Genomic DNA, 927,039 nt, shown 5'->3' on the forward strand with positions numbered 1-927,039 from the left:
GACATATGTGGTGCCCCTGCACCAGCTTGTCTGTTCTTAAAGGTGTTTTAAAAAAAAAAAAACAAAACAAAACAAAACAAAACTGGAAACAGACAGATGTAGCTTGTTCCTTTCATCTTGTTCACGATGCTGCAGGAACACCTGCAGGAGGACAGGTCTCTGCAAAAATCCTTGACTTCCATTCAGATGGCTTGAGACTAAGCCTGAGGATTCAGCAAGCCTATCTGCAAAGGTTCCTGGGTTCTTCTGCACACCCTGCCTTTCAACCTGGAGAAACTTGCAGAATAACCCACTGGATAGTCTCAGGCACAGAGCATCACCACACCTTATGTGCCCGTGATGTCTGTAACATGTACACATTGCTCCACATGTGTGTTGAGGACCTGCTATGTGCCACTTGGCCTCAAGGTCTGCAGGCTGACTCCTGGTTCCTCCTAACTCCTCACTGCACAGGCTGCTTCTGTTATCTGCCCTGTATCCACTTAGCCATAGCTCCGAGAGCAGAGACCCCCGACAGCCAGGGAGGGCTGTAAGGCCTCTGACCATCCCCATATTTCTTCTTCTGGCTTCAGATCAAGTGGCTCATTACCTAGTGGGGAAAACCAACATGGAAGCCACCAGGGTGAATCTATCCCTTAGGACAGAGAGAAGAGGCATATTTGTAAGGAAAGCCCAGGCAACGTGGGGGAGGGTTCCCGGTTCTTAGCCTGACCCTGGGCCCCTTAGAATTCCACAGCTCCATACATACCATCAAAGACCATTTGCCTCGTACTTTATTTCATTAGCAAGGTTGATGGAAGAGCAGTGACACAATTTGTGACTTTGTGTGACAACTGCCTCTTTCCCTTAACCTTATGTTTTCCAGGCCAGAGCTTGTGCTGTGTAAAAAGCCACCCCAAAACTTAATGGCCTAGAAACAACCATGTTTCATTGAGCCCATGCTTCTGTGGGTTGGCTGGATGGTTCTTCTGGTTCTGGTTGGCTCAGCTAATCACTGCTTGGTTCGCACAAGCATCTGGTCAGCTGGTGAGTAAGCTTGTGGTTGGCAGTTCTAAGATGTCCTTGGTCAGACTTAGGGCAGCCAGTAGGCTGTTGGCCAGGGTGATGAGGGTGACTGGGCCACATGGCTTGTGTCATGCAGCAGCCCAGCCCTGGCGTCCTCACAACAAAAAAGTGAAGCCAAATATACATTTCAAGTCTCTGCCTGTAGCATGTTTTCCACTGTCCCATTGGCTAAAGTAAGTCTCATGGCCAAGGTCATAGTCAATGTGGGAGGGCACCACCTAAGAGCTTGAATGCCAGGAGAGGAAGAGTTTGTGGCCATTTTTGCATCCACCACAGTTGTTGTTTTGTTGCACACAGCTATTTAGTACAACATTATTTATGATGGCAAATAATAAAAGGAGGGAACATATCCAAAAATGGTAGACAGGGAAAGTGTATTAGTCATCCATTGCTGTGTAACAAATTACTCCCAAACTTAGCAACTTAAAACAGTAGCATGGCTTATAGCATGATGTCTGTGCTATCTGACCATGGCTTATTTGGGTCCTCTAAATGAGAAAGACAGCTCTCAGATGGCATCTGAGGCTGAGGTTTTCTCTGAAGGTTTAACTGAGAAAGGATTTGTGTCCAAGCTCACTCATGTAGGTGTTGCAGGAATCAGTTCCTTGCAGGCTTTTGGACAAAGGGTCTCAGTCCTTCTTAGGTTTTTGGTCAGAGCCTATTCTCAGTTTATTGCGTTATGGGCTTCTCTGTGTCTCAACTCGCATCATCATGATGAACAAGCAGAGCAAATGCAAGAAAGTTTGAGGAGTCTTTTGTCACCTTATCACAGAACTGACTTATTAGGTTTTCTGTATTCTATTCATTAGAAGCCAAGGGCTGGATCCAGCCCACACTCAAGGTGAAGGAATTACATAAGAGTGGGAATACAAGGGGGCAGAGATTTGGGAGAATCTGTACCTGAAGCTACCTACCACAATAAGTAAATTACTACACATTTTTAGAATCCAGTACTATGCATCTATTGAATTTTTTACAGTAATTACACAGGGCACGGTGTTGTCATCATGAGCAATGAAGAGTCTCAGTGACTTGTGATTCAATATCAAGTATTCTAAAATATGTTGAACTGGAGCTCCAGGGAAGATGAGAAAAATGTTAGATAAAGAAAAATATTTGGGGAGTTCCCGCCATGGTGCAGTGGTTAACAAATCCGACTAGGAACCATGAGCTTGCGGGCTCAGTCCCTGCCCTTGCTCAGTGGGTTAAGGATCTGGCGTTGCCATGAGCTGTGGTGTAGGTTGCAGACGCGGCTCGGATCCCACGTTGCTGTGGCTGTGGCATAGGCCAGCAGCTACAGCTCCGATTCGACCCCTAGCTTGGGAACCTCCATATGCCACAGGAGCTGCTCAAGAAAAGGCAAAAAGACAAAAAAAAAAGGAAAAAAAGAAAAATATTTGACAATGGCTGAGAATTTTCCAAATTAACTCAAAAAATATGTCTCAGATACAAAAGGTCAATGATCTTTCAGTAGGATAAAATGAAAGAATGCTGTACCAATGAATATTATAATTGTTGGAAACCAGTGATAAAAAGAGAAATCTTAGAAGAAACCAGAGAGAAAAAGATTCTGAGAAACAAAGAATGACAGTTTACCTCTTATCAAAAATATTGAAAGTCAGAAGACAATGGAATAGTCCCTTTTAAATACTTGGTGGGGGAGGAAATTATCAGCCTAAAATTATATATCCAGTGAAAAATACTAATAAAAATGGAACTTCATAAAGTAAACTGAAGACATTTTAAGATAAACAAAATTAAGACACTCATCACCAGTTGACCTGTTACACAAGAAATGAAGGCATTTCTTCAAGCTAAAGAGAACTAATAAAAGAGTAGTTCATTTATTAATTTTCTTAAGCAACATTTAATTATTAGGAGAAGCCTATAACATTGTATTGTGGAGTTTCAATATATGTAGTCGTAAAATATATATCAACAAAGCAAGAAGGGTGGTAGGGTAATTATTGGAAGTATAACTAACTACTAAAGCCAATAAAAAGGTTTAGAAATTTTAAAAAAGGATAAAAAATGAAATACTAAAAATGTTCAGTGTGTCTAAGAGTAGAGAAAAAGAAACAATGAGAAAATAGAAAAGTAGTGTGATGGTAAGACTTAAACCCCACAATATTAAAAATAATATTAAATGCTGTTAAAATGAGACTAGAACATGAATACCATACTATACACTGTCTGCAAGAAAGACTATTTAAATACAAGGACACAGATAAGATAAATGCAAAAGGATGATAAAGACATATAAAAACAGTAAGAATGAGAACAGTAATGCAGCTGTCTTGTAATCCCAAAATGACGGCAATATAAAATATTTCTAAAGATAAAGAGAAATATTTTCTACTGACAAAGGGTTAACTCGTTAAGAACACATACTGTGTGAATGTGCACATAACAGATCCTCAACATATGTAAGGCAAAAATAGACAAACTAGTGGGAGAAACAGACCAGCTTAAACTTATAACTGAAGATAGTAGTTGATAGAACAAGTAGACCAAAAAAATAAGAAAAAGGAATACTTGAATATCACCAATCAATTTAACCTAACTGAGCTGCTTAAAACACTACATTCAAGATCAAAACGCATATTTATTTCAAATGTAGATGGAAAATTCACCAAAATAGACCATCTGTTGAGAGATTAAAGATGACTCAATAAATATTATACATTGAAATACAGGGTAATTTTGGGACTACAGTAAAATTAAATTATTAGAATTAAATTAAAAACTAACAAATATAACATATAATCCACTGTATTAGGAAATTTAAAAATCATCTAAATTTGCCATGGATCAAAATAAAAATCACAATGTAAATTATAAAATATTTAAAAAGGAATAATAATGAAACCATAAAGTTTCAAAATTTGGGGGATATGGAGTTCCCGTTGTGGTTCAGTGGAAATGAATCCACCTAGTGTCCATGAGGGTGCGGGTTCGATCCCTGACCTCGATCAGTGGGTTAAAAATCCAGTGTTGCCATGAACTATGGTGTAGGTCGCAGACATGGCTCGGATCCAGCATTGCTGTGACCGTGATGGAGGAGGCAGCTGTAGCTCTGATTTGATCCCTTGCCTAGGAATCTCCATATGCTTCGGGTGCATCCCTAAAAAGACAAATAAATTAATTAATTAAATAAAACAAAATTTATGGGATACAACTAAAGCAGCACTTGAGGTAATGTTATAGCCTTATTAGCTTATTTATTACTATTTATTATTATTATTAGCTTATTATTTTCTAACAGAAAAAATGAAATGTTTAAAATCAAAGGTGTAATTTCTAGCTGAAAGGGCTAGAAAAAGGACAAATTAAATAAAAAATAAATAGAAGTCAGGAAATTATGATATCAAAGGAAATCAGTAGATTTTTCTTTTTCTTTTTCTTTTTTCTTTTTTTTTTTTTCTTTTTTTGGCTACTCCTGCAGCATGCAGAAAGCTCCCAGGGCCAGGGATCGAACCCAAGCCACAGCAATAACAATGCCAAATCCTTAAATGCTAGCTACTATGGAACACCAGTAGATCATTTCTTTGGAATGATAGCTAAAACTGCTAGGCTCCTAGAAAAAGAGATTAAAGAATAAACAAACAGAAATGACCAATATCAGAAATGAGACATTATTATAGATCCTACAGATATTATAAGAAGGATATTTTTTGAAAATGTGGATGAAATGGAAAAATATTTGAAACATGGAATTATCCAAGTACATCCAAGAAAGGGAGAAAATACAATTAGTCTCATATCTGTTTAAAAAATTGCATTCACCATTAAAAATCTTGCCACAAAGAAAGTTCCATAACCAGATGGCTTTACTAGTAAGTTCTCTCAGATATTTATAGAGTAAATAATACCATATTTTCATAAAGAAGAGGAAGAGGGAACATTTCCCATATTATTTTATAAAATCAATATAATCCTCATACCACAATCAGAGGACACTATGAGAAAAGAACAGTAAAGACCTATATCCTTTGTCAACATAAATGATAAAATTTTACAAAGTATTGTAAAATTTAATCTAACAATAAATTACAAATATAACACATCTCAAACAAGTAATATTATCCCCCTAATGTAGGGCTGGTTTCACATTTGGGACTCGTTTATAATCTACCACATTAGAAAATAAGCAGAAATATTATACAAGCATCTAATAGATCCAGAGTGAAAACATTTGCTAAAATTCAACATCACCACCCCCCCCTTTTTTCTTTTTTTGTCTTTTTGCCATTTCTTGGGCTGCTCCCACAGCATATGGAGGTTCCCAGGCTAGGGGTCGAATCGGAGCTGTAGCCGCCGGCCTCAGTCACAGCAACTCGGGATCCGAGCCGCGTCTGCAACCTACACCATAGGTCATGGCAATGCCGGATCCTCAACCCAGTGAGCAAGGGCAGGGATCGAACCCACAAGCTCAGGGTTCCTAATCGGATTCACTAACCACTGAGCCACAACGGGAGCTCTAACACCACCCCTTTTCAGCAAAACTTCCTCAGTCTGATAATGGGGTGCTAGCAAAAAGTCATAGCGAAAAACGTACTTAATGGTGAACACCTCCTAGATTTCCAGCTAAGATTAGGAAGACGGCAAGAACGTTTGCTGTCATTATCCTAGAAGTCCGAGCCAATTCAATAAGGCAAAGGAAAACAGAAAAGGCATAATCAGTGGAAACCAGGTAATAACAGGTGGCATATTCACAGATAACATGGTCATAGAGAAAATCCTAAGAAAATTACCAAAAACATGCTACCTGAACTAAGCGAATTAGTAACGTCACAACATATAAGGTGAAGACACAAAATAGCATTGTATTTCTACATATTAACAATTTAAAAATTAGATTACATAATTTTAAAATAGCATTAAAAGGATATAAAATAATTAAGAGATAAATTTAAAGACGTTCAAGAAATTACCCTAAAATCTACATATAATCACTGAGAAAAATTTTTAAATCTGTGTAACCAGAGAACTACATCTACTTTTTGTTTTTGTTTTTTGTGGGGTGTGTGTGTGTGTGTTTTATAGCTGTACCCAGGCATATGGAAATTCCAGGGCCAGAAATCGAATCCAAGCTGCAGCTGCAGCTGCAGCAATGCCGGATTCTTTAACCCACTGCACCAGGCTGGGGATGGATCCTGTACTTCGGCATCAACCCAAGCCACCACAGTCAGATTCTTAACCCGCTGTACCACAGCGGGAACTCCCTACATCTACTTCTGGGATTGAAATTCTCAATTCCTTCAGGATGTCAATTCTGGCCAAATTGACCTTTTCATTCAATTCCATGCCAAACAAAATCTAAGAATCCAAATTGCAAAACTGATTCAAAAAATTATATAAAAATACATCTAGTAGAGCCAAAGCAATTTTGAGAAAGAAGAACAAAGGCTTTCAAGACTTGTTATAAAACAATAGTAACACTGTGGTTTTTGTATAAGGAAAAGCAAAAAAAAAAATCAATAAAACAAAATAAAGAGTCTAGAAATAGATTCACATCTATAGAGTCAAGAGATGTTTACTCTATTGACAAGAGTAATTCAACAGGGAAAACATCTTTTTTTGGCCACACCCATGGCATATGGAAGTTCCGAGGCCAGGAATGGAATACGAGCAACAACTGTGACCGATGCCACGGCTGTGGCAACACAAGGTCCTTAACCCACTTGCCACAGTGGGAACTCCACGGAAACCGTCTTTTTAACAAAATGTTCTGAAACATCTCAAAGTCTGCATGAAAAATGATGATCTTTAATGCCTATCTGACACCACTGACAATAATTAATTCAGTGTAAACTGTAGACTTAAATCTAAAAACTTGAAACTATAAAGATCCCACCAGAAGAGATCGGAGAATATCTTCATGACCTCAGAGCAGGCAAAGATGCTTTAGTGAGAACCCAAAAGCATTAAATAGAAAAAAATAAATAAATTTAACTCCATCAAGGAGTTCCCGTCGGGGCTCAGCAGTTAACAAACCTAACTAGCATCCATGAGGACGCGGGTTCGATCCCTGGTCTCACTCAGTGGGTTAAGGATTCGGTGTTGCTGTGAGCCGTGGTGTAGGTCACAGATGCAGCTCAGATCCTGTGTTGCTGTGGCTGTGGGCAGGCTGGTGGCTACCTAGCTTGGGAACCTCCATATATGCCTCGGATGTGGCCCTAAAAGACAAAAAGACAAATAAATAAATAAAAATAATTTAACTGCATCAAAATTAAAAATTGCTCATCAATAAATACTGATAAATGAACATGCAAGCCAAAGACAAGGAGAAAGATGGCAAATGACTTGGATTTCGAATATACACAGAAATCCTACAATGCAATAAGAAGAAGACACCCCAGTACTCTCCAGCAAAAGAAAGAGATAGGAATGGACAGTATGCAAATACCAAAGGGCTCAACATTATTAATCATTGGGGACATGTATACTAAAACCTGAATGAGATGCCACTTCAAATTTTTTTTTTTTTTTTGTCTTTTTGCTATTTCTTGGGCCGCTCCCGCGGCATATGGAGGTTCCCAGGCTAGGGGTCTAATCGGAGCTGTAGCTGCCAGCCTACGCCAGAGCCACAGCAACGCGGGATCCGAGCCACGTCTGCAACCTACACCACAGCTCACGGCAACGCCGGATCGCTAACCCACTGAGCAAGGGCAGGGACCGAACCCACAACCTCATGGTTCCTAGTCGGATTCGTTAACCACTGCGCCACGACGGGAACTCCGCCACTTCAAATTTTAAAATGGTTTAAATTAGAAAGAATGGCTACACCACACACTGTTGAGGCTGCAAAACACCCGGAACCCTCATACACTGAGGAGGGTGAAGAGCACCATCGGCTGTGATGAGTAAAGTGCTAAAGCTTCTTTGGAAACCAGTTTGGCAACTTCTTAAAAAATTGCACATACATGGGAGTTCCCGTCGCGGCTCAGCAGAAACAAATCTGACTAGCATCCATGAGGACGCAGGTTCGATCCCTGGCCTCACTCCGTGGGTCAAGGACCCGGCGTTGCCATGAGCTGTGGTGTAGGTCACAGACACAGCTCGGATCTGGCATTGCTGTGGCTGTGGTGGAGGCCAGCGGCTACAGCTCCGATTCGACCCCTAGCCTGGGAACCTCCATATGCCTCAGGTGCAACCCTAAAAAGACAATAAATAAAACAAAATAAAATAAAATAAAATAACACATACACCCACCCCATAGCCCAAAATTCCATTCCTTGTTATTTACCTAAGAGAAATTAAGATGTGTATCTACCTGAAGACTTGTACAAGAATGTCAAGAGCAGGAGGAAGGGAGGGAGGCAGAAAGGAGAAGAAAGGAAGGAAGGAAAAGCAAGCGAGGGAAGGAGGAAGCCAAGACAAGACCCAGCTGTCCACCAACAACAGAAGAGATAAACTGTGTACACACAATACAACCATACACCCCTCGCAACAAACCAATAAGCTATGAATATGTACAACAATGCGGAAGTATCTCAAAGGCATTTCTTCTGAACAAAAGAATGTGTACCGCAGGATTCCACCTTGAGAAACAGGTCAATCTAATAATCTACGGCAATAGAAGTCAGAACTACAGTTGTCTCTGGAGAAAGAGCAGCAAGAACTTACCAGGTAGGGTGGTGAAGGGACTCTCCGGAGTGTATAAATGTTCTATGTTTTCACATGGCTGTGGATGCGCACATTTTTCAAAACCCTTTGAACTTCTAAGCATTTCACTCTTTAATTGATGTGTTAATGACACACCCATACAATTTTAAAATCTTAGCAGATACCCCGGTCTGGTTTTTGGCGAACTCTGCCTCATTAGGTGCAGTCCTCAAAATGAACCCCCACAAGACCTCACAATCTCATTTTGTATCTGCTAACCTGCCAGGAGTATGAAATGGCAAACTCCAGTCTACTGTAATTCCACATGCGTTTTTTTCCCCTCCAACCGTATCCCCCCTGCACCTGCACCACTGCACCATAGAAAAAGAATAGATAAGACACCTGATGGAATCTCACCCAAATTTATTACTGAAGCTTGTTCCCAGGTGAATGGCAGGACCACTTCTCTTTCCTAGGCAGGCAGACACAACAGTCAAAATACCTCTTTCTGAGGAGCATAAAGACGCCTCTGATTTGAAAGTTTATTAAGTTTTCATTAAATTTTGATTTAACGTCTGTAAGTGCTAGCTGGTTCATACACTTGTTATCACAAATGCTAAAACCATTCAACATATTTGGTCAGCAAAATTCCCTCCCATCCTTCTCCCAAACCCAGTCAAAATTCTCTTTGGAGTCTCAAAAACTCCACGGCCCCTGGGCAGAGAAATCTCTAAGCAGAGAGTTATAAATGTCTCAGGAAACTCACTATCCCTTCAGGTCTGAGGTTTCACAGTTTCCTACATCCCATTCATCTTCCTGACTGTGAAAATATAAAAAATTCTTGGAGTGAAAGGAAGCTGGAAAGTCAGGTTGGGTTTGGATCAGTAACATTAAGTTTCTCTTTGAAACAAGTTCTCCAATCAAGCTAATCCCTAATTTTAAAAGACTGGAGAGGTTAATTTCTATATTGTTCAGCAAGAAAAGTAGCATGCAACCAATGATTTCTGCTTGCATTAGAATTTCAGTAAAAACATCTTTTTTTTTTTTCTTTTTTCTTTTTATGGCTGCGCATGAGGTACATGGAAGTTCCCAGGCTAGGGGTCAAATGGAAGCTGCAGCTGCCAGCCCTACACTGCAGCTCACGGCAATGCTGGCTCCTTAACCCACTGAGCAAAGCCAGGCATTGAGCCCAAATCCTCATGGATACTTGTCGAGTTCTTAACCCACTGAGCCACAACAAGAATTCCTGTTGCCTCTTATTCTTAAAGGACAAACACGTAGGTAGCACACATCAATCTATCTTTTTAGACCCAGAAGTTGCACTCCCTTCAAACTCCAGAATGAATTGCTTGCAAATCATTCATTTCACAGTAAAACGGACATGAAGAGATGGTCATAAGGAGAAATCATTACGTTCTCTTAGGTAAGTCCTTTGTGTCTTTACCGCCATCTCCTGAGGACCTGTTAGCCTTCATCAATCCTTGCTCCTTGGAAAGAAATTAAGGTCCAACAGATAGGACCTAAAGGAGAGAATTCCAGAGACTGACAAACATACTCCTTACTATCTCCTTCTCAGACTCACCCCAAACCCAGCTGCTTATCTGATGCGGTGGGGAGAGAAGATCCCCTTAGACGTGCGATGAAAGGGTGTCGCAGTATCCAGGAGATCTAGTTACCTGTTCCAACTCAACCACTGTGACACCACCAGGAATACATCCTTCACTCTCATTCGCCCTCTTTTCCCTGATAATCTTTGGTTGGGGACTCTAGAGTCACTTTGCGTAAAGATTCCTAAAGATATAAACCAACCAAGAGGGTCCACCTTAACAACCCCCCACCACCGCAAACTTAGCTGTCACTCTTTCCATCTTGTATGTCATATAATCACATGTGCTGTGGGTTGTGTGTACGGTGTGTCTGAGTCATATGTGTTGTGTTTGTGCATTGTGTGTATTATGGGGGTGTGTGTGGGAAGCGGGTCTGTGTTGGGCAGGCTGTGATACGGGGGGGGGGGGTGTTGTGTGCAGGAGTGGCTCTGGGTTGGGCTGGAGCCTGTGCGGGCAGCTGAGCCGGCTGATGGGGATGGTACTGTAGCCATTTCAGATTTATCCCCTCTTTATAGCAAAAGAGATGGAGTCCGGGTACCAAACTGGTGTATATTTTCCTTTTAAACTAAATGTAAACATTTAAAAGGAAGTTTATTTAACAAAATATGTAAAGTGGATAATCCTTTCGGAGGAAGTTTGGGAAAGCCTGTGCTAGAGGAACGTCGAATGCTCTTCTTATTCATCAGATAAAAATTCTGAGCCTTTCTTCTGGAAATATAAGACCCATGACAGGAATTTACCATTGATATTAATAAATAGTTGATGGAGTTCACGTTGTGGCGCAGCGGTTAACAAATCCGACTGGGAACCATGGGGTTGTGGGTTTGATCCCTGGCCTTGCTCAGTGGATTAAGGATCTGGCATTGCCATGAGCTGTGGTGTAGGTTGCAGGTGCAGCTCAGATCTGGTGTGGCAGCTCAGATCTGTGGTTGTGGCGTAGGCCGGCGGCTACAGCTCCAATTCGACCCCTAGCCTGGGAACCTCCATATGCCATGGTGCGGCCCTAGAAAAGAAGAAATAAATTAAAATTAAATAAATAAATAAACTAGTTAAGACAGAATTCAGGAGGCCAAGCTCTCCCACCCTCTGACCAGCCAGTCTGGAACTGGATCGCCCTCTCACCTCCCGGCTGGCAGGACTCAGGTGGGATCAGGGCAGGAAGCGGCACAGTCAAGGCCCCAGCCCCAACCCTAAGTGGCATCTCCTGGTGCCTTTCTTTCTGGGTGAAATGACACTTCCTAGGATAGAGCGCCTGTGGCCACCTGGTTTTGGCCTCTTTACTCTCTTCACCTCCTCAGGCAGAATGAAGGTAAGGTTCAAGAACCCGCATGAGCCTTGACCCCAGTGTGAGGCCGGGTGCCCTGTGACTGAGTGTCCTGTGGCTCTGGGCTACAACAGGCCATGGAGATGCCCTCCTGGAGCCTCCTTAGACGTCAGTGACTGTCACTAGCAAGACCCCAGGGCAAAGATTTTACATGGTGTCTGGTAGTGGGCCCCTTGCTTTGACTGACATTCACGAATTCCCAGGAACAAACCGGTGCCTTAAGCGCTGGGGGTGGAGGGGGATGGGGGTGGGGGATATGACCACTGTGCCAAACCAGGGGCCCTGGGTGCGTCTCAGGAACACGGAGCAGGTAGCAGCTTGTGGTATCTGGGGAGCCGGCTCAGGTGGGTTCACCTTGGAATTTCTGATGCTTTCATAACCCTTCCCTAGTGTCATGAAGGCTGTTGGTGAGGGAAGGGAGCCTTAAAGCCAAGGGCTCTGATCCCACCCCTCTGACACTGAGACCTCTCAAGAGGGGTGTGGCCTCCCCGCCCCCACCTCCCCCACCCCCCACCCCGCCCTGGCGCCCCCAAAAGCAGCTCCCCACGGGGGCTCGGGCTCTGCAGAGCCCAGGGCTGGCCACACCTTTCCAGGCCGAGAGCCATTTCTCTCCGAGACAGGCAGGGAACATAATGAATGAACAAGACCTTAAGGAAAAAAAGAGCGCCAACCATATTTTTCTTTCTTTCGAGATAAAAATAATATGCTTGCACGTCAGACTCTCCCATGACAGAGCTCGTGTCCAGGAGCAAAATGAGAAAATAGCAACCTCCTCTTGCTAATGGGAACATAACCAGCCTCTCTGACAACCCAGGAGCCCCCGAAATCCCTCCCGCGTGCAGCTCGGCAGGGAGACCTTCGAGAAGTCTAGAGGAAAGTCTTGCTCTTGCTTCCTTTTAGCCCCTCCTCGTTAAGTACGGCCCAGAAAAGATCTGTAAAAATTAACCTAAAGCTTAATGGTTTATGTAAGAATGCCTTCATAAAAATAGGTTGGCAAGGTTATTGAACTGTACAATTAAACCCCTCCCACTCAATACCTTTCGGTCTCATTTCTGTCGGAAGCTTATTCAGCAAACCAAAATGCCAATGCTCTCCTTCAATTTCCACTTCTTTGAACCTGCTAATTTACGAATGAGAAAGGATTTATTTGTGTTATTAGCTGCCTGTAACCTCTTCTTGAAAACGGAGCTTTAAATACTGAAATCCTGAGATGCCCTGAGATCCACCAAATACCTGAAGAATGACTTTGATTTTTTTCTGCGAGCTGTGTTTGATTTACATCAATTAGGGCCTCCACATAAGGTATCATATAACAGGAAGGCTAATAACCCAGAAATAACCTCATTAAAAAAGACAGCATATCGGTCTAAACAGAATGAACTCTAAGCAGAAAAATTAGTGACCTGGAAAGTAGCAGGAAGAGGTAATGGCGGTACCAAGAAAAAATACATTCCCGTTAGCAAGTCAAAGGAGAAAGCACCGACCATAAAGTAAAAATACAATAGGAGCAGGAGCAGGACACTTTTTTTTTTTTAATGTTTTTAATCTGTTCAAATCTTGGAACATGCAATTTATACGCCCCCAGTCAAAAATCGATCTGAAATCATGCGTGTATTCCTCGCCGCCTCAAACGTGAGACTGTACACCCAGCCTGTCCATGTGTCAGGTGTATGGGAGCATCTCCGTGCCCCGCGGGTTCTGGGGCTCTGAGTTTTCCCACCATCGTGAACACCGTTGCGGATTGGCAAGCCTCTCTTTGGCCAATACCCACCCGATCATAATTCACGCGAGTTTTTTTTTTTTCCTTGTTTTTTTTTTCTTTCACACTGAGCTCTGTCTTGTGGCACAAACCATCAAGAAAACCAAATTCTCCCCTCCTCTCCAAGTCTACTTCCAGGGCTCTCCTCTGGATTCCCACACATGGGAATTTTATAAAACAAAGTTTGTCAAGAGAATAACTGTTTCCATGAAGATTCACATGTGGTTTGGCTAATTTAAAAAAAAGAAAGAAAAGAAAAAGAAAAGGAATGTTTGCATATACATAGTTTTGTTTTTTGTTTGTTTGGTTGGTTGGTTGGTTTGGGTTTGTGTGTGTCTGTGTGTGTGTGGCCACACCTGCACATATGGAAGCTCCTGGGCTAGGAGTCAAATCAGAGCTGCAGCTGCTGACCTACACTGCAGCCACCGCAACACCAGATCTGAGCTGAATCTGTGATCTATGCCACAACTTGAAGCAACACTGGATCTTTAACCTGCTCAGCGAAGCCAGGGATGGAACCCACATCCTCAGAGGCAATGTTGGGTCCTTAACCTGATGAGCCACAATGGGAACTCCATAGGTTATTTTTAATGGCAAGAAGACATACTGAATGGGAGAACATATTTGCAAATGATATGACCAATAAGGGATTAATATCCAACATATATAAAAAGCTCATACAAATCCACATCAACAAAAAAACAATAAAAAATGGCCAGAAGAACTGAATAGGCATTTTTCCAAAGAGGAAAGTCATATGGCTAACAGGTACATGAAAAGAATGCTCAACATCAGCCAATCATCAGGGAAATGAAAATCAAAACCACAATGAGGGAGTTCCCTGGTGGCTCAGTGAGTTACCAGCCTTGTCACCGCTATGGCTCTGGTTCCTGCTGTGGCGCCCGATTGATCCCTGGCCTAGGAATTTCCCCGTGCTGTGGGCACAGCCAAAGTAAGCAAGCAAACAAACCAAAAAACCACAATATGATATCACCTCATCCTGTTAGTAAGGCTTTAATCAAAAAAAAACAAAAATAATAAATGCTGATGAGGATGTGCAGAAAAGGAAATCAACTGTCTCTTACACTGTTGGTGGGACTGCACATAGGTGGCAGTCCCTGTGGAAAATAGCATGGAGATTTCTCTGAAAAACTAAAATAGAAATACCATAGGACCCAGCAATTCTGCTCCAGGGTATATAACCAAAAAACACCCCAACACATTAACTTGAAAAGATACATGTACCTAAGTGTTCATAGCAGCATTATTTATAATTGCCAAGATATGAAAGCAACCTAACTGTCTGTCAACAGATGAAGAGATAAAGAAGATGTGGTACCTATGCACAATGGAATACCACTCAGCCATAGAAAAGAACAAAATGTTGCCACTTGCTGCAAGAAAGCAACCTAAGTGTCTGTCAACAGATGAATAAAAATAAATAAATAAAAAATAATAAAATATAGGAGTTCCCTCTGTGGTGCAGTGGTTAACGAATCCGACTAAGAACCACGAGGTTGCGGGTTCGATCCCTGCCCTTGCTCAGTGGGTTAATGATCTGGCGTTGCCATGAGCTGTGGTGTAGGTTGCAGATGCGGCTCGGATCCCGCGTTGCTGTGGCTCTGGCGTAGGCTGGCAGCTACAGCTCCGATTAGACCCCTAGCCTGGGAACCTCCATATGCCGTGGGAGTGGCCCAAGAAATGGCAAAAAAAGACCAAAAAAAATTTTTTTAATTAAAAAAAAAACAGATGAATAGATAAAGAAGATGAGGTACATATGCACAATGGAATACTACTCAGCCACAGAAATGAACAAAATTTTGCCATTTGCCGCAACATGGATGGATATAAAGGGCGTTACGCTCAGTGAAATAAGTCAGACAAAGAAGAGTAAACTCTATGATATCACTTACAGGTGGAGTATAAAAATACAACAAACTAGTGAGGATAACAAAAAAGAAGCAGATCATAGCTATAGAGAACAAATTAGTGGTTACCAGTAGGGAGAGGGAATAGGGGAGGGGCAATATAGAAAGAGATACAAACTATTAGGCACAAGGATATCTGGTACAACACGGGGACTATAGCCAATATTTTATAATAACTGTAAATGGATTATAACCTTTAAATGAGAATCACTGCCTTGCATACTTTGTATCTTATAAATATGGTACAGCAACTATACGTCGATTTTTTTAAAAAGATGAAAGAAGACATGTTGTGAGCCACACAGGAAGTCTAGTCACTTATGATGGAGCAGGATAATGTGAGAAAAAAGAATGTATACATGTATGTGTAACTGGACCACCATGCTGTACAGTAGGGGAAAAAAAAATGTATTGGGGAAATAACAATCGATTACAATTAAAAAAAAAAAAAAAGAAGAAGACATGGAAGAAAGAAGACATTCATGTTGGCCTTGAACCCTGGATGTTCAGAGTGACTGGCTCTCCATGGGAGACCCACAAAACTAGATTCAAGTGGTGCCCCATTCCTGAGGTAGCAGAGTGATGCCTACACAAAGAAATAGAACTAAGCTTGAAATGGATATGTGTTTGTCTACAGCCGATTAAGGCTGGGGTTGTAATCGAGTCAGTGGAAACATCTTGGTTCTCTCTTGCGCAAATGTTCCATTGACTATCCCTGGGTGGGTAAAGCCACCAAACAGAAACCTCTTCTCCAGAGACCCTTGCCTTTGGAGGAATTCCTCAGCAGCAGGAGACACAGAACCCTCAGCCATTTCTCTGCCTAGGAAGAGCAGGATCAGAGCCCTGGGAGGCCCAGGGTTGAGGGCTGAGGCCTCGGCCCCAAATGACCCACACTGAGGCTAATGGAGCTTCAGGGCTTGGGGGCCAAACGAGGGCTTCCCCTGGTCATTTAGTTTGTGTCATCCCTCTCCCATGGGATGCATCAGCACGTGGGTGCCTCAGAGTGCTGAGTACTGGCCTCCCTAGAAAAAGACCTAAGCTGGGGTGGAGTGTGAAGGCCAATGAGGAAAAATGGGAGCAGATGACTGTGAAGAAGTCTGGCGGGACATCTGGTCCTTCCTGCACCCCATGAAATCACACATGCAGATGGACCGGTGACCATGGGGCATGTGGCCTGGACCATTAGGTCAACACACCGATCCTGGCTTCAAGCCCACAATCCCCTTCTTCTCCTGCAAGAACCCTCTGATCTGGCTGGCCTGCCTCTCCCCGAGCAAGCCAAGCTCAGCCCTGCCTTCTCACCTCACACCCCTTCTTGGCCCAACCAACTCCACCCAGAGCCCTCCTTCATCCCCTCCTATCTTCAGGGACACAGCCTCATAGTGCCAGGTCCCCTCCCTCCAGGATGACTCTCTATCATGTCTCCTGGCCTACTCTAGAATCCCACAATCCCTCACCCCTTAACTCTTCACAAATGGTGAGTAAAGCAAATGCTGCTTCCCTAGGACAGGGGTCACAGACTTGGGGTTCTTGCATGGTCTGGACAGGGAGTTCTGTGCAGGGGACCAGGTGAGGACACTGTCAATGGGGGCACTAAAGTGGGCAGCTGTTGCTGCATTGGACCAGGGCTACCAAGAGCGCTCTTTTATATGGAGTTCCCATTGTGGTGCAATGGTGATGGATCTGACTAGTATCCATGGGGATGCAGGTTTGACCCCTGGCCCTGCTCAGTGGGTTAAGGATCCCACGTTGCTGTGGCTGTGGTGTAGGCCTGCATCTGCTGCTCTGATTCCACTCCTAGTCTGGGAACTTCCATATGCTGCAGGTGCAGCCCTAAAATGAAACATCTATTTCTAAATCTATATATATATAGATATAGATATATCATATATTTATATCTATATATATATAAGTCAGAAATTAGGATTTTTGTGTTACATCTCCTGAGGTTGGCAACCAATCCCACAGCAGTTTTCAGCATCAGTTGGCCAATTAGAGTCTACTGCTAGCCCAAGAAGCCCTTGACCTATAGGCTGTGTGCTCCCTCCCAGGAGATGGAGGGTAGATCCCTGGGGGCAGCAGGCACCCATCCCCCTCCTACCACACACCTGCTGTGGCCTGGGGTGGGGAAGATGTCACAGGCTAGGGGGCCGGGCCACCCTGCTCCACGTCTCCCAGGGGGAGACCAGGCTTCCTCCCCACCCTCCTGCCCACTGCAGGAGGAGACATCTTGGCTTTCCTCACAGCATCATTAATGCAAAGAAAACAACCATAAAGTGTTTCATTTGACTCCACGATGATTGCCAGAAGAGCTAAGAGCTTCTTAAGCAGATTCTTTCCAAGCCATTTGGGCCCCCTTCTATAAATAAAGCTTTAGACAATTTCGGAAAAGCATATTTATTTATCTGATAGATCATAACGGTTCCTGCGGTGCCTTGAGCTCTGTGTTGTGATCTCAGAGCACTTAGCTCCCTTTCACTTAGTTAGGCCTCTTTCTGGGCAGCAAAAATGGCATTAACCCCTTGGAGGAGCAGGCGCCTGACCTGACGGGGTCCTCCGAGCCCGCGGACCTCACTCCAATCCAAGCCCGTTAACACGAAGGCGGCAGCAGATGCCAAGGGAAAATTATTAATAAGCAGAGGCTGGATGACTCCAAGCCAGAAAAAAAAAAAAAATTCTAAAGGGGCTAACGGCTAAAGGAAATGGGCAGAAAAAGAGAGGAGGATATGTTTGGGCTCTCAAAACAGCAGGAAGAAAAAAAAAAGAGAAAAAGGAAAGAGATGGAGACAGGTGATTATAAAGGAAACAGTTCTTTCCCTCTTGGGTTTCACTTGCCTTGATTTCTGGCCCAGGCATCACAGCTTTAGTTGGTACAAATTGTGAGGGTAGGGGCTGTCTTGGCCTTGATGTTTGGGGACTAGAAAATCTTCGTTATCCGGGGCTGACCTGTGGGTGGCAGGATGCTTTGCAGCCTCCCCAACCTCGGCCTGCTCGATGCTGGGAGCAGCCCCTTCTCCTGGCATAAGAACCAAATTGTCTGCAAACCTTGACAGAGGTCCCCTTGAGGAACAGAATCACCCCAGGTGGAGAACCACTGGATTAAACATAGAGATGAACTTGACAATCAGTGCAGAAGAACCATCCTGGGTTCAAGTCCCAGCTCCATCACTTTTAGGGAGACCTTGGTCAAATGATTTCCCAGCTGGGTCTCACTATTTTTTCATCAGTAAAGTAGGATGATAACTACCAGGCCAACTGCCTAAGTGCTCTCAGAGTTAAAATATCCTTCCTATCGCATCCTTAGCACAAAGTTTGCCACACACTAAGACATCCAACATCTCATTATTATTGTGATATTTATCATCAGCATATGCAAAAGGGTCTCTGTCCCAACTCAAGACACATGTTTCGGTCTCTCTAACTAGTCCTCTTCTATCACAAGAAGCTTTTGCTGTGTGGTCAGTGATTACTTATAACAATCACCCCCAATAAAATGTTATATGCCATGAAGGTCTGCCACGCATGCATAAAGGATCTTAAGCCACCGGTCTTAGTCAGGGTTGGTTGTAAGCAACTAGAATCCCCTCTTAAACAGAAAAGGAAGGCCCTAGATGGCTGTGGGGCAGCTGCAGGCTCTGGAATCTATAAGGAAGGCTGTGAAACCAAGCTCAGGGAAGGGCAGAACCACGGCAAACCTGGGGGCTCAGCAGCAAGGGCTCATCCAGGCTCCTGTCTGGGCACAGCCTCTGGGAACCACCTGTTCCCACCTTTTCTTTTTTTCTGTCCTTGCACCACTCTATTAGAGATTCAAAGTCCCAGGAGAGAATGTCACTGACCAGGGGCCACAAGCTCAGCCCCGGCAAGTGGGATGCAGGGTGCTTTGGGTGGCAGGCCTACAAAGGCTGTTCCCAGTGCAGGGAGGGGAAGGATCCTTTTCTAAAAGGAGATTGCTGGAGTTCACACTGTGGCACAGTGGGTTAAGAATCCCACTGTAGCAGCTCCGGTCACTGTGGAGGCTCGGGTTGTATCCCTTCCCTGCACAATGGGTTAAACGATCCAGCACTGTTGCACAGGTGGCAAGTACGGCTTGGTTTTTGTTTTGTTTTGGTTTTGGTTTTGCATTTTAGGGTCACACCCACAGCACAGAGAAGTTCCCAGAATCAGAGCTACAGTTGCTGGCCTGCACCACAGCCACAAGAACGCAGGATCCAAGCTGTATCTGTGACCCACACCACAGCTCACGGCAATGCCAGATCCTTAACCCACTGAGCGAGGCCAGGGACAGAACCCGCAACCTCATGGTTCCTAGTCAGATTCGTTTCCGCTGCACCACAATGGGAACTCTGTGGCTTGGTTTTGATTAACTTTTTTCCTACAGATATTGAGATGTTTCAGAACTTTTGTGTTAAAAAGACTATTTCCTTGTTGAATTACTCTCGTGCCTTGTCAAACATCTATTGACGCTATAGATACAGATCTGTTTCTAGACTTTTTATTTTGTTTTATTGACCTTTTTGCTTTTCCTTATACAAAAAACACAGTGTTACTATTATTTTGTAACAAGTCTTAAACGCCTTTGTTCATCTCAAAATTGCTTTGGCTCTACGAGATGTACTTTTATATAAATTTTAGAATCAGTTCTACAATTTGGATTCTTAGATTTTGTTTGGCATGGAGTTGAATGAAAAGCTCAGTTTGGCAAGACTTGACATCTTGCGGGTAAATTGAGAATTTCAATCCCAGAAGTAGATGTAGGGAGTTCCCGCTGTGGCACAGTGGGTTAAGAATCTGACTGTAGCAGCTCGGGTCACTGTGGAGGTGCAGGTTCAATCCCCAGCCTGGCACCCTGGGTGAAATGGTCCAGCGTAGGTCGAAGCTGCAGCTTGGATTCAATCCCCAGCCTAGGAACTGATGTGCCCATAACGAAAAAAAAAAATTAAATTAAATTAAAAATAAATAAAAGGAAAGGAAATTGGAGTATCATTACTCCCAAAAAAGCCACAAGGATACAATGGATGAAATCAATAAATGTTCACCATGGTCTGTACCCTAAACTGCACCCATCTGCCCTTGCCAGGTTCCTTTAGCCCAGAAAGCAGAAAGAGCCTCACTGGATCAGGATTCACTTTATCACGACTTCCCAAATAATGCCCCATCCTTTAGGCGGGTCTGACAACCTAACACACAGAGGAGGTCACTGTTCGAGAAGGTGGTGAATGGGTGATAAGGCTTTCGTTTCCTCCAGAAGGTGGAGGCACTTTATTCTCCAGCCAGCAGCACTGCCCAGCAACATTCCAGAATCGTGCTCTGAGGTCTGCACCCTCTCTGGGTGGGCACTTCCTCACCCCACCCCGCCCCAGAGGGACAAAAATCCAGCCTCTTCAACAGCCAGCCTTCCCCACCCTCACTCCATCCCCATATGTGTTTGATTCTTCAAACATGAAGATAAGCTAGATGCAACCACATCTGGATGTAAATCCCTGGAGCTAATTAATGGAGAGCGTCCTTTATTAAATAAGCCCACGGAGAAGCACAGGAGTGAACACAGCCTCCACAGAGTTGAAGCTGGAAGCTGAGCCAAGCGAGAGGGAGGGCAGGCAGGTTTGAAGCTATTGATTTGTCAAGATGCGAAACCCAACCTGAGAGGCATCCTTTCTGCTGAGGTTACCGTTTCTGCCGGAAGATACTCTTGGCACTAAAGCATGGCATGAAAGCTTCCCTTAGATGGCAGGATAAGGGAAATGTTAGACACGCAGAGAGAGCCACTTGGCACCCGAGATTTATTAATATTTTAAGTGGGGAAGGCATGCGTTCCAGGGCTGACTCATTGCTTGCCGAGGAAGAATCCAGGTAAACACATCCACGGCATGGTTGGAAACAAAAGCCTCACCTCTGCATCTTGTTCCTTCATCAGATAACAATGATGAGCTAATTACTCAGATATCAGCGTTATCTTTCAGGCAAAAGGATGAAAGGGCTTAACTCTGCATCTGTGGTTTCTCCATCCGAACATCCTTGGGGACAACTCTTAAGTCATAATTTTATTAATGACACACAGAGGATGGGATCAATTTTTCCGTAGACTCAGAACTTGGCAGTGAAGAGATCAGACAGAAAAGTGCAAGCAAAAAAAGAAAAGAAAAGAAGTCGACCTGGGACGCAGAGTTCTCCACATGGAGCTTTTTCTACTTAGAGGCATCAGAAAAAGAAACAAAAATAAAATAAACCAAAAGGTCAGAGGTCATTTCGTGGGCAGATTCCAGCTCCAGGAGTCCCTGTGATTTGTTCAAAGGAAGCCATCCTTTCCCCATGCCCCTTGCAGTGATGGCTCGCCCCGCTCGAACCCGCCACATGAGTCAGTCCAGCGATAAGAACAAAAGTCCCTTAAGGCTACCGCTTCCGACCCCACCAGTTACTTGAGATTAGTCATGACAACCAAAAGGAAAAGCATCCATCCAAACTTCAATAATCACAGCCAAAAGGAGTGAAAACCCGGGCACAAAATCCGTCAGTTTAAGAGTCAGTTTAAAAGCCTTGCCTTTTTTTTTTTTTTTTAAACCGACTTTTTTTTTTTTTTTTAAATCTGAACAGCAGAACCATTTAAGATCCTTGAGGGCCTTCACAGACGATCAACTGCCAGACTGCCAGCTGGAAAAAAAGGTGCCTTAATAAGAATAATATATTAAAGAGAACAACTGACACTCTATTTCATAAGGAGACTTTCAATTCCATACATACATCCCAATTGCATTTTATAGCTTGGTCTGGACTGTATGCCTGGGGTCCCTGAGGCACCACCCCTGCCCCCCAGGCATTTCTTCCCCCTGATCTCTCTCTGAAGCTTTCTACCTCCTGGAAAGCCTGGATCCTGGAAGCCTCTTCCAGGAAGACCTCCCTCCCCACCGCCCCCTCCCCTCTAGTTTTCCCCTTTGTAGTCTGTTGTTCTCCCCTGAGATGCCCCGCCCTGGAAATAGCATCTTTCATGACTCCCTTCCCTGTCTACCCACTCAGGGCGCACACCTGCTTCCCCCACCAGGCTGCAGGCTCCGGGGTGCTGGGGCTCTGAGGACTTCATCGCCACCCAGCACTGGGTCCAGGAGAGCTGCATTCCAGGGACAGGTGAGTGAATTAGGATGCAGAGCGGGAGAGCCCTCAGGCCACGATGATCAGGCATCTTTTAGAAAAAGAGGTACCAGCTACCTTCAGGTGTTATTCCAGCAGGCCAGCGGCGGGGGACGCTGTGTGAGAAGGTCTGGAAACTCCAGCCTGGGCAGCTGAGCAAGATGCTCCATGCACAGGTCTGGGCCACTTTGCAGGGTCCTGTGTGGGTTTCCCCTGGGACAGATGGTGGATTCAGAACTAACTGTGGAGTTGGGAGTTCCCGTCATGGCTCAGCAGTCATGAATCCAACTAGTAGCCATGAGGACACGAGTTTGATCCCTGGCCTCGTCCAGTGGGTTAAGGATCCGGTGTTGCCATGAGCTGTGGTGTAGGTCGCAGACATGGCTCGGATCCCAGGTTGCAGTGGCTGTGGCTTAGGCTAGCAGCTGTAGCTCTGATTCAACCCCCAGCCTGGGAACTTCCATATTTTCCATATGCTGTGGGTGGTGCCATAAAAGGCCAAAACAAACAAACAAAAACAACAACAACAAATTAACTAACTGACTGCAGGATCAATGTTCCCCGATCGTTTCCTGACATCCAAGCCAGCAGATTCTCTCTTTCTCAGCACGTGACCTGGGAGCTGTAAATGACTTCTACTAACTCAGATGCTCTCACTCCCCAGAGTCCTCTTCAGTGGGACCTGGGTGCATAGAGGAGAGAGAAATCAGTTCCACTGCAGAGCTAGAGAATGGCAGTCAGGGAAGGCTTCACAGAGGAGGGAGACAGCTTGTCTGCACTCCGATCTCACAGCACGGGTGCCCAAGGCCACAAAGGCTGCCTACCTGTACAGAGTGTGTGCCCACTTCCTGCCATGCACATGCACTTCGTCACTCGTACCTGACACTTACCATGTGATAGAAGTGCCAAAGAAAAAGGTGCTTGGGAAAAAAAAAAAAAAAAAAAAGAGCTAGCCTGACTTGGCATTCTCTCTGGAGAGCCAGTGCTTTTGTGAGTCATCCCCTCGCCAGCTCCCCAGAATCCTGGCCACACCCTGCAGCCTTAAGAGCGGCCCTCCCTCATTTGTTTACAGCATCTGAGGGGCCCTGGCAGGCATCTGCATCTGCAGCGCCTGGAAGAGGTGAATAAAGTACAATAAAATGAAAGGGGGGGGTTCCGATAAGAAGAAATGAAACCCGAGGCGGTGCAAAGGCAGGAAAGCAAGAACACAAGGCTTTTCTTATAAGGAAAGAAAAGACGTTCCCTGGGGTGTTTGGGAATGGTGAGGCGTCCACCAGGGCCACCAGAAAGGAAAGAAGGTACACTGGTGGGAAGGGGAGAGTCTGATTATAAATAGAGGCAGGATGGGACCAGCGGATAACTGACCTTGGCCCCAAAGTATCGTTCTCACTCCATCTTGGCAAATGTTGTCATATCTGCATACCATCTGTTCCAAAGTGTACTTTTAAAAATTTGCCTAACTTCAAAAAAAAAAATAATCTATCTGCATCCTGAGCATTAAGCGCTATCGAATTCATGTGCTAGTTACAAGTCTTCTGATAAGCATTAAAATAAAAATATTATCCCCAAACATCTGTCTGCGAACCACCTCAAAGCACTTAACCTCCTGATCTTGCCACCCAGGTTCCACGTTGGGAATCACTCCGTAGTCTCTCTCTTGTCAAAAAGTAAGACCCCGACAAAGACTTCCCCTCGAATGAACCCACATGATAATACTCTTCACCCAAGTGGGTTGAGGAAAGGAGTCCATGCATGTAAACATTTAGCACAGAGCCTGGAACTTTTTGTAAATCCTCAATATGGGTGAGCTGTCATTATACTTAGTATTTATTATTGCAGCCACTGGATAGAGCACTTTCCCAAACAGCTCCTTCTTCAAAGCTCTCCTTCAATCCTCACTCTTCTTGTCTTTTACCCAGTGGTGCAGCCTCCTCCTAGGAAGAGGCCATTGGATCCACCCTCTCTTTTGCATCATCTCTATTCGCCTCATTCCCAGCGTCCAGCATCAGCCTCCAGCAAACTGCATCCATCCAATGGGCCAAGCTCACCTTTCTGTTCCTCTGGTCTGGAACAGCCAGTATTTCCCCACTTCCTGGCCACTCTAAACCAAGTTCTCTGAAAGACTCTCAAGTCCAGCTTTATCTGGCCTCACCCAGTCTTGCCCTCTGTGTGTCCTAATGTTCCCCAGCACACTTTCCTCCTGGGTCAGATCTTTCTACCACTCCCCAAACGGGTATGCGCAGACCACCTCTGTATATTCCCCATTGCTCCCCCAACGCCCTGCCTGAAAGTCCCCTTCATTTTTACATGACTAAGTCCTCCTCTTCAAGGAGCACATCTGAGTCCTAGTGTTGCCTTTAGTGCCCAGGGAGCTGGCAGGAGACCAAGATTTATTTCTTCTCCAGGCCCTGTTATGGGGAAAAGGTCCAGCTAAGCCAATCACTGTCTTTGGGAGGCCTCATTGGTCCAAGTGGATCAGGTGAACCAATCAAAATCCTTCTTGAGGCCACAGTAATTGGTCCAAGCGAGTGAGCGGAACCAATGAGAGTCATTCCGGGGGGGGGGGGGAACCAATCAGAGTCTGACTGGAGTTGGTGGGGAAAGCTTCTTTCTGCTGAGAAGGCAAGGTTAGATACCTGGGAGGAGGTCCCAGCCTTCTGGGGAGGCTGATGCTCAGGGATACAGGCCAGAGAGGTGAAGAGAAAAACGGAGAGTTGCTGTGTGGCTCAGCGGGTTAAGGATCTTGCTGTCACCACCATGGCCTGGGGCGCTGCTGTGGCACAGTTTAGATCGCTGGCACCGGACATTCTGCTTGCCATGGGCGTGGCCAAAACCAAAACAGAACAGAAAGTCCTGGAGGTCCCTGGTGGTCTAGCAGTTAAGTGCTCTGCATTGTTACTCCTGTGGCTTCCCTGGCCCCAGAGTTTTGGTGACATGCTGGGAGATGGCAAAAATAAATAAATAAAAATAAAAAATAAAGTCCTGAGAGCGTGGAGTCTCTGGTTTCAAATGCCCTTCCCTATGATTTAACATGAAAATACCTCCTGAATCCATTCAGTGAATAGCCATCCTGCATTTGTTTAAAGCTACCCAGGGTTGGTTTATATTTTTAGAAGTAAAGGAAGCCCATAGCCTGTGCTCCACAGCCCAGTTTTGATTAAGAGTGTATATTTTTTGCTTTTACTTGTGCACATATATGAGTCATCTCTCCCATAGGGGGAAAAAAATCGTGTCTCATGCGGCCCTCCCTTGGCTTTCGTCACTTAGCACAATCTCTGGCACAAGTTAGATACTCCCTAAATACTTAGGCCCATAGAGGATGTTACAATGGGCTTGTAGGTCCTGTTGCAAACAGGAAAATTCTAGATCCTCTGGTCACAGATGTACAAGAACTGAGTCTCAGAGAATTATGATTTTTCTCCGTAAAGGTTGCTAAAAACAAAAGCCCATTTATCTGCTTGCTGAAGACATTTAATCAATTTACATGAGGGATTTCAAAATTAGTCAGACTGTAATGAACTATGAAATACTGATTAATGCATTTTTGCAATGTTTGATTAGAAACTTCACATGTATGCAAGCACATTCTCACCATTATAGCATTTCTGTGTTAAAATGTTGTTCCTTACAAGCGTCGGAATAGATACTCTGAAATGCAGAGCTGAAGTGTCTTTCTGGTGAACGGTATGTAAACAGGCTTTCTACCAGGAAGTGTTTCTTGATGCTAAAGAGATAGTTCACTTGCAGAGGGTGGAGAGAAATAGCCCGTGGGATAGCTTCAGTATGGAGCTAGTTATTAGCTATTAAATTATTTGGGAGTTCTCCAGGAAGCACGAGAAATGAAGGCAGCCCTTCTCCCTCCCCAGCCCTCCACTAACAACCAAGCCTGACTCCAAAAGACAAACCAATCCTCATTTTATGAAGGCAGGAAGGGGCACAATTTTCTAATTCTTTGGCTGGAATTTGAGTGTTGTGCTTCCAGCCAAAATGTTTATTAGGCTCCTTCCCAGGACCAGGGAATTAGCTGACTATGAGTCAGAAAGTTTTGAAAATACCCTTGAATGTATATAGAGGCCATGGTTTTAACCCTCTAAGGAAACCTCCAAAAACTTTTGTGGAGTTCCCCTGCGGCTCAGCAGATTAAGGACCCGTCTTTGTCACTGCTGTGGCTCAGGTCCCTGTGGCTGGGTTTGATCCCGGGTCCAGGAACTTCCACATGCCATAGGCATGCCCTCCCACCAAAAACAAAAACAAAAACAAAAACAGAAACAGACTTTGAGGTCCATGAGTTTCATGTTGAAAGCGAGTCTCTTGTACGTACTATGATGTCCTTTCTCCTGGCAAGATCAACTGACTCAAAATCTGGGGTGAAGCCAGAATCATGAAAAGGAAAAGATGTTGAGCAGCAAGAGTCCAAAATCAATGAGAGTATGATCTTCCCAGTTTCAGTTACATAAAACAAATCCCACATGCAGAAAACATCGAAAGTGGTGAACTGCCACACACAGATACACGTGTTAAAATTGAGCTCCTCGGGCATGTGGAGACCGATTGGCACAGTCGGTTTCTAAGAGTACAAACATGCTGAACATGGCCCCAGCCACGAGATGATCTGACCAAGGCTGGTTTGGAAGGGTGCTCCAGGGGACGTCCCATGGCCACAGAGCATGCTGACTCCACAACGGAAATATACAAACACGGTCACCCCGAAAAGAGGAAGCGGTCACGTGAGCGAGCCCGCGCACGTGAGTGAGCACAGTGAAAGGAACGTACTTCATGATTATCACGAGTGCAAGCAATTATCTCGCGTTTAGATTTTCAGCCTCCCTTAGAATTTTAAAAATCATTATTTTGCAGGATCGCCCATTATTCTGATTCATTAGCGAGGCATACTTATTAGGATCTTAAAATAACCAGGATGCTGGACATGTAAAAACATGTTTCTTGCTGTCATGACAACTAAATAACAACAATAATGCTCACATCCGAATGACTACAGGGAACAAAGTTATTGTGCCTGAATATAGATAAGTTAATTATGGAATCATCAAAAGCACAACAGCTCTGTCAATGCAAAGATGATTCTAAAATAATCAATAACGACCATCGTGTTTGGTAATTGGCTATTTGTTTCCAATATGGGATCTACATTTGGTCTGCATGGAGATGCAGCAGGCTCTTTAGCCAGTAGAAGAAAGAAAAAAAAGGAAAATCTTTCAGTTTAGGGTTGGTGGTTGTCAGTAGCAACAAATAATGGAAAATTGCCATCTGGCTTCTTTTTTTAAATGAGATTTGAATAATCAATTTAATAATGGATAGAGCACTTGCTTACAGAAATAATCCATTGTCATCGCTGGGGAGGAAAAAGAAAAAAACTTGGGCACAGAAGACAAAGCTCTGCAGTAGGACTCTAAGGTAAACAAACAAACATCTACATACACACCACGATTTTTATTTTCACTGCTGACTTTACATAAACTAGAGGATATCTCTTCCTTCTACATGCTTAGCTTTTCACATTCAGTGTGTAATAATCAGGACCAAATCTACAGAGCAATCGGCTTGTCATAGGCATTCACCTCTACTGATGGTTCATGGAGGAGACACACACAAATGGTAGATTCTTTTAATATAGTCTTCCCCCCTCATCATGTGACATAGAATGGGAGAGGCCTTATTTCAGCAGAACAAGGGAAATCAGAGTGCATCTGGCCCTTGGGTGTGTGTGTGTGTGTGTGTGTGTGTTTCTCTAAGACACCGGAAAAAAAAAAAAAAAGACTATATAGAAATAGAGAAAAAGAGAAGAGGGTGACACCAAGGATCAGGGTGACTCATTCGTTTACACGATAAAAATGAAAATAGCAGGGAAAGGTATTCTTACCCCACGCAAAGCAAAAAAGATGACATCGGAATATTAGACTTGTGTCATGTCATTATATGCTTTTTCTAAAAAAAAAAAAAAAAAGAAATATGCACATACAGTATCCCACTGGCCTCAAAGGAACCTTGAATCTTTTACTAGAAAATTCACCCTGTGGTTTGAAGGAGAAAGAAGGGATGAATTCCAGGCCTCATCACTTTTTGGAAAAGCACCATTCGGGGTCCACATAGCAGCATCTAGGGGTCGACTGACACATCTGACTATGAGGCATGGGCTTCTCACCACCTGCATTGCTTGAAAACTTGAGGATGTGGAATAGCTTTGTCCTGTTGAGTCCATGCTGCTGGCTGTTCTTTCCTCGGAATTCCTGGTCCACTCGGGAAAGTTCCCTTTTCCTCCTGCATTGCTCTTTCTCCTTGGACTATGTCATTCCATTATTTCCCCTTGAGGTTCAGATTCTGTGCCTCTTTTCTCACAAGAGTCTCATCACTGTTTGCCTCTCCCCCTCCCCCAGACCAATCTACCTCTTATTTATTCCCCTGGGACTTCCAAAGACTTGGCCCCTCCCTGGATCTGGGTCTCATTCATTCCCTTCCTTCATCAGGGAAGTACAGCTGGTTTACTCTCATCCCAGAAATCCCCTCTGGGACCCAAGCTTGCACCAAGGTTACTGGCACACTTCCTTGACCCAAGGCACCACCTCTCCCCATGCTCACATTGGGCCACAAGGCATCTTAATTTTTTTGTCTTTTTAGGGCTGCACCCACAGCATATGAAGGTTCCCAGGCTAGGGGTCCAATCGGAGCTGGAGCCGCCAGTCTACGCCACAGTCCCAGCAACATCAGATCCAAGCTGTGTCTGAGACCTACACCACAGCTCACGGCAGTGCCGGATCCTTAACCCCCTAAACACAATCAGGGACTGAACCTGCGTCCTCAAGGATGCTAATCAGATTCGTTTCCACTGAGCCACGACGGGAACTCCGCAAGGCATTTTGAAGGCCTCAGATCTGACTCATCTCCTCTGTACGTCTATGCCGCACACCACCATTCAGGTCCTCTTTCCAGCTGGGTCTTGTCCATCCCCCATTTGGAGCCCCACAGCGATGGCACACATCCCCCCCTCCCACTTCCCCAGAGTCCCATCCTACTTCCTGGAAAGAACAGAGGCATCAGGCTTAATGTCTTCCACTCTCCCCCAGCTACCTGTGTCCTGGATTCTGTCCAGGTGTTCCATCTCTACCTGAGTTTCTGCTGTAAAGTGAAAGCCTTGGGAAAATTTCAGGCACATTTTTATTTTCTCTTCATCACTGATGAGTCCGTCCAAGCAGAAGCTCCCATCCTCAAGAAAGACAGACTAAATCCCCTACCCTTGTATTCCATCCCCTCTTTCATGCCTTCTCCACATCTGTAAACATCCCCTCATCTCAGCAGTCCTTCCCACTGGCTCCTTCTCCTGACTCCTGGCAGGCTCAGATTAACCCTGTCTGGAAAAGGAATCAAAATCCCCTTGACTCAGCATGCTGGATGTCCAACAACCCACTGGATCCTCAGCACAGGGCTCCAGGAGTTCACATCCCCGCCCTGCCCCCAGAACCTGAGAGCTCAGAGGGCAGGTGCCTTCGTCTGCTAGGGCTGCCATAACAAAATACACCAACTGGGTGCCTTAAACAACAGGTATGTATTTTCTCACAGATCTAGAATCTGGAAGTTTAAGATCAAGGTGTTGGCAGGGTTGGTTTCTCCTGAGGCTTCTCTCCTCGGTTTGCAAAGACCATCTTCTCCCCTTGTCCTCAGTGGCCTTTCCTCCATGTGCACGCATCCTGGTGTCTCTTTGTGTGTCCAGATTTCCTCCTTTGATAAGGAGACCCATCATATTGGACTAGAGCCCATGCTAGTGGCCTTGTTTTAACATAATTATGTCTTTAAAGCCCTTTCTTCAAATACAGCCATGTTCTGAGATGCTGAGGAGTTAGGGCTTCACTGTGTGAATTTGGGGAGGACAGAATCCAGCCCATTCTCACAGGTAGATCTTCCAGTGAGGAGAGGAAAGCGGTGAGTCCTGGGGAGCCCAGGCAGATTGGGGAGGAAAGAGAAGGAGACTGGGTCCCAAAAGCCAAGATTGGAGGGTCTGAGCAAGGGCAGCCAAGCTCTAGAAACCACTGCTATGGGCCAGACCAGCTGGGTGAAAGCAGAGAGGAAATCCTGAAGCCCAGCAATCAGATGGTCCCTGGGGCCTTTGCGAAACAGCGTCAGCAGTCCTGGGCATTGAAGCTGGATTACCGTGGTTTCAGCAGCTAACGGGAGGTAGGAAAGCAGAGGCCAAGCACACATAGAGTCCTGGGTTATCAAAAAGAAAGAGGCCAGTGGAGAAGGCCAGGTTGAGGATACTAAGAGTTGGGGTGAGGGAAGATAATTGTTCCAGAAAAAAACAAAATAGAAAGCCAAATTAATATTGTCCCTTCAATTCATATACTCTGGGTCCAAAAACCAAAAACATTAGTATAGAGAAAAACTGTTAGAAGTTGCACCAGGTTTATTATAATGACCACTGTGATAATAATACTTCTCAGAGATTCAGTGAACATGTTACAATTATCATTTCATGAAAGTACCATCTCTGCCTGGATTTGTGCTGTGACACAGAAGACAGGAATACCCCCAAACACATTTGTACACCCTCCTCATCATGAATGGAGTCCATTCAAGCCACCACTTCTACTGAACTATGTGACTTAGGACAACCGAAATCTAAGCAGGCCTCTGTACTTGAAGGGTGCTCATGGTTCTTTCCAAATTCAAGGTGCTATCTCACTGTCACTTCCCTGCTCCATGCACAGCTGGTGCTGCCCAGTCTTAGTGGGCTCCCAGGAAACAGTTAAACCTAGGAGCCATATTTACCAATGAATTCAGCCTTGAAGTGTGAACTGCTTTGCTAGGTGTCTGAACTGGGATATCAATTGCTAACAGGTCTAACAAATTAAGTAATCTTCCATAAGAAGATGACGCCTACAAGCGTAGGATATTAGCCATGGCCTCAAAGGGGAATGTCTTTATGCTCTACTCACATCAGGCAAGAAAGCCCTGATTAAAGGAGTAGGCATTCATGAATGTTGGCGGTCCCTTCTATATTTCAAAAGGGATCTTCTCTCTCGGTTCCTCCAGCTTAGAGCAGCTGCTTATACATTGGTAGACCCATCAACCCTGCAGTGATGAACAGGTTGAGAGGGCTTTGCTGGAGGTAAGGTCTGAATATGGCTTCTATTTGGTGGTTTTATATGAGGGCATGGTCAACTCTCGACTCTTGGTTCCATCTACCTCTTTTGAAAATCTAAAACCTGCTCTGCCTGGAGCAGCAAAGGCATTCCCTGAGGATGGGGTGGTGACCAGCACCTCTTCTCAAAAAGACAATTTTGCAGGAAAGAAGGGCACAAGCATGCTGTGATTTGGCAAGGAGAGGGTGATTGACTCAAGATGGGATGATAAAGATCAATTGCCATGGCTTGGAGTTATGACACCAACAAAGTTACAATGACATTAGCACAAAGAGAGAGACACAAATCCATTACAAAGATACAATCAAATATTCAAAAAAGCCTGGCATGCTCATTACTTATTCATGCTAATACAAGTATATTAAGAAATCTAAACAGTGTTAGCGCTCAATCACTCACAAACCAAATGAGGTTTTGCATTTATCAGATCCCAGTCATCAGGGCCCAGTATAGCTGTACAAAGGTGGTAATGTGACATAACTGGAGATATTTATATCAGCCTACATGGACTGAGAGATACACTAGGATTTATTAAACTGAGTAATGCCGTCACATTCAGCAGAGCAATAAAAGAAATAACTGCGCAGAAGTCATTTCCCCAGACAATAAGATTTACCTTTGCAATCTCTTAAAGATGTTGTATCTGTTTTCAAAGGGTCGCTGGCAGCATTTCCGACCTTAATAAACTATTTACAGATTAATTTTTTCAACAAAGGATGGGGTGCCCAAAAGTAGGTTCCATCTTTGAGGGCAAATGACAGAGGAGTCCCAGCCTTTCTTTTCCTGAGGACTCTATGCACAGCCAAGCATCTTCCATTTTCTCAGGGATTGCTGTCTTGTATTAAGTGAAATGAGATCACTTTCCAATAAAGAGAAGTCCCATTCAGGACACTGAGGGACAACCCCCCTAGTGCTCAAGCACATGGATTTGGGGGAGCCTAAGAGGACATTTAATAAGACACCTGAGTTTACAGTAATGGGTGCAGCATGAAACACAATGGAATATTCTTGAAAATGGATTGAGCTTCAACATGGTTGAGCTTCAACAAGGTTTATCAAGAGTTTTGCTCTCCTGCTGCTTCTAGAAGGTTTCTGCCATCCTGGCGTCTGAGATAATCCTCTCTTCCTGCATCTTCTCTGCCTGCCTTGGTGGCTTCTGCTTCCCAGGCCCTTAGTGTGGATGTCACCTTTCTATTCTTGACCTTGACTCCATGTCTTCACTCTTCACTCTCCTTGGCTGATCTCATCTGTGGCGCACAGCTTCCAGGCACTGGTAATTCTCAAAATTACATCTTTGTGCCAAACCTCTCCCCAGAATCTCAAGGCTTCCTACCTGATTGCTCATCATGGCTCACTACCAGGCAGCCAGGCCACATGCAGTCCTCAGCATCTCTTTTGATTCTTTTTCACCCAATAGACAGTTAGTCACCTGTGAAGCCTCTCCATCCCCTCCATCTGTCCTCCTGAAAGTGTCCCACAGCAGCTCCTCAGCAGCTTTCTTATCCATTGCTCCCATCCCATCCCATTTCTCGCACTACCGGGATGGTCTTTCTAAAATGTATCTTGGATCTTGTCACTGTCCCTGCCAAAACGGCTGTGAATGGCCTGCAGAGTAAAGTCCAAATCCTTTTCCCATGCTCTCAGGAAGCATGTGCTCTCATTGACATTTAGGCATTTGCAGGAAGCCTATGTGCAACTGCACTGTGAGACACTCCATCCCGCCCAGTGAGCCATGCACCTGAATTCTACTTGCTTGCTCATGTGACCAATGCTTGGACAGCCTTCTTTCTCCCTCCTTCATTGTCCAGCTCAAAAGCAATTTGGGGAGGAACAACCCTAATCAGCCATCCCTCTACCTGGGTTCATCAGGCCCCATGCCCTCCTCTTGACACCTCCCAGTGAGATGTTTTTGTGACTCCTGCTGAGTTCCATGACAAGCTGCTAAATGCCTGGCTTCTGGCACAATGCCCCCATTATTCCAGAAGGCCACACCTGGCCTAATTCCTAGCCTCCAGCAGATGCTACCTTATTCGTTGCAAAAATGTCTCCTTTTCTTCCATTTCTCCACTTCACAATGGCCAGCATCAGGACCAAACATCTAATAAGGTCATGCCTGGTGTCAGACAAAAGAGAGAACTCTTTCTCAATAATCCATGTCATAATCAATATAGGTCATCTGAAGAGCAATATGGTACTGTCCTAATCACTCCAAAAGACATGACAAGGACAACCTGCTGCTCTCCCTGGCAGTTCCAAGTCTAACTGGCCTGTCCTAAGAAGTGATTTCAAGGGACATAAAGATCAGCATGTACTAGCATGGTTCAGTGGAAAGCCACCTGCTGGAGTAAATGTTTGGGCACGTGGGTCAGAATACTGATTGAACTCTACCAGGTGTGTGTCCTTGATCTCTGGCTTCAGTATCCTCACCTGAACATGTCTTCCAGGAGAGAACACTAGCATCAACCTCATAGGTGTTGTTAGAAAGTAAGTGCCATGTGGGCTGGGACAGTATCTCCCTCATTCACTGGAGTATCCCCAATACCTGGAATTTAGTGGGCACTCAACACATATTCAGGAAGGAAGGAATCAGAGAAGGAGAAGATAGAGAACACTACAATGGAAATAAAGAAATCTGGAGGGAGACATGACTGCTAAGGTGAACCCTAAAAGAAGTTTGAAATATAATGGGAGTTTTGTCTTTTTGCTTCCTCACTCAAAGAAACCAACACTTGTTCCATATTCTAGTTCATAGACTGGCTAGGGTTTTAGGAACTCAAAGTTTTCCCTTCTGTCTCTTCATCCTCTACAGAGGATGGTCCTTTTACATTCCCAAGGGGGCAGCTTTCACTTTTCTCTACCAGCGTCATCAGCGATAACTTCTCCTTCCCTAACACATTTATCAAGTTCTTCTACACTCCACATCCCTCTTTGAAGCAGTGCACTCCTCTTCTCATGAGAAAAAGCTCTGGATGCCCTGTATCTGGGCTGACATCAGCTAATTCAGACAAGTGCATTAGAGACCATTGTCTATTAGGATAGAAGGCCACAAACCAGAAACCAACAGAATGATGTCCACTCGAGATTTTTCTGGACCTGATTTTTTACCTTCTCATTCACCTAATATTTAATGAATGTCGTTGAATGACATAGAAATTGCCTCTGTTTATGGAACTCATAATGTTTCTAAGCAAAACATCAATCAAGCCTTCTGCTTAAATAAATAAAAGAAATAAAACCAGGCTGTAAAGTCTGTCTCAAATGCTACTTCCCTGGAAAAACACTTCTTGCATCTCTTTCAAAGGAAAATTATAGACCAGCCCAGGATGAATATTGTCATCTAATGAATCAAAGGACAGGATCACTGTCGTTCTCTGTTATCAATACTCCAGCACAGGTCTTACAATGCATTCCCCAATGGACAGGAGAGCCTCTGTTCTCTGAAGCCTTAAGATAATCTACTCTCTCCATCTATTCTTCTTCTTTCTGGCATCATCAAATTTTGCAACATAAGATGCTGTTCCCCAGTATCTTGAATTTCATCAGACAACCCCAAATTGACTGAGCATCTTCCCAACCATAGAAGTTAAAATGAAACTTTTTTTAAACTAAGATCACACTTTTGACTTACTTATATTTTTAAACATAATACCTCTTTGGGAGAATGGGGTAAAAACTTATTTAAAGACATGAAAGTTGATAATTTTCCAAACCTGTGGAAAGATTTAGACTTATAAGATCATGAAGCTAGTAGCTTTCCCCAAAATTGCAAAACAAAAAGATCTTCTCCAAGACACATTATAATACAACAGCCTAAAATCAAAGACAAAGAATTTTAAAAGCAGCAAGAGAAAAAAAAATTATCTCATGCAAGGGAAGCTCCATAAGGGTATCAGTAAACTCCTAGCAGAGACCTTGGAGGCCAGGAGAGAATAGAATGATTTAATCAAAGTGCTGAAAGATTAAAACTGCAAACCAAGAAAATTGTACCCAGCAAAACTGTCCTTCAGAAATGAAGGTGAGATAGACTTTCCCTGATAAACAAAAGCTGAGGAAATTCATCACTGCTAAACATGCCTTATAAGAAATGATTAAAGGAGGAGTTCCCATTGTGGCACAGCAGAAACAAATCCAACTAGTATCCATAAAGATGTGGGTTTGATCCCTGGTCTTACTCAGTGGGTTGGGGATCTGGCATTGTCATGAGCTGTGGTATAGGTCGCAGATGTGGCCCAGACCCCATGTTGCTGTGGCTGTGGCACAGGCTGGCAGTTACAGCTCCAATTTGACCCCTAGCATGGGAACTTCCATATGCTGCAGGTGTGGCCCTAAAAAAAGAAAAAAAAATGCTTAAAGGAGTTCATCAGGATGAAATGAAAGGACACTAATTAGCAACATGAAAATATATAACACACTGAGAAAGGTAAACTTGAGTCACAATTCTGAGTACTCTAATACTGTAATATTAGTAGGTGGTATATTACCTACTTAACCCAACTATAAAGATTAAAGGGCAAAAGTATTGAAAATGGCCATAGCTACAAAAATGTGTTAATGGATACACAGTAGAAAGAGGTGTAAATTATGGGATGAAAGTTTGATTCAACACATGCAAATCACTCAATGAGATCTACTACATTAATAGAATGAGAGCAAAATCATACAATTGCCTCAGTAGATGCAGAAAAAAGCATCTGAAGAATAAAATCCTTTCATGGTAAAAAACATTCAATACATTGGATATAGAAGGAAAATATTTCAATACAATAAAGGCCAGATATGACAAGCCAAATCATACGCAATGGAGAAAGATTGAAAACTTGTCCTTCAAGATCAAAAATGAGAAAAAGATATCTACTCTCTCCACTCCCATTTGACATGGTGCTGGAAGTCCCAGCCAGAGAATGAGTCAAGAAAAATAAAAAGGCACCCAAATTGGCAGGAAAAAGTAAAACAGTCTTTGTTTGCAGATGATATATTCTTATATAGAAAACCCTAAAGACTCTACCAAAAAAAACTATTAGAACTAATGAACAAACTTAGTAAAGTTACAGACTACAAGATCAACTAACAACAAAAGAAAAAAGAAAATAATTTCACTCACAATAGCATCAAAAGCAATGATGTACCTAGGAATAAATGTAATCAAAGTGGTAAGATTCCTTACACTGAAAATTACAAAATGTTGATTTAAAAAATTTAAGAAGACACAAACAATAGGAAAGATATTCCATGTTCATGGATCAGAAGAATTAATATAGTTAAAATGTCCAAATGACCCTGAGTCATGTATAGACTCAAAGCAACCTTTATCAAAATGCTCGACAAGAGAACCTAGAGTACTAGCCGAGGAAAGGAGAGTCTCTTTCATATATGGTGCTGAGAAAATTAGATTACCACATGCAGAAAAATGCAGTTGAATCCCAACTTTACACCATTCACATAAATCAATTCAAAATGAATTAAATACTTAAACATAAGAACTAGATCCAGGGAGTTACTGTTGTGGCTCAGCGGGTGAGGGAACCAATGTTGTTTCTGTGAGGTTGTGGGTTTGATCTCTGGCCTTACTCAATGGGTTGAGGACACAGTGTTCCCACAAGCTGAGGCATAGTTTGCAATGCAGCTTGGATCAAGTGTTGTGGTGATTGTGGCATAGGCCTCAGCTGCAGCTCTTATTCTACTCCTATCATGGGAACTTTCATGTGCCACAGGTGCAGCCACAAAAAGAAAAAAGGGGAAAAAAAAACTAGAACCATAAAACTCCTAGAGGAAAACAGAGGGGTAAGCCTTCTTGACATTGGTCTTGGCAACAATTTATTGGACATGACACCAAAAGCACAAGCAACAGAAGCAAAAATTAATAAATGAGACTATATCAAACTAAACAGCTTCTGGACAGCAAAAGGATAACAAAATAAAATGTCAACATATGGAATGGGAGAAAATATTTGCAATACATCTGATAAGGGGTTAATATCCAAAATATATTTAAAAAACTCACACAACTCAATAGCAAAAAAAGAAAAGAAAAGAAAAAAAATGGGCAGAAGAACTGAATAAACATTTTTCCAAAGAAAACATTCAAATGGCCAACAGGTAGATGAAAAAGTGCTCAACTCACACATCATTAGAGATATGCAAATGAAAACCACTGTGAGGTATTACTTCACACCTGTTAGAACGGTTAGTATCAAAACAGCAAGAGATAACCAGTATTGTGAGGATGTGGAGAAAGGAAACCCTAGTACCTTGCTGGTGGGACTGTTAATGTAAATTCTTTTCTATGTGGAAAACGGTATAGAGTTTCCTCAAAAAAAAAAAAATAGAACCACCATGTGACACCGCACCCCTGTTATATGTATATATCCAAAGGAAATGGAAACAGGATCTCAGAGATACATGCATCCCCCTTATTCACAATAGCCAATATATGAAAACAACTTAAATGCCTTTCAACCAATGAGTGCATAAAGAAGGTGTGATTTTTATCTATCTATATAATATATGTGATCTATGTATATATGATCTATTTATATATATGATATATTATGATCTATGTGACTTACATATACATACATATGTATGTATACATGTATATTCTTCAACCATGGTAAAGACGGAAATCCTTCCATTTGCATGAGCATGGATGAAACTTGAGGGCCTTATGCTAAGAGAAATAACTCAAAGAAAGACACATTATGATATCACTCATATGCAGAACCTAAAAAAGCCAAACTCATAGAACCAGACTAGAGTGGTGGTCACCAGGGGCTAAGGGGGTGGGGGGATGGGGAGACGTTGGTCAAACATTCACTTGTGGCTCCATCACACACATACCCTCTTTCCATTCCCTACCCACTAATAACATATCATAAATTTGATTAGGTCAATATTTGGTGTCATGCTATTATGACCATGTAAATGCCATTCACATCTGAGCTGTGCATAAATCATCATTACATTTTCTTTCTTGAAAAATCTTTTGTTTCCTAGGAGGCCATCATTTTCTTTGTGTGTAGGTGTTCATTTGTTTTCCTGGTTTTCCATGCACTTTTCATGAAATGACCTCAAGGTTTTCCTCAATTTCCTAAAATCATTTCTCAAGAGATTCAAATGCTTCACAAATTGTGTTTCCTAAAGAAGTGCTTCCCCCATGCCTGGTACATTAGCTCCTTCCTGGGTTGGATCTCTTGCCTCCTGTATCCAAGTCTTTCTGTTTCTTGGTTCCCTCCCACTTTTTTGGTAGAGCACTTCTTCTTGTAGATTTCTGACAAGCAGGAAGCAAATTATTTGAGACCTCGTATGTCTGAAAATGTTTTTCTTCTGTGTTCATCCTTGATTGATAGTTTGACTGGGTAGAAAATTCCAAGATGGATGTCATTTTCCTTGAGAATTTTGAAGGCAGTGTTGTTGATGAGAAGACGATTTTTCTCTCCCCTCCTTGTAGATTATTTTTTTCCATATTCATCATTAATAAATTTCGCAGTGATAGGTTGTCCTGTGGGTCTATGTTCACACACCGAACTGGTCTTTCCATCTGGGAACTGGTGCACTCCTGTCAGGGAGCTTTTCTTGAATCACATCCTCAACGACTTCCTCCTTTCCATTTTCTCCAGTCTCTTCTAGGAACTCCTATTATTTAGATCTAGATGATTCCTAGAGCATCCCTCTAAGATTTTTTTCCTCCTTTATATCCTATTTTCCATCTCTTGTTTTTTGTTTGTTTGTTTGTTTTTCTTTTTAGGGCCACACCCGTGGCATATGGAGGTTCCCAGGCTAGAGGTCTAATCAGAGTTGTAGCCACCGGCCTACACCAGAGCCACAGCAACTCGGGATCCGAGCCATGTCTGCGACCTACACCACAGCTTGTGGCAACATGGGATCCTTAACCCACTAACCCACTGAGCAAGGCCAGGAATCAAACCTGCATCCTCATGGATGCTACTCAGATTTGTTTCCACTGAGCCGCAAGAGGAACTCCCATCTCTTGGGTTTTTTGCCCTGCTTTTTGAATGATTCCCTCAAATATATCCTCCAGCTGCCTGAAATCAAGGAGGAATCAAGAGATATGATAGCCTTTTAAACAGACTCAACTAATTCTGGAGCCTCTGGGGGTATCCAGCTTTCCTGGCTGGCTTAGAAATTGGTACTCTTACTCCTCCAAGCACTTTACAACTCTCGTCTGTTTTTTCCCACCTTCCAAAACTCTGTTGTTACAATCGCACCACGTATTCCTCTTATCCACCTGCCTTTAAACATACCCTTTCCTGGGAATTCTCTGGTAGTTTGGTGGTTAGGACTCAGCCCTTTCACCTCTGCAGCCAAGGTCAATACCTGGTCTGAAAACTGAGAGGCTACCTCAAGCTGCTGCATACCTTAGCCAAAAAAAAAAACTGAAACGGAAAACAAAACAAAACATTTCTGTCCTTTCCGCGTGGTTGCAGGAGGTAGACCCCAAACCCCATTTCACATTACTCACAAAAGGCCGACAACACTATATACACTGCAAAGTTTTTTTTTCCAGTTAATCCTGGTTTTTTGCCTCTATGTATGGCATGCTCTTAGGTGGAGTGGTTTAGTGGAGGTTGTTTGTTTAAATTAAATTAAATATTTTATTTATTTCTTTTCTGGCTGCACCCACAGCATGTGGAAGTTCTCAAGCCAGGGATCAAGCCCACACCACAACTGTAACCAGATCCACAACAGTGACAATGATAGGTCCTTAATCCACTGGGCCACCAGGGAACTCCTGTTTGTTTTTTTGTATAAACAAATCTGTGGCTCTATCTACTGAGTTTGAAATCTTATATGAGAAGCCCACAGGATCATGCTAGTTAGTCACCACTCTTTGAGGGATTTGGGCACCTTCTGCCCGATAGTTGTTCTTGATAAAGAAAATCACAACTCTGAACACCCTCTCCCATCCCTTCCCTGAGAAGCTTTACCCAACCAGGTGGCAAGCCCTTGGTAATCCTCAGATTTACAGTTGACCTGTGTGCTTCCTCCTCCCCCGTCACAAGTGCACTTACCCAGGCAGGATGCCTGTCCAGTCCTCACCAAGAAAGCACCCATCCCCAAGTCACCCCATGTTCCTACCTCTTGGGGCAACATTCCCTGTCCACCCCCTGCCCCAAGAGTACTTCATTAGCCAGGGTACTGAAGGCCATGTCCACACTGGCCACAGCTCCTCGGAGGAGCAAAGCTGGCTCCAGACAGACTCAGACAGGGCTTGGCTTGATGCCATTTGTGAGCAGTGACTGATAAATCCAGAGCTTTAGATCAGATAAAACTTTGATGAATGGTTTCTCAGTGTGCTGGTAGCAATACCTACTCCTGTCTACTCTGAGCCACCTGCTGCAATCAGCTTTGTTTTGTTTAATCAACAGCGCAGGCAACAGTGCTTGAAAGCCATCACGCCAGTGAGAGATGGCAGAGATAGGCTGTGGCTGAAGGGTACCGAGGAGCGGAAAAGTACAAAAACTCACAGCCCTGCTGAGAAACGCCAGGGCCTGGCCAACACGCGCCTCCTCCTCCATCTTGGCTAGGTCAATAGGAGCAAAGGTGGCATTGAACAGTGTGAACCAGAGGTCCCTGGGCCTGGGCACAAATGCTGAGAATCACCAGAGCCATCCCTCAGCGGGGCACCCCTCACCTGGCTTTGGTCCACCTATACCTGGAGTAAGTGACACCGCAGCCCCAGCTCCATCATGTTGGTGAAAGCACAAGCCTGCCTTCATCTCATCCCCCAAAGTCGGGCCCACGCATCACCCACCTAGGCTCCCCGGCCCCTCCCTGCATCAGAATCTCCCAAAGAAAGAAGTTATGTTGGCCAAACAGAAAAACAAGCGATTTTTGCACATTCACTGGGGAAAAGCATCTGCAAAGCTAAAAAGTTCCCTGGAAATGCAGGTGCAGGATTCAGTCCTACCCAAGCCCCCTGACCATATTGGGCAGTTTTGCATGCCCAGTGGTGCCTTGTTTATAACTTCAGACCTGTCCCCGCCCCCACAGACCAGGAATCTTGTCCCATCATCCCTTGCGAACTTCCATGGGAACGAAGGACACAGTTTTCCCAGGAGGGAGGCTATTTGGGGAGGTGAGCCACTGCTCCATCTGACCAGCGTCCCTGGCAGGGGAGCAAACTCCTACAGACCCAACATCCTGAGCCTTGGAAATTCTCTAAATCTGTTACTTCCTCTGTGAAAGGGTGGGGGAGTGGCTCAGGCTTGAGAGAGAGCAAAATCTGCTTTTAAGGCCTCGCTCTGCCATTGATGTGCTGTGCAACTCTGGGCCAGTTAATATACTTCTCTGATCTTGATTCTTTATCTGTAAAATAGAGATTTTCATCTCCAGGTGTATTCATTCACTTAAACTTTCAGGAAATATTCAACTCTTCTTGAGCTCTAGAGAGTATTCTGGGTGCTGGCCTTGGTGGGGAATAAATGTCTGAACTATGTAGGGTGTGGGGCAGCATAAAAGGGTTAAGGCTATAATGGCTATTGTTCCTTTCATTGATGCTAATGAGTTTTGTCCAGAGAAACAATTGGAATTAAAGCATGTTTGGGTACTTTATAAATATGAATCTCTCCACACACACCAGCAAGTGTGACTTCGTCTAAGGGTCAAACTCTAAGAGAAGGCTGACTTGTGACCCTGGACCTCTCTCAGTGTCACAGAGGCCACGGGCTCCTGCCATGTCTCCTGTCTGACTACACGAAGCATCCATGCCCTGAACAGGCAGAGGGTGATGGCAACCTTTCTCTCCCTCCCAGTCCCAAGGTGCCTCTTTGGCCTTGCACTTCTCAGCCCACTGCAACTTGAAGCATAAATACCAGGATTTAAAATTATACAATACCTGGGAGTTCCCATCGTGGCTCAGTGGTTAACAAATCCGACTAGGAACCATGAGGTTGCGGGTTCTATCCCTGGCCCCACTCAGTGGGTTAAGGATCTGGCATTGCCCTGAGACGTGGTGTAGGCCAGAGGCTACAGCTCCGATTCAACCCCTAGCCTGGGAACTTCCATGTGCTGTGGGTATGGCCCTAGAAAAGACAAAAAAAAAAAAAAAAAAAATTATACGATACCAGAGTTCCCATCGTGGCTCAGCGGTCACGAACCTGACTAGCATCCATGAGGACGTGGGTTCGATCCCTGGCCCCACTCAGTGGGTTATGGATCCAGCATTGCCATAGTGTAGGTCACAGATGTGGCTCAGATCCTGCATTGCTCGGATTCAACCCCTAGCCTGGGAAAGTCCATATGCCACACATGTGGCACTAAAAAGAGAGTAATTAATTGATTAATTAATTAAAATGATATAATATTAAAAAATAAAATTTTATATATATATATGTATTTGTATGTATGTGTACATGTGTAGATAGGTGATAGATAATCGAGAGATATGTCCATTGCTCGCCTACTGACAGCGAAGGCTCTTTAAGGCGCCACCCCCAGGCCCAGGGGGGATGTGCTCTACAAAACTGAAGGGAACCAATCTTGTCCTCAGCAGCCACAGAGGGATGGGAAAAGGGGAGGAAGGGGAGGGTCCATCGGTACTGCTATTTTTCACCCCAGCAGGCCCTCGAGCTATCCTAGTCACATCCTGAGAAGCGCCACAGCAAAATCAAGGTTGTGCCAGGGTTCAGAGGGCAAGAAACTTAAATGGTTGGTTTTCTCTTCGGGGGAGACGCACCCAGCTTGAGCCTCTACACGTGCGTGGCAAATGGCTGGGGCCAGAAAGGCAGCATGAGCTGGAGAGAAGGAGCCTGTGTTCGGAGAGAAGGAGCCTGTGTTCGGGCAGAAGGTCAGAGGTCAGTTCATGCCAGGACCCAGGGCAACTCCAACGCTTATCCCTGTTGGCTCCTGTGGGAGTGACCAGCAAGGCACTGTGCTCTGCCCTCCCGCCCCAGCAGCACGGTTGTCCAATACCCTTCCCGTGCCCACCAAGCCAGCCACAGACACATCTGGGGGACTCCCAGGCACTGAAGCCTCCACTGAAGGAACCCGACCCTCACCCCGCCCCCCATCACAAAGGTAAAATCCGGATGGAAACCCAAAGATCCATTTTTGTGCTTAATTTCCACTGATTAAAAAAATATGTAAATGGCAATGATGTTGACACGATGAAGCCATTATGGTCTATTGTGCAATTATTTCTTTGCTAGTTCATGACGGCTCAATTGGAGGCATAATGGACTATTACGCCATGACATCTTTGCTGAGCTTTCTTGCTTATTTTCCTCTTTTCCTTAATTTTCTTTCCTTCATCTTTCCTCCTTTAAAAAAAGGGGGAGAGAATTTTTCATTTGCAGATCATTGACTTTTTAATGTCAGATTATTTACTCAATAGTCAATAACGATGCCTTTGGATTCATTATGGGCTATCGTGTAAATAGCTAATTGCATTAATTACAGCCTTTTTACAAATGTTTAGTTTGCAGCTCATCACACCCATGGACTGTGTAATTGCTGCTAGCGGGGCTGATGGGCAGGCACAAGCCCTGGGTGTCTGCTTGGTGACAGGGAGACGTCTGTTGCTTTTGTTCCAACCTGACCAAGTTATAATCACTAACCATATCTGTGTGTGTGTGTGTGTGTGTGTGTGTGTGTGTGTGTGTGTGCAAGTGTGCATGTGTGTGTGTTTGTGTGTGCATGTGTGAGGAGGGGAGCCATGAGTGTGTGTGTGTGGATTAACTCACTCCACATTTATAAAGATGAGGAGGGATTATTCTTACACAGTTGAAAAATTTTGCTTTGAAAAACATGATGCCAATTTATAGAAGACTTTGTCCATTTTTTTGTGACTTGGAAATACCAGGATGCTACGACGAAGTACGTTCCATGAGGCATTTCCCTTTTGCAGACTGCAGGTGGTTATCTTGAAGACAGACTCAGACCCTGGGCATGTACAGAGCAGATCTCCCAGGAACTGGGCGGCTGACTCATGAGATGCATTGTCTCTTTGTAAACAGGGCTTTGTGCTTGCAAACCAAAATTCCCATGGGCACAGAGCCTTTTTGGAAGCCATCTTAATCTCTTCCCCGTGCCGTGTTTTGCATGTACATTTGAGGTAAATGAGGCACAAGATTGACCAGGGCTGCCCTGAGTCAGCTGGGGTTCAAGGGTAGCTTCCTGGGTCAACGTGACAATGCCTTGCTCTTGATGATTTTTGTTTCTCTCTAAGCTCCTTTATTACCTACCTGGTCTCTGAGACTCAGACCCGCTGAAGCCATTTCCTTCATTGTCCCATATGGTTTCCACTTTTTTTTTTTTTTTTTTTGTCTTACTCTTCCTCGGGACCACTTCACACACCTCCCTGCCTGGGCTAGACAGTCCGTGACTAAGGTGTCAGCCACAGTGGATTGCCTTGCATGTCAGAAGTTCATCAGGACATTCGGAACTGGAAAACAAAAGCCATGGTCACTCTGCAAAGACCACTGATGACACCTACTAGTGAGCAGATTGCATCAGAATCTTGAGTCAGGAGACACAAAAGCTTTGCTCTGCCCTAAGCTAGCTAGACTATCCTCCACAACGAAAGCCAGCCTCACAGTCTGTCGAGTGCCAGGTTCACCTGCACATGAATGCCTAGCAAATGCCCATCCAGTCAAAACCTGCCCACCGTGGAACCCACAAAAGAACCACAACCCATCTCGATGTCACTGAATCCCAAGAGAGCATTCACCAATCAAACAAACACTAGCTCGTGCCCATTGCGATATACACCTTCCAAATCGCACTTAACTGGATATCACTAAGAAGAGTTCAAGGTTAACAGACTTCCTGAACATGCCCCCCCAAATTATTACTGCACCTGCATATTTTTTAAAGGTGGTGTTGAGATTTACATAAGAAGTCAACTTTTGGGTTAGATACCAAAGACCAACAGTGATTCTTTCCTGCTTCCCCCTTCCTTCTGTGTCCACATCAATTTTTCTTTCTTTCCCATCTGGGAAGAAGAGCTTAGCCCAGAGACACCCAACCCTCACACGGATTCTGCTATGCACCAGAGCAGACAACCACAGGCAGATATAATATATACACACTACAGTATAAAAGATTTAATTAGCGAGAACCTACTGCATAGCACAGGGGAATCTACTCAATAGTTTGTAATAATCTATATGGGAAAAATGAATGGATAAAATTATATGTATGACCAATTTACTTTGCTATACACCCAAAACCAATACAACATGGTAAGTCAACTGTACTCTATACTCCCAATAAAATTAAAATTTTTTTATGTTTAAAAAAGAAATTTCAAAAAGTCAAAAATGCAAGGGTTAGGGAGGTTATCTTCTAAATAACTAGAAAATGTAATTGCCCAGAGACACCAGCCTGCAAACCTCTTAGAAGAGTAAAGCTTTTTCAAGGATGCAGGAAAAATGGCTCAGATCTTCTCTAGCGGGAGGCATGTGCAGAAATGGTCCCTTCCACTTGCTCAGTGGTGACAAAACCCTCGAGGTCCTCGGGGCTTTGTAGTTCCAGCTTCTAGAATTTGGGCTGGTGGGCTGCTGGAATGCTACACAACACCTCCCGCTATCCACATGCATATTCCCCCATGTCCAGAATGCTTCCTCTTCTGTCTGATAGCTTTTCTGATATTAATGGGAAGTAACCATTCTCAAATACTTTTAAGGGCAAAAGAAAATAAATATATCCAGACCAAAGAGAAAATAGACAAGGGACATGCTTAGATGAGATTATGACATTTATCATTCAACTGAGAACAGAGTCTGAAGCCATAACATCATAAAGGGCATTACACATTATATGGTTCCGTGTTTTAAACTTGAGGGATAAAGGACACATCTCACCTATCTGCAAACTTTGAGCGCTCAAGTCTATTCAGAGGGGTCCCCTAAAATTTGGAGATTTGGAGAAAAGAGTATCCATGAGAACTTGCTAACTAAAAAGTTCATTGCACTCCTGAGTCTTTGTTGTAAGTGTAAGAAATAAGTGTCAAGGCGGTTTAAGGTTCTTTTAAAAAACGGTTTATCAAAACATGCTCCGAGGGCCTCTTGGGGCCAAGTACAAAAATGTCCTGGGTCTCAGGAGCCCTGGGAGGTAGGGCATTTGGGAGCCTAACCCTCCCATCACCACTCCCTCTGCTCACTGTTGCCCTTTCCCCACTCTGTCAGGGTGGGGGCCAAGGCTGCTAGATATTCCCACATTTCCATGGCTCGAGAGAAACTAACGTGTCTCCCTACATGCCAAATCCAAAAACATCTCCATTGTCGAGTGTCCACCACAGGACCTATCAGCTTTACAGTCATTAGAATCAGAGCTCCCTTTGTGGCTCAGTAGGTTAAGAACCTGACACAGTGTCCGTGTGGATGTGGGTTCCATCCCTGGCCTCATTCAGTGGGTTAAGGATCTGGTGTTGCCACAAGCTGTGGTGTAGGTCAAAGATGCAGCTCTGACCCAGGGATCCCATGGCTATGGCATAGGCCTGCAGCTGCAGCTCCAATTCCACCCCTAGCCCAGGAACTTCCATATGCTATGGATGTAAGCATGAAAAGAAAATTAAAAAAAAAAAAAAAAAAAAGAATCAGAGCTGACCACCAGCACCATCTAAATGTAGTGCAGGAGTTCCCGTCATGGCACAGTGGTTAACAAATCTGACTAGAAACCATGAGGTTGTGGGTTCGACCCCTGGCCTTGCTCAGTGGGTTGGGGATCTGGCATTGCCGTGAGTTGTGGTGTGGGTCACAGACACGGCTCAGATCCCATGTTGCCATGGCTCTGGTGTAGGCAGGCAGCTATAGCTCCGGCTGGACCCCTAGCCTGGGAACCTCCATATGCCACGGGAAGTGGCCCTAGGAAAGGCAAAAAGACAAAAAAAAATTAATTTAAAAAAATGTAGTGCAAGGGAAAGAATGGAGCACATTCTAAAAGAAGGGGCAGGAGTGGGATAAGCAGAGAAAAAAAAAAAAGAGCATTACCTGCACAAGGGCAGGACTTCCACTGCCGTGTTTATCATGACCATTTATCCATTTTCAATTATCCATCACTGGGTACCATGTGTGAGCAGTAATAGGGACCCCCCCCAGACCATCTGAAACCTTTGTCAAGCCCTTGCACATGGATCAGTGGAGGGAAATATGACATGACCGCAGACCTCCTGGACGTTGGGGTCTCCGGGTAGAGAAAGATATTCCCACCAAGCACTGCTAGGAACAAAATGGATTTAACTGGCAAGCTTTGTGGTTCAATTGGTGGTAGCAGCCAAGTGAGCCTGGTCAGAGGGCTGAAAGTTTGCAGCTGCTGTGAAAGGGATTTGTATACGCAGCTCTCAGAGCAGGGGCCAAGGGGCAGTCAGAGGTGGGGGTAATATCTGCCTGCAGGTCACCTGCCAGGGAATCTGCCTCCCAAGGCGGACTCCCCCTGAAATCTCTGATGAAAAGGTAAAGGTACCGTCCCATCACAAACCTTCTGGCAAGTGTGTATCATGCTAGTTCCCCTGAGACGGAAGAGTCCTTATATAAGGTCCCAGGGACACGGGTTAGTCTGGACGTGGCATTTGGAGAGCCTCAGGGAAGCAAATATTTATGTCCAAAGACATCGCCTGCGGACTCCTGAGGTTTCCAACCATCCACAGATTTGCCCCGGGTGCATAGCCTCAGCCAAATGTCGGGACATCGAAATGGCTGCTTTGTGAATTTCATCTTCGCCTTGCACGCACCTGCCAGGTGTGCTGGGAGACACGTGGGGGCCTCACTTGAAGAAAACTCAAAATTAATCCATCGGCGACAAGTGCGGAAGGGACTGATGGAGGACAATTCATGCCATAAATAATTCATTTCAGAGCATTCTGTAGTATCAAGACCCCATGAAGCTTTTTAAATAAGAACCCATCAGCAGAAGTTATTTCTTATACAAAGCTTCAGGAATATGCAAAACACACCATACAGTCAGAGTATTTAGAAGTCTAGGAAGATCGGAGCTGGCAAGGACCATAGGGCTATCCCAGTATCATGTGTATAGGAATGTCCTGGTATCATGAGTAGAGCAGAGTATAAGATAGTATAATATAGTATATGTATACTGCCACGTGTCTAGTATAGTACATTATATGTACAGAATATGTATAGTATCATGTGTATGATATAGGAATATCCTGGTATCGTGTATAGTATAGTATAATACAGTATATGCATAGTATCATGTGTCTAGTATAATATAATATAGTATATGCATACTATCACTTGTCTAGTATAGTACATGCATAGAATATGTATAGTATCATGTATATAGTACAGGAATGTCCTGGTAATACGTGTATAGTATAGCATAACGTGTATAGTATAGGAATACGCTAGAATCATATGTGACACTTGTCCTAAAGACCCCATGTGCCTTTCCAGACATCCTCCTTCCACAGGCTGGGGCAGACCCCATAAGCACAGTGCTGGAGGTCCACCAATCACACTCTGAGAAACCCCACACCCACTCATTAGGAACCAAAAGCTACAGTGATTCCCAGTGTGGGATATGCAGGCCGGGCAGGACTAGAACCCAGGGCTCTGACACCCAAAACCCTGCCTCTAGCTCAGTGATGGTTTTCCTATAATGCCTAGATGATTCATGGCTTCAACAACCAGAATATTTTATCTCGCACTCTGATAAGCTACAAATATTTCCCAGAGGCTGGGGCAAATAGAAATAAGATAGAAGATAAGGACTTTTTATAAATTGAAAGAGAATCCCCCAGTCTCATATTAATCCACATAACTTTAAAGACAACTGCTTTTACTTGGTTTTGTTGGTTTGTTTGTTTTATTTGAAACAGTAGGATGAACGCAAATGATGCAGAAGAAAATCAAATGAAATCCCAGGTCATCCTCCAAAAAAAAAAGAACACCGAGGAAACTTTTAATGCAGATGATCCTGGAACAATTTAATAGCTAAGTGATCCATGATTTTTCTTAACAAATACCCTCATTGAGAGAGAGAGGGAAGCTAAGAAATATCTTTGGATTCAATGCCATTTCTTTTTCTTTTACTTAATTTTGCAGGTATCTCAGCATGATCTGAATAAATTATGCTGACAATACCATAATATAAATGATAAATCATCAACACAGTTTTAGTGATATATTGCATGAAATGTAAATAATAACCAGGACTGCTAATTGGCTGGCTTCTTAGGAACAAAGCTGCAGCCATGTGACTCCCCCAGTCCGGGGGCTCAGTCATTAAGCATTTCTGCTGGTAAGCTGTTTCTGCTGGTCTGGACAGGAAAGCACAGCCTCCCAGACAAACCTTTGTGCGGAAGTTCTATCGGCCTGAGAGCGAGAGCAAGGCAAACGGCAGGCGCTGTTTCTTTGTCCCTCCAGAGTGCCAGTGGGCTGAGACATCACCCTGCTTCTCCGAACAAATTATGTCCCCCTGGCAGAAGCAACAAGACTTAACAAGGAAAACCTCTTCACGTCAGTCAAGTTGCCGAATCTTTCCAAAAAACTCTTCTGAGTCATTTTGGTTTCTTTTTTTTTTCTTTTGCTTTGATAACGATTTGATTACAACTTCATTTGACCAGAAACATAAGCTGTTTCTATGTGCTTCTTATTTTGAAAACACCTTGTTAGCATTCATCATATGTTTATGCAGCTTAAAAATATATTTTGTTTCATTTTCCCAAACAAATCCTTCTGCTTTCTGACAGGGTTGAGTTTCTTATCTGCAGTTTTCCTGCTGTGTCAAACAATGTCTTGGGGAAAATAACCCGGTGTACGGTGGGCACATTCATTCACTCAACTGAGGATGCCAGGCATGGGTCCGGGTCCTGGGGAGAGACAGAGTGAATGCCACGTAGAGTTCCCATGCTCAGGGTCTTCATTCTAGTCGGGGGTGGGCAGAGAATGAAGAGTGATGAGCAAATTGACCTGAGATCGTGTTGGGTAAACAAGGCAGGGCAATGGGATAGAGAGCGGCAGGTATGATGGGTGGGGAGAGGATGCCTCCATGAAGAGATGACACTTGAGTTGGACCTGGGGAACCAGAAGGAGCCAACATGTAAAGATCTAGGGAATGGGAGTTGCTATTGTGGTACAGCGGAAACAAAACCGACTAGTATCCAAGAGGACACAGGGTCCATCCCTGGCCTTCCTCAGTGGGTTAAGGATCCAGCATTGCCGTGAGCTGTGGTGTAGTTCAAAGATGAGGCTCAGATTCCACGTTGCCATGGCTGTGATGCAGGCTGGCCGCCGTAGCTCTGATTCGACCCCTAGTCTGGGAACTTTCCTATTTGCACCTGCAGCCCTAAAAAGCAAAAAAAATAAAAAAGATCTAGGGAATGGACATTCTGGCCAGAGGGACCAGCATAGGGAAAGGCCCTGAGGCTGAAGCAGTGTATTGAGGGTGAGGAAGGGGAAAAGAGAGAAAGAGAGGAAACAGGGAGGCAGCAGTGGGAGAATCAGCTCATCTGTGCAGGATAGATTCTACCCAGGGACCATGTGGGGCTCCTACCTTCTCCCACACCCTGGGGCCTTGCACAAGCTTCCACTCCCAAGCTCCCATTTTGCAAGGCACCTTCTATCAGCAGGGCTGCCTTCCTGACCCTGTGTTCTCCTAGCTCCTGGTGCTTAGGACTAGAATTCATTCCCTCTCCAAACTTGACAGCTTACTAATTAGGGCCCCTCTGCTCAGAGTTTGGCCAGCCCACTGCAAGTGTGATCCAGCCCCAAATGGGTCCTGGATGCCACCACGTGGGACCGACCCTGGAGGGTAGTTATGGGGTTCATGGTCACTTTGGTACTCAGACTCTAAGGAATCCAGCTAAGGCTGCCCCCCTCAAAATCAAGGGCTGATACTCTGTTCCTAACGACACACGTGCCCTGGCCTGATGCCCCTTGTTCATCAGTTGGCGAATCCTGGCAACTCACCGTATCTAGGGATATGAGAATGTAACAGGTGAAGTCTTGTGACCCCTGGAAGTGGAGACATCAATGCATTCTCTGGATATTTCCCTTAAGGGGCTTCCCATGGAGGGCTACCCTCTTAAAGAAAGCTCTGAAGCGTAAGGAACGGTCCCCAAATGTTGCTTCCACAGATGGGCCTTGGTTCCTTCCAAGGGTGAACTCGGATACTGCTCGGCACCCCTATGGAGCCGACCAACAGCTGGTTAAGGGTGGATTTTACTGTCAAAAATGATCAGCACAGGGACTGGAGCCAAACAGAAGTGCTGCGGTATTTAGCAACTCCCTTCTTGCCGCTGTCATTTCTGGCCTCCCCACCCCACCGTCATCAAAACCATTTATGGAGCACTCCATCTGCATAGAGCTCCAATTTAGGCCTGGGACAGAGTGAGTTAAGCAGACCAAAGGTCCCCATCACAGAGGTGAGGATCCAGCAGGGATAGACGGTAATAAAATAGATGAGCTAGTTAAGGCAGGCACAAAGCCAAAAGGCAAAGTTACAACGTATTTGCATGAAATGCAAGTAGAAGGGTCAGAAGACTCTAGTGGGAACAAGAAACAGAGAGAGAGAGCCTCATGTGAATTGAGAACAATTTTGCAGTTCTTCCATTTGGATCCCAAAGACTCCCTTCTCCAATGGAAAGGCATATCCATTGCATTAAAAGACAAAAGATGACCACTTTGATTTAATTTTGATGTTTAAAACTTAGGCAAAGGAGCCAAGAAAAAGGACAGTCCCTTCAATAAATGGTGCTGGGAAAACTATACATCCCCCTGCAAAAATGAAACTGGATTCCTACTATTTTATGCCATACATGAAGAGTAACTCAAATGGATTAGACTTGAATGTAAGACCTGAAACTGGAGTTCCCGTCATGGTGCAGCTACAGCTCCGACTGGACCCCTAGCCTGGGAACCTCCACATACCATGGGTATGGCTCTAGAAATACAAAAAGAAAAAAAAAAAGACCTGAAGTTATAGAACTCTACAAAGAAAACTCTTAAAAGAAAAAAGAAACATAGGCAGTATTCTTCTTGGTATCATTCTTGGGGATGAAACAAATCCGACTAGGAACCATGAAGTTGCTGGTTCAATCCCTGGCCTTTCTCAGTGAGTTAAGGATCCAGCGTTGTTGTGAGCTGTGGTGTAGGTTGCCGATGTGGCTCCAATCTGGTATTGCTGTGGCTGATACATCTGATGAGGGATTAAGATATGAAATATACAAAAAAATTCCTACAACTCAATAGCAAAAAAATCCAATACAAAAAATGAAATCTTGCCATTTGCAACAACATGGATGGATATTAAACATATTATGTTCAATGAGATAAGTGAGGCATAAAAAGATAAACAGCATATGATCTAACTTATATATGGAATCTAAAAAGCAGAACAAAACCAAATGAAAGGAGACTCATAATATAGAGGACAAATGGGTGGTTGCCACAGTAGGGTGGGAGTGAGCAAAATAGGTGAATGAGATTAAAAGTTACAAACCTCCAATTATAAAATAAATAAGCCACAGTAATGTTATATACAGCAAAAGGAATGTGGTCAATAATACTGTATGGGGACAGATGGTTAGTAAACTTATTGTGGTGATCATTTCATAATGTATGCAAATGTCAAATACGCAGTGCACCTGAAAGTAACATAATATAGCATGTCAACTACATTTTAATTTTTTAAAAATGGTTAGAAGAACTGAATAGAAATTTTCCCAAAAAACACACAGATGGTCAACAAGTACATGAGGAGTTCCCATCATGGCTCAACAGTAATGAACCTGAATAGTATCCATGAGGACACAGGTTCCATCCCTGGTCTTGCTCAGTGAGTTAAGGATCTGGCATTGCTGTAGGCTATGGTGTAGGTCACAGATGCAGCTCAGATCCCACATTGCTGTGGCTGTGGTGTAGGCTGGTGGCTATAGCTCCAATTCAACCCCTAGCCTGGGAACTTTCATAGGCCAAGGGTACAGCCCTAAAAAGACCAAAAAAAAAAAAAAGTACATGAAAAGATGCTCATCATCACTAATCATCAGGGAAACATAAACCAAAACCACAATGACATATCAACTCACATCTGTTAGAATGGCTATCATCAAAAAGACAAGAAATAAGAGAAAAAGGAATCCTTGTGTCCGGTTGGTGGGAATGTAAATTGCTGCAACTTTTATGGAACACAATATGGAGGCTCCTCAAAAAATTAAAAATAGACGTGCCATTTGATCCAGAAATTCCACTTCTGGGTATTTATCCCCCCAAAATGGAAACAAAAAGATATATGCTTCCCCATCTTCATTTTCAAGATATGGAAGCAGCATAAGTGTTTATTGATGAATGAACAGATAAAGAAAATGTGGCATATATATATATAGAGAGAGAGAGAGAAAGAGAATTTAAAAAAAAAAAAAGCTCTTATATATACAGAGAAAAGACTGGTAATTGCCAGAGGCAGGGGTTGAGGGATGGAAAAAATGGGTGAAATGGGTGAAGGGGGTGGAAGAAGTTTAAATTTTGAGTTATGAAATAAGTCTTGGGGATGTAACATATAGCATGGTGACTATAGGTAATAATACAGTGTTGCATATTTAAAGTTACTAAGAAAGTAAATCTTAGAAATTCTCCTCATAAGAAAAAATAGTTGTAACACTTTATGGTGACAAATGTTAACTAGACTTTTTGTGGTAATCATTTCCCAGTACAAATCAATATTGAGTCATGTTATATACCTGAAACTAGCGTGTTATATGTCAATTATACCTCAATTTTAAAATATATACCAGATTTCCAGTTCAGCCAAAAGATGCATAGACCCACTTTCACTTTTCCCTGCCCTTGTCCTCTAAATACAAAGAAATGCCAGGGAAATTATTCAACAGACATAAAATAGTGATAAAAGAGCTCCAAAAATTGGAAGTAAGAGGTGGAATGTCCCAGAATCACAGAACTTGAATGATGACATGGTGAGTTTCCCCCATTTTCTTTCCATATTCGATATACTCCTAGACTAGGTTTCAGAAAAGCCTGCAACCTGCTCCCTAACATAATGGTCAAAATCTATAAGATACAATCTAAATCCACGCCTCATACCAAGAACTAGGCAAACCATAATTTGAATGAAGAAAAATAATCAACTGATGCTAATACCAACATGAATGAGATGCTTAATTTATCTGAAAACAATTTTAGAATGACCATTTTAAAAATGCTTCAACACAATCAATTACAAATTATCATGAAGCAAGTGAAAAGATAGAAAATTCAAGCAAAGAAACAAGTTATAAAAAAAGAACCAGATGGAACTTATAGAAATAAAATATATGATAACAAAAATATAAAATCCACTGGTGGGCTCAATGGTATGCTGGTGATGACAAAAGATAGAAGCTAAACTTGAAGACAAATTAATAAAATGTATTCATTTAGAACAACAGAGAAATCTGAGGGTTTGGGATAGAAATGCTGTAAAATTTGGTTGGGATGATTGTTGTACACCTATAAATGTAATAAAATTCATTAAATAATTTAAAAAAGAACAGGAGTTCCCATTGTGGCACAGTGGAAATGAATCCGATTAGGAACCATGCGGTTTGGGGTTTGAGCCCTGGCCTCACTCAGTGGGCTAAGGATCCAGCATTGCCATGGGCTGTGGTGTAGGTTACAGATGCTACTCAGATCTGGCATTGCTGTGGCTCTGGCGTAGGCCGGCAGCTGTAGCTCCGATTAGACCCCTAGCCTGGGAACTTCCATATGCCGTGGGTGTGGCCCTAAAAAGCCAAAAGACAAAAAAAATAAATAAAATAAAATAAAAATAAGCACAACAGATAAAAAATTAACAGAGCCTTAGGGATTCTGTGGGACAGTAACAAAAGACCTAACTTTCATATTGTCAGAGTTTCAGGAAGAAAAGAAAGAGATAATGGAACTGAAAAGCTATTCAAAGAAATAAAAGCTGAATACTTCCCAAACGTGATAGAATACATAAATCTTCGGATTCATGAAGCTGAGAAAATCTCAAATAGGGACAAATCCAAAGAAATCCACACCAAGACACAGAGCATATCAAGATCCTGAAAACTAAAGACAAGAAAAATAACCTTAAAAGTGGCAGAGGAAAATGATACACTACCTGTAAATAAATCCCAATTTGAATGACTGTGGATACCCATCTAAAATTATACAGGCACAATAGTTTTCAAATGCAAGAAGGGAAGAACTTGGATCTTATATCTGGCAAAATTACCCTTCATACATAAGGAAGGAGTAAAGACATATTTGGACAAGTAAAAACTAAGAGAATTCACCTACCCTTGAGAATGGCTGAAGGAAGCTCTCCAGACAGAAAGAAAAAGATAATAGAAGAAAGCTGGGACCTTCAGAAAGGAAAGAAAAACAATGGAATGGGTAAAATCAGAAGTAAACGGAATAGATAATTCTTTACCTCATGAGTTTCCTTATGGTTGAAGCAAAAGTTGTAACACCATCTAATGTGGTACTCAGTGTATATAAAGGAATTATTTTAAACAATTATATTTTACAACTGGGAAAAGTAAAGGAACCCAAAGGGAAATAAGACTGTTACCCTACACTCGAAGTGGTAAAACATATATGTGGTGAGTTTACAAAAACCACTAAGAAAATTACACAAAATGATATACTCAATAACAATATAAACAAATAAAAATGGGAGTTCCCATTGTGGCTCAGTGATAACAAACCTGACTAATATCCATGAGGACACGGGTTCAATCCCTGGCCCCATTCAGTGGGTTAAGAATCTGGCATCGCCATGAGCTGCAGCACAGGTAGGATGCAGACTCTGCTCAGATCTGGTGTTGCTGTGGCTGTGGCATAGGTCGGCAGCTGCAGCTTTGATTTGACTCCTAGCCTGGGAACTTCCATATGCAGCCCTAAAAAAAAATAAATAAATAAATAAACTTTATAAAAATGTTCATGGGAAAGTAACAAAAAAGAAAAGGGGAGGGGAGGGAGAAGAAAGGAAGATGTGGCTCTGCTGATGCCATGGACAAAAAGCAATAAAACATGGACCAAAGCAAACAAAACTCTTTAGAACAAAGAGGGACAGAACATAATGATAAATGAATCAATTCACAAGAAGATCTAGCAACCCTAAGTGCACATGCACTAACAGAGTATCAAATACATGAAACAAAAACTGGTAGAGCTGAAAGGAAGCAGATAAATCCACTATTACACTTCAATACCACTATTGGCAATTGATAGAACTACTAGGCAGTAAATCAGCAAGGATATAGGAGAACGGACCAACTGACATTATCTGACATTTATAGAACTTCCCCCAGAAAACATATTCCTTTCAAGTATTCTTTGTTTACCAAGATAAACCATATCCAGAGCCATAAAACAAATCTCAACAAATTTAAAAGAATTGAAATCATGCAGACTATGTCCTCCAACTATAAAAGAATTAAGCTAAAAGTTAATAAAAACAGAAAAACTCCGAACATTTGGAAGTTAAAAGAACTCACTTCTAAATAATCCATGAGTCAAAGAGGAAGTCTCACTGAAAATTAAAAATGCATAGACTATAATGAAAATAGTAGCAGACCAGTATCAAAATTTGGAAGAAGCTAAAGTAGTGTTAAGAGGGAAAGTTATATTAGCAAATACTTATGTTAGAAAAGAAAAAAAAATTTCAATAAACAAGCTAAGTCCAAACCTCAAGAAACAAGAAAGATATGAACAAATAAACATAAAGCAAGTAGAAGGAAGGAAATAGTAAAGAAAAATCAGAAATCGATTAAACGAAAACATTGTAAATCAACTATAATAAAATTTTTAAATCCAGTAAATGATACAAGAAAATGTAGAAGATGAATGAAACAAAAACCTAGTTCTTTTTTTAAAAATCAATAAAATTAATAAGCCTCTAGCCAGACAAAGAAAAAAAGAGAGAAGATACAAATTACCAATATCAGAAATGAATAGGGCTCATCACTACTGATCCTCGAACAGTAAAAGAATAATCAAGAAATACTCTGAACCACTCTATGGCCATAAATTTGATAACTCAGATGATTTAGATAACTTTCTTCAAAGACATAAATTGCCAAAACTCACACATGGAGAAACAGATACTGTGGATAAGCATACGTGTAATAAAGTAATTGGATCAACAATTAACCTTCAAAAAAGAAAGCATCAGATCCAGATGGGTTCATTGGTGAATTCTATCAAAACATTTACAGTAGAAATGTTCTAGAAAATAGAAGCAGAAAGAATTCTATTAGGTCAGCATAGTGTTTGGCCAAATTACAACACCCAGTTAAAATGAAAACTTTCAGCTAACCAGAGTCTTCCTCAATATGATAAAGAACATCTACCAAAAAAACAGCATCAAGTATGTTAAACAAGTATGTTAGCATCATACTTAAAGGTGAGAAACTGGATGCTTATCTTTTCTTTTTTCTTATTTCTTTATTGATTTATTTATTTTTGCTTTTTAGGGCCACACCTTGCAGCGTATGGAAGTTCCGGGTCAAAGCAGAGCTGAAGCTGCCAGCCTATGCCACAACCACAGCAATGTGGGATCTGAGATGCGTCTGTGACCTACACCACAACTCATGGCAACACTAGATCCTTAACCCACTGAGTGAAGCCAGGGATGGAATCCACACCTTCGTGGATACCAGGTGAATTCGTAACCTGCTGTGGCTCAGCAGGAACTCCTGAATGCTTTTCTTTTGACTGGGAAGTTCTATCTAGTGCAAAAATTAAAAAAATAAGAAGGAAATAACATGTTTAAGATTGAAAAAAAAACTATCTTTGTTCACAGATGGCATGATTATGTAAAAAATCCCCCCAAAATTGACTAACAATCTCCTGGAACTAATAAGGTATACAAATTCACACAGGATACAAAGTTAACATACAAAGGCCACTTGCTTCCTTGTTACCAGCAATAAATAATGGGAATTTGAGTTTTTAAATGCGATTTGCAATAGCACCCAAAAGATTAAATACTTAGGTATAAATTTAGTAAAATATAGAGGGGATCTATATGCATAAAACTACAAAAATGATGAAAGAAATCAAAGATCTAAACAATGGAAGAACGTTTAATGTTCATGAGTTGGAAGACGTTGTTAAGTGTCAGCTCTTCCCAGCTTGGTTCAGTGTAATCCCAACCAAGACTGCAGGAAGCTGTTTTATAGATATAGACAAATTGGTTCTACAGTCTGTCTAGAAAGGCACAATACCTGCAACAGTCAACACAACACTGAACAATAACAAAGTTAGAAGACATACTACCTGATTTCAAGACGTCTTAGGAAGCTACTGAAATCAAGTTAGCATGGTGTTGGTAAAAGAATAGATATATCAATAAATGATACAGACTTAAGGGTCCAGAAATAGATGCCCGCAAATATAGCCAATGGATTTTTGACCAAAAAAAAAAAAGCTAAAACAACTCAATGGACAAAAATACTCTTTTCCACAAATGGAACTGAATCAACTAGACACTTATAGACCTGAAAAAAAAAGGAATCTAAACAAACACCTTAGCATTTTCACCACAATTACCTCAAAAAGGAACATAGACCAAAAGAAAAACTATAAAACTTCTAGAAGAAAATACTGGATAAAATCTTGTCTGTTTTGAGTTTGGCAATGATTGATTAAATACAATAACTAAAGCATGATGCAAAAATGAAGAAAAAATTGGTATGTACGACTTTATTCCAATTTAAAACTTCTGCTCTGTAAAAGACACTGTTAAGAGAATAAAAAGATGAGCCATAGACTGAAAGAAAATATTTGCAAAACACATATCTCATAAAGAAATCATATCTGAAATTTTAAAAACTCTTAAACCTCAACAATAAGAGAACAAACAACTCAGAGTTCCCTGGTGGCTCAGAGGGTTAAGGATCTGGTTTTGCCAGCGCTGTGGGGCAGTTTGATCCCGGGCCTGGGAACTTCTGCATGCTGTGGGTGCAACCAAAAAATAAATAAATAAGAAAAGACAACAAAAAACTCAATTTTAAAATGGACAAAAGACCTGAACAGATGACTCATAAAAGAATACAAATAAGAATATAAAGTAGTGCTCAACATCAGTTATCATTAGGGAATTGCGCATTAAAGCAAAACGAGATACCACTTATTAGAATACCTATTAGAATAACTTTAAAAAATTACAACACCAAAAGCTAATGAGGATGCAGAACAGGAACTCTCATTTATTGCTAATGGGAAGGCAAAATGGTACAGCCACCTTGGAAAATAATTTGGCAGTTTCATACAAAGCAAAACCTGGTCTTGGTGTATAATCCAGCAGTTACACGCCTAGGAATCTATTCAACTGATGTGAAAACTTATATCCAAGGGAGTTCCCATTGTGGCTCAGTGGAAACAAATCCAACGAGTATCCATGAGGATGCGAGTTTGATCCCTGCCCTCTCCCAGGGGGTTAAGGACCCAGCATTGCTGTGAGCTATAGTGTAGGTCACAGAGGCGGCTCAGATCTGGCATTGCTGTGGCTGTGGCTGTGGCATAGGCCAGCAGCTGTAGCTCTGATTCGACCCCTAGTCTGGGAACTTCAACATGCCACGAGTCTGGCCCTTTAAAAAAAAGAAAAATGAAGAGCTTACACACCATTTCCTCTTAAAAAATAGGCCTTATAGAATTTTTTTGGAGAGAGAAATTTAATGGAGTGTTAGTTTTGGACAAAGTTGTTTAAATCATGAGTCACTGACGGGATGACTTAACCTTGCTAAGGTGCAAACCTGGTCTCTCTAACTTAAAAATATAGGTAACATATATTTGTCCCCAGAACCATTTAAACACCCAGTACATGCTACTAGATATTATTTGACATCTATTTATTTTCATACCTTGATTTCTTTCAATTTGATGCCATGATTATGACTTTAATGTATAATTCAAACTTCATTAGAGAGTTGCTTTCAAGTTTGAATACCAAGTTTATACTATCCACCATACACAGGGGATTTTAGCCACACCAATTTTAAAGCCATTTAAAGTTGACTTAATGTTTAAAAAAAAAAAAAAAAGTAGACTTACAAACGTACATCCACCAAAAATAGTGGATAAAGCTTATAGTGGCTTGTAATTATTACCCCAAACTCAAAGCAACCAAGAAGTCCCTCAATATATGAATGGGTAAACAAATCGTGGTACATTCACAGGAGACTACTGATATACATGATGATGGAATAAATAAATAGGGAGAAAAGACAAAACTCCTGTGCAGAGGAATTCCAAATAATGTAAGTAAATACTCTACCCCCAATTCCTTAAATGTAGACAGTGCATAATGACCTCCTTCTGACAAGTACAGTATGATGGGGGTGGGAAATAAGGGACTTTGTAACGGAGAAACCTCACACATTATCTCAACCAGGTAATAAAGGTCAATATCAACAATGATAATTCAGGATGATAGCATGTACCCTTGACACATGATAAAAAAATGGCACTTCACCTCTGTGATCTTCCCTGCCCACCCCCCTGCCAAAACCACTCTGGTTATGATAAAATCTATATAGTCTCATCATAATAGAAACATAAGACAAATTCCAAAAGAATATGTTAAAAACAATTAAAGAAGACAGTTTAGGCGACACAAACTCATGAAGCAGACCGTCTCCATTCCCAAGGGTCTGAAGAAAAATAGGGCATAAAACCGGAAGTTTTTATAGGATAAAGAATAAGGAACAAGGAAGAGAAAAGGAGAAAATGAAGAACTAACAAGGAACTGAGAATATATGCCACAGTGGACTTGGATTTTGGAATTGGCTGACTAGTTACTCTACACTTATGGTGGAGCCAAACATTGACAGGAATACGAAAGCTAAGTTTTAGTTTGCTGACTCATCACTGCAGGCAGAAGAGGTTCTATCCCGAGCCTAGAAATTTTATTTCACCAAGGCATACTCTACAAAATCCTTGATGTACACCCCTGCAGACGGTCAAATTCATCAAAAACAAGAAACGCCTGAGAAACTATCACACCCAAGAGGAACCTAAAGCGAGATGATGACTACGTGGAAGAGACTCTGAGATGGGATGCTGGAGCAGAACAAGGACGTGAGCAACTCTGAAGGAAGTGGGGGCTTTCATTAGTAATATTGTATCAAGAGCAATTCATGTAACAGAACCCACACCGAGTTGCTGTCCTATCATGGAAAAGTGAAAATGAATCCCACTAGGAACTAGGTTGCAGGTTGGATCCCTGGCCTCACTCAGTGGGTTAAGGATATGGCATTGCTGTGGCTGTGATGTAGGCCAGCGGCTGTAGCTCCGATTTGACCCTTAGCCTGGGAACCTCCATAGGCCACAGATGCAGCTCTAAAAAGCAAAAGAAAAAAAAAGAAAGAAACAATTCTATGGTAAGATGCTAACTATAGGGAAACACTGGGTGGGGGAAATATGGCAACTCAGTACTGCCATCTTAATTTTTCAGGAAATCTAAAACTGTTCTAAAAAGTAAACTCCATTTCTGAAAAATTATTCACTTCCAATGTTCCGAACTTTCTGATCTATTTTCCTTTGACTCAGGGTCAAAGCTCAACAGCCTTGCAGATCTCATCTCATTGTCTTGTGATCATACCAAGCAAATACTTTCCAGCCATCCTGCTGCTCTTGCTGTTTGCTCCCCACTTCCACTCTCCATTCAGCCTCTCACAGTCTCCCACAGCCTCCTGTTTCTTCTGTTCATTATCCTATTCCTCAGTTCTCTATTAGCATCCAGAACATAGGATCTGCTCACTGGTTGGATGGATCAATGGATGGATGGATGAATGAACATGACAGTCCCAATATCAGACCAATGATAATTGCTTTATGACCTGACAGAGGCTAAGCTCACTGCCATTGTCTACTGATGGGTTCCAAAGATTCACAAAAGAATCAAAAGGACCAGCCACTGTTTCATTTTATTGATAACATATGGTATGATTTTTTTTAATTGCTGCTCAAGCAAAAATATACCCATGATCTACAAGTGCTACTTACCTCTATTTATATTATCTCTTATTCCTAGACCTTATCCTGACTTCCAGAAACTTCTTATTTTAATGGTCTGATCACTTCAGTCCAAAGCTAAACTATTTCAGTAAACAACAAGGCATCTGAATGATGCCCATTAGCTAGAATTTCCAGTGTCAGTGAACTTGTTTCCTTTCTAGACAACGTCACCTGGAATTAAAAAGGACGACATTTCAGAGCTACCTGACAATGAGGAAAAGAAAGTTTATAATAATTCACAGGATATTGCTTGACCTCCAGGAGCTTACAATAAGGAAGAGAGACATTGACAGATAGAACATCCAGATAATTGAACAAAACCACTGTGCAGACATAGGTTAAGCATGTCTCATATCTAAACCAACATAAAGCCCAATATTTAATAAATTACCTGTAGTAAGTTAAGCTTCCTTAAAATTTTATAATCTCTCAGGCAGCAAACATCAGTTTCCATTAGACATTTGTGTTATAGCCTATACAGAGGTGTGTATGAGAAACATAATTAAGCAATTCCTGCCTCCTTCACAGGATTTTGGAGTTCTAATTTTCTTTCTTTTGAATAATCTCAGGAGAGATCATTTTGTATACAAAACAAAAGATCTAGGGAAAATAAAGAAAATGTGAGCCACTGTTACTATGCACACACTGAATGAAAATTCAGTTAGTTTCTTGAAATTCAGGCAATCAAATACAAAAGAAAACTTTGCACAATAATGGTCTAGTTTAGAACATTTATACTTCAAACCTCACTATTGCATGCCAAAACATCTGACCATTACATCAGAATTACCCTGCAATAATTCTAACTCTAAAGGAGGCAAACAGGAAGGAAAAAAAAAACCCACATAGAATACTTCGCAGATTTATTTAAATATATGTAGTTACATATATATCGTTATTTATATATATAGTATATATACAATATATACTATATATAGTTATTTATATATAATAATATATAGTCATTTACATATTATATATTTTATATATATATAGTTATTTACATGCCTTTTATTGTCTCCTGTATATGGGGAACCATCATGGATATCCGACAAGATTTTCTGATACAAATAAATGCAAAAATTAGTTTGAAACTAAGGCTTAGGTAAACTTTGTTTAAATTTCTGTATCTTATGTTTATTATTATGCCACTGCATCCACAACATAGGGAGACTACTTCATACAGGGAACTTCTTTCATGTTTTGGGTGGGGGTTTTGGGGTTTGGTTTTTTTTTTTTTTTTGGCTGTGCCCACAGCATGTGGAAGTTCCCGGGACAGGAATCAAACCCACACCACAGCAGTGACCTGAGCCACTTCAGTGACAATGCCAGATCCTTAACCAGCTGTGCCACAAAGTAACCCCATAGAACTTCTGGATGCCAGTGCAGTATCATGAGCTATTAATAAATAAAATCTATTCATTATTAGCTTTTGACCCTCAGAGACCAAGGAGCATTGCAAAGTTAATCTTTTAATCCCAAAGTAGAACGCCATGGCCAAGTGGCACATTCCCATTAGAACATCTATGTGACGGGAAGAATGGAACTCTTCCCTACGTCACTGTAGATGCAGGTTAATACCTGTCAATGGATATATTTCCCAATGACCATTCCCCTTGGAAGGAGTCATGGTTAACGAACATGATGTAATCAGCAACCTCTTAATAATTTTTATTTTTTCAATGAATCTCAGGCTATGAAACACTGGGTTTCAAAGCAAAATAAAAACAACGAATTTATCACTCTTTGTATAAGCAAAATAACAATCAATGCATTTATCACTCATTATAAAATTGGTAATTACAATTTTGTAATAAAATTGTGGTCACTGATCAGACATGCAGATCATCCTGAGATGACCACCCTTAGCTGAAGTGATATACTTCAAGATAAGGACCCGATACTTGATAGTTTCTTTATCCTTCAGATACCTCTCTTAAGAAAATTTATTACCTTCTATTAAAAATTTTAAATAGTTGGAAAATCCCCATTCTTATTTCAAAGACTTCTGTGAATTCAGGGATCCCAGGTCAGAAAATACCAGCTTAGAAGACGTATTTCAGGCAAGGAATTAAGAACTGAAGCTGTCTTTCAGAAGGGCTCATATGTTCCAGGGAATATTGATGAGTAATGATTCATTTGGGGATATAACTATGTAGAGCTATTAGTTATTACGAAAAGGGTTATTTATGGTAGTTGATGGCAAAGAGGATGAAGTTGTCCCCAAATATTACTAATGTATCATTCAATCCCAGAAGACGATGAAGCAATATTTATAAAATTCTGAAAGAAAAAAAAAAGAAATAAAAATTGCCTTTCAGGCGTTCATAAACAGCCTCCTTAAAAACAGCACGTCAGTGTATTTGAACAAATTTTGCTAGGAATTTTAGGAGAAAACTCAGGTACAATAACAAAAGAGAGAAGTAGCGGCCCAAATATCTGCCACCTCATCTTTCTTGCAGTTTTCAATCACCTAAAATTCAATCTCAGATGGATGGTGGACACAAATGCTACTTACAAAGATAAATGGAATTGATTTAGTGACCTTTTCTCACCTATAGGTCCAGCTCCTAAATGTTTACAACATGACATCACAGTCATTGTTCCAACTGACAAGAAATTAATGTTCACAGGGTATTGCAGAGTTTTAAGAAGTTCCTCCTTGGATTCTGATGTGGTAGCTTATAGCATATCAATTTTCCACTGATCTAGAAAATCTAGATAAAATGCAATAAGAAATACCTGCTTAATCAGAGAGCACATGAAGCAATCAGGATTCTTCAGTAATTCTGGGGAAAAGGGAGAGCCATAAAAGCGAGCCCAAAATTCCACTTACTAATTCTCACCTTGAACCATTTACCAATTCTAGGCTACAAAGCACAAGAGCATAAGCAGCCAGAATTTAATTTCTTCTTATTTCACAAGACTGAGTAGACAAAAACTGGAATTCAGAACTGCCACTGTAACTACACGTAAATGACAAAATTCCCTGCAACTGACATGTGCTTGGCACACTGCACCCATTTTCTCTGATCCCAAATCTTTGGAAGGCTAGATTCCCTGAGGACAAGAGGATGTAGGAGAAAAGCTGAGGGACGCTTTTGATAATCTTACCACACCGAAAACATAAAAATTAAAGTTGAAAACTATCCAGTGAGGCAGGGCTCTGGTAAATATCACCCAAAGATTCTGTATTATTTCAGAAAGTATGTCTTTCGTACAATAAAAACTTATAAAGTACAAAAAGGAAAAAAGACCAAGGAAGGAAAAGGATCTAAATAGAAACATTCTCATAGGTTTAGGAATTTCTAAGTAACTATGATCAGCATGTGCAAGGAACTAGACAAAATAAAGTTCTCCCAAGAGAACTTTAAAATATATTTTTATAATTATAAAATCCTTATTAAAATTTCTATAAAAATTATTTTATAAGAATTATATGTTTAAATTATTTAAAATATATTTGTGGAGTTCCCGTCATGGCTCAGTGGTTAACGGCTAGTAACCATGAGGTTGCGGGTTCAATCCCTGGCCTCACTCAGCGGGCTAAGGATCTGGTATTGCCATGAGCTGTGGTGTAGGTCACAGACACAACTCAGATCCCACTTTGCTGTGGCTGTGATGTAGGCTGGCAGCAATAGCTCTGATTCAACCCCTAGCCTGGGAACCTCCATATGCCAAGTGTACAGCCCTAAAAAAAAAAAAAAAAATACAAAAAAAAAACCCTAAAATATATTTCTAAAATAAAGTGTAAACTTTAGATAAAATTTAATAACTATTATTAAGGACTCAAAAGAAGTATTTAATAACAAATTGAATACTGCTAAAGAGAGAATAAGTGAACTGGAAAGTAGAACAGTAGACAATAAGCAAAAGCAAACATATAGAGAAAAATGTATAGAAAATATAGAATGAGGAGTTCCCATCATGGCTCAGCAGAAATGAATCTGACTAGCATCCATGAGGATGCAGGTACGATCCCCAGCATTGCTCAGTGGGTTAAGAATCTGGTGTTGCTATGAGGTTTGGTGTTGGTCACAGACACAGCTCGGATCCCATGTTGCCATGTCTTGGTGTAGGCCAGCAGCTACAACTCCAATTCAACCCCTAGCCTGGGAACTTTCATATGCCTTGAGTGCAGCCCTAAAAAAAAGAAAAAAAGAGAAAGAAAGAAAGAAAGAAAGAAAGAAAGAAAGAAAGAAAGAAAGAAAGAAAGAAAGGAAGAGAAGGAAGAAAGAAGCAAAGAAAGAAAGACAGACAGACATGTATATTTAAAAAATGAAACGAAAGGAACGAATAGAAAAGAGTGAAAAGGCTTAATAGACCTATCATTGAATACAATGAAAGGAATAAAGAAGGTAAGAAGGTAAGGAGCAAGAACAGTATTTGAAGAGATAATGGTCAAGAATAATTTGAGGAAATAATTTACCAAGATAATAGCAATAACTCATAAGAAGATATCCAAACAAGATTCAAGAATCTCTGCAAATCATAGCCATGATAATTATAAAGAAAATGTCACCTCAGAATATCAGCGTTCAACTGATAGTCACAAAGGAAAAGTCTTAAAAGTATCCAGAGAAAAGAAATCTTAACTTAAAAGGAGCAAAGGCTGCACTGACAACTAACTCTATAGAAAAATGATGGACAGGTGGAGAAAATGGAAATGTCAGGAAATATCTATCAACCTAGAATTATATAGTCATTGAAAATATTCTTTAAAGTGCAGGTGGCTTCCATTTATGACCAAGATGGAGTAATAAGAACTGAATTCACTCTCCTGCCTTAAAAATTTTGTAAAGTGGAAAAATTGTACGAAACTATGGCTTTCTGGCAACACAAGACAGTAACCCCAAAGTGAATTTTAAAAAATGAGGCAACCCCTACGATGGCTTGAGGTTACTTTCTTGAGAGTTCCCAGACTATGCTGCAACAAGAAGAAGAATCCAAACAGAGCCTGGTAAGCCCTCCAGGTTAAAAAGACAAAATTTTGAGTTTCAGAAAGCCAAAGAAGCTAGAATGTACAGGAAAGACTTCTGCATAAGAGAGATCTTGAGATCTGTAAAGGCGTCCCCTCAATTCTTCAAGTCAATATTGACCAGTACATTTGTGTGAAGAAATTATCCCAAACCAGGGTAAAACCAAAGGGACAGATGCAAAAATTGTCAAAGGTCACACATGCCTAGAAACAATTCACATCACAACAGACAGAGGAGAGACACTTCATAACACACAGGATGTTGGGTTGAGTCCTCAGAAGACTACTGCCTCAATATGGAGGCTATAGTAGCTTCAGACGAAAGGCTGCTCCTTCCCTGTCTTACAAAATTTAAGTGCAAAGATACCAAAACAGCTATTATAAATATTCCATAAATATTTAGTCCAATAAAGTAAAAGAACAAATGAGTATGGGGAGGAGAGATGTGGGAGATATTTTACTAAGGGCCCAAATAGAACATTTAGAGATAGAGGATACCAAGTGTGAGATTAAAAACATACAGGGGCGATTAGCAGCAGAATAGACTGAAGAAAATGTTTCTGTGTTACTGTCCAAAATGTAACACAGAAAAATTAAAAAGACTGAAAAAATAAACATTGTTATGTAGGAAAATATTAAGTGGACTAACACTGGAGTCCTCAAAAGAAAGAAGGCATAGCACTGTGGCGTACATAACATATGCATGAGTCAAATATATTATGACAATGGCAAAAAGACTGAGACAGGGAGAAATGGAAGGGATTGTAAAGGTCTTTACCATATGAAAAGTGGTATAATATCACTGCAGTCAGACTGTGATAAGTGACAGATATACACCGTAAACCCGAAAGTAGCCACTAAAATAAAACAACAAAAAGTAACAGCCAATAGTCCAAGAAAGGATATGAAATGGAATATAATACATCGTCTTTTACTCTAGATTGAAGAAGAAAAAGCAAGGAAAGTTAAGAAAGAACAGATGGGACTAATAGAAGAAAATTATCTAGATGGTAACTTTCAACATAACTGCATTAATAATCACATTAATCATAAATGGTCTAAACTTCCAATTAGAAGATGGAGATTGTCAGACGGGATTTAAAAAATAAAACAACACTCAACTACATTGTGTCCTAAAGAATCTTTCCCGAAATTCAAGACACAAAACGAGCTGAGAGTTAAACAGCCAAAGGAAATTAGAAATTATTTTGAACTGAACAAAAAATGAAAAATATGGCATACTGAAATTTGTGGGGTACAAATAAAACAGCGCTCAGAGGGAAGTTTTCAGCATTAAATGTGTGTACATAAAAGAAAAAAATGTTAGCAATTAATAACCTAAGCTTCTAAGGAACTAGAAAAAAAGATGAGCAAATAAGATCCGAGGCAAGTAGAAGAAATAATAATTGCAGACATCAATGAATTTAAAAATAAGACAATAAGAGAAAATTAATGGAACCAAACCTGGCTCTTTGAAAATATCAATAAAAACCATAAACCTCTCACTAGATGTACTAAGACAGAGACATAGAAAGAGAGAGGAACATACCACCTACATCAGGAACAAGGGGATATCCCTAAAGACCCTGCTGAAATTAAAAGCATAAACTGAGAAGCGCCTATGTCTTAATCCACAAGGAGCTTGTCAATGGTTTAGATTCCCAGGCCTTACCCCAGCCACAGTGTTTCAGAACCTCATGGCTGATACGGTAGAACATGCTAGGAGTTTGCCTTTTTGCAGACTGATGTATCAGCTAACCGAAGTCAAGTGGCGCCTAAGGTTCATTGCCTTAGAGTAGGGAGGGCTAGTCTCCAAGCTTTATGACTAAGCAAGAAAAAAAAAAAAAAAAAAAAAAAAAAGAGGAGGCTGTGCTCCACTAATTCATGTGAATCTCAATCTGTGCTCTCTAGAAATAACTTGCCAGGCACTTGGTAAGGGGCAAACGATGTAAGGAGCAATGACGCTCACACGTCAAGATTCCCTCCACTATTTCTTCATGTGACACATATGTTGAGGGTTAAGATCAAATAGGTGGTGGGACATTTCCACGTGCATATCCCAAAGAAATAAAAAACTAACATCCTCTGCAAGTACTACGATGATACATTCCCACAATAACTGTCCCTAGGAGATCTGGGGGGTTCTGCCTGGTTTCTAGGTTTCTAGCTGTAACGCCCACACTTTTCTCACCTACCTAGAAAATAATTGAACTCAAGAGGCTAGAATAATATTATGCTAGGGATAAATGCAAATTTACTTGATATCTTTTAAAGGAAATCACTCACAAACCTATTTGACTCTCATTAGTAACCAGTGATTCTCAAGACTCCAAAAACAATGACACACTGGTTGATGATACCACCACGGCTATAAGCTCACAGCAGCCAGACTCTGGCCTATTTATTATGAAAAGAAGGCTATTCTCCAATCATAACCAACTCCCCAAACCCCAGGGTTTCCCACCAACCTGGGCAGTCCAGAGTACTGGCAGGCTACAGCCTATTACATACTGTTTAAATAAAGATTTGCAAGGAAAATAAATTCACGGCAACATTCATTATTGATCATTCTCAAAACTGTCTGGAGAATTCCCCCAGAGGGCTTCAGAAAGAAATTAAACATTGTTTTCCTGAGTTGTTTCCTGCTGTTTTTCCACTTCATTGGTTTTGCTCCCATAATTATGTGCGTTCCTATAGCCACATAATGTTTTAATATTGCTGAATTATTTCATACAACTTCTGGATCATATGTCAACAGTTTGGGTGTGAATAACTAGGATAATGTTATAATCATTATCATCATCATCATGAGAAGGTATCCTTCATGTCTCCTTTTCACAATATCTCTTAACTCTTTAGTTTCTTTTAATCCAACCTGGCCCTGCTCCATCAAAATCTTCACATAACCAGCTCCAAATCAGTGTCTCATTTCTCATCTCACCTCACTACCATTAAACATTGCCTCTTCTTTAAACTCTTTTCCTTTTGTTTTTCCTACTGTTGATCTCTCCTGCTTCTCTTCCTATTTTTCTGACCTCATAGGTCCTTGCCATCATTTTCAAGAGTTCTGAAAGTTTGGCATTTCTCAAAGTTCTAATCATAGTTTTCTCATATCATTCCAAACCTTTTTCTGAGCCTCTCATGTCCTTGCATGGTTTAAAATATCTTCATCAACCTATACATCTACAATTTAGACCTTTGACACAGGAGTCAAGGTGTTATGTCCCTGTATCCCAATTTATTTTTCCAATTTAGTTTCCTGCTACCCTCTCATATATGCTCTGTTCTAAACTGATTAATCTAATTAGTTAATGTTCAGCCCACATTCCAGATTTTTTCCTATATAGCTCTGACTTTCTAGCCCTTCTGCTTAAAGTGCTTCAACAGATCATAACCAGTCATATATTTAAAATGGCAAACAGCCCATTATCAAGTTTTATTCAAGGAAAGTAAGGAGGGTTCAACATTAGAAAATATAATAACACAATTTAGAAAATCAAACAGGCCAAAGGAAATAACATTATTATAATAGTTAAGGAAAAGATATTTTATAAAATTCAACTGTCATTCCTGATTTTTTAATTGCACAGAATGTTAAAAATAAAATCCTAACTCTTTTACATGAGAAAGAAAGAAAGAAAGAAAGAAAGAAAGAAAGAAAGAAAGAAAGAAAGAAAGAAAGAAAGAAACCAATGCTTTCTCAAATCAACCATCACCCATTATACCGTAAGGGGAACTCTTTACAAGGATGCCTGTTTTCACTACCTTTATTTAACATTTTTCTGAAAGTTCTATCCAAAGCAATAAGATAAGAAAAAGATATTAAAATATAAATTTAGGAAAGGAGAAGGAAAAGGGGTCATTATTTACATATTTTATGAATGTTTACTAAAAAAGAAAACTATTTGAGCTAACAATAAACTTAAGGGAGGTGGCCAAACAATAAACATTAAAATATTAATCACCTTCTAAAAGTAAAGCAATGAACCATTAGAAAATACAGCACACCTCATACATTACAAATCAACAATATTTCAATTTTTTAAAAGAGAAAATATAACCAATAGTATACCCAAAATGACAGTTAGAGTTATAAGAAAATTCCAACATAAACATTATATATATACATATATATTTATATATATATACACACACACACACACACACACACACACACATATCCCATATCCTCAGGCTATAAATATATTCATAACCTGACTATTTCTATAATTATTTACCTAAATTAGTATAATTTTTAATTTAAAATTGCAATAAATAGTCAAGGAGTTTCACAAATAATTTTACAAGTAGGTAGTCCTTTCTGATGAGAATAATTATTAAACAATTAAATTTAACTGCTTTAAGTTGGATGCCAGATTTTAAAAGAATGAATTATATACTTTACAAGAGTGAATATATGACATACTAATTATATCTCAATAAAACTTTTAAAATTAAAGAAAAAATGTCATGCCTTTAAAGAGACCTGATCCTCACATGGGATTATGTTTACCCATATACAGTTCTTGAATGTATCTGTGCAGAAACACAGACATAGATACACACAGTTAGTTACATGAATCAAAACAACACAGCTTCCAAGCTTAGTACTGCAAATAATGAGGAGGATCTCAACTTGCATACAACACCTCAATGTCCCTGATGGAATCACTTTTCAACTACTTATGCATTTTCATCACACACGTCCACAAACCATGATCATTCAAATGGGAAGTTTACACAGAATTACTAGTTTTCATCCTGCTAGTGCATCACACTTCTCTTGAACAAACAAGGATGCAAAGGCTCTGAGAAGATAAGGGATGTTTCTAAGTTCACAGAAACAGCAGTGTCCAGATCGGGGGCTTTGAACCCAGGTCCCTAGATTGCATGCCAAGATGCCCAGGGCCCAGAGTTGGAGCTTCCCACCTTCTTCCCAGAGTAAAGCCAGCCTGGCAAGTCTCCCTCACATGCCCTGGTTCCAGGATCTGAGCCCCTCACCTCCCAAGAGTATCAGTTACTATGGTGGAGGGAAGGACTGTGCTATTGGCATTATGCGGCTTCCAGCTGTGTTTAGCAAAGACGCCCCAAGGGTGAGAATTAACTGGGAAGCATCCCCACCTCTCCAAAGGCCCACTGAACCAGAACCTCGAAAGCAAGAAGGGGCACCTGGGTTCTGAAGACCTTCGCAGGCGCTGCTAATGAGGCAAGTTTTAGCAACACTGCGTGGTTCCTTGGAGTCTGACAGTCACGCAATTAGCATTATCGCCATAGAATCCACGACTTTTAAAGTTTCATGGAAATCCAAACGACAGAGAAATTTAGCAAAGCATCTTGGAGCAGGATTCCATTTCCAGTCATTCCTTGTAGAGAGTGTGAGCACCTGAGACATGACCTTATTGATAAACAACGGTAATCAAATGTCAAAAGGGTAACTTAGAGGGGGCTTATGTCTAATTAACAAAGATTTGAAACAATAACCAGCATTGGTCAGGGCTCGGGAAATGGCTACTCTGAAGGGAGAAAATAATTTATATCAACTTTCTGCTGTGACTCCATCCTTCCTTATTTAGGAATGAATCCTTAGGAATGATTGCGCATGTGCAGAAATGAATTTTCAAGCCCTTCTAATGCTCCAGTGTGTACAGTGGCTGCAAGCTATACGCAAAACCAAGGGTCCAACAGCAAAGGATGGGGGGGTGGCTAAACTACTGGGTGAATTAATACAAGAAAACGCTGTGTAGGGTGTTCCCATCGTGCCTCAGCAGAAACAAATCTGAGTAACATCCACAAGGATGCAGGTTTGATCCCTGGCCTCGCACAGTAGGTCAAGGATCCGGCGTTGCCGTGAGCTGTGGTGTAGGTCGCAGATGCGGCTCCGATCTTGCATTGCTGTGGCTGTGGTGTAGGCCAGCTGTTACAACGCTAATTCAGCCCCTGGCCTAGGAACCTCCATAAGGCATGGGTGCAGCCCTAAAAAGAAAAGACAAACGAAAAAGAAAAGAAAACACCGTGTAACTATTTTTGTTAGTGTGAATCTGTGTTCAAGAAACTATACATAAGGTAAAATTGAGAAAAAAAAGTTGCAAACAACATATATGTGAGCCCTTTTGTTTTACACAATAATTACATATATAATATATTGCACGTTTTATATATATTATGTATAAATATTATATATATATATAATTTTCTTCATGGAAACAAAGATTCCAATGGATGAAAAACCACATTCCTAACAATGGTAATAGCAGTTATCTCTGGATTTTATTTTTCTTCTCTCTCTCCTTCTTTCTTTTTTCTTTGCTTTGCTTTTCTCTTTTGCTTGCATATACTGTCTAATGTTTCCAGGATTATTTTTATATTTATAACCTCAATGCGTGTAGATCCTGGGAGCTTCCCAAGGATCTTCCGCAGCTCGCAGGGAAGAAGGCGCTGACCAGCAGGCAGGCTCGGGAGCAAAGTGAAGAGGCACAGACGACTGGGCGCGTTGGCCTGGGCTGCTCCTGGTCTCCTCCCCGGCTTCCTGCTCAGAGAGAGGCGAGGCTGGCTCAGGCCCCGACGGTGACGCTGATGACGGCGACAGGGAGGTGTGCGAAGCCGGGCGCGAGCTGTGCCAGCTCTTGCTAATCCTCTGCAGTATGGTTCGCTGCTAATTTGTCATGGCACATATTTGCCTTATGTCTAATTAGCATCAAATTGCAAACTGCTATTTGCTAACAATTTGTTGCATCAATCTGCTTGAAAATCTATAGTTTAGAATTGGATTGCAACTTACCCTGTCTATCAAAATTCTAGTTCACACATACACAAAATAACTTCCCCTTCCCGCCAAAAACGTCGCAATGTTTGCAGTGGCACAAAAGGAGAGTGATGTAATTTTTTTTTCTTTTTTTTTTTCAAAGGAAGACGAATAACCATGGGGTGTCTCATTTGGAATGCCCTGGCTTTGATTTCGATGGGCCTGGGAAGATGGCTGGAAGGGCACTCATGAGAACACTCGTCCAGGCCTTTCTTCCAGATTCTTCAAGAAATTCAAGGAGTTCCCTGGTGGCTCAGTGGGTTAAGAATCCAGCATTGGCACTACTGTGGCTTAATCCCCTGGGGAACTTCTGCATGCCATGCACACAGCCAAAAAAAAAAAGCGGGGGGAAATTTAAGACACATAGAAGGACCATAGGACCATAACGCCAGGATTTGAGTCCCAGAAAGAGGATTCTCAGGTGAGATTGTGCAAAGGAAGAAGCAGAGTTCTTTCAAGTCCACGCCTCCAATCAGTCCCGCTCAGGGATACAGCCTCATCCCAGCGCTTTACAGCATCAGCCCATTTAATACCAGCAGACACCCAAGGAAGCTGAGGTGAATATTTTCCTTATTTACAAATGATGAGCCTGAGACTGAGTGGCTAAACATCACATGTAGAGCGAGTGGCAACACACGAATTAAGAGCCATCCAGTGACAGTTCATGACCTAGTTGACATTTTTTTCTTTTTCTTTTTTTTTTTATGGCTATATATGGAAGTTCCTGGGGCCAGGGTTTGAATCCAAGCCACCGCTGCAACCTACGCCACGGCTGCAGCAATGCTGGATCCTTAACCCACTGTGCCACAGCAGGAACTCTTCTGGTTGACATTCTTCATAGCAAAAATTGGCAGTAGGAATAAATGAGGATGCTAAAAACTATGAAATGAAATATCACATTCAAATATTTAATAATATCTGAAATAGTATATTTCAAAAATTATTTTGAATAAAAACATAATGTAATAAAAAGGAAATGCTGTCTCATCATTGCATTTCCATCGGTAGTTTGGCCGGACAGAGGTGAAACATCGATGTTGGATGTTGGAGGTTCTGGCTTGGAACATGCCCCGTGTACAGGCTGAGGACTCAGGCCTTCAGACTCTCCTGGCTTCTCGTGGTCTCAAAGCCACCTCTGGTGGTCCAACTAGAATGGCGGAATCAGGACAAACTTGCTGGCAGGTGGAATAATACCTATGGAGTTCAAGTACACTCAAAAGGGACATTGGGGTGGGGAATGCCCTCTTCTCTGGTTCCTGGTGGGAAAAAGCAGAAGCCACAGCACAGGGAAGCCACAGCCCCCCCGCAGAGCACAGGCACGGTAGCTGGGACCGTCCCAGACCAGGAGGCAATTCGCTACAAATGTTCCACCGGTTAAAACCCCAGAAGTGGCTCAGAGGCATGAGGCTCTCATGGTGTGTCACACCAGCTTCCCTCGGCCTCCCTGAAGAACTGGCTTGCTTTGAAAAATAAACTACACCCTACACAGTGTGGAGATTTCTCAAATCATTAAAAATAGTGCCACCATGCCATCCAGCAATCCCACTTCTGGGTAGACATCCAAAGGAACTGAAAACAGGATTTCAAAGAGCTATCTGCCCCTCATCCCACAACGTTTCACTGCAGCATTATTCTCAACAGCTGAGATAGCAGAACAACCTAAGTATTCATCAGAAGATAAGTGAATAAGGAAAAGCTGAGATATACATTCCGTCGTGTGTATACACGTACGCACACACTCACACATATACACACGATGGAACACTACTGAGCCATGAAAAAGAAGGAACTCTTGTCCTATGCACAAATTGGGATGAACCTCGAGGGCATTATGCTCAGTGAAATAAGTCAGACAGAGAAAGAAACACCCTCTATGATCTCAGTTATATGTGTATGTGGGATCCAAAAACACTGCACTTGGAGAAACAGAGAGGAGAGTGGTTACCAGGGACTGGAGGGATGGTGGGAGAAATGGGCAGAGGGAGGCTGGCTAAAGAGTTTAATAAGATTAAAGGGTTATAAGATTAACAAGTTCTGGGGATCTGATGTACATTATAACTAAGACTGTATTCACTATGGGAAAATGACTAAGATAGTAGATCTTTCTTTTACATTTTTTGTGTATTAAAGTATAGTTGATTTGCAATGTTGTGCCAATTTCTGCAATATGGCCGAGTGGCCCATTCATACATACATATATATAGGTTCCCTTTCTTGTATTATCTTTCACCATGGTCTATCCCAGAAAACTGGATATAGTACACTGTCCTCAAGGAAAGTAGATCTTAAATGTTCTTCTCCCCCCAAAGAAATGACAATTCACGTGATGTGATGAAGATGTTAGCTAAGGCTATGGTGGCAATCACTTTGCAATATATCAAGTTATCAAATTAACACACTGCACACTTTAACTTACACAATATAATAAGTTAGCTGTATTTCAGTAAATCTGGGGCGGAACCCTCTATGCTGACATTTTAAATAATAACAATGAATTATCATGATAGATAACAGTTACTGATATCACTATAAATAGAAAAAGTCTCTACTTTTGTAGCTTCTCCTTGGAATTTCCTGGGGATGGAGAGGAAAGATTATCTAAGAGGACCTTCAAAGAAGGAGCTAAGGAAAGCATAAAGATCCCTGGACAACTGACAAATGACCTTTCTCGTTCCGTACCCATGATCCCCACAAAGGCAGGTGAGAGTAATTAGTTTGATGTGCAGGATTGACTCCCCTTCAAGAAATCCTTTGGGGGTCACATCCAGATGGCATGACCTGTGATAAGTGCTGGGACGGGAAAGGAGCAAGGAGACCCAAGCCACCGCAGAGCACAAGGATGCAGAGGAACAAGGCACATGGCTCCACCAGGCAATGAAGCCAGTTCCTGGTGAGGACAAAGTGGTGACAATACATCTATCTGCATCAGAGGAGGGTTCCTGGGAGAAAAGATGCCTGAGTGGAAACATGAAGACCAGGGGCAAGGATGAGAGGACCCTTCCAGAAAGACAAAGGAGCAGGTACAAAAGCTCCAGAGGTCAATGTGTAGCTGGAGCTTCCCAGGGAACTGAAGCAGCTCTGAATGGCAGAGGGCAGCCACCTGCAAGGTCATGGGTGAGTCCAGGGTTCCTGAGCATCCTTCTGCCATTTGGAGAGGCCCTTTCCAAAAAGCAGAGTCTTGCAATGCCTACAGAAAAAGCCCTTTTCCATTCTTCCTTGAGAATAAATTTGCAGCCTTCTCTCTGTGGCTCTCATAGAAGGAGTCAGGCAAAGGGAAGGAAGATGCGGAGATGATTCACCCAGACACAGATAGCAAGGAGCTTGCTTCACATGTGCTCCTGGAATGACTCTTTCACTTAATAAGACATCAAATGAGTGTTTGCCTCCTGCTGGGATTCAAATAGAAAGGATGCTACCAGCTGCTACAGGGATGCACATTTCTCTATATTTGGATTGCAAGGAGTCCAGACGCTGCACAGGTTTGCAAATGATGCAGGTGCACTACCATTGAAAACCAAAAGGAGCCCAGGAAAAACAAGCAATCCCCAACCACCTCTAGGAGGGAGGAGGACGGACCTCCATGGGAAAGAACCGAGCTTGGGGATTGCACTCAAATCCACTCAAGCAAGACTTCAACGTCCCCCGCTCCTTGCATGTAGTGGAATACCTAATGCTGTCAGGATCCTCAGGATCTAGAAGAACAGGCAGGGAACTTGCTGTCATTGTGGTGGGCAAGGAGGACAGTCAGACCAAGAGGTGTTCAGAGGCCAGAGACAGTGGTCTTGCCCAGGACACAAAGGCCACCCTCTCTCAATCTGCTGTGTAAATGTCTAGATCATAAGCCCTTCCTGGTTGGCATACCAGAGGACCTGCCATCTTCCAAGACATGGCCCCACTGGCAAGGATGGCATCCTGGAAGGCAAAGCCACTATGTCCTTTAATCAAAGCCTAAAAAATCTCTTAGGATTTGGTTGAAATCAGATATCCAAAAAAAAAAAAAAAAAAAGCATGCTTTAGAAGCCAGAAGTACAGGTCTTTCCATCCCCCGATGGCTCCTAGAAACTACTGCATGTCCCCATCCCCCACTGGTGCCACTTCCTTTTGGGGGGGGGGTTACTTCCTGTACCTGTGCATTCTTTCTGCCTACAAGTGGAAGGTGGGAGCAGCAATAGGTGTGCTCATGCCACCAACTGTCCATAGAAATCTTGCAGCCTTCATGGAAGGGGCAACCTCAATGGTGGACATGAACCTACCCCTTGCAGAAGCAGCCCCCTCCAGCCACCCATGGCATGCCCCATCCCCCGCCAGACCCCCTCTGCATCTCCCTCCTGCCTGTGCATCCCACCAACTTTTAACCTTTCGAGGAGCTCAGAGGCCTCGCTGGGCCTTCCATGCAGCTGCTGTCAAAATGTTGGGCAGCCAACTATAAACTTTATTTTGATGTCTTGCTTTTCGGGAATAATTACTCAGTACCTCAAATGTTAGCCTATTTACTGCTTGTGCAAAAAGATGACAATAAAATCAATGTTGCACAATTCCCCAAAGTCCATCAAAGTCTTTTGCAATGTTAATGGATCAGTGGGTCTAAGAGGTGTGAGCTCATGCTGGCCTGAGCCGATGGACGCCCGGCTCCGGCAGAGGACGTCTTTTTTCTCATCGGTCTGTTAACTGCCGTCTGCCAAATTCATTCATTCTGAGAAGCTGGCTCCGTCCCTGGTCCCTGGGATGAGTGAATGGATGGAATGGGGGCAGGATGGGGAGAGGAGGTTCACTGATACATGAAATCACAAACCCTGTGAGCTGGCCAGCACTTAGAAGGATGGACAGGTCCAACTCCATTATCTCCAGGCAAGGACACATTATCTCCAGAGACGGGGAGTGGTCCACCCAGGGTCCCACAGTTAAGACGTTATGAAGGCAGATCCAGAACCACATTTTACAGTTCCTGGTCTGAAATTCCATCCACCACGCTGCTCTAAGAGCAGAACAATTGGTCTTTTCCCCCTTGTGGCATTCCCTCTTAGGACACAGACACGGCTAGAGCAAAGTGACACCTTCAGCCAGGAAGGCAAGCTGTGCCCGGTCATGTGGCTAGCACCAGCACCAGCACCAGCAAGGCCTGGACGAACAGAGAAGCTTGAGAAGTCTCCGTTACATTGTCCGTGGTGGGCAGTCGGTGTGGGCCAGCAAAGAAAAGGTTCTGAGAAGTCTCGTGATAAGTGATAAGCATCATATTAACTTTGCTTGCCCAGCATTTCTAGCGGGTCCCTGAACCAGGCACTTGGATGGGAGGGGAGGTGCAAAGAATTCCTTCAGCCTGTTCACAGCATCGCAGGGAGGTTGATGGCAGCAGAAAGGCAGGAACAGGGGTGGCAAAGGCTGGATAGAGCAAAGCCAGGTGAGAATAAAGGACAGGAAGAGATTGAGGCAAACAGACTGTGCTGTGTTGTTGCAACCCCCGCATGGCCCCGGGGCAGCCGGGGCTGTGTTACCCGGGCACTGGTGGGGAGGGGAAGGGGCAAACGGGGCTGGATGGAAACCAGGAGAGGGGCACAAAGAAAGCCTAAAGAGATGTAAAAATAGATGTGGCAGAGTAGTCCCCCCAGTCTGTCTGGTGTAAGGTCGTTTCTGACGGGGCATCAAGGCACAGTGCAAAGCCAAGGATGATACACAAAAGCCCACTGGGGAGGACAAGCCTCACTGTGGCACTGGTGCCCTGGCCTGTCTGAGTGGTCCCTTCAGGGTCAGCTCCGTGTCCCTCTGCGCCTGCAGAGGCTTGACCTGCCCCTGGCACAACCACACTCATCACTGGGACTACTCCGTGGGGTGGCCAGTCTGCCCCGTAGGATGGCTCTGGGCAAACAAAATGCACCCTCTCTGGCTACTAAATTCCTACCAGAGGCCAGTCCCTTGGGAAGAGGGACCTTCCGGGCTCTTGCTGAGGTGACATTATGCTCCGTTTTTCTCCCAGCAATGTGCGGACTCTTGGAGCCTCATGAAGGGAAGGGGCTGATGACTTCCAGGCCACAGCCACGACGTTCCCCAGATCTTTTCGCCCCCGAAGTCTACCCACCACTTTCCTACCCGTTCATGTTGGCTTGTGAGGTTTTCCTGCAGCGCTTCCCTAAGCTCGGGGGCGAGGAGGGGGGAACGCTCCCTGGGGACATGTAATTCTGCATCTAAGAAATAACTGCTGCATCACTCATTCTTAGAGAAATACAAGTCAAAACCACGATGAGGTACCACCTTACACCAGCCAGAATGGCCATCATCCAAAAGTCTACAAACAAGAAGTGCTGGAGAGGGTGTGGAGAAAAAGGAACCCTATTACACTGTGGGTGGAATTGTAAATTGGTACAACCACTGTGGAAAACAGTATGGAGAGTCCTCAGAAAACTAAACATAGAACTACCATTTGATCCAGCAATCCCACTCCTGGGCATCTATCCAGAGAAAACCACGACTTGCAAAGACACATGTACTCCAATGTTCATTGCAGCACTCTTTTCAATAGCCAAGACATGGAAACAACCTAAATGCCCATCGACAGAGGAGTGGATCAAGAAGCTGTGGTACATACACACAATGGAATATTACTCAGCCATTAAAAGGAACGAAATACCAACATTTTTAGCAACATGGATGGACCTAGAAATTATCATGCTAAGTGAAGTCAGCCATACAATGAGACACCAACATCAGATGCTTTCACTGACATGTGGAATCTGAAAAAAGGACAGACTGAACTTCTTTGCAGAACAGACGCTGACTCACAGACATTGAAAAACTTATGGTCTCCGGAGGAGACAGTTTGGGGGGCGGGGGGATGTGCTTGAGTTATGGGATGGAAATCCTATGAAATTGGATTGTTATATCATTACACAACTATTAAAAAAAAAAAAAGAGCTACAGCTGATGGCCTATGCCTCAGCCACAGCAACGCCGGATCTGAGGCATGTCTGCAACCTATACCAAAGCTCACAATAATGCCAGATCCTTAACCCACTCAGCGGGGCTGGGTATCGAACCCAGATCCTCATGGATCCTAGTTGGGTACATTAACTGCTGAGCCAGGAATGGAACTCCAGTTTCCTATTTCTTTGATGTCGAGTTGGCAGATGCAAGTTTACCTAAATAATATTCCATTCTAGAGTAGACTACTCCACTTCATAAAAATTATTATTTCTTGTTTGGTAATATAAATATGAATGACTAATAAATTTTTCTCTGAAAAAAAAAGAAGTAACTGCTGAACCCTACCATTTATTTTCTGTCCCCCAAACAAATGTCTGTGAATGCAAATGTCCCCCAGTGCTAGGCTTTTTGGCAGTTTTTGGAGGGATCTGTCACCATGCCCGCACCCTGGATCCCTTCTCTTCTACGCGGAAAAACGTAACTGATGGTGTTCCCTTGTGGCACCGCAGGTTAAGGATATAGCGGTATCACTGCTGTGGCTCAGGTTCAATCCCTGGCCTGGGAGGTTCCGCATGCCATGGGCACAGCCAAGAAAACCCCAAAAACAAAAAACTCGGCAGAATCAGGGAGGCAAGGTTTCCTATCAGAGAAGTCACTTTCCTTTCCTCTGTGGTGTAGACGTATTTAGGTGTTCACTGATCCCGCCCCGGGTGGATCACCCCCCTGCTGCCTTCTCCCAGCTCACCAGTGGGGTCCTGAAACCTACTGGGCTCTAGAAAGTCATCAGGGTCCTCCAGTCCCCAGGCCACGTGGGGACCTGCTATACCCCTGGACCAAGATGCTCCCATTTCCCACCTGAATTCCTTCAAAGCTCCCAGATAAGCAGAAACTGATCCCAGTGACTTGTTGCAGACCCATCTGTGAACATGAAGCCCCAGCACCTGCAGGCAGCCACACGGGAACTCATCCCTCCCCCCCTCCCTCCTCACGTGTAATTGGATGAGAGAAGCCCACTGGGAAAAAGCCAAGACAGAGCCCACAGCACCAACAGGGGAGAGACTTGAGTTAGATGATGAAAATGGACCTAACCTAGAGGTGAGGAATGAGAGATGAGATAGAAAAGTAGAAGAGAAAAGGGGAAATATGTACCCTGGCGAGAGAGAGAGAGAGAGAGAGAGAGAGAGAGAGAGAGAGAGAGGGAGGGAGGGAGGGAGAGAGAGGAGAGAGGATTTTTCCATGTCTCCTGAAGTGGGTACCAGACACGATCTGGGCATCCATCACCAGGCACAGGACGGAGGAACTCTGACCCCTTCCCTAGGACCAGCGGCGATGTTTTTCCAGCGATTCCACAGGAGTCAAAAACCCAACAAAGCGCATCGCGGGCCACTGTAAAGGGAGCATGCCGCTCGTGTCTGTGACCACTGTATGCAAAGCTTGGCATTAGTCACAGCCAGGCCGGCTGTGACAGGCCCGAAGTGAGGGAGATTAATGCGAGGCTGGGGCACTTTATTATTGTCATTCTGTTCTTTCAGACTCTGCCTCTGACTTTCAATTTTGCTCCAGAATTAATTGTCTGCTCCCTGCAGTATGACTGATGGAGAAGGATACACGTAGCCCAGGCACCTGGCTCTGGCCTTGACAGTCTGAGGCCCGGCGCAGGATGTATTGTGTGCGGTCAGAGCAGGGGACAGACGGGCATCTCTCAAAGACCGAGGCCATGCCACACCTGCCTTCAATCAGCGGTGACCGCAGATCCTCCTTTGCTAAGCATCGTCTTCCCTGGCAGAGGCCCACGCGGCTCTTAAGGACCCTCCCTGGAACCCAGAGCTTGTTGGTTGGAGTCCTCCGGCCTCAGCTCTGTGATTTTCCTCCTTTCTCTGGTTCCGGCAGTAAATCAGGGGCACAGCCTCTGTGGTCCCAGCCCTCCCAGACGTCAGCGATTTTGCGAGCGTGTTATATACAGCATCTCTGATGGTAGGAAACGCAAGGCTGGTACCATTCTCTGGCCGGAGTCGAAGAGTCACCTCCCCCCTCCTCCTCATTACCCACTTCTGCTTCATCTTCTCCTATCTCAAAATTATCATTGTATTTTTTTAAATGTAAGCCAGAAAGTCTCCCTTAATAACCAACTCCTGAAAGAAATCTCCAACAAAATAGCCATGTTCTCTGCTTTAGAAAGAGTTGAGGGAGTTCCCGTTGTGGCTCCGCGGTAACAAATCTCACCAGCATCCATGAGGACGCACGTTGGATCCCTGGACTCCCTCAGTGGGTTAAGGATCTGGCGTTGCCATGAGCTGTGGTGAAGGTCACAGATTCGGTTCAGATCCCGCTATGGCTGTGGCTGTGGTGTAGGCTGGCAGCTACAGCTGACTCCACCCCTAGCCTGGGACCCTCCATATGCCTCAGGTGAGACCCCAAAAAAGACAAAAAATAAAGTTGAGAGGCCAAGAAATGGTTGTCGAATGGATGGATTTAGTATACAAAGGCTTGCAAGGGAAAATGAATGAATGAAAAATAAATGGGATTGTCATGATAAATAAATCCTTCCTTGTCATCTTTCAAGTCAAGTTCAGATGCCATGCATCGTTCTAGACCTCAGCCAGCCTCACTCCCACCGCACACGCATTCGTGAAAATTGAGGAAGAATTCCTTTTTTTCCTTTGCTTTGTAAATGGAGCCCCACTTTAGATGGTTAAGAACTTTGGGGGGGCGGGAGAAAAAAAGTTTTTGCGGAATACACTTATCAACCTGAACTTCCATGCTCTGGCCTGAGGGCTTGTCATTCAGATTCTTTTCCAACGTGAGGTTTAGATGGTAACAATTTCAACACACAAGAGGCACGGTTTTCCTGCCCCCCCCCCACAAAGGGTTTCTTAACAGGAACATCTCACCTTTCCAAGGCACCTCTCCCCCCTCAAGTGGCTAAGACTGACACTTGGAAAAACCAACCAATCATGGAAATGGCAAGTGTTGATGAGCTAAGAACCAGTTCCAAGTCTGGCTTCCTGGAGAACTTTCAGGAGTTCCTTCTAAATACGCTGCCTGTAACCTGCAATAAATTATGCCAGCTTTAACTCATCGGGTACTTTCATGCGATTACGGTATTATGTTAAAGGGTACAGAAATATATAATACGCTCAACTGTCTCTCCAGTTGATACCAGAGGGAAAATTACCACCACTCAGTGAAGAAGATCCAACCTCATTACATTAATGATTTATCACAATGGGAAAATGTGAAAAGTAACTAGTTGCTTTTATGAAAAGAGGCAGCTTTTCCCACTGGCGACTCCTGCAGGCTCTCACGGAAGAATTTCGAAGGGGCTCCCCGACGGCTAAGCCGTCCCACCCCCTTCCAAGGCTCCCTCTGAAACCGTCAAGAGAAGGTGTGTAGGCAAAACGTTTGGAATATCCTTCAAACTTGACATTAAGTATTCAAATGTTACTTAAGCAAAGTGTGAGCAATTAAATTAATCAATCTTCCCAGCCATGTACAGAACAGATGTTCAATAAATCCTCTTTGCTTACGGTGAGGGGGGAGCGTCCACTTTTATCTGTCCTTCAGCGATGACACCGTTCAGGCGTCCTCTGCCGGCCTCCTGGGCCACCGGGAGGTGCTTCTGGGGCGCTTGCCTTTATTATAAATAACAACAGGCACCTGGACTACCTGTGCTACCTGGGAGCCTCAAGTTTAATGATCCTTCCGACGCTCCGCTCCTGATCCAGGAGCGGAGCTGATGGGAATGGCAATGGAGTGACGGCTGGCAGTGACGGATGGCTCCTGGCCACCCAGCGCTGCTGACAAGCGGTGAGGATGGGCCAGCGTTGCAGAAAAGGGCAGGAGAGATGTATTCACTTGACTTTCAGAGTTTCTCCAGAAAAAGATGCCAACCAGCCCAAACTACCCAGACTCCCTACGAGGATGCAAACGCCAGCTCTGCTACAGGAGGCTGGTTTGCTCACAGTCCTAGACAAAAGGGCGAAGCCAGTCGGAAGCCATGGGTTGGGTGAGGCGAGAACACCAGATGCCCAGGAAGCGGAAGCCCTGGTCTCTTTGCATGAACAGTTCTCGGGGAGTAACTGCATCCCTGAGCTGGGGGGTGGGCATTAAGGGAGCAATGCTCACCCCTACCTGCATGCGATCATGCAGTCTCCCCATCACATCGCCCAGGCCCTACACAGCCCTCCTGGCCTCCGCTCAGCTTGCAGAGGCTACACACTTCCAATTTCCCATATAATTAAATCCACCAAGGGCCAAATCACCAAAGGCAGCAAGACTCAACCTGCCCTCCAGCTACGCCTATTGCCCTAAAGGAAGAGTGGGGGATCCCAAAGCAGGGACAGGCACTCCTCGGGCCCCCGCCCCAGAGTGCCACCCCCAGAGCAGGCCATTCCCCAGGCTGGAGCTTCTGACCACGACCCACTGCAGCCCACAAGGCCACTGACATTCACAAGCGGCGGCTACAATCCCTGCCCTCCAGATATATAACTTCAACCTTTTGGAGGTTGCCTTTTCCATATATGGACTTTATCCACATTTTAATGAGGCTTTAAAATCTCCAAGATTAAGCTGGTATTTTATGTAGAACTGCCTGCTTTTTATGATATCCTGACATGTTGTACAACATTTGGCGACTATATTGATCCTTATAAATTCAGCATCTCCATATATTCCTGAAAAGTACCTTTTCTCCCCATTCGGGCCACAAGATGATCCAGGCACACATTTCCCTGAGTGGAGACAATAAAACTGCAATTGTCATGGTTCTGAGCGTACACACTTGTCTCAGTGTTTTCAAATTAAACCCCTTCTACCATCTGCTTGCAACCTCCTCGGCGAGGCAATGACAGTGCTTTCCAGGTATCTGATACCACCCGTGCCCCTGTTTCTCCTTCAGGTGAGCCTGTGATAAATCCTGAGGGGCTCAGTGGGACTTCCACCCCCCTGGGACATGATACATCTTCATGCCCTCGTGTTTGCCTGGCCACAGAGACCCACCTCCCCGTGTTTCTTGGTGCCAGCTCTTGCTTTTAATCTGAAACAAATGATTGTGGTGGGGGGGGGCATGATCACCTTGGCGAAACATCAGGAGTATATAAAAAAAAAAAGAAGAAGAAGAAGAAGAAGAAAGGGTCTATGGGCAAATTCATCTTTGGCTGCTACAATCAATCTCTCACCTAAAGAAATACACAATAACTAGGCGGGAAAGAGCCAAGATTTATGACTTAGAAACACCTCCACTGACCAGCATAGACCTAGTCTTCTTGGCTCCCTCCCTAGCCGAATGGCTCTCTCTAACACTTACAATGATAAACTGTCTCTCCCTACTGTTTTACAAGTACATTAGCTTTATTTAATGAGATCTCAGAGTAATTTAACAGATGTATATAGGACATCAGACGAGGAAAACTCTTGCTACTTAGATACTTTTGCCAAGGTATTCTAGGACAGCTAATCTGAGGTGGAGCTGCATCGTCTGTGAGCAAAGGATTATTCACAATTTCCAAAGGCTTTTAACCATGATTTTAATAGAAATATTATATTATAATCAACTGGGAGAGAGCCACTTGCACGTTCGTGTGCATGCCGCCCATCCACAGCCAGGATAAATGGGCTTTCTGCAATCGCGGGACTCGCTTACATATTGAATTGTCAGGAAGAATGTCACTGTCAGAAATTAATAAATTTGTAACGAGAAAAAAGTCTCCCGTTCACTCAGCTCCCAGAAGGAGTAAGAGGATACCTGGGCACGAGGGCAGAGGAGAAAAGGAAGGCGAGGAAGACTTTTCGAGAGGGAGGCAGGGCTGCCGGCTCTCTGCCAAGGACAGGCTCTCCTGGCGGGTCCGGGGGGTGGGGGGGCGGTCAAGGCTGGGTGTCCTTGCCCCCCGCCATCAGAGCCTGGCATGCTGACCAGGACCTCTGCTGCCTGACCAGCTCCCTTTTCCTGTCCCTGACATTCCTTCCCACTCTGTTCTCCGGTGGCTGTAATGGAGAAATGACAATGGTATTAGCTTTTTAAAAATTGCTTTAATAAACTGCCAATTAATAACTGAGAAGAGGAAGCCACGGAAAATTACCTGGTCGTGCTTAAAATCAAATTAAAAGGGGGAGGGGTACTCTGAGATAAGCCACATGGGAAAAGCATCTGCAAAGAAGGGATGTGTGTACATATGTAACTGAATGGTTTGTTGTAGCGCAGAAATTAACACAACCTTGTAAATCACCCAGATGTCAATACAACTTTTAAAAAGGGACAAAAAGTAAAGGGGAGGGGGACTTTTTTCTCCCCCTTTCTCCAAAAGCAGGAGGACTGGAGGGGGCTCTCACACTGCCAGGTTGCAATTTTCTGAACCACACCCTCCTGAGACAAAACCTGTCCTGCCTGGAACTACATACTCTTCTGCGATACAATTTACTCAGCTTTGAAGTGGAATATCATCCTAGGTTTGGTCAATGATTGCAACAAAATACACTGAAAAAAGAAAAAAAAAAGAACAACAACAACAACAACAACAAAAAAAAACAGCAACTCAAATTTCCCAGTGGTGATTATACTAGTTCTAATCTTGTTTGCAGCTTTTTTTTTTTTTTTTAAACAAAAATGGTCTTACTCAACGACTGGTTGCTTTTTGTTGAAACGTTTCTTTCTTTTCCAAATCCTCTCAAGTCTGCAACAGCCTCCAACTGCTATTGACAATTCTGCAAAACTGTTCCATGGCCCTCTCCCCGGAGGCTGAAATAGTCCCTCCGAGATGGAATGTGTCTCAGAGCGCTTTTATAGGGGTCCCCTCTGAAAGCACGACACGTGACAGCAGGTAGGTGTGGATTAAAGCCTGTGCTGTGTCAGCTCAAGGTAAACATATTTAATGGCATTCTGCACAATGTAGGGTATGTTATCTGGTGCTAATGGCGCCTTATGAATAATTTAGGAAATCCAGTGCAGTCTCTTTAAAATATAACAGTCACAGTGAGCATAAACACTCAGTCAAAGGAAAGGTTATGAAATGAGTGGTGACCATACGAAGCTGCAGCAAGACGTCACAAGGCACCAGCTCACGTTGGAGGTGAGGGGCTGGGAAGGGAAGAGGAAGAGGGAGGGATGGGGGGCGGGGCGAGCCAAGGGCCAGGGCAGCACCCGTCGGGGCAAGAACAAATCTGTGGCGTGAAATTTCATTTCTTGAGAGCTATACATCAAGGTGTATTTGTTTAATGAGGTTGGCACTGGAAAGATGTATAGAACATGTCAGACAGCCGGTACCGATGCGTAGTGGGAGAAAGATACCATCTCCGACTCTGACCACTCACTTAGTCTTCCGGGCGCCTTCTCTATCTGGTGGTTCTTTGGGGAATAATAAATGAGAGGGCAGAAAGGAACAAGGAGCCAAATAATGAAAAAAAACACACATACAAAAGCAAAATCCCAACATTGGAGAGCCACGGAGAGCTGGATTTACTGACCTCACAACTACCTAATCAAGAGAAAGGTGGAACCGAGGAAACTTTTTCTAAGCGGGGCGATCTTAAATAACTAGGAGGCCTGTGAAATTTACAGCACTTTTAAGATATGCAAATTGAATGCAAGGTATAGACATAAGGGTAATTAATTGTAAATCTAAGAATAATGTTTCTTTGTCAGGCTGTCTCCATGTTGTGGAATACATTCTAATGCGCCTTAACTTGGAATACTTTTTAAAGGCTGGTCTAATTAGAAGATGTTCAGAATTTCAAAATACCAGTTATTCTTATCATTTAATTTAGCGGCTCTAACATCTAATAACGGGATTTCCTGATTGCATGAAACTCTGTTAATCGCTCAAGGTTCAAGCCCTTGTTTGCGAGTCCAGAGAGTCAGGATCGGTGTGCAGCGCGAAGGTGACCGGGAGAAGCCCCTCCCGCAGGTCCCGACCGGGCGCCGGGCTTGGAGGTGTCCGAGGAGCCCGCCGCAGTCCCCGCGTTGCCTCCCCTCAGCATTTGGCACTGGCTTCTGGCTCTTGTGCTGGTTTTCTTAGGTTGCTGGGAACAATTTGCATGCCGAAGGCTTAGCTCTCTCCTACCTGCTGATGAAAACCTCTCACGTCTCGTTAATGAAACTGGTGGGCAGATTCTGTGTATAATGGAGTCTTGGAAGTGGGAGTTTCCACGTGAAAGAGGAGAAGCCTTCAAATCAAGAGAAACGGACACCGGGCTCTCACCAAGAAAGCTCCGCTTTTCACCAAGAAAGCACTTGGAAGGAAGTGGGCAGGGGGGAGGGCGTTAGCAAGGAGGGGTGAGGGGCAGAGGGAAAGCTGCTGGATCTTCTGTCCACCCCCAAGTGTCCAGCTCAAACTAGTGACCACTGAACGGAGGAGACATGGGCTGCCTTTTTGTCTGAGGTTGAAAAATAAGAGAACTCTCTGGAATCCTATCTCCTGTTCCTCAGAAAAAGTTCGACAAAGAGTGGGCAAGCAACTGCCCGAGGTCTGGGTGGGGGGAATACAGGTGCAGGACTGGCCCCAGGAGCCTGCTCTGAGGGGTGAGCCCTCCTCTGGGATGAGGGGTCCAGGCTGGCATTCTCTTTCCGAGTGCCCAGCCCTTGGACGGCTGCATCTCTTGCTGCCATGACAACACCGGGACAATCTCACACACTGGGCTTTCACCTGGTCCCTGGACACGCAACAGCAGCTCTGGGCTGAGGACTCCTAAATTGAAACCCCCAGCCCAGACCTTCCCAGGGTGTACAGCTCACAGCTTCAGTGACATCTGCTTTCAATGACCAATGGGCATTTCTAACAGGCCATGTTCCAAATAGAGCCCCCCTGCCTGGAAGGCTCTGTTCCCACCCCAGAGAACTCTCAGGCTTAGAGTCATGACTCCATGCCACTTTCTCTGATCATTCTAGAGAAACCTACACAATTTACATTTGTTTCAATTAGTCTTTTATTTTATGTCATTTGTGTATCCACTAAGCAATGCTGGGAGGAAGTGGGGAGGGCTGAGGCGCTCTCTGCCAGGCCCACTGCTCAGCCTGCTGTCTCTGGCCTTTTGTCTGCCAAGAGCTGATCTCAATAGATAGCTCATAAACATCATGGTATGGCTACAAGCAGAAAGTGGTGTGGTCTGTGCCTCCTCCTGGGGCCTCACCACACTTCTGTAGCCAATCCCGTGCTGCTGGGTGGCAGAAAGAGCATCCTGGACTATTGTGGTCACCTCCGAGCATCTCACAGAGAAACAAGCTGGACCAGAAAAGGATTGGGAGAATAGCAAGGACTCTGGAAATAAGTCTTCCGAGGCTTGGTTTAAGGGGCTAAAATTGTAGAGCCTAGAAGGGAAAGATGACTGAGTCGAATTGTGGCAATAGTTTGAAAAGCAGTATGGATGGTGGGAGAGGGATTACAATTGCTCTGTAGAGTAGATTGAGTAGATTTTGTTTGTTTGTTTTTTGTCTTTTTAGGGCCACACCTGCGGCATATGGAGGTTCCCAGGCTAGGGACTGAATCGAAGCTGTAACCTCCAGCCTACCCCACAGCCACAGCAGCACAGGATCCAAGCCGCGCCTGCGACCTACACCATAGCTCACGGCAACACCAGATCCTTAACCCACTGAGCCAAGTCAGAGATCGAACCTGTGTCCTCATGGAAGATTGCGTAGATTTGACGACGCCATATAGTTCATTCTCATTAACCACCTACTTTATTTTTAAATTTTATTTTTATTGAAGCATAGTTGATTTATAGTATTGTGTCAATTTCTGCTGTACATCCTAGTAACCCAGTCATACATACATATATCTATATCTATATCCTTTTTCTCACACTATCTCCCATCATGTTCAATTGTTTGTAATAACCTATATGAGAAAAAGGAATACATATATTTACAGGTATGACTGATTCACTTTTTCGTACACCTGAAGCTCATATAACATCATAAGTCAAACATATTCTAATAAAATTAACTTTTAAAAAAAGCAAGAAATTGCTCTGTAGAGCTGCAGAGAGCTCACTTAGGGCATGGCAGTGAGGAGGCAGTGTAGACGGTAGAAAGAACTGGGCCCCTGAGCAAAACAGCAACACCACCTGCTACCTTGTGGGATCCTGGGCAGTGACTCCACTTGGCTTGACTCAGCTCAATCCCCCGAGGAGAGGATTTAGTGAAATGCTTGTAATGTACCTCCCTGGCCATTAAATGTTCAAGAGAGATGTTTAGGAAAGCAAACACGCCCCCCCACGCCTTATATTTGTAGGAAATAGTGAGATTAACTGTGCACTATCTTGACTTAGTCCTTCACCAGTTCATACTGTAATTCTAGTCCCTAGCAAAGTTGAACTGCCAGCTTTCTCCTCGCTCTGATTCACTAAGAGACTCTTTTCCATGTCCTAAAGCATCATCACCCTGTCACTCTCGGCCTTGGTCACTCGGAGTCTGCTCAGCCCTGGGCTCTGATTCCGATAAATGAGCATCTCCCCAGACATGCATCCCAGCTCCTAAAGGTCTCAATATTTGCGCTGTAGGAACAACTCTTGGAGGCCAAGGAATCAAAGTTTCCCTCCTCACAAAATACTGTTAGGAAAACAAAAAGGTGGAGTTCCCGTTGTGGCTCAGTGGCTTAAGAACCCAACTAGTATCCATGAGGATGCGGGTTTGATCCCTCACCTTGCTCATGGGTTAAGGATCTGGCGTTGCCACAACTGCAGTGTAGATTGCAGATGTTGCTTGGTTCTGGTGTTTCTGTGGGCTGTCATGTAGACTAGCAGCTGCAACTCTGACTCGACTCTTAGCCAGAGAACATCCACACGTCACAGGTGTGGCCCTAAAAAGGAAAGAGAAGGAAGGAAGGGAGGAGGGAAGGAAGAAAGGGAGAAAGAAAACAAAAAGGCAAGTCAAAACCTCGGGGGAAAAATATGTATGGTTCATACCTATGACAAAGGACTTGATTCCATAAGAGGTAAAGAATTCCTAGAAATCAATAATAAAAAAAAAATCAAACAATCCTAGGTACGAAATGGACCAAAAATCTTGGAATAGATACTTCACCAAAAAGATACAGGAAGGAGTTCCCGTTGTGAGCTGTGTGACCTTAAGCAAGTTCCTTAACCTCTCTGTGCCCCAGTTATCTCAGCTCCAGTATGAGTCCAGTCAAAGGGTCCGCCTCTCAAGGTTGCTGTTAGAAGTAAACGATACAGTAGAAGTAAAGGGCTTAGCACTAACTCGATAGGTGTCTGGTACAACTCACACATGTTAGCTCTTATTATTCTATGAAAAAGAGTGTGGGGAAGTCAGAGGTTTAGCAGGAGATGGAGGGAAAGGAGGAGTAAAAAGATAGAAAGAAATCGAATTCAAGAAAAAGACCAAGGTGAGAGTGAAAGGAAGGTCTGAGAGGAGGTCGAAAACAGAAGAAGAATGAACCCAAATTACACTTTTCTGCCTACAGCTTGCCCAGGCATTCCCCACAGCCTGCTGAGCATAATTTGGACTTGGTTATTTAAAGGGCTCTGGGATAATACAGCGGGAAGACAAGTCTGCACTGTAACTCACACAATTTATCACACAGGGAAGAGCCACTAATCTTTTTAGGAAACAAGGTATTCACAGTTATTTAAGGCTAATATTTATGCATCACCACACATGGTGAGCACGACCCAATCTCCATCCTTACACGGCCAAGATCTGGGAAGGTCTTTAGCAGCAACGTTCCATATTTTAAGCCCCTTAGAGAAGACTCGCCCCATCGTCTGAACGGGCTCTGTTATTAACTGCATCCACACACCAGATATATTCATGTGCACCGCTAATTAAAAGAGCAGATTTCCTGAGGTGGGTGAAGGCTGTGCTGCACTGGGTGGATACACTTGTGTGAATTTCTTCCCGGCCAAAGCCGCAGTGTGGCTCTGCAAAGTGTAATCAATTATTCAAACGCAGCACCTTCAGGACATGCATAAATATAGTCCTGGCACAGTCCAGCTGGTCCACTTCAAAAATCTACCCTTTGTGGAGTTCCCGTCGTGGTGCAGCAGAAACGAGTCTGACTAGGAACCATGAGGTTGCTGGTTTGATCCCTGACCTCACTCAGTGGGTTAAGGATCTGGCGTTGCTGTGAGCTGTGGTGTAGGTCACAGATGTGGCTCAGATCTGCTGCTGCTGTGGCTGTGGTGTAGGCCAGCAGCTGTAACTCCAATTCGACCCCTAGCCTGGGAACCTCCATATGCATGATGCGGCCCTAAAAAGCAAACAAACAAACTACACTTTGCAAGGTGCCAGGGACAGAAGCATGGATGCCACAGTGTGAGTGACCCCCCCACCCCACAATGACTAGAAAATCCCCGGCCCCACCCATCCCATTAAGGACCCCATCTCAACCACATTTGGCCAGAAGGTCGGGTCTACACTGTTGGTAGATTTTTCTGCACGATCGCCTTCCAGGCACTGCCCAGCTGCCTCCACACACCCTGGGAAGGCCCTTTCCTTGTCTCTCTCCCTCTTCTCTTTTCCATCTTTTGTCCCTGAGGGGACTCCACTGTGTTTCTTCTCTGGGAACCGGGACCGCTAAGCCAGCAGAATGCAGAGCCGCGGGCACAGGAAGCACAAATTCTCTAAGGGGCATCATGACAGTGCTGGTAGCAGGACGTGCCTGCTTCCACCTTGGTTCCTGGGCACATGGATCATTTTATCTGTGGAGTAAATATGATCATGTGTGAGGACAAAACATCCAAGAGACATCTTTATGTCAAAATCTCTTTCTCAGAGTTCCCGCTGTGGTTCACCAGGTTAAGAACCTGACATAGTGCCCGTGAGGATGCGGGTTAGATCCCTAGCCTTGCTCAGTGGGTTAAGTTCACAGATGCGGCTCAGATCTGGCATTGCTGTGGCTGTGGTGGAGGCTGGCAACAGTAGTTCTGTCTGATCCGACCCCTAGCCTGGGAACTTCCATACAGGTAAGGCCCTAAAAATAAAAAGAAAAGAAATAAAAATATGCCAATAGGTCCTTCCCACCGCAAACTTTATTGAGCACCTACTGCATGCAAGCATCAGGCCAGGCACCATGGGGAAGCAGGGGCACCATGTGACAGAGAGACTCATGCTCCTGAGTCTGAATCCTGGCAACAATGAGCTGGATGGAATGTGATAATGTCTGAGTCTTGGTGAATTTTTCTGTTCAATGGAGAAGACCAACCTCAACAAGCTGTTATGAGAAGCCACTAGAACACAACTCCCTAGAAATTTTCCAAGTAGTTAAAAAGCTTTCCGTAGGCTCAAGCTGGCTACTGAGAGCAAGCCCAGATGTTTGTCTGTGCTTCCAAGAAAACATCTAGAAGGGGAAGTAAGACACTGAACAATTAAGGAAAATACAAGGTTAAAAAGTGATCCAGAACCAGGGAGTTCCCTGGTGGTCCAGCAGGTTAAGGATCCAGTGTCATCGCTGTTGTGACTCAGGTTGCTGCTGTGGTGTGAGCTCGATCCCTGGCCTGATTGATCCCTTCCACATGCCATGGATGAGGCAAAAAAGAAAGTGAGCCAGAACCCATAAAAGGACAAAGAAAAGAATTCTAGAATTCTACCTTTGCCAGGGACAGAGGAGGCAAGTTTTACGGCTGAGAAGCATGAGGTATAATCAGTATTTAATCAGTATTTCTATATTCTGGGAAAAGGACATTGTGGGGGGCAGTGAGGGTAGGGGGTAGGTTGGGGACATACCATAAAGTTGGGATGTTAGACTGTAGACAGCCTTTCTCAAACTTCTGTCATTTATACACCATCCCATTATTTTCGCCAAATCTGTGTGTTCCCTATCATATTACCATTAGCTTCCTTCACTTTTTTACATTTCACTCACGTTTACTTACGGTCTTAGCAACAATAATTGGCCAAGGTGCAAGTTGACTCTGCTAGGTAATTCCCTAACACATGATAAAATTTCTTTCTAACTATAAAAACTGTTCATTTTCACCTAAAAATCTCTTGGGTATGACCACTGGGTTTCGCGGTGAAGGGTTTTGTGGAGAAGGGTGATACAGTGAGAATGGCCACTTCTTGGGTAGCCCATCTTTGACACACGTTAGGAAGACCTCTCAATTGTTCAGGTGTCCCCTAAGCTGGGGACAGAGGTATAGGAATGGGGGGGGCGCCTCAAGGATCATATGGTTGGAAAAGGGATACCCAGAGCCAGGCGAGCTGTGTGATGTGTGGGGCCAGGGAGAGGAAGGAGCCCACTGGTACATCAGAGTTTCTAAATATAGAACTACCATAGGATCCAGCAATCCCACTCCTGGGCATCTATCCCTAGAAACCATAATTCGAAAGGATACATGCACCCCAGTCAGACAGTGAAAGACAAACATCATGTGTTATCACGTATATGTGAAATCTTAAAAAAGGATTCAAATGAACTTATTTGCCAAACAGAAAGAGACTCCCAGACTCTGAAAAAGTTATGGTCAGCAAAGGGGACAGGCAGAGAGAAGGGATGGACTCCGAGTTTGGGACTGGCAAGAGCACACTGAGGTATATGAAATGACTGGCCAGTGGGGACCTGCTGTAAAGCACAGGGAACTCTACCCAATTTCCGTGATCACTATGTGGGAAAAAAGTCTAAGAAAGAATGGATATATGTATGTTTATGGCTGGGTCACCTTGTACAGCAGAAATTATCACAACCTTATAACACAGCTATATTTCAATAAAACTTTAAAAAAGAAAGAAAGAAAAGATGCGTGCACCCCTATGTTATAACAGCACCATTCACAATAGCCAAGACATGGAAACAACTAAAGTTTCATCAACAGATGTATGGATCAAGAAGACGTGGTGCATATATACAATGGAATACTACTCAATGGAGTATTACTCAGCCATAAAAAAGAATGAACCAATGCCACTTGCAGCAACATGGAAGCACCTAGAGATTCTTATACTAAGTGAAGTAAGTCAGAGGACAAATATCATATGATATCACTTATATGTGGAATCTCGTTAAAAAAAAGGATATAAATGAAATTATTTACAAAACAGATTAAGACCCACAAATGTCAAAATAAAACATGGTTACCAAAGGGGAAATGTGGGCTGGAGGAATGAATTGGGAGGTTGAGAGTGACATATACCTGCTATTATATGCAAAATAGATAAGTAACAAGGACCTACTTATAGCACAGGGAAATCTACTCAATGCTCTGGAATAACCTATATGGGAAAAGAATCTGAAGGGGAATATGTGTGTGTGTAACTGATTCACTTTGCTGTACACCTGAAACTAACACAACATTGTAAATCAACTTGTAAATCAACTATACACCAATAAAATTTAAATACACATGCACACATATATATATGTATATATGTATATGTATACATATGTACTGGAAGTAGGGGAAAAAAATTAAAAAGAGTACATACACTAGAGTTTTAAAACCCAGATGCTAAAACCCCTTGAAATCCAGAAAATTCCTTCAGTTTTCATGGAGTGACTGAGAAGATGGACTTAACATAAAATTTTTTTTTTAATTTTATGGTTGCATACAAATTAACTTTAACTTTATGGCCATACACACAGCACATGGAGTTCCCCAGCCAGGGATTGAATTTGAGCCACAGTTTCAACCTATTCTGCAGCTATGTCAACACCAGATCCTTAACCCACTACACCAGGCAGGGATCGAACCCATGCCTCTGCAGTGACTTGAGCCACTGCAGTCGGAGTCTGCAGTGTGCAACATTGGGAACTCCAACATAAATTAACTCTCAACCTGAAATTAACATAAATTCTGGAAGTTCCCGTCATGGCGCAGTGGTTAACGAATCCGACTAGGAACCATGAGGTTGCGGGTTCGGTCCCTGCCCTTGCTCAGTGGGTTAACGATCCGGCGTTGCCGTGAGCTGTGGTGTAGGTTGCAGACGCGGCTCGGATCCCGTGTTGCTGTGGCTCTGGCGTAGGCCGGTGGCTACAGCTCCGATTCAACCCCTAGCCTGGGAACCTCCATATGCCGCGGGAGCGGCCCAAGAACCAAGAGATAGCAACAATAACAACAACAAAAAGACAAAAGACAAAAGACAAAAAAAAAAAAAAAAACATAAATTCTGGGCCACTACTTTGGGAAAACAAGCGTAAATGAATAGGGTAATTTACATATAAAAGTTTAAAAATATCTGAGGGAAACAGGCTTCTGAGACACCATGTTTTTTTTTTTTTTCACTCACTCATTTATAGGGCATCACCCCATTGGAAAATCATTTGCGAGATATATTAAGATATCACAGGAGTTCCCATTGTGGCACAGCAGAAACAAATCCAACTAGTATCCATGAGGATGAGGGTTCAATCCCTGGCCTCGCTCAGTGAGTCAGGGATCTGGTGTTGCTGTGAGCTGTGGTACAGGTTGCAGATGCAGCTCGAATCTGGTGCTGCTGTGGTTGTGGCATAGGCTGGCAGCTGCAGCTCCGATTCAACCCCTAGCCTGGGAACTTCCCTATGCTGCAGGTTCTACCCTGAAAGGCATAAAAAGAAAAAAAAAAAGATATCACAGATAAATGGTCTAAGAACAGGACAAACAAGTTACAAAAAAGGAAGTCCAACTGGCCAAGAAAATATGAATACTAAGACTTACCAAGAAAAATGTCAAACAGAACAAACACATTACTGTTGTCAACTATCAAATGAGCAAGTTTTATGACTTGTCAATCATTCGGTGCTTCATCAGACATTTCCGCCCTCTCTTCCATTAGGACACACTTCCTGGCTCCATGTGGGTGGGGCCATGTGGCTGGTTTGGGCCAATAGGTTATGAGCAGAAGGGACACTGGTCACTTCTGAGCCAGATCACTGAGTGGGAGATGCCCAGACCTCTCTCTCCATCCCTAACGGTGATCAAGCCATATTCCACAGGGCACCTGCTCAGTCAGTGGTCCCAGAGGACACCTGGAGCAGAGCCTAGCTGACACACGGTGGACATGGAGCATGGGCAAGAAGTAAACTTGGGGGAGTTCCCATTGTGGCTCCGCAGTAACGAACTAGCATCCATGAGGATGCAGATTCGATCCCTGATCTCATGCAGTGGGTTAAGGATCCGGTGTTACTGTGAGCTGTGGTGCAGGTCACAGAAGCGGCTCGGATCTGGTGTTGCTGTGGCTGTGGTGTAGGCCAGCAGCTGCAGTTCTGATTGAACCCCTACCCTGGGAACCTCCCAAATGCCACAGATGCAGCCCTAAAAAGAAAAAAAAAAGGACACTTAAGTTGTCACAAGTCATTGAAGACTGGGGATTGTCAATAATCTTACCAATGGATTCACTGATAATACTCAGTGCTGAGAAGGGAAAGAGACAACAGAAACGCAATGCAAATTCCTCTAACGCATTTAAAAAAGAATTATCCCTTCTGACTCAATAATTCCACTTATGGGAGTACATCCAAGAATAAAAATAAAAAACATAATATGAGAAAAAGCTTTAGATTCAAAATATAGACAAATGGCCAAAAGCATGGCTTTTGTCAAACTGACATCTGTTTCAATTCTGGCACTGCCTCCTTGCCAGTTACGTAACCTTGGGAGATTTATTTAACCGTCTAAACCTTTGTTTCTTGATCTGTATGATGGGGGAGTTAATATTTCCTTGCCGCACAGGGTTACTCAAGAATAAATTATATTCTAAAGGTACAGACTTTAACAAGAAACCAAGTATACAGTAAGTAACACACATCTGTGAGACAAACAAACATATACAAATATTACTTTGTTCATTATAGCAGGGAAAAATTGGATACAACCAAATGAGTAACCAAAAAGGAACAATAAAGAATAATAAGCCCACAAAATGGATAATGATACAATTAGGAGAAAATGTTTATGATAATATTAATTCAAAAAGATTAAGACAAAATTGATTACACAATATAATCAAAATTATGGATAACTAATGAGTAAGAAAAAAATCACGAAAGGAAATACACCAGGATATCATAGTGAGTTTTGTATGGAAAGTGGAATTATTGAAGATTGTTTTCTTGTTTTCCAAATTTCCTAAATTAAGGCATAAAAGCAGGCTCTAAAAGCAGGCTTCTCTAATCTTGAATCTCAGCCCCTAACTCTTAAGCTGTATGACACTGGACAAGTTACATAACCTCTCTGGACAGGCTTGCTTACCTGAGAAATGGACACATAGGCCCATCTCACAGTGTTCTTCGAAGCAAATTAGAAGACCTTTTAAAGTTATAAGTATAATGCCTGGAACATAGTAAACAGCCAGTAAATATTATCTACTTTTATTGCAATTATTACTGGATATTCCTTTTATAATGTAGAAAAGAACAATATGTTAAAATCTAAGATAAAGCCTTTCATAGCAGAAGACTGCCTGTGCCCCTTCCCCTGGGAAGTTCATTATCCAGGGCAGACACAAGGCCATGGACAAACAGGTCAGGGCTACAGCACAAAGTACACACAGGTCACCCCTCGGGTTAAGAGGAAAGAGATGGCCAAAATATGTCCCAAGAAAGGCACTTGGCTTGGAGCTGCCACCTCCCCAAGGTCAGGGCCAGCATGTCAGGAGCAGGCAGCGCTCTCTCCCCGACAGCTGCCCCTGCAGCAGCTGGCTTACCCCCATGATGGATGGGAATTACAGCCATTTCAAGAGACGAACAGAAGGCAGGCCGGGTCCTGGGAAGCTATAACAATAGTAGTAAAGTTCTAAGGAGACCAAAGGGTCCCCACAACCACATACTTCCCTCAGCCGTGGCTGCAGTAATTATGACAGTGGCAGCTGGGCAGCTCAGGGACATGACTGGAATAGGCCAAGGCATGGGCATATGGTGCAGCTGGTGGGCAAGGCCCGCCAGCCCCTCCCTCCCTGGCTGCTCAAGTTCAGCCCACATCCTCCAGGCGGTCAAGAAGCGGTGGAAGAGCTCGCCAGAGTACTGAGGGTGCAGGGCCCGAGGAGGGCTGGACCTCAGGGCTCCCTGGGGCCAGACACACAGTGGAAACTCCACAACTGTCAGCTCCATCTAAAATGGCAGGGACGTGCTCCAGAAGTCACCCCTGCCTGGTGTGTTCTAACTCCCAGGACCTATCAGAACACGCCCCAGTCCTCCCTCCAGGGACCTGATCTCTAGGCTCCGCCTCCCTGAGAAACTACCCTGAATACTCTGTAGTCAGACCGAATTAATCAATCATCGCGCTTCTACAACCCTTCTCTGAAAGCACATCTATTTGAGCCCAGCACTTTCACAGATGTGTCTCCCCTCTAAGCTTCTTGCGAGGAGAGGCTGGGTCTCTCTCACTTTAAGTTCAATCACTTCTCCAATTGCTGGCTCAATAAATTGAGTGCCAGCAAGAGTCTGGGACCACACTAGGTGCCAGCTAAGCTAGACACGCCATCCCAGAACCGAGGGGTCTAAGACAGAGACGACCACATGGGAAACGTAGTTGGTTTAGGGCAAGGGGAAAGTGCTAGAACATGTAGTAGAGAGACCAGTCGAGGCTTAAGAAATCAAGGAAGACTTCCTGTAGGAAGTGTGTGCAGATGTGAAAGAAGTTAAAAATTAATTGTCTGTAGGGAGGGGAGAGGTGGTCCAGGAAGAAAGAATCAGAGAGCAGGAGAGGTGAGCCTTGAAGAATGGAGGGCTTTGCAGGATTTTTTTTTAAATAAACTTTATTGGCGTATAGTTGACTTGGAAAGTTGTGTTAGATTCAGGTGTACAGCAAAGGGAATCAGTTACACATAGGCATATATCTGTTCTTTTTAGATTCTTTTCCCATATGGGTTATTACACAGTATTGAGTAGATTACCCTGTGCTCTACAACAGGTCCTTGTTACCTATTTTATATGCAATAGGGTGTACATGTCAATCTTAGAGGCAACTGGGAAGCCACTGAAGGCTTTGAGCTGGAGACTGAAGCACAGCAGGACTGGAGTCGGGACACAGGGGTTGGGTGTGCCGAGGCTTTGCGTGGGCCCTGGGGCACATGGTTGCTCTGTTGACCTAAATTAAGGGAAGTAGGAGGAAAATGGGTAGTTGTCCTGGTGGCACCTTCCAGGGTGTTCCTGAGCCTATTACCCCAAACACGTGTTCAGCCCTGCAGGTGCCTGTTTTGGGCACCAATCCCCCGGACAGCTTTCAAAGAGAATCCATGGCCTACAGAAATCTTGCACCTTCCTCGCCCACTGCAGTAGCAACACACCGTGCAGAAAGGGATGAGTCAGGGTCCATGCCTCCCATCCAGGAGCCAGGAGCAGATCACTGGGATGGCAGGGAAGGTAGGGCTGTAAGGCGTGGCAGGGAGCACAGACACTGAATCCCAGTGCAGAGCACTGCAGATCTGGGGAGCTGGACCAGATGCTCCACGGAGAGCTTTCTGGCTCCATCTGTGGGTCTATATTTAATCCCTAATCTATTGCTAAGCATTCAGGGTGCTGTCACTCAAGCCCTGTGTTTATACAGCTAAATGCCTCTGCTCCTATTGACACAATGCCAATAAGGACTAATGTATTGGGCCCTCCCCCACCAAGCACGTCATGTATCCCAGACTGATTAAGCTTCCCGACCCTCTTCAACACTGGATGGCTGCATGGCTTCCCCTCCTGTGGCTGTTGAGTGTCATCTCTGTTAATCAAAGACTTACATAGCAAGTCCTAAATACATGACCCAAATCTCAGCTCGCCAGTTCCCAGGAGTCTTCTAAAAATTGAAAAGGAATATTTACTAGTGGGATTTTCATCTTGGCTGCTTACAAAATTTCTACCTGCTCATTATAGAAAATGTTGAAACACACACACACAGAAAAAAAAAAAAATCAAAATTGCCCATGACCCCTGCATTCAGACATAAACACTGATAACTTTTAAATGCATAGGCAGATTTTTTCTGGGTGTGTGTGTGTGTGTGTGTGTGTGTGTGTATGCTTTAACTGTAAAGTCCACTTCATCTAACAGACTGGAACTAAGTTCATGACAATACATTGTTTTCTACAATATCACTCACATAATTTTCTACCCTGTAGAGGTCCTATAGTTTTATCAGTCTTCTGTTTTGCCCAATTTCATGGTAGCTATTCGAATCAATAGTGTCATGGACATCCTGGAAATAAAACCTTAAAGGTGGTTTCATTAGATTTCATTAGAATAAACATACGGATGAAACACACTTATCAAAGAAAATTTTCTTTTTCAATGCTTTGGTTATACACTGCAAAATCACACTTCAGAAATGTATCATTTTCATCTTCCGCCAACAGAATAATCCCTTTGATATGGCAACAGTTAGAACTATCACTTAAAAGAAACATCATTCTCTCCATCATAATCATCACCACCATGGTCATGTTACAAAGAATTAATCCTCATCTAGAATTTTCCATGTTCCTGGCACTGAGCTAGAAGCATTACATATATCATTTCTCTTAATCTAGTGAGGTTGAACTTTTCTTCCTACATTCATCAGCCACTGTGATTCTTCATTATGAAATTTCCTGCTAATTTTCTTTGCACATTTTCTCTTAGATGGTTGTCATTTAATCATTGACTTGTAAGTGCTCTCATATAATAATGCTACTAAATGCTTTTGTTGCCAAGATATTTTCTTCCAGTTTGTGGTCTAATATTTAATTCTGTTGATGATCATTTTGACATAAAGAATTTTGTGAGTTTTTAGTAGTCAAACCCATCAGTTTTTTAGGGACTCTGCCTTTATATATACTCTTAGAAAGTATTTGCACACCATGGCATCAAATAAATATTCATGTATTTTTCTTAAAATCTTTCTACGATTTCAGATTTCATACTTAAATATTTTATTAATCTGATATTTTTTAGTGCTGGTTGTGCTGCAAAGATCTTTTTTTTTTTTTCACATGGACAGCAAATTGACCCAATTTGACTTACTGAATTCCTTCATCTTTTCCCCACTGATTAGAAATGTCACATTTATCTTATATGAAATTCATATTTACATGGGCCTGCTTCTGCTCTTTGTGCTGCTTCATTGATTTCTCTGTCTGTTCCTACAATGAAACCAACCAGGCTGCTTGAATACACAGTAGCGCCCCCTTATTCACAGTTTTGCTTTCTGCAGGTCCAGTTACCTGCGGCCAGCTGTTGTCTGAAAATAGTAAGTGAAAGACTCTGCAAATAAATAATTCATAAGTTTTCAACTGCATGCTGTTCTGAGTCCTGTGATGTAATCTCACGCTCTCCTCCATTCTGACTAGAACGTGAATCAGCCCTTGGTCCAGAATATCCCGCCCAACAGTCACTTAGTAGCCAGCTCCACTATCAGATCAACTCCTTGGTATCTCTGTGCTTGTGTTCAAGCAACCTTCAGTTTCCATAATAACGGCCCCACAGTGCAAGAGTGGTCATGCTGGCAATTTGGAGACTCCAAAGAGAAGAAGTAAAATACTTCATTTAAATGAAAAGGCGGAAGTTTGAATTAATAAGGAAAGAGGGAAAAAAAAGTTTGCTGAAGTTCATAAGATCTACGGTAAGAATGAATCTTCTGGAGTTCCTGTCGTGGCGCAGTGGAAACAAATCCCACTAGGAACCACGAGGTGTTGAGTTCGATCCCTAGGCGCAGTGGAAACAAATCCCACTAGGAACCACGAGGTGTTGGGTTCGATCCTTAGCCCCTGCTCGGTGGGGTTAAGGATCCAGCGTTGCCATGAGCTGGTCGTAGATGCGGCTTGGATCCAGCATTGCTGTGGCTCTGGTGTAGGCCAGCAGCTATAGCTCAGATTAGACCCCTAGCCGGAGAACCTCCATATGCCCACATGAGATCCTAAAAAGGAAAAAAAAAAAAAAAAAAGAATGAATCTTCTATCCATAAAATTGTGAAGGCAGAAAAAGAATTTCATGCAAGTTTTGCTGCCATACCTCAAACTGCAAAGTTAATGGCCACAGGGCAGGGTAAGTGCTTAGTTAAGGTGAGAAAGGCATTCAATTTGTACAAGACATTTTTTTTTTTTTTTGTCTTTTCGCCTTTTCTAGGGCCGCTCCCACGGCATATGGAGGTTCCCAGGCTAGGGGTCTAATCGGAGCTGCAGCCACCAGCCTACGCCAGAGACACAGCAATGCGGGATCCAAGCTGCGTCTGCGACCTACACCACAGCTCATAGCAATGCCGGATCCTTAACCCACTGAGCGAGGCCAGGGATTGAACCAACAACCTCATGGTTCCTCATTGGATTCGTTAACCACCGAGCCACGACAGGAACTCCTGTACAAGATGGTTTTTGAGAGAAAAAAGACCACATTCACTTGACTCTTGTTACAGTATATTGTTATAACTGTTCTATTTTATTAATTATTGTTAGGAATATCTTACTGAGCCTAGTTTATAAATTCAACTTTATCATAGGTAACTATGTATAGGAAAACTATGGTATATTTGTGGTTTGGTACTATCCACGATTTCAGGCACCCCCTGGGAACCTTGGGACATATCCTCATGGGTAAGTGGGGACCACCGTACACCCGGTTACAGGCACATCACTGCATGATACTTACTCAGCCTTGCACATCCTTCCACATCCTTTAACTTTTTTCCAAAGTATTCGTGGCAATTCTGAAGTTCCAAGTTAATTTCATTGTAACTTCATAAAGCACTGCTCCCTCGAAAGTCCCTCTGCGATTTTGATTTGGATATTCATTAAACCTTTCCATCCCATAGAGACAATTGATAACCTTATATTTCTTTTTTATTTGGATTCAGTACCAGAGCACAATTTTCCGTCTGAAGCTCTTATTCTTTTTTTTTTCTTTTGTTTTTTGTCTTTTTAGGGCCACACCCATGGCTTTATGGAGGTTCCCAGGCTAGAGATCCAATGGAAGCTGTAGCCACCAGCCTACTACGCCACAGCCACAGCAATGCAGGATCTGAGCTGCGTCTGTGACCTATACCACAGCTGGCGGCAACTCGGGATCCTTAACCCACTGAGCGAGGCCAGGGATTGAACACGTGTCCTCACGGATGCTAGTCGGGTTCGCTCACCGCTGAGCCATGACGGGAACTCCCAGCCCTTATTCTTTTTTCATAGCATTTCTACACATTTCTTGTGAACTTTATCCTAGACATTTATGTTTGCATTGCTACTGTGAATGGTATTTTTTAATATCATTATACTACTGGCATGTAGAAAAACTATAACTTTTTATTGATGTGTTTACTTTGACCAAACTTTATTTCTGGATTCACTAAACAGTGTAATAATTTTTCAGTGTATTCCCTTGGGTTCTCCTGCTACATAATTCTATCACACATAAATGACAGTAACTGTGTCATCTATTTTTAGACAATCATTCCTCATATTTTTTTATTCTTGTTTTATTCCATTGGCCATAATTTAAAGAACTGTGTTAAATGCGGCAGGAATTGTGAGAACTATTATTTAAATAGAAATGCCTCTAGTATTTCATCCTAAAATGTGATTCACCTGTTGTTTAAGAGTGAAACCATCTTTCATGATAAAGAAAGTTTAATTTCTAATTATACTCATAGATACTAAGTTTTGGATTTTGTTTCTTGGGAATGGGTGTTGAATTTTATTATAAATCATTTCAATAGGAAATGTATGTAAATTTACTCTATTAATATATTTAAATACTTAGTTGTCCTTGAATCTCTTAACGGAAAAAACATATTTAGCCAAAGAATATTATTCTTTTATCATCCTTTACTTCATATTTTCATATTATGTTCAAAAGTGAGTTAACTTTTTAAACCGTCTTTGCCCAGCTGTGATATTAGAGTTACCATAGCGTCTTAAAATAAATTTGGCAGTGTATTTAGGGGTTACTATGATCTAAAACTGTTTATATAAAAAACACACTTCTGATAAAAGTATCTTGTGTTTTCTCTTGGTTAGAAGAAAAGTTTTGATAATTTTTAAACATTTCTATGTTATTTATTTGTACAAGAGTTTAATAGCCTTGGGATGTTTTTGTAATAAAGTTTTTTCTTTAAAAACATTCAATTCTTAAACACAGTTGTATCTTATTTATTGTAAAAATAATGTTTTTTAAAGATCTGATTACTCTCATACTCTCTGTATTCTGTTACATGCCATATTCTTGAAGCTTATTCTATGCATAATAGTACCTCCTACTCCCCATCCCTTTCTTGCCCCACTAACCATTAGTTTGTTCTCTATATGTGTGAATCTATTTTCTTTTTTCTTATATTCACTATTTTGTTGTATATTTTTTTATTCCACATATAAGCGATATCATACAGTATTTGTATTTCTCTATCTGGCTTATTTCACTTAGCATAATACCTTCCAAGTCCATCCATAATGTTACAGATGACAAAATTTCATTCTTTCTTATGGCTGAGTAGCATTCCATATTTTCTTTCTTTTTTTTTTTTTTTTTTTTTTTTTTTTTGTCTTTTTAGGGCTGCACCCATGGTATATGGAGGTTCCCAGGCTAGGGGTTGAATCAGAGCTTGTAGCTGCTGACCTACACCACAGCCACAGCAACACAGGATCCAAGCCATGTCTGTGACCTACACCACAGCTCATGGCAACGCCAGGTCCTTAACCCACTGAGCAAAGCCAGGGATCAAACCTGCGTCCTTATGGATCCTAGTCGGGTTCGTTCATCACTGAGTCACAATGGGAACTCCCCACATTTTCTTATCCATTCATCTTGATGGACACTTAGGTTGCTTCCAGATCTTAGCAATTGGGAATAATATTACTACGAACATTGGGGTGTATGTGTCATCTCAAATAAAATGACCATACTACAATCTATAGATTCAATGCAATCCCTATCAAAATACCAATGGTATTTTTCACAGAGCTAAAACAAATAATTTTAAAACTGTTATGGGAACCCAAAAGACCCAGAACAGTCAAAACAATTGTGAGAGAGAAGAAGAGAGCTGGAGGGTCTGCCTCCCTGACTTCACACTATACTTCAAGGCTACAGGAAGCAAAACAGTATGATACTTGCACAAAACAGACACATAGATCAATGGAACAGAATAGAGAGCCCAGAAATGAATCCATGTACCTATGATCAATTAAACTATGACAAAAGAGACGAGACTGGAAAAGACAATCTCTTTAATAAGTGGTGCAGGGAAAACTGGGCAGCTACATGTAAAAGAAAGAAATTAGAACTTCTTTAACTCTATGCACAAAAATAAACTCAAAATGGGTTAAAGACTTAAATGTAGGACTGAAAACCATAAAAATCCTGGAAGAAAACATAGGTGGAACACTCTTTGGCATCAATTATAGCAATACTTTTTTGGATCTGTCTCTTAAGGCAAAGGAAATAAAAGCAAAAATAAACAACGGGACCTAATTAAACTTAAAAGATCTTGCACAGCTTTTGCACCACAAAATGAAAAGACAACCTACCGAATGGGAGAAAATATTTACAAATGATATGCCTGATAGGGGATTAATAGCCAAAACATATACACAGCTCATATAACTCAGTATCAAAAACAATAGCAATCAGATTTGAAAATGAGCAGAAGACCTGAAAAGATCTGTTTCCAAAGAGGAAATTCAGATGGCCAAAAGGCCCATGAAAGTATGTTCTACATCACTAATCATCAAGGAAATGCAAATCAAAACCACAATGAGCTCTCACCTCACAACTGTCAGAATGATTATCTTCAAAAAAAACAAAAATAGCAAATGCTGGAGAGGCTGTGGAGGAAAAGGGAATCCTTGTCCACTGTTAGTGGAGGGGTAAACTGATGCAATCATTGTGGAAAACAGTATGGAGGTTTCTCCAAAAACTAAAAGTGCAACTACCATATAGCAATTCCACATCTTGGTAAATATCCTTAAAAAAAAAAAACAGGGAGTTCCCGTCGTGGCGCAGTGGTTAACGAATCCAACTAGGAACCATGAGGTTGCGGGTTCGATCCCTGGCCTTGCTCAGTGGGTTAACGATCCAGCGTTGCTGTGAGCTGTGGTGTAGGTCGCAGACGCGGCTCGGATCCCGAGTTGCTGTGGCCCTGGCATAGGCTGGTGGTTACAGCTCCGATTTAACCCCTAACCTGGGAACCTCCCATATGCTGCGGGAGCGGCCCAAGAAATGGCAAAAAGACAAAAAACAAACAAACAAAATAAATAAATAAATAAATAAATTTACTGGATCTTAAGTGAGAACCAAAGCTGCAAAAAAAATTAAAAAAAAAAAAACAAAAAACCTCTAATCCTCTGCCTTTAACATCTAATGAACAAAAATCAAACAAGATAGGACGGACTGAGACAATTCAACCCAACTTGCTTATGCCCTTTGTCCATTTTTGCATTTTAATGTTTTCTTTTTCTTATTGATTAAAAATCCTTAAATAGTAATTTGATTGAACTATTATTGCATATTATGAAATTTTTCTTGTCACTTATGTTTTAAGTGAAATTTGCTGTATATTTATAAAAATTTAGGTAGTCAAACCTATCAATCTACTCCACAAGCAACACTATGAGCTTTCTCACCCAAGTTTCAGCTCAGTATCATTTTCATTCAATTGTTTCAGCCAAAGACACGCTAAACGTCTGGTGGTTTCTTGGAAGTTGAGTCTGTTCGTTAATACGTGTTGAATTAACATGGCACAACATGTAACCTTTTTTTTTTTTTTAAAGAATCATGAGAATATGTCTGCAATTTTTTACATAGATATAGAATTTTAAAATCAACGTTGTCATTTTTTTTTCTTTTTTTCGGGCCACGTCTGCTATATATGGACGTTTCCAGGCTAGGAGGTCAAATTGAAGCTGCCGCTGCCAGCCTACTCCACAGCTCACAACAAAGCTGGATCCTTAGCAAGGCCAGAGAACAAACCCGCATCCCCATGGATACTTGTCAGTTCATTTCCACTAAGAAACCACCAGATGGGAGTTCCCGTCGTGGCGCAGTGGTTAACGAATCCGACTAGGAACCATGAGGTTGCGGGTTCGGTCCCTGCCCTTGCTCAGTGGGTTAATGATCTGGTGTTGCCGTGAGCTGTGGTGTGGGCTGCAGACGCGGCTCGGATCCCGAGTTGCTGTGGCTCTGGCGTAGGCCGGTGGCTACAGCTCCGATTCAACCCCTAGCCTGGGAACCTCCATATGCCGCGGGAGCGGCCCAAGAAATAGCAACAACAACAACAACAACAAAAGACAAAAAGACAAAAAAAGACAAAAAAAAAAAAAAAAAACCACCAGATGTTTAGCGTGTCTTTGGCTGAAACGATTGAATGAAAACTTAAAATAATACATAGCAGTGTTCGTGAGAATTACCTGTTCTTCTGAGGACAGGCTTAAAAATCTGTTCATGCCTTCAAAAGTTAGTACTTAAATTCGGAAAGGTCTGTGTTGTTCTTTCAAGGGTTTGCTCACTGGATTCATTAAGAATCCAGAAACAGGACATCGCCAATAGTGCTTAAAATGAAATATGTGGATAAATAAAATGTGTTAATATATATGAATATTTTGAGGTCTGCTGAATGACATAGACTATGTTACATTAGCTACAGCTAATACACCGAGATTTTTTTAGATACTCCACTCACTTATGAACTTGGACCTCATATTCAATGTCATTGGTCTCACTTTGTGTTTCTGGAAAGAGCACCCCTTTGGTATTTGTCACTTAATAATGCAAGTCAATATAATGCATACTCTGACCCCTCCTCGTTCAAAGGGTTGCTTTTATCCTTCCACTTTATTTTTTTCAGCTAGACTTTATTTTGTCAATTTCAAAAAGAAGTACGGAGGGGAGCGATGGGGAAGGAAGGAATTACACTCATCGTGACTGGCATTATTTAACGTTGAAAATCATTTAGGGGAGCAGCCCTCCCTTTCCTCCGTTCCTAATGTGGGCGTCCCCAAAACTCACGTGCTTTCTTCCTTTGGTTTTCTTTGCGGTCTCCACACACTTGTTGGATTTTATATGCTAATGTCCATCACCCCAGCTGACATCCATGCGCCAGGAAGGCAGGATCTCTCTCCTGCTTATCACTGTAATTTTAGGGCCAGCCATGGCAGGCGGACCCAACAAATATTTCCTCACCAGATGCCTGATGCTCATCAGTTATGAGTTGATTCTCTTAGGTTTTTCAAGTGTATCCACACATCACCTGCAAATCCTCATGTGTAGACCTCTATCTACTTTTGGACTTGGAGCTCATGGCATTCTCCCATCTCTGGGACTGCCTCACCATTTTATAATTATACTCAATAATAGCAGCAACTGAGCACAGAGTTAAAGAAACGTTGTAGTCTCTCACCTGATGCTACCTGTCATTTGCAGTAGACATGTTTATTAATCGTGTTCAGAAAGGATACGTGTTATCTGCTTTACGGAGAAAATCCAGGAGGAGCCTTTTACATTTTGTTCCTGTTAAATAATAGTAGTGCTAGAAGGCACCTTTGTCTTGTTGCTCCTCTTATTGTAAATGTTTTGATTGTTTTGCCATTAAGCGCAACGTCAGCTATTGTTTTTGACACGTATATTTATTTGCACTGTGCTAACGAGAATGCTCTTTATTTCATCGATGTTCCTTGAAGGTTGAAAAGAAAGGAGAGCACCTGGGCCTACACCGATTTGAGGTGTTTCTTTACTAAAGTTTTAAATTCACACGACAATTACCTGTCGGTTTAGCTTTTCTTTTTTTTTTTAATCAAGGTTAATCTTCGTATTTCCTGGTAAAATGATCCATTTCATTCAAGTTGTCATGGAGTTTTCATATCAGAATCGTACAGAGTAGTCTATGCTATCGTAGAGTTCTCTGTTTGGGGTTCTTTTCCTTTCTCCTTGTTAATATTGCGCTTTAGTATTTTTTTTTCTCATTTAGGCTTTCTGGAAGTAGTTATTTTACTACATTTCAATCTAGCTTTTAGTCTGTCTGGTTCCTAATGCATCAGATTTCAGCTTTTGTTATTATTAATGTTATCTTCTATTCTACCTGGGTTTAATTTTTTTTTTGGATAACTATTAGCTTTATTTTTTTTAATTTTATTAGAGTTGATCTACAATGTTGCACCAATTTCTGCTGGAGAACATAGTGACCCAGTCACACATACATACATACACATTCTTTTTCTCATTCTTTCTTCCAGCAGGTTCAATCCCAAGAGACTAGATAGAGTTCCCTGTGCTGTACAGTAGGACCTCACTGCTTATCCATTCAGTTTGGGTTCGTTCGATGCAAACTATTGCATTTAATGTGTTACTTCTTAATCAACTTTTTGAGGAATCCTTAACTTATTTTCCTTTTGGTTTTGTTGGATTTCCCCCCCCCCCCCCCAGTGGCTGCACCTGCAACATATGTAAGTTCCCAAGCCAGGGATAGAAGCTGAGCCACAGAGGTAGCAATGTCAGATCCTTTAATCCACTGTGCTGGGCAGGGGATCGAATCTGGACCTCTGAAGTGACCTGAGGTGCTGCCGTCAGATTCTTAACCCACTGAGTCACAGCAGAAACTCCATTTGATTCTTAACAGGTAAAGAATACGATTTTTTTTTTCCTCCTCAGTGCAGTACTAAGAGGAAGGTATTTTGTAATTGCAGTTTTATCTCCAGCCCAAGGGTTATGTTTTGTTTTGCTTTGTTTCTGAAGTATCACTGTTTTGAATTCTAAATGGCTAGAGAGAGGGAGCATTTTTCTTCTGCTATCAATACTTTTTTTTTTTTTTGGCTTTTTTAGGGCTGCACCCACAGCATATTGAGGTTTCCAGGCTAGGGGCTGAATCAGAGCTGTAGCTGCCAGCCTACATCACAGCCACAGCAACGTGGGATCTGAGCCGAGTCTGCAACCTGCACCACAGCTCATGGCAATGCTGGATCCTTAACGCACTGAGCAAGGCCAGGGATCAAACCTACTACCTCATGGATGCTAATCAGATTCGTTTCTGCTGAGCCACGATGGGAACTCCTCAATACTATGTTTTAAATGGCCAAAGAATGTAACTGGTGGTATATCTACTTCTTAAAATCTACTGACATTTTGGTGGCCTAATTTGTGTTCAATGAGAAAAGAACAGGCTCCTCCGCAGAGGTCAAGGCATTGGTGTGGACTTCAAAGTCCAGCTGAGTATCTCCTGGGTTTGCTTGTGGGTCAAGGACTGAGAAAGGCACAATAGACTCCATCTTTACAAGTGTGTTTTGCTCATTTCTCCCTATGCCTTTATGTGATTTAGTACTTTGCAATTTTGTGAATAATCTTCCATGACAGTTCCTTTTTTTTTTTTTTTTTTGGCTCTGGCCACAGCATGTGGATGTTCCCAGCCAGGGATAGAACCTGTGACAACACTGGATCCTTAACCCCTAGGCTAACCAGAGAACTCTGTTACCCACCTGTTTTGAACTGTGACTTATGTCACTCTGGGAGTCCTTACACCCATTTTCTAAACTTTTTTTAAAGTTAAGACTTCATTCTTTTAAAGCAGTTTTAGAATCCTAGCAAAGTTGAGGGGACTATGCAGAAATTGCCCATCTACCCTCTGCTTCCACACATGCGTTACCAACATCCTCCACCAAAGTGGTGGATTTGTTACAAATGAAAAACCTACATTGCCACATAAGAACCATCCAAACACCATAGTTGACACCATGGTTCACTTTTTATGTTGTATGTTCTATGGACCTGGACAAATGCGTAATGGCATATATCCATTGCTATGGCATCACGCAGATATTTTCACTGCCCTAAGAATCCTCTGTGCTCCTCCCAGTTACCTCTGTCCTTCCTAATCCCTGGCCCTCACCGATCTTTTTTTTTTTTTTTTTGTCTTTTTAGGGCCCAACCAGCGGCATATGGAGGTTCCCAGGCCAGGGGTCGAATCAGAGCTGTAGCCACCGGCCTATAACACAGCCACAGCAACACCAGATCCGAGCCACGCCTGTGACCTACACCATAGCTCACAGCAACACCAGATACCACAGCTCACAGCAACACCAGATCCTTAACCCACTGAGTGAGGCCAGGGATCGAACCCAAAACCTCATGGTTCCAAGTCGGATTCACTTCCCCTGCGCCATGATGGGAACTCCAGTCACTGATCTTTTAACCCTCTCCATAGTTTGCCTTTTCCAGAATGTCACAATGTTGGACTAATGCAGAATGTAGCCTTTCAAGATGGGCTTCTTTCACTTAGTAATATGCATGTAACATTTCCTCTATATTTTTACATGGCTTGATAGCTTATTTCTTTTTAGCACAGAATAATATTCCACTGTCTGCATGTACCACAGTTTATTCATTCACCTACTGGGGTGAGTTATTTTGAAAAATAATACAAATGAATCTATGTACAAAACAGAAAGAGACTCACAGACATAGAAAACAAACCGATGGTCACCAAATGCGAAAGGGGGGGATACATTAGGAATATGGGAGTCACAGGTAGAAACTCGACATAAAACTAGATAAGCAATAAGGATTTACTGCCTAACACAGGGAACAATATTTAATATCTTATAATAGCTTATATTGGAAAATAATCTGGGAAAAGTATATATATATATATATATATGTATGTATATATATAACTGAATCACTTTGCTGTAAATCAACTACAATTTTTTAAAAGATTAAAAAAAAAAGTTTGTCCTTCAGAGGGACCATTATAAAAATGAAAAATCAAGTCACAGACAGGAGAAAATTGTGCAAAACAGTATCTGAGAAAGGAAGCGTATCCAAAATATGTAAAGAAACTATATGGTGCAACAAAAAAACAAAAATGGGAAAAAGATTTGATTGCTATTTCACAAAAGAAGATGTACAGATGGCAAATAAGCATGTGAAAAGATGCTAACATTATTCATCTTTAGGGAAATGCTAACTAAAACTACAGCGAGACATCATTAAACACCTATTAGAATGACTTTTAAAAAATAGAAAAAAAAAAAAAAAAAGAAGAGAGAGAGATTTCTCTTGTGGCACAGCTGGTAAAGTATCCAGTGTTGTCACTGCAGCAGGGGGTTTGATCCCTGGCCCAGGAACTTCCATGTGCCATGGGCATGGCCAAAAAATTTAAAAATATATGAAGTGCTGCCAACAGTTTAAAGCAATTGGAATCCGCATGCATTGCCGATGGCAATACAAAATGGTACAGACACTTTGGAAAACAGTCTCTTAAACATACACTTACTATATGATGCAGCTAGTCCTCTCTGAGGTATTTACTCAAGAGAAATAAAACCCTTAATTCACACAAAACCTAGTACACAAATGTTTAGAGGGCTCTATTTTTGGTATCCAAAAGCTGGAAAACACCTGAATGGCCCCCTCTAGGGAGCAGATAAACACAGTATGCTACATTCATAAATGGAATACTATACAGCACTAAAAAGGAATGCACTGCTCACACACTAAACAATAACTATGAATCCCAAAAACATATGTTAAAGAAAGAAGCCACAAAAGACTACATATTGTGTGATTCTATATTCATGAAATTCTAGTAAAGAAAAAGGAGTGGGGGGGCTGCAAAGGGGCATCAGAGAGCTTTTGTTGGGTGACAGAAAAGTTTTGAATCTGACCATGCATATATGAAACATCAGTTCTAAATTAAATATGGAGACTCTGATTATATGTAAATTGACTTCAATAAAGCTAATTTTCTAAAAGGGTGTTAAGTCCTTAAACCAACTTCTACTTGAAGTAGATGGTTCCACTGAATATGGAATTTCCAGTCAAATTGTTTTTTCTCCTTCAAACACTGAGAGCATCATCTTCCAGGATCCAGGGTGGCTTAACGAAAACACGAACAACAGCCTGATTCTTTCCTATGAGGTGAGGTTTTCCTCTTTCTTTGTATTTTTATGATAATGCTATTAACAAGCCCTTACTGAGAGTTTATAGTCTTCCAAATCCTGGGCTACATACCATATTCCCAGTGCCTTGGAATTTCTCAGTGATAAATCCAGTTACGATGTCTTTTTCATTACTGTTCGGAGAACGCAGAGAACTATTTCAATATAAAGACTACTCTCCTTTGGGGGAAGTTTCTTCTCTTGCTTCCTGTCCATTTTTTTCTGTCTCAGCATCTTCTGTTCTTTGCTATTAGTACTTCCAATAATAGGGCTGAGACCTCTTGAGAATTGGTCCTTTATTTCTCCTCTTATCTTATACTTTTCTCTCTTTCTACAATTTGTATTGCTTCTTTTATTTTTGCAATCATGTTTTTAATCTCTAAGACAGGTGGGGCGAGATGGAAAGGGGGTTTGGGATTGGCGTATGCACACTGAGGTATATAGACTAGTTGGCCAATGGGGACCTGCTGTATAACACAGAGACCTCTACCCAGTATTTTGTGAGATTGTGGGGAAAGACTCTGAAAGAGAATGGATACGTGTACATATACAACTGAGTCACTTTGTTGTACAGCAGGCATTTTCACGACATTGTAAATCCACCATACGTCAATAAAACTTTTAAAAATGAAACAAAATAAATGGAAGACGATTTGTAAAATCACAAATCTCCCCAAAGTGTTCTATAAATTTGCCGTGATACCAGTCAAAACAAAACCCAAGCATGATTCTGTGTGTGAACGTACAAGCGGATTCTTAAATTTTTATGAACATTCAAATGGCCAAGGCAACTGTAAAGAAGAAAAACAAAGCGAAAGGACTCACACTACCGGCTCTGAAGATTTACTATAAAACTGTAATAAATAAGATTGTGTGATATTGATGCAAGGAAAGACCAAAAACTCAATGGAATAGAATAAAGAGTCCAGAAGGCACACAATGTTTAGTCATTTAATTTATGAAAATTGACTCTGTCATGCAGTCCTTTCAATAAATAATGTTGGGTCAATTGAATATCCATACAAGAAAAAGTTCATCTTGACTGCTTCTCGCACCTTATACAAAAATTGATTCCCGGTGCACTGCAGCTCTAAATGTAAAATGTTAAACAACAGAACTTAGAGAGAAAAACGTCTTATAGCTGCATGAAGTACACAAAGATTCCTAAACAGGACACAAAAAAAGAGAGTAAAAAGGCCAACCAGAGCAGTGTAGAAGGAAAATACACACACACACACACACAATTTCCGGAAGAATTCTTATTAAAAGATATAACTCCCACAAATTGACAAGAAAAAAAGATTTTCAAATAGAAAAATAAAAATAGGAAGAGATCCTTCACCAAAGAGAATCTCAAAATGGTCAATAATCATAGGAAAATGTGTCCAGCTAGTTATCACAGAAATGAAAACTAACGCTACGATTCCGTGCCCTACCCATCCGAATGGTTAAAATGACAAGGATGGAAAATAACAATGGATATGGAACAAATGGAACACTCGTGCAGGTCGCTTGGTGGTGTACAAACCATCTGGAAAACTGGCAGTATCCACTAATCGTGAATATGCATGCACCTTTGGCCCCAATTTCCACTTCTAAGTCCATACTCACCCCAAATGCATACTATTTTTTTTGACAAACACCATGCGTTACGATATCTATGGTAGTGCCATTGATGGCCTTGAAGACATTTCCTGTGTTTGAGTAATATCAATGGCACTACCATAAGGAGACCGTTTGGGGGTGGGGGGATGCGCTGGGGTTGTGGGTTGGAAAGCCTATAAAATTAGATTGTGATGATCATTGTACAACTATAAATGTAATAAGTTCATTGAGCCATAAAAAATAAAATAAAATATAAATACATAAGAAACAAACCAAAAAAAAAAAAAAAGAAAGAAAAAGAAAAAAAAAAGGGTAAAAGTGATCAATAAATTGCAACACAATCACACACCAGGATGCCAACAGTAAGGAAAAGAGATGACCTACAACCAGGCTTTCTGAGTAAACCTCGGGAACATAATTTTGAAAGACGGAGCCAAAAGAACAAATGCGTATATAGCATGTGACTCCAAGGAGTAAGTAAAAGTCTAGAGAGTGATAACCCCTGAGGGCGTGACAGGAACCGGCAGGGAGCAAGAGGAATCCTCTGAGGTCTAGCCATTTGGGTGGTTGTTGCACCACATTTTCCGTGTGCAAAAATTCACTCCGCTGCACACACACGTTTCTGCAGGTATATGTCAATGAAGGTAAACAAACACCAAAAACTGAAAAAGAAAAAAAAAAAAAAAAAAAAAAGACAACCAATCCACCTTTATTTTTACAGCGGTCGGTACCTCTTGGTTACAGGAGAGTTAATATCGCTTCCTGGCACTCTTTGTAGTTTTATTAATACAATGAGAAGTACTTAGGCCCAAACGCTTGTTGTCATTTTTAGCAATCGTTAAATCATTATGCTTTGAGGATTCTTTGAATTTTGTGTTATAGCTCCAGCTAAAATGTACCACAAATATATACATTTAATTGGAAAGAAATGAAAGAGAGGTGAAAAAGGCAGTAGAAAAGAGCCTTGACCCAAAGGGCTGGTAAATAAAGGTAAATAAAAGCGACACGCCTTTAGCTAGACTCACCAAGAATAAGAGAGAGTGGGGACTCAGATAAGTAAAATCAGAACATCAGAAATGAAAGAGGGAATGTTACAACTGATACCACAGAAATACAAAGATCATAAGAGACTACTGGGAACAAGTACACATCAACAAACTGCACAACCTAGAAGAAATGGATCAATTCCTAGAAACATAGAGCTAACCAAGACTGAATTATAATGAAATAGAAAACTGGAAGGGACTAATTATGAGTGAGGAGATTGGTCATCAAAAACCTCCCAACAAACAAAAGTCCAGGTCCAAATGGCTTCGCTTCCCCAATCTCCCCCTAAAAAAGAAAGGGAACTCTTCCGAACTCCTTGCATGAGGCTAGAATTACCTTGATTAACAACACAACAAAAACCAAAGATCCACAATAAAATCACACGTGCGTGCATGTGTGTGTGTGTGTGTGATAAACATATACCACACCTCCTTTATCTATTCATCTGTTGATAAACATCTGTTGTTTCTTTATCTTCTGTTGCAAATAGGGCTGCTATGTATATTGGGGTGCAAATTATAGTTTTATGCAGATACATGCCCAGGAGTGGGATTGCTGGATAATATAGTAATTCTATTTTTCAGTTGTTTGAGGAACCTCCATACTGTTTTCCATAGTGGCTGCACCAGCTTACATTCCCATAAAAGGTGACGTCTTGACTGAACTCAAAGACTGTTTCTTTTCTTTTCTTTTCCTCTATGCCATTTTCTGCTAGAATCGATAGCATATGCGATTGACTCTCCTGGACTGAACTCCCAGATTTGCCTCCTTGTGGTCCTCTCAATCATTTTCAGCTCTTTATTCCTTTCCTAAGAAACTGCTTTCTCACCCACAGATTTGGGAATAAAGCCTAGAATGGGATTCTCGGTCTTGGCACAGGTATCCTCACGCGCCCTCCACGGCATTCACTGAGCTCTCCCCCTGGGCCGGGCTCTGTTCTACGCCCTGCAGGGATCACTTCTATGGATCCGGACTCCAACCTGTCAGGCTGGGATTGTGTGATTAACTCCGTTTTACAGAGGATGAACCTGAGGTACCAAGTAGTGACGTAATTTGCCCCACCACACGAATAATTACTAGTGAGCTGGGAATCCAACTCCAATCTCCTTCTCCGACTCTCTGTGCTGCTGGGGGCCTGAGGGACCCCAGCCTCCCCACCTCTCAGCCTCATGGCGCCCCCTCCCAGGTGGGATCCCACTCATCTCCATCCAGGTAAATTGCTCATGTGCATGCAGCCATCTGTGGACAGGTTCTCCACTTGGTCTGTTGCTTCTTGCTCTATATTTCATAGAATTTTCCTCAAAATGTTGTCACATGGCCGCCACCTTTCCTGGTCTCCAACATGAACACAGGTTTCCCCTGTATGTACATGCCTTTGGCTATTTCAAGGGAAACCTCCTGCTAAATGCACATTTGAAGAGTTTTGGGGGTTTTATCTTTATCAGAATAAAGAGCTCCAGTTTCTTGCGGCACCAAGGGTTATTAAGGACCCAGTGTTGTCCCTCCAGCAGCTGGGGTCACTGCTGTGGCACAGGTTCGATCCCTGGCCCGGGAACTTCCACATGCTGTGGGCATGGCCAGAATAAAGTGCAACCTCCAATTATTTCATCTCCCTGGCCAAGACCCTTCTGGGACTACCCCGCTTCTAGGGACAACGTGAAACCCCTTAACTTAGAAATCAGTTCCTCTGCCAACAAGCCCAGCCTGACTTTTCAATCATCCATCACATGTCCCTCTTTTGATCATCCTCATTCTGGGAAGAAATGGACCCACAGCGGCACGCTCCCTGGCCTCGGGCCTTGACACCTGTTGCCATGTGGGATGCCCCTTCTCTCATGCCATCCCCGCTCCTTCTCCAGATGTCCCACAGGCATTTTGCTTCTTCACTTCCCCGTGACCACCTCACAGTCAGGGTCCCTGCAGGAAACAGAGGGCAGGCTCCAGGGAGGGTTCTCCAGGGAGGGCTTATCTACAAAGGGGCACATTACAGCCTAAGAAGTGACTGTAGGAGAAGATCATGGGACGGTGTAGGAATCAATGTCTGGACCCAAAAGAAGGGGAGAGGGAGAGGTTTCTGGCGCCTGAAAAGAGAATCTCACAGGGGTTCCCACTGTGGCTCAGCGGGAACAAATCCAACAAGTATCCATGAGGACTCAGGTCTAATCCCTGGCCTCACTCAATGGGTTAAGGATCCACTGTTGCTAGGAGCTGGTAGGTCACAGACGCAGCTCAGATCTGGCGTTGCTGCGGCTGTGGTGTAGGCCGGCAACTGCAGCTCCGATTTGACTCCTAGCCTGGGAGCTTCATATGCCGCGGAGGAGGCCCTAAAAAGACAAAAAAAAAAAACCCAAACCAAAAACAAAAGAACCTCACATTGTCTTGAGAATCGCAGAACTTCAGGGAGCAGGGAGGTTCAATACTCCAGCCCCTTAAATATTCTGACCTCAGAGTCCCCTCCTGCCTCCTGCCAGACCTGCCCTCTGTTGAGACCCAACCAGAATCAGGATGACCAGGGACCCCTTGAAAAATGCCTATGCCCTCACCTCCTGAGGCTGAGACCAGGGCAGAGGGGAAGCGTGAATGTGGGTGGGCGCAGGGAGTCGGCTGCTGACTCTGTGACTTCCATTCCTAAGAGGCTCCTGTGTCTCACCTTCCCCACCAGCTCAGGGGTGGGTGCCATCTCTCTGCATCTCTATACCTGTGTCTAATGGCGGTAAACATGCATCCTGGGCTCCATGAACTCGATGAGGGAGGAAGCAATGCTGGCACAACCCACTCGCTTGCTTTGTTATCCCAGAAGTGGGAAAGGTTGGCCTGGGCCGTCTCCACGCCCCTCTCAGTGACCAGCAGCATTGATGCAGGGATTTCAGGGGGCCACAGTCAGATGTCTTTCAACACCGCCCTGGTCATCTCAGCTATCAAGCCCAGAGCCTGGCATCATGGGCACTGCATTCCAAGAGGTCTAGCCCAGCCTACGGCATCCTTACCTCGCACCGTGAACACCAGCCACCAGCAACTCACTTGGGTTATTCTCTTATTCATTCGTTACTTCCTGTATTCACTCACTTGGTAAGCATTAATTAAGCACCTATTGTGTATAGCAAGGGTTTCAAACCTACGTGTCTGTGCCTATCGGGGCCAGGCTGAGAAGGTAAGAAAAGCAGCCGCCCTGTATAAGGAATTAGAGAGCGGTAACCCTTTAAAGAGGGCAGCTCACCTGGAGTAGCTAAAATAGCTGCTCTGCCGAAATGCACACCCAGTCCTGCTCTCTCTTCCTCTTCCTTTCTTTTTGCTTTTCCCAAAGAAGACAGACTTCCAACTTGAAGTCTTTTGAAATATGGGCAGCTCATTCCACGTACCAAATTTGTTTGTTTTCTGATTGTTCCCCTGTGGGAAACGAGGGACCAGGTACCATGACACATGGGAGCACCTAGTCCCCACAAGTAAGTCTAAGACAAAACGGGGGCAGGGGAGGATCTAAAAAGAGAGAGAGCGATTATACCCTGAGAAAACATTCTTCACACTGCTGGTTGTCGTGGTCTGTACGTGGGCTGGAAAAAGAATTTGCAGACTCATAGTGGGGTGAAAAGAGAGGTGAGTTTCTTGAGATAAGAGATGCTACTAGTGCAGCAGAATGACTTCCTGAGGATCAGGGAGAGCTGACCCTGCACACATGGTCGTATCTGTTTTTATAGCCCAGAGACAAAGACGAAAGAGAAGAGGTCTTGCCTTACACCTGCGGACCCACTGATTGGTTGGGGAAAGAGGGATCTTTCCATACACTTGCTGGTTGGTTGGGGGGGGCACAAATGGCCGCTATAGGAGTGGGGTGAGGAGTGAGGCACATGCCTTTCCTAGTAGGGGGCAGGAAGGAGTCGGCCAGGTGACTCAAGGGGGAAGGGGCTCAAGAACTTCGGAGCAGTTACAGTGAGACAGGTGGGATAATAAGGGTCTGGTAATTCTCATCTCAGCTGGAGGGTCTGAGTTTGATCTTCTTGGAGAAGCCTTGAAGTTCCACACTGGTGACAAATCTCCCCAAGACCAAGCCCCACCCTATGCAGCCTTGGCCCCACTGTGTCCCCAACTTGGAAGCCTGACTTTGGAAACACAGCACAAGAGCCTTTGTGATTTTGATCAGAATGACCTCAATCTGGGACCGCCACCGTCTTTCCCAAGACCCAGAAATCCCTCTCCCAAAGGGCAAAAGAAAACCATTGTTTCTTCAGGCTCCCTCCTCCTTAATTTCTCAGATTCTTTTAGATGACTGCCAAGCCCAAATGAGAAGTTATTCTGGTATAATAATTCTCGACTTTGATCTGGACCCACCCAAGCCATGTTTCAGAATTTCAGGGCAGAACCACCTGAGTCACAAGCCATCAAATGAATGTGAGCCTTGGCTTTAAAACGACAACAACAACAACAAAGCTTTTGCAATAACCTGATGTCAAGAGTAGAAATAAGCTTTTCCCCAGAATTAACCATTTGTCATAAACACTTCAAATCACATTTTCCAAAGTTCTCATTGTGGTGTAGCAGGTTAAGAGCCTGACACAGTGTCCATGAGGGAGCGGGTTCCATCCCTGGCCTCTCTCGGTGGGTTAAGGATCCGACATTGCCAAAGCTGCAGTGTACTTTGCAGAGGTGGCTTGGATCCTGTGTTGTGGTGGCTGTGGCGTAGACTGGCAGCTCCAGCTCCAATTCAACCCCTAGTCTGGGAAACGTCCATAGGCCACAGGGGTATCTGTAAAAAGGAAAAAAAAAAAAAAATGACATTTTCTCTGACGTTCCTTTTTTCCTTATGAAGAGCACGGTTTCACAGCTGGGAGTGAAGGCACTACTGTTGCTGCCCTTTGAGCAACTAACTGATCACAGTCTGGCCTCCACACAGATAACCTTGGAGCTCACTGTTGGTCCCACCACTCCAGGTCTATAATTTCAGTGGGCATTCCACGTGGCCTAGGGCAAGGTCTGCAAGGCTTGCTGCCTTAAGCCCCCTGCTGGCCTGGGGTGATTATACATCTTGTCACACCTGCTGGACCACTTGGCAGATTGAAGCAAGCATCAGTGCACCAGGAAAACGAGCATTCATCTTGACTGCCCCAGGCCAGGTGTCATCCATAGTGTGGTATCTTTCTGCCAAGCTGGTGGAGACCTCTTCTCTCAGGGTCACTCTGCAGGGCATGATGAGTCATGGGTGGGCCAGCAGAGGTCTCAGGGACCCTCACTGCAAGAACAGGGTAATTGCAAAGTCATGGAGCCAGGGCCTGGGAGCCCCATACATGGGAAGGACCCTCTTCAGGCTCCCTGACATTCTTCTCCTGACCAGTTGCCCTGCAACCCACTTGTACAGCAATATTCGTGGTCTCTGTCCCTCTGTCTCTCACTCGCACTTTTTAACATTAACACGATGAAGTATAGGCTAATCTTTTGGGTTTTTTGTTTGTTTGTTTGTTTTAGGGCCTCACCCGAGGCATATGGAGGTTCCCAGGCTAGAGGTCCAATCCCTGGCCTATGCTACAGCCACAGCCACATGGGATCCAAGCCAAGTCTGCAACCTTCACCACAGTTCAGGGCAATGCTGGATCCTAACGCACTGAGCAAGGCCAGGGATCAAACCTGCATCCTCACGGATGCTAGACAGATTCATTTCCACGGTGCCACGATGGGAATTCCTAGCCTTTTCTTTTTTAGGGCCATATCTGAGTCATATGGAAGTTCCCAGGCTAGGAACTGAATCAGAGCTACAGCTGCCAGCCATAGCCACAGCCACAGCAACACAGGATCTGAGCCACATCTGCAACTTACACAGCAGCTTGCAGTAATGTCAGATCCTTAACCCACTGAGCGAGGCCAGGGCTCGAACCCACGTGCTCATGGACACTCGTCAGGTTGGTAACCCGCTGAGCCACAGCAGGAACTCCTAGACTAGTCTTTTGGGAAGTTTCCATGTCAACAAATAATCTGGGCAAGGAGGGGACTGCAGAATTCTTACCCAGCTAAGCAAGACAGCTCCCCATATGGGCCACTCTCCTGAGGCCCCTGGCCAGGAATGCCTGGATCCATTTTGCTTATTTTGGGGCGATTCTCAGTATATACAATGTTCAAATACACACGGAATAGTAACACTATTATTCATGTCATAACAGATGCTAAGGATACTGCCTATCATGCGTTAAGCACCATCCTGGACAAGCATCATATTAGGCACTTATTTATAACACTCTCCGATCCTTATAATCCTATAGAAAAGACATATTTATCTCTGTCCTTCAGAAGGGGACACTGAGGCTCAGAGAGGTTAATGGTCTTCCTCAAGGTCACACAGCTGGGCTCAGCGCTGGCAGTGACATCCCCCAGGATCTGCCAAAAGGGGATAAATCCCAAGCCACAGCTTTGCCTTAAAAAATAAGTTTGTGTCTTAAGCAGCCTTGCAAATCACTAACACTAATGGTCAGAGTTACATCGGAAACCAGTAAACAGGATTATGTCACTCTTCCCTAAACCCTGGGGAACAAGATGGCAAAAATGAGTGTACCCCGGAGTTCCCATCGTGGCTCAGGGGAAACAAGTCTGACTAGCATCCATGAGGATGTGGGTTCGATCTCTGGCCTCACTTAGTGAGTTGAGGATCCTGAGTTGCCATGAGCTGTGGTGGAGGTCTCAGACGTGGCTTGGATCCTGCATTGCTGTGGCTGTTGTGCAGGCAGCTGTAGCTCCGATTCGACCCATAGCCTGGGAACCGCCACATGCCATGGATGCAGCCCTAAGAAAGGATTAAAAAAAAAAATGAATGAGCCCTAAAGACAGTAGCATTTTTATTCTGCCATCACAGGAGTGGACACTTAAATATGTCCCGGTTATTCACCGAGACATCCCTGGCTACTTTCTAAATGTAAAAATAAGAAATCTAGCACAGGACACAATATCGTCAGCACATTTAAACTGGGATAATAATGACAGTTGCATCTGCTGCATATTCCAGCATGTTGGCAAGGTGCAGGTGCCCTGCTCCGACCCTCTGCTGACATTGTACCTGAGAGCTAGCTAGCCACGTGTCTGGGTCACAACTGCGGAGCCCCAAAAGGAACGGTCCCCAGGGCACCAGAGGCTGGAAAGAACCAGTGCCTCAGAGAAGAATCTGGGTGAGAATTCCTAGCAGGATTTTCTTTATCTCCTTTCTCTTCCTTCTCTGCTGAACAAGGGGGTCCTATGGGGTGTTTATGGCTGATGCTTTCTGCCTAACGTGCTCCCATGTCTTAGAAATGCAGGGGTTTGAAAGATCAGCGACAGTGAACCTAGGGCCGCATCAAGTGACCCCTGGTGTGACTCCACATGGATGGTCCCTCCTTCCACGCCGAGCACAAAGGGTGCTTAAAACTTTAATGAATTGAACTCTATGAGTAAGGGATGTTAATCATTTTAATTACCCAGCAGCTTGAAATCAGATATAACAGTCCAATAATGTATCTTTAAACGAACACCACCCTGCCCTATAAAAAAAATCCCTTCCAAACCCATTCTAATAATTTCTATTTATCTTTTCTGACGTTAACTGGTATCCAGCCCAGCCGGCCAACAGACAGCCTTCCCCTCGCGTTCAGTTTCAAGGCACTGCCGTCTAGTTTTTCAGTATCATTAGCATCCCCCTGGTGGGCAGGGAGCAAGGCGGTGGCACCGGTCACACTTCACTGCTTTATCTCAGATGACAAAGAGGGATGATGTGCTTCAGTCCGGGCCAGCCTGGCAGAGGAGAAGGTGGCCTCAGAGATCTCCCCCTGCTGCCGAGAAACACCAAAGGGCCCCTCCGTGTGACTCACTAACAGCATGAAGGGGCAGACAAATAGATTTCTCTCTATATTTATAACCAGCATCATTCTTCCTTCCAGGGCGTTCAGTGCAGGTAGCTGTTTTATATGAAATGAACAATCTTTATAGACGTACCAGAGCCATAACAAGCCTGATTTTCAGCGAAGCCGAGGTATATAACTCTTACCGAATTGTCAGGCTACTTGCTCAACAAATCAAGCCTAACTTATGATGTTTGCAGTGTAATTTTTATTCCTGTTTGACTAGCCAACTACCCGGTGGTAATAGGACGTTAGAAAGGGCAGTGGCGATGTTTGCGCATACCGTGATGGATAGGCCGGCTCGGCATTTTTCATTTATATCTCCCGATTCCAAATCAGTTAAGTTTAGGAAAAATGAAACAAAGTGGCAAGAAAAATGTTTGCAGATTGCAGACCCGGCGCTCCCGCAGATCTGAGTTCAGCCCACATCTGCCGGGATTGTCTGGAAACATTAAGATATCTAAATGGAAATCAATACTCTATGTGCCAGGCATTTACTACCAGGAACAAGCATCAAGAGACTTGAGCTAATCAGACTTCCAGCCCGTGCCTCCGCCATAGACTCAACCCCAGGGGTGTCCTAATTGCCCAGACTACTCATAGAAGAGTTAAATTTATAACCGAGAGACACGTCTTGTTTTTCTTACCGCTCATCATCGAGGAGCGGGAAGGCTCACCTGTGAGGTGGGTGCCAGATGTACGGGGGGGAGGCCCCGGGCACGGGACGATGGCACCTCACCTGTCAGGGGAGAGGGGAGACGGATTTACCATCAGCCGTAAAACCAGTCAGCCTTACTTACAGCTCCGGGTGGGAGAGCCTCTGCTCCAGCTCGTACCCGAGCCACCTGAGTCCTCACTTACAGCCTCTCCATTTAACCCCTGGAACACGAAAGGAGAGGGGGCCGAGCAGCCACAAGCCCCCCCACCCTGCCCGCTTGAATCCCCACCCTGGATTTTTTCTCCTCGCTTCAGGAACCAGTGGCTCAGGAAAGCGAGGAGCAGCAGGGATGCGCCGCATAGATGCCTCTGGTTTTTTCTCCCCTGAGTTCCACTCTCGGCTTTTGTCCCTTGGAACTTCCACAGAGGAGCTAAATATCACTTGGTGACGAGGCTCTCCCGAATATACGGTACAAACAAGTCACCAATATTATTCACGCTCCCGCAAACGACGGAGTCACACAATAGCGATTGGACGAGCCCGCACGATACTGCTGCACAACCATAATGTATCAGAGGACTGGATTCCTAATATTTGCATTCTAGATGCCAACTGTGAGCATATTTTGTACTCTCTTCAACAAATTACACCCAAATATGCAAAATGTTTATAAGGCTCCATCTTCTATTTTTGGCTCCGGTATATTTGCAACTTAATAGTCCTTCAGAGATTTGTTTGTCTCCTCGGGAGAAAAGGGAAAGTGGAAAGTGCAAAAAAAAAAAGAGAGAGAGAGAGAATGAGAGAGAGGGAGGGAGAAGGAAAAAAGGCACTGAAGATGCTTTGTTCGCGCAACAAGTCGAGGGCTGCAAGTTTTTTGTAAAAGAGGAGAGGCAGCTGTCCCCCGGGACCTTCTTCAACGAGAAATTTAATAACATTATTTGGATTCTTTGTGCCCTGGATTTCAGATGTATTTTTAATGTGTGTGTCTTAAAACAAAACAACCATTGTCAAATGCTGTATTCTCTTCTCAGCAGTTTAAATGGTTTCCTAGACAGCACAATTCTGGGAGCGTCGAAAGGGCTGAGATCAATGAAAGTTTGTGCCTCGCATCCTGTGGCTTCCCAAGAATGCTCCTCCCTCACCAGGGAAGGTTTGTCAGTTCTCTTCCCAGGAAAAGGTATCTCTGGTCCTTGTGATGTGAACACTGACAGTCTCTCGCCTCCTGGGGCATTGTCACTGCTTCCACAACTGGGCTCAAGGAAAGAGGTTTCTTGTCTCCAGAGCAGTGAGAGGACCACCCCTGACCACCCAATGCCTGTGTAGCATTAGGGCTGACATTCTGGAGCAAGAAGCCAAGATGCGGGCATTGAAAATAAATCTGCACTGGGGAGGGCAACAGTTTCTAGCTGATGGCTTACACAACCAAGTCTGAAACTTTTCAAACAAGCTTCTCAATTGGAAAAGCTGTGAAAGGAAGCAAGAAGAAAGTAAGAAAGAGAAAGCAAGAAAGAAAAAGAAAGAAAGAAAGAGGAAGGAAGGACAAAGGAGGAGGGAAGAAAAGAAAGGGAAAGAGGAAGGAAGGAAGAAAAGGTTATCTCACAATTCTAGGAATTAGGCCTCACGCTGTGGTTCTCTTAAACGGACCACCCTTTCCTAATAAGACTGACGCATCAGCCAAATTTATTATTCAGCCAAAAATTATCAAGTCAGAGGAAGAGACATTTAAATGAACAAATCCACAGTCTCTGCCAGCCTCCACCTAAACAAACAGGAAGAAAGCCGAACGCCTCCCAAGGCTCGGTGCTCCCAGGGGCCCTGAGATGTATTTCTACGTTGGTTACACCGATGGCCAGACGAGTGGGCAAAAGCGCTCAGTGGGTCACAGACTCCAGAAGAGGCAAAGCAACATCCTTCAAAGGGAGCGACAAGCAGGCAGTGATTCTCAGAACATGCCAGGCTTGCAGGCTGGCAGCCCCACCTCCCTGAACGCTGTGCTGCTGGGCACCAAGCCCTGGGTCAGAGATCAGAGGCACCCAGACCCCAATCTGCCTAAGGCCAAAGGCCAACAGCTCCCCACCCCCAGGGCAGAAGGACTCCACACGTGCTCATCAGCCACATGGAGCCTGTTCAGAGAGCAGGTTAGATGGGCCAGGCCTGACTTAAGATAGAAGGTTGGGAGCAACACTGCTCCACCCCAGGACCCCTCCACCGTCCTGCCCTGACCTGCTCCTGTGGCCAGCTTCCTCATGCACAGGGGCCTCTGTGCAATACCCTGAGTGGTGGAGAAAGTTCCTGGGTCTCAGCAGAGACAGAGGAGCCAGGTAGGGCCACCAGCCCAGAAAAGTCTATGGTGAAAGTCTGGCAAACCTGCTTATGGACTGTTCAGCACGAGCCGGGGCCATCCTTGCCGCTGTGCATGTGTTTAATCCTTACCAGTGCCCTGTGAGGGGGTTTCAGGGGATCTCCCAGGGGAGATCTCAGTGCTCAGAACAGTCAGCAGGGAGTCCATGCTGTGAGCTGCTGAAGAGGGTGTCTGGGTGCCCTGGGATAAAGGCCATCACAAGGAGGTGAGATGACAGAGGATGTAAGATGCAAATCAGACTGCCGTTACATTTATAGAACAATGATGATGATAATAATAATAATATAAGAAATCCATGCTAAATGAAAAGCTTTAGAACTCCCTGGATGCCCAGGGAGTTCCCACTGCAGCTCAGCAGGTTAAGAATCTACCATTGTCTCTATGGTTGCAAAGATTCCATCCCCAGATCCACACAATGGCTGAAGGATCCTGTGTTGCTGGGGCTGTGGCATAGGTCTCAGCTGCAGCTCGGATTCCATCCCTGGACCAGAAACTTCCATACACCAGGAGTGCGGCCATAAAATAAAAATAAATAGATAAGGTAGTTCCCATTGCAGTTCAGTGGGTTACGAACACAACTAGCATCCACGAGGATGTGGGTTTGATCCCTGGCCTCGCTCGGTGGGTTAAGGATCCCACATTGCTGTGAGCTGTGGTGTAGGAAGCAGACGTGGCTCCGATCTGGCGTTGCTGTGGCTGTGGCGTAGGCTGGTGGCTACAGCTCGGATTCAACGCTTAGCCTGGGAACTTCCATATGCAGCAGGAGCAGCTCTAAAAATAAATAAATAAATAAATAAATAAATAAATAAATAAATAAATAATTTTTAAAAATGGATGTCCAGCCAGAGCAGTGCTTTATTAATGCGCTTCAATAGAGAAGGAAGCTCCTGTGGAAATGCAGCTGGAATGGCTATAAGATGATCATCAGAGGGGTCCAGCGTTTGTTTTCACTGGGCTTTGCCCCCCAACCCCACCCCCACCCCCTACCCCAGACGGACACTGGAGAAAGTCACCGTATTCAAGCACCAAGACTCTGGCTTCATTTATCCAGGTTTGGAAAGCCTGTGATCTCACTGTCACACCTCCTGGAGAGAAAACCAGAAGGCCAGGCACTCCCACAGCCTGCTGCCCGGCGGCCCCGCCCCCTCCTGGACCGGCTGTGCCCCTCGAGCGCCACCACTGGCCCCAGCACAGTAGAACCTGCTCGGCTCCCCTTCCCACAAGACACCGGGGAGCCACAGCCCCTTCCCTTGCCTGGTGGCTCCGGAGGGAAGGGCCAAGAGAGCAGGGGACAGAGCGGGTGTTCATCCCGTGCACTGAGTCAGGAGGAGGATATGGCTTGTTGAATCCTAATAAATCAGAGCGTCCCCGGGAGGGTGAAGCAACGGGGGACAGCTTTGCCGAGCTGCACACTGACCCAAGGCGGAGCTCGCAGAGAAGTGATGTCCTCCTCCGCGGACTCCTGGAGAGCCGCTCCGCATTTCTTCTGACAAATGAGAAGCGCCCTGAATGCAACCATTCCTCAGAAAATAGGCCTGAGGTAGCAGTGGCGCGAGCTGCCGTTATCTTGCTGCATAAAAAGACCATTTAAGCGGGGCAGCCTTTAGAACCCCGCCTTTGGAACGCCAGAGGTAGCATTTCTGAAAAATTGCCCCCTCGACTGCCACCTAAGCCAGGCACTTCCCCAGGGAGCAGCCTCATTTACAACCTAGATGACTTTAGTCAAAGGCAAGGCATTGTTTGTCTTTGGTCTCATCCAGCGTTTCCTGCCCGCCTCTCCCCTACCCCCAACCCCAGGTTCCCCCCCCTCCCCCGCCTCTGGCCCGCCTCACCTCCTCTGGCCAAGCCACGTGAGAAGCTACAGGGTGGCCACCACCAGCTCCATCTCATCCAGCATCTCTTGCCCTATTAGGGCAGCCCAGGCTCTAACCATCCTCACCCAACACCAGAGCCATTTCCAAGCGGATCCTGCGACCACGACACCCCGAAGCTGAAACAATCCATCGGCGCCAAGCCGTTGGAAAAGTTGGCATGCAAAGATCACAACCTGTCACGACGTTCCCCAGAGGCGCACTACCTCTTTCCAAACTATCTCTAATTAGATCTACAAATCTTTGTTGAAGACAGCTGACTTTATTGTGTTTGTAAAGAGGAAAATGTTTTAAATAGGTTACGGCTCCCGGGACTGAGACCCCCCCCCCACGAGGGTAAGGTCATTTGGAAACGTTAATAAAAGTTTTCATAAAATACCATGGCACTCAAAGAGTGATGTTGATAGTAAAAAGAACTATAAAAGTATAATTTCTGCCAGGGTCCACATGCAGTTTTTCTGCGTTAAGGTATTTGCCCAGTTCTTCATGTAACGGGGGTTATGGCTCTTGCAGCTGTTTTGACGGCCACGCTGGGGTTCCATCCTCATTAGTCAGAGCTGCAGTTCTTTCCAGGCTTCACCAGTTATGTTAGAAACTGTCCCATGAAGCCCAATCTCAAAGGACCCTGAGTGTTGGGCTAATATGCTAGCTCTCAACCTAGGGGTGATCAACCTGCTGGGGGCAAGGCTCCCCTCACACCCTGGGAAAGAGAGATGTGAACGAGGTGGGGCCCCCTGGGGCCTCAGCCACCATGTTGAGGGGTTCCTGGGCCAGTCCATGGGAACAGGCCAAAAGGGAAGTGTTCAGGTATTTCCTTTCCAATGAGTTCCTTGATTTTTTTTTTTCCCTCCTGCCCTGGGCATATGGAGTTTCCGGGCCAGGGATCAGATCTGAGCCACACTTGCAAGCTACACCTCAGCTGCGGCAATGCAAAATTATTCGTTTAATCCACTGTGCCAGGCTGGGGATCAAACCTGCATCCTGGCGCTGCAGAGACAATGCTGATCCCATTGCACCACAGCAAAAACTCCCTGAGCGCCTTGATTTTTGTTTGCGTGTCTTTAAAGTGTTCTTGAAGTAGAGTAGATTTACAGTGTTGTGATAATTCCTGCTGTACAACAAAGTGATTCAGTTATCCATGTACACACATCCTTTCTCTTTCAGATTCTGTTCCCACAGAGATGATCACACAATATCGGGTAGAGTTCTCTGTGCTCTAGAGCAGGTCCCCGCTGGCCTCAGTGTGCATATGGCCATCCAAACCCTCAGTCCATCCCTCCCACCCCCACAGACTTTAAAAAACTTACGGTAACCAAAGGAGAGAGGTGGGGGCGCCTTGACTCAAAGTGAACCAGCCCAAAAGAAATGTCTCAGAAGCATATTCTAGGTGATGGGATTGCTCATGAGACCCATTCATCCTATCTATTTGCCAGACCCCACTGGCTGAAATCAACCCTGATGCTTCTGCTAAGGACACTTGGACATGTGGGGTCCTCAGGACTAAGATTGGGGACCAAACTCCCTGCAGGCACTCAGTGAAGAAGGCAAGGGAAAACTAAGAAATACTAGGATTTGGGATCACAGATTGGGACAAGGAGCAGAAAGTACCAGAATCTCACAATGAACTGGCCATGTCGCCTTCAGCAAGAGGATTCCCTTCTCAGTTCTGTCCAGAGTTTTATGTCCAAATACTACAGGGCATCGTTGTCGTGGATGGCAGGAGACATACTCCAACCCTCTCCAGCCCCTTAGCCTCCCACACGGCCACAGAATGTTCACTTGGGACCCGGGAGACTGGCCGCTTCCCCATCTTTCTGGATCTGTTGTTCGATATAAACTTCAGACCCTGAGCTCTTCGGGATCCTGTTATGCACAAAGCCTGGCTCTGACTAAGCAAAACCTTTTGCTCTGAGTTCTAGAACTTGCTTTGAAAGTTTCGAAAGGATTGCTTCCCATGTCCTTTGGTTTTGCCTTGGCAAGTTTTCCTGGAACCGGGGTGGTCAGATGCCTCAACTGGAGGGAGGACTGGCAGGGGGCAGCCAGGGAAACCGGTAATGAAAGGAGGGAGGGGAATGACCTTGGTTAAAGTCTCAGAATTTTACTCCACAGCGCCCCCTAGTTCTGGACGGGACACCACTGACTCCATTTACAACTTGATTCAATGCCTCCTCCCTCACAGGACAACCCCATCAATCTCTATTCTTCCCCTTACTCTGCTCTATTTTTCCATCTTAGCACCTGTTTCTCTGAGATATTACAATATGGTCTTCTTTGCTTATTATTCCTGCCCCATCCCCAGCATTAGAATGGAAGCTCCATGAGAGAAAGGACTTGGTCTTGTTTACTGCAGGTTCTCAGTACCTAGAATGACCTGGCACATAGCTGTGGTTCGATTAATACTTGTGAACAAACAAGCGAATGAATGAATCATGTGAACTGAACATTGTTGACTTCCGGGCTCTCACGAGGCAAAGAGGCTACTCAATGCTGATGCTTGCCACCAAAGGACACCTCCTGCATCCTATGTCTGGGGGGAAGAGTCCAAACTCAAACTCAGAAGCTATTTGCAAACACGGTAATGTTGCAGCAAGGCCCTGGGCAACCCATCCAAAGTCCTGTTGAGGCAGCTTTTTGCTGTGCCCATTCTGTCAAATTCCAGATTCAAGACTGATCTCAAAAACCAACCAACCAACCAGTATAAAGAGACATTGATAGTGGGCAGAAGACCTAAATAGACATGTCTCCAAAGAAGACCCACAGATGACCAGCAGGCACAAGAAAAAAGCTCGACATCACTAATTAGTGGGGAAATGCAAATCAAGACGACAAGGGGGTACCACCTCACACCGGTCAGAATGGCCATCATTAAAAAGTCTACAAATAAATGCTAGAGAGGGTGCGGAGAAAAGGGAACCCTCCCACACTGGTGTGAATGTAAATTGGTACAACTAATACAGAAAACAGTATGGAGATTCCTCAGAAAACTAAATCTAGAACTACCACATGATCCAGCAATGCCCCTCCTGGGCATATACTGGGACAAAACTACAATTCAAAAAATACATGCACCCCTATGTTCACTGCAGCACTATTCACAATAGCCAAGACATGGAAACAACCTAAATGTCCATCGGCAGAGGATTGGATAAGCAGATGCGGTACATACACACAACAGAATCCTACTCAGCCATAAAAAGAATGAAATGAGGCCATTTGCAGCAACATGGATGCAACTAGAGATGCTCATACTAAGTGAAGTAAGTCAGAAGGAGAAAGACAAATACCATAGGATATCATTTCTATGTGGCATCTAAAATAGGGCACAAATGAACCCATCTACAAAATGGAAACAGACTTACAGACACAGAAGACAGACTTGTGGTTGCCAAGGGAGAGGGGGGAGGAAGTGGGGTGGACGAGGAGTTTGGAGTTAGTAGGTGCAAACCATTACATTTAGAATGGAGAAGCCATGAGATCCAACCTCCAGCACAGGAAACTTTATCCAATCACTTGTGATAGACCATGATAGAAGGTAATATGAGCAAAGAATGCATACACATGCATTAGTGGGTCACTATGCTGTAAGGCAGAAATTGGCGCAACATTATAAATCAACCATACCTTAATAACAAATAAAAAAAATAAATTTCCAAGAGACAGTGGTGGGAATGAGGAACGAACGGAGCTTCCCCAGAGAAAATCCCTCAAGGCAGCAATAAGCTCAGTGTGTTCAATCAGACTGGATGCACATCTAGGAGGACGGCTTCTGAAGATATTCCAAAAGGACTTCAAGGTCAGAGATTAGACTCAAAGTTTCCTCATGACTTTTCAAGGTTACAGTCGGTGGCAGACAGAATAACAGTTCCCGAAAAGGTCCAGACCTGAAGCCCGCAATCTATGAATGTGGTTACTTACATAGAAAAAGGGACTCTGCAGATGTGATGAAGGCTGCAAACTCTGGAGATGCAGGTAGATTGTCCTTGATGGTCCAGGGGAGCCCACACGAACTATTCGATTTCTTGGGGTTGCAGGAGAAGCAGCAGCCCCTTTCCTGGCTTTGACCTGGAGAGAAAGACATGAAGACGAGAGAAGTGTCAGAGACGCCACTCTGGTGTCTTTGAAGATGAGGATCATGAGCCAAGGCGCGAGGGCAGCCTCTAGAAGTGGGAAAAATGCAAGGAAATGAGTCTTTCCTAGAGCCTCCAAAAGTTCCGTCAGACTCGTGATCAACAGAACCGCAAGATAATAAATTTGCATCAGGTAAGCCACTGCGTCTGAGGTACTTTGGTACAGGAGCAATAGAAAACTAATACTTATGATTTCCTACTCGAATAAAAGAAAAATTGTGGGTCAGGAAACCTGAGTTCCGAGTTATTCCCCCTTTGACTGCCAACATGAAATAAATGAATTCCAATGAGGGTTTCCTACCCCAAGCTGAACAAATAAACAAGATGCCAGGGAGAACACAACACCTTCAGAAGGAATTCTCTGACCCAAGAGAGTTCGTAGTTAGTCCATTTAAATCCTGGAAAGTATTTGCTACTCTACTTAAATTAAAAATTTCAGAACCAGAAGGTGAATGCTTTTTTCTCCTATTTAGATTGAAGAGATTTGGGTGAGTCCTCTGAGTTCACAGCTGTCACAGTCACATGTGTCATTAGACCCAGCATCAAGGTGGGGACGAGGCTGGAGAACTCATCTCATTAATTCCTCTGCAGGAAGCGGTCCTCATATTTCTTAAGGTAAGGGAAGAAGACTTCCTTGAGAGTTGGAGGAAGGCAATACTTACAAAAATCAGCCAATTTCCAGGCCACTTTTACTGGTGAAATGTATTCTCTCTCTTTTTTTTTTTTTTTTTTTTTTTTTTTTTTTTTTTTGTCTTTTTGCTATTTCTTGGGCCGCTCCCACGGCATATGGAGGTTCCCAGGCTAGGGGTCGAATCGGAGCTGTAGCCACCGGCCTACACCAGAGCCACAGCAATGCGGGATCTGAGCCGCGTCTGCAACCTACACCACAGCTCACGGCAACGCCGGATCGCTAACCCACTGAGCAAGGGCAGGGACCGAACCCGCAACCTCATGGTTCCTAGTCGGATTCGTTAACCACTGCGCCATGATGGGAACTCCTTTTTTTTAAGCTTTATTGAAGTTTAGTTGATTTACAAGGTAGTGATCATTTCTGCTGTCCAACAAAATGATTCAGTGATCCATATCCACCCATCTCTTCTCTTCCAGATTCTTTTCCCACATAGATGATCACAGTATATTGGGGAGAGTTCCCTGTGCTACACAGCAGGCAATCTTAACTCCCAACCAAGAGGTTTTAACATGTTCATTTTGGAGCCATGGCAAATATTCCAACACATCGAGTTGAAAAAGGAATAACTTACCCCATGACGCACCCTGCGTACCACATCCTTATGCTATTTAATACCATGCTTCGGTCCCACACCCTGGGAAACCTCAAGCCACTCCATCAAACGCTGAGCCACCTCAGACTGAGACCCATATCAGATTCAGCCCCGTTTCGTCCGTCTCTCCATCTTCTATGTTCACCATCCCTGTTTCCCACCCAGCAAACTGACCTGAGTGTGCACACTCGGGGGCCAGATAAACAATGAAATCTTGGCCCAAATCCAGCACGGACTCAGGTCCACCTGGTGGCCATCGCCAAGTGCCTAAAATGTATAATAGAAACGGATATCCTTGGTCATTGGTAAATTTCTAAATTGGTTCCCGGGACCTTCAGGTGACAATGATCACAGGGCAGACAGCCAAATGGAAGTCTCTGCGACTGCTCCTGCACCAGCCAACAGAGACAGTGTGCATATGATCCAAGGGCGGCGGCCTCTGTCATATCTCATTGAAACCACCCAACATTCTGCCACAAAATTCAGAGAGATCCTGAAGGCTGACAATGGACAATCTTGGTAAGGGACATGCAACGCCCGAGGGTGGGAGATCAGCCCAAAGAAAGTTCGGAGACCTGCAAAACTGAGGAAGATTTTAGGGGTCCAAAGATACACCAGAACTTCTTTATAGCTTTTAAATAAACTTTAAATTTTTAAATAAACTTTAAAATTTAAAGCTTTTACATAAGCTTTAAGAAGATGCTCCCTGGTGGTCTAGTGGTCAGGATTCGGCGCTCTCACGCCGTGGCCTGGGTTCGATTCCTGGTAAGGGAAGCCTTTCTTCTAGGTGGCTCCGTGGCACAATGGATAGCGCACTGGACTTCTAAATAAGCTTTGAGAAGACCCCTTTGGCACTACAGCCCCATGCAGTGATGACCTTGAAAGACAACAGGGAAGAAACATCTTCCAGTAGCCTGAACACCAGGCAATCAACCTGGTGATTCACACTGTATGGAAAAATAAGTGGCCTGACATCAGAATAGATAGGGAATCCTGGGCAGCAGCAAATGGCTTGGCTGCTTGTTCAAGAGTCTGGAAGGAAAATAATGGGGATACTGGAGACAAAAAGGCCAGGGAAAGAGTATAGACGTGGATCTGCATGAGGGGATCTACCCGCGGGTATAATGATCTTTGTATCACGTGACAATGCCCACCAGGAAGCACGGCAGACGTGCTAATGACTCGGCCACATAATATAGCCAGCTTCTGTCGTTGCCCATTGTGCTGGGACAACGGTCTCACGAATGGAGGGAGGGACATAGTAGCACAAAGTTTATGCATGGGGCCAGTACTACAGGATCCTATTTCTAAGCACAATCTAGCTGATCTGACTGTCCAATGTCCAACTTGCCAGTGACAGAGACCAACTGTTGAGTCCCTAACATGACCTCATACCCCAAGAATGCTGCCATCTACTTGGGGGCAACTCGATTACATTGAACCTGCTTCCATCCTGGAAAAGGCAGTGATTTGTCTTGACTAGAATTGAGACATATTCTGGATATGAGTTTGCCTTTCCTGCCTGAGTTTGATATTAGCTAGCCCTACTCCCAAGGGTTTAGACCAAAACTGGATTTCACAGAAAGCTGTATTGTACCAAGGAACCCACTTTTTAACACAGAAGGTGTGACAGTAGGGTTATGAGCATGAGGTCCCCTGATGCTCTCACTCCCCACACCACAAAGGAAGTGCCCTGCCTGATAGCACAATAGAACAACCCTTTGAAAATACAACTCAGGCCCCGACTTGGAGTTGACACCCCGAAAAAATGGCATATCCCTCTCCAGGTTTCAGTACACACCCTAAAGCAATGAAAATTATATGATTCTCTGTCCCTGATCAGTTGAGGACATAGGCTCAGAAAGCAGATATAGAGCTAGGAGTGGCCCCACTTACCACGCCTCCCACTGACCCACTTGGGGAGTTTGTGCTTGTGTTCCTACACATCCAGAGGTTCTAAGTCCCAGACTGAGAACTCCTGCACCAGCAGACTTGGCAAGAATCCTGTTACACTTTTTAGCTACCGCTGTCACCTGTTCCTTTGGGGCTCCTATGTTAAGAGTCTAGTGTAAAAAAAAAAGGGGGGGGGAAGAGATAGGGTTATCGTTATATGATGGGAGCAGCCAGCTGATCTACTGGGACATCTCTTGCCCCTGGCGCCCTCACTTGAAAACAGAAAGATGAATGAGTAACCAGGGCTAGAAAAAGACGTGGTGACCAGAGGGCTCTTCTCTTTAGAGAGGAGGGTCTGATCACTGGATGTGTCCCTCTGACCAAGAGCAGTGCAAGCCAAGGATAAGAAGAATGGCTAGTGGAGGGCAGAGATGAGAGCAGATGTGGCCGGAGACCAGCTTCAGTGGTGAGGACCCACTAACTCTTCTTAGAAGTCTCCTCTGGGAGAAGAAAAACCCAAGGATCCTGGAAGAGCTGTTCACAATTTTATTATACGAAACAAGAAGATCTACATTGAGAAAGGGCTGGACTGTCCTGGGCGGTATGTGCTACTCATCCCAGCCCCTGAGACTATAAGTATCTGGGAAGCATCCTCAGCTGAAGAGAATAGCCTTATCCCAGCTCATACCCCTCCTCAGAGGAAGCCCAATCCATGGACTGGTTGATGAGATGGGGGTAGGTACAAGGCCCCAACCTCTTGCCTCAATGTGGGACATCTCTGCAGAGGTATTCCAACTCCAGGATGCTCCATAGGATGTGCTGAGGCCTCTGAGGCATATAATCAGGGAGGAAAGGCAAACTTCATGGTTAAACGTCTCCCTCTGCCCAATCTTGCACTCCTTACGCTTTGCAGGTGTTTTCCCTAAGAGCATCCCCGCCCCCAATGAATGTTCTGCACACAAATCTCTGAGCATCTGTTTCCCGGGAAACTTGGCTTATGATAAATGCTTCTTTTCAAAGGCAGATCTGTTTGTGTTACCACGTGTTCATACACGTGCATAACGTCTCCTTACTCCCTGTTCCACTGGGGACAAAGACCACATTTTTACCCTGGCCCATAAGATCCGGTTTGGTCTGGCACCCACCAATCCATTCCTGCAGATCCTCTGTGCACACCTCTGCCTTTTGCTCTTTTCCAGCTTCACTGATCTTCCTTGCAGTCCTTAAGTTAAGACACATGCTTTCTTTTGCCCCAGAGACTTTGTACACACTGACTCCTCTGCATAAGATCTGTGAGTTCCCTTCTGAGATCCTTTACCCACAGCAGGTAAAGGATCCAGCATTGTCACTGCAGTGGCTTGGGTCACTGCTGTGGCTCAGGTTTGATTCCTGGCCCAGGAATTTCCACATGCTGCAGACGCAGCAAAACAAAACAAAATAAAGGCTTCTGTTCTACTCACCCTTCAACCTCCAGACCAGTGTCCTCTCTGGAGGAGCCCTTGACCTTCCAGACGTGATCGGATTATTCTGTCTTCTGGGCTCCTAGCACTAGGTACTCCTTCTTTATAACACTTAATAATTTGAATTATATATTTGTATCATTATTTAATTAATGTTTATTTTCTGCTCACCATGACAGCTCCAGCACCTGATTCCAGTGCCCAACTCATAGATGACAATAGATATTTGTTAAATTAAGAGGCTAATTCCTTCTTAAACTGGATTCAAACCCCTCCCATCCATAAATCGTCTTTTTCGCTGTAGCATGTCTTTTGTAGGTATTTTCCCCGTCTGGTGACTTAAGTGACAGTCACAGGACCTAGCACACAGTAGGGGCTCGGTACACGATACCTGCATTGACATCTTACATTGTTAATACATGTGGGTTTTTTTTTTTTTTTTTCCTGTTAGACAGTGAGCGCCTTGAAAGAAGGCGTTGCCTCTTGTCTGAACTTCAAGCGAAGAGCTTGGCGAATGTTTATTGAATTAAATCCTCAGGAAGTGTGAATGTAAACATCTGGCTATTTTGAAATGTGGAGATGCTCGGGTTTTTATTTCTTCCAGACAGTCTGTATCACACAGACACACACGCTGCTAACATAGGGTGTCAGAGGTCAGAGGCTGCTGATCAGTTCATATTTACGCTTCCCGATCCGTGCTTAGAAAGCCTCCCTCTGAGGGGAATGCGCCCCTGGGGTTCGCCACTCTTGCCAAGTGAAATGTTTCAGAAAGGTCTCGGGTCCCGTGGACACGGCGGCGCACCCCATAACAGAACCCACAGACCCAAAGGCTTCCCGGGCTGAGCTGAATGCAGGGAGAGGGTCCACAGCGAGTTAGCACCAGACGCCACCATGCAGGATCTGTGTTCGGTGTTGCTGGATATTCTGATTTTTTCCAAAGAATCCAGACCTGGATTTGTAGTGAATCCTCCCCATGTTATGGTTGTCCTCAGTTTGTTAAAAAAGGACAGAAAAAGAAAACAAAAATGAGGTTGTGATATCCAAACAAAATGTGACCACCCAAGAACCAAGCTCACGGGCTTGCAGGGACCCTCCGTTGGAAGTCAGCATGCAAAGCTTCCTCAACCTCCCTGAAAGACCAGGCGGGGCCCCAAGAATGTCCATGACTCAGAAATGAGTCAATTAGGCCACATGCTCCACTTCTCCTATCCCAGGTGTCCTGAATCCCACTGTGTACCTGGCAATTCTCTCGCCCCCAAACAAATCATTTTCACTGACAATTTGAAGCCAGCAACCGGAAAGGTATTTTGCCAGAATTTCCATTTCTTTCAAGACTGGGGGGGAACCAAGCACCGTGCTCTCTTTTACATCTTACCACATGCTTACTACCCGTATATGACATGTCCTTACTACATGGACATCTTACTACATGTATATGACAAATTCTTTTAGTTTATTTTTTGTCTTTTGAGGGCCGCACCTATGGCATATGGAGGTTCCCAGACCAGGGGTCTAATCGGAGCTGTAGCCACCGGCCTACACCACAGCCACAGCAATGCCAGATCCGAGCCACGTATGCCACCTACACCACAGCTCATGGCAACACTGGATCCTTAACCTGCTGAGCAAGGCCAGGGATCGAACCTGCAACCTCATGGTTCTTAGTCGGATTCATTTCCAATGTGCCACCATGGGAACTCCTGTATATGACAAACTCTTTGTTCATATAATCACACCCTGAGATCCGAATTTTTGTCTAGTTGCCCAAGCCCAAGCCGGGGGACCTGCCTGACCTCCGGAAGCCTTGATCACCTCCTCTGCTGATCACAGGTTTGAAAGTGACAGTTGTTACCTTCAGATGAGCTTCTGGAGCAAAGTGCTTCTCTACAGAGCATCCTGGCCAAGGACGAGGCTGCAGTCTACCACGTTCGGAAAGCGAGCTTGGAGGCGGGCACCCGCAATCTCAGAAGTCCCCAGGTCCATACAGGACCCGAACACATTGCAAGGGGGCCTTTTAGAAGCCCTGTGCAAAGAGCTGGGGGAAATACACGGCGGCTGCCGGAGTCGTCCTGCACCTGCTCTGGGTTAGAAGCTGCTGTTTTCCGGTGGAATCTAACCCCCTTCTCCCGCACCAGCCCCAGTCACCGCCGCTTGGTAGCCGGCAAAGCCCAGCCACGGGTCATGGAAACTCACCTCCAGTTACTTTACACGGATTCAGGAAACAGGTCCCCAAAGAAGCAGAGGCGGAAAACTACAGGAAATGTGCACACATTCACCATGAAATACCCACCCAAAGGACAAACTCGGTAATCCCACCAATGATGTTCCAAACCCGTGATGGCTAGCAGCCGACAAATACCCGCAGACCTCAATCCATTTTTATTGTATTCAGGCTGCAGTGTTGTATTTCCTGCCTCCCCTTAGCACCACACATACAGTGTACTTGAAAACAAAAATCTATAATATTGATCCCGCAATGTCACCACAATTATTCTTTTGAAACAGCCATTGAAAACAAATTACATCTGCACTGCCTTTTCATCCGCCCGCTGTGAGTGAGCAATGCTCACGGTGGCCTCCAGCACCCTGGCGTTAGCACTGTGTCACCGCCGACAGGACAGCCCGGGGGGAAAGCAGATGGGGGAGGGGGGCAGGGGGCGAGGATGGAAACCAGATCAAAGGGCTGTTTTAAGAGGGCACCGGGGTCTGCCCAGCCCAGCCTCAGTGGCGTCCGGGTGGGGTTTGGACCCCGTGTGGCTGCCATCTCGGCGAGTCGGAGAAATTCTAGGTCTGCAGACGGCGTGGCTACTGGCGTCCAGGGACGCCTCCCAGCTCAGTAAACCAAATGCTGTGTTGGACAGATTAAACAGACAAAGATAGAACTACAGCTTCATGTTCAGATACTCAGTTTAAAAATCGAATGACAACAAAGATTCTTTGAAGCAATGCGGTCTTCACCTGATGGCACGTAATTCGACTGACCCATGGCAGTATCTTGGATAGAGCGGTGGGATTTTAAAGCAGCAGAGATGCCCACAGTGCCAGCTCTCTCTACCGCAACAGACCCTTAGATGACCTTCCTGAAGAAGGCTGGTTGTCCTCTTTCCCAGAAGGTTGCATTCCAGCAGCTCCAGAGGTAGCCGAGACAGCGGTGTCACTCACCATCCGGCCATGGAGCTGAGACCTGGTACCTACGTGGAGTCCCAGCCCCCTGTAAGATCAGGAGCCCACCCCCACCCCGACTCCCTAATGCCCCAGGAATGTCTGCTCTTGGGCACCTGCCTGTTTGGTTTTGATTGTCATCCTTAGAGAAATTCTCCCTGCACTGTAATTAAATTCCATGCCACCGAGCGGTGGGCAAAGGGAAATTCTTTTGTTAAGGTTTGACCACACAAGTCACCGTGGTGGCTCTTGCAGGCGGGAAGTGATAACTTTGGAACATTAAAAAAAAAAAAAAAACCAATAGCCTTGTTGACATGGACATGGGAACCTAACCCCTGAAGCCTCCTGGTATGACGCATCGATTTTCCTGTCCGTGTACAGTTCTAAAGCCATCCATTCTGCATGGTCAGGACTCAAAGGGCCAGAGAGAGGAAAAAAATCTGTTCTCTCTGCTGTACCTCCAGGCAAAGTTGAGAAATAAATTCTACATTTCGAGAGATGATTTGTTCGAGCCGTGTTTAAGAGAAGATGATTGCATTAAAAGGGGGAAAAATATTTTGTTCCCCTGACCCCCGGAACCTGCAGCCGCTGATCCTCATGCAAAACTCCTGACACTCTAGACGTGGCCTAGAGGAGATGAAAAGCAAGGGCGGGGTGGAGGACCCAGGAATTGGGGAGCTTATTTATTATTCTCCAAATAATCTTGCCGAGCTGCCCGAAAATTGCTCAAATAATCCTGTCAGCCCACCTGTCATGCCGCCGATCCCTCTGCCACTGTTATTTTGCGAGAGCTGCTGCTCCTTCTCGGTGGAGGGCTCCTCGTGAAATTGCGACACTCCCCTGCCTGCTTTCTGAGCGTCTTTTCCACAGGTGAAACAGGCCAGACTGATTCACCCTTCAGGGCCAACCTGAGGGTCATTGTCACACTGTCTCTGACCCACTGTCCCTGCCTGCAATGGAGCCACTGGCAGCCAAGCAGCAAAGGGCTCCCTGCTGGCCTCCCAGCCCCTTCTCCCACACTCCTGGGCTTCCTGGGGTCCTCATTCTAAAATGCCTTTTGGTCCCCCAAATCCCTTTCCCCCAACCCCCACGCCACAACTTCGGGTGACGGAGCATGAGGCCAGGCTTTGGGGAGACGCGCTGAGACACTGCAGGGGACTCCGTGTGCCACCGGCCTCCCACGTTCAGTACTTTTTGAGTGTTTAGCTATGTTAGTTCCAAATAAAAAACGCATTGGTGGCAGTCAGGAGGCAGAGCCCAGAGAAGTGGAAGACGAGTGTTTGAGCTGCAAATTTGCAGGGCCGTTTTGCAAAGTAAGACATACATCATTTCCTGGTGCAGAGGAATAGTGAGCCATCTCAGGGAAGCCAAAAAAAAAAAAAAAAGGAAAGACCAAAATCATGCAATTTTCCTGACCTAGACAGAAAGAAGGACGGGAGGAATCCAGAAATAGAAAATGCTAAATGTTCTTACAAGGCTTGTCTACATAAACACAGACCCCACAGAACCCAGGCGGATGCAATGTGAAGGGAGCAGCAGGCATGCCCACCCCGTCACACACCCCTTCCTACCAGAGGATTCCATCTGGCTAGACCTACAGAGGTAGTCTTAAATTAGGTTGGTGTGAACGTGTTTGTCTATTTATTATTAAAATACTTACTGCTCTGCCTTTTGGAGTCGATGGACAGATGATTTAGGAGTGGAAATAGACTAGAAACAAAATTAATGCAAATAATGTGTGGATTTTTTTTTTTTAGCTTGATTAGCCAAGCCAATGGAAAATTCTAGAAAACGTATACAATTATTTTAACTGTCACAGGCTGGCAATTGTAATTGACATGATTTGTACGAGATGCAGTGTAATAACTGAATATATTAAAAAAAAATCTCCTGCCTTGATTACCAGGAGAACATTACTAGTGCCACAATATTATTAACAACACAATTATCGTGCCATCCCCAGGATACGCTTTTAGCACTTCAATGCATTAGTGAACCTTTGCTAACGAAGAAAAAATTAAAGTACAGCAAATTTCAAAGCACCAGTTGTACCCAATATCATTAAAAATTTATAAAACTTCCCCCGAACATGACAAGTGTTTGGTTTAAATGAAGATCAGCCACAAGGAGAAAGCAGAAATCTTGTTCCCCTTTGTCTCCTTCCTCACCCGATCCCTCTGCCTCTCCCTCTTTCTCTCTCTCTCCCAGACCTCCCCCAACCAGGCACCACCTCAATCCAGCTGAAATATGTAACCATTACAGAGTGACAGCTTGACACACAATGACCCGTCAGAACATTCATCTCGCAATGTTTTATTTTAGTGAGGAGCCCAACTGCAGAAAAAATAAGCAAGTTGTTTCAAGGCTTGGAAGGAGATCAAACATTTCTGGCATCCCCACTTACCAGACCTTTGATTTACAATGGACTTGTCAGAGGCCGATTAGACAGTGTGTGCTTAAAAACCTACAGAGGCTCCTCCACGGCCCCCAGCCCACCGCCATGTCCCCCATGGAGAGCATCTCTTTGTTTCCGGAACCAGCAAGCCCGGCTGAAGCCCAGAACTTTGCACCCTGGCCAAAGGGCCAGGCAGCCTGTGAAAGGCGAGCCGGCTCCAATTAAATCCCTTTTGCCCAAGTGCAAAAAGAGAGAGAGAGAGAGAAGGGAGCAAGCAGAGTTCCAGCCTCTTTACCTCTTCCTTCCAAGTCAAAAGTTATCATCTTCTCCCCAGGGAAAAAAAAAAAAAAAGATACCCAGCAATTGCTACCACCAGTGAGCTTTCTCAACCTTATTCAAATGGAAACACTCAGCTTTAAAAAAAAAAAAAAAAAAATGAGTTGGACCCAAAGTGCAGGTGTTTAAAATATGTTCGTGGTATTACGATTTTTGCTAGTAATTACAACTATGAAAATGGCTGGAAATATATTGTTTCAATTTGTATGGAGAACAATCGCAGAGAGAGAGAGAGAGAGAGAGAGAGCGTAGGATCTGTGCCTGGCATTGGAATGTGTAATTCCTTAACCCTATATGGCGGCACAGGCCTCGCTGGAGCAAATTATGAATACACGTGTTGGGAGAGCTTGAGTAGTAAATTTGGGTTTTGTGCATCCGTAACAATGCAATCTGACATGTGTGATTTATGGAATATTAAGTTAATACAGTATTATGAAATTAGCTTAATGTACTAAAGCTGTAATTTTAAAGTGAAAAACAATGGGACTAGACATAAACAATATCAACATTAGCATTTCCTGAAAGCTGAAACCAGTTCACTCAAAACATGTCTGGAGAGTCACAGAGGCATCTCGCCTCGAAGGGGCCCAAGTCTCAGGAAAGCTGCAGACCCCAGGGCAATAGTCTGCTCCAATAGGCCCACTGCTCGCCATCGCCCCAGAGCAGGATACACCAGCCACAGGCCCCAAGCACAAAGCCCACCCCCAGCCCTCAGGGAATCACCAGGAATGACCCAGAGCGCTTCCAACCAGAGGAACCTCAGGCCAAGGTCAAAGGGCCTCCTCGTACTGTGTGATTCACCCTGCAGTATCTTTGAAATACAATCTGGAGAGAGAGGGCTGGCAAGCCAGAGGCAGCCCTGGAAACTTCGGGGCTTGGGCCTGGAATGAATGAGACTCTGAGGCCAAGAGAGTCTTGGCTCAAAAGAGCAAATCCAGCTGCATGGTCTGAGAGGGGCAGGCTACCAAAGCAGCAAAGCCTTGTGATAAAGGGACTAAGAGGACTTCGGGTTACAGCAGGACAAGGCTTCCCCGAGCCAGCTCACGACCCTGGGGAGGTGGTGACTGGGTGAGGGGTGAGTTCCTCCAAAGCTTCCTGAGTGGATGGACTGGGGCCAGATGAAGGTTCCCATCATCCCCGAGCCTCCCCCATTTACACGATCTCCTGTGCACCTAAGCAGCAAACCCTGGGCTGGAGGATCAGCCCCTCTCACCGCGTGGCTAACTAAAATCCCATGTTCTGCAAGGAAAGGGAGGAAACCGCTTACAAAATACGACCATGGCTTTCTTTGCTTTCAGCTCTGATGGCCGGAAGCTGCGTGAACGAATGTGAATGTCTGCAATCACGACGTGGGTCTTTAGGACACTTTGCTTCCCTGGCCCAAGCATGTCACTCATTGGAGGGTATTGGGATAGTAACCCAGACAAAATGTAACCCAGACAAGCCTTGAAGAAATAGACTTAAAGAACTGTACCTGGGGAGTTCCCTTCGTGGCTCCGAGGTTAATGAACCTGACTGGGAACCATGAGGCTGCGGGTTCGATCCCTGGCCTCGCTCAGTGGGTGAAGGATTCAGCATTGCCGTGAGCTGTGGTGTAGGTCACAGACACAGCTCGGATCCTGCGTTGCTGTGGCTGTGGTGTAGGCTGGCAGCTGTAGCTCCAATTCGACCCCTAGCCTGGGAACTTCCATGTGCCTCGCGTGTGGCCCTAAAAAGCAAAACAAAACAAAACAAAACAAAACTGTACCTGGATAAATTGGAGCATAAAGGGTCTGCTCAGCACAGGTCCTCAGTGGCCCAAGATGTGACATTAATATGGTCTTAATATCCTGCAGGAGCAGTGAGGACCCATGTTGGTTCCTGCCATTTGGATGAATATGAAAGCTATTTGATAAAGGACAGGATTCCAAGGACCCACGCCCAGATCCCCGTACCATAGGAGGCCATGGCATATTAAATGCCCCACGGACTGCCTTGGAAGAGACACACCAAATTCCACGGTGCTCCCCTGTGCAAAGGCCCAGCCCCTGTACATGCTTATAAACACTGAGAGGACGGTAAATGCGTATGCGTGCAGTTTTTTACGCCGCTTTCTTTGTAAGATTCCTTATATATGGCTTAATGGGGTAATCGGGATTATTTCATTTATCTAACATGTCACAGTGTCTTCATATTCCCGTAGTAAAAGTAAAAGCACTCTCCTTAAAATAAATGAAAAGTATATGTCAAAGTTAGAGATGAAACAGTTGCCGAGTCCATGCTGGAGAAAAATCAATTCGCAAATCTCGCGGAGAGGTTTCGGGCCTCCTCTGTCTTGCAAAGGCATCTGGCTGTTTTCTGTTGGTTTGTTGGCTTTTATTTTCAAGATGCCCCGCATTTATTACAGGAGCCAGAGAACCCAGAGCTGAAAGCCAATACTAATGTTTTAATTCCATCAAGTATGCTTCAATTCTCATTTTGCATGTTGCATTAGGAACTCAGACTCAGTCAATACCTCCCAGCGTCAGTACTGCGGTCAGGCACGGGGGCTTCACCTAAGCTGACAAACGCATATGCCCAGAAGCACAGGATAAACGGGCTCGGACAAGAGAACCTGCTCACCGCTCTTCCCTTCGCCAAAGAGCAAATATACCGGGCACGTTGCACCACACATTTATAGAAAGAGAAGGAGCACCATACACGTGGTTCCTAGTATGAGTGTCTTTGGACAGACTCACCTTTTTTTCCTCCGAAATTATTATTATCCAGGAATAACCCAACTGCCCACAGGTGCTCCACCCCAGCAGCAGAGCCAACCAGACACGACCGTTTACTGGCTCCCACCTGCACCCGCACTTGTGCCTCTCCCTGAGTGAACTGTCTTTCTCCCTGCTCGGCACAGAGGAAGGATAAGGTGGGCAGCTTGCTTGATTCTCCAAGGCAAACATGTCACCAATTTTAAACATGTAAAATAAGTAGATGCTTCACGCTCAGACTGTTGTTTGTGGTCACCTACTCGAACCAAGAAATTGTCCATCACTGTAACCTTTTTTGTCCCTGAATTATAAATCAAAAGAGTTTAACTAGAGAAGAGGAGAGAAGGAACAAGCCCTGACGGCAAGGGTCAGGGTTAAAAGTTTTCTAAATTCAAAGTCCAACCACTTAAAAAAAGAAAATTACACCAACAGTGAAAACAATACACAATGCATGAAAAGTAGGTGTGTGTGTGTGTGTGTGTGTGTGTGTGTGTGTGCGTGTGAGAAACAGATGGGCATCCTAAATTCCTTCTATTCTAATAAAAACTTTCAAAATAAAGTCAGAATGCATGCCTTGATCTCTAAAAAGCAGTGTTTCATGAACTTCAAGACCAGCCCTCTGCTTCCGGCCTCCAGACACCCCTCACTAATCCTTCTGGAAGAGTTAATAATTCAACTCCAGAGCTGACAGGTGTATAGATGACAATTCTTTCTTAGAGCTGCCCCTCAATTGGGAGTAACAGGAGTCTGCAGGTTTACCTCTCCTCTGAACAGCAGAGCCACATCGGGGACTCAGACAGGAAATGCAAGCAGAAGAAAAAGACCCTAAAATAGGTGAAACGTCCCCAGACCTGGCCATCGGCTCTTTCCAGCCGGCAGGTACAGGGACCCCCTTTCTTGCCCCACTTAGCAAATTATGTATAAACAAATTACCTTCCTGGGCCGTTCCCTCTGAATTACTCCTTGGTCTCCGAGTGGTTTTTCCATCAGGACAAACCTTTTCTTTTCCCTTATGCACCAGCAAACATACTGATACAATTTAAAGGTCATGTTCTTTTCAAACTGACAGACCCTCCAAAGTTTTGACGAGAGGCCCTCCCAGCCTCACACCCTACAGGCGGAAAGGAATTAAGTAAAGCATCACTTGCTGGAAGGTCAATCATGTGAACTGATTAGAAAATGCATCGGCGGAGAGGGGGTGCCGTGGCAACGTGATAGCGGCTCTTCTCCAAAGGAGATGTCACACCGCCAGGCAGAAGAGCCCCCGACGCCGGGGTGGGGGGGACCACGCGAGGGCCAATGAAGATGTAATTACCGTCCCGCAAGAAGCCGCTCCTTTTCCAAATCCCCCGTGAACGCCACTTAATTAGTCTCACCTTTTTATTCACAGACAGTCAAACTTCACCCCAAACCCCAAGACGGAATTAACGGCGCCTCCTCCGAGAAGGACGTTTACCTGGTTACGGAGGGAACGCTGATGGGGTGGACGCTGCATAAATGCATTGTGTGCAGACACTGATAGGCTCGTTTGCAGTTGTGTTTGTGTTATCGAGGGACAGGCAGTTCATGATTCCCCCCCCCTTTTTTTCAATCTGTCTCTGGAACCAAAAGGGGAGTGATGGAAAGGGTGCTGCATTGTCCACCACGTCAGCAGATGCTGTGCTCTGGGAACTCAACCAGGACATGGAACATGCTTCTGTATTGTTATTGTTGTTGTTATTTGACTTTTTTGCTTTAATGACTTTGTCCTTCAACCAAATCCTGGTAAGTTGCACTGAGACACAATGGTGCTTGACGGGCACAGGTCAAGAGGTTCTGATGTTCTCTGTCCTAAGTTGTGTGCCCATGATGATGTCATCTGTCACAGAGGAGGGTGACTTTAGGTGTCTTTCACACACTCCCAACCCAGCTGCAGCCTCCCTGCCAAGGCCCTTTCTTGGCCTCTCCCTCCTGCCTGCCCCCCCTCCTCCCTCCTTGCTGTCCCCCTCCCCCTGCCCATCCCTCCCCCCACCAACCCTCCTGATTTATCTGAGGGTCTCTCTCTTCAACAGGGGCTCTCTGCACCTCCAGATTTCAGGGAAAAAACAGCCCCACCTCCAAACGTTTATCCACCAAGAACTGCAAGAATTAAGCTCAAGAAAAAAAAAAATTGTTGTGTTGTGATCGCACACACATCCTCAAAGGCAGCCCCAAGCTTGTTAAATTTTTATTGGAATGCCTTGGCTTTGAAGCTTCCCTCCTGGTTTAATTGACTGCTGAACACAAGTCCACAGCCTCGGATGCCCCTCTCATGGGCGGCTGGGGCTGTCATCCTGGAATTCAGTCATCAAATAGTTTTCCTTGTCACTCTTCTTTCCTCAACCTCAAGTCTTTCCAAAACAAAGTGTCCCCTTCCCCTCCCTGCCCCTGACTCAAACTGGTGGCCGTTTCCTCCAGCTGTCCACACCCCTCTTTTCAGACCCACCCTCCCAGACTCCTTCCTGCATGCCCCGTGGCCAGTGTGTACTGTGGCTGTGTGTCTGTCTGCCCTGCGGGACCCAGAGAACTCCCCAGATCAGAAGGTCACCAAAGTCATAGTCAAGACATACATACCAGTGCCGTCACTATGAGAAGCCCGCTCAGAAATTATAAGAAAAAAAAAGCAGTCATGTTCTAATGAAGGCTACACTGCCGGTTCTCAGAATGTGACACTCAACATCTCCTGTCATCCCTTTGCAAAATCTTATGGCAGGGATAATTCAGTGTGGATCAAAGAGTTGATCAACATCTATGGATCAACTTTCACAGTCAAACACTCCAGGTATTGGCTGGAAATGCAAAAATAAGATATAGCCCTGCTGTCAAGGCTCTCTCAGTCTGATCAAGAGACATTAACTGGGGGTTCCTGTTGTGGCTCAGCGGTAATGAACCCACCTGGTATCCATGAGGATGCAGGTTTGATCCCTGGCCTCGCTCAGTGGGTTAAGGATTCGGCATTGCCATGAGCTGCGATGTAGGTTGAGGACTTGGCTGGGATCCTGCCTTGCTGTGGCTGTGGTGAAGGCCTGCAGCTGTAGGTCCCATTCAACCCCTAGCCTGGGACCTTCTATATGCCGCAGACAGGGCCCTAAAAAGACATAAGAAAAAAAGAAAAAAAAAAAAAAAAAAAGGAGCAAGGCATTAACGGTGTGGCATTCGGGAAGTGCCGCAGGTTGGCAGAAGCCGAGAAGGAGCACATGAGGATGGAGAGCAAAGGAGACAACGATTTTTCGCTGATTTTTTTCCATATTTTCATCTGGTCTCTTTTCGAAATGACCCACGTCTGATTGCTGCACCAGAAACAGACTCCAAAGGACACTGAGACGTGTGCTAGGACGGGCACAATCCAACCCTCTCTGACGTCCCCATGTAAGAGGGGCCTGACCTTAAAGTAGATGAAGGGGGCACCTGCGGTCCTTGCTGAACCCATCGTCCTCATTTCTGGAAGAATCTCTAGGATCGCCGGCTGCTCACAATTGCCAGAAACCCAGTGAGTCCAAGACCCTGAAATGGCTGGGCAATTTCCCTCACTTAAAAGTTTTGTTCCTAGAAGCAGCCGGAGGGTGATTTACAAATGTTTCAAATATCTTTGTTCAAAGGCGAGGCCCACTTCCTCCTCTGGGGGGTTGACCCTTCTCTTCTCTCTGCAGACCTCAGGCCTGTGCTCCTGCCACCTGCAACGCAGAGCTGGTGGCAACCTCCTGGCTCCCCCTGGGGCCAGGAAAGGGCTCTCTGTCACCGGGGCCGCGGGACACTGGCCAGCTTGCCCCAAAGGGACATTACAGGCGACAAACCCAGACGGGGGGGAGGGGGGGTTCCTAGGTTTTAACTTTTTACCACACTTTGATTATCAACAACTGCCTTTGAAAATACTTTTCATGGAACTTCTATTTAGCTGTTTTCATGACAGAAGAACCCTCTGTGCTACAGCTGAGCCGCCGCTAAGCTTTTAAGGCAAAACTTTTGGGGCTGGGTCTATAGGAAACATTGAAAAGACACCAGATTGTTGTATTTCCAATAGTGTGTGTGCCCAACAACGACAGCCTCATGTGTGAAGGTCTGATGGGTACAAGGCCTGCTTCAGCCAAGAAGAATGCACGGGGTTGACCCAGCCTTGAAAGAGGCTTCATTGAGTGGGCAACCCTGAGGAAGCATCTGGGAGAGACAGTGGCCCCAGATGGGACACATGGCTCAGCCCAGCGCTGTGCACTGGGCCCCTCACCCCGAGAGTCTGAGCACGCGCCCCAAAAATGCAAGGCTGGGGTTCTGCCGTCAGAAACCCATCGTTCTGGTGCTTTGGGTTAAACTCTGCCCCTTTTCTTCAAGGATACAGCAGCATGAAGCTGGATATTTTCCTCTCCTGTGCAAAAGCAATAAAAGCCGCCAGCCTGGGCTGTGTATCCTTGCCCGTGCCGTTAACAAGACACATTCTTTTTTGTTCACGGCAAGTAGTGTAAGTTGCTGTCTTATGTCACAATTTCTGACAAGCGCTCGAGCACAAAAACAGTATCTTGGCACCAAGAAAATGACCATCACTTAAAAAGATGAAACTCCCAAGGACGCCAAAAGGGTGAGATTTCACGAGAGATATGCACTCAAAAGCCAGCCCCTCCCCTGTCCCAGAACCATCCCAACGAAGCATGTCAGAACTGGCCTGGCTTATCAAACAGGCCCCGTTCAAAGCAACCCCTCCACCCGGGGTTGACATGCAACAATTCCACACCCCTCGCGCCCCGAGCCCGCGGCTTCCTGACTGGCAAAGCCAGACTGAGCACAGCCCCGGTCCTCCTCCCACTGGTTATAATTTGTTCAATTGCATTTTGCTCCTGCATCCCTGAGAAGATGGAAGTCTCAGTTCAGGGTGTCACTCACATCAGCATGTATCACAAAAGCCTCCTGCATCTGGACTACCTTTAAGACAGAACATGTGGATGGGGGAGAAAAAAAAAAAAAAAACAAAACAATGGCTTTGAATTTCATTACCTGAAATTCGAATTTTTTAAAAATACAGATTAGTTGAAGTAAATATGGCATCTATGAACATATCTATCTTGAAGAGGCATAATAAGAAAATGTCTGAAAACTGTGGCTTTTTTTATTTTTCATTGAAGTATAGTTGATGTACAGTGCTGTGCCAGCAAAGTGGCTCAGTCACACACACACACACACACATATATATATACACATTCCTTTTCTTATATTATCTTCCGTCATGGATATTTCCCTGTGCTGTACACCGGGACCTCATGGCTTATCCATTCTAAATGTAATAGTTTGCATCTACTGACCCCACACCCCCAGCCCATCCCACACCCCACTCCCCCCTGGCAACTGCAAGTTTGTTCTTTCTTTGAGTCTGTTTCTGTTGTGTCGATAGGTTCATTTGTGCCATAGTTGAGGTTCCACATATAAGTGATATCATACGGTATCTGTCCTTCTCTTTCTGACTTAAGTCCACTTCATATGAGAATCTCTAGCTGTATCCATGTTGCTGCAAATGGCATTATTTCATTCTTTTTATGGCTGAGTAGGATTCCATTGTGTTATGTACCACATCTTCTTAATCCATTTATCTACAGATGGGCATTTAGGTTGTTTCCATGTCGTGGCTATTTTAAATAGTGCTGTGCAATGGACGTTGGGGTGCATGTATCTTTTTGAGTAGTAGTTTTTTCCTAATATATGCCCAGGAGTGGGATGGCTGGATCATAGGGTAGTCTTATATTTAGTTTTCTGAGGAACCTCCACACTGTTGAAAACTATAGGTTTTTTAAATGAGAGAGTGAACATCAGCCTAAAACCCAGGCAGGACTCTTTTACCATAGTTGCCATAAGAATACAAGGAGAAGCAAACGCAGTACCTGTAACGAGAGCACGCGAAAAATCAGCACCTCCAGCACGTGACCCAGCAGGCCCTTGGACTGGGAGAGGGAGGGGTGAGCATGACAGCCGCTGGGTCCCCCTTTGCTATCCCTCCCCCCCGATGGAGCTCCCTGATGGCACTCAGCCCTTGAGCCTACAAAGGGAACACTAATTTGAAAGTCAAAGTCCTTTTTGCAACAGAACTGACATTCCCAGATAAAGTTCAGACTTAATATACTGAGTCTCCGCGATATTGTACATTGACAGGATAAGCTGTCTTTAATATTTCTGCGTTTAAAATTACCAACAACTGTTCAAGTTTAGATCGCAGCATGTTTTGCTCCGGGGGAGCGGTACCCAAGTTAGATAAAGTTCAAGTCTCCTCTCCAGAGGCTCATGATGTGCATGCAGCGTGGTAAAGAGGCAGGGCTGTCACCCAGCCACGCCTACTAATCCAGAGCTCCGGGGCCATCCATCCAGGCTACTCTCTTCACTCCACCATGACATGTAACTCTGGACCAAGGTCTCTCTCCACCAGTGATGCCCAGCGCAGTGCACACCTGCATCCTCTGGCCTTTCATACCCAGAGCCAGATGGAAGCAGGGCACATGGGCTGGCACACCTCATCCACCCACACACAATCTGAAGTCCCAGATTCCTGGAGAATAGGTCCCTGCCTTCCTGCTTGTGTCCCAGGGCCCTGGCCAGGTTACATACACCCATCGGACCCGCAGAGATGGGCTGAGCTCCAGGATTGCGAGTCAGGGACTTCTCCTGCCCTGCTCCCGCAGGGGAACACATACTGTCCCCTACAACCAACAGAGCCGTCTTCCAACCCAGCACAGGCTCTGTGCTGCTTAAAGAATGAAAGTGAGGGAGTTCCCATCGTGGCTCAGTGGTTAACGCATCCGACTAGGAACCAAGAAGTTGCGGGTTCGATCCCTGGCCTTGCTCGGTGGGTTAAGGATCCAGCAGCGTTGCCGTCAGCTGTGGTGTAGGTTGCAGACACGGCTCGGATCCCATGTTGCTGTGGCTCTGGAGTAGGCAGGCAGCTACAGCTCTGATTCAACCCCTAGCCTGGGAACCTCCATATGCCGCGGGGAAGCAGTCTGAGAAATGGCAAAAAGACAAAAAAAAAAAAAAAAAAAAAAAAAAAAAAGAATGAAAGTGAGCCTCCATTAAGTAGGGAAAGAGGGGAGGGTTTCCAGCTGGCCCTTCCCCAGGGAGCAAGAGCTGATGGCCTCGGCTGGCTTCCCTAAGAGGAAGGGGAGAGAAACCCGCCTGAATGACCCAGGAAAGCTAGAAATGGCAGGAGAATATGTGCCTGGAGAAAGAACATTCCTGAAGGCTGCAGACAGGAGGATGGGAAAGGTGGCCGGGCAGGGAGACAGGTGTGTATGTGTGTCTGTGTCTTTCAACTAGGCAGTTCAATATCAGGTTATTTTATTTGACAAATAAAACTAAACTGCATATTTATGGACTAATGATGTGAGCTATTGCTCTTTTATTCACATCCACTGCTGTTTAAAGACCGACTGTAAATATTCCTGGGACTTTTTGCAACTTTGTGTGGCTTAGGTAGGCGGCCCCAAACATGGCCTTGCAGCTCTAATGACAAGGACCCTGCCTCAAGGTCAAGGTCACGCCTCACCTCCTTAAGAAAAGCCAGGCACTGATGAAGAAAGTCTCCTCTCAAAGGCCACAGAACCATGTTTTCAGCAATGAGTCAGAGCCAGCTGGAGGATGCTGGGCCCTGGTCCTAAGAGTCAGCCATCACGAGGAGTTGGCTGCCTGGGCAGGGAGAGGATGGGCGCATCCATCCCACGCCCAAAGCTGAGACACAGGCTGATGGACGCCCACCCCGAGTGAGGGCAGTTTGTCCGCTCTTGGTCCGGTATGAGTTAAGAGCCCACAGTTAGAACTATAACGTGTTCTCTGCCATTGGATTTCAATGCACCTGCTACCAAAACTCAGAGTGGGAGAAGGAGGCCACTCAGGGAGAACACAGATCTCTTTGTCTCTCAAGGGAGAAAAGAGCTATAACAGAGAGAACAGGTTAGGGATGGGAGGATTCCCTCTGGGTCCATGCATCCTGCCCAGAGGATACTGAGCTGGTGGGAGTGCGCACAGGAGAAGGCTGACCCTGGAACCAAGCAGAGGCAGGTTGGGCACCAGGATGTAAGGCTCTCAGATTTCACAGGGACTGAGTTGGCACCTCCCAGTTCTCATTAAGAGCCAGGTGGTCAAAGCGGTCCATGTGCTTAAGGGCTCTGGCAGAATAAATGCCTCGTGGTAAATCCACATGCCACCTCTCGATGGGCTGGAGCTGAGCTTGTCCACTGCACAGGCTTGGGGACGAGGAGCGGGTCACACAGGGAAAGTCCCAGCCAGACCTTGTCTCATGAAGGGCACCAGGTACATGGGAGTGGCTGTCACGGAAACACAACTTGTGGCCCCTCTGCGGGACGTGTCACAGTGGAGAGATGGCCCAGGCCGGCCATCATCCAAACAGAAGCCCCATCCTACAGAAATCTCATCCTAGAGAAATCCCACCTCAAACCAGTGGCTCAGCTTTGGGCCATTCAGAGGGCTCCACAAAGCATTAACCTACCAGAAGCTGCTTCCATGAACAGCCCCTGCTCAAGGGCTAATGGATTTATATGGTCCCTGCTGAGAGAGACACACCCTTGGCTGTTCTAATGACAGTTCTGGTTTCTGCAGCCCCACTGACTGATCCTCAAAGACGCTGTGCCCACAGCCTCTCCCTTCGCTCCCTCACTTCTGCAGCAGCTCACTTAAGGCTAAAAATAACTGGCTGCTCCCCAGGGTCCCTCACCCAGGGGTGCTCCAGGAGGGGACGCAGGAGACTCACTCTGGCCTCATCTCCCAGGGCTGAGACTGATTTCTAAAGGAGGCACCTGAGGAGTTCCCATCATGGCACAGCGGAAACAAATCCAATTAGGAATAATGAGGTTGCAGGTTCCATCCCTGGCCTCGCTCAGTGGGTTAAGGATCCCTCGTTGCCGTGAGCTGTGGTGTAGGTTGCAGATGCGGCTTGGATCTGGCGTTGCTGTGACTCGGGCGTAGGCCAGCAGCGACAACTCTGATTCGACCCCTAGCCTGGGAACCTCCATAGGCTGTGGGTGTGGCTGTCAAAGGACAAAAAGACAAAAATAAATAAATTAATTGATAAAATAAAGGAGGCACCTGCTGGCGTGCCAGGCTCCGGATACTGCAGAGCACACAGATGAACATGACCTGGCCCAGGGATTGGAAACAAGTCAGCAAAACCACAGCTGTGCTGCAGACAGGGTGTGCGTGTCCAAGGGGGGGTCATGGGGGAGAGAGAAATGGGTCCTGGGGGGATGGGGGGAGCATCTCAGATGAGTAAGATTTCCACCTTCCCAGGAAGAGGGCAGCACAAGCGGAGTTGCAGGGACCACAGAATGTACACTCCTTGGGCCTCTGAGCAGGGCTGGGCTGAGAATAAGACCCACACACTGGCTCCTCTCACCCCAGGACCTTTGCACAACCATTAGCTCCAGAGACAAGAGCTACACTGCCCAGTTCTGGCTGCCTCCCAGACTCATCTCTAACCACGGGCCTCTGTGTTGCCTAAGCTTCTGTCACACCAGTTCCTCTCACCCCAGGACCTTTGCACTTGACTTTTCCAGATCAAGAAGGTTCTTTTGCATTCCCCTGGTTGCCTCTCTTGGGTGTTCAGCTCTCCAGGCCTAAATAGAGCAGACCCCCATATTCGCCTGAGGTATTTTCTCCACAGCACTTCCTACTCTCTGAAGATAACCCATCTATTTGCTTATTTCTTCATCATCGGCTCCCTCAAAGTCTGTTACATCCACGAACGCAGGCAACTTGTCTGTTTTGTCCACTGTCTTTGGAGGCTGGGACAGTGTCTGCTAACAGGAAGCTGTCAAGAGCTAAAGAACAACCTTGGCCTCTTTCTCCTCTGGGCACTGGTCAGAGATCACAAATCTGGGGTCGTCCATCCTTTCGAGAAGTTTGTGGAACAGCATGAGAAACGTAGCTCTGGCAGCTGGGAACCGGCCCACGCAAAGCCAACAGCCTCTGTGCAGAGCACACTGGTCACTTTCCACCTGGGGATGGTCAGGGCCACAGAAGCCCCCAGACCTACACAGGGTCGCTGAGACCCTGGGGCTAGGCAGGCGATGGAGGGAATGAGGACATTTGCACTCACTCCATGACAAGTTCAGGCATTGCTAATGGGGTCTTGGCGCCAGGCCTCCAGGCACCAGATCCTTTTGGAAGACAGGCTTGAGAAGGAGCCGTGCACTGCCAGTGCAGCTCCTCCCAGAGCAGGATGTAGCGGCCCTCAGCCAAGGCCAAGACGCACTGCGGCATCAACCCTGGGGCACATCGGCAGTGCTGGCTCTCGGCATGGCTGGGCTCAGACTCACAGCCCCATCAGAACTGGCACACACCCCACATCAAGGGATGGATTTCTGGGGCCCATGAGAGCTTCCGGCAAGACTCTGGAACATGGGGCCCTTTCAGAAGAGAAGGCGTTCAGGACACCAAGGACATAAGAGGGAAACCACAGTCCGTGTTTAAGCCATCGAGGACCCAGGAGGCCAGGAGAGAGGGCGGCTTGTGAGTGAGGAGGGAGCCTGGGGTCACCTGTGGAGGAGTCTGCAGCTCTGCAAAGCATCTGTTGGGGGAAGACCCTGCAAATCCTTGCACCTGTCAGATGCCCCAGATCTTTGAGTTCAAGTTCAACCACTTAATAGCATTTTTCTTTCAAGGTTGGGCAAATGATACAACGGCTCTCAGTGACCTACCAGCCTAGGCTGAAAATACTGAGGCTGTCACCACCTATGGCTGTCACAACCTAGATCTGTGGGTTGTTAGAGAACTAAGCAAGGTCACCGTGCACCCCCCTCAGGTGTCCCTCTGGTCCCTCCTCTCAGCTTGTGTTCAACACTATCGACGCTGCTCCCTGCCAACACCCCACTGCCTCTCTTCTGGTGCCGCATCCACGGAACCCAGGGTCTGATGGGCGAGCCCAGCTGGACACATCCTGCCCTGGCTCAAGGTTGAGGACCCCCGGGTCACCCACTCTGCCCTCTGACCTGGTGCCCTCTCACCACCATTGCTACATGTTCCCCCTCTCTCTGCACTGCTAACCTGTTGGGACTCTTTACCCATTTCTTCCGCCTCCAGAGAATGGATAATGGAACCTAGGAAAGTTTGCATCATGTCATTGCTGTGCTGTGGCATAGACCAACTCCTGCAGCTCCAATTCACCTCTTAGACTGGCAACTTCCATATGCCGCAGGTGCAGCCCTTAAAAAAAAAAAAAAAAGTTCCCTTCATGGCTCAGCGGTTAACGAACTGGACTAGGATTCATGAGGACGTAGGTTCAATCCCTGGCCTTGCTCAGTGGGTTAAGGATTCCGTGTTGCCGTGAGCTGTGGTGTAGGTCACAGACACGGCTCGGATCCCATGTTGCTGTGGCTGTGGTATAGGCTCGAGGCTGTAGCTCCGATTCAACACCTAGCCTGGGAAGCTCCATATGCCTCGGGTGTAGCCTTAAAAAGCAAAACAAACAAACAAACAAAAACCGGCATCCTGAGAAGCTGATATCCAGGGCCTCAGAACATCAGAGGCCACAGAACATCAGAGTTTGGGACCACACAAGGACACAGAAGATTCCCATTCACCAGTCTTTGTGCAGTTGCTCCTCCCCTAAAAGGAATCTGAAACAGGACACCGGCCATAGAAAGAACATTCCAGAACCATGATTATCCAAGTCTCATTGGACTGAAGGGAGTAGGGTGGAGCAGGAAGGCAGGGCCCTCCCAAGGATCCTTTGTATTTGCAAGAGAGAAACTCTGGCGGGGCAGATCGCAGGCCAGCAAGGGGCCGGGCTCAGGAAGCTAGGGCTTTCCCTGAGGAAGCAGAAGATGAAGCGTTTGTGTTTTGTTTGAATTGATAATGATGTCAGTTTCAGTTATGGGCTCATTACAACAAACCTGGGACGTATTAACGGCTCTTTAATTGAATTTGGAAATAAGGAGGGTTTTGAACGGCCTCGTGGATGCACGGCCCCCACAGTGACGACCGTCCATGCTGAGCAGAGGTAGAACGCAGCGCCCCCCAACGACGGCTCGCATCTCTTCTCTCCCCCACCTCACCCCCCCACCCCTGGTCCCCAGGCAAGCACTGGGAGGCCACCTGTACCATTCCCGAGCCTGTAGGGTGGGGACTATTGAAAAAGATGAGACTGGAGGGCATTCCCAGAGAGTGAAAGCCAGTCCGGGAGATGCAATGTTTTTGTTTTCGTTTTTTACTTTTTAGGGCTGCACATCCAGCATAGGGAGGTTCCCAGGCTAGGGGTCGAATCAGAGCTGCAGCTGCCAGCCTACACCACAGCCACAGCAATGCTGGATATAAGCTGCATCTGCGGTCTACACCGCAACTTGCAGCAACACCGGACCCTTAACCCACTGAGTGAGGCCAGGGATCAAACCCACATCTTCATGGATACTAGTCGGGTTCTTAGCCCACTGAGCCACAAGAGGAACTCTGAGATGTCATGTTGTATTTTTCATTCCAACAACAGAAAAGGAAATGCTGACTGTCCAGCCCTGAGCAGACCACCCCCGCCGCCCCCGCCCCGGGAGCTCTCCAGGGCCTGGGGCAGCCCGAATGGTACACAGCGACAGCCTTCCCCACAACCTCTCTGATTCCAGCCGAGGACCTGACACAGAAAATCGGGACAACCATTGGTAGGATGAAGCAGTGAAGGAATGACACAGCACACCTGTGGGCTTCTCCTTTCTTCCCCTCCCTTCTGCTTCCCCGCTTGATCTGCTTCCTCCACCACACGCTCTCCTAGGCAGCCCCTTCTGGAACATCTTTGTTAATTACCTAGACTGTGTGCTTCTTTATTGACGCCATCCCTCTAAAACCACACACAAATACAAAGACCTCCACATACATACAAATACACACATATGTGAATCATGCCCATACATACGCCACATCTGGGGATAAGGGAGAGACCATCACCAGAGTTTGCAAAATAAAAATACAGACATCAGTTAAATTTGAATTTCAAATCAACATGCCTTTTTTTTTTTTTTTTTTTTTTTGTCTTTTTAGTGCAGCATATGGAAGGTCCCAGGCTAGGGGTCGAATCAGAGCTAGAGCTGCCAGACTATGCCACAGCCACAGCCACGCGGCATCCGAGACGTATCCGCAAACCATACCACAGCTCACGGCAACACCGATCCTTAACCCGCTGAGCAAGGCCAGGGTTCAAACATGCATCCTCCTGGATACTAGTCAGATTCATTTCCACTGCGCCACAACAGGAACTCCAGCAGCACATCATTTTTAACTGTTTTGAATTATTTCTCACTTTCTGAAATTCAAATGTATTAAGCATCCTGTATTTTATCTGGCACCCCTGGGGAGAAGTATGGTTTTATTCTTTTGTCAATCTGATCATAGGATCCACACCCTCTCCTCTCTTCAGATCCACGGATAGCTCGCCAAAGCAAGAGGTCTTTGCCCAGAGCCTTCCTTTTAATGGATGCATAGTATTCCACTGTCTGGCTCGTCCTCAATTACCTCCCTGTGTCACTGCTGAGTAAATTTCCGCTCTCAACCAAAGAAAGATCAGACATGATTGGCTCTGTCCTGCCTCCCTAAATTAGCTGTCACAGCAAAGTCAGACCAGAAATCCACGGCAGGAGAGCCCATTGCTCAGAACAGCCAGCCACAGAGACCCTATGGCTACCCCGGGGGCTGTGGGTGGGAAGAAAGGACAAAGGAACCTCAAAATACCCGCCCCTGTTCAACAAAGACCAGAACAATGGAGACACTCAAACGCCTGCCTCCGCCTTGACGCTGGAGACACATTCGAATGCAGAAATCTGGACCCACTCATTTGCCAAAACCCACACCAGCATAATTATGCGCAGTGCTCCCCCCGCCCCCGCCACGTCCCCGTTTCATCGGTCATATCTTTAACTTCATCCTCGTTGCTGAAAACACGAAAATAAAAAACACACAGCAGCCCGGCTGACATTACAGCTACAGCCTAAGCCTCATTTTACCAAGCATTTAACTCCCTCTAAGGACCCCGCGCGGAGACACGGGCACGTTGATGGGAGCTGTACAAAGGTCAGTGGTTTGGAGGCTTTCTCCGACAATTTGCCAGGATTTTGGCATTTGTAAGCATCCATAGGACAGCTCTCTAGCAAGCTGACCTTGACAGCGAATGGGATAAATAAACCTTCAATTTACCCCCTCCAGCTCTCCGCGAGCCCAGCCGGTCCCCACGGAGCCTTCACCTGCCCATAACGTTCAACTGCCTGCAACTTTCAACTGACGAACATCCAACAGCTCCGCGGCCCAGTGACAAACACCATCTAACAGATAAGGCTTCTGAAAAGTCAAAGCCAATCCTGCTTCCATTGAAAATTTAATGCCGGCTCCATCTTTGCCCATCATTCTTCTGACTGTTGCACGAGTCCCGAGAGGCCCTTGAAGCTAAAGCACTGCTCCATAACAGGTAATGACGTGGCATTTAATGATACTGTCCAAAGAGATCCCCGTCTTTGGGAAGTAATGTGCACTCATGTACCAGATAAGCACCGCCAAACGCACTGAGCCGCCGTATCTCTCACGGCCCTGTCACCAGATACGATGTGACACATCCCCGGCCACGGTACCTGCCGTTCCTCCTCCTCCGACCCCTCGCGGTTTCAGGGCAGAGCTCCCAAGCTTCAGGGGTGGGGAGGGGGGTGTTCAGGCCAAAGGTAGGAGGGAAACCTGCCCGTAATTAAGTATTCACAGCCTCTTTAATACTTCAGTGCTCTTGGAGTCACGACTAAAATTTGCATTATACCTCATTGAAAAATGTCCTTAATCGACTCTGACATGTTTTATTGGAGGCAGAAAAAATGTTTCAGGATGATAGATAAGGTTAAAAATGTTACTACTCTGATCATTTACTCTAGTGCCTGGCAAAACAAAAAAAACAAAAAAACTCCAAAGCCAAAAAACCATTTACATCATACATTGGATACAACAGAGAGGGAAACAAAAAAGCCTTATCTGACAGTCCCTTTTAGCTGATGGGACAAAGTGCACGTTTTCAATTTTCTGACAAAGTTGTGCTGTTTATGCAGATAAGGGGAAGAGAACTGTAACGCTGTGGCGGCAGCATAACACGTGGCCCAGGACCGTGGCTTCCCCTTAAAGAGCCCCAGGCCACGGTCAGCGCAGCGCAACTAACAAAACATCATCCCTTCAGGCTTCCGGCCAGATCACAAGGCCGCTGAGGGTTTCCACACAGCCCCAGAGCCCCGCTGGGATGTGCCATGTGACATACCCACGAGGCCAAAGAGGCCTCCCCTCCCCAACACTTGCCCCAAGAAGCCACAGTGGGGACCAGGGAACCCTGCCAATAAACAGGCCTTTTAGAAGCTGGATTTTTAGGGAGACCTGGAGTCTTGCTGATGTCTCTGCACTTGGCTGGTCCTGGTGACCCCAGAGGTGGGAAGCTAAGCTCCCGAAGCTCTACATACCCCTCTGTGCGATGGGTCTCATGCAGTTGAACCTGAGTACATCCTGGGACGTCACCGACATGCCTGTCACCTTTTCCCAGATGTTCACCCCGTCACCACGTCCTTCCAGATGTCACCCATGCGTTCCCCTAAGCAGACTTGCCATCCTCCCGTTACAGGGGCTGAGATCTTGGGCGCAGCTCAGAGGTGATGAACCTGAGTCCTAACCAAGTCGGCTGGGGGCAAATCTTGGGTCTGAGGCTAAACAGCCACCTGATCTCAGGCCAGTGACTGGCTCTCCGTTGTGCTTCATTCAGAGAAGAGGGTGGCCGTGGCTGAAGTGACTATCGGCCAAGCACAGTTGCTCTGCCTTGGTGACAGGGGCTGGCAGTGCTTGGTGTAGGCAGAATTTGCACCCCAACTCTAGCCAGCGAGGGCAGATTCAGCCTAGCAGACTGGCTGCTCAGACACACGTTCACTGGTATTTTCTAAAAGTAAGCCCCTCTCCGGCCAGTCACAGACAGGATTGTTTTCCAAATAGACTCCAGCCCTGAGGGATTGAAGTTCATTATAAAACCCAGCAGACCCTCACCTGCTCAACCCACATCTGAGGAAAAGCATCTCAGCATCAGGTTTTCTCAATCAAGGTCACGGGGGTCAGATAAAGCCAGGGACTCCACAAGAAAATGGTTACAGAGCAAACAGTGTGATTAAGAAGCCAGCAGCTGCGAAGGTGAGAGGGAACAACGCAAAAACTAAAAGTGTGCTTCTTTCCAAGTCCATGGTCCTGGGCCGCCACTGGAGACCTTCATCCTTGAACCACGTGCAGTCCAGGGTCACACTGTTGCGTAGGCCTTGCAGACGTATTTGCTTTGCCTTGTACTTAGTTTGTGGTGTTGGTTGTTGTTTGCTTTGTTTTGTGTTTTAGGGCTGCACCTGCAGCAGATGGAAGTTCCCATGCTGGGGGTTGAATGAGAGCTGCAGCTGCTGGCCTACACCACAGCCACAGCAACACCACATCCTCAATCCACTGAACAAGGCCAGGGATCGAACCCACGTCCTCATGGAGTCTAGTCAGGTTCGTTACTGTTGAGCTACGACGGGAATGCCTGCCTTGTACTTGTTTGTCTTTTTTTTCTTTATGTCTTTTTGCCATTTCTTGGGCCGCTCCCACGGCATATGGAGGTTCCCAGGCTAGGGGTCAAAGAATCGGAGCTATAGCCACTGGCCTACGCCAGAGCCACAGCAACGCAGGATCAGAGCCGTGTCTGCAACCTACACCACAGCTCACGGCAATGCCGGATAGTTGACCCACTGAGCAAGGCCAGGAATCGAACCCGCAACCTCATGGTTCCTAGTCAGAGTCGTTAACCACTGAGCCATGATGGGAACTCCGTATCTTTAATGCTGAGTTAGGTGTTGTGCCAGAGCCTTCCCTGACCACAAGGCACAAGCTCAGAAGGCAGCATTTCCATACACTTGATGGCAATCATACCTCTTAGGGGTGGAAGTGCTGACTTGTAGTAACCAGCATTTATAACCAGTAACATTAAAAAAAATTAGGCAATTCAGGAGTTCTCATAGCAGCGCAGTGGAAACAAATCAGACTAGGAATGGTGAGGTTGCAGGTTCGATCCCTGGCCTCACTCAGTGAGTTAAGGATCTGGCATTGCCGTGAGCTGTGGTGAAGGTTGCAGACACGGCTCAGGTACGGAGTTGCAATGGCTCTGATGTGGCTGTGATGTGGGCCAGCAGCTATAGCTCTGATTGGACCCCTAGTCTGGGAATTTCCATATACCCCAGGTGTGGCTCTAAAAAGCAAAAAAAAAAAAAAAAAAAAAAAAACTCCTATAAATCTCTTTATGGCACCATCACTACACAAAGGGATTTTGTTTATTCAAAGTGTTGATTTTTTTTTTTTTTTTTTTTTACTTTTTAGGGCTGTACCTGTGGCATATGAAAGTTCCCGAGCTAAGGGATGAATAGGAAATGCAGCTGCTGGCCTGCGCCAAAAGCTATAACACTAGGTCTGAGCTGCATCTGCAACAGCTTGTGGCAACGCCAGATCCTTAACCCACTAATCAAGGCCAGGGATTGAACCAGCATCCTCATGGATACTATGTCAGGTTCTTAACCCACTGAGCCACAACAGGAACTCAGGTGTTGATATTTTTAAAGGAAATCCTCTCAAATATAACTCAGTGTTTTTTCATTGTATTTCGAGATTCCCTCATTTTACATTTTTTAGTAATTTTTTATTCAATTTTGTTTGGGGCCTCTGCCCCTGACCCAGTAGCTGGCCACCTCTAGCCAGAGCCCAAAGCTTGGGTTCTGGAGTTCAGCTCTGCCTTTACCTGTAGGTGCTGAGCACTCCCTGTGCCTCATTGTTCTCATCTGTGAAATGGGTATAATAAATCCAGCATCCACCTGGGTTTAAATGAGCCAATACATGTAAACTACCATTCACAGACCCAGGTACCTACATAGCACTCCTGAATGTCAGTGACTCGCCCTGGGCAGGAACTGGGCCTGGGAAATGGTGCCAGAAATAGGCTGTGGGCAGAGGTGTTTGGATGTGCAGGCAGGGGAGAGTCCCAAGAGTCTTCTGTGCAAGGGAGACCTCACGGGGGCCACGTTTAGGGGAAAACAGTCCTGGGGGGAGATTAGGTCACAGTGATCCGGGAGAGCTGGCTCTGAGACAGGAGGCCCAGCCCAGCCTGGCTGGCAGTGAGCAGAGCTCCGGATGAGAAGCAGATGAGATGGGGGTCACTGGCCCGCCCCAGCCATCACCCAGGGCTTCCTCTGCCATGCCCCCAGCCCCTCCCTCCCCACAATCTCAGCCACAGAGGCCTGCCTCTGACACGGCTTTGTTTTGTTTCAGAAATAGGGTAATAACATGTGTCTTTCTGGTTATTAATTTTCTGACTTTTTTTTGCTTATTTATCTAAATGGAAGATGTTTTATTTCCCAACCAGCTGCTATATGAAGTGTGAGAAGCAACTGAAAACCCGGTTCTGCGTGTGGCTGAAACCCTATCAGTTGAGTTTGAAAGAAACATCTTTCCCCCTTGCTGGAAAGAAAAGAAAAAAAAAGAAGAAAGAAGCCTTAGGAGTTCCCTTCATAGCTCAGCAGTTAATGAACCTGATTAGGATCCATGAGGATGCAAGTTCGATCCCCGGCCTCGCTCACTGGGTTAAGGATCTGGCGCTGCTGTGAGCTGTGGTGTAGGTCGCAGACATGGCTTGGATCTGGCATTGCTGTGGCTGTGGCATAGGCCAGCAGCTGCAGCTCCGATTCAACCCCTAGCCTGGGAATCTCCAGATGCTGCATATGCAGCCCTAAAAAAAAGGCAAAAAGAAAAAGAAGCCTTAGATGATGTCTTGTCCATTTGCTGCATTACTCAGGTAAGTGCCTACTTGAGTCACACTCTCAGGCTGAGCCCCCCACCCCAGTTCTTGCCCCATGCTGACCAGGAGCAGATGCTACAACAACATCTGGGCATATTCAACTCCACCCACCCTCTAGCCCTGCTGCTCCACATGCCCTGTCCCCACGACTCATCGGATGTCATCCAGTCTCTCTTCACTGCTGGCCACAGTCGGCTTTTGAAAAGGCTTCAGGGGTTCTCTCTGAGGTCATAGAGAACCAGACAAGCTGTTTAGGGGCAGAGACATGAAGACAAGAGGAAAGACAGCTTCATTCCACAAAGAGTTATTTGAGCACCTGCTGTGTACAGGGAGCAGCGTGCTAAAATCGCTGGAGAGCTTGGGGTTGGTAGGTGGAGACTGTTAACATTTAGAACAGATGTGTGATGGATGGAGCCCTGTCGGGCAGCACAGGGAACTGCATCCGGCCTCTTGGGTAAGAAACCTGCTGGAAAATGAAAAAAATGGGTCACTTTGCTGTACACCAGAAACCAAAGGAACATTATAAATCAACTATGCGTTAATAAAAATAGAAAGAAAAAAAGAGAGAAAGAGAGGGAGGGAGGAAAGGAAGGAAGAGAGAAAGAAAGAGGAAGGAAGGAAGGAAGAAGGAAGGAAGGAAGAAAGAAAGAAAGAAAGAAAGAAAGAAAGAAAGAAAGAAAGAAAGAAAGAAAGAAAGAAAAAGAGAGAGAGAGAGAGAGAGAGGGAGGGAGGGAGGGAGGGAGAGAGAGAGAGAGAGAGAGAGAGAGAGAGAATCGGTGGAAAAGTTTCCATCGTGGCTCAGCAGCAACGAACCTGACTAGTATCCATGAGGATGCAGGTTCGATCCCTGGACTCACTCAGCAGGTTAAGGATCCGGTGTTGCCATGAGCTGTGGTGTAGTTTGCAGACTCGGCTCAGATCCAGTGTTGCTGTGGCTGTGGTGTAGGCTGGCAGCTACAGCTCCAATTCAACCCCTAGCCTGGGAACTTTTTTTTTTTTTAATTGCTGGAGATACAGCAGTGAGCAAACAAGCTCACAGCTCAAGTTCTGGCATCTGTGACAGGCAATAAGCAAGAGTGTATGTGAGTAAGCCTGTCCCTTCAGTTGGTGATAAGTGCCATGCAGGGACAAAGCAGGTGATGTGACAGAGTGACCAGGGGGTGGGGAAGTATGCTGGGATCTCTCCAGACCTAAGAAGCCCAGAAGACACCTCTGGGGAGGTGAGGGACAAGGGGCAGAAGAGCTGGAAGGAAGCACCCAGGCAGAAGGAAGAGCCAGGCAGGTTGGTGCGTGACAGGCCAGGGGACGGAGAGATGGCCAGCATCCCAGTGCTGAGTGAGAGAAGGGGCCAGTGACACAAGCTGAGGCCAGAACCAAAGGCCAGGCCAGAGCAGGTTGGGCCTGACACATATGTGGAAGGGGTCGGGTTTTATTCCAGGGCAACGGGGAACCACCAGAAGATTTTCCCCAGCTCTTGGCAAAATCAAGCTTGGTACCCACTGCCCATCCTCAGGGCTCCCGCCAGCAGGCCAAGCCCTGCCCAACAACTCCAGCGCCACTGGGGCCCGCCCCCACCCCCAAGCCCCACAGCCTTGAGTCCAAAAGTGCCCTTCACCACCACTTAGGGCTCAGGGAACTCTAGAGCCCTAAGTCCGTCTGGGGGGTCCTCTTGTGATATGCTTGGGAAGCAGAGCATCTTTTAAATCCCAACGCAGAGAAAGTCACGCCTGCTGCAGGCCCTCATTCAGGACCCAAATGCGACTTCCGGTTACATCCGTATCTATTAGGAATCCCACCCCAGGGTCTCTCTCCCCGAGCTCGCAGGCAGCTGGGACCCCACAGCTGGCTAGGACACACACGACACCCCATGGTTGGGCAGTGCTCCCATGCGTTCCTGGCTGGCTGTCATCCATTCATCCACTTACTCATTCTACACACATCCTGTATCGAATATCTGCTTGCAACAGGCCCTGTGCCTGGTATGGGGACAGTAATGACCAGCAAAGTGCCCCTGACCATGTAAACGGTCTATTGCTGCAAAACAAATGACCACCAACAGAGCCGAGTAAATTCATTTGTGTCCTTTTTTTAGATTCCACATATAAGTGATATCATAAGATGTTTGTCTTTCACTGCCGAATTTCACTTGGTATGACAATTTCTAGGTCCATCCATGTTGCTGCAAATGGTGTTAATTCATGCTTTTGTATGGCTGAGCAATATTCCATTGTGTATAGGTATCACATCTTCTCGAACTTATTTGCAGAACGGAAGCAGACTCATAGAGTTTGAAACACTTAGGGTTTACCAACAGGGACAGGGTGGGGGGAGGCAGGGACAGACTGGGGATGGGGAATTAGCGTGTGTCCACTAAGGTATATGGAATGACAGGCCAACGGGGACCTGCTGTATGGCACAGAGACTCCTACCCAATGTTCTATAGTCATCTACGTGGAAAAAGAAACTGAAAGGGAAGGGACGTGTGTACATGTATAATTAAATCACTCTTTTTGTACAGCAGAAATGATCACAATCTAATAAATCAACTATATGTCAATAAAACGTTTAAAAATAAAAATAAATGTTTAAACAGCAGAGCAGAATAAAGCAATGCCCATTTATGATCTCACCGTTTCTGTGGGAAAGAGGCATGGCTCAGCTCTGTCCTCTGCTCAGAGATTCAACAGCCACGATCAAGGTGTTGCCAGGTCTGTGATCTCCCTGGAGTCTGGCATCCTCTCCCAGGCTTGCTGGGTGTTGGCAGAACCTAGTTCCTTGCAGTTGTGGGACGGAGGCCCTCAGCAACCAGAGGCCACCACGGATCTCTGCCACATGGCCTCCTCCACATGACACCAGTTTGGTTCCTGGAGACTGACAGGAGAGCATTTCTGACTTCCTGTCAAGTATCTGACTTCCAGACCCGCTTTTCAATGGATCCCCTGATGAGGTCAGGCCCACCGAGGTGAACTCAAAGTCAACTGATGTGGGTCCTTAAGCGTGGCATCCCTTCCCCTTTGCCACGCCCCACATCCTCATCACAAATCTCACCCACACCTAAGGGTAGGGGGTGATGCAGGGCGTGCACACCAGGGAACAGGAACCTCGATCTCCTACCACACTGCTCTGTGGCATGTCCAGTCCAGCCAAGAGGGTGAGCCTCGGTGTGCGATTAGAGAGGTGGTGAGCAGGGAAGGCGACTACAGGAGGGCCTGGGTGAGTGCCGTGCCCGCCGCCGCCTGCTCCAGGAGTGCCGCGCAGCCTCTCTCTGCTCACACACGCGCCTCACACATTCTATGACAACTGGCAGTGGCTTATTCATCATTTCAGACTGCAAGTTTCTGTTTTCTCAGACACCCACTTTAATACCCTGACATTTCTGTGGAGCCGTAACATTCTGTCAATTGTTTACATCTCCTTCTCGCACGGATCGCCTTTTCTGTTGAATTCTTGGCCCTTTCCAATCCTGGGGTGCGATGCTTGCCAAGAGGTTCAGAGGCACTCTCCTCACTGTCCACCCCACTGGGTTTCTAATAACGTGTGCCCCCTCCCCCAGGTCAATCATCCCCCAAGTCACTCGCAGCCTGGGCTCCCATCTCAGGACAGACGCTGCCTAAGAGAAGACAGCTCACCTACGAACAAAGTCCTTCTCTGCCCATTGCAAGAGGCCTCTTTCCAGATCCTGCAGGTGGACAAAATTGTCCCCATGCTTTTTACCTGTCTTTCCACCTGCCCCACGTCTGTCCCATCAGGAGGATGTGCTGTCCATGCTCTGGCCGCCCCCCTGGGCCACCAGGCTGGACCACCACCACTATGACCTCTCCCCAGCCACACAAGCACTCGCTAACCTGGGTTCCCACTTGCTGCCTTTCCATCACCAGCCTCTTCTCCACATTGCGACAGGAGTGGTCTTCTGAAAACCAGGGGCATCACACTGCCCTTCGGAAACCCCTTTAGGGAACTCTCACTGTACGAAGGATGCAAAGCAACTTCCCTCTGTGGTCCACAAGGCTGGGCCAGACTTATCACTGCTTACCTCCTGCACCCTTCTCAAGCCTTCCCACATCCCAGCTTCTGGCCTCACAGGTTTTCTTTCAGCTTTTCTGGTTCTTTCCACAGCAGGGTATACAGGCATGTGCTGTTCTCTCCCACCTATGGATAAAAGGTTAAATCTTACAATTAAATGGTGTTGTGGGGGTTCCCATTGTGGTTCAGCAGGGAAGGGACCCGACACTGTCTCTGTGAGAATGTGGGTTCCATCCCTGGCCTCACTCAGTTGGGTTAAGGACCCAGTGTAGCAGTAAGCTGCAGCACAGGTCACAGATGTGTCTTGGATCCAGTGTTGCTGTGTCTGTGGCACAGGTCCCAACTGTAACTCCAATTCGACCCCTGGCCCAAAATGTTCCATATGCCATGGGTACAGCCATAAAAAGAAAAAAAAAAAGTGGTGTTGTGATAAACAGACAACTGTTTGGAAATAAAGAGCAACATGCAGCCTGTATGGCTCCTACCTACCCTGCAAGGCTGGACTTAAACACCAATTTCTCAACTAGAACTCCCCCAACAACATCAGCCAAAACAGGCTCCCTCTGCCATTCTCCACTATGTTTGCTTGTTTGCTTCATAACACCCGTTATAGTTTTCAATTATTTTATTCATTTTCTCATTTACTTTTTTTCAGAATGCAAATTCCAGCAGGGCAGGCTGCTGTTCACCATGGCTTTCCTGGTAACCATGTCGCCTGGCACACAGTACAAGCTCAAAGAACCTTGTATCAGATGAAAAGAATGAATGGTTGAATGAATGAATGCGAGCTTACTCTGTGGTGTGAAAAACATAAGTCAACTGTACCACCTGAAACGTAAGAGGGCAGAAGGGAAGATCTGATGACACTTTATAGTGGAAGCCATTCTAAAGGTTCCATAATTAGAACAGCAGCATTTCCAATGAAAAGGGGATACAAAACAAATCAATGGAATAGAATAGAAGGTCCGCTGAGTTAGCAAACATATCCCTCAGATATTCCAACAGTTGCTTTTCAAAACAGCAGGAAAAGAAAAGAGTATTCAAAAGTTGGTCCGGGAGTTCCTGTCATGGCTCAGTGGAAACGAAGCTGACTACTATGCATGAGGATGCAGGTTCGATCCCTGGTCTTGGTCAGTGGGTTAAGGATCCAGCATTGCTGTGAGCTGTGGTGTAGGTGGCAGACTCAGCTTAGATCCTGTGTTGCTATGGCCAGTGGCTACAGCTCTGATTCGACCCCTAGCCTCGGAACCTCTGTATGCCTCAGGTGTGGCCCTAAAAAGACAAAAAAAAAAAAAAAAAAGTTGGTCTGGAACAACTAGCTAACAATAAGAAGAAAACAATAAGCAGAGTCCAACTTTATTACAAGGAAATAAATGAATTTGGAGCATAGTCCTTTCATTTGAAGGGAAAGTTAAACCATCATATTACAGAATAGTTTCTGTTCATTAGAATATAATCTTGGAATGAAATATGACACACTAAAGAAAACACTGATATATTCGACCATGTAAAAATGAAAAAGCCAAACGTGAAAACAATTACTTCCAGCCACAAAGGAGAAAACAAGGAACAAGACTTCTAGCCATAAAGGAGAAAAAAGATCCACAACTGTTCTCCCTATGAAACAACTAAAAACCAGACAAAACTGTCAAAACCCAAAACTTTCAGGACTTCAGAAATGGAGGAAAGGCAAACAATAAATTGGAAGTGCTTATTCATGAACAACTGGTAGAACTTTGAATAAGAACAGTGGGGGTCAATGGATCTCTCCCTATGGCTGCCCTCATCTGCCTCTTCAGCTCAGTTAGCACCGAGGTTTTGTCACAGCAAAGTTGGCTGTGAAAAATATCATTTTCATTGCCAAAGGGGGTTGACCTGTCTTGAAGTGGAGGACAAATCTGTACCCAATGGTGCTGTCAGTAAAAACTAAAAAAAATCAGAAGAAAATTAATGGGGGGAAACCCACAGCAGTGTTAGTGTGAAGTCGTAGTGCCACTTGGGTGAGTGGTGGAATAGCCAGAAATATAATGGCAAGATCCCCAAAGAGCTAAATAAGTTATCCACACACCCTTGGCTGCCTGGAGAACCTCTGGCATGTGCAGGTAAGAGGCAAGAGAGCCTGGAAGAAACTAAAACTAAACCCTGAGGCAAAGCTGCCTCAACTCTTCAGAAGTAACTCTTAGGAAATCAGACTGAAAAAAACAAAAATAAGAATTTAAAAAACTAAGCAGACATATCAACAGCCACACACCCTTCGAAGACAGATTCTACAGACTGAGCACAGGCAAGTTATTAAAGAAAAAAACCCTCAGGGGGACAACCACAAACCCATAGTTGCTAAGATACATTTTTTCTAATGTCCGGGTTTCAACAAAAAATCGCAAGACATGGAAAAAAACAGAAAAGCATGACCTATACTTAGGGATAAAAAGGATCAGTATAAGCTGATGCTGAGTGGGCCCAGATGTGGTTTTGGACTTAACAGACAGAGACTTCAAAGCAGCTATTATAATAAAATTGTTCAAAGAATTAAAACACTATGTTTAAAGAATTAAAGGGAAAAAAAAACTCTTGCTTCACAATATATACAAATATTAACTCAAAATGGGCCAGCAACATAAAAATAAGAGCTAACACTCTTAGAATAAAACACAGGGGCAAAGCTTAATAATCTTGGACTTGGCAATAAATTCTCAGATAGGACACCAAAGCATGAGCAAGAAAAGAAAATATAAATAAATTGCATTTTATCAAAATTAAAAACTTTCATGCATCAAAAGAGAGTGTTAAAGTAAAAAACAAAAAAAACCCTCCAAAATGGGAGAAAATATTTTCAAACCATATATATAATAATATTCTACAAAAACAATAACCACAACAAAAAACAATTGAGTTCCCGTTATGGCTCAGTGGTTAGTGGGTCCGACTGGGAACCATGAGGTTGTGATTTGATCCCTGGCCTCGCTCAGTGCCTTATGGATCCAGTGTTGCTGTGAGCTGTGGTGTAGGTCACAGATGTGGCTCGATCCCACATTGCTGTGGCTGTGGCATAGGCCGGCAGCTACAGCTCCGATTAGACCCCTAGCCTGGGAACCTCTATATGCTGTGAGAGCAGCCCTAGAAAAGACAAAAAATTAAAATAAAATAAAACAACATTCTATCATTCAGAATATATAAAGAACCCCTCACAACACAACAATAAAAAGATGAACACCCAATTTAAAAATGGGCAAAGTACTTAAATAGATCTTTCCCAAAGAAGATACACAAATAGCCACGTGTATGAAAAGATGCTCAACAAAACTGGTCCTTAGGGAAATGCAAATCAAAACCACAATGAGGTAACACTTCACATTTCACATGGAAAATAGTAAGAAGTGGATAGGATATGGAGAAACTGGAAACTTCGAATGCTGGTGGGAATGTAATAATGAGCAGCAACTGTGGGAAACAGTTTTGTGAGTCTTCAAAAAGCTAAATATAGAATTAGCATATGACCCAGCATTTTCCACTCTTAGGGATATGCTCCAAAGAATTGAAAATGGGTCTGCAGGAGTTCCTGTTGTGGCGCGGTGGAAACGAATCCAACTAGGAACCATGAGGCTGCAGGTCCAATCCCTGGCCTTGCTCAGTGGGTTAAGGATCCAGTGTCGCTGTGAGCTGTGGTGTAAGTTGCAGATGCAGCTCGGATCCCGCATTGCTGTGGCTCTGGCATAGGCTGGCAGCTGTAGCTCCAATTGGACCCCTAGCCTGGGAACCTCCATAGGCCACAGGAGAGGCCCTGAAAAGCAAAAAAAAAGAAAAAAGAAAGAAAGAAAGAAAAGGAAAATGGGTCTGCAAACAAAAACATGTATACGCATGGTCATAGAAATTATATTCACAATAACAAAGAGAACTATCCCAAACTGTTCACCAATAGATGATTGGATAAATAAATTATGAAATATAGATGCAATGAAATATTATTCAGCAATAACAATGAAGTATTGATACATGCTATAATGTGGATGAACCTCAAAAATATTGTGTTTAGTGAAAGAAGCCAGACAGAAAATATTGTATGATTCTATTTATGTAAAATATCCAGAAAAGGTAAACTAATGGAGAAATAACACAGATTGGTTGGTGCTGGGGCAGGGGTAAAGGTGAATGGGAAACAACTCTTTAATGGGTATAAAGTTTCTTTCTGGATATGATGAAAATGTTCTAGAACAACACTGTGAGTTTACTAAAAAACACTGATTTTTACACTTCAAAATAGTTGGTTAATTTCTCATCAATAAAAAATTTTAAGAATTAAATGAAAATACAATGACAGTTATTCAAGTCAAGAACCAAAATAGAGAAATAAAAACTAAAAAAAAGACCTATGTGAAAAATGAAAATTCTGGAGTAAACAATACAATAATCAAAATGAATATTAAATAGATGAGCTCAATATCATACCTGAAAGGGCAGAATTAAAAAAAATCAGTAAACTTGGAATTCCCATTGTGGTGCAGTGGAAACGAATCCGACTAGGAACCATGAAGTTATGGGTTTGATCCCTGGCCTTGCTCAGTGGGTTAAGGATCTGGTGTTGCTGTGAGCCATGGGGTAGGTCACAGACACGGCTCAGATCTGGCATTGCTGTGGCTGTGGTATACGCCAGCAGGTGTAGCTCCAGTTAGACCCCTGGCCTGGGAACCTCCATGTGCCACAGGTGCCACCCTAAAAAAAGGCAAAAAAAAAAAAATCAGTAAACTTGAAGATAGAAAAGTAGAACCTACCCAACACAAAGAACAGAGAAAAAATTTTAATAAACAGAGACAAATATTTGTCGGAAACATCAAGTATGCCAACACACACATATGGTGAGATTTTCTGAAAAGAGAGTGCAAGATGCGGGAGGGGGGGAAGAGTATTCAAAGAAATAATAGCCAAAAGGTATCAAATTTGATGAGAAAGCATAATTTACTGATGCAAGAAGCTCAGACACAACATAGGATAAGTATATTGCACTTAGCCTATGAAAAACCAAAGACAAGCAAAAATTCTGGAAAGCGGCAAGGGTAAAATAACTCAGCATGTACAGAGGAGTAACCATATGATTAACAGCTGACTCTGTATCAAAAACAGTGAAGCCCAAACGACAGTGGAATGACATATTCAAAGCGCTAAAGAAAAAACGTAAAACTGTTAACCAAGAATTCTATAACCAGCAAAAAAAATTCTTTAAAAATGAAAGGAGAATACAGTCCTAGATAAACACTAAGAAAATTTATTGGTAGCTGACCTGCCTTATGAGAAATACGACAGGACATTCTTCAGGATGAAAGGATATGAGACCTGATAGTAACTCAATCCCACAGGAGGACATGCAGAGGCCAGAAATAGTAAATAGGTAGGTAAATATAGAATGTATATATAAAATATAGGTTTTATATATACAATATATAGAGAGAGTATATATAAAATATAGTTTTTTTCTTTTTTCTTATCTTAATTTCTTCCAAAAGCATAAGACTGAAGAGAGTAATTATAAAATTGCGTTATTGGGTTTAAAACACATATAATATATATGATAATAATATCATAAAGGAGGGAGAGGAAATGGAGCTATATGGAAGTGAAGTGGCTAAATTTTACTTGAATTACCTGAGTGTCAATATGAAACAGTGATACATCAATGTATTTCAAAGCCACAGAGCATAAAACCCACAGAACCCATTTAAACCCATAGAAAAAAATTACACTGTTTAAAAAAATAGGGAAATAAAAATGGCATACTAAAAATGCTTATTTAATACAAGAGAAGGCAGTAAAGAAGGAATAGAAAAAATTTTAAAGCTATGAGACATATTGAAAATTCATATCAAAAGGGTGGATATAAATCTAACGAAACCAATTATCAAATTAATGTGAAAGGACAAAACATTCTCAACAAAAGGCAGAGATTATCTGACTGGGTTGTGTTTTTTAAGTAAGATTCAATTATATTTTATCTACCAGAGCTCTAGACTCAAAGATACAAACAAATCAAAGTAAAAAGATGCAAAAATATACAACACACAAACATTAACAATAAGAAAGCCGAAATGGCTGCATTAGCATCATGTAAAATCACTTTTAAGATGAATTTTTTTATAGAGAAAAAGAAAGATTTCTTAATGATAAGAGGTTTAATATGTCAAGAAGATATATAAGTTATAAATAAATGTGAATCTAATAAGGGAGCCCCCAAATAAAAAAAGAAAAACCTGAAAGAACTGAAAGAAGAAATAGATGACTCAATAATTACAGTTGGAGATTTCAATAATTCATTCTAAATAATAGAGTAACTGGACAGGAAATCAGTAAAGATATAAACCACCTGAACAGCACTATCAACCCTACTGACCTGACATCAATTGTAGTTCTATATACCAGCAATAAACAATCCAAAAATAAAATTAAGAAAGCACTGCCATTCACAATAGTATCAAAGCAAATATTTGGGATTAGAGAAAACAGTACAAAATATCTGCACGGAAACTGTAAAACGACAACTACAAAACTTGTACACTGAAGGAGTTCCCGTCGTGGCTCAGCGGCGAACGAATCTGACTAGCATCCCATGAGGACGCAGGTTCAATCCCTGGCCTTGCTCGGTGGGTTAAGGATCTGGTGTTGCCGTGAGCTGTGGTGTAGGTTACCGACTCAGCTCAGATCCCACATGGCTCTGGCTGTGGCTGTGGCGTAGGCTGGCAGCTACAGCTCCAATTCAGCCCCTAGCCATGGGGGTGGCCCTAAAAAGACCAAAAAAAAAAAAAAAAAACTTGTACACTGGAAACAAGAAATCATAACATGGAACAACATGCATTGAAATTGGTATCATTATGTTAAAATGATAGAAGCCAGACACAAAGACTACATATTACATACAATTCAATTTACAAGAACTTTATAAAAAAATGCAAATCTATAATCATACAAACATAGCACGTCAGTGACAGTCTGGGAACTGATTGCAAAGAGTCATGAGGCAACATTTAGGGGACGGAAATGTTCTAAAACTGGATTGTGATCCTTACTACCCAACTCTTGTCCATTAACTAAACTTCATCGACTTGTACACTTACAATTGCTAGATGCTACAGCATATAAATTATACCCCAAGCTGTTAAAAAGTTAAAAATATTGTGACACGCTTCTGCTAAGGATGGGATAGATTATTTGATCTGCCCTCCCTCATGACAACTAGAGCAAAAGTAGATAACATTAAAAATTAAAAACAAGCAAAGGAAACACAAAGCTAACAAATCAATGAAGAATCACTAAGTCATGATCAACGGAAAATGGAAGCCCAGGGAGGCTTAGCATTTGGGGATGCTGGTTTTTTCTTTAACCTGAGAAAGAATATCAGTTTCAGAGGAGGTGACTAACCCATGCTTTTAGCAGCATCACAGAGAAATCGAGGATTGTTATCCAGGACTCAGAAAGGTAGGAAAGAGGAACCGGTTCTCCAAGATGCAGCACTGAAAAGTTTGCTTTCGAAATCAATGATACATCAAGAAAAAGAAATTAAAAACATGAGTTAGAAAGGAAATGAAAAGTTGTGGATTTAGAAAATCCAAAAGAATCTATCAATTAGTAAAAGGAATAAGTGAGGTTAGCAACCAAGCTAAATTCAAGTTCAGCACATAAAAAATATTTGCTTTTTGGAGTGCCCGCTACTGTGCAGTGGGTTAAGAATTCAACAACAGTAGCTCGGGTCACTGTGGAGGCATGAATTCAATTCTCAGCACAGCAGAGTGAGTTAAAGGACCTGGTGTTGCCCGCCTGGTGTAGGTCACAGCTGAGGCTCCTGGCCCATGAACCTCCATATGCCATGCGTGTGGCCATAAAAATAAAAATAATAATAATAATAATATTTGCTTTTTTATTTACCAGTCACAAACACAAAACAAAGAAACACCATTTACAACAAATGGCAATAAAAGTATGTATCAAATAGCCTGTAATAAACTTAACAGAAAGGTGAAGAGCACTACATCAAAAAATTACAATTCCTTATTAATAAAAATTTAAAAGAAAGGCTCTATCCCCTTCTTTTAATGGATTAAAAATGCAATTTCATAGAAATGTCAATTCCCTCCAAAATTATCCATCCATCATGACCCCAATAAAAATTCCAAAAGTTTTCTTTTTTTTTTTCCTAGAAGCTCGATAAACTGGTTGTATTAGTTTTCTGTTGCTATGAAACAAGTTACCATAAACTTAGACGCCTTAAGGCAGACACACTTGATAGCTCGCATTATCTGTGACTCAGGAATCCAGGCACAACTTAGCTGGGTCTGCTTGGAGTCTCAGAAGATTACAATGGAGGTGTTGGTCAGGCTGTGTTCTCATCTGGAGATCAGAGCTCTCTGCCAAGCTCACATGATTGCTGGTGGAATTTGGTCCCTGCTGCTGGAGGACTGAGGCCTCAGCTCCTAGAGGCTGCCTACAGTCTCTGCCATGTGGCCTTCTCCATAGTCACTCTATGTCCTAGACGCTTGCTTCTTCAAGGCCAGTAGGACAGTCTCTACTTGATGCTGGCTAGACTGGATATATATACATAGATAGACAGAGATACAGATATCTGATGGGAAGTCACCCATCATCACCTCTGCCATATTTTATCGACCAGAAGCAAACCACAGGTCTTGCCCACAGTCAAGGAAAGGGAGGTAGACAAAGATGTGAACAGCACAAGGCAGCCTCACAGGGGCCATCGCAGAATTCTGCCTATCATCCTAATCCTAAAATGCATTTGAAAATGTAAATAGGGAGTTCTTGTTGTGGCTCAGCAGGTTGAGAGCCCAACAGTGCCTCTGTGAGGATGCGGGTTCCATCCCTGGCCTCACGCGGTGGGTTAAGGATCCAGCATTGCTGCAAGCTGTAGCATAGATCACAGATGCAGCTCGGATCCAGTGTTGCCATGGCTGTGATACAGGCTTGCCGCTGCAGTTCCAATTCAACCCCTAGCCAGAAAACTTCAATATGCCACAGTGTAGCCTTAAAAAGAAAAGAAAAAAAAATTTTTTAAAGAAGATGCAAATAGCCAAGATAGTCTTGAAAAAGGAAAGAAAGAAGAACTTGCTCTATCAGATACCAAGATGTTATTATAAAGCTGCAGGAACCAAGACAGTACAGCACTGGTTCCAGGACAGATAAAATGATCAACAGAACAGGATAAAAAGCATAGACATACAAGCATGCATTTGGAAATATTTGCTTTATGGGAGTGAGGAAGAATGGTTCTTCAAAGTTATAAGGAAAAGGCAAACCAACAAGCAGATACATATTAGGGAAAAATATTGACCCCTACCTCACACAATACACAAAATCAATTCCTGGAGGATAATCAGTCTGGATGTACAAGGCAAACTAATAAAACTGCTGGAAAATAACACAGAAAAGAATCTTTATGACTCAAGGTAGATTTTGTTTCATTAAAACTAACAACTTCTGTTCATCAAAAGACACCAAGAGAAGAGTGGAAAAAAAAAAAAAAACACAAAAAAACAGGCCATAGGGTATTATCTGGGATACATAAAATTAACAAAGAACCCTTCAGCAAAACCATAGAGTGGTGAGAAAATACAGGGAAGCCAGAATAGACCAATAGCTGAAAGAGATGACAGGCACTTACAGAAAAGGATATCCACATGGCCAAGAAACACATGAAAAAACATTCAACCTCATTAATCACCTAGGAACTGTTAGTTATAACCACAGTGCACACACCTGAAGGGCTGAAATTAAAAAATTAACACCAGCAGGTGCTGGTGAAGAAGCAGAGCAATGGGAACGCTTAGACACCCTAAACCAAAGTTGAACTCACACCTGCCTTAGCACAAGTGTAGCCAAATACCCCAAAGAAATACACATGCAGTTGTACCAAGACACAAGAATATTCGTGACCGCATTATCCATGGCACCCCAAACTGGAAATTACCTAAATGCCCATGAACACAATGATGGAAATATACATCGTGATACAGCCCTAAAATGGAAATCTGCAGTGCAATGAAAAGCAAGGAACTAGACCTACAGGCAACAAACATAAAAGAACCCAGTACATGGTCTCACAACAAAGCTCAAAAAACCAACACTAAGCTAGAGTGGTTCAGGATACACACATAATGCATAAGTGGGAAACCATAAAGCAAAGCCAGGACTTGCATACCTTATAACTTAAGGTAGCGTTTTGCTTTGCTTTCCTTTGCTTTCCTTCACTTTCCTTTGCTTTGCTTTGAGGCTGCAGAAGACAGGGTCACAATTGGAAGGAGCAAAGAGAGGGCCACGGGCTTGGATGTGGTCACATGGGTGTTCGCGTGGGATTATCATGGAGCTACATGTTTCTGTTTTGTGCATTTTCTACCCGTGTGTTATATTTCACAATAAAAAGTTGTAAGAGCCTTAAATAAAAATTTGGAGTTCTCGTTGTGGCTCAGCAGGTTAAGAACCTGGCACAGTGCCCATGATGCAGGTTCAATCCCTGGCCTCAAGCAGTGGGTTCGGGAACCAGCATTGCCGCTAGCTGTGGCACAGGCTGCAGATGCAGTTGGGATCTGGCGTCACTGTGGCTGTGGTGTAGGCCAGCAGCTGCAGCTCCAATTCGACCCCTAGCCTGGAAACCTCCACGTGTCACAGGTGCAGCCCTAAAAAAAAAAGAAAAGAAATTATCGTATATATATGATAAAAACTGTATGTCTTCAATAATCAGTTTTCACAATCCAAATTGGCAAGCAATTGTCCAACAGAAAAAAAACAGGAACTTCAAAAACTAAAAGTGCAGGTGTTCAATAAATACTTTTTAATAGTCAATCTCAGAAATCAAAGAAAGTTAAATTATACAGTAGACATGTCCAACAATAAAGGAATTTCCATGCAATAGGCAGCTATTAACCATTTAAAATAATGTTTTAAATCATATTTTTGACACAAAATCATAGTCATGACATCGTAAGTGGATAATATAAATATAAATAATATTAAGCTATTTGAATATTGGGAGGGAAAGCTTTTGATATATTAAGTGAAAATTCCATGGTATAAAACTGAACATAAATTGTGATCCATTTTTAAAAAGAAATCTATATTTGGGGTATGTATTTATGTCTCCGCATAAGAAACAATGGGATGATATATTTTCAAAAGGTTGAGATCTCATCTCTGAGTGCTGAGATTAGAGATGATTTGAATTTGATCATTTTCTTTAGAGGTGTGTTCTAAATTTTTCACAAGGAGCGATGAATATGGAGGAAAAAAAGAATGCTGGGTTTTTAATGAAAGTCCAAGAAGCATAAAGCATCTGGAGAGTGAAGCTGTGGACATGGCGGGCAGGCAAGGTGCTCCTTATCCCCCACTCATTTAGCCCATGTTGACAGGGATGACTTTTTTGGGTAATAAATAAAATAGATCAACACCTAAACTATCTAAAATAAAATAAAATAGAGCAACACCTAAACTAGCTCACAGCGGTGAGATGTTTCTTTGTCCAAATCACGGTGCTCAGGTGAGCAATAAACACGAAAACTTGGATGGAGCCCACCAGCCCACGCAGCAGAAAGCCAGTCGGGAGCAAGTTTCCATGGATGAAAATGTGTGCCTGCCTGGGGTGGGATCCGCACACGCGGTAGCTAAAACTCCAGACCACTTAAAATAAACATGGAGGCTGAAAATAAGTAAAATCTCCAGGTATTTTGCGGTCGTCGTTACTTTTTAACCACTGGTGGGTGATTTTTTCTTTGAATTCTGTGTCACTGTGAGTGCCAGGACATGAACAGAGACTGCTGTCCAAGCCACAGAAGAGGTGCAGTGGAAATGAATCGGACTAGGAACCATGAAGTTGCAGGTTCGGTCCCTGCCCTCACTCAGTGGGTTAAGGATCCGGTGTTGCCGTAAGCTGTGGTTTAGGTCGCAGACACAGCTCAGATCCTGCGTTGCTGTGGCTGTGGTGTAGGCTGGCAGCTGTAGCTCTGATTCAACCCCAGCTTGGGAACTTCCACATGCCATGGGTGCGGCCCTAAAAAGACCAAAAATAAATAAATACATAAATACATAAATACATAAATAAATAAAATTGTGGGGTAATGAAATTAAGAAAAAAAGTGCAAGGACACAGCTCAAGTGGCCAACACATTAGCACACCTCCCAGGTGACAGCTGCACACACACACATACAACCGACCCTCTCAGGCAGGGTTAATAAGGGCCTTTGCTTAATTCCTTCTCTCCACAACGCTCTGTAATTATTACGCCCAAAGGTGAGTCAAGATTACAGCAACTCTTTCCGTCCCTCTTTCCTGACGGGCAGTATCAGCTGCACCCCCAGGATGCCTTACACACAGAAGCCAAGAACAGGAAGCCATGGTGGCTCAGAACAGAAGCCTTACACGGGAAGCCATAGTGGCTCAGTGAGTTAAGAACCCTACGATGTCTCTGGGAGGATGTGGGTTCAATCCCTGCCCTCACTCAGTGGGTTAAGGATCCAGGATTGCTGTGACTGTGGCATAGGTCGCAACTGCAGCTCCAATTGGACCCCTGGCAGGGGAACTTCCATATGCCGCAGATGCAGCCATAAAAAGAAAAAAAAAAAAAAAGATGCTCGTTACTGCATCATTCTGCAAAACTCACTGGAAAGAGCAGATTCCAAAAACCTTCTAGGTAAAGGATCCCAGACTCAGCATCACTCTGTCCACCAGACACTGTCTTTTAAGGAAACACAAACAGCGAGTCACTAGATGGGGGGTAGGGGGAATCCAAAGACCAGAAACCACATTGCTCCTGTTTGTCCCTGCTTTCTTTCTGTTCTAAACTCAGAACTCACATTTTTTAGAAAATGGAAAATAGTCTCTGATGGCTGGGCTTTTCCAGGCTAATGGTCACACAGCCAGAGCACGTGCCATTAAGGAAAAGGGGGACTGGGACTCGGGGTGGCTCAGCCACTTACAGAGGGAGAAGGCTCAGGACAATCGCCCACCCATTCCGATGTGGACCCAGGTACCACATCGGCAAACATCTCAGCATGAGCTGTGGCGATGCCTCCCCTGCAGCCTCGTGCATCTGGTGTGGACCCAGTCCTGGGTCTGACAATCATCCTTTTCATTCAGCAGCAGTGAAGTGCTCTTGCTGCCCTGACAATACTCTCCTGTGCGTCAAAGAAAGTGAATAATAATGAAAGGGCCCTTTGGACAATATCCTTCTGTCTGAGGAATCATTTACTCAAATAATCTAATTTGTAAAAACCTCTTCACTACCTTCCTGCCCAGGTTCCATTTTCTTTTGCATATATTTTCACCACTCAGCTAATGATGGATAGAGGGAATTAATACATGGTTGATTGCATCTCATAAAGGCACTTGGATGGATTTAAGATCACGAGCAGCTTTTTTTCTTCCTGGCACCTCACAACGTCATGTGTTCTCTGAACATATGTGTTAAGATGCACGCGGATATTAAAAGCTGTAGTCTATACAGCCTAATAAAAAGGATACCACATCAAAGGCCAGAAGGAACACCTAACCTGTGCTATAATCATTTAAGAGATTAAACGAATGTGGTGTAAGGTGGTGCCACCCAACTGTCTTCACTCACTACCTCTATTCATGAAGGTGAAGCCGAACAGCACAGAAAGATGGCAGGACTGTGGTGTCCGCGACAACACGATATCCATTCAGCAGCATGTGTTGTCATCACTTGCCCTGGCTGTTCCTGAAAATATGAATGAATGCATGCAGTGATGAAAGGCAGTATATCTCCGGTGGCTTCTAGGAGGAACATGTTATCAGGGACAGGCTGTCGTACTTTTCCTAAGTCAACCGTTCAACCTTGGATCCCGAGCCTCTTAAGTAAAACTTGGGGTTTCAGGCCGATGTAAAAATGAGCTGGGACTGCCCGTTTGGAGGCAGAAGAGTGTGGTGGCTCAGGCTCTGCTCCAGACCTTCCCAGACCTGACTCAGGCTGTACTGTGCCCTTGTGTGACCCTGGGCAAAGTATTTGACTTCTACAAGTCCTGCTTCCTTTTGTGTGACAGGGACTCAGGACCCTTGTTTTCTAGGATCCTTGTAAAGATTGAAAGAGCTGGTCTGTGCAAATTTGCACATTGTCTTTTAAATAGTAAATGATCAACAGATATTAAGTGTCATTATGAAGGCAAAGAATAAATTCTAAGTGAGCTTAAACCATTCCCCAAAGTAAAACAAACAGTTCTACTCCATGGAACAATCAGGATGTTAGCAGGTATTCCCTAGGAGGAATAAAAAAAAATTCCTGGTCAGTTAGGGAGGTAAATAAAGCTGACCTGGTTTCTACTTGCATATGACCTTAATGATGAGCTAAATAAGACTACAAAAGAAAAGTCCAGGAGTTCCCGTCGTGGCTCAGTGGTTAACGAATCCAACTAGGAACCATGAGGTTGTGGGTTCGATCCCTGGCCTTGCTCAGTGGGTTAAGGATCTGGCATTGCCATGAGCGGTAGTGTAGGTTGCAGATGCAGCTCGGATCTGGCGTTGCTGTGGCTCTGGCGTAGGCCAGTGGCTACAGCTCCGATTAGACCCCTAGCCTGGGAACCTCCATATGCCATGGGTGTATCCCTAGAAAAGACAAAAACAAAAAAAAAGAAAAGTCCAGCACATTCAAGAAACTTGTAGAGATGGACTCATGTCAAGCGCTTTAGCAGGAAGATGCCCAGAATCTTCCTCCACCTCCAAACTCTTAAGGAACAGTCGCAAAGTGCAGGGTTCTGCTTAAATGAAGAAACAGACTCAAAACGGAAGCGTTGGTGGAAGGGAAAATATCTTCAAAGATTGTTAAGGATGTCAAGTGAGGAATGGAAATGATGAAAACTTGACATTTGTTTTTACTCTCTCAAGGGGAGCATGATTTGGAAGGAAATGGTAGCCAGTGATGATTTTTTTTAAGCTGTGGATTTTCCCATATGGTTCTACAACTAAGTGTCATTTCCTAAGCAGAATCCTCGTGTGCACTGCTGACGCTCAGGAAACCTCCCCCAAAACCCTCAACAGGAACCCCAGGGACTGGGTCTTTGGTACAATAACAAACCTCTTCCTCCGCCCTCAGGTCTTAAACATCTTCCCGTTCGTCGTGTGTGAAAATCCTGCAACTCTGGCCAGCTTCTGTGACAGGCAAAAGGAAAACATTTTGACCCCACGAACCAGCTTCACTTTCTCCAGGAAATGGTTTCTCACCAAAAACGATCAAACCCAACCTGACCACCGCAGGAGATGCAGAATAACCTCTGGCCATTCCGAAACCCACTTAAACACTTTCAAAGCAGGAAAGCACACATGCCTAAAGGCTCGCACTTAAAAGCAGGTATATTCTGGAGTTCTCTTGTGGAGCAGCAGGATAAGGATGTGATGTTGTCATCGCTGTGGCTTGGGTCACTGCTATGGTATAGGTTCAACCCCTGGCCCGGGAACTTCCACCTACAGCGGGTGCAGCCAAACATTAAAAATAAATAAATAAATAAGAATAAAAGCATATTCCCGACAGTCTAAAAAATGCTTTGTAACAATAATGGCTTTGTACTTAATGGTTTTATTAAGTACATGGGTGAGATAACTATTTTATGGGAGCCAACTGGCTTGTTTTAAAGCATGGGTCTCCTCATCTAACAGAACTGCCTTGAGCCTTGCATTGTATATATATATATATATATATTATATATATATATACGATGGAATACTACTCAACCATAAAAAAGAACAAAACAATACCATTTGCAGCAACATGGATGCAACTAGAGATTCTCATACTAAATGAAGTCAGAAAGAGAATGACAAATACCATATGATATCACTTATATGTGGAATCTAAACCATGGCACAAATGAACCTATCGACACAACAGAAACAGACTCATAGTCATAGAGAACAGACTTGTGGTTGCCGGGGGGCGGGGGGTCGTGGGATGGACTGGGAGTTTGGGATGAGTCGATGCAAACTATTACATTTAGAATGGATAAGCCATGAGGTCCTGCTGATAGCATGGGAACTATGTCCAATCCCCTGGGATAGACCATGATGGACGATAGTATGAGAAAAAGAATATATAAATATATATATATATAGTATATATATATACATATATATGTATATGTATATATATATGACTGGCTCACTATGGTGTACAGCTAAAATTGACACAACATTGTAGATCAATTATACTTTTAAAAAGAAATAAAGGAATAATTGTTTTAAAAACGCCTCTAAAAATTAAAAAAAAAAAATGCAATGAGCCCTAACTGTGATTATACCATGCTACTCTCATTCATTTATATTGAAACAGGTTCTCTTTCTTTTAAGACTATACGGGAGAGCAAAAGTAGATGCAGGAAGATGCGCTTCCTGTGTGAGCCATCCCGGCCAATGTTCTCTGAGATTCCCCCCAGTTCACCTAAGTCAGAGTCAAAGACGTGCCTAGAATGATATTGTACTTGAGCCCCTTACACACCAGGAAGCTAAGACAATCGTTCCGACCCTGAATCCGTACACACAATAAGGGCAAATCCTGGATGAGCAGAAAAGGCAACAGCCCCAACTTCCAGTGTTTCCCTGGATGAAGCCAGTAAGATTTAAGGAGGCCTTTTCTCTCACAAAGAAACGCGTCTTCCTGGAGAAGGAGCCGTGCAGCCGATTAAGACATTTCCCAAGCATTTGCTAACCTACTTACAAGCATCATTGCTCCCTTGGGCCTTGGGACCCTTCCACCTTCCTGAACGGAGGAGCTGAATAGGTAAATGGGTTATATCAGGCCAGGAAATCAATGTGTATACTGTGTTCGCAGCCACCGATGAGCATGTCGAAGCCATTTTATTATAGCTCTAGGAGCCGTATTGATCCAGCTGTAACTACTCGGAGGTGCCTGGCAACCCAATGAGGCTGCATCCTTCTGTCCATCCAGTCGCCTCTCCCCGCCTCTCCCAGTAGTGCTTAGAGAGTAAGTGTTTGCAGATTGGATTAATTTAATGTTTGCTTAATCAAAACTGACTGCCCTGGAACTTAAATGCTATTAATTACTAAGAGAATCCAGAACTAATCCTCCAGCACTGCGAGGCCAGGGAGAACAGCGGCTCTACGGAGAGAGGGGCGCTCTTAAGGAGATTCTGGGTGTCCTTCTTTCCAGGTGTTCGTTTTGTTTCCTCCTCCACTTCCACCCTCCACCGCCACCCCCCACACACCGTTTCCACAGCCACTCCCCGCCCCCCCATAACCTTCCAGAAAAGACCTGCAGCTTTTGTCGCTCTTCTTTATGATACAAAGGGTGGGTGCCTTGCCCCAGCTTCTGATGTCAGGCCATTTTCATCATGCGCTTCTCCAGCCCACTCTCGTCAAAGAGCACCCAGTGCACTCGGCATTGGTCTCGTTAGTGATGGAGAGGGCACTTTCCCGGAGCACCGAGAGCTCCTCAAAGACGGCTGTCTCATCCACCTGTCACCACCCCAGTACCTACACACACAGTGGGCATGCAGAGGCATTTTGCTGAATTTAATTTGGGTGAAGAGACAACCCCCCCATATTTACAAAGCCCTCATCTTTGCTGACACATCTCTGGGGACAGTGTCTCAGAGGTTTCAGTTCAACTGGTACCTCCATCAAATCTTCCATCTACCCTGCCCTGGGAAAGATGAGAAAGTAACCTTGAGACTAAGATCTAATGCTTATTATTTTTTTGGCCATACCCACAGCATGCAGAAGTTCCCAGGCCAGGGATCAAACCCAAGCCACAGAAGTAACCCAAGCCACAGCAGTGACAACACTAGGTCCTTTAACCGCGAGGCCACCAGGGAACTCCCCTAATGCTTATTTTGATCATGGATTAAATGCCATCACAGGAGAAATGGGAGAGGATGTGTCTGCCTCTAAGTCCACTGCACTGCTTTGTAAAATGATAACCATGTACCACAAAACACACAGCTGGCAGAGAGCTAGTGCAAACGAGGAAGGATGCTGCTAACACCCAGAATGTGCGCTTTCCCCCAGCAATACCAGAAGCTTTAAATAAAACTGCTATGCTTGGACTTCCTGTTGTGGCTCAGAGGTTAACAAACCCAACTAGTATCCATGAGGACTCGGGTTTGATCCCTGACCTCGCTCACTGGGTTAAGGATCCTGCGTTGCTGTGAGCTGTGGTGTAGATTTCAGATGTGGCTCAAATCTGGTGTTGCCGTGGCTGTGGTGTAGGTCGGCAGCTACAGATCTGATCCAACCCCTAGCCTGGAAACCTCCATATGCCACAAGTGCAGCCCCAAAAAGACAAAAAAAAAAAAATGCTATGCTTCTGTAGTTTGGCCCCAAGCACAGACTCTGCCTCTGGAGCACCTCCCCATGAGCAATGAGTGCTCCTACCATCCACGCCATCTGTGTGTGGGGAGAAAGTCCCCACCCCACTGAAAACAATATTCCTCTGGCTCAGAGGCTGCCACCCTCCTTCTTTGAAAGAGAAGCCCTCCTACCCAGGAATGCATCTCAGCCGGCAGCAGACCAGGGCAGAGCTTGCAGTAATTATTACAGGGGTCTCAAATGCAAATGCCTACAGTGAAGCGGCAGGTAGAGTCAACGACCAAAGCAAATAGGGTGAATGTCCGCGCAGAGGGGTGAGGTCCGCAGCAAATTACTGAGCACGTGCTCCTCCGTGAGCTTTTGCAGGATGGTTCCCTGCAGTACCCGGGCTTAGTCTGAACAAATCTTACTCCTGCAAACATCACCCAAATGTGAGATGCTGGCAATGAATTCAATCTTTTTTTTCTTTTTTGGCTACCCCGTGGCATATGGCGTTCCCAGGCCAGGGATCAGATCTGAGCCACAGTGGTGGCAACGCCAGATCCTTTAACCCATTGTGCCAGGCTGGGGATGGAACCTGCATCCTGTTGTGCCACAGAGGGAACCCCACCAGTTCAATTTTTTAAAACCTACATATGTCATTCAAGTAAGGTCTATAGTTCATTAATAGTATGTGCCAACATCAATTCCTAGTTTGAGAATCACATAAGATATGGTCAAGGGTGGAATCTGCAAAGGATCCATCCACAGGAAATCTCTGCGGTATTATTACAGCTTATGGTGAGTCTTAAATTCCTTCAAAACAAAAAGTTAAACCCCCAGAGAGAGAGCGCAGGGCAGACTGCCTACCTCAACCAGCCCTGGGTTTTCTCTCTCAAGTGTGTTAACGACCTCTGACCAAGTCCAATAGGCTAGCGGCAGCCATGCCTCACAGTCTGGGTGGGAGGAGAACCCAGAGGTCTGAGGGGAGGCCCACTTATGGTCAGTTCAGCTGCTGACCTCTTCACTGAACCTGCTCCCTGGAGGCAGCACCTGCTCTATATTGAAATCACGGAACACCTGCCCAGGCAGCCTTCCCCAGATTTTTGAAATCAAGTCACCCTGGCACCACACAACACCTACTCATTCATATGCATCTTGCACAAATATTCATCTTGCTTGATGAATAGAGCGCCAGACTTACAATTCAGCCACGGCATGGTAAATTACACTGGCCAGATTAACGGTATAAAGAACATGTCTCAAAACAATGATTTCACTTCAAGTTAAGGAGGAACAAGTGCCCTTTCTTTCATTTCTAAATTACATTTTCAATCATAAATATTGAAAATTATGTTTCTGATCACTGCTGTCACCTTGTGAGTAGTGGCACATGTGCCCCACGGACACATGGGTTTTTACAAAAGGAAAACAAGGGCCCATGGAACACCCAAAACACTTGGATTTTTAAAGGACGTTTTCCCCCAGCCTACAAGATTATAAAAAGATGGCACCCTTTGGAGCTGGTGGAGGCAGAGAATGGCGGTCCTGTAGGCACACCAGTCATTAAACATGGGAAATTATTACTCTGGGTGCTTTTTACCACCTCTTTTGTATGAGCTAGTTCAAGTGTTTCACGGGTAAGTAGGGTATAGCCATTACCCCAGAGAGGCAGGCAGGCAAACAGCCTACCTTCTGCATGGTAGATCTCTAAAACATCTAAGCTTTCAGCAAAAGCATTTATTGATGTAAAGCGAGGGCTAGCAAGCTCACCTTCCTCTCAAATAACAACAACGGCCAAAGCTGTAAGGATGGAGAGAGCCTTCCAAGGAAAAAGGAATGGACTATTCCGAGAGCGGAAGGGAAGAATCAGAGCAGAAAGGAAGGATGGAAGAGCTGCTGCTGGGGAAAAAAAAAAAAAAATGACAAGGGAACAGTTTGAAAGACTAGAGATGCTAAGTTAGTTTAGTTGCAGGTGCTCAGAAATTAACAGCAAAGTAAAGAGTTTGCCTGCAAAGAAGAAACTAAGTACCCACTTCAAACAATGAATTTTGTCCTCCAGGACATGCACCCTGGTGTCAGCAGGTATAGCCAGCACAAAGTCTAAGTCCTCTATGGATCCACATATGGGGCAGGTGTGTGGAGGAGTCCTCAATAGAACCTCTCAGTCTCTCTACCCAACTCAGTCGCATCAAGGGTGCACTGGCCACGCCACTTGTGCTGGACCCCGCTAAACCACGGCAAGTTAGGCCACGGCAAAGTTGCACATGGACTACGTCCTATTCTAAAGACTTGGCCTGGAGTTCCCATTGTGGTTCAGTGGGTTAAGGACCTGACTTTGTATCCATGAGGATGTGGGATCGATCCCTAGCCTCACTCAATGGGCTAAGGATCTGGTATTGCTGCGAGCTGTGGTGCAGATCGCAGATGGGGCTGGGATCGCTGTTGCTGTGGCTGTGATGTAGGCCAGCAGCTGCAGCTCCGATTCAACCCCTAGTCTGGGAACTTCCATATGCTGCAGGTTGTGGCCCTAAAAAGCAAAAAGAGAAAAATAAAGACATAGCCTGTAACACATTCCTGGCCACCCTGCATTGCAGAACCCCCATCACCACGAAATGTACACTCTTATCATTTTTGAAGGAGAAAGTTTTTTTGAAGATAACGTTTTATAGACCCTAACACGGGAGTCTTTGTATGTGGGTCAGGGCCCCATCATATTCCTTGGCACTTACCCTTCTAGTACATATGCCAAGGGCGTTCTGCTACAAGCACATGCCAGGGAGTTAATGCCAATGGCAGGTAGGAATTGGTGAATTAATCTCCCATCCACCTCTCCACTCAGCTGAAACACCGCTGAGGCTTGTTTGAATACCCTCCCAGAATTCCCAGCTGATTGAGCCTCAACTGCCCAGAGCAGAAATATTTTTTACACCCCAGTATCCTCTTTCTTCACTTCCCCCCAGGGCAGATGGGATAAGGACATAAAGACTTCCTTTATGAGTCAGGGTTCTCAGAGAAACAGAACCACTAGGATGTGTGTGCATACACAGATCCATCTTAAGGAGGTGGCTCACGCTATCATGAGGTGGCTCAAGTTCAAAATCTGCAGGGCAGACTGGCAGGCTGGAGACCCAGGGAAGAGCCAATGCTGCTGTTCAAGTTCAAAGGCCATTTCCTGGCAGCATCCCTCTTACTTGGGACGGGGGTAGGGGAGGGAGGCGGTCAGTCTTTCTCCTGTGCAGGTCTTCAACTGATTGAACGAGGTCCATCCACAATCCCAGTAGGCTTTCACACCTATTCTCTGCTTTACTCTGAGTCCACCAGTTAAATGCTAATCTCATTCGAAAACCACTCTCGCAATCATCCAGAATAATGTTTGACCAAATATCTGGGCATGGTAGCCCAGCCAAGTGGATACATAAAACTCACTACACACCTCCCTTCCTCAGCCCTTCCCACCAATGAGTCCTCAGTCCACCACTCAAATAAACACCCTGTGAATCCTACAGAGGGGTGGGTTTCCAGGGGAGCCCAATGTGAAGACATTGTGTCTTTGGCCAGCCCTGATTTAGAAAATAAATACAAGTTTATACATTTCCACTCCTCTTTCAAAAGCCCAGTGGCCCCTGAAGAAGCTTGGCCCACAGTCTGGGAACCACCTTATCACAGGGGCTGGATTTTAATGCCTAGAAAGGCCCATGCATATAAGCACAGATGTTTCCAGAGACATTGATCAGAATTTTAGAAAGACTGCAGCGTTCTTTTTTCTTTCTTTCTTTCTTTCTTTTTTCCTTGAATCTTGGCAATACCAGATTCAAGCTGCATCTGCAACCTACTGCCGCAGCTTGTGGGAATGCCGGACCCTTAACCCGCTAGGCGAGGCCCGGGATTGAACCCGTATCCTCATGGGAGCCACCACGGGAAATCCTACAGCGTTCTTCAAAGTGATGCCCAGATTAGAACAGGGCTGTCTAAGAAGTCCCTCTCCAGTTCGGCGCATGCCCACCCCCCAGTGAGCTAGCACCCCCCCCCACCCCCGCTGCCCCCACCCAGTGGGTAAAGACCCTCCTCCGAATTGCATCCCAGTGCAGGGAGGCAGCCACGCTTCTCTTTCCAAACCATGCCTTTCTCCAAAGGCTTAGAATATATGCACAAAAGAAAAGATGTTTTTTGACATTCCTAAAAATGCATGATCATATCCTGTGTGGCAAGACGAGACCCAGTGACTCACTGAAGTCATAATCACTGCAAATTGCGGTATTGTTGTCTTCGAATGAAAACTGCCAGAGGACTGGTGCGTCGTGGGCTCAAGAACCCTAGGCAGTCATTTGCCGCATCACGAGACCCAGATCATCTGAAGGAGGAGATCATCTCCTCCTCTTCGGATTTCATTAGCAGAGATCAGGTTAATAAAAAGTTTAAAAGTTGACTGCCTTCCCCCCCGAGATTTATCTAGACCTCCTCCGAAGGGATGAGCCGGGAGTGGCAGCCGACACTCATTTCTCCAGAGCTCACTCTGTCATCTCCCTCTGTGGTCCCCGAAGTCTGCCAATTAAAAGCCTCCTGGATGACATTCCCCTGCCGAAGTTATGCACACATAAATCATGGTAATAAGAGAAGATTGTTGTGTTAACCTTCGTCGTGTAACCCTTTTCCTTTGGTGAGAAGTATGGAAAACATTCATCCTTTCTGGCACAAAGGCAGCAACTTCCCAGCAGATGCCTGGGAGACTCGGCTGGGATGCGGGCCCCTTCCTTGTGGTTACAGAGGCGGTGCCTCGTGCACCAGCAGGCATTACTCAAGTCGAAACCCAGGGCCACGAGGCCATAAACCGGGTGGCATGACGTCAGAGACAGGATGCTCTGAAATAAATGGGGAGTTGGTTCTATCCAGAGGAACATTTTTCCATGTTTAACCAAGCAGAGCTGGAGCTACTACAGAGCACACAGCCTCAAAGGTCAGTTCTTAAGGAGACGGGTTCTGGAGAGCTGAGCCGTGGGCTTTCTGCCGCCGTGGAAGTCACCGCCCACCCCACCCCCCTTCCAAGGTGACTGGGGTTTCGCTGTCAGAATGAGGCGCTGGTGTGCAGCAACTGTGAATTCCACTTTCATGTGAAAGATGACATCCTTGGGGGAGCCCCTGGGAGCAGGTAACCACAGCAGTCATGGACCCAAGATCAAGGTGGCCACCCCTGCAGGGTCACCCGCACTGCACATCTTCATGGCCTGCCCCCCCCCCCCGAGATTCCCTGGAGAGTCGGCTTGGAAAATAAAAAAAAAAAAAAAAACAAGAGAATTCTTCATCAACTACAGCATAAATATTAATGATGTTTTAATTACTCTATCTACACATTCACTTTAGAAGCTGGTATTCATTGAAAGATTCGAATAATGAAAGTTGAGGCATGATCGGGCTGCTTCTCTCTATAATGGTGCCTTCATTTTATTAGCTCTCCTAAGTCTGGGGTGTCCCCAGCTTCTGTCTAGGGTACCCCGCCACCTGGATGCAGCCTCTCCTCCTGAGGCTGCCTCATTTTGGCTGTCCCAGTAGGGGCACCAGCCTGAGTCAAACGCCCCCCTCTCTCATCCCTAAAGGGCTGACTCTCAGAGCTGTCACCCAAGCCTGTCTGCCTGTATGGGGCAGGTTTACAGCTTAAAAAATTCCTGGTTCTCATGATGGAAAATAGTATTTTTAAAAAGAAGGTATATATATATGTAGGACTGAGTCACTTTGCTGTACAGCAGAAATTGGCACAACATTGTAAATCAACTATAACAAAAAAAAATCTGGTTCTTTCCTCTCAAATCCTGTATTTCTAAAGGAATTCAATTTGTCTTAGATATGAAATAAAAGTGTGTGTGTTAAAAGGGTTGGTGGGGAAGGGACAGAACAGAATTTCCCTTTTCACTATCTCACGGTCAGAGAGAAAGTTCCCTCTAGTTTTGTAAGCGAGCAGGGCCCTGTGGGGCTCCTGGGCACACAAACCTTTCTGGGTCCTCCATGTCTTGTTTTTAGGGAATAAGCCTCAGCTTCCATGACCTTCCCTGAGTTCCAAAGAGCAGCTGCTCATCAGGGAAGGGAGGAGATGCAGACACCAGGGAAGAGCTGTCAAGAGACAACGGTGCAGCTTTGGGGCAGGGTCGTGGTTCCTCCTCAAAGAATATACATCACAATATCTTTGAGCCCTTCTGCAGAACCAACCTTCCCCCACAAAAAAAAAATGGAAAAACTACTTGATGCATCATTCTTTGCTCTGGGATGAAGGAGGACCACCAGAACCAAGTCCTGGGCCGCTAAACACCAGCTTTGAAAAACAATGCAAGCTTGCCTCTACCTTGATCCTTATCTGCAGCCCTATTTTCAACCCCCAAACTAGAAAATCACCTCCTAATCCCTTCCAAAGGGGGCATGGTCTTTAAGGCATTAGCCTACTGTGGTTCCCCTTTGCCTGGCAAAACGTAAAGCCATCTTTTTCTCCTCCACTCGAAACTCCGTCTCTGAGTTTCTATTCGACAACAGTGGACAGAGGCCGAGTTTCGGCACCCGTTTGTGCTAGAGCAATCCACACGTTCTGTAAACTGTCCCCAAATAATCCTGGTTCCACTGAATTCTTTGCACCTAGCTATGCTGTCATCCCCTTCTCTTATCTCCTGTTATTTTTTCCCCTTCGAAATGTGAAGGAGTGTGAGGCTTTTCTTTTTAACCTGGGGTGGCCAACCTTCCTGGTTTACCTGAAATGAAGGGTTTCCGGGGTGTAGGACTTTCAGCGCTAAAACCAAGTCCCAGGCCGACAGCCAAGTTGGTCGCCTCCATTAAGCAAACATTTAAGTCTAGCGTGAACGTAGCGACACATGACAAATTAAACACCTTTGCACCGTTGTGTCGTGGCAGACAGGGCAGCCGGTTCACCAGGGCGTGGAAAATGGGTCCCACTTGGGAATCTGAGCAGAGGTGAGTGGATGTCCACTGAGAAGACATCCACCTTGTGCAGAAAGACCGAGGCTTTCAGAGGCTGCTGCATGGATGCCAAGGCCGGACACGATGAGGGCTTGGGCGAGGAGAATGAACGCAGTGGGCAGGGAACAGACCCTCCTCCACGGAGGTCTGGCAAGTGGTTCCCATCCACAGGCTTTCCCAGGTCAGCCCAGTCCCCATCAGACACACGCAGTGATGTGGAGTGGTGACCTCTCCCCAGCCTGTGTTGCCTGAGCACGGTCCCAATCCAGTCTTGCTTTTTTTTTTTTTTTTCCTTTTTAGGGCCAACTTGCAGCATACGGAGGTTCCCCGGCTTGGGATCCAATCGGAGCTGTAGCCCTCAGCCTACACCACAGCCACAGCAAGTCGGGATCCAAGCTGAGTCTTGGGACCTACACCACAGCTCCCAGCAACACCAGATCCCCGACCCACTGAGCAAGGCCAGGGATCAAATCTAGATCCTCATGGACACTAGTCAGATTTGCTTCCACTGCGCCACAACAGGATCTCCCAGTCTTGCTATGTTTAGTGAAATCATATTAGAGCAATTGAGTTCCTGATGTGGCTTAGTGGGTTAAGAACCCGACATGGTCTCTGTGAGGATGCGGGTTCAATCCCTGACCTCACTCAGTGGGTTAAGGATCCGGCATTGCCACAGATGTGGCTCAGATCTGGTGTTGCCGTGGCTGTGGCGGAGGCTGGCAGCTGCAGTTCTGATTTGACCCCTGGCCCAGGAACTTCCATATGCTGCAAATGCAACCATAAAAAATAAAAATAATTTTTTTAAAAGAGTATAGAACCAGTATACCTGGGCTGTTATAGACCAGAAAAAAATCAGTTTGGGGATTTGTCACCTCAAGAGCCCTGAGACTCAGGACACCTGCAATCTTTCAGACCCCAGCGTATCACCAGCACCTTCACACTGATCCAATGGGCTTGCGGCACGGACATGGGCCATAAGATTGGCCACATTCTGTTCGCCGGGGCTTTCAAGGGAGCCTGAGACGCCTGCGCAAGGCACTATGCGTGCGAGCTGGACTTGGACGTTCTGGGTGCAATCCCTGTTGGGTTTTTCCTTTATGCTTTATGTTGATGTTAGCTGGACACCTGAATTCTTCCATGAATCCCAGCTCCAAACTAGACTTGTCATAGTTTGAAGGGTTGGGCTGGAAGATGGAGGACAAGATTAGTAACAAGGAGGCAGAGGAGACACCACGGAGCGCCCCCTACGGCCAGGCGCGTTGCTGTGCTCTTCTCTCATCACAGCCAGAGGAAAGTGCCATTTCTGTGGACCTGGTTTTTCTATTGTTCAGGCTAAGACATCACCTCCCATAAGCCTCGCACTGATTTCACCATCGTTTTTTTTTTTTTTTTGGTTTTGGTTTTGGTTTTTTCCTTTTTAAAGTTTTATTCAAGTATAATTGATTTACAAGATTGTGATCCAGTTACACATTCACGTACACACATCCCTTCTCTTGCAGATTCTTTTCCCACAGAGTGGATCACAGAATATTGGGTAGAGTTCCCTGTGCTATTCAGCAGGTCCCTGTTGGCCAATCATTCTATATACCTCAGTGTGCACGTGGTTACCAAAGGGGACAGCTGTGGGGCGGGGAAAGACTGGGAGCTGGGGATTGGCCTGTACCGTCATTTTACACGAGGATGCTGCAGGTGCAGAAGGATGCTGTTCCAGCAAGTGGGAGACCCGGCTGCTTTTCTCAGGTCTAATTCCAGAGACAGTGCTCTCACCCACGACCCTTAAGTGCCTTTCTTTTTTTTAGGGGTGCATCCGCAGCATATGGAGATTCCCAGATTAGGGGTCAAATTGAAATTGGAGCTACACCTGCCAGCCTGCACCACAGCCACAGCAACACCAGATCCAAGCCACATCTACAACCTACACCACAACTCACGGCAATGCCAGATCCCCAACCCATGGAGCAAGGCCAGGGATCGAACCCGCATCCTCATGGCTACAAGTCGGATTCGTTTCTGCTGAGCCATGAGGGGAACTCCTTAAATGCCCATCCTTGACCCAATTCCCCAATCTTTTGATCCTCTCCCTACACCCCCCCCCAAACTACAAGGTGCTAGAGATAGAGGATAAGGAAACAGGACTGACCTGATGTACCCAAGAAAGAGTCACATCCAGATGGCCACATGGACCGGGGGACAATGTGGGCTGACTGCCCTGCCCTAGGCAGCTGCACCTTGACCTTGTGACAGCAAGTTCAGTCTCATGGACCCTGAGGGCATACGGACCCTCTTGGCAGAAGTGGGCAGAGCTCCCCGAGGAGACACATGTCCCATGAGAGGAAGTACCCACATGGAGGGGCAGAGGGTGATCCCTGGGAAAACACACCGTCACCTCTTTTCTCTGCCCCAGGGCACCACAGCTGATGACCAAAGCCTCAAAGCCCGCGAGGCCTCCCCTGAGGGAGGTCAACACAAAAGCTGTCTTCTCCTTACCCTCGAAGTTTCTCTCACAGTTTGGACCTTGCCTGTTCAGTCTTGGAAATATCTCAAATATGCATATACTGTGTTCTGAAGTGCTTCCACGGACACTATGTATTAGTCACTTTGATCTAATTCATCACGCGGAAAAATCTCCAGCAAGTACCCAGTGTCCTTTCGTGGTGGGGGGGGGCGGTCAAGATAATAAAAGTCCGCCTACACCCCCTTTCCCACAGCCCCAGCTGTTGGTGCTACAGGATTCAAAAATGTAATTAAAAGAAGACTGTCAATTTCACTAACCGTTGTCAAAAGGGTGCGTCACCCCCTGGAGGAGAGGCGTGCTCCAGTCAATTTCCCCATCCGTGCCAAAGTTTCAGAGAGACCCTTCACTTTATAAATCAACTCACAGCTTAGAACATCCTGGCAGCCCCTTCAAGGAACCGAAGGGAATGACAGAGAAAGAGAGGATAACCATCATAGCTTGACTGGATACAGGTGTTTGCGTTTACAGACGAACCGCAAACGCCTGGATCTTTGACAGGCGTTGATGCTATCAGCGAATCGCAGCTATTATTGGCTCCGGTCGCCAAGGGCTGGGGGGCCTCCCCCTTAGCAACATCTCTGAGGCTGATAACATTTGGCTGAACTTTTCAGATCTTAACCTCCCTTCTGACTTTCTGCAGTCAAACCCGCCTAAACTGATCAGAAGAAGAGACACGCAGTGGGAAGACAAGTAAAATATTATTGACTGGACTGTTTCATGTCTATTAGGAAGAAAGAGCAGAGAGCGGAGGGAGAACCTTACAGCTTGACAGGCTTCAAGATAATCAGGGGAGGAATCAGGGCTGCACAGTAACCCTCTGTGAAGTTGGAAAGCACGGGCTTACGAGAGGTCATTGTTCTGCGAGGAGGAAACAAACGGGGTGCTGGGCCAACAAAGCCAAGATTGCATTCCCCCTCAGGACCCCATTCCTCTTCTGTAGCCCCGCCCCCCACCCCGATCCTACAACTGAGCACAGGATGGAAATCAGAGAGCCGGGTGGTTCCGGAAGAGGTCTCATCCCAAAGGTTTTGGCTTCTGGCCTCAGGCACCTCCCTGCACCTTTGTTCAAGGCAGAGGTGGGACCGCACTTTCAAGCAGTGCTGCCCTTGAAGAATTTGGCCTTGGGAGATGGTGTTGTCTGTGTGCATTTCTCTTCCCTGCTCCTTGCCCATCGGGGCTAGGACTGACTTCCTTGCCTCTCCAAGTTCAAGTCTTTGGCAACTGGTGTATGTGTGCTTTTTGGGGGGGGGGGGGGACGGTGGCTAGAAGGGCTCTGCTTGCTCTGCATGACCCTGAGCTGGGTCATTTGATAGAACACATGCTCCCCACCAAAAAGGACAATCCCCCACTTGATAACCTCATACAAGGTCAAGCTTGCCATCCTAAGCAGGGACAGAGGTCTTAGATCCTGAACAATGAGGCCATGCCCTGCACGGCCCTCTCTCCTCCCCAGCCCCACACCCACTGAGACTCACCCCTTGCTTTTGTCAGGTAAGAGCACTAGAAAACCAACACAAAGGCCTCAGAAACACTACCTGGCGTTCCCCACTGTCCTGTGGGTCTGATTCACCACCAAGCCATCTCTCCTGGGGTGACAGGGTGCATGTTTCCCCTGACATGTTTCCACTTTGCATTTCAGCAGCATCAATCTGTACAAACAGTTCACTTCTGGTTGGTCTCAAAGCACCATCCTCGTATTCAGGGAAACAGCTGCTGCCCCTGGAACCATGTGACTTCATCAACTGGAGCTCGGGCCCTGCAGGAGGAGTAGTCAGGGTGACATTTTAGCAAAACCCCAGGACAGGGAGACAGAATCAGGATGGCTACACTAGAATGAACTAAACAGTCCTCTTCTCCAATTTTTTATCCCACATGCAGGGAAACTGAGGCATGGGGCAAGGAAAGAAGAAACACTCGGGTTCATACAGAGGCAGTCACTTGCCCTGTGGTCATGCCCGTGGCACACACCCCTGCCTCCAACACACCCAGGCACGTGTCCATCCATCCTCACTCAACACCCCAAGAACAGAGCCCCCTTCCATCCCCTTCCTGCCCTGCACTTCTCATTCTTTTTTCATCTCCCTCAGAGGACCTGCCACAGAGCTTTCTAGAAGCCTATTTCCATGATATGATGATGATGATGATTAAACAGCCGTCATTTATGAAGCACTGCACTACACTAGCCTCTGGCCTTAGGCCATCACGTGGGTCATTTCATCCAATCCCCAACATGGTCCTGTTTTGCATGAAGCAGCTCCAACCCCACCATGCAAGCCTCCCCACCACTGCTCCCATTTGCAGTGGAACCCAGAAAGGTGAAGCTCACTTCAGCTCACACAGGAGAGCCAGAACTTGAGTCTGACTGTTCCCCCACACGGCCCCCTGCCAGAGCTGCCCCAGGACAGTGTGGGGCTGGCCTCAGGAGTCTCACATCCCCATGTCCATGGCTCTGGCCACAGCTGCCTCCCCGTCCAGTCTCCAGACACTTGGGTTTTGACTCCCTGGAGACCTCTGGGAAATGGACCCCAACTTTCCCCTCCCGTATTCAGCCCCCTGCTGGCTGCTCCTCTTTCCCCTCCGCCAAGAATCTATCTTGGTTCATCTGAACTCACTGCTCTCAGCTGCAGGCTCTGCTCCCTCACCTTCTCCATCTTTCCCCTGCCTCCGGCCACCTAAGTTTGAACCCTGCTCCCATCCTCCCGCTCATCCACTAGGCACTATGAGGTCTGCCACCTATAGACTTAGAAACATTCATGGCCATACCTCCCTCCCACCAACCTCACCAAACCACCCTTGTGCTGAAGACAAACCTTCTCTCTCCTCTACTCCAGCCTCTCCATCATCACTGGTGCAAAGCTCTTCCAGCCTAAACAAAGTACCTTTGACCCTCATCTGCTCCCCTCACCTGCTCAAGTCATCCATGACCTTGCTACAGCCAGATCCAATGGTCACTTTTCCAACCTTATCCTGCTGGACTTCTCTGCTGCATGTACCACTCATGATGCTCCCTCCCGCCATCTTGGAACTACCTCCCCCCTTGATCACTGGCTTCTTTCCACCTCCCTAACCACTCAGGCTCAGTTCCATCCATGGCCTCTTCATCCTCAACATGCTTCTTGATGTTGAAGTTCCCCAGGCTTCCACTGACAATCCATCCTGCCTCTCTCCACACACTCTCCCCCCTCACAGCTCTTTCTGCCTCCCCAGCTTCCACCCCAATCTTTTCCTATAGGCTTCCAGCTTAGGTCCAAACAGGCTGGACATGTCAAGTTGCCTTCAGAAAAAAAAAAAAAGTGTTCATAAAGGTCCAGTGGCTATGATTTTTTTTTTTCATGATGATCTGATAATCTGGTTTTGGATTACTAGCTAGGGTAATTGACTTGGGGATAAGGTGTGCTGATAACAACCAGAGGTGGGGGGTTCCCACCATGGCACAGGGGGTTAAGCATCTGACTGCAGGAGTTCCCATTGTGATGCAGTGGAAACGAATCCAACTAGCATCCATGAGGATGCGGGTTCAATCCCTGGCCTCAGTCAGGGATCCAGCATTGCCATGAGCATGAGCTGTGGGGCTCATATCCTGCGTTGCTGTGGCTGTGGTGTAGACTGCCATCTGCGGCTCTGATTCAACCCCTAGCCTAGGAACTTCCATATGCCTCAGGTATGGTCCTTAAAAAAAAAAAAGAAGAAGAAGAAGTATCCAACTGCAGAGGCTCAGGTCACTTCGTAGGTGTGGATTCAAACCCCAGCCCAGCACAGAGGGTTAAGGATATGGCATTGTTGCAGCTGTGGTATCAGCTGCAGTTGCGGCTCTCATTCAGTCCTGGGCCCAGGAACAACCATATGCTGTGGGTGTGCCATAAAACTTTTTAAAAAGGGGAGGGATGCATCCAAGTCTGGGTCATTGCATTTCTGATGTTGAATTAATGGTTAGTTCCCCCAGCACCTGCAAGTGGTGAGAACATATCAGCTCTGATAACCAGGCTCTGCCAAGGGTGAGACCTTGGACTTTCAAAGAAGGATCAGAGTCAGCCACTCTTCCTTTCCCCGAGGCACATGGCTATGTCCATCTGTCCTTGCTCTAAGCCAGTCTCCACTTGCACCTTTTCTGAACCTGAGCCCATGATTTAGAGAGAAGTCGAGCATTGATGATGAGCAGAGAGGGCCCCAGCTCTTCTGGGCTCAGTGTTTCCAGGGCACAGGTGACCATGGGGTGGCTCACCTTCGATTCACAGGGCAAGCCCTCGTTTACATACACTGCACTGAAAACAGGGCAGCCCCTGTAGCTGTGCGATGCCACAGCCTTGGAGTGGGGTTAAGAGAAGGCCTCTAGGAAGGAGGATCCTCCTTTTCTTTTTTTAAAGGGCTGCATGTGGAAGTTCCCAGGCTAGGGGTGGAATCAGAGCTGACCACAGCAACGCCAGATCGGAGCCACATTTGGGATCTAACCCACTGAGCAAGGCCAAGGATCAAACCCATATCCTCATGGATACTAGTTGGGTTCTTACCCCACTGAGCCACAATAGGAACTCTGAGGACCCTCTTTAAATAGGTTTAATTTGCTCAATTCTCAAAATTGTTGTCCCTGATTTACAAAGACCTGAATGTGCAGGTGATGGATAGTCATTGCTTCTCTCTGGCCCAAATCTTAGAAGCTCCATCCGGGTCTAAAAACACAGAGGGGGTGGTGGGCACAAGTCTGAAGCAGGAAGCCTGCATCAGTCCCCTGCGTCAGTCACTCGCTGGTGACTTTGGGAAAGTGGGCTGATTCAAAGTTCTAACATGAGTACATCAGGGACAGGGTGCAGCCAGTGGGATGGGGTCTTCAGAGTCCTCCCCTGGGCCCTCCTCGCGTGTGTCCCTCTGCTGGTCCCCCAGCCACACCTGGATGCTTCTCACTTTCCAGGTGACTGCTCAGAGAGGACTTCCTGCCACCCATGCTAGTGTAGCCACCAACTCCTGTCCATCTCCAAATGATGGCTCTGCTTTAGTTTCTGAAGACGATGGGAACATGGAATTTTTCAATGTTGTTCATTGTATTTCTCATTTATTATCCAGTGCTCTGAAAGCTTGAGGTCTCTCTCAGTCACTGAGGTAGAACGTGCCTGGCTCACAGTAGGTCCTCAATAAACAGCCACTGAATGGAAGAATGAAAGCAGAGTGAATTGACATCCTCCATCCGAGGCTGGGGCGGCCCCTGGGCTCTCCAGGGCCTGATCCTCGGGTTTCAGTGGGTGCTGCTTCTTGTTGCTTTCTTCCTCCAATCATTTGGCTGGGGTTCCTCTGCTGGACACCTTTCCACTTTGGAGTCAGGGAATGGAAGACACGTCTGGATCCCACGGTGAACCTGAGCCCCTTCAGAAGAGCCAGTCAGGAACCATACAATCCTCCTGGTGCCCAGGGTCCCCAAGTCTGTGTCTGGTTGTTCCACAGATGTTACACCCAAACCTCCAGCTGGACACAAGCCCTCGACTGTCCATTCTCAGGGCCCCTGGCCATTCTGTCTCTCCACGGGCACTGCAGCCCCTGGAGGGCTAAGCTGGGCACAGCTTGCTCAGCATCTGGAACAGAACGTGCCCCTAGCGCGTGCTGCGTAGATCAACAGGCCACCTTGCTCAGCTGAAACAGACACACACCCCGGAAGAAAAAGAAGACATGGGAAAAATAAAAGAAAAAAGTAGTTCAAGGGAGTGCCCATGGTGGCTCAGTGGTAAGGAACCCAACTAGGACCCATGAGGTTGCAGTTCAATCCCTGGCCTCGCTCAGTGGGTTAAGGAGCCGGCCTTGCTGTGAGCTGTGGGGTAGGTTGAAGACGCAACTCAGATCTGGCATTGCTGTGGCTGTGGTATAAGCTGGCAGCTACAGCTCCAACCAGACCCCTAGCCTGGGAACTTCCATATGTCGCAGGTACAGCCCTAAAAAGACAAAAAATAAAGTAGTTTGGTGGGGGCAGAGTGGGGGAAGTCAAATATAGAAGCAAAGAAAGATCAAGGGGGAAAATTCACTAAGATCTTTCCGAAAAAACTATCCGCAGTATTCGAGGGAGGGGGGCTCCGGGTTGAAGGGGAATCAGCGCTGTCCACTTGGCCTGGACAGTCTCACTCACCCCTCTCTGCCTTCGCTCCACGGCAGAAACCATAAGAGGATCCATTCCAGCTGGGATAAGCAGCAGACCAACCCTAGAAAAATCCTCCGCAGATGCAACAATGGTCATCAGAGCAGTGCCATTCCCATCTTGAGGAAATCGGAGGCTGTTCTGGGTCCCTGCCCGGAGATTTAGCAAGCACCCTCAGAAGACCTCCATCTGGCAGAAGATGGCAGGAAAATGCCTTTCTCTCCCTCTCCTGTCCTCACTGGCTCTTAGTCAAGCATGGCCTCCCAGCTCCACCTTGGCCTCTTGGGACCTGAAGTTATATCAAGGAGCCCCGTGCCTCCCCTCTGATGGGTGGACAGAAGAGACAGCCAAGGTCCCCCACTCGACATTGTCCAGAAAGCTGAGGTAGACTTAAGTGACAACAGAAGGGGGCGCCAAGGGTCCCCTTCCATCTCTGTGGACCACACCAAGGTTCAAGTCCAAACCCATAGCCTAGACGTTTCTGGAAGCCCCCATGGCACTCCCTTGGCCACTGAGAGCCTGCCTTTTCCTGCACGTTTCAAAAGGGCTTTTCATAAATGCAGACGCCTTCATCAGCAAGCCTGCATTTATAAACAGTTACTCTTATTCAGGAAAGCCGAGATGAGCAGTTTTATATAAAAGTTACATCTCCATTTAAGAAAGAATATATAATTCCACATTCTACTGTCCCTCGAACTTTATTCCCGTTTATGTAGATCTTAATACAGTTATATAGTCGCGGGGCTAACGTCCCCTCCGGATGGTAATGAGGTCCTCTCGAACCCTTTAGCTGCTATAAAGTATGCAGAAGTTAAATGCACAGATGGAAAAAAATTTGTCTCAATTTTATACTTCTGCAAAATGGTAATTTTGTACTTAAAATGTACAAGATGGATGTTCAGAAATATAGGCTGATAGCCTAAATTATATTTGGTCATAATTTATGTAGTACAGTCCCAAAGAGATACAAAAAGGCAGAGCATAATTTATCTGCTGGAATCAGCGATAGCTTTGCTAAAACTCCCATTTAGTCCATCCCCCATAGTTTTAAGCAGCCTCCGTCCTCAGGGCTCACTCTATTTAAGTTCCCCATACTGCTGTTTGATCACATATTGTAGTCTATAATTTGCCTATCATCTGAAGCAAATTTAGGTCCCAGAAGTTATGATCTCTACATAGCAACCACTTTATTTGGTAAATGCAAAATATTTATTGCAATATAAAAACCAGATGAAAATAAAATTCCTATAATCATTGGAACATACACACTCTATCATCAGGGCGCATAAGGACCATTTGGGAAGACTAGCGTGTTGCCTAATACAATTAACTTTGGACACGTACTGGAATTTGCTGATACTTAGGAACCAGGGAAACTTGTTCTCCAGCATCCCTTTCATCTTGCTGATGGCAGGAAACACCAAGCATGGGCTCTAGAGAGAGTTGCCCTGAAGGAAATTAGATGAAAGGCGAGAGTCAGGTGAGTCACCGCTGCACCTTGGTATGGAACGGAATTGCCAAGTAGAAACGAACCACTTGGTGAGGGCACTGCTTTGGACAGGTTCACCCCTTTCAACTAGGGACATGGACCAAATAAGGAACAGTGACCAGAACCCCATCTTTGAGCCAAGATTAGTGAATTCCTACATGGATCGAATGACTTGGCTTCTTTGAGCTGCCTTTCAATGCCAGTCTTCACACACCTCGAACTCCTCTTTGTGTTTCCAAATATCCCCCAGGAGATGTTCAGCCTACAATGTACCTGTGACGCAGTCTAACAAAAGCTCCCCTGAAAAGCAACTAGCTCTTCAAACAATGTGGGGAGAGGCAGAGAAAGGACAGACCCCCAAATAGAACAGTCATCTGAAAACCATTCAGGTCCCCAGAGGACGTCCACTTATTGATAACAAAGCCCCTGTTGAGTGCCCGCACAATAGATTCTCTTCCTCGTAACAACCCTGAGAGGTAGAGCTCACATCATTGGCATATAAATTAAGGCCCAGAGAGGCTGCCCAGTCAAGAAAGGGGTCCAAGTGAGACCAAGACCCAGGACTGATGCCATTCAAGCTGGTAGCCTCATCTAATGAATTTTTCCATAAACCAACACAGGACACCAGGCTTTCCAAGGCACCTATGCAAGGCTATTGCTTCGATATCCTCAGATCTCACTCCGCCCACCTCAACCCCCTTCCATCCAGCCCTCAAGGTTGCCTTCAGCTGAGGGAAGATGAAATAGAGTTCTGGATGCATCTCCCCGATAAAAACTTCAACCGAAGCCTCATATATTTTGGAGATACTAAAGATCTCATGGCTCTTTGAAGATGAGTGTTGGTATTAATCATTGCGGTTGTTCAGATTATTTCCTCGTTTTTAACATCACCCAAGCCCTCCCACCAAAGCGGCACCTTTTCTATGTCCCATCCAACCCCTAAAAGATGCCCTGGATTTCTTCAGATACTTCCTTCCTTCTTCCTTGCCACTTATTTCCCACTCCAGCTACTTATAATTTATCTCCTTTTCAAATCCTTTTCACCCCAAACACACTTAGACACCTATTTCCTAGAATTCTGTTTAAATCCCAATATTATTTTAACAGATCTATTTTAAACACTCTTTTTCCCTACATCTCACTGAAAAAGAGCAAGAGAGAATGACCCCCAAAGAAACGCACAACCAAAAATTAAAAAGGGATATACCTTGGGCTAATGTGACCCCTGGTGCTGTAATTGTTTCAAGCCCAGATAGAAGCTGGATAAAGTCTCAGAGAGGGAAGGAGCTCTAAAGCCCAGGAGGTGTTCTGCAGCAGGGGAGCCACTGAGCCTCCGAAAAGACCAGGAATACACCAGTAAGGAGAGCAGCTAGGTCACTATTTGAGTCTTCCTTAGTAGCATGTGAACAATGGGCATGATTTCAAAAGACAGTAACTCTTGCAATCAGGTGCATTTTCAAGAATGGGACATAGAGAACCATCATAAGGAGTCACCAAGGCCTCCTCCAGCCTGGGAGAGAAAGCCTGGAAGATGCGTCTATGGGAGGCAGATGGAGTTCATTGGTCTGTGGTCTGCCAATCAGCTCTCCTCCCCGGGGAAGAAGGAGAAAGAGCAAGGGGACACACTGCCTTTTGTCAGGAGCCGGCATCTCGGGCACGTGGCATTTGATTTGCCTGCTCTCTTTTTACCTTCAGGCCATCCTGTGAGTGGTTGCACTGCACAGCTTCAGCACAGGTGCTCTACTCTAAAGGCCAGCTACTTTCCCAAGGACACACACACACACACACACCACACACACACACACACACAGATCACAATCAGATAGAAATGCTACCACAGAGGTTAGTGCAGAAGGAGAAAGCACTAACGATACCTGGTGGGCGGGCGGAGCAGGGAGAGACCACAAGGTGAATCTTGCAGTGATGGGGTGGTATTTACGCGCAGAGATCCTAAGACCTCAATAAATAACTGTCAGTGATCACAGTCCAAGGACGGGATGGAAGCACAAAGGCCCAGAGGAGGCAGGCTTTAAAACCCCACAGGAAGTGCTTCTCCAAAGTGCTGAGCAACAGGCCTGTTGTCACCTTCTCCGGAAGCATTCAAGGTGGCCCTGCCTCCCGCCCCCCTGCAAGCCAGGAGCTCTTGACATGCAATATTGGAGAGTGCCCGGATGGGAAAGGCACCACATAAAATCAAATTCTCTTCTATTTTAAGTTGAGTGGTACACCGGTTCAGCTTTAAAACCTCATTTCTTAAAAAGTTTCAAGGGAAAAAAAAATGTCCCTTTGCAATTGGAATCGAGTCCACATAAATTAACAGGCCAGCTCTGCGTATTCATCTTTCAGAACTTTCCTTGATTGTTCATTTTAATCAAGCGGCCCACATTCTTTGACTTTTCATCCTTCACTGCCCAGAATGATGCACTGAGGCTACGGATGACACGCAAATGTTAATTTTGTCCAAGTTCAAACATCGTCCAAAAAGGGCCTATTTTAAAAACTGCTTGGCAAACACCGGCTGAAAATGAGGATGAACAGAATCAAACACCCCCAAGAAATGCAGAGGAGAGAAAGCTCTGGTCTTCTGGGAACTCGCACGTTTTCGTCTCTAAATGCTCAGCCTCTCCAAGGCCAAGAGGAGAAGCACCAATTTCTAGAGCCAGAAGGGAATGCAGACATCATCCCAGCCCTGTAAGGTCATTCTGCCTGGTAGGGAGGGATCAGCTAAACCTTGATCATGGAGCCTTTTGTAAATTGTGAAGCCCACACGTTTCAAGTCTTTTGTCATTGGTGAGGTTTCAGAAAAAGCAGAACATGTCTCTCTCTCTCTCTCTCTCTCTCTCTCTCACACACACACACACACACACACACACACACACACACAACTAACAGGCTTATATGAGACCTCAGGTGCCTCTTCACCAACCACCTGCTACTCCTATCCTGTCTCCTCATCCTGGGAGGTCACCATGGCTTAGGGAAGGACACAAGTGACAACTGCTTAGAGAGGCTACAAAAGGACCTGCGTGCTTGAATGGGGAGCATCATCCTAGTTCTTTTCTAGAGCTTGTCAAAATCATAAAAATGTGCAAAGGGGTCTGATCAAGCAAGATTCAGTCTCACATCCAGTAGCCATTGAATAAGCACCTACTTTTTTTTTTTGGCCACCCCACCGCATAAGGAGTTCCCAGACCAGGGGTCAGATCTGAGCCGCAGTTGTGACCTATGCTGCACCTGCAGAAACACCAGATCCTTTAATCCACTGTGCCGGGCCGGGGATCAAACCTGCATCCTGGCGCGGCAGAAATGCTGCTGGTCCTGTTGTGCCACAGCAGGACCTCCTAGTAAGCACCTACTTTGCCAGATATCTGTGCATGTGCTGTGTCACTTCATACACCCCTAAATTAACCAATCAATTAACATCACTACAGTCAGAGTTTTCCTATGAAAATAGAATGGAGCAAATCTTGCAAGCAAGTGGGACCCCCTTAAAAGCTCTGAAACATGGTATAGACTTAGTGCCTCCCCATTCCTCTCAGTCACTTTCCATTGAAGTCTTGTGTTTTATTGTCCTCATATTTCTTCGGAGCTGAAATGAGCTGGAACATCATCTGTGTGTTTGTCCCTGTCCTACACAAAACTCCATCAGAAAAGAACCCCGTGTATCAACCACTCCTGCATCGCCAGAGCGCGCAAAGAATATCATTGAGTGAATGAATGGATGAATGAATGAATTCTGGTCTGTTTTTCACCAGGATTCTCCAAAGCAAGAACATGCTGCGAAAAGTGCCCCCCCCACCGGCCCCCAGCAGAGATGACAGGGGCTTGAGGATCCCCAAGACTTGGAGAATCATGTGACAGCAACATGACCCTAGAGAGTAAACCCAGTTGAAGGCTGAAGTCCAGGAGTCTCGGTGGCCTTGCCCCTAGCACGCCAGCATCATGTGAACAAGCCATCAGCAGTGACGATGACGGGGCTCCGCAGCCCATCAGACGAAACTGTTCACCGTGGCAGCCCATCCTCCGCACGAAGAGGAGAGACACTTCCACGGCGACGTCAAAAAAAAAAAAAAAATGACTCCAGCTATTCCCTGCACGATAACAGCTGATCTTGAAATGCAGGACGTGTTGCATTTGGCTGATCATCACTGCGTTCTGTCTCTTAACCCAAGATGTGTTAAGTGTTGTCATTTCCTCTGGGGATGAGAAGATCTGGGGTTAACAACGTTCTCTTTTAAAAATTCATAAAGGTGCAAACACACAGCAGTGCATCCCGTGGCTGCCCACAGTAAGATGCCAAGGGAGAAAGAGGGGAAGAAAAAAAAAAAAAACAACCACACCACGTTTCCCCCCACAGGACACTTGGCAATTAACTCCGGCTATGTCAGCAATTTTTTGAAAAATGTCCTAAACGTGGAGCAGGCTTATCCTCACCATATGAAAGACAAAACAACTGCAGTGATTCTCCCATGCATTACAATGTGTGTGTCTTACTTCTTAACCAAGCCGCTAATCACGCAAATTATTGCAACTAATTACATCTGAAGGTCTAATTAATTCCTTCAGTACCACATCATTTAGTACGCATTCACAACACAGCACCTGTTTTGAAAATCCTTGCAGTTAATTTGTTTATAAACAAACACTATTTGCATAAAATGTTTAATGAATGGTTTAACAGTTAGTACAATACTCCCATTTTGTCTTCCTAGAATCGAGGTCATCAAAGGCCACGATAAATTAATTTTAAACTATACAAATTAATTTAAATAGAATGTGTGAATTTCTCATTAATAAAGAAAACATTTCCAACATGTTAATTAATATCTCTGTAACAGGCTAATTACTCCCTGCCCAACAAGTATATCTTACAGGCAAACCTTAAAGATTTGGGGGGCAACGGGGGTGGGGACAATTTTAAAGCTGCAAAAAAAAAGTGCAATAGAGAAAACAAAGGCCCAGTTCTACTGAGGGATGGACGGTTTCGGGCAGGCAAACCAGCAAAAGAAACCACCCCCTTCCACTATTTTATGGATACGACACATTTTAACCAAGAAAGGGACGATTAAAAAAAAAATTCTATCATCACAGAGTCTGCAAAGATGGCTAGAGGATGTCTGCCTTCTGGTGGAAACATGCAATTAAGGAAAATATTAGTTCTTTGGAAAGTGAAGATCTCTCTCGTGAATTTAGGGCCTAGGGCCTGTATTTGTGCCCCAATGGTAAATACGGATTTCATTCCACAAATCTGCATCTCAGCACCAAAATCCAAGGCACGGCCATCATAATTTTCCCTGGGGCAGCCCCTGGAAAGACCCTTCGTGTAGAAACAAAAGAGGGATACCATCATCCCTCGGCATCAAGCACAGCCCTTGCAAGAGCCATCGCAGAAATATGTTCGCAACCCTAAAGTTTGTTTCTGATTTGCAAGCATTTTCACATTTGATAAGCACCTGTTGTAAATTTACATCCACTCAGGAAGTATTCTTACAATAGGAAGCGGAGCATTATAAAGCATATTTATATTCTTACCCTCGTACAGTGTTGTGGCTTAACGCACAGAGTGATGAAATCACTGGTTACGCGGGACCCAGCGGGGATGCGCTGCATCGCCTGGTTCTCTAGGCATCGCCCCCGAGAGGAACCGCCCAGCCCTTCCTCCTGGAGAGAGTTTTATCGGCACTGATCAGCAAACACTTGGTTTTTTGCCTTAAGTCCGTTAAACTCGAAGTGTGTGTGCGTGTGCGTGCGCACGCACATTCGCAGAGGCTATGGGGTAGAATGACAAAGAGAAGCACAAATACAGACTTCACTCTTCCTTGGGACCTGCCAATACAGAACCAAGCAAACAAGGGAAAAATAAGTCAGAGCCTCATCGCCATAGCACCAGGGAAAAACAGGCACTTGTCCAGCCTCTGATGGAATGCAGATTTCCAGTCTGATGCCACTGCCCAGAAGAAGACCCACTGGCCACCTTGACCCTCTGTCCTCACGTTTCTTTGGGGGAGTGTGAAGAATGAAACTATCCCAGGCAACCCACTGCCAGGCTGCCCTGGGAGCCCGCTGGGCTGTGAAAACCACCTGGCTTGGCTCTTTTGCCAGATCGATGGCAGCCAGCATCGGTGTCCCTGGGGACATGGGGAGGCCTGACCACACCTGGGTCTCGCTGCCCCCTTGGCTCCACTCGAAGCAAGGCATTTCCCACAGCTCCCAGGCACTGAAGGCTGATGCAGGGGAGTGAGAGATTTCAGAAAAACCAGGCGCGTCCCACTCTTTTAAAACTCTTTTGATTCTTTCCAAGTTTCCCACCAACAGCCCCACAATAAAAATAAGCAGTTGAGAGGCAAACATTTCAAGAGGACAGGCCATGATGAGAAGAAACAAGCTCTTCCCCCTCAGGACATAGATATAAGCTGCTCCACCTCTAAAAGACAACCGACCAAGGGCCCAAAGTCAGGCTTGGCTCCTGAGCTCAGGATTCTCAGGCCCTCTCCGTGTTCACTTCTCTTTTTGAAAAAGACACTCAGGAAAGTCACATGGGGGGTGACAGAACAACCCGGGGTAGTGGGGGGGGAACGGAGGTGCTGGGGTGCAGGGGGCAGGCACTCTGCAGGGGGAGCGGACCTGGGGCGGGGAGGAGGGGGCGTCAGAGAGAAAGCTTCCAGCCCGGAGCAAGCAGAAACAGGCCCTTGGATCTGTGATAAAAAGTCACAGCGCCCGCAGCCAATTACCAAGCCGGCTGCGGGGCACAGCTAGGCCAAGTGGAAACCCCACGTGTTCCCGAACTTTTCTCAAAGTCCCTGGCAGCGTCCCACCTAAAGTGTCCAGGTGACCCACTCCTGCAGAAAGCCATGCCCAGATCTGGAGCCTTGGCTCCTGCTCGCTCCGTTAAAAATCGCCAGCGTTTCGCAAAGAAAGGCGATCACCCTGTGAAAAATTATCTTTTAAAATGGAGTTTAATTTGCATATAAGGAACGAGAGATTTATGACGAGCAGCGGCGTCCAGTACTGCATCTGCCTAGCATCAGTCGTAATTTAGATTGTTTGTGACTGATCTTAAATTCTAAAGCTGGGAGAAGATGAAGTACTCTGTTGCTGTATTATTGTCAGGAGTCTAAGACTTACCAGAGATTTATTAGTAATCTTATCACAAACATGTCTCAAGTTTTTGCTTTTAATATGTGCCAAGCTCCTCTGAGGAATTTTCCCTACTGCAATTATATTCCTCAATGCATGCATTCTGAAGCTGAGTTGATTTCCTTCCCAAAATAAAGCGACCTATCATTACACCACAGCAGCCCTGGTACATTTTTCCTCTGCTACTTAATAATCAATGTATTCATCATTAAAATCTGAGCCCCGAAGCCATGGTTTTTAGCATATTCTAATGACTAGCGACTTGCAAATTACAATGACCTTTCATGTACATTCCTTAAGCACCTTGTTCTAATGTGTACTGTATTTATAGTTTGCCAATACAAACTAGCCAAAGATTGGATAATTACTGTAATCTATTAGCTCGATTGCTTTCCCTGCTCATTTATAGCATGTGCCACGCAGGCCATTTTCAAAAGCTGGCCTATCTTTCATCTCCCGCAAGCTCAGAAAGTAAGGAATACTTCATCTTCACAACATACACACTTAGGAACGTCTGAAGAGCGGCCCATCTCAGCTCAAGGAGGTTTCAAAAATAAAGAATCTTCCTTCCTATTAGTGTCATCATGCTATTTGTGACTGACAAAAAACACCGCTCCAAGAGTGTAAACTTTGGCTGAAGAATGTCAAGGCTGGTTCCATTTTCTGCCCATTACTCTGACCTCCAAATAGCATTTAATAAGATCGGCTTGTTTCTGTGCTTTGAAAGAGAAAGATAAAGGCCCTTCGCTTAAACAAGAAACAATTTTTTCGCTAGAAGTAAATGTTTCGAGGGACGCATTCAACTTTTTTTTTTTTTTTTTTTTTTAAGCCCAGTGCTGTGACCGGGGAGCCGATAAGAGCCTCACGTGGAAGTACCAGCTCCGGTCGCCTGCTGACCCTTGGTGGCGTCTATTTCAGGCAGTTATGGATAGATAACATTACAGACACTGGTAATTAAAACAACACTAATTTTGTCTCGGTGGCCACGCTTTGTTGTTAGAAGCCATCTATCACGGCCTTCACGCATCACACAATGAGAAGACATTTGTCTACGGACATTGTGCTTGGTCAACGGTTTTCCTGATCTCCCCGCGTACCTGGACACCCAGACACTTTTAAAGACGTAGAGCTTTCATTTCGACGCTATTGCTCTGATTCATAAAACATTTTGCATGCTTAGTCAAAACACCCCGCAATCTCTTCAGCCCATACACGCAGGGTGGGGTGTGTGTGTATGTGGCGGGGGGTGGGGGGACAGAAAACAACATTCATTCTCTTCCTATTAGCCAGAAAATAACAACAACAACAAAGAAATTCTCATTTGGATTGGAAGAGAAAGAAAAGATCAAATACGGAAATATTTGCCTTCTCTGTAAAACACAGAAGAGCCTAATGGAAAGCATACTGTTAAAACGCACAGACCACACAAAGCATCTCCTTTAAGACGATACGTATTTGTGACTCTGGACGGGGTTGTCTTTCCCCTGCATCCATTTGTTTGATTTATGGACACTCCATTTCACTTCCCCTTTTATTACAACATCTACAGTTACATTAAGAGTGATGGCAAGTCAAATGTTTTTATCTTTTGGTAATAAAAAGAAAAGAAAAGATCTATCCTATAGGCGCTCCTAGGAAATTAGGAGCGGCCAAAATGCGCACTGGCTACTTTAGTTCTGTTGTAATAAACAGGAAACTGTAATGGTGCATTTCAAGGGATCTTGAACAAGTGACACAAACAAGAGAAGCAGCAGACAGGGCCATTTAACTTCAAACTCCATCCACGGAAGCGAGCCACCAGGCAGGCTTCCTCCGGCAAGCCCGGCTGGCTGCCCGGTGGCGATCTTCGCTTCTCAGCCGAAAAGCCACTCCCTTGAGATTCCCCCAGCTGCATTTCTTTACCACGGGTCTAAAAGGTGGGAGCTCTTTGCATTATTTTCTCCAGGCACAGATGATCACAGCCCTTTTCCCCCCCTTGAGCGGCAGACACACATGGAGTTTCAAATATTAGCTAGCACTCCGGCCTCGCCAGCCCCTAATTGCTCTCTGAGGGAAGGGCTGATAAACGCAGGTGTGGATGACACGGATGCAGCTTCAACTGTACGCAGGCAGGAATCCTGCATCAAAGCCGCTTGCAAAATGACACAACGAGTGATTAAAAAGTCCGCTTTAGTACAGCCTTAGCGTGTGCGTTCTTCAGAAACCACGTGGATTTTTTTCACGTGGCCACAGAAACACTGGGGTTACGGACCCTCGGTGACATCGGCGAGGGGAAGACACCTAAATATTTTTCCAGCCAGTTTGATCCATTCAAGCACTTCTGTCCATAACTGTCACCTGATGGTTTATTTTTGTGTGTTTTCTTCTTCTTTTTTTAAATTTTATTTTACTTTTGTTAGAGTATAGTCAATTTACAGTGTTGTGTCAATTTCTGCAGTACAGCAGAGTGACCCAGTCATACATATATATATACATTCTTTTTCTCATACTGCCTTCCATCATGGTCTATCCCAAGAGACTGGATATAGTTCCCCGTGCTGTAGAGTAGGACTTCATTGCGCAGCCACTCTCAACTTAGTAGTTTGCATCTACCAACCCCAAACTCCCCATTCACCCTGATGATTTAAATTAGTTAATATGAGCACCCCCTTCTTACTGCTGCTATGAGCAGATTGACCATGGTCGTTAAGCAAAAAAACAAAAAATTAAAAAAAAAAAAGACCAAGATCATGTGAGTTTATCTCGTCCCACCTGCATTTCTACTCCTGATTCTGCTGAAACAAATGGGAAAGAAAAACTTACTGACTTTTGGCAAACTGCAAAGGTTAACTCTATTCATCATGGAGGAACGGATGCTAAGTGCTTTCTGTCTGTCCATATATTTTAAAGATTTAGAAGGCGCCTGGTGGTGTTCTCGGGATAAAGACAGGAGTGTTCGTCTCTGGCATATGCTGAGTACCTCTTGCAGTTTCCCTTTGTATTGCTAGAACTACTGAAATCCTTTTTGGACCACAGAGTTTTGGAAACAAGGTTATTTTTCAGTGATTATAAAAAGCCAACGCTTTCCCTTCTTCGCATCTTTCTCAAGTCTTTTAAGGTAAGTGGGGATCTGAAGATGCTGTTAACCCTTTGAGGAGAAGCAGCCCACTGGCTGCAAAGGCAAGGACACAAATCTCAACATCCGTGTTGTAAAAGAACCTGCCTCTCCCAAGAGCGACAGAGCCTTCCCTGGGGATGTCCAGAGACTTGGAAGCAAGAGCAAGGTAAAATCAGAGGAAATCCAAGGGGCAAGAAACCAGGTGCCCTGGTTTTTCAATCTTAACTCTTAAAGCAACAGCTCCAAAGTTCAGAGCCCGAAGTGCCATCAATTGTGTGGCCTGACAGGGAAAGGGATTGAGGAAATTCAGAACCTGACCACCTCCGAGGAGGCGATCGGCGCCTTTTCCAACAGCGTCCCAGGTCCCACAGTGCACTGTGCTTGGCCACAAATCTTTTCACTTTCTCCAACTCATTTGCATGAATTTACTTTTTTGCCTTAAGAGGTTGCGGTAATGTGTGTTAAAACACACAGTGCAATTTTATCTCCATAATATCAAAAAAGAAATATTATGTTAGTATAAAGTTAAAAAAAAAAAAAAAAAAGAATGCTTTTGCAATCCGCAGCCTGGCAAAGCACTGCTCAAAAGCACCACCCACAGGCGGGAGGGGTGTCAAGGCATCCGGGAGTGATGGTTTTTTGTTAATTTCAGCAATCCGAGTGTAAAAAATGACAGCGCCACGCAAGTTGACGGAGGCTTTTGATTGAAGTGACTGATTGCCTCAGCTGCACCTGCGGAAAATTGATGACAATGCTGTCTAAACCATTCATTAGGATTGGGAACTTCACGCCGATGAATGCTGGATTCATAAATTTGCTAGACATGTGTTGTAGATAATATGACAAAGCACTGTTTTCAAATGAACATTTCTTTGACCTAATTTTATCGAAATCATGCAAAGGAATGAAAGAATATTTGCGCCCCAAATCTTTGGAAACAGCTGCAACTAAAAACCGAGTTTCCCTCTCGCTCGTTCTCTTTTGTCTTTCAAATAAATTTCAATAAAATATATTCGGAATCCATAGGCTGGTTTGCTTTAAAATATTTGTTAGGATGACAAAGCATTTATTTTTACCTCTTATGCACAACGTTTCTCTCCAGGTTCTCAGTGGAAAAAAAATTATATTTTTAAGGTTTGTTTCAAGCTTCAAATTTGCTAAGTAGAACACAAGGGGAAAACAGACGGTAATAACAGTAACGTCACCTTCACAGACATCTTTAGGAGGAAGCATTTCGGTACCAACTGGACTTGAAATCTGTGGGCCCTAGACTGGCCGCAGGCTTTGAAGAGAATTGAAATCCCTTTAAAAATGGACTCTCCTGGTCAAAAAAGTAAAACCAGGAAAACATCATAGTACACCTGGTCTAATGATTCCTGACTTGCTGTTGATTTTCATGTATCAAAGCACTGTCGATACTGAATGAAGTTTTCCTGCATGTCCAAAGAAGGGGGGGGAGGGGGCCGAGAGAAGAAAGAGCATCATCTCAGACCTGGCTTTGCTTAGCTGCACGAGGGAAGGAAAGGCCGTGGCTGAATCCATCTCCTGGAGCAGATTTCCCACTGGAGGTCTGACTTGTTAGGAAAGAGTTACAATTTTAGAAAAGAATACCTGATCCTTCAGCATCTGAAATGCTTGCTGGAGAAAGAGATCTGACTTCTACAATAAGGACCCTCTGTCTCATACTTGGAATCCCCCCAAAAAAAAACCCAAAATGAATATTTATTATCCAAAGAAGAACCTGGCGCAGGTCGGTCCCTTGCATCCCAATCTGCCGAATAGCTTCCAAATCTCTTCCCCGGCATTTAAAAGAAATCTATTTTTACAAATTCTCGTGAATTTAGGTTTTACTACAAGGAAGGTAATTTCTGATTAGGCATGCATCTTTTTTTGTCCCTTCTCTTTTTTTCCTAAAGAGTCCTTGCAAATATCAAGTGCTTCTGTGAACCCCACGCTGGATAGGGAGGTGCTTGCAGGTGTGAATGGCAACGCTAATGTATCTGAGTTTGGCCAAACATTTTCTTACTGCTCTAGCAGTTACTCTGAACTGGAAACCATTATCCAGACAAATCCAAACAAGGCTCTTTAAGGATGCTCTACCCAAGCTGCTACAGATACGAAATTACAAAGTAGCTCTGCAAAAACCCCCTAAATGCAGACCATGCGGGTTGTCTTCTAATTGCTATGCTTCATTTTCTAATGGGGAAAATGTGTAAAATAAATAGCAGGGGATGGGGAGCTCTGAGCAGTAAAAGCAGAATATTCTTGTGTTCCAGGAAATCATTTAACTATAATTTAGCCAGATCTGGAAAGCCTGGAGCTCCGGCCGCCTCTAGACACTTCAGACCCTGTGTTTGCGTCACGGTCTGGGCAATGTGTTTAAAACAATGCCTAGTCCTTCCTGGATGACCCTGATGACAAGCATTCCAGGCTTGCCAGACCTCTGAGGTCAAATTTTCAGTGGCCACCCCCTCCCGCAATCCACCAGAAAAGAGACACGTGGGCACTTGCTACATGGCCCAGCCCTGGGTACCACAGGGAACGGTGCTACTCAGCCTCTCCCGGAGAGATGATTCAGTCTGGATGGTGTAGGGGGTTTAAAGGCAGGTATAGGGAGTAGGGAGGGAGGAAGAGTGGGGAGTAAAATATGCATAGATTCTTGACAGCACAAGTTCAGAAAACCCAGATGCCTAGATGGATGTCACTCCAGGTTAACTGGCAGCTCTTGGAAGATGGGGGCACGTGGACACAGCTAAACAGTAAAGCCTTAGCCGGGGCAGGCATGGCAGACATATGTGCACCTATGAGCCTCTAGGGACATATTTGGACTAAGCTGGGCCTGCACATTCCTCCCGCAGTTACTTCCTCTCCAGTCCGTCTGGTAGGGTCCATCCAGGCAAAGGTAAGAAGGGAGGTCCAGGGAGTAGGCCCACATCCCCGTCTGGCCTGGGCAGGCACCTGAGCTCATAAGCTCCAGGGGAGACACACACTCCACCTTCTATTCTGACATCTTTTCAGGGAGCCTTTATTCTCAACATGAGAAAAACAAGTTCTTTCGTCCAAGATCTTCAGCTGGGAGTCATTTCATCATCCTACGTGTTCTTCTAATTGCCCTGGTCCAATTCCTTCTCCTCAGAAAGCCTGTGTTGTGGACATCATTAAGGAGTAGACACGTCCTCAAAACCGACTCGAAGTCCTCTTCTTCTTTAGCCTGAATGGGGACCCCTTCGGAGCCTGATGGGAGAGAGCCTCTGTGCTTTCCGGGGTCTCAAATGCTGAATTCATCTTCCATTCCCCGAAGACACAGACCAAAGCTTTTGAACATGGATTCCCAGGAAAAAGAAACCCCACACGCTCCTCTCAGGAGACTCCCTACACAACAGACACCTTCAGCTGTGGACTTCCAGAATGAATGGTGCCTTGAAATCCAGCCACCCTGGGCTGGAAGCCAGGTTCTCACACCAACATTGGCTGCAGCGGGATTCAGGCGAGGATGCTTCTAGGAGAAGCGGGAAAAGAAGGACAGGTGTCCAACTTCAGGAAAGCAAGTTCTCCATAATCAGGGCTTTGAAGCACCCATTACCCATGACAGGCAAGTGACGGTGGCTCCAGTTCCCCTCAGCATGGGGTTTTGGAGGCCCTTAAGAAAACTGTGGGAGTTCCTGTTGTGGCTCAGTGGTAACGAATACAACTGGTATTCATGAAGACACAGGTTCAATCCCTGGCCTTGCTCCGTGGGTTTAGGATCTGGCATTGCTGTAAGCTGTGGTGTAGGTCGCAGATGCAACTTGGATCCTGCATTGCTATGGCTGTGGTGTAGGCTGGCAGCTGTAGCTCCGATTCAACCCCTAGCCTGGGAACCTCCATATGCCGAGGGTGCGGCTCTAAAAAAGAAAAAAAATCAGACCCAGTCCTCCTTCTCTTAGGACAGGAAGTAGCTGAGAAGTAGCACAGGCCAGGTTAGGACCTGGGCCCATAGCATCTCTTGGCACACCTCCTCCTGCCCAGGCTGCTTCTCCCACTGCCTCAGGAGCCTGCTGAACCACAAAGCCAAGTTAAGTAAGCAACTGCCAGTCCCAGATGCACAAAGAAGACAGAACCCATTCATCATCCATCTATCCATCAAGGCATTTAGTTTCTCAGCACCAGTGACTGAGTCTGTGCTGAAGATACCAGGTTGAAAATGACATCGGCCCTGTCCTCCAGGAACTCCCAGTCCAGCAGGGGACAGTGACAATAAACAGGACGTTTGAGCTATATCCCAGTGGTGGGGGTGGCCTTGCACAGAGCCATCCACTCATGCAGGGCCTCCCCTTTTGCCAGACAAGAACAGAGCTGATGGAGACCGCATCTGGGTGTACACACACACACACACAAACACACACACACACACACACACACACACACACGAGTGTACCCACGCACATTTCACCACCTCTGGGAAGGAAAGAAAAATTAATTACTGGGCATAACAGTGTGGTAAGACCCCAGACGTCAGCAGCTCCCAGTTTCAGAGGCAACAGCATCCTTAAATGCTGAAGGAACAGGCTCCTACCTGAGGCAGGTGCGTGGAGCTGGCCTTCTACCCCGGCTCTGCCGACGTGCAAGGGGGCTGCGCAGTCAACCCCTCACACATCAGCCTCTGCGGTCCTTCTCAAGGCTGAGAGGCGCGTGCTCTCAGAGGCACGGTTGTGTCTGGGCTGAAAGAACATGGTCCCAGTGGAGAGTATGAAAGATCCCACCTCTGAGCATCGCGCCTGACACTCCTTAGCCTGGTTGTCACTTGTAACAAACCCCAGCTGGCCGCACAGGGAGGGGAGGCAGGGCTGTCCAAGGCAGTGGCCAAGCTGTCCCCAAACAGACACCGGTGTTTTGTAAATACCTGCAGCGGCAGGCAGGCCAGACATCATCCAGGGGACATGGGCTGTGGAACCCCGGGAGGGGTCTGTGCCATCTATAGGGGCAGGGGGTCAGCTCTGAGGGATAGTTCTTGTTTTTAGTTTCTGGTTTTGTTTTGCTTTTGCTTTTTAGGGCTGCACCTGAGGCACATGGAAGTTCCCAGGTTAGGGGCCGAATTGGAGCTGCAGTTGCCGGCCTACACCATAGCCACAGCAACTCAGGATCCAAGCCGTGTCTGCGATCTACAACGCAGCTTGCGGCAATGCTAGATCCCCAACACACTGAGCAAAGCCAGGGATCAAACCTGTGACCTCATGGATGCTAGTCAGATTTGTTTCCACTGCACCATGCTTTTGTCAATATCTGCTCCCACTAGACTTTGTTCTTTTATATACAGTATTTTATATAGTATATATCTATGTATACTTACATATGCATAATTTAGATATGTTTATTTATTATACATGTATTGTGTGTGTGTATATATATTATATATACATATATATATTTTGTCTCTTTCCTTGCTAACATCTACAGACTGAGTCCAATTCAATAGAGAAAACATCGCATTTCACCAAACGGGTTTTTCTGTATTGAAATGTGACGGCTCAGACTCAGTGGGCATCACTTTGCTCTCAAGTTCCCCAATTCTGTGCCTTCCGAGTTTGAGGAAAGCCGGGGACTTCAGGGAATCCCCATTCAGGAGGATGCCATGAAAGCATCTACCAAACCTGCAAAAAAGGGGTCCTGGAAAAGATTCTTTTTCCATTCTCTTGTGTGTAGCTGTCTGGGTGCCCATCCATGAGCGTTTGCATCTCTCGTAGTTTAAAAATTCTACTTAAGAAAGCAAAGGTCCAGACAGTGTCATTAAAACAAATGAGTAGAACCCTTTAGTCATCTAGGTGAAAGCGTTTTGTTGGTTTTTTTTTTTTTTTCAAATTGCTATTGCTATATATAAATGTAACATATAGCAATAACCGTAGAAAGATACTGTGCCCTTGTGTATGGATAATTAAAATAGGACCATCTCCGGACTAAATTAAAATGTGTAAAAACCAAATCCTTATAGCATCCATGAAATTACAGGAGCTACAAGTGAATCACTAGCCCAGAGACGAAGCATTTCTCTCATTACTTCAAGAATCTCTTTCATGATCACAGTTTTACATTTTCACATAGCTACCCGGTTCTTTTTATGTCACTAAATATCTCAGCTCACTTTTACTGCCCTCCTTATATATATGCTCGTTGCTAACAGCACACAAACAGTCTCCAATCATTTAAGGGAAACCAACACTTTTAGGGCTTTTGATGACACGATTACTACAAATTACGAAGGAAAAATCTAAACAGGATAGATGGAGATAAATTAGACCTTTAGGAACGTAAAGGGGGGAAAAAATACATGTTTTTCAGTTTCAGGAAATCAAAACCCGCAGGTCCAAATCTGCGAATTAAGAGAAGCCGAATACCTGAGGACCCGTACACAGCTTTTCACCTTAACCCATGACCTATGCAATCTGGGCGATTTCCCTCGATGGAGAGCTCCTGATATGCCCTTTCCTCCTCTGTACTTTGAGCATAAGAGGTGTTATTACCCATAACTTTTTATTTAAAGGAATTGTGCAGCTGGGAAAATGAATGAATTTAATTATCAATGCAGTGTGAAAAAAATCATTAGAGCAAAGGCCTGGAACGCCACATATTAAAAATAAACAAAGGCTATTAAAAAACAGTTCCCAAAAAGAATGTCAGTTTTTCTTCAATTCTTAAAAGGTAAATACCAAAAAGAAAACCATATGTAAACATCCACAGTGACAGAAGAAATTACTCTTTAAGAAAATGTTAAATGACTGACTGGCTCATTTAACTTTAAATCTATACTTTATGCGGCAGTATAGGAAGGTCATTTGATTGCTATGCATAGAAAAATGAGAATTCTAATATGTTCTCAAAGTTTCACCTTCATAAGACAAAATTTTCATTATAAAATTTTATTTAATGGTGAGCGCACAGAACTTCGGGCTCGGTTATACAGGATGTCACGGCCATAACCAAAGAGCAAGCCTGCCTCTGCCTTTTCAAAGATGGTGGAATTATTTCTCTTAACCAAAGTTGTTTAAAACTACTCTATATTAATATTTCCTCCACGAATGGAGAGTGAAAGCATTGGGGGGTTGGGTAGATACTGAGCATTGCTGTCCTAGAAAGGCCTCCCTGGGAGCTCCCATTGTGGCTCAGTGGCAATGAACCTGACTAGTATCCATGAGGACACAGGTTTGATCCCTGGTCCCACTCAGTGGGCTAAGGATCTGGCATCGCTAGGAGCTGTGGTGTAGGTCGCAGATCCCACGTTGCTGTGCCTGTGGTGTAGCCAGCGGCTGTAGTTCCGACTTGACCCCTAGCCTGGGAACTTCCATATGCCACAGGTGTGGCCCTAAAAAGCAAAAAAAATAAAAATTAAAAAAAAAATAGAAATGCTCCCCCCCCACCCCGGTTGGCCAAGGCTGCAAAGAAGCACATTTTCCAGGCAAGCCGGGATGCTGAACCGCTTATGGGATATGCAGGGTTTCCTGTGGGGACCAAAGGGGACCCGTGACTGCACAGACTCCCACGGGGTATTTACAGCACTTGTAGTTCTGTAAGGAAGAGCCCCGGCCAGATGGATGGGAGCTCAGCTGTTTTACACCCAGAAGCCCTAGGACCACAGAGAGCATGGGCCCCAGTAGCCCCCCTCCAGCCAGAGCCCAGGTACACAGAAAGCAGGAGACAAATTCAGGAATAAGAGAAGGAAGAGCAGATGATTCAACCTGCGAGGGGAGAGCGGGGGCAGGGGAGCGTCATCTCCATCCGCTTAAGGACCTAGCTCACGGACTCCAATGGCCATGAGACCTGGGACACTGGAGAGGGTCAGAGATGCTGAAGATGCCCACCGTGAGAGCAACAGTCAAGACTCCAGTCTATACAGCAGAGGGAAAATGACCCCAAGGTGCTGAGTGCCCTCGGCTCTGTTCAAGCCCTGTGGGAGAGCAGCAGAGCTTCCATTTTGCAGCTGGGAGGCAGACGGGAAGGCAGAAACTCACATCAGACAACAATCACTGACCAAATCCGCACAATCCTGGTCCCTTGGCGCAACGCTTTGGTTTGCATGTGGTCCCCGCGTGACTCATCTGCACATCCCCCCTCTCCACGGGGATTCCCTCTGGAAGGTCAGGTTCTAGGAGGGAGTCTAGCAGCGGGGCTGAGGTGGTTCTTCCCGGCCTCCCCCCACCAGGAGCCCTGCGGGGATCCGTCTCCCATGGTCCCCTCCAGAACCCTGCCCATTCTCCACCCCCAGTCCCCTCACCAGGCCTGAGTGGTGCCATCTGTAAAACGAAGGCCTTGAGCAGGTGTACGTGAAGGTGCCTGGGATCCTGCGTGCCTACAAGTGTTTAAGCTCTTAGCCTCCACTAGACAAGACGCCTTGAAAGGCCAGTGAGAGCTGTGGGCTTTCTCCCCCGGGGAAAAAAAAAAAATGGGATGGTGCTTACAATTTCATGAGGGCCAGGGATCACCCCTAAGCTCATGTACAGACTGCAGGCGAAGAGCCCCCGTGCTGGCTCAGAGATATTATCTTCATCAACATGAGTGTTCATATCAAGGAAACCGAGGTCCAGAGAAGAGAACAGAGTGCCCCCAAGTCCCCCCCAAAAATCTGTGTCCAAAGGAGGGTGAGAAGTGGCTCCAGACCAGGTCTTTCCTCTGCACCTGCTTCCCTCTCACGCAGCTTCCTAAGCCCCAGTTCGCTAGCTGAGTGCCACCAGTCCTCCACATCCCCCCAGAACACGCTTCCCAGCAAGGGCAGGGGGGTGCAGAGAAAAGCGGAAGAGGCAGGAGACGGAGTCAGACAAAGGCCGCAGGTCCCCAGACACCACAGCCATCAGGTGAGCCCTGGGCAGCCGCCGCTGGGACAGGGGAGCAGGAAAGGGTCACCTGGGCCTCCCGTGCAGAACAGGGGGCCCTAGGCTGTGGTCTCTAAAAGCACATTTGCTATCTTTAAAAAAAAAAATGTGGAGGAGGAGGAGGAGGAGGAAAGGATGCTCAGTCTAGATAAATTCAGAATGATTTGAATACATTACTGTAGTTAAGTTTAGTACATAAAGTACTGGGGATGGCTCTGCCGCGCATTTCAATGAAGCCCAAAATAATGAGGCTCTGGCGAGCCGTTGCCGCTTCGTCAGAGCGATGCGGCCCTAATAATTGGGAAGGAGGCGTCCACGGCCCCCTGCCTCTGAATTGTCCTCACGGGACTGGGCCCAGCCTCTGGGGGACGGCGGACTCTGAACGGGCACGGGAGAGGTGAACGCCTGGAGTGAAGGGCGAGCCATGTAGGTCATTTCTGGGCCTGAACCAGCAGCAGCCAAAGCCGGTCCCCTAAGCCTTCCGGGGACCCCAGGTGGCCGTGGTGGAACCGCAGGATGCCAGAAGCGGGAGGTCAGACGCTCATGTTTCTGCCAGCTCTTCCTCCTTGCCCTCCTCAGGCCCACACCACGCGCCATCCCAGCCTATGCATGACATGGAACAGTGAAATGGAACAGGTGAAATGGAACTTTCTGGAAAATGAAACAGTGGCACCAACTAAGGGACTGTGGGACCACCAGTAATCCCCCTCCCCCATCAGAGAGAGGCACTTCAGAGAGAAGGATCAGGAAGAAAAGGGAAGGAGGGAGGAGAGACAAAAAGACATGAGAGACGGTCTCCCAGCTGTCGCCTCCTCTGTCCTTGAGTCAAGAGATATGAGGTATGGTTTTCTCCAGCATTTCTGGGTTAAAATGACTAAATCTGCAAGAGTTAAAGGAGAAAAGACTGACTCAACAGCCACCCCATGAGCCACATGTTCCAGAAAACATCCAAGGAGCCAACATCTGAGACAGGAGGACAGGGGAGGACAGCCACGTCTCAGAAAAACAATGCTTGGAAGACTGGTGACCATCTGTGAGGACTCTTCCCAGACCCTGTTTCTGACTCCAGCAGCACCATTCATACTCAGGAAGCTGGAGCAAAAAGAGCCAGGGGAGGCACCTGGCCTGAGCCCCCACCGGGGGGCAGAGCAAGCTTTCCTGTGCTATCTGTCCCGGGCCAGCAGAACTCCAAGCTTTTGGTAGGTGAGCCCAGCAGATGCTACAAGCTTGCAAATAAGGGGTGAAAGTGACTAGCCTCCCGTGTAAAAGGAAACCCATAGACTCTGGGCCAACCCCTCACTGAGAAAATATAAATAGTTAAATCGGTAAAAATCAGCCTCCTTTTCTGTTCTCTGGATAGAACTTGCTCCTGGACGTCTGTGAATAGTTAACTGAAAAGCTGTTGGGGTGGACATCTGTTGTTTTTGCCTGCCCAGCCGCTTTCCTCCTTTTACTGGAAATAGCATCCTGATTTTCCTTGAGGAATCACTCCTCCCCCACACGCAATCCGTGTGGTCTTGGGTGGAGCTGAACTCACCCACAGCTCCAGGGATAGACAGGTGACCCAGACCGAGACAATGAGGACATCGCGTCCCACTGGCTGCCATGACTGGTTCAAGGGTGGCTATAGGACCTAATCAGGGCCAGCCTGACTCCATCACAGGTGTTTGTGTAAAGAGGGAATCTTTTCCCTGGAGTTCTCGAGAGGAGGGAAGAATGTCTGGAGCTGCTGGCAGCCATCTCGCCACCACAAAGAGAGTCCAAACTGCCTGAAAGTAGACTCAAGGCAGAAGAAATCAAAGCAGAACCCTGTTGATGGTGCTCTTGCCCCTGGATCCAGCCACACCTGAAGCTGGAATTTTCAGTCACATGAGCCAATATAATCTATGCTCATGTGACTTGGGCTCTTGTGGAAGAGTCTTGACTAAGGTTGCTATTCACTGATGGACTGAGAGACACATAAGAGTTCCTATGAAGTCACAGGAATGATAGGAGGCAGAAGGCTCTCTTCTCCCAGGGAACGAAATGCCTACCAGGTTCCCAGAGTCTCCAAAAAAAGCACCTGCTGGCCCAGTTGCATTTTGGGAGACACTGTGACTGAAGGACTCCTTCCCTGGGAATCTATCAAGCTGTGAAGTATTCACAGTTTTAAAATTACTCATCAAGAGCTAGATTTTTTTTCCCCCTCTGCTACCTTAGTTACTGATTATTTCCAGATCCATCAGATACACAAACTCTTGTTTTTAAAATGCAATCAGCACACCCACGCACCCATCTATAGATAGTAAGGAATAGGTAGCCGAAAGCCCTGGAAGGTAATGCCATCACTCGGGATGAAATGGATAGCATTACAAATGTACACTCAGCAGGAAAATACTATTTAGCTGGTAATTCAAGCTGAGGATGAATAATCAGTTCATTTTGAATAATGAACCAAGCAAGCACTGCCATTTAGGAAGCTCAGGGTCCATTCTTCTCTTGGAAAGAGAAGCCCAGTGTGGCTTTGTCGCTCTGATGCAGGTCACTGTCCCTTCCGGAGGCCCCGGCCCATGGGGCCCAGCGGGCAGGGGCAGCCAGTTGGAGACCACCCAGGCAGGTTTGGGGGGGCTCTGGTTTTTCATCCAGCTCCAGGGCTTTGGGAGGCCATGCAAGGTCTTCCATTTCACCAAGACAGGCGGTGCTCAACTCTGGGTCTCTGGCCACATTTAAAAGCCGCCATGTGTTGCCTTCTTCTCTTCTGTGCACTGGGTCCCATCCCTGGGCTGCTCGTGGCCAGGAGCTTAGGGTCCTTAGGGATCCTTCCAATTTCTGCTGACATGGCTCCAGAAAAGGGTCAGGTAATCTGTGGACAATGCTCTTAAGACGTGGGACCAGCTCCTTGAGGCACATCCAGAGGAGCGTCAATACCGGAAAATATCTTAGGGGATTTCAGCAGTGTCTGTTGTGGCTCAGCAGGTTTAGAACCCGACTGGTATCCATGAGGACACGGGTTTGAGCCCCCGGCCTCGCTCAGTGGGTTAAGGATCCAGCATTGCCGTGAGCTGTGGTGCAGGTCGCAGACGTGGCTCAGATCTGACGTTGCTGTGGCTGTGGCATAGGCTTGCAGCTACAGATCCGATTCGACCCCTAGCCTGGGAATTTCCATATGCCTCAGGTGTGGCCCTAAAAAGACAAAAAAAAAAAAGGGAGGGGTGATTTCATATAGCACCCCTTCATAGCTGATTTTGACCTGTTTGGAAAGTTGCTCCCTTTGTAAGTGTGAACGTGACAGGTTGCATGTGGCCTATACTTTGAAGTCTTTTCCAGACGTGAGGCTAAACGTACACTCCCGCCAGCCTGGCCAAGCCACCTGCCTCGTCAGGCATGGGGCCTGCAGCCTGGATTGGTGGTCAAGTCTCTAGAGCCAGTAGCCAGAGACCTCATCCCAGACCTCAGGGCCTCAGCCTGCCAGGCCAGCGGTCTGAAAAAGCCACACATTCTGAACTGCTGCTCTGGGGTAAAGCCACACCCTTCCAAAAGCCAGATCTCAGACTCCATAGGAAGCTTTGGAACTTTACTCTCAGGAAACACTGACCTAATCTTTGCATGGAGATGGCTATTTACATTAAAATTGGTCACATAATGGGGGGAAAAAAAAAGTAGTTCATTAATATGCTAAGAAGTGCTAATTTGAACATTGCCGAAAAGCAATTGCAAATTCCATTTTGCAACTTGCAAATGTGATGCAGTGCAAATTAAGGCTGATGGACCCATCTTCTGAAGTTCAAACTTCATCTGGATGCTTTCTGAGCTCCCTGGGTCTCAGCTCCATTGGGGAAGATCACACCTCCAGTAGTGGGAGGGCCCACTATCAGCCACCTCTATGCCAGCAGGTGGCGAGCCAGAAGAAGGGCAGGGGAGGGGTGTGGCTGAAATGACCCACAACAAAAAAACTGGAATAACTCCAAACTTTCACACACACGTGTCTTCAGTAAGATGGAGCCAGAGCAGATCTGTACTTTCCAGCCAAGACAACCCACCCGGCCCCAGTCCTCCTCCAGCAGGTGGTCTGTGATGCTCTGATGACCCAAGTTGGCTGGAGAAGCAGCCTGAGGTGTCACCTCTCAGCAGAGGGAAGTGGCCGTGGGGGCATCAGAGCCAGAATGGCAAGTGTGGGGTGCACTGGGCACTCTGTTGGCGAGAAATAAATCCCTGAGGACTGCATCACCCTCAGCGGTTCCTTCCATCGTCCTGCCGTCTTCCAGCTGTCCGCACAAGACAGTGGGATCAGAATTCACGTGCAGTGAATTTCAAACTCAGCCCTTACAGGGAAATTTGTGAGGGGCTTGGATGATCCTCAGACGGCAGGCATTGGAGACCAACGTTCCTTCTTCCGGTTCAGCACTCAGCTTCCTCCATCTCTGGTTGATTTTCTCTTCTTTTTTTTTTTTTTTTTTTTTTTTTGGTATTTTCGTCTTTTTTTCCTAGGGCCACACCCATGGCACGTGGAGGTTCCCAGGCTAGGGGTCTAATCGGAGCTGTAGCCTCCAGCCTACACCACAGCCACAGCCACATGAGATCCAAGCCATGTCTGCGACCTACACCACAGCTCACGGCAACGCTATATCCTTAACCCACTGAGCAAGATCAGGGATCAAACCCACAACCTCATGCTTCCCAGTCAGATTCATTAACCACTGAGCCATCATGGGAACTCTGATTTTTTCTTCTTGAGTTGAATACCTGATGAAGTGGCTGGCTGGCTTTGGGGCCATATTATAATTTTTGGAAGTGTGCATCTTCAAACATTTAACCAAATACACTCAGGAAAATATTTCAGCTGTGAGAGGCACCAGTCAGAGGCCCCAGTACCCACTGCTGAGGCCTGCCAGCTGTGGGATCAACATAGGCATGTGAACTGGAGATTGGCACCTGCCAACTGCCTCCGCAAGGACTGACTCAGGAGCCGCTGCAGCAGCTGAGCCTCGACACCTGCTGAAAGAGTTCACGGTGGGGATCAGGAGTGAGGCCCTCTGTGCTCTGGCAGAACAGGTCTTCGGATAGTTAGGTATTTTTGGAGAAGATGTGATGAGCTCAATTCTTACATCTCCTCATATCTAGAAAAAGCACTCCAATCCTTCATAGTGACTTCTGCTCTTCACGACCTTCAGCAGATCAGCAGCAACCTTCTGCAAAATGGGTGCTTGGTGGCATGGCCCTCCCCCCTTCACCAAAATCACATAGAGACTGACCTGCCCCCCACCGCTTTGGAGTGGTTTTTCAGAGCTCTCTGAAATGCTCCTTCCCAGGCTGTAGTCCTCATTTCACACCAAATAAAATTTAACTCAGAACTCTAATGTTGCACTTTTTTCTTCTTACGTCGACAGGCAGAAGCCCCCATGTCTTCTCACTCTGGGCAATGTTCCTGGAGGACGAAGCATTCCCCACCTGGCCGCCACCTGCCAGTTGGGAGTGTTTACTCCTGACTGCATCCTCAGCTAAAAGGTGTACCTTCCCTGCCTCTTACTCCTCATCCCTTCTCAAAAGGATGCCCATGAAACAAAAGGAGGACATAAAGAGATAAAGGGGCCTGGAGAGGGCAAGAGTCGGAAAGTGTTTCTATTAACCAGAAATAAGGTTAATACACAGTCACACGGACAGTATCCAGAAGGACATAGAAAATGCAACTCTGAGCTTCCCAGAGGGTAAAGCAAAGAGGTAAACAAAAACCATCAATAACTCTGCCCAGAAAACAAAAAGGCAGTGAATCTGCTTTTTCTGCAGTTGGTGCCTAAGAGGAATTTCTCTGGTGGGTCCCCTCCACGGGGATGGACAGTGGAGTGGACCCCATCCTTATCACAGAGCGACAGTAGATTCCAAACCAAGCATTTGGCAAGTCAGCGCCAGAAACTCCGCTCTGTAGACAGGCAGGGCAGGTTTCTTTTTTCCGTTTTTCCGTTTTTTTTTTTTAATTTTATTGAAGTAGAGTTGATTTATAATATTGCGCTAGTTTCTGCTATAGAGCAAAGTGATTCAGTTATACACACACACACACGCATCCATTCTTTTTCAGATTCTTTTCCCACATAGATTATCACAGAATATTGAATAGAGCTCCCTGTGCTATACAGCAGGTCCCCGTTGGCCATCCATTCCATACAGAATAGTGTGCATATGACAGTCCCAAACCCCCAATCATCCCTTCCCCCGACCTGTCGCCTTTGGTAACTGTAAGTTTGTTTTTAAAGTCTGTGAGTCTGTTTCTGTTTTGTAAATAAGTTCATTTCTATGGCTCCTTGCAATGCCTAGGACAACTGAAAAAGGCAGTTTTACCAGGCCACTCGTGGGCCCGAGACACAGCCTGACCTGTGCTCATCTCTGGAGTGTCTGTTTGCTGGGGGCAATTCTACTGCAAGAGAAGAGCGAAAGGAAGAGAACACAGGTCCCTGTCACACACACACACACCTGCCCACGACCTCCAGGCTGCAGGCTGGTCCAGTGGTGGTGCCTTGATGGCCCCTGCTCTTCACACCAGCTGCCTGGAGGGGCTTCAGCCACCTACACCTCCCCTAGCTTTCCTCTCCAATGTCCCCTCCTTGGGAGGCTCTGTGACTGGTCTGCCTAAAGTGGAAGGTGCTTTCACAGTGCCTACCACCATCTGGAATTCCCTCTTTCTCATCACTCCAACTAGAACGCAAACTCCATGTGGGCAGGAACTTTATCTTGCTCAGGCTGAATCCCAGACACTAAGAACTTTGTGCTGGTGCATGACAGATATTTAATAACTATTGTGGAATCAATGAACTGGTCTAACAAACACTCCTATAGTATGCTCCATGTGTCAAGCTTTTCGAAGTTCCCCCTCCTTTTTTTTTTTTTTTAACATGCAGAAGTTCCCAGGCCAGAGATCAAACCTGCACCACAGCTGTAGCCAGAGCCACAGCAGTAGAAAGGCCAGGTCCTTAACCCTCTGAACCACCAGGGAACTCCTTTGTTTTTTTTTTTTTTGGTCTAAGCCCTTTTGAAAACAATAACTGTTCTTCCTCAGAGCAACTCACGTATATAAGTTTTAACATGATTCCATTTCACAGATGAGGAAACTGAGGCACAGAGAGGCTAAGTCATTTGCCTAGGGTCACACAGCTAGTAAGGGGTAGGACCAGGAAATCTGGCTATAGAGCCCGTGACCCCACAGCCAGAGTGTGATGGGGAAAAGCCGATGTTGAGTGCACGGCCAGCAGTTTTCATCTCCTTTCCGGAGCCCAGAAACCCTCTTACACGCACTCCCCTCTTCCATAGTTGCCAAGCACATCCTCTGATCCTGAAGATAAGCAACCTAATCCATTTAAATTCTTCTTCCTTTAACGTTGTTGATTTTAGCTGAAATGCAAAGTGCGGGCACAGAGGAGCCCAGACAACCTCCACTGGAGAGTCTGGGATTAGTTCATTAATAGGTTCGGCTGTTGCCCATGCGGCAGCATAACATTAGGAGCTAACTGCTTCTGACCACGCGCCACTTAGAACCGCACATTTGCAAATCAGCTCGAGCCTCGCAGCACCGTGAGAGATGACAGTGTTAAAGAAAGGTTTTTCTCATTTATTCTGCTAGTCATAGCTCTTATGGAATCTGATTGGTGCAGACAAAATGCCAGAAGTCGTTGTTCTCATTTGTTTTCTAAATCAGCCACCATACCCCATACATACCAGCAGGCGGGCAGCTGCTGGCTGTGGGCATCTCAAACAGGATCCACCATAAACCCGACACGCTTGGTCTAGCCTGGCCTGACCTCCCATTTGCCCAGGTCCAGAGCAGGGCCTGCTGAAAACATGGACAGTCCCTGCGGAACTTGTGAGAATGCAATACAGGCTGTGGGGGAGGGGCGCCCACTCTACTAGGGAAGGCCCTGGCTGGAGCCTGCAGAGTGGGCCCCCTTGTCCCTATGATGCCCGCTTCTGCGTGGCTGTGTTACAACTATCACTGAACAAATGCCACTGCAGGCCTGCCACTCTGTACATCATCTTTGTCCTCGAAAGACACTCTCTTCACCGGTGCCCTGAGTGTCTGCACGTTTTCCTTGCCTCCTAGTTTCTCCTGCTCCTAAGTTTCTGCTTCCTCGTGACCCTGCTTGCTATGACCTCCCAGCGCCCTGTTCACCTTGTGGCTTCTTTGCTGCTTTCAGCTTCGAGTGTGGTCTCCCACACGGAGAACGAGCACTGCCCGGAAAAATATCCACAGAAGCTCAACTTACTTCCCCATCTCCTTCCTTGGCCACCTGTTCAAAGAGGTATTCATAGAGCATCAAGTTTCCCGGCATCCAGGAAGGCCAAGGACACCAGTATCATTCATATTCCCCTAGCAAATGTTAGTTGACCAAGCTTATAGGAAATCAGAGCCAAAAAATAAAAATTAAACTATTTTGGAGAGGACTTCCCTGAATGGATCTGTCCTTTAAGAAGAATGGGCTGGCTCATTCCACCTGCAGGTGCAAGGGAGGAGAGTAGAAAATACTGCTGCAGGAAAATACCTTGCCCTAAGAAGGGCCAGCTCATGTTGATGCAAACCCAGTTTTTGGACCATTACCCTTCTCACTGTTGAGTAAGACAACAGGCTTCTGGGTTTATACATCAGTCTCCAGAACTTGATGAGTCTATACCTAACATAGATTCACTTGCAGAATTTGAATAAAATAGTTTCTGGATTTGTGAGGTCAAGAAGCAATTTCAAGCTGTGAAAAGATTGCCAGCCAACAAATGCCACTTCCGTCACCTCTGCAGAGGCTGCCTCTGGCAAATGCCCCTCCACTCCCACCAGGCCCCAGTAAAACTCATCCTTGAGGGGAGAAAGCAAGCAAGGTTATTCATCACCCGCAACCTAGAGCAGTTTATCTGCACAGTGGAATCAGCTAGATTTTACCCCAGTGATTCTAATTTAATTGGCCCAGCAAGCCCCTTGGGCACTGGGACTTTCTCAAGCTCCCCAGGGGGTTTCTACTGTGCATTGGAACCTGCAGAGGAGGGCTTGGAAGCCCTCAGGTCACACAGATCTGTAGAGATATTCAAGCTGCCAAGGACCAGCTGGTGAAGAGGAGGAATAACCCACCCACCTGGAAGCCTGAGCAGAAGCTTCTAGAAACGGAGTTATAACTTCCCCCACCTTGCCTCCTTCACTGCTGCCTCACCAAGTTCTGCCATGATGGCAACTCCCACAAGTCAGGTATCTGTGTCAGTGGCCAAGAGTTGCTGCTGAAGTTCAGAACTGCCTTTGGATGCCAGCTAGAGCCTGTAATTCAAAATTCACCACCCACGGGGTTTCCCTGAAGCCCGAGACTCCAGTGGCACCAGCTTTAGACCAGTCAGTGATTTAAAATTTCAATGGACAGATCGGCAAAACATCTCGCGTGCATCTCCTGGTGGGCTGCCCCCCTCATGTCCACTGAACAGGAAGTGAATCGCGGCCTCGGATGCCAGAAGGAGACGTTGCGTGGGGGACATGGCAATTATGCACGAACCTGGATGGGCAATTTGAAGAGGAGACGACAGGAGAGGGTAATCTGTCTCCCCTTCGTCCTTCAGGTCTCCTTCCAGAAACCCACCCCAGCACCCACCCTGGCTGACCCGCTTGAAGCAACACAAGGAGGGTGGAGCTTCGCCAAGGACCTCTCCCCCAAGGCCAGGATCGAGACAGCCCCATCGGCCTCCACGTTCGCACATAATAAATGCGCTCGAATTAAAAAGACATTTGTGGAGTTCCCGTCGTGGCGCAGTGGTTAACGAATCTGACTAGGAACCATGAGGTTGCGGGTTCGATCCCTGCCCTTGCTCAGTGGGTTAAGGATCCGGCGTTGCCGTGAGCTGTGGTGTAGGTTGCAGACGCGGCTCGGATCCCACGTTGCTGTGGCTCTGGCGTAGGCTGGCAGCTACAGCTCCGATTGGACCCCTAGCCTGGGAACCTCCATATGCCGCAGGAGCGGCCCAAAGAAATAGCAAAAAGACAAAAAAAAAAAAAAAAGACATTTGTCCCACTCATTTTACCCCCACATATATCATAACATGTGAACACACATTCCCCTTGTCTCGCTAATTATTTACTGTATAGTCTCATGTTGGTCAGCAGCGTAAATAACCATCTTCCCATGGATCACCACATCATTAATAGTCTTTATTTTTTGCTTTTTTTTGCTTTTTAGGGCCTCACCTGTGGCATATGGAAGTTCCCAGGATAGGGGTTGAATCGGAGCTGCAGCTGCCGGCCTACACCACAGACACAGCAACATGGGATCTGAGCCACATTTGCAACCTACGTCACAGGCTCATGGCAACGCTGGATCGTTAACCCAGTGAGCGAGGCCAGAGACTGAACCCGAGTCCTCCTGGATACTAGTAGGGTTCATTACTGCTGAGCCACAATGGGAACGCCTTACTGGGCCTGCCTACCTCATGGTAGTATTAGGAGCATCAGCAGGTGCTGCAGAAGGTGAGGGGGCTGCAGGCGGCAGGGAAAGGCAGGAAACCCGGCACCCCAGGTAGGGCCACAGAGAAGAGGGTGGGCACAGTCAAGACAGGATATGAGGAACAGTGGGTCCCCCAAGAGACCAGTGAGGAAGTAGTGTTCCCAGAGCCCAGCGCCCACAGGAACCACAGAGGAAGGACCCCCTAAGAGCCGAAGTTGGCGGGGGGGGGGTGCCCCGAAGCCAGGCGAACTGAGACAGCATGTCCCCCTCATTCTTCTCTCTGCCCCTGATTTCCTTCGGGGGACTCCCAACGGCCACGTCCAAGTGCAACCAGCCAGCAAGGGCGACTCACAGGGCCGGCCTCCAGGGGCACTGGGAAGGGCAGGGAAGGCTAGAGATGGGTGGCGTGGTGGTAAAACCATCACAGAGGCTTATTCATGATCAAACCCTCCACTCAGCCCTGGGTATAAAAAAAAACCCATGGTACTTCCCAGCAAGCAATTTTTCAAATGCACCAGAATTCACCGCCCCCCCCCAACGAATGAAGACCCCGATGCTGAGTCAAAAGGGACGTGCACTTCTAGCCAGAGCGCAGATGAATAAACTCGACCTAAGAACGTTCAACGCTGAAGAAAGCCACGTTTACCATAGAATACAGAAAGGGTATTTGCCTTCAACGGGGTCTCCAAGTGCTCTGCACAAGGATCCCTCTCGGGGCTTATTAGGCGGCACGCCCCACCCCTTCTCTCTCTCAGGCACACACATGCGCGCACCCACGTGCGCACGCACACACACACACACACACACACACACACACCATCAGAGGCTGGCTGGCACCAGCTGGAGGAGGGGAAGGAGGCCAGCAGAATGGCAGATGAGGGGGTAAAGGAAGGCGCTAGCCCACAGGTCAGTCACCCGCCACAGCCAGCGCCCTGTTCCTGCTTAGGCTCTGACATCGCAGCATCAGTGAAGAGATGGGACATCTGGTGCAGTTTCGCACTGTACGTACCTGTATGGTCTTCTGACATTTCACTGTCAGTGAAGAAATGTGACATCTGGAGCAGGTTTTACAGCACCACAAGCCACCAGGGTGCACCCAAATACCTGGGTCCCTCCCGGAAGCCCTCAGTACATGTCCCAGCTACACCTGGAATTTCATTTTAGGAGAACATCTTGATACAGTAACTGGGTAGATCTGGGAGGGTCCATCCAATCCAAGCCTCTGATTGGCGGCAGATAAGGAAATGGAGAGCCAGTGATTTGCTCAAGACCACAGAGCAAGTCAGGGAGGGAAAAATTCAGGCTTCCTGGCGCCTAGTCCCGTGCTCCTCATTCCCCCGCTGAGCAAAGTCCTCGTGAAAATACATATGGAGGTCATTGTCATGACATAAAGAGTCTAAGAGTACAGGCCCAAGAATTAGAACACCTGAGTTCAAACCCCTGCTCCCTTAGTTGTGTGAGTTTGAGAAAGATATTCATCTTTCTAAGCCTCGCTTGCTTCATCGGTAAAATGGGTATGAAAAACACTGGCCTAACTTTAATGAGCCACTAAAAGGATGAGATGGAGCAGTAAAGTGCTTGGTGCATAGTAAGCAATAAGAACTTGTCCATTTTCGCCAGTCCATCAGAATATCAACATTAATAAGAGCATTGTTCTCGGCCAGGCTGATAACATCCATTGCCGACTGGGACCTGGAATCCAACTTGATTAGAGAACTCAGTGAATCAGCTGAGAGCAAAGCTCCCTCCATCATCCCATGAAGAGTGAAAGTGAATTCTGACACTGCCCTAGGCACGTGGGACCCACTCTGGCAAAGGGCAGGGTGGACAGAGACGCATGGAGGGCTGCTCCAGCCACTGCCCTAGCTGTGAAACTGGTCTGTCTATGTGCCACCAGCATCCAGGAGGCTGAAATGGGGCCACCTTTCCTTTTTTCCTTTTTTTTGACCGGACCCGTGGCATGAGGAAGTTCTCAGGCCAGGCCAGGAAACAAACCCCCGCCACAGCAGCTACAGAGCCACAGCGGTGACAATGCTGGACCTTTAACCCGCTGAGCCGCTAGGGAACTCCCACACCGACTTTAAAACACCAAAACTACAACGACCTGTACACTGCCTGGATTCCGGATCCCAGCTCTCTCCTCCTGCCCTCCATCAAGCACCCTCAGTCATCCCTAGGAGTCTTCAGTGGGAGCTTTTCAAACACAGTGCAGACACCGCGCAGCGGCCGCCATGTTTTCCCCTCTCTTCAGCGCCCCCACCCCCTCTGTTTCCATGGTAACTGCCTGGTGCCGCCTCTCAGACCTCCAGGGGGCGCCAAACCAGCTTGTGACAGTTCCGAGGGATGGAGACTTGAGTCTCAGCCCTCGCTCTCCCCCAGGGCCCTGGGGGGGGGGTCTCGTCGCCTCTCCCCATCTTCGATAATTGTCAAGGTCATCCCGCACCCCTCCGGCCCTGCTCCAAAGGGCCCCCCTCTGGGTCCTCCACTCTCCAGGCAGGGCACTGAGGGGTTTACTCCTAACAAACGGGGCCAGCTGCCTGGAGCGTGACTCCTTCCAGGGTTAAGGCACCCCGACATCTACCGAGACCAGGGCTCGGGGGCCCGCCCTGGCCAGACGACACGCAATTAAAAACTTAAAGAAAAAATAAATACATTCGCTATTGCTCCTGGATGAAATATCCTGATAATCACAGGAAAGGAGAGCTTGAAGCCATAAGCATAATCATCTGCGGTCTTTGTTTGTGTAGACCTGGCCTAAGGCTTACATTTAAACCCACGGGGACTCTAAAAGCTCCAGAAATAGTTCATTTCCCAACAAAACTGCCATTATAGGGAGGCAAATAATTTAAGCAGGGACAATGCTTCACCAGTATGCACATATTAAAAGTTGGAAATCACAACCCAGGGAAAGCCAACGAGAGAAAGAAGGAAAAACAAACTTTGGTTTCATTTTGTCCAGCTGGAAAGATGGCTCCATTCTGAAGCTGTCCACAGGCACCGGGAGGGAGCCGTCCTCCCCCCCCCCCCCCCCCCCCGCCCCCGGACCAAGTGTGGAGCTGGCACCCCCTCCTTGGAGATGCTGAGGGGGTACATTTAGAGAGAGGGATCCAGCCATCAATTCACACCTGGAAATGTACACTACCGTGGACCTGCCTCTCCTCCCCACATCAGGTTGATGGAAGTGAGGTCTCATTTCTAACCCCGGGAGCAATTTAGCACTTTCACACAGCTTTAGGTTTTCTGAGCGCCTCCCCCCGCCCCCGCCCCAGAATCAATGTATGGGTTATAGATTATTGATCACTAAGGACCCAGACCACAGTCTCTCTTTCACTGTCAGAATGCGAGTTATTGTTCTCCTTCCCAGACTTCTAACCGTGAGTCATCATCCATTTTCAGACATTTTCAGACACAGGGCAATTATTCATAGTCAAGTTATCCTACCCAAGCTTATCAAGAATTTAAACAGAAAAATATGTACATATGCCTTCCTATAGCAGTGCTCTACAGATACATGAGGAAAGTCAGAAGAAAAAAAAACAACAACAAAAAACCAGTGCGGGTCCAAGAGCGAACCCGGAACCAGCGGCTTTTAATTCTCTAATACGTGGCAGTTGTAACAAGACTAATATCGCCACTCTGTGAACCTGCCAGCAAATGGAAGTTACCACATTACTGTGGTCTGTTTCTGAGGACAAATAAAGTATGCCTCTCTCCAGTGCTGCGCAGAGCACGCCACGCTCTAGACAGAAGTGTTTCAAGTCAACACAATATGAAAAAATTCAAAATAAAATGAAAAGTGTCTGAAAACAAACCAACATAAATATACAGCAGTCCTGTTAATTATGATTATTTATGATCATAAGAACTGGCATCATTACTGTGGTTTCCTTTCCAAAATCTCACAAACTTGTGACTATACAGCAGTTTCGGAGTTCTATAGGCTTAAAAAGGTGGCGGGCTGAAGGCAGAAGTCATTTGGGGCAGGGAGGTCCCGGCTACAGGGACCTGCTCGTCCACGTGCACACGCGAGCGTGAGGCTGACACACAATAAAACCTGCGCGGACCGTCCAGCAAAGCCCAGCATTAAATGGCTGGTAATGCTTTACAGATGCCTTTGATGTGCCCTGCCAATCTATTAAACACAGTGCTCCCGGCACCTGCGAGGGGCCTGAAGAACCATCTAGAAATCCACCCCCTTGGGGAAAACAGCCTATGGAACCTCACCGACAACACTGAATATTTCATCAGGGATGACAGGACTTTTCTCTTCCAAGTGCCCCCCCCCATCACCCTGCCTGCCACGTCTCCCCCCTCCCATTCCCAATTTTTTTCTCCCCTCGCTTGACAACTAGTCACGGCCACATCACCGCCATCCCGCTGTCCTTGCAAGCTGACCTCGGTAGTGCGCGGTGCCCAGTGGTCATGCTGTCCTCGTCTCTCGCCAACCACATCTGACAGGAGACGAGGCGATCACGGCAGCGGCTCCTGGCACCTGAGACGCCCTGGGACTACACAGGTAAACCAAGGGAGGCCGTGTTTGTCTGCGGACCAACAACAGAGGGAAAGACATGACATCTCCAGCCAGGAGCCCACGTCCGAATATTCAAAAGGTCCATCATGCGGGAGATGAAGGCAGCCCTCTCAAGCCTTCCAGGATGAGGTGCGTGCAAGGCAGGGGGTGGGGGCAGGAAGGAGCACCTGGCCCTGTCCTCAGTCGGGACAAAGAAAAGAGCAAGTGTAACAGGGCAGAGATGGCAGGTCCCGGCAGGGGAGGGGGCCCGTGCGGGTGATACTGACACCACCGGCTCCCAGAGCCCCCCACCCCCACTCCCCCGGCTCCCAGGCAGCCTCCAGACCCGAGAGATGCATGTGGCCACGTGGGCAGCCGAGGGCCACACCTGCCCACTGGCCAGACCCAAGGAGACAAAGAAGGGAAACAGTTCCTTTAAAAAAAGAAAACAAAAAAAAACGACATGGTGGTTTTTTGAGTCGCTATAATTCTCTTGCAACTCCTTTTTGGTGAAGTGTCGGAGTGAAGAAGAAAAAAAAAAAAAAACATGAAGTGTTTTGACGGAAATAAACGCTTGCATGGAAAACAGAGAGCCCTAGGGAGTATTCCGAGATTTGAAGAACGTCATACTATTTTAAGCAGGTGACAGTAATGTCATCGTCTGAGGGGTTAGGGTGTTTTCTCCAGACGTGTAAGAGGAGTAAGTTTGCCACGAATCGAGAAAGTCAAGAAACACGCTTCCGAGTTGCACGGATCGCTCACAATCGGTGGGAACGTGAGTCCCCGCAATCTCTGCGCCTGTGATGGAACTAACCAGCCCTATTAGGGAGACAGCATGTGCCGGCTCCAAGCAGAAATCCAAGCAAAGGACAAGCACACTCTTCAAATCTCTCTGGGTTTTCCAACTTTCGTTACCCCCCCTCCCCCCCGCATCAACACGACTGCAATCTGTTTGTTCAGAAGCCTATTGCAGCTTCTGCTGTGGCTATCGTGGACAGAGAAGGTCTGGGGCAAACCCGGACTGCATGTTCTCTCTAACCTTGAGCTTCAAGCTTACTCCAGGCCACCCCTCTCCTTATTTTCCTTTTCTGCTTCAGTCTTACTGAATAGTCAATAAAAACAGAAAGCATCTGGTTGCTACCTACCAGAACTATGGGCACTAACAGAAATCTTTGCTTTTTCACCCCGCGCTAAAATATACACAGGAGCCTTGCAGAAATTTTGTTAGAACACCTCACTAGGACCAGGTCTGCTTCTTACGTCTTCACGTCATCTTGGAGCTGTTTGAGAATGGCTCTTGGGAGGGCAGGACCAGACAGGTGGCAGTCCTGGCTCTCGTGGATTCCACGGGGAAGACAGACACACCCCTCCTGCTCCAGGAGCTGGAGTGGATGAAGATGCTCCCATGTCTCCACCTCCCACCTTCTGTGCACAGGGGTCCGGGAGACAGGGAGAAAGCACGTTCGCTCCTGCAGCCCTGCAGCCCTGCAGCGGCACATGGGGACACCAGGACCAGAGGTAAAGCAAAGGGAGATGACAGAGCCAGGCCCCCTGTGCCTCTGAGCTCAGGAACATCCAGAAGATGATGGGGACAGGTAAGCAGCAGCTGGGGAGCCCTCCTCTACCTGCAAAACCGTTGCTGCAAGAGAACCTGAAATCCTTGGGGCAGAACCAACTTGAATGCCCCTGAGGGCAAAGCAACCCTCTCCAGTTGAGCATCAGCTGCCTCCCTCCTTGGGCACATCCAGGTCCCCGGACCCCATTCCTGCCCAAGCCGGCTCAGCCGCTCTTTGGCTGATGGACCAGTCCCTTAAATGGGTTCAGGTGGATGGGCTGCAGCTCTGAAGGCCCTTTACAGGATCATTGCTGAACGGGAAGCCCCCATTGCCCAGGATGTGCAGCAGCACCCTCACCTCAATCAGAGCCCCTCGGACAGGTGCCCCTCCAGCCTTGGGACAAATCTCTCCCCCTCTCTCCCTCTCTCCCCCCACTGGAGCACCAAAGGACGTGGTTACCTTGCCTGTAGGATCCATATTAGGTAAACTATGTTTAGAACAGCTAGGACCTCACTCCTTATGCCTAGGGGTTGGTTCTAAGAGGGATGGGGACGGGGGGGCGGGGGTGGGACAGGGACCCAAGACCCAACAAAGACACTGCACATCCTGAGCACCTCTTCACAGGAAGCTCATTCTTGGGACAACACTCACCAAGTGGAAATGGATGGAATCATTAGAACCATCCTATATTTGACTTTCTTTTTTCTTTTTGTTTAGTTTTGGTCAGTGGGTTGGTTTGAGGTGGGGTGTTCCGGTGGTCTGCGTTTAGAGAATTAGCAGTGCATATGTTGTAGCTATTTGCAAATCCCACGCCCCCTCCTTATTCTCTTACACCATGTAAGGCGCACCCATAGAGGAGGCAAAGGGGATTGGCAAAGTTCTTTGGTTTCTTTCTTTTTTTTTTTAAGTTTTATGGAAGTGTAGTTGGTTTACAAGGTTGTGATAATTTCTGCTGTACAAAAAAAGTAATTCAATCATGCATATACAAACATCCCTTCTCTTCCCGATTCTTTTCCCACATAGATGATCAGAGAATATTGGGTAGAGTTCCCTGGGCTATCCAGCAAGTCTCCGTTGGGCAATCATTCCATATACCTCAGTGTGCATATGCCAATCTCACCTGTCCCCTCTGGTAACCACAAGTTTTTCAAAGTCTGTTTCTGTTCTGCAAATAAGTTCACTTGTATCCTTTTTTTACATTCAATATATAAGTGATAGCATATGATGTTTGACTTTCAGTGTCTAACTTCACTTAGTATGATAATTCTAGCTCCATCCATGTTGCTGCAAATGGCATTATTTCATTCTTTTTTTCTGGCTGAGTAATATTCCAAAAAGCAGAGGTTTGGGAGGGGTTTTTTCTCAACCTTAGCACCACTGACATGTTGGCATAGACAATTCTTTGGTGTGTGGAGCTGCACATTGTAGCTGCTGACACAGCATCCCTGGCCTCTGCATTTTAGATGCCAGTAGCATTCATCTCCCTCTGAGATGATTGTGACAACCAAAAATGTTTCCAGATAACATCAAATGTCCCCTGGGTAGGGCGTGGGGAGGGTGCCAAATGACACCTATTTGAGAACCACTGCTTTTTAAGGCTTTGCTAATGTTCACATGTGCAGTCAAGACTAGAACCCAGATGGATGACCCTAAGCCCTGGTCCAACCCATGGGGCCCTGGGGGACAGACAGAGGCAGGGCTTAGCCTCCAGGCACTTGCACACTCACACCCCTGCCTGCCTTCTCCAACCCAGCCTCCATCACCCGATGCCACATAAGACACATAATCTCCAACCACATGAAAAGGATTTTCCTCTGAAGGAAGCTCACCTCCCAGCAGCAGTGAAGGAAGAAGACAAGTGTACTGATAAGCCATCTGATACCTTGGAAGCTGGGCCTGGGATGACATGGCCTGGATGGCAGGGACTTCAGGGTACAATGTCATCCTTCTGTCACCATGGCCTCCTGGTCCCCACCCACGAGGCAGCGATGGCTCCATCTGCGACACAGTCAGGTCATCAGGCTGGGAGGGAGCACCCCTCAGAGCTGAGGTCTAAAGGATCCACTCTGTACAGCATGGCTTGGGTCCCAGTGGGCATCCAGGAAGGTGAACCTAAGACACACAGCATTCAGTCTAGAGCAAAGGGGAGTTTCAGGTGGATCTGGAAAAGAACATCCAAATCCAAGCCGAAACTTCAGCCCCAAATCTCTCTCCAGTGTTGTGGGAGCAGCCCCCACCCCACACACTGGTCAGCCAGATGCTCAGACTGGGCCGCCCGCTCAGGGAGGCCACTGTGTCAGTTCCCTGGAGAAGGCTCTGCTCCCAGCCCAGATCGCCACCCATGAGATTCTTCCCTGTGCGTGGTGATGAGATGGAGTTTTACCCCAGTTATTCAGGGCACCCAGTCTAAGCATATGGCTTCAATCAGAACGTTGAATTACGAGAGAAATGTCAGAGGCAGCACACCTCTGGAGTTTGCGCTGCTATAGGGAACAGCCCACCCAGGCCTCTCTGAGGGGGGACAGTTGGACAAAGACACCAAAGATAAGGACAAGGTAGCTGGTCATCTCCAGGCAGGGGCATGAGCAGGTGCAAGGGCCCAAGAGTTCTGTGTTCAAAGTAGAGAAGGAGGAGTTCCCCTGTGGCTCAGCAGTTAATGAACCCGACTAGCATCCATGAGGATGCAGGTTCGATCCCTGGTCTCATTCAGTGGGTTAAGGATCTGGCATTGCCGTGAGCTGTGGTGTAGGTCACAGTCATGGCTCAGATCCTGCATTGCTATGGCTGTGGTGTAGGCCAGCAGCTTCAGCTCCAACTGGACCCCAGCCTGAGGACCTCCATATGCTGTGGGTGTGGCCCTAAAAAAGACAAAAAATAATTAATTAATAAACAAAATAGAGAAGGAAGGTCCTCTAGCTGGAGTAGCATAAGGGTGAGACAGGGACAAACCCCTGCAGGCAAGGCCAAGAGGCCATATTTTATTTTAAACAAATCAAAAGTCATTGCAAGGGTTTGAGGAGGTGAGCAGGATGCTCTGTTGCCGAAAAGACCACTCGGGCTCCAATGGGCTAAGGATCCGGCATTGCAGGTGTAGCTGCGGTGTAGGCTGGCAGCTACAGCTCTGACCTGACCCCGAGCCTAGGAACCTCCATATGCTGTAGGTATAGCCCTAAAAGGCAAAAAACTAAAATAAAACATATAACAAGGGCTCATGGGAGCAGCCCAATGGCTGCTCATTTTAAACAAAATTCACCCCGCTGGAGTTCCAAAGTCCCAAGACCACAAAACCTTTTGATGATGCCAATGAGCCTGCTTTGGAGAAACAGGCCTCCTCCTTCCGCTGTGTCCACTGTTTTGTCTCTGCAGAGGAATGAACCAGAGCTTCCATCCACGCCAAGAGACTGATTTTATGCTGATCGTTAGCTAAGAGTATTTCTCTCCAGAGATTTATTACATTAATGAGCTCTGAAATTACTCATAGCAATTAAGTATATTGTTTTTAAACTCTTTAGAAATCATCAAAACATGTGGGTTGTTTTTCAGGGAAACGTCAATAAGGAGCATGGCTGGTACCCAGACAAACCCAGCCGGCTCTCCTCCTGCTGCCTTTGGGAGTTTCTGGCCCCCGGCTCCCAAGGTAGGCATGGGCCTGCCCAGCTGAGACAGGCCCCACATCCCATAAGTAGTGGGACTTCCTTTTTGGAGAGAGGATTGGACTCTTTGTCCAAGTGGCCAGGCCTTGTATGGCTCTGTGCCCTGGGGGCCAATGGGAGAGCCAGGACTTGCCCAGCAAATTGCTCCCCGCCCCCTGCCCCACTCACACCCAAAAAGCAGAATGAGAGCTGAAAGCTTCCCATCCAGGTTAAGAAAGCCTCTCAATCCCAACAGCTCAGGGTTACCACTTCTGCAACCTAAGCCTCACCGAACACAGTCCTGAGGCAGGATGGAGACGGGCTCTGGGATAAGCAGTTGCAACTAGCCTCTTATTTACACTTCTTGAGGCAGGAGACAGGTGGGCTCCAGGATAGACATTTACACCTGCCACCTATCCATACTTCAAGACAGAAATAACAACAGGCACAAGGCAAGTACTTGTCTTCTATGAACTTGTGAAACAATGGTAATGACAGGATCAAAAGACCTGAGTGGACAAAAGACCAAGAAGTCATGGACTCCCCATCCTCAGGGTCAGGGAGACCCCAACTACACATGCCCAGAGAGAAACCCCTGGGTCAGAAAGGGAGGGAGTGCCAGATCATAATAAGTCTAGACAACCTTCCCACCATGCTTTGCTTTAGAAACCATCTTGGCCAAAAGATGCGCATGCAGATCAGGGGAGGGTCCTGGGTCTGGTCAGATGTGAAAGATAAAAGAAGATAATTGGCTAAAAGAAGACAAAGACCCGGAAGAACTGCCCCATATAAGTGGTTTCCATCACCTCTCTGGCCCGCTCCTCCTTGCTGTGGTCCAGGAAGAAGGCCATACTGTGTTCAGAGGATAAGGGGGGACCTCAAAACCCAGAGCTGGGAAACAACACACCAGCAAGCTCTTCCTGGAAGCCCACCTGCTAGGAAACTAGCTGACCTTTCAGCGGGAGCCTCCAAGTCCCAAATTCAACTGAGTGTGGCCCTGGTCACTCTAGGCCCGGGATGGCCAGAGGCAGCTGGGCTTGGAAGGGGGGAGGCCTCTCCCACTTACCCCTGCGGCAGACCTCTCCCTGGAACCGAGCAGGGCGCCGGGAGGTCTTCCCAGAGCGGACCCCCCTACTCAGGTCCTCCACATGCCTCTTTATCTATGGAAAAACTTTAGTCAAAGAACCAATTTCATCAGAGAAGTGAAAAAAACATACAGAGAAAAAGAGAAGAGTAACAATAATTCAGCCATTCTGATAGGGATGGAGTAGACACTGGTAGTTGTGGACGTCCCAATAAAGGACCATATTTAAAGAGGGAAACTTAGGGGACATTGGGAGATCTCTGTAAGTTAATAAATTGCTCAAGAAAACCATCAGCACCAGGCAGGCTGGCTTCATTAGTGAAGCCTTGAGAATTGGCTCAGGTCATTGGGTGGGGGATGGGACGAGACCTGCATCCAGATTCAGACCAAGGGCAAGAGTTTGAGGATGGTCCTTCTGCGGATTTGAATATTCACCTTACTGGATACCAAGAAGGAGCTACTACTCCCAGAAAGGAAGAGGTGGGCTTTTCCAACCCCCGCTCCCCTTGGATGATAAAAACTGTAGTCCAACGAATCCTCGGGCAGAGCTTCCATGGCTGCCCAATTGCATCTCTCGCAAGCATCCTATCTTAATAAGTCTATTTCTTGCCTATGATTTTGTCTCGCTGAATTCCTTCTGCACAGAGACATGAAGAACCTGAACCTCAGTGAGTCCAGACACCGGGTGAGTGATTCTAATTTAAAACTGTGGGTTCAAGTCCCAATCTGGCTTCTGGCCGTTAATACTGTCAGTTTCAATTCCACAAAGTCAAGGACCTTCAGTTCTTCAGAGACTATAGATAATATTCTGAGCCATGGCCTTGGAGCTGTTTGGCAGGTGCTGAAGCCCCCACCGGTGGAAGAAATCAACTGGATGCTGCCCACAAGCACGCAGCCCCCAGACCATTTGGAAGCAAAAAGTGGATGACGCTGCCTGCCAGGGACCTCACCACCCACCAATCAGGAAAGTGTCCTTGAGCTGATCATGCCCTGCTCCTCAAACACTAAAAGACTCCTCACTACCCGCCCTAAGCGGGGGCACAGCCCTTGAGGCACTAGCCTGCCGTGTTCCCCTCTGCCTGGTAATGAAAGTTACTTTCTCTGTTTCCTCCAACTGTCTCAGCATTTCTATCTGACATCGGTGTCCAGAGGCAGCTGATATTTCAGCAACATCCCCACCGCCCTGGGATGAAGACTATGCCCTGGAGCTTCCGAGGCTAGCAGGGTCCTGAGTGAGGTCACTGGGGCCACAGGACAGGGGACTGGACTAGGAATGACCCCAGCTATTTTCTTTGCATCTTTGCTTCCCACCCCGTCACCCTCAGGCACCAACCACCCCCGTCTTCGGGTAGACATAAAATGCTTTGACGCGCGTCTATTCGTTTCTAGCACCAGTAAGGGATCGGATGAAATCCCTTTTCACTCAGACTTGCTAAGACGGCTCTTGCTGCTCCATCCACTGAGCAGAAGCTCGATGAAGACAAGACAAAGCCGTTGCACTGTCATATATACCCATCTGCTTCCCAATGCCGACAGGCCTGGACACAGCCCACTTTTCAGAAGTTCCAATAGCAGTCAAGACAAAGAAAATTGCAGACTATTGGGCTATGGGGATGAGAAGGGACCTCAGAGAGCACCTGTGCCATTTTACAGATGGGAAAACTGACCCCCACCCCACCCCCAGATAAGCATCCAAAGTCTCCTGGCTTTGCATCCAAAAAGCCTGGATGCAAAGCCAGGAGACCCGACCCTTTGCCCGGGGCTCCCCATGCTGACCCATGACAGCTTGGCTGCATCCATCTCCATCTCAAAATTGCCCAGATCTCTGCCTGGACCCCTAGGAATAGCCAACATGAGAAAGGCCAAGACCATCTGGCCTCTGAGAGTTTGGGGAAGTCACTCTCTAGTGTAAGACAAACGTGCCCCTGGGACTTTAAGTGCCAATCGATGTTTGCTGCTACTATTGCCTGGAGGATTATAACCCAGCGCCCCGTGGCTGCGGGCCCTCTGACTGCACTGGAAGAGGTAAAGGCAAAAGATTGTTCTCTTTAAAGAGAGAATAGTGGCGTCCCCGTCGTGGCTCAGAAGAAAAGAGTCTGCCTAGTTTCCATGAGGACACAGGTTTGATCCCTGGTCTTGCTCAGTGGGTTGGGCATCCGGCGTTGCCATGAGCTCTGGTGTAGGTCGCAGACACAGCTCAGATTCCACATTGCTGTGGCTGTGGTGTAGGCTGGCAGCTCTAGCTCTGATTGGACTCCTAGCCTGGGAACTGCCATATGTCGTGGGTGCAGCCCTAAAAAAGACCAAAAAAAAAAAAAAAAAGAGAGAGAGAGAGAGAACATTCAAAGTTGAAATGTCCTAGGAATTTAATCCTAAGTGTGTCGATTTCAGTTCCTCCCATTCTCTGCAAGCACTGTGCCATCAGAGCCCTTACACATTAATCTTAATAGCCCTACACATTAACAGAGAATAAGGCGATCACATCGGAAGCGGCACTGAATCACCCCAAAGAATCTAACAAAAGGGAATGATTGGGGCTTGGAGGATTGGGTCCTGGCAGCAGGACCTCTGGCAGGACCTCAGTGTCTCTGAGTCTCAAGCTTTGGAAGAGCTGTTTGGGTGGCCCCTGGGAGGGAGCTGTTTTCCAATTTTCAATGAGACTTTCATTTTTAGGAGATTAAAAAAATTTTTTAAAAAAAAGCAGTAATGAACCTGACTAATATTCATGAGCACATGGGTTCAATCCCTAGCCTTGATCAGTGGGTTAGGGATCCGGCATTGCCATGAGTTGTGGTGTTGGCTGCAGACATGGTCCAGATCCCACGTTGCTGTGGCTGTGGTGTAGGCTGGTAGCTATAGTTCCAATTTGACTCCTAGCCTGGGAACTTCCATATGCCACAGGTGAGGGCATAAAAAGACCCCCCCAAAAAAAAACCAAAAACACAAAAACACCATCAAGGAAGCTTGCTTTTTCTTTTTTTCTTTTTTTGCCACAGTGTACAGCAACTCGATGTGGGATCTCAGTTCCCAGACCAGAGCCACAGCAGTGAAAGCTCCAAATCCTAACCACTAGACCACCAGGGAACTCCAAGGAGGCTTTCTGAGTGCTTATTTAAACAGCTTCCCCCGAACGCACTGCATCCCAAACTGAGAAGCTATGAAGAGCAAGAAACAGTCTGTTAACAGCATCCACTGCGGCCAGGCCAGGAAGAGCCACTTTTCGGGACAAGAGGGCTTTGTCCATCCTCGGGCTCAGCCCCAGCCCTCTGCCCAGTTCCTTCTTGTCCACAAAACGCAAGCTTCTGAACACCTCCGTGCAGGTGTGCCTTCCTTGAAAAGTTCTTTGGATGGATCCAAAGAGTTCAAGCCAAGCAGGACCGAGCATCAAAGTGGGGATGGGGGGCGGGTTCAGACCCACATAACCAGAATTGGCTTGAGTGGCATGTCCAGTAGAGCCCTTGGCTAAAGGGAGCTCACAGTGGCGCCACAGGAAGACCCTTAGCCATGGCCAGGCTCACAGGCGCCATGATACAACAGAAATAAAACCACATTCTATCACTTGTCATCATTAAGAAAAAATTTTCATCTCTGTCCTTCATTTGAAAAGGACTATATTTAATGAATGAGTACTGAGTCATGACATGTGAATGACTAAAATATAGAAATTATACCGAGGTCGACTAACGTGTTTTTAAACCTTGAAATTAAGGGATCTACGCATGTCCGTAGATGGTGCCACTGCCAGTGGTTGTGAGCCTCCACAAGGTGGCCCCTGAAGACTGGGGACTATAGGACTACAAGAAGCAGACCAAGCTTCCACGGAAATTCTGCCATGATGGAAATGACCTTGGGGACCTGTCTGCCCAGGTTCCACAAGCCTATGAACTGTGCATATCAGAAGAAGGCATGGCTGGTCTTAGGCAAGGTAAGCCCCATTCCAAAGAGCACCTTGGAGAACCCTTCTGCACTGTGGGTGGGAATGTAAATTGGTACAACCACTATGGAAAACAGTATGGAGATTCCTCAGAAAACTAAATATAGAACTACCTGTGATCCAGCAACCCCCCACTCCTGGGCATATAATCCTAACAAAACTTTCATTCAAAAACATACAGACACCCCTATGTTCATTGCAGCACTATTCACAATAGCCGAGACATGGAAACAACCTAAATGTCCATCCACAAATGAATGGATTGAGAAGATTTGGCACATATACACCATGGAATACTACGTAGCCATAAAAATGAAAATAATACCATCTGCAGTGACATGGATGGAACTAGAGAGTCTCATACTAAGTGAAGTAAGTCAGAAAGAGAAAGACAAATACCATGTGGTATCTTACATGATATTTTAGACTTATATGTAGAGGTTAAAATATGGCACAGACGAACCTATCTACAGAACAGAAACAGACTCACAGACATGGAGAGCAGACTTGTAGTTGCCAAGGAGGAGGGGAAGTGGGATGGACTGGGAATTGGGGGTTGGTAGTTGCAAACTATTACATTTAGAATGTAAGCAATGAGGTCCTACTATATGGCACAGGGAACTTATATCCAATCACTTGTGATAGAACATGATAAAGATAATACGAGAAAAAGAATGTATATATGTTTAACTGTGTCACTTTGTGTACAGCAAAAATTGACAGGACATTGTAAATCAACCACAATAAAAGATTAAAAAAAACAAACAGCACCTTGTAAGTTTATCACTCATGTAAATTAGGACATCGGATCCTGGGGTTCTTCCCAAATGGTGGCCCACATATCAGGAGAACAGCTCTTTCTCAACTGCATTAATCTCCTCTAATTTATCCAAGAAAATTAAAATACCTCAGAGTCTGAAGTTCACAAAAATGTGGGTGAAAGATGGCAGAAAAAAAATAAAGGATGCTGAGCTCCACCAGGAAAACTGAGATGAGAAAAGTTACAGAGGGGAGGCCATCTTCCTAGGACTCAACACTTTCAGGCTAAAGTGGGCATATTTAGTTTTTCCATCCTGCAGCCATCAACAAACAGTACTCCACATTTCCTTTGGTGAAGGACTCCCTTTCATTATCAGTCATGGATGTGTATAGGGTTTACCCCCACATGCAGCACCACAGGTTGGACACTAATTATCCTAAATCCATCAATACATGCTTTTACCCTGACCACAGGAACTAATGATCTAATAATTCTGGTCAAGTAGTTGATGATTATATACAGATACAAAGCTTTTGATGCCAGAAACATTTGCATTCATGAAAGGAGGGCTCAAAGCTATTTGGAGAGGGAGGTAATATTGTGTGGAAGCTGATGAGGAAGCCAAAACTAAGAGGGCCCTTGGTGATAGCCCATGATCTGCTGGATTGAACCTTACCTGAAGCAGAACTGACTTGGAACTTTTTGCTTATGAAGGCCAAAACATTCTCCCTCTTGTATAATCTAGAAAGTCAGGTGTTTTTCTTGACATGCAGAGTTCCCAGAATGTGGAAGTTCTGTTCTAGAATCCTGTGTCCCTGAGTGCAGAGAGGTTTTCTGACCGCCCCCCCTCCAACACCTAAAGATGACTGGACTCCAATCAACTGTTTCACAAGAGCTGATATCAACAGCAAAGAAAGGCAACTGTGTTAGTAGCAAGCACAGGGAGTTCCCAGTCTTCCAAGAGCTGAGGGTAAGGGTGGACAGCCATGTAGGACTAGCCACCCACCCCACATTGTCTGCCACTGACCTCTGCTCTTGCTCATCAAATCCTAGGCTCTCCCAGTCTCTCATACTTGGAAATTACCCCTGCCTTGACCTGTCCAAATCCATTGCTGATTACTTCCCCCTACCAACCAGGCTCGCTAGCTTCTGAGATTCTGCTGGGAGCACAGGAGAGAAGAAACATGTTTACATGTCCCCATTCAAGTTCTCCATAAAGGGATCACAGAGCTTTTCCTAAATTCGATCACATGCTGCTACAGTCTTGTGGGAAGCTGAAAGCTTACAAAAAGGGGAAGGAAAAGGTGTGCTGGAGGAACCCATACCCTCAGCTGAGACTGCAGCCTGGTGGCAGAAAAGAGAGGTTGAAAGCAGACTGCACTGTTGTTTCTGTTGCTAGCATTCAGACCAGGGTACAAACATGGTATTTCGAGCTCTGCATGGGTGGAAAGGATCTTAAATGCCATCGATTCGGACCCCTAATTTACTGTTTATTTCCTCTCCAGGCTCTCCTGCAAGTGTCCGTATAGCCTGTGTTGAATACCTCTGGTGATGGGGAACTTACTCCCTGCTCCCTATGCAAGCAATACCTTTTGAGTTAGTCCTGAAAGTCTCAAGTGTTCCCTTGTACTCAGTACATGTCCACCTTTCTGATGTTCTCATCCCTCGGAGCTGCTCAGAACCCACTGCCCCCTCTTCCCCTGGAAGCTCTTGAAATATCTTCCATTACATACAGTCCCCCGGGTGTTTATATATCTGAGTTGAATATCTCCTATTCACTCCTCACTTAACCTTGGCCCTGTGTATCTAAACTTGACTCAATCTTGACTGACCACAATACTTTCCAGTGTGGTCTGGTCAGCATAGTAGGATAGCGCTCCTTCCCATCACCTCCATCGTTCTTCATACTATACTCCCATTAATGCAACCACAATTGCATTGCGGTTGGAGAGACCTAGAGTGGGGTCAGACCAATGGAACTGCCCTCCTCATTTTTCAACAAAGGTAACACACGTCCTGCCGACGGTTTCAAAACCCCGTCAATGACAATAAAGCCTTGTTCCTTGCTTGATTCTACTTTTATAATGGCTCCTGCCCCCAGCATGTTGGGCTGGCGAGGAAGCACATGGCCGGAGAAGGGCCAGGCAGCATCCAGGCAGCAGGGCTGGGGGCGTGTTTCTCAGCTTCGGAGATGAATGTGTAAGTGGAAGGGAAGGCCACCAAATTGAACCTGATCTATGTAGGCCACCCATTGTTAATTGTCACCCAGCTATTTTGCTGCCACTAGTCACATGGTGGGTGACAGCCACGGACATTGATGGATTCTGACCTGGACTAGAAATCTGGTTTCTAAAAAAGAGAGAAAGGAAAGGCAGAGGAGACAACGAAGTTAGCGCCCAGCGTGGAACGGGAACAAGGGGGTGTCTCTGACAGCTCAAGCTGAGGAGGAAAATTAGAAAAGAAAGCCGACTCTACCGCCATATGTGGCGAAGCTGGCCGGGACAGCTGGAAGAAATATCGCCCGACCCGAGTCCCTGGCCAGGCTTGTGATACATGCCTGCATACGGCTATCAATAACCCGGCATGATGAATGCTAATGATTTATGTTAATTCTGCCATAAGCTTTTTTGTGTGCCAGTGTTGAACTTAAGGATGTCAAATCATTCCTTAGGAGGTTGTTAGAGGTTTTTAAAAGCAAAGTCGAAAATATAACGCCGGACACGCCATCTATCATGGCCTCGGCCTCCCCAACATTCTCTGGGAGACGAGGGTCACCAACCCCCATGTAATTGCCTTTCATTCGGCAATAAGTCCTTGGGAAAGGGTTCAGCATCCCAAGAGGCTCCTTGGGGCCTCCAGGGTCCCCCCAAAAAGGGGGTGTGGATTTCAGGGCAGCTAAGAAGGCACCATCCATCCTGGGCAGCCCAGCTGCCACCCGTGATCCACCATTCATCCCGGAGGGAGAGCAGACAGACAGGCTCAGTGACCTTACCCCAGGTGGCTGCGGAGTGGTCACTACGTTGGAAACCAACATGTCAAGGGGGCAGGGGGAATGCTCAGCCCCCATCGCAGGAACGCCTGGGGTTGGGGGGGGGGGTTTCAAACATGGAAGCGCTTTGTTCTCTGTGATTTCCAGCACACTGTGGGCTGCGGTCTCTGAGGAGGCTTCGAGTTTCAGTTGCTTCCCCAGGAGCCAGGAGTGGGGGCTGAAGGTGCAGGCAGACGCGGTCCCGTGGGTGGTCACCCGGCCATCTCGCTCCATCCACACCCCAGTCATTGATCCAGGACCCTCTAGTACCTCCTCCATTCACTCCCAGACCTCTGTGTGGTCAGCGCTGAACCAAGTGAACAAGAAGATGGGGACAGGCAGTAACTCAAACCTCTCAGGCAGGCAAAACTTAGCCCTGGAAGCCTGACCAAATCGCAGCGCATAACACCCAGCAGTGGGGAGGAAGCCACACAGGGAGTTGACAAGTGGGTGTCAACTGCTAGGCCAGTGCAGAGCCACTGGCCATGACAACTGTCCGTCACTGCAGCTCCCTCGGTCCAGGAGCTCTGACCTCTCCTGATGTCCTGTCTGCCCCTCGATCAGCTGTGAAATCTCACCCCCAGAGATCCGAGGCCACTCTCTGCAGGCCTGTCCTCCAGCCATCAGAGTCCCCTCAGGGGTCCATCAGGGGCTGAGGGAACAGTAGCTTTTTCCACCTGTAAACCAGTCACCCCGTCAGTGGCTGCCCTGACGCTCCTCCAGATCAGAGCCCTTGTCCAAGCCAGAATCCTACCAAACCCCAAGCTTGAGGGGGGAATACACATGGAGGAAGCAAAGCCCCAACCCCTTCCGTAACCGCCCCCCTCCCTCTCTTGCTAGAAATTAATTATCTATAGCTTAAAAGCAACGCTTTCTATATGGGTTTGTACCAAAAAGGAAATATTCTCTCTGCTTTCCTGGCTTCCCATGATGGGGCTCACTAAACCGGCTTGGTCTGGGCTGTACGGCGAACACCTGTCAAAACGTATGGACCACGCCATTTATCAAATAATCTGCTCCAAGAACAGATAGGCACTATCAGCAATCTGGTATTGATCTGTACAGGCCCCTGCTATTGTTCATCCCCGCATCCCGAATGGCAGCAGGAATTAATGAAAGAAACGAAACAATGCATACCAATCACTCAGCCCCACAACTTTGTTTGCTGCTCTCATTAAGTTGGGCAAAGTTTCCCTGGCTAACCCAAAAGCCTGCTTGGGAGAGATGGTTCCTGGACCTCAACCCCTTTGATCTGCCCGTGGACCCTCCAGCTGCCTCTGTCCTCTTCCCAAACTCCACGGAACCCTAGGGTACTGATGCTCCTGCATCTTTGAAAGCTGTGGAAGTGGACAGGCTAATGGCATGAGACTCCCACCTGGGTGCAGAAGCAGCTCTCCCAGGGTCTTGGAGGAGATGGCCTTTCTCTGAATGCCCTGTCCATTGTACTTAAGCTATCCTTGTCTGGGCCTTCTCCCCCATGGACTGTGTGCCTTCCAGGAGCACAGATTCAAACCGTCAGCCACCACTGGAAGATTGGCACCATGGGGGGGGGGAAGAGGTCAAAACCCAGACCCTCCTCTCCCAAGGGAAGGCCCTGCAGAGAGACACCCACCACCCATCTCTGCCCTCCACACAGACACTCCTGCCTCACCATCACTGTGTCCACACCAGAGCAGGCTTCAAGGCTCAGCCAAAATGGTACCTCCTGATGCCTTCTGCAACCCTCCAGCCAGAATGGATCTCTCCCTCCACTGAACATAATTACATGAGTCTTGCCTTCTGAAGGCAGGGATATCTATACAGTCATCTTTGCAGCCCTCCACAGTGCCCAACACTATCAATAATGATGGGTGGATGGATGGATGGATGGATAGATAAATGGACAAATGCATGAATGGATGGATGGATAGACAAATGGATGGATGGATGGATGGAAGGATAAATTGACAAATGGATGAATGAATGGATGGATGGACAAATGGATGGATGGATGGATGGATGGATGATGGATGGATGGATGGATGGATGGATAAATGGACAAACGGGTGAATGAATGGATGGATGGACAAATGGATGGATGGATGGATGGGTGGATGGATGGGTGGATGAGTGGATGGATGGGTGGTGGGTAGATGGATGGATGAATTTGAACTACGTGGGACAAGAACTCAAAAATATAGCAGTCCCTTAGCAATGAGCCCACAGTGATGGCACTTCGATGATGGCATTCCTTCTCAAAGTACAAAGTATCACCTCACACTCCACACACACACAGCCCGGGGCTTTCTCATCAATAATGAAGCAAAGAGACCATGAGGCCCAGAGAGGATGAGTATTTGCCTTATATCACACAACCCGTCTTCCAACAACAGACCTCCCAAAAGGAAAGAAACTCACTCACTGTCTGTCTAGTCTACAGCAGACCTCTCACCCTGACTCTAGGATCAGAAATTCTCCAAAGCCAGGGTGTGACCCAACCACTGCCTAGATCAGCCAAGCCCACACCTACTACACCCACGTGCCCCACACTTCTGCCCCCTCAAAAGGCCCCCACAGGGGGATGGGGATGGCAGGGAGCTGTCTGTGCATCCCTCATGCTGCAAACACTCTGGTCTTCCCTATTCAGAGTCCTCATCCTTGGCTTAGAGAAGCCTCAGCAGAAAAACCACCAACAAGTGAGCTTTCCACTCAGCTCCAGGCTTATCAGGAAAAGCAGCTCACCCCAGGTCCAGGAGATGAAGCAGAAACACTAAGTGGTATGGCCCCAGGCCTCGCTGAGCCAAACAGGGCCTCTGGGGCCAGAGGGCAGGGGGTAGGGGTGAGGGAGAGACAGTTCCAATCTGGAAAAAAACACTGACCGAGGGGACCCATCAGGCCAGCCAGGCATGTGACATGCAATTCTCTGAGGACAGATAGCAAACCTCCACCCTCGACCCATTCCCCCTTCACCCCTGCCCTGAAGGTCCCGATAGCATCACCTGGACACGGAAGCCTCCTCAAAGGCCACAGGACACATCTGCGGAGCAGCGAGGGAAAAGCAGCGAGAGCTCTAGTTTCCAACTAAGGAAGGCAAGGGTGGGTGGTGAGGTGACCGGGCGCTTGGATGGGAAGAGATAGGAAGGGGGAGGAAATCAGAGGGTGACGGGAGAACAAAGCAGCCCTGGTGCCCGTCCTTGGGGACCCCAAGATGTAGCGGGGAAGGAGAGTCCCAAGATCCTAGTCAAGCAAGGCCAGGAAGCCAGACCACAGGACCACACTCAGGAGCATCTCTTCTCCAGGAATTCCAGGGCTGTCAGAATGTTGGGTCAGACCCTGCCACAACCCTGTCTTCCTAAACTCCCAAATAGCTCCTGGAGGAGATTTGGGAGGCAGAAAGAGGGAGTTCCCATTGTGGCCCAATGGGTTAAGAACCCAACTAGTATCCATGAGGATACCGGTTCCACCCCTGGCCACTCTCAGTGGGTTAAAGATCCAGCATTGCCACGAGTTGCCGTGTAGGTCGCAGACGCGGCCAGGATCCTGTGTTGATGTGGCTGTGGTGTAGACCAGCGGCTGTGGCTTCGATTAGACCCCTAGTCTAGGAACTTCCATATGCGGCAGGTGCAGCCATAAAAAGCAAAAAAAAAAAAAAAAGATCTGGTGTTGCCACAGGATCTGGTGTTGCTGTGGCTGTGGTGCAGGCTGGCAGCTGCAGCTCTGATTCCACCCCCCAGCCTGGGAACCTCCGTATGTCGCGGGTGAAGCTGTAAAAAGGAGGGAAAAAAAAGGCAGTGGCAGCAGAGTCGGGGGGTGAGCTCACGAGAAAGAGGGGAGGCCACATCCAGGCAGACGTGGAGACAGGTGTGTGGGGAGGAAGGCAACGAGCATTTCCAAGGACTCTCATCACATCTCGAGGACACATGAGCAGGAAAGGCCCTGGCATGAGGTCCAGGCCCTGGGGACACACCATCCTGTGTCCCAGTCAGCACTCCAGGCAGCAGGGCTCTCCCTGCGAGGACCCTCTCTGAGGCCACCTCTAATTGCGCTGGGAGCTGGTAGTGGGAAGACCAGCGCACAGCAATTCTGCTCAGTGTTTCAGAGAAGGACACCAGGCCAGGTCCCCTGGCTGTCATCAGCTGTTGTGGGTTGACACCGTCAGCACGTCCTGGCCACGGAGAAACTTGTGTCAGCTCTGGAAGCAGAGGTCATGGAGATGGGACAGGCCACCGTGCTCCAGGATTCCATGGGGACCCGACTGGGACAGAGAGCACCTCGGGCTCAGCACATTGACCCAGATGACTAGACCCCTGGACACATACACCGGCCTAGCTCCTCTGGCATCCAGAGGTGCCCCCCAGGATGGTAGCCACTGTCCCTGCAGCCTGCCACCCGGACACTTTGGGTTCCAGAGTGCTGACCCTCTCGCTCTAGGTCAACTCCAAGGAAGCTGGCAGAGCAGCAGAATCGGACTTGACAGCACCCAAGAGGTGGCACCAGTGGCCCCAAGGCTGGCTCTGTGAGCCCGGGGTCACTGTGCCCGCAGAATGCAGTCCTATCTCTGGAGCAGGACATTGCTTTTCAAAGGGGTTATGTCTGCTGCCTGCAGCCCCGTGAATCAAGTGGGATGCTGCCCGATGGGATCTTCCCAGGACCTTAAACATCATCCCACTCTCCCATCCTCGGGCGACGTCCCCTCTCCCCTTGGAAATAAGCCACCCACTTCCTCCGCCTGCTCGCCTGGGAAGGGACGATCTCACTCATCCTCTCTCTCTAACGCCAGCAGCTCAGCAGCCACGTCTCCCCAGGAAAGTAGCAGCTTACACCAAATATCTGCTAGAGCCTAACGTGAGACACAAAGCAGCTTACGCAGAATATCTGCTGATGTAGAGCCTAAGGTGAGACACAAAGCAAGGAGGAAAAATTTTAAAAGCCCTGGTTTCTGCCCTTCAGGATCTCGGAATGTAGGGGAAAGAGAGTCAAAAGCTCATGGAGTCAGGAGAAGAGACCACACCGGGGCACCCAGCCCCAGCAGCACCGGCTCAGGAATTCCAGGAGTGCACAGAGTGTCAGATGGGATACCCCCAATCTCCCTCCTGAACCTCCAAATATCTCTTGCCCAGTGCTGACCCAGGCTCTGATAACCCCAGAGACTCCCGTCAAGCCTGGGTCTGGGCAGCCGCTGCTTAGCAGAATGTTTGCAAAGAGCCAGACACGGTGGCTGGAGGCACCAGAAGTACAGGTGGACCTGCTCGGCCTTCCTGGTGGCTCTGCTGTCATGAGAATCCCTCCCCCTACCTCGCCACCTCGACAGCTCAGACATTTCCCCAGACTGCCCCAAGGCCAGGAAGATGCATTCAAGGCAGGCTGGATGAGGGACGGCCAGACAATTTCACTCCCATCCCCTACCCTGAAGCCAAGACTCAGGTCACATGGCAAGTCCCCAGCATGAGAGAGGCCAGGGAGTGGAAAGCGGCAAGTCCGTGGTTCAGCTTGGTTTGGAAAACACCATTTATTTTTCAAATACCCAACCCTTCAAATTCAGAAGGTTGAACCCTTTTGCTAAATTTTTTTTTTCTTTTTACGGCCACACTCAAAGTATCTAAAGTCCCCAGGCTAGGGGTCGGATCAGAGCTGCAGATGCCAGCCTACCCCACAACCACAGCAACACCAGATCCCAGCCACATTTGGGACCTCTGCTGCAGCTTGTGGCAACGCCAGATCTTTAAGCCACTGAGCGAGGCCAGGGATCGAACTCACGTCCTCACGGACACTATGGCAGGTTCTTAACCCACGGAACCACCATGGGAACTCCAGAAGGTAGAATCTTTTTTAATGTCACGTCTGTGTAAACGCTGGAGGACCCAATGATCCTGGAGCCCATTCCCACTTGGCAAGGTGACAAGCCCAATTCCCTGATGTCAGCCACCTGCCAGGCAGGTGTCTTGTTTGTAACCCTGGGCAAGATGTTGGCCATAGATCTAGCACAGTGAGGAGGATGGAGGGTCACTGGGTGACTTCTGGCCATGATCCCCACTGTCAGGTAGCCCTAAAAGGGTGTGACCTGGGGAGGCCAATTCCCCTTCAAAGGAGGGTCTCCTGGGCCTGGCCAGGTCACCCGGGAGCCAGTAAAACTCTCCTGGTTGGGGAAGTAAATTTTTCAGCGAGGCAAGGCCGGGTCTTTGAGTCCCTTTGAAAGGAGGTAGTGTCCTGGTTCAATGAGTCTTCACGGCCAGTGGGTCCTCAGCTGGCTGCTGTTTCTGGAGCCTCGCAGGGGCTGCTTTGAATGCAAGGAGGGCTGGTGATTGACTGCCGAGATCCAGCAAACAAAGAAGGTTAAAAAAATAAAGCCAGGCTTCCTGTCTGCCCTTTGCACACCAACCACCGCTGTTCGCCAGGCTTCCACGTGAGCAACCGGGGCGTGTTGATTTCTATTACACAGAACATTAATAAGAGAAGGCACTGACCCTCGATTGCCGAGAACCAGGTAAATGACGGGGAGGGAAAGAGGCCGAGAAATGGTAGGCATTTTACACCGCACGGCTTGAAGGGGAATGCGTTGCCTATAAAGATGACGGGTGTTGTAGCACTGAGGAAAAAACCATAATTTTTCATTGACGTACAGCAGCAGGGCTGGAAGAAACACAAATACTACAGCAGATCCATTAACTGGATGACAAGAAACAGTGTTCACATCCACTGACTAAACTGTTTTTGATTCTTTAGTACCAACATGCAGAATGATCCTTACATTATGTTGCCAGGGAAAAACCTTAAAATGCATTTATTTCATAATGTAACTTTCTTGTATTATCATAATAGAGCCATAACGGTTGTTGCAAACACTATGGGGTCTAGAAAACACCTAAGTCGAGCTATGAAATTGGAAATTTTTTAAAAGGGGGAAATTCGGAGTGTCTCCAAGATTCCAGCCGCCCATGGGGACGGGGAGAGTGGCCAGTGACATGTCACCTCCCGCCTCTCCTTCCGGCCGTCTGAGCTCTGGACCCTGAGCTCCACCGGTCACAGTCAAACGTGACTGAGAAACATGTGAGAGAGGCGAGTGGCAGACACAGGGTCACCCATGTCCAGTGACTTGGTGAGAGGGAGAGTTTGCAGGGAGGTGACCATTGCTTCTCTCATTGTCAGCCTCACCTCCTCCACCCTCCTCTTCATAGCCTTCCTTCCTCCTCTTCCTCTGCCCCTGGGACTGTGGCCCGCACGTCCCATCTGCACAACGGGGACAAAGGTGGCTCTTTCATGGAACGTGCAGTGCCCAGTGCCTGGACATGTGCTGGCCACTCACTGGATGGTTATCAGTAGCAGGACAGTTCTTTGTCCTCTGTACTCTGACCAGTGCGATGAGAGTTGGTGTGGTCAGGGTCTAAATGAGACCGTCCCACGTTGGCACCTTGATTCTGTTAATCCTCAGGCCCTCAAATATGGACCTTTTCCTTATTACAGCTATTGTGACCAGTACACCCTGTTCCAGGCACCGTGTGAGGCGTGCCCAGCCCCACCTGGGGGGACACTCCCACCCCACCACCCCTATCCCCCCGCAGTGGATGCAGGCAGTCGGGAGCTCCAGCGGAAGCAGAAACAAAGGGTCAGAGGTAAAAGAGGAAAGTGAGAAAGTCTCTGCAGGAGGCAGCCTTATAAAACCTGTGACTCCACAGACACAGAAGGTGGTGAAGGCATCCTGGCAAAAGGAGCAGGTGGACGAAGGTGGCCTGTGCGCAGGGCGGGGGGGTGGGCTTGTCTGGGGCAGCCACAGCCCGGCCCCAAAGCCAGAGGGAGGAAGGCTGGGTTAGCAGTGGGGAGAACCTGATTCTAAAGCCATGCTTCTGGTCACTCCCACTGCGGCCAAGACGGGCTGGCCATGGCAGGAGGGACCGGAAGGAAGAGACAGGAGGAGTTATTTTCTTCCTTGGCTGCCTGGCGGGTTGGCATAAAAATGGGGAAGAGGAGCCCATGTGGAGGCGGTGATGAGGTCAGGAAGACAGGTCACGAGACGGAGGATGATGGCGATGTAAGCCCCACAGTGGGCTGTGGGATGGAGCAGGTGAAAAGACAAAGGCATCAACCCGCAGTCACTGAGAACTCCGGGCGGGGCCTGTCCAAGCTGTGGCCGGGCAGGGGAGTGTTATCCTTGTTTCCCGAGCGGGAAGCCCAGGACCAGAGAGAGCAGATAAGTCACCGACTGCACAGCTGGTTGATAGTGGAGCTGGGATTGCAGACCCAGATCTCGACGGCTCCAGAGCTCATCCTCTTAAGTGGGACCTTTCCTTCCTTTCTTTTTCTTTTTCTCTTTCTTTCTTTCTTCCTTTCTTCCTTTCTTCCTTTCTTTCTTTCTTCCTTTCTTCCTTCCTTCCTTCCTTCCTTCCTTCCTTCCTTCCTTCCTTCCTTTCTTCTTTTCTCTGGTCATGCATGCTGGATCCTTAACCCACTGTGCCACAAGAGAACTCCTGAAATTGTTTCTTTCAAAGAGAAATAACAGGAGTTCCCACTGTGGCGCAACGGGATTGGAATCATCTCTGGAGGACTGGGGCACAGATTTGATTGCCGGCCAGGAACGGTGGGTTTAACCTGCAGCATAGGTCACAACTGCGGCTCAGATCTGATCCCTGGCCCAGGAACTCCATATGCCACAGGGCAGCCAAAATAGAAAAAAAAATTTTAATGAAAAAAAAAAAAAAGAAAGGAAGAAACGCTACCATTAAAAATATAATAATCCTAGGCAGAGTCGAGATTTAAATGTGGCCAAAAAAAAAAAAAAACCATAAAATTTCAGGTGAAAATTAGATGATCACTTTTATAAGGGTGAGGTAGGAGTAGATTGACAAAGTATCACCCGATAGGGCTAGAACTGCTACCCAGATTTCCATCATCCCCTGCCCCGCCCTTGGCTGAAAAGAGCTTGGTCTTCAAGCCTCCCTGAAGACGCAGATTTTCCCTGAGAGGGAGGACCACCTTCTACAGAAGCAGCTTATCAGCTTTCTTTCCAAAGGAACAGCACACAGGAGAAGGGAGGAGGCGCCTTGGACAGATATGTCTTGGTTGGCATCATGGGAGGGGAGCTGGAGCAGAGAAGAGGTTGTCCTTAAAGTCCTGAGGAGGGAGAGCTCCCCAGTATGATCTCCAAGTTGCAGAGGGCACTTCCCTGCAGCCCTGTACCCAGAGTCGACAAATCTTTGCTGACGTCCTACTGGATACTACACCTGTGTCACAGAAAGCAAGAGGTCATAAGGAAGAGGTCGCCAAGAACACAGGTGTGCTACCTGCATGGGGTTCAGTGCTTGGGGGAGGAGCCAAGACCCAGACAGAAGGTCCTCTGATTCAGTGAGTCATGGAGTCAACCATGTCCTGGCCGAGAGAAGGCCACGGCTTTCCAGGGACAGGCGCCTCTGAAGCCACTCTGCCAGCCAGCATCCCTCACTCATCAGTCTTCATAGAAACTGCCAATCAATATTACTCCTCCGCATTTTAATGCAGTCAGATTCCCTAGCTTGGTACAAAAGGGAATCGCAACAGGACCTGGACAGTGTACATAAAAATTATTCATAATCCATCCAACTGCTGTGATTCAGCTCTGGCACTTCAAAAAGGTGGCAACTTCTGCAGCCAGGTTTCAAGCCCAAAACCTCTACTGGCCGCCTATGAAGAGACACAGAGACTTCATCCCCAAACACACTCCTTGGAACAAAAAAAAGCCCAAGCCCTGTTTTGGCTTTCCTTCCTTTTTAAAAAAAATTTCCAATGGACATGGTTTGCACTATGTGATGTTTGCACTGAAAAAAAAAAAAATATATATATATATACAACTAACATCACACTGTTTCTTAGTGCTATTTCCATGAATAATTCAACGTGAGAGGTATGCCTCAGAAAATCATCACAGGAAATCCACAGTGAGGAGCCAGAGCAAAGTTGGAGGGTCAGCTGTGCGACTTCTTGTTATCTGTCCAGAAGGCGCTGTAGACTCACTGCAAAAAGCAAGATCCCAGCTCCCAAGAGGAGAAGGGTCGCTGGAAGCAAGTCAGGAGGACATGGCTTTATTTAATTGAGAACTAAACATCTTTGGGATTGTTCTCTCCCTCCAAAGGCAGGTCACTTTGCTGTACAAGCATGTCAACTTTCTCCTTGGCGGTCCCTTTCTGATTAAACCCAGCCTCCGCCTCTGCATTATAGGTTTCTCTTTGATGTTACAGAGACACAACCTGCCAAGCCGGTATTTGGGTTTCCAGCATCATTCCCCACACCCCGAGCCCATCCCGCCTCCTTCTCCCCCTCAGTCAGGTACTCAGAGGCCCCCACTCATTAGCCACAGAGTCACAGAGACTCGCAAGGTATTAAGATGGCAATATCATCTTATTGGCTATTAACACAAATGTGCCAATAAACATAGCGCATAAAAATTATACATATTCCCTTGGAGTCCATAATCCCGAACTGCTATGGCATAATGCAAAACACACTTCCCCAAAAGTAGTGTTTTAAAGTCGTGATGTACAAATTGAATTTTAAATAAATTTCCTGAAACATCACCGTGGTTCTAGCCACATGAGCTACGTGCGTTTGCTAAAAATAAAACACAGAGTGGGCCATGCCCGCCCCAACCCCAAAGGGACAGGACCGGTGAGCATGTGTCTGCCTTGCCCGTTATTTCCAGGGGAGACTCACTAGAGGTGCACTTGGGTGCAATTATTAAAACCACCCCATCTACTCCCCTCAAGGGTTTCCCGGAATTATCAGGGATTGCCAGGTTCCAAAAAGTCAGCTTGCCTTCACATCACTCTCTATCAAAGAGGGAGATGGTAATTGCATTATCACCTTGCCAACACCCTCTGAAAGGCTGGAGTGATCATTTGCCGTCTACCACGGAACCAGAGTCTGCCCAAATTCTGAAGGAGCCAGTGAAGTACTTTCTGATCCCACTGTGCGCAAACACGAAGTATAGCGGACAGCTGCCAGAGAAAAGGGGGCCCTGGGGTGCTTAAGGTCAGACTGTCCTTTTATAATCGGGGGTAGGCAACGCTTTCATCACACATCCAGCTGGCCAGGCTCTGGAACCCAACCCTCACACATCCACGCTCAGGCACATACACACACACAGGCAAAGCAGTGAAAAATGGCAAGTTCCCCAAGCCTTGTTATTTTTGTCCAAGCTCTTCGACTCCCTGCCCAAGCTGATGGTTCAAGGAAGAAAACCAAAGTGAAGCTGAGTCGTCTTGTAGAAGGCTGCTGCCATGCCTCCTTTCTTAGATAAGTAAGTGCTTGTGGTCATTACGTGTTATCTGCAGGAAGCCCAATGCCAAAACTATTTTGTTCTTGTTGACTCAACTTGTTTCCTTAAACGCGCAAAGTGATACTGTGGTTTTCGTAGGTGTACCTCCCATGACTCACCCCACCAGGTACCTGACTGTCAAAACCCCCCAACTCTTCAAGGTGGAGCTTAAGCCCCCATCTGCTAGGTCTCCTTTCTCAGCCCCACCTGAAAAGACTGACTATTGAACAGGCGCTATCTTTATAGTGTAGAGAGTTCTTTCCTTTGAAAGCATTCTTGAGGAGAACTCACTGATCGAGAAAAAAAGAAAAAGTGGGCAAATGACCAAACAAGTCCCAGGAGAAGAAATACACACATGCCATAAGCAGAGGGAAATGCATTCTAATCTAATCATAAAAGAAATACCATTTTTAACTATTTTTATCTATCAAACAGGCCGCTTTGCAAAGACCATCTCCGTGGAGAAAAAGGAACCCTCCTACACTGTTGGTAGGAGTGAATGTAAATTGGTACAACCACTATGGAAACAGCCTATAGGTTCCTGAGAAAACTAAATAGAGAACGAAACAGAGAACACTATGATCCAGCAATCCCACTCCTGGGCACATATCAGGACAAAACTACAACTGAAAACATACATGTACTCGTATGTTCTTAGCGGCACTATTCACAGCAGCCAAGACATGGAAACAACCTAAATGCCCGTGAATGGATCAAGAAGATGTGGCACATACACACAATGGAATGCTACTCGGCCATAAAAAAAAGAACAAAATAAGGCCATTTGTAGCAGCACGGATGGAACTAGGGCCTCTCATACTAAGTGAAGTAAGTCAGAAAGAGGAAGACAAATGCCACATGACATCACTTGTCTGCGGAATCTAAAATGCGGCACAGATGAACCTACCTGCAGAATAGAAACAGACTCCCAGATGTGGAGAGCAGACTTGTGGTTGCCAAGGGGGAGGAGGAGGGAATGGGAGGGACAGGGAGTTTGGGGTTAGTAGATGCAAACTATTCCATCTAGAATCGATAAGCAATGAGGGCCTGCTGTAGAGCCCAGGGAACTATATTCAATCTCCTGGGATAGACCATGATGGAAGATAGTATGAGAAAAAGAATATATATGTATATATAAATGTAAATTATCTATCACTTTGCTGTACAGCAGAAATTGACAGAACACTGTAAACCAACTATACTTTCATACAAAAAAATTTTTGAAGATTATCTTCTGTTTGGGGAATGAGGTCGCCACTCTCCCACACAGCTCACAGGACCCACCGTCCCTGTAGACGAATTTTTCAAAATAAAGGGGCCTCGCCATAGAGAACACCTCCTTCTAGGAATTCACTATGAGGTAAAGCCAGAGGTACCCCCCATGATTAATGTTAAAGGATATTTATCACAACTTCCCTGATAATGTCAAAAAATTAGAAAGGCCTCAGAGTTCCCGTCATGGCTCAGTGGTTAATGAATCTGACGAGGAACCATGAGGTTTTGGGTTTGATCCCCGGCCTCGCTCCGTGGGTTAAGGATCCGGCTCCGCCGTGAGCTGTGATGTAGGTTGCAGATGCGGCTCGGACCCCACATTGCTGTGGCTGTGGTGTAGGCCGGCGGCTACAACTCTGATTTAACCCCTAGCCTGGGAACCTCCATATGCCACGGGTACAGCCCTAAAAAGACAAAAAAAAAAAAAAAAAGAAAAGAAAAGAAAAGAAATGCTTCGGTGGCTGAATGGTTACAAAGAAGGAAATGGTTAAATGATATGATGCATCCATAAAATGCAATTTTGTGAATTCTTAAAATTCAAAAAAAAGTTTGTGAATGCCATTAAGATGGGGAATATGTACAGTATGTTAGAGGGAAAAGCAGGACATAAAAACTACATGTATAGTAAAGTCCCAGTTTTGAAAAAAAAATAATAGTACAGTGAAATGCCCATGGGCTTGTGAAGAAACACATCAAAAATTTAACAGCGTTTATCTCTGGGTAGCGGAGTTCCAGGCAATTTTTATTTTCTTCTTGAAACTGCCCCATATTTTCAAATGTTCCAAGATAGATGTGTATTCCTCCTCTATTCAGAAAGCAGTGTTTCGCTTGCGTTCTTTACGTGTGCTGAACCCCCACAGCACTTGCTGTCAGAATGACTTACAGCAAACTTCCACTTGTTACCCCATGTCCGTGTGAACTTGTCCCGCTTCTCCTCCAGGCTGGACCTCCAGCAGGAAGAGTCCTCCTCCCTTGTCCCTGACCCAAGGTCTACAGCCCCAGGGCCTTATTATTGCCGCTGGCTCCCAATCTAATTGCTTGGCTGGTACCACCCCATCCCAGACAAGATGCCAGGCTTCCCCGGGGCAGGCACCCATCACTCCCACAGGGTCCACAAGAAAAAGGTCAGCTTCAGCTGAGCTGTCCTGGCTCTCCCATGTGGTGTCCCGAGAATCATGGTGTCTTGTCCACCTAGAGTCCCAAGGAGGCAGCCATGGCCTGGAGAGGCACCCCTTTTGTTTGTTACAATCTCCACCACCTTTAACCATGGGGTTTCAGTAGTGCAAGTCCCGTTGGAAGCACCTTCTCAGCGGTTTGCTCATGGAAAGAGGGGGCATGGGAGGGAATGGGTAGAAAAAGTGGACAGACAGAAGTAAGAGGTTGGAGAAGCTCTCCTGGGTCCTGCCAGGAAATCGGCTATCGTGGACTCGGTTGATTCTTAAGAGTTTGATATGCACTTGTCATAAGACAGGAGGTGATGCTGCTGCTGCTCTCTTTCCCATCAGTGAGCCTCTTTCTTGGGTGGTCTGGAAACTGCGAGGAGAACCACTTGGTCCCTCAATCAGGGTTTCAACGCTTCTGAGGCCCTCGTGGCCTGATCATGTCACCAAACCGATTGGTTCTAGGGATGGACAGCGGTGAGGCAAGCTGCGCCATCACTAGAGTCAAACAGGCTATGTTGGACTTGGGGTCATTCTCGACTGCCATGCCTCCCAGCAGTCTAGTGAGAGAACGTGGCTTTTTTCCTAACTGTACCTTGCACAGCCCACTGACTTTGGCCCCTACCCTGCGAGTGCCCTAAGAAGGGGCCATATCGTTCTGTCCTAAAGTGTCTGTTTCCGCCATCCTGCCTGGTCCCTGGAAAGACCTCAGAGCCCTGGATACCATGCCCTTCCCTCAAGCCCACCCTCCCCTCTCCCGTGCCCAGCAGGGGGAGACCAGTCGTCCTTGACAATGGCACAGCCCTGCACCAAACACCACAGGGTCCAGCCCCTACACCCGTCACTGGCTTGAGATGGAGATGCCACTGCAGAAGTGAGAGAAGCAGATGGCCATTTTATCCCCCGATGTTGGTGCTTGTTATACAATAAATCCTCTTAGCAGCCAGTGTCCCCTCCCCAGCTATTAAAATTGCAATTTCGGGGCATTCCCATTGTGCCTCGACAGGTTAAGAACCCAACTCGTATCCATGAGAATGCAGGTTTGATCCCTGGCCTCGATCAGTGGGTTAATGATCTGGCATTGCTGCGAGTGGCAGCATAGGTCACCGATGCAGCTCGGATCCCACATTGCTGTGGCTGTGGTGTAGGCTGCAGCTGCAGCTCCAATTCAACCCCTAGCCTGGGAACTTCCATATGCTGCATGTGTGGCTCTAAAAAGCAAAAAAAAAATAAAGGGGGGGTTGTGGAACAATTTCAGCCCCAGGAGCTCCCAGACAGGCACAGGTTTGGGCCAGGCTCTATCTCTGGCTGGTTTGGCCAGGCGAATCCATGATCCATTTGGGCCCAGAAGATGCCGGAGACTGATCCACGCAGGTGAGTTCCACCCAAAGGCCTCCTCCAGGCCTGACAGCAGGTACATGACAACAGTTCCATCCTCCCCATGGAAACAAGCCCTCCCACCAAAGAACTAGGAGATAACAGATCACCTCCAGCAGGTTGTGATAACTCGCAGGAGTGGCTCTCTTACTCGGCTTTCAGAGGAAGCTCACCCTGGGATGGGGTTCCTGGCACCCACAGTGAGACAGAAACAGGGCTTCACTCCATCCCAGCAGCTTCTTTCTTCTTTCCTTTCTTTCTTTCTTTCTTTCTTTCTTTCTTTCTTTCTTTCTTTCTTTCTTTCTTTCTTTCTTTCTTTCCTTCCTTCCTTCCTTCCTTCCTTCCTTCCTTCCTTCCTTCCTTCTTTCTTTCTTTCTTTCTCTTTCTTTTAGGGCTGCACTCACAGCACACCAGGCCAGGGGTCAAATCGGAGCTACAGCTGCCAGCCTACACCACAGCCACAGCAAGGCAGGATCCGAGCTGCATCTGCCACCTGCACAACAGCTCACGGCAACACTGGATCCTTAACCCACTGATCAAGGCCAGGGATCAAACCCACATCTTCGTGGATACTAGTAGGACTCGTTACCACTGAGCCGTGACGGGAACTCCAGTCCCGGCAGTTTCTGACACGATGCTCCCATCTTTCAACACCAACAGGGTGTTTTCATACACCAGCAGGGTCAGGCCGTCCCCCAGCCTCCACTGCAGTTAGCCTGATACGCCTGGGAGCCTCCAAACAAATTAAATGAGGCAGGGAGGCCAGGCGGAGATCATTCCATTAAGGCCCCTCTGCTCCTTTTCCACGTGTGACTCACACGATCACTTTTAGGAGGCGAGGCATCTTATTGAATCAACGATTAATCTCCATGTGGTGTCACAGAGGAGGGGTGAGGGGACAGCAGGTGCATTGTCCCCCGAATCCCTGTTCCTTCTATGTGCAGAGGCCCTCACTGGAGACGGCCTGCTGGGGGAGGGGGGGATAAATTGTGAGGAACCCTGACCCTGGTTCAGGTAAGCTTCTGATTTACAGCTCGTTGTGCTTTCTAACGAATAATTTTTATATCATAATTCCACCCACGAGCACCAAACCTTCTTCTTGGGGAATGCAATTAAGGGAAAAATTAGCAATAAATTGTTTTCAGTACTTAACCCAGCTCCAAATTTATGGTGACTGCAATTTATTGTTTCAGAGGCTTGAAAAATGGCAATTAATTTTGTCCCCTTGCCTGTCATTCACTCTCAAAACTGACAGGTAAAGAAAGAACCATTCACGGTCTTGGGTCTTCCTGCTCGTTACACACCTCAAAACCTTAAGCCCCGCCAGCCGGTTCCCACTGACGGCTCTGAACCCGAGACACAGAGGCAGGCACTGCAATGACACGGAGCTTCACGAGCTGCCCCCGGATGGGCTGCGCCAAGCGAGTGTAAACGAGCAAACACTAAGTTAGCTCCTGACGGCTGATGCTGGATGTATCAGTTTGCCCTATAAATAAGCACTGATCACCTCCATTTTATTGAACTCATTTTCCAGGCAAGCAAAGACCACAAGATTCTTCGGCACATTTTCTCTTTACACCCGCTAGGACGGCTGCTAGTGTCAACTCCGACAGATTTATAGCCCATTCATTCATGGGAACAAAAACCCTGCCACGGCTGGTCATGGGACATGCAATAGCAGTTAGTTCAAAAGATAACAGCTGTAATACCTCACCTCTCCATTCAGCACTACAGAGCCGGCGCTACTTTGGAGGTAATAAATGTTCCTTGTGGTGCACACTGAGTCATAATCCGGAAATCAGTGCGGTGGCCCCGCCTCCAGGGGAACCACTTGCCCCTCGTCCTACCCCAGCCTTAGCTCCGGCCCCTCTCTTCCCGACCAGAGGAAGCCAGGGGGCCGAAGGCAGCCCTTGGTAGAACCAAAAAAGCACACCCAGCCTCTTCATTCCAGTCCAGCCACACTGGGCTGCGGCAGACTTACTGAACCTTTGCCACTCGTGCAATTGCGCCAGGCTTAGAAGCCTGACCTCCCTCCTCCTGGTGAGTGGCGAGGCAGGGATGCTGTACGTTTATTCCACTCCGCCAGATGCCCTCAGCTGGCCCCAGCGTGGGCACGCATCTCCTCCTAGCACCCTCTCTCAAGCAGTAAATAAGGACCTGCGTGGCCAAAGAACAGAGCCTGTGAGCCTGATGGAAAATCAAAGGAAGGTTGGCTCTTACCTTGCAAGCCGGTCAGAAAACACTGAGCCCCGTCCCAGGAGAAGGAAGCTGGTCTGACTGATTCACATCCATCCCCCGAGCCTAGAATGAGCCAGAGACAAAGCAAGCACAATGCAAGGACTTGTTGAAGAAACCAAATTTTTTTCTTACATGAACAATCTGGAAAGGAATAGAGCGGATCTGTCTCAAACCCCTCTTGAGACAGATAAGGAATCTCAAGCTCAGAGCAGGGACAGGTTTGGTCCAAGAAGCATCACTGCGGTGAAGCCTTCTGTCCCATTTTGAAGTCAGCCTTGAGCACCTCCAAGCCGGTTCACGTATCTGTAGAAATGGGGGTATGAACTATACCTACCTCAGAGTATTGTTGCTGGAGTTAAATGATATATATACTATAGACTATAGTCAATGCTATATAATTCATATACTATCTAAATATATACTACATTATCACAAATGTGTTATATACAAATATATGTGTATTAAAGCTTTGCAAAGTATTAACGAAACAGTGTGTGTTCTCAACTAATTAGTGCAGTTGGAGAAACAAAAGATTTACATAAGAAAATTTAAGAAAAAGGGAGTTCCCATGGTGGCGCAGTGGTTAACGAATCCGACTAGGAACCATGAGGTTGCGGGTTCGGTCCCTGCCCTTGCTCAGTGGGTTAACAATCGGCGTTGCCATGAGCTGTGGTGTAGGTTGCAGACTCAGCTCGGATCCCGCGTTGCTGTGGTTCTGGCGTAGGCCTGTGGCTACAGCTCCGATTAGACCCCTAGCCTGGAAACTTCCATATGCCGCAGAAGCGGCCCAAGAAATAGCAAAAAGACCAAAAAGAAAAAAGAAAAAAAGAAAAAAAAAGAAAATTTAAGAAAGAGCAATAGAAAACAGAAGATCCTTGAGGACAAGAAAATGCTCCAAGGTACGTGCCTTCAGGTTTTTGAACCCTCCAATAGGACGCAGGCTTCCGCCTCCACCCCATCAGGGGCCTGTTTTCTTTAGAGATGTGCTATTTGTTGCTGTTATTCGAACGTTCTGACAATTAAACACCAAAGAAAAGGCTGATGACACAGGAACCTAATAGCCTTCCCTCTGGGATCTGCCCACCCTCATCCGTGAGTCACCCTCCCTGGGGGTCCAGGTGAGAGGAGGGCAAGGCGGGCGAGCAGGTCCCGGGCAACCCACTGAGATAGAAGCTGAGAGCCCCCAGGGTGTGGAAAGTGCCAGAGAGAGCAACTAAGGTTAATCTCTGAATGCGAACGCAAAATTCAGGGAGCAGGGGAGCTTGTGAAATGCATGGAAAATGACACTGGGCATCAGTTGCTGTTAGTCCGTTCTTCGCTAATCAATCAGCTTTTATTGTGATGCCTCTAGCTCAGCTTCCGAATGCAGGAAAGCAGCTTCGGCAGCAGTTTAAAATGTTTGCAGTTTAATAATCCCTGCTAATTGAAAGCAGCTCAGAAAGAGGGGTGAGGTGGGGGTTGGAGACACTCCAGCTCAGTTTATGGCAACAGAGCTGTTCCTGGGGGGAAACAAAATAACCTTTGATGCTGGAGGGGAAACCTGCTTGTCTAGCCCTAAACGACTAATTCCTACAACTGTCTGCTTTGGGGCTGGAACCTTTTCTTCTTCTGTTTTAATTGTGGAATGTTATGGCTGCAGAACTGTTGTGAATCGGTTTTTATCTTTGGAAAATTAACCACCCCCTGCTGCAAAAACTGGATTTTTTTTTTCCTCAACAGAGAATTACATTCATTTTTATAATTGTTCCTTTCTTTCAAATCACCTAATATGACAAATGCTGGGCGGCGTTATAGTTCATCTGGTAAAGAGAGCCTTTATGAGTTGAGGCTTCAATGCTTTAATGGAGAAACTGCCTGATTTAAGTAAATCATGTCACCTTCACCCTTGCAATCATATTTGTTGCAGATGTCTGCTGACCTAACCTGCAGAGCAAACACAAAAACACATTTACATTTCCCAGCTAAGATATTTGGTTCCCATGCCTGTACAAATAGGTCATAATGAAAAGTAATTTCAACACACGGCAAAGATACGATTTCAGTATACTTTTGGCGGTTTTTACACATACATAATTATTCAGCATTGTAATTTAAACAGGTGAAAGACAGATTTTTAGCACAAAAGCCTCCGATTCTGATTCTTCAGCCCAGGTCTCTCTGACTTCCAAGGCAAAGCTACAATTGGGGATGTCTCGGGTTTAATGTGCCACGAATCAGCTCGGCTCCTCCTTATTCCCTTGCGTACACACAAATCCATCCCAGAATGTGGATTTGGACACCCAGATCTCCTGCTCCCAGAAACACCAATTCTTCCCTTCACATGGTAGAGAATCAATGCATATTTGTTCAGTGAATGAATAAAAGTGGCCAAAATTTGAAGTTCACGTTGTAGCTCAGCAGGTTAAGAACCTGACGAGTATCCCTGAAGATTCGGGTTCGATCCCTGTCCTTGTTCAGTGGGTGAAGGATCAGGCACTGCCACAAGCTACAGCAAAGTTTGCAGATGCAGCTCAGATCACGCACAGCTATGGCTGAGGCATAGGCTGGCAGCTGCAGCTCAGATTCAACCCCTGGCCTGGGAACTTCTATATGCCACAGGTGCTGCCTTAAAAAAATAAGACCAAAAAAAGTGGCCAAAATTTTGGGGAAAACGCTCTTTTTTAAAGAGATGAACAAATATGCAAGTATCAATGCAAATACGAATTTCTCTAGAAGGCAATTGACAAACATCACTAGAAACAGATACTTCCATCACTCAGGACTCTGACCTGGGTCCTCCTTAAACCTGATTCTACACAGCAAATATTTATTCTGCTGGTTTTATGGTCGGGGGTAAAGAGAAGGGGTTCCCCTCGTTTTCCCTCTGCTCCTTCTCAACCCCATGGAAGTCTCTGAGAATTAAGATAATCACATCCTTTGCTTTTCTTTGACATTAGCCAAGTTTTTTCAAGTGTACTTTTTTTTTTCTTTTCCTTCCCTTTGTTATTGTTTTTTTTTTCCTTTTTATGGCTGCACCTGTGGCACATGGAAGTTCCCAGGCTAGGGATTGAATCAGAGCTGCAGCTGCCGGCCTACACCACAGCTATAGCAACACCGAATCCTTAACCCCCTAAGCAAGGCCAGGAATCAAACCCACATCATCACAGAGACTATGGTGGGTTCTTAACCTACTGAGCCACAACGGGAACTCCACAAGAGTGCTTCTTGTAACTGCCAGAAATCTACAAGAGACTAGAGGTCTTACCAGGCAGCCAAGTATAGATCCTTTAGTCACAAAATTTAAAAGTTACACCTAAACTTAATTGGTAAAATTAAATATATTGTCTGAATAAATTATAACCTTTACATTTAGCTGAATTTTGCCACATACTAGCAGTCCATCTATAAGACGTCACAAAATTACAAGGCATTACAAGTGTTATCTTACTCTAAACAAGGAGACTTTAAATTATAGTCAGTGCCATTAACTCCATCTATCACCCACCACTATCCAAGATAATTTGGGGATCACGGCAAATATTTTTCTTTTAATTTAAAAACATTTGGAATATTTACATTTTATCCTCAAAGTCTAGGCTTCGAGAAGTAGATTTTTTTCCTTTTTAGGGCCGCACCTTTGGCATATGGAAGTTTCCAGGCTAGGGGTCAAATCAGAGCCACAGCTGCCACCCTATGCCATAGCCACAGCAACACAGGATCCAAGCCACATCTGTGACCTATATACTACAGCTCACAGCAACACCAGATCCCTTAACCCATTGAGTGAGGCCAGGGATCAAACCTGCATCTTCACGGATACTAGTCAGGTTCATTACCACTGAGCCTCGATAGGAACTCGCGAGAAACAGATTTCTTTCCTGGCAAAAGGAGTCTATCTCTCAGGAAAGTGGTCTGCCCCCACATCATCTGTTAGCAGTTAGAGCCCTACTTACACTCATGTTAAGAAGTGGGCTGGATGGACCCAAATCAGAGAAGCCCTAAAACTGGACACACTTTGGTGTTGAAGGTAGAGGCCATGAAACAGAGAAGCAGTGCCCAGTCCCACTGCCAGCCAGACCTCCCAGCCCCAAGCAGTCCCCTGGCAGCCCCCCATTCCATTCAGGCTGGAAAGAAGATTCTCCCGAAAGTGGGTCAGCAATCAGAGCGGGCAGAGTTTAAAAGAAGAGTGTTCATTCCCATCATGATAAACCATATGTGTACACACACACACACACACCCCTGGGATCCTGTGGCCATGAATCCCTTCCTGGATGATCACAGTCACTCCAAGAACATAGTGACATGGGCATGTCCAGAGACACATGTGTGTTTAATCTTCTGGTTTCAGAGTTTCAAAGAGTTCTCTGAATTCACCCCGAAGATGCAACGTGAAAGACAAGCAGGATAACTCAAGCAAGAAAATAAATCACAGTAACATAATGTAACCCTTAGAATAGGAGTTCCCGTAGTGGCGCAGTGGTTAACGAATCCGACTAGGAACCATGAGGTTGCAGGTTCGGTCCCTGCCCTTGCTCAGTGGGTTAACGATCTGGCGTTGCTGTGAGCTGTGGTGTAGGTTGCAGACGCGGCTCGGATCCCGCGTTGCTGTGGCTCTGATGTAGGCCGGTGGCTACAGCTCCAATTCAACCCCTAGCCTGGGAACCTCCATATGCCGAGGGAACAGCCCAAGAAATAGCAAAAAGACAAAAAAAAAAAAAAAGAATAAAGTATATACTGGAGTTATTGTGGCTCAGAGGGTTAAAAATCTGACATAGTGTCCAAGAGGATGTGGCTTCAATCCCTGGCCTCACTCAGTGGGTTAAGGATCTGGTGTTGCCACAAGCTGCGGCGTAGGTCACAGATGTGCCTCAGATCCATTGTGGCTGTGGCTGTGGCGTAGGCCTGCAGCTGCCGCTCTGATTTGATCCCTAGCCTGGGAACTTCCATGTGCTGCAGATGTGGCTGAAAAAAAAGAAAAAAAAAAAGACAAAAAAGATAAAGCATATATCCACAAATCCATGCTGATATCTGAAAATAATTGAATAAATAAACAAATGGGGAAAAGGCACAGCTCCTTCTTACTATGGAATTTTTTTTTTTTTTTTTTTGCTTTTTCAGCCACCCTTGTGGCATGTGGAAATTCCTGGGCTGGGCAAGGCATTCAAGCTGGAGCTGTGACCTATACCACAGCTGCAGCAATGCCAGATCCTTAACCCACTGCACCAAGGAATTTTAACTCCCAAGTATAGATGGAATAATGGAAATAGAAAGTCACCATTAAGCAATACAGTAATAAGTTTTTTCACTTAAAAACACTCTTTCATTCATACCAAGTGGGTACCACATTTGTGAACTTTGTTGTTGCAAGTATTTCTGTACACGTCTCTAAAAGCATTACAAAAGAGCTCTAACTTCCATTCCCTAAGATAGCTTCCTACTCAATGTAATCTGTAAGTACCACATTCATAAACATCCTTAATACAGGTGTTTTATTTAGGGGGTTGTTATTATTTATTATAAATAAATTTGACATGTAACGTAGAAATTTAAAGTGTATAGCACGTTACTTTGATATATTTATCACGTTATGTAATTACAGTACAATATTATTATCTATATTCATTACACTGTGTGTAAGATCTCTAAGACTGACTACTCTTTAAAAATTTGTACCTTTATTTTTTATTTTTATTTATTTTTGTATTTATTTTGATTTTTTACGGCCGCCCCTGTGACATATGGAGGTTCCCAGGCTAGGGGTCGAATCAGAGCTACAGCTGCCAGCCTACACCACAGCCACAGCAACGCAGGATCCAAGCCACGTCTGCGACCTACACCACAGCTCATGGCAACACTGGATCCTGAACCCACTGAGCGAGGCCAAGGATCGAACTCGCAACCTCATGGTTCCTAGTCGGATTCGTTTCTGCTGCACCACGATGGGAACTCCCAAATCTGTACCTTTAAACACTACCAATCTTGTACCTCTATCCCCTGGTAACCACCGTTTTACTCTCATTTTTTCCATAGGTTTGAGGTTTTTTAGATTCCACATATAAGTGATTTCCTACAGTACTTTTTTGCCTCTGACATAGCTCTCTTTGCATATTGTGCTGAAGGTCCATCCATGTTGTTGCAAATGGCAGAATATTCTCTCTCGTGGCTGAATAATATTTCATCACATATTTATATATATACCACATTTTCTTGATCCATTTACCCAGAGGTAAAATTGCTGGACTGTATGATAGCTCTATTTCTACTTTTATAAGGAACTTCCTTATTATTTTCCATAGTCATTGGATGGATTTATATTCATACCAATTCATTCTCTTTCACCACATCCTTGCCAACACTTAATACCTTTTGTCTTCTTGGTGAGAGTCATTTTAACAAGTATGAGGTGATAGCCCATGGTTTTGAATTGCATTGTCTTGATAATTAGTGATGCTGAGCATCATTTTATAGAACTATTGGCCACTTTGATGTTCTTTCTGGAAAAATGTCCATTTGGTTCTGCTCATTTTTAACTGGATTTTTTTGGTTAAGCTCTGTAAGTTCTCTTTACATGTGGATATTAACCCCTTATTCAATACATGGCTTGCAAAAATTTTCTGCTATTCCATATGTTTTTTTCATTTGACTTGTTTCTTTTGCTTTGAAGAAGATTTCAGTTTAATATAGTCACATTTGTTGATTTTTGCTTTTATTGTTTGTGCGTTTGGTGTCTTGTCCAAAAAAATTCATCCCCAAGACCAACTTGGATGAGCTCTTCCCGACATCTACTTCTTGGAATTTTATGATATCAGTTCTTATGTTTAAGTCTTTGATCCAGTATAAGTTGATTTGGGAGAGTGGGGAGAATAAGGGTCCAATTTCATTGCTCTGCATGGGAAATATCCAGCTTTGCCAGCACTATGTGTTGAAGAAATTGTCCTTTATTCATTGGGTATTCTTGGTTCCCTTGCCAAATATTAGTTGACCCTTAGATGCCAGGCTCTCTATTCTGTTCCATTGGTTTATCTATTTTTGTGCCAGTACCATACTGTTTTTGTTACTGTAGCATTGTAGTATAATTTGATATCAGAAAGCATGATTCCTCCAGCTTTGTTCTTTTTTCTCAGGGGTGCTTTGGCTATTTGAGGTCTTTTGTGGTTCCACACAAACTTTTAGGATTATTTCTTCTATTTCTGTGCAAAATGCCTTTGTTATTTTGATCCACAGTAATAACAGTGCAGGCAAGAGTTGGCAATGGATGCTAAAATTAGTGAGTGAAAATGTGGTAGGAAACAAAATATCTGCATAGCCTCAAACTATATGAGAATATGAGTAACAACATGACTTACAAATTGCAAAAAATATTTGTTCTCACAATTTTGTATAATACAATAAATAATACTTTATTAACATATTTTGATTGATCATAAGGTCTTCTGGCTCTCTTCTGCAAATTTCTGAGAATTGATTTATTAGGTCATCAAAATTTATACCTTTAGCAATTTCAATTGATACAAGTGAAAGTGACATCCATCAACCCTGGCAAATGCAAGACTGAAAACAATATTTGATGATTTTTAAATTGGAGAGTGATCCTTCTGGTGACGCAACTTTACCAGAGCTCCGAAGAATATTTTACAGGCTGTCACGGCATTGAGAGAAATTCTGATAAATTATTTCAAAATACAAATTTCAGTACCTCTGGAGCTGATGATTTTCTAAAAACCATCATGCAACAATTTTCCTAAAAGAATTTAACGCTTCATAAGAATCAGTTTTATGTAAGTCTGAATTTAATTTCCAATATAAATTTATACAATGGCCCGTTCATGTTTCCTTTGCCGTTTCCTCTAACTTGTGAAGGTCACACAAGAAACTGAAAGTGGCCTTGTCATGTGTATATAATTCAAAATACCTTTTTCTGCATTCTGTCACTGTGTCTTCAATTACAAAGAAAAATTAATTTTAAAATTGTTCTCCTCCTTGTTAATTGTTTTCTTCTGAAGCGTCATATGAAAATAGTATTCTGGTCCATCCAATGAGACATTTAAGCCTGTGAATATCTGCTCCTCAATATGGTAGCAACTGATAAAAACAAAAATTCTGAAGGCTGAAAATTCCAATAACTCCCTGCTATGCTTTATTGCAACATCCACCATACCCACATATGTGCCTAGATTTTGTAGTAATTTACTATCAAGGTCTGCTACTTGGGTATCAGCAGTTCCTGTTCTGGCACTGCTGTCAAGGAGTTAATATTTGTGGAGTTCCTGTCGTGGTGCAGTGGAAACAGATCTGACTAGGAACCATGAGGCTGTAGGTTTGATCCCTGGCCTCACTCAGTGGGTTAAGGATCCAGCATTGCTGTGAGCTGTGGTGTAGGTCGCAGACACGGCTCGGATCTGGCATTACTGTGCCTCTGGCGTGGGCCAGTGGCTACAGCTCCGATGAGACCCCTAGCCTGGCAACCTCCATATGCCGAAGGCGCGGCCTTAAAAACGGACAAAAGACCAAAAAAAAAAAAAGAGTTAATATTTGTGCAGACACCACAGGGACAAGCTCTGGGATGGACAGGTACACTGGCCTCCCACCTCAGGTCCCATCGCTGTGCCCAAGCGGAAATCCTCCTGCGGCTACTGTTTCTGCCAGGGCTGCTGCCGCCCACCCGTGCCCAGGAGTCCAAGTGGCAGTCCACACTGCTACCCAGCATCTCTCCTCCACTCTTGTGCACGCTCCACCATCCCATCAGACCTCACTCACAAAACCCAGTTCAAAGACGAAAGGACTACAACTTTGCAAACATTTCAAAACGATTAAGAATGCTTCTGCACAGCACATGCGTGGCCAGAATCCGGTCACACGCCCCTGAAACCAGCCCTGCATGTGGACTGATACTGCGGCGTCATCAGCAGAAGACCATTCTACTGATTGTGCTACTCCTCTGCTCTGCCTTCACTCACAAACAGATGCTGGAGCTCTATCCACTTGAGTCCCTACAAAGCTGCCTCATCCTTTTTAAGCTGCTACACAGTGTCCTGTGCCCTGAGGAGGGTATACACCCTGGTCTGTTTATCTTTGCCCTGTTGATCAACATTTCCTTGTTTCCAGTTTTCCATTCTGTGTCGCAAACAATTCTGCAATCAACATCCTTGCGCCCTTATGTTATTGCCTCTCTGGGGTAGATATGAAACGGGAAGCGCTAGGTTGTGAGTGTGTGTGTTTTAATTAAAAACCATCCACCTTTTATTGACTTGTTACTATGGGTCAGGCAGTAGGCTAGGTGTTTTGCACACACATCTCATTTAACACTCTCACCAGAACTCTGGGGTAGGGAGTCCTTTATCCTCATCTTCTGAATGAAAAATCTAAGCCTCAAAGAAGTGAAGGAAGTGGCTCAGGATATAGAGCCAGTGAAGCAAAAATCAGAATTTTTCTACCAGGCCGTCGGATTCCAGTGCCTGTGATCCTAACTGCTGTGCTGTTCTGCCCCTCTGTGTATTTATGAACTATTTGCATTTATGAATGGAGAACTCAATATGTGCCCTTCCTTGTGGAGCAAGAAGCTTGATGATGTCGTAGCACTGAATCGTCCCAATAGCCCATGAAGTTAGAATGCTTGTCCCCACATATCAGAGAGGAGTCTGCAGCTCAGTAACTTGACCAGATCCCACTGCTCATAAACAGCAGAGCCAGGACGTGCCCAGATCCCCCTGTTCTTCTGAGGATGCAGATGTGCTGTCTGGGCCCAGTCACCAAGGCTCATGGTCCTTTGGGCTCAGAAGGCAATTCTTCCCGGCCAGATGCTGGGACAAAGGAAGTTTTGGGGAGGAGGGGGCGGAACATCCTTCCCAGCAGAGTCTGGCCTGTAGTCATTTGTCTCCATCATGCACACCCAGCGCTTCTCCACACCTCCTGGGTACCCATAGCACAAGGCCCCCAGTTCCAAAAAACAGGGAGGCACTATTTCATCTTTGCCACCTCTCACCGCCCAAGATTAGGGTGGATAGGGCCCTAGAAAGGGCCACGCTACTTTGAGGATTCAGTTTGGGCAGGTCAACTTTCTATGTCCACAAACAAACCGAACTTCAGGCTTTCCCCTTGGTACCCTGCCACCCTGGAGTTCATCTTCCGAACCTGAACTTCAGACCCAAATAAAAGCAAAGGGAACCAACGAGAACACCTGTGAGTTGAGTTGCTTTGACCCTGATCTGTGCAGGGGAGGTAATCTGGGAAGAACACATGAGGCCAGAGAGAGAAGTTGATGTCAGCCAATTCTCCATGTAGAGGCCTCCTCCATCCCAGGGAATTCTCAGCAACAGCCTTCACCAGTTTCTTTCTTTTGTATTGGGAAGATGCAATGAGTGCGCACACACACACACACACACACACACACAGGAAGGGCTGAGACCATTAAATACCTCTCAGCCTCTGCCATTCTGGCTCATAGGGAAGGAGAGCATCACTCTTCAATAGAGAGGTGACAGTCCCTGCCTGGGTTCCTCTGCCTGTGTCTCGGTGAAGCTAACTCGGCAAAGGAAAACCCTAGTAAATCTAGACTTTTTCCTTGTCCCTTTCGCCTGGGCCTGAAAGATTTAAACAGGAGCCTTAACATTCTCTCTCAAAACCCCCTCCTCGGTAACACTCTGACCTCCCCGGTATGGGAGAGAAATCACGAGCTATATGGAAATATTCAGCCATTCGAGATACAGACATACATCTGAGCAATTAGAGCAAACGTCACATTACATGGCAGAGTGAGTGCAAGAAACGGGAGAAAAAGGTAAAGATTCTCCAGGCGTTCTTCCAAGAGCACGTTTCAACTAGGAAAGTGTGGGAGGAAGTATTAAAAGGAAGAGATCTGAAAAGGCTGCTTTGGGAAGGAGGATTGACACATTTTTAAAAAGAGAATTTAAAAGACCAGCTCAAGAAATAGTACCAGGACTCAGAAAAGGTCAATAAATGAAAAATGAAAAAGAAATAAGAAAAAGAGGGCACTTATGCTGGATATAACAGTAATGCAAAAGGGAAGGGGAAAAAAAGAAAGAGCGGAGAAGCAATAATTAAAAAGCCAACATCGGAGTTCCTGTCGTGGCGCAGTGGTTAATGAATCCGACTAGGAACCATGAGGTTGTGGGTTCGATCCCTGGCCTTGCTCAGTGGATTAAGGATCCGGCGTTGCCATGAGCTGTGGTGTAGGTTGCAGACGGAGCTCGGATCCGGTGTTGCTGTGGCTGTGGTGTAGGCCGGTGGCTACAGCTCCGATTGGACCCCTAGCCTGGGAACCTCCATATGCCGTAGGAGCGACCCTAGAAAAGGCAAAAAGACAAAAAAAAAAAAAAAAAAAGCCAACGTTTTCCTTAGGCTACATGAATATGGAGGATCTTTAAGGTAAAAGAACCACAGTGACCCTCACCCAGAAAGAACTAAATAGGATATGCTATAATTTCACTAAAGAGGAAACAAACCCTAAAAGGAACTATGCATAAAGTGTAAATGAGTTAAATTTCTCTATTAAAAGACTTAGTATGGGTCAAAAACAAAATCCAGCTTTGTACTATTTTAAAGAAACACACCTTACTAGAAAATGTCCCAAAAATGTTTAAAAAATTCATTCATACATTTATTCATTCAACAAATAAATATTGAGTTCTTTCTACATGCCAAATGAAGTGATGGGCAAAGACTTACCATGCAAACACAAACAAAAATAAATCAGGGATGATCATATTAATATGTAACAAGGTAGAGATTGAGGCAAAATGGTCAATGTGAATAGTTTTCTATCTTTGCCAGATATACAGACCAAGAAAATAGAGAAGGTGTGGCTAAGATTATTAATAAACTTGAACATATATGTCATATAAAATTATATATCCAAAGATCTAATATGATATCTGAACAAAATGGATTTTAAAACTGTTAATAAACTTGAATATATATATACACACATATATATTTCATTTAAGATATATATATATACATATATATTCATCTTTCAAATCTTACCCCAAAAGTCTAATATGGTAGCCATGAAACAAAAGCAACTATTTAAATTCAGCTTTTAACTGGAGTTCCCATTGTGGCTCAGCGGGTTAAGAACCTGACATAGTGTCCCTGAGGATGTGGGTTCGATCCCTGGCCTCACTCAGTGGGTTAAGGATCCGACGTTGCCTCAAGCTGTGGTGTAGGTCGAATATGCAGCTTGGATCTGCCGTTGCTGTGGCTGTGATGTAGGCGGGCAGCTACAGCTCCTACTCAACCCCTAGTCTGGAAACTTCCATAGGCCACAGGTGCAGCCCCAAAAAGAAAACAAAATTTTAACTAATTAAAATGAAATAAAATGAAAAGTCACTTTTTCAGTCTTACCACCTTTTGTGTGTCTAGTGGGTCACACATTAAATAGTGCAGATACATAACATTTTACCATTGCAAAAATTTCTGTTGCACAGAGTTTTTAAAATACCACATAGCATTTACAAAATCCCCCTATAATATAATGTGCATAAAAGAAGTGTATACTTTTTAAAAATTTAATTGAGATTAATAATTAAAAATTAAGATCTTAGTACTAGATATGCTAGTTGCTACTGGTGTGTCATTGCTTGTGGCTCCTCTCAGCAGACAGAGCTAGGAAGTATCGGGTGGGCACACACACACACACACACACACACACACGTTACCTAGACATCAGTATTTATTTTTGTATCTATAGCTCTATGGGTGGAGAGATAGATACATTGATACATAGACAGACAGACAGACAGATGATAAGTAGAGAGAGAAATATTAAAAACTAGGTGTTCATCTGCTAACTTCCATTGCAATCCAGCACAACAGGGCACCTTTCTATTCTCTCCCTTCTCACATCTCCCCCACAATGAGAAACTCAGCCCCTGTGGTCCTTAGTATATATGCTCATTTGCTCAAGCCCAGAACTCTCAAAAGGAAGGTTCAAAATTCTAACTAATGACCACTGCAAAAAGGAAACGAACTAGAGGCACTACCAACTAGGGATCAGTATTTGCTTAGTTTGTTTGTTTTAGGTAAGTCTCCTTGGAGAATGAGCTGAGTCTAGAGTCAGGGCATAGAAAGTAACTGAAGTATCTTTCTGTGTCAGAAAGTAAAGAAATATTCAAGAGTCATGAGAACAACCAGATTGCCAGATCTGGGGCAATCTGAACATCAGAAATTTTTTTTTGAGTGAAAAAATCCAATTTTATTATTTTTTAATAAGATTTTTATTTTTTCCATTCTAGTTGATTTACAATGGTCTGTCAATTTTGGCTATCAGCAAAGTGATTAGTTTTTATATAATGATAGCACTGGATTATAACCCACTAAGTAATTTCCAAGTCCATGAATCCATATAATAGTAATAAATAAATAATATGATAATCTCAAGATCCACCCAAGTTGCTGAAAATGACATTAGAAAAGAATCTGGGAGTTCCCGTTGAGGCTCAGTGGAAACGAGGAAAAGGAAAAAAAAAAAAAAGAAAAACCTATTTTCTTTTTTTTAAAGCCCAGGTCAAACCTGTGTCCTCATGGATACTAGTCGGGTTTGTTACTGCTGAGCCACAAATGGAACTCCTATGTTGAGTCCTTAACCTTCTGAGCCACAACAAGAATGCAAATAAGTAAGATTTTTTTTTTTTAACTAAGAAGGTGGGGAGAAAAAACAACTTCTTCCTTACCGTAGAATGCCAATTGATAATATAGAATGAATTATGAGGTTAGAAAACCATCAATGCATACTAAAACTAGTAGGTAAAAAATTGATGAAAAGCGAATGTTTACATCATATGAAAGTGTCTCCCCACAAATTACCTATTAGTTACAAAGGGGAAAATGGCAACTGCGCAATGGCGAAGACAGATAGAGAGACACCATCTAATCAAGTGACTAAAGGTAACGTCTCCAGTATTGGGTCAACCAACATCATATGACTTAGAATAAGATGCACCGAGAAGGGGGAGTTCCCATTGTGGCTTGGTGGTTAACAAACCCGACCAGTACCTATGAGGACGTGAGTTCGATCCCTGGCCTTGCTGAGTGGATTAAGGATCTGGCGTTGCCATGAGCTGTGGTGTAGGTTGCAGATGTGGCTTGGATCCCGCATTGCGGTGATATAGTAGCCAGCAGTTACAACTCTGATTCAACCCCCTAGCCTGGGAAACTCATATGCCGTGGGTGTGGCCCTAAAAAGACAAAAGACAAAAAAAAAAGAAAGATGCACTGAGAAGGGCACAATGTCACTTGTGTGACATTCCTGCCAAAGGTGCATAACCCTCATCCATATGAGAGGAATCATAAAACAAACCCCAAGGAGAGACATTCTATGAAATACCTGGCCTGTGCTCTTTTCAAATGTCAAGATGAAGAAACACAATAAAAGGGTGATTTCCAGATTAAACTAGGCTCAAGAGACTGGGCAACTTAAATACAATAATTGATCCTGGATTCATCTCAATCCTGCTTAGGGGAAGAAAAAAAAATGACAGCCATAAAAGACAGTATTGGGACAACTGACAAAATTTGAATATGTAGGTTAGATAATAAAACTATATCAATGTTAAATTTCCTGATTTTTTTCCTACAGTTCTACTTTTTTAAAGCCCTCTGGAGTTCCTGTTGTGGCTCAGTGGGTTAAGAACCCGACTAGTACCCATGAGGATGTGGGTTCAGTCCCTGGCTTTGCTCAGTGGGTAAGGATCTGGCATTGCCGCAAGCTGGAGGAGAGGCCACAAGTGTAGCTCAGATCCAGTGTTGCCTGGCGTAGGCCTCAGCTGCAGCTCCGACTGACCCCTAGCCCAGGAACTTCCATGTGCCATGAGTGCAGCCCTAAAAAGAAAAAAAAAAGAGAGAGAGAGAGAGAGAGAAAGCCCTCATTCTTAGAAAATAATATTGAAGTATTTAGGGATTAAAAAGAATGATGTCTCCAACATACTCTCAAGTGATTTAGAAACAAATACTCATGTATACAGTAAATATTAGTGTATGCATACTAATTAGGATGAGTAAGAAGGCGGAAAAAAAAATAGATCAGACGGATTTATTTAAATAATTGATAAAGGGGATATGAGAGTCCCTTAAACTATTCTTGTAACTTTGAAGTAAGTTGGAAGTAATAACAGAAAAGGTTACCAACAATTAAAAATAATTGACAATTTAATTTTTTAAGTTAAATGACTAAATTCAAGAATGAGTTCCTGAAAACAGACAAATCCCTGTCAGGTTTGATCAAGAAAAAAGTTTTAAAAGACTAGGAAAGGGGAGTTCCCTGGTGGCCTAGGAGTTAAGGATTTAGCATTGTCACTGCTATAGCTCAGGTCACTACTGGGGCACGTGTTTGATCCCAGGCCCAGGAACATCCTCGTTCCGAGGGCACAGCCCAAAAAACAAAAACAAAAACAAAAGAATAGAAAAGGAAATGAACACTGCTATGAGAGTGGTACCATGACAACTCAACACCAATAACTTTTCAACAAAAATCCAGATGTTATTTGGATGTCACCCATTTTTTCCACTCACGTCATTTTTCTGTACCAGAAGCCTACCCAAAACAGCACATGGCATCAGTTATCACGTCCGTCTCCTTGGTCCCTCTGGCCTGTGACAGCTCCCAGCCTTTCCTCCTTTGTCACGATCCTAGAGCTTAGAGCTTAGAGGTGTTCTATTCAGGTATTTTGCAGAATGTTCCTCAATTTCACATCAACAGATTTTTTTCCCCCTTTTTCTTTTTAATGGCCTCACCTGCAGCATATGGATGTTCCAGGACCAGGGGTTGAATCAGAGATGTGGCCTATGCCACAGCCACGGCAACGCCAGCTCCAAGCCGCGGCTGCGACCTACACTGCAGCTCGCAGCAACACCAAATCCTTAACCCACTCTCAGTCCCACATCCTCAGGGAGACTATGTTGGGTTTTTAACCTACTGAGTCACAATGGGAACGCCACATCAAGGGTTTTTAAAAATCCCTTAAATGTCTAGAACATCTTTTGATTACCGCAACTATCAACAAAAGAAGTATTGGGGAAAAAAAATCTTGAGAAGGAGAGAGGAGGAGGGATAAACAGAAGAGGAAAGAATGTCAAAGAACTGAGTCCAAAAACGAGGTCTTAAATTAAGTTTTAAGAGCAATTTCTTCCAAACATGAAGTCAAGGACATCCCCCTGCCATTTATGTGGCTTCAGAGGAAAAAGAAACTTATGAATTCTCCCAGTTCACTGTTCAAAGCAAGCATGATCTTTTTTTTTTTTTTTTTTGTCTTTTTGCTATTTCTTGGGCCGCTCTCACGGCATATGGAGGTTCCCAGGCCAGGGGTCCAATCGGACCTGTAGCCACCGGCCTACGCCAGAGCCACCACAACGCAGGATCCGAGCCGCGTCTGCAACCTACACCACAGCTCACGGCAACGCCGGATCATTAACCCACTGAGCAAGGGCAGGGACCGAACCCGCAACCTCATGGTTCCTAGTCGGATTCGTTAACCACTGCGCCATGATGGGAACTCCGCAAGCATGATCTTGACACCAAAACTTGCCAAAGATGGAACAAAAAGTAAGATCTCTGAACCAATTTCATTTATGAACACAGAGGCAAACATCTTCACTAAAATATGGCCCTTCGAATCCAACAAGATCAAGAAGGTTTTCTTGCCAAAAGGCAAGGCTGCCTCACTCAACATTAGAAACATCTATTAACTGTAATTCATCTCAATGGAAAGTCGAAGAGGGAAAAGCTATGTAGTCATCTTGATGGAAACTGAGAAGCATGGTATGAATTCAAATATCTTCCTGATGAAAGCTCAATAAATTTGGAAAAGAAGCATCCAATCTTAAAAATGATACCAAAAAATATCTACCTCAGGCCACAGACAATACTGATGCCAGGAAGATGTTATCAGAATGGAGGTTCTCATTCACAGAGCCCAAGAATGAACTTTGCGAACACACAGGCAGCAAAGCGAGAAAAATCTTTATTACAGGAAAGCGAACAGCCCCCAGGACAGATTGGAAGCGGGAAGAAGAGTCCCCCTCTCTATTGCTCTATAGGAGGGTTTTATTCCTTAAAGATGGGGGGGTACCAACATGGGGTCCAGAAAGATGTGGTTTTCTTCCACTGGCCTTGCTCAGTTACCTATATCAGTCCTTGTCCAATAGGGGTCTTAGAGGTGGAACTGCCCCGTAAGTTTTATGGTTTCTTTGCTCTTCTCTTCCTTAGACTAAGAGTCGCCATTCCTCTCATTCCGTTTCTATCAGTTGAGGAGCGGGGTAGTGATTAATGTCCATCTTGGGCAGAGAAACACTCCCTACAGTAAACCTCATCCCCACAGGGGACGATGCTCCCTGGAGCCCTTCAGCCACAGTTAATCAACGGCCATAGCAAAGAATGCATCGAAGCCCATGCTCCTACACTAACTGAGTTATTATCCTGCCTTCATATCACACGCAGCAGTGGAAAACTAGCATCCTTTCCACTCAAGTTAGCAAGAGGACAAGAAGGCTCGTTATCACCATTAACAATGTTCTGCCAGTTCCGGGCAATTCAAGAAGACAAGAAATAAAATGTATGATTCTTGGAAAGGTGAAGGCACTTTTTCGGTCTTTCTTCTTATGTTTGCTGACCTGGAAAACCCAAGAGAATCAGTTGAAAATAAAAATTAGAACAACAGAGAGTGTTCAATCTGGTGGCCAGTTAGAGGTTCAATATCTAATTAAGAGAAAACACTTTTCTATTTAGCCACATGATCAGTAAAAAAACATAACTAATGACACAAAATAATATCAATCCATGACAGCAAACAATATAAAAGCTGAAAACAGAGGAAGAAATTAAACAGTAAATGATCAATGACTATATTTGCAGGATGTTTTGCCCACCCCTTAGTTACCAAAGAAATGCAAATTCATACAAAATAACTCTTTTTGGCTTTCAAATGGACAAAGATTGTGAAGGCCTATAAAACAATGCCGATGAATAGGTAGAAACTGAATACTCTCCATACATTGAATATGAGAGCACATTTTTACAAAGAACAATTTGGAAACACGCAAGAGAGCTTTAAAATTTTGTGCAAACTCTGACTCAGAAATTTTATGTTTAAAATTAGAACCAATTATCCACTTGGCCTCATGGAAAACTATGCAGCCATTTAAAATTGTATCCTTGAAGAATACACCAGTTAAGTGGAAAGATGCTCACACTATAGTAAGTGACAAAAGCGGGTTAGGATTGACTTTGCTTAGGATCCCAGGTGTCTAAAGGGACAGGCATGCGGAGAAGAGGGTTGGATCAGACAGAGAGACTCAGGTGGGTCTTCCCCATCTGTTCACCTGCAAGAGCTCTGTTGTCGGTCTTACCTTACATCTTCCCCACCTCAGCTTTAGCTCGGCCTTGACTTTGGTCAGCTTCTGCATGGCAGGATTATAATGCATTCATCCACTCATGTCTTGTATGAGTCCATAATTTTCATTTGTGGAAATAAATGGAGACCGTCCAAATGAGAACAAGAAAGTCTCTTTACTCGGAGCTAGCTCTAGCAAGGGAATCAAAGACTCAAAGGACAGCAGCAGAGTGGGAAAGTCTTATGGTTGGAAAAAAGAAGAAGCTTTCAGGTACAGTCTGTTGGCACAGAGACGCCTAGACAGGCTAAGTGGAAAGAGGGTGCCCTCGGTCATTGGCCAAGGGGGCACGTTTGGCTTTTTGCAATTGGTCCTAGATTGGAGTTGGAGCAAAAATTAAGTACATCGTCAGTTATTAATCAAGTCCTGACTATCTGGACCAAATGTAACAGGAGTTCTTGTTTGGCTTCCTGAACTCATTATGAAGGATAGTAGTTTGACTTCTAGACAAGTTACTATAGCTAATGGGTTGGTTTCCTGGGATGCGTATTGCAGACTGTGGGTCTGAGTGCAATTTTACAGATGCCCTGGCTTCTCCACATTGTGGAGTCTTTCATAAGCAGTGAGAAAAATGCCGCTTTACAAAGACATGTGAAAATCATTGCCCTTAAGGAGCTTACAGTCTGATGAAAAAGACATCCCGCTGTTTTATAATTTCCTGGTTACTGGTTCATATTCTAAGGTAGGGTTGTCTGTCTGGTGCCATGAGAGCACATTTACTTAAGAAGAAAGCCACCCTCCATCACCACAGCTGCAAGACCCCACCACACCGAGCTCCTCAACCTCATTGCTCAGCAGCCTCCCCTCCCTCACTGCTGGCCATCCAGCCCATTGAAAACCAGCCTCCCCAGATGCAGGCAGAAAGGGAGGGCATTGTCTATGCGCATTTGTATCACCCTGTGCCAGTGATTCTAAACAACCACGGCGGTGATAAAGTACCCCTTCCCCCAGGAATCTTTTGTTGGTCTAGGTTCTAAACAACTGCTACCATTACTTTGAGTCTTAACAATATATTTGCAAGCTTCAAATTAACACATATTTACCATTTGAACCCTTTAATACACATTGATTTTGACGTGGAAATGAATCCAAATAACTCTCTGTTACATAGAGGTCCCTGAGACATGGGACTCAATTATATGCATTTGTTTTAAGAGTCAGTAGACAAACAGACTCACAGGCATAGAGAACAGACGTGTGGTTGCCAAGGAAGAGGGGGAGGAAGTGGGTTGGACAGGGAGTTTGGGGTGGGTAGATAAAACTATGACATTTCGAATGGATACGCTACGAGGTCCTGCTGTACAGCACAGGGAATATGTCCTGTCTCTTGGAACAGAACGTGATAGAAGAGAGCAGGAGAAAAAGAATGTATAATAGACGTATGACTGGATCACTCTGCTGTACAGCAGAAATTGGCACAGCACTGTAAACCAACTTCACTTTAATAAAAATAAAAAATAATTTAAAAAAACACTTTCTAAATGGACATTAGTATCAAATAACTGAGAGTTATTTGGATTCATTAGTATCAACTGAGGGGAGCCTGAAAGTGCAGGAAATATGGTGACAGAAAAACTAAAAATTATGACTCAGTTGTTTAATATTTGCTCAGCGAAAGTTCCTTCTCTGGGTTTTGACTTGACTTTAATAAAATACTCTTTAAAAAAAAAAAAAAAAAAAAAAGGAGTTCCCCTTGTGGCTCAGTGGTTAACAAATCCAACTAGGAACCATGACATTGCAGGTTCGATCCCTGCCCTCACTCAGTGGGTTAAGGATCCAGCGTTGCCGTGAGCTGTGGTGTAGGTGGCAGACACGGCTCGGATTCGCGTTGCTGTGGCTCTGGCGTAGGCTGGCAGCTACAGCTCCGATTGGACCCCTAGCCTGGGAACCTCCATATGCCATAGGAACGACCCTAGAAAAAGCAAAAAGACCAAAAAAAAAAAAAAAAGGAGCAAGTGGGTAGCAGTCAAGAACTTGCAGAAGTTCCCTGTGGGCACAGATCCTGTCTGTCCAGTCCCTAGGAAACTACATGCATATCCCTGCACTTTATTAAACAGCAGATTCATGAGTTCCTGTCGTGGCTCAGCAGAAACGAATCTGACTAGCATCCTTGAGGACACAGGTTCAATCCCTGGCCTTGCTCAGTGGGTTAAGGAGGTATAGCTGCCGTGAGCTGAGGTGTAGGTCGCAGACGTGGCTTGGATCTGGTGTTGTTGTGACTGTGGTGCAGGCCGGCAGCTACAGTTCTGATTTATTCCCTAGCCTGGAAACCTCCATATACTGCTGGTGTGGCCCTAAAATTAAAAAAAAAAAATTAAAAACCCAGTAGATTCAAAAAAACATTGATACCCTCCTGATTAACAATAACAAAGCAACAGAACTTAAATGACTTCAATTCTGCCATCCTAAGTGATCTCTTTCAAGTTCATCTGTGTTTAAAGCTTAAAACAGAGTGAGAACTACATGGTGGTACCTTGCTTCATAAGTGCAAATTTTAATTCATGCCTGTTTCACTGAAATTAAAGTGTCTTTAAGATTGACATTCATCGTTTTCCATTGTTAATTGTTTGCTTTTTAAACCAAAAGAGAATCAAGGAACTAAAATCTTACAACCATGGTCCAATTTTGTCATTTTTTATCCTAGTTTTAATTTACAAATGAGGTTAATCAGTCACAAAAATATCTGCCACCAGGTAAAACCTGCCTTGAACAATGTACTATGAAACATCAAACTTTAAAACTGTTCCTTTTTGGGGGGAGGGTAAATTAGGAGTTTGAGATTAGCATATACCCACTGCAATATATACATAAAATAGATGTAAAAAGACAAGGACTTATTGTACAACACAGAGAACCATATTCAATATCTTGTAATGACCTATAATCGAAAAGAGTCTAAAAAATCATATACAGGTATAACTGAATAATTTTGTTGGATCCCTAAAATTAACACAACGTTGTAAATTAACTTTACTTCAATTTAAAAAAAAAAAAACTGTTCCAGGAGTTCCCGTTGTGGCTCAGTGGTTACAAACCTGACTAGTATCCATGAGGATGTGGGACTGATCCCTGGCCTCGATTAGTGGGTTAAGAATCTGGTGTTGCCAACAAAAAAAGCACATCTACAGAATAAATGACTCGCACAGAACAGCAACCAATCGCTGGCAGAGGAACCTAAACTCCAATAATGGCAAGAAGTTCGTGACATTACTGGGCAGAACGGGAGAAAAGAGGAGAGTGAGAGAAGGTGAATCCGAGTGGTACGGGCGCTCCCGAAAGGGAACTGCAGAGGAGAAAGGGATCCCGCACCCTGGAAAGTCACCTACACGGGGGAAAGATCAAACAAACCGGAGGAATCTCCAGATGCAGAGAAGAGTGTAGCAGTAAGTTGGAGTACGGAAAAGCCGATCAAGAACCCAACGGACCATCTGAACTACGGGCAGAGTCACCAAAAATTCAGACGCCTGGGTGGGGGCTGGGCACCGAATCCTCGGCTCCGAAGGTTAGTCCCTGAGAAAGGGCCCGGGGACGCCTGGGTGGGGGCTGGGCACCGAGACCTCGGCTCCAGAGGTTAGTCCGCGAGAACGGGCTGGGGGGCGGGGCGGAGCGGAAACTGATTGGGAGGTCTAGAAACCATTTGACGGGGCAGAGACTGCCTGGGATACTAGAAAACAAAGCTGTCGCAGAGGAAGGGAGCAATACTCTAGGGGCGGGGAAGTGGAAAGCCGCATCAGAGGGAACCTGGGAGAAGAGCCTGGTCTGCGCCCGTGCTGGGGAGGGGAGAGAAGAAGGGGTGGGTCCCCATAGAATACCCCCCACGCCACAGCAAGCTTACAGGCCCGCTAGCTAGCTGAAAGCTGTGCTTCCCAGTGCATCCCCTTCCCCCACCCCCACCACCCCCTACGCTCTTGCGGAACCTGGGGCTGCCTGCCATCCAGGAGGGCTGGCCTCAACAATTGCCTGAAGCCTACCACCGCAGGGGCTGTCCCTGCACAGGCCTGCTTGCCCTTTGGAGGGGCTACACTTCCACAGAGCAGCACCAAACACCACCAGCCCCCGAGAAAAGGCCTACAGCCCAGAAAAGCTAGAATAAGCCTAGCCAGGCCATGAATAGATCTGCCTAATTCTCGGACGGTTTTTCTGAGTCAGGCTGCCCTGGGGAGGAGCCTCTTGGGTTTTCAACGGCCCTGATACCCGCACAAGCCCCCAGGGGGTGCCCCCCTCCCGCGGAATAGCTGCTCAGCACCACCAGCCCCCTGGAGGGCCCCCTGCAGCCCAGAAAAGATGCAACAAGCTTGGCCAGACTGTGAAAAGATCCGCCTAAATTTGCAGGCCGTCCTTCTGAGTTGGGCTGCCGTAGGGAAGAGCCTCTTAGGTTCTCAGAGACCCAGATAGCTGCTCCAGCCCCCAGGGGGTGCTGCACTCCTGAGGAGCAGCTGCCCAACACCGCAACCCCCTGCAAGAACCCCACAGCCTAAAAACACCAGAGCAAGCTCTGCATGACCAAGTGAAATCTGCTACCATCATGGTGTGGACCTTCCAGTCCTGTCTGCCCTCAGGAAGTTCTCCTTTGCTTCAAAGAAACACTGTTAGCTCCATCAACACTCCAGAAAAGCCACACTGCCTCAAAAAAGATTGACCAACAATGCCAGCCCTCAGGAAATATTCCACGGCAGTGACAAGGCAAACACTGCCCGATCACGGAGAGTACAACCCCCTCAGGAGAAAGAAAACAACAAGCAAGATGAAGAAGCTGAGAAACCACCCCCAGTCAAACCAACAGAGGAACTCACCCAAAACAGTCAACAATGAAACAGATCTCGGCAGTCAGACAGACCTGGAGTTCAAAAGAGAAATAGTGAAAATACTGAAGGAATTAAGAGAAGATATGAACAGTAATGCAGATACCCTCAGAAAGGAACTAGAAAATATAAGGAGGAGCCAAGAAAAACTAGGACATTCATTTGCAGAGATGCAAACTGAACTAGGGGCAGTAAAAACCAGAATGAATAATGCAGAAGAACGAATCAGTGATATGGAAGATAGAATAATGGAAATCACTCAATCCGGTCAACAGACAGAAAACCGAATCAAAAAACTGGAAAGCAATATAAGAGACCTATGGGATAATATAAAGTGGGCCAATCTACGCATAATAGGAATTCCAGAAGGAGTAGAAAAAGATAAGGGGATGGAAAATATATTTGAAGAAATTATCGATGGAAACTTCCCAAATCTAAAGGATACTGGGTTCAAGATACAAGAAGCACAGAGGGCCCCAAACAAACTGAACCCAAACAGACCCACACCAAGACACATCATAATAAAAATGGCAAAAGTTAGTGATAAAGAGGATCCTAAAGGCAGCAAGAGAAAAACAGAATGTTACCTACAAGGGAACCCCCATAAGAATATCAGCTGATTTTTCTACAGAAACACTACAGGCCAGGAGGGAATGGCAAGAGATATTTAAAGTGCTAAAAGGAAAAAATATGCAACCTAGAATACTCTATCTAGCAAGAATATCATTTAAAATAGAAGGGGAAATAAAAAATTTTTTCCAACAAACAAAAACTTAAAGAATACAGCAACACAAAACCCAGGTTAAAGGATATACTGAAAGGGCTTCTCTAAACCAAAAAGAAAGGAAGGAAAGGGAAGAAAAAAGAAAAGAAAAAAAAAAGAAGAAGAAGAAGAGGAAGAACTAGGACTGAGGAAACTGCAATCAGAGAGCAGTCACTCAAATAAGCCAGCATACAGATTTAATCATGAACATGCTTCAAACAAAATAAAATTAAAAAGAAAAAAATGAAAAAGAGTCATCAAAACCATAAAATGTGGGCAAGGGATGTTAGGAAATAAATGGCTAAAGCACACAATTATGGGAAGGGGTTAGCATACTTAAAAAACAGGGCAACCACAAGCCAAAACCAAATATTGCATTTGCAAAAAATGAAAAAAAAAATACACTCAAGCAGATAATAACAGGAGACCATCCAACCAAAAAAAAAAAAAAAATGGAGAACCATAGAATCAACTGGAACACGAGGTTCAAATGGCAATAAATAATCATCTATCAATTATCACCTTAAATGTCAATGGACTGAATGCCCCAATCAAAAGACACAGAGTGGCTGAGTGGATAAAAAGGCAAAAACCTTCAATATGCTGCCTACAAGAAACTCACCTTAGGACAAAAGATACATATAGATTGAAAGTGAAAGGGTGGGGAAAAATATTTCACGCCAATAGACATGACAGAAAAGCAGGAGTCGCAACGCTCATATCAGACAAAATAGACTTTAAAACAAAAGGCATAAAGAAAGACAAAGAAGGACACTATTTAATGATTAAAGGATCCATCCAAGGAGAGGATGTTACTATTGTCAACATATATGCCCCAAATACAGGAGCACCCAGATACATACAACAAATATTAACAGACATAAAGGGAGATATTGATGAGAATACAATCATAGTAGGAGACATTAATACCCCCTCACATCAATGGACAGATCCTCTAGACAGAAAACCAATAAAGCAACAGAGATCCTAAAGGAAGCAATAAAAAAGTTAGACTTAATTGATATCTTCAGGACACTACATCCAAAAAAATCAGAATACACATTCTTCTCAAATGCTCATGGAACATTCTCAAGAATCGACCACATATTGGGACACAAAGCTAATCTCAATAAATTTAGGAGCATAGAAATTATCTCAAGTATCTTCTCTGACCACAATGCCATGAAATTAGAAATCAACCATGGGAAAAGGAAAGAGAAAAAACCTACTACATGGAGACTCAACAACATGCTACTAAAAAACCAATGGGTCAATGAGGAAATCAAGAAGGAAATTAAAAACTACCTTGAAACAAATGATAATGAAGACACAACCTCTCAAAATCTATGGGATGCTGCAAAAGCAGTGCTCAGAGGGAAATTTATAGCAATACAGGCCTTTCTCAAAAAAGAAGAAAGATCCCAAATTGACAACTTAACCCTCCACCTAAATGAATTAGAAAAAGAACAAAAAAGTCCTAAAGTCAGCAGAAGGAAGGAAATTATAAAGATCAAAGAAGAAATAAATAAAATAGAGACTCAAAAAACAATAGAGAAAATTAATAAAACCAAGAGCTGGTTCTTTGAAAAGGTAAACAAAATTGACAAACCCCTGGCCAGACTCACTAAAAAGAGGAGAGAAAGAACCCAAATAACCAAAATTATAAATGAAAAAGGAGAAATCACAACGGATACAGCAGAAATACAAAAAACCATAAGAGAATACTATGAACAACTATAGGGCAACAAGTTTGACAATTTGGAAGAAATGGACAATTTTCTAGAATCTTACAGCTTGCCAAAACTGAATCAAGTAGAAACAGACCAACTGAACAGAATGATCACTAGAAATGAAATTGAAGAGGTCATAAAATCACTCCCTACAAATAAAAGTCCAGGACCAGATGGCTTCACAGGTGAATTTTATCAAACATATAAAGAGGAATTGGTGCCCATCCTCCTTAAACTCTTTCAAAAGGTTGAAGAAGAAGGAATACTCCCAAAGACATTCTATGAGGCCACCATCACCCTCATTCCAAAACCAGGCAGAGATACCACCAAAAAAGAAAACTATCGGCCAATATCATTGATGAATATAGATGCAAAAATTCTCAACAAAATCTTAGCCAACCGAATCCAACAACATACCAAAAAAATTATACACCATGACCAGGTTGGGTTCATCCCAGGTTCACAAGGATGGTTCAACATACGCAAATCAATCAGCATCATACACCACATTAACAAAAAAAAAAGTCAAAAATCATATGATCATCTCAATAGATGCAGAAAAAGCATTTGACAAGGTTCAACATCCATTCATGATCAAGACCTTCGCCAAAGTGGGTATAGAGGGAACATTCCTGAATATAATCAAAGCCATTTATGATAAACCCACAGCAAATATAATCCTCAATGGGGAAAAACTGAAAGCCTTCTCACTCAAATCTGGAACAAGACAGGGATGCCCACTCTCACCACTGCTCTTCAACATAGTTTTGGAAGTCCTAGCCACAGCAATTAGACAAACAAAAGAAATAAAAGGCATCCATATAGGAAGAGAAGAGATCAAACTGTCACTGTATGCAGATGACATGATACTATACATAGAAAACCCTAAGGACTCAACCCAAAAACTACTTGAACTGATTAATAAATTCAGCAAAGTAGCAGGATAGAAGATTAACATTCAGAAGTCAGTTGCACTTCTGTATACCAGCAATGAAATATTAGAAAAGGAATACAAAAATACAGTACCTTTTAAAATTGCACCTCACAAAATCAAATACCTCGGAATACACCTGACCAAAGAGGTAAAGGACCTATATGCCGAGAACTATAAAACTTTAATCAAAGAAATCAAAGAAGATGGAAAGAAATGGAAAGATATTCCATGTTCCTGGATTGGGAAAATCAATATTGTAAAAATGGCCATACTACCCAAAGCAATCTACAGATTCAATGCAATCCCTATCAAATGACCCATGACATTTTTCACAGAACTAGAACAAACAATCCGAACATTTATATGGAACCACAAAAGACCCAGAATCACCAAAGCAATCCTGAGAAACAAAAACCAAGCAGGAGGCATAACTCTCCCAGACTTCAAGAAATACTACAAAGCCACAGTCATCAAAACAGTGTGGTACTGGTACCAAAACAGACAGACAGACCAATGGAACAGAATAGAGAACCCGGAAATAAACCCTGACACCTATGGTCAATTAATCTTTGACAAGGGAGGCAAGAACATAAAATGGGAAAAAGAAAGTCTATTCAGCAAGCATTGCTTGGAAACCTGGACAGCTGCATGCAAAGCAATGAAACTAGAACACACCCTCACACCATGCACAAAAATAAACTCAAAATGGCTGAAAGACTTAAATATATGACAGGACACCATCAAACTCCTAGAAGAAAACATAGGCAAAACACTCTCTGACATCAACATCATGAATATTTTCTCAGGTCAGTCTCCCAAAGCAGTAGAAATTAGAGCAAAAATAAACCCATGGGACCTCATCAAACTGAAAAGCTTTTGCACAGCAAAGGAAACCAAGAAGAAAACAAAAAGACAACTTTCAGAATGGGAGAAAATAGTTTCAAATGATGCAACCGACAAGGGCTTAATCTCTAGAATATATAAACAACTTATACAACCCAACAGCAAAAAAAAACAATCAATCAATGGAAAAATGGGCAAAAGACCTGAATAGACTGTTCTCCAAAGAAGATATACAGATGGCCAACAAACACATGAAAAAATGCTCAACATCGCTGATTATAAGAGAAATGCAAATCAAAACTACCATGAGATACCACCTCACACCAGTCAGAATGGCCATCATTCATAAGCCCACAAATAACAAGTGCTGGAGGGGCTGTGGAGAAAAGGGAACCCTCCTGCACTGTAAACTGGTACAGCCACTATGGAGAACAGTTTGGAGATACCTTAGAAATCTATACATAGAACTTCCATATGACCCCACAATCCCACTCTTGGGCATCTATCCGGACAAAACTCTACTTAAAAGAGACACATGCACCCGCATGTTCATTGCAGCACTATTCACAATAGCCAGGACATGGAAGCAACCCAAATGTCCATCGACAGATGATTGGTTTCGGAAGAGGTGGTATATATACACAATGGAATACTACTCAGCCATAAAAAAGGATGACATAATGCCATTTGCAGCAACATGGATGGAACTAGAGAATCTCATACTGAGTGAAATGAGCCAGAAAGACAAAGACAAATACCATATGATATCACTTATAACTGGAATCTAATACCCAGCACAAATGAACATCTCCTCAGAAAAGAAAATCATGGACTTGGAGAAGAGACTTGTGGCTGCCTGATGGGAGGGGGAGGGAGTGGGAGGGATCGGGAGCTTGGGCTTATCAGACACAACTTAGAATAGATTTACAAGGAGATCCTGCTGAATAGCATTGAGAACTTTGTCTAGATACTCATGTTGCAACAGAAGAAAGGGTGGGGGAAAAAATATAATTGTAATGTATACATGTAACGATAACCTGACCCCCTTGCTGTACAGTGGGAAAATTTAAAAAAAAAAAAAAAAGAATCTGGTGTTGCTATGGCTGTGGGGTAGGTCAGCGGGTGCAGCTCCAATCTGACGCCTAGCCTGAGAATTTCCACATGCTGCTGGTGCAGCCCTACCTAAAAAGCAAAAAAAAAAAAAAAAAAAAAAAAAAAAAAAAGTCTATTCCTTGAAGATCTATGCCCAGAGACTGTGGAGAAGGCCATTAACTGCAGAAAACAAGTGCCAGGAAATGGACAATTAAATACAAAAAGAATCAAATTTTAAAGAAGAATGCCTGGGAAAATGACAAAAGGACACTGCTCTAAAAGTGCCAGAACATATTTAAAGAATAAACTTTGAAAGTCTTGATCTTTCTCCATCAAGAACTGGACACTCAGTTCTAAAGCAGTGGATCCAATAATGTCATGTTTCCGCTCACTCAACCATCTTTCTGATTTTTGTAAAAGAAAAACTTTGAAAGTTTTTCCTGGATAACATAAAAATTCGTGATGGATTTTCTGGTGATGACATTTTAGTGACTTTCAACTAGGGGAGACGTTTGAAATGGAATGTCTATAAATCTATGCCAAAAGTATCCTCACGTTTAAGACTTGATAACTATGTGTCTATCTGTTGCTTCATGTGAAAGGAACTCTTTGAAATTGAAATTCATAAAGTCTTCTTCTACCAACTATGGGCGAAGACAGATTGACAAATCTGGCTGCAGTGAACACGGACCATGAATACGTGAAAAAGTTGGCAAAGCCACTGGCAAATCTGCAGGAGTCAGGGCTCAAAATGAGAAACTATAATAATAAGTTATTATTCACTGCTGCAGCAGACCAATAGGTAGGAATGGTTTTCCACATTAATGTAATTTAATAACATTAGTCTCTTACGTGTTTTTCTTTTTGGTACGGTAATGTTTTTTCGGGCTTGATTATACATACAAAGTTCAATGAAAGAAAATATCTTCACTGTCCACGTTCATTTTCGGGTCGTTATTATTATTTCATTTCTGAATTATTGCTGAAAATCATTTGAGCAGCTGGATGAGAGAGGATACTGGAAACAATCCCCTCTGTGTCCAGGGCACCAGGCTTGGCTCTGCTCCTGGGCACCTTTGGACACATCAGGCCTTTGCCCAGCTCTGAGCCTTGGAACCTGCACTTTTCCCTGCCTGGAGCACGAGCCTTCCAGATTTTCGAGAGGCGAGGTGGTACCTCCCAGAGGACCTTGCCTGCTTCCTCTCCACAGGTCTCTCGGTCTTTTTAAAATGTTTTTATTATCTTGTCATTGAAGTAACAGTTGATAGACAATGTTGTGTTAGTTTCAGGTGTATAGCACAGTGATTCACTATATGAGTATTTTTGTATATAAATAAATACTGAATATATATATGTATACCTATGTATGTATACGTACGTGTGTGTCTATATACACTTTATATACATACTTTATATATATACTATGTATATACAGACACACACACAAATACACACACATACACTGCTTTATATATGTGTGTAATAACCTGTAAGGGAAAAGACTCCAAAGACGTGTTTATCTTCTTTTTAAAGACTTAAAAGACATTTTCGGAGTCTTTTCCCTTACAGGTTATTACAAAACATTGAGTATAGTTCCCTGTGCTCCACAGAAGGTCCTTGCTGGTTATCTATTACAGGAGTATGTGTCTGCTGATTCCAAACTCCTAATTTATCCCTCCCCCCTTCCCCTTTGGTAACCATAAGTTTGTTTTCTATGTCTGTGAATCTGTTTCTGTTTTGTAAATAAGTTCATCTGGATCTTTTATTCAATTCCACATACAAGCGATATCATATGATGTTTGTCTTTCTGAGTCCTGCACTACCCTATGTACCATTTGCTCGTTCCCTGGTTGTGTGCTGCCTCCAGCATGCCAATCCCAGAAGGCAGGACTGGGCTGCCCTATTTTCCTGCCTCTCCCCAGCACAGTACCAGCCTCTAAGAAGCCCGTAGGAAATACTGGGGTTGACCCCTGACGTCTGAGGAGCAGCCCCCAACTCAGAGGGGCAGGTAAGGGGGGGTTGAGTCCACCAAGTGCAGGGTCCCAACCCTGTGGCTGAAACTAGAAGGATGAGAAAGAAAATCAGAGCCAGAGCGGGGAGGCAGCACTATCAGTGGGCAAGCGGACATGGGTGTGTAAAAACAGTGCACAAAAGTGTCAGGGCACAAAAGTGACCCCCAGATGGTCCTTCTGGCCCAGGCCCAGTTGACAAGAGACTTTAAGAGGTTTGGCTTTATGCTCAAGAAAAGAAAGAGCTGTTTTAAGTGAGGGGGTGGCAGGATGCTACATGCCCTCTGAAAAGAGCGCTGTGATGGCACAGTGGGGACGTTGTGGAGGTCAAGAATAAGAAAGGGGGAGCTCCTGTTGTGGCTCACTCGGTTAAGAACCTGACAAAGTGTCCAAGAGGATGTGGGCTCGACCCCTGGCCTCACTCAGTGGGTTAAGGATCTGGCATGGCCACAAGCCGTGGCATCGGTCACAGATGCAACTCGGATCCCGCGTTGCTGTGGCTGTGGTGTAGGCTGCCAGCTGCAGCTCTGATTCAACCCCTAGCTCGGGCACATCCATATGCCATGGGTGCAGCCATAAAAAACGGGGAAAACAAAGACTAAGAAAGAGAAAGTGGTCAGGGCTGTCCCCTTAGGATCTTCCAGAAAATCTCAGGGGTGAAGCACTAGCCCACCACACGTAAATTACCTCCACCCTGCCCTCCAACAGTTGGGATTTCTACCAATTCTGGTGCAGGTCCTGTGAGAAAGAAGATGGGGGAGAAGGGCAGGGTCAGGCAGGCAAGGAGGGAGAGAGACAGCCTCAGTGGGAGACGGGGAGGCAGGGAAACAAAATCCAGAGGGTTTTCACAGGGGTAACCTGAACAGGATGCTGGTGTGGACTGGAGTGGGCGTTCTACAGAGGCAGACCTCAACACGCTATCCGCTGTCCTCACCACACACACACACTCATGCATGCACGCGTGGTCACACACACACATGCACCCCGCCCCAGAGCGTTGGGTGTAGGAAGCCACCGGGAGTTCCCTGGGGACTGACACAAATACAGAATTTCCGAAGAGGCATGGACAGAGGAGCGCCCACCCATTCTCCTTTATTCAAGTCCAGTGTGGCAAGGAAACATCTGCAAAGGCTGCCCGGATCGGGCCGGCCCCACTCCCACACACGCTCCCACACTGGGGGACACACAGAGGGGCTCAGGAGCTAGCAGGTGCTCCAGGGACCCCTCCCTGCACACTGGTGGCCGGCGCTTGCCTGGTCCCCGCCCGACTCCCCGACTCAGCTGCCGAGGTAGGAACCCTCCTGGGACAGGGAGCAAGGGGCACGCTTTAAATCTTTACATGCCACAAGGAAGAAAATCAATTTCAATGCCCAAAGGAGGGAATTACTGCAACAGAAGGTCACCAGCCACTACAAGTCGTTGTATTGTTTTGGAGGCTTGGACAGGGAAAAAAATGCCTCAACATGAGGTAAGGATGCTCCAGGGTCTGAAGTAAACCCCTCTCCCCAAGAATCATGTGAGAGAGTCCTCAGTGGGCTCGGGGCGGGGTGGGGGGTTGGGGGGGCGTGCAGACCACACAAAGGAAGAGGTTTCTTTGTGTCTGGAATGCTGTGGCGCAATTCCAAATTCTGGCTCCTGCCACGAGAGGCAACTAACTCATCAATGTTAGCAGCAGGGTTCTGACTCATGTTCAGTCTTGGAAGAACTGGCTGACATTTGAACATGATCGTTACAGGAGCAGCAAAACCAGTGACAATGACCAACGACCACTTTGCTTGGGTGGGAGCGACATGCTTTCCAGCCCAGCCTCCAGGCTCCAAAGCGCTCCAGCTAAGGCCCAACACCCTAAGCGCTGATCCACCGACACCAGGCTTGGACTACAGAGGTGACACCTGGATTCACTCCAGCAAAGCTGGAAGAACCCTACTTATGCCCAAATGCTATGTCTTGGGGAGGTGGGGGGGGGCAGTGCCACAGAGCACAGTCCAGGCAAAGGTTGTATGGAAGGGCCTCTGAACTGGACACTTAAAGTCCCATCACAAGGAATAGGGACCACAAACCCCTGGAGCCCCCTATCTGGGTCAGGCGATGCAGAGATGGGAGTGTGGTCAGCACCTTGGGCTTGTGCAGGTCCATCAGGGATGCCACTCCTTGGCCCATTTGCAAATCCCAAACCCTTTTGGAGGATAAGGGGCAGCATCTCAACCTGGTTTCCTGAAATCAAAATGGGAGAAACATATGGGGTGGCTTTGTTTTGTGGCCGAGACCAGGGCCACAAAAAAGCATGAAACTTCTGGATGGAGGGCAGGAACACAGTGTTTGTGGGAGACAGCCTCAGTGACTCCTCTCTGATGACACCCTCCACCAGGGCTTCGGAGAGGCAGCATCCGTGGACCAGTGTTCCTCCCACTAGACGTTCTAGCTGGTGACCACAATGACAACGAGGGAGCTGGAGAGGGACAGAGCAGGGTTGGGGGGAGCAGGAGCCCGTACCCTGCACAGCAACGGCCTGGGAGCCACATCCCAACACTGTCCACAGTCTGAGGAGAATTAAAACAAAATAAAAAATGGGTGGAATGACACCAAAAGCACAATCCATCAAAGAAAAGAATGATAAATTGGACTTCATCAAAATTAAAAACTTCTGCTCTGCGAAAGACACTGTGAAGAGAATGAAAAGACACGCCATGGATTGGGAGAAAATATTTGCAAATCACATATCCAACAAAGGACTCCAGCCCAGATTATATTAAAAACTCTCAATGGTAGGAAAACAAACAACCCAATTAAAAAAAAAATTGGGAGAAACTTTTAGCAAATGCTTTGCCAAAGAAGATAGACAGATAGCAAATAAGCACACAGAAAGAATGCTCAGAACCATTAGCCATCAGAGAAAATGCAAATGAAAAGCACAATGAGATCCTGAGCAGATGCTTCCCCCCCCCCCCCCCCCGAGTTGATAACATCCAGAGATGCCTGCTTGCTTTCTCACTAGGTGATTACATTCCAGGTGGATGACATCAAATAACAGTCTAATTACTAACTAATTTTATACCTCTGAACATCTATTTCATTAGCTAAAATAATAACCAAAAAAAACGGACCATACTAAGTGATGGCAAGGATACCAAGCAAAAAGGAATTTTCATACCATTTTGGTTCCAAATGGTACAGCCACTCTGGAAAACATTTTGGCTGTTTCTCTCTCCCTTTTTTTTTTTTTTTTTTTTTTTTTTTTTTGTCTTTTTAGGGCTGTGCTCACAGCATATGGAAGTTCCCAGGCTAGGGGTTGCATAGGGGCTGCAGCTGCCGACCTACACTGACCCATACCACAGCCTTCACCCACTGAGCGAGGCCAGGGATCGAACCTGCGTCCTCATGAATACTAGTCAGGTTCGTTACTGCTGAGCTACAACCGGAACTCCTGGCTGTTTCTTACACATCATAACCCTAAGGAAGTGAAAGACGTCCCCACAAAAACCTAAATCCACGGTTAGCAGTGAATTTCTTCAGTCTCCAAAAATTTGGAAACAACCCAAATGTCCTTCCATTGGTGAATGGATAAACAAACTGAAACAACGGATCACTACTCAGTAATAAAAAGGAAACACTCAAGAGCCCACGTGGATCTGAACTGTGTCCCACCAAGTGAAAGTCAGACCCAAAAGACCACACCCTGTGAGATTCCCATGATAGGACCGTTTGGAAAGGCAAGCACTGTGATTCAGTATCTCACAGAGGTGGTGATTATTCTGATGACCACATTTTTTTGTTTTTTGGATAAAATCTTTTGTCTAATTACTCAATGAATTTTATTATATTTATAGTTGCACAGAGATCATCACAACCAAATTTTAGAGCTTTTCCATCCCAAACCCCCAGTGCATCCCCTCCCCCTCAACCTGTCTCACTTGGAAACCATAAGTTTTTCAAAGTCTGTGCCTTTAAAAGTAAAAATCTTTTATGGAAGTAAAGTTGACTTGCAGTATTGTGTTTGTTTCAGGCATATGGCAAAGCGAATCAGCTTTACATATGCATATGTCCGTTCCGTTTCAGAATCTTTTCCCACACAGGTCACTACAGAGTCTTGAGTCGACCTTCCTTGGCTCTACAATAGGTCCCCAGGACTCATCCGTTCCATAAACAGTAGTGTGTATGTGTCAGTCCCAGCCTCCCATTGTATCCCTCCCCCCGGCGTGTCCCCTTTGGTGACCATCCGTTTGGTTTCGAAAGGTCTGAGTCAGTCTCTTTCTGTTGTGTGAATGAGTCCTTTGTACCCTTTTTTATTAGATTCCACATATTATGATCTCATGTGGTATTTGTCTTTCTCTGACTTAGTTCACTTTGTAGAGTAATTTCTAGGTCCGTGATGATCACTTTTGTCCAAACTCAAAGAACTGGACATCCGACAGTGTGACCTTTACCACAAAGGAATGCTAAAAGAAGTGAATCAATCTGTTAGAAAGAAGCTTCTTCTCCAAACAGATTGGCTTCCCACTCAATGAACATTACAAAGGAGACCTTTTCCATTGGGTTTAACAGACACAGACCCAGCACCTGGGAGAAGCCCCTGCGTGGCTGGGGTTGGGGGCCGGAGAGCTGGGAAGACTTAGATGCTGCCTCTCTGCCCTCCCAGGATCATCTCAGAGCAGAGGGAACACCCAGCTGGAGCCTGGGGGCTTTCGTGGCGGAGGGGAGGTGGGCAGGACTGGGGAGCACTTGGGCAAGACCAGTTCCAAAATGGGGGGTAGGGATGGGGTGTCAGCTGAGAGGTCACATCCCATACCTGCCAGCAGGAACTCAGCCAGAGTCTGGATGGCACAGCCCCCAGGACCCTGTGGTGGCTCTTTGGGGAGCCAGATGGAACATAAACAAATATCGAAGTCGAGCCTCCTTAGATCACATGGTAAAAGAGGATGGAGAAAGGCTTTCTTAAAAAAAGACTGCAAATAGCCCATCAGAGGAGAAAATGCCCAGGAGAGGTTAGAATGACCACAGGAGCTAACATTTATGGGGTGCCTACCCTACGCCAGGCTCTGTTTCAAGTACTGGACACATATTGACTCATTTAATTTGCCCACAGCGCTATGAGACACTTCAGCTACGCCCCTTCTGCAGGTGAGAAAATTGAGGCCCAAAGCGATGAAGTAATGTACACAAGGTCACACACAGGGGAAGCCGAAGAGCTGAGGTTCAAACCTCAGTCGGCTCCGAGCATGCCCCCTTAGCTGAGCCGCTGCTTGATCTGGGTGATGCTGACTGCAGAGAACTTCCAGAATGCTGAGCTCTAAGTTCCGAGCACCTTTGTCTCCCTCCTGTGTTGCCTGCCTATTATACCCCTCCTCCTGGGCTTTCTTGAGTTCAAGGTGACACCTGCGTGACATCGCTCAGCATGCAAGTGCGCGCAGACACACACAAACACACACGCCAAGGCGGACACGGCACCCATACTCCCACCCCCAGGAAAGCAAGGGACCCCAGAGAGTCAAATGCCATGGAAGAATCATGAGACACTACTTCTTAACAAATAATAAGTCTTTTCCAAAAGAGGCCAACACACACAGGCAGTCGTGGGAGCCAAATGACGTCTGAGCAGTATAGCCAATAAATTAGTTTCATGTGCAAAAAAAACCCAGGTTGGCCCTGAGTTAATAAAGATCCCGCCAACATAAAGATCTCATTACACAACAAACATCCCTGGCAAGGATCTCCTCTGCCGAAGCTGTTTTGGATTCGAGCTTCTCCTGAGTCCCCTAGCAAAGATTCCACATCAAATGCAGAAAAGATGGAGCTGTCTAGACATTCCCCTGCATGTGAAAACCACGCGGCCCTCTCCTTGGGCACACAGAGAGGCACGCTGTGTGGAGCGCCCCCTACCCTGGCTGCTGCCAGCTAGCAGAACTGGGGAGAAGATTCAGACATAATACTCGGGCTTCTTGTAGGAACTGGTTATTGAGCTTCTAGAATATTCTGAGGGCTCTCTTTTTTTTTTTTTCTTTTTAGGGTCACACCTGCTGCATATGGAGTTTCCTGGACTAAGGGTCGAATTGGAGTTGCAGCTGCCAGCCTACACCACAGCCACAGCAACACCAGATCCGAGCTGCCTCCACAACCTACACTGCAGCTTGTGGCAACACTGGATCCTTAACCCACTGATCGAGGCCAGGGATCAAACCCACATCTTCATGGATGCTAGTTGGGTTCTTAACTTGCTGAGCCACAACAGGAACTCCGATTCTGAGGACTCTTAATGAAAACTAAAGGGGAGGGCGGTGTTGTAGAGCCAGCAATCCCCTGTGCAAAGTGGAGGCACTTCAATGATTCATTGATGAAATGCAGACTGCTCCAAATCCAACTTGGCTGTCAGACAGCCAGGGCTGAGCTGGAGCCTCCTTCTGGCATGGCTGGAAAAGAAAGGGCTCCCTAAGGACACAGATGATGTCAACAAGGAAGGGGGGTGGAGAGCTAGTTAATCTCATCGATAACAAGATATCGATTCAGTATTCAGAAATATTTATTCAACACCTACTCTGGGAAGGACACTGGCTTGGAGCTGGGTGCACAGAGGTGGATAAAGTCAGTGAGCCTCCCATGCAAAGCCAGACGGAGCCTGAGGTTGCAGGTTCAGTCCCTGTCTTTGCTCAGTGGGTTAAGGATCCGGCATTGCCGTGAGCTGTGGTGTAGATCGCAGACAAGGCTCGGATCTGGCATTGCCGTGGCTCTGGCATAGGCCAGCGGCTACAGCTCCAATTAGACCCCTAGCCTGGGAACCTCCATATGCCACAGGAGCAGCCCTCAAAAAGGCAAAAAAAAAAAAAAAAAAAAACTATGAAAGAAACACTGAGGTAATCTATGAGGTAAGAAGACCTCATCTAAAGGGGTGGAAGGGAAAGCCCGTTCTGAGAAGGTGACAGGTAAGCCAAGACCAGAAGGATGATGGGCTCACCAGGGGCACACAAGGAAAAAGCTCCCCAGGAGGGGAGGAAGCCCGCGCCAGGCCTCCAAGACAAGAAAGCCTTGTGTGGGAGGAACGGAAGGAAGGGCATGGTAACTAAAATGCAGACCACGGGAGGTGTGGCTGGACAAGAAGGCAGGATGTGCTAAGGAGTCCAAAGCCTCCTCCAGAGGCAGCAGGAAGGGTCTGGAGGGATGCGTTGGGGTTGTGGGATGGAAATCCTATAAAATTGGATTCTTATGCTCATTGTACAACTATAAATGTAATAAATTCATTGAGTGATTAAAAAAAGAGATAAAAAATAAAGTCAATGAAAAATAAAGGGAAAAAAATAAATAAAAGTTGATACTTTTAAAAGATCATTATGAGGAGAAAATCTAGGTAACCCTGGTACGTAATGACTTTTTAGATAAAACACCAAAGGCACGATCTGTGAAAGAAATAATTAAGCTGTACTACACTCAAATTAAAAATGTCCACTCTGTGAAAGATGCCATCAAGGGAATGAGCAGACAAGCCACGAATGGGAGAAAATATTTGCAAAAGACGCATCTGATAAAGGATCGTTAACCAAAATATATAAAGTACTCTAAGAACGCAACAATGAAAAAACAAACAACCTGACTTTAAAATGGGCCAAAGATCTTAACAGACACCACACCAAATAAGTGTATGAAAAGATGCTTCACATCATACGTCATCAGGAAAATGCAAATAAAACAACCAGGAGATACCTCTATACAACTACTAGAATGATCAAAATCCCAGAACACCGAAAACACCCAATGCTGGCGAGGATGTGGAGCAACAGGAACTCTTACTCACTGCTGGCATACAAACTGGCACAGCCATTTGGGAAGAGAGTGTGGAGGTTTCTAACAAAACTAAAAATACTCTTACCATACCATCCAACAATGGCACCCCTTGGCATTTACCCAAAGGAGCTGAAAACAAATGTCCACACAAAAAACTACGCACTGAGGTTTGCAGCGTCTTTATTGGTAATTGCCAAAATTTGGAAATAACGATGTCCTACAATAGGTAAATGGATAAATAATCTGTGTTATACCCAGATAACAGAATATTATTCACTGCTAAAAAGAAATGAGTCACCAAGCCATGAAAAGACATGAAGGAACCTTAAATGCATATTATTAAGGGAATAAAGCCAATATGTATTGCGTGACTCCAATAGAAAAGATAAAACTATAGAGACAATAAAAACATTGGTGGCTGCTGCAGGTGAGGGATTAAAAAAAAAAACAGAGGACAGATTATTTTCAATGTCAGTAACTCAGTATGAAAATCATTGAAATAATAATAACAATAATAAACTCAGTATGACATTGTGACGATGGATATATGTCTTTTGTTCAAATCCAGAGAATGTACCACACCAAGAGTGAACCCTAAGGCAAGGATGAACTTTGGGCAATTATGATGTGTTAGTGTAGGTTCATCCTTGGTTAAAAAAAAAGAAAAGTACCATTCTGGTCAATGATGTTGATGCTAGAGGCTATGCATGTGTGGGGACAGAAAGCATATGGGAAATCTCTGTACCTCCCTTTCAACTTTGTTGTAAACCAAAACATCTCTAAAAAGTTAAAGTGAAAAAAAGAAATTATTATGGCCATTGAGTGGAGAATAGATTATAAGGGGACAAGAGGAGAGGTGAAGAGACAAATTAGTAACTATAGCGTTATTCAGGGAGAAATAAAATGTGTTGGGGTGGAGGAGACAGTGAGATGCAGGGGAAAGATGGAGAGAAGAGGATGGATTAAGATACAGCCTAAGGTAGACCCTGTGCACTGGGCAAGTATGAGCCTGAGAACATGCAGGGGTTAAGATAACAACCAGTGGTGGTTTCAGTAACATGATTTGCAAATCAGATACCTGACAAGGTCTCATAGAGAAAGAACACTTACAACTCAACCACAAAAAGACAAATAACCATGTTAAAAAATGGGCAAAGAACTTGAATAGACATTTCTCCAAAGAAAATACACAAATGGCCAACAAGCACATGAACAGCTGCTCACCACGACTGGCCAGTGGGGAAATGCACATCAAAACTATAATGCAGTAACAACCACTTCATACCACTAAGATGGCTATAATTTTCAAAATGCAATTGAAAAAATAATAACAATGGTTGATGGGGATGGGGAGAAATTGAAATCCTGGTATTTCGTTTCTGAGACTAAAAAATGTACAGCCACTGGATAAAAACCTTAAGTGTAGAATTATCTTGTGACCCAGCAATTTCACTCCTAGGTATCCACCCCAAATCACTGACAACAGGTCCTCAAACACATGAACAAGCATAGTCTTAACAGCACTATTCACATTAGGCAAAAGAGGAAGAACAGCTCAAATGTCCACCAATAACAGGTGAATGGATAAATTGTGACATATACACCCAATGGAATATTATTCAGCCACAAAAAATAATGAAGGACTGATACACACCACATGGATGACCCTCAAAACATCATACCCTGTGAAAGAAGGCAGACATAAACAAATCACACATTGTGATTCTATTTACAGCAAATGTCCAGAATAGGTAAATCCACGGGGACACAACTCTGACTGGCAGTTGCTGGGGCCGGATGGAGGGAGGGTATGGAGTTTCTATTTGTAGTATGGAAATGTCTCAAAGCTACATGGAGATGAAACACTGTAAATGCACTGAGTGCCACCAAAAAATGGTTAATTTTGTGCTCTATAAATTACACCTCAATAAACCCTTAACCCTCAGTATGCCTTAACACTAGCCCTAACCCTCACCCTAAGCCTAACCCAACCCTAACCCTAAACCTCACCCTAACCCATGTGGCACCATAGCGGCCACCAAGAGAGGTAGGAACAGAAACCAGTCCCTAGGAGTTAATAAAAGAGAGCGGGAAGTAAAGACATGTATACACAATTCTTTGTAAACTTTTATAAGCTCTTATCCCTGCCACAGGGATAAAAAATCAGAAAAGGACTGGGAGAGATATGAGGTCAAGAAGTCCCCTTTTAAAAATATGGGAGATATTATAGCCTATTTAGAGACTAATATGGACCATCTAGTCAAGAAGGGGAGGGAAGGGAGTTCCTTTGTGGGGCAGTGGGTTAAGGATCCAGCATTGCCACTGCAGCAGCTCCGGTTGCTGCTGTGGCTTGGGTTCAGTTCCTGGCCCGGAGACTTCCATATGCTGCAGGTGCAGCAAAATGAAAACAAAAGGGAAAGAGAGAAGGGGAGGTAAGAAATGCAGGCCAAGGGGCTCTGGGCATGTAAACAAGCAGAGTCCTTGAGAAGTTTCGAGAGGAGGGGAAGAGGACAGAGGGAGAGGAGGGATGACCTAGGCAGGCAGGTGTGAGGAGGGCTGGAGGTGAGAAGCGGAGGGCCTTGGCGACCTACGGCTTCTGTCTTCTCGGTGAAAGATGAAGCAAGGTCCTGGTGCAGCCACGTGTAGCTCAGGGGGTTGAGCGGGATGCTCGAGACGTACGATGGTCAGTGAGGCATAGAGGCCAACACCGCCGCTAGAGCGACAGCTGGAGCAGAATGCCATGAAGCCTCAGTCACATCTGACCCTCCACAGGAACCTTGGAAAGCAGATTCAACAGGTAGGAAAAGCCCATTGCACAGACTAAAGACCTCAGAGGGGCTGAGCCTGAGGCTCTAAATGTGAGCTCTCCAGATTAAGCCCAAGGTCTTCACTGTCCACAGAGGAAACTTGGGCAGAGGCTCAGTTTCTTTCAACCGTCAGCATGGCCATGACAGCTGTCACGTCAACCAACTCCCCCCCCCCCAAAGGCCACACCACCTGACATTCGCCACCTCTGGGACAGATGTATGGGAGGAGAACCAGAAGGCCTCAAAAATGCTCGCACAGGAGTTCCCTAGTGGTGCAGCAGGTTAAGGACCTGGTGTTTCACTGCTGTGGCATGGGTTTGACCCCTGGCCCCGGACCATCCGCATCCCAAGGACATGCCCAAAAAACCCAGATAAATAAATAAATAAATAAAATATGCTCGGGCTGGTTCCGGAATCCAAAAATTCCCAAGAGCCAAGCAGCAGAAGTGCTCAAATCAAAGAGGGAGCTGGGTCAAAACTGTCTATTCCCAAGGCCACTTTATGTCCAGTTTGAAGGGACAGTTTCCATTTAATAATCAATATAACCTCGCTTCCATTCTCAAAATTGTATCCGTCTCCCTTTAATCTCAATAGTGGCCTGGTTTGGACAACACAGTATATGGTCAGCCGATCCACATGTTAGCTCAGTGCACACAAGACTGCTCACCTTAGAGCTGAAAATCCTGCGATCTCTTATATTCAGGGGGTACCCCTCCCTCTCCACGGCTCCCGAGAGCAAGCAAACGGCAGACTTGTCATTAGCAGCGACTCACCCCAAGCAAACCCAGGCACCCCTGCATGGACTTCACATCCAGAACCCCAGACACGAGGGCCAGCTGGACCTGCTGGTCCATAAATCACCCTACCTCAAGGGCCTCCAGCCCCAGTCAGGTCTCACCACCATAGAAAAAGAGCATCACAGACATTAACAGGAGGTTTTCCAGGGCACAGACACCAGTGACCAGAGCCTTGTTGCATTAGTAAAGTTCACTTGACAAACAGCACCAGACAGCCAGTCACCTGCTTTGGGCCCCATAGCTGACACCACACTTAGGAAATAATAACAAGAAGGACATGTTGAATCAACCAGGGTCAAGGCCACTGAGAATGGAACCTCCAGCAGGTCTACTTGCCCTGGCATCGTCAGGTGGCTCAGGTGTCCGTCCTGGGGTTCCTTCCCAGCCAACATGTAGCCTGGAAGCCCATAGTTTGCTCCAGCCTTCCTCTCGCTGTCACCCCTTCCCACTTCATGCCTTTGCCACAAAGCCCAGCCTGCAAGAGGTGCCCATGGGAAGGGAGTTGGAGCTTCGTGCTCCTGGGCAAGCAGAAGGGCCTGGTATCCCACGCCAATGGGCCAGACAAGACCAAAGGATTCACAGGCAGGTATACCTGCCTGGAGGCTGCAGTTCCCCCCACCGACACTGAACATCGCCCACTGTCAGAAGCACCCCCTCGACCTTTCCCCGGTGACCTGGGCCCAAGGTCAACACTCAGCCTTTTCTTATCATCTCTGCCTCTTGGCTGTGGTCTCTTCCCTGAGACAATGGAGGTAGAGGCAGTTGGGGGAGGGGGACGGGAGCAGCCAGACAAATAAAGGTATTTCCAGGCCCTTTCTGAGATTGATTTGGGGGGTGGAGCAAGACAGAGGGACCCAACTGCACTCTAGCAAGAATTTACTCTTCTTCTCAAAGGGCAAGTCCTGGCCCAGGGAAAACAGAACACTCTAAGAGCGAACATTATATGGGATCTTCGCAGTACAGCAGAAATGGACAGAACAATGTAAATTCACTGTGATAAAAAATTTTTTAAAAACACTGTATGGCATAAAAATTCTTAAAGCTGCAGGAAATGTTTCCGCTATTAAAACAGTAAAACAGTCTTTGCTCGTGGCCTTGCTGGTTCACCCCCAGCAGTTCGAAAGGTCCCTCTGCTCTGTGGCTGTGCAGCCCCGTGGGCAAGACTGCGCCCTCTGCGAGCCTCAGGTTCCCGGTATGTGTGCTCAGGATGACTCTGAGAGCCTAATGGGGGCTGCTGCCTTGTGAAGAGTGACCTCGCCCAGCTTCCCATCAGAGGACAGCCTGTCACATTCCACCTGGAACACCAAGGATGGTGGCACCCTTCTCTGTGGTTCCTTAGCAGCCTCAGCTAATGGTCAGAGGGCATAAATGGTTTCTTGATCCCACAGTAGGTAAGCTGAGGTCCAGACGGCACGCCAGCCCTTAGAGTTTTCACCTTAAGGTGGAATACGGTAACCATGGTACATCCTGGACAGGGAAGGCTTGGGGTGGTGGTTGTGAGGAGGGGGCTGTGCAGCCCCTAAGGCAAGAGGGACCCCAACATTCTCCATCATTAGGTGCTTCGGAGACCTAGAGTCCAGAGGTGGGAACAGCTGGGCTGACACCACAACCCTGGCCACCACCATATCAGGAAAGCCACGCCACCCACTCTGCCCTCCTGTCTCAGCCTGGTCTGACCCCTTCATGCAAAACCACAGTCCCCGTCTGTCTCCCACTTCCTCCACCCAGAGCACCCTCTGCCATCTCCAGTCATCCCTCACACCTGCACAGGGACCGCGGGACATGAATCACTTCCTTCTGCCAAGGTTATATTTTCTTGTTTTAAAAAGACTACCTATTCTTCTTATTATTCTGAGGGTGAAAAAAAATGTTTGCCTCTTTTTTTGGCGTAGAAGGTGGCTGAATTTTTCAATATATTCATGCAAACGAGATATTTCATCTCATGGATTTTATCCCAGTTCTGTCTATGCACATTTTAAATAAATTAAGATGAAATAAATCCATTTTATTATATTACCCAGTGCCATCTCCATGAAATAATGCCCATATTTGTATTTCCTAAGGAATGTTGACGTGGCTAAAAATGTTGCAGCAAGTGTAATCTTTGAGGATTGTGCTGCCAGAAAAAAAAATAAATCTAGGCCTTTGTTTAGAGCCTAGAGTGGCGCCACTTTTGATTGAAATGGCTTGAAATATCCATCCCCAAAACGTGGACAAGGCAGTAAAGTATTCAGAATTGATCACCATTGGCTCAGACACAAAAGTGGTGCGCCTTCCTTTGTTTTCTTAACATCTGTTCTCTCCCTCCAGCATAAACCACCCCACAGACATAAATGACACAGGCTCTCTTGCTCCAGGAAGGAGAAATGAAGGTTTGCAGGGGCCGGCCCTGAGACGTCCCAGGCTCTCCCCACTCCTACTTTCCACTTGCTTCACCTAAGGGAAGCACCCAGCTGGATCCTGAGAGGAGAAGCCTTGCTCTCTTAGCATCTCGTGCCCTTTAAAAGGCAGGGGGACCACACATGGTCGACCCCTATGAAGCCAACATTGCGGCCAAGCTGATCTCTGAAGCAGGTGGGCATGAGGACACGAGAAGCGTTCCCTTTTGTCTGGGAGGTAAGCTGGGACCGCAACGAATGGATGAGACTGAATGACAGCTCAGCCTATCAGCAACCAGAGCCACGCTACATTCTCCTGGCTGGGGCTGGGGCTTGCCTAGAACTCTGAAGAGTAAGGCAAAGGTTAAAAACAACAACAACAATAACAAAAACAACAACAAAACAAAATACAAACATTGTGAGAGCAAGCACTTTGGACTTTGATCTAAAGCCCTGGGCCAGCGCTCTTGCTCCTCCTCCATACCCGTTCCCCATCACCCCTGACGGCGCTCACCCTCCACCTGGTGTTACTCTCAACATATGTTGGATGGATGGACAGACAAAGAGACTAGCCTACGGTACCCAGCTCCTTCTAAAGAATGACTCCCAGCTACAGTAAACAATGACGATGCTTGCTGGACGTCTACAAGACAGGCAGGGGCCTGGCCCATAAGCACTCCTGTGACACATTAGCCTTCAAGGCCCAAACAAGTGTCCCCGCATGCTGAGCATCCCAGCTAACAAACGTGGCTCTCTCTGTGACAGTGCTTATGGGTAGGATTCCCATGCTTTCTGGCAAAAAAAAAAAAAAAATGTGATGCTTCATCACAGCAGCCTGCCAGGTTCCCCAGCAAGAACCCAACATAAACGTGCTGTAGATTCTCTAGTGGGAGCCTATTTCCCATCTCCCAGAGGCCCCAGCAGCTGGAAAGACAAAGCTAATTTTGCAGGAAGAGTTTCCCTTTCAGTGGCAGATATGGTAACAGGCACTGACTGGAGAAACAGCCTTCAGACCCTTCATGGGTACAAGGCAACCTGTACTTCCTTTCCCTGGGACTCTCTTGGGGAGGCAAGGTAGCAAATCCCCAAAACCTCCAGGGCCTGCAGAGCCAAGTGATGTTCTGGGCTGTCTCCTCTCCCCCCCTCCACTGCTATTAGTGTCAATTAAGTTCAGCCTGACAGGCCACCTTTGACGAAATGCTGGAGGTACGAGGACATAAACAACGCCAAAGACTTTGGAGTTGATATATGGTTGCATTTAATAAACATTTGTTTGCATATTTTTTATCATGCTAATGAATATAATTACTTTAATTTATGTCATCGAGCTATGATTCTGTTCTGATCTATACGTCACTTGAATGTGTAGTGTTAGCATTTTGCACACACTGGCAATTTGAAGAAGGGGAAGGATCAGCCCTCCGATGAGAACCTGGAGCAACCTTTCACAGTGAAAGTGCCTTTGTGGCAGCTAAGCCCAGCTCTGCAGCTTGGAGCTCTGGCTGAGCACCCCCAGAAGGGTTAGAAAGGCTTTCCACTGCCCAAAAGATCTCCAAAAAGCACACATTTTCAGTTTGCTATAATGTCCCCCAAATGGGGGCCTCTGAGCACCTCTTACCCCAGCACGATGTCCAACACACACTCATGAAAAAAAAGTTTTAATCACAGGAATGGTTTTATTGATTATAAAAATAACACACATTTATTTTAGAAAATTTCAAAAAAACATAGTTCATAAAAGAGATTAGATGAAGATGAGCTAAACTACTCTCAAAATACTTGGGGAAAAAAATATATATATATTTCTAAACTGCACTGGATACAGGAAGGGATATTCTTGGTAGATCAGAAGGCACGAGAACTCCCTGAAATATAAGAGGATGGGATCAGTTAGAGGAAAATAAAATACTCAGAAAAGAACCACAGCAAATGGTGCCAAGATACCAGGGATGTGTCAAGCTTGGGGGGGGGGGGCTGGGGTGAGGGCAGAGTTGGGGGCACCCTTGGAGCATCTGTAAAGCATTGGTTGAGAACAGCACATCAGGAGAAGCCAAGTGGGTCACCCCTAACGACTTCCTTCCCACGGCCGGTACATCCAGCAGCCCTCTGAATGGACACTAGCCTATAGCAGAAGTAGCATTCTTCTTACTTCCTCTAGAGAAGCAAGACGGTGTCTAGGCAACCACAGCCTTCACTCAATAGCATGGGCCAGCACTTTCTCAGATACACAATACGTGGGGGCAAGCTACAGGAAAAGAAACTGAAGAAAAAAATTAACTGAAGCACCAGGCCTGAGACTTCTGCCCTCACCCAGACACCATGCAGCCAGGAGCACTGGCAAAGGGAATCATCCATAGCAGCAGTACCAAACCAACAAGTAATCTCCTTCTGCATGGGGCCTGAAGGTCCCTTCCTCACTCAGAGATACTATGAAGCCAGAGGGCCTCTGGCAAAAGGGGCCCTGCCATATGGTCCAGGAAACACTCTCCATCCCCACAGGCAGGGGGCAACCTGCCACATGAGCACCCGTCCCAGGAAGTGCTCTTTGCATCTTGGGAACATCCTTTCCCAGCAAGGTTTACCAGGTGGCCCAGCCTGGGGAAGCATCTTCCTGTTCAAACAGCACCAGCAGAGACCAGTGGGAGCTCTGCTGGGAGAAGATAAACCAAGTAGGGCAAAATAGCACCACATAGGCTCTGAAAAATTAGACTGTCATTGAAACCAAAGCCCATAAAAATAAGCCAGAGCTGGCAAGCCAAACCTTAACAAGGTGTCTGCCTACTAAAATGAACATTTTAAGGAGGGCCCAGAGTCTTCTAACCTAAGAGCCAAAATGTTCAAGATCTACTACTCAAAGTCATCCATCATGCCAAGAACCAGGAAAACAACAATTTGAATGAAAAAAAAGAAAAAAGACAATCCATAGATGCCAACACTGAGATGACTCAGATATTGGCATTAACTGGCAAGGATTTTAAAGCAGTTATCATAAAAGTGGTTGGTTCAATAAGCAAATATATATTTTCTTGAAACAAATGAAAAATTAGAAAAATCTCAGTAGAGCAACATAACATTGAAAAGAACTAAGTGGAAAGTATAGAACTGAAAAAGTCAATAACAGAATTTTAAAATGTGCTGGAAAGACTCAATATTGAATGGAAATGACAGAAAATAAAATCTATAAACTTTTTTTTTTTTTTGGACAGACCAAGAGAAATCTGCCCGACCTGAACAACAAGCAAAAAATAGGTTGGAAATAAAATGAACAGATTCAGCAACCTGTGGACAAAAGCAAAAGAGGCAAGATTTGTATCACTGGAGTCTCAGAAGAGGACTAAAAAAGTCCCAGAAGATGACTTAAAGAGTATTCAAAGAAATATTGCTGAAAACTTCCCAGATTTAGCAAAAGATATAAACTCACAGATTCAAAAAGGTGATGCCCCCCCCAAAAAATCCATGCTAAGACACATTGTAATTAATTTTCTGAAAATTAAAGACAAAGGAAAATCTTAAAACAGTAAGAGAAAAACAACACACTACCTAAAGAGAATACCAAATTAAAGGACCATATTTCTCATCTAAAACCATGGAGTCCAGAAGGAAATAGTTGAAAGAAAAGAATCCTCAACTGAGAACTACTCTATATCCAGCAAAACTATCCTTTGGGAATGAAAGGAAAACAAAAAAGTTTTCAAAGGAAAACTACAAGCACTTATCACTAGCAGATGCACCCATAAAGAATGACTAAATGAAGTTCTTCAAATAGAAAGAAAAAAAATAAAAGAAGAATCTTGAAAGATTGGGAAGGAAAAAAAGAAAAATGGAAAGAGTAGAAATATGAATTAATAGAATTGACTATCCTCCTCTTTGTGAGTTTTCTAAATCACATGTGATGATGGAAACAAATACTACAACATCATCTGCTATCCAAGACAATTTTTTAAAGTGGAGGTATTTTTTAGGAGTTCCCATCGTGGCACAGTGGTTAACGAATCCGACTAGGAACCATGAGGTTGTGGGTTCGGTCCCTGCCCTTGCTCAGTGGGTTGACGATCCCACATTGCCGTGAGCTGTGGTGTAGGTTGCAGACACGGCTCGGATCCTGCGTTGCTGTGGCTTTGGCGTAGGCCAGTGACTACAGCTCCGATTGGACCCCTAGCCTGGGAACCTCCATATGCCGCGGGAGCGGCCCAAAGAAATAGCAAAAAGACCAAAAATAAATAAATAAATAAATAAATAAATAAATAAATAAATAAATAAAGTGGATGTATTTTTTAAAGGAAGGACCTAAATATAAGCAAACTTTCCAAACATTACTCAAAATTATAAAATGTTGATATTAGTAAACCATGATAAGTCATATTAATATTGTGCTACCTATAACAACTAAGAAAACTGTACGAAATGATATACTCAAAAACACCTAAATAAATATTAAACCCTTAAAAATCTTTAAAGATTTTTAAAATATTTAAAATCTTTAAATGACCCATAAACAGGCAAGAATGGAGACTCAGAGGATACAAATAGAAAACAAACAAAAAAGGAAACTGCATACTTAAACCCCAGTGTGACAATAATTATCTTAAGTATAAATGACTTAAATATACCAAATAAAGTCAGAGATTGGAAGAGTGGATTAAAAAAAATAACCTAATTATATGATGTTTACAAGTAACTCACTCCAAATTCAATGGCAAAAGTACATTAAAAATAAAAGGATAGAAAAGATATATTATGATAGGTACTGATTTCTAAAAAGTGGTGTGGCTACATTAATATCCAGTGAAGTAAATTTCAAAGCAAAGAAAATTACTATAGACAAAGAGGGACATTATGCAGTGATAACAGGATCAATTTACCAGGAAGACACAATAATCCCAAATTTTTACACCAAACAACAAAATTTCAAACACATGAAACAGAAATTGATAGTGCTTAAGAGAAAAGAGAAATAGATAGATACACAATTAGAGTAGGGGATTTCAATATGTCCTCAGTAACTGATAAACAACTGGGCAGAAAACTAGCAAGGATAGAAAAGATCCAAACAATACAATAAACCATCAAGTTCTCATTAACATTAATAAAATACTTCACACATCAACAGTACCATATACATTTTTTTTCAAGAGCTCATGGAAGATTCACCAAGATAAACTGCATAATGGGGCCATGAAACAATCCTCAACAAATATAAAACAATTTATGTTTTACAAACTGTATTTTCTGACCATATCAGAGTCAAACTAGAAATCAAAAAATGAGAAAGGGGAGATCCTGTTGTGGTTCAGCAGGTTAAGAACCTGACATAGTGTCTATAAGAATGCAGGTTTGATCCTTAGCCTCATTCAGTGGGTTAAGGATCCAGCATTTCCACTAACTGGGTCATAGATCACAGATGTGGCTCAGATTCAGTGCTGCCCATGGCTGTGGTATTGGCCTGAGCTACAGTTCCAATGCAACCTCTAGCCCAGGAATTTCCATATGCCACAGGTGTGGCTGTAAAAAAAAACAAAACAAAATGAAACAAACAAACAAACAAAAAAACAATGAGGAAGGAAGGAAGGAGGGAGGAAGAGAGGGAGGAAGAATAATAATTGGAAAATCTCTAAACATTTGATTACATACCTCTAAATAATCCGCAGGTTATTATGGGAGGGGGCCTCAAAAGGAACTATATTTTAAAAACATGAAACTGAATAAAAATGAAAATACAGCACATCAAAATATATGAGATACAGCCAAAGCAGTGCTGAGAGGAAAATTTATAGCACTAAATGCATGCATCAGAACAGAGGAAAGCTAATAATCACCTAAATGTCCACCTCAAGAAATTAGAAAAAGAGGAGTAAACTAAACTCAAAGCAAGTAGAGGAAGAGATAACAAATATCAAAGCAGAAATCAATGCAAATGGAAACAGGGAAACAATGGAGAAAACCAAGGAAGCAGAAAGTTGGTTCTTTTCAAAAATCAGTAAAACTAATAAAGCTCTAGCAAGAGTGGCCAAAATTTAAAAATAGAGGATACAGGAGTTCCCGTCGTGGCGCAGTGGTTAACGAATCTGACTAGGAACCATGAGGTTGCGGGTTCGGTCCCTGCCCTTGCTCAGTGGGTTAACGATCCGGCGTTGCCGTGAGCTGTGGTGTAGGTTGCAGACACGGCTCGGATCCTGCATTGCTGTGCCTCTGGCGTAGGCCGGTGGCTACAGCTCCGATTCAACCCCTAGCCTGGGAACCTCCATATGCCACGGGAGTGGCCCAAGAAATAGCAACAACAACAACAACAACAAAAGACAAAAAGACAAAAGACAAAAAAAAAATAATAATAAAAATAGAGGATACAAATCACCAATATCAGGAATGAAAGAACAATCTCTAGGAATTCTGGAGCCATTTAAAGGGTAATACAAGACTTCTGTGAACAGCTCTTCCCTCATAAACTTTACAACTGTGGAAAAAATGGACTAATTCCTCAGAAACCACAAACCAACAAAATTCAGTTAAATAGTTTGCATAACTTATTTACCCTTTAACTTCATTTGAGATGTTATTTGAAAAACAATTTATATTTTTATACCATTGAACGTATCCATTTTTCCTTTGTGTTCTCCACTTCTGATGCCATGTTAAGAAGGCTGTCCTTGGAGTTCCTGTCATGGCTCAGAGGAAACGAATCTGACTAGCATCCATGAGGAAGCAGGTTCAATCCCTGGCCCTAGTGGGTTAAGGATCCGGTGTTGCTGTGAGCTGTGGTATAGGTCTCAGATGTGGCTTGGATCCAGCATTGCTGTAGCTGTGGTGTAGGCCGACAGCTCCCATTCGACCCCTAACCTGGGAACTTCCTATGCTGTGGGTGCGGCCCTAAAAACAAACAAACAAACAAACATAAGAAGGCTGTCCTCACTATTACAACAACATTTACCTTTATTCCTACTCCTTTTTGGTTTCATATTTGTTGTCTCATCTCTAATACATCTGGGACTATTTAGCTTTATGGCCAAGCTCTACCTTTACTTTTTCCAAATGATGAAATCATTGTTCCAATGGCATTTCTACTTTCCCCACTAGATTTTTAAGTAAATATCATTTATTTTAATTCCAAAAGAAATATTAGAATATGTCTTTATATGAAAGTCAAACAATCCAGACAAAGCAAAAATTCTCTTCGACCAAACCCTCATTCAATCTCCAAGTGCATTTCCTCATCATAAATAACTAAATTATGAGAGCTTACCACACAGTACCCTAAGTGCTTTACATATATTAACCTGTATAATCTTCCCAACAGCCTACAAAGTAGATGCAACTGCTACTTTATCATTTTTGAAACACAAGACATGTAGCTGGAAGGGGTGGGGGCTGAGAAACCTGCCCAGGGACACCCACGTGGCAGCATCAGAATTTGAACCCCCGGGAATCTGGCTTCAAAATCAGCCAGAACATGAATCAATGTCCTGCTCTCTCACAATACACTTACCTGCACATCAATGAAAAATACACAGCATGATTTATTTTTAAAAAGACAGTTTGAGGGGAGTTCCCGTTGTGGCTCAGTGGTTAACGAATCCGACTAGGAACCATGAGGTTGTGGGTTCGATCCCTGGCCTTGCTCGGTGGGTTAACGATCCCACAGTGTTGCTGTGAGCTGTGGTGTAGATCGCAGATGCGGCTCGGATCCCACGTTGCTGTGGCTCTGGTGTAGGCCGGCAGCTACAGCTCCGATTAGACCCCTAGCCTGGGAACCTCCACATGCCGAGGTAGCAGCCCAAGAAATGGCAAAAAGACAAGAAGAAAAAAAAAGAGAGAGAGAGAGAGAGAGAGAGAGTTTGGGGATTTGATATGATACAATATATATTATGCTGCGATATACTTTTTCCAAATGTCAATATACCTAGGTTGTCTTTCCATATCAAATCACAAAAATCAATGTTTTTGTTTTTTGGGTTTTTTTTTTTTTTTTTTGCTTTTTAGGGCCACACTCAATGCATATGGAAGTTCCCAGGCTAGGGTTGCTACAGCTGCCTGCCTAGCCACAGCCACAGCAATGCCAGATCCAAGACCTATACCACAGCTCATGGCAACACGGGATCCTCAACCCACTAAGCAAGGACAGGGATTGAACCAGCAATCTCACGGTTCCTAGTCAGATTCTTTTCCGCTGCACCACAACAGGAACTCCACCAACTTCCTTTTTTAAAACTGTTACACAGTACAATTTACCACACTTTATTTAACCCTTCTATCATGTATATGTATATTTTGGTTGTTTCCAGTCTTTTGTCATTGACCAGGATGCACTGGGCTTGCTGTTCTCTAGAAGAATATACCTTTGACTAGCTTTCTAATTTATTCAATAAAAATTAGCATATTTAGATTTTCTATAACTTCTTGGTAATTCAGGTTTTTCAAACAAAATCATGCATTTCATCTTTTTCAAAGTTCTTAACATAAAGGAAGTACTGCATCTGTAATTACAGCTCCTTATTCATGATGCTGTTTGTTTATACACTCTCTTTTCTTAATCACATTTGAAGATTTTATTGATCAATTCTAATGGCTTTGTTTTTCTTTTCTGTCTTATTAATGTCAGTTTTTATCCTTATTACTTCTACTTTCTGGAGATGTGGGGGTTTTTTTGTTCTTTTTCTAATATCTTGAATATTATGCTTGGTCCATTTGATTTTAATTTCCCTCATTTTCTAATGTATGCATTTATGTCCATAAATTTTCCTCTGATTGCTATTTTGGCCACATCTCACAGGTTTTAATATTTAATGCTCTATTGCTTATTTCTAAATAGTTTGTAACTTGCACTTTTTATTTCCTTATTAACACAAGACTTTTTATAAGTGTTTTTATATTTATGATCATAGAGATTTATTTCCTCTCCCCTTGAGTTGTTATTTTCTCATTTAGTCAGTGAATAAGCTTATATGATCTTTACTTTTTAGAATTTGCTGAGATTTTCTGTGTTGTCAAATATTTTTTCAACTTGTATGAGTAGTTTATGTATGCTTGGAAAGAAGTCTCCTAGTACCAGGTTGTTCATTGTGCCGTTTAAATTCAATGTGTCAGTATTTTTGTCTATTTAAAGTATTCATTTATTTTAAAAGTATGCAATTTATCCTCCTATGACTGCAAGTTTGTTAGTGTTTATTTTTCCAGGTTTTTGTTTGTTTTCTATTTTCCAAAGCTACATTTTTAAGGGCATATGTGTATATTTGTTACATCACCTTGGGAGAATTTATTTTAGCAATGTGAATCCTTGTGTAATCTTTAATGTGTCCTCTCTGACTTACATAAAAAGGCATTACATTTAAAAAAATTTTAATACAGTTGGGCTTATTTCTTGATTCTCTGTTTCTCTCCATTGATTTAACTTATTATGTGGGGGCCACTATCACACATTTTTGTCCCTTGGGACTTTATAAATTAAATTATTGGATGGATAAATTATTGGTTGCTCTAGCATATTCATTCATCCATATTAACTTCAAATTTACTTTGTAAAATTCTCTAAAAATACAATTTAAGGGGTTTTTTTAGAATAAAATTATTTATAAATCAATTTGAGATCTCAATATACTTGTCTTCCTACATGAGCCTCTGGAAAATTTTATTTCTTTCATATGTACCTGGCCCACATATTAATCATTTTCTTTTTACTTGGATATTTTCTATTTTGTGTCATCTATAAATATGGAATATTTTTCTCTTTTATCTCTGTTATTACTGTTTTTATTTTATGTAGGACATGTATCGATCTCTATGTATATGTTTTATAATTAAACATATTATTGAATTCCTTTATATAGCAGAGGAATATTTCAGATGATGTTCGTAGGTTTTCTTAAATTTTCATTTCACTGTTCCAATATTTATTCCCCAATTTTTTAAATTACTTTGACTATAATGTTCATTGTATAACTCTCTTAGACTTTATTGTTACTATGACAAAAATTCCTCTAAGTTTTCTTTTTTGAGTATGATATAGGCTACTGCTATCAGATAGAACATCTTTATCATGCAAACCATGATTTCTCAGCCTTGGCGCTATTGCTATTTTGAGCAGGGTCATTCTTTTCTGGGGGGAAGAGGGGAAGGAAGCTGTCCTGTGCATTGTAGGATGTTTAATAGCATCCCTGTCCTGTACCCAGTAGATACTAGTAGGACCACTCCCAAAGACAACAATCAAAAATGTATCCAGGCATTGTTAAATGTCCTCTTGGTGGCAAATTTGCCCTTGATTGAGAACTACTAGTGTAATGAATTATCCTTAGATCCCTATTTTAATAATAACCTTTAGAAAGACTGGATATTGAAATTTATCAAATATCTTTTTGGCACATGATTACATATTTTTCTCGTAAATGTTTGAATTGTTTTTATATTTCTGAAAAAAAAATGCCATTGGAATTTTTATAGAGATTGCATTGAATCTGTAGATCATTTAGTGTAGTACAAACCTTTAAATAATATTAATTCTTCCAATCAATGAACATGGGATGTGTTTCTATTTATTTGTGTCTGCTTTAATTTCTTTCATTGGCATTTTATGGTTTTCAATGTACAAGTCTTTTGCCTCCTTGATTACATTTATTTCTAAATATTTTATCCTTTTTGGTGCTATTGCAAATAAGACTGTTTCCTTAATGTTTTTGTATTTTTAGTGTATAGAAATGCAAACTCAGCAATGATTTTTTGGATTTAACACCAAAAGCACATGTTAATTTTTTTATCCTGCAACTTGGCTGAATTTGTTTATTAATTCTAAGAGTTCTTTTGTGGAATCTTTAGGGTTTTCTACATATAAGATCATGTCATCTGCAAACAGGGAAATTTTTACCTCTTCCTTTCTGATTTAGATATCTTTTATTTCCTTTTCTTGCCTAGTTGCTGTGGCTAGGACTTCCAGTATTATGTCAAGTAAAAGCAGTAAGAGTGGGGATCCAATCTTCGTCCTGTTTCTCATCTCAGGAAAAGCTTTCAGTTTTTCTTTCTTTCTTTTCTATTCTTTTTTTTTTTTTTTTTTGTCTTTTGTTTTTTTAGGGTCGCACCCACAGCACATGGAGGTTCCCAGGCTAGGGATCTAATCAGAGCTGTTGCTGCCAGCCTACACCACAGCCACAGCAACGCCAGATCTGAGCCACGTCTGTGGCCTACACCATAGCTCATGGCAATGCTGGATCCTTAACCCACTGAGCAAGGCCAGGGATCAAACCCACAACCTCAAGGTTCCTAGTCGGATTTGTTTCCATTGAGACACATCAGGAAGTCCACTTTCAGTTTTTCATTGTTGAGTATGATGTTAGTGGTGGACTTGAACTATAAGGCCTTTATTATGTTGTGGTATATTCCTACTACACCTAATATGTTCGAATTTTTTATTGTGAAAAACACTGAATTTCGTCAAATGTGTCTTCTGCATCTATTCAGATGATGATATAAGTATTACACTTCTTTCATTGACTGCCTTTCTATGAAGATCTTTTTTTTTTCTTTTTTCTTTTTTGGTCTTTTTGTCTTTTTTAGGGCCATACCCTCAGCATATGGAGATGTCCAGGCTAGGGGTCGAATCAGAGCTGCAGCTGCTGGCCACAGCCACAGCAACACCAGATTCTTAACCCAATGAGCAAGGCCAGGGATCGAACCTTCATCCTCATGGATACTAGTTGGATTCACTAACTGCTGAGCCATGATGGGAACTCTCATTGATTGATTTTCATATGTTAAGCCATCTTGTATCATACAGATAAATCTCACTTGATTATGATGTGTGATCTCTTCAATGTGCTATTAAATTAGTTTTGCTAGAATTTTGTTGAGAAATTTTGCATCTATGTTCGTCATGAATATTGCCCTATAAATTGGAGGCATCACACCTTCTGATTTCAAAATACATTACAGGAGTTCCCGTCGTGGCTCAGTGGTTAATGAATCTGACTATGAACCATGAGGTTGCGGGCTCGATGCCTGGCCTTGCTCAGTGGGTTAACGATCTGGCATTGCTGTGAGCTGTGATGTAGGTTGCAGACACGGCTTGGATCCTGTGTTGCTGTGGCTCTGGTGTAGGCCGGTGGCTATAGCTCTGATTTGACCCCTAGCCTAGGAACCTCCATATGTCTCGGGAGTGGCCCAAGAAATGGCAAAAAGACCAAAAAAAAAAAAAAAAAAAAAAAAAAAAAAAAACCACATTGCAAAGCTGCAATAATTAAAACAGTAGGTATTGGCATTAAAAACAGATACATGGGCCAATGGAACAGAATAGAGAACCCAGAAATAAACTCATGCATATACAGTTGTCTGATCTTCAACAAAGAAGCCAAGAACACAGAATGGAGAAAGGATTTCTCTTCAACGAATAGTGGGAAAAATTGTATATTCACATAAAAAAGAATGAGATTTGACTCTCAAAAAAGCCAACTCCAGATGGAAGAAAGACTTAAAACATAAGACCTGAAACTGTAAAACTCCTTGAAGGAAGGAGGGAAAAAAACCTCCTGACACTGGTCTTGGCAATGATTTCTTGGATTTAATACCAAAAGCACAAGCGAAAAAACCAAAAATACACAAGTGCAACTACATCAAACTAAAAAGTTCCTGAATAGGAAGGAAACAATCAACACAACAGGATTAAAAAAAACTTGCAAACCATCTATCTGATAAGAAGTTAATATCCAAAATAGATGAGACTCTTCTGCAAATATATGAGCTGTGTCCTGCAAAATGAAAAAACAATAATCCAAATAAAACATCAACAACAAAAAAACTGAATAGATACTTCATAGAACAAGATATATAAATAGCAACTAGGTATAAAAAAGATACTCAACATCACTAATCACCAGAGATAGGCAGATTCATATCATAACAAGATAGCTCCTCACACCTGTTAGGATGGCTATTATGGGAAAAAAAAGATATGTGTTGATGTGGCTGTGGAGAAATCAGAACACTTATGGACAGTGAGAATGTGGAATGGTGCAGCCACTACAGAAAACATTATAGAGGTTTCTCAAAAAATTAAAAATAGAACTACCATATGATGCAGCAATCCCACTTCTAGGTATATACCCAAAAGAATTGAAATCCAGATTGCAAAGAGATTATCTGTAATCCCATGTCCACTGAGGCATTATTCACAATAGCCAGGATATGGAAATGACTCAAATGTCCATCAACAGAAGAATGGAGAAAGAAAATATAGTAAATATGCACACTGGAATATTATTCACTCTTTAAAAAAGAAGAGAAAGATGGAGTTCCCCTTGTGGTGCAGTGGTTAATGAATCCGACTAAGAACCATGAGGTTACAGGTTCGATCCCTGGCCTTGCTCAGTGGGTTAAGGATCCAGCGTTGCCGTGAGCTGTGGTGTAGGTCGCAGACATGGCTCGGATCCCACATTGCTGTGGCTCTGGTGTAGGCCGTTGGCTACAGCTCCAATTCGACCCCTAGCCGGGAACCTCCATATGCCGCGGGAGCAGCTGTAGAAAAGACAAAAAAAGAAAGAAAGAAAGAAATCTCTCCATGTATGACAACATGGATAAACCAGGAGGACATTATGCTATGTGAAATATGCCAGTTACAGGAGGACAAATACAGCATAATTCCATTTGTTTGCGGTAAAATGGTCAAACTCATGGAATCAGAAACTATAATGACCGTTGCCAAAGCTGGAGGGCAGGGAAAATAAGGAGTTATAGTTCACTGAATATAAAATTTCAGTTATGCAAGATAAGTTCTATAGATCTGCTGTACAATAAAATACCTGCAGTTAACAACACTACATTGTATACTTTACAATATATTATGAGGACAGATCTCATATTAAATCTTCTTACCAGTACACACACATATACACACACAAGAACACAAGGAAATTTTGGGGGGTGATGCATATGTTTAGTGATTGTGGTGATCACAGGTATGTGAATTTGTTTAATTTCATCGGTATATATATACATATTAAATGTGCACAAATTTAACAAACTCAAAGTTCAGATGTCGGTATACATAGTTTTCATTTTTTATGACTTTTACATTTATGTTTACATGTGAGGTTGACCTGTAGGTTTCATTTTCTTACTACTTTTGTTGGATTTAGTGTTAAAATTATGCTTGCTTTATAAGGTGAATTGGGAAGTTTTCCTAATATAGCAGGATGATTCCTATACTTTCACTGGACTTCCTACACAACCATCTGTTTTAACACCTTTTTCCTTTCATCCTCGGTTATTCAACTATTCTACAATTAAAATTTATCATTGCAGGGAGTTCCCAGTGTGGATTAGGAATCTGACTAGAGGACACAAATTCAATCCCTGGCCTCGCTCAGTGGGTTAAAGGATCTGGCGTTGCCACAAGCTGCAGTGTAGGTCACAGACAAAGCTCGAATCCCGCATTGCTGCAGCTGTGGCATAGGCTGGCAGCTGCAGTTCCAATTAATAACCCCTAGCCTGGGAACTTCCATATGCTCTGAGTTCAGCCCTAAAAAAAACAAAAAACATAAAAAACTGTAATTGAAAACTTCCTAGAAAATCATCCATTTCAACACAAATATCTGTGTTAATATATACTATTTTTCTACTTTCTTTGAACTTTCTCTACTACATGAATATTTCCTTTTTATTTCTAATGTTTTACATGTGTTTTCTCACTATTTTACTTGAATAATTACTCAGATTACTCTTAATCCAGTTCTCAGTCTTAGATTTGACGATCTATTATCTGTTTTCAGATTCACTAATTTCTGCTTTGTCTTTATCAGTCTCCTCCTAAGTTTATTTTGTTGTTGCCTTTCTAATGCATGTGAGTTGAGTGCTTAGTTCATTTATTTTTATTCTATGATAATAACGTTAGTGTTTAAGGCTATGTATTTTCCTCTGAGTACGCCTCTGACCAAACATCAGAAGTTTTGATATATAGTATCCTCATTGTCATTATTTTCTAATTGGTACCTAAATATAGCTCTGATTTCTTCTTTCGCCTCAGGGTTATTTCAGAGAGACTTTAATAATATTTTTAGAATTGGTATGGCATTTGTTTTTTCCTTTGTAAAATATGATACCTGTGTACTTTTTTGATTATTGAGATATATTCAGTATTTTATAGTCAGTATACATTGTGTCTTCTGTGACACTTAATAGGGCCTAATATAACCGCTCTCATTTTAGGAAACATATCAGTTTAAGAAACAATTTTGTTATTTGAAATCCTTTACCTCTTTAGAATCTTTGCGTAAAAAATTTGCCAAATACCAAAAGAGAGGGTTTAAAGTTGTTGTTTTTTTTTTAAAAAAAAAAAAAAGACAGCTGTGAAGCTATTTCCTCTTTGACTCCTAACAATTTGCTTACTTTTTTTTTCTTTTTCTTTTTTTTTTTTTCTTTTTAGGGCCGCACCTGAGGCATATGGAGGTTCCCAGGCCATACGTCCAATCGGAGCTATGGCTGCCAGCCTACACCACAGCCACAGCAATGCCAAATCCAAGCTGCATCTGCAACCTACACCACAGCTCATGGCAATGCCAGATCCTTAACTCACTGAGCGAGGACAGGGATCAAATGCGAAACCTCGTGGTTCCTAGATGGATTCGTTTCCACTGTGCCACGATGAGAACTCCAATTTGCTTACAATATTTCACTGTAATATGATTTGATACAATAGGGTCCATGACTAGTTCAGTCTGTTAAACTGTAAGCCCAAAGAAAAAAGGAAACACATCTGCCGTGTTTAACACCGAACTACCAGTCCCTTGGCCCAGTACCTCGCCTGTGGCATGTGAAAGTTCCCAGGCCAGGGCTTGAACCCACATTGCAGTTGCGACCTGTGCCACAGCTGTGGCAATGCCAGGTCCTTAACCCACTGCACCACACAGGAATACTGTGTCTTCTTTAGCTACTCCTTAGACCCTTATTAAATAAACTGGGATTTTATATTTAGGTTATTCATTTTTACATAATACAACTTCTCTTCAAAAGTATTTTTAGGTTTTGGGGGTTTTTTAAATTGAAGTACACTTGATGTACAATATTAGCTTCAGGTGTAAACACAGTAATTCAATATTTTTATAGGTTATATTCCATGTAAAGTTATTATAAAATATTGGCTATATTGCCTGTGCTGTACATTACACCCTTGTTACTTACCACCTGTTTTATACCCTGTAGTTTGTACCTCTTAATCCCTCACTCATTTTGCCCCTCCCTTCACCTCTGTCTTCTCTGACAATCACCAGTCTGTTCTCTGTACCTGTTAGTCTTTTTCTATTTTGTTTTATTCTTTTTTGTTTTGTTTTGTTTTGTTTCCACATATAAGTGAAAACATACAGGATTTGTCTCTCTCAGTCTGACTTACTTCACTGAGCATAAAACCCTCTAGGTCCACCCATGTCATCACAGATGACAACATTTTATTCTTTTTTATGGCCGGTCATCGTCCACTGTATATGTGTTTGTGCATGTGTGTGTGTGTATCTCACATCTCAACATCTATTTTGTTTTGAGCATTCAAATTTAGTTTTTCAAACAAGGTCTCAATTATTTAGACAAGCATTTCCTAAAGCATAAACTATGGCTTAAAGCTTGTCCTGCCTCTTCCAAGCAAAGACCTGGGCCTTCTTCCTCCAACACTCACAGTCACTGGCTGCCACACTGGGTGCTAGGGGAGTGATATAATCCCATCAGGCACTTCCGGCTCTCCTTATAGGCCAGGGGGTGTCAGGCTCAAAAAGACAGTGGATGGTGAATGTGGGAGCGAAGAGCAAGCGCCACAGAAACTGCTGAAAAGATGAGAGGGGCCTGGACGGAGCACCGTGGCCTATGCCCCCCCCCAACATCCCAGTGCGAACAGCAGGTGGGAGCCAGCCCTGAGATCCCGCAGCCAGGCTGGGCAGCAAGAACCAGCTGTACTTCCTGCTGGGGACTCTCCCCCCGCCCTCCTTGTCTTGCCTCCACCGCCTGTGGCCCCTTCATGTAAAAAGCAGAGGCTCTCCAGGGGCCACGCTTGGACGTACCATCATTGTCAGACGTTGCATCAAATGCAGTTGGGTAATCGGAATACCTGTGGAACAGAGGAAAAGGAGGGCTCTTCTAAAATCCACCGGCGGAAAGTGAGGGTGTCGGATGCAGGACGCGCAAGACAGGGCGACCGTGGGATTGACCACTTGATTAAAATGGGGACTGTTCACGTAAAGACTCAACCAGGTCGCATATTGATAATTATCACTGACAATCTTTAACAGCAGCCAAAGCCCACAAGTGAAGCTAGAGTACATCTCCCCGTCTCATTTATCTTATTGCTGATGGCCCCTCTGTGGTCAGCATGCCGCCAGCTTCGCGGACATTTAATTATGAGCACATCATAAATGCAGCTGACAAGGCAGAGGCTGCCCGGGGAGGCTCCTGACAAGGGGGTCAGGGTGGAACGCAGTGACTTGATGCCCCCCACGACAGGGCGAGGAGAAGACACTTCTCCACGGTGTCCCTCTGCAGCGTCCTGCCACCCGCCCGCAGCACAGGGGCATGAGGTGGGGCGGTACCCGGTCCTCATCAGCCCTTCAACCTTCCAGAGGCATCAGCCACGTTGTCTTAAAACGTAAGGCCTGTTTTTGGTGTGAGGTGTTTTTTTGCAGACTGTGTTCCATTAAAGGCTATTACAAGATATTGGGTGTAATTCTCTGTGCTACAGAGTAAGTCCTTGTTGTTTATCTATTTTATGTACAGATACAGTTTGTATCTGTTAATCCCAGACTCCTAATCTGTCCCTTCCCTGTTCCCGCTCCCCCTTGGCAACCACAAATTTGTTCAATTAAAATTATCACAAGAGCAACAAAGATCAGCAGGGTTCCTTCCTGTCCACTCCATTCTGAGGGTACCTCAGCTTTCCTCTGCTGTGGTCCTGACTGTTTACCCATGTGACAGGGGTGAGGGGGTGAGCCTCCACCCCAGAGCCCGAGGATCTAGGAGGCCCACCTGCCCCCGCCACCAGCATCCCTCAGCTCCAACTAGGGCAAAGGCCAGGGGTGGTTCTGAGAACACCCCACCACTCAGCCCTTCTCTGGCAATAGCTTTCCACAAAATCAGACAAGAAGGGCCCTGCAAGGCCGGCCTGGCATTTGTGACTAATTAGCCACCACTCTGCTGTGAGGGCCACTGCGGGGCACCCACAAGGCTACGCTCCTCTGCGTGGGTCCGGGGAGCAGCAGGACCGGCGTGGCATGTGTCACAGCCTGTCCCCCATCCTTGGAGGGGCTGAAGTGCAGAATCCCCACCACCCGGCAGGCTTGGGCAGACCAGACAAAGCATGTATAACCAGGGGGTGCAATGGAGGAGCTCTAAGGAGAAAGCTGAAAAGTAGCTATCATGTTGGCAGATAAATTCTACACACAATTATTCATTCCTAGCCTCTTGACATGTAGATTAATGAGTTTGATAACCCAGGCTTCTAAGGAGTAGATTCCACTCTGTTCACAGGCTTTCTCCCAGTCTACCTACAAACAGCACACAGGTCTATGGAGAAAAAAACAAATCGATACATTTGCAGTAGCCATCACTGCTTTTTGTGATTGCAGCCCTATGTCAAAAATATGATGTGTGTTCTCAAAACGGCCTCTCCTTCCCGGCCTGGGAGAAGCTGGCGGTGGCCGGGCAAAAGCTGGAGGGGAGGGGGAGGGGGGAGGACGTGCGGGCCTCAGACCCTGGCCTCCCTCGCGCCCTGGACCATCTGGGGTGAGCTGCACAGGGAGCACTTCCCACACTGGCCCCAAGAGGAAAAGGCTGTTTGTTGATACGGTGGCATAACCTTCAGTCATGCCTCGGGTTGGAGTCCTGCTGGACGTGGCACTGCCCATCCCCGGTGGCCACCAAGACACCCTGGCCTTGAAGGTGTTCCGTGGGAGAAAAGGGCACACAGGCGTGACACATGCACCCAGAGCCTCTCCCCAGGCATTTCCTTTAGGATGGGCGACCGGCACCCAACTCTGTCTTCTCGTCCCTCCAACCCCAAGATCAGGAGTTCAAATTCTTGCAAAGAGGAAGTAGGTCCACTGAGTGCATTTATCATCATGAGCTGGTCTTTATGCCATGATGGCAACATCCCTCCGCCTGCCCTGACATCAGGAGTAGACAAAAGTTTGGAGATGTATTTGGAGTGTCAAGAGAGTGTGCCCTTGATGTCTTCCTTAGCCACTGGGCAAAAGCATATCTGGAGCCCAGCACATTTTATTTCCTCTTCATCATCACGGGTGTTTAGATTCTAAAAAGAATGTGTGTTTTTTGCAACAAATTCAAACACTAGGGGAAGAAACAAAACAACCAGGGTAGATGTTTCGCCACCCTCCATCCCAACTCACAAGGGACAATCATGGGTACAAGGCTGGTGTGCACCCCTCAGGACCTTTCCCTATACCTTGGCCTGTGCTGAAAGCAGGAGTGGTCACTGGGACTGTGACGGCGGGTCTGGGGGAGGTGGCAGGAGTACAGAGGAAGGCCACGAACAGCTAGGAGGTCTTGCCACCAGTCTCCCCTGCCGGGCAAGCCCTATGGGAACCAGAGCAGACATCAAAAACCTCAGCAAAGGAATTCCCATTGTGGCTCAGTGGAAATAAACCTGATTAGTATCCATGAGGATGTAGGTTCGATCCCTGGCCTCGCTCAGTGGGTTAAGGATCCGGCATTGACATGAGTTGTGGTGTAGGTCGTAGACACGGCTCAGACCCTGTGTTGCTGTCACTGGGGTGTAGGCCTACAGCTGCAGCTCTGATTCAACCCCTGGCCTGGGAACTTCCATATGCTGTGGGTGCAGACCTAAAAAGCAAAAAAATAAAACAAAACAACAACAATACCCCCTGAGCAGAGCTCTCCCTGGGTACCGGGTGAGTACACTGAATGCCTGTGGAATCTCTGTGGATGCTGGGGTGGGGGATCAGAAGGAAGCTACAGGGGACATTCTGCAAGGCACCTTCTTTTAGCGTACAGAAATGGGAATGCACAGAGCAGAAAAATCCACCCAGCTCACAAAAACCCACTAAGAGCTTGGATTAACAACCTGGACCAGCTCTAAAGCCATTTGAGGGGTGGGGCGATGGAATTTCAGCATAACCTCCACCCTGCTTTGAAACAGAGCCACCAGCTCTGCAAAGAGGGTCGAGTCCTTTCCTATGGAAGCAGCCTTGCAGAGCAGGCTCAGGGCATTTCAAGCACACAGAATCTCGGGGCGAGCACTGCCAGGTTTCACAAATAAAAATTCAGGCAGCCAGTACGATTTGAATTTCAGAGAAACAAGAAATAAGTTTTCAGAATCAATGTCTCAAATATGCAGGAGACATACTTAGGCTACAAAAGTTTCGCTGTATACTGAATACTAAAATAGTACATGAAGAAAATAATTGTTAGTATGTCCTGGTACATTAGTATGCATATTAGTATGCTATTTGAGAAATACGTATGCTAAAAATGATTAGTCATCTGAAATTCAAATTTAACCAGACATCGTGTATTTCTCTGGCAATCCTATTCAGGGTGTCCTTTGTGAAGTACTCAGGGCAGAACCCGAGCAGGACAGGGAGCAGAAAGCACAAAAAGAGCAGCCACACACAGGAGCCCCCTCCCCACCTCCATCCAGCCCCACCTCAAACACCCAGCCTCCCAAGCCCAAAGCCTAGATCCCTGGACAGACTTGGACCCCAGGTCCTGGGCAGGTGAGAAACTCCCATGTCTGGATTCGGGGGCGCAGCATATAAGAGCCTAGGGGGGATGACTGGGTGGGCGGGTGGGGGAGGAGGGTGGATCCCGGACTGGATACCAAAGCCGCTCCACGAGGGACCATGGCGCTGGGAATTCCTGACCAATCCCTCCCCGGTCCCAGAACACAGCACATCAGCACCTTGCCACCGCCTGGCTGGGTGGGGCTTTTTCTAGAAGAACTTTGGAGTTCCTACCCTCCCAGCTGGCCTGGCCACCAGTGCAGAGCAGAACCACATAATGCACTTGGGGTGGGGTGGGGAGAGAAAAACCAGCTCTGCTTCCTTTTTCAAGTCAATTATGGCCAGACTGACTCATCTTCTCTCATAGACCAGAAAGTCTCACATCTTGTTGCTTCTTAATCATATGGAAACCTAAATATAGATATATCTGCAGAAGGACAAGCCTGAGAAAACCAGCGTCCTTGTTCTCCCAGGGGAAAGCTTGGTTCTCACGATTTTTCTCCTGAATTGTGAGTGCTGGGCTGCCAGGGAGCCTGGGGTTGGGGCAGTGTCCTCAGCAGTGATCCTATCAGGGCGGGCAGGGGGCGCCTGTCAGGGCCACAGCAGTTAACTCAGACCTGGCGCCAAATTAGCTGCTGGGCAGGGGTCCCTTACACCCCAGTTACTCCCCTCTGGACAAATCTCCAGCTTCCACTGCGCCGGGATAAGGCGCCTGTGACAAGGATGCAGGCATCTTAGCTACATCACAGCGGAATGCCTCGGTCCAGGGAACTCTCACTGCCATCTGCCCTGGAGCATCAGCGCCAGGCCACGGGCTCCAGAGAAGGTTCCTGCAGCAGAGTCGTGCCGAGCACCCGGCTGCTAAGGAACAGGTGTAGCCCAACGCCCAGGAGCCAGCAGGATCCCTGCAGCAACAGGCTCTCCTACGTTCTGCATCTGGGTCCACCTTCCCTTCACTCAATTCTGAGAAGTAGCACAAAAGACGCCCTTTTTTTGAGAAAGAGCTCAATATCCTTCAAGAAGGATCTTTAGGCTCAAAGTTCCACCAGCTAGGGCACAGCAGCTGATGGAGCTGCGCTGGAGAGAACCTGGTGCAAATGGGAGAGCATGGGTCCAACAGAAGTCAGTTTGTCCGGAGAAAAATTTTAGAAGAGATAAACGTCCCATCAGATTAGCCACTAAAGGCCTTTCCAAAGCACACTGTTCAAAGTAAACAATGAGAATAATGAGATCTGGGTGCAGGGGATGATGTGGAGGCCAGACCAACAGCCTGGGCACGCGGGCTGCAGAGGCCAGACCAACAGCCTGGCATTCCTGAAAGTGACATGAGTGAGGGCCAGCCAAGGCTTCACTGCCCAGAGGCTGCCTAGCCCCATAGGCGGGGCCCAGAATAACCCTCTCCTGTCTCCAATGCCCACCCAGAACACAACACAAATGTCTTCTCAGTGTCCCAACCACACGCCCAAACCTGGCTGCTCAAAGTCCTAACAGAGGCCACGGTCTTGCTTGTTCGCACAGTCGTTTCTAAATGTTTGAATTAACTGACAATGTTTAAAAATCAGGGAGTTCCCCACCGTGGCTCAGTGGATTAAAAACCCAACATTAGTGTCTGTGAGGATGTGGGTTCCATTCCTGGCCTCAATCAGTGGGTTAAGGATCCAGCATTGCTGAAAGTTGCGGAGTAGGTCACAGATGTGGCTCGGATCCCGCATCGCCATAGCTGTGGTGTAGGCTGGCAGCTGCAGCTCTGATTCGATCCCTAGTCTGGGAACTTCCATATGCCACAGGTGCAGCTATAAAGAGAAATAAATAAACAAATAAATATCAGGACATGGCACAGGAAATTCCGGGTTCTGCTGAAAAATCAGAAGCTCTGGCAATACCAGGCCTGCATCTGTCCACCTGGAAGGAACCAGGGAACAGCTGTCCCCTTAGATGGGGCATGCACTCACCTGCCAGCTGACAGTCCCCAAACTCTCTACAGAGGGGCAACAGAGAGGTCCTGCCCATGGCCCCTGAGGACCGCAACAGGAGCAAAGACTACAGCCACCCTCCCCAGGGGTTCCCCCCCCCACCTCTCAGGAGAACCGTCATCCAGACACCTTCCCTCCCCTAACCACAGGTTCACCCCCCCTTTAGGTTCCCCAAAGCTGGAGATTTACCATCTATAATCTCAATAGCAGCATCCATCAATAAGACAAACAACTCCAGAGTCTGGGAGACCACCTAGAAAACAATTTAAAATGAAGAAGAATCACCTTCACCAAAACCAGAACAGAGTCGTGTCCAGGGCCCACAGCGGCAGTGACGACACGGCTTATGTGCCCATTTCCCTGACTGTGGCAACTGAGATCACGGTCCCATTTCCCTCCACTGTAATCCCCTTCATTTGCAGGATGGCTGGCCCACCAATGGGGAGGGAGGGGAGGGAGGCTTCAAACTGCGTTAAGTGTGGAGGGGGGAAAAAGTTCTGATTGGTTGATTCCGGAATTGGGATTCTAGGCAGAGCTTTACAAAAGGATAATGTATCTTTAAGCCTAGGTGCCCTTCAGGGAATGTATTGGATAAATGTCTTCTGAAAAGCCTGTAAATATTCCATCGCCTCACTGTCATTACTACCATGAAATGATAATGAAGCATGAAAGAAATATAATTCCATATTCAGATGACAGCATTAGCCTCCATAAGCAAACTGAAATATTTATTAGTAAAATGTTCAGTATCTACGCCTGTAATCTAAAAAAAGGACAAAAATGTTTTATAATAAAAAAGAGATTGAATGCAGAGGTAAAATCTGGTTGGCTGATTTTATTGCTTATTATTAAATCCTGGCAAAACAATTATTTTTTTCTTTTCATTAGTAAGACACCCAAATTAAAACTATGCCCTCCGGCTGCAAGGTTTACAGTAGTGATTAAAAACAAGGAATTTTGATGCATGGGGCTTTTGACAATGGCATAATCAAATTCATTCATATTGTTCAATCTTTCACTGACAAATATTTTTACAGTGAAATATACCAAACAAAGAATCACATACAACAACTATCAATACAGAGGAATTAGGGAACCTTGTTATATTTAAATAGTGAAGTGATACAACGTTGCTATAATCTTGAATACAAACATTATAAGTGTAGTTAATTAGGGTAATTATTGCCTAAATTGTGCTTAATTGTCTTATACTGAATAGGATGTGTGAACGAAGCTTTTTGAGCTTTTTACAATACATGAGTGCCACTGAACTATTTAGTTATCATTTAATAAGTCTGGATGGTATTTCCTATATAAGTCAGGACATACATCTGAATACAAGCTGGGAGATAAACAGGAGCCATAGGCCTTGACCTCTGTTTCACCTTATTGAAAAAGAGGCATAAGAGAGTCATTTAGTAGACCCGTATCACAGAGCATTCCTGTAGCCAGAGCACATTCCTTTAAGGAAAGGGGAAAGAAAAAAATCAGGGTCTTTGAAGTGAGTGAAAAATTAGAAATTCAAGTGACCACGATCAATTCTGAAACACTGCACAAAATTAATTACAGTTTTGCATCAGAAGCAAGAATGTAGATTTCAGACAGTCGGTGTCATTTATCTCGAGCTGCACAATATACAAGGCGATTAAAAAGCCAAATCTGTCCCCACCTCCCAAGTCTAAGGCCTCTCAGAGGCTGTGAAGTACAAATGATTAACTCCAAATTATGCAAAGGATTGTGCGGACGCTTCAGCTTGAATGGAGTGTGTGGCAAGTCGCAGAAGCTGGAGAGGGACAGATTTTGCGGCTCTTTATCAAAATCCAGTCTGGCCACCACTGACGGAATCCAGATAAATTGCACAGAGATCTGACAGTGGCTGCAGAAAGCTTGCTAGGCAAAATCCAAATCTCTCATTTCTATCTGTTTTTAATTGCTTGGCTTAGTTTTGCATTTTTCTACAACTGGTTCAAAGGAGGTCTTCTATATCACAGGCTCCTCTGACCAAATCGCTTCCCTTTTCACGTTTCACGTGCAGTTGCAGGACCCTGTCTTGGGAGGGGTGGGGGGAATCTGTCTTTGTGGTCACCGTTCACAAGAGAGCTCAGTGTCCAAAATACACCTCAGCTAGGGAGCTCCCCTGCCCTCTCGGGCCCTCAGGACTAGCCCAAGAAGCCACAGCATCCAGGAGGCACACAGATGCCCCAAGCCTTTGTCCCCAGAAGAAGCCCAATGAGCAAACACCCCACCAAGAAACCCAGCCGCGTCCGCCCTCCTTCCTCTGGGGCCCTGCTCTCATTAGCCGCCCCCCTTTGAAAAAGGCAGGACGTACATGTGTTCAAAATACATCTTATTCTGTTGTCAAAACTAACTCAGTATTAGAAAGGCTGACAGATTTTCCCTGACTCCAAGAAACTACACATGGTGTGTCACACACACCCGCACACGCACGCACAAGCTGGGTGCCTGCTTCATTTAACCCTGCATTCGTAACCGACTTATTAACACAAGAGATTGCCAAGTGAAAAGCTGTCATTTTAAGATTTGTAAATTGAGCCTCACCTAATGAACTCTTGGATTCCAAGCAATTGGCTCAGGGTCCTGATGAAACCCCAGCTGCCCTCCACCAGCTGTACCCTGATACGCTGTACCTGCCTTAACCCAGGTGCTCCCCGGGCCTCTGTGGAAGCCCCTCAAACTGCCCCCGGGGGTTTCTTGAACATGTCTAAAGACATCCCATCCCAGAAGCTTCTCTTCATCCCACCTTTCATGGAAGGAATTGTTTATCTCAATGCTCTGCATGCAAATGGCTGCTGGGCCCAGAGAGGTCACACAGAGGGTAAGAAGACTGAGTGTGAGAAAAGACCATTTCCCATTTCCCCCTTTGGGTAGAGACATGGGAACAGAGAGGTCTTTTTCTCCTGTCCATAAAACAATGCAAACACAATATAACCAGCAATGCGCCGCTGACACGACGCCAGGGATGCTAGGAAAGGGTGGGGACTGTGGCTTACGCTAAACACATGATCCCTCTGAAGGGGGCAGCTGCACCTCTGCTCACATAGGTATTGATGGGAAGACTAGCTGCTCTATGTGGCCAGATATTCTGAATTTTCTATGGAATCTGGACTGTTTCAGAGAATTCCTTCATTTTTTTCATGTTGATTCACATCTTTAAAGCAAATAAAAAGACCATTCTACTAGCTGAATAAAAGCACTTCTGATGGCCAAATCCAACTTGTGATTTTAGGTCCATACCTCTGATAAACATACGTATTGCCATGGTGGTTGTAAAGGATATATCTCAAGATTCTAAAGGGCAAGTCACCCCCTCGACCCTCTGCTATAGTCAGAAAGATGCTGTAACAAGAGTCCCTGGCTTTCTCCCTCTGCTGTAGCACTAGCCACTCCCCGACAGCCTGCCCTACAGTGACCACTTAAGCTCATAACCTTGGACAACTTGTGGGCTTTGGCCCAGCTCAGGGTCCATCTTCAAGTTGCTTTCAGGTTCTAAAACCAGCCTTGATTCACCTTTTCTCCCCCCCTCTCCCCCCCCCCCCCCGATCCTTGGACTTTTAGAGAAATTAAATAAATGCCCAAAAGCACAAGCTCAAGATTTGCATTCAGGCGTGCTGGCCCAGCCACCCCTGATCCCTGCTGCTCTAACCTGGCTCTTCCTTGTTATATGCAAATCTGGGCTTCTAGCCCTGGCTGAGCTGTACTCCCTGGCTGGGCTTTGTTTCTTCTCCGGGTGGACCTTCCCAAGGCTGTGAGCATCTCAGTAGTGCCTTCTAGAGAGAGAAGGATGTGCTCAGCTACTATGAGATGCCCTCAAGCTGCCTCCTGCCAGTGCCCATCTGTAATCCCTGCAGAGCAAGGAAGAGGCAGGGAAGGCATTGCACTGGGTGCCCAACCAAATGCTCCCCAAAGAACAGATCACTCACCGCTGAGAAAACACTCAACTCCCACACCCTGGCTTCTCCCTGTCCTGGCTCTCTTGACTTTTTTTTTTTTAAATCACTTCAGGTAATTATAATGTGAAGAAATAAATAAGGCTCCCATGACACATTGGCTGGGGAGGCAGAGGGTATTCACACAATAGCCTTGGGTAAGTCAGGCTGAGTGCCCCAAAAGGTTTTGAAAGACAAATACCCCACTTCCTAGGGGACTTCATGGCACTTACATGGCAAGGAAGTATCAAGTCAAAGTCACAGGCTTGCCCAAGTCCAGGGCAGCCCCCGGGACATCTGAGGCAGACAGAGGAAGGAAGGCCTGAGAGTTGCTGCTAGGGCAGATGTGCAGAAGACAGCGCCAGAGTCCCTTCCTGTGGACCCGTGTGCAGCTCCAAGGCTGCAGGATCCAGGCTCAGAGATGGGGTTGATGATCGTTTGGCAAAAACCCCAGCAGCACCCAGAAATTCGGGATTGCTTTCTGGGCACCTGTGACTCTCTGGCCCAAGATGCCTCATGTGAGGCAGAAGCCACAGGGATTTCCTTCAGCATTTGATGTGGATTTGCACTGGCTCTATTGACTCTTGAGGCCAAAACATTAACCACAGGAATCCATAAGTTTTGTTCTCCCATGGAATTATTTATGTTCCACCCTGCAGCTGAGGAGGTGTGGCCTGAACAGGGATTCAGAAGCACGTGGTAATATGAATGACAGGGTCACTTTGCTGTACAGCATAAATTGGCACAACACTGTAAATCGACCATATTTTAATAAAAAATTAAAACTAAAAAAAGAAGAAGTGTGTGGTAGCCATAGCCTCTTGGGCAAGTCACATGAGCCCACAGCTTCTGTTGGCACATCCAGAGACTTTACACCACCTGCCTTACAGGTGTCAGAAGAATTAAATTCGCTCTTCAAAGATATCAAACCATCAGGTAAACCCCAAGGATGAATCTTATCTTTTTTTTTTTTTTAGGGGCTGTGGGGACAATGCACAGTGAGTAGGCTCAGCCCTGAGTCACAACACTTCCCCTCTAGGATAGCAGTACGATGCACTTGCAAAATGAAATTGGTGAAAATATGTTTTTCTTTTCCTAAGGAACTCACTCTGTAATCATTTTCAGAGGCCTGCAGTAGGCCCTGGGGAGGACATAGACATAAGAAAATAAATACGTTCGGCTCCTGCCCTCAAGAAGTTTCTAATCTATTTTCAGTGCAGAGATGGTGGCGGGATAAAGTGGCTGTGAGGTCCTGGCACCTGTGATCATCAGGCCCTGCTGGCTGGGGTCTCTGTCCTCACTCCCCCAGCTCTGGGGAACAGATGCCCAAAGGCTCGTACCAGATCCAAAAAGGGAGACCTATTATTTTTGATGCTTATGTAATCTGAGTCTCCTGAAAATACTCCCCTTCCCAAAGACAGGGAGAGGCCCCCACGGGGGTCTTTTTTTGCCTTTGCACCCCAAGGTGGCTGGGTGGGGAAGGACTCCAGGCAGATCTGCTGTTCCAAGAGTCCACCACCCAGTTGTTGCGCCAACCTAATGAGGTGACATTTGAGAAAGGGTCTTATAAATGACTCTAGCCTTATAAAATTGTCTCGTATAGTCTTCATAAAGGGATTATAGTCTATATGCTCAGAGAGTAAAGAGAAAACAGAGAGTTGGCTTTGGGAGATCTTTGAATCAGAGAGCTCAGGGTTTAACAACATATAAAGTCATTCTTTTTAAGTCTGAGTGCGTTCAAGCAGTATTTGTTTATAACATGTTTTCCACTCTACATCCTGAATTAAGCTGCAAGAATGTACTACATGAAATTAGCAGAATATCTGTCTTACTATCGATTACATGAAATCAGAACTACCGACATTCATGTTAATACTTCCCAATTACCACTCCTGATGGGCCAGGATGCCACATATTAATGTGAATAACCACATTCTCTTTGAGACAACATGCCCCGCAGCAGAGACTCGCCTCTGGTTCACCCTCTCGAGCTATACGATTTGCAGTTTTCTGAATCAGGGGATGGCCTTTCAATGAGGAAATGCAGGATCAGAGAAGTGGAGTGACTTATAGAAAGACTCACAGCAAGTCAGCGACCTAAGATTAGAAGGCCCATCTAGAGCTCACTCTGTTCCCTTAGTCTCTCTCCTGACACTTGAATATCTTCATGTTCGCAGGGGGTTGTCTTAGACATTGGAGAAGAGAAAAGTCAGCCATCCTCCAGCCTGAGGGCAGTCCTCACCTGACAGTGATTCCTGAGTCCCCCAGCAGCTTCACCCCTCCAGATGCCTGCATTAGAGAGGAACCATACATCAGAAGCACTGCAAGGCATGTGTGGGGCCAGAAGGGGTAAACACAAATGGAACATTCTCAAAGCCTTCAGGAAAACATGAGTCAAATAAATTTCAAACTATAGGAAAGTTTTCCTGGAGTTCCCATTGTGGCTCAGCAGGTTAAGAACCAGACTCGTATCCATGAGTATGCGGGTTTGATCCCTGGCCTCAGTGGGTTAAGGATCCGGCGTTGCTGCAAGCTGTGGCATAAGTCTCAGATGCAGCTCAAATCCAGTGTTGCTGTGGCTGTGGTGTAGGCTGGCAGCTGTAGGTCCAATATGACCCCTAGTCTGGGAACTTCTATATGCCACAGGTGTGTCAGAAAGGAAGGAAGGAAGGAAGGAAGAAGGGAGAGAGGAAGGGAGGAAGGTTTTCCTGAGCAGAGCTGTTGAGGGTTGTATGTATCGTTGTCTCTGAAATTTTCCAGAAAAAGGGAGACCTCATTTAAATTAGAAAGAGATACACAGAGACAAAGTTCATGGGGTATTTTTCATTGACCCTGTCCTTGACAATGTACCTTAGAGAGACTCTGATAATGGCAATGCAAATAGGATGATTTTCCTTTCAAATGAGCTACTGGCTACCTCACAAACCCAAAGTTTGGTCTTCCAGGAGACTATCTGTAGCCAAAAGCAATGCATCACCTTGCTAAATAAGAGCCAAATAAGTTTCATTAGAAAAGAGAGTGATCCAGGGGTCACAGTGGGCCACTACTGATGATGAGTCAGGATTGAGAAGCAAAATGGAAAAATGATGAACCCTCAAGTCAGAATTCCCTCCTCTGCAAGTGAGCTTGGACAATCCTCTCTTTATGTCCCTTTTTTTTTTTTTTTTTTTTTTCAGCCATAAAGTGAGGGTTAAATGATACCCCTTCTCTCTTCTTACAATGTTGTTTTGGGGGCTCAAAAGAGAGGATGCCAGCATCTGGAAACCCTGAGGTGCTGCACATACGTGGGGTTTCCTGCTGAGAGGCTGCTCCTGGGGACCAGCAAAGTTAGGGCCTTGATCCCCCTTCACATTATTTTTTACATTTTTAAGAAGAAAATTAAGGAGGTTCCTGTCGTGGCTCAGTGGTTAACGAATCCAACTAGGAACTATGAGGTTGCGGGCTCGATTCCTGGCCTTGCTCAGTAGGTTAAGGATCTGGCATTGCCGTGAGTTGTGGTGTAGGTCACAGATGTGGCTCGGATCCCGCATTGCTGTGGCTCTGGTGTAGGCCAGCGGCTATGGCTCCGATTCGACCCTTAGCCTGGGAACCTCCATATGCCGCAGGAGCGGCCCAAGAAATGGCAAAAAGCCAAAAAAAAAAAAAAAAAAAAAAAAAAAGAAGAAAATTAAGACTATTCCCAACACGAAATTTTTCCTTGTGTTTTCCTTTCCCCTTTAACCCAGGAACTCCATGAGTAACTGTGGCATCAATAATAACATCTATTATTATCAGAGAGCTCACTCCAAGCTCACGCATGGACAGAGATCACTTCCGCAAGTTAGCATAAATTAAAAGGTTAGATCAGAGGCCCAGCCAGGGACAGAAGTGGGGAACAAGGAGGGCACTCTCCAACCCACAGCCTGCTCCTGTGCTGGAGGATAAGAATCCACGTAGACGAGAAGTGGAGGCACCCCAGCCAAACTCTGGTCCACCTCCAGACACGCGAGTGAAGCCAACCTTGACCATCAGCTGCGAGCTCACTGCAGATGTATGAGGAAGCCCCAAAGAAACCAACCAGACTCGCCCAGGCAGTGCAAGTGCCCAGAGACCCACAGAATGGTAGTTCCCTGAAGCCACTCTTTTGAGGTGGTTTGTTAGGCAGCTGAGACCCCAGTTGAACAGCCTCATGATACAGACAAGACATAGGTGCCCAGGGGAACTTCCTGCTCTCCCCTCTGCAGCCTCACCCCATCGGACCCATCCCTCAGCCTCCAGAGCATCGGTTCCAAATTCAAAACTTACCATGTCTCTGCCACCCTGGAGCCTTGCAACCCAAAGAATTGCCCAAGGTCCTCCTCTCCTGGCAGTGCCTGGCCGGACCTTCTGCCCAGGCCTCTCCAGATGGAGTCCCCAGCAGTCCTCAGCCGCTGTCAGGGGTTCTCTAAGGACAAACCCTCCGAAGCCTGTGCTGTCTCAGGGGACCAACGCTCCAAGGAGATAAGGCAGCGAACCCTACTCTAGGCTCTATGGCTCCCCTCTCCTCAGACCAGGATGCTGCTGGTCCTCCATCCACCCCTGTCTGGCTCTCAAGGCTTCTTGTACTGTCACTCAGTCTGCTCTGTCCTCAGAGCTCAGTCCCCAGAGATTGGGGCACGGGGCAGGGGGGTCCTCTTCCTCACCTCAGGACACCCCAGAGTGCCTGGCGCCGGGTCTCAGCTTCCCTGGACGTTGGTAAAAGTTGGCTATGGCTACTGCAGCTGCTGATAGTGGTGCTTAATGTCCCTGACAGGTGCGACACAGGGAGGATTCCAAATACGTGATAAAATGGGAAGGATCCTGGGTTCAGGTCGAGCCTCTTTACCTGCCATCGAGTGATCAAGGGACAGATTGCCTAAGAACTCAGAGTTCCAGTTTCCTCCTTTGCAAAAGGAAGCGGATGACTCTTCCCCAATCCACAGGGGCACTGACTAGGTGAGTTGAAAATAATGCAGGCTGGTCTATACTCCAGCTCACTTGACCAGCTCAGCCCTTAGCATGCACCTCACCCCTTCCACTAAGTAACAGCAATGCCCAACCTTCACACTCGCACCCGGAGCCACCTCCGCCCCCTCCAGAGCGCAACTTTGCCACGCATGAGCAAATGGTCCCCGCCCCCCTCTTCCTCCACTTCCCCTCCCTCTGGGAAAGGTCACCCCACCACCCTTGGTGGGACAGAGACATCACATCTCTCTGCTTCTTGGATTTTATTTCAAAAATCTGCACGAGACAGCCTGCACGAGACAGAGTGGAGGCGGCTTCTCTTACCCATGATATTTTATGGAGAGCCCTCTCCCTGGGAGGAGTCTGGGGGAATCAGAGGTTCTGCCAAATCGCCTCGTTTTTCACAGATCCCGATAATCCTAAAACCACATCTCCAGACTCTGACAACAAGCACAGTAACCCTTAAAAACAGGAGGCCTGCCCTACACTCAGCCTGCCGACCTGGGTGGCAGCGATGACGGAGCCACCTAGAGAGTGGGCGTTCAAGGCAGCACCTCCCAGCCCCGCCTGCTCTGTGGGTGCAGCCCCTGCCACCCCACCCTCCCAGGCTCCACTCCCTAGACCTTCCACCGTGGGCTTGGTGGGGACAGGGGGACTGCGAAGAGCTGCTTTAGAAAAATGAAAACGCAATTGTCTGACCAATAAAAAGGATTCCTGTATGTAATCCCTGTAATAGATTTTTAAATTCTCGTTGCTGACACACTGTTATGTGTTCACGGTTATTATCTGTCCACTTCCAAACCTTAAGAGGTTAGATTGTTTAAAGATTTGTTAGCTATGAACTGCTTAAGGAAGGCAAAGTAGAAACTCCTGGCTAATTGAAAAATAGCATTTTATCAGATTCTCCTCTGATATGATATTGTAATGGTGGTACTTAGAGTACTCTCAATACTTCAATAAGTGGCGAAATTAAAAAAATAACATCTTCAGGGCTTTGCAGAAAATGTGGCTGTTACCAATTTATACTGCTTTTTTAACCATTATTTTCTTATATTTCCCACAATGCCTCGGATCAGAAGCAAACAGAAACTGAGTGATTACCCCAAAGTGTGCTAGATGAACTGGAAAAAGTCTATTCAAACAAAGCTCATTAGTTCTGATACCTCCAGGGCTATGACAAATTAAGCGGCTGGTGAGTGTGCTTGCAGACAAAAGGAGGATGCCGACACGAGGGCTGAGCTAGGCACTGTGTCAATAAATTCCCCTGAAAAAGGTAAAAATTACAATTGGAGCTAAAATGGAATCCCTTTAAGGAGCATGTACAAAATAGATCATCCCTTCCTTCTTAAGTACACTTGTGAGCCCGCCTGTGATGAATTATTGCAGCCTGGGAAGTGGCCACTCTGGAGGGGCTGCAGGGCCAGGTATGCCTCCAGCGCGTCCACCTTCCCAGCTCTGCAAAGTCTTGGCCCTGCCCAGTGGAAAGGGGTTCCAAACTCCACGAGCAGAGTGTGCCCTTTCAGAGCCGCAGGGCGGGGGTGCGGCTTGCCGGCGGCAGAGCTCCAGGAGGCAGCCGCCCAGCTTCCAAGGGCTCCGTGACCTTAAGGTAACCTTGGGTTCCCAGCCAGAGAACCACGGCTTTCCTTTTCCTGCTTTGTGAATCCACGGGTAGGAAGCATCTTAGAAAATTCGGAAATGTCCATTGTACTTGCAACGAATCTGCCACATAGAGGCTTTGATAATTTTTTGTCGAACAAATGAAGGACGAACAAGCCAGGCCTTCAGATAGTGTGGAAGTGGGGGGTATCAGGACTGGGCCCAAATTCTCTAAACTGTCTTCGGGTTTTCTGGAGCACCTACGTGGTGGCCACATCTGCCCTCCTGGCTAAGGCACTTGCGGGAGGGGAGCCTTACAATGCCTTTTGACCTCATTGGCAGGATAACTGTACCACAGTAACTCATGGTTTAACAGTAATTCCCAGACCAACAAAGTGGAGAAAACCCTCAGAGGACACCCAGTTCCCTGGTCAAAAACTAGAAGGGCAAGGGCCACGTTGGACCCACAGACTTTTTGCCCCATGCACTGCTACCTTTCAGGGGTTTGGTTTTGTTTTGTTTGTTTGTTTAATTAAAGTATAGTTGACTTAGAGTGTTCTGCCAATTTCTGCTTTACAGCAAAGTGACCCAGTCATACACACACACACACACACACACACACATATATCATATTTTCTCACATTATCTTCCATCATGTTCTGTCCCATGAGATCAGATATAGTTTCCTGTGCGGTACAGTAGGACCTCATGGCTTACCCATTCTAAATGTAATCATTTGCATCCACCAACCCCAAACTCCCAGTCCATCCCACTCCCTCCCCCTCCCCCCTGGGCAACCACAAGTCTCTTCTCCATGTCTGTGAGTCTGTTTCTGTTTTGTAGATAGGTTCATTTGTGCCATATTTTAGATCCACTTGTAAGTGATATCATGCGGTATTTGTCTTTCTCTGACTGCCTTTCATTTTTATTTGAAATACTTGCCACTTAAAAATTTGGAGATGTCTCACAAACGTGCATATTCCCAGTTTCTTTGGAAATTTGAAAGATCTGGCCAGACCGGGTCCAGGTGCCACATGGCACAGATGACCAGGATGGAATCACAATTGCCCCATTTAATAAGGATGCCCCTCCCAGCCCACCGGACTCAGGTATTTTGCCAATCGGGCCATGCAGGCATCTGAGTTCACAGTCTCTGGTCAAATCAATCATCAGTCTAATAGACATGAGGAAAATAAGACCCAGAAACTGGGGGGTGGCTTCCAGGACCCACAGAGAGTCCATGGTAGTGCCAGGATTAGATGCCAAGTCAGAGTATTCTCAGTGCCAGGTTCACCGGAGCCATCCACCTCCTGATCCCCAGTGGAGCGAATTTTTCCCTCTTGTTTTTTACCTCTGTGCCTTGTTCTCACTGTCCTATCCAGCCAGCCATCCATGCAGGCAGGTTCCAGACTTTGGGCCACATGCTATCATACAATCACTTGTTTGCAGTTCTGTCTCCATCACTAGATTGGGAGCCATTCAAGAGCAACAGGACTGCGAGAACTGTTTCCGTTCACAGTGTCTGGTACTCAGGAGATCCTCAGCAACATCGTGTTTCCTTTTCATTGCACAGTCTCATGGCATCCTTCAGGTTCTGGGTCCCAACCTTGAGGGATGCAGAGAGTAACCTGGATGTGGCACCCAAGACCACCACGACCATCAGTCTCTTCCTCAACCTTTGACTAAACCACCCGTCTCAAGCCCCACTTTTGATGCAGACTTCCACATTCTGGCTTTCCCTAGGTTTACTGAGGCTATCAAGAGAAGCACCTGCTGGCTCCAGAAGGTTCATTCCATCCACAGAGACAGAGAAATAACTTCCTTCGTTGTGATGCTCCTGCTTTATTTACATTTTACTTCGATTTCCGGAATCAGAGATACTGAGGCACAATTCTTCCCAAGCTGAGAGTGTGCTCTCACCCACATGTGAATTTGCCATTGCCCTCGTAATCCTGCCTCAGAGGGACATGGCTGTGATTTGGAGGCACATGATCAGGGGGCCCAGGGACCACAGGAGAAGTAAGGAACAGGAGCTGCAGGCACCCATAGTGGGGAAACACCAACCCCCTGTGCTCCCTCCACACCGCCTTCCACTGCACAGACAGCTCCCTGCAAGGTATCTGTTGTTGTAGCGAAGTGAAAAACAAGAGCTCCACGGCATCAAATTTTCTACTTATCTCTTGCAAACACTGATAAATAGGTGAGAAAAAAATTAGGAGTGGCGTTCCCATCGCAGATCAGCAGAAACAAATCTGACTAGTATCCATGAGGACGCAGGTTCGATCCCTGGCCTCGCTCAGTGGGTTAAGGATCCAGCATTGCCGTGAGCTGTGGTGTAGGTCACAGACGTGGATCAGATCTGGCATTGCTGTGGCTGTGGTGTAGGCCCGCAGCTACAGCTCCATTTCAACCCCTAGCCAAGTAACCTCCATGTGCTGTGGGTGTGGTCCTAAAAAGACCACCATCCCCCCAAAAAAATTAGGAGTCATGTACAATTCAGGTGTTCCCATTACCGAATCAAAATGAGTCTAGGGGAGAAGAGAGTCAGAGGGGACAATAGTTCAGAGTCTGAAGCCCATGTGGGCATTGGAGCAGAACCCTGGATCCCACCTAGCCCAGTCTTACCACATCCAACATCCTATGGAACCCCCTGCAGTCCCAAGGAGACAGAGATGGGCATACAGGGTTGGGCCCCGCCGGTCTCCGTCAGCCCCTCCCAGTTCCCATGGGCTCCAAAGCAACTCAGGGAGGCCATTCACCTTTCCCACAGACCCGGGAGGAAGATACAATTAGCTGGGAGAGAAAGCACGCAGCGTGAGAGCATGCGCTGTGGGATGCAGTGCTGGCAGGTAGGGGCACATCACAGACCACTGACCAGCATTGCCAGGCAGCAGCATGGAAGGAAATCTGGCCGTCCCCAATGCCTGCAGACAAGCCACCCCCTCCAGCCCAGGGATAAGGGGGTGAGGAACCCCTGACTCCACCCAGGAACTCCAAGGGAACTGTCCCTCGGGATGTTTTTGTTTAAACAACTTATAATTAGGTTTAACTTTTTCCAGTTTTAAATTCAGATGTATTGACATGTAACACTGTATACGTTTAAAGTGTACAACATAAGTGCTTGATACTTCTATACACTGCAAAATCATTAAAGTTTTTTTCCTCTTGGGATGAGAACAATTGCTATCCTCTCTTTCAGCAATTTTCACATATATAATAGAGTATTGTTACCTGTATTCATCATGTATTTTATATTTTCTTTTTAATTATAGTGACAATGGTCTGTCAATTTCTGCTCTACAGTAAAGCGTCATGTACATTACATCCCTAAAACTTACCTATACCTGGAAGATGTACCTCTGACCACCGTCACAATCCCCCACCCCTACCCCCGCCTCTGGCAGCCATAAATCTGATCTGTTTCTACGAGGATTTTTTTAGATTCCACGTGAACTATCATGTGATTCCCACTGCTGGGTATATACATAAAAGAAAGGATACAACCATCCGGAAGGGGTAAGTGCACCTCTATGTTCATTGCAGCGTTATTTACATGGAAGACATGGAAACAACCTAAGTGTCCGTTGGCAGATGATGGAGATGTATATCTAGACAGATAGATACAGATATCGGTGTGGTGGAATACTATTCAGTCATAAAAAGAAGGAAATCCTGGCATCTGTGATGACACGGAGGGACCTTGAGGACATTACGCAAAGTGAAACAAGTCAGACAGTGAAGATTCAAATGATCTGTGCAATACCTAATCTAATATGCCCCTTCTGCCTGATAGACTGTAGGTTTCACAGCAGCAGCAGTGGGTGATCTCTTGCTTGCACGGTGCCTGTACACAATGAGCACTCAATAAATGCCTGGATACGAGAGTCAGGCACCTTTCCTCATGCAAGCATTTATTCAGAATACATGAAAACTGGTCCCATGCAAATTGGAATTTGTCTTTCATACTCTTATTTCTGATAAATTTGTACCAACGTCACCCATTTAGGAATCTAGTGGGCTAGATATACAGAGCCCACGTCTCCTAGAAAAATGGCCCTGCCCCTCATCGAGAAAGGCAGTTGAATCCTGCCAACCTCTACCCTCTAAGAAAAGCTCACCTAGGGCCAAACTTCCTAATCCAATTTAAGCAAATACTAGTGAATAGCCCAGCACCAGCCCCACTGAGCTTCGGAATACCTGGGGGCTCCAGAAAGACGGCAGACCTGCCCTGGTGCCCGTCACTGGCAAAATGCAGGTGGAGAAGCAGCAGGGCCCGCCCCGGGAGAGCCCCAGCATAGCCAGGAATGAGCGTTTCTTGAAAAGCGATTTCCTTCTTCTGACCAGCTCCCTCTCTGTACACCCACGCATCAGCACGACAGGATCTTGGAAATGTGGAGCATTTTTTCACGGCACAAGGAATAGATGCTCATTCTTAAGACATGTGCACTTATAGACAAGCAGAATGAAATGAAACCATAATTCCACCATCCACCTGAACCAGCACCACTCTTGGCGCTTTGGGTGTGATCCTCCCAACTGGTTCCTTCTCAGGAAGCTTGACACCTGGGGTGCCCAGAGCCTGATTCGTGGGCCTCATGTCCTCTTCTCTTGGTACACCCTCCAGGCACAGCTTCAAATAGCTGCCTTCAGCTGCCCAGTCCAAGGGGGATATCTCAGCCCAGCCTCCCTCCCCGACCCTCGCAACGAGCTGCCACTGCTCAGTCATCACCATGGACACTCATTCTCTGTCGCAGACTTAACATATCCAAAAACGTCTCTCCAAACCTCCAGAAATTAAAGCAGAACTGGTACCCTACTCGCTTCACCTGCATCCCAGCCTGCTCTGATCTTGTCTTGTCTTAGAATTTTTTTCCTTTCTTTCTTCCTTTCTTCCTTCCTTTCTTTCTCTCTCTTTCTCTTTCTTTCCTTTTACCTTTTCCCTTTTTTAGGGCCACAACCACAGCATATGGAAGTTTCCAGGCTAGGGGTTGAATCGGAGCTACAACTGCCAGCATACACCACAGCCACAAAAGCACTAGACTAGATCTGTGCGGCATCTGCGACTTGCACTGCAGCTCACAGCAATGCCAGATCCTGAACCCGCTGAGCAAGGCCAGGGGAACCCACATCCTCATGGATACTGGTTGGGTTTGTTACCACTGAGCCACAAAAACTCCCTATTTAGAATTTTTATATTTGTTCATTATGAGTTTTTGCATTCATTTTGACATTGTAAGCACCGCATTTTTCAAATACGATTTCGATCAATTGCTGAGTTTGTGGGCACCCTGTTAAATTTTGCTCCTGAGATGAGACCCTCAATTGCCTGACCCCAGCCCCTGACCTTGGTCACCACTGGGCAACTAGCAGCCAAGCCACACATCTCGTGTTTCTGGCATCTCCGGCCACCTGCAGACTTGTGGGAGACAAGCCCCATATGCACCCCTGGGTTTGGGGCTGGTGTGGTGAGAAACCGCCAAAGGTGCAACGTGGAAGAGGCATCGTGGAAATGCAGGGGAGTTACCACCCAGGGGTGAACTGCGACCAGAGGGATATGGGAGGAGCCAGGCATACAAATTCCCTATTTGCTGTAACACCCGCCCCCTCCTGACTTCTACACACAGCCCATCTGGAGGAGACCACAGAGCTAAGCAGAGCCACCTGCCAAGTCACCTGCTGTGTCTGTCCCATCACTGTGGGGAACCATGAGTTGCTCCCCATCCCTCCCTACCGGGCTCCCTCATCCTCATGCTCTCTGCCCGCAGCTAGTACCTCACAAATAAAGTGTCAGCGGAGTTCCCGTCATGGCGCAGCGGAAATGAATCCGACTAGGAACCATGAGGTTGCAGGTTCGATCCCTGGCCTCACTCAGTGGGTTAAGGATCCGGCATTGCCGTGAGCTGTGGTGTAGGTCGCAGACGCGGCTCCGATCTGGCGTTGCTGTGGCTCTGGCGTAGGCTGGCAGCTACAGCTCCGATTAGACCCCTAGCCTGGGAATCTCCATATGCCGCGGGTGCAGCCCTAAAAGGACAAAAAGAGACAAAAATAAAATAAAATAAAAAATAAAGTGTCAGCACTTTAATCCCTGCCTCAAGCCCTATTTTCTAGAGAGCCTGGGCTTTGGCAGGTCTGCTTCTGGATTCTGTGTTTTGCTATTCTGTGGCTTTAAAATACATTTTAATATCTAATACAAATTCTCCATCTCTCTTCCCCACCTCCACCCAAAATGTCCTTGCCTATCATTACTCATTTAATCATCCAAATGAACTTTCCCAGAAGGTAAAATCTGGGGAAAAGAAATGCCTTTCTATTTTTCAAATCATCTTCACATATATTATCTTGTTCCAAATCCAACACGAATATTTATTAACATCTTGGATGTAAGCACAGTTCTGGGCTCTACAGGACCCCAAGGGAATTGTCTTCCAGCCAAGGCATGAAAGGGAATAACGAACAGCCTTTGTGTAAACCCTCAGGGTAGACGGCAATCTCCCGGGTTTGCAAGGAGCTGGATCCAGAAGTTCCAGAACTGCCTGAGGAATGGCTGGGCGTGGATCTCCGGGTAAGGCTAGAGCTCTCGTTCCCATGACCCCCAAACTCCTCATCTGCATCCTCATCAGCCTGGAAAAGTGATGGCTGCAAAGGCAGTGAGCATCAGGAGGGTGGGCGAATGTCAAGGGAAGCTTCGTGAAGCACAGATAAGCTTCAAGGAAATGAGGAAACATCATTCGGAGGAAAGAGAACATCCGGAAGATTCCGCAAGCAACTGGAATGGGATTCCAGAGAGGTCTCGGAAGTAGTCAGACCCCAGGGGACTGGGCAAGCATCCAGCAGGCACCAAGTGCTGGGAGTGCACAGCTGGTGGTCAGCCATGGCTGCCGGTCCTATGAGTGCAGGACATGCGGCAGCTCGTGGGTCTGCAGGAGAAGTGCGAGGGAGTCCCAGGCCCACGCGGGCACTTGTGTGCTCTTGGAAACTCAACCCTGATGGTGAATGGAGGGCGGCATTCCAGGGTCTGGGTGGGAGGGTCCCAAGACCCACCTGGATGGGATTTCAAGGCCAGAGCCTATACTTCTGCAGCACTGCCACCTCCCCAATCCACTTGACCTCCAGATGGAATGGCTTTTTTTTTTTTTTTTTGCTTCTTAGGGCCACCCCTGCAGCATATGGAAGTTCCCAGGCTAGGGGTTGAATCAGAGCTGCCAGCCTACACCACACCACAGCCACGCCAGATCCAAGCAGCGTCTGTGACCTACACCACGGCTCACAGCAACACTGGATACTTAACCAACTCAGTGAGGCCAGGAACTGAACCCAAATCCTCACGGATACTAGTTGGGTTCATTACCACCAAGCCACAACGGAAACCCCCACTTTTTTTTAAGTGTCAGTAGGGGTTATTTGGATTTCATGGTTTTGTGTGTGTGTGTTAATAGTGTCATTTTTTTTTTTTTTTGTCCTTTTTATGGCCTCACCCTCAGCATATGAAGTTCCTGGGCCAGGGACTGAATCTGGGCCACAGCTACGATAACACCAGATCCTTTAACCCACAGAGCAGTAGACCGGGGATCAAACACAAACCTCTGCAGTGACCCAAGCCACTGCAGTCAGATTCTTAACCCACTGCACCATGGTGGGAACTCCTGGAATGGCTTTCATCAGCCTGGTTTTCCATATGGCAACTTTTCTGACGGAAATGATGTAACACATCAGGTGAACTTTTCGGTGAGATGGGGGGGCCCTTCTAGCGTTTAGCTCCATTCTCCAGCTGAGGATTCTGGAAGTTTACATGGCAGATCCCTGGTAATGTGGCAAGTTGGTGACAAAGTCTGTTCTTGGGTGATGGCCATACGCCCAGACCTCCCCATGCCCAGCGAGGGCCACAAGTGGGTCCCAGAATGCAGGCCGTCACAGTGCATAACCCAGCTGCAAAAATCCTCAGCAGAGGGACCCTCCATACCTGGTGTCACTAAACTCCAATCTACCACACGGCCAGGGGGCTTTCTGGAAAGCGATGTCCCCAGGCTATGTGCAAAGCAACATTTAACCCGATGCTGAAGGATGCATATTCCCACCACTGCATACATTACCCTTTATTTAATTCAATTGGGCTCCAACCTATCGGACGGCCAATTAATAAGGTGGTATTTGAAAGGTAGCTGTTCCCTTAGTCTGACACGGTGGCAGCCCCGTCCTTACTTTCACCAACTTCCTATTTATACGAAAACATTGTCCCTGCCTCACCGGAATGTCAAGGCAGGTCAACACCTGCTGGAAAACAGAGCCGGAGCCCATAAAATGGCACGAGGGACAAAGAGAGATGTAGGAGGCACAGTCTTCTCCAAGGGCCAAGGGATGAGAAGTAGCCACAAGCAAGAGCCTTGCTTGTGGCCTTGACTCTATCTCTTGACTCTTGGGTCTCTAGATGTCCTACGGGGCATAGGTCCTGCCGAGGGAACCACAGGGGCCAGCTCAGCTGACCTTCCTCAGAGGAGGTCACTCAGAAACCGCTCCTGCCTTCCAGCTGCTCCCAGGTGGGGAGACAGACCTGGGAAGAGCATGAGCTGGACCCCAGGAAGTGGCTGCTGTCTGGAGCTGAGGCTTCATCCCTTTTGAAGGAACGGGGCGGGGGTGTGCCCTGTTACAAGCTATTCCAACCATCGGTCATGGGCATAGAGTTTTCTGGAGAAGAATAACACAGTTTAGGAAATGTGCTTTTCTTTCTTTTTTCCCTTTTTTTTTTTTTTTTTTTGTCTTTTTTAGGGCTGCACCCATGGCATATGGAGATTCCTGGGCTAGGGGTCGAATTGGAACTACAGCTGCCAGCCTACACCACAGCCACAGCAACTCGGAATCCAAGCTGCATCTGCAAACCTACACCACAGCTCAAGGCAATGCCAGATCCTTAACCACTGAGTAAGCGAGGCCAGGGATTGAACCCACATCCTCATGGATACTAGTTGGGTTTGTTACTACTGAGCCACAACAGGAACTCCGGGAGTGTGGTTTTCAAAGACAAAATCACAAGGATATAAATTCATGTCTCCGCAAGTAGGGACCAAGGGCAGCTGGCAAAAACCATGTGCCCTCTGCCTACCTGCTCCCCTCCTCCCACTCTCTGCCCCACGGCAGACAATGTCCACTTTGTGCCCACTAAGCAGCCGGAAGACTCCAGCCCAATAACTTGATCATCAGCATAAAACAAGCACTGTCACCAAGTGCAGGGAAGAGGTGGGACTAGATGGTGTGGACACTTCCTCCCCATCCACACCCTTTAATGTCCGACACCAGGCCAGTCATGATCAGCAAAGCACCACAGGAAACCTCTAAATGAGGAGAAACAAGGCAAAACACCTATGGGATTCAAGCAGGCAGCCCAGGTGAGTGATGCCAAGCAGGTGTAAGAAATACAGCAGGGCAGAGCCACGTCTGTGGGGACCACCCCTCCCCGAAGGGCTAAGGGAGAGTACAGAGTGGTGGGGACCACGGCAACTTGCAGAGTGCAGCCACGTCCAGAAGGAGCGGCTCTAGTCAGCACCCCCATCGTGGTCAAGGGGGAATCTCCAGATTTTTTTCAAGAGCAGCCAGGAATTTTGATTTTTATGTGCAAACTTCTGATTTTTAAACGCTGGTAACTGATTCAGGTTTTGCTAAAAACAATGCACAGAAAGAAGGAAGGGAAGGGAGGGAGGAGGGAGGAAGGAAGGAAGGAGCAAGAGGAGGAAGGAAGGGAGGGATGGAGGGAGGAAGAAAAACCACCCAGAGCTGGAGACAGCCCACAGCTCATCTGTGTGCAACTTCAGTATCGCCAAGGAAAGCCGACTAGACTAGGACGGGGTCCCGGGCAGGGTGAGATGCTAGTGCCGCCCTCACTCAGGGGTCCGCCCTCCCAGGAACGGGTCTGTGGGTGATGCTGGGACTTTTATCTTGGGGAACCATGGAGGGACCAGAGAGAGAGAGGGCCTGGACCAGCTCAGGCAGCTCACTGCTGGTGTGCTAGACACTGACCTCTTCGGGGAGCGGCCCATGCACCTGCCGCGGGCACAGGAGGAGGGCGTGGGTTCCTGCCCACAGCCCTGCTGTCCCCACAGTCGAAAAAGGGGTTCAAATGAATTCAGCGCCACCAAAAAGTTCTGTTACCTTGTCAAGGCAGCACCTATTTCCAAGCGTCTATGACTGACATGACTCTTAATGTGCATTTTTTAACGAGACCATTTTGTGTGCAAATATTGCAGGAAAAAGAATTCCTTGGTCCAGTGATCCCGAGGCTTCCTCTCCTGGTGAGACGCCCAGAGATGAAATTGCCCTTGAATGTTATCCTCTTCTCCCATTATCTTTATCTGAGGTTCCAGAGCACAAATGAAGCACACTGAGGAAATGAGATTCTGTGGCCACGGCTGGGAGCCGGCCCAGGTGCTCGTGTCCTGGCTGATCCAGTGTCCTTCGCCGTGCCCCATCCAGCTGGCCTGGACACAGCTTAAACAGAAGAGGGACTCTGCTGCTACCACGGCGACCTCAGGCGCCAACTTTGGGTCTTTTCCATCCAGCGGTGGACCAAGCCAGCTTCAAGAGCCTGCCATGTGTGCGATGCTCAGGGTCCCTCACTCAAAAGGGCCCTGCACTGGGTTTAAGACTGCCTTCGATGCAGGTTCGATCCCCAGCCCAGCACAGTGGGTTAAAGGATCCAGTGTTGTGCCAGCTGCAGCGTAGGTCGTAACTGTGGCTCAGATCTGATCCCTGGTCCGGGAACTGCATATGCCTCGGGGCAGCCAAGATGGAAAAACAAACAAACAAAAAGCCTCTGCTCTTATATGGCATAAATGATCAACAGGGACTTGCTATAGAGCACAGAGAAATCTACCCAAAGTTCTGTGATAACCTATTCGAGAGGAGATATGTGTGCACATATGGCTGAGTCACTTTGCTGGACAGCAGAAATTAACACAACTTTGTAAATCAACTCGACTTCAATAAAATTAATTTCTTAAAAAGTGACAAAAAAAAATAGGAGGTCCCGTCGTGGTGCAGTGGAAATGAATCTGACTAGGAACCATGAGGTTGCAGGTTTGATCCCTGGCCTCGCTCAGTGGGTTAAGGATCCGGCGTTGTTGTGAGCTGTGGTGCAGGCCAGCAGCTCCAGCTCCAGTTCAACCCCTAGCCTGGGAACCTCCATATGCTGTGGGTATGGCCCTAAAAAGACCAAAAGACAAAAAAAAAAAAAAAAAAAAAAATTTAAAGTAGCAAGACTCTGCTCTTGCGTCTTACCATTCTTAGTTAATTTTGTAACAAGGGCTCTGAATTTTCATCTGACCTTGGTCCCCACGAATCGTGTGGCCAGCTCCAAGCTGAAGGGCACACATCTTGATGGCCACACTGCTGAGCGGCTCAGCTCTTGAGAGAACTCCCTACTCCAGAAGGTAAAGGCACACTGACTCTGAACTAGCGTCACCCTCACAACTGAGGAAGCCTCATGGAAAGCCGTTGGTGGGCAGTTGTGTGAGGAGCCCAGGAGCCTGCAAGGAAGGAGAAAGGCCTTCGCCAGTTTGCACAGACACAGCACTGGAAGAGCAGAGTGGAGTAGCCCAGATGCTGTGGCCTTCCTGGAGGAGGAGGCCCGGAGCTGCGACTGAACTGGAGAGGCGGGGTCTGGCGAAGCCATGAGGTTGGAAGGCAGTGTATGTGAAACACGGGAAGCAGAAGTGGGATTGGCCTGCTGGGGGTTCCTGAATGGTTGCGGGGAGGTCTCGGGACCCCTTCTGCTGGCCACCCCAGCCACTGAGCAATGATTTCACTCATCCTCCCAGGGTCACGGCACCTGCCACCCCCGCCAGTGCCCCCAGCCCCTCATCTCTCTGCACAAAAGCTGCTCTCATTCTCCTTGCAGCCCGGGTGAGAGGCAGTCAGGAAACAATGCTATCTGTGCGTGGTGGCGCCCAAAATACGACTGTCACTTACTTTGTTCTATGAAATTAGAGCACGCCTTGTAGCCATAATGAATCATTTCCTTCTTGCCTCGACCACGGTGTCAGGCAGGAGCTCGGCATCCCCCAGTCAGGGCCTTTCACTTCATCGCAGGCTAATAATAACCCACCCGGGTGAGCACACGTCTTCCCGAGACAATGCAGGGCCCGAACAGGCATCGTGGGCAGAATAGCGGTGCCCATGGCGGGGGGCAGAGACCAGGGTGGGAGCATCATGGCAGGAGGAAGACAATGCCCATGAGAAGGGGAGGGACAGCACTATGGGTGGTGGCCCAGGTGGGAGTCTGGGTCCCCCAGGTCCCTTTTCCGGCGGCTCCTCCTGATGGGGGCAGGGAATAGAGCCCACTCCTAGGCTGCCCTTCTACTGGCATTTTTTCCAATCAGTGCCCAGTTCCAGCTCAGAAGCCTTCTTCTTGAGGAAGCCATATGCTGATTCCCCACCATCACTAGCACCCTCGCCATCAATTCAAGGGTGAGTTTTCAAGGTCCTGGCTGTTTCCATAATCTTGTCCCAGCCCCATCCTGGCCTGGAGCTGCCAAGAGCTGGCCCCACCTCTCTCATCTCACATTCCCTGCTCAGTGTGGGCTCAGCAGCAGCAGACACACAGCACATGAGTATGTAACTGCATCTTGATGGGGCCAAAGCCCAGGTGTCTCCACCTGGAGCTGAGACCAGGAGCCCCTTCTTATCCAGGGCCAAGGAAGCAAGGCCCAGGCCTTGTCTTGGAGAGTCTCCTCCTCCAGGATGAGGCAAGGCCAGCCCAGGGAAACTATCCTCCCAAACCCTGTGCTATTGTTTGTCTCTGCCACCAACTATAAGTCTTTCAATCGCCATATCTGCAGGAATAGGCATACACCAACTTCGCTGAACGCACGAATAAATGAATGTGGGCCAAAGGCCATGTGCTAAAGGGCAAACGCCTGGGGAAGAGTGGTCAGGAAGCAAGACTGCCCACTGGTCCCAGAGGCAGACTGGATTAGGGCCTCAAGACCCAAGAAATATAGTCAGTTGCTTTGGTTTTCTTTTTGCCTCCTACATGCTAGACTTGAAATAGAAGAAGTCAGAAATCTGGAAATTACAACAGGCACAGATAAAAAGAACCGCCCTCAAAAACAAAGCCTGATCTCTCTAGCCAAAGGACAAGGAAAGGGACAGCCTAGTAAGAAAACAATCAGACAATCACCACTCTACTCCACCCAAATACTAGAGGAAGAAAAAAATCCTATGGTCAAAACCATAAAGACCACGTGTGGGGGGATCTAGACTTCCATCCCCAAGAGGCTATGGTGAGGAACCCCAGAGCCCCTCTGAAGTCATGTCAGAGAAGGCCAGGTATGGAAGGATGCCCATCAGGGTCAGTGGGGACCATGGGGAGCCTGGACTTCACCTTTGTCCCAGCAGTAACAAAACATCCTTCCCATTCCTGATGGATTCAAAGTAGGCCTAGCAAAGAATCAAGACGTTCACCACCACCCAGCTTTGTGGCACCCCATCACTGTGTCAGTGGTGACCACATGGGGAGCCAGCACTCCTACCCACATCCAAAAGTAGTAAGGATCCTGTTCCCTCCAAAGGTGACAGAGTAGAGAGCCTATCTGGTATTTATAGCAGATAACACAGACTTCAGAGCAAAGAAAATTACCATAGACAGAGAGAGAGAGAGAGAGAGAGAGAGATCTCACATGATGATAAAATGTCAATTCACCAAACCTAAATGTGTATGCACCAGAGCTGCAAAATATGTGAACTCAAAACTAATGGGTATCATTCCCCTTCCCGTACTAGAGCAACAGCAGAGAAAGCCATCGGAAACCGAAGGTTAAAGTAAGAGCCAGTCTCCTCATATAGTGCAAATTCCCTCCCAGGTTTCAATCAAAAGTCATTACCATAGCACAAAAAAGGAAGGTCTCAAACTGAATTTGAAAAGATAATCAGATGTCAACACCAATATGGAAAAAAGATGTTAGAATTATCTAACAAAGATTTTTAAAGCAGTTGTCACTTTTAATATGCTTCAGTGAACAATGACAAACACATTTGAAACAAATGAGGGGAAAAAAGAGTCTCAACAAAGAAACAGAAGATATAAAGAAGAACCAAATGGAAATTTTAGAACTGGAAAAAAAAGAAAAAAAAAAAAGCTCAGTAGTTGGGCTTAAGGGCAGAATGGAGCGGAAAGAGGAAAGGAAATAATCAGTGGACTAGAAGAAAGGACAATCGGTATTACCCAATCTGAATGAGAGAAAAATAGACTGAAAAAAAAAAAACAGTAAGGCCTCAGGAACCTTTGGCATTATAACAAAAGGCTTAATATCCATTTCATCAGAGTCCTAGAAGGCAGGACTGGAAAGTATTCAAAGAAAGAGTGGTTGAAAACATCCCAGATTTGACATAAGACATAAACCTACAGATTCTAGGAGGTAAGTTTGCCCAAACAGCATAAGTACCAAAAAAAAAAAAAAAAAAATACAAGACACACCATAAACAAACTTCTGAAACCTAAAGACAAAGACAAAATCTTGAGACTAGCCAGAGGAAAATGATATGGTAATACTGGGGGGAAAGCAATGAGACACCAATATCAAATGCTTTCACTGACATGTGGAATCTGAAAAAAGGACACAATGAACTTCTTTGCAGAACAGATACTGACTCACAGACTTTGAAAAACGTATGGTTTCCAAAGGAGACAGTTCGGGGGGTGGGGGGTGCGCTGGGGTTGTGGGATGGAAACCCTATAAAATTGGATTGTGATGATCATTGTATAGCTATAAAAAAAAACCCACTACAGATAAATAAAAGTGGAATTGTTTTTAAATGTTCAAAGTAACCCACAGGAAGATAGGAAAAAGAAAACAGAAAACAAATGAAAAACAATGACAGAATTTAGCTCTAATATATCAATAATTATATTAAATGTAAACTGCTAAGTATACCAATTAAAGGAGGTGGCAGAAATGGATGAAAAACATGACCCAACTCCATGCTGTCAACAAGATACCCATTTCAAATACAACAGTATAGGTAGGTTGAAAACAAAAGGATGGGAGATCTCGACATGGCTCAGCAATAACGAACCTGACTAGCATCCATGAAGACGCGGGTATAATCCTTGGCCTGGCTCAGTGGGTTAAGGATCTATTGCCATGAGCTGTGGTGTAGGTCACAGATGCGGTTCAGATTTGGTGTTGCTATGGCTCTGGTATAGGCCAGCAACTGTAACTCTGATTCAACTGCTAGCCTGGGAACTTCCATATGCCATGGGCATGGGCCTAAAAAGCAAAAAAAAAGAAAAGAAAAAAAAGAAAACAAAAGTATTGAAAAGATATATCATGTAAATATTAAATAAGAGAAGTACTTATAGTACTATCAGATAAAATAGACTTCAGAGCAAAGAAAATTACCATAAGTAGAGAATAATTCATAATGATAAAAGCATCAGTCCACAAAGACTATGTACACATTCTTAGAGACATTATTCTTGTATACTTGTGTATACATTTAGAATGTATATACATCCTAAATGTGTTTATACCAAACAAAAGAGCTGCAAGACATAAGATGTAAAGACCAACAGAACTAAAAGGAGAAAGAGATAAATCCACAGTTACAGTTGGGTACTTTAAGTACCCCCTCACAGAAACTAGACAGAAAACCAAGAAGGATGTGAATTACTCAACACTATCAACCAACAAGAATGAATTGACATTTATAGAACAACAACAGCAAAATGCACATTCTTTTCAAGTGTCCACTTGAAACATATACAAAAATAGACCATATACTGGGCCATAAAACAAATCTCAACAAATTTAAAGCAATTTAAATTATACAGTGTGCTCTTCCACCACAAGAAAACCAAATGGAAATCAATAACCGAAAGACAGCAGAAAATTTTCCAAACACTTGGCAACTAAACAACAAGTAGAAAGTCTTAATGGAAATTTTTTTTAACAAATGAAACAACAAAAATATGAATACAATGATTGGAAACTGTAGGACACAGCTAAAGCAGTGATGAGAGGAAAATTTGTAGAACTAGAATGCATACATTAGAACAGAGGATGGCCAACAAGCACATGAAAAAATGCTCAATATCCTTGATTATTAGAGAAATGAAAATCAAAACTACCATGAGCTACCACCTCACACCAGTCAGAATGGCCATCATTAATAGGTCCACAAATAACAAGTGCTGGAGGGGATGTGGAGAAAAGGGAACCCTCCTGCACTGTTGGTGGGAATGTAAATTGGTACAACCACTATGGAGAACAGTATGGAGGTACCTTAGAAAACTATACATAGAACTACCATATGACCCAGCAATCCCACTTTTGGGCATATATCTGGACAAAACTTTCCTTAAAAAAGACACAGGCACCCGCATATTCATTGCAGCACTATTCACAATAGCCAAGACATGGAAACAACCCAAATGTCCATCAACAGATGATTGGATCAGGAAGATGTGGTTTATATATACACAGTGGAATACTACTCAGCCATTAAATAGAACGAAATAATGCCACTTGCAGCAACATGGATGAATTAGGGGTCTATTTGGAGCTGTAGCCACCAGCCTACACCACAGCCACAGCAAGGTGGGATCTGAGCCGTGTCTTTGACCTACGCCACAGCTCGCGGCAACGCCAGATCCTTAACCCACTGAGCGAGACCAGGGATCAAACCTGTAACCTCATGGTTTCTAGTTGGGTTCATTAACCACTGAGCCATGGCAGGAACTATGACAGGTCAGATTATTAACCTACTGTGCCACAGCAGGAACTCTCTTCTTTTTTTATTGAGGTACTACTGAGTTACAATGTTTAAAGTGTAGAGCAAAGTATAAATATATAAAAATATTTTTTAGATTCTTTGCCATTGTAGCTTATTACAAGCTATTGAATAAAGTAATATACTGTACTATAATATATTGTATATAACATAATATACTGTATATATAATATACAGTAATATACTAAAAAAGACAAAAAGACAAAAATTTAAATTAAATTAAAAAGACAATAAAATAATCCAACTTGTCTTTGTGGGGGTGCTGGTTCAATCCCAGCCTGGTGCTATAGTGGGTTAAGGATCCAGCATTGCTTCAACTGTGGTGTAGGCTGCAGCTCCTGCACTATTGGTGGGAATGTAAATTGGTACAACCACTATGGAGAACAGTATGGAGGTACCTTAGAAAACTATACATAGAACTACCATATGACCCAGCAATCCCACTTTTGGGCATATATCCGGACAAAACTTTCCTTAAAAAAAGACACATGCACCTGCATATTCATTGCAGCACTATTCACAATAGCCAAGACATGTCCCCGGCCTGGAAATTTCCATATGCCGTGGGGTCAGCTGAAGAAGAAAAAAAAGAAAAAAGAATGACACACACTAACCAAACGCGATGTGCTCCATGGTTGCAAGGCTGGCTCGATGTTAGAAAATCAACCATTGTAATCCACCATATTAATAAGCTAAAAATTAAAAATCATGTGACTATATTAATGGATGATTAAAGAACATTTCACAAAATTCAACACCCATTCATGATATTTAAAAAAGAAATAACGCTCTCAGAAAACTAGGAACAGTGGGGAACTTTCTCAGTATGATAAAGGGCATCTAAAAACAACCTACACCCAACACTGTACTTAATGATGAAAGACTGGATGTCTTTCCCCTGAGATCTGAAACAAGCAAGTGTCACTCTAACCTTTCTTATTTAACATCGGTGGAAGCTCTAGCTAGAGTAATAATAAACAAAAAGGGAAATAAAAAGCATGCAAATCAGAAGAGGGAAAAAAAAACTGTTCTGCTTGTAAAGGATGGGATTATCTTGTAGAAATCTGCAAAAATTCTAGAATTAACAAGGGAGTTCAGCAAGGTTGCAGGATATCAGATAAACATGCAAAAATGAATTGTATTTCTATATACTGGCAGTGAACACACGCACGAAAATTCTTAATATAATACATTTATAATTGCTCAGAAAATAAAACATCAAGATGTAAACCTAACAAAACATGTGCAAGACTTGTGCAGACAACTACATAACGCTGATGAAAGAAATCAAAGAAGATGGGATCAAATGGGGAGGCATACCATGTTTACGGATTAAAAGACTCAAAGAGATTGATTCTCCTCAAACTGATATGCAAGTTTAATGCAATTTCTATCCAAATCCCAGAAAGATTTATATATATGCATATGTATGTGTGTGCGCGCATATATATATATATATATATATATATATATATATACACATATAAACACCCATGTGTATATATAGCTACATAATAGAGAGAGAGAAAGAGACAGTACTATTATAAAATTTATTTGGAACACAAAGGGAACTAGCATAGCTAAAACAATTTTGGAAAAAGGAAAAAAGTGAAAGGACCGGGTCTACCCAATTTCAAGACGTGCTATGTCGCTAGAGCGACCAAGAGACTGAGCATTGGCAGAGGGATAGAAATGTACATCGATGGAACAGAATAGAGAACCTGGAAATATGCCCAGCTGATTTTTTAACAAAGTTATAAAGGCAATCTAATGAAGGAAAAATAGCCTTTCAACTGACGGTTCTAGAGCAATTGAACATCCATATGCAAAAACAAACACACATGTGCACACACATACACATACACACAAAAAAACTGTGACCTAAGTTTCACACTTTATAAAATAATTAACTCAGATTGATCACAAACTTAGATGTAAAATAACTACAGAACTTTTAATTAAAAACAGGAAAAAAAATGGGAGAAAAATCTTCAGAATCTAGGGCTAGGCAGAGAGTCCTTAGGCCTGACAGGAACAACATGATCCATAAAAGGAAGCATTGATAAAGTGTACATCATCAAAATTTTAAAATATGCTCTTCAAAAGACCACGTGAAGAAGGTGGAGCAATGAGATCCTGCTGTATAGCACAGGGAACTCTATCTGATCATTTGTGATGGAGCATGATGGGGGATAATGTGAGAAAAAGAACGTATATAGATGCATGGCTGGTCACTTTGCTGTGCAGCAGAAATTGACAGTATATTTCAAACCAACTATAATAAATTTTTTTAAAGTTTAAAATAGTAAAAATAAATAAAACCAGATTCTTAAAACAAAAAAGCCAACAAAAAGATGGAAAGACAAGTTCCAGAAAAGAACTTGTTCTGAAAAAGAACTAGTATCTAGACTATAGAAAGAACTCTCAAAACGCATCATGTTTTTTCTTTTTTTAGGGCTGCACCTGCGGCATATGTAAGTTCCCAGGCTAGGGGTCAAATTGGAACTGCAGCTGCCAGCCTACACCACAGCCACAGCAATCCCAGATCCAAGGTGCATCTGCAACCTACACAGCAACGCCAGATCCTTAACCCACTGAGTGGGGCCAGGGATCAAACTCACGTGCTTACAGATACTAGTCAGGTTGGTTACTGCTAAGCCACAACAGAAACTCTCAAAACTCGTAATTTAAAAAAAAAAAAATCAGTCTATACATATGCACACTGGAATATTACTCAGCCATAAGAAAGAATGAAATAATGCCATGTGCAGCAACATGGATGGACCTAGAGAGACTATCATACTAAGTGAAGTAAGCCAGACAAAGAAAGGTAAATATCATAGGACATCACTTATACGTGGAATCTAAAAAACCAATACAAATGAACTTATTTACAAAATAAAAACAATAATGAAAAATAAAAACTTAGAAACTTATTAACAAATTTATGGTTACCAAAGGGGGAGGTGAAGGGGAGGGATAAATTATGAGTTTGGGATTAACACATACACACACTATATATGAAATAGATAATCAACGAGAACCTGCTGTATAGCACAGGGTACTCTACTTAATATTCTGTAATAATCTATAGGGGAAAAGAATCTGAAAAAGAATAGATATATATATGTGTGTGTATATATATGTGTGTGTATATGTATAGCTGAATCACTTTGCTGTACACCTGAAAGTAACACAATATTGCAAATCAACTATACTCCAACATAAAATTTTTTTAAAAAATTATATCATTTTAATTTTTAAGATGGGCCAAAAACAAAATATATGTGCATCTTCATTTACTTATAAAATAACAAGGTCTAGTGGCAGGTCCAATAATTCAAAGTAGAAAAGAGCACAAATTATATTTCGAGACACCTAGAATAGCTATAACGCTATGTGGAAATATCTGTGGTTTCTATTGGTGACAAAAGGCTATATGAGACAGAGGAACATAAGGGACACAAAAACAAAGCAATTAGCAAAATCAAATCTGTGGGAAATGGTATATTTCAGCCAGTTTCTTCAGCATATTCCAAGGGAAAAAGAGAGAGAGAAATTGTGGGCGTAGAGATGAAAAAAAGATGAGGTATGTCAATCAATTGCAATGAATGAGCCTGATCAGATTCAACCCCCCCCCCCCCAAAAAAGCAGTTTAAAAGAAAAAAAGGTTCTGAGACAAAACCTGACCACTGACGGGGAATTTGACGATATGAAGGAATTTTTGTGAAAGCGAGATAAGTTACTCTGCTTATGCTCTGCTAAGGAGCCCTTATCTGTTAGAGACGCATTCTGAATTATCGATGAGGGAAAAACACGGAATCTGGGATTTGCTTCAATAAACCAGGGGACAGGAAAGGGCTCAAGAGTTGGATCTGGGGAACGGGTACCTGGCGGTCTGTTTTTCTGTTCACGCTACTTTTGTACACGTGTTAGTTTCCTATAATAAAAAGTCAAAAATAGAGTTAAAACGTCATTGCACATGACCTATGTTTCCATTTAAGACTATTCCCTGCAGACACTTCCTGAAAGTAGAATTGTGGGGTTCAAGGCGGTTCACCCGGTAATGCTTGGCCATGCGCTGCTGGAGTGAATTAGCGGAACATGAAAGTCCATGAGGAGCCCATGACGGCCTCCTTCACGGAACCAAGGAATCTCAGACGTGAGGCTCTGCAGGCCTCCCGGCCCTCCCCGGCCCTCCCCGGCCCTCCCCGGCCCTCCCCGGCCCTCCCCGGCCCTCCCCGGCCCTCCCCGGCCCTCCCCGGCCCTCCTCGGCTGGATGTGTCCTTCCGCTACAAAAGAAACCCAATCTCGGTCAGCTCTGGAGCCTGGGTCTCACCGGTCCAGCTTGCCTGGTTCTTACACCCATCCGCCTCGTGTAAAACCATCCCTTCACCTGGTCCGTGGCTGGACATATGCTTCATCGGTATCGTTTTAATGTAAGATGCTGTAACAACGACACTACAGGAAATCGCTGTGCTCCTTTGTAGTAATGGCCTCAGGATAAACTCCTCAAGGAGCCTCGCGGGGTCAGAAGACAGGGTACTTTGCCCTCCCGGAAACTGCGCCTGCTCTCCCCCTCCCCCCACTCTCCCCCACCCCCACCCCCGGAGCCAGCAGTGCTGCTGGTTCCCTGCCTCTGACTGCACACCACGGTCAAGTCCACAGACAAACACTGACCAATTTGGCGGGTTAAAAATGAGGTCACCTTGCGATTAACATTAGCATCTTTTATTACTGGGAAGTTGACTCTCCCAAGGTGGTAAACCCTTAGGAGCACAGAAGAAAGGTGAATTCTTCAGTCTCCGGAGGAAAGTAAGGTCTAGCACGGATCCATCCTTCTTCCGGAGAGTGGGATTTGCTGCTACCAGGCCCTCCAGAGCCAGGCCCTCCCTGAGCCTGGATCCCACTGTGGGGCCCCAGCCCCTGGCATGGGAGGCACTGGAAAGCTCCAGAAGCAGAGTCCCTGGGGGTGGTGGAGGCTGAGCATCACAGTGGAGTCTGATGAAGGCTTCCGATCAAGAGGGCGCTGGGCCAGGGCCGCATCCCTAAAAAGGAGTGGGGGCTGCAGTTGGGGCCATTTTCCGGGAGGCAGCCAGAAACACGTCTTACTAAATGAACCCATAAGATATAAGGAAGGAAGGGAGGAAGGGAGGAATGAGAGAAGGGAGGGGAGAAGGAAAGGAAAGATGGAGGGAGGAAGGGAGAGGGGGGGAGGAAGGAAGGAAGGAAGAAGGGAGGGAGGAAGAGAGGGAAGGAAAGGAATCTCTTAATTAACGGACCAATGAATTCATTAATGACCAAATGAGTTAATTCATTAACAAATGAAGAAATGAGTGAGTGGGTGGGTTAATAAACGAATGCCAAGAGAGCGTTAGGGGACCCGGCAGAGAGGGAAGTCTGCCAGCCTGCCCTCTGTCCTCCTGCCACCCAGGTTGCAGGCAGCCAGGTTGGAGGAAGAGGCAGAACCCCCTCCCACCCCCATCGCCCCCCCACCGCACCCCACCCCTGACGCTGACGGGCGCACCCCACGACCAGAACACCAAAGAGCACCCATGATGCCTGCAGATACAAAATAACATTTTATGTTTTCTACACATTTTTCAAGAAAGTTTTGCATGTGTCCTCACTACAAATAATGATTTCGGGGCAAGCAGGGAGGAAAGCTTTAACATCTGAAATAAAATAACACAAGCTGCTGAGAAAATGAACACTGCCCTCTGAGTAAGCAGAATGGATTTTCCAAATTTCCACCAGGGCACAGAGATCTGAGCTGCTGGGGAGCTGGATGGTCTTTCCTCCCTGCTCTCCTGCCTCCTCCTTTTTCGCTTCCTAAAACGGATTAGCACAGGCGGAGAAGAAAGCCCCTTACCACCCTCTAGGGCACCCCGATGCTTTCCACGCAGCACGCACCCCCTTCCCAATCACCACCCAGAGGCCAACAGAACAAGGACCCCTCAGGGTCCCTGGGCAGCACACAGGAACCCAGGTTTGGGGTATGTGCTGTCTGTGCTCTACCCCGAACCCCAGCTTCTTCAGGGTCCCACAGAAACCGGGGGGTGGGCCAAGACCCCAGGCTCAGGAATCAGGGCCCAGCAGGTGGAGAGAATATTCCCCAGCAAGTGGAGGCACAGGCCACTGGCCACAGATCAGCAGAAGGCACACGGCTGCTGGGGACACACAGCTTCCTGTTCTCAGCAGCCCTGGGCTACAGGAGATGACTCTCCATAGAAACCCTGAGTGTTACTCATGTTTAGTGCCTGCTCCTACAAGTCCCTGAAAATGAGTGGCCCAAAACTTGGGCAGCTTTGCCCAAGGGGGTTTTTTTCTGCGCCCCCTCTGCCTTCTAGGATAGGCCTCCCGATCTTGCAAAGCCGAGGGGCCTCTGCGCCCTGGGAAAGCAAACAATGCTCACCCAGCACCTCGTTGCTGCTTCAATAGTCTGAGCACCACCCCCTTTGTGTGTCCCTAAGTCCGTGGCACAGAAAGAGCTCTGGCTACACCTGTCTGTGTCTCCACCCGGAGAGGCGAGCCAGGGTGGCAAAGACCAGCGACTCCCTTCAGCACCCACAATGCTCCCCTCAGCACCCAGCTCTCAGCCCGCCTGCCGCCCCCCGCTTCAATCTTTGCTGTCAGCAGGTCCTCCTCTCTCAATTTCAGAGGACCCGTCCGGCCACAGGCCTCTTCCCTCCCATCGTCCTTCAACTTCTCGTCATAAAACGAAATGATTCCGCTGTTTGTGCTGTTAGCTACATTTATCTTGAAGAGCAAAATGTTGAGTTTCCTTTTAATGATGAAAAAAGCCTTTCAAAGGATAACTCATTGGAACTCATTATGTACCATAAAGGCCACTATTTAAAGATTCAGTAATTCCAGTGATGATCTTTTTAAAGCAGATTTATCGCAGAAAATAGTTAGATTCTTTGACTTCGGTTATAATTTTCCATTTTGTAATTTAATACTCCTTTAGTTTATACTTGCACATTAAAAATATAGCATCTAAAAGTCCATCATTAAATACTTTTAATAAGTGCAATAAATAAGTTTTACAGTGTGCATAAATCTAAAAACAAAACCCCACATAAATTGTTCATCTTACACTTTTTCTCATTAATTGCAATACATAAACATATGTTTTATACAAAGATATTTGCTACAAAATAAGTATAATAAATACAGTTTACCACATGTATTAATCTTAATAGTTACAAGCTGTTAATCTTATATATTAGGTAATAATTTGCAATAAATAATTGTTTATTATCTTGATGTTTGCTTGTCTTGGGTTTTAGCAATATGCAATAAAGAAATGCAATTTTGAATAATTTGATTGTAAGACTGCTGGGGAAATACTGTATGTTATAATTAGCTGGGAGACGATTCTGTTCACAAGAAGAACGGTGGAAACGGGGTGAAAGAACCAAGGCATATGTTAGTGAGTCCATAAATAACTGAAGAAGTTGAGTTCGGTTTCAAATAATATACTATTTTGAAGACGTAAACGCAAATGCAATTAGTGAAACGTCATATTCTTTCATGCGTTCATCATTACCTATTCAGAGAAGACAGAGAAAGTGGGAAGCCCCGTGGAAATTGCCCTGTTCCAAGCTGGGATGGAAAAATGGCTGCTTTTGGTGGAAAGAGCGAACTGCCTGCCCCACCGGCCCGAGGCTCCCCGCAGCCTGGAAATGCAGCTTCTGGAAGAGCCGGCAGACATGTGCCGGGACCCACCGCACCCCCTCCAGACCCAACTTTCAGCCGGCACATTTTCAGAGAGGGGTTGTCACCTTTACTGAACTTAATAGCAACTGTTCATCTTATATGTAAAGGTAATAATTTGTCATAAATAATTGTTCATTATGCGGGTATTTGCTTGTCCTGGAGTTTAGCAATATGCAATAAAGCCGTGCAATTTTGAGTAATTTGATTGTAAGACTGCCGGGAAAATGAGGTGGATCATAATGAGCTGAGGGAGGGTCCTGTGGGTAGAGACACTGAGACGGGACCAGACCACTGTCTACGCGAAAATGTCGGACATGGGTCCTCGCTGACGACAGCAGGGGGTCTTGCATATTCACTCAAAGACAGACACTGATTCAATCTCCCTTTCTTCCCTTTTGGAGGAAACTAGCTCTGGCTAGAAAGAGGATCTGACCCTTCAATGATGCTGAGGTCTCCCCAGGGAGAGAGGTCCCACTTGTGGGCACCGGGGGTGCAGCTGCAGAGGAAGGTCTTGGCCCATGTGCTGGTCAGTGGGTGTCAAAGGCTCACCTGGCGGCCTGAGGCTTCTCACGGCAGCACCACGCCCAGTCACATGCTGCAGGCACAGAGCTGGAGCAGGTCCAGCCACGACGAGGCTGTATTATCCTGGGGCCAGGCACCTGGGAGCTCTGCCCTCACGGGGTCCCAAGGGCACAGTCACTTTAGGAAAACCTCCCCCAGCCAAAGAGGGAGGAAAGGAAGGAACGAAGGAAGGAAGGGGTATAAAGGAAAGAGATGGGAAGCAGGGGGGTGAGGAAAGGAAGAAAAAGAATCCCAGATCCATTAAAACCATGGACAACTTTTCTTACTGTAGACAATATTAGCACTCCCCACAAACGTGCGCGTGTGCGCGCACGCGCGCGCGCGCACACACACACACGCACACACCCCAAGTGATGCAAAAGTCTCCACATCAAACCACACTAGCAACGGGCTCATGTCTGTAGCTCCTGTGACACCCTCTGCACAAGCTGAATGTGGCCCAGTCCAAAGGCTGGGAGGAGGCTGTTCATCAGGGCAAGAGATCAGCTCAGTCAGTCTATGGACATTCCTGCCTAGGGCTGGGCTTCAGGTAGAGATGGCTCCAGGTTCCTGAGAGCAAGATCCATGAGCCTGAGACTCAAGGGGTCTGAAGACAACAGGGACTCACTGACTTGTCCTCTCCTTGGACCACGAGCAGCTCCCATCCAAGCCTTGCTCACTGCCAAGCTGAGAAAGCCCAGCTGAACGGGACGGAAGCCCACTCCCCCGACCCAAGCATGCATCTCCAACAAAGCCCTCAGTTCTCAAGCGTGGCGACCCCAGCCTCCCCTGGACTACAGCCGGACTAACTAGCCTGCTGCCACTTCCACCCTAGGCCTTGGAGAGGCCTCCTGAGGGTTGCCTTTGCCTAGAAGGAATTTCAGAACATCCCTGGATAGTCCGGAAATCCTGGCTAATCTGGACTCCTTGTGGAGGGCACGGCTTGAAGTGGGGATCACTCTGATATCCGGAAAGATAAGGCTAGAGCCCCAAAGGGAGGGCCTCGGGCTCCTCTCAAACCCAATGGGAAGGAAAAGCAGTCTGGAAAAGTCTGCTGCTCAGAGGCAACTGCCTCTAAAGCCCAAGATGACGGAATACTAAAGAGCGATCCGGCAGATGGAAACACGCCTGCCTCCTCGCCTGAAGATGCAAAAAGCAATCCGAGTCCCTGGGCGACGCAGGGCAACTGCGGAAATCTCGCAGCCAGATGAAGCTCATAAATTTCCCCTATGAACAATTGTTTTCATTTCCCTCCCATGCCACTAGATATTATAAGTGGAAAGCAAAACACAAGTAAATATGTTCATTCCACTCTTGTGATCAGTGATAAACGAGAGGCCGCGGAGGCTGACAAAGGTCAGCGGGCCGCGCGGCGGGTCTGCGAGCGGACACTGCCACCCTCCGGCCGCGCGCGGGACTGCACTGGCCGGCGTTGCCCGACTCGTCTGCCTGCCCGCCGGCCAGAGCAAGCGTGGTCTGCAGGCTCACTTTCCGGAAAGTATTCACTTTGCTTCAGTGAGGGCATCAATACATACGAAATGCAGAAAAGTGAAAAAGTACAGAAAAACCCAAATCAAAAATAGACATCATTCATAACCCCCTCTTGCAAATATAACCGCTCTTATTAACATTTTAGTACATTTTTCTCCCATCCTATGATGCATAGAGAAGCTGTACATATGAAATATAAAACTGTCCATATAGTGCTCAATCTTGATTTTCCATGTAATGTTTCAAGGAAAGTAATTTCCATAAATATGAATATCCTTTTAAGGGCTGCATAATATTTCAACTTGTGACTGTATGATGTTATTTAACTATCCCCCAATTACTGCTCATTTAAAGTGTTTCTAATGTTTAAATCATTGTAGATAATGCTGTGACTGAAATACTTACGCATAGACTTGTTCACATTGTTAAAGACAGATCACTAAAGGTGGAATTACTTAGCGAATTAATTTTTCAGACTCTTAATGGCATTATTTTCTACATGTGTAATACCTATATGAAGAATATTACAGGAAACGATGGATGAACATAAAACAGTGCTCAAGTGGATAATAAAAGATGATGCACTAGCTCCTGGACAGAAAGACTCTGTACTGTCAACATGTCAATCGTCCCCCATCTAATCTTTCACCTTAATGCAAGTCTGATCCAAATTCCATCAAAGCTTTTTTGAGATTTTTGCCACATGGATTTCAAATTTCACTTGAAAGCTGAATAAGTAAAAAAACTCCCAGGCAACAATGTTTTTTAAAAAAGGAAAAGAGAGAAAGAAATGAGAAGAAAGTTGCTCAACCAGATATTAAAATATATTGCAGAAAGCCACAATGGCTAAAACAGTGAATAAATATGCATACATTTATAAAGGCATTTATATTAGTAAGGGAAGGATGGCTAATTTATGAAATTATAGGTCCATTCTGCCTCCCATTTAAAGAACAAATAAAATTGGTGCCCTACTTCATACCACATGTCAAAACAAATCTTACAGGAATTAAAGATTTTAATTTTTAAGTGAAACTACAGATATACCATTTACACAAATTATAATGGGGACACTCTTTCTAAGACCAATGCCAAAAGCAGAAACTGGAAAGACAAAAGAATAGCTAGATTTGAACTGCAAAAATTTTAAATATCTATAGGTGAAAAATGCAATTTTGAAACTGAAGGATAAACCAAAGCCAGGAAAAAATACTTTCAACATACACAGCAGAGAGAAAGGCAATGCCCTTCGTGTAGAAAGCTTTCTTGCAAATGAATAACGAAGACAAATATTTCAACAGGGAAAAAAAATGTATGGAGGACATGAGTAGCAATTCACAAAAGAACAAATACGAATGACAAATAAACATATAAAAGATACTCCATCTTATTAGTAATCAACAACATTGCAAATTAAAACAAAAATGAGAGATCATTTTTGCTCCTATACTGGTAAAGCTAAAAACAGTGATACTGCATGGGGTTTTCAAGGAGAGGAGAAAGAACTGTTTCACCATCACTGATGACAGGGTCAGTTAGGCGATCTTTATGAAAGGGAATGTGGCAAAATTAGCAAAATCCTTAAAAATGCATGACCCTTAGATTCTATTCCCAAAGGAATTCACCACGGATGCATCTAAAGATTTAGCTGTGAGTCGTTCATTGCTGTTGGAAACAAACCAAAAGCCAACCACAGAAGAGTAGAAAATTATATATATTCTCCATGCACAGAGTCCTTACAAATAATGATATCAAAATATACCTAACAGCATTCAGGGATTGTTCATAACATACTGTTGCATAATAAAAAGTAAGCTACAAACAATGTAACTTGTATGTAACCATACACTGTAAGTTTTCTATATACAGAAAAAAAATTTTAGGGGTGTACCTCCAAAAAATAATGACCGATGAGGCCACAAGTCATTTTTTTGGCAGCCATAATACTGAATTTATGTGGATAATCGATACAGATAAACAGATATGCTCCATAAACAGTTACCGATACTTATACAGCTTATATTTCCCTATTTAATTTACACTCTATTCATGTACATTAGCACCTTTCTAAGTCAGTACATTGTCAACAAGTTTTATATAGTAATTTACAAGGGGAAGGCATGTAGTTAATAGTTAATTTAACATATAAGTAATTTTTAATATTTTTGGCTGATTGGTATTTTCTAATTTTCTACATTTAATGATTTCTTATCAATTGTTAATGAGAAAAACACTGTTTAGTGGTTTTCTAGAAACATCCTGATTTACATTCTTTACCAGCAGTGCGTTCGGCTGTGGGGTCACTTATTCACTGAACACGCTCAGAACACGTCCTCAGAGAAAGGCACACGCTCTAGAAGCTGAGCTGCAGGCATGAACCCCGATGGAGTTCCAGGGGGACAGAGACAAAGAACCAGGGCAGAAAGCAGTGCAGGGGTGACACTCTGATAGGGCCGAGCAGACATCGGAGATGGAAGGCCCTTAGGGAGGGGGTCTGGGGGGCTGCTCTGAGCAGGGGAGGGATGAAGAGAAACCTAAGCAAAGGGCGGAGCAAGCATTTCTGGCAGAGGGAGCAGCAAGGGTGAAGGTGCCAAGAGGTGGCTAAAAGAGAGGAAGCAAAGGCAAAATGGCAGAAGAGGGAGTCTGGGACATCGAGGGAGGGGATGGGTGGCAACAGTCTGGAGAACCTTCTGGGCCATGGTAGGGAGTTTGAATTTTCTTCTCGATGTTAATGGGAGCCATTGGAGGATTGTGTGCCGAATGACGTGATCCAGTTTTGGCTGCCCCAGGATATCCTTGGCTCTGGACTGAGCACAGCACACAGTCGGCAAGGGCAGAAGTGGGGAGACCCTGGTCAGGAGGTCACTGCCGATGCTGGGCCTGGACTCGGGGGGCCTGGCTCATGAGAATCTGACTGCATTGGCCATCACACGTGCTAATTCAGTGAGCAGCCAGGAGGGCACCCTGGGGTTGCAATCTTGGGGTGTTTCTTCTCGGGACCCCTCGTCATTGAGGATGCTCAGGCGGCTCATCCCTCACTAGATCTGGACATTCCCAAAAAGACAGCACCAGCTGAGGGCTAAACCATCCTATCCATCCCCAGCCCAGAACCCATCCTTCAAATCGGCCTTGAGTCCATCCAAAACGTTGAACAGTCAGCAGCTAAACAAAGAAAGGAGAACTGAATCACGGTTGCCACCTTCCCTCACAGAAGCCTTTGTGTCCATCACATGGACCCAGGCTCGTCCATCAGAGAAGTCAACTAACTTTCCCCTAACATGTGGATCGAAAGTTTTCCTGCATCCAACGCCCCGTGTGAGGGAAGGAGGCATGAATACATGTGAACTTAACATCTTTTTGTTCCAGGTTAGGAGATGACTAATGGATTTCTAGGACTTACTTTCTCTTGGGTCCCAGTGGGAGTTCACTGTATTCACATGGAGAAAACATCACTTTCCCTACTAACTAAATCATTTAAAAATCATTATCATCATTTGTATGATAAAAATTAACCAAAATGTTTTTAAATCGTTCTTGTGAAATTGGGGTGCTTATTCTAGGCCAAATCATCAGTGACAGTGAATCTTTGCCTTCCTGGAGCCATGTTCCCACTTCTCTGTGCACTGCCTCCCAGTTTCTGAAGAGGTCTGTGTCACCTCTTCCTCTGTACCCAAAAAAAGCACGCTTGGGGTGTTGGGGAATCGAGGATCCAGGAGCCAGGTCCTGGGGACAGTCTTCAGTTAGTCCTGTGCCCTCCTACAGCTCCAATACTAGGGTCTATGCCTCTGTGCAAATACATCAGAGGAGAATCTGTGATTCCCATCATCCTCACCCAAAGCTGGGTCTGGCTGCTCTGTGTCTATCTAAAGGACCATGCCCTCAGGATAGGGACTGGGGGTTCTTCTGTGCAAGGCAAGTCAGGGCCCTAATGCCCCGAGGCATCACCCGTTGAGTAGATGCAAAGGCACCTGAGGAGTAGGTGCCTGTGTGGATACAGATACGAGGACTTCAAGTTGGGGTCCTCTCGGCTCCCTGCTGTCCCAAGTAAGGTCTGTGATTAGAGAAGGGCATCCCCAAAAGAGTCCCCTGGGCCCAGTGCTACCACAAAAACTAACCCAGAACCCGCTGCATTGGCATAGAAAGGTCTCACAGGAAGTGACACGCAGAACCCACCACAGACACCTGAGTACTCACAGTCTCTGACATGCCCCAAGGAATCACAACTGGCCAAAAGCCACAGCCCAGCCTGAATAACATCATCACATCCAGGCAACCATGGCATGAGTCAGAAGGCCTCTCCTAAACTCTGGCTGCTTCAACAAAGGAGCTCGCTTAAAGGAAGCCATGAGACACGCAGCATCTGTGAGCATCTCGACCCCCCTGCTCTGCCCCGCACTCCGTGCGCTGCCTGGCACGTGGCATATGCCCAACAAGTGTTTATTAAATATAGGAAGACAAGGGGAGAGTGGATGGGATGTGGAGACACAGCCAATGGCTTGTTTCTCTACCAGTTTCATATCCAAAGACAACGTGGCATTTTCAGGTCGAGCTCGAGTGCCCTCATCAATTTCACACCGAGCATCCACTGTAGGGAAGGAGACGGTGCCCACGACCTGGGTGGCTCTTACCTCTGTAACAAATCACCTTCCAAAAGACACCCCCACACATACCCTGTGCTGCTGGGGAAGGACACAGAAGAGACAGAACTCTCCCGGGGACAGTGCAGAGGTGGGTGGGCTGGAAGTTGAGCACACACTACTCACTTGGCAGCAGGGCAACTTGGACCAAGCTGGGTCTCTGCTTCCCCATCTGTGAGATGGCGCTAATTACCCGTCTTGTCCCAAGACTCTAATGATGGAATGAGCGCGAAGGCCCCTTGTTAAGTGGGGCTAAAGGCATCTCTGTGTCATGTTTGAGAGAAGCTCTGCCTGTCACTGGCCAGGGCAGGAGGGGGGACAAGCATCACACTGAGGCCAGAATGTTATCCCTGGGGTTCCGCCCCTCCTCACAGGGACCAGAAGTGCCTGGTGACTGAGTCCCTGCTGAGAGCTATAGGTGGCTCTGCCCTTGGAGGACAGGGAGGGCTTGTGGCTGGGGAGCAGGGAAAGGCGGCCCCCCCTTTAAGGGTCTGTGCTCTTTCCCCTGTGCAAAGAGATGGGTGGGGGCCAGGCAGCTGCCCTCAGGTCAAAGGCCACCGCACTGGCTCTGTCCAGGGTGCTGATGAGGAGCCCACTGTGGGGGCCCACGTAGCCCTGAATCTGTTCCACCACACTGGGGTAGCAATGGGATGTCCAGCGGGGGCTCCTCAGCTCCTTCTGTCTCCAAACAGTTAAGGGATGAGAGCTGATACAAATTGGGAAATAGGTAAGCCCGTTTAATAGACACCAAGATAATGGACTCGTTTTATTTTCACCCCAACAGGAGATTCCTAAGCCGGCACTCAGCCATGCTCACCCTCACAGGATCAGGGTAGGAGGTTCCCATGAGGCCACGTGCTCTGGGACTGCTGCTTCCATGACCCCATGACCGGGGACAGGACCCCAAGATGAAAACGCAGGGCGGGCCAAGCCTGCCGATGACAAAGGCAGCGCACCCCATGCAGTGACCTTCGCCACACTCAGGCTTAGGGAAGAAGCACAACACATTGTAATCCAGAATGCCCTGCCTCAAGCTGTTCCATTAAGGGACCCAACGAACAAACCGGGAAGCTGGAGATTGGCGGGTGTGTCCTAAGAGCCTGTGGCACCCCCATCCTCCTCAGGCCTGGGGAGATCGCCAGAAAAGGGGACGAGGCAGTTCTGGCCCAGGGAATTCACAGTGAGCCTGGAGGAAGAAAACCCAAGCTAGGAGGGAACCCTGGAGGAGGAGGCATGGGGGGCATCACCCCACATTGTGCGGCCCCGCAGAGCCCAGCCGAGCTGAATGGGTAGCAGAGGCCCACCCAGGCTGGGAAGTCAGGGCCTTTACTGAACAGTGTTTCTGATCAAAAGTGGCCTTGGAGGGAGCGTCCTGAATTGGACTTCCTGATCTGGACATGGCTAGTGGCCCAGAGTTGCTGGCTGGGTCTCTCCACGTCCCTCCATGGAGAAAAACGTGGTGCCCACAGAGCAGATCTCATGCCATGCAAGGCCATGCCTGCTGCCTGGCACATTCTGCTCCCGCCTATGAAAACCAGGCCAGCGGCTAGGAACAAGGGGTGGTGTACCGCTCATAGGAAGCCACGGGCATTTTGCTGGGAGGTTAACTACCCTGAAAGTCTGGGGGTTCACTCGACCCCCCCATTCCACCCTGCCCCCACCTCCCATTTCACACACCAAGCCCTCTTCCATCTCTAACTGAGCTCATGAGCGTGTGTTGGAATGTTCTCCCTGGTCACCTGATAGTCATGCATCGGGTCAGCCTTCCCCGGGGGGCATGTTCTCCGTCCATCTCAGACCTAGTCTAGTCACCCCCATTCACAAGGACACAGCCAGGTGAGGAGAGTAAGGCCCTCACCTCAAATTTAAGGGGGTGCCTAAAAAAATCAACAATTAGGGGAAGTGCAATATTTTTACAAAATCAAAATTAATTTAAAAATAAAAATCCACATGAGAAATTCTTACTGTGGTGCAGTGGGTTCAGAATCCAACTTCAGCGGCTTGGGTCACTGCAGAAGTGCAGGTTCGATCCCTGGCCAGCTCAACGGGCTGAAGGATCCAGCATTGCTGCACCTGCAGCTCAGATTCAATCCCTGGCTTGGGAACGTCCATATCCCATGGGTGTGGCCATGAAAGAAAGAGGGAGGGGGAGAAAGGGGGGAAGGGAGGGAGGGAGGGAGGAAGGAAGGAGGAAAGAAATAAGAAAACCATATGAGCAAAATCTCAAATTTTTAAACAAAGATGACCCTGCTTCAGCAGCCTCACCTTAACCCCAGGGTGGCCGTCTCACACCCTCACTGTGCTCTGTGCTTTGTCCTCATAACACTCACTGCAGCTTAATTCAATATCCATGGAAGGGACGGCTGGATTTGTCTCTGACCCAAGGGCAAGGGCAGCGTGTTTCACCAGCCCGGGTGTCTCTGGCACTCAGCTGAGGACTTGGCCCCTGGTGAAGAGGTGCCCAGGGAACCTTGGAATGAACATCACAGGTGGAAAACAGCCCTGAAAGCCACGTGTGTGACGTGTTCTCTGCTCAGATGCCCCGACCCACCCGGCCCTGGGGGATGCACCCACCAGACTGGTCACTGCCACCCAACAAGCCCCGATCTTCCCGCAGGAAGGAGCCAGAGTTAGGCTCCGATGACCCCCACTGCTGTCATTTGTGAAATGATATATTAAGTGCACAGCAAACAGGGTGCAAGGAGACATGCAGATCAGGCCGATTCTGAGAAAATGTGTCACCCGTGCATTTCCTATGGATCCTCTGACTCCCTTCCACCTTTTTCACAAAGGGCCACCGCCCAATAGCGTGGGAGGGTGGGTCCCTCTGGGCTAGGTGCTTGGGCGCCTGGACTTCCGCCACTGGGGACCCAGTTTGGAGCCTTTCCAAGACGGCTCTCTGTCCACTTCTTCACAGAGAACATTTCTATTTTGAGGAAGTGTAATTTGAGGCCGGTCGGAATCGCAGTGGATGGGTTTGCCTGAAACATGCTAAAATGCAGGCAACTGCTAAATAAAAACCCCCAAATCACCATACTCTATTTTTGTGCTTTTATAAGTTCTTTGAAAGCAAAGAAAAGGATGAAGACATGCAACATTTTCTTACCGTTTTCTTACCTGATGTCCCAGTTGCAGGAGAAACAGGAGGGGGTGGGCAAGAGCCGGGGGGAGTCCCCTGAGGGCCATCTGCTGGTGCCAGCTGCCTCTGTCCAGCTGGCACTTGTGCTCTGCGGGTGGGCACTGCCCCACCCTCCAGAGACACCGGGTTTCCCTCTCCAGTTTGGAGGGGCAACTGCGCTGTTCTACCTCAGAGGACAAGGGAGAAGTACCCCAATTTTTATCATTCATGCCCCCAGCTCCTGGGAAGATCCCCAGCTGGAGAGGTGCCCAGGCAACCCCTAGTGTCAGCAGCCCAGGGCTGCTGGCTCCTGGGGACCCAGGCAAGCCAGACCCCAGCCTGGGCTCAGTGTCAAGGGGACCTGGATGAAATGGGAGAAAAAAACACACCGATTTTGGGGGGTAGGGGCGAGTTTTTTGTTTTTTCTTTTTTGCTTTTTGGGCCTGAACCTGCATCACATGGAGGCTCCCAGGCAAGGGGTCAAATCAGAGCTGCAGCTGCCAGGCTACGCCACAGCCACAGCAACGCAGCATCTGAGCCGCATCCTCGACCTCTCGACCTACGTCACAGCTCATGGCAACGCCAAATCCTTAACCCACTGAGCAAGGCCAGGGATCGAACCACATCTTCATGGATACTAGTCGGGTCCGCAACCTGCTGAGCCATGACTGGAACTCCCACAACACACTATTTTGATTCTTTGTTAAAAACTAAAAAAAAAAATTAGGAGTTCCCGTCGTGGCTCAGAGGAAACGAACCTGACTAGGAACTATGAGGTTGTGGGTTTGATCCTCGCTCAATGGGTTAAGGATCTGGCATTGCCGTGAGCTGCAGTGTAGGTCGCAGACATGGCTCAGGTCCTGCATTGCTGTGGCTGTGGTGTAGGCCGGCAGCTATAGCTCCGATTAGACCCCTAGCCTAGGGAGCCTCCATATGCCGCAGGTGCAGCCCTGGGAAGGAAAAAAAAAAAAAAAAAAAAAAAAAAACTCATAAGCCCAAGCAAAGGGTCAGTCTCCCTTTCAGAAAGGACATGAGGTTCTGACTTCCTCCTGGAAGCGCCATAAATCCCCACCTCTCCTGAATATACAATTCAAAAAGAGCCTCAAAATTGCCACCGCTGTCATGCTAAGCACTGGAAAGTTCTGCTTGACCTTTTATTAACATTTTTCTAAACCAATATGCTTTTTTTTTTTTTTTTTGCTACCAGCACCCTGAGGAATTATGAAAAATACTTTTTTTCTGTAGTTTATCCCATATGCACTTAATAGGCTCACAAATATAATACCATTATAAAAAAGAAAAACTGCCAACTCTGCTAAAAAAATTGTCATAACACTAAATTATTATATAAATATAAAAGGAGTGTGTCTGTAAAATATTCACTCAATGAACATCCCAAGGTGATGGTTTTGCTATGTTGTTTTTATTCCTGAGAGATCCATAACGCATTTGGATATGCCACGTGTCACCACATGAATCAGGCAGTTAATGCATGTGCTTTTTAGAAGCAGGGATGTCTTCCCAATAGAATGTGCTATAAAAAAATGTAGAGATCCGGCTGCTTTGTCTGATAGGCATAATTTAATGTCTTGCTTATAATACTGCATCTTAAGGAAAAATACACACTGTCCTGGGTAGTTATTTACAATATATTGCTAAGTCTATGCAAATATGTTTCCCCGAGCCCGGGATTATATAACAAAGGTCAACAATGTTTGAAATATTTTGAAGCATATTCCCAATATGCTGAGTGTATGGTGCTAATGTCCAATATATGCACATAGATCTTAATATATTTCCAGATATTTCTGCTCATTGTTCTTGCCATAGCTTCCCACAGAATACTATTAGAGGAATGTTTTCTTCTGCAGAGAAGCCAAACATCGCCTATCCATCTTGGAAAAATTTATTAAGGTGGCTAATTATGCAGTCCTTAATATTGCATTAGTATGGAGGTTGCTCAGAGAAAAAGAGAGAAGCCAGTTCAGTAATCCTGAAACTGGTAAGTCCACATATGCAAAAGGAGCACACACCTAGGTGATCTGATTTTTCAGTCACAAAGTCCCAAACTGGGCAATTATAAGTAGGCACCCCATGCGGGCACAGATGCACACACAGACATGTATGTGATATGGTACACAAAACAAAGATGACAAGACAAAAAAAAAAGATGACAAGCCATGCAGACTACCTCTCATTCCTAAATACTGCAAATTCTGTCATTGTTTGGAGGGGAATTTTGTGGTGACATTTACATCTCATCCAGATCACTTTCTTCAGAAAGAAAGTCTGGTTAGTTGCACAAGGGTGGGGAAAAGTGTGGTAAAATCCCTACCTCCAGTATCTAAGCTATGCCCAGAAGAGATCTGTTTGTATCAAAGATATCTGAGATCTGACCCCTCATCTCTATTCTCTGTTCCAAACACACTGTTCTCTTATCATTCTCCAATCACTGGACTGGACCAAAATTTTAAAACCTACACAGTAACCCAGATGCCAAAACAAGCAGCCAATGCCTTTAAGAAGAAGTCAGTTCTAGGAAAAGATACTCATCCCTTTGTGTGTGGTCCAAACCGGACCAACCAGTTGGCTTTCCATTTCTGTGCTGTTGTGACATGTGTCGCTGTCACCAACCCTGAGCCACATCACTGCTGAGGTTCAACGCCAGCTTCAAACACCCCCTAATCTTCAAGGTCCTCAAAAAGCCCAAGGCAAAACCCTTCCAGACACTCCACTGTTTCAGACACTACAAACACCACCTGCTTTCAAGGACTCTAAGGTATGTATTAGAATCTGTTTCCATGGGATCAATCCAATCAACACAGCCCACCTGATGAAGCCTCTGAAAGAGGCCAAGGTTATGAAGTCAGCTTGTCTCCAGGTAAGGCTTTGCATCCTCACCATCAGCAGAAATGAACTGTCCAGAGTGGCCTTGAACATGGGAGTTCTCACAGGAGAGCAATCCCAGACACACAGGACAAGCTCCTGATGGGACAGCACCCTCTCCTTTCCTCCAGAAGAAACTTCATAAACAGACGTTCTTCCAGATGACCTTCTTGTTTGACTCTGGCCATGGGGTCCTCTGAACCCCAGTAATGATTTCACGTGTGTCTGGGAGATGGGAAAATAGGGCAACATGCATATACATATGTGCTGCGGACAGTCCCTAGTACTGCTAAACCACACACTGGCTCCAGAGAGCACTCCAGAAGGCTTTCAGGAAGCATTCTCACCAAAGCCAAGAGAGCTATGAGCATCTTTGTTCCCCCACTGGAAACTCAACTGTATACAAGGAAGAGCAAATATTAAATCATTTAAAGAGAGCTATTTTTCATAGTTCCCAGTACATAAATGTGTTTCAGTACGTGTTATTGTAAAATAGTGTTTCTACTTACGTTCTTATACATCTGTTGTGTTTACTCATCCTCTAGTTCTGACTTTTAGAAATAGCAATAAATCTATTTTTTAATCCCCTCTCCTGATGACTGATTATTCATCGCTAAAAGGGATGGAGGGAGGCCCATGTGAGGAGTGATCCACCCTCTAGAGCAAGCTCCACTTCCACAAGATAAACACGGTCCGGGGAGATTCCTCTTCTGTCCTGGGTAGTTTATGCAAACTAAATAAGGAGCTGGTGGCAGCTCGAATAAATATAAATTACCCTCCGGTGGAAACTCCGACCACTTGTTACAGTCAGTTTCAGCAAAGAGGAGCCAATGGTGACATCTACCCAAACAATACAATTCATTTTTATACCACGTCCCTAATGTGAAGATCACAAATGGCTTCGTGGAAAGTCAGTCATCCCTGAGTGAAACTGAAGAGGATGGGGAGCCCACCAGGTGGAGAGAGGAGGAAGAGGAGCCTCCAATTCCGGGCCCTGGGAGGAGGGGAGGAGTTACCAAAGCCAGTGCCTACAGGGGTGTATCAGCCAGGAGAGGATAAGCTTGTGCTGCTATAACAAGCAAGCCCTAAAGCTCAGTAGCTTAACCCAACAATGTTACTTTCAAAGCTCAGTAGTTTAATGCAACAATGTTACATTCTTGCTCTCACAAAATCTGCTGAGCATCCTACATTCCCTGTGACTCAGTGGTCCAGGCCGTATTGATCTTGTGGCTCCTACATCTCAACAGAGGCCTCTCTGAGCAGAGGAAGCAAACTACTGGTAGCCCCCACCCAGGCACTTCAATGCTTTCCCATGGAAGCAGCCCTTTGACTAGAATAAGGTGCACCCTTTGTTTTTGCAGGGGAGCTGGACATCTGAGAGAACAGAAGGGAATGTTCAGTGAACATCCCTATCTCTGCCACTGAGTGTCAAGCACAGTAGAAGGACAACAGTTCCCAAGCAGAACACATAATAAAGGATGTTCCAAGCACATTTCCTTAAAACAATGTTTTCTCCCTTTGTCTCCAACTATACTGTGCTTTGTGTAACTGGATTCCCTGGGTTGAGAAGTCAAAGAAATGTAGTTTCCTCATCTCTAAAATGAGGGTGCCAACGCCAGTCTAACAGGTTACTCTAAAGATCTAAGATTTTACACACATGTAAACCTCGCACTGTTAGCGCACACACGGGGGTTAGTAGAATAACAACAATAGCCATTTGGTCAGCATTTCAGCCTGCTGGAACATGCCCTGGTTCAAGGCTAGAACCACAGCATCCAGAGCGGTCACCGAATGGTGATACCCATATGGCTCTGTGCGATGTCTGGCTGGTTGCTTTGGAAACCGCTTTTGCTTTTAATGCCTTTCATTATCACATTCGCTTTAACATCTCTGCCAAGGATATACACTTCCCTATTTTTTGTATACACATTCCTACCAAGTGTCAGAAGTTCCCCGTTCCATGTACTTGATCCCACAGCAGAATGTCTAGATTATTGGCTAGAATTTTGATGTTTAAATGAATTCCAAGTCTATCTTGCAGCTGGGATTCCCTAGTAGGTTCTTGGATTTGCACTTAGTGCATGGTTAATCTCGTCAGTTTCTCCACCCTGTAAAGTTAATTCTAATGGGTTTATGAGAGGGATGTGGGTCTAGGTATTTTTCCAGTGGTCCTGGTACTGATTTTCCTGGCTTTGGGGGGTTTTTTGGTTGTTTTTTTTTTTTTTTTGGTTACATATATATTGCAAACTGTTCCACCTAAAACCCCTCTTGAGAACTTCTTGTCTCTGAGTCGCTCATGAAGTGACCAACTGGAAACAAAACCACCTGGAGACTTGACAAAAGGAAAGGGATGGGGTGTAACCTTTCTCACGGGGCTCAGCGGAGATGGTATGGCAGAGCGGAAGAATCTTGGTGTCAGACTTGGGTCCCAACCTCGACTTTGCCATTTGCTCACTTGGCCTTGAGCAGATGGGATTCCCTCTTCGGCCTCTGCCGAGGGTTCAGTAAGACCATGTGTCCATGACTATGCACGGTGAGTGCTGAGTTCTCAGTGAAGACTAGTCCTCTTTCCTCAAACTTTTGCTGACACCCCTCATCCCTGGACATCCAAAGTACGGGTGTCACGGGCACGCTGGTTAAGGGGGTGAGTGGGAAGAGCCTCCTCTTTATAACTCTTGGTAAACTGGAGCTAATTCCAGAAAGGAGCCCATGAGACTCCTCACCCCCCGTGGATTGAAGTGGGGACACCCAGAAGACCCCAACAATGGGGCCATCCAACCATGAGTTTTCCTGCTCAGACGCACAGGGCAGAGTCTGGCCTTCGCTACTGCCACCTCCTCCAACATTACAGATTGGAAATTTTTTTCTTTGTAGGGCAACACCTGTGGCACATGGAAGTTCTCAGGCTAGGAGTGGAATCAGAGCTGCATCTGCCAGCCTACACCATAGCCACAGCAACGCCGGATCCAAGCTGTATCTGCGAGCTATACTGCAGCTTGCAGCAACACGGGATTCCTTTTTTTTTTTTTTTTTTTTTTTTGTCTTTTGTCTTTTTGTCTTTTGTTGTTGTTGTTGCTATTTCTTGGGCCGCTCTCTTGCCATATGGAGGTTCCCAGGCTAGGGGTCTAATCGGAGCTGTAGCCACCGGCCTACGCCAGAGCCACAGCAACGCGGGATCCGAGCCGCATCTGCAACCTACACCACAGCTCACGGCAACGCCAGATTGTTAACCCACTGAGCAAGGGCAGGGACCGAACCCGCAACCTCATGGTTCCTAGTCGGATTCATTAACCACTGCGCCACGACAGGAACTCCCTCAACACGGGATTCTTAACCCACTGATAGAGGCCAGCGATCAAACCCAAATCCTCATGGATGCTAGTCAGTTAATTTTTTTTTTTTTTTTGTCTTTTTAGGGCGGCACCCACGGCATACAGAGGTTCCCAGGCCAGGGGTCAAATCAGAGCTGTAGCCGCTGGCCTACACCACAGCCACGCCAGATCTGAGCCTACACCACAACTCATGGCAACACCAGATCCATAACCCACTGAGTGAGGCCAGGGATCAAACCTGCTTCCTCCTGGTTACTAGTCGGATTCTTTTTCTCTGAGCCACAAAGGGAACTCCGCTAGTCGGGTTCTTAACCCACAGAGCCACAACAGGCACTCCACAGATTGGCATTTGGGTAAAAATCATGAGTCTATTCTCAGATTTACACCAACCTGCAGCCGGTTTCAGCTTTCCTAACCAGTTTATTGAATTTCAACCAAATTACAAAAACACAAAGATAATCCGAAATGCTAATGTGTCACTGAAAATCTGGCCAGCAGGGCCTGTATTTTGCGAGCAGTTTTAATGTAACACTTTTGTGCTTTCCTAAACTAATTTGGCCTACTAATTTTCTATAATTACCTGAACGCTCCCAGCTTCCACTGGTCAGATGAGTTCAGAGACACTTATATAACCAGCATTAAAAAGATGCATTTAGCAGCTCGGATTGTTAAAGGAACAAAGCCTATAGAATCCAGAGGTTATTGTATTCTCCCAAAAGTACTTAAATAATAGCCTAAAATCTGAAGAATTACTTTAATACTTCAATAAAAATAACCCAATTCAAAACATTTTCAAGGAAACAGAGTTCTTTGCTCTAGGCTACCGAGTAATGGCTGAGAGAAAGTATATAGCCTGTCACTTCTGATTAGAGAACTGTGCCTCTGTGCTTTGAATGAGGGGCATGTCTGGTAATAGGAAGTGCAGATATTAAAGTTAATAAAATAATGTGGAATACGATATATATGAAACTTGACCAAGTAGAGCACAGAATGTAACATACATTACCCTGTTCAGTCAACTCCTGTGGCCCCGCATCTAATGACAAGCTTAATTTCTGTTTCCAATGAGAGTACAGCTAAAAATACAATTTCCAGATTAGACAAATATTTTATCCGACTCCCTAACAAATGTAACCAAGAATGGCTGACATGTCTCCACGCGATGCCCAGCGACCACGAGAGGGAATTGCTAGGACTGCAAACTGCTCAGCCTGAAAAGTCCACAAAACCTCATCATCTTTGAGGTCATTATAAATAATTAGCTGCAAACACGGCGATGTCGGGGCTTCACCAGTGGAAAAGGACAGGGGGTGCCTCAATTCCTCTCCCACCCCGAGAGGCTCCCGGCTGGCTCCCTCTCCGTACAATTAGGCCTCCCCAAACAGCTCCGCATCAAGGCCCCTGCACAGCCATTATTGCATCTTTAATCTAAAACCCCAATGCCAACTGTAATGGTTTTGTTTTTCGATACATTAACCTTCAACTTGTATTTTCACTATTAAATAACCAGCTTGAGAACCTCCTAGAATTTTTTTTCTCCCAGTCACCTACGTGAAGCCCTACGGTACCCACGATGTGACCCTCTTAAGGGATTTAAAAGCAATTCAATGAGCTAATCTCGGTAAGCCGAGAATCAAAGTTCTTGTTTCCATATTTCACTTTCAAAATATTTAGAACTTTGACAGATATGACATTATGTTTTCATTAAAACAGCTGATTTCAAAATGCTGCACTGTGCAGAAACGCCATAAACAGTTTATGATGAACTGCCACGCTCTTAATTAAAACAATAAATCCAGCACACAATATTTGTGCAGCCTCCGGTCTGACCTTTGCCTCTTGCTATCCACCACCAAGCCGCGGCTGCGTTCCCAACGCCAGACGGGGAAGGTTTTAAAACATGATCTGAAAGGCACTAAAGATAAAATAAGAGAAAACGTATCATTAGTCTTCGCAGTTATGATTAATTCAGTTCATATTTTACAATCTGGTTATGGAGTAAAACTGCAGACTTTACATCAAGTATTTGCCATTCACTCTACCTAATGTATAAAAATGCTTGATATTTTAGAAAATGGCACCAAGCTAATTCACCACAACCCCACGAAGGACAGAAATTGAAATCATAAACACAGAGAGTAATTAGCTATCCATCTGAAGTGACGAACAGAACTCACTCGTCGGATGGTCAGCCGCGGACGATAAATATTGCTGCTTGCAGCCCAGCCTCGCCACGCCACTCTTATCTCCCTGCTGCTAGATTTCAGATTAAAATATTCCCTTAAATCTCTCTCGCATCGGCTGCTGGAGCAGGCAGCAAGGGCGTTAATTACCAAGCCGGAATAACAGTAAATTTGTTGAACTGGCCCGGAGTTACCAAGTTAATCTGGGGCCCTGCCAGCTCAGGGGCTGGAAACTATTCTGAACGGGGTCTCACGTGGACCCTGCATTAAGGGGGCAGCTGGTGGCTCAAGCAGCCCGTTCTGCAGCCTCTGACTCGATGGACAGACAGACAGCAACTGCTCCATAAAGAAAGGGCTCTAGGAGTTCCCGTCGTGGCTCAGTGGTTAATGAGTCTGACTAGGAACCATGGGGTTTTGCAGGTTCCATTCCTGGCCTCACTCAGTGGGTTAAGGATCCAGCTGTGGTGGATGCCATGAGCTGTGGTGTGGGTCGCAGACGCAGCTCGGATCCCGAGTTGCTGTGGCTCTGGCGTAGGCCGGTGGCTACAGCTCCAATTCGACCCCTAGCCTGGGAACCTCCATATGCCGCGCGTGCAGCCCTAGAAAAAAGGCAAAAAGACAAAAAAAAAAAAAGGAAGAAAGAAAAAGAAAGGGCTCCAGCCATGAGAGAAGCAGAGACTTCCAGTAGGAAGGGGAAGGGGTGGCCAAACTCCTTTAGCGCAATGGGGACCAACACCCCCGTGCTGCCTGCAAAGGCTGGTCCCCAGCCACTGCTCATCACACCTGATGTGAGCATATATGTCCAGCTCTCTCTTCTGGGTTGTGTCCCAGCTCCATTTCCCTCTCTTTCCAGCCCTCCATCATCCCCCGCTCCACCACTGCACAGTCATGTGACAGATACATGCACACAGCCCACGGTCGTGCTCACAGCTGGGACAGCAAAGCCTCAGAGGCTGGAGAGCTGGAGGGTAACAATGAGCAGCAGACCCCCCACCTTCAGGGCCCTGTTGGAGATGCAGGCAGAACCCGCTAGACTTCCAGAAGATGGAGAGGAGGGAAGCAGTGTCAGCCACAGGAGGCTGTGCGGGCTCTTGAGTCCAGGACCTGCATCCGTTGTGCCTGCTCGGGGAGGAGTGGAGCGCCAGGTGGGCCGTCCCCGCTGTGAGGGCCAGACCCCCACTTCAGCCTAGCTGGCTCTGGCCTTCACCCAGGTCTGCAGCCTCATCGTGCCTGTCCTCTCCCCACTCCAGAGACCTTACTTAACGCCAAGGGCCCCTCCCGACCCACAGAGCTGTGAACTCACAGCTCTCGCCCGCCCATGCCTGAATCCTGGAGGGGGCTGCTTACCCTTGCTTGTGGGGCCTCCAAAGGTAGCCTCCAGGGAGAGATGCCTGGATGAGCCCCGCCTCCCCGAGCCTTCCTCCCACCCTGCCCTAAAGGCAGGCCTCGGCCCTTGGTTAGTTGGGGGATTCTGTTCTGGGTTAACCTAGCCAGGGCAGGCCCCTCCAGGAGGGCTGGGCCTGGGGTTCCCGAGCGCCATGTAGGGCTCCTGTGTCCATCAGGCAAGGCCCTCTGCAGGAGCCACCACTCCTTGTCCTTGACCTTAGAGTCAAACATCATTAACTGAGGTACGTTTCCTCCCCCCCCCCCTTCAGGGAAGAAGGTGCCCCAGCAGGAGTCAGATGCCCTGCCCCCAACGGCTGCCCTCATGCCCAGACCCTGCGACAGGAGCATCAGCCCCAGCACCACCCACCTGCAGTCCCACCACAGTGCCATGCGCCACACCGTCCAGCTGTCCATCCCACGCTGGCTGACAAAGGTCACACCACAGTGTCCTTGTGGTCACATCTCTCTCCCCTCACCCAACATTTTTTAAATAGCACTATTTTTCAGAAAACTAAGACCCCCAAGGATCGACGCCTCCATCCCGAAGTCACCAGCCAGTGAATTCCAACCCCACAGAATTCAAATCCACTCTCTCTATCTTTGGGGCTGGTGCTCCCTCCTGGTAATGCCCGTCTTTTTGACAAACACCAAGACTTTCAAGTTGAGGCCCATGGATATAGTCTCAGGGGTCCGTAACTCCTTTCGATAATTTTTAATGTTTTTTTTAGTTTTTTTTTTTTTTTTAGGCCACACCTGCAGCATATGGAAGTTCCCAGGCTAGGAGTCGAACCGGAGCTGCAGCTGTCGGCCTACACCACAGCCACAGCAACACTGGATCCTTAACCCACTGAGTGAGGCCAGGGATTGCACCCACATCCTCACAGAGATAGTGTCAGGTCCTTAACCCGCTTAGCCACAATGGGAATGTTTCTAGTATTTTCACATCAGTGAAAATCCATCTAAAAAGACACAACGAATACAAACACATTTTGGATCATCTGAGTGACCAATTGCCTTACAATTTCCACCCAAAGTTTATGGTTTCTATTGTGGGGGTGGCAAGGCACACTCTTCTCATCAGCAGGGACTACAGGGCAGGGGGCAGAGTGAATGGGCACCGGGCCGACGGAAGGCCAAATGGCATTATAGAACTCTGGAGTGGGGGGTCGGGAGTGGTGGTTGGCCATGACCATGGCATGCAGAAGTGTCTGGGCCAGAGATCAACCCAAGCCACAGCTGTAACCAGAGTCACAGCAGTGACAATACCAGATCATTCATCTGCTGAGCCATGAGAGCACCTGATGGCCACTTTGGTTGCTTCCATAGCCTGGCAATTACAAATAATGCTGCTCTGAACACGGAGGTGCATATATATTTTCAAAGTAGATTTTGGGGTTGTTTGTTTTTTTTCAGATCTATACCCAGGAGTGGAATTGCTGAGTCAAATGATAGTTCTACTTTTATTGTTTTAAAAACCTCCATATTGTTTCCCACAGTGGCTGTACCAACTGACCTTCCGACCAACAGTGTAAAGGGGTCCTTTTCTCCGCCTAAACATCAGTAAATTCTATTATCATTTTATAATAATAAATATTACAGCAAAAATAAATCAAGAGGCTATTGAGGATCTGCAGGGTTGTTTTTTTTTTTTTTCCCTTAATAAGCAACATCAACCAAGCTTTTTGTCCTCTCAAGATTCATATGTTGGGAGTTCCCATTGTGGCTCAGCAGTAACGAACCCAACCAGTAGTCATGAGGACAATGGGTTCAATCCCTGGCCTCACTCGGTGTGTCAGGGATCCAGCATTGCTATGAGCTATGGTGTAGATCACAGACACAGCTCAGATCCTGTGTTGCTGTGGCTGTGGTGTAGGCCAGCAGCTGCAGCTCCAATTCGAACTCTAGCCTGGGAACCTCCATATGCTGCAGGTGTGGCCCTAAAAAGACAAAAAGAAAATTCATATGTTGAAGTCCTAACCCCAGTACCTCAGTCCATGACTATTTAGGGAAAGGCCCTTAAAAAGGTAATTAAGTTAAAATGAGCTCATTGGGGTGGCCCCTGATCCCATGTGACTGGTGTCCTTATAAGAACCGATTAGGGCACAGATGCACACGAGGGAAGACCATGTGGACACCGGGAGAAGATGACCATCTACAAGCCAAGGGGAGGGGCCTCAGAAGAAACCCACCCCGCTGACACCTTGATCTTGGACTTCCAGCCTCCAGAACTGTGAGGAAACCAATATCCATTGTTTAAGACCCCTAGTCTGTGCTATTTGGTTACGACAGCTCAAGCAAACGAATAGAATTTGAACTCCGAGAGTCAGGAAGAGACGGGCATTTCCCTGTGCTCTGCTGTGCCATTCCTTCCGCAAGAACCCTGCCCAGCCGGTGGAAGAAGGTGGGGGAAACGACGAACATGAGAGCTTGAGCCACTCGCCAGCTGCCATCCCACCCACCAGGTTTGCTCACCAGGCCATGAGCCCCTGAGCTGAGCCATGTCTTGTCCACCTGGGTCTCCCCTCAGTGCCAATGTCAACTGGAGGGGCCTTGCGGTCCCTCACCACCTGCACCAACCTGGACACTTATTGGCATGCATCTCACCCCCGCTGCACCTCCTGGGCAGCACAGAGCGATGCTGGGGGATGGGCCCTGGGTGGATACGAGTTCATGCAGGGAGGCCACGCCAGGCTCTGGGGCCCCGGAAGCAACCTGGCAGGCTCCTCGCTGCTGCCCATCCATCCTCGGGGCGCCCTGCAGGGCAAGAGGGCCAGAGGCACAGGGCAAGATCACGGAGGCCCAGTGGGGCCCAGCGCAGCTTTACAAGGGGACAAATGGACCATTTCATTTCCCAAAATAGCTTTGCAGGAACACTTGCACACAGAGCCATAAAAGAAGGTTTCAAACCAAGAACTTTTACAGGTTTTTATCTCCATGCCTGTCTGTTGAATTTTACACCCCCTCAGGGTATCCATCAGCTGTGCACAGAGTAGGAAAAGGCCCTTCATTAAATGCAGGAAGAACAGTCAGAAAAGAGTTGGTCTCTTCGCCCTCTGGTTTTAAGGTAATTCTCTTAAAACCCCACATTCACTTCTGAGGTCCCTTCTGGGAGCAGCCAGGAGACTGAAGGGTGGCGCCCTCTGGTGGTTGGTGACCTTCTGAGTCCTAGACTGAGGTCTGGGGAGCTACAGGCTAGCTTAGCATGAAGGGCTCCTGAGGGTGAGGAGGCACAGGGACAGTGAGCGACAGCTGGCCCTCACCCCCCCTCCGCCCCCCAACAGGGCCTGTCCGGGAACCCATGTCCCCTGGGCCCTGGAGCAGAGGGGCAGCCAGTGTGCAGTGTGCTTAAGGAGTCCTCAGGACTCCCCACATCTCACAACCTGCCTCAGAACGCTCCAGGCTGCCATCAGGAACCTCACCACTACAGGGTTAGCCTGTGCATCAAACACAATCCATGGGCTCCCCGAGGTCACGGTGGAAGGAAGCGAGGAAAGAGCCTCGGGCAGGGCAAGGAGTCAGCGGATCTGCAGGGGCCCCATGTGCAAGGCTCGCCTGGCAGAGCAAGGTACAGAGCTGTTGGTAACCAGTCTGAGAGGTCTTATTCTGGCGCCGGTATGACTGGCTAACGGAAGCTCAGCCCCGGCTTCACCCTCTGTATGGCGGGACAGGACCGCAGAACTTATTGTAAGAGCAGAGGAAACGCCGAGTACCAGCCCGACCGGGACACAGCTCTAAATGGAAACCATCATCTTCTCCACCATCATCACAGCCAGCACCTTCCTCGCCCTTATACACAACGACCCGGAGACCCGCAAGAGGTCCAAGCCTTCCCCAGAGCCCACCCTCTGTATTTTCCACCAGCTCATGAGGAAAGGGGGCAGAAACTTTGACCTGGGGTCACCTCCAGGTCGCCCATCCCCAGGACTCAAGCAGCATCAGACACTGGTCCTGGTTGGCTCCAAACACCTGCTGTCCAGCTTCGCCATCAGAGGAGGGCTAAGACAGCCAGAGCTGAGCTCGAGGAAAAGTTCTCAGTGACGAGGAAGGACAACCGGTGGCCCCGAGTCTATTTCCATCTCGAGACTCAAAGATCCTCCAGGCGCCCTTCGGGTCTGCCGTGAAGCCAGGCCTCTGCCAGGGCTGCCCCCACATCCACGGCTCCCCAAACCCTACCTCCAGAGCACCCAGCACACACACAGGTTGTTACTTGAAACGCAGGAAAATCAGGAAGCGGAACATTGCTAATGCGCACGGCAGCATTAACGCATTCGCTTGCACATATGGGGTACTTGGATCCCAGTAGGTCTTCTATATATATAACTTATTATACAGTAGGTGCAACTTAGAGAATTAATGTTGCTATAGGAACATTCGGATCAAGGCTGCCTTCCAGAGTGAAGAGAGAAAAAATAAGTTTTCCTCCACAGTGTACTTCTCTGTTTTGAGTTTCAGAGAGGAAGAGGCAGTGTAATCGAGTCAAATGAGGCGAGGAGGGGCTTCCCCTAGTGGTTTGGGGAAGGTGAGAATTCCTGGAAGCAGCTGACTAGGGAGGCTTAGGCTGAGCCCGGCGCACCCACGGGAGCTCAGGGGGCTGGAGAGAAAGAGACCCCCAGGGAGCCGGGATGGGGGCAAATGTCTGCTCCGGCCAGCAGCAAGACCAGTGCCAAAACTGGAGCCTTGCCTTGGGGGAAGGCCAGAAACTCCCTGGGAGAAGGCAGAAGGCCCCACAGACTCTAGAACATGATATGCTCACCTCCCTCAGCCCCATGTCTCTGTCCTAGTCCTACACCTCTCCAGCCTGCCTGGGGACAAGGTCAAGGGAAAGGGAAGATCAAAGGTGAGTTCAGGAGTTCCCGTCATGGCTCAGTGGTTAACGAATCTGACTAGGAACCATGAGGTTGCAGGTTCAGTCCCTGGCCTCGCTCAGTGGGTTAAGGATCCGGCGTTGCCATGAGCTGTGTTGTACGTTGCAGACGTGGCTCGGATCTGGCGTTTCTGTGCCTGTCGCGTAGGCTGGTGGCTACAGCTCGGATTAGACCCCTAGCCTGGGAACCTCCACATGCCGAAGGTAAGGCCCTAGAAAAGACAGAAAGACCAACAACAACAAAAAAAGGTGAGTTCAATGTCCTGCATTGGTCCCCGGGTGAACCCTGTGGGGATCCACCTCTGGCTGAGCCATGCTGGAAGTTTGCATCAACCGTGGTATTGGGTGTGCCAGTTGTGGCTTAGAGGGTTAAGAACCCAACACTGTCTCCATGAGGATGTGGGTTCAATCCCTGGCCTCGTTCAGTGGGTTAAGGATCCAGCATTGTCTCAAGCTCCAGCGCAGGCTGGTAGTTGCAGCTCCAGTTTGACACCTAGCCTGGGAACTTCCATATGCCTCCGGTATAGCCCCCAAAAGAAAAAAAAATTTTTTTTAATTTTTCGTCTCTCTTCTTTGGAATTTATGTCCACCTGCAACTCCCCTTCCTAAACTAAACTTTTATCGGCTAAAAATCTGAGCATTTGGCTCACCTATAAGAGGTTTTCCCAACTAGTAAATCTGGATGTGCACAGAATCCCCTAAGGGCACCAAAACGGGGAAGCCTAATGTCTCCTTCGGGGAGAAGCAGGGGTCCAACGTCTTCAGCCCAACTCCCTTTTCTACCCTATCTGGGGGGGCAGGGTCTTAGCAGCCCACAGCCACCGAGGCAGTCACAGCACAGCCAGAAATCCTACCCATGGTGCAGGTAACCCCCCAACACACACACCCAGGTTGATTGCATCATCCAGCCTCACTCAGCATTTGGCAACTTGCTGGGCACACAGAGGCAGCCCGGGAACGCATTGGCTGAACGAGTGAATGTTGAGTCCAGGATGGCAGCAGAGAGAAGAGGCAAAGAGGAAAGAAGAAAGGTCAGTATTCCTAACACCACTTCCAGCTCCGTGTTCTCCAGGGGCCCAGAGAGTGCCAGGCACTATGTTATGTCTAGAAGATTCACGGATAAATAAGACTTTACCTCTGCCCTCGAGATGCTCACCGCCCATCCAAAGGAGAGTGAAGGAGAAGCATGGAACTAAACAGCCAAGGACTGTGTCTTACCTCTGGTCTCCCCAGGAGCTGAGCTTAGGCAGGTCCAGAACAGGCACCTGCAAATGCCTGTGGAGTGAACACAGAGACGGCAGGGGGGCAGGGACCTGCCCTAGGAGAAGCATCAAGGGTCCAAAGGAGCACAGAGTCAGGGAGGCTCATTTCGGACCAGGAGGCAGCACCCCACAGGCTGGCAAATCACTCCAAGTCCACTGGTGACTAAGCCCTCTCTTTCCACTAGGTATTTCAGACACGGTCCAAATGCCAGGACAGGGAAAGAGGCTGCTGCGACCCCCAAGCTACTGTTTTGTGTTTCATTCAAAACTGTGTCTACTTTTAAATAGGTATCTAATAGTCAAGTGCAACATCTAAATGCTTCTGGGTCCTTTCCGCTTGAGCTGCGCTCTGAACGTCTTAACGTGGGAGGGGCTGAGTTGCAGAGACGGCGTCCCAGAGACGGAGGAAAAACAGGAGCATCTCGGTCCTCAAGGAAGGTAGGCAGAACGGGCCTGGCGTTCCCTCCCTGCCCTCTCGCACCTTCCACATGGTTAAGATAAACGTGGATTTGCAGCATCTCTGAGTCCATAATTGGCAAAATTTCACATGTAGACCAGCGAGGGAAAAGATGAGTCAAATATACCCGAAGACACTGGTTATTCTGAGACGGGGATGGGCACGTGGTGAAGGGTTATCTGTTTGATTAATGGACCCCTAAGGCCTCCCAGGCTTTACGAAGAGAGACCCTGTCCAGGCCTCCCAGGCCCACAGAGCATCCTATGCATTGTCACCCTGCTCCGTGCAAAAATTCTCCTCTTTGTTCCCTTAGCTCACTTTAACTCAAGTGCGGTGTTTTTAATTCTGTCTGTGGCATGATTTTGAAATTAAGCAGTTTGTGTGCTGACAGCTGGTGTTACAACTGGCCTCTTCCCTTCCACCCACACAAAGAGCCAAGTGGGGTGTGTGGCCTGGGAGGAGCTCACACACGTTCCAACACCCACCTCCTCTCTTGGGAAGCGGGGCGAGGGCGCTGTGGGCCAAGACGCCAACAACCTCACACAGCCCTGGGCATCCTGGGGGGAGCACGGGAAGCAGCCCTCAAATATTACCCCCACTTGCCAACACGCCTTCGAGACACTGCCAGGATCCAAAACACCCTCTCTGCCATCAGAAGCCTTCTGGCCCCTGGCAGGTCAGGCCACGGGCCCAGGCTAAGTGCCAGTGCCACTAAAGAGTAGGAACTTGTGTGTCCCCACCAGGTGTCCCAAGTGAGAATGCCTTGAAGGTCCCTTACATCCCTTACTCTTGTCCTTGTGTCTCAAGATCGCTATTCACCTGGCTACCAGGGATGGATGAGGGAGAACCTTTCCAAGGGGCAGGGACTTCCAGAATGATGCTTAGGTCAAAGTGCTAAGCAATGGTCCCTAAACACAGAAGCAAATTGGAGAAGGCAACGCCACGGAGACCCGGCCACCATGTACACCTCCAAATCTCCTCTGTGCCGGTTAGAAGTCCAATGCCAGTCCCTGCTCTCCCCCGCCCAACCCCCACCTCATCCTTAACCCCCCCCCACCACCACCATCCATCTGCACAGCAGGCTCCAGCATCAGACAGCAGCCAACAGAAGTGGTCCAGCCCCTGATGGGTGTGCCCAGAAAACAGATCTCTGGCCACCCTTGACCCATCATCTAACGTACATCACTGGCTGCCATGGCTGCTTCTTCATTTTCCTCTAGGCATGGATAGCTCCCTCATAATTTGGACCATTTTGAATAACCTGACATAAAGTGGAATTTCTAAAATGATTTTTTGTAAAGTATGGGCGATTCTGGACCTCAGGATCTGTAAATAAGTCAGCCGCTAATCTAAGTATCCAACTTCCTCTTCACAGGAGTGCAGAGTTGAGATTTCTGTAAAACAAAGAATATGACTTGCTGTTCTTTGCAAAGTTCCATAAGTGGTTCCCAAAGTCCTTCATCCAAGGAACTGAGAGGGATGGAGCAGGCACAGGTGGTTGTGAAGTCCCAACAGGGGATCACAGATAAGGAGGGAAAGCTGGGGGAGGCGGGGAGACCACTGGAAGTTCAAGAAAACCCTCAGAACAAGGCAGGCTTGCTTGACTAGTGGAGCTGCCAGAACTGCCTCAGGTCATTGGGTGGGGGATGGGATGAAGCCTGCATTCCGACTCAGACCAAGGGCCAGCCTGTGAAGACCGCCCTTCAGCTGATTTGAATACACACCTTACCAGCTACTAAGGAGAAGCTACCACTCCCAGAAAGGAAGAGGTGAGTCTTTCCAACCCCCACGCCCCTTGGATGATAAAACTGTGGCCCACAGCATCCTCAGGCAGAGCTTCCCTGCCTGCCCGCTTGCATCTCTCACAAGCGTCCTATCCTCATAAATCTGTTTCTTGCCTATCACTTTGTCTCCCACTGAATTCCTTCTGTGCAGAAGCATCAAGAACCTGAGCCTTGGTGAGTCAAGACACAGGGCAACACGAATTTAAAAACCACAGGTTTGAGTCCCAATCAGGCTTTAGGTTGGGTTCGAGTCCTGGTACATGGGTTCAAGTCCCAGTCTGTGTTCTGGCTAGGTTCAGGCCGTTCATGCTATCAGCTTCAGAACCTTTCACTGGTTCCCAAGGTCCTTCATCCAATGGAAGTTTTCACTGGTTCCCGCTGGTCTCAGGATAAAGTCCTAGCCACTACCAAGGCCCACAGAGCCTGCCAGCTTGGTCTGTGCCTCCCCCCAGCGTGGTCTGCCCCGCCCCCTCCCCAGGCTGTCCTAGCTTCAAATGTACCAAGCTCCTTCCAAGGCTGGTCGCTGTGTCCACATTTCTTTTTCTACAAAGCAAACTCTCCCTCATTCTTCTCATTCTATGTAAACAATGCTTTCTCAGGGAAGCAAATCTTTTCAGACTGTGTTTCATCCTCTCAAAACCCCTACTCTTTTTCTTGAGAGCATCTTTCTCTCCAGCACAATCATATAAGTCCTTATGAAATTATATTTTTACTGTCTAACCCCATATAAGCAAAATGGTACATTTTTTTTTTCCACCACAGTGTCTTTTACCCTAAACAAGTGCCTGGGGCTTAGTAGGTCCTTGGGAAACGTGTATTTTTAATGAAGCATTGGTTTTCATAATTAAATCATGTATATAATTCGGCTTAAAAGGACATGAAATTGACAAATTTCAAATTAAAAACTTTGGGGTCTGCAAAAGCCATGTGAAGAGTTGGTAAAAAAGAGAAGCTAGACATTAGGAGAAAATACTGGCAAACGAGACACCCAACAAAGGACTAGTATCTAGAACACACAAAGAATCCTCAAAACGCAACAGTTAAAAGAACAGAAGCCAGGAGTTCCCATCGTGGCTCAGTGGTAACAAACCCAACTAATATCCATGAGCACATGAGTTTGATCCCTGGCCTCACTCAGTGGGTTAAGGATCCGGCATTGCTGTGAGTTGTGGTGTAGGTCACAGAGGCAGCTTGTATCTAGTGTTGCTGTGGCTGTGGCTAGGCCAGCAGCTACAGCTCTAATTCAACTGCTAGCCTGGGAATGAGTGCAGCCCTTAAGAAAGAAAAAAAGGGAGTTCCCGTCGTGGAGCAGTGGTTAACGAATCTGACTAGGAACCATGAGGTTGCGGGTTCAGTCCCTGCCCTTGCTCAGTGGGTTAACGATCTGGCGTTGCCGTGAGCTGTGGTGTAGGTTGCAGACGCGGCTCAGATCCTGCGTTGCTGTGGCTCTGGCATAGGCTGGTGGCTACAGCTCCGATTGGACCCCTAGCCTGGGAACCTCCATATGCCGCGGGAGCAGCCCAAGAAATGCCAAAAAGACCAAAAAAAAAAAAAAAAAAAGAAAGGAAAGAAAAAGAACAGAGGCCAGGAGTTCCCATTGTAGCTCAATAGGTTAAGAACCCAACATAGTGTCCATGAGGATTCAGGTTCGATCCTGGCCTCGCTCAGTGGGTTAAGGATCCAGCATTGCTGTGGCTGTGGTATAGGCTGACAGCTGCAGCTGCAGCTGCAATTCTAGCCCAGGGTCTTCCAAATGCTGCAGGTGCAGCCATAAGAAGAAAACAAACAAACAAACAAAAAACAGAAGCCAATCTGAAAAGGGGTGGAGGGAAGGAATCCATTCGCAGTCACTTCACTTTGAAGGAGATACAAGTGGCAAATAATCACAAGAAAAGTAAAGTGGATGTGTCCACAGGCATTGAAGGGCCCCTATCCTTGTGTCTAGAGATTCCAGTCTAGGGTTCTCTCTGAAGGACAGAGGAATGTTGCAAAGGATGTCAGGATCCAGAATGTTGACTGCAGCATAATTTACTTACATAACAAAAAATTCAAACCCTCTAAATCTCCAGCCTCAAAGGATTACTGAATGATTGTGTTTCATCCGAATGTATCAGAATGTAAACTCCTCCAGGCTGGGTGCCTTTGTTTGGCCCCAGGTGTAACTCAAAAGCCTAAAATGAGCTTCAATAACTGGTATCAGATTGATTTGAACTCAATGATGAAACCCCTGGCATCACAGAAAACTGTGACACGGGAAAATGCTAAGTGAAAAAAAAAAGAGAGACATTGACAGACTCTATGTACATTGTAACCGTAGTTTTATTTAAAGGAGAAGAAATTTATGGATGTTTGCATACTAAAAGACAAAGGAAAATAAAGCAAGACGTTAGTTAATGGCTATCTCTGGCAAATGGGCTCTTAGGGGATTTTTCCTTTCTTTCCCTTCTTTTATTTCCTTTGTATTTTATGTGTGCGTGTTTTATATATTCCAAATTTTCTACAAAGAGCATTTATTCTGTTTTTCAAACATCAAGGAAAGCCGTGGTATTTTTAAAGGGGTTTGGAATCTGTAGGGAGTGACAGTGCATTCTGGGGCAATGATGGAATTCCCGGGTGTGGGGGGGGACCTGCCCTCTTGCCACCAGCCCTTGGCAGCAACAGGACAGTTTCCCAGACTACAGCCATTCGCATGGCACCTTCAGGATCTTTCCCATAAACCGGCATCTCTTGGACATGTGTTTACTTAATATCATCCTTAAATAGACTCTTCTTAGTTAAAGAAACTTATTTAGAAGGAATCTTGATCATTACCGCAAAGGGAAATCGGTATCATTTGTCCCACTTGAGAAATAACTATAAAATGAATACCCTTTTTTGGAGTTTCCACTATGGCACAGTGGGGTAAGGATCCGACAACAGGTGCTGGGGTCGCTGTGGGGGCACAGGTTCGATCCCTGGCCTGGGGCAGTGTGTCAAGGATCCGGCGTTGCCACAGCTGTGGCTCAGATTCGATCCCCGGCCTGGGAACTTCCATATGCCACAGGTGTGGCCGATAAAGAAAAAAAATAACAAAATAAATATGTTTTAAATGTGGCATTTTTTTTTAGCTGCAGCTGATACAGTCCCCTGAAGAAGGCTCTACGTCCAAGGCATGTTCTCCTTCTTTTTTCATAAAGGGAAGTTAGCAAATATAAGAGAGTCAGGTAGTAAAGATCTTTTCTCACCAAATCCGTATTTTTCTATGACAGAATCAGAAACCTTGGAAGCAGACTGAAGAAGGAATGATATTTGATATCAGTTATTGCCATGTCTCTGTAGCATCCACGGATATGTCACGTGCCACCAGGGGTACCCATCCCACTCTGGAGGGCACTGGGCTTCAAGGATGAGCCCAAACGAAGCCCTGGGGTAGCCCAGCCTCTGTCAGCCCTTTGGGCTCCAAGCCAGCCCCTCCCCAGGCGTGCAACAGAGAAAGGAGGGCAGTGGAGCCCCAGAGACTGAGGAGGGACCCTGACCTTTGTCAGGCCCTAGGAGAGCTCCGCAGGTCACCCTCAAGCCTCAGGGAGCATCTTCTTCCACCCAGGAAGGAGCTGTGGGTAGAAGCAGCAGGCGTGCCTCCCTCCAGCCCAGGAAAGGTGTGAGATATCCTCTTCTGAGATGCTGGGCAGGAAGAACCGGAGTGAGTGATCTGCAGTCAAGTTTGCGGGTTACAGAACTAGGAAAAATGATGCTTTTCTGCCCAGAGCATTATCAAGTGAACTGCACCGGCTCCATTAGCGTTGGAAACATCCATATGAAATTCTGGAAGTCATGATAGCTTTGTCCTGGAAACTGCTCGTTTCTGATCGGAAGTTCTATTACACACAAATTTAATTCTAAACAGTGTTACCAACGGATCCAAATGATTTACATTTGAAGCCATCTTCTTTCATTATCTCCTACCTTGTCGGATAGCAAAGGATGGATTTTTATGAGCTTCCATGATGAGAAATGATGACTGTCCCTAAATGAGTCTTTCCCCAACCCCAGCTGTTCTGGTGTGGGGTCACATCGCTCGGTCCTGCTTCAGGGGTGGGGGTAGAGGGCACCTTTTGAGAGCTGGGATCAAAGAAAGGGCATGTAGAAACAGCTTCCCCAAATTTCCTTAGGTCGGAGCAACACAGGGGAAATGTTTCCATCAGGGCGTGGAACACCATTGGTACCAAACATTCTCTTTCATCCAGACAGAAGGAAGAGGTTGGGGCTGGGGGTGTATCCACCAAGAACGTCAAAAGCTGTGACACAATGGTTGGGTTAGAGGCTGCGTCACCTGGAAGGAAAAGTGAATGAGACATGCCTGGGGCTGCCCACAGCTAAGGGGCAACTTGAGCCCTCACCCAAATCACAGCACAAGTTTAAATTTATAAGAGACATAACCTGGTTTTAATCTGCCAGGACATGACTGTGTGAGTACAGAAGGTGGACACTGATGGCCAAACAGAAGCAAATCTGGAATTGGGCAACCAATCTCATTGGTCCTTTGCTTCGTCTCAATGCCGGAGGGTAAGGGAGGCAAGCTGGGTCTCTCGCTTGCTTTGTGTTTGCCTTTGGGTCCGTTCTAACCAGAGGACACCTGGGCAGCCAGTCCAGAGATACCACAAAGATGGGATGGAGAGGAGGTTGCTTGGGTGAACTCTCCTGGAAACCTCGGCCCACACACCAGACTCAGACGAGACATTCCTTAAGGGGAAGATTGTCTTCCCCGGTTTCCCACAGTTAATTCCTTCCCCTCCTTTGGTCCAAGGAAGGGGCCTCTGGCTCGGAATGGCTTGGGTGAACCCTTTGGATGGAATGGTTGGGTTAGAGTCTGTGTCACCTGGAAGGAAAACTGAATGAGTCGTGCCTGGGGCTGCCCACAGCTAAGGGGCAACTTGAGACCTCACCCAAATCACAGCACACATTTAAACCCGAAAATTTAAAAAGGAAACCAAAATCAATGAATTTTAGAAAATATGCAAAGATAGCCTCCAGGAATCCTGCTGCCCTCCAGGCGTGGGCAGCCTCCGAGGACTCCTCTGAAATGACCCATGGCAAGGAGAGGGGCAGGAGAGCAAACTGCACTGCAGAATGTGGACAGCCCTCCACTCGGGGAAGGGGTCACGTCCTTGAAGCGGGGCCCTCGGTTACCCGGAGGCTCCTAGAAAGTCTCTCCCTCCCCCTACCGTTCATGGTATCTTTAGAATCAAGGCTACAAACTGCATGAATAGCGCGTAATTCAATTAACTCTATAGTCTGAGATGAAAAAAGGGCCATTTTGCTAGCTCGAGTGGAGCACTAGTTTAACCCTGGCGCTCAGGAAATTCCCAGGCCAGACAGCATATTAAACCAGCTCTTCAACTTAAGAACAATTACTGTCATTTATCAGCCTGAATAGCAATAATGCACAAATCGACAGCTTTCAGGAGGCAAAAAGCTAGCTAGGTGTAATGATATGCAAAGCCACAGCACTCTGCATTTTGAACTGTCTCCATCCCATCAATACATCTCCTACTACCTACAATTTATCAATACAAATGTGGTGCCCAATGAAGGCAGGACCAAGAAGATAAATATGAACGGGGTGAGGGGGGGGGAAAGGCTCAGGAATGTTTGAATTTTAAAATGATGAAGTACAGATCACATTCTTAAAGCATTTTACATGCAATGACCCGATCACATCAAGTTCTCTTCTGAAAGGGGAAAGAGAATAAGGGGATTTTTCTACTCCAAGGTTGCAGGTAGATGCAGCTTTTATTTCCCTCTGTGTTCCCAGATCATGTCTTTCACAGAAGGATGTGATCATTTAGGGACTTAATAATAAAAGAAATAACGAGAATGCTAATCACAGTGATGAATTTGCATAGAGCCTTTTTCCTAATTCCTTTCACATCTATCACTTCATTTTAATTGCATAATATCTGGAAGAGGTAAGAAGATAAATATGATTAAATCCCTTTTGAAAGAAAGGGAAACAGAGGTATGGTGGGAGTTTGAGATACCTCCATCCCCCTCCCTCAGGGCTCAAATCAGAGTCCAAACTCCCAGGCCATCCAGGGCAAGTCACAGCACACCCATGGCAAGACCAGGCTGCCCGGAAGGGCTGGGGAGGGTTCGAGAACTCTAAAACCCAAAGAGAGTGGATGCCAGTAGAAAGGGGAGCTGTGGAGGTGGAGCAAGGTGGAGGCAATGGAATTGCAAATTTCAAAACCAGACACATGGCATCCCAGGGCTGCAGCACGCAGTGACTGAGCCCCTACTGGGTGCCAGGCACTGGGGGAAGTGGGGACAAAGTCACTGCTGCCCCAGGCCCTGCTCACGGTCCCTGCTGCTCACACATCCACCACACCCTGACTTTTGACTGAAGAGCATCACCTAGCCTGATAGAGTAAGTTCCTTAACGGCGAAAGAAGTTAGAGAGAGTGGTACCCAAGATGGAAAACATGCCTACACAAGCGATGGGGACCGTTGCCTCTGGGAGCTTTGGATACAAGTCAGGCAAACTAGGCCCCCACAGCCTGGTGCTGATGGAGTTCTGGGGGTTGTTAGCACTGTAGTCACTTGTATCCTTCACCTGCCAATTACGCCACAGACGCATTCAGGCCTCCCAGCAGGTCCATCACAGGGACTCATCTCAGCCCTGATATTGTGCAAGGACCTCTAACTCTGACATGCAAACTCTTGGCCTTTCGATAACATTTTTAACAGTTTAAAAAGGAAAATGGTGATTGGCAATCAGATTTAAGGGACAGCTTGGTTGTTTGTTTTATTCGGGTTATCTTTATTTCCTAATGTAACATCTACCTAATTTAAAAATTCCACTCACAGAGAGTTTCCTGGTGGCCTAGCAGTCAAAGGATCCGGCATTGTCACTGCTGTGGTTCGGGTCACTGCTGTGGCACAGGTTCAATCCCTGGCCCAGGGAACTTCCGCATGACACAGGTGCGGTCAAAAAAAATAATTAATTAAAATCCCACTCACAAATAAAACTAATCATCTCTTACAAAACACCGAGCTAATCATTTGATGAAATGACATGTTTTAATTTTCACATGGGTGGGGAGAAGTCTCCAACAGTTTATTTCCTGACAGCAAATAAGAATGTGGGCACATTTTCCCCTCCCTTTATAAGAAATTACACCTTGCTCTTACCATTTAATTAGAATCTCCTCTCCTCTCTCTGAAATTTGGCTGCTTTACAATAAATACATAAATCAAAGAGGCATGGGATCCAGACTCCAATTGGCAGACGGCACTATGAAATCAGCACCGGGACACGGGCATGCGGAAGTGTTACAACCTGTTCCAATCTGCTCCCTGTTCTCCCTCATAACAAAAGAGGAAGAGAGTCCAAACCCTCCCACACGTGCCCATAGACACACGCACGCACGCGCGCACACACACACACACACACACACACACACACAGAGCAAAGTTTGTGAGGTTTAAATAGAGCTAAGCCTGCTAAGAAGAGCCACCCAACTGCTCGGGACATGGGTTTCTCACTCTTACCGCTGAGCTGCAATATTTGCCACATCTTGCCAACAGAAGATGGTGTGAACTTGCCATGCAACTGCTGAGAAGTTTGGAAAAGCCTGGGGTTTTGCCAGTATTGTTATCACCGTCGTCGTTGTTGCCTTCAGGCCAAAGACATTTTCTAAGCACTTGAGCTTACAGTTTTTCTCAAAAGCCATGATAGGGTGGCCGTGAGAATTACTGCCATCATTCTTGGGACAAAACTGATCCAGAGGTACAGGTGAGGCAGAGAATAGGTGGGCATAGCAATCAGGACACTTTTGGTAACCAGTAAAAAAAAAAAAAAAAAAAATCCAGCCTAAATAGACTTGAAATGACTTGGCGCTTATGAAAAGTCCAAAGGGTAAGCTGGCTTGGAGGAGAAATGAGTCAGAGACCTCCCACTCCCAACCTCCACCTCTGCTTCCTAAGGTAACCTTCTCCCTCAGCTCAGTGGGGCACCCTGGCAGCCTAAGGCTCAGATCTTAACACATGGGCCTGCAGAAGATGAGTCCAAAGCCAAACTCAGAAATGAAAGTGATTGGCCCAGATTGACTTAGGTCATGTGCTCATGCCAGAACCAATCACTGTAGCCAGAGGGATGGAGTACACTGATTGGCTTAGATGCGGTCACATGCTCCTCACTGGGAAAAGCTTTACCAAAGCATGAGGACTCAGAGAAGTCAAGTGTGAACCCCACTGAGTAAAACCAGCAGGAGTGGAGATTAGGAGGGAAAATTCAGCAAATGTCCACGTCAAAGCATCACAAGACCCAATCTTTGGACCAAAATTTTCCAATTCCAATGACCAGAACACCATGCCCAGAGTTCAGTCACAGCTTGAGTAGAGAATATAACCACTTACTTAAGGAGGTGCCTTTGTGGCTCAGTGGTTAATGAACCCGACTAAGATCCATGAGGATGCAGGTTCAATCCTTGGTCTCACTCCACGGGTTGAAGATCCGGTGTTGCTGTGAGCTGTGGTACTCGGCTTGGATCCCGAGTTGCTGAGGCTGTGGCATAGGCCAGCAACTATAGCTTGGATTTGACCCCTAGCCTGGAACTTCCATATGCCACAGATGTGGCCCTAAAAAATAAAATAAAATAAAATAACTGCTTACTTATGTTGAATGCCTTGTATCTTTCAACATCCAGACCGCGCATGGCCATGGTATCTCCAGAATCAAATGGATTCACACAAATGCTTCCTAAAGGTTAGTTTTCCCTCCACTAGTGTCCAGAATTTCAATAGCTGCCACTCTAAAGTTAGAGAGCTTACACCAGATGATTAAAACCCCCTTAGTTAAGAACTAGAGCAATGAAGTGAACTGCAGGACCAAATCACTTGCGTTTTATATATTTTCTAAAATTTTAATTAAGATTACAAGTCAGATTAAGTAATTGCTTTTCTATAAGATAGATAAACCCAGAAAGACAGTTACACCAAGATTTTTTTTTTAAAGAAACCATTTAGTTTCAACTTTGATATCTTCTTTCTTACATTCATTAAACTTCCCTTGTTCAACTGCAACATATAGGATAAGCAATGAGATCCTGCTGTATAGCCCAGGGAACTATGTCTAGTCACTTGTGATGGAACACGATGGAGGATAATGAGAGAAAAAGAATGTATGCATGTATGTATGACTGGGTCGCTGTGCTGTACAATAGAAATTGATGGAACACTGTAAATCAACTACAATAAAAAATAAAAATCATAAAAAATACAACATCTATATGGACAAATGCACAAGTCATAAGTACACATCTCAGTTCATTATCCCACAGTAAACTTACAATCAAATAACTACTATTGAAGTCAAGAAATCCCCAGAAGTCCCTTTTGGACCCCCTACCAATCAGTACCTCACCCTTCCACCAAAAGGTTAACTACTGTCCTGATTTCTAACAACATAGATACATTTTACAGATTTCTTAATGCCAATTGCAGCAACATGGATGGACCCAGAAACTATCATACTAAGTGAAGTCAGATGGGGAAGACAAACATCGCAGGCGATCACTCATATGTGGAATCTAAGAAAAATGATATAATAGGACTTCCAAAACACAGACTCAAAAATTTTTAAACCAAACTTATGTTTACCAAAGGGGAAACATAGAGGGGTTGGGACTGATATATACACACCACTATATATAAAATAGATGGGTAACAAGGACCTACTGCATAGCACAGAGAAACTGACTCAATACTGTGTAATAACCTATATGGGAAAAGAATCTGAAAAGGCACAGATACGTGTATATGTGCAACTGATACACATCGCTGTATACCTGAAATAAATACAACTTTGGAAGTCAACCATATTCCAATAAAATTTAAATGTGGTATAAAAAATGTTGCCTATTTCTTGAACTTTATATAAATGAAGTCATACAGTGTGTACTCTTTTGTGCCTGGATTGTTTCTTTCAAAAGAGAATCACCCCAGAGTTCCCTGGTGGCTCAGCAGGTTAAGGATCCAGTGTGGTCACTGCTGTGGCATGAGTTCAATCCTTAGCCTGAGAACTTCTGCATGCCATTGGCAAAGTCCCCCCAAAAAAAGAGTCACCCAAAGTGTTACAAGCAGTAGTAGTTCCTTCACTTTTCCTCTGGTTTAATAACCCATTATATGACCACTCTGCAGTCTATGTGCCATGGACTAAGTGTTTATGCTCCATGCCCCCAAATTCATATGTTGAAACCCTGACCCCCGCCCCCCGCCCCGGGATGATATGAGTAAGTGAAGCCTTTAGGAGGTAATTGGGTCCTGAGGGTGGAGCCCCCATCCATGGGATCTGTACCTTTACAAAAGGGACTCCAGAGAGCTTTCCTGTCCTCTTCCACCATGTGAGGACACAACTAGAAGTCAGTAGTCTGCAACCCAGAAGAGGGCGCCCACCAGAACCCAGCGATGCCGGCACCCTGATCTCAGACATCCAGCCTCCCGAACTGCGAGAAATATATTCTTGTTGTTTATGAGCCACCCCGTCTACCACAATTTGTTACAACAGTCTGAACTGACTGAAATACCATGTATTTCATCTATTTGTGGTGGTCATTTTGGTTACTGCCTGTAAACACTCTTACGCATGTGCAGATATTTCTGTAGGGTTTATAGCGAAGAAGGGAACTGTGAGGTTACAGATTCATCTTTAGTAGACAAAGGCAAACTGTCTTCCAAAGTGGAGGAACCAGTTTACTCTCCCAGGAGCAGTAACACCTCCCTGAATGCCTTCGATCAGTTGTTATTACTGCCTTGTTCAGCTCTGTTCTGAAGCGTGACCCAACTAAAGGAGATCGTGTATAAAGCTTGGGAGGCAGCCAGCGCTCAGGTGAAATCCTGGCTTCACTGCTTCTTAAACTAGGAGTTTTTTTTTTTTTTTTTTTTTTTTTGGAGAATTTCAATTAGCCTCACATTCTTGATCTGGGAAGGGACCATAATCGTAACGTTCTTGTAAGAATCGAATTGCCTTTTATACACAAAAGTGCTTTGCAAACTGTAAAACTATATACCTACGTTAGGGATTAGAAAGACGCTGTGGGTTCGCTCAGCCAATATTACAGTCACCTGGTGTTAAAAGAGACCTCTCCCAGGAGTATTAGGAGTGCAGTGGATAGCAAGTTAGAAAAGCCTGGCTTCAAATCCTGTTCACAGCGCTTATCACATGACCTTCAAGGCGTTGCTAAATCCCGCTGATCCTCAGGTTATTTCATCCATGAAATAAGACAAGTCAGACTTCCCCAATAGCTGTCATGAGGGAAAAAGGACATAATGTATCCCGAAAAACTGAGACCAAGATTGAAAGAAATAGAGATAGGAGTTCCCAGTGTGGTGCAGCGGGTTAAGGATCAGGCATGGTCTCTGCAGCAGCTTGGGTCACTGGTGAGGCATGGCTTCGATCCCCGGTCCAGTGCAGTGGGTTAAGGATCTGGCCTTGCCATAGCTGTGACGTAAGTCACAGCTGTGCTGGGATTTGATCTCTGGCCAGGAACTCCATATGCCGCAGGTGCAGCAAAAAAAAAAAAAAAAAAAAAAAAAAAGAACGAAAGGAAGGAAGAACGAAAGAAAGGAAGGAAGGAAGAAAACAGAATCTAAGCATTGATTCTAGTTCCTGGTGCTCAAAAAATGACAGCAGGTGCTCAAAAAATGACAACCATCATTTGTTAAAGGTTTAGAAAATATGGTAGACATCTGGTTCCACGAATCCTTTTTATTGACACTCTTCTCTTTCATAATGAAGATTGGTTTATGCAAAATTGTCGATTGATAAAATTTGGCTTTCCTGCCTCAAGAGCTGCCTTTTTTGTTTTCTGCCTGTTCCAACCATTCAAGGACTCAGCATACCCAGGATCCCTGCCATCCGCTCCTCTAAGAAAAGCTTGCTATCAAGAAAGAGTGAAATTTCAGAATTCTACATGACAGTCCCAAAATGTCAGAGCTAGAAGGGCCCAAGGCATACAGCTCATCCAATTCACTTTGCAGACAGTGGAGCTGAGGCCAGAAATCCAAGGTAATACCTCTGGTTAGTGGCAACGATAGGGCCCAGCTCTCCTGACAACCAGCCCAGGGCTCATTCTTTAATAGCTTAGTACAAATGTTCATCTATATCTACAGTTGTAAATAGAAGAGTTAGTTCTTTATTAAAGGCCTTTCAAGTACCAGAGAAAGAGTTAAATCACATCCAATCTACTCGTAAATTAAACAGGCCCTGCTAAAATTTAAAGCACTGACATAGACAAAAACCAGCAGCATTCTATTTAATGTTGGATTTTAAATAACATCTTCTCTTTTAAAAAATTGGAGAACCTCTGCTTTCAGCCATGACAGAATAACTGATACAAGACTTGCCCTCCTGCCAAAAACAACCATAAAACTAGACAAACATATGAGGCAATTGTTTTCAGACATGGTGCAACAGACAGCATGGGGATGGTAATTTTGGGAGAAGGCATACAGGTGAGGTGCACCCCGTTATTCCTCTGGCTTTCTTCCTGGGAGTACTACCATTCTGCCATAACACAAGCATGAGTAGTACAAGTGGAAGAGAGGTTGCAGTAAGCTAAGGAAATAGAGATCAGAGTTCTAGGCTGTTGACGTGGCTTAACTGTGTAGAGCAAATACCAGAAAAGAGAGAGCTTCTCAGAGGTCCTGTAAATCTGGTCAAGGATTCACCATGGGACCTTGGCCGAGATGGAATGTGCACGCACAGAGTGCCATTCCAGAAAGCCTACCAAATGTCTCCTGACATGGGGCTGAGTGTGGTATGCTGATACTAGAGACTATACCCTGCTGTAAGATACTAAAGTTTCAGCCAAGCCAAGGTAGAGAAACGTCACTGAATACTCCAAGTCTCCAGCTGAGATCTGCCTCTGGATTAAGGACCACAACGCAAAGTGAAGGAAAGTTCAAAATTGATGGAGTTCCCATCGTGGCACAGCAGTTAACAAACCCGACTAGGATCCGTGAGGATGCAGATTCGATCCCTGGCCTCTCTCAGTAGGTTAAGGATCCGGCATTGCTGTTAGCTGTGGTGTAGGTCACACATGCGGCTCGGGTCTGGCGTTGCTATGGCTGTGGTGTAGGCTGGCAGCTGTAGCTCTGATTGGACCCCTAGCCTGGGAACTTCCATCTGCTGCAGGTGCAGTCCTTAAAAAAAATAAATAAAAAATATTAAAATAGATACTAACAGCAAGTTAAACCAACTCTAACAAAGGATCCACTAGCAATATGACTACCTGACAGAAAAGCTGAAACTCCTTAAAGAATGATGACATAATCCAGAATTCTCAGAGTGCCTCATTCACAATGTCCACTGTTCACTCAAAAATTACTAGACATGAAAAGAAGCATCAAAATGTGATCCATAACTTTAAAATAATAATAATCATTAGATAGAAACAGACCCTAGGATGGCCTACATTTTGAAGTTAACAGGAGGAGTTTCACAGAAACATCGTGGCTCAGCAGAAACGAATCTGACTAGTATCCATGAGCATGTAGGTTCAATCCCTGGCCTCGCTCAGTGGGCTAAGGATCCAGCATTGCCACAAGCTGTGGTGTAGGTCACAGGCGTGGCTCGGATCTGGCACTGCTGTGGCTGTGGCGAAGTCCAGCAGCTATAGCTCCATTTCAACCCCTAGCCTGGGAACTTCCATATGCCACAGGTACAGCCCTAAAAAAAGACCAAAAAAAAAAAAAATTAACATGAAAAAAAGCCTTTCAAGAAACTTTATAAATATGTGTTCAAGAACTTAAAAGATAATCATAATGAATGAATGAGTGAATAGCAGATATATTCCCCAAACTTATAATACAAATATACAAAAGTATGTATATGTATTATACACACACACACGCAGAGCCAGATGGAAATTCTGGAAATGAAAAAAACACAATGATTTAAACAAAAGCTCTGCATATACAGGCTTAACAGAAAATTGGAGGTTGCAGACAGGTTAGTAAAATTGAAGACAGATCAAGAGAAAGTACTCAATCTGAGAGCAGAGAGAAAAATATTGGGGGGGGGTGAACAAAGCCTCAGGGACTTGTGGGGAAAATGTCAAGCAGTCTAACATATCAGAGTATCAGAGTCCATGGTGGAAAGGAAAGAGAAGAGATAGAAAATTGTATAAAAGAATAACAACCATATTTTTCACAAATTTTATGGAAAGTGTAAGTTTACAGAGCCAAGAAGCTCCCTGAATCCCAAATGGCATAAATATAAGGAGAATTATACCTAGCTCAGATCGAAATCAAACTGCTGAAAACTAAAGATAAAGCAGCAGCCTAAAAGCAGCCATTTAATGAAGGCTCGTGGCATACAGAGGAGCAATGATATACATGAATGACAGCTGATATTTCGTCATATTGGAATTCAAGTCTACAAGAAGGAACAAACATCAGAGTGGTTAAATATAAAACACTTTTTTTCCCTCTATTAATATATTTGTAAGACAGCTAAGCAAAAAACAGTAACACAATATTGATGGGGTTATTAATTATTATTATATGACAAAAATAGTACAAAGGATGGTGAGGTAAGTGGATTTTACTGTTTTAAAAATCTTACACATCACATGAAGAGATAACAAAGTTAAGAATGCACAGTGTAATCTCTAGCACAGTCAACTAAAAACAAACAAAATAAACAAAAAGAAAGGATTCTTTGTATTAAAATGTATAAAAAGAAGAATTAAAATGGACTGCTAAAACAGTACAATAATGCAAAGGTAGTCAGGAAAGGAAGAACAAATAAACGCAAATTAGATGAAACAACTAGAAAACAAATTGCAAGATGGCAGATTTGTGGACTATCAATCATTAAATTAATGTAATGAACTAAAACTCTCTGATAAAAAAGAACAGATGGGATTCAAAAATCAAGATTCAACTACAGGTGATCTACAAGAGACATGTTTAATGAAAAGAAATAGCTAGGTTAAACGTAAAAAGATAAATGACAATAAATGAACTGGAAAGGTAGTTTGACTATATTATTATCAGTCAAAATAGACCTTAGAACAAAGAATATAACCACAGAGAAACAAGTATCTTTCACAGTGATAAAGAGACAATTTATCAGAAAAACATAACAATCCAAAACATGAGTGCAGTAAATAACAGGACTTCAAAATACATGAGGTAGAATTTAACTAAAAAGACAGTGGACAAATCCATAATCATTGCCAAAATTTTAACATCCATTCTTCTGGTAATTGATAAAACAACCAGACCAAAAAAAAAAAAGTCAATAAATATATATACTATCTGAAGAACAACTATCAACAAAATTAACCTAGCTGACAAGGTTAGAATACAGCACCCAACAACTGTAGAATGTACACCATTTTCAAGGTGTACCTAGAATGTTCACCAACATAAATCTTATGATAGGTCAAATTCAAGTGTCAATAAATTTCAAAATATTGACTTTTTTTTTTTTTTGTCTTTTTGCCTTTTCTAGGGCCACTCCCACAGCATATGGAGGTTCCCAGGCTAGGGGTCCAATCAGAGCTGTAGCCACCGGCCTATGCCAGAGCCACAGCAATGTGGGATCTGAGCCGTGTCTGTGACCTACACCACAGCTCACGGCAATGCAGGATCTTTAACCCACTGAGCAAGGCCAGGGACCGAATCCACAACCTCATGGTTCCTGGTCAGATTTGTTAACCACTGCGCCATGACAGGAACTCCCAAAATATTGACATTTTAAACAGTATATTTACTCTGACCACAGTGGAAAAGCTGCAAATATTTGGAAATTCACAACATATACTTAAATAATCCATGGGTCAAAGAAAAAAATCACAATAGAAATTGCAAACTAAAACTAAATGATAACAAAAACACAACATATCAGAATTACTGTTAGAGCAATAATTTGAGAGAATTTATAGATTTTAGTGGGCATGTTAGAAAGAAGAAAAATTTTAAATCAATGATTGAGGTTTCCATCTTAAAAGCTAGAAAAAGTAAATCAAGTTTAACCTAGTATAAGTACAAGAAGGCAGTAATAAACATAGCAGAGCCATCAATGAGATTAAAAAAAAAGACAAATAATTAATAAATTAACAAAACCAAAATCTGTGATTAAAAAAAAAAAGATTAGGGAGTTCCCGTCGTGGCGCAGTGGTTAACGAATCCGACTAGGAACCATGAGGTTGTCGGTTCGGTCCTGCCCTTGCTCAGTGGGTTAACGATGTGGCATTGCCGTGAGCTGTGGTGTAGGTTGCAGACACGGCTTGCATCCCGCGTTGCTGTGGCTCTGGCGTAGGCCGGTGGCTACAGCTCCAATTGGACCCCTAGCCTGGGAACCTCCATATGCCACGGGAGCGGCCCAAGAAATAGCAAAAAGACAAAAACAAAAACAAAAACAAAAAATTAACAAAGTTGATATAGAAAGAATAAGAAATAAAAAAGTAAGAGTTAACATGTTATCAATGTCAGAGTGAAAGGGAGATATCACTACAGTTTCTACAGACACTAAAAGGATAACAAGACAATATTATGAACAATTTTATTGCTAGTTCATTTGACGGCTTACATGAAATGGAAAAATTCCTTGAAAACTTCAAATTACCAAAACCAACATTAGAAGAAATTAAAAAATCTAGAAAATCTTGAGTCCATTAAAGAGGTTAAAGTCATAGTCAAAAACAAACTTGAAGCCCAAATGGTTTCATTGTAAATTCTATCAAATATTTAAGAAAAGGACAATGACCAACCCTACATAAACTCTCTCAGAAAACAGAGAATGAGAGGACATTTCATAACTAGTTTTATAAAAACAGGAAAACACTGATCCTAAACCTGAAAAAGAAAGAAAGGAAAATTACTAATCAATATCCTTCATGAACATAGCACAAAAATTGTCCACAAAATATCAGCCAATAAAATCCAGCAATACATTTTTAAAAATACATTGTGCCAAATAGTGCTTTTTACAAAATACAGTTTGGTTTGATAGTCATAAATATATCAGTGTAATGCACTATAATAACAGAAAAAAAAAGAATCAAAAAGTCATCTAAGGAGTTCCTGTTTAGGCTCAGCAGGTTAAGGACACAACGTTATCTCTGTGAGGATGTGGGTTCAATCCCTGGCCTTGCTCAGTGGGTTAAGGATCCAGCATTGCCACAAGCTACAGTGTAGGTCACAGATGCAGCTGAGATCCACTGCTGCTGTGGCTATGGCAAAGGCCACAGCTGCTACTCTGATTTGACCCCTGGCCCAGGAACTTCCATATGCCACAGGTGCAACCATAAAAAGAAAAATAAATAAATAAAAATCATCTAATCATATGCAAATAAAAACACTTATCAAGATTCAAACCCATCTGCAGAAGAAAAACTCTCAAAATAGGAATAAAAAGGTACTTCATCAATCTAATAAAATCTATGAAAAGCTACACCTAACATCACACTTACAGGTAAAATATTAACACCTCCCCCTAATATTGGAAACAAGGTAAGGAAGTTCTCCTTTGGCATGTCTATTCAACATTGTCCTGGTGATCTTAGACAATACAGTTAAGATCAAAAAAGAAAAAAGACATAGATTGAAAAAGAAATAAAACTGTATGTATTTACAGGTAGTATGGTGGTATATATAGAAAATCCTGAGGAATCTACAGAGAAATTGCTAGAACATAAGTAAATTTAGCAAGGTGGCAAGATAAGTCAGTACACAAAAATAAATAGTATTTCTGTATACTGACAGCAGCAAAAAAACTGGAAAGAAAGTTTTAATGCCATTTGCAATAGCATCAAAAAATATAAAATACTTAGAAATACATTAACAAAATACATGCAAAATCTTTTCTCTGAAAACCTCTACAAAAGAAATTAAAGACCTAAGTAAATGGAAAGGTATACCATGTTCATGGATTGAAAGCTTCAACATTGATTGATTTCTAATACTAGAAGACTCAATAATGATTTATAGATTCAACACAATCTCAATCAAAATCCATACTTTTGTAGGAATTTATAAATTCTAAAATTTTTATGGGAATGAAAAGAATCTATAAAAGCAAAAAAAAATATTGAAATAGAAGAACAATGTTGTAAGACTCATGTCACCTAATTAATTGTTAAGCTCGAGTAATCAAGACCAAATTTGATATTAGGATCAGAATAGACAAATAGACTGATAAGACAGAATAGAGTCCAAAAATTCACCCACACATACTGAATTTCAACAAAGCCATCAAAATGTAATTCAATTAGGGAAATAAAAGCCTTTTCAACAAATAGTGCTGGAAGAACTGAATAAACATATGAGGGAGAAATGAACCTCAACTCCTATCCCGGACTATACATAAAAATTAGCTTAACATAGATCAAGGACCTAACTATAACAGCTAATTCTATAAAGCCTCTAGAATAAAACTTAGAAGAATTATCTTCCTGATCCCTGGTAGGTAAAGGCCTCTGAGAGAAGATGTGAAAAGCACTCCCTTTGAAAGAAAAATGATTGACACATTGGGCTTCGCCAAAATTAAAAACTTTGAGGAGTTCCTGACATGGCTCAGCAGAAACAAATCTGACTAGTATCCATGAGAATGCAGGATCAGTCCCTGACCTCGCTCAGTGGGTTAAGGACCCAATGTTGCCGTGAGCTGTGGTGTAGGTTGCAGACATGGCTCAGATCTGGTGTTGATATGGGTATGGGTCACAGGCTGGCAGCTGTGGCTTCAATTCTACCCTGAGCCTGGGAACCTCCATTTGCCATGCTAACTGGTGTGGTCCTAAAAGGCCCAAAAAAAATGTTTTTTTTTTTCACCAAAAGTCACTATTAAGAGAATGAAAAGAAAATATTCACAACTTATATATCTGACAAAGGACTTATATTCAAATGCATAAAGAACTCATATAAATCAATAATGAAAAGTTTAAAAACTCAACTTTTAGAATGAACAAAACACTCAGAGACTTTTCACAAAAGTCTGGCCAATAACACATGAAATATACTCAACATCATTAACCATCAGGAAACAAAAATTAAAATCACAGTAAGATATCACTTCACAACCACTAGGATGGCTGCAATCAAAAAGACTGACACCACCAAATGCTGGCGAGGACGTAAAACAACATACATTGTTTGTGGGGGTTAAAAAGGTACAAGCACTTCTGAAAACTAATGGTTTCTTAGGAATTGAAATATACACTTACTATATGATCCAGCAACTGCACTTGCAGATATCTACCCAAAAGTCATGAAATTTATGTCCACACAAACTTGTCTACAAGTGTTCATACTAGCTTTATTCATAATAGCCAACAGGTCAAGTACAACCCAAATGTTCATCAACAGAAGAATGGATAAACGAACTGTTTACTCAGTGTCATACAGTGAAATACTAATCCACTGACACATACATTAACATGAATGAATCTCAAAAACATGTGGAATAAAAGATGCCAGTCACAAAAGAGTATATTCTATACGATTTCATTTTTTGAAGTTCAAGACAGATCAAACTAATCCACAGTGATAGAAATCAGAGCAGTTGGCTCTGATGGCCATGACGCTTCACTGCAATGGGACACAGGGAACTTTCTGGGGTGATGGAAATATGCCATATCTTGACTGCAGTGTTGGTTCCAGGTGTATATTTTTGTCAACACTTACAGAATTGTGCACTTAAGTGTAGTTCACTGAATACAAATCTTACCTCAATTCTTTAGAATATAAATAACACATACCATTTTCATTGAATCTTGCTAACATAGGGCTCCAGAATATTACTAAGTCTCTGCAACATTTCCTGAACTTTCCACAGTACACAGTGTGCTCAACAACAAAACTGTTCAGCTTCCTTGCAGCACCTGCCATCATTGGGTTTCTGCAGGATTTGGGGACCCCAAGCATCCCTGCCTGTCGTGGGTTTGCTGTCCCCCGTGTGTCATCTGTGATGATGTGCCCCTATCTGTAGAAAGGCTCCAGAGCAGTGCTGCCCGGGGAGGGGGTTTGGGGGGAGAGGGAGGAGTGCTACCCCAATGTCTTGTGAGGCTTCTTTTTTGTTGGGTCCCAATGATCTTGCTATTTTAAAGGTTTTTGCTGTTGTTAGTGCTGTTTTTCTTTCTTTTTTTTTTTTTTAGGGCTGCACCCGCAGCATATGGAAGTTCCCAGGTTAGGGGTTGAATCAGAGTTGTAGCTGCCAGCCTACACCACAGCCACAGCAACACCGGATCCAAGCCGTATCTATGACCTACACCACAGCTCATGGCAACACCGGATCCTTAACCCACTGATAAAGGCCAAGTATCAAACCCACATCCTCATGGATACTAATCAGTTTGTTACCCCTGAGCCATGACGGGAACTCCTAGTGTTGTTTTTCTGAAAAATTGTTCTTCCAGTTTTGTTTAGATCCACCTTCCTTTCTAGGACCTGTGGGAGTTGGACCAGGACCAGATCTGAGCAGAAGACAACCTACTGTCCTTGGGAGCACATCTCCTTCCAGGGACAGCTCATGTGGGCTTGTCCTCAGCCTCCCAAGGTCTTCCTTTGCTACGATACCCACACCCTGCTCCCACCTCATGAGAAGTCAAGTCGTCTGGAGCCCCCCCTCCTCTCATGTTGAGCTGCAGACATCCAGGGAGAGCTGACGGGTTCTTACCACTGCCCACTCTCATGAGCTTCTCTGTTCTTGCCTAAGGAAATCTTATATTTCCCTCCCCCCATAACTCCCAGTTTTTAATCAAGTTTATCAAACACTAAGTTGAGGTTGGTTGGGCTTTGGGAAATGAGGGGAGAGCTGGAGTCCCCTCATTTCCAGGCCATTTTGCCCTATGTGTGGACTCTAGCCCGCTCCTCATTCCCCAAGCCCTACTAACTTGAACTTAGTATTTAAAAACTGTACAAAGACTAAAGATAACAGGAGGAAATGTAAGGAAGAAAAAAAAATTAACCCAGGAATCTCTTCATTCCATCAGCCAAAACCTTTCACGAGGAGCCCCTGGTTCCCAGATCGATGACACACTGCTAGGACTCTCTGCAATCCTCTCTCTCCCCTGTCTCCAGGTCCTATTAGAGTGAGTAGAAAGTGATAATTTAAAAAATAGATAGATAGATTGTTTACTCTTGCAATAATCTCAATGAGAAGAGGCCTAGTCTAAAGTCTGCCTCACAGAAGTTTTGTTGTGGCTCAGTGGGTTAAGAACCCAACTAGTATCCATGAGGATGCAGGTTCAATCCCTGGCCCCACTCAGTGGGTTAAGCATCCGGCGTTGTCATGAGCTGCGGGGTAGGTTGCAGACTCAGCTTGAATTCCACATTGCTGTGGCTGTGGTGTTGGCCAGCAGCTGTAGCTCCGATTCCATCCCTAGCCTGGGAACTTCCATATGCCACAGGTGTGGCTCTAAAAAGACTAAATAAATAAATAAAGTCTGTGCATCTCAGTTACATCCCGTACTTGGGACCACCTCCAGGACAAACCTCTGGCCTGCAGTTACAGATGCAAGCTAGTGGGACATGTAATAGACACAGTCACACTGAATCTCCTCCTCACGTCTCTAAATCCTTATGTCCATCCATCAGCAGGGCGGGGAACCAAGGTCCTCTCAGCCTGACCCCCAACCTCCCACCTGCACTTAGTTCCCAACTCAGACAGGCAGGCAGAGCTGCACCCCCACCCTCTCGCAGTGCATCTTCTCCAGGGGAGCCCCTCACTCCACGGTGCCCAGACTGCTTCTGCTCAACCTGGGACACCCAGTGCCCAATTACAATAACCAGCTGGTTGGTATGTGTACCGCTCTTGCTGTTGTCATGACACCTCTCAATCCACATAAGATAACTGCAGCACCGGAACCAAGGAAAATAATTTAAATTAGACTCAGATGCAAACTACTGCATTTGGAGTGGATGAGCAATGAGATCCTGCTGTACCACACGGGGAACATCTAGTCACTTGTGATGGAACATGATGGAGGATAATGGGAGAAAAAGAATGTGTGTATATATATGTATGTATGACTGGGTCACTTTGCTGTACAGTAGAAATTGACAGAACATTGTAAATGAACTATAATAAAAACATAAAAATTAAAAAAATTAGACTCAGAGTTAGATACTTGGTTTGGGTCCTGGAATTATCACCCATAGCTGGGTCTCCACGTAAGAGGTGGGTGACCTTGGGCAAGTTACTGCAAGTTTCCTTCAAGTTAGTTGGACAGATGACCTCTCTATGCCTCATTTTCCTCTTTGAAAAATAGGGTTAATAACAGGATCTATATAGAAAGGGCTTCGAACAATGCCTGGAACAGAGTAAGTGCTGTTGAAATGTTAAGCCAATTAGAAACATCATATAAAATCATTCTCAGGGACATCAAAAAGAGGATATTACCCAGGGGGCAGAAATTTGTTGAAGAAGCCAAAAGTCGGAGTTCCCGTCGTGGCGCAGTGGAAATGAATCCAACTAGGAACCATGAGGTTTCGGCTTTGAGTCCTGGCCTTGCTCAGTGGGTTGAGGATCTGGCATTGCTGTGTCTGTGGCATAGGCCCACAGTTACAGCTCCAATTAGACCCCTAGCCTGGGAACCTCCACATGCCGCAGGTGCAGCCCTAAAAAGACCAAAAAAAAAAAAAAAAAAACAGAAGCCAAAAGTCATGCAGGTTTACATTCACCACATGTGTGAACACTTTTAATTCAGCTGAGGGAAAAATTTTACACATACAGACAAAGGCTGGATCTTAGCTTAGTCAACAAGAGTAGCATCTTCAAAACGGCGACATAAACTAACACCGAAGACAACACTGAAAGAAAGGTGAATGATAAAATTGGGGTCAAGCAGTCTCAGATTGAGGGCAGTGTCTTAGCTCCACTTCCCTTGCCATAAGAAATACAATGGAGGATGTGGGCCCAGGAGCGGTCTGAGTGGTCCAAGCAAAGACTGTGCCAAGGCCGGCTCGTGGGTGGCTGCTCTGCGATCTGGACAGGGCAGGGGAGGGACCTTCCTCGGTATCATCTTATGAGGCAGAGGGCGCCAGATTATCCATCATAAAATCATCATGCTTAAGCAGCATGAAATCATAAAGCCAGCTGCTGCCACTAGCTCGCTCGCTCGCTCTCTCCATCTCTCTCTCTCTCCACCTCCTCTAGTCACTCCCCAACCTGATGGCAAAGGCAGGAGGTCCTGAGTTCTCCCACTTGTTCTTCAGCTCCCTCAGGAGCAGGAGGAATCTCCTGAGAATGGACTCTCTGTCCTGCCTGCCTGGCAAGGCTATAAGGGCCAGAGCAAGGCAGCATTATCCAGGCACTGATTCATTAATTCGACAAACACTGAGTACCGGCCATGTATTGAGCCTGCTCTAGGTGCTGCAAATACCAGAGGATCACACCGAGAACGATCCCTGCCATAGTGGTGCTGATTTTCCAGCCAATGGAACCAGACGAGAGCCATAAATAATATGTTTTAAAAGAATGTATATATATATATATATATATATATATATATATGTTTAAAAAAAAGAGCAATAAATAAATATTTTACAGTCTGCTCGAAGGTACTGAGTACTTTGGGAAACAAAGAACAGAGGAAGGGGAGTGGGATTGTTGGGTGAGGGAGAGAATGGGTTGCAGAATTTAAAAGGATGACAGCAGGGAAGGGCAGGGACTAGGGCAAGGAGAGTGAGGAGGTGCCCGAGGTGCAACATCTAAGGAAGCCTCACTCTCTGGATTGTGCGGGTGCAGGGTCAGCACCTGAGGGTGGGCGCCTCCTTGTATTGCATGCCACGGGCACCTCTTCACTCATGCCACCCTCATTCAGGCCCTGAGTATAGGCCTCTTTGAATAGGGGAGGTTTAGCCAAAACAACCTTGAAAGAGGACAACGCGGGCAGTCTCACATTTCCTGATTTTAAAACTTACTACAGGAGTTCCCATTGTGACTCAGCAGATTAAGAACCCAACATGGTGTCCACCAGGACACAGGTTCAATCCCTGGTCTCACTCAATGGGTTAAGGATCCAACGTTGCCACAAGCTGTGGTGTACGTAGGTCGCAAATACGGTGATCCAGTGTTACCATGGCCGGCAGCTGCAGCTCTGATTCGATCCCTAGCCTGGGAACTTCCATATACTGCAGGTGCAGCACTAATAATAATAATAATTACAAAAAGAAGAAGGTGAGGAGTTCCCACTGTGGCACAATGGGATCAGCAGCCTCTTGGGAGCACTGGGACTCGGGTTCCATCCCCAGCCCAGCAGAATGGGTTCAGGATCAGGTGTTGCCACAGCAGCAGCTTAGGCTGCAATTGCAGCTGCGATCTGATCCCTGGCCTGAGAATTCCATATGCCACAGGGGGGCCAAAAAGAAAAGAAAAAAAAAAAAAAAAGGTGAGGTTTGAGCATGCCCTGGAAGTTGGTAAGCAATTTAGACACGTGGACCCCCTGGGGGAAGCGCGGACCTGGCAGGGGGCAGTGCAGAGGCAACAGCCCTGGAGGGAGAGCGTGCTTGGGTGGCTGAACCACAGCCTCCCCCAGACCTCACGCCGTCAGGTGACCTTGCACGTGGCCAATGACGTCTTCAACCTTGGATCCTCACAAGCAGGACTCAGTGTCCTGTCTGCGTGTTTCAGCACCTGCCCGTCAGGTTCTGGGGGACAGGCATCTTATAAAGTGCTTTCTTCTGGGCAGCACGTGTGTCTGCAGATGACATCGGAGACCACAAGCCCCACGAGGCACCCCGGGTGCACTGAGCTGGCCTCCGAATTGAGACACGCACAGCAGCCTGTTGATGAGCAACAGGCTGGAGACAAAGCCAAAGGACGGGGTGCGAGAATGGCGTTTCGTGCTCCACGGAGGAAGAAGGTCCTCAGCGTGGCAGCCCCAGAGGCTTAATGGGCTGTGTGGATTCTCCCGCTTTGGCGATAAGTAAACTTCATCACTTCTCAGTCGGGTGATAATTAGCTCTCAGACAAATCAGTGATCAAACTTTACAAGGATGGTCTGGGAACCCCTAATCTCAGAGAAGAACCACTACACAAAAGTTTACTGTACCCATAAGATGGGAGTTTTTATGAACCTTTTAAATCTCCTGATGTACTGGGGGAGGGAGTACATTAGGGGTGCGTTTAAAAGGCTGTGTGGAAGTAAACATTTTACAGCATGTTTGGGAAGGAGGGGGAAAGTTAGCCAAGATTCACATTTTTCTAGGGCAAACAAGGTCATGCACTGGTTTGCAGCTGATTTTCCTTCCTGCGGCGTCTGTGAAGACTCGTGAAGGTCCCAAACACAGCTGCTTTGTGACTCACAAGAGAGTTATGGGGTTCTGATTAAATGCCATGGCAAACATTCTCCCCAAGACAGGCCAGAGGCAAGAGATGGAAGAGGGCGTGGTGGTCCTACAAGCCACGATACCCACCCCCACTCTCCCACAGCCTGAGGACACGGGGACCCAGGAGCTGGGGCAGACGTATCAAGGACCTGGCTGGGCCATCACCTCCAATCTGGGCCCAGAGGAGGGCAAAACAAGGCCTTTTCTTCTGCTCCTGCTCCCCAGGCCCTCCGAAGCCCCCAGCAGGGGCGTGATGGAATGCCCAGGTGGCCCTGGGTCCCCACATGGTCTCAGCAGGGAGGGGTCCTTGTTCAAGGGCACATTGGCCACTGTGGCTTCTGAGCATCCAGTGCTCTTCCGCTCAGGTCGCTATTTGCATCAAGAGACTTCTCTTGCCCTCAAGTGTCCTGCCCTCTGTCAGCCACGAGGTGGCCAGTTGTCCGGGTAGCCAATCAGGCTGCCTACTCCAGGCCCCGAGTCTTGAGAGAAATGATGCAGGAAAGGAGCCCTTTGCTCCAGCCCTGGTGCTTGGACTTGCAGAAGCTGCCACACTATGCAGACGTCTTGAGCCACCTTACTTCCACGCTCTTTCCAAGCCTTGTTCTCCAGCCCTCCCATAAATTCCTAAGGTGCCGATAATCACTGGAATTAGTTTCATGTGCCTGCGAGTGAGGCCTCCTGCTGGGTACAGATGGTCCCAGGGCATTCAACTAAGACAAACCAAAAAAGTGCTGGCGTCCTGTACTCCAGGCAAACACTCACTTTGCCTCCTAAGATTCTCCTGTACCAGGACCAGTGGGCCTCCCTGAGGTTCAAAGAAAGGCCCAAGTAGTTTCTGAGTTCATGAGCTCAACCAGCAGGAATGAGCCTTGGAATCCATGGTCTTCACGGAGGCATGGCTAGATTCACACTCTCAAGCACCCCTTCCTAACAGGATTCTCAGGTTATAAGAATCAGGCACCATCACAAACCTGGAAACCACCATGCAGAGTCCTGAGTTTTCTTTTTTATTGTGGGAAAATATGCATAACACAAAATGTACATTTTAACCCTTTTTAAGTGCACAGGTCAAGAGCATCAAATACATTCACTGGGGTGTAGGCTGGCAGCTGCAGCTCCAATTTGATCCCTAGCCTGGGAACTTCCATATGCCATGGGTACAGCCCTAAAAAGAAAAAAAAAATCTATACCACATTTTGTTTATCCATTCACCCACGGATGGACACTTGGGTTGCTTCTAATTTTGGCTACTGTGAAAAACACTAGTATGTGAGCTCCCATGTGGCTCGGTGGATTATGGACCCAGCATCGTCACTGCTGTGGCTGGTGCAGGTTTGATTCCCCCGGCCTGGGAACTTCTGCATGCTGTGGGTGCAGCCAAAAAGTACAAAAACAAAAACATGCCAGTAAGAACACAGGTGTACAAATACCTGGTCAAGTCCCTACTTTCAAGTCTTTTAGCTGAATCTACATTTGAAGACTGACAAAGGTGGGTTGTATGGCCTGATCTTTTTATACAGTACAGGAATAATGTCTTTCTGAGAGCTGGCTCCATGCAGGATGCTATGCCAGATTTAGGACACACAAAGATACATAAGCTAAGGGTCTTCTCCAGCACCTACCAGGAAGATAAGAGGCTCCACCACAGAAATATCAGGAATAATGGCCACACCCCTCCCTCGAGGTGCAGACGGCAATGCAGATAACTCCTCCAGGAGGTCTGAGGTGGGAAAGGCCGGTGTGGGCTGATGGGGCGCTGGGGATGGGCCGTCAGGGTACCAGGACATGGAGCAGCAGCAGGGACCACTGTGGCTGGATCCGCCCATCCTGCAGGTGCCCCATTTCAAAAGGTCCAAGGAAGGCCTTTCAAAGGCCCCTCCCCTGGGGTGGCGAACGAGAGCCTGGCCCCACAGCCCCTCAGCAAGGACTTCATATGAATTCTCAGAGGATGGCATGAGCCTCTCAGTGTCTGTGATCTTGGGTAAGTTACCTATCTCAGGATAAGTTACCTGGGCCTCTGTTACTTCATCTGAAAACTCATCGGGCTGTTGCCAGGCTAAATGGGATGATCCCTGTTGATACTGGGCTCAGCACCTGGCCATAGGAACACCCTCACAGTTTTGGTTTTTTATTGTTTTTTGTTTTGTCTTTTTAGGGCTGCACCCGAGGCATATCGAAGTTCCCAGGCTAGGGGTTGAATCGGAGCTGCAGCTGCCAGCCTACGCCACAGTCACAGCAACGGGGGAATCCAAGCCGTGTCTGTGACCCACACCAGAGTTCATGGCAACGCCAGACCCTTAACGCACTGAGCGAGGCCAGGGATCAAAGACACATCCTCATGGATATTAGTTGAGTTCCTTATTGCTGAGCCACAACGGGAACTCTGATCCTCACAGTATTGACTCCCCCACCTATTACCTCATCTGAGCGAGAATCCTCATAACTCTTATCTCCAGGGCCTCATCACTGCATCGCTAGGGCTGGCATAATGCCCGACACTTAGTAGGTACACAGGATTTTTTTTAAATTCTCTCATCTTCAAATTTTTATTAGAGCATAGTTGATGTACAGTGTTGTGTCGATTTCTGCTGTATAGCCTAATGAGACATATATGTACACATTCTTTTTCTCATTCTATCTTCCATCGTGGTCTATCCCAAGAGACTGGATAGTTCCCTGTGCTGCAGAGTAGGACCTCATGGTTTCTCCATTCAAAACGTAATCTTCAAATTTTCAGCCACAAAGGAAAACCAGAGGGGCACAGATGAACAGGTAACACAGGAGGGCTGTCAGTAGAAGCCCCCTCCAGCACACGCCTCCCTAGCGCTGGGGCTGGATGCCTGCAAACGGCACTTGACTCCAGCGCTCCCTGGCCCACAGCGGACAAGGCTCTGCTATTATGAAGCACTGGCAGAAAAGTGGGAGGCATGGGGAAGGGAGGAGCCATTTCTCCCTGCTTCTGAGGCTCTTCCAGTAGAAGCAGCAGCCCCACTAGTGGAGGAGGGCCAGCAGGGAAGGGGACAGCAGCCAAGGCAGTGAAAGTGGCGGCGGCAGCCACCCAGAAAATACAGGCCTGGCTTCCTGCTCAAGACGCTCGTTTGCAACCGCAGCCACGGCACCAGACTGTGGGTGCTGTTTTGAAATACCCAGGAGGGTATTACTGACTGGGCTCCAACCGATGCAGTCAACCGATTCTGGAAGCAGGTGTCCAGGGGGTTCAGGGGGGCCCTTCGCCCTGGGGTTCCGCTAGATGTGATGCCTCCTCTTCGTCTTTGCACAGCAAAGGCGGTTATGAGGAAGCCCGTGATCTTCCCAGCCCCTGCCCGAGACACACGCCACTTGATACAGTTGTGCTGGTTGTTCATGACACAAAATCGCCCCGCTAAAGGCACGGGTGCAGCTGGGATCTGCTCTCCAAGGACAGTGTCCAGTACGCTGCTCTTACCAGGAGCTGGCCCTTCTCTAACTCATGCCTGAGCTGGTGCCAATCCTGCTGAGATGCTTTCAGGCACAAGCAGGCCTGGCGGGGCAAGTGCTTCCCCCAAAAGCTCAAAGGCCCTCGCCTCCTCCCATGGAGCCTCCAGGGCTGTTTTCTGGGCTGCTTGGAGCCCAGATTTCAGAGATGAAATTCAGTTAGGATTGATGGGCATTTCCTCTCAGGTGGAAGCCAGGCCAGAACAAAACAGACTCGGGATGCAGCAGAGCTTCTGAAGCTGCCGCCCGATCCAGGCCTTCCATTGCCCAACACATCCCCCGGCCTCCTTTGTGTGGCTCTGAGCTGGGGGCAGACAGAAAACAGGACACTGCCCTGGTGGGGCTCCTGGACGCTGGACCCAAGCAGCCACAGATCCCCCGCCGTGCCTTCTCTTAGTGCATGAAGAACCCAGAAGGCTACGCCAAGCCCTCCCTGAATCACGTGCTCCCCAGGCCAAGCCTTGGTGCCACCAGCTCTTCCCAGGCCTCGGTGCCAACACTACATTTTTGAAGGGTTTCAGGTACTCGAATGAATGCAATGAAATGAAGCAAGCCCCACCCCCTCTTTGGGCTCCCTGACCCTTGCAGAGGTGACCCCTCTGCTTCCTGTGGTTTAGGAAAAGCTGAGGGGGTGGGGGGACTGGGAGACCCTCCCACCCACCAAGTTCACTGGAACCAAGGCATCCTATTCCTGCGGGAGAGTGAGTGCACGTATATGCTTGAAACCCTCCAACAGCCCCTCGCCATATGTGTCGATTTAAATGGAAACCGAACGGGAGAGGATTCTGACGACAGTCTGTCACTGACAGCGCTACTTCCTCCGGTTAATTTATGTCTTCCGTAATCAAGCTGATGCTTTTTAAAAGGCTCCACCTGTGACGGCACTTTTTTGCCCAGACGTTCACATTCAAAGGTCCCCAGCCTGGGCGCTAATCGTCATTTGAAGACACCGCACTCCGCTAGCACTTTATCTTCCTCGCTCTTTACCTGTATTAATTAATTAGAGCTATAAATACAACCAGCACATGACGCTCCTAGAGCTAATCAGTCACTGACTCGGCTCGAGACCTGGAGGGAAATTAGGAAAATTGAATCTTTCAAAAGTTGGACCCGTGCAAGGTAACTTAGTCAATTCTGTCCTGAGGGTCAGTGGGGACTGGCCGACTTAGGCTCCAACCAGGGAGAAAAGCAATTTCCTTAAGAGCAAGCCAGCAACCCTGGTTACGGTGATACTGACCAAGTCCGAATAAAACACAGATGACATTTTCTTGCAGGCTAAGTGTACTGGTATTTATTGAGGGCCTATCATCTGCCTCATCCTAGGTTATATGATAAGTGTACAGGCTTAGGCTCTTTTTTTTTTTTTAATCTGTCTTTTTAGGGCCATACCTATGGCATATGGAAGTGCCCAGGCTAGGGGTCGAATCGGAGCTGCAGCTACCGGCCTATGCCACAGCCACAGCATCTGAGCCACATCTGCCACCTATACCACAGCTCACAGCAACACCGGATCCTTAACCCACTGAGCGAGGCCAGGGATGGAACCTGCATCCTCATGGATGCAAGTCAGATTCGTTTCCACTGAGCCGCGACGGGAAAGCCCAAGCCACAACAGGAACTCCCTTGGGCTCTTCTCATGATATTGTTTTGGTGGATTCAGCAAAGCCAGAATACAGAAAGCAGCATTACAAGAAGCAGGCAGAGCCCATTTCTCAGCAAAGCCAGAATACAGTCCAAGGTCAGAAACATCGATGCTCAAAATCAAGCGGAGGAAATCAGGGCACTTGGAGTAGATGCAACACAGTAGAGATTCACTGAGTCATTCAGAAAAATAGCTATTGAGCCTCGACTATGTGTTGCATGCCAGAGACACTAGGACTAAGACTCAGTTTCCACTCTTGATGGGCTGACAGCCATGAAGGAAAGCAGACTTGAAAACCAAAGAAAACCCAGGAATCCATGAAGCCCAGAAGCCAGGTGGAGGGCGGGGTACCACACACCTCACCTGGTCATTGGCTCGTCTAGGAGGAAGACCAAGAAGGGAAGCTCTGTCGATTCAACCATAAGCCTTGAGGACTATTCTTACTGCTGAACCAGAAATACTTTCATTTAGTTTGGATCTTTCCTCTGAGTTTCTGGGTCCAAATGTGCTTCCGATTCCATGGTCCACTGGGTCCCGTGCACCAGGCCTTGGCCCCACCCTGCAGGCCTCCAGCTGGGTCAGAGGTAAACAGAACCAGCTGGGGTCAGGTGGGGACGAGTGCCTGGGCTGTGGCCGACCCAGGACCTGCACATCTCCAGTTCAGTTTTCTTCTATTAATTGCAAAACAAAGAACTCAGTCCAGGACTTCCCATTGTGGCTCAGTAGAAACGAATCCGACTAGTATCCATGAGGACGCAGGCTTGATCCCTGACCTCAATCAGTGGGTTAGGGATCAGGCATTGCTGTGAGCTGTGGTGTAGGTCACAGATGGGGCTCAGATCTAATGTTGCCATGGCTGTGGTATAGGCTGGCAGCCACAGCTCTGGTTTGAGCCCTAGCCTAGGAATTTCCATATGCCACAGGCGTGGCCCTAAAAAGGCCAAAAAAAAAAAAAAAAAAATTCAGCCCATCCAGGGTCTTTCCCTGATTCAGGAGCCACCAGCTGGTATTTGTATCTGTGGGTGAAAGCACTGTTTTGGTCTCTTCTAACTTGCCTTTGGTTTTGCCCACCTTGCCAACTAAATCCAGCAATGCATTACACACAGGCTCTGGGCTGGGCACAGGGGATCAGGGATGCAAAAGTCTTAGACATGGCCCCAATAAAGGGGAAAGGCTGCCTGGGACACTGACTGGGAGCTTGGCCCTCAGGGGGATGCATGGATAAGCAGCAGTGCCAAGTTCACAAAAAGGCCTGAAGGTTCAGGGTGGGAGAAATGGGCTCTGCCTGCTTCTTCAGGTGGGGAGTGGAGGAAGTGGGTAAGAGGCCAGGAGGTATTTGGAAGAGGGGCCCTCCCAACAGGGAGGATTAGGCAGCAACGGGGGAGAAAAGCATTCACGGGGCAAGGGGAGCTCTCGGGCAACGACGGGAATGCACAAGACATGTTCAGGGTGCCTCTTTAAACACGCATCCTGCCGGGAGTTTCCACTGTGGCTCAGCGGGTTACTAACCTGACTAGTATCTGTGAGGATGCAGGTTTGATTCCTGGCCTCGCTCAGTGGGTTAAGGATCCAGCGTTGGCACAAGCTACAGCGTTAAGTCGCAGATGCAGCTTGGATCCCGAGTTGCTGCAGCTGTGGCGTAGGCTGGCCACTGCAGCTCCGATTTGACCCCTAGCCTGGGAATGTCCATATGCCACCAGTGTGGCCCTAAAAGAGGAAAAAAATAATAATAAAATTGAAAATTTTTTTTAAATTTTAAAATAAAAAAGTAAACACACATTCTGAAAACGCTCTTGGACTTCCACACTTGGTAGATGTCACTTCCTCCTTCACGGACCAAATCCTTCACTCCCGGCCTGGCAGGCATCTTCTGACTGCAGGGAAAGCACAGACCGGTTGCCATCAGAGGCAACCTGTGGGGAAATAATCTCCCTGTGTCTCTGGTGCCCCCGCCTCCCCTTCTACAACGGCCTGGTCCAGCTCCACTGTGAGGCAGCCCCTCTGCACAGCAAGAGGTGGTTTTTCTCCTTGCTCCCCTGCAGCAACAAGCCAGCCCCTAGACATGTTGCTTCCACTCCTCACTGAAGGGTCCAGAAGGTCCAAACACAGATGCTTCACCTGCCCACATAGAAAAAGGAAAGTCCTACAATTGAGGCAAAGTCCATCTGCGTAGCTACAGGTTGGAGTCTGTGCAACTGACCGAGGAAAGTATTCATTTCCTTAAGATTTTCACTCAACCCTAACAATGAACTCTCAGGCTGGAGGGGGCCTGGGACACCATCAGGAGCCCATGAGAGACGCCTACTGAGGGTGTCTGGGGACAGATGCCACCACCTACCAAAGGCCACTTGCTCATGTTTCACCTGCCTGGGAAAAGCCATAGTTGTGGTGTTGGTGTTGCTGTTGCTGTTGTTGGTGGGTTTTTTTGGGGGGCGGGGAGGGGGTTGGAGGAACCTGTACCATGCAGAAGTTCCTGGGCCAGGGATCGAACCCATGCCACAGCAGCAACCTGAGCCACAGCAGTAACAATGCCAGATCTTTAACCCGCTGACCCACCAGAGAACTCCAAAACCACAGTTTTGTTGGTACCCAGCCAAGGCCCCCTCTACTTCCAGGAAGGTGGCAGATCCTCTGTCAATGATCTTCAGGAACACCGACCCACTGCCTGGTGCCAGGCATCTGCCAACAGATGGAACTCCTTCTAGCTCCTAGCCACTTCCTCTCCTGGCTAAAGTCCTTGGTGCCTCCCAGGGGTGCCTACCCCTGCCATCAATGTCCTTCTCTGAACTGCCCATGGCAAAGGGGCTGCTCTCAAAATTGCCCATGCAGGAAATTCCTCTGTGGCTCAACAGTAACAAGCCCAACTAGTATCCACAAAGATGTGGATTTGATCCCTGGCCTTGCTCAGTGGATTAAGGATCCAGCATTGCTGTGAGCTGTGGTGTACATCATAGACATGGCTCAGATCCCGAGTTGCTATGGCTGTGGTATAGACCAGCAGCTGCTGTTCTGATTCGACCCCTAGCCTGGGAACTTCCATATGCTGTGGGTGTGGCCCTAAAAAGCAAAAAAAAAAAAAAAAAAAAAAAAAATTTCCATAAAATAATACAAAACTCAGTTCCCCAGATACATGAATGAGTGAATGAATGACTGAATCATTACACTCCACCTCACCCTGTCCTCTCAGAACACGACACCCAGAAGAATAACAGACATACAAGATTGAAGTCCAGGTTCCCCTACCACTTCAGGAGCATTCGGTTCTTCCAACTTCAGAAGGCTAATTATCCACACCCACTTCTGTGTGAAAGAGCAGCATGTAAAAAGGAGTGAGCCGCTCATCTCCCAAAATGTGGAAGAAGAGGCACGGGGACTACCTGTTCTGAACCAGAGATATTTATTCTAAGCCTTGTGCTACTGCCAGTGTGGACCATGGACCAGCTGCACCAGCATCACCTGGGACCGGTTCGAAAGGAAACCTTGTTAGAAACAGGAAAAGGGGAGTTCCCGTCATGGCTCAGCGGTTAATGAATCCCATTAGTATCCATGTGGACGCGGGTTCAATCCCTGGCCTTGCTCAGTGGGTTAAGGACCCGGCGTTGCTGTGAGCTGTGGTGTAGGTCGCAGACGCAGCTCGGATCTGGCATTGGTGTGGCTGTGATGTAGGCCGGCAGCTACAGCTCCGATATGACCCCTAGCCTGGGAACCTCTGTATGCTGAGGGTGCAGCCCTAGAAAGACAAAGAAAACAAAAAAGAACAGAAACACCCACCCAAGATTTATGGAATCAGACATTGTACTTTAGCAAGACCCCAGGTGATCTGTGCGCACGTTAAAGCTCGGGAAGTGGTGGTTCCCAGCCTCAGCTGCCTTTTTGAATCACCAGGGCAAGGTTCCTGTTTAAATACCACTGCCAGGCCCACCTACAAGCAAGGGAATCAGAATCTGAGAGTATAGCTCAGTCACCTGCATTTTTTTTTTTAATTTCTCCAAGGATTCTAATGTGGCCTGAGTGAGAATCACCACCCTAGAAGATTCCTTACACATCACATCCAGGTGGACTTGAGATATTTTCTTTCTCTCCCCTATGATTTTTTTTTTTAAAAAAAAACAGGTAATATATTCACCTAACTTTTTAAAGACCAACAAATACAAACTAGTTAAAGAGTAATAAGCAAGTCTTCCTCCATCTCCAATCTTAAGTGTCTCAATGTCCCTCTCCAAATGCAGCCACCGTTACCAGATTTTTAGGTCCTTCCTGAGCTTTTCTGGGCCTGGCCAAGCACATCTGTGCACATACTCGCCTCTTCCCTGCACACGGGGGTGTTAAACTACAGGTGCTGTTCTGAATCTTGCTCTTTCCACTTAACAGTATATCTTAGAGATTCTTCCACAGCAGGGGACATAAGTCCATCTCATTCTTTTTGACAGCAACATAGTATTCCATTGCATGAATATAACATAATTTAACAGTCTCCAATTGATGGACAGTCAGGTTTCTAACTTTTTGCTACTGCAAACTATCTGCAATGAATAATACATAAAATGGCACCCACTTCAGTCACTCCTTTCCTCTTTTTCCGCCTTATTTTTTTTTTCATGGCACATGTCAACACCCCATCAGGGTGACCCCATATCACTTATCGTGCAGACTGGGACACTTCTTTTTTTTTTTTTTCCTTTGCCTTTTAGGGCCGGACCCACAGCATATGGAAGTTCCCAGGCTAGGGGCTGAACCAGAGCTACAGCTGCAAGCCACAGCCACAGCAACTCAGAACCCGAGCCATGTCTGCCACTTATACCACAGCTCTCGGCAAACACCGGATCCCCAACCCACTGAGCAAGGCCAGGGATCAAACCTACGCCCTCATGGATACTAGTCGGGTTCGTTTCCACTACGCCACAATGGGAACTCCCCAACTGGGACATTCCTTAGAGCAGAAGGGGGTTCTTAGAGCTATTGACAGTTATAATGAGGATGTAAATGTGACTGTCCCAGGCAACTGGGAGGCATGGTTGTCCCACCTGACTTGCTACATATGTGTTTCTTGTTATGGTTTGTTTATCACCTGCCTTCTCCATTAGAATATAAGCTCCTGAAGGGTAAAAGCTAGTCTGCTTTGTTCACTGCTGTTTCCCCACTGCCTAGAATAGCACCTGGAAGGTAGCAGGAGCTCATTAAATATCTGATGAATGAATAAATATCTTTGAATATTCATCCCCTGCACATGTATAGCTTTAGGATCCATTCCCAGTAGGTAACTGCACCAAGGGTTATGTGCATCTTATAACTGGATAGATATATAGCAATCCTATTCCTGGGTATATATTCAAACAAAAACATAATTCAAAAAGATACACACACACCCTAGGTTCATAGCAGCACTATTCATAATAGCCAAGACAGGGAAACAACCTAAATGTCCATCAACAGATGCATGGATAAAGAGGATGTGGTACAAATATACACAGTGGAATATTATTCAGCCATAAAAAAGAACAAAATAATGCTATTTGCAGCAACATGACTAGAGATTAATACTAAGTGAAGTAAGTCAGAAAGAGAAAGACAAATACCATAATATATCACTTACACAAAGAGTCTAAAATATCATACAAATGTACTTCTCTATGAAAAAATAACAGAATCACAGACATAGAGAACAGACTTGTGGTTGCCAAGGGGGAGAGGGGTGGGAAAGGGAAGGATTGAGAATTTGAGGTTAGCAGATGCAAGCTATTATGTATACAAGGTCCTACTGCATAGCACAGGGAATGATATTCAATATCATGTGATAAACCATACTTGAGAAGAATATTTTTAAAAAAGAATGGGTATGTAGATACACACACATACGCATACATGTAACTGAATCACTTTGCTGCACAGCAGAAAATTAACACAACATAGTAAATCAACCATATTTCAATTTAATAAATAAATAATTGGGTGGATATGACTGCACTCCATAGAGTATGCAATAATAAACATCCCCACTGACACCGAGAGTGGGACCGCTGCCTCTCTTGATGCTTGTGGCTACATCTGTGTGGGGCACCTGTGTGCACAAACACACGTGCTCGTGCACATCTGTACTCAGTGTGGTCCCATTTAGAGACCCGCTGCTACAGCACAGCCATGGCCGTGGCCACACCCCGAACCTTGTGACTTCCCAAGGGCACACGTTTCGGTGCAGCGGTAGGCGAGGAAGAGGCCCCCCTCCCATGAGCTGACAAGGGTGTCTGGAGCAGCCTCTCTCCTCCCCAGTATTCCCAAGGCAGGACCAACATTTGCAAATTACCTTCCAGACTCAGACACAGCATGGCAGCACCTAGTTCAGGCCCTGCTCAATAAACGTTTAATTAATTAATCAATCAAGCTACATCAAAGATTAGGTTGATGATCTAGATCTTTTAATCTACACAATGCTAGGCAACTAGTTAATTGCTTTTTTTTTTTTTTTCAAGTCTTGTCCTGAAATGACAATAGTTTTTGGAATTACACAGATAGAGCCTCAGAGGTCAGAAACCTGATAAGTATGAAATATGCCCAGGGTGTCCTTAAGAGTAGACTGCGGCAGAAGCAACCGTTATTATCCTAGAAATCAATGCCTTAATGTTACCATAATGCTGAGGTGTAGAATACCCTGGGTTAGGATGGGATAACTAAAATCCACAAGTATGGTTCTGCAAAAACAAAAAGCCAAACTCAGAAAATCGACATCAGCACTATCTCCCCCACTGTGGACATCCACACATGCCCCGATCATGAGGACAAAGGAACATGTTAGTGCATAAGATTCTTAATTGTGCCTCTCCCCTGTGGGATTCTGTTGGAATTTTGGCATGTCACAGTTCTGTAAGAAAATAGTATGTTGGGTAGCAGGTAGGAAAGCAAAAACCAGTAACCAAATAACCACAGGGAGGAGAAGTGCTATGTGGCTTCTGTGTTTAATAAACTTCCCATGGATTGTGGCGCTTTTTAGGAAACCCCATCCAATAGCCTCACGGTGCCCCATGTTAAGTTCCATAAGTATTTTCATATATTCAATTAAAAGTCCTATGTTAGGAGTTCCTGCTGTGGTGCAACACAATCAGTGGCATCTCTGGAGCACTGGGACGCAGGTTCGATCCCCAGCCCGGCACAGTGGATTAAGGATCAGTTGCCCAGCTGTGGCATGGGTCACAAGTGCAGTTTGGATCTGATCCCTGACCCAGGGACTCCATATGCTGCAGGGCGGCCCAAAAAGAAAAGAAAAAGGAAAAAAAAAAGAGAGAGTCCTATATTATTTGCCTGAGTTTCACTTATAGATCACAAGATGCTGAGATTTGTGCGCTGTTTATTTTTAGCTATAGCTATTAGTCTAGGCCTTTCTGGCCGTTAATCGTATTTAAATTGTGCTCTTGGTGGATTTAAGGCAGAATAAAATAATGGTGTCCCAAGGGTCTTCTCTGCACATGCCACAACCAGGCACCCGGGGCAGGCATGTCCAGAAGCTGCCACTTCTCTGCCACTGGCAGCAGCTTGGCCCAAACAGGCTCAGGACCTCAGGAAGGCGCAGAATGCAGAGCAGGAAAGCCTAGCAGGGTCAATGCAACTGGAAGTTTCAGATCACTTCCTGGAGGCGAGAAAAATAATTCACAAAAGCCTCTTTCCCTTCCTTTCTTAAAGATTTGCCTTTGATTTTTAAAAAGCTCTTTTGGGTTGAGTTAGAGCCCTCACTCACACATTCGTCTGGGAGCGGAGATCTGGCAGCAGCCCCAGGCCTCAGAGACTGCCAGGAGGACTCCAGTGGCTGGTTGAGGCCTCCGATTCCTCGCAGCCTGAGCCTGAGCGCAGAGACGCGTGATCCCGACCATAAGCGCCGCCTTCACAGGCTGTCGGGGAGTGTGAACCTGGGACAGCAGAGCTGGCTGGCAGCCCCGCAGTAGCCACTTCCTCCTCCACTCGCAGTGATGCAAACACTCAGAAAGATGGATAGCTGTGGCTTCAGAACATCCCTCTTTGCCACGCAGTTGACACACGGGCAGCCACACGTCGTGTACGTGTAAGTCTAAGTCTAGAAATGCACTTGTCAACGCACGTCTCTGTCATGTGTTGATCTTCACGGTCAACTCAACATCTTTAAAAGATGCACCTCACTGCTCAGGAGTGGCCAAGCCCAGCCCGGCTGAAGACTGATGCCCACAGGTCTCATCAAGGTCCACCAAGGCTTTGGGGACTGTGATCTGGAGACCTTGCAACCACACAGGGACATCTGTGCCTTCCTCAAGCCTGGAGCACCTGTGAGGGGACATGCATCCAGAGTCTGAACAATAGACTCTATCGGAAAGCACAGAAGTGGTGTCCAGAGCAGCACCTGCAGGTGTGGACCCAGGAGCAAGCACTGCTCCTCCTGGGGGGCCCACATTGTTCCCCACGAACATCTTTCAGCAAGGGTCGCCATACGACCTCTTAGCACATGGCAGTTCTGAACAACTCGATTCCCAATTGCCGTGTCTGGTTTTTTGTTTTTTTGTTTTTTTTTTTGTCTTTTTGCTATTTCTTGGGCCGCTCCCATGGCATATGGAGGTTCCCAGGCTAGGGGTCCAAGCGGAGCTGTAGCCACCGGTCTATGCCAGAGCCACAGCAACGCGGGATCCGAGCCGCGCTTGCAACCTACACCACAGCTCATGGCAACGCCGGGTCCTTAACCCACTGAGCAAGGGCAGGGTCCGAACCCGCAACCTCATGGATCCTAGTCGGATTCATTAACCACTGCGCCACCACGCAAACTCCCGTGTCTGTTTTTAAAAGAAGAGGAAGAACTGTCTTTCCTGGGGACTCTTACTAAGAGCCAGGCGAGGTAGTGGGGAAAGAATGTAGCCTTGGCAGCAGGCAGGTTTGGGTTCAGTTTCTGGCTCTGCCATCAATGGCCAGGTGACCTCCAACCGGTTTCAGAACCTTTCGGACCTTTGTTTTCCTAATCTTTAAAATGGGGATGATATTAGGAGATTGGGATTAATATATACACAATACTATATGTAAAATTGAAATTCCCTTTGCGGCTCTGTGGGTTAAGAACCCAGCATAGTGTCCGTGAGGGTACAGGTTTAATCCCTGGCCTCATTCAGTGGGTTAAGGATACACTGTAGCCACAAGCTGCGGCAGAGGCTGCAGATGGGACTCAGATCTAGTATTGCCGTAGCTATGGCCTAGGCCAGCAGCTGCAGCTCTGATTCAACTCCAAGCCCAGGAACTTCCACATGCTGCAGGTGCAGCTCTAAAAAAATAAAATAAAATAAAAAGACAGTCAACAAGGACCTGCTGTGGCACACAGGGAACTCTATTCAGTATTCTGTAATAACCTATATGGGGAAAGAATCTGAAAAAAAAAAATGGATATATGTATAACCGAATCACTTTGTTGTACACCTGAAATTAACTCAACATTATAAGTCAACTATACTCCAATGTAAAGTTTAAAAATTTAAAAAATAAAAGGGATCCCCAGTCATGGCTCAGTGGTAACGAATACTCTGACTGGTATCCATGAGGACATGGGTTCGATCCCTGGCCTTGCTCAGTGGGTTAAGGATCTGGCGTTACTGTGGCCATGGCATAGGCCAGCAGCCATAGTTCTGATTCAACCCATAGCCTGGGGACTTTCATATGTTGCAGGTGTGGCCCTAAAAAGACATAAATAAATAAATAGATAAATAAAGGGGTGACAGCATCTGCTCCCTTGAGTTTGTCGTTGCGGATTAAAGGTAATATATATAAAACACCTTGTATCCAGTAAGAGTGTGGCACGTGGAGGGGGAGGGGGAGGCCATGGTCACCCACTGAGTCGGAAACCTCAGCCCACATGTGGTCTTTCCTCTGCGGCAGGATGACCTTCCCCAGGTTACCGAGGTCAGACCAACATGCTTGTATAAAGGATCACAGCTGTGGGACTGACCACAGAAAAAAGGAATCAGGGATGTTTAGAGTGGAGGTGGTTGGGAAAGTGGTAGGTTGGCAGGAAATAGAGGCCTGATTTGAGGGGAAAGAGAGGATCAGCCTTGTGCTAAGATAGATGTGAGAGAACTGATGGATGCCCACTGCAGGGACACAGCTGAGAGGCCCAGGAGTCACAGAGTCCTCACCTGCAGGTTCCCACCCCATGGTCTTTTTTTTTTTTTTCTTTTTAGGGCCACAACTGCAGCACATGGAGGTTCCCAGGCTAGGGGGGGTCTAATCAGAGCTACAGCTGCCGGTGTACACCACAGCCACAGCCACAGCCATGCCGGATCCGAGCCACATCTTCCACCTACACCACAGCTCACAGCAACACTGGATGCTTAACCCACTGAGCAAGGCCAGGGACCGAATTGGAGTCCTCATGGATGCTAGTTGGTTTATTAACCGCTGAGCTGCAATGGGAACTCTACCCCACAAGCTTTAAAACGGCCCATATGGTGGGCCTTCAGCAACAGACCCAACACACACGGTCACCCAGAGGGTGGGGACCAGCCCCATGCAAGTCATCAACCAGCGCCGCCTACAGAACAAACCCCTGTACCACATGTTTGTCCCTAAGACTACTGTAAAACCAAAGGGGACCCCTGGGCACCTGGCAGGGTCATGGGGAGGAACCCCACCCATGCATGGGGATGGACCAAGTGGACTCTAGCCTCCCAAGGCAGGGCAATGACACCTCATCACAGAGGAAGTGGAGAAGGTCACCCATCACTATCACTATTCTAGTCCAGGAGGTCAGATCCACAATGCGGAAGTTCCCAAGAGCAGGAAGCAGAGACTGAAAGAGACCCCCAGAAAGCCAGCTTAGGAGTCTGCATGATAGGATGGGAATGAATATAGGACAAGAAGGAAATGTTCCATTTCAGATTTCCTCCCGGGGAAAAACCGTTCCGAGGAAATACTTTGATAAGCAGCCTGTGGTGTGGGGGCAAAATTCCAGGAGCACGCACAAGTAATAAGGACGGCAGACACACGTCCTTCTGAGCCCTGGAGGATGCTCTGCTTCATGGGATTTGGGTTTGGGAGTTGGAGAGCAGGACTGAGGAAAGAGCTGGGAAGCTTGGCACAAAGAGGAGAGCGATTCTGGATCCTGATATGATGAAGAGCCAGGTGTCCGGGCACCGCACAGAGGACAACTGGGAATGACCAGCAGTGGTCCCTGGTAATCAGAAGTTTCTACTGAGGATGCTAGAAAGTCACTGTGCTGTGGCCCAGGGCTCATCCCAAGTGCCTTTCAGGGTAAGGACTTCTGGAGTGCAAGGGCGATGTGCCCAAGTGCCTTTCAGGGTAAGGACTTCTGGAGTGCAAGGGCGATGTACCCAAGTGCCTTTCAGGGTAAGGACTTCTGGAGTGCAAGGGTGATGTCTCGAATGACACGTGAGCAAATACCTCCAGCATGCCAGAAGCAGGGGCCAGGGGATGAGGCAGAGCTGGCCTCAGGCTGCAGAAAGAACACAGGGTAGGAGATAGAGGCTTGAGGGCAAGGCCCAGCTCTGCAGCTAATGATGTTTGAGACCCAGAAAAGCTCCTTCCCGCTCTCTGCTTTATTCACTCAACCCTAAAAAGGGCTCATGGCCTTTCAGCCCTAACAGTCTATGACTCTGATTTTAGTTCAACCCTCTCCTCAACACAGCATGGGAAGGAGGGGGCTATTAGCAGAGCATGTGTGCATTTACATGGAATGGGTTTGCTGCCACTCCAGCATAACGAACTTTCTCACAGATTACATGTGCAAAGAACTGCTCAGATTGAACTGTAAGATCACTTCGGATGCACTATTGATTTTCATTATTTTCGTTTTCTCCATCCCTGAGTTCCCAGCAATCATCCCCCAGTTTGATGTCACCCAGAAGAAAAATCTTGGCCTCCTCTTTCTAATAATCAGTTCATAAAGTCTCAGAACTTGGGGGTCTGAGGAAATAGGTTGGTTGGGATAGAATTTTTTTTTCCTTTTTGGCCACAGCATGCAGTGGCTTGATGTGGCATCATAGTGCCTGGACTAGGGATTGAACCTGGGCCACAGCAGTGAAAGCACTGAGAACTAACCACTAGACCATAAGGGAACTCCCTGGATAGAACTTTTATCCTTCCAGAGGGAAGATGGTTTCTGACCCCTAGAGCCAGAAGAAATTTCTCTGGCTAGAGCAGTAGGTATCCTTCAAAGACAATGTGATGGACCAGTCTTGCATGGATACCCACTCTTCTTATGTCCCAAAGAGAGCAGCTTCTGGGAGTTCCCATCATGGCTTAGTGGAAACAAGTCTGACTAGCATCCATGAGGACGCAGGTTCAATCCCTGGCCTCACTCAGTGGGTTAAGGATCTGGTGTTGCCATGACCTGTGGTGTAGGATGCAGGCTCGACTTGGATCTGGTGTGGCTGTGGTGTAGGCCAACAGCTACAGCTCCGATTCAACCCCTTGCTTGGGAATCTCCATATGTCGCGGGTGCAGCCCTAAAAAGACAAGGAAGGAAGGAAGGAAGGAAGAAAAGAAGGAAGGAAGGAAGAAAAGAAGGAAGGAAATCTCTGTTATGAAAAAATTATCCTGCAAGAGCACAAGGGTGTTTGGGGCCTAGTATGACTATCCATCTGGGAGCGCTCAGCAGCCCTTCTCCTTCAAGGCTCTTCCAATACCAACTTTCCCACACCTTTCCCCTTGTTTCCCTGCAGTGACCGAGCCATACACCCTCTAAGCAGCACCAGTTCTCCAGAAGGGTAAGCAAGTTGGATTTCTGGCAAAGGAGACCTCTTCTGACTTGGCAAGGGCTATGCAGGGGACTGAGGGTCCTTTTCAGCCTTTCTCTGGATCCATTTTCATCCTAGGCGAGATGAGCTCTGCACACAAACACTGGGATGTTACTGTCGGACACTGCTCTGCCTCTGTCATTGAGGGGCAATCACAGGTAGCTGTGCACAGAATGACTTCAACAATAGAGCAACAAGATGCACAACTCCAAGGCTATTTTTTTTTTTTTTACAAAGTATAAAAACGAAAACTAGAAAGACTGGCTCACCTAAAAAACGTTCAGGACAGTGGGAAATACATCAAGGGACTATGATGGAGGGAAAGACCACAGAGAAGGGCGACTCCAGGGCTTAATGGGTTGGCCTTGGGGATCTGAGACAATGCATTCATTCATAGGTGTACAAAGGCCCAGTCACTGTCCTAGGTGCTGAATCCCTACATAGCCAAAAACAGCCCACAAGGTCCCTACTCTCCCAGCACTTACAGTCTGGTAAGGGGAAACCAACAATTCAGTCGTAAACATACCATAGACAAGATGACACAGAAAACTGTAAATGCTGTGAAGAAAACCAAACAGGATGGAGTGATTGAGAGACACCGGCAGAGTCAGAGAGGCCTCTCGCATAGCCTGAGTGTTTAGCCTCTTTTCAGAGGTGACCTTCAGTAGCGACCTGTGGACTGAGATCAAGGCAGCCATGCAAAGATCAGAACAAGGGCATTCTGAACATCAACGACAGACCATACAAAGGTCCATCGGTGACTTCCAGGGCAGAAACGAGGTCTGTGTGGCTAACACACAGGATTTTTGTTTGTTTGTTTTTGCTGTCTTAGAAGTTTAGGAGGCAATGCCTAAGAAATATAAGTGCCAGGAGCACTCCACTCTGCACCATGAGACACATTTTCGCTTTTGTTTGCCTATGATGATTTTTTTCTCCCCCTACTTCTTTAGAAAAACAAATGCTGAGCAGAGGTTAGGAACAAATCTTGGCATAAATGTAAACATCTACTCTGTGGAGACACAAGCAAGAAATGTGTTTGTTTCTAATCTGCAAAAGGTAGGAGAGGCCTTAACTCAACTGTTTGCTGGGAGACCCAGACTTTACACGTATCCCAGTGGGTCCTGAAGCCAACTTAATGGATCGTCCTCGTTGAGGATTCTAGTGTCTTTGGTGGAAGCGAGTGAGCAAAAGCAAACTGAGATATTAGAAGAGGCAAAATATCTAAGAAGAGAAACTGCAGATAGAGTCGAGGAAATGAATGGGCTGCCGGCAGCAAATATCACTTCCGTGATTCCTGGGAAGGAATCACGTGACTACCTTCAGTGCGCTAGCTTGCTGCGTGGATGGCCTCTAATGAGGCACAGTTTCTAACCAGTTGGATTTCACATTGCTCAGTGCCAGCTTGGTGATTTGTTTTGCATGAAACACTGCAGCCTGTTAACCCAGTGAGTTACAGTTCTAGGTAGGCAGCCAGAATCTCTCACAGCCCTGAAACCCTTTTTTCTTAAAATAAAAAGTGATGAGGATGAGGAGGATGACAATAAAGGAAATGAGTTCAATCAGGTTACCATCTTGAAATCTTGAACGAGTCAGGCTAAAATGACCCAAATAATGGACCTCCTTTTTTTTTTTTTTTTTTAATCTTTTCTGGATCATGCCAGGGAAGAGCTCGATCCATTTTTCAACGTTTCTCTGCCCTCTCTGCTCTTGTTGGGGGAACGAGGCCTCTCCATTTCTTTCCTTTCGGGCTCAAGATAATTTAGAGTTCTGGAGGAAGCAGGACACTTTGGGACTCTGGCCTGGGACAGACTGAGTGGTGATGCTGAGGTGTGAGAATTCAGGAGCAGAGGCATCACACTTCATTCATCTCCACTGTACAATGTAAATGTTCTCCTGTGTGTGACACCACAAAAGCAGGCGTTTTCTTCTTTGCGAGATGGAACAAGAACCATCCCTAGCCATAGTCGGTATGGGGTCTCTCTTGCTGATTCAAATGAACTTAAAACCTTGGGCTGAGTGGAGTCTGATCCCCTGCACCTGCCTCACTGAGCTGCATCAGTGTCTGGAAACCTCTGTGGTTCCTCTCTCCACATTTCTCCTCCTCCTCCTGGAACAGAAGGGAACAGACAGAGTATGCTAGCTTTGACACCAGGAAGGCATGTCCCTGCTCCCTTTACAAGGGGACATTTGATGGATAAAATAGCTCACATCCAAGCTTCCTCTCCAACAGGTCAGGACAAGACAACTCAGTGGTCACAAATGGAAGGTAGAAGGTGGGTCTTGGTTTGCTGAGTTTCAGCTGCAACTGTTACCTCAACGGGAACTGTACAGAGCTAATCCGAACACTGGCTCCATCAATGCATGTAACTTAAATGACAGTAAAAAAAAAAAAAAAGACTGAGGAGTTCCCGATGTGGTGCAGTGGATTAAGGATCTGGCATTGTCACTGCAGTGGCTTGGGTCTCTGCTGTGGGGTAGATTCAATCCCTGGCCCAGGAACTTCCACAGGCCGTGGGCACAGTGGGAAAAGAAAAGGGAGCTGAGTAGCAATAACAACACATGGTTTTGACTCAAGATAAAAATGAAAGGCCTTCTTAGCTTAGAGAAGTCAGGAAAGAAAGTGAGCACACGCGGACGCCCTTGTGTTTGTGAGTATCATGTGCTTAAGTGTAGGCAGGTGTGTTTGGGAAGGGGCGTGGTGCAAGAGAAACTCCTTCAAAGTACCAAAAGCCGAACTGTCTGTTAATTTTCTGACAAGCTGTATGGTCCCTTTGAACTACCAAAAACAGATGACTATGAACAGACAGTGTCAGGATGCTCAGGAAGTGCACATGGGCCACCGGAGCACCGGATTCAACTAACATCGGCCGCTGATCACAGTGGAATTTCTGCTCCCGGTACTGCGGCTCCATCGGCTGAGCCCAGAAGTGGGGGCGCGCATTGGTTTTCCACCACACGGGCACAGTGTAAAGCTGTGCCCTGGAAAGCTGTGAACTGCTTTAACATGTTTTGTGATCTAATATTTGTAGTGTGATATTTCAAGCAAACACAATCACTTTCCAAAAGAGGCTATTTCTTCTGCCCCTCTCTCAAAGAACCCAGTGCGAGCAAGCCACGCGGGACTGATGTTTTGTTTGGTGATATGCTTGCAGGATGGATCCATAACAAGTAAATAAGCTTTATCAAGGCAACATGTGGCTTTGTGAAAACTGACAGACAAGAGCTGATCTAGAAAATCACACAGACAGAGGACTGGGTAATGGCCTCATTCTCAGCTTCAAGAGGGTGAAACACCTATCAGCGCGCAGAGGAGCGGCCAGGAGGCAGGTCTATTCTGAACTATAAAAATGTACACAGTTGTTCATGCAATTCAAAGAACTTGTCTTGTTAGACCATTTTACGCAGATATTTTCCAGCACATTCAATCAGCCCCCTCAAATCGACACTGTCACCAAAATTCAATCAATACCTCTTGTGGAGAGGCTTAAGTATCTTATCTAATAATCAACTTATTTGAGATTCCCCATGCTGGTTGCTATTACCGAAAGGCATTTCTCGATTATTTACATTTAACTATACATTACTTTGATCTCTGTATCAGCTGCATTCAGATCAAATGTGAGCTTCTAATTTAATTTTACTTTGGATTTCTTGTGACATATCTATTTATGCCAATTGCCCAGGAGGAAAGGACCATCAGTAATAATAACAGTTATGGAAAATACTTATTGAGCACTTCTCCCATGCAGACTCTGGGCTCCAGCCATCCCTGGCATTGTCTACTTTAATCTTCAGGCAAGTTTATAAGGAAGCCATGGCGGGTATTCCCATTTGGGCTGATGAACCGGGGCTGAGACAGTAAATGTCTTATCCCCAGGATTTGACCTGGGTCGTCTGACTAGAGAGGCCAGTTCCTAATCACTGCACAGCTTTTTTTTTTTTTTTCTGTCTTTTGTCTTCTTAGGGCCGCACCCACAGCATATGGAGGTTCCCAGGCTAGGGGTCCCATCGGAGATGTTGCTGCCAGCCTACGCCAGAGCCACAGCAACGCCAGATCCGAGCCGCATCTGCGATCTACACCACAGCTCATGGCAATGCCGGGTCCTTAACCCACTGAGTGAGGCCAGGGATCAAACCTGCACCCTCGTGGTTCCTAGACGGATTTGTTTCTGCTGCGCCATGACGGGAACTCCCGTACAGCTTCTTGGTTGTATGAATCATTCCAAAAGGAGATGCCCAAGGCCCCTTTCCACTCTGAGTTAGCAAATAATCAGAGGGCTGTGAAGATGCCTTGCAACTAAGAGACGACCCAGTCCCTGAACACGGTCTGGGTCCCTTCTGTTTACTGTTCTCTGGGCTTTGGTTTCCTTCTAAGATGTCTGTCCCTGTCCTAGAAGCCTTGTGCAAGAGATGGAGTGAGGCCCATTACATTCTTCACAGGGTATTTTCTGAGTGAAAATAAAAGGGAAGGAAAGGAACGCGTGGATATTTTTGGTGTAGGGATGTGCCTGTGTAAAAATTCCAACTCATCGATTATTAACTGATAAGGGTCTTGATAAGGGTCAATTCTCTGCACCTCCATTTTTCTCATCTGTAATATGGGGATGGCCATAATTCCTCTGCACCATGAGGTCAGGGAGAGGGTTATAAGAACCAGTACTGATAAAGCACTCACCACATGCCTGGTACAGAGGGGGTGTTCAGTTGTGTCTTGTGAGCCGTGATCACCGGCCGGGACCCTCACTCATCCTACACCCTGTGTGCCACCTGCTTTGAGGCTTTGCTTATACACGTTCCTTCTCCACTGCATCGGGAGCGCCTCATGGCCTGGGTTATGTTCCTTCATCTCAGGATCTCCAGCTCCCAACACAATTCCCAACCCATAGCTAGCACTCATGGACGTCTGCTGAGTGAGTGAACAACTGCATATATGCACGTAGTCCAGGGCCAGCTTACTCAACAGACAAAGTAACTGAAGCTCAGAGACGCCAAGTCACTAACTGAGGCCACAGAACTGGATGGTGGCAGAGCTGGATGGGGGAATCAAAGCTTCTTGACTTCCAGTCCAATGTCTGCACACACAGCAGAAGGCCTCACTTTTGCATTTTCTTAAGAAGGTTTAACCACGGACGAAGACCAAAGTGATAACCAGAATATCATTAATATTATCAAACAAGGGGCCCATTTAGAATCTATTTTTCTATTTTTCTAACTTCCTATAACTTCCATGTCAGCAATCCATCATCTAAAATGCAAAAAAAAAGGTGCAAAAGTATGGGCCTAAACATTTTTAGTGTCTTGCATCTTAAGTAATTGCACAATACTACTATGATAATCTAATGGCAATTGACAAGATAAAAATGCATAGTAATCATGTATTGTACCTGATATAAGCAATATTATATCACCTAGTACCCTGCCTTTTACACAACTATTTCATTACTTGGAAGGTCCCTGGTAATGAATATGCTGTTAAGCAGAGTTTTTTTTTTTTTTTTTTAATTTGCATGTTTCTCTTACAATGATTCTTCAATACATTTTTCAGACTTCCTTCATAAATAAGTTTCATTATTCCTCGTTATTAAAACACACACACACACACATACACACATACACACAAACACACACACACACACACACACTCTCCTTTCCTGAAAGGATACCATATATTAGATGACCCTCCTATATAAAATCCTACATGAAAAAAGGCCAGGCACCCGCAGGAAAATAAGTAACTAGACAATAGAGCAGTAAATACAGTTGGGCAGACATAAGGCATTGCGTACAGTTAAAAGTCTGCAAAAAGACCCTTTTACCATGCAAAGAATCAAAAGAATTTAGTTTTACTACAGCGCGAGACACATCCCAGCTTTTGCACAATTTATCACCGATTTCTTCATTTTGTTGTTTTAAACGTGCTTTTAAGACATACTGGATAACTAGTAAAAATTGTATACAATGCAAATGACATTTCAGATAAGTTTTATTGACTTAATGCTCGGATAATAAAATTATAACAATCAGTATTATTCTGATTTATTGCAATTTTGCCTTTCACTTTGTAAGGAACTTGGTGCCTTACACGGAATTGAATGTAATGTTGCTGCCACCTCAAGGTCACTCACTGAAAATGAGATGGGCTCACTTCAGTCTAATGCACTAAAGCCAGTAAGTAACCGAAGCCTTTATGGATGAAAAGATCACATTGTGGTCACATCACGGTAAATCTAAACTTTTATTTGCAATGAAACAATGGGTTTTATATGCAATTTGCAATGAAAACATACGCCAGTAATGCGAAGATGGCATTGTGAGTACCAGGTCTGCGAGAGGCAAGGCTTTTATATCACAGTCCAGGGGAAGAAACGTCAATCCATCAAAGTGAAGAGCCATCTGTGCATAACTGGCATATTGACAGGGCATAATCCAGATACAGTGGTTTCTTTAGAAAAGAAATAGTCCTTGAGTTTATTTTTCTCTCATAAAGCTCCCTTGGCTCTTTTCCTCTCCTTCTTAAATCTTTCCCAGTTGGTGACCTCTCTGAACCTGACTCGCTTCCAAATGGATTTATCAAAACTACCCTTAACACGAACGAACAGTTTACAGAGAAGGAAATGCCAAGGAGCCCGCTCACTCAAAGAGATAACGTGTTTTGCCTAACAGATTGTCAAAGATCAACTTTTGATCCCACTGGTTTGGCGAGGTGGCACTGCGAGTTAGAAAAGAGAGGGGAGCGTGGTGATAGTTTCCAAATTTTAAAATGCACGTACCCTCTGACCGGCAGTCCCATTTCGAAAGATTTGTTTTTCAGATATATGCATACATGGGCACAACGATGTCTGTACAAGGAAATTTATTACAGCCAAAGATTGGAAACAAAACTAAATGTCCATCAACAGAAGACTTGCAAAGTAAATTATAGTAAATGCACAAAATGGAATACGGTACAGCCTTTGAAATCGTCAAGGCAGTTCGCTACGTACCAAGATGGCATGATTTCCGAGATCATGTGGGGAAGTAGGGGAAAAAAAGCAACGTGCAAAACAGCGTGTATAGGATGCTTTGTGTGTATGTGTGTGCACAGACTCTCTTTGCAAAAAAATACAGTAAACCACTAAGAATGGTTCCTTTGTAGAAGAACCAGGGGACTGGTGGCAGAAGCAGGGGAGACAATTTTCCCTGTATATCCATTTGTATCTTGTATTCGATTCTGCATCTATGCGTTCACTACTTAAAATGTGTAAATAAATGCAAAACATTAGCTTGTAATTCAAGAGAAAGCCAAAATTATCAAGAAAAAATACAAGTCCTGAGGTGGAATTGAATTTAAAAAAAAAAGATACAAAAGAACTTATTTATAAAACAGTGGAACTTTACAGGTGGAATTTAATTTTTTTAAAGAGACAAACGAACTTATTTATAAAACAGAAACAAAGTCACAGATTTCAAAATCAAACTTCTGGTTACCATAGGGAAAACCCTGGAAGGGGAGGGAAGAAGGAGGAGGGTGTGAATAACATATACACGCTACTGTACGCGTGTGAACGAGAACCGACTGTACTGCACAGCAGGTTCAATAGTACCCATAGTCTGTCATAACCTACATGGGTGAAAAGAATGGCTATGTGTATATGCATAACCGATTCGCTCTGCGGTACACCTGAAACTCACACAACATGGTAAATCAACTATAATCCAGCAAAATTTAAAAAAAAAAAAAAAAAAAAAGGCCTGAGGGCAGAGGTTCGCTGGGGGCCAGGGGCTTGCCCGAGGCACCGCCCCCTCAGGATGGTTCCTCTGCCCTGACCCAGCGTGGACTTGCATTTATTTCCTAGTCTCCTCATTCCGTTCATTCTCCTCTGACTCTTCTGGTTGTCAACCCTCAATTCAATTTCTCTGCAATTTCTTGTGTTTTCTCTCTAGGGATCCTCACTCTCTAGAGTCCCCCACCGTGAGGAGGACGAGAGCCAGCTCTCCTATTCCTGGTGCCAGTACGGTGGGCAGGCTTGCCAGGTACACGCTGTGTGCACTCTGGGCATACACAGCATGAAGCAGCAGCATGGCAGTGGACAGACCCGTTGGCCATCTGCCCTGGGGCTGGAACTCAAAAGTTCAGCAGGGATTGTGTGCATTTAGCGTCTTCTCTCAGCCCAGATACCACAAGGATGACCGCGATATCTGTCCAGTGAACGGCACTGGCCAGGGTGTGGACGAAATGCCTTTGGAACAGAGTCTAGAAAGCTGGAGATACTCCACAGTCTGGGAGAAGGCAGAGGGGCAGGAAGTCCAGCCATCGTTTCTCGGATACGGACCAGGGTCACGGGGCATTCACTGGCTGTCTGTGCGGAAAACCTCTGGAAGGAGGGGAGGAGCACCCAGCAGAGAGAAGATGGAGGTGAGGAAAGAAAGTGGGTGCCCCAACTGCTCAGCTTCACGTGTCAATTGATTTCATATGCCTTTCCCTTTTCCCTCTTATTAAAACAAATCTCTTGATTTTTTTTTATCTCCTTTCAGTGACACATCATTAACAGTGAAGCCAAAATTCTGTTGGACTTTGCTTAACAATTCAAATTCCATCAAATATCCCCCAAAACACTAAGCCACTGATAGGCAGCATTTTTTTTGGTCACACCTGTGGCATGCATAAGTTCTCGGGCCAGGCACCAAAACCGAGCCATAGCAGTGACGCCAGATCCTTAACCCACTGAGTCACCAGGGAACTCTCCCAGGCAGCATTTTAAAAGAACACACATTTTAAAACCAAAAAAAAATTGTAATGCACCATATTGGAGTTCCTGCCCTGGCACAGTGGGTTAAGAATGTGACTGCAGTGGCTCCAGTTGCTGTGGAGGTGTGAGTTTGATCCCCCAACCAGCGCTGTGGGTTAAAGGATCTGGTGTTGTCACACCTGTGGCTTGAATTCAACCCTTGGCCCAGAAACTTCCATATGTCATGGGTGCAGCCATTAAAAAAATTGTAAAGCACTATAGAATTTAAAGAATCTGTAGTTCCTATTGTTGCTCAGCATGTTATGAACCTGACTAGTATCCATGAGGATAGGGGTTTGATCCCTGGCCTCACTCAGTGGTTTAAGGATCCAGCATTGCTGTGAGCTGTGGTATAGGTTGCAGATGGGGCTTGGATCTGGCGTTGCTGTGGCTGTGGCCTAGGCCAGCAGCTGCAGCTCCAATTCGAACCCTAGCCTGGGAATTTCGATATGCCACAAGCGCAGCCCTAAAAAGGCAAAAAAAAAAAAAAAAAATTAAAAATGTTTCATTAAAAGCATATGCATTTCCCATCAAACCCAGACTTGAGCTGGTTGGTTTTCTTTGGGTTATTCGTTTGAAATGATACAGTTCAAAAGATTAGGGTTGCTCTTCCAGCGACCCAAGGAATCTTAAAATCTTAATCCATTTTGAAGAGACACCACCCCTTTTATCATATTTGGAGGTTACTGAAAAGTTAGAGGCCAAACAAGACACCAGGACTGTTTTGTCTTAGAGGGATGTCTTTGTAGATTTCTGGCATATTGTAAATACTTCTGCCTTTTCACCAGGAGAAGGTCACCTGCTAAGCCCTGCCCCACCACGTGAGGTGGGTCCTCCAGAAAGGAGGGCAATGCAGAAACTGGGCGCATGGCAGGACCACCGGGCCCCTGCCTCTGCTCTATGGGCCTCACAGTCCCATGACCTCACTCTTTCCATCCAAGAACCTTCCAGCCCTAAAACTCTCTAACATTTATTCAGAGATAAACAGTGAAAGAAGAGAAGGAAAGCAACAATGGGGAGCAATGAACTCGGAGTCTGGAAAACTTAAGTCAAGCCTTGCACCCAGCCAGAGTTGGGAAACAAGCTTCCTTTGTCTTTCCTCCCCCATCCAGGGTTTTACACAGATAAGAATTAAGAGAGACTATTTGATGGAGTATTTTTTGCCTCCAGATCCCCTTCTTCCACCTTCTGTGTAATTACCCGCAATCATCTCACATGTATAAATAGACTCATTTAAAAATACCCCCATCTCATTAGGTGTTCCCAACTCAGTTTGGAGACAGCATTCGAGAAGTCCAGGATCTCTTGGAGACACAAGGAAGACCAGGAGTTGCGGAGGCAAAGGCCAGATCTGGTCTCTGAAGTAGTAGCTGGGGCCTCAGGAACCCAAAGCCTTCATGGAAGAAGCCAGCATGGTGGTTGCAGAAAAACATGAGAGATCACACAAGGGAGAGGCTCCTGAACACAGAAGCCGGAGCTGGGGGGAGAATTCTCTAGAAGAGAGGAACTGAAGACAAGGACTCCACGGTGCAGCATGGACTTCGTCAGCCCAGCGAGGCTGAGGCGAGGCCTGCCATGACTGACACCAGCAATCACAGACCTGATGGGTGGTCTCCCACCGACAACACCCCAGCATTGTGCAGAAGTGAGCTGGATGGCATTCGTGGCACAGCTGTTCATGTTATAGCATTTTGAAAATTCTTTTTTCTACTTAGGGCCACTCCTGTGGCATATGGAAGTTCCTGGGCTAAGTGTCGAATCAGAGATGCAGCTGCCAGCCTACACCACAGCCACGGATTTGAGGGATCTGAGCTGAATCTGCCACCTATGCTGTAGCTTGTGATGACACCGGATCCTTAACCCACTGAGCTAGGCCAGGGATTGAACCCACATCCTCTCAGACACTGTGTCAGGTTCTTAACCCACTGAGGCATAATGGAAACTCCAAAGGTTTCAAAGATTTTTGATTCCGCATTTAATAGATTTACAGGAAATCTCCAGGCAGTGCAGACAAGGGGCTGAGTCTGTCTCTCAGCTGGCTCAAGGCCCATCATTTGCAGGGTAACTTTAATTCCTGGGATATGGAGTCATACAGTCAGGAAGCAGGCCTGACCCCTGTAAGGTCAGTGTCGCGGCCAACTACCCTGGGCTCAATTTAGAGCCATAACTATGGCAACGACGATGCCCAATCGGTTATTAGAGGAGATTTATTGACGGATATGCTTGAATAGCAGAGCCATTAATTGCAATTACCAGACAAGACACTTTGTTCATCTCGGAGAACTGGATGCCAAAATGCCCTAACAACTTTAAAATCCCATTTACTCTTGGGCTCCCGGCTGGCATCACTGCACCTGCTTCAGCTTCTCCATACCCAGAGGGAGAGGGGAAGGGGTTTAGCTTGACCTGGCACCAGCTGCAGAATAAAGCAAGTTGCTGGGCAATGGGGCACAGGACACAGGGACCTCAGAGTCCCAACAACGCCTGTCACAACAGTGAGGGAAGAAGGAACAGCCCTTCTCTTGCTGGGGCCCCTCCTCCAGCTTCCACCAACAGGGAGTGGAAGGCCTTCCTCCTTTGCTCTGCAGGTCCACGCCCATCATTTTCTTTTCTTCCTTTTTTTTTTTTTTTTTTTTTTTTTCTTTTTAGGACTACACCTACAGCACATGGACGTTCCCAGGCTAGGGGTCAAATGGGAGCTAGGCTATAGGTCAAATCAGAGCTGCAGCCGCTGGTCTACACCACAGCCATAGCAACACAGGATCCAAGCTGCATCAGGAACCTACAGTGCAGCTCACGGCAACACCGGATCCTTTAACCCACTGAGCGAGGCCAGGAATCGAACTTGCATCCTCATGGATGCTAGTCATGTTCATAACTGGCTGAACCACAGTGGGAACGCCCCATTGTTTTCTTCAAGACTCTCCAGGTCGCCATTTGGCCTGCCTGGGCTTGGGGTAGCTCAGCCCCAGCTCTGTCCACCCTGTGGTCCCCTAAGCCCAAGGCAATCAATTCCTGGATTTCATCCTTCCGGCTTTCCTTAGAGCAGCCTCTTCTCAACACCCCATTTCTCTACAACAGGGACTGACTCTCACCTCCCCCTGTACCTTCCAATCTCTCGTTCTGCTCCCATTTCCTCCTAGCACTGCAATCATGCTACTTATTGGTTCGTGTTGTCCTGTTTATTCCTATCTCCCTCCCTAGATTCTAAGGTCCACGAGGGCTAAGATTCGGTCTGTCCTCTCCACCTCCATTTTCCTCATGCCTAGAATAGCACCCAGCACAGTAGGTGCTCAAGAAATACTTGTTGACTGAAAAAATGGATTCAGTTCACTCTGTGATTATGCTTAGAGGGCCCTTTTTTTCTCCAACTAGGTCATAACTTCCCTGAAAGCAGGGATGCTCCCTATAGCATCTTATTCAGCACTATGCATGCCTTTGGTTCTTTAAAACAAGACAAGTGGGAGTTTCCTGGTGGCACAGTGGGTTAAGGATCTGGCATTGTCACTGCTGTGGCTGGGGTCACTGCTGGGGCCTGAGTTTGATCCCTGATCCCTGACACGCTACACACATGGCTAAAACAAAATAAAAAATAAACCAAAAAAAAACCCAAGTGGACAAGAGAGGTTGCAAACCACAAACTCTATTCATGCACTGGAATAAGCACAAGCACATCTTTCTCCACTTCTCAAGGAAGAATAACAGCTAAGACTGAAATAGTGCTTTCTACAGGGCACTGCTCAAAGCGTTCTCTGGGGTATTCATTCATAAAAGCCACACAATATGCCTATGAGATCTGAAATGTTAATCTCTGCATGTGAAAGGTGAGGAAGTGGGACACAGTGAGGTAAAGTGAGGTGCCCAAGGTTATAAAGCTAATGAGACCCAGATGGGGCCCAGAATCTGTGCCCTTAACCTCTACGCTATGCCATTTTTCTTGAAATCTAGGATAAACACAAAAACAAGCAGGGAAATTCCCGTCATGGCTCAGCGGTTAACGACCCTGACTAGTGTCCATGAAGATGCAGGTTCGATCCCTGGCTTTACTAAATGGGTTAAGGATCCAACCTTGCCATGAGCTGTGGTGTAGGTTGCAGGCGCGGCTCAGATCCTGCGTTCTTGTGGCTGTGGTGTAAGCCGGCAGTTGTAGCTCTGATTTGACCCATAGCCTGGGAACCTCCATATGCTGCAGGTGTGCCCCCCCCAAAAAAAAGACTACCTGATGTCAGTGAGGTAAAGCTTTTTAGAAAATTCTTTCCTAGAGAGAGTGGAATGTAGTTCTTTCAAGGAGCTATGAGAATGCAACTCCCACTCTTAGATTCCGCCTGGGTTTGGATCACAATTTTTTTTTTCTGTACCTGCTGCATATGGACGTTCCCAGGCTAGGGATCGAATCTGAGCCACAGTTGCAACCTACACCACAGCTGCGACAAGGCCATATCCTTAACCCGCTATTCCACAGCGGGAACACCAGATCACATGAATTCTCGGCTAACACTGATGAACCTCTTCATCACCGCAAAACTAGCCAACCAGCCTCGGACAGGGATGGAGCAGGCACAGGTGGTTGTGAAGTCCCAACAGGGGATGATAGATAAAGAGGGAAACCTGGGGAGGTGGGGAGACCACTGGAAGTTCAAGAAAACCCTCAGAACAAGGCAGGCTTGCTGGACTAGTGGAGCTGCCAGAACTGCCTCAGGTCATTGGGTGGGGGATGGGATGAAGCCTGCATTTAGATTCAGACCAAGGGCCGGCCTGTGAAGACCGCCCTTCAGCTGATTTGAATACACACCTCACCAGACGCTAAGGAGGAGCTACCACTCCCAGAAAGGAAGAGGTGGGTCTTTCCAGCCCCCACGCCCCTTGGATGATAAAACTGTGGCCCACAGCATCCTCAGGCAGAGGTTCCCTGCCTGCCCCCCAGCACCTCTTACCAGCGTCCTATCCTCATAAATCTGTTTCTTGCCTATCACTTTGTCTCCCGTGGAATTCCTTCTGCGCGGAGGCATCAAGAACCTGAGCCTTGGTGAGTCCAGACACCAGGTGAATAACTCGAATCTAAAACCGTGGGTTTAAGTCCCAATCTGGCTTTTGGCTGGGTTGAGTCCCCGTACGTGGGTTCAAGTTCCAGTCTGTGTGGTGGCTGGGTTCAGGCCGTCCGTGTAGTCAGTTTCAGTGCCCCTCTACAACATCTCAGTGTTAATAGGTGGGAGGACCTCAGATCAACGAGATGACTCAAGTTAACTGGGGTTTTCTTTTCTTTTTTTTTTTTATTTGTCTTTTTGCCTTTTCTAGGGTCGCTCCCACAGCATATGGAGGTTCCCAGGCTAGGGGTTCAATCGGAGCTGTAGCCCTGGCCTACACCAGAGCCAGAGCAACGCAGGATCCCAGCCACGTCTGTGACCTACACCACAGCTCACAGCAACACCAGGTACTTAACCCACTGAGCAAGGCCAGGGATCGAACCTGCAACCTCATGGTTCCTAGTCAGATTCGTTACCACTGCGCCATGACGGGAACTCCATCTGGGATTGTCTATACTCAGCACTGAGACGCAGTGATGTGGAGTACTTTTAATTCAAATTTTCCTCAGCGGGTGTTAGAACCCACACATATTTAACCCATCTCGTCTATCAAGCAGTTCTCTATTTTACACAGGCAAGCGGAGTGCTATAGGCTGAATGCTGTGTTCCCCCAACATCCATATATTGAAACCTATCCCCAGTGTGATTAATGGGGGAGGTGGGATTCCTGGGAGGTACTGAGATCATGTGAGTGGAATCTTCATGCATGGAATCATTGGCCTTGTAAGACAGACCCCAGAGAGCTCCCTCAACCTGTCTGCCATGTGAGGACACGGCAAGACGATGGAGGTCCATGAATCGGGAAGCAGGCCATCATGGTACACCAACGCTGCTGGCATCTTGATCTCGGACCTCCCAGCCTCCAGAACGGTAAGAAAATTTTTTTTTTTTTCTTTTTTGGCTGCTCCACAGCATATGGGGTTTCCAGGCCAGGGATCAGATCCCAGCTGAAGTTTCGACCTGCACAGCAGTTGCAGCCACACTAGATCTTTGAGCCACTGTGCTGTGCTGGGGACTGAACCTGAGTCACATCACTCTAGAGATGTCACTGATCCTGTTGCACCACAGCAGGAACTCCAGTTTTGTTGATTTTTTTTTTTTTTAAATCAGTCCCCAGTCGCTGGTTTTCTGTGATGGCAGCCCGAATGGACTAAACTGGAGTGATGTGATACAGGGTTGATGAATCTAAAGCACTACAAGAATCTCTGGCATCTAATATATGGTACAAATGAACCTATCTATAGAAAAGAAACAAAACTCAGAGACATGGAGAACAGACTTGTGGTTTCCAAGGGGATGGGGGAGGGAGTAGGATGGACTGGGATGGACTTAGTAGATGCAAACTAGTGCATTTGGTGCAGATAAACAATGAGATCCTGTTGTATTGCACAGGGAACTATATCCAATCCCTTGTGATGGAACATAGAGAAAAAGAAGGTATATATGTATGACTGGGTCTCTTTGCTGTACAGCAGAAATTGACAGAACACTGTAAATCTATACTAAAATTTTTTTTTAATAATAAATAAAAAACTAAGAATCTCAGAGTTCCCTTCGTGGCTCAGCAGTTGACAAACCCGACTAGGACCCAGAAAGATGTGGCCTCCCTCGGTGGGTTGGGGATCTGGCGTTGCTGTGAGCTGTGGTGCAGGTTGGCAGCTGTAGCTCGGATTCAACCCCTAACCTGGGAACTTCCATATGCCACAAGTGTGGCCCTAAAAAAAAGAAAAAAAAAAAAAAAAACCACCAAGAATCTCAAGCACCTAAGACAAATGCTACTATATTCATTATTCAGGCATTCATTCCTTGTTTCTTCACTGGCATCTACTAGTGGCAGGCACCGCGCTAATACAACACACTGGCTGACATCGCAGAATCTGCTGTTTACAGGGGGAGGGGGTGAAGGACGTGAATGCAATAACCGCACAGATAAACCGTGGCAATGGTCAGAGCTGTGACGGTCAGCCAGTGCATGCTAAGGGAACGCGGCTCTGAAAGAGGGTAAAGGGATTAAACCTGGTCATGAAAGTCAGTGAAGGCCGCCCTGAGAAAATGGCTCTTTGCTGAGAGCTGAGGAAGAGGAAGCGATAACCACATGAAGAGGAGCGGGAAGAGGTAGGAGGACACCAAGCGTGGTGCGGCTGGAAAACCAAAAAGCACCCCTGAGAATGGGCAGGAGTGATGGGGCTGAGGCTGGGCAGTGGCCAGGGGCATCAGGCAAGACCCCAAAGGCTGGATAAAGGTCTGGTGGAGGAGCTCCCTGGTGGTGCAGCAGGTTAAGGATCTGGCATTGTCACTGCTGTGCCTTGGATCGCTGCTGGGGCATGGGTTCAATCCCCGCCCTGGGGGTGCCCCCACTGCCAAGAAAAAAAGGAAACCAAAGTTTGGGTTTTGAAAAAGCAGCAGCAGCAGCAGCTGGTGGAGACTTTTAGGCACCATCAGGAAGGGAGAGTCAAGGACGAGTTGGGAGGTGAAACCGACAAACTGGTGATACATCAGTTCTATACACTCTGCTGTGGCAGGAAACTGGACAAACATGCTAAGAGCAAAGAAGGAAAGGTCAACAGCAAGATGTTGAAACAAAACGACTTCCTGGCCCTTTTTAAGATAATCAGGAAATTAAGCGATCAGGGTGTATGTTTCCAGAGTGGCACCCTTGGGCCACATCTCCCCACCCTGAGCTCACTCCACACAGTTCTGCAAACCAGAAGGCAGCTTCTCAGTTTGATAACACTGAGGGTCAACTCATACTTACCCGTGGAGATGGGCCCTAGTTTGCATTGCTTTCATTTGAACATTAAAAAAAAAAAAAACTATAATTCCTGTGCTGCTACCAACCTTATTATGCACCAGTCTAACAGGGTACTAATTTTAATCTGCACAAAAATCACAGAATTTTCATGCTGAGAGGAACCTTAAACATCATCTGAATATTTGTGAATTTTTCCAGGAGACATTTCCATGCATAATTTATTTCCTATTAACATGTATGTTTCGGGAGTTCCCGTTGTGGCTCAGCAGGTTACGAACCTGACTAGTATCCATGAGGATGTGGGTTTGATCCCTGGCCTCACTCAGTGAGTTAAGGATCCAGCATTGCCATGAGCTGTGGTGTAGGTTGCAGACTCAGTTCAGATCCCTTGCAGCTGCAGCTCTGATTCAACCCCCAGCCTGGGAACTTCCACGTGTGGCTCTAAAAAGCAAAAAGAAAAAAATTATGTGATTTTTAAGAAAACATATGTTTGATGTCCTCTAAAGAAACTGTTTTTTTGTTGACTCAACCCAGGTGTATTGCCTTTTGGGCCCCTCTCACTCCTACCTGAACTCCATCACACACGCACAAAAGACTGTACCCGCAAGGTACTCAATCAACACTGTTAGTTGAATGACTCTCTGACAGCAAACCAAAAGCACCCTCTGAGTCTGACAGTCAAAGCCATAAAGTCAAGAGAAGGGTCCATTTAGAAGAATCTAGTAAAAACATACAATAGAGAAGAGGTGAACAATCCCAAGACTCCCTCCACTGGCTCTTTAAGGAATGAAATCAACTGGAAGAAGCTTAACCCGTGGTCCCAGCCCCTCTCCGTGCAAGGAAGGTGGTGCTATCACCCACAGGAAGAGTGGTCAAGGCTCAAACAGGAGAGCTGAGAAGGACGTCACATCACTGGTTAAAAGGTCAGGAGGAAAACCAGTATATTCAGCAAACTGAGAGGTCCTGCAATTTTAGAAGGAAAGTCACTTTCTTAGACAACACCAGAAGTCTGTTCTAGGTTTTTCCTTTCTTTGATCCATCGGTGTTGCCTAAGCCACCGACCGACTTCACAGGGTCCAGACATTTTAGATCAAATCATTGTGTGAGCACCCCCGTTTTTCAAAACACAGAGGACACGTATCTAAGATAAAACCCGTAAAAACCAACCCCTAGATGTCATTGTTGCTGCTGAAATATCAAATCTTGAGTCTTGGAAATTCTAAATCGAAGAGATCCTGTTCATCTGAATAAGCCACTTAAGTAACGCAAATTCAATTCGCTTTCCATTTTTCAAAGCCAAGTCCAAAGTCTTCTGGACTTCTTAACCAAAATGTAACAAAAATCTTAGGGGGTTAGCAGGCATTCCCTTGCCAACAAAATCCCCATTTAGGGAAAAGAGGCTGAAAACCCACATAGTTGTATAGGACGTGACATGTCAAATTCCACGACTGAGGAGCTGGTTCTAGATTCCCTCGGTGATTCTGGCCTCTTTTGCGCATGTCCTCTGACTTCTGCGCCTGCCTCTGACACTGGTATTGCAGCCCAGAGCTGACTGTCCTTCCCACCAAGGCCAAGTGAAAGCACCAGGTGCCCACTGGTGCTTCACACCCTCCACTTCGAACCCTATTTCCAAGCAGCCTCAAATGCAACATGTTTTTTGTTTGTTTGTTTGTTTTCACATGTTTTTTCACAGAGCCCCTCATTCGCATCTCTTCCTTCTATTTCATATCATTCTGGCCTGAACTTGTGCAATAATCCTACTTGTTGTTTATCAATTCAGTACATTGGTGTTTCATTAAGTCCTTTAAACTTTTCAACAGCCTAAACTAGGTATCACTAGTCCCGTACAGAGGAAGTAGCTGAGGCACAGACAGGTTAAGTAATGTGCCCAGATCACACAGCCAGTGAATGCTAATAGGTTTTGAAGCTTAGGGTAAGACCCAGTCCACAGCCTGGATTTTTAGAGCTTCTCCAGGGCCAACTCCCAGGTCCCTAATCAGAAACCACCTTTTTTTTCTTTTTCCTTTTTACAGCCACATGTGTAGCATATGGAAGTTCCTGAGCTAGGGGTTGACTCAGGGATGCAGCTGCTGGCCTATGCAACAACCACAGCAATGCCAGATCCGAGCAGCATCTCTGCAACCTATGCTGCAGCCTGCAGCAACGATGAAGCCTTAACCCATTGAGCAAGACCACGGATTGAACCCGCATCCTCACAGACACTATTTTGGGTTCTTAACCTGCTAAGCCACAACGGGAACTCCCAGACCTCATCTTTATTCTCTCTCCCAAACCCCTGGCTCTCAATCAAATGCTTGATCTTCCCCCAAACTGCTTTCAAGTAGCTCCTCAAATAAAGCCCAGGCCTGGGAGCATGTCTGCTGAATGAAATCACTTTTTTCTTTCCATCAATGAGTGTTTGCTGTGTGTAACTACATTCTGGGCCCTAGTCTAGGCCCGGGGGAATATCAATGCACAAGACTGGCAAGCTCCCTGGGCCCTTGGAGTTCATTCCCTGCCAGAGTAGACAGATGCTGAGGCAGGAATTACACACATAATTAATGATCGCAGAGCTGAGTCCACAAAGATGTGTGAAATAAGACTAGCAGAGCCCCTAACACAGGGCCCTGCACCACGAGGGCCCTCAAAAGATGCTTGTGGCCTGTCTCCACCTGGGTCTGCCCCAGCCCCAGGGTGCCCTTCAGGCCAAAGCTCTCCCTATTCCCCGACTCCAAGCCCTCCCCGCCAGGCAGAGGCATCATCACAATCCGGACAGATGCCTTGTGTCCACTCTCACCTCATACCTCCATTCACAGTGGTCCATGCTCTTCCATGTCCCAAGCTGGTTTTTGTACAGCCTTAGCTCAGGCTTTTCCCCCTCCCATCAGCTGGGCACAGGGATGCCCCTCTGTGTGGCCCACAGGTGAGAGCTGAGGGAGAGGCGCTGGTGCAAGACAGACGGATGACCGGGGAGCCTGGCCACCCGCTCATGATGCTCACTTGTGCCTGGCAGCCCCATGCAAGCCCGGTGTTGGATGGGCCACTTCCATCAAGAGATTTCCATCAAGAGATTTCTGTTGGGCCTTCTCAACCTTATAGGCTTCTGGAGCTAATGACGACCAGGTCTGGCCTCGAGGCCAGAAAAGGCAGGACGATAACCGAGTGGACCGTTTCTGGGTACCACATGCATCCTCCCTTCCCCTTCTCCCTCAAGTTTCTTTCTCGATGAGAGAAACATCCCAGAAGATCAAATACTAAACCATGCTCCTTATGCTGGACTTCTGAGGGATACGAAGGGCTTAGAGTGGAGAACCTTAGAAGGTGGACTACTTACCATCCGTGGCTGTCCATTTACTGAGGTCTTAAGGAAGGGAGAGGTGGAACTCCCAGCCAGCCAGTGATGCTGCTGGCTGGCGGCTTCTCCTAGTCTATCACCTCCAGAGGAGCTGTCAAAATAACAAACGACACATTTGGAGGTCACAGGATTATCCTTTAGCCGGGCCCTCTTGGTTTGATTAGCAGCTACTTTTCCTCATAGTGTCTTTCTTCATCTTCTCCACCTTCTTTTCATTTTCTCCCTCTGCCCCTCTCATCAATAAAGGTCACTGCATTAAGGAAACCTCTTCTGTGAGAAGAATTTAACGGTACCCTATTAGAATCACATTGTCCTGCTCCGAAGCAGGTGGTATTACCTGTCAGCAGGGTTTGGGACATAGCAAATAGCTGCCACCCAGCTCAGCGGAAGCTCCTGGGCAGATAAAGTGGCCAAAGGGGACAGCCCTCTGGAGGCCTCAAAACACCATTTTCATTCGCTGGTGGAAAAGAGACTGACTTTATTGACAAAGAGGACTGAAAATTGCTTGAGCGTTCCGATAACCGGCCTGTGTTGGAGCAGAGAGACAGCCTGGCGGAGGCCAGCTCCCTGCCTGCCCGCGCAGCTCCGCCCAGCCCGGCTTTCCGCGGCAGAGTCTGCGGCACGCGCAGACCAGACTGAAAGGAGCCTCTCGACATCCTCGCGAGCAGCCCCTCTCCACCTCCACTCCCAGCCTGCTGGTGCCTTTCCTGCACCCCCACCATAAATCAACATGAATTTCGGGGCAGCTCTGCCGGAAAGCTAGCTCTTCAACCCATCCCGGGGACCCAGGGGTCGGGCCTAGATTCGCTGGAGAAGGCAAATGTGCCCGGCTTCCCCCTGGAGTGCTCTGTGGTTTGGCTGCACATCCCAGGGAGGCCACTAGATGTCACCACCACGGATTCTAGTCCTTAATAAAGACAGAGTCGGGGGCTAAAGGAACTCTCCGAATTCGGTCCCCACCTGGACGACAGGGCTGCTTCAGATGCTAGGACATTCTGAGCTCCACTGGGGGCCTCTTCTAAATCAGTGAGTGGCTCCGACCCAAAACAGCTGAGCTGAAAGTGAGGCAAGACCAATGTCAGCTAGAAGACACCCCAACTCTCACTTTGGGGGGCCCATGCTCTTTCTCCAATTCTTCCTGGTCGTTATCAGTTATTGTGTATCCTCTTAGTTTATTCTGATCCTCAATAAGTGAGAAATTAATTACGTGTGCCTTGTAGCACAAGAGACTGTAGATGTCAAGGTGCTGCTGAAATGTTGTAGGTCTGTGGCTTTTAGCAGAGGATGAGTGACAGATGGATAATTTATGATGATTCTTGAGACCTGAACTATAATTATGAAGTATTTCTAGGTGTACATTCAGGATGCAAAGTGTAAGAAGCCTAGCGCTAATGTTAATTTACTACTGACAGCTGTATGTATAATAATATATCATGTCTTTTAATCTTATATTCCTTCTGACTTACATCAAGCAATCTTTTCATTCATTAATAAAATCAAGCCTTGCCATTATTCTTAATGATCAGGTCCCATTTTGAACCTGGAGGACGCCTATAATTAAACTCTGTATTTCCATCTACCAGACATCTGAAAGCTCAAAAAAAAAGAAATTGAACTTCTTGTTTCACAGGCGCGATGAAAACATTAGGAGGATACAGCCCACCTGCTCACAGTCCTACAAGAGCCGCAAAGAAAGTCAAGAAAAGATTTTGTGTTCATCTTCTCAGCTCACACCACTGCACCCCCTTTCCCCCTTTTTGGCCCTCCTGCCTGCTCTTTACCCTCCCACAATCTTTCCTTTTTTGAGGCAGTATATTCAAATATATATATATATTTGCTTTTTAGGACTGCGCTCAGGGCATATGGAGGTTCCCAGGCTAGGGGTCTAATTGAAGCTACAGCCACCAGCCTATGCCAGAGCCACAGCGATGCCAATCCGAGCCACATCTGTGACCTACACCACAGGTCGTGGCAACGACAGATCCTTATTCCACTGCATGAGGCCAGGGATCAACCCCACAACCTCATGGTTCCTGGTCCGATTTGTTTCCGCTGCACCACAATGGGAACTCCTCAAAGTATATTTTGTTGAGATCGTGATAAAAATTGTAACTAAAAGAAATGTAGGCTGACACGTCTCCTCCAATTCTCTGTGCTGTGCCAAAGACTTACATGATTAATTCCTTCAAAAGAAATCTAATCTAATCTTATTACACCAAAGACAAGGTGTCCTTCCTAAGGATCACGTCTGGGAACACATTGGTCTCAAGTTTCAACTCCTTCCATGTCCATGTTTATAACCGGTTGTGACCTTGGTGACTTAACTGCACTGTCCTGAGTGTTCCCCAAATTTAAAGAGCGCTCTGCTGTAAGTTATCAAGCACATGCCATGTATAATCAGACAACCTGGTCATTTTAGAAAATACAGGAGTTCCCATTGTGGCTCAGCAGTAACAAACCCGACTAGTATCCATGTGGATGCAGGTTCGATTCCTGCCTCGCTCAGTGGGCTAAGTATCCAGCATTGCCATGGGTTGTGGTATAGGTCAAAGACAAGGCTCAGATCCCACATTGCTGTGGCTGTGGTGTAAGCGGATGGCTGCAGCTCCAATTTGACCCCTAGCCTGGGAACTCCCACATGCCCTACGTGCGGCCCTAATAAGCAAAGAAAAAAAAAGAAGATACAGATCATGACACATGTAGAAGTGAACCTCTTAAGCGCAGCAACTAACAAATGATCCCAAAGGAGAATAATGAGATGGGGGGAGATAAGGATTCAGTTATCTGGCTCATCTCCCATCTGGAGACAGAGTGGGATTCCACTGAGAAGGTACTAGATAACTGAGTAATTTTCTTATCCATAACACCTAATCTTACTATGATCAGTTAATTAAATCATGATAAATGACATTCTGTGGCAAGTGGAAGGCGCTTAGAAGAGTTTTGGTGAGGAGTCCCGTTGTGGCTCAGTGGTTAACAAATCGACTAGGAACCAGGAGGTTGCGGGTTCGATCCCTGCGCTTGCTCAGTGGGTTAAGGATCCAGTGTGGCCGTGAGCTGTGGTGTAGGTTGCAGACGTGGCTGGGATCTGGTGTTTCTGTGGCTCTGGTGTAGGCCAGTGGCTACAGCTCCAATTAGACCCCTAGCCTGGGAACCTCCATATGCCGTGGGAGCAGCCCAAGAAATGAAGAGTTTTGGTGAGATATCCATGAGTCCAGTGATAATACACCTGAATGTCTTTGTAGTCCCATAGAAATGTTTACTTCAGTTTTCTGGAGCGCTTTTGTATAAAAGAAAAAATACTGAGGTTTTGCTCCACTGGCTTTTTGAAGTTGCCTACGTTTTTCTATTGGATTATGTGTCTCTCTCTCTCTCTTTTTTTTTTTTTTTTTTTTTTTTTTTTTTGGCTTTTTAGGGCCACACCCACAGCGAATGGAAGTTCCCAGGCTAGGGGTCAAATCAGAGCTGCAGCTGCCAGCCACACAGGATCCGAGCCGTGTCTGTGACCTACACCTCAGCTCACGGCAACAGTGGATCCTGAACCCAATGCTGGAGGCCAGGGATCGAATCTGCATCCTTGTGGATGCTAGTCGGGCTCTTAACCCACTGAGCCATGACAGGAACTCCAGATTCTGTGTCTTATAGCATCTCTGTCTTCAGGAATGAAGGCCCTACTTCATTCATTCACATTCCTATCTGCCTGTAATGTTTTATTCCTAGCGGTTCTCCCTCCTCCAGTTACTTCAATGTAGGGAAGAGGAGGGTCAGTCAGCAGTGGCCATGTCGTGCTGTGGTATGACACAGCTTCAAAACCTCGGTGACTTTCTCACTCTGCACATCCATTGTGGGTCATCTGGGGGCTCTGCTCCTCACTGCCACTCACAGTCCTAGGCCAAAATGTGGGCTGAAGGGGTGGCCACCATTGCGAACACTGCTGGGCCTCTAGCCAGCAAGGAAAGGGCAGTCTGGAAGGAACTGCCCTGGCAACTAAATGTTCCAGGATGGTCGCCCTCACTTCTGCATACAGTTCATTAGCCAACACCTGCCACAGGCCATACCTCTGAGCCAGGAAGAGGGCCAGGAAGTTTTATCTAAACAAGTGCTGGAAGGAGGACACTGGGAAATAGCTGATGAATATCAGAAAAGATGACCCACAGGAACTACAAAGATACACTTAACCTTCTCTCCTTTGTTTTGGAATTCCCTGACTTTCCCTAGAGAATAGTTTCTCCACTTTGTTTTTGCTCCCTACTCTGATCAAGTAATCCTCTAATTCCTGTTCTGTCCACTTTTAGATTCATAAACATTACAGTTAAACCAGTACTTAAAAAAAAAAAAAAAGCCTCTCTTCAGATAGTTAAAATGAGGAGGGTTTGTGTCAGCAGCTCACAAGGAAAAGGGAAGAGATTTGCACACTCATTGTTCTTTCTCCCTTTTTATGCATCTCTGCTTTTTTTTTTTTTCCTTCCACCCTTCCATGCCAGTCTCAATCTCTTCTACTGAAAAAAATTACTTAACCCTTTACTTTTCCTTCTTTTTAGTTTTTTGGTTCAACTGGCAAAGAATTCTGTGGAAAAGCAGGGTTCTAACTTCGTGGGTTTCCCCACCCCCGCATTCAAGTGAGTTTGTATCCTGAGCTGAGATACTTACCGTTATCTCAGGAATTACTGACCTGTTTGAACAATGACTAGGTTTTACTGGATCTTCTTTTCACTTGATAAGTGAGAGCCCAAACTGCTTTAAGTACACCTGGAAGTCCCCGAGAGATACTTGTTTTATTGCACCTTTTTTTAAACTGAGTTTTGCAGATACTGCATTTTTTTTTTTTCTGCAAATTGCAGGTTTGAGGCACCCCTGCCCCAAGCTGGTCTATCAGTGCCACTTTTAACAGCGTTTGCTCACTTCGTGTCTCTGCCTCGCATCTGGGTAATTCTTGCAATATTTCTTTATTGTTATTACTATATTTATTATAGTGATCTATAACCTTTGATGTTATCATTGCAAAAAGATTACGACTCTGTGAAGGCTTGATGATGGTTAGCATGTTTTAGCAATAAAGAATTTTTTAATAAAGGCATGTATACTGTTTTGCAAGCACAATGCTATTGTACACTTATACAGTATAGTATAACCATAACTTTTATATGCACTGGGAAACCAGAAACTTCATGCAACTCACATTACTGCAGTAGTTGAGAACCAAATCCATAATGCCTGTATCTCAATGCACAAGTCCATTACCACGCCTGGAATCTTCAGTGTTTTTGCCCTGCTCCTACTGTTCACGGCCCACCTGCTCAGTCCAGAGACAAGCACCCTGCTGTATAGTTCCTACTATATAAAACCTGCCCACCATTCCTGAAGTTGGGTGGACTGCTTCACTCACACTGCATTTTACTGTCAGGCGGGGTACCAGAACAGGACTGCTTACGACCCTGGAGTGTACGTGGAAAACAGATCCAGACGACACACACTCTGAGCCCTCAGAGGACTGAGGCTGTGTTATTAAGTCAAGCAAGCTCCAAGTCTGGCCCTACAACCCCCAGGATGAGTTCATTCCCTGAAAACCCTCAATCTCTCCCACAAATAAATCTTCCAGGGCCAGCTTTGCCCCGCAGCAGACACACTTTGAGGTCCAGCCACGAACCTAGATAGCACCTCTGCATTTTGGCCAAGAACCGCAAAAAGATTATAACCCAACCCAAAGCGGTAACTAAGTCAGAAGCAGCGGGCTGAAAAGAATGTCAACGCCCACTGTTCAAAGGCGATCAGGTAGAGGCTAATTGGTTATAAAACTAGCCCACAGCAGGTTTGGAAGACATAGAGGGAGTCCAAAGTGAATACTCACTGACTTCTAGACCCAACGACCACTGAGAAGACAACGTCAGGGGTATTGGAAACGCGACAACCCGCACATGAACTCGGCCTAGGTGCCGGGCATTGCACTGAGAAGGCAGGATACAGTCTTCGCGCCGGCCCAGCCAAGCGCCCCCGGGATGCCAGTGGGCGGGGCCTGAGCATCGCCCCGCCCCCGCCGCCCGCCACTCGGGTCACCTGACCTGCCCGGGGCTCACGTGATCTGTTCCCAACGCCGCCATTTTGGAGCTCCCGATGAGGAAAGGAAAAGCGGGGGAAAAGAGGGAAAAGAGCCGGGAGAGAGGTGGGCGAGGACCCGGGCGAGGGCACGGCCAGGCTCCCGGCCGGCCAAAGGAGGCTCGCGGAAGCAGCAGCTGCCGCCCGACCGCAGGTACCGCGCCCCGGGGCCGCCCCTCCGCCCGCTGTTAGCGCCGCCGCGGGCCATGTGCGTCCTCCCCTCAGGCCTCTACCGGCGCCCGCTTGCTCCTCAGCCGGCCGACACGCGACCGGTGCTCGCCACATGCGCCAAGTTCCGTGGCTCTTTTCAGTTCCCTGTGCCGCCTACGGCAAGGCCTGTGGAGACCCAGGGCTTGCCCTGCAGCTGGGGGTGGGGGGAACCTCCCGCTCACCAGCCTGGTCCGCAGGCAGGCCCGCCGAGGCGTCGCTTCCTTCCCATCAGCAGATGTGAAATCGCTTTAGGGCAGCAGGGATGGAGCGAACAACTGTGTCCTCACTGCATCTTTTGATTACTTTTCTCAACCCCCACCGCTCCAGCCCTTTAGCCGCTGTTTGGTGTAGGAAAAGCTGGTACATAGAAACAGTCCTGGTCTTCTACAGCTATTTCGAACCTCTTCGATGAAGTGATCTCCCCAGAGATGACTGGAAAAAGCTCCCACCCTCTAACACCTGGGAGCTTCCGGAGTGAATGGTTTGTGTGTGGAAGGCCTGGATGATTAATTAGGCCGAGGCCACTATCCCAACCCATAGGCGATCTTTTTAGTTACTGCAGTGGGCTGTAATTTGCTATCAGTCTGATCTCCGTTATCCGGCAATTACTAGATTTATCACCTCTTTGAGTGTGTACTTTCTAAAGTATTCTGACTCAGTGTATGGGTTGCATCATTGATCAAAAGAGAAAGCCTGGCTCTACATTCCTTTACCTCACTAACCCGTTTAAAATTAATTCAGAGGAAAGCCAAATACGTGCTTTCTGCCCTGGCAGTGAACTGTTTACTTAACCATCATCATGAAGTTGCATTCTAGGTGAAAGGAATTCGCGTTCTTTGATCTTTTAGGTTCATTCAAGCTAACATAAACAGTAGCAAAGAAAAGTAGAACAGGGGCAAGAAACTGCATTAGAAGATATATAGGTCAGTCCACTGTGTCTTATCTTTTCAGGCTGCCATTCAGTTGTAAAATTGTTGGATGTGCAGAATCACCCTTTAGATTGTTTTTGGTTAAGGTTAAAGGGGCAATGTACAATATATTGTTTCTTCATTAGAAAGTGCTAGCAATCGAACCAGTAGGTAGTATTTTGAGTCAATTAGATAAAAATTCTGAGCTAAAACATAAAATACACAATTTATTGGAGAAGTTTCTAGAGCTGTTTTTTCTAACCTTCGCAAAATCCTGAAGTCTGCTTGTTAGGTAAATTTTGTAAATTTGTGTCACGTGATCTGGTTGCATGAGCATTCCTCTGAATTTCTTTATGACATGCAATATTGGGCAATTATATACTGAAAACAAACAAACAAACAAAACATTGCTTTGTTTCACCAAGAAAGAGAAATGTTTGATACTATATACTTTCATTCTTGGCCACAGCTGGATTTTGAAGATTGATCCAAGGGACTGTATTAATTTCAGGAATTGATTTGAAAGACACTGGCTCTGCCACTTAACAGCCATGTAACCTTGGGTAAGTCACTTAAACTGCCCTGAGTGTTTCCTTATTTGTAGAGTTGTGTAACACACTAGCCTGTCCCAAAGAGTTATGAGGCTCAAACACAGTAAAGTGTTTGATAGAGCCTAACTGTGAGGGACTGTTGCTCTTTCCAGTATTGATATTTTCATCCACTTTTCTGTTCCTACTAAGAAATAAGAGGAAAATTAGTGTATTGAGAAAGGATGGATTTAGAATCAGATAGGCCTGGATTCCAGTTCTTCAACCAGCTATTACTTTACATCTGTGAGCCTCAGAGTCCCCATCTGCAAAAAAAAAAAAAAAAGCAGGGCAGCATTATTTAAAGTAATATACAGAATCTACTCTCTGGTCTGTGAGCACCTCAAGGGCAAGGATTCCCTCTTACTTATTTTGGTAGCTGCCAGCCCATTGCTTGGCACATCATACGTGCCCTAGTAAATGTTAAATCTGAATATTGGTTAACATTAGTTAGACCGTATGTCTTAATTGCAGCTGCCAAATTCAAATAGTCTCTCAGGCTAGATGCCAGCTAAGAAATTTTAGACTATGAAATTCATGTACTTTGATATATATACTCAGTTTTTCTTGGTGGGCAATTAGTAACTACATTAAGCTAAGGTGTTTTTAATTTAAGGAAATTATAACTAATGTTAGTAAGGTAAATCTAATGTGTAAGCAATTTCAGGTAACTTTTTATAGATAATGAACATGAAAGTTCAGGAACATGAAGGTTCATCCAACACAACTCTTTTACATCTGCAGAGACACAGTGCACACATCTACAGCCTTTAGACACAGTGACTTGCCTAAGGTCACACAGCTAACTGAGGTTCCTCTAGGAGAGGAACCCGTGAGCTATGTCCCCTGCCTTCTATTTTAGAGTTACGATAATGTGGGAAGAACAAGGAATTGGCCGTTACTTGTATAACATGATTTTTTTTCTAATTGGAAAGAACAAATTCTTACTCTGAAAGAAAAAGCTCTTTATATAACATACTGAGCTGTCTTCATATGTACACAGAAAATTACAGCTTTTCTCAAGCCCCCATGAACTGTTCAACTTGATTTTACTTATGATAAACCATACTGCTAAAACTGAAAGGGACTAATTAGATACACAAATAAACCAAATAGCAAATTATAAGGAAATAAAGACTCCTGAAATAATTTGGCTCTTCTCTTAGAACAGACATTAATGATAAGCTTTTACCAGTGGAATTCTGTTGTCTAGGAAAGACTTGAGACTCTGTAGAAAAAGTTGGAGAACTTTTCTGCTTTGGGTTACAACGTGTATGTATTTATTTGTAACAACTTGATATACTTAGTCTAATTGTATATCTAAAGATTCCAAACAGGAAACCCCCAGTCTTGCTGATGTCTATAGTCTCTCCTCCTCCTAGTAAACCTTTCTATTCACCCATGTGGGTCTTTTCACTAATCCCTGGATAGCATGCCTCTTGTCACTTCTGAACATCTAATAATGTTATGGCTGCCTTCTTGTCAACTGAACTCCAAGAAATAAAATGGCACACTCAAATTAGGATGTTTCGAGGAGGATGTACTTATAGAGATCCTTATGATAAAGGTGTAGGACTTGTAGTAAAGGCAAACCACGGGGATAATCCAGTTATCCAGAGCTAACAGCATCAGGAGAGGGGAGGATGGCCTCTGCTGAGGAACACAGCCAGCCAAGGTGACCTAGAGGAGAGGAACTGGAAATGATTTTTTTTTTTTTTTTTTTTTTTTGCCATTTCTTGGGCTGCTCTCAGGGCTTATGGAGGTTCCCAGGCCACAGGTCGAATAGGACCTGTAGCCACCAGCCCATGCCAGAGCCACAGCAACTCAGGATCTGAGCCGGTGTCTGCGACCTATACCACAGTTCACAGCAGTGCTAGATCCTTAACCCACTGAGCAAGGCCAGGGATTGAACCCGCAACCTCATGGTTCCTAGTCGGATTCATTAACCACTGCGCCAGCCACGACGGGAACTCCTGGAAATGATTATCTTGATTTCCCTCTGCTACCTCCTCCTGACCTCCTGTCATGGCTCCCCCTTGGCATAAAAGCCAGGAACCAGAGGGCATGGGAGCCTATGATGTAATCCCTCCCAGGATGGAGAGCCAAGTGGAGGAGACAGTGAGCCCATGGGGGCAAAGGGATAGTGTCTAGCATGCTCATCATTTGGAATATAGCGTGCGTCTTACCTCTTCCAGAAGCCCTTCCTAGACCAAAATAAGCTCCTCGGTCTCTGTTAGGATTTGGCCATTGACTGTTACCCTCTACCTATTTCACCTGGTGTACCGTTGGGCTATTTAAAAGCTGTTGATTCTTTTTAACGCCTAAATATGTTAGTCTCATCTGCTGAACTCAGTTTTAAACTTCATGAGTACAGTTACTTTAACATGTTTTCCATGCTTCCTGTACTTTGCTGGGTGCCTTGCACATAACAATTATTTTTTTCCTAACTTTTTATTTAAAGAATTGTTTAAGCATTTACACAAGTAGAAAGAATGGTATAATGAACTCATAGGTATTCTAGTTAGAAAATTTGCCTTTCGTACTTTATCCTACCCTCTCCACTCTCCCTCACCCCCCCCCCCAGGTAATTTTCTTTTAAGTGACATTTACGCTAATCCCTTGGAGGTCATGGATAGTATGCAGATTATCATAATCCACCTTGTCATCATTCTTGAGCCACTGGGGTTGTATTTGTACTCCTTGTTTCTGTCTCTTTTATTATTCAAATAAATTTGACTTCCCATGACATGTAATCCCATATGTGTGTGTATGTATATGCACATTGGTGGCCTAAGTAAAATTTCTGTGAAAATTTAAAAAGTTGGCCTTAAGGTCAATTTAACTTCATTTCTATTTATACTTTATTATGAGCTGTTTATCTAACCTTTTTTAACAGAGACTTTTGTTTTAATGAGACTTGTGCACTGATGGTGCCATGTGGACCCAAACTGGTTTTTCAGGTGTTTCCTGATGTATTTTATGTTGTCATATCTATTTTATAGCTGCCATTTCTGTACTTATCCCCAAATGTATGCAGCCTCTAAAATGAGATACTTACATAAATGTTCAGGGAAAATTGGAGCATCTGCTGCAAATTTCCATTAGCTCTTAATGCCTGAGCAGACACAGCTTTAAAATCGGAATGTTTTATCAGATTCTTTTGTATTAGTCTTTTTCTTGAGATAAGATGAACTCCTCCTCTTCTTCATTTCACTTTCTTTTTAAGGTACACACTGAAATATCCACAGGGAGCAATTTGCACTGCTCTGTCTCCCTCCTATTATATCATTAAACAGACGAAGGATAACATGAGTCACCTTTGTAACCCTGTGGGTGTGTGGAGCCTGTTGAGCAAACATTCACTTGTTAACCTCCAGATTATCAGTCAGCCTGCGTGGATGTCACATTTCATGGGAAGGAGCCCTTCCATCTGTAGTAGAGCACTGTTCTTATGTAAGAAATTGGACGTTCTAGGAGTCCCTATTAACTGTTGTTTAAGAAATTTGCATTTAACAATTGAACTGAAAGAAATAAAGCCTGAAGTGAATGACCCTAAAGGGAAATCAGTTGTCACATGAAGAGCCAAAGCTTCCCTTGGCTTCCAAATGTGAAATTCTCAAGCAGAAAATTGACTTAGGAAATCACAAAGGGTTTTTTTCTCCAGAAACAGATCAGTTCCCCACACTGGTCCCTTCTTGAGTAGCTTATGGTTAAATGTAGAGATTGAAAAGCACTTCTTCCTACTTGAAAACGATAGAAGTCCTTGAGAGGTGAAGTCCTCAGATTATTCATGGGAGACCATGGTCAAAGGGCCACTGGCTGTGGGGCACAGGCATGACTGTCATTGTTGTAAGGGCTATGGAATGCAGTCCCTGCCGGGAGGGCAACATAGGTGGAAAAAGAGACAAGCCGGTGGCACCGGGCAGAGGGAAGAAGTAGTGCTGAAGAACTGGGAGTGAAATGTTTGCATTTTCACATGACATGGATCTGGATGTAGCAAGTTAGTGTACCAAGAAGAATAAAAACTAAAGGGAGGAAAAGCCACAGCTGTTGTCAGTTGATGTGTGAGAACTGGGCCTAAAGGTGGTCAGAGCACTGGTGAGGTCTTGTGGGAGGTTAGGGATGATCTTGGCAAGGATTGAAGGGCCCCTCTATGTTAACTTGGCCACCTGAGGGAAGAGGCGCCATGATTGAGCTCCTAAAATAAGAGACCAGAGCCTGTGACTGAGGCTTAAGAATAGTGTGGTCTTTAGTCTATGATCTTTGGTCTGGTAGCTAATGCCATTAGAAATTTTGCTGGCATTTTTCGAATGTTGTGGATAAGATTCCAGAATGCACCTAAAATGTGGAAAAACAAAACTTGTCGCTGGAAAAAAGCCTAAACTGAAAAACGTTAGCCAAGTCAACAAATTAAGCTCACTTTAAGCCAAAGGAAATGTTTGAAATGAAAGTATTGCCAGGAAATAGAGTATTCAAGACTCAGACTGAAAGATAAATCTTTTATGTTCAGTGACTTCCTTGGCTCTCATGCATTATTAGAACCTACAGATAACCCCTTCTAAGGCTTCTGTGCTTTTTTTTAGACCTAAAACACAACTAGGATATCAATTTTTTCCTTCGCGGATGCCCCTTTCCCTTTCAGGAAAAAATATGTATGTGTGTATGTGAGTAATCGTTGACCACTAATATGACCTCTAGAAAGAAACCACAGCATAGTTTGTGGTTTATCTTCAGGAAGATAAATCAAAGGAAGTAAAAGAAGGAACTGGATCATTGCTTTTATTTGGTTTCATTTGCATAATACTTGTCAAAATTCACTATGCCCTTTACAATAGGCTACTTACCCATATTTTCACAATCCTAAAGATCTGGGGAGAAAAAAATAGGTGTTTATGATTTTAGTAAGAAAACCACAATTATATTTGGTATGCTACGTTGTCTCCCAAGAACCCTATCAGTCGTGTGTTGGCTCTACAGAATGGTATTTCATAATAAGGTGAGGTGGTTCCGCATGCCCTGGGAACCGCCACATTCCTTCCAAAAAGGAATAGCAGTCTTTTCTGGGGAGTGGAGCATGGGCATTGTGCAAATGAGAAAAAGTACTGATTAAGACCAGCTAGATGTCAAAGAGGGGGAAAAAGTGAAGAAAAAGGGAATTGCGGGTTGTTAGTCCTTTCCAAGGAAATGAAGAATGGGAAGCTGTCCATTATCAGCCTTGTTAGGGGATAGCACTCCAAAGAAGACTTCTGAGCTTCTTAAAAGCCTCTATTGAGGATAGCCAAGTATATTAATATGGAGCTGCTGGGTTAGAAAATACCTAAAATAACTTCAACTCTAAGATAAGTTTAGATTTCCTGAATTACATGCCTGTAATTATCCTGTAACCTGGTGTTTGTTTCGGTCATACATTCTTCTTTTTAGATATGGAAGAAAGCAGCAGCATCGCCATGTTGGTGCCAGATATTGGGGAACAGGAAGCTATATTGACTGCTGAAACTGTCATCAGTTCATCATTGGAAATTGATGAACAAAGAAAAGCTAAAACAGATCCATTAATCCACGTTATCCAAAAGTTAAGCAAGATAGTAGAACACGAAAAGTCACAAAAATGTCTTTTGATTGGGAAAAAACGGTCACGTTCAAATGCTGCAACACGCTCTCTTGAAAGTCAAGAATCTTGTGAGATCCCCGCTAAAGTAACCCAGTCACCTGCTGCTGCTCTTCAAAGGGCTGAGATGTCACAAATCCATTTAACCCCTGATTCTTTTGCCCAGAATGATGGGAAAGCTATGTCTTACCAATGTAGCCTTTGTAAGTTTCTGTCGTCGTCTTTTTCTGTATTAAAAGATCACGTCAGGCAGCATGGTCAGCAGGATGAAGTGTTGTTAATGTGCTCCGAATGCCATATCACATCCAAAAGCCAAGAGGAACTTGAAGCCCACGTGGTAAACGACCACGAAAACGATGCCAACGGTCACAGTCAACCCAAAGCCCAACAATGTGGAAGCCCCACTGACTCCTTGTGTCCGAGAACCTCAGAAAGAAATACCGAAACCATTCCTGACAACGCAGTCAGTGTGGACAACCCACCACAGACTCACATGGTCCAGACGGCATCCGTGGCAGAAATGGGCAGGAGGAAATGGTATGCCTATGAGCAGTATGGCATGTATCGATGCTTGTTTTGTAGTTACACTTGTGGCCAGCAGAGAATGTTGAAAACACATGCTTGGAAACACGCTGGGGAGGTTGATTGCTCCTACCCAATCTTTGAAAATGAAAGTGAGCCCCTGGGCCTGCTGGATTCTTCGGTGGCTGCTGCAGCTGGCGGGGTCGACGCAGTCGTCATTGCAATCGGAGACAACGAACTGAGCATCCACAACGGGCCATCGGTGCAAGTGCAGATTTGCAGCTCAGAGCCCTTATCATCTTCATCTCCTTTAGAGCAGAATGTGGAAGAGGGGGTTCACCTAAGTCAGTCAGTTACCCTCGATGCCAACGAGGAAGAAGTGCTAGAGGTGGCTTCGGATGCAGAGGAGAATCTGGTGGCCGACAGCCTACTTTCCTCAGCACAGAAGATCATCAGCAGTAGCCCGAACAAAAAAGGCCACGTTAACGTGATCGTGGAGCGGCTGCCAAGTGCCGAAGAAACTCTGTCACAGAAACATTTCCTCATGAACACCGAAATTGAAGAGGGCAAAAACCTGAGCGCGACGGAAGCCAAGCTTGAATGTGAAGGAAACGACGACGTCTATCATGCCGAGAAGTGTACCGTGGACATCGGGGGGTTGATCATAGGCTGGAGCAACACAGAGAAGAAAGATGGCGAGTTAATAAATAAAGGGCTGCCTACCGATGAGAATGCCCCACCAGGCCGGAGAAGGACAAATTCCGAGTCTCTCAGGCTGCACTCGTTGGCTGCAGAAGCCCTGGTCACAATGCCTATAAGAGCCGTGGAGCTCACACGAGCCAACCTTGGGCACTACGGGAACATCAACCTCCTAGATCCAGACACCGGACAAAGGCAAGTAGACAGTACGTTGGCAGCATATTCTAAAATGATGTCCCCACTTAAAACCTCTTCAGAGGGGTTAACGAGCTTCAACCAAAGCAACCCTACCTTGGTGGCACTCCCGGAGGGTAGGCAGGAATTGTCAGACGGGCAGGTAAAGACAGGCATCAGCATGTCCCTGCTCACCGTGATTGAAAAATTACGGGAAAGGACAGACCAAAACGCTTCCGATGACGACATTTTGAAAGAGTTGCAAGACAACGCCCAGTGCCAACCCAACAGCGACACGGGTTTGTCAGGAAGCAGCGTGGTGGAGTACATCCCTAACGCCGACCGGCCCTACCGCTGCCGCCTGTGTCACTACACCAGCGGCAACAAGGGCTACATCAAGCAGCACCTGCGAGTCCACCGGCAGAGACAGCCCTATCAGTGTCCTATCTGTGAGCACATAGCGGACAACAGCAAAGACTTGGAGAGCCACATGATCAACCACTGTAAAGCACGAATATACCAGTGCAAGCAGTGTGAGGAGTCCTTCCATTATAAGGTAAGTGTCTGTTCGTGACATCATTCGGAGAACCTCAGACCTTCAGAGCAAGCAGGGACCTTTGTAGATAGAGGCCACCCACCTCATTTTATAGATAAGGAACCTGAAGCCCAAAAAAGTTTCATGATCTGCCCATGGGACCCCAACTAATTAGTATTAACGTTGGGACTGAAATCTGTGTTCTCAGAATGTCTGGTGTAGGATTCTTTTCCCCAGCCTGCCGCCTCCGGAACAGTCCCTGTGTTGATTGCTTTCGGGTTTTAGTGTGTAATTTTTTTTTTTAATTTTTTGTCTTTTTAGGGCTGCACCCACAGTATATGGAGGTACCCAGGCTAGGGGTTGAATCGGAGCTGTAACTGCTGGCCTGCGTCACAGCCATAGCAGCATGGGATCCAAGCTCAGTCTGACCTGCACCTCAGCTCACAGCAATGCCAGATTCTTAACCCACTGAGCGAGGCCAGAGATGGAACCTGTGTCCTCATTGATACTGGTAGGATTTGTTTCCACTGAGCCACGATGGGAACTCCATAATATCTTTTTTAAAATGTGTTAATTTTAGGGAGTTCCCATTGTGGTGCAGCAGAAACAGTCCAACTAGTATCCATGAAGATGCAGGTTCCATCCCTGGCCTCGCTCAGTGGGTTAAGGATCCGGCGTTGCCATGAGTTGCGATGCAGGTCGCAGACGCAGCTCGGATCTAGTGTTGCTGTGGCTGTGGCTGTGGCTGTGGTGTAGGCCGGCAGCTGTAGCTCCAATTAGACCCCTCCTCTAGCCTGGGAACTTCCATATGGCACAGGTGCAGCCCTTAAAAAAAAACATTAATTTTAAAGTGAAGGGAAATTACAAGGGGATATACATTGGAGGAACAGGGTACACACATTTGACCCTTGTCATCAATGCCAAAAAAACCTTATTTTTCCTCTTACTTGGCCCCAAAATGCAAGTTATTTACTTCAGCTGCTACGCAACCAACCAATACTGATGTATATCATTGCAGGAGGAAAAGTGGACTGTATTGGATTTAATGAAAGACAGTGCCGTGGAAATAGAGCCACGTAATTATGTTTTGGTGGGACATTTAAGGGACTCTCAACGATTACTTTTGAGTGCGATTTTCATTTGATGTGCTACCTTAAAACCAGCAACCTGTGTGAAATACTGTGTTTTTAAAGGGAACTTGCATTCATTGGATCGTTGCTTTAGAACTTTTCTTCAGTGTGCTAGTTGACTATTTTGGGGGGCGGGGGAGGAAGTGTATCCTAAAGGGCTAGCGGGGATGTAGACTTTTTCTCAGATTAGCCCCAGATGGGGTCCAGCTGGTAGTAAAAAGGTAATTAGGAATTTAAAAAGCCACTTGGGTTTCCCCCATGACATTCTGAAATGGCCTCAGGCCACTGGACAAGTAGCCATCCAGACGGGCTGCAGAAGTTCCAGGAGTTTCTTTTGCTGGTGCACTCTTGATTCATGGGGTAAGGAGGAAGAAGTCCTTGGAGTGGCAGTGCCAAGTGGTCTCTCTTACACATTTAGTGGATATTTAAAGCCAGAGTCAGCAGAAGACCAGACATTAGCTGCTTGGATACATTCTTGTGAAAGTATTGAGTTATTCTGAACACGCTGCTCTTTCCTCCACTGGGTCCGCCGGCGGCTCGGGAAGCACACACGTGCCATGCATAAGCGCTCCCTGAGACAGCAGTGGTTTCCTTTCAGAGAAGACGAAAAGAGGAACTGCCTTTTTTGTTAGGATTGTGTTTTCCCTGGCATAGTTCTTTCCAGAAGCTGTCACGTGTGTGAAGTGGTCTTTTGGTACATTCGATGTTTAAATGTTGGTAATGTTTTAGATACTGAGCCATGAAAGTAGTGAACTCCTCCTTGTACAGCCTCCTAATAACTGTGCAGGTATGTTTATTGAAAATTACATATTAATTTCTCTCCATTTCTTTAGAGTCAACTGAGGAACCATGAGAGAGAGCAGCACAGTCTTCCAGATACCTTGTCAATAGCAACCTCTAATGAGTCAAGAATTTCCAGCGATATCCCTGATGGAAAATGTGCTCAGGAAGGTATCTGCATTTTTTTATGTAGACTCCATTGTCTAGCGTGTGAGACACAAGATGCTCTTTGTTGTCACGACGGTTGTTTTCAGGACTAAAACTGCATCTCTTCTCCTCCGTGTTTATATTACATGAGTGAATCTTAGATCTGTTCCTGTGGAAATCCTGAGTACTCAACAAAGTACTGTATGACTAAGTACGCAGCTTCAACTGTGTGGGTCGATGTATGTTGAAATTTATGCTGTCCTGTAAGAGCCAAGCGCAGCAGGAAGCCTGAGGTAACATGCCAGCAAGCTGGGAGGAAAGAAAGCCTCCTCTCCTCTCTCGGTACCAGTTGACCCACTGAGAACGGAGTTTTTTGCAGATGGTAGGCCCCCAACTCAAACTTTAACTGAGGCTTCCTGCTGTGTCCTTATTCTTACCCAAGTGTGACTGCCAGATTTCATCTGCATTATTTAAAAAAAAAAAAAAAAAACAGCCTCTTTTTATGTACTCGTTAGGTACCAGTCGGCCAAGTGTCTGCTAATAGGAATATTAGAATCAAAAGATTCAATTAGAGTTCCATGAAAAGGCGGATGCCACATCCAGAGAATTAGGGATAAAGTGTAATAAGCTGTGTTTCCTTGCATCAGCTCACTTAAATTGATATACTTTAAATGTTTCAAGTGTGGTACATAGTGTTTATGGGAAATAAAACATATTGGGGTGACTTTCCTTTTTAGATTCCCTAAGAATTAAAGTTAGAAACAACTGCAGAGTAAAATGTTTTACCATAATGTTTCATTAAATTATACCCCAGAAAGCATAACTGATTCTCGAATGTTTCTGAAAGAACTGATTTTGACACCACTGTAGCACCAAAATTCCCTTGTCAAACAGATGCCGTCCCTGTAAAACTATCCAAAACAAAAGGAGTTTATGACATAGCATCTGTTTCTGCAATAGATGGCTGAGCTAAAACGGTTTTGTTTCCTTTTTACAGAATAGCCCTGAATGCCTCCTTTTATTTTAATTCATTATGTTTCCATATCCCTTTAAAGGAGACATTAAAACATTTGATATCTTTGGACCATAAATCCCTAATGAAGGAATAAAGTAAGTACTACTCAGTGGCACCACCTGCGGTTACTACCGGCGGTGGAATATGTCTTTTCTAGCACCATCCCCAAAAGCAGTCATTTAAAACTGTCCAAATGGATTAACAAATTAAAACTCACAAACGGAATTAAAAAGATTGAAATGTCAGCTCAAAATTAAAATAACCAGTTTGAGCTTCATAGCGTTAGCATCGTATCCACCACACTCCATTTTTGCAGCATCTTTTCTTTGTGGCTCATACTCTGTTTCTTCGGGTTACACGTATGGATTTTAAATTGCTTGCCATGCCTCTCCCCCACTCCGCCACCTCAGCTCTATTCGCTGTTCTCTGAAGCGGTGGTAGAGTTCCTGTGAACTGCCATCTCTACCAATGCTTTATTGATTCACTGTTAGATCTTTCAAAATCTAGTTGTCAGGTCAAGGAACAAGTTTTTAGCTCACAAAGAAGGTAAAAATAATTCATGTTTGGAGTTCCCGTTGCGGCTCAGTGGTAACAAACCCAACTAGTATCTATGAGGATGTGAGGTTGATCCCTGGCCTCACTCAGTGGGTTAAGGATCCGGCATTGCCGTGAGCCGTGATGTAGGTCGCAGACATGGGTCAGATCTAGCATGGCTGTGGCTGTGGCGTAGACTGGGAGCTGCAGCTCTGATTGGACCCCGAGCCCAGGAACTTCCATATGCCATGAGTACGGCCCTAAAAAGAAAAAAAAAAAAAACAAAAACATGTTCTATGAAAATGTCTTTAGCCATTTAATAAACATATTAAATAAGAGGAAGGAGTTCCCGTCGTGGCGCAGTGGTTAACGAATCCTACTAGGAACCATGAGGTTGCGGGTTTGGTCCCTGCCCTTGCTCAGTGGGTTAACAATCCGGCGTTGCCGTGAGCTGTGGTGTAGGTTGCAGATGCAGCTCGGATCCCGGGTTGCTGTGGCCCTGCCGTAGGCCGGTGGCTACAGCTCCGATTCAACCCCTAGCCTGGGAACCTCCATATGCCACGGGAACAGCCCAAAGAAATAGCAAAAAGACAAAAAAAAAAAAAAAACAAGAGGAAGATGTGTGCTTCTGGGGTTCCCAGTCTCTGTCTGTCATGCCAGCAAAGATAACTTATGGCATGTTTTTGACTCAGAGGTCCAGTGTAATGGTACCTCAGACGTCTCATTCTGCCAGGTATACCCATCTTGAGCTAGATAGTGTGCTGAGGGCTTGGGGTGCAATGGAAGTGTCACTGCCTTCGAGGTGCCCAGCCCATTGAGGAAGACAGGTGCCCTCAGAGAGCCGTGGGCAAAGCAGTGGTGTTTCTTCATGAATGTAAATAAATTGCCAAGCCCTGGGGATTCTGTGCAAGCAGAACAGACCGATTCCTGCCCTCAAGAAGTCTCCAGCTAGTGACAAGTCAGACTGGATGCAGACGTGCACGTAGTGTCCAGACTGCAGGGAAGGGAGACTACAGAGTGTTCCTGGGCTTAAAACCAGGCTGGGAGGTTCTAGTATTTCCAGTTTGTAGATGAGACAGCTGAGTCCTCAAGAGGTAAAATAATTTGCCTGTGATCAGTCTGGTACTAAGTGGCAGAGCGAGGACTAAACCCAAGTTTTTGAACTTTCAGTCCAATCGTCTTTCCATTGGAAACAGTTGCTAGAAGTAGCACAGGCTCTTATTCTGTGCTATATTAAGTTTTTCCATCTGTCATTTTTATTAGTTGTCATTGATCTGTAATATTTCTCACACAAAACCATTATCCAATATTTCACACTTCATTTTTTCAAAGTTTTTTTAAAACTGTATTTGGAACAGTGCCACTTATAATCAAGTCCAAGTTTTTAACCTACCAATTAAGAGCAATACTTAGATTATAATTATGATTAGTGTGTGTATTAATGTTACAGATTTATGCCAGGAAATTAGGACATTTTGTTCTGCCTGGCAGAAGTAGTTATTAGCAGAAGAAAATTTCAATTTTAGAAAGCTTAAATTTAACCTAAGGATTTTCTTTTGTTAAATTTCTGTGTAGGTTCTCTTTTGTACCACTTCCGTGCACTGTGTGCTAGTGTTCTACCTAAGTTTTCTTCCTGTTCCATCCTGTTCTTCAGCTTCTATGCTTGCTTTGTTTCTGAATATAAAGCAGTCAGGCTGTGAGTGGCCTATGGACTTTGTGCTGACAGAAGAGTAAATAAATAGTTGAATATCCGTCAGGAACAGTTTCATATGATCAAGTCATTCTGTTTGTATTGCCGTAAGGTTACCTTGATTTGAATTACCCAGCCCTGTTGCTGCAGAGTGAGTTTAGTAACATGGCCTGTTTCCATGGACCCGTGTTTCCTGTATTTCAGAGCGCTTCATATCCATGTTAATCCTTGTAACCTGCCAGTTTACTAAATATAATTATACCATATTAAATAGCACTTAATAATTTGCTGTTGCTTTCTCTTGTTGCATTGATAGCTGGCAGTTATAAACACAGGAAACCTACAGAGTTAAAAGGCTTTGGGCTTTTTGTATTGAATTTGTTACATATGCTTTGTCACCATACTTTAGAATAATAGATTATAGTATTAAATTACAGCTTGTTGGCAAATCAGTGTTTCCTTTTGTTTTTTTAGGGCCGCACCTGCAGCATATGGAGGTTCCAAGGCCAGGGGTCAAATCTGAGCTACAGCTGCCAGCCACAGCCACAGCCACGCAGGATCCGAGCCACATCTGCGACCTACACCACAGCTCACAGCAACACTCGATCTTTGACCCACTGAACAAGGCCAGGGATCCAACCCACAACTTCATGGTTCCTAGTTGGCTTCGTTTCTGCTGTGCCACGACTGGAACTCCATTGTTTCTCTAAGACAATATATCCAATATTGCTTATATTAACACATTTCAAGTTGACAGTGTTATCTCTGGTTAATTCAGCAGCTTCTGTCAGCAGGGCAGCTGGCATCAGGCTTACTACATTTTAGAATTTTGTACAAGGTTATGTAGAAGCCAACCCAATATATCTGTGTTTACAGAGAAAATGACGTTCACTCTGCATCCACTGATGGCTCAGATGCAGGTGAACCTGTAAGGCTCCAGTCAAACTTATTAATTTTGTTAAACATTGAGGAAGCTGTGATTGAAATGTTAATACTGTATGGTATAAATACATTTACAATGGAATGTAAATGCTGTCGCACATCGCTAAAACTCTGAAATACCTTGTCTAGGGAATAAGTCTTCGGTCCAGAAACAGTACAGATGTGATGTGTGTGAATATACAAGTACTACGTATGTTGGTGTCAGAAACCATAGACGAATCCATAACTCTGATAAGCCTTACAGGTAAGTGTGATGATCCTAGAGTGGTTTTTTAGTTGGTTGGTTGTTTTTGTTTGTTTGTTTTTTGCTTTTTAGGGCTGCACCTGCGGGATATGGAAGTTCCCAGGCTAGGGGTCAAATTGGAGCTACAGCTGCCAGCTTATGCCACAGCCACAGCAATGCAGGATCTGAGCCGCATCTGCAACCTACAGCACGGTTCACAGCAACACCGGATCCTTAACCCACTGAGCAAGGCCAGGGATCAAACCTACAACCTCATGGTTCCTAGTAGGGTTTTCTTCCTCTGTGCCACAATGGGAACTCCAAACTTAGAGTTTTAATATTTGTATCTAAGTACTGTATAGTACAGAAAAATTAGAAGCAAATTAAAAATTCATAGCACTTGTTTTAAACACAGGTTAAGTGCAAACTTTTACCTTCTAGTTTTATAGGTATTGTTTAGTTTGTTAAAGAATATGAATTTTAAGCCTGAGTCTTAGGATAATAGGCATTTTGTTTGTCTAGTTACAATATAAGAAGATATCTGCATCCATCAGTTTGATGTTTTCAGTTTTTCTTGGATATAAATTACCTGAGCAATTTTCAGTGCTTAAGAGTCTATTTCAACAGTTTGGTAGTTAAGTACTAAATATTCCAGCAAAAGATTCTTAAAACTTAAAAGCCATAAAATTCTCCATGAAAGGTTCTCTTTTTGAAAATGAATCTCTCATGTGTAGAATAAGGTCTTTGAATTTTGTTATTTGACTTTTCACAAAAGACAATTCTAATACACATTCAGAAAATACAGGCATTCCGAGTTGATCAAGATAGGCTGGTGAGTAGAAATAATTGTTTCTTAAATAAACTTTGCCTCTTGAGAATAAACTACTTGTTATCTACATATAGTAAAGGGGCAAATATTTTTACAAAGTTGGTCCAGCTGTCACAAAGCAGTTTGTTCTACATGCAGCCATGAGGGAACATCAGGTTTCTACTCAGAGCTAAGCCAGTCACCATGACCAGTGGTACTGGGCATTGGCATGATCTCTTTAAACCCCTTGACAAAACTTGGTTCACATTTTGACTCTCTCCTCAGGTTTTGTAGATAGGACACAGGTCAGTGCAGGAAAGTTACTATATTAATATCTAAGTGAAAACCTGATGTGATGCCTTAACATGCTTGATCCCATAGGGTGGTAGATGTCTTTATTCTTAAATTTAATAGCATACCATGCCAAACTCATATGATCCAGGCAAGGATAAAATAATATTCTCTGGGTCTAGAATTATAATGTTCATTGAGAAATATTTATTGAGCAAATACAGTGTTCTAGGGCTGTGTTAGGCTCTTAGACTGTAGTCCTAATAAAAAGATACCATCCGATGCCAGCCGTGCCTAGATTTCACAGGGAAAAAGCAAAAAAAGAAAAAGGTTATCATCCCTGCCATCTTGAAGCTTTAGACGGTAAACAAGTAAACTATCAAAAATATAATCATGATAAATCTATGAAAGAGCTTAATGATTAATGCTGGTTCTGTAGAGGAAAGTTTCACATCTACCTGAAGAGGTTAGTCATACAGCTTAAAAGATTCATTTTGAAAGCTTCTGCCGTCTCAGGATTATGTGTTCTGGGTTTTTTGTTTTCTGTTTCTTTTTTTTTTTTTTTTTGCTTTTTAGAGCCTCTCCTGTGACATACGAAGTTCTCAGGATGGGGTCTAATCGGAGCTGCAGCTGCCAGCTACAGCCACAGCCACACAGGATCCAAGCCACATCTGTGACCTACACCACAGCTGACGGCAACGCTGGATCCTTAACCCACTGAGCAAGGCCAAGGATTGAATCTACAGCCATGGTTACTAGTCAGATTTGTTTCCGCTGAGCCACAACAGGAACTCCAGGATTATGTTTTCTTATGTTCTTAAAATATTCAGACTCATAGGATTGTTGTCCTAGGATTTTGCTTCCAATGAGCAACATCCTGCATCCTATGGGAATCTTCTCCCTGTCACATCAAAGAAGTCTCTGTATGTTATTTCCCAAATTTGTTCACACTGTACTTTTTTAATGGATTTGGCCTGAGTTTTTTGTTTGTTTGTTTTTTGGTTTTTGGTTTTTGGTTTTTGGTTTTTTTTGCCTTTTTGCTATTTCTTTGGGCCGCTCCCACGGCATGTGGACGTTCCCATGCTAGGGGTCAAATCGGAGCTGTAGCCACCAGCCTACACCAGAGCCACAGCAACGCAGGATCCGAGCCGTGTCTGCGACCTACACCACAGCTCACGGCAACGCTGGATCGTTAACCCACTGAGCAAGGGCAGGGATCGAACCTGCAACCTCATGGTTCCTAGTCGGATTCGTTAACCACTGCGCCACGACGGGAACTCCTGGCCTGAGTTTTTATGCCTTTGAAAAAACGGTGTCATACCATCCCCTCCATGTAATTATTCCCTTATACTTAGACTTATTTTCCGGAATTCCTGTAGTGGCTCAGCGGTCACAACAGGAACTCTGGAAAATAATAAGACTTACTTTCCACCTTTCAAATCTTGTGACTCCTCTTTTAACCTTCTTTAAATATTTTAAAGAGACGTCTTTTGTCTTCATGGAATTTGCAGTCTGCAGAGCGTTATGGATTAACATGTTCTATTCCAGTGTATTTCTAGGGCTTTCTCTTCTTTGTCACACACTGCCTGCCTTCTAGTTAGCATAGCCTTCTTGGTGGTATCTAGTTTAATCTAAGTTATCACAGTAGTTTTCCTGACTTATTTCATATATAGATCATTCACTTTTGCTGCCTGGTACACTTACAGAGTTCAGGCTTGTTTTCTCAGAGTCCATACCTCGTCCATTTCTGATTCCTTACTTTTGTTAAGAAACACGCTCAGGAGTTCCTGTCGTGGCTCAGTGGTTAATGAATCCGACTAGGAACCGCGAGGTTGCGGGTTCGATCCCTGGCCTTGCTCAGTGGGTAAAGGATCCGGTGTTGCCGTGAGCTGTGGTGTAGGTTGCAGATGTGGCTCGGATCCCGAGTTGCTGTGGCTGTGGCGTAGGCTGGCGACTACAGCTCCGATTGGACCCCTAGCCTGGTAACCTCCATATGCTGAGGGAGCGGCCCTAGAAATGGCAAAAAAGACAAAAGAAAAAAAAAAAAAAAAAAAAACACGCTCACAGGCAGCAGTGATAAATTTCTTACAGAGTGGGAGTGCTTCATTGTACCACTTCTAAGCTTTGCACAAGGACAGAACAGGCTGATCACGCGTTTTAATGTTCCCGTTAGGTAATAGACTCTCTGTGGTGTTGATAACTATTCATTTCCCGTGCCTGTCCTTTTTGTGTTGCCGTTCCAGTCCTTCACTGCACCCATTTGTGTGCTCTGGACCGTTTAGCTTCATGTATCAGAGCCCGGCTCTGAGAGCTGATCGTCCTGGGATTGAATCTGAGCTCTCTGACTTGCCGCATTTGTAACTTTGGGCAAAATGTTTTTCTTTTTGCTTGGTATTGTCGTTTCTAAAATGAGGATAATTAAGACACCTGAGTTACAAGACTATTGTAAGGACCAAATTAAACACCGTGTATTATAAGATTTCAGCACGTAATAAGCACCCCATAAATGGTAGCTGTCTAATAGTTATTGGGCCCAGTTTTTATCTTTGTCACTTCTCACTGAAGCATTATTTAACCACACACACTCACACGCAAAAAGCTGTTAACCTCTCATCATTTGGGAAATGGAGTAATTCTGTTCCTGGATAGGTAGGTATAGCTTATTAGTTTTTTTGTTTTGTTTTGTTTTGTTTATTTTGCAAGAGAGATGCTACATCCAGGTAAAAACACTGTCACGCTGAGGTCCCTGTGCTGTGTCAGCTGCCTTGGAGGCAGCCCAGCATCTCAGGGAGCACTTGTGCTTTAGTCTCAGGCCTGGACCGTACACCACCTCTGCCTTTGACTCTGCGGATGTTATTCTAAGCTAAACCTTTCTCGATGAAACGGGGGAGAATACTACCTAGCTCAAAAATTTCGTGAGGATTGAATGAGATTATATGTATTAAGCACCCAGCATGTTACTTTGGGAGCATTAAAGGGCCTGCTTCCTTTCTTCTGCTCATGAAGTCATGAGGTTGTCTCAGAAGCCCTGTCCTCATTACACAAGGCAGAGAGCCGCTTCCCATTCCTGTGTTAGGACAAGGAAATTTGAAAAGGGCATCATCCCATCCCAGTGCTACCAAATTCAGCACACTCTACTTTTTTAAGGAACTTTCTAAGTCAGCCACACATCAGTTATAGTTACACTTAATATTTCCAACAGTGACCCCCAAGTTACTAAAAGTTCCATTCAGGGAGTTCAGCTTGTCTCTGTGGAGGCGCCCGTTTGATCCCCAGCCCCGTGCAGTGGTTAAGGATCTGGTGTTGCTGTAGGTCCACATAGGTTGCGTCTCTGGCTTGGATTTGATCCCAGTCTCAGGAACTTCCATATGCTGCAGGGGTGACCGGGGGAAAAAGTTTCATTCAGAATTTTCACATATTAGATTCTTGGGTTTAGTTTAATATTGCAGTCCTGGAATTCTCCCGGTTTACATGCCTCCAATGCCACTTTTGTGAATGACTGGTTAGAGATGGAAGATGAGGCAGTAGAACATTTTCCTCAAGTACCCAAGTTTCCTCCTGATGATGGAGGAAACAGGCACTGAACCCTTTTTCCCTTGGAAACATAATTGTATTGGTACTTAGGTTCCAAAACTACACGGCAGGCAGAGGGTAGAAGGGACTGCATGACAAAGAGGGACGTACTTTGGGCTGAAGTACTCAGCACACCACCTGGCACATAGTAGGTGCTCAGTAAATGGCTGATAGTTGTCAGTCTCAGGTTTTCTTATCCATAAAATGGCTCTGGTTCTATAAGATTATATTTTGAAAATAGGTATATAGTACTATTCTTCCTTAAGTAGAAGAGCTACCCAAGTATTTATGTTGATTTTTTAATACCAATCCTATTTTACTACCCAGTCCAAAAATACCCAGTATTTCCTTAAATGTTACAGAAGTATCCTTTTCGAGTTATTCTGTTTACATCCAGAGATCCAAACATTGCTTTTGACAGATAAGTCTCTTAAGGCGCTCTTTTAAAAATATGTAAATAGACCTTATGATTTAAGGCAGCAATTTCCTGAAAATTGCATAAATTAAAATCGTACGGCTTGATGAATGGTCTCAAAGCACAGTCATCCTTGTAACTCCTCAGACCAAGAAATAAACTTGCCAGTTCCCCGGCAGCACCCTCTTCTTGGCCCTTCCACTTACTAACTGCTCCCTGTTCCCCGTCAGGTAACCACCGTTTTGACTTCTCTCGTCATAAATTAGTTATGCCTGTTTCATTTCTGAACTTAATATACGTGAAATCATACAGTATGCATTCTTTCATGTCTGGCTGCTTTCACTCAACATCGTGTGTGTGTAATTCGTTGTAGAACTAATACATTCCTTTTTGTCACTATATAGTATTTGGTTGTAAGATTATACCACGATTTATTTACTGTACTGTTGATGGATATTTGGAGTATTCCCTGATTTCCTCCCATTATGAATAATACCATTTTGAACATGGTTGTTTGATGCATGTATGGAAATGAGTCCATGGAGCTTATACTTAGGAGTGGACTATGTGGGCAGTAGGGCCTACCTACGATCTATATGTTCAGCTTTGGTGGATGTTTCAGCAGTTCTTCAGAAGGGTTATACAGTGGCTACAGTGGTTGTACTAGTTCATACCCTCATTAGCACTTTCCTTGTATTGTCAGTCTTTTTTTTTTTTTTTTGTCTTTTTGCTATTTCTTGAGCTGCTCCTGCGGCATATGGAGATTCCCAGGCTAGGGATCCGGCCTACACCAGGGCCACAGCAACACGGGATCCGAGCCGCGTCTGCGACCTACACCACAGCTCACGGCAACGCTGGATCGTTAACCCACTGAGCAAGGGCAGGGACCGAAGCGCAACCTCATGGTTCCTAGTCGGATTCGTTAACCACTGAACCACGACGGGAACTCCTGTATTGTCAGTCTTGAATTGTAATTATTCTGGTAGGTTGTTCTCAGAGGCGTTTTCCTGACGAGTTATGTATGAGGTTGAGCAGCTTTTCGTTTGTTAATTGCCCATTTCTTATTGGCTTGTCTGCCTTTTTCTGACGGATTTGCAGCAGTTCTTTATGTATTCCGAGTACAGATATTGCACTCTCCAAGGCTTGCCTTTCTACTCTCAAGGATGTCTTTTGATGAACAGAAATTTCTAGTTTTAATGTAATCCAATTTATTAATCCTTTTTTCTGTGGTTAGGGCTTCTCTATTTTTATACTCTGAACCTGATGCTGATGTTTTTTAATAGCCTACGAGTAAGGTAGATGATGAGAGGTAGAAGTATGTGCTTATATAAAGTAATGAGCCTGATTTTCAAGGATTCACATCAGCTGGGTCAAAAATACTGGGTGCTTATGTGTTAATGACCATGATTTTCTAATAGGACACAAACAAGTAAAAGAAAAATCTCCAAAAAAAAAAAAAAAATTCCAGAACAGTTTAAGTGATAGGAATGACATTTGGAATGACAGGGTTGTCTCCTATGTGTGGTCAGTCATCTTATAAAGTCTGTTCTTTATATAAATAAAAATATATTACAAGTGATAATAATAGCTAACAGTTTTTAGAGCATTTGTCTTGGACTAGGCAATGTGCTAAGTACTCAGTGTCAGCTCACTAAATCCTCATGATAGCCCAGTACTTAGGAGTGTTACTATCCCAGTGTTGTAGCTATGGAAATAGAACCTGGTTAGATTAAACAATTTTCCCCAGATCTCACAAGTGGTAGAGCCAGGGCCTGAATCGGGTATTTTAACCTCATCCTCATCTCTGTGGGGTTCTGGGACTAAAGTAACTGACCCATTAGCAATGAGAAAAAGCCTGTAGAAAAATTCGGTCTGTATTTTTAGCTGGATTTGAGAAACCTTAGGTTTTCCAAGGTCAAATGTTTTCTATACTGTTAAATAACTCAATTCCCAGAAGATATTAGCTGTGTCTTGCAAATTTAATTCATTTCTGACAATCTCAGATGCTACCTGGAGATAGCATCAAATCTTATCAGTTAAGGGTTTGGTCCCACAAAACTGCCCACACCTCAGATGCCAATCACAAGTCTAGGTTGTTAACTCTGCTTCTTACTGACTGGCTATAAATCAGGGGTTTGGTTTGGTTTGGTTTTTGGCCGCACCCAAAAAGTTCAAAGGCCAGGGATGGAACTTGCACCACAGCAGTAACCTGAGTCAGAGCAGTGATTGTGCCAAGTCCTTAACTACTAGGCCACCAGGAAACTCCCAAATCAGATTTTAAAATCATCTATAAAAGAGGGTCGCATGATCCCCTCAGCTTTGATTAATTTGCTAGAGAGACAGAACTCAAGAAAGCAGTCTCTTTACAATTACCAGCTGTTCATAAAGGTTGTTATAAAGGATCTAGATGAAGAGACACAAAGGGCAAAGTCCAGGAGGGGTGAAGCTCCCGTGCCTTCTCTGGACCTGCCGCTCTCCCTGCAAGCTCTCTGAACTCTCCTTTTAGGTCACCGAGGCTTCGTTGCCTAGACATGATTGATTAAATCATGTAGTGAGTGTTGAGTTGAACTCGGCTGTCTCTCTGTCTCCACCTCAGGGAGATGGGACTGAATGTTCCAAGCCTCTCATCCCCTGGTTGGTTCCTCTGGCAACCAGCCCCCAACCTTAGGTTAAGTCGGGGCTCTCCGAAAGTCGCCTTATTAACATAACAAAAGGGTTTTATCATTCTCTTCGCTTAGAAAATTCCGAGGGTTATAAGAACTCTGTGCCAAGAACCGAGATATATATTTCTTCCTATAAATCACAGTATCACAGGTTTCTGCATTGACTTTCTGCTCTTTCTCTGACTCAACAAAACAACACGGTCGTGGGATACCCTTGGTGCTAATTCTTCCACCCTTGGACTGGCTCTCTGATTGTATAGACTGACTACATCTTGAGACAACCTGCATATTTGGTACTTTTTTCACCATACTGGCGAGCAGAGCCTCTGGCTGTCTTTAGAGGGCTCATACTCCTTGATTCCTCTTAATGAAAGAATAGAGACAATAAAAAATAATATTATTTTAGAAAATAAGTGCAGTGAAGTGAATGAACCAGGATGTAGTAAAATAGTGGTTCATTCTGTTTTCCTTTTAACTAAGAGAATTTGGTTTATTCCATACAGTTATGTAGGGAAAGTGGAAGAGGAATGAAAATGAGAAAATAGTATTTTAGCTAATGGAAATATATTCTTCTTAAAAAGGGAGGAAAAATAGGTTTAAGCCACCTTTTCATAACTTTGAAGTTTTCTCCCGTGGTATTCTTTCTCCTCTAATCAGTTAAATTAGCTACTGATTCTCTTAAATGCTTATCCTTCGGTTTGCTCCTGCTTTTTCTTTTCATACTTAGATCTTTCAGTGACTATTCACTATTGTAAGAGTCCCTGCAGAATAACCTTTGTACCAGGCTAAGGTAGGTATTGGGGCTTAGTTGTTTAGCACACTGCTCTTGCCTTGCCTCTTCTTCCCTCTCTCAAAAAAAAAAGATTTTGAGGATTTCATATTAAATTTGCAGAAATAAGTCATTGTCTAATACAGTGAGAGAGAAATTTGAAAGCAAGAGAGTAAGAGGCTTCACCTGTATGCGTTGTTTATATAGGAAAGCTAATGAAAGGGGATAGACTCTAGGTTAGCTCATACATTAACTCTTAATTAGATGAGAACATTTCGACCATGAATAATATCTCACTAAATTTTAGCTTTTCTTAAACTCTAAGATGTACCTGTCCTCCACCATCTATTCTGAAAACAATTGGAGCATTTACTTCTGGAATATGTCATTCACTGCTTATATAAATATCTGTTATTAATTTAAATTTACGTATTTCATCATACCTGGTTTCTCTCTAATGTAGTAAATATTGACAGATCAAAAGCCTTAAAAATGGCTATGTCCCACATTTCAGGAGCAGTCTTACCTCTAGGAAAGTAAGAGGAGGCAGTCAACATGGGGTAGAGGAAGCTTCAAAGGTATATTGGTGATATTCTGTATCTTAATTGTGTTGATTTTTTTCTTTATGAAAGATTCTAGAGGTGGGGGGAATGGACTTTATCCTGCAGAATAATCAGCAGTACATGTACATATAGAACATGTTTGTTCGAGAATTGTTTATAATGGTAAAAGGATCAAAAGTATTCTAACTGTGATAATAGTACAGTGATTAAGTGATGACACTTTCATGGGATGGAACATTATACTCCATTGAAAATGCATAACTTTTAACTTGCGAACATTGACGAAAATGAGATTAAGGAGTTTTCTTGTGGCACAGTGGGTTAAGGATCCAGCATTGTCATTGTAACAGCTTAGGCCACTGCTATAGCACAGGTTCAACCCCTGTCTCAGGAACTTCTGCATACTACAGGCATAACCAAAAGAAAAAAAAAAAAAAAAAAAAAGATTAAAGGAGTTCCCTTCAAATCCGACTAGCATCCATGAAGATGCAGCTTCAATCCCTCGCTTTGGTTAGTGGGTCAGGAATCCAGTGTTGTCATGAGCTGTGGTGTAGGTTGTAGATGTGGCTCGGATCCCGTGTTGCTGTGGCTGTGGTGTAAGCTGGCATCTGTAGCTCCAGTTTGACCCCTAGCCTGGAAACTTCCATATGCCACAGGTCCCCTCCTAAAAAGCAAAAAAAAAAAAAAAAAAAAGAAAGAAAGAAAAGATTAAAAATCTGTGGTATTCTCCTTTTGCTTTATATCCATGCATATACCTTAAAAAAGAAATTATGCAAATAATTTTTTACAATTTATACTTGCCTATATATTTCATTTTATATGAAGACATAGATTATATAATCAGGTAAAAGTTTTAAGAAAGACAGTATTTGCAGACCAGTTGAATTACAACAGAAATTGGCTTAGCAGTTAAACTAAACATCCCAAATAGGGGCCAACTTAGCAAACTAGATGACGTGAATACCTCTCCCAGTAAAGATAACTAAAGTGCTAGGTAAATATTTAAACAATGTTTACATGTATAGCTCATCTATCAGGGAAACTGAGAAACTACAAGGGTGAAAATCCAAGTAAAGCAGGTAACCTGTGAGATAAACAAGCTGTACCTGTCAACTCAAATGAATCTCAGAAACGTTGGCTTGTACAACAGAGCATGTCACATGAGAATATATTAAGTGTGATCCTGTTTATATGCTCAAAAATATGCAAATGAGCAATGTTTTAGGGAAACTTGTAGGTAAACCTAAGAAAAAGTAAGCGCGCGTCATACAATACAGAATTCGGAAGAGTAGTTCCTCTTTGGGGGAGGAACAGGTATTGAGAACTCGGAGGAACCCAAAGAGCTCTTAAGAGAGAGGTAATGTTCCCCTTAAGCAGGCATCATGTACACAGTGTTTGTCATTTTTGTTATTGCATATACACTTTATTCTACTCTTTTACATAAGTTCCACAAAAAACATTTTTTCAATTGTATATACAAAGTATTTCAAATTCTGTAGAAGTGGTGATAAGGAAATGGAGTCAAGTATCTGGATTTTGTGGATAGCTCAGTTTCTTATTTGAGGTTTTAATTGCACCTAGGAACTTTAGAATCAGCTTGTCTAGTTTCCTCTTAAAATAATTCTGTTGCTATTTGTATTGGGATCATATTAAGCTTCTAAATTGATTTTAAAAGAATTGACAACTCTGTACAAACAAGGTATGGACTTTTCCATTTGTTCAAGTCATCCAGTCTGTCCCTCAGTAGCATTTAAAGTTTTCTCCATGTATCCTATTTTGTACCTTTCTTGTTTTGAATGTGTGTATAGCCACACACACATACATTAAGCACACAAGTAGTCCTTGGTTTGTACAATAACATGGGACCGAAAATGACCATGCAAGCTGAAACCATGCAAAACCATCCGTTTTTTTTAGGGCTGTTGGAGGTTCCCAGGCTAGGGGTCAAATCCAAGCTGTAGCCACTAGCCTACACCACAGCCACAGCAAACACCAGATCTGAGCAACATCTGCGAAGATCTACACCACAGTTCATGGCAACACCGGATCCTTTAACCCGCTGAGCGAGGCCAAGGATCAAACTTGCATCCTCATGGAATGCTAGATTTGTTTCCACTGAGCCACTACAGGAACTCCCCCTAACTATCTTATTAGTGGTTCTATAACCTTTAGACTTTTCTTAAAACATCAAAAACTCTTATACTGTTAGTTATAAATGTATAGGGAAATGGAAAACCCTAAGTATTACTGAGTATGCTGTACCTTAAAATTTAGAAACATTAAGAATTAAATGTTTTATTTCCCTGTAAGAAGCTTGTCATGAGGAGTTGACACAGCGTTTGCCTTCTCGTTGGACGCCTTACAGCTTTGGGTGATCCTCTTCTGTGCCTTGGCCACTTGTCATTCTCCTTCCTAAGTACGGATCAGCTTTCAACATTTTATCCTTTGCTCTTTAAATATCATGAAACATGTCTGAGAGTTTCTGTAATATGAAATGTTTTTACTGGCATAACTTCTTCCTCTGGGGAGGACTTTCCTTATTTATGTCATTAAGTTCACCTTCTTTAGATCCTCTGGCTGCATCTCCAGTTTCTTCCGTGGTGGCCGTGTCAGCATTCCCGTGGTGCCCTGTTTGTTCTGTGACTCCATTTACATTTGAGTCTGATTTTCACTCTCAGTATCATCACTTTGGGGGGTGGTGCTGAACATCCATTTTCTTGGCCAGTTTTCTCTTTCAAGTTATCCATTTTTGTAAAATGTTACATGGGTTTACCACCAGGATACAGGGAGGCAGCATAACTACGTGCTTTGTTGTCTGTGAGTGAATTAACAGAAGTGAGTGACTAATCACTGACAGACTTTCAAAGAAATGATGGGATTAGCCACTGATCATGAAGCACCTTTGTTCACATCGTGGACCAAAGAGCTCCTGGTGACGTTTGTGCTCCATGGTTACTCATAGGTGATGTGCTTCAAAATTTGAGCAGTGTTGTCAGGAGACTCTTTCAACTAAGCCATGGTAACCGAAACCCTGGCATATTGGAACCATACAAAGCAAGAGCTGCCCACACACAAAATACATACATGCTCTTGTTGTTAGGTTTATTCCTATGGGTTTTTTTGGGTTTTGTTTTTTTTTTTTCTTTTGCTCTTATAATTTGGGTCTTTTTCTTCCTTTCCTAGCTTCTGGTATTGTTGTCACATGAGAAAGCTGTTGATCTATACAGGATGTTCACTTTACACCCTTGCTAAATTATCATATTACTTATAAAAGTTTTAATTCCTTTTGGATTGCCATGTATGTAATTGTATTATCTGCAGATAACTGTCTCGGCCGTTCCTCTATGATATTTACACCTCTCATTTCTTCCTGTTATCTAACTGTACTAGCCAGTACCTCCACAACGCTAAATAGCAGTGAGGATAGTGAACATGCTTATTTTGTTCTTGGCCTTAGTGGGAATGCTTCTTGTGTTTCCTCATTAAGCTTTATACTAGTTTGGGGGTTGATACAGATGTATTTCATCATGTTGAAGAATTACCTACCATGTTTTGGTGAGAAACTTTATTAAGAGTGTAATTGAGCTTAGATGTTATTAGTGCCTCCTAAAATGTGGTAGGGAGTACACCTACCTGTGCCCTTGAAGTATATTTGAAAAAAAAAAAAAAAAATAGGAGTTCCCGTTGTGGCTCAGTGGTTAAAGAACCCAACTAGTATCCATGAGGACGTGGGTTCGATCCCTGGCCTCGCTCAGTGGGTTAAGGATCCAGTGTTGCTGTGAGTTGTGGTGTAGGTCACAGATACGGCTCAGATCTGGCGTTACTGTGGCTGTGGTGTAGGCCCACAGCTACAGCTCTGATTCAACCCCTAGCCTGGGAACCTCCATATGCCATAGGTGGGGCCCTCAAAAGACAAAAGAAAAAAAAAATAGAAATGAAAAAAATTAACCTTGAATCTAATGAAATCTCTGCATCATTACTTCTCACCAGGTGAGACATTTGGCAATATCTGGACACATTATTGTCACAACAGGGAGAGAGGGAGCTACTAGAGGCCAATGATGCTGCTGAAAACATCCTACAATGCCCAGAACAGCCCCCACAGTAAAGAATTATCTAGCCCAAACCTAGGGCTGAGGTGTAGAAACCCTTTTCTAGATCTCACTACCTGTTTCCAAGAAATGTGGGGGTTAGAGGGACATAACACTATATCCTCAGAAAGTTGTCAGTGCAGTTGATAATATGGGAAACTATGCCTCTACAAGGCAGATGACCTGGTTTCTTTAACACATAAATGGCATGAGGAGGATGAGGGAAGGAAAGAAGTGTTGCAGATTAAAAACAAGATTTATGCCAACCAAATGCAATACAGTGCTATGCAATTTTATATAGCAGACTTGAGCATCTAAGATTTTGGTTTCTGTGAGGGGTCCTGGAGCCAATTCCCTGCTGATACCCACAGACAACTGTATAGGTTTTATTTGGATCCTCATTCAAATAAGACATTTCTGCAGAAATCAAGAAAATTTAAATTGGAGGGTACATGAAACAAGACTGGTAAGTGTCAGTAATTATTGGAGCTGGGTGATGGAGATTACTTTCCTACAGTCTTTGTTTAAAGATTTCCATAGTAAAAAGTTTTGTTTAAATGGATACTGAATTTCTTTAGATTAGGTTTCAGTGATGGCAATGAAAATATGACTTTTCTTATCCTTTCAGATACTGAATTTTAATAATATACTTCCTCATATTGAATTCTCTATATTCCTAAAATAAGCCTCCCTTCCTCAAGGTAGTGTTATTCTTTTAATATACTGCAAGATTCTACAGTATTTATTCAGTATATCTGTCTTGATTTTCATAAGTGAGATTAGCATGTAGTTTTTTTTTTTTTTTTTTTTTTTTTTGGTGCCCTTACCAAATTTTAGCATTAGTGTTATTCTGACTTCCTAAAAAGACTTTGAAAGCCTTTTTTAACTCTCCAGAGCTGATTTAAATATAACAAAGAAGTTGGCTACTCTCCACTGACTTTTTTTTTTTTTTTTTTTTTTTTTTGATGGGCTAACCCACAGCTTATGGAAGCTCCTGGGCCAGGGATTGAATCCGAGCCACAGCTGCAACCAGCGCCGCTGCTGCAGCAACACAGGATCTTTTAATGCCGGGCCAGGGCTCAAACCTGCATCTCCACAGTGGCCCGAGCTGCTGCATTTGGATTCTTAACCCGCTGCACCACAGCAGGAACTCTCCTCTATTGACTTTAGGCATTGGAATAGTATGCCTTTAGTAAATAACTTTGCTCTTTCATTTCTCTGTGCACTTTCTCTGAGTGTTTCCTAAAAGAGTGAACATGCACTGATGCAGTCATCAGAGCTGATGGTCTGTGTTCTCAATGACTTTCAACTTTTTTTGGCCACACTCAAGATACGCAGAAGTTCCCAGGATCAAACCCACACCACAGCTGCAACCTGAGCCATGGTATCCTTCATCTGCTAAGCCACAGGGAACTTCTCAACTTTATTTAACAGACTGTATTTTAGAGCAGTTTAGGTTCACTGCTAAAAAGCAGGACAAAGATTTCCCATATAACCTCTCTTCCACACATTCATAGCCTCCCGGATATCAGCATTCCCCACCAGAGTGGTACATTTGTTAGAATTCATGAGCCACTATTGACACATATTATCATCTAATTCTGTAGTTTATATTAGGGTTCACTCTTGGAGCTGTGCACTCTATAGGTAAATATTTCATTTTTAGGACTTTGATGTAAATGGTATAATGTTAGGAGTTCCCCTTGTGGCTAAGTAGTAACAAACCTTTCTGGTATCCATGAGGATGCAGGTTTGATCCCTGGCCCTGCTCAGTGGGTCATGGATCTGGCCTTGCCTTGAGCTATAGTCTAGGTTGCAAAGGGGCTCAGATCTGGCATTGCTGTGGCTGTGGTGTAAGTGGGCAGCTGCAGCTCCGATTTGACCCTAGCCTGGGCACTTCCATATGCCACCGGTGCAGCCCTGAAAAGAAAAAGAAAAAATAAATTCTGTAATGTTTTTAATTTCAGATATACCACTTGTTCATGGCTAGAATGTAGTAAAGCAATTTTTTGTTGTTTTTTATTTGCTGTTTAGGGCCGCACCTGTGGCATATGAAGTTCCCAGGCTAGGGGTCACATTGGCGCTGCGGATGCCAGGCTACACCACAAGCACAGCAACATGGTATCCTAGCTGCGTCTGTCATCTACACCACAGCTCATGGCAATGCCAGATCATTAACTCCCTGAGTGATAGCAGGGATCGAACCTGCATCCTCATGGATGTTAGTCAGGTCTGTTACTGCTGAGCCACAGTGGGAACTCCCAGCAATTGAATTTTATATATTCACCCTCTACCCTAATATCTTGCTGTAGTCACTGTGGTTCCAGGAGGTTTTTGGTCGATTCTTTTGGATTGTCTGCATAGACAGTCATATCACTTGCAAACAAAGATAGTTTTATTTCTTCCTTTCCAGTCTATATGTATATATTTATTTTGTCTTATTGCATTAGCTAGGATTTTAATTATAATGTTGAAAAGGAATGGTGAGAGATGACATCTGTGCTGTTCCTAAACTTAGCAGGAAAGCTAGTTTCTCATCAAGTAGGATATTAGCTGTAGATTTCCTGTAGATATTCTTTATCCAGCTAAGGAAGTTCCCCTCTATTCCTAGTTTGCTGAGAGCTTCTAAAATAAATGGGTGTTGGATTTTGTCAATGCCTTTTCTGCATCTGTTGATATAATCATCTGGTTTTTCTTTACCTGTTAATGTGGTGGATTATGTTGATTGATTTTCACATGTTGAACCAGCGTGCTTGGGATAAATCCCGCTTGGTTGTGGTATTTAGTTCTTTTTATACATTGTTGGATTTAATTTAGCTAGTATTTTGTTGAGGATATTTGCATCTCTGTTCATGAGAGATATATTGGGTCATAGATTTTTTTCTTTTCCCTTATAATGTCTTTATCTGGTTTTAGTATTAGGTTAATGCCAGCCTCACAGAATGAGTTAAGAAGTGTTCCCTCTGCTTCTATCTTCTGAAAGAAATTGTAGGGAATTGGCACATTTCCTAAATGTTTGGTAGAATTCACCAGTGAACCCATCTGGACCTGGTGCTTTCTGTTTTGGAAGATTATTAATTATTGATTCAGTTTCTTTAATGATATAGCCCTCTTCAGATGGTCTAAATTCTTGTGTGAGTTTTTGGCACATTGTATCTTTCAAGGAATTGGTCTATTTATGTCATTTATCAAATTTGTGGGCATAGAGTTGTTCATATTATTCCCTGATTATCCTTTTCTTGTCCATGGATATATAGTGATATTCCCTCTTTCATTTCTGACAGGAATTTGTATTCTCTTTTTTCTTAAGTAGCTTGGTTACTTCCTGGCCTATTGATTTTTATTGATCTTTTCAAAGAACCAACTTTTGATTTTGTTGATATTCTCTATTAATTTACTGATTTCAATTTCATTGATTTCTGCTCAAGATTTTTATTATTTCTTTTCTTCTACTTACTTTGGGTTTAATTTGCTCTTTTTTCTAGTTTCCTAAGATGGAAGCTTAGGTGGTTGATTTTAGATCTTCTTTTCCTGATACCTGCGTTAGTGCTGTAAATTTCTCTCCAAGCACTGCTTTTGTTACATCCCACACATTTTTGATGAGTTGTACTTTCGTTAGGTCAAAATATCATAAAATTTTTCTTGCGATTTCTTCTTCGACCCATGTCTTAATTTTTAAGTGTATTTAATCTCCAAGTACTATGAGATTTTCCCATTTCCTTTCCATTACAGATTTCTAGTTTAATTTCCTTTTGGTTTGCGAGCAGACGTTGCATGATTTCTATTCTTTTAAATTTACTGAGATGTGTTTTATGGCCCAGAATGTGGTCCGTCTTGGGGACTGTTTCAGGTAAGTTTGAGAAGAATGTGGTGCTGGTTTTGGATGAAGGAGTCTGTAAATGTCCGGTATACCCAGTTGATTGATAGAGGAGGGGTTGAGTTAGCTGTGTACTTAGTGATTTTCTGCCTGATGGATCTGTCCATTCCTGACAGAGGAGTGTTTAAGACTCCAGCTACAATAGTGGATTCAACCGTTTCTCCTTGTAGTTCTGTCAACTTTTGACTTACATGTTTTTACGCTTTGTTGTTAGACACATTCATGCTAGGGATCTTTATGTCTTCCTGGAGAAAAGCGCCCCCCCCCCACGCCTTTACCATTGTGTAATGCCCCCTTTTTTTCCCAATAACTTTTTTTTTTTAATCATTATTTCTAATTTATTCAAATATTAATGACACAAGCACATTACAAAGGTAAAATATAACTTTAAATCCCACAGGCTGTCTGTTGCCATATTTTGCTAAGGAGCACTTAGGGAAAATAAGGGACAGATTCTTATAAAAATTCTGAATAGAAAAATTTTCTGCAAAACCCAAAATTAATGTTTTCCAAGAATAAAATATCTGAGTTATAAACCACCTTTACCCATCATTCCTAGGTTCGCAATCATATATACTACTTTAGGGCTTCTATTTAAAATATAATTTTGATAATTATTGTTATTTAACCAATAACTTTCTTACTCTGAAGTCTCCCCTGTCTGAAATTAATATAACTATTCCTGCTTTCTTTTTTTTAATTGAAGTGTAGTTGATTTGCAATGTGTTGCCCATGTTCTTTTGAAGAGTGTTAATGTAGCATATCTGTCTCTATCCATTTACTTTGCATCGATATGGGTCTTTGTATTTAAAGTGGGTTTCTTGGCGGTCCCTCCTGACAAGCAGTTAAGGATCCAGCATTGTCGCTGCTATGGCGTAGGTTGGCTCTCTGGTAGGTAGGTGGGTAGATAGATAGATAGGATGGGTTTCTTATAGACAGCATATAGTTGGGTTTTGTTTTTTGATCCACTCCAGCAGTCTCTGACTTTTATTTTAAATGGTGTATTTAAACCATTAGCATTCAAAATGTTGCTTTGATATACTTGAATTTATATCGTATTTATTACTGTTTTCTACTTTTCGCCCTTGTTCTTTTGTTTCTTCTACTTTTTTTGCCTTTTGTGGTTTTCCTTGAGTGTGTTATATGATTCCATTTCCACTCCTTTCTTAGCAGATCAGGGTTATACTTCATTTTTTTTTTTTTTTTTTTTTTTTTTACTTTTTATTAGTGCTTTTCCTAGAGTTTGGAATAATACATTTACAACTAGTCCAAATCTACCTTCATGTAACACTATACTGGCTTCTTGGGTCCTGACCACCTTGTAGTAAAATAACCCTTATTCTTCTCTCCCATACTCTGAGTCATTTCTTTCATTCATTTCATTTATACAAAAGTGCCTCTGTATATGTGTGTGTCTGAACTCAGGAGAAACTCTGGAACCAGAGCCTTGCCTACTGGGTTTTATCAAAGCCTATCTGACTTGGGGGAGAGGAAAGAAAAAAATGACATAGGCCAGAAACTTAGATTGTAACAAAGAAAGGAAGAACATCAGATAAGCTGTAAGAGAAGATAAAATGATAGCTTTTATTTATATTCCTAATTGGTCTAAGAGAAAATGATTTGTTAAAATATAGTAGCAAAAACATACTGGAATATGTATACACATGTGTGTATTTTCTCTTAGAAAACTTTTTTTATTTCTTTTTTTTGTCTTTTGAGGGCCACGCCTGCAGCGTATGGAGGTTCCCAGGCTAGCGGTCTAATCGGAGCTGTAGCCACCGGCCTACACCACAGCCACAGCAACTCAGGATCCGAGCCACCTCTGCAACCTGTGCCACAGCTCACGGCAACGCTGGATCCTTAACCCACTGAGCGAGGCCAGGGATCAAACCCGAAACCTCATGGTTCCTAGTCGGATTCATTTCTGCTGCACCACAACGGAACTCCCCAATTTTTTTTTATTTCTTAAGAACTTCTTTTAACACTTCTTGCAAGATAGGTATCCTGGCAACAAATTCCTTCAGTCTCTGTCTGAGAACGTTTTTTTTTCTGCTCACTTTTGAAAAATAATTGTGCCAGTACAGAATTCTCAGTTGATTTTTCTTTCAACACTTTGAATATTTCACTACACTCTGTCTTGCTTGCATGGTTTCCGAAAAGTTGGATGTATTTCCTCTTTACTTCTTCATAGGTAAAATGTTTTTCCCCCTCTGGCTTCTAGATTTTTTTCTTCTTCTTCTTTTATTTTCTGTAGTTCAAAAATGATATTCCTAGGTCTGGTTTTTCTGCCATTTATCCTGCTTGGTGTTCTCTGAGCTTCTTATAGCTATGGTTTAATGTCTGGCATTAATTTGGGGAAATTTCCGGTTATTAGTGTTTAAAATGTTTCTTCTTGTCCTTTCTCACTTTCTTCTTCTGATATTCCCATTACACATATATTGCACCTTTTGTAGTTGTATATTGTTCTGTTTTTGTTTTTTTTCCCAGTCCTTTTTTGTTTGCCTTCTAGTTTTGGAGATTTCTATTGAGATAGCCTCAAACTCAGAGATTCTTTCCTCAGCTGTATCCGTTCCATAATAAGCCCATCACAGGCACTCTTCTACTTTTTTTTTTTTTTTAATGTCTTTTTGGTTCTGATCTCTTTGTCTGATTTTTTTTGGGGGGGGGTCTTTCTTAGAATTTCTATCTCTGCTTTCATTGTTCATCTGTTTTCCCATGCTATATATTTTATTCATTAGAGCTCTTAGGCTATTAATCAAAGTTGTTTTAAATCACTAGTCTGATAATTCCGACATCCTGCCATATCTGACTCTTGTTCCTGTGCTTGCTTTGTCTCTTCAACTCTGGTTTCTGCCATTCAGTATGTCTTATAACTTTTTCTTCTTAGCCAGGCATGATGTCCTGGGTAAAAGGCACTGCTGCAAATAGGCCTTTAGAAACATGGTGGTGGAGTTTCCGTCGTGGCGTAGTGGTTAACGAATCCGACTAGGAACCATGAGGTTGCGAGTTCGGTCCCTGCCCTTGCTCAGTGGGTTAACAATCCGGCATTGCCGTGAGCTGTGGCGTAGGTTACAGACTCGGCTCGGATCCCGCCGTTGCTGTGGCTGTGGTGTAGGCCGGCAGCTGCGGCTCCGATTCGACCCCTAGCCTGGGAACCTCCATATGCTGTAGGAGCGGCCCAAAGAAATAGCAAAAAAAACAAAAAAAGAAAAAAGAAACATGGTGGTAAGATGTGGGGGGAGGGGAACTACTCTGCAGTCCATGATCAAGTCTCGGGTTTTTAGTGAGCCTGTGTCTCTGGGCTGTGAACTATACATGTACCCAATCCCTACCTCTCCACCGCTTGGTGAGACAAGATAGCTGGAGTGGGCTGGAGTTGGGTCTTTCCTTCCCCTCGAGTCAGAGATAGGCTTTGATAAACGCCAGTAGGCGAGGCTCTGGTTCCAAAGTTTCTCCTGAGTTCAGACCTCATTAAGAGCAGAAGCCTCCACCATATCTCAGAGTGGTCCTTTTACTTCTCTGCTGATTGCCTCTTATTGTTGTGAGGAACAGTACAGGTAAGTTACCTGATTTGTTAGGCTTGTTATCAAGTATTTAACAAAAATGTCTTTTTAAAAGTACTTTGCAAGAGTCCTCTTGTGGCACAGTGGGTTAAGGATCTGTCATTGTCACTGCAGCGGCTCAGGTCAGTGCTGTGGTCTGGGTTCAATCCCTAGCCTGGGAACTGCCATATGCCATGGGCAAGGCGGAAAAGTAACAAAATTTTTTTTTCTTTGCCTTTTTCTAGGGCCACACCAGTGGCATATGGCGGTTCCCAGGCTAGGAGTCTAAGTGGAGCTGTGGCCGCCAGCCTACGCCAAAACCACAGCAATGCCAGATCCGAGCCGCATCTGCAACCTACACCACAGCTCACGGCAACGCCGGATCGTTAACCCACTGAGCAGGGCCAGGGATCGAACCCGAAACCTCGGTTCCTAGTTGGAGTCATTAACCAATGAGCCACCATGGGGAACTCCTAAAAATTTTTTTTAAATGAAAAATAAATAAAAATTTCACAAGTACATTTGCAGTTTCCTAAAAAGAGAAACATAATTCTGCTCTTAGGTATTTACCCAAATGTTGAAAACTTGTATCCACACAAAAATCTGCATGTGAATGTTTATAGGAGCTTTATTCCTATTGCCAAAACTTGGAAGCAAGTAGATGTCCTTCAGTAGAGAGATGGATAAACAAACTGAAACATCCATAAAACGGAATATTATTGAGCAAGAGAATAAAAAAAAAAGGAGCTCTCAAGCCATGAAAAGACAGGGAGGAGCCTTAAATGCATGTGGCTGAAGGAAAGAAACCAGCATGAAAAGGCTGTCTGCTCTGTGGTTCCACTACGTGACAGTCTAGAAAAGGCAGAACCTTGGAGACAGTAAAATAATCAGTGGTTGCCAGGAAATTGGGAAATAGGAGGGATGAATGGGTTGCGTACAGAGGATGTTTAGGGTAGGGAGTTTATTCAGCATGAAGTTACAATGATGGATGTGTGAAATTACACATTTGTCAAAGCACATAGAGGCGTTCCCGTCGTGGTGCAGTGGTTAACGAATCTGACTAGGAATCATGAGGTTGCAGGTTCGATCCCTGGCCTTGCTCAGTGGTTGGGGACTACACCACAGCTGTGAGCTGTGGTGTAGGTTGCAGACTCGGCTCCGATCCCACGTTGCTGTGTCTCTGGCGTAGGCCGGTGGCTACAGCTCCGATTAGACCCCTAGCCTGGGAACCTCCATTGCTGTGGGAGTGGCCCTAAAAAAGGCAAACAAACAAACAAAAAAATACATAGAACTGCACAACACAGTGAACCTGTATACTGTAGGCTCTAGTTAGTAATAACATATCAATACTGGTTCATCAGTTACAACAAGTATTCACACTGATACAAGGTGTTACTAGGAGAAGGAACTGGATGCAGAAGAGAGAGGGGATAAACCTAAACATGCTCTACAGAAGGTTTTCAGTACTTCATTCAGTTCAGCTTTTACTGATTATGTACCCAGTTATGTGAAATGATTGTTATTTTCAATAGAAACTTTAAGATTACCATCTATTTGCTTATGAAGTCTAAATTGCTACAGCATTTCAGGACTACTCCTTACATTTTCTGTGAATGTAAATAAGCACAGAATTCATTTTGAAAATTATTTAATTCCTTTTAGCTTTTAAGATAGTGGTATAATAGAGTATCGGTTTTGTATATTTGTGTGTGTATATGTGTGGTTAAATCTCTACAGCAGAGATTTTGCATATTACTTACTATATTAGAAATCTTTCCAAATACTGTAATAACTAAAATAGTTGGGGCTATTTATCCTGATTCTTATAAATTCTTTATAATATAAAATACTTTATTTCATCGATTCTGAGATATCTATTCTAGAGCATTTTAGCCTCTGAAATCAATGTCTGGATGATCAGTGACACTATAGATTCTGTGAAATATGATTCTAATAAGTCTTCAGAACAAACTTAATAATTGTTACACAATCATTATAATGACTAAAAATGATATTACGAGATGGTCTGAGTTCCTTCCTATCAATCTTTCAGATGTTCTTTGTGTGGGTATGTGTGCAGCCATCCTCCTTCTTTGAAGTCTCACATGTGGAAGCATGCCAGTGACCAAAATTATAACTACGAACAAGTAAACAAGGCTATTAATGATGCGATCTCACAAAGTGGCAGGTATTTGATCTTACTACATATACATAAATTAGTTACAGATAAATGAAAGTTGTGCATAAATCAAAGTTAGGACCGAATCTGCCTGGCTGCCTTATAACAACTGAAAGTGTGATGTGTTTTGTTTTGTTTTGAAGAGTTCGAGGGAAATCCCCTGGAAAGACTCTGTTAAACAGCAGTGAAGAAAGAGCCAATTCTCTTACTGGAAGTTCAGAAAATTTGGTGTCATCCTCCGAGCTGATTTCTCAGGCTCCCAGTGAAGTCATAGGTCCTAACGAGAGTGAGAAACTGAGCCCTACAAGTAATACCTCATACAGTTTAGAAAAAAACTCCAGTCTGGCCCCTCCTGGTATGGAGTATTGTGTTTTACTCTTCTGTTGCTGTATTTGTGGTTTTGAATCTACCAGCAAAGAAAATCTCTTGGATCATATGAAAGAGCATGAGGGTGAAATTGTAAACATCATCCTAAATAAGGACCACAGCACAGCTGTAAACACAAATTAGATGGAGTAATTACCCGAAGAGGAAAACGGTAGAAGAGGAATCCTTTAAATCAGTTTCACCTTTGCACTGTCCAGTAACTTACTAGATACAGAGGAAGTGGTGTGATTTTTGAGGACATGACCATGTGACTTTGGAACCAAATTTGTAATGTAATAGAAGGAATTCCAAATGGATAAGAGGTGATAGTATTTAAATATTTCGTGTGAGAGGAAGTGGGTTGAGGAGACAGCAAAGATGTAACCTTTCTAATAACCTTCTGTTACCTCTTCTTAGTTTGAGTATATTTATTATTAAAAGCTTATTGTAGTATAGAAATGCAAGCAGAAGAGTTAAGAAAGGGCTTTTCAGGAACTATTCTAAAACTTGTTATGAAAGTGTCACAACCATAAGCAGAGCTTAGTTTTCTTCATTCTCAGTTGCGACGTGCATGACAGGCCTCTTATGAGGAGAGGATTTTTCAGCATCAGCAAAGAAAAGGTCTTTAGAGGGCTTTGAGATGATCAACCAAAATCTTTCCCCAGGGTGATAGGAATAAATCATATACACAATCTGAGTTGTGTTACTTTATTCTTTAAAAAGAGAGAAAGAGGAATTCTCTCGAGGTCCAGCAGTGGCTTGGGTTGCTGCTGTGGCACAGGTTTGATCCCTGGCCTGGGAACTTCTGCATGTCACAGGCACAACCAAAAACAAAAAAAGAAAAGAAAGAGAAAGAAAAGAGTCCTCTAAATCAAAATCTAGATTGTAAATAGGCATTTACAATGTAAATTCTTGTCTTAAATTTACAGTGAATGTCTTATGGGCAAAGGAGGAAAGAGGTGAATTCCCTCCAGCCTCCACCCAGATCTCAAGGTTCATAAGAATGGTGGCTGGGTGAGCACTGTGCACTTCTCAGAGATGCTTCCCAGCATATTTGATGGAACACCCCAATTTTCTCCATTGCCTTCTAATCCACTCTTCTAACCTAGACTAAGCTTGTTATCTGAAAGAGTCTATTAAAACAATAAAGTAGGAAATTTTGCATTTGAATATCAGACCTTGGAAATAACTTGAACTGTCAAATAAAAAATCATTTGGGGGAAGAGAGATGAAATTCAGAAGCCCCTAGAATATATACTGCCTTGAGATGTTACTTCCTAGAGTTTATTTCGTTATACTTAGCATGAGAAGTATAACCAGATGTGGCTGAAATATAGTAAAAATTCAGATTGTTTATAAAACTTTGACACCATTTGGCAAGTGTACAGGGTTTCTCCTATCCAGGAAATTGCATTTTGTTGTGCAATAAGATACATGGAAAACCAACTAGAAGTGCTCTTTGCGTTAAAACTCGCCATCAAATAGATGAAATCTCATTAATTACACACTTTGTATTATGCTGTTTTTCAGCGAGTGAAGAGAACAGGGTTTTTTGTTCTTGCTTTTATAGCTCCGATCATTTATGTATGCATCGTTTCGTTAATGTCCATCCTGCCTACAAGTCAAAAGGTGGCCGGTGCGCCATACAGTGCGTGCGCCATCTTCATGGTGCTCTTTTTGAACTTGACTTCTGACACCTTTTAGAGCTGAGGCTGTGACTCTCACAAACTTAGAAAACATGGGAAAACAGAACTTTTTGAATAGGATACTCTGCGGACACATTTTAGGAAAGAATTGTCTTCCCAAAGTCCAGGTATGAATTGAATGAATTAACATTTTAAAGATAGCATTAGAATCTATTCATGCGGGGCCAGGCACCTGGAAACACTGTCTGATTTGTTTTTCTAATCAAAATGAGATTAGATTGATTGTAAGTTTGCAGCTCTTTAATTTAGGTAGTTTTAATTTATTTGTGAAAGTTAATCGATTTCTGGTATGTGGTTTTAAAAGATAAAATGAATTTATATATATTAAACTATAAACCCCAAATCCACATGCATTGGATTTCTTGGTTTTCTTCTGGTTTCAGAATTAAAGCATGATTATTATATTTCATTTCAAATTCAAATAAAATATCTTAAATGGTTCCATTATCAACATTATATTGTTGCCATTCAGTCAGTTTTTTCATTACTGTAGCTGTGACTCAGTGTTTCTTTATAAAAATTTATTATTCTGAAAATTAACAACCTTAGAAGAATTTGGCTTTAATTTTATGTAATCATTTGTAAAATACTAATAACCAAAAAGCATTCCCAGAATTTCAGCAGAGAATTTTTTAATTTCCTTAAACCACTTCCACTACCACTTGATTGTTCCTTAAATTTTCCATTTGGAATTATGAATTTAAAATTTCCCCAACTCATGGGAAAAAATTAACCCAGAAGTTCAAAAGTCTTTTAAACACTTATCTGACTCTAGCCTAGAATATTTTCAAAAGCTCTGTCCTGGCCTGCAGGAGGAACCCTATACCAAGGGTGTTTGTCACCTTCCCATTATGGTTTTGCGGCAACCCTTAAGTTAACAAGGTCTCCCCCAGAAACAACTGAGTGATCCGAAAAGTAATAATGAAAACTAAATATGCGATTTTAATTATAGAAGAGATAGGTATTAACATAGTCAACAGGAATCCACTTTGTAGAAATAACCTTTTACTGGTGACTAGATCTTTTGCCATACAAAGCTTATAGTATTTGTTTTCTGCTCTGAACACTTAAAATTCTAAGATTTGGTAGTGAAAACAGTTTTTAAAAACAAACTTCCTGGATAAGGCAAAGGTGAGGAGGGGGAACGGGATGCCTTCTGATCATTCTAAATAACACTTTTCAGGGCACTATCATTTTCTCTCTTTCTCTAATCACCTAGATTATGGTTGGTTTCCCCAGTGTTCTAACAGTACCATGCCTATATTCGAGCTGACCTGTAGACTTCAAGTTCTGTGTCTAGCCAGTGCAGGGTAGCAACGCTGACTGAAGCCTTTGTTCTAGATCTTTCACCTATTTGAGGTAGCTGTTGGTGGCTTTGTTATTATTTTCTTTGTCTTTTCTCAACAAAGCAGATGGTGGGCACCTGTGTTTACATTGTATCTTCCTGCAATGTACTTGGCTTGATGAAGACAAGCAGGCTCCTCTATTGAGACTTATTATATTTTTAGTTTTCATGGACACTTATTTAATCTTTTTTTTTATTGTACAGCAAGGTGCTCTAAGTAATATTCTATAAAATATATTTAATAGAAATTTGAGTTCGATATTCATGGACATGAATACATGTATTTTTTTAAGAAATAAGTATTGTGTAACACTATGGCATTGCTTCTATAGCCAAAGTCTAAAAATTTCTGGAACACTGACATGTAAAGACTACAGTTAATTCTGACACTGTACCTTATTAAAATAGGATGATTTGCATTTCGTAAAATTATCCTGCACATCAAGCTGCATGCCTTAAGCCTAAAACTCTAGGATTGTGTTCATGGTAGAACAGTTTATCTGTTCAACACACAGTGAAGCAAGGTCTATAGCGCTTCTTTAACTACCTTTGGAAATACTGTACAATGTTAGAATAATTTATTTTGCTTTACAGGAGTTTGTCATGTATTGACTTTAATATTGTATTTTGGTAATAAATTTTTTGTTAAAAACGCTTGCCTCTTTAAGTTTTATTAACAAAAGTTATATCCATTCTTATTTTGGAAATATTGATTTAAGGGACTTAAAGTTGGGTTTGAATAATTAAGAACTTCCCAAGGGTTAAATTAAGGTACGATTACCCTTTGGTAACACGTTAAACTCTTGCTGCCTGCATTAAACTGTGTTACACAAAGGTAATTGAAAAAGCCTTTAGATTGTTTGAATCACTTTATTTTATTTATTTATTTTTTTATTTTATTTTATTTTTTTTTTTGTCTTTTGCCATTTGTTGGGCCGTTCCTGAGGCAGATGGAGGTTCCCAGGCTAGGGGTCTAATCGGAGCTGTTGACGCCAGCCTATGCCAGAGCCACAGCAACGCAGGATCCGAGCCGCGTCTGCGACCTACACCACAGCTCACGGCAATGCCAGATCGTTAACCCACTGAGCAAGGGCAGGGATCGAACCCCCAACCTCATGGTTCCTAGTCGGATTCGTTAACCACTGCGCCACGACGGGAACTGAATCACTTTAAAAACTCAGTCTAGGAGTTCCCATTGTGGCTCAGCAGAAACGAACCTGACTAGTACTCAAGAGCATGTAGGTTTGATCCCTGGCCTCGCTCAGAGGGTTAAAGATCCGATGTTGCCTCAAGCTTCTGTGTAGGTCGAAGATGCAGCTTGGATCCCGCAGTTGCTGTGGCTGTGGCGTTGGCCGGCAGCTACAGCTCCGATTCGACCCCTAGCCTGGGAACTTCCACATGCTGCCCGTGCAGCCCATAAAGCAAATGAATAAATAAATAAATTAAATCTAGTTTTGAAGTTTTTTCCTTGTCTGCACAGTTTTTCATTTTATCTTCCAAATCACATCCTCATATGCTTTAAATTCTGATGTAAACAAAGCACTAAAGACTAGCTCTGTTAACAGCAATTATCATTTTGCACCTGCATTGATCTGTTGCACTGGCAAGTGACGCTAACATCATCTGACTCTGTCATTGGTCTAGTTACACAGTTGTGCCCTAGAATCCTAGGCCACCTCTGCTGCAAGTGTCTGAGGCCAAGCATTTCTTCCCAAAAGCTATCATCCCTTGCCCTCCCTAGGGGCAACGTAATTATATTCTCTGTCTTACAAGAGCTGAATCCCAACACTGTGTCACCAAACTCCAAACAGCTGTAGAAATCCCAGCATGAAACATAATGGCAGAGTTTTGGGAGCCACCGGCTACAAGTGGCTCTTAAGCACTTGAAATGTGATTAGTGTACAATATACAGCAGTTCCAAAGACATAGCTTTAAAAAGTGTGAAGTATCTCATCGATAGTTTTTTATATTGTTAATAATCAGGAATTAAATAAAATACATTATTAAAATTAATGTCACCTTTTTTTTTAACGTGGCTACTAGAAAATTTTAAATTGCAGAATTTCCTTGTGGCACAGAGGGTTAAAGACCCAGCATTGTCACTGTAGCAGCCCAGGTCATCGCTGTGGCGCAGGTTTGATCCCTGGCCCCAGAACTTCCATATGCTGCAGGTGTTGCTAAAGATAAAATAAAGCCCATTGAAAATTTAATATTGCATATGTGGTTCACATTGGATTTCTCTTGGACAGTGGTGGTATAGAAAAGGGATTAATAAACTTACAGCCTTTGCTTCAAAGCTGGGCTGCCACCCATTTTTGTAAAGTTTTATTGGAACACAGCCATGCCTATTCATTTACATATTGTATACGGCTGTCTTCAAATACAACAGCAGCATTGATTGAGTAGTTGTTACAGAGACTGTGTAGACCTAAAAGCCCCAATTATCTACTATCTGTTTCATAGTAAATAGTTTGATAGAGTTTGCTGATCTCTGAACTAGAACAATGGAATGATCTGTGCTTTAAAGCTCCCAGAAGGGGAATTCCCGTTGTGGCGCACTGGTTAACGAATCCGACTAGGAACCATGAGGTTGCGGGTTTGGTCCCTGCCCTTGCTCAGTGGTGTTGCCGTGAGCTGTGGTGTAGGTCGAAGATGAGGCTCAGATCCCCAGTTAATGTGGCTCTGGCGTAGGCCGGTGGCTACAGCTCCGATTCGACCCCTAGCCTGGGAACCTCCATATGCCGCGGGAGCGGCCCAAGAGATGGCAAAAAGACAAAAAAAAAAAAAGAATCTGGCATTGCTGTGAGCCGTGGTGTAGGTCGAAAACGTGGCCTGGACCCCGCGTGGCTGTGGCTGTGGCATAGGCTGGCGGCTACAGCTCCTAATTAGACCCCTAGCCTGGGAACCTCCATATGCTGCGGATGCGGCCCTCAAAAAGGCAAAAAATAAATAAATAAATCTCCCAGAAGGAAAGAAAAAGCCTCTTATAAAGAAAGCTTTATATAGCACTATTTTATATCTAAGTTGTATCATTTCTCCCTCTATAATTTTTATAAAGTCTCCCTGTCCTTCTACAGCCCTATCCATGATTTATGACTTCAACCTAACTCACTATTTCATCATCTCCACTGCTTAAAGCCAAACACAGTTTGTTTAAAATAACACCCAGGGAGTTCCCATTGTGGCTTAGCAGGTTAAGAACCCCACGTAGTGTCGGTGAGGATGAGGGTTTGATCCCTGGCCGCACTCGGTGGGTTAAGGATCCATTGTTGCTGCAGACTGTGATGTAGTTTGCAGATGCAGTTCAGATCTGGCGTGACTGTGGCTGTGGCCTAGGCCAGCAGCTGCAGGTCTGATTCAACACCTAGCCAAAGGAACTTCATATGCAGCCATGAAAAGGAACCCCCCCACACACACAAAAATAATCAATAACGCTGCTTTAAAAAGTACTGTTTTCCTCCTGAAAACCTTATGTTGTCTATGGTACCCTCCCTGCTTCACTCTTTCAGTGCTGTGGGCACTACAACTGGCCACTAATCCACTCAGCTGCAGTAACAGCTGACTTGCATAATCCGGGATATAAAGAGTCTTAGGAGTTCCCATCGTGGCTCAGTGGTTATCGAACCCAACTAGCATCCATGAGGATCCCTGGCCTCGCTCAGTGGGTTAAGGATCTGGCGTTGTCACGAGCTGTGATGTAGGTCACAGACGTGGCTTGGATGTAGGCGGGCAGCTATAGCTCTGATTCGACCCCTAGCCTGGGAACCTCCATATGCCTTGGATGCAACCATAAAAAGACAAAAAGACAAAAAAAAAAAAAAAAAAAAAAAGAGAGAGAGAGAGCCTTACATGCACCTCTTCATAATGAATAGCTTGTCTGAATCTAAAAGCAGATTCAGGGGTCGGGTGGAGGTTGTAGTCAGCTTTGATGGAGAACTGTAGACGAAACTGGCAGATCTAAGAAAATGTCACAATATTCGCCTACGTAGATTCTTCCAAATCAAGCATCAAATATGTAAAATGAACATTTTTGGCCCTATAAATTCTTAGAGAAGTTTCTGCATATTATTGGTGCCTACAATAGGTAGTATGTTTTGATTTCTAACTTAGAATCCAAATGACTATGAGATATTTAAACCATTTCCAGAGTCCTAGGTGTGCAGCAGAATCCAGTGGGTATGTTGTGTGGGGGGACCGTAGACCTTCTTTTTCTGGTGGTACATTAATAAATACACTGTATCCAGTTTTCTCATTTGAACCATAAATTGTAAGATTATGACATATTTGATTTTTATCTACTGATTGTTTTGCCCAGTGTAATTCCCATTTAAATTGTTTCCCTTACGAAAGTTGATTATAGTAGATCTTCTTTTGAATTAAAAAATTTAATTTTAGGCATCTAATATGAATTCCTACCATCCTAGCACAGAATCATCAGATGTTGGTGCTGTTTTGCTTCTCAACCACTTTCACACCTGCCGTGTCACTTAATCCAGATAGTAAAAGGCATCATTCAGTAACAGTTTGCAAAACAGTGTAAGACAGGTACTTCCATGGTAATTCTAAGGTACATGGGGCCTTTGTTTGAGAAAGACATGACATGCTAGGTGGATAGAGTTCTGATTTACACAAATCAGAAAGCAATCCAGAGTTCCCATTGTGGCTCATCAAGTTAAGAACCCAACATAGTCTCTGTGAGGATGTGGGTTCGATCCCTGGCCTCAATCAATGGGTTAAGGATCTGGCATTGCTGCAGCCTGTGGTGTAGGTCGCAGATGTGGCTCGGATCTGGTGTTGCTGTGGCTGTGATGCAGGCCTCAGCTACAGCTGTGATTCGACCCCTAGCCTGGGAACTTCCATATGCAGCAGGTGCAGCAGTGAAAAGAAAAAGGAAAGAAGATGAATCCTTGACCATGAGCTCAGACCCAACTATGTCATCTTTCTGATTTCTCAGTTTTATCCTTTGTTAAAAGGAAAAACAAAAAGAGTTATCCATGTCATTGCCACTGGTATCAGTAATAGTGAAATGTTTTTTAATTACTAATAAAGTATGTGTCATCCTAAGTAGGTGCACAACAGAAAATTATGACCTGAAGGGACCTCCAACAAAATAAAACAGGTTACCCATGTTTCAGGTCTTTCATTAGTACCTAATGTCATTTAAAGGCCTATTGTCACTGCAGTGCACATCTCCAGATTTGGGGGTTTTTTTCTGCTTGTCATATTAATTTTAGTATTCATACTTCAGCAATAATGTGGCTGCCTTTTACTGAAATAGACACATCAATCCACATCTTGCTCCTTTTTTGTTTGTATCTGCAGTCCTATTTAAATTCAGTATTTCCAACCACAAAAGGTGTTAGAAAATGCTATTTCGGGCTTAGGAGAAAAAGTATAGCAGGATATGGTTCAAGTCCTAAGCTGTCTTTCTTTCTGATCCTCTACAGCTAACGTTCTGCCAAAAAATAGTCATGCTGAAATAAATAATTTTCAGAAACCAGTGGTTTCAAGGTTATCTTCATTTTCTACACACTTCTCCATAGGAAGCATGAGGACACAGTCGGAGAGATAGTGCCTTTCCATAATGCTGAGATTGGAGCCCATGCAGGGTAACCCCACATGTGTTAAAAACTCAAAAATGAGCATCTCCAGAATCTGTGCCCACCTGGAGCAGCCCCGTGCTCGCTGTGCAAATGCTGATAAAAAGGCTCCAGTGTACCGTGTGACACTTTTTAAAAGTTGCTTTGTAATCGCAGGGAAAACATAAGTGTGACTCATGCCTAATGGGAAAGCAGTCACCCTGTCCCATCGGAAGCAAAGAGAGGACTCGATGGCAGACGGTCCACCAGGCTGCACACAGAGTGGTTACTGCTGCCTAAGCTGGTTTGGAATATCGTTTGACTTGACCTTAAAAACCTCCTATGAATTCAGTTATTCTGTTTTCTGAAATGTAAAATTGATGATATAATGCCTGCCTCAGAGAGTGATGTGGATTAAATGAGAAGATCCTCTATAAATACCTAGGTGTGTTCTGACAGGTGGTTCCAAGGCATGGGACCCTGAGTAAAGCATTCAACCTTTTTTTGAGCCTCGAATTTTTTTTTTTTTTACATGATTTTTTTGCTGCACCTGGAGTATGTGGAAGTTCCTGGGCCAGGGATCAAACCTGCACCATAGCAGCATAGCAGCAACAAGGCCAAATAAATCCTTAACTGTTAGGCCACCAGAGAAGTCCGAGCCTTAAATTTCTGCATCGGTAAAACAGATGGTAATAGTTAAACCTTGTAGGGTTGTTATGAAGATCAGCAACCATGTGTATAAAGGGCCTGGCCATTTGAGAACTCAAACAACAGTTCCTATCACGGTTGGGGCATTTACTGTGTGTGTGTGTTGGGAGTGAGAGGGTGTTAAGTGACCTGATAAATGATGGTATCAAAGCTTCTTGATACCACCTTGGAAAGGAATTTAAGAACCATGCTGTTTGTGTTTTAGGGAAGGATACCCAAAACAAAATAAAATGTCCTATCCCTTAGAATATACATAAAAAAAAAGAAAGACACTCATTGTTTATTAGTGTCTAAAGTATTGTATACAAGTCACATCACACATAAAAAGATAGGAGTTCCCTGGTGGCTCAGCAGGTTAAGAACCTGGCATTTTCAGTGCTGTGGCTCAGGTTCAGTCCCCGGCCCAGGAACTTTCTCATGCCACAGGCACAGTCAAAAAAAAAAAAAAAATCAACAATAAAAAAATAAATTAGGAGTTCCCGTGGTAGCGCAGTGGTTAACGAATCCGACTAGGAACCATGAGGTTTCGGGTTCGATCCCTGCCCTTGCTCAGTGGGTTGAGGATCTGGCGTTGCCGTGAGCTGTGGTGTAGGTCGCAGACTCGGCTCGGATCCCGCGTTGCTGTGGCTCTGGCGTAGGCCGGTGGCTACAGCTCCGATTCGACCCCTAGCCTGGGAACCTCCATATGCCGTGGGAGCGGCCCAAGAAATAGCAAAAAAAAATAAAAATAAAAATAAATGAAAAATAAAATAAAATTATTAAAAATTAATTAATTAATTAATTAAAAAAATAAAGATAACAGCCTGGGAGAAAGTGTTGAAATTGCCCTGTTACCATCATGTTAAGTTCATATAATTAATATTATTAGCCATTAGGGACGATATGAGAATGGCCCTTTCCCTAAATAAGCAGATGAGCTGGCAGCATTGAAAAAACTTGGGCCCAAGGTGAGAGAACCGTACTTCGAATTGTTTGCACCCAGTCTAATCAGCCGCTAACTATTTAGGAGTGAGTGCCACTATTAGGGAAAGGTGAAAGTTCTTAGAAACGGTGAGAAATGGCCTGTCTCAGACCAGGCGAGGCTCTCACTTAGAAGTCAGTCTCGTAACCATCTCACAAGGACAGTTTCTTCTGTAGGACTCTGGTGCAGGGCAGTCTTAGCTCTGAAGGGCACCTGCAGGACAGCTTCCATGCCAGCCTCTTCACGTGGGGTGCTGCCTGGTGGGCCTGGGTTGTGGCTCTGCTAGTTCCACCCAGTAGGCTTATGAGCCAGTAGGAAAATGGCAGAAGTGGCAAAGATAAAACCTAAACAGCACTTGTGTTTAACGATTTTCCACCGATGTGACTTACTCTTAAAAGAATAATTGGAGGAGTTCCCTTTGTGGCACAGCGGAAACAGTCCGACTAGGAACCATGAGGTTGAGGGTTCAATCCCTGGTCTCACTCAGTGGGTTCAAGATCCAGCGTTGCTGTGAGCTGTGGTGTAGGTCGCAGACACAGCTCGGATCTGGCGTTGCTGTGGCTGTGGTGTAGGCCGGTGGCTACAGCTCCGATTCGACCCCTAGCCTGGGAACCTCCATATGCCTCGGGTGCATCCCTAAAAGGACAAAAGACAAAAAAAAAAAAAAGATTAATTGGAATAAGAGAGCCTAGTAGCCATATTTCCAGCTGTAAGTTATACCTTGCAAAACAGAAAAGCATATGCATGGGCATGAGACACAAAGGGCCTGATTTCTAATTAAATGAAAACGTAAAACAATAACACTCATTTTGTGTTAAATAGATGTGCCAGAATCGAATTCTAGCTGGATCCATACCCTGCACTAGATACTCCGAGGATTTGTTTTTGAAATTCAAGAAGACACCAGAGCTTACCTACACAGTAATTTGCTTTGACATAGCACATTTCCACGCATGTTCTCAAACACTCAACAAACATCTATTCATTGTTTCCAAATGCCCCAAGTGAACTCTTCTAGCAAAGTCCATCCAGTAAAACTAAATTTCCAATTTTAAAAAGAGAAGTCTATATTTTTCCATAGAGTAGTGGGTGGAGGGAAGATTACAATTAGGGAGTTCCCTCCGTGGCTCAGCGGTTAATGAACCCAAGTAGGATCCATGAGGATTGGAGTTCGATCCCTGGCCTCGTTCAGTGGGTTAAGGATCCGGTGTTGCCATGAGCTGTAGTGTAGGTCACAGACAGGCTCAGATCTGAGGTTTTGCTGTGTCTGTGGTGTAGGCCAGCATCTGTAGCTCCAATTAGACCCCTAGCCTGGGAAGCTCCATATGCCACGGGTGCCGGTCTAAAAAAGCAAAAAAAAAAAAAAAAAAAAGAAAGAAACAAGACTAATAGAGTACACAAATCAAAACAATCCACATTCAACCTCAACCCCTGAAAGAAAGTACTTTTGGGGCCATGCCATGGCATGTGAAAATTCCTGGGCCAGGGATCAAACCCCCACCACAGCAGTGACCTGAATCACAGCAGTGACCAACCGAGCCACCAAGGAACTCCAAAAGAAAGTACTTTCACATAAGTTGTTGCCAGACACTTCCAGATCTCTGAAAACCATTCTTCCCCCTCCATGGTAGAATTTGTAGCTGGGCATGTACCAGCTAGACTATTTCCCAGTCAGGGAGTCCCATTGTGGCTCAGCAGGTTAAGAACCTGACATAGTCTCTGTGAGGATTCGGGTTCGATCCCTGGCCTCGCTCAGTAAGTTAAGGATCTGGTGTTTCCGTGAGCTTCGGCAGAGGTGGCAGATGTGGCTCAGATCCAGCATTGCTGTGGCTGTGGCAGAAGCCAGCAGCTGGAGCTCCCATTCAACCCCTAGCCTGGGAACTTCCATACGCCACAGGTACAACCATAAAAAGAAAAATAATAATATAAAGACTATTTCCTAGTCTGGGTTATAAATAGGTGAGGCCATGTGACCAACTTATGGCTGATGAGATAGGATTAGAAGTGATGTATGAAACTTCTGGGTCGTGCCCTTAAAATTAAGGGGCGTTCCATTTGCTTCCCTCCTCTTTTCTGTTTTCCTGTGACTGTAACTGAGAGGGATAGAGCAGGCACAGGTGGTTGTGAAGTCCCAACAGGGGATGATAGATAAAGAGGGAAACCTGGGGAGGCGGGGAGACCACTGGAAGTTCAAGAAAACCCTCAGAACAAGGCAGGCTTGCTTGACTAGTGGAGCTGCCAGAACTGCCTCAGGTCATTGGGTGGGGGATGGGATGAGGCCTGCATTCCGACTCAGACCAAGGGCCGGCCTGTGAAGACCGCCCTTCAGCTGATTTGAATACACACCTCACCAGACGCTAAGGAGAAGCTACCACTCTCAGAAAGGAAGAGGTGGGTCTTTCCAGCCCCCACGCCCCTTGGATGATAAAACTGTGGCCCACAGCATCCTCTGGCAGAGCTTCCCTGCCTGCCCGCTTGCATCTCTCACAAGCATAGTCATGAATCTCTTTCTTGGCTATCACTTTGTCTCTCACTTTATTCTTTCTGCACGGAGGCATCAAGAACCTGGGCCTTGGTGAGTCCAGACACAGAGTGAGTAACTCGAATTTAAAACCATGGGTTTGGGAGTTCCCGTCATGGCTCAGTGGTTAACGAATCCAACTAGGAACCATGAGGTTTCAGGTTCGATCCCAGGCATTGCCCAGTGGGTTAAGGATCCAGCGTTGCCATGAGCTGTGGTGTAGGTGGCAGACACAGCTCAGATCTGGCGTGGCTGTGGCATAGGCCGGCAGCTACAGCTCTGATTAGACCCCTAGCCTGGGAACCTTCATATGCTGTGGGGGCAGCCCTAGAAAAGACAAATAAATAAATAAAACCGTGGGTTTAAGTCCCAGTCTGGGTTTTGGCTGGGATCAGGCCGTTAGCACTGTCAGTTTCATAACAAGTGTGATACCCTGGCGATGGCAGAACAGTGAGAGAGAAACACCCTGGGTCCCTGACACTGTGAAACTGAAGTGTTTACATGATAGAAGTGCCTTGTTTTTTGAGGTATCATTTAAGCGAGGCATCCTGCATCCTAATTAATACTGACATCCTTAGCCATTAGTTCTAGTCTTCCCTCCAAAAGACTTAAGCCTAGTGAAATCCATTAAAGAGAAATAAGTTTACCCCTACAATTTGACCAGGGGACCAATCATCAAAGCTTAATGTGTGTCAGCATGCCAACATTTTTGTTTGTGGTCATCCTTGCAGGGAACCTTTTTACGATTTTTTTTTCCTAATCTCCCTCCATGAAATTTGAATACCTTAGATATTCTGTATTTTCTCTGCCTCAGACATAAAAAAGTAAGGATTTTTTTCAACCCCCAAGACCCAGGTTAATCTCTGTTGGCAGGGAGAATAATATCACCATGGAGGATGCATGCTCTCACAGAAATGAACAGCTTGATGACAGATGTGAGAAGAGAAAGATACCACAAACTTTGTTTCCTGCTTTCTTTTTTTTTTTTTTTTTTTTTAATGGCTGCACCCATGGCATATGCAAGTTTCCGAGCCAGGGATTGAATCTGAGCCGCATCATCGACAACACAGGATCCTTTAACCAACTGTGGCAGGGACAGATCAAACCCTCACCTCTGCAGTGACCGAGCTGCTGCAGTCAGATTCTTAACCCACTGTGCCACAGTGGGAACTCCTGTTTCCTCATATCTTGACTGAAAAATTATAAAAGCCATCAAGAGATTGAGACTAAGAACCTCTCTTAGGGAATTCCTGTCGTGGTGCAGTGGTTAACGAATCCGACTAGGAACCGTGAGGTTGCAGCTTCAATCCCTGGCCTTGCTCAGTGGGTTAAGGATCCGGCATTGCCGTGAGCTGTGGTGTAGGTCGCAGACGTGGCTCAGATTCCGAGTTGCTGTGGCTGTGGTGTAGGCCAGCGACTACAGCTCTGATTCGACCCCTAGCCTGGAAACCTCCATATGTGGCAGGTGCAGCTCTAAAAAGACAAAAAAAAAAAAAAAAAAAAAAAAAAAAAAAAAACCTCTCCAAGGTAGCTGTATTTGCTCCTCCATCATGTGGGCAGCACCAAGGGACAGAGACAACCCACTGCAGCCTCCATGCAGCTGTTGGGGTCCATTGTGTCCTGGTAGCTTTTGTGCCTGGCAAGATGCAATCAGATCTGTGAATTCTTAGGCATAAATCCTTCTAGTCCTAGAGTTAGAATCATTAATATCCACAGGTGGACTCAGGAAGGGTTGGGAGGAGCACTTGATAAGTGTTCATGAAAATCCAGCTCAGTGCTGGATGAGCCATAATCTAAGGCATGATAAGGTACCTGAATTTGAGAATATTAGGAACACATACACTTCTCGCTGAAAGTGCTACTTCTTACACACACACACACACACACACACACACACACACAGACAATACGCCTTGGCATCTGTGAGTAGGAAATGTCTACTTCTAGGATTTTTAGACACCTGTTGTGTATTTGCCTGTTTGCAGGGACTGCCATGAGAGCAGTCCAAGGGAACAAACTGGAAAGACCAACCAAGGCCACTGGTGTGTGGACTAGAACAGCCAACATCTAGGAATCATCACCATTTGGCAAAAGCTTATTCTGTGATACAGGACCATCATCTGCTTTAATTGGATAACGTGGCTATTCACATCCTCATTCAAAAATGTACAAGTACAATATTCCAACTGCGGAAATGGAAAAAAGAGGTGTAGGTGGAAACAACAGACAAGTAGAGGGAAGAAGAGTAGCAGGTGTGGAAGAAAATGAAATGACACTGACAGTACTTAAATACCTTGTTAAGGAGATCCTGTTGTGGCTCAGCAGTAATGAACCTGACTCATATCGATGAGGATGCATGTTCGCTCCCTGTCCCCGCTCAGTAGGTTAAGGATACATCTGATGTTGCCATGAGCTACAGTGTAGGTCGGTATAGGTCACAGATGTGGCTGGGATCTGGCGTGGTTGTGGTCATGGTGCAAGCTGGCGACTGCAGCTCTGATTCAACCCCTAGCCTGGGAACCTCCATATGCCTTGAGAGCGGCCCTAAAAAGACCACAAAAAAAGGGGGGGGGCTGTATATATATGTATGACTGGGTACATACTGTACAGTAGAAATTGTAAATCAACTATACTCTGGAGTTCCCGTGGTGGCGCAGTGGTTAACGAATCCAACTAGGAACCATGAGGTTGCGGGTTCGATCCCTGCCCTTGCTCAGTGGGTTAAAGATCCAGCGTTGCCGTGAGCTGTGGTGTAGGTCGCAGACGCGGCTCGGATCCCGCGTTGCTGTGGCTCTGGCGTAGGCCAGTGGCTACAGCTCCGATTAGACCCCTAGCCTGGGAACCTCCATATGCCGCGAGAGCGGCCCAAGAAATGGCAAAAAGACGAAAAAAAAAAAAAACTATACTCTAATAAAATGTATATATAAACTAAGTAAAGTAGGGAAAAAAAGAATAGTGCAGACACACCCAATCTCCAAGGTCTCTGATATGGGTCATGAAAAAGAAATGCTCAGGAACACTCCTTGGATTCCATTTGCATTTAGCTAAATATGTGTGTATACACACACATACGTGTATACATATGTATATACGCACACATGCAGAGGACATTTTTTGTTTGATAGAGCTGTGAGAACAAAAAACTGAAAAGAAAAAGAGTTTCTATTGTGGCTCAGCGGTAACAAACCCAACTAGTATCCATGAGAATGCAGGTCCAATTCCTGGCCTTGCTCAGTGGGTTAAGGATCTAGCATTGCCATGAGCTGTGGCATAGGTTGCAAACATGGTTTGGATCCTGCGTGGCAGTGGCTGCGGTATAAGCCAGGCAGCTATAGCCTGGGAGCTCTCATATGCTGCAGGTGCAGCCCCAAAAAGCAAAAAAATAAAAAATAAAAAATCAAAGACCACTGCTCTGACTTTTACCAAGATGCCTGAAAAACCAACTCCATGGACAAGGTGGCAAAATGTGAAATTGCTTAAAACTATTATTGGAAAAACATATATAAGTGGACAAAACTGTCTTCGTCTGAATACATGTTTCTGTAAAAGAATATTCAGTGTTGTAAAGCTCTCATTTCTCTTAAAGATTTCTTTCTATACCTTTTATACAATTCCAGTAAAACAATCTCCATGGATTCTTTTTTTTTTTTTTTTTTTAGGGCCACACCCATGGCATATGGCGTTTTCCAGGCTAGAGGTCACATAGGAGCCTACACCACAGCCACAGCAACACTGGGTCCTTAACCCACTGAGTGGGGCCAGGGATCAAACCTACGTCCTTATGGTCAGATTCGTTTCCACTGAGCCACAACAGGAATTTTGTGGATTCTTTTTTTGGAAACTGGTAAAATAGTATAAAGTTTATCTAAGCAAATAAGTATGCAAAACTTGCCAAAACATGTATTTAAAAGAAGCACAATGAAGGGGCAATTGCTTTCCCAAATATCAAAGTATTCTACTAAAAAAATAGTAATTTACTTTATATCTTTTTTCTTTTCTTTTGGCCATGCCTGAGGCATGCGGAAGTTCTCAGGCCAGGGACAGAACCCACGCCATAGCAGTGACAGTGCTGGATCCTTAACCTGCTGAGCCACCAGGGAACTCCAAGAAACAATAATTTAAAATACCGTGTGGAGTTCCCGTCATGGCGCAGTGGTTAACGAATCTGACTAGGAACCATGAGGTTGCGGGTTCAATCCCTGCCCTTGCTCAGTGGGTTGAGGATCCAGCGTTGCTGTGAGCTGTGGTGTAGGTTGCAGACGCGGCTCGGATCCCGCGTTGCTGTGGCTCTGGCGTAGGCCGCGGGCTACAGCTCCAATTGGACCCCTAGCCTGGGAACCTCCATATGCCGCGGAAGCAGCCCAAGAAATAGCAAATAGACAAAAATAAATAAATAAATAATAAAAAATAAAAGAAAATACCATGTGTGGGAGTTCCCTGGTGGCTTAGCAGTTAGAGGTTCAATATTGTCACTGTCGTGGCACAAGTTCAATCACTGCCCTGGAAACTTCCACATGCCACGAATGTAGCCAAAAAAATAAATAAATAAAAATAAAATACAGTATGTGGAACTATCGCATACTAATTTTTAAAAATCATTTAAACACAATAATGGGTTTACGAATAGACCATATACATACAGGAATTAGTATGTGATGCAGGTAATTCAAGTCAGTAGGCTAGTGATGGTGAAGGAGTTCCCATTGCAGCTCAATGGAAACGAATCTTACTAGCATCCATGAGGATGCAGGTTCCATCCCTGGCCTCACTCAGTAGGTTAAGAATCTGGCATTGCTGTGAGCTGTGGTATAAGTCGCAGACGCGGCTCACTCAGATCTGGCGTTGCTGTGGCTGTGGGTTAGGCCAGTAGCTGCAGCTCCTATTCCACCTCTAGCCTAGGAGCTTCCATATGCCCCAGGCATGGCCATAAAAAGAAAAAGAAATACGAACAGCCAACCTTCTCTGGATATAACTTCTCTACCACGCTAATACATCTAAAATGATACCTCATTGGAGTCCTGCTGTGGCTCAGTGGGTTAAGAACCTGACTGCAGCAGCTCGGGTTTTATGGAGGTGGATCCCCAGCCCTGCACAGTGGGTTAAAGGACCTAGCATTGTCGCATCAGAGAGTGTAGGTCCCAGCTGGGGCTCAGATTCACTCCCTGGCCTGGGAACTTCCATGTGCTGTGGGTGCAGCCATAAAAATTAAAAAAAAAAGAGAGAGAGACATCATTTGTCACCTAAGATTGGCAAGGATTTAAAATATCCATTGTTGGCAAGGATATGGAGAATAAGCACCATAATGCACATTGGTGGAAGTGTAAAGTAATAGAATTTTTAACCTTTTTGGAACACAGTTTGCCAATGTTTACCCTAATTTAAAATATGAGTTCTAGCAATTCTATTTCTAGAAATATATCCTAAAGAATTACATCAATGTAAGAATATTCTCTGCAGCATTGCTTGTAATAGGATCAAGCTAGAAACAATTGAAATGTCCAATTAGAGGGGAATAGTAAACACATTGTGATACATGTATACAGAGGATTGCTACTGTATTGATGACCCATCATTAGGTAACAAAACTACCCCCAAAAACTTAGCGGCTTAAAACAAAGGTAAACATGTATCATATCTGTGCAATAAATATGTGGGAGTGGCATGGGTGGTTCTGGCTCAGCCTCTCTCATGAGGTTGCAGGCAGCTACAGGCTGACCTAGAGCTGGCAGGTCTTCCTCCCAGGTAACTCACTCAGAGGGCAGACTGGCTGTTGGCCAGAAGCCCATTGCTGCCCATGTGGCCTTCTTGACAGACTGCGTGAGCATCCTACCAATATGGTGGCTGGTGTCCCCAAAAATCAGCAATCCAAGAGAGGCTAAGGCTAAAACTGGGATGTCTTTTAGGACCTGGCCTCAGAAGTCCCACAATGTCACTGCCACAGTACCCTATGGATCACACAGAACAGCTGTGATTCAGCAAGGGGGGAGTATTTAAATACCAAGCAGCAAGGATCATTTAAGCTGAAATTTAAAGGTGGAATAGTAATTAAGTCAGGCAGGGAGATCACTTATAACAACATTGAAAGAAATTTATGAACAGAAAGTACAGATGAGGCTGGAGAGGTAAATGGAGTCTGATTCATGGCAGTACTTTCAAGCTGCATTAAGGAGCTTGATTTTTATATAAAGCCGGTAAGCCTCCAAAAGATTTATATTTTAGTAAGATCAGTCTGGTTATATATGGTGGATGGTTTGAGTGAACAAGGCCAGGGGGCAGGAGTGGAGGTAAGGCCAGGCCATGAAATGATCCAGACCCAAAAAAAAAAAAAAAAGGTGGAGTTCCTATTGTGGCTTAGTAGGTTAAGAACCCGACTAGTGTCCATAAGGATGTGGGTTCGATCCCTGGCCTCCCTCAATGGGTTAAGGATCTGGGGCGGCTGCAAGCTGTGTCATAGGTCATACATGTGGCTTGGTTCCGGCGTTGCTGTGGCTGTGTGGTAGGCTGGCAGTTCAGCTCCGATTCAACCCCTAGCCCAGGAACTTCTATATGCCACACAGTGTGGCCATAAAAAGAAAAAAAAAATGCTAACTTGGATTTCAGTAGTGGCAATGGAGATGGACAAATCTTGGGCAAGTTCTGAGATACTTAGGAATAAACCCAAGGGACTCAATGTTTGATTGAATACATGGGTTGCACAATAGGGAGGAATCAAGTTGGGCTCCTAGATTATTGACTTGAGCAATTAGGTAAATGGGGCACATGGGATTAAAAAGTAGGTATGGGGATGAGAAAGGTTTTTTGTTTTGTTTCATTTTATTTTGTTTTTAACAAGCCAAGTTTGATGTGCTTTGCACACATGGAAATTTCCAATAGGCAGTGGACGTATGGGACGTGGCCGTCAGGAGATATGCCTGGACATAAAAACTTCTGAGTCATCAGAATATCACTGGAAATTGCAGCCATGAGCCAGAGAATCATTGCATTTTAAGAGGAAGAGGGGTTTACAAAAGAGACTGAAAGTGAACGCCAGAAAGGTAGTTGAGGAGAAGTATTGTGAGAGTCTACCATCACAGAAGACAGGGGTGATCTGGCTTGTTCATACTCCTAAGCCAAATAATTTAAAACTGAACATATGTTGCACATCAGATAGGAAATAGCCAATGGAGAAGGTGAGTGCTCTCCTTGGTTCAAGGCACGATGCTTTTATGGGAAGGATGTGAATAGCATTAATCTCTTCCGGTACAGTGTGATGTACATACAGATAACCCCAGGGATTATATTTTATTTTATTTTTTTGTCTTTTTGCCTTTTTGAGGGCCGCTCCCGCGGCATATGGACATTCCCAGGCTGTAATGTGGAGCTGTAGCCACCAGCCTACGCCAGAGCCACAGCAATGTGGGATCCGAGCCACATCTGCGACCTACACCACAGCTCACGGCAACGCCAGATCTTTAACCCACTGAGCAAGGCCAGGGATCGAACCTGCAATCTCATGGTTCCTAATTGGACTCATTAACCACAGAGCCACAACAGGAACTCCCTGGCATTATATTTTAAAATGCAGATTCTGGCTTAGTATGTTTCAGGGAGGTCCCAAGCCCTCAGGTCCCCGAGGTCCTGTATTTCTAAAAGGGTCCTGGGTGATGCCAACATTGCTGGTCCACAGACCACATTTTGAAGAGCACTTTGAATCCCATTATGGCTCTCAATCTTTGCAGAACAGACTCACATTATTGGTCCCTGACCCCTACGGATTATGCTTCAGTCAATCTTGGGTAGGATATGATAATTTGCATTTCCATCAAGCTCCCTGGTGATGCCAATGATGCCAAAGGTCCCCAGACCTACTTTTGAGTTGCACAGTTCCAGCAGTTTAACTACTTGTGGCTCCAACAGAGGAAAAGCCAGATTCCATTGGGTTTCAAATCATAATGCAAACAAGAAGTATTCCTGTTCATCTCCATAGTCCATGACCGGAAGTCACTGGTGGCAAAAGCCTACTACCACTCACTACCCATTACCGCAAGGGTTGCTGTAAGAGAACTAGGGACTCATTCTTTTTTTTTTTTTGACTGTTCCCAGGCCAGGGATCAAACCTGCACCACAGCAGTGATCCAGTGCACAGCAATGACAATGCCAGATCCTTAACCCACTGAGCCACTAGGGAACTTGGACTCATTCTTAATTAACTTATTTATTCCCAAGACCTATCCTCAGTAGTGGACGCCTATTGCTCTCAAAATTTTATCTTGCTTGGTCAAGACATTTCATATTAAAACAAGCAGCTGCTAACAAGTACTTTTTCCTTTACTCAAGGGGTGTGTTTTACAACAGACTCATTTTTTTTCCCTAGAGTGAGACAATTTAAGAAAAAACTAATAAGGGGGGGAATTCTATTTATGGAGGAATCAATTCACATATGTATTTACTAAGCGCACAAATGTATTTTACGTAAGGCATCCTAAGGTGAAAGAGAAAGATTATAAATACACAGTTCCTGTTCTTAAGTCCATAACATGAAATAAAGACACCAACAATCAATGTTGAAACATGACAAATGCCATCTGAAAAAACAGCTGACACTTATTTTTATTAAAACCAACCAGCACCTCAACCCATTCTCACAATGTGTTTGTTATTAATAGCAACAGACACATAAAGGAGGAGAAAAATAGCAAACAAGGGTAACTAGGAAAGGCACCTGGCTGATGGTTGAAGTAATTCCTGGAATTAGACAGATGGGCAGTCTTTTCACAGGTGGAGGACCCAGAGGACCACTTCTTTACAAAAATCAATTAACATGTGCTCTGAGAATCTGCTGACAAAAGGCTTTAACCTACTGTTGTTCTTCGCAGTGTAATTAGCAAAGATATCCACGTATACAGCACAGCAACCGCCCTTAAAAAAGGCTTAGCCTGAGTATCGAGACGGAGTAACACAATAAATTCAGAGGACAGAGGAATATATTTAAGAAGACAAAACTGGGAAGAAGATAGTGACCTCCAACCCCCAAAGAGAGGTGTCTTTGGAGATGCGAAAGTATCTCTGTAGGACTCTCACTGCCAGTCGGTAAGCCTTCCAAGCACAGGTCAGGGTACGGGTGCCAGGACCAGGGGAGGGGGGCGCCCCGGGGTGCCCCAGGCCCTGCAACGCGGGAAGGTGGGAGACGTACGAGTGGCCAAACTGCAGCCATCCGTCGTGCCTTTACCGACCCCTCTACAGCCTTCAGCACAGGGGCACTAGCGGAAGGAAGTTTTTCGCGGCCATCGGCCCGCCCCACCCAACTCCCCTGGGGCCGGAGTGGTCCCGCCGCTCCCGCGGTCAGATCTGAGGCCACCCTTCCTCGCAGCCCGGGCCTCCTCCAGAGAGCCGCGCCTCCCGCTCTGGCCTAGGGGTGGCGGGCGTCTGCGAGGGTGAGGGTGGCCTCGGATCGGCGGTCGGTAGCACGGTTCCAGTGGCTCCGAGCGGGGTCCTGGCAGCGACAGGACTTCGCGGGTCTCTGCAGGATTGGCTGGTCTGGCGACCGGAAGTGCGCCGCTACCTTCCGGCCGGCGCCGCACGAGACGGGGCGGGGCGCCCCGGGAGGGGGCGGGGGGCCGCGCTGACGGACGGCTCCCATGGCCTATGGGCGCGGCCGCAGCGGCCCGGCCTCCCTGGCGCGCCCCCTCCCCGGGGCGGCTGACGCCCCCCAGCCCCCCATTTCCAGGGTGCTGCACAAAGCGCCGAGACTTACCGGGTCCTGGCTGTCCGCCGCGGTGCTTTGCAGGCGCTGGTGTGGCCCCGCCCCCGTGGCCCTCGGCGTCCCCAACTGGCCGGCCTCCTTCCCTGTCCGGAGCCGCGCGAGGACGGCCGAGGCCGCAGGTCTGTGACTGCGTGTCGGGCGGCGCGAGGGGATGTGAGGGCGCGAGGCTTCGGCGGCGGTCCCAGAGTGTCCCGCGGGCAGGCAGGCGGGCCGCGCTGCGTCCTTGCCTAGAGGCGTTCGGCCGAATCCGCCGTGCAGACCGAAAGCCTCTCGGACCGCCCCGCCGTTTCGCTCAGTCGGGGGGCGCGGCCCTGGCCCTCGCGGAGACTTGGGTCGCCTGGTGTGGGACCCGGCGCCCACTTGTCCGCCTGAGATGGGGGGGCCGGGGCCGCAACTCCGGAGAGAGCAAGTTTGCTGAGGGCGGGGCGCTTTCTCATTTTGGCCGCGCGGGCAGAGGGAGGGCCTGAGTGGTCTCCGGCCTCGGGGGCCAGTCGACTTCCTGGGTGAGCCAGGGCAAGTACTGAACTTCGGCCCCTCGGGGTCTGGCGGGGACCTCGGTCGCCGAAGGGTCGAGGTGCGGAGGTGAGCCGAATAACGTGCTCTGCAGCGCTCTGGGATGCCCAGTACGCGCTGTTCTTCTAAGCTGTAGAGAAAGAAGCACCGCTTTCATTTAAGATGGCATGCCTTGTCATTTGATGGGGAAACTTTTGTTTCGCAGGGCCATGTGATTATCACAGTGGGATTATCACGCATAGTTGGCCCTTAAATATTTGTTGCCCTTCAGTCTTAACGTGTTACAGTGTGTCTCACTTGTGGGATTTTTACAACTCTGCTCAGAGCCCTTAGAAAGGGCTTAAGGCCAGGACGAGGTAATTTGGGGATAAACTCATCTCTTGGACTTTGCCAACCCTCCTTTTCTCCCGCGTCTGTCCAGATTCTCCATTTTCGGTGCTCGCCGCTAAGTCTGTTTTGCTTCTCAGATTTTTTTTTTTTTTTTTGGTACGTATGAATGAATGAGTTAATTGTATGATGTTGATTGCTTTCTTCTTTTCAATAGAGCAACCTGTTTACCTTTAGGACTCTGTAAACTGCCCCAACAATCGTGTCCGGCAACCGGTCTTAATTAATAATTAGTTAAACGCTGTTCATTCTTCGCAGGAGTGATGCAAGATGTTCTGGGGGACTGTAGCCAGCTTACTCACTGCCACCACTCCCCCGCCTCCCACTTGCTGCTTCCAAACCAGGCTCCTGCTCCCTGCTGTCACTCCCACTGTTGCTCCCTGGCATAGCAACTGCCCTGATTGGCACACCCCCGCTGCCATCACCACTGAGGCATATTCCCGATTTTTCCAGTGTGAATTGTTTGAAAGAATATCGGTATCAAATTCAGATACCTGAGATAAAACAATATTTCAGGGAGTTCCCTGGTGGTCTGTCAGCTTCAGGATCTGGTGTTGTCACTGCTGTGTGTCAAGTCGTTGTTGTGGTGCAGGTTTGACCCCTGCCTTGGGATCTTCCACTTTCTATGGGTGCGGCCCAAAAAAACCCGAAACAATATTTCAGTTCTTCAGAATTAGGCTATCAACAATCTGCTAATTTACTTAACTGCTTAATGGTACCGTAGAAAATAATATAAAATTATATAATTATGTGACACATTGTATTGTAACTGCTATGACTGGGGAAGAGGAAAGATCCGCAGGAACTTGGGCATCCCAGGAAGGAGGGCTTCCTGGAAGAAGGACAGGGGCTTGTCTGTGATGCTCACCTGTATCCCTAATTCTGGGCAATGCCTTCCAGAGAACAGAAGCGTCATAAATGTGGTTGTCCTAAAGAAGTATTTGTGGTGTGTCTTGAGAGCAGCTTTGAAGGCTGGTTAAGATTTGGATGGGAAAACGGGAGGGCATGCCAAGCAAGGGAAAATGGCCCGAGTCAAGTCACTTAAGCCCATTTGAGCACAGGGTGTGCTGGGGAGAGAAGGTACCGACATATGGATGGTGGTTCACTTCTGTGTTGTTTGTAGGCGTGGTTGGAAGAACAATGCATGTGAGTCTTTGACGCCATGATATCCATCAGGCAAAGAAAAGGAATAAAGACCACAGAAGTTTCTGAGGATTGTGCGGCACAAGAAGAGAATGTGAAGTTGGAAAATAAATTGCCATCTAGTAGGTGATTTAAATGAAAGCAGCATTTTGGATTGCTTTTTTGTGTGCATATTAAAAGAATCACTCTAAACAGGATAAAAATTTGGTGAGACCTAATCGTTGAAGAAACGTGTTCTACTACCTTGATATTTTAGTATTCCACATGTTTTAACTGCAGTTTGATGAGGTTGGTTTTACAGTTAGGATTAGAACCCTGCCTCTCAGCTGTCTGTTCAGTATGGTTATGCCAATCTGATCCTTTGACTTTCCAGAGGAATGCTTTTTCCCACTGCTCAGATTTTAGTCTAGTTCTAATTTTTCTGGTTTGTGTATGCTGTTCACAACTAGAAAGCCGTACCTTGGGTGAGTTTCTCATTAAAATATTAAAAGATGAATCAAACATTTTTTATTTCCCATCAATTTCTTGAAATTTTCTTATTTGCTTTTTTTTTCTTTTTTGGTGGGAAAAGTGGTCAAAGTTTGATAAATTGTTTAGTTTTTTTTTTAAATGTTGAAGGCTCTTGCTAAACCATACATCAGATGGCATTAATTACCAACTTCTTGTCTCCCAGTTGCTCTCTTAGACTAAACAAGGTCAGGATTTTTTAAAGTAAGCATGAAAAATTCCACATCCACCAGCCATTTTGGATATCTGATAGAGTTTGCATCAGTTGCAGCTAGAGCTAGTGAAGTAATATGGGATAACAGTTTTCTAAAATAAAAGTAATCCGTACTGAGACGTCATGCCACCCAACTCAGCTCTTAAAAATTTGGGATAATAACAGAGTACTTTCTGAAAACCTTATGCAAATACAAATTCAAGTTTTTTTTTTCATTAAAACATAATTTTGAGGATTGTTCATTGTATCAAAAGAGTATTTATTCATGTCAGGGGGAAAAAAAAAGAAAACTAAAGAAAAGCAAAAAAAGGAAGTTCTCCTGAGGCTCAGAGCGTTAAGGACCCAGCATTGTCCCTGCTGTGGCTCTGGTTATAGCTGTGGCATAGGTTACCACCTATGATACTTGGATTGTTTTGTGGTCTAAATGTTGTTCTTTGCATGTGTATACCTACAGGCATTCAGATGTGGTTTTACAAAATTGTAACCCAACATGCTGTTTTATAACTTTGCTATGTTTCTTATACCGTGTTATGAACAGATCACGTTGGACAATGTATTTTTAAAATACCGTCAATGTATAGTCACTGTGTGACTGTAGCATAATGTATTTAACTAATTTCCTATAGGATATTTAGATGATTTTTTAACCTTTTACCTATACAAACTGAACAAATATCCTTGTGGCCAAATATTTGCTTAAAACGTTATTTCCGGAGTTCCCATCGTGGCGCAGTGGTTAACGAATCCGACTAGGAACCATGAGGTTGCGGGTTCGGTCCCTGCCCTTGCTCAGTGGGTTAACGATCCGGCGTTGCTGTGAGCTGTGGTGTAGGTCGCAGACGCGGCTCTGATCCCGCGTTGCTGTGGCTCTGGCCTGGGCCGGTGGCTACAGCTCCGATTGGACCCCTAGCCTGGGAACCTCCATATGCCGCGGGAGCGGCCCAAGAAATAGCAACAACAACAACAACAACAACAACAAAAAGACAAAAGACAAAAAAAAAAAAAAAAAACAACAAAACGTTATTTCCTTGGTGTATATGCCTAGATTTAGAATTATTGATCAAATAGATTGCTCATTTTGGTGGCTTTTACTTCCTGTTGCCATGTTGCATTCCTGAGAGGTATCAGTTTATTCTTTTACCAGCAGCGTTTGAAAAATGACTGTTTATTGTATCCTTACCAAATACTATCAACAAATACTTGATAGTATTTTTAAACTATCAATTGGCCAACATTTGAAAAGTTACAGCTCTTTGTTTTGATTTGCATTTCTTTAATACTAATGAATTTGAACTTTTTTTTTCTAGTAAGTTCATTGGCCATTTTTTTTCTTCTGTGAATTGCCTATTCATGTCCTTAATAGGTTTCCTACTGGAATATTTATTATTTGTTATTATCTTGAAAGTATTTGTCCTATATTAAGAATATTTAACCTTTCTTATATGTTCTGTAAGTATTTTTCTTAGTTTATATGTCCTTTCACTTTAGAGTAATGGTTTTTTCCTATAGGTTTTAAAAATTTTGTTATCAAGTTTTTTGAGAATAAAGTACACATTGTAAGTAGATTACCTAAAAGACATTATAGTTCAGATTATAACCTATTTGTTCCTCCATTTAAGAAATTTAGTAGTTAAAGGAGTTCCCGTTGTGGCTTAGTGGTTAACAAATCCGACTAGGAACCATGAGGTTGAGGGTTCGGTCCCTGCCCCTGCTCAGTGGGTTAAGGATCCGGTGTTGCCATGAGCTGTGGTGTAGGTTGCAGACACGGCTCGGATCTGGCATTGCTGTGGCTCTGGTGTAGGCTGGCAGCTACAGCTCCCATTAGACCCATAGCCTGGGAACCTTCATATGCCGCAGGTGTGGCCCTAAAAAGACAAAAGACAAAAAAAAAAGAAACTTAGTAGTTAGGAATTCTCTGTGGCATAGAGGGTTAAGGATCTGGCATTGTTATTGCAGTGGTTTGGGTCATTGCTGTGGCATAAATTCTATCTCTGGCCCAGGAACTTCCATATGCCATGGGGATGGCCAAAGAAAAAAAAAATAGGAAAAAGAAAAGAAAGTTAGTAGTTATGCAATAGTTGTTAAACTAGGCCAAACACAGGCCCTGGGTAGTAAGATGAATAAAATAGTGTACTTCCCTCTGGAAGCTCACACTCTAGTTGGCACAGTGGACAAATGAACAGTTAGATCTAGTTGGATAAACTATCATAAAAGTATGAAAAATATTAAAAAGTCTGTGGAATCCCAGAAAGGAGCCCCTAACTGTCTACTTGGGACAGAGAAGGCTTGACTTAGCATGCCTGGCAGTCTGAAATAAAACTATTAAATGCTAAATTCTTTACTGACTTAGTTTTTCATCTGTTCCATTTTTCTAAAAGGTTGTACAAATAGAAGATTATGGAAGATTCTGTCCTTTACAATTGGTGGAACTGTTGCCCTTTGCATTGGACTTCTCACATCTGTCTACCTGGCCACTTTGCATGAGAACGATTTATGGTTTTCTAATATTAAGGTATGACCATTGTGTGATTTACTCATCAGCATCTCTAGTAGTTAGCCATGTAGATGAATGACCAAGACAACTCCACTTTGCCAAAAAGAATTCAATCTCTCTTTCTCTCCTTTTTTTTGTAAATTTTTAGGGCTACACTTGCGGCATATGGAAGTTCCAGGGCTAGGGGTCAATCAGAGCTGCAGCTGCCGGCCTACAGTACAGCCATACCAATGCCAGAACTGAGCTGCCTCTGCAACCTACACCACAGCTTATGACAAGATCCTTAACTCACTGAGTGGGGCCAGGAATGGAACCCATGTCCTCATGGATACTAGTTGGATTCATTACTGCTGAGCCACAACAGGAACTCCCAAGAATTTAGTCTTTTAAAAGCTTTGGCTATTAAGTAAAATGACTTTTTGTTTGTTAGTTAAAAATAACAGCAGAAAGTGAGTTTTCCCCTTTTCATTAACTTTTTCCAATTATGTATTACTTAGTCTAAATCAGTATTTTTTCAAACTCTGGATTGTGAAATTAATGTAGGTTATGAGTAACATTTTTCTTAATGAAATCAAATGTAAGAGAATACTACCACATATTGAAACTTTTAATTATATATATGTATGTACACACTGGGTCACAGTATAAATTTTTTTTTCACTGTCGGGTACAGTTAAAAAAGAAAGGGAGTTCCCTTCGTGGCTCAGTGGTTAACGAATCTGACTAGGAACCATGAGGTTTCGGGTTCGATCCCTGGCCTTGCTCAGTGGGTTGAGGATCTGGCGTTGCCATGAGCTGTGGTGTAGGTCACAGATGTGGCTCGGATCCCGAGTTGCTGTGGCTCTAACGTAGGCCGGTGGCTACAACTTGGATTAGACCCCTAGCCCGGGAACCGCCATATGCTGTGGGAGTGGCCATAGAAAAGGCAAAAAGACAACAACAAAAAAAAAGAAAGAGAGAAAATCAAAACCATTGCTCTAAACCATGGAGATTAATCTTGGTCCATAGATGACCTTGATGTGGTTGGTGTAACTTTCTAATAGTATCTGCAGGTAGCTGGAGTTGGGGGAACCGTAACTTTCATCAGATTGTCAAGAGGGTCTGTGACTCTAAACACCAATTTCCTTGTTGTCTTTCTTCTCTTTCTTTCTGTCTCTTTAAACATTTCTAGATGTTGTTTAATTTGGCATTGTGTTCAGAACACTTAAAAGGAAACTTTCACCTTGCCAGTGTTTTTCATCCAAATGTACCTTGATTTTGATCCAGGAATATCATGCTCTTTGACCTTATTTCCCAGCATGGCTTCCATGACTTCTTTTTTTTTTTTTGTAATTACTCAATGAATTTTATTACATTTATAGTTGTACAACGATCATCACAACCCAGTTTTATAGCATTTCCATCCCAAACCCCCAGCGCTTCCCCCTTTCCCCCAACCTGTCTCCTTTGGAAAACATAAGTTTTTCAAAGTCTATGAGTCAGTATCTGTTCTGCAAAGTTCATTGTGTCCTTTTTTTAGATTCCACATGTAAGTGATTGCATATGATGTTGGTGTCTCACTGTCTGGCTTACTTCACTTAGCATGTTAATTTCTAGGTCCATCCATGTTGCTGCAAATTCCATTATTTCTTTTCTTTTAATGGCTGAGTAATATTCCATTGTGTATATGTACCACATCTTCTTGATCTACTCCTCTGTCGATGGACATTTAGGTTGTTTCCATGTCTTGGCTATTGGATATAGTGCTGCAGTGAATGTTATTTTACCTTTGTAAGCAACTAGTGCTTACAAATTCAGAGTTCCCGTCTTGACTCAGTGGAAGTGAATCTGACTAGTATCCATGAGGACACAGTTTCGATCAGTAGGTTAAGGATCCAGGTTGCTGTGTGCTGTCGTGTAGGTTGCAGATGAGGTTCGGATCCTGTGTTGCTGTGGCTATGGCTGTGGTATAGGCCGGTGGCTACAGCTCTGATTTGACCCCTAGCCTGGGAACCTTCATATAAAAAAGGTAAAATTCACTTTCACAGGGCAAAGATTTATCATCTATGAAAATATTCAAAAAATCTATGCAGAATCTAAAGATAGATCCCAAAGATAGTTGGCCAAAATATTTTGAGCCTTTGTTCAATTATTGAACAGGGTCTCCAAAGGAAACTACTTTGTTTTGATTTGTGTTTGGGTGTTTTTGGCCACATTGGCAGCATATAGAAGTTCCTGGGCCAGGGATCAAATCCAAGCTGCACCTGCAACCTACACCACAGTTGCAGCAACATTGGATCCTTAACCCAATGCACGGAGCCGGGGATAGAATTCACGCCTCAGCGATGACCCAAGCTGCTACAGAGACAATGCCAGATCCTTAACCTGCTGCACCACAGCAGGAGCTCCAAAGGAGGCTACTTGAATGACAAATTTTATTTTTATGTGTAATTTCTAGTACATTTATTTTTAAAACCTGTCCTATTACTTTATAGGTATAGCATGTGTCTGTGTATATATATTTATACAAATTATCATGGTAACAAAGAATAATAATTCTTATCCTTCAGTGACAGGTGGTAGTTTTTCTTATCAAGAAAAAATTTACTCGTCTATATCTCTCTTTTTTTAATTTTTTATTGTTTTTTTCTTTTTAGGGCCACACCTGCAGCATATGGAAGTTCCCACGCTAGGGGTGGAATCTGAGCTGCAGCTGCCAGCCTATACCACAGCTTGCAGCAATGCCTGATCCTTAACCCACTGAGCAGAGCCAGGGATCGAACCCACGTCCATAGCATGGATACTATGTTGGGTTCTTAACCCACTGAGCCACAGCAGGAACTCCCTCACCTATATCTCTTTACAGTGGAGTATCTATAAACAGATTCCCTGGAATTAAGAAATTTAATACTTATTTATTAAATAACACAAGTATTTTGAGTAAAGGTTGGAATTTCCCCTTTGTGGGCATACAGCCAAAATTAAATGCTAGGAACTGGATGGTAAGGGGACATGGTGAAAGAGGTGACATAATTTTAAAGTGTAAGTTTAGCTTTTTAACTTAAAGCCCATGGAGTTCCCTGGTTGCTCAGCAGGTTAAAGATCCAGCGTCACTTTTGTCGCTCTGCTTACTGCGATGGTGTGGGTTTGATCCCTGGCCAGGGAACTTTTGTATGCCACGGGCACAGCCAAAAAAATATTAAAGTGTGTAAGTTGCCTTGTTAGCACCCTTAAATAGATACACCCCACCATTAAGAAGCCTGAGCATTCCTGACTTTTCTCTCCTTACTCTCACCAGGTTAGAGAAGTCATTGTATCTTTCTTTACCTAGTATTTATTGAGCCTCTGTTCTGTGGGTAACACTGACTTAAACACTGCGGGAACCTGGAAGGAATAACAGACTTCTGAATTTGCTAGCCGACTTTCCAGTGTAATCAGTTAATTTAGTAAATATGTATTAAGCACCTGTAGTATGCCAGCAGGCACTGTGCACAGGAGTAATAATACCCCCAAGTAAGACAAGGCCTCTCTTCTAAAGGAGTTTACATTCTTGGAGTTCCCATCGTGGTGCAGTGGAAACAAATCTGACTAATATCCACGAAGACGTGGGTTCGATCCCTGGCCTCACTCGGTGGGTTTAAGGATCTGGTGTTGCTGTGGCTGTGGCGTAGGCCAACGACTGTAGCTCTGATTGGACCCCTAGCCTGGGAACCTCCATATGCTGAGGGTGCGGCCCTAAAAAGGCAAAAAAAAAAAAAAAAAAAAACCCAAAAAACAAACAAAAGGAGCTTAACATTCTTGAGTGGGATATAGGTAGGACAGATTCAAAATCAGCTCTGTGGTGGGGCGAGATAGAGTCAGGCGGGAGCAGAAAGGAGAGGTGGCCTAACCTGATTTTGGAAGATCAGGGAAGGTTTTCTAGGGGAAGGAGGGGTTGAGGAGACCTGGAGGATGAATAGGGGTTAGCCAGGGAGACTGGGGAGGAACGTCGAGGGACGTATACAGGAACTTCAAGAGGGAAGAGAACCTAGAATGTCCAAGGAGTTGGCGCCTGACTGGAGAGTAGATGGGAAGAGGGCATGGACTGGGAATGGTGAACCGAGGCCGGATCTGAAGAGGCCTGGCTTGTGTGTCTCGGAGAGCTTCTTCTGAACATGGCAGTGAGCCCTGCTTTTAAGGAGGCATTGATGGCATTATGTTGGCGGGGTTTATTTATATTTTATTTTATTGAAGCAGAGTTAACCCTCCAGGTTGCACAAGTTTCAGGTGAACAGCAAGTGAATGTTGGTGTTTTAGGACCTTGGCTGAGGCTACAGTGTAGAGAATGGGTTTGAGGCGGGGAAGAGTCAAGTCCTATTCAGTGGATTTAGTGCTCTCTGAATATCCAATTAAGATGTTTAGCAAGTGAGAGTTCCTGTTGTGGCTTAGTGGTAATGAACCTGATTAGTATCCTCGCTCAGTGGGTTAAGGATCTGGCATTGCCGTGAGCTGTGGCATAGGTCACAGAGACTGTTCGGATCTGGCGTGGCTGTGGCTGTGGCTGTGGCTAGCAACTGCAGCTCCGATTTGACCCCTAGCCTGGGAATTTCCATATGCTGCACCTTTGGACCTAAAAAAAAAAAAAGATGTTTAGTAAGTGAATATCTTCTGTGTAGCAGTCACTGATCTAGGCCCGGAGAATACAGCATTTGACTCTGATATGGAACTTAATTAGGATGAGGAGAAATGAATCAGAAACTAACAAGAAATAAGTACTGTGGTGAAAATCAAACAGGGTGATAAGGTAGTCATTGGCAGGCTACTTGAAATTGGGGGGTAAAGCAGACTACTTCGAGGATAACACACACACCAAGACCTAAATGATGAGAAGGAACCAGCCTAGCTAAGGTCTCTGAGGACTTTCTAAACAGAGGGAAAGGGAAAAGGTTCTAACGTAGAAATAAATTGGTCGAGTTTCAGAAGACACTTATGGCTGGAATTTTATGAGCAATGAGGAGGAAGATGGTACAAGAGAGGAAAAGGCCAGGTCATGTAGGGCTAGGTAGGAGTTGGAGAGAAATGGACAGAGATAGAGTTGAAAGAAGGTATTGATTCCTCATTTGTATCGAGTGGGATTGAGGAGGAAGACTCATCAGTGATGACCTTCTTTCATTATCTGAAGGATAAATGGATGGATCTCCCTTCACTGTGACCGTGAACCCTGTGGGAGGAGCCCATCTGGAGGGTACAAAGACTTCTGACACCAGCTACCCAGAGTTAAGCCACACTTCATGGTTTGAGGACACAGCCCTCCCCTCAGATTGCCCTTCACTGCAAACACCAATCACAACTTTGGAGGTCCCCAGGCTACCCTTACAGAATTCTGACCATCTGGCTGTACATTCACTGAAATGACTCAGAACTCAAGAAAGTTCAGTATTCATAATTAGAATTTTATTATGGAAATAAGATTCCAATCAGAACCAGCCAAAGAGAGAGACACATGGGGCAAAGTCTGGGAAAGTACCAGATTTGACAGTTCCATTGTCCTCCCCCATAGAGTCAGGACCGTTACCCTCCTGGCGTGTCAGCGTGTGACAACATGCAGAATTTTGCCAACCAGGGAAGCTTTCCTAAACCTGTGTCGAAACCCCCAGGGGTTTTGTTATATGTGTCTGGTTGATTAAATCATTGGACACGGGTCGAACTCTGTCTCCAGCCCCCTCCATACCCGAGAGGTTGGGTTGATAGTCTGCTGGCTCAAAGCCCCATCCTTCTAATCATATGGTTGGTCTTTCTGGCTTGGCCAACTCCCATCCTGAGTCAGCTCCTTGACAGAGACTATCTAGGGGTCCACCCAGAGTCCCCTGTGAGCACAGACTGTCGGATGTGGGCTAAGAAACCCATGTGAGTGGCAGACACTCTTACCACTTGGGAAATTGAAGAACGTAATGGCCACCTCCAGGAACTGGGGACAAAGGCCAACCCAATTCTTTACTACACAGGGGACAGCAGGGCAAGAAATGATGAGTTCAGATTTGGATGCATTATGAGTCACTTTCAGGACAGTCCATGTAAAGATGTGGAGTGAAGGAAGCTGGATTTTCGGATCTGAAGGCAGGAGAGTCCCACCTATGTTGGAAAGGGACATACTCGTATGACCAGCTTGTAGCTGTGTGGGTAAGATTGTTTGAGGAGTGTGTGGAGTGAGAAAAGGAGACCTGAGGCTAGATTCCATCTGTGCTTCCGACACCATCCGGGAGAAGCTACAAAACAGGCATATCCTCTAGCAGGTTTCTCCCCCACCCTATCCCGTGAAACTTAAAATTGAGCTCAGAGCCTTAGTGCCTTTTTTTTCTCTCTCTATTCAAGCAGTACCTGATAGCAGACTTTCCTTTCCCCATCAACCCGGCCCTGTGTCACAGAGGGATCCTTGGATGTTCTAACCATTTCTCAAACCAGACCAAAGGCATTTTACTTATTTTTGCCTCTTAGATTATCTTGACCTAGTGGGCTTCAATAGAACTCTCTGTGCTGAAGAAAATGATCTAAGTCTACGCTGTCTGTAGATGCTGGTCAGATGTAGCTATTGAATGTTGGAAATGTGGCTAGTGTTAACAGAGGAGCTAAATTTTAAATTTAATTTAAATTGAACTTAAATTGCAAAATGCGTATATATTTTTTTATAAATAAACCAGTGATAAATATAGCCATTTCTGGTCAAAGATATTACTTAGCCTAAGGAAAAGCTCATTTTCAGAGTTTATACACCTGCATAAATTTACTCCTTTACATCATTTTCATATTGGGAGATTATGGGAATATTTGAGAAGTGTGAATCTGTTTTCCTTTTTTTTTTCCTTTTTAGGGCATATGGAAGTTCCCAGGCTAGGGGTCGAATTGAAGCTACAGCTGCTGCCCTACGCTGTAGCTACAGCAACACAGGATCCAAGCCATGTCTGTGACCTACACCACAGCTAATGGCAACGCAGGATCCCCGACCCACTGAACGAGACCAGGGATCAAACCCACATCCTCATGGATACTAGTCAGATTAGTTTCTGCTGTACCACAGTGGGAACTCCTGTTTTCCTTTTTTATTTGTGGCTTATAACTTAGCAAAATTGCTGGGCTAGTTTTTTATGAAAATACTTTGATCTTTTGCATGTTTTGAATTAATTCTAATTATTTAGAGAGTAAAAATATGCTAATAAAATAGAAAAAAATATACATTCATTTTATGCAATTAAAATAATTTTTTTAAATGTTCATAGCAGCATTAGTATTTGGTGTGGGAACCCTGGAGCAGAGAAACTTGAAAATTGAAAAGAAGATGTTGGTTTAAATGGTCATAGAAAATATGTATGTATTATCCTTTCTTAGCATATTTTTTTAATTAAAAAGCTATTTTCCTACTGTCTTACCCATTCTATTATATCCCCTTGCTGAGAAATTGAAAGTATAAGAGAATTTTTTAAAATATCCTTTCTCAAATGTCTGCTGCATGCTTGGCACTGTTTTAGGTGCATTTTACATGTATTTAATCTGGCTGTTTCCAGAGCCCAGATATTTTAACTCTATAACTCAGCCTTTAAATGCAACCTGTTTTTTTTTTTTTTTTTTTTGCTGCTCTTTATTAGAAATAAAATAAAACAAACCAAGAAGGTTTAGAGCCTATGCTCTTACTTGCTGTACTCCCTTTACAACAATGTCTGGCACATCATCGGTGCTAAGTAGACAGGGGTCTATTGGAGAGGAGTTCATCTCTAGGGGTGATGGGGTGCTGTTGGCAGGGGAGACAACTGGCTGCTACAAAGAATCCGGGTTGGACCTGGAGCTTGCCTTCAAGGATACAGTACAGTTAGTACTGGCCAGCGGAGAGCCAGTCATTGCATTTTTAATGACTTGTGTTTAGTAGGTGCCAGAGTAGATATCTGTATGGTCTTGATTATTTTTGTTTTTTGAACATGTATTGTGGGTTTTTTTTTTTTTTTCTTTTTAGGGCCACACTTGCAACAAGTGGAAGTTCTTGGGCTAGGGGTCGAATCTGAACTGCAGCTGCTGACCTACGCCACAGCCACATCAACCCCAGATCTGAGCCTCATCTGCAACCTGCATTTCAGCTTGCAGCAGCACCAGGTGATTAACCCACTGAGTGAGGCCAAGGAGCAAACCCATATCCTCATGGATACCAATCAATTTCTTAACCTGCTGAGCCACAGTGGTGGCAACAAAAATGTTTTTAATGAGAAACATTACTCAGTGTTCATTATCTTCAACAAAAAAAACAGTTTTCGTTTTTCCCTTCCAGTCTTCATCCTGTGTATGTATATGTTTTACTTATTTATGATTCCAGTATAGATAGTTTTTATAATCATCATATACTTTTCCATATGCAATTATATATTTTCACCAACATTCCTTATGAAGATAATGAGTTAATTATTAGGGAAATAAGGATGGTTATATAACTGAATAGTTTTGACATTTTTATACCCTCGATCATTTCGCTATTTCTATGCTTTCCCATTGGGGGAGATTTGTTTCTGATTGTGTTGTTAGATCCCTAAAATGGCTTACTTAACTTCTCATTTTAAAGTGGCAGTATAAAAATGTCAGTTCCTTCTTTTTTTAGAATTACCTCAGAGCATCTAAGGAAAATGAAAAACAGTCAGATTCCTTCTTTGATGAAACTCAGGGAGGTCTGTAATCTGGAACCACAGTGTGTGAGGGAGGGCTGCCAAATCCACTGAAACGCCACGGGGTGTGGAAGGATGCTGAGTGAGGACTCAGAGCTGCAGATTTTAGATAACGCTGCCAAAGTTTAGTCCTCCAGAGTCACTGGCATATCCCAGGGGGTAAACCAGTGGTCCCCTCTGCAGGACCATCGGACTGGGTGTGAGGAGGAAGGACAGAAGCTTTTTTCATGGATACACTTGGGTGTCACAGAGAAACAAGGCAGGTAGGCTGAAAGGAGTAATCACAGATACAAACCGTTTTGGTAAAAGTAGAGTTTAAGAAGAGAAAGATAAAGAGAGCAAACGTACATTTTCAACAGCCCTGAAGCGGCCGATCCCTGTTGACTAAAATGAGGAAAAGACTAAAGAGCTCTTATAACCCTCTCCCGCTCCATATCGCAAGAGAGATTCTTGCTGGCCTGTGCAATGGCCCACGCCTTTACCCCACATGAACTTGCTGCAAGTAGCTGATTTGGTAAGAACTTGCCACATCCAGAAATGACTAATAATCAGAAAGGAAGGAGCGCAGGATCTGTACAATGATACCACAAGAGAAAAGGGAAGAGAAAAACCAGGATACTTTTACAGCAGACGCAAACAAAGATTGTGGCCAAACACGTCACATTAAAAGAACAAACATAATAGGAGGTTCGCTGTGGCGCAGTGGTTAACAAACCTGACTAGTGTCCATGAGGATGAGGGTTTGATCCCTGGCCTTGCTCAGTGCGTTAAGGATCCGGTGTTGCCGTGAGCTGTGGTGTGGGTCGCAGATGCGGCTCAGATCTGGTGTTGCTGTGGCTGTGGTATGGGCCAGCAGCTACAGCTCTAATTCGACCCCTAGCCTGGGAACTTCCACACGCTGCGGGTGCAGCCCTAAAAACATAAAAACAAAACAAACATAATAAGCCATTTGCCACTGGTTTATTGATGAAGATGAATTCAAAGCAGGAATGTAGGAAGGAGTATACCATCCTCAAAGAGATACAGGAAGATAACGAAAGGAAATGAGGCATGAGCTGGCAGAACTTAGGCAAGAAATGGAATTTAAAGATGTAACCCTGATAGAAATCATGACTGCGTTGGAAGCAACACACAGGACACCAGAATCTGTAGAAAGACAGCACTGATGTCAGTAAACACAATGAAATAAAATTAATAAAGTTAAAATATTAGCGAGAGATGACAGATGAGGAAGACAAGAGCAAGATTGCATAAATTGTGTTCCAAAAGAACCAAAGCCATGAGACAGGAACAAAAAAATGTTTACAACTATAATTCAAGAATACTTTCCAAAAATGAAAAAAGACCTATGGAGTTCCCCTCGTGGCTTAATGGAAATGAATCTGACTAGCATCCATGAGGATGCAGGTTCGATCCCTGGCCTTGTTCAGTGGGTTAAGGATCCGGCGTTGCCATGAGCTGTGGTGTATGTCACAGATGTGGCTCAGATCTGGTGTGGCTGTGGCTGTGGCGTAGGCCAGTGGCCACAGCTCTCATTTGATCCCTAGCCTGGGAACCTCCATATGCCAAGGGTACAGCCCTAAACAAACAAACAAACAAAAAATAGAAGAAGACCTCAATCTGCAAATTTAATGGTTATAGGGGATCCTAGGAATATTTGGCTTAGAAAAATCTTTAGCAGGATATAGCTATGAAATTCCTGTACTTCAATAGTAAGAAACCTTTCTTTGGTCATTCAGACAAAAAGATCCATTTATCTATAAGGGGAGGCAAAGGTCAGTCTGGCTTCCAAGTTTTCCATAGTAATATCCAGCCCTCAGAGACGTGAATGATGTCTACAGAGGACTCATGTCAAAGAACATGATTTACATATTTTAACCCAGTCATTTCACCATATGATTTTTTTTAAATTCTGAGACATATGTATTTTTACGAAAACCTGGAGAAATTGGTAGAAGAAAAACTTTATCCAGTCAAGAGATAAAAGGCAAAACAATGGTAGAAAGATGGTCCGTGAAGATCAGATTTATTTAACTGTAGAACTAAGACTAAATAGTTACAGAACAAAGTATATATACTGTGAGCAAAGTAATAATATGTAATAATGTTATTAATAGTATAATAATAATACAGAAGAGGAAGGGAAAGAGAAGGTAGAAGGTGGTAACTGTATCTTGACTTATCTTTATAGCTAAAAGCCAAAAAGTTTCAATTAAAAATAAGATAAGAAACATATATATGAAAGAAAATTCCAAGAAAAGTATCAAGTAAAATTGGACAGGAGGAAAGTATGAATTTCAAAAGATTGTCATTACTCCTCATAGGAAGTCCCTAAATACTATCCATTGCAGTTATAAAGATAACCCAAGAACAAAATCATAAACCTTCCAAATTAAAGACATGCATGTACACACATGCACACACACACACACACACACACACACACACATACACAGAAACAAGCAGACAGATCATATAGTGAAGGCTTTGTTCTAAAGAATAACAAAAAACATGACACAAAATGTTTTAACATAAATACGTGCAAATATTTTTGTTTAAATAAATATAAATGGGCTTTACCCACCTACTAAAAACTCTGGATCACAAAGCAAAATCCACATAACATGGTAAAGGCCTAAGATCGTCCCAGAACAGAGTTATTTAGAAGAATTAGACCAAAGATGTGCATAAGGATTTCCTAAATAAATGCAAAAAGGGGAAAGAAAGTCTCAGAAAGTGTTAAATGAGGCAAAGAAGCAAGATTTCAATGATAAAGATGCAAAAACCACAAGTACGACTGTCCATTCATCAGATAATTATATACAAAGCAAAACCCACAGGAAATACAAGAAGGATAGAAATACATTAGAGTTGAGGCATTTTCATTATTTCACAGTTCATGAAAAAGCAAATGGATAAAAATAAGATACAGAAAACCGAGTGAGGGAGTTGCCTGGTGGCCTAGTGGTTAGAATTCAGCACTTTCACCATTGTGGCCTGGGTTCCATTCCTGGTCTGGGAACTGAAATTGTACATCAGGTCACTGCATGCTTCAGCGAAAAAGAAAAAAAAAAAAAAAGGAGACCTAGTGAAAATATTGAGTATGATAGATCTAATCTGTATCTAAAGAGAGAAAATATATTCAGCTCAAGTTTCCACAGAACATTCCCCAAAACATTGATAAGTTAAGCCATGAGGAAAATCTCAGGTCCAAAAATAGAGAAATTATATGGCCAATATTCTCTAATCACAATGCGATAGCGCATAATGCTGACTCTGGGCATTAAGGTCACAGACTCTCTTGTTAATTTCCTCATGCAAATAAACATTGGAGATGGCTAATTAAAAAGAAAAGTCAACCTGGAATATTTTAAATATTTAAAAAACTTGTGCCACAGGTAATTAAAACTGAATTTATAGAAACTATAAATGAAATCTCGGAGTTTCTTTCATGGCTCAGTGGTTAACGAGTCTGACTAGGAGCCATGAGGTTGGGGGTTCGATCCCTGGCTTCGCTCAGTGGGTTTTGGATCTGGCATTGCCATGAGTTGTAGTGTAGGTTGCAGTTGAGGCTCGGATCCCGAGTTGCTGTGGCTCTGGCTTAGGCCAGCAGCAACAGCTCGGTTTAGACCCCTATCCCGGGAATCTCCACATGCCACAGGTGGGGCCCTGGAAAAAACAAAAAGAAAAAAGAAATTATAAATGAAATCTAGAAAATGATGAAAACTATATTTCAGGGTTATGGAATAGAGCTAAAAGAGTACTCAGAAGAGAATTTGTAGAAAAAATAATTTCCTAATTATTCCGCTTAGGAAATCTCACAGCAGAAGGAGGGATAAAGGTAAAAGAAATTGATTAACTAAAAAGTAGGAAAACAGTAAATAAATGGTTATTAGAAGAGTGAAAATTAAAGAATGCTAAAATGGGGTAGGTAAAATGATAAAAAAAAAAAAATAGCCACACAAGCCTTTGGGATTTCCTGTCATGGCTCAGCAGAAACAAATCTGACTGGCATCCATGAGGATGCAGGTTTGATCCCTGGCCTCGCTCAGTGGGTTAAGGATCTGGCGTTGCCGTGAGCTGTGGTGGAGGTCGCAGATGTGGCTCGGATGCCACGTTGCTGTGGCTGTGGCTGGCTGGCAGCTGTAGCTCTGATTCAATCCCTACCCTGGGAACCTCCATATGCCACGGGTGCGGGCCTAAAAAGACTATATATATAGGGCATGCATACCTCTAAAAACCAAATTCTAAGACCTCACCCATTAGGGAAACACTAGAATGATGGTATTCAATAGACCTTTCCATTGGATGAAAGTTCTTTATCGGTGCTGTGGTAATACCTTAGCCATAATCCAGATATGCTCCGGAACTGAGGAACTGAATTTTTGGTTGTAATTAAATTAGGTCGGTACATGTGGCTGGAGGCAGCACAGCATTAAGAGCATATCCCAAGCCAAAGCTCATCCATTACTACTCCCATTATTTAGCATCGTTTTAGAGGTACCAGCAGCATAAGCATGACAAGAGGGAAAAGGTATAGAAATTGGAAAAGCAGTGGTAAAATTATTTGCAGACGATGTAATTATATACCTGGAAACCCCAAGAGAATCTGAAAAATTACTACAAGCAATAGGACAGTTCAGGACGTAGCAGGGTTTAAATAAAAAATTAAGTATACAGAAACCAAGATTTATTTTTAAATTTGTCAAATTGAAGTTAATAAGGAAGGAAGACTTGAGATGTACCCTTTTAGCAGGCACTGCCTGACAAGCCTGTAACACTTGGTTTCTCCACAGCTCTCCTTGTGACTGTTTTAACCTTTGCTTCCCTCCTCTTCTTCCCCAGACCTTCCCCCGTCTTCACTGTCGGGCTGGTGACAATGCTTATGTTTCACCGTGTAGGGAAGGAAAAAATTCTTTTTCCTTCTGTCCTCCTAGGTTCCCTGGGTGGAGTCCTGTACATTGAACTGACAAAAGACAGAGTAACATGAGAAAAGCATAGAGTTATTTCATACAAGTTTTTTTTTTTTTTTTTTTTTGTCTTTTGTCTTTTGTCTTTTTTGTTGTTGTTGTTGCTATTTCTTGGGCCGCTCCCGCGGCATATGGAGGTTCCCAGGCTAGGGGTTGAATCGGAGCTGTAGCCACCGGCCTATGCCAGAGCCACAGCAACGTAGGATCCGAGGCGCGTCTGCAACCTACACCACAGCTCACGGCAACGCCAGATCGTTAACCCACTGAGCAAGGGCAGGGACCGAAGCCGCAACCTCATGGTTCCTAGTCGGATTCGTTAACCACTGCGCCACGACGGGAACTCCTGCATACAAGTTTTATAGGACGTAAGAAGCTTCATAATGAAATGGAGACCGGAAGAAATCATTAAACCTGAGCATTTGAATAACAGATTTGATGAATCGGAGGTCCTGGGGAAACGCGACCGGGTGCCAGGCCAGGTCGGTTCGTTCAGATCCCTCTCGGCATCTTCCATCTTCAGAGACCCGGAGCTTCTTTTCCTCTGGGTGTAGGAAGGGCACCTCTCACAAGATCTCCCACCTTCAGGGGAGAAGGTGGAGGTCCGAGTCCTTCCTGTATCTGCCATCCCTCCAATTCCTTCAGCTTAAAATACTCCATATGCCAAGGGCCATATGGCCAGGGGGAGGCGGGGAGGAGCTCACTCACGGCATATGGAAATTCTCAGGCTACGGGCGAACCCCAGCTGCAGCTGCCGGCCTACACCACAGCTCACGGCCACCTGGATCCTTGGCCCACTGAGCGAGGCCAGGGCTCAAAGCCGAATCCTCTTGGATATTAGTCGGGTTCTTAACCCAGTGAGCCACAATGGGAACTCCTGGGATAGCATATTCTGAGCTCCTTCAGCTGAGAAGATAGAAGCAAGCTAAAGAGACCTTTCTCCTGCCTCCAGGTGTATCTTCCTGAAGCTGCGCATGTACCTGCCAACTTCTTATGTGGGTGTGAGAACCTACCCCCCTTCTTCTGCTGGACCACATCGCTCTAGCAGTAATTCTCTCTCTTGCTCTTTTTCCCATCCTCGGGGAAAGGTCTACTCTGTCCCCACCTTGTCTTGCAGCTGCTGTCCCATTTTCTGCTCACCTTAACACCAAAATTCCCCCCAAAATTTGTCTGCCGGTAGTCTCTGTTCCTCTCTTCACATTCTCTCTTTCTCTCTCTCTCTTTTCCCCTCCCTCTCTTTCTCCCTCCCTCTCTCTCACTGACTCCAGCTAGGCTTCCCCCATGGCACAGCTCCTAAAAAGTTTGGGTTAAAGTCACAGATGACCCTCAAGTTACTAAATTTAGTGGTCACTTCTCAGTCCTCATTTTACTCGCCCTATTAGCCTTTGTTCTTGGCTCCAGTACACACGCTCTCCTGGGTTTCTTCCTGCCTTTCCAGTGGATCCTTTGGCTCCTTTACAGGCCACTCCTCAGCCTCCAGAGTGACCTCTTATTGGCAGAGAACCCCAAGAATTAGCTCCTGTGTTTTTCTGTCCACCCTCACTTCCAAGAACAGTCTGTCTGTAGCTTTAAACACCATCTCTCCCCTGCTCAGACCCCCCTGCCTGAACTCATATCGAGTAGATGCACTACTAAACCAGCTGCGTTTGGATGTTGCTGGGCATTTCAGACTTAACAGGTTCAAACTCAAACACCTGACCTTTCCTGCCTTCAGATGTTTCTCCTTCAGTCCCCCTCTCTGTCAATTGCATCTTCATCCTTCAGAGGCTCAGGATTTCTGTTCTGTCCAAATCCACATTAAATCCTTGAGGAAGTCCCATCCATTTTCTTCAGGCAGTGTCTAGCATCCGATGGCCTCTCGCAGCTTCCGCCTGCTCTGTCCAGATCGCTTCAGCCGCCTGCCCCCTTCCTGGTTTCCTGGCTTTGCCCCTGCGCCCTGGAGTCTGTTCTCCACCCCGCAGCCAGTGCTCTTCTTCAAATGTATGGCAGTGTGTGTCTTCAAAACTCTTCTCTTTCAAACTCAGCCACGTCTAAAACCAAACTCCTGACCTCCCCACCTCCCTGAACTTACACCTTCTGGTTCCGAGTACAAGCCCAGCATCCTTGTGCCCCAGGACTCCGCTAACCCCACGTTACGTACGCCCCCTGCATCTGCCCCTATAGCCTCTCTGCCATTTCTGCCCCTTCTTTGTTCCCTCCTGTCAAACCACACTGCCATCCTTGCTGTTCTCTAGGGTGTATGTGGGCCGTTGTGTCTTATGGACAGGTGCTCCCCTCACTGTCTCACCTCTTCCGGTCTGTGGTTGGTGTCACCACCGCTTCCCTGCCCACCTCCCAGAGCACACCACCCCCCTTCCCTCCCTATCCCTCTTCTCTTCTTTCCTTTTTATATTTCACTTGTGTATTTGTTTTCTTTTGCTGTAGATCATAAATTCCATGCAGAGATTTGTCTCTTTGGTTCTCCACTGAATCTCCCAGCAAAAGAATGCTTGTCATTTGGTGGTCGGGTACATTTTATTGAATGAACAAATGGCTGGCTAGCTGGATGGATGAGAAAGATAGTTTGGAGAAGGAAGAGACCAATTAGCACACAATCCAGTGGGGAGGCTGTAGTTCAGGGAAAAGGCTATTCACTCCTAATTGCTACCTGTTTATCCTTGAATAGTCAATTTTCCTTTTTAAAAAAATGCATTATTCTTTCTCATTGAAACTGAAACTCCTTGGGATCTAGGACTGAATTCTTGACACCTTTTCGTTTCCCCAGCAAATAAATGTTCAGTGTTAACAAAAGGTAATCCTCATTTGGCTAAAAGTACTGAAGTCACTCAGTTGTTTTTGTCTTTTTTCCCTCATGGTAGCATTGTCTCTTCTTTGTTATCATAGAGCTTGCACATCTTCCCACTGACTGCTCCTGCAAAGCAAGGAGTCTCTGGAAGGAATAGGGTTAATCCACCCAGTGGTTACTGTTAGAACCATGACTAGTGAGTGCTTACCGTGAGCCTCGTGCTGTCACTTCAAACAATAGTCCAACCTAGTCTCAGACACGGCTTTAATCAACTCTGGGGCAAGAATCATTCCATCCTAACAGATGGACATTTAACCAGACAATAAACCGTGTATGTGCCTTAAATGTGTTTGCTGAGGGCATGATTCCCTGTATAGAACTTTAAGAACAGCTGTCCTATTACAAGCTCCTGCTTCTTGGTGAGATGACTTGTTAACCTAAGTCAGAAAGATAACATTTGTCTTTAATGTAATCTTTACCTTTTTTTTTTTTTTTTTTTTTGTCTTTTTGCCATTTCTTGGGCCGCTCCCGTGGCATATGGAGGTTCCCAGGCTAGGGGTCTAATCAGAGCTGTAGCCACCAGCCTACACCAGAGCCCCAGCAACGCTGGATCCGAGCCACGTCTGCGACCAACACCAGATTGTTAACCCACTGAGCAAGGGCAGGGACCGAACCCGCAACCTCATGGTTCCTAGTTGGATTCATTAACCACTGCGCCACGACGGGAACTCCTGTAATCTCTAATATTAATGCTATCTTTAATGTTCATCTTTGCAGTGGCGTCCCCACTACCAGCAGCCTACTTATTGGGGGAGCAGCTTTTATAAGCAAGTTATTTACATAAATACTTACTAATTTTTTTAAAACTAATGATACGGTTCTTTTGCAAATTTGGTGTCATTTGTCTAAAAGGGCTTATTATTTTTGTGTGTGTTGCCAGGCGATGGGAATCATTAATTGTGAGCTGTCATTTTTTTTTTTTTTTCTTGATGCTTATTTCTTTTTAGTACTTTTGTTAAATTACTATCTAAACTACTGCTTAAATGGTTTTAGCTGTACGGTTCCTTAAAAATATAATTCTTCTGTCTTTCCCCTCTTTTTCTGTCACTTTCAGAGACCATGTTCCCATTCTCAACATTGCTTTTCCTATGGGACCTATGCAAATTAAAATACCGGAGTATTTGTTCATTTTGCATTCTTTAGAGGGTAACTTCTATTGGTGCACATTTTCATTGGCACAATCCACCAGGCAAAGTATAAATTGCTGTAAAACTGGAAAAGTGTTTGAATGAGTCAAGCAGATGTTCTCTTAGCATGAAGCAGATGTAAAACTTGCAAGTGTCTGTCTAATAAAGTATAGCATTTGGTTCTCTACAGCTGGTGCCAGGATTACCAATTAATCATGTTGAAATGCATTTTTATTAAACAGGATCCCCTCTGTTCTTTACACATCTCCTGGGTTAAGGAGAGAGAGATGGGGCACACAAGTAGCTTTCTGCTTTTAGTACTTTGAGCAGTGTTTTTTTTTTCTTTCCCCCCATCTTTATGAAGTCAGTCTTGGCTTTCATTCTTAGAACTGTGTTGAATAGGCAGCCCCCACCATGTGAGTGAGTGCCTGAGTTCTCCACTTTGGTTTGGGCATGTGAGTTTGATGTTAAAATATTTAGTCAAAGGCAGCCATACTTTGAACACTTTAAGGCAGCGGGACAGAAGGAAAGGAATGTAATTAAATGTCATTTTTTTTTTCTTGTTTGGGTGGACAAAGCTAATGTTTGCTTAGTTAACGTCATATGGTTTCTGTGGTTACTTGACCAAGGAGGTTGAACATTCTAGAAACAGGGGATACCAATTTAGTTTTATGTTATCACAACCAATAGAGCAGTTTTCCCAGAGTGTAAAATAAAGGTGAATGGATTAAGATAGCTGATGAGAAGCGTTGTCTTTACTGCTATGAAAGTTACAACACAAATCAGTAGCAAATGTAAAAGCTAAAAGAGCTACGTCATTTTCTATTGGCCTTTTTATAAAGCAAGTGTGTTAATGAAATTAAATTTCAGAATTCGATGGGCCTTTTTTTTATGTTTGATTTCCCAAGGATAAATTTATTTTCTGAGTGGAAGCTCATTATATAAGAAGGTTCGCTACTCTATCCCTCTTCCTGCTTTTTTAAAGAAGATTTAATGATGAAACATAATAGTTTTTTTCAAGGTCAATACGTGGATGTTTATACTCTGAATTGAGTATTTCTTCAGTGCTGTAGTCATGAATTGATTTATAGTATTTTTTTAAATTGTCTGAGAAATATTTCTTTAAGTATCTAAAGAGTAGAAGGAAATATATTAAAATCATTCCGACGACTGAAGATAAACAGCATGAGTGGGTCTTTTTTTTTTTCCAGTCATGCCTGCTGCATATGGAAGTTCCCGGGCCAGGGGAGGGATCGAACCCGAGCTGCTGCATGGACAACACAGGATCCTTAACCTGCTGCACCACAAGAGAACTCCCATGAGTGGTTCTTTTAATGAAATGTTTATTACTATTTGAAAAATATTTGGAGGAAGGGGAAAACAAAGATGTGCTAAAAATATAGTTCCCATTGTGGCTCAGCAGTAACGAACCTGACTAGTATCCACGACGATGCGGGTTTGATCCCTGACCTTGCTCATTGGGCTAGGGATCTGGTGTTGCCCCGAGCTGTAGTGTAGGCCTGCAGCTATAGCTCCAATTTGACCCCTAGCCTGGGAACTTGCATATGCCGAACCTGTAGCCCTAAAAACAACAAAAAAAGAAATGCTAAAGGAAGTTTATTATCTGCTAGAAAGTAAGATGTTCAATGTTTACCATCTCCCTCCAGTAAAATTAGTTGGGTTCGTGGATATGGATCTGCTATAATAGGAAAAAACTTAGATGTCAGTACATTTTAGACAATGTGTTGTGAGTTTTAGAACATGGTTTTTTGAACACTGATCTAAAAGAATCTATAATGACATAGGTTATAATTTTATGTTCATTAAACTGTTATATACGTGTATATCTATATCTATATATAGATATAGATACACACGTACACATAATATATAGGACCTAAGAGTATTAATAGGGATATTCCGGAAAGTCTTCCTCATGCTCATTACCAGTTGTCTCTATATTCTATCTTACTGGATTTAAATTTTAGATTTCATAAAAGCATTTTATAGCCGAATTGACTAATAACTTCCTTTAGTTTTCAGTTCTTATAAACATGAGTATGTGAAAGCAGTTTAATATTCCCTGTTTCCGTTTTCCTATATGAACATCTTCCCACCAAGTTTCCACTTGTCAAAGTAACATGCTCGTGTGGAAGGTGTGTCCCATTTTGCTAAGAATACTTGTGCTCTTAGAATAAAAGGAGAATTATTAATCATATATAATGTTAGCTTTTAGGCAGGTGTCTAGTGCAATTATAGTTCTTTTTATTTGAGAGTTATTTTTTTTAATACTCGTTGCTCTTTTGTATCTTATTACATAAGAATTGTGGTAATTTTTTTAAGGTTTTAACTTGAAGGGGATAAAAGAAAAATGTTAACTGAAGCATCAACTTAAATGGAGCTAGTTGTCTCCATTTTAGAAAAACGATTTGTTATAGAAAATTTTAAACATCCGCAAACATAGAATAGTAAAATAAATCCCCATGATATACACCCAGCATCCATAATGATCAGCCTTCTATTGTTTTTATTTGCCATGATTCTTTAAGGCTATATTTTTGGAGTTTCTCTTTTTTTCTGTTTAAGTTGTAGTTCTGTATCCTGTTTCCACAATAGCTGTTTAAACAAATCTAGGTCATGTAAACCCAGTAGACCTAACTTTGTTTCAGGAAGTGGAGCGAGAAATCTCATTCAGAACAGAATGTGGACTGTATTACTCCTACTACAAGCAGATGTTGCAGGCTCCAACTCTCATGCAAGGTAATTACAACTAATAGTTTTATTTGGGGCCTACTTCATTCTTTTCAGTATTTCAGCCAAAACATAACTTTTGCACTAAGATATTTTAAATGCTTTTATAGAACTTGTGTAGATTTCTCCTTGGCGACATAATCAATCCGTGGAAATGTTTTGCCCCGGCAGAAGTTACATAATGTTTTATGTAATTCTTGTCTCCTTGCTTCTCAGCTCTACTCCATCCTAAATTATCTGTATGCTGGTTGTACTGTTGATTTCTTTTTCATGATCATTTTGAAAGAGCTCTTTGTAGGTGAAAGGAGTATTGTCTAAAAGCAGGAGGCATTTTGGTAATACAGATGAGAGTGGCAGTTGTCCTTTTTGTTCCCAGGGCCCCCACTCAGGCCTTGATTTTGCCATGATCATTTTCCCACATTTCCATGCTTCCTAAGTGGTTTGGACCTCATTCTCTTTACTTTTACTCCACCTAATGGAAACCGCCACAGGGATCATCTCCCACTTAACATATGCTCGACATGCTTAACCTGGGTGCACACAACAGAGAATTGCCCTTTTCTAGGCTGTGTTTGGGTTCAGGCATATTTTTGGCAAGAATTCTTCATGGGTGATGTTCTAATTTTATCACAATAGGAGACATGAAATTTTGGTTGCCTTTCTTTTTGTGCCATAAAAGTTCATCATTTGGTTTCTGTGTAGATAGTTGCCTTCACACATAATAATAATAATAATAATAAGGTTAATTATCCACCAACCCTTCACTTAAAGGGTTTTAGCAGCCATTGATGATTATTTCTCATATCCTCATTTCAGTAGAGTTACAAAAGTGACTCTCATTTGTCCTATATTAATTAGCTGGAACTCTGTTAGATGGAAAAGCTTTTTATCATCAGCTATTTGATTAACCTGAGGTACAGTTTATTAAAACAGGAAGGATAAGTATTGATTCTTTTTCTCCATACAGTTGATCCTTGTTATTCATGGATTCCATATTTGCAACTCCACCTACTCACTGAAACTTAGTTGTAACTTCAGAATCAGTCTTTATGGGACTTTCACAGTCATTCCCAGGCATGTGCAGAGCAGGGGAAATTTTCAGTTGCCAGACATGTATGTTCCCAGCTGAGTTTGAACAGCTAATGCCATCTTGTGTCAGCTCTCAGACTACAGAGTCCTTTTCACAGTCTGTCTAGTTCCAGGTTTTGTTTTGTTTTTTTCCAGATGTGTATTATTTATTTATTACTCAGTGAATTTATCACATCTGTAGTTGTATAATGATCATCATAATCCAGTTTCACAGGATTTCCATCCCACAACCCAAGCACATCTCCCCACCTCCCAAACTGTCTCCTCTGGAGACCATAAGTTTTTCAGTGTCTGTGAGTCAGCATCTATTCTGCAAAGAAGTTCAGTCTGTCCTTTTTTCAGATTCCACATGTCAGTGAAAGCATTTGATGTTGATGTCTCATTGTATGGCTGACTTCACTCAGCATGATAATTTCTAGGTCCATCCATGTTGTTAAAAATGCTGATGTTTCGTTCCTTTTAATGGCTGAGTAATATTCCATTGTGTATATGTACCACATTTTCTTGATCCACTCCTCTGTCAATGGACATTTAGGTTGTTTCCATGTCTTGGCTATTGAAAAGAGTGCTGCAATGAACATCAGAGTACATGTGTCTTTTCGGGTCATGGTTTTCTCTGGATAGATGCCCAGGGGTGGGATCAAATGGTAGTTCTATGTTTAATTTTCTGAGGCATCTCCATACTGCGTTCCACAGTGGTTGCACCAATTTACAATCCCACCAACAGTGTATGTAATAGGGTTCCTTTTTCTCCACACCCTCTCCAGCACTTACTTCTTGTTTGTAGACTTTTGGATGATGGCCCTTCTGGCTGGTGTAAGGTGGTACCTCATAGTGGGTTTTGATCTGCAGTTCTCTAAGAATGAGTGATGTTGAACATCTTTTCATGTGTTTTTTGGCCATCTGTATGTCTCTTTGGAGAACTGTCTGTTTAGGTCTTCTGCCCCTTTTTTGATGGGGTTGTTTTTTTGGTATGGAGCTGCAGGAGGTGTTTATAAATTTTGGAGATGAGTCCCTTGTCAGTTGATTCATTTGTAAAGATTATCTCCTGCTCTGTGAGTTGTCTTTTCGTTTTGTTTAGGGTTTCCTTTGCTGTGCAGAAACTTTTGAGTTTGATTAGGTCCCATTTGTCTATTTTTGTTTTTACTGTCATGACTCTAAGAGGTGGATCTGAGAAGATGTTACTGTGGTTTACGTCAGAGAGTGTTTGGCCTATGTTTTCCTCTGAGAGTTTTATAGTGTCTGGTCTTATATCTAGGTCTTTAATCCATTTGGAGTCTATTTTTGTGTATGGTGTCAGGGAGTGATCTAATTTCATTCTTTTCCATGTGGCTGTCCAGTTTTCCAGCACCACTTATTGAACAAGCTGTCCTTTCTCCATTGTATATTCTTGCATCCTTTGTCATAGATGAGTTGGCTGTAGGTGCATGGGTTCAATTCTGGGCTTTCTGTCCTGTTCCACTGATCTCTATTTCTGTCTTTGTGCCAGTGCCATACATTTTTGATGATTGTTGCTTTGTAGTATAGTCAGAAGTCCGGGGGCCTGATTCCTCCAGCTCCATTTTTCTTTTTCAGGATGTTTTTGGCTATTCTGGGTCTTTTGTGCTTGCAAACAAACTTTAAAATATTTTGTTCGAGTTCTGTGAAAAATGTCTTTGGTAATTTGATAGGGATTGCCTTGGGTAGTACAGTCATTTTGATAATCTTAACTCTTCCAATCCAAGAGCATGGGGTATGTCTTTCCCTCTATTTGTGTCATCTTTGATTTCTTTCATCAGTGTCTTATAGTTTTCAGAGTACAGGTCTTTTGTCTCTTTAGGTAGGTTTACTCCTAGGTATTTTATTCTTTTGGATATGGTGGTAAATGGGATTGCTTCCCTAATTTCTCTTTCTGATCTTTCATTGTTAGTGTATAGAAATGCTGTTGATTTCTGTGTATTAAATTTGTATCCTGAGACTTTGCCAAATTCATGGATGAGCTCTAACAGTTTTCTGGTAGAGTCTTTAGGATTCTCTAGGTATAGTATCATGTCATCTACAAATAGTGATAGTTTCTAGTTCCATGGGTTTTTTTGCATATTTGTGCTTTTGCCTTTTTTTTTTTTTTTTTTTTTTTTTTTTTAATATCGCAGGTTGGCATATGGAATTTCCTGGACTAAGGGTCGAATTGGAGCTGCTGCTGCTGGCTTATGCCACAGCCACAGCAACTCCAGATCCAAGCCGTGTTTGCGAGCTACACCACAGCTCACGGCAATGCTGGATCCTTAAACCCACTGAGCAAGGCCAGGTATCAAAACCACATCCTCATGGATACTAGTCGGGTTCATTTCCGCTGAGCCACAATGGGAACTCTGATTTTGCTGTTTAAAGTGGCCCCCAAACATAGTGCTGAAGTTCTGCCTAGTCTTCCTAAGTGCACGAAGGCCATGGCGAAGGCATACAGAGAGAAGTTTTGTTCAGGCATGAGTTGGCCAAGAGTTAAATGTTAATGAGTCAACAAAACTCATTAATTAAGTTCATGTGTTGATCAGCTGATAAAAATGCATGACCTAAGGCTTGTAGGAACTTTACCCTAGTTCAGTATTGCTAGTACAATTTTCACGGCAATTTTACAGAACATACCTATGGTGAATAATGAGAATCCACTGTTTTTTACCAGCTCTCAAAATTATGAGTGGTTTCTCTAGCATTCACTAAAGCAGTGGTTCTTACTGCTTTAAGAACCGCTTAAAGCAGTTATATCCCCTGGAATGTCCAGAGAGTTTTGACTGTCACAGCTTGGTGGCAGGTGTGTGGGAGTGTGCTATTGGAATTTAATGAGGGCAGAGATGCTGCCAAATGTCTTGCGTGCTCCGGGCAGTACCCCCCCCCACCCCCAGAGAATTATCGGGATCAGAATGTCAAAATATCAATGGTGTTGAAATTGAGAAACTCTGCTTTCAAGGTGAATAATGAGTATGTTCTTTCTAAGTATCACTAAACTCGTGCTTGATTGGTTTCAGTTTATTTAAGTCCTTTGTTAAGGTTATTCTTTTAAAAAGTTTCAAATATATAAAAAGGTAGAGTGGATCCTCTAATGGATTAACACTTACATACCACCCAACTACAAGGTTACCAACTCATGACCAATCTTGTTTCCTCTTTGCCCCTATCCTTAACTGGGATTATTTTATTTTCAGATAACTCCAAGACATCATATTGCTTCACCTCTAAATATATCAGTATATTTCTGTAAAGTATGGCAACTCCCTTTTATAAACATAACCGTGTTATCCTGATCACAATTAAGAAATTACTTAATGGAGTTCCTGTCGTGGCTTAGATCCCAACTAGCATCCATGAGGATGTGGGTTCGATTCCCTGGCCTCACTCAGTGGGTTAAGGATCCTGCGTTGCCGTGAACTGTGGTGTAGGTCACAGATGTGGCTTGGATCCCATGTTGCTGTGGCTCTGGTGTAGGCTGGCGGCTACAGCTCTGATTGGACCCCTAGCCTGGGAACCTCCATATGCCGCGGGTGTGGCCCTAAAAAGACAAAAAGACCAAAAAAAAAAGAAAGAAAGAAAAAGAAAAGAAAAGAAAGAAAGAAAAGCACTTAATGGAACTCCCATTGTGGCACAGTGGGATTGGCAGTGTCTTGGGAGCATTGGGATGAGGGCTGGATCCCCAGCCAGGCATTGCAGCTTCAGCTTAGGTCAAGACTGCAGCTCAGATCTGATCCCTTGCCCGGAAGCTCCCTACACTGTGGGGCAGCCAAAAATGAAGAAAGAAAAAATATTACTTAATGTCACATATCCACTTGGTATTCTTATTTTCCTGATTGTCTTATAGATTTTTAATGTAGTTCTTGAGATCCAATAAAGCTCATACATTGTAGTTATTTGCTGTGTCTCTTTGTTTCTTTTAATCTGTGGATTTCTTTCCATCTTTTTTCCTTGTAATTCTTTGTTGAAAACACTGACTGCTTTGTCTGAGAGCTTTCCACTTTCTGGATTTTGCTGGAGCCCCAGTGGTGCCATTCAGTGTTTTCTCTGCTGCCTGAACTCCTTCTTAATTGTCAGTTAGATGTAGAGATTTGCTCAGATTATCAGTTCTGCTTTTTGGCAAGAGTACTTCCCAGGTGGTAGTATATACTTCCGCCTCACGGTGTACATGATGCACTTAAGCCCTTTCTCTTTTGGGATGAAGACTAATCCATCCATTAGCCTCTCAATTAGCCTTTCACCTAATGGTTTAGCACCACTGATGATCATTACCTAAATCTGTTAGTTGCATAAGGACTATAACATGGTGATATTCTAGTTCTGCAGTTCCTTCCATCATTATCAGATGGAATTCTCCACTAAAGAAATGGTTTCTTGGAGTTCCCATTGTGGCGCAGCAGAAACGAATCCAACTAGGAACTTGGATGTGGCTTCTATCCCTGGCCTCACTCAGTGGGTTGAGGATCCAGCGTTGCCCTGAGCTGTGGTATAGGTCATGGACATGGCTCGGATCTGGCATTGCTGTGGCTCTGGCATAGGCTGGCGGCCACAGCTCTGATTAGACCCCTAGCCTGGGAACCTCCATATGCCGCGGGAGCGGCCCTAGAAAAGACAAAAAGACAAAAAAGAATAATAATAATAATAGTAATAAAGAAAATCATTTCTCATCAACTATGTGGCAGTCCAAAATTTCAGTTCCTAAAAGAAAGGTGGGATAAGTATCGATCATCTCTCTTTGTTTTAGAATGAGATACCTCTCTAGCATCATAAAAGCTTTGCTTTTTAAATATCATCATAAATGCATGGATTACTAACCTCTTTGATGTGTTTCAATCTTTTGCATTCTTCTTCTTCTTTTTTTTTTTTTTTGCTTTTTAGGGCTGCACCAGAGTCATATGGCAGTTCCCAGGCTAGGGATTGAATTGGAACTATAACTGCTGACCTACACCATAGCCACAGCAACATGGGGTCCAAGCCACGTCTGTAGTCTACACCACATCTTAGGGCAATGCTGGATTCTTAGCCCACTCACCGAGGCCAGGGATCGAACCCGCATCCTCATGGTTACTAGTTGAATTTGTTCCCACTGCGCCACAACTGGGAACTCCGCATTATTCTTCTTATGTCAAATTGTCCAACCTTTGGCCACTGGGATGCCCTTCAGATCAGCTGCTATCTTTTTGTTGTGTTTCTTTTCTTTTCCTTCTTTTTTTTTTTTTGCTCCATCCACAGCATAGCAATTTCTGGCCCAGAAGTTGAACCTGCACCATAATTGTGGTCTGTGCCACAGCTGTGGCAACATCGAATCCTTAACCCACTGCACCACAAGGGAACTTCTCAGCTGCTATCTTTTTGACATGACCCAGTAGTCTTTGAAAACGTCCTTGTTTTTTGTGGTGAAAAGGTGTTTCAAGCCAATTTTGTATTTCCTACCCCTGACTTAGAATTGCTGTTTCTCCATGGGGCCCCACTTCTCTTTCTTGGCTGTTTGGAGACCACAAACTGGGTACTAGAGGCACTTGTTGTTACTAGGTTGGTCCTTGTTTCCAGACCTTTTTAATGAGCAGAGCTAGGAAATGTGATTTTTCCCCCCAAGAGAAAATATAAATATAGCTATTTAATTCAAAATGAGGATAACAAGCTTTTTACTTTCTTGACTTTATATTTGTATCCTTTTGTTTTGTTTAAGTTGAAAATGTTGCTTCTTATGACATCAGCATCACTTATTTCTTTCATGCTACTGTCTATAACACTTTGAAGGTAGTAGCAGTGATAATATTGCTACTAACAGTATGATTGCCTGAAAACAGTTCAAGCTATCTTTGTAATTCTTTTTGTCCTAGGATATTACCTACTAGAGACTTAACAGACACATTCCTCTATTCCCAGGAATGCTGGAAAGAGTTCTTTTTGTGTAAACAAGCTACCAACTCAGTAGGTTTATTTGTTTTGTCTTGCTTTAGGTTTTCAGGAATTTCTTTGTAAAAAAAGTCTTATACTTTTTTTTTTTTTTTTTTTTTTTTTTTTTACTTATTTAAAGTTTCCATGGTTCCAAAGTCAAGACTATAAAACAGGGAGCATTCAGGAGCGTCTCCCTCGATCCCTGTTCCCTCCACCCTGTTTCTTTCCTCACCCTTTCGGTAACTATTTTTATTAGTTTTTGGTTTATTCCTCTACAGGTAATATTTTCAATATAAATAAATACTTTATTCACATTTCCCCCTTTATTACAGAAAGTCCCTGCTTACTCTATACACTGTTCTCTTTTTTGCTTTTTTCACTTAACCGAAATCTTTTTTTTTCTTCTTGGTCTTTTTAGGGCCGCACCTGCAGCATTTGGAGGTTCCCAGGCTAGGGGTCCAATCAGAGCTGTAGCTGCTGGCCTCTGCCACAGCCACAGCAACATGGGATCCGAGATGCATCTGTGACCTACACCACAGCTCACAGATCCTTAACCCACTGAGGGAGGCCAGGGATCAAACCTGCGTCCTCATGGATGCGAGTCAGTCATTTCTGCCAAGCCGTGACAAGAACTCCGTAACTGAAATCTTGATCACAGCAGAGTGTAGTGATATTCCTTCTTTGTTTATTTATTTATTTGTAGTTACGTAGTTCTCCTTTTTGTGGGTAACCAAACTTGATCCAAGTAGCCTTCTTGTCTTTGTCAGCTCAGGCTGCCGTGACAAACTACCTTAGACTGGGTGTCTTGAAAAACAGAAACTTACTCTCTCCCAGTTCTGAAGGCTGGAAGTCTGAGATCAACGTGCCAGCGTGGTGTGGTTCTAGTGCAGGCTCTCTTCGCGTCCCCCCAGGGAGGACAGAGAGCAAGCTCTCCGTTGTCTCTCCTGAGAGGCGCTCTAATCCCATCAGGAGGGCCCCCTTTTATGACCTCTTTCTCTACCTCATTACCTCCCAGAGGCCTCATCTTCAAATGCCATCACACTGGGGGACTTAGGGCTTCAACAGGAATTTAGGGAGCCCATAAACACGAAGCCGTAACACTCCTCTATTAGTCTAGTAGGACTGCCTAACAACAGACCAGGGGCTGACACAGTACAAATTTATTTTTTTTCAGTTCTGGAGGTCAGAAGTCAACCATCAAGGTACTGTGGGAGTTGGTTTCTGGCAAAGCCTCTTTCTGGCTTTGTAGATGGCCACCTTCTTGCTATGTCCTTACATGGCCTTCCTCTGCGTGTGTGTGCACACAGAGAGCAAGCCCTCTGTTGTCAGTTTGTTCCTCTTCTTCTAAGTACACCTGTCCTATCAGAATAAGGCCCCACCCTGCAACCTCACTTAACCTTTGTTACCTCCTTAAAAGCCCTATCCAAATGCAGACACACTGGGGTTAGGGCTTCAACACAGGAATTTGAGAGAACCCCGTTAGGTCCAAAATACCTCTTATTGATGGACTTTTGGGTTGTTTCTGATCTTTTGCTTTTACAGGTGGCACTGCATGAATGACCTTGTACCTGTGTCATTTTGTCTTTTTGCCAGTCTGTCTTTGGAACCTATTTCTAGACGTGGGCTTCCTGCTGTCAGAGAGTCAGTGCACATGTCATTTGGCTGGGCATTGCCCACTTCTCCTCCATAGGGATTATACCCTTGTGCATTCCCAACCATCGTTTATGAAAGGGCCTTACAGCCTCACCAACAGAGTATGCTGTCACACTCCTTGATTTTTTTCCCCAAGCTGATAGCTAAGAAATGGTACCTCAGTGGGTTTTAATTTGCAGCTCCAGCAGGAGTGACGTAGAGCCTCTTTTCTTCTGCGTGAAGACGGTGTGCGTGTTTTCTTCTGTGAACCATCTGGTCCTATCTTCTGTTAGTTGGTCAGCTTGGTTGCAGTAGTAAATGACCTCAATCTAGCAATGGAATTCTATTTAACCACAGATTCATTTCTCGCTTTTATTGTCCAGCCCCTATGCAGAACACGTTATTACGGCTGAGAGAAAGAGCAAGATTGCTGGTGGAAACATGCACTGTCTCTTAAAGATTCTGCTCAGATGTGATATGTGTCACATCCGCTCACTTGCCGTTGGTCAGAGCAAGTCAGATGGCCAGACCCATCCCCAGGGAGTGGTGGGGGGCGGGGCGGCGGGGCTTCAAATGCTCTCCCAAAGGAGGTACCACAGGTCTCATTGGCAGGAAGGCAGGGTGGGGAAATATAAAACCCTCTTGTTCACATTTCTGTAGAAGAACCATGTGGCTCTTCTGTTTTATCACCAAAGTTATGTAAACATGTAAATCATGTCCCTCTAATATACAGTAAGCTCCTTAGGGGTAGGGCTGTTTTTTGCTTACTGTTATATCCCCAATGCCTAGCACATTCTCTGGCATATTCTAAAGAGTCCTTGAATGGTTTTGAACAAATAATTGTAATTGTAATTATTTTTTCCTAACTTTTCAAATATCAATCTTAGGTTTTCATGGCTTAATATATGATAACAAAACCGAATCTATGAGGACAATTAACCTCCTTCAACGAATGAATATTTACCAAGAGGTTTTTCTCGGTATTTTATATAGAGTTCTACCCATACAGGTATGTTGCATTCTGTGACAATGAATTTAATATCAGATGAAAGTCAGAGTCTGCCATTTTAAGTTGAACGTTTCACATGTTTTTTCTTATCTTCAGCTGGCTTGATAAAAACAGTATCCTAACTTTCCCTATACATATTGTGAATTTTGCTTTTTATTTATCTTTTATAAGGTATTTTTTGCATACAGATGCTTCCAGGCTTATAAGTATGCAGTCTAGAAGCTGATACATATTTTCATTTGGAAATACAGAATTACTCCTCATTTGTCTTTGAAATTTAAAAAAAAAAAAAAAAAAACCTGGAAAACTAGCAAATCACTTGCAAATCTCACATGAATAAGGTAACAATGAGGTGTAAAACTCATCTGAAAAATGAAGCGGAGACCTGAAGACTCCCTTCCCTCCTCTGCTCTTGATAGTGAGAAGAAAGGCTGCCACCCCATTTACATGGGAAGGAGTGATGTAGGCTTATTTCTTGAAATTAATGCCCAGTTTCTGAATATTAAATTTCTACTGTCGTATTTTTTAAATTGCAATGAGAAGGAGTAAGCCTTCTCTAAGAGACCTTTTTTTTATTGTTCTCTTTTACAGAAATATTTGGAGCCAGTTTATTTTTATATTTACACCTTATTTGGACTCCAAGCAATCTATGTCACAGCTCTTTATATAACCAGCTGGCTCCTGAGTGGTACGTGGCTATCAGGACTATTAGCAGCTTTCTGGTATGTCACCAATAGGTGAGTTAGAGTCTGTACTCCTTTCTCCCTTTCTAAAATGTAAGTTGGAGGAGTTCCCACTGTGGCTCAGTGGGTTAAGAATCAGATTGCAGAGTCTTGGGTCACTGTGGAGGCACGGGTTTAGTTCCTGGCCTGGCACAGTAGTAGGCTAAGGATCCAGCATTGCCACAGCTCTGGTGTAGGTCACAGCTGCAGCTCGGATTCAATCCCTGGCCTGGAAACTTGCATATGCCGTGGGTGTAACCAAAAAAAATAAAAAAATTAAAAAAACAAACAAACAATAAAATAAAATGTAAATTAAAGTGAAGTTATTTCATTTCCAGTTTAAAGAAAATTGTTTGGCCACATTCGTATGGGAATATTTTTTCTTTGGAATACCTAGCGGAATGTGTCTTATTTAGTAAGGTAGAGAGTCCTACTTATATATATTGACAGCTTAGGAACAAAACATTGAATTGTAAATCAAGAGAATCATCCGTGCTGTTGCCAGCTTGCTGTGCCACGTATCTTATCTCTTAAAAGATTTAATAATATCTTTTTTCCCCAGCCTTTGTAGGATTATATGCAGCCCATAATTAGCAAAGCAGAAAGCACTGTACAAATCAAGGAAGCTCTTATATTATTAAATTAATATCTATTAATTTCTCAATATCAGTGTTATGAAATAACACTTTTTAAAAATATTCAAAATATATTGAATTATTGCTTAACCTATAGAAACAACACCAATATTCAGTAGCAGTGTTAAAATTTGAGTGAGTTCTAGTATTGATTTTATGTTGTAACCCTAAATAAATTACTTTTTATTATAACCTTACTGAGTGCTTAATATATGCCATGCACTTTATATCCTGCTTTATATGTATTATTTTAACAACTCTATAGGGCACATATTCTTATTATTATTAGCATTGTAAAGATGAGGTAATTGAAGCTTAAAAGGTTAAGTTTTATATACACATGCATATATACATAACATATTTAGGTTTTATAAATATATGTATTATGTATGTATATCTCAAAAGGTTAAGTTATGTGTGTATATATAAGAGACTATTTATATTGGCATATATATGTATATATAGACAAAGGCATATACACACACATGCACACACAGAGCTAAGTCTTGCTCAGAATTCAAATGCAGGGTGTGAGACCACTATGTTATGCTGCCTCTTAATATTTTAATCTTACATATTAGTTTCTGCTAAGAGTAAATGGAAGTCAATTTTTTTTTTTGTCTTCTTAGGGCCGCATATGCAGCATATGAAAGTTCCCAGGCTGGCCACCTGCACCACAGCCACAGCAACACCAGATTCGAGCCACGTTTGCGACTTACAGCACAGCTCACGGCAGTCGTGGATCCTTAACCCATGAGCGAGACCAGGGATCGAACCTGCGTTCTTATGGATACTAGTCAGATTGGTTTCCACTGAGCCACAACAGGAACTCCAAATGGAAGTCAAATTTATTGTTCCTACTAAAAGTGGATAAAAGACATTTATTGAATGCCTAGTATGCATAGGGGTGGTTCTTGGTACCTGGTGCACAAAGTGGAAAACTTAACTATACTTGCCCTCTAGGGGGACAAGGAGCTTTTAAAAATTATTATCAGTGACAAATTTAAGACACAAGTATAAAGCACTGAAGAAATACAGAAAAGGGAGAATGCAAAATGTTGCCAGTTAGCCTTAGTAAAATTGGAGAGAAATAAAAGTATGAGGCAGTTTGACATGAACATTCATGGTTTAGGAGTCACAGTGACATGAGTTTGAACTCTAATTCTGCCACTTAGCTAACTGCATACCTGTGGACAGTTAACTTAAATTTTCTCAATGCCATTTTTATGTTACAGGGATGATGATGACAAGGACAAATTGAGAACCAGTAACCAAAACCTAAATATACTTCATGTAATATATCTTTCACTTTAGGAAATCTTTGAGGTAATGACAGTAAAAATGACTGCTTTGGCTCTTTGTGTTATCTCTGTGCAGAATAGATACCACAAGGGTTGAATTTACCATCCCACTGAGAGAGAATTGGGCGCTGCCATTCTTTGCAATTCAGATAGCAGCAATTACCTATTTCCTGAGGCCAAACTTGCAGCCTCTTTCTCAAGTAAGTTTTATAAGACTTTGTCTATATTTTTAGTACTCCAGTTTTATCTAAGAAGCTTCAGAAAATGTGATATTCATAGTTAATAGTTCTTATTCCATGACCAATTTTTAAACTTGAGTTAAATTTTCCTTTTCTAAACGTTCTCCTACTTTGCAAAGAAAATGTTTTCTCTTTTGATGTTAAAAATGTACTCTCTATTATCTGCCCTTAAGTAGTTGCAGCAAACCCACACAATTTCTGCAAAACTGTCAGAATTTTTAAGCCATTGCTCTTGAGATGTGATTTGGTGCTTTATCACCTCCATAATAGTATGGAGTACACATACCGTATGTGGACATTTATATGCAAAGTGTCACTTTAGGATGGTTAGAGCTTAAATAACAAAGGCAAGAGTTTTCAGAGCAACAGTTTATAGTTTTTCTGTTTCACTTATAGAGATACTGGCTGCTCTTGAGAAAACTTGTCTGCGAGGCTTTTTATTACTAAAGACATGTAAATTATACAAAGGTTTTCTTTTTACAGAGGCTGACACTTCTTGCCATTTTCACATCAACTTTTCTCTTTAGTCTGACATGGCAGTTTAATCAGTTTATGATGCTGATGCAGGCATTAGTGCTGTTCACACTGGATTCCTTGGACATGCTGCCAGCAGTAAAGGTAAGCTTTACTCTCTTTTCTCACTTGAGATGGTCATTGTTTAATGTTTTATGTCATAGAATGAGCTCAGAATACGCACAGGCTTAATGATAAAGTTGAAGCTGCTTCTTAGCTATACTGTAAACTATACATATGCTCTCGTCAGTTGAAACTGAGTAATCGATGCAGCCTTGTTTGACCATCTTAACTTTTATTCTGCTGTTTTTACATAAAAGATGGATTCATTTGGAGCACAGATGTCTAGATCAGTTCTCCTTAATAAAGTTATCTTAAATTTTAAATTAAAGACAGTTGGAGTTCCAGCTGTAGCTCAGCAGGTTAAGAACCTGACTAGTATCCATGAGGATGTGGGTTTTATTTCTGGCCTCACTCAGTGGGTTAAGGATCCGGCGATGCTGCAAGCTGCGGCAGAGGTCACAGATGTGGCTCAGATCCTGCACTGCTGTGACTGGTTTAGGCTGGCAGCTTCAGCTCTGATGTGAATTTCTATATGCTGCAGGCACGGCCCTAAAAAGAAAATAAATATGTATATATATTTATTATAAGTTGTATTATCATATACTATAAATTTATTATCATATATATGATAGCTCTTTTAAAGTGTGTTCCTTTCTTTAAGGAAATCAACAACTTTTGTTATATGAGTGTATAACAACTTTTTTGTGGTACTTTATAAAATTTTCATAGTAACATTTAGCAATATAGGATGTGAATTGGTCAAAGGTCACAATGAAATAAGGAAATTATAAAGGAAGCCATTCTTTGTCTCCCAGTGTGTGCTGCTGCCATTTAACTGCATGGTTTTTGTCATGTGCAGAAGTAATGTATTGTGTATGTTTTTAAGTTGCTCATAGTAAAGTAACAGTAACGTAAGTATTTTCCAAGCATAATAAAACATTATCACCAGATCTAAGGCAGCAAGATAATCTAAGAGAGAAGAGTTACATTCATATATTCCATGTCAAAAGAGTTGCAGACGATCTTTGGAAATGGATTGAACCTGAGTTAGGAAATATTTAAAGTCAACCAGCAATATATAGTGTCTGTCCACTGTGCCATTATAGTGGGATAGGCACCGCGGAAAATTCCGACCTGTGTAAGACATTGTCCCATCCGTAGGAAGTTTGCCATCTAGCTTGAGGGAAAAAAATGTCTGTACAATTAGGTGTCTGTTTATCTGCAGATGTCAGTTATAGATGTAATAAGAATAAATGCTAAAATCTAGAAGAGGAAAGTTCTTTTTAGGCTGGAAATGTTTCACAGAAGTGGGAGGCTAGAGCTGGACCAAAAATGAGGAGAGTAGAATTTGGTTGGGGTATGAGGTGGCAGGATGTGAGGGTAAAGAAAGCAAGTGGAAAAGCCAAAGTTAAAATGTGTGTGTGTGTGTGGTATTAGATAATACTGGAGCCCACATGCCACTAAAAGCTGCATGTGCAAATGAAGCTGAGTCTATTCCCGACTGTTTACATTTGCTTTCCTGTTTTATAATGTCTTTATACTTTGTTCATGAGACCTGCAAGCTGAGGGGAAGAGGTGCCTAGATGCCTATTTCTTCTTGTCAGATGCTCCTAGGCCAGTTGGTATCATATGCGATATCACTTTTATCCCCATCTAGCAGGTGCTTTCAAAAGAACGCTGTACATTTTACCATAAACAATAAATTAGGAAGTTCCCATTGTGGCTCAGTGGTAACAAACCCAACTAGCATCCACGAGAACGTGGGTTCGATCCCTGGCCTCACTCAGTGGGTTAATGATCTGGCGTTGCCGTGAACTGTGGTGTAGGTCACAGACACGGCTTGGATCCTCTGTTGCTGTGGCTGTAGGCCTACAGCTGAAGCTCTGATTTGACCCCTAGCCTGGGAACCTCCGTATGCTGCAGATGCTGCCCTAAAAAGCAAAAATAAAAAATAAAATAAAAAACTAAAATGTCTATATAAAGAGAAAAGTTTCCAAAAATACATACATTATTAGCAATCAGCTCTGTGATTAATGCTCTTATCTTCTATTTGCTCTTTGGATTTCTAGAATTTTTCTGTAGTGAACGTCTCTTTCTTTTTCTTTTAAAATTAGAAAACAGAATAAAAGGTACTTTTTTGATATACAAAACTAAATAATACAATTAATTTGTTTCATACTCAGTTCTAAACGTCATTGAACTTTTACATTTGGAACTGTTGGTGGTAGAAGTATTTATACTTGTCAGAATTTAAGGAGGAACAGTATTATAACGAAAGGATCCTGGGTTATAAACCAAGTTGCTTCTATTAACTCTGAAAATAACTAGCTCTTTAAACTTTGTCAAGGGATTTAACTTCTTAGAGCCTTAGTTTCTTCATAAATTGGAATCACTGATCTTTAATCCTGTCAAGTGGGAAAGACAGAATAATTGGCTTAGAAGGTAATACAGATTCAGAACCCGATGTGATAAGAAGCAGTATCTTGTTCGGTACATGTCATTTCCTTTTCATGGATGATGGGAAATCTCTTACCATCAAAAGATTAAATTTTTGGTGAGAAATGTATACAGGGTTTTTAAATATAAAACATAGCATTAAGTGTTATAAAGCATATACTTCTGTTGCATTGAAGACTAAAGAATATGGAGGGTACCCATTGTGAAAACAACAAGACACATTAATGATCAGTTCCTAAGAGGCAATTTTTAAGTACTCGGTATGGTTCCAGACAAGGTAGAGTAAATGCACTTCTCCTTATTCCTCCCACTGAGTACAACTAAAAGCCCTGGACAATATGTAAAAAACAAACATAAGGTGATTTTGAGAGATGGAGAACAGAAAGTACATTACGCTGAGAGATCTTGAGACCAGAGGAAGAACATGACAGTGAGTTCCCTAGGTTTTCTTTTTGCTGCATATATCTCACACTAGGTACTGGGAAAGTCAGCAACTGGGAAATACCAATGGACTCAGACCAGAAAAGCCCCAACAAAAGCCAAAAAGACCGTAAAGGGAGAAGCATGAAGGCCAGCCACATGGAGAACCTTCAACTCCTACCCACTGGTATTGAGACATTCCCTCCCCTCCATGTCAGCAGAAGCCTTGTAGGGATCCTAAACTTTCATCTTTACCCAGCAGTAATGAGACACTGCTTTTTCCCACCTCCCCAAAGGTCCGTGGAGGTCAGATGGACACCCTGGACATCTAGACCCATCTGGAAATAATGAGGCCACATCCTTTGCTCAATGGCATGATGCTGGCATGGTGTCAGAGGAGGTCTGCCGACACAGAAGATTTACATAAGATTCAGCATTCCATAGCATAATACAGTACAATTGAAAGTCATGTGTTAAACCAGGGAAATCTCTCTTGAATGAACTGAAATGATCGACAGGTGCCAATACCAAGTCACACAGAAGCTAAATTATTTGACAAGGAATTTAAAATAGCCATCATAAAAAAATTATCATTGAGCATTTACAAACACACTTAAAACAAATGAAAAATAGAAAGTTTCAAAAAAGATTTAGAGGATAAAAAGAAGAAGCAAATGGAAATTTTAGAACTGAAAAATTCCAATAATGAAAAGAAAAAACTAAGTAGATGGAATCAAGAGTAGAATGGGTGGTCAGAGGAATGAATCAGTGAATTTGAAGACAGGACAATTTAGAAATGACCTAATTTGAACAAGAAAATAGACTGGAAAAAATGAACAATGCCTCAGAGACCTGTGGGACCATAGCGAAAAGTCTAACAGTCATGTAATCAGAATCCCAAATGGAGAGAAAGAATGTGAGGCTGAAAAAAAAAATGTTTTGAGGAATGGGTGAAAACTTCCCAAATTTGGTAGAACCCACAGAATCAAGAAGCTGAACTAATGTCAAATAGGATAAACCCAAATAAATCAATGCTAAAACACATCCTTTTTTTTTTTTTTTTTTCCTGTTTTACTGCCACACCCATAGCACATGGAAGTTCCCAGGCTAGAGCTTGAATTGAAGCTGCAGCTGAGGTCAACACCATAGCCAGAGCAGCACTGGATCTGAGCCTCATCTGTGACCTACACTGCAGCTTGCAGCAACACCAGATAGATCCTTAACCCACTGAGTGCGGCCAGGGATTGAACCCACAACCTCACAGACATTATGTCAGGTTTTTAACCCACTGAGCCACAATGGGAACTCCCCAGGATTATTCTAATCAAACTTCTGAAGACTAAAGATAAAGAAAAAAATCTTGAAAGCAGTCAGAGAAAAATGATACCTATAGGGGAAAACCAATTTGAAAGACATTGGGTTTTTCATCAGAAACCATGGTGCTGAAAGAAAAGAATGGTCAACCCAGAGCCCTCTACCCAGCAAAAGTGTCTTTCAGGAGAGAAAGGAAAATCAGAACATTCTCAGATGAAGGAAAACTAACAGAATTTGTTACCAACAGACCTATTGTTAAAAAAAAAAAGGCTAAATGAAATTCTTGAAACAAAAGGAAATGATAAGAAACGTTGGGACATTAGGAAAAGAGAAAAGGCAATCAAAAGAAAAATATGAATAAACATAATAAACATCTTCTCATCTTGAGTTTTCTACATTGATAGCTAAAGCAAAAATTATAATATTGTCTTAATATTATAAAATTCAATTATGAATGTTTAATGTAATAACCCAGAACAACCACTAAAAAATCTGTACCAAAAGATACATTTTAAAGTACTTTATAAAGTAAAAATAGAAATCTAAGAATGGTCAAATAACCCACGGGAAGCCAGGAAAAAAAACAGAAATGGAAAACAGAGTGAACAAACAGCAAATGGTAAAATGGCAGATTTAAGGCCTCTGTCATATCAATAATTACATTAAAGATAAATGATCTAAATACAGCAATTTAAAGACAGGTGGGTAGAGTAGACTAAGAAAGCACAACTTGGAGTTCTCGTCGTGGCGCAGCAGAAACGAATCCGACTAGGAATCATGAGGTTGCGGGTTCTATCCCTCACCTTGCTCAGTGGGTTAAGGATCCGGCGTTGCCGTGAGCTGTGGTGTAGGCTGCAGACGCAGCTCGGATCTGGTGTTGCTGTGGCTCTGGCGTAGGCCAGAGGCTACAGATCCAATCAGACTCCTAAACTGGGAAACTCCATATGCCGCAGGTGGGGCCCTAAAAAGACAAAAGCGGACAAAAAAGATGAAAGAAAGCACAACTCAGTTGTTGTCTGTAAGAAACTCATGTCAAACAAACAATATAGGTAGATTGAAAGGAAAAGTATGGGAAAAGATACACCATGCAGATATTAATCAAAAGAAAGTAAGGGTACCTATATTAATATCAGCAAAAGTAGGTGGGAGTGCAAAGAAAATTACCAGAACATTATATAATGATAAAAGTGTTAACCTACCAAGAAGACATAGCAATCCTAAGTGTATATGCACTAAATTACAGTGCCATAATATATATGAAGCAAAAACTGATAAACTGAAGGGAGAAATAGACAAACCCACAAATAGAGTTGAGGACTTCGACACTTCTCTCTCAATGATTGAGAATCAGACAGAAATCATTAAGGATAACAGAACTCAACAACACCATCAACCCATGAGGTCTATCCAACATTTAGAGAACACTCCACCCAACTACAGCAGAATACTCAATGGATTGAATCAATGGATTCAAACTAGAAATCCAATAATTGGAAACTAACCACACTTCTAAATAATCTATGGGTCAAAGAGGAAGCCTAGAGGAAACATTGAACTCATTGACAACAAAAATGCAACATATCAAACCTTGTAGGATGCAGCTAAAGCAGCACTAAGGAAAATGTATGACACTAAACACAATAGAGAAAATTAGTGAAATAAAACTAGTTCATTCAGAAGATCAGTAAAATTACAAACCTCCATAATTGCCTTGAAGCATTAAGAACTCACTGTTAACAGACTTTGATACCAAAATTTTGAATCTCTGTAGTACTGCTTATGTTCTAGACAGTATGGCGTAATGATTAAGAACACAGACTCTAGAAGAAGGATAGGTGGCATTTGGGTGTAAAGACCATTAATACACCATGTTAGAAAAAATGAGTGGAAATAACACTGCAATTGTAAATTCAAGGGCTTGGTTTTCAATTCTTGCCCCCCTAGTTAGTAGTTTAAAAATAAGTATTTGTTCATTTGTAAAATTGGAATAATATATTCCTTACAATGCTATTTTAAGGGGGTTGAATTACATAATATATATACCTAGTATATAACAATCATATTAAAAATATTTGGAATATGAAGGCTTTTGTGATGCTTCAGAATGCTTAAGGAAAACACGCTAATATAATATCCCTAAGAATAAAATAAAACAATTACAGGAGTGGTATTTATTAACTTATTTATTTTTTAATTTGTATGCAATAGAATTCACTTTTGGGGGACATAGGATAATTATATGCTTAACTTTGAAATTGTTTCCTACAGTGTCTGTAGCATTTGCCTTCTTTCAGAAAATTAATGAGAGATTTTTAATTGTTCCTCATCTGTGTAGCCTTGTTAGTATTTTTTATAGTAACCACTTAAATAAATCTGTAATGATTTCATTGTGGTATTAATTTGAATTTCCCTAATGACTAATGATGTTGAATATCTTTTCATGATTATTTTAAAACCAGATATTTTCTTATAATGAAGTGTCTATTAAAATATTTTCCCATAAAAAAAAACAGACTCTAGAACCAGACTTCCTCAGTTTGAATGAGTTGATATATGTGAGTCATTTATAACACTGCCTAGTATTTTATGAATGTCAAAAAAATGTTAACCATGATTAATTATGAATGGTAATAAAGAGTATGAGCATGATCCATTGACGACAATTTAAATTAGTCTACAAAGTAAGAATATATTACTGTTGCCTTGTTTCTAAACTCTGGACTGATAGAACCTGAGAAGCAATATGACTTGTACCACTGATAATCCAGGACTTTCTAGTATACAAACTGCTCAAATTTACACTTCTGGCTGGTCACCTGCAGTGTTTCTCTTGAACCTAGGATATCATTACATTGACCCTTAAGCAACACGGGTTTCACTGTGTAGGTCCATTTTTATGCATATTTTTTTCAATAAATACATATAGTCCTCCATAGTTGGTTGAAGTCATGGATGCAGAAGGCAGACTGTGGAACTTGAACTTCTGAGGATTTTATTGTCTACTGTGGGTCTGGGATCACTGAACATTTATGAAACTATGCACTCTTGTAACAAACTGTTCTTTTTTGTCTAAGTATGCCTACTTGTTACAAAAAGAACCACCAGCATCAAAAAACACCATAATCCACGTACAGACAAAAAACTTTCATTTTTAAAAAACGTATTTCTGAATGAGTCATTATCCTTAAAGAGTTCCCACCAGATTTAATGAGAAAAACATTTACACCCCAGTAGAACAGGGAGCAAAAGATGCAGATACTTCCTAGAAGGAAAAGCATTGAAAAAAATAAAATATGTAGGTACAAACTGAACAAAACTTATATTCCAAAAGTGCAGACTTATACTTTGAAAACTACAGAACATGTTGGAAAGTTTTAAAGAGCTACATAAATTGCAAAGATACCTCATGTTGAAGGATTGGAAGACTCTGTTGTTAGGATGGCAGTACTCCCCCAATTGATCTATAAAGTCAATATAATTCCTTTTAGAATCCCAGCTGCAGAAATCAACAAGCTGATCCTAAAATTCATATGGAAACTCGGGAGACCCAGAATAGCCAAAAAAAAATCATGAAAAAGAAAAACTAAGAAGTCTCATACTTTCCAGTTTTACAATTTCCAAGCTACGGTAATGAAGACAGTATGAGGGAGTTCCCATCGTGGCTCAGCGGTTAACGAATCCGACTAGGAACCATGAGGTTTCGGGTTTGGTCCCTGGCCTCGCTCAGTGGGTTAAGGATCCGGCATTGCTGTGAGCTGTGGTGTAGGTTGCAGACGTGGCTTGGATCCCGCGTTGCTGTGGCTCTGGTGTAGGCTGGTGGCTAGAGCTCTGATTAGACCCCTAGCCTGGGAACCTCCATATTGCCATGGATGGGGCCCTAGGGGGAAAAAAAAAATTAAAAAAAAAAAGACAGTATGATATTGGCAGAAGGATAGACATAAATCAATGGAATAGAATTGAGAGACCAGAAACAGTCAACTGATTTTCAACAAGAGTGTCAAGGTTATTATGGAAAAAGAGTGCTCTTTCCAATAAATGATGCTGGGATAACTAGATATTTGTATGCAAAAAAATGAAGTTGGACCCTGCCCTCTTACCATATACAATAATTAACTCAAACTAGATCATAGACTTAGTTGGAGTTTTTTTGATCGTGTCCACGGCATATGGAAGTACCAAGGCCAAAGACTGAACCTGTGCCACAGCAGCAATCTGAGCCACAACAGTGACAACACTAGATCCTTAACTCACAGAGCCACCAGGGAACTCTGATCATAGATTTAATTTTAAGAGCTAAAACTGAAATGTTTAGAGGATAAAATAGGAATAAATTTTTTTGACTTTGGAGTAGGCCACGCCTTCTTTGATAGAACACCAAAAGCACAAGTAACTAAAGAAAAAAATAGATGATTTGGACTTCATGAAAATTAAAAACTTTTGTACTTCAAAGCATGTCATCAAGACAGTGAAAAGACAGCTTGCAGAATGGGAGAGATTTGCAAAAGCGTATGTCTAAATAAGGATTGCCAGAATAAGAAATCTTACACTCTTTCAACTATAAAATACGGGTAAAAGATTATATAGACATTTCTCCAAAGAAGATATATAAACGTTCAGTAAGCACATGAAAAGATGCTCAACGTCATTAGTCATTAGGGAAATATAAATTAAAACCACAGGAGTTCCTGTCGTGGCTCAGTGGTTAACGAATCCGACTAGGAACCATGAGGTTGCGGGTTCAATCCCTGGCCTTGCTCAGTGGGTTAAGGATCCAGCGTTGCCGTGAGCTGTGGTGTAGTTTGCAGACACGACTCGGATCCCAGGTTGCTGTGGCTCTGATGTAGGCTGGTGGCTACAGCTCCAATTCGACCCCTATCCTGGGAACCTCCATATGCCGCTGGAGTGGCCCAAGAAATGGCAAAAAGACAGAAATAAATAAATAAAAACCACAGTAAGATACATGTTACAACTACTTGGATGGCTTAAAAAAAAATTAAAGACAAATAACAAATATTGGCCAGGATGTGAAAAAATATTCTGTAACTTAAAGGTAAATAAACAATTACTGTGACTGTGATTTATTTTCCTTTCTTAGACTATATTACTTGAAGCTAGATGTGTTTTCTGCCTCATTTATAAATGGGATGTATCCAGCTGGGGACCAACATGTCAGCATGTGGGAGTCTCTAGATAAAATCTGTCTAACCATCTAATCTTTGGTTGTCGCAGGTGACATGGCTCTATGGTATTCAGCTAACAGGTTTGCTCCTGGTCTGCATTCTTCAATTTTTTAATTCCATGATTCTGGGATCATTGCTTATCAGTTTCAACCTATCGGTATTAATTGCAAGAAAAATTCAGGTAGGACCTTTTTTTGTCCTTAACCAAAGTAAACTTTGTTTTTTTTCGTTGTGTGGTTGTTTGGCCCTTGTTTTCATGTAGAATAGAAAGTAGAATTTATGACCAAATTCCCACTAAAAATCAGTGGGGGCATTATTTCCTTTTTTTTTTTTTTTTAAGCGCATAGCATTTGTCTTTGAGCTTTTTGATGTCATCCCTTCATTTTGACATTTATTATTTCTTAGAAAATTGGGATCTTGATTCAATTCAGGATTAGCTAGAGATACTTTTTTGAATACCATTGGCTTGAAGTTGAAATAAAAGAGGAGAAACGTTAACTTTTTTTCCTGCGTGAACTCAAGAGTGAGAAGAACCTGTTGCTTAGGGAAATGTATTTGCCACCGTCTTTCAAGCTGATAGGCATCTTGTTGTTATTTGAAACAGTAACACCACTCTTTCCCCCCATCCTTCCATATAAATTATTGCTTTTGAAGTGAATTAAAATTAGCTCTGTTTTGAGAAATTTGAGATTCCAAATAAATGCCTTTAGAAATAATGGGACATTTTCTAGAGTAACATGCTTGACATCGACTTGATCTTTTGACTTTGTTATATAATTTAACTTTATTAAATTTACATTAGATTTAGGAGTTCCCGTCGTGGCACAGTGGTTAATGAATCTGACTAGGAACCATGAGGTTGTGGGTTCGATCCTTGGCCTTGCTCAGTGGGTTAACGATCCGGCTGTGGTGTAGGTTGCAGACGTGGCTCAGATCCTGCGTTGCTGTGGCTCTGGCGCAGGCCGGTGGCTACGGTTCCGATTAGACCCCTAGCCTGGGAATCTCCATATGCTGCGGAAGCGGCCCTAGAAAAGGCAAAAAGACCAAAAAATGAAAAATAAAATAAATAAATGAATTTACATTAGATTTAAAGAGTTGCAAAGCCTGTTTTCTTTCTCATAAACACTTCTGCGTCAACAAGCTGTTTTGTTTTCCACTTTAGGAAGCATAAATCCTTTTTCTTGTTCCTCTTTTGAGTGACAGCTGCTATGGACAAATCCTTACAAAAATTTTTAAAAAGCAGGCTTTTAGTTGAGTGTTACAAACTGGTTCTCATTTATTAGTCTTTTAACCTTAACTGTAAATAAACATCACTCATATTCGAACTTGTTAAATATTATTCAATTGATAATCTACAAAATTATTCAAGAGTTGTAAGAAAACTATTATATATCAACACAATTTACTTTTTTATAGGCTTTTTATTTAATGGGTTATAGTCTGTGATAAATGAATTAATGGGTAAATGATGAAAAGATTTGTTCGGTATATCCTGAGTACCCTCTAAGGTACCATGCTCTGGAGGCAGAGGTCTTAAAAAAAAATTGGGGGCGGGGGGTAGTTCCCAGTGCAATGCAGTGGGTTAGGAATCCACCTGCCCCACTGCAGGGGCTTGGGTTGCTGCAGAGATGCAGGTTCAATCACTGGCCAGTGCAGCGGGTGAAAGGATTTGGTGTTGCCACAGCTACAGTGTAGGTCACAGCAGTGGTTTGGATTCCATCCCAAGCCTGGGAAGTTCCATCGTATACCATTGGTGTGGCCATTCAAAAAAAAAAAAAAAAGGATTATGACACATTTCCTCATCATATGGAGCTTATTATTAGGTAATACACTTACTCTTAGAAAATGACAAATACTAAGACCATGAAACCTCATGAAAATTAGGTTATTAGGTTTTATTTTCCCTGTGTGTTGTATGACCCAATGTTTTAAATCCTCAAGTAATCTCATCTTAAATGTTTATGAAGTTATATTAAAATGTAGAAATTGAAACTCAACTCTTTTAATTTCTAGAAAAATCTGAAAACTGGAAGCTTCCTTAATAGGCTTGGAAAACTGTTGTTACATTTATTTGTGGTTTTATGTTTGACACTTTTTCTCAACAACATTATTAAGGTAGGTCAATAAAACAACATATATAATTTAGCATTACTAAAGAGTTACCAGTTCTTCTTTAAACAGGCACAGTTTACCTTTGTTTCAGTAACAGGATTATTTTCTAAATTTTAGTCCTTGATTTCTATTCACTCTTTTAACATGTTCTACTTTGAAGTCACCTTTGGAGTTAACTAGACTTTTTAAAAAGTCGTCTGTAAGGGAGTTCCCATCATGGCTCAGTGGTTAACGTATCTGACTAGGAACCACGGGGTTGCTGGTTCGATCCCTGGCCTTGCTCAGTGGGTTGAGGATCCAGCGTTGCCGTGAGCTGTGGTGTAGGTTGCAGACGCGGCTCGGATCCCGCGTTCTGTGGCTCTGGCATGGGCCAACGGCTGCAGCTCCGATTCGACCCCGAGCCTGGGAACCTCCATATGCCACGGGAGCGGCCCAAGAAATGGCAAAAAGACAAAAAAAAAAAAAAACCTCATCTGTAAAAACATTAAACAGTGATTTCTCTAAATTTAAAAAAAAAAATGCTACTTTTCAGAGAGAGTTTTCTATACTGTAGTACTAAGAAAAAGATGGCATGATTTTTATTGGGGTTAAGTTCCTTAACATATTTGCTTTTGCTCAGAACCGGAATGATTTCTTGAGATGATTTTGTCCACCCACCCCCACCCCACCCCCAGGGCAGGCAGATGTCAGGACAGAAGGCATCTGCACATTCATGATCAATTCCTCTGTAAGAGAATTACAGTTCTTCCCCCTGTCTGTTGATGATCAAAGAATAAAAGACTCTTCACTCATTCAGCCACATTAAACACCTCTACTCCAGGTCCGTGTCACTCTGTTCTTAAACTCCATATAGTGTGGAAGTTCCCGTCATGGCTCAGTGGTAATGAGTCCAACTAGTATCGAGGATGCAGGTTTGATCCTTGCCTCGCTCAGTGGGTTAAGGATCTGGTGTTGCCGTGAGCTGTGGTGCAGGTCACAGATGCAGCTTGGATCCCATGTTGCTGTGGCTGTGGCGTTGGCCGGCAGCTGCAGCTCCAATTCGACCCCTAGCCTGGGAATTTTCATGTGCCTTGGGTGTAGCCCTCAAAAGCAAAAACAAGGACAAAAACCTTCCATATAGTTGAGTACTTATCAAAAGCTTGTCTGAAAGGAACAACCAGCATTTCTGAAAGACTGGCTGAAAGAGATGGAGTCCATCCATTTCCACATTCTAGGTGTTCAGCCTAGATTAAGCCAGCAGAGAGCTAATGTCTGGACCATTGCTTTTTGACTCCCCAAAGAACAATGTTTTTTGAATTACACTTGATGTTCTGCCAGCCATTTGCAATGAGAAGAATTAGAAAAAACAGTCTTTGACTATAGACTGCTTGCTGTTTTCACCGTACCCCAGGGGAAAATTTCTCTTGAGTCTCAGTTTTAGGACTCTTAGAATTTCTTCTGAGCAACTGGTTCATTTTAATCTTATCACCCTGCGAGTAACATAAATGCTTTTATTTCCTTCTTTGCATTTGCTACTAGACTGCCCAAGCCCAAGTTTGTGGCTCATCTCTAGTGAATATGTTTTGTGGACTAAGATCAGTTCTGGATTAATCTTACTTTCTTTTCCGTCTTCATTTTCCCACTGATACAATTTCTTTACCCATGTTGTAGAGGGTTTTGTAAGCCATAAAGTAGAAATAAAATAACATGAGTTAAAATTATACTCACTATTAATAAGCACTGGCATTTGGTCTCTTCTCCCCTTGAGGGTTATTAGCGTTGTTTGAATTGGCTTTGTGTGATTAAGTCTTATTCAATTATATCTGCAGATTAAAAAAACCCAAAGTATAGTTTTTGTGGACTTTGTTCCTATTTGAAGTTTCAGATTATGATATTTTCGGTTTTCTGATTTAAAAAATTGTGCTTACTGGGCTTCAGCTGTCTCCTCTCAAACCAAAGAACCTCATCTTTTATCTATTTTTAATGTTGAACTTATGCCTCGATTTTGTTTGCAAAAATGATTCTGTGAAAGAAAGAGAAGAAAGAAATGAAATGAAAGGAGGGAGCTTGATAATCCCTGCTTTAGAATTCCTTAGTTCTAAGAACTATTGTGAACATTTACTAATTTTACCCATACAGTCCTGTGAAGTGGGACACTGAATATGTGGGAAGTTATCAGAAAACTATGCATGAGGAACTAATGGCAATTTTCATTTTCTCCCTCCCAAATAGAGAATTCTTAACCTCAAGTCAGATGAACACATATTTAAATTTCTGAAGGCAAAATTTGGGTTTGGAGCAACAAGGTATGACTGAACTTAAAGTATGTGTTTGCTTTTAATATTAAATCAGCAGGGTCTTAAGATGTAGGTTATCAATTGTTAATTTTAGGCTTATTTTGAGGAAAAATTTGAGGTTTACTTATATTGAATTTAATGCTTGGCATTCCCTTTTGTTTCCCAGAGATTTTGATGCAAACCTCTATCTGTGTGAAGAAGCATTTGGCCTTCTGCCTCTTAATACATTTGAAAGGCTTTCCGATACTCTGCTTTTTTATGCTTATATATTTGTTCTGTCCATCACGGTGACTGCAGCATTAGCTGTTGCCTTCCGTAATCTCAGGTATGGCATATTTTAGAAATCTAATTCTGTACTTTAACGAACTTGTTCTGTGTTGCAGAAAAATTGCTAAATGGAAAATCAAAACGTCAGATACAGGAGAGAGTAGAGTCATCTCGAAGGAACACACCCAGTTTAGAGTGGACTCCACGCTCCGTTGTTAGGAATGGGGTAGTTAAGAGACAGCAGAAAGTGAGGATGCTTTGCAGATAGTCTGGGTTGAGCCCTGGCTCGCACACTTGGGAACTATGTGATTCTGGAGCCAGTTACCTACCCCTCTAGTTTTTCCATTTCCCTTTCTGCAGGATGAGAGTATTAAGAACACCAGCTCTACAGGGTTTGGTGAAAAACAGCTAAGTTAAAATAACATAAAGTACTTAAAATAGTGCCTCATACATAGAATACATTGTAGATTTTAGCTGATATTAGCTGGTGTTGTTATTATTGACCCAGAGTCTCTGTTTTCTTCCCATTATTAATTTCCTTTGTTTTTCTACCTTTCTTTCTCCAGCTGCCTTTTTTTTTTAATTTCTCAATAAATATCAAGAGTTAACCATTGTTTATTTGTTTTGTTGTATCTTGTTTAAGGGCTTATAAAGTCAGAATAGACTGTAATTATTAACATCTACTCAAAGTCTTAAGTATTAATTGACAGTGTTTTTAAAAAAAAAAACTTAGCATGCCTACTAATCTATTTTTTTTTTTAAAGTTGGGGAGTATGAAGACTTTTCAAAAACTTGTAGAATACCTACCTATCAAGCCGATGGATGTTTTTGCATTTATTATCCATGTTAGATTGAAAGAAAATTAAGTGCAAGAAGTTGAAGCTACTGTCATTTGTGAAAACTTAATGAAGCCCAGAAGGAAGCCCTTTTCCTATGTAGTTAGCTTGCCAATTAAGGTGCTGGTGAACTGTGAGTCACAGCCACTGGAGAGCTGAGCTGGGAGAAAGTCATTACAGTGAGCCCTGATCACTCGAGGTATTTTATGATTATTAAGAATGAAGCAACGTTGAACCATGAAGATATTTCATTGACTATAAACGATGTTAGTATCTTTCAGAAGTGTTCTTTTTATACCTAGCCCAAGATAAAAATTTAGCCCTGTGAAAATAGATGGAAATTATTCTAGACAGTGTAATTTAATATTATTTCAGACACACCAAGTGTCGACAGGACTCTAGACTGCAGGCAGAGCAGGAAGTTGAGTTGGCCTGCAGTATTTTATGAGAATGTCTGCCATGCTCAGTGCGAATCTATGAGCCGTCTCTGAAAGCTGATTTGGTATATGATCACAGATAAAGATTTTAAAGCATCTTCCTCTACCAGGTAGGGACATTAAGACTTTATTAGAGGAAAAGCCCTAGATTAATTAAAGTAATTTAAGAACTATAGTGTCTTAATGTGAATTCTAAGTAATTTTTTTTCACTTTTTTTTTTTTTTTTCCTCTTTTTCTTTTTAGGGCTGCACCTGGGGCATATGGAAGGTCCCAGGCTAGGGGTCGAATTGGAGCTATAGCTGCTGTCCTAGGCCATGGCCACAGGAATGCAGGATCTGAGTAGCGTCTGCCACCTACACCACAGCTCACAGCAGTGCCAGATACTTAACCCACTGAGGTAAGCCAGGGATTGAACCTGTATCCTCTTGGATACTAGTGGGGTTCTTAACCCATTGAGCCACAACGGGAACTCTAAAAGATATTTTATCAGTGCCAAGTATTTAGTATTTCTTAGTACTAGGAAGGATGTTACTGTTATGTTTGTACAACACATCTGCCTTAGTGTGTAGGATACACCCTGTTCTTTATTCATGGGATTAATAGAGCTTTGCAGCTCAGCTGGACGGACCTAGGGGGGTGTCGTAGAATTCTCCCAGGTATCCAGGGAGGATGGGAGTGTATCTTCTCTTTGTCTGGAGTAATCTTTTAGTATCAGTAGAAGCCAGAGTTTGGGTTATAATATATATCATATAAGTAGAGATTATTACCACTGGTGAAAATTACCGTTGAGTATCATTTTAATTTTCTTTAGTATCTAGGGTTGTGAAAAGAGGATTTCCAGGAAATAATAGTTCTGTACTTACATAGAGGCATCGTACATATCCAAGTCTATTGGATTTATGTAAAGGATAAACGGGGCCTTTATAGAAGTATTACTTTTATCCTAAACTGGCAGTCCTTACTGTTCTTTCCTTTTTCCCTTGGCAACAAATTGTGCAAATCCAAACCCACTCATCCATCTCAACATCGCTCAAGTGGGGACCACCAGACAGGATGCGCTTCTCAGCATGATGCAGTATAGAGTACATCATATCCCCATGAACTGTACTTGCCAAAGTAAATGAACTTGACTCTAATAATTAGCCTCTAGATCTAATTACAAGTTTATAAGAAACACGGGAATAGAGAAGTGTGTTAAATGGCACCACAAGGGAATATTCACCATTCCCGCCATCCAGAAGGTGGGAATAGCGAATAGTTATAGGACAGATGATGCATTTTCTTCAACAAGTAAACACCCTTGAAAGCAGCAAGAGGGGAGTACTTTTGCTGACTAAAAGATAATTCAGAGAGACATTGTAAAAGGCAGTATGAAAGCTTTGGTTCCTGATTCAAGAAAGCATCTGATAAAAGCTGTTGCAATAAATAGAAAATAGAACATGAACTGGGTGTTAGATAATTAATGTTAAAGGATTATTAATTTTATGGGTGCAGTCATTTTTATGTAGCCATATTTGATTTTAAAAATATGTTAGACACACATAATGAGGTATTGGTAGGTTAAAAATGTGATCATCAGTTCATAAAGCAAATGAATTTGAAGCTTACAGATACATTTTTACTTTTTCTTCTTTATAAAAACTTTAAAAATACTAGTTACTCCTAAGATATCTCTAGAGAGCTCTTGTTTCAGTGTTTCCAAAAGAATATACTTTTTCTATCTTATATAATTTAAGGGATTGAAGGACCAAGGTTTTGCCTAAATTAAAATGAAATTTGTTCAATTTTAGTTAATCTAATTATCAATTCATTTATATTGCGACACTTTTAGCCTCATAAACAAATTCAGAATTGATCAGAGCTGATTATCTTAGGTAAATAATACATTTCTAAGCATATGAAAGCATAGATTTCTTGTATCTTCTTCTTTAAAAAAAGTTTTGACTAAATTAAAATAAGATACTCAGCTTTAATTTTGTATATGTGCTTATTTCATCCAGTGATTCTACAAATCAGCAATCCATGGGTAAAATAGGAAAGTCCTCAATCGGCCTGAAACCAGAAACTGCCTACAACTTAATACATACCATTCTGTTTGGATTCTTGGCATTGAGTACCATGAGGTATCTTTGTCTTATGCGTTTGTGTGTTTTTGTTTGACCCCTCTTTACCTGACGTAATTTAGCAATGTGATGAACTGACGGTCGTCTTCATTAATGATTATGGTTCCCATAAAAATGTCCTTATTTACTGTCTTCTCCCAGTATCAAATATTATTTATAACCAGTTTTTTCCTGATTATCAATATAGTTCTATTTGTATTTGTATGATAGTTCTCAAAAGACAATGGCATGAATACCTAACCCCTTAGCAGATGGTTTCTGCATAGTTTCAGTGAGATTTTACCGTCACAGCAAACAGAGCTGCCTTTACAACCATTTCAGACTCCAGGTTTCTGCACAGCTAGCACTGTTGACTTTTTCCTGTTTCTGTTTTTACAGAATGAAGTACCTCTGGACATCACACATGTGTGTCTTTGCATCATTTGGCTTATGCAGCCCTGAAATATGGGAGTTACTTCTGAAGTTGATCCATCTTTATAACCCAAAGAGGGTCAGTGCTCTCCCTTTTCCCATTTGATCTTTATGATTTTTAGTATTTCTTTCATATCAATTTGGTTTTTTTTTTCAGTAGCCCATGCATCAGTTTGATAAAATGGATATAAAATTAAAGCTAAAGCTTCATAGTTGATACATTATGATTTTATAAGGAGTTATTTTAAAATAAATAATATTTTTAATTTTAGCTTTATTTTCTAAAGCATTTTTTTTCCCAGACCATAAGTTCATTATACAGAATTTGGAAATACTGAAAAACACAAAAAGAAAAATTAAAAATCATCAGTAATCCCATTATCCAGAGTTAACACTATTATTATTATTATTAGTTATTATTATGATATATAATACAAACGTAATTACTAATAAGTGTATGGGAGTGATTAATAGCCCGTTAGTGCAGTTCTGGGTTGTTCTGCCCTGTGAATTCACTAGGGGGCAATATGGTAGAAACCACAAGTGTCTTATGAATGACTCAGTTGTTTTGTGTATTGGAGACTCAGGCTCCATTGAATTATATTTTTGTTGTTTCAAAAAAAAATCTTATGTTTACAAAGCAAAAATGTAAAGCAAAAGTATTCCAAATACTTATAATCTAAATAATGTCTTTCTTAAATAGATATGTATAATGCGATATTCAATACCGATACTAATACTGCTGTATCTGTGCTATAAGGTAAGACTGATTGTCCTCATTCTTGCCTTTGAATTCTATTTAGCAGAATAGTTGCTTTGACTCAGTGTACTTTGTGTATCATTGACAAACAGGGTAGTTTACAGAGGTTATAAATGTCTCCTTAGCTTCTTCTTATGGCAATTAGCATTGACAGGAAAAATGATCTATTTCCCAAAGTAGGATTTAACAAGTAAAAACACTATAGCCAAATACTACAATTTAATCATTCTAATTAATCTTGGTTTTGACTTATACTATTCAACTGATGCAAATTCTGAAAATAAAGTTGTTTTCAGGCCTATTTTGAAGTGAATAAAGGAGAAAAATTAGCTTTTCCTGTTACCTCCTTCTTATTAGAGTAAGAATCTTAAACTGCATCTTACTTTAACCTACATTTATTCAGTGCTTAAAATCTTCTTTGTAGGAGGGCTGGGCACATATAAACAAGTGTAGTGTAAGGTTCTCCTTGTCACCTCTCCTTCAGTTTCAATAGGGAATTATGAAGTTCTTCATATTCTCAGTTGGCTAATTTCTGAAATAACATTAACTGTGCTTCAATTCTGAGACCCCTCCACATGAGAGACAGTGATTTTTTTTTTTTTAAATCACATCTTTCAGATTTAGAGGCTTGAATTGTTACCTGGACAAGTGGCCTGGATTATCTTATCCAATTGAACTCTCACCCTCTCTTTAAAAAAAAAAAAAAAAGAATTACATATTTTTTGAGATTAGATTTTTTTTTCAAATTTTGATATAAGTAAGAACAGTAGCTTTCAGACTGCACCATGTATATAGCCGCTGATTTGGGAGGGTGGCTAAAAGCAGGCCAGGGGGTGAGGTGTTGTCGGGAACTCAGCCACAGAGAGGATCAGCTACTGCAGCTCAGCTTTTGGATTTATTGGCATATGTTTTCATGTAAAATTTTATTTGAAACAAAGGCTTTAGGCTAAAAGAAGTGTTTGATAATCACTGTGTCGGGCAATTCTGTTGTAAATATTTCAAAAAAGGATGTTCTTTCATGTTCCTGTCTATCAGAACATTTGTTAGGGGCAGACCACTGGGCCAGCTCCCAGTACTAGAAAACAGAAATAGATCGCCTCTGCCATCCTGCCTCTAGGAATTTTATTGCTTTAGTACAGATAAATAAAACTTCTTAAACATCTGGAAAGTAGCAACTAAGAATTAAACAGGGTACATGTTTAATGATGAATGAGGTCACTTATCTTCACACGTTGATTCTTCTCACAGAAAAGATGCTGCTCATCATCGTTCTGTCTCACCACTAAAGACACAGACACACACTGTAACAGTCTTTTCCCACTGTCTCTGCATGTAGGCCAAGTTCCTTATGTCTCAGCTATTTATTTGAATTTTTTTTTTTTTTTTTTTTTTTTTGTCTTTTTAGGGCCACACCTGTGGCATAATAGAAGTTCCCAAGCTAGGGGTCGAATTGGAGCTGCACCTGCTGGCCTGTGCCACAGCCACAGCAACGCGAGATCCAAGCTGTGTCTCTGACCTGTACCACACCTCACAGCAACACCAGATCCTTAACCCACTGAGTAAGGCCAGGGATCGAACCTGCATCCACATGGATACTAGTTGGGTTCATTAACCACTGAGCCACAATGGGAATTCCTATTGTTTTTTAGGGCCAATACTTAGGTCTCTTGTTCTTGATGAAATTGAGGAAGGACATTATAGAAGAAATAAACCGGCAGCATCAGCATAACCTGTGAACTTGTAGAAATGCAGGCGTTTGGGTCCCACTCCAGACCTACTGAATCCGAGGCTCTGGGAGGGGGTCCAGCGATTCTTGTTATAACCAGCCCTCCAGGTGGTGCTGCTGCACCATCAAACCTGAGGAATCCCTGCTCAGAACAGGGCTTCTCAACAGCGGCACCATGGACATTTTGGCTGGATAATTCTTTGTCTTAGGGCCAGTCCTGTGCATCATAAGATGCTTTTACCTTCTTCCCACTAGATGCCAGTAGCACCAACCTCTAGTCATGACAATCCAAGTGTTTTCAGACATTGTAAAATGTCTCCTGCAAGTGGGGTAGAATCTCTCCCCTCACCCCTGAGAAGCTTTGCTACAGGAGAGCCAGTGACAGCACTGGAAAAGTCCATCACTTCCTCAAGACATCTTTGTAGATGGACCCTGAGTAAGGGACTTAGTAGTAATTCTGCAGAATCCTTCCAAAGACAGGTGGCGTCGCCTCTCTCAGTCCTAATGCATCTAGCTTTCACTATATAAAATAGTTTAGGGAGTTCCCATCGTGGCACAGTGGTTAATGAATCCAACTAGGAACCATGAGGTTGCGGGTTCGATCCCTGTCCTTGCTCAGTGGGTTAAGGATCCGGCGTTGCCGTGAGCTGTGGTGTAGGTTGCAGACGTGGCTCGGATCCCACATTGCTGTGGCTCTGGCATAGGCCAGTGGCTACAGCTCCGATTTGACCCTTAGCCTGGGAACCTCCATATGCCACGAGAGCGGCCCAAAGAAATAGCAAAAAGACAAAATAAAATAAAATAAAATAGTTTAGACATTTTAGCTTCTCAAAACTTGTAAAAATTTAAAATCACAAATAAAGATCTTATGCATATTAGGGGTTACCCTGAAACTAAATATTTCCCAACTATTGAACACATTTATCTGTAGGTAATATGAACTCATGTTTCAAAGCTCGTTTTAAGTCATTTACACAGCATTTGTAATGAGGATTTCAAATTTGCTTGCTCATAATACCTGTTTTGCTATATGTCTCTTTAAGATAATTCTGATTAAACAGGAAAAGTATGTACTAGTCTCCATTCTATTTCTTTTTATTTTTATTACTCAATGAATTTATTACATTTATAGTTGTACAATAATCTTTACAATCCAGTTTTATAGGATTTCCATCCCACAACCCCAGCGCATCCCCCCCATCCCCTGAACTGTCTCCTTTGGAAACCATAAGTTTTTCAAAGTCTGTGAGTCAGCATCTGTTCTGCAAAGAAGTTCAGTCTATCCTTTTTTCAGATTCCACATGTCAGTGAAGGCATTTGATGTTGATGTCTCATTGACTGACTTGACTCAGCATGATAATTTCTAGGTTCATCCATGTTGTTAAAAATGCCATTACTTTGTTCCTTTTAATGGCTGAGTAATATTCCATTGGGTATGTCTTCTTGATCCACTCCTCTGTCAATGGACATTTAGGTTGTTTCCATGTCTTGGCCATTGTATACAGTGCTGCAATGAACACTGGAGTACATGTGTCTTTGCGAGTCATGGTTTTCTCTGGATAGATGCCCAGGGGTGGGATCAAATGGTAGTTCTATGTTTAATTTTCTGAGGCATCTCCATACTGCGTTCCACAGTGGTTGCACCAATTTACAATCCCACCAACAGTGTATGTAATAGGGTTCCTTTTTCTCCACACCCTCTCCAGCACTTACTTCTTGTTTGTAGACTTTTGGATGATGGCCCTTCTGGCTGGTGTAAGGTGGTACCTCATAGTGGGTTTTGATCTGCAGTTCTCTAAGAATGAGTGATGTTGAACATCTTTTCATGTGTTTTTTGGCCATCTGTATGTCTTCTTTGGAGAACTGTCTGTTTAGGTCTTCTGCCCCTTTTTTGATGGGGTTGTTTTTTTGGTATGGAGCTGCAGGAGGTGTTTATAAATTTTGGAGATGAATCCCTTGTCAGTTGATTCATTTGTAAAGATTATCTCCTGCTCTGTGGGTTGTCTTTTCGTTTTGTTTAGGGTTTCCTTTGCTGTGCAGAAACTTTTGAGTTTGATTAGGTCCCATTTGTCTATTTTTGTTTTTACTGTCATGACTCTAAGAGGTGGATCTGAGAAGATGTTGCTGTGGTTTACGTCAGAGAGTGTTTGGCCTATGTTTTCCTCTGAGAGTTTTATAGTGTCTGGTCTTATATCTAGGTCTTTAATCCATTTGGAGTCTATTTTTGTGTATGGTGTCAGGGAGTGTTCTAATTTCATTCTTTTCCATGTGGCTGTCCAGTTTTCCAGCACCACTTATTGAACAAGCTGTCCTTTCTCCATTGTGTATTCTTGCATCCTTTGTCATAGATGAGTTGGCTGTAGGTGCGTGGGTTCAATTCTGGGCTTTCTGTCCTGTTCCACTGATCTCTATTTCTGTCTTTGTGCCAGTACCATACGTTTTTGATGATTGTTGCCTTGTAGTATAGTCAGAAGTCCGGGAGCCTGATTCCTCCAGCTCCATTTTTCTTTTTCAGGATGTTTTTGGCTATTCTGGGTCTTTTGTGCTTGCAAACAAACTTTAAAATATTTTGTTCGAGTTCTGTGAAAAATGTCTTTGGTAATTTGATAGGGATTGCCTTGGGTAGTACAGTCATTTTGATAATATTAACTCTTCCAATCCAAGAGCATGGGGTATGTCTTTCCATCTATTTGTGTCATCTTTGATTTCTTTCATCAGTGTCTTACAGTTTTCAGAGTACAAGTCTTTTGTCTCTTTAGGTAGGTTTACTCCTAGGTATTTTATTCTTTTGGATGCGATGGTAAACGGGATTGCTTCCCTAATTTCTCTTTCTGATCTTTCATTGTTAGTGTATAGAAATGCTGTTGAATTCTGTGTATTAAATTTGTATCCTGAGACTTTGCCAAATTCATGGATGAGCTCTAACAGTTTTCTGGTAGAGTCTTTAGGATTCTCTAGGTATAGTATCATGTCATCTGCAAATAGTGATGGTTTTACTTCTTCCTTTCCAATTTGGATTCCTTTTATTTCTTTTACTTCTCTGATTGCTGTGGCTAGGATTTCCAAAACTATGTTCAAGAGTAGTGGCGAGAGCAGACATCCTTGTCTTGTTCCTGAGTTCTAGTCTCCATTCTAAAATCAAGAGTTTAATAAAATTATTGCCATCATGTTGATTAACTTATTGGGATACCTGCAATCTCATAGAAACTACTGCTGATCATTTAGGGACAGCAATTAGTTAATTCAGCATTTGTTTTCACATTGTTTAAAGAGTTTACTCATGTACAACTATAAATGTAATAAAATTTATTAAATTAAAAGTAAATAAATTTAAAGAAACAAAACAAAAGCGTTTACCATAAGACTACATCACTAGATTTTAACACTTTCAGAATTAACAATAGCAACTTTCAAACTAGAAAAATAGGAGTTCCTGTCATGTCTCAGTAGTTAATGAACCCAACTAGGATCCATGAGGACATGTATTTGAACCCTGGCCTCGCTCAGTGGGTTAAGGATCCAGCGTTGCCGTGAGCTGTGGTGTAGGTCACAGATGAGGCTCAGATCTGGCATTGCTGTTGCTCTGGTGTAGGCCAGCACTACAGCTCTGATTCCACTGTGTGTGCGGCCCTAAAAAGGGCCTGGAAAAATATTTAATATCCATTGAATTTTGAATTCAAAATATGTTTTATACCAAAATAATTTAAACATATCATTTAAAAGTTAGTATTCAATAGAATACAATAACAAAATAATTATAAAGGCGTTCTTGTAGCGCAGTGGGTTAAGGATCCCGTGTTGTCAGGGCAGCACCTCAGGTGGCTGTGGGGCACGGGTTTGATCCCTAGTCCATATGCCATGCATGGGCATGGCCAAAAAAATAATTATCAAAATTAATAAGGATAATGAATAATTGAAGCCCCCGTCGTGGCTTAGTGGTTAACGAATCCGACTAGGAACCATGAGGTTGTGGGTTTGATCCCTGGCCTTGCTCAGTAGGTTAAGGATCCGGTGTTGCCGTGAGCTGTGGTGCAGGTGTAGGCCGGCAGCTATAGCTCCAATTGGACCCCTATCCTGGGAACCTCCATATGCCACAGGTGCGGCCCTAGAAAGACAAAAAAAAAAAAAAAAAAAAAAAAAAAAAAAGGATAATGAGTAATTGAAATCTTACAAAGGTATCAGTTAATCAGTAATTTTTTCTGCATTTCCTTTGAAACCTAGAACTAGCAGTGCTGACACTTGCTTTTCCATCAGCGGCAATTTTCCTGATTCGCCCACCCAGGAGACAGAATATGAATGAGTAGTAAAAATGGCCAAAGATGAGATAACAGAACAAGAGAATGAATGGGCTAAAAACCATAGCCCTATACCAGTCAGGTGCCACTTTGGTTCTAGCAAGTGGTTCTTAAATAAAAAGATTGTTCTTGTAACATTGTCACGGGGCTCCTATTCCATTCTGTAGGAAATGAGTTCTGCAGTTCACCTGAGCTTTTTTTTTTTTTTTTTAGTTTTATGGCTGTACATGTAGCATATGAAAATTCCCGGGCCCCAGACAGACTCTGAGCTACAGCTGTGACCTATGCTACAGCCATGGCTACACCAGATCCTTTTAACTCCTCGCCGTGGTTGGATTCTTAACCCACTGTGCCATGGTGGGAACTCCTTGGTATATATTTAGATGATCAAGTCTCTTGAGCCAAATGCCATCTGATGAAACAATTAACAATTGTTGAATTAAAAAGACACGTTGTATTAGAAAAGCAGTGGATTCAGAGTGTAGTTTTTACGTTCTGTCTGCATAACTTAGGTAACTCAAGTTGAGTGGGAGGCCCCAGTGGCATAAATATAATACTCAGGTGTACCAGATTTTCTTGGGAAGTCCTGCTTTCAAATATTCGTCTCTCCCCTTGTACCTGTAATTGTCGTAGTCGTTGTCAAACCACTGGTCCAGAATTGTAGTGCACACAGTATCATCAGCATGTCACACAGTGGAAAGAGGGCTGGATTTAGTCAGATTTCCTGTTGAGGCCTGATACAGTCAGGATCTCTCTCAGAGCCAAGGTCTCCATACAAGTACAATGAAAAAGAAATAGCCAGAGTTCCCATTGTGGCTCAGAAGTTAACGAACCTGACTAGTATCCATGAGGACTCAGGTTCAATCCCTGGCCTCACTCAGTGGGTTAAGGATCCAGCATTGCCATGAGCTGTGGTGTAGGCTGCAGACATGGCTTGGATCCTGCCTTGCTGGCCATGGTATAGGCCAGAGGCTACAGCTCTGATTCAACCCCTAGCCTGGGAACCTCCACATGCCTCAGGGTGCCGCCCTCAAAGGACAAAAAAAAAAAAAGAAAAAGAAATAGCTATGGGGATGATGTCTTCTACTTGACTGCGAGGGTGAAATGAGAGTCCCTATTCCAAAGCATGTCTGCAGCTCTAAAATGGTGTTGCCTTCTATAGGGAACATCCTACACTTAAAGACAAATTACATAAAGTCAGTCACATTTTTCTCATAGCCTGTGAACCTTCTCGTGGGGGCTATTCCTGTCATATCCAAATCGATATTGTACTGCATATTAACAACGCATTCAACAGCATCTTTATTAGTGTAAAATAAAAGTTCACCACACCTCTAGTCCTAATTAGCTCCAGGTCAAAATAATTTTGGAGACTTTTCTCAGACGTCATCTCACTCATACCAGGAGGGCTGACTGCAGAGGTAAAACAGTTCTCACGTTCCAGTTGCCATGCTTATTTAGTTCACCAGTTATGTGCAGTTTCTCCTTTTTCCCTCTAATCTTAGTGATAGTTGTGGGTGTGGGGATGGATTTTGGTTTTGGTTTTGTTTTGTTTTTAATTTCAGTTCTGGCCAGGAATGATGGATGAACTCTCCGAGTTGAGAGAATTCTATGATCCAGATACAGTGGAGCTGATGAACTGGATTAAGTAAGAGGATTTTTTTTTTTTTTTAACCTTTCAAATTTAAAGTATCTTTTAAGAGTCACTGTGGACATCATTAAGTTTTTGGTTTATTGTTTTTTTTTGGTTTTTGGTTTTTGAATCTAATTATGAAGATGCATTCATTCTCTAGTTTTTCTTTAAAACTCTGTATTTGAAAAGAATTGCTTTCCATTGAGAAAAACGCTTTCTAACCACAGTCCCATGAAGAAGGGAAAATACCAGTATGGAGAGGGAAACAGAATCAGAGGAGGCGTTTCAAACCAGTGACAACCATGGAACAAAAGTTTACGTTCTGTGTCCACTTTTATCTTTATCATTTCTTTTGGTTTAATACCATTCAAATTTTCTATTAATACTGACACATAAAATACTCTTTTCTTATTAATCATTTTTAAATTATGCTGTAAACTCCAGTTAATTAGAGTCCACCTGGCTCAGGGCAGACTCTGTTTTAACCAAACATCCTGCCTAAGCTTAGGCCTAGAGAAAATTTGAAACATGAAAACCAGAACTTTTCCTCTCTGAAGCTGACAGTGATTTCACATTAGATGGGTTTTTATTTTTGCCTGCACTGTTGTTGGCTTTGCCTCAGCATTCGGCATCAGCATGAGATTGGTGTCCTTCAAAGCACTGTTAATGAAACCTGCCTCCCGCCAGCAAAAATAAACTTTGCCACCCAGAGCAGCATTCCTGTGTCCTGTGATACTGTATTGCCCTATTTTCTATCCAAAAAGCAGCCGCGTAGTGATTCACACGTAAATAGATGCTGCAAATCTTGTGTGACATCTTCTGAAAGGATCGGCTGTGTTGTCTTCATCACTTGGAATTTTAGTAGCCGTATTGGCACTCTCTCATGACTAATGTTTACTAACCAGTACAGCTTGTGTATTAAGAGATGGTAAATGTTTGAGAGCTTAGGTCTCTTGGGGACAATACATGGATTTTATAGATTTATACCAAAAATACATATGTGGCTGTGGCCCCTGTGTTGGACTGGGTTTGACTAGATGCAGTGAGTATGATTTCCAGAGCTGAGAGTATGAAGCAGTGCTTCGTCTTTATTTATTTCACTTTAAATCATGGCAGACAATTGCAGCGTAAATAATTCCTTCAGTTTTTATTTGCGTAAGGGAAAAAGAAGGTCATTCATATGAAGAAAAGCTAATTACTTTTGCATTAGGTATAGTCAACTAGAAATTTTTGACGTGTGCTTCTGAAGGTGAGGCTGATATTTTCTCTTTTTAAATTGCACCATCGATATGAATAGTGGAAGGGCACTCACCCTGGTGGAGTCGCAAAGGTGGCAGATCTTCTGGATCCACTTGGCTCATTAAGAACATCCCCCCACGGCCCCCCAGTCTTTTAAGAATTCATTGTAGCGTCATTAAAAGTTTATTCTAGCAGAGCCCCAGCTTTCTTTGGTTGTGTCAACTGGTTGTATGTAGTGTAATGCCTTCATTCTCATGCATTTTGCTCACCAAAAGTTATTGAAAGTAACATTTCTGGTCCTGAAAAGTCATGGACGCACGCTTACCCCAGGTGTGACGCAGACAGTGTGTTAGTCTGTTATTTCTCCCACTGGGGGAAGTGGTCTTTGTTCTCACAATCTCCTCTTACTAAGGGCTCTTCTCCCCGTATGGAGACTTGCTCTTTTCACTTTTTAAAAATCCTCAGCAACTGAAGGATTTGTATTGTTCCCCCAAATTGGTTCCATTGTGATCTCATCTTGCCTGTTTTCCCTTCAAAGTCTTCAAATCCAAATTGTTGTTTTTGCAAAAATAGCTGCTAGGCATGTTTGTGAAATAAGCTTAAGTGATGATGAATGTATGCCAAAATAGGGTCTGTTTAGACACAAAATCTCTCTGTTTAAATCAACATTTAAATCAGCTCTGGTCTGTAGGCTTCAGTTCCAAACACAAGTGAAAGCACTTATTATTCTTTTAACCTGCCCTGATTTCTCCTTTTTTTAAAAGGTAAAAATATGGCCTTCTGCTGTCACTCTGCTGCTTTATTAGTAGGTTTGAGCCGTGCTGGGGAAGAGGCTGTGGCCTGAGAATACATAGAAGGTATTGGAAAGTCTGTTTGAAGCCCCCGAAGGCAGGAGCCAGCCCCGTGGTGCCCACTTGCACCGTCAGTGAGGGCTGCCTGCTCTCCATCCTGCCGGCTTCCATTCTCACGCAGCCCAAGTGAGACACACATCTGTCCTCTGCCAGGGTGGTTGTGACAGCATCTGTTGGGGCAGGGGCACAGCTTCCCTTACAGGACAGCTGCCTGTCCTCCGGGACAGGAGACAGTGACCCGCAAAAGCTCTAGGGGATGCAAGCGACTCTCCATTTTGGCACAGGGCAGCTCTTGTGTAAAGCGTCAGGAAGAAGCTTCTGCCATCTCCCAGTCTCCAAGGCGTGCTCGCTGCTGGTGCTTGATGCTTGGTGCTTGGAGATTAAATTCCCCTTTAGGCAGCCAGGGGACGTTGTGGCAGCCAGGCCACGGAGTCTTCCATGTGGGAACAGGGGCGCCATCCCTCCGCGTGCCTTCCACGCCCTGGCCTGGGTGTTCCGGGGGCTGGCGGCCTGCCTTCCATGGTGTACTGAGCTGCAGTGTGCCTGCCTTTGCACCAGATTTAAATGCGGATGTTCACAGTAACCCCTTTAGCTGATGATGTTTTGTTTCTGTTTTTTTACTTTCTGGTATCTCTCTCAGCAAAACCCAGGCTGGTACTTGTATCGATTTTATGTGTGATTAGAAAGCACAGTTTACTTCAGCAAGGCCAAATGTCACAGCAGTTGGTCGTTGATACCTCGTTCCCTTGAGTCCTTGGAGTGTTTCATTTGTGGTTCCTGAAACACTTCTTTGTAATAATTAAGAGAGACTATAGCTCTGACTGTTTTGAGGTGTGACGTTTCAACTACTTGGCTTTAGGAGATTTTCACTAGAAATAGCCTCTTTCCAGTCAAGAAGCCTGCTTGTGCAGTATTTTCTCAATGGGCCTGAGAAAACGGACCAAACCTCCTTCACATTTAATCAAAGCAGAAAAATTACCGTATATTTTAAATACGATGTAGGTTAAGTTCAGACCTTAAATGCTCATAAGCCTCTTTTATATTTAATGCCTCATTTTGGAGCATTTGCACAATTCTATAAATTTTTGAAGCGTAGATAAAGCACATGTTCGCACGTTATAATGCTCAGTTTACCCATTAGTTCAACAGTAATTAACTTGTTGAAGCTTAGAGCTTCAAAAATAAATGAGATTATTTGTTCAAAATGCCATCAGGTCTTCCTGGAATGACATTTAAATTATATAATGTAAATCCGTTTGACCTGTGAGTCCTTGTCATTATTTAGTGACATTTCTTACAGAAGAAATTGTTTGCAGGTTGGGCAGCCTGCTGCGGAGCTTGGCAGAGAGCTATAAAAACAAATTATTCTTTCATTTTATACATCATTTGTTCAAACATTGGTAAAAATTGCTTTGTTTTTCTCTAATAGAGAAGTGCCATTCAGTGGTTAAGCGCACACGAGCTATTTTAGACACAGACCACAGACTGTGTCAGCAGAAGTATCTGTGCAGGAAGAAGAGCCATCATTACGTCTGTCATCCTGCCCATTGTCATTTAAGGACAAAGAAGCCCTTTTTTTACTTGCTGAGTTTTCTACAGAAAATGTAAAATGCCACAAATTTAGGTTTTTAAAGTTTAGAAAATGTGTGATTTTTTTCCCCCCACTTCACTTTGCTCATTTATTTTACGTTTGCATTTGCTTTACGGGCAAATGTCAGTGTTTAAGGGAGCAACGACATAGCTCAGATTTACCGTAGGGCTAGCATTTAAAACCAAGTCAAACAGAATCAAGTAAATAAACAGTATCTCTACTATGCTTGAAAGTCAGTTGTTTTCAAACAAATCTTATATCCATTTTATAGGCATTAGGGTGCTTGTGTTTTGCTACTTTAAAGTAAAACCAAGGACCTTAGCAAAAGACTGTTAAGAATCCAGAGGGTTGAAGCATGAGCAGTCGAGAGGGGTTATATTTCTTATACACTTTCTGACTCTTTACTCCTGAGGCCAAACATTAACCCTTATCGCAACTGAAGGAGTTTTATTCTATTTTTTTCCTCACCTCCTCTAGGTAGTCATGTGACATGACTTGCTGGCCTGGTGATGGCTGCTGCCGCCCTGGGGACCGTGCCCCCCGCCTCCCCCAAGTGACAGGGGACAGCAGGTGCTTTTAGAGGTTGCAGAAGAGAGAGGCAGGATTGACCCTGATTGTACTATGTCTGATGTGTTTCGTTTCCAGCATAGCCACAGGCGTACGGAAATCATGTGTCAGTGTGTGGTGGACTAATGACAGGTTGGTTTTGAAGTGTTTGCTGGTAGTGAGCTGAGTCTGGCTGGATTAGCTGGTAAGCTTCATGAAGACAGGGCGTGCCACATTTGCCAGCCCAGCACATAGCAGTTCCTCAGTAACAACTTTCAGCTGAATGCAGAATAACCTTATAACTCGCCAGCAAGCAGTTTAGGAGTTTTGACATTTTAACCCCTGTTTTAAGTGTGCTAATTACAGTCTGGGAAGGAGGACGGAAGCTTGGTCGTTAGCCAGGAATAGATAACAGGCCAGTCATCTGTCTCTGCACAATTAGAACCAGCCCTCTAATTGTGCCAGATCAGATCCCCCGATGCTGAATCCTGTTATGTATTCAAAAGTGATGATGCTGAGACAGTCTAGAGATTTGAATGGATACTGTCAGCTGGGCTGCTGGATCTGTTGTTCGTGGAGAAGACCACTCTGGTGCTCTCAGGCAGTAAGAGCGTACAGACCAGGGTGGTTTTCTCTCCCCATTCCTCTTGCCTCTGCCTCATGCTTTGCCAGACCTGGAGACCAGGCTCATCGTCGCCCTGCATGCAGCAGATCTCTTTGGTCCAGAGGATCCAAGGACAGCCACATGGTGGCATTCATTCCTGATGGTTCTGTATAACGTATTGCAGTGGAATGGTTTGTGCCAGTTACGATTCTACAGAGGGAAGAAGACTGGTTTGGAGAAATGACGGCATCTTTGATTTCCCCGTCCAGTCGTTACTCTCTTTAGCAATTACGGGGGACTGTGAATGAGGCAGCACGATGTAGATGGCACAGACTCAGCAGTTAGTAAGTATTGAATTCAACTGAAGTTTTGTGAAAACGTTTCACTAAGGAGCTCTGTGCACCGTCACCTCTTCATGTAAACCCTCCTATTTCCCTGACCATGAATTCCCTGTGACTTGCTGGTCCAGGGGGACACAGCAGACATCTGCTCATGCTTGTGTTCCTGGATCTGGTTGTCAGAATGGTGACATCCTGTGAAGCACAGCCACACTCACTTGCAGCTTTCTCCTGCTGGGCTCCAGCAGGAATAGGAGAGGGTGCACATTGTGTATCTTTCTTTGTGTGCTCATTCTAATTTCTCTCCACTTTTCTCCTCCCTTAAGAGAACTTAATCGGAATGCAAGTGAATGAGAGTGTCCATGTTAGAAAAGTCTTGCATTTTTCAAAAGTAAATTATTTGTAAATGTTTCGGCTTAAACCATAGGCTGCCTTGCTTGTAGACGTGCTAAGGCCTTTGTTGGATGGCATTCACGCTGTAATCTTAACGTTAAATTGGAGTAAGCAGAACATCCTCGTGGCGTGTTTGAATAGAAGCTTGAGCACCAGAGCAGGTCGTGCCCTGAGCTCCAGAACCATCGAGAACAGCCTGCTCGGGCTTTTGCTGCAGAGTATGCTGACTTCTAACGATTTCAGTTAGACTTCCTCCCAAAACAATCTCCATCATGTTAACTTCCCCAGCAGCCACAGACTCCTTTCTCAACACACGAACAATAGGCGTTTCTTGCGGTATTCTTAGGGGGCCTCGGGGACATTCTGTATTGAGCACTATCCATACTGAAGGGCTCTGAAGTGCTTCGTAATAAAAGGACACCTTGTTGATTTGCAGGTGGCTTCCAGGTTTTTAAAAAAAAGGAAGGAAATGAAATCAACTACTAGGAATCTTTTTTCCCAGGGGGCAAAAGAGAAATGCTTTCACTGCAATCAGGAAGCCTTTCCTTGGCCCTCCGTCCCTGCCCCTCACACCCCATGGGGAGGCAGAGAACCACAGTGTGGTGGTGGATGGCAGGCAAGATCATAATTTAATATCTGAATGCCCCATACTCCTTACGATGCAGGCAATCTTTCATAATCAGGACTAAAGGAAAAGAATACATAAAATGCCTCTGCGTCTCCATCAGAAGTGTTGTACATCTTCATATTTAGTAAGAAGCTATTTGCTATTTCAGAATCTTCTTTTCATGTTCTTTTGTTTTTACTAGTTTTTTTTTCTGAACAATAATTTTTAGTGATACCTATCATCTTCTTTGTTTTAACCAAAAACCTTTGGAACTGACTCATGACCAGCTGCAGTTCCTAGCTTTATAATTTGTTTTACTCTAGGCAGCCCTTTAGTTGTTTCATACCAAAGCACTGGCAGTCTGCTGAGGCCTCTCTTGTTAGAATTGGACCCTCTGGAACAAGAGCAGGAGAGCATTGTAGGTTTTAGCCTAGAAGACATAGAAGATACCCACATCCTAAGACAATGCATTTCAAGAGTAAACCCATCAAAACAGAAAATTGGAAGCTTCCTAATCATTGTCAACAGCAGATCACACCTACATCGCTGGGTGATCTTGAGAGTGTCATGACTGTCTTTGTGGAAGGGTAGCTGTGGGCTTAATGCAGACTCTAAACATCTTTTAGCTCTAACACGCCAAGAAAGGCTGTGTTTGCCGGGAGCATGCAGTTGCTGGCTGGCGTCAAGCTGTGCACGGGAAGGACCTTAACCAACCACCCGCACTACGAGGACAACAGCCTGAGAGAGCGAACCAGAGCGGTGAGGGTCCCTCCGGGCTCACATTTGGGAAAGTTGGGTTCCTGCTGCGTGGAGGCTCTGTAAGGGCAAGGTGGAGGGGCGCGCACAGGGCTGTCCCCGGCGTCTGACCTTGGCGCCCCCCCATCTCGTGAAGGCGTGCTGTTTAGGCCTTATGATCCTCTGGGCTAGCAAAGTAACTGAGAGGACAGTGCCTTGAGATGTACAGAAAGAGCATCTGAGGACAGAGCCCTCAGAGCTTTGAACTGGAGAGAGAAGGAAAAGGAGTAGAGGAGTCACATTTCTCATGGACCATTTTGGTGGGGGGGGAGAATACGTGACCTAGCCACACAGTTCAAAGTTCAGAACATACAAAAGGGTACACAGTGAAATGGCTCCATCCCACTCCTGTCTTCCAGCTATTGGTTTCACTCCCAGGAGGCAAATAATGTTAACCAGGAAATTTTATGTACACACACGCACATACACACACACATTCATGTTCTTGTCCCACTTTTTACAAAAGAACTAACATACTACATCTTGCTTTTTTTGACACTTAATATTTCATTCTATGGAGATCATTCTGTATTGGATATCAACAGCTTCCTTGTTATTTTTAAAGCTGCATAGTATTTTATTATGCAGATTAGCAAATTCTGTTTAACCATTTAGGTTGTTTCCCTTTCTTCTGCAATTACATAAACAATGTTCCAGATGATAAATCTGTATATTCATCACTCTGCACGGGTACAAAGTGTGTATCTGTACATCAGACTCTTAGAGTAAAACTGCTGAGTCACAGGGCAAGGGCATTTGTCATTGAGGTAGAATTATTACATCTGTCTGAATTATACCAATTTACATTCCAGTCAGGAGTACAGAAGGGTACCTGTCTTAGTCCTAACAGTGATTTCAAACTTGGCACATGGACGTTCCCAGGCCAGGGATTGAATCCAAGCCACAGCTGTGGCAACAGAGGATCCTCTAAGCCACTGCATGGGGCTGGGGGTTGAATTCCTGCCTCCACAGCAACCCAAGCTGCTGCGGTCAGATTTTTAATCCACTGCACCACAGGGTAACTCCTACCAAACTTTTTAATGTTTTCTATCAGTCACTTCTTAATCTTGATAGCTGAAAAATTGTTAAGTATTTGGGGGGGTGAGATTTAAACTAAAAGCAGATGATTTTTACTGAGTACCCATTTTTTATATGAAAGTCATCTGAACTAAGATTCTTGCTAAAATGGGGATTCTTTCAGTTGGCCCAAGTGTTCCAGATGGCCCCGGGTTACTAGAGGAATAAAGGGTACTTGGCTTACCAGGCCCAAAGTGCAGCGAAGTCTCTATGATCAGATTCAACTCCCGTGGGAGGCGACGTCAATAGATGGTCCTTGACGAACTTCCTGACAGTTGAGCAGCATTTGCTATATTCCATTTTTTATCTCCTAATTTTGAAGGTTTATCAGATATACGCAAAGAGGCCTCCAGAGGAAGTACACGCCCTCCTAAGGTCCTTTGGCACCGACTACGTGATCCTGGAAGACAGCATCTGCTACGAGCGCAGGCACCGCAGGGGCTGCCGGTTGCGGGACCTGCTGGATGTCGCCAACGGCCACGTAAGCTCGGTCCTGCCACATGTCCACGTGTGGGGCGTCTCCTGTGGGGGAGAGCATTCCTGAGTGAGTCGGAAGGCATGTGAATAGCTTTGTATCTGCAGAGTTACATTCCAGATCAAGCATTCCAGTCCCTTGCACTCTGCAGGACCCTACCTTGGCACATCAGTGACTTGCCCACGAGAGAAATGGGAGGGGAGCGGTAGTTCCCAACTTGACAGCAAACACAGCAGCACTGTCTTTGGCTGGACTGTGTTATGAGGCACGGGCGTAAAATTTATTTAAAACTTTTTAGGAGTTCCTGTTGTGGGTCAGTGGTTAACGAATCTGACTAGGAACCATGAGGTTGCGGGTTTGATCCCTGGCCCTGCTCAGTGGGTTAAGGATCCAGCGTGGCCGTGAGCTCTGGGGTAGGTCGCAGACGCTGCTTGGATCCCACATTGCTGTGGCTTTGGTGTAGGCCGGTGGCTACAGCTCCAATTCGACCCCTTCCCTGGGAACCTCCATATGGCAAGAGAGCGGCCCAAGAAAAGACAAAAATAAAACAAAACAAAAAACACCACTTTTTAAAGTTTAAAGTAAATTTTAAAACTCATCCTTTTAAAAACCGCTGCTCCTAAGCTTCCTTTTGGCTTGTAGGCATAGCTATGATGGCGGGGTGCGGAGGGGCCCCCCTCCCCCTCCCAGTCTTGGTGCTGGGAACCCACTCCCCTCCCCACACTCCCTCCTGGGCCGGCCCTCTTGGTCCACTGGCGCGCCTGCACAGACATGGCTTTCTACAGCGCGTCTCACACGCCAGAGCAGGAAAACACGCTATTTCTCCTTTCCCCCCGCTGAGGAAATTGTTTGGGGAGCTATGCCACGTCTCAAATAGAGCAAGCAGAAGATTGTCACCTTTTGGAGGTGGTATGTGTTGTAACTACTGGCATAAACGCTGACAGATATTTCTAAAATGAAGCAGGGAAAATGATACACCTAGTCTATGTCTTTAAACCAAAAAAAAGCTGACTAGACTTTGAGATTCTGAACGCTTAAGATCTAGTCTCTTAGCAGATCCCATGTGTGGAATACAGTGTTCTAAACCCGTCACCACGCCGTCTGTCAGAGCCCGGGACTCACTTGTCGTGGACGTGCAGGCCTGTCCCCTTTGACCAGTAGGAAGGCACCGGTGAGCGGATGGACGTAATCATTCGCCGTGTGTGTGTATCCGACCAGCAGACTCTGCGCCCTAAACTCATACAGTTTTATTTGTCAGTCATGCTTCAGTAAAGCTGAGGGGAAAAAGAACATGAGACTTGATTTTTACCCAAGGAAAATAACTGTTCCTCACTGTCTTGAATTTGGAGGAGGTACAGATCCAGTACATGCACTTCACTTTTGCTTTGTGTGTGTACCTTTTTCGAATGAGGCCATCAAATGAGTTGAAGAACTCTCTCTGGTCATAGTAGTTCTTCTCTGTATTTCTTTCTTATTTATTTATTTTTTTTTTTTGTCTTTTTGCCTTTTCTAGGGCCGCTCCCTTGGCATATGGAGGTTCCCAGGCTAGGGGTCCAATCGGAGCGGTAGCCACCAGCCTACACCACAGCCACAGCAACACGGGATCCAAGCCGCGTCTGCGACCTACACCACAGCTCACGGCAACGCTGAATCCTTAACCCACTGAGCAGGGCCAGGGACCAAACCCGCAACCTCACGGTTCCTAGTTGGATTCATTAACCACTGCACCATGACGGGAACTCCCTCTGTATTTCATTTTTATGGGAGGACTGGTGTCGTGTGTTCCCCAGAACAAGGAGACTGAGATCTGGCCTGCCATTTAAAGGGGAACATTGCCCTCTCCTCTTCAGCCTGGACGTACCCTTCTGAAGGGGCAAGGGATGGACCGGAAGGTCTCCGGGCAGCCATTGACCTTGAAGTCATTCAATTCAAGGTCACTCACGTAGCATTCTTAAGAAACCCAATACCCATTCCTCCTTCTGTTGTTTTCTTTCCAAACTGTGTGTGGTTTTGTTTTGGCCTTAGATGATGGATGGCCCAGGAGAGAATGACCCGGATTTGAAACTTGCAGGCCACCCTCGCTTCTGCGAAGAGATAAAAAGAAACCTGCCCCCCTACACAGCATACTTCACTAGAGTGTTTCAGAACAAAACATTCCATGTTTACAAGCTATCCAGAAACAAGTAACAGAGCTTCCCATCCAATTTCTATTTTTGATACGTGAAACTATCGTAATGAAACTCGCTAGATAGCGTTTCATTTGTAATTAGATAGCCCGTACCTTAAAGCTGTGATATGATGAAGTCTACAAATGTTTACACAAGCGTGACCATCTTTGAAAGTAGCTTATACAGACGTACGTCTTTTTTTTTGTCTTGTTGTGTTAATGTTCTCTGGCTTAAGTGTGTTTAACTTTCGAAAGCGATCTAGAATTTTGTTGTGGGAAGGACAGTAAGTGTCCCACATGTAGCCTGAACAGCTGCCTATCATGTTGGAAATCCAGAGCCTGTTCAGGATTGGAAATACTTCTGATTTTTAATTGACTTAAGATAGCTGTAGTTAGATCGAATTGAGGGGCTGCATCATCAAACTATTTAATATTATTTCACTAGGGAAGACCAACTGGTGGCTTTTTAAAAAGCTCTTTATTGTCCTGTTTCGCCTAAAAATTTTATAATCTTTTCCGACCATCATGCTTTTAATAATTTGAAAAAAAAAATCATGTTAGGTCTTTGTATGTATCTAAAATTTTTTGGTTGTGTTCTGTCTGAAATGCAGTGTGTAGCATGTCAGTAGTATGTGTCTTTGTGTGTGTGTGTGTACACGTGCATGTGCATGCATGTTTCAATGCTGGACACAGAAGAGTGTTACAAGGTCCAGATTGTAAGTCCTTAAAGCAGCAGAGTGTAGAATGTGTTACTGTTTAGTGTTGTTATTTTAAAACCTGTTGATACTATTTAACCTATCCTGCATCAAGAGAATTTTTCTTTATTTCTTACTCATTCAAATTTACTGAGTTTGCAAAGTTTTGTAAACTTTTTGTTTTTAGCCTTTGTATTTTTTACAGCCTAGAACTTGCAAAGTCTTATTACTATTTTTTAAATGTTGTATCTTAACTAACTCACTAATACAATATTTTTGGCAGAGAGCATTTTCATACCAAGTTTGATATGTGGTCTCCAATCTTACCATGAGGGCCCTGGTGGGTTATTCTTTTTCTTACTCAAAGGTAACCAAGTGCCTCTAAGTCATTGCTTATTTATAAACAGCAAAGAGGATTATGTACACCTTGTACCTGCTCAAAAAAATTTTATAATTGCTTTTATAATTAATTTCTAATGATGGGGACATGTAAAAGTTGCTGATAAAAGCATCTTGTGTATTTAATTGAATCAAGATGGCTAATGAAATTAACTTTCACCTCTGTTGGTGCCATTTGAAAATGACTTACCTGTTTCTCCTTGCAGTTACACTGAAGTAAATTACTGTAGGCCCGAAGATGGGTATGTATCATGTCAAATGATTTTATATTCAGCTACTACTTATTAAGTAGTACTCTGAAAGAACTTTTACACTGTTGTGTTGGATTCAAGGCTACTTGGCTTTTATTGAAACTTATTAAATAAAAGATTCACAGTAGCTAGGTTATTAAATTGCAGCTGAAACTCCTGAATTATATTTTTCTTATATCCCTTAATAAGGTTGGAGACCACTGCAGTTTAGGATAATACAGTAGTAAAACATTTTAATCAGCGCTCAACCTTTAATTAAGCCAGTAATGATGCATGCCTGTTGTAGCTGACAGCACGAGTCAGCCCATCCCTCAGTGAGTGCCTTACTCTAACTGAAACCAAGCACATGTAAGGTACAACATGTTAGATCATCTAGTTATGTTTTTAAAAACCCTCTATTCTCAGATATATTTCAATTTATTTTAAATATACCCATATGCATTAATCTGAGGGTTTGGGTATTTGGAGTTTCAATATACAAGAAACATACGTAAATTTTTATGCTCATCATCACTGCATTAATGACATCACAGTAATCATTTTTTCATAGTTTAGGTACCACTTTTTGCCAAAACATCGTGTCCTGTCATTGGTGTAAAATACAAAGTGCCAAAAAAATCTTGCAAGATAGAATCCATGCATACACTCTTTCCAAAACACTGTGACCGTGTATGGTAGGCATTGTTATTTCCTAATGACCAAATCTCTTAGCGAATCATGTTAAATATTTTTTTGTGTGCGTCAGTATTCTCCTTTATGACCTTCTAATAAGTGGAGTATGAAGGAAAGAGAGGAAAAGCAACTGACCTCTGGCTCTCTGCCAAGCCAAAGCAAGTGACCTGCGGCCTGAGCTGCCTGCCGCACGGACCTCAATGGCTGTGCTAGTATTTGGTGAGAGCCGCCAATGATGGCTGTATTTTGTGGGCAGAAAAACGACTTGATTTTGCTTCAGCATTAGCATTCAGAAGCACCTCTAAGTACAACAAGTGCTCTTAATTAACCTTTATTTACCCGACTCACAGCGTCCCTCCCATCAGCCAGCCTTCCCGGGCTGCTCCCTGACATTCCCACACACCTCTGTCCCTCCCTTGAGTTCTCTGCTCGCACCAGACTTCTCTGCACATGCCCTGCTTCCTGTTGTCAATACACAATTCAACAGAAACCCTGGACATTTGGGCCTAAAAAGAAAGGGTCATTCCTGCGAAAATTACCTTGAATGCTTTGGTAAAATCTGATAAAGGTTGCTGCTGATAAAAAACTGCTTTTAAATTAGGTGTGCTTAGGAAAATTGTAAAATATTGGGAGAACATAAAATTCAAGAAAATTTCTGAACTTAGATTGCTTCACAGATTTAAGTACTCATTTCACCTTTTGAAAAATCTAGACTGATCATGAGGTATTCCAATGTATGTGTAATGTAATGTATGTACCACATCATATTATTGGTATGACTTCTGCAAGAATAGAACTGCAGTCATTAGACCCTTATGCAAAGGAAAAGCTTTATATCAAACATGAGCAGATGAATGTACATTTGAAGTTAGGATTCCCCACTTTACTTCCTTAAATGACCAACTACTGATACTGATCACAGTGGCTAATAGAGACTGTCCTAGAGTTAGAAGGTTCCAATTGCTTTATTACAGACTTAAAAAAAATAGGGATTTATTTAAGATGTATTAGCCAGGAGCATAATTAGGTATTATTTAGGCCATTTGTTTGTCCATTTAAAGATGATTTTCTTGACCTTTGTGAGATCAACTAGATAAGTGTGTGTGTGTGTGTGTGTGTGTGTGTTGGGTGAGTGTTGTCAGCAAGGACACAGGTAGATAGTTCATCTGGTCTGCATCTTTACAATTAACTAAAAATGTTTTTTCTGATTTTCCACATGATCCTTGTACCAATTTTAGCTCACCTTTGGCCCAAACCTATCAGAATTAACCAAAATACTCCATTTTTAAATTTTCATTTAAACCTTGGGATTAATAGGAAGGGAAAATGTTCTAAGATCATATATCTTGGCCAATATACTACTCCCAGATCCTTTATGTATGACAAGCTTTTGGCCTAGAAGAGAGTGCTTATCTGTTCATGGAAGAAAGCTTTTGAGATGAGAAAGTGGCTTATACTTTCTTGCAGCAATTGATTTTCTGTCCTTACCATCCTATGGATCTTACAAAGAACCTTTATAATTTGTTGTACTGAACTGTATGATTATGTACTAAATAAAGCTCTTTTAAGTTAAGACGGGTGTCTTTCATTTCTTTGAAGGTCAAAAACCAAGGAACTGGCTTATTAAGGTCTACTAAATATGTGCTAAATAAAGTAGAGTCACTAAAGATGGATGGGGGCAAGGTCTTAATTATACTTGTTAATGCTGAAGGAGTTTATTTTTTCACAGAAATTGGTTTGATGGCTGGTTATTTGCTTCACTTGAACCTCGAGTCTATAGTTAAGATTCCTAAAGAGAAGGCTGCAAGTGGAATTTATCCTCAAAGAGAGAAGTGGCTGTGCTGCTGGTTTGACCTTTGGAATTGTTTCTGCTTTTTTTTTTTTTTTTTTTTTTTTTTAATTAAGGTAGTTGATTTACAGTGTTCTGTTAATTTCTGCTGTAGGGCAAAGTGACCCACTCATACGTATATATACATTCTTTTTCTTCTGTTATTTTGCATCGTGGTCTATCGCCAGTGATGGGACACAGTTCCCTGTGCTGTACAGTAGGACCTCACCGCTTATCCATTTTAAGTGTAATAGTTTGCATCCTGCTTCTACTTCTTGATTAAATTCTGTCTTTAGTAACTCAGGAAAATGGGTGGTGGTCCACATTGTTGCTAAGTGTGTATAGATAACAAATGTGCTTGACTATTAAGTTGTTCAACACAGAAGATACAGAAATTGCAAGCAGAAATGGTCAGGAAGACATACTTCCCAATATAAGAAAGTGGCAGTGGGATCTCAAACATTCTGTACTGACTTTATAAGAATACAGTTCAGAGTACTCACACTTAAGCTATTAAGTACACTCCACTAGAATGGGCTCTAGCAAATGAAGAACGGCCAACAATATAGATATGTGAGAGACTCAGGATATGAATGGACGGAACATGTAATGGTTTGACCTGTGACACCAGGCACATGTTAGATGAAATGCTATTTCCCTGCCCCTCCTTTCAGAAAAGGTATCTGAAACTCATCTCATACCTTTTCACTTAATTTAATATTGAGACATTTGCTTTATAGGATTGTTCTTCAAAGTGCGGATAACAGCTGTAATGTAAAATCAGTTCAGTGGGAAGCAACCAACATTTTTTTGGTTGAGAGGGAGGAGGGGGAGAGAAGGAAAGGGAAGAGAGAGAACAGACAATGTGGTAAACGGAAGTAGGGTTTTTGAAATATTTGGTGCAGTTATACATGCAGATATCCTTGCTCAGTATAAGTTTCCTTTCTTACTGTGAGTTGATAGAGTTTGAAAGCCATGCCATTACAGCTGGGAAGAGTCCGGGGCGATGGCAGCTTGAACTTGGCTCTGGTCTTATCCCCCAACTCTACTGTAATAGAATCCTTTGAACAGTGGTGATATTAAAGACAATTGTAAATATAGGTGTGATATGAACATTGTTATTTTTTTAGGTCCTTTTAGACTAGATATATTCCATCTGAAAATGAAAATATTCATTTTCAGATGGAATTATATGTACAGGGTTTACATCAAAATAATTCTGGGGAATAGATGAAACAAGATGGGCCATGAGTTTATATAGTGTTAGCTAGGTTGGAATTTTTTGTATAGAGAAAAAGAGAAATCAAAACTAACAAACCAGGAAACTAGGAAGATGAAAATTTACAAGAACAGAAATCAGTTCTCTGGGGAAATAGTAGAAATAATAAATATACTCCCCACACCTGAAAAAAAAATGCAGGGTCTTTTAGAAAGACTAATGAAGGAGTTCCTCTTGTGGCTTGGCGGGTCAAGAATCTGACTAGTATACTTGAGGATGCTGGTTCCAGCCCTGCCTTGCTCAGGGAGTTAAAGGATCAATTTTGGGGTTTTTTTTTTTTGTGTGTGTGTGTGTGTCTTTTTGCCTTTTCTAGGGCCGCTCGCACAGCATACGGAAGTTCCGGGGCTAGGGGTCTAACCAGAGCTGTAGCCACAGCCACAGCAACGCGGGATCCGAGCCTCGTCTGCGACCCACACCACAGCTCACGGCAACACCGGATCCTTAACCCACTGAGCAAGGCCAGGGATCAAACCCTCAAACTCACGGTTCCTAGTCGGGTTTGTTAACCACTGAGCCATGATGGGAACTCCTAAAGACTCTTAACTTTCTGTCAAAAGCAAATATAAACCTGCTATGGAGGATGATAACCTTATTCATGGCCTCAAATTATATTTTTTTACATACTCTCAAAAAAAAAAAAAAAACCAATTGAAAAATGGGCAAAAGACCTGAATAGTATTTCTTCAAAGAAGATATACAGATGGCCAACAAGTACATGAAAAAATGCTCAACAGCACCGATTATTAGATGCAAATCAAAACTACTATGAGATACCACCTCACACCAGTCAGAATAGCCATCATTAATAAGTCCACAAGTATCAAATGCTGGAGAGGATGTGGAGAAAAGAGAACCCTCCTACACTGTTGGTGGGAATGTAAATTGCTCCAACCACTATGGAAAAAATTATGGAGGTACCTCATAAAACTAAATATAGAACTACCATATGACCCAGCAATCCCACTCTTGGGCATATATCCAGACAAAACTTTCCTTGAAAAAGACACATGCACCCACATGTTCATTGCATGTTCACAATAGCCAAGACATGGAAACAACCTAAATGTTCACTGACAAATGAATGGATTAAGAAGATGTGGTACATATATGCACAATAGAGTACTACTCAGCCATTAAAAAGAACAAAATAATGTCATTTGCAGCAACATGGATGGAATCAGAGACCCCCATACTAAGTGAGGTCAGTCAGAAAGAGAAAGACAAATACCATATGGTATCACACACTTGGAATCTAATATATGGCACAAATGAACCTTTCCACAGAAACTCATGGACTTGGAGAACAGACTTGTGGCCAAGAGGGAGGGGGAGGGAGTGGGATAGACTGGGAATTTGGGGTTAATAGATGCAAACTGTTGCCTTTGGAATAGATAAAAAACGAGATCCTGCTACACAGCACTGGGAACTATATCTAGTCACTTATGATGGAGTATGATGGAGGATAATGGGAGAAAAAGAATGTATATATGTATGTGTGACTGGGTCACTTTGCCGTACAGTAGAAAACTGACAGAACACTGTAAACCAGCTATAATGGAAAAAATAAAAAAGTCATTAAAAAATTTTTATATCCTAAAAAAAATAACTAGGAATAATAAAAAGCAAGACTGAAACTGAAACTAACTAGAACCAGAGCCACAGTCTACTTAGATATTGGAATTTAAAACACAGACTTTCAAAATAACTATGCTTATTCAAGAAATTAAGTGACAAGATGGAGAATTTAGGTGAACTGAAAACTATAAAATAAAGTACAAAATGTAAATACTAGAATTGAGAACTGTAATAAATTAAGTACTCAATGAAGGATGAACTAGCAAGTTAGACACAGCTGAAGAGAGAATTGATCAACTGGATGATTGGTTAGAAGAAAACACCAGGAGATCAAAACATAAAGGAAGATAAGATGAAAAAGGAAATAGCCTGAGATGTATATTAGAACATCTCACTTTATCCTGTTAGAGTAACTGAAGCCTCACAAAGAGAAGAAAGGGAATGGGCATATATGATTTTTTTTTTTTTTTTTTTTTTTTTTTGCTTTTGCTTTTCAGGGCCACACCCACAGCATATGGAGGTTCCCAGGGTAGGGGTCATATTGGAGCTACAGCTGCTGGCCTACACCACAGCCACAGCAACACCAGATCCGAGCCACGTCTGTGACCTACACCACAGCTCATGGCAACACTGGATCCTTAACCCACTGAGCAAGGCCAGGGATCAAACCTGCAACCTCATGGTTCCTAGTTGGATTCATTTCCACTGCACCATGACAGGAACTCGGGCATATATGATTTTAAACAATATATATACTCCTAGCTTTGGTTTCTGTTTTTGTAAACAGAGGGTTAATAATCTACCTATAGAGACATTAGGTGGATAAATAAGATAACATTTAAAGCACCAGGCCTAAGACATTGTGTACATGGTAAGAAAAAGAGGTGGAAGATACAGGATATTATCACCATCATCATCAAAATAAGACTGTCAAGGAGAAATTTTGAAGAACAAAGTTATGTGAGTCAGACAGATCCCAAGAGTCCTGAGTAATTTTATGTGAACTATTTGGCTGTAGTGCTATAGAAATTATCTTTATAGATCAAAACAAAACAAAATTTAGGGACTTGGAGATTAATGAGACCAGCTTATAAGAAAACCAGCTTTTTAGTAATTTCTGAGTTACGTATTTGCACCACAAAGAGAGGTGTGTTTGTGTCTGTATCTGAGTGTGTGTGTGAGAGAAATAAGCCATAGACAAAGACTGAGAAGCCGACTGATGGCATGTTTTTGAAGCAACATCATCATTACTGATAAATGTCAAAGCCCTGCCAAAATGCACATATTCACAAAGAAAGTAGAAGTGTCTGATGGTGTAGGAATCTGCTCAAGAGAGGGAAAGCAGGAAAGGAACATGATTTCAGCAATTACAACAGCAGTGTGCTAATTAAGGCTCATAAATTGAATGAAACGATTAGCATTTCCTCTTGCTAAAAAAAAAAAAAGGTGTATTTCCTCCCCCTCAAGCCCAGGATATGACACCTGTGAACAATTATCTTTCTTATCACTGCTACTAAGATTATTTACATAGGTTGTGCTCACTCAGATTTTATTGCCTTTTTTTTTTTTTTTTTTTTTTTTTTTTAGCAACACCTGATCTCATGCCAGTTTCTCTCTCTGGCCTGGAAAGTATTTGGGGATTATTGATAATGAACGAGGATGATTGACAGTTAGGGATAATTAACGCACAAGACCATTAGCAGAGGACCCACGGTATGGCTAACTTGCTCTTGGTGGACAGCAGTTTTGCTTGATAGAAAATCTGAGTACCTGTAAGAGCCTCGTGGGTTGTGAACACAACCTTCCCTATGTCATCAGTCAGCTCAGTGATTCCTTCCATGAGAATTTACTGAGCCTCTACTCTATGACCGGGTGCGCCCTAAGGATGGGGAAGGTCCCATGATATAAACATGAATAAAAATATCTTGGAGAGGGGCTCCCTGCCCGGACCTTGTGCTGGCCGGCCTGCCTCGGGGCCCGGACCTCCAGTTTCTAGGCGGGGAGGAACACGGGTGTAAATATTTACAAATTTATACCTGTTGTAAGACGTGAGACACAAGCAGCAAATGCAGTTTTTTACGGTGACACAGATGTACATTTTGATGACAGCAATTAGAGGCCCACGATTGCATGGAGCACACAGCACGGCAGTCCACTGCCCACCCCCGGCTTGTAACGCAGAGAGAGTGGAATTAAGGCAATTTTATAACAACTCCTACCTTTTCTGTAGGCTCTTTTTTCCTGTCCGCTTCGTAGAAGGTGGTTTGGCCAGTCTGTATCAGACTTTGAATAAATTCTCTATACCCTGCAAAAAAAAAAAAATTATATATATATATATATACACACACACACATACATATACACACATATATACATATTGGATATATATATATCTTGGAGTTCCTGCTGTGATGCAAGGGTACTGACAGGGTCTCTGGAGTGCCGTGCTACAGGTTCAACCACCCCCCACCCTGCACAGTGGGTTAAGGATCCACCATAGGTCAAAACTGCCACTCGGATCTGATCCTTGGCCGGGGAACTCCATGTGCCACAGGGCGGCCAAAAAAGGAAAAAAAAAAAAAAATCCTGTTGTACGGAGAGAAAATCGCTGTGATAACATGCTTTAGACAGAGTTATAAAAACTCCTCTAAGAGAAAACAAAAACAAAAAAAAAAAACAGTGTGCCATTCAGGAAGTTTCAGGTTGAGAGCAAACCCCGCTCAAATTGGCTTAAACCATAAAAGGAATTTATTAGCATCTTAGGCCTTCAGGTAAGTCTTAATCTAATGTCCCAGTGATTAAATGGACTCAATTAATATTTATCGAGACCCGTGGGCACTGGGAACACATTCGTGTACAAGACAGACACGGTCCATGGTCTCATTAAACGTCATATCACAGTGTAGACGACCACGAAGGACGATACAAGAAAATGCCAAATGTTCAAAGAGAATTAAAATTAGGTGGGTACTTGGTTTTAAATGCTCAGAAAGGCTTCTCTGAGGAGATGGCACTTAGGCTAGGATTTGAAAGACAGGACGGAGGCCACTATTCCCTCCAAGACTGGAGGGAAGAGGGTTCCAAGTGGGTGGGAGGAGAAATAAGAACATGGAAGGAGTTCCCGTCGTGGCGCAGCAGAAACGAATCTGACTAGGAACCATGAGGTTGCAGGTTCGATCCCTGGCCTCGCTCAGTGGGTTAAGGATCTGGCATTGCAGTGAGCTGTGATGTAGGTTGCAGTGGGGCTTGGATCCCGCATTGCTTTGGCTGTGCCGTAGGCCAGTGGCTACAGCTCTGACTAGACCCCTACCCTGGGAACCTCCATATGCCCCGGGTGCAGCCCTAGAAAAGACACCCCCCCCAAAAAAAAAGAGTAGAAGTCTGTGGCATTTGAACCACAGCCTGTTGCCTCCCTCCCCCCACCTCCCAATTCAGCGTGACAGGGACTCCAGTCCAGGCAGGTGCAGATGAGGACACAGAGGTCCCTCCCCTAGCTCCCAGAGGATGGCTGACATATCTTTCCAGTGTAGACGAGTAGCACAAGACACTGCATTTCTTTCTTTCTTTCTTTTTTTTTTTTTAAAGGGCCACAGCCGAGGCATATGGAAGTTCCCAAGCTAGGGGTCAAATCAGAGCTACAGCTACCGGGCTACATCACAGCCACAGCAACACTGGATCTGAGCCACATCTGTGACCTACACTGCAGCTTGCAGCCACGCCAGATCCTTACCCCACATTAAGGCTATGGATCGAACTCGAATCCTCACGGACACTGTGTCGGGTTCTTAACCCACTCAGGAACAATGGGAACTCCTGTATCCACTTCTGTGACAACTGTATTCATAATTGCCAATACTTGGGAACAACCAAGCTGTCCCTCAACTAACATAGAAGTTCCCAGGCTAGGGGTGAAATTGAAGCTACAGCTGCCGGCCACAGCGACAGCAGATCCGAGCCGCTTCTGCAACCTATGCCACAGCTTGTGGCAATGCCAGATCCTTAATCCACGGAGCGAGGCCAGGGATTGAACCTGCATCCTCATGAATACCAGTCGGGTTCGTTTCTGCTGAGGCATGACGGGAATTCCAAGACTACCACAATTTAATAGTACTGGATACATTATGATATTTGAAATTAATTTCCCCTTCACATATATAACCCACTCCATTAAACTGAAATCCTAATGCTTATCATTTGCTAGTATTTTCTCATATCCTTGCAGGGGATCTGGAAGCAGGCAGAACAATAACGAAAGCGTCTACACCAGCATCCATACTTGACAGCAGCATGACCTTGGAAGAGAAACACAAACACAGGAATCTGTGTCTCAGTTTCTGAACTGTAAATAGATTAAATCAATAGTCTCATCTCATAAGGTCTGAAAGGATTAAATTAGTTCATAATTTAAAGCTCCTACAACCATCCAGGCATGGAGTAAACACCTAATATTTACTGCTGTTATTCACGCAATTTTGACACTTCTTAAAAGGGAGTTGGGCTTGTGTAATTATTCTTTTCACCCCATGGAATAAAATGTTTACCCCTGGTGTGGCTACACCATCTATTAATAGACACCTTGCCCCACCCCCCTCCTTTTTAACTCCCTGACTATTTTTTTTTTCCTGGCTGCACCTGCAGCGTATGGAAAGTTCCCAGCCCAGGGACTGAACCCTCACCATGGCAGCAACCCGAGCCACCGCAGTGACAACACCAGATCCTTAACCTGCTGAGACGAGGGAACTCCTCTGTGACTATTTTGAAATACTTGGGGCCATCAGCAAGGAGCAAATCTAACTTCCCAGAGCCCTGGCCACGACTAGCACGCTCCCAGCATGGTCCCATTCAGAGCATCTCCAGCTGCCACCCCCTGCCATCCTCTCGGCATGCGACCCCTCCCTCTCTCGAATCCACTCTGCTCAGATAGCACCTCCTATGCCAGCCGTGCCCTCCTCACTCACATTCTCCCGCCTACCATCTATTGGCACCTATGGTTCTGATTCTGCTTGTCTTTCCTATTGCTTCCACGAGAACGGATGTTTCAGGCGGGCAAAACCTTTATCCTGTTCACTGCTCTAGCCTCTGCTTCCAGAACTCCTTGTCATTAGGCTGCCCGGACCCCTGACCTACACGAACCTCCTCACCCCATCCCTCCTGCCTTCCTACCCGTTCGAGTCTGCATTACCATTTTGTTTACTCACTTACTTTCCAGGACCCCACTCGGACCATGTCCAGAATGCCTGGCATCAATTAGACACCCAATAAAAATTGCTTAATGAATAAAGAGTGTCTGGCACATAATAACCCCTCATGCGCTGAGTGAACATATGCCCCCCAAAGAGTCAGGGAAAGACTGCAGGAGGGCTAGAATGCCCATCACAGCATCATTAAAAATGTCCATTCAGGAGTTCCCGTCGTGGCTCAGCAGTAATGAACCCGATGAGTGTCCGTGAGGACACGAGATCAATCCCTGAGCTCACTCAGTGGGTTGAGGATCCAGCATTGCCGTGAGCTGTGATATAGGTCACAGACGTGGCTCAGATCTGGTGTCGCTATGGCTGTAGTGTAGGCCAGCAGCTGTAGCTCCAATTGGACCCTAGCCTGGGAACTTCCACATGCCGTGGGTTCAGCCCTAACAAGACAAACAAACAAACAAACAAAAAAAAACACACCTGAAAATTACCATTCAAAAAAATGAATAATAACCTCATTATATCTGACAGAGGCCTCTGATTCTACCCTAAAGCCATGATTCCTAAGCTTCTCCGGGCCCACCACCAGGCCCAGAAATTCTATTGTGTGCCTGGCTTTCCACAAAAACCATTTCGAATATTTGCCCCCTTTTTAAAACAATTGTATTCAAGAATAGTTGATTTACAATGTTGAGTTCGTTTCTGATGTACAGCAAAGCGATTCAGTTATATATATATATATATATATATTCTTTTTTGAATGAGTGAATTCTGCCTTGTTTTCTATTTTTTATTTTTACTTTTTTATTAAAGTAGAGTTGATTTACAGTATTGTGACAATTTATATATACATTCTTTTTTTTATGGCTGCACCCAGAGCATATGGAAGTTCCTGGGCCAGGGATGGAATCCAAGCTTCGGCTGTGACCCAAGCCACAGCTGTGGCAATGCCAGATCCTTTAACCCACTGCACCGGGTCAGGGATCGAACCTGTACCTCCACGAGCCAGGGCAGTTGGATTCTGAACTCACTGAACCATGTTTTGTAAAGAGGAGTCACTACAAAAGCGAATGCCTTTAAGCTTGACCTGCTCTCCACCCAACAATTTAATCCCCCGTGGCCTTACTAGGCTCCTTCTCTGGTCTGTAAGAACACCAAGTCATGGGATACTGAGGCTAAAAAGCAGCTGCCTCCCTTCAACACTCATCACGCAGTAAATACTGCGAGGGCAGGGATTCCCCTCAGAGTACTTCTGGCAGCAGCGTTTTCAACTTGTCATGTCTGCTTTCCCCGTGCTCATCTTTCCTTAAAACTCTCTTGCTGGACTACCTTGAAGGGGAGCTGTCCAAAGCATTTCCAAATGAAGTGCCTCTAAGTTACCAACTTTCATATTCCTGTCACTACAGAGCAGTCTGTTCCAATTTATGTTCTAATAATAGCTGCGTGGAGACATTATAGGCCCAATGGAAGCAAATTTCTAGCATGAAATCTATGACGTCCACCCATCAATTGAAAACCACCTCCTGGGCATCCAGGACGTACTCAGTACTGTGCTGATTCCTCCCTGGCATTCACGAGGATTTGAGCCCCCAAAACAGGGAGACGGAGGGCAAGGCGATTTTATACAAGTGAAACGTTCCCTTCCCATTTCTGTGTCTCCAGGATAGGCTTGATTCTGCTGCAAACAGCCCTAAAATCTCCGCAGCTTAAAGCCGTGAGGTGTGTGGGGTGAGTGGGGGTTTCCATCATGCTGTTCTCCCTCCTGGACAGGCTGACGAAGCAGCCCCTGGTGGGGAGGTCACTACCATGGAGGAAGCAATGGCTCCGGGGAGTCTTGCACCAGTAATTAAAAGCTCTAGGAGTTCCCATCTGTGGCTCAATGCATTAAGAACCCCAACACAGTGTCCGTGAGGATGTGGGTTCGATCCCTGGCCTCGCTCAGTGGGTTACAGATCCAGTGCTGCCGAAAGCTGTGGCATAGGTCACAGATGCAGCTTGGATCCCATGTTGCCGTGGTTGTGGCACAAGCCTCAGCCACAGCTCCGATTCGACCCCTAGCCTGGAAACCTCCATATGTGGCAGGTGCGGCCATAAAGAAAATAAAAACAAAAAACAAACTAAAAAAGCTCTGGCCTGTTTTAGATTTCACGTATAAGTTATATCATATAGTATTTGTCTTTCTCTTTCTGACTTACTTCACTTAGTATGAGAATCTTCAGTTGTATCCATGTTTCTACAAATAGCATTACTTAGTTCTTTTTTACAGCTGAGTAATATTCCAGTGTATGTATGTACCACATCTTCTTAATCTGTTCATCTGTCCATGGACATTTAGGTTGTTTTCATGTCTTGGCTATTGTGAATAGCGCTGCAATGAATATAAGGGTGCCTATCTACAAAAGAGAAACAAACTCACAGACATAGAGAACAGATTTGTGGTTACCAAGGGGGAGGGAGGAGGAAGTGGGATGGACTGGGAGTTTGGGGTTGGCAGATGCAAACTAGTACCTTTAGAATGGATAAGCAATGACGTCCTACTGTACAGCACAGGAAATTATATCCAGTCTCTTGGGATAGAACATGACAGAAGATAGTATGAGAAAAAGAATACACACACACACACATGACTGTGTCATTCTGCTGTACAGCAGAAATTTGCACAACACTGTAAATCAAGTATACTTTAATAACAATAAAATTTTTTAAAAAAAGCTCAGGCTTGATATATGACTCTTCTGCTCACTTCTTACTCAACCACTAGGGGGCTCCAAAGTGCACCTGCAATGAGCCGGGAAAGGGGGAGAAGTGGAAATACTGGCAAACTAAAGATTATCAGAGTCTGTCTTTCTCATCTCTAAATATTTAGACCATCCTTCTTCCCTACAAGCAATATATGCCTACACATCTCTGACCAAGAGTAATATCCAAATGCTCCATCCTATCATGACATCAGGCTTAAAATCCAGGATTTATAGGTATTGCAGAGGAATTTCCAAATTGGGTGGAAGGAAGCACTCTCTCCACCCAGAGACTTAAGAACCAAACGTCAAATTCTTTCCGCCACCTCCAAAGCTATTGGCCCACTCCAACATACAAGGATAGAATGGTCATGGGCTGAAGTTCCCTCGAAGCCCATCGGGTTAAGGATCTGGCATTGTTACTGCAGTGGCTTGGGTCACTGCTGTGGCTCTGGTTTGGTCCCTTGCCCGGGAACTTCCACATGCATTGGGTGTGGCTAAAAGAAAATAAATTTTTAAAATATTATTTCTTGATTCCCTGCTATGGTATAAATGTGTCCCCCCAATTCATATGTTAAAATCCAAACCCCCAGGAGTTCCCATTGTGGCTCAGTGGTAACTAACTGGACTAGTATCCATGAAGACGCAGGTTTGATCCCTGGTTCTGCTCAGAGGGTTAAGGATCCGGTGTTGCCATGAGCGACAGTGTAGGCTGCGACACAGCTCAGATCTGGTATTGCTGCGGCTGCAGCTTCGATTCAACCCTTAGCCTGGGAACTTCCATGTGCTGTGGGTACAGCCCTACAAAGACCAAAAAAAAAAAAAAAAAAAAAAAAAATCCCAACCCTTTAGGAGGCGATTAGGTCACAAGGGTGGAGCCCTCAGGAATGGGACTAAGGCTATCATAAGAGACCCCACAGAGCTCCCTAGTCCCTGCCCCACGTGAGGACATGGCAAGAAGTCTGTGACCCAGAAAAGCACCTTCGCCTGGCCCTGCTGGCATCTGATCTTAGCCTTTGTATCTCTAAGACCATGAGAAAGAAATGTTTGCTGTTTATAAGCTACCCCATCCGTGGCATTTTGTTACAGGCTAAGACATTCCCCTTGCAGACAAAAATGAAGCCGCCACAGTCCTTTCCGATGCTCTCTGCTTCCATGACTTCTGCTGGCACCAGCTGAGATTTTTGTGATCTCTTACATTTATTGCATAAGCAACATAGTGGAAGAATAGTACCAGTGTAATAAGTAAATTCTGGTTGATGGCCAGAATTGCCAGTCATGTTAACCTAACAATTTTGTTGATTTGGATTCCAAGCTCACCACAGCCTTCATTCTTCATGGTCCTAGGCTCTTTATTTTGATTGTCCTTTTACTAAGTATCACATCAACTAAAGCACAAACCTGAAGAAGCATTTGCACGTTCTTAGCTCAAAGGCTTTTCCTCACCACACATTCGCGAAACAATTGTTCCATTATTTTTTGGCATCTTGAGTTTTGGAGGAAAGCCTGCAGCCAACCTAAAATTTCCCCTGTTAAGCTGACCTTATCCTGCCCTGATGCTTAAAGGATTTGTCTTGGTCCTGATGGCTTTATACTGACTTGTCTTGTTATAGTAAGAGAATCTTTTTAGTGTACAAATTACAGTCATCCTTCTACTTTAGCTATAAATTTGGTTTTGTTACTTATCTATAAATTCGGTTTTGTTGCATTTGTTCCGTTCTCTTCGGGAAAACCCACTCTGGGCTGCATCATTACTGTCGGCTCTCACATCCATCATCTAATCATGTTTTTCCTCTGCCTTTGCCCCTTGCACTTGATGGATCTTCCCTCGGACCTCATCTCCATGGCAGCAGTACAGATTTGATTCCAAGGTGCTTGTGAGGTGCTTTTCATTTTATAAAGCCTTCCTCTCAATTCATTCTCCAAGAGCCACTTTCCTTCGCTTTCGGTTGTTTAATGCTCTTGTCTTGGACCTTCTGTTTGACCTCTTCTTCAGAGGCATGCCCTATGATGAAGATGGAAGATAATGTCTTGGAGGCTTTGGGGAAGTTTTACCTAAATGTTCCTTCAGTTGTGTGAGCTAATTCTTGTTCAAATGAGTATCTGCCCTCTTCACTCCACGTTCATGATATTTACGCTTACGTCCCACCCTGGTTCCTTTTCTGCCTGAAAATTGCTTTACTTCTTCCCTTGGAAACAGAAGTGAAGAACTAGCTATTTGTAATGAAATCAGTTCACTCTCTCAGCTGCTGGAGCCTGGGTGAGAAGGACGAGAAGGGAGCTAGACTGCCCCTCTGCCTTGACTTGGGAATGTTGCCTGCAAATCTTTTCTACTGTTCTCCTCTGATATTTCAGGCATTTCTCTCTTGGGGGCAAGCAAGACAACACAGCAGGAGTCCCCACATCAGGGTATAGCCTTGCAGCTCTGGACTGGTTATCTATTGTGGCCCTAGAAACCACTCCCACACTTAACAGCAAAGATTTACCACTATCTCTTTATAATTCTGTGGGTTGACTAGGCTCAGCTGGGTAGTTGTGTGTGTGTGTGTGTTTGTGTGTGCGAGTGTCTTTCTAGGGCTGCACCCTCGGCACACAGAGGTTCCCAGGCTAGGGGTTGAATTGGAGCTGTAGTTGCCAGATCTGAGCCTCGTCTTCGACCTACACCACAAGCTCACAGCAACGCCAGATCCTTAACCCACTGAGTGAGGCCAGGGATCAAACCTGTGTCCTCATGGATACTAGTCGGGTTCGTTTCCACTGAGTCACAATGGGAACTCCCTCAGCTGGGTTGTTCTTGTGTCTCATGCTGTTGCCTTCAGATGAGGCTGGAGGCATCTGAGGTCTTCTTCACTAACACGTCTGGCACCTGGACCAGGATGGCTAGAATAGCTGGGGCATCTCTCTTTCTCTCTGTCTGGCTAATTTGGGCATTCTCAGTTTGGTGGTCTCAGTGTAACTGGACTTCTTACATGGCAACCAGGCCCTCTGTTCATAAAAACCACAAGTCAGCTTTTAGATGGGGCAACTGGAGTCCTTGGCACACCTGTGACTGGAATTGAAATGGCAGCAATTGGAGGATGCCATAGCTGACTGCTGGGATAGAGCCCCTGCCCCTCTGTCATAGGGCTGCAAGGGGAGTGGGGCGCCCTTGAGTGTGTGGGTCACAGCAAACCCGTGCTTCTCAATCTTTAAACCACATAGAAACCAGTTGGTAGTTTTTGATAAATGCACAGTGTTGGGTATCCACCATGAGCATGATCGTGTCACACAGAATAGTTTCACTGCTCTGAAAAATCCCCTGTGCTTCACTTAGTCAAACCCCTGGCAACTAATGATCCATTTACCATTTCTATAGTTTTGCTTTTTCCAGAATGTCACATAATCGGCATCATAAAGTATGTAGTATTTCAGATTAGCTTCATTCATTTAGCAGTATGCATTATTTTCATCTGTATTTTTGTGTGGCTTGATGTTACATACTTTTTTTTTTTTTGCTTTTTTAGGGCCACACCTTCGGCACATGGAGGTTCCCAGGCTAGGGGTCTAATCGGAGCTGTTGCTGCTGGCTTACGCCACAGCTACAGCAACACCAGAGCTGAGCCACGTCTGCAACCTACACCACAGCTCACAGCAATGCCGGATCCTTAACTCACTGAGTGAGGCCAGGGATCAAACTCGCATCCTCATGGATGCTAGTCAGATTCGTTTCCACTGCACCACAACGGGAACACTCATATATTTTCTTAATAAAGGCACTAATCCCATTCAAGAGGACTCCATCTTAATGATCTAATTATCTCCCAAAGGTCTCTCAAAACACCATCACATTGGGGATTAGGGCTTCAACATATGAATTTTGGGGGGAATACAAACACTCAGTCCATATTAGTGAATACCAACCAAATGATTCTCAAGTTTATTTAGAAAGGCAAAAGTCCTAGAATAGCCAACCCAATACTGAAGGGGAACAAAGTTGGTGACACACTACTCAATTCCAAGATTTTCTATAAAGCTATCCTAATCAAGACAGCACTATCTGGGAAAAAGAATAAACATATAGATAAATCTAACAGAGTAAAACCTAGAAATGGACTCACAATTTTTTTTTTTTTTTTTTTTTTTTTTTTTTGCCTTTTCTAGGGTCGCTCCTGTGGCATATGGAGGTTCCCGGGCTAGGGGTCCAATCGGAGCTGTAGCCACCGGCCTACGCCAGAGCCACAGCAATGCCAGATCCGAGCCACATCTGTGACCTACACCACAGCTCATGGCAACGCCGGATCCTCAACCCACTGAGCAAGGCCAGGGATCGAACCCGCAACCTCATGGTTCCTAGTCAGATTCGTTAACCACTGCACCACGATGGGAACTCCCTCACATTTTTATTTTAATATCCGCTCCCCTGTCATATAAAAGTTCCCCAGCCAGGGATAGAATCTGAGCCGCAGCTGTGACCTACTCCCAGCTGCAACAATGCTGGATCCTTTAACCCACTGTGCCAGGCCAGCAAATGGACCTGTGCCTCTGCAGCAACCCAAGCCACTGCAGTCAGATGCTTTTTTTTTTTTTTTGTCTTTCTTTTTTTTAGGGCCACACCCACGGCATATGGAGGTTCCCAGGCTAGGGGTTGAATTGGAGCTGTTACCACCAGCCTACACCAGAGCCACAGAAACACCAGATCCCAGCTGATTCTGTGACCTACACCACAGCTCATGGCAATGCTGGATCCTTAACCCACTGAGCGAGGACAGGGATTGAACCTGCAACCTCATGGTTCCTAGTCAGATTCGTTTCCACTGCGCCACGACGGGAACTCCTGCAGTCAGATTCTTAACCCACTGTGGCACAGCAGAACTCCTGGATTCACAAGTTTAGTCAACTAATTTTTGACAAGGCATGAAGACGAGTCAATGGAGAAAGGACAGTCTTTTCAACAAATATTCCTGGAACATCTGGATACCGAAATATGCACAAATGTGAATCTAGATATAAGCCTTACACATTTCGCAGAATTAAATGGATCAAAGACTAAATATAGAAATTTACGAAACTTCTAGAAGAAAACATAAAAGAAAGTCTTCGAGAGTTGTTGATGAGTTTTTAGGTACAATGCTAAAGTCAACCCATGAGCGAAAAAAGTGATAAGCTGGACTTTACTAAAATGAAAAAGTTCTTCTCTGTCCAAGACACCCATTGTTAAGAGAATGAAAAGACGAGCCATACTAACACATATCTGATAAAAGATTCATATCTAAAATATACAAAGAACTGTTAAAATTCGATGATAAGAAAGCCTATAAGCCAATTTTTAAAATGAGGAGATGCAAATAAATGTATGCAAAGACACTCAACATCACTGACATTAAGGAAAGAGAAATTAAAACAGCAATAAAATACCACTACACACCTATTAGAATGGCTGAAATCCAAAAAACTGAATGCCAATTGTTGGTAAAGATGCAGAACAAGAAGAAATCTTACTCATTACTGGAGATGATGCAAAATGGAACCACCACTTTGGAAGACTGTTTGGTGGTTTGTTTTGAAGGGAAACTTAGTTTTACCGTACATACGATCCAGCAATCCTGCACCCAACTGATGTGAAGGCTTATATCCACACAGATACTGGCACACTAATGTTTATGGCCACTGTAATCATGATTATTAAGAACTGGAAGCAGCCCATATGGAATTTTTTTTTTTTTTTTTTGTCTTTTTACGGCCGCACCTAAGGCATATGGAGGTTCCCAGGCTAGGGGTCTAATTGGAGCTATAGCCACCGGCCTACACCACAGCCACAGCAACGCCAGGTCCGAGCCACATCTAAGACCGACACCACAGCTCATAGCAATGCCGGATCCTTAACCCACTAAGTGAGGCCAGGGATGGAACCCATGTCCTCATGGATGCTAGTTGGATTCATTAACCATTGAGCCACGAAGGGAACTCATCAAGAAAAAAGGTATGCCATGAGAGTTTCTGTCATGGCTCAGATGATTAAGAACCCGACTAGGATCCATGAGGATGCGGGTTCTATCCCTGGCCCCGCTCAGTGGGTTAAAGGATCTGGCATTGCCACAAGCTGCAGTGTAGGTCACAGACGCGGCTTGTATGTGGCATTGCTGTGGCTGTGGTGTAGGTCGGCAGCTACAGCTCTGATTGGACCCCTAGCCTGGGAACTTCCAGGCGCTGTGGGTGCGGCCCTAAAAAAGACCAAAAAAAAGCGAAATAAAAAAAGAATATACATGAGAGAGATGATCTCTGTCTCTCCCCCTCCCCCGCTTTTTGCCATGTGACGACATAGTAAGAAGGTAGCCTTGGTCAAACAAGAAAGGGGTTTCTCTTGCGTACCTGGAATAAAATCTACTCGGTTACGGTACATCATCTTTTTTTATTTATTAGATTTGATTTGCTAATATTTTATCGAGGATTTTTGCATCAGTGAGCATGAGAGATACTGGTCTATGGTTTTCCGATCTTGTAATGTCTTACCTGGTTCTGCCAGTAAATAAATACTGGCCTCATAAATAAATTATGCGGTGTTTCCTCTACTTCTAGAGTCTGGAAAGGATCAGAGGAAATTGGTATTATTTCTTCTTTAAGTGTTTGCAAGTATTCACCTGTGAAATTTTTGATGATCCAGACCTGGCGCTTTCTTTTATTGGAAGGTTATTAATTTCTGCCTAAATTTCTTCAGTAGCTATAACGCTATTTAGGTTATTTATTTCTGCTTGTGTAAGTCTTGGCAGTGTGTGTCTTTCAAAGAATTGGTTTGTTTGATTGAAGTTATCAAACTGGTGGGCGCAGAAGTGTTCATGCTATTCCTTCACTACTCTTTTATTGTCTATGAGATCAGCAATGATGACCCGTCTTTCATTTTTTTTATATTGATAATTTTGTCTTTTTTTTTCTAGGTTAGCCTGGCTAGAGGTTTATCAATTTTACTGCTCTTTTCAGTGAGGTGGCTTTGGGTTCCATTGATGTCTCTATTAGTTTCTTGTTTTCACTTTCACCGATTTCTGCTTTATTTCTTAAAAATTTCTTTCTTTTGATGGCTTTAGGCTTAAATTACTCTTCTGTCTAACATTCAACGAAGCAAGCTTGGGCTATTAGTTTCAGATAAACATCCAGTATACGCACTTATTTTTTTTTAAATTTTTTTTATTTTTTTGGCTTTTTGTCTTTTGAGGACCACACCCATGGCATATGGAGGTTCCCAGGCCAGGGGTCAAATCAGAGATGTAGCCACCGGCCTACACCACAGCCACAGCAACATGGGATCCAAGCTGCATCTGCAACCTACACCACAGCTCATGGCAACGCCGCATCCTTAACCCACTGAGTGAGGCCAGGGACGGAACCTGCCACCTCACGGTTCCTAGTCAGATTCGTTTCTGCTGTGCCACAATGGGAACTCCCAATATACGCATTTAATGGTATGAATTTCCCTCTTCTAAGCACTGCTTTCACAGCATCCCACACATTTTGATAAGTTTACATTCATTTTCATCTTGTTTAAGATGTTTTTTTGGAGTTCCCGTTGTGGCTCGGTGGTTAACAAATCCGACTAGGAACCATGAGGTTGTGGGTTTGATCCCTGGCCTCGCTCAGTGGGTTAAGGATCTGTCATTGCTGTGGCTGTGGTGTAGGCCGGCGGCTACAGCTCCGATTAGACCCCTAGCCTGGGAACCTCCATATGCTGTGGCTGCAGCCCTAAAAAGACAAAAAGACAAAAAAATAAAAAATAAATAAGAATTAAAAAATAGAATATTTTTTATTTTTTCTTAAGACGTTTTTCTTTTTTTTCCCAAAATTTATTTACTTATATATTTCATTGAAGTATAATTGACATATTTTATTAGTTTCAGGTATACCATGTAATGGTTCAATATTTATATATACTGCAAACCGATCACCACAATAAGTCCAGTTGACATCCAATACCATACATAGCTACAATTTTTTTTCTTTTTTTTTTTGCTTTTACAATTTTTCTTTATTACTGATGTGACCTTTTAAGCATACTCTCTCCTGGCTACTTTCAAATATGCAATACAGCATTATTAACTATAGTCACCATGCTATACACTGCATCGCCATGACATATTCATTTTATGATTGGAAATTTGTCCGTTTTGATTCCCTTTACCCATTTGGCCCACTTCCCATTCCCTGCCTCAGGCAAAACCCAATCTCTTCTTTGTATCCATAAGCTCAGAAATTTTTCTTTGGTTGGGCTTTGCTTTTATTTTTTATTTTTCATAATTTATGGCTGCACCTGCAGCATATGGACGTTCCTGGTCTAGGGGTCAAATGAGAGCTGCAGATGCAGGCCTACACCACAGCCCCTGCAACACCAGATCCAATCTGCCTTTGTGATCTATGCCGTGGCTTGTGCCAACGCTGGATCCTTAAGCACTGAACGAAGCCAGGGATGGAACCTGCCTCCTCAATAGAGACTATGTTGGATTCTCAGTGTGCTGAGCCACAACAGGACCTCCTGGTTTTTTATTTTAGATTACACATATAAGTGAGACCAAATAGTATTTACCCTTTTATTTCAGCCACACCTGTGGCATATGGAAGTTCCCAGGCCAGAGCTCGAACCCACACCACAGCAGCAACCCTGGCTGCTGCAGGGACAATGCCAGATCCAAGACCACTCTGTATCTTTTTATCTGACTTATTTCACTGTCATAATGTTTTCAGGCTCCTTCACGATGTCACAAATGGCAGGATTTCCTTTTTACGGCTAAGTAATATTCCATTGTGTATATATCCCACATTTTCTTTTCTTTTCTTTTCTTTTTTTTTTTTTTTTTGCTTTTTAGGGCCACACCTGTGGCACGTGGAAGGTTCCCAGGGTAGGGGTCTAATCGAAGCTACAGCTGCCGGCCTACACCACAGCCACAGCAACGTGGGATCTGAGCTGCATCTGTGACTTACACCACAGCTCATGGCAATGCCAGATCCCCGACCACTGATGGAGGCCAGGGATGGAAACCACATCGTCAGGAATACTAGTTGGACTCATTTCCACCGCACCACAGTGGGACCTCCCAACACTTGCTATTTCTTGGGGTTTTGATAACAGCTATTCTAAGAGGTATGAGGTGATATCACATTATGGCTTTGATTTTTCACTTCCCTGTTGATTAGCGATGTCGAGCATCTTTTCATGTACCTGCTGGCCACCTGTATGTCTTGAGATTTCTTCAAACCAGATGTTATTTGCATGTTCTTTCATTTCCAAGTATTTGGGAATTTTCCAACTCTCATACTGTTTTCTATCCCTCTCCAGCTTCCTGTTACAGATTTCGAGTTTCATTCCATTTCGTTCTGAGAACATACTTTGCATGATTTGTATTCTCTTAAATTTGTTCAGGTGTGTTTTACAGACCAGAGTGTGGTCTTTCTGGGTGATCTGCTGTGGCTGGATGGAGTGTTCTCTGAGTGTCAATTAGATGAAGTTGATGGATAATGCTCAGGTCATTTATATCCGTACTGATTTTCTGCCTCCTTGATCTAGCCATTACTGGCAGAAGAGTTTAAATCTCCAAACAGTGGATTTATCTATTTCTTCTAAGCTCTTTAAATGGTGAAACTGAAACCAGAAGTCCCAAGACTTTGTCATTCACATCATTAATAAACCTGTGCTTACGTACATTGTATGCAGAGGCAAGAAGCAAGAGATTAAGGCGCCCCTCTACGAGCCCTCTGTCAGCTGGGATTCCTTACACTCTTTCCCTGCACGTTAAATGAAGATGAATCTGAAGTTCCTGTCGTGGCTCAGTGGTTAACGAATTGCCTAGGAACCATGAGGTTGCGGGTTCGATCCCTGGCCTCGCTCAGTGGGTTAAGGATCCGGCATTCCTTTGAGCTTCGGTGTAGGTCACAGACATGGCTCGGATCTGGCATTGCCATGGCTCTGGCATAGGCCAGTGGCTGCAGCTCTGATTGAAGCCCTAGCCTGGGAACCTCCATATGCCATGGGAAGCAGCCCTAGAAAAGGCAAAAAGACAGAAAAAAAAAAAAAATGAAGACCCGAATCTGTGGGCAACACAGAAACGGATCCTCAGGGCTCTAGACCACTGACATACCAGAAGCACATTACTCAGAAGCTTAGGGTATCAAGTGAGTGTCACATCCAATGTGTTGAAATAGACATACATGCAAATAATTGTTCCAAAGATGTCTCTGGACATACAGACAAACGGCAGGCAGAGGCCATGGTCGGGGAAAGGACATACGACCTGCTCCATTTCACTGTGACCCAGTAATTCCCCACTGCTGTGCACCTAGAGCAGGTCTTGCACATGTGCCCCAAGAGACATATGGAGGGTTATTCACACGAAATGTGACTGATAATGCCAAAAGAAACAAAAGGCAATAACCCCGAAGACAGGAGATGGGGTATATGAATAACAACACAAGGAGATACAGTCAAGAGCTGATAACTGGAGAGAAGTTCTCAGTTATAGTGTATAGGACACTTACTATAAATCTTTATATGACAGCAAAAATTACATTCCCATAATAAGTGGTTAAACAATGCTACACACATACAACAAAATGTACGCAGGAGTTCCCGTTTTGGCTCTGTGGTAACAAACCCAACTAGTGTCCATGAGGATGTGGGTTCAATCCCTGGTCTCGCTCAGTGGGTGAAGAATCCGGCATTGCTGCCATTGGCTGTGGTGTAGGTCACAGACGCAGCTCGGATCTGGCATTGCTATGGCTGGGGTGTAGGCTGGCAGCTGCAGCTCTGATTCGAGCCCTAGCCTGGGAATTTCCATATGCTGCACTGCAGCCCTATAAAGCCAAAAAAAAAAAAAAAAGAATGGACTTCTGTGGGAGCAGTGGGATGCTGGGACAGGAAGGGGTTGTGCCCTCCAGGAAGTGCCAAAACAGGTGCTGGTCACACTGCGGCAGTGACACCCACGGAGGTCTACCCGTCTGCTCTCCAGGCCATGCCAAACAGTGGGCAGAGGCAAAGAGAGTGTGTTCCTGGGAATCCACAAAGCAAGAATGGGCAGTATGAAAAAGAACACGTAAAAATCTTAGAAATGGGAAATGTGCATGAGTTCCCTGGTGGCTCAGTGGGTTAAGGATCTGGCATTATCACTGCTATGGCACAGGAACTTCTGCATTTGCAGATGTGGCCAAAAAAAAAAATCTCAGAAATGAAGGGATGAGCCAAACAACAGAGTGGACAATGCTGAGGAGCCAGTGAGTGAGCCTGTGTGGATCCAGATGTACTCAAGACCAGGATGCAGAGCCTGAGGGCTGAGATCCAGGAGTTTCAGCCGGAGCAATTAGGCCGGAGACCCAGGAGGAAAAGGGAGAAGAAAAAAATGAAGAAAGAGTAATTGAAGACAAAGAAACATGAGACCCCAGGTCAGAGTGCCCTCTGAGCATCAGTGGAAAGGAGACCTACCTGAGACATGTTGTGTGAAATTCAGAGCCAGAGAGAAAGAGAGAGAGGGAGGGAGAGGGAGAAAACGTTGAGAAGCTTCCAAAGAAATATTTCTTACAATGGACAAGGATAGTACATTTCTCAATGACAATTCTCAATATAAGACAACAAACAGAGCAACTTCAAGGTTTTTGTGTTTTTTTTTTTTTTGGTCTTTTTGCCTTTTCTAGGGCTGCTCCTGCAGCATATGGAGGTTCCCAGGCTACATTTCAAATCGGAGCTGTCGCCCATGGGCCTATGCCAGAGCCACAGCAACGCAGGATCCGAGCTGTGTCTGTGACCTACACCACAGCTCACGGCAACGCGGATCCTTAACCCACTGAGCAAGGCCAGGGATTGAACCCGCAATTCATGGTTCCTAGTGGATTCATTAACCACTGTGCCACGACAGGAACTCCTCTTCAAGGTTTTGAGAGACAATAATTCTGCACCTGGGATACCATCCCCAGCCTGATTATCTTTCAAAATGAAGAGCTGGATGACCAACACAGGCTTTGAGAGGTCACAAAATGTCACCAGATCAGTGAAGAACGATACTAATACATGGATAGTTAAATCTTGCTTATCAGGGTGACGTCTCCCATGACCTTGTCAGACGAGGAAGGAGGAAGCAGAGGCTGCCAAGGGTCTTACTGATACTGATGAACTTGTATGAATTTAATAATTCTGTCGGATCCTTGATCCCATGGAAACCCAGATCATCATTTACTTGAGAATCCTCACCCCACCAAGCGAGAGGTTGTCTACACCACCTGCAAGGGTAACCTGTAGAACATGTAAAGTAGTTTGTTGGAAGAGACAGCTGTGTTTTTCACATCCTCAAAAAGCTAAAGTGTTGTGATGACATCAGTACCTGGCCCAAGCCCTTGTTTGTTTTTTTTTTGTTTTGTTTTGTTTTGGGTTTTGTTTTGTTTTACCATGCTTATGGCATGAGGAAGTTCCCGGGCCAGGAATCTAAGGGGCACCACAGCAGTGCCCCAAGCCACATCAGTGACAGTGCTGGATCTTTACCTGCTGAGCCACCAGGGAACTCCAAAAGCCTTCTTTTTTTTAATTACTCAAATGAATTTATCACATCTGTAGTTGTATAATGCAAAAGCCTTCTTAAAACTAAACCAAACTGTGCGTGTCTCCATGCCTAGTCAGGTAAGTTCTATTGCATGAGGAGTTATTCATGGCAAGCTTATTTGTCATGCTCTCTGTTTCTAGTCTAAGTCCATGCTATAAATCTCTAACTGAGGAGTTCCTGTCTTGGCTCAGCAATAATGAACCCAACTAGTATACATGAGGATGCAGGTTCAATCCCTGGCCTTGCTCAACGGTTAAGGATGTGGCATTGCCATCAGCTGTGGTAGGTTGAAGATGCGACTGGGATCTGGCGTTGCTGTGGCTGTGGTGCAGGCCAGTGGCTACAGCTCCAATTTGACCCCTAGCCTGGAAACCACCACATGCCACAGGTGTGGGCCTAAAAGACAAAAATAAAAATAAACAAATAAATCTCTGAGTTTGGAGCAGAGCCTGGCCCCATGCTACCTGAGCCATCTCCAACACTGCATTTAGAAATACCCAAGCCACCTGCAAAAACTTTCTACGAGGCTTTTTCCTAACACTTAGGGACACTGGGTCATCTTCTTCTTAAATCAATTTTCAAAAGCTTTTTTTTTTTTTTTTTTTTGCAGCTTTATGTGGGATCTCAGTTCCCAGACCAGGGATTGAACCTGGCCATAAAGGTGAAAGCACTAAATCCTAACCACTAGACTACCAGTGAACTTCTTAAAAAAAAAAAATTTTTTTTTTGGTCTTTTCAGGGCTGCACCCATGGCATATGGAGGTTGCCAGGCTAGGGGTTGAATCAGAGCTGAAGCTGCCAGCCTATGCCACAGCCACACTCACGCCAGATTCAAGCTGCATTTGCAACCTACACCACAGCTCATGGTGCTGGATCCTTAACCCACTGATCTAGGCCAGGAATTGAACCTGTGTCCTCATGGATACTAACTAGTCAGCTTCATTTCCACTGAGTCATGATGGGAACTCCAAAAATTTTTTAAAATGATAATAAAAACTGATAATTTGCTAAATATAGAATTACTAGAGCTTACAGATCATAAAATCTTACCACAACTATACAGTAGTACAGAAAAAGTTAGTGTAATGGGTAATTTCATGTGCCAACTTTGAATTCCAGCTTATAAAATGACTTATAACTTCATAATCACCAAACAGGTGAAACAACATTTTTAGGATGAAAAACTGACCTGGTAAGAATTTAAAATTAAGTTATTTTCTTTTGGCCAACATTACAACAACACAGTGCCATAAATGCAAAAGAACTTAACTGTAAGGGTTTTTTTTTTTTTTTTGGAGAGAGGGCATAAAATTCTCTTAAGTTCTGTCTTTATATAAGATGGACATAAATGGGCTCCATGGAGTTTTAGCTGAAGAATTAACATAGAATTCAGCTTCCTATTTGTAATAAGATTGAAATAGATAAGTAAAGCAGGCCTGTGACCATTTTACCCCAAAATACAATTGCTTCATTATAAGGAACCAAACAGAAAAGAAGTTAAAGAACTTCCTTAATAAAAGCACTGAACTGCCACAAGTCTAATAGACTATTAGAGCCTAGATGAAGATGGAAAATTGCCTAATAAAAATTGCAATTTGCATAGATTTGCCCCATAATTACATAACTTATTAAGTTCCATTTTCCAGATACCATAATGGGGTTCACCTTTCATTTAATGCGATTTGTGGTCACTGACTACTGCAGGCAGCAAACGTTGGTAAAATCAAATCCATAATTACATTTTTGGTTCATACATGAAAGACTGAAATATTCATTAGCTGATATATATATACTATTTGTTAAAATTAAGTAAAATGAAAAATTCTGAGGAAGTTTTTACTCAATCCTTTAACTACCTTTTTCAGGCCTTTTGGTCCATTGATTGTACAAAGTAAGGTTATAAAGGTTATAAAACAAGGAGAGGAAACATTTGGGGTCTAAATTCCCTCCATCTGGTTCAATACAGTAAGTTTTTATTAAAATCCTCTCATATGTGTGGCCCTGCCTAAATTAAGCAGATACCTTAAGTGCCAAATGCCTGTTGCATGCATGTCTTATAAAGAGCAAGTACATTATAGTGTTGTGGTGGATGAGACATGTAACCCTCCAAAGAAGTCACACCTCCGTGGGGCCACATCTTTTTTCCACGTAACTTTGTGGCTCCTCCCATTAGGAGGTGTGGCCTGTTTCTCCACCACTTGAATCTAGGCTTTGCAAGTTTAGTGGATAGAACACAGCACGCCGGTGGCTAGGCAGAAAAAAATCTTGCAGGGAGTTCCCATTGTGGCACAGTGGTTAACGAATCTGACTAGGAACCATGAGGTTGCAGGTTCGACCCCTGGCCTAGCTCAGTGGGTTAAGGATCTGGAGTTGCCGTGAGCTGTGGTGTAGGTTGCAGACTTGGTTCAGAGTTGCTGTGGCTCTGGCATAAGCTTGGCAGCTACAGCTCTGATTAGACCCCTAGTTTGGGAACCTCCATATGCCTCAGGTACCGCCCTAGAAAAGGCAAAAAGATGAAAGGAAGAAAGGAAGGAAGAAAGAAAGAAATCAATCAATCTTGCAGTTTCCTCTTCCGGTTTTTGGAATGTTCCAGCTCTGACGGGAGCAGGCCTGCAGTTCCCAAGCAATGAGGGACCAAGTGGAGGCGGCAGTCCAGATGACAGCCAGCGTCAGGGCTGCAAGCACGTGAGGAGGCCATCTTGGACCCTCCCTCCCAATGTCAGATAGCAATAGTCATGTGAGCCAGGCGAGACCAACAGAAGGACCCCCCAGCTGAGCCCAGCCAGCTCAGGAATTAGGAGAAATAATACGTTGTTGCTTTTAAACGTTAAGTTTGGGGGTCGTCTGTCAAGCAGCCTAGATCACTGACACCATCTGCAGATCCCCAATTTCCCAGGAAAGGCTCTGTGGTACTAGACACCACCACACTGAGTGTGACTGTCACTAGTAGTCCCTGAAACACAAATGTTGTCGTCTTCTCATTTTTTCACTACCAACAATTGCTGCTAGTTCGCATACTATTCCCAGTTTCTCCGCAGGTCACAATAACATCTATAATTATTATTATAAAGTTTCTAGGGAAAAATAACATTAAGCATGGTGATCCATGCAGAATTAATTTCAACAATGGTCTTGCAGAGTGGTCTTAGAATATTTCTGCATATGGATATATGCTCTCTTAGTATCTGAGGACCCCCATGGATACCAAACTCTGTGGATGCTCAAGTCTCTTAGGTAATACGGTGTAGTACAGCCTGTCCTTCTGATCCCCGGGTGTCTCGAATTCTATGGCTCCAACCAACCATAGACTATCGGTTGTTGAATCTGCAGAGGTGGAACCGCAGATACCGAGGGCAGACTGTGCTTCCAACCCGGTTGTGATCACCTAGCAGACTCTCAAATACACAAGACGATTAAGAGTTTGGTTAATTTATAATGAATTAAAAGCCACTGATACATGTCTGAGTGTTGTTCTTTTACAGAGCTTGATTTAAAAGCATGGGAAGGGAAGCGCTATGGGAGTTCATGTGCCCTGGGCTGGTCCCCCGGTCCGCTGAGACCTGCTCTGTCTTCATGAAGTGTTCATACCTGGCTGCTATGACTGCTCAATTCCCACCAGACCTTTAGGCTGTGAGTACCAAAACACCTCTCAGATTAGATTAAGGAGGGATTTATTTTTATGTATCACAAAAACTGTCCTAGGAGTTCCCGTGGCTCAGCAGTAACAAACCCAACTAGTATCCATGGGGATGTGGGTTTGATCCCAGGCCTCACTCAGTGGGTTAAGGATCCTGCATGGCTGGGACCTGCAGTGTAGGTTGCACACGTGGGCATATCTGGAGTTGCTGTGGCTGTGGGGTAGGCAGGCAGCTACTGCTCCCATTTCACCCAGTCTGGGAACTTCCATATGCCTCATGTGTGGACCTGAAAAACAAAAACAAAAACAAAACTAGCCTAAACGTGGAGTTCCCACTCTGGTGCAGGTTAAGGATGGGGTATTGCCATAGTTGTGGCGAAGGTCATGGATTCCATTCCTGGCCTAGGAACCTCCGTATGCTGCAGGTTCGGCAGAAAAGGTAAAAAAGATTTTTTTTTAATTAAAAAAAAACTATATTAAACTTGAAAACAGATCAATGAGAATTGCTGGGTGGGTGTCAAGTGCATGCTGTGCTCTCCCCTGTGGTTGCTTTTCTATTGACTGGGCTGTTTTACAAACTCTCTACTGGCAGTGCTGAATTTAAAGATTTTTTTTCCATTAGAGAGGCGAATCATCTCTAAGCAGTGAAGAAAATAATCCCAGGTGCCACGGTGATAGCCCCGTAGGAGAGCAACCCGTTTTCTATCTACCAGCAATCCTACCCTAACATTTAGTTATCAAAGTTGCCTAAAGTACAGTTCTTCAAATGCACTTTGCAAAAGTTTCAACATTTTCCTCGTTCCTGCAGTGAGTTCAAGAAAATCTTGGCTTTTTGTTCTAGTTATTGTTGAGTCACGTTATTGCAACTTTTGTAAATTATATTTCACATAAGCCCCGCCCCCTCCAAAATAGGTCTCAGACAACCCAAGAGCCTAAAGCAGCCACTGCCTTGAGGTCTCTCTAGGTCCCACGGCCACTGTCTCTAGCTCTCTCTTTTTCTTTCCATTGGTCCCGCCCTGCCACACCCTCCTCTTGTCAGAATTGTTACCAACTTGGGTTCTTTCATCAATAGAAACTGGCCAGAGGAAGGATTCAGGCAAGTCTTCACCAGGACTCGTGCTCAGCACAAGAGAGTGAAAACAAGTCCGTTTTCCTTGCTGCTCCCAGGGGCTCCCCAGGACAGGGCAGGCTGGTTCCTTAAATGGGGTGAGGCTAGGAACAGGATTGGTGTGTCGAGCCTGAGGGGTGGCTTAGCCAGTGTGCCCACCCCCTTGGTGGTGCTGGGTGCAGGGATCATGCACAGTCCCCCGCTTTTGCTCCAGACACCTCAGAAGGGGCAGTTGGTTTTTGGCCTTTTTTGCACCTAATTGTTTCTAATTTGTCCCGACTGCAAATGTGTGTCGTTATTTTTAGTATCTTCAGAGTTTCCTTGTATTCTGCTGGAGGAGATGTGTGTCCAGGCGCAAGCACTCCAGTAAGGGGCTCCAGACTATCTCAGAATGACTCTCCTTCCACCCTTAGAAAAAAGGGCTTTGGAGAATTAGAGAGAAGGCCCAGATTGCCTAGAGTCCAAAAATCTTAAATCCATTTCCAGAAGAGAGACTGATCAGTAGGATTCCAGCATCTGCCCCTTGACCGCCACAAGATGAGAACTAGGCTGTGAAGTTTCTGCATTTGCAGTATCTTACACTACTTCCGGGACTGGTGGTGGCCGCCCTGGGCGCCCTCACTGCCTCCTGATGTCCGAGAGCAGGGCCAGTGGAGAATGGGGGTTGGAGGGGGACTGCTGGAATGGCATATCTTCCCCCTCTCATCTGTGTGCTTACATCTGTTTACTCTGTACTAATGTTTTTTCTTCTTTTTCCTCCTTTCTTTTACTTTTCTTTTCTTTTTTTGTCTTTTTAGGGCCATACTTGCAACACATGGAGGTTCCCAGGCTAGGGGTCAAATCAGAGCCCTAGCTGCCAGCCTACACCACAGCAGCGCCAGATCCAAGCCACATCTGTAACCTACACCACAGCTCACGGCAATGCTGGATCCTTAACCCATTGAGCGAGGCCAGGGTCGAACCCGCATCCTCATGGATACTAGTTGGGTTTGTTACTGCTGAGCCACAACAGAAACTCCCTTCTCTTCTTTTTCCTGATGAGCATTGCTAAAACCTAGGTCATTTTTCACTTTTTTCTGGAGAAACATCCCTGGCATTAAAAAATCCTACACTAGTTCTTTTCTCTAATTTTGTCTCCAGGAGTTACATTTTGATTTTTCTTGGCTTTGTTTTATTGGTTTTCCAGCTTTTTATTGAGTCCCTCTTCAATATTTATTTTCACTCGCTCTTGCCTAATGAGAACGTTTCCTTCTCTTGCTCTGAGCAAAGTTTGCCTGTGTCTCTCATAAGCTTTGGTGCCCTGTGCTCTCCACGGTTCTAACTTCCAAGGAGCCCATAATTGCTATTTGGAAGAAGTTAACCCTTGACCGAGAGTTACTAAAAAGTCTTATTACTTGCTTAACGTCCGGGCCTCGAATTTTTTAAATAAAAATTTTCCTATGGATTTTTAGTTTTATGGATTTTCAAGTGTTAGAAAATGTACCCTGTACAAATTCTGCCTGTGGAAGTGTAGATTTCTTAAGTTCTGAGACAAAACGGTGATTATGCACAGGGCATAAAGTGCCCCAGACCTGTAAGTCAACTTCATGCAAAGCCTCTCACTCGTCTGTTGTTCCTATCTGACCTGTCAAAGGTTGAGAATCCTGTGTTCAAGTGTCTCCCTCTGAGTTTCATCATGACAGTTTATTCATTAGCTTCTTTTTGCTTTAGAGAGTTCAACTGCTAATTTACTACATCTGTGTGGGTGATGTGAACATCTCCACCGTAAATCATACCCTCTGTATCACTAGTACATTGACCCAAATCCATATCATGTATTAATAACATAACCCCAGTTTTTTTCCTGCAGCTGCCCAATATTCATTTATGCGTGCATTAATTCATTCAAATTTTGGATCATCTACCTAGACATTTTTGCCAAAGAAGAAATGGAGAAATGGCCATATGGATGGCCAGTAGGCACGTGAACAGATGCTCAACATCACTAATTATGAGAGAAATGCAAATCAAAACTACATGGAGGTACCACCTCACACCACTCAGAAGAGCCATCGTTAATAAGTCGACAAATAGCAGCTGCTGGGAAGGGTGTGGAGAAAAGGGAGCCCTCCTACCCTTTTGGTGGGCATGTAAATTGGTCAAGCCACTATGGAGAACAGTGTGGAGGTTCATCAGAAAACTAAATATAGACCCACTGTATGATCCAGCAATTCTCCTCCTGGGCATATATCTGGACAAACTATAATTCAAAAAGATACATGCATCCCTATGGTCATTGCAGCACTATTCACAATAGCCAAGACATGTGTAACCAACCTAAATGTCCACTGACAGATGAGTGGATTAAGAACATATGGTACACACATATAAGGGAATACTACTCAGCCACAAAAAAAGAATGAAATAATGCCATTTGTAGCAACATGGATGCAGCTAGAGGTTATCATGCTAAAGGAACTAAGTCAGAAAGAGGACAAATGCCATATGATATCACTTATATGTGGAATCTAAAATATGGCACAAATGAACTTATCCATGAACCAGAAACAGACTCTCAGACATAGAACAGACTTGTGGTTGCCAAGGGGAAGGAGGAGGGAATGGGATGGACTGGGAATGTGGGGTTAGTAGATGCAAACTATTACATTTAGAATGATAGACAATCAGGTCCTACTGTACAGCACAAGGAACTATATCCCATCTCCCGGGATAGACCGTGATGGAAGATACTATAAAAAAAAAGGCAAAGTGACTCATTCACATATGCTTTCCAGCAGAAATTGGCACAACATTGTAAACCAACTATACTTAATTTAAAAACAATTTTTTTTTTGGCTTTTTAGGGCCGCACCCTCGGCACATGGAGGGTCCCAGGCTAGGGGTCCAATCGGAGGTGTAGCCACCGGCCTACACCACAGCCACAGCAACCTACACCACAGTTCACGGCAACACTGGACCCCTAACCCACTGAGCGAGGTCAGAGATGGAACCTGCATCCTCATGGATGCTAGCTGTGGTTCATTAACCCCTGAGCCACGACGGGAACGCCTATTTTAAAAATATTTTAAAAATTTCTGATCATCGGCCATGCGGGGGCCTCATCCTTAGTGCTGCGGACAAAGGCGTGAATGGAACCAGGAGAACCCCGCGCTCAGAGAGCTTCTAGTGAAGGACAGAGTGTGAGTTTGACATATTTGCAATGATGTCAAACTCACACGCTCACACACCCACACACATTCTTACATTCATCTTGAAGCTGTGTCCGTATTCCCATAGGAGAGATTTTCCTGACAGGAATTTGGGGGTTGAAAGTCACGGGCATTTTAAATGGACCCGAACTGCCAAGAGAATGTAATTGCACGTGTTGGTCAGCAGTGCAGGAATGCTTCTCCCCGACACCCTTACAAAGACTGCATTTTTTTCTAAATTTTTACATTTAGGTTGGTCTGACCTCATGATACTTTTTTTTCTTTTTCTTTTTAAGGCCGCGCCTGTGGCATAGAAGTTCCCAGGCTGGGGGTCACATCGGATCTGCGCCACATCTATGACCTCCACCGCAGCGTTTGGCAAGGCCAGATCCTTAACCCACTGAGCAAGGCCCAGGATCCAACCCGAATCCTCATGGACACTATGGCAGGTTCTTAACCTGCTGAGCCACAACAGGAACTCCCTTTGATAGTTTATTTATATCTCTTGATTCATAAGCTTGAGTACCTTGAACCATATATTTGTCTTATCTATTTTGTCTTATCTATTTTAGAAGCCTTTTACATGTTATGGATATCAACGCTTTGCCATGACTCATTAACATGTTTTAAATTTTGTTATTTATTGTTTCATTATTTACGATGTGGTTGTGGTTACAAGTTTTGAATTTGGGGAGGTCCCCTCTTTTTCTCTTCTATGGCTTCTAAATTTCTTTTCTTTCCAGCTCTCAGATTATGTAAATAGGCTCCCATATTTTCTTCTGCTGCTCTAGAAATTCTTTTACTTTTTATTTTTAATCCATCCAGGTTTTTGTGAATAACATGAAAGCAGAGAAGTGATCTCTCCTCAAATGGATAACCATCTGTCCAGGCAACATTTACAAACTAATCAATGGACCAGTCCACCAGGAGAAGTAAAATACTATTACCAGAGAAAAGGGGAGAGGAGAGATGCCAGACAGATGAAAAGAAAAAAAGAAAGGAAAAAAAAAAAAAAACCACCAAGCATCTGTTCCAGGGCAAAACATTTTCATTCTAAGTGCCTGTATTCAAAGAGAAAAATAGCAACTACAGGATAAGGAGCCATAACCAGCCAACGAAGAGCTTGCTTTATTTAGGGAAGATGGATCTTGTTTCACAGAAGAGATGGGGCTTCTGGTCTGAGTCCAAGATGCAAGGAGGTGGTCCCCTTGTCATGAACCGAGCCCCTTAATCTCAGGGAAAAAAAAAAATACACCAGGAGAGAAGGCGGCTCATACAGTATGCATGGCGTGATGAACACTGCCATGGGGACGGATTTAATACAAAGCCAAGTCTTTTGTTTTGATAAAACTCAAATGCTTACCTTGAAGAGGGAGGTTGTCATGGGAACTCTTTCAGAAACAATGTCTTCAGTGTGGACCAGTTGTCTAAACTCTGGAGGACAGCCATTCTGTTCTGTGATGACAAATAAAACCCACTGTTGGAGGGGGCACCTGGCAGCCCCAGGGTGTACCACAGGGAGACCCTCACTGGTTTTCAAGACACTTCAAAAATGGCAAAAACAAGAACTTAAAGTTATATATGACACTTGTAAAAAGAGAAGTTGCTTAGATTGACTATTTTACTACACAGAGATGAAGTGGTAGTAAATAAAACTGAGGAGTTCCCTGGTGGCACAGAGGGTTAAGGATCCAGCATTGTTACTGCTGTGGCTCTGGTTATTGCTGTGGCCTGAGTTCGATCCCTGGCCCTGGAAATTCTGCATGCTGCGGGTGCAGCCAGAAAATAGAAATAAAAATAAATAAATTAAGATGATAAAATGAACACTGTGATAAGTACAACAATATCAGGATTGGCTAGCTTTTTAAAAAAATATGGGGATATTCAATACTACATTAAAACACACTAGGAGTTCCTGCTGTGGTGCAGTGGTTAATGAATCTGACTGGGAACCATGAGGTTGCGGGTTTAATCCCTGGCCTTGCTCAGTGGGTTAAGAATCTGGCGTTGCCGTGAGCTGTGGTGTAGGTCGCAGACTCAGCTTGCATCTCAAGTTGCTGTAGCTGTGGTGTAGGCTGGCAGCTACAGCTCCAATTGGACCCCTATCCTGGGAACCTCCATTTGCCTCGGGTGCAGGCCTAGAAAAAGGCAAAAAGACAAAAAACAAACAAACAAACAAAAACCACACTAGGAGTTCCTTGCTATGGTGCAGTGGGTTAATAAGCATCCAGCTGCGTTGGCTCAGGTCCATGTGGAGACATGGGTTTGATCCCCAGCACGGCTGCAGTGGGTTAAAGGATCCAGCGTTGCTGCAGGTGCAGGGTGGGTCACAGCTGCTGCTGAGGATTCAATCCCTGGCCTGGGAACTTCCATATGCCATGGGTGTGGTCATTTAAAAAAAAGGAAAAAAAAAAAAAAAAAAACGAGCTTCCCTCATGGCTCACTGGTAGTGAACCCAACAAGTATCCATGAGGATGTGGGTTTGGTCCCTGGCCTCACTCAGTGGGTTAAGGATCCAATGCTGCCGTGAGCTATAGTATAGGTCACAGACTCGGCTCGGATCCAGCATTGCTGTGGCTGTGGCTTTTATTTGACCCCTAGTCTGGGAACTCCCATATGTCGAGGCTGTGGCCCTAAAAAGACCCCCCCCAAAAAAACAACAACAAAAAAAACCCAACCCCACTAATCAATATTTTCTCTGTTCTCACCTTCTACAGCTTCTAAACTATTGCCTTCTTAAGTTTTAAACCTATTCCTGGGTAACAAGCACCCAGAGCCTCACAGAACAAGGCTGAATCTCAGCCCTGGTACTCCCCAGACATGTGACTGTGTCGGTCAGGTGACTGCTGGGTGCTCCTATGTTTAAGGTAAGATGTTTAATGAACAGACTCTTCAAAGATGTAGGTGGGTGTGGAGACCCACAAGGGGTAGTGAAGCACTGGGGACCAGACCTGGGCCTGAAGGGGTCAGAGGAAGAATCCTGTGAGCACTGGGGATTTGGGGGAGGGGGGTGTCCTCTATAGGAGGTGTGGCCCTAGGTAGAAGAGAGCTGCCAGCTTCCAAATGCAGGTTCCGGTGTTTAAATCCTTCCTGGACAAGTTTCATGCCTTGGCTGCCTCATCTGGACAGTGTGGATAATAACTGCAAATTTCATAAGGCTAAGGATTAAATTTGATACGGATTAAAACACTTGGAAGACGGCTTGGCACTGTTTAAATCCTAAGAACTCAAATGGAAGCACCATAGTAATAAGAGCTAAGGAAATTAACCTTGCAAATTGCTTTTTCAGTGGAAAAAGGCCTTCAAAGTTTCTAGGGGAAATACTTTTGACCCAACAACTCCTAACCCGGGCCAGCTATCAATCAAATGTTTTCAAATGTGCAAAGAATTAGGAAGTTGACCCACCACACATTCATTCTGTGGGGGGTGAACTCAACCACAAATGAGCTCTTCCAGTGAACAGGATTCACATGATCTAAATTTTCACAGACAATATAAATGCTGTATTGGATTCTACTTTTTCTCTTTTTTCTTTTCTTTTTTGGCTGCACCAGCAACATGAACAAGTTCCCAGGCCAGGGATGAAACCGGAGCCACACCAGGGATCCCCCACCACAAGCCACAGCAATGAAAATGCTGGATCCTTTAACCACTAGGCTACCAAGGAATTCCAGGATTCTTTTTCTTTCTTTTTCTTTTCTTTTTTTTTTTTTAAGGGCCGCACCCATGCCATGTGGAGGTTCCCAGGTTAGGGACTGAATCAGAGCTGTAGCCACTGGCCTACACCACAGCCACAGCAACATGAGATCTGAGCTCAGTCTGCAACCTACACCACTGCTCACGGCAACGCTGGATCCTTAACCCACTGAGCGAGGCCAGGGGTCAAACCTGTAACTTCATGGTTATTAGTCGAATTGTTTCTGCTTCACCACAACAGGAACTCCTGGTTTTACCATTTTAAAGCAAACTTGATCAACACAAGGAAGAGGGGTTGACCTACAGATTGAGACTTAACTGGGCATGGCAATGTGTGGGGCCTTATCTGAAAACCCGCTAGAACAGACAAACTAAAAAAGCAGTCAAATCATTTGAGCATTTGCTGATTAGGTCTTTGATAGTAAGGAATTGCAGAAGGGGATTGATGACATGATGGTTTTGTGGATTTTTTTTTTTTTTGGTCTTTTTATGGCCACACCCATGGCGTATGGAGGTTCCCAGACTAGGGGTCGAATCGGAGCTATAGCTGCCAGCCTACACCACAGCCACAGCAACACAAGATCCGAGCCACATCTGTGATCTACACCACAGCTCGTGGCAACACCAGATCCTTAACCCTGAGCAAGGCCAGGGATCGAACCTGCAACCACATGGTTCCTAGTCAGATTTGTTTCCACTGTACCACGACGGGAACTCTGGTTTTGTGGATTTTTTTAACAAGTCCTCCTTTTACAGAAATACATGTTGAAATATTTACAGATGAAATTATAGGATGTCTGAGATTGCTGCACAATCATCCAGTGGGAAGAGGATACTGAGGAAACCAAACTGGCTGTAAGTTGATGATAACTGAAATGTGGGGGTCATGCTATTTTCCCAACTTCTTTGTGTGTTTGAAATTGTCCATAGGAAAGCCAGACACAGAAGAGGGATGTATATACTAAGTGGCAACAGCACACCTTTTAACATCTTATTTTTTATTAAAAATGTATCTGGAGTGCTGGGACACAAGTTCGATCCCCGGCCAGGAGCAGTGCGTTAAGGATCTGGTGTTACCACGGCTGCAGCACAGGTGGTAGCTGAGGCTCGGATCTGATCCCTAGCCCAGGAACTCCATCTGTCGGTGGATGGCCAAAAAAAGAAAGAAAGAAAATGCAATGCTCGGTTTTCAGCCGAAGCCCTGACTGGGGCAGATTCTCCTCCTTCTAAGAGATTTGAGCATAAATTTCTGAATTGAAGGGTTAAAGTGTGCACTCCACTAGGAATCTCCAGCTCTTGGATGGTGTGGAACAGAAAGACCCCGCAATGCACAAAAAGGAAGAGTTCTTTGTGCTCCTGAAAGCTCCAAGGACCCTCCTGAAACAGCCCTGAATCCCTCACCCACCTGCCCAGGTCCAGTCCCGGATTTCCTGGTGGGGCTGGTCGGCTGTGCCAGGCCAGGAGGCCACTTTGGTGGTGGGAGCGATTTGAGAACAAGAACCCATCCGGCAACCGGAGCCGTGCATACAGTAGGCACTTAATCACTGTTTGACTTGACGGCTGGGAAGGAAAGCACAGATGCTGAAGAAAGGCAGTAACTTCTTCCGGGAGGTGAGAGAAGAGGTCTGTTGATGAAGGCCATCATGGAAATGTACCCAATTTTCCACAAAAAGCCAAGAGTTCCCTGGCAGGAACAAGGGCCAATATTCCAAATAGCCAAAGGTCCTTCTCATTAAAGGAGTTTCTGGGTTTCTTGTCTAAACTCTTTTCTAATTCCCAGTTGTTCACCTTTCTATGTTATTTTTCTACTGCATTTATTTGATTTGTGTGGTGTACCCACATCAACCAATCTAATGGCATAAATACACAAAAGCAGCCACAGCTGTATCACAGGAATTTGAAGTTCCCGCTGTGGTGCAACAGGATTGGTGGCATCTTTGGAGCACTGGGAGACAGGTTCGATCCCTGGTCTAGCACCTAGAAGGTTGCAATTGCAGCTCAGATCTGATCCCTGGCCCAGGAACTCCATATGCTGGGGGCGGCCAAAAAAATTAATTAAATAAGTAAAAAAAAAAAAAAGTGATTTCTTAGAAGTGAAAAAGCCATTGCAGATATGGCAAGAGTCCATGTAAATTGCTTCCGCTGAATTTAGGCACTCAATTAGGCACTTAATTATCCTGAAGCTTTATTGATGCCCTGTTAGAAGTGGCCCCACCTCTTAGAATCAAACGGAAGACACAGGTCAGCTCCCTGGAGCAGCCGGAAGGCAGATCTGATGCACAAAGGCAGGTAGCATTCAATCAGCAGTTGGAGGACCCGTCCCCCTCCTGCTGCTCTAGTCACATCTCTCACTGCACAAGCATTCTCCCCCTGAGAGTATCTCAAATCTGAATTTTAAATGTGAGTTTTCTTCCAGGATTTACAAGTAATCTCTCTACATGGCCCGGCTGCGAGGCTGTCAACAGTTCAGCAGCAGCTGGCCCCTCTCAGACCTTCCAGGGGGCACCCTTCCAGCTGCTCACCTAAGCTGCTCCGTCCAAGTGGAATTCTGACTGATAGAGTCAGTACCAGTCCATGGACCGCCCCCCCTTCCCCCCACCGCCCCTTTAAGAATTTAGGTCCATAGGCAGCTGGCTCCAGGTCCCTGCCTGGGCATCACATCATATAATAATTATGCTCAGATTACTTTTTCATACCCTTTTGACAGGGACATACTAATTTGGATTCTTAGACATTAAAATCGTACAAAGGTCTCTAGTGATTTTAACCAATGTCTTAACTTGGGTGCCCTAATGGAGAGAAAAAGATGTGGCTATCAGCTTCCTATCAAGAGCTGATTCCTGGAGTTCCCATTGTGGTGCAATGGAAATGAATCTGACTAGTATCCATGAGGACTCGTGTTCCATCCCTGACCTTGCTCAGTGGGTTAAGGATCTGCAGTTGCCATGAGCTGTAGTGTAGGTCACAGACGCAGCTTGGATCCTGTGTTGCTGTGGCTGTGGTGTAGGCCGGCAGCTGTAGCTCCAATCCAACCCCTAGCCTGGGAACTTCCATATGCCTCGGTACAGCCCAAAAAAGCCAAAAAAAAAAAAAAAAAGAGAGCTGATTCCTCAGGTGACTTTAATCAGAAGCTTCTTGGGGGCTAGGATGTCATGTCCCATAACCAGTTCAGCACCTTATTTTAAAATTTAACCTATTTTCTGTAACCTATTTACTGACAACTTAACACCTGTTCAATGGTCTTCACCTTCACAGCCCCAGACAAGACAAAGGCAGCAAAGAGAACTGAAGATCAATCTGCCACCTCAGTGAATCATTTATTCTTTCAAACTCATCACCATCAGAACTGCCCAAGTTACCTCTGAATAACCCACACGTGTGGTGAAACATATGCCCAGAGCTCTTTGCCCAAGCAGCTGTTAACGGCTCAGGCCTCTGGGCCTGCAATCCCAGCTCCTCTGATCACCAGCCGCTCAACCTCTCTGGACTCCACTTTCTCATCTGTAAAGTAGGGCTGCAGTAGGATTAAAATAAATAATGCCCGGAAGCACGTAACCCGGGGCCTGGCCCACAGAGCCTCAATAAATGTTATTTATTTTCTATGAATATCGAGAAAGGAAAAGAGGGAGTTCCCTGGTGGCCTATAGGGGTTAAGGATTTGGTGTCGTCACTGCTGTGGCTGAGGTTCCATCCCTGGGCCAGGAATCTGCATGCTGAGGGTCCAGTCAAAGAAAAAAATACATATTGAATCATTCTAAAGTGCTAAAATATATATTATGCAATAATACATTATGGTATGTGTGTGCTATATAGTATATGTCTTTCTCTTTTTCCTTTTCTTTTACTTAAAAAAATGAACTTTATTTAAGTGATTCCTTGGCAGAACCCTGTAAATCAACCACAATTTAAGAAAAAAATTTTAAGGAAAAAAAATGATTCCAGAGATAGGGACATTTCAATTGCGTTCTTTGCCTAATGGGCATTCTTGTTGATTCTGGCTGTTTTTCCCTCACTGGGAGGAGTCTATCTGTGTCTATTTGTGTCTATCTGTGTCTCTGTCTCTCCCTCTCCCTTCCTCTCCAGGAACTCCCATATAGAGGTTATTCTCCCTCTGAGAACATCAGCTTCTGAACCTCTATCTCCTCCTGCCCTTCCCCAGACCTTCACCAACTTCCTGGCCCCAGTTCCGTCCCCAACCTGACTCCTACACTGAATCCCCGGTTGGTCAGTCTCCCTCTGGGATCCACAGTGCCCTGTCTCAGTCTCACAGCCCACCTGTCCCATTCTTACACCTGCCAGGCTGCCAAATCCTGCCCTGGAAGCCGCAAAGAGCCACAGGCTGGCAACCACGGCCCCAGAGGAGCCTTTAGGACACACGCCTCCCCCTATGTCATTCAAAATGCCAGTAGCAGCAGCCTGTGGTTCTTGGTATCTGTGATTGGCTAAAATTTTTTCTGGGGAGTTCTTTGCGGCTCAGCAGGTTAAGGATCCAGCATTTAAAAAAAAGAAAAAGAAAAAAAGGAGTTCCCATCGTGGCGCAGTGGTTAACGAATCTGACTAGGAAACATGAGGTTGCAGGTTCAATCCCTGGCCTTGCTCAGTGGGTTAAGGATCCAGTGTTGCCGTGAGCAGATGTGGCTTGGATCCCACATTGCTGTGGCTCTGGCGCAGTCTGGTGGCTACAGCTCTGATTAGACCCCTAGCCTGGGAACCTCCATATGCTGCAAGAGTGGCCCTAGAAAAGGCAAAAAAAAAAGATCCAGTATTGTCACTGCAGCAGCTCAGGTTTCTGTTAGGGTGTGGGTTTGATCCCTAGCCCAGGAACTTCCACATGCTGTGGGAGTGGCCAAAAAATAAAAGATTAAAGTTAAAAAATAAAATCTCAGTTGGATCCTTTAAAAAAAAAAAACTATTTCTGGATTTTCTCATACCGATATCTAAATGTTAACCTTGAAAGTCAAGTGATGAGGAGTTCCCCTCGTGGTGCAGTGGAAGCAAATCGGACTAGGAACCATGAGGTTGCGGATTCGATCCCCAGATTTGCTCAGTGGGTTAAGATCCAGTGTTTCCATGAACTGTGGTGTAGGTCAAAGATGTGGCTAGGATCCTGCGTTGCTGTGGTGTTGGCTGGCAGCTGTAGCTCCGATTAGACCCCTAACCTGGGAACCTCCATATACCATGGATGCAGCCCTAAAAAGACCAAAAAAAGAAAGAAAGAAAGAAAGAAAGAAAGAAAGAAAGAAAGAAAGAAAGAAAGAAAGAAAGAAAGAAAGAAAGAAAAAGAATGTCAAGTGATGAGAGTAGGAAAGTAGTTTTAGGAACTGCAAGGCATATCAGCCTCATCAATGAGAGTGTACATCAGATGCCTGAGACCAGCTCAAACTAGAAGTCTGCACATGATTTGTGATGGACCTGGCCAACTAAATACTCTTTAAAATATATGTCGTTGGGAGTTCCTCTTGGAACACCTGTGGCTTGGGTCCAACCTCTGCTTTGGGAACTTCCACATGCTGTGGGCATGGCAAAAAAAAGTGTCTTTTGTTATGTTACTGAGGTGACTTTGGAAAAGCACCTAAAGATGAGACCTGGTCGCCAAGAAAACCAACCAAGTGATTAAAGGTTTGGAAGTTTCAGTCCCACTCCCTTGATCTCCAGGGAGGGAAGAGGGCTGGAGGATGAATGAATCACCTGTGGCCAAAGATTGAGTCAATCATGTCTGTGTAATGAAGCCTCCATTAAAAACTCTACAAGGAAGGGGTTTGGAGAGCTTCCGCATTTGCAGCACATGGAAGTTGCCACGGCAATTCAGGGTCCAAGCCACGTCTGCAACCTACATCACAGCTCATGGCAACACTGGATCCTGGATCCTTAACCCACTGAGCAGGGCCAGGGATCGAACCCAGGTCCTCACGGATACTAGTCGGGTCGTTACCACTGAGCCACAATGGGAACTCCCCACCTTGGTAATTAATAAGTCTTTGGAGGTGATAAGTTGAGACCACACGACTATTCTCTTGCAATAATCTATTACTCAATGGTTTAGCATCCACTGATAAGCTTTATCTAAATCAATTATAAAATGTGTTGCAAAAAGTGATTTTCTAGTTTTACCATTTCTTCTACACTAACTGCCATTCTTTTTTATGGAGTACAGTGTGAGGGGCAGCATTACTATGACTCAAACTCTTTTTATTCAATGCGTCATAATCCATTACTGTCATCGTTCATTGTGCTCAGATTGTCCCAGATCTGCCCAGTGGGGATGCCTCCCAGCGACCTCCTGCATCCTTTTGCCACATTCCCATCAATCTTGAAGCATGTCCTTGCATCTGGGAACAAGATGTTCCGTTTCGGTTTGTACACTTTCTGCTTCGGACCTGAAGTCCACTATTTTCCAAGAAGCCATGCTTCCCTTTAGTAGAGAATGGTATTTAGAGACCACAGTCTGGGTGCTGGGGGTTTTCACTGGTTCCGGGTCCTTGTACTTACTCACTCTGGTGGTAACGCTAATAAAGCTGGTCTTTGCTGTTTAATCAGCTCTCTACCCCACCCTCATTTTCTTTTCCCCCTTCTTTGGCATCAAATCCCTGAAAAAATGCTGGAAGCTTTGAAGGCTAGAAAATGTGGACCTCTGTGGTACAACATTTGAAGGGAGGCAGCCTCTTCATTTCTTTCCCAATGTGTTCCTTCAAGCCGAAACGGGTTATAACTGAGCTATGTTAAGGATTATCTACAAAGAACAGAGCTGGCAGTAGTTTCCCATTCAGATCTTTTCCTGCTTGAGGGTAAAGAAGTGGAGGAATTTCATCTAATACAAATATGATTTGAATTTTAAAAGTCTATGTCTAATTACTACTTATGACTACAGTAAAAATTGATTTTATACCCTGTAATTGTATGGTGCGAATCTGTAATCAGAAATGCAAAGCTTGATGCTTTTGATTTTAATTTCCATAACCAATGCCTCTCATATTTCAGTGGTTTCTGGGCTGAAACACCTTTTTCTAATTAGCAATCAAGATGTGCACAGGAGTTCAAGACCTTCTCAAGGTTTGAACCACCCTGCATAATGCATTTTATTCCACATCATGATTATGCTTGGCCCTTTGCTGAACTGGTCATTACCTTGACCAGAGAAAGACATCCCACAGAGAAAGTCTAAAGTGGCCTGAGATTTGCATCACCCTGGCCAGTAAAAGGGTCATATTTTAACCATCAACGAGCAAACATTTTCAGAAGACAAAAAAATGAGTTATAGTTTGCAACAACTGGAGCTGTACCCCCATGTTTGCTTGTTTGTTTTGCCTTTTATGATACCTGCAGCATGCGTAAGTTCCCAGGCTAGGGGTCAGATCGGAGATACAGCTGCTGGCCAACACCAGAGCCACAGCAACACCAGATCTGAGCTGAGTCTGCAAACTACACCACAGCTCATGGCAACACCGGATCCTTTAGGGGATCAAACCTGCATCCTCATGGATACTAGTTGGGCTCATTACTGCTGAGCCACAAGGGGAACTCCTCAATGTTTTAATAAAAATCTCTATATTCATGAAGAACATGAGTTCTCTGAGGACATCACAGAAATCACCACATCATTCTGTAAGCAAGCCATGAGGTTCCTGTCCTGTGAAGGCCAAAGTGGCCACCCTCAATACCTCTGTTGGAGATCAACCTTTGCTGTGCTGCAGATCAACATTCTTAAGATACATCAATGGTCACCAAGAACTCAAAATGAAAAGGCGCCACCAAAAACGGGAACCTGGGTTCCGTGGCGCAGTGGTAACGAATCCGACTAGGAACCATGAGGGCGGGTCGGTCCTGCCTGCTCAGGGTAACGATCGGCGTGGTGAGTGGTGTAGGTGCAGATGCGGCTCGGATCTGCGTTGCTGTGGCTGGGTAGGCGGTGCTACAGCTCCGAAAAAAAAAAAAAAAAAAAAAAAAAAAAAAAAAAAAAAAAAAAAAAAAAACGGGAACCTGCTGGTACACTGGGAAGCCTAGTGATGACAGGCTGCTTAAACTGCTTATGGGCTTCAAGCAACAAGGAGCAACCCTACCCTTGGGCCAAAGGAAATTGTGCCTAGGCTTCAAGCCAGCTCTGTAAGCCCAGATCCCCACCCTAGACCAGAGCTCTCCCTGCCCCAATCTCTCCCCACAGCTCTCCTCATCTCTGTCACGTGCTTGGTTTCATGACTTTTTTGCCAGGTCCTGTGTTTTCCCTTCTCTTTTTGCTTTGTTTCTTTTGTCTCCCTGAGTCATGTACATAGTCCATCCGCAACAAAGGAGCACATCACACTGCCTTCAATATCTTGATGGCATTCTTTGAAAAGAAGCACTCTTGTTTCCGTGGTTGTGATCATTGTTAAGGGTATGAAATACAGAAGGCTTACATCTGGGTTTTACAGGGACCTAGGGAAAAACACTCTAGAGTTCCCCCGTCCCCACTCCAAAGTCAACTACAATGAAAATCATGATTTCGCTCTTCACTTCAACACTTCCTCACCCACCCAACTTTTCCTGTAGAAAAGTGCCACCATACAGGAGACAAATCGAGAAAACAACAGAGTGGATACAGGACATTTGAAAAATAGAAACCGATAAATCCATCAACTTCTATACTTTTTAAAAAAACATAAGCTTTTCAAATGCCCATGGTACCTATAAAATAACTATATACTCAGCTACAAATAAAGCCTAAATTATTTCCCAAATAATAGGTCACCATACTTCTGACCATGAAAAATAAAGAGATGAATGAAACCAAAAAATAGATAGATAAAATCTAATGACTTCTAAACTTGAAAGTCACGCTCCCGGTCAAACTGAAAATCAACAGAAGTCACCATCTATAAATAAAGGACAGTAAGAGCAATATCTATCAAAATTTGTCAGATGAGGACATAGTTACATTCAGAAAAAAATAGCTGTCTGCACTGTGGAACAAAGCCATGATATTCTATACTCCTTCCATTAAGAGGGAGAGTTTCTTTACAGAGTTCTTGGATAAACATAGGATAAAGAAAGAAAATATAGGATAAAGACAGAAAAGTCTGGGGAGTTCCCACCATGGTTCAGTGGAAACGAATCAGACTAGTATCCATGAGGACGCATGTTCGATCCCCGGCCTTGCTCAGAGGGTTAAGGATTCGGCATTGCTGTGGCTGTGGCGTAGGCTAGCAGCTGTAGCTCCAATTCGACCCCTAGCCTGGTAGGGGTACGGCCTATGTCATGGGTACGGCCCTAAAAAGACAAATAAAGAAGGAAGGAAGGAAAGAAAGGTCTGTATATTCCCAGTGCCCTGGTTCATCTGAGAATATTCTGGTTTTTCTTTGTAATACTCCACTTATATTCATATGGTTTGGAAACAGATAAAGGGTCAAAAGAATTGGATTCCACCCAAGAACTTCCTGCCTTCAGGAAAGTGGGAGATGAGAAAAGAGAAAACCCACTTTGCTAGAAAAGTCATCTCTTTTTAATCAGTCTTAGCAAACAAAATCCTCGAAATCAGGGAACAGATCTTACACACACATACATATACACAAACAGAATTTTTTTTTTTTTTGTCTTTTTTGCTATTTCTTTGGGCTGCTCCCGCGGCATATGGAGGTTCCCAGGCTAGGGGTCTATTGGAGCTGTAGCCCGGGGCCTACGCCAGAGCCACAGCAACGCCAGATCCGAGCCGCGTCTGCAACCTACACCACAGCTCACGGCAACACCGGATCGTTAACCCACTGAGCAAGGGCAGGGACTGAACCCGCAACCTCATGGTTCCTAGTCGGATTCGTTAGCCACTGCGCCACGATGGGAACTCCCACAAACAGAATTTAACACGATGTTTTATAAACATCATCGTCACCATAAACTAAGATGGTGTGTTTAATGAAAACATGCAAAGGCGAATCCGACTCCCAGTTTTTTTACTGTCACCAATTCTCATTCTAGAATGTAGCAACAGATAATTGGAAAACAAAAATTTTAAATACCATGTTAAATAGCGTCAACAATAATCTACAGGAATAGAAATCAGATCAAAAAACATGAAAGGCTTGTGAATACATTAATGAAGTTTGTTCTATACATCTAGGTTGAAAACTACAGAACTTTCCTGAGAGAAACTTAAGACCTAAAAAAATGGAGAATTATAAATGGAATGGAAGACTCCATATTTGTTATAGCTCTCTGTCTTTTCATTTTTATAGGTTTTTGGTGTGGTGACCTTTTTACAGATAATAGAGTTGTAGCCTCTCTTACTTCTGGCGTCTGTCCCCCTTGTGGCTGAAGTTGGTACAGGGGTTTGCTGTAGGCTTCCTGTTGGGAGGGGCTGATGCCTGCCCACTGGTGGGTGGAACTGATTCTAATCCCTCTGGTGGGTGGGGCTTTGTCTCTGGGTGGGATTAGAGGCAGCTGGGTGCCTGAGGGGTCTTTAGGCAGCCTGTTTACTAAAGGACGGGGCTGTGATTTCACCTGGATTGTTGTTTGCCCTGGGGCTTCTCAGCACTGACTGATGGGTGGGGCCAGATTTTCCCAGAATGGCCCCCTCCAGAAAAAGGCAGCTGCGGAATAGTCCGGAGAGCTTTGCCTTCAATGTCTTTCCCTCACAACAAGCCACATTCACCCCTGTTTTGCCAGGATGTCCTCCAAGAACTGCAGTCAGGTCTGACCCAGATTCCTATGGAGACTTTGCTTTGCCCTGGGACCCTGTGCACGTCAAAGTCTGTGTGCGCCTTTTAAGAATGGGGTTCCGTCTCCCCCGGTCCCATGGAGCTCCTGTGCACAAGCCCCCCTGGCCTTCAATGCCAGATGCTCCAGGGGCTCTTTCTCCCAGTGCCAGATCCCCACTCGTGGGACTCTGATGTGGGGCTCAGAACTCTCCCTCCTGTAGGTGAGTCTCTCTGACCCAGTTAGTTTCCCGTCGGTGGGGCTTCCCACTCGGGAGGTATGGGGTTGTTTCTGTCGTGTAATCGCCCCTCCTACCTCTGGATGTGGCCTCCTCTTTTTCTTCTGGAGTAGGGTATCTTTTTTAAGGTTTCCAGTCCCTTTGGGTGAAGATTGCTCAGCCTTTAGTTGTGAATTTTGTTGTTTTTTGGAGAGAAGTTGAGCCCCAGTCCTTCTATTCCACCATCTTAATCCTGTCTTCTTCCTCCTGTCCTTTCTCTAAGTGCCCAGACTCCGTGTTTGTTAAGATGTCCGTTCTGCCCCAACTGATTTATAAAGACAACTCAATACAAGTCAAAACCCCAACAGGGTTTTGGGTTTTTTTTATTGGTTGCATCCGAGGCATGTGAAAGTTCCCGGGCCAGGGATGGAACCAGAGTCACAGCGCTGATCCAAGCCACAGCAGTGACAATGCTGGATCCTCAACCCTCTGAGCCACCAGGGAACTCAATAGACTTTTATGTAGAAATTCACAAGCTGATTCTAAAATTTATGTGGAAATTCAAGGGATTTGGAATTGCCAAAATAACTTCAAAAACGACAAAGTTGGAGGATGTATGATCCTGATCTTAAGACCCGATAGCTTCAGTATTGGCATAAAGGTAACTATATAGATTGACAGAACTTAATAAAAACTCAAAAATAGATCCCCACATACATGGTTAATTGATTTTTTATAAAGGCACCAAAATAATTCAAAGGATAAAAGGATATTTTCAACAAATGACGCCAGTAAACTGGATTATCTGTATAGAGAAAAATGAACTTCAATCCTTACCTCACATTGCACATAAAAATTAACTAGATCTAAATGTAAACTATAAAAGTCCTAGAAGAAAGAATAGGAAAAATCTTTGCGATGTGGAGTGGGCAAAAAGATTTCTTAGACACAAAAAACTGAAAGCACTAAATGTAAAATTAAAAATGGATAAATTGGGGAGTTCCCATCGTGGCGCAGAGGTTAACGAATCCGACTAGGAACCATGAGGTTGCGGGCTCGATCCCTGCCCTTGCTCAGTGGGTTAACTATCCGGCGTTGCCGTGAGCTGTGGTGTAGGTTGCAGACGCGGCTCGGATCTGGCGTTGCTGTGGCTCTGGTGTAGGCCAGTGGCTATAGCTCCAATTCCATATGCCGCGGGAGCGGCCCAAAGAAATAGCAAAAAGACAAAAAAAAAAAAGATAAATTGGACTTTATCAAAATTAAAAGTGTCTGCTCTTCACAAAACACTAACACATTACTGGCATCCAGAATACATGGAGAACTTCTGCAAATCACTAATAAAAAGACAAACAACCCACAATTTTTTTATTTTTATTTTTATTTTTATTTTTTTTTTGCTTTTTAATGCCGCACCCTCAGCATATGGAGGTTCCCAGGCTAGGAGTCTAATCGGAGCTACAACTGCTAGCCTACACCACAGCCACAGCAACGCCAGATCCTTAACCCGCTAAGGAAGGCCAGGGATCAAATCTGTAACCTCATGATTCCTAGCTGGATTTGTTTCCACTGCGCCACGACAGGAACTCCTGTAGCATGTATTTCTATTTAATTCCTTTTACTACCAGATAATATATTTGGATGGTTTCCACAATTCACTTTTTTTTTTTTTTTTCCTTTTCTAGGGCCGCACTAGCGGCATATGGAGGTTCCCAGGCTAGGGGTTGAATCGGAGCTACAGCTGCCAGCCTACACCACAGCAACGCTGGATCCGAGCCGCATCTTCGACCTACACCACAGCTCACAGCCATGCCGGATCCTTAACCCACTGAGTGAGGCCAGGGATTGAACCCGCAACCTCATGGTTCCTAGTCGGATTCGTTAACCACTGAGCCACGATGGGAACTCCTCCCTAGCAGTTTTTAATAAAAGTTAAAGATACACTTATAGGATGACCCAGCCATTCCATTCCTGGGTATTTAGCCAAGAGAATACACACACACGAAGAGTTATTCACAATGTATAACACACCTTGGCTTGTAATGGCCAGAAACTAGAAACGACCCAAATGTCCACCAACCAAGGAGTGGATAAATCAACCAGTATATCCATACTATGGAAGACTGAATCACACTTTACGAAAACATTACATTAACCAAAATAACTCAGGCAAAAAGAGGTCATACAGTACGTGTCTGTTTATACGAAGCTCAAGAACTAATGATGCTTATCTACAGTGAGAGAAATCAGATCAACAGTTGTCTAGAGATGGGAGTGGGAGTGGATATAGACAGGAAAGGGGCATAAGCAGTAAGCAGTGTCCTGGAGACGGCTCCTCCTGGCTCACAAGAGTCCATTGTTCAATTTTCAGGAGTTTTAGGAGCCAGTTGTTAAATATAGCCATTATTTTTTAATGAAATTAGATAAATTTACAATTAAACAAATTACATTAAAAACAAAGATAATAAAGCCTTCCTGCCATGGTGCAGTGGGTTAAGAATCCGACTAGAGAAGCTTAGGTCACTGTGGAGGTGCGGGTTCGATCCCTGGCGCAGTGGGTTAAAGGATCCAGCATTGCAGCTGCCGTGCAGGTTGCAGCTGCGGCTCCTATTCAATTCCTGGCCCTGAAATTTCTACATGCCGTGAGTGCAGACATAAAATTTTTTTTAAAAGATAATAAATACTCAAATCTTATTTCTTCTCGTCATTGTGCTATATTTTACTGTTATCTATGCTCTTGAAGTAATTTATAGCCTTCGTGTCTGTATGATTGAGATGCTGGGCAATGGTGTACATTACATGGGAAAACCCAGCTCCACACTCGATGACATCACATGGGCAGCTGGAAATCAGGCGTGGTGGGAGTACCGGAAACTGGCAAACACTACAAATCAGGTCTTGATTTTTCAAAAATTGTCTAGACTGCAGACAGTGATGGAAAAATGTTAATAACGCCAATTAAGTTTAAAAAAATGAGTAGCATGTACAGCTGTTACATTCTGAAAATATTCTCTGGCATTCAAAAACTAGTATCGGACTCAGAAAAGTTGCTTAACTCATTGACAAACAAGTGAAATTCCAACCTTTGTGTTACTCCTTAAAGTAAATGAAAGTAGCAACCAAGAGTTAGGTAAGGACTACACAAGTTAATTGCAAACTTTGGCTGGCTGTAGATACAAGACAAGCAAAAATCAGTGAAAACGTTTTGTGATGATCAATTAATTGTATGGAATTGATGATTAAAAATGTGATACTTTATTATTATTTATGAATTATGTAATAAAAATCCTTTATATCAGCAAAATTTATAATCCTTTTAATATGTTATTAATATGTTAAATAAATAGATGCTACATGGAGAAAACCTTTTTTCTAGAGAATGTGGTATTAAGTATTTATCAGTATGCTACTGGGCACAAGGGAATTTTTTTTTTCTTTTGGTCTTTTTAGGGCTGCACCCATGGCATATGGAAGTTCCCAGGCTAGGGGTCGAATCAGAGCTGTGGCCATAGCCACAGCAATACCAGATCCAAGCCACATCTACGACCTACACCACATCTCAAAGCAACATAGGATCCTTAACCCACTGAGCGAGGCCAGGGATTAAACCTGAGTCCTCACGGATATTAGTTGGGTTTGTTATCACTTAGCCACAAGGGAATATTTTGCTTTTTTTTTTATGCCCATGTGTGCAGCATATGGAGGTTTCCAGGCAAAGGGTCCAATCGGAACTACAGTGGCTCAACTATGCCACAGCCACAGCAACACAGGATCCAAACTAAGTCTGCAACCTACACCACAGTTCACGGCAACACTGGATCCTTAACCCACCAAGTGAGGCCAGGGATCGAACCCACAGCCTCATGGTTCCTAGTCAGATTTGTTTCTGCTGCACCATGATGGGAACTCCCAGGGAATATTTTGGATGATGGAAATTATCTGTATATTGATTGGCGTTATGGTTCATGGAGTATATTTGTCAAAACTCATCCAACCATATACTCAAAATGTGTGCTTTTTATTGTATGTAAGTTATACTTCAATAAACTTAATTTTTAGAAAAACAACCTAAAATTGAAGACCCTTTGACTGATAAGCTAATGAAGACTTGAGTGAATTAATAATTTTACACTAGCCGAACCTTGCAAAAACTGTTTGGGGGCTCACAGTACAGTTTGTTTGTTTGTTTGTTTGTTTTAACTTTAAGTCCAGAGAAGACAAAAGTCAAAAATGTCCTCTAACCACCTGCCAGTCCCATGGCCTGCACACTTCTGTCTGAAACCCTCTGAAAACATCCAAGAACTCACTCATCTATTGAAATAATGCTTTGCAGTCATAATCAGCCACAAGTAAAGGAAACGTGTGTTTTGTGCTTTTCTTTTTTTCTTCTTTTTGTCTTTTTCGGGCCGCACCTGCGGCAGATGGAAGATTCCAGGCTAGGGGTCGAATCGGAGCTGTAGCTGCTGGCCTGCGCCACAGCCACAGCCATAGCAACAGCAATGCAGGATCTGAGCCGTGTCTGCAACCTACACCAGCCATGTCTGCTGTGAGCTGGATCCTTAACCCACCAAGGGAGGCCAGGGATCAAACCCACATTCTCATGGATACTAGTAGGGTTTGTTATCACTGATCCACAATGGGAACTGCCCTGTTCTGAGCTTTTCAAAGCCTCTTTTCTCTAGGTCTTTGATGAACTCCCCAAAAGCAACCCCTCAGTCCCAGCCCCTCTGTACAGGAGGTGAGCAGGAATGACCCCATTCACACGGAGGCACATCTCAGCCACTGCACAGAGAGGAAAGCCAAGTCTACGAGTTCAAGTAATCCTACGAGGGAAAAATCATAGATCTGGATGTTCTGTCTTCATGAAGCTAAATGTCCACAGTGTGGGGAAACAGCCATTCAGCCCACTGAAACTTCCCTTTTTTCATCTGGGTATTTCACAGTCTCATAACGCTCTGTCATACATGTATGTGTATAAATGATCTATATGTTGCATACATAAACATATATATGATTTATATCATAGATGCAAGCTTTTATATCAAGATAAATGCTTGTTGTAAAAAAAAGACAAATTGCTTTTGCCTATTATCTTTGTGAATTAAGATCCTACCATCCGTCTTGTCTTCAGCAGCCCAAGCTGAATAACTTGATGTTTAATATCGGTTAATCCATCACCAGGTATAGAGAGAGTAGTGACTACCTGTTTATGACGCCTTCCTGGAAAGATGGGTATTTACTGCTTCGTGTTTCTTTAATTGACCTGGGCCATCCTAGCTCATTGTTTCCATCATATTCCTCTTCTAGACCCAGCAAAGGAAGCATGCGCCTTGAAATTGTCACTTTATTGCTATTAATACATACTGGCCAGGATCATTTTGTTTGATATATTTCAGTGACCAGTTGATTTTTGGGTTTTCACTCTGAAATGATTCTATCACAAAGAGAGTCTTTACTTTTTTTTTTTTTTGTCTTTTGCACCCACAGCATATTGAGGTTCCCAGGATAGGGGTCGAATCAGAGCTACAGCTGCTGGCCTTCACCACAGCTCATGGCAATGCCAGATCCTTAACCCACTAAGCAAGACCAGGGATTGAACATGCGCCCTTATGGATGCTAGTCAGATTCGTTTCCACTAAGCCATGGCAGGAACTCCTATATTTTTAATTAATAATAATTTATTTTTTATTTTTATGGCCGCACCTGTGGCATATGGAAGTTCCCAGGCTAAGGGTCAAGTTGGAGCTGCAGCTGCTGGCCTACACCACAGCCATGGCAATGCCAGATCTGAGCTGCATCTGCAACCTATGTGACAGCTTGTGGCAACACCGGATCCTTAACCCACTGAATAAGACCAGGTATCAAACCTGCATCCTCACAGATACCATGTCAGGTTCTTAACCCACTGAGCCACAATGGGAACTCCTACTGCATCTTATCTGCCTCTGTTTCCCAAATGCCCAGAACTAGGCCTGGAGCTTAGTAGGCTTTCAAAAAAATGTTTTTTGAAGGACCAAGTGAATGGATGAATAATCATATTGCTAGAAACAGAATCCCCTTCTCAGTACCGTTTCTTTAACCAACAGGTGAGAGTCTTTCTGGTTCTATGTAAGGACAGGTAAGGATCTTCTTAATTTCCTTTGAGGTCGGTTCTCTTTGGACCAGGCAGGTAAGGGCTAGGACATTTTGGCCCCCAACCATTCAGCCCCCCACTGACTGCATAAAGGCCGCCACCCAGGGACAAGGCCCAGAATCCACAGCTCTCCCTCGACCATGGGCGTACACACAGCCTGGGAGGGAAAAAAAATGTATCAGCAACAAACTAGAGAGAAAAAGGTGCAATGTCAGGATTAATACCCTGGATGAGACAGAGTGTGTCAGCTAGTTTCCATGCCCATCTTGTCATTTATTATTTACTTAAACACTATCATGATGTTTAATGGCTGCACCTGCAGCACATGGAAGTTCCCAGGCTAGGGGTGGAACCAGAGTTGCCTTTCTATTTTTTTTTTTTTTGACATTTTATGTAGTGGGGGCTTCAAAAGTAAAAACCTGTTAGCTTTCCAGCTAGGAGAAGGAGGCCCTAGTCGGGGTCCCGGGGTGATGTCCTCACCCGGTGGCACAGAGATCCATCTCAGAAGGAAGATGCCACCCTGGCCAGGTCACAAAAGCTCGCGCAGAGCTGCTCCCAAAGCCAAAGACTCCACAAGTGGTTTTAGGTTTTGGCCACGCCCTCGGCATGTGGAAGTTCCCCAGGCCAGGGATCAAACCCAGACCACAGCAGGGACCCAAGCCTCGGCAGCGGCAACGCTGGATCTTTAACCCACTGAGCCTCCAGGAAACTCCGAGAAACTCTTTCCTAAATGTTTCCTGTTCGCCCCCCCTTTCCCACCAGGCACAAATGACAGCTGTCATCATAAAGGATAAAGGACCTGAAGTTTTTTCCTCCTAGGAGTAGTTACAGAATTTGGTCAGTTGCTTTGGGAGGGAAATGAAGGAAAAGGAGAACTTGTTTCTTTTTCCAGGAAAGAGCACGTTATAAGGAACAATGATGCTGTGGCTCAGCCCAAGAGTAACCCTTGTGGGTCCTGGCATCTGACACTGTGCCTTTAAGTCAGCCAGAGGCGCTCCCATTGTGGCTCAGCAGTAAGGAACCTGACTAGTATCCATGAGGATAAAGGTTTGATCCTTGGCCTTGCTTAGTGGGTCTGGGATCCGGTGTTCCCGTGAGCTGCAGTGTAGGTTGCAGATGTGGCTTGGTCCCCCATTGCTGTGGCTGTGGTGTAGGCTGGCAGGTACAGCTTCAATTCAACCCCTAGCCTGGGAACTTCCCTACGCTGTGGGTGTGGCTATAAAAAGATAGGAAAAACAAACAAACAAACAAACAAAAAACAGTGAGCCTGAAAGGATTTTGTTTTTTGTTTTTTGTTTTTTTTGTCTTTTTGTCTTTTGTTGTTGTTGTTGTTGCTATTTCTTGGGCCGCTCCCGCGGCATATGGAGGTTCCCAGGCTAGGGGTCGAATCGGAGCTGCAGTCACTGGCCTACGCCAGAGCCACAGCAACGCGGGATCCGAGCCGCGTCTGCGACCTACACCACAGCTCACGGCAACGCCGGATCGTTAACCCACTGAGCAAGGGCAGGGACGGAACCCGCAACCTCATGGTTCCTAGTCGGATTCGTTAACCACTGCGCCATGACGGGAACTCCCTGAAAGGATTTTGAAATTCAAAATGCCCTTCTGTGTAGTGTGTGCCTGCTCTGTAAAGAGAAGCATCACTATCTATGACCGAGAAACAGATGAGAAGGCGAATAGGCAGCTGCTCAGTGATCAGATGAGCCCCCCACTCCATTGTGCTTCGGGCCTGATTTTCCTTCTGCCTCTTGCACCTCGTAATTGTCAGCGAGCTCCATGATACCCCTCCATAATGTAACTGATCAACTGCAGGGTGGCTAATAAACTGATATAAAAGAGCTTTACAAGACACAACCTTACAGTGTGAGATAATATGTAATTTAACACGCAGCACAAACAGCTCAGAAGCCCAAGTGGGCCTCCAAGCTCGCTGTGGCTTTCTTCCAGTGAATCTGGGCATATGGTACCAATGGAGCAGGAATTTACAGCAACAGAGATGGATGAGGGAGATTAAAGCTTCATCTATAAGGACATACTGTGTGGCAAAAAAAAAAAAAAAAAAAAAAACCCAGAAAACAACAACAACAAAAAAACGAGTTACTGTATTTGGTTTTGTAGTCTAATGAAAAACTCAATCCCTTTTGGTAGAGTGTGGGCTCCCTCTGCTGCTGGCAGGAGATATTAAGAGCCCCAGGCACTCAGGGATCCTTGGGGACCTACATAGAGCAGGTGGCCTGTCCTGGGAGGAGAAAGATGGGGCTGAACATTCAGAGAGACAGACTCGTTCTGTAGGCTCTGCCTCTATGGGATCCTGGGACTTTCTGTGCTGCTGCTGGAACCAGGAGCAAGAGGTGGAAGTGATGGAAAACGCAAAGAAATGGCAAGATGTACTGTCCCCATCACCTGTGTCCATCCTGAAATATGTCACAGAAGGGATGCTGAGAGGCAGCCCCTGCAAGGTGACCCTCCTCTCTCTCTCTCCCCTTCTTTTTTTTTTTTTTTTTTTTAATGGCTACACCTGCAGCATATGGAAGTTCCCTGGTTAGAGATGGAATCAGAGCTGCAGCTGCCGACCTACGCCACAGCCATGGCAACACCGGATCCAAGCCACATCTTCAACCCACGCTGCAGCTTGCAGCAACACCAGATGCTTAACCCACCGAGCGAGACCAGGGATTGAACTCGCACCCTCCCTGACACGATGTTGGGTTCTTTTTTTTTTTTTTTTTGTCTTTTGTCTTTTTGTCTTTTTTTGTTGTTGTTGTTGTTGTTGTTGCTATTTCTTGGGCCGCTCCTGCGGCATATGGAGGTTCCCAGGCTAGGGGTTGAATCGGAGCTGTAGCCACCGGCCTACACCAGAGGCACAGCAACGCGGGATCCGAGCCGCGTCTGCAACCTACACCACAGCTCACGGCAACGCCGGATCGTTAACCCACTGAGCAAGGGCAGGGACGGAACCCGCAACCTCATGGTTCCTAGTCGGATTCGTTAACCACTGCGCCACGAGGAACTCCGATGTTGGGTTCTTAACCTGCTGAGGCACAACGGGAACTCCTCTCCCTCCTTCTTTTACCCACTTAACAGCCACCGCCGGAAGCTTCCCCAGCTCTGTGTCAGACCCCGCCAACAGTTTTGCTAGTGCTCTGCTCTGCCGAGTCCTAGCGTGCCCAGCAGCTGCCTTGTGTGGTGCCAAGGAGACCACATCACCCAGAAGGCTTAGCACCTTCTGCCCCATCTGTAAGCAGCGCCACTCAAGACACATGGCCACACCCCACCCTCAGCCTCCTACCACTCGTCCCACTTTAAGACTTGCTTCTTTCTCAGCAACGGGATGTTTTAATGTAGCAGCCACCCTGACAGCAGAAATATTTCAGTGCTACAACTTTGCTGTGTCCCTTTTGGCCAAACCAAAAAAAAATCAACTGTTAAACTCCAGCTGTTTCTTTTTTTTTTTTTTTTTTTTTGCTGCTGTTGTTGTTGTTGCTATTTCTTGGGCCGCTCCCGCGGCATATGGAGGTTCCCAGGCTAGGGGTTGAATCGGAGCTGTAGCCACTGGCCTACGCCAGAGCCACAGCAACGTGGGATCCGAGCCGCGTCTGCGACCTACACCACAGCTCACGGCAACGCCGGATAGTTAACCCGCTGAGCAAGGGCAGGGACCGAACCCGCAACCTCATGGTTCCTAGTCGGATTCGTTAACCACTGCGCCACGACGGGAACTCCCTCCAGCTGTTTCTATTTCCAAAAACAGATAGGGGAAGTGGATAAGGCTCAGGGTGGGGGTGGGGGTGTCTGACCCCACACTTTCTGAAACTCGGACCCTATTTGCTCCTCTCAGAACCATCAATCAGCCGGAGCACAACAGCCCATTCTCTGATAGTCTCGTTCTTTGCATGGTCAGTATCTCAAATTCTCTGATTTCTCTCTTCAAGTTCTGATGACCCTACGAATTTAATTTCAGTTAGTTAATAGGGTTGCAGGCATGTGTGTTTGCAGACTTCCCAATGATAACTAGTGTCTTTTAGGTTCGACTTTAGCTACTGGGCAAGAGTAGCTACCAAATCCAGTACTAGTGGGGATACTGCTAGTTCTCTGGATTATATGGGCTGATACAGGATCACCTATTCTCACCTGCTGCTGCATGGGAACCTGTTCAGTTACGTGTCTGCTGGTGTCCTCAGGAATACATGTCTGTGTTGATAGCGTTAATTGCAACACTCGCAGCATCATTTATTCATTTGTTCATTTAGCTAAGAAGTCATCACAGCCCTCCAGCTGAAGAAGCTTGCTTGACCAAGACAGGGAGTGGGAGAGGAGGCGAAGAGGAGTCGGATCCTGGAGAGATGTTGAAGAGAGACCACAGGATATTCAGGTGAGTTGGATGTGGGGTGAGAAAGAAAGAGAAGGGTCAAGGTGACTCCAAGATCTTTGGTGTACAAATATGAAGGTGCCTGTTTTTTTTTTGTTTTTTTTTTTTGTTTTTTTTTTTGTTTTTTTTTGACCTGGTGGCAAGATTTACTGAGATGGCAAACATTGGAAGGGGGTAGGTTCTGAAGGAGAAGTCAGGATTTGTTTGGGGCACGTTGAATTTCAGATGCATGGTAGACACCTATGATGTGGATGGGCCAGTGGATGCTCTGCACTGAGTTCCAAGGGCTGCAGATAGGATTTGAGAGTCACCAGGGTATAGATGGCACTGGATGAGATAGCCGGGGAGTGAGTATAAAAAGTCAGGAGAGGAACTATGTTGAGTCACTTATGATGGAGCATGATAATGTGAGAAAAAAAAGAATATATATATATATATATATATATATATATATATATATATATGTATGTGTAACAGGGTCACCATGCTGTAGAGTAGAAAATTGATAGAACAGTGTAAACCAGCTATAATGGAAAAAATAAAAATCATTATACATAAAAAAAGAAAGAAAAATATCAGGAGAAAGAGCCAGCCAGATCCCACAAAGGAGAAGCTAGTAGAAAACCAGAAAGCCATGGGGCAAGTAGGTTGTGTTCACCTTTTGGCTATTGTGAAGAATGCTGCTATGGACATGGGGTGCAAATATCTCTTCAAGACTTTGCTTTCACATCCTTTAAGTATATGCCCAGAAATGAATTGCTAGATCATATGGTTATTTTTAATTTTAATTTTTTGAGGAACCACCATACTGCTTTCCCAGCAACTGCTCCATATTATATTCCCAACAGTGCACAAAGACTCCAATGTTTTCACATTCTCATTACCATTTGCTATTTTCTGGGGATTTTTTTGACAGTAGCCACTACAGCGGTACCTCACTGTGATTTTGTTTTGTTTAAAATGAATTATAGTTGATTTAATGTTGTGTTAGTTTCAGGGGTACAACGAAGTGATTCGGATATATAGATATTCCCCTAGTAATTAGTGATGTTGAGGATTTTTTTTCCCCCTTTTTGGCCACCCTGCAGCATGTGGAGATCCCAGGCCAGGGATCAGCTCCAACCCACAATTTCAATCTACACCACAGCTGCAGCAACACCAGATCCTTAACCCACTGTGCTGGGCCAGGGATCGAACCTGCGTCCCAGGGCTCCAGAGAAGCTGCCAATCCCAGTGCACCACAGTGGGGACTCCAAAATGTTGAGCATCTTTTCATGTGCTTGTTGGTCATTTGTAAAACTTCTTTGTAGAAATGTCTATTGAAGTTCTTTGCCCTTTTTTAAATTGGGTTGTTAGTTTGTTGTTGTTGAATCATAGGAGTTCTTCATATTATAGACATCAACCCCTTATTAGATAGATCATTTGTAAATATTTTCTTCCATTCTGTAGGTTGCCTTTTCATTATATTGATAGTGCTCTTTGCTACATGGAAGTTTTAAATTTTGATGAAGTCCACTATATTCATTTTTACTCTTGTTGCCTGTGCTTTTAGCGTCATTATTTAAGAAATTACCACCAAATGCAATGCTATTTTTAAAAATTAAGAGACAGTTTGAGATCCTAAGAGACTCCAAAATACATGTAGTCAATGAAACAGGAATTTAAAAGTCCCATTAATTGAGACAACGGTTATTTAAACAAAATAGCAAATGCGTATCTACTATGAAAACTTACAAGGTAAATAACAGTGCAAAACTGTTATAAAAACAAGGAGAAATCTATAGAAACACAATAGTATAGTAAGAATTTTAAATAATTCTTTAGGCTTTGATAGATCTGGTAGATTTAAAAATTAACAGGTATAAAGAAGATATAGTTTTATGTTGTGAACGTGTCACACTTGTCTAAAACCAACAGAGAGTACTCATTTTCCAACTCCATAAAACATGATTTTTTTTGCCTTTTTAGGGCTGCACCTGCGGAATATGGAAGTTCCCAGGCTGGAGTGGAATCAGAGCTGCATCTGCAGGCCTACGCCACAGCCACAGCAATGCCAGATCCAAGCCAAGTTTGCAACTTACACCTTAGCTCATGGCAACGTCGGATCCTTAACCCGCTGAGTGAGCCCAGGGATCGAACCCGCATCCTCATAGATACTAGTTGGGTTGTCAGAGAGTCATGAGGGGAACTCCCCCGTAAAACATTTTTTAAAGATTAGTCACGGGAGTTCCCGTCATGGCGCAGTGGTTAACGAATCTGACTAGGAACCATGAGGTTGCAGGTCCGATCCCTGGCCTTGCTTAATGAGTTAACGATCCGGTGTTGCCCTGAGCTGTGGTGTAGGTCGCAGACGCAGCTCGGATCCTGCATTGCTCTGGCTCCGGCGTAGGCTGGCAGCTCCGATTCAACCCCTAGCCTGGGAACCTCCATATGCCGTGGGAGCAGCCCAAGAATTGGCAAAAAGACAAAAAAAAAAAAAAAAAAATAGTCACAAATAATACAATGAAAAAGAAAAAACCCTCAGGAATTTTACACAAGCTCACAGTCTGACTGCGATACAATTTTTTTTTTTTTTTTTACAAAATTCAAGAGTTAAAAGTTTAAAATCCAACCACTTGAAATTTTATAATCCTCTGGTGGTTCCCTGTACTGTGCAACAAACATTCCCACCTTTCCATTTGCCAGGCACAGGATAGGACTGTACTTCTTTACCCTCTTGGATGTTGGGAATAGTCAAATGATTTGCTTTGGCCAATGAAATATGAAAAGAAATGACAGGTATCATTTCTGGGTGGAAACTTATAGAAACAATTCACAAGGTTCTCTCTGCTATGGCAACGGGTAACATGGAGATGGCAGAGGGTCTGCTAGCCTGGGTCTCAGAGTGAGGAGACCTGGGCCAGAACCTCCAGCCAACCTCGGTAAGAAAGAAAGACACTTTTGTTGTTTTAAGCCATGAAGATTTTGAGGGTTTTGTTATGACAGCAGAGCCTAGCCCATCCTGACTGATGTAAGCCTCCTAAGCAACTTAGCTAAGCCGATCAGAATTGCAAGCTGGAGATAAGAAGACCAGTGCTGTTTTCAGAATGATGGCTGGATCACTCCATTTTTCTATTCTTCCCCCTAAGAGCCTACAAAAATGGTAGGAAAAGACTAAACGGGGACTAAATCCATAATGACAAGAGAACAGAAAATTGTCCATCGGTGGGGGAGAGCTTTGAAAAAATTCTAAGATGAGGTCAAGCAGATGTAGGCATGATAATAACGACCCACCACAGGCTGCTCATCTTTTCTACAGAATCCCAGAGAGGCACAAGAGAGAAGATGCAAGGAAGACCGGGCCGAAAACACCGAGGTTCCTTGAAAAGCTCTGTCTTAAACATTCTAGTCCTTATCCCCTCCCCTTGCTTGGAATGTAGGACCAAGAAAGGTGAGCTCTGCAAATGAAACATCTGAGAGTTTGTCCATGAAGAAATTTAATAACAAAGAAGAAGAAAAGGAAGAAGGAGGAAGAGAGGGAAGGAGAAAAGGAAGGAAGGAAGGGGGGAGGGAGGGAAGAAAAACCGAGAGAGACAATATGTGTATTCATTTGCTAAGGATTGCCATGAAAAAATACCACCAACATGAAAAAAAAACAAACAAAATAAAACAAACCCTCAAAGGAAAGAGAACTACTTTAGGAAATAGAAGATAATTTAAATTTTTTCCTTTTTGCGTTTGAGGGCCACATCCGTGGCAAATGGAAGGTCCCAGGCTAGGGATCTAATTGGAGCTACAGCTGCCAGTCTGCACCACAGCAACAACAACTGGGGATCCGAGCCTCATCTGCAACCTACACCACAGCTCATGGCAACTCCGGATCCTTAACCCACTGAACAAGGCCAGGGATCGAACCTGCAACCTCATGGTTCCTAGTCGGATTCGTTTCCACTGCGCCATGACAGGAACTCCCTTTTATTTTTTTTGAGAATTTAAATTTTTTCTGATTATTATCACAACTATATTCAAGAAGGTATTGCATCAAAATCAAGAACAAGCTACTAAGTAAATGGCACAACCAGAAAGCAAGAAAGGGCTCTTATAAAATGAAAACATGATACTGAAATAAACTGAATAGAAGGCTCAGAAGATAAAAGAGAATAAATTTTCCAGAAAGCAGAAGAAAACAAACCCATGAGATAGAAGACATGAATGAAAAGAGACCTAGAGGATCTATCCAGGAGGTCCAGTTTTTACAAGCATTCCAGACAGAGAGACAGAAATCAGAGGGGAAACATGATCAAATGAACAGTATGCCAAAGTCTCCCAAAGGTTAAAGTTACAAGTTTTTAGATTGAAAATACCTACAAAGCAAAGAGCACAAGGATTTTTAAAAGACCCATATGTGTGCAAAGTTTTAGAACATTGGGGAAAAAAAAATATTCCAAAAGCTTCCAGAAGGAAAAATACCATTTATGAAGGAACAAAATTCAGATTTTTTTTTTTTTTTTTTTTTGTCTTTTTAGGGCCGCATCCTCAGCCTGTGGAGGTTCCCAGGCTAGGGGTCGAATTGTAGCTACAGCTGCCAGCCTCTGCCACAGCCACAGCAATGCCAGATCTGAGCCTCATCTGGGACCTACACCACAGCTCATGGCAACACCAGATCCTTAACCCACTGAGCAAGGCCAGGGATCGAACCTGTTCCTCATAGATACTAGTCAGATTCATTTTCTCTGAGCCATGATGGGAACTCCCAAAATTCAGATTTTTTTTTTAATCACCAACACCAAATGGTAGAAAACAGATGAGATATACCTTTATACTTCAAAGGGACTGATTACTAAACACAAATGAATCATGAGCTGATAAGAAAACAAACAGGTGTGGTAAAGTTTATTTGGACAACTGAAGAGATACATGGGGTTGTGTACCAATTAGATGATATCTTATCTATATTAATTCATTGGGTGTAATAGTTGTAGTTGTGTATGAGAATGTCTTTGTTCTTAGGGTATATATACTTAGGGGTGAAGCAATAGGGTATCTGCAGGTTACAATCAAATGCTTCAGAAAAACTGTGTGTGAGTATATGGGGGGGTGTGTGTGTGTGCCGTGTATGCATGCACATATGTGTGTAGAATTATTTTGTCTAGAAGTTTATAATCATCCACACAATTAGTCAAGCATAAGAGTAAATATTCAGAGATGCAAGAACATCAAAATTTTACCTGCCAGCTGTTTTTAGAAAATTGCTTGAAGATACATTTCAACAAAATGAGGGATTAAACCAGGATAGAAAATAGAGCATCCAAGAAACAGGATACAACCTAAAATAGCAACAAATGGAAGGACAGGAATGCAACAGTCCTGGAACTACCCAGATTAAAGAGGGAAGAGGGAGTTCCCTGGTGGCCTAGTGGTTAGGACTTGGCATTGTGGAGTTCCCATCATGGCACAGTGGAAACGAATCTGACTAGGAACCATGAGGTTGTGGGTTCGACCCCTGGCCTCACCCAGTGGGCTAAGGATCCAGTGTTGCCATGAGCTGTGGCATAGGTCGCAGACATGGCTCGGATCTGATATTGCTGTGGCTGTGGCGTGGCTGGCAGCTGTAGCTCTGATTGGACTGCTAGCCTTGGAACCTCCATATGCTACAGGCGCTGCCCTAAAAAGAAAAAAAAAAAAAAAAAAAAAAAAAGGATTTGGCATTGTCACTGCTGTGGCTAGAGTTCCATCCCTGGCCCAGAAATTTCTGCATGCCATAGGTGTGCCAAAAATAAATAAATAAATAAATAATAAAAGCCTTGGGAGTTCAATCCCTGCTCCAAGAACTTCCATGTGCTGTGGATGTGGCATTACAAAGAAAAAAAAAAAAAAGTAAGAGGAAGGCCTTTATAACACAGATACCTAACAATAAAAGTAGAATCAATCAGAACACAGGATATGAAGGAGCATTTAGAAAGAAATGTTCAATTTTCTTTGATAAAGAAAAACAAAGTCACCTCTGATTTCATTGCAGCATCATAAACAATAACCAGGACACAGAAATAAACTAAGTGTCCATCTATGGATGAATGGATAAAGAAAATGAGGCATAAAGATACAACGGAATTATCATTCAGCCATAAAAGGAAGGAAATCTTGCCATTTGCAATAACATGGATGGACCTAGAGAATATTATGCTAAGCGAAATAAGTCAGACAGAGAAGGACAAATACCATAGGATTTCACTTATGTGGGGAATCTAAAACAGAACAAGTGAACCACAAAGAAAGTCAATCTTTTTTGTTTTTTTAGGGTTGCACCTGCAGCATATGGAGGTTCCTAGGCTAGGGGTCCAATTGGAGCTGTAGCTGCCGGCCTACACCACAGCCACAGCCACACGGGATCCGAGCAACCCACTCCACAGCTAACGGCACCACCAGATCCTTAACCCACCAAGCGAGACCAGGGATCGACACCCACCCACCCCCCTTCCTCATGGATGCTTGTCGGGTTCGTTAACTGCTGAGCCACGACGGGAATTCCAGTCCATTATATTTCAAACAAACAAACTCATGGCAAAAGTGACTAGATTTGTAGTTACAGGATTGGAGGGTTTCCTCAGGGGAGGGGGAGTTGAATGAAGGTAATCAAAAGTTACAAAGTGCCAGTTATAAGACGAAAATACTAGGGCTATAATGTACAAAATATAGTTGACACTGCCGTATATTATATATGAAAGTTAAGAGAGTAAATCCTAAAAACTCTCATCACAACAAAAAAAATTTTTTTTAATTTACCTTGGAGTTCCCGTTGCAGCTTAGCGGGTTAAGGACCTGATGCTGTCTCTGTGAGGATGTGGGTTCAATCCCTGGCCTCATGCAGTGGGTTAAGGATCCAGCATTGTCACAAGTTGCATCATAGGTCGCAGATGTGGCTGCGATCCGGCATTGCCATTGCCGTGGCTGTGGCGCAGGCTGGCAGCTGCAGCTCTGATTTGACCCCTAACCTGGGAACTTCCATACACTGCAGGTGCAGCCATAAAAACAAAATTAAATTAAAATTAAAAATTTTTTCTTTTCTTTTTGCGTCTAAATGAGAGGCTGGATATCCACTAAACTTATTGTGGTAATTATTTCACGATATATATGTACGTCAAATCATTATGCTATACACCTTAAAGTTACACAGTGCTATAGCCAATCATATCTCAATAAAACACAAAGAAAAAAAAGACTAAATTATGATGACAGGTTGGAATATCAATGAGATGTAGCACAGATAATCGAAGTGGAGCATGTAGAAAAAAAATGATGTGAACTTACTGGAAGGGTAGAAATGCCCGCGGCATATGGAGGTTCCCAGGCTAGGGGTCGAATCGGAGCTGTGGCCACCGGCCTACGCCAGAGCCATAGCAACGCTGGATCCGAGCCGCGTCTGCAACCTACACCACAGCTCACGGAAACGCCGGATCGTTAACCCACTGAGCAAGGCCAGGGATCGAACCCGTAACCTCATGGTTCCTAGTCGGATTCGTTAACCACTGCGCCACGACGGGAACTCCGGTATCTTCATCTTTTAAAGCTGGGAGTCAAGAGACACTGTCTATACCTGATGGAATAAGAAACAGAAGGGATGCAATAAGTACATGTATTGCTTAAGGACAGAAAAATAAACAACTTTGGAACTGAAAAGGGGTATGAGCCTTAGGAAAAAGAGGAAGAGAAATAGGGATTGCGGAATGTGTTAAATCCTTATCCATCATGGGAGGAGATCATCGGATGATGTCTAAATGATGCAAATTAAGACATGAGCGCACCGGTATATTATTTAAATATAGAGCATCAACCCACTTCCTGACTGTGCATTTGCCTTCTCCCCACTCCCACTGTTTACAGTCCTGCCTGAGTGGCTCACTTGCAGTTCCTTAAACATTTCAGGAGTTCCTGTCATGGCTCAGTGGTTAATGAATCTGACTAGGAACCATGAGGAACCATTGCGGGTTCGATCCCTGGTCTTGCTCAGTGGGTTAGGGATCCGGTGTTGCCATGAGCTGTGGTGTAGGTCGCAGACATGGCTCGGATCCCGTGTTGCTGTGGCTCTAGTGTAGGCCGGTGGCTACAGCTCCAATTGGACCCCTAGCCTGGGAACCTCCATATACCTCGGGAGTGGCCCAAGAAATGGCAAAAAGACAAAAAAAAGAAACAAACAAAAAAACATTTCAGGCAGGCTCCTACTTTAGGACCCTTGCCTTTCTGTTCCCTGTGCCTGGAATTCTCTTCCACAAGAAACCTCTGCGACTCTCTGTGCCTCTGTCAAGTCAAAAGTCACCATCTCAATAAACACTTGGCAGACCCACCACGTGAACCATCCCCGCTACCTGATTTTATTTTTCTCAGTAGCACTTTAGTTACCACATCTAATACACGTGTTCTGCCTTTTATTTCTACATTTATATTATAACCCCACTTCACCAGTGCTACGTAGGAGGGGGAGGGAGGGAGGCTTGCCTGTTTTTATTCACCTCTGTATACACTGGTATCTAGAACATGTCCTTGGCACGAGGAGGCCGACACTCAACACACAGTTCATAAAAGAATAAGCGAAGGTAATACTAGAAGGAACTAGAGGGAAAGTTTTACCTTTGGGGAACTGAGACTGAGTTGGTTAGAACAGGGCCAGGAAGAGCTGCCTTCCCTTTGTACCACTGATTTTAAAATCAATCTTTCTTTCTCTTTCTTTCTTTCTTTCCTTCCTTCCTTCCTTCCTTCCTTCCTTCCTTCCTTCCTTCCCTCCTTCCCTCCGACCCACGGCATATGGAGCTCCCAAGCCAGGGATCAGATCTGAGCCACAGTTGCAACCTAAGCCACAGCTGCGGCAACAATGGATTCTTAACTCACTGTGGGGGGTCAGGAATGGAACCTGTGTCCCAAAGCCCCCAAGAGGCTGCTAATCCTGATGCACCACAGCAGGAACTCCCATCTGATTTTTTTTTCCTTTTTTGTGATATTTTGGGCTGCTCCCGCGGCATATGGAGATTCCCAGGCCAGGGGTCCAATTGGAGCTGTAGCCACTGGCCTACGCCAGAGCCACAGCAACTCCGGATCCAAGCCACATCTGCAATCTACACCACAGCTCATGGCAATGTCGGATCCTTAACCCACTGAACAAGGCCAGGGATCGAACCCGCAACCTCATAGTTCCTAGTCGGATTCGTTAACCACTGCGCCACGACGGGAACTCCTCCCCACTGATTTTTTAAAATCAATATTATTTTGATCAGAGTTTAAAGAAATTATTACCTTTAGAAGATATAAAAACATTTTAAAACATTGTGAAAGAGAAAAAGATAAGAACATTGAAAATACGATACATGTATGTATATCTACACACACAAAACTGTACTCACAAGTAAATTCATTCCTTAAATGTTTTCATTATTAAAAAGAAAGAATAAAAATAGACAAATAGAACATTTGGAAGGAACCGAAAGGACAATTACAATGGAAATATGAAAGGAGGTAGAAACAAAGATTAAAAAAAGAAAGTAATCAATACTAATAAATTTGAGTTCCTTGGGGGGGAAAACCCCCAGCAAAATATTAAAATGTCTGGAAAGTATAATCAGAAAACACAAAGAATGAAGTTCCCATCGTGGCGCAGTGGTTAACGAATCTGACTAGGAACCATGAGGTTGCAGGTTCGATCCCTGGCCTTGCTCAGTGGGTTAAGGATCCAGCGTTGCAGTGAGCTGTGGTGTAGGTCACAGATGAGGCTCAGATCCTGAGTTTCTGTGGCTGTGGTGTAAGCTGGTGGCTACAGCTCCGATTAAACCCCTAGCCTAGGAACCTCCATATGCCGTGGGAGCAGCCCAAGAAATTGCAAAAAAAAAAAAAAAAAAAGAAAGAAAGAAAGAAAACACAAAGAAGAAACAATAACCCCTAAAAAAACAATCAAATCAGCAATCCCTAAAAGGTATACAACCACAGATACAGATGTGATAGCCAGATATTTCTAAAACATGAAACCCTGAATGAAATGGTTGTCTAGCAATTAAAATAACCTTGAAAAGAGACAGAAAACCTGATCAGGCTGATGAAGAAAACGAAAATATGTTCAAAGAGGGGTCCAACCCAGGTGTGTTGACAGAAAGTCCTTTCATTTCTGCCCTAAAATAGTCACACAACTACATAAAGAATTTATTGGAGTTCCCATCGTGGCGCAGTGGTTAATGGATCCGACTAGGAACCATGAGGTTGTGGGTTCAGTCCCTGGCCTTGCTCAGTGGGTTGACGATCCGGCGTTGCCGTGAGCTGTGGTGTATGTTGCAGACGCGGCTCGGATCCTGCGTTGCTGTGGCTCTGGCATAGGCCGGTGGCTGCAGCTCCGATTCGACCCCTAGCCTGGGAACCTCCATATGCCGCGGGAGCGGCCCAAAGAAATAGCAAAAAGACAAAAAAAACCCAATTTATCGTTGTTTTATTTGTTTGTCTTTTCTAGGGCTGCACCCTTGGCATATGGAGGTTCCCAGGCTAGTAGTGGTCAAATTGGAGCTGTAGCTGCCGGCCTATGCCAGAGGCCAGAGCCTTAGCAACTAGGTATCCGAGCCTTGTCCGAGACCTACACCACAGCTCATGGCAACGCCGGATCCTTAACCCACTGAGCAAGGCCAGGGATCGAACCCACATCCTCATGGTTCCTAGTCGGATTCGTTAACCACTGAGCCACGACGGGAACTCCTAATTTAACTTTTAAACTTTTAAATATTTGATTCATTGAGAACATGTTTTTGATCTAGGGAATGAGTTTAGAATCCTTGTGTCTGCTGACCTGGCTGTCTCCTCCCCACCCAAGGCTGACCTGTGTGAGTGGGAGTCACAGGACCCATCACATCACCCACTGCATGACTGTCCACAGTGGATCTCAAAACATGACACCCTGAAACAGAAGACAAGACTCCAGACTGCCATTTTCACAATCTCTCCCCGCAAAAATCTTGTCTGTTCGCATATTAAAGAGAAGCCATCCTTAATGGTTAAGAATGTCAAATTCAAAGCACATGAATTCTTTATACCCAAGAGTTATGTGTCAATGTTCACCACAGCATCATTCACGAGAACCAATAAGAGGAAACACCTCGAGTGATGAATAAAGGAAATGTGTTTTAAAAAAATATATATAACAAAATATTATTCACCCTTAAAAAGGAAGAAAATGCTAACACATGCTACAACATGGAGGAAATAATCTAGTCACAAAAGGACAAACGTTGTATGATCCCACTTATGGGGGTACCTACAATGGGCAAATTCATAGAATGGTTTAAGGGCTAAGGTAGAAAGGATTGAGGAGTTGTTATTTATAGGGTATGGATTCAGTTTTACAAGATGAAAAGAGTTCTAAAGATTACACAAGGTGAATGTATTTAACACTCCTGAACTGCGCCCTTAAAAATGGTTCAAATAGTCAATTTTATATATTGCCACAACTGAAAAAAACAACACATGCCACCAACTTCTCCACTCCAAAGGCCTGCTTTTACCTCCAGGGAGGTGTGTGTGTGTGTGTTGGTGGGAGGAGTGTCAGGCGTGTACCAGAGTTCACACCACATTCCACACACCACCACATCCCACAGCCCCTCCTCCAACCTCTCAGGTAAGGCCTGTTTTAACTCCTTTTGTTTGTTGGGTTTTCTTAAGCTACATATTTAAGTTCCCCAACCAGGGATCAAACCTGGGCCTCAGCAGCCACCCCAAGCGCTGCAGTCGAATGCTTAACGTACTGCGCCACAGTGGGAACTCTTGGCTTCTTAATAGCAAGGTGACCAGGGAGTCTTTACTTGCTCCAGCGCCCCCCAACCTATTTTAAATGTAAATTTAATATTTTTGAGCAAATTTAACAATTGTGCAACCATCACCACCATCCAGGTTTAGGACCTTTCCATCACTCCTTTCTAAGCGCCCGGATCCTTATCTGATGGAGATGATAGGAGCCTAGCGCATTGTAAGCCACCAACAAATTTTACCCACTATTACGCTTGTTGATGATGGCCTGTTTCTAGGTTATTATCTTTCCCTGCAAGGGGCCGGATTCTAGCTCGGACGGGGCCGGCACGCGTAGAGCACAGATTTGCAGAAGAGACGTGGGACCGGAGAAGGAATGCCCCGCGCAGCGATTCTGCCCGGTGCCTCACCGCCTGCGATCGTGGAATCGGGCCTCTCCCCGCGCCCTGGCTGGGGCTGGAGGCGTGGCTTCGGGTTGGATTGGTGATGCCTGGGCGCTGCGGGCGCCTGCGCAGTGGTGAGGGCCGCGCGCGCGCGCCGAGGGGCAGCCGGAGTTCTGAGTGGGCCAAAGCGTGGTTGCGGCTGCTCGCCCGGGACGGCCGCACCATGGCTGAGGAGGAGCTCGAGGCGCTGAGGAAGCAGAGGCTGGCCGAGCTGCAGGCGAAGCATGGGGTGAGCGCGCCGGCCGCCCGCCAGGCCCGTCCCCTGCGGGGCGCCGCCCTCGCCCGAAGCGGAGGGCGCGGCCCCGGGCGGAGGCTGCAGGCGCCGCAGCCCGCGCTCTTCCCAGGGGCCGAGGACCCCGCCTCCGCTCACCCGCGGACTCCGGGGTGGTTCGGCTCCACTCCGCGGCACAGGGGTTCGGGCGGCACGCGGACCACGTGTTGTCCCGGGCGGGTCTGGCGCAGGCCTCTGCTGGGCAGGGAGTCGGTCTCCTCAGGGCCGGCATTGGTCCCAAGCAGAATGCTCAGCCCGTCGGGGTTCGGTGCCTCTAGCTCTTGAATCTAGCCTTGAATCTAGCCCTTCTAGCCGAATATTTTCTAGAATTCAGTTTTTCCGACCCAAGTGCTCGACAAACATTTTTTGAGGGTCTGCTCTGTGCCAGGTGCTGAAGCTGTAGCGGGCCCAGGGACGGGTCCAGGGAGGAGCCAGACACTGAACTCTAGTACCGTTTTTAAAACGCCTTAATCTTGAAAAGAGGGGGGGAGTAGCGTTTTAGGGATGGAGCGGGATGGTCTGGAAGGAAGCGCTGTTTGAATTATCAACGTCCCCAATACCAAATCACAATTTTCCTTTCCAGAAATTATCCTTACCACATGAAATACGGTTTCATAGTACAGAGGCTCTTCTCCCTAATGGTTGTTTGTATCCTAAAACATTCTATTGGATTGTGACTTTAGAAGGTTATCAGAACGTGTAGTAAGTGGAAGCTAAGCTTTATTATTTTATTGTTTTATTTTTTATATTTATTGCCATCTCTACCACCGCAGGAGCCTGTTAGGCATCAGAAACAATCTAGAACCGTTCCTGTTTTGTTTTTTTTTTCTCCCCTCTATGAGATAACAAACAGTTCCTATTTTTCTTCCTCCGTGAAATTCCTAAAAGATAAAATTATTTTTTCAGGATCCTGGTGATGCAGCACAACAGGAAGCAAAGCACAGGTATGAGCTGGAACTTTGAGTTTTTTAATGTAGTAGCTCCTTTTAAATTAAGTTAACGAGTAATAGACACAACATTAGTTTTAGGTGTACAACATAATCATTTCCTGTTTGTATATATTGTGAAATGATCCCCCCATAAGTCGAGTGAACATCTATTACCATACATATAATTTTTTTCTTGTGATGAGAACTTTTTTTACTGTCTTAGCAACTTTCAAATACACAGTATTTTTTAAACTTTTTTTTTTTTTTTTTTTTGTCATGCTCTCAGCATGTGGAAGTTCCCTGGCCTGGGACTGAACCTGTGGCACAGCAGTGACCCAAGCCACTGCAGTAGCCAAGCTGGATCCTTGGATCCTTAACCCCATGTGCTGCAAGAAAACTCCTACAATATAGTATTATTAACTCTAGTCATCATGCTGTGTACTACATCCCCATGACTTATTTATAACTGGAAGTTTACTTTTTGACAGCCTTCACCCATTTTGCCCACCTCTCAACTCACCTCTTGCTCTATTCTCTGTGTCCATGGTAACTCTGAACTTTTTGAAAGATGGTTTCACCAAAAAAGTGGGGTTTTTTTACTTTCGTTCTTTTAATAGATGTGTGAATGTTAAAGTTTTTCCTTGCATACTGATTTTTGCAGAAATCGTTGTTGCTGTTAGTTAACTAAATACACATGTATAGAACCCAGTAACACATATGACCTATATGGCAATCACATATGACAATCACTGATTGATGTTTTTCTGCTAAAATTTGTTGATGTTTGCGTCCCCGCTAAACTGTAATTGCCTTAAAATAAGCATGATAATAGGACTATGTGGTAGGGAGGTTGTGAGGAGTGGTTCACATTTAGTAAATGCTCAATAAATATTAACTGTTAATGTATTCTTAGTGTTATTTTACCCCAGCACCTTGCAGAGCACCTCACAATTGGCAGGTGTGTTGAATAAATGGCTGGTTACCTCATCATGCTACCTTTTTTCCTAACTGATTTTTTTTTTTAAATAATAATGTAAAACTTACCATCTTAACCATTTTTAAGTGTATAGTTGTGTCGTATTAACTATATTCTCTTTATTGTGCTACAGATCTCTAGAACTTTTTCATCTCGTAAAACAAACTATATCTATTAACTCCCCATTTCCCCCTCCCCCATGCTGCCTCTTAGTTAACTTAACAATACTTATACTTACCAAGAGCACCTGCTCTGGACCAACCATTATGTTGGGTCCAGAGAAATAGGCAAGGCAGAGACTGTTCCTGCCCTCTGTAGCTTACCTTAGAGGGAGAAGACAGATGGTAAGTACTTGGGATAGTGCTGAGACGAAAATAAAACTACCACATGAATTTCATTGATTCTAATATGTGCGTCCCCCCACCACACACATATTTTAACATATCTGAAATTCGCATGAGTCACAAAACTCTCTGTCCTAAAGAGGATTTATTTTTGCTTCACTTGGGTCATTCATTTCTAACCTGAGACTTCTTAAAGTTCTCTGCTTGGCATTCTCTCTTGCCTGCATCCTGGTAGTGCGAACTCAAACAGCAAGCCTACAGAGCTTGAAGTTCAAATTCTCTGACTCTTTTTTTTTTTTTTTTAAACTTCCTCTCAGGGCCAAGGTTGATGTATGCACACTTCCTTGCCGTCTCTTTCTGCATGGCAGGTTTATTTCTTGTTGACTTTGTATTGAAGCTCTTGCTCTTTGATACCTCAGCTTTGAATGAGGGTCTCATGTTAGGCACTTCATCTGGGGTATTTTCCATCCATATATAACGCTATATATGACTTGAGTTACAATAGATGGTGTCTTGGATTCAGTGAAATACAGTAGTAGGTTGTGGCAGGGTTGAAGTACTCGGGAGTAATAAGGAATGGCTTTTGGAAGTGGGCTTCAGTCTGTGTTCCTGAACCCTAAGGCTTCTCAGGTGGGAGTAATTAGTAGGCACAGGCAGCCCCAGCTTCTAATTGAGCCAGCTTCTAATTTTGCATATGTTGTGTTTTAATTTCTTTGAAGGGCTTTATTTGAAAAACAGTTTATGCTTAAAAACATAGGAACAGTAGTTCCTGCTAGATAGGTAGGAAGATGCAAGGATTCACTCCCCTCCACCCCAAAACTAGAACTGAGAGTCTTGAAATGTGGGATCTGGTCCTCTCTGGGCCATGGTTGCCTGTGTGTGTCTCCTTCGCATAGCCTCTGTGTATCCCAGTTTCTTTCTTTCTTCTTTTTTTTCTTTTCGTATTTTGTATTTTGTGCTATTCAGGGCTACACCTGCGGCATATGGAGGTTCCCAGGCTAGGGGTCTAATCAGAGCTGTAGCTGCCGGCCTATGCCAGAGCCATGGCAATGAGGGACCTGAGCTGCGTCTGTGACCTACACCGCAGCTCACAGCAGCACTGATCCTTAACACACTGAGCGAGGCCAAGGATCGAACCCAGAAGCCTCATGGTTCCTAGTCGGATTCGTTTCCAGGGAACGCAGGTTCTTCATCTCTGAGGAGGTTACATAGACTCATCACCTGGTCCTTGTAAGTGCCTAAAATCTCACTACAAATTTCTAGCACCCCTCACACACTGGATACTCAATACGGATACTTAATATGTGTTTATAATGGTGGTTGAATTGAAACTCCACCCTGGATTATAAAAATGTGAAGTTTTACCTTTCAACTTTGTAGATTTATAATCAAAATATAAAGCTGGCCTTTGAGGGTAAGATCGGACTCGTTACATTTCTCCATGTTTAGTAGGAATGCTGACTGCTTAATTCTAATTTTGCTTATCCTGTTTTTGTTATAGGGAAGCAGAAATGAGAAACAGTATCTTAGCCCAAGTTCTGGATCAGTCAGCCCGGGCCCGGTGTAAGCATCTTTCATTTTTTTTATTTCCATAAAATTGGCTTGAGTTTTTTGAATAGGGAGATAATATATGAAATTATTGCTGTCTCTGGAATAAGCATTTGTTTAACCTAAAAACACATGAGATACAGATTATAAGAAGTGTGAAGTTTATAAACCTAAAAGAATGTATTTAAATCATGGTTAAAAGTACCAGCTCCGTCCTCACTTATCAAGGAAGTGCTCTCCAGGTGCATGTATATCCTCCATATCCTCGGAGTTAGAACCCACAGATAGAGAGGGCTGATTATTGTACTGTACCATTTTATATAAGGGACTTGAGCATCCTCAGGTTTTGGCATCCAAAGAGCATCCTGGAACCAATCCCTTACAGATACCAAGGGAAAATTTACAGAAACTCTTAAATAGAGTTAATCACAAAGTGTTGCTGGTAGTCAAAGTGTGTAATAGGGGATCAGGTTGTTTGTACAGGCAGACCTTGGAAATTCTGTGGCTTTTGTTCCAGCCCACCTTAATAAAGTGAGTCCCACAGATTTTTTGGTTTCCCAGTAGATGCAAAAATTGAGCTACGCTAGGCTGTAGTCCGTTAGGTGTGTAACAGCATCATGTCTTTAAAAAAACCAATGTACATGCCTTCATTTAAAAATACCTTGAGTTCCTGTCGTGGCTCAGTGGTTAACGAATCCGACTAGGAACCATGAGGTTGCGGGTTCGATCCCTGGCCTCGCTCAGCAGGTTAAGGATCCGGCATTGCCGTGAGCTGTGGAGTAGGTCGCAGACACAGTTTGGATCCCGCGTTGCTGTGGCTCTGGCTTAGGCCAGGAGCTACAGCTCCAATTCGACCCCTAGCCCGGGAACCTTCATATGCCGCGGGAGCGGCCCAAGAAAATGGCAAAAAAACCAAAATAAGTAAATAAATAAACAAATAAATAAAAATACCTTAATGCTGGGGTTCCATTGTGGCTCAGTGGATTAAGAAACTGATAGTATCCATGACGATGCACGTTTGATCCCTGGTCTCAGTGGGTTAAGGATCTGGCATTGCTGTGGCTGTGGTGTAGGCTGGCAGCTGCAGCTCCAATTTGGCCCCAGCCTCCTGGGACGTTCCATATGACGATGGTGCAGCCCTAAAAAAGACTTAAAAAAAAAAAAAAAAAAAAAAACCTTAATGCTAAAAATGCTATCATCTGAGCCTTCAGTGAGTCACGATCTTTTTGCAGTAACATCAGAGATCATTGATCACAGATAACGTAGCAAATGTAATATTAATAGAAAGTTTGGAATATTATGAGAATTACCAAAATGTGACACAAAGGCATGAAGTGAGCAGGTGCTGTTGGGAAAATGGCGCCAGTAGACGTGCTTAAAACAGGCTTGCCACATACCTTCATTTGTAAAAAATGGATTATCTGTAAAGTATAAAAAGTGAGGCTCAACAAAACAAAGAATACCTATATTCTCCATTTGAGTGCATGTTTGTAATTTTTCATAATAAAAATTGAAGAGAAAACCACATAGAAACAGTGAGCCAGTCAGAATGAACCAGTATATTCTATATTGTAACTTGAAGGCAAGCTTAGATGGATCAGCAAGATTTTATATGCATAGTAATGTATAAAGAGCTTTGCAGAAAGCAGTCATGTATATGGGGTTTTTTGTTTGTTTGTTTTTTAAGCATAAGGCTTAGAATCTGAGGATGCAGGTTTAACCTTGGCTTTACCGCTACCTCTCTGTGGTCTTGACTGAGACTGACATAGCTGAACTTAAATCTCATTTTTCAGAGGAGTATCAAGTGTCTCTTCTACCTACTTTGCTAGTCTCTAGACGTAAATAAGTCTGAAGTGCTTTGGAAATGTCACTGCTTGGTTTCAAAGTATGATATAAGTGCATTTAGTTTTGACTTCTTTGTATGTGTGTGTGTTTTTTTTTTTTCCTTTTTAGTAAGTAACTTAGCACTTGTAAAGCCTGAGAAAACTAAAGCAGTAGAGAACTACCTTATACAGATGGCACGATATGGACAGCTAAGTGGAAAGGTAAGCTTGGACTGCCTTGAGGCAGTTTTAACCTATTGTTACCTACTTAGTCAAAACTTATCTTCAGAAGGTCAATTTCATCATTTTCTGCTTATAGAATTCTTGAAGCAGTTGCTGAAGGAGAGAATAGCTGTACCTACCATAGTTCCTAAAAGATAACTGCTTGTCTTTCCTAAAATCCTCTGCTTTCCTTTCCTGACATTGCTGTGGAACCTTGTTGGTGTTATTTATGTGGAAACCAGTGACTTTTAGGGTCAGCTAGCTTAAACTGCTTTACACTGGAAATAAGGTTTGAGTAACACTAATTAAAATAGGTAAAGTTATGTTTGTTTTGCAAATGAGGAGGTGCTAAAACTCCTGGTAATTATGTGCATTGCCGTAATGCCACTGTGAATATATTCTGGTAATCTTTCAAGATCCGGAGGAGCCCCACCTGCATTGAGAGACCCTCCGCTGCCACCACAGCCTGCAGGGATCAGCCTGCCCTGAACCCCTTACACTGAGAATGTGTGTAAAAGAGACAGCTGGTTTCCTGCTTTCGGGTTTCTCAAGATTTCAAGAGCAGAGGCTGTGTGTCTCTGTCCCTGACACTTAACTCAGTGGTTGTCCTTGTCTACTAGTGGTGATAAAGGTGTTCTTAAATACCTGCTCACTTTGGATTTTTTAAGGAGGCTAACTTCCTTGAATGAAAGTGGATTCAAGGACAGATTTCAAGGCAGATCATGTCCTTGAATGACGGATTCTTTAAAGATGGATACGTTTCCTCCCTCAAATGAAAACCAGCAGGGCAGATTTTATGTGGAACTTAAAACTAAGCCTTATAGCCAGGGGTTTCAGGCTGCTGGTCTACTCTCCTTCCCGCTTGACCTTCATCCCCACACCCGGAAGGACTAAAAGTTCAGTCTGCTGAGGTCAGTTCTTTGTTTTAAAAAAAGTACTGTTTTTCTTTCTGGTTATCCTAGGTATCAGAACAAGGTTTAATAGAAATCCTCGAAAAAGTAAGCCAACAAACAGAAAAGAAAACAACAGTTAAAGTAAGTTTCCCAAATGCTCATGGCAGAAGAAAGACTGATACTTTAAATAAGTGTTGCATATGCATCTATTATAGCAAACGTTTCAGCCTCTAGACATTTTCATTTTATAGCACAAGGAAGTCTAGGGAGAAAGGCTGCATATATTTAGGGTTTGATTTTTTTTTTTTTTTAATCTTTTTAGGGCCACACCCGTGGCATATGGAGGTTCTCAGGCTAGGGGTCTAATCGGAGCCATAGCTGCCATCCACAGCCACAGCCTTAGCAATGCTGGATACAAGCCGCGTCTGTGACATACACCACAGTTCATGGCAATGCCAGATCCTTAACCCACTGAGCAAAGCCAGGGATCGAACCCACGTCCTCATGGATACTGGTCAGGTTCGTTAACCACTGAGCTATGATGGGAACTCCAAGGGTCTGATTTTTAAGCCTCTTCTTTTGTTGTCCTTCCCTGCCCTTGGATCTGAAACACTAAATAAGTTATTTTAAAGACGGAAATGTCTTGCAGTAGTAGGTAGAAATTTATCTTCTCAGAAAATCTGAGTTAAGCTTTATTAAACATGTTATGATATTCATTTAATTTTCCCTCCAGTTCAACAGAAGAAAAGTAATGGACTCTGATGAAGATGACGATTATTGAATTTAAGATGTTTAGAGACTGGAACTTAATGGAACAATTCTAGGACAGATAATACCTGGCAGCAGTTAAGATCTGACGGGAAGTTTACTTTGTTTATTGTCCATATACCTTTTAAAAATAAACTTGTTATGCAAAATAAAACAATTTGGGCAAAGTTGTTCTAGTACCATAGCTAAATAAAGAAGATCTGCATTTAAATTTTTTTCCTTTCTCATCCAAAGCTTTTGAACATGTGTAGCAGCATGAATATACCCTTTGTAATTGTGACATTAGTGTTAGGTAGGAAGATGGCTTTAGCAGAAATAGAAGCTGCTCAAGCTGTCTTCAGTAAGAAGAAAATAGCATCCAGTAACATCATGGGGTTAAGGCTTGTGGATTGAGCTGAATCAACTTGTTTTTTCATTTTTATTGAAGTATAGTTGATTTACAATGTTGTATTTCTGCTCTACAGCAAAGTGACTCAGCTATACACACATAGATATTCTTCTCCGTTGTAGTTTATCACAGAGTATTGAATATTGTTCCCTTTGCAATATAGCAGGACCTTGTTGTTTATCCATTCTGTGTACCATAGTTTGCACCTGCTAATCCCAAATTCCCAATCTTTCCCACCCCAGTCCCTCTCCCCTTCGGCAACCACAAGTCTTTTCTCTGTCTATTTCTGTTTTGTAGACAAGCTCATTGTGTCATATTTTAGATTCCAATATGAGTGATACCACACAGTATTTGTCTTTCTCTTTGTGATTTATTTCACTTAGTATAATAATCTCTTGGTCTTTTCATGTTGCTGCAAATGGCATTATTTTATTCTTCTTTAATATTCCATTATATATATATATATATATACGGATATATACACACCACATCTTTATCCATTCATTTGTCGCTGGGCATTTAGGTTGCTTCCATATCTTGGCTGTTGTGAACAGTGCTGCGGTGAATATCTTCTCTAATTAGTTTTGTCTGGGTATATGCTCAGTAGTAAGATTGCTGGATGATGTGGCAATTCTGTTTTTAGTTTTTAGGGTAACCTCCATACTGTTTTTTTTTTTTTTTTTCTTTATACAACCACACGCATGGCATATGGAAGTTCCTAGGCTAGGGGTTGAATTGGAACTGCAGCTGCCAGCCTATGTCACAGCCACTGCAACAGCCAGATCCAAGTTTGCAACAAAGGTGGATCCTTAACCCACCAAGCAAGGCCAGGGATCCAGCCTGCATCCTTATAGCGACAGTGTTAGGTCCTCAACCTGCTGAGCCCTAGTAAATGGTCAGTCTTAAAGAATGTTCCATGTGTACTTGAAAAGAATGTTTATTCTGCTTTTTCTGGATGTAATGTCCTGAAAATATCAAGTTGAATTTTTGTTGTGTCATTTAGGATCTCTGTTGCCTTTTTGATTTTCTGTCTTTCTTGAAGATCTTTCCATTGATTGAGGGGGTGTTAATGTCTCCCACTATTTTTGTATTCCCATCCATCTCTCCCTTAGTGTATGTTAGTGGTAGTTTTATGTATCTAGTGTATGTTAGTGGTAGTTTTATGTATCTGGGGGCTCCTGTATTGGGTGCATATAGGTTGACAAATGTGATGTCCTTTTCTTGTATTGATCCTTTTATCACTGTGTAGTGTCCTCCTTTATCTTTCTTTATAGCCTTTGTTTTAAAGTCTATTTTGTCTGCCACAAGAGTTCCCTGATGGTTCAGCGGGTTAAGGATCTGGCATAGTCTTTGCTGTGGATGGGTCATGTTTGATCCCTGGCTCAGAGTTCCACATGCTAGGGGCATGGCCCCCCAAAAAAGTATTTTATAGGAGTTTTGTGACCCCTGTCATTTCAATTTGCTTGACCTATCTTTTTCCATCCCCACCCTTTCATTCTATATGTGTTCTTTGCCCTAAAGTGGGTCCTTTGTGTGCAGCATATTATAGACTCTTTTTTTTTTTTTTTTTTTTTTTTAAATCCAATCTGCCTCTCTGTCTTTTGATTGGTACATTCAGCCCTTTGATATTTAAGGTAATTTTGTTTGTTTTAGGGCTGCACCCACAGCACATGGAAGTTCCTGGGCTAGGGGTCAAATGGGAACTGCAGCTGCTGGCCTGTATCACAGCCACAGCAACGCAGGATCTGAACCACATCTGCGACCTACACCACAGCTCATGTCATCGCCAGATCCCCAACCCACTAAGCAAGGCCAGGGATCAAAGCCACATCCTCATGGATCCTAGTCAGATGCATTTCCACTGAGCCACAACAGGAACTCCCTTAAGGTAATTATTGATAATGTATTTATTGCCATTTTAAACCTTGTTTGCCAGTTGATTTTATATTTCTTTGTCCCTTTTTGTTTTCCCTTTTGTGGTTGATGATTTTCTTTTGTTTTATGCTCATATTGTCTTTGGTTTTTGTGAATCTGTTATATGTTTCTGATATGTGGTTACCCTGTTTTTCATGTATGTTAATCCTGTCTTATATCTACTTGCCTTACACTGGTAGTCATATAAACTCAAAGACATTCTAGGAGTTCCCTGGTGTCTCAGGAGGTTAAGGATCTAGTGTTGCCACTGTTGCAGCTTGGGTCACTGCAGTGGTACAGGTTTGATCCACAACCCAGGAACTTTTACATGTTGTAGTGCAGCAGAAAAACAAAAAACAATACACATACACATTCTAGAAAAAAGAAATCTGTATTTTCTTACTCTTCTCCCCCACATCTTATGATTTTGATGTCCTCTTTTACATGTTCATCCTTTTGCTATTCATTGTGGTTTTCATCACTTTCACAGAAATTTTTTGAATTTTTTTTAATCTAAGTATTGGTTTATTTGATTTACTTTCCAATTGTGATTCTCTCTTTCCTATAGATTCTTTTCTATTTAGAGAAGATTTCACTATTTCCTCTAGAGTAGCTTCACTATTGCTGTATTTTTTTAGTTTTTTCTTGTCTGAGAAATTCTTTATCTCTTTTATTCCAAATGATAATTTTTCTGAGCAGAGTGTCCTATATTGCAGATTTTTCCCCTTTAGCACTTTGTTTTGTTTATCTTAGTAGGGCTGCACCCTTGGCATATGGAAGTTCCCAGGCTATGGGTCGACTCAGAACTGTAGCCACCAGACTACAGCACATCCACAGCAACTCGGGATCCCAGCAGCATCTTCAACCTGCACCACAGCTCACGGCAATACCAGATCCTTTATTATTTTTTTTTAATTTAATTTTTTTTATTACTCAAGTGAATTTATCACAGATGTAGTTGTATAATGATCATAACAATCCAGTTTCACAGGATTTCCATCCCACAACCCAAGCACATCCCCCCACACCCCAAACTGTCTCCTTCTCCAAGTTTTTCAGTGTCTGTGAGTCAGCATCTGTTCTGCAAAGAAGTTCAGTCTCTCCTTTTTTCAGATTCCACATGTCAGTGAAAGCATTTGATGTTAGTGTCTCATTGTATGGCTGACTTCACTTAGCATGATAATTTCTAGGTCCATCCATGTTGCTAAAAATGCTGGTATTTCGTTCCTTTTAATGGCTGAGTAATATTCCATTGTGTATATGTACCACATCTTCTTGATCCATTCTGTCAATGGACATGTAAGTTGTTTCCATGTCTTGGCTATTGTAAATAGTGTTGCAGTGAACATCAGAGTACATGTGTCTTTGTGAGTCATGGGTTTTCTCTGGGTAGATGCCCAGGAGTGGGATGCTGGATTGAATGGTATTTCTATATTTAGTTTTCTGAGGAATCTCTATACTGTTTTCCCAGTGGTTGCACCAATTTACAATCCCACCAACAGTGTAATAGGGTTCCTCTTTCTCCACACCCTCTCCCGCACTTACTGTTTGTAGACTTTCTGGCTGAACACCAGATCCTTTAACACGCTGAGCAAGACCAGGGATCAAACCACTGTCCTCGTGAATACTAGTTGGGTTTGTTACTGTAGAGCCACAATGGGAACTCCCCTTTTTGCACTGTGAAAATATCTTGCTACTCCCTTCTGGCCTGTAACATTTCTATAGACAAATCAGCTGTTAGCCTTATGGGGATTCTCTTATAATTAACTCTTTGTTTTTCTCTTGCTGCCTTTTGAATCCTCTCTTTAACTTTTGCTATTTTTATTACAGTGTGTGTGTGGTCTATTTGTGTTTATCTGATTTTGGACCCTCTGTGCTTCCCGTACCTGGATATCTATTTCCTTTTTTAGATTTGGGAAGCTTTCAGACATAATGTTTTCAAATACATTTTCTTTTTCCTTTCATTTTTTTTTTTTGCTTTTTAGGGCAGCACCCGTGGCATATGGAGGTTCCCATGCCTGGGGTCCAGTTGGAGCTACAGCTGCCAGCCTACGCCACAGCCACAGTAGTGCTCCATCTGAGCCGCATCTACGACCTACACCACAGCTTACGGCAATGCTAGATCCCTAACCCACTGAGTGAGGCCAGGGATTGAACCTCATGGTTCCCAGTCGTATTCATTTCCACTGCACCACAACAGGAACTCCTCAGATACATTTTCAGTCCTCTTTTTCTTCTTTTGGGATCCCTATTGTGCATAGATTGGCATGCTTTTATCCCATAGGTCTCTTACATTGCTTTCATTTTTTTTCATTTGGCTTTCTGTCTGCTGTTCTGATTGGGTGATTTCCGTTATTCTATCTTCCAGATCACTTAGTCATTCTTCTGCATTATTCATTCTGTTATTCATTGCCTTTAGGTCAGCTTTTGTCTTAATGAATGAATTTTCTAACTTTTCTGGGCTCCTCCTTATAGTTTTCTAGTTCCTTTCTGTTGTAGCCTTTCTCAGTTCCTTCAGTATTTTCATGATCTCTTTTTGAACTTGGTGTCTTTTAGACTGTAGAGGCCTGTTTCATTGTTTGTTTGTTTGTTTTCAGGGGAATTCTCTTGCTCTTTTAATTCCTCCACTTCATTTTTACTGATGTTTCTCTTGCTCTGTGAGTTAACCACTGTGTAGCCTATGAAGGTGTAGTTTTTTTTGGCATGAGGGCTGTTTTTAGTGTGGATGTCTGCCACCTCTTTCCTCTATGTATGCTGGCTATTATCCCATTGATAGAAGGTGTGAGTGGTTTTGTCACCAGGGCCTGCTCTTAGCTCTCTGGTTACCACAGCCCTGTCAGGGGCCAGGTATGTTCCCTGGTTCTTGGAGTAGAGGCCCCCAGATCTGTGTCTGAGCAATGGTGTGAGGTGGATGGGGTTGGAGCACTCCCACTGGGAGAGGAGCTACTGAGGGTCTCCACCAGAGCTCTTCACTGATGAGTGTGCTCTGTTGGGTCACCTGTTGTGCAGAGTACACTATTGTTGGCCCTGCCCTCAGCCCCATCTCATCCTTGGGAATGCCAGCAGTTGGTTGTGGTGTCCCTCAGGCATTGTTTTCACAAGGCCACCAGTGCAGATCCCCTGAAGTCACGTCCCAGGTTTGCAGTAGTTGTGCACCCAGACCCACTGTGAGGACTATGGAGGCAGCTCTGACTCTGGTCCAGCCCAACCTCCAGGTACCTGCACCTACAAAACCCACAGCTGCCAAAGCCAGACCCATCGCACCCACAGAGACACCTGTCGTCCACTCATATGTCCTGCAGGAGCTGAATTTACCTGTCTGGTGGTGAGGATATGAATTTGCAGCTTGGAGTTCCCATCGTGGCTCAGCGCATAAATGAATCCATGAGGAGGTGGATTTGATGCCTGGCTGCCGTGTCACAGTGTTAAGGATCTGGCATTGCCGTGAGCTGTGGTGTAGGTCGCAAATGCAGCTCTGTTGCTGTGGCTTGTGTAGGCCAGTGGCTACAGCTTCAATTCAGCTTGTAGCCTGGGAACCTCCATATACCGCAGGCATGGCCCTAAAAGACAAAAAAAAAAAACAGCTTGTGTAGCCATGGGGCGATTTCGGCCTTCCTTCCTACGTTGTGCTACCCCAGGGCTTATCTGTGGTTTCAGCCTCTCCTCTGTGAGTAGGCAGTCAGCTGGTGTCAACTTCCAGAACCTGCTGAGACAGCAGCTGGTGCATGAGAGCCCACTGAGGTAGTGACTGGGGTACTGGGGTGCAGGAACCCCCAGAGGTTGGAGCCCCCAAGGTCGCAGCTGGGGCCAGAGCCTGGAGGCAGAGGCTGTAAGGGCAGCTCCACCCATCCCTTTGAGAACCAGTTTACAATGGTACTTTGTTTCTGTGGCAGGTCCTGGCTTCTGCAGATACCCCTGGTTGTAGCTGTACCCAACTCCAGCCCCTTCAGGCTGTCTGCACCGCCAATACCAGTCTTCTCCTGGGTCTGTTCTCTAAATGCCAAGGTCCAACACGAGCCCTGGCTTGTACCAACAAACCTGAGTCCCAGGCTTGGGTGTGTAGGGCAGTGGCCTGACCATCTCTACAGGTCTCTTTTCTGCCTGCCACAAACCAGTTGTTGTGGTCTCCCCTGAGCCTCTGAAGCTTCTTTTCTATCCTGATTGATCTCCCAGTGGTGAGGGGGCCTCTTCTTCAGCTCCCTCCCAGGGCCACTGGTCCTGTCCCATTTCCTCTTTTTTTTTCAAATCTCTTTCATCCTTCCTGGTTATGTGGAGATCTTTCTTGTCCTTTCAGGTGTTTGAGGCCTTCTGCTATGTTGAGTAGGTGTTCTGTGAGAATCGTTCCACATGTAGGTGTGTTTTTGATGTGTTTGTGGGAAGAGGTGAGTTCCATGTTCTTCTCTGCCATCTTGATTGGAGCCCGTCCAGAAATTATTTTTAAAGACCAGTAATACTCAAGCTGAGTCATCTTTAATATTTCTAAGACATAGGTTCTGAAAGCAGGTAAGCTATTTTTTTTCCTGCAGTTACTACTTATATTTAACATAAGAAAATCCCTAATCTTGGTTTCCTTTATAATCTGATTCCCAAGGCATTGAGACTAAATTATCTAACAAATATCACCCCTTCCAAACAACCTCTGTAACTAGAGGATACATCCATTGGAAAAAAATGACCAAAATAATTGGGACCTGCTAGTAATGATACTTACACACTAATAAGCGTGTTTTGTAAGAGAAATGATTTCTAATGATTAAAATCCAGTGGAAACAGTTGAGCAGTTAACATTTTGCTAGAAATGTTCTGGAGTTGGAGTTCTATCGTGGTGCAGTGGAAACGAATCCGACTAGGAACCATGAGGTTGCGGGTTCGATCCCTGGCCTCGCTCAGTGGGTTAAGGATCCAGTGTTGCCATGAGCCGTGGTGTAGGTCGCAGATGTGGCTCGGATCCTGCATTGCTGTGGCTCTGGTGTAGGCTGGCAGCGACAACTCTGATTCGACCCCTAGCCTGGGAACCTCCACATGCTGTAGGTGCAGCCCTAAAAAGACAAAAAAAAAGCAAATGTCCTTTATTTTTTAAGAACAGATATATATTTTTTTCAGATAACACCCCCTCCCCAGGCATGTGGAGTTCCCAGGTCAGGGATCAAACCCTTGTCACAGGGCTCGTGACACTGCCAATCCCGTTTCACCACAGTGGGAACTCCAAATGTCATCTCTCATATTGTGCTTTACTCCAGCCAGGTTATGAAAAAAACTTTGCTCGTAAGTTTAAATCATTGGGAGTTCCCTTGTGGCACAGCAGGTTAAGGTTCCGGCGTTGCCTCAGCTGTGGCACAGGCCGAAACTAGAGCACTGATTTGATCCCTGCCCTGTGGACTTCCTCCTGCTGTGGATATGGCCAAAAATGAAGAAACAAATTTTTTTTTTTTTTTTTGTCCTTTTGCCATTTCTTGGGCCACTCCCAAGGTTCCCAGGCTAGGGGTCTAATCGGAGCCGTAGCCACTGGCCTATGCCAAGCCACAGCAACGCGGGATCCAAGCCGCATCTGCAACCTACACCACAGCTCACGGCAACACCGGATCCTTAACCCACTGAGCAAGGGCAGGGACCGAACCCGCAACCTCATGGTTCCTAGTCGGATTCGTTAACCACTGCACCACGACGGGAACTCCTGAAGAAACAAATTTAAATCTTAATTGTGAAGTGAGCTGTTATAACCTTATAGATAGATGTCTTAGTCCTGTGAGATCCAGCCCCAGAGGAAGTTCATAGCATTTGATGAGATGAATAAGATTAATAGCAAGGATGTAATGGGAATATGGTTTATGATCCCAATCTCTGATTTAACTGCTGACAGATGTTTAAACTATATTTGAGATTTTACCATACTTGAGACTTGAAATTTATAGCCATAGACAAGAAAATCAGTGTTGGAACAAGTGTATTCCTGAATAAGAAATGATTAGAACTATTAAGAACATCAAAAACTTTTCAGAGGAACAGAAGAAATTATTGAAAGTAAAATCTGATCAAGGATTTTGAAAAATCCCAATTACAGGTAAATTTTTTTTTGGTCTCATTTATATAGAAATGCTAGAGGGAGACTAGACCACTCTCAGCAAGTTTTGCCACACGCTTTCTCTTTGTCCTGATGATGGTAGCTGCTGACATGAATGTGTTTAAAGATTCTCAAAGTCCCACCCTTCAGAGATGCTGAGACTGGAAAGTGATTCTACACATAAGGATAGAGGTTCTTGAAGGTGTCAAGGGGGTGGGGTATGTTTCTCTCTAGAGAGTAGTTATTCTAAGCTAATTTAACTGACAATACTTTGAATTCAAAACATTCTTACACAAAATAGAAATTTGAGCATTACCAACTTATGAATTATCAAATCAAATTTAGTTTTTAAGTGGGAAAGTAATTGGAGAGAAACACAAGTGTTTTAAAGATAATCGAGGTAATCACTTCAGATTGCTCCCCTGCTGATTTCCAGAGGAGCTCTAGAGGAGTCTCCTCCACTGAGATTGACAGTCCCATTCCTGGTATTCTTATCTGCAGGTAAAGGGCACACCAAGCTGGGGACTGCCAGCTCTGATGGCAGCAGCAGTCAGACCTTGACCCCAGCTCTGACAGTGCAAGCAAACCAGCCCTCTTATTTCATGAGCCTGTTTCCTCATCTGACAATTCTACCAGCCAGGGCAGGTGTTGGAATTGATGGGGGGTATACGTGAAAGTTTTCAAAATCATATTGTACCACCCCCAAAATTAAGTGGTATCAAATGTATGTATTTGCATCTTGGAAATGGCTGTGCTGATAAACTTACCCTGTAAGTTTTTTTTTTTTTTTTCTTTTTAGGGCTGTATCTGCAGTGAATGGAAGTTCCCAGACTAGCAGTTGGATGAATCAGAGCCACAGCAACAGCGACACAGGATCTGAGCCTCATCTGTTACCTACACCACAGTTCTCACATCCACACTGGATCCTTAACCCACTGAGCAAAGCCAGGGATCAAACCCACATCTTCATGCATACTAGTCAGGTTGGTTACTGCTGAGCCAAGACAGGAACTCCTAGGGTAAAATTTCTTAATGAGGGTAGTAGGGAAGCACAGCAGCTAAAGTCAGTGAGGTGGTAGCGTTTAAAAGTGGGGAAAAGGAAGAAAAGTAAATCCGAAGAAATTTGCAAAGCAACACTGCTCTCTTTGTGCTAAGAAGCTATGTTTAGTTCCTGTGATGTTACATTAAAAGCATTTTTGCACTTAACTTGATTGGGTCAGCCCTGCTCAGGGTAGATGGGTAATGGTCTGCTCCACATGATCCAGTTCACATGTTTTAGTCATACTCACATTTATAACGGAAAAACAAACTGTATGTCCTCCAACAGAGGAAGGTTTTTCCACATGCAGAACACATGTTTATAGCAGAAAGGCCGAGAAACACATCAGAGCAAAACATTAAGTAAAAAAAGTACACCATGACACACTCAAGAATCATAGAATTTACTGTTTCTTCTCCATCATTTGGCACATATCCAAGGCACATTAGAAAATTAAAAATCATAAATTACTTTGTAGAAAAATAATCAGTCCCTCCCTTCTGTACATAAGTACTTCCAAGAACATGCACAAAACCATTTCTCTGTTACAAAGTTATTTGAAAATGTACTCCAGACAAACCCATGTTTGCAACCCTAGACCAGTTAATAACATAAAAAAATAAGAGTATAATCTATAGAAATTTATATAAAAAGGAATAAATGGCAATAAATTCTAACCTAAAGTAATTTTGACCTGGTTTGTGCTAAGTTTTGAATCTGAATCAAAAGACAAAAAAGATGTGCCAAATCTATTCTCCAGTTCAGTAACCATCCATCAGGTGTGACATTTTAAGGGAGGCTCTTAATGGAAAGGGATGTTTCTGGAGACACTGCTGCAGGGGCCTACGTGTGGTGATCCATTATCTGAATTTTCTTTTAGGAAAAATCATACCCAGCTTTCCCCACATACATACACAGTGTCGAACATATATGTGTCCTTTTCACTAAAATGAACATCAAAATGGCATTTAGGCATCTTTGGGTTAAAGTGTTGCTTGCAAAGGGACATTTTCGGGTCCTGTATTTCTTCACTCAAACGTGGCATTTTCCCCCGGCCTCCACAGTACCATGAAATTTAAACTGCTTCTCTTCAGCTCCTCCCAAAGGGAGATAGTCTTTTAGCTGTGGTTTGCTAGTTTATACACATCGCAAAGGTTTAGCACCTTTCGTTAGGAGGAGGTCAGAGTCTGGTGATGAAACCTCTCACTGTAGCCAAGGAACCTTAATACTTAAAGCATACACCCTGGTCCTAGGGTCTGGACACAACTGGAATTTTTTTCCGCTCCTTTGCAAGTGCATTCATTAGCTTTGAAGAGGAAGGGGATGCTGATGACTTTCTGTTGCTGCGTTCTTTCCATCAGCCACAGAAAAGCTTGCAGGGCCTTTCCGCCTTTCTCTCAAGCCAAATAGTACACTGAGTTCTAAGCTGCATTCATGCTCAGCATCTTGTGGAGGACTGGCGTCTTGGCAGTAAATAACTCCTATTACTGTTAAGACTGGGAAATGCTAGCCTCTTGGGGAGCGATCAGGTTGCTGGCAGTCTCCGGGCCCTTGGATACAACTGCATCATCAACTGTGTGTCTACGGAGCATTCTCCTGCTTGCTGGGGCCTTCTGTCTCCGCCCAGGCCTCTCTGACGACGACGACGGCTGATCATCATTCCCTTTGTCAGCACGCAGAGGTCTGCTCTGGTCTGGCAGGTTCTTCTGCTTCCGTGTGACTCTCTGCCACCCTGCCTAAAGAAAAGGTATGATTCAAACAGTGCACACCTGCACTGTGCTTTAAACCACCACCATCACACGGTAACAGCTACCCTTGAGTGTTCTGTGTCATCCAGGGCACTCAGTGCTTTCCAGACATACCTCAGCTCTTATCATCCCTGCAGTGAAAGTGTGACACGTGCATGCTCTATAGTCAGACCCAATGTGCGTTTTCACACTTAATCTTTACAACTCTTACAAGTGTATACTGTTGTTATCCCTGTTCTCATACAGCTGAGGAAACAACAGGATCAACAAAATTAAGCCATCTGCCTGAAGTTCGCTAGCTAGCAAGGGGAGAAAAACTGGCATTCAACTGAACCTGGCAGATTTCAGTCTGCAGGCTTTCTCACCCAGCAGCCAGTCTATTATCAAAGCCATGAAAGATTAAACATGTAATTGAAGTCAGTTACATTAACAAAAATCAGTATAATTCTCAAAGATTTACAACTTTGGGATTTGTTTGTTTTTGTCTTTTTAGGGCTGCACCCATGGCATATGGAAGTTCCCAGGCTAGGGGTTGAATCAGAGCTGTAGCTGCAGGCTTGTGCCACAGCAACACAGGATCTGAGCCACGTCTGTGACCTACACCACAGCTCACGGCAAGGCCAGATCCTTAACCCACTGAGCATAGCCAGGGGTTTATTACTGCTAGACGGGAACTGCTAGAACTTTGGTATATTTGTTCCGACAAGCCTATATCACACATGCTATAAATTCTGTTTCTCATCAATAAGGCATATATTGTATTGGCAAGCAGCAATAAGAAGTGCCATTTATTTTTTAATTTTAATTTTATTGGAGTAGAAGTGCCATGTTTGTAAGAAGGGTCACCAAATTGCATCACAGGATTTTTATATCTTGAGTTATTAAATAGTGCTGTAGGAAGATAGCCACATGTAGAATTGTCCATACGAGCAACTTTAACCATATTTGGAGAAGTTTTTTACCCGTCTATATGCAAAACATGTTTTCTTCTTTACAGTAACACATTGGGGGATTTGCTTAAATAGTGAAATCTTTTACCTGGTATGCACACCATGAACTGCAACATTTTCCCACGTGTACAATTATTTTCCACTTTTTCAGCTCAGAAGTGTTATTAAATATAATAAGTGTTATATTTGACGTATAGCATTAAATATGATATGTTTAATGTGACCAAGCCACTAAAGACTTCATTTTAATTGTTAGTAACTTAACAGCGAAGGGAACAATGAAATGAAAAATGTGTTTACCATGGATTAGCTCTGAAAAATCCAGGCTTTAAAAAATAAGATTATAAGTCAGTGTTTCATAACTCACCTCATGCAAAGAATCTTCAGTAAAATTAGGGACACTTTTATCTTTTGCCATAAACTCCCTTGCAGTCCTTCCCCTGAAACCCAAAACAAACTCAGATAAAAGTTCGGAATGGCAGCGCCAGACACGCTGGCTGGCCACGAGGGGGCAGCCTTTGATGAGCGCAGATTGAGAACCCACTGAAGCTGCACATAAGCAGCAGCTTGAGTTTTAAGTAAAGGTCAAATTTTATACTCACTTAAACTGACCAACTGAGTGGACAAAGTAAAACTGTCTTGTGAAAGGTTCATCTGGCAGATCAGACATTTTTGAGTTCCCTGTAGATAAATGGATAAATATCTGAAAACTTTCAAAATAGTTTAAGAATTGTTTTAATAGATGCAGATGTCCAGTTTTCTTTTTGAAGTTTAATAAGACTTAGAAAATTAAGCACTGCATTTGCTTACAGAAATATACTAGCAGATAACCTGTTTATTACTGTGTGAACCCCCATGAAACAAAGATAAATCCTTAATAAACTGATACTCCCCAGCCATAGCCAATTGTGGTGAGACAGCCTCAGGATTATCCAGATATGGCACTACAGACTATCTTGTAATTTAAAAAAAAAGTTGAACAAGGACCCCATCTAAACTTCAGTAACTTTTTTTCTTTTTAGAGCCACGCCTGCAGCATACGGGGGTTCCTAGGCTAGGGTTCCAGTCAGCTACACCACAGCTCACAGCAAAGCCAGATCCTTAACCCACTGAGCAGGACCAGGGATCAAACCCAAATCCTCATGGACACCAGTTGGGTTTATTACCGCTGAGTCACAGAAACTCCCATAACAACCTTTTAAAAAAGAAGAAAATACATTGGAGTTCCTGTCGTGGCACAGAGGAAATGAATCTGACTAGGAACCGTGAGGTTGCAGGTTCGATCCCTGGCCTCACTTAGTGGGTTAAGGATCTGGCATTGCCCTGAGCAGTGGTGTAGGTGGCAGACGTGGCTCGGATCTGGCGTGGCTGTGGCTGTGGTGTAGGCCGGCAGCTGTAGCTCCGATATGATCCCTTCCCTGGGAACCTCCATGTGCCTCAGGTGTGGCCCTAAAAAGCAAAAAAAAAGAAAAGAAAATACTTCTGCCCCACCCGTTTGGCAACTGCTGTTTTAATACCCATCCGTGTCAGTCAATACACTTGCAGATTTAAACAAGACATCCTTTAAAGGTTCCATTTACCCGACATGTCCAGGAAATGCCTAGAAAAGGGCCTGGATTCAGAACATGAGACATACGAGAAACCAGCGAGTGGAGGCCCGGCCTTCAGGGGAAATGCTCAAAGTGCTCATCTCACGGAGCATCAGCCAGCCAGAAAATGAGGACCCGAAAAAGCTGATGGAACAGGACGTGACATGTGTTTCTTTGGTGCCTATATCCCACCCCCAGCCGTGATTACAATTACATTTTTTACATTTATAATTACAACCAGCAACTAGTCAATGAGCTTCCAAACAAGCCCAAGTGAGAATTACAGGAAGAATGTGAGGTCTTACACTTTTTCCTGATCTTGACAGTAACATACTCCTTGCGGTCTGTTTCACTGACGTCATCTAATGTGGCCACACAGCTTGGAACTACCTGAAGCAATTCCATTATTTTTGAATTCTACAGTTTGAAAGGGAAAAAGTAAAAGTTACATTTTTAATTCTTTCTCAGCAGGTTATTGTCTACCTTTCCTCTAAATACCAATATTGGCGTGGTTGGGCAGAAAAACTAAGAAACAACTACACACAAAACAGGCCATAAAGCCTAGTGGTAGAGAAAAGCCTGGCATTTGGGGGCTGGCTCTACCCTCTACTGGGAACTCCGGGCCTGTGTTTCACTGTTCTGAGCAACTGGGTTGATAACGGGATCTGTTATTGTCAAATTATGAGGTTACCAAGGGCCCAGCACATGGCAAGTACTCAAAAGATATTCATCATTTGGGAAAAAAGATATTCATCATTTGAGAAAGTGCTGAATTAAAAGTTTAAAATGTTTTGGAGCTCCTGCTGTGGCACAACGGGATTGGCGTTGTCTTGGGAGCAATGGGTCGCAGGTTCGATCCTTGGCCCGGCCTGGCCCAGTAGGTTAAGGATCCAGCACTGCCGTAGCTGTGGCTTAGGTAATGACTGTGGCTTGGATCTGATCCCTGGCCCGGGAACTCCATATGCACTGGGGCAGCCAAGGAAAAAAAAGTTTAAAATGTTTCAATTCTGGAGTAACTGCTGTGGCACAGTGGGAACAAATTCGACTAGTAACCATGAGGCTGCGGGTTCGATCCCTGGCCTTGCTCAGTGGGTTAAAGATCCAGCGTTGCCATGAGCTGTGGCGTGGGTCGCAGATGAGGCTTGGATCCCATGTTTCTGTGGCTGTGGTGCAGGCCAGCAGCTGTAGCTCCGATTAGACCCCTAGCCTGGGAACCTCCATATGCCGCTAGTGCGGCCCTAAAAAAAGCAAAAAAAAAAAAAATGTTTCAATTCTGTTAATAAATGCCACTGAAAATTAGAAATTAGGTGAGCAGGTTGGATTTATGGTGACTTCAACATGTCAGTAGTGCCATTTAACAGCCTACTAGTTGTCTACCTGGGTAGTGAAGTAGATTAAGATTCAGCATGAAAACAGCAACAGTAGAGAGCTGACTCCCCCCAGGAGGAGGAGCTCCTCCCCACTTCTCCCTGGCACACAGCCACGCACCCGAGGGTGGTAGGCTGCTCGTCACAGCCCCCACAGAACCAGAAATCCCAGAAGTCTCAAAGCCACCAGCTGCAGACGTTCTCCATCACACTCGTGGGACCTCGGGCGTGTTCCCAGTGCAGGGGGGTCAGGCCAGCATGCTCTCTACCTGCTCCCTCCCTGCCCGTACCTGACTGCAGGACAGTGGAGACCAGGGCACCAGGCCTGCAGTGGGGGCACCTCTATTCCAGCCTTTGAAAACTGCCCCAGAAGGACTGGCTCCTGGCTCCCCCAGCAGGTCACCTTTGACCAGGTGACTAAGGAGCAGGGATGCAGCCACAGTGGCAGACATTCAGCTCACCAGCTCAGCCTGACAGGGCAAGTCCAGGGTCTGGCTATTGCTCTTTCAGATCTGGTGTAAACACCGGGGATCCGAGTGAGCTGGGAGGGGGCTGCAAGTGGCCTCGGCAGTGATGCTGTCCGCTCACCTGTTCAGCACAGTCGATAGCTGTGCACTGCCTCTTGTTCAGGACCTGAACTGATGCTCCGTGAAGCAGAAGCAGCTCCACCACAAAGACGTGCTTTTCTATCACAGCCTCATGCAGGGCTGTGTTGCCCTTGTTGTTAGAAGTGTTAATGGAGGCCCCGTGCTAGAAAGAGAAAACACTACACTCAGAAGGAATACTAAATTATCAATGCTGGGAGTTCCTGTTGTAGCAGGTGAAACGAATCTGACTAGGAACCCTGAAGACTCGGGTTCCATCCCTGGCCTCTCTCAGTGGGTTAAGGATCCGGCATTGCTGTGAGCTGTTGTCTAGGCCGCAGACACTCTGGCGTAGGCCAGCGGCTACAGCTCCCATTAGACTCCTAGCCTGGGAACCTCCATATGCCACGGGAACAGCCCAAGAAATGGCAGAAAGACAAAAAAAACAAAAGCTGAAACTATCGACACTGAATCACTGTAGTGCCTATGTCTACTACAACATTCTTTCTTGAGGGTAAAAGTAATACTGAGGAAAAACAAATATATTCACTGCAGCAATTATCACTGTAGCAGGAAAAAAATAGAAGTCACCTAAACGTAATGAGCAGAAACTGTTTTTGTTTTTTAAACTGGTACATCCATGATTACGCAACCGTTAAAAAGTTGAGGTTTTTCCGAATTCCTGCTGTGGCTCAGTGGAAATGAATCTGACTTAACCTCCCTGGTCAGTTGGTTAAGGATCCGCATTGCCATGAGCTGTGATGTAGGTCACAGACTTGGCTTGAATCTGATGTTGCTGTGGCTGTGGTGTAGGCTGGCAGCTACAGCTCCAATTCGACCCCTAGCCCGGGAACTTCATATGCCACAGGTGCAGCCACCCCCCAAAAAAGACAAAAAATGTTGAGGCTTTTCAATTTTCTATGTTAAGTGAAAAAAGCAAGATGGAAAATAATACTGATCTAAACTATGCGGAATTTTTTTTTTTTTTTTTTGGTTTTAGGGCTGCACCTGCAGCATATGGAAGTTCCCAGGCTAAGGGTCCAATCGGAGCTGCAGCTGCTGGCCTATATACCACAGCCACAGCCACGCAATATCCAAGCTGTGTCTGCAACCCTGCAGCTTACAGCAATGCCGGACCATTAACCCACTGAGCAAGGCCAGGGATCGAACCCATGTCCTCATGGATACCAGTTGGGTTAGTTACCTCTGAGCCACAACAGGAACTGCCTATGTACCTTTTTTAAAAGTCACCAAAATTAGTTGCCTTTGAGTAACAGGGTTATGGAAAAGTAGCTTTTTTCCCTACTTTTCAAAATTCTCCTTCTATAGTCAACCTTTATCAAGAGAAGAAAAAAAGCAGCAGCGACAAGGACATTCAGCTCACACTTCAGGTAACAATTCAACTGATCTGCTAAGTGAAGCAAGATTCAAACCTTCAGCAAAAGCAGCGTCTCAGTCCTTAACTCTGCAGCACAGATGCCAAGACCGTGCTGTTGCAAGGAAATGTGGTCCAAAGTTCCTCTCCCCAGGGCCAGCTTACAGTGAAAGCCCGTGCTGCCAGGAGCTCGTCACTGGCCAGATGCCCCTCACTGACCCGTGTCAGCAGCTTCTGAGCTGGGGGGCCCTTACCTGCAGCAATAGTGCCGCGACCTCGTGGTGGCCTCTGGAACAGGCATAAATGAGGGGTGTGTTTCCACTTAGATCCTTTTTATTGGGTTTTGCATTAGAGGCTAATAGACACTTCACCACCTATCGGAGAAGAAATTTCAACTTTAATTAAAATTTGCAGGGAGAAATCCTCTTTTGACTTTTCTGGAAGTTTATCTAGAAGGTTCTTTAGACAGGAGAAAGGCCAACTGAAGTGGAAAGGGATTAACATCTGCTGAGGGTCTTCTGTGCACCAGGCAATGGGCTAGACACGAGTTTTTTTCATTTCATCACTGTACTTTCGCTACGGAGAGGTGGAATTACTAGTCCAGTTTCACATGTTGGGGAACCGACACTAGGCATTACCTGAAATATGATTCCTGTCTTAAAAAGCTTACAGTACGGAGTTCCAGTCGTGGCTCAGTCATAATAAACCCATGAGGACGTAGGTTCAATCCCTGGCCCCATTCAGTGGATTAAGCATCCAGCATTGCAGTGAGCTATGGTGTAGGTCTAGGATGCAGCTCGGACCCCACATGGCTGTGGCTGTGGCGTAGGCGGTGGCTACAGCTCCAATGAAACCCCTAGCCTGGGAACTTCCATATGCTGCAGGTGTGGCTCTAGAAAAGACCAAAAAATAAATAAATATAAAGCTTACGGTAGAACTAATAAGGAAGAATGGAAAAATAAATAGATACTAAACTGGCACAGACAGGGGCTGGGGGATGCAGAGGTGGTCGGACAAGGCTGGGGCCCCTAACCAACACCAGAGAGTCGGCACGCAGCTGGGGTCAGAATCAGAATGACAGCCTCTATGCCCTGAGTGCCAGTGGGAGGGGGTCAGCTCCACCCCCAGAAGCCCCGAGTTCCGTCTTCTGTTGCCAAGTGAGTGTCCTGGGAGGAGGAAAATGGCTCGTCCTCTGAGCCAGCCGCCAAACCCGTCCCCCTCTGCAGCATGTCGCCCGAGCGAGGTCCTGACCATATGCACACCACCCCGGAGACAGAACCCATACCTGGAAGTGGCCCTTCTGGCAGGCCAGGTGGAGGGGGACGGCTTGGTTTGCATCTCTGGCCCCCACACTGGCACCGTGCTTCAGGAGGAGGAGGAGGAGGTCCGCCCGACCGTGGAGGGCAGCAATGTGCAGGGGCGAGGAGCCATCCTGGTTGGTCACATTCACACTAAGGCCACTGGCAGGAATCTTTGCCAGCTTCTAGCAAGTGCAAAAGGTGGAAACGGAAATGTCATTAGTACTGAAGAAACCTGGCCAAAGGAACTGAAGCCATCCATGCCCCATGGCCCTTCTGTAAACTCTGGAATCACACTGGGATCCTGAATTAGCTGGCGCACAGGTGGATTACTACTTTAGAAAGGAATGATTTATCAAAGGATTAACGGCCATTTTTCAGAGAGCAAAGCCCCTGAGAGGGATGCCGTATTAGGCCAAGGCAATGAAATGGGGAAGGCAAAGTCCATTGGACAGACGGTGCTGAACAACTGGAGAGCCACAGATAAAACACTGTCCGGCAACCCTTATCTCACAGCAAACACTACAATGCATTACAGACCTAATGTAAAATCTACAACTTCAGACTTTTTGGAGTGAACATACAATCTTTGCAACACTGGGAGAAGGAAAAATTGCTTAGATAGGAGTTCCCGTCATGGCGGCGGAGCAGAAACAAATCTGACTAGGAACCATGAGGCTGCAGGTTTGATCCCTGACCTCAGTCAGTGGATTAAGGATCTGGTGTTGCTGTGAGCTGTGGTGTAGGTCGCAGACGCAACTCAGATCCTGTGTTGCTATGGCTCTGGTGTAGGCCAGCAGCTGTAGCTACCATTGGACCCCTAGCCTGGGAACCTCCATATGCCGTGGGTGCGGCCCAAGAAATGGCAAATAAATAAATAAATGGATGTACTTTACTGCTGTAAATTATACTTCAGTAAGGTTTTTTTTTTTTCTTTTCTGTTATGGTTTATCACAGGATATTAAATACAGTTCCCTGTGCTATACGGTAGGACCCTGCTGTGTATCCATCCTGTGTGTAAGAGTTTGCCTCTACTAACCGCAAACTCCCAGTCCACCCTGCTCCCTCCCTCTCGGCAACCACAAGTCTGTTCTCTATGTCTGTGAGTCTCTTTCTGTTTCGTAGATAAGTTCATTGTGTCAGAGTTGTAGATTCCACCTATGAGTGATATCCTATGGTATTTGTCTTTCTCTGCCTGACATATCTCACTTAGTATGATAATCTCTAGATCCATCCATGTTGATGCAAATGGCATTACTTCACTCTTTTTTGTGGCTGAGTAGTATTCCACTGTAAAAATGTACTGCATCTTCTTTACCCATTCATCTATTGATGGATATTTAGGTTGTTTCCATGTCTTGGCCATTGTAAACAGTGCTGTTATAAAAACAGGAGTACATGTATCTTTTTGAATTAAATTTTGTCTGGATATATACCCAGGGGTGGGATTGCTGGATCATATGGCAACTCAATTTTTAGTTTTCTAAGGAAACTCCATACTGTTCTCTATACTGGCTGTACCAATTTACATTCCCACCAAAAGTGTAGGAGGGTTCAATAATGTTTTTTAAACAAAAAAACTCACTCTAAACATACTACTAGGCTAGGAGAGGATGCAGTGGGGGGAAGGTTAGTTTTAATTTAAGCATGACAGGAAGCACTTTTTTTTTCTTTTTAGAGTTGCACCCATGGCCAATGGAGTTTCCCAGGCTAGCAGTCGAATTAGAGCTACAGCTGCCGGCCTACACCATAGCCACAGCAACGCAGGATCCGAGCCACATCTGTGACCTACACCACGGCTCACGGCAACACTGGATCCTTAACCCACTGAGCGAGGCCAGGGGTCGAACCTGCGTCCTCATGGATGCTACTCAGGTTCATTAACCACTGAGCCACGATGGGAACTCCAGGAAGCAATTTACTCTTGTGTCTTTTTAAGAAATTACAAAAAGAGAAAAAGAGTGTAGGCTTTAAAAGAACAGGGAAGGTAAATTCATGCAATAAATTCAATAGCCACTGTAATGGGTCATTCGGTTCCTTGTTACAACTGACAAACTGGGAGGTGGGGGAGAAGATTATAATGACAAAAAGAACAACAGAGACCCAGCAGCCACCTCCAGCCACACAGGCACTGACGGGACCTGAGGGCTGTTGCTACCTTGGTATCACATCCTTTGAAAGAGCACCTGCCTTTTTTAAGTCCTTTGGCAGGCCGCCCTGGGAAAGCCATTTTTTGGATGGTACATATCCAGCAGCACAGGGACAGAACAAAAGCTGTCCATGCCAACATACACACCACCCTGCAGCTCAAGAGCTACTGCAAGTGGGAAAACGCTGCCATCTCAATATTCTTAGGTTAGAGACATCGTGGTGTAGATTTTTTAATCGGGTAGTAGTATCTCGCAAGACAAAAGATAACACTGCCGTAGCTGTCTTCTGAGGTCAAATTCATTTCCACAGCAAGGGACATGAGTTAGCGTGGGAGTGCATGCTCCATACACGAGGCCTTTCACAACTGCTCAAAGAAATGAACTCAAGTATACACTTAACAAAACATGGACAGGATCTTAATGCTGAAAGTCACAAAATGTTGATGAAGACATCAAAGAACACCTAAATACTTGGAGAGAAATATCAGGCTCATGAAGACTCAGCATAGTAACGAGGTTATTTCTCCCAGATCAATCTACTGTTTTAGTGCAATTCCTATCAAAATCCTAACAAGGTTTGGGGAAAACACAAAAAAGCTTATCTTAAAAATTATACGGAGGGAGTTCCCATCATAGCTCAGAGCAAATGAATCTGACTAGCATCCTTGAGGATGCAGGTTCGATCCCTGGCCTCGCTCAGTGGGTTAAGGATCCAGCATTGCCATGAGCTGTGGTGTAGATCACAGACTCGGCTCAGATCTGGTGTTGCTATAGCTGTGGTGTAAGCGGGAAGTTGCAGCTCCAATTCGATCCCTAGCCTGGGAGCCTCCATATGCCGCAGGTGCCGCCCTTTAAAAAAAAAAAAAAAGTCTATGGAAAACCACAGGCCCTAGAATAGCTGAAACGATCTTGGCAAAGAAAAATAAATTAGGAGGAATCATTCTGCTTAATTTTAAGGTTCACTGTGTAGCTGCTGTCATCAAGACAGTGTGGCCTGGTCAGTGGGACAGGACAGAAGTCCAGAAATAGATGCACGAGTCCAGTCAATTGCAGTCCGAAAGCAAGTCAGTCGGGGGAAAACGGCCTTTTCAACAAACAGTGCTGGAGCAAGTAGGTATCTTTAGGCAAAAAAAAAAAAAAAAAAAAAAAAAACCAAAAAACCCTCAACCTAAATTCACACACTGTACAAAAAATAACTCAAAAATGGATCACAGACTTAACTGAAAAATGCAGAATTATAAAACTTATAGAAAAAAACATCAGGAAATCTTTGCAATGCAGGGCTAAGCAAAGAATATTCTTAGACCTGACACCCAGAGCATGATCCATATAGGGCAAATGAATAAACTGGACTTCAAAACTAATAATTTGCCCTGTGAAAACCCATGTGAAGAACCTAGAAGCAAAACTCAATCGAAATAAAACAAACCCATAAGAAAAAGGACAGAAGAAATGAACAGACATTTCACCGAAGAGCAGGTACAGATGGCTGCTAAGCAGGTGAAAGAACATTCAAGGTCATCGCCCATTAGGGAAATGCAAATTACAACCCACAGATCAGAATTGTGAAAATAAAAAAAACAGTGAAAAGTGGGAGTTCTCTTTGTGGCTCAGAGGTTAATGAACCCTTCTAGGATTCATGAGGATGCAGGTTTGATCCCTGGCCTCGCTCAGTGGATTAAGGATCCAGTGTTGCTGTGAGCTGTGGCGTAGGTCGCAGATGTGGCTTGGATCCTGCATTGCTATGGCTGTGGTGTAGGCCGGCAGCTACAGCTCTGATTTGACCCCTAGCCTGGGAACTTCCATATGCTGAGGGTGGGGCCCTAAAAAGCAAAAAAAAAAAAAGTCAAAAGTGACAACACCAATTGCTGGTGAGGATGTGGGGAAATCAGTTCGCTCATCCAGTGCTGGTGGGAATGTAAAAGCCACTCTGAAAAACACTTTGTCAGTTCCTAATAAAACTACAGAATTATCATGCAATTACCATATGATACAACAATTGCATTCCTGGGCATATGTCTTAGAGGAATGAAAACTTATGTTCTCATAAAAACCTGTAAACAAAGGTACACAGCAATTGTGCTGGCAATTTCCCCAAACGGGAAACCACCCATGTGCCCTTCAATAGGTCAATGGCTAAACACAGTACAGCACAGACTGGCCATGGAGCCCCGCTCTGCAATAAAGAATCAACTGGATTCTACGCAACAACCTGGTATCGGGCTGGGTGAACGAAGCCAATTCCAAAAGGTTCCGTGCTGTGTGATCACATTTACATACCATTTCTGAAAAGACAAGATTATAGAACAGGACAAAGATTCGTGGTTGCCAGAGGTCCGGGATGGTGGGGTGACAGGCAGAGCAGTGGGTGTGGCTCTGGAAGGGCCACACGAGTGACTCTCCTGGTGATGAGAGAACTCGAAGGGGGTGTTGGATACAAACCTACATGTGTGATAAAACTAGACAGAACTAAATACACACATGCACACACACACACACACACACACACACACAGAGGGGCAGAAGTAAACCGGGGTATCTTAGTAAGACACGGACTGGATCCCTGCCGATACTGTACTGTGGTTTTACAAGCTATTACCATGCGGGAAACGGGGGAAAGGGTGAAGGTGTCCCTGGGCCTGGAGGGAGGGTGGGTCCTCCCGCAGAGGGTGCACCACAGTGAGCCAAGGTGGTGGGCGGGGGGTCTCACCCGCAGCCTCCCCAGGGGCCCACAGCCACAGGGACAGAGACCCTCAGGCACATCTGTTCACACGCCCCTGCCTTGTGACTCGGGGCCCTGAGAGCCCCTGAAACACTGAGCCCACGGGCATGGCCCTGCCCCCGACCTGCCCTTCCGAAAGCAGACAGCCCGAGCCGGACTCTGCGTGAGGGTCCGCTTTCCTTTGCCCTGAGCTGTGTCTCAGGGGACACCTGCAACCAGCCACGGGGTCAGGAGCTGGCTGAGAAACGGACAACTTTCCTGAGGGGAAAAGGAAGCATTTGGCCCTCTACCCCCACCCCCACCAGGAAAGCCGAACCTTTTGAGCTGGAGCACATTTGGGACACTGGCACAGGGGGTGACAAAATTCAAGTTCTGCCGCCCCGACGGCGGCGTCCTCAGCTTCATCCAGGTCCTCCTCCGTCCACTCCAGCAGGTAACGCACCTGGCGCCGGGCAGTGGGGAGAAACAGGGACTTAAAACCTACCCTCGGCTCCTTCATAAGCTTCACAGACGTGCACACACACACACACACCTGTTCCCAAATCAAGACCTACAACATATCCTCGGCCGCTGAGGTAATTTGATGCCCCTCCCTCTCGAGGACGCCAGGGTTCACCTGTGCTCAAGCCTTTCTAAGTCCTTTCAGTGGCGACACAGGGAGACAGGTTCCATTCCTGCCACTCACATCAGATTCTTCTATCTTGACAAGGAGCAGAGCGGTGCTGCGGGGGGACAGCTTTCGAGCCCCGGGCCTAGAGCATCTCGTGAGCACCTCCCACATTATCTAACTTTCTGCTCTCATCCAAACAGCCCCTCTTGTCTTTCAGGGCAGGGGCTTCACTCCCAGGGGCCAACGACATGTTCAAGGCCACACAACAAGGAAGTGGTGCCGGGAACCTCGACACAGGCTCTCTTTAATGCCCTGGCCCGTGGGTGAAAACACTGCAAAGACCCCAAAAGGTCACATCGCTGTTCCAGTAAAGACTAGTTTCTAGGACATTAAATGCGAGAAAGCAATATAAATACACCTCTAGGCCCCGATCTGAGCTGAGGAAGTCCACATATTGCCTGCAAGAGGGACCGAGGACCTCAAATGCTTCCACCCCAAAGCATCCCCCAGGTCCCTTCCATGTCCCCAACAACAGATGCTTCGCAACATGGAAACAGCGGGGCCTCACCTGACCGAGGGACCTCACCTAACAGGCTGGCCAGGACAGACCAGACCGAGGGCAGTTCCTCTCAGTGATTACAAGGACCCAGATGGGGATGGGGGAAGGGGCAGGGGCCTCGGGTAGGGGGCTGGAGGCTCCTGCAGGGGCAGATGTGTCTGGAGACAAGCACAGGGCCCGGGGTCCTCACCCGCCCACTGGGGGAGGAGGAGCAGCTGCGTCAGGACACAGGAGGTTGCAATCTCTCCACTGGGCTCTCACCCCGGCTCGGCTCATGGTGGTGCGCCCCCCAAAGGACAGTGGGTTCCCTGGGGCGGGTCTCACAGGGGGAACACTGAGCGGCAGTCAGATCCAGGCCCTGTGCCCTCCCCCCAGAGCTGAGGGATTAACCGGGGCCTCTGGGCAGAGGGGGAGACACGGACAACTACATTCTGCTGCCTCATACCCCGGAGGCTGTGACAATCAGATGTCGGGACCTTCTGTCCACCTCCTCAAACTCAATCATCGGCAAAAGTGCCCCTGCAACACACGTGGCTGTAAAGCACTCCTGGAAGTCCCAGCCACTCGAGCTCCAGATCAGGTGAGCCCGCGCTCACTCCTCCTTTTGAAGCAGAAGACCCAACGAATTCCTCTCGGGAAGCCGAAGGTGAGCCAGGGGAACGGCCCACAGCGTCTCCCGAGTTCTCCTCACAGATTGGTCCCCACCGCCTGACGATGGGGAGCGGGAGGACAGACGCCTGTGCCCCATCTCATCTGGACACGTGCTTGTGACTCCTCAGAGCCCCAAGTGAGAGACTCCGCCTCCCCGCCAGGGCGTCACACTGACCACACCGGCTGCAGGGCCACATCAATGCCTTCTGGGCTCTGCCCTCCCCTTTGTTGCCTCTGCACCCCCACCCCCATCAGTTCACCTTGCTCCTCTGCCCTTCCCCCCTCCCATGAGTTCACCTTGCTCCGGGCTAGTGGGGCGTGACAGCAAGCCCACACTCTGTGGGCTGGTCCTCTTGCCAACATCGTGGCCCTCCTGGAATGTGCAAGTCTGAAGGGCAGGGACAGGCTCTCTCTGCAGCTTTATTCCCCCTGCCTCGCTACTGGCAGGGGACACAGCCCACCCTGTTACCAGGTATTCATGAAACGCACCCTTTCGACAAAGAACCCACGGGGCTCCTAACTCAGCAGGAGACCACAGACCCGGGGCACAGCCGTGTACATGGAGAGCAGGCTGCTGGCCATTCACTTCTGAAAACTCACCATCTCTAGATCTCCATCAGCAACCGCTCTTAAAAGTTTTTCTACCTTAATTAAAGGAAGAAAGACGTAAGGAAAAGTATTATAATAATACAATAACAATAGAAAAAATAAAAATAACAGCCTGAGAAAACCTAGTAGCTTTCGTTTGTCTCTTGACTGCTGGAGCTTCACAATTTCGTTCAGTATCTTTCAAACACATCCCTGACTCAGCTCAGCAGGGCATCCAGGAGGGGCTGCTGTGCACCTGCTGTGTAAGGTCCTAAGGTGACCTGCCACTCGTGTGGCTCCGTGGGACGACAGCCACATGGAGGCAGAAGCACTTCCTAAGAGGGCAGCCAGCCTTCAGAACTGCATCGACTCACCCTCCTGCGGGCCAGCTCTGGGTACCCTGAGGGTAGACAGCCCTCCCCCACCCCTGGAACCACTCCAGGCCTCTCAGCCTTCCTTGTTGAGGTTCGGAGTCCAATGAAAATTCCTGGGCCCTCCAAGAGCAGGGGAGGAAGCAGGGGGAACCCTGGGTGGAGTCAGTGAGGGCTCCCCATCCATAGGGGTCGGGCAAAGGAATCCGGGCACGTCCACGCAATGGTCTGCTCTGCGGGTGGGTTAGATGGGGGAATGAAAGGGTATAAATCAGCGTTTCCCAAAGGCGATGGGCCAGCCCATGTAAATGTCTACACAGACGGTGCAGGAAGTCAGGGTGACAGTGGTGCTGATGGAGTGGGAGGCAAGGGCAGAGAATTTACTTCGTAAAGTGAACTTTTTTAAACGTATTTTTGTCTTTTTAGAGCTGCACCCGCGGCATATGGAGGTTCCCAGGCTAGGGGTCAAATTGGAGCTGTAGCCTCCGGCCTATGCCAGAGCCACAGCAATGCGGGATCTGAGCTGTGTCTGCGACCTACACCACAGCTCACAGCAACGCGGGATCCTTAACCCACTGAGCAAGGCCAGGGATTGAACCTGTGTCCTCATGGATGCTAGTAGAGTTTGTTAACCACTGAGCCACGACGGGAACTCCCATAAAATGATCTTAAAGCAATGGACCTACAGCTGACTTTCCTTTTACTTTTCTTAGAATACTGCGCCCCCATCACACACACACACACACACACACACACACACACACACACGCACACACTATCTACACAGCAAAGAGCTGCTGGGGGAGGAGACCATGAAGGGCAACAGGGTGAGGCTGGCTGGGCTTCACTGGGAGCAATGACCTTGGCCACAGCAGAGTGGCTGCCCCAGTGACGGCCCATCAGGCTGGGGTCTCTCTGGCCGCCCCCCTTCCTGGGGCCTCACCTCCCTGTAGTCCTTCTTGGGCTCTTCTCGTCTGGAGCTCAGCGACGTGGAGGAGAAGCCGGAGGCCGGGGAGCCCTGGTTGCTGGAGTCCGTGGAGCCCTTAGGGGGCCGCGCAGGTACCTGCAGCCGGGGAGCCTGACGGGTGGAGAGAGGTGAGGCCGGGGCCAGGCTGGTCTCGGGCAGGGGTGGCAGGCGCAGCCCAGGTCTCTTACCTCTGAAGACTTCTGCCTCTTCTCGAAGGACAGCTGATGGGCTTCCATTACGGACAGGATCTAGGAGGACAAAGGGGACGTGAGACGGGTCACCCATGTCCTGTTACCTACATCGCCCCACTGCCTCCCACCTCCCTGGAACTGGGTGATGCCACCCTTGGCCTGAGATGCCTGTGACAGTGCAAGGGTGCCCTCAGCCCCTCGCGGGCACCTCAGCCAAGGGTGGCCACACCCGCAGAGAGACATGGGGAGACCAGGGCTGGAGCCGGCGGGCGGCGGGGAACTTAGGATCACACTGAATCAGTCCAACTGGAAGAGCCGGTGCTGCCCACGCATGGCCTCTGGGGACAAGGGAAACGCAGGCCCTTGGGGCGGGGGACCCAAAGCTGCCCCGTCCAGCCTGAGCTGGTTGGCCACAGGCCTCAAGTGTGACCTTTCTCCTGTGCCTCAAGCAAGAGCAGCTGGGAGCTGAGCCAGGAAGGCCGTCTGCTCCCCCTGCCTGCAGATTTCCCTCCGTTATGGCCGTTGGGAGATGCGACAGTGCAAGGGCACCCTCAGCCCCTCGCGGGCATCTCAGGCCAAGGGTGGCATCACCCAGTCCCGTGGCTCTGGCGGCTACAAAGCCGAGACCCTGTGAGTCCACAGCAGCGGGGGCCCCCAGGGTCAGGGGCAGGGGCGTCAACCTTCCCAAACTGCGTTCCTGTAGGCCTTACATTGTGTTCTTACCACATACACAAAACGACAACAAAATGAATAATTAATAGGGGGCAGGAGGAAACTTTTGGAGGTGCTGGATATGGTCATCGCATCAAGCGTGGTCCTGGTCTCACGGGTGTGGACTTAACGCCACGCTCATCGAGTTGTGCACGTTAAATATGTACAGCTTTTTGCAGGTCAATCACACCTCAAGAAAGTGGTTTAAAAACAAAAACTGGAGTTCCCGTCGTGGCGCAGTGGTTAACGAATCCGACTAGGAACCATGAGGTTGCGGGTTCGGTCCCTGCCCTTGCTCAGTGGGTTAACGATCCGGCGTTGCCGTGAGCTGTGGTGTAGGTTGCAGACGCGGCTCGGATCCCGCGTTGCTGTGCCTCTGGCGTAGGCCGGTGGCTACAGCTCCGATTCAACCCCTAGCCTGGGAACCTCCATATGCCGCGGGAGCGGCCCAAGAAATAGCAACAACAACAAAAGACAAAAAAAAAAAAAAAATAAAAATAAAAACAAAAACTGCTGCTTCTACAAGAAGACATGAACAAACTGAAAGAATGCCCTAGAAGAGGGTTGGAAATTGAGAAAAGGAGCCATTAAACCATCCAGAGGCAGAAAGCAGGGCCTGCGCAGAGGGAGAACACCCAATCACCTATGCACCCACTGATGGGGGTGCTCCGGACACATGAGTCGATGACCGTGGCCGTCTACTGTGAGGGGCCCTGTGCTTCAGCCAAGTGGCCGAACACACTTCCCTGAAGGCACTCCTTCACCAGAGCTGCTGCTGGGCGACGAGGACAAAGGCCTGGCCTCTGTAAGCTCCCCCTAGTCCCCACCTGCTCTTGAGATGAGCACTGCACATGTGGCCCAGAACTACGAGCTTCCAGAAAGTACTAGCGGGAAAGGATGAGCCGTTCATTAACAAATCATTTAGGAAGGAAACTATACCCAGTGATGTTCAAAGGGGGCCGATCAGAATGAGGCTTTAGGAGCTGAGAGTAAAGAAACAGCAAGACGGAGGTGACATACGCGGCCAGAGCCGCTGCCCCATGTCCTCTCTTACTGTCTGTTCCTAAACCAACAGGACTCTCAGGCTGGGGCAAAGCTGCTGGGAGTAACCCTTGGCACAACTCTGAGACACACTGCTACTAAAATGGACCAAGATAGGAATACATAAAACCCATTAAGGGAGCTCCCGTGGTGGCAGTGATAACGAATCCAACTAGTATCCATGAGGACTCGGGTTCTATCCCTGGCCTCACTCAGGGGGTTAAGGATCCCATGTTGCCGTGAGCATCAATGTAGGTCAAAGATGTGGCTTAGATCTAGAGTTGCTGTGGCTGCAGCACAGACCAGCAGCTGTAGCTCTGATTCAACCCCTAGCCTGGGAACTTCCATATATCACAGGTACAACTGTTAAAAAAAAAAAAAAATAATACAATTAAGGACCAGGTCCCAGAAGCAGCAGGGAGGATGAGCCCAAGTTCTCACCATGGGGACCAATGCACAGTTTGAACAACACGGCTAAGACTTAATCTTCGGACCCGGGTGTTTTTTAAAAGTCATGTTGCTGCTCTGCGATGAGAAAGGCTACCTTCGAGTTTAACGCGCACTGGAGGGGCGTCTCCTTCAGCCTGTTCTGGATCTCCGTGGAAGCTCCGTTCTGCAGCAAGGTCTCTATGATGCCCTGGTAACCCCAGCGTGCGGCGATGTGCAGGGGGGTATCACCTTTCTCGTTACCGATATCCAGTCTGCAGGACTGCACGTCGTAGTAGACCAGAGCCTTCACACACTGCAAACACAATGGGAGAGGCTGCCGTGTGCTCTGTGGCCCTAGTCCGTGTTCCGACTCAGCCAAGACGCCACCGGTCGAGTGGACCTACAGTAAGGGAGTTATAGACTCTCACGGGTTCCAGGCTGCCTGATCAGGGCACATCTTTTTTTTTTCCCCCCCAACAGAACCCAACTGCCAATCAAGAAGAAATGGCAGAATAAAATGTGATCTGTGTGCAGAGAGGAGCCAGCACAGCAGGCCTGAGACTTGTTATCCCTGGAAGGCCGGCTGGCAAGGCTGGCCCCTGACTCGTGTGCGATGTTTCCTGGGAGCCTGGATTTGGGGAGTGTTCCCACGGTCCCCTAACTGATAAGAGGGGCCCCCTGGGGCCTAGAATGTGTGTCCAACCCTCTGGTTTGTGCTGAGCACCTGCTTTCCTCCTGGGAGCCTGGGACTTGGCTACATGCCAGGCAGACGGAATTACACGACCAGCCTCCAGGGAAACCTCGGGCACTGAGACCCTCGATGAGCTCTCCTGGGAGAAAATGCTTCACACACGTGGTCAGGACTTGTTGCTGGAGGAAATGAGTGTGTCCTGTGTGTGACTCCACAGGAAGAGATTCGGGGACGTTTGCACCTAGTTCACCCCGGATTTCATCCTTGCACCTCGCCCCTGGCTGATCCGTGCCCTGTGTCCCATCACTGCGAGACATCACAGCTGAGAATGAGGCTGAGTTCTGTGAGCCCTCCTAAGGAATCATCCAACAGGGGCTTAGGGAGCTGGACACACATAACACACTATTGTGGAGCGACTGCAGAATGGGCTCCCTCCATGCCTACGGCCCTAGGGGACGGCCACGGTGCACTAAGTTGGGAAAGTAAACTGCCTAGAAATGTAGAGATTATGATCTCGTTTTCACCCATCAACCACCTCACCCAGCCTCAATCCTCTGTCTGTATAAATCTACCTGTACACGACCATGGAGAAAAAGGGGGCAGAGTGGTTAGGGGGAAAAAAAATCACCCACAGACAGACCCACACACACAGGTAAATATTAAGTGAAAATAAAAACGATTAAAATTCCCTGATATTACTAGAAAAATATAAAATGTAAAAACTGAGGATGACCAAAGGTAAGGAGCAGATGGGAGCAGGGATGAGTGCAAATGAGGTCATTTTAGGAAAAGACAATTTCATTACAGATTTGTGGGGGTTTTTTTGTTTGTTTTTTGGGGGGTTTTTTTTGCCTAGCTTTCAGCATGTGGAAGTTCCTGGGGCCAGGGACTGAACCTGCACCACAGTGGTGACAATGCCAAGTCCTTAAGTGCTAAGCCAGAGAACTCACGGTTACAGGTTTCTAGAGCATCTGTAATACCCTGCTTTTTTTTTTTTTTTTTTTTTTTTTTTTTGTCTTTTCATGGTGGCACGTGCAACATATGGAGGTTCCCAGGCTAGGGGTCCAATCGGAACTACAGCTGCCAGCCTACACCACAGCCACAGCAACGGGGGATCTGAACCATGTCTGTGACCTACACCACAGCTCATGGCAATGCCAGATCCTTAACCCACTGATCAAGGCCAGGGATCGAACCTTCGTCCTCGTGGATACCAGTCAGATTCATTTCTGCTGAGCCATGACGGGAACTCCTGCTTCATTTTGTATTTAAAAAAAAATTACGCACCAAATATTCCAATAATCGTCAACATGAAATACCCTGAACTCACTGGAAATTCACGTCTCTCCCCGAGTGGGAAAGGGGAAAGCAGCTGCCCTCAGAACAGCAAGCGCACTTACGTCTTCGTGGCCGTATGTGCAGGCCAGGTGCAAAGGAGTGTTGCCGTTGTTGTCTTGCACTTGGGCGTTGGCTTTGTAGTGCAGCAGCAGCAGCTTCCGAAGGAGAGGGAGAAGAGGGGAAATGAATGCCAACAAGCCTGGCAGCGCAGGTGCACACTTCCTTGGGAGAGGGGCCTGGAGTCCCATGGGGTGGGGCGGGGGGAGCTGCTGGTCTCCATTTTCAACCTTATCTACTTACGCTATAAGGAAATTTACAGCAACCCCCACTGCAAATCACCTCTACTTGAATAATAATAATTAAAAAATGTAAAAATTTAAAAATAAATTTACATCAAGCCTATAATGGAAAATAACCTGAAAATACGTATTAGCTATAAAACCAAATCATTTTTCAGTACACTCGAAACTAACACTGTAAATCAATAATACTTCAATACTCGAATTTAAAATAATATATCTATGTATTTTTCTCTCTCTTTTCTTTTTTTTAGGGCCACACCCACAGCATATGGAGGTTCCCAGGTTAAGGGTCAAATTGGAGCTGTAGCTGTTGGCCTACACCACAGTAACAGCGATGCCAAATCCTTAACCCACTGAGCAAGGCCAGGGATCAAACCTGCAGCCTTGTGTGCTAGTCAGATTCATTTCCACTGAGCCACGACAGGAACTCTTAAGAAAAAATTTTTTTTGGCTACACCCATGTCATTAAGAAATTCCGGAGTTCCCGTCGTGGCACAGTGGTTAACGAATCCAACTAGGAACCATGAGGTTGCGGGTTCGGTCCCTGCCCTTGCTCAGTGGGTTAAGGATCCGGCGTTGCCGTGAGCTGTGGTGTAGGTTGCAGACGCGGCTCGGATCCCGCGTTGCTGTGGCTCTGGCGTAGGCCGGTGGCTACAGCTCTGATTCAACCCCTAGCCTGGGAATCTCCATATGCCGCGGGAGCAGCCCAAGAAATAGCAACAACAACAACAACAACAAAAAAAAGATAAAAGACAAAAAAAAAAAAAAAAAAAAAAAAGAAATTCCAAGGCCAGGGATCAAACCCATGCCACAGCTATGACAATGCCAGGTCCTTAACCACTAGGCCACCAGGGAACTCAAAAAGATTATTTTTGGGCGTGAGGTATACAGCAGCTTGATATGGGATCCTAGGTCCTAGACTAGGGGTTGAACCTGGGCCACAGCAGTGAAAGCACCAAATTCTAACCACTAGATCACCAGGAAACTCCTAGTAAAAAAAAAAAATAATAATAATAAAAAGCAAAAATAGATATATATAGATAGGTAGATCGATCATCACTCTCATCCTTCCCAATAAAAAGCTTAGAGATTTAAAAAGTCTATGGCAGAGTTCCTGTCGTGGCGCAGTGGTTAACGAATCCGACTAGGAATCATGAGGTTGCGGGTTCGATCCCTGCCCTTGCTCAGTGGGTTAAGGATCCGGCGTTGCCGTGAGCTGTGGTGTAGGTTGCAGACATGGCTCGGATCCCGAATTGCTGTGGCTCTGGCATAGGCCGGTGGCTACAGCTCCAATTCCACCCCTAGCCTGGGAACCTCCATATGCCGCAAGAGCAGCCCAAGAAATCGCAAAAAGACCAAAAAAAAAAAAAAGTCTATGGCCTTGAGTTCCTATCATGGCTCAGTGGAAACAAATCTGACTAGTATCTCTGAGGACTCAGGTTCGATCCCTGCTCTCACTCAGTAGGTTAAAGATCCGGCGTTGCCCTGAGCTATAGTGTTGGTTGCAGAGGCGGCTCGGATCTGGCGTTGCTGTGGCAGTGGCTGCAGTTATAGCTCTGAATCGACCCCTAGCCTGGGAACCTCTGTATGCTGCAGGTGTGCCCCCCATGCCCCCCCAAAATAAGTCTATGGCCTCGCCCTTCTTTCCCCTGATGACTGTGACGTTTCACATCTATACCTAAGAGTTTGTCCAGCAGACCCCGGGGGACAGAGACCCCAGCCCTCCATGGGCCCAGCAGAGCCAGCCTGGGGCAAGAGCAGCCGGCCCCGCGATGCCCAGGGCAGAGCCCAGCCCGGCCGAGCCCGACCGCTCACCGTCACGCTCTGGTAGCCCTTCTGACAGGCCAGGTGAAGCGGGCTGGAGCCGTGGTAGTCCGTGGCGTTCACCACTGCGCCCTTGGACACCAGAAAGTCGATGAGGGACGCCTGCCCTACGGAACACAAGCGACCAGACGGGGCGGATTCCAAACCCGCCACGTGAAGCCCCAGCGTCATTTTCCCCTCTCAGCCCCCAGCCGGGACATGCCGGCAGGTACTTTTCTGCTGGGTGGTCCTCGGAAGGACTCAGCTCCAGTCCACACCCCCCCTGCCCACTGCCAGCAACAGAAGGCAGGAGAAAAGAGCCTTAGAAGATTCTGTGGGGCGTCCATTCGCAGGGGAGAAGATTGTGCCACTGTGAAAAAATTACTGACACAGAGAAATGTGACATATGGCCAAGCGACAAACAGGGCTGGACCCAACAGTGTGACTCCCACACTATCATATCTGTACACACACACACACACACACACACACAAGCACGCTGAGATTTCAGTCATGAATCAAAACAGGTGATCTCTGGGAGACAGGTGGATGGTGGGTGACGCTACAGATGTTTGTGTTTCCTACCTGGAATGTGTACTTTTTTTTAAATGTGCATTTTGGGGAGTTCCCTTCATGGCTCAGCGGTTAACGAACCTGACTGGAATCCATGAGGATGCGGGTTCGACCCCTGGCCTCGATCAGTGGGTTAAGGATCCAGCATTGCTGTGAGCTGTGGTATATGTCACAGATGTGGCTTGGATCCCTTGTTGCTGTGGCTCTGGTGTAGGCCAGCCGCTGTAGCTCCAATTTGACCCCTAGCCTGGGAACCTCCATATGCCTCAGGTGAGGCCCTAAATAAATAAAATTTTAAAATGTGCACTTGGAAAGACAGTAAAGTTACATTTTTAAAGCAGAAATATAAAAACTTCAATTGCATTTTTTTTTTCTGGCCATACCCACAGCATATGGAAGGTCTGGGAACAGGGATGGAATCTGAGTTGCAGCTGCAATTTATACCACAGCTGCAGCAACACCAGATCCCTTAACCTATTGTGCCAGGCTGGGGATCGAACCAACACCTCCACAGAGCCAAGCCAGATCATTAACCCACTGCACCACAGCGGGAACTCCCTAAGAACCCCAATTCTGAGGCCATCCTCATAGTCTGGCTTCAAGCCTTCCATGGCTGGACCAGCAGCCCTGGGCAGTGTCAGGACATACACACTGGATACGGACTCTTCCAGCTCACAAGCAGCATGTGAAGGCCCCTGAGGGGTAGGCCCATGACAAGAGCCCTTCCGCACCCCAATGCCACCACCCCTGGCAGCCACCCTCTGCTGGGCCCCACCTCTGGCTCCATCCTTATGCCCCAGCAGCACAAAGGCAAGAGCACATACCACAGAGGGCAGCCACGTGGAGCGGTGTATGACCTCTGTCGTCTCTGGAGAAGGGCGTGACAACTGAGGGATCATTCAGCCTCCTAAAAGAGAAAGAAGAGACAGAAAAATACACCTTAGAAATGGGATACTCCAGGGTCCTGGGAGGAGCAGACAGATCTCCGCGTGGGACCCAAGCTGGGTCTCCCTACAGCGCCCCCAAGAGGATCAGCCCTGGCTTCCGCAGGGCCTCTCCCACAGCCCACCACTCGGGGCCTCAACACCCTGCAGAACAGCCTGAGAAAGACATGGGGAAGCCAAACAGGCTCTGGGAAGAACCTGATGTTCCTCCGATCCTAAAACCCTCTGCCTACCTACCCCTGGTAAAATGCCAAATATTTTTAAGACCTTTATTCTATCTGATTCTCTAGAGACAGGAGTTACTGTCTCTACTTTACAGCGAAGGAGGCAGAGTGTGGCAGGAATAAGCTCCTTATTTTTATTTTTATTTATTTTTTGTTTTTTTTGTCTTTTTTTTTTGTCCTTTTAGGGCCGCGCCCACGGCATATGGAGGTTCCCAGGCTAGGGGTCTAATCAGAGCTGTAGCCACCAGCCTACACCACAGCCACAGCAACTCGGGATCTGAGCCGCATCTGCGACCTACACCACAGCTCACGGCAACGCCGGATCCTTAACCCACTGAGTGAGGCCAGGGATTGAACCTGCAACCTCATGGTTCTTAGTCGATGGGAACTCCAAACTCCTTATTTTAAATGGCTCAGCCAGCAAGTGGGAAAGTTCTGCCCGGGGGGCCACCCGGGCTCCCACTTCCTGGCACGAAGCCAACACAGGACCCTCTTACCCGGAGACGAGTTTCTCGCAGTCATCACAGAAGCACAGAGGGTGGCACATCTTTTGGACGGCATCTTTGTCTTGGTCTTCCTGGCTCAGAAGTCTTTCCACTTCTTTCTGGTTACCTGATGCGATGTGCTAAAAAGTGCCGGCAGAGACACCGTTGCCATTAAGGAACTATTCACTCCCTTGCAGTGTGATTTTTTTTTTTTGTCTTTTTGCCATTTTTCTTGGGCTGCCCCTGTGGCACATGGAGGTTCCCAGGCTAGGGGTCAAATCGGAGCTGTAGCTGCCGGCCTACACCACAGCCACACCCACTGAGCGAGGCCAGGGATCGAACCCACAACCTTATGGTTCCTAGTCAGATTCGTTAACCACTAAGCCATGACGGGAACTCCAAGGTGTGAATTTTTTGAGTGTCCTTAGAGAATCACGTTTCTACGGACGGATGGGTGGAAATGATTTGCTCTCTGGGACTTGTTTCAAAATAATTTGGGCAGATGGGGAGAGGAGGGTGGGGGGAGAAATGAAACGAGACTGGGAGAAGGCAACATGGGGGTTCATCCCTTACGCTACTCTCCTTTATTTTTGGAAATGTTAGCGTTTTTCCATAACTAAAAAAACAAAACCAAAACAGGATGACAAAACCTCCAGAGCAGTAAGAGTGGGGTCGGGGATACATCCGGAACCTTGCTGTCGATTCTGACCCCTCATTAGGGAGGTCAAATCCTCTCACAGTCTACGAGAGCCTCTGCTTGCAGAAGAGGTGCAGTTCACATGAGACCCCACCCCGAAGCAGACCTGCAGGGAGCACAGAGTGGGGGTGCAGGCACATAGCTCTGGGTCCCAGGTAGCAGAGTGGGAACCCACTCTGGTCCCAGGTAGCTTTTTTTCTTTTCTTTTTTTTTTTTCCTTTTTACAGCCACACCTGAGACATATGGTGGCAGTTCCTGGGCTAGAGGTGGAATTGGAGCTGTAGCCGTTGGCCTATGCCACAGCCACAGCAACGCCAGATCCGAGCCCAGTCTTCGACCTGCACCATAGCTCATGGCAACGCTGGATCCTTAACCCACTGAGCAAGGTCAGGGATCGAACCCAAATCCTCATGGGTGCTAGTAGGGTTTGCTAACCGCTGAGCCACAGTGGGAACTTGGGAACTCCCCCCGGGTGGCCTTCCGATGACTGCCTCGAAGGGCATCTCGCCAGGCTTCCCGTGGTTGATCAGATGCAAGGAGGGAGCTGCCTGATGTGCCAGCCTCCCAGCCCAGCAAACTCACACAAACATCTGTCAGGTGGGCTCCTGGAGCCCAGAAGAGGCACCAGTTCCGACGGGGCTGTGGGTGAGGCCCCACCGAGCTGACTGTGAAGAACAAGTCGTGTTTCATGGAATGGATAAAGGAGCACAGCCTGGTCGAGGGTTCCACTCGCAGAGCACTAGGCCCGGGGTTGGGGCGGGGGGCTGTAAGACCTCAGCACTCCTACAACCCCCTCGAGCACAGACCACCCTGATGGAGTCTTTGGAGTCTGGAGGCACGGAAGGATGGAGAGCTCCCTGCATACCTGTGCCTGCCGGACCTCCGGTGTCTCACCTGAAAGAGGCAGTCAATGGGCGTTGATGTCATCTGAGACAGTAAGCTCATTCTCTGCTTAAGGAACAGTCTGTCGCCAAATCCCTCAGACTCCTGCAGGAAAAGCCGACAATCCATTTTATCACATATCACACACAAGCTGTCAGGGCAGATCCTTGGAAACAGATGACCCGGGGACAATCCTTGCCCTTTCCCGCAGAACAGGACGGGCGCTGCCTCTCCCAACCCTCCCCGAGCCACCCAGCACCCTCAGCAGGCTGGGCCAGGGGCTCCCCTCGATGCCTCTCCAGGAAGTGGAGCTCTGACCATGGTTTCCCAGTGGGGACCTGTGTGTGTGTGTGTGTGTGTGTGTGTGTGTGCGCGTGTGTGTGCGCGTAATGAGGCATGCACACACCACCATCCTCCAGATGGAAGCCTCAGTTGTCCTGGCCTCCTCCTCCTCTCAAATGTCCATCCTTCTGCCTGCAGAGCCCTGGCCCCTGTGTTTGATCTGGGCTCACAAACAGGGGAACCATTTGACAGGCTGGGCTATACTTCCCAGTGTCAGCCAACAGGAGAGAGAAGGGTCCTGCTTTTTTTTTCCCTTTTTGGCCACCCAAAGGCATATGGAGCTCCCAGGCCAGTGATCAGATCCGAGCCACAGGTGCAACCTACGCCACAGCTGCAGCAATGCTGGATCCTTAACCCACTGCGCTGGGCCGGGGATTGAACCTGTGTCCCAGCGCTCCAGAGAAGCTGCCAATCCTACTGTACCACAGCAGGAACTCCATGGTCCTGCTTTTTTAACAAACTTATTAAAACATCAAGTAAATGGCCACTGGTCCAAAGTCCAATAAAATATTGAGTCCACCCCAAAGCAGAAACTCACATCGTCATAGTGCAGGTAAGTTTTTTTTGTCTTTTTAGGGCCCCACGCATAGCATATGGAATCTGCCTGGGGCCAGGCTACGGGTCAAATAGGAGTTACAGCTGCTGGCCTACACCACAGCCACAGCAACACGGGATCCGAGTCACATCTCCGACCCACACTACAACTCACAACAATGCCAGATCCTTGACCCACAGAGTGAGGCCAGGGATCGAACCCGCATCCTCATGGACACCAGTCAGATTTGTTTCCACTGCGCCACAACAGGAACTCCCAGTGATTTTTTATTTTAATACAAAAAAATCCAAAAATATATCCTTACTTTATGAAATAATTTCTAGCCAGACACTTCAATGCTCACTTGACCACCTGCAACTAAACTGATGACAAATTGATTTCCTCGAAAAGAATCTTGGAGGTGGACAGAATTGTTTACAGCCAGCTGCAGCCAGAAGAACTCACCAAAACCCTGACCAAATTATGGAACCAAGTCTCTTTATGGCTCCCTAAGTCCTGATTTAGAAGCCCAGTTAAAGACAGAGCTGGCAGCACACTGGGGGTCCACCGTCAAGCAGGGCCCCTCACACCAGCTGCCCCCACGGGGTTGTCCTGGCCAACAAACGCCAACCTCTCAGCAATAAGGTCACCGCGCTCCCCGTTAGCACAGGCACTAAGGCTCTAACAACCTTTTTTCTTCAGTGATTTACAGCTGCGATGCTTCGAGTCAGAGAAACATCAAAGACCTTACGGTTCAGGTGCATCTGGGCTCTTTTCTCCTCTTGGGGGTGACAGTTTGAAGGGCAGTGATAAAAAGAGGCAGACCTTCTAGGCCTGACTCTTCGGAGAAGAATGAGCTACCAGGACAAATAGCCCATTGGCTAGGATCAATCTGGGAAAAGGGTAAATACTGTTTATTGGAAGCCAGAAAGACCAGGAAGCCTGCGAAGCTGGAGCCGAGGGGGCAGGGATGCTTTTCAGTTGCTCCCCCGTCCTCTGTCCACAGAGGTAAAGAGAGTCATCCCAGGAAGGGTTATCTACAAAAAGCTAAAGGTAATTCATTAATGAATTAAAGAATATTTACGGTCATTCCTGCCGTGGCACAACGGGACTAGGAGGAGTCTCTGCAATGCTGGGACTCAGGTTCAATCCCTGGCCTGGTGCAGTGGGTTAGGGAGCTGGCAGTGCCACAGCTGCAGCATATGTCACAACCGTGGCTCGGATCTGATCCCTGGCCTAGGAACTCCATAGGTGGCAGGGTGAGCCAAAAAAAAAAAAAAAAAAAAGAATGTTTGTGGTCATCTCAAGTACGTCTCAAGTATAATGTATGTCTTGGGGAGAAAATTTCTGTGAAACTATATTATACGAAGAGTCGACAATAAAATATAATTTGATGTCCTAACGCTTAGTCCTGAACGCTCTTCAGGAACCTCACCTGCCACGTGGAGATTCAAATAAGAACACTGGAGTTCCCACCGTGGCTCAGCAGTAAACGAACGTGACTAGCATCCATGAGGACACAGGTTCAATCCCTGGCCTCGCTCAGTAGGTTAAGGACCCAGCATTGCCGTGAACTGTGGTGTAGGTTGCATATGTGGCTTGGATCCCACATTGCTGTGGCTGTGGTGTAGGCTGGCAGCTCCAGCTTCGATTGGACCCCTAGCCTGGGAACCTCCATATGCTGTAGGTGCAGCCCTAAAACGACAGACAGAGAGACGGACAGAAAAAGCACTTGCAAAGAGCCCATTTGCTTCCCACCAGGCAAAGGTGAGCTCCCCAGCATCATCCCCAGTGCAGACAGGAAAATGGACAGAGGCTCAGAGAGACAAATAGACGTGTCCAAGAGCTGGACTCAAACCAACACCAGCACAAGAGGGGCCACCTCTCGCAGGCTCCCCCAGTCCCACCTGGAATACTTTCTGAAGGAGAAGCAGGTGTCAGAAGCTGACGGGTAGTGCTTGGTCAACCAGTCTCCTTCCTCTCTGGCCCAAGGTGTGGCCTTACAGCCCACAGGCCACGGAGAGGAAGCAAGCAGGCTGGGCACGGTACAGGCTGGGGGCGCAAGGGGACGGGAGCGCCTACTTCCAGGTGACCAGGGGCAGCCCCTGCCCTGTCAGGGAGCATCAGGCCAGCCCTCTGCAGGCTAGTGGGTCCAGGAGGGGAGACCAATCAGAGGGAAGGAACTGGAAGGGCAGGGCCATGACGGAAAAACCTCTCCGGGAACCAGGGGAAAACAACCTATGTTCCGAGAACCCCACAGAAGACAATTCAAACTGAGAAATCTTACTGCCCAGCGATGGCAGTGAGCAGCATTTCTCACTCTGCAGAGGCACTCATGCGCACGCCTGTGCATTCTAGAGCAGTAACAGTATCTCCCTAAATTAGAAAAAACTTTCCAAGAGAGAAAGTTTGACACATCTGAGATAAGATGGATAGCCTCTAATTTCATCCATATCTGTATGGGCAATCAAATTGACCCTGGACAAGAGCAGAAATTTTTTTTTTTTTTTTTTGCCTCTTCTAGAGCAACACCTGCAGCACGTGGAGGTTCCCAGACTAGGGTTTTACTCGGAGCTGTAGCTGCCGGCCAACGCCACAGCAACGCCGGATCGTTAACCCACTGAGAAAAGCCAGGGATCAAACCCGCAAAATCATGGTTCCTAGTCAGATTCGTTAACCACTGAGCCACGATGGGAACTCCAAGAGCAGAAATTAATTCTTCATCAAGCACCATGATACCATCAGGCTATGTGCCAACAAGCACAGCATAATCTCAAATTTTGGTTAAAAATACAGAAGTTCCTGTCATTGCACAGCAGAAATCTGGCGTGGCTGTGGCTGTGGTGTAGGCCGGCAGCTACAGCTCTGAATAGACCCCTAGCCCGGGAACCTCCATATGCCGCAGGTGCGGCCCTAAAAAGCAAAAAACAAACAAAAAAAACCCATGATTTTTTGAAGTTCCCTAGTAGCTTAGCAGGTTAAGGATCCAGAATTGTCACTGTTGTGGTGTGGGGTTGAGCCACGGCCTGGGAACTTTTGCAATTACAATTTTAAAATCATTGCAGAAAAAAGATATATACCAACATGTTAACACAAGTCTCAACTAGTATGTTTATGGGAGGCTTTTGCTGCATTCATGGCAATTTTATATATTTCAAATATTTGTAAGCAAACTTGTTAGTCTTCTAATCAGAAAAAAAAAAAAAAAAAAAACTATTCCCTTCAGGGGAAAAAAAGTGTTATTAACCACAGTATCATTTCAAGTATGTAAAGTATACACGGCCAGGAAACAGACTGGAAAATACAGAAGCATGCTAACAATGAAAGAATTCAAAGACCTGCTTGTACCTGAAATGCCCTGTCTGGAAAGGCCTAGATTCTTTTCCAGGTGTTTCCACCAATTTTTTTTTTTTTTAAATTATTATTCTTGGGAGAAAATTAAGATCAAGTGAATGCTCTATCCTCAGGACTCCTGGGTGGTTGGTTTGTTTTTTCTGTGGCACATGGATATGCCCGGGCCAGGGATTGAACCCAAGCCACAGCAGGGACAACACCAGATCCTTAACCCACTGTGCTACCAGAGAACTCCAGGACTCCTGGTTTTTACTACGGACATCTTTTTGCTCGATTGATTTTGGCTTTGCAATTTTGACACACTTTGCTGGTTGGTATGCAGTGAAATAAGCTGGCAGCGCACGCTTGGTTTAAGAGTCTCACAGTTCTCGTGGGACTAAGATCACCTCCGCCAGCCAAAGCTCACCCACCAAGCAGGAAAACTGGAGTAGGGCCCCTCAGTCCAAACACTGCAGACAGTAAGAATCTCACCCATGGAGATCCCTTCGTGGCACAGCGGAAACGAATCTGACTAGAAACCATGAGGCTGTGGGTTCGATCCCTGGCCTCGCTCAGTGGGTTAAAGATCCGGCGTTGCCATGAGCTGTGGTGTAGGTCGCAGACGCGGCTCAGATCCCACGTTGCTGTGGCTCTGGTGTAGGCCAGCGGCTGCAGCTCCGATTCAACCCCTAGCCTGAGAACCTCCATGTGCCACGGCAGCGGCCCAAGAAATGGAAAAAAGACAAAAAAAAAAAAAAAAAAAGAATCTCACCCCTTACCCATCACAGGAAGGACCTCCAAACTCCCCTCTTCCAGGATCCCCCTGCCACATGCTCTTGAGGATGAGGAGGGTTAATGAAGCAGGAGATGAATAACGTGAGCACCCAGGATAACCCGCCAAGTCTCACAACCCACTGGGTGCTCAGTGTTCCGTCTGCCGGGTAGGCTTTTTTTTTAATTTATTTTTTATTAGGGTAGAATTGATTGACAATGTTGTGTCAATTTCTGCTGTACAGTCATACACACACACACACATATGTATATATATATTTTTTTTTTTTTTTCTTCTCATATTCCATCATGGTCTATCCCAAGAAACTGAATATAGTTCCCTGGGCTATAGAGTAGGATGCTGGGTGGTTTTGAAGCGGCTGAGACCCTGTTCTCCTGGGAGAGCATCTGTGAGCCCCCCTCCCCAACACCACCCTCAGAAGCCCGTCACACGCGAGAGGGAGACAAGAAGAAAGGGCAGGGCAGGAGGGAGAGCTCACCGGTGGCTTAACGGAGAGGCTGCCCTGCCGAATATATTCGATTGCAGCCTCAATGGAGGTCAGGCAGTATCCCAGCTCATCCTTGGCTGAGCTGCTGAATCGGAAGTTTTTGATATAACTCAAATTTGCCATCCTAATAAAAGGAAGGAAGATGCTTTAGTGTCATAGACCCAATCAACACCTGGGCAGAAACAAGGCTATTGGCTCAGTCATGAAGACAGTTAGCTCAGGGGAGCTAGGGCGGCTTCCCCTGGGGTCTCTACTTAGATTGGGCGCAACTGGGAAAACAAAGCAAGGGGCTTGTGACTTTCCTGGTAGGCTAGCTTTTAGAAAGCTGATGATTACATAATGAACCTGGGTTCCTGTGGGAGAAGGCTCTGCAGCCAGACAGAACTGGAGTCGGCTTCCCACTCGGCCAGACGAGCCACATGTTCCAGAATGAGACACTCGAGGTCTCTGGGCCTGTCTGCCCATCTGCAGATGGAATGACAGCCTCCCCCCGACCCCCTTGCAGAATGAAGGCAGGGCAGGTCCCTGGCTCACAAGGGCCACTCAGTTTCCTAGAGTGACACTAAACCCACCATCGTACGGTGCTGCCATTGTAAAAAAACAAAACAAAACAGTTTAACAAAAAATATTACCAATTAGGGATCTCTGTTTTCACAAGCAAATATAAAAGGACGGACAGGAGATCATCAGCACACATGGTCTCCAAGTTAACTGCAAGGGAGGGAGAAACACACGTTCAAAGCCATCCTGGACTCAAAAGGACCGACAAGCCTATCAGCTCCCCACCACCATCCGACCCACAAAACCACAATCTGGGAAGATGACACATCAGGGGGAAATTCAATCGCACAGTTTCCTTTCTAGTGTCCCAAAGCGATGTCAGATTCCGGGGAAATGTAGGCCTAGAGTCCTCAGAACGTGGGCGGAAGAAAGCAAGCTCCAGGCAGATCATCCCCTCGCCACTTCCCGGGACAGATAAAGAGCCTGGGGAAGCTGGTGACGATGGAAACAACTCGAAAGTGTGCCAGAGTCACTGCCAAAAGTCTGCTCACTCCTGGGGTCACTTCCGTTTTATACACCACAAAGTCTGATGCTAATGTGTGGCTAGACTCGATTTTTTTTTGCCTTTTTTTTTTTTTTTGGGCTGCACCCTCAGCATATTTTTAGGGTTCCCAGGCTAGGGGTCCAATTGGAGCTGTAGCTGCCAGCCTACACCACTGCCACAGCAACATGGGACCCGAGCTGCATTTGCAACCTACACCACAGCTCACAGCAACGCCGGATCCTTAACCCACTGAGTGAGGTCAGGAATCGAACCTGAGCCCTCATGGGTACCAGACAGGTTTGTTACCACTGAGCCACAACAGGCCCTCCCCGATTTTTTTTTTTTTTAATTGTAATTTTGTTTCAGTGATCCATTCACACATTTAAAATGTTCAACAGGGAGTTCCCACTGTGGCTCAGCGGTTAATAAATCTGACCAGCATCCATGAGGACACAGGTTCAATCCCTAGCCTTGCTCAGGGGGTTAAGGATCTAGTGTGGCTGTGGCTGTGGCGTAGGTTGGCCGCTACAGCTCGGATTCGACCCCTAGCCTAGGAACTTATGCTGCCCTAAGAAGCAAAAAAGAAAAGAAAAGAAAATGTTCAACAAAACAAAAGAGCACGCCAGGCATGTCCCTCCCACCCAGGCCACCCAGACTTGCTCCCCAGAGGCCACTGCTGCTTGCTTCCCACATATCTTTCCAGAGACAGTCTGGGAAGTCTGTCCGCAGGGTATCATAGATACGCTTTCATTCCACATGCTCTCGGAGTTCCTGTCGTGGCTCAGTGGTTAACAAATCCGACTAGGAACCATGAGGTTGCAGGTTCGATCCCTGGCCTCGCTCAGTGGGTTAAGGATCTGGCATTGCCGTGAGCTGTGCTGTAGGTCGCAGACGCAGCTCAGATCCTGCGTTGCTATGGCTGTGGTGTAGCCTGGGAACCTCCATATGCTCTGGGTGCGGCCCTAGAAAAGACAAAAAACAAAAAAACATTCCACATGCTCTGGAGATCATCCCCTAACTGCACACACTCATTTGCCTCCTCGTTACTTTTATTCTGAGCTTGTTTTGTTTTACTTTTTCTAACGAAACATTTTAAATATATACCAAATTAGAGCGTTCCCATGGTGGCTCAGCAGGTTAAGCACACGACTAGTATCTGTCCACTGGGATAAGGGTTCAATCCCTGGCCTCGTTCAATGGGTGAAGGATCCGGCATGGCTGAGAGCTGTGGCACAGCTCACAGCTGCAGCTCTGATCCCATGTTGCTGTGGCCGTGGTGTAGGGCAGGAGCTGCAGCTCTGATTTGTCCCCCAGCCTGGGCACTTCCATATACTGCAGGTGCTGCCATCAAAAGAGAAAGATTTTTGGAATTCCCGTCATAGCTCAGCAGAAATGAATGTGACTAGAATCCACGAGGACGCGGGTTCGATCCCTGGCCTCGCTCAGTGGGTTAAGTACCCAGCGGTACTGTGAGCTGTGGTGTGGGCCGGCAGCTGTAGCTACCACTGGACCCCTAGCCTGGGAACCTCCATATGCCATGGGTGCAGCCCTAAAAAGGCAAAAAAAAAAAATTTTTTTTTCTTTAAACTAGAGAGAACCTAACAAATGGCTGAACTCTCACATTCCCATCACTAGCTCGGCTTGGTTTGGAGGCCACTGCTTCTCCGTCAGCATTTTCTTACCTCGAAAGTACCTAACCTACTCCACTCCCACCCCCATCCCTAGGCACCCCCTCCTCAGAACAGACTCCAGGGTGCTCGCATGGAGAAGCTCTGCCACCACCAGCCCATCCCCTTGACCCTGTCCGATGGCCCTGCTCCTTGACAGCTGTTTGCCTCCGACCATATGCAGCAGGCCCGCCACCAGCGCCCTGCCCGAGCACACACCTCTCTGGCTGGGAGACTGGGTGATCAGCTGCACCACCTTCCGCAAACAAGCCAGCTTCTGCTGTGGAGAGCTGCATCTGTTCAGCTGAGCCAGTTCCCTCTTTGCACGAGGGATGTTGAAGCTGCAAAACAATTTGGAAGGGGACCAACTTAAGACCCTGGTGTGAGAGCACTCCCTTCTTGGATCTAACAACTTGTTTCAGATTTACATTTCTTTTCTTTTGGTCTTTTTGGGGCTGCACCCTTGGCATATGGAGGTTTCCAGGCTAGGGGTCCAATCAGAGCTGTAGCCGCCAGCTTATGCCAGAGCAACAGCAACACCAGATTTGAGCCATGTCTGTGACCTACATCACGGCTCAGGGCAACGACGGATCCTTAACCCACTGAGCTAGGCCAGGGGTCGAACCTGCAACCTCATGGATACTAGTCAGGTTCGCTAACCACTGAGCCATGATGGGAACTCCCAGATTCACACCTCTTACAGCAAACCATAAGTAATGCAAAACAGAAAGAGAAACTCAAAAGTAATCAGATTCAAGTCAGTGACAAAGCACAACAACTTTCAGGGTCCCAATCAGGCTGCCAAGTGATAGAGCTGCACCAGAGAATTAGGAAAAACAAAACAAAACAAAAAACAATCCTTAGCCCCAGAGTGAAAGAGGTCAGTGGTTTTGGGGGGAGGGCAGAGGAAATATAGATATAAATAGTTTGGAAACTCTTGTTTCATTAGAAATTTAATTCAAAAAAAGGTGCCCCTCACTGCCACAATTTGTAGTGTAGGCGGCAGATGCGGCTCAGATCTGGAGTTGCCATGGCTGAGGTGTAGGCCACAGCTATAGCTCCAATTCAACCTCTGGCCTGGGAAACTTCCATATGCTGCAGGTGCAGCCCTAAAAAGACAAAAGGGGAAAAAAAAAAAAAAAAAAAAAAAAGGAGGTGGCCCAAAGGTCGTGGGGGCATTGCTCAGACAGGCAGGTGAGGAGAGTTGTCTGCCAGCAAGGCCCACTTGGGCGAGTGGCATGCCCTCCCAGGGACCATCTGTGAAAAACCCCAACCCCCCGGCTTCCACCCACTGGCATGCTGGCAGACAGGGGCTGGAATGTGACAGCCCTTTATCTCTGGTCACAAATAACTGCCCTGCTCCTCTGTATGAACCACATCACATCAGTGCCGCCACTCCTGCCGGGGCCCCTTCTTCCAAGGGGCACGGTGCCCCAGCCCAAGGACACTGTTCCTGCAGTGCGCGGCCTTACCTGAACTCAGGTTTCACACCGATGTCTTTCTGCTGAAGATCTTGAAGGCTTCTCGTGATTTTGTTAAAGGCAGCATCCTGAGAACAGATTTTTAACGGAGCTGCAAATCTCCTAAAAGGCTTAGAACAGGGCTGCCCTCCTGCATGACGGTGACTGGGAACTTACCTCGCTGGCCTCCATGGTGCCCACGTATTTAAAGACGAGGTCGTAGATATCGTGCTGGACGTACATCTGTGAAATCAGCGGGCCCAGGTTCAAGGTGTGGGGGCAGGGGGAGGGGAACAAGGGAGCCCCCCGCTACCCCCACCCCACCTTCTCCTGCCCTCCCTGCCCTGGCCCCTGACCTCCACGGCCTGCTTCATCAGGTTCATCTGGGCCTCCTGCTTGGCGAGCACTTTCTGGAGGACAAGAAAGGTATGGTTACGGAGCATGGGCTGGCACAGGGGCAAGCTGCAAATTTTTTTTCTTTTTTTTTTTTTTGCTTTTTAGGGCTGCACCCTCAGCATATGGAAGTTCCCAGGCTAGGGGTCGAATCGGAGCTGCAGTTGCCGGCCTATACCAGAGCCACAGCAACGTGGGATCCAAACCACATCTGTGACCTACACCACAGTTCATGGCAACGCCGGATCCTTAACCCACTGAGCGAGGCCAGGGATGGAACCCGCAACCTCATGGTTCCTAGTTGGATTCGTTTCCGCTGCGCCATGACGGGAACTCCTGCGACTCTTTCATTTGAATGCCGTGCTGCTTACCAGGTGGGAGTCCCTCAACAGCTGCTGGAGGCATTTGGTATAAAGAGCATTCACGGAGTCCTGTGCAACACAGAGCAGAGAGAGGTTGCCTTTGTAATCCGAGGCCGTGACACAAAAGCCAGGAGTGTAACACATCCTGGAGCCAGGAGAACATTTCACAAAATGTGTCCCCTGGGTGCCAAGCTCCACGTCCTGATTCAAGCTTATCAAATCAGGAAGGCGATTTTTTTTTTCAACTTTTTTTTTTCTTTTTATGGCCGCACCTGCAGCATATGGAGGGTCCCAGGCTAGGGATCCAATCAGAGCTGCAGCTGCCGGCCTACACCACAGCCATGTCAATGCTAGATCCGCGCTGTATCTGCAACCGATGCCACAGCTCACGGCAACACCGAACCCTTAACCCACTAAGCAAGGCCAGGGATCGAACCCACTTCCTCACAAACACTATGTCAGCTTCTTAACCTGCTGAGCCACAACAGAAACTCAACTTTTTTCAGGTAAATAGTCATTAAGAGAAGGGACAAATTCCCCTTAGGGTTAACATAGATGATAACCATATTCACTGTTATATTTCTCTGTGGTTTTCAAGTTTTCAACTGTGGTTTGTACTACTTCTCTCTCTCTCTTTTTTTTTTTTTTTTTGGCTGCACCTGCAGCAAGCAGAAGTTCCCAGGCTGGGGATCAAACCCATGCCACAGCAGGGATAATGCCAGATCCTCAACCCACTGAGCCACCAGGGGACTCCAAGAAATACTTTTATAATAGGAAGGAAGAAACATTCAAATAAAACGTCCAACGGTGGAGGCAGCAAAGCTACCAGGTGAACCGAGAGGGTTCCCCTTGCTCTGAACCAGCCTGAGACAGGGCGCGCCTCGCCAAGCCCGACGTGACTACTGACTATGTGGTGACGGAGGCTCTTCCTTTCACACTCTCTGAACGTTCGCTGGAAAGAGGCAATGTTCCGGTCGAATCTCTCCGCGTGCCTTCCCAAAAACTCTCTCACGTCTTCGATGGTTTTCAGCGAAAAGGGATCTGAGGATGTTGAAGGCTCTTCTGAAAAAGAGACAGAGGGTCAGGCTGGCTGAAGCCTTCCCGGTTTCCCAAGAGGGCAAGTCCCACAATCCTTTGCTCTGCTCCTCCGGGGTTTCAGGCTCCATCTTCTATGGGAGAAGGATAAACTTATTTCAAGAAATCACCCAAGAGCAGCCTCGTGACAGGACAGCTGGGGGTCCAGAGAGCCTGGTCCTCCTGAAGCCCATTCCTGGGACAAAACCTGAAGTATCTGGGACCATGAGCACGACCTGCGAGGCTCTGGTGAAGAAGCCCTGATTCCTGACAATAAGCGCCTCAAACAGCTCTTATTTGGCACATGACTCCTTATCTCAGTTTCCCGGAGCACCAAAGAATTATTATCCATTAAAAAGAGGTGCAACAGGAGTTCCCTTCATGGTGCAGTGGTTAACAGATCCAACTAGGAACCATAAGGTTGTGGGTTCGATCCCTGACCTTGCTCAGTGAGTTAAGGATCCGGCTGTTGCCATGAGCTGTGGTGTAGGTTGCAGACACAGCTCGGATCCTGCATTGCTGTTGCTGTGGTGAAGGCCGGTGGCTCTAGCTCCGATTAGACCCCTAGCCTGGGAATCTCCATATGCTGCAGGAGTGGCCCTAGAAAAAGGCAAAAAGATTAAAAAAAATACAAATAAAAAAATAAAAAGAGGTGCAACAGTGGGGCCAGGTGGTAATAATGCTCAAAGAGGTCGTCCTAGAGCCTAGACCCAGAGACAATGCCAGGGCTGCTACTTTGCACAATGCCAGGGGGTGATGCTCGCACGGAGGTCTATGTGTGCAGCATCTAACATGTGCAACCACACAGAGCAGCTATATCCCATCTCCTTGGCTCAAGATGACTTTTTTTTTTTTTTGAACAGCTGCTCCTGCAGCATATGGAAGTTCCCAGGCTAGGGGTTGAATCAGAGCTGCAGCTATGCCACAGCCACAGCCACACCAGATCCAAGCTGCATCTGCAAACTATGCCACAGCTCATGGCATCACCGGATGCTTAACCCACTGGGTGAGGCCAGGGATCAAACCCACATCCTCAGAGAGATGATGTCGGGTTCGTAACCTGCTGAGCCACAAGAGGAACTCCTCGAGATGACTTTTTGATTAAGTTCTAGGAAGAATGATTGTAAACAGTCACACAGGTTTCTAGGAGGCTCTAGAATATCTGATGGGATGTTTATAAGAGCTGTGTCAGGGGGAAGTGCAACAAGCACATCCCTCTGAATCAGGAGAGAGGGGTTTTCTCCCAGCCTACCTGAACTCTCTCTCTTTTCCAAGGGATGGGCTATGCACAATATGCTGAAACTCTCTTCTTTTTCATTGTAGAAAGTTTCTTCAAAGAGAATGGGCACGGAGAGAAGACACGCGAAACCAGTTCCTAGTTTAATCCGGTTTCCTTGGATAAAGACATCCTGGAACAAGAGAGCCATCACTGCATCAGCAGCCGGTGTGACCACCAACCTCTGAGCCTGGCCCCGATCCGGCACTGCACCCCACCCGCCCGTCTCTGCTCCAGGGTGGGTGTGCTGGGACACCAACACCCTTCCGTCTTGCTTTCTGGTGCTGAAATGTTTTCTTTCCCCTGTTCCCCCTGTCACTGTGGCGGCACAGGACCCTGATCCTTTTGGTATATGGCAACAGAAAAGCACAAAGCTGTTCCTTAGAGTAGAAGAAAGCTGGTACCTCTGGGAAAGGAAAAAGCAAGAAGGCTCGTCTCCCTGAATAAGAGCCCAGAATGACCCTGGGGCCCCTCGGTGCCGCAGGGCAGAGGGGCTGAAGGATGCGTGCTGCAGCCGCTCCACAGCGCATCACTCCAGCCATGGCCGGGGTGCCCGGGAAGACCAGCCACAATAAGCCTGGTGCCTCTGTTCTCTTGGCAGATTTGGGTACCATGAAGAGAACAGGTAAACCAATGAGTGATGGGCACCTGCAGTGAGCAGATCCCTGGAAAGAAAAGAGGAACATGCGTGGGAACCACAGGGCTGCAGACCGCCCCCCACCAAGCTGGCATACTGGAACCCCCCACGCCATCCCTCCTCAGGCCTGATAGGGCTCACAAGCCCCAGGTGCAGCAGCAACATGGGTGGAGAAGGGCAGCGTGGCCCCCGCCCCTGACCATGGGTAGGCTGGGGACCACAGTCAGTCCTGACGAGGGATGGAACCCCTCCCTCTCAGAACCTATCTGCTTCCACTTAAAAAGGAAGAAAATGCCTACCCCGAAGTTAACATCAGCAATGAGACAGGCTGACATCATGTGGCCCCTGACACGATGCACTGGGAGAGATAAAGAACCCTTCCGGGGCGTTCCCACCCAAAATGCACAACGGTGATCTAATCACAGAAACACCAGAGAAACCCACATTGAGGAAGAGGCTATAGAGCAAGAGCAAAAGGGCAATGTCATGGAAGAGGCAGACTGAGGAGCTGTTCCAGACGAAGGGACAGTGAAAGGACTAACAACTGAATACACGGCACGATCCTGGACATGGGCCTCCATCTAAAAAGACAGATTTTTTTTTTTGGTTGTTGCTGTTGTTATAAAAGGCTAGGACAACGAGCGGAATTTGCATAAGGACAGTGTGTTGGAGAAGAGTATTCTATCGGCATTACGTTTTCTGAGTGTAATCACTACACTGGGGTTATGCAGGAAATATAGACATTGTTTGGAAGTAAAGGGACATGGTGTCTGCAACTTCCACTTTTTGGAAAAGGTTCAGAAAAAGTAATAGTAATGATAATGTGTGCGTCTGTGTGTGTCTGTGTGTGTGTCCGGGTGTGTGCGTGTGTGTATGGATAGACAGAGCTGGGGTGGGGAGATGGGGAGATAAAATAAATACGGCACATCTGGGGAAAGAGTACCTGAGGGTTCTCTGTACTTTACTGAAATGTGCTGTAGGTTTGAGAGGATTGGACAATAAAATGTTCTTTAAAAATGAAAAATTCATCCCTGATGTCCAGCTTGTGGCCAAGAAACTGCAAACAGACTTTCAACGGCACCAGGATGAACAGCTTGCTCTGACGGGGTCTCTCTGAAGAGGTATCCTGCCAACTCCCCGACTCCCTGCAAAAGCCCCCCAGGCTGAGGGAGCGGTGCCCAGCCTCCCCGGGCCCCAGCCAGGACCCTGCTGACCACTGCCACCGCCTCCTTCCTCAAAGGCAGCAGGGCTGCTGCGGTATTGAAGCCATCATGTGACACGGATGGACGTGAAAGGCTGAGAAGCAGGATTCGCACCGCTCCCGCACTGCCAACACCCAGTGAGGGGCCCTGGTGGACCCACGAGAAAGGAATGGAATACCTTTCCGTTTAAGGTCTGAAAGTGTTCTTCCACCGGAATCAAAACGTAGGACTCAAACTGACAAGTAGACTGGATGCTGCTCGCCAGGCTTCCCTTGCAGGGTACTAAGACCTGTGGGGGAAAACCAATTAGGGTGAACACAAAAGAGGTGCGTCACCTACACCTTCTGCAGAAAGGGATGCTCCCAGAGACACTGCAGCTGGCATGACCCTGGGGACCAGCTGGCAGAGAGGATGCCTGGCTGGAGTCACTGGCTTTAGTGTCCGCGGTTGATGTGTTGTTGCTGTGATGGAAGCGGGGGCTCCCCACCCAGCGGAAGGAGGTACCACAGTCTCGTCCATCTGGGACCTAAGAATGGTGGGCTCACTCCCACACCACTGGGCCCCCTGTTCCAAATCCCATCCCACCCCACCCCCATCCCCACCCCCCACCCCCACCCCCGACCGGCCACCCTAGGTGCCCCCTCTGTCCTCAGTAGGCTCAGCAATGATTCCAGATGAAGAAAGCACAGTTTGGAAAGTACAGAAAAGGAACTACAAAATGACAGGTCATTTCACGACCTGAATGATAAACATGGCATGAACATGGTTTCCTTCCCATCTTTTTTCTATGCTTTTTTTTTTTTTTTTTTTTTGCTTTTTAGGGACGCACCCACAGCATATGGAGGTTCCCAGGCTAGGGGTTGAATCAGAGCTGCAGCCGCTGGCCTACGCCAGAGCCACAGCAATGCCAGATCCAAGCCGCGCCTGCAACGTACACCACAGCTCACGGCAACACTGGATCCTTAACCCACTGAGCGAGGCCAGGGATCAAACCCGCAACCTCAAGGTTCCTGGTAAGATTTGTTTCTGCTGTGCCACAACGGGAAGTCTTCTATGCTTTTTTAACCCAAATTGTGATCATAGTTTGTAATACCAGCCACAGAAACAGAGTTTCCTGTCCCAGGCTGCCACCTCCACCAGAGATGTCTCAGGGTGCCAGACCTGTCTATGGGGCAGGCTCGACCTGAAATGTGAATTTGGGTCTCATGGTGGTCACCAGCTGCTCTGCTTAATGCATCGTGGCTCAGTGGTTAATGAATCCGACTAGGAACCATAAGGATGCAGGTTTGATCCCTGGCCTCGCTCAGTGGGTAAGGATCCGGCATTGCCATGAGCTGTGGTGTAGGTTACAGATGAGGCTCGGATCCCACATTGCTGTGGCTGTGGCGTAGGCCAGCGGCTATAGCTCCGATTCGACCCCTAGCCTGGGAACCTCCATATGCCGCAGGAGTGGCCAAAGAAATGGCAAAAAGACAAACAAACAAACAAACAAACAAACAAAAACTGGCCAGGCTGCGCAGGACAACGCTCCTTCCACAGCTGACCTTGGGCTGAAGAGTTGGCCTCGCTGAGTCTCAAGTCCACTGAACGAGGCTCAGGGCTGCCCAGGGTGGGCCCCAAGCAGCTCCCCATGGATCTCAGAGAAGCTGGATTCACGAGCCTAAGGCACCCCTGGGAACTCAGGATGACACAGCCTAAGAAGCGTCTCCCCTTTATCCCTAGAAGGTGACCAAGATGCTGAAGTTCTTACTCAAAATTCTGCTTTTGCTAAAGTCAGCTCAAGTGGGATTTCCCTACTTGCAGCAGGAAAAACACCTAGTGGGTGACAGGAGCCCATGCTAAGTGCTGGTAACACAGTGGTGAGCAAGACAGACAGATCCCCCAAGGGATTTAAGAGAACTAACAGCATTGCACAGCATGGCATTTTAAAAGCAAGAGGGGGAGTTCCTGTCGTGGCTCAGTGGAAAGGAATCTGACTAGCATCCATGAGGATGCAGGTATGATCCCTGGTCTCAGTGGGTTAAGGATCTGGCATTGCCGTGAGCTATGTATGGTGTAGGTTGCAGATGCGACTTGGATCCCCCGTTACTGTGGCTGTTACTACGGCTGGCAGCTGTAGCTCTGATTTGACCCCTAGCCTGAGAAACTCCATATGCCACGGAGGTTAAAAAAAAAAAAAAAAGTCAAAAAAAAAAAAGAGAGAGAGAGAGAGAAAGTTACATAGGATAACACACTCTTATCTAGACAATATTTTGTTTTTTGGCTGCACTCATAGCATGCAGAAGTTCCCAGGCCAGGGATCAAACCCATGCCACAGTAGGCACCTGAGCTGTAGCAACGACAATGCCAGATCCTTAACCCACTGCACCAAGGGAGAGGTCCTACTCAATACATATTTTTTAAATACTGTAGAACAGGAGTTCCCGTCGTGGCTCAGTGGTTAACGAATCCGACTAGGAACCATGGGGTTGCAGGTTCGATCTCTGGCCTTGCTCAGTGGGTTGGGGATCCGGCTGTTGCCGTGAGCTGTGGTGTAGGTTGTAGGTGAGGCTCGGATCCCTCGTTGCTGTGGCTCTGGCGTAGGCCGGTGGCTGCGGCTCCAATTAGACCCCTAGCCTGGGAATCTCCATATGCCGCAGGAGTGGCCCTAGAAAAGGCAAAAAGACAGAAAAAAAAAAAAACAAAACTGTAAAACAATGATGGGAGAGAAATATTTTCCAAATTAGGTCAGGCTTTCCCAGTCAACATGATGGCTTGGCATCCTAACCTTTTATCCTGTGATACTTCCCACAGCCATCATCAGTGACTATAGACTCAGAGTGCAACCATCTCTCCCACTAGAATTTCAGCTCCGTGAGGGTAAAGACAGGTTTGCATATTCATATTGTGGTTGAACCCCCAGCACCAATCGCAGTGCCTTGCATAGAGCAGCATTTAATAACTACTGTGAAATGAATGCATGACAGTGAATGCCTTTAACAACCTTTATGGGATTTTTATTCTCTTCTTTGGGAAGCAGCTGTATTCTCTAATATTTTTACATAATGAACTTTATGGCATTGCTGTGATTGTGATGCAGGCTGGTGACTACAGCTCCGATTCGACCCCTAGCCTGGGAACCTCCACAGGCCGGGGTTCGGCCCTAAAAAAAAAAAAAAAATCATCATGATGATTAAAACCAGAAGGGACTCGAAAAAGTTCAGGTTTCTGAAGGCAGAGGCGGGGACTGGGCACAGGGAAAGTGGGTTCCAGGTCTGCAGAGAAACCTGAGCTGAACACACTTGGCCTTTGGTTCAAATCCTCAGTCAGGGGACACCCCAAGGGAGGCTGCATCCCTCGGCCAGAGAAGCAGGAACACAAGCATGAGAAGAAAAGAAGGCCGCACACACAAAGAGGAGGCCCTGCTGCAGACGGGTGGCACAGAGGTGCCCCACTTGCCGAACCCCACAGTGTGCAGGCAGGACCCACACCTGATGAGAGCCAGAAAGACCTGCGGTGCGGGGCCTGCCTCCCTCTAGGCGGCAGTGGACCAGGCTAAGGGCTCTCTCTTCTCTCACTCCTGTGACCGGGCTGCCCCTGTAGGCTTTTGAGGTTGCAGCCTCTTTGCTATAAAAGTTCTCTCAGCTTTTTCCCTTTAGGAAATGCCTTGGAAGGTGGCCAGCTCCTGTCTCCACATGTTCCCCTCTTCTGTGGGAGCAAGCACCCACCTCACAGGTGAGGACTTTCAAGGCCCTGAGGAGGAACTCAATTTCTGCCCTCGTGGAGACCTCCTGGTCGACAGAGAAACAAAAGAAACAGGAGTTCCCGTCGTGGCGCAGTGGTTAACGAATCCGACTAGGAACCATGAGGTTGAGGGTTCGGTCCCTGCCCTTGCTCAGTGGGTTAACGATCCGGCGTTGCCGTGAGCTGTGGTGTAGGTTGCAGACGCGGCTCGGATCCTGCGTTGCTGTGGTGTAGGCTGGAGGCTACAGCTCCGATTGGACCCCTAGCCTGGGAACCTCCATATGCCGTGGGAACAGCCCAAGAAATAGCAAAAAAAAAAAAAAAGAAAAAAAAAAGAAACAGAGGTGAATACCATGAGACCCTTGACAACTGGGGCTGAGAGTTAAAGAAAGGACCACACCCTGGGCGGGTGCAATCCCAAGAGGCTGCCTGGAGGAAGCAGCCCTGGGCTCCTTCTCTGCTCGTTAATTTACCCAGCATTCTTTGGGGCTTGCTGCACAGAGCAGGTCTGTACCTGATTCCCTCTAAACTAAACTGAAGTCTACCACATTTCTGCCTTGTCAGCCCTGCTTGGTCCACGCCTAGTGGAGAAGGACAACCCTCGGGATGGATGTACTTACGATGCCATGGGCTTGGGCCACCTTGTTGCACAAGTCAGGACGCCACTTTTGAAGAGCCAGATAGAAAGGATTTTTCAGGAGGTCTTCATCATACAGAGCCATATGGACTTCAGATGGGGCGAAGCGAGTCTCCTGGGATAAGAGAGGAAAAAGCAATAAATGACTACTTTCGGGTGGATATAATACATTAAAGTCCTGATCTGGCAATTTCTTTTCTTTTTTTCTTTTTTTTTGTCTTTTCATCTTTTCTAGGGCTGCACCCGTGGCATATGGAGGTTCCCAGGCTAGGGGTCAAATCGGAGCTGTAGCCGCCGGCCTACACCACAGTCACAGCCACCTGGGATTCGAGCCACGTCTGCGACCTGCACCATAGCTCATGGCAACGCTGGATCCTTAACCCACTGAGTGAGGCCAGGGATCGAACCCGTAACTCCATGGTTCCTAGTCGGGACTTTTAACCACTGTGCCACAATGGGAACTCCCTGATCTGGCAATTTCTAAAAAAGCAGCCCTGACGTGTATTATGCTACACTATAGATCTACCTATCAGGAAAGATCAAAGATAACTTACCAATTCCAAGATGACTTTTTTTACTGGTTAAATGTACAAATTACTTTCAGAAAATCTTGAACTCCAAGTCACTGCGCAAGTACAAATGGCTACTTTTGGAACATCCTACATCCAAAATTATGACATTTTAAAGACATGCAGGAGTTCTTTGGTGGCTCAGTGGGTTAAGGATCTGGCAGTGTCACCGCTGTGACTCAGGTCACTGCTGCGGTGTGGGTTTGATCCCTGGCCCCAGAACTTCCATGTGACACAGGGCACGGCCAAAACAAAACAAAACATATGCGTGTTTTTAGTGAAATACTTTAAGTATACAGAAAAGTTAAGTAGGACTGCTCTAATGAAGTTTAACATCATTTCCTTATGTTCCATAAATTACCTTATCATTCGTGTCTTCTGATCACTTTTCTTTTTTTTTTTCCTTTTTTTTTTTTTTTTTGCTTTTTAGGGCTGCATTCATGGCATATGGAGGTGCCCAGGCTAGGGGTCAAATCAGAGCTACAGCTGCCAGCCTACACCACAGCCACAGCAACACGGGATCTGAGCCGTGTCTGCAACCTACACCACAGCTCATGGCAATGTTGGATCCTTAACCCACAGAGCAAGGTCAGGGATTGAACCTGCATCCTCATGGATATTAGTCAGAGCTGTTAATCACTGAGTCATGAAGGGAACTCCTTGACCACTTTTCTAATGGGCTATTGGCCTTTTTCTTACAACAAGTAGTTCTTTAAATAACTGGGTACTAAAAGATGTTGCAGATATTTTTTCTCCCAATCTGTGACGTGCCTCTTGATTTCACCAAATGAGTATTTTCGGAAATGAGTGTTTGATTTTAGTGCGGTTGAAATTGTCAGTCTTTCCCTTGCTGGTCAGTGCTTTTTGGATCTAAGGAAATCCTACTATTTTGGCATGCCAGCCCCCCTTTTTTGTCTTTTTAGGGCCACACCTGCACATATGAAGTTCCCAGGCTAGGGGTCTAATGAGAGCTACAGCTGCTGGCCTACACCACAGCCACAGCAATGCCAGATCCGAGCCACCTCTGCGACCTACACCACAGCTCACGGCAATGCCAGATCCTTAACCCACTCAGCACCGCCAGGGATCAAATGCGTATCCTCATGGATCCTAGTCGGATTCACTCCCGCTGTGCCATGCTGGGAACTCTGAGTCAACACCTTTATAATTATCTCATCATCTATGAATATGGTACACCTTCCCACCCACATCTTCTCCTATGTCCTCCAACTGAATTTTCTCCATAAAGATTGCAGGTCATACATTACTTTCATTAGAGATTATTTCTATATTCTATATATAGTTGCTCCTGCTGCAAATGGGGCCTCTTATGCCCCTGCTGTGCTCCCCTTAACATACATCCGTTTTATTGAACTACTAGAGAGGAACATGCGAAAGGGGCACAGAAAAGAAGTCAGAGTCCTAGCCATGTCATTTCACCTCTCTGAGCTCCCGTCTCAGTCTGTGGAATGCAGAATATGAACACCAGTCTTGCAGGAGTCCCAGTTACATGCCACCTTCACTAATTTTGCCATACTGCACACCAATGTACCACCTCTTACTGCGGACCCACAGAGTGCCTTTGCAAGTAGAAAAAGGTACCCCATCTTCCCAGTCCTGTGTGAGGACGTGTGGCTTAGTAAGTAGCTCACAGGCTATATATTAGCCCAGTTTGCCAACACCTCCCTCCCCAGGGCTGGGCACCTGTGCAAAAAATAACCTTCACAATTGTACACAATGGCTCTACCATTAATATTTGACATTTTCCTTTAAACATCTACTCCCATTGAAAATTTAGGGGGTTTTTTGTTGTTGTTGTTGTTGATTTTCTTTTTTCTCATTTTGCAGCTGCCCCTATGGCATATGGAAGGCTAGGGGTTGAATAAGAGTTGCAGCTGCAGGCCTACGCCGCAGCCACAGCAACACCAGATCCAAATTGTATCCACGACCTGTGCCGTAACTTACGACAACACGAGATCCTTAACCCACTAAGCAAGGCCAGGGATTGAACCCATGTCCTCATGTAGACTATGTCAGGTTCTTACCTGCTGAGCCACAATGAGAATGCCTAAAAATTAGTTTTAAAAGAACCCTTAATACTACTTTAAATGGAAAAACAGTATCACTTCCCATTAAGATAGTCTTAAAAATTATAAAAACAACTGATATTATTTAAAACGTGGCCGCCAAAAGTTCTGAACTTGAGCCTGAGGCCTCTTTTCTTCATTAAAAAGAGAAAATTGGCACCTATTAAAGAGCATCAAGGGGCGTTCCCATCGTGGCACAGTGGAAAGGAATCTGACTAGGAACCATGAGGTTGCAGGTTCGATCCCTGGCCTCGCTCACTGGGTTAAGGATCTGGCATTGCCATGAGCTGTGGTGTAGGTCGCAGACAAGGCTTGGATCCGGCACCGCTGTGGCCCTGGTGTAGGCCGGCAGCTGTAGCTCCAATTAGACTCCTAGCCTGGGAACCTCCATATGCTGCAGGTGCAGCCCTAAAAAGCAAAACAACAAAAAAAAGAGCATCTGACAGAATCAGATGAATGAAATATGAGTGAAAAACTGAATTACTTTCTCATTATGTAACAATGTCCCAAAATGGCTCTCTGGGAAAACATCAGAACAGTATATGTTAGTGCCTTATAAGTTTTATCCTTTATGGCTAATGTTAAAAACAGCCACCATTTGAGAGCATCCTTGGTCCAGGCACTGTGATAACTTCTATACATCCTCATCTCGTTTCAATGCTCACAACAGCCATAGGTACCATTAGCCCCATATCACAGATGAAGAATCTGAGGGTCAGCGGGCCAACTTGAGGTTAGAGAGGCCTCAAGTTAGAGGTCCGATTTATTCTAACATCCGTCCCTTTAACCACCATGCTCATAATGTAAAATAAATATGCCTGGATTAAGGGTTATTTCATGAGCCATGGATGCACAGACTCCACACTTCATTTCCCCTAAAGAAAAAGTTCCCATGACAGCCAGCCAGCCACACAGGCTCCACATCAAATTCCCTCGGTCTGGGCCGGCCTGAGCGGTCTTGGCTGCAGGCCCTCCTGGGAACTGCCTAAAGAAGGCCCCTGAGCATCCTGCAAATCCTCTTAGGGAGAAGAGCCTAGCATGAAAATGGCTCCATATAATCCCTCTCTGGGCCCCAGCTCTGCAACAATTCAGATATTTGAATTGCTGAATTCAATAATTACTGGAGCCCAGATAATCCTTTGATGAGTCTCTACCAGAACAATGGGAGAATATAATTTTGCTGGGACAGAGGCACAAGAAAACATTCTTCCTGATTCCTGACACAGATGGTTCAACATGTCTTGGAGAAAAATGGCGGGAGAAATAGGATGCGATATGGACAGACTAAAGCTAGGAAAGGGACACTCTTGCTGCTCCTTGAACAAGATGCTGGCAGAGCACCAACCACCCCTGCGCCCAAGATGGAGGTGACAAGGACGGACTTTGATGGAGGAACTAACAACCTACCTGGGAAACAAGCAATGTGCACCAGAAGAGTGAAAAAACAACCAGCACCACCCAGAACAGTGCCAGCAGAGGTAAGGGCCACACAGAGAAGGGAGCAGCAAGGGTGGGGAGTGTGGGAGGCATTCTTGGCAGTGACCAGAGCAGGGCCAAAGGGTCAGGGAGCAGGAACAGGTTTCAGTGGGCACAGAAGACTCACGAGTAAACTTTTTTTGACTAGATGAGAAACTGAGTTCTGAAAAAAAATAAGAATCCAATAAAGTGCTCAGAGAACGGCAGCAAAAGGAAGCAAAGGGAATGTTTTGTCGCACCAAAACATTCAGTTCAAGGGACCACAAGGGATTAATCTCCAAAATACACAAACATCTCATGCAGCTTTATATCCCAAGAAAACATACAGTCCAATCCAAAATGGATTGGATCTAAATAGAAAGATCTAAGACCGATGGCCAAAAAACAACAAAAAGATGCTCGACATCACCTTTTTTTTTTTTTTTTTTTTTTTTTGGCTGAACTCATGGCATATGGAAGTTCCGGCGCCAGAGGTGGAATCAGAGCCACAGCTGTGATCTACACTGCAGCCGCGGCAACACCAAATCCTTAATCCGATAGGCCATGGTGGGAACGCAACATCACTAATTAGTTAGAGAAATCCAAATCCAAATTACCATGAGGTATCAACTCACATCAGTCAGAATGGTCATTATCCAAACGTCTACAAACAATAAATTTTGGAGCGGGTGTGGAGATGAGGGAACCCTCCTACCCCGTTGGTGGGAATGTAAATTGGTGCAACCACTATGGAGGTCAGTATGGAGGTTCCTTAAAAAATTAAATATAGCCCCTGAAACCGAGTCCCTTGGCTGAGTTTACGATTAACATCTCTACCCCAAATATTCCCTTTCTTGCTCAACACCTGTTCTCTTCAAGACTGAGGAGTTGCAAAGAAAAGCGGGGGCGTGGGGGGCCTGTAACCAAGCAGGGCCCTGTGAGTTTCCTGGACACACAACTTTTCTGGATCCTCCATGTCTTGTTTTTAGGGAATAAGCCTCAGCCTCCATGACTTTCCCTGAGTTGCAAAGGGCAGTTGCACATCAGGGAAGGGAGGGGATGCAGACACCAGGGAGGAGCTGTCAAGAGACAATAGCACAGCCTTGGGGCAGGGTCCTGGTTCCTCCTCGAGGAATATACAGAATATATTTAAGGCTTTCTGCAGAGCTAAAACCCCCAATAAAAGGAAGAACTACCTGATGAAGCATCTTCTTCCTGGGAAGGAGAAGGACCACCAGAACCAGTCCAGGGGCCACCAAACACCAGCTTTGAAAGACAATACGCACTTGCTGATTTTGATCCTTATCCTTATTTGAGGCCCTATTTTCCACTCCTCAGACTATAAAACCACCTCATAATCCCTTCCAAGGGAGGCACAGTCTTTAAGGCATTAGCCTGCTGTGGCCCCCTTGGCCTGGCAAAGCAATAAAGCTGTCTTTTGCTCCTTCATGCCCCGCCCTGGCAAAAAAAAAAAAAAAAAAAAAAAACTAAATATAGAACTCCCATGTGATCCAGCAATCCCACTCCTGGGCATATACCCAGACAAAACCATAAATTGAAAAGATACATGCACCCCAATGTTCATTGCAGCACTATTTAAAATAGCCAAGACATGGAAACAACCTAAATGTTGCCAAGAGATGAATGGATAAACCAGAGGTGGTACATATATACAATGGAATATTACTGAGCCATAAAAAAGAATGAAATGTCATTTGCAGCAACATGGATTGACCTAGAGACTATCATACTGAGTGAAGTCAGTCAAACAAAGACAAATATTGATATCACTTATACATGGGATCTAAAATATGACACAATGAACTTATCTATGAAACAGAAACTTAGATTTTTAAAACTGTGGGAGACTGCTGTATAGCACAGGGAACTATGTCTAGTCACTTGTGATGGAACATGACAGAGGATAATGTGAGAAAAAGAACATATATATGTGTGTGTGACTAGGTCACTCTGCTGTACAATGGAAATTAACAGAACATTGTAAACCAACTATAATGGAAAAAATCAAAGTCATAAAAAAAACTGTGGGAGGGAAGGAGGATTTAGGAGGTGGGAATAACATATACACACTACTGTATAAAACAGACAATAACAAGAACCTACTGTATGACACAGGGAAAACTACTCAATAGTTTATAATAATAACCTGTACGGGAAAAAAGAATGGGTATACGTATAACTGATTCACTTTGCTGTACAACTGAAATCAATACAACATTGTAAGTCAACTACAGTCCAATAAAATTTTTTTAAAATATTCAGTTCAGGGGAGTTCCTGTCATGGTGCAGTGGTTAACGAATCTGACTAGGAACCATGAAGTTGCGGGTTCACTCCCTGGCCTCACTCAATGGGTTAAGGATCTGGCATTGCTGTGAGCTGTGGTGTAGGTCGCAGACGTGGCTCGGATCCTGAGTTGCTGTGGCTCTGGTGTAGGCCGGCGGCTACAGCTCCGATTGGACCCCTAGCCTGGGAACCTCCATATGCCGCAGGAACGGCACTAGCAAAGGCAAAAAAAAAAAAAAAAAAAAAAACTCAGTTCAAATGTGTGAAATGTATAAACACACAAGATTCTCAGCAAGCACTGCTGGTAAATGAGATGGAACCAGAGGATTTTTTTCAGTCCAAGTCATCTGCTTTCTCTTGGACATGGGTCTCCTAGTTGCCAAGGACTGAATCCTCTGTCCAGGAGTAGGGATTCAAAGAGCTCTGTCGAGGAGTTCCTGCTGTAGCTCAGGGGAAAAGAACCTGACTAATATCCATGAGGATGCAGGTTCAATCCCTGACCTCACTCAGTAGGTTAAGTATCCAGCGTTGCCATGAGCTGTGTTGTAGGTCACAGCCATGGCTCAGATCACGAGTTGCTGTGGCTGTGGCGTAGGCCTGCAGCTGTAGCTCCAATTCCACTCCGAGCCCAGGAACTTCCATATGCTGTGGGTGCAGCCCTGAAAAAAACAAAACAACAAAACAAAACAAAGAGCCCTGCCCAGCACTGTTCTCAACCTTTCTGTCCCAGTGTTAAAAATATGAAATAGGAATTCCCGTCGTGGCTCAGTGGTTAATGTATCTGAACCACGAGGAGGCGGGTTTGATCCCTGGCCTTGCTCAGTGGGTTAAGGATCTGGCGTTGCCGTGAGCTGTGGTGTAGGTCGCAGATGCAGCTCGGACCTGGTGTTGCTGTGGCTGTGGCACAGGCCGGCAGCTATAGCTCTGATTCGACCCCTAGCCTGGGAACCTCCATATGCCGCAGGTGTGGCCCTAGAAAAGACAAAAAAAAGAAAGAAAGAAAGAAAGAAAGAATGTTTAATGCGAGAGCTGAATCCTTATATAGGGGGTACATGCTTAAAAATAATTTAACATTCCGACAAGTTTATCTGCAAGAATTGGTTTCAAAATAACATGCAAAGGAGCTCCCGCTATGGTGCAACAGGATCGGCAGCATCTTGGGAGCACTGGGACCTGGGTTCAATCCCCAACCTGGTACAGTGGGTTAAGGATCCACTGTTGCCGCAGCTTCAGCTTAGAGGCTGCAGCTTAGAACTAATCCTGGACCAGGAGCTCCATATGCCACCAGACAGCCTAAAAAAAAAAAACCATGCAAAGCAAACTGAACTTTTCTTATAAAATTGGAAAGACGCGTGAACCCTCATATAAAACTACTTACCAAAAAAAAAAAAAAAAAAAATTACACCCCTGCCTAAATGCATCTGATAGGATGATGTATAGAAAATCCAGTGAAATTAGTCATAGATACCAAATACCCCTGCACATGAGTTATCTGAGGTTACTTTCAACAGGAGAGCCGAGCAAGGCCTCAAACCAACACTAGGCTTTTTCTGAGGCAGTGTGCACATTCGTGGTTTTGTGGTCTTCAACCGTCCAGCCAGCCCGGATGAGTCTGGGTGGTCAGGGACCATCTGGTGACATCGTGCAGCCTGGCTCAGCAGAATCCTCCCAGAGATGGACTCTCTGCCAAATCTCACTGCTGTGGCTGCTTCTGAACCTCCCAGGGCCTGACCAAAGACCCTGATCAGGCATCTTTCTCAAGCAATGGGCAAGACTCTCCAGCTGGCTTAATGTGTGCTTCAGAAGGAAAAGGTAGGAAGGGAAACTTTCTATGCATTGATGTTTTTTATTTATTTATATATGTATTTATTTCAGAAGGAAAAGGTAGGAAGGGAAACTTTCTATGCATTGATGTTTTTTATTTATTTATATATGTATTTATTTATTTATTGCTTTTTAGGGCCACACCCACAGCACATGGAGGTTTGCAGGCTAGGGGTGGAATCAGCGCTGCAGCTGCTGGCCTATACCATAGCCACAGCACCTTGGGATCCGAGCTGCATCTGTGACCTACATCGCAGCTCACACCAACACCAGATCCTTAACCCACTGAGTGAGGCCAAGGATTGAATCTGCATCCTCATGGATGCTAGCCCGATTCATTAACCACTGAGCCATGACAGGACCTCCAAGGGAAAACTTTCTATGAATTGATGTTTAATACCAAATGGAAGCAATCTGATGATGTAACCTATGGTAATAGGGTCACTTGTGTCCTTCTGGCCTGTAACATCTATGGTTCCTGTCCCTACATCTCTCACAGCTCTTCTTCAAAGCACTTTGAAGCCTGGCGGCCTGGCTTACTGCAGGCATGCAGTAACTGTGGTGCACTTGAACAAAATGAGAGTGAGGTGCTGGAGAAAGATCCAGCTCCAAGAGGGGTCCTCTCTCACAGGAGCTGGGAATCCACTGCCTGTAGGGAGGGGAGGGTCGAGGGCTGGCCCCAGGCAGGCACACAGGTACTGAGCAAGAGCCGTTAACAAATGGTGTGCTCAGACCTGGCTAAGCACAGTGAGGGCTGGAATACGGAGGGTCACAGGAGAGAACACCTCCAGGCTAGAAGAGGGGTGTGACCACCCAAGGGAGCAAGGGAGTTTGGAGGAGCACAAGTGCCCCTCAGAATGCCACCCCATCACCCTGTTGCTGGAACTGGAGGGGAGATATTAGCACCCTGCTCCCTGCCAGTATCCTGGGCAGGAGCTCCAAGGACCACTTATTTCTTCCTTTTTTGTTTTTTTGTTTTGTTTTGTTTTGTTTTGTTTTTTTGTTTGTTTGTTTTTTTGCTATTTCTTGGGCCGCTCCCGAGGCATATGGAGGTTCCCAGGCTAGGGGTTGAATCGGAGCTGTAGCCACTGGCCTACGCCAGAGCCACAGCAACGCGGGATCAGAGCTGCGTCTGCAACCTACACCACAGCTCACGGCAACGCTGGATCATTAACCCACTGAGCAAGGGCAGGGACGGAATCCGCAACCTAGTCAGATTCGTTAACCACTGCGCCACGACGGGAACACCCCCCCCCCTTTTTTTTTAAAGGGTCACACCATCAGCATACGGAGGTTTCCAGGCTAGGGGTGGAATCGGAGCCACTGGCCTATGCCACAGCCACAGCCACTCCGGATCCTTAACCCGCTGAGCAAGGCCAGGGATCAAGCATGCATCCTCATGGATACTAGTCGGATTCGTTAATCACTGAGCCACGACGGAAACTCCCAAGGACCACTTACTTCTGAGCGTCTCTTGAATGTGAAAGCAACCTCAGGACAAATCAGGTCCAATTCTTCGGGTCTGAATCCTTTCTAAGTCTATCATCACATGGTCACATTCCCCTGCTCCTCTAGGAAAGGATGAAGTTACGGGACACCAAATGCATCCTGACACTTCATACACAGAGGGAGACAGACCCCTGACGGAAATACCACCAGAGGCAGACATGTGAAGCCCCAAGCCCCAGCAGCTGCCCTCATGAGTGCAACACAGTCCCAGTGTCACCAGGAGGCACAATCAGGACCTTGACCAGGGGCCCTATGCAGACACTACTGCTGCTCTCCCAGCAATACCAGCAGGTGGGATTATTTCAGGTGACAAGCCAAGGTGAGGAGAGCTCACCCAAGGTGTCTCCCCAGCTTCAGAGCCCCAACCATTTTCCTCCTACTAGAGCCTAGAATAAATATCTACTCCCATTCCCATCCTGCCATTCCCCCTCTGAGGGCTACAGGGCCTGCCTCCTGACCCCCAGGAAACCTGTCCACTTGGAAGACAACAAAGTGAGCTTTCCAACACTGCAATCTGTGCAGGAGTCTTCAGACTTCCCTTCCACTCCCAACCAAATGAACTCTCAACTTCTCAGCCTGGCACAGAGAACCTCTCACTCCTGGCCTTCTGCCCGCCTCTGCAAGCCTCACCTCCCTCAGCTGTCCCCAGAGCTCCCCAAAGAGACAGGCTCTCCTTCCGTCTACCCATTTTGTCCTAAAAATGACTCTTCCTCTGTCAAGGCCCCATTTGGCCCATAGATGCCTGAGACCGTCCACCGCAAAGAACGGCCAAGTGGAGTTCCCTTGTGGCGCAGCCAGTTAAGGATCCAGTGCTGTCACTGCAATGGCTCTGGTCACTGCTGTGTGGTGGGTTTGAGCCCTGGCCCCAGGACTTCCACATGCCTCAGGTATGGCCAAAAAGAAAAAAAAAAAAAAAGGGAAAAGAAAAGAAGAATGTCCAAGGGCCAGAGTACCACCTAACCCTGGCCACAAATTGCCATCCAAACAACTGATTAAAGGACAAACTGCTGAATGAGAGTGAGCCCTGAGCCCAGCACTCTGGACTCCTACGGCTACCTCAACACCAGGCTGGGCAAGGCAGCCTAAAAACATAAATATCCTGCTAATGATCTGCTCTTCTTTAGGGCTGGTGGGAGAGTGCATTTTTTTTGTTTGTTTGTTTTGGTTTTTTTGTTTGTTTGTTTTTTTGCTATTTCTTCGGCCGCTCCCACGGCATATGGAGGTTCCCAGGCTAGGGGTCGAATCAGAGCTGTTACTGCTGGCCTACGCCAGAGCCACAGCAACGCGGGATCTGAGCCGTTTCAGCAACCTACACCACAACTCATGGCAACGCCGGATCCTCAACCCATTGAGCAAGGGCAGGGACCGAACCTGCAACCTCATGGTTCCTAGTCGGATTCGTTAATCACTGAGCTACGACGGGAACTCCGAGGGTGCATTTCTTAATCAAAATAGAGGCTTCTCTTGGAGTTCCCTAGCATCTCAGCCAGTTAAGGATCCATAGTTGTCACTGGTGTGTCTCAGGTCACTGCCCTGATGCAGGTTCCATCCCTGGCCAGGAAACCTCCACGTGCCAGAGGCACAACAACAATAACAAACACCTTTCTCCCTGAAATCCACAAACCTGGAAAATCCCAGACCACATGGCAAATTAGTAGTCCCTACAGTCACCCCTGCCCATCATTCCCTGAATATCCCAACTCCTCAATGAAGAAACGCTTCTTGCTCTGGTGGTCCTGCACCGATGGGGAGTGCCCACGTCCCCATTAGTGGCCAGAGCGGCATGGCCTGGCTGGTGCGCCTATGGGCAATCCATTTTCAACGAAAAGAACTGAAAAGATTCAGAGTCTGGAACACCTCAGGGTGGTTAAGAGTTTTCCTGTAGTAATCTTTACCAGGCAGGAAGAGGAGACCCCGCGCCATGAGGCAGGCAAGCAGGGATACCCTCCTCTCTCCCTCGCGCTTTCATCATCCCAGGTACCACAACTGCCCGCGGCCCGAGGTTCCGGACCCCCACCCACGGCCTCCCATCCAATCGCCCGGCCAGATCTCCCTTAAACCACAGACGCCTCCAGAGAGCGACAACCCTGCCCACGGCCCCCAAGTCTGAGCTCCCGGGATCCCGGATCTACGGACCTGTCCTGAAGACGTGGGGTCAGAGGGCGCATTCTTCGCCAACCCCACCCCTTCCTTGCCCCGCAAACATACAAGAGAGGCAGAGCTGCGGACGGGACGAGGAGAGTGCGGAAGGGCAGTCCACCGGACGACGCGCCGGGGCTTTGGGGGCTGCCAGCAGAGCGTGGGGCGCCGGCGGAGGAGAGGAACGAGCCCCTCCCCCTTCCCGCTCCGGGGCCCCGCCCGGCCTCCGGGCCCGGAGGCGCAGCCAGCCGGAGGGAAGGGAGGCGCGGGAGGAGACAGGCAGGAGGACACTTACTTAAAAGGCTACATAGTTTCACTTTCTGCCCTTCCCGGAGCGAAGCCAACACCTGCCGGCCCCTCGGTTCGGACCTCAGGGACCACCACCCAGCGCCACGGCTCTGCTCCACCGCCCACCCCCTTACTACGCCGTTGGGCGGGTCCGCGCCTAAGGCCCCTGGTCAGCCCAATGAGAAGCCGTCTTTATTCAGAGTGACGTGTGCGCAGAGCAATCACTGAGTCCGCCCAGCCGGGGGTGGAGCTCACCTCGGCTCACAGCACTTCCTACTTAGGCTGGACAAGCCCAGAGCCGTCGACTGCGCGTGCCCGGAACGGGAGGGGGCGGGGCCGAGAGCAGATCTGACACAAGAGGTGGGGCCCAAGCTCCGCTGCGGGAAAGACGGTGGAGCCGGGACGGTGAGGTCCGGGAGCCGTCCCGCCCAGGTGACCACCCTTTACTGCTTGCTTTGGAGGATAAAGGTGCCCAGTCCTACGAGGCATTCCACTCTCGTCGCTGGCAGGGTCTAAGAGTCAGAGTCCCTGAGTTCTAGCCCCTTCACTTGCATTAACGTCGCGTGACCTAGACCCCCCCTTTTTAAATCTGAGCCTCAGTTTCCCCTTCCGCAAAATAGAAGAGGGTTGGATCTGTCAAGTGCTAATATTCCAGACCGTAATGGGGTTCGGAGAAGGGGGAGATGAGGGGCCTACACGTGACCTCCCCGCGTGGGGCCCCGCCTATCCCTGGTCCCGGGGATGGAAGCGCCTAGCGAAGACCGGCGGGGTGGGCGGATCCTAAGAAACCCGACCCGGCCGCCCTTAGCAGCGGCTAAGGCGGATCGCGAGGCTCCGCAGCCGGCTAGCCCTGGCTAGGGTACTGGAGGAGGATGGGGACCGCAACTTGGACTTCGCAGGTGGCTACTATGGAGGCGATGGCTGCGCAGAGATTGGGCGTGTAACTAGGAGGGCACCTGGGGAAGATGTAGCGGGCGGTAGACTGCTAACAGGGCTCCCTCTCCGCGCCAACCCGCAGAAGCGCACGTCGTGTGTCCTGAGTGGCTCTGTCGACCGAAGCTGCCGCGCCAAGCTCCCCTCAAGCCATGAGGAGTGCGCGGGCCGCCCGGCCCGGAGACGCCGTCGGGGCTGGCTGCGTCCTGCTACGGTGAGGACGTGAGGCTGAGAGGGGCGCAGGCGGCTGGGCTGCGCGGGAGAGCAGCGCCATGGCGAAGGAGGAGTGCAAAGCGCTACTGGACGCGCTCAACAAGGCGACCGCATGCTACCACCACCTGGTGCTGACCATTGGCGGCTCAGCGGACTCGCAGAACCTACGAGAGGAGCTGCAGAAGACACGACGGAAGGCGCAGGAGCTGGCGGTGACCATCCGCGCCCAGCTGACTGCCCCGCTGCGCGACCGGGGCCTGGGTGCAGAGGAGCGCGCCGAGTTCGAGCGCCTCTGGGTGGCTTTCTCCGGCTGCCTGGACCTCCTGGAAGCTGACATGCGGCGTGCGCTGGCCCTGGGCACCGAGTTTCCTCTGCACGCGCCGCGGCGGCCGCTCGTGCGCACCGGGATGGAAGGCGGCGCGACGGGCGTAGCGGCGCGCGCCCTGAGCGTCCGCAGCCTGCGGCACGAAGCGGAGCGGGACTTCGACGTGGAAGACCTGCACCAGCTGGAGCGGGAGATCCTTCAGGTGGGCGAAATGATCCAGGACATGGAGATGAAAGTCAACGTGCCCCGCTGGACCGTGCAGGCCCGGCAGGTGGCGGGCGCCGAGCTCCTCTCTAGCGCTAGCGCGGGCGTGTCCTCTGTGGGCGGCGTGTCCGTAGAACAACGCACCGGGCCCTGCGACCTGAGCAAGGCCCTGGCTGCCACCATCTTCAGCGCCGTGCTGCTGGCGGCTGTGGCCTTGGCCGTGTGCGTGGCGAAGCTGAGCTGACCTGCACCCGACGGCCCCCCGACGCTACCGCTCCCTCCCTGGAGGCACCCCTCCAAGAACAACTGCGACTGCTAGGACTAGGGGTGGGAGTGGGATGTGGCATGTTTCAGGAGAGCTGTTCTCGTGCCTATACGTGTAGGTATAGGCACGTTTCAAGCACACATTTGCTAGGACAGAACATGGCTTCCTCTTGCTGGCCAGGGAAGAGTTAATTTTGCGCGGGCCAGCAGGGCATTATCGCTAATGTATGCAGGAGCTTTATCCTCTATTAATAGAAAACCGTCCACAGTGACCCGAGATTCCTCCAAGTTAATAGGTTACCGCCTGTGCTGCTGGGGCGTGTTTACACTGAATCTGGGCTTGGTCCTCTCGCCCCTGTCAGTGATCCCATTCTCTGAGTGGGGCAGTTTGGGGGGAAAAAAAGGGTGAGGTGAAATGAAGTGTTGAGAAGGTGGCTATTTTGGTGTGTGTGGGTGTGTGGGTGTGTGTGTGTGTGTGTATTGGTTTTGTTTCCTGGACAAGAAACAAATTGCAAAAAGATGTAAGCAGTTGTTATTACCTTAATCCTTTGGAGGGCCTAAGCTTAGGAAAGTGTGCAAATAGAAGTTCAGGCAAAATGCTTTCCAATACACACTTCTGCACACAGTTGCCTGTTGAAGAGGGCTCCGCCCAGTCAGCCTGGGAGGGGCTCAAGCTTTGGGAAGGGCCACAGGCTGTCTAAACAGGCACTTTCTCCTTGGCTGGAACTTATTTTTGTTCCAGAACTAGACCAGAGTTTTTGATCCTTCTTTGGGGGAGGGCTGGGGAATCCTCTTTGGAGCCCTTAATCCTGTCTATCCCTTGGAATTTGCTTGCTGACCCGTAGCAGAGCTGGCTTTGGAGGGAGCTGCACAGCTTCCTGACCCTGACACTGCCCTCTGAGAGGGTCAAGTGGCATCACTGGGCACAGAGGTTTTGAGCCAGTTAGCCCTGAGACTGGGTTAGTATGTAGCAGCTCTAACTTCAAATGTAAGAAGTTTAAAAAAAAAAAATCATCGTTTGAAAGAAAAAGCACATTTGCACATTGTACACTTACTGTCAAACCTGATTTTTATAAAGGACATTTGGCCACAAATTCATGCTGGTGCCAAGGAATCAAACATAGTGTCTTTACTTATATACTTAGGTTACTAAGCCTACATCTGCATTTATTTTTAAAATTGATCTTCCTGAAGGCAGGAGATCATAGCATAAACTGCTGAAACCACAGGTGTAGTGACAAGTTAAATGGCCCCAGCCTCTTCAGGGCAATAAATAAGGAAATGTGGAAAACATCTTAGATCCAACACTGGAATTTGCCACAAACTCCAATCTGTGATCCAGAGAGAGCATTGCTAGGGATGTAAGGCTGAGAAAACAGATGCATTTAACGCTAATCGTAATGTGGAATAAAACCAGAGGCTGGTTTGGCTAAAAAACGACAAGGATTTTTTTTTTTTTTTTTCGCTTTTTAACCCCCGAAGAGAAAAATGGACCAGGAGGAGGGAATTGGCAGTTTGTCACAAGGGCAGTTTGGAAGGCCAAGGGGCAGAAGCAATGAGCAGCAGAAATGCCGCCTGGGCACCCAGTCCTAAGGGCCACCCTCCTAGCTTCACTCACCCACTCCCACTCCTCAGCACAAATTCCAGTACTCCAGATAGTGAAAGCACAGCATCTGTTTGTGCGTTCCTGTGATAAGGAGTTTCAAAGACCCACAAGGTCTTAAGCGGATTAAAAGTTCTACCGCAGTAACTAATAAAAGGAACTCCTTCAGGAGTTCCTGCTGTGGTGCAGCAGAAATGAATCCGACTAGGAACCATGAGGTTGCAGGTTCAATCCCTGGCCTCGCTCAGTGGGTTAAGGATCCGGCGTTGCCATGAGCTAGGGTGTAGGTCGCAGCTGAGGCTTGGATCTGGCATTGCTGTGGCTGTGGCGTAGGCTGGTGGCAACAGCTCCGATTGGATCCCTAGCCTGGGAACCTCCATGTGCCGTGGGTGCAGCCCTAGAAAAGCCAGGGGAAAAAAAAAAAAAAAAGGAATTCCTTCAGCCTCATCCACTCTGGGTGAATCTGAATTGGGCCACGTTAGATGCTCTTTGCACCTGCCAGAGTACCTTTAGAAATGGCACAGAAAGTTTTCCTACTCCCCTCTTCCTCATCCCACACCCAGTACAACATGGAATATGTCACTTTCCCCAAAGTCTCATCTCTCTCAGGCAAGAAGAGGCTGGGGCATATTGTGTCCCGGTGTTGGAAAATATCCTGTAAAACCAAGCCCTAAATATAAGTCTTCTGTTTCTAAGACTATGACTTTTTAACAAGGTATTCTGGTTCATGAAAAAAAAAAAAAAAAACCTATTAAAGAAACAACCCATCAGAAGTGTGTAATCTGTAGAGAGAAATTGGGACAAGCAAATTTGTTTTTACTCTTTCTAGTCAGTCCTTGGGTGTTTACTGATATGTGCAATCAGATGTGTGCCTGATACGAAGAGTCCTCTGCTCACTGAAGTTAGTGTTAAAATGTTGCACACACACGGAAAAAGCTGAATTACAATAAACATATTTATCCTTTGCACCCCCTAACTTAACTCTGAAAATTTTAAGCATTCATAATATTTGGTATTTGGAGTTACAGCATTGCCTAATAGAACTTTTGCAAGCAGAGTCATCTTGCTTGAGCAATAGGCTGATCTCTACAATATCTCTCTCATTTCCATCTATAATTCAAGAGATTGCTTTCTGGTAGAAGCCTGCTTCAACTTAGAGTTTGATGTCCATGTCATTAATTGTCTAAAAAGATTTGGTAGGATCATGGAGTTCCCGTCGTGGCACAGTGGTTAACGAATCCGACTAGGAACCATGAGGTTGCCAGTTCGATCCCTGGCCTTGCTCGGTGGGTTAAGGATCCGGTGTTGCTGTGAGCTGTGGTGTAGGTTGCAGATGTGGCTCGGATCCTGTGTTGCTGTGGCTGTGGTGTAGGCCAGTGGCTACGGCTCTGATTGGACCCCTAGCCTGGGAACCTCCATATGCTGTGGGAGCGGCCCCAGAAAAGGCAAAAAGACAAAAAAAAAAAAAAGATTTGGTAGGATCTTATATCATGATAGAGATGATTTAAAAAATTACAAATGTTTAATATGGTGTATATATAATATGGTCAGAATTAGAGTCTATTTTCTTAAATTAAAGGTACAAGTTAAAGGAAAGCTCTTTACCTCAAAAGTTAAGTGCTATTGGGGGTTGCTGTTGTGGTGCAGCGGAAGTGAATCCAACTAGGAACCATGAGGTTTCGGGTTTGATCTCTGACCTCACTGAGTGGCCTAAGGATCCAGCATTACTGGGAGCTGTGGTGTAGGTTGCAGACATGGCTCAGATCCTGCTTTGCCATGGCTGTGTTGTAGGCCAGCAGCTGTAGCTCCGATTTGACACCTAGCTTGGGAACCACCATATACCGTGAGTGAGGCCCTAAAAAGCAAAAAAAAAAAAAAAAAAAAAAAAAAAAAGAGTTAAATGCTATTATAAATCTCTTGTGAAGTTAAAACACCTGTAAAGAGAAACCATCCCTGGCTTCTCTTTCAGGAAAAATTGTGCGGCTTTCTCTGGTACTGAGAAGACAAGTACTTGGAATGTCAAGGCATTTATCATGGGAATTTTCACCTATTCCTATTAGGAAAAAAAAAAAAACAGAAAAAAACTTAATATTTGCAGAAAAAAAAAAAAAGCCTGGCCAATTCTTTCCATGTACTCTGAGAATGTTTGCTTTTTAATCTTTTTTATCTGCACCCCCAGGGCATATCAAAGTTCTCAGGTCAGGGATGGAACCCAAGCCACAGCCACACCTACTCCCACTGCTGCAGTGACAATGCCAGATCCTTACCCTGCGGCATCACAGGGGGACTACTGAAAATGTCTGCTTTTAAAGTCCACAAGGGAAAATATTTGTCGTAAGTCAAATTAGAGCATAAACATCACGATTTACCAAAGGTTTACAGTAAGCTACCTAAGAGATGTGTGAGGTCAGGAGACTGAAAAGCAGTTTGGGTTGAAGCCATCTGGTTTGTGTTAGGACCCTGATCATGCTGCATTTTCCGTTTCCTTGTGCACATTGATACATTTTAGCTACCTAGTCGCTTTTCAGAATGCATTTCTGGGTTCTGTAATGAAGCTTTGTTAAAGAGTGTGAGCCCCAAAGTGTGAGCCTGTATGTCAGCCTGAGAAATAAAAGTGCTATGGGACTGGCCTCTGTATTCCTTTGGGGCGTGAGTGCCTTCTCCTGCAAGGCAGGGCCAGGGGCTCTGCCTTTCTCTCCCAATACCTCTGAATAGCCAATGACCCCCCATGTGCCTCACTTCCCTCATTTAGTGAGATGCGCCATGGGGTGGGGGGAAGGGTCTTGACTAATTAACTAAGTTCCCTTCCGGGGTTTAAAATGCGTTAACAGAATACACTTAAACAAGACAGGGCTGGAGTTCCCGTTGTGGCGCAGCGGAAATGAATCCGACTAGGAACCATCAGGTTGTGGTTTAAGGATCCCACGCCTCGCTCAGTGGGTTAAGGATCCAGTGTCTCCATGACCTGTGGTGTAGAACACAGACACGGCTAGGATCTGGCACTAACTGTGGCTGTGGTGTAGGCCAGCAGCTGTAGCTCCAATTAGACCCCTAGCCTGGGAACCTCCACATGCTGCTGTTGCGGAAACCGCAAAAACTGTGACAACGGAAGGAGACAAACAGCACTCGGAGATATGGAAAAGCAAGGTTTATTCAGCACCGGTGTGGGCTCAGAGGAGTCACCTCCAGAGTCTGAGCACCAGGTCTTTGTTCTCAGTAACTTTTATGCACTACAAGGTCTTGATTTTCCCATGTAAGCATCCCGGAGCTCCCCCATCCCCAAGCAGACAGTGTTCCTCCCGAAGAAACTGAGCCGGCAAGGTTACAGAAGCAGAACTGATCAGCAATGCTGGGTACCTGATTAGCAGGGCTGCTGGCTTGGGCAGAGAGCACACAGTTGTTACATTATTACAAGAAGGGTGGCATAGCGATAAGCACAGCTGGAAAGGCCTGCAGCTGCCTTCTTAGCAGGGGGGGGGGGTTGTTCTTTAGTTAAAACTCCATTTCAGGAGAACCCTCTTCTGTAACTAACCTCGTGCCCTCATGGCTGCCTGATGTTGAGAAGCCAGCACAGCAGGGATGGTTTTGTGTGTGGCATCAGATCCTAGTTGGAAATAAGGCTTCATATCTACTGTTGGAATGACGCTTCTAACAAAGATGGCTATACATAATTACGAAATTAAAGATAACATGCAGCATTTATAACGTAGTTGAGAAGGCACCCTTAAATGATTCCATTATTAGCAATTATGATTTTTTTTTTTTTTAGGGCCATAGCTGAGGCATATGGAAGTTCCCAGGCAAGTGGGCGAATCAGACCTGCATTGCTGTCCTATGCCACAGCCACAGCAACTGCAGATCCCAGCCACCCTGTGCAACAGCTTGCTGCAACACCAGATCCTTAACCTGCTGAGGGAGGCCAGGGATCAAACCCACATCCTCATGGATACTAGTTGAGTTCTTAACCCACTGAGCCACAACGGGAACTCCCACTATGATGATTTTTAAAAATATTCCTAGAAGTTCCAGTAGGGTAGAGGGTTAGAATCCAGCATTGCCAAATCCTTGGGGCAGGTCACAGCTGCCATGCAGATTTGATCCCTGGTTCAGGAACTTCCACATGCCCAGGGGTCGACCCCAAAATATATACATATTCTTAATCCTCTTCATGCACATTTAAATTGAAGTGAATAGGGGTTCCCATCATGGCTCAGCAGAAACAAATCTGACCAGTATCCATGAGGACACAGGTTCAATCCCTGGCCTTGATCAGTGGGTTAAGGATCCAGCGTTGCTGTGAGCTGTGGTGTAGGTTGCAGATCTGTCATTGCTGTGGTTGTGGCATAGGCCGGCGGCTGTAGCTCTGATTCAACCCCTAGCCTGGGAACTTCCATATGCTGCCTGTGCAGCCCTAAAAGGACAAAAATAAATAAGTAAATTGAAGTGACTATCCTATCAACATATTTACCGTTCACAGACTTCATTACACAGAGATGTCCAGAAAGACTGCAGGATTAGAAATCTCTAAGTGCTTTTTTTTTTTTCTTCTTTTCTTCTGCTTTTTAGGGCTGTGCCCGTGGCATATGGAGGTTCCCAGGCTAGGGGCCCAATCAGCTACAGCTGCCAGCCTACACCACAGCCACAGCAACATGGGTTCCGAGCCTCATCTGTGACCTACACCACAGCTCAGGGCAATGCCAGATCCTTAACCCACTGAGCGAGGCCAGGGATCAAAGCCACAACCTGATGGTTCCTAGTTGGATTCGTTTCCACTGCGCCACGACGGGAACTCCTCCAAGTGCTTTTCAATACAATTATACTCAACTTTCAATCCATGAAGAGTTGTAGGTCTCCACACCGTCATAGGTCGACCATATCTATGTGATCAACATAGATCAAAGTCATGTTCAAATACTGTTTCTTTGGTCCTTAGGAACTGACCAAAGATGCAGGAACTGATCACATACTCCAGCTCTGTGTCCATGAGCACAAGACAGTTTTCTGGAAAAATATTCTTCTCTTTCATTTACTTATTTTCATCTTATTCCATGGAGGATTCTGGATGTCTTCCCTGCATACCTGTGAGATCTTGGGCATCCTTCTTTAGTGTTTTATCTTTTTTTCTTTTTTTTTGTCTTTTTGCCTTTTCTAGGGCCGCTTCCATGGCATATGGAGATTCCCAGGCTAGGTGTCTAATCAGAGCTGTAGCCACCGGCCTATGCCAGAGCCACAGCAACGCAGGATCTGAGCTGCGTCTGCAACCTATACCACAGCTCATGGCAACGCCGGATCGTTAACCCACTGAGCAAGGGCAGGGATCGAACCCGCAACCTCATGGTTCCTAGTCGGATTCGTTAACCACTGCACCATGACAGGAACTCCTCTTTAGTGTTTTAGCATTTTAAAACCTTAAGGCTTATAAGCCAAATGAGAATTCCTTCTGGCAAAATGATTTTGAAGACATTTTAATATGCTGTCGTCAGAAAGCAAATTTGAGTACCTTTGCCTATAGGTACGTGTTATAGAGAAGATCCATGAGGAAATAATACAAAAATGAAAATGTTAAAGTAGTAGGATTATGAATGGTATCTTTTCAATATATTTGTGTTTAATATTGTTACATTGTTTTTACAATAAAAGTTTGAGTGCTCTTATCATCTAGAAAGTGTTATGTTATTGTTATTAAAATATAAATTTTAACAGTTAGAGTCTCAGTTATAATGAGAAGCAATTTCAGAGCCTCCTCCCACCCCACCCCCACCCCCAGCAAAGGCAAAGCAAATCACTGTTGGAATCTTACCTGCAGGGAATTAGAAGCATGTTTTGAAATGTAGCATCAAAACAGAATAATAGCATGAGGTTAGGAGCACTGACTATGGAATAGGGTACACTTGAGTTGAGACCTATTCCTTTTTTGTTTTTGTTTCTGGCCACACCTGCAGCATGTGGAAGTTCCCAGCCAATCTGCAACATACCAGAGACCTGAGCCACAGCAATGATAATACCAGATGCTTAACCCACTGAGCTACACGGGAACTCCTCAAATCCTTTCTTATTGAAGAAGTTCCTTGACCTCAATTTCCTTATCCTTACACTGGGAGTAATAATAGGTATACTTCATAGGGATATTGATATAAGACTTTTTTTCCAGGCACAGGGCTCAATAAATGTTGGCTGCCATTGCTGTTATTAATATCATACTACTTTAGAAGTCCTAAAATGGGATGTTTGGGCAAAAGAAGCAATACATATGATAACATTAACTTTCTGGGTTGTGCCCATGTAGTGCAGCAGGTTAAGGATCTAGTGTTGCCATAGTTATGGTGTAGGTTGAAATTGCAGCCAGGGTGTGATCCCTAGCCAGGAACTTCCACATGCAAGGGTGCAGAAAAGAAAAATAAAATGAAACACATTAACTTTCTGTAACTTATTAGTCATATCTGCTAGGTATACATTTAAAGATTAAAGTTGTCAGATGAGAGATGGTATATAATAAAATGGTCAAGGTTTTACAGAGGGAAATTCAGGTTGATCTAGAAGTTGGAATCTGTACATTTTTAAAGTTAAGTGTATTGAGATATAATTTAAATACAGTAACATCCACCTTTTCTAGGTGTGCAGTTTCCAGTTTTGGCAAATGTATACAATCATGTAACCAGCACTGCAATCAAGATACAGAATGTCTTGGAGTTCCCGTCATGGCACAGTGGAAACCAATCTAACTAGGAACCATGAGGTTGCGGGTTCCATCTCTGGCCTCGCTCAGTGGGTTAAGGATCCAGCATTGCCGTGAGCTGTAGTGTAGGTCACAGATGTGGCCGGCAGCTCTAGCTCTGCTTTGACCCCTAGCCTGGGAACTTCCGTATATGTCAAAGACGCGGCTCAGGTCTGGCGTTGCTGTGGCTCTGGCGTAGGCAGGCAGCAACAGCTCTGATTAGATCCCTAGCCTGGGAACATCCATATGCTGCAGGTGTGGCCCTAAAAAGAAAAAAAAAAAGAAAAAAAAAAAACTGGCTTGGAGGTATGGGTAAGAAGCAAGATAACAAGTTTGGAAAGTTTTTTTTTTTTTCTTTCAAGATCATGCATGTTCTGATGAATTAAATAAGGACATTTCTTACTGTAAACACAGCTGAGAGGAACCAGTGGACTACAAGAACAGAGAGCCAAGTGTCTTAACCTATGAATAAAGCACCTGCTGCCATAACAGTGTCTCATCTCTTATGATCAAGTGGCACGTGGTAATTGCTAGCGCTAGTAGGGGGTGGCTGTGTATGCTTAGTGTCATGCCTGGCTAGCTGGCATTGTGCTCCTCGCCAAATAGGACTGGACAGTTCCCTTGGAGGACATGCCGGTCCGGTAGGTTTGGATACAATTTCCACAACTGTTGCATGTGTGACCTTAAGTAAATCACAGTGAACTGTCATTTCATGTCCCTTGACCATTTTCTACACAATTGCAGGTCTTTCCTATTTGTCTAACTCTTAATCACTTGTGGTAGGCATTAGAAATAATTTTTTCAGGGTTTTTTTTTTTTTGGTTTTTTGTTTGTTTGTTTGCTTTTTAGGGCTGGACCCACAGCGTATGAAAGTTCCCAGGCTAGGGGTCAAATCAGAACTGCAGCTGCCAGCCTACACCACAGCCACAGCAATGCCAGATCCGAGCTGCGTCTGCTTCCTGTACTGCATCTCACGGCAACGCCGGATCCTTAACCCACCAAGTGAGGCCGGAGATTGAAACCGTGTCTTCATGGATACTAGTCAGGTTTATTACCACTGAGCTGCAACGGGAACTCCCAATTTCTCAGTTTATTTTATCTTGAACTTTCTCATGGTGTCTTTTGTCATCATAAAGTTATAAATATGGAGGATATGTCAAATGAATCAATCTTTTCCCATACTGCTTCCAGATCTCGAGTCTAAGACTAGAGATCAATTCACCTGTTTTCTCCTAATACTTAGATGGCTTCATTTTTTTGTTTTTTGGGTTTTTTTTTTTTTTTAATCCATTGTGGTAGCCAGCCTCCAAGGTGATCACCAAAAATCCCCACCTCGTGGTGTTTTTGTGTAGTCCCCTCCCACACTGAGTAGAGCTGACCAGTGTAACAATAAGATACTGTGGGAATGAGGGAGTGTGACTTCTGAGGCTAAGTCAGAAAAGGCACCATGACTTCTTCCTTCCTCTCGGATCATTCTCTCTTTGGGGGGTTAAATGTCCAGTCTCAAAGACACCCAAGCAGCCCTATGGAGAGGCCAGTGTGGTGAGGAACTGAGGCCTCTGGCCAATGGCCATGTGAGTGGGCCATTGTAGAAATGGGTCTCCCAGGGAGTTCCCATTGCGGCATAGTGGAAACAAATCCAACTAGGATCCATGAGGATTCGGGCTCGACCCCTAGCCTCGCTCCGTGGGTCAGGGACCCGGTGTTGCTGTGAGCTGTGGTGTAGGTCGTAGACGTAGGCTGGGATCCCGAGTTGCTGTGGCTATGACGTAGGCAGGTGGCTGTAGCTCCGATTTGGCCCCTACCCTAGGAATTTCCATATGCTGCAGGTGCAGCCCTAAAAAAAAAAAAAAACAAAAAGAAATGGGCCCTCCAACCCCCACTCAAGCCCTGGCTGAAAGGCTGACCAGAACCACCCAGCTAAGATGCTCTTGAGTTCCTGATCCACAGACACTGTGAGATAATAAATGCTTATTGAATAGAGCCGACCAGTGTAACGATAAGATACTTCGGAAATGGAGTGTGACTTCTGAGGCTAAGTCACAGGCTTTCCCTTGCATTGCATATTCAACCAACTACCACATCACCTCAAGTCCACCTCCTAAATACTCTATAAATCATTCCTTCCTCCCCACCTCACCACCTCTTCACAGCCACTCTCCTAGTTTAGACTCTCATTATTTCTTCCCCAGCAAATTCACGGGCCTCCAGTCCGGTCCCATCCAAATTGAGTCATCATGCTGCTGTCAGGGTGACATTTGAAGATACCAGCTTAATCATGTCACCTCCTTTTATGGCTTCCCATGGCCCAAAGCACAGAAATCACCTGTGGTGGGTGGGGTGGGGACTGTTAAAAACACAGGCTCCAGGGAGGTCCCCCATCAGGGGTAACGCACCTAAGATCTGTGAGGATGAGGGTTCGATCTCTGGCCTCACTCCGTGGGTTAAGGACCCAGTGTGGCAGTGAACTGTGGTGTAGGTCGCAGAGGCGACTCGGACCCCGCATTGCTATGGCTGTGGTGTAGGCCAGCAGCTGCAGCTCTGATTCGATCCCTAGGCTGGGAACTTCCATATGCCACCCATGCAGTCCTAAAAAGCAAAAAACAAAACAAAAAAACCCCCAAAACCGGGAGTTCCCGTCGTGGCGCAGTGGTTAACGAATCCGACTAGGAACCATGAGGTTGCGGGTTCGGTCCCTGCCCTTGCTCAGTGGGTTAATGATCCGGCGTTGCCGTGAGCTGTGGTGTAGGTTGCAGACGCGGCTCGGATCCCGCGTTGCTGTGGCTCTGGCGTAGGCCGGTGGCTACAGCTCCAATTCGACCCCTAGCCTGGGAACCTCCATATGCTGCGGGAGCGGCCCAAGAAATAGCAACAACAACAACAACAACAACAACAACAACAAAAAGAGACAAAAGACAAAAAAAAAAAAAAACCAAACCCCAAAACCAACACAAGCTCCAGAGTGCCACCACAGACTCTACAATAGACTGTGAAATGACTTTCTCAGAGCAGAAAGCCACGTGCAGTGAGAAAGCAGATAAGAGAAGGGTCCCCAACTGAATGGATGAAAGTTGGCAGACTCCCCGTCCCACTCCCAATCTGCCAGCACACTCTGGGCTCCCTTGGTCTCTGTGTGTTTTTCTCAACATGTGGCCATGTGTCCTGTTCCTGGGATTTACATCTTTAGAAAATGATGCCAACCAAAATCAGCCTAATGACTGGTGGTGCCATCTCTGGATTCACTCCCAGGAAATAACCCACATTGAAGTGATAGTCTGTCAATGAGGCTCAACGAGAGTGTAGTCTGTATATTCATCCAAAAACATAACAAATGTGTGATCAAGTATAATAGCAATTGTGGGAGAAACCGTTGACAACTAAGGAGTTACAAAAGAGGAGATTGTTTTAAAAGGCTTTTTAACGCTTCTCTTGGAGGTGGAAGTATTACGTAAGCCACTACAAAGGTGAAGTAGAGAAAAATTTTCATCTTTAGGCTTGGATTAAAATTCTCCCACGAAAGTCGAAATTATCAGATGACCTAAGATGCTTAGGGTGGCCCTGGGTGTCCTGACAATAAAAGGTGTCCAGCACACCAGACAGGAACTTGTCTGAAGATTTAAGGATAACCTTTCACACTCAGGCTGTGCAGGAAGAAATGTATAATTTGGTGCCTGGTTCATCTATTAGCTTCTCATTGGTGGGGTTCATGGGAGACTGCAAAGCTCAGACATTTAGCCCCCGCACCCCACTCCTCAGCCAAAGGCTTTTGTCGACCATTGGCTTAAAGGGGAGAGTCCTAGTTCTCAGGTTTGGCTCGGATAGGTGTCACCAAGCCTAGGTTTGCACTGCGCTGTACCTCGACCCTGGTTACTGTGTAACCCTAAGCATTCTGCTCTTGTTCCAAGCGTCTAGAATGGGGAAGACGCGGCCCTCCTAGCAGGCGGCTGTGACAGCCCTTGTCCCGCGAGAGCGGTCGGGAATAAGTGCACTCTGGGCGGTGCTTCCCACCGCTGGCGCCACCCCTCCCCTCCTGGCAGGCGCGGGTGAGACCAAACAGCTCCGATTCACCGAACGCCCCGTGCGCGCTTCGCCGGGAGTTCAACCAGCGGGACCCAGGCTTCGGTTCCCAAGTCGCTGTAAGCTCCGGCCACGCCAGAGCCCAGAGCCCGGAAGCCGTGCGCCGCCGCACACCATGAGTTGCCCTCTGCGGCCGGGCGCAAGCAACTGGCGGCGAGCAGCCACTGTGGTGCTGGCGGCCGGTTGGCCGCGCTGGGTCCCTGCTGCCCCATCGCGGCCTCAGCTGCCCGCGGAGGGATTCCGGCTGCTGCTGCTGGAGCGCTCTGAGAAGCAAAACTTCCTGCCCGGGGCGCACGTCTTCCCGGGTGGGGTGATGGACGCAGCAGACCGCTCGTCCGACTGGCTGCGCCTTTTCGCGCCGCACCACTGGCCGCCCCGCTTCGGCCTGGGGCCCGCGCCGCCCCAGCGCGTCGTCTTCCCGGGGCTGTCCGACGCCGTGGCCAGAGCCGTCGATGGGGATGCGGGAGCGCTGCCGGATGACGTCGCCTTCCGCATCTGCGCCATTCGCGAGGCCTTCGAAGAGGCGGGGGTGCTGCTGCTGCGGCCCCGGGGCCCCTTGGCTGCAGAGCGGGAGCCGGGCCTCGCCCTCGCGCCGTCGCTGGACCTGGCTGACTGGCGCTCCCGCGTCCGCCGCGATGCGCAGCACTTCCTGTGCTTGTGCGCGCACCTCGACTGCACCCCGGACATCTGGGCGCTGCACGACTGGAGCTGTTGGTTCACGCCCTTCAGGAACTCCGACGTCCTCCGCTTCGAGACCTTGTTCTTCCTGTGCTGCCTGCGAGAGCCGCCCCAGGTCCTCTCGGACTCGGGAGAGATAGTGAACTGCCAGGTAGGGTGCCCTCTCGGCGTGCAGTGGGGGACCCACGGGAGCCTGAAAGTGACGACCCTGGCAGGGGGCCCAGGCTCACCATCAACCTCCCAATAGGCCCGGCCCAGAGAGGTTAATTAGCTTGCTCAGTGCCAAACAGCCAGTAAGTGACTGAGAGGGCACGGAACCCAGGCGGTCATGCCCCCGGCCCAGCAGGTCAAAGCCATGACCTTGGCGAGCTGCTGTCTACCTTTACGGGCTCCACAGTCCTAGAGTAGAGCCTCGACGATGTCTTCTCCCACGTGGTTTTCTCCAGGGGGTTGCCTTCAGAGATCCCAGCCACTGTGCTACCGCTGATCAGGCGCCAGGCTCCCGCCTAAGCACCTTACATGCATTAACTCCTCTCAAGCGCACAGCAGTTTCTTTCCTCAGAGAACACAGTTGATATGATTTCAGTCGTTTAGGAAATAGCTTTCTTTATCCCTGGTAATGTTCCTTATTCTGATATCTGAAGTTTGCTCCGTCTGGTACTAATATAGCCACTCAGCCTTTCATTTGATTAGCGACAGCGTAGTATGTCTTCTTCCATTCTTTACCTTTAACCTATGTGTATCTTTATATATATATATATATATTTTGTGTGTGTGTGTGTGTGTGTCTTTTTGCCATTTCTTGGGCCGCTTCCCCGGCATATGGAGGTTCTGAGGCTAGGGATCGAATCGGAGCTGTAGCTACCGGCTTACACCAGAGCCACAGCAACACAGGATCCGAGCCATGTCTTCCACCTACACCACAGCTCACGGCATCGCCTGATCCTTAACCCACTGAGCAAGGCCAGGGATCGAACCCTCAACTTCATGGTTCTTAGTCGGATTCGTTAACCGCTGAGCCTCAATGGGAACTCTGTAGCTTTATATTTGAAGTATACGTCTTGTAGGCAGCGTATAGTCTTGCTTTTAAAAAAATCGGCATGACAGTTCCTGTTTTGTTTTGTTTTTCTTCCTTTTCTTGCTTGCTTGCTTGCTTTTTAGGGCTGCCCCAGGGGCATATGCAAGCTTCCAGGCTAGAAGTGGAATCCCAGCTGCAGTTGCAGGGGGCCTTTGCCACAGCCACAGCAACCCCAGATCCGAGCCTCCTTTGTTCCCCCTGCACCGCAGCTCATAGCAACACTGTATCCAGCGACGGAACCTGCGTCCTCCTGGATACTAGTCAGTTTATAGTTATGCTATGCCACCACGGGAACTCCTGATTGTTTTTTCTTTGCCTACATATGCACCCTACTCTCAAGATGCCTTTGGGACATAATTCCTTGAAAGTTTGTTTCCTACTCTGTTTTTTTTTTTTTTTTTTGGTCTTTTTGCCATTTCTAGGGCCGCTCCCATGGCATATGGAGGTTCCCAGGCTAGGGTTGAATCGGAGCTGTAGCCGCCGGCCTACACCACAACCACAGCAACACGGCATCCTTAACCCACTGAACGAGGCCAGGGACCAAACCCGAAATCTCATGGTTCGTAGTCGGATTTGTTAACCACTGCACCACGATGGGAACTCATGGCGTCTTGCTAGTAGTTTTTTAATCTGTCCCCTCCTTTTTTGCACAGTTTTTCTTCTTTTCTCAACTTTTTTTTTTTTTTTTGGATTGAGTATTTTTAGAACTCTGTTTTATCTCCATTATTGTCTTATTAAGTATACTTCTTTGCAGTTGCTTTAGGGTTTTAAAGAAACTCTGCAATGCACTCTGATTGTTTTTGCTTTAAACAGTGTTAAAACTGTGAAAATGAAGGGTTTATGTTTACCTGCAGAGCTACCATTCGTAGCACTCTTCATTCCTTTGTGTGGATTTAAATCTACCTTTGCTATCTTTCTACCTAAAGAATTTCCTCTAATAGGTCTTATATTTCAGATCTTATGACAATGAATCTTCTAAATTTTATTTGAAAATATTTTACTTTGATTTTTGAAAGATATTTTGGCTGGGTATAGAATTTTAAATGGGTTAAGTTTTTTTAGATTCTTTTTTTTTTTTTTTTTTTTTTTCCTGGTCTGTTTAGGGCCACATCTGTGGCATACAGAAGTTCCCAGGCTAGGGGTCAAATCAGAGCCGTACCTGCTGGCCTACACCACAGCCACAGTAACGCCAGATCTGAGCCTTGTTTGTGACCTAGACCACAGCTCATGACAATGCTGGATCCTTAACCCACTGAGCAAGGCCAGGGACTGAACCTGTGTCTTCATGGATGCTAGTCAGATTTGTCTTTGCTGAGCCATGATGGGAACTACTATATTCTTTTAAAAAATTTTTTTCCAGAGTTCCCATCATGGCACAGTGGAAACAAATCCCATCTGCAGCATATGGAGGTTCCCAGGCTACAGGTTGAGTCGGAGCTGCAGCTGCTGGCCTGTACCACAGTCACCGCAACACGGAATCCGAGCCACGTCTTTGGCCTACACCACAGCTCACAGTAACGCCGGATCCTTGCTGCTGAGTGAGGCCAGGGATTGAACCCATATCCTCATGGGTCCTGGTTGGGTTCATTAACTGCTGAGCCATGACGGGAATTCCCTCCCTTTTCTTTTTCCTTTCTCTCTTCTCTTTTCTTTTTTTCTCTCTCTCTCTCACGCGTGCACATGTGTGTTTTTTGCTGTTCCCATGGCATGCAAGTGTTCTTGGGCCAGGGCAGGGATTGGCCCACAGCAAACCTGGGCCAAAGTAGTGACAACACAGGATCCTTGATCCACTGAACCAAGTTATTGCAAATCAACTTGCCTAATGAATTTTTTTTAAGTGGTTTTAGAGTCGGTCTGCAGAAGCCTTTATTCTAGGGCTAATTTAGTTGCATTTCTAAGATAGGACTCTTCTGGGGATCTACTGAATGAATGCCGCTTAAATTCAACAAGGCCTCTCCACAGTGGTTGGAGGGAATTTGAAAACTTCCTGGCCCTAGGTCAGCTCTGGGAGCTGTTAAAGTTCTCAAGTAATCATTACTTTCTTAGGAATTATTTTTTTTCCAAGTGTCACATAGTTTCATCTTATCCATGCATAGATTAGGGTTTAAAAGACTCTGGAGTTCCAATCGTGGCGCAGTGGTTACCAAATCCAACTAGGAACCATGAGGTTGCAGGTTCAATCCCTGGCCTCGCTCAGTGGGCTAAGGATCCAGCGTTGCCATGAGCTGTGGTGTAGGTTGCAGATGCAGCTCGGATTCCATGTTGCTGTGGCCCTGGCGTAGGCTGGCAGCTACAGCTCTGATTAGACCCCTAGCCTGGGAACCTCCATATGCTGTAGGAGCGGCCCTAGAAAAAAAGACCCAAAAAAAAAAAAAAAAAACAAAAAACAAAACTCATGGGCACCCTCTACGTGTTTAGATCCCTCTTAGGTACATTGCCTTCCTAGGCTGCGATCTCAGTCTCCCCAACTCAGTAAGCATCCTATACTCTGACTCGTCCTCCATCTTTGTGTTGCAGTCTGGGAATTAGCCTTAGGCAGAAAGTGTGGGCATTGTTGGAGGTCACCTCACTTGCTTTTCTCACCTATTATAATTCTGCATTTTTCAACCTCTGAAAACAGTGGTTTCGTAAAGTTTGTCCGCTTCTCTGTTGTTTACATATGTTGAGGGAGGGTAATCTAGCACTCATGGCTGAAACAGTTCTTTTTTTGTTTGTTTGGTTTTTTTTTTTTTTTTGGTTTTTTGTCTTTTTAGAGCTACACCCACGGATTACTAAAGTTCCTGGGCTAGGGGTTGAATCAGAGCTACAGCTGCTGACCTACACCTCATCCCCAGCAGCTCGGGATCTGAGCCACGTCTGCAACCTACACCATAGCTCATGGCAACGACGGATCCGTACCTCACTGAGTGAAGGACGGATTGAACCTTTGTCCTCATGGATGCCAGTCAGATGCATTTCCACTGAGCCACGATAGGAAACAGTTCTTAACCTGTTCTAGGCAGGTGGTTCTCAGCAGGGGATGATTTACTGCATGCCATCCTCAGGTATGTTTGGCAACGTCTGGAGACATTGCTGGTTGTCACAGCTCAGGGACTTCTACTGGCTTCTATTGGGTAGAGCCCAGGGATGCTGCTAAATATGTTTCAGTGCATGGGACAACCGCCTACAGCAAAGACATATCTGGCCTAAGACGTCAGTACTGCTGAGGTTCCGAAACTGAAGGGAAACAGTGGAATATTATTAATTTTTTTTTGTCTTTTTTAGGACCACACCCAAGGCATATGGAGGTTCCCAGGCTAGGGGTCTAATCAGAGCTGTAGCCGCCAGCCTACGCCAGAGCCACAGCAACCCGGGATCCAAGCCGCATTTGCGACCTACACCACAGCTCACGGCAATGCCAGATCCTTAACCCACTGAGCGAGGCCAGGGATCGAACCCTCAACCTCGTGGTTCCTAGTCAGATTCGTTAACCACTGAGCCACCACTGGAACTCCTCGTTTTAAGTTATTTTAACCTATGGTCTGGACTAACTTGAACAGGTTGAATTGAGTAAATGCCTATATTGTGTAACCTTTTATCTTGACTGTTACCACTGAACTCATGTGGAATTTGATGAAGCAGTGTGCTCTGTCCGTACCATAGACATTGGTTGGTCTGGTTCGAAATGTAGCCTTAGCCAACTTCAGAAGAATCTAGGGGGCTTGTTAAACATAGATTGCCGGGCTCTGTGGATTGAAGATGAAACAGGTTTCTCAGGGGATGTTTAAGCACACTCAAGCTTGTCAGCCTTTAGCCTGTGGTTGTTTAAGGCAATCACTTTCAACTCCCTGGTTTTGAGATGTGAGAATCTGTTTCCCCAGTATAAATGGATATTTTAATAAACCAGTTAAGACCTTTTGGGGTTATTCCATATTTGTGGAATCAGCTCTTTTTATCTAAATGTGTATGGAAGGAAGGCTTGGGAAAGAGGGCAGATCACAGCAGTGAGGCTACTTAAGTTAAATGGGTAAATGCTGTCTGGCTGGCATCCTGGTTTTTCTACACTCCTAGGACTATAGACTGAGTCATGCCTCCTGACCTTCCTGAAAGCTTCTTTTTTTTTTTTTTTTTTTGGCTTTTTTTTTTGCTATTTCTTGGGCCGCTCCCACGGCATATGGAGGTTCCCAGGCTAGGGGTCCAATCGGAGCTGTAGCCACCAGCCTACGCCAGAGCCACAGCAACGCGGGATCCGAGCTGCGTCTGCAACCTACACCACAGCTCACGGCAACGCTGGATCCTTAACCCACTGAGCAAGGGCAGGAACCGAACCCGCAACCTCATGGTTCCTAGTCGGATTCGTTAACCACTGCGCCACGACGGGAACTCCAAGCTTCTTTTTTTTTTAGGGCTGCACCTGCCGCATATGGAGGTTCCCAGGCTAGGGGTCCAATCGGAGCTACTGCCGCCAGCCTACACCACAGCCACAGCAACTTGGGATCCGAATCACGTCTGCGACCTACACGATAGCTCATGGCAATGCTGGATCCTTAACCCAGTGAGCAAGGCCAGGTATCGATTCTGTGTCCTCATGGATACTAGTCAGATTCATTTCTGCTGAGCCACAATGGCACCTCCCTGAAAGCTTCTTTTGCTCCTGACTCTTCATTGTAACATATGGCACACATCATGCTATGTTTTGTTTGCTGAAGGCCCTGTTAGGGCCCTAGAGAGTTCTGTCTTGTCCACCAGCACATCCCCAGGGCTTAGCCAAGGCACGCATTTATGGGAGGAATGACTCTTCTCTTCCTGCTGTCATGAGTTTATACTTCAGAATGTTCCTTCGGGAGTGACCAGAACCACTTTGCCTTTTTAGCATCTCCTTTTTCTGCTGAACAGCTCTCCCAGGTCAACTTGGGATGATCTATCCTGGTTTACTTACTAGTTCTCAGGATTAGTATCTAAGTAATCAAGCTCTGAAGGGGATCAACCCAGCCTTCTTCACCAAATCTTTTCATAGGGTCTCAGAGGAATCTAGCAGGGCACATCAATGAATGAATTTTTCATCTTCAGTTAGATCTTAGTTACGGATCTAAGGATCTCAGGTCTTGGAGTTCCTGTCGTGGCGCGGTGGAAACGAATCGACTAGGAACCATGAGGTTGCGGTTTGATCCCTGGCCTCGCTCAGTGGGTTAAGGATCCCGTGTTGCCATGAGCTGTGGTGTAGGTCGCAGATGCGGCTCAGATCTCATGTGGCTGTGGCTCTGGCGTAGGCCAGCGGCTACAGCTCTCATTAGACCCCTAGCCTGGGAACCTCCATATGCCGCTGGTGCGGCCCTGAAAAGACAGGAAAAAAAAAAAAAAAAAAAAGATCTCAGATCTTGCACTGTCTATGGGACAAACCTCAGGAAACTACCTTTGTCTTCCACAGTGGTTATCTCCGTTAGAGGCAACTGAAAGTTTCCTGTCAGAGAAGATTTGGTTTGCACCCCCACAGTTCTACGAAATAAGAAGACTAGAAAACTTCAGCTCTCTCTCTGACTTGCACAGATTTTGTGTGGATCGTGAATTAGAAGGGGCGGAAAGTTGGCTGCCCATCTTGTTAATAACTGCTGATAGGTTGATCCAGCTTTTACCAGGTAAATCAGCCAAGCGTCGCGTTTCTGTTTGTAGTCACACTCTTTTTTTTTTTTTTTTTTTTGTCTTTTTGCTATTTCTTTGGGCTGCTCCCACGGCATATGGAGGTTCCCAGGCTAGGGGTCGAATCGGAGCTGTAGCCACCGGCCTACACCAGAGCCACAGCAACACAGGATCCGAGCCGCGTCTGCAACCTATACCACAGCTCATGGCAACACCGGATCGTTAACCCACTGAGCAAGGGCAGGGATCGAACCCGCAACCTCATGGTTCCTAGTCGGATTCGTTAACCACTGTGCCACAACGGGAACTCCCTGTAGTCACACTCTTAATGCTCTGGGCTGTGTGGCACAATTGCCACCGCCCCCCTCCCTGCATCATGAATTACAGTCTTGTGTTTTACATACTACAGAGGTATTTGTCAAATAAGGTCAAGATCTGTAAGATCCATTGGTATTAATTATAACCAGGAATTCTGGATACATTGCTTTATTTATTTATGTCTTTTTTTTTTTTTTTTTAGGTCACACCCACAGCATATGGAAATGAACAGGCCAGGGGTTGAATCAGAGCTATAGCTGCCAGCCTACACCACAGCCACTCCAGATTGAGTCATGTCTGCGACCTACACCATAGCTCATGGTCATGCTGGGTCCCCGACCCACTGAGCCAGGCCAGGGATTGAACCCATGTCCTCGCGGATCTTGGTCAAGTTCATTTCCACTGAGCCACAACGGGAACTCCTGGATACTTTACATTATACACACTTAGGTAAATATGTTTCCTTGATATTGCCAACTTTCTCATATATTCTCCCACGTTTTTACATTTTAATTTTGAATTATGAAAACTTGTACATTGTAAACTTTTGGATTAAAAGAGAGTTTGTCAGAGTTCCTGTCGTGCTGCAGTGGAAACAAATCTGACTAGGAACCATGAGATTGCAGGTTCGATCCCTGGCCTCGATCAATGGATTAAGGATCCAGCGTTTCCATGAGCTGTGGTGTAGGTCACAGATGCGGCTTGGATCCAGTGTTGCTATGGCTGCGGTGTAGGCTGGCAGCTACAGTTCTGATTCGACCTCTAGCCTGGGAACTTCCATATGCTGCAGGTGTGGCCCTAAAAAAAAAAAAAAAAAAAAAATTGAGGTAAGCTCCTAAAATTTGGATTCTTTAACAACTATCTCAGTTCCAAACACATGAAGTAGATACAAATAAACACTGATTGAAATGTCACTAATATATTGGAAGGTTTTCTAAAATAACAGGAATTAAAATATTATTTTTCAGGAGATGAGATGTATGTGAAGATGTACACTATTTAGAAAATACTCTGGTCACTGAAAAAAAGAGTGAAGACATCACTAAGGAGGGCAAGAGATGGCACCGGATAGTGATCAATGGCTGGCATGATTACGACATCCATGTGACCGTTCAGTCAAAATATAAACACATTTATCCCAAGAACTTCGTAGTGAGTAAAAGCCGTTTGTAGAGCACTCCTTCTTTGGAGTGCTGATGAAAACAGGTTTGACTAGCTTGGCTTGGAACTCCAGGAGCTTCGTGCCTGTAGAATTCTAGAACAGTCCTGCAGATTTCAAGTGTGTTGTGGAGCGCTTTATCTCACTCATTAATCCTTACAGCATCGCATGAGTCAAAGTATTAATGACCTTGTTACCAAAATGAGAAAAGACATTTACAAGGGCTTCTACTTGTGGACTCTTTTATAATCGAGAGTGTAAATAAGATGGATGAACACTTTGCTTGCTGTGCCAGGAGATTGATCCACAAATTCCTTGGACTTTCTATTGGAATTAATTTCAGGGTGTCTGATTAGAACGATGGCGAACAGTACACGAAGATGACCTTCATGTGACAGTGTCTTTTTTTTTAAATGATTTCAGCTTGATGATTAAAATACAGCATGAGTTATTAGGTTTACCAAATTGGAAATTATTTTAGTGACCATTTTAAAGAAATACACCATAATAAAAGCATAATTATTTTTACCTTGGAGTGTGCATTAATGGACTACAAAGAGGTTGGAAAGATGTAGAACTATTCATCATTTAATGGTACTTTTTAATGATACTTATTTTCAGGTTTTGGGTTGTTTTTTTGTTTGTTTGTTTGTTTGTTTTTTTGTCCTTTTAGGGCTGCACCCGTGGCATATGGAGGTTTCCAGGCTAGAGTTCAAATCAGAGCTGTAGCGCCGGCCTACAGCACAGTCACAGCAGCTCGGGGATCTGAGCCACGTCTTCGACCTACACAAAAACATAGCTCACAGGCTATGCCAGATCCTTAACCCACTGAGCAAGCCCAGGGATCGAACCTGCATCCTCATGGATACTGGTCAGATTCGTTTCCACAGAGCCAGGATGGGAACTCCTATTTTCAGAATTTTTAATATGGGTAATCTTTTCACCTCCTGTTAAAAGTTATGATGTTTACTGATTAAAGATACAAAATACACCAATTGTATTTCAAATCTTTGTATTATGAATTATACAGTGCATTTCATTTTTCATGAAATGTACTGGGTTTTCCTATCTATAACATAGAGGTCTTGATAAGTAAAGTTTAATCCTGATTAGAGGAACACATCTAGATCAGTGGTCTCAACTCAGACACTTTTGCCCTTCAGGGCCCTGTGGCAATGTCTGGAAGCATATTTGGTTGTTAGAATTGAGTGTGAGCTTCTACTGCCATCTAGTGGAGGAGGCCAGGGGTGCAGTTTAATATCCTACAAGGCACAGGACAGCCACCCAGCACAAAGAATTATCTAGGCAAGGCTGAGAAACTCTGATCTAGAGTAAAATCTGTTTTCTTCAGCAAATGGTTCTACTGTGTAAGTCTGGAGAGCTGCAGATACTGTTCGCATTCCATCTGGCTTCTGAATCTATAGAGGTTCTCTTCAGTGCCTTTGGCCTTGGGCATCCTCTCCTTCCACCCTCAGAGAAAACAATGTTCCAGCTGGAAGAGACCTCAGTGAACACCAGGATTTTGCTGATGAGAAAACTGAGAGACAGAATCACGCAGCTAGTTAGTGCCACAGCCAAGAGTAGAACCATGTGTTTCTTTTTCTAACACGTGGTACCTGTTGCCTGTCACCAAAAGCAGAGATGTGAACACGTCTGCCTGTCACATCTTGGTATGATGGTTACCAAGGAAACTACAACACAGCCAAGCATTGGATGGAGAGCAGGAGTTCCCCTTGTGGCTCAGTGGTTAACGAACCCTACTAGCAACCATGAGGATACAGGTTCAATCCCTGGCCTCGCTCAGTGGGTTAAGGATCCGGTATTGCTGTGAGCAGTGGTGTAAGTTGCAGACACTGCTCAGATCCCGCATGGCTGTGGCTGTGGCTGTGGTGTAGGCTGGGGGCTGCAGCTCTGATTTGACCCCTTGCCTGGGAACCTCCGTATGCCATGGGTGCAGCCCTAAAAAGACAAAAGAAAAAAAAAAAGGCAGAGCAGGATCAACTTCTAAATGACTTGAGAGAGAATTCAAAATTGACGGACTTCCGTCTTGGCTCATTGGAAATGTATCCAGCTAGTATCCCTGAGGATGTGGGTTTGATCCCTGTCCTCACTCAGCGGGTTAAGGATCCTGTGTTGCCATGAGCTGTAGAGGAGGTTGCAGATGTGGCTCGGATCCTGCATTGCTATGGTTGTAGCTCTGATTCAACCTCTAGCCTGGGAACTTCCATGTGCTGCCAGTGCGGCCCTAAAAAGCAGGAAAAAGCAAAAAAACAAAAAAAACTGAGCTGGTGTCAGTATCTCAGTATCCTTAAGCTGATATGTCCTTGTTCTCACAGTTCTTTGTTTTCTTTTCTTTCTTTTTTTTTTCTTTTTCCTTTTTTTTTTTTTTTTTTTTTTTTTTTTGTCTTTTCAAGGCTGCACCCACGGCATATGGAGGTTCCCAGGCCAGATCTGAGCCGCGTCTGTGACCTACACCACAGCTCACGGCAGCGCCGGATCCTTAACCTACTGAGCGAGGCCAGGGATGGAACCCGCAACCTCATGGTTTCTAATTGGATTCGTTTCTGCTGCAACACAACAGGAACTCCTCACAGTTCTTTGTTAATAAAAATATAACGTGGGAGATAGAGTAAGGACTTGAAGGGAAGGAGACTTCTCTTCTGAGGGATAGGTTCAGGGAGGAGCCCTCGTATACGGGCATTTGTAGGTCACATCTTTAAAGACAAGTTGCTTGCCCTTCACTTTCTCTTTTCCCTTCTCACTGGCTGGAAACGGTAGCAACCGAAGCCACCTGGACACAGAGACAGAAGCCAGGGTTTTTTTTGTTTTTCTGCTTTTTTTTCTTTTTTCTTTTTGTCTCTTTGCCTTTGCTAGGGCCGCTCTCATGGCATATGGAGGTTCCCAGGCTAGGGGTCGAATCGGAGCTGTAGCCACTGGCCTACACCACGGCCACAGCAACGCGGGATCCAAGCCACATCTGCAACCTATACCACAGCTCTCGGCAACGCCGGATCCTTAACCCACTGAGCAAGGCCAGGGATCGAACCTTTAACCTTATGGTTCCTAGTTGGATTCATTAACCACTGAGCCACGATGGGAACTCCCTGAAGCCAAAAATCTTAGTCATTCATGATTCCCCCCTTTCCTTCATTCCTGTATCCAAGTGACTAGTGAGTCGTATTGATCTATTATGCACAATTATCTTGATTTCCCACCTTCCCACCTTTGCAGGGCTATCGCCTTAGTCTGAGCCACAGCTGTCTCTCACTTAGCCAATGGTAACAGCCAGTTTCTCCATTTTCCTTTTTTTTTCTTTTTATAATGATTTTTATTTTTTTTCCATGATAGCTGGTTTACAGTGTTCTGTCAATTTTCTACTGTACAGCAAGGTGACCCCGTTACACATACATGTATAGATTCTTTTTTCTCACATTATCATGCTCCATCATAAGTGACTAGACATAGTTCCCAGGGCCACACAGCAGGATCTCATTGCTTATCCATTCCAACAGCAATCGTTTGCATCTATGAACCCCAAGCTCCCAGTCCCTCCCCCTCCCCAGTTTCTCCATTTTCAGTCTTCCCCTCACAGTGCATTTCCCCTGGAAAAGTGAACTTCATAGCTCACGGCAATGCCGGATCCGTAACCCACTGAGCAAGGCCAGGGATCGAATCTGCATCCTCATGGATGCTAGTCAGATTTTTTAATCGCTGAGCCACGATGGGAACTCCAGAATAAAATTTTCTTAAGCCAAAGGAAAATGTTGTTTTCAGATAAAAAAATTCCTGCTATGGTCAAAGGAAAAATAAAACTTGTTCAATACCTGGATGACATTTTGAATGTCAGACAGAATGCATAGATTTTCAGGAAGAAAGAGCAGAATGCCCACAAAGTCACAAAATCAAGTTTTTCTTGTTTTGTTTTTGTCTTTTTAGGGCTACACTTGCAGCATATGGAAGTTCCCAGGCTAGAGGTCAAATCGGAGCTGCAGCTGCTGGCCTTTGCCTACACCACAGCAACGCGGCATCCAAGTCACGTCCGTGACCTACACCACAGCTCACGGCAATGCTGGATCCAAGGATCCTTAACTCACTGAGTGAGGCCAGGGGTTGAACCCGAGTCCTCATGGATACTAGTTGGGTTCATTACCACTAGGCCACTACGGGAACTCCCAAAATGTTTTAAAGTGAAGACCACAGCCCCACATAGGTATTGTGTGAGGGCTGACAGTGAGGTCATTGACACAAGAGCCTCGATTAAGGTATCTTAATGATGTTAAGATGTGATGTTACAGCCTTTTGATTATGATCCCAAGCAAAAAAAAAAAAAAAAAGAGTTCCCATTGTGGTGCGGTGGAAACAAATCTGACTAGTAACCATGAGGTTGGGGGTTTGATCTCTGGCCTCGCTCAGTAGGTTAAGGATCCAGTGTTGCAGTCAGCTTTGGTGTAGGTTGCAGATGCAGCCTGGATCTGGCATTGCTGTAGCTGTGGTGTAGGTCAGCAGCTGTAGCTCCAATTCAACCCCTAGCCTGGGAACTTCCATATGCCACAAGTGCGGCCCTAAAAAGCAAAAAAATGAAAAAAAAAAAAAAAGCCCCCAAATTGAAAAAAAAAAGTGCTTCCCACTATTTGGGGGGAGGGGGGACAGGTTCAGATATGGACTCCTTGCAGCCTCAAGGAGGCTAGAGCCCCATGCAGTGAGCTCCCATTGCAGCAGTCTGGACTCTTTTTTTTTTTTTGTCTTTTTGCCTTTTCTAGGGCCGCTCCCGCGGCATATGGAGATTCCCAGGCTAGGGGTCTAATCAGAGCTGTAGCCACCAGCCTACGTCAGAGCCACAGCAACGGGGATCCGAGGTGCATCTGCAACCTACACCACAGCTCATGGCAATGCCAGATCCTTAACCCACTGAGCGAGGCCAGGGATCAAACTCGCAACCTCATGATTCCTAGTCAGATTTGTTAACCACCGAGCCACAACGGGAACTCCATCCTTTCCTTTTTTTTTTTTTTTTTTTTTTTTCCTTTTTTCAATGCCTGTACCCTTGGCATATGGAAGTTCCCGGGCCAGGGATTGAATCCCAGCTCCAGCTGTAACCTAAGCTGCAGCTGGCAACACCAGATCCTTTTTAACCACACTGCACTGGGCTGGGGATCAACTATTGCTGCTACAGCAACCTGAGCCAATGCAGTTAGATTCTTAATCCACTTTGCCACAGTGGGAACTCCAGTCTTGACTCTTTATCCCAGTGTGATATATATTTTCATTTTCTGTGAGCCATGCTGTGAAAAAGTTTGAGAAACACCATATTGTAGCATGGCATCTAGTCAAAGGAAAAAGAAGTGTTGACCCCACACTAAGAACTAGGAGAGGGCTGTACTCTGCATGTTCTCTGGGGCTTAGAAACTGCTTCGGGGGCCTCCTGTTTAAATTTGCCTGAGTTGTTTCCCATCTTTTTTTTTTTTTTGACAAGCTCTGGAGCTTTCAGGTGATTTGGCCTTTGCAGATGTCTGCCTGGGGATGAGGCTTGGTTAATCCAATTCAGTAACAGGTGAACTTCCTGTACTTTAAGCTGTGTTTTCCCCCAGTGGGTAGTCAACACAGATCTCCTCTCCAACCTTCCTGCCTGAGACTTTAAGCACATGTTTGCTGGACCTTGTGAAAGCAAACAATATAAGACTGGATACTTATGTGAACATTGTTTCCCAAATATATAACCTCACGATTGCAATGCTCTAAACTGGTGCATTTTTTGTGCCATCTTCTTGGCTCCTTTATTAGCAAATTAACATTTTGCCGGGAGCTTAAGACATTGTTTTTTTCGCAATTAAAATATTGAAAGAATTCACCCGGAAAACCACCTAGGCCCAGCACATTTTCCAAGCTGTGGTTCCTTTGATTTTAAAGGAATATTCACTTTCTTGTTTGTCAGTTTATTCAAATGTTGGAGAGAGAGTCCCGAGATAGTAACAAAAGCTAACTCTCCTTTACACTTCTCCTGTGTCCTGTTTCACAGTACAACCTCATCTAATTCTGAGAGGCAATCTCTGAGTCCCACTTCTCAGGTGAGAAACCACAAGTGAAAATTTAGAAAACCCTGTGGAACTTCAGCAATCAATAACAAAATAGAAGTCCTGGCCAGGACCTGGTCCATGAGGCTGCAGCCTGCGACCTTTGACGGTCCCAAGAAGTAACCGTAAGACCTTTGAGGTCCAGGTAAGAGGAGAACAGGGACCCAGAGCCTTTCCAGAAAGTAGAGGTTGGAGCTCAAGAAAGCCAGGGTCAGGGACGCTTCCTCACCCACAGGGTTGTGATGACCAAGAAGGAGTCAGAGGGCATGGGCCTCGCAGGCAGCCACTCCGCCCTACCAGGCGGCTAGCCGCCGGGCCCCTCGCATCCCTGGGCGCTCGGAAGTGGCGCGGACCCGGGAGCGAGCCACGTGACGCCCCTGCCCCTCGAAGCTCCGCCCCCGCCCCGCCCCGAAGCTCCGCCCCCGCGGACCCCCCAGGGCCTTGTGCTTCTGGCGGCGACCGTTGTCCAGGCCGTTGGTGCAGCGCGTGGCTTTCCGGAAGCCTCGAGGCTTGGTCGGGCGGCGGGGGCGCGGGGCCGGAGCGGAGCGCGCCCGCGGCGGCGGCGTCCTGGCTCGGGGGTCGGCGCGCTGACTGGGCGCGCAGGCTCCGCGGTGCGGACCCGGGGAGGAGGCGCGGTCCCGGGGAGGCGGCCTTGCCCGGGACTCCGTTTTCTCCCGCAAAGTTCCTAGCGACGGGGGGACCAGGCCCCGGGCGGCCAGCCTGGCGCGAGGAAGATGCTCGAGGTGCTGGTGCTGAAGGTGAGCGAGCGCGGAGCCCCGGGCCCGGCCTTTCACTCGTTCCCCGCGCTGGGTCCGCGTCGGGAAGAGACCGCAGCCCCCTTCATTTCCGATAAACAACGGGAAGTTTTAGTTCGAGGTGCCCCGTGCGGTATTTGGGACATGCTTCGAGTAAAAGTTACTCGTTGTTTTCCAAAATTAAGGTGTAACTAGGTGTCCTGTGTTTAGAACCTCGGGAGTGGCCAGGGAGAACGGATTCTGACCTCTTCGCCCACACACCTGGTCCTGGGTCCGTGCTAAGAGAGGACCCCCTCGCCACCCTCCGCATCCCCCCTCCCCGGCCGGGGACGTGTTCCTCTCCCCCAGCGTGGACCCCCAACCCCTTTGGCCAGGGCTGGGGGTGACTTGTATCTCCCCTCCGAACACTCGGCCCGTCCCGGCTTCCCTCGTGGGGACCCCTGCCGGCTTTGACCGCCCGGACTCTGGCGGCCACCCCTTCTCCACGCGGGGCGCCTCGGGGCTCGCACCGTGCTCGGAGCCCCGCGAGGGCGGCGGGGTCTCGCCCCAGACGGGGACTTGTGAAGCGGTCCCGACAGCTGTTGCTGCTTATTTGAGTCAAGGGGCGTGCTCTTTAATGATGCCTGAGACTGCAAAGGCTTGGTGTTCACATGCATACTTCGAGGAAGGCGTTTACAAACCATGCAAAGGGGTGGGTTTGGGATCCTGGGAAGAGGAAATACAAATAACTGTAAAAAGAAAACAAAAAACATAGTTCAAGCTGTGGCGCAGTGGGTTAAGGATCTGGCGTTGCTGCAGCTGTGGCTGGAATTCCATCCCTGGCCTGGGAACTTCCATATGCCCCAGGTGTGTCCAAATAAGTAAATAAGTTAAAAAAAAAAATGAGGAGTTCCCGTCGTGGCGCAGTGGTTAACGAATCCGACTAGGAACCATGAGGTTGTCGGTTCGGTCCCTGCCCTTGCTCAGTGGGTTAACGATCTGGCGTTGCCGTGAGCTGTGGTGTAGGTTGCAGACGTGGCTCAGATCCTGCGTTGCTGTGGCTCTGGCGTAGGCCGGTGGCTACAGCTCCGATTCAACCCCTGGCCTGGGAACCTCCATATGCCGCGGGAGCGGCCCAAGAAATAGCAACAACAACAACAACAATAACAACAACAACAAAAGACAAAAAAAAAAAAAATGAAATAAAAAGATCCTACTTCAGTGGGCAGAGTGATGGCATTAAAAACAAAAACAAAGCCAAAACTCAACCTTCCTGCTCCTATTTTGTGTAATTTATACGCACAGAGATTCACAAGCATTTGAAGCAGCTGATTGTTACAGAGGAGTTCCTCTGAGACTTCCAGGGTTTTCAGATTCAAGCTCCTCTCCACCACTCTCCCTGAATACACTGGTTGGGTTGCTCCTTTAGAAAAACAGGGCTCTTCCAAGGACTATGGATGCTGCCATGTGCAGATCCACGGGGGCAGAACTTTGGAAGGAGTGGCTGGACCTTGATTGCCTCCAGCTTGGGAAAGCTTTTTTTTTTTTTCTCCGTTGGACCCTAGAACCCTTTTCTCTACTTCCTCAGCTCTGCCCCCACTGCTGGTTCTTACTCTGCTCATGCTCAGAGCAAATTTTGTATCCAGTATAGGAGTCTTTTCCCAGGTGTGGTACCTGTACCAGCTGTAGTTTTCCAGATTAATTTAACTTTTACATGGATAAGTTTTTTCCCCCAAGTGTCTGCCAGTAGATGAATAGATAAGCAAAATAGTGTATACACACAATGGAATATCATTCAGCCTTAAGAAGGAAGGAAATTCTGATACATGTTACAACACGGGTGAGTCTTGATAGCATGTTAAGTGAAAGAAGAGATACAAGAGGACAAATACTGTATGATTTCACTTATCTGAGTTGCCTAGATTTATAGAGACAGAAAGTTGAATGGTAGTTGCCAGGGTCTGAGGGCCTGGGGAAATGGGGAGTTATTGTACAGTGACCATGGAGTTTCAGTTTTGCAAGATGGAGAAAGTCCTGAAGAGAGATGGTGATCATGATAGCACAACAACATGAATGTAGTTGATGCTACCAAATAGGGTTAAGAGGGTACAGTTTTTGTGTATTTTACCATGATTAAATTTTAAAAATTTAAGTTACGTATTTTGTAATATTTTCTAAAAGTAAGAAGTCATAGTTTGCATTACATACCTGTTAGGATGAGGCTAAGGAAGAAAAAGGTGTTGATTGAAAATAAACATTGTGGGGGAGTTCCCATCGTGGCTCAGTCAGTGGTTAACGGATCCGACTAGGAACCATGAGGTTGCGGCTTTGATCCCTGGCCTCACTCAGTGGGTTAAAGATCGGCGCTGCCATGAGCTGTGGTGTAGGTTGCAGACACGGCTCAGATCCCGCGTTGCTGTGGCTCTGGCGTAGGCCGGCAGCTACAGCTCCGATTAGACCCTTAGCCTGGGAACCTCCATATGCCGCGGGTGTGGCCTGAAGGGGGAAAAAAAATGTGTGTATATATATACACATACACATATGTACACATTATGAGAGCTCCTGTTGTGGCGCAGAGGAAACAAATCTGAGTAGGAACCATGAGGTTGTGGGTTCCATCCCTGGCCTCAATCAGTGAGTTAACGATCCTGGCGTTGCCCTGGGCTGTGGTGTAGGTCTCAGACGCAGCTTGGATCTGGCGTTGCTGTGGTGTAGGCCGGCAGCTGTAGCTCGGGTTAGACCCCTAGCCTGGGAGTCTTCATATGTTGTGGCCCTAAAAAAAAAAAAAAAAAAAAAAAAAGGCAAACAAATATATATATATACATACATTATGGAAGCAGCCCAGGCAACAGGCAGTTGTGTCAAAAATGAGGAAGGCGGAATGCAGTGAGACCCAGAATGGCTCCAAGAGAAAAGGATTAGTTATGTCATCCTTGATCAGAAAGGTGATCAGCACAGAGAAAGCCTCAAGGCCACTGGTCCTCAAATCAAGCTGTGTTAGTGGACAGGGTCACTTACATTTCAAGACAACAAGGCACAGACCCTTTAAGGGGACAGCTTTTTGCAGGAGGGGTGATGGAAGAGGCTAAACAAGCCTTAGAAACAGGTGAAACTCTGAAGGCGGCAGGCTGTGACCTCATGACTGTGGTCGAAACAGCTGTGCTGCTGGCTGCTGTGGATGACTTCAGTCCTGTCAGTGAAATCCACAGTTCAAGAGTGGTTGTCCTGTTTGGGCTGCTTACCAGGCTGCTGCTTTGTCCAGAGGTGGCAGGCTTGAGATGGAAGCAGGAATTGCCCAGGGTCCCCTCACGACGCATGACCACAGTGGGCCGAGTGCTCTTTAGTCTGGAATTTTCTTGATGTTTTGACATTAGCATCTTTTTATAATTGATACTGGAAAGTAAGCTTGACTGAAGTAGCTGAACTTATTATGCAAATCCGATGTGCTACGGTGAATTGAACATGAAATTGAAGGTTAGGTGATGAGTTCTGTCACTGATGTCATAAATTACACGTACAGCCACTCAGATTACTGAATGTGGGAAGAGAGACACTTACTACATAATTACTCAGATAAATGAAACTAAAGGGAGGAGTTCCCATTGTGGCTCAGTGGGTTAAGAGCCCAACTAGTATCCATGAGGATGCAGGTTTGGTCTCTGACCTTACTCAGTGGGTTAAGATCCAGTGTTTCCATGAGCTGTGATGTAGGTTGCAGACATGGCTCAGATCTGGTGTTGCTGTGGTGTAGGCCGGCAGCTACGGCTCCGATTTGATCCCTAGCCCAGAAACGACATACGCTGCAAGTGCGCTCCCCCCCAAAAAAGAGGAATAACATGTAGGAAGGATGACTTATTATTCCTGAGACATAATAACACTGTAATTCAATGAAATCCTGTTAATTTAATGATATGAGATATTTAGTTCTCATGCCAGATATCTGATTCCTCTTTTGAGTAAAATGAATGTATTCAAGTTTGAATGGTAGAGTTAAAGAAGAAAGTGGACCAAAATTTTATATAAATATTATTTTTCTAATGGACATAACACAGCATGCAGAAAAAATAGTGTGTCAGGCTGATGATTGCAGTGTGGGAGCATTGCCTTATGGCGCTGGTGGGAAGCTGCAGACCCCAACCTTGGTGGGGGTGGGTGGGAGGAATTGTGAGCCCACCCCCTCCTGGTAAAGCACACGGAGAAACAGTGACTTGAACCACGTATTCCAGGCTGGTAAAACTTTGAGCCTGGCATGCATTGTTTAGGCGGCTTGGTTTATACGCTGTGCTGTTCGGAGACCTCTCCGGTTTTGTTGTTAGAGCACATTCTGCTTGTCCTGCAATGTGGTCTTTCCTCCTGAGGCCTGGCCGCGCAGGGCTTCTGTGGGGAGCCTGGGCTGTTGACGGAGCTTCTTTAAGTTGGCAGAACTTCTGCTCCGATCTCCACATTCCTGTGATGGGTGTCAGAGGGAATCGGAGCTGGACATGGGTTGATTGAGTCCCCACTGATGCAGAAGAGGGAGCTGAGCTCCGTTGTGATTTGTGAGGAGGTGACTGGGAAGGGGGGGAGGGGAGGGGCTCCAGTGGGATGTGACAGAGGGTTGGTCAGTGTCACTGGGACGAGGTAGCCGTGTCCACCAGCTCTGGACCTCAGGCTTGTGTCTTCCCGCAGAGACTGGGAGACAGGGCCCTGTCTTTCTAGGTGATTACATTTCCCTGAAGGACTGCTCCTGAACAGAAGGAGGTCACACCCATCTCAGAGGGATAAGAAGGACCACAGCTGAGACCCTTCGTAGTAACTGTTGGGTGAAAGGGCCTGTGTCAGGTGTTGGCTGGGACGAAAGTGACTCAATGACCTTGAACTTCCTCAGGCAGGCGTTGTAGAGGGACCAGGCTGCTGAGTTTGGGTGCCTCTTACTGCAGAGGCCTGGCCGAGTCACCGTGGGCCTAGAGTCCTGCAGTTCTCATGGGCAGCAGCTAAAACTTTTTCCGATGGCCTCCCAGCAGCTGCTTCTCCCAGGCCTCCCTGGAGCCTCCACTGTGCAGTTGAGGCTCTGCCAAGGATTGGCGGGTTTTTATGTGCAGACTCTGGGGCCTTCCCCTCTGTGGCTTGGAATTGCTCCCCCTCATGTACAGCTGCTCTGGCTGCCCCAGGCTCCAACCCCTGGTTCCTCAAGCCACAAACAGGTGGCTTCTGCTTGAGTTGCATTCTGCACCACCCAGACAGGGGCTGTTCTTGGGAAAAGCTGTGATAAACGTGGGTCTCACGTAGCGACGTTGCCTCCCTTCAAGGAGGAAATCCCATACCTGCTTTTGGTTGCTCTTCACTGCTTTCAGATTGTCATTTGTTTTTTTCTCGAGGTTTATCGCTGTTACGTGCAGGTAGGTTAGTCCATATAGAACACCCTGTCATTACTGGAACCAGAATGGCCAGCTGTTCTTTATTCTAACTCTTTATTATAAAAACGCTCAAACATTCAGAATACTAAGTGAATAATCCGTCATCTGGGATCCAAAATCTTGGCATGTCACTGCTTTTAGGCCCTTTCAGTACTCAGGGAATATAGTATGTTTAAAAAATCATGAGTTCTTACTGTTATTTTCTTTCTTTCTTTTTTTTTTTTTTTTTGTCTTTCTGCCTTTTCTAGGGCCGCTTCCACGGCATATGGAGATTCCCAGGCTAGGGGTGTAATTGGAGCCATAGCCACCAGCCTACGCCAGAGCCACAGCAATGCCAGATCCTAGCTGCGTCTGCAATCTACACGACAGCTCACAGCAACGCAGGATCCTTAACCCACTGAGCAAGGCCAGGGATCGAACCTGTAACCTCATGGTTCCTAGTCGGATTCGTTAACCACTACGCCACGACGGGAACTCCCTTACTGTTATTTTCAATTCAAATTTAACTTTTTTTTTTTTTGTCTTTTGGGTCACACCTGGGGCATATGGAAGTTCCAGACTAGGGGTTGAATCGGAGCTGTATCTGCCAGCCTTCGCCACAGCAAGGCAGGATCTGCGCCACATCCATGACCTACACCAGAGCTCATGGCAATGCCGGATCCTTTAACCCACTGAGTGAGGCCAGGGGTTGAACCTACATCCTCATGGATACTAGTGGAGTTCGTCACTGCTGAGCTACAATGGGAACTCCCTGTATTTTTCTTTAATGATGAAAATCTTGGCTTCTAATAACCCTAATAGAGGATAAGATACATTCAGAGAAGCCTGACTTTCATCTCTGTCCCTCCCTTCTATGCCCTCCCTGGCTTTTCCTGTGGGTAGTAATTCATACGTTTTTGCTTTACTTGCCATCATTTCTTCCTTTGACTCTGAGCATAATGTATATGCATTCATACTTCCTTTTCTTTCTTATGAAATACATAGAATACTAAAAACTGTCCTGAGCCTTGCCTTTGTATTTTGTTATGGATATTTTCAAAATACACATCAAGGGCATTGATTTCAGTTTGCTTTTTGAGTTATAACACATAGTTTAAAATTACTTGCATATTGTTGGTTACGTGTTTTAGAATTTTAGCTTTGCATCTTTTATCTTTTTTCCCAGTTTTATTGAAATATAATTGACATATAACATTGTGCATGTTTAAGGTATGCAAGGTGATGATTTAATATATATATATATTAAATATATGGAGGGTTTTGTATCTTGAATTTGACCATTTAAGACAGAGGCACTCATCCAGAATTTGTTAGATCACTTAAATCTGAAACAGTCACCATGATTCTAAGGTTTATTATTCCATGGTTTCACTTTTAATTTATGTTTTGTTTCGTTTGTCTTTTAAAATTTTACAGGTGGAAGATCCAGGTTGCTTCTGGGTTATTATAAAAGGATGTAGTCCCTTTTTAGATCATGAACTTGACTATCAAAAACTAAATAATGCCATGAATGACTTCTATAATAGCATGTGTCAAGATACAGAAATAAAGCCACTAATGCTGGAAGAAGGGCAGGTAAGTATCTAAAGGTGCTTTAAGCATCGTGTCTTTAAATGCTGCTCAAATTGTAGACTGTTTTGGCAACTGAGATGGTAAAAGCTTTTGCAGTATTTTCATTGCTTATAATCATTGCCTTGTGTTAGGTTCTTTTGGTTGCCTGAGAGTCAGGCTAGTCATGGAAAGTTTCACTTGTATAAAGTTCACGTGGGTCAACAGGCGATGCGGTGTCCTCTAAATTCAGGCGTTGGGGCCCTCATCTTGGGGCTGGGAACCAGAGGCTTTTTCAAGATCCCTTGCAGCGACCGTAGCAGAGAGATCAGGGAGCTTTCCAGTCTCAGGCTGCTGCCTCCCTCTTAGTGACTCATGACTTTGGTCGACTCCTATTGCTTTGTTTTCCTCACTCCACCTCAGGGCCCCTCGCCCTTTCCTGCTGCCCCAGCTCCTGCCCATCGTCAACTTCTCTCTATACGTCAGTCATTTCTCAGGAGAGTTTGAATTTTTTTTTTTTTGATCAGAACAGTTAATTTATTTGTGTCTTCTGTTATGCTTGTATCTCTTGTTTTGACAATAAAAATCCTGACTACTTTCTCAAGTGTGGATGGCAGTTTTTTTGTCCTGTGAAGAGCAGTTAATTCCATTCTGCCTTCTCACAGTCATGGAACCTAAGCATGATAAACGTAGTATTTTGAAAAACCGTTGCCTTTTTATTGTATCCTTTTAACATCATATTTTTGTAACACACCCATCTTTTTGTTTCTACCCCGCTCCCCCCATTACATCAGATCTTGATAGACTGACCACAACATCAAATTCATAGGCAACATAACAGGTCCAATATAGGATGTTTGCGTTCCATTAGAGAGAAACGAAATGTCTTTCTCCTTCCAAATAGGTTGTCAGTACCTTGAATGATATAACATTGATGTCTCGAATTTGTTCACCACAGGGATTCTTTTTTCACAGCTCGAATGGAAATGTTAAACATATGTGTATATGGTATTACTTGTTGCAGAAAAAGTATAGATAATTTATTTAAAAATATAGGAGTTCCCGTTGTAGCGCAGTGGTTAACGAATCCGACTAGGAACCATGAGGTTGCGGGTTTGATTCCTGGCCTTGCTCAGCGGGTTAAGGATCTGGCGTTGCTATGAGCTGTGGTGTAGGTTGCAGACGCGGCTTGGATCTGGCGTTGCTGTGGCTCTGGCGTAGGCTGGTGGCTACAGTTCTGATTCAGCCCCTAGCCTGGGAACCTCCATGTGCTGCGGGAGCGGCCTAAGAAATGGCGAAAAGACCAAAAAAAAAAAAAAAGTATATATATACACCATATATATTGAAGCCATATCTGAGAACAGGCTAGGATAGGATTATTAAAAAAAAAATTGTAAAGAGTTAGAAAGTTCTTATAGCCTACAGATAAATAAGAGAGGGTTTGGTCCTATAAGATTTCAAACTACTTTTTGTACTTACAGAGCTTCCATGTAGTTGGAGGTGGAGTTCAGGAGGTATTCTTGGTGTTCAGTGCTAGAGGGACCTCAGGGGCTGCTCTGGCCTTTGCAGAGGGCTCCACGTCTCGGGGTTTAGGTCCACAGCATAGAAAAGCAGGAGCTTCAGCAAGTGCACTTTGTCTTGGAGCTGCGGGACGAGTGGCTCCCCCAGCATCTGGACCAGGCGGCCACAGAAAGCCTCGATCTGCTTCTCCACGAGAGTTTGAATTTTTATAAGGGCATGTTGGGAAAAGATTTATTTCTAAACTCTTTATGAGAAAAAATGAGAAATTATTTGAATTCCCCATCCCATCCTAAGTAATCGCTAGTAAAATTATTTTTTCCATGACATATTTTTCACTGACTTATTGAAGAAATAAAACCAGGTCTGTTGTCCTTTTAAAATAGTGCACATTTGAAGCCTACAGCAAGCCCCCGTACCAATTTCAGCCACAAGGGGGGCAGACACCAGAAGTAAGAGAGGCTACAACTCTATTATCTATAACTGATTTTGTAAAAATAAAGGACTATGACCATTAAAAAAAATAAAAATAAAATAGTGCACATTTTGGATAGCTTGATTACTTCTTTGTGGGGGTAGTGATACCTTTCCCCTGTACTTCCCCTGTATTTCCTGTGGACTGATGAATATAAGGCTTAGATTGGATTTAGGGATGGAGTTCCGTTGTGGCCCAGTGGGTTAAGAACCCAAAACAGTGTCTGTGAGGATGCTCATTTGATCCCTGGCCTTGCTCAGTGGGTTACGGATCTGGTGTTGCCGCAAGCTGTGGTGTAGGTTGCGGATGCAGCTCAGAGCTGATGTGGCTGTGGCTGTGATGTGGGCTGGCAGCTGCAACTCCCATTTGACCCCTAGCCTGGGAACTTCCACATGCTGCAGGTTTCGCCCTAAAAAGAAAGAAAAACAGATTTAGGGTCACTTTTTTCCCCCCAAGAATGACTGGTGCTGTGAGGTTCAAGTTGTATTGACTTGGGAGAGAATCTCACTTTTGGTGATGCTGAGGTTGGCCTGTGCATTCAGGTGGCAGCAGTCTGAGCCCTCCTTGCAGGCCAATGAGCTTGTCCCATAGCGGGCACGCCACCCGGTCATCACCACTGCCCACATCTGTTCTTCACCACACTTGTAAAATGGTCATTTTCACATTGCTTCTGCATTCATGAGCTGAAATTCTTCCATAGAGAACTTTCCCTCATGTGTCAGGACTCCGGCTTCCTGAAACAATGCAGTTCATCTTGGAAAGATAGAAAAATTATTTAATTCTTTCCCTTATCAACTTTTTTCCTCATCAACTTTCAGTGTACTTATTTGTGCTCCATTATCTACATTGATGTCCAAAGGTTTGTTTTTCTCTCCTCCTTGTCATTTTTTTTTTTTTTTTTTTTTTGGTTTCACCTGTGACACATGGAAGTTTCTGGGCCAGGGATCGAACCCACACCACAGCGGTGACAACGCCAGATTCTTAACCTGCTGAGCTACCAGAGAACTCCTTCTCAGCATTTTTAAGTACTGTGTTGGATGCATGGCTTTTAATGCGTTCATTGGTTGTAACCACTGTCCTTGATGCTTATGTTATCTCATTGTTGGCTAGTAGAAGCCCTAATTACACCACCTTTTCAGAGTTGACTGTGTGAATTATTAACTACAGGTTTCTTTGACATAAGCATTAAATAGAAATACCCTCTATCCTTCGGCAGAATTGCTCTTGTATCATTTGAATTATGTGAGGCTTTCCAGCACCTCTGCCTTGCAGAATGGCTGCCCTGTATTTTCCAATTTCTCTTCCCAAGTGCAAGAGTCTCCACTGGTCCACTTCTTCCCTGCTGGGCACAGCTGTCCCCACTTTCTAAGTCTGTGGTCAGCACAGTCAGCATGTGTTTGCCTGTCTGTGGCCCGGCAGTCCTGTGGGACAGTCAGAGTGCCAAGGGCTGTCCTTCCAGCAGGGCAACTTTAGGCCCTAAAAGGGGGCTGCAGGTATTTATTTACTTACTTACTGTCTTTTTAGGGCTGCACCCGCAGCATGTGGAGGTTCCCAGGCAAGGGATCAAATTGGAGCTGAAGCCACTGGCCTACCCCACAGCCACAGAAAGGCTGGATCCTTAACCCACTGAGCAAGTCCAGGGATCGAACCCACATCCTCATGGATGCTAGTCGGGTTCACTCACTGCTGAGCTACGATGGGGACTCCTGCAGGTACTTACTTACTCACTCACCCAGTGGTTTTGGGAACTTAGTACATGCCAAGTACTGTTCTAGGTGCTGTGGATGTGACAGTAAACAAAATCACAAAAGTCCCCATCCTGGTGAAGCTGACGTCCAGTTGTGGCTGATAGTAACAAACGGCCAAGGGCAGTGTCAGGCTTGGAGGGCCGTGATGCAGCTGTGGCATGGATCTGACCCCTGGCCTGGAAACTCCATGTGCAGCCGGGCAGCCAAAAGAGAAAAACAAACAAACAAAAAACAGCTAGAATTCAGGTGCCCTCTGTTCTTACTTTCTCGACAAGCAGAGTTTAGCTTGGGGTGATCCAGCCTCCTGGCATCTGGAAGTGAAAGGTGTGATGTTGAGAGTACCTTTCCGTGCTCCCACTGTTTGACTGGAGAGTTTCCCACTGAAATTGTCCCTCTGTTTCGCAGGTCTGTGTGGTTTATTGTCAGGAACTAAGGTGCTGGTGCAGGGCTGTTATTAAGTCCATCGTGTCTTCAGCGGACCATTACCTGGCAGATTGTTTCCTTGTGGACTTTGCCAAATACATTCCCGTGAAATCCAAAAAGTACGTACGTATGTGTTTATTTCGACATAGGCTCTTTCGGAGACGAATGTCAGTTTGAAAGGAGCTCCTTTAAAAGGGACAGAGGTCATAAACTGGAATTTTCTTAGCTTCATGAAGGGGAGACTCGCAGGATCCCATTTTACAAGCAGTGAGTGTAGGAGCAAGAGTCAGAATGAGGACTCAGTGGGCGCCTCTGGCCCTTCTTGTTGTCCTTCCTGGAAAGGCGGGTGCTCTTGGCCAGCTGCTCACCCGGCCTGGCCTGTCCCCTGGGTTCGCTCAGGTGGTGGAGTGGTTCCTTTAGGGAGGCAGGGAGAAACGTTTCTTGTCGCCACAGAAAGGATGGTTTGCTGGCATGGCCTCGGGTTGCCGAGAGCAGAGTGTGTGTCCCTGGTGTCCTGCGGAGCGAGGGCGCCGCTGTCCCAGAAGACGAGCAACAGTTCAGAGTGGCCCACGCTGCTTCTAGGACCACACATCACAGGGCACCAGAGAACCTGCCAGCAAGTCGGTCTTGGTGTTTGTGGTCAGTTTTTCATGGTTTCCTGCCCCAGAGGAAGAGGATATCAGTTTAAGGACTAAATAAACACGAGGACCCTTCTTCTGATAGAGGAAGAAGAATCTTCCTTCTGATAGAGGCTGCGGCTGCCACGGCAGCGGGTGCCCTGGTGGAAGAGTCCTTGGCAAGAGGTTGCTCCCACAGCGGGCTGGCGGGCTGGCAGGTCCTCGCGGAAAAGGAGATGACCTCCTAGCTTGTGATTTACTTTTATAAATGTAGAGGTTACTAAAACCAGCATTGTACTGAACTGGCGATATTTTCTCCCAGTATTTGGAGTTTTAAGTTCAGTTTGTTTTGGGCAAGAGAACCGTGTGGTTAGAGCAAGGAGGCCTGGAGGAGCGGTTAGTCCAGCTGCCTTTTCTACACTGGCTGAGACACAGGTGCCCAGGCCCCCCCATGGGGCACCTGAGAAGCCGTGGCACGTGAGATGTGGAAACCCCACACCCAAGTGGTTTACCTGAAGGAGACTGGAAATAAAAATGGTGACAAACTTACTTATCTGATCTCAGCCCTTCAACCCTTTTGTGCAGAGTCGACAAACACTAATTTTTAAAACATCTGCTTATTTACAGAAACTTCAAGGTGGTTCTGGTCGTGTATTAAAATTGATATTTAAAAGTCTTAAGGCGTTCCTGTCATGGCTCAGTGGAAACAAATCTGAATAGGAACCATGAGGTTATGGGTTTGATCCCTGGCCTCACTCAGTGGGTTAAGGATTTGGCGTTGCTGTGAGCTGTGGTGGAGGTCGCAGATGCGGCTCGGATCCCGTGTTGCTGTGGCTCTGGTGTAGGTGGGCAGCATCAGCTCCGATTCGACCCCTAGCCTGGGAACCTCCATATGCCACTAGTGTGGCCCTAAAAGGACAAAAGACTGAAAAATAAATTTTAATGCCAGAGATGTACTGAATATCTTTTATGTACTGTGTGTATATCTGTGCACACACAGACATTTGAGAGCTGTGTGTCCTTTCTTGCTTTTTTTTTTTTTTTTTTGGTTTTTAGGGGCTCACCTGCAGCATATGGAAGTTCCCAGGCTAGGGGTCAAATGGGAGCTGCATCTGCCAGCCTACACCACAGCCACAGCAACACAGAATCCGAGCCACATCTGCAACCTACACCACAGCTCACAACAGTGCCGGATCCCTAATCCACTGAGTGAGGCCAGGGATCGAACCTGCCTCCTCATGGATGCTAGTCAGGTTCATTAACCACTGAGCCATGACGGGAACTCCGTATGTATATCTTGGTGTATAGGAAAGTAAGGTTTTTCTCAGCTGCCAAGACCCAGTTTTCATCTTCGTAGGCGACTGGGCTTAAGCATTTGCCTACTCTTGGTGGCTCTAGTAGAAACAGAAAAAAATGGGCTTTTCTTTGGTCTTTTGTTTTATGTTAAGGATATTAAATATATAGGCATACTTTTAAGAACTATGTTATATGTAATTTTTTTTTCTTTATTTTGGAACTGTTCTGTTTCACTCTTAAGCATCCGAGTTGCAGTGGAGACGTTTATGCAGCTTCCTTACAGAGCAAAAAAATTCAGACTATACTGCACAAAACCTGTCACGTTGCACGTTGACTTCCGGGAAGATAATGCTGAGCTTGTGTAAGTACACCTGCTGATGTATGTTGAACCCTCATTAAAAGTCCTAAATCGAGTGTATGATGATATGAAATCGGGTCCTCTTGAGACATGCTAAGCGATTTCAAAGGTCTCTTTGTCCTTTAGGAGGTGTCTTCTGAGTCTGTGTGTCAAACCTGCCCTGTCCACAGAGGCTGCAGTGTGAGGGATAGAGGAGGGGCCCGAGCTCTGTGTTGTTTGTCTTTTTAACTTACAAAAAGGAATAGGAGCTCCCACCGCGGTGCAGTGGGATCAGTGGCATCTTGGGAACACTGGGATGCAGGTTCTATCCTCAGCCTGGCCCAGTGGGTTAAGAATCCAGTGTTGCTGCCGCAGGACTTGGGTCACAACTGTGGCTTGGATCTGATCCCTGGCCCAGGAGCTCCGTATGTTGTGGGTCAGCCAAAAAAGAAACAAAAAAGGAAGAAATTAACCGTAAAGAAAAACATTAGCACATCGGGTCACGGTGCATTAAAAAAAATACGCAGGGTACCCTTCTCCAGCCCCATCCCCTCCTTCCTTCTGGGAGCCTCTGGGGCTCGTTTAGGTTTGAACTTGCAGCTCTTTTTCAGCACTTTTATACATATTCACAGGCGTGGAGCTCTTAATGAAAATTAGAACACACTGTCTTACTGGCAGAGGGAACTTAAGAATGTTTTGAAACATTTTTTTGCTTGAAGTATCGTTGATTTACAGTGTTGCGTCAGTTTCTGCTGTCCAGCAAAGTGACCCAGTGGTACCCATGAGAACGCGGGCTGTAGCTCTTTGCCAGTCCTTGTGCTCCCCTCTGCTCCAGTCCTTTTCCTGGGTGACTGCAATCGGCACAGCTGCTGTGTTTAACCTTTCCTCTCTTGAGGGCCAGCTAGATGGTCTCTAAACTCTTCTGCACTGTACATTCTCGTAAGAATATAAAGAAATCCGTCACCCTTGTGGCTGCCTTGGAATCCACACCAGTGACACTAAGCCAGCTGGTTTCTGCCGAGGCCGCCACGATCCTCAGAGCAGCCGGCAGCGTCCCCGTCGCTGTCCTGCTCAGCTCTTCCTCAGAGGCCATCCCCCATCTTCCTCACACCCCCTCTGCATGACCCCCTCCCCAGTGCCCCCACAGTGCCCCGCAGGGGCGTTCCCAGCCTTGACACACCCAACCTAGGAGACCCTCAGTGTAGACAAAGAAGGGCTGAAGCAAGCCCCTCAGCCTTTTGCTGCATTTTGATCACTTTCTTTGACAGGTGGTGCCTTTTTGTCTGCGCCTCATTAAGAAGGTGTGTCTGAATACATGTATTACGGGCCTGGGCAGGTTTCATCAAATTTCCTTCCAAAAAGACTAGCAATTTATACTCCCATCATTGGAGGATAGAAAGTGCTGCTTTTGGAGTTCCCGTCATGGTGCAGTGGTTAATGAATCCAACTAGGAACCATGAGGTTGCGGGTTTGATCCCTGGCCTCACTCGGTGGGTTAAGGATCCGGCATTGCTGTGAGCTGTGGTGTAGGTTGCAGATGTGGCTCGGATCTGGCGTTGCTGTGGCTGTGGTATAGGCTGGTGGTTACAGCTCCGATTAGACCCCCAGCCTGGGAACCTCCGTATGCTGCGGGAGTGGCCCTAAAAAGACCAAAAAAAAAAAAAAAAAAAAAAAAGTGCTGCTTTTCCCATACAATGTTGAACATCAGGCTTTTTAATTTTCACCTCTTTGCTGAATGACAGTGGTATTTTGTTTTATGTTGCATTTTTTTTCTGCCTTGTAAAGTTGGGTATCTCCTCATGTAGTGTGTATGTGGAGAGGAATGCACAGACTAATTGGCCTGTGAGAGACTTTTTTTTTTCTTTTTCTTCTTTGGGCTGCACCTGTGGCATATGGAAGTTCCCAGGCCAGGGGTCTAGGCTTATAGGCTAGGGGTCCTGCCTACGTCACAGCCGTGCCAGTTCTGAGCCTCGTCGGTAACCTACATCTCAGCTTGAGGCAATGCCGGATCCTTAACCCATAGAGCAAGGCCAGGGATTGAACCTGCACCCTCGTGGATGCTAGTTGGGTCTGTAACCCCCTGAGCTACAACTGGCACTCCTGTGAGAGACTTCTCAATATACTAGTTCATAGCCTAGGTTGATTTTTTTTTTTTTTTGTTTTTTTTGGTCTTTTGTCTTCTAGGGCTGCACCCAAGGCATATGGGGTTCCCAGGCTAGGGGTCTAATCGGAGCTGTAGCTGCCAGCCTACACCACAGCCACAGCAACACGGGATCCGAGCTGTGTCTGCAGCCTACACCACAACTCATGGCAACGCTGGATCCTTAACCCACTGAGCGAGGCCAGGGATCGAACCCGCAACCTCATGGTTCCTAGTTGGATTTGTTTCCACTGCGCCACAACGGGAACTCCTTGACCTTTTTCTTACTAGGAATCTACTACATTTTGTTAAAAAACGAAGAGCTTGTTAAGTAATTTTTATGCAACAGGGTTTAGAACCTCTATTTGTTTGCTTGTTTATTTCTACCTCCTTTTGGAAATACTTCATGATTTTCTTGAGGTAATGTGCTTAGTATCTTTCTCAGTAAAGATGAAACTAACTGGGCCGAGTGCTTTATGTGCATTACCTCATTTGATCTTTGAAACAACCTTTGGGGGATAGTGATGGCACCTCTAGTAAATAAAACCAGTGGTAGACAGAAAACATCACTCTAACCTTATTTATTTTATTTTTGTTCCATGCTTCCAAATGCTGGTTTCTTGTGATCTTCTACCACCTGTAACTTTTCCTGTGATTTTCTTTCCAAAGCATAGTAGGACTCTTGACTCCAGTGCGTGTGTGTGTGTGTGTGTGTGTGTGTGTGTGTTTTAACACATCCCTAAGCAATTAATGCAGTCTCCCCTGAGGTAGCATCTGTTCCCAAGATGAGGGGCTCCATCCTACAAGACTCCCCGCACCCCCTCGCAACTCAGATGCTCACAACCAAGTTAATTTTTGGTGTTTATGGAGGCTTCGTTACCAGCCATGATTGATTAACTCATCATCCACTGGCGATTGGTTGGTTCATCCTCCACCCCCTCTCCCCTTCCCAGAGGTGGGGGTGGGTGGGGGGTGGGACTGAAAGTTCTGACTCTGATCACAGATTGGTTCCCCTGGCAGCCAGCCCGCCTCCCTCAGTTACCTAGGTCCTTTCCAAAAGTCACCTCGTTAACATGCCAAAAGACAGCTTTATCCCTCTTGGAATCGCTGAGCTCTGTGCAACAGGGACAATGACCAAATATGTATTTTTTCTCATAAATCACAGTATCACACGTAGGGAAGGGCAAGATGATAGGGAGAAATGGGACACAGTGGCAGGGAGAAGCAGAGTGAGGAAAAGCATGAGACAGTAGAGGCTGGGTTTCCCACGGCCGGCTGCTCTGAGGATGTCAGTTTTCCCAGCACACGTGGGGCCTCGCTCTGTGCCGGGTACTCCCTGCTCAGGGGCTGTCCCCGGAGCTCGTGTTCTGATGGGGAGACCCATGTCACAGGTGCTGGCATGATGGCGGTGGGCACAGCAGCACAAGAAGCCCCAAGAGGGGGCTCTTCTCCCTGAGTCTCTGCTCTGGCGTCTGGGGCAGCGGTTGGGGCGGGGTGGGGGGCGGGGGGAGCCAGCCGTGCTGGCTGCTGGGGTCGCCAGCCCAGCGCAGAGCCAGACTCCCATCAACATGTCATATCAGGAACACCCCGAGTATAATTTACAGAGTGACGTTGGTGTACTAGCCTCGGCTTTTCATTTAATGAAGTTGCGTCTGTTCTGTTCCAGACCCTCCAAGAAGTGGGACAGTGCGGCTATTCAGTACTTTCAGAATATCCTAAAAGGTGAGGCAGTGCTTTGAACGGACCCCCAAGAGGGTTTTGCCTTCTGTTGGTGAGGGGGTTTGAGATGTGTCTGCTTAGCCCCGCCCCCCCGTGTGGGTTCGTAAGTTACCTGGAGCTTCTTCCACCCCAAGTGTCGCAGTGACTCTGCACCCCTGGAATTTGGGGGTGGATGGGACATCGGTAATTGACAGGTGAAGTCAGACACACACACCCCGCTCCCCCCCGTGTGGGTTCGTAAGTTACCTGGAGCTTCTTCCACCCCAAGTGTCGCAGTGACTCTGCACCCCTGGAATTTGGGGGTGGATGGGGACATCGGTAATTGACAGGTGAAGTCAGACAGGGGCTGTTTGGGTGGGGCACCCTTCAACAATAAGAATGCCTGTCTCTCAGTTTGCATAGACGCTGCAGCACTGCCACATATATCTATGTGCATTTCATTGAACCAACAATTGACAAAAAGCCTAATGTTTTTGGCAAGCAAGGGACAATAAATGGATGCTTACTGGGTGATCACCATCATTGCTAATTAAGATGTGTAGAGGGTCCAAACTACCAAACCAGAGGCATCCCCCCCTCCCATTTTTTTGTGTTCTTTTTATTTTTTATCATTGGCTGTAAAATAGACTCTCGTTTGTGGCATCCGTCCTAAAAACCTTGGCAGTCTGAGCCAAATAACCGTGCTGACCTCTAGGGCTGTTCTGAGGAGCAGCACCTGTTGGGGCCCTGGCCCCTCTTCACCACCACCCCTCTGTTGGGGTAAAGAAGCGGCCAGTAGCCCGTGTTGCACCTGGGAGAAATGGGAAGGGGGACGCCTCTAGTTTGGTAGTTTGGACCCTTGCGAGCCCACAGGGGGCCTGGGAGACCGGTTTTGGGGGAGGCAGGGTGCCTCAGAAACATTGTCCTGCTGCCTCTGTGTAGCCTCCCCGGAGCCCCGTCTCCTCCCCTGTAAAATGACAGCAGCACCATCTCAGAGGGTGGCGGTAGGAGTGAAGTGAAACTGAGCAGAGGGCCTGTTGGTGCCCATACATGGAGCTGCTTTTGGGATGAGCCCATGGGCATGGAGGGGTGCCATGGACTCGGGTGAAAGGCTGTGACTGGGCACAGGGTTTGGGAGTCACTGGAAGAGAAGAGAGCACAGAACCGAGCTTGAGGTGGTGTCACAGGAGGAGGATGCAGGGGGTGATGACAGAGGATCCGGGGCTGACCCCTTGCCCACCGCCAGACCCCTTCTGCACGAGGAAGCCTCAGGACCTTGTGCTAGGGAATCCTAAGTGGTTAGCAGAGACGGTGTGAGAAATAGTCGTAGTCGTTTTAAGATTACTTTTAATGTCAGCTAATGTGTTTTCATTTCTGCTGTTTAGCAACTACCCAGGTGGAAGCCAAATTGTGTGCAGTGGAAGAAGATACTTTTGATGTTTACCTTTATGTGACTATGAAAAATGAAAAGGTACGTGAAAGAACTGTATTTTAAAGCCATTTTTATTATTGTTCAAAGTGTTTGAGAGTTCCCATCGTGGTGCAGCGGAAACAAATCCAAGTAGGAACCATACCGTTGCGGGTTTGATCCCTGGACTTGCTCAGTGGATTAAGGATCTGGCATTTCCATGAGCTGTAGTGCAGGTCGCAGACACACCTCGGATCTGGCGTTGCTGTGGCTGTGGTGTAGGCCGGCAGCTGTAGCTCGGGTTAGCCCCTAGCCTGGGAACCTTCATATGCTGCAGGTGCAGCCCTAAAAAGACAGAAAGACCGAAAAAGAAAAAAAAGTGTTTATTTTAATAAAACAGTGAACATCAAGGAAAATAATGTCATTTACACAGCGTAGACATTTTTTTATTCTTTCAAGATTTGGCTTAGATCAGAAGTTAGCCAGGACTGTTTTTCTTCTTCTTTTTTTTTGCACCCATGGCATATGGAAGTTCCCAGGGTAGGGTTCGAATCAGAGCTGCAGCCTCCAGCCGACGCCACAGTCACAGCAACGCCAGATCCAAGCCATGTCTGTGACCCATGCAGTGGGTCACAGCAACTCCAGATCCATCATCCACTGAGTGAGGCCAGGGATTGTACCTGTATCCTCATGGTTACTAGTTGGGTTTGTTACCGCTGAGCCACAACAGGAACTTCTTTTAATTATTTTAAAAAATGACTTTAGTATTTATTTCATTTCATTAATTTTCTTTTTTCTTTTTCAGCTGCCCCAAGGCATACGGAGTTTCCGGGCCAAGGATCAGGTCTGAGCCATAGCTATGCCAGATCCTTAACCCACTGTGCCGGGCTGGGTTTGAACCTGCATCCCAGGGCTCCTGCGATGCCGCCAATCCCATTGCAGCACAGAGGGAACTCCTTTAGTATTTAATTTAGACAGCATTTTACTTAGTAATGGACAAGAAATTATTCCTATAGTGATGAATACGGAATGTTATTTTCTTATAAGAGGCCGTAATTTTTTTTTTTTTTTTTTTTGCCTTTCCTAGGGCCACTCCCGTGGCATATGGAGGTTCCCAGGCGAGGGGTCTAATCGGAGCTGTAGCTGCCGGCCTACACCACAGCCATAGCAATGCAGGATCCAAGCTGCGTCTGTGATCTACATCACAGCTTACGGCAATGCCTGATCCTTAACCCACTGAGCAAGGCCAGGGATCGAACCCACAACCTCATGGTTCCTAGTCAGATGTGTTGACCACTGAGCCACGACAGGAACTCCCATAATTTTTTTTTTTTTAATACACATAATTTGGTCTGATGTTCTCTGCTTTTTCCCCCCTTAATTTTCTCATTGTATGTAATATGTGCCTGTTGTAAAGAATTCAGATAATAACATAAGAGAGAAAGTGGGCATCACATGTGAGAGCCCCCCAGCCCCAGTTATTAGCTGGTTACCCTTGGCTGGTGGCCCTTTATCAAGGCTGTAGCTTGTGTGGTCATGGATGCAGATACAGATTTGGGAATGCTCAGGGCCCACAGAGGCCATTTAAACCATGGATTTATTTTAAAACTTTAGTTTGGAGCAGTTTCACAGTTATAGAAAAGATGCCGAAAGAGTGGAGAGATTTTGTGTGTGTGCTCTATCTGGGTTCCCCTGATGTTAACCATACAAACAAACGGTACAGTGACTGAAACCAGAAAATTAACACTGATAAAATACTATTTTTAAAAACCTGCAGACCTTATTTGAATTTTGCCAGTTTTCCTGCTAATCTCCTCTCTGTGGTCTCAAATCAGATCCTGGATTCCACGTTGAATCTGTCACATCTCCTTAGTGTCCTGCAATTTGACAGCTTGTCTTTCCTCCTCTTTTGAGACCTTGACACTTCTAAAGTGTACCGGACACTTTTTTTTTTTTTTTTTGGGGGGCCGTGCTTACAGCATGTGGAAGTTCCCAGGCCAGGGGTTGAACCTGAGACACACCAGGGACTTGAGCTGCTGCAGTGACAATGACAGACCCTTAACCCTCTGAGCCACAAAGGAACTCTCTACTCACTTTGGCTTTTTTTGGTGTTTTCTCATGGTTAGCTTGAGGTATCCCATAGTTTGAGCAGGAATGCTGCACACGTGATGTGCTTCTGGGTTGCTTTAGAGCAGGGGTCATGATGTTGACATGTGTTTTTGGAGGGGTGGTGCCTGCAGGTGTGGCATAAGGAAGTTCCCAGGCTAGAGGTCAGGTTGGAGCTACAGCTGCTGGCTTATACCACAGCCACCGCAACAAGCGATCCTTAACCCACTGAGTGGCACCAGGGATTGAACCCGTGTCCTCATGGATGCTCGTTGGTTTGTTTCCACTGAACCACAACTGGAACTCTGATGTTGACTGTTGATGTGTCTTAGTACTAGTCACCTTAACCTTGATTGGCTGGTTAAGGTGGTGTCTGCTAGGCTTTTCCTGCAGAGTTACTGTTTATTCCTTTTGAAGTTATTAAGTATCTTTGAGACTCTGCAAATATCCATCAGTGATTCTTGTGGTCAAAATCTTTTTTCTGTGGTGTTGGCCCATTTCCATCATGGGTTCTACATTTTTTTTTCCTTTTATGGCATTTGGAAGTTCCCGGGTTGGGAATTGGAGCTGCGTCTGTGACCTGTGCCGTAGCTTACGGCAACAGTGGATCCACAACTTACATCAGGGATCGAACCCGAATCCTCATGGATACCATGTCGGGTTCCCAACCTGCTGAGCCACAACAGCACATGGAGATTCCCAGGCTAGGGGTCGAATCAGAGCTGTAGCCACTGGCCTACGCCAGAGCCACTGCAACACGGTATCCGAGCCACGTCTGCAGCCTACACCACAGCTCACGGCAACGCCAGATCCTTCACCCACTGAGCAAGGCCAGGGATTGAACCCGCAACCCCATGGTTCCTAGTCGGATTCGTTAACCACTGAGCCACAACGGGAACTCCATGTATCTTTTTGAGTTGTAGTTTTGTCTCGATATATGCCCAGGAGTGGGATTGCTGGACCATATTGGTAATTCTATATTCAGTTTTCTGAGATAACTCCATACTGTTCTTTTCTTTGCAGTGGTTGTACCAATTTATGTTCCCACCAACAGGGTAGGGGCACTCCCTTTTCTCCACACCCTCTCCAGCATTTGTTATTTGTACACTTTTTAATGATGGCCATTATGACTAGTGTGAGGTGGTACCTCATTGTAGTTTTGATTTGCATTTCTCTAATAATCAGTGATGTTGAGCATCTTTCCATGGACCTGCTCGCCATCTCTATGTCTTCTTTGGAAAAATGTGTATTTAGACCCTCGGATCCTCTGCCTATTTTCCAATGGGATTATTTGGGGATTTTTGTTTCTTTGTTTGCTATTGAGTTGTATGAGTTCTTTATATATTTGGGTTTTTTTTTTTTTAAACCCCCCCCTTTTTTTTTTTTTTTTAAGGGCCACAACTGTGGCCTGTGGAGGTTCCTAGGCTAAGGGTTGAATTGGAGCTACAGCTGCCAGCCTACACCACAGCCACAGCAATGCAGGATCCGAGCCACATCTGTAGCCTACCCCACAGGTCACAGTAATGCTGGATCCTTAACCCACTGAGTGAGGTCAGGGATCGAACCCGCAACTTCATGGTTCCTAGTCAGATTCGTTACTGCTGTGCCATGATGGGAAATCCATATGAGTTCTTTATATATCTTGAATATTAACTCCTTACATTTCTGGTGCTTTCAAAATGTTTCTTAGATTTCATACAGTTTCTTTCTGTTTTCTTCTCAGGAAAGTTGGTGAGAAGTATCTAGTTCACCATTACTAGAGCGAAAGTCAGTAGATCAATTTCTATTAAATTATATTCTGTAAAATAATTGTGTTGAAGATTGAAATCGAATAATTGTGTTGATTGAAATTTGGGGTTAAGTTTGGAATAGTTGCTGAAGTAACTTATTATCCATGAAATGTTTAAAATTACACAGGTTTGTGTTAATGACGATCTGGTTGCAAAGAACTTTGCTTGTTACGTATCGCCCATGGAGAATCAAAACCTCGATTCTTTAAAGAAACCAAGATTGAATATAAAGTCAGCATCCTTTTCCAGTAAACTCAACCCGGCACTTACTCTTTGGCCGATGTTTTTGCAAGGAAAAGATTCTCAAGGGATGGAAAGTGAGTGGATTCTCAACAATGTATGTTTACTTTAAACTGTCTTACTTATAGGGGTCTTAGTGTATTGATATGAGTTGTACAGACTTTTCCTCATATGGAGGCATTGGATTCTGAATTTAATATTTTAATTTTAATCCTAATGAGTTTGTAACAAGTTTGAGGTTAAGAGGTCAAGAGATGCTGTAGGTGGGTTTTTTTGTTTTGTTTTTTGTTTTTTTCTCTTTAGGGCTGCAGCCGTGGCATTTGGAGGTTTCCAGGCTAGGGGTCCAATCAGAGCTACCGCTGCCAGCCTACACCACAGTCACAGCAACGCAGGATCCGAGCCATGTCTGTGACCTACAGCACAGTTCATGGCAATGCTGGATCCTTAACCCACTGAGCGAGGCCAGGGATCAAACCTGTGTCCTCCTAGGTCCTAGTCGGGTTCGTTAACCACTGAGCCATGAAGGGAACTCAAGTTCTGCTGCAGTTTGTTTTTATGAGAACAGAAAAAAAACTATTGTCAATTTCTTATCAACATGAAGTTATACTTTTATAAGGCCCTATGTTCATAAAGATATTACCAAAATAAAGTTTTATTTGTTTAGTGTTTTAGATATTTTTTGGCCACATCTGTGGTAGGCAGAAGTTCCCAGGCCAGGGATCAAACCTTTGCCACAGCAGCCACCCGAGCTGCTGCAGTGACAAGCCTTAACGCACTGCACCAAAAGGAACTCCTAGATACTTTTAATTTTTTTGCTTTCTAGGGCTGTGCCTGTGGCATATGGAGGTTCCCAGGTGAGGGGTTAAATCGGAGCTGTAGCTGCCAGTCTCCAACACAGCCACAGCAACGCTAGATCTGAGCCACGTCTGTGACCTACACTACAGCTCATGGCAAGGCCGGTTCCCAAACCCACTGAGTGAGGCCAGGGATGGTTGAACCTGCGTCCTCATGGTTCCTAGTCGGATTCGTTTCTGCTGAGCCACGACGGGAACTCCAAGAACAACTTGACATGTCTCTCTCCCTCCACTTTTCTTTCGTCCCCTCACGTTGCTGCCCTGCCCTGAGTTAGATTATCCTGTAACCTTACACCAAAAATGAAACCAGAAGCGTACCAACAAATTCACATTTGTGTTTTGGGTTTTATTTCATGATTTAATCTGGAAATGTATTATTTCTGTCAGATTCACATGGTTTAACTTTTCTGGCGAAGTCTCTCCAGCATCCGTGGCCCAAGGGTGTGAGTGACCTCAGGCCAACCTCTAGGATCTTGGGTGAGTTCTCTCTTGCTTCATTTCATAGCAACGTAAAAGAATACTCTTAATTCTCTGAAGACTGTAAGGTTGGTTAGAGGGGCTATGAGAACTCTTTTCCCCTCAATTTAGTGGAACCAATTTACAATGAAGAGGCCGACAAAGATGATGTGCCTTGCAGTCCGTAGGCTTTTACCATAATGCAAAGAACATGATGGGCATTTGTTCACATGTAGGACTCATTTATTCCAGCCCAGCCATAGGCCGGTGAGTCTTCTTTGTCCTCAGAATATACATATGGATTTATGGTTTATTTTTAATTTTTAATTTTTTAAATTTTTTGTCGTCTTCGCCATTTCTTGGGCTGCTTCCGCAGCATATGGAGGCTCCCAGGCTAGGGGTCTAATCGGAGCTGTAGCTACCAGCCTAGACCAGAGCCATAGCAACTTGGGATCCGAGCCTTGTCTGTGACCCACACCACAGCTCACAGCAACGCTGGATCCTTAACCCACTGAGCAAGGCCAGGGATCGAACCCGCAACCCCATGGTTCCTAGTCAGATTTATTAACCACTGCGCCACCACGGGAACTCCTGGTTTATTTTTATTTTAAGCAATAGGATGCATAAAAATGAGAAAGAGGCATCTGCGAAGTCAGAAATACCCAGTCTTCAATTTCTTATCTCCAGGATCTTTAATGAATTGGAATTGTTGGGCAAGGGTGAAATATACCACTGCTTTGATGCTTGGTTACCCTCTGTGGAGATCTCCACGATTTCACACTTACATGGGGCTTAGGTATACCTGTGGGCGTGATATTTCACATACAGCCATGGTAAACCTCAACTAAACTATAGCCGTAATCAGCTAAAAGATTCCCTCCACTTTAAATTACCTTGGTCATGTTGTTCATCATACAAACACACAGATAATCAGAACTTTAAAAGCCTGTCATCTTGACTATACCTACTAACTAAAATTTTACAGCCTTTTTCCCCCCACCGTTTTCCAGATGTGAGGGTGGCCAGACCTGCAGCATATGGAGGTTCCCAGGCTAGGGGTCAAATCAGAGCTACAGCTGCCGGCCTACACCACCGCCACAGCCACACCAGGTCCTATGAGATGCATCTGCGACCTAAAGCACAGCTCAGGGCAGCACCGGATCCTTAACCCACTGAGCGAGGCCAGGGATTGAACCCACAACCTCATGGTTCCTAGTCGGATTCATTTCCACTGCGCCATGACGGGAACTCCTGTGTACGATCTCTATCTTACAGAAATGGGATCCTACCATATATACTGCTGTGGAGTGTTTTTCATTTAATAAATGGCTGAACTGTTTCTAGGTCAAATGGATCCAGTGTTATGTGGTTTCAGGATGTGAAACATGGCTTGGACGTGATAGTCCATCAGTGCACTCCCTCCCTTGTTCCACAGGGAGGCACTATTACCACTTGTTGAGTTGGTCAGTTGGGGTCTTCATGTGCAGAGTTTGAGTGGCAGGCTTTGGTATATGTGGTCCCACCCATACTTTTTTTTTTTTTTTTTTTTTTTGCTTTTTAGGGCCGTACCTGCAGCATATGGAGGTTCGCAAGCTAGGGGTCCAATTGGAGCTACAGTGGCTGGCCTACGCCACAGCCACAGCAACACAGGATCCGAGCCGTGTCTGTGACCTAAACTGCATAGCTCACAGCAACGCTAGATCCTTAACCCACTGAGCGAGGCCAGGGATCAAACCTGCAACCTCATGGTTCCTGCTCGGATTCGTTTCCGCTGTGCCACAGTGGGAACTCCCCCACCCATGTTCTGATATGAACCCATATCCTGTCGGGGTGCAAGGTGGGAATTCCTGCAGCAAGGAGCCCTTTGCTGATAGGAATGCGTTATTTCCATTTGTATTTCTTACCTTTTCATGGAAGCAGGAAAAACACCAGGCATTTACATCGTGATTAGTCACTGCGAAGCTTTCCATTATATAGATTCTGTCATTATGATTTCAAGTAGCCCCAGGTTGCTGGGAAATAATTATTTCCTCCCTTTCTTTATTATAATCAGTGTTGAAATGAACTGTGCATGTCCTCGAAAAGGAAAAAGTTGATCGTAAACAAAAGAAAACTAATGTGAAATGTGACCGGATTATCATATAAGAAACAAAATTATTCGTTTTTACTTATTCAGAGATTTCCCTTGTGAATTATTGAGAAGCTATTTCAACCATATTTTTATTAATTTTTGGTACTTTGAAGTTGCTTTTTTTTTTTTTTAAAGTGTCGTACTTTTCAGTACTTGGCTAACCAATCAGCTAATATAGGAAACCATTTGAGAATAAGTTGCTGACTGGAATTCCCATCTCTCCCCAGTAGTTGTGTGTTTTTCCTAGAAATTCTCGAAAACGTTCACAATACAGCTTTCAAAAGCAGAAAATGAACATCGATGCATTGTGATCATCTAACCCTCAGATACCCTGTAACCCCTGTCCCATGGCAGGAGCATTCAGTCAGCATCCTTCGGTGCATCTCCTGGTCCCCCTTAGGCTGCAGCAGTCATCAGGCACCTTTGAAGATTATAGACCAGTGATTCTGTAGAATGGCCTAATTGTGGCCGATGATTTCTTGTTTTCAACTTCATTGATTTTTGCTCTGATTTTTCTTTCTTTCTTTTTTTTTCTGCTTAATGTGCTGTTTTTTTTTTTTTTTTCTACTTTCCTAAGGTGGAAGCTTACATTATTAATTTTAGATTTTTCTCCGTTTCCAATATACACTTTTTTTTTTTTTTTTTTTGGCTTTTTGCTGTTTCTTGGGCCGCTCCCACGGCATATGGAGGTTCCCAGGCTAGGGGTCTAATCGGAGCTGTAGCCACCGGCCTACGCCAGAGCCACAGCAACACGGGATCCGAGCCGCGTCTGCAACCTACACCACAGCTCACGGCAACGCCAGATCGTTAACCCACTGAGCAAGGGCAGGGACCGAACCTGCAACCTCATGGTTCCTAGTTGGATTCGTTAACCACTGCGCCGCGACGGGAACTCCCCAATATACACATTTAATACTATCATTTGTCCTTTACTGCTTTTGCCTCATCCCACAAATTTTGATGAGTTGTGTTTTCTTTCACTTATTTATTTTAGGGCCATACCTGCGGCATATGGAAATTCCTGGGCTGGGTGTTGAATCGGAGCTGCAGTTGAGGCCTGTGCCACAGCAATGCTGGATCTGAGCCACATCTGTGACCTGCACCACGGCCTGTGGCAATGCCAGATCCTTAACCCACTGAGTGAGGCCAGGGATGGAACCTGCATCCTCTTGGATACTAGTTGGGTTCTTAACCCACTGAGCCACAGCAAGAACTCCTCTATTTTCATTTAGTTAAAATTTTTTTTTGAAATTCTTTTGAAATTTCCTCTTGATCCATATATTATGTAGAAGTATATTGTTTAATCTCTAAATGTTTCAGGATTTTCCAGCCATCTTTTTGTGATTAAGTTGGTTTAATTCCACTGTGGTCTGAGAGTATACATTTATAATTTCTAGTCTTTTAAATTTGTTTAGTTTTTTTTTTTCCTTCCTTTTTAGGGCTGCACCCTTGGCATATGGAAGTTCCCAGGCTAGGAGTCGAATCGGAGCTGTAGCTGCCGGCCTGTGCCCCAGCACAGCAATGCCAGATCCGAGCTGTGGTGGTGACCTACACCACAGCTCTCGGCAATGCTGGATCCGTAGCCCACTGAGCGAGGCCAGGGATCTAACCCGCATCTTCATGGATACTAGTTGGATTTGTTTCCACTGTGTTGCCATGGGGGAACTTGCTGTTTAGGTGTAATTGGTCTGTATTGGTATAATTTCCTTTTGAGCTTGAGAAGCAGGTGCATCCTGCTGTAGGTAAAGATGATGTAGGATAACACTTGTGACCAGTTGTCTGGTGCTGCTCTTGAGCTCAGCTGTGCCCTTATGGATCTTCTGCCTGCGGGACTGTCCATTCCTGATAGAGGGGTGTTGGTGTCTCCAGCTCTAAGAGTGGACTCATTTATTTTTCCTTGCAGTTGTAGCAGTGTTTGCCTCAAATATTTTGATGCTCTCTTGTTAATAAGTACATGCACATTATGGTCTCTTATAGCTTCTTGAAGAATTGGCTCCTTTATTATTACGTGATGCCTCTCTCCTTCCTAATTTTCCTGTCCTGAGGTCTGCTCTGCCTGAAATTAATGTAGCCACTTCAGGTTTTCTTTTTAAAGCTATAAGTTTTTATTGTTTAATATAAAAAATTTTTGTCTTCTTACGTTTTTAGGGCCACACCCTCGGCATATGGACATTTCCAGGCTAGGGGTCGAATCAGAGCTGTAGCTGCCGGCCTACACCACAGCCACAGCAACGCGGGATCTGAGCTGCATCTGCGACTTACACCACAGCTCTCGGCAACACCAGATCCTTAACCCACTGAGCAAGGGCAGGGATCGAACCTGCAACCTCATGGTTCCTAGTTGGATTCGTTAACCTCTGTGCCACTACAGGAACTCCCTGAAGCAAGATTTTTAAATTTAACTCCCTCAAATAAAAGTTTGATACAAAAGCCTGTTCTATAATAATTTTATGTATTAAGGTTTATGATAGGAATTTTTCAGTATAATCCTTTCTGTCCTATTTTCTATTTATGAATAACACTTTCTGAGATAATTTTTATCACTTTTTATTTTACAGATAAAGCTGTAAAATGTAATATGGATCCATTGGGAAGTTCATCTAAAAAAAAATCTGAAAAGAAACAGCAGTGCATCTCTTTAAAAGATGTAAATAAGGTATTTTTAAATGTCCATTAAATGTATAGTTCATATAATTTTTTTTTTTTGGTCTTTTTTGCTATTTCTTTGGGCTGCTCCCTCGGCATATGGAGGTTCCCAGGATAGGGGTCGAATCGGAGCTGTAGCCGCCAGCCTACGCCAGAGACACAGCAACTCGGGATCCCAGCCGCGTCTGCAACCTACATCACACGCAACGCCGGATCATTAACCCACTGAGCAAGGGCAGGACTGAACCCGCAACCTCATGGTTCCTAGTCGGATTCGTTAACCACTGCGCCACGACGGGAACTCCAAGTTCATATAATGTTGATTTTAGAATGTTCTCCTTTAAAATTTGCTAGGAACCAAACATATGGCTATGATCATTATGAAAAAATATGTTTTCATGTTTGTGCTGTTTCGAAAGAACAGGGTGATTCCTGCTTCCCTTCTCGTCAAGCCGTTGTTCTTGTCCTACAATTGGGTGTTTTTTCTCAAAGTATTTCAACAAGGATGTAAAAATCTGGAATTATGGGACTCTCTGTTAGTTAAGTTCAAGCCTCACTTGTTTTTTCAGTCCCTTTGAGAAGACATATGAAAATAATTACAGGACATTGAAAGGCTGGATGTCTGGAATTTGAACACTTCAATCTAGTGGTGACAGTGGTGGCATAAACAACCAGCTTTCCGGATCTTTGTCTCTCCACATCTGGGTTGCCTCAGTATCATCTGGGATGGTTGTCTGTGAGAATAACTCCCATGGAATTTTGATTCCCAGAATACACATATTACCAGCATAAATATTCTTTCTGAAAATTTTTTTTTACAGTGTGTTGAATCTTCAGTGTACTGGCCAACACAAAGGGACATAACCATATACGCCGATCCAGATATACCAGTGACAAGGTATGATTTGAAAATCCCATGTAATTGACTAGAGACTTAAGTATAATATTTTCTTACATAATGTTTTGTAAGAGAGATGGAAAATATTTGATTTCAAAAAAAGAGTGATCTTGGACTTTTTTTTTTTGTTTTTAAGGCTGTACCTGCAGCATATGAAAGTTCCCAGGCTGGGGGCTGAATCAGCTACAGGGGCCGGCCTACACCACAGACACAGCAACACAGGCTCTGAGCCACACCTGCGACCTACACCACAGCTCACAGCAATGCCAGATCCCTGACCCACTGAGCGAGGCCAGCGATCGAACCTGCATCCTCATGGGTACTAGTCCGATTCCTTTCTGTTGCGCCACAAGAGGAACTCTGTCTTTGGAAATTTTGACTAAACATATATTAATTTGTTGGAAGTTCCCAGGCCAGGAATTGAACCCTAGCCACAGCGGTGACCTGAGCCATAGCATTGACAATACCGAGTCCTTAACTGCTGGGCCAGCAGGGAATTCCCATTTATTAATTTAAGATAAAAATGTTGTGACAACTGGCGAGTAGCACAGTCGGCCAAAAAGTGGTCGTGGTTCTAGAGTCTCCTTGTTACCTTGTCGGACAGAGTTGTTTCTGTAAGGCAGGTCCAATGACATTGCCTTGATGTAAAGGAGGCTAAAAGTGTGCTCCGTGGCAGTTCAAGTTGGTGGAAAGCAAAGGCTGTTTTGTTTCATTCTTGAAGATGAGCGTCAAAGACTTTGTAAGTAACCCTGTCCTCCCCAAGGTACATGTCAGGGATAGAAATGAAATCACAGAAAGGCTGTCATATTTTATACTTCGCACATGGCATGAAATCTTAAAGTAGGATGCTTCCTTTTCTCCCCTCCTGGACTTTATGGTAGTGTGGCCATAACATTTTATTTATACATTTGTTCCAAATGCTCGAATCTATTATCATGTGTATTTAAATAGTTTTCTTTTAGAGGGATTTGAATAATAAGAAAAAAAATCTTATCTACTTACCTCTGTAGTTGCCATGTAGGCTCTTCACTTTTTCTGTAGATCCAGATCTTCATCTGGTATCATTTTCCTTCTACTATTTCTTTGTATTATGGCTCTGCTGGTGATGAATTCTTTCAGCTTTTGTATGTCTGAAACATTATTTTAGCTTCATTTAAAAAAACCTTGGCTAGGTATAGAATTTTAGGTTGAAAGTTCTTTTTTCTCTTTGTTTTAAAGATGTTGGTCCACCTGCTTGCTCATGTTGCACCTGATGCAAAATCTACTGTCGTCTTTTTCCTTTGGTCTGTTGTTTGCAACGTTATCCTTTTCCCTCTGCTTTTAAGATTTTTCTCCTTATTGCTGCTTTGAGCAACTTCATTATTGTATGTGTTTGATACAGTTGGGGTTCATTAGAGTTCTTCATTTGTAGGTTTCTGTCTTTTCACCAAATTTGGTAGGTATTGAGCTGTTAATTCTACAAACTTTTTTTTTCTGCACCCATCTCTTTCTCCTCTTCTTTTGAGACTTTTAAAAAAAATTTATCTTGGGAGTTCCCGTCGTGGCGCAGTGGTTAACGAATCTGACTAGGAACCATGAGGTTGTGAGTTCGGTTCCTGCCCTTGCTCAGTGGGTTAATGATCCGGCGTTGCCGTGAGCTCTGGTGTAGGTTGCAGACGCGGCTGGGATCCCGAGTTGCTGTGTCTCTGGCGTAGGCCAGTGACTACAGCTCTGATTCGACCCCTATCCTGGGAACCTCCATATGCTGTGGGAGCGGCCCAAAGAAATAGCAAAAAGACAAAAAAAAAAAAAAAAAAAAAAAAAATCTGACCAGGCTGAGCAGGACAATGCTCCTTCCACAGCTGACCTTGGGCTGAAGAGTTGGCCTCGCTGAGTCTCAAGTCCACTGAACGAGGCTCAGGGCTGCCCAGGGTGGGCCCCCAAGCAGCTCCCCATGGATCTCAGGGGAGCTGGATTCATGAGCCTAAGGCACCCCTAGGAACTTAGGATGACACAGCCTAAGAAGCGTCTCCCCTTTATCCCTAGAAGGTGACCAAGATGCTGAAGCTCTTACTCAAAATTCTGCTTTTGCTAAAGTCAGCTCAAGTGGGATTTCCCTCTTGCAGCTGGAAAAACACCAGTGGGTGATAGGAGCCCATGCTAAGTGCTGGTAACACAGTGGTGAGCAAGACAGACAGAAAATAAAGATATCTTCAGGATTGGGATAAATAGGTTCAGAAATTTTTTAAAATGATTTCTATTTTTTCCATTATAGTTCGTTTACAGTGTTCTGTCAATTTTCTACTCTACAGCAAAGTGACCCAGTCACACGTATGTACATATATATATATATATACACATTCTTTTTCTCACATTATCCTCCATCAAGTGCCATCACAAGTGACTAGATGTGGTTCCCAGTGCTATACAGCAGTAGGTTCAGAAATTTTAATGAATGTTTTTGATTTCTAGTGCTTTATGTCAGAAGTCAAATGAGAAACCACTTAGATCGGCTGAGAAGAAAGAATACAATGAGAAGAACGGCTGTGTGAAGTATGGATGTTTTTCTTGGCCTAAATTTTTTATTGAAATAATTGTCATAAAATTATAAGCAGGAAGGGTTTACATATGATTTTATTAATTTCAAGCCTACGTTCCCATAAAGTAAATATATACACAGAGTGTCTATAGGCTTTGAAGTTAGTTTTTTCTTTTCCATTTATGAGGGTGTATTTTATGATTTAAAGCTTTGTTCCATTGTAAATAGCCATTCTCTCCCTTCCCTTCCTGATTCTCTTGGTGCAGTGAACAGTTTTATGAAACAAATTATATATAGTTGATCTTTGGGGGCTGGTGATTTTATATGGGTTTGTGCTTGCTTGCTTCCCAGTTTTCTGATGTTAAATAGATCTGCCACCTGCAGGAGATACTAATGATTTGCAGTGTGGAATTTGGGGATTTTTTTTTTTTTTTTTTTTTTTTGGTCCTGCCAGATTCACGTAGTGTTCACTTACAAGTTATTTACTATAGCATAATCACTTCATTTGATACTTGTTTAATCCACCAAATGTTTTCCTACCAATTTTTATGATTTCCAGCCTAAAGACACTCTTAGATTCCAAATGTGCTGCTCTGAAGCCACCAGAGGGACAAAGCATTTAAGACAGTTTAGCCGTGAAGAGATTGAACTGTATCTACTAGTTGGCCCGGGATGCCCAGGGACAGGGTGGTGACCCCGTAGCTCTTCGTGTGGCCCGACCTCCCAGAGGCTACTCTGTGGTCCCGTGCTGTCCTCTCGCCCAGCAGGAGCACCTCACGGTGTCCAGGGCAGGGGCTCTGAGGGCCACCATGGCACCCACGGTGCTGGGGGCGGCAGTTCATGGAGCAGAGCCGACCTTTCTCTCGGGCATCCCTCCGCCTCATACCTGAGAGGCGTGGTGCTGCAGGAGCTTATTTCCTTGGAACAAGAGACCTTGCATTGTCCATGCCGCTCATTTCTTTCGAGCTAAGTGCCCTTTACACAGAACCCACTGATGAAATGACACCAACTGATGTCTCAGCCTGCTGTGGGTTGCCAGGAGCCTTGAATGATTCAGGAGTAGACAGCAAGAAAGGAAGGAGCCAGTGGGTTTCCTAGAAGAAACATGAGATGACCTAGTTGGTGATCATGCAGTCTTTCTCCTGGTCCAGGGCACGTGACCCTGAGATTGGCAGCACGGAGTCCACTGCATGGGTCCCAGAGGGGGAGGGGCAAGAGGGAGACCAGCCAGACCAGCACGGCCCCTGGGTTGCAATAGACACAGTGAAACAGAACAAGCAGTAGCATCAGAGCCATGCTTTGGGGGACGGAGTTCACTTTACCTCTGTCAGGGAAGAATTAGAATAGTAGTGCAACTGAAGAAATAGAAACACTGCTTTTTTTTTCCTTCAAAGTCGCCTTTTAATTATTTTACAGATTATTGCAGTTTTTAAATCCTGATCCTTTGAAAACGGATGGAATCTCTGATCTGCAGCAGGTATTGCAAACCATACCCCCCCCCAAAAAAAGAAAGGTACTCTTTAAATCCTGAAGAGAAACTCCTTTCCTGGGGACTTTACCTGAGACATTCTTTTAGAAATTAGCTAGTGAATTATTGCTTTAGAGACACAGCTTTTTGTCTCTTTGAGTAATAGATAATCTTCCTTTCCTTTTGGTGGTTTGGGTTTTTTTTGTTTGTTTTGTTTTGTTTTTTTAGGGCTACGCCCTTGGCATATGGAGGTTCCCAGGCTAGGTCAAATTGGAGCTATAGCTTCCGGCCTGCACCACAGCCACAGCAATGCCGATCTGTAACCCACTGAGCAAGGCCAGGGGTTGAACCCACGTCCTCACGGATGCTAGTCAGGTTTGTTAACCATGGAGCCACGACGGGAACTCCTCGGTCATTTGGGTTTTGATAGGCGTGTGACCTAGGGTTTTGCATTGAAACCAGACTCTTGGATCTCTTTCATTTCTGTTACATTCTTGGTGTTCTGTGCTAAGTCGCTGGGCCAGCTAACACGTGTGTTCTTAGTTGCAGAAGCTGAAGTCGGGCTCCCGGCAGCCCTTGGTGGTTCTGCGGAACAGGGTGGAGCCCTGCTTGTCTGTTGACATGGCGCCGCTCTCAGCCGACGTGAAAAAGGTGACAGTGCCCAGACCAGACTCGCAACGGAGTCCTGACCTGTCTGGCGTAGAAAGATTTTAATACACAGTTCTCAGGTTGCATTGGTATAATTCCTTTGCTCTTGAACTTTTCTCTTAAGCTTCTGTTATTCCTCATTTATTCTTAAGTCCAGGTTAACTTCTTCTAAGTGAATGATTTCTTTTGTGGAGAAACCTAAATGCTTCTCTGAAGTAAGTGACCACATGTGCCTCTGAAAAGGGGCTGTGAAGGAACACAAGCAGTCAGGACATTCATGGTGTATTTCTTCTCAACATTTTCAGAATTGCTTTATACACCTGTGGTTTCACTTAGATAGTTGGTTTATTATTATTTTTCTTTTTTTTTTGTTTGTTTGTTTTTCAGGGCCTCACCTGCAGCATATGGAGGTTCCCAGGCTAGGGGTTGAATCAGAGCTGCACCTGCCGGCCTACACCACAGCCACAGCAACGTGGGATCCAAGCCGTGTCTGCAACCCACACCACAGCTCAAGGCAACGCTGGATCCTTAACCCACTGAGTGAGGCCAGGGATTGAACCTGTGTCCTCATGCATGCTAGTCAGATTCGTTAACTGCTGAGCCATGACGGGAACTCCTAGATGGTCAGTTTAGATCATAGATGTTGATCTACTTTCCTCTTGATATTAAAAAAAAAAAAAAAGTTTTAAAAAACCTCGCAAGGATGGATAGAATGAGAGCAAAAGCCTTTAGTGGACAGGAAATGTCCACCGTCTTTAGAAGGTGAAGAACAGCAGCAGAGGGTAAGTGACCACCCTGAGGAAGGAGTGACATTGGAGGGACAGTGAACCCGTTTCCTCTGTTTCCTGAATGTCCACAGCCGGTTTCTCAGGAAGGAGACTGGAAGCTCTGTTTGGGGAACGTGTACAGCCTAGAGGATGACCTTTGGGTGATGCTATTTTGAATCCTCCCAGTAAAAATGCCTGCTTGCTGCCACTCTCTGCAGTCATGTGACCCTCACATGGTGACAAGCTCTGCTTTGCCCGCAGATCTTATCAGCTTTTAGTGTCCTCCTTAACGTGAGCAGACACCTCGGGGTGGAAAAAGCCAAAGCAAGCTCTGAGAAAAACAGTGTAGGGAGGGGAAGAAAACATTCGAAAATAGATGTCTTCAGGGCTGAGAGAGGATATTGCTTGGATTTAACAGTAATAGGATGCTATAAAAAGGGAAGAGTCAGAGATGGAAAGGGTTCTTAGAAATTCAAGATGCTGTAGAAATAAACGGGATATGAGACGTAAAATAGAAGTATCCGAAAGAAAACTAAAAAGACAAAAGAGATGGGAATGGGGGGAGAAAGAATTTGAGGGTCAGAGTTCCTGTTGTGGCACAGCAGTAATGAACCCCACTAGGATCCATGAGGCTGCAGGTTTGATCCCTGACCTCGCACGGTGGGTTAAGAATCCCGTTTTGCCGTGAGCTGTGGTGTAGGCTTGGATCCCATGTTGCTCTGGCTGTGGTGTAGGCTGGCAGGTGTAGCTCTGATTTGACCGCTAGCCTGGGAACTTACATCTGCCACAGGTGTGGCCATAAAAAAAAAAAAAAAAAGAAAAAATTTAAGGGTTAATCTAAGGTCTCATATCTGAAGGGGATTTCTAGAATGATAGAAGAGGGCAGAAAATTCTGAAAACAACACATGAACACTTTCTAGACTTAGTAGATATGACTGTAAATTAAGAGAGTTTGCCAGTAGCAGACCCAGCACAACTGAGGAGCAGGCGTGTGGACACATTGCTACGAAGCATCTAACTTGGAGGAGTCCCGAGGTGCTGAGAGCTTCCAGGGAGAAGAAACTGGTCCCGTAGCGAAGGTGGGAATCTGAACGACTTCAGGCTTCTCCATGGTTCCCAGAGGAGCACTGACTCCAAAACTCTGGGCGAAAGTTACTTCCAGCCCAGAGGTTTGTGCTCAGATCATTAGTGAAATGTGAGAATAGAACGATAACACTTTCACACATGCAGTCTCAGACTTCCTTCCTCTGTACCCTTTATCAAGAAGCTACTGAAGCATGTTCTCTGCCAAACAAGAAAGTCAACTGAGAAAGGTGCAGACAAAGGGGTGGGGTTGCAGGGGGTTCCCAGTCCTGGTGAGCTGGGGCTCAGGGCCAAGGACGAGCCAATGCCGACGATTCAGCCTTCTGGAAGACGGCATCAGCAAGGCTGGAGAACTTGCCTCTGTGGACCCTCTGGGAGGTTTTGGTGACAGTTAACAGGAAAACAAGGAAACAAAGGCATGTGTTTTGTCTTGTTTTTTGGCTGTGCCACAGCAGGTGGACGTTCCAGGGCCAGGGATCGAAGCTGCACCACAGCAGCGACCTGAGCCACTGCAGTAGTGATATTGCTGGATCTTGAACCCACTGCGCCACCAAGGGAACTCCCAGCATGGGCATGCTTTTAAGAACCTTTACCAGTGGAACTGACGCTCCAGCAGATCATCAGGAGGAAGAAGGGAAGCCCCATCCTTGCTCTGGAGCTTTAAGCATCCAGTACTTCAGCAGACTGCCCACTGGGTTCTTTCAGTTTGGAGCCCAGAAAGGCAAGAGTCTTTGGGCACGAGTTTGGTGCTAGAAAAGCTTTCGGGGGCCTTATCAAGTTAGGTCTTGGAAAATACCCGGTCGAGCCATGTATACTTGTTGGGGTAAAGGGAGCGGTGGGAAGGAGTTTATTCGTTTTCTGTACTTGATTGTTGTTTTGCTTGTTGTTGATGTTTCGTAGGCTCTTCAGAAGAATAAGTTTCCGGGCCCCAACCACACTGAATCTTACTCTTGGCCTCCCATAGCTCGTGGCTACGACGTGGTGGTCATTTCTCACGGCGGAAATGATCCTTTGTTGTACCTTCCTCCACTGCTGACGATTTTGCAAACTGGGGGCTGCTACAAGTCCTTACCAAGTAGAAACGGAGTGAGTTGAAGCCAGTTTATTAAATGGATTCTGTGTTTTTTTTTTTTTTTTTTTTTTTTGTCTTTTTGCCATTTCTTGGGCTGCTCCCGCGACATATGGAGGTTCCCAGGCTAGGGGTCTAATCGGAGCTAGAGCCACCGGCCTATGCCAGAGCCACAGCAACGCGGGATCCGAGCCGCATCTGTGACCTACACCACAGCTCACGGCAACACCGGATCGTTAACCCACTGAGCAAGGCCAGGGATCGAACCCGCAACCTCATGGTTCCTAGTCAGATTCGCTAACCACTGCACCACGACGGGAACTCCTGTGTTTGTTTTCAACGTGACATCTGACCTTTGGTTAAGTTGAGATTACGTTAAAACTGGCAGGACAGATGCTGTCCTCTGGGAGACAATTCTCTCTTTAAACAGTCTCTGATTCTCTCACACTGATTCTTGGCGTGCGGGCTGTGGGCTGAATCAGGAGAGTCCTGGCTTTAAAAGATGAATGTATGGTTTATAGAACTAGCTCACTGATTCCCTTGTCTAATTGTCATGGCAACCCTTTGAGATGGTCGGCTGTGCATTGTTTTCACTCTTATGTTGATGAGAAAATTAAGCTCATGAAGTTACTGATAAGAGTTCTTAAAAGGGGAGTTCCCATGGTGGCTCAGCAGAAACGAATCTGACTAGTATCTGTGAGGACGTAGGTTTGATCCCTGGCCTCGCTCAGTGGGTTAAGGATCCAGTGTTGCCGAGAGCTATGGTGTAGGTTGCAGATGCGGCTTGGATCCTGAGCGGCTGTGGCTGTGGTGTAGGCTGGCAGTTGCAGCTCCAATTGGACCCCTAGCCTGGGAACTTCCATATGCCATGTGTGTAGCCTAGAAAGCCAAAAAAAAAAAAAAAAAAAAAAAAAAAAAAAAAGTTCTTAAAAGCTGATAAGTGACAAGAAGTGAGATTTGAATATGGGTTTTCTGTCATCTTGTCCTCTATTCTTTATTTTCACACCACTCCACTCTGTCTTATAATCCTACTTTTATCATCCCCAATTTCTTGGAATTCTTGTAATCTCTGAGACGATGATAGGAGAGAAATTAGGTGTGAGGATCAAATGACGGTGGGGGAGCGACATGTGCTTTGCTGGGTTTTGGCTCGTAGGTGAACTGCTGTGTATGAGACCTGTCTCAGATTTTATCTCAGTCTTACTCAGATCTTACAGATGCTTCCATCCCTCATTATAAGGTGAAGAATGGCAGTGCAGAAAGACACTTAGGGGAGTTCCCTTTGTGGCCCAGCAGTTAACCAACATGACTAGGATTCATGAGGATGTGGGTTTGATCCCTAGCCTTGATCAGTGGGTTAAGGATCTGGCGTTGCCGTGAGCTGTGGTGTAGGTCGCAGATGTGGCTCAGATCTGGTGTTGCTATGGCTGTGGTGTAGGCTGGCAGCTGTAGCTCTGATTGGACCCCTACCCTGGGAACTTCCATATGCCATGGGTACAGCCCTAAAACCAAAGGATCTCAGGGAAGATACCAGTTCATTTCTAATTAGGCGGTATAGTTGGGAGTTCCCCTTGGAAGTCTCTACTGGCTGTGTTATGAGGTATTGACTGATATTAAATGGATACACTCATATCACTCAGCTGTCTAGCAGCTGACCCTGTTGGTGAGGTGCTGCTGGTGTTGAGATGGAACCCTGGCTGGGCCAAACAGGGATGTCCAGGCTGGCCCCTTGTACCCATTATGCTTCCTCTGCGTCTCCATGATCAGCCTGCGTTGAGGTGTGAGCCCTGGAAGCTGGCGCTTCCCTGGATCACCTAAAAGAGAGGAGATGTGTTGTCGGCTTCAGTTAATTGAGGGCATGTGTCCAGGAAGGTGATTGGTGGGTGGTGCAGGAGATGCTGTGCCGGAGTGGAGGGCAGGGTTCAGATGGGGGGATAGGAAACATCATCTCCCAAGGAAGAGATTGAAGCTTTTTAAAAGCCCCTTCCAAGATGCAGTTGGTTCAGCCTTGTGCTTAGCAGCAGGAGGTCTGGAGCCGGATGGCCGGGCTTGAAATCCCATGTAGCCTTGGGCCTCTGACGTCACCTCTCTTTGCTTTTGGTTCCTCCTCTGTGCAGTGAGGTCTCACCCCTTAAGGGGACTTGAAGGATAAATGATTTAATGCTTGGGCCTAGTTCGAGCCCCCGAAAAATCTGAGTCAGTGTGTCTAAGTCCATTCTAATGAAATTCCATTTTAACTCTTCTGGCCTGTATAACAGTCATGATAGCAAAACTTAACACAGTACTTTCTCTGCACAAGGAGATAGAGATTCTGCAGGATTTGCATATGCCACCTTTGATTCCTAACCTTTGTCCAGAACTGTGTGAATTTGTCTTTGCAGCCTCTGGCAGTCATCGTGTGCCCCAGGTGGAAGAAGGCCCAGTTTATTTTTGAATTATTGGGAGACTATAGCATGTGCTCCAAGCCTCTTCACCCCGTGTTGTTAACAATCGGACTCCACAAAGACGAAGCCAAAAACATGAAGCTTCCCAGGGGGTGTAAGCATCCTTTCCAGGTTGTTTGGTTTTCCCTGGGGAGCACAGTGGAACCCTGCTCCGGCAGGCCTGGGGGCTGCCGCTGACCCGGGCGTGTGTGTTGATGAGCTGGCGGTCACTGGTCCAAACCTCACCTGTCAGTTACCAACCCATGTAGGTGGTGAAGGCGTGTGCTTGGCTTTCATCTGTTTTACCGAGAAACTGACATCTTTTCATTCATTTATCAACTATTTATTGAACACCTACTGCTTATTAGATGCTGACTAACCCCCCCACCTCCCCACCCCCACCCCCGCCTTTCAGAAGCACAAAATCTGTTGGGAACCCAGGTATTGAATCAGACAGTTCCTGAGCCGGCCCCCGCCGGCCTCTTGCCTCACCCACCTAAGTAAGAAGACGGGGTGGTTATTTCATTGGAAGGCATTTCTACAAAGTGTGAGGAATCCTAGCAAAGAAATTCTTAGGAACACCAGCGGAAAATCTAAAGCGTTAACTGTTCTTTCTTTTAAAACGTAGGCGATGTAATCGTTACCACAGCACATAGCCTCCTGAGACTTCTCCAGTATCAAAGCTTGTTATTTCTTCGACTCTGTCACCTAATTTTAGATGAGGTGGAAGTTTTATTCTCTGAAGCTAATGAACAAGTAAGTATGGCATTCATTTAGATATCATTACTACTCAAAAATATATATGTAGTTAAACTCTTCACTGCGTTCAAAAATCAGGAAATGTGTCTAGTGCTTATATATCTAAAAAAATTTTCCCTTTAATTGCTATACTTAATGAAAAGAGAACATTTATCTGAAGTTTCTTCCCAATTTTTTTTTGTCTTTTTGCCATTTCTTGGGCCGCTCCCGCGGCATATGGAGGTTCCCAGGCTAGGGGTCTAATGGGAACTGTAGCCGCTGGCCTACACCAGGGCCACAGCAACGCAGGATCCGAGCCGCGTCTGTGACCTACATCACAGCTCACGGCAACGCCGGATCATTAACCCACTGAGCAAGGGCAGGGACCGAACCTGCAACCTCATGGTTCCTAGTCGGATTCGTTAACCACCACCACGACGGGAACTCCTCTTCCCAATGTTAAAGTTCTCATTGAAGAGCAAAAATTCTTTCCTAGGGAGATTTTCTAAAATACTTGATATTTTTCTGGTGATGGAAGCGATGATTTTTATTTTAGAAAATTTGAGAAATAGAGAAGAACACTTGAAAGGCTCCAACATCCAAAATCTTATGCTCAGAGGTGATCACTCCTACTCTTTCAGAGTATTTCCTTCCTTTTTGTAATTCCTGTATCCGTTGGGACATATGATTAATAATATCAGCACCTTAATTCATGTATTAGTCTGTAAGTTGCATTTTTCATTAAATAGCAGTGGGAGTATTGCAGCTAACTGTTCTCCAGCGTGTCGGTTACTAGCCATGATATTGAATCCTATGGGCATAACATCATTGATTTAAAAATTTTCTTATATTTGGATATTTAGTGTCATGTGTGTATGGGGGGGGCGGTGGCTGAAGAACCATACGTATTTTTTGGACGCCTTTTTCTTAGGATAAAACCCCAGGAAGGAGATTAATGGCTCAAAAGCTGTGAATTCTTATAAGGCATTTGTCGAAAGCCGTGTAACATGATGACCATGAGCATTCCTGTGGGAGTAGTGATGGCCCCAGGATCAGGTCCAGGCTTTGTTACTTCCTGACTGTATGGGCCCGTGCAGAGTTTTTGCATGCCTCTAGAGTCACCGTTCTCATTTGCAAAGCTAGCCTGTCCAGTGACCTTTCTGCAAGTGTAAACCGATTTGCACTCCTTCAGGCAGTGTGCCTCCAGGCCACACTCCCTGCACGACTGGCAGGAGGAGGCCCTCGTCCAGCTTTCTTTTCCAGGATACTTGTTACCTGTGGCACCTGATTTGCTTAACCTGTATTTCCTTGATTGTGTTGCTAAATTGAGCATTAATTCTTGCTGGTCATTTGTACCCATTCATCTGTGAGCTGCTTCTTTGTTTCCTTTGCTGGTTTTCTTTGACCAGAATTATCCTTTTTTTTTTTTTTTTTTTTTTTTTTTTGTCTTTTTAGGGCCACACCTGTGGCATATGGAGGGTCCCAGGCTAGGGGTCAAATCAGAGCTACAGCTGCCAACCTACACCACAGCCACAGCAATGCAGGATCCGAGCCTCATCTGTGACCTACACCATACCACATGCAACACTGGATCCTTAATCCACTGAGCGAGGCCAGGGATCGAACCTGTAACCTCATGGTTCCTAGTTGGATTCGTTTCCGATGCGCCACGATGGGAACGCCCTGTAGGGGTTTTTATAGAAGGCTGCTGGTCCTTTGTCACTGTGTTACCCGTATTTACCTAGATGATTGTTTTAATTTAGTCTACCTTTAACATTTTTTCTTTACTTTCATGTCCTAAAGAACATCCCTGCTCTGAGAACAGAAAATATACATCTTTTACCTTTTATGTTCTGTCAGGCTATTTCTTTTGAAATGGAAATGAAATTAATTATACTAATTTTTTAGATGTTTGCTATATTAGAGAACTTTAAAAAAAATATCGAAGTTGAAGAAAGGGAATCTGCCCCACATCAGATCGTCGCAGTTGGAGTTCATTGGAACAGACACATAGAGCATTTAATCAAAGAGTTCATGAATGACCCCTACGTTGTGATCACAGCCATGGAAGAGGCTGCCCTGTATGGCAGCGTCCAGCAGGTGAGGCGTCGGGAGTGTGTGTGGTGGGCCGAGGAGCACAAGCAGGCCACCTTTGTTCACGGCTTAATATGAAAAGATGATAGCATTCTGGAGTTCCTGCTGCAGTGCCCTGGGATCGTCGGCATCTTGGGAGTGCTGGGACACAGGTTCGATCCCTGGCCCCGCACAGTGGATTAAGGTTCCCGCCTTGCCGCAGCTTAGGTCTCGACTGTGGCTCAGATCTGATCCCTGGCCAGGGAACTCCATATGCTGCAGGGCGGCCAAAAAAGAAAAAAAAAAAAAGATTATAGTATTAATTTCATACACAAATCTGTATTTGTGTATTTAAATCTGTATCACCCTTCTGTACCTTTTCTGCTAAAATGTTGGCTTATCCATGAAAAGCAGACCTGGTGCACTTTGAACATTCTGACAATCACACTGTTTCTGCCTTTTGTTACCAGGTAGTACATCTTTGCCTGGAATGTGAAAAAACCTCCACTTTACTCCAAACCCTTGATTTCGTTCCACGTCAGGCCCAAAAGACCTTAATCTTCACCTGTTCTGTCGCTGAAACAGAGATGGTGTGTAAGGTGAGCCCTTGCTGCTTGCTTAAGCCATGCTTGAATCTTGAGTCATCAGAGAATTACTGGGATGGTCAAATATTTGACAAGGAAATAAGATGTTACAAGTTCAACCCCAGTTGAAATGGGCTCTGCTGCAGAGTAGCGGTGGCAGTGTCAGAGGACAGCAGGAGGCCGGACACTGAGTGGAGGAGCCAGGCGGATGGGACCAACAGCCCCCCAGGGGAACAGTGCTCTGTCCTGGCAGAGCACTGAAAGCATCCAGTTCCTGAAGACCATCAGGACACCTTCTGTGCCCTCTGTTTAAGAAAATAGAGGAGTTCCCCTTGTGGGTCAGGGGTTAATGAACCCCACTAATATCCATGAGGACACAGTTCGATCCCTGGCCTTGCTTAGTGGGGTAAGGATCCGGTGTTGCCGTGAGCTCTGGTGTAGGTCGCAGATGTGGCTTGGATCCTGCATGGCTGTGGCTGTGGTGTAAGCCAGCAGCAACAGCTCCAATTTGACCTCTAGCCTGTGAACCTCCATGTGCCTCTGGTGCAGCCCTAAAAAAAATAAAAAAGATAACACCAGTTATCCTCATCAGTTAGCCAGAAAAGCCAAATAAATTGGCTAAAGATACATTTAATCTAATTGGGTATATATTAATGGTAAAATGTAGAAGCAAGGCCAAATAAAAAATAAAAGAATCATTAGTGAATCCACCTTCCAGCAAAAATGAACCAGCAGGAGTAGTGAAAAAGCCCCTCTTGATAATGGTACCATAAATGTGCTGTATAGTGTACATAGCTCTCTGTCAGTAGTATACACATGTGTATATGTATGTATGCATTATTTTCAAGGGAAGGAAAATAATTTTAGCAAAATAATGTTTCTTTCACTGGAGCAAGTTTTTGGATATAAACTATAATTTTTTTTTTTTTTTTTGTCTTTTTGCCATTTCTTGGGCCGCTCCCATGGCATATGGAGGTTCCCAGGCTAGGGGTCAAGTCTGAGCTGTAGCCACCAGCCTATGCCAGAGCCACAGCAACGCGGGATCCGAGCCGCATCTGCGACCTACACCACAGCTCATGGCAACGCCGGATCCTTAACCCACTGAGCAAGGCCAGGGATTGAACCCGCAACCTCATGAGTCCTAGTGGATTTGTTAACCACTGTGCCATGACAGGAACTCCTAAACTATCAAATTTTGAAAGTACATTTATTTAAATTTATAACCATCTCAGAATTAGTGGATCAGTGAAGTAGTACCCTCACAGACTGTTTTAAATGGTTTGCATTGATAATTATTGATGAAAAACTGTCTTTGAGCTGATGTTCCTGACCTGCCTCTGTGGTTTCATCTTTAGGTAGTAGAGAGTAGTTCCATATTTTGCTTGAAAATGCATAAAGAACTGGTTTTTAATTTGAAAAGTGTCTTAGAACAGTGGAAGAAGAAGTTAAGTTGTGGCTCTCACATTGTTTTAGGTAAGTTATTTTAATTTCTATTCATACTTAGAGAAGGCTGAGCTAGTAGGAATTTATGTCTTCAATTCATTAATTTACCTCTTCTCCAAAGGAGGTAAATGATTTCCCAGGTTTATTGGGAATGTATTACTATTAATTTCAAAGTGAAAATTAACCTCAACTAAGCTTTGGCTGCTGAGGTGGATCCAAGTGTCTCTAGGACTCTCTGGTCAGTAGGCAGCAGCCCTTGGTCTAGACATGTGCCCTGGAGTTGGAGCTCAAGGATCACTGGCATATATATATAAACATAGATGTGTGTGTGTGTGTGTGTGTGTGTGTGTATGCCTGTGATGAAACTTGTCATAAGTGATTATCAACTTTAAATGTTGGAAATATAAAAGTCAAAATGTACAAAATAAGTGAAAACTGTATGGGCTGCCTAGATTTGTAATAGAGGCATTTACTTTTTTTGTCTTTTTAGGGTCGCACCTGTGGCATGTGGAGGTTCCCAGGGTACTAGGGGTCGAATAGGAGCTGCAGCTCCTGGCCCACACCACAGCCACAGTGGATCTGAGCCACGTCTGTGACCTACACCACAGCGTATGGCAAGACTGCATCCTTAACCCACTGAGCAAGGCCAGGAATCAAATCCGAATCCTCATGGATACTAGTTGGGTTTGTTAACTGCTGAGCCACGACGGCAACTCCAGTAATAGAGGTATTTTTTGAGTTAAAAGGGAAACCATTTTCTCTGAAATTTGGGGGGAAGAAACAGGAAAGATGTTTCTTTGGGTCTAAAGAGTAAAATCCGACAAAGCCACGTGCTGTGAAGTATAGTTCCTGGAATTGCTCTGCAAAGTGTGTGCAGTGTAAGTCCAGGCTCACCTGCACCTGTTTGGATCCTCTCTCCAGCCTTAACAGATGACTGCACACCCCTCCTGGCCATCACTGATGCCACGTGTGTGATTCACTTCAGCTTTCCTGCCTCACCAAAAATTTTTGGTGGACGCCTGTATTGCATGTCTGATCATTTTCAGAGTTTAACTGAGCAGGTTTGATTAATTTTTATTATCTTTTTAATATTCCCCTGGCATTTTCCACATAACAACACAGTCTGAGTCCACAGAGATTTGTCATTTTGACTGGTATGGATGATCCACTTCCTTTTCTCACCCCCAATTTTAAGGGTCCTCCTGCAGAACAGGGAGATAAAAAAACCAAATCTGTCTTGCTGCTGACGGAGAAAAATGCCTGCCATGCAGTTGGTGTCCTGCGCTATTTGGAGCGAGCAGATGCCAAGATTCCTTCAGAGCTGTATGAGTTTACTGCAGGGGTTCTGGAAGCCAAAGAAGATAAAAAAGCCAGAAGCCCTCTTTGTCCATATCTTAAGGCTTTGGGTTTTTGCAAGTAAGTCATCTTTTTTTTAATTGAAATATAACATACAGATGCACAGATGATAAGTTTGCAGTTTGAGGATTGTTATGTATATTATGTTATATATGCAACCCATGTAAACGCCCACCCAGCTCAGCGGGGGCCCCTTAGAATCTCATGCTCCTTGCCAGTTTGTTCTTCCTCAAAAGGTAGCTCCCATCATATCTATCCACGTTGATTAATTTTGTTTTTGAACTGGATATAAATAGAATTGTAGTATATTCAACCTACTGTCTGTGGCACTCATCTGTGTTGTTGTGTGTATTGGTATTTTATTTATTGTGTGGCCCAGAATCTGATTATATGAAGACCTCACAATGTATATATCCATTCTCCTCTTTTAAAACATTTTTTTATTGTAGTTGATTTACAATGTTCTGTCAACTTCTGTATAGGAAAGTGACCCAGTTATACATAAATACATTCTTTTTCTCATAGTATCTTCCATCATGTTCCTTCACAAGTGATTGGATATAGTTCCCTGTGCTATACAGCAGGACCTCGTTGCTTATCCATTCTAAATGGAATCGTTTGCATCTACTAACCCCAAACTCCCCGTCCATCCCACTCCCTCCCCATCCCCCTTGGCAACCTCAAGTCTGTTCTCCATGTCTGTGTGTTTCTTTTCTGTAGATAATTTCATCTGTGCCATATATTAGATTCCACATACAAGTGATATTATTATATGGTATTTGTCTTTCTCCCTCTGCCTTCACTTAATATGAGAGTCTTTAGTTCCCTCCATATTGCTGCAAATGGCATTATTTTGTTCTTTTTTATGGCTCAGTAGTACTCTATGATGTGTATATACCACCTCTTCTTAATCCATTCATCTGTCAGTGGACATTTAGATTGTTTCCATGTCTTGGCTATTATGAAGAGTGCTGCAGTGGACATAGGGGTGCATGTATCTTTTTCAAGAAAAGTTTTGCCCAGATAATATGGGCCATATTGGTAGTTATATATTTAGTTTTCTAAGGAGCCTTCATACTGTTTTCCACAGTGGTTGTACCAATTTACATTCCCACCAACACTGTAGGAGGATTCCCTTTTCTCCACACCTTCTCCAGCATTTTTAAAAAATTACTCAATGAATTTTATTGCATTTATGGTTGTACAACAGTCATCACAACCCAATTTTATAGCATTTCCATCCCAGACCCCAAGCGCATCCCTCCAGCCCCCAACCTGTCTCATTTGGAAACCATAAATTTTTCAAAGTCTTTGAGTCAGGATCTGTTCTGCAAAGAAGTTCATTGTATCCTTTTTTTAGATTCTACATGTAAGTGATTGCATATGATGTTGGTGTCTCACTGTCTGGCTAACTTCACTTAGCATGATAATTTCTAGGCCCATGCCATTCTTTCTTTCTTTTTAATGGCTGAGTAATATTCCATTGTGTATATGTACCATAGCTGCTGCTTTTTTTTTGCCTTTTAAAGCCACACCCACTGCATATGGAGGTTCCTGGGCTTGGCCGACCTACGCCACAGCAATGCCAGATCTGAACCACATCTGTGATCTACACCACAGCTTGTGGCAACACCAGATCCTTAACCCACTGAGCAAGGCCAGGGATCGAACCCACAACCTCATGGTTCCTAGTTGGATTCGTTTCCGCTGTGCCATGACGGGAACTCCGGTACCACATCTTCTTCATCCAGTCCTCTGTCGATGGACATTTAGGTTGTTTCCATGTCTTGGCTATTGTGAATAGTGCTGCAGTGGACATTGGAGTGCATGTATCTTTTCGAGTCATGGTTTTCTCTGGGTAGATACCCAGGAGTAGCATTGCTGGATCAAATGGTAATTCTATTTTTAGTTTTCTGAGGAATCACCATAGTGTTTTCCACAGTGGAATTTGTGATGGCTACAGTGGTTTGTCCTTGTAGTGCATGAAAGAGGCGACACCGTAGCCTGCGCAAGAGGCACCCTGCTACCTGTAGCCCGCACAAGAAACACCCTGGCACCCGTATCCTGCCCATAAAGTGGCCTGCCGCCCGAGGCCCCACACGTGCACAGAGAAAGATACTCCTGTGATGGTCCCACCCCTCCTCCTCTCGCCCTCCCTGACAGTGGCGCCTTGCTTCTCCTGTGGGCCTAGGCCTCCTCTTGTGTTCTCTCGGCTGTGGTGCCCCACTCCCCAGCCCTTGGCAAACTGCTCCCTAGCCCCTCAGGCTGTCTCCACACAGCCAACTCTAGTCCTCTCCCTGGAACTGACCTCCGGAGCTTGAGTCTCAGTGTCCAGCCCCTACCTGTGCATCTCAGGCTGTGGTGTCCCGGGAGGGGTACTGATGGTCTGTGTGGCTCTCTCTCTGCTTTGCCCTCCTCAGTCCAGCTGCTGCACTCTTCCCTGAGGCTTTGAGGTGCCCACTCCATTTCTGGCTGATCTCCCTTTCTTCTTTCACTCCTCTTAGGTCCTGTCCTGATTCCTTTGTTTTTGTTGTTGTTTCTTTCTTTCTTTCTTTTTTTTTTTTTTTTTTTTTTGGTCTCTTTAGGACCACACTCATGGCCTGTGGAGGTTCCCAGGCTAGGGGTTGAATTGGAGCTGCAGCTGCTGTCTTAGGAAACAGCCACAGCAATGCCAGATCTGAGCCAAGTCTGTGACCTGCACCACAGCTCACCTTAATCCACTGGGCGAGGCAAGGGATAGAACCTGCATCCTCATGGATACTAGTTGGGTTTGTTAACCACTGAGCCATGACGGGAACTCCGGTTGCTGTTTTCTTGTGTGTCCTTATATATATTTTTTACAAAAAATATTTGCCCATCTCTAGGTCATGAAGACATTCTTTTATATTTTCTTCTGGAAACTTACAGATTTACCTTTTGCATTTAGGCATAAAATCTATACTCAGGTAATTTTTGTGTATAGTGTTTGACTTTTTTCTGTATGGATAATCTTGCTCCAGCATTCTTTTTTTTTTTCACCCGCACTGGTGGCATGTGGAAGTTCTCAGGCCAGGGGTTGAACCCATGCCGCAGCAGTAACAATGCCAGATCCTTAACCTGCTGAGCCGCCTGGGAACTTCTCCAGAATTCTTTTTTTTTTTTTTTCCATTTCCCTTTTTTATTACTTAATGAATTTTATTACATTTGTAGGTATACAACAATCATCACAAACACATTTTAAGGCATTTCCGTCCCAAACCCTCAGGGCAGCCCCCCACTCCTAACCTGTCTCCTTTGGAAACCATAAGTTTTTCAAAGTCTGTGAGTCAGTATCTGTTCTGCAAAGAAGTTCATTGTGTCCTTTTTTCAGGTTCTATGTGTAAGTGATAGCATTTGATGTTGGTGTCTCATTGACTGACTTCACCAGAATTCTTTATTTGAAATATCATTGTTGGAGTTCCTGTTGTGGCTTGGCAGTTAACACCCAGTGGGTTAAGGATCTGGTGTTTCCATGAGCTGTGGTGTAGGTCGCAGATGCAACTCAGATCCTGTGTGGCTGTGGCTGTGGCATAGGCTGGCGGCTACAGCTCCGATTGGACCCTAGCCTGGGAAACTCCATATGCATGGGTGCAGCCCTAAAAAAACAAAAACCAAAAAACCAAAACATCATTGTGTCCTCACTAAGTTGGTGCTTTTGACGTAAACCAGGTGATAGTATGTGTGGCCCATCCGTAGACTCTGTTCTGTTGGTGTGTTCGCGCTTACACTGGTGCTGCGCTCTAAGTGCCGCAGCTCATGATAGAGTGAGTCTTGGAATTAGAATGGGCCTTAGAGTGTGTAAGTCCTCCAGCTTTGCTCTTCTTCAAGATTGTTTTGGCTATTTTAAGTCTAGTGCATCTCCGTATTCATTTTAGAATAGGCTTGTCAGTTTTTTCTAAAACATTGCTGGAATTTTGGTAACAACTGCATTGATTCTAAGAACCAGTTTGGAGAGCATGGCTCTCAGGGATCCAGACACGATCACAATGCTTACTTGGTCAGTGGAGCACTGGGACTGGGGAGTAGGTGCCTGATCGGTATCTATTGGATTGAATTTAATTTTGAAATTAACTGTTGATGTTAACTTTTTTGAATTAATGTACATTATACAGGTTATTAGCAGTTTCCACTATGCCTTTAAATAAAATATTGACTGTTAAAACTGAACCTTTAACTACTTCTCAGTTTGCATGAGGGAATGGCTTGTGGTTTAGAGGTTAATTGGCATCTATTGTGGGTTACAGTGGTTCGTTTCTGATTCAGAGTTTTTGTTTCAGAGTAAGGTTTGTTCACTTATGTATTGCATTTAAGAATGTCTAGAGGGAGTTCCCATTGTGGCTCAGTGGTAACGAACACGACTAATATCCATGAGGATGTGGGTTCAAATCCCTGGCCTTGCTCAGTGGGTTAAGGATCTGGAGTTGCTGTGAGCTCTGGTGTAGGCTGGCAGCTACAGCTCTGATTTGACCCCTGTGTAGCCTGGGAACTTCCATATGTTTCAGGCGGGGCCCCTAAAAGAAAAAAAAAAAATGGCTAGAGAAATAATGCAATAACTCCTTTATTCAATGTTGATTAAATTTTAGGATCCCTTTCCACTTATTTACACATTGTTAGTGTCAGCTAAGGGATGGTTTACTTCAAAGTATTTGGGGAGTTCCCGTCGTGGCGCAGTGGTTAACGAATCTGACTAGGAACCATGAGGTTGCAGGTTCGGTCCCTGGCCTTGCTCAGTGGGTTAACGATCCGGCGTTGCCGTGAGCTGTGGTGTAGGTTGCAGACGCGGCTCGGATCCTGCGTTGCTGTGGCTCTGGTGTAGGCCGGTGGCTACAGCTCCGATTCGACCCCTAGCCTGGGAACCTCCATATGCCGCGGGAGCGGCCCAAGAAATCTCAAAAAAAAAAAAAAAAGACAAAGTATTTGGAGTAAGAGTTCTCTGATTTTGATTATAGACTAATTTTGATTATTATTAATTTTAATAATTCATATTAAAAAATTTTACTGTTTTTCTTTCTGGTTTTAAAATCTTGTTGCTTCTTTCAGAGACAAAAGGACCTGTCCTGATCGACACCATGTCAATCCAGAAGTAGACATGCCAAGGAAATTATCCAACCAAACACTGCCAGTGTGTGGATACGTAAAAGTGAGTTCTATTGAAGATCCCTTTGTCTAATGATTAATGGACATTTTCCATGAACATATTTCATTTTAACTGGTGGAATTTAATAGACTGTAATTAGGACAGTGTTAATGCGCCACCATTATCCTGACAGCAGGCAGGGGTTCTGATATGGAGCCATATCTCAAAGCCCCAGTTCAGAAAACCAAGATTAAATTGGGAAAATAGATAAACCACTTAAACAATGTAGGCATTTTTTTTTAGTTGTATGTTCAGAAAGAAAGTCGTTTCCCTTTGGGGACTCTTAAAAATAATGTGATGATTACATAGATCTTTTCAGGACATCCATGTTTATTCCTTCGGGGAAAATTCTGAGTCTCAGATGGCATTGCTGAGTTGACCCTGTCATCTTTCCTGGGAATCTTTCTTATTGCTTGTTTCCTTTCATCTTGGGTCGGAATGTTCTGCTTTCACTGTCCCTTTCCCTTAAGGCGTTATGTTCATGCTTGCGCTCCTTCTTGTCTGGCTCTGCTCTACTCATATCCTGGGGCTGTTGTGCAGATACTACAAACCGGGTGACCTAAACACAATGCAGTTTATTCTCTCACCGTCCTGGAAGCCGGAGTCTGAAATCAAGGTGTCAGCAAGGCTGTGCTCCATTCAAAGACTCTGGAGGACAGCCCTTTCCATGCCTCTTGTGCCTTCTGTCCGCTCCAGCCCTCCAGTCTGCTTTCATCTGCACACCACTCTCCCCTCTTCTCTCTGCCCCCCACCTTTATTTTCTGCTTTTTAGGGCTACACCTGTGGCTAATGGAAGTTCTCAGGCTAGGGGTCAAATCAGAGCTGTAGCTGCTGGCCTGCACCACAGCCACAGTAACACCGGGATCCGAGCAGCATCTGTGACCTATACCACAGTTTGCAGCAATGCTGGATCCTTAATCCACTGAGCAAGACCCAGTATTGAACCCACATCCTCATGGATACTAGTTGGGTTCTTAACTCACTGAGCCACAATGGGAACTCCCTCTCTGTGCCTTTATTTCTTTCTTTTTTTTTTTTTTTTTTTTTGCTTTTTAGAGCCGCTCCTATGGCACGTGGAGGTTCCCAGGCTAGGGGTCCAGTCAGAGCTACAGCTGCTGACCTGGGCCACAACCACAGCCACAGCCACATCAGATCCGAACTGCATCTTCGACCTACACCACAGCTCACGGCAACACTGGATCCTTAACCCACTGAGTGAGGTCAGGGATCGAACCCACAACCTCATGATTCCTAGTTGGATTCATTTCTACTGTGCCACCACGGGAACTCCCTCTGTGCCTCTTATGAAGGACATGTTGGTGGATGGAGGGCCACCAAGATAACCCAGAGTGACCTCCTCACTCACCCAGAGATGCTTCATTATATGTGCAAAGACCTCTTTCCCAAATAAGGTCACAGCCACAGGTCCCAGGAGTTAGTGCAGAGACAGTTTTCTTTGGTGGGGAGTGGGGGGAGGTGGATCACCATTCAACCCAATACAGTTTTCACTGCTGAATGATTTTTTCTTTAATTTCTAATTCTTTCCTGAGTTCTGTTTCTCAATTTTAAAATTCTGGTTTATATTGTTCTTTTATACATTCTATTATTTTCCTAGTTAACAAGCTAAAAGGCAAAGGAGTTTTGAATTTGGAGGTGACAGTCTTTCTTTTGCCTTTTCTAGGGCTGCTCCCTCGGCATATGGAGATTCCCAGGCTAGGGGTCTAATCGGAGCTGTAGCCACCGGCCTACGCCAGAGCCACAGTAATGCGGAATCCCAGCTGCGTCTGCGACCTACACCACAGCTCATGGCAATGCTGGATCCTCCACCCACTGAGCAAGGCCAGGGATCAAACCCACAACCTCATGGTTCCTAGTTGGAATCGTTAACCACTGGGCCACGACGGGAATTCTGGAGGTGACGGTCTTGATCTATTTTGTGGCTACATCTTTCGAATGCGTTTTCGTTGTGTGTAGAGATGATTATTCTCCTTTTCTTCTTTTTTGTCATTGTAACTTAGTCTGGGATTTGACCTTTGTACTTTGCTGTTGCTCATTTTTAGATAAAATTCCTTTTAGTGAAATTTAAGAAGGAGGTGTGGGTCGGGATAACTTTTCCAGTTTCACAGACTTTCTTTCGTTTCCGTGTCTTGTTTAAAAAAAAAAAAAATTGAAAGTGGAAGCACAGTTTGAGTGTTTTTTTTTTTTGAGACTCTCTGGCTCTGTGCCCCTCCTCCACGTATCTGGTGTATCTGGCCTTTCTTCTTCTGCTCTTCTTCCTCTTCCCCTTCTTCACCGCCGCCACCGCCTCCTCCTCCTCCTTGTCCACCTCCTCCGACACCACACCTGCAGCATAAAGAGGTCCCCAGGTTAGGGGTCAAATTGGAATTACAGATGCCAGCCTACACCACAGCCACAGCAACATGGGATCTGAGCCATGTCTGTGACCTACAACACAACTCACGGCAATGCTGGATCCTTAACCCACTGAGTGAGGCCAGGGATGGAACCCGCATCTTCATGGATGCTAGACAGATTGGTTTCCACCGAGCCACAACGGGAACTCCCTGGCCTTTCTTTTCCTTCATCGCTCTTGCCCCTGGGTGGACAGGCTGAGATATTACATGCAAAACAAAGAAGTTTTGTCTGGGGGTACTGAGAAAGTTTTGTGAATAGAGAGCAGTGATGCTTTTACAACATTGCAAGGGTAAGTCATGCCACTGAACTGTACACCAAAAACATAGTTAAAAGGGAAAGTGTTGTATATTTTATCACAAATTTTTAAAATTACTAATGTAATATACCCAAAAACATGGAGTATTACACTTTAAAGAGTGATCAGTAAAGGAGTTCCCATCATGGCGCAGCAGAAACGAATCCATTTAGGAACCATGAGGTTGTGGGTTCAATCCCTGGCCTTGCTCAGTGGGTTAAGGATCTGCATTGCCGTGAGCTGTGGTGTACATCGCAGATGTGGCTTGGATCTGGCATTGCTGTGGCTGTGGCGTCAGCTGGCGGCTATAGCTCCAGTTAGACTCCTAGCCTGGGAACCTCCGTACGCCGATGGTGTGGCCTTGAAAGGACAGAAAAAAAGAGTGATCAGTATGGTGTGCGAATTATGGGTCAGTGAGGTTTTTTTAATGGGTCCCTCAAATCTTTTTTTTTAATTTGAGCTAAGTTTTATTTATTTATGTTTTTCAAAGTATAGTTGATTTACAATGTTTCTGCAGTTCCTGTTGTACAGCAGAGTGACCCAATCACACACAGTTCTCTGCACTGTGCAGCAGGACCCCATCAATGGCCCATCCATTCCAAATGTTACAGTTAGCATCCACCAGCCCCAAACTCCCTGTCCATCCCACTCCCTCCCCTCGCCCCTCTGGCAACCAGCCGCATTTCTGCTTTCCTTGGCCGTGATCTGTTTCTGTTTTGTAGATAGGATCATTTGTGCCCTATTTTAGATTCCATAAAGAACTAGTATCATATGGGACTTGTCTTCTCTTGCTGACTTACTCAGATGTGTGTTTTGTAAAACGTTTCTCCCAGTCATTGGCTTATCTTTTCATCCCCTTTATACAGTGATTGCTTGTTATCCATGGATTCAGCTAACCTCAAATCTAGCATATTTGGCAAGAAAGACTTGAATTTGCAGTGGGCCAGCAACTATTTACATAGCATTTACATTGTATTAAGTATTATGAATAATCTGGAGATGATTTAAAGTATATGGGAGGCTGGGATGTCCCTAGGTTATCTGCAGATATTGACATTGTATACAAGGGACTTGAGCATCCCTGAATGTTGGTATTCATGGGGGGCGGGGGGGGGGTCCTTGAACCAATCCTCCGTGAATACTAAGAGATGATTATAATGTCATTTGGAGAGCAGAAGTTAATTTCAATAACTTCCAACTTTCCAGTTTTTCCTCTCATAAGTTGTGCTTTTTCTGGTGTTATATCCATAGAGTCATTGCCAAACCCAGGGTCACTTGGATTTTCTCCCATGTTATCATCCTCATCTGCTTTTATTTTGGGGTCCATGGGGGATAGTTTGTTGCAATTATGGCCCTGGTTTTGGCTTTGCTATCTCATTATTCTGTCTGTTGTATGTGGGCGGATTCAGAGTCACAAAGAGGACACCTCAGTGCTGCCACCTTCCCAGAAACCCTCTAACCAAGCCCCCTTTTATTTTTCATTTATTTTCTATTGAAGTATAATTGATTTACAATGTTGTGTTAGTTTCTGGTTTACAGCAAAGTGACTCAAGTATGCACATTCATACACGTATTCTTTTTCCTCTTCTTTCCTATTACGGTTTATTACAGGATATTGAATATGATTCCTTGTGCGATACACTAGGACCTTGGTGTTTATCACTTGCAACTATTTCTCCCAGTCCATGGGTTGTTTTTCATTTTGTTTATGTTTTCTTTTGCTGTGCAAAAGCTTCTGAGCAAACTTAGGTCCCATTTGTTTATTTTTGCTTTTACTTCTCTTGTCTTGGGAGACCTAAGAAAATATTGTATGATTTATTTCAGAGAATGTTTTGCCTTTGTTCTTGTCTAGGAATTTTATGGTTTTGTTCTTACAGTTAGGTCTTTAAGCCTTTTTTTTTTTTTTTTAAATGACTGCACCCACAGCATATGGAAGGAAGTGCCTGGGTCAGGGATTGAATCTGAGCTGCAGTTGTGACCTACGCCACAGCTGTGGCAGTGCTGGATCTTTTGACCCACTGCACCAGGCCAGGGATTGAACCTGAGCTTGTGCGGCAACCCATGCCACTGTAGTCAGATTCTTAACCCACTGTGCCACAGTGGGAACTCCCCTAAGCTATTATGAGTTTAATTTTTTTTTCAAATGGTTTTTATTTTTTCCATTATAGCTGGTTTGTAGTGTTCTGTCAATTTTCTACTATACAGCAAAGTGACCCAGTCATACACACACACACACATATATATACACATTATTTTTCTCACTTTGTCATGCTGCATCATAAGTGACTAGATACAGTTCCCAGTGCTACACAGCAGGATCTCATTCCTTATCTATTCCAAAGGCAATAGTTTGCGTCTATCAACCCCAGATTCCCAGTCCATCCCACTCCCTCCTCCCTCTTGGCAACCACAAGTCTGTTCTATTTTGAGTTTATTTTTGTGTGTGGTGTGAGGGTGTGTTCTAGCTTCACTGATTTACATGCAGCTGTCCAGCTTTCCCAGTACTGCTTGCTGAAGAGACTGTCTTTCTCCATTATATATTCTTGCCTCCTTTGTTGAAGATTAATTGACTGTAGATGTGTGGGTTTATTTCTGGACTCTGTTCTGTTCCATTGATCCATACATTTGTTTTTGTGCCAATACCACACTGTTTTGATTGCTGTAGCTTTGTAATATTGTCTGAAGTTTGGGAAGGTTGTGCCCCCTGCTCTGTTCTTTTCCCTCAGGATTGCTTGGGCAATTCTGGTTCCATATAAATTTCAGGATTATTTGCTCTAGTTTGGTGAAAAGTGTTATGGGTAATTTGATAGGGATTGCATTAAATCTGCAGATTGCTTTGGGAAGTGTGGTGGTTTTAACAATATTAATCCTTCCAGTCCAAGAGTATGTGATATCTTTCTGTTTCTCTGAACTATCTTCAGTTTCCTTTGTTAATGTTTTATGGTTCTCAGTCCTTCACCTCCTTGATGAGGTTTATTCCTAAGTATTTTATTTTTTAAATGTCATTTTAAAAGGGATTGTTTGTTTACCTTCCCTCTTGGCTATTTCATTGTTAGTGTAAAGAAATGCTACTGACTTCTATATGTTAATCTTTATGCCGCTACTTTGTTAAATTTGTTTATCGGTTTTAGTAGTTTTTGTGTGGAGTCTTTAGGGTTTTCTGTATATAGTATCATGTCACCTGTGTGTAATGACAGTTTTATCTCTTTTCTTCCAATTTTATTTCTTTTGTTTGTCTGATTGCTGTCGCTAGGACTTCCAAAACTATGTTGGATAAAGGTGGTGAGAGTGGGGTAGGTCCCTTTGTGGCTCAGTGGTAACGAGCTGTGAGCTGTGGTATAGGTTGCAGATGAGGGCGGTGTATGGCTGGCAGGCACCCTCCCATGTGCCCAGGCCCAAGGGGTTCCCTGCCAGGTGGGGCGTTTGGACAAGTTAGCCACTCAGTCTGGAGGCCTTGTGCACTCCCCCTCCAGTCAGGGGCGTCCAGGCTTCTCTCTGCCACGGCCGTTCTGCCTGCTCCGTGTCTCTGAGGATGTGCGCTGATGCTGTGCAGAGCTCGGGCCTGGATTGTGTTCACCTATGTGTGCTCAGCCCCTTAGGCTTAACGTGGAGCCTTGTGACTTAGGAAAGACACTTTCCCCTTTGTTCCTGTCACCTGAAACAGTCGCCGTTAGCATCTTACTGTGTCTTCCCTGTCGTTTTTCTTTGTGTATCTTTCAAAGAAGATGCACCTGTTGTTGGGGTCTAAGTCATGTCCTGCCCAGTCTCTCATGAGTTGTGTTATTTTCTCTGACCCTCTGCATCTTGTGTCCTGACTGCTGTCACCCAGTGGGTGATGTCTGGATGCCAGGTTGCTGGGGCCCCTAAACCATAGGGGAGGCCTGCTTCCTGGGCGAGGCCCACTCCCCGCCTGAGTGTTTACCGTGGCAGGTTCTCCATGGTGCTGGGAATGGCTGGCGTGGGAGCCGTGACAGGCTGTTAGCTCTCCTCTTTGGGCGCGTGTCCCAGTGGGGATGGTTAACCGGAAGATGGAGAGGCTGAAATGCAGTGACGTTACGGTGTGTGCTGGGGGGACAGGGGGTCCTTTGGAAGGGACAGGCAGGAGGGGCTCTCTGAGGAGGGGTCAGCTGCCCCGAGGGCCAGTGGTAAGAAGGATCCAGCCATGAGAATATCTGGGGAAGAATATTCCGGGCAGTGGAACCAGCAAGTGCCAAGTCCTAACGTAGGGATTGTGTGGTGTGTTATGGGGACTGTTTGTAGTGTAGGGCAAGGCTTACTGGCAAGTGTGGGGGGGCCGGCAGTGATGCTGAGGAGGCCACAGAGGAGCGTCACAGGCTGTCAGCCCTGTGAGAGCCAACACCTCTTTTGGTCACAAGGGGTGGCCTTAACCTCCACCTGCCTGGCCTCCCAGTTGGCACTGCCCTCTCTGCCATCACACCAAGGAACTGCTTCTCACTCCTCGTGTCTGCTCTGTTGCCAGGGCTCCCTGCCCTAATGCACGGTGTTTGCCCCCATCTGAAATGCCTTCTGCACACCCTTGCACACCTGTGCACACTGACACCCCCCGCATATACCAGTAACCTGCCTGCACTCGTCGGCAAGGAGTTGTCTTCTTAACTACATACCTGCTGTGGCATGTCTGTCCTGATTGCTGAGGGTCCCTCATGCTTCCTGCCTGTGTCCCTTTTGCCTCACACACAGCAAGCTCTTGGTAAAATACTTCTTGTTATGTGAGCAAAGATCAGAAAGAGCTCAAGAGACAAAGGAGGCTAGTTGTTTGTTTGTTTGTTTGTTTTATTTTTGGCTGCGCCTGTGGCATGCAGAAGTTCCTGGGCCAGGAATCAAACCTGTGCCACAACAGTGAAAACACCAGATCCTTAACCCACTGCACCACAGGGGAACTCCCAAGGAAGCTATTTTTTAAAGGACTTTTATCAAGTACAGTTAAAAGGCAAACAAGGGAACACATCAATAATAAAGAAGTTTTAAAATAATATTTACCCAAAACATCTTCCTTTAGATTTAAAGTGAAATTAATTATTTGTGAGTATGCTAAGGTTTTTTATTTTTTGTTTGTTGGTCTGTTTCCTAGTTTATTTTGTTTTATTTTAATTTTAATTTTATTTTACTTTTTAGGGCTGCTTCTGTGGCATATGGACGTTCCTGAACTAGGAGTTGAATTGGGGTTGCAGCCGCCGGCCTACACCACAGCCACAGCAATGTGGGATCCAAGCTGCATCTGCGACCTATACCACAGCTCACTGCAATGCTGGATCCTTAATCCACTGAGCAAGGCCAGGGATTGAACCCGTGTCCTCATGCCTACTAGTTGGGTTCATAACCTGCCGAGCCCCAACAGGAACGCCTCTAGTTTAGTTTATTTTAAAATTCCTGTTTATGAGCTTCAGGCTCTTAGGTCAGGTGCTGACTTCTGCAGATAACCCTTTGCTTTAGATTGAGTCTGTTTTCTGGATGTGTTTACTGTTTATGTTGCAGGTAATACCCTTTTACATTTTAAATGCCACCAATTACCTTGGTCGTATAGTTGATAAACATGTGGATCTTTATGCAACTCTTAGTGTGGAAATGAAAGAGTATTTTGAGGATCCCAGTAATACAACAGCTGTTGAAAAGGTGGAGAAATTTGGATTATATGGATTAGCAGAAAAAACAGTCTTTCACAGGTAAAATGTCACGTGTTTCATCTCTAAAGGCTGTGTGACATAAGGTCACTTTAAGTGGTATCAAATCCCTATTCTCTTCTCTATCTGGCCAGCGTCCTGGAGGGTGGTGGGAGGGTTGTGTCCCCTCATGCCCAGCCCAGCTGTACCCAAGGCTCATCTGCCCTGGGGCTGCTGAGCACAGAGCCTGGAGGACAGTGCGACACATGTGGCCAGTCATTGAACTGTTACTGTGTGTGTGCACACACGTACATCTTTAACTCACTTCATTCTTACAAAATTCCCACAAAATAAGCAGAGTTCCCATTTTACAGACAAGCAAACTGAGCCTCAGCCAGGTCACGTAAGTTATCTAAGACCAGCTCGATAAATGGCACAGTCAGTATTCCCACCTGCCTCACGTGCCCATTTGCACCAATGTCCCTCAAATGCCACACCTGTCCCCGTGTGATCGTAAGTCCAGGTTGAGAAACTTTGAGTATTGAATTGGCTGTGTGTATTTTTACTGTGTTGTCAGATAAGGAATTTTTTTCTATTCAGAGTACTCCGCAATTTTTATACTTAGGTATACCCAAAATAAATCAGTCATGGCTGAGCGCTCTTGACGCCTCTAGTTATTTTATTTCTGGTATGAAGTAAAGTCCCCATGCAGGTTAGGGGACTCTTGTGTGTTTTGCTTTTAATGCGTGAGCTGAGGCAGGGGTAATGTCCCGTTTGAGTCTCTGTGTTGGATCTGCCACTGTTGTTCTGCAGGGTTCAGGTGTTGGAGATGAGCCAAAAACAAGACCCCTGGGCCCTGAATACTGTCCTGGTGAAGTTTATAGATGAAGGCAGGACTGGACTCGCCGCAAGAGACCAACTGCTGCATCTCCCAGAGTGCTTCCACACTCTGCCCCCGCAAGCCGTGGAGCTCATCGTCTGCAGAGTGAAACCCGCTGACGATGAAATCGAATGGAATCCGAAAGTGAGTTGTTGCGGCTTTTTATATTTATCTGGTTGACTTTTGGAACATATGAAACCTAGAATATACACAGAATGGAGCTGTGTTTGCATTTGGAGTGTTGGTTTTGTGTAAAATGCTTCGCGTTGCTGGGCAGTTAAAGCACAGCTGCACTTCCAGCGCCGGGTGCCCGACGCCACGCCGCGCCTCGGCGTGATCGGCCCTGTTATCGTTAGTGCGAGCAGATGCAGGCGATGTGCTCAAAATAAATGGGCTGTCACTTATGGAGCATAAACAGCGTGAACACGTACAGAAGGGGATGAACGGGGACGTAGGTGAGGGACACTCTCCGGAGAGCCCAGGTGATCCCACTGGGGTCAGGAAGATGGGCAAGGAAGGAGAGAGCCCCGAGAAGCTTCCTGAGGGGCCTTCAGGATGGGTCACTAGGATGTCTCCAAGGGGACCAGAGAAGGCACCAAAGGGGAAGAAACCCACCTGTGCCAGGACGCAGAGCACAGAAGAGCAGCCCCATGTGGCCTCGCAGAGCTGTCAGAGGGGGCGCGGGGGGGCCCCCCCGTCCTCGCAGGCGGCAGAGACCAGATAGACAGTCCCGCTCATCACCAGAGAGGCGAGTCCTGTTCCTAGTGGTGCTCCTGGTTCTTCCAAGGAAGGTTAAATTTCATCTAATCTGATTAATAGGATGTGAAAGAAGCCATTGCAGTTGGCAAAGTAAAGAGTTCGGGTTATAAACCGAGGCGTTGGGAGAGGACAGGTACAGAGGCGAGTCCCCGACACGGGTCCATGCTGTGGACGCCTGACACACACCTAGCAGCCTGACGTGAAAGGGTGGATAAACATTGAGTTTTGGACTTCCCGTCGTGGCTCAGCAGAAACTAATCTGACTAGTGTCCATGAGGATGCAGGTTTGATCCCTGGCCTCGCTCAGTAGGTTAAGGGTCCGGCGTTGCTGTGGCTGTGGTGTAGGTTGCAGATGAGGCTTGGATCTGGCGTTGCTGTGGCTGTGGTGTGGGTTGCAGATGAGGATTGGATCTGGCATTGCTGTGGCTGTGGTGTAGGCTGGCAGTATAGCTCTGATTTGACTTCTAGCCTGGGAACCTCCATATGCTGTGGGAGCGGCCCTTAAAAAAAAAAAGACAAAAAAAAAATTGAGTTTCTTTGGAACTCAGTGAGCTGTGGAGAGAGGGTCCTACTGTTAGCGTCCCTGGTGCTGAATGGCTCCAAGATGTGGCTGCCACCCCTGGAGCAGCAGGAGTACCCTGTGCTTGGGACTCGCCTTTGCCCCCTCTTCCTCTTCTCTGCTGTCAGCTGCCCTTGCTGGTGAGGGGGCATGATGGCCTCCGTAACCTGCCTCATGGGGTGGTGGTGAGGCTCAGGTGAGAGGCTTGGAAAGGCTTCTTGCAAAACTATAGAGCATATACAGAATACAGTGTTTTCTTAAAGCTTCAGATCAATTGCTTATGGTTTTTTTTTTTTTTCAGGTCACTAGATACATTCATCATAAAATTATTGGAAAACTGCATGATGCAAAAGTGATGTTGGCTTTAGGAAATACAGTTTGGATTGATCCAATGGTAAGTATGTAGTTTTCTTGAAAAGAAGCCTGTGTTTGAGTGGGCCCCTAAGGTTGTCCAAATTATTCTACCTGTTGCTTTTTTTTGTGCTCTTTTTAGGCCCTTGCCCGCAGCATATGGCGGTTCCCAGGCTAGAGGTCGAATTGGAGCTGTAGTTACCGGCCTGCACCACAGCCACAGCAATGCCAGGTCCTTAACCCAATGAGTGAGGCCAGGGATCAAACCTGCGTCCTCATGGATACTAGTCAGATTCATTTCCACTGAGCCACCATGGGAACTCCTCTATCTGTTGCTGGAATAATTATTTGCCTCACGTAAGTGGAGGCTTATTTGATAAAGTGCTCTGTGCAAAGGGAAGTTTTTTCACGTTATTTGCATGAATGTGTTCATGGGTTTTTGTGTTTCAGGGAATCTTTGACATGGTAACTCAGCGTTCGCAGGTGTGTCTGTATAAATCACATACACTCAGGCATACAACCAACGCAGAAGCTTTGTGAAACTGCCTTTGCTTAGTACATGTGACATGGCAGTCTCTACCACTTACAGTTCTGCTCTTGTCCCCTTTTCCAAGTGTCAGCTGTGCACCCCTAAACTGACCTCACAGTCCGCTGTCCACACGGGCGGGGAGCCCTGGGCCAGGGTCTGCCCTGCAGCAGCACAGCCCTGGGCTGGCCTGGTTGTCTGTGATCTTAAAGTGCTCGCGAGTGTGGAGGACTTTCCAGGACGGGCTTTATCATGTTCGTGGTTTCCATCTCATTCATTTTCCGGTGTTTATTGCGCATGTGCTGTGTGCTAGGACCTGTTCCAAGCACTGGGCTTCCATCCGGGAGCAGACGCCTGCCCCGGGAGTGGGCGGGGCCGAGTGTGAGCACACGTGACTCCGGGCCAGCCCCATCCCCCCCTCTGCCTGCACCCCGGGAACTCTCCGTTTCAGTCCAAAGTTTTGCTCTCTTAGACTTCAATCATAAGAAATATTTTGCTGAACGTTATTTTTGTAAGCATGAAAACGCCTTAACACTGAAAAAAGTTTGAATATAATATAAGAGAAGAGGAGAAATGGTTATTAGAAGAGAAGGTAGAGAGACTACCAGTGCAGGTCAGTGAAGAGACATTGTAAAGTAGTCAGTAGTGTGGCGATTCTTTTTGTTTTTGTTATTGTTTTGGCCGTGCCTGTAGCATGTAGAAGTTCCTGGATCGGGAATCGAATCTGTGCCACAGCAGTGACAACACTGGAACCTTGGCCACCAGGGAACTCCTGGGGTGGGTTTTTTTCTTCTTTCTTTCTTTTTAGGGCCACACCTGCAGCATATGGAAGTTCCTGGGCTAGGGGCTGAGTCAGCTGTAGCTGCAGGCCTACGCCACAGCCTGTGGCAACACCAGATCCTTAACCCACTGTGCGAGGCCAGGGATTGAACCTGCATCCTCACGGACACTATATCACGTTCTTTCCCCCCGAGCCACAGTGGGAGCTCCCTGTGGTGGTTCTTTATCAGAGAAAAAAATGGAAACTTTATAAAGGATTTTTAAAACTATAGCTAGGAGAGTGAAGCAAAGAAGGAAAACCTACCTGGTTTCCGTAGCTCTGAAATGCCGCAGTGTCCATGGCAGTTGGAGGGGGACAAACCCTACACCTGCCACCTTACCGCCCAGCCCCACCCCACCCATTGGTCCCAGGCTGTGGAGAAAGGCCCTATCCCGTTCCCAGACGGAGGTGCCCCAGCCAGCGCCAGCTTGTCCCCCACCCCGTGAAAGTCCTGGGGCCACACCTCCCACCAAGAGGGATCAGACTGTTAACAGATTTTCATGTTTTACTTAATTTTTTATAAATTGAAATGGATGAGAATATTTTGGTTGCAGAAAACAACAACAAAAAAAAGTGGAGGAAACCGTCCAGGAGTTAGGATCTAGGGTCTTGGTGGAGGCCCTTTCTGGGCATCTGCAGACTCTGAGCCTCCTTGTTAAGAGACATGAAAGTACTGGTGGGAAAACCAGAAGATCCAAGAACTGGGTACCACATCCCAGAGGGGTCTTGTCTGGGGTTTTACTCCAGGACTTGATCTTGGCCCCAGTCCCAGACCTCCTCTCATTTCCCCAGTGCGGGGCTGAGTTCCGGCAGAGTCCCACGCCGTGGCCCCACACCGTGGTGCCAAGTGCGTGGTGAGCTGCGGATGGGCCCCTCGAGAGTGTTTGTGATCCATCGGAAGTGCGCTGTGATTCCTGCCATCGTACTTTTCTCTTTGATTCCAGGTGCACATTACAAAACTTTCAAACTTGAAAACTTCTGTCATTGATTATAATGTTCGAGCTGAAATTTTGTCAACGGGAATGGGCATCGATAACCCTGAACATGTACAGCAACTGAAAAAATTATACCAAGACGCTAAGATGCCAACGTTGGAAGACAGCCTAAGCCAAAATCTGTAAGTGGATTTTTAAAGTTTTTAAAAATTTCGTGGGAGTGTAGTCGATTTACACTGTTGGGCTAATTTCTGCCGTAAGCCAGGCGATTCAGTTATACATGTATATTCTCATGCAGATTCTTTTCGCTTACGGTTTATCACTGGATGGATGTAGTTCCCTGGGCTGTACAGTGGGACCTTGTTATTTATCCATCCTATGCATGATAGTTTGCCTCTGCTAATCTCAAACTCCCAATCCTTCCCCTCTGCCCCATACCCCATCTTCCCCCTTTGGCAACCACAGGTCTGTTCTTTGAGTCTGTTTCATAGTGTATTTTAGATTCTACATGTAAATGATATCACGTGGTATGTGTCTTTCTCTGTCTGACTTAATTCACTTAATATGATAATCTCTGGTTCATTCGTGCTGCTGCAAATGGCATTATTTCATTCTTTTTTATGACTGAGTAATATTCCATTGTATATCTTTCCCATATCTTCTTTATCCATTTGTCTGTCAATGGACATTTAGGTTGCTTGGCTATTGTGAATAGTGCTGCTGTAAACATACGGGTGCATATATCTTTTCGAATTACAGTTTTGTCGGGGTATATGCCCAGGAGTAGGATTGCTGGATCATATGGCAACTCTGTTGATAGCTTTTTTTTTAGGGCTGCACCTGCGGCATGTGGAAGTTCCCAGGCTAGGGGTCGAATTAGAGCTGCAGCAACTGGCCTACACGACAGCCACAGCAATGTCAGAGCCAAGTCATATCTGTAACCAACTCCGCAGCTTGTGGGGCAACTTGCGCTGGATCCTTAACGCACTGAGAGAGGCCAGGGATTGAACCTGCATCCTCATGGACACTAGTTGGGTTCTTAACCAGCTGAGCCACAATGGGAACTCCTATTTTTAGTTTTTGGAGGAACCCCCATACTATTATCCATAGTGGCTGCACCAATTTACATTCCCACCAACAGTGTAGGAGGGGGGTCCCTTTTCTTCACACCCCCTCCAGCATTTGCTATTTGTAGACTTTTTAATGATAGCCATTCTGACCCGTGTGAGGTGGTACCTCATTGCAGTTTTGACTTGCATTTCTCTGATAATTAGTGATGGTGAGCATCTTTGTATGTGCTGTTTGGCCTTAGTATTTTGCTGCAGTAGCTCATCCATCAGTTGTACAGCAGGTAGTGGTTGAACCTTACCCTGAATTCCCCTGCTCTGTTCAAAGCAGCTGCTTTCTTGTGGCTTCACTTACACAGGTCTTCCAGAAGATACTGCTTTCATTAAAGAAGCCTATTATTATTATTATTATTGTTATTATTATTGTTATTTTTAGAGCTGCACCTGCAGTATATGGAGGTTCCCAAGCTAGGGGTTGAATCGGAGCTACAGCCACTGGCCTACACCACAGCCATAGCAACGCAGGATCCGAGCTGCATCTGCAACTTGCACCATACTGTTTTGTGGAACAGTTTTGTGGAAATAGAACTCACAAATGTGATGGACAGATTTTTGGAAAGTAGAAGAGTTTAATGAGTCTCCTTGTCCAAACCCCAGCCCACATTTTTCTTTTTGGTTTAGTATTATAAAACAAATGCTGAATGTATTATTTCACCTGTATCTCTTACAGAATGAATTTTTGTTAGCTGTTTTTGTTTGTTTGTTTGTTTTGTCTTTTTGCCATTTCTTGGGCCGCTCCCGAGGCATATGAAGTTTCCCAGGCCTGGGGTCGAATCAGAGCTGTAGCTGCCAGCCTACACCAGAGCCACAGCAACTCGGGATCCGAGCCATGTCTGCAACCTACACCACAGCTCACAGCAACGCCGGAACCTTAACCCACTGAGCAAGGGCAGGGATCGACCCCGCAACCTCATGGTTCCCTAGTCCGATTTGTTAACCCCTGTGCCACGATGGGAACTCCTTTGTTAGCTTTTTATTGACAGCACACGTACAGAAAAGTACATGCATCCTAAGGGTGGTTTGGTGGATTTTCTGAGCACAGAAACCAGCCCCAGATCAGGAAAGGTGCATGATTCACAGCCACCCCTGTTCCCTCTCCAAGGGCAGCTGCCTTCTGGACACAAAACAGCATGGATAGCTCTTCCTTGGTCGTACTTGGAATGGAATCACGCGGAGTGGCTCTTTCGTATCTGGCTTCTTGAACTGAGCATTTTTTGTGAAATTCATCCACATCACATGTGCCGCTGTGGACCACAGATTCTCCTTGCTGTGTTGTATTCTATGGTATGAATATAGCATCATTTGTTTATCCACTCTGTTGCTGTTGGGAGAAATTTCCAGTTCTGGGCCATTTCTGGTGGCACTTTAAACATTCTCCTGCATGTGCTTTGGTGCCCTTAGGAATGCATCTCTGATGGAATGGAATTGGTGAGTCCTAATTAGAACTACTGCGCAACAGTCTTCCACCAGCAGCGTGTGAGAGGCTGTGGAAGTCACTGAACAAGGACACCAGCAACCTCCAGAGGGGAGGGCAGCACCGCATGTGTGTCCAGAGGACTCACACCAAGAACCCCTTTCAGTCAGGGAGAAAAGGGCAGACACCTCGTAGAAACGGGCAAAAGATTTGAACAGACACTTCACAGTGTCCAATTCATTAATTGCCGAGTAATTAACATATTGAAAGGTGCTCAGACTCATTAGTCATTAGGGAAATGCAAATTAAAACCACAGTGCAGCATGGGACCTAATCAAACTTATAAGGTTTGGCACAGCTAAGGAAACCGTAAACAAAATGAAAAGATAACCTACAGAATGGGAGAAAATATCTGCAAACAGTGCAACTGACAAGGGCTTAATTGCCAAAATATACAAACAACTCCTTTGACTCAATGACAAGAAAAAACCCAATTGAAAAATAGTCAGCAGACCTAAATAGACATTTCTCCAAAGAAGACATTCAAATGGCCAGTAGGCACGTGACAAGATGCTCAGCATTGCTCATTGTGGGAAGTGCAAGTCAAACTACAGTGAGGTAGCACCTCATACCAGTCAGAATGGCCATTATTCTGTCTACAAATAGCAAATGCTAGAGAGGATGTGGAGAAAAGGAAACTCTCCTACAGCGCTGGGAGAAATGTAAATTGGTACAGCCCCTACGAAAAACAGTGTGGAGGTTCCTCAGAAAACTAAAAGTGAGATTACCATATGCTCCTGCCGTCCTACTCCTGGGCATATATCCAAACAGAACTAGAATTCAAAAAGATACATGCACCCCTGTGTTCATAGCATCACAACTCACAATAGCCAAGACATGAAAACAACCTAAATGTCCATCAACAGATGAATGGATTAAGAAGATGTGGTACATACATGCCATGGAGTATTACTCAGCTATAAAAAAAATGAATAATGTCATTTGCTGCAACGTGGATGCAAGTAGAGATTCTCATATTAAGTGAACTCAGAAAGAGACAGATACCATATGATATCACTTACACATGGAATCTAAAATGTGGCACAAATGAACATATCTATGAAACGAACTCACAGACATAGAGAATAGATTTGTGGTTGCCAAGGGATTGCAGAGAGAGTGGGATGGCCTGGGAGTTTGGGGTTAGTAGATGCAAACTAGTACCTTTAGAATGGGTAAGCAATGACATGCTACTGTACAGCACAGGAAACTATATCCAATCTCTTGGGATAGACCATGATTGAAAATAATATTTAAAAAGTGTGTATGTGTGTATTTTTATGACTGAGTCACTTTGCTCAGCAAAAATGGCACAGCACTGTAAATCAACTGTTTGTTTGTTTGTTTGTCTTTTTGTCTTTTCTAGGGCCGCACCCGCGGCACATGGAGGTTTCCAGGCTAGGGGTCTAATTGGAGCTGTAGCCGCCAGCCTACACCACAGCCGCAGCAATGTGGGATCCAAGCCGTGTCTGCGACCCACACCACAGCTCACGGCAATGCCAGGTCTTTAACCCACTGAGTGAGGCCAGGGATCGAACCTGCAACCTAATGATTCCTAGCCGGATTCATTAACCACTGAGGTACAATGGGAACTCCATCAACTGTATTTTAAATTTAAAAGATCCATTGTGTGATAATGGGCCAAAAAAACCCCAACCTGCAGGGCAGCAAACCACTTTTGGCCGTGAGAAATGAGTGGAGGGCACTGTAGAGTGATGGTGAGGATGTGGAGAAACAAAGTTCTTTAAGAACTCCACTGGAGGGCGGTTATCACAGCTAACGAAATTAATGGTACTTTCTTAAATGGAATTTTTTTTTAATCGTGTTAAGTAAAAACATCTGTTAAATATACTTTAGCAGACTTTCTCATTTTTACTTGTTTTTTGGACGTGGGGGAAAATGCGATCAATCACGTTAACTATTTCTTGCGTATATATTGCAGAGGCAGTAAGTACATTCGTATTGTTGTATAACCATCACCAACTCCGGCTCCAGAACTTTTCATCATCCCAAACTGAAACTCTCTACCTATTAAACTGTGGCCCTTATTCTCTCAGCGCCTGGCATCCTCCATGCTCATTTCCGTTTCCATGAATTGATCTACTCTGGGTGCCTTATGTAAATGGAGTCATAACAATATTTGTCCTCTTGTATCTGGCTTATTGCACTTAGCATAATGTTTTCAAGGCTCACATATGTTGTAGCAGGTATCAGAATTTATTTTTTTCTATTTTTATTTTTATTTAATTTTACTTTTTGTAAAATTATTTAATTTTATTTTTTTCTATTTTTATTTAATTTTACTTTTTGTCTTTTTTGTCTTTTTAGGGCTGCACCTGAGGTGTATGGAGGCTCCCAGGCTAATCGGAGCTATAGCCGCCGGCCTGCGCCAGAGCCACAGCAACGCAAGATCCGAGCCACGTCTGTGACCTACACCACAGCTCACGGAAATGCCAGATCCTAATCTGCTGAGTGAGGCCAGGGATCGAACCCTCGTCTTCATGGATACTAGTCAGGTTTGTTGACTGCTGAGCCACAACAGGAACGCCTGTCTTTTTTTTCAATTAAAATTTTTGGTCATGTCTGCAGCACGCAGAAGTTCCCTGGGCCAGGGATTCAGTCGGTGCCACAGCAGTGACAAAGCCAAGTTCTTAACCACTGGGGACCAGGGAACTCCAGAATTTCTGTCCTTTTTAAGGCTGGAAAATATTCTGTTGTTTTGGCTTTTGTTTATCCTTTGATCTGTCAGTGGACATTTGGCTCTTGTGAATAGTGCTTGTGAATAAACTTCAGTGTACTACTATCTGTTCAAGTTCCTGCTTTCTGGTCTTTTGGAATTTCTGGGTCATATGACAATTCCATATTAATATTTGAACTGCCAGAAGTGGGTCCTGCTTTGGCATGCCCATGGCTTTCTAAGAGCCGTCCAGCGTACTGCTTTCGAATGTCCTGATTTGGAGTGAGCCTCCCCCACTTCTCCTCCAGGCCTCAGATGGTCTGTGTGTCTCCTTGCCCGTCCTGTCTGTGGGTCTGTAATGGCCTAGAATTTCTGAGCAGTGCCCACAGCTGTCCCACCTGTGTTCCGAGTTTTGTGAAACAAAGACAAAGCATCTTGCCTTAGTCCCTCAGGTAGCCCCTAGACGGATTAGAATGGGCTACACAGTATTTCACAGATGAACCCTGCTCTGCCCTCTCTGGATTCTGGGTGGGGGAATAGGAAGTTGGTCTGACGACCTCTGCTGGTTGTTCAGGGTATCAGCGGGGAAATGGGAACCTGCAGCTTCAAAGTTAAGTGATATGGGGAGCTCCCTGCTGGCTCAGTGGGTTAAGGATCCAGTATTGTCACTGCTGTGGTTGCGGGTTCAGTCCCTAGCCCTGGAACTTCCTCACGTCATGGGTGTGGCAAAAAAAGTTAGGTCATATGAAAGCAATTTTATTTTGGCAACTGAGTCACTTTATTTATCGGATGATGGGCATCTGTGAGGGCCCGCCTCATGCTAGGAGGCACTTCACAGCACGGCCTTGCTGGCCTGTCTCCCTCTTCTCTGATCTGCCATTTTGCTCTGTGAGTATTTTGGTAGCAAGATGCTGGAATATTTCTTCCGTCTGACTTGGTTTTTGTTGACGTAGGTAACAGATAAATACTTTTAATTCAAGTTGCTATTAGGTGAAATTGAAATTTTAAAACTTCTTCGTTTGTTCAGGAAATATTTATTGAGTATCTCCTGGAAAAGCAGTAGTGAGCACAAGGCATGCAGGGCCAGTTCATGCGGTAGAAGAGAGGCGGATGATGAGCGGGTTACAGAGGTGCACAGCGGGTCAGATGGTGGTGTGAGGTGGAGCAGGTTAATGCAGAGGGAAGACAGGCTGAGAGGGTGCGCAGCCAGCGGAGACACAGGAGGTGAGGCCTGATCCGGGTCGGTGTCAAGGTGAAGACTCGGGTGGGAGAGGGAAGCCTGGGTCATTCGTTGGCTCTAAGAACAGGGAGGAAGGTACAGTGACCAGAGCAGCACAGGAGGGGAGAGTCTCGGTGTGAAGGTTGGAGCAGTCCCGGGGGGCAGATCTTGTTGGACCCTGTGGCCGTTGCAAGTGGCAGGCTCCTCCTCTGAGAAGGTGGCACTGAGAGAGGGTTTTGAGCACAGGATTGGCTTAATCAGAACATCTTGGGTTGCTGTGTTGAGAACAGGCTGGAGTCGGGGACAGAGTCTGTGTCCAGCATTCAGGACAGGATGACTGCGGCTCGGATTCGGGGGCTTTGGGGATGTGAGAAGCTGCTGGAAGCTGGATGCTGGACCAGGGCCCCAAAGAGCCCTGGACCTCTCAGGCTGAGAGATGGGGGGCAGCAGGGACATGGGGGAGGAGCCTCAGAAGGAGCAGCCGTGGTTGGTTGGAGGGAGCATGGAACACCGCCTTCCATGCCACAGGCTTCATGCGTGTTAGGCAGAAGTCCCCTCGATGACACTCAGGCACACTCCCAATCCCGCAGGTGTGTGTGTGTGTGTGTGTGTGTGTGTGTGTGTGTGTGTGTGTACATGCATTTGTACATGTTCGCTCCTTTAGGCTTGAATTATCTCAAAGAGAATGCATGAAAAATGAATTGCATTGTTGCCGAGACCAGCTTAGCAGGTTGGGGCTGAAGATTGGGTGCTGTGAAACTTAAGGAAAAAAGTTAACATAAAACAAGACACAGAGACATTTATCTTAAGTAAAGGTGGGAACCGGGGGACTCAAGGTCTCAGGAACCAAGAGCCCTGCCTCAAGAAACCACACTACTTTTATTGTGCTCTTGAGGATGACATCAAGTGAGGAGGGGGTTGTAGGTGCAGGATATAGGGTTTTTTAATTTTATTTTATAAGTTCTTTTATTATTTTAAAAGTCATATAGCCAGTTGCTGATTAAGCTTTTATTCTGACCTTTAGGCGTTTAACAGTCATTAGCATTTGAGGAAGCTTGGCATCAGCTCTCTATGCACAGCATTCTAGGGAATCACCATTGTGCTTCCATAGACCGTGTGCCTATCTGCAGCAACCCAGCGTGCCTAGGTTTGCACCTCGGTTCTCCTTGCTGATGCATATCCTGCTAACGACCCCTCATAAACCCCTTGGGGCCATGAGGCTCCTCTTTCTTTTGTTCTTAGGACATATCATGCTGTGCACACAGCGTTCCAATCTGCACAGGTCCGATTGCCTAGACCAATGCCTTACGTCCTCATTCAGCTGATCCTATGAATAAACTTATGGCCTTTAGGTCTTTGCGCTTAAGTTTAAGTCATTTGCCAGCACTGTGACTGTTTTTCAAGCAGGAAGATGGGGTAAAGTAAAGCAGGACAAGATGAAATTTTCAGCAAAGAGGCTAAGAAAATATGGTAGAAACATGTCTCATGACACATTGTCACCCATGAGGAAGGAAATTGGTGGTTGGGGAACCTCTGTTGAAAGGGAGATTTTTCACTGTGGAGACCTTTCTGTTTAAAAACATTGAACCACGTGAATGTGGTGGTTACCTAATCAAAAGAACACAATTTAAAAATTTTTATGAGAACGAGACAGTCTTCTATGTACTGATCTAGAGTAATCTCTGGTCATTAAGTACAATAAAATAAGGGGTGGAAAAGTGAATGTAGCAGGTTCCTGTGTGTTTAAACTGTGTGTGTGGGAGTTCCCGTCGTGGCGCAGTGGTTAACGAATCCGACTAGGAACCATGAGGTTGCGGGTTCGGTCCCTGGCCTTGCTCAGTGGGTTAACGATCCGGCGTTGCCGTGAGCTGTGGTGTAGGTTGCAGACGCGGCTCGGATCCCGCGTTGCTGTGGCTCTGGCGTAGGCCAGTGGCTACAGCTCCGATTCAACCCCTAGCCTGGGAACCTCCATATGCCGCGGGAGCGGCCCAAGAAATAGCAAACAACAAAAGACAAAAAGACAAAAGACCAAAAAAAAAAAAAAAAAAAAAAAAAACCAACTGTGTGTATGTTTGTTAGATAGAAAGATACAGATGGCAATGTTTGCTTTTTCATGCAAAAAAAACTTATAGAAGTAGTTCCAAACTGGTAAAGGAGTGTCTCCAAGAAGCTAGGGCAGGAGAGAAAAGGAGATGGCTTTTTATTTTCTCCCCTTTTATCCTCTTTGAAGTGGGCCATGGATATACTATTCTCAGTGGGTTAAGGATCCAGTATTGTCACTGCTGTGGTTGCAGGTTCAATCCCTAGCCCCAGAAGATCCGCATGTCATGGGTGTAGCAAAAAAAGTTATGTCATATGAAAGGAATTTTATTTTGGTAAATGAGTATTTATCAGATGATGGGCATGGATCATCTGCTCTCACCCAGTGCCGGGGCACTGCCATGCACAGAGCTGGCTGCGCTGCCCATCATCCCTACCTGAGCCATGAGCTCTGTGAGGCCCGCCTCATGCTGGGAGGTGCTTCACAGCGCGGTCTTGCTGGCCAGCCTCTCTCTTCTCCCTGGGAGGTCCCTGTAGAGAGCCCGTCTCTTCCTCTCAGAGTTAACCTCTGCTTCTTCTATCCAGGATGCCGCCTTCAGCAGCTGATGCTGTTGGTCCGCAGAGCACAGGGCCAGAGAGAGGTGCCGACTCCGAGACAGACTCAGAAAACCAAAAGCAGGGTTGGTAATTTACAAGTTGGTTAACTTAAAATCATTAATGTTTGGAAATTGTCTAAGGTTTAGGCTTTCCACTTCTGGATGAATTAGAGGTGACAAACCGGTATTACCTAACTTTGTCTTTTTGACAATTCAGGTTTCCGTTTTTTGCTGCCTTTTTTTAATTGTTTTTTTTTAAATTTTTTTAATGATTTTAATTTTTCCATTATAGTTGTTTTACAGTGTTTTGTCTATTTTCTACAGTACAGCAAGGTGACCCAGCCACACACACACATATATACATTCTTTTTCTCCCATTATCCTCCATCATGCTCCATCATAAGTGACTAGATGTGGTTCTCTGTGCTGTATGGCAGGATCTCATTGCTCATCCACTCCAGAGGCAATAGTTGCATCTGTTAACCCCAGAGTCCCAGTCCATCCCAATCCCTCCTCCCCCTCGGCAACCACAAGTCTCTTCTCCAAGTTTTTGGTGCCTTTTTTCCTTTTTGTTACTTGAGGTATAATGCTCATCCACTGAAGTGCACAGATCTTAAGTGTATAGCCCATCAGAATGTGTTACGTGTATGCGTGTGTATCAGCCACACCTGGATCAAGCCAGGCTGCTGAACGTCTCCAGAACCCCAGTGGTCTCCCTGATGCATCTGCCCTGTCTGTGACCCTTCCTAGTGACCCCTGCTTTGACCTCTGTCACCATCAGTTTTGCTGAATTAGAAGCCCCTTGGTATACACTCTTATGGCTTCTTTCACTCTGCGTTACATCTGTGAAATTCACTGAGATTATTTCAAGTAGCAGTGGTGCCTTTTTTTTTTTATTGCTGAATTGTATTCTGTGATGGAACATACTACAATTGATCTGTTTGCCTGTTGATAAACATTGAGGTTGTTTTCAGTTTTTGAATGTTGTTATTAAAACTGCTTATAAACATTTTTGCCCAAGTCTTTGGAAGCTTCAAGATGTTTTAGATTTAGAATTTAAATTGCATTGTTTTAAGAAATGTCATGCTCAGCAGTGGTTCCTTGCGTGTGTATTGGCTGCTGTTCTGAAAGTCCCCTTTAGTGGGCTCCTAGCAGGTTAGGGAAGCAGACACGCTGGAGCATTTGTGTCCTGCAGCCAACAATTTTAAAATTTACTCCTGATTCTTTAATTTTTTTTTAGTGATTTTTATTTTTTCCATCATAGCTGGTCTGATTGTTTAATTTTAACATTTGTCAAGGCAGATGTTTGTTTTATTAGTATAATATTTGATTAGTTTTACAAAGTGAGGTGCATTTTAATTTTTTAAAAATTATTCTTTACAATTGGATACTTTGGTCACTGTGAAATTTATACTCTAGTTCCTCAACTAAAAGTTGCATAAAATTCAAAATACATATATGTACACACATAAATTGTGGAGTCACATATAAATAACCTATAGGAAAATTTGACTTTTTGTACAGAAGCTTTACCTGAAAACCCTGGCGATGCTTCCAGCAACAAAACTGCAGAGCCTCCGAAAAGGTGCGCACCACACTGGGATCTTCTTTCCTCCGTCCTTGCCTAGTGAATGAACTGAGATGAGTGGATAATGCCCTTCCTTTTCTTGTAGCTTCCACCCACAAATAAAGTGGTTCCAGAAAGAGGACGTGGTCATACTGAAGATAAAAATAAGGAATGTAAAAGATTACAGATGTAAATACTTTAGAGACAGAGTGGTTTTCAGGTGGGTGTAGGTATTGCTTATAAAGTAAACCAGAAGTAATTTCTAACATTTTAGAAGGCTGAGTTTATTTCTTTTTGTAAATCTAGTGCCTGGGTGGGAGAGAAACTGTACTTGGCTGATATGGAGCTGCAGGCCAGCATCATTAAAGACGACTGCAAATGCATAATTAAAAACGATGAACCGATCATCACTCTTGCAAAAGAGAAAAGGGAGCCTTGGTGCGGCTTGCTCAAACAGAGGGTGAGTGGAAGTCAGCCGCGCCTGGTCCTAGCTCCCTGAGTGTGTTTTATTTTCTCACGTAACGTAAGCTCTCATGTTGAACAGAATCCTAACGTGGCTTTTGATTTTGACCACTGGGAAGACTGTGACGAGGATAAAGAGGAGAGCCACTTTTGCACGGGTAAGAGGGGGCACACCCTAGAGGAGTCCTAGGTCCTGAGCACCTCGGGGTGGACGCAGACAAGTTGCTCGGCTGATTGCAGAACTGTGGCCTCTGTGGAAATGGGCCCATTAGTGTAAAGCCTTAGGAATTAGTTTTCTCCTTGTGGTCGATCTTGGTGCCAAACGTTTTGCTTTGAGGAGGTATCAACTCTTGGTTGTAAGCCAAGAGCTATAACACTTATAACACTTTTACAAACATTTCTCTTAGGAAAACAATTTAGTCCTAAGCAGGCAAAATTCATCTGCTCATTTCTTGCTTAAAATGGTGAAAATATAAACTAAGTCACAAAATATTAGAGCTAGAACCTAAGGGGCTTTTTCTGCAATGACCAAAATTATTGCGGGGGGGGGGCGCGGCAAGATGTACTATTTAATCTATAATTATCCACATAATTTCAATAAATATCTAACTCTTTTAGTTGTAAATTCTAAAAACCCGTCTTGCCAAGTGGCAGAGGTGGTTGAGACCAGTGACAGATCTTCGGAGGAAGATGCCAGTGACAGTGAATGAGAATGGGAATCGCAACGTGCACCGCGGCCGGAGGACTCTGAACAGGAGCGGACACGGCTCTGTGACTGAGGCTGAGGAGCTGGGCAGTCACGCACAAACCTTTTGTCACCTCAGAAAGTATGACTGAGTGTCACCTTGTGGTGCTGGGATTAGTAGGGATGAGAAATTCTTGAGTGTTTGAAAAGCAGGCTGATGATGAGACTGGAAGGAAGCGGGAGGCAGAGGCCCAAACACGGCCCAGCCCTGCGCCTCTCGTTTGAAGCCTGCCTGGGCACCCCGTGGAATTTGGGTAAAGACTCGCACTGTTGGGTGTTAGGGTTTTTTTGTTGTTGTTGCTGTTCCTCTTCATTGAGACCTGTGTTTGGCACCTTCTTAAACTCCGCTCTCGGGCGTATGGATGGAGGTTTGTGACAATTCATGCTCAGTGCAGCTTAACAGGCCTCTTCAAGCGGGAGGTGGCTGGAATCGGGCATAGCTGTCCTGCGCCAGCGCTCCCACTGTGCTCTGGATGTTGACAGCCACCCAGGGCGAGGTTGCGTCTTGTCAGGAGATAGTCCGAGGATGGGGAGGGGGTTGCCTCGGCAGTGGCAGCCTGACCCAGGGCTTTCTGGAAGTAAAGCGAGTGCTTCTGCAGATCCCTCTGCGCCTGCGGAATCCTGGGCAAGCAGGGCACAGGTTCTCGCCTGTGGACACAGAAAAGGACGTGTGGGGTGCCTGGAGGTGACCCGCAGCACACCTGAACGTGGTGAGCCCTGAACACCTCAGGACCCCATCCCGGGGTGAGGCTGTGGTGCCCAGGGTCACGAGGTCATCAGGAAAGGTGTATTGTCCTTTCCGCTTAAGTGTGGGAACACCCCGAGCCTGACTTCACATTAACTGAGCAAGTTAGAAAGAGCAGCTGTTGGGAAGGTTACAGCCTGCATGTGCTGCTTCAGTGCGCACTTGGAGGCTTTGCCTAGAGGTGGAAAAGAACGCTGATTGGGTCCGACTATTGGGATGGACCCCAAGATCTTTGTTCTTCTTCTCTTTTTTTTTGTCTTTTTGCCTTTTCTAGGGCCTCTTCCCGCGAGTCTTTGTTCTTTTTATACATCAGAAAGCACCTGCCCAAATCCATGTATATCTCGGGTCTAAGCTACCACCTTGAGTGGGCAGTAAACTCATGTCATGTCCCATGAGCAGGTGTGGGTCACCCCTGGCTCTCAGTTTCCTCATCTGTAAACAAAACAAAACAAACAAACAAACAAAAAAACCAAAAACAGCAGTTCTACTCCTCGTGGGGTCTGGCCTTGGGCGGCGAGGGGTGGGAGTGGTGCTGCTGGGCTGGGTGAGGCCACTGCCCTCTGGTGGGTGGACGTGGCGTCCAGCCTGGACAGCTGCCGGGAGTGCGTCCTTGCCGCTGCCGACTCCCGTGGGTTGCAGCCTCTGGCAGATGGGCACTTGCAGCATACGTACGGTGAATGATGTTCCTTTTTCTTGGCTAAATTGGGCAAGCTCTTCGGGAAATGTGAAGGTCCCGTGTCTTTGCCAGCAAAGGTTCTGATTCTCTGAAGCTCTTGTAATGTCAGGTATGTCTGTAGATAAAGCTTTGCTCCCACGGGGGAGGCCTCCAAGCTGCTCTGCTCTCCCTGTACGCTGGCTCCTGTTGTCTCTTTCATAAAATGTAGCAAATAACAGCAAACAGTAGAGCGCACAGGTGTGTTCCCCACGTATGCATGTGGGGGTCCTGCTGCACAGGTGTGTTCCCCATGTACGAGTGTGGGGGTCCTGCTCTCAAAGAGGATGCAGGGCCGATTCCCTCGCGTGGCTCGCCAAGAGCTAAATGAAAGTGCTGGGCAGAGGAGGGCTGCATGTTTAAATCTCCATTACTTTTTTCAGATGCTTAAATTTACGGCTGAAGTTCTAACATTTGGTAAAACATAGCACACTGACTTGTGAAATGTAAACAATTTCTAATTTTTTTTGTTGTCTACTATTAATATGCACTGATTTGGTTTTGGGGGGAAATTTCTGAAATGCAAGGTAAAAGTACTTTCTGTGCTTCTAAAATTGCTCACCTCCTTAGTTGTGTGGAGGTCTGTTGCAGCATATCAATAAAAGTTCAGTGTTTTCATGGGCATGTCACTTTTTCCGTTTTTAAGGCAGTGTTTTGTCAGGGTGCTCCCCAAGGGCCAGACGCAGAAGAGTATTTTGTCCACCACCCTGTCCGGGTTGCCAGGAGTGCCCGGGAGGGCTGCCAGGGACCCTGTGAAGGAGGGCCCCTCGGGGACACAGGCTGCAGATGGTTGTGGACTGTCAGCTTTACGTGGGGGGCCTTGACATCCAGCCTGGGACAGACCAGCCACGGGCATCCCAGGTGAAATGGGGGAATGGGAGGGGTCGGGAGTAAAGCATTTGTACTTTAGAGCTTTAAAAATCCATTTCAGGAGTTCCCATCATGGCGCAGTGGTTAACGAATCTGACCAGGAACCATGAGGTTGCGGGTTCGGTCCCTGCCCTTGCTCAGTGGGTTAATGATCCCGCGTTGCCGTGAGCTGTGGTGTAGGTTGCAGACGCGGCTCAGATCCCGCGTTGCTGTGGCTCTGGGGTAGGCCAGTGGCTACAGCTCCGATTAGACCCCTAGCCTGGGAACCTCCATATGCCACAGGAGCGACCCAAGAAATAGCAAAAAGACCAAAAAAAAAAAAAAAAAATCCATTTCACTCACAGCAGATGTTTCGCCAATTTTATATATAAAAATACGTGTATAAATATATAGGTATATATGTATAAAATGTGTGTGTATATACATGTACACACATACACACCTATGGTACTGATCACTGGGTTCCAAGGATACTGTTTACTGAGGAGATGTGATGTCCCCTCCCCCTTTTTGTCCTTTAGGGCCGCACACACACGGCATATGGAGGTTCCCAGGCTAGGGGTCTAATCGGAACTGTAGCTGCCGGCCTACACCCCAGCCACAGCAACATGGGATCCGAGCCGTGTCTGCAGCCTACACCACAGCTCACAGAGCGAGGCCAATGATGGAACCCACGTCCTCATGGATGCTAGTCAGGTTCGCTAACTGCTGAGCCAGGAGGGAGCTCCGTGACGTACCCCTTGGGAAGGAGTCACCGCGTGGTGGGGTCGCTCTGTTTCAGACCTTCCCTGGCCACCTGCCTTCTGCCAGGTTACATCCTTGCTGCTGATACCCTCAGCAGACACCCACCCCGCGCATTAAGGATGGCTAAAAATAACGGTATCAAACACATGTGAATGCTTTTTTTTTTTTCTTAAAAACATCAGGAAGAAATAGCCACAAATACTGCTTACAAAAATAAATTTCATCACAGCTTGGACTTGGCCCTGGGAGGCTGAGCTTGTTACTCTGGTGGTTCCTCCGGGGGGACGACTTCCATGAGCATCTGGAGGTGCATGGTGAGCGGCTCTGGAGTGAAGACGATCAGATGGAAAACCGCAATTAGAAGTCAGCCTCGCCTCCCCTACTGCTGCAGGCTCATCTCCTCCTTGGTGGGTGTGTTTCCTGTCAGAGCCCAGGCCCAGGGGACCAGGTGGGTGGAGGCGGGCAGACCGCCCCGGGGGCCGGGGGCCAGGGGCCGTGGTGGTTCTTTAGGGGTAAGTTATTTCCTGCTAAAGTACTGGGAACCTACGCAATGCCTTCCTGCCCCCAAACCATTCGTAGGAAAAACATGAATGCCTCAGTTATGCGTGTATATTTACCTACCACTGACCAAGGGTTGAATACTTAGTCTGAAGTCACTCGGTCTGCATCTTGTTTAAAATACAGGTTGTTCATTCTTTTCACCTCCTTAATTCTAACTTCTTATCGGTTTTTATAGGGAACAGCTTGGCTAAATATTTTAAAGCTGAGAAATAAGACACATTTGGGGCCTTTAGGTTGTGAGTCCATCTGGGCTAAATTCCCTGTCAATATGATCAAATCCAAGTTCATTTTCAGAGTCTCAGGTAAAAGTGGCTGTTTCTCTGAAAGTCATACCTTTTCTTTTGTTTCTGTAGCAGTGTGCCTGCAACCCCTCTCAGCTGAGGGCTTTGAGGTTGGGGTTCGGGGAACTAGTTCAAGAAAGGCGTAAAGGCCTTGGGAAGCAGTAAAGCCGTGTTCTGGTTTCACTCTGTTAACGTAAAACAGATCTCTCTTGCTTGTAACACCCCTGTCACCAGACTTCCAAGGTGAGGACAGGGAGGCAGAAGGGCTGGGAGCAGGCCCTCTCTGTTCCTGCTGGCTCCGTCTGAGAGCAGGTCTCAGGGTCGGCTCTGCTGCCTTTCAATTGGGTTTCGCCTTTTGGTACCTTTACCTCTCTCAGAGAGAGATGTATATAAATAAAAACCACGTAGGAGGGAGTTCCTATTGTGGTGCAGTGGAAAAACCTGACTAGTATCCATGAGGACACGGTCTCGATCCCTGGCCCCGCTCAGTGGGTTAAGGATCCGGTGTTGCCGTGGCTGTGGTGTAGGCCAGCAGCCGTAGCTCCAATTCAGCCCCTAGCTTGGGAACTTGCATATGCAGTGGTGTGGCCCTAAAAAGCAAAAAACAAACAAAAAACCCACATAGGAGTGCCTGAGGAGGTGATGGTACTTTTATGTGGAGACAGGCTGAAGGAGAAAGAAGGCGGCAGGTGTTTATTTGTTTTCTTTTTACAGATGCACCTGCAGCATATGGAAGTTCCAGGGCTAGGGTTCTAATTGGAGCTACAGCTGCCAGCCTATGCCACAGCCACACCGGATCCAACTACATCTGTGACTACACTACAGCTTGAACCATGCCAGATTCTTAACCCACTGAGCAAGGCCAGGGATCAAACCCACATCCTCACAGACACTATATTGGGTTCTTCACCTGCTGAGCCACAATGGAAACTCCAGGAGGAGGCAGAATTTTAGTCACACTTACTGTAATATTAAGTGGCTGCTGTACAGATCCAGGATGAGGCTTTCACAGTCCACCCCTGCCTTCGGGGAACTCGGGTTAGGATGAGAGAGACTAGGCAAGGCCGTGCATCGCTGCTGGCCTGGGGAGGAGGCTCAGGAGCCTGGCAGGCTTCTGTGAGTGGAGTGCCCTGCGGTTGGGTGTACCACGTGTGTAGAATAACACACCATGAGTGTAGCACACACTCAGGGGTCCCCTCTCATGTATTTTGCCATTGCTGCTTTTTTTTTTTTTTTTTTCCCCAAAAGGAAAGCGGCTAACACAGCCAAACTTTTCGACAGTGTCCTAAAGGAGACAAAGCACCAGTACTGCAGAGTGAAGAGCAGAAGCTGTGGCCTTGGCATTGGAGGCCCAGGTCCCCATCCCAGCTCTCCCTTTGGATGTCTCTCTGGGATGCTGCTGAGCTTCCCAGATGACGTCTGTATATCTGGCAAAAAACGGTGCTTTGGGGTGGGATGTCGATGTCACAATGTGAATATGTGCTCTCACTACTGGCCTGTGCCCTTAATGGCTAAGATGGGAGTTTCCATTGTGGTGCAGTGGGTTAAGAATTCCTGCAGTGGCTCGGGTTGCTGCAGAGGTGTGGGTTAGATCCTCAGCCTAGCACAGTGGGTTAAAGGATCTGGCATTGCTGCAGCTGCGCTATAAGCTGCTGCTGTGGCTCAGATTCAGTCCCTGGTCCATATGCCTCAAGTGTGGCCATTAAAAAAAAAAAAAAAAAAAAAAAAAGGCTAAGATGCTGTGTGTACATTACATTTAAAAAGGAAAAAAAAAAAGGAAAAGTGGTGCTTTCTCTTCCTGCTTGTTACGGTGTTGATGGGAACAAAAGAAGAGGCCACAAGTTGGACCCCAGAGGGCCACTGAGGCGAAGGGGTCAGGCGTCCTCCCAAAGAGGAGGTGAAATTTGTTAGCTGCATGAGCTCCTGTGACGAGCATCTTGGACGGGGGTCTGATGGGGCTGCAGGATGCGGGGCCTGTCTTGCTTCACTGACAGCAAGGCCATCCCTCGGTGGATACTTACTTGAGATTTTCTGAGCCCATCCGAACTTATAGCGGACGAACAGGAAGTAAAAGATGAGGCCGCTCAGCATAAATAGCACACAGTAGAGATACTCCCACGCGGGCATGCTGATGATTGGAGCCAACACCAGGAACAGGGACAAGAGAGTCACCACGACGGGGATGACGATGGGCACCTGCAGGCAGGGCAATGCGCGGTCAGGATTTGGCCTTGTGCGTTCGTCTTCTTTTTGAACACTTTCCTTCAAAACAGAACACTGAGGAGTTCCCGTCATGGCTCAGCAGAAATGAATCCAACTAGGAACCATGAGGTTGCAGGTTTGATCCCTGGCCTCGCTCAGTGGGTTAAAGATCCGGCGTTGCCGTGAGCGGTGGTGTGGGTCGCAGACACAGCTCGGATCCCGAGTGGCTGTGGCTGTGGCGTAGGCCGGCAGCTACAGCTCCGATTAGACCCCCTAGCCTGGAATCTCCATGTGCCTCAGGTGCAGCTCTAAAAAAGACAAAAGACACACACACACACAAAATAAAAATAACAACACTGAGAGAGGAAGAAAAATATGATGAACTCCATGGACTGCCCCCCTCCGGTTTCAGTCATTCGTATGTAATATTGCCAGCCTTATTGCTCCTATTCTTTTTTTCCTTTTCCACGGAATATAAAGGAAATGCCGTCACGTCATTTTACCTGTAAAATATTCATTACCCATCTCTGACAAGGACTTGATGCTTTTAATATGTTTCCTCCTCTCTTGATCTCACCATTCATTTGTTGTGGAATTGAATGGTTTATCCTGTAGAGTGTCTGCCTTCTAGCTTTGCCTGATAACTTGCTCCTGTATCACTCCTGTTGCCTGTAAACTGGTAGCGAGATCTGGAGGCACAAATACTTTGTCGCTGGACCAGCGCACTTCCTTTTGTAACACATTATGGGGAACCTAGGGTTGTATTGTCACACTTTTGAATCACTAAAGTCAACCCGTGGGCTCAGGGGCCAGAGAGGACTCCAATCCCATCAATCAGGATTCAACCATTTCTCCAGGGAGCTATTGCCTTTCAGTAGGAAATGGTATTTAGGAACCACAATCTGGGTGATTAAAGTACTCAGTGTTCCTTTGCAAGGACAGAGGCAATTTTTTTTCCAAGGGAAAAAAATTCAGAGATTTATCCTGATAGTCCAAACCAGATGTAAGGCTATACTTTTTTCCTTTCTTTAGACTTGTGTCTTTTTTTCTTTATGCTTCTGAAAATCTTAATGGCTTCCACATTGTTTTCTTGTCACCCTTCCTTCCTTCCTTCCTTTGTTCTTTTTTTCTTTTTTCTGTGGCATATGGAATTTGCTGGGCTAGGGGTCGAATGGGAGCTGCGGTTGCCCACCTATGCCACAGCAAAGGTGGATCCAAGCCACGTCTGTGACCTAAGCTGCAGCTTGCATCAACACCGGATCCTTAACCCATTGAGGGAGGCCAGGGATCCACCCACATCCTCATGTATACTAGTCATGGTCTTAACCCGCTGAGCCACAATGAGAACTCCATTACATTATTTTCTTTATCCTAAGATGTGCTATAATGAACTTCAGAATTATTCTACCATTACTCCTACCACTGTTAAGATTTTTTTTTTTTGCAGTTCTTTTTAATTGCAGAGTAAAAGCTATAAGAGAGATGCATTCAAAATACTGCACTTTAATATCAGTTCTAGTAATTACGCTCTCTTTGTGGTTATGTCTTCTACGTGTTATAAAGTTTTTTTTTTTTTTTTTTTTTTTTTTTTGTCTTTTTAGGGCCACACCTCCAGCATATGGAGGTTCCCAGGCAAGGGATCCAATTGGAGCTGTAGCTGCTGGCCTATGTCAGAGCCACAGCAATGCGGGATCTGAGCTGCATCTGTGACTTGAACCACAGCTCATGGCAATGCTGGATCTTTAACCCATTGAGCAAGGCCAGGGATCGAACCCAAGTCCTCATAGATGCTAGTCGGGTGTGTTAACTGCTGAGCCACGATGGGAACTCCTAGAGTGAAGTTTCTTGATCTCCATTTGTTTTCAGTTTTTAAGGATTTGTTTTTTCCTTTTGATATTTGTTTATTTTAATGTTTAAAATATTATAATTTTAAGTTTTCTCTTTGATTTATTCCATTATTTCTTTTTGAGAATAAACACATGTATATATCCACATTCCTCTTCCACTACCCTTATATAAAAGGTAGAAAATGCATAAAACAGTTTGGCACTCTGCCCTTTTCCATTAATATAGTCCAGAGATAACATAGTAATCTATAAAATTACTCATCCACTTTTTTTTTTACTGCTGCATACCACTCTGCTTTGTGGATGTACCAAAGTCATTTAACCAATCTCCCATTTATTGACATTTGGGTGTGTTCAACTTTTTGCTAGTACAGTTAATGCTACAATAGATAACCTTGTGTATATTTTATATTTTTGTCAACTTCACTTCAGGATTGATTACCTCAAATGAGACGGCCTGGTCAAAAGGTAAATGTGTATATAATTTTGCCGGATGTTGCCAGGTTTCCCACCACAGTGGCCATACCATTTGTAGTTCACTAGCGGTGTTGGAGAAAACTATTCCGCATAGCCTCACCCGTGGTGAGTCCCCAAACTGGGATTTCTGCCCATCTGATAGGCAAGAAATGGTATATCATTAGAATTTTGGTATGCAGTCTCCTAATAGGAACAAGACTGAGTTTGCTGAGATTGATTTGTTTCATGTTTGTGTCACTGCATTTTTTCTTTGAACTGTCTTTTTTATATCTTGTGTCCAGTTATATCTTTTGTCCATTTCAATTGTTAGTAACTTTTGTCTCACGTTTTAGGAACTCTTTAAATTAGAGACAGTAGCCTTGTTTTTGTGATATTGTTGCAAATATTTCCCCCAATAAGTTGTGTACATGTTTTCAATTTTTTTTGAACGCATAAATTTTTATTTTGGGGTTATGGTTGCCCCTTTCTAAAAAAAAAAAAAAAACTTGATTTTGGGTTATAGGAAAGGTTTTGACCATTCTTGGATTACAAAGCAATTTATGTTTTCTTTATGTATCAGCACCATAATATTTAAATTTTAGAATCTTTGTATTTCAACATTTTTCTCATTTCTAAGATTTGCCATGGCTGTTCTAGCTAGTTCTTTAGTATGAACTTTTTAATCAACTTGTCTAACTCCAGAAAAAAAAAGTCTTTTTTCTTCATTGCCGTCACATTAAGTGTCTACATTAAAGGTCAGTGACGTCTTTGTGATGTTGAGTTTCCCTATCCAAGAACATGACATTTCTATTTAAGTTACATTTTCTGTTGTTCAGGAGAATTCTGTTTTTCCACTGAGAGGTCTAACCTCTTGTTAAATTTATAGATAGGTTTTTTTTTGTTTGTTTTTTTTTTTTGGTTGGTTGGTTGGTTTTTATCTTTTTAGGGCTGCGCCTGTGGCATATGGAGATTCCCAAGCTAGGGGTTGAATCGGAGCTGTAGCTGCCAGCCCCAGCAATGCCAGATCCAAGCCGTGTCTGCGACCTACACCACAGCTCATGGCAACGCCGAATCCTTAACCCACTGAGCGAGGTGTCAGATTTGTTTCCCCTGAGCTGCGACGGGAACTCCTTTGTTTGTTTTTTAATTTTATGGCTGAACCCATGGCTTAAAGAAGTTCTCAGGCCAGGTATTGAATCCAAGCTGTGGCTGCAACCCAAGCCACAGCTGCAGCAACACCAGATCCTTAACCCACTGTGCTGGGCCGGGGATCGAACCTTTGCTACCAGAGACAATGCTGGATCCTTAAACCACTGTGCCACAGTGGGAACTCGAGCAAGGTATTTCTTTTATTTTTTCTTTTTGGGATGAGGTGTTCCTTTTATTATCTTTTAATTAAATATAATTTTTATAAATAAGGGCTATTGATTTCAATGTGCTAATTTTATATCTTACTATTTTACTGTATTTTCTTAGTTTTTTTTTTTTCTTTGATCTTTCTGGATTTTCCAGGTGTATAGTTTTATTTTCCTTGAAAGAAGAAAGTTTTAGAAACTTTCGAAAGTCTTTCTTTAGCACTTATGCTCCACATTGCTCTCTCTTTTCTAACTGCACTCACAACATGTTAAATGGCAGTAGAGGCGGAGAGAAGGCATTCTTGTCTTCCTCAGCAGAGACCTCTCCGGTATTATCAAATTGCTTTTTGCCTTTGGGCGTGTTTGTGCATGTGATCCTGCCAAGGAGGTTATAAATTCCGATTTGTGTTTTTATCCATAATGTATGTTGAATTTTATGAGGCTGTTTTTGGCATCCATGGGAGGTAACTATAGGGGTTTTCACCGTAAATATATTAATATGATGAATTAAATCGAATTCATTCTAATCTTTAGCTACCTTTGAATAGACTTGATTTAGTCATGCTGTGTTTTTAATCTAATTGGATTCTATTTGTTAATTTAAGATTTTCATATCAATATCAAAAAGTGAGATTGGTCCGTGATACTCTCTCTTCCGCATTTTTGTGCTATCTTTGCAAGGCTTGATATCAGTGTTATAGCCCATAAAACCCCTTTGAAACATCAATAAAACAAGCTGTAGCTTACCTTAAAAAGAGGTGCGGGGGCAGCATAAAGATACACATAAGGAAAATGGGGGGGAGTTCACACTGTGGCTCTGAGCAGCTTACAAACCCAACTAGTATCCATGAGGATGCGGGTTGGATCCCTGGCCTCACTCAGTGGGTTAAGGATCCGGCATTGCCATCAGTTGTGGTGTAGGTCACAGACGAGGCTCAGATATGGCGTTGCTGTGGCTGTGGTGTAGGCTGGCAGCTGCAGCTCTGATTTGACCTATAGCCTAGGAACCTCCGTATGCCATGGGTGTGGCCTTAAAAAGCAAAAAAGCAAATGAAACAACCAAACATGGGAAATAATCCAAAATATAGGAGGTTTTCTTTTTTAAAATCAAACAATTCTGTACAACTCTTATTCAGATAAATTCAAAGACCTAGATGAAATGGACAGTTTTCTAGGAAATACATAGTTGACTAAAACCAACTTCAGCAGAACCAGAATTCATGGCCAAATTCTAAAAGTCAGAAAGAACCTTAAGTTCTTTCTTTATATTTATCAAATCCTTCTACATTCATTTGGTTTTTCTGTTGTTCTTTCTCTTGCCTTTTGAGTTGCCTATTTAATTTTTCATTTTTATTGATACAAGTAATGTAGTAGAACTTCCTTAAAGCACTGATTATAGGTATGTCTTGTTTTTCATTATTGTTATTTTTAGGATTTCGCATACTTTTCATTTCCTATTTCTTTTTGGACCAAAAAGTTTAGTTTTTAAAAGTTAATTTCCTGTAGACAGAATGTGATCTGTATCATTCCTGATTTTTTTTTTTTCTGTCTTTTTGCCATTTCTTGGGCCATTCCTGCGGCATATGGAGGTTCCCAGGCTAGGGGTTGAATCGGAGCTGTAGCCCCCGGCCTACGCCAGAGCCACAGCAACGCGGGATCCGAGCCGCGTCCGCAACCTATACCACTGCTCACGGCAACTCCGGATCCTTAACCCACTGAGCGAGGCCAGGGATCGAACCCACATCCTCATGGTTCCTAGTTGGATTTGTTAACCACTGAGCCATGACGGGAACTCCCCTGATTTTTTTTTTAATAAAGATTTTTTTTTTTAAGATTTTCCTTTGTGGCATTAAAGATTGTCTGTGTTCAGACATGTCCCATGTGCTCTTGCAAAGGTATGTTTGTTATTTTGGGGGTTCAGAAGTGGATATGACTCTCTAAGATGTACCTTGTTACCTTTTTTTAGATCTTCTGTGACTTTTACTGGTAATGTGCCTGGATCTGTCTTGGACTGAGGAAGATGTTTCAGAATCTCTTATTAGATTGGATTATTTCCCATTCGTGGTGGTTCTTTGGGATTATTTCCCATTTTTGGTTGTTTTGTTCGTTTTAAAGTCTCTTATTAGTGTGTTGCTTATTTCTCTTTGTATTTCCTACAGTTTATCCTCATAAAAGTCACTACTGTGTGGTTTGGTGAATAGGTTTTCGCAACTGTTATTTCCTTACTGTGAATTTTAGCCTGTAGCATTACTAAATGGTCTTTGCCAGTGTTTTGGGCCAAATGCATTGGGCCCGAGTGCTTGTCTGATAACAACGCCTGTTTTCTTTGCCTGGCATTTGCTTGGCATTTCTTTGCCTGTTCTCTTAATTTTTCACGGCTTTGTAAACCTGCCTAAAAGTTTTTTTCTTTTAGTGGCTGATTTAGACCCATTTAAAGTGAATACGCCAGTTAATTCATACAACTGGTAAGTCTGGTTTCCATTATTGCTGTATATTTCTATATAAAGCATCCTCTACTTTCAGTTTTCTGCACTTAAAGAGTTATGTTCTGTGGGAAGACTCTCACCGGGGGCCCACTTCTTACTTAAGTGGGAAAAATTATTATGTGTCATAATGAAGCCCCCATTTCTAACCAGAATTTTCAGATATAACTAAAAGATAGTAAATGCAGTGTTTTACCTGGAAGTAAACTGCTTTAAAAATGATTTCCTGGAGTTCCCGTCCTGGCACAGCAGAAATGAATCTGACTAGGAACCATGAGGTTGTGGGTTCGATCTCTGGCCTCGCTCAGTGGGTTAAGGATCTGGCGTTGCCATGAATTGTGGTGTAGGTCTCAGATGTGGCTTGGATCTGGCATTGCTGTGGCTGTGGTGTAGGCCGGCAGCTATAGCTCCGATTAGACCCCTAGCCTGGGAACCTCCATATGCTGAGGGCAGGGTCCTAAAGAGGGGGAAAAAAACAAAACAAAACCCAAAGAACCCAAAACTTTTCTCACACCTGTATTAAAAATATTATATTTCATTTTGGGCAGTTATTCATTTTTCCACATAACCTATGAACTAGAAATAAGAGTATTGAGAGGTTTGTAGAATCTGTAAAGATTGGGAATTTTAAAAACTAATAAGCAAAAACCAAAAGGAACAACAATGAAAAAACCAACAAGCACTCTACTGAGAAAATGTCAATCAGGAAGATATTCTGCTTTGTTTTGCTATTCAAGTCTTTATATAGAGGTTCTCTTTTATGACACAGCTTTGTGTGTGTGCGTGTTTGGATATATCTTTTGGTATCTGTAACACTGTATTTCTGTTCTAAGTATAACCATTAGAAACATAGGTACAACACCTTTATCTCCTCTTTTTTAGATTGTCTATAATAAGCAGTAATTCAAGAAGCTAGGCATCCTCCTCCTTTCCCCCAGCATCTAATTTGAAATGTTATCCTAAGGCAGTTTCCCTGACATACTTTCCTTAACTGGCATGCTTTCACATGCTCTCTTCTCCAGTGTCTCTTATATCGCCAGCCCTTAAAGATATCAAAATAGTATGTAAATATTATCTCCTATCATTTAGTCTTAGTTCTGTAATTAAATATATTCACCTGGAGTTCCCGTCGTGGCGCAGTGGTTAACGAATCCGACTAGGAACCATGAGGTTGCGGGTTCGGTCCCTGCCCTTGCTCAGTGGGTTAACGATCTGGCGTTGCCGTGAGCTGTGGTGTAGGTTGCAGACGCGGCTCGGATCCTGCGTTGCTGTGGCTCTGGCGTAGGCTGGTGGCTACAGCTCCGATTCGACCCCTAGCCTGGGAACCTCCATATGCCGCGGGAGCGGCCCAAGAAATAGCAACAACAACAACAACAACAAAAAAAGACAAAAAAGACAAAAAAAAAAAAATAAATAAATATATTCACCTTATGCCAATGGCTTTTTGAGTCTAAAGCTCATTCTCTAGCGATTCCTTAGGAATGAAGGTCTCAAGTAGCAATATGTGCCTTGAGTTCTTTCATTGGTAACTTTATTCTTCAAGGTCTGTTTGACCGGATATAATATATTTGACTTACATTTTCTTTCCTTGAATATCCTAAATATGCTGTCCACGATCTTATGGCATGAGGGGTTGCTGATGAGAAGTCAGATGCCTACATTATTTTCTTTCCTTTACAAGCAAATTGGGGAGGAGGAGGAGAGGAAAGGGAGTACCCAAAGCACGTTTTTAAAGCTCCATAGTTTTACCAGAATCTATTTCTTTGCTGCCCATTCTAGCTCCAATGTCCCAGGTATATTGTAGGCCTTTCAGTGTGTTGGTTCTAGTCCCCCCTCCTTTTGTGGTCCCTGCTTCCACTTTCCCTTCTGCCTCAAGAAATGTTTCTTGAATCATTTGTATTTATTTATTTGCATTTTAGGGCCACACCTGTCTCATACAGAAGTCCCCAGGCTAGGGGTTGAATTGGAGCTACAACTGCCAACCTATGCCACAGCTCACGGCAACACACCAGATCCTTAACCCACTGAGCTAGGCCAGGGATTGAACCCGCACCTCATGGGGTACTAGTTGGATTCATAACCCGCTGAGCCACAAAGGGGGAACTCCTTGAATCATTTTTAGTAATTCTTAAGAATTCTGTTACTTTCATTTTCTTCTTTAAGGACTCCAATTATACATGTGTTAATCTCTTTTTTTCCCCTGTCTCCTTAATTACTTCCTCTCAAATCCTTTTTATTTCTGATTGGGAGATTTTGTGAAGATTAAAAATCTGCACTATACCGTCCTGATTCTGCCTGGTAGATGACCTGATTGAGGTGGAACTGCTTAATTCCAGCAGTCTGCCCTGTGTCTCCACTGACGTGGGCGACTTGGAGATAGTCAAGCTACAGTGCCAGAAAGACTTTTAACCAAACTTAGGAAACAGAATTCTAAAGCTAAAGGCATCTTGATTCTTGTTCTAGTTACTGAAGCCCTGTTGCCCCCCTTTTTCTTAATCTGCATTTGTTATCATAGGCAAAATAGCACAGAAGTTCCCACTGTGGCGCAGTGGGATTGGCGGTGTCTCTGGAGCACTGAGACACAGGTTTGATCCCTGGCCTGGGAACTCCATATTGCTGCAAGGCAGCCAAAAAAGAAAAATAGGCTAAATGGCCAACCTTTTTTTTTTAAGCCCCTAACAAGCAAAATGAAATACGTTCTTCTTTCTCATTGGTATATGGACCACACCAGCCATGGAGAGAGGTAGGAAAGAGCCCAAAACAGATTGCAAATGTGGGCTGCTAGTGGTTGCATGTACAGGAATGGCTCTGGGCCAGAATCAGAAGTCCCCATCAGTCTACAAAAAGTGTACACACGAGAGATCCTGGAACTGTCAGAACTGGATATCTCACTTTGGTTAGAAATAGGTCACAGATATTGATAGCTTTAATAGTGAGAGAGGAGTTCCTGTCATTGGCACAGTGGTTAATGAATCCGACTAGGAACCATGAGGTTGTGGGTTTGATCCCTGGCCTTGCTTAGTGGGTTAAGGATCCAGCATTGCTGTGAGCTGTGGTGTAGGTCACAGACGCGGCTCAGATCCTGCGTTGCTGTGGCTCTGGCATAGGCCAGTGGCTACAGCTCTGATTAGACCCCTAGCCTGGGAACCTCCCTATGCTGCGGAAGTGGCCCTAGAAAAGGCAAAAAGACAAACAAACAAAAAAAATAGAGGGCTGACTGGATCATAAACTAGGATATGAAATGAAATTCTAATCTAAATATGGTATTCAATTCAACATAAGCAAATCAGCATCATACACCTCATTAACAAAAGAAAAGTCAAAAACCACATGATCATCTCAGTAGATGCAGAAAAAGCATTTGACAAAATCCAATATCCATTCATGATAACAACTCTTACCAATGTGAGTATAGGGGGAACATACCTTAACATAAAGCCATTTATGACAAACCCACAGCCGATATAATACTCAATGGAGAAAAACTGAAAGCCTTCCCTCTAAAAATCTGGAACAAGACAAGAATGCCCACTCTCACCACTTTTATTCAGCATGGTGTTGGAAGTCCTAGCCACAGCAATCAGACAAAAGAAATAAAAGGTATCCAAATTGGAAGAGATGAGGTAAAATTGAAACTCTATGCAGATGACATGGTACCCTAAGGACGCCACACAAAAACTGCTCAAACTCATCAATGAATTCAGCAAAGTAGCAGGATACAAGATTAATATTCACAAATCGGTTGCATTTCTGTATACTAATAAATATTAGAAAAGGAATATGAAAATGCAGTACTTTTTAAAATCACACACAAAAAATTAAATAACTAGCAATAAACCTGACCAAGGAGGTGAAAGACTTACATGCTGAGAACTATAAAACATTAATCAAGGAAATTCTAAAGAGGATTCAAAGAAATGGAAAGATGTAAAAAAAAAATGTCCCATACTCCTGGGACTATAAAATAGGGGAAAAAAAAGTCTCTTCAAGTGGTGCTGGGGAAACTGGACAGCTGCATGTAAATCAGTGAAACTAGAACACACTCTTGCACCATGAACAGAAATAAACTTAAAATGACTTAAAGACTTAAACATAAGACATGATAAAACTCCTAGCAGGGAACATAAGCAAAACATTCTCTTATCTCAGCCATACAAATGTGGTCTTAGGTCAGTCTCCCAAGGAAACAGAAATAAAAGCAAAAATAAACCATGGGACCTAATCAAACTTAAAAGCTTTTGAACAGCAAAGGAAACCCATTAAAAAAAAAAGATCTACAGAATGGGAGAAAATAGTTTCAAACCATGCAAATGACAAGGGCTTAATCTCTAAAATATTGAAACAACTTATATAACTTAACAGCAAAAAATCAACAACCCCATTGAAAAATGGGCAGAAGACCTGAACTGACATTTCTCCAAAGAAGATATACAGATGGCCAACAAGGCACATTGAAAAAATGTTCTACATCATTATTAGAGAAATGCAGATCACAACTACAATGAGATATCACCTCACACCAGTCAGAATGGCCATCATTAACAAGTCAACAAATAACAAATGCTGCAGAGGGTGTGGAGAAAAGGGAACCTTCTTCACTGTTGGTGGGAATGTAAATTGGTACAACCACTGTGGAAAAGACTATGGAGGTACCTCAGAAAACTAAATATAGAACTATCATATGACCCAGCAATCCCACTCCTGGGCAAACATCCAGACCAAACTTTAAAAAGATGCATGCATCACTATGTTCACTGCTGTACTATTCACAGTAGCCAAGACATGGAAGCAACCTACAAGTCCATCAACAGAGGAATGGATTAAGAAGATGTGGTATATATACACAATGGGATACTACTCAGTCATAAGAATAAAATAATGCCATTTGCAGCAACATGGATGGAACTAAAGATTCTCATACTAAGTAAGTCAAAAAGAAAATACCATATGATATCACTTATATCTGGAATCTAATATATGGCACAAATGAACCTATCTACAGATAGACTCATACAGAACAGATTTGTGGTTGCCAAGGGGGAGGGAGTGGGATGGACTAGGAGTCTGCAGTTAATAGATGCAACCTACTGCATTTGGAGTGGATAAGCAATGAGATCCTGCTATATATATAGCACAGGGAACTATCAAGTCACTTGTGATGGAACATGATGGAGGATAATGGGAGAAAAAGAATGTGTATGTATGTATGATTGGGTCACTTTGTTGCACAGCACAATTTGACAGAACATTGTAAATCAAGTATAATTTAAAAAATTAAAACATATTTAAAAGGAAAATGGTTGAAAATAGAAAGCATGCTCCTAGAATTTAAAATAGTTACCTCTGCCTAATTCATTTCAAGAAATCAAAGCCACTTGTGACATTTGGGGAACTCAACCTACCTTGATAGGCCTCTTCAGTTCTTTCCTTGTAAACCTCATAACAACTAGTCCGGAGATCGTTAGGCCATAAAACAGCCATGCAGCAAAACTGAAGTAATTGACTAGTGAGTTTATGTCACCAGGGATGATATAAATGGTTGCTATGATACCCTAGAAGAAAGAAGGAATTCTTAGGTCATTAATTAATACATGAAACCATCATCCTTATCTCTTCACAAACGATGGAAGAAGCAGTTTTTCCTGTGGATAAATACGTTGGAGAGAAAGAAACCTCCTAGGTATCCCATTACATTCAGGGTTAAACCCAACTGTGGCCATGACAGGTCTTCTCTTTGAGGTGCGACAGAAAGGACTTGGAAAATTTGCGGCTCTTTGAAGTGGTTTTAAGCAGGGGAAAAACAAAATGTGTATGTATTTTGCACCATCTACCTAATTTTGAATTTTCCTTCCAGAGTTTTCATCATGGGCAGAAGATCCCTACACGATAAAACTCGGCTGTTGACTGCATTAGCTGCACCGCCCTGGACTTGCAATTCCAAAGGCCCCGTAATTCTGGGCCTCTCTCCTCATCCTCAGAGAGAGTAGGTTAACAGAGAATAGGAACCCTCCGCTGGGGTGAAAGAAAGAGTCTGGCCCTGAGGCTACGCTGTGGATGCTCCACAGGTGCCCAAGACAGATGCATATGCAACCAGGGAATCTCCCCCACGGAGAAGCTCCAATCAGAAGATATCAAAGGGCCTTGACTTCATAAGGATCTCAAGACTTCTGCATTACTGGACCACAGTGAGTAACTGTTGTCGGTAGCCAATTCATAGAATGCCTTAGTCTCCTCCCCCACAAGCTAGTAGGCTTTTGTATGGTTTGTTTTTAGGGACCCCAGAATGTACAAATGTGCATGTAGGAAGTATAGAGGATACAAGCTCAGAAGATACAGAGACATTCCATGGATAAATTCAAAACAAAGAGCAAAAGGTAGGTAATGACTTGTTTTGAATTTTTATGGCTGCTTCCCCAGCATATGGAAATTCTTGGGCCAGGGATTGAATCCAAGCTGTAGCTGCACAGCTGCAATAATACTGGGTCCTTTAACCCACTGCGCCAGGCCAGGGGTTGAACCCATGCCTCTTCAGCAACCCAAACCACTGCAGTTGGATTCTTTTTTTTTTTTTTTTTTTTGTCTTTTTGTCTTTTTTGCCATTTCTTGGGCCGCTCCCACGGCATAGGGAGGTTCCCAGGCTAGGGGTCTAATCGGAGCTGTAGCCACCGGCCTACGCCAGAGCCACAGCAACGAGGGAATCCAAGCCGAGTCTGCCACCTACACCACAGCTCACGGCAACGCCGGATCCTTAACCCACTGAGCAAAGCTAGGGATCAAACCCCAAACTCATGGCTCCTAGTTGGATTCTTTAACCACCACGCCATGATGGGAACTCCTGCAGTTGGATTCTTAACCCACTGTACCACAGCAGGAATTCTGGGTTGTTCCCAACTTTTAAATATACCTACATATATACCTGAGGACTGGGAGAAGCTGGGTCATTTGAAAATCACTGAGCTTAGTTATCAGATTTAAGGTACTTCATCATACAAACCGAGGGACCCTTTGCCTCGAGGGGGTGTTTTCCTGGCAGAATTGACACTTACGTGAAAGATGATGGCAGGGGCTGGAGTGAGGCGCTTGACGCTGATGTAGGAGAGCACCTTGAGCATGTGGCCTTCCCGGCCCGCCACATAAACAAGTCTGAAAAGGCAACAATACGGAAGTCAGTCACCTGACCGATGCCAACAACAAGACGTGTCTTGCACATCCTAAATCCAAATTCTGTATTAAAAAAAAAAATCAGAAAAATTAAGGGTGAGTCAGTGGATGCAAACAAGTCGCCTAGCTCCACCATAACCTCCCCGCAAAAACTATTGATTATTCAAGCAGCTAAAAGGTGCTGTTCAAAATGGTTTAAAAAGGAGTTCCCGTCGTGGCTCAGTGGTTAACGAATCCAACTAGGAACCATGAGGTTGCGGATTTGGTCCCTGGCCTTGCTCAGTGGGTTAAAGATCCGGCGTTGCCGTGAGCTGTGGTATAGGTTGCAGACTCGGCTCGGATCCCGTGTTGCTGTGGCTCTGGCGTAGGCCGGTGGCTACAGCTCTGATTTGACCCCTAGCCTGGGAACCTCCATATGCCACGGGAGCAGCCCTAGAAAAGGCAAAAAGATGAAAAAAAAATGTAGACATGAAATCAAGAGAAGAAACAGATGCTCAAATATATTGAATGGGATAAGATAAATTCAAAGAAGAGCAGAGAGCATTTACACCATGAAGCACTGAGCCTTCAAATCGAACCTAGTTCTAGAAAAAAACATACCCAGACAAACAGTATAGTGGGAGGGAAAAAAATGTTAAGCTACTGAATTTGAAAGATTAACTATAAAATTAAGGCAATTAGAATAGTAGCCATCTCATGATAACACTTTCAAAGGGAAGAGGAAAATTGATTTTCATATTAAAATTCTACATAGCTAAACTATCATTCAAGACAACTGGCAAAATATATTTTTAGAGAAACAATAACTACAAGACACTGTTCTTTAGTCCTCATTGGAAACTATTAAAAAGTCTACTCCAACAAAAGAGGACAGTGAACTAAGGAACTGATTGGAGAAGCACTGTTAAGGAAACAGCAGTAAATCATGTTTAATATTTATGTAAGTATTGAATTTTTTCTGTTAAGATAGACTTTTTTTGGAGGGTTGGTTGGGTTTGTAAGCAAGGTGTAGTTGATATACTAGATAATATGAAAGTGAGAGCCCTTGCAAGAGAGGGAAGAAAACTGAGATGCTGATAAATTCTACTAGGTATTCATATTAAATTTTAAAGGTAGTTGCTAAAAGAATAGAAATATAACTTCCATCCACATCAGAAATAAAAAAAGGAATAAAGGAAATCCAAGAGTTGGTAAGTCAGGATAAGATTTTTAAAGCCAAGAAAACACAAAAGAATATGTTAGAAATTAGCTGTAGCAGTAATCACATCAAATGTGATCAGATTCCCCTTGCTCAGCTGGAGACTCCTGGGTTGGGTTTATTGAAAGAGCCAAAAAAAAAAAAAGAAAAGAAAAGAAAAAAAGAGTTCCCGTTGTGGCACAAGGGAAACAAATCTGACTAGGAACCATGAGATTGCGGGTTTGATCCCTGGCCTTGCTCAGTGGGTTAAGGATCCGGCGTTGCCGTGAGCTGTGGTGTAGGTCACAGATATGGCTCAGATCTGCTGTTGCTGTGGCTGTGGTGTAAGCCGGTAGCTATAGCTCCGATTAGACCCCTAGCCTGGGTACCTCCATATGCCGCAGATGCAGCCCTAAAAATAAAAGATTAAACAAAAGAGACAAAAGCCAGAGTTCATGACACTGAGAAGTAGAAGATAAAAGGTATGGAACACGTTGCCAAAAGTAGCATCCTGAAAGACATGCTTTAGCAATATCATTATCAGACAAAATAGAATTTAAGGCATAAAGAGCGAGAGTTCCTGAAAAATGGAGTAAGTCCACCAAGGATTAAAAACAAAAGCAAAAACATCCAGGAGCATTTGCAAATACACAGTAAAGGCAGAAAATCAACCACATGTAAAGCTAGTAGGAAGGTTAAAAGACAAAGTAGTAAAATCATCTATAGCCACAATAAGCAGTTAAGGAACACACAAAACAATTAGCTGAAAAACAGGTCAAAATAGTAATTGTGAGGGGAGGAGAGTAAAAATGCAAGGTTGTTAAAATGCATTTGAAATTAAGAGATCAACTTAAAACAATAATATGCATATAGATTGCTACATTATAAACCTCATATAACTACAAGCCAAAAATCTATAATAGATACACAAAAAAGAAAATGTAAACATAAAACTAGTCATAAACCACGAGAACAAAAGAAGACCTATAAATCAACCAAAACAAATAACAAAATGACAATAAGAAATACATTTAAATAATTAAATGAACTAAATGCTCTAATCAAAAGACAGTGACTGGACACAAATACTAATATATATATATACGCATATTAGATCTTTAGATTTGAAATGAGTCTCGTATTATATCTCTACAAGAGACTCACTTCAAATCTGAAGACATACACAGAGTGAAAGTGAAAGGGTGGAAAAAGATATTTATGCAAATGGAAATCAAAAGAAATCCCGGGAGTTCCCATCATGATGCAGCAGAAACAAATCCGACTAGGAACCATGAGGTTGCAGGTTTGATCCCTGGCTTCAGTTAAGGGTCTGGCATTGCCGTGAGCTGTGGTGTAGGTCACAGACACAGCTCAGATCTGGCATTGCTGTGGCTGTGATGTAGGCCGGCAGCTGCAGCTCCAATTAGACCCCTAGCCTGGGAACCTCCTATGCCACGGGTGCAGCCCTAAAAAGGACAAAAAAACAATAAAAAAGAAATCCTGCAAGTAATACTTATATTAGCTAAAATAGACTAAAATAAAGACTGTTGTGAGAGACAAGGACATTACATAATGATCAAGGGATTAGTCCAAGAAAAGGTTAACAATTGTAAATGTATATGCATTCAACATTGGACCTAAATACATAAAACAAATATATAAAGCATATTTAACAGACATGGGGGGATTAAACAGTAACACAGTAGTAATAGGGGACTTTAACAACAACATTAATGGACAGATCAGACAGAAAATCTTTTTTTTTTTTTTTTTTTTTTTTGTCTTTTTGCCTTTTCTAGGGCAGCTTTACACAGCATATGGAGGTTCCCAGGCTAGGGGTCTAATCAGAGCTATAGCCATCAGCCTATGCCAGAGCCACAGCAACACGGCATCTGAGCCGCATCTACCACCACAACTCATGGCAACACCAGATCCTTAACCCACTGAGCAAGGCCAGGGATCGAACCTGCAACCTCATGGTTCCTAGTTGGATTTGTTAATCACTGTGCTGCGATGGGAACTCCCAGACAGAAAATCAATAAGAATGGCCTTTAATGATACATGAGACTGGATGTATTTAACATATACATACATACATACATACATATATACATACATACATACATACATACATATATATACATACATACATACATACATATATATACATACATACATACATACATATATATATATATATAAATATATATATATATATATATCATTTCATCCAGAAGCAACAGAAGACACATTCTTTTTAAGTGCACGTGGAACATTTTCCAGAATAGATCACATTCTGGGCCACAAACCAAGCCCTGGTAAGTTTAAGAATATTGAAATCACAACAAGCACTTTTTCTGACTACAATGCTGTGAGATAAATCAATTATAGGAGAAAAACTTCAAAAAACCCAAAAATGTGGAGACTAAACAAGATGGTACTAAACAACCAAAGATCACTGAAGAAATCAAATGAAATTTAAAAATATCTGGAGACAAATGAAAATGAAAACACAATTAGGTAAAATTTATGAGATGGTGAGTTCCCATTGTGGCTCAGTGGAAACAAATCTAATATCCATGAGGATGCAATCCCTGGCCTCGCTCATTGCATTAGGATCCAGCACTGCTGTGAGCTGTGGTGTAGGTCACAGACGTGGCTCAGATCTGGCATTGCTGTGGCTATAGTTTAGGCCAGTTCCAGTTTGATGCCTAGCCTAGGAACTTCCATATGCCACAGGTGTGGCCCTAAAAAGACAAAAAATAATTAATGGGATGTAGCAAAAACAATTCTAAGAAATATATAGTGACATAGCTTATCTCAGGAAACAACTTTACACCTAAAGGGCTTAGAAAAAAAACAAAATCCGAAGTTAGTAGAGGGAAAGAATAAAAATTAGAGCAGAAATAAATGAAACAGAGACTAAACCCAAAACAAAAAAAAGATCAATGAAATTCTTTGAAAAGATAAAATCAATAAGCCTTTAGTCAGACTCATTAAGGAGAAATGAGGGCCCAAAGCAATATAATTAGAATTGAGAAATGAAAAGCTACAACTTATACCACAGAAATACAAGGATCATGAACAACTCTGAACTCATTATGCCAATGAAATGGACAACCTAGTAGAGAGAGGCAAATTCCTAGAAATGTACATCTCTCAAAACTGAACCAGGAAGAAATAGAAAATATGAATATACAAACTACCAGTAATGAATCAGCAATTTAAAAACTCACAACAACAATAAAAAATAAATTTAAAAATAAAATTTAAAACAAAAATCCAGGAGCAGTTAGCTTCACAGGTGAAGTCTACCATTGAGAGAAGAGTCTACAATTATCCTTCTTAAACTATTCCAAAAAAATTGCAGGGGAATGCTTCCAAACTCATTCTGTGAAGCCAGCCTCACCCTGATACCAAAATCAGAGCTACCACACACGATAAAGAAAATTATAGGCCAATATCATTAATGAACATAGATGCAAAAGTCAACAAAATATTGGCAAAGTGAATCCAATAATACATTAAGATCATATACCATGATAAAGTGGATTTACCACAGGGATGCAAGGATGGTTCAGTATCTACTTACCAATGTGATACATCACATTAACAGACTGAAGAATAAAAACCATATGTATGATCTCAATAAATGGAGAGTTTTTGACAAAATTCAACATCCACTTATGATAAAAACTCTCCAGATGGTGAGTGAGAATAGAGGGAACATACTTCAACATAATAAAGGCCGTATATGATCAGTCCCCAGCTGATGTCATACTCAGTGGTCAAAAGCTAAAGATCCAGCATTGTCACTGCAGTGGCTCAGGTCATTGCTGTGATGCAGGTTCAATTCCTGGCCCAAGAGTTTCCACAAGCCATGGGTGCAGCCAAAAAAGTGGCGGGGGGTGGGAGGGCTTTGAAATTCCTAGCAATAGCAATCAGACAAAAGAAATAAAACCCAATTTGGAAATATAGAAGTAAAACTGTCACTGTAGTCAACAGGATACTATACCAGAAAATCATAAATACACTACAAAAAAAGCTACTAGAGCTCGTCAATGAATTTGGTAAGCTGTAAGACATAATATACAGAAATCTGTTGCATTTCTATACATTAACAAAAAATTATCAAAAAAATTAAGGAAACAATTTACAATCACATTAATAAAAAGTACCTAGGAGTGCCCTTTACCCAAGGAGGTAAAAGACTTGTACCCAGAAAACTGTAAGACATAGATGAGAGAATTGAAGATGACGTGAACAGATGAAAAAATAAACCAGTGTTCATGGATGGAAAGAATCAATATTTTTAAAATGAGCTTACTACGCAAGGCAATCTACAGAGTCAATGCAATCCCTATCAAAATACCAAGGATGTTTTTCACAGGACTAGAATAAGTCATTTTTTTTCTGGTGTTCCTGTGGTGGCGCAGCAGAAACAAATCTGACTAGGAACCATGAGGTTGCAGGTTCTATCCCTGGCCTCACTAAGTGGGTTAAGGATCCAGTGTTGCCATGAGCTGTGGTGTAGGTCACAGACACAGCTTGGATCTGGCGTTGCTGTGGCTGTGGCGTAGGCCAGCAGCTGTAGCTCCAATTTGACCCTTAGCCTGGGAACCTCCATGTGCTGTCGGGTGAAGCCCTAAAAAGCAAAAAATAAAAATCAAAAAATATTTCCTTTTCTTGGCCACACCCACGGCATGTGGAAGTTCCCAGGCCAGGAATTGAATCTGAGCCATATCTGCAACCTATGCCACCATTGCAGCAATGCTTAGCTCCTTAACTCACTGTGCCAGCCAGGGATTGAACCAACAACCCTACAGAGATAAGCCAGATCATTAACCCATTGTGCCACAGCAGGAATGCCTAGAATAATTTTAAAATTTGTATGGAAATACAGAAGACACCAAATAGCCAAAACAATCTTGAGAAGAACAGAGCTGGAGTGCTCACTTTGGCAGCACATATACTAAAAAAAAAAAAAAAAAAAATTGGAATGATACAGAGAAGATTAGCATGGCCCCTGCGCTAGGATGACATGCAAATTAGTGAAGTGTTCCCGTCGTGGCCCAGTGGTTAACGAATCTGACTAGGAACCATGAGGTTGTGGGTTTGGTCCTTGGCCTTGCTCAGTGGGTTAAGGATCCGGCATTGCCATGAGCTGTGGTGTAGGTCACAGATGTGGCTCGGGTCCTGAGTTGCTGCAGCTGTGGCGTAGGCCAGTGGCTACAGCTCCGATTAGACCCCTAGCCTGGGAACCTCCATATGCCATGGGAGTGGCCCTAGAAAAGGCAAAAAGACCAAAAAAAAAAAAAAAAAAAGAAAGAAAAAGAAAGAACAGAGCTGGAGATATCACACTCCCTGACCTCAGACTATACTGCAAAGCTACAGTCATCAAAATACTATGGTATCGGAACAAAAACAGGCATATAGATCAGTGGAACAGAAAAGAGAGTCCAGAAATACATCCACATACTTATGATCAATCTACAACAAAGGAAGTAAGAATATACAATGGAGAAAAGTTAGTGTCTTCAAGAAATGGTGCTGAGAAAACTGGACAGCTACATGCAAAAGAATGAAATTGGGACATACCATGTACAAAAAATAAACTCAAAATGGATTGAAGACATAAGACCAGAAACCATGAAGCTCCTAGCAGAAAACATAGAACACTCTGACATAAATCCCAACAATATTCTTTTGGATCTCCTCAGGCAAAGGAAACAAAAGCCAAAAAAAAAAAAAAAAAAGGAATCTAATTATGTGTAAAAGCTTTTGCACAGCAAAGAAAACCACTGACAAAGAGACAACCCATTGAAATGGGAGAAAATATTTACAAATGATATTACCCCCCAATAAGGGGTTAATATCCAAACTATACAAATAGCTCATACAACTCAACATTAAAAAAAAAAATTCTGATTAAAAAATCAGCAGAAGGAGTTCCCGTCGTGGTGCAGTGGTTAACGAATCTGACTAGGAACCATGAGGTTGCGGGTTCAACCCCTGGCCTTGCTCAGCAGGTTAAGGATCTGGCATTGCCATGAGCTGTGGTGTAGGTCACAGACGGGGCTCGGATCCTGTATTGCTGTGGCTCTGGTGTAGGCCAGCGTCTACAGCTCCGATTAGACCCCTAGCCTGGGAACCTCCATATGCCATGGGAAGCAGCCCTAGAAAAGGCAAAAAGATAAAAAAAAAAAAAATCAGCAGAAGAACTGAACAGATATTTTTCCAAAAAAGACATGCGAATGGCTAACAGGCATAGGGAAAGTGGCTCAACATCTCTAATCAAGGAAATGCAAATCAAAACCACAATGATATCACCTCACACCTGTGAGAATGGTTTCATCAAAAAGCCACAAATAAATGTTGGCAAGGATGTGAGAAAAGGGAACCCTTGAACACTATTGGTGGGAATGTAAATTGGTGCAGCCACTATGAAAACATAATGAAGTTTCCTCAGAAAATTAAAAATAGAACCACCATATGATCCGTATGATTCTTTATATATCTAAAGAAAACAAAAACATTTGAATTGAAAAGATACATGGAGTACCTGTCATGGCTCAGTGGAAACGAATCCAACTAGGAACCTTGAGGTTGCGGGTTCGATCCCTGGCCTTGATCAGTGGCAGTGGGTTAAGGATCTGGCGTTGCTGTGTCAGTGGCATAGGCTGGCAGCTACAGCTCCAATTGGACCCCTAGCCTGGGAACCTCCATATGCCTTGGGTGTGGCCCTGAAAAGCAAAAAAGAAAAGATACATGCACCTCAGTGTTCATAGCAGCATGATTTACAGTAGCCAAGATATGGAAGCAACCTAAGTGTCCATCAGTAGATGAATGGATAAAGAAGGTGTGTTGTACACACACACACACACACACACACACACACACACACACACACAATGGAATACTATTCAGCCTTAAAAAAGTGAAATTTTAGTATTTGCCACAACATGGATGTACATGGAAGGTAGGTATTATGCTTAGTGAAATAAATCATATAGAGGAAGACAGATACTGTACATTGTCACATGTGGAATCTAAAAGTAAACTAGTGAATATAACAAAAAAGAAAAAGACAAATATAGAGAACAAACTAGAGGCTACCAGTGGGAGGGGGAGGGGGAGGGGCAACATAGGCACAGGGCAATTAAGAGGCTCAAACTATGTATAACATAAACTACAAGGATATATTATACAGCACAGGGAATACAGGCAGTATTTTATAATAACTATAAATGGCATATAGCTCTTAAAAATTGTGAATCACTATGTTGTGTGCCTGAAACTTACAGAATATTGTAAATCAACTGGCTCCTCAATGACAATTTTTTAAAAACAGGAGCCTTTGAAATGTAGGAGGCAAAATCTGAAAAATCCACTGTGAGAGCATAAGATTTGAACAGTCAAGGTACAAGCTTAATGATAACATAAGCTAGGAGTTAATAGAAAATGCTATTTTCCAGACCATGAGAGGCATTTATAAAAACGTCAGTAAGCCACAAGGGAAGTCTTAAAACTCCCAAAGAAGTAAGATCATGTGCTCTGAGTACAATACAGTAACATCAGAAGTCAGAAATACAAAGGCCAAACAGACCTGTTTTTTAAAGCTACATATTTAAACTTTGAAAAGACATAACATGGTATTGATTCCCAGAACAAATCAGTGAAACTGGATGGAAAGAAACTGCTAGATGGAGGGGAGGCTTAGTTAGACTCAAGACGATGCTCTGAATTTTGAAAATTGAATTTTGAAAATTCCATCAGTGCTCCACAAACCAGTGTCCACATTCCAGGCATTCAAAATGCAAAGCAGGACTTTTGGAGCTGGGCACAGTGGCTCTAAGTGCATCTGGGATGCTAAACAGATAAGTCTGACGTGGGAGCACCCGTGCTACCAGATTTTACCTTACTGCAGCTGTAATCAGTATGATAACAGCACAGAAAAAGGCCTATCAGCGAGACTAAGTGAACCAGGTTCACTGGAATGGTAATTGTGGCATTTCAAACCAGGGGAAAGGGGAGATTATTCTGTAAATAAAACTGGGACAATAGGTAAAGGTTTGAGGGGAAAAAATGAGATTTATGCCTCATGTCAAAATGCTTTCTAGATTGATCAAAGAGCTAAAATAAAATGCTAGAAGAGAACATAAATGGTTTTTTTTGTTTGTTTTGGTGATGCCTGCAGTATTCAGAAGTTCCCCGGCCAGGGTTGAACCCAAGCTGGAGCTATAACCAGAGCCACGGCAGTGACAATACTAGATCCTTAACCCGGTGAGCCACGTGGGAACTCCTAGGTGGGTATTCCTGAAAGGAGAGAGGAAGGTTTGTCTATGTGAGATAGAAAACTCAGAAACCAGTAGGCAAGAATCTTAGATCGGACCCCATAAAGATGATATCCGACATGATTCAGCATAGCACAGTCTCCAAGCCCCACCATACATAACCATACAAAATGAACCCAGAAGGAATCATAAACCTAAATATAAGAGCTAAGCTTAATAAAATTCTAGGATAGAAGAGAAAAATCATTGTATCTTACATTGGGCAAAGTTCTCAGATACGACAATGAAGGCATGACCCATTAAAACAAACAAACCAAAAAAAGGATCAACTGGACTTTGCCAAAGTTAAAAAACTGGTGTTTCAAAACACCATTAAAAAGTGAGAAGAGGCATTCCCGTTGTGGTTCAGTGGAAAGGAATCTGACTAGCATCCGTGAGGATTCGGGTTTGATCCCTGGCCTTGTTCAGTGGGTTAAGTATCCAGTGTTGCTGTGAGCTGTGGTGTACGTTGCAGACACGGTTCGGATCTGGCATTGCCATGGCTGTGGTGTGGGCCAATGACTGCAGCTCCGATTTCAACCCCTAGCCTGGGAATCTCCATATGCTGCGGATGCAGCCCTAAAAGGACTTTAAAAAGAAAGTGAGAAGACAAGCTCAGACTGGGAGAAAATATGTGAAAACCAGACACCTGATAAAGGATTTGTATCCATTATATATGAAGAACTTGCACAGCTCAAAAATAAGACGGGTTTTTTAAACATATACACATGCGTGTTAATCTTTATTTCATTATTTTCACTGTTCATGTGATTTTTTTGAAGTCCAATTTTTTTAATGGACAGAAGATTTGAATAGATATTCCACCAGAGGATATATGAATGGCTAATAAGCACATGAAAAGATGCTCAGGATCATTAGTCATTAGGGAAAGGCAAATTAAAACCACAGTGACATACTAATATCCAACAGAATGACTTTAATTTAAAAGATAATACCAGAGTTCCCGTCGTGGCACAGTGGTTAACGAATCCAACTAGGAACCATGAGGTTGTGGGTTCGGTCCCTGCCCTTGCTCAGTGGGTTAGGGATCTGGCGTTGCCGTGAGCTGTGGTATGGGTTGCAGACGCGGCTCGGATCCCGCGTTGCTGTGGCTCTGGCGTAGGCCAGTGGCTCTAGCTCCGATTCGACCCCTAGCCTGGGAACCTCCATATGCCGCGGGAGCGGCCCAAAGAAATAGCAAAAAGACAAAAAAAAAAAAAAAAAAAAAGATAACAGCAAGCATTGATGAAGATATGGAGAAATTGGAACTCTCATGCATTGTTTACAGAAATTAAAATAGAGCAACCACTTAGAAAACAGTTAAGCAGTTTCCTTAAAAGTCAGTCACAAAGTCGTGGAGTTCCCTTGTGACATAGTGGGTTAAGGATCCAGTGTTGACCCTGCAGTGGCTCAGGTTCAGTCCCTGGCCTGGAAAATTCCATATGCTGTGGTCATGGCAAAAAAAATTAAAAAAAAATTTTTTAAGTCAATCACAAAATTACCATATGACCCAGCAACTCTATTCCTAGGACTCTGCCAGAGAGAAATGAAAACATACATCCACACAAAGACGTACATGAATGCTCACAGCAGCGTTATTCACAATAGTCCAGACTGGAAACAATCCAAATGTCCAAATGTCCATCAGCTGGTAAATGGGTAAGTGGAATATACATCTATAAAGTGGAATACTATTCAGCAATTAAAATGAATGGACGTCGTGGCTCAGTGTTAATGAATCTGACTAGGAACCATGACATTGCGGGTTTGATCCCTGGCCTCGCTCACTGGGTTAAGGATCTGGCATTGCTGTGAGCTGTGGTGTAGGTCGCAGATGTGGCTCAGATCCCGTGTTGCTGTGGCTCTGGTGTAGGCCAGTGGCTACAGCTCCAATTAGACCCCTAGCCTGAGAACCTCCATATGCTGTAGGAGCAGCCCTAGAAAAGGCAAAAAGACGAAAATTTAAAAAAATTAAAATGAATGGACTGATACCTGCTAAAACATTAATGAACCTCAAAAATAATATGCTTAGTGAAAGAAGCCAGATGCAAATGACATACTGTATCATTCCACTTAGAGGAAATGTCTAGAAAAGGAAAAGTCACAGACACAGAAGCAGATCAGTGTTTGCCTAGAGCTGGAGTTGGGAGGGGGATAATTAGGCAGGAGGGAACTTTTTGAAATGATGGAAATGTCCTAGAATCAGATTGGGATTTATGTAGCTTTGTAAATTGAGTAAAATCACTAAATCGTAGAATTACAAAGTGAGTTTTATGGTATTTATACCTCAGTAGAGCTGTTTAAATACCAAATGATCAGAAACTGGACATTTTTACACTTTTGAAAATACCATTGACAACAGCATGAAAAAAATGAGATATTTCAGGGTAAATCTGACAAAATATGTGCAAGAACTGTATACTGAACATTACTACTAAAAAATGGGAGGGGTGTTTTTTTTAAGGGCTGCACCCTTGGCATATGGAAGTTCTAATCAGAGCTGTAGATGCCGGTCTACACTGTGCCCTTGGCAACACTGGATCTGAGCTGCTTCTGCGACCTATGCCACAGCTCACGGCAATGCCAGATCCTTAATCCACTGAGCACATCCTCATGGACACTAGTCAGGTTCTTTACTACTGAGCCACAGTGGGAACTCCCCCCACCTGGCAATTTTTTTAATTGAAGAAGACATAACAGGAAGACAGCCCATGCCTGCAGATTGGAAAAATCCATACTTTGAAGATGGCGGGTCCTCTCCCAATTGATCTACAGATTCTCTGTGGTTCTGACCAAAACCCCTGAAGGCTTTTTTTGTAGAAATTGACAAGCTGATTCCAAAATTCAGATAGAGGAGCAAAGAATCTAGAACAGCCAAAACACTTTTGAAAAAGTGAAAGGTGCAGAGATAAGGAATGATTCTGTAGTACATAGTTTTTTTTTTTTTTTTTGAGTATATACATGTTTTAACTTTTGACAATTTCACTCTCAGAACTATTGTCCATGGAGTTCCCGTCGTGGCGCAGTGGTTAACGAATCCGACTAGGAACCATGAGGTTGCGGGTTCGGTCCCTGCCCTTGCTTACTGGGTTAACGATCCGGCGTTGCCGTGAGCTGTGGTGTAGGTTGCAGACGCGGCTAGGATCCCGCGTTGCTGTGGCTCTGGTGTAGGCCGGTGGCTACAGCTCCGATTCAACCCCTAGCCTGGGAACCTCCATATGCCGCGGGAGCGGCCCAAGAAATAGCAACAACAACAACAAAAAAGACAAAAAAAAAAAAAAAAAAAAAAAAAAAAAAAAAAAAACTATTGTCCACTCTCGGAACACTGGACACCTGGGCAAAAACGTGCTCACAAATGTTCCCTACTGCACTGTTGAGGCAAACTGCCCCTACCCAGCCCAGGAGTTGGAGTGATGTGAAATTATTCTATATCATGAGGTGGCAGGCTGGCAGGGGCTGGCAAACTCTAGCAGTTTATGTAAATAAAGTTTTAATGGAAGGTAACCGCGCCTGCCGGCTTTCCTACCGCAAAGGTAGAGCTCAACAGATTTGCAAGGCCTGCAAGCCCAAAACTTCACTCTCTGCACTTTAGGGACCGTGTGCGAATCCTGCTCTAGGCTGTGTATCTATTTACCTGAGAGGGTCAAGAAAGCTCATTTGGCGAAAGTTCCCGCGTGTGCGTAAACCTCTTTCACCCGGGTCTCCAAATCCCACCTTGAGCTGGGGCAGGCTGTCCCCGCTTGCTGGGGACCTCGGTCGAGCCCTGAGCCACGTGCCGCGCCGCACGCTTTCGGCGCGAGCCCCGGGCGCGCTCTCCGGGCACGCTCCGCCCCAGGATGGGAGGCGGGCCCTACCTGCCTGCCGTGAAGCACGACCCGTTGGCGGCGCCGATGGTCGAGAAGGCCACGAAGAGTGGAACGACCCACGAGGCGGGATAGAGGACGCGGTCACCAAATGTCTGCAAGACAGATGAGCGAGACCTGAGGCGGTGCACCCCATGAGCCACAGGTCACCCACCCCCGCAAGCTGTCGCGCCCTCCCAGCGCCAGCCACCCAGCTCCCAACAGTGGAGCGCCAGTCCGGAGGAAACGGCAATCTCGCCTCTGCCAATGGTGCCCTGGTGATGGAAGCCGCTTCTCTACTGCTCCCTGGCATAATTCTCAGTGTTTCAGCATCCTCGGATGCCCGCACCTCTTTCTCACTTAGAACGACCTAGTCTTCCTCTCACCTGAGCCACCCCTTTGCTGGACAGTGATGTCATCACCAAGCCTGCATCTCTCCACGCTCCCTGTCCCTGTCACCTCATTGCTTGTTGCTAGCTTCATTTCCTGTCCGGCCCCAACTCTGCAGGCCTCCTCCAGCAGGTGGATCCCACCCACCTTTCCCACTGCCCCTCACATCCCGCCCCCTCGGCCACGCTTCCCTCCTCACCCAGCTTGAATTCCCTAACCCGTCACTATAACTCCCTTGTTCAAAGACTCCCCTGCGCCTTCTCTCTCTCACGCCTGTGGGTCAAAGCCCCAGCCCTGGCGAAGTCCAGCTCTGCCACGTCTGCCCTTGGAGGCCAGGGGCGTCGGAGAAGAGGGGGGGATGCTGGGAGAGCAGGACCTGCCGCCTGCTGGCAGCCTGGAGCCTCAGCTGGGTCTCTGGCTCTGCCCTAACCTGTCTGCCCTCCCCGTCTGGTCTGTGGTCTCCTAGACGGTGATTTCCCTCCCTCCCCGGGAAGCTCTTCACCTTGAGCATTTAGCCCTTGCCTGTCTCCTTCCCGCAGACCGGGCACCCTCCCGCAGAGACCCTGGGCACTTACCACAGCTACAGCCTGGGACTGCAGGAGCTCGGTGGCCGTCATCACAGTGAAGTAGGACACGTTCATGAGGATGTAGCACCCTGTCACCAGTGGGATCCCAATGATGATGGCCAGGGGCAGGTTTCTAGGAGGGACAGGGACCCAGTGACCCAGTCAGACCAGAGCATCCCATGAGAGACTCGCAAGATTGCCTTCATCTGGCCCTTTCTTCCACCCGCCCCGGCCAGCCCTCCCCTGCTCCCTGTGGTGGGCTGGGGTCACCGATGCCCTTCCTGAGGCCCACCCAGAAGCAGAGGGCTTATGGAACAGCAGAGTCCCAGGGGCGACATGTGGAGAAATGAGAAGGAACTCTCCCTCTCTCAGACTCCAGTAAAAGTGAGTTGTTTATAAAGCAAAATAAGCTAAACTTTGAGTTCTTCCTTCCTCCCAGCAACCATCCTGGTATCCAAAGCAAAACCATTCTCTCACGAGTGTAAGTGAGCTTATAAGAAAGCATCCTCCGGGAGTTCCCGTTGTGGTGCAGCGGTTAACGAATTCGACTAGGAACCATGAGGTTGCAGGTTCGGTCCCTGCCCTTGCTCAGTGGGTGAACGATCCGGTGTTGCCGTGAGCTGTGGTGTAGGTCGCAGACGCGGCTCGGATCCCGAGTTGCTGTGGCTCTGGCGTAGGCCGGTGGCTATGGCTCCAATTCTACCCCTAGCCTGGGAACCTCCATATGCCACAGGGGCAGCCCAAGAAATACCAAAAAAAAAAAAAAAAAAAAAAAAAGAAAGCATCCTCGGGAGTTCCCGTCGTGGCTCAGTGGTTAACAAACCCGACTAGCACCTGTGAGGACGCAGGTTCAATCTCTGGCTTTGCTCAGCGGTCACAGACGCAGTTCAGATCTGGCGTTGCTGTGGCTGTGGCTTTGCTGTGGCAAGCTATAGCTCCAGTTCAACCCCTAGCTTGGGAACCTCCATACGCCACGCATGTGGCCCTAAAAAAGTCAAAAAAAAAAAAAAAAAAAAAAAAGGAATCCTCCGAGTTCCCACTGTGGTGCAGTGGAAATGAATCCAACCAGTATCCATGAGGATGTGGTTCAATCCCTGGCCTTGCTCAGTGGTTTGGGGATCCTTGGATCTGGTGTTGCCATGAGCTGTGCTGTGGGTCTCAGAGGCAGCTCAGGTCCCGTGTTGCTGTGGCTCTGATTCAGCCCCTAGCCTGGGAACTTCCCTATGCCCCTGGTGTGGGTTTTAAAAAAGGGGGGCCGCACCCTTTTTGGGGGGCGAGGGAAGTATGTTCACTTGTCCACGACCCAGCTGTCTTACCTGAAAGGGTTTTCAAGTTCTTCTGTAATATAGTTGAGTTGATTCCTAGAAGGGGAGAAAAAGTAACATGAGTAACAAAGCTTTGACTTTCTTTGCTAAGATTATGAAACACAAAATAGTAAGTGTTGGCCTCATTTAAGTGTCTCCATCAGAGCAAAAGTTCCCTGTAGGAATCTCAGGGTAACTTCATTCAGAGAACGCCTTGGCAGTGGTGGGAATACATTGCTAGGTGTAAGTCTTTGCCCTCCATGGGAATTGCGTGAATTTTCAACAGTTATTAGGATTAATGAGTCCCCACTGTGCTTCAAAAAAAAAGGAAGATTCTTTGTCTGAAAAGAGAATGAAGCCTGCAGATACTTTGCATGAGGCGAAGACCAGCCCGTCCTGGATGGCAACTGAACTTAAACAGAATCTCATCGGCTAAACCAGTATTTGCAAGGCTGAACTAGAAGTGCTACTACTGAGTATTCTTGCCTTTCCCAGTGCCTGGCAGCCCTCACTGGCCCCCACGCCAGCTGAGCCTGTGTGTGTCTGGTGAAGCTTCTGGCACAGGACCTCACCACTGGGGGCTCAGGAGCCGCTGTGTCCAGGACTGATGCCATACAAGAGACTGGGAAAGGGCAGTGCCTCTGGGGTCCAAGGAGAACAGAAGGGTGAGGGATGGGGTGCCTAACAAGAGGGAGAAGTGAAAGTAATTGTTAGGGTCCCACCAAGTCCCCTAAAGGAGAAGTCACTGCTTTCCACCCCGTTTCAGTAGCCTAAAGCAACCCACAACCAGACGGATGACATTGTAGGAGAGCCTTACCATCCATCATATGCCCAGAGTCCATTATAAAACGCCAGACCGATGGCTCCCACAGACAGTTTTGTGCCCTCAAAAGAATTTTCAAAATTCTTTGTATTTCCTGGAATTAAGCCAGACAGTGAATAGCAGGTGTCAGCTGATCAGACTGGGGACGTGGCATCATCTCCATGGGAAAGAAGGGGGTGACTGAGGAACTCAGGTTATTAAACAAACCCCGGGAGCTCATCTGTGGCACAGCGGGTTAAAGAGCCAGCATTGCCACTGCGGTGGCTGGGGTTGCTGCTGTGGTGCGGGTTCAATCCCTGGCCCAGGAACTTCTGCTCGCCACAGCTACAGCCCCCACATTTAAGAAACACAAACAGGGAGTTCCCATTGTGGCGAAGTGGAAATGAATCTGACTAGGAAGCATGAGGTTGCAAGTTCGATCCCTGGCCTCGCTCAGTGGGTGAAGGATCCGGCGTTGCCGTGAGCTGCGGTGTAGGTCACAGACACGGCTTGGATCTGGAGTTGCTGTGGCTCTGGTATAGGCCAGAGGCTACAGATCCAATTAGACCCCTAGCCTGGGAACCTCCATATGCTGCGGGTGCGGTCCTAAAAACACAAAAAGAAAAAAGAAAAACAAATAGGCTCTGAAAAATAGGGAAACTAAAGGTCATTTCTGTGGAATGCCTGCCTTAAAGATCCGCTCAGGAGCAGACCCTCTGGGTGGCCTGTGCTGTGTGGCGCCACCCTCCCCTCCAGCCGAAGGTCACCTTGGGCCAGGAGGACAAGCCCGCTGATGATGATGACGGCCACGATGACCAGCTTCGCCGCCGTGAACACGTTCTGGACGTAGCTCCCCAGCCGCACGCTGAGTGCGTTCACCATGGTGATGACCACTGGGAAGAGTCCGAGGTGGGCAACGGTCTGTGTCTGTGGGCTCAACCACCCCCTCCTGTCTTAAGGCCCTGGAAAGTCTCTCTTCCACTCCCAGGTCCATCCCCTAAACTCCGCTCTCCACCACCACCTCCATCAAACGCATCTTTGAAATCCAGCAGGGGCTTCCTCCCTGCCCTCGAGCAATGGACAAGCAGCCAGGCTACCCCCACCTCCAGCCAAAGGCTGCCCCCCCCCGCCCCCGGGACAGCTCCGATGGCCCTGCAAGAGCAGGGACTCGACAGCAGAGGGCGTCAGGACCCTGGCCCTGCGCCTCACGGCTCCTCCAGGCCCAAGTGGCCTCTTTCTGGAGACGCAGCCAGTGTCTGCACCTCATCTGTGCCAGGACTTTTCTGACCCCCACTGGGCGGTTCACCCAGGGACTCACGGATGGCAGCGGCAGCCAGGAATTTTACGACGACTTGAGGGGGGCTGCAGCCTGCGTAGAAGGGCGAAGAAACATACTCGGAGAAGCTGAGACAGATGATGGCAAAGGATGAGGGCTTTATGACGAACAGGCTGGTCCAGGAAAAGAGATAGGCAGGAATGGGGCCAAAGGCCTCCATCAGGTACGGGTACTCGCCCCCCGACTTGGTGATCATGGTGCCGAGCTCTGCGAAGCACAGAGCACCTGGAATGCACAGAGGAAGGGGACCCCAGGCCCCTCGTAAGGCATTGGCAGGTTGAAGGAGCCCCCTCCCCCATGGGGGACCTGCTTCTGCCCCTCCTTCCCCCCCATGACTCCCATCCTGAGCTCTGGCCCTTGGACATCCCAAGAAGCCCGGTTTATCCCTATTGGTGCACAAGCCTTAAAGGGGATGGGGCAGCAGCAAGGCAGGCACACACAGAGCTTGGGGAGCCCGCCCCACAATCAATAGGGGGTGTTCATGGGGGTGGGGAGGGGCAGGGGCAGAGCGGCTTTGTTACCCAGTGTCGCAAGAATCCCGCAAGCTGCCCATATGATGAGGCAGGGCCCCACGGCTTCCGTGTTGCTGAGCACAGACTTGGGGGAAATGAAGATCCCGGAGCCAATGATGGTGCCCACGATGATGCAGATGCCACTGAACAGGCCCAGCTGGGATGGGGACCAGGGGACAAGAGAGTCAGTGCTGCCACTGACTGGGGCTCGGAGGCTCCCACGCAGCCCTTTTTCTCCAGCCCCCCCACCCCCCTGCCACTCCTGGAGCGGCCAGGGCAGCCCCAAGTGTCCCAGGCACCTTCCCCCTGTGCCATCGTGGGGAGAGCAGGAGGGTGCTGTTCCTGCACCTTTGCTCCTGTGGATTAAGTCAATTAGCCTTTGCAGCCACCTCACTATCACACCCATTTTACAGAGGAGAAAAACAGGAACAGAAAGATTCCATCATTGCCCAGGTTCCCAGCCAGGGCAGTTTAGACCCAGCTTAGGTTCCATGCCCAACCCTTACCGCGCTTGATGGAGGGTCAGATGGTCAAGGCCAAGCTGACAATCAGTCACCAATAAGAAAGGTCCTTGGGACACTCCTCTTAGCTGGGCCACGCAGGGCAGAGCTTCTCCCCCCAGACTGAGAGTGAAGTTGGGGTCAGAGGACTGGGATGTGGGGGGAGGTGAGCAATGGGGCTTCCAGGGACAGAACCCTCGGGGGCTGTGAACCTTCTCTGAGGCTCTTTTGTAGAATATGAGCTTCCTACCAACAAGACGGGGCTCGGACACGCCCCGTGTACATCCATTCCTGTGGAGTCCACAGCAGGTAAAACTAACCTGTAAGGATAGAACTCGGGGTGGGGGTGGGGGTCCACCTGGAAAGGGGCAAGATGGAACTTTCTGGGGTGGTTGTCTTGTCAAATTCCTCAGAGTGAACACTGAAGATCTACGCATGTCACTCCATGTAAATTACACGGGAATCAAGAGAAAAATTTTTAAAGGAAGGAAATGTCTGATTCAGGCCCCTGCTTATAATATCAGCCCCCAGAAGCCACCAGCCTGATTTCTGGAGCCCAAGGTGAACGTACACGTGCCAGGCTGTCTGGGCAGGGGCTGTGCTTGTCATCCGCCCAAAGCCCTTGCTCCTACCCTCCTCCGGGGATTAGCACTGTGCAGTGCGGAGCTCAGAGCTCCTTTCTGCCTCTGTTCTCCCTCACCCCTCCCCGCAAAGCTCCCCCTCCTCCTGGCAGGCTGGGAGGCAGTCCCGTCTGACCCACGCTCTGGCCCCTCCAGGTCGAAGGCACCTCCAAGTCCAGCCCTTCCTATGCTCCAACGCAGAGGGATCTTCTATGTCATCCCTGTGTCAGCCTCGCCACCCCGGCTACCCACTGAGAGGGAACGGGAGTTCCCTATGGCTGGGGGTGTTCAAACACGAGAGGGACAGACATCTGGTGGAGGTGCAGTAGAGGGGACTCAAACATCAAAGGGTCTCTCCTACCACCCCGGAAAAAGCCATTGGGCTGAGCAAACACCTGCCCCTCTGGGTGCTCACCCAGCACATAGAAACATACGCGTATCAGCCTCACAAGATTATGCTGAGTTCACTGGTGAGAGGGAAAGAGGTAAGGGCAGGAAATTGTTCAATCAGAGATTGAGGGTGGGGGTCTTGGCTACACACACACACACACACACACACACACACACACACACAGACCTGGGAAGGACCTGTCCCCCAAGGAAGGACTGCCCTACCTCTTTCTGGAGATTTGTGGTCTTGGGTTCAGTGCTCTGGAGCGACTTCTCATCCTCTCTCCTTTTTCTCAGGCTTGTCTCTTGCATTTTCCCCTCCTGCCACTTCTAGGAGGCTGCAAGGAGGGCATGGGCGTTCGCTCAGCAAATGCTCTAGCGGGCAAGACGCAAATGTGGGCTCAGCTGTAATGTCTGGGTTGTGGGAACTTCTTCTACTAGTAGGTGATTTGGGAAAGTTGTCCACTCCTCGCGGATGATCTGCTCAGTTCCAGCAAAATCGTGACGGCCATTCAAATTCTGGAGGACTGGGGCTCAGAGCTTTTTCCAGCCTCCCCCATGAGCCCCTCAGGTCCCCACGTTCCCAGAGCTATGCTTTGTCCCCTAACCCCCAGAAGCTGACATGCCTGAACGTCATTCTACCTCCATGCTCCAAGCTCATTTTTTTCCAAGAGTAAAAAAGACATATTTTAAAACTGCCTGGAATAGATTTAGTGGAATCAAGTCCGAGAAAGGAAGCCTTTTCTCATAATTACTTCCCAAGATTGAAGCCCCGTCACGCACAATAGATGCCTGGTGTAGATATTTTTTTCCATTGAGGGATGCAAGGAAAGTCCCTGAGGAAAATCAGTTCAAGGCTGAACTCATTAATGGTTATTTCCTGTTCCTTTTCTCCAAATAAAGTCCCACTCGAGCTCCCCCGGCCAGAGGATCCATCAGGCTTCCCATCACCCAGTGGCCTTACCTTCTTCTTGACCTTGGAAGCCCAGGGAGCTGCCCAGGGTGACTGACCGCCTGTCTCTGCACAGTGGCGCCCTAGGAATGGCCATGTCTCCTGCCCTGGAGAGGAGGAAGCCAGAAGGTACAGAGGTCAGCAAAGGTAATTATTAAACGCCTTTTTTTTTTTTTTTTAAAGCCATGAAGCTTGGATATGTTGCCGGAATTCGGCCTTTGTCTGCCAGTGCTGAATTGAAATGCAGAGGCAGAGTTTTGGGTAAAGGAGAAAAAAAAACAGCTTTATTGCTTTGCCAGGTAAAGGAGGGTCACAGCAGGCTAATGCCCTAAAGACTCTACCCCCCACCCACCCCCACCCCCACCCCAGAAAGAATTTATTGTAAAAAGGAGAAAAACAGGTTTTCAGATGGGCACCAGGATTGGGACAAACATGCATTCTTTTTTCTTTGGGAGAATCTTAGGCATCAAAGCTGGAGTTAGGAGATCTCGGTATGAGCATGATGGTGGGCTTCTGGGTTATTGCCTAGAAGAACAGGACTTGCGAAAAGGGAATATTGATCAGAGATTAGAGCAAACTAGGAAAATTCCTGAAAAACATCATATGCTGGAGCTCCCGTTGTGGCGCAGTGGTAAACGAACCCGACTATGAACCATGAAGTTGTGGGTTCGATCCCTGGCCTTGCTCAGTGGGTGAAGGATCCAGTGTTGCTGTGAGCTGTGGTGTAGGTCGCAGACGTGGCTTGGATCCCGAGTTACTGTGGCTATTGTGTAGGCCAGCGGCTACCACTTCGATTAGACCCCTAGCCTGGAAACCTCCATATGCCAAGGGTGTGGCCCTAGAAAAGACAAAAAAAAAAAAAAAAAAGAAAAGAAAAAAGAAAAACATCATATGCTAATTATCTTTAACCCACAGGCAATTATGCTCAGGGTGCCTAATCTTTAGCTTAGGGGTGATTGAGTTTAGGGTGCAATTAAGCCAGGGAGAAAGACAGGAGGGATTCTAAGATGTTCAGTTTAGAAGTATTCATTTCTAAAAGAAGCAAAAGGAATATAAATTTTCTCTTAGGTGTATAAGATGCCTATATTATTATGTGCATACCTTGAGAGGAACCAGGATCCTGCCCCAGGGCTGTACTATTGTGTCTTTTTTTTTTTTTTTTTTTTTGCCTTTTCTAGGGCTGCTCCTGCGGCATATGGAGGTTCCCAGGCTAGGGGTCTAATCAAGCTGTAGCTGTGGGCCTATACCACAGCCATGTGGGATCTGAGCCACGTCTGCAACCTACACCACAGCTTGCAGCAATGCCAGATCCTTAACCCACGGAGCGAGGCCAGGGATTGAACCCACAACCTCATGGTTCCTAGTGGGATTCGTTTCCGCTGCGCCACAACGGGAACTCTGTACTAGTGTGTCTTAACTCTTCCTCCCTGGTCTTTGCATCTCCTTCCTTCCCTGATCAGCAACTGTCCGAACCTGCCACTTGGAACTCAGGGGAGGTCATGGAGGCTGAATGGGGCCCATTTCCTAACAACAAGAAATGGGGGACAGAGAAAGGCTTTTGTGTTCAGGAGCCCCACAGGGTCATGCCTGGTTTCTTCCCTCCCTTTTTCTTTGATACTCCTCAATCTCGAGGACAACAGGTGTTGGGCAAGAAAGGGAATAATTGTTTTGGATAAAGATGTGAATCATAAACTCAGCAAAGGAACTCGATTTTAGGGGGGACCCAGTTTTAAATCCCCACTCTGTTTCATCTTTCTTCCAGGGAACGCGGGTTGGGGGGCCGTGGGTGACGACTGCTCTGTCTACTTCCTGCTGAAATGGGGCATAGTCCTGCCTCGCTTTGGGGAATGGACACCAAATTAGAAACATTCTTGAGTTCCAAGTCCTGCATCTGAGTCTTGTATGATTAAGATCTCAATCCCTGGAACATTCTAGTGCAACAGACCCAGTTAGAAGCAGAAGGAATGAGGAGTTCCCACTGTGGTGCGGCGGACACGAATCTAACTAGGAACCATGAGGTTGCGGGTTCGATCCCTGGCCTTGCTTAGTGGGTTAAGGATCTGGTGTTGCCATGAGCTGTGGTGTAGCTCACAGATGCGGCTCGGATCCTGTGTTGCTGTGGCTGTGGTGTAGGCTGGCAGCTGTAGCTCTGATTAGACCCCTAGCCTGGGAACCTCCATATGCCACGGGAGCGGCCCAAAGAAATAGCAAAAAGACAAAAAAAGACAAAAAAAAAAAGAACGTAACACAGCTCAGAAAGTTCTCAGCCATCCGAGGGCTTGTCTGAAGTCACAATTCTAATGCAGCCTAGCATGACTTTGGAGGTCTGAACTGCAGCTACTCCATTTTTAATAGTATTTTCCTTCATGGCCAAGGCAGATATCTCTGTTAAGGATTTTAGTGCTTTTCTAGGTATGAGGAGATGCAAGAATTGGGCTCATAAAATATGCTCCTGAAAATAGCTATGGGAAGATTTTCTGCCAGTTTTCCCAGAGCATAGGTACTCTGTACTCCTGATTTCTGCACTGAGCTCTCTCAGGGGGTGTTGGAGGTCAGAAGCTGCAGCGGCTCATGACGCAGTGCATGTGAAGGCAGATGCCAGTGCTCAACTCCAGTTCACAGGGCTCCTTCATGGTCATAAATTCCACCATTGTTTGGGAGACATTTCATCCCATGGGACTAGGAATGCTCCTTCCCAGGCCTGGCAAAGACTTTGCTTGATAGGCCACTCCGTGTGCTGGTACTGGACTAGGCCTTATGACAGTTGCCAAAAGTCTCTGGACCACCTGTCTTACTAGTCTGTTGCAGTCTGGGAAAATCTTGTTGCATTTTCCCCTATCTAGAGTTACACTACTACAATCATAGATCTGGTAAAGAACTAGATATTTGGTTAACTGCTTCAAGTTACCTAGTCATAATTCTTTTTCTTGGAGGCTCAGTCACACATTTGGTAGAACAGGGAACAATAATCTCATACGACAGGCAAAATACACGCAATACAGCTAATAGAGTTATACGTAAATATTTAAGCCAACAGCTTCCTACTCCAAACCAGTTTTAGAATATGTTGTCCAGACCAGGGAGCATGTCACTTAAAGCAGGAAAGGACCTCAGAATTCAGTAGGCAAATAGCCTGGTTACTGTCATTTGCTGATTACAGGCTCCAATCCCATTGATGGGGCAAAAATACCTGCAAAGTTGTCCTACTGGTGGAATACAGATTTCTTGATCCACTGGGCTCTTACCAATGGTAGATTGGTTGGGGTCATCTTTAAGTTGCTACGTATATGACCTTGAGTCAGAGGGAGTTCTAGAATACATCTTCCTATCCATCCTGGTGGAAGCCAAGGCCATAAATTAGTACTACAAATTCACTGAGTTCTATTCAGTGTGACCCAGCCTGGTCCACACCAGCCACGATCGCCAAGGGTAGTCATATGCAGGCGTTGTTCCTGATGTTACCAGGCTCGGTTGATCACTCTTAGGATGATTTAATTATTCTCATCACAGAAGAGCCTTTCAACTTAAATGGCCATAGCCTGGTGTTAAGCACTAAATCCATCTCACAAGTGTGGGAGGTTCCCTTCTAATAAACAGAAGGTTACAGTTTCTGATTGAGACGTAGATCATTGTTCTGAGTTTGAGTGGAGCAGAAAATTCACAGTTATGGTCAGGGTCAGAGCAGGTAGTCTCACTGGCCATGTGAGAAAATCCCACCCAGTCACAAATAAATTTCTTAAAGGTGATTCAGTCAGAGCCTTGGAGAGGAGGAGGCCAGCAAGGCAGCCCAGAAGTACTGGACGCAGGTAATTTGTCACCAGCCCAACAATTGGACTGTTTTTAAGATTAGCATAGGATCATGCGCTTGATGGAAAAACATTTGATCCATATGCAAAAGTTCAAGCAGTCAATTGATAAATCATCATATGAGTCAGGGCCAGTGTCGTGGGCCAGGGTCTTGTCTTATCCTGGTACAGCTTTCCATCCATGTGACCATGACTTTGTCAGCAGTCCTCTCTACAGACCAGTCCAGTGCAGGATCTGGTTCAGCAATATGGTCTGAAAATCAGGAACTTGCATTTTCCAAAAAAGTCCTTTCTATGGACCTCCTTGAAAAAGACGCATTTTTGCAAAGGCATCAGCATGAAGCCATTAACTGCCTACAATGACAAAAGATTTAAGAAGGCGCATTTAAGATCTGATTAAGATGCAATTGATAAAGAAACTTGGTTACTGTGGAGATGGAGATATCGTACTGTAGAATCTGGAGCTGCTTATCACTCATTTGATAATACTCTCCATGTATTTTCCTAGTTAATTTAACACCCCTCTCCCACCTCTGGGATGCCTGGGGGGGCCTCAGAACCATCCTGAAGTTAGCTGAAGTCAAAAGAACTTTAATTAGAATTTGATAGGAAGTTCATTAAAATCATTTGGACAAATGGAATTATAGGTCACTGTGGATAATACTTTTCCCAAAGTTACAAGAGGTCGCAAAAGCAGACACAGATCACCCAAAGGCAAAGGACTTCACATAATCTGTGATCAAAAGTGGCATTCTGAGAAGACATTGTTCTCTCAGCAGAGAGAAGCCACATTCAAGTTTTGCACCAGCTTACTTTTAAAATTAATTTACTCAATTAACTTTATCTTAGACTTAGTCCCGACCATGCACAAAATTCTTTTCTCAGTGTCCACTTTCCACACACCTTGTATCGCTTTCTGTATCCATACTAGCCTGCCCCTTATTTTCCCATACAGAGCAACAAGCTAAAGACAGATTTTCTTTTCCCTAAATAAAATGAAATTCTATTCCCCATCCTTCTTTACTCAAACACGCATCCTACTTTTCTAAAGCAACCACAGACTGTCTTTTATAATTTCTAAAAACATGTGTTTTCCTTATAGAGGACATTTCAGGGTGGCACTAAACATATGGATTAATACCCCTAAACACCTTTAGTTTCCCTTTCTAGTAACTGATGTCTCAGTGTCTCATTTGACTTCTATTAAACTTAGGTACAGGAGTTCCTGTTGTGGCTCAGTGGTTAATGAATCTGACAAAGAGCCATGAGGTTACGGGTTCGATCCCTGGCCTTGCTCAGTGGGTTAAGGATCCGGCGTTGCTGTGAGCTATGATGTAAGTTGCAGACCTGGCTCGGATCCTGTGTTGCTGTGGCTCTGGTGTAGGCCGGCGTCTACAGCTCCGATTGGACCCCTAGCCTGAGAACCTCCATATGCCGTGGGTGCAGCCCTAGAAAAGGCAAAAAGACAAAAAATAAATAAATAAATAAATAAACCTAGGTACAATAAAATATTATACTTAATGTTGATAACTGTAATGACATGTCTGTCTTAATTAGATCAACAAACTTTAACTCTAATACAAGATATTAATTTAATACTGAATATTTCCCAGTTCCCGTGAACCTAAAATTAATTCTGACCATTAGTTCCCTTTCATATTTTGAGAATTTATATATGTGCTTAATTTTCTTTAAGCCAATTAAGTACAGCTCATTTACATTTAATTTTTGAGAATACCATCCCCAATTTAAGACATATATGATGCACATACAAACTCACAGAGAGACATAGAGATCTCAGCTTCATTTTCTTTTTTTTTCTTAGGGCCGTACCCGTGGCACATGGAGGTTCCCAGGCTAGGGGTCGAATCAGAACTGTAGCTGCCAGCCTACGCCACAGCCACAGCAACGCCAGATCTGAGCTGCATCTGCCGACCTACAGTACAGATCATGGCAACACCGGATCCTTAACCACTGAGCGAAGCCAGGGATCGAACCTGAAACCTCATGGTTTCTAATTGGATTCGTTTCCACTGCACCACAGCGGGAACTCCATCATAGCTTCATTTTGAAACTTAATGATGAGGCAGCTATTACAAATAAAACTCACTAGTTTATAAATAAGTTTTGAAAAGATTCTTTCCCCATTTTTTTTTTTCTTCAGTCTCAGGAATGAGAGATGGTCTAGATGAGAGAAGCATTCCTGAGAGCCCAGGTCTCAAGGCACAGGGCAAGAAAAGCCAATTCTCCTAGAAGGACTCATTGCTCAGGGTCTGAATTCTGAAAAGATGTTTTCTCAAGCTTGCTTTTTGAAAAGTTGTATATGCAAAAAAAGTAAACAGAAATATCTTGGGTCTTCAAAGGTGTCCAAGGGAGGAAAAGAGGCCAGTTTGAGAGAAGAAGGGAAGGGGGAAAGTCAACAGTCCGGGCACTCTGGCCAGTCATCCATGTCAGGAGGAGACCAGGGACCAAAGTGTCCTGGTTGCAGCCGCGGGGTATGGTCCCTCAGTGGGCAGGCTGGTCCTTAGGTGCCCCAAGTGGCCGGGATGTCAGTCAAGGCAAAGAGGGGATATCCCACCGGAGTTGCGATTTTTTTTTTTTTTTCCCACTGTACAGCAAGGGGGTCAGGTTATCCTTACATGTATACATTACAATTACATTTTTCCCCCACCCTTTGTTCTGTTGCAACATGAGTATCTAGACATAGTTCTCAATGCTATTCAGCAGGATCTCCTTGTAAATCTATTCTAAGTTGTGTCTGATAAGCCCAAGCTCCCGATCCCTCCCACTCCCTCCCCCTCCCATCAGGCAGCCACAAGTCTCTTCTCCAAGTCCATGATTTTCTTTTCTGAGGAGATGTTCATTTGTGCTGGATATTAGATTCCAGTTATAAGTGATATCATATGGTATTTGTCTTTGTCAGCGATTTTTTTTTTTTTTTTTTTTTTTTGTCTTTTTGCCATTTCTTGGGCCGCTCCCGCAGCATATGGAGGTTCCCAGGCTATGGGTCCAATTGGAGCTGTAGCGCCGGCCTATGCCAGAGCCACAGCAACGCGGGATCCGAGCCTCGTCTGTAACCTACACCACAGCTCATGGCAATGCTGGATCCTTAACCCACTGAGCGAGGCCAGGGATCAAACCTGCATCCTCATGGTTCCTAGTCGGCTTCATTAACCACTGTGCCATGATGGGAACTCCAGGAGTTGCGAATTGAAAAGATTTTTTTTTTCTTCCAAGCTAGCTTTCTCTGATAACTGCATATGCACTAGAAGAGCCCATTTTGACCATTTTTAGAGCAAAATGTTTTTCCTTTAATACTCATTTAAGTAGATACTTGCAAGTACGGGTTTTGTATGTACATAAATCTGACTGAGGTGTTCGTTGGGGGCTGGCTTTCTGGTGCGCCTCCTTTTTCTGTTTGAGACTCTATTTCCCATTTTAAAATTGAATTTGTCGGGGATTGAGTTACCTGCTGACATCGTGTGGTGGGCCACTGGGCTGCTTGAGAGCTTACTTCCTCTAGGTTTTAGCCCAGAGTTGCTTCAGCTCTCTCTTATGGGTCTCGGGTCTCCCAGTGGCATCTGGGACATCACAGGTGCCCAGATGACCGAATGGCCAGTTCTTGCTCGCATTCTTGGTTGAGCAGGTTTTAATTAAGGCGGGGGTTTCCCTATGGGGTGACTACACGGCATGAGGACTTGGCCTCCACCCTCCACCCTTAAATTTCTCAGTCGCCTCAGGAAACCATAACTGGCCGGGAGGAATATTGTCCCTTTGCTTTATAGCAAATGTTCTCATCTAGCATCTTCACCTTTATCTTGACAAATTCCATGAAGGCAGCTGGAACTGAGGAAAAGCATCACATCAGCCTCTTAACCTGAACATTCATCCCAGACCCCTCAGTCTCGTCCAACGAAGCAAGACACGGTATCTTAGTTGCTGGTTTATATCTAAAGTTGACTCGTGGCCTGTGATCTTCCCCAGGAGACTGCCTGATGGAATTTCAGAGATGTTTCCCATATTGGCTTTGTTTTTCCTTAGCTCGCAAAACTGAGACCTAGGCTAGAACCTCTGTCAAAATCTTTTCTAGGGTACCATGAGAAGGAATTAAATACTCATGCACAAAACTGAAAGCAACATTGGAATCCTGGCCCGCCGAAAGGAAGCCACAGAATTACAAATGGGATCTCTCAAAAGGAAAACCCCCAAATGGAAACGAAAGGTTCCCCAGATTGGCTTCCAAGTCCCACGAAGCCCGGGACCGTAGTCCAAGTGGCGTATTGCAAACGGGATCTCCCAAAAGAAAAATCCCCAAACAGGAATCAAAGGTTGCCCAAATGGACAAGGTCCAAGGGGCCTTGGAGAGCACGCTGGGGGACTTGCCCAGATGCTGGCAGAGGTGCTGTGATGTCCCTGATGCTACTTTCTCCTTCCCCAAAAGCTTGTTGAAGTGGGAAGTTGGGACCAGCAGGAGCAGAGGGAAAGGAAGGAGGTCCCCCAAGGCCAATGGGGCCTCGACAGCTGCTGGGATGGTCGTCCTTGCCCTTCCGACCATTTTTCCACCGGCAGTTCCAACTTCAGTGATGGCCAATGCGGTCTGCTCGGGGCCCGACCCTGCGGCAGGAAGCTCTCAGCAATCCGGCCTCCGAAAGCGCCTGCCAACCCTCCGCTCACCCGCAGGGAGACAGGCATGGAAAGAAACCTCAGAGCATCCTGTCAAGCCTACAGCCCTGTGGGCCACCTGCCCACAGGCAGATCCTGGACGAGCCCCCAGAATTTGTTGCCAGAATTCGGCCTCTGTCTGCCTGGGCAGAATTGAAATGCAGAGACAGAGTTTTGGGTAAAGGAGAAAAAAACAGCTTTATTGCTTTGCCAGGTAAAGGAGGGTCACAGCAGGCTAATGCCCTAAAGACCGTGTCTCTCCCCCCCCCCCCCGCCCCCACCAAAGAATTGCGAGGAGTTTTATAGTAAAAAGGAGAAAAACAGGTTTTCAGATGGGCACCAGGATTGGGACAAACATGCATTCCTCTTTCTTTGGGAGAATCTTAGGCATCAAAGCTGGAGTCAAGAGATCTCGGTATGATCATGATGGTGGGCTTCTGGGTTATTGCCTGAAGAACAGGACTTGCGAAAAGGGATTTTTTTTTTTTTTTTGCCTTTACTAGGGCCACTCCTTCGGCATATGGAGGTTCCCAGGCTACGGATCGAATCAGAGCTGTAGCCACCGGCTCACACTAGAGCCAAAGCAATGCGGGATCCAAGCCGCATCTACAGCCTACATTTCAGCTCACAGCAATGCCGGATCCTTAACCCACTGAGCAATGCCAGGGATTGAACCCGCAACCTCATGGTTCCTAGTCGGATTCGTTAACCACTGTGCCACGACCGGAACTCCGTGAAAAGGGAATATTGATCAGAGATTAGAACAAACTAGGAAAGTTTCTGAAAAATGTCATGTGCTACTTGTTAGGTGGTATCTATAAGCTGGAGGAAGAATACTAAGTGGAGGCTGTAACACAGCCACACCACTGAGATTCCACCCGGGCTCCAGACACCAAACAGACAAGAAAGCAGACTCCAGTTGGGATGAAGGTCCCAGGACCAAGATAATTTAAGGAGCTGTTAAATCTCAAAATAAACAAGAGCCAAGCTGGGAAAGCAGGGCAGCTGAATGTAAATCAATGCAACTAGAACACACTCTCACACCATGCACAGAAATAAACTCAAAATGGCATAAAGACTTAAACAGAAGATAAGACACCATCAAACTCCTAGAAGAGAACGTAGGCCAAACATTCTCACACAAATGTTTTCTTAGGTCAGTCTCCCAAGGCAACAGAAATAAAAGCAAAAATAAACCAGTGGGACCTAATCAAACTGACAAGGTTTTGCACAGCAGAGGAAACCATAAAAAAACCAAAAAGACAACCTATGGAATGGGAGAAAATAGTTTCAAATGATGCAAATGACAAGGGCTTAATCTCTAAAATATACAATTCAACAGCAAAAAAAACCTGAAAAATAGGCAAAAGACCTGAATAGACATTTCTGCAAAGAAATATCAACAAGCACATGAAAAAATGCTCAACATCACCGATTATTAGAGAAATGCAAATCAACACTACCAGGAAGTAGTACCTCGCACCTGTCAGAATGGCCATCATTCCCAAGTCAACGAATAACAAATGCTGCAGAGGGTGTGGAGAAAAGGGAACACTTCTACAGTGTTGGTGGGAGTGTAAGCTGGTACAACCAGTATGGAAAACAGTATGGAGAAAACTAAATATAGAACTACCATATGACCCAGCAATCCCACGCTTGAGCATATATCCAGACAAAACTTTCCTTGAAAAATATACATGCACCCGTACGTTCATTGCAGCACTATTCACAATAGCCAAGACATGGAATCAACCTACATGTCCATCAACAGAGGAATGGATTAAGAAGATGTGGTACATATACACAATGGAACACTACTCAGCCATAAAAAAGAACAAAATAATGCCGTTTGCAACAACATACATGGAAGTAAGTCAGAAAGAGAAAGCCAAACACCACGTATATCTGGAATCTAATATATGGCACAAATGAACCTTTCCTTTGAAAAGAAACTCACCGACTTGGAGAACAGACTTGTGGTTGCCAAGGGGGAGGGGGAGGGGGAGGGAGTGGGATGGACTGGGAGTCTGGGGTTAATAGATACTAACTATTGCATTTGGAATGGATAAGCAATGAGATCCTGCTATATAGCACAGGGAACTATATCTAATCGCTTATGATGTAACATAAATATACGATGGAACATAAGGATAATGTGAGAAAAAGAATATGTGTGTGTGTGCGTGTGACCAGGTCACTTTGCTGTACAGTAGAAATTGACAGAACATTTTAAATTAACTATAATGGAAAAAATAAAAATCATAAAATTAAAAAAAAAAGAGCCAAAAGGACTGTTAAAATTCACACTTAACCTAAATCCTCCTTCCCTGCTTCCTGTACCTCCTTCCCTTTTTTTCCTTGCGACGACGTGACCTACCACACAAAACCCCAACTAGAAAAGAGCCCTGGCCCCACAGCATGGAGCCTGCGGTTCTCTCTGCTCAGTGCTCCCGGCCACTTTCTTGGTTGATAAACCTCCCTGAGATCTCACTGCTCCAGCCTCTGCTTCTCTGGACTCCACTGCCCTAACACTAATAATCTTTAACCCACAGGCAATTATGCTCAGGGAGCCTAATCTTTAGCTTAGGGGTGATTGTGTTTAGGGTGCAATTAAGCCAGGGAGAAGGACAACGCAGGACTCAGAGCTGTTCAGTTTTAAAGTATTCATTTCTAAAAGAAGCATACGGAATACAACTTTTCTCTTAGGTGTATAAGATGCCTATATTGTTATGTGTATCCCTTGAGGGGAACCAGGATCCTGCCCCAGGGCTGGATTATTGTGTCTTGACTATTCCTCCCTTGTCTTTGCATCTCCTTCCTTCCCTGATCAGCAACTGTCTGAACCTGCCCCTTGGAACTCAGGGAAGGTCATGGGGGCTGAATGAGGCCCATTTCCTAAGAACAAGAAATCTGGGACACAGAAAGGCTTTGGCGCCTAGGAGCCCCAGAGGGCCATGCCCGGTTTCAGACACGCCACGCAAAAAGGGGAAGGTCGGGCAGCCAGTTTCTTTCCAAAAATGTTTTTGTTTTGCTCATGTGTGTCCAGATCAGTTTGTTTTTAATATTAACCAGACTCTCCTACATCCTGTAAGGACAAATCTCTCTAAAGACTGGACCAGAGGAGATAAACTTTGGAACCCAGTCCAATAGGCGAATAGGTTCTATTTATGACCCCAGGCTGGCAGCACAAACTGTAGGGCTGCAGAGGAACTCCCAGGTGGAGGCAGGAACTCCCAGGTAGGAACTCCTTCCTTCCCCACCGAGGGATTGCCTCCAGGCTCCTTGGTTCGTCCCACCCCTGATTCTCTAGGCCTGGGCCAGTAACTGGCTATCAGCCCCACCCGGACCTGCAAGGGAGCTTGGCAAATGGAGATACAGCAGTGAGGCCTTGCCAGGCTCCTGCTCCATCTGCACCTGCAGCCCTGGCCACACACCCCTTGGATATGCTGCTGCTGCTGCTGCTGCTGCTGCTGCTGCTGCTGCTGCTGCTGCTGCTGCTGGTCAGCTGGCCCAGACCTGAGCTCGTAGGATTGTAAAGTGAAAAAGGGGCACAGACATCACTTACCTGAAGGGGAAATTGAAGTCCTATGGGAGGGGTCTGGCAGCCTCTCCTGTTGGGGAGGAGCAGAGGGGCTGCATTGTGCTCAGAGGGGCTGGGGGAAGACCCACCCCTCCCCACCAAGGCCAACACCTTGGCTGCCGGGAATCCCTTATCTCTGATAAGGCCTGATCTGGGAGGAAGAGGCCAGCCCGATGCATTGTCACTTATCACCTATCTCCTCTATCTCCTCGGGCAGCTTTGCATCCCAGAGAGCCACCTGAGACCACAGTTCCCAGGACAGAGCTGGCGAGTCCCTGGGGAGAGTGTTGGGGCAGGCAGACCTGACAGAAGGGCAGATTTCTCAGGGTCATCTCTTAAAGCTCCTAGAGATTGTGGGAGACCTGTGCTGTCCCAGAGTCCTGATGTTCTGATGGAGAAATTTATTACCTGCTCCCCACTTAGCGGGGCCAATGTCTGCTCCTCTTGCTCACCATGGCCAGTGCCTAAGCAGAGGGCTCACTGGTGGGTGAGTGTCCAGAGCCTGGAGGCCAGAGGTCAGGCTGGGACCTGCCCCGCCAGTCGGGACCTGCCCACAGGCGTGAGTCACTCCTGAAGTATTTGCCAACGCTGCAGCCCTCAGAGGTAGCGTCTGGCCCATCTGCACTTGCAGAGCCCTACAGAATGCTCCCTGGGGTCAAGGTCACCCCAGAGGGCAGATAGTCTAACTGAAAGCACTGAGGACAGCAGGGTCGGGGGGTGAGTGGAAGGGTCCTGTGAGCCCACACCAGCCACCTTTTCTCAGAGTCACTTCGCTGCTCTCCGAAGCATCGCGTTCCGAATCTGTAAGATGGGCTGGTACTGGCCATTCACCCCGTTCAGGAACCGCAAGGTCTAGAGAAGGTTAACAGCATCCTGTTAATGCAGACAGTCCTCTGGTCTTCTTGGGCCGCTGCCACATGTCGAGTTTGGACCCTCTGGGCCTGGGAATCCTTGTTGAGGGTCAGAAATCTCCTTCAGTCCAGTTTTGGTCCTTGGTGAGCATTTCTTGTCTTTTTTTTTTTTTTTTTGTCTCTTTGCCATTTCTTGTGCCACTCCCATGGCATATGGAGGTTCCCAGGCTAGGGGTCGAATCGGAGCGGTAGCCGCCGGCCTACACCAGAGCCACAGCTACTCGGGGATCCGAGCCGTGTCTGCAACCTACACCACAGCTCACGGCAACGCCAGATCCTCAACTCACTGAGCAAGGGCAGGGATGGAACCCGAAACCTCATGGTTCCTAGTCGGATTCATTAACCACTGAGCCACAACGGGAACTCCAGCATTTCTTTTCTTAAAGCTGTTGTTTTTTTTTTTCGCTTTGGTTTGGTTTGGTTTTTCCCCAGAAGAGTGAGTGTTCAACCAATTATCATAAGGTATCTTTGCCCGCCCTCAGGGAAAATCATGTGGATTTGTCTAAACAGTTTTTTCCCCCCAATTCTTTAAGACCTTCAGCTCCTAGTGCCCCCAGCTCTTCTGTACAACGCCTGAAGTTGTACCCCACTGCAGTCAGTTCCCTCTTACAGGTCATCTCCTGGGAAGTTTCATGTTCTATTTTTCATACAATTCCATTGTTTCTGAATTAAGTTTCTGCTAAAGGTCTGGACCTTCACTTTCAAACTGTGTTTTTGTCCAATTGCAAAGGTGCTTGCAGTTTGAAGAGGTTAACACCATCTGCATTTCGTCGTCCTCTATTTGGTACATATTTGATTCCTTTGTTTTGCAATTTTTTTTCTTTTTTCTTTTTAGGGCCACACCCATGGCATATGGAGGTTCCCAGGCTAGGGGTCCAATTGGAGCTGTAGCCGCCGACCTACACCACAGCCACATCTAATCTGAGCAGCATGTGTGACCTAATGCTGTACCTCAAGGCAGTGGCGGGTCCTTAACACCCGGAGCGAGGCCAGGGATCAAACCCGAGTCCTCATGGACACTGTGTCAGGTTCTTAACCCACTGAGCCACAATGGGAACTCCCATGTAATGGGTTTTAAAGACATGTTTAGCTGGGCAGTGTAAATCCGTATCCCCACGGCCTCTTGATGTCTTTTCCTCTGAGTCAGGGGCAGAGTCAAACCTTCAGGACAGATGCCAGCTCTTCCTTCACCACTCGCAACTCGTTCCAGACCTGCCTTCGTGTTTTCAGACTTTCTTCTGTTCCCACGTTCCTTCATCTTACATTCCTTCCATCTGCGGCTACAGCAGTTCAGAGCTTTAGGGAACCTGGGAGTTCCCGTTGTGGCTCAGTGGTAAAAACCCGACTAGGCTCCATGTGGATGTGGGTTCAATCCCTGGCCTCACTCAGTGGGTTAAGGATCTGGTGTCGCCATGAACTGTGGTGTTGGTTGCAGGCACGGCTCGGATCTGGGATTGCTGTGGCTGTGGCATAGGCTGGAAGCTGCAGCTCCCATTCGACCCCTAGCCTGGGACCCTCCATATGCTACAGGTGTGGTCCTAAAAAGCAAAAAAAAAAAAAAAAAAAAAAAAAAAAAAAGGAAAGAATGTTTGGGGAACCCAAAAGACCGTGTGACAGGTGCTCACTTCCCTACTTGAGTTCCAAATAGAATTCATAAAGAGTCAGTGGAATGTGCAAGGTCTTTAAATGTCAAGAATTTACAGTCTACCTATAAAACAATTAGCAAGGAAAGCACAGTCGGAAAACTCTTATCTAGGAAACAATCTATATCTACGTATACCCAAGAGCTATTGGAATAGTGCAGTTCTACCTTAGAACTTTGTTCCATCATTTTTTGAGATATAATTGTCTTATAACATTAATTTCAGGAGTACAAGGACTTGCTAACTGTACATACTGTGAAATGAGCACCACAATAAATCTAGTTAACATCCGTCACCACACATAGTTAGAACTTTTTTTCCGCTTGGGATGAAAGCTTGAAAGAGCTGCTCTCCTAGCAACTCTCAAATAAACAATGTGGTGTTATTTATTTATTTATTTTGTTTTGGTCTTTTTTAGGGCTGCATCCGTGGCCTATGGAGGTTCCCAGGCCAGGGCTTGAATCAGAGTTGTAGCTGCCGGCCTCCACCACAGCTCATGGCAACATTGGATCCTTAACCCACTGAACGAGGCCAGGGATCAAACCTGCGTCCTCATGGATGCCAGTCTGGTTGGTTTCCGCTCTCATAACACAGTATTGTTAATCAGACCTCCTGCTGTACCTTTAGACTGCCTTCACCATTTTACCCACCCCCACCCAATCTTTCGTAACTACAATATGTATTCTCTGTATCTGTGAGTTCAATTTGTTTTTTTTGTTTGTTTTTTGTTTTTTGTCTTTTTGCCTTTTCTAGGGCTGCTCCCGCAGCATAGGGAGGTTCCCAGGCTAGGGATCCAATCGGAGCTGTAGCCACCGGCCTACGCCAGAGCCACAGCAACGCTGGATTCAAGCCGAGTCTGCCACCCACACCACAGCTCACAGCAACGCCGGATCCTTAACCCACTGAGCAAGGCCAGGGATTGAACCTGCAACCTCATCATTTTTAGTCGGATTCGTTAACCCTGAGCCACGATGGGAACTCCTTTTCCTTTTTTTTTAAATATCCCACAATCGAGAGTATTTGTATTTGTTTTTCTCTTATTTCACTTAGTGTCATGCCAGTAAGTTCCATCCATGTTGTCACAAATGGAAAGATTTTCCCTTTTTTATGGCTGAAGAACATATGTATATATGTTAGATACACATGTATTCATTGATGGAAGAACAGGTAAAGCTGTGAGGTGTGTGTGTGTATCACACATCTTTATCCATTCATCCCCCATCAGTGGACACAGGTTGTTTTCATATCTTGCTATTATAAATAATGCTGTGGAGTTCCCGTCGTGGTGAAGTGGTTAATGAATCCAACTAGAAACCATGAGGTTGGGGGTTCGATCCCTGGTCTTGGTCAGTGGGTTAAGGATCCAGTGTTGCCGTGAGCTGTGGTGTGGGTCGCAGATGAGGCTCGGATCCTGCATTGCTGTGGCTCTGGTGTAGGCTGGTGGCTGTAGCTCCAATTAGACCCCAGCCTGGGAAATTCCATATGCTGCGGAAGCGGCCCTAGACAAGGCAAAAAAAGACAAAAAATCAAAAAATAAAATAAATAATGCTGTAATAAACATGACTGTACAGATATCTTTTCAAGTCATTGTTCACATTTACTTTGGATGAATACTCAGAAGTGGAGTTGCTGGATTGTATTTTTTAATTTTTTGAGGTATCTCCATACCGTTTTCCATAGTGCTTGCACCAATTTACGTCCCACCAACAATTTACAAGGGTTCCCTTTTATCCATATGCTTGAAAACATTGCTATTTCTAGGGTTTTTTTTTCTTTCTTTCTTTGCTGCCCTTGCAGCATGCAGAAGTTCCCCAGGGTGGCTTGAACCCATACCACATCAGCGACCCAAGCCACAGCAGTGCCTGATCCTTAACCCACTGAGTCACCAGGGAACTCCTCTAGTGTTTTTGATGATTGCTCTTCTGACAGGTGCTGGGTGATATATCATTGTGATTTTTATTTGCATTTCCCTGATGATTAGTGATGTTGAGCATCTTTGTACCTGTTGGTAATCTTTATGTCTTGTTTTTATTTGAAAAATTTTTTTTTCTTTTTAGGGCCTACCTGAGGCATATGGAGATTCCCAGGCTAGGGGTCAAACTGGAGCTTCAGCTGCCGGTCTACACCACAGCCGCAGCAATGCCAGATCTGAGCCACATCTGCAACCTACACCACAGCTCACAGCAACGCCAGATCCTTAACCCACTGAATGGGGCCAGGGATCGAACCCGAGTCCTCAGGGATATTAGTTGGGTTTGTTATCACTGAGCCACAACGGAAACTCCTATATTGGATATTATAATTTCTATTGACACCTAACTTTTTGTCCCTCTAAAATCACCCTCATTTGTATAGCCAAATCCAGACTAACTTGTTTGCAAAATAAACTTGGCCTGATAATTTACATAAGTCCAGCCAGAATAGAAGTTGACCAAACGGGCTATTTTAAATTTGCTTTGCTGAAACTTTTCATAAGGAATCTCCAGATTGAACTTTTAATAGCCTCTTAAGGCTAAGAAGCCATCAGGGACTTACCATCAGATTCGCCTGTAATACCTACAGGTTTGTTTGAATCCCTCTCTTCTTGAAAGTCCCCAAAATACCTTGAAGTTCCTGTGCCTGCCAGGAATTGACCTTCCTTATTTACCTGGTAAGGCTGCTGGGAACCCTGGAAGCAAGGAACCAGGCTGTTTTCCAAGAGGCTTTATGGCTCCAGTGTCGATCTTAGTTCCTTAAAGCTGTCAGGGCCATATCTGAGTCTATGCATGTTCTCCAACATGACATTCCAGTTAAAGGACTGGTGATATAACCAATATTTCCAATTATGTCCTGTTACAAAGAGAACGAATTTTCAATGAGCTTACATAAATCACTATTCTGCCATGAAAATAAGAATGCTCACTAAGAGTCCAGATTCTGGGGGGCTGAGGAGGGAGAAAGATAAATGTTTCAATTCTGCTTACAAAGATATAATTTACCAAATTGTTATGATTTGGAGTTAGCACAAGAGGACACATTTTCTTATGCCTGGAAAACAACAAACATTAAAAAGTCAGTAGTAGGAGTTCCTGCTGTGGCATAGTGGAAACAAATCCGACTAGTATCCATGAGGATGCAGGTTTGATTCCTGGCCTTGCTCAGTGGGTCGGGGATCTGGTGTTGCTGTGGCTGTGGCATAGCCGGCCACTGTAGCTCCGATTTGACCCCTAGCTTGGGAACTTCCATTTGCCACAAGTGTGGCCCTAAAAAGCAAGCAAGCAAACAAACAAACAGTACTATTCAGACAAAAAGTCTTAAAAAACGATAATTCTATTCATCGGTTCCTTCAGTCCTATGTAACTAATCCTTGTTGATCTGGATCATTTGTTAGCAGTTTTATGAAGCCGTCAGATTTTCCGATAGAGTTCTGCAATCTTATCCAGTTCAGTGTATGATCTGAAAGTTACCAGAAACCTGTATTTGTCAAAGAGTCCATGAATCTTCTTGAAGATGAAGCATTTTTGCAAAAGCATCAGAGTAAAACAATAACGGTCCATAAATGACAAAAGACTTAAAACGGCATAGTTAAAGATCTGATTATAAGGCAATTGACAAGGAAATTTGGTCATTTCTATGATATACAATGTCTTAAGATAATAACCAGAATTATGCTGATAGCATTTTATCAGGACATATCCTATTTTTAGGAATTTCTTTCTCCTTCCTCTCTCTCTCTCTTTCTTTTCTAGGGCTGCATGTGTGGCATAAGGAAGGTCCCATGCTAGGAGGTGAATCAGAACCACAGCTGCCAGCCTATAGACCACAGCCACAGCAGCACCAGATCTGAGCCGCATCTGTGACCTACATACACCACAGCTCATGGCAATGCCGGATCTATAACCCACTAAGCGAGGCCAAGAATTGAATCCGCGTCCTCGTGGATACTAGTCAGGTTTGTTACCACTGAGCCACGACAGGAACTCCCAAGGAATTTCATATAATTTTTAGAACACATATAAATTACATTCAGCAATGCAATATAACCTAAGATAATTTATCATCACTTATTTGACAATGCTTACCATGTAATTTAAGACACCAGTTAAGCCCAACTAGTTTAATATCTTTCTCTGAGATGTTTAAGGGGCCCCCTGAAAAATCCCAGTTTGCTATAGGTCAAAATGACTTCACTTAGAATTTGTTTGGGGGAAGTTTATCAAAGATATCAGGTTTTAAAACACTTGGTGAAATAGAATCATAGATCACTGTGAAACAATACTTAACCTACAAAGACTTCACAGGCAAATACAGAAAGTTTAAAAATTGTTTTAAAAAACGCTTAGCTTGGAGTTCCTGTTGTGGTGCAGTGGAAACGAACCCGACTAGGAAACATGTTACAGGTTCAATCCCTGGCCTCGCTCAGTGGGTTAAGCATCCAGTGTTGCGGTGAGCTGTGGTGTAGGTCACGGATGAGGCTCGGATCTGGCGTTACTGTGGCTGTGGCTGTGGCTGTGGCCGTGGCCAGTTGCTACAGCTCCGATTAGACCCCTATCCTGGGAACCTCCATGTGCCACAGGTGTGGGCCTCAAAAGCAAAAAAAAAAAAAAAAAAAAAAAAAAAGCTTAGCTCTTGTAATATTAAAAAGACACAGTTTAAGTAATCAAACACCTGATAAAACAACCCAGGAAATTGTTTTTATTTTATTTTTATTTTTTGTCTTTTTAGGGCCGCACCCATGGAATACGGAGGTCCCAGGCTAGGGGTCGAATCAGAGCCATAGCCACAGGCCACAGTAGCACCAGATCCAAGCCACATCTATGACTTACACCGCAGCTTGCAGCAATGCCAGATCCTAACCCACTGATCGAGGCTGAGGATCAATCCTGCATCCTCATGGATACCAGCTGGGTTCATAACACGCTGGGCCACAATGAGAACTTCCATAGGAAATTATTTTGATGAAATATAAAAATCTCTGCTTTTTAGACAGACTACTCAGAGGTAAAGAGAAACTTTAAAAAATTTCCTTATCAGGGAGTTCCCATCGTGGCTCAGTGGAAACAAATCCGGCTCGTATCCATGAGGATGCGGGTTCAATCCCTGGCCTCGCTCAGTGGGTTAAAGATCCGACATTGCCATGAGCTGTGGTGTAGGTTGCAGACGTGGCTGGGATCCCCTGTTGCTGTGGCTGTGGCGTAGGTCAGCAGCTGAAGCGCCAATGTGACCCCTAGTCTGGGAACTTACATATGCCACAGGGGTGGCCCTAAAAAGCAAAAATTAATAAATGAAATTTCCTTATCATTAGCGACTTTTGTCTTCTCTGTCTAACACAGAGAAGAAAACCAAATTCTAATTTTGCACCAGCTTATTTTTAAGATGTATTCACTAAATTAAATTCATTTAAATCTTAGCCAGTCCTGACCAGGCACAAAACTTTTTTTCTCAGGATTTTTCTCCCAAAATCTTCTGTAATTTCCTTTTTTACCTTTAGACGTTTTCCTATGATTTCCCTCTCTCTTTTTTTTGTAACCTCTTTTTTAAGACAAAATTGCTTTCTTTCCCCTTAACAACATGCATTTCCATTCCCTTATATCTTTAAAAAATTTTTTTCTTGCGTACAAAGATATTTTTCTTATTAATTTTAGTAGCTTTAATTACACATAATAATTAGAATTATTAAATTCAAGAAATCTTAATTTCTAGTGAAAACTAAAATGTAAGCAATTGTGAACAGTTTGCCATACCAGCATTTTTTCTTTTTTTTTGACTGCACCCGTGGCATGTGGCAGTTCCCAGGCCAGGGACTGAACCTGTGCCACAGCCTCAACCCAAGCTGCTGTGGTGACAGTGCTGGATGTTAAACCCGTTGCGTTACAAGAGAACTCCCCCAAAAAGACTTTTAAGATTTTTATTTGTCCTTGACAAATCCTCGAGGCTGTGAATTAGATTTTGAGTGAGGGAGACTTTCCAACTGTTGGTTACTTTTAAAAGGCATCTTTTAAGGCATCTTTTCGGAATTCCTGTTGTGGCTCAGCAGTTAACGAATCCGACTAGGAACCATGAATTTACGGGTTTGATCCCTGGCCTTGCTCAGTGGGTTAAGGATCCGGCCTTGCCATGAGCTGTGGTGTAGGTTGCAGATGCGGCTTGGATCCGGCGTTGCTGTGGCTCTGGTGTAGGCTGGTGGCTACAGCTCCGATTGGACCCCTAGCCTGGGAACCTCCATATGCCGCAGGAGTGGCCCAAGAAATGGCAAAAAAACAAAAAAACAAACAAAAAAAAAGGCATCTTTCCTTCTTTTTCCCACTTTTGTTTCAGGTGTTTTCTTATAAACGTTCATCTCAATTCCGTCACCTCTTATTCCTCTAACCATAGCCTCCACTAGGACCCCACCAAGAAGTCTGGGTCTTACAATACCAGTTAGGGGAACTTCCTGCCCAGACAGAACATCAGAACTGCCATTCCCATAAAACACTTAGACAGCATAGATGGAATCTCTTCACACAACATCCACTCAAACTTTCCAACTGCTATAATCCTTTTTTTTTTTTTTTTTGTCTTTTCTAGGGCTGCTCCTGCAGCATATGGAGGTTCCCAGGCTCACGTCTTATAGGAGCCGTAGCCATCGGCCTACACCACAGCCACAGCTACATGGGATCCGAGACTTGTCTGCGACCTACACCGACCTACACCACAGCTCACGGCAACGCCAGATCCTTAACCCACTGAGCAAGGCCAGGCATCGAACCCTCGACCTCATGGTTCCTAGTCGGATTTGTTCACCACTGTGCCATGACGGGAACTCCTATAATCCTTTCTTTTTTTGAATGGTTTTTATTTTTTTCCATTACAACTGGTTTACAGGGTTGTCAGTTTTCTACTGTACAGCAGGTGACCCATTCACACATCCATGTATACCTTCCTTTTTCTCACATTATCATGCTCCATCATAAATGATTAGACAGATATAGGTCCCAGCCAACCTTTAGAATCCTTTCAACTCTTGTATTTTTACATTTTTTCCAATCCAAGTGTAGCCCAGGTCAGGTGTCCCCCAGCGGGTTTTGGTGCCACGGCTCATGGGACTCCCACATCGAAGAGTCCTAGAAACGTCCTTCCATCCGCTGGTCATTTCACCCATGCCTGTGTACCAGGCCTGGGTTCCCCAGTGAGGGAAGGAGCCAAGGAACCCAGCTCCTTTGTCAGGGTTTAACTTGATTCATTGGCCTAAATGTTGCCCCAAGCAATTGCTGGTCAGTTTCTCACTGTAATTTCTTCCCTCAGGCTTTTAAAATTTCACCCAAACAGTGACAAATAGAGTGGACTTGTTTGGGGCCCTTTAATGTTGGGGGACGGGAAAGGGATCCCTTTGGCTCACCCAGGTTTAGGTAGTGCTGTACTAAAACCTTTGTTTTACCTGAGTTCCCTGGTGGCCTGGTGGTTAAGGATTTGGCATGGTCACTGCTGTGGTGTGGGTTTGAGTCCTGGTCCAGGAACTTCCGTATGTCTTGGGTGCAGCCCAAAACAAGACAGAACAGAAAAAAAAAAAAATCGTTTGTTTTAATCTCATCAGCATCTGTTTTATTTATCCCATTTTAAATAACCATCTAAAGCTTCCCCTCCTGCTGGGACAAGTCCCGTGACTTTCTGATTCCTATTTATTCTGCCACTTCCCATATGTTTTTTATTTACCTTATTTATTGATAACCCTTTAAAAATTTTCACTCTGTTTGTGGAAAGTCTTTGACTTTCCCCCGAAACATCCCCCCATTTTCTTGTTAGTTCACCTAATGTTTTTACGAGCATCTGTAGGACCCATGGTAGGACACCAAGATGGAACAAAATATTCAATAACGCTGCCTTTTTTTTTTTATTATTGAAAGAGTTCTTAAGGTTAGCTATTATATTATTATTATTGTTATTATTATTTTTTGTCTTTTTGCCTTTTCTGGGGCCGCTCCTGCAGCATATGGAGGTTCCCAGGCTAGGGGTCCAATCAGAGCTGTAGCCACCAGCCTACACCAGAGCCATAACAACACGGGATCCAAGCTGCGTCTGTGACCCACACCACAGCTCACGGCAATGCCGGATCCTTAACCCACTGACCAAAGCCAGAGATGGAACCAGCAACCTCATGGTTCCTAGCCGGATTCCTTAACTACTGTGCCACGACAGGAACTCCTGAGGTTAGCTATTATTTTATATCCACCTTTTAATTTGGTCTTCCCAGAGTTCCCACTATGGCACAGGAGATTAATGATCCAGCTTGTCTCTGTGGGGTTGCCAGTTTGATTCTGGGCCCAGGACAGTGGGTTAAGGGTCCAGTGTTGCAGCTGTGGTGTAGGTTGCAGATGCAGCTAGGATTTGATCCCTGGCCCTCGAACTTTCATGTGTCTCAGGTGTAGCTCAAAATGGGGAAAAAATAATAATAATAATTTGGTCTTGAGATGAGTACCAATAAAACATCTGTTTATGGTGAAATCTTTTTAAAATTTGCCATTTCAGAGTTCTGCACAATGAGATTGACAGTGTCTCGGAGGCAGCAGGGACATGAGTTCAATCCCCAGCAGGGCACAGTGGGTTAAGGATCCAGTATGGCCATAGATGTGGCTTAGGTCACAACTCTAGCTCGAATTTGATCCCTGGCCCAAAAATTCTATGTGCTGTGGGATGGCCAAAAAGGGGAAAAAAAAGTACCAATTCAAAAATTTTTCCAATTCAGAAGATTTGCTGTCTGGCCATTGACAAGTGGGACTTTTTTTTTTTTTTTTTTTGCTTTTTAGGGCCACACTCACAGCACATGGAAGTTCCCAAGCTAGGACTGAATCAGAGCTGTGGCTCTGGCCTACACCACAGCCACAGAAACATGGGATCTGAGCTGCTTCTGCGACCTACACCATAGCTCACAGCAACGCAGGATCCTTAACCCACTGAGCAAGGCCAGGGATTGAACCCACATCCTCATGGTAACTAGTTGGATTTGTTTCCACTGTGCCACCACGGAAACTCCCGACAAGTGGGATCTTAACAGCGACTCAAACCAATAAGCCTTTTCATGGTCTTAAGGATGAAAGAGGCATCCCACTACAGAGGGCGAGGCATGCAGCCCTCACATGATCCAGAACATTCACTCCCCAAAGAGCCCAAGAAAGCGAAGTCCTTTGTAGTACAGGTGGTAAGGACGGTGTGCTGCCAGCACTAACAAAGCCACAGAGCTTGAGGGGACAAGGGGCTCCTGTGGACTGGGCCCCCTTACGGCAAACTCCCCTGGGAGCATGACCCTGTGAAGACGCTGCTCCGAATCTCAGGCTATTGGACGGACTGCCAAAGGCACACATTATGTGCACCTGCCGGTGGCAGAGACCAGAGTGGTTTCTCATCTGTCAACAAACAAAGCTCTCTGGGAGTTCCCACTGTGACTCAGTGGGTTACCAACCTGACTAGTATCCATGAGGATGAGGGTTTGACCTCTGGCCCCGCTCAGCAGGTTAAGGATCTGGTGATGCCGCAAGCTGCAGCATAGGTCACAGATGTGGCTCCGATCTGATGTTGCTGTGGCTGTGACGCAGGCTGGCAGCTGCAGCTCCGATTTGACCCCCTAGCCTGGAAACTTCCATTCGCTGCAGGTGCAGCTGTAAAAATAAACAAACAAAAAGCCTGAAGCTCTCAAGAGGTGGCGTGAAATGAAGGGAAAATCAAATCAGATGAGTGCCATTCCTGCTTGTGACAAAGGACACCAAAGACAGCCACAAAGAAGAGTCGAGACCATCGCTAGGAGGGAAAGGATCAACAGATCAAGAACATTTCACCAAATTTCCCAGGACTTGCTGAGTCCAAGGAACAAGCTCCATAAAGATTTCTCTCCTGCGAATCTGATTGTGGAAAAGAGAAAAAGGACTCTTTTACCACCCTGGTTTCCAACAGATCCTGCAGGCAGAGAGCCGGGACACTGACGGACATGGTAAGAATTCTCACCTCCTGCTGGCTTTTTGGGCAGAGGTCCAGGGTCTCAGCTGCTGCAGCAATGGGCTTGAACAGGGCCCGGCCAGGAATGCTGAATCCTGCCGACTATGCCAGCTGTTTAGGAAACAAGAAAATTTCCTCCACCCTTCTAGTTTCTTCTGGCTGGTCTAGGAATTAAATGGACACGAGGCATTCCAGGAGAAAAAAGTCACACCAAAGTTGAATCACACTTAACCACACGGAAATGAG

The 927,039-nt window shown here is 45.0% G+C and overlaps 9 protein-coding genes, 2 long non-coding RNA genes and 1 pseudogene across 25 annotated transcripts; 7 read left to right on the forward strand and 5 right to left on the reverse strand.

Annotated features, from left to right (window-relative positions):
• On the reverse strand, positions 48,279-470,741 carry LOC110261352. The gene is made up of 7 exons (XM_021097538.1): positions 470,212-470,741; positions 464,343-464,454; positions 391,123-391,207; positions 271,263-271,343; positions 170,608-170,723; positions 134,255-134,401; positions 48,279-50,413 (listed from the first exon to the last, which is right to left on the reverse strand). The coding sequence occupies exons 1-7, from the start codon at positions 470,739-470,741 to the stop codon at positions 50,327-50,329; spliced, it is 1,158 nt and encodes a 385-aa protein (XP_020953197.1). The 3' UTR covers positions 48,279-50,326.
• LOC110260975 lies at positions 327,782-341,792 on the reverse strand. The gene is made up of 3 exons (XR_002344623.1): positions 338,454-341,792; positions 332,602-332,648; positions 327,782-328,308 (listed from the first exon to the last, which is right to left on the reverse strand). It is a non-coding gene; the product is annotated as an uncharacterized LOC110260975 (long non-coding RNA).
• On the forward strand, positions 470,429-513,001 carry ZNF507 (zinc finger protein 507). 3 transcript variants are annotated; one of them, XM_021094261.1, is made up of 7 exons: positions 470,443-470,610; positions 472,044-472,137; positions 477,583-479,720; positions 481,663-481,780; positions 486,067-486,181; positions 508,806-508,940; positions 509,075-511,725. In XM_021094261.1, the coding sequence occupies exons 3-7, from the start codon at positions 477,585-477,587 to the stop codon at positions 509,439-509,441; spliced, it is 2,871 nt and encodes a 956-aa protein (XP_020949920.1). In that variant the 5' UTR covers positions 470,443-470,610; positions 472,044-472,137; positions 477,583-477,584; the 3' UTR covers positions 509,442-511,725. The 3 variants fall into 3 exon arrangements, with proteins under 3 accessions (XP_003127060.3, XP_020949922.1, XP_020949920.1); XM_003127012.5 differs by lacking the exon at positions 472,044-472,137 and having other exon boundaries at positions 470,429-470,610; positions 509,075-513,001; XM_021094263.1 differs by lacking the exons at positions 472,044-472,137; positions 508,806-508,940; positions 509,075-511,725 and adding an exon at positions 487,836-488,323 and having other exon boundaries at positions 470,438-470,610.
• Positions 531,699-611,071, forward strand: DPY19L3 (dpy-19 like 3 (C. elegans)). Of its 5 annotated transcripts, none has more exons than XM_021094265.1 (19): positions 531,699-532,441; positions 533,883-534,024; positions 537,002-537,135; positions 557,383-557,473; positions 566,956-567,077; positions 567,669-567,814; positions 569,812-569,935; positions 570,458-570,592; positions 579,971-580,102; positions 581,935-582,036; positions 584,245-584,318; positions 584,476-584,634; positions 587,851-587,973; positions 588,352-588,463; positions 589,088-589,144; positions 596,731-596,813; positions 603,594-603,726; positions 605,162-605,320; positions 607,340-610,484. In XM_021094265.1, the coding sequence occupies exons 2-19, from the start codon at positions 533,922-533,924 to the stop codon at positions 607,499-607,501; spliced, it is 2,151 nt and encodes a 716-aa protein (XP_020949924.1). In that variant the 5' UTR covers positions 531,699-532,441; positions 533,883-533,921; the 3' UTR covers positions 607,502-610,484. The 5 variants fall into 5 exon arrangements, with proteins under 5 accessions (XP_020949924.1, XP_020949926.1, XP_020949923.1 ...); XM_021094264.1 differs by having other exon boundaries at positions 531,700-531,978; positions 607,340-611,071; XM_021094267.1 differs by lacking the exon at positions 557,383-557,473 and having other exon boundaries at positions 531,699-531,978.
• LOC110260976 lies at positions 605,227-648,190 on the reverse strand. Its single transcript, XR_002344624.1, has 5 exons — positions 647,684-648,190; positions 643,946-644,037; positions 616,400-616,485; positions 606,437-606,588; positions 605,227-605,361 (listed from the first exon to the last, which is right to left on the reverse strand). It is a non-coding gene; the product is annotated as an uncharacterized LOC110260976 (long non-coding RNA).
• Positions 679,890-687,826, forward strand: PDCD5 (programmed cell death 5). Its single transcript, XM_005655804.3, has 6 exons — positions 679,890-680,070; positions 681,019-681,056; positions 683,863-683,924; positions 685,863-685,954; positions 686,917-686,988; positions 687,581-687,826. The coding sequence occupies exons 1-6, from the start codon at positions 680,005-680,007 to the stop codon at positions 687,626-687,628; spliced, it is 378 nt and encodes a 125-aa protein (XP_005655861.2). The 5' UTR covers positions 679,890-680,004; the 3' UTR covers positions 687,629-687,826.
• On the reverse strand, positions 697,404-756,163 carry ANKRD27 (ankyrin repeat domain 27). 4 transcript variants are annotated; one of them, XM_021094270.1, is made up of 29 exons: positions 756,007-756,163; positions 743,807-743,938; positions 739,642-739,752; positions 737,601-737,757; positions 736,182-736,333; positions 735,284-735,343; positions 734,876-734,929; positions 734,697-734,762; positions 734,532-734,608; positions 733,279-733,400; positions 730,980-731,058; positions 730,339-730,471; positions 724,870-724,962; positions 723,291-723,418; positions 722,450-722,532; positions 721,065-721,180; positions 719,010-719,102; positions 717,034-717,231; positions 714,735-714,794; positions 714,523-714,657; positions 713,221-713,265; positions 711,117-711,242; positions 705,916-706,113; positions 704,885-705,004; positions 703,260-703,421; positions 701,610-701,721; positions 700,318-700,396; positions 700,083-700,155; positions 697,404-698,753 (listed from the first exon to the last, which is right to left on the reverse strand). In XM_021094270.1, the coding sequence occupies exons 2-29, from the start codon at positions 743,906-743,908 to the stop codon at positions 698,508-698,510; spliced, it is 3,180 nt and encodes a 1,059-aa protein (XP_020949929.1). In that variant the 5' UTR covers positions 743,909-743,938; positions 756,007-756,163; the 3' UTR covers positions 697,404-698,507. The 4 variants fall into 4 exon arrangements, with proteins under 4 accessions (XP_020949929.1, XP_013844003.1, XP_013844004.1 ...); XM_013988549.2 differs by having other exon boundaries at positions 736,182-736,336; XM_013988550.2 differs by lacking the exon at positions 756,007-756,163 and adding an exon at positions 755,709-755,979 and having other exon boundaries at positions 736,182-736,336.
• On the forward strand, positions 756,296-759,416 carry RGS9BP (regulator of G protein signaling 9 binding protein). The gene is made up of 2 exons (XM_021094272.1): positions 756,296-756,431; positions 757,018-759,416. The coding sequence occupies exon 2, from the start codon at positions 757,205-757,207 to the stop codon at positions 757,916-757,918; it is 714 nt and encodes a 237-aa protein (XP_020949931.1). The 5' UTR covers positions 756,296-756,431; positions 757,018-757,204; the 3' UTR covers positions 757,919-759,416.
• Positions 770,301-779,710, forward strand: NUDT19 (nudix hydrolase 19). Its single transcript, XM_021094273.1, is given in 4 exon segments — positions 770,301-771,162; positions 777,497-777,704; positions 778,992-779,003; positions 779,006-779,710. Coding segments are annotated over 4 exon segments (1,125 nt in total). The 5' UTR covers positions 770,301-770,448; the 3' UTR covers positions 779,197-779,710.
• Positions 785,794-864,183, forward strand: TDRD12 (tudor domain containing 12). Of its 4 annotated transcripts, XM_021094274.1 has the most exons (33): positions 785,821-786,011; positions 792,800-792,958; positions 797,078-797,214; positions 799,250-799,369; positions 803,152-803,207; positions 804,569-804,654; positions 805,397-805,435; positions 808,615-808,804; positions 809,969-810,058; positions 814,727-814,824; positions 815,636-815,712; positions 818,164-818,244; positions 819,647-819,707; positions 820,242-820,349; positions 823,097-823,282; positions 825,647-825,803; positions 826,317-826,444; positions 828,335-828,526; positions 828,970-829,098; positions 830,439-830,556; positions 831,448-831,587; positions 831,722-831,942; positions 836,941-837,040; positions 845,244-845,431; positions 846,182-846,392; positions 847,868-847,960; positions 850,208-850,380; positions 859,321-859,415; positions 860,856-860,916; positions 861,005-861,118; positions 861,205-861,358; positions 861,443-861,518; positions 861,979-864,183. In XM_021094274.1, the coding sequence occupies exons 1-33, from the start codon at positions 785,988-785,990 to the stop codon at positions 862,068-862,070; spliced, it is 3,954 nt and encodes a 1,317-aa protein (XP_020949933.1). In that variant the 5' UTR covers positions 785,821-785,987; the 3' UTR covers positions 862,071-864,183. The 4 variants fall into 4 exon arrangements, with proteins under 4 accessions (XP_020949936.1, XP_020949933.1, XP_020949935.1 ...); XM_021094276.1 differs by lacking the exon at positions 805,397-805,435 and having other exon boundaries at positions 785,822-786,011; XM_021094277.1 differs by lacking the exons at positions 859,321-859,415; positions 860,856-860,916; positions 861,005-861,118; ... (1 more) ...; positions 861,443-861,518; positions 861,979-864,183 and adding an exon at positions 852,428-852,608 and having other exon boundaries at positions 785,794-786,011.
• Positions 788,785-789,570, forward strand: LOC102161189 (annotated as a pseudogene).
• Positions 861,032-902,350, reverse strand: SLC7A9 (solute carrier family 7 member 9). Of its 3 annotated transcripts, XR_002344386.1 has the most exons (14): positions 902,259-902,350; positions 901,520-901,669; positions 899,794-899,941; positions 899,255-899,497; positions 898,704-898,829; positions 897,952-898,051; positions 897,147-897,191; positions 895,840-895,963; positions 894,887-894,990; positions 881,408-881,504; positions 879,764-879,913; positions 868,040-868,214; positions 865,386-865,500; positions 861,032-861,050 (listed from the first exon to the last, which is right to left on the reverse strand). XR_002344386.1 is itself a non-coding variant. In XM_021093176.1 (13 exons), the coding sequence occupies exons 2-13, from the start codon at positions 901,604-901,606 to the stop codon at positions 865,436-865,438; spliced, it is 1,464 nt and encodes a 487-aa protein (XP_020948835.1). In that variant the 5' UTR covers positions 901,607-901,669; positions 902,259-902,350; the 3' UTR covers positions 865,326-865,435.

The sequence above is a fragment of the Sus scrofa genome, chromosome 6 (genome assembly GCF_000003025.6).
Source record: "Sus scrofa isolate TJ Tabasco breed Duroc chromosome 6, Sscrofa11.1, whole genome shotgun sequence".
NCBI lineage: Eukaryota > Metazoa > Chordata > Mammalia > Artiodactyla > Suidae > Sus > Sus scrofa.

Bases quoted from the DNA above. Each gene is read 5' to 3' on its own strand.
- LOC110261352 (XM_021097538.1), bottom strand. From the start codon at position 470,741: ATGTGGCGAGCACCGGTCGCGTGTCGGCCGGCTGAGGAGCAAGCGGGC. The intron at 464,455-470,211 runs GTGAGTATTCAC...TTATTTTGACAG, and splicing joins GTCGTTGGGTCTAGAAGTCA to CTCCTCTGGAGGTGATAGAC. The intron at 170,724-271,262 runs GTAAGAGCCAAC...TTTTATCCATAG, and splicing joins TTTTCTGACCGGCTTGCAAG to GTGGGAGAGAACAGCACATG.
- PDCD5 (XM_005655804.3), top strand. From the start codon at position 680,005: ATGGCTGAGGAGGAGCTCGAGGCGCTGAGGAAGCAGAGGCTGGCCGAG. The intron at 681,057-683,862 runs GTATGAGCTGGA...TTTTTGTTATAG, and splicing joins CAACAGGAAGCAAAGCACAG to GGAAGCAGAAATGAGAAACA. The intron at 683,925-685,862 runs GTAAGCATCTTT...TTTCCTTTTTAG, and splicing joins TCAGTCAGCCCGGGCCCGGT to TAAGTAACTTAGCACTTGTA.
- ZNF507 (XM_003127012.5), top strand. From the start codon at position 470,475: ATGAGGAAAGGAAAAGCGGGGGAAAAGAGGGAAAAGAGCCGGGAGAGA. The intron at 470,611-477,582 runs GTACCGCGCCCC...TCTTCTTTTTAG, and splicing joins CAGCTGCCGCCCGACCGCAG to ATATGGAAGAAAGCAGCAGC. The intron at 486,182-508,805 runs GTAAGTGTGATG...TCAATCTTTCAG, and splicing joins AACTCTGATAAGCCTTACAG to ATGTTCTTTGTGTGGGTATG.
- DPY19L3 (XM_021094265.1), top strand. From the start codon at position 533,922: ATGATATCCATCAGGCAAAGAAAAGGAATAAAGACCACAGAAGTTTCT. The intron at 570,593-579,970 runs GTAAGCTTTACT...TGGTTGTCGCAG, and splicing joins ACATGCTGCCAGCAGTAAAG to GTGACATGGCTCTATGGTAT. The intron at 582,037-584,244 runs GTAGGTCAATAA...CCTCCCAAATAG, and splicing joins TTCTCAACAACATTATTAAG to AGAATTCTTAACCTCAAGTC.
- SLC7A9 (XM_021093176.1), bottom strand. From the start codon at position 901,606: ATGCAAGAGACAAGCCTGAGAAAAAGGAGAGAGGATGAGAAGTCGCTC. The intron at 899,942-901,519 runs GTAGGGCAGTCC...TCCCCATCCCAG, and splicing joins CCACAAATCTCCAGAAAGAG to CTGGGCCTGTTCAGTGGCAT. The intron at 865,501-868,039 runs GTAAGTATCCAC...TCTTCACTCCAG, and splicing joins ATGGGCTCAGAAAATCTCAA to AGCCGCTCACCATGCACCTC.
- TDRD12 (XM_021094274.1), top strand. From the start codon at position 785,988: ATGCTCGAGGTGCTGGTGCTGAAG. The intron at 825,804-826,316 runs GTAAGCATCCTT...TTTAAAACGTAG, and splicing joins CATGAAGCTTCCCAGGGGGT to GCGATGTAATCGTTACCACA. The intron at 861,119-861,204 runs GTGGGTGTAGGT...TTGTAAATCTAG, and splicing joins AGAGACAGAGTGGTTTTCAG to TGCCTGGGTGGGAGAGAAAC.
- RGS9BP (XM_021094272.1), top strand. From the start codon at position 757,205: ATGGCGAAGGAGGAGTGCAAAGCGCTACTGGACGCGCTCAACAAGGCG.
- ANKRD27 (XM_013988549.2), bottom strand. From the start codon at position 743,908: ATGGCTCTGTATGATGAAGACCTCCTGAAAAATCCTTTCTATCTGGCT. The intron at 735,344-736,181 runs GTCAGTAGTCAC...TGTGTTGCACAG, and splicing joins AGAGCCTCCGTCACCACATA to GACTCCGTGAATGCTCTTTA. The intron at 717,232-719,009 runs GTAAGTGCGCTT...TTGTGTTTGCAG, and splicing joins GCACATACGGCCACGAAGAC to TGTGTGAAGGCTCTGGTCTA.